The sequence below is a fragment of the Thermobia domestica genome, chromosome 15 (genome assembly GCF_964235325.1).
Source record: "Thermobia domestica chromosome 15, izTheDome1.hap1.1, whole genome shotgun sequence".
NCBI classification, from domain to species: Eukaryota; Metazoa; Arthropoda; class Insecta; order Zygentoma; family Lepismatidae; genus Thermobia; species Thermobia domestica.
Genome location: NC_137468.1, coordinates 165,771,928 through 166,925,360, shown reverse-complemented (window position 1 = coordinate 166,925,360; position 1,153,433 = coordinate 165,771,928). Strand labels below are relative to the sequence as shown.

General features: G+C 36.2%; 2 protein-coding genes across 14 annotated transcripts; both read left to right on the top strand.

The window, feature by feature from the left end:
- Positions 1-290,130: 290,130 nt before the first annotated feature.
- Positions 290,131-773,921, top strand: EcR (Ecdysone receptor). 6 transcript variants are annotated; one of them, XM_081740375.1, is made up of 9 exons: positions 290,131-291,446; positions 612,254-613,136; positions 749,221-749,391; positions 753,966-754,106; positions 756,914-757,032; positions 758,584-758,727; positions 761,326-761,478; positions 762,948-763,170; positions 765,898-773,921. In XM_081740375.1, exons 2-9 carry the CDS (start codon positions 612,617-612,619, stop codon positions 766,140-766,142), a joined length of 1,716 nt encoding a protein of 571 aa, XP_081596501.1. In that variant the 5' UTR covers positions 290,131-291,446; positions 612,254-612,616; the 3' UTR covers positions 766,143-773,921. The 6 variants fall into 6 exon arrangements, with proteins under 6 accessions (XP_081596501.1, XP_081596499.1, XP_081596502.1 ...); XM_081740373.1 differs by having other exon boundaries at positions 612,254-613,145; XM_081740376.1 differs by having other exon boundaries at positions 290,132-291,446; positions 612,254-613,145; positions 758,605-758,727.
- Positions 773,922-933,814: 159,893 nt separating this feature from the next.
- Positions 933,815-1,153,181, top strand: Pfrx (6-phosphofructo-2-kinase/fructose-2,6-biphosphatase). Of its 8 annotated transcripts, none has more exons than XM_081740364.1 (12): positions 933,815-934,054; positions 1,111,982-1,112,107; positions 1,118,643-1,118,803; positions 1,121,187-1,121,321; positions 1,127,228-1,127,344; positions 1,130,361-1,130,514; positions 1,131,357-1,131,460; positions 1,134,605-1,134,823; positions 1,136,382-1,136,616; positions 1,140,572-1,140,699; positions 1,145,816-1,145,881; positions 1,152,366-1,153,181. In XM_081740364.1, the coding sequence occupies exons 1-12, from the start codon at positions 933,982-933,984 to the stop codon at positions 1,152,435-1,152,437; spliced, it is 1,590 nt and encodes a 529-aa protein (XP_081596490.1). In that variant the 5' UTR covers positions 933,815-933,981; the 3' UTR covers positions 1,152,438-1,153,181. The 8 variants fall into 8 exon arrangements, with proteins under 8 accessions (XP_081596490.1, XP_081596495.1, XP_081596496.1 ...); XM_081740366.1 differs by lacking the exon at positions 933,815-934,054 and adding an exon at positions 1,049,444-1,049,668; XM_081740368.1 differs by lacking the exon at positions 933,815-934,054 and adding an exon at positions 1,064,560-1,064,584.
- Positions 1,153,182-1,153,433: the final 252 nt, after the last annotated feature.

Genomic DNA, 1,153,433 nt, shown 5'->3' with positions numbered 1-1,153,433 from the left:
TACGTTCCCACTTCCGTGCATGTCAAAATTCTTCCCAGTTCCGTACAAGTGCCAGATGCAATGAAATGTCATTATTTAAAAGCGAGATGAGAATTCCCATTTCCGCACAGGTTTAATAGTTTGCACTATTTGTATGAATTTTTGTTAGGTTTTGAGCAGACGAGGATGGAATCTAAGGGTTTCGTTTCGAGTAGCAGCCACAACGAATAAGAGTCCTAAAATAGTTTCATTTTACAGACTGTCTAGCAAGTCAACACCACTTTCTTTATTGATGGCACGTTTAAGAGCTGCAGCACACTTTTCTCCCAAATTTTCGTAATTTGCAGATATTGGAAGTTCAATGGAGGAAACTAATGTGACTCCAGTGGTTTTTGGCCTTCTCCCGAATGAAAGAAAGCATGTATAGGAAATGTTCTTTTCATTAATAAAGAATGAAGTCCCGAATTGGAATCCTGAAGTTGTAATGCTAGACTTCAAGGGAGTAGTAATATATTCTCTTTCAGCATAATTTTCCCTTCAGTTTCCATAACTAGATGCAATTTTTACTTTAACCAGTGTCTTTGTTGTAAGATACAGGATTTGGGCTTGGTTACAGACTACAAAAACAATGATAATATAAGACTTCACGTTCGAATCTATACGTCATTGGCTGTTCTTCCGTTACGAATGGTCGACAGTGTTTGGCTGGTTTGGCTTCGTTGACCAATGGTTAGAAAATTCTACATTCCCAATGAGCATGTGGAACTGTCATGAAAAACGCCATAGAACAAATCATCCCGCAGAGGATTGGAATAATAGATTAAATACTCTGCTAAGCAAGCAAAATCCTCATGTAATAGAATTAGTCCGTTTCCTCAAATTAGAAGCCAGGATAAATGGCCATGCTTACGATAGAAAATATCTCAGCTTGCAAGGTAAAAAAGAAAAAGAAAAAGAAAAGTATGTGCTGCATGACAAAAAAAAAAAAAAAAAGTTTTGATGTTCGAAAATATGTCAGATGTTTGGTTGCACTTTCATATATTCACAAGTCATCATAAACTGTAAATCATATATATATATATATATATATATATATATATATATATATATATATATATGTGTGTGTGTGTGTGTGTGTGTGTGTGTGTGTGTGTGTGTGTGTGTGTGTGTTGATAAGAATTACATGTAGGTGTTGGTAACAACGGTAAACGTCCTGCTGCACATGGACCAAAATCAAAGAAGATCCAGATACTAGTTCGACGAAGACTCTTTATAAGGGCTGACTTGTGTATCTCTTTGATGATTTGTGAATTCATATTAAACACATTTCGGGAAAACATTGGTCGAATTTGAATTCAACGTGAAGAGTTGAGTCGAAAGAAAAACTTATAACAGTATGGAAAGCATGTATGTATCTTTTCGTATTTCCTTGAGCATGCAATTCCATATTCTCCTCTGCTCAATCTTTATTTAAAATGCACAGAAACAGTGTCAGTTATTATTAACCGATTTTTTTTGTGTGTGTGTGTGTGTTGGAAAAATATATGTTCACAGTATTTCCTGTTGCAATGATGCCACATACTAGATCCTCTATTTTGCTTCACCGCGAGTAAGTAGAGGTACCAAATTATGAGATTGACTCGAAAGAAGAGTGTTGTGATTACATGGGGAAACTGCATGAATTAATATTAGATTTATGATTATAAAAAGTTAATGATTCCAAATGTTATCATCGGGCTGGAAAGATGTACGGAAGCGTGGAAATCTTTTATCAATGTCAAAATATGTCGTCATTGCCCATGGCACTTTTACGGATCTGGGAAGGATTTTGACATGTATACGGATCTGGAAATGTACGCATCTGGGAGGTAATCGTCTTTGTACGTCATACTTGTCATTAAACAATGCTTTGAAATCCAATGAATTATTTAGGCTAACTAATTGTTGCAGAGAATTAGAAATTTAGATTCTAGAACAAGATTGCGCTGTGATAGCAAATACAGAAACAAACTATGTTCTAAAATGTGTTTCAACTTGGAATTATTGTTAGTTTTGGATTGATTTAGTTTTGAAGTGATTTTATATTATGACGTTCAGTACCAGAATATTAGTGCTAACAGATGGAAAAATATTTACGGATGGAAATCTTAACTTGGGACCAGGCGATTTCGGCTTTCGTCGCGCCATTTTGTGTAGCAGTAAAACTTTTAACTGTATAAACAATTTCATGTTAAAACAGTTCCTACATAAAACAATCCTAGTGGCATGGTCGATAGTGATAGTGCGGCAACCGTAGTTAGTATTAACCCATTACGTTTTCGAGAAACAGAACAAAATTAAAAATTAGAATGGCTAGTAAATTCATACTATAATATTCAATGCTTTATGAAAAGTATATTGATACATTACATGTATGATATAATTCGCAATAACTACTTGGGCAATTACAAGTTCAGCCTAACCAATTGATTAATAATCGTTAACGAATATTTTTATATACATTTCAGAAATTACGTACCTTTAGCAGACATTTCACTCACACCAACCTATTATAAAAGCTTGATCTTCCCTATTGTAGTATGTGATCGTAAATGTTGAGCACAAATCGCATAATGAACACAGCCAGAGATGAGGGGGCCACGATGGCTCAGTGGTAGAGCGCTTACCTCTGGTGTGTAGGGTCCATGATTCGATCTCCGAGCAAGTAAGTTTGTGCTTGACAACGTCGTGTCCGTAGATTTTCTCGGGGCACTCCCGTTTTCTCTCAGTTCCTCATTCCACCAATTCTACCATCATCATTTACTTACCCGAATCATCCGTCTTCCTTAGCCCAAAGAACATAAGTATGGGACGTTAAGCTAAAAGATTTCATTTCATTTCATTTTACAGGCGGAGATGGGAAAGTGGATGAGCTATCGGAGCATGAAGACAGTTTAGGAATAGGGCAATTATATTGTTTGTTCGTTCAGTTTCAAGTGGAATCCGAACGATTACAATTCGACACGTCATTAATTGGTCTACCACCTGAAACATTGAACCCGAGACCACGTAGACCAAAGGCACGCGCTAGCCATTAGACCACACAGGAAGACATGTGCAATATTTGTTCATTACTGAGTACAATTTGGAGAAGTAATGAAAGTATTTTCTATCTAAAATGATAAAAAAAAAAAAGAAGAATGTTTTGCATTTATTTGAATTTTCAGTATATTTGTTTTTCTCTCAACGTATCAAATACAATTTGTTTCCATACAAACTTGTTTGGAAACGACGCATTTTGTGAGAACGCTTTCAATTTTGTGTGCAATCAAGGGCTTTTATGAAGCTTATTCGTGATTCCACATTTTACAAATCTAGTTTTCTTCTCTGCGTTCTTGCTTTTCTCGTTTATTTCTTGGGATTTTATTTATTCTCTTTCCTTTAGCGACATGCCAATCGATCGCTTGAAGAATTGAGGGAATCTGAATTCGTCCCATGTCGATGCCGACAATCGGATTTGTTGGTTTATTCAGTGTTTATCTGGACTGGAGCAATATGAGAGACCGTCCTCCGATGATTTGTCTAAGCGATAAATTTAATTTAAATATAAGATCTTCTAAGAAATTCTTTTCTTCACTTTGTGAATGTGTTTCTTTTTTAACCAATAAAATAGCCTTACTTTTGATATTCTTGAGCAGTTACTTTATCTAGGCTTTTCTATTTTAGTATTAACCTTTAAACGCCTATTGACGCAAGTGCTGCGTCAAGGCTTTGAACCTCAATAGCTCAGCCCCTAATTAAGGTAGAAAGATGATTTTGGTACCAATATATTCCTGAAGGATGCAGCTTTCCGCTGGGGTACCACGGCGAGGAGGAGGAAGGTAAAGGTCGTGTTTTTTGTTTCTTTTTTCAACAGATTCTTTTGGGCGACGATTCACCCCCCCTGGGGTACACTCATAAAAATTGGTATGTGAAGCAATGAAGTAGGCCACTACGTGGTAATATCCTGTATTTGTACTTCTTGCTTATATGGAGGGAGTAGAGAGGGGGCAAAGTTGGCCGATTTTTGGAGTTTCAGTTTTTGGGCGTAAATTACCTTTATTTTTACAACAAGCGTCAATAGCTCAGCCCCTAATTAGGCTAGAAAGATGATTTGGTACCAATGTATTCCTAAGGGATGAAGCTTTCCCGCCAATATGCATTTTATGTATGTAGGGATACCGCGGCCGAGGGAGGAGAGTGAAGTTCATTTTTTAAATGTTTTCATCAATATTTTTCATCAGATTTTGGGGGCCATTCTTCCCCCCTTTGTGGTACACCCATAAATATTTTTATTGTATTGCAGTAGTGGTTAGCATTTTTTAAAATATTGTCACAAGTGTCTGGCCTACACATTAACATAATTTTGTCAGCGTAAGATGACTGCAAGGGTTGCCAGGGCCCCACAAAGTCAATTTTTTAAAATATTTTTATGATATTTTGTGTTTCTTCTTCTACAAACACGGCGGGAATTGCACGAGTGTTACCTCATTGGAATCTGTGGTCTATAAGATTTCCAACAATGTATGACTCACAACTCTGTGATAATTAGGGGATCACGAGAGCCCACAACGTGAGAGTCCACGATTTTGTTAAATCCCTGGCGGGCGTCTAAAGGTTAAGAACCGCCATTACAACGAAAAAAATAAAAGAACATATTTTAGAACATTCTACAATTAAAAAAATGAAATTGCTAGTTTCATGTCCTACAATTATACCTTTGAAGCTAAAAGAAGACGGATCATAAACGAAAGTGAATGCTTATTAAATAGATGGTGGAATGAGGATGTGGAAGAACACGGGAGAACCTGAAAAATACTACGGACTTCTCGCACCAGAGGTGATCTCTGTATCGCTGAATCAGCGTTCCAATTTTACAATAAGGATTTAGATACTTAACATGTGGGTCATTCCATACCAAATCAACAGACTATAACCCAACCTTGTAATATTTTTACAAAACTTTAGTATTTTGATGCTTCGTCAGAATAAGAAATTATGGCTAATTTTTTAGCTTCTTATGTGAATAATTGTAACTATGAGAGCTTGAAAATTAGAAAGAAAGAATGTCACTTTTGGTGCCATACCTCAAATTTTAATATATCACTCTTCGTGTGTTAAGTGACGAAGATCTGATTCAAGTCTTGCTTGAAACGTAAGAAAACAAATTTTCCCATTGACATGTTACTCTACCAGATTCGGAAGAATGTCTGTTCAAGACCAAAATGTCAATTGGATTTGTATATGGTTGAAAAAGCATATTTTATCAAAGAAGACTTGAATCAGCTCTCTAGTCAGTTGCGTAGATCGGGAGTAGTTATGCTTTCAAGTTTGGGATATGCACCCAAAGCTATTCCCCCCTTAATTTTCTAGCCCCTATTACAGTACCAGTGTATAACATGGAAAGCAATCACATATCTAGACCACATATCTAGACCATAACCACATATCTAGACCAAACTTATGTAATAGAGCAGTTTCATTAAAATCTGAGATGGTCGAATCAAAAAAAGAAATTTTATGTGTCGCCTATCAGTTCGTGATATAATTAATGTATAGAAGAGCTACGTTGTTTACTAGGATCACACAGTGTCAATTATAATATTGTGTTATTAGTAAGTAGTCCATTCGTCCGTTACACCGCACGATAACTCTTGAACGGATGCTATTTTTTAAATTCTTTTCCGGAATAAATAGCTAGATCAATTATCTCGACCTAGTTGGTTATTGGATAAATACGTTAAAAGAATCAATGGATAACAGTGACAATTTATAGCCCATATCCCATTATCGTAAGCATTTTTTAATTATTATTATTATTATTATTATTATTATTATTATTATTATTATTATTATTATTATTATTATTATTATTATTATTATTATTATTTTGCAATTGATAGCTTGAACAGTTATCTTTACCAGGCTCGTTATTGAAGTCAATCTGTTAACGTATTACGGATAACGGCGATTTTAACCGTGGCTGTCTATAACTCATATCCCATAATTGTAAACGATTTTTGAATTATCTTATTTTTGCACTAGATATTTAGAACGATTATCTCGACCCAATTCGTTAATAGAGTCAATCGTTTAATATATTAACGAATAACGGAAACGTTAACACTGGCTATCTTTAACCCATATCCCATAGAGTATGTAGGCGATTTTTTTTTTTAAATTCTGTTTTCTGCAATAGATAGCTTGAACGTTTATCACGGCAAAGGTCGTCAGTGGATACATTCGTTAACGTATTACCGGACTATAACGGTGGTTATTTATAACACCTATCCTATACATATAATAGAATTTTTGAATTCTTTTTACTTATTTATTTTGTTTTGCAACATATAGCTCGAGGAATTAGCTCGACAGATAGCGTGTTAACGGATAACGGCAGCTATGTGTAACCCATATCCCATACATGCAAGCAAATTTCTGAATTATTTTTTCAACATATAGCTAAAGCAATTGCCTCGACTAATTTCGTCAATGAAGTGAATCCGCTAACGTATTAAGAGTCTTCATCCCGGCGAAATTAAAATACCGCTAATTTTACAGTAATTATGTGATATCTTCAAATAGATAAAAGATAATTGAAATATGGAACAAGAGCGCCCTAGACAATATTATTTTGCGTGAGGTACCGTTATCACAAGTCACCTAGCTGCTTTCCGTTTTCAGCTGTTTAGAAACGCGAAAATAAATGCCGATTTTCAAAATGGCTCGAAATCGAAAGCAGATGAGTGAGTCGTGATAACGGTTTCTCATGTAAAATAATATTGTCTAGGGCTCTCTTGTTCCACTTTTCGATTATCTTTTATCTATTTAAAGATATTACATAATTACTGTAAAATTAGCGGTATTTTAATTTCGCCGGGATGAAGACTCTTAAGGGATAACAGCGACTATAAGGTTGGCCATCTATAGCCCATATCCCACACATCTAATCAGTTTATTTATTTATTTACTTTTTCTTTTTCTTTCTTTTTTTTCAATAGACAGCTTAACCTGTTACCTCAGCCGAGTTCGTAAACGGAGTCAGTCTTTAACAACTTAAGCTGGCAAATGCTGTCCATCCATATCGCATATAGTTAACATTTCGCGTGACTCTCTCCCCTGATTTTACCGAAGTTTAACTAATGTTCTGTAGACTTCCATCTGAGCTTTCAGCTCGCTGTACTGTACAAGTTAAAATGGTGATTAATTAAAACCTTTAATTGTTAATATTTAACGAATATATTGTTGTTATTTAATCACGTATGATTTGTTCTAAATCACTGTGATAGCTACAGTTATACCTGTAATTAAACTCTGCTAAAAGACTGTAAAGAGGATCATACCCGAAAGTTTCAGCTTCGTCCGCCAAATATCAGCCACTGGAGGATGTTTGCTGACATCTAATGGCGCGGTGTGTAAGTTCTAGCATGTTACAATTATACACCTCTTTTCATGCGCGCCAACTATGTGGTTGCTCTGGGCTCTGGCACCTACAAGAATTTTAGTTTCGACCTGGGTTTGAATCCGATTCTCTTGCGTTTAAGTCAGCCGTGTTACCGACTGAGCCAGAGTAAGCCCCAACTTATCCTTATAGTACCAGTATAGTTTACTTTATCAGAGCATAGCCCTTTATGACAGTGTTCATAAAAGATTTTAACTAAAAATAAATCAGTCAAATATCAAGACTTCCCTGAAAACATATAGGCTAACACGTCTCGCCATTGATATGCACCCACATAAATTTTATAAAGTCGGCGCCCTTGCCTCTGTTTCTATAATAGAAGATGCGATATGGATAAACATCTTTCATGTCACCGTTAGCCGTGAAAATTTTACTCCGTTAACGAGATAATTGCTATAGCTATCTACTGCAAATAGTGTTAGCCAGGAGACGCGATTTGAGACAGTCTTGTCTCGAAAACTTGTCAAAGTGGTTTCTTATCTCGAAAAGTATATTATTTTTCATTAACAAAACCTCTTTCTCATCTTGTATCTTGCCAAGAAAGCCCTGTCTCGTTGCGTCTGGTGGGCAACGCTAACTGCAAAAAAAAAAAAAAAAAAAAAAAAAAAAAATCCAAAAATTTCCTTTCTTTCTAAAGTTGTCGTGTATATTAACGGACGGAAGTAAGCCACAGCTACCCGTGAACATTTTAACGGATTAATTAGCTCAACAGAGGTAATCTCTTGACTAGGGATGATGGCCATTTTCGGAATTTTTACTTTCCGGAATCCGGAGAGTAAAATCGAAAGAAAACGGAATTCGAAAAAATTCCGGAATGTTCGAAATTGGGGAATTTTTCCGAAATCCACAAAGTGAAATTTCTGATTCCCGAAAATTTTTACCATCCCTATTCTCGACATATCTACTGAAAAGAATACAGTTCAAAAATTCATTTTCGTTCAAGACTTATTGGGTGGAGTAACGAATTTACGCACTAGCATTAAAATATTTTAAGTCCTACTTGCATATTATTATTATTATTATTATTATTATTATTATTATTATTATTATTATTATTATTATTATTATTATTATTATTATTAAGTCATTCCAGTCTTCATCCAATTCTACTGAATACTGGACAACAAGAATTTCATGTAAACTTCACAATCTTACGTATTTTCTAAATGTAAAATGTCAGTTCCCAGTATTGTTATTGAAGGAATAAGACATTTAGGTGTGTGATTTAACAGTTATAGCTGACAATTATAAATGAGGACACGATGGCAAAAGTAAGTAAACAGCGGTTGATATATGTGAAGGTATTGTGTATAGTACGTAGAACAGAACTTATTTTGAAAAGAAACATTTACATCAGGGTTAATAAAACTTGTCGACAATCAAGTTTTGCATTCGTATAGACATAACGTGTGTAACGCTAAAGCGGCTATACATGGAATTATGCATTATAAATTATGTTTTCCTTTCTGTCGATGACTAGAGTAAACATTGTTAAATTTATCCGTTCTTCAGGCAGGTGTAGAGCGTGAAAGTGTGTTTAAAACGAAATATCCTAGGGTTCCAATGTCATATGTGTTGTTTCCGTTGTATATGTAAAGCATATTTGAAGTTTCATTGAGAACAAATAATGCTTAAATGTTTGTCTCAGTCGTTCTGAAACTCTAATGCTTAAATGAAATGAAAATATTCGTTGTACGGAATTCTTGTAGTCCCGCTTTAAATTGTAGGACGATATCTTATAAGGGTATCTTTAAAAGATTTCTGCCTGGTTTTGAAATCAGTGGCGTCATTTCAGGTTTTTCTGTGGAGTGAGGGCAAGATTGCCCACTGACATGAAAATTTAACTTTTTATTAGTTTATTAGTATACAATTTGTTAAAAAAATATGTGTGGATCTCCAGTGCCTCCCTGCCCTCTCCATATGATGCCTCTGATTGAAAAATCACGCCACTGGTAACACGCCGTTCATAGCATAGAGTGTAATCTATGGAAGAAATAATGTATCAATTTCAGAGGTCTATAGTAATTTCAAAGGGGCTTGAAACTTGGCCTAGATCCCCGACTTCACCACGCAATAGAGCACGAGAGTGTGTTCCGGTCGTCATCACCTATCCATGAAAGTTCGCAAGTGCCGTCTCTCTCGCTATACGGGGAACATCTCCTGACAGTATAGTGTTGTCGGATCGGAATGTCATTGAACTTCTGCTGTTTGGCGTTTTCTCAAGTGTGCGTTCGCGAGGTGGGTACACAAATCTAATGATGTATTGCTAGAATTTTTGGTAGTTCCCGTTTTGTTCGACTCCCGTTTTTGAAAAGCCCCAAATATACTCGTTCTTTCGTAAATTTAAGGCGTGTATATGGTGGGCCATGTAAGTATTAGGTAGGTATACGTCCCGTTACGTCTTTGCATGAATCGTGCCGGTGTATCGGAGGCAAAGCAGAACATTTCTATAATTGGTAGAGATCCCAAGTATCACAAGTTGTTGCGGCTATTATAGCTGCATCAGTTTGAGCTGGCATACTGCATGACAATGCTCAATTCCCAACAGCTGTTGTACCCTGCAGTGCTAAATCTATGCTGTAGGGTGCATGCTGAATCTTCTCGAAGCTAAAGCCTTCTACTGCAGCCTTAGCAACAACAGTGGCCTGGAGCATTGTCATGCAATACGTGAACTCAACGCACAGTAACTAAACGGCGTGACAAACATCTTGGCACTTGAAGGCGGCGCTCCAAGTTCCCTTTGAATTGGTGCTAGCAAATGAGAGGCCTGCAGTATTGCCACGTTTATTTTGTACAGATTCACTTCAGTCTATTCCCCGCTACCTGATCGCACTGTAGTTCGTCTTCTTAGCCAATTAAAAGCCGCACCCCTTTACTACTTGGCAACGTCACGTCAGGGCTTGCGTTTTATTCGTTTATCTGAAATACCAAGTTTGTCACAGGCTTTAACTCAAATAACTCTCTCCAGCGAACTAGCGCAGTTAGACAGCTAAAATTAGTACATTCTTTCTTCCATAGATGGCACTATATGCCATGAGCAGTTTATTACTAGTAGTGGGTATATCAGTGTGAGACCTGAAACTTTTGCAAATAACCTCGTATGTATCGTGTACTGGGTCTTTAGTATCTTCCTTAAACTTTGTTGACCTCACATCAGAACAAATAGTCATCATGGGCGTGCATGTTGATTATTCATGGAAAGAGGAAGATTTTTGTCGATACTCTATTGTATATATTTTTTTATATAATATGATGTTAGCAAAATTCACCTCCTCCCCTACTCAATCAAATATAATAGTATGCTACCGTCCAGAAGTAGCTAATTTACTGACTTTAACTAGGGTAACGATTTATTCGACGTTACCTAAGAAAGATCTTATATATATATATATATATATATATATATATATATATATATATATATATATATATATATATATATATATATATATATAGAGAGAGAGAGAGAGAGAGAGAGAGAGAGAGAGAGGCGGATCCAGGATATGATCAAGGGGGGCTACAGCCCGTATAGCCCTCCTTGGATCCTACCCTGCATTATAAAGAAATTAAATATTTCCTGTTTACACTGAGACAAATTTCGTAAGTATGTTTGCATTCAACAGTTTAGTCTGCCTGGTTATCCTTCAAATATTTTCATCTCCTAGACGATGTAGAGCCTACAGTTATGTTTATATTTGAGTAAGATTCCTTCACAGATACCTTCTAGAAAGAAAATACAAGGTAACAACTACTACCTTTCCATTCCTGTGTAATATCTACAAAACTATCAACGCGAAGTTGTCTGTATGCTCCTTGTTCTTTCTGTGTAGTTTATGGAAAATGAGGTTGAAAATTATAACGTCATATAGCATTCACATGGAAATGACTATCTTACAGGTTAAAGAGGTAATGCGAAATGAAGTATGAAATGTTGCCGCGAAAAATTAGGATTTGTCGTCTCGTCTCGTAAATTTTGTAAAAATTTTGTATCATCTCGATTTTTCCAAGAATTCTTTCTCGTCTCGTTGATTCTCGAAAACTTATCCCAACTGTTCGCAAAATTTTTCTCGTCTCGTTTAGTAAATATTTCAAAATTTATGCCCTGATTTTTTTTTATTTTTTTTTTAATTTTATTTTATTTTATTTTTTTTTGTTAATTTCATCTAGAAGTAATGAGAATCTCTCCTCGCCACGAGAGATCCACAATAGGTGTAATATAACAACACTAAAAGAATATTTAGTATTATTGAAATATATTGTAATATCCCTCCCTTGGCTCTGTTTAATAGCAACCAACACGTGTTCGTATTTATAAACTTTAACCATCTGCGTCCTACTACGAGTTCCTACAGTAGCAGACGACAGGAACACCAGCGATACCACTGGTCACGTGACAAGAAAGGAAAACGAATGCCATCGCCACACTGGAGCATCCATAAACCAAGAGAGCCTCGTCAACGACTATCAGTTTTCGGCGCGTCATCTCCACTCTCTCAGCTTGCCTGCAGTTTTGAGAGGAACGTAACTCAAAGCCTTTAGCTTGCCTGGAGCTCTAGACCTCCTTTCCAGCACACTTAACTTGCTCGGAACTCTGTGGGACTCCTAAACCTCTGTCACTCAGCTTGCGTGGAGCTTTCTAGGTTTTTAACCTCCCCCTGCTTGCGTGGAGCATTGGGAATTCTAAATTCACTCCACCAAGCTTGCTCAAAGCTATGTGGAAATCCTTCCCTAGGCTGCTCGGACCTTGGGATACCACTCTTTACCCGATATTAATGAAATATTTATATTTGAGTGATTTTGTATTACAGTATTTTATAAAAGTAGCCAAGGAAATTCTGTCGCGTTTTCACCCATCACTTTCGAACATCGATAGGGTATATGTCATATGACGAACCTGAAAGATTAAAAATAGTCCCCATCAGCATCGACCACCTTCTCCTAACGTCCTGGAAGGTCATGGATTTCATCGTAATATAATTTGGTGGGCATTCAAGCGAAGCAGGTATCAAGTGCATTTTGCACTTCTACTACAATTTGAACTGGTGTCCTCTAAGGTAAATGCCCAAGAAATGGAACAGGTGATAATCGGACGCGGTAATGTCCAGGGAGTATGGCGGATGCAATAGTGTTTTCCATCCAAGACGTAGAATGGTGTCCTGGGTGATCCTAGCCACTTGGGGCTTAGCTTTGTCCTATAACAGGAGGACCCCTTTGCGATTCAGAAGTGGTGGCTCCAGAGTTTTCTTGAACATTGCTCAACTGCTGATAGTACACAATTGCATTGATTCTCTGACCAGCTGGTATCAGTTTCTGATGCACGATGCCTCGAGCAGTCCACCAAACACACAGGATTTTCTTGTGCTGCAGTGCTGGTTTCAGCTGTTTTGGAACTGTTTCATGAGATGCTAACCAATGATTACGACGCTGTGGAGCTTTGTACAGGATCCACTTCTCATCACATATCAACACCCTGTCCAGAAATGGCTCCTTCCTCATTCGACACAGCAAAGAAAGAAAGGTGTCTGCTCGCGTTACCTTCTGGCCGGGATTCAAGTGACGTAGGACCTATCAACCCAACTGAAGTGCTTTCCAAGTTGATGGAGATGCTGCCGAATGGTTTATTCACTCACACTGAATTGTAGTTCCAGTTCCTCACATGACTGGCCACTATTCGCCTTTATTGCTGCCTGAAGATATTCATTTTGATCATGTGTTCGTCTTGCGGCACGTGGTGCGTCAAGTGTTTCGTCACCGTCTTTAAACTTGTTAAACCAGCGTTGCACTGTCTGCGTAGTCACGACACCATATCTTCCGCGCCGCTGCAGCGGCCTTTGATCCCAGTTTGAACTCATACAACATACACGCCTTTATGACGCTCTGTGGTGGTCCCATGTTCACTCTGTCATTACGCAAGTTGACAGTGTAACTGAACTGCCACAACTAGGTAGTATGTTGGATATACCCACACCAACAACTGACCTTCCCCTTATCTCCATTCGCATTCAATTCACGGTGTGAGGGCCAATTGGACACATACCTCCACAAAAAGGCGACAGAACTTTCTTGCTTACCTTTATGTAATAAGGAGACTTTTCATAAAATATGGTAGTGGGAGAAACTTTGCTCTGTCTATGCTCTATTTACACCGCACAAGCAGAACTTTACAATATTGAATAATGATTTAGTAGTATCTTTAAAGGTTGATAAATTTTATCTTCATTATGTTCGTACAATCACTTTTATCAATTTATAGTTTTTTTTTTTAAAATAATATGAATGATGCAACACTGAAACAATTGTTGAGATCTAAGACTTGGATGAACTAGTGCTGCCTACAATCAGTGGTGTATTTACGATTTTGTTTCGGGGAGGGCTTTGCTAACTTTCGGGGGGGGGGGGCTTTGCCTCAAAATGTGAAAATTCTGCAAGATATTTCATATACTTTACTATACTAAGTAAGATTTCGGGGGGCTTAAGCCCGGAAGCCACCCCCTAAATACGCCACTACCTACAATACTCGAAAAATTTATGGTCTCGTCCTAAAATCGAGACGAGAATTGTAATGTTTATTGTCCCGACTCGAATTTGAAAATATACTTTTCGTGTCGCAGCTAGCACTAAATATCTTCATCAAGTGAATTGTTTGGTTAATTGAGAGAAGTTGAACGTCCGTTTTAGTATCGAAACTATAAGAGGAATAGATTTACTGTTTACCGGAGAACTCAAATCGGAAAACGATCCTGACTCTTCACAGAAAAGTGCTTTAACTCTAGAACAGCTACGAATAATGCAAGATATGTTGTTCCTATATAAGTTACTTAATAATAAAATCGACTGCACCAATTTACTGCAAGAATTTAAAATACGCACTCCTACAAATGTAACTCGCCTTGAAAATTTCAATTTCTTTCACTGCGACAGATTACACACAAATGCAAACAAGAGGTCACCAGTATGGAGATTGAGTACAACCTACAATAGGTTAACAAAATGCACAATGGATTTAGATATTAATAGTAACAGCCTAAGTCAATTCAAGGAAGTTCTTTGTAATGTAATAAGAAATAATTGTAAATAAAAGAACATCAATGATATTGCAATCACATTATAACTATGTATTATAAGATGAATCTATGAATGTGTTATAGTCGCTTAATACATGTAACGGACACTGTAATTGGGTTATGTAGCCTGTTGTGTCTAGAAATAAATAAATTAAATTAAATTTAATTAATTAAATTAAGTAAGGAATAAATCGAAGAAAAAATGACAAAATAAAATATAACTAGGATGAACATAGCATATAAAAGTAAGATGAGATATAAAAACAAGTTATTTTAGGCAGCAGTTCTTGTGTTCAATAATTTTCTTTGTAAACAGCAATAGTGTACGCGAGAGGAAGATGACAAGTTTTAATCGGCCACTAGAAGATATTGTGAAAGTATAAAAAATTAACATATTGAGATAGGAATGCAACAATAATGCGTATTCTTGGAGAAAAGGGTTTGTTCCAAGTTCCGAAAGTATTAAAAAAGATTACCAATATGTATCGATAACCTTAATGACATATCAATAATAAAAAAAAAGGCAACCAAGAAACTTCTGTCACTTTTTGTAGAGGTCTGTGTTACATTGGCCCAAACACCGTGAATTGAATGCGAGTGGAGATAAGGGGAAGGTCAGTTGTTGGTGTGGGTATATCCAAAATACTACCTGGTTGTGGCAGTTCAGTTACACCGTGAACTTGCGTAAGGACAGAGTGAACATCGGACCACCACAGAGCGTCATAAAGGCGTGTATGTTGTATGAGTTCAAACTGGAATCAAAGGCCGCTGCAGCGGCGCGGAGGATATGGTGTCGCGACTACGAGGACAGTGCAGCAGTTGTTTAACAATTTTAAAAACGGTGACGAAACACTTGACGACGCACCACATGCCGGAAGACGAACACATGATCAAAATGAATATCTTCAGGCAGCAATTAAGGCGAATAGTGGCCAGTCATGTGAGAAACTGGGACTACAATTCAGTGTGAGTGAATAAACCATTCGGCAGCATCTCCATCAACTTGGAAAGCACTTCAGTTGGGTCGATATGTCCTACGTGACTTGAATCCCGGCCAGAAGGCAACGCGAGCAGACACCTGTCTTTCGTTGCTGTCTCGTCTGAGGCAGGAGCCATTTCTGGACGGGGTGTTGACATATGAGAAGTGGGTCCTCTACGAAGCTCCACTCCGCGGCGCCGTCATCATTGGTTAGTATCCCATGAACCGGTTCCAAAACAGCCAAAACCAGTACTGCACCAGAAGAAGATCCTCGTGTGATCTTGGTGGACTGCTCGCGGCATCATGCATCGGGAACTGCAACTGCTGGTTAAAGCATCAATGCAACCTGTGTACTGACAGCACTTAAGCTGTGTTCAAGAAAAACTCAAAAATCTGGAGCTAGCACTTCTGAATCGCAAAGGTGTCCGCCTGTTACAGGACAACGCTAAGCCCCACGTGACTAGGATGACCCGGGATACCATTCTACGCCTTGGACGGGAAACAGTGTTGTATCCGCCATACTTACCGGACATCGCCGTCCAATTATCACCTGTTCCATTTCTTGGACAGTTACCTTAGAGGACGCCAGTTCAAATCCCTAGCAGAGGTACAAAATGCACTTGATACCTTCTACGCTTCACGGCCCACCAAGTTCTACCGCGATGGAATCCATGGCCTTCCAAAACATTGGCAGAAGGTCGTCTATGCTGATGGGACGTCTTAGGTGTTATATCGATGTTCGAAGGTGGTTCGTGAAAAAGCGACAGAACTTTCTTGGTTACTTTTGTAATAAATTCTGCTAAAGACAAGAAAGCAAATGACGCATAGAAGTATCAGTTTCGTCCCGCAAACCTCAACCGCTGGAGAATTTCTCCTTCTGTCTAACTGTTCGATGTTAGTGTAGTGTCTATCTAACTTCTATTTGTTCTGGAATTACATACATTTGACAAAAATTATGGAAAATGGGATATGGACAATCACTGTTAAAGTCGCTGTTACCTGTGAAGATCTTAACAAACTCGGCCGTAATAATATTACAAAAAATAACAATTCAAAAATTTGCTTTTGGGCAAGAGTTATCGCGTGGAGTAACGGACGGATATAGTACTAACATTGCACTGTTACAAAACCCATTTGCATGAACATAATAATAATAATATATTTGAACTTGGGTACTTGAAACTCGATCTCTTGATGAAATTCTGGTACGTCACTAGTAGACAATTATACTGAAAGTTAGATATATATTTGAAAAAAAAAAAATGAAATTCGACTAAAAACGATAGTTTCGTTGGATTTCGGGCGGGCTTGATCTCCTTTAATGCTCACATTATCTCCTTCCATGATTAGAATGGGAAAGTAAAGATGCCCTAATTTATGTAGTAGCTTCAGAAGGTGACCCTCAAATGCTCACTTCACGGAATCACGACATAAAAATTGTAATTAAAACTTCTTACGTTGATACCTCTTGAACCGCCGCGCCGGTGTAGGATAGGCTAAAAAAGATTGAGTGTTAACTTCTTGAGCCTCTGGTTTACCTTGGTCCGAGGGAGATTCTTGCGTGTTGAGGTAATTGTGTTTTCACGTGAAATTACTTGTGTTTACTGTGTTTATTTACGAAACACTTTGGTTATTAAGTGAACCACGTCCGAGTCAGCAAAAGTGCCTTTGTCCTCTACTTTATGCGTTGAAGCAACTTTTGTTTGTCCAAATTGTTAAATGTCTACCGAAGGTAAATGACAAGCCTTGTGAAGTTAATGGAGGCAAATAAAAGACTACAACCCACAATCTAGTCCGTAACGCGTTGCAAATTTCGTTGTTCCTTCATCATATATATATTGCACAAGGGTGAAGAGCAAAGTATATACACATGGTTGTGTGTTTCTAATCTCGCACTGTTTACTTTGAAGACCTCTTGTGTCAGTTTTCAAGTGTGCCATACAAAGACAAAAGAAGTCTGTTGTGGGGAAGGTCGTAAGAGATCTTCTAGTTCGCGAAATACTAACGTAAAGTCAGTTTCTTTTATCGTGGGTTGTTGAAGACCCTTCTTCGTGAGATCTTAAGCTTCTCGTAGAGTTTCTTCGAACTAGATTAGCGTTCTTAGACTTTCATTAACTAGGGATCATTTTTATCGCACAAAATGTTCTATGAGGGCTATCCTAGACTTGTCTCTTTGAAAAGAAACTTATTTTAGGATATACCAGTATAATTATATATTTTAAAATTAGTATTAATTAAAATTATCTTCAATTTATTTATCCGTATAAATAAGAATGAAAAGTGACTATTTTTGTGACTTAATTACTCTTGTACTACCGGACCGATCTCGATCAAATTTTCAACATAGATGAGGTTTGGGCCTGGAATGATTTTTGTCATTTCATTTTGACGGTGCAAGTTAGGGGAGGGATATATATAAGACCAATATTATTAACGAATCCATAGTTTCCGGGGTCGCTGAGATGAACACTGACACTTCCATGCCGTTTAAATCCCGATTATGCACCGAGATCGAAGGAGACGGTGATAATGAGATAGATGATAATAGAATGATGAAAATGGGAGGAAACGGGAGATCCCCAAGAAATATAATATTCGTATTACCAGAATAGAATCAAGGATGGTTTCATCATACAGCACACTGTATTCACAAGCTTTAACTACGTATTGAAAGAATAGTATAATAAACGTTGAAAAAAAAAACATTAGTTAGCGTATTTTGTAGGTGTTTTACCTTATGTGAATTGCTTCATGCAACATTTATAGAACCGATTATTCATATATCTGGTATGCAAACAGTTACAAAAGTACGTGAACTCCTAACTGCTACAACTCAATTCCAACAATCCATATCTTTTGCTGGTATCATAAACGCCTGGAAAGTTTCAATTCAACTTATACGTTATGCTTCAAACAGACGACCACAGTTGGTAACCATGAGGAGCACAGAAACATACTTTTGCTGTTGAGTTGTATGAAACATTTTCCTATTTCAAGATTATTGAGCGATTCCGGGTTTGTTTCTGATGGAGAAACTCGGTCGAAAAAGTGTAGAAGCTTTTTCAGACCATCCATTCTGGGTGAGGTTTTGCTGGGTTTTCCTCATTCACAGCAGGCAAATGCTGGGATGGCACCTAACATATAGGTCCCAGGCTGCTTCCATCCTTCTCCAATCTTTCTTCCTTCCCTTTCCTCTGGTAGTGTGATCACCGAAGGAGGTCATCCCTCATACGTGACGAGCTAACATGGCCACAATACCGAAAGCGTAGATATCTGACTTCTTATTCCTAAAAGGATCATTTCAATTGTTTTGAGCATGTTGTCCTATGAGTGCAAATATGAAAAACATTATCACTCATTGTATGTATAGGGCCGCGGTGTCTCAGTGATAGAGCGTTCACTTCTGGTGAACAGGGTCCTTGGTTCGATCCCAGCTCGCGCCAAGTGTGGTGGGAAAACACCGTGTGCATGGGTTTTCTCGGGGTTCTCCCGTTTCCTCCCACTTTCTCCATTCCACCATTTCATTCATAACTCATCATCACCGTCTCCTTTAGCCTAACTGGCATAACCGTGGGACGTAAAACTCAAGAATTTCATTTCCAGCTCGCGCCAAGTTAGGTGGAAAAACACCGTGTGCGTGGGTTTTCTCGGGGTTCTCCCGTTTCCTCCCATTTTTCATTCCACCATTTCCTTCATTTCTCATCATCAGCGTCTCCTTTAGCTTAGCTGGCATAAGCGTTGGACGTAAAACTTGATGATTTAAGGATTTCGTTGTGTGTATAAAGTATTATTTCACCACGTATTACATATGATAAGGAAGAAAAAACACTGATCATACACGACAGTGGTGCCCACCCCCCTTATGTGTATGACGCACCCCCCCAATTGTCTATCCGTAGGTGTTCTTCCATGAAAAAAATATTCTTTTCGATTAATTTTTATACCCCCTCAAACATATTTATATAGATTTTTACCCCCCTCAAATATTTCAATGACGCAGTTTGCGTCATAGCCCCCCTCTGTGGGCACCCCTGATACACGAGTTAGAAAATGGGTTTTTCAATTCCCCGTCCTTCCAACATCTTTTTCATTCTCTATAAAAGATAATTTTGCGTATCGCACTGGCTATAGATTATAATTAAACCATCTTTAAAAGTTCAGATTTGCCAGGATTCGAACCTGGGTCTTCTCTTGCAAATCCAATGTGGTAACCACTTACCTACGCTAATTAGTTTCTTGAGTTTACGCATAAACTGTTAGCTACTTAAAATCCTTTCATGTTATACTTGATGATCCATTAAGGTACTATGAAGAGACAATCATTCTTTCAGTTAATTAATTTTCTTAATCAAATTTTATTGTTGAGGTAATTGTTATTGCAGTTGTATGATTACTTCACCCAATTGTATTATCACTTCACTATCAGTAACGATCATAGATTCAACCTGTTTCGCATCAGTTATTGGAGTAAAAAAGAAAAATTCTTGTATGTAAAATACGTTTATAATTTGCAACAGTGTAACTTCAAATTATTCGCTTCAAACTCAGTCGTACCTGACTGTAAACAAAACCTGGTGGGGAACAGAAACCATTGCACAATGTAATTTTGTTGTAGCTTACAAAATAGTCAAGCGGTTTGAGAAGCATAGCTTGTTAATGAACTGCTTGTGTGTGTGTTTAAATCCTGGAGCAAGGTATTTCTCTTTCTCCTAACCTAATCCGAAGACTGAGAACAAACATTTCCTCAAATAACCTTTTATCAAATAATTTTTAAAAATCGAGTAGGAAACAATATTATACGAATTGTGAATTATTCTGTCGAGCCCGATAGGAGCTCATGTGGTTCGGATCTCACGTTGAGTTGTGGGTTCACGTCTCATGTAGATCTGAGTCGTAACATAAAAACATTTTTCGCAATTATTTCGTAACAAATAGGATAGTTCATTTATTTCTTGTTATATAGTATGTTGAAATGGCAAAATCACAACTTACATGAAAGTAGATACAGAAACATTTACGTAGTTTGTAATATAATTATTGTGTATAATATCGATTTCAACGGGAGAAAAGTGCTTAACTTAAATCAGAATTCGAGTACTGTTTTTCCCCGGCCAAGCAAGTCTGTGGTGGACAACATCGTGTCCGTGGGTTTTCTTGGGGTACTTCCGTTTCCTCCCACTTTCTCATTCCACCAATTCTTCCATTATTATTCGCTTGGTTTAATCAACATCTCCCTTAGCCTAAAGCGTATAATCGTGAGACGTTAAACAAAGATTTCATTTTCACTTTCGAATACTGTTTCGTATTGCACTTGAAAGTTCCCTCATATATAAAAATAGTGCTGGAAAAGGACTTCAAATCTCAGTTAATTAATTCATTAATCAACCTAACACAGTAACAAATATGGCACAGTGCGTTATAGAAAAATAAAGAGTAATATCGAGTATACGTAAGTTAGGATTTGTTAATATCAAGTTGTCTAGAAAGTATTAATCATTTAGAGGTCAAGTTTGAGAAAACATTCATTGCCATTTTAAAATTCACTATAAAACCAAACGTGTATGATTTTATTCAATGCACTTCTGTCAATGATCTGGCAACATCATAGTTCCTCGCTATAGAACTGCTGTTGTTACTGGTAAAAAGAAATTGTGACATGTGTTTTTTTATTAGCTTCGTTTCAAACTAACTTAAGGTAATTCACTTAACTCCACAAAGATCGAAACAATCGATAATCTAATGGTCCCATATCCGGACTATACAGTGGATTCATTAAAATCTTCTCGCCAAACTCTAGCAGCTTTTGGTGAGTGGTTAAAAATTTTGCGGTTTGGGGTTGTCTGCGTAGTATATAGCACACTTTCTGTTCACCAGTTCTGTCCATTTCTTTTAAATTAGTAAGTGCACTCGCGCTAGTTGTACACAGTACAGGTCCGAGTATATCATTCTGCATGGTGGCAGTAGCTCTGATGCATTATGCCCTTCTATTTGCACCAAAGCACAGCTTACCTGTTTGGACATCAGTTTGGAATTTGACACAGACTGTGAAGCTTCTCCTCACTTCGACCACAATCTTTGTCGCACATTGTTGCCGTCTTTTATCCATTTTTCTTCACTTGAGCAACTGCATCAGAAATGGCTGGAATCAGTTACGTATCAATAGAGATTCGTAGACAGAAATTCGATCGAGTAAATGTCTTTAAGTCTTTAAGGAGACCCGAAGATCGAGCTTCCCTTTCTAGCCAGATTTCTCCAGATGATTCATTAATGATTGGCAATGAATGTTTAGATCTTTGGCGATGTCGTGTCTGCCTATACGTCAGTCTTACTCGACTTATGCTAGAATCTCATCCACTTTTTCTGTGATTGGTCACACACTACGAGGAACACTTTAAACTTCAAAATTTTCACATCGAAATCGACTGCGTCATTTTTGGCTATTGCTTTTTGATAACGATCTTCGCCATAAACAGCACATATTTGTTCTTGGGCCTGTGCATCATTTGCATTTTACAAGTATTCCAATATTTTTTGCATATCTGTCAGCTTCAACTGTCAGCTGTCAAGTGATATTAGGCTTGATCTACTGCAACTCATACCCGGAAATTCGATTCACTGACACTTTCTCGTTCCAAAACGCTTAATACTTTTTTTTTTTTTTTTTTTTAAGATTATCTGATATTTTTACCATTTAATGTTGCAGACACTTGAGTTCCCAAATTAAAATCATAAATGGACGAAGCCATAAAATGTTAACGCATTATGATGGCTAGGGTTCTATCTTAAACTGTAGGTCCAACTCTCATATAACCTCTGTCCTGTAAAAGACGCTAAACTTCAACGATCGCAATTTTATTTAACGAGTCACAAAATATTCCTATTCCGAAAGGCTTATTCATTCTTATTGTACGTTGAAAGGAAGAAAGATATTTTTCAGTTTCAATTTCAATTGTGGTTAATACAACAAGATTCACATTTGAATAACCATACATGCATGCTCATTATTAACTTTGCCCTGTGGGTAGAGACGAAACTTTTTCGTTAATGCCATATGTGCGAAACATTTTTAAAAAATGCGTATATGTTACTGGAAATCTCAAACTTTTCATTTCGGAGCCAGAAATCACATTTATATTGTCGCGAATTTTTGAGAAATTCCGCATTACTTGCGATAAATCCGAATGAAAACAAAAAAGTGGAATTCTTGTTAATTATTGCTAATAATAACTAAAAAGCGCATTTCCAATATTATATAACTTTAAAAACTTTGCATTTACGAAAACGCTGTGCGAGTTATTTGATCCAGAAACTATTTCACTTCATAAAAATGCAGACATGAACAAAACTGAACTGTTGTTTAAATCTTTGACTGTGTTTTGTGGTGAAAATGCTCATGATTTGTTGGTTGCTTACCGTGAATTTAAAAATAAGGCTATTGAAGTTCTCAACAGTGAGAATAAGGAAGTTGACACTGTATCATTGTTAGACAGTTTAAAAGTTAACCACAGGTCTTTTGCTATCAGTTCGTTACGTTCAATGTGGTTGCCAATCTCGAGTGTTGATGCCGAGAGATTCTTTTCCAAGTATAATGTGATTATTGCCAACAGGAGAACAAACTCAAAAGAAAAATTGGTAATGTCTTGCTGCATGTTGTCCTTTAACTAAGGATGAGGTTAGAGGAAGTGTCTAAATTTTTGCATTAATTTCTCTATTTCAGTGAATACATTAGCTAGGATGTGCACCTAATCAAGGTATATCCTCATTTTTGTATTAGATATACACGTTACTACCAAAAATATACTGTTTAGAAGTTTCATATTTTTTTAAAAAAACGTGTGCTACATTTAAAAAAATAAATGCGACATAAATGCGAAAATTGTGGTAATTAATGCTATAAAATGTCGAAATTGTTGCGAAAAAGTTTCGTCTCTACCTATGGGCGAAAAATGGTAGAAGGCGGCATCGTTTTAGTGAGACTAAGCAAAATATGCGATTTCTTTCGAAGTGATACGCGATATTTCCATATTTTCATAGACTATAATACGTTGTTACTCAACAGGAAGAACTTACAACAATAAACGGCCGATTTGTAATTAATTTATTGAACTCATATTTAAACTGATAAGTTGTTTCAATATGGCAGAAGAAGTGAATGACACGGGATGAAACCAAGAAGTGGGTGACACAAGAAGTTCAACCAAATGCAGTGCCTTCAGTTGTGAATTTTATTGCCAGTGAGGAATTAGTCGCTTTCCATGACTATACCGGAATTTCCCCTCTTAATTTAGCTGGCTACTCCAGAGAATACATACCCATTACCAGCACAGATATGGTCAATTTACTTCGTACTATTGCGTTTCTATCTGGAAGTGAAACCGCAGGGGCTGCTGAAGCATTCCAGAACGCAGCCAGTGGTGTCACTAATTGTGTGGTTTCACTAGTAGGAACGATGGTCTTCTCTAGTGTCATGAATGTCACAGAGAACAGCGTGTCCTTCAAGAAGATCTCACGGACTCATCTGTTCCAGTATATTTTAGACAGAATGTGCAGGTACACCTTATTCCGTCGGAAGAACTGGATAGATTCTGGCATCCACTCATAGAAACAGCTCGGAAGAAAGACGGAAGTAATAGGAGTTTTACCAGCACCACCAAGAGAGTAACTACTACAGATTGTAGACACGAGTGATCGGTTTCATTGGTCACCGATTTCTTTAACAACAGCATCTCTCCTCTTGTCTCAGCAATTCGAAGTGGTATTTTCGAAGCATGCAGTGTCACAGCGTCAGTAGCATGCAGTTACTTCAGGTCTGAATTTGAAGAATTAGATTACATAATTGGAAATGAAAATGTGCTTAAGCAGACGTAAATGGATTACGTGTCACGAGAGACTTCTTAGTAATTCGAAAAACGGAGGAAGGAACTCCAAGAGTATTACCAGAACTTAGTGCTTTTTCAGTGGCTGTTGTGTGCACCGCGTGAAGACGTTGCCACTGACTTAAAGAGCAGCTTAATGTGTGACTTATTATATGAAAAGCGTTTTAATACTTTTAAGTTTTATATGAAAGCACCAAAGTTCGTTTTCATGTTGTAAATATGGAAACATACAACAATCAAATGCCAGTTGCACTTGATGCTCGTAAATCCATTTGCCTTATTGTTTATATTGTAATATTTGTGTGGGTAGAGACAGTGACACTCGGGGATTCTAGCGCTTCACCTAATTTATTTTACAAAATAGTCTTTGTGTCTACAAAGTTAGGATTTAGGATTTAGATTTCTGGGCTTTCGGCATCTATGGCCATTTAGCCCGTCACGATTTGAGGGATGACGTCCCTCGGCGAGCACACTATCCGGGGAAAGGGAAGGAAGAAAGGATTGGGTAAGGAAGGAAGCGGCCTGGGACCTATAAGTTCGGTACCACCCCGGCATTTGCCTGGTGTGAATGAGGAAAGCCCAGGAAAACCTCATTCAAGGAAAACCGTGTTACACTTTTTCGACCGAGTGACCCCACCGGGAATCGAAGTCTACAAAGTTAATATCTTAAATCTTCCTTATGATCAGAGAGGTGAAGGAAGGAAATGTTTTATACGGGAACCACATTAGCTCATAGCAACCTCCAGGGCGTCTTGCAGCGACTTCAAGATATGGTCCTCTTGGTAACCTCCATAGCTCATGGCAGCTTCGTGAGGTTCGGTTTGTGGTTAGGAATCCCTTTCGCTCAACGCAGCCTCCAGGGACTTTAGCAGGGTAGTGCTCCATCGTCCAAGACAATCTCCGGAGTAGGTATAGGTTAGGCGATCAGTGGTCAACTGATACCTTCGTCTTCTTTGGGTCCAATTTTATAGGCCATTTCTGGCTGGTTCGTTTCTCTTCGGTTCCCGTCGTGCTGTTCTTCGTGTCTTCGTGGTTTCGTGTATCGTTTGCTGCTCTGATGCTTATAAACAATAGCACGTGTTGGTTGAATAACATGTGCTCACGCTGTAAGGTGGAGATCCTTACAATATATAATGAAGTTCTTTCGCAGCACATCCATTGAATTCTTGATACTTAATTTTGTCCAGATTTAGTAATAAAATATTGTTAATTCACAAGAGTAGTAATTAAATAACTTTCAGTATCACTAACATTTGTTAAATTCGTTTAACGACACTTTACCTGACAATCTTTTAAAATTTTTAACGCTCGTTAAGTTAATCAGTTGTTCCAAGTCTCTACGCGCAGAGCTTTCCATCTTAGGTATCGGGCGAGATAAAACTAATTATTAACTTGAGATAAATTAATATTAAATTTCCTTCTTTTCATTCATTGTCGCAACTGCGTGATCAAGATATTGATATCGATAATTTTGTTCAAGTAGTAATAATACGGTACTAGATGCCTTTAAATGTTGTATATTGATGCTATCTATCGGTTCATGTACTTTTTCCAGTCCTGACAGCCCAGGAAACCAAGAGAATGCAAGATTTTATTGCTTGCCAAGCCAATGTGTCCTTGAAGTGTACTATACAACCATACAACATTATTTTGTATATGTAAACGGACAGTTTTAGATCAAATCAAAATAAAGACAGTTCAATATTTTAATTATATAGGCTTATCAAAATGCACTCTTTAGGTGGGAGTGATTCCCCCCACCGCTCTCACCGTGGATCCGTGTCAGGTGTTGACTGAGCAAAGATGTTTAGGGAAGAATGTTCCGAACGTGACAGTGTTCTTTGAAGCAGATGGTTATGTCAATGCAGTCAGGCATTATTTGTGTTTGAAGTGATGACCCAGCCAGCATATACAGCGTTAACCTTTTGACCTTCTGTGCTTTTGACTGGTGTCTGATTTCCTCCGAGATAACGACGTTGTTGCTGGGAACGTGTTTTGTAATTGCCGCTGATGAAAAGGAGGATCCCATTAAATCGTATTGATGTTGACAGTATGTACGTACTTAACTGAGTCATTGCACATAGAAACTTCAGTTGTGTTTTCAAAGTTGAGTTTAACTTTGTTGCTGGGTCATATGTACTTCGGGGTGGCTTAGCCAGGCTTTTTTTTTTTTTTTTTTTTTTGAGATCTTAATCTCACAACGTTGAATTCTTTCAAAGTACCAGCTAGTAGAACATCATAATAAATTGATGGGAGAGCGTGTATTTCTTATATTTAAGGTTCCTGATTCGATTTCAGGTTATTTAAGTTTCCGGATGGTATCCATTTCTTTTCGAGATGCAGTCATTTCCTCTCTCTTTCTTTCTTAGGGGCACGATGGCTTATTGGTAGAATGCTTACCTTTGGTATACACGACTCCAAAAGTGCATTACCACCTGCAATTCTCGTTTTCCTGCAATAGCAGGCAACCCAAAAAGCTCGGCGGTTGGGTTGGTTCCGAATTCGAAAGGCGTTGGACCAAACGTCAATTTTGTTAAAAATATATCAGTGTGGCAAACTGAAAAATAAGGAAATAAAACAAATTGTTAAGAATGACAATTTTATTATCGTGACGGAGTTGGATGACATCAAAAGTTACAAAATGATCTTACTTAAGCAGTTCAAAAAAGATGAATGGCAAAAGACACATATCAGAAAAAACATTTCTCTCCTCCCCCCAAAAAAAAGAATTTTAAAAAAGTTACATAAAGTAAAGGTTTAATATAAAAGACTCACCCAAAATTTTGAAAATTGACACGCGAAAGGCAAGAATAACTGAACCCAAATGAATAAAGTTGTGCACAGATATTGCAGACGTAAAATGTGGGAATACAGGCTTCATATTTTCCTGAAAAAAAAACGGTAGGGTGGGGCACGGACCCCTCCAAACCCTTGATCACGAGATATCAAAAATGCTTGTAACAGTATGTCAGATGTGTGTAAAGGACATGAAGAATTGTAACGAAACTTTTTCTATGGACAACACGTAAAAAATAAAGGAATACGAGGTTTTAATGTTCTGCGGAAAACAGTTTTAGGGGGCAAAAGCCCCCACGAAAAATTTTGAAATTTGACGTCCGAAAGGTAAGAAGAAGTGAACCGAACTGAATGAAATTCTGCACAGATATTATAAACATAAAATGAGGGAATACAGGTTTCTTATTTTCCTTTAAAAAACGGCTGGGTAGGGCGCGGACTCCTCCAAACATTTGATCATGAAATATCAAAAGTACTAGTAACAAATGTCAGATGGGTGTAATGGACATGAAGAATTACAACGAAACTTTTTGTATGGACAATACGCAGAAAATAAAGGATTACGTTTTTTTTTTCTCCGGAACCCACCCCAAAATTTTAAAGTTGACGCGAGAAAGATAAGAAGAAGTGAACCGAAGTGAGTGAAATATTGCAAAGATGTCGTAGGTTTAAAATGAGGAAATACGGGTTTCGTATTTTCCTGCAAAAAAAGGTTCGGTGAGGCACGGACCCCTCCAAACATTTGATCACGAAATATCAAAAGTGCTAGTAACAGTATGTGAGATGTGTCTAAAGAACATGAAGAATTGCAACGAAACTTAATGTATGGATAATATGCGAAAAACATACGAATACTGTTTTTTTTTTATTTTCTGCGTAAAAATGGTTTTACGGGGAAAAGCACCCACCCAAAATTTTGAAAGTTGACGAACGAAAAGCAAGGACAAGTGAATCGAAATGAATGAACTTGTGCACATATATTGTAAACGTAAAATGAGTGAATACGGGTTTCGTATTTTCCTGGAAAAAACTGTTGGAAAGGGCACGAACCCTTCCAAAGTTTTGATCACGAAATATCAAAAGTACTAGTAACAGTGAGGTGTGTGTAAAGGAAATGAAGAATTGCAACGAAACATTTTGTATGGAAAATAACCATAAAATAAATCAATACGAGTTTCTTATTTCCTGCGGAAAAACTGTTTTAGGGGTCAAAGGCTCCTACCCAAAATTTTGAAAGTTGACACCCGAAAGACAAGAAGAAATGAGCGGAAGTGAATGAAATTTGCACAAGTACTGCAGACGTAAAATGAGAATAAGGGTTTTATATTTTCTTAGAGAAAACAGTTAGGTGGGGCGCCGACCCTCCCAAACGTTTGATAACAAAAAATCAAAAATAATATTAATAGTATGTGAGATGTGTGTAAAGGAAATGAAGACTTTCAACGAAACGTTTTGTGTGGGAAATGTGCTGAAAACAAAAAAATACGGGTTTTTCATTTTTGCGGAAAAATGGTTTTATGGGGCAAAAGGCCCCACCCCAAAATTTTGAAATTTGGCACCGAAAGGGAAGAAAAAGTGAACCGAAGTGAATAAAATTTTGCGCAGATATTGTAGACATAAAATGAGGGTATACGGGTTTCGCATTTACCTAAAAAAAAAAAAAAAAACGGTTAAGTGTGGCACGGACTCCTCCGAATCTTTGATCACGAAATTTCATAAGCGCTAGTAACAGTATGTCAGATGTCTGTAAAGGACATGAAGAATTGCAACGAAACATTGTGTATGGAGAATACGCAAAAAGAAAATGAATACTTGTTTCTTATTTTATGCGGAAAAATTATTTTGTGGACAAAAGAACCCACCCCAAAATTTTGAAAATTGATGCCCGAAAGGTAAGAAGAATTGAGCCGAAGTGAACGAAATTGTGCACATATATTGTAGGCATAAAATGGGGGAGTATGGGTTTCGTATTTTCCTTGAGAAAACGGAAGCGTGGGGTGCCGACCCCTCCAAACCTTTGATCACGAAATATCGAAAGTACTATTAATAGTATGTCAGATGTGTGTAAAGGACATAAAGAATTCCAAAGAAACATTTCGTATCGACAATACGCAAAAAATAAAGGAATACGGGTTTTTTATGTTCTGCGGGAAAACGGTTTTAAAGGCTATAGCCCCACCCAAACTTTTGAAAGTTGAAGCCCGAAAGGCAAGAAGAAGTGAGCCGAAGTGAATTAAATTGTGCACAGATACTGCAGACGTAAAATGAGGATACGGGTTTCGTATTGTCCTGGGGAAAACGGTTCCGTAGTGCGACAACCCCTCCAAACCTTTGATCACCAAATATCAAAAGTACTAGTAACAGTATCTGAGATGTGTGTAAAGGACATGAAGAATTGCAACATATCTTTTTGTATGGACAATACGCAAAAAATAAAGGAATACGGGTTTATTATTTTCTGCGGAAAGACTGTTTTATGGGGCAAAACAACCCACCCCAAAATTTTAAATATGAAGCTGGAAAGGTCAGAACAAGTGAACCGGAGTGAGTGAAATATTGCACAGATATTGAAGGCTTAAAACGAGGGAATACGGGTTTCGTATTTTCCTGGAAAAAGGGGTTCGGTGAGGCACGGACTCCTTCAAACATTTTGATCACGAAATATCAAAAGTACTAGTAACAGCATTTGAGATATGTGTAAAGGACACGAAGAATTGCAACATAATTTTTTGTATGGACAATACGCAAAAAATAAAGGAATATGAGTTTCTAATGTTCTGCGAGAAACGGTTTTAGGGGGCAAAAGACCCCATCCAAAATTTTAAAAGTTGACGCCCGAAAGGTAAAAAGACATTAGCCGAGGTAAATGAAATTCTGCACAGATATTACAGACGTAAAATGAGGATATGAGTTTCGTATTTTGCTGAAGAAAAAGGTTGGCTGAGGCACCGACCCCTCCAAACCTTTGATTACGAAATATCAAAAGCGCTAGTAACAGTATGTCAGATGTGTGTAAAGAACATGAAGAATTGCAACGAAACATTGTGTATGCAAAATAACCAAAAAAATAAATGAATACTGGTTTCTTATTTTCTGCGGAATACTGTTTTAGGGGTCAAAATCTCTCACCCAAAATTTTGAAGTTGACACCCGAAAGAAAAGAAGAAATGAGCCGAAGTAAATGAAATTTGCACAGATATTGCAGACAGAAAATGAGGTTACCGGTTTCGTATTTTTCTAGAGAAAACAGTCGGGTGGAGCGCCGACCCCTCCAAACGTTTGATAACGAAAAATCAAAAGTGCTACTAACAGTATGTCAAATGTGTGTATAATACATGAAGAATTGCACCGAAACTTTTGTATGGACAATGCACTGAAAACAAAGGAATACGGGTTTTTTATTTTTGCGGAATAACGGTTTTATGGGGCAAAAGACCCCATCCCAAAATTTTGAAATTTGACGCCAAAAAGTAAGAAAAAGTAAACGGAAGTGAATGAAATTTTGCACAAATATTGTAGACATAAAACGAGGGAATACGAGTTTCGTATTTACCTAAAAAAAACGTTAGTTGGGGCCCTGACTCTTCGGAACCTTTGATCACGAAATATCAAGAGTGCTAGTAACAGATTGTCAGGTGTGTGTGAAGCCCACCAAGAATTCCAAAGAAACTTTTTGTATGGACAATACGCAAAAAATAAAGGAATACGTTTTTTTATTTTCTGCGGAGAAACAGTTGTAGGGGGCAAAAGAACCCACCCAAAGTTTTGAAAGTTGATGCCCGAAAGGCAAGAAGAAGTGAGGCGAAGTGAATTAAATTGTGCACAGATATTGTAGACATAAAATGAGGGAATACGAGTTTCGTATTTTCCTGGGGAAAACGGAAGCGTGGGGCGCCGACCCCTCCAAACCTTTGATCACGAAATATGAAAAGTGCTAGTATGTCAGATGTGTGTAAAGGACATGAAGAATAGCAACACAACCTTTTGTATGGACAATACGCAAAAAATAAAGGAATACGGGTTTTTTTATGATCTGCGGGAAAACGGTTTTAGGCGGCAAGAGACCCACCATAAATTTTAAAAATTGACGCCCGAAAGACGCGAAGAAGTGAACCAAATTGAATCAAATATTGCACAGATATTGTAGGTTTAAATTGAGGGCAAACGGGTTTCGTATTTTTCTGAGAAAAACGGTTAGGGGGCTCGGACCCCTCCAAACCTTTGATCACGAAATATAAAGAATGCTGGTAACAGTATGTCATATGTGTGTAAAGGCCACGAAGAATTCCAACGAAACATTTTGTATGGACAAATACGCAAAAAATAAAGGAATGCTTTTTTATTTTCTGCAGAAAAACAGTTTTATGGGGCAAAACAACCCACACCAAACTTTTGAAAGTTGACTCCCGAAAGGTACATGTTGTCTCAAAGGTCGAGGGCATTCTTTATTGCTATTTTAAGGAAAAAATTTTCTAAGTCCAGCTTCGGGTATCTTCGGGAAAAAGTAAACCAGGTTCGAACCTCGAAATCAACCTTTGCAATCGGGAGAAATTTTGCAGATGTGTTTTTCTTCTTTTAAATATAATAAGACTTGTTATTAATTGTATAAAAAAGCAACATTGATTGAAATACTTAATAATTCAATATTTCGAAACTTTGTATTAATATCAGCACATGCCTGTTTGTCATTTAGCTCTCCATACGTAATGAAACATTTAGATACGTAAACGAATGTTTCCATATGTGAAAGAATGCAGAAAATTAAGACATAGAACACAATTCTCGTCTGAGTACTAAAATAAAAGTCAAAATGGAACAAAAACAGCGTTTGCAGTGGATATGAATCAGAGCCCTGCACGGACCGGGCGCGCCCGATTTGGCCCGGTGCCCGGCCCGGCCCGACCCGTTTCAAGTAATATCAAACTGGACCGGGCCGGGCACATTTCGGGCCGAACCGGGCCGGGCACATTTCGGGCCGAATCGGGCCGAGCACATATCGGGCCGAGCCGGGCCGGCCCGATAGTCTGAAAGACGGTTCGGAAACTAATGTTGTCAGCCTACTTGTTTTTTTAATGTCCTCCACTACCTCTATTTTTGCCGTGTTTGTACGGTCTTACTGTCAGCCTATGTTAATCGTAATGTGTTTGGGAAACTGACTCTTTATTCAAGACTGTGATGTACTGGTAATACTATTACTATTACTACTTCTACTACTACTATTACTACTTCTACTATTACTACTACGACCACTGCTAATACTACTACAAGTGCTACGACTTCGCGTCAGAGTTGACATGTCTGATGGTACCGAATTTACCTTCTAAGTACAGAATAAAATTGAGAAATGCTAGTTATTATGGCCGGTCTGCGTAGAATGTGAACCGATGTTTGATCTACGAGGGAGAATAGTGGCTCAATAGAAAAAACACTCACATCTGGTGCTAGAGGTCGTCGGATCAATCCCTGCTCATGCTATGTGAGCTTTGTTGTGGACAAACATCGTGTGCATGGGAGTTTCTGGGGTGGTCCCGCTTCCTCCCATTGTTTTCTTTCCACCAATTCATCCCATCATCATCCATTCAGCCTGAGCCGTAGTTACCTAAAGAACGTATGGTAAAGTCAAGTACTTGACCTAGTAAGTAGAATTTGGTACGCTACCATTGGACCACGGAGGGCAAAACCATAAACTGGAGTGCTCATAAGATCAGTGCAATTTGTAGTAATGTTCAATTACCAAGGCAAATATCGAATGGTGTTACATGTTCATGTATTGTTTATAGTATGATGCTACAAATATAACAAAATATAATGATCAAATAAATCACCAAATCGCCAGGGTGGCTCAGCGGTTGAGCGTTCACCTCTGGTGTATGGGGTCCCTGGTTTGATCCGAGCTCTCGCCAAGTGAACTTTGTGGTGGACAAACACCGTGTGGGGGTTCGCGGCGTTCTCCTGTTTCCTTCCACTTTATTTACTCCACTATTTCATTTATTTCTCACCATCGTCTCCTTTAGGCTAGTTGGCATAACTTGGAACCACCTACCAAGAAGAATAAACTAATGGATTGGGAAGATAGACATTCAGTCTCTGGTGAATTTGATGATGAAGTAGACATCTACCTCAACATGTCATCATGTGTAAAAGAACTAGATATACTGCAGTGGTGGAAGCAACAAGAACAATCATTACCAAAATTGTGTAAATTAACGCGTCAGTATCTCGTCATCCCTGCTTCTAGTGCGTCTACTGAAAGAGATTTTAGTACTCAGGAACGGAGAAATGCTCTAAAGCCTGAAACTGTTGAATCTGTTTCCGTGCTATTCGATGCGTACAAGGACATACAGTAAAGCGATGTTCATTTTGCACTATTGGTTTCTTAGGAAACCTTATATTTTCATTTTCTTAATATCAACTATCCCTTCTATTATATCTGATGTTAAGAGGCATTTTTGATAGCTGATATCTATACATTTTTCATTCAGGGGACTTTTGAGGTATTTTTTGATCAACAATGATATGTGTGGATTTTGTTTTGATTTACTGCCTCGCATTCCGTCATATAGCTCTGTTATTTACTTGTTACGCACCGTTCCAGGAACATTTCATCGATCCTGGGGTCTGGGTGATTTATTTGATCATTGTCTTTTGTTATTATTATTGTAGCATCGAATTATAAAGAATACAGGAACATGTAATATGATTTGGAATCTGCCGTGCTAATTGAACATTACTACAAATTGCGCTAATCTTATGAACACGCCAGTTCATGGTTTCGGCCTCCGTGGTCTAATGTAGCGGAACAAATTCTAATTAGTAGGTCAAGGACTTGACTTTCTCATATGTTCTTTAGGCAATTACAGCTCAAGACGTATGAATGATGATGGATGAATTGGTGGAATGAAGACAGTGGACGAAAACGGTCTAATCCAAAAACTCCCACGCTCACGATTTTTGTCCACAACAAAGCTCACATAACACGAGGAGGGATCGATCCGACGACCTCTAGCACCAGATGTGAATGCATTCTACTGGCCAGACTACGCAGACTGGCCATAATAACTAGTATTTCTTCGATTTTTTCTGTACTTAGATTGTAAAGTATGTACCACCAGACATGTCAACTCTGACGCTCGTAGCAGTTGTAGTAGTAGAAGTAATAATAATAATAATAATAATAATAATAATAATAATAATAGCAGTAGCAGTAGTAGTAGTAATAAGAGTAGTAGAAGTACAGTACTTTACAGTCTTGAATAAAGAGTTAATTTCCCAAACACCAGTGGCGGCGGTTGTTCGTTAAAAGTGAGGGGGCAAGACATGATCTGAATATTTTATATAAATGTTAGTTTTCCTGGTTGTTTCTAACATTTTGTTTGACGAAAGGTTGTATAACTAATAGGATACTATATTTTCAGTTAAAATACCGTATATCGTATATAATAGTTTATTAAGTAAATTGAGAAGAACAACGCAAGTAGATACTAGCCCTTTGTACTCTTAAACAACGAAAGTGTAAGAAGAGATTTGATTCCTTGCTCATGAACATCTTAAAATTCTGTCAGGAAAATTGTGTGATCAGATTATTTAATAAATTTGCAAAACAAATAAATAGAAAGGATAATATTAATCATAGTAATGAATAATGATGCTTGTTTTGCAAAAGTTATATTGAAACTGAGGATTAATGAAAAACTTAATATTTAATTCCAAACATGATATTAAATGTATGTTATTACTCTTAGAAAATGAAAGACAGTAAATACTACAAGCATATGCTACGACATTTAAAGAAATATTTGCTTTTGCAACTTCTTGAAATATGTTCGTTGCCATTAGGTGCAGATTTCACTTTCTTGGAACACATCAAAACACAACAATACTTACAATCCACACTTCAGTTATACAAAATAAACTTAAAACCTAGAATTATGTTCAATTTACTAAATTTGATTGTATATACACTCGTACATCCTTAAACACAACACTTCACTCGTATATTACACTACAAAACAATGGAAAAGGTAGAAGTTGTTTCTTATCACGCTCTTTTTAATCGATATTCCTTACTTTAGAAAGAAGAAAAGACATTTTAGGAACTGTCAATTTTTGTGCAATTAAAGAATAACTTGTGAAATAGGCCCTACTTTTTTGCATAATGTTCTTTCGATTAGCTTTAAAGCGGCTCACTAACATATCGAGCCCTTGTAAGAAGAAATGAAAGTATGCTGAAATTGTGCTCCAATAGGTTATTTTTTGGGGTTATTTTCTGTGGCGATTAAAACGCAATTACTGTAGCTTTCTTTACTCCACGGGAAGACAACCAATACGTATTCACGCAACAGCAAATATTATATGGCAGCATTTTTCCTATTAATCAGTAACACATACAAAATCGTTATATTTCCAAATGAAACTATATACATTAATTGGTTACTTAAAAAAAGTGCGGGGGCAACTGCCCCCCTTTGCCCCCCCTAATCGCCGCCCATGCCAAACACATTACGATTAACACAGGCTGCCAACATTAGTTTCCGATCCGTCTTTCACAGTGTTCGGGCCGAGTCGGGCCGGCCCGGCTCGGCCCGATTTGTGCCCGGCCCGTTTCGGCCCGGCTCGGCCCGAAATGTGCCCGGCCCGGTTAGAGCCCGGCTCGAGATTCGGGCCGGGCCGGGTCGAGCCGGGCACAGAATTCAGATCCATTCGGGTCGGGCCGGGCCGTCTTCGGGCCTGGGTTTGCAGGGTTCTGCCCTGCACGGGCTGGGCGTGTCCTGTTCGGCCCGGACACAAATGCTATAGGGCCGAACCGGGAGCACGTATTTCCGGGTTGGAACCGGGCACTCAAGGACGGATTGGAAACTAATGTTGTCATTTTTTCCGTTAAATGTCCTCCACTACCCCTGCCTTTGCCGTGTTCGTACGGTCTTACTGTCAGTCTATGTTAATCGTAGTGTGTTTGGGAAACTGACTCTTTATTCAAGACTGCAAAGTACTGTAATACTACTAATATTACTACTACTTCTATTATTACTACTACGACCACAGTTAATACTACTATAACTGCTACGATTTCGCGTCAGAGTTGACATGTCTGGTGGTACAGAATTTACCTTCTAAGTACAGTATTTTATAACAAGACTTGTCAAACAGAGTGAAATATCCCTATTTTCATTTTCCAACCATTTTTGACCATAAATCGACTTTTGCGAGGTGAGAAAGGAAGATACGACAGAAGGAAAACAAAGTTATTGTAGAAGCATTATCATCAATATTTTGCATTCCAAAATACGGAATGTTACTTAAAAAACATAACTTTAAAAGAAATATCTACTAAAATGAAAGAACAATCCTGGCATTTTAGGCGTGTGCGTAACAGTAATATACAAAATAAATATTACAATACTTTTGAGGGTCTAGATCATTTAGATTAGATATTGATATTCCAAAGGTAAACAAATGGAATGTTTTTTTTCTTTTGACTGAAAACGTGATTTTGAATTATATATATATATATATATATATATATATATATATATATATATATACAGACTGTTATACAATTCGTGTAATTTTCTACAGCACTGGGAGAAGATGAAGTTTTCACACCATTAATATACAATTTGGCACTCTTATTGAGAAATATCTGAATTTTTCGAATTTCTAAAGGAAATAGAAGAAAATTAATGTTTAGCCCCCCTTTTGGAACTGTAAACACAGAAGTTCATTTTCCTTATGGGAGGTTCAATGTTAAATTTTGGAAGCAGTTTTCTCCAATAAATATTCGTAAAGATTTTGGGGCAAATGAGTTGTATTTGTTACGAAATGCAAAAACACTCATTCACAAAGCTAGTAAAGCCGTCTCAAACATTATTTTGGGAAGGCCCCCCTTCGGGGGGCAAGGGCCTTAAAGGGGTTGTGGGTGATGTGTTACCAAATCCCAAAATTTATTTTCGGAGTGCCAGTAAACGTCAGATTAATCACGAATGTCACATAATTAATGCTCCAATGCTCCTTACATGTAAGAGTGACTGATAATGGGGCTACAGCCCCCTTTCAAAAGTAAGAAAATCACCAGAAATATCCTTAGTAGGGACATACGAGAAGAAGGTGTTTTTGTTAATTAGTGTGAAATTTGGCGTCATTGTAGCAAAAGAGTATGCATTTTTGAAATATAGAATGCTATTTTGGTAACGCACCGCCTTAGGGGGGCACAGGGGACGAAGCATTAGATGATGTACCTTTATAAAAATTCAAAATTTTGTTCCGGAAATGCCAGTGAGCGTCAGATTTTTCACAAATGTCACAGAATTAATATTCTAATGCTCCTTGCATGTGCCAGTAACTTGTGTGGGGCTATAACCCCCTTTCATAAAATATCCCCATAATTCTTCAATTTATTTGAGGTGACCTTTGTGCTGCCTCTGTATCATATCGGGTTGTGCATTAATGGAAGCCATGGCTAAAAATAATATACATTTCCTTTCCCCCGACTTCGATCCGACATTTTGTTCTCGAGTTACGGCTGTTTTGGGCATTTTTCCGACTGGTTTTTGGCTGGTCATAGCGCCAAAAGGAAGCATTGTGCACCCAGGTTGTCTTATCACGGTGTCAGGAATGAGCTCTCAAACGTTGTAAGTGTTGTTTTGAAACACCCTCTATATTTCTATCCTGTTTCTGATTAGCTTCTCTTTGCCAATCAATTTCCAGTATTCCCAAAATAAACCAAAAGTGAACTAAATTCACTAAATCGCCTTCCCCCTATGCTTTCTTCTTGTATAGTACTTATTATATATTTATATTGTAATTGACAGAGATTGCCAATATTGATTGAAATATCTGGTTAAAATTCTATTAGAGGAATTCCCTCTTCAGTACAGAAATTCCCTCCTTGCATCCTACCGCCATTTTAGGCGAGATGGGATTAAGTAAGATGGAAATTCCCATCTCGCCTAAAATGGTAGACATTCATATTTTGGAGATATAAGTGGCTGATAAATCGTTAGGCGAGGTGGGATTAGGCTAGATGGGATGGAATCATCTGAAAAGGTAGGGGTACGGTAGGTAGCGGCATGACGTCACGCCGTCCCCCATGCCTATCTTTGCCCATTGTAATTGCTTAGGACGTGGGAGGACGCCGTACACAGGTTTTTGGAGGTGGGGATAGGGTCCCCCGCGTTCCCACGCACTTTAACCCCTGCTGCTAAGTATTAATTGCTGTGAGGACTAACGAAAAATATTATGTGATAATAATAATAATAATAATAATAATAATAATAATAATAATAATAATAATAAAGTATCTGAATGATACAGATATTTTTCAACTTTTATTACAATTGCTGTGGGTTCCCATGAATCTGGTTATATTGTTTTTGAAAGGAATAAAGAGTCTTCAAACAATATGATTTGTATAAAAGAAAAAAAAGCCTTATCAGTTGCAAGAACTGACAAGTGGCCTTGTGTCTGTTTTTTTAAACACAATGTTACGAGGCACAGAAGCCACCACGCCTGCGGTGTGCTTGCTTTTTTGCCTCAGGCAGCTTCAGTACTAAACTTAAGACTTTGCTTCAGGCAGACAGTACTAAAATTCTGTCAATTTATGTGTAGCTATCAGCAACCACACAGGTTCTTTGAAACGCTGAATTTTACAAGAAAGGTTTTGTCCATCGGATAGGAAGCGAACGAAGCCCATCGTACGTTGTAATCCCTCCCCTCTTTTGCACACTGTGTGAAATTTAAACTTGTATACTGTAGTAAGTTACAGAAAGAAGAATGCTATTTTTTAAAAAATGACATTATCGAATAAGATTGACCATTATTACAATATATTCAAGATGAAAAATATTCTTTTAACAGTCGTCGTACTTAGTTGTCTGCACTGAAATTCCCATAATGTGCTTTCTTCTTTTCTAATATGAGCTCCGAGCTTCTTCGTGTCTAAGTGGTTAGCGTACGTGCCTTTGGCGTGAGAGACCCGGGTTCGATTCCGGTGAGAGCTCATGTAGTTCGGGTTTGTCAATTAATCAGTAGGTCCCGTCTTATATAGCCTCGTTGCTGAAAGGGACGACAAAATCAACTCAACTCACATTGAGCACCATAGGAGATATAACTCCGAGGTGAATTTTGTCCCTGGAAAACTTCCCAAAATCATCAACGGTACGAAATATGTCTGCAATGCAACATGTCCATCATTTCCAACTCTATGCTCTGTGATCTAGTTTGCTTTTCATGTTTTCAGTAAACTAGACATACAAAAGGAAGAATAGAGGCTTTCTTCCAGAAAATTGTGTTCGAGGTTGGGGGGTCACACAGGCTCGTATCCACGGGGAGTCTAGGGGGCCGAGATCACCAAAACTTTTTACATTAGAATGATTTATGAGCATTAAAGTAGTCAGCCATTAGGATTTTTTTGTTTTAGGATGATACCAGAATCGACTCCTGGTGTAAGCTCAACTTTCAGTATTGTGTCATTTGCAGGTCTCGTCTCATACAGATTCGTTGAAAAACCTCTAAACATGTGCTATGACTAGTATGCGAACTAAAGTTTTTTTTTAGCAAAAGAGAGAGAAATTTCTTGCTTTAGACTCTGCCCTGTAATCCAGTTTTTCTGGAGGCGAGATAGTATGGTTGGGAACGACCTATCAGATTCAAGTTCCGAACCCACATATAAAAGACCTTCCTTTATAACCTTGGTGTTGTATAAAGACGAAAAACAAAAATATACTGATAGCTCCAGTAATAGATATTATAGCAAAGAGATTTTAAAAATAGGTGGTTTTGAAATAGAGAAAGGACAGTACCTGAGCTTTATTAGTATTACTATCATATATTACCCGCTTTGGTAAGTTAAAATGAAAATTTTAAAGCATAACTCCGTATTTCATGTGTTTAGTACCCGTGAAATATGCTGTTTTCGTTTTTAATGGCATCGATTTAAACAGCATCGGAAAGATCATTGATGAACTCGGCGACCCCAAAAATCATGGATTCGACACCAATAATGGTCATTTTCGGTCATTTATATATATATTTCCTCCTCCCCTATGTTGCGGGCCATGGCAACGAAAGTGTCACTGTTCATCTCAGCGACCCCCCACAAATGTGGATTCAGCACTAATTAACGGTCATTTTCCATTATCTTTAAATATCTCTTCCTCCCTTTCCCCCAAGTTGTGGGGTTGAATTTGAATTTAAACATTATCGAAAGTACCACTGCTCATCTAAGCGACCCAGAAAACTATAAATTTGACACTGATAGTGGCCATTATCGATCATTTTATGTATCACTTTCTCCCCTTCCCGCAAGTGGCGGAGCTGATTTTGCATTTAAACCGGATCGAAGATGTCACAGTTCATCAGAATGATCCCGAAAACTATGGATTAGGCACTAATATTGGTTATTTTCGATTATTATTATTATATATAGCTCCCCCTCCCCCGTGCTGCGGCACACGAAATCAGAATTGTCACTGTTAATCTCAGCTACTCCTAAAACTATTGATTCGACACTAATATTACTCAGTTTCGATCATTTTTAAACGTTTATCCCCCTCTCCTCCATTGTACTCTCCACCTTCCCAACTATTAGAGCTGAACTTGGATTGAAACAGCATCAGAAGTGTTACTGTTTGTCTCATCCGGCCCGAAAACTATGGATTCAATATTAATATCGGTCATTTTTTATCATTTTTAAATTTCTCTCCCTCTCGCCTTCCCCTACGTTGTTTCGTCAAAGTAAATAGCCTAAAGTAATCCCTGCCCCTATACTCATGTATATTGAAAATTTGATTTAGATCGGTCGGGTGGTTCAAGAGTGATGAAGTCACAGAGACAGGCATTTTTTTTTTTACATATATCTGCCCCCTCTCCCTCCCCTACGTTGGCTCGTCAAAGTGAAATGATAAAAAAACACCCAAGGCCCGACCCTCATATTTGTTGAAAATTAGATCGAGATTGGTTGGGTGGTTCAAAAGTTATTAGGTTTTATTAGTTTCTATTTATACGTTCCCCCCTCCCCCCTAGGATGTACCGTTAAAATAAAATTACAAAAATGTTTCCAGATCCAAACCTCATACATTTTGAAAATTTGATTGCGATCGGTCGGATATTAAAGATATAGTTCAAGAGTTATTAAGTTACAAAAATAGTGGCTTTCAGTCTTATATAAATTGATTTATATATATATATATATCCTTCTTCTCCGCCCCCACGTTACTTCGTCAAATTTAAATAACACGATCCCAGGCCTGAGCCTCATCTATGTTGAAAATTTGATCAAGATTGGCCGAGTGGCTCAGGAATTATTAAATTTTATTTATTTTTACCCCCCCCCCCCTAAGTTGTACCATCAAAGTGAATAGCTTCAAATTTGATTAAGATCAGTGGGGCGGTTCGGGAGATTTATAGTCACAAACATAGTGTTCCTCAATTATATATATATATATATATATATATATATATATATATATATATATATATATATATATATATATATATATATATTAGTAGTGTCGAATCTAGATTTTTTCCTATGGGGGCAACGTAAAATTTTACGGCACATTCCACCAGCCCCCCTTCCAACAGAACGGCGAATATGCATCGTTTTTACCACTACCACTCTACATTGAGACTTTTCCCAAATAGGCAGTACTGGCTTCGATAGAAGGAAAAAAAAGTTTGAAGGGCCGGATCGGGACAGTGAAGAGAAGAGTGGCAGTGTTGGGCAAATTTCAATTGAATTGACAATTAACAATTAATCTGTAAATTTAATTGTTAATTGCAATTGACAACGGAAGTAAGTAATGGTTAATTGTTAATTGCAGTTGCCCATTAATAAAGGAGAATCAATTGCAATTAATCAATCGATTGAAAGTAATTGCAATTGAAATTAATTAGCAATTAATTCAATTGCAATTTTTGATTTCCACAGCAATTACTTTCAATTGATTGATCAATTGCAATTGATTTTCACTGATTAATTTTCAACACTGTAGTTCAGAGAGAGTGCGGGGCAATGAAAACTTTAGCCACGACCAACTGACCCACCACCCATCGTGACCTATGACCCACCGTGACCCACTCTGTCCCACTATCCACCATGAACCACTGTCACACACTGTGACCCAAGACCCACCGAAACCCATTGTCATCAACTCTAACCACGAATCATGCCCTCTTCTCTACTGACTAAAGAGTTTAAACTTGTAATAAAACAAGGCTATGAAATTATCACTCATTGGATTTTAAATTTCTACGATCAATCACTCAAGCACCGCTCTATTACAATAACGGTGGATCTGACCTTTCTAATATAAATAAAATAGAGTTTGCTTGAGTGTCTGTCTCTCTATCTGTGTGCGACCCGTGGACCAGACGAGTGGACGAAAGTTTTTAAAATTTGGTCGCGGGTAGCTTGGTCTAGGCCACAGATCAAGACGAAGAGTTTTTTTTTTTCAACCGGGACCGGCCTGGGAACCAGACAAGTTGGCAGAGAGTTACCAAATTTTGGACACGGATACCTTGGTTCAGGTCCCAGACCAAGGTGAAGCGTTTTTGACTAAATTCGAACCAGGAGGGTCTCAGGAGGGCGTTAACCCAGACATGTAAAAGTAGTAGAAAATGACCGATATTAGTGTCGTTTTCATAGTTTTCGCGGTCGCTGAGATCAATGGTGATACTTTCATTAGCGATGATTTTCTAATTCAGCCACCATTGTATGTGGGCCGGGAGTCACCGGGGTGGAGAATTGCGAGACATGTAAAAATAATGGAAAATGACCGATATTAGTCTCAAATCAATAGTTTTCACTGTCGCTGAGATGAATGGTGATACTCACACAGGCGTTGACTTCCAAATACTGCCCCCATCGGCTGCTGGCCAGAGGCATGGTTTTTTTCAAAATTGGAACCAGAGGATCATAGGGGCTTTTATCGGAATATGTAAAAGTAGTAGAAAATGGCAGATTTTAGTGTCACATTCATAGTTTTCGCGATATCGGCTGGAGGCCAGAGGCGATTTTTTCACAATTCGAACCAAGGGGGTCTCAGGGGATCGTTTACCGGGACATGTAAAAGTAGTAGAAAATGACCAATATTTGTGTCGAATCCATATTTATCGGGATTGCTCAGATGTATAGTGACAACCCCGATAGTGTTTACGTTCAAATTCAGCCCCCATCGGCCTTCCCAATGAAAACACATGTATATATATTATTTTGTTTTCCATGTAGTTAACATTAATGTCATAGTAGATTAAATGATAAAATTCGAATTAGTAATTCTGTTTTACATTGCTCCATACATACACAGGAGCAAATCCCGGGGGGATGAAGGGGACATGTCCCCTCCAATCTTGGAACTGGGGAGATTGTCCTCCCCAATAATCCGATTTGAAATGTGTTTTTTGGGAGAGAAATTTGATTATTTGTGTCCGATCGCTAGAAAGGAATGTGAGATGAAATTAATGTCCACTCAGAATAAGCCTCAAATCTGCCCGCCTCCCAATGTTGAAGACAATTCTGCTCCCCTGATCCTCTACAGCATTGTTTCTCGGCTACAGAAATATTTTGAACATCGTTATATATGTATATATATAATATGGGAACGATCTTACCCGTCCCCCCCTCCCCTAAAGTTGAAGACAGATTTGCGCTGTTGCATACATACCTGTCGTTTCTCGTTTCTTTTTGTCCATGAACTCAAAATCCTGGACAAGGCTTGCATAAATTTCTCGCCGTGCTTTTTGCTTTTCAATCCTGTTCTTGAAAGAGTCTGTTATCTTATCCCATATGCAAAGTCTACATTCCACAAGTTCAATAACGGTTAAAATATCGAATGGAAAAATCCCTGCCATCTCTAAAAATCTAAGCAAAACTAGAAAGGTAAGAATGCAATAATATACAACCTTTTGATCCAGTCACTGTAGCTAAAATGCAGAACTCTATCAGGGGGTCGATCTCGGTACAAAGGGGAGAGGGAAAACTTGGATACATAGCTTTGGTCTTTGTTTTCAATTGCCATTCTACACATTATTTTTTAAAATGGGAGATTTGGGATAGTTTTGGAAGTGAGAGAAAAAATCTGTAACAAGTGAAGCATGAAGTCACATCCCTATTGTTGAGATCACAATCAAGAAAATGCCAAGTGAGTAACTTGTCCTTGGAGCTTGGGAAAGAGTGTTTGTGTTGGTTTCGTTTCAAAATAATAATTCTACTTTGACTTGTCAAAAAATATTGTATTCAATCACTGCTTATTGAGTGGAACCGGGAAAAGTAATCTGCACACAATTCTAATGAATATAAAAGGAAGTAATAATAATCAGGATTTTTTTCATATGCTTATGTTCACAGTGTATCAAAATTTGAAAATTACGCTTAAATTAATTTCCAGAATGTATTGAAATTTAAATGCATTAATAGATTTTAAAATATACCATCAAAGAGTGTGTGTGTGAGAGAGAGAGAGAGAGACAGAGAGAGAAAGAACAAAAATTAAAAATTAGTGGAAAATAATCAAGAACTTGGTTATCTAAATTTTCTATATTCTATTTGGTAATAGCTATTTAGAGGGAAACCAGTACTCTTCAAACTTCCCACATTTTATACTTATTTAATAAAGGGAATGAGCTACTCCAAAACAGAGACTGTAAAAAAATAATAAGCTGTTCCGAAGTTGTTTATAGGACAAGATAATAATAATATTATTATACAATTATAATAGAAAAAAATGGAAACAACAAAATTCCAAACACAAGAAACGAAACAAAAATATACAGCGCCTTGTCACTCACTCTCTTCATCTAACCCACTGGCCGGCCGACATTATCGGCCACATGTGCATCCAATCATAAGAAAACATTGCCACCGACAAAATCGGTGTCGGCGATACCGCCGACATTATCTGGGGCTTGGCCGACAGCATCTGCGTGTCGGAGGATCGGCCGATAATATCGGCGGCGTGTGTAAGCTACGATTTGAGTACATTGAAGTCGATTTCACCGCCAACATTATCGATGCTTCCACCGATATTATCGTTGCCGTGTGCAAACGCACTAAGACTTCTCTTTGATCTGTATGTAAACTTTTGTCAGTTGATGCAAAAAATAAGTGTGTTTGTTCTACGCTCTACATTTCGAAACTGATTTTATAAGATGAACAGACTCCCCACACTTGAAAACAACATAGACAGATTTTCTGAAACTTTCGTACGTTATTAGCTGCAATATTCCTGTACAGGTAATTATTCGCGGAGATGTTTACATAGAATCAAGGAAATCTTTACGATCTATGAAGAGAAAGAAAACAGACTTTGTTCTTATTTGCTGTCAATCTGCATTCCATCGGTTTCTTTTTCTCCGCGGACAATCCTAAGTTCACGCACGTGACCTAGCGAGGGAAGAGAGAGAAAGAAATCTACCTGGTTAGATTCCTATCTGCTGTTCTGCACTGTTGCAAAATGTAGCCAATATCTTAAACAGCTTTTAAATGGAAGAAAATTAATTTTTAATTAGCGCGCTATAATATTACCTTAGCAAGAAAAAGTAAAAGTGAACATGCAATATTAATACTAATAAACATTTGGCCGAATTTTGAACTCTATAAAATAAATAGTTTTTATAAAATTTTGGAAATAAATATGCTATGTTATTATATATATTAGGGATGGCCAAAAATTTTCGGATCCGGATATCCCGGATCCAGTGAGATCCGGATCCGGATCTTGCCTGATCCGGACCTAGATCCGGATCTCGGATCCGAACCTCAGATCCGGATCTCGGATCTGGGTCCGGATCTCGGATCTGGATCCGAAATTCGAATCTCAGATCTTGATTCGTATCCAAACCTACATCTGAAATTGTGATCTTATAAAATTGAATATCTAAAATTCGTTAAAACTTTTTTCGGATTCACTGATATAGTAGGTTGCTGTGCTTTTAAATGTTTCCGTAACACGATTGTGCTACCTTTGTTCTTTATTTTATTTTAACCTTGCAATATTTACATGTTGCACTTTCTGTCGAAGTCGCTTTAGTAAAATGTTTCCAAGTTTGATTTCTTCCAATTTCAGAGTATAATGAACTGTCTGAAAACTGATGTAAATGGTAACAAATTCTTCTGTTTAGCTCCTCTTCGAAACTTAATGTTAGCTTCACATTGATAATATTTATTTTATTCTCAGAAAATAAAATTTCTCCTTTTCTCAGATACAAATGAAATATCTTTTAGATAAGGCCCTTTTAATCGCAGGAATACTAGACAAAACAAACTCTTTATTAATAGTAGTTTCTGACTCACTAGAGTCCAACCATCAACAAATGTAATAATGAATGTCTTTCACTTCGAAGGTATATACAACAAAAAATATAGAATGGTTGGCGTGAGAATTTCAGGAGAGCGATATGGTTGTGTTCGTTGTATGACTTTATTACCTAACTTATGGCTTGCCCTTCTGAGGTCGGTCGTTTGTTGAAGGAGTAAATATAAAAGAGATTTCTATTATTTTTTCTTCACCCTCCATGTTTCTTTAAACATACATTGCAAGAGGTAACCAAAAAATATCCATGCGTCGTATCATTGAAGCGTTTTGTGTTTTGTATATTAAAGTGTTCAAAAATATTTAACATATTTGCATTTGTTCATGTGATCTCAGGTTCAATTCTCGGTGGGAACATACATGAGAAAATTGAAAGCTGAAACAATATGAAAATAGTATTTAAAAGTCAGGAAATTGATATTAAAACTTTAGCTATATATTGGGACTGTAAGGCTGTAGTTAAATTAACCCACACGTTTCGTGAAGATATATAACATCGTTATTGTTTTTTCACTATAAGCTATCAGATACATCCTCAGAGGCTACTTTACACTGTAGTAATCAACAGATGAAAACATTGGAAAAGGAATGGAAGGAAGGTCTCCAGAGCCTTAGATCAAGGTACTAACCTAGCATTTGCCCAGTATAACTGAGAAACAACCCTGGAAAATCCTCAGTCAGGATGGCTGGTCTCCGAATTCGAATCTGGTATTATCCAATTGCGAAGCAAGAATCATAACAAGTAGCCTGAGCTCACTCCGTATTATTATTATTATTATTTAATTAATGTAATGTTTTAAAATTAGTGCAAATTAAACCGTACTTTATTTATTGCTGATGTTATAGTTAATACGTCTACATGAGACATCAGTCCGCTATCAAGAAAGAATACTAGAACTGGAATTCAGGAAGCGGGGGTAAAGAGATTAATGAGGATGAGGAAACTATGTACGATGCAAAAACTGAGTAATTATGACTTCGTCACAGATATATTCACTTACATACGTCAATTAATATTTCTCTGATACAGTGCACTCTTACTTTCTATAGTGGCAGGAAAATGGCCCGCTTTTGTAAACGAACACACTAAGCACGTGGGTATAGGTGCAATGTCCGTGCAAAGAAATATAGGTAAAACTAGAAAAAAAAAATAGGGAAAGCGAGGAGAAATGATAAACCGCCCTTCAACTTAAAAAAAAAAAAAACTAAGTAAAAATAACTAAACTTAGAGTTACGAAAGACGCGAGACGAATTTTATTGAAAAGATTGTTTTTCCTTAGTGATTAGTTCTTCTAACTATGAACATGAATTAAAAAGAAAACAAGTAGCTAGCTCCGAGTTTCGCAAACTAGTTGAAAAGAAAATATTGGATAAAATTTAATAATAAAGAAGGCATTTATGATAATTAAAACAAACTAAATTCTTGGCACGACAGTCCTTTGGTTCCTACCAGCGGCCTTACGTTCAAAGTGGGGATGTGTAGTCAACGCATCGACACCCGAAGTCCTTATGCCGGCTTTCTAGACTGGAGTCCGCTACCTCTTACTTAAGATAACTCCCCCACGATGCTGGGTCAACATCGAAATTGTTGAGTGCCTCTCCGGAAATTGAACCCATGACCACGGGCACCGAAGGCAGGCTTTCAGTCTTCTATAGACGAAAAGCTATAGTTACACACATTATCTAATACAGAAATAAGTTCTGATTCTCTAATAGCTGCTGATGGTGATAGTCAAGGTTCACCGAAGCATGAACCCAAACCCAAACTGAGATATTGATGTCACTGGAACGCCTGAAAAGTCATTGTGGGTAAGTGAATTGCCCGGATGTCCGGAATTGTCAGGATGAAGGGCGATGGTGATGTGAAATGCGGGGCTGTCAGAGATACTACTTATGATAATTGGATTTATAATCTATGTTGCCATAAACCCTCTTCAAGAACATAACTGTTAATCTTAGCTTTGAAAATGTTACATCAGGAGTTTTATTGCTATTTTTAGGTTGCATTAGGAATTATCGGATTTATTTTAACGCTTAATTTTTACATCTCTTCTAATTTACGAATATTTAAATCGCAATTATACCCTTAAGGTCAATTAGTGATATTTTAAATCATGAAATGAAATGAAATCTTTAAGTTTAACGTCCCGCGGTTATGCCGGTTAGGCTAAAGGAGACGGTGATAATGAGAAATGAGTGAAATGGTGGAATGAAGGAAGTGGGAGGAAACGGGAGAACCCCGAGAATACCCACGAGCACGATGTTTGTCCACCACAAAGTCCACACGGCGCGTGCTGTGATCGAACCAGGAACCCCAATCACCGGAGGTGAACGCTCTACCACGGAGCCACCGCACCCTTCATTTTAAATCATTTCGAACCAACTTTATATACGGTTAATCTTACTATATTTGAATAATTGAGACCAGAAGCAGTCTACACGCTAAGTCCAAAATAATCTTGGCCGACCTCCTGATAAACCACGTCTTTCAGAAAGGTGAATTGTGGCAATCCGATACCCACATGAGGAAATCTTCGGTTCAGTGTGAAAGCTTCCATAAGAACTAGCACTCTCATCAGTGAAATGTGCTTTGGTAATTTTTATTCAATGTGAAAGTACCTAACTTTATTGCTAAAAAAATGGCATTTATTTCAAACAAGTCGCCATTACAGTTTTCGTATTTAAACACAACACTCATGAAAAGTCATGTTAAAGCGCGACTTGCCCCTGAAAAAGAATATATATCTGTTTTTAGTTTCTCGTGTTCCCCAAAGTACACCCGGACTTAGTGCAAGTGCCTTCCGCTCGCACTACCTAGGTACAAACGGCTACGATCATGGTACTAGCACTTGTTTCGGTTTCCAGATCTCAAATATTTATCTTTCAGCCTGATTCTATGTATGAATCCGAAATTTCAAATCTAGATAAGGGGCACCAAAATTCATAGTTTATTCTCGGTGCTCATATTGTGATTTATTAAATAATTATTAAATCTAATTGTAAGTTATACATTTGATATTTTGAGCAGACTGAGCAAGATAAATATACGTAAAAACTAGTCAATACTTATCTTAACTGTTTATGTTTTCTTAACTGTCAATGAAATAGGTGTATTGAGGAATTTTAAATATTCGTGTTTTGTATTCCGGTTTCAAATATAAATATGTATGTATTTCATCTCGGTCCTGCAACCGGGTGGACTTAGATTCGACATTCGAACTCTCATCCGGATCAAATCAGATTATTTTTTAGTTAGGCAAGCATTTAATCGTTAGTGTAGATTGAAGGAGACAAATAGACTTGCCAGTATTCTTCTTAATTTTCTGTTTTCTTCTTCACTGTCAGGACTTCGTGAAATTTCTTTCGGCGAATTTTTGATATTCAAGTTTATCACAATTTGGGTGGGATGTGGGTTTGGATAAGAATCAAGATCTGAGATCCGAATTTCGAACCCAGATCCGAATTTCGAATCCAGATCCGAGATCCGGACCCAGATCCGGATCTTCAAATCCGACCAGATCCGGATCCGGCCATCCCTAATATATATAACGTTACCCTCGCGTTCCCCCTCAGTTTTACCCTTACTATATATGAGAATTAACATTTCCCTTTATACTTATTATGGACATAATAAAATGGATACTCAGAACAGTTTTGGTTTTCAAACACTAATGCCAAGAAGCAAGCATATCTCCATGAAACAAGCATATCGTTTTGTTTATTTCTTTCTTTCTTGACTCTTCGATCTAGTCGATCGCCTGAAGGCAAAACATCGCACAGCAAACAAGCTGCTTCGACACGTGCCAACGACAGAACGAAAGTCTTGAGTTTAGTACTCAAACTACACTCAGGCAAAAAAAAAGCAAAATGCCCGCACGCTTCTGTGCCTTGTAACATTGTGTTAAAAAAAAAACACAAGGTCAGCTGTCAGACACCTGATAAGACTTTTATACAAATCGTCGTTGTTTGAAGCCTCTTTATTCCTCATAAAAACAATATATCCAGATTCGCGAAAGCCCACAGAGATTGTATTAGAAAGTTAAAAAAATATCTTTATCATTCAGATCATTTATTATTATTATTATTATTATTATTATTATTATTAGTAGTAGTAGTAGTAGTAGTAGTTGAATTACCACATAATATTTTTCGTTAGTCCTTACAGCAATTAATACTTAGCAGCAGAGGTAAAATTGCTTGGGAATGCAGGGGACGCCGTCCCCCACCTCCAAAAAATGTGTACGGCGTCCCCCCAGTTCCTAAGAAGCTACAATGGGCAAAGATAGGCATGGGGGACGGCGTGATGTCATGCCGCTACCTACCGTTCCCCTACCTTTTCAGATTCACTTTATCTTTGCTTAGCAGGAAATCGATACAAGAGTTAGTAGGACAGCCACTCTTTATTGATAAAAATCGTAATTTGGCGTTATTAAAAACACAATTTCTGTGTCTAGAGGTAGAAGAGAGGGGCCATGGAAGTTACTATTGCCACGTACAAAAATGAAACCTGTATTCAACACTGACTACGTATAATTCAAGGATTTTTTTTAAAGCAAAATGCTTACACCTTTTTAAAAGTAAAATTAAAATAATTACTAAGAAATACATTCATTGAAAAACTCAGGGGTGGCAAGTCCACCGTTTTAAATCTGCTGCAGAGCGTTCGAGTCCAAATTCAAGTAAAGTTAACGCATGGAAGACCCAGCCTCGATTCCCGGTGGGAGTTCATGTGATTCGGATTCGACGTTAATTAGTAGGTCCACGTTTTATATAGCTTCGCTGCTGAAAGGGACGTTAAGTTCAAAATCAACTCAAGAAAAGTTAAAACAATGAGAATGTTTTCTATTGTTTTGTCGTATGCAATTCTATGTTAAATAAAACTACATACACTATTTGATAATGGAAGCATCGTCAGAAATACAGTATCCAATAAATAAAACTTTTCACGGAGGGTTTATCTGAAGATACATACAAATATTGAAAATAGTTTAAAAAGGTGCATAATGCGGAAATACTATTTTATCGCGTATGAACTTAAGGCTTCTAGAACAGCAAGTTCTGACCAGATATTAACACCGCAGAACCAGAATATGATCAAGGGATGGACTAAACCAGCGTTTCCCAACCGGTGTGCCGCGGCACAGTGGTGTGCCGCGAATGGGTCGCTGGTGTGCCGCGAGGAAATCGGAACAAAATTATTAATTCTATAGCAATCAAATTGCAAGACATACAGAAAAAGTATATTTGTATTTCAAATTACTAGGCCTACTATGAATCTAAAATTTAAAGTTTCATACTGTGTTACTTTTCTGTAGAACATTTTTCTGTACATTTCTAATTTTGAAAAAAAGTGTTATCATTGTTATGACCATTATTGCTTCTTTATTGTTGCAGACTATTTCGTAACTTGAAATTTTAAAATATTATTCAATCCTTCCGGCAAAGTAAACATGCATACGAATTACCTATATTTGTGTTTTAAAAGTAAAAGAGGTTCGTTTGTTCGTTCGTTATTTAGTGATCCTCCTTCTTAATGAAAGGTTGGATACAGTTTTCGAAAAAAAAAATGTATTTTTAACTTGAGCCCTATATCTGATTGTAATTGTTTTCTATTTTTAAATTAAAATGAAAAATAAGCATAATGATTTACCACGGGGAAAAAACAGTGGTCTAGCTTTCTTCTCTGTGAGAAGGATGTCAGTAATCAGAAAAAAATACTACAGTATTTTATATTTTCAAATAATAATAATAATAATAATAATAATAATAATAATAATAATAATAATAATAATAATAATAATATGTGTGCCGCGAGAATTCAAGTTACCCTGGTGTGCCGCAAGTTGAAAAAGGTTGGGAAACGCTGGACTAAACCATAGTTTCCAACTTTACCCAGTGTAAATAAAGTAGGATTGAAACCCACTCTATCCAGTGTACACCTGAGCGTCATGGGGGGGAGGGGGGCTGTATCCCTATCCCCTATAAAATTCCTCTTGGATCCGCGCCTGTTGAAACTAATTCATATTTCATAACTTCATACACGGCACGATCAAGCACTGAATCTATTGAAATCTTACTACATAAAATAATTATCAAGTGTCTACACTTTTTCTATTAAAGCTCATAGTATATTCCATCATAATATAAATTGTCACTCATGTAGTGTGTGCTAATATAACTAGGGATGCGCACGAGACAAGATTTGTGGCTGTCTCGTCTCGAAAATGTGCTGTAAAAGTGATGTCTCGACTCGAAAAATGTATATTTCTCTATTGGAAGTGCCATGTCTCGACTCGAATTTTATCAGGAAAATCCTGTCTCGATTCGTCTCGTGCGCATCCCTAAATGTAACTCATGACAAAAATGTTTTGTTTTAAAACAAAATTAAACGGTTGAAGTGGACTCTGCCGAGTAGAAGACATCCAATTTATTAAACCGCCTCGCAACTCACTTGGCAGCACACTTAGGTTACACTCTTCACCTTTTTCCCATGCTATCTAAAGTATCGGCTAATCTTAAATTCGCATTGCCGATTCGGGTTTTCTAACAAGAATTATTATGTTGCAACTTAATTTGGATGTGAAATCCTGACTTAATTAGCATTTAACAACTTCGCAGTGTGCATTAAAATCATGACAGAAATATAGTTAAATCTCAGTTCTAAATTTTATGTCTAGCTTGCATCTAAATACTGTGCTGTCATTTCTTTCAATGTTGGTAGGAGCCGAAGTTCCAATTGATCCCAATTTTTCGCTTTAATTCCCTCTATTTGTTCATAAAATTTTATAGAAATATTATTATTAACAAGCAACACTTCTGAAGTGTAACACTCCGATCTTCATAAAATTTGGAAGGTAGATACTATACATGAAATAAACGAATACGTTTTTCTTATTTTCTGCGGAGAAAAGGGTTTTAAGGGGCAAGAGACCCCACCCACAATTTTGAAAGTTGACGCCCCAAAGGCAAAAACCAAGGAAACCGAAGTAAACGAAATTTCACACACATATTGCAGATATAAAATGAGGGAACACGTGTTTCGTATTTTCCTGGAAAAAACGGTTAGGTGGGGACCGGATCCCTCCAAAACTTTCATCACGAAATATCGAAAGTGATAATAGCAATATGACAAATGTGTGTAAAGGACACAAAGAATTGCAACGAAACTTTGTGTATGAACAACATACCAAAAAATAAAGGCACACGGTTTTTTTTTTTATTTTGTGCTGAGAAACGATTTCAGGGGGCAAAAGCTATCACCCAAAATTTTGAAAGTTAAGGCCCGGAAGGCCAGAGGAAGTGAACCGAACTGAATGAAATTGTGCACAGATATTGTCGACATAAAATGAGGAAATACGTTTTTCTCATTTTCCTGAGAAAAAAAAAAGAAAACCGTTTAGGTGGGACACACACACCTCCAGAACTTTGATCATGAAATATCAAAACTGCTAATAACAGAAGTGTTTGAAGGACATGACGAATTGGAACGACACATTGTGTAGGGACAATACGCAGAAATAAACGAATACGGTTTTTCTTTTATTTTCTGCGGAAAAACTGTTTTAGGGGGCAAAAGCCCCCATCCCAAGTTTTGAAATTTGAGGCCCAAAATGCAAGAAGAAGTGCACCGAATTAAATGAAATTGTGCGCAGATATTGTAGACGAAAAACGAGATAATTGGGTTTCGTATTTTCCTGGGAAAAGCGGTTGAGTGAGGCACGGACCTTCTAAACCGTTGATTACGGAATATCAAAAGTGCAAATAAGCATACGCAAAAGTTCCTAAAGAATATGGAGAATTGGAACGAAACTTCGTAAAGGGACTATTTGCAAAACAGTATATGAAACGTGTTTTAATTTTTGCGGAAAAACAGTGTTGGGGCCTAGGTCCCATCCCCAAAAAAAAAGGAAATATTACCGTAATAGCTCAGAAAGGAGTGGACCCAAGCAAATCAAATTGTGTGTAGACATTATATGTAAAATAAGGGCTCTCGTGTTTCTCAAGTGTTCCTATCCGTTTTGCTTCAAATTTGGCATACCAATAGCAAACTGGAAATAAATCGACACGTGTTTTTCTTTATGCTGAAAAAACATTGCAAGGGTTAAAGGTGCCTTCTGAAATACTATAAAATGCGCTATACTGTTTGTGTTTGCTGTTACTTGATCTGCCAAATTTGAAGAAATCGGATGGAGACACGACACTTGTGAAACACGAGAGGCCATATTTTACATATCCAATATCTACATACAATTGCTTTCGCTTCGGTCCACTTCTCCCGCGACTCAACGCCTCGGTTATTTTTTTTTCTTTCAGGAAAATACGAAACACCTCTACAATATTAGTGGACATTTCATTCACTTCGGTCCACTTCTTCTTGCCTTTCGGGGTCAAATTCCAAAATTGTAGACGGGGGCTTTTGCCAACCAAAACCGTTTTTAACCAAAATTAAAAAATGTATTCGTTTATTTTTTGCGTATTGCCCATACTCGCAGAGCTCCTCCGTGGCTAAGCGGTTAGCGTACGCGCCTTTGGCGTGGGAGACCCGGGTTCGATCCCCGGCGGGAGCTCATGTGGTTCGGATTCCACGTTAATCAGTAGGTCCACGTCTCATATAGCCTCGCTGCTGAAAGGGACGCTAAACTAAAATCAACTCAACTCAACCCATACACGCAGTTTGATGCAATTCTTCATGTCCGTTACACGCATCTGATATACTGTTACTAGATATTTTGATATTTCGTGATGAAGGGTTTGGAGGGATCCATGCTCCACCTGGCCGTTTTTTCCAGGAAAATAAGGAAACTTATTCCCTAATTTTGTGTCTACAATATCTGTCCAAATTTCATTCACTTCAGTTCACTTCTTCTTACCTTTCGCGCGTCAACTTTCAAAATTTTGGTTTTGGGTTCTTTTGCCCCTAAAACCGTCTTTCCGCAAAAAAGAAAAACATATTCTTTATTTTTTGTCCACACAGAAAGTTTTGTTGCAATTCTTCATGTCTTTTACACACATCTAACATATTGTTACAAGCATTTTTCATTTTTTGTGATCAAAGCTTTGGAGGGGTCGGTGCCCCACCCAACCGATTTCTAAAGGAAAATACGAAACCCGTATTCACTCATTTTATGTCTACAATATCTGTGCACAAATTCACTCCCTTCGGTTCACTTCTTTTTGCCTTTCGGGAGTCAACATTCAAAATTTTGTTTGGGAGGTTTTGCCCCCCAAAAACCGTTTTCCCGCAGAACATAACAAAACCCGTATTCATTTACTTTCTGCGTATTGTCCATACACAAAGTTATGTTGCAATTCTTTATTTCCTTTACACACATCTGACATACTGTTATTTTTACTTTTGATTTTTCGGGATCAAAGGTTTGGAGGGGTCTGTGCACCACCCTACTGTTTTTCCCAGGAAAGTACGAAACTCGTACCCTCATTACACGTCTGCAATATCTGTGCATAATTTCATTCACTTCGGCTCACTTCTTCTTGCCTTTCGGACGTCAACTTTCAAAATTTCGGGTGGTGGCTTTTGCCCCTGAAACCGTTTTTCCGCAGAACAAAAAAAAAGTATTCATTTTTCTGCGTATTGTTAATACACAAAGTTATGTTGGAATTCTTCAAGTTGTTTGCACACATCTGACATACTGTTGGTAGCACTTTTAATATTTCGTGATCACAGGTTTGGAGGGGTCCATGCAGCACCCAACCCTGTTTTCCAGGAAAATAGAAAACCGTATTCCCTCATTTTACGTCTACAATATCTGTGTAGAAATTCATTCACTTCGGTTCACTTCTTTTTGCCTTTCGGGCGTCAATTTTCAAAATTTTGTGTGGGAGCTTTTGCCCCCTAATACCATTTTTCAACAGAACATAAAAGAACCCGAATTGCTTTATTTCTGGCGTATTATCCATACAAAAAGTTTCATTGCAATTCTTCATGCCCCTTATACACTTTCTACATACTGTTATTAGCATTTTAATTTTTTGTGATCAAAGGTTTGGAGGGGTCCGTGCCCCACACGACTATTTTCTCCAGGAAAATATGAAACCCGTATCCTTATTTTATGTCTACAATATATGTTCACATTTGCACTCACTTCGATTCACTTCTTGCGGCCGCGGTGGCTCAGTGGTAGAGCGTTCACCTCTGGTGCTTGGGGTCCCGGGTTCGATCCCAGCCCCCGCCAAGTGAACTTTGTGGTGGACAAACACCGTGTGCGTGGGTTTTCTCGGGGTTGTCCCGTTTCCTCCCACTTTCTTCATTCCACCATTTCATTCATTACTCATCATCACCGTCTCCTTTAGCCTAACCGGCATAACCGTGGGACGTAAAACTTAAAGATTTCATTTCATTTTTTTTTTCGATTCACTTCTGTTTGCCTTTCGAGTTCAACTTTCAAAATTTAGTGTGGGAGCTTTTGCCCCCTAAAACCGTTTTCCCGCAGAACTTAGAAAAACCCGTATTCGTTTACTTTTTGCGTATTGTCCATACACAAAGTTATGTTGCAATTTTTCATGTCCTTGACACACATCTGACATACTAGCACTTTTGATATTTTGTGATCAAACGTTAGGGAGGGTCCGTGCCGCACCCACTCCTTTTTTCCAGGAAAATAGCAAACCCATATTCCCTCATTTTATGTCTACAATGTCCGTGCACAATTTGATTCACTTTGGTTCACTTCTTTTTGCCTTCACGGCGTCAACTTTCATAATTTTGTGTGAGAGCTTTTGCCCCTAAAACCGTTTTTCCGCAGAAAAACCCTTCTCCATTTTTTTTTTTTTTTTTTTTTTTGCGTATTGCCCGTACATAAAGTTTCATTGGAATTCTTCATGTCCTTTACACAAATCTGATATACTGTTACTAGCACTTTTGATATTTCCTGAGCAAATGTTTGGAGTGGTCCGTGCCCCACCTAACAGTTCTTTCAGGAAATACGGAACTAGAATTCCCACATTTTATTTTCACAATATGTGTGAAAAATTTCATTCACTTCGGTTCACTTCTTCTTGCTTTTTCGGCGTCAAATTTCAAACTTTTGGGGTGGGTTCATTTGCCCCCCTAAAACCGTTTTCCTGCAGAACATTAAGAAAACGTATTCTTTCATTTTTTGCCTATTGTTCATACACAAAGTTTCGTTGCAATTCTTCATGTTCTATACACACATTTGACATATTGTTACAAGAACTTTTATTTTTCGTGGTCTAATGTTTGGAGGGGTCCGTGCCCCACGCGGCCGTTTTTTCCAGGGAAATACGACATTCGTATCCTCATTTTACGTATTCAATATCTGTGAAAATTTTTATTCACTTCGGTTTACTTCTGCTATTCAGGGGCCGCCGTGGCTCAGTGGTAGAGCATTCACCTCTGGTGCTTGGGGTCCTGGGTTCGATCCCAGCCCCCGCCAAGTGAACTTTGTGGTGGACAAACACCGTGTGCGTGGGTTTTCTAGGGGTTCTCCGTTTCCTCCCACTTTCTTCATTCCACCATTTCATTCATTACTCATCATCAACGTCTGTCTCCTTTAGCCTAACCGGCATAACCGTGAGACGTAAAACTGAAAGATTTCATTTTTTCTTCTGCCTTTCGTGCGTCAACTTACAAAATTTTGTGTGGGAATTTTTCCCTCTAAAACCGTTTTTCCGCGGAAAATAAAAAAACAATATTCATTTATTTTTTTGTCCACACATAAAGTTTCGTTGCAATTCTTCATGTCCTTTACACACATCTCAGATACGGTTACTAGCACTTTTGATATTTCGTGATCAAAGGTTTGGAGGGGTTAGTGCCCCACCGAACCGTTACTTCCAGAAAAATACTAAAACCGTATTCCCCCATTTCATATCTACAATATTTGTGCACAATTTCATTCACTTCGGTTCACTTCTTTTGCCTTTCGGGCATCAACTTTCTAAATTTTGGGTTTGAGCTTTTTTCCCTTAAAACTGATTTTTTCACAGAAAATTTAAATAAATGTTTTCCTTTATTTTTTGCGTGTTGTCCATAGACGCAGTTTGATTAAATTCTTCATGTCCTTTACACACATCTGACATGCTGTTACCAGCACATTTGATTTTCCGTGCCACGTTCCGTGCCCCACCTAACCGTTTTTTCGAGGAAAATACGAAACTCGTATCCTCATGTTACGTTTGCAATATCTGCGCTTAATTTCGTTCACTTCTTGCCTTTCGGACATCAAGTTTCAAAATTTTGGGTGGGAGCTTTTGCCCCTAAATCCGTTTTTCCGCAGAAAATTTAAAAAGGCCGTATTCCTTTAGTTTTTGCGTATTTTCAATACAAAATGTTCCGTTGCAATTATTCATGTCTTTTACACACTTCTGACATACTGTTACTAGCAGTTTTGATATTTCGTGATAAAAGGTTTGGAGGGGTCCGTGCCCCACCCAACCGTTTTTTCCAGGAAAATACGAAACTCCTATTCCCTCCTTTTACGTCTACAATATCTGTGCACAATTTTATTGACTTTGGTTCAGTTGTTCTTGCCTTTCGGGTGTCAACTTTCACAATATAGAGTGGGGCTTTTATATTAAAACTTACGTAACTTTATGTAACTTTTTCTTTTTTATGAGATTCTTTTTTTGGGAGGTGAGGAGAGAAATGTTTTCCTCTGATATGTGTCTTTTGCCATTCATCTTTTTTGAACTGCTTAAGTAAGATCATTTTGTAACTTTTGATGTCATCCATCTCCGTCATGATAATATTATTGTCATTTTTAACAATTTGTTTTATTCCCTCATTTGCAGTCTGCCACACTGATATATTTATTACAAAATTGAGGTTTGGTCCAGCGCCTTTCCAATTCGGAACCAACCCAACCGCCGAGCCTTTTGGGTTGCCTGCTATTGCAGGAAAACGAGAATTGCAGGTGGTAATGCACTTTTGGAGTCGTGTATACATTGAATCCCTGGTTCGATCCACGCCCAAGTAAATTTGTGGTGGACAACATCGTGTAAGTGGGTTTTCTCGGATACTCCTGTCCCCCCCACATTTTCATTCCATCAATTCTTCCATTATCATTCACTTTCTCATTTCAGTGATTTTTTTATCATTACTCACTTGCATTTACTGTTTTCCCAGTGCTTATTGTTAAATTACATCTGGTAGAGTACAATACGTCCAGTCTCGCTAATCCGACTTTTTACCCCTGTCAAAAATTAAATGAAATCTTTAAGTTTTACGTCCCACGATTATGCCAGTTAGGCTAAAGGAGACAGTGATGATGAGAGATGAGTGATATGGTGGAATGAAGAAAGTGGGAGGAAACGGGAGAACCCCGAGAAAACCCACGAGCACGATGTTTGTCCACCACAAAGTCCACACGGCGCGAGCTGGGATCGAACCAGGGACCCCAGGCACCGGAGGTGAACGCTCTACCACTGAGCCATGTCAAAAATTAAGCATTGCTAACAAACGGCAATCCGTTTCCGGCAAGCTTATGAAGCCAGTCACATTATTGTGTGTTCTCAATACAGTAATTTAAATATATTTCATTACCAAACTCTTTAATCGTAAAAATTAAATTTTAAATTTTATTTCCCACGATTATGTCTTATAAGCTGAAGAAAACGAAAAGTCAATGATGATGAAATAACTCGTGTAATGAGAATGCGGGAGGAAACTGGAGAACCGGGGAGAAGCCCACGATGGTATTATTTCCATCATTTTTACCTTCTAGGCCCTACATTAGGGTGGAGCGAAATAGGGGGTCGATTATCAAAAGTTGTCCAACAAAATAGCACTAAGCGTCAAAAGTTGTGTATTGACTAGTATAACATTCGTGATTTTTTCATAATTTTTTAACTTTATCTTCATTCCCTGCAAGGGCCTTAAAATTTTGCAATTTTTATCAAAATTTGATATTTTTTCTGAAAATATTAAAAAATTTTTAAAGCTGCCCAATGAAATCGAACTAGGTGACAAAAGTTGCATAATGACTAGATTAACTACATTGTTCATGATTTTTAAAATAATTTGCATCTTCTTTTCCCGCAAGGGCCTGAAATTTTGCAGTTTTTATGGTAAATTTCGAAATTTCACTTAAAATGTTATAAAAGTTTTAAAATCCTCCAAATCACTTCACATTAGTTTAAGGTAGAGTTGTATTCACTACCATAACACCTATGGTATTAAAATAATTTTCGTGCTTTATTTTATTGCCTGCAGGAACCTTAAAATTTTGGAATGTATACGGTAAATCTTAAAATTCATTGAAGACACTGTCAATTTTCAAAAATTGTCAGATAATATCTGCTAGACGTCAAGCCTTGTGCGTAACTAGTATAATTTCGATGATTTTAAAAATATTTTTTCTTTGTCTTCGTTACCTCCAATAAGTTTTAAAATGAGGTTTCACACTAATATCAAAAATACATTGAGCATAATATTAAGATACATTATATAAATTTAACAATTTTGCATTGAATTTATTTTTAATATGCAGCTTTTTACTGGTTCACAAAACTCATCATGAGGAGGTGGCTGCATGTAGAGTTCCACCCATCCACCCTATCTTTGGAAATTATCTCTTTAACTCTTTGGTTTATATTCAGATTTTGTTTCGAATCTGGGCATAATTGATTTATCCAAAAGTATTACTCTGATAAATCCATCTCGAGCTAAAACACCCTTCACACGAAGGTTACACACTTCAGACGAAGCTTCGGTAACAGTTTTAACACACTTCTTGATTGCTTGGGTATGACATGACAAATGGAAAACAGACAGGAGGACAGATGAACCTTCCGTTACACATTTCTGTAGATCCTTCTCCAACACATGTCACGTCAGGGGTGGCTCGGTTACTTCGCGTTCCTTCCAGTTGATTAGGTCAGTGTAATCCTGAGCACTAAAGTGTATTGCTGGAATACTGAACTTACGTACAGGACGTGTTTGGTTTGAGATTCTCGACCTTGTGTCAAGGATTCTACGCATAGCTAGTTTTCGAATATGCTTTCAATCACCGGCGAGCGTAGATAACAGTAAATTCTCCGGATGCGCCAAGAAACCACTAAGATGAATTCCCTAGCTCCAATGACCTTCAGTTCATTGTTTAAGTACCGTGAAAAGGATATAGGTTCACAGAAGCATCCTTGATAGCAGGATTACATTTAATGTAAAACCACATCGGAGCATACACTTTCATGATGAGTGTAACCAGCTCCTTCTAGTTCGAAGATGGGGTAGTAGTGCTTATGTACACTCTAAGCACTCTGTTTGCAGCAGCGCCGTAACTTAGATTTTTCTGGGGGGGGGGGGAGCATTAATACGCGTATTTGAGCCCCTAAAAAAGTTGTTTTTCTAATTCTTGGGCCCCGTCTTTCCATCTTTCTCTTACTCTTTATGGGCTCCCGGAGCTTGTAGGCCCTCCCGCATGGCAAAATCTGTGGGGCCGTTTGTTACGCCTCTGGAACCGTTCCATACATAACAAATTAATTAAGAGGACAATATTGACAAATTTCAAAGCCATACGAATAAATATTATTTCTAGGACCCCTAATTGTAGATATATTTTACTGAAATGGGCCCAAAACGCATTTTTGTTTTATGTATCTTTTGTGTGATGTTTTGTTTATGTAGGTCTAATGTAGTGAACCTGTTTGATGCTTCATTTATAATTTCACGTTCGTATCGTATATCGAGTAAAAAGTTTGTCTTAAAATGGGCCCCCTTGAACGGCTATGAGCTTCCCTGGATGGTAGTTGCCCCTGCCCCCCACAAGTTACGGCCCTAGTTGGCAGTAGTTATCCATCTGGCATAGAATATTTTTCCCGAACTTCTTGATACAAAGTTCGGTGAAAACTCACCAGCAGAGATTGCTTTACAAATATCCCACATAGTGGTAAGGTTTGGTCTGTGCTAAAGTTTCTGATGTCCTTTTCCTTCAATCGCTTGAAAATTAACGATTGGTAAAACTTCACAATCATCGGCGCATATATGTCTTCAACATTGAAGGGGGGGACGAGTAATACCCTTCCTTTTTTTAGCGTTGTTCAAAATATTTATGAATTTGAAAAACGATGCTCTGGAGGATCAGGGTAGCAGAGTTGCCTTCAACATTGGGAAGCGAGCATATTTGTGGCTTATTCTGGGGGACATCAATTTCGTGTCACTTTCCTTTGTGTCAGTCGAACACTAATTGTCACATTTCTCCCCAAAAAACACATCTCAAATCATATTATTAGAGGGGACAGTCCCCTACAATTGGTTAAACGTTTTTCTATAGTTCTCTACAGTTTTTGAGGACCCACTGTTGCACCATCTAAATGCTCTTGAATATGCCTTAGAACATACCATCAAAATTTCAGGCGCTTGCGGGGGATGGAGATGCAAATTATTTTAAAAATCATGAATGGTGCAGTCAATCTACTCATAATCCAACTTTTGTCACCTATTTCGATTTTATTGGAAAGCTTTAAAAAAAAATTCAGTATTTTCAAGAAAATTCAAATTTTCATCAAAATTGAAAACATTTAAGGCTCTTGCGGAGAATGAAGATGAAGTTCAAAAATTATGAAAAAAATCACAAATGTTATACTAGTCAATACACAACTTTTGACACCTAGTGCTATTTGATTGCACAACTTTGATTTTTTCGCTCCAACCTACCCTACATGTATCTCAGACGCAAATAACGTACCAAGTTCAGTCGGAATCAGTGACGACGCTAGAGCTGAGCGGGCTCTCCCCGATGGTATCGCCTCCTCCCGACTCGTAAATTAAATTTAATGTCATCACTGGTTGGAATTCACGGGAATTAACACTTATTTTTTCCTGACTTTGACCCTTTTTAAACCCATATTTATTTCAGGCCATTCCGCTTACTACGATTACCAACTTTAAATTCCTAACGCTAGATTTATGATGCCATTGACGATGAGTTACCAAGAAATTGGTATAAACATTTCACTGAGAAGATAATATGGCATCTTCTGACCTTCATTCGTTTCTAGCTGTTTTCTACATTTCTTCATCTCCTTCTCCTGGTTTCTTAAAGAGATTAAAATGAGTTGGAAATAAAGCATTTCGTACAAATATCTAAAATGTAATTTTTTAAATTAATATATATCTGACACATCGTGATCTGACGCAGACTGCAAAAAAGTTCGGGGAGGCAGACTCCTCCTAGCTCTCCCTTGACTTTGGGCTTAATTCTTACTCACTCACGAATCGCCTCTCGTTTTGTAAAGCAATATTGAAATTCTGGACAGATGTTGAATAAAAGTTATGTCCTTCTACGTGTTAATGTTCATTTAGATAATTTAAAGTATCTCGGAAGTATTTTGACGAAAGACGCTTTATACTGGGCTAGGTCAAAAATTACCATAACCAAAGAAGCATTCAGCAAGGAAAGATCACTCTTAACTAGCAGCCTTAATACTAGACTAAGGAAGAAGTTGATCAAGTGCTATATATGGAGCATTGGATTGTATGGTTCAGGGAGTTGGAAGTTAGTTAGAGAAGAAATATTTGGAAAGCTTCGAAATGCAATGTTGGAGGAAAATGGAGAAGATAAAATGGATAGAGAGAGTAACAAATGAGGATGTTTTGAAATGGATAGGAGCGAAGGGGATGCGAGAAATAGGAAGAAGAAGAACACAACTGATCTATAATTTAAAGAATAGAAAATATTGGGAGTTAAAAGAGGAAGCTGAAGATCGAGAAACGTGGCAAAAACATTTGCAGGCCTAAACCTTAACACACACACACACACACAAAATAAAGTCCCAAAACCTGCCAAAAGACAGAATACTTAATAATTCAGATAAAAGAAAGACAGAAATCTTCAAAAAATATTTTTTTCACCTGAAAAAATATATAGTTGAAAAGGAAGAGTGAAGTCATTGACCAATTGAATGATTTGTTTTTCAGAATATCGAAGATTGGGTGTGTTGTGAAATGCCGCCTTCTTCCCTATTTGTCACCTGCTTGTATTGTCATGGTGGAGAAGTTTTTAGACAATCATTAACCAGCCCTTGATTGGTAACAGAGCTTGTCACTTGTTGGGTGTAGGTGTGACCAGTTTACAAACACCAAGACGTATGCATTTACCATGGATTTACTTGTTGATAAAATATTGTTGTTGCTTCTACCTACTCGAACAAATGCATTCAAAATTTGTAATAATTATTCTTATTATAAAAACTTTTTTTTAAAAAAAAGAAAGAAAGAAAGAAAAGCATTGTCACGCTGCTATGGAAGTGGGATGAAACATGATTATTTGTTAAGATCGCAAGGTTGATGATGAGTTGCGAAAATTCAGCCATGTACTAGAAAGAACTCTGTAATTGTTGTGGGTGTAATACACCGGATGTATTTAAATTACGTTCTCGCAAAAATTGGCGTTTATTAAGGGTGTGCCAACGCTACAGCATTTGTTTAGGGGTTTGAGAAAATAATACCAAGAGTTTATTTTCTCAATGTATCATTTAAATGTGTTTAGCGGTTGTCTCAGTATTTTATACAAAAAAATGTACTCAAGTATTTTGTGGTAGTCTATTAACCTAGCATAGGTTAAGCGCCCCCTAACTCAATAGAGTAGGGGTAGGTTGGCTACTTTCTTTCTACAGCGGTTCAAGAGAGCATATGATCAGAATTGGGTTCACTCGAACAGACGTTTCTACCAAATAGAAAATTTATATGTAAAATACGATGTAAAACTTCCTTTTTGTGAGTGGGACCGCGGTGGCTCAGTGGTAAAACGTTCACCTCTGGTGTTTGGGGTCCCGGGTTCGATCCCAGCCCCCGCCAAGTGAACTTTGTGGTAGACAAACACAGTGTGCGTGGGTTTTCGGGGTTCTCCCGTTTCTTCCCACTTTCTTCATTCCACCATTTCATTCATTACTCATCATCACCGTCTCCTTTAGCCTAACTGGCATAATCGTGAAACGTAAAACTCAAAGATTTCTTTTTTTTTTGTGAGGAATGAGTGTAAATATAAGTAATTACTGTCAGTGCACAGCATATTGAAATGAATTTTGAGGGATAGTGAAAGTATTGTTTGTGTAAGTTTGCTTTTCCACAACCGTCGTTTGTGCGTATATCCCCCGTCGCTGACGTGCCTGCTTCCTACGGACGCACCCTCTCTCTACCGCTTGAACTTCAATGCTGTGCTCCTGACCTGACTCGATTAGATAGCATTCGTGCTTTTTAGTGACCATCTAGCACAAGTTGTTTCGTGTTTTATACACTGTTCTTTTTATGCTATACACCCACATCATATTTGTACTGATCCCTGCTGAAGTCAATCTGCAAGTAGTAATGGGGCTTCTTATTTAGTGCACTAAAAGAAATAATTACGAAGCTCTAACCTCACCTGAAAATGTAAGAAATGTGTCAAAATTTGGTAGAACCGTCTGCTTGAGTGATGCCCAGAATTGTTACCATATGTCAGCCTTAATGCTGGCATGACCGCATTTTGGGAGCAAATAAGATTCATCCGCATACGTTGTAAGAAACTCTGTGATTTGGCAGCATTTTGAAATTTTGATTGTATTGTCAATTCAATTTCAAACATTTCACATGTAAAGATACGATTTACGAGTGTTTACTGATGCCAGATAATAAAGGGAGTAATCATGGAATTCTGATTAGATACTTACTGGAAAACTTAGTTTTTGACCCTTACCGTGATTCCGCTTCTCGAACTGCAACGCTAGAATCCAGGAATTTTCTTATTGTGACTACTACAGTAAACGTACAAATTTGGCAACAACGCATTATTTCGTTCTGCGCAAGTTTCGTCTCAAAATCTATTTTCTTAAATGTAAATTAATATTTAAATAAAATATGGAACATAACATGAAAAACGGTGAAATAGTATATCTATTTCGTGATATGATTGTTTCCTTAAAGTACTTTACACATACATATAAACATTTCATAAAATAGAGCGCTTCAAATAAGATCTATCAGCAAGTGCCCTCTTGTGTGTTCATTGTAAAACGAATAAAATATTTTCTTTTATTTGTTACATTTTTCGATATCAGGAAACAAAACCAAATGAATCAGTCTGGTGCTGTAGCTGAAACAATACTCTATCTTATAGTACAATATTTATAATATGTAATGTTTCATTGCACAGTAGTTAAGGAAATGATCTAAAATATGTACTGACTTCCGGGTGGTGATCCACCTTAATGAAAATTATAATAATTCCGAATAGAATGATTTTATCAAAGGTGAAATGAATTATATTCTGAAAATAAATTATATTTAACATAGTGAACCATTGTCAAGCCACTGATGAATGAATGTCTCTCGAGCTCTTCTCCTCGATCATATATCTTTTGCAAACTCTTTTCCACGTTATTCTGTGCTTATTGATCTCATTACACCACATTGTATAAGGACATTTAATAGTTTTCTCCTTGTCCCTTGATATCTAATCAAGGATTGGTTTTGTTCACCCATCATATGTTTCGTTTTAGATCAGCAGGCAGTAAGTGATTTTGTTAGTTTTTTTTTTTTTTAAGTTTAATTAATGTCTCATTTCAGCACTAAGGCTATATGAGACGTGGACCTACAGTTTAAGATAGAATCGAAACTACCGTAATACCTTCAAATTGTAATGCTCCTCCACCAGGAATCAAATCTAGGACCAAGGCAGTCAATATGCGTGAGAAAGTGTTGGTTTGATCTCGGAGAAGGACCGAAACGTGGAACAACTATCGACTGCATATCCCACATTTAAATTCAAGAACAACAACGGTGCTGGAAATGTATTTTAGTGACGTAAGAAGCTGATTATTAGCCAGTGCTCAGTTTCTTCATTTGTTTCTTGCACCATACAATTTAGCATTCAGAAGGAGGGAATGGAATGGAATAGGTTTCGATACCTGGGTAGTATTATTAATGGTGATGTGTAATGCGAACGTCAAATAAAAGCAAGGATAGGAATGGCGAAAGACGCCTTTAGGAGGAAGAACAAACTATTTTGTGAGGCCTTGAATAAAGAACTGACAAAAACTCATAAAATGTTTCGTGTGGAGTATTATGCTGTATTGGTAAGATACATGGACATTACGCAAAAATGATTTTAAAAAAGGACTGTAAGATTTCAGAACGTGGGTGTGGAGAAGAATGGAGAGAATTAGCTGGTTCGAGCTCAAAATGAATGAAAGAGTGTTAGAAATGGTGGGGAAGAAAAGAATATTTTTAGATATAATTGAGAAAAAGGAGGGAAACTGGTTGGGACATTGACTAAGAAGGAACTGTGTCATGAGGAACATGCAAGAGGGTGTGGTGGCAGGAAAGAGAGGAAGAGGGCGAAGGAAGCTACAGTAATTGATGGACGATATCAAAACAGAAAGATCGTACGTAAAGACAAAAAGATTAGCTCAAGATCCTGGGGTATGAAAGCTTCTCAGTTGTGGCAAGAGGCCGCAAAGAATGGCAGAATACCTATGATAGAATGGCAGAATACCTATGATGATGATGCACTTATCTCTGAAGAAATATTCAAAATAAAGCTGGAGGACCCATGACAAGCAAATTCAAACAATTTAAGAAAAGTTATTGAAAATCAAGTACTATATTTCATTATTGGTAATTGTATATGTAATGTGACATTGCGTATGTTAAGCAGCTCTCGGTAATATTGCCATTTGTAAAGAAACACATTGCTGAAATTGCGAATAATTTTATGTTTTCTTGATTTATATTTCGTGGTTGACAGTTTTGCTTTCGATATTGTGCCATGCAACTGGCAAAGAGCCCCGCGGGGATCGCTGGCCTTAGGCGCCGCAAATGCTAAGACCACGTTTTCATTTTACATGAATTTTGTAGCTGTCATAAAAAAGACCTTGCTACCCGATCTTTCTATCTACTATTTAGATTTTACAACTTCTTGTAAGCAAGAAAGGTATCACCACCCGTGCAGCACTGCAGTCTAGTGGACAAACAATTAACCTCCTCATTAAAAACTTGTCTTTTGGCGCACTCCCCCTCCCTGTCCAAAAGAATCCGTTGTTTCGGAAGCGGCGAAACTGGTTTTTCATTTATGTGAGCGGGAGGGCGATATCAGGTAGCAAGCAAGACGTCCCAGAAAGTTGGACACTGTTCGACTCCTTGCAAGATGGACAAAATGTTTTATGGCCCTTTCAAATCTATATGTACACGGTGAAATATGTTAGGGTTTCACGATTTTTTTTTTATGACAGCTACAAGTTCTTCTAACGTGGAAACCCATCTTAAAGCTCCTATGATTACACGAGACGAGAAAACCTTATGTCTCGTCTCATATCGTCTTGTGAGCATCACTAGTGATTTTGCAAAGCATCCAGAAGGAAATTATTGTTTTCAGTGCGTTACACATTCGGAAAGAATTACACAGCTTTATTTCTATTCGCACGTTGAGAAAAGCAGAGTACCTTGCACATAGTGCATCATTTCAAAGATGCGTTTTCTGCTACTGTTAATTTCATGTCGTGGGATGTTATACATGTATGTAAAAACAGTACATAGAGTTAATTATTCGTATTTTTTTTTATTTTTGAAGTTGCTTTATAATACTTACAAGGGACATCACCCAATTGTCCGGCTTCGATTTCAATGATTTTTTCTAGCTGATAGAGTACATATATGTATTATTTGTGATGACAGAAATTTTTGCCATGGTGCATGTTTTCTATTTTTTTTTAAATAATTTTTAAAAGTTATGATGTGGTTATTATAGATTACTGGAGAAATCCCTTACTAGCCTTTGTAAACGGAACGTTAATGAAAGAACAACCATGTAAATACATATAAGGCCTAGAGGAAAGTTGTATGGTACGTATGACCTTGGTGGCAGCCATCTTGAAATCCGCCATTTTGAATTAGGATAATATGGTACATAATTTCGGGCTAGAATTTAATCAGAAAGACAATGGTGAAGCTAGTTTTGAGATATTCCCATTTGGGGAAAAGTTAAAGGTATGTGATTGTTCACTTCCTACGTGCGAAAGTCCCTTACCTCCGCTTCTAACCCGCGTATTAATGATAATAAGTGGATAAAAGCTTCTGTAATACATATTATGCCTCGAGGGAAGTGATAAGGTAAAGGTAACCTTGACGGCAGCCATCTTGAAATCCCCATTTTGAATTAAAGTGAAATTTGAAAAATGAAAACCATAGCATGTGACACCTCGTTTTAATAGCATTTTTTTCCAAAAAGCCAATGGTATGCTTATTTCTGTTCTATAGTTAACTAGTATGAATTTAGGACTGCTTCTAGTGTGCACCAAACGTCCATTTCGATCTTTCAAATTGGTAACACTCCTAATTTTCACCGCATGTTTTAAGATTCCAACTGGCACTTTGCAATTGTTGTCATGGCTCATGTTTTCGAAATTTATTACATTTTTTAAGAGTTATGATTTGTCAGTTCATGAATAGTGTTGAAATAAGCATCCAGCAATCTTTCTGAATTTTTAAGACTTGCCATGTAATTATTTATTTCCTATACCTGCCCTTCAAAAACTCGTTTACTGACGTGAATCATCGCACAACGATAGAACTCCAACTTTGCATTCAGGTAATGCCGAAGACGTAGTTTGTATAGTAGATGAGACGAAAAATCAAATGAAAATTCACTTCAAAAAGGAAAATGAAATATGATTGTTGTGTAAATCAAGGGTCTTTTGTTTTGTTTTATATTTATTTCTTTATTGTGTATTTATTTATTTATTTTCTTTGGAATTTTTTTTTAGCTGCTCAGACAAAAAAAAAGTCGTTTGTTTTCTAGCAATTGTTGTCGATGATTCATGTTTGTAAGATTTATAATCAGTATTGATCTGGAACTCAATTAAGTTACACGTCTTTATAAACAAGTTACCTGTTTTCATATTAAGGTCATGGTACAAAGACAAACAATGTTTTGGGAACAGTCATATTATGCCTCTTTGATATTTTCTATCATTGCTACTGTTCCTTTAAAGTTGTATTTATTAAAAAAGTTATTGTTTCTCGTTTGCGCAACCTGTATGCTACATTTCCTGATAATTTTGTGTTCGTATAACACCAATTTTGTGTTCGTATAACTCCAATTTGTTATAATTTCATTTGTATTTCTTTACGTAACATAGGTCCATAGGTTCTTCATGTATTCTCGTTTAAAATAAATAATTACATTGCAATTCTTCAAAATTCAGAAAGATTGCTGGACGCTTATCCCAACACTATTCACGAACTGACAAATCACAAATCTTAAAAATGTAACAAATTTAGAAAACTTGAGCCATGGCAACAATTGCAAAGTGCCAGTTGGGATCTTAAAACATGCGGTGAAAATTAGGAGTGTTACCAATTTGAGAGATCGAAATGGACGTTTGGTGCACATTAGAAGCAGCCCTAAATTCATGCTGGTTAACTATAGAACAGAAATAAGCATACCATTGGCTTTTTGGAAAAAATTGCTATTAAAACGAGGTGTCACATGCTATGGTTTTCATTTTTCAAACTTTACTTTAATTCAAAATGGCGGATTTCAAGATGGCTGCCGTCAAGGTTACCTTTACCTTATCACTTCCCTCGAGGCATAATATGTATTACAGAAGCTTTTATCCACTTATTATCATTAATACGCGGGTTAGAAGCGGAGGTAAGGGACTTTCACACGTAGGAAGTGAACAATCACATACCTTTAACTTTTCCCCAAATGGGAATATCTCAAAACTAGCTTCACCATTGTCTTCCTGATTAAATTCTAGCCCGAAATTATGTACCATATTACCCTAATTCAAAATGGCGGATTTCAAGATGGCTGCCACCAAGGTCATACGTACCATACAACTTTCCTCTAGGCCTTATATATATCTACATGGTTGTTCTTTCATTAACGTTCCGTTTACAAAGGTTAGTAAGGGACTTCTCCAGTAATCTATAATAATTACATCACAACTTTTAAAAATTATTTTTAAAAAATAGAAAACATGCACCATGAAAAAAATTTCTGTCATCACAAATAATACATATATCTCCTCTATCTGCTAGAAACATTTCATTGAAATCGGAGCCGGACAATTGGGTGATGTCCCTTGTTAGTAACGAATAGAAAATGTTTTCTTTTTTTTAGCAGTTCCCAGTAGAAAATAAAGCAATGCGTTGGAGCAATTCCACAGCCTCTCGGTTATGGAAGAAAAATATTGTTCAGCGTTATAAATTGTTCCACACGTATAAGTGCACTGTAAAAATAAAAAAAAACTTGTTTGGCATTATTCGTTCTCTAGAGTGCTATTCTATTACATTGTGCAACTTTTTAAATTGAAACTTAATAAACAATGATTTAATCATCTAGTGAAATGAAATGAAATTTTTGAGTTTTACGTCCCACGGTTATGCCGGTTAGGCTAAAGGAGACGGTGATGATGAGAGATGAGTAAGATGGTGGAATGAAAAAAGTGGGAGGAAACGGGAGAACCCCGAGAAAACCCACGCACGCGGTGTTTGTCCACCACAAAGTTCACTTGGCGGGAGCAGGGTTTGAACCCGAGACCCCTAGCACCAGAGGTGAACGTTCTACCACTGAGCCACCGCGGCCCTTTAATCATCTATTGTTTGTATTTCATTATATTGATATTTTTCCATTTATAATATCAATATCCTTCTCCCTCTCGGACAAGATGTATTGTAATGTAAATGAAGTATATATTTTTTTCTTTTTTATGCAAAAACAAAAGTTGTCCGTCTTTCTCTGCCTCTCCGTCTCAACCTCCAAGTAATTAAAACTAGCGTCGTCACTGATTTCAGAAGGTAACGCTTTCTCTCAATCGTACAATTAGCTCATCTATGTTCATTGGTAGAATGTTCTAACTGACACGGGTTATATTGCAAGTTATTTTTATTTGCTTTTTTGCTCTTAATAATCATCTTAATTTAAAAGGAAGACATGTCAGTCTGTGCATGGAATGTTTATACAACCTTCCTTAAGATAGTTGTAATGTGTGTTGTAGAAAGAGAAGGTATGAAGTGATAATGCCTTAAAATAAACGACAAACGTAGCAGTAATTCGTAATATTCACACTAATTCCTAATAATAAACAGTTACGTTAATAGATGTCACTACATGCGCTATCACTTGCCTGTCTGACGCTAATAGATGTCGATAGCTGACGAATTGTTCTGTATAACAAAATCTTTTAATAATTGCATAAATATGATATGAAGTTCAGGTTAGTTGCGGTGGGCTCAGTGGCGTAGCAGCTGCCCCCGCAACCCCCTCAGTGCAGGGGGCTCCGAGGTATAGGGGCCCTCGAAGTCTTGCTATGAATAAAGATTTAAAGAAGTAGAACTTCAACCTTACTTCTGTCGGCTTTACAACTAGGGCCCCTTCTCTATACTTTGCGGGGGGGCGCAAAAGTGTGCTACGCCACTGGGTGGGCTACAAATTTGTTGAAAGTAAACAAGTAGATCTCACTTAGATCTTTTAGTTAACTTATAGTGGGAGGCACCGTGACTCAGTGGTAGAGCGCTTACCTGTAGTGCGTGGGGCTGTGGTTAGATCCACGGACAAATAAGTTTGTGGTGGACAACATACTCTCTGATTCCACCAATTCTTCTGTCATCATTCACTTCTTTTAATCGTCGGTCTCCCTTGTCCTGAAGGGCATAATCGTGGAACGTTAAACTCAAAAAAAAAAAAAATTCGTTTCATTTCATTTTAACCTATAGTGTACAGGGGCGAAAGATTGAGATTCAAAAAGTAATAATAACAATACATTTTACCGTATCAAGTGAAAAATCCTTTCAATGAGTTGATTCTGAAGATTACACCGAAATAGAACATGATTACCAGGTAAGTGGAGCAGTGCATAATTTTAAAATTTAATAATAAATTTTTTAAGTAATGCTAAATTTATGTGTAACGCAAATCCATTTTTACAAGGCAAGGGATATTTAAACAAACTTGAAGAAGAAATCAGTAAAATAATAATAATAATTTGCTCTCAGTCTTAGAATAGGAGAGCTTATACAGTGAAACTTCTCCTAACGGACACCTCTAAAAAGCGGGCATCTTTTAATAACGGCCAGTTTTCAATTCCCCGGCAGAATATCATTTGGTACAATGGAAAAGTTACTTCTGAATAGCGAACATTCTCAACAACGGACGTGGACACTGAAAACTATTCCTCAGCACCTATGTAGAACTTCGAAACAACGGACAGCCAAGAATAAACTCTCCTATTTTCTAGAATTTCAAACAATAACGGTCAGAATTTCTAACTTTAGCGCTCATTGTTGAATAAGGTATTGCATTTCTTCTGTATTTTTTTTTAAGTGCATACTGTATAGTAGCCATTTTCAGCATAGTTTGAACAATGGAATGACGTCTCGTGCATTTTATCGTCGTCTGGCTACAAGTGATCCATTTGCAATACGCAGGCATCGAGTACAGTATAATATAAAGGAAGGACCTGTACTGAAATTTCCTTTTTACTGTATTTAGAAAACTGTATTAATATACATTACGTATGTAAATAAACAGCATGATAATGTTACCTAAATTTGTGTATACATTGCAGTAATTTTGTGTTGCAACCTAAGCTTTTCCGAATAGCGGACACTTCCAAATAACGGTCAGTTTTATGTTCCCTGTTACTGACCGCTATATAGAAGTTTCACTATAGTTTCATTTCAGGTGTATGTGTGTGGTGGGTGGGATAAGGTGTACTTTATTTCTCGACCTGTATGTAGTGCTTTATTTCTCGGTAACTACTGACCAAATCTGAGCGAAATTTGGTGGACAACTACCCCATCATCTAAGGAATAAAAATCAATATATTTGGTTGCCGAGCTCGGTTAGGGTTTATACACCGGGAGCTTGTGATTTCTATTTACTAACTATGTTCCACTTGTTAAGATTCCAATGCAATTTAAAGGAAACAGAAAATAATTCTTCATATAAATCAATGGGTTAAAAAAGTGGCATATAGTGTATGTACTCAACACCGTTAATACAATCATTTCCAACGTGGTGTGTGACGCCATAATTTCCTGCTCCCATTCTCAGTAAGCCACGTAGATAGGACAAGGAATAGACAGAATTGTGAAGTTAAAAAGCAATGATGACAGGCCAACATCAATAGTAGAGTTTTTTTTTTTTGTCGATCTGTGACTACTGGGTACTACCGACATTTGATTATTTCATTGTCTTCCTTTACTTTCCTCTACCTATTTCTCTCTGTCGTTTCTGTGATCGTAAAGGCATGCTCATACGTCATACATTGGTCAACTGGAAATTATTGGCTTAACGAAACCATTAGCTCAACTGTTATTAAGACAAAACCTCTCCAACGATCCTGTTTTAATATCAGTTCAATCCACTCTGAATTGTTATTGCTCACCTTTCTCAAATCATGCTCTAGAGCAGTAGTTCTCAAGCTTTTTGTGCCTAGCTCGCACCTTCTTTGGTGAACGCGATTGTCCTTAGCGCCTTCGAACATCTTAAGCCAATCCACCCATGCAAAAAAACTGAACGTAAGACTTGGACATCAAAACAGGGAGCCCTTGCACCAGAAGTGAGCACTCTACCACTAAGCCACCGTGCTATATCAAGTCTATAGTAAAATGTTAAATTTCTCTCAAGGTCTATTTTATTTATTTATTTTTAGCTGCCTAGACTGCGACCCTGTTCCTCTCGTATGCAACTGACGCGATTTCTTCAACTTTCGTTAACTAGAATTCTTAGGACTGGTTAATATAAATAAATAATCCAACTATATTAGCGATAACAAACATTAAAGAAAAGATCAGTTCTTATAATGAAGTCTTAAATACATAGTTACTTAACTGTACATTAATTAACTTGCAAGTTCGTTGGTGGGGTCATAGTAAATATTGAAGTTCTCTTTTTCTAATTTCTTTTATCTCATTCATTGTTAATCCATCTTATCCTAAGTTACAAAAGCCCATGCATTCGATTTTGTAGACCTCATTTAAATTGCTCACCCTGTATAGTTTCTTTGGTTTGAACAAATTCCTATGCTAAATAATAGAATAAATTTCACATTCAAGGTAATCGGTTTTAAGATTTGATATAAAATAAATATATAACAAATGTTGATCAATTATATACTGTATATAAGGAATAATTTGATAAATAGTGAAATTAATTGCAAGCCTTATCAAATAATAAAAAAAAATAAAAGATAAAGGTCAATTTTTAAGATAAGCAAACTGCTCTGAACTTTGTACAAATGATTTATCATGTAGAATATTTTTGCTACTTTGAACTTACGAATATTACATGTTTTTTTTTAAAAATTTGAAATAGTATTGTGATTAAACAAAATCATGATACGAAATTTGTAAATTTTTACAAATCATTCACATTTCAGTGTCTTAATTTATACACGTCTGGCTTCAAACCATGTGTGGATTCTGTATTCGAAACCACACACTTTCGGCGATATATAGACATATCGCCGATGTCATCCTATACGTTTAAACAATTCAGTTAATTTTTGCCCTTGGTATTGTGTTCTACATACGAAGTAAGAACATAGGGCATTTTTCGTAGTATAAAGGGAAAGTTTCTGTTGTGATAGTGTGAAAGGCCAATTTCAGAATATAATGCTGGTGTTCGTTTCTGGTGTAGCGATGCCCAGATACTCGTTCCTTGCTAATTCTCTATAACGAAGATTTATTTATTTGTCAAGCAACAACAGGGAGATGCCCAGTGTTAAAATATTACAATATATTTTTATAACGTTTTTTTTTTAAAGTGCTTTATGCATATATGAAGTTTATCATAAGTTGTAGACAGAACATATTCTCCACGAATTATGATTTCAACATTATGGTAGTCCTAGACTTTTTGAAATAGAAGATAGCTGTGTCTGGATATCTTGGACTCATAATAACGGAGCACATGATGTCAGTGTAACCGCGTCCAGTGATCTGAAATTTCTCTTCCGAATTTTCAATAGCGAAATTTTTAATGGAGAGGTAAAAGTTGGACGATCGTCTTCATGTGTTGACATGCGAGTCACAATATATATAGAGTGTTAATGAACTATACCGTCAAACTGTGAAAGATGATTCCTCGCAACAAAATAAGAAAAAAAAAACTTTATATGGGCGTGTGGGGAAAATTGCAGAGCTAGGACTGTCCAAAATCATCAAAAAGCTAAATTTCAATATGCACTATTCCGAATTCGAGAAATCGCGGAGTGGCGGTCCATACCAGCGTTAAAGGAAGTCATACATACGTAACCCAAAAATACATATTTCATCAATATGCAATGTGTATTCAAGAAGTTCCCTGTAGAATATATATTTCCCAGACATTCCCTCAACAGAATTCCCAGATATGCTCTAATTTCAAGGTGTGTCCAAAGTAGGCAAGAGTTAAGGCTTGACAATAATGGACAGGGAATGCTTCGGCGAGAGATCGGAAGTGTTAGCGATCGTCAGTACCACGGTCCCTCGTGTTCGGGATAACCCTCGTGTCCCTCGTGTTTACTCTTTATTCTATCTTTTAGCGTTTATATATTTTTCAAAAATTTTGGGTAGACCTGTACTACCCGGCTTACCCGCTAAATATGCCACTGCCAAATAGCAAAATCACTATACATATTTTGTGATGTAAATTGATGTACGAAAGATATTGTATGGAATAACCGGGCACATTCCGTAACCATTTGCGTTAATACGACGCAAAATTTGCGATTTAGGTAGTGATAATGGACCTAACAATTATAATGACTGTCTGCATTTTTGCGTTACATTGTTGTACTCAGAATTTTTGCGAAGACTGGTACGGAATGACAACCAACGTCAGTAACAGAGGAGACTCTTGAAGGAAGTGACATTCGTAAAAATTAACATCTTACGAATGCAATCCACGGAAGTTAAGTACGCAAATGTAAGATGAAATTTCATTTACGGTGGAAAACATTAATGGTCTCAAAGCAAAAGTTCAAGCAAAACACACCAATCACTTTTTGTTTATTGTTATGCATATTTTGTATATTATTACTATTACTACTACTACTATTATTATTATTATTATTATTATTATTATTATTATTATTATTATTATTATTATTATTATTATTATTATTATTATTATTATTATTATTATAGAGTGACAATGTCTTACAATAATTTAAAATGAACATACTGTATGTTGAAAGAATTAACAGAGCAATTCGTACAAAAATTAAACTGTTTTAACTTTATAAGAAGGGATCTAACTGTCAATCTTGATTTTATGGTTATTATGTATCTTCAGAATATATTTAGTTATAATAATCTTTTATTCCGAGAACCAATATTTTATGTAGAAATACGAGGGTCACTACGAAAGTTTTGAGATGCGAAATAACTTACATACTTAAAATCAATTTAACACTTACATTTTCTCATCAAAGTATTCACCATTACACTGTATACACTTTTGCATCCTCGAAAACCACTTTTGGAAGCAGTGTTGCCAGTATTTTTCTTCAAGTGTTGAAAGTTCATTCTTGTAAGCCACTATAGCTTCTTCAGGGCTGCAAAATCTCTCCCCACGCATTCGATCTTTGATCCTGGGGAACAGAAAAAAATCACATGGGGCCAAGTCAGGGCTATACGGCGGATGAGTTTGACCTCCGTAGATTCTAAAAACTGAATTGTGATGTTGGCCATGTCTGCGGACGCGTTGTCATGATGAAGCAGGATCCCACGCAATCCAGTTTTTGGACGCCGTTCCCGAAGGTTCTGGAACACTTTTGTTAGGCAAACAGTGGTGCACCACTGAGCAGTAACAGTCCATTGTTCTTCAAGTGGAACAGTTGCAACATGGCCAGATTTGGAGAAGAAAGTTACGACCATCTTCTTCCCCACACTTCGCGGTCGCTTCACTTTCGTGGGCGGATTTTCGTCTGGAAAGATCCTAACTGTAGACTGGCGTTTATTTTCAAGGTCAAATTGATAGATCCAAGTCTCATCACCAGTAACAATGTCAGAGACGCGTCGACAATTGCCTTCATCAAATCGTGCAAGCATTTCTTCACACCATTCCACACGCATGCGCTTCTGCTGTTCAGTCAAAATGTGAGGCACCCAACGAGATGAAACTTTCCTGAGCCGAAGATGATCATGAAGAATTTTTGTTTCTACTGGCGATCCAATGTTCACTATAGATTCAATGTCCTTGAAAGTTGTTCGAGGATTTTCTCGAATCATTTGTTCCACAGTGGCAATGTTTTCATCTGACACAGCTGTTGCCGGACGTCCAGCTCTCTCTTCATCTTTAAGCGATGTCCGACCTCTTCTGAATTCACCAAAGCACCGAAAAATTGTAGCACGGGAAGGAGCAAGGTCCCCAAATGCCCCCTGCAAACGGTCAGGGCTTTGTGTTTCGTTCAAACCACTTTTGAAATCTTAAAGGATCATTGCCCGAAAATGTTCCCTTTCGAGCTCCATTCTAGACAGCCGAATACTGCTCACGTCAACAAACAAGTGAAGGCGATACGGCCACGCCGATAAGCGAAGCGAGTTGAAACTTGCTTCGCTTCTTCGCTCTGGATACCACTACCGAACGCAACTGTTGGAATTCAAATACTGTGCCACACAATGCGTATCTCAAAACTTTCGTAGTGACCCTCGTATGACAATAAGTGACCAGGATATTTTGCATACCGATGTGTAATTTTAAGCAAGGTTAACTCATTCTTTGAAACGATAGTTAAATGAAGCTTTAATTTATATGGTTCTGTAAATGGTATTTTATGAAATTGACTGCTTTTATTTTAATCTTCTTTTTTAATCAGTTTGAATGTTGTTAATTTGAATAAATTAACCTTCTGACAAGGGCCTTAACTTGTTGTAATATTCATTCTATACTACAAATTTTCCGGTCTGTTTAAACTGATTATATAATGGTTCTAATGTTCTAATATAGTGTTGCATTTTCCCTATGAGCTGTTCACAGCACTTACGATAAAATTATTATTATTATTATTATTATTATTATTATTATTATTATTATTATTATTATTATTATTATTATTACATATACAGTATATAAATATTCTTTTCCATCATAGCTAAAAAGTATCAATTGGCAACAAATGACATACTTGTTACCGCCATAAAAATTAGTTGTTTTTTTTTTCGAAAATACACGTAGGAATTTAACTTCAAACCAGTGACGTCATTTGAAGAGATCAATGTAAGCAATTGCTGCCTCCACTGAGTTTGAGAGACAAATATTTATGAAAGTGTATACTAATATACTAATAAAAAAACGTGAAATCCGTATGTTAGTGGACAATCTTGCCCTTTTGACAAAATCTGAAAGGATACTACAGATCAAGAGATATAGGGCCTATGTGTCAACTTTGAGCATATATTTTGAGGAAATGAAATATCAGCTAAACGGAAATTAAAGCTTAAGAGTTAATGATAATTTTGGACTTACATCATTAACCAAATTAACTAATGTCACCTTGGTAGCGTTCATAATGAAAACCTTTATTAGAGATGTATACTTCGGTATCAGCTTCACCTTCATAGGAGGCGTAATTCTCATATAGTATCAGTTTTCAGGCTTACACATCAATTCGGTTTTCTCGAAAACTACGCATAAGGTTTTACACTCGCTCATATTATTTTGTTCCGCTTGATAAGATTTATCGATTCATATAAGTATGCCTAAGCTTTCGTATATTTTCGTTAAACGTTACTAATGAATTAAATAATGAAATGAAACATTAAGTTTTTTACGTCCTACGGTAATGCCGGCTAGGCGAAAGGAGACGGTGATGATGAGAAATGAATGCAATGGTAGTATGAAGAAAGTGGGAGGAAATGGGAGAACCACCAGAAAACCCACGCGTACGGTGTTTGTCCACCACAAAGTAAACTTGCGAGCTGGGATCTAACCAAGGACGTCATGCACCAGAGGTAAACGCTCTACCACTGAGCCACCGCGGCCGCAAAACGTTAATAAGATTGTAGAATCTCTTCCGAATCTGATAAAAATCCGATCGAATAAAAACTTGAAAATGGTCATAGACTCTCCACACCAGGCGCGTACCCAGAAATTTTTGTTGCGAGAGACCCAAGCTTTGGGGAAGGGAGGAATTCAATATTAAAAACCGCAACCTTCATGTTGTATTGAACGGGTATTATTCTGCATCCGAAAAGACGATAAGTAATTGTAAAATATTTGCACCTATATTTTCAGGGGGAAAAAATGATATAACTAAATTGTTTATAAGAGAAAGAATACAGATGAAGTGTAAGATCAAATTTTCATGCTACATCAATCATTTCCCTGTTAAACAAGTGTAGTTTTATGGAAAAAGTGTACAAATATATTGGGCTAGGAAGTTTTTTTGGGGGGACTGGACCCGGTCGACCCCTCGTTAGTGTGCCCCTCCTCTACACCAATAATTTTTAGATGCAAAGTAGCACCTCCTGCTAATTCAAAAGTCACTGATCTTCAACGCTTAATCCGCTGCTGTTTTATACTATTATGATGAGTAGTACGGCTCATCTTCCTTGATAAGAGTGTTGTGGAAATAATAAAGCATCATCCTAAATTGGCTGCAGTGAAGTCAGCGATGAAAGCATCTGAATAATAATAACTTTATTATAGAGATGTGTGTGGTAATTCTTAATAATCATTTGATGAAGAATAAATAGATACAATTGAAGAGGCACACTGCAGAAATGAATATATTGGTTTTATGGAAGACCTCACACGGAGCTATCAAAACAGAGAATATGATTATAGCAAGGACTAGAAAATATTTATTGCTTTAAGAGTCGTCTTTACGACGTGTGTGATTCTCGTATTTGTCTTATGACATTTAAATTTGAGCTCTCTCGCGGTAATGTGGTTTGCGTTCCATCCTTTTTTACTTTCGAACGGCGATAGGAGAAAAGAAAGTGCGGTATCATAAAAATAAATAAATAAAAAAAATAAATTTAAAAAAATCAAATTCTCGATTTCGTCGAGGGGCTGCGGTGTCCCAGTAGTACAGCGTTTACCTCTGGTGTGTGAGATCCTAGTTCGACCCCACCTCGCGTCAAGTGAACTTTGTGGTACACAAATGCCGTGTGTGGAGATTTCTTCGGGTTTCTCCCAATTCCTCCCACTTATTCCACCATTTCATTCATTTCTCATCATCACCGTCTCCTATAGCCTAGCCGGCATAACTGTGGGACGTAAAACTTAAAGATTTCATTTCCTTTTATGAAGAAATGCATAGGGGCTAGTTTACTTTTAGAGTGAGTTTTCGTTGGGAAAAGTTTATCGAAGACCCATTCTAATGTTGTTTGTATTTCACAAGAAAATATTTCATCAATAACTGCAGTATAACAGTATTTAGGATAATACATTCAAGCAGCTGTAAATTCTTAGGTAGAAAATGCAGATGTAGCAGACATAGTTTGATTCCAAGTGGGGTAGCAGTTTCCTCCTACCTTCATTCCAGTACAGCTCAGGTGCCCATCCAGCCTCTGTAACGCAAGAGAAATCTAAATGTAAAGGTGAATGACCAGATCGCTTTCTGTATGTGCCAAACTTTAGACAGGTGGATCCTTACTTTCTTCACCCAGCCCTTGGACCTCCTATAGAGTGGGGTGGGGGGACTCTGAACGGCGGGCGACTCTGAACATATTAACGTTTGTCATTTGTTTCCTAAAACCGCTACGTTGAGTTTGGTAGAAAGTGGTGGAATTGGAAGATGTTTCTCTGCTGAGCTAACTATTCGTGCGACGTGAGGAACTCACGTTCGATTTGGAGAGGAAAGCGAAAGAGACAAATACAAATGTAAGGATCAAGTAATAAAATAGCCATACTGTAGTTTGAGACCTTGTGTATATAGCGTGTAATTTCTATGAGAGACAGCATAGAACCACGTTGTTGATGCATGGAAGTTTGGCGGGAATTTAGTCATGCCTGACTGCTACATGATGACTGGTGCTGCCATCTGTGAAAAATTACGAACACTTAACCGACAACCTGCGTTGTGGGGCTACTCTGAACAGATTTGATGGGGTGACACTGAACACAGCTTTGTATTGCTGTTATGATGTTTTTACTGTACAATTTGTTTACAGTGCCTCATCAGGGTTTCATGTTTCATTACAGCTGCCCAGAAACTACAAGAGAGTAAAGAATGGCTCAAAATACGAAAGATGGAATGAGCAAACAATGGCGCAAGCCTTCGAGAAAATTAAAAAAAATGTCCCTCTGCCAGGCTGCCGAGAAATACGAGATACCCAAGGGCACGTTACACTTGCGGTTGAAATCTGTCATTAGGAGGTCACAAAGAGGTCAGCTCGTGTTTGGGACAGAAGAGGGAGACGAAATGGCAAACTTGTTGCTCAAGGTGGCACGGAAAGCTTTCCCTATAACACCGCAAAATGTAAGAAAAGCCGCATTTGACTACGCTGAAAAGAAAGCACTGAAACATCTTTTCGACAGGGAGACGCGATCGGCGGGATTGTTTCTCAAACGAAACCCTGAATTATTATTACGAACCCTGAAACAGCTATCTCTTACAAGTGCAAAAGGTTTCAGCAAGGAAGTTGTCACAGAATATTTTGATCTCCTGCATCAAACCGTAGAAGGCATTGGCTTGGTCAACTCTCCGGAACACATCTACAACGTGGAAGAGACTAACCTTTCTTTCAACAATAAACCAAACCGTGTTGTGGCAGACAAAGGTTGTTCGCAGTGTTCGTGACATGCGCCGAGAAAGGAGAAAATGTTTCGTTAATTACGTGATGTAATGCTGCAAGCGCTTTCATTTCTCTGTCCTGGGTTATCTGCAATAGGTAACTGGATCCAATGTTCAAGATGCAGCCGTTGGTACCACAGTCTGTGTGAGCACTGGTGACAATGTACTTTTTATATGTGGACGATGCAGAACCAGTGCGTGAGCACATGTCTAGTTCTACGGGGTCTACGTTCCCCAAGGAGTTTTAGTACACAGTAGATATATTATTGATTTTGTTTTTATTTTAGTAAATCTCTTCCTTTGTTTTTATTGGACAGATCATACATGCAGATTATTCTTCCCTAAATATATACACGTTTAGTATTTCTGCATAGTTTTAGTGCTTTTTTTAATGTTCAGTGTCACCCCTCCCTTGTTCAGTTTCACCTCTCGATCGTGGGTGACTCTGAACAGAACACACGTGTTCATTTCCACGCACGTAGCATCCATTCTATACCAGGTATCACGCAGTGCTTGCACCGAGTGTTGAACAAAATATTGGGATTTTGATTCCATGTAAAGTTTCTTCCATTCGTTGCGAACCGTTTGCTTACAAGGTAAATTACCACGAAATTGTTCAGTGTCCCCCCACCCCACTATACCTTGTTCCGAATGGAGGTACTTTAAGGAAAGGCAAATAACAGATTGTACGAGGTTTGTATGAAAAATAACCGGACTGGTGCCATTGATAATTTATTTGTATACCAAATTACAAACTACTTCGTGTCCGCTTCAAAGTAATCTTCCTTCACTCTAACACACTTCGTCATTCATCTCTGTCACGCTTGTATATACTCTGCTGGGATGTTTCGAAGCTCCGTCATTATCCTTCTTGATGGCTTTCACATCAACCTCGATAATCCTCTTCAGTTTGGAGAATAAGACAATCACAGGGGACAAAACCTGGTGAATAGAAGGATTTGCTCAAGCCGGTGTTCTCAGCCAGGAACTGCTGAGAGCGTTATGACTTGGTGCGTGGTCATGATCCAGCAACCACAATTTGTCCTGTCGTAATTCCTGTCTCTTCTTGCGCGTTGAATAAAGTAAACGCTTCAGGGCGTCTTTGTAGACGTCCTGATTGATCATTTGACTATGTGGCCAGGATTCACTGTGAGCGGTATCTCTGATCGACGAACGTGATCACTATAAATTAGATTTTTTATTTTGACTGCATTACCTTCTTCGGCCTTGGCGAAAAGAAGCCTTCCACTGATAGCTGTGGCGGTTATGTTCTGGATCATATTCAAATACTTATGTCTCATCAACAGCGATAACTGTACGAAGTAAGTCCGGTTTCGTTTGAAGACGTACAATGATGTCCTTACACACCTGCATGCAGCACTTCTGATCATCATTGAGTTGCCGTAGCACCATTTTTTGCACATTTTCTCTATACCCAAATGTTCGGTGATGATCTCACAAATACTGTACGTTTTATAACCAGCTGACTGGGAGTCATTCCAAAGATAATCCTAATGACGCCACAACACCTACGTGACTATTCCACTTTATCGTCAGTACAGTTTGTTGAAGATCTCCCACTCCTGTGGTCATCTTCTGTCTGGTGCCTCTCTTTGAATCTCCTGTGCGAGTCAAAAACACTAGTGCGTGACATGATGATCTCCTCATACACTTGATGAAGTATTTTAAGTGATGCTGTCAAGTTTTTCCACCATCGTACCAGAACTTTCGAGTTGATTCGTTGCTCTATTTTCCTTAGTTTTCACAGCGGAACGACCTGCAAAGACAAAGATATGAACAACTAATGTTGAAAACAACTAATGATTACAAATAACTGAGATTACAGTCACACACTACTAAGACATCATGAAATGGTTAGATAATCAACTACTCCTATTTCGCCCTTAGCCCACATAATAGATCCAGTCTGAATATCTATTTGATATACCTCGTATTTAAGAGAAGGCAATCGCTAAATAAAAATGTTTTATCTGTGAGAAAAGTTTAAGTAGGAATGTAGAAGATAGAAAAAATTGAAAACACAAGCTGTGAAGAAATTTTCAGAGTAATGCTGGCAAGAACCTTATATATTTTAATAATACCGCCCCGACATTTGTTCGAAATTAGAGCTATGAAATACTCTGTCACAATAACTAGGGATAGCCAGTCACAAGATTCGAACTTGAAAACTCTCAGATACGTGGCCACATTGGTTAGTCTTTTTCTTTTTTTAAAAAAAATAGTTAATTTGAATATTTCTCTATTTCCTATTCTTTTTATCTTTAAAAAAACACGTGCACATAAGGATTGAGGACAGTCAAGGTCGGTCTCCATACTACGTCAGGCGCAGTGGAACAGCAGTGTCCAGTGGCTGCAGCAGACGGAGGTAGTGTAAAATGGGAGACCTCTCAGATTTTCAAAGAGGGCAAATTGTTGGTGCGCGGTTATGTGGAGTGAGTGTGACGGCAGTGGCTACTATGTTAGGTGTGTCGCGTGGGACAGTGCCGAAGGTGATGACGGCCTACACAACACACGGGAAAACCACATCGGGGAAGCGGAACAGTGGGCGTAAGAAAATCATGAGTGACAGGTCACGCCGGGTATTAAAGCGCATTGTCACGCAGAACCGTCGTGCCACTGCGGAGCAAGTGACGGAGGAACTCAATCTGCACCTCCCCCACCCTGTTTCTACAATCACAGTCCGCTGAGAATTACATGACATGAACTTACGGGGTCGTGTTGCACGGGCCAAACCGCTCATCAGGGACCATAACGCTTTCACATGCCGCAAATGGTGCCGCGACCATGCAACTTGGACTGTTGAGGACTGGAAACGTGTGATACGGTCGGATGAGTCATCCTTCACCCTATTGCCAACCACGGGCCGTGTTTATGTGTGGAGAACGCCCAAAGAAGCTTATGATCTGCAGTGTCTCCGCCCAACTGTGAAACATGGCGGCGGCTCGGTGATGCTGTGGGCTGCCATAGCATGGTTTTCATTGGGTCCTGTGGTCACACTTAGCGGACGAATCACTGCCAACGATTATGTCGCAATTTTAGGAGACCACTTGCATCCTATGGTCCGGATGTTGTTCCCGGACAATGACGCAATCTTCCAGGATGATAATGCACACATTCACACAGCTGGCGTTGTTGCAGCGTGGATTGAGGAACATCGGGATGAAGTTCAACACCTCCCCTGGCCCGCCCAATCCCCAGATCTCAACATAATTGAAGATCTGTGGTCCGTCTTGGAAATACGACTAGTGATGAGCACAAGAGTCTTGGTCTTGCAGTTTTTGCAAGAGTCTTGCATGCAAGACCAAGACCAAGACCAGGTATCCCGATGCAAGACCAAGACCAAGACCATACCTGCAAGACCAAGACCAAGACCAAGACTCTTGCGCAAGAGTCTTGCACAAGTACCGCCACTACTTGAATTTTTTTATATAATGTAAAAAAGAAGGAGATGGATGTTTTGGCTTCAGTAAAAATGCTGCTGAAGTGAATGTGTTCCCAGTAGTTTATGCAATCCGTGTGAGTCGATCAGTATGTCGTTTTCTGAATCGGTTGTTCGCGTTTTCTGTAGATATTACTCGTTTTCAAGCCATAACGGTGTCATTTCGCACCATGTGAGCTTTTTTGGTGGACAAACACCGTGTGCTTGGATTTTCTAGGTATTTTTTCGTTTCCTCCTAATTTCTTCGTTCCACCATTTCTCATCATCACTGTCTCTCTTGTTTAACGCCTTGGTGCACAATCGTGGGACGTTAAACTAGATACTTCATTTCATTTCAAAGCATATTAGTGGTGTTCTTTTTCCAAAACTAAAGAGATATGTATTATTGAACATAGGTAATTTCGTACACCATAGGTCTCGACTACATGGGTATGGCCTTGGCTTCGACACTCAAGCATCCGTTGGAAATTTTCAATGCGTGCTCTTAAAACTAATATCGAAATAACATTTTCATGACATTGACAAAGACTTAGTGCATGTGACCGCAAGTTTGATTTCATGGGTGGATGCTTATACATTGAATAATTGTTTATTAATATAACTTTTAGCCTCCTTAGGTATACGGCACATCGGGGATTAAACGATATAACATTATACTACAACAATAAATTTATATTTTAAAATTGAAAGTGACTATTTTTGTGACTCCTAATCTTTTGAACCAACCGAGCGATCTCAATCAAATTTTCAACATAGATAAGGTTCTGACTTTTTTTTTATCAAATCACTTTTACGGTAGAACTTAGGGTAGGAGGTGGGGATGGAAAATGTACAAAAATAATTTAATAACTCTTGAACCATCCGACCGAACTCGGTCTCATTTTCAACATAGATGAGGATCGGGCCTGAGGTGGTTTCTGTCATATCACTTTGACGGTGCAGTTTAAGGGAGGGGAATGAAAAATATTTAAAAATAATCGAAAATGACCGATTTTAAAATGGAGTCTATAGTTTTAGGGATCGCTGAGATAAACGGTGACACTTCCGATGCTATTTAAATCCAAGTTCAGCCCCGTAGCTTGGCGGAAGGAAGAGAAGATATATAAAAACGATCGAAAATGACAAATATTATTGTCGAAGCCATAGTTTTTCAGTTCGCTGAGTTGAATACTGACACCTCCGATACAGCTTACGACCAAATTCAGCCTCGTAACTTGGGGAGGAGGAGGGAAATATAAAAGTAATCGAAAATGACCGATATCACAGAGCGCTTTACTAATAGTAAAAAGTGACTGACTAACGAAATATATTATTATTTTTTTAAAGTTTAACCCAACGAAGTGGGTAATTGATGCTAGTAATCCATATTCACAAGTAGAACTTCAAATAACTTGGAGTTTGATGCCGTTATTTTGTATTTCCAATACAGGTCAAAATATTTATATAGATTGAATTTACACAAATGACATAGACAGTTGAATCGTTTTCAGTTTTCACTCAAATTATTCTAAAATATTAAGAGGTTTGATAATACTAATTATTATTTTAATTTTCTCTTTCTCTTTTTTAGTCAATATTGCTAAATATATCATCATCTTCATAATAGCTATTCTGTCTTATTGGCAGGTTACTTGCTGCAACTGAGAAGCTTCGACGTTCGGTGGTCCTCAGCTAGTCTCTTCGTCTTGACGTAGCAATTTTCTGTTTTTATACCTTCCTTCAACTAGTCTCCTTCGTTCCCTCCCTCTCTTTCTTTCCACAATACCCTCCAGCACGTCCCTCGTAATACAGTTTTTCCTCAGCCAACATCCTAACCGGTTCCTTTTCCTTCTCTTAACAATATATAATATTCTTTTTTTTTTTCTACTGCTAATTTCTTTTTAACACCTTCTCATTCGTTGTCCGTTCAACACAGCTAATTCTCTCCTTTTTTTCTCCATGCCCATGTATGGAAAGCCTGCAATTTTTTCATTACTTTTGCGTAATGTCAATGTTTCTGCCCAGTAGAGTACATATTGGAATCTGTAAAACAAAACCTCAATATTTCATTGGAAGTTTGATTAATACAAGGATTAGCTAATCGTGGTTGAAAAGAAAAATCTGACGCCTTTAGAGTGTAAAAATAATTTTGCAATTCATGGTATATCAATAAACTGTGCCATCTTGATTTTCTTTCATGCGTCTCAGGGATAGCATCCCTAGTTTGGGAACCAGTGGAGTGTTGGATCTGTTAAAAAATATAAACAGATTACGAAACGTTGTGATTTAGGCATATCTTACAAGTAGTGAAGCGTGGGAAGGTAATCACCTATGTTGTACACTATCATGATACTTACACAAGGTTAAATTATATTACATTTAGAAACACGTATTATATTTCCGTCACTATTGGCGCATTGTAGAGTTTATTATCCCTTATATCCATAGTAAAATTTACCTAGGAAAAGCTTGAGATTTCCTAAATGCAAGACTTGCAAGACTCTTGCATGCAAGACCAAGACCAAGACCAAGACTGGGTGTGCAAGAACAAGACCAAGACCAAGACTAAGGGTCCAGTGCAAGACCAAGACCAAGACTGGATATGCAAGACCAAGACCAAGACCAAGACCACCCCGGTCTTGGTCTTGGTCTTGCATTTGCTCATCACTAAATACGACTCCGGCGACGATTTCCACCTCTATCCTCTCTCACAGAACTGGCCGATGCCCTGCACGAGAAATGGTGTAAAATTCCACTTGCTACCATTCACGACCTCTATGCCTCCATCCTATGTCGCATCAAGGCTGTTCTGAAGGCGAAAGTTGGCCCGACACCATATTAATCTGGTAAATTGCAATTTCGTTCAGGTGTTTCCATTTTTCTGATCACCATCTTTATTTCTGATATGCTCTGAAGGCAATGTGGCTGGTGTTGAATTGACACACAAGTAACACGCTAAAGTGGTAGTCATTTTGTGTTATTTTTTGCTGTGTAGTATTTGTCAGTGGAGAATCTTCCCTCCTCCCCCTCCCCCAAAAGAGAACCTGAAATGATGCTCCTGTGCTATACCAAAGATTGAACTCAAACCCAAACTGTCTCACTGTAAGCAATTTAAAAACTTGAATTCCACTTAATTCAGTATTATGCTTGGTTCCTTGATTATGTTTGAACTACTAGCGATAGGTACACGGACATCAAAATATCCAACACATTCAAAAGCTCTCGTGCCTATGACGGGTTACACCCACCGACCACCGTATCCATTACGCTGATGTAAACTTTGATACAGTAATAATTAATATCTGTGATAGCGATTGGAGGGATGCGAAATATTCTACCGCAAACGATAGAGGGAGTGAAAAAATTGAAAAAATATCGAAAAGTTACCGGTTATAAGCTGAATGCAATGCCAGAGTGAGTTATGAAACTTGAAGATTTGTTTTCTGTTATAGATGATAGAAACTGTTTACAGCAACAGCCATAGTAAATGGAAGTTTATACAAGTAATGACAACTTATTCTCCAGTCGAGAATGTAATGGATAACGAAGAACGTTGTAATAAACGATTAGCCTATCAAAATACGCGAAAAAAAATCCCAGATACCGCGAACCCCAAGTCATGATAATTGGAACGAAGGGGTCGTTGTCTAATATAGAAGTAGAAGGGGAGGAAATAGAACAGGTGACTAGTTTTCGATAGTATTGTTAGTAATGTTATGAAGAGTGAACATGAAATAAAAGCAAGGATAGGAAGAGCGAAAGTAGCCTTTAGGAGCAAGAAAGGACTATTTTGTGGGACCTTGAATAAAGAATTGAGAAAAACAGTCATAAAGTACTTCATGTGGAGTAGTGTGCTGTATGGGTCGGAGACACGGACATTACGCAAAATTGATTAAAAACGACTGGAAGCTTTCGAAATGTGGGTATGGAAAAGAATGGAGGGAATTAGCGGAAAACGAATGAGAAGGTGTTACAAATGGTGGGGGACAAAAGAGCAATTTTAGATATTATTAAGAAGAGAAAGAGAAACTGGTTGGGACATTGGCTAAGAAGCAACTGTATCATGAGGAACATGCTAGAGGATATGGTGGAAGGAAAGAGGAGGAGAGGGCGGAGGAGACTGCAATTAATGGACGATATGAAAACAGAAAATTTTATGTGAAGACGAAAAGGTTAGCGGAAGACGGTGGAGCATGGAAGCTTCTTAGTTGCAGCAGGTCACCTGCCAATAATGACAGAATACCTGTGGTGATAATGGCTCACTCCCTTTTTGTCATCCTACAGAGTACTTTCCTATTTCCTATGCATTGTAGTGCCTGGTGCTTATATATATATAACTATGGTATACTTTAAGTGTATCTATTTGTATTAAGAAAATAATAATCTCTACATGTAAGATTTTTGAATTGTATGTAGAGAACCAGATGCAGCGTTTAAATGTAGGGCAGGGCATATTCTAGATTTTAGGTTGTTTTGTCAATAGATATAACCTAACACATCGAACACTTATTTGTTTCTTATATTCTTTGGATTGAATCTCCTTGAGTGACTAATAACACTATAAATGTATTATAATAAAACTGTTGCTGTTTTGATAGAAACATCTCTGTTTTTTCTTACTAAATAATACGTGGGTGTTTGCTCATCCTCTGAAGAATAGTAATTGCTTGTTTTATATAATAATAGTCCGTCACACAACATCTGTTTGTAAGGGCTTACAGGTGTCCCGGTTTAGCCGGAATAATCCCGGATTTATATGTAATATTCTGTAGATAGAGTCAAATTACATACACGGGAATCTTTTAACCCTTCAGTCTTTTATTATAAAACATTTTCGTACAAAGTTTCTGTAAGTCTTTCTCAAAATCTTTAGATACCCTAAAAATGTTTTCAATGTAGGTTATGAATAGTCCTTTTCGGCATACGATGTTGCCTCAGGTAGAAAGGAAATTTGTCTTAGTCCACAGCGACCTCAGACGGGATAGGTTATACTCCGTAGGTCATAGAAGCCTCGGAAGCAGATATTAAAGGTCTACACTACCTAACCCATAGCGGCCTCGGGACTAGATATTAAAGGTGTACAGTCAGTAGCACATAGTGACCTCGAGAGTAGGTATTGAAGAATAAGTCTCTGTAGCCCATGGCGACATCGGGAGAAGGTATTGTAGGCTTTAATGAGCACTGGCACTGACGATGTCTTGGTCCCGTCGTTCGCTTTTATAGCTATTCTTTTCGAGGGAAAACCTGTGGAGGGGTTGTCGGATTCCTTCGTGGTTCTCCGTGTCCTCTTCGTTTCTTTCTAAAAGTGCAGTTTCCTTTTGTCATCTGCCACTGTTTGCTTATAAGTCATAAAAACAAGTGTTTATACTGAAAACATGTGGCTCATAGTACGTGGAGGTGTACGGATCCTTGTAATATCATCTGTACCTCACAAAAATTGTTCAACATTCAGAATATCCATTTTTCTTCAAAGCATAGTTAACATCAGTCGTGCAATAGTTACAAAAACATAGATTTTAAATAATCCGTACTCAAGTCAACTAGTAGGAATGATCTGCTCTGTCACGTATTTTTACTGAGGATTGACCTTTCTTTTTAAAGAAAAAAATAATAATTCAGATATTTCAACAAGAGGCAAGTGTATAATTACAACAACATTATAAATTATCATAGAGTGTCCATGTTTTTAGTGTAAATTTTCATAGAGTATCCCGGGTTTTAGTATAAATTTTCATAGGGTGCTTTTTTTTTTTTTTTTTGGGGGGGGGTCTGAAAGCCTACATCTACAGAAAGATCGACCTATCTGAGAAGATTATATTTAGGAATTGTATCTTCCGATTTCGGACTCAGTAATATTTCGATTGCTGTATTTATACTTACAAAAACAACATGTTCCAAGGGCGCACCCACGATGGGCGGTCCACCAGGTCTGGACCGCCCAAAAACTTCGTAATGTACACTCATGTCCAAAATGATTGTCGCATATCTATAACTATCTTCTTGTAAGAATATAATTTGACAATGATATTGCAGGGTACTTTTAATACTGATACTATGTGTATAATCGGAAAATGTATACGGTACTTGTGGCAAATTTGATAGGAAAATAATTATAAACACGAAAATTAGAATAAGTAAAGCAAAATTTTGCTAAATGGACAAAAAAGTTTTATTTTCGTTTTATTGTTCGTATTTACTGCTCTTTTGATATGAAATTTGACACATATATGTCTTTGCCGATTATACACATACTAACATTATAAGAAATAAAGGGCGAATTCGTTATCGAATTATATTCCTACAACAACATATTTATAGACACGCGACAATAATTTTGGACATGAGTGTACATCTGTACACTTTCTCACTGAAACTATACTTGTTTAACAGGGAAATGATTGATGTAACATGAAAATTTAATCTTAACAAGGCAAGAGAAAGCACTCGCCTGTAGAGAAACTAAGCATGCAATTTGTAGGACCCATTCATTGTGATTACAAGCTAAGATTCCTGTACGGTTGAGAACTGTTCGAGAGATTCAACTTGAAAGTTTATATGAAAAAATGAGCATATGCGCATTTAAACGAGTTAAGCACAACATTATTAGCAACGAATATTGACATACGAATTGAAATTATCGGAGGTAACAGAAAAAACTGTTTTGCAGTAACTAACGGATTTGTTAGTTAAAATTAGTCATTATACTGTTCATGATTAGAAATGAAAATTGGTCACTGTTGTTGTTCTCTTCTATGAAGAAATGACGAGGCAAAAGACTTCCTTGCACCATGAATATTTTGTGTGCAATTGCGTTGCATCCGTCAAGGGAACAGTTCGCATAACCAAAACGAAAGGCAAATTCGATAGGTGATTCAAAAGGTATATAATTTGTTCAGTAACTTGCCTTGCGGAACGCAAACTGAAACAATTTAATGTATCGCGGTGATCGAAACTGATTCATTAGCATGGATACGAAGTTTGTTTGATTGTTTCATTAGTACATCATAACGTCCGGATGAAGAAGTTTCATACTATGTACAAATATCCTGCCATAATCTTTGATTGATCGGAATTCAAAGACATCAAATGATTGTACAAATCATGTGCAGTTCATTGGTATATTTTCAAACATTACATCTTTGCCATCGGTCATTCAACTTGCAATGGACAATTTCTCTGTGAATGAACCCCAGTGATCAAGCAGTAGCAAGTTCAAACTATCAGGCTTTGCTGTGGGAGAGAATACTTCGGTTATATACTTCTGACATCGCGCATTTAACGTTGAATCTCCCGAACAATTCTCAACCGTACAGGAATTTTATTAGCTTGTTGCAGTCAGAATGGATGGGTCTTTCAAATGGCATGCTTAGTTTCTCTGCAGGCGAGTGTTTTCTCCCGAACTTCCCTTGTAAACTTCATCTGTACTCTTTCTCTCTTTTTTAAAAAAAATCTATTTTTATCATTTTTTTTCTGAAAATATAAGTGGAAGTACTTTACAATTACTTGTCTTTTCGGGTGCAAAATAATATCCGTTCAATACAACATAGACGTAGTGACTTGTAGTATTGGAGACCCCCTCCCCTTTAACCACTTCAGTGCGTAATTTTCAGATGCGAACCGCTGTGAAAAGTGTAAGTTTTTTGTCATTATCACTAAAAGCGCCATCATTACTTTCCTCCGACTCCAAACCTGTTGACTCTAAATCTGTTTCAAAATCCCTTACATCAGAATCACTAATTAATAACTCTTCCTCGATGTCAGCATCGTTGAAATATCCTTTTGACGCCATTACTGTGCTGCCTGCTCTCAAACAAAACATAGAATGAAAACTGTATTTGACGAAGCACAAATTCTAAAATATTTTAATTTCTTTCTTTTTTCCTCTTCTTTTAATTAAGCAAGAATTGAAACCAGCTGAGCGCAAACTCGCTAAATATTGTCGGGATAACAGTACTCATAGTATGGACAAGTATATTCGCCATACGCAATACAAAATAGCCAAAGCAAAATGAAAGCGTATATATACGCCATCCGCACGGCAGGTACGTTTTGAAGACACGAGTTAACTCGCCACCCACACTGAAGGGGTTAAGCTTGGACTCCTCGCAACAAAATTTCTGGATGAATACTTGACATGCACTATCATTTCTTTAGTAGTTCTCCCATGAACTATACATGAATTGGAATAAAAGGACACGCCAGTTTTTTGATTTTTTTATTTTTATTAATTTATTGTTGTACGTTTGTTTCTCGGGAACTACAAACGACAGATCTTTTACATATAAGACCCTTCTGCCATTCGATTGTTTTGTTTTTCCAAATGTCTTGGAAATCGTGTGGTATTTTCCTTTCCATTCAAGTGACTCTGCTCGTGATCTGCACAGTACTTCCTCCCCTCCACACAGAGTATACAGTCTGTGTTGCTGATGGATTTTGCATATATCGACACTTTTCTATTAACCTCTTTTATTCAAAGATAATGAAAATCGTCTGAAGTTCATATACAATAAACTCTAACAAAAGTACTAACAAACACACACAATCAATAGATAACACCATCTACAATTTTTGGTATAAAATGAACCCATGCAAGCGTCTACATTTTTTTGGTACAGATACAGAGAACATCAAGAAGCGTGTATATTTTTCGGTGCACACACAGTAAACAGCGTCTACAGTTTCCGACATCCATATTGTGGCCTTTACCAAGCGTCTGCAGTTTTAGTACAAGAAACTCTAGCAATCGTGTACAGTTTTTAGTACATAGATACAATAAAACCCAGCGGCCATCTACAGATTTTTGGCACTCACACAGTAAAATCTAATAAGTGTTCTCAATACAAGTGCACGTACAATAAACACCATAAGCATCTACAGGTTTTAGTTCACACGCAATGAAGTGTAATAAGCGTCTACAGCTTTTGGTGCAGATACAATAAATTCTTGTCTGTACCTATAGTTTTCTGTACGCACACAGTAAACAGTGTCTATAGTTTTCGATATCCCCACAGTGAACTTACCTAGCGTCTACATTTTTTGACACTTACACAATAAAATATATTGCGACAGTTTTTGGTTCACATATAATCACATGTAACAATCGTCTACAGTTTTGGGTACAGATACAATAAACTCTAGTAAGCGTCTATGATGATTTTGATAGACCCACAATATGCATCATCTACAGTTTTCGATAATAGCACAATAAACTCTAATTAGCGTCTATAATTTTTTATACACTTACAATAAACTTTAGGAAGCGTCTTTAGTTTCTGGTACAAACAAAATAAGCTTTAACAAGGAAGAAACTGAAACGTTTGAATAAGCACCATATTTCGTTTGTATGTGGAATACACGCATCACTCATTAATTGGAAAGCTTTAGGGTAGGACATGGACGGTAAAACATTGGACTGGCTTCTGTTTCTCGTGTTTTCAAGTGATGACATTGAGTAGATGATTACACTTTCCAATTCAGACACGTAAACTGAATTTTAAAATATGCTGGTTTTAATTCGATTCTAAGTTATATTATAATTTATTTTGGCTGACGCAAGAACATAGGAAAACAAAGAACAAGGTGATGATAATATGTATAGAGCTCTGATAAACTGTTATTGTTTGGTTTATAAGTTGTGCAATGTTGTAGTGGATGTGGGCACCAACATATATAGAAATAAAATTCCCTCTTAACATTATCTCTCTCACTACACCTATCAGTTCTTTGTTCCCAGTTTACTTCTTTTTAATCGTTTTCAGAAAATTGCTTATTTTTTTTACAATGACACAAAGACGACTGACGTTTTATGAATAAGTACATTGAATATACATTGTATAGATTCTCAGTAATCAAACTCTTCACTGACTATTCAGCGCCTACATCAAACTGTTTAAGCTAGAATTTTGAAATTTGGACAGTACGTAGAATTTGTAATGTAAAGTACATATCAGAGCCGGATTTAGGGAGGGTGCAAAGGTGCACGTGCACCTCCCCCCCCATTCGTTGTAAATATACACTACCTAAAGTGAGAAGCTAGCAGTGAAAATAGCAACACTTTCCAAGAATTTCTGCTGTCATGTTTCCGTTTGGGCTTAAAATAAAGGGAAGTTTTGCAAAATCGATAGTTTGTCTACTTTCTAAAAGTTGAAAGAAAAGATTCACCAAGAACAGACACTTAGCATTTCCAGGGCATTTCCTCATTCATACCACAGATGCCTAAAGGCATTTTCAAAATTTCAATTCAATTCGAATGTACTGGTATTTATTGGTGCACCTCCCATCAAAAAAAATCCTGGATCCGACCCTGTAAAGTACCACTAAGAAGAGTTTTAGAAATTTGCCGCAGAAGAGGGGAAATGAGGGGTGCATTCGTTATAATAGGTATATAATATTCATATTTCAGAATCTCTTAACGTTAGAGACATAAAATTTGGTATTTGTATTTTTCATTTAGAATAATTAAACACATGTTTGAGCGGTTTTTTTTTTTTTTTTTTTTGCTCTAGAAAAGAAGAAAAGAGGTGGGAAGAAAAAGGGGTGAGGGCTACTATAATTGTTATAATCAGATGCCCATATCTCGCAAATCGTTAAATTTAAACATGAAATTTCGTATTGAAACTTTTCATTTACAATAATTACCTACAATAACCTAATTACTTAATTATCTACAATCAGAAATAACAGACAACGGTGCTTTTAAGTGTCCCTTAACATATGCTACCATAACATCATTAGTGCAAATTTGGTTGCATATTTCCCAGGCTTAAATAGATGTTTTGTGCCAAAATGGTTTTCACTCCCCGTCCAAGAATGCTAGGAATGCCGTACCAGCACAGCACGTTTTTTATTATTATTTTTTTATTATTTTTTTATAAAGATTGTAAATCATATGTGTACCAAGTTTGATTGGCATTGCTCAATGCGTTCCAGACTTATATTCAGACATACACATACATTTTTAAGTGTATATATATGTAGATAGGGTCGTCGTAAAATGACGATCTTCCAAGTATTCATGTACTAAGGAAGTGCTGCTGTGCTGTTTGATGTAAATATTCTTTATCATTCGTGTGTATAAGCCACATCATCCATTCGCAGTAAATCACATGGAGAGAACAAGGAGACAGAAAACATAGCATTAATTGAAGGCAATGGTAATACACCATTGAAGTACATCTATGGCGTATTCGATGGTTTTACATAAACGGCACTCGCGGATCAATGTCTATTAATAAACGGCCAACACATATTTATTCCACTCTCCTACCTCTTTTGCCCTGTGCTCTACCCATTTTCTCTGTTGTTTCACCGATCGTAAAAGCATACTCCTGCGTCATGCATCAGACAGTTGGAAATGAATGGTTGTAATTGAAGTGCTTCTTCGCTCAGTAAGAGGTAAGTTTATTCAATAATATTGGTAAAGTATGAATAACTTTTCTTTTTGTGTGTGTGTGTGTGTGAACGTGTTGGCCGTTGGCCTTTTCGTAACAGAAGCAAATAACTCTGTTGCAGACTTTACTCCATTAACTCCCTCCCCCCCTCCTCCATTTATCTATCGAGTAAATAATTTTCTTTTTTCTGGCTCAGGATGAAACTTCGAAGTCATTCAATATTTGCAATTCTTCAGTGCTAAAAGAATTCCTCGAAAGTCAAGACGTATTTAAATCACCTTTTGCAACCAAAAATGTTAAATTCACCCTCATTTGATAGAAAGTATTCGATAATCAAAAGAGGGAGACATAGGAGACATAAGGAATTATTTATTAATGAATTTCCAGTTTACAAGTTTTGGTTGATCTAGTGATCAGTGATATTTACAGTCTTTGTTAGCAGCGTATATATATATATATATATATATATATATATATATATATATATATATATATATATATATATATATATATACGACGAGAGTTGTGCTTTAAAGTGGCATCAAATCTATTGTAGCGCGTTCGACGCTCTCTCACCGGGAATTGAATCTGAGATCTTGTGCACCAGTCATGCGCTCTTCCCATAAACCAACAGGATGGAAGTAAATTAGTTATTATTAAAAAACCAACCCCTAGGCATAACAACCCATTTGTGAGCCTAAGCCTGCTGCAGCGCCATCCGTTAGCGACCGGCTGCATTACGTCGAGCGAGCATGTGGTCAACGCGCTGCGACGCCCTAACAGGCGCAACAGGAGCTTTCTAGATCTAGTCGCCGTCACATCCTGTTTTCACGTGACTCCCCAGTTTGCTTCATGACGCTGGGTGGACGCCGAAAATTTGGAAGCACCGGCCGGGAAACGAACCCGGAACCACGCGGACGTGAGTCTAACACTCTAACCACTAGACTATGATATTCCCTTATTAGTTATTATTAGGATTTCTAATTCAGTGGTTTTCCCACTACAACATTTTTTTTTCAGAGGAAAATTGTCATTTGATGCTATGTTTACCACCGGAGCCTATATGGGCTGGGATCAAACAATGAACCTGTCGCATTAGGGGTGCTTCCACGCATTGCTCTCATGCCGTTTCATAGTTTTATTGATGATAAGAAAAGTTGGTTTAGTTTGTTATTCTACCACACATACATACCCACTTCTTCGGGTTCGTATATTATAAACACATCCTATTTGAAGGTATTAAAGACGCATCATCTTGATGTATTTTGTTTGCAGATGTCTTGTGTAATATGAACAGAGAAAAGATGCGAGAGAAATTAGAAGAGTAGAAAAGAGTTTTGGAGGTTGGAGGATTAAAAGTCTGTAAGAAGAAAATAAAATATATGAATTTCGAAGGGAATGTAGGGGAAACCAAACAGATAACAGGGCAAAATCTAAAGAAAATAAATATATTGAAATACCTACGTTCCACTGTGAATAAGAATTGGAATTTAGATGCGGAAATAGAGCATCAAATGAAGGTAGGATGGATTAAGTGTGAGAAAATCTAAGATATTTTTGTGACAAAAGGATAATGTCAAAAAAAGAAGAAGAAGAGCCTATAAAACCATAATGAGACCCGCAATTCTGTGTGGAGCACAAACTTGAGGAATCAAGAAAGCACAAGAGAAGAAACTAGGCATGGACGAATTGAAAATGCTCAGATGGATGTGTGATGTTACCAGGTCGAGTAATAAGATCAGAAACGAAAGAATAAGAGGCAGCGTTAATGTGACTGAGATGTCAAAGAACGTATAAAAGAGATCACCGCCCGTGATATAGTCGTGTTATGACACACACACACACACACACACACATATATATATATATATATATATATATATATATATATATATATATATATATATATATATATATATATATATATACAGGCGTGGATCCAAGGGGACTATTGGGACTATAGCCCCTCCTTGACACTCAGGTATACACTGGATAAAATGGGCTTCAATTCTACTTTGTTTACACTGGATAAAGCGGCAAACCATGGTTTAGCCCTTCCCTTGATCATATCCAGGATCCGCAGATGTACATATACGATTATGTCGACAAGTAAGTGGAAACGAAAGAAGTAAGAAGCACATTTAAGAAGAAGAAGACCAAAAGAAAGCTGTATAGGTTGTGTGACTACGAACTTAAAAGAAAAGGGGTAATAGCGTTTGATACTTGGAACTGAGCAAAAGGGAAGCGATTAATCAAAAATGTCGAACCAGCATTTGCGGGAAAAGACAGCATACAAGAAAAAAGAGACATAAAGATAGGCAGCTTTAGATTGTAATTCTACTGTTCATACATACACCACTCTTTCGGCTTCTTACATCATAAACACAGATACATGCAGATAGACACCACTTAGAGACAACATTTTTTTGTTTGATCAGTAGTTGCAGTCTGCGGTATTTTTTAAAATATGCATTCACTACCGTCCAATCTATTGTCTAAAAAAATGTCCGTATGTCTTTATACCACATTTCTTTTTGTTCTGTTAACATTGATAGAGAGAGGAAAAAATGTAGAATACCTTGAAACCACCCAACTAACCGCTTTTGGACACAGAGGTGACGTGTTTAACCATTCAGTGGAGCGTAATATTTCCAACTTCTGGTTTCCACTTATGACACCAGTCCATGTCCTCGGCAACGGTTCAATAAACCATCTGCATGATCATTATACCCTGTCCAAAGACCTTCACCATACATTAGGTCATTTAGCGACAGAAAAAGAACAAATTTCGTTCGCTTTACGAGGTCTAATGGAAAAAAGAAAGAAAATTCTTATATTGCGTCTATCTGGCATAAATGCCGTGTTTAAGTGTGTCATATTTCTTAAAGCATGTATCTTCTCACTTTTATTTGTTTGCTTATTTTTCATTATTTTACTCCAAAATGTGTGATCAAACAAGGACATTATACCTCATACTTGAGACATTAAATCCATTTAGGCATGTAATTACAGATTAAATAGTACAAAAGAGTAAATTGACGTTTGAGTGATTTTTTAAGAGAAGTTTAAATTAAAATTACGTAAGTCCTCTTTTTATCAACACAAACAAGGACAAAATCAAAATTTTCAAGGAGATATAAGATAGGTTGCAGGTGGCAACTAAATTCAGGCCAACCCAAAAAGTCTGAATCCCTGTACCAATTTTGTAAGGGGACCTGCAGGTCAGCACCATATTACTCAGTTAATACTGAACAACATCGATCTGAAATTTCTAGCATTTAAAAGTTACCATGATGACTGATGGAACGCCTAGGCCAAACTTCTTAAGCTAGAAACTTGACATTTGGACAGAACGTAAGCAATAATGATAAGGAATAATTTTTGGAAATTCAACAAAAGAGGGGAAATAGGGGTAGAAATTATGTTAATATAATAAGGTATCAATATCCCGTAAGTGAGGTTAAACTAACTAACTCTATAACCTATGGAACCCAGGAGTTCAATGCTGCGTTCACAAGAGCTCTCCATTGACTTCTATCCTTAGCCAACTGAATCCAGTTTCTACTTTGTATTAATATTTCTGAGATATTCATCTTAATATTGTCCTCCCATCTACGCTTAGGTCTTCCTAATAGTCATTTTCCAATTGGATTTCCAGTTAAAAATTTGAGTGTTCCTATTTTCTTCTATTCTGTCTATATGACCTGCCCACCTGAGCCTCCTATACTTAATGAACCCAACAATGCTTGGTAAACAGTACAAATTATGCAGTTCCTCGTTATGAAGTTTCTGTCATTCATCATTTCCATTACTCTTGGGTCCGAATATTCGTCTCAGGATTTTGTTCTCAAGTACTTCCAATCTTCGTTCTTCCCTCAGAGTAATCGACCATGTTGCGCAACCATACAGAACAACAGGCATGATTATTGTTTTGTATAGTTTAAGTTTCAAATTCCTTGACAGAATTCGCGAAGACAAAATATTTTGAAGTGAACAACAACACCAATTCCCTGCTTTCAGTCGACATTTAATTTCTTCGTGGATATGATTTTGGTCTGCTAATGTTGATCCTACATATTTTTAAATATCCGCTTCGTCGAAAATGTTATTTAGAATTTTAGCGCTTCCATAATTTGCTGTATTATGATCCCAGCGAATTTCCATGTATTTAATTTTCTGTGTATTTGCTTCGAATCCATGTTACTCCAAGCGTTTACTAAGACCTCTATATGTCTTCCTATTTTCCTCCTATCAGATTTACATCATCGGCATACGCCATAAGCTCGTGAATACCATTCAGCTCTAGGATCTGGTTGCTATATTTGAGTTTCCTTATAGCGCACTTTTGAACAAAGTTGAAAAGTAATTATGACAACGGATATCCTTGTTTCAGGCCTTTCTCCACGTCATACTCGTGCACAAGAATGTTCCTACTCGGACTTTACAATGGAATCCCTTAAGGTTAGAGATATGAAATTTGGTATTCAGACTTTCATTTGTAATAATTAAGTACGTGTTTCAGTGTTGTTTTCTTTTAATATTTGACTTTAAATGTAAGAAAAAGGGGTAGGAGTAGTTCCCTAAGATACCCATACGAGGCGTTCAAATTTGTGCGAGATTTCATGTTGAGACGAACTCTGTATGAAAGGTGATAGAGAGGAGAGAGAGGATAAAAGTGAGGGGGAACACGGGGGCACGCCGTTACCTCACTTCCAGAAAATATCTATGGTGGCCCCCCTCATTTTCTAAAAAATTACAATGGGCAAAGATAGGCATGAGAGACAGCGTGATGTCATGCGTCCTCCTGCCTTTCCAGATCCACTTTTACCCATATATATATATATATATATATATATATATATATATATATATATATATATATATATATATATATATATGGGAGGGTCATCTAGAGTTTTGCATAAAAACGAGTCACTTGGAACCACCCAAATAGATCTTCGACAGTTTACAAATTTTCTAATCGCATACGAAGCCGTTTCGTTTTCGACTCGAGGGAAGATTTGGTGAGGGGTCTCCTGTTCTGGAGGCTCAAAAGTATACAGTATATCAGAATGCCTGAAGTTAGACAACCCAAATTACTCTAATCTGTTGCAGATTGCATAGTCCGTGCGAATAACGACCCCTGCTGCTTATTTAAACATGAAAATACGTATTTTGTAGTACAGTACTATTTTAAACAGCATCGTATACTTGTGAGATTGCGTGATTAGTTGCTTGGTAATTATTGTTGGCCTTCTTCGTATGTTTTATATAGTCAAACATTGATAAGTGGGATCGCAAAAGACCGCCAACTCATAGAGGTACCTCATTTATCGAGTTTCTTACTTAGCACGTTGAAAAAGCCGATACCTCACTTTAATGTTGAAGGACGAGATTCTCAGTAATGCAGATTTCTCAGTTATCCACGTTCCACTTATCCAAGTTTCACTGTATATACAATTACTAGGATAACTGCTACATAATTAAAGCTTCGCTCTCGCGTCAAGATAACATTTGGTCGAGGGCCCAGTTACTGATAACATTAGAATTTAATTCTTGGTTGTAGAAACTACTACAATAGATAGATAATGTGTTTATACTGTGTATAAACCGATATACAGTAAACCCTCGTTAACACGAATTCCAAGGGACTGAAAAATCAGGAGTTCGTATTAAAAAAGTTCGTGTTAACCGGGGACCCAAATTTTATTATTCGAATACATTTTCTCCATACATACGCACTACAGTTTATTATGTATGCCATAGAAAACACTAGAGATGGTATCGAGACGAGAATGAGTAGTCTTGGTCTCCTCTCGGTTTCAAATTGAGACAAGACCAAGACTATTCTCCGTCTTGATACCATCCACAGAATTGTATCGCGACGAGACTGAGAGTTTCGGTCTCGTGTCGATTTCGAAAAGCACGACTCAGTCTCAAATTCGAGTTAAGATCGAGATCAAGACTAGTTTCGGTCTTGGTATTATCCTCTGAAAAGTGAAAACAGTACAGTAAGTTTATTATTATATCTTCGAAGATTAAAAAAAAAAAGTTTCCACGCAGAAAATCCAGGTCAAGTTATAAAATTGATAACTCCGCTAGCAGGTTGGGTATCGCTAGTAACGGAAAGGTATTTATGACTGCTGTCACCAGTTTGGAGTTACAGGGGAGAGAATATGTTTTGTCTCGAGCTGTCGCCAGCAGCTCGTCTGCCAAGCACCTGCATGTTCAGCGCTTGGCGGAGGACAGAATGAACACCTCATAAGAGAGGAAAGATACCTGTTTCTGTTTTTTCTCTTATTTACAAGGCAATTTTCGTCTGCATAAATACTGTATGACAAAAACCGATCTGGAATGAAATCTGAAATAAGAAAAATAATCTAAAAAGAAACAAAAAAAAAAAAAGATTGAAAGTTCGTGTTAAATGAAAACCTTTACTGACTCAAGGGACTAAAAATTAGTTCGTAATTCGTGCTAACCGAAATTCGTGTTAACCGATAAAACTTCCTATAAGATAACGTACAGGGATTCCCGTACCGAAATTTTGTTCGTCCTAACCGAGTGTTCGGCTTAAGCGAGTTCGTGTTAACGAGGTTATACTGTAGTTTTGTTTCACTTAACCCGTGGAGAATCGACCTATTTTATACTCACTGAGTACCAAATAGGGTGCAAAATTGTAAATTGACTCCAAGTTGCTTCGAAGCTGTGTATGTGTTTTATTCTTAATGCATTTCCAACATATTGTATTAATGAATTGACTTTAAAACATTTACGAGTATCATAGAATGCTTGCGATGAATTTAAAGGTATAGAAACGCTAAAAGTGTTACGGTTTTCTGTTGTCAGAGTAAACCCATGACGCATTTTGGTATCAGGTGGCGATAGTTCATATTTGGAAATACCACAATCAATTGCATCCACGTTACTGCTATGAAATTTGAGAGTTGATACTTGTGGTATCATTTTTTTTTTAAATACGAGTATTTGGTTTATTTCTTGCAGATTTTATAACTTGAAGCTGCAAGACCAAACAAACGGTGCAGTTACGCCACATTTTACTATTCTATTTCCGTAAAGCCAAGAACGCGCGTTAAGCTTGTGAAAATTTCCGAAAGTTTTCAGTAAAAATTTGCCTGGAAGAATGTCAGTGCTACTACGACAATACGAAAAAGTGCCCAAGTTTGATTATTGGAGCTTGGATGAGATATGTTACCACACCTAAAATACTCGTCTAACGTTGTGCCATCGGACTTCCACTGGTTTCGCTTTCTTCAAAATCTCTTTGAGTGATATAACGTTCAGTTCAAATGAGGCTGTAAATCAGCACCTTTTTCACTTTCTCCAGATAAAGACAACTCTTTCTATGAACGAGGAACTAAGAAGTTCACGGAAAGATATCGAGAGGTTATCGAACAAGACAGGCAATATATCATTGATTGATCTCCGATATATATAAATAAATAATCTTTAAGGAATATAGAAAATTCATCATGACTTTTCTGACAACTCGTCCTTATTAAAAGCAAAAATATATCAGTTTGTGTGTAACACTATTATGCAAACTTCAAAACATTTAAGAGGTACGGGTTGCTTAAACATCTAGACGAAAATATTTAAATATTCTTAATCCTTATTATAAACACAAGACGCCTGTCTGTCAGCACGTTAATTCCCAATAGTTTACAGTCAGATTAATAGTTGTCAGTAGCTGCACTGCATCCTATCTGACACCAAAAGATGTCGGTCCGCCAGTATTCATTGTTCATTTGTTTCCACTGGGTTACAAAGTAGTGAGAACTGATATCAACCCGTAGGAAAAATCACATATAAAAATGAAATGATATAAAGTGGGAGATAACGGGGGAACTCCGAGAAAATCCACTCACACTGTGTTTGTCCAGCACAAATTTCACTTGGTGCGAGCTGGGATCGAACCACGGACCCCACGCACCAGAGGTGAATGTTCTACCACTAAGACCCCAGATCTATTCTATTGATGCCAACAAAATCGTTTGTGGGCGAGTAGACAAACGAGTCTTCAATCAACATGAAATTAATACTAATTGTCGAATTTTGTTAGTATAAAATCGGCCAGTTACAACGTAGGAGTTACGTTGACAATTGAGTTGGTTGACAAATAGTCAACAAATCGGCCAGTTACAACGTAGCATCAACATTGGCAGCTCGCTAGTCTACCATTTGACTCTGTTGGACCAATTGTGTGTGCTGCCAGGCAAGGACGCCTATTTCTCTGTAACTTTGAGGGAGCCCGTTCAGATGCAGAAGGCATATATGAGGATTTTAAAACAAATTGAATTCAAATTATGCCAAATATTGTATATTCATAAATAAAGTGCGGGGTCCCACATGAGCTTTGGGGGGCCGGGCCCCCTCGACCCCTCGAGGGTCGGCGCCCTTGCTGCCTGGGTCATCATACTTTGTACTGACCGTAACAAAATTGTAAGAGGAAAATTTACTTTGCTGTAGCGGGAACTGACACCAAATCAATTAGCTTACACTAGTGGAGCAGTTCATTTCACCTCGAGTCTCATTTCAAACGTGATCGATACATGTGACCCAATGAGTCATTGACATTGACAACTGTACTGGCATCTGCGTAATTGGAAAACATCAGGCTGTTAGTGCTATATTTACTTTATCTTGCATGATATGTGACTTTTGCATCAAAATTCAAAAGAGTGCGTTTGGATAAAATACTTTATGATGGTAGATAAAGTACTATACGAACCTTGCTTCTTGCTTGAACGCAAGCAACTTGTCGTTTACGAAAACAATTTTTTTTTTCTAATGGTATCTGATGCGGTGTTGCTATAATTCACAAGAGCACATTGAGGTCAGTGGCCGATATACATGCTATCTTTCACTGGGCCGATTGATTACTTTGATCACAAGATACTGCCGCTATCACGCCGCCTCCACGGCACAGGCGGGTGACGTGTTGCAGCACTCAAAACAGGCAAGCAAGCAACGGCGATCAATGCCAAAACCATGAGTTCAAACACAATATAGGTCACGAAACGTAAACAAATTGTGTGTTTTCACGTTATTTCGGTTCATTTCCTTCAAAAAATACAATCGAAGTATGTTTTGTTAGAGGGTCATTGGAGCTCTTAACGTTACGTGATTGATTAAACAGCCTTTATGTAGGTTTCTGTCGCAAATGAGTATTCTTGTTACGATAGCTGCATTAAGTGCATGAGTACAGCGACATTGGATCCTTCTACAAACGAAGACATTGTTCGCGAAATAATAGAAAGGGAGCCATGATGGCTTAATAATAAAGCGCTTACCTCTGGTAGGTGAGGTCCTTGGTACGACCCCCGGCCAAGGAGGATTGTGGTGGACAACATCGTGTATATAGCTTTTCTCTTAAGTTTTCCTATTTCCTCCTACTTTGTCATTCCACCAATTCCTACATCATTATTCATTTGTCCTTATCATCGTCTCTCTTAGTCTAAAAGGCATAATCGTGGGACGTTAAACTGGAAGATTTCTCATCATTTCATTTTCCGAACTAATAGGTATAATATACATCAACGACGCCGACTTTCCAAAATTTATGTGAGTGCATATCAATGGCAGGACGTGTTAGCCTATATGTTTTCAGGGAAGTATGTATATTTGATTGATTTATTTTTAGTTAAAATATTTTATGAACACTACGTACACTGAGAAAAAAAAAAGGACTAGGATTTCCGTGTGGATACATCATGTTTACGCGGGTGCGCTCCTTAAGTAATGTAATTTCATGTATAAAAGTACAGCAGGTGGGAACACCATGCCAAGTCTGGAGTTCGGCGTCGAACTAGACTCGCTGTGATTGGATAATTTTATTCACATAATTGATTTCGTGTTAAAAACTATTACTCTCGTAAGGTGGGGATTCACAGATTTAGAAAGAACCAAGAGGGGACACTCGTAGGAAGGTAGTAACAACATTATATACTTAAGTTACCACCGTTGGAATGGGTATGGCGTTAATTCTAGATTTAAAATGGTAGTCCCACAGTACAAAATTTTCGCTGGACGGTGGTGTAGATCGTACTACGGGTGAAACAACATTACTTAATGTGGTGACGCGCGTAACCTGGTAAAAACAGCATTTACATGCCGACTGGATTATGCATTTTTCTCCGTGTAGAGAATTGTGCTGTGATAAAGTAAAATATACTGGTAGTGTAATGATAAGCTGGGGCTGCCCTAGCTCAGTCAGTAACACGACTGACTTAAACGCAAGAGAAACAGGTTCAAACCCGGGTCCAAACTAAAAATTTTGTGGGTGCGCCACATCTCAAGATTATTTGTGTGGGTGCCGGAGCGCCCACATAGTCAGCGCCCATGATACACATATTATTCCGTGAATTTCTTTACATTATAAATTGATTGGATTGGAGAATTGCTTTACATTATACTGTTGATTGTTTTTGATTTGAGCCTAAAGCTAGGAAAATTACCTTCGCTCCAAGAATTTTTAGGACAATGTCTTTTTGTTTTTAGTTTAACGTCTAGCGATTAAGCTCCAAGGGTGAGGAAAACAGTGGAAATGATAAATGAAATGCTGGAATGAAGAAAGTAGGAGGAAACGGGAGAACCCCGAGAAAACCCATGTATATTTCACTTAGCATGACCTGAAATCGAACCAGATGGTGTTTTGGAAACTAAACTCCTTGGTCTTATAGCCCAGGAAAGCCTATGATCAATCAGACGGCACATGTTCAGCTAGGTGTGTGAACGTGGTCGCTGGAATCGGCTGTCAACATTATTATTATTATTATTATTATTATTATTATTATTATTATTATTATTATTATTATTATTATTATTATTATTATTATTATTATTACGTCTTGGCTTCAGACACATTCTTCAATTACCTGTAATGGTTCGCATGCGAAATTAATTTACTCTGAAAAATGTAATTATTTAAGATCTGGCTAATTGTAATTTCCTGAAGTTGATATCGATTTGTGTTTTGTTTGGATTTTAATGGACTTTCTTTTTGATATTTGATGAAGATCAATTTAATCCCTTAGTCGCGCGAGCTTAAATAGCCACTTAATTTACGGACGGAAGAGCGTTTGAGTTGTTCATCCTTAACTCACATTACTAAAACAACCTGTTTGAGGTGTTAAATAATTTAGACGTTACACCATTTCGGACTTTGTACTGCAAAATTCATTACAACATAGTGATGTCGGAAGGATGTGCGAAAGGTAAGTCAGTAACATGTAGGTAGGTCGAAAGCATGTAAGAATGGGAGGTCGTTACCACATAGGTAGTTGGAAGCATGTAAAAATCGGAGGTCATTGCCACATAGGTAACTCGGAAGCATGTAAGAATGGGAAGTCATAACCGCATAGGTAGATCGAAAGCATGTAAGAATGGGAGATCATTACCATATAGGTAGTCGGAAGCATGTAAGAATGGGAAGTCGTTACCACATGAGTAGGTCAGCACTCACCTCTTTAATTTGAAGGGCCTGTAGTATATTGAAGAGCTTGAAGGCGTATGGTGTTACAAGTTCAGAAGTAAAGTGTAAGGTTCTACAGTATAAATTGAGGATCAAAGCATAATAGATGAAGTTGAGGCTGATTGATGTTGACAGAGAATTCTCTTGCAATCAGCGCCTCAGCTTCCTCGAGCATCTAACATGTTATTCTTGCCTGCAACTTCTACAGACATCCAATAAAATTAATTAAATTAAAATTTTCTTTTAAAAATATCCTTGTCTTGTTCTTTCTTATGCTTCTTTCTTACTAATTACTTCTCTTATCAATACTTTTACATTGATGACTAATTAATTGAATGACAAAAGCAAAGAACATTCACCTTTAATTAAGATTATTCTCATTTTTTTTATCTCAAGTTTCGTTCTTTCAATTAAAAATGTATTCTTTTTAAAATGATAATTGTATTGATCTTTGACAAATGGTACGTCTCAATTTTTTTTTGTGAACTATTGAAAATTGGAACAGAAATTCGATTGTTTAGTTTTCGTATTGTGTGAATGTGTAACAAATACGCAGTTAGAAGAACCTTTGTCTCTTACAGCAAATTAATATTCCGTAACTTTGAATATCTTCAATCACAAGACAGGGATAAATATGAATATTTTCTGTTTCTAAATTCTGCCTTTTATTAGAATCACATTGATGGACATTGTATATGTTACGTTAATGTATATTTAATGTTAAGTTAATGTAATACGTCTGTCGATCCTTTGCTGCACAAGATAACTCTTAAACTAAAACACATTTTTCAGTTATAAGTTGCAATAAACAGCTAGAGCGATTGTCTTGGTAACGGGGACTTTACTGATGGCTATCCATATCCGTGGTGAGGTAGAATTTTTTAAGGTTAAAAGGTAAAATACTTTTAAGGTTAAAAGTTTTTTTAAAAAAGTTAAAAGATTTTTGGATAAACCTCAAAAATGGGTGTATATTAGCGTATTTTTGTTTAGAATAAGTTTGACCTCAAATATGTCTTTAGAAGCCTTGAAAAAATGAAATGAAATCTTTCAGTTTAAGGTTGGTTTAAAAGGACAAATTTTGCCGATAGATGTCACTGCAGTCTTCGTATCTCTCCCATGTATTTTTACCTTTCAGGAAAATTCACAATTTCTCTTACAAATTTCAACCTACAGACTTCAAATTTTTAGAAAGGGAACTTCATAATCTATCGAAGGCAATAATCCCTGCCGATTTTTTATTTAGATTTTCTTCATTGTTGAAATGGCTTGATTTTTGAAAAAGATATCCAAATTTTTAACAATGCAACTGTTTCAACAATGAAGAAAATTCTAAATAAAAAATCGACACGGATTGTTCCCTTTAATAGGTTATGAAGTTCCTTCTCTAAAAAAATGAAGTCTCTGGGTTGAAATTTGTAAGAGAAATTCTAAATTTTCGTGAATGGTAAAAAAAGTACATGGGAGAGATCCGAAGACTGCAGTGACATCTGTCGGCAAAACTTGTCCCTTTACACTAACCTTAACGTCCCATGATTGTGTCCTTTAGGCTAAGGGAAACGGATTATTAAGGCTAGTAAATGGTGATGGAAAAATCAGTAGAATGAGAAGGTGAGAGGAAACTGAAGTACTCCAGGAAACTGACGGAAGTGATATCCACTGCAAACTTACTTGACCGGGAATCGAATCAGGGACACCATACGTCAGAGGTGAGAGCTCTAAAGAAACCTTTAAAAATATTTGGTGAAATTAAATTCTCACATGCTTAGGGTATGGTAGGTCTTAGAATATTGTTATTATTTGACATAAATTTCATCTCATGTAGGGGGTCTATATACAGGGTGTTTCAAAACAAGACCGACAACGTTTGGGAGGTGATTCCTGACACCAAGATAAGACAAAACGTATAGACCAACCTGTGTGCACAAATGCTTCCTTTCGGAGTTATAGGCTGCCGAAAACATGAAAATCTGAACTTCAAAGGACCATAGCTCCAAAACTATGGAGCTTACCGTTGTCGGGTCAAGACTTCACTTAGGAACTAACATGTGTCCTATCCAAAAACTCATGTTTCAGAATCCTAAGGTACTCACGTAAGTTTTCATAGAGAGAGTTTGGCTACGGGCATATATGTTGAAGTACTCAACAACTACCTCTATAAAAATTGTTGCGGAAGTAGCGCAGGATTCTGAAACATGGATATTTGAATAGGAGACATACTAGTTCCTAAGTAAAGTCCTGACCCGACTACCCGACTAGGTCCCACAGTTTTGGAGCTATAGATCTTTACAGTTTAGTTTTTTTCATGTTTTCGGCAGCCTATAACTCCGAAAGAAAGCATTTGTGCACCCAGGTTGGTCCATATTTTTTGTCTTATCTTGGTGTCAGGAATCACCTCCCAAACGTTGTCGGCGTTGTTTTGAAACACCCTGTATATAGTTAAATCTTTAAATATATATATATGGATAAGGTTGTTTACGTATTTACATTTAGTTTGTTTGTTTAAATTTCGTCTCCACATTTAGAAATCTGTAAATACCATGAATGTTATAAGGGTTTTAATAAACGCTAGTAAATTCATTGAGTACTTCATAACAATTATTACTGACCTCTTCAACTGCCAGTAAGGGAGCACGGTGGCTCAGTGGTAGAACGCGTACCTCTGGTGCGTGAGGTCCCTGGTTCGATACTTGCCCAAGCAAGTTTGTGGTGGACAACATCGTGTCCGTGGGTTTTCTCATGGTTCTCCATTTTCCCGCTACTTTCTCGTTCCACCGATTTCTCCATTATCATTCATTCGCTTTAATCATCGTCTTTCCTAGGCTAAAGGGCATAATCGTGGGACGTTAAACTGAATCATTTCATTTTCATTTCAATTGCCAGCATAGGTTACTTCGTAAAAATAAGTTCACGTCATATAATTATTATTTACAAGTAGTATTTATGTCAGTATTAGGAGTATATGTGTCACTGTCAAAATGTGTGTCAGTAGTATTTATGTCACTGTTAGAAGTACGTGTCACTGTTAAGGGTTTGTGTGTATGTCACTTTTAGAAGTATGTGTGTCACTTAAGAGTATGTGTGTCACTGTTAGCAGGGTTGTGTTACTGTTGGTAATACGTGTTTCACTTAGGAGTATTTATGTCACTGTTACGAGCATTTATGTCACTGTTGAAACTATGTGAATCACTGTTAGGAGTGTGTTTCACTGTTAGGAATATTAGGATTAGGATTTAGATTTCTGGGCTTTAGGCATCGATGGCCATTTAGCCTGTCACGTTTGAGGGATGATGTCCCTCGGCGAACATACTATCCGGGGAAAGGGAAGGAAGAAAGGATTGGGGAAGGAAGGAGGCGGCCTGGGACCTATAATTTAGATACCACCCCGGCATTTGCCTGGTGTGAATGAGGGAAACCCAGGAAAACCTTATTCAGGGTGGCTGGCCTGAAAAAGCGTTCTATAATTTTTCGACCGAGTGCTCCCACGGGAATCGAACCGGGATCGCTCGCACCAAAGGCGAGAGCGTTAGCGACTACGCTGCGCGGGGCCACTATTGGGATATGATATCACTGTTACAAGTATGTATGTCACTGTTAGGAATATGTGCCCCAGCGTTAAAAGTTAATATGTTGCTGTTAAAAGTGTGTTTGTGTCACTGTTAGGAATATGTATGTCACTGTTAGGAGTATATATATCACTGTTAGGAGTATGTTTGTCACTTAGAAGTATTTATGTCACTGTTAGGAGTATGTATCACACCGTTAGAGTTTCTGTTAGAAATATGCGTCACTGTTAGGAATATGTATGTCACTATTAGGAGTATGTGTGTCACTGTTAGGGCTATGTTTTTCACTTAGGACTATTTATATCACTGTTAGGAATATGTGTGTTACTGTTAGGAGTATGTGCCGCACCGTTAGTGGTATATGTTTCTGTTATAAATGTGTGTCACTGTTAGGAATATGTATGTCACTGTTAGGAGTGTGTGTGTCATTGTTAGAAGTATGTTTTTCACTTAGGAGTATTTATGTCACTTTTAGGAATATGTGTGTCACTGTTAGGAGTATGTGCCGCATGGTTAAAAGTATATATGTTTCTGTTAGAAATGTGTGTCACTGTTAGGAATATGTATGTCACTGTTAGGAGTATGTGTGTCACTGTTAGGAGTATGTTTTTCACTTAGGAGTATTTATGTCACTGTTAGGAATATGTGTGTCATTGTTAGGAGTATATGCCGCACCGTTAGAAGTATATATGTTTCTGTTAGAAATGTGTGTCACTGTTAGGAATATGTATGTTACTGTTAGGAGTATGTTTTTCACTTGGGAGTATTTATGTCACTGTTAAGAATATGTATGTCACTGTTAGGAGTATGTGTGTCACTGTTAGAAGAAGAGAAACAACAATAAATTCAATTTACCAGTTAACAGTGTAGTTATTTACATATTCAATTCATAAACAAATGAACAATCTGTTCCAGCAGAGTTGAGTTGAGTTTTGAGTTTAACGTCCCGTTCAGCAGCGAGGCTATATGAGACGTGGACCTACTGATTAACGTGGAATCCGTGAATTACATGAGCTCCCGCCGGAAATCAAACCCGGGTCTCCTACGCCAAAGGCGCGTACGCTAACCGCTTAGCTACGAAGGAGCTCTTTGTTTCAGCAGAATAAAAACTACCAATTACCTAGGTGCTCGTGACAACGAACGACTCTTCTTAGCACCATAAAAGTTTCTTAGACTTTTTAGCATCTGTAGATTTTCCTTTGTCTGAAATGTCCATTCGTTGAACGGAGAGAATAGATTTATGGAAGATATTTGAACCCCTTTTTTCCATTGCATATTCATTTTAATGAAAGCGTCACCTCTTTATGTAGGCAACCAACCTTGTTTAATGTTACGAAGTGTTGCCTAATGTGGTAGGGGCTGATGTTACACGTAATCTCCTTCCTACCTCGACCTAGGGGTATCTTAGCCCGACAGTATTTTGTTTTCCAGATTGTAAATATACCAAGTTCGATTGAAATCACTTCAGGCGTTCCAGAATGATGCTGGAATGCATACATACATACATACATACACACACACACACACACACACACACACACACATATATATATATATATATATATATATATATATATATATATATATATATATATATATATATATATAATGTGTATGTATCCAAAAATAATAAAAATGTTCATGTGTGAAACATTTACAAATAAACTCGTACTTTCTCTACATTGTCGTGGTGACTTTAGGATGCTCGTTCATATTTTATCAAAATTATTAAACGTTTTGACTATTTCCCATTTCCCAACAGAGTGTGCAAGTCAAATGTCGCTGTCCCTTGTTTGCCTCTTAAAATTTACATCCCTTTTCAACATCTAGGCTATATGAGATGTGGGCCTACCGTTTAAGGTAGAATCCGAATCACCGTAATGTGTTCAGTGCTTTCGCACCGGGAATCGAACCTCGGACCTCGTGCGCCAAAGACACGTGCTCTAGCCTATGGACCAGTGAAGAGGCATGTTTGCCGTCCCGTCATGTATTGTAGTGATGTTTCTATTTTGACGTATTTAGAAAACTTTAAATTTCATACGTTTCGGACATAATATTACTGACAATATAAGGGAGAGATTCCAAATTGTTCATCTTGTGATTAATTGTTTGATTGATTGCTGATTCTTATTTATATCCTTTGCTACCGCCCGCGAGACTATACAAGACGAGACTTCAATTTAAATTGTCTAAACCACTCATAGGATAATTTCCCAGAGAGAATCAAACCCGGATCTCATGCACAAAACGCTCGTACGGTAACCAGAGATCAGCAATGAGAGTGCTATACTATGATCGTAATCCACTACTGCATTTAATAATGATTACACAGGAAAGGCTAAAGAAGCCTTTAGTAGGAAGAAAATACTGTTTTGTGGACCTTGAACAAAGAGTTGAGAAAAACACTTATAAAATGCTTCTTCTGGAGTATGGGTCAGAAACATGGACATTACGCAAAAATGAAAAACGAGTTTAAACTTTTGAAATGTGGGTGTGGAGAAGAATGGAGAGAATTAGCTGGGTCGAGCGGAAAACAAATGAGAGTGTGTTAGAAATGGTGGAGGAGGAAAGAACAATTTTAGATGTTATTAATAAGAGGAAAAGAAGCTGGTTGAGTCATTGGTTAAGACAGAATTGTATTATGAGGGACATTTTAGAGGATATGCTGACAGGAAACAGAGGGAGGGGGCGAAGAAGACTACAATTATTGGACGATATCAAAACGAAGAAATTGTATGTGAAGACGAAGAGGTTAGCGGAAGACGGTGGAGCATGGAAGCTTCTCAGTTGCAGCAAGTGATCTGCGAATAATGGCAGAATACCTATGATGATGACGTAGGGTGTCATGGGAGAAACTCCCTCCTGGCGGCACGGTAGTCTAGTAGTAGAGAGCTCACCTCTGGAGTCCCGTGTAAGGGACCGATGGTTCGAGTCCAGAATAAGTGGGTTTGTGGTAGACAATATCATGTTTGTGTATTTTCTCGGGAATCTCCCGTTGCTTTCCACATTCTCATTCCACCAATTATTTCATTATCTTTCACTTCCTTAACCACCTGTGTCCTTTAGCCTAAAGGATGTAGCCGTGGGACGTAAAACTAGAAATTTTATTTCATTTCATTGTATCCAACCCCCGGGATATTTCTCCAATCGTGCTTAACGTAGGTTATCGGTATTTTCGCAACACTACTTTCGTTTTTCGTGTATTGAAAATTTCCCTCCTCGGGGAAAAATTTTCTAAAAATCATCACTGGGTAGAGGCCTTCCTAACCCTTGTGTTACATAATTCCATGGGAGGGTGTCGCGAAATTTTAGAATTTAAAAATAAATGTTACATCTTTCGTAAGGTCTGTAAGTCTTGACTTTGTACGATTTTTTTACATGGTCTTTTAATGAGTTAAAATCAATTTTTAAACAGACTGTTCCAATTGGAGCTTTCAGCGTCAACACCAGGGGCACACAATAAACGGAACCGGATATCCCCAAACTCCGTAACTCGACACACATCCTTATGCCAATAAAAGTTAATTCCGTTTGGTAAAATTTATTTTGAGAATAACGGCGGTATGATTGCAACGTACAATGGTGGTATGTCTGGTACCGGTGTACAGAAATTACACTCTTTTTAATTTACTGAAAACTGTACTCAAATTGTCCTTCCATTTTGAACTAATTTCATCAAACGGAAAGAACTTTTGTCACTGACTGTACTTTCTTAATTAAAACCATACTTATTTAGCTGAGAAAGGATTGATGTAGCCTAAAGATTCGATAGTGAACTTCATCTGTACTCTTCCTTTTCTTATGAAAAACAATCTAGTTCTATCATATTTCCTGACGATATACCTAGGTAGTCAGTACTTGACAATATACCTAGTACTTGACAATTACTCATTATCTTTCCGGGTGTAGAATAACACCGGTTCAGTACTACATAGACGTACTGTCTTTTAGTATAGGACCCCCCTAAAACTTCTGACCACTTCCAATAAAAATTTCTGAGTGCCCACCTGGCCAGCAATGATGCTCAATTCTAACATAACTTAAGTAGGAGAAGATGGGGTAATAAGAGATAGGGGTAAGAAGAAGCAAAATGTCTGGTAAGTTGGTTTATCATCAGAAAAAAACGAAAAAATTCACAGCTTTTTGTATCCTTCTGTGTACAAGTTTTAAAATATTAATTGCTTTTAGGCAACTTATTTACCTTTTCTGCCTTTCAAAAAATGTCTACCAAAAACTTACCTAAAGTCAGTCTTTTTCGTGAAGATTTTTTTATAACCGAATTATAAATGTTTCTTTAAAAAAAATGGTTGCATAAATTTGTACAGCATTAGTGATACTTCAATGTGGAATTGTTTCAGTTTTCCTCTGATAAATAAGCTTGCCAGAAAATGTGTGTCCCTTATTCAAGGATGTTATAAAATACAGGATCTGTCCATACGTATCTTTATCATATGAACACAGTGAAGCCAAAAAACAACCGAGCATCGTCTGAGCCGGCAGGTCTGATTGGCTATTCTCGTTTCCGCCATGATTGTTGGCTCGAAACATTGCGATCTTAATGGCGCGGAGTGAGCAGAGTAGGTGTGGTAAAGCTGTGACGTATGGCTTTACGATTTTGTTGTATGGGCAGATCCTCTATTTTATAACATCCTTTCTCTTATTGGCCCCATTTTTGTTTTGTCGGGTAATAACAGACATTCGTTTGGTCTTTTCATTTTCAATAACTGTAAATCATAATTCCACTTGCCTCCTGATGATGATATTCAGGAAGTGAATAAAGTGTTCATCTTTTATGGTCCTGTAATTTTATTAGGAAATGATCCGTTCATTGTTTTTTTTTTTTTTAAAAAAAAGCAGAACTTGTAAATAGGCCTATTTTGTTTTAGAGCTTAAAGTTGCATTTCATTATTGTTAAAAGTATTCATGCAGGCAGGGCCGGATTTACGGGGGTGCATAGGTGCACCCCCTTCGTTCTTAATATACACTACCTGAAGTGAGAAGGTAGCAGTGAGTTTTACAAAATCAATAGTTTAAGTCAATTTTCTGAAGGTTGAAGGAAAAGAATTCATCGAGAGCAGACACTTAGCATTTCCAAAGGAATTCCTCATTCACATCACAGATGCCTAAAGGCATTTAAAAAACTCAAATTTAATTCAAATGTACTGGTAATTATTGGTGCACCCCCCCTCTCAGAGAATCCTGTCCTGCACGCAGGCTATTTTTCATTTTGGTATAGCCAATTTAATTTTGTACGAGAGTCTACTGTGTAAGAAGTCACTGTAGCATAAGGAGTTGAGTTGAGTTGAGTTTGAGTTTAACGTCCCTTTTCAGCAGCGAGGCTATATGAGACGTGGACCTACTGATTAACGTGGAATCCGAACCACATGAGCTCCCGCCGGGAGCATAAGGAGTTGTTTTACGATGTAGGCCTTATCTTTTTAATAAAAAGTTTTTTATGAGGACAATGTATAATTTTGTCATTCCAAAATGTTCAGAATGAGTGAAAAATTTCAAAAATTATGAAAGCTTATAATTGGTATAGTTTGTAATTAAAAGCATTCAACTTTCAAGTACGTCTTTCACTAACCTTAATTTTCACATGGCAATTGACAAAAAAGTAGCCACAATAAAAAACATGTAAAGAGGTAGGGCAATAGAATACTTCTAGGCATATCCCTTGTAACCCGAGTTTAATAACAAGGTACAGCATGAAAGAAATTTGGGCAGCTTTTCTTATTATTCCATATGGGGTAATAAGAGACAAGAACTGAAATTAAAAAAAAAAAATATTTTTCCCACTCTTCCTGTACATTGGGAATAAATAAAATAATTTCGTATTGTGTTGTCCAGTAACAATATATATATATATATATATATATATATATATATATATATATATATATATATATATATATATATATATATATATATATATATATATATATATATATATATACAAAGAATTAGAAATGTGACTTGAAAACTGTTAACATTTAAAATTACTTTTGTCTCTTATTACCCCGAGTGTCTCTTATTACCCCATCTTCCCCTATGTCGTGAGTCGTGGGCATTCAATTAAGTGTGTCGTCCGATATAAAAGGTTGGGAACCCCACATTACTGAGTCTGGAATCGACTTTAGTAGAGCGTGGCGTGGTGACACAGTGGTCGGGTGTTTATTATTCTTGGATTATTCAAAAATTATATAGGAAGCGTAGCGAGAAACCTAATTGATACTCCTACCAGGGATTGAACCCGCACAGCCAAACTACGTTACAGCTATTCTGCTACTTCTGAGTTGTCGACTTGTGGAAAATTTCATTTAAAAAGAAAAAAAGAAAAGAAAGAGAAAATATGGTTTCTGCGTTCTCCCATTTAAAGCGTTTGATGAGGTAATTTTGTTGAACTGAGCCTTGGTAATTGAGTCGACCTTCAGGCCCTCATTTCTCTCCACTCATAATTGTAGGTGACAATGCTCCGACGATAAGTGGTATACTGTGACCTCGCTCTGTTCCACCTTATATATAGTATATATAGGTCCATGCACTTTTTACTCAAGGAAGTGCTGTACACACACATTGACAAACACGGAGCAAAAAAATCGTTTATCATAGTATGTACTTATTCTTTAATGGCTTAGGAGAAAATGGAGCGAGTAATCATTCGTGGATAATAACTTAATTATTTGAAATGCCCACGCTTTCCTTTCTTCTTCAAGGTTACCATAAGCCAGCGTTTTCCAACCGGTGTGCCGCGGCACACTGGTGTGCCATGAATGGGCCGCTGGTGTGCCTCGAGGAAACGAAAAAAAAATTATTAATTTTATAGCAATCAAATTGCAAAACGTAGGGGAAAATGTATATTTCACATTAGTGTGAAACTACTATGAACCTACAATTTTAAGTTCTTTCCGGGTTACTATTCTGTACATTTCTAATGTTCAAAAAAATATTTGTTATAATTGTTATGATCATTATTGCTTCTTTATTGTTGCAGGCTATTTCGCAATTTGAAAATTTAAAATATCATTCAATCCTTTCGACAAATTACCTACATTTGTGTTTTAAAAGTAAAAGAGATTTGTTTGTTCGTTATTTAGTGATCTTCCTTCTTAGTAAAAGGTTGGATACAGTTTTTAAACAGAAAGCGTATTTTTAGAAACCTGAGTTCAATATTTCATTGCAATTGTTTTCTATTTTTAAATTAGAATGAAAAATAAACGTAATGATTTGCCAACGGGGAAGGGAAACAGTGAAAGAGCTTTCTTTTCTGGGAGGAGATCAACAATAACAGAAAAATACCACTGTGTTTTATATTTACAAACAATATATATAAGTGTGTCGCGAGAATCCAGGTAACACCCGTAGTGTGCCGCAAGTTGAAAAAGGTTGGGAAACGCTGCCATAAGCTTTCAATCTAGTTTATAATAATTTTGGTTTTTAATCAGTTACGTATATATGAATATGTACACATTTTGTATATATTAGCTGAAATGCTCGCTCTTCGCCAGTGACGTAACTAACGGGGGACAAATGGGGCTTGCATCCCGGGGGCCGGATTCGGGGGTGCAAAATTAGGCAAAGAGGAGTTTTAGCAAACTAAAGATCATTAAAAATAGTTACCTCAGAAACTTGATAAGACAACAACGACCCACGAATCTTAGGATCATACCCATAAAGCATAAGTTAGCTAGCTATCTTTTGAGGACATTGTTAAAACCTTTGCAGCCAAAAGAGGCCGCAAAGTTAAATTTTAGTTCTAGCTTTTTCTGTTTGCATTTAACTTACATCTATTTAAGGAATTTGAAAAATACCCGAGTGGGTCATTCCGTCAAATCACCTAATTTTAAAACATGACCGTGCTTCAATGTCTCAGATTCTCTTCAATTTTTTTTTCATACATAAATACCAATGAAATTATACTAAAGTATTTTTTTTCGATTTTTTGTATGACAAATGGGCCGGGAAGAAATTTTTGAAAAATGTTAATTTTGCTTCAATTTCACTATTTGGCACTCATCATCATGGATCTAAATTACCATAACTTCGTTATTTTTGAAGTTATTGGGCTCATCCAGGTGTCAAAGGAAAGCTTAATTTTCGCTCTTTCAGTAGATTTAGTAGCCTTTTGTAACCTTGCAAAAGGCTACACTGTCAAACATTAATGGGCATAGAAACAAATTTTAGGATTTTTTACAAATTGTGCCATTGCTCAAAAGTTACAACTATGAAACTTTTGAAACTTTTTTCTACATTCACCTTAACACGTACATGGCATGGTTAAAAAATAAAAAGGGTGCTTTTTGTATTTTTGTCATTATTATTATTATTATTATTATTATTATTATTATTATTATTATTATTATTTGTATGGAAATATACAGCTTTAAGTTTTGTTACAAATTGTGTCATTGCTCGTAAGTTACAACTATGAAACTTTTGAATCTTTTTTAATAGAATTATCTTAGCACGTAAGTGATATGGTTAAAAAATAAAAAGGGTGCTTTTGGTACTTTTGTAATTATTATTATTATTATTATTATTATTATTATTATTATTATTATTATTATTATTATTATTATTATTATTATTATTATTATTATTTTGTTTGGAAACATTTTCTATTAGACATCTTGCTTTAAATTCAGCCATAAAATTGAAAGCAGAAAAGGAAGAGGAAAACATATTGTCTTGATTTTGTCCTCGAAACTTACTGCTTCTAATCAATAGTTGAAATCATTAAACAGAATTAATTAATTAAACAATAAGACAGTAACAATAATGATTACAGAGCACATATTATCGCGCACGTAAACGAAACCTGGATGAAGAATGATCTAGTTGAATTAGAGTAAACAGGTGATTTCGTCACTGCATGTATTAGTTCATTGAATATCGATAGTATATTTTTAAATAAATTACGTTTATTATTCTTATACGTATTTTTGTCGGGTCTGTCTCTGATGTATACGTACTAGACATTGATACAATTGCTATTCATGTTTGCATCATATTATCGTCGTTTGAGAAGGGCAAGAGACAATTGTCCCCCCCCCTCCCAGTTTGAGAAATACAATATTTAATCAATTGTATAGTAATATACTAATAAACATGATGAAACTCTTATATAAAACTTGGGTGGAGCGTCTCCTTTAGCCTAGCCGGCATAACCGTGGGAGGTAAAAACTTAAAGATTTCATTTCATTTTATCTTGCCTGTCCCAAGCAAAATCTGAACTGGCGCCACTGCTTCAGTTCACAACTATTATCAAGTTATTTAAAGGTAGTCTCTGACAGATAGCTGGACATGTTGTAAACAAAACGAGAGGGAGAATTGTTCGCCAATCACAGCAGTATTCTTTCACGGTTGCCGGTAGTTGAGACAACTTGTTAAATGTCATGTTTGTCGCCAGAGCTGCTGTCTCTGTTGCAGAGATTCTGGCAACAGCGCCTCCAGTACTTCACGTGCTCTTCCCAACTGTCAGAAGCCACTTTCGTTGCGCGCACTGTAGATATTTGGACTGTAAGGAGATCAGTATAATATTCGAACAAAATACCTCATCTGATTATCTATGATAGATTCTTTTAAGGAAGTTTTTTTTTTTTTTTCATAAGAGGACACATTTTAGAAGAAGCAACAAAGATTTTTACTTTCTTTCTTCATTTTTTAGGCTTCAAATGCATCTACTATCTTAACTACTCTGTAGTAGTAGAGTTAATAGAGCAAATATATAGCGTAAAATATTTGAAAGTCTTTAAGTTTAATTTGTAGCCTGCAGCGTTGATTAATTTTCAAGTGGCGTTATGTTGTTACGTTAAATTATGCAACCCAATATGTTTTTGTGTTGGTTGGGTTGCCTAACTTCAACTCCGTTATTGTCTGCAAGTAAGGTGCCAACTTTTTAAAATGGAAATACCGAACACCCTCCTGAAGTACGTACGTATACTCTTAAGACTGTATATCGCTCGTCAAAATTCTGAACAATCTGAAAATGGTTACTTCACATAAAATTGAGCGATTCGGAGTTTCAATTAATAACTGTATTTACTTTTGAATCATTTATGAAACGCACTTATTCCAGTTTTCGTTGAGTCGGCACATGTAATTTTTGTAGTCTACAATCAGTGGCGTATTTACGATTTTGTTTCGAGGGGGGCTTTGCTAACTTTCGGTGGGGGGCTTTGCCTGAAAGCGTGAAAATTCTGCAAGATATTTCATATACTTTACTATAGTAAGTAAGATTTCGGGGGGGCTTAAGCCCGGAAGCCCCCCTAAAAACGCCACTGTCTACCATCAATAATATATCGTATTTAAAACAAAAAAACTAAATATAATTGGTAGTATTCATAATTATGGCATGCACAAAATATACTTGAAAAATAAAGATAAAGTCTTACCAGCTTCGTTCATAATGCCTACATACTTTTACTAGATCTGGATGTCTTCTTTACTCGCAAGATGTAGTAGCTGAGTATGAAGCAGTGCTAGCTGCGCTCTTGAAAATGTACTTTTCTTGACCTTTAGCAATTTTTGATAAGTTCAGTAAATTTTCCTTCCTTCAACTGTTCTACAAATTCCGCGCACGACAGGTCCATATCAAAGCGAATTATAAGCTCTTCTTTAACCATGTTCATCAACAAACGATTCCTTTCGTCACTCCAAAATAACCCGAATAGAGCAGATAATAGGAATAGTAAGAGGAAAAATTACTGGACATTTAACGTTCGGTTTTAAGAAAGTACCGGACACCGGAGAAGAAGGTCAAGAACCGAACTGCTCGGTAAAATACCGGACGGGTGGCAATCCTATCTGCAAGTCGTGCATACAACATCTCAGTTGGGTTTAGGGAGTTCAAACTTGCAGGAAAGTGTGATTAGATTTCCTTTTGAACACAGATTTTGGGCAAAAGTGTATTTTTTTCTCCATCTTATTCTTCTGTTTCCTTCACAGTTCAAGTATGCATTTTTACGAATTTTCAATTAATTGATTTAAAGAGACTAATGTCTCTTTTGTTTTTCTAAATTGAAGAAATTAACTTTAAGTGTCGTAAGCCTTGTACATACAGTGTTTTGTTTGTAAGTTTCATCGAGAATGGGAATATTGCAAAAGTACCAAATCTGCATAACTTTGTCAATTTTCTGGAAACAGTGGGGATGAGTGGAATTTTCCAAGCTGCAGTTTGAAAACAAATCTTTACTCATAATGGAGTTGGACTATGGCCCCGAACTTTTTTTATTCACCTTGTATATATATATATATATATATATATATATATATATATATATATATATATATATATATATATATATATATATATATATATATAATAATTTGCTAGGTAACAGACACTATTTTGTTTTCATTGTTCATGAATCTATCATCTATTGACTTAAAGATAAGAATCAAGGGAACTTATCAGTAAGAAGTTAATGTACTACGTAATTTTTAAAATACGTGTATTCTATCTATGAACCTGATGGAAATAAATGCATAAGAGAAAACCACTTGTATGCCTGTTGTTGACAGAAAGGAACAGAACGTAATGGAAATGTCATTTTGAGCGTACACTTCAAATGTAAATAGATCTGAGTAAATATTTGATGAATCGCACTGACCAAGTTACCTCATTCAAATTGAATTTGAACAGATTATCTTTCGCTTTCGTTTTACTGTTGGATAAATGTTATACGTGTGTTGTTATTGTCTATATTTGCCACAATTCAATTGTAAACTTAGCACAAAAATGAAGTATCTATGTATTTATCTATCTATATCTATATATGTCTATATGTCTATATGTCTATATATATATATATATATATATATATATATATATATATATATATAGGGTTTGTCCGGAAAGTAATAGGACTGAGTCGATTTAAAAAAAATATTGAGCTCTTTAAAAACTTTCAAAATAGGCTCCTTCTGCGTCGATGCAGCGCTGCCAGCGCGATTTCCAAGCATTGAAGGCGTCACGGAAGTCGTTCTCCGGAATGCCCTTGAGAGCCGCGGTGCAAGCTGCTTGAATCCCCTCTGTCGTCTCAAAATGCTTGCCTTTCATCGGGCGTTTCAGGCGAGGAAACAAAAAGAAGTCCGGGGGCCACATCTGGGCTGTAGAGCGGCTGCGGAAGCGTTGGGATGCCGGCCTTGGTCAGGTAGCTGTTCACAAGAAAGGCGGTGTGAGCCGGGGCGTTGACGTGGTGCAGCTGCCAGTCGGCTCCGATGTCTAGTCGGACCCGATTGACCCTTCGTTTGAGTCTCTTGAGCACTTCCACGTAAAACTTGACGTTGACGGTTTGTCAACTCAAAGATCCATGATTCGTCACCTGTGATTACGTTATTCAAAAATTGGGTGTCACTTTCACACATGTTCAAATTTTCTTGGCACAATTCCACTCGCCGCAATTTCTGGTCGTCAGTGAGCACTTTTGGGACAATCTTCGCGCACACCTTGCGCATGTTCAAATGCTCCGTCACAATTTCATGAACCATAATTTTTGGTAAATTTAACATCTGGGCAATTAAACTAATACTTAGTCGACGGTCTGAGTTCAAAACTTCGCGCACACGAGTCACATTGTCGGTGTTCGTCGAAGTCGGAGGTCTTCCAGCACGGTCTTCATCGGCGACCTCTTCCCGGCCCTCCGAAAAGGCCTTGCGCCACCGAAACACACAACTTCTTGCTAAAGCATCATCTGGGTAAGCCTGCTTGATCATATCAAACGTCTCTGTCGCAGATTTACCGAGTTTAACACAGAATTTAATCGCGTACCTCTGCTCTAACGAACGCTGCATTTTCGGCTTGCACCACTCACAGAAACACGTCGCGCGAAAAAGCCTGTCCTGACTCTCCGTGTGCTCGGAGATAACTGACCAGCCGCTCGTTCGTTAGCTAGGAACGCCCTCTACCGGATCCAATCGGTGCGCGCACGCTCCGAAGTACAGTCATGGCGGAATAAAATCAGTCCTAGTACTTCCCGGACAAACCCTGTATATAAATACTGTTAGTCAACTATCTGTCTCAATAACATAAACAGTAGACCGAGAGAAAAACCCTTTTCATTTAATATTTTTCAACAAATTCTAAACTTAAGTAAATATCTACGAGTATTTCAGGTTATAGATACTAGTTGCTTCCCCCAAACCATCAGTTTGCTGTACCCTGTAAGTCAAAACAGTGCTTAATTAAAAGTTCTAATTGTCCACATTTAACTTTCTCTTTTTTTAGTCTGAACCAACTAACTTGCAGTTCCACAAATATTGAAGTTCAGTTCTAAATATAGTTACAACCTGTTAATGCTAGTACACTTCGTTTGGATGGCGGTAAAGCTTGTTAATGCTCTGTCCTGCAGTGCGCAATTTGAAATCGAGACTGATTTTTCTTCTCAACATGTGTCGCAGCTGTGCAAGTGATCTGTGGTGCAAAAGAGGAGTGTTTCTTGAGTAGCTTATATCAAGTGCATTTATCTTGACTCAGAGTTACGTGTATGGGTGTGGCAAGTGCAGTCAGGTGTTGCCAAGCTGCGTCGTGAGTTCAAGAAGCGCAAATAAAGTTTTGTGCGCGTCTGGATAGGATTACTACAGAAACTTATCAGATGTTGCAACAGGTGTATATGGAGCGACTTTTTTTTTTATCCCGTGCGCGTGTGTTTGCATGGCACAAGCGTTTCAACGAGGTAGGGAAGTAAATTGAAGACGACGAACATCCGGGTGCAGCAAGAACAGTAAGAACACAGGAATTGGTAGAGAATGTGAGGACACTGATTACTGAAGAACGAAATGCGACACTTTGTATCCTTGCTGCGGAGTTGCACGTGAATAAATAAACTGTGCGCAAATAATAAGCCATGATCTTAACAAGAGAAAGGTCCCATATGCCCCATATGCTCCATTCCTCAACAAATGACCAACGAAGAGACAGGGTTGATCACTGCATAAAGATGGGTTGAAATCTGTAAAAATCATCCCTTAAATTAGACTTAATGTACAGAAAAGCAGGATTTCATACCTCCCTTATTATTATTACTATTTGTAAAGAAGTTTAAACGTTTGATAATTTACTAAATGCATAATTGCTTTCGTCCAATAATAAGAAAACATTTTAAGGTCATGAAATCTCAAACGCTCCCTGATCGCTCCTTTCAGTGCCAGCAACCCCTATGGAAAGGAGAACGGCTCCTGGGGGACGTTAACGCCCACGTTGAGAACCACTCCTCTAGAAGGAATAGAACACTTTATCACTGAGCCACCTGGTGCCATTATATATATATAAACGTTTTGAATATTAGAAGAGTGTATAAAAGTGCACAGCTGTTCTAATAAGAATGTAATTTGAATTTACAAGGTTTCAGGGAATATATTATCTTCCGAAATTACTAATTCATCCCCATTTTTCTTTTGTGGACCAGCTGTACCATTGTAATAATGATGAGTCGTGTGATAAAAAAAAAAAGTCCTTTTATTTCCCAGATAAGCTAATGACTGAACTTGTGCAATGCTTCCTCTCTGTTTTGAATGAGAACTCAGACGAGTGGCGACAAAGAGACAGTCTTTATAATTCCGGTATCATCGTAATGGATGGATGTACTCTCCCACCATTTCATTTCTCGTGTCATGTCTGGCTGCACGATTTTTTTTCCTTTATTTTTCCCAGGCAGGAAATTTGACGTCAACTACTTTTTTTTTTTTTTTTTTTCAGAAAATCAGAGAACTGAATTGCAAAAGTGAAAGCAAAACCGGCATCAATATATACTGTATATATCGAAAACACAAACAGCTTTTTGAAGTTCTAAGAAATGAAATAGCCAAGTCCAGAACTAGTCGAATGTGTAAGAGATGGAGACTTCCTTATCATTGGCTGGATATCTGATCAAATTATCTGCAGTGATTGGTCTGTTCTGTCATTGTTATCATAGCAACTCAATAAATAAAAAGGAAGACATCCATTTATTACGATTGTTGCATCTCGTTTTAATAATGCCCATGTTCTCCCTCTCACCTGATTCGGATGTTAACATTCGGTAAGGTCAAAATAAATGAATTTCCTTCCCGATGTTCCAAAGGGCAAAAAAACACTTTAGTCTACGGTGTCAACTGAAAACATTTGATACAAATTCCACATTTCCTATTATTAACATGTGCAGGTGTCTCTGAAACGTTTTAAAGAAACCAAAATAAATGATTTTAAAGAAGTTTTAAACATAAAGTATCATGAACGTGAGTATACCCACACGTTTCTGAGACTTCATTGTACTTTGTCGAACAACGAAGTCACGTTATATGTAAAATTATTTGCTCCGATTCGACTTGTCTTTAGTAAAATCAATTTTATGGAATATATTGGTACTTCAACTCGAATATTAATTCCTTCAAGGAAGTTGCTCCTATCTTGAAAATCTCGAATCCCAAATCGAATTTTCTTCGATGATTTTTTTTTCGAAATGAAAGATTTTTTTCGTACCGAAAATCAAATTTATTTTCCTACATAGTCTTGTTTTAGCTTGATGCACTTTGTGCAACGTTTTTCCAACATTTCTATGTCTTCCAAACAACAACAACAACAACAAATTAGTTAAATGTTGCAAAATACGTGTTCAAGCATAATTTCCTTATCAGATGTAAATCTTCCATTAGCCCGGTTGTTCAGGTCTGAAGAGAAAAGATCGGAGGGGACAAATCTAGAGAATGTAATGGATGAGGTAGCATTTCGTAACGTAATTCGACAGTTTCGGTCATGGTAATCGTAGAAGTGTGAGTCAATGCATTGTCCTGGTGAAAGAGAATATTTTTCTTCGTTAAATGAGCCGACTTTTTATCAGCTCCTTATGAAAGCAATCTAATAAGGGGACATTCTACTAACCTCTAATAGTTTTACCATTTTCCAAATAGTCGATGAAAATGATGCCACGGCAGTTTTAAAAAAATCCGTGCTAAAACTTTATCATTTGCTGAAAGAGTCCTTGTTTTTCTTAGCACGTTCTGCTTCTAATCCAGTTCTTTGTTGCTTTCTGGTTGCTAGTAACGTTCCAAGTTTCATCAACAGTGACTTAACGCGTCAGAAACTTACTTGGCTCATATTTCTACGTGTCTAGTCGCAGTCTCAAAATGTTCTTGCGATTTCACTAACAATAGCGGCACTTATCTTGCCAACAACTTCCTCATACCTATTACATATTCATGAACAATATTAAATTCACGTTCGACTGTGAGGCTTATCATCTTAGCTATATCGCAGGAACGTACACGGGGTGGAGTAGTTGCTGGGGGTAAGGTACCAACCCCCGAAATCCCGACTTTCCTATAAATTTAGTCTAATTTTGAGTGATTGTACAATATAATTTATATACAATACAATGTAATTTATCCCCATACCCCCCCAACCTTTGGAGCCCTCACGAAATAAATTCCTTTGTACGTATTTGCTATCTCGCTTATTTTTACTAGATGATCTTTTAATACAATATCATGAATTTTATTAACCATTTCTTCAGATGTGACCTTTGGACGCTCCGAACGCTCAGCGTCGTTCTTGACTCCACGCACACAGAGTTTATTAACAGACGGAACCTGTTGACATAAATGGAACATAACCTATTGTGCATCTACGCAGTGACTCAGTTTTTCTGGTGGGTTGGGACTGGATATTCTACATAATTACATGAGACTGTAGAACACTTCTGTTCAACGAGAAAATATGAATCACGATTCTCATGCACTACATTCGATCTTTCTTAAAACTGTTTTATACTAATTTATCAAGACGGTAGATATAACAAACGAATAAATTTGTTTCATATTTTAGGTCATATTTTATCTTATGATGATGAATGCATCTTGTATGATTCTTTTTCTAGACAGCCAATTAGATTTTGATCAGAATGAAGGTCCTCGTCCACCTAGAGGCCCTGATTTACAGCCCCCCCCCCCTTAATCTAGCTAGTAACATCAGGTGTGTAAATAGTTCGTTCCTTACCTTTGCTATAATGATAATCCAATTATTATACGGTTCGAGTTCATCAAGGACTTGACACAACAATAGATATTTCCCCATCTTACAACACAACTGGAGATTTCTAAGCTCCCAAGACACGTCAAAGCACTAATTGAACAATTGGTATCTCCTGCGGAAAGTATGGCAGCACAAGATAAAATTCCCTGTGACAAACTGGACAAGAGGAAAACCTGCTATAAGTGTCCTTACCGCAAACAGCGTGAAACAGCATGCAAATATTTCACATGTAACAGTCCAAATTTTATCTTGAATGCAGTAGAAAAGTGTGCACATGTGTTCCAATTAAGTGACTGACAAATTAAGAAATGAAATAAATATAGATTTTTCTATTAATATTAATGTCTACTTATTTTTAAAGTAGTATTTGTTGCACAAACAATTATTTAAAAAACAAAGTAGTCGAGAAAGTAAGTAAAAATAGTAGTTGTTACTGAATATTTATGTTAAGCATAATCTACTCTTATAACGTTAAATTTTAAAAAAATATGATAATAGTGGACTATACACGTATTTTTGCATGTGTAAGTATTGCAGATCTGAAGGCACGTATTTTTGCATTTAAATATAACAGTTCTGACAGACCTGGTGTTTCTTATTACGTACACAGAGAAAAATCCGTTCTCCGGACAGCGTTATATTATACAAATATATGGTTTTCTCTTGCTTATTATAGAAATCAGTATGAAGCATACGTTATCCGTATGCTACATAGGCACTGCCCTTAGATGTTACATCATGCCGTTGCAGGATGTCTGACATCTAACAGTTTTCCGTATATCACATGCATATACTTATGTTACCTACGTCAACTATATGTTATATACGTCCATTTGTATGTGAGATTCTGACCGCCTACATTGTTTCATACCGAAAGTACGTATAGATGGAACACTTATTCAGAAAGTATTATAAAACATGCATTTTCAGTTATACGTCTGCTGTACGTTAAGTCCAAAAAATACAGGAATTAAGCATGTAACCTATCTTTTTAAGTACGACACCTACATTTTTTTCTCATTGTAGTTTTTAGTGACGTTTCGGTTTAAGGGTTATTGAACTTTTTCGAAATTGATGCTTGGTTAATCTTTAAACGCCCATTGACGCAACTGCTGCGTTGGGGCTTTAAATCTTAATAGCCTTAACCTCTAATTAAGGTAGGAAGGTGATTTTGGTACTAATGTATTCCTGAAGAATGCAGTTTTCCGCCGGTGTGCATTTTATGTGGGGAGTACCACAGCGGGGGAGGAGGGTAAAGGTCTTGTTATTTTTTCAACGGGTTTTAGGGGGCATTCTCCCTTTTGGGGGTTTACTCCTAAAAATTGGTATGTGAAGCAATGAAGTAACCCACTACATGATAATATTCTGTATTTGTACTTCTTGGCTATATGGCGGGAAGTTTTTGGAGGGAGCAAAGTTGGCCAATTTTTGGAGGTTTCTTTTCTTTTCTTTTCTTTTCTTTTCTTTTTTTTCTTTCTTTTTTTTTTACGTAAATTACATGTGTTTTTACGACAGACACTAATAGCTTAGCCCCTAATTAAGCTAGAAAGATGATTTGGTACCAATTTATTCCTGAGTGATGAAGCTTTCCACCAGTATGCATTTTACGTATGTGGGAATACCACGGCCGACGGGGAGGGTAAAGTTCGTTTTTCTTGTTTGTTTGTTTTTCCATATTTTTTCAATAAGTTTTATGGGGCCATTCTTCCCCCTTTGTGATATACCCATAAAAATTGGTACCGGTATTGTATTGCAGCAATGGCTACCATTTTTTATATTATCGTCAAAAGTTTGTGGCCTACACATTAGCACATTTTGTCAGCGTAGGGTAACTGCAAGAGTTGGCAGGGCCCCGCAAAATCAATTTATCATATTGTACATGATTTTTTTGTGTTTCTTCTTCTTCTATGAATATAGCGGAAATTACCGAATATTACCTCGTTGGAATCTGTGGTCTATAAGCTTTTCAATGGTGTATGAATCATGAATCTGTGATAATTATGGGGGTCACCAGATCTCCCAACGTAAGAGTCTACGATTTTGTTAAAATTCCTGGCGGGCGTCTAAAGGTTAAATTGTTTTTTTTTTTTTTTTTTTTTTTGCACCCTCAGAAAAGTCTTTGCCCTAGAGATTAAATGTATATCCATTCTCAGAAGACTTTCCTGCAGCATCGCTCTGAGAACTGTATTTCTTGTATTATTCATTCATTGCCTTGTATCTTGTGTTTTGCGAACAAGTAATTGGAAGATCGAAGCAGGAGAAAGGAAGGACTATTTACCTCCCTTCCAAACTATCCTGTAAATTACTTTTTTCTAAAATCGTTTACTCCAACACATCATCAGCAAAGCAGAGAAATGTCCAAAGTCACGAGTCGGGAAATAAGGACGTGCCCATTTGTCCGTAAGCACTATGAATCGAGAGCGAATCAGAGTCCAAGTGAGCTAGAGACCCATTGAGATAGTGTGGTCGTGACCAATCAGGTTAATAATTGTGAATTAAAGTGATCTTGAACCTCCTCATTTACATTAGTGATCGCGAACTTCATTGAGGATTGTGAGCCTGAACACGAATGGTCAGTATAACAAAGAGTATATGTTGTCATTATTTTGACAACTATCTATAGTTCTATTTCTATATGTGACGATCAGCAAGTTACATGGCACAAACTAGTATTGCCACTGTGAAATATATCTAATAGATAAACTAGAACTTTGTTAATAAATAAATAATAGTAACAGCCCTTTGTCTAAGAATTCAATCTATTGTGTCCGTGCTTTTAGTGATCACATTAAAATAGTTTAGAAATTCTTCCATAAGAGAAAGATGATGCTGTCACGTTGTGGGCAGTTTAATCATTCGTACAAATCTTTCTTCTTCTAACACCTCTTCCTTCATATGCATGGAAAAAAGGAACAAGATGGGGGCGTATCTTGAAAAATCTTTCAAAGGTGTTAAAATAACAGCGTTATTCATCCGGCGCTGACGTATGTCTTCAGAATTAGTATGATGTGTTAAGACCACCTCCGCTTGTTGGATGTGCTATTGAGAAGTCAGTATGTGGAAAAGAAAATGTTCGGCCCCCCGGCACGTTCACTTATGTATATCATTCTTCTTGTCGTTGCGTCGATTTCACTCTTGGTTACAGGTTAGGAAAGGAAATGATGTCAAGTTTATCGTGACAAAGAAAATTCACAGTGACGAGGACTCGAATTAACTTCAGTAGTGGAATTGACGACTAATTAACTCAATGGCTTATCGCTGTAGAAACAAATTATTTCATTCCCTTCTGTGTTAATCCATGGCAATCAGAAATATTGTTCACATTCCGCTAACATGCTTCTTTATATTATATCGTCAAAGGTCTCTCTTTCTCATGGGTTTCTGAACTAAGATTCTATGTTTCACGTCAGCGACGTGTTCTGGTGTGTGAAGGGATCCCTCACTGGATTCGAATGCGAACGCGAAAAATCCCAGTTCGTATAAGTGAATGGCAGTGTCACTAGTTCCGACCTGTGAATTCCGAAGATCGACGAAAAGGTGCGAATGGAAATTATTCTAACATACTGGGATTATCATATTTATCCTAACTCGTGCGAATACAGCATTGTTTACAGTCGAAACGATGCAGTTTTCAGCGCGAGAAATAATTGTAGAAACAGTATTTACAGAAAATACGAGTCAGTGCAAATATTAATGTTAGAAAACAAACAATTTCATATTTTATTATGTCCATTTGATTAATATATATTTGAATCTGAATAAAATACTGTTCATACTAACAAATACGAACCTCCGCTAAAGATCAAATTCATGATTACATCGTATGCCAAACTATTATGTATCTTGTTATAAGTCCAACATTGTACGAGGCGTGTTTCTTAAGTAAGTACTGCTACGAAATTCGGCCGCTGCGGTTGACATTTCACGCATGTTCGCTGTGTATCTACATCAGTTAGCAAGCTGCAGTCACCATTATGACAACATTCGACTGTATTTTCTTTTGTTTGTGAGTAATTAAAATATCTCTGCCGACCGTGAAATACACGCTGTGTTTCGTTTTCTTAGTGGTAAAGACGTGAAAGCGGCTGAAATTTCATCGCCAGATTAGTGAAGTGTATGGGAAAAACATTATAAATGATAACAGATAAAGGCGAAACTATAAAGCATCTGTTCTCTTTCACTTTTTTTTTTTTTTTTTTTTTGTCAACTTTCTCCATCAAATCTTTAGTGATTACAGAAGGTCGCCCACTTCGTTCCTCATCATTAGAGACTGGATGTTAGGCAAAATGCCTATTGTTTAATATTAAAGATATGGTCAAAAATAGCGTTTTAACACGTTCGCTGCTGAGAACGACCATCGGCGTCCAGTACTGAATTTGGCATATGCGCCGGACGCCTCTCGGCGCTTGTCCCTGCAGCTGATTCACTTTCCCGCCAATACCTGCACTAGCGCTGGCGAGAAAGTGAATCAGCTGCAGGGACAAGCGCCGAGAGGCGTCCGGCGCATATGCCATATTCAGTACTGGACGCCGATGGGCGTCCTCAGCAGCGAACGTGTTAAAGTTTATATGGTGGGTTATAGTTTGAATTTAAGCCAATTTTATTGAGAATCCTTTGCCTATTTCTCCCATTCCTGCCTAAACAATCGCTTTAGTGTCTAATGTTGCCTATTCCATACATTTTCTTCAAAATAAGACTTTATTAGGGAAAAATATATAATTCAGTATTTCAAGAAAGGATTACGCCTCTTCGAGAAATATAAGTGTTGTTTCTAGTGGTAAGATGTCGTAAAACTTTGGACTGTTATGTGTGCTGATAAAGTGCTGTAAAACTTTGGACTGCTGTGTGTACTGATAAGTATATAAAATTTAGACTGTTATGTGTAATGATAAAGATCTGTAGAGAATGCATTTAGCAAATATACATGGAATATGTGTCAAGCTTCGGTTCTATATTATATACAGTAAAAGAAGATATTAACACACACATATGTTTCTATATTCTTTGAACATTATCTATGACTTTAATACATTTTTTAAAAAAATTTTTGAGTGTTTATCTTCATTATTTTGAGTTACATTTAGTGTCTATTTTACTGCCTTTTTTAAATTTTAAGTGCCTATTTTCCAGGTTTTTAATGCCTAAACATCCGGTCTCTATTCATCATAAACCATCTTTGAAAGGTCTAACCCATTTCTGTACGATTCCATCTCTTATAATGTTTTCTCCATACACTTCACTAATCTGGTAATGAATTTCAGCTACTTTCACGTTTTTAGCACTAAGAATACGAATCACAGCGTGTAGTTCACAATTGGTGGGATTCTCAATCGGCGGAAGCATTTTAACTAGTCACAAACAAATGTGAACACGTTGACATGTTTCCATAATGGCGTCTATGACTTGCGAGCAGATGTAGGTACTAGAGACCTGCACGGGCCGAATTTTTCGGCCCGAGCCCAATCCAGCCCGAATGTACCTAGGCCCGGCCCAGCCCGGGCCCGAAAAAATTTGGAGATTTTCGACCCGAGCCCGGCCCGGCCCGATAAGTTTTTTAAAATTCTTGGCCCAAGCCCGGCCCGGGCCCGATAAATTTTAAAAGTTTCATTTTGTAACATTTTTCACGGACACACTTCTTCAACGTTTGCCTTTATTCTAATTATAGTTTAACGAAAGTCAATAATTATTAAAGAATTGCAATTAATCGGCCCCAGCCCGGCCCGACCTGAAGAGAAATCAGTGTCGACCCGCCCAAGCCCGGCCCGGCCCAAAGAAATAACAGAGTCGGCCCGCCCAAGCCCGGCCCGTGCAGGTCTCTAGTAGGTACACGCTGATTGCAGTGCTGCAGTGGTCAAATTTGAAAACGATATTTTCTTTTAAAAAAACGCCTTGGGGGTGTATTTATATTTTAATTTTTATTATATTGTGATATACTAGCAGTGCTCGGCTTCGCACGGGAAGAATAATGTTTACACACAATATTTGAAAATAAATAACTGAGTAAAATAAATAACAACGAGCAACACGTTTGGCCTTGACCTAGTCAGATATTGGCTGAATAAAATAAATATCGATCAGCATGGCCAACTGATATGGACGTTCTTGACTGAACTTTAGCTTAAATTTCATTGGAACTGTCATCAATCAGTTTAGTGTCTCCAAAAACTATAGATTGGACACTAATACAGGTTAATTTGAATATTTTATTTTTCACCTTTTCTCACATCTCATACCGATGGGGCTGAACCTGCACTTATACGTCATCAAGAATGTCAATACGAAAACTATGGATTCGACAGTAATATCATTACACGTCACCCTTTCACACCCACTAGAGGTGTTGAAAGTGCCTAACCTCCACTTTTTTTTTTTTTTTTTTTTTTTTTTAACAATGTAAGACATTAACTTGTTCTTAAAAATGAATGTACATGCCAGTTTCGTCTTCCGAACATGAGGAGTTTGTGAAAAACTATCTTTCTTTGCATACACTTTAATCCTCTCATTCCCTTTGGGATACGCCCCTTGAAAAAAATTCTAAATAGTCTAGATCTTTTCCAGACTTCAGTCTCTTCAATACAGTGTATTTAGAAGTATGCCACACCAACGGTGTGGATTGTACATATACTGGACAAACAAACAAACATTCACTCTTATATTTAAGATTATAGTTTTGCAGAAATATAATAATGTAATGTGATATGAAAGAAGTGGACAGTGGCGTCCAGAGATGGAGTGGGTCGTGGGTAAAGATTTGTGAGTGGTCATGATCCACAGGATGTGACCCACTGCGACCTCCACCCACAATGACCTTCTCTGACCTACCGACCCAGTACGACCCACCGACCCATTCTGCTCAGTGCATTGTAGACAGGTTCTTCTGAACACTGATGAATTTGTCTACTTTTACTTTCGAGACCTTGATTTTTCTTTCTTTTTCATTTCTTTCTATTTACTTACCTAAGATGAGTATATCTAACATGTAAATGAAAAAAGAACTTGAGGCACTTTTGAATATTGATATTTGTAATTGTAATAATAGCAATAGAACTTACTGCTTGGCTTTCGAGATACCGCCCCTGCGTATTTTGATGAGTTGATTACTGCAAATATATATATATATATAATCGCTTTTAATACTGTATATGAATTGTTATACCTAGATATAAAAAAAATGAATGTACCTATGTGTGCGCGATCATCACTACCAAATATCAAAGCCAAATGAAATTACTTTTGGTATATAGTTAGGCCCCAATTTCAATAGATGTTATCATATTGCTTTCATTATAATATATATCCTAAGGGGGAAGTAAGGGTCCGAATTTTTGCGGAAAATTGAGTATCTTACGAGTGGGTCACGGTGGGTGTTGGGACAATTTTTCATTGATGCATGCCATCTCTGGCGGCGTCCTCATGGGTTTCTAGAGGAAACATAATTTTACACAAACGGAATGTAAGTAAGTAACAAAGTAATGAACGTAAGTAACTAAGTAACGAAATGTAACTAAGTATGTAAGAATAGACAGTAAAAATAATATTAGAACACGGTATAGCAGTATGATAGAGACAGGTGTTAATATGCTATTATCGTTCTCTCTCTCTCTCTCTCTCTCTCTCTCTCTCTCTCTCTCTCTCGTTTAAGATATGTACTTTCAAGCACAGATCTTTTACATTAAATCTTTAAAAAGAAACAGGCGTTAATATGATTCTTATTCGCATTTTTTTCCAGTGGAGGAAGTTGAATTCACACTTCACATGCTCATACAGTTCCACTGGAGGCACAGCTTTCTATATCTTAGATTAACTGTCTACAACATATTAGCTGGTGAGTACATGTTGTAAAGTTAGCATTTTCGAAATACTTTAGAAGGAGCATGAGACAAGTAATCTGTTGCGTATTTTGTGGGTTACCGGACCTACCAGCGGTAGTCCTAGAATATTACAAAATAAAATTATTATAATATAAACTAAATTAATTGATAATTTTATACTTTAGTATCTTCTTTCAATGATACAAGTTTCTGAGAACTGTATGTATTTGAAAAGATCCTCTAACTTCTTTGCACGCAGTCTATATCGCTAACTTGAGAGGTCTTCGATATGACAACGCTGCAGTAACAACTCTCTAGCTGCTACAGCAAGAATCGTATCAGCGCATTCCCCTTTGCTCCACCTCTACCCACAGCGTACAAACGGGCTACCAGGTAACAGCAGTTGCCTGTAGAAAAATCGGTTTCTTGAGCGTGAGCGAAGAGAAAAGGGAAATTATACAAGTATTTGACAAGACATTTTGGGGGTTTCTGGGAATTATCTCTAACACCTTGAGTCTCATTCCGTAGCGGTTTGCGTCAACGTAACAACTTTTTTTGTGTATTATAGTATTTTGCGATAGTTGGCATAGCTGTTATAAATACATGTTTCATTATTTGCGTTTCGTTGCGAAGGCTCTTACAGACTAAGGCTCCTTGGTTGGCTAATCGCCTATTTCAACGTTCTTTATTACTTGGGAGCTTCCATTTACTCTGGTGAGTAGAATTACCATCTATCCAAAGCAAAATGTAGGGATACTTCATGTAACAAGTGACAGTAGAAATGTAAGATCATTTTTTCCGTAATACTAATAAGTCTTACTAGTGAAGAGAAAATCATATTTATCTGCGTGATAAAAGGAAAGTGTGTTGTAAGGTTTCTTCTTATTTTGAAAACTGTATAATAACGTTGAAACAAAATTCCAATAATAATAATAATAATAATAATAATAATAATAATAATAATAATAATAATAATAATAATAATAATAATAAATAGGTGTTATAAAGGTTAGTGGTAGCCTAATCATTCAAACCAGTATACACCACTGCAAGTAATACGCAAATAACGAACTCTGATAAAAACGTGAAATCACGGAAAGGGACTAATCGGAGATTCTTAACACAGAGCAGGAGGAAGAACGTTATGCAGGGTCGCACAAAAGTTCTTTTACTGGTAAATAAACTTTAGTATCACGTAAGAAGTACAAAACGAAAAGTTCTCTAGTATGATTTTAAAGTAGATTAAAGAAAAGAAAATATACATTTGCTGTATAAAATAGTAGTTTATTAACCTAACTTATTGTATTTATTACATTTTTCACTACTTCTTTATTTTTTCTCTCTAAAGCTGCTAAACTTGATAATTTTGCCGACATTCTCGTTACTCTCTGTGTGACGTCAATAGAAACAAGTATCACAGTGCCGATGTTTCTCGACATTGCTCGAATCTGATTGGCTGTTAGTTGTGCAGCCGATATAACTCGAATTTCAGCGGAGAATATAGGAAGACGTAATTCTGTGTCTTTGTTGTGTGTACGTTTATGGACGGGGAAAAATAATCCTGTCGCGATCTTGTTCTCCGAATATCTTCTTCTAATAATAATAAGACTGAGAAATCTTAGGCATCGATAACATCTTACACCTCGTTAATTTATGAGTCGCATCTGGTTAAAGGGTACAAATTTTTCGTCCCTCTGAGTACTTGGCACATTGTCGTAGAACGCCCTGAATATTCAGATCTCAGAAACCGTATCGGAAACCCAATACTCTTCGTTGTGCATTGGAGAATGAATTGTTTCTATTGTTCGTTTTCTAGGATTTCTTCGTGATCTTACCCGAGTAACGCTCTCTGAACCTTTTTATCCCTTCTGTCTTTCCTTTTTCTCAGTACTCCTTGCTTGTAATTATTCCTATTTCGTGTGATTGTTTTTCTCTATATTGTTTTGTTATATGTTTTACTTTCACTATTTACTGTTTTAACCTTTGTTTCTCGTTTCATTCTGTATTTTGCAGCAATTTTTCATATTGGTCATTTTGTGTTGATTTTTTCTTTGGTTTTTAAGCTACATATAGTGATTTTTACCAGTCCATACTATATACCAGTGGTTCTCAACGATGTGTCACGCAGTCCCCTAAGGTGTGTTGCGGAATTTGAGAATTTAAAAATCATGAAGAATTTAATAATAATTAGTTAAAATCGAGACAGACAGTACCAGTCAACACCTCAAGTGGTAGCAGTAACACTCACTAGGGATGATTCATTATCGGGACCATACTTGGATAAAACCTATACATCGTCTGAAAGGTCTTGCCATGAGAAGTACGAAACCGTTTTCAAATCACGGGCAAACCCGCAACCTGACCCTACAAGGGGCCAGTTTGTTAGTGTTTTTGACCATATGTATGGCATATTCGACACAATTAAAAATGAATGTTAAGATGCATCAGGCGTAAGCACCTTAGCCCATCATGTTCCTCTTTGGCTCATTGTTATGGTTCGGGCAAGGGTTTGATGAAATCACTTTGAACCCAAACGTACCCATTTGGTCAGTGTTGCCAACAAATTGTAAATACAATGTGGCAGATGATTTCTCCATCACTGTATGTATAACTATCTAACGTGGCATAAACGCTATTCGTCACTAGAGAAAATATATTGTGAACGTATTTCTCTCTCAAGGACCCCAGTTTGTCAGTGTTGCCAAGCAATTGTAAAAATGAGATGGTGTGAAACAGGTTTGTACGATGAGACGATTATACACCAAGCTTGGCAGAAACATTTACACGACACTATAGCAAAAAAACGTTGTGTGTGACCATCACCCAACCTTTCTACGTTGTCAGTGTTGCCAACCAAGTTTAAACATAACAGTGTTCCAAATGGCGTGCTTGCAGTTGAGCGAATATATAATGAAGGTGACATATAAAGAACTGGCCTCTTATACGGTTAGGGTGGAGGTTTGCCCGTGATTTGAAAACGGTTTCGTATTTCTCATGGCAAGAGCTTTCAGACGACTAGGTTTTCTCAAGGTACTTGGTCCCGGTATGGAATCATCCCTAGTCAGTGTTACATAGTCATTATAAAAACTAATAGGTTTCACTATTATAATATATTATTATTATTTATAATAATAATAATAATAATAATAATATTTGTGTCGCTATTTTCTGGACGTTCAGTAAAATGTGTCGTTTGTTAAAAAAGGTTGAGAACCAGTGCTGTAAATTGTACAAACATGATCAGCAGTGATTATCGTAACGAAGACAAATAGTCCGGGCAACGTCCTCACCAGTGTTTCTTCCGGACATGTTTCTTTTGGGGAACACTGCCCCCTCCTCCCGGAGATCTGAGAGTGACTCGGAGGAGACCAAAGAGTTTGTTTGTGTTTGTCTGTCTGTGTGCGGCCTGGGGATCAGACGAGTGGACCGAGTGTTACCAAAATTTGGTCACGGATACCTTGGTCCAGGCCCCAGATCAAGACAAAGTTTTTTTTAAATTTTGAACTAGGGGGGCGTACCGGCCTGGGGACCAGAGAAGTTGACCGCGAATTACATAATTTTGGTCACGGACAACTTGGTCCAGGCCCCAGACTAAGGCGAAGCGTTTTTTTCAAAATTCGAACTAAGGGGTCTCAGGGGGGCATTTACCGGGACATGTAAAACTAGTAGAAAATGACCGATATTAGTGTCGAATTCATAGTTTTTGCTGTTGCTGAGATCAATGGTGAAACTCCGATCGCATTAACTTCGAAATTCACTCTTTTTCGGCTGCGGTCGGGGTCACCGAAGCGGGGGGGGATACCGGGACATGTTAAAGTAATCCAAAATGACCGATATTAGTGTCAAATCCATAGTTTTCGCGGTCGCTGAGATCAATGGTGACACTTCCATTAGCGATAACTTGCAAATTCAGCTACCATTGTATGCGGGCCGGGGGTCAATGGGAGGGGGGGATACAGAGACATGTAAAAATAGTCCAAAATTACCGATATTAGTGTCAAATCCATAGTTTTCGCAGTCGCTGAAATGAATGGTGATACCTCCACAGGCATTGACTTCCAAATACAACCCCCATGCGAAGAATGGGTATATTCAGCTAGTCTATAATATAATAATAAATAGAATAATAGCGTGTGAAAATAACATGTGCCCCCTGAACACTTTTTTTTTTTTTTTTTTTTTTTGTAGAAGAAACACTGGTCCTCACAGTGATCCCACCCTTTGATGAAAGTGAAAGTGCTGAGGACTCTGACGAGGGCGGAAGCGTTTCCTTTGAGAGGTTGAACACCTGCATATATATGACTTAGAATCTCGCTAAGGATGTAATATTCTTGCAACCACGCGTGTGGTTATTACTTCAAAACAAATATTCTGAGAAGTAATAAGACAAGAAAGAGATATTGTTTATTTGCGGTGTCTTTCGTTTTGTGTTATGGGCGTTGACATGTTGGCGCATGCTCTTTTCCTTTTCGTTTACGTTTTTTGTTCCTTGTTCTTTGTACACTGTCTCTACTTGTTTTCTTTTGCTTTGTTTGGCAAATGAAAAAATAGCAGTTCTTTTTTCTCACGTAAAGGGTTGCCAGACGTCGCTGTTGTGACATCTTCCTTACCTATAATTCGAATTTTGAAGCCTAGTTGTTTACTTTATGAGACTATTGGTTATCTTCCTATGATGTGTGCTTAGTCGGGCTGGCTGTTCTCAATGAACTCGCGCTTTAAAGACTAATTAGGTACTCGTTGCATGGATACTACAGAACTGTAAAACGTGGATATTTAGCTAGAGTTCATACTAGTTCTGTGTAATTTCTAGAACCGCTTCCAATCGGTCCCATAAATTTTTAAATAGGCCAGAGAGTTTTAAAATGTGATGTTTCGCATATTCGGCGTTTTTTGAGCCTGAAAAAAAATGGGTTTCTTCACTTATATTGGTTTCTTCGAAATGTCGGTAAAACACTAGCATCAAAGACACCCTTAATGGAAAATACAGCTTTGAATACGAGTATACCATACAACCGCTCATTCTTTTTTACGCCAGTTATCCAATTGGAAATTATTAGAATTATTAGTTCGCTAAAGAAGAAAAGAAATCAGACAAAAGATGGATTACAATGAATTTTTAATAAATTGCAAGGACACCGTAAGCCATACTTTATCTGAATTAGTAAATCTTTCCTTTACTCTAGACGAATTTCCAATGCAATGTAAAACTGCCAAAGTCATTCCAATTTATAAATGTGGAGATAAGTTAAATCCGAATAATTATAGGCCAATATCAGTATTAAGCTCCATTTCCAAATTAATTGAGAAGTGTGTACATAATAGAATGGTAACTTATCTAGAGTCCAGTGGCGTAGCACACTTTTGCGGGCCCCCCCGCAAAGTATAGAGAAGGGGCCCTAGTTGTAAAGCCGATAGAAGTAAGGTTGAAGTTCTACTTCTTTAAATCTTTATTCATCGCAAGACTTCGGGGCCCCCTATACCTCGGGGCCCCCCCGCACTGCGGGGGTTGCGGGGGCAGCTGCTACGCCACTGCTAGAGTCTATAAATTATTTTTATAAATATCAATATGGTTTTAGGAAAAAATCAAGTACCTTAAATGCTGTAACTGATATAGTAGTAGAAATTCAAGAATGTTTGGATAACAATAAACTTGCAGCAGGATTGTTTATTGATTTAAAGAAAGCATTTGATACACTCAAACATAACATATTGCTTCAAAAGTTAGAAAATTTAGGATTTAGAGGTATATCTCTTTCATGGTTTAAAAGTTACTTGTCTAATAGGTCACAATATGTCTTAATAAATGGAAAAGAAAGTAATGAGGCTCAAATAGAGTATGGCGTTCCACAAGGTTCCATATTGGGACCATTACTGTTTTTAATTTATGTAAATGATGTTCATCTGCTTGATCTAAGAGGTACAATAACTTTATTTGCTGATAATAATGCTATATTCTATAAAGCTGATACTGTAGAGGAACTGATAGCATACATTAAAGAAGACTTATCTACATTATATCATTGGTTATGCATAAACTCGTTGTCATTAAATTTAGAAAAGTCTCATTATACAATTTTTGGAATTAAGAATTTGGGGGTGAAAAGAGTCGAATACACTACATATTTAGGAATAATAATAGATCAACATCTAAGTTGGGAATTACATATTAAAAATTTAGAAAAGAAAATAACTCCTATTGTAGGTATTATGTACTAGGGATGGCCAGAACCGGTTCTTGGTGAAACCGGTTTTCGGGTCTGAACGGATCCGGTTCTAGAAGATCCGGTTCCGAAACCGGTTTTTCGGATCCAGGTATGGAACCGGTTCTTCGGATCCAGGTCTAGAACCGGTTCTTCGGATCCAGGTCTAGAACCGGTTCTTCGGATCCAGGTCTAGAACCGGTTCTTCGGATCCAGGTCTAGAACCGGTTCTTCGGATCCAGGTCTAGAACCGGTTCTTCGGATCCAGGTCTAGAACCGGTTCTTCGGATCCAGGTCTGGAACCGGTTCTGACAACAGAACCGGTTCCGCTGGAACCGAAACTTTGTTACCATCCCTACCTAAACGCGAGCTGCTGGCAAGCTGTGAACAGTATGCTAGATGAAATGGTGGAAGCGACAGGCAGGCTCCCAGACGGTGGCAGCTTGTCTCATTTGGCTAAATAAACTGGGTAACTGGCAAACTCATTGGCTAAACAGGCAAACTGGCCAACTCATTTGGCTAAACACCCACTGGTGGACCAAATTTTTTTTCTGGGGGCACAAGCGGGTCTGGGCGGGGAAGGCACAAGCGCATGGTCCTCTTTGCATTATTTTTGAAGGTGAACTTTGTGCCTCCTTTACGGGTCTTTGGAGGCTTTCGGATCCAGGTCTGGAACCGGTCACTAAGATCCGGTTCTGTAACCGGGTTTTCAGATCCAGATCTGGAACCGGTCACTAAGATCCGGTTCTGGAACCGGGTTTTCAGATCCAGATCTGGAAACGATTCTTAAGATCCGGTTCTGGAACCGGGTTTTCGGATCCAGGTCTGGAACCGGTTCCTAAGATCCGGTTCTGGAACCGGGTTTTCGGATCCAGGTCCGGAACCGGTTCCAGAACCGGTTCTGAAAACCGGATCTCCGAGAACCGGTTCCTCGCGGAACCGGTTCCGCCGGAACCGGAACTTTGTGGCCATCCCTATTATGTACCGCTTTAGAAAAACCCTAACAATGAACTTAAAAAGAATGGTATACAATGCATATATACAGTCATTTGATATATTTGTGTATGCTATTAAATCAAAAATACAACCACTCATAATATTACAAAAGAAAGTCATTAGAGCAATGTATGGCGATCTATGGACTATCCAAGTAAGAGTTTATTTATGGAATCAAGTATACTGCCATTCGATTTATTAATTAAAATCCAATCCTGTATGTATGTCCATAATGTACTTTCAAATAATATACATAGTAATCTAGTTTTAATAAAGAGGAGAGAGGTACGTAATTATAATAGTAGAAAAAAGAATGATATTGATATTGATAATGTTAATACAACAAAGTATGGTATAAATAGCGTTAAGCATAACATTACACAAACTTATAATAGTCTGTCAAAAGATATAAAGAACACAAAAGCAATACCTTGATTTAAAAAGGAAATCAAAAAACACTTTTGGAATAAATTTGCTGAATAATCTAGTAGCCATAAAAATGATAAATGACAGTGGATACAGATACACTACTACATAAATAATAGCAAAAAGAAATACTTAGTCCCTTAAAGTGAGCTATTGCTCGTTGGGACAACATTTTCCATCTTCTGCTATCCACATGTTATACCTGTCACTCATAGGAAACTTGGAGGACCAGTTCCCTTTATAATTTAGAAATATTAAGTGTGGGAAATCTGGAAGACCGATTTCCGTATTAATGACGTATATTAAGTGTGAGAAATTAGGATGTTATCAAAATAAATTGTAGGAAATTTGAGTTGAGTTGAGTTGACTTTAGTTTAGCGTCCCTTTCAGCAGCGAGGCTATATGAGACGTGGACCTACTGATTAACGTGGAATCCGAACCACATGAGCTCCCGCCGGGAATCGAACCCGAGTCTCCCACGCCAAAGGCACGTACGCTAACCGCTTAGCCACGGAGGAGCTCTGTAGGAAATTTGAATTTTCAATTTCCGTATAGTATGTTATTTCTGTTACTCTGTTTTTTCTTTTCTTTCTTTTCCTCTTATTTTATTTAAAGGACTTGTGTTAGTAAATGTATGTTTTGATTGTAATGGTATAATATATTGAGAACAAATATAGATATTTTGTATAAATCTTCCAGTACTGGTCTAAATTTTGTAGCATCTCTTTTGTGTAATAAAATAAATAATTGTAATAAAACCTATTCAATGAGTATTACGAATATTTATTAAAACTTACTTTGTTTCATTTGATCTAATGAATCACCTTCCAAATTTATGACACAAAGATCAATTTATATCCTGTATATAGCTGAATGTTCGTTTATTTCTTTATGGAAGTCCACGCTGTTGGCTTGGCATACTTCTAACTTGACATACTTTTAGGTAACTGTAGAGAAGAAACAGTAGAGTATTTAGATAATTTAAAACGCCTATTTTAATCTATATATATAAAAGAGAACGTACAAATCCTTTGTCCGCTCATCACGCTAATACGGCTGAACCAATTTCTTTTATTTTTGGGGGGTTATTAGGATTTGGACCCTAGATGGTTTTTATCATATCACTTTAATTTTCAATTACCAGTGTCTTGAGATAATTGACCATTCAGGTGTCCATTACGTACAAATCCTTTGTTAGTTCATCATAGGTATAAAAATAAACGTATTTATATGCAACCCGCATGACCGTGTCACTCGGCGGGTTAACATAAATGACAGGCGTTATAATGTTTTTTATCATATCACTTGAAAGCGAAAAAGTAAAAATTATCTAAGTAACAAAGTTTATTGCGTTCGGGGGTGACCGCAGCGAAGCGGGGCGGGTTAACATAAATGACAGGCGATATAATGTTAACATTTAGTGCAATCTTCTATGGTTTTTATCATATCACTTGAAAGCGAAAAAGTAAAAATTATCTAAGTAACAAAGTTTATTGCGTTCCGGGGTGACCGCAGCGAAGCGGGGTGAACGCTGCTAGTGGAGAATAAATTCAAAAGTTAGAGTATCCCAAGGTCGCTTGAGTTAGGCAACCCAAATGACTGTATTGTGTTCCAGATTGCATACCGTCCATTCTGTACATAGAAAGGTCCTTTCGGCTAATCATTAGAAAAGCTTTTAAGTCTCATAATGTGTCGTGGGCATTCAGTTAAGGGTGTCATCATTACAAATAATTAGTAACCACCACAGTAGTATGAAACAAAATGTGGGTAGTTTCAAGCTATTACTTAACGCTAAAAAATATTGTAATACCGTACCAAGGTGTCATACAATTAATTTAGTAGATGAACAAGTATCGATAAAACAATAATAACATAAATGTCCCATGTGGTCAAGTGACTAACGTGGTTAATTTCTGTGTGCACAGTTCCGGGTTCGATTCTCGGTAGGCGTGCTTACATCAGATACGACGAAAGGGAGATTTTCAAATCTCACTTTAAGTTGTTGGTCCCTATAGCTTGGATGTGAAAAGTGACTTGTAAAATGCAATCAGTCAGCCAACAGTAATAACTCGACGACGTTGGTCCTCACCTAGCCCCATATACGGAGATGTTATGTTAAAAAAATGTTATATTCCTTTTTGTTTTCGGTTGGTTTGTTAGCAAGTAGGGTGCGTTTCACATTGTATAACTGTACTAGATTTCCAACCTATGTTGATCCAGTAGTAGAACGATGAAGGCTGAGACTAATGAATCTTTCTTAGAACGCTGAATCCATGGGTGTATATAACAATTCTCAATAGCTCTTACCCTTCTTGCTCTGATATTAAAATCAGAAGTGGAATCCAATATTGAAACTGAAAAAAGTTTCAATTAGTCTTGCCCATGAGATGAGAAATATCTCGTCTTCTCTCGATTCTTATCTCAAAATTAGATTAGGGTCGACATTAGAAGTGCTTTTTTTTAATTCAAGACGAGATAAGACGAGAAATTTTGCAAGTCTCGTGTACAACACTAGTTCACCTAAGTCTTAGACTTCAGACACTATTTTAATGTTATATAACACATAGTTTGAAAACTATAAATTGATAAATTGTTTGTACGAACACAACGAAGAATAGTTATCAATGTTTATAAATACGCAGCTCATTACACAATATAATCCAAATAATGAATATGGCTTAAATATGTTACACCCTTCGTGGGCCTCTTCTTACACGGAAGAATTCTGATACAGTAGAGTTTCTAAAACTCGGAACTCGATAACCCGGACTCCGGATAACTCGGCCATACTCTGACAGGACGAAAAATAATCCGCTCATGGACAACTTTATGCCTTCATAAAGTACTTTTCTGAGGTTTGTCTTATCAGGTAAAACTTAGAGTGTATATTCATTAATTTTTATTTTCATGTATAGTAAAGACTCTATGCCTTCATAAAGTACGTACTTTTCTTGTATTTAAGGGTAATTGGGCAGTTCATTTTCTGTTGTATTGTCAAGAATCAATACATACAAGTATATTACTGTGATTTTTCAGGAAACACTCGTACTTATTCTGTTTTAACCCCATTCCCGTAACCCGACATTTTCACAAACTCGGCTACCCTTCGGTCTTCATTAGGCCGAGTTTTCGTGACTCTACTATGACTTTTACGATGAAATGAAAAAATTACGGTATTAATTTTGAACAAAAATATTTTTTTTAAAAAAGACGAGACGAGAAATTTTCCGAGAGAAAGCAGATTTTTTCTCATGCAATTGAGACGAGAAGAGAAAGAATTCTTAGAGAATTGAGACGAAACGAGAAAAACCTTATATCTCGTTTCTTTTGGGCAACAGTAGTTTGAATAGAAGAATAAGATTGGAGAGTTGTCCTTCGGATGCTGAGCCCATATATATAAAAAAATATTTCTTGCTCTCTCTTACATATTTGCTCTGATATCGAAAAAAAAAACGGAAGTGAGAACAATATTAAACTGGAAGATCTGTCACTTTCAATAAAGAGATGAAGCTGGAGGTAGAACCTATTCTTGAGAGTTGAACAAACGGGCGCTTTGTAAAGTTTCATACTTTTTCATAACGTAGTTGAAAATCTGAAAGAAAGCGACGAGTCTACTACAGAAAGTGATCCTTTCAGATTTCCCGGCGAAGGGGATTTTTATTGTATATTACGGTCAGAGATATACTCCCGGAGGAATTTCGTAACTCAGGCCACTCCTGAAATCATTAATGATATACATCCCTCAGCTGAAATCCTCGTTCTCCGCACGGAGAGGATAAGTTTAAGAAAAGTATTTGAACCCTTTTCCCCCGTTAGAATACGCATAAGGGATAAAATTTGTACTTAAAATGCATCGGGAGTGTCATCACTTATCTCGGCAACTCCGGAAACTATGGATTGGACACTAATATCAGTCGTTTTCGATTAGTTTTTGATCTCGCCTCTCCCACATATACCGACTATGCTGAACTTGGACTTCATTTCAGTGATCCGGAAAACTATGGATTGGATACTAATATGGTTCGTTTTCGATTACTTTTACATGTGATCTCCCTCAAGCCTTTCTTTCTTTCTTGGCGAAAATGTGTAAAAACCTAATTTACACTAGGGTGCATTAATGTACCAAAAATAATCAAAATTAGTCCAATAGTCTAGGGGCAGTTAACGTCAAACATCTTATTTATATTGATTTTTTATTTAAATACAAATAAGCAGATGAGTATTGGTAGCCAGAGTAAAATGTCTCCATTTCTAAGAAAATAGTAAAATCGAAGGCTGCATTAGGACTTCATATAACAAGTAATTAATTAGCTTCTACTTTTCTAACCTAAAACTAGTTCATTACGTAGAAATAAGTAAAGAATTAGCTGTTTAACAAATTTTCAGTAACCGAAGTCGATTACACTAGTCAACAAGATTTTGGCAGCAAAATGATATCTGATTCTAATAGAACTTTTCACGTAGAATTCGAATCTGCAATCAGTTTTTCTCCATCACCCTCAGTTTCCCCGTGACAGAAGGATTTTCGGGAAATTCCCCCTCATTTTTTTCTTTCTTTCTTTCTTTCTTTTTTTACAATTTTTGTACCTGTAGCTCGGGTACTCTTAGGTATATAAACACACAAATTGTATTGTATGTTAGCTTGATTTATACTTAGTAAGCTCTCAAAGTTTCATAAGAATCGCGTTATTCTTTCCAGAGAAATACACATATTTATATAAAAATATGCTATGTGTACTGTTCATTTTGCCATATTCATTAGTGCAGATAAAATCATATATAAATTCCCCGAAAATTACAATATAAGCACGGTTTATACTTCATTGGACTCCCAATAAAACATATTTTCAATGATGTGTACACCATGTCGCTATTTTTGTATGAGGGAATTTCTAGAGGAATTTTGTTAGAAATTCACTCCAAAACGTAGTTTATAAGATTTTTGTCTCAATTTGCTATTTGTATATAGTGATACAGAAACAGAAACTGCACTAAAACATAGTTTTATGTCTACTTAATAAATAGTGTTAATTTCATGTGAATCGCATTATTCTGTCTAGATATATAAACTATTGTGTCTATTTATAGGTAATAAAGAATATACTATGCAAGACTTTTACCAAACACAAAAACCTAATGTTGACATATAATTGTCGGCACATAGATGGATACTCAAATACAAGCACAAATACACGTATGCTTTCTGTGAAAAATAAGTCACTTTTTAATATTTTGATCTGGCAACAATACATAATAAACATAATAATACATAATAAAATTGATGACTCACGTAATCTGATGACTGTTAGTAGCATTGAGTGACGGTCCAAGCTGGACGTGTTTTAGGTGTGGCCGCGTGTAAGTTGAAGTGTTTGTGCATTGTGGAATTCGAATAGATTGTGTTGTGTGGTGATGCACTGAGTTAGATTACGTTTGTGCTGCTTCATGATTGATGTAGTTTAGATTCGTGTGTGTATGTGTGTGTGATACCTTACAGGATACAAGATGTCGAGGAAGTGTGTAAATCACCAGGACAATTTCTGTTATGTATGTGGGGAGCTGACATTTAAATCGCAACGTCGATGTTTTACTCCACTTGTGAGGAAGTGTTATAAGTTATATTTTGGTTGCTGTGTAGGAGACCAAGGTAAGAATTGGACTCCTCACTGCATTTGTTGTACTTGCGTGAAACGTCTGACTGGGTGGGCAAATGGTGAACGAAACATGAACTTCGCAGTAGCGATGATCTGGAGGGAACCAAAAGATCATTCTTCAGACTGCTACTTTTGTATGGCACAGATAAAAGGAATAACCACTAAATCTAAACACACAATGCAGTACCCTAATTTACCATCAGCAATTAGGCCAGTTCCACACAGTGCAGAATTACCTGTACCAGTACCTCCTGTTCATTTTACGGTAAATGAGGATTACGTACTTGAGGCAACTACTGAAGTTCCAATTGAAGAAGATGATCCTACTTATGTAGGAAGGACATCTACATTGGATTCCCATCTGATAACTCAGGGTGAACTAAATGACCTCGTACGGGATTTAAAACTTTCCAAGGTGCAGGTAGAACTTCTTGCTTCTAGACTTAAAGGCTGGAATCTGCTCCATCGTGACACTAAAGTGTGTATTTTTCGAAACCGTCATACAGTTTCAAAACTACTATTCTCAAGAAAATGATTTAGTGTATTGTAATAATGTCTGTGCTGTGATGGATACACTCGGACATCCACATATAAGTACAGAATGGAAATTGTTAATTACTCTTCCAAAACTAGTGTGAAGGCTGTCCTTTGGCACAATGGCAACAAATTTTCTTCAGTGCCTTTGGCTTATGCAACTAATATGAAGGAAACCTATGAAAAAATCAAAATAGTATTAGAAAGAATTCAGTATGAGAAATACAAGTGGACCGTTTGCTGTAATTTAAAAGTTATTTCTTTGTTAATTGTTTTGCAGCTTGGTTATACGAAATATTGTTGTTTCCTCTGCGAGTGGGACAGCAGGAACAAAGCGGAACATTGCATCAAGAAGGAATGGCCAAAGCGTGAATTAACTCCTGGACAGAAAAATGTTGTTATTCCTCACTGGTGAGCCCTGATAAGATAATTCTATCTCCTCTTCACATAAAGTTGGGGTTCTTCGAAACTATGTTAAGGAAATGGACAAAAGTAATGCAGGATTTTGTTAACTCAAGGAAAAATTTCCTCGGGTTAGTGACGCTAAAATCCAGGGAGGAATTTTTGTAGGCCCCCAAATAAGATGTTTGATTCGTGACCAAAAATTTGAGGATCTCTTAACTATGGTTGAGAAAGCAGCTTGGTGTTCATTTAAATGTTTAACAGAGAACTTTTTAGGAAACAAGAAAGCCCCAAATTACCATGAAATTGTGAGTGATTTCCTGCAATCATTCAAAGAAATGGGTTGCAACATGTCCCTTAAAGTTCACTTTCTAGACTCCCACCTGGATTTCTTTCCTGAAAACCTTGGTGCTGTTAGTGATGAGCATGGAGAACGTTTTCATCAGGACATTTCCTCCATCGAGAGGAGATACCAGGGACAGTGGGGTTCACAAATGCTAGCTGATTACTGTTGGGCACTCAAAAGAGATGTTCCACAAGGCAAACACAGAAGAAAGTCGACAACTAAAACATTTTAGTTAAGGTAAGTAAGTGTTCATTTATTAAGAAGATACCACGTATTTCTTTTGTATTATTTATTAAGTAGACATAAAATTATGTTTTAGTGCAGTTTCTGTTTCTGTATTACTATGTACAAATAGCAAGTTAAGACAAAAAATCTTATAAACTACTTTTTGGAGGGAATTTCCAACAAAATCCCTCTAGAAATTCCCTCATACAAAAAATGGTGACACGGTGTGTATATATAATTGAAAATATATTTTATTTCAAATCCAATGAGGTATAAATCGTGCTTATATTGTAATTTTCGTGGAAGTTATATGTGATTTTATCTGCACTAGTGAATATGGTAAAATGAACCGTACACATAGCATGTTTTTATATAAATGTTTATTTCTCTAGAAAGAATAATGCGATTCTTATAAAACTTAGAGGGCTTACTAAGTATAAATCAAGCTAACATACAATATAATTTGTGTGTTTATAGACCCAAGGGTACCCGAGCTACAGGTATGAAAATGGTAAAAAAAAAACTTGAGGGAAAATTTCCCGAAAATCTCTCTGTCACGGAAAAACCGAGGGTGGTGGAGAAAAACTGATTGCAGATTCGAATTCTACGTGAAAAGTTCTATTAGAATCAGGTATTTTCTTCCGTGTGCCAGAGAAAAAGTTTTTTTTTTTTTTTTTTTGTCCATTAGTGTTATTTTTGCTGATATTTCATAAAAAGACTCTACTGTGTTGTACATAAAACATGAACTAATTACTTTTGGTCCTTGAGAAGAAAAATCAGAGTGAATGGCATATTTTCGAGGGTAGAGGAGGTGTTTTACCTAAAGGGAGTCGAAAGTCGGTGAAAATTTGAGTTAAAATCAACACTTTTGGTTGGCAGTAAAAGTGGTATCATTGACAGAAATATCTCCTTATGCTAAAGTTTGTAAAAATGATTTTCACTTTGTTCATTCTGAAAAGACTGTGGATAAATGTAAAACTTAATATTTTTTTTAAAAAAATGCTATTTTTAAAAAATAATGAACAAAATTACGCAAATTGTATTAAAAAGCAAAAAAAAAATGTTTCAAAACATTTCTCTTTTTCTTTTTTTTAAAAAAGCAGTTTAAGAAACACAGTGAAACCAATTATACTAAAAAGTAAAAAAATATTGTTTTTAATACAATTACTTTTAAAACAATTTTCTGTCTATGCATGACTAAAAAGAAAAGGATGGGTTGCGCTCTAATGCAAAATTAATTTATAAATATTTCAGTTCTCGTGTAAATCAAGTGATTGTATTTGAGGGCACTGTTCATACTTAAAAAAAAAAAAAAACATATACATAAACAGAAAATTGTTTTAAAGGTAATTTTTTTGAAAGCAGTTTATTTTATTTATTTATTTATTTTTACTTTTTAATATAATTTGTTCCATTTTGTTTGTTAAAATGTTTTCTAAGGCATGTTGTTAATTTTAGTAGACGTAGTTTTTCTTTAAAAAGAAAACATTTTTTAACAATCAAGCGTGTTTTGAAAAAGCGTGAAAATATGATTTTTTTTCGAACTAGTGAATGTTAACCCCTGTGCTTTAGATAACCTCGCTCTACTAGAAAGTAAATGTGATTGCATATGAGGCGTCTGATATCGATCTTTAAAATCAAACAAGAGACCTAACTTAATAACATATGAAAGTACGAAAATATAAAAGTAATAATGGAATATTGTATTGTCACCTGATTTACGTCGCTGTGCAAAATTTATCTTTATATGCATCAGGAAATGGGTTAACGTTGAAAGAAATAAGGACATTCATTGAAGCTGCATTTTCTGTTTGCAACCTGTACAATATTAAACAAAATATTGTACTGTATTGCTCCGAAAAATCCATCCGAGGTTCAAAAGCTCTCTTTATCATGATTTTTACCATTGTATTCGATGCAATTTTGAAGAAGAATAAAATTTTCTTCTAATTATCCAAGTTGAAATTAACGAGAGTCCACTGTATAACAAAATTTAATTTTTATGAAGTAAAAAAAATCATTTAAATAAATTTGAAAGAGAAGTCACTATAGTCAAACCATTAAAAATTTCATTTCGGTTCAAAGAAAACAGAATAATAATTTCCCATATAATTCAGTGTGGTATATAAAAAAAGAAAAAGTAGAGAGTTTTGTGGCTTACCCAAGTCTTTAGATCTCAACCACTGTTTCAGTGTTACATAATTCATAATATAAAAATTGTGATTGTACGAACATAATGAAGAGGATTTTTATCAACGTTTAAATAACGCAAGTCTTTATATAATATACTCCAGTAATAAGTATGGTTTAATTGTTGTTATTTCACACCGTATGTGGACTTCTGGTGACGCAGAAGCCATTCTGATACATTTTAGATGAAATTCAGAAAGAAATCAGGATATAAATGTTGTACATAAAGTTACAAGACGAGAATTTTTTTGTGGACGAGACGAAAAAGGTTATTCGATATTTGAGAAAATTTTACTCTCATCTCGTCAGTAGATATGTCTAGATTTCTCGTAGACAATAGATTTTATTGCCCCCTTAATTGCTTTATTACCTAACGACTTTCGATGTCAATATGGCCGTGTCGGCCTTGGGGAGGTTTTAGGGGGAGGTGGTTTTATTACCCTGTTTGTTAGGTGGTTAGACGGGTTCCTGGAAAAGGTTGAGTGTTAGGAGGGATGGAGTAGTTTCTAGAAAAGAGGTTGAAGGACATGTATCACGTGATTTTGATAGGGTTGTTTCTAACAGCTATGCTATGATCAAATTAATTATTCTTTTATTTGTATTTTCTTAATAAATTAATCGGGACAATTGTATTGGTTCGCTTGCTAAGCAAGCTCCTTATTTATTAGATCGCTTTTTTCCCAAATCGTATGCTAAAGCATACTCCATAGAACAATCTCTGATTGTGATTATATTAATTAATTCGCTTCATTAGAAGCTCATTCTTATTTGCAGTCTCTTAATAAATTAATTGGAACATCTTATTTTACGGATTGCTTGTTAAGCAAGCTCCTTATTATTTTTCCCAAATCGTATGCTAAAGCATACTCCATAGAACAATCTCTGATTGTGATTATATTAATTAATTTGACCATTTGCATTCATATTAAAATGGTGGAGGGAATAAACTTTATTCATGCGGGACTTTTTAATTTGACGGATCGTATGCATAGCATACTCGGTGAGCATACTAGAAATTTCGTGTATAGAATATGTATAGTGCGGTATGATAAGCATTGCTGGTACATATACAGAGCGTGGTTCTTGTACGTCTTTCGCTGCTGAACTTAAGACATGAACTGAACTTTTCGCGCGTTTTTTGGAAACTGGTTGTGCAACAGGGAAAGATGGCGTTGTTGGGTAACAGGTGCGTGAAGACAAATACAAAGGAAAACCGACGACACGTTTAGTACACATCACAGAGTACCGACAGAGTAATAAAAACAAGTTTGGCGCCATGGTAGGTGAACACAACACATTGTCGGCGAAGAATACAAAGAGGATTGAGGTTGTGGCAGGTAAACATGTTGAATCATGCCCCTATGCTAATTGGTAATAGAAAAGAAGTTTTGCGCGGCGAATGATGAACACGTGATTGCCTTGTGGGTATGAAAATACTTTAAATACGAGTCATAGCGGAAAATATATATAGAGACACCATGCATCTCTTTGAGAAAGAAGAACGCTACGAGGTTAACACCGAAGCAATATCCGATGCTGAAACAGAAATATACGAATCATCGTCAGATGATGAATATGATTTTGATGCAATAGATTCACCAGTGCTAACAACAGTTTCACCAACACCGCCGTCATCTCCAGCAGTATTATCAAGAACATCACGATTTTGGGGTTTAGATTGTTGTTGTAATAGTCAAAAGGTGGACCGTGAATGTATAAAGAAGGCTATTGAAAAATGGGATTTCAACGATACATTAATTTGCGATGGATGTAGAGAAGGATCCCCTCATGATTTTGCGCATGATTGTATGAATGTACACCCAGAGTCATTGGAAACCCGTGCATGGAGTATTATTGCAAGTCCTAGTGTTGAAGAAGATGTGTTTTACTTGTATGCAAACACCCATATTATTGGAATATTAACAAGAGAAAAATTCTATGAAACGTATGTGGAATTATTAAGTGATACAGACTATCTTCCGGAATTACTGGACATTTTCATAAGAAAAGACAAACGGAAAGCGAATATTTCAGATTGAGAAAATGTATTCGAATAGAGTTAGTGTTTCATGTGTGTTATGCAGTGATGAAAACATTAATGTGAACTGTGTATTAAAAACTATAAAAGTATACTTACGTAACACCAATCCAATTGAATGCATGGAATGCAAGTTAAATCTTCCTCATGATTGTACTCATCTTCATAATACTGGAACATTTGCAACGAAGTACTTATCTCTTGATAAAACTCTTAGTGAACTTTTTGAAGTTTTTGAACAAGAACATAGTGAAATCTCATTTATATGGTTTATGCGTAAAATTTGTGATCTTTTAAAAAATACAGAATTTGTTGGACAGATTATTCCGTTTTTCATTTATCACACAAATGAAATTTCACCATGTGTAAATCAATATATTATCGATATTCAAGGTTTTAAAATGTCTGATAATGAATTTATCATTCGTGAGTTTTGTTTAACTGCATGCGATGATACAGTAAATTTCCATTGCTTGGTAAAATCACCAATAGATTATAATTTATTATCATTAGGATGTCAAAAACAAATTGATTGGTTAACTTTAAATTTACATGGTTTGAAATGGAATAGCAAAACTGGATATACTGTATCATGCATACGAAACCTTGTATATCAATTATGTTCAAAGAATTCATCCTTTTATTGTAAAGGTTTAGAGAAATCTCTTTGGATTAAAAGAATATTTGCATTAGATAATGTCATTGATTTAGAAACAAAACATTGTCCACCATTAAGTGAATTATGTGCAAACACATTTAATGATTATTGTAATTTTCATACAAATATTGTAAAGAAATCAGGATGTGCATATCGTAATGCACAACAGTTGAATTATTGGTGGAAATATGAAAGATCAACAGCATTAACTAATGCATTATCAAGATTGTAATGTTTTCTTAGGAATTGTAAATAAAATGCAGGAATGTAAGTTTTAAACAAAAAATTTTTTATTGAAAATTTAAGAAAAAAAATTGTATATATGATAAAAAAAATAAAAAAATTGTAAACATATAATAAGAAAAAATAAAAAAAAAATAAAATTATTTCTGTTTTCTTTTTTTAAAAAATTTGTTCACATGTTTATAAACGATATCATCATTCTTTTTCAAATTTTTCTTGTTAAACATTTTTAAACACTTTTGAAATGATTGAGTGCGGATAATATGATGCAAAAAGAACAACACAAAATACCCGCACAACACAGAATTATCATGTTGATATTGATGATTATTCGTAAAGTACATTTTAGTATTTTTCGACAAAAAGTTTTTTATTTCTTTGGGAATGTCCATAGCAAGACTGTCAAAGTAGTACCCATGTTTTTTCTTATTGATGTACACTGCGACCCAGTGGGAACCAGCAGAATCAGATGTATCAAGATTAATCACAAGTGCAGCAGGAGGTTCTACCGTTACAGGTAGTCTGTCAATAGGGTAAATTCCAGTAACACTTGCACCAGTCACTTTATCACTTAGTAACACTTTTAACAACTCGTCACTATACATGATGAAGATTATTATTTTTAATTGTAGTAGGTATGTAACTATCACTGTTATTCACATGTAAGACATAGTCATACACTTTTACATATTCACTATACAGTAATGCTTCATGAACACTGCACCTATATTGTCCGAAACGATGCTTATTATGTGCACACCGATGAACGTGAAAACTTAATGCAGTATACTTTGGACAGTTTATTTCTTCTAAATTTGTAACTTCTCTTTGAAGAATTTCTTGAAGAAAACACTTTCTATTTATTCCGTAGGTATATATTGTTGTAGTATTTGAACAATATGATTGAAGTATTTCCTTAAGATGGGAATATTCTACATCGCCTTCGTGCCAGGTAATGCCATACACATTCTCACCTAGATATTTGTTTGTACTTACGATCGGCTCAGCTAACTTATTTAAAGGAAATGGTGGTTTAAAAATCCAATTTTGGAAAAAGGGAACGTCAGGATTTACAATGGCTAATTCTTTTACAATAAAGTCATCTTCGTTATCATGATACGCCGAGAAGTGTACAACAACCCTCATCCTACTCAACTGAATAAATTAGAAGGTGTTATCAGTATAAATATTTCTATCTTTGTCTACTTGTGCTAAAGAATCGAATTGTGCGTACACAATGCATGTAACAGGTTCAGTTAAAGTTTCTGAAAATGATACTTTTAAATTTACAGGGGAATCGCGTACCACATCCCACGTGTTGTCGTCTAAAGTTCCTGTTGGAGATAGAATAAAAGCATACAGAGCATATCCGTTTGGATACTCATCAAGAGTAACAGTATGGGAATAATTTTGATAATATATACCAGTACCTGAAATCAAAGTATAGTAACTTAGAAGATATAAATTGTTATTAAAATCAGGAGTGAGGGGGTTGGGAGGAAATGATTTTGAGCCGACTTGTAATTGCAGTTTGTTAACGTTAAAGTTTCGAAATTCAAAGGGATTAAGATGTGATTTCCCATTGAAGGCTGTGTTGGAGATGAAACCAATAACCAGGCCTTTAGGAACATTACCCAGGAAAAGATTATCAATGTTGTAAGACTTTACTTGTGCAGGTATAGTATAAGATCTTGTCTCCACTCTCGTCAGAGGTAACTTGGCCGTTTCCGAACCCATTCGTGTATTTAATTGCATAGCTAAATCTGCAGCTACATCAATACGTCGTACATGAAGAATAACTTCCTCAAGTGCAACTTTATAACTTGTATTTTCAGGAGACATTAAGCAAAAATTATCTTTACTACGATGTAGTTTTACACGTAAACTTACTTTGTTAGGAAGCATACGATCTAAACTTACAATATCAGTATGAAGACGTCCATACATTTCAAAAGATTTACTATTTTTCACCTTATTAGCACGTTTTTGAAAACCAGCATTTGTATTATCTAATTTATTAAAATTTTTTGCAGTATCTTTATGCCACAACCCACATGCTAAATGTGTTTGAGAAGCATCATAAGAATAATTTAATAATGTTTCAATGTATGCACGATAAGGATAAGATCCTGATGAAGAACTAATTAATTTATCATTTAACGAAATATCAATTTGACTAAATAAAGAATGTAAGAAATTATTTACTGGTGCAACAGTATCATCATTAGCTAAAGTTGTACCATCAGCTTTAGTAATTTTACAACGTACATAAAGATATAGATATGCAGGATGAATAAATTCCCCTGTTTCTCCTGGAATAACAAATTCAATAGGTCCTTCTGAGGTTAATGTGGAAATAGGACGATATTCAGCATTTGTAGTTGCTTCAATAGCTGTTTGTGTCATTGGTATAGAAAAGAAATCAAATTCATTGGTACAACATTCAAAACTACTTGAATTTAGGAGCGCCATTATGAAAAGATGTCGTGTATATGTTTACGTTTTGTTGGTGGTCCAAACTTTACAATTGCAGGAGCTTTCCTCTTGCGTGACCGTCTCTTGCCGTTACCAGTTAGCAACTGCCCAACTTTATTAATTGCTTTTGTCTTTAAACTATTACCAGCTTCTTTTACACGCGCACGAACAGATTCTTTAAATGGTCGATTTTCTAATACATCACCCGCAACTTGCATACCGGTTTGTAATGCTTGACGCCCTACAGTTTTTGCACCTTGTTTAAGAAATGGTAAAGCAAAACGAAATAATCCTTTAAAGAAACTACCTATACCATGTCCCCTTTGATATACAGGTCCTGAAAAATATGGTATTCCGCGCCCACGGTGATAAGTAACACGTCTTGCTCTCATCTTTTTTTTCTATAATTATTATTTAGCAGATGCAGGAGAGCGTTTAAAATGTAGTGTTACGGTCAGTGTCCCAGAACGAAATGGCAAATTTCGCCCTGCATGATCTTTTAATAGTATTTCAATTGTGTTAAAACAAAATTTTGCAAGTGGCATATAATGAATATCTTCAAAGGTAATTGTTTGAACTTTTCCGTATTTAATATCAGAGATTGTTGCTATACGTAATAATGGTGCTTTTGTATCACCTAAAAATTGATATTGTATAATATCTGTATATATAAAAATTTGATGTGGATATCCGATATCAACATATGGTTGTTTGAATCCACGAGATTCTTTAACAAGATCTGATTTTTCAGAAAAACCTAATTGTAAAGCTAATGTAGGCGACAATGTAACTGATTCTACACGTTCATCACATTCAACATGCACAACATTTGAAAAACTAAATTTTATAAAACTTGATATTGCGTTTAATTCCTCTAGTAAATGATGAATGGATGGATAATATCCAACAAGAATTTTACTTTTCATAGGTTCTGCATTTTTAAATTTGTACCATATAACATTTTCACCTTCAGTAACATTATAACATGTTAATGGAATATGTACTTCACTTAATCCTACATACCAATCGGATTCTGATAAACGAATATTATTTTTTAATTGATTAATAAAATGTGTTGGACTATTTGTAGGATATACATCTGTACTAGCATTTGAAACTAGTGTAATGTAAAAACTATCATCAATACTTTCAGAAATCATTTTCGTTTAAAGTGAAGTGTTAGGTTTGAAGTTCCAAAACGAAATGGTAATTTTAACCCGTGTTCATCTTTTAAGTTTACTTCTATCGTATCAAAATATTTCTTTTCAACTTTAACATAATGTGGTGAGTGAAACACAAAAGATTTTACATGACCGTGTTGTACATTATACACACTAAGTTTTCGAACTAATGGTCCTATATTTTGTTGTTGTTTTACAATATCAATGCAAACATTAATTGTATTGGGAATATTATAATCTAAATCACATGGAAATTTTCCACGTGCTAATATTAAATCAACATTTCTAACTTTTGTGTATATAACTTTTTTAACATCATACGTATTTTCATTAATAAATCCAAAAATGTGTTGTAATCCTGGTGTAACACCAATCATACATTGATCTTCTAATTTCAAAGAATGTTTAATAACAATTTGATTTTTATTTTTTAAATAGTGTAACATACGAGCATTTTCAGGAATTAATTGTAGAATAGATTCAATTGATGAATAATATCCAGGTGTAATTGGAACATGGTGGCGTTCAACTTTACCATCGATAACACTAGTAATTATAATTTCTTCATTTTCACCAACATTGTAAAAACTCCACGGAATATTAATTTGTGTTAATGCAACACCCCATTCCCCATCACGTAAATCAATAGGTTGTGCCAATTTAACTCGAAATGATGATGTTGTATTATTATCAAAAAGATTGCTACTTGCATTTGAAGGAAGAGTAACGTAAAAGTCGTGTGTAAAGTTCGAATTCATTTTGCAGACTGAATAGAATCTGATCTAATCCACGAATTCATACTTGATGGATATCCTAACCATTTTACATACATCCACCCATTTTTACGTTTCAATACTTTTTCAATAAGATATGTTTTCTTTGAATTTATAATTACTTTTTGTAATTCTTCTGCATAAAATATTCCTTTAATTTCTTCACCGTTCCAATCTTTTAATTTGTAAGTGACAGGATCTGACTTTATACATTTGTCAACAATAAATATTTCTTGTGACCATTTAGGTAAATATCCTTTTTCTAATTTATGTTTATACTTACTAACACGAACATAATCACCCGAACTAAATTTACAAGTTATATTTTTCTTATTCTTTTTATTTCCGTATAATGTTTCCCACACTTGATTCACATTGGAATCATTTACTTGTGCAGGTGCCATTTTAATACTTGAATGGTATGAATGATTATAATTTTTTACAATTTGATCTAATATATTAATATAACGATAAGTATTCTTTGCAGTAAAATAACGATACAATCTTTCTTTTAATGTACGTATAAAGCGTTCTGCTAACGCACACTTAATTTCGGAATGAACACTATAATGATTAATTTCATATTCTTTAAACAATTGTTTTACATGTCGATTATAAAATTCACCACCTAAATCTGTTTGTACGTTAAATACAGGTAACTTGAAATTTTTAAAAATTTTTGTTATTGCTTTTACCATTTCAGGACCTTTCTTTGTTTTTAACGGAACACAATATGCATAACGTGAAAAAATGTCAATACAACATAATATATATTTATAATTATTATTATACTTTGCAATATTTTGCATATCTGCTAAATCCATTTGTAATGTTTCATTTGGTGCACTAACATAATACTTTTTACGTTCAAAAACTTTACGAGCTGGTGCATGTAATGTATAAGCATCTTGAGAAGCTAACCATTTTTTAATTTTCTTTTTAGATAACTTTGTTTTGCGTTGTAATGTTTGTATACTTGATAAAGAATCAGGATTTGAATAATCATAATATATTTTTGATAATTTTGTCATTTTACATACTATATTCTTTCCAATGTTTAAATAAATTAGCTACTACTGCAGGACTAGGAGATTTTCTTACTTTACGAATACGTTGTCGTCTACTACTACTACTACTACTTTTCACTTTTGATGCTGGCGTGCTAATAGGTGTACCAATAAATTCTTTAGGAACATTAAGATCTTCTAATAAATTTTTAAATTCATGAATACCTATAGGATTTCTTGAATATTTTCTTGTACGAACAACATCATTTACTAAATCTATAATATTTGAACCTGGTATTGTTTTTTCATGAATACGTACTGTACCAGACTTATCCCACTGAATTTTATTACAACTTGTCAACTGTTTTAATAATAGATCTGTTTTCCTACGAAGTGTTTTCGGTACTGATTGTAAAATGTCTGATACAAATGGTAAAATAGAAGTATTGCTATCTTGTTTGGAAGTTGTTGATGATGATGATTTTTCTTCTTCTTCTTCTTGAATGATAGGTAAAGTAATAGGTTTATGTGAAGAAGATGTATACTGTAAATAACGATGCAAAGCTTGTTGATATAATTTCCACTTTTGTTGTACACTAAGATCACGACGTTTTAAGATGTTATTCATTTCTTCATCTAAACGTGACTGATGTGAATCTATGGATTTAAGATTCGATTGAATTTCATGTACAGCATTTTCAGGAACTAAAATCATTTTACGTAATTCTGACATATTTAACGACTAAAAATACTGCTTCCCACTGCTGCAAGAAGTGGTCCCAAGATTAACGGTAAAAGAGCACCACCTTTCTGTAGTAACAACTTTTTCTTTTTATTCAATGCAGTACGTTGCTGAGATAGAGCACGTAAGATCTTTTTATGTCTACGTAAACGTTGCTTCTGACGAGAATTTAAAGGGATGTTTCCTTTTATTGTGTTCTTAGCTACTTGAGATATTGTTCTTATTAAATCCCCTGAAGCATTTTGTAAAATTTGTTTTCGTTTGGTATTCTTGCATTTGCACAGCGCACGGAGCGTGCTGTAGTGTTGTTTCACCTTCAACATCTTGATGCAGACTAAACAAAAATTTCTGTATGCATGTCTTTTACGTTAGCGTACACATACATGATTTCATTCGGAAAAATATTTGTACGTATTCGCAATGCATCGTTTGTTTTTTGTGTCAAGTCAAATAATAAATAAGTGTGAGGCTCTCGTGTTACTTCTTCGAACACACTCACGACTTCTTTACTATACCGAGGCATAATTTGCCTTGCTAAATATTGTATTTGTAATTTATCACGTGGATTTTTAAATACTATAATATAATGTGCATTTAAACTAATATCACGTGCATGTTTTCCTTTTGGAAATAAATTTTGAATAATAAATATTACAGTTAACTTTTTGTGATGTGCATACTTTGTAAATAAATTAGCAACATCACCATTAGTTTCTGACATTAAATCATCAAGTATTAATAATGAATTTTCTTTGATTTCAAAATTATTCATGTCAGGTATTCCCTCTACAAAACGTATTTTTGCATTTGCATCTAATTTTGGTATTACTGCACCATAACACCAAACAATATCATTAAACTTTATACTAAACATTTGATCATGTTCATTAAGTAAACGATTTACAAAACAAGTTTTACCAGCCCTTGAAGGACCAGCGATTAAAATAGTAGAGGGATGTTGAAACTTTAACATCTTGTAATCAAATGAATGCATACAATAGAGACTCTGCTTTATATACACACTCACACTCATACATTGAATTTTAATATTTTCACAATCGTTGATTGTTCGGAGTATACATAGTAATGAAATGGATAAAAAATCACTGGGATATAAGATTAAAGCTGAAGTGCCTAGATTATACATTGTTTGCACAGCAAACGAAAATATAAAAAGAATAAAATAAATTAAGAATAAATTAAATAAATTAAGAATAAATTAAATAAATTAGGAATAAATTAAGAATAAATTAAAAAATAAATATTTTTACAATCGATGATGGTTCGGGGTTTTATTACATGAAAAAGACATTCATACAAGTCACATTCACTCATTCGTGGGCCTATAACCGTAAGGTACACTTGCACGTTTTCGTATTGGTTCATCGTCGGTTATGTCAGGTTCGTCAATCCGTTTTCGTTTTTTGTTGACCTCACGGTGTGTCTTTGTCTCTCTACAGCTAAAGATACGGAACCCCGGTCTACGAACGATGCTATTTGGGTTTTCTATTACTGTGGACTCTAATTGTCCAGACACTAATTTATAGAAACTCTCAAAGTTAATTTTCTGAGAGGTCCTATCATTTAGTGTTATCCCCCTAATTTTGTATATATGCCGAACATCCCCTTGGGCGTTTGTTAGCCGCATTGCATAATTTTTACAGCCAAGACCAATAAAGGTTGTAAACTCCCAACCTTCAGGAATTTCATTCGTTAGATCACCCAAATAGTTTCCGAGCGGTAACAAGGGTTCCTCATCTTTTTTCTGTAAGTACATGATACTGTCAGTGTCACAGTAGATTACTCTGTCAGGTCCTACAGTCGTCAGTAGTTCGTAAAGTCTAAGTCTAGCCCACGAAGTAATAAATGCGGCTAGTATCACATTGGAAAACTCCAACGGAACGTTTTCATTTTCAATGTCTCTGTACGTGAGAATGAGATGGTCACCATCAATTGGCACCACACTTTGAATTTCATACCTTGCCGTAGTTAAATACCTAAGAAAGGTAACCTCATCACTAACGATTATACTCTGCGACATGTCTGTGCGTTGCCCCCACTTACCATACAATGAATTGAGGTATAGCTTCGCACATTGCCTCAATCCCGGGTTCATCCTAATATTGTCATAATTTAATCGTATGCCTTCATGGGCATAATATTCTTCGATATATTTTTGTTTGTCTTCTTCAGTGGTGCAGTAAGCAGGAAAACCAGAGGCTTCCTGCTTCATCTGAAGGAAGGAATTCACGTAGGTCCCGAACAGCCCTCCTGAATTCCCCTCTTCAGGATCTAAAAGTTCAAATTCCCATATCTCATGTATATCGATTATTTTGTAACCTTTTTTAAGAGCAAGGTGTAACTCTGGTGTACAAAATGTTCCTGTGAGAGCACACTCAGCATCGCTATGGGTACATTCGTTAGTGTTTTCTTCTTCCATGCATGTGCGGCAAAGGCCGAAAAGTAATCGACCTCCCGCAACGTATGGTAAGATCGGAAAGTAGAGGTCCTTTGGAGGGACGATTGTGCATTTGACTACACCGTGAATACTTTCCACATCTGGAAAGTCCGGTCCCGTGTGAATCTTAGGTGATTTAACCGGCATAGGTTTACGTGCCATCACCCAAGGGTATAACGATGTTACATCGGCGTAGGAAATTCGCTCATCACTCGCACAATTGACGTAGGAACGAAAGACCTCCGTGCGACCACCGTTGTAACAGTTCTTAGGAATAAGAAAATCAGGTAGATTAGTACAACGTTCTTGAACAAACTTTTGCACTTCCTTATCCGTCTTTACCTTATTGTCCCAAGAACATTCCCATATTTCGTATAGATTTACACCTATACTTTTCAGGTACCTACGGCGGCGCATGGTTTGCTCATATCGTTTCTCCATCGTATTGTACGAGTCCTGGGCATCGTGCAAAACCGCGTCACGGTTAAAGGGGAAGCAAAGGCGGCAGGCATGGAAATAACACCCGTAAAAGTCGAAGGCAGCGTTGAGTCCTTCGTGCCATCCATCGACCTTGTACCTACCAATATACTTTTCCCCACCTCTCCTAGCATGCTGGATTTCTATCCCTAATTGGTCTTCCATATACATAAGCCATTGCATAGCTTTTGTACTATACTTGGTCTTATGATGAAATCCCAACGCGGGAATGATAGGAATAGTATTCTCCGGTAAGTGCAAGGTACGATATGTCCGCATTGCGAGACTTGCAATGGTAGATGATGTTATGAAACATTGCAAACCCTCCGTTTTCTCTTCGATGATAGCGCTAAACTTAATGACCGCTTCTGTTAGAATTCTAACATCATTCTCACAATAAGCCAGCATATCCCTCTGCAGGTTAAACTCCTCGCCACTTTCCGCACGTTCTTGGTGCCAGGCTTCCAGTTGTTTTCTTTCTTCTGTGCTTCGCCCTTCAGGGTCATAGTACTCAATCGGAGGGTAGGGACCAACATAATTTTGATTTTCTTCAGTATTGAATAAATATGGGAAATCTCCCTTCTTTAAATTTTGACTAAGGCCTAACGTTTTTGGTAATTTGGATAATTTGACGCCAATATAAAGGTAAGAGTCGCGGAAAAAGATACGATTACCTATGCTGATATTAAAAATCTTTTGACCCTGAATAAGGACACTGGGTACAATATGCTGGTCTTCTATTAGAGTTCTAAGACAGAAGAGACCATCGTAGCGACTACCATTATGGGCGATTGCCACGATTTTCTGAAAGACAGGACGCTCTACTAACACATGGTTAATAAAAGCCGTCATTGTCTTAAAAGAAAACGAACGATTTCCAACATTATCACCGCACGTTTTACAGGGCTCATCGATACCTTTTCTTATACAGGCGTGACAAACATGACGACAGCACACCAGTACAACTTCGTGTTCCCTTTCACCGCGATCATTCGGTGCCTTCAACATCGTCTCTACATCATAGGTGATGTACATAAACCTTTTCGTATGAACAGGTCGCTGTCTCTGAACAAAACATGTATGGTTTGTATCAACATATGCGTGGCACGTTGAACAAAAATGTTCACCACACATCTGATCAGATTTTCGACCTCTCTTATCAAAGATGACGCCGCAATTGATGCAAAGCTTTACATTATCACATACAGATCTAGCCGATTTATTACAGGTCACATGATTATTAAAGCATTCACCTTCAGCAAACTCTCTATTGCATGCATTGCATTTAATTCTGTTTGTGGTATAATCACGTTCGTGAGTATGTTCGCAATAAGTACAACGAGTTTTACACTTGTGTGCACGTGACCTTTCATCATAAGCTTCCAAACAATAATAACAATACTTCCGTGCCTTGAGGAAAGTTCTAATGTTACGAATAGGTTCGAAATGACCAATAGTGTTACCTCTTCGATAAAGGATAAAAATCTTATTTTCTGCCGGTTCTCCCGGGTAACGTACTATATATTCCCGGTTATTCTTTTCATGCTCCTCATAAACTACGATTTGATATTCCCCTTTCAAATATGTTTGAAAGAGGATCAGATCGGAAAAGTCACAACCTTGTTTACTTTCAACGTTAACACCTGCCATCTCGCAGAGAACTTCTGCTTTAAGAAGCCATGTATCGGAGTTTTCTCTTTTTAAATTATACAAATCATCTTTTGTACCGTGGAGCTTTACTTGGCCCCATACTATGGCCATAGGGAGACAGTAAATATTTCTATTTTCAATACGAATTAATCGTTTTTCTAAGTAATCTTGATATTTTGCATATTTGTCAACGGCACTCGTTGCATTTCTTCCCTGGCCGTGCATACTCTCAGCGATATGGAATCGAAAGAATAGTTCTTGCCCCAAAAGGAACACTTCATTCGAATTTAATACACGTTCGATTGAAGTGAGGACTGTCCTAGCAGAGAAATTGCCCTTTCTTCTAAACGGAACGTACACTGGTTTGTTGTTGGTACTATTACTACTCTCTATGTATAAGCCAATGTAGTCCGTGGGGCGTGCATTGGAGATCACATGTTCCAACGCAAAATTAATTAAGCTTTCGATATAAGCCTCTGGGTTATTAATATTCCTTTCATCACCCACAGGTCTGACGGCAATTTCATGTCCCGTAAGATGGAACTTACGAAACCTTTGTCTGCTTTCTCTTATAACTTCGAAATTACTATTTCTTTGATTATCCCCGCCATTATTATTATCACTACCACTACCACCTGTACTACCACTATTAGGACTACTAATAGTACCAGTTGTACTATTGTTGTTGTTTATGTTGCCATGTCCAACCATTGGTGGAACATTGGCATATGACGGGTTAGGCTGAGGAGTAAAAATCATTTGGTCCCCATAGTCATGATTATCCTGTACACAGTATTCAGGCGGATTGTATACAGGATTTTCTCCCTGGACTTGTTGCGTGGGTATAACCACAGCATTGTCCTCGTTTTGAACCAAACTCCTCATTTCTTCAGCTGGTATTTCATCGGAATTTTGAGTGCCAATCCCATTTACTTCATCCAAGAAAGCTAAATCTTCATTTGTTAATTGATATAGATTATTAGGACTCAAGTTATGATTTTCTTGAGGGGGCATGACTATGGCATTATTTGTGGATGGGATTAAGCACGGTTCCGAAACAAAGCGCGTGCCAAAATCAAAAAAGTCCGATAACTCTGTATCTTTTATCCTATCCACCTGACCTTCCCCACATGATAATAAATAAAAGAGTTTTGACTGCGCCGATTCGTAAGTATCACATGTACGGAAAAATCCATACAAAAATAAGTCTATTATATCAGCACTGCTTACGCAGTGCTGGAGAAGTAATGTATCATTACCTTCGAAGGCACGAAGGGCGCGTAGGAGTGCATCGCATCTCCCCGAGCCCCGATATCCCAGCCTGTTCAATTCCATGATGGCTTTCCAGGTACTGAAGACCCTCGGGTACTCGTTCAAACCGCGCACCAATTCCTGGAGATAAATTTCATCAACCATATTCAATTCTTCGGATGGTCAGAAGAAATCCATCTGAAAGAAATAAGACAAAGAAAAAACTATTTTGAGTTATCAAGTTGACGTTAATATATCACTTGAATATAAAAGAGAGAGAGAGCACATTCAATTACTTTCAACCTATAGTTATATTTTAATGATATGTAAATAAAAAAAGCATTCACTTATTTTCAATCTATAGTCAAATAATGATATGTAAATAAAAAGCATTCACTTATTTTCAATCTATAGTCAAATAATGATATGTAAATAGAAAACAATTTGTTCAATTTATGAAAAAAAAAATCAGTAAAATATATTCACTTATATTCAGATGTAATCTATTCTTTTAAAATATCCAGACACAATAAGTCTCTCTCTGTTCATTAATATTGGTTAAATACAGCTCAAATATGTATAATTTCTTTCTTTTTTAAAAAAACAATAAGTGAAGAAATACACACCTTTTAAGCCTTTAGTTGTTCGTTCACAACACCAGAAATAGAAGAAAAATGTCGACTCTGCGTCGCTGTAAGGCTAAACAATAATGTCTGGGTGTTCTATTTGTGCTGCTACCACCACTCAAGGTTCGGCACAGCTTCAATGTCTGGAATACAATAGGGTTGAATCAATTTCTTTATACTTTATTTAATAGTATTAAAACTATATAGTTAATTAATTAAGATGCGCTAAAGCTTGTCCTTGATCTTACACGCACGCTGCCGTGAAAGGAAATGATACCCCCACACGCCAAATTCAAGTTATATCATGTCCTATCATGTATTGCACAACCACTACTACTAGTGACACCTATCGGCAAAAGTCATAATTAAAGATTAGTTGTGCGTTGAAAGTCCCGCAGTGCTGACGCGTGTGCGACAAAGTTCCGTATATTTCTCAGGTGAGTATAGTATATATGTTTTCAATGTGTAATAAACCATAGCACATGCTTGTATATTCTGTTGGTCTTAATATTCTATCAAAGTATTGAAGATCAAACGCGTATAAGTAAAACTATTGGGTTAAATAAGGAATATAAACCCATGTCTTTCAGTGACAGAGCAAATATTTACTTAAGTGGTGCAGTACCTCATCATTTCTGGGATATGACCCCCAGTCTTTCAGTGAGGGTTCCCCCTCTACTAGTACTGCTGCATACATTTACATTGAAATCCTAGTGCCTCACTGCGAAATCCATATATAAAACAAGTAACATTCAGTAAAGGGAGGCATTACTCTTAAAGACTGGTATACCCCCTTTTCTCTACGCAAAAAAGAGTGCATTCAGTAATTAAAAGTTATGAGGGGGAATTCAGTCCGGCCATAGTGCCCCCTATTCCCCAACGCAAAAGAGTGCATTCAGTAATTGGAAAAGTTATGAGGGGGAATTCACTCCGGGTATAGTCACCCCTCTTCCTCCACGCAAACGAGCGCGTTCACACTGCATTGGATTCTCTTTCTGCAACCCCTAACAAAATATTTCGTATTTCATTTCATTTTTCTCACTCATTACCTTGCTTAATATAGAGTTAGTATGTACAAAAACCATGTGACTACCATATGATTAAGATTCTGAATACTGTATCACATGTTTAAATACGCAAGTTCATATTTTATATATTTTTCAAATATATTCCCAAGACTTATTCAGAAATAAAAGAACATCTAGCTTAAATTTCTCTCACTTAATTACATTCTTTCATTTGTCATGTCTTGGAAAAGAACCGTTTGAGTATTCACTACGTTTCGTGATAAACAAGCTATTCTAACACGAATTCAAAGGGAAAAGGCCGTTGCTATGATTCAAAATGAATCAATGAACGTAGATCTTTTCTTTCGAGTCTAACTGTGGGAAAGAAAAGTCTACACATTTACGTAAAATTGCAATATTCACATGTATCTTGGAAAATTGCATCCACTACATCTAAGAACTCTTTATATAAGTACATTTTTCAGTGTGAAAACACATTAAAACACTTTTTCGCGGATCTAAACACTTTTTGTTCACTTCTGAACACTTTGTGAATACATCTGTACACTTAATACTGACTGATTTTCTAAATATTGGGGATACAAGCAAACAAATGTCTATCTTTTCTGTTGAACTTAATTATTTTACACTAAACAATATATTTTGAACATTATCTGTAGTAAATATTGAATATGTATCTGTTCTAAAAAGTGTTCTTTATGTGTAAATTGCTTATTTTCCGAATAGACATCCCAATATGAATACAGATTCATGACAAATCATTCAGACACAATGTATTTATATAAAATCTACCATCAAAAATATTGGACAGTACGCAATTCTGTTTAATCACAATTTCAGTTATAAAGATTCAAAGAAATTGCACACTTGATTTTTTTGCCGTAAAGTCCATCAGTGGCGGTTCTTAAGGGATGTCACCACGCATTTCTAAAACTATAAAGTATCTCATTGACGGTTCTTAAGGGATGTCCCCATACGTTTCTAAAACTATAAGTCCAACCGTCATTGGCGGTTCTTAAGGGATGTCACCACACATTTCTAAAACTATAAGTCCAACCGTCATTGGGGGTTCTTAAGGGATGTCACCACGCATTTCTAAAACTATAAAGTATCTCATTGGCGTTTTCTTAAGGGATGTCACCAGGCATTTTTCTCTAAAAAGATTAACACTGCCAAGATATTTTTCGTGTCCCCCACATATTCTTAACTATAATATCATAATGCTAATTCCATTCTTCACTCTTTCCTGTGGTTAACTTGTCCAAAAACGCAATCGAAACGGAATCAAAACTCAAACATAGTCTTCAAACAATTTAAAAAAAAAAACAAATATTTCGTTCCTTCGTGCTGACCGTTCAGGAAGCTAGCTTTTCCGGTGTTGGTAAACCCACTGTTTGGTAAACACGAAAAGCAATATAAGTCAAACGCGGTTCCCTCAGGTTTGGGGGGCTATGCACCCATGTATGGTTTCCCCTGTTTGGCAAACACATAAGGCGTTATAAGTCAAACGCGGTTCCCTCAGGTTTGGGGGGCTATGCACCCATGTATGCTTCCCCTCGGTTTTCGGTAAACACATAAGGCGTTATAAGTCACACGCGGATCCCTAAGGTTTGGGGGGCTATGCACCCATGTATGGTTTCCCCTGTTTGGCAAACACAGAAGCTGTTATAAGTCAAACGCAGTTTTCCTGTTTGGGGGACTATCCCTCATGCACAGTTCCCCGATTTTCGGTAAACACGTAAGGGAATATAAGTCAGACGTGAATCCCTAAGGTTCGGGGCGTTATGCTCCCCACAAATTGAAACATATTGGCAAACTCATAGCTCGTTTCTACACCGTGTTAATTATTTTCATAAGAAAAAACAATATGTGTTAATTTTCTAGGAGGAGTCCCACCATTCGATACTTATGCAAATATATCTAATCAATTATAATGATATAAAACTTACTTGAATATATTATCTTCTTCTTTGAACAAACACAGAAAAATCCAGAAAATCACTTTAAAGAAACAATGCAGAAGCAAGGCAGAAGCCTTCACGAGCAAAATTGTTAATACAGGAAATGTGTACTCCATTTATATAATATATTTTTTTTATTTATTCATTAACATAAGGGGAATGGAATAGGGGGAGAAAAAATAAAGTAAATGAATTTGCCTTGTAATACAGCATTGCCTCGCTCTGCAAAGAATCAGAAAAGAATTCCTTTGTCGGTCTCTTGCCGAATCGAAGGAAATATTTCTTTTCTATAGAGGTAATACCAAGGAATTTTCACACAATGCCTAAAGTTTGAAAAACATCGCCAGCATGTCTCAATTCATACCTTAAAGACGCCAAATTGTCGTATTTTTCACAGCAAATAGTTGTTTACCAAGCAATAAAATTCGTTAGTTGGGTTCAGGCAACAATGTTCCTAAATTTTAAAATTCCGGCTTTATTCAGTAAGCTAGATAGCTATCATTTCAACATCTGTTTCAATAACTTGTATCTTGCCGAAAAGAACAGGACAATTATTGTATGTTGTAATTCTACAGGTTCTTTTTTGTGTGTGTGTTGTTTTGCAGTAGTCAAAATGAAGGACAACCATTTATTCATCAGGTTATTGGCAATGAGTACAAGGACATCCTACTTGTTTGTCCAACAGGTTAGTGGGCGGGGAAGAGGTTGTTGTCCGCAAACCATCCACCAGAACTGGTTTGAAAAACACCCTTTGTGAGGAAAAATGTGTCAGTTATCGCCGTTGGGGGGAGAGAAGGTATAAGCATGTTCACACAGGATGCAGCCAAAGAGTGGCAGTGAGGGGTGGGGAAAAAATGTGTGTCACTTGTCGCAGGGTAGAAACCTGATCACACAGAATGCGGTCAAGAGATGCGGGGGAAGGGTGGGGAGCGGGTAGAAACTTGTTCACACAAGACATTGATGATGGAAAGAGAGGCGGGGACGGGTGGGTTCTCCCGTTCACTCAAACTAGAGGGAATGATTGGTCCCCAATGGTTAAACATTGCAGGCGGAGCAAACTGGTTTTTCCTGGCCAATCATATCGCAAGGTTGTTTGCATAGGGTGTGAGAAACTGAACTTCATTCTTCACCCTCAGTATTGCAATAGCAGTTGAAGAAAGAACACATCAGTCTGCAAATTTCGTACTGAGCGCGGCTGAAAATGGCAAAGTTAAGTCTGTCATTTAAGAACCACGCAAGCTAAACGAAAGAAGTGCAGTTCGCAACAAGAAAAATAAATGAAAATAAATAAATATTTCTTCCTTTCCTTCCTTTTTCCCTCCCATCTTAATACTTTACTCCGTAAAACAAAGCACCATTAAAAATCGTTGCTAAACATTGGAGCTTAAAGGGTGTAATCATATTCATTATTCATAATTTTCTAGTTCAAATAAGACTGTTCAATTAGTTACGAGCTTTACAAGTCAGATCATAATTAAATTAATGGGGAAAAACCTTGTGGGAACTATGGACCGCGTTTTAAGCCATATACTGAAGTTCTAATTATCTAAATCATAGTTTTAATTCTAATTTAATTATAATTTCAATTCAAGAAACGTATTAAATCATGTTTAAAGCTAGGAACACCGTTCAAACTCGTATCCTCAATCAAAAACCGTGTTCTTTCATGTTTGAAGCTATGGATCGCGTTCAATGACGTATACCATTGCTCTAATTATCTAAATCGTAGTTTTAATTCTAATTTGATTATAATTTCGATTCAATAAACGTATTAAATCATATTTAAAGCTAAGAACAGCATTCAAAGCCGTATCCTTAATCAAAAATCGTGTTGGATCGCGTTCAATGACGTATACCAATGCTCTAATTATCTAAATCATGGTTTTAATTCTAATTTGATTAAAATTTCGATTCAAGAATCGTATAGGAGCATGTTTCAACAAGAAAGGAGGTCATTCCACTTTTCCAAACAACCTCTATTGCACAAGTAATAAAACCACTTCCCCCAGAAACCTCCCCCAAGGACGGGGCCGGTCTCCCCAAGGCCGACACGGCCATATTGACATCGAAAGTCGTTAGGTAATAAAGCAATTAAGGGGGCAATAAAATCTATTGTCTACGAGAAATCTAGACATATCTACTCTCGTCTCATGTGCAACATTAAGTATGAGAAAACGGCAACTTAATATTGTTGTATTGAATACGAAAGTACAGGGTGGCCCAAAAGTAGGTATACACCCGTGCATTGATCAAGTATAAGATTCTAGTTTATGGGTTTATTTGTTTCTGCTCTTCGTAGCTTAAGATGTAAGTAAAAAATACATTAAGAATAAACCATAAAGAAGCATGGATAACAATAAGAAATGATACAATGAGCTAATCAGTACTGTACTGTATACGTACTTTTGTGCCACCCTATATAATAATATTTGGAAGATACTGAATCAGAAAATGTACAGCCTGTGAAATTATTGCTTAATAAAATGGATAAAGATGAAGACGATGTGGTAGACATACCTCATGTTACGATAGAATTTGAATCAGAAAAGAGTTGAAAAGTATATTAATTTTGCTTTTATTGTTCCCAGTAAACTATCTCACGATTGTGTTAATAATTTCATTTTGCAATCCCTTGTTATTCTGAAATATTCTTACATCTTGAGATTTTAATATTGTAATTAATATATTGATTACATAAGTTTGGCGTACGAGCAACATGTGATACTTTATCTTCGTGACTCCGTTTAATGAAGAATTTTGAATCGCGTGACCGTAATTGTCAAGAACAAATATGATTTACTAATGCTTAGCGATCTCTCTTTCTCTTATATCTTATAGTATACATAGTGTGGATTAGTAAATCATATTGTTGACCTACGGGACATGATAAAAGCAAAATTACTATACCCTTTCTTTCGATAATGATGCAATATCTTGCTGAAACTTTTGTTACATTTTTCTTCATGTTGATATTATGTTTTAAGATATTATTAAAATGATAACTAACTAACTAACTAAATAAATAAATAAATAAGAGAAATTAATATACATAAAAATGGAAAATATAAATAATGAGAGAAGTAATACGTATGTATAAGGAAATTATTTATTTTACGAATATGACATAAGCAACCATGTTTATGATACCAATGTTAGTGCTCCCAGTATGAATGTAGTGCAAACATGTTTTTCTAGTGCATCTTAAGTGCGTTCCAGGACTGATTACTCACCAGTGCAGATCTACCAAAAATTTTTTTTTGACTGGCGTGGAGGGTGTAATATCCCGCACGTGGTTCTATTTATAAACATCAATATGTATTGCATTTGTAAACAATGGCACTGCGTTTCTACTACAAGTTACTACAAAAAGTAGACGACAGGAATCATCATCACCACGGGATCATGTAATGGGAGGAGAACACTAGCGCCACCGCTACCCAGGAGGAGGCATAAAATTCCAAGTATCACCACAAGTGACATCAGTTTCGGCTGATCACTCCTACTTTCTTAACTTACTGTGGACCTCTGAGAGAACCCTAACCTAACTCAAGCCTCTTAGCTTGCTGTGGAGTTCTTTTGGAAACAACCCTACTCTTAGCTTACACTGGAGATCTGAGAGATTCCTAACCGCAAACCACTCATCTTGCAGTGGAGCTTCAAGGTTTCCCCTTTTCCCGCTTAGCTTTCTCTGGAGCTTTGCGGGACACCAATCTCTGTGAGCGCTAAAAATCCTAGTTCACCTCATTCAGCGTGCAGTGGAACTTTGTGAGGATCCTTCTCTTGGCTGCCTTGGCATTGGGACACCAATTTTACCCTAATTGTATGGTGAACTTTGTCTTAGAGAATGTCTGTTATACTAGTTTTGTAACAGAAAGTTTTATAATAAAAATGGTTGTGAGAGAAATTCGATTCCCGTATCGTTTTGTCTCCACCAACCTGTTTTTAGCAGAATTTTAAACTATATTCTGTGCTCCGAAAGCTATAAGAAGGAATCAAGATTCATCTTTCATCAGCAGCAATCAGTTTTTACATTGAATTTGTTACATTACAGAACAGTTATTAATATCAGTTCTTATCAGTGATAAACGTGACTGGGTTCTAGGTCTGTACCTAAAGATGTAAAACCTCAATTGAAGTTATGAAAGAAAGAATCTACGAGGATGTTTCCGACAGTTTCGGCCTGACATTAAAATATCACACCACTGGTAGTAAGCCGTTCATGACATAGAGTGCCATCTATGGAAGAGATAATGTATCAGTTTCAACAGTCTAGCTGCGCCAGTTCATTGCTTCTTCAATAAATGGGGCCGCGGTGGCTTAGTGGTAAAGCATTCACCTCTAGTGTGTGGGATCCCTGGCTCGATCTCAGCTGGCGCCAAGTGGACGTTGTGGTGGACAAACCACATGTGCGTGGGTTTTCTGGGATTCTTCTGTTTCCTCCCACTTTATTCATTCCACCATTGCATTCATTTCTCATAATCACAGTCTCCTTTAGCCTAACCGGCATAACCATGGAACTTAAAACTGAAAGATTTCAGTTTTTTCTTCAATAGATGACACTATATGCCATGAATGGCTTATTAGCAATGGAAACTTATTGAAGTACCCTCGTATAATGTGAAGTTTTTGTATGTTAATAGAAGGTAAGACCAAAAATACTCGTATAATCTGATAAAGAAGGGATTTGAAGATAGTTTGTTAGTTTGTTTTATAATAGCAAATAATTATAGTTTATAATCGTTTTAACGTCCAAAGTGGAAGTGAAATAAATATATGTTCTCGAAATGACAAGGGAAGAAATTAATGTGTGCGAACGGCATATATTCACCAATATCAACTTTTTTTCTTTCAAATTTTACATGTATAAACTTAGCATCAAAGGTGAACGCTCTATCACTGTTCCATCGTGATCTCGTGTTTAAATTATGTTTTGTGTAAGGATTACATAACGCCTGACTCACTAAGTACGTATTGTGCTATAATGTTGCACACTGTCGCGCCTACAGGTTTAGGAACAGGTCTGTTAAAAGATAAGGAAGGGGAAACATATTCTTTGAACACTATTCTGCCTCTACCTGACATGCTTAATAATGATCGATAAATATCCTTATTCATATGTGTATAACATATTTCACGTTGTGGTGTTATGAAAAACTGTCTCTGGCAACCCGAGGCAGAAATTTGGCACTGAGTTTGACTGACAGACATTGTGTAAATAATGGCAGATGGCGGGTGGGAGGTGACGACCTCTTGCGTACATCCATCCACGCATCACAAAAGCCAACTCACTCAGATCCCTTCATGCCTCGGCCTTGAAGCTCTGCCAACTCTTTATACACATACACTCTCTCTCTCCTCCTCTTGCGCTACTCTCCTCTGCATGTATGGATGTGTATGTGTGTAGTGAATGTGTGAAAGTTTTTTTTTTTTTTCCTGGGCGGCTTGAGGAGCAAATATTCCCTAAGGCAACTCATGTATTAAATATCTTGAAAGGAACTACAATATTCGCATTGCGTATGTAGTCCATACGAAGACCTATCTCAATGTAAGAGGGCAAAATGTTGTCACAGAGAGCGTGGGTCACCTAACATATTAAAGCGGCCCTTGAAAGAGCCATCAAAATAATTTTTGTATAAATTTGCTTTTTAATAGAAAACACATGTTTCTCTATCTCATGTGTATTTTTCGTAGATTGGGTCTGTGACTTCAATTTCAATTTTGACGAAAGTGTAAAAGAGTTCCAATTTATTTTTAGCAGTTGTCAGGTCTCGTGGCAAAAGTACAGTATTTGAATATCAATGTAGCTTGTTGAAAATTCATGAAATTTGTAAATTGCACGCAGAAGTGTAAAATAATTTGATATTTAATTCTTATATAAAACCAGCAGAATGTCCTTTCTTCGCACGGGGAGAATACTTTCATTTTGGACATAAAGGACACTAAAACTGTCACCAATCAACTTAAGGCCCCCAAAAAGTATGAATTCGACACTAATATCGGTTATTTTCAATTATTTTTTACATGTCACCATCTTCCCTTAGGAGTGCTAATGGGGGTTGAATTTGGATTTAAACGGAATAAGAAGTGTCACTATTCATTTCAGTGACCCCGAAAACTACATATGTATAGGGTGTTAATGAACTATACCGACAAACTGTAAGAGGTGACTCCTCACATCAAAATAAGAGAAAAAGTTCATATAAACCTATAGTGAAAAGTGCATAGTTTCAGAGCTAAGGCTGTCCGAAATTGCTGAAAAGCTAAATTTCAACAAGCTCTATTTCGATTTCGAAAAACTGTGAATGGTGGTCCGTAGCAACGTAAAGGAAGCCACGCATACACAATCCGAAAGTGCATATTTCATAAATTTTCAATAGGTGTACAGGGTATTCCCTGCAGAGTGTAATTCTCAGATATGCTCTCAATATTTTTTCAGATATACCCTGATTTCAAGGAGGGTCCAAAGTAGGCAGGAGGTAAGCTTTGACAACAATTGACATTCAGTGCTTCGGAGATAAGTCGAAAGTGTTTGGAACCGGCAACTCCATGTTCGTTTGTGTTCAGAATAACGTGTGGTCAAGGTATTTTTCACGTTTTCTTCATTTATAAGCGTGAAAGAAAACATCGCAGCATGCGTTTTCCCGAGTACAAGAGACCGTGCTGCTGACGATCCTTAACACTTCCAACATCGCGCCAAAGGATCCCGTGTTATCAAGACTTATCGCCGAGGGCTGTTATCAAGACTTATCGCTTGCCTACTTTGGACCAATCATAAAGTCAGAGCATATCTCAAAATTAGGTTAATGGCATGTCTGGGAATTTCATCCTACTGGAAATACTCTGTACACTCATTGAACATTAATGAAATGTGCAATTTTGGACTGCATATGAATGATTTCCTTTACGCTGAAAAGGACCACCATCCACTGTCTCCAATTCGAAATAGGGCTTATCGAAATTTGGCTTTTTCACGATTTTAGACAGCCCTAACTCTAAAACTATGCACTTTTCCCCTCGTGAACTATTCAATGACCTATCGTTCCTAGTATTACCTTTGATATCTACTTGTTCATCGTTAAGAAATCCTTATTCCTGTAGTTTCAGAGGTTATGACTCTACCTCTGAATTAGATGTAACCAGAGGGACTGTATTGTGCTTATATGTTATAATCAGCACGTATATCTCTGATTCAGTTATTGGTAATTCTTTATTACTGTGTACATATACTTTTTTATTCAGCTACATACATTATGCAATTATAGAAAAGTCTAAAGCCACTTAGAAATGATTATATTTTCCATTATGTATTGTATCAAAGTTTCCATCAAATTAAAAATTGAACGTATACGATGCTCAGTTGAACCTAGTTTCTATTTTTATCGAGCGGGCTGTGGTGGTTTAGTGGTAGAGCGTTCACCTTTGGTGCATAGTCTCTGGTTCGATTCCAGCTCGCGCCAAGTGAACTTTGTGGTGGACAAACACTGTGTGCGTGGGTTTCCTCGGGGTTCTTCCGTTTCCTTCCACTTTCTTCATTCCACTATTTGCTTCATTTCTTATCATCACCGTCTCCTTTAGCCTAGCCGGCATAATCGTGGGACGTAAATCTCAAAGATTTAACTTTAATTTTTGTATTTTTATCCATTTTCTCCGAAGCTAATGTTAAAAGCACCCTGCGGTATCACTAGTATCTTCAGCATTACTTTTGGATTCAAATATTCACTTTCATCACATTCAGTCTCACTGACCTAGACTTCTCGAGTAATGGCTACCACGTGACAAAAATACAATTCATAAAATACTTTATTAGTGTACTTATTTAATGAAATGTATTCCCAGCGTTTTATCACAGTGAAATTCATTAAGAGAGTACGATTATGGAATTCATACTAAAGTCTGGCTCAAACCTCTTGACGTCTGTCGAAAGCCAATAATGTACAGGTACGACGTTGTCGGATTTCGCTTCCTTTCGTATACAACCATAACATGAAACATTAACACGGGAAATTAAAATATTGAAAAACAAATTCGTTCTTACAAATTTATTTATCCCATATTAACATATATCATAAGGACATACCTTTAAAATTGCTTTCTCCTAATATAGGAATAAAGATTTTAGACAGCGTCGCCCAATTTGCTTTGGATATTGTGAAAAGGAGGACACGCCTTAATTGTCAGGAGGTTTGAGCCGGACTGTAGTTTACGTAATTTCTACTAATCAAATTTTATTGCTTTACCGTACGTTATACAATCGATTGAAGAGATATCAATAAGTGAGTTATGAAAATTGTTGCTTTAATTTTTGATCATGTGTGAGACCTATATATATATATATATATATGTGTGTGTTGATATTTCACTTGGACTTGTGTATATAGTATATGTAGTTATTTAACTCAAACACTGTCGAATCAGTTTCAGTGAAATCTTCGTCAGTATCTTCGTTCGAGTTTCAGAAAAGATAACGTATAGATTCCCAACAGCTGACCAATGGCTTAAAGATAGGTGAAGTGTTAATATAGCTCATCTCGTTCCACTCCTGTCCATTCCTTAATAATATTGTAATGTCCTTTTGGTAAAGTTAATAATAGTCTGGGATTAGCCTTTCACCAATTTTATTATAAAAATGATTCTTAAAGAATAAATACGAAGGTTTTTTTTTTTTTTTTAATATACAAAATGATTGTTTTGAATGTTTGTCCTTAGCATATGAAGAGTGCCTTCGGATGATGAAGGTTAGGATTAGCTTTGTACGAGAATCCCTTTGCTTATGGCAGCCTCCATGATGTCTGTAGCGACTTTAGGATACGGCTTTACAGGGAACCTGCTTTGTTTATGCAGCTTCCAGAGGTTTGGTTGTGATTAGGAATCCGCTTTGCTAATGACAGCCTCCAGAGATTAGGTAAGGTGAGAATTCCTTTGTCCAGTCCAATTCCTTTGTCCAGGTGTTCAGAGTTAGCTGATCAGTTTTGAACTGATCATTTGGTCTTCTCCTGGTCCCCTTTTATGGGTGGCTTCTGGGCTAGTCGACCATCTTCGGGTTCTACCAAGGATGTTATAAAATAGAGGATCTGCCCTTACAACAAAATCTTCAAGCCATACGTCACAGTTTCTCCACTCCTACTCTGCCCAATAAGATCGCAATGTTTCGAGCCAACATTCATGGCAGAAACGAAAGTAGCCAATCAGACAATGGTGGAAAGGAGAGTAACCAATGAGACGTGCCAATGCTCGACTGTTTTTTGGCTTCATTGATTTAATAGGATGAAGATACATGTAGGCAGATCCTCTATTTTATAACATCCTTGAGTTCCACTGTGTCGGCTACGTGCCTTCCTGTTACTTCCCTGTATCGTCTGCTTGCCTTGATGTTTATAAACAATAGCACGTGTTTTACATTAGTAACATGTGCTCGAAGAAATAGTACGGATTGAAAGGTGGGGATCCTTACAATATTTTTAAACTAGGGTGAATCAAGTTTTCATGGGCGGGAAAGTCATTTAGCTAAGTTGAGGGAAAGACATTTAGGAGCGACTAATCTGGAGAACTAACCTTGACGGTGGGGAGAATAATGACTTTCGTAACAAACTTTATGTAGTGGAGTGGATAACCCGTTTTCGTATTCGAGAAATCGACGTCACTCGATATTATTATTATTATTATTATTATTATTATTATTATTATTATTATTATTATTATTATTATTATTATTATTATTATTATTAAAAACTTTTTTCGAGAGAGTTAATGATTTTAATGGAATGGGACAAATCTACCGTGTTTGTGTGCGAGAAAATATTATCCCCAGCGATGAAAGTAGATCTGAAAAGGTAGGGAGACGCTTGACATAACGCCGTCCCCTGCCTATCTTTGCCCTTGTAACTTTTATAGAAAGTGGGGGAACGCCGTAGATATTTTTTGGCAGTGGGGAAACGACGTCCTCTCGCGTTCTCCCTCGCCATTTTTCCGCCGATTATACCCTATAAGTAGTTCTTGACTTGGAGGAAAGTCGCTGTGCGGCAACTTCGTGATTGAAGGAGGAAAAGCGGAACTAACTATGGATGATTCCATATCGGGACCAAGTACTTGGATAAAACCTATATATCGTCTGAAAGCTCTTGCCATGAGAAGTACGAAACCGTTTTAAAATCACGGGCAAACCCACAACCTCACCCTACAAGGGGCCAGATTTTTGGTATTTGTGACCCTATGTATGACATATTCGACAGAAGTAAAAACGAATGTTACGACCCAAAACACGTAAGCATCTCAGCCCATTACGTTCCTTTTCGGCTCGTTTCTAGAACGTTACTCGGGCAAGTGTTTGGTAATATCACTTTGCACCCAGACGTACCCATTTGGTCAGTGTTGCCAACGAATTGTAAATACAATGTGGCAAATGGTTTCTCTACCACTGAACGTATATCCATGTAACGTGGAAAACATCATTCGTCACTAGAGAAAATATACTGTGGACGTATTCCTCTCTCAAGTACCACAGTTTGTCAGTGTTGCCAACCAATTGTAAAAATGAGAAGATGTAAAACAGGTCCCGTACGATAAGATGTTTATACACCAAGCTTGGCAGAAATATCACACGATACTATAGCAAGAAGACGTTGAGTGTGACAATTTCCCAACCATTCCAGGTTGTCAGTGTTGCCAACCAAGTGTAAACATCACAATGTTACAAATGGCGTGCTTGCCATGGAACGAATATAAAACAAATGTGACATAAGCAGCATTGGACAATGGAAAACATAGTATGAAAGTCCCCGTCTCCAAAGCACTATAGTTCAGCAGAGTTGCCAACTAATGCGAACATTCAAGATTTTTGCATGAAGTCTACAGCATTAGCGTACATGATTAGACTGTGACCCATGCTAGGTTTTCCATTGTCCAATGCTGCTTATGTCACATTTGTTATATATTGGTTCAATTGCAAGCATGTCACTTGCAACATCGTGATGTTCACATTAGGTTGGCAACGCTGACAACCTGGAATGGTTGGAAAATGGTCACATTCAACGTCTTCTTGCTATAGTGTCGTGTGATGTTTCTGCCAAGCTTGGTGTATAAACTTCTCATCGTACAGAATTTGTTTTACACCTTCTCATTTTTACAATTGGTTGGCAACACTGACAAACTGTGGTACTTGAGAGAGGAATACGTCCACAGTATATTTTCTCTAGTGACGAATGATGTTTTCCACGTTACATGGATATACGTTCAGTGGTAGAGAAACCATTTGCCACATTGTATTTACAATTCGTTGGCAACACTGACCAAATGGGTACGTCTGGGTGCAAAGTGATATTACCAAACACTTGCCCGAGTAACGTTCTAGAAACGAGCCGAAAAGGAACATAATGGGCTGAGATGCTTACGTGTTTTGGGTCGTAACATTCGTTTTTACTTCTGTCGAATATGTCATACATAGGGTCACAAATACCAAAAATCTGGCCCCTTGTAGGGTGAGGTTGTGGGTTTGCCCGTGATTTTAAAACGGTTTCGTACTTCTCATGGCAAGAGCTTTCAGACGATATATAGGTTTTATCCAAGTACTTGGTCCCGATATGGAATCATCCCTAGTCAGGTAAATTTAAACTTGTGTCAACAAGTTTCCTGAGCCAAAAGCCAAAGAGACCATGTATATTTTAAATATTTTCCATCAATTTTGCTTGTTTCTAGGCGAAGAATAAACATTTCAGATAGAATACTTTTTTTATGATGTTTCGGTTGTTTCTCTGTACTTTTTAACTTCTTATTTCTTATGTATAAGCCTAATAACGTCTTCTCATAGGACTTTTTCTTTTTTTTCTTTTTTTTTCTTTTTTTTTCTTTTTTTTTTTTAACGTGAACTGAATATTTCATCATAAAACATAAGTAACGAGAAATAATGACAAAAACAGAGTTCTGACCTTCCGAGAGTACTCAGGATTGATTTTACCATCTAATGCGTTTTCACGGAAGAACAGAATCTTTTTATTCAAGGAACAACATCACTTGGTACTGCCTGTTGTTGTTAAAGAACTAAGAAAATAGGCGTCTAAATGTCCTTTCTCCCCCGTCTACCTGAGTTCCCTTATGGGTGTATGGTTAACATCCGCATTTTTGGCGGGGTAGATTCGATTTCTGTTCGCAGTGGGATTTAATTTGGTTTGGGTTGAGTATTAAATTGTGGGTCAACATCTCATGTAACATGTGTGCTTAAAAGTGGCGTTATACTGCAAATCAACCAATTAATTTTCTCTTCAACCGTTTGGTTGCGGGCAGCGTAGTTACTCTAAATTCTCTCCCTGATTTGAGCTAGGTACAGGTTACCTTTTAATATCTCTTTAGAAATACTTAAGAGTCTTCATCCCGGCGAAATTAAAATACCGCTAATTTTACAGTAATTATGTGATATCTTCAAATAGATAAAAGATAATCGAAATGTGGAAAAAGAGCGCCCTAGACAATATTATTTTACATGTGAAACCGTTATCACGACTCACTTATCTGCTTTCGATTTCGAGCCATTTTGAAAATCGGCATTTATTTTCACGTTTCTAAACGGCCGAAAACGGAAAGCCACTAGGTGACTTGTGGTAACGGTAACTCATGCAAAATAATATTGTCTAGGGCGCTCTTGTTCCATATTTCAATTATCTTTTATCTATTTGAAGATATCACATAATTACTGTAAAATTAGCGGTATTTTAATTTCGCCGGTATGAAGACTCTTAATTTCCCTTCCCACCCAGATTCACAAATAATTGTGTACTATTTTTCAGCCATTTACAGAAAATCAGGAAAAAGAGTAAAGAAGATGAAGAATCTTGACATCACTCCATCAAATGTCCCATTCTCTCCTTTTCCCATCTCGCGTCAAGTGGGCTATGTGGCGGACAAACACCGTGTACGTGGGGTTTCCCGGTTTCTCCCGTTTCGCCCCGCTTTCTTCATTCCAGTATTTCATTCATTTCTCATCGCCGTCTCCTTTAGCCTAGCTGTCATGAACGTGGGACGTAAAACTTAAAAATTTCATTTCCATTCTGTCATTTAGAGTATTTCGTAGAATGTTAAACTAGAGAGAATATACTTTTATCTCAATTCTCGGAAGTTTACTTACATATTTCTGCATCTCATGTGCACTGAATGTACGAAACTTTGTCTTCAGCTGCTGCAGGTGCAAGTATTTCCCGAGGTGATTCAGATTAATTACGTTGGAGTAAAGCAGAACTCGCGTTTCATATGGACCATGAAGGCCTGTCTCAGTGTAAAGAGATTAGAGGTTGCGACAGTGTGATTACATCGAACATTGTGCTATTCACACTTCCTCCCATGAGGATAGCCTTTCAATAAAGCATTTCGATGCAGCACTGACATACCGATATCACTGTTGTTCAGTTAGTTGCAGAGGCGAACCAAAGGCCAGGCAACTGCCCGGGGCGCCAAAACGAGTAAATTTTATAACGTGTTTTCTACTGATCTTTGGTTTATATTCTTGTAAAGTAGCCTCAGTTACATAATATTTTTCCATTCCACCATGGAAGAATAGAGTTTCATAGTACTAGGGGGTCTGTATCGACAAATGTGAGACATGACATGTAGAAGAAAGAGTGGAGGGGGAGTTGGTATTGTTTATAGCGGGCCATATTCTTTGTGAACTTTTCTAAGGTAATGAATGTTATTGGATTTTATATATGTATGGTATTCTTTTACCAGTAAGTGGTATCTAGTGGAGGGAGAACACATAAAAGCGGTTTCTTAAAAACGACACTCCTGCCCCAAATTGTCGACCTTTGTTCAAAGTAGTGTATATGACAGGGCGCAAAATTTCCGGTCGCCAGGTCGCCACTGGCGACTAGGAATGTAGAGCTGCAACCAGTATTCAGTAGAAATGGTTTCTGCCTGAACTCACAGGTTTGCACAGTTTTTGTTTCACATGAAAATAATTGTTAGTGAGGAAAAATCCCTGAATTTGGTGTGGAACAGGGGTGGACTGGCCATAATCAAGTACCGGCCCGATGGCCGCTGCGCCCTCCTCACATCAGTGCCTTTGCGCCCTCCGCTAGAGGTGCTAAGACCCGTCTTAGCCTCGGGAAGGCGCACAGTTTCCTCTCTGAACACAATTAAAAAAACAAAGCTACATAATTATTTTATAAATTTGCTAGGCTTTGGCCAGCCAGGGCTCCACCCCAGAGCCCTGTATTTGCTCGGCCTGCGGCCTTGCTCTTTCTCTTTCTGGGAATGCTATTAATGATATTAGATTTACCCCTAAATATATAGATTTGACTCTAATATCGGTCGTTTTGCATGATTTTTATATATCAACCCTCCCATCCCCACTGCTCCGCCCCCAGTTCCCGTCTTTACTCGGCCTACGGCCTTGCCCTTTAGCCGAGTTTGGGTGTTTGTATATCTTTCTTTGGGCTTCTCCAGGAAATTCAGATATTTTTGGAAGAATCCTAGAAACGACTTGAGGTGTACTTGGAACAAAACCCAAGCATCCGTCTTGAAGCTATTAGGGTAACTCGGTGGAGAAGTAAAAGCAACGCTGCTGTAAAAATATTTGGACACTTTTATTACTGGGCACCCGACCAAGGATGCCAGTCCAAGAAAATCAAAACCAGTATATGTGGAACTCATAGCAGCTTTAAGTGTGATTGGCAAATCGCAAGAATTCAATTTTAAAGTCAGACATGATGCAATGTCTCTCATTCAAAAGTTGTGCTCTTTTGAGACTATCATTGTGGCTATGACTTTTTTTTTATTGATTTTTCAGCATACCACATCTTTATCAGACTACTTGCAAACAAAAAACTTAGACTATGTTCAAGCATGGTGCCTGATATCCTAAACTCAAAATATGTTGAAAGAAGCTAGAGATCAGTTTGACAAAGTCTACGAAGCAGTAGAACACTTTGCAACAGAAATGTCAAATAGTATTGAAGGACTCATTTCAGATGTTCCTAGTCTAGAACAAGTTATTATAGAAACAGAATTGCCTGAGGTAAGATGTAGAAAAAGAAAGAAAATGGCAGGGGAATCCGCTTCTGATGAAGTAATTGAAGACAGTAAATACAGATTTGAACTAACTGTTTTCAACTGTGTTCTAGACCAAATTTCTAACAGCATGTAGGAATGATTTGCTAAAAATCAAAGCTTATGCTGATTTAGAGTGTTTTGATCCTAAGAAGTTCAAGAGTTTAACTCTGGCTTCGTTGTCACTGAAAAGAATCACAGAATTAATTCCTGATTGTGAAGAGGGAAAACTTAAAGAAGAGCTTCTTTCGTTTTCATCAATGTGGGAAGAGTTTTCAAAATCCCCTTATGAGAACCAAGAAGCTGTTGAGGTTCGTACGATTGAAGATTTGATTGAAGAGGACAAGTTTTCTGAAGATTTCATGGAGGATGAGGAGGAATATTTGGGGCCGACTGACGATATTGTGGATTTGAGGTATATAAAATGTGATGGAGTGAAGTGCAATTCTTGCTTTAAGTGCGCCTTCGATGTGATTCTGCAGTACAATATGTACTCAAAACTCTACACAGAATTATTCAAAGTTTATAAGTATCTCCTTACATTACCGGTAACATAAGTGTCCTGTGAGCGAGCATTTTCAAAGCTCAGATACATAAAAACAAGACTCCGTTCAAGGCTTATAGATGAACATCTGGAATCATTGTTCTTGATGAACTCAGAAAGAGACATTCTGACCAAAATAGACAACAATCTTATTATTGACAAAATGTATGAGAAAAGCAGGGAGGCTCCTTCAAGCATAAAGCAGTGATTTTACTTTCATTTTTCAGTTTTGTTTTTGAATTTCTTTTTTCGTTAGGTAGGTATATAATTATAAATTTACTTTTGTTAATTTGTAGTAAATGTTTCATGTATACTTTTTATCAACGGTTTTAAAAATAGATGAAAAATAAGTTAATGTTATGATGAACACAGCTTTAAAAGGACAGAAGTATGAAAAATAGCATAAGCCCCAAACTTAACTCAAATCTTCAGTTATAATTAGGCTGTTAACAAATGTAGCCAAAGAATTTAAACAACTGGTGTGATTTTTGTAGTCTCAGTTAAAGTGTGCAGATTTATATAGGCCTAATATATTTGGTATTCAAAGTCTCTTTGTTTGTATATGAAAATATTGAATTTGTATAATTCTATCGTGATTAACTGCAATAGCTACTTAATCTTTTATTGTTTTTTGTGTACTAATTTTCCGGGAGAAGCCCCCGGCACTTCCTTTTATTAGGAGGGGGTATTCGATACAAGCGAAGGCCTCGGATAGACGGCGCCCTCCCAGAGTATGTGACCGCGCCCTTTTCACATAGCCAGTCCACCCCTGGTGTGGAAGAAATGAAACTGTGTTTTAAATATTTTCAATCAGATTTATACAGTGAGAAAGTGGACGTTGTCTTAGCAGAACATAAACTTTTGTTTTCTTAATTGACGTTGAATCAGACATTGAAAAAGATTTGCAGGGAAAAACTTCATTACGGGATTCCCAAATTTGCTTCCAATTGTCATATTTTGTGCAGTTTTACCTGTGAGTACTGCTTCATGTAAGAGAGGCTTCAGCAGTCTCAACAGTTAAAACTGCCTACAGGAATTCACTGAAGACTGACATACGGGATGATTTGCTGACAATTTCTATCAATGGCCCTTAAGGGCTTTGATCTTAAAACTGTAATCGACAATTGGTATATCAGTGCAGAGAGGGAGCGTTACACAAACGTGAAGTCTTAAGGTAAATTATTTTTTAACATGTATATGAATTATTCAGTTCAAAATTGATTATTCTTAGTGTATTGACGGTCTGGTTTTGAAATTTTATGCCCCGATGTAATCTCTTTGTCAAACCAAATACCATGTGTGTGTGTGTTGGGGGGGGGGGGCTGTTGTACTTGCCTGGTCGCTGTTGTCAGCACCACCAAGGAGGATAAAATTAGGCCCAAAAGGATCAAATATTTGAAGGTACAATAATTCTAAATGAGACAAAGACACTCTCCTCCATCTCCAACACACAAACATGATAATCTCACAACAGTAATAAATAAGCAGTTGATTAAACTAAACAACTTATTACCTATAACTAATTAACTTATATTACCTAAGATAAATATAATCAACAGGCCATAGCTTTTCCGAATGTATTTGAGTATAGGATTGAAAGTATCTTACAATGTATATATATATATATATATATATATATATATATATATATATATATATATATATATATATATACACAATGTAAGACGTTTGCAAATCCATTCGTAATTTCCGTACATATAGTATAATGTTGTCATCCAAATTCACCTGTGACAATGAATTGAATCGTAGGAGGATATGATTGTTAGTGGCACAATAAAATAGTTAAGCTAGGCGACGTTGAAAACAGGGGAAAAGAATGTATATATTGCAGTAGCTCTTTCCTTTCAGAATCAGCTACACTGTGAAAAATCCGTTATTCGGGCAGCGGTATAGTGTACAAATGTACGGAATCCGTAAGTTTAATACGGAAATCTGTACGGAGCTGTTGGGAGCATATGGGCGAAAAGTGTTAAAAGTTAGTGCAAATACTGAAACAGAAACTGAAGAGCGTTGCGAGGCAAATTGTTTGTATAATTGAAGTAGATTTTTATAGTATGTGTTTATGTGAAGTTGGCAGGTGGTAATTTAAGAAATGTGTAAGAAGTTTTCGTACAGATTATGGTTTATGGTTTAAATGAGCTATTCGGTAGAAATGTATAGGTTAAGCCTGATATATAGATAGTAGATAGATAACAAAAGGGTGTGTAACGAAAAGGTCGGGACAGTGGAATATTCCGAGAAATACACTTGAGATTAAAAAACCGCAAACACGTATCCAATATTTTAAAAAGATCTATTCAAATAACATAAAATGAAGATAATCTCCCCCTCCCTAACGGGAGAAGGGACAGCTTTAAAATTTTAAATAGAAACCCCCTATTTTTATTGCAGATTCCGATTTCGCGACTAAAAATTAGCAACTTTTGCTGGAAGTACTTTTTCGTTATCTTTCTAGATGGCGCTGTAATCGCAATAAATGAATATAATCGTACCGACTTCCCCTAACTTTGCGACCTGAAATATTTCCGAAATGACAATATATATATATATATATATATATATATATGACAAATCTAGTTACGCAAGAACGTACCCATGTCAGAGGCCTATACAATTCTGTGAACAACAAGTGCCCCCAGGGGTTCTATCATAGGACCTCAGGGGCCAACTTGAAAATTTCAAATGAAAACCCCATATTTCTATTGCAGATTCGGATTCTGCGGCCGAAACTAAGCGACTTTTACTTGAAGCACCTTTTCGTTATTCCACTAGATAGCACTGTAATCGCAAAAAAATGAATATCGTAATATCGACGGGACGTCCCCTAACTTTGCGACCTAAAATATTTCCAAAAAAAATGTGACAAATCTAATGAAGCAAGAATGTACCCATGTCAGAGGCCTATAAAATTCTGTGAACAAGTCCCCCATAGGCCCCATCATAGGGTCTCAGGGACCAGCTTGAAAATTTCAGATGGAAACCCCATTGCAGATTCTGATTTTGCGACCGAAAATACACAAATTTTATTTGAAGTACTTTTCGTTATCTACCTAGATGACGCTGTAATCACACAAAAGAAATATCATGTACTTTACCTGGGATTGATAATAACCTAAATATTTCGAGAAATACACGTGGAATTAAAAAGCACAGAATACGTTACCAATATTGTAAAGAGGCTTAGCATAAAACAAAATTGCTTTCGTTTACATTTCAATGTGACGTTGTAAACCATTACGATATGGAAAGGAAAGTGTGCTTTACAACAAGACACATCTTCCCTGAATTGTAAAGGTCAAGTAGACCAATATGTTCGTTAAATATCACGTGACACGGACAGATTAAATAAAATCATTATTTTACACTAGTACAAAAAACAACACATGACGAAGGAGATTTAACAGGAGAACAAATTTACAAAACGTGTATAAAGCATCAAGAAGCTTACTTGATGTACAAGGATATTGTAAATAATCTCGATTTTACAGGTTAATAACTCACGTTTATTTACTCACAATGACATGCAGCTTATGTTAAATGAGAGAAAACTCAAAAAAGTTATATATATATATATATATATATATATATATATATATATATATATATATGTATAAACACATGTGTGTTATGTTCCTTGTCAAAGATGCTCAAGATGAATGTCATTTGTTATTCAACATTCATCAGTCTGATAGTCTAATTCTTAGCACACTCTTTCCTACATCCCAGAGTCAGTAGATCCACATGCTTTTTAAATGAGTTTTTAAAGTTCAGTTAAATTGTTATGGAGGTGTGACTGATACACTTGGATTTAACATAACACCAACTTCGTTGAACACTAACTACATTCTGTTTCACATGAAATTCGAGAGTAAAGAACGTTGTCCTATCTTCGTTTCCTGCTGTCTTACTTTATTGTTACGCTAGCTGCGGAATACGCAACTACACATCAGCTTTACCAGCCACGTACTGTCTTCCCGTTTTTCTAGAAGAACTTGATTATCGTGAGTCCCCTTGCCTCTTACGACTTGGTTGTCTAAAATTGGCAGATGAACTTAGTGTAACTGATGTTTCACAGCATGTGCTCAAGCTGCCCACCTTCCTTGGTTTGACAGTGGGCAATTCGTTGGTAGAAGATAAATACTGCTTCCTGATGACGTCCAGCTCAATAAGTGCAAGTTCAACAATAACCCTTTGACGAAGATTATCCAAACTGATTGGCATTGTTTGGTATACTTGGATTTTCAGATGAATCCAGAAAAAGTAGTCTAGTGGCGATAAATCAGGGGAATAGAGAACGAGCGATCCACTCAACCTCGCCTCTTCTGCCAATCCGTTGTTTAGGAAATTCTGTCTACATTGTAAATTGCTGCATATTTACACTGTAGTCCGGTCCTGCACAAGCTTGCTGGAACCATCTGTGGACAAAATTGTATTCTACAGTGTCTCTCATTGATGGAACTATTTGATTTCAAGCATCTACTCACACAGTTCAGAAATCAAATTGTCATTAACAAAAAAAGGGAACAGTTATTGTATTATTTAGCACTGCTTCTCAGATATTTAACTTTTTAGGATTTAGTGTGTGTTTGAAAGGACCAGTGAGATTCCTGTCAAACCAAAACCTGCAATTACATCTGTTAATGTAACTGGTTAGGTGGATTGTAGCTTCATCAGAAAATACAATGGTGGTAAGAAAAGTAGGATCATCATTGATTTGTTTCATCATATCTTTAGAAAATTCTACACGGCGATAAAAAAAAAAAAAAAAAAAAATCATTCAGCTGATAAATGAATTTTGTATGGGTGCAACTTTATTTTCTTCAACATTCTTTTCACGGACATGTGACTAATCTTATGTTGTTCAGCAGCTTAATGAATGCTAAGGTGACTATTTTCAACAAATAAGTGCAACATCAAGTTGTTTGTCACCGATATCGGTCGACCAGGAATGTTACCCTCTTTTGTAGTGTACCGTTTTCTCGACGCATCTTACGATGCGCTCCACAGTAGATCTCGAAATGGAATTGTGTGGAACGCGAAATTTTTTCGTAAAATATTGCCTTTACTTCTGCACATGGCCTTTCGCGATTTGCCATCCTCGTATCATTGAGAGCGTTAGAACTTTGCTTTGAGAGCTCTAATACAAACCAGTTGAAATGCAGTTAAAATACATCTTGAGTGTTCAGAGGTTTTCTGTAACAATGATTACTGCTACCAATAGCTTCTACGTTACTGGACCGTAATTTACGATCAACAATAAGTATTACAGAATATGCCATAGGAATGACACATACCTATGTCGTCTGGTCAAATGTTATTTGTTCCACTAATTTTATGAGCACATTTGCTCTCTTTTCTAATAACTAATTGATGTATCGATCAGCTTTACATGTTCACATTTACTTTCATTTCTCAGATGGAATTACATGCAGTTTCAAATCAAATCTTAATTATCCACATCTACATAACCATAACAACAAACTGATAGTTTCATTTTAAACTTTAATAGATTCACCGATCAGCATTACGTGTTCACTTTCACTTTTACCTCTCAGGTAAAATCACATGGTCTATATTCAAATCAAATCAAATCTACATTATAATATCTATACATAAACATGACAAAAATGAATAACTTAATTGTCTTTTGACACTATCTCCGATTATTAATTGAAACTTCATGTCCCAACGAAGAGCTGGCGCTAATCAACTTTCATAGTGTCCACAATCTCACAGAAAAATCTCAGCTCTTGAAGAATATTATTACAAACATGTTCATAAATGTATTTGTTTGCAAGTCTTAGCAACATCACACTGCATGCCCAGTTTTTGAACCAGCTTTTCATTTATCAACCTCAGATGACGTACAATGATATTATTAAATTATTATTATTATTATTATTATTATTATTATTATTATTATTATTATTATTATTATTATTATTGCGATAAAAATACTTAAAGTAAAAGTTGCGTATTTTTGGTCGCAGAATCCGAATCAGCCTTAAGGTAGAGGGTTTCTATTTGAAATTTTGGGGAGATGATGGCAACTTCATTTTATGTTAGTTGAATAGATCTTTTAAAATTATTGGTCAAGTATTAAAATAGAAAAGTATTTCTCGAGGTATCGTCGGTCTCAGGTGATGTACGTGCGTACGATGATATTCAATTTTTGCGATTACAGAGCCATGTAGCAGAGTAACGAAAAAGTGCTTCAAGTTGCTTATTGTCAATCGCAGAATTAGAATCTGCAATAAAAAGGGGTGTTTCCGTTTGAAATTTTCAAGTTGGGCCCTGGGGCCCTATGATGGGACCCCTAGAGCACTTGTTCACAGAATTTTATAGGCCCCTGACATGAGTACATTGTTGCGTAACTAGTTTTGTCACACTTTTTGTCATTCCGGAAATATTACAGGTAGCAAAGTTAGGGGACGTCGGTAGGATGATACTCATTTTTTTTTTTTTTTTTTGCGATTACAGCGCCATCTAGTAGAATAAAGAAAAACTGCTTCAAGTAAAAGTTGTTTATTTTCAATCTCAGAATCAGAATCTGCAATAAAATAGGGATTTCTGTTTGAAATTTTGAATGGTCCCTAGGGCCCTATGATGGGACCCTTGGGGGCAGTTGTTGTTCACAAAATTTTACAGGCCCCTGACATGGGTACATTCTTGCGTAAGTAGATTTGTCATATTTTTTGTCATTTTGGAAATATTTCAGATCTCAAAGTTAGGGGACATCGGTACGATATTCATTTTTTTGCGATTATACACGGTGATTTATTTGTGGATTTTGTAGAAGGGGGAATGTTTATGCAAGATTGTGTTCCATATAACAGAACAACTTTAAAGTCGGGTTGGGACAACTTTATTTTTAAACCTACCTACTTTAAAATTATGGTACTAATTTGATAGGCGGTCCCTAAGTTCTTCATTTTTTCACCTTTCTAAAAACAATTTTATGATAAATACCGGTAGATACGTTATATAAGATTTGGTTAGGTAAATTAGTTTACATGTGTTACCTTGCTACTTTTCGTCCTACTGCTGAAGACAAGTGTGCAGCATCCAGTAAAAGCCCTATAGTTACATTGCAATCTGCACAACTTGTTGTAAGAAGTGTCACACTCCTACGTAAAACAGTTTTGTTGTGACAAATAATTCTTTAGTCCGTTCTAATTTGGTCTTTGAAAACCAAATTCCTTGCCCGAACAATAAATACGATAAAAGGTAAAAGTTTACTTTGGGCAGAACAGTGATAGGTGCACATACACTTGAACCTGATTTTATTAAATAGAAGGGGAAAGACAGTATTAAATGTCATTCCTCATATCATAAGTGAGTTTTCGCACTTGCTCATTCTACTTAATAAAATTAGATTCAGGGGTGTGTAAACCCTAACACTGTTCCGCTGAAAGTAAACTTCTGGTCAGCAAAACATAATGGTATTAAAACGAATCCAAAATTGAACAAAGACTGTAATCTTGTCTCCGAAGAATCATGAGGATGTATTAAGCAGTTACCAATATGATGCTACCTAGGAAAAAATAAATACTTTACCTTTTCTTTCACTTTACTCTCGAAATTGAAACAGCCATTGTAGCCTACAATATTTACAGTTTTTACAACAAATCACAAGAAAGGATTGACTGCCGATTTCACCTTGAGTTAAGCTGAAGCATGACTTATGGCGTGTTATCTAACACTGTCTTTAGAAATTAACAATATTTTCACAGCGTACCTCACTTTAGAATAGTGAAGCAATAGGAGGTTGGTTTACATCGGATACCGTCTTTTTCAGTTGGTTTGTCGGTAGCAGACTGATGTTCACTTTTTATCCAGCTGAAGGCACACTTTTCTGCATTGAAAGAAATAATGTCTGACCTATTAACTTTTATGGAAAGAAGAGATTCTAAGATTTTTACAGATAAATGGTTTCTAGGGTCAGTATGCTGTAAGTTTAAGTTGGAAAAGCCTCTCTTGCATTCTGCAGAAGAAACTAAAAGCAATTCTGTGAACAATTCTTTGGGAAGCAATTTTATAAACAAGACCAACATAGCTCGTGACAATAAAAGTACTGTAGTAAGACTATTCATGGTTTTGGATTGATTGTTTTAACAAAAGAGACACTGACCAAAGCTTAAAACCCACTTTATTTTAAATTATAATTTGAAACTGTTTCGGAAAAGAATTTAAACTTTGTCATAACAATATTTTTATATATGTCTGTATTTTCATTTATTTTAATAGAGTCTGAAGAAGGATATGCTAGATATCCGAAACAGTTACAAATTATAATTTAAAATAAAGTGGGTTTTAAGCTTTGGTCAGTCTCTCTTTTGATAAAAATACTGAAAAAAGTAAAGAATCGCTACTAAAACATAAAGTTGAATCACTGCACTTCAAAACAGTTTATAGCTTAAGAAAGGGGAGAAATATCTTCCCAGGCTGGGAAAACTGCACTGAACCTAGAGACAGGGAAGTCAAAATTTAGAAGGGGGGAAATTCCCATTCTTCCCTGGCTACAAATAAATCCCTGAATATACAGAGCCATCTAGTAGAATAACGAAGTGCTTCAAGTAAAAGTTCCTTACAAGCAATGTATAGAACAAGGTACGATCAGATCCGACTCAAACTTCGCCCAGAGCACATAATAGAAAAGATGAAAAAAATCCAAATTGGAGCTGCCCCCATCCAGAAACACCGGAGATATGCTCCGCAACATAACGCACCACGCGACAATATGATATAAGGTAAACGTCGCAAGATACCCGTTTATGTTGGAAACGGAAAGGATGGGCAGCACCAGGATATCAAGATATTTGATATGCTATAACACTGACTTGGCGGCCATCTTGAAAGCCGCCATCTTGGATATAGCGTAAGGTATTGAAATGAGAAGCGGGGTGTATGATATATCAATGTAAGGTAAAATGCAAAAGGAAAACCAATGATGTAACCGCGAAAAACATATGTATGATGGTATGGACGGGACGAAGTGTAGAAGACTCGGGCAAAACAAACGTGTATTCGAAGGGAGAATAATAGGGCAAGACTCCACGATAAATGGTACGCGACAAGTAACTGCAACAGTGTCTGTGCATGGAAGTGCATCCGCCTTGACAGATTATGCCTTCCGAGGATATTGGGATTCCGTTTGGAACAGTGAAAACCACAATTGCAACCCGCGATACGATCACTCGTTTGGAGACTACATAATCTACAAAGACTCCTCTTATGGAACAGCAATTCGGCACCTCATTCCGGAGTGTAGGACATATCATCTTGGAGTGGTGATCAAAAGCGCGACCTACCTGTGATTGAAGCCCACTCCTGGACACCGTTTTGTACGTTTCTTGTTCAATTTTCTTGTTGTTTCGTGTGAACAAGAGGCATTTAGGCCCACGTTTGTTTAAACAACACTATCTGAAACAAAGTGCGTACGGATGGGAAAGGCTTCTATTCTAGCTTATATTTCTTTACGAATGTACCTTTTCCTTTGCACGGTTTGCTGCACTGTTTCACGATGGTCCCAAACAGTCACAATATCAGAGAAAGGCACCAATATCCTCGGAAGGCATAATCTGTCAAGGCGGATGCACTTCCATGCACAGACACTGTTGCAGTTACTTGTCGCGTACCATTTATCGTGGAGTCTTGCCCTATTATTCTCCCTTCGAATACACGTTTGTTTTGCCCGAGTCTTCTACACTTCGTCCCGTCCATACCATCATACATATGTTTTTCGCGGTTACATCATTGGTTTTCCTTTTGCATTTTACCTTACATTGATATATCATACACCCCGCTTCTCATTTCATACCTTACGCTATATCCAAGATGGCGGCTTTCAAGATGGCCGTCAAGTCAGTGTTATAGCATATCAAATATCTTGATATCCTGGTGCTGCCCATCCTTTCCGTTTCCAACATAAACGGGTATCTTGCGATGTTTACCTTATATCATATTGTCGCGTGGTGGGTTATGTTGCGGAGCATATCTCCGGTGTTTCTGGATGGGGGAAGCTCCAATTTGGCATTTTTTCTTCTTTTCTATTGTGTTCTCTGGGCGAAGTTTGAGTCGGATCTGATCTTGCCTTGTTCTGTACATTGCTTGTTAGTTTCGGTCTCAGAAACAGAATCTGCAATAAAAATAGATGGTTTCCATTTGAAATTTTCAATTTGGCGCTGGGGCCCTATGATAGGACCGCTGGGGGCACTTGTTGTTCACAGAATTGTATAGGCCTCTGACATGGTTCTTGCTTAACCAGATTTGTCACATTTTTTTGTCATTTCGGAAATATTTCAAGTCGCAGAGTTAGGGGAGGTCAGTACGATGGTATTCATTTTTTGCTATTACAGCGCCATCTAGAAAGATAACGATAAAGTACTTCCAACAAAAGTTGTTTATCGCAAAATCCGAATCTGCAATAAAAATAGGGGTTTTTATTTAAAATTTTAAAGTTGCCTCTCCCCCTCCCTAACGGGAGGAGGAGGGCAACTTCATTTTATGTTAGTTGAATAGATCTTTTTGAAATATTGGATACGTGTTTCGCGGTTTTTGAATCTCAAGTGTATTTCTCGAGATATTCCACTGTCCCGACCTTTTTATTACACACTGTATCTATCTATCTATCTATGTATATATATACAGGACCGGATCCAAGAATTTCTGAGGGAGGTGCACCAACAACTATCAGTACATTTGAATCACATTTAATTTTTTAAAAAATGACTTTAGGCATCTGTGATGTGTATGAGGAACTGACTTAAACTATTGTGTTTAGCAAAACCGCTTTCTTTTAGGCCCGAAACGGAAACATGACATGAAATTTTAGGTATTGCTATTTGCACCTCCAGTTTCTCACTTTAGATAGTGTATATTGAAAACGGAAGGGGGTGCACGTGCTCCGGTGCACCCCCCTAATTCCGGCCCTGTGTGTGTATATATATATAAATGAAAGTGACTCTGTGACTTCGTGACTCTTAAGCCACGGACCGATCTCGATCAAATTTCCAACATAGTTGAGGATCGGCCCTGGGATGGTTTTTATTATTTTCCTTTGACGGTACAAGTTGGGGAGGGGGAGATATATAAAAATTAGGCTATCGAAAATTACCGATAATAGTGTCGAATCTATAGTTTTCGTGGTCACTGAGACGAACAATGACACTTCCGATGCGATTTAAATCCAAATTCAGCCCCCATTGCTTTTTATGTCCAAAATGTAACATAGGCCTATTCTTCCACTGCGAAGAACGAGCAATTTGCTAGTTAATTATAACTTTCTTTCTAGGCCCTATATATTTCCACCATTTTGTTCTGTACTCATCTTTTTATTCTGTCTTCTTCCTTGGAAGCATTTTCATCTGTACATGTATGTTATCTGTATATACGAGTAACAAGACAGTATTAGGCAACATTTGTGGCAGTCGACCTTCACGCTAATCCTCTTGCATCTGTACATATTCTCGCTGTTGCGCTCATGTAACCTTGACTATTGTTATGAAACACTGGTAAATTGATAGTATTAAGGTTCCGCTGTCACTGCCCTCTGCACGCCATTAAGACATCGATCTTTTTACAATATACATATATAAAATCTCTCGTGTTCTAAAATTTACATCTCATACTTTAATCTCTAAATATTCTAGTATCATGCTTGAAAACTGAGTGTGTACATTGCTTGAAGCAGATTTGTAACTCGAAAAGAAATATATTTAAGATTCAGTTCTAATTTTTGCTTGTTACCTCTAAATTAAAATACCTCTAATGTTACAGTAATTATGTGTATCTTCAAATAGATAAAAGATCATCGAAAAATGGAACAAGATTTCGCTAGATAATATTATTTTACATGTGATATCGTTATCACGACTCACTTACCTGCTTTCGATTTCCAAGTATTTCGAAAATCGGCATTTATTTTTGCGTTTTTAAATGGTTGCAAACAAAGTTACTAGTTGACTCGTGATAACGGTATCACATGTAAAATAATATTGTCTAGCGTTCTTATGTTCCACATTTCGATTATCTTTTATCTATTTAAAGATATCACATAATTACTGTAAAATTAGCGGTATTTTAATTTCGCAGTAATTAGGCCTCTTAAATACACTTTAGGGCTATTAGACACGGTCCTATTTACCGTCATATCAAATATTCCATCAAATCAATGGCGTAGCTACCTTTAAGAGCACCTAGGGCAAGCGACCTTCCTATCCTATCCCCATCCCTAACTTTATATTATTTCAATTCTATCTTTTCCTTTCTACTTTTTTGTGAATCACAATTCGGAAATACAGAAGAAGTCAAACTTCACTATTTAAAATATTTAAATCACTTTAGGCCTATCGCAATCTAGTTTTGGATTCCGCCATCTTGACAAATGGTGGATATTTTAAAAACTACTTCTCTGATTACGAAAATAATATTTTACTCGTATCCTACAGTCTCGGAAACATGTATTTCGACACTGACAGTGAGTTGATCATTCTAAACCAATTTTTAAAATTTCATTTTCCGTGTCCGCCGTTTCGAAAAAAAAATGGCGACTGCTGGGAAAACGTCCCAAAACTGGAATGTCTACCTAAGAAAAAATAATCTAGTATGTTCATAAAACGCATTCCATCATACTAAAGGAGAAAATTTTTTTGCACATTTTTTTTTTCGGAACTACATGGTGGGTTCTGGAATATTATATAAGATCCAAAGATTTAAAAGCATTGATTAAAATATAACTTTTGCACATCTGAATATGATTATTATATTCTTTTCTTATACAAATTATGATGTTATTTTACTTGTCTTAACTGCTCCAAACTTACCTAATGTACTCAAATTCTCATTTTTTCAACTTCTTTCCTCTCAGTACTTATAATTAGTGAGGAAAGATCAGGTACTCATGGTTGTCCTTAAGTACGAAAGAATTAAGTTTTAATTTGCTGACTGATTTTTCACACCTGACAATGAAAGCAGCAGTGGGTAACATGATTTCGGTAAGTTTTGCAGCTTTGGCAGTGTACCCTAATCTCCATACAACACGATAACACCAAGAAGCTTATCAGATTTTGAGAATTGTTATGGTTTAAAGTTGAGAACAACATTTTTCAGTCCAAATTTCTCTTCATATAGCTATATGCATAATTAATAGTCTATAGATTTTGCACAGACTTCTGCATTTATTTTCTAAGCACCTGTAACACATAATCTTGAAGTTCAGAAGGAATCCAAACTTTGTATCAACATTCTGAACTCCTCATCCATTTCTATGAGAACACGATCGAGTGAGTCCTTCATTACTTTTTCTACTTCTTGGTCTGTGATCTGTTTGTCGTCTTTGAACTTCAACATTCCATCTTTGATGGACGTTAAATCGTTTATATAAGTACTTAGACTAAAAATGTGACTTTTATTCTGCTTCGGCATAAAATAATATCTTTGAGATCTTTTAAATCGATTAAGGAGCCATGGAGGTTCATCTTAGGACCCTAGAACAGCTTTTCAACTCGGTTCAGTGAGTATCTTGTTCCAAAAATTGCATCCAAGTTAGAAATCTGTAATTCAAGAGGTCTTTGTATAACTGTTCTGCGTTACTACTTTTAGTTTAATGCTCATGATTATGCTCTGAGGCTAAAGAAGACGGCGATAATGATGGTGATAATAAAGAACGAAATGGTGAAATGAAGAAAGTGGAAGAAAACGGGAGAACTTTGAGAAAACTCACGCACGCCGTGTTTGTCACTTCTTATTTCGATGCTCCCGCTCTCATCACATATCATGCGTGAAGAATCGAAAGTAATTCTCCAACATACTTAGTGGTAGACTTCACAGCTTCTGATCTTGGGCTTCATCAAGTTTTTAATCCGACTTTAGAACCATGGGGAAGCACATTTCAGTTTTTGTCATTGTTGTAAGCAAGAGAAAATGTAGAAGGCTTTGATGGTACCAAAAAATGTTACTATAAATGCGACATGTTTCGCTATGTGTATACACAACGCAACAGAGAAAATAAGTGAGAAGAAGGAATTTTTAAAAAATATATAAAAAGTAACTACAGTGTAGTACCGATTATCCGAGTTTCATTAACCGAGGTTCCGTATTATCCGAACTTAATCCAAACATTTTTGTAAAAGAAAAAACAAAAAGAAACAGTTACAACGATAAGCAGTCTGCAAGCCTTTGTTTCAGCAGCAAAGCAAAAAGGAGGTTGTCGTAAAGATAACAATATTGTTTCCTTTCTCCACAACACCAGCTGACATGATATTGCGACGTCTGCGTAATAAAGCGGCCAAAAAACGAGGGCAGCTTGTAATAAAGCAGAAAACAAAAAAAAGTCTTTTAAAAGATTCATATGTGTATGCTAAACAGTACCTTATTCAGGGGTACCCACAAGGGGGGGGCTATGACGCAAACTGCGTCATTGAAATATTTGGGGGGGTTAAAATCTATATAAATATGTTTGATGAGGGGGGGTAAAATTAATCGAAAAGAAGATTTTTTCATGGAAGAACACCTACGGATAGACAATTGGGGGGTGCGTCATAGACATAAGGGGGGGGGGGCACCACTGCCTTATTTCTATGATATTTTACTTATGTACGTATCAATATCGAAACTGCATTGTCTTGACTATATTATGGCTAATTAGGTGCATATTGTACTGTACTTACTGTGTGTGCAATGAAAATAATAAAAACAGTAATAATAATTAATCTAATAAAGAGAAATAATCAATGAACAACAATAACAATAACTGGACAAAAATATCTATGTATCCATTCGCATTAACCGAGTTTTTGCTTATCCGAGTTAGATCAGGTCCACATTAGCTCGGATAATCGGGGCTCTACTGTAATAATAAAGAAAAACCACAATGATTTTGAATAACTGTCAGCCCAGTGAATACAAGATTAGATAGACAGTTAACGCGCACGGCGCACAGTGGTCGAAGTAGCAAAAAAGCTGGACAAAACTCCAAAAATGAACTATTATCACTGGAACGAACGTCTTTAGTCTTTTACTAGAGGAATATCCACTCTATATTAAATAGATCTGTTTTTCATCCTGGCATCACTCGTTCATGAGAAAACACCTGTCGAAAGTGGATAATTGGCCCTCTGTGTAAAAATGCTTTTCGTGTCTGGTAGTACGACGGACCTGTTACTCTTAAGTATGTTGATGGTTATGAGATGTTAAATATTAGTATTGCTGATCAGAACAATAGTAATCCTTTAAGGCCAATAACAGGCCTCTGAAGCACTTCGTATTCGCACTGGGGGCATTTTGACACTATTCAAAACCAATGCTTTGCTATATATTTGTAGACTTTTAAAATTTTCCTAGCAAGTCCAGGCTTTCATTTTCATTTTAATATTTTCTGTGGTCTTTCAATTAATGATTTTTGTTAGAATTAGCTGCTACTACCTGCTATCTGGCAAACGAAGCCAGTTTCAATGAGTCTGGGCGCACGCTCAATGCTCGCAGAGACTGACTGCTAGTCCCGTTGTCCTGTCGTCTTACCACGTAGACAAGTCTTCGCACACATGGTAAATCGCTGGAGGATTTACTATACCTATAGCTCCTCTCCCAATAGAGATGCTAAGTGAGGAAGTACAGAAGTCTCGGAACAGATTTCCGCCGGTATCTTGAGAAATGTTGCCGGAAAAACTCTAGGAAAGATACAAACCTAGACTTGTTACACATTTTTGTCGTCTGACCCGATATTTTCATCGTTCAGACCCAGCATACCCCAAATCATAACAATAAGCCGAACCAAATGTTACAACTTTTAAACAACCATCGCCAATCTCATGTTTGGGCACCAGAGACTTTTGAAAGTGATCAATTTCACAATCGAATTTTGTGATATTTATTGTACTTGATTGAACAACTCTCACTGTTTTGTTTTCAAACATACGTGTTGCGAGATAGTTTCGTTTCTGTAAACATTTCTTACACGGACCTACTTTTGGTTAAATTCATTTTTCATGTTTATATGTAATTTTTCGTTACTGTCCAAAAACATGTTTATTTGGTTTATAATGAGATCTTTACTCTGCAGTTTTAATAACAATAACATTACCACAAGTTCTTTTTTTTTTTTTTTTTAATAACGACCCAAAATGATACTTGTAAACCTGATTTTGAAAATGTCGATTTTTTTCGCCACCTACATTGGCAACCCGCATCACTGACTATATGCGGTAAATTATTATTCACATTACAACAGAACAATCGAAAAAGCCTAATGTGCCTTCAAAAAATCCCGTATGGACAAAACGCACTTTCAATGCGCCCGCAAATAGTTTCGCCGCATTTTCTCGTCATTCCGACCACTGTGCGGCGTTTCAGTTGTATTATCGGGACGCTCATATGAATGACGGCGGCGAACTTTCAGTTAATAACCATGAACGCCGCCAAGTTCAAATGCGTTACAGGATTAGATAAAGTTTATCGCGTTATATCACTGATGAGCTAAAACAGAACAAGAAGTAGTAACACTGAGCACATTGTCAAGCAGGAAGTTAATGATGTGAAGACTAACCGCTGTTCCTTTCGGCACAGCATGGCGCATCGCGCCCCTTTAGCATTAGCGCCCAGGGCATGTGTGCTACTTGTCCCATCTTAGATACGCTCTCTGCGTCAAACTAAAAGGTTAGTTTCCAGGACATAGGTTCTTCCCTAAATTTTACGTCTTTCTAGGGGCCGCGGTGGCTCAGTGGTAGAGCGTTCACCTCTCGTGATTGGGGTCCCTGGTTTGATCCCAGCTCGAGTTAAGTGAACTTTGTGGTGGGAAAACACCTTGTATATAGGTTTCCTCGGGGTTCTCCCGTTTTCTCCCTCTTTCTTCATTCCACCATTTCATTCATTTCTCACCATCACCGCCTCCTTTAGCCTAGCCGGTACAACCGTGGGACGTAAAACTCAAAGATTTCATTTTACGTCTTTCTAGCACGTTTTAAAATATGAAACCAGATATGGATTTTCTCTCTCTGAAAAATGAGTTGTCTGCAGTTTTGAGTTGCGTGCAACACTTGATGCATCCCTCTATTTTTATCCAACATTGCTTAAAAAAAAAATGACAATCAGCGTATTAAAATATCCTCTCTCATCACTATGTAATGGTGGCTGTAACGCAATATGCATAAACCTCATAAAAATACACAGAGAAAAATCCGTTCTCCGGACAGCGGTATATTGTACAAACATACGGTATCCTCTTGCTTACTATAGAAATCAGTACGGAGCATACGTTATCCGTATGCAATATAGGCACTGCCCTTAGATGTTATATCATGCCGTTGCAGGATGTATGGCATCTAACAGTTTTCCGTATATCACATGCTTATACTTATGTTACCTTCGCCAGCTATATGTTATATACATCCATTTGTATGAGAGATCCTGACCGTCTGTATTGTTTCATATGGAAAGTACGTATAAATGGAACACTTATACGGAAAGTATTATAAAACATGCGGTTTCAGTTATACGTCTGTTGTACGTTAAGTCCAAAAACTACAGGAATTACGCATGTAACCTATCTTTTTAAGTACGCCACCTACAATTTTTTTTCTCAGTGTATAGACCCTACAATAATAACACACATACAATAATAATAATAATAATAATAATGGTGTGCCTAGATTAACAAGTTTCGTATTTAAAATTGACAATATGTTTCCAAAACACAGCACAGCATAGCAAAGTACGCAGACGGAAACTTTACCATCAAAATGCGCACATGTCGCCGCCGTATGGTATTCCCTGTCAGTATCCTGTGTGGAGTCTGGAAAGATTAAGAATGAGAAGTTGACACTAATATTTGGATATATTCGGCCAGAGTAAAGGTACCATCCGAAGGTTCATCTGTAAGGCTGAAGAGAATTAGTTTGGACAACCTTGGGTGGCGGAATAGCATGATCACCAAGTTATGTGTTGCGTTCAAATATAAATAGAATATTTTTCTATACATTATTTATTGTACACAGCGAAATGACGTACTATTTTTTCCGTGTAGTCCCTTGTCACCACTATACCCTTGATCGATCGCTGAGGAAGCTGCTTCACTCGTATCCTTTATCTACGTGTTGACCCATTCTTCCATAATGTCAGTAACCTCCACATTGAAAGAAATTTTTTTATCATCTAACACATATCATGTAGCGTGAAGCAGCGTACCCTTAATCATCATACGTTACTCTACAGGGTGTTTGAAAACAACACAGACAACGTTTAGAAGGTGATTCTTGATAACAAGACAAAAAGTATAGACCAACCTGGGTGTAGAAATGCGTCACTTCGGAGTTACAGGCTGCCTAAAACATAAAAAAAGAACTCTACAGGTCCATAACTCCAATACTATGGGACCTACCATAGTTGGGTCAAGACCATTTAGGAACTAATATGTGCGCTATCCAAAAATACATGTTTTAGAATCCTAAGGTACTCATGCAACAATTTTTATAAAGGGAGTTTGGCTACGGGCATATAATTTTGAAGTACTCACCAACTACCTCTATAAAAATTGTTGCCAAAGTACCACAGGATTCTGAAACGTGGATATTTGAATAGGGCGCATACTAGTTCCTGAGTGAAGTCTTGACCCGACTACGGTAGGTGCCATAGTATTGCAGCTATGGACCTTCAAAGTTTTTTTTTTTTTTTTCATGTTTTCGGGAGCCTAAAACTCAGAAATGATTTATCTCTGCACCCAGGATGGTCTATACATTTTGTCATACCTTGGTGTCAGAAATCACCTCCCAAACGTTGTCGGTGTTGTTTCGAAACACTCTGTATATAGCTAATATGGACACAGTCTAGAAAAGAATTCTCCATCCTTCCCATATCGCTGCAAAATTTGTCCTTCTGCAAGTAGCCTTCTTTCTTTGTGCTCAGGCTTCGAAAGACGGGAATCATATCTAGCATTGCTACGTTACAAATCCTATTTCACTACCGTTTCTACACTTCCAAGAACTATTTCAGTGTTCCAGCGGTTTCTCAAACTATAGTTCTCTGATCTTCTCAAATTGTGTAAGTACTTCAACAGTCCTCTGCTTGTCTTCATTGGTTAAGGTTCTTGGCGTAGTTCTTTTTCAGTTCTTTTCTGATCCTCTCTGAGTGGCTTCAACAATCACACGCTCTGAACTGAGAATACTTGTTCCGAAACTGCTTTGTAAGTCTCGCATGAATTAGAGGTAGATTGACACTTTCATTTGTGAAAGAATTGATAACAATTCGGTTCAAAATACAGGTATTTATTTCTCCGCCTAATGCGATGTGATTATTCCAAGTGGCAGGAAAATGCACAAAAGCAGCTAGCATTACTAACGTAAGAACGAGTGCAAACATACATACGTTTGTTTCATACGTTATTTCTATGGTTATCTACCTTGTACTCTTTTTAAGGAAAAAGCATGCAATTTCCTGTTCATATATGTACACTCATGTTCAAAATGATTGTCGCATATCTATAACTGTCTTCTTGTAAGAATATAATTTGATAATGATTTTGGAGGGTACTTTTAATACCGATACTATGTGTATAATCGGGAAATGTATATTAGTGGTAAATTCCATAGGAAAAGAATTCCTCGTATAAACACGAAAATCAGAATGATAAAAAAAAAATTGTTAAATGGACAAGAAAGGTTTATTTTCGTTTTATTGTTCTTATTTACTGCTCTTTTGACACTAAATTTGCCACATACATGTCTATGCCGATTATACACATACTAACATTTTAAGAAATACCGGGCGAATTCGGTATCAAATTATATTTCTACAGCAACATATTTATAGACATGCGACAATAATTTTGGACCTGAGTGTACACTCCATGTAATTCACCATTCAGAGTGAATAACATGCCATATGATAAGTGGGAGAAAGACTTGCACTTGAACAAGCAAAGTAAAATATCTAAATAACACCCAGAAGGGACATTAATGTCAACAGATCTCAGCAGAAGTGTCTGTTCTTCACACTGAAGGAATAATGTTTAATACATAAGTAATCGAAAATTTAATTCTAAAAATTTCTTGAATATCAGTAGAAATGCCGCACCTCCCCCCACATTAGTTTCGAAGAATTTTCGAAGACACTGAAATATACATACAGTGGCGGATCTAGAAGTAAAAACTAAAGGGGCAACCAGAATCCAGACTATGATAAGTATATCATGAGTTTACTATAAACTTTCAAAAATGTATAAATAATAGTTTAAATTATTAATTATTTTTGTGACTCAAAAACCTGGGAGGCCTAGCCACCTGGGTCCTGGGCAAGATCCGCCACTGCATACATATTCCCTTTTTTCTTTTCTTTTTTCTTTCTTTTTTTCTTTTTTCTTTCTTTTTTTCTTTTTTCTTTCTTTTTTCTTTTTTCTTTTTTTTTAGTTTATATTGTACAACGATTTTCACATCTCCATCTTAAGCAAAATCCCATGTTGGACATTTTGTAAATAAAGAATCGGAAATTTAAATATCTTTTTTTTTTTTTTTTTTTTTTTAATGATCCTTCTCTACCCTTTAAGCGAAATTTTGGTGAACGCCGAAACACACAATCCCGTATTTTAAATTGACAATATTTATTCCATGTCTTCTGAAGCGAATTCTTACATTCTACATTTTACGAATATAAAATGGAAAATTAGGATATTCTAGAAATTGACCCCTGGGGAATTTTCGCAAACGATGAAACTCGTTTTCTATTATTTTAAGTGAGAAGTTAATATGCTAACTTTCATTTTCATAATTTCAAGGATTTGTAAGACACTCAGTTTTCGAATAAAAACAGTGGGCCCTCATTTATCCCCCTTTATGACGATTTTTTTTAAAATTAATGAAGGTGAATTTGAATGTAATATTGAGTTATATGGCTCATATGAGGGTAGTTCTAGTATTTTTTTTCTAATCCTTTCTTATCCCATGCTTCCGTGAGAAAAGGAGTTTTATGTCCAAATTTCAAGTTTGTGGCAGTAGTAGTTTGACCTGCGCGTTGACAGTTGCAGCAGAGTGACCTGCCAATAATGACAGAATACGTGTGATGATGATGTGTTCATATAGCTTGAACCTAAACCAAATCGGAAGTTAAGTGCTCTACCATTACACTCGTTGCCGTGGAAAAGGGAAAAAAGTAATAAATAGGAAATATACTATAGATATTATGTCTCTAAATGTTTGTAAAATGAATTGAAATGAAACTATTACAGATATACCATATTGACTTAACACCTAGTCGTCCATTCTAAACGCTGCTATCGGCTGAAGGAATTCCACTCCCTTTCGCTAAGGCTCTTTCGCTTAGCAACAGCTGAACCCTTATTGATTCAACGCGTGCGTGTATCGAGGGGGCAGGCTTTAGTTCGCATTTTTGCCACGGATCAAGACACTTTGGCAGCACTAGAGTTTTACATTTTACAGGTACGCTTTTAGGATAAAGAAGACGAATGATAAATGAAAGTAAAATGAAATGAAATCTTTGTTTTACGTCCCACGATTATGCTGGCTAGGCTAAAGGAGACGGTGATGATGAGAAATAAGTGGAATGATGAAATGAGTAAAGTGAGAGGAAACGGGACAACCCCGAGAAAACCCACGCACATGGTACTTGTCTACCACAAAGTTCATTTGGCACGAGCTGGGATCGAGCCAGGACTCCAGACACCAGAGGTGAACGCTCTGCCACTGAGCCACCGTGGCCTCATAAATGAAAGTGAGTTATTACGAAATAGTTGGTGGAATCAGATCAAGAAGAAATGGGAGAATTCCGTGAAAATCCACAGACACGATTTTGCCCACCGCAAACTCGACTGCCTGGGAATCGAATCACGGTCCTCACTACAGAGGTGAGCACTCTACCACTAAGCCAAGCTTCCCTCCTTCTAGATGCTTGGAAAATGGTGGATCTTAGGTTATAAATTTCTTCTATAAGGCACTCTATTTTTTTAAGATACGTATTATTAAAAAATTAGTTGAGAGAATTATGGATTGAACTGTCAACTGTCATGAATTTAATTAAAAATTTTTCCTCGTATTCGAAAGGGAACTCTAATATGAGAGATAAATCGAAAACTGCCATAAATTCGACAGCAGAAGGATTATAGTTGTCATTTGCCGATAGATTACAGTGATTAGTAGAAATGTCAAAAAATCACGACAATTGTGTGTGAGATTACTCGTTTCATTTTGTGTGTGTTCACCTTTGCATCAAACGCATGACACGCCTATTCAAATGGAGAAGGGAAAAAAGGTTCAATGCGTTTGAACATACAAAGTCATTAAACATAATGGGTTTTTCTTTCTGTGTCACTGAGCGCTTGTTTTGTTTTGGTTTGGTTGTAATTATCACGTAATCAGAATGGGTGGTGATGGTTCTTTGTAACATTCAATTGTTGAGAATATGTAATGACCAAGCAAAAGCAATAGGTACACTAGTGGGAATACCCTTTGATAAGGCTAAAGGGTAGAAATAGGGTCAATCACCAGTGTGTGTTGCTCGCGGGTTCTTACAAATCCATACCTTTTCTCTTCCGAGATTTTTTTTTTTTTTTTTTTTTTTTTTTTTTGTCTCCTGTTTCATCGTATTCTATCGAAAGCTTACTTTGTGGTGCTCCCATTAATTTTAAAAAAAAAAAAAAAGAGCTTTGATCGTGGTGGTAAATTATTATTATTTCACTAACAGAATGTCCGTTCTTCGTATGGGGAGAATACGTTTCATTTTGGACATGAAGGTCACCAAAACTGTCACCAATCAACTTAGGGGCTCCGAAAACTATGAATTCGACACTAATATCGGTCATTTTTGACCATTTTATTATGTATCTCCTCTTCTTTTTCCGCCAAGATGCGGTGCTGAATTTGGATTTAAACGGCATCAAACCATTTCACTGTTAATCTCAGCGACCTCCAAAACTATGGATTCGACAATAATATCGATCATTTTTATATATCTTTCCCCTCCCCCTCACCAAGCTGCAGGGTTAAATTTGGATTTAAACGGCATCGAAAGTGTTACTGTTCATCTCAGCGATCCCAAAAACTAGAAATTCGACACTAATATCTGCCATTTACGAACACACACACACACACATATATATATATATATATATATATATATATATATATATATATATATATATATATATATATATACCCCACTCCCTCCTCCGAGTTGCACCATCAAAGTGAAATGTAGAAACTATTCCAGGCCCGAACCTCATGTATGTTGAAAGTTTGATCGAGATCAGTCGGATTGTTTAAGAGTTATTCCGCCTTATGCAGAGTCGTTTTGACGTATGATTAGCGTCATACTAAAAGTCTGACTACTGCAGAAAACATGTTAGTCGACCTCTTTAATATGGCACTAATCACGCGTCAAAACGACTCTGCATAAGGCCCATTAAGTCAGAAACATAGTCACTTTCATTTTTATACATATAAATCAACAGTCTCGAATTTAACAATTTCCAACTCTGCAGATTAAAAATCTAGGTGCTACAACATTATTAATCCCTCCAAATGACTCATGAGATTGTATTCTGCTAGCCCATTCAGATTGCATTGCTAAACGTCTCTCTCATGCAGATTAACAGTAGGAGCGCATAGCTCCGCAACTAGAGAGGGCTAGGGAGGCCAGGCCCCCCTAAATTTTTCGTGGCCCCTCCAGACCTCAACACAAAAAACACAATTTAGATATGTGCAAGAGAATTTTTAATGACTTCCCCCCCCCCCTCCAAACCTCTGTGGCTGGTTGCGGGCCTGGTAGCGCATAGAGTGTCTTATACATAAAGCCAGCTTCAAATGTCTTAGCAAAGTATCCTCGTTCGAAATGATTTGATCCGTAGACTACTGGCAAGTGTAAAAGCCTGAGTGGAACGGTATCGAGTCCAGGCGTGCACAGGATTGGGGCAGGGGCGTTATTTCAGACTTCGCTTGAGGGGGGGCAAGAGCACCACGGATATAAGATTTTCACGTTTTGTACTAGTATATCAGTAGACAATCGATTAAAGTATATGTATTCCTCAAACTCTTGGGTAGGGATGCATTCGAGTCGAGTCGAGTCGAGATTTAAGCCTGTCTCGACTCGTCTCGAGAAAATGTTGTCTCGACTCGAAAATATGTTTCTGTCTCGACTCGTGTCTCGACTCGACAGTCTCTGTCTCGACTCGACTCGAATTCGAGTCGAGACGTCTCGAAATTCGAGTCGAGACAAAATGTACGAGTTAAAATATACGCACCCATCAGCCAGACCATCATGACTACCTACCTAATTGTCAGTATGTCGACTTTTGGCATGGACAAAAACGGCGACACGTCTTGGCATACACGCAATGATCCTTGATAGGTCGCTGGAGAGAGCTGGCACCACATGTGCTCACTCAGGTCACCTAATTCCCGTAAATTCCGGGAAGGGAGGCGATGTGTTCTGACGTCACGTTCAATCACATCCCACAAGGGACATCACTCAAATGTCCGGCTCCAATTTCAATGAAACTTTTTTTGCTGATAGAAGGCATGTATGCATCATTACTTGTGATGACAAATTTTTGCCATGGTGCATGTTTTCTATTTTTTTTAATAACTTTTAAGAGTTGTGATGTGGTTATTAGAGATTACTACAGAAGTCCCTTACTACCCTTTGTAAACGGAGCGTTAATGAAGAAAAGTGAAGAAAAATCATGTGGATACATATAAGTCCTGGGGGGAAGTCGTATGGTAGATATGACCTTGATGGTAGCCATCTTGAAATCCGCCATTTTGAATTAAGGTCAAGTTTTCAAAATGGGAATAGGGTAATATGATACATAATTTCGGGCTAGAATTTAATTAGAAAAATAATGGTGAGGTTAGTTTTAAGATACACCCACTTGGGGCAAAGTTACAGGCATATTAATTGTTTTTACTTACTGTGTGCGTAAGTCCCTTCTTACTTTCGACTCAAGACCTGTAAATCGATCGCAACGGCAGAGCCCGGTTTCGCACTAGTGTTTAGAATTCTTTAAACTCACTTGAGGCAATATTTGTGGATTATTGTATTGTATTTTGCCTTTAATTAAATTTGAACCCACTTCATGATCTTGTGTAAAGTATCACTAAAAGAGAATTTATGTTTTTATGGAGAACGTAAGCATGGCAATTATAAAAAGTGAGTAAGGTGCGTATGTATTTATAAGAAAGTTTATTTTACGAGTCTTTTGTGGTTCCGCCAACCTATTCTTTAGTTGTTATTTTTTTTAAATACTCATATCTCATAAATAAAAGAGCTATTATAAAATCTCTTACCACTATTCTTTAATACTTATAAAATTTTATTTATTGTAAAAGCACTGGCGAGATATTTCTTATCGCCCACTAAAATTATGGTGGAGCTCCTTCGTGGCTAACGGTTAGCATACTTGCCTTTGGCGTGGGAAACCTGGGCTTGATTCCCGGTGGGAGTTCATGTGATTCGGATTCCACGTTAATCAGTAGGTCCACGTCTTACATAGCCTCGCTGCTGAACGGGACGTTAAACTCAGAATCAATTCAACTCAAAATTATGGTTTTGCTTTATTATGATGTTATTAGTTTAAACGCCCAACTGCCCAGTAATTATAAACATTGTCTACATTATAAAATTGTAATTTGTGACGACTAAAATATCAGAAATTAAAGATTATTCTTTGGGTTTTGGAACATTTTGAAAAACGTGAAACACTGGTACTGCACCGATACAACACACCTTTTGGATTTGTCATAACATGTCTTACATAGCTTTGGTTCGATTCTCAACACGGACTGCAACTACCCGTTAAATTGTGCATCCGAAAGGCACTCTTTGTTAAACCTCGCTTATCACCGCTCATCTTAATAATATATATAACTTCACAGCGAAGCAAATGTTGCATTTCTCTCTTTCATCCTAACACAAAACAAAACTAACCACAGCTGTGACACGAAGGAGCTATTTCGAAAAGAAACAAGCTGTGCTTCATAGAGATGTGTACCAAATGATAGAAGTATAACGTATTGTTTTCTTTCCTGTTTACTGAAAGGGTGAATTTATATTTTATGGGGGGGGGTTACATTGTAAGTAGTATAAACAATACATACCGCTTCCGACTCGACCCTCATCCTACCTCAAGTTGTAAAGTAGAAACTACTAGAAAGGGACAGAAGTATTCAACATGACTGCGACTTGAGTTTCAGTTCACAATACTAAAACCAGTGAGCAAGTAAACAGTCTTTTGTAGGATCGTGTTTTACTTCTTGAATTTATTTTTGAAGATTTCTGTGAATTCAACAACAGAACGCAGTAGAAATACGGACTAGTTTTTACTCCAACCATTACCTTCGCTCCAACCCAGGGATGCCACATTTATGATTTCGTACTAGATTTAGTGATTTTACTATTGAACTAGTGATCTAGTACGTACTTTGGGTAAATAGGCACATTCTAGTGATTTTTTGGCATTTTTTTTCTGATGCAGACAAATGACAAGGAAGTGGTTCTTAAAATAAAAGGAAGAAGTATATTGCAGTTCAAAACAAATGTAGAAAAATTAAATTATTTTTTTTTTCTCTGACTGAGTGAAACCCCTGCTGTGTAACGACCTTAGGTAAACAACGGCTATCTTTGGTCCGCTACCTCCTTTTGTTAGCCGACATGAGATGGGTTACTTTTTTTTCTGGAAGAAAGTGAAGAAATAATTATCCAGTACATTTACGTTTTGTCAGGCACACAGGCGCAGTCTGTACTTGTTTCCTAACGAATTTTAGCAACATAACATAAATGAAACATATGTACCAGAAAATAGAGGCAGTACAAACGGAAATTTTCATCTTGACACATTTGATGAGAAATATAGTTAGAAGTCACGTGCAAGCACTCTAAACATGTCCTATCCTGTAATTCTATTCATATGTTTATGTAGGTGAGACTGAGAAATCAAGAAACAATAATAACTGGTTTTCTTCCAGGGGGAAAATCTAAATGTGAAGGGGTGTTACACTGGGACTTTAATTGCGTCCTTTGTACAAGATTAACAAGTAATAGCAATTTTTTAATTTATTTTAGTTCTTGGGGAGAGGAAGATGGAAGCAAACCCTCGTAAGGACCTCTGCAAGGAAACATGAATACTATCCGCCACTGTTTGTTACATTACACAAAATAGTTTTATATATATATATATATATATATATATATATATATATATATATATATATATATGTTGAGTTTTAGTCAGGGTTTTCATTCTCCAGGAGAGGGGGGGGATAGTAATACCTGACGAACATTTTCTATTCTCAGAGTGTTGCAATGATAGCATTTCCTCCATTATAACTTGGCCAAGCTAGTTGCATTATATGTAAGGATTAAGTTAGCCTAAAAAGCTTAAATTTATATGGCTGTTTTACTCTGTACCCATGTTTCTCATTTTCGGTCTACGGGACTCTGTGTCCGGAAATTTTCGATGGCTTCCAAGTCGGAAAATAAGTGTATCAAAGGCATATATATTATATCTATGGTTATATGAGGCATGGATCTACAGTTTTAAAGTGGGATACCGGTAACAACTTCATGAGCTTCCACCGTAAATCGAACCAGAGTCTCCCGCGATCAAGGCGTATGTGTTAACCATACAGCCACGAGAAAATTTACATAAGCACACACACATATATATTGTTGAGTTGATTTTGACTTTACCGTCTCTTTCAGCAGCAAGGATATATGAAATGTAGACCTACTGATTAACGTGGAATCCGAACTACATGAGCTCGCGCCGGGAATTGAACCCGAGTCTTCCACGGCAAAGACGCGTACACTAGCCGCGGAGTTCACACACAAACACAGAATCAGAGTCCTCACACACCAAGGGTGAGAGCTGTGCCACTGAGTCACAGCGCCCACGGGGCTAGGTCGAGTCCACTTTACGTTCATAGTTTCTTAGTACATAAATGTTACGATTATGAAATAGATTTTCCTCAATGAGCTGCATAAAAACAAAAGCTTTCGAAATGCATTAAACAATTAGCTCGATTTGAGTGTGAACTTCAAGTTATATCAGAGTGTAAATACGGATACGCACCAAAGCTCGAAAACTTAATACACTATTTCTCCTATATAGTCAGCATGTATCAAGCAATCGTTCAGCTTTCATTTGAGAGGATGGAAATCGAAGGCCCCTGAACAACTATGTTACTAATGAGCGGAATGTATTTATCTTACAGTGAACTGCTTTGATGCCAAGTGGCCATACTCCAAAATTGAAATTTTCCAGGAGTGAAAGTTGAAGTTCAATATGTCATGAACAATCCATATTTCTTTTATGTTGGGACCAAAACCATAATTACTGTATGTAGTTCATTGTTTTATAACTTAGTGTTTACAAAAATCCTTTTAAAAAATACCTATTCATAGAAGTGAATGGTACTTATCTGTACTAGTTCTTGGCATCCAAGCAGTCCATTTATTGTAATACTAGCCTAATATACCCATTCTTCGCATGGGGGCTGTATTTGGAAGTCAACACCTGTGGAAGTATCACCATTCATTTCAGTGACCGCGAAAACTATGGATTTGACACTAGTATCAATCAATATGGGCTATTTATACATGTCTCGGTATTCCTCACCCGCTGACACCCGGCCCGCATACAGTAGTAGCTGAATTTGCAAGTCATCGCTGATGGAAGTGTCACCATTGATCTCAGCGACCGTGAAAACTATGGATTTGACACTAATGTCGATCAATTTGGATTACTTTTACTACATGTCTCGCTAAAACCCCCCTGAGACCCCCCGGTTCCAATTTTGACAAAAACGCTTCGCCTTAGACTGGGACCTGGACCAAGGTATCCGTGACCAAAATTTGGTAACTCTCGGTCAACTTGTCTGGTCCCCAGGTCGGTCCCAGTAAGCTTTCCCCTCCCGAGACCCCCTGGTTCGAAATTAAAAAAAAAAAAAACGCTTCGTCTTGATCTGGGGCCTGGACCAAGGTACCCGTGACCAAATTTTGGGAACTCTCGGTCCACTCGTCTGGTCCCCAGATTGCACACAAACAGACAGACAAACACACAAACAAACTTTATTTTATTTATATTAGATAAGACATACTATGTAAAATAGTCTCGTATCATAATATGTGATGTACAACAAATGTTACATTATATATTATCCGTAGCTCTTGATATGCTGCAACATATTAAAGCCTCAAAATAGTTGGGCAAGCGAATAACCCAGAAGTTACGTAACCCTATTGCGTTCATGGGAACAAAAACACAATAATTATAACTATGCTAAATTACTATAGACTACCAACTGCTCATTCAGAGAATTTATGAAGTTCACCTTATCGCAATAGTTTTATACAAACTAGATTTAGACTACGGATAATAGTTTTATACAAACTAGATAATCAATTATTATTATTATCATTATATTTGCAGTACAACCAAATACAACGACATTAACTATTAGTTCTAATTAACTGAATTGAGCTGAAAATTAAATCTTGATCTTTAAGGATTAACTATTAATTTTATGCGTTCTGTACCTTTCTGAAGGAATAAAAGCTGGAATTGGTTTCAAGGCTGTTTCTGAGTGAATACTTTCTTCAAAATAATATTAAAAATTATAGAAAGATTTTCGAGACATTCGAGTCGAGTCGAGATTTTTAAGAGCCGTCTCGACTCGACTCGTGTCTCGACTCGAAAATTCGAGTCGAGAAATATGTTTGTCTCGACTCGTCTCGAATTTTACAAAGTGTGTCTCGACTCGAATCTCGACTCGAATTCGAGTCGAGTCGAGTCGAGATTCGAGACATGTCTCGACTCGAGCGCATCCCTACTCTTGGGGGGGGCAATTGCCCCCTCCTGCCCTCCCTAAATGACGCCCCTGGATTGGGGTGTCGAAGTGGGCGCTATTTAAATCCTATGTGCTTAAAATGCCTTAGAGAAGGCATCTATTATATAGGGTTACGTGGTAATGACGTTTACATTAAAATGTGTAGCTGTGTGTTTTAGCACTTTTGGTAGAGGTATGGTGCCTGCATAAATTATTATTAATTGAATGTGTTAATATTAATTCAATTTGCCTTTGAGTTGCCTAGGTTCAACACTCATCGTTCGAATTTAGTGAAATATTTTAAGTACTTACGTTCTTTACAAGATGTGCAAGACGTTTATTGGCGAATAGGACACCAAATGTTAGGTATGGTGCGTTCTAAAGAGTCATCTAATTTTATGATGCGAAGTTTGCCATGGTTCAGAAACTGCATGGGATTTTAAAAAAATACCCCAGAACAGCCTGAAAAAAACAAGTTCTCAGGTAATAATAATAATAATAATAATAATAATAATAATAATAATAATAATAATAATAATAATAATAATAATAATAATAACTTTTAATACTGCGAACAGCTCAAAAGCAAAAAAAAAAGCACTTGTAAAATGCTAATAAAGAACCTGATACTATGCGGCTACAAAGTAAAATAATAGTAAATTATACGTTAATTGTAAACTTAGCATGTTAGGATCCTTGTCAGAGAATAAAAATTTACAAATTCTTTAATTAAAATGACTTTAAAATTAAGGTAAAAATGTTCAGTTCTAAAATACAAATTTTCGAGCAATGTATTTAAAGTTTCATTTAAAATAAATTAGTTGAATTTTTTTTAAAAAAATCATGATCACTAAGCTAAAATGTATAACTTTCTTCTCATATTGGTTAAAATACCTAGATATACTGGAGATAACATAAATTTATTAAAATTTGGCAGTAATTCTTTGTCATATATTTAATGTATTCTATGTAACAAATATTGTGAGTTTTTATAAATACAACAAAAATGAAAGTGACTATGTGACTTCTCACCGCTTGAACCACCCGACCGATCTTGATTAAATTTTCAACATAAATGAGGTTCGAGCCTAGGAGTGTTTTTATCATTTCCAGTGATATCATTGACAGTGGAACTTAGGGCAGGGGGAGGGGGAGATATTTTAAAATGACCGAAATAGATCGATATTAGTAGGCTTCGGATTTTTAGGTTCCAAAAAATTCAAATTAGGATTTTAAAAAGTGCATTTTAGGATTTTATAGGTTTTAAAAACACCGTTTAGGATTTTTAGCGTTATATTACTGAAAACGAAATATTACTACACTTTAAACACTTTGTTAGCTATTTCATACTTAAATGGTAACCTTAATTTAGTAAGCTTTATGCTAACCAGTCTTCTGCGTAATAAAAATAATAAAACTCTTCTTACCTTGGACTTTTTTTGATAACTGAAATATAGTTTAACATGTGTATGGCCTGTCGTACTATAGTAGTAGTAATAGTAGTTTTTTTGTCAGTTTTCTTATATTTGAAATTTTATACAACCCCACAAATATCACTTCACTTTTCTAACGATACACTGAGGAAATACGAATGTTCAAATATTGTTTTTCCGGCACTTTTCATGTTTTCTATAGCGCAAAAAGTGGTCACTTCACTCTCTGTAATGGCACTGAACAACAAAATATTTGGCAAGATTTTCTGTTGTGAACTTTTTCCTGTCGACTGACAAAATTCTCTTGAATGCAGAAAAACTGCGTTTCACATCACACAATGTAAGAGGCGCATATTTCATACTGGCTAATTCCTCGGGATTCCATAGCAAATTTTCTTGGACATTGTCTCCACGAAGATTTTGGCCCACTAGTTGTATCTGTGTGAAATCAGGACTGCGTTTCAAAATCGCCTCCAACTTGTCTGCAATTTTTGTTCCAACTTCCCCAGGTACTTTTTTCTCTTTCACTTCTTGAAGAATTTGAAGAGCTTCTGTTAGTGGAAGAGACTTCTTCTCCAATTCAGTGATGGCTTGAAGGCCTCAAGTTGAGGCAGATGAGAAAAGTTGGCTTTAACGTAACTTAGTTGTTGTACAGCAAACTGTCACTTCAGTGGGGTTTTTTTTTTTTTTTCAGACGTGATTGAAGCGGCTTCAATCTCGTTGAGCGAATCGATGACCTGAACAATGCTTTCAAAATTATCTGAATAGTACAGTGCTGCTGAGAGCCACGTTTCCCAACGGGCTGTGGTGGCAGTGGTGTGTTTGGAAGCATATCCTTGAAAGTAGCCACTCTGTTAGGAGCTTTCAAGAAAACCTTCTTTACAGATGCAATTATGTAATTGACGATTGACTACGTGTTTGAAAGTATTTTTCAAGTTAAAAATAACTATATAAAGAACCATTTAGGACGTTATAGGTTCTAAAAGCTAATTTAGGATTTTTTAGGTCCTAACCCCCCAATTAGGACATTTTAGGTCCTATAAAACTAATATAGTTCTACTTATAGCAACTTGAAATATAAAGAAAACACGAATTTTTTGCATTCACTGTACAGGAATAAAATAGGTTCGAACCTAAGAATCCGGAGCCTAGATATTAGTGTCGAATCCGTAAGTTTTCGGGGTTGCTGAGTTGAACAATGACACTAACTTCGGATGCTATTTAAATCTAAATTCAGCCCCGCCAACTTGAGGGACTGGCAGAAGTGAATATATATATATATATATATATATATATATATATATATATATAATGTTCGAAAATAACCGATATTAGTTTCGAATTCATAGTTTCCGGATTCACTGACGTGAAGAGTGTCACTTCCTATGTCGTTTAAATCCAAATTCAGCTCACAATAGCAGGCCCCTAGCCAGCCCAAAAATGTAAAGAGGGCCCGGCTGAAGTTAGGGGGGGCCGATCCAATCATATTATAGTTCATCACCATATTATAGTTTATTTGCAAGCCTGCCGTGAAAATTTTAGGGGGAAGCAGCAAAAAATTTTTGGTGCCGGCCCCCTAGACCCCCCTGGATACGGGCTTGCACAATAGTAATATTTAATTTTTATTATCATTTTTACCAAACACATGACATAAGGAGTTGTGTATTTAAAGTTTCTATTTCAACCTAGCGAAGCGAGTAATCAACGCTATAGTGCTGCCAAAATGTCTTGAGCCGTGGCAAAAATGCGAACTAAAGCTCATACCCACGCGTTGAACCAATAAGGATTCAGCTCTTGCTAAGCGAGAGAGCTTTAGCGCAAGAGAGTGGAATTTCTCCAGCCGATAGCAGCGCTTGGAACGGAAGACTAGGTGTCAAGTCAATGTGGTATATCTATAGTAGCGTAATAATATAATGCTACTTTAGCAGCGATTTTTACACTTGTTACTACAGGATGAATAATATTTGAGTTCTTAATGTTCAGCTTCATTCTTTCATTCCTTTTTCTTAGCTGGATCTTCGCACAAAGTACTAGTAACTTAGTTTTACATTCTCAAATACATGTTTGCTTGAGTTTTCCGAATATACTGTATCTTGTGCATAAATAGCTACAAATTATCATTTTTTTTCGATAAGCTTATGTCAATGAAATGAATTTATCTTGAAATAACTCGGTATATTTTACTGATAATATGTATTATTTTTACATAATGATGTCAGCTAACTGTTAATTGAGCAATATTTGTAAAATGATTGGCTTTAAAAGTTTAGATATTAATAATAAAAATTGCACAAACATCTTGTTAAGTACCTTTTGCTTATCTCGACGAAAAAAGAAACGAAGTTATTTCATATACAATCATATATTAAGGAATGTGTGTACCTGATGCAGCCAAAGAACTGGCGTGAAAAAGATCATTAAAGTAGCCTCCCATTGGGTTGCTTTATGTGTTACAAAAAGGTGTGTTGATGAAATGGGCGTGTCTCGCGGATTGTTTTCCGCAAAGAAAATGAAATTCATTCTTTCTTGAACTTGTGTTGAAGTCCTGAAATGATGTACGTGTTTCTGTGCTTAATTACCATAGGTGTTTATTAAGACCAAAACTTTCTCTTTTGTGGATGTATTTCTCGTCTTTTAAAAAGGCTGAAAAAATCCAATGCCTGTATAATTTGATTACGGGTCGAGCAATTACTCTTTAACTTTTAAAACAATAAGAAAACTCATCCAACTTAATTATTTGCCATGTTCTCTTCGTAATACGCCATATTTAAAACTGCGCATGCTCATTTTAAAGTCATTTATCAACGCTGTCTTATTCGCCAATTAAAAATTAACTTCGCGGTTGAAGCTTTAACCAGTGACTCTTGCGTTCATTACCTCTTTCATCAGTTTTGTTTGCTGCTTCTGCAGAATTACAAACAATTAAAAAAATACTCATTTAACGCCATTTATTTTTGACGTTCGGAGCACTTTGTCTCAGTTCGACATTACTACTAAACTAGCTTTAAAATCTTTGATCCATGTTCTGCTGTCTATAGATCGTTTCGTCTTTGCAATTACGAGTATATTGAACTAGCTCAAATGTCCGTTTCCCGTGGGGGGAATAAGTTTCTGGAATGTATTTTAACCCCTTCCACCTTAGAATGTGCGTGGGGATGAATTTGGATTTAAATGGTATTGGAAGAGTCACTATTCATCTCAGCGACCCTGGAAACTGTTAAATGAATACTGATATCGGTCATTTTCGATGTACCTTTCACGCCACTCTTTACCGCTCGTGGCGATGAAAATGAATTTGGATCTAAACAGCATTGGGAGCATCACTGTTCACCTCAGGACCATGAAAAGTATGGATTGGACATTAATGTCAGCCATTTTGAATCATCCTTTCACCCCTTCTCCTCCCCTTGGCCGAATGTACTAAAAATGTACCAAAATTGGTGCAGTGGCCTAGGAGAAGTTAGTCATCAAACACCTTTAGATTCATTTTTATTCATATGCAATAGATTTCATATTCAAACTTTACTCGAATTTAGGTACCAAACTGATTGCGTAAATATGTATAATAAAATCTCTCTAAGTTGGCCGCCAGCATACTTTTTTGGTCGAACATGCATTTTTCGCATAAGATGTGTAATACTTACTAGTCTGTAAGTTGCAACCTCTCCATTCTTGGCAGCATTCAAGTAACATCAGTTCTATACTGTTAATGTTAAATTCGCCTCTGTATGTGGAACATCTAACTGAACACTACAGTATAGGAAGTAGTGGTACTGATTATTGCTGTTTATACTGTAATGTGGATTGTTTGGTGAATGCATGAAGAGATTGTCGCCAGTAACCCTTTCCATTATTTTCTACATTGCGATAAAGGGTCTTTCCTAGTAAGACAGTGAAATCGGCCCTTGATCCAAATTGGGTCGATATTGACCCAAAAGGTTACCCTTGACTTAAAACTACCTCAAAAAAATTTGACCCCCATACCGAATTATCGTATCATACATGCTCAAAAATGAATGTATTTATTTTTAATTTTGGTAGGAGTGGTCGAAAAATTTTGAAAGTATCAGATTGTAGATACTATCTAGATGTAAATATGCAATTTGTTTCAAAACCATCGATCCGTATTTTCTTTATTTTTTTGCATGTTGAAAATTTCCAAAAAAAATTGGGGAGACACCCTTAGGTACAACATATATTTTTTTCGGGGCCTGAAAGTGATGACAACATTGTCAAAAAGAAATAAAACTGAAAACAAATGTGTTTTTCGCACAGTTTTTCCACCATTTTAGGGCCCTCAAGGTGAAGGCCCCTTCAAACAACCCTTTGCCAAAGTTCACAATTTTCTTTTCCCTTGCGTCCCTTCCGCTTCTGTCGTTCTTCGGCTGCTTCGATTGTGTCTATTTCGGAATAGAAACACCAAATATATCTCCGTAACAGTGCTTCCACTTCAACCCACTCTTGCACAACAAAGTTACACAACTCACGGTAGAGAGCGCCACTGTGTGCGGCCAGTAAAGTAAGCATTGATAGATACGAGGAGCCGACGCAAGGTGTGTAACTTCGTTGTGCAAAAGTCGGTTGAAGTGGAATCACTGTTACGGAGATATATTTGGTGTTTCCGTTCCGAAATGCACACAATCGAAGCAGCCGAAGAACGACATAATCGGAAGGGACGCAAGAGAAAGGAAAATTGTGAACTCTGGCAAAGGATTGTTTGAAGGGGCCCTCACCTTGAGGGCCCTAAAATGGTGGAAAAACTGTGCGAAAAACACATTTGTTTCCAGTTTTCTTTCTTTTTAACAATGTTGCCATCACTTTCAGACCCCGAAAAAAATATATGTTGTACCTAAGGGTGTAACAATTTTTTTAATCAAAAAATCACTTGTCCCCCCCCCCCAAAAAAAATTATAATTTGTTGAAATTTTCAACACGCAAAAAATAAAGAAAATACGCATCGATGGTTTTGAAAAATGCACATTTAAATCTAGATAATATCTACAATCTGTGAAACTTTCAAAAATTTTCGACCATATTTAATTTTGAGCATGTATACTATAATCCGGTAAGGGGAGGGGGTGGGGGTCAATTTTTTTTATGTAGTTTTAGGTCAAGGGTAACCTTTTGGATCAATATCGACGCAATTTGGATCAAGGGACGATTTCACTATCTTACTAGGAAAGATCCTTTGGCAATTCCATTCAGAATACTCCTTGTTTGCGTCTAGTGTCCGAGAGCTCTTTCGTGGCTATGTGGTTAGCGTACGTGCCTTTGGCGTGAAAGATCCGGGTTCAAGTCCCGTCGGAAGTTCATGTGATTCGTATTCCATGTTAATCAGTAGGGCCACGTCTCATATAGCCTTGCTGCTGAAAGGGACGCTAAACATAAATCAAATCAACTCGTCAAGTGTCCGAAGGATTTCTTTTGGGAACCTTGTAGGGAATTTATAACAAGTGACAACCGGATTTATTTTCTAAAGTGTAAAACAAAAGTATGAAAAAATATCATGTTTATTCCCTGAGCGTGCTGGTGAAAATCCATTAGCAGCGTAAACAGCTGTTTGAAATCCACAATTAAGAGCTACTTTTGATAGTTCAATACTTACAAGGAAAATAGGCGAGTTCGCTGCGAAGCTGAGTCAAACTAATTCATGGAATCGATAGAACTAATTGAGCTGTATAACATATTATAGAAGAAAAAACAATCTCGAGTGAATTTTCAAGAAAATCTCTCTCAAAAAATCTCCGCAAATCTTGAAAACTTGAGAAGTTTCCAATACTGCATAATGAAACATTTCTGGCTGTTGCAATCATTGCAAATTTCATTGCTAACCGTCTGACAGTTAAGGTGGATCATTAGGTGTTCTCTGTGGTATGCTAAACGTTGCTTGAATAGTGCGGCGTTGCCGGTAGTGTCGAGGGTTTACTGGTGCCAGACAATAAAGCAAGTAATAATGGAATTCTGCTTGGATACTTACTGGAGAAATTAGTTTTCGGCCCTTACCGCAATTCACAGCTAAGTTCCGCTTCTCGAATTACAACGCTAAAATCCAGGAATTAAACATACAAATTTGGCAACAACGCATTATGGCGTTTTGCGCAAGTTTCTTCTCAAAATCTATTTCCTTAAATGTAAATTAATATTTAAATAAAATGTGAAACATAACACGAAAAACGGTCAACCAATATATCTATTTTGTAACAAGATTTTTACTTTAAAGTACTTCACACATTCAAATAAACGTTTCATAAAATTAAGCACTTCTAGTAAGATTACCAGCAAGTGCCATCTTGTGTACTTATTGTAAAACAAATCTAATATTTTCTTTTATTTGTTACCTTTTTCGATATCAGAAGACACAACCAAATAAATCAGTGTCCTGTGTTGTAACTGAAACATAACTCTATCTTATAGTACAATATTTATAATATATAACGTTTCATTGCGCAGTAGTTAAGGAAATAAGCTAAAATATGTTCTGACTTCCGGGTGGTGATCCACCTTACTGAAATAAATAAACTTCTAAAAATTTATGTAGACTATATTTGGAACAAATTATTATTTATTATTAATAGATGCTCATGTAAGGGTGCAAAAGTATTTGGGAAAATTTTTCAATATGAACTAGATGGCAGATATTTTGATTAGTGTTCACTGAAGGCTACTAGATTGCGCTGCATTCCCAGATTGCAGCTGATGTCTATTTTATTGAACCAAACAAACTGACTACTAGGTACACGCATGTCCAAAATTTTTGTCGCATATCTATAACTGTCTTCTTCTAAGAATATACAGTAATTTGATCATGATCTTGCAGGGTACTTTAATACTGTACTATGTGTATAATCTGGAAATGTATATTTGTGGTAAATTTCATAGGAAAAGAATTATAAATACGAAAATTAGAATGAGTAAAACAAAATGTTGCTAAATGGACAAGGAAGTTTTATTATCGTTTTGTTGTTCTTATTTACTACTCTTTTAACCTGAAATTTGCCACATACATGTCTTTGCCGATTATACACATACTAACATTATAAGAAATACCGGGCGAATTCGTTATCAAATTATATTCCTACAACAGCATATTTATAGACATGCGACAATAATTTTGGACATGAGTGTACATAAAGTATAGACTGGTTTATCTTTCGTTTGCAAACAACTTGACTGATAGTTACAGAAAGCCTTGGCCGGTTTACCTTCCGATTATTTCTGTTTGTTAACTATCGTCCTGCTTCTCAATTTTTACTGATTGAGACTGCGTTGAAACACCGCTTGATCAAGTCTGTTCCATTTCATTTTACAAACTTCCAAAATGATAGAATGTGCCCTGCTGTCAACAACGGAAGTGTGCTCGTTTCAACGGTGGCTTCCCATTTGCGACAGTCCTATTAGCGACAGGAACTGTTAACTGTCCTATGAGCGACCGATTCGATCTGTTAATTGTCCTATGAGTCATCGATTCGTTCATACTAAGATAATGGAAGAAGATAAGGTTCTCTCTTCTTTAACTTGTTTTATGCTAATGTGATTTAGAACCTAACAAAATATACTATGAAAAATTTCGCTCTACCTGAATTTAATACGTGAGAATGCTCTCATTACATTAACAATCTTTTATACGTTTTTCCTAATATATTTTTGAAATAATTTCTATGAATACATTGACTCTATCAAGGGGAAATCTAATTAAATATTTAGCGTAGCTCCGCCTTTGTCTATGATTCTAATATAATTAAAATTTTCATGTTAAAATGATACGGAGCATAAGTTTAGATTGAATATGTTTATGGCATAAGAAAAAAATCAGATATTGGTAGGGGCGCCCGAATTAAATTTTCTAGGGAGGGTCATCTCCATGGTTGCTGTATTACGTCTGGTATATATGATATTTAATATACGTGGTTTGCTATATTACGTATACATTTTTGTGAGCCAGGGGGGCCACCCCTGCCTTCCCATCGGGCGCCCATGGAAAAAAGGTGTTCACCATTTGATTATATCAAAGAAATCTAAAAACACGGTGTATTCGAAGAAATTATTACGCAAGTTACAAATCTCTCGCAGGACTTAACAGTTCGTCTAGTTATAAGGGATTATTTCAGATTGCCATACGACAAGCTTTTATGTATAAGTTAAAACAAGGGAGGAAGGCAAATTAAGTAATTAGTTTACGTTTTAGTAGCTTACAATAGAGGGGAAGGTAGTTTAAAGAGTTTGTTTACCTTTTGGATTGTTTAGAGTGAACTGCATTGTAATTGGTGGGATTGGTTGAGAATAGCCAATCAGATGTAAGGGATCCCAAAAGCTGTCTTTTATCATTGACTTTTTTTTTTCATTTTATTCATAGCCTTTGGAAGTCTAAAAAGTAGATAGTTGGCAAAACTGTTACAAGTTTAAGTTTTTCAAAATAAAATATATTACTGTGCGTAGTAAGTAATTAGATTTGAACCAAATTAAGTACAGAAAACAGAGCTTTTCAAGAAAGGGGATATTACAACTGGATTTTCAATAATTACATAGAAATACACTTTTCATGGGAATATCCCTGTTGTCTCGTTAAGTTATTTGATGTTTTATGTCAAATCTAACTCAAAATTAAAATAAGTTTTATTTGTACTCACAGTAGAGGAAAAATATATTTGACGAACAGTATCACTGGCACGTACATATTTCATACCAAGGTTGTTCTGGCGCTAATAACGCCAGAGGCAAACATATTTTACGAGATGGAATCATATCATCTTCCATCATCTCAATGTAAATGAATCGGTCGCTCATAGGACATATAACAGTTCCTGTCGCTAATAGGACTGTCGCTTCTGGGACTAATTCGTTTCAGCAATGGAAATCTACAAAAATCCGTGGAAGATGCGTCAGAGTACTTTACAGAAGTGTCTGTAACGGAAATTGCAAGAATTCCCTTTTCACGTGGCATTTGTTCTACGTACATCACTGTTGACTTGACCATATGACTAGACGCCTTGTACTAGTGCATGACGATATGAGATAAATATAATATGTTGCTGCCATATAGAGATAGAGGATCAGTAGTGAATATAAATGCATAGCAAGTATCGAGAATAGCACAAGGAAGGCATCTGGATGACATTACGCATGCCTCTATTATTGGAAGACTAGAAAATGGGTAATAATTTGCGAGTTATGGACAATACTTCTGAAGAACGAAAACTTTCGAAAGTAATATAAACAGGTCGCCCACGTACTCAGCCCAGCGCGAGAACTCATGGCATTAAATGTCGGACGACTTCCAACACCATGGAACAGTCTTATGACCTAATTATGGATCATTGACTCCAAGAGTTCATGTGAGCTACAAATTAATCATTATTTCTGAGGGTTTTAACTTACTATGGGTCACTTGTGGATCCCCAAGGATCCGCAAAAGTCACGGGCGATTCACTACTGTTTTATTGCTATGTAGCATGTTCCACCAATGAATCGAGCCTTCTCTACGCATCAATATCAAAATTGCTTTATAAGTCGTGTGTCTCGAAAGGTGAGTCATTTACATAAATCTTTAATGAAACATCAGGAAACAAAAGTGGCAAATCTAAGAATTATGGAACAAACATCACGGTTTCCACAACGCTTATCTGCGATGGTAGTCAGTCTTGAAAATGTTCTTTCTATCCGATACATTTTCTGGACTTTCCCCATTGATTGATAAATATTCTAAAAACCTTGTTTACATATACACTTTTGTGTGTGATTTTCGATTTAACATGATAGAGAGACACCTGCTGTCTTTAACCTTGATACTCAAGGCTGATTCATCTTCTGAGTTTGCAGACACTTATACTCTGTAAGAGATTAGATAAAAGTTTTCCTAATAAGAAAGAAAGCAGGCAGTCTGTTCATAGATATGTCTTCAATTATTTGTATAGTCTATCGGCGAAAATGGCATTGACACAGGTACGATAGATGTACACAGAAGGTAAATGGAGATAGTAAAGGAGTGTTTGATGTCGAATTAGTGTTCAGCAGTTGATGAAAGTGCTCATGACTTTGCTCAGCGTCGTCTGGATTTTTATTCCTGCTTTTCCTGGTTTGACACAGAATTTTTGGTGTTAACCCAATATTCGGAAGCAGTCTCATCGTCAGGTGTACTCACTGGCGGGTTTTAGGGCTCCTGTTGCGCCCATGAGAATATTTGGGAGATGTATTTTTTTCTCACTGAAAATGGTACGATCAAACTGGAAGATAGTAAATTTTCGGGGACGAAGGCACATTTGAAGGGAAGAATGGCACAAAGGACGAAATAATTGTAAATTAGGAATTTTGGGGGACGAAGCCACATTTGGGAAAAAGAATGGTACATTTGGGCGAAATAAATATAAACTAGGAATACTGGGGGACGAAGGCAATTTAGGGATAAGAATGGTACATTTGGGCGAAAGAATTTGTGGGATTTTGTGGGACGTAGGTACATTTGGGGAGAGAATGATACATTTGAGCGAAACAATTATAAATTAGGGATTTGGGGGATGAAGGTACATTTGGGGAGAAGAATGGCACATTTGGGCGAAAGAATTATAAATTAGGAATTTGGGGAAACGAAGGCACATTTGGGAAGAAGAATGGTACATTTCAGCGAAAGAATTGTAAATTAGGAATTTTGAGGGACGAAGGCACATTTGGAGTGAAGAATGGTACATTTGGGCGAGCGAAAGAATTGTAAAATAGGGGGAATGGAAAACTTGTGGTCTCTCACCAACCCTTTGGGGAATGTTCACCTCTGTCCACAGGTAGGTTTAAGACCGCAAGTTACGGCCATGAGATTATTAGAGGAGACATAATTTTTCGTTGAAAATTATAGAATCAAACTGGATAATTGTAAATTTGGTGATATGGTCAGTTCTGGGGGAAAATTATAAATATTGGGGGATTACACTCACGACCGTGGGGGATGGGCAGCCCTTTTGATCATCGTAGACATTCTACCATTAATGATAGATCACTTGCGCAAACTGAAAATCTGTCATGTACTATGTTTCTCAGCTAACATTCTCGTCTTGCTATACCAGTTTTGGTTTAATACCGTCCATAAATTGTAACTCCTTCCGCCCCTTCCTTGTTTCCTTCTACCGCACCTTATATCATGTCTCTCAGGAATACAGTTCCTTCTCAGTAGTGATGAGCAAATGCAAGACCAAGACCAAGACCCGGCACATCCAGTCTTGGTCTTGGTCTTGCACTAGAACCCTTAGTCTTGGTCTTGGTCTTGCACACCCAGTCTTGGTCTTGGTTTTGCGTGCAAGAGTCTTGCTCAGTAGCGTAGCCAGGATGTGTGTTTGGGGGGGGTGCAAGTGCTGTTATATGTACATATAGAAAAAAATACAAACAAAAAATATATAAACATAAAATATATAAAAAATTACAAACATCACAGTACCAAAGTACATTTTCGGACCTCTTTGGGGGGGCGGCCCCTCTGGGCCCTCCTTCCCTACACCACTGGTCTTGCTAGTCTTGCTTTTAAGAAATCTTATGCTTTTCATAGGTAAACTTTATTCTGGATATCAGGGATAATAAATTCTACTGTGCGCCAATAGTAACGGAAATACATTGTATGTTTCTAAATGCAATGTGGTTTACCTTCGTGTAAGGATGAAGATAGTGTACAACATAAGCGATTACTTCTTTTTTTCAATGGTTGCCCTCATTTCACTACTTATAAGATAAATCACAACGTTTCGTAATCTTTTTTATATTTTTTAACAGATACAATACTCCACTGGTTCCCAAACTGGCGACCCTACCCCTGAAACGCATGAACGAAAATCAAAACGGCACAGATTACTAAAATACTATAAATTGCAAAATAATTTTTACACTCTAAAGGCGTCAGATTTTTTTCAACCTCGATTAGCTAATCTTAGTTTTGAACAAAACTTCCAATTAAATATTAGGATTTTGTTGTAGTGATTCCAAATATGTAATCTATGGGGCAGAAACATGAACATTACGCAAAAGCGATGAAAACATTGGAGGTTTTCGAAACGTGGGCATGGAGAAAAAAGGGGAGAATTAGCTGGGTTGAACAGAAAACAAAGAGAAGGTGTTAGAAATAGTAGCAGTAGGGTAGAATAAAAGAATTTTAGATGTATTAAGACATGTATTGGGACATTGGCTGAGGAAGAATTGTATTATGAGGGACGTGCTAGAGGGTATGGTGGAAGGGAAGAGAGGGGGAGGCGAAGAAGACTGTAGTTGGAGAAAGGTATCAAAACAGAAAATTGCTACGTCAAGACGAAGAGACTAGCTGAGGACTACGGTACATCGAAACTTCTCAGTTGCAGCAAGTGACCTTCCAATAATGGCAGAATAGCTATAATGATGATGATGATGATAATGATATGTTTAGCAATATCAGCCAAAAAGGAGAAAAAAATAAAAAATAACATTGATTATAGTCAAACCAGGTTTAAAGAAATCTGCAATATTTTGAGTTTGCAAATGTTTTAATGGAAATAGTACCTGCGCTTCGTTCTTATGCACTGATGAAATGTTTTTTTTTTTTTTTTTTTTCAGTCCTGAAGTGTTTCTGTTTTTAATTTTTATTGTCACTTTATTCTTCGATTGTTTTGCATAGTTTGCATAACCATAGGGATGTTCCCCACTTCCCGCAACAACTTCAAAGTACGCATGAACTTTACTTTTTGGGCTCGCCACTTGCGTTTTTTATTTTGCAAATTTCTTCTTACTGGACGTTTGTGACGTTTCGTCAGCAGACTGTCTGAGGCAAAGCAACTGAAGGGTGAAAAACAAATCCATCTTTTGCTACACTCATCCCAGGACGAGTCTACAAACTTTATCAGCTCGAAGGCTAAAGGTTTAAGTTTACTCCAGATAATACACACCTGTAGAATAGTGTGTGATTTCACGATAAGTAATCCTCATGCTTTAAAAACGCAGGAATACATCATAATACAGCACCAATGGCACATTTCCCTGTTTGTAACAAGGTTTGATTAGAATGGCACCTGTGTGGCTTGAGAACAAGTAATAACTACAGAAATCGCGAACCGATTCAGAAAACGACATACTGTAGCTATATGCTACAGGGGCAGATCGAATCGCACCACCGATTGCATGAACTACTGGGAACACATTCACTCCAGTGGTATTTTTACTGAAGCCAAGAAATTCAAAATGAAGGAAGTAATGATTTTTCTCATTTTTACATTCTATAAAAAATATTCAAGTAGTACCAGTAATTGTGCAAAACTCTTGCGCAACAGTCTTGGTCTTGGTCTTGGTCTTGCGCCCCTTGCTCTTGGTCTTGGTCTTGCATCAGGATTCCTGGTCTTGGTCTTGGTCTTGGTCTTGGTCTTGCATGCAAGACTCTTGCAAAAACTGCAAGACCAAGACTCCTGCGCTCATCACTACTTCTCAGCCAATGTCTCAATGACCTTCTCTTCCTTTTTTCAGTTATATCCAATACTTTGACCACGGGACTCGAAAAAATTTCGTCTGGCATTTCAAAATCTACTTCTCGTCTCATGGGTAACAGTATATATATATACAACTTACAGCTTAGCGTAAAGACATGCCAAAGATACCTCGCAGTCGAGATCAAAGGCGAGCCGGGCACCTGGGCGAGAAAATCATTTCCCAGTAAGATCAGAACAGGTATGCATTCAGGTTTTAGGACGGAGGGGGTATTAACGTCACCAAGTGAAGTTTCGTTACTGCAATTCCGTTATTCGACATTGCTTACTTATGGTTGTGTGCCTGTCTTTACAACTATTTATTTACCTTATATCAGTAACAAATTTACAAGAAATTATTTCTCACTAACCTTGAAATTGGGGGACTTGAAGATATGATTAACACTAGATATTTTCTCTAGAAATTCCGGAATTTGGGAGCTTCAGCCCGAAAGTTCCCCTCCCAGTATATTATATATTACTTTCTTATAATAATAAGATACAGTATAATTCTCAAATAAATATAAATAGCGTACTTCACACTCCATTTAAGTTGCTGTTTTCTTCTATTCTCTATTTAAAACGTGCTTATTATAATATTGTTTGTTCCTCTTATACCATATTACTATAACATTCCTTACTACTTCTATTAATATGAATTTCATAATCAAATTTAACAGTGCAACAGAACTTCTCGAGCATATACACACAATCCTATGCAGACAAAATTCTGAACAAATGAAGATTTTCTTCGGTGCAGCTTGAAGGAGAACCAATGAGAACACGAGCCACAGCGATTCTTCCACTGAACATCAAAACCAACTCGGTTGTTTATCATCACGACCACTAATTCACCATCGCGGATCGACCTCTGGGTCGCGATGTAGCATATATCTTGGCATGCACTTGCCCATTTCAATACATGTGTTTGTGCCATCATTGAGGCAGCGACCGTGACCTGAAGCTCGATCTCGACCGCGAGGTATCTTCGACATCTCTTTACCCTTACACTCTTTCGGTTGGAAATCTCAGAACATCTTAGGAAATTTCATCGTATAACTGATCATGCACCTAAGGAGAATTTCCTAAGATGTGCTCTTAAAATTAATTATCTTAATTTTTCAGAATTATATTTCAGAAAATTTTCCGAGAAATTCTTGCTCCACTTAACTCAATTTACTAGAATAACCTCTTTTTCACAATATCTGATTCTTAGATGGATCTTTTGTTATACATATATAAGACGTATTTGTTTTTGCAATGAAGATAATAAATAATATAGTTATGTTTATTAAAACTGATACCAAAATACATATAATATTGAAACAAATTACGCAAAAACTAATAGAAAACACAAAAGGTAGAAAAGTACAAATAAGGCAAATAACAAATTTATCCATGACCAACAATCGTCAATCGAAGAAACAGTTGCAGCCTTCTTCTATTACGATCTATGGCTGGATCAAAATTGAAAGTAATCATCTCAATTGCTGTTTCTGGGGAGAAAACCCGAACCTACAAACTTAGTACAATCATCTTTCACCATTCTGGTGTCTTCAATGCCTACCATCGGAACTGACGAATGTGAATCTAATGTAGAAGTCTGAATTGAAATAATATACAATTATTATTGAGCTTTCACGGAACACTCGCTCTCTTCGATCCATTCGTGTAACTGATACAGTGAAGAAGGACTTCTCAAAAAAATTAATGGGGCAACAGCCCGCACTACCTTCGACCTCCGTGACTGTTGCAATGACCTCCATCTGCATGAAGAATTTCATCTGGCTAAATAAGCCGAGGGACGGAAGCCAAAATATTGCCTATGGAAATAAGTTACTTTAACAATTTCATCTCCTGGGAGTGCTAAGAAGACAAAAGCCAAATCAAACATGACATGTGTAGAGTTATCTAGTCCAAAGATGAGATCCTTTCGCCGTTGTCATCCCTACGACAATGGTGTTGAAAAGTACATACATATTTCAACACAAACCGTGAAACTGTATCCAAAACCAAAATAGAGCCTATGAGATGCAGATAACTTGAACTGAAGCAGGAAACCCTTCCTTCTGCGACATTATTGGCTGCTGAATGAAAATCATCCACTGAAAGATGTCTTGAACCTATTCTGGAGATTAAAAAAAAAAAAAAAAAAAAAAGCTTGCAATGGCTCTTAAGCTCCAGATCTTATTGCTTCTCGTACTTGTAAATTACTCGAGCTAGTTGTCATACTCTCAACTTTAACCATGTAGCACCTCAGTTATTACATAGAACAGTCAAGATTTCGCAAAACAAAAATTATCTCTGTTTTGGCTGAAGTTCTTAAGTTTTTTTTTTAGCATATTATGTTTTGACAGATTAAACTGTCGTATTATTCGGATTAAGAAAATGTTAGGTATCCATAATAAGCCAGATAACCATTGGAAAAACTTGCTTCCTTGTTTCCCAATTAATGTGAAATTAAAGAAAGACGTTACTTAGCTTTCATACCCAGCAATGATTGTTATTCAGCTAACAACAATAGGAAATCAAATATATCGTCGACAGCGTCACAAAGTGTCGTATCTCAAAAAAATCGAAAATTGAGATATTTTACTATGTGGTTGCATACACTGACTTCTACATTTTCCCAAAACGACATATCTGTAATGTGCGTTGTTTTGACGGTGGTGATGACGTCACTGTGTCGTATCTTAAGATGAAGCATATAAGCCATTTTCACAAACAGTCGTATCTTGAGTTACGACAGTTTGTGAGCAACAGATCTTTCGCAACTGGACAGATACGCCTATATTCAAAGCAATTTGTTTATATATACAAAGTGGCCCAAAAGTAGGTATACAGTCCCGTACTGATAAACTCATTGCTTTTTATATAATTTCTTATTGTTATCCACTTAGTCTCTTTATCATTTGTTCCTGATGTATTTTTACTTATATCTTAAGCTCGGAACAGCCGAAGCAAATAAACTTATAAGCTAGAATGTTATACTTGATCAATGCGGGGCTGTATACATTTATATTTACACGGCATAGGGCGTCCTCAGTTTGCGGATCGACATGACATGACATTTTGAGTTTTACGTCCCACGCTTATGCCGGTTAGGCTAAAGGAGACGGTGAATGAAATGATGGAATGAAGAAAGTGGGAGGAAACGGGAGAACCCCGAGGAAACCCACGTACACGCTGTTTGTCCACCACAAAGTTCACTTGGCGGGAGCAGGGTTGGAACCCGCGACCCCATGAACCAGAGGTGAACGCTCTACCACTGAGCCACCGCGGCCCCAGGTTGCGGATCGAGGAGAAGGCCTTTAGATATAGAGGTTAGCTGAGAAGATACTGAATAAGCAGTCGCGGGAAGACAAGGAGTGACCCTCCAGCTTGGGGGTTTGGGTGAGGCTAACAAACTCATCCTGTAATAGAAAAAAAGGACACTTTTTCAGAAACAATCACAGAAGCCTCGGACCAAGACCGATAACTTGACACGAGATCAGCAAAAGAAAATGGACATGAGATTTGGAACATGGAATATTGGAATTCTTTATAGGGAGGCGCGTTAAAATCCGTAACGAATGAGTTAGAGAAATAAAGGATGGACCTAGTAGGAGTTTAGGTTGGTTGCTATGATGGGGTATGCGGTGCAAACACGTAAGAACATCAGAGAAATTTCTCTCCGATTCTTTGAATCTAGGCATGGATAAAATGAGGGAGATTCAGTCCACAGTGCTCTAAGCACATCTATTAAGCACTGTGGCAGTAATTTTGTACCCTCGCAACTTGAGCCGATTGTTAAACTGTCAAGAAAAAAAACCCATATACCGTTCATTGTGTTGACAGAATCGATGTATGAGACTAGATCTCTGTCCCAATGTCTTTGTATTCTGTCAGTTAGACGTGACGAAAATGGAGATCCAATCAATTGGACGGAAATGCGCAAAGCGAAAGTGAACAAAGACTATCCAAACTGCATTAAGTTTAAGACAAGTCATTTTGAGGACACTTACATAACTATTTCCGTGAAAAGAACGCAGATTGAATCCACCAGATAGAAGTTCCTACTTTGCAGATTTGTCAAAAATTATCGCTCCAGAGAAGTACGAGGACTCGTTTTGATTGATTGATTGATTTTTAACTTCCCTTTCAGCAGCGACACTATATGAGACGTTGACCTACTGATTAACGTGCAATCCGAACCACATGAGCTCCCGCCGGGAATCGAACCCGGGTCTCCCACGCCTACGAGCACTCGTTATCATTGTGTCCGGGCCCAACCCCAATCATTCGAAACCCTGAACATGTTCAATTTTACAGAAACTTACCACATTAACCATCCTTCTCAAGTGCAATATCAAAGCATGCAATTTGCAAATTACTTTGCAAGATTTTATATTCTGGCAATGACAACTTGATAGCATTATTTTATGTTATTGTTAGTATGCTCTTAATATTGTGTTTCTTGTGTGTTCTCAGGAATTTCGTTTTACCCTCAAGAATCTCAGGAAGCATTTGTTAAATTATTTTGTGTAATAAACACGAAGTTCTTCAATAAAAGTGCAATATATCCCGATTGTTCATCTATTAATGTAGTTCTCAGAATAAAAAAAATATGCGTCGTATCTTTCATACAAGAGAGGATTACCATCGTCACAAACTGTCGTATCTCTTTCCCGCCAAATTTTCCACAAGCTTTTACAAGCAAATTCCATAAAACTTTCTACACTGATTTCTTATGATTTAAGTTATAACTTGGTAAATTTTCTCTCCTTTCGGTAAAATAGATTTTGAGTTATGGCTGTTCAAAGTTGTGTGAAAACCTAAAAATCGCTCTCCTGAAAAGTTTAGAAAACTGAGATACGACAGTTTGTGACGCTGTCGACGATATCTGCATTTAATTTTGTAAACAAGCAATATGACTAAATTGTTCCTATATTATTTTCCAGACGAAAGCCTTAACAATAAAAAGAAGGCAACTTAAAATTAATATAAAATGGTTTAGTATTTTCTATATACCTAGATACATTAAAGTAAAGCTCTACGCGAATCATAGAACTGTTTTCCCTCACATGTTATGTATCGGAAGAATTCGGCACGATTCGTGGAGCTGGCTTCCGAACACACACACTTGACGAAAAGTGAAACAGCAGAAGTGTACCGACAACGTTGCCAAACTTAGTGGACATGGCAAATCAGCGAACAAAAAACTAACACGAACACTAACAGTTATTCGTATTAAACGGTAACATAAACAATAACAAACATATAAAACAACTACAACAACATTAACAACAAAACGAAACTTAGCGAAAATCCGACAACACTACACTCTCAAAAGATGTTTCCGTATAGCGCAAGAGACAACACTGGTAAAATTTCATGGTAGGAGTTGACACACACCCGGGACACACCCTCGCGTTCTATTGGGTGATGAAATTGGTAAATCTAGGTCAGGCTTCACGACTCATTGCGATCACTATATTGAATAAATTTAGAGCCTGCAGTCTGCAGTCATTCTTTCGTATCCTGAAGCTCAGTTCTCATTAGAAAAGTCACTTGAATGCAGTTGTGTTGAGGAAATGACCGTGAAAAACAAAACCCGCTCCTCTAGTGTGGAAAGTAAGAACTAAAAATAAATCCGAAATGCTTTCTTTGATTTGTTACATACAGAAAAAATATTCAGGGTCATTGCATATGAGAATACCTGTAACCTCTATCTGAATACCAAAGGTCATGCATTCCCATTAATTCTTCATCAATATCGTTTCTTTCTTCCCTAGTCCCAATCAAAATATTGTGTGTCTATAGGAAGAAGGAGTCAGAAATAATACGTAGTAGAAATATCCTTCTTTTTGTAAGGTTAGATTACCTATCTTTTGTGTACTTCTGTGCGGAACATGATCCGTGCTTTGAACGGAAATGTTAATCACAGCTTCGTGCAATTGCTGAAAAGATCCACCCACTCAAGTAGCACATCAAAAGATGTGGATGAAATCTTGAGTTTCATTCTAAGGAGTAACAGCAGTTCATGTAATTGTTTCTAATGAAACTTACTTCCTCAGAAACCATCTTAAAGAAGAGAAACGAGTTCATTATGCTGGGGATAAGTAATCTTAGAGGATATTACGTTTTTGTTCTCCATTCTTCTGGCAAGAGAATGGTATAGTAGCCGCACTTATAGGTTTCCCACTTTCTTTCACAAAGGAATGCCGCCCTATACCATGGATTCATTGAAATTCCACCCGCACTGTGCTTTCTCATCACCCAAACTTACCTTTTTCTTGTGGACGTTTGGAAGACGATAAGTTGCACCTTGTGCATTGCCGGAGATGTTCTTTTCTTTCTTATTCGCTCACAACGCACACACAAATACAATAAAACATCGATAACTCGAAGTTGAAGGGAATAGACAAAAATTCGCATTATCGAGTATTTCGAGTAATTAAGGTTCGGGTTCTCAAGGGGGCCGCAACAAAAATTCGGGATGCCAAGGTTCCGTGTTTCTCATTAAAAGTGACAGTATAACCTCTATAACTGGAAGTTTTATTCGTTTTATCTCTAAAACTCGAAGTTGTGAAAGTTCCTTAAATTAAATAAGATGACTAGTAAAAATTAAGTACACCCCCCCCTGTACATGTATTGTTTTGGAAGGAAGCATTCATGTCTAGACATGAGTAAGACACTATTACAGTACACATTATCAACATTGGCAGGACTAGCAACAAAGAGAATTACGTAAAAGCATAGAGCTGTAGCTTCGAGTTATCGAGGCCACATCAAGAGAAATTCGACTTAAAGAAGTAAACTTCGATTTGTAGAGGTTCGCAGATACGAAAGTTCGAGTTATCAAGGTTTCTAAATATGATTATGAAACTTTTAATTCGACTTACAGAAGTTATTTTAACATTGAGTGTTATGCAGAGTTCAAGGGCATGTAAAAAAAAAAAAATCGAGTTGTCATGGAATTCGAGTTACCGAATTCCAACTTAGTATGTGCCGTAGCGTACACAGAAATTTCGTCAAGAAAAATTTTCAAGCTCCCAGATTCGTAGAATTTCAAGTGTTTGTATACATACCATAATATTGTAACTCTTCACTTTTGCATAGTATCTTCCTTAAGGAGGTAATACCCCGAACCCCTCACTTTCGTACGCCACTGGCGTCTGTACTTGGCAATATTTTCCTTTATCTCTCTATGGCGTGTAAAGTACCACTCCTTTGTTACATTACTATCAGGCTTGTTGACTGGAAATCTCATGCTCTTCCCGCTGATCTAGTGACTTGCGCAAGTAACGTTCATAAAGTCCCAGACGGGAGAAGTCATGGTCATAAAGTCCTTAATTTAGGTCGAGCCAGTAGGAGAAGGTGTCTGACAGCTCGCAGTGGCGTTGTCACTACTCATGTGTCAAGGCTTTTTTCGGTCCATCTATAATGGCAATTTAATTAATGGTGTAAAACATAGTGCCCGTGGTTGGTAACACTAGCACCAAAAGTAGGGGCTGTATTTTCCCTCCGCATGTGGTAGGAAATTTCAGAGACCATCTCTTGTTGGCCCTGCTATAGGACTTGTGAGTTTTAGGAGTCATGCTGTTTAGAACTTGTGAATGTTCCATTTATTTGCTTAGTTCTGAAATTTGCCAAATAATGCTGTTACGAACTTAGTTAATTCCAACGGTAACAGTTAATTTAGTAATACCTGTACTAAAATTATTGTTATTATTATTATTGTGCAGTTATAAATGAATGACTCTTTGCCAAGCTTCCCCATGCATACCTGATAGGCGTTTCTAAAAGTACTGAAGAGGCTTGCGGAATGCCTTTCGGTCTCATCCTGAATGAAGGGAAAATCCCAACCTACATCTCGCAGGAGAAAGCGGACAACGTCTTAGGCGGCTAACGTAGGTGAGGATCAACTGATTCCCGGGATAAGTAATCAGCCTCTACCAGGTGCCACCGGCCTTCTCGGAGGGCAGATGAGCGGGTGGATATCAGGACATATTCTTGTACTTAGGAGGGGAAATTATCGTAAAAGGCAGTTGAACCAATAGATGATCAACGGCATGGAGATGTGAAAAGAAAATGGGAATACTAACCACATTATTTTTCTTTCACGAGGAACGAAATAGGAAAATAAATACAATAATAGTTCTTTCTGAGGTAGAACATTCTGGAGGCAAAATAGTTCCCCACTCGGATTTCCTGAGGTGGACATCACCCGAATTTTACAACGTGCGGGTGAACTTGAAATTTAAGTAATCATCGGGTGAACTTGAAATTTAAGCCATCACCATAGGTATTCTGCCATTATTGGTAAGTCATTTGCCTATAGACTTCAGTCTTCAGCTAACTTCTTTGTATTTACGTACGATTTTTCTGTTTCGATTATGTCCATCAATTGTAGTGTCCTTCACTCTTTCCTGCCACTATACCCTCTAGTACGTCCCTTATGATACAGTTCCTTGTTATCCAATGTCCCAACCAATTTCTTTTCCTCTTTTCAATGATATCTATTTTTTCTTCCTCACTATTTCTAGCACTTTCTCATTCGTTTTCCTCTTAACCCAACTAATTCTCTCCATTCTTCTCCACATTTTGAAAGCTTCTAGTCGTTTTTCATCATTTTTATGTAGGGGCCGTGTTTCTACCCCATACCAGGGTTGGCAGAAACCATGGTTTTTATTGAAAAAACAAAAAATTCGTTTTTTTTTTTTTTTTTTTTGGTTTAAACCTGTTTTTTTAAACACATTTGGCATTTGTAACACATATGGACAGAAATAAGTTTGTTTCAATTTGGTGTTATTATGCAACAACCGGGTTATGCTGGAAGGGGTCACATAAGCTTAAAGCGGAGTCCAAAACCGTTTCTCGACTTACATCCGAAACAAATTTTGGTCCTCCATTTGAACTTGAAACCGGTACTAATTGGCCACAAATGTGATACGTCTGCCGACTCCCTCACAAAGGACTCCTGATACGTTCTACTGGTCTTTATACTATTAATATAATTGTCAAATTGTCAAGAGTCATTTGAGAAGGACAAAAAGATAATCAGTTGCACAAGTAAAACCATCATACAGAATTACATGTGGACAATTTCAAAGTACTGCAGAGTACAGAAGAACTAATTTTGTCCAAGTTAGTTCACTACGACTTTTATTAGTCCAAGTTAAAGAATACGACGACTTAATTTGCATATCAGTAAGAAAAGTGAATAAAGATAAGAATTATTTGAGTTCACTTTCGCTCTGACCCATTTATACATAAACAGATACCAAAGATACTTCTGATTTCAGTAAATGCCTCTCGTGGGGTTTGTATGACCTCTCCCCCCCCCCAAGTACGGTATATCGATGTATTTTATCAATAGTAAACATTATTAAAGCGAAACAATATTTGGAATTTTTCTTTGATTGCAATTGCATAACAATAATAACAAACTAAAAAAAAAAAAAAAATCACAAAAGAAACATTCATAAACTTATGAAACAAAAGTTGCTTTTGTAGTATTAGCTCTTTGAGTAATGAATGGGGAATTTAGGTTTGAATATAATACGAATAATATGTGGGAGTGACACGCGATAACCCACAAATGTGTGTTCACCAAGATTTTACGAACATTTTTTCGTTTTTTGGTTTAAACCAGTCAACCCTGCCTCATACAGTGCAATACACCACATGAAGCAATTTATGAGTCTTTTTCTGAACTCTTTATTCAAGGTCCCACAAAATAGTCTTTTCTTCCTCCTAAGGGCTTCTTTCGCTATTCTAATCCTTCCTTTTGTTTTACGTTCTCACTTCATATCATCACTAATAATACTACCAGTATCGAAAACAATCACCTGTTGTATTTTCTCCCCTTGTACTTCTGTATTTAATAGCAATAGCTTCGTTCCAATCACAATGACTTTTGTCTTTCTAACATTTATTTTTATTCCATATTCTTCACAGCCTTTCCTCAAGTTTTCTAATATTTTATTGACTTTCTTTTCAGATTCCGCAACAAGTGCTATATCATCTACAAACCGTATACACCTAATCATTCTACTTCCTACAGAAATGCCGTTATGATTTTGTAGGCTCTGTTTCACTATATCTTCTAGATAGATAGATATTAAATAATATTGGTGAGCATTCCTGTCGGACTTCCCTTCCGATTGCACTCCTCTCTCTCATTTCTTCCCCTATTCTAACACTTACCTGTTGGTTCATCCGTAAGTTTCTTATGAGTCTTCGGTCTTTCCATTCTAACCCAACCTTCTTTTAGAACTCCCAACAACAATTCCCAATTCACGTTGTCAAAAGCCTTTTCTACATCAATAAATACAACATATGCCTCTTTCCCTTTTTCCTATAAACCTTTCACTCATCAACCTTAATAATCCAATTGTACCTCTTGTGCCCTTACCTCTCCTAAACCCGAACTGTTCCTCATCAACCTTTTTATATGGATAAATGTAAAATGAAGGCTTGAGTGAAGTGAGATAATCAGGATAAGGTAAGGTAGTATCGGGAAATAACACAACATTCCATTCGGGTGGCGCTAAGACCGACATTATTGTCACGGTTGGAGAACCTTAAATTTTGAACTCATTACGATGGTTCGGATACTACTTTAAACTGTATAGGTACACGTCTGATATGGCCTCGGTGCTGAAAGGGACACTAAACCCAAATGCAAACCTCATGACCGCGACTGATATAACTAGAAGCAGCAGTGGTTGTACCGGAAATATATATATAAAGAAAATCGCTTACGCCATTTGGGGCATTCAGAGCACAAGGGAATCAAATCAAATTACCAAATTGTGAAAAAAGATACATTAAGTTTGTACGGGACGCTTTAGTACATGGAAGTTTTTTTTTTTTTTTTTTTTTTAACGTTATAAGTACTATTTACAATATCTGCACTTTTAAGCTGAGGAAAGCGCTTCAGATAGTGATCTTAAAGATTGAAATGAAATTGTTCTTCAGTTTAACTTCCCACGATTATGCTGTTTAGACTAACAAGGGAGATGGATGATTGAGGCAAGTAAATGATGATGAATGAATTGGTGGAGTGAAAATGTGGGAGGAAATGGGAGTATCCCGTCCCGAGAAAACCCACGGACACGATGTTGTCCATTACAAACTTACTTGACCCGGGATCCAACCAGGGACCCCACGAATCAAACATAAGCGCTCTACCACTGAGCCACCGTGTCCCCGGAGATCTTACAGATTAAGAGTCTTTATCCCAGCGAAATTAAAATACCGCTAATTTTACAGTAATTGTGATATCTTCAAATAGATAAAAGATAATTGAAATATGGAACAAGAGCGCTCTAGACAATATTATTTTGCGTGAGGTACCGTTATCACAAGTCACCTAGCGGCTTTTCGTTTCCAGCTGTTTAGAAACGCGAAAATAAATACCGATTTTGAAAATGACTCGTAATAGAAAGCAGATAAGTGAGTCGTGATAACGGTTTCTCATGTAAAATTATATTGTCTAGGGCGCTCTTGTTCCACATTTCGATTATCTTTTATCTATTTGAAGATATCACATAATTAGTGTAAAATTAGTGGTATTTTAATTTCGCCGTGATGAAGACTTAAGGGTTTTCACTGCCGCGAAATTAAACTACCGCTAATTTTTTAAAGATTTTTTCGGTAATATCTTTAAAACAAATAAAAATATTCAAAAAACAGAAACGTAGTGATCTAGACAATACGATTTTGCATATGATATACCTTTACCACAATTCACCTATCTGCTTTTGGTATGCCGCTATTTACAGAACCCGAAAAAAATTCTATAACTCTCTACAGTTGCAAATCGAAAGCAAATGTATGAGTTGTGATAACAGTATGGCATGCAAAATCGCATACTCTAGTTCAGTACGTTTCTGTTTTTTTTTTTTTTTTTTGAATATTTTTATTTGTTTTGAAGATATTACAGAAAAACACTTAAATTAGCGGTAAATTAATTTCGCTGAAGTGAAGACCCTTAATATCCAAACTAACCAAAAAGTGGACTTAATTTTCTTGTGCACTGAACGCACAATTTACTAACTACATTTTTTTTAAAAAAAAAATAGGGCTAATTACATTAAGATATGTGACTGTGAATTTTATAATTTAAAAAGTTGAGTTACCGATCATGGAAAATGTGTATAATTCCACAACGTTGATATTAATTAATAAAATATATTATAGGTGTGTATGTACTTCTTCGTCCATGAAGTTTTTTTTTTTTTTTTTTTTTTTTTTAACTACGCCACTGGCCTACTGTTTTACTTTAAAAATATAATAATTGAGTACGAATGGTTCTAAAGATGATAAACAAGCTAGACTTCATTGTCTGCTATTACGTATATTTGTTTGCGCAATTATCTAGATTCTTTCGATGTTATAAGAATGGATGTGCGTGGTTAGATGCCCTAGCTTGAAATGAAACTTGTTGCGGTATATAAGTATCTCGTATACACAGTATACAAGCGATGAGGAGATTTCGAAATATTGAGGTCGACGAGTTATTATCCAAGTTAAAAAAAAAAAAAAAATGAAATAAAAAAAGAAGTAATAACTAAATAAACTTATTTCAAGGGCGAGCAGTTGAGAGAAAAAGCACATGCTCTCTCTAATATCAGGAAAAAGTATATACTTCGAGTCAACATACGTTCGGTTATTTCCGGAGATGTTCGTGAAACAACCGGCCGCCCTTGAACCGTACTCAGCTTGAGGGCGGAGCCTCCGGTTGTTTGCTATCCGGCGTGACTTGTAGTTTTGAAGAGTCACCACTACATTGTCATGGCGCTTGCTTTTCTTTCTTGATGATGCATGAGGTGCTTCTGCGGGACTGTTTGATGGACTTTTTCCTTCGCTCCTTTCATAAACATTACTTACTTAGCTCTGCAAACGATCAGCAAAGCAAGAAAAAAGTGACTCATATGTTAAAATAATAAAGCAAAAGAGAATAAGTAGAATTGGGTTGATGCGAAACGAGCGTAACTTTATGTAAAAGAAAGGTAAAGAAAACTACTTTTTGTCTTTTTACAATGTGAACAGTGTTGCCATAGGTCATATAAATTGTAAGTCAATGTACGGTAAAAGTACTAATATTTACTTAAAACTGGTGGAATTCCTGTATGCCTACTGGTGCGAACACTACATTTACCAATACAAATTCAAGGTGAAAACTATTTTTCAAGGCCATAGCTTTAATCCAAAGTTGGTGCCCTTTCCTTTCTCTATTGCAAATCTCGTTTAAAATATTTATGTATGGAGAAGTATTTAAATTTTCAGTTCTTACAAACTTGTTAATAACCCTGAACGATGTGCGGGGAAGGGTTGCCATAATCTATTGAGTAAGAATAAGAAATGTTGCACATGTTTCCCTGTAGAACTGTTAACTCCATTGCATCATTCCATGGTGGATTGACAATGCGGTATCAATTGAGTTGTATACCCCTTGGTTGTTTACAATTTTGCGGATGTGTAAATTATGTATTCAACTGTTCTCATTATTGCTTTAGGACAAATCATAACCATAGGCACAGCATGTCATATTAGTAGAGGGATAAAAATTTCATTTGCATATAGTAACGCAAATCTTGTAATGAAGAAACCGTGTTTTAGGAATGGATAACATACGATCGATTTAGGAACCGAAATACCTGTAACATGAATTGAAATCTCAGGTAAAACTGATTTTGGAAGTTTTACGAAATGATTTAATTGTTATGCAAAAATGATGTTTTCATTAACTTTCGTCTGTGCATTTTACATTGAAGTGCTGGTGCTGTATATATACCTGGAAGATGTGCAAACATTCTGTTATTAGGTATTAAAACAACAAACTATAGATTGAAACAAGATGTAAAGTTCAGAATAGCTCATGCCAAGAGAACACTCCAAGGAAAACAAAAGCTTTTAACTGAATCATCGACATAGAACTGGGCTATATAGTCTCGTGGTTGTTATTAGTAGTAGGCACAAAAACCAGTTTTTCGGATTTTAGAAAAACCGAAACCAGTTTCCGAATTTTTAAAAAAGTGTTTCGGTTTTTCACCGAAACCGGTCATCGGTTTTCTTCCAAGCTGGTTCGGTTTTTACCGAAACCAGTCATCGGTTTTCTCCAAAACCGGTTCGGTTGTTCATCGGATCCGTTTTCGGTTTTCTTCAAAACTGGTTCCGGTTTTTTCCTAAATTTCTAATATTTCTCACCAGAATAGTGTTTTGTTCTCTGAAAAACAATGCCGTTTCCACAGAAATAGTTTTGTGTGTTTTCCAAAAGTTTTCACTGAAACCAGTTCCAGTGAAAACCGAACCGGGTTTGAAGAAATCCGAAACCGGTTTTGGAGAAAACCGAAACGTCGGTTTTTCGGATTTCGGTTTTTCTAGAAACCAGTTTTCGGGTTTTATTTTTAAAAACCGGTTTTGCGTATCCCTAGTTGTTATACAGTTAGCATTTGGCACGAGAGACTCTGGTTCGATTCCCGATGGGAGCTCATGTGTTTGGATCTCACGTTTGAGCTGTAGGTTCACGTCTCATATTGTTTCTCGTCATCTGTCATTGTTTTTGTTCTATGTAAATTCAATATTGAAACCCGAATTTGTACTGGATTTCTATCATTTCCGGTTTTGGTACAGAGAAAGTCAGGGGTGGATCCAGAGAGGGTGATCGGGGCGGTGGAAACTTTCTTGTTTTATGTATAAATAAAACCCATCTCAGAGTTTGGAGCTCTTAAAAATAGTTCTAAGTAGCAGTACTACAACCCACCGCCCCCCTCCCCCCCAGACGTCCGTTCTGGATCCGTCCCTGGGGAGATTATGATCGAAATTAAATATATTCTTGAGACGCATAATGATTTGCTCCGTCGTGATCAACGTTAAAACCGAAAATGGTTGATTTCTAACGTTTCCAGTGGGTGGACGACGTCCATCAACAAACTGCAGTCCTAACTTCTGATTCTTCACTTCAGCCATGTTCAACAACCAGCCCGTCCCGCCTGAATCCTTATTGAAAATATACTTCTTACATAATCTTAAGCTGAATTGCAAATATTTCCTGGATAGCTTATGTCCACCGTGGAAAATAGCATCCGCGTTGGAACATTGATGTCCAAAATGTCACTCATATCCAAAATGATTGTCGCATATCTATAACTGTCTTCTTGTAAGAATATAATATGATAATGATTTTGCAGGGTACTTTTAATACTGTTACTATGTGAATAATCTGGAAATGTATATTTGTGGTAAATTTCATAGGCAAAGAATTATAAATACAAAAATTAAAAAGAGTAAAACAAAATGTTGCTAAATGGACAAGAAAGTGTTATTTTCGTTTTATAGTTCTTATTTACTGCTCTTTTGACATGACTCGGCCACATACATGTCTTTGCCGATTATACACATACTAACATAAGAAATATCGGGCGAATTCGTTATCAGTGGTTCGGGGGAAGATGCAATACGGGGGAAGACGCATCTTCTGCTCTCGTTGCTTGACCTTGAATGCAGTTGGCAGCGCGATGCATCAATTGTGTGTGCAGGTGACATGGAAAGAAAAGTAGGACGTTATATTCGCTGATAAGTAAAAACTTGTGTTTTTATTCGGTAAAAAGTAAAATTCGCTCTCTCTCAAAAACGCAAAAACGAAATTATGTATTAAGAATTTGCACAGAAATATATATCATATCGAAACGTGAAGTAGTAATATGTAAATACATGAAAGGTAGAAGAATAATTTTCATTTCTGAGCTAAGCCTCCTTGATTTCCACGTGTCCTTCGTTCAGTAGGCGGTAGTAGCATATTCCCCCAACTGTTGGGAAAGATGCAACAAATTTGTCGGGGAAAGATGCGTTTCTGATTCTTTCCGAAGAGGTATTCGCAGGTGTCCATATTTTCTCTGCTCACGAAATATATTATATTGAATGTAATTATTAGTAAAATACAAAATCATTTAAAATTCCAAAATACTGTATGGAAAGAAGACGTCCATTTTATATGTTTGAAACAAGTAAATCAAGTAACTTCAGTGGGAAACTAGCTCGTTGATTGTGTATTGTAACCCAGCGAGTCATTTTCTACCATTGTTGTGTATTTTGAAGTGGAAAAATAAAAAACCTGAGTGGGAAGATGGTCTTCCCAACCGTGCACAAATCGTTATGAATCAGAAATCAGCTTATGTTAAATGAAATGAAATGAAATATTTGAGTTTTACGTCCCACGATTATGCCGGTTAGGCTAAAGGAGACGGTGATGATGAGTAATGAATGAAATGGTGGAATGAAGAAAGTGGGAGGCAGCTTATGTTAACTCTGACACATCTATGCGTTGGTGTGCAAACACACTTCATTTCCTGAAAACCTCCTGAACCTTCGATTTTGGTGTTGGATGCGCAGTCGTCACATTGTACTGATCCAGATATGCTGCAAATAACGTCAGACAACGATGTAATATTATTGTCTTCCGACTCATAGCACGCATTGGTTACAACCACTTGATGGATCACTTTTCAAACGTCTCAAACTTTTTTTTTTTTTTTTTTCGAAACTGGCAACGTACTCATCCCAACAGGAAAGTCTTTCGGCCGCAGTTTCCTTCATTTTTGAGAGAAGTATTTGAGAAAGCAAATGTCCCCAACAACGCAACAGCAGGATTTGTAGCTTGTAGAATATATCCGTGCAATCCTGATGCTGTACCCGGTGACGCTTACACAATTTCAGACATTATAGTTCCTGAAGAGGATGTACAAAATTTATTTGCGGAACAAAAGATATCACTCATTCTCAACATCAGAGATTTCGAGAAAACTGCAAACTCCAAGCTAAAGTTTTCATCATCTCAGATCACAATAAAAACACCTAACAAAGAACATCACCCAATTGTCCGCCTCCGATTTCAATGAATTTTTTCTTGCTGAGAGAGGACATATATGTATTATTTGTGAAGACAAAAATTTTTGCCATGGTTCATGTTTTCTATTTTTTTATAATTTTTAAGGCTTGTGATGTGGTTATTAGAGGTTACTGCAGAAGTCCCTTACTAACCTTTGTAAACGGAGCGTTAATGAAAGAACAACCATGTAGATACATATAAGGCCTAGGGGGAAGTTGTATGGTAGGTATGACCTTGACGACAGCCATCTTGAAATCCGCCATTTTGAATTAAGGTGAAGTTTTTAAAATGGGAATAGGGTAATATGATACATAATTTCGGGCTAGAATTTAATCAGGAAGACAATGGTGAAGCTAGTTTTGAGATAGACCCATTTGGGGAAAAGTTACAGGCATTTAATTGTTCACTTACTACGTGCGAAAGTCCCTTACATCCGCTTCTAACCCGCGTATTAATGATAATAAGTGGATAAAAGCTTCGGTAATACATGTTATGCTTAGAGGGAAGTGATACGGTAAGGGTATCCTTGACGGCATCCATCTTGAAATCGGCCATTTTGAATTAAAGTGAAGTTAGAAAAATGAAAACTATAGCATGTGACACCTCATTTTAATAGCAAATTTTCCCAAAAAGCCAATGGTATGCTTATTTTTGTTCTATAGTTAACCAGTATGAATTTAGGACTTCTTCTAATGTGCACCAATCGTCCATTATTCGATCTTTCAAATTGGCAACACTCCTAATTTTCACCGCATGTTTTAAGAATCCAACTGTCACTTTGCAATTATTGCCATGGCTCATGTTTTCTAAATTTATTACATTTTTTAAGAGTTGTGATTTGTCAGTTCATGAATAGTGTTGGGATAAGCATCCAGCATTCTTTCTGAAATTTCAAGACTTGCCATGTAATTATTTATTTCCTATACCTGCCCTTCAAAAATTGGTTTACTGACATGAATCATCGCATAACGAAACAACTCCAACTTTGCATTCAGGTAATACCGAAGACGTAGCTTGTATAGTAGATGAGACGAAAAATCAAATGAAAATTCACTTCAAAAAGAAAAACGAAATACGATTGTTGTGTAAATCAAGGATCTTTTGTTTTGTTTTATATTTATTTCTTTATTGCATATTTGTTTATTTTCTATGGCAATTTTTTAGCTAGTCTGGCAAAAAGTCATTCGTTTTCTAGCGATTGTTGTCGATGATTCATGTTTGTAAAATTTATAATCAGTATTGATCAGGAACTCAATTAAGTTACACCTCTTTATAAACAAGTTACCTGTTTTCATATTATGTTCATGGTACAATGTTTTGGGAACAGTCATATTATGCCTCTTTGATCTTTCATATCATTGCTGCTGTTCTTTTAAAGTTGTATTTATGAAAAATATTTTATTGTTTGTCGTTTGCGCAACATGCAGGCTACATTTCCTGATTAAATTCTAGCCCGAAATTATGTATCATATTACCCTATTCCCATTTTAAAAACTTGACCTTAATTCAAAATGGCGGATTTCAAGATGGCTGTCGTCAAGGTCATACTTACCATACAACTTCCCCCTAGGCCTTATATGTATCTACATGGTTGTTCTTTCATTAACGCTCCGTTTACAAAGGTTAGTAAGGGACTTCTGCAGTAATCTCTAATAACCACATCACAACTCTTAAAAATTATTAAAAAAAAAAAAAACAGATAACATGCACCATGGCAAAAATTTTTGTCTTCACAAATAATACATATATGTCCTCTCTCAGCTAGAAAAATTTCATTGAAATCGGAGGCGGACAATTGGGTGATGTCCCTTGTAAGCAAGGTAAGAAAACTACGATAAAGAAATCGTCTTAGCCTGAAACTACAGAAGACATAACCTAATTTCCATGTGAAAGTACTACTAATGGAGATCAATGCTCGAAAGAAATTACACCACCATGTAAACTTTTAGTATACTTTCGGAAGATTACTGTGCTTTCTGTGGGCGATGCTAATATAATCCTAATGGTCCTTTGGTGGCTACAATGCATTGAAGCAAGGTATGGTTACATGCAACATGCACCAAACAACCAAACATTTGTGATTTCGTTTCAAGAGTAAGAGTACTGGAAAGAAAATGTAGTGTAGAACGTTTGCCCAAAAGTTAGTTTCAATGAATTGTATATCATTGTCATGGACATGAACAATAAACACCAAAACTGTAAAATAATCAAACATTATGTCATCTATGGTAAAGCATATTTATCCGTCTTTACATAATTATGTATTTTTAGTTCAGTAAATATTTCTATCGCGTAATGTTTTACTGTACATTAGCCTCAATTTGTATTTTATTTTTTTCAAAGTAAAAGATAGTACAAACATGCTTTGGTCTACTGTAAATAAGTGTTTGAATAATATATTTTTATATATTACACCTATTACTTTCCTAATACGCACGTACGCGAATCCGATTTCTGTGGCATCTTACCCCGATTAGTCAGGCATCTTCCCGCGCATAGTTGGGAGAAGATGGCAAATTTTAATGTTGTTTGTGTCCTGTTCCGGAGTATTAACTATACGATGTTCTGAAATGAAACTTTCTGTGCGGGTTACTAAAAGATCAAGCTCCAAAACTGTACCATTTTTTTTTCTTGTACATAATTTTCAAAGAGCTATGACCTCCGAAACAAAAAATTAGGGCTTCTTTCCCCGAACTATTCAATACATTCTTTCTGCTATACTTTAATAAATAAATATTTTGGTTTCCGTTATAGCAGTTTTTGTGTTCTTGTGATGTTAGTATACGATGAACGAGTTTCTTCATTAAACATGGCCATTCGATTGTTATGAAAATGTTATACATTGTCTCATACCGCCCTGGACGACAGTAAGTCTTCTGTGATTGGCCCACCCCCTGTTCCAATTCCACATATCTGCTAAATATCGTCGTCAAAATTGATGATGAGCCATCAGCTATTGTGCTGCCAAAATGTCTTGAGCCATGGCAAAAATGGGAACTAAAGCTCGCACCCTCGATACACCTACGCGTTGAGCCAATCGTATAGGGGCTCAGCTGTTGTTGAGCGAGAGAGTCTTAGCGAAAGGGAGTGGAATTCCTTTAGCCGATAGCAGCGCCTGGATTGGAAAACTAGGTGTCAAGTCAATGTGGTATATCTATAGGTGTTTTGAGACTTTTTGTCTCCCGAACGGACAGACAGACTGACAAACAGCGTAAATATAAAATGAAGTGTTGATAAACCAAACTCCTTAACGAAAAGAAAGATCAAGATGACTTTGTTGCCTCCTGTTGATGTTGCAACCACTTGAAGTGATAATGGAAGAACCTTTCTTGCAGTTTATTTCTCTGTTGCCTTCTAATTATTTTCCCTTTTGAAAGAAGTAAATGTATTATTTCTTTTAGTCGTTCGTGTTCATTACCATCCTGTTCAGCTTCAAGAGCAGGAATTGTCAACCATCCGATATATGACGTACGAGTTAGGATTTTAGAGAGAGATTAGCATGAGATACACCTTGAGCAAAGGAGTAAAAGAGGGTAAAATAGCAGAATGCAATAAGCAAGTGTTTGGTAATGTACGCGCAGACAACAAGAAGTATGTGCGGTAAACCATCGAGTACGCCAGTGGTTCCCAACCCTTTGACTGATGACCAGGTTACCAAGATCACAGAACGTGAAAAGTACACAGGATAAGAATAGAATTCTTCAGAGGACCGTACAATAAAAGTTCTTGTAGGACCATTTTTTAACACTTGTTTTTTACTAGTGTCAACATGTATGTGTTGTTTTGGTTTGGAATTGTATACGATAAAGTATCAGAGCATTATGATAATTATTTTTTAAATGTGGTTTTTAGGGATGCGCACGAGACAAGATTTGAGACTGTCTCGTCTCGAAAATGTGCTGTAAAAGTGATGTCTCGACTCGAAAAATATACATTTTTCTATTGGAAGAGCTGTGTCTCGACTCGAATTTTGTCAGGAAAATTGTGTCTCGACTCGTGTCGTGCACATCTGTAGTGGTTTTTGATGTTTGTTTGCTGCATACAAAAGAAAAGTAAACAATTTGTCAATCATCAAGACAAAGTTCATCTTACAAAATTAGATGTTGTCACTTCCTTTTGACTGCGACTTTGTATTCGACCTATACAGAAGACAATTTGCCAAGCATTATTTTTTAATGGTATGAAATTGTCGTGTGTGTGTGTGGATCCATTATATTGCACACTGACTGGCTAAAACACATGCTTCACTTTTATTACATTTATCTTATTGAAAGGCGAAAAGGGAAGTCATCGTCCCAGCATAACTACAACTGGTTGCGACGGGTTGTAGACCACTAGTCATTGGCAGACTTAAAAATGACAGAGTATAAAATACTTTTTCCTTAAAAATGAAATATTAATACATAATTTCAGTAAGACCGTGCATAATGTGTACGGTCAAGGAGTCGGACTGTACGTCATATTTGTATGGTCAAAACCGTACATCTTTGAATGCTGATAATGACACACTTACCGTACGTCTGCGACATTACGACACACTTGTTTGATTTTTTAGTAATATATATACATTATAATAGTCAGTGGCGTATGTCAACGGTGGGTTCGAGCACTCAATTTCATAGCCTTTCAGGACACGCATGTTTATAATATATCTTAACATGGGAAGTGTTTATTTTTCCGTGATGTCTTACTGAGGGGGTTAAAACCCGAAACGTTCCTTACGTACACCACTGAGAATAGTGTAAGATTATAAGTTTCTCTAAAATAGTGACTCTGCGTAATACTGGGCGTTGTTGCTGCCGTTAGAGGCGTTGACTGGTATAGTTTACCTCAAAATTGATTCTAACTGTTTGGTTCATTAAATGCTAAAATTTGGTGACACATCTTACGAGATTGCATGATACACCAGTGTGTCGCAACGCAGCGGTTGGGAGCCACTTGCCTACGCCTTGTGTCTATCTATTACTACTGCGCTTTATTAAAGTCAGGTTATCTGCCAGATCCGTCTCTTTTCTGTGTAGTTTACAAAGAATAGAAGCACCACACAATGACGTCACAGAGCATTAAGCTGGAAATGACTGCTCCAGAGCAAACTTTCATTCTTTTCAATTAGCTTACTAAACAAAAATCAAACCACTTGGTCAAACAGTCATTTTTGCGAGCCTAAGCCGCCCCAACGCCATCTGTTAGCGACCAGCTGAACTACGCTCACTGTCAGTCTAGAGACAAACAATCTGTGACACTCTGTCTCTAACAGGCGTATCAGGGGCACTGTACACCTAATGACCGTCACAACTTTTATTCGCGTGTATCCCCAGTTTGCCTCACGACGCTGGGTGGATACTTCCCGAAAATTGGAAAGCATCGGCTGGGAATCGAACCCAGTAACACGCGGATATGAGTCCACCCTCTAACCATAACGTTGTCCCCTACTGAAACAAGAAAACTTCTTTTAAAAAATTCTGAAATCAGTCAGGATGGCTAATCTATAAGCCAACGTATTACAATCCATGAATTGAAATGAAATGAAATGAAATCTGTGAGTTTTACGTCCCACGGTTATGCCGGTTAGGCTAAAGGAGACGGTGATGATGAGTAATGAATGAAATGGTGGAATGAAGAAAGTGGGAGGAAACGGGAGAACCCCGAGAAAACCCACGCACACGGTGTTTGTCCACCACAAAGTTCACTTGGCGGGGGCTGGGATCGAACCCGGGACCCCAAGCACCAGAGGTGAACGCTCTACCACTGAGCCACCGCGGCCCCCAATCCATGAATTCTCTCTTTTTTTTTTTATAGTTAGAGCCAAGAATCCACTATCGCCTACCTGATAAACATTAGTTAAATCATCTTATTATTGTATTTCAGTATATTCAATAATGACAACAAAAATAGTTTATTTTTATTGTACACAAGCAGTGCTTCGTTCTTTCAATAAAGATGCCGATTTTCACTATGAATACGTTTATTCTACGCATTCTGATTGGCTGCGAAAGCAAGCGTCAAAATTTAAACAGGTGAAAGAAATTAGATATGTCATTTATTGATCTATTGCCTTTTAAATACTGTAAGATCACTCGTAATTCAACACAGTTTCTCTGTCACCCGAGTTGTATTAAATTTTTACACGTGCTGGTGCTACTTAAACTCTGTCGCACTTTGAACTAAAGAGTTAAAGTGGAGTTCGTTGAATCAAACACGTGACATGATGAGGAGGCATTTTAATAACACACCATTCGTGTTGCTTTATATGCTTTCGCCAAACAGCTACTTTCACATTCTTTGTCTTATTAAAGGGGGATGACTCATATGAAGGATCTTGCATAAATATTGTGAGAAACGAGATATAGTTGGCAACGAAGAGAAAGATAGTGAAGATAAGAACAACAGATGGCAGGACTTCTAGTTATGTAAATGTCAGAAAATGCATATGGTTACAAAACTATTTCCGTTAAAGACTACAGGAAATATAAGTTGTTCATTACTTGATATAAATGCCAAGTATGCCCCGTAAAGCTTTGCTCATAACTCAAGTAATACAGATAAAATCTAATACAAATTCTCTGTCAGTTACTCGATACTATTTGTATTCTTTGAAGGCAACGTGAACACTTAAAATAACAGTATAGGTGTACTCTCTGATATATAGGGTTTGCAGGCGTCTCTGATATTTTTGCTAAATCATTATTCTTAGCAAGTGAAAGGTTTCACTAAGCACAGAAGAATAATACAGTTATTAATATTAACATCTCAATGACTTGCTTTCACCATACTGTATATCGAAAAATCGCCATGGCACTGTTCCTCTTTCCACATTATTTCGTTCAATCAGCTAGTTATGTAACCCTGCCGATGCCAAATCGGTAACACCAGAGGCATGTGTTATCCACAACACCGGTTTCTAGCATTGAAATAACGTGCTGAAGTGCTAGTCATGCTGGGACCACTAGTCTGTGTTGAATTGACGTTAAATTAACACATCCGTTTTCTGCTGTACCTTGATTAAGAGGCGTTGCACTGGAAGTCAACAAATGAATGTTCGAGCTTGAGTAGTGGACATCATTAGCCCACCACGAAATTCTGCAGTAACGTTGCAGAGTTGATAAATTGGTTGTTTCAGTGGCTAAGTCATTGTTCTTAGCAAATGAAAGATTTCGTTGAACATAGGTGAATAATGTAGTTATTATTATTAGTATCTCAGTGACTTGCTATTCCACTAATTCTTCCATTATCATTCACTTGCTTTATTCATCATCTCCCTTAGTCTAACGGACATAATCGTGATACGTTTAAAAAGAAAAATTTCATTTTTGTCACCAGTTAGAAAGAGTATTACTTATAATACATGGTGTATAAACTGTATAAGAAATATCACATGGCACTGTTCCGATTTCCGCGTTCCTTCGTTCAATCACGTAGTTCTTTAACTCGCCAGTGTCAAATCAGTAACAGCAGAGACCTGTGTTAACCACAACACCGGCTCCTAGTATTGAAATAACATGCTAAAGTGCTAGTCATGCTGGGACCACTGGTCTGTGTTAAATTGAGTTGTTGTAACATACCCATTTTCTGTTGTGTATCTTGATTAAGAGATGTTGCACCAGAAATCAAACAAATTAATGTTCGAGCTCGAATAGTGGGTATCATTAAACCCACTATGAAATTCTGCAGAAATTCTCCAGTTGAAAAATTGGCTGCTTCTAAGCTTGTCTGGGACACCAGGTTGAACTGAGTCTGAGAAGCAAATATATTAAATTTGTTATTATGTACAGTCATTATCAAAAGTCTGAGCACACTACTGATTTTCCAATATCTTCCTATTAAAGGACATTGTGTCGATATAAAACCCTGTTTATTGGTATTGTTTAGTAACACATCCGTTTTCTGCTGTACCTTGATTAAGAGGTGTTGCACTGGAAGTCAACAAATGAATGTTCGAGCTTGAGTAGTGGACATCATTAGCCCACCACGAAATTCGTATAAGGATACGAAAATACATTATCTTATTATTGAGACACATTTATTGATTAAATATTGAGACACATTTATTAAGGAAAACCGATTTGCAGTAAGCACATAAATAAAGAACAAACGACTAACGTCAATCTTTATCTGTAATTCATCGTTTCAGTGACATATTAGGTCCCATACACGATCCACGGTTTGTGCAAACAAGGCTGTTTGTGCAAACAGTTTGACCGTGTATGGTGTTGTATGAACTGTTTGCGCAATCGTTTGTGCAAACATTTTCCACATCGAACTCGTTCAAAAATTGTTTACACGAACATGATGTTTGCGCAAACACGTGGACCGTGTATGGGCGTGTTTGTGAAACACGAGCTTTATTTCCCAGTAAGAGGTCTAGTGTACAGACGCTTATTTCTTGAACTATGGCGTCAATGAATAGGAATCAAGAATTCTGAAGAGAATTTATTAAACTTTATCGAAATTTACCTGAACTGTGGAAGGTAAAGAGTGAAGATTATAAAAACAGGAATCTGAAAAATGCGGCATATGAGAAATTGATGGATAGAATGAAGAAAATAGATTAGGAGGAGAATAGAGAGTCAGTAAGGAATAAAATCAATTTTCCAGTATTTCACCACATGTACTTGAATCCATTCGTAAATAATTTTTATAGTCCACAGTCGAACTTATCTCAAGTTCGGATATTACCTAGGTAAATTTTGATGACTAAACTTAGACCGTTTCTTGAACCACTCTTTCATTCAAACCCTCTTCTTTCGTTTTGGTTTCGCAGGTCTTTCCGCTTCCAAAGCACAATCAATTACTATCGCTAAACGAGCTGCTTCAGTGGACATGTTTACACGATCAAACTCAAAATTGAACTGAAGTTTGTGCAAAGAGTTGAACCGTGTATGACCGAATGTTTGCGCAAACACAGTGTTTGCACAAACCGTGGATCGTCTATGGGCTCCTTACGGTGGTGTTTGTACGAAGCCTTATCAGTTTTTGTCTGTTTATTATCACGTACAGTTAGGTGTGTGCTATTCAGTCGTGATGAGTAAAGTTGGGTGCAAATGTGTGCCATGCGATTGTGCTGCTTTCACTCGCGTGAATAAGTAAATGAGTGTGAAGAACGGGAAAGTGCTGTAAAATACGCAAGAAAAAACTGAGAATTAAGAGCCAACTACGCACTCAAATTCTTATTTTGAGAGAAAGGAGCGGAAAATTGCTCAGTAGTTGCAGATATCAGTTGGGGCAATGTTTCTAATTCTTGAAAGATAGTCGTGTAAATATTGCACGGAAACAAACTGGTTGTCCAGAAATAACAACTTCTGGTAAAGACAAGTTGAACTACAAGCAAACCGAAACGTCGTTTAACCGCTCCGGCAGCAACGGAAATACGGAAAAGCCGTTCCCAACCAATCGGATGGGACGGTGATCCGAAACCTGTAGATTGAAGTAACGAAACCACTCTTTTAGCAGGAAACATTGCGAAAAGGTACTCTCGGGCAGAAAAATAAAGACTGGACAATGAACGAGCAAAAGGGTACTCTGCACCGACGAATCTAAATTTCAACTTTTCTGTTCCCAACACCCAATGTTTGTGCGTCGCCCTTCCAAAAAGTGCTTTCATCCCAATTGTGTAATACCTACAGTAAAACACGGAAAAAGTAGTCATTGTGTGCAGATATTTTACAGGCAATCAAGTTGATGATTTGAATCAAATCAACAAAATGGAATAGCCGCCACAGTCTCACGATTCGCAGCCATTGTGCTCTTGTGAGATGAACTTCATATAACAGTCAGGGAATGTACGCATGCCAACAAATATTGAATATCTATGAAAGGTTTTCCAAAGCTCTTGGAGAGGCGAAAGTTGGATAAATGTATCAAACAGATGCTTCTGATATGTACAGCTCTTATCAAGGCTAAGGATAAGTATTTCGATTAACTCAAACTTCCTCAATAAATTAGTGTGAATGGAAACAGAACAGTCAGTCTTTGTTTCATTATGTGAACAATTATGTTTATTTGCAAAACAAGTACAACAAACACGAGTTTGTATGGAGACAATACATTTTGTCTGGAAAATTCTGAAAAATCAGTAGAATCCTCAAACTTTTGACAGACTGTATATCACAAAAACATAAAATTAACAGCGAAAATCACATGAAATGTTTTCACTACAGCTTCCGACAACGAGCTGAGCGACAAACTGTACGGATGGCCCAGCCGCAAAGGAAACGTATGCACAAACATACATGGAAAATCTCCTATGCGTTTGGATTCTAAATAGCGTCCGCAGCCAAGACCACAGCTAAGTAATAAATGTAGCATGATTTAGTGTAGCAAATGAAGTAAGAAAGTTCACTGCAGTGGCCCATGTCTTCTATTTATTTCCTCAAATGGTCGGCTCCACTGGAGGAAGTATTGTGTTTTATTTGTGACTTGATCACTGCTTTTCTAGAATTCAGTCTTTTTGTGAGATGAACAATGGCTACACTGCGAGGGAATTAAGAATCAACATCTACTAATGTTAGACCGGTTACCCTGACCTTCAGTTTCTCTATCACCTCACCAGGAAAGTGTGAAGAATATAAACTATATTAGAAATTCAAGGTTCTTTCCTTCTGCTCAGCGAAAGACATGATCTCAGTTACCTCTATGTCAGGTTATATTTAGAAGATCAAAAAAATCTTCCGAATTTTTGGAAAAGTCAGAAGAAAACTTGTAGCATTTTCAAATTGCCTTGGGTGAATTTAATTTCACTAATACTCTAGGTCTTAGAGTGTTATTATTAAGATATAAGAGTCACAAAGGGCCAAGGTACTCCAAGGGCCAAGACTCTTTTAGCCAGCAGCGTATTTTCTGGACCGAAATCAGCCACTTCTCCCTAAACTGTCCCCACAACGTTAGGTAAACGCCGCTCTGCCTCTACCACTTGTTATTTCTCAACAGTCAGTCCAAGTACTGACTAGACCCACGACTACTTGATTTCGATTATCTCAGTAGAGTTGCTAAACCAGCACGGCTAGCAATAATAATAATAATAATAATAATAATAATAATAATAATAATAATAATAATAATAATAATAATAATAATAGTAATAAGTACATCCTCCTCCATGTCGTTGAAAATAGAGATATAGAGATGAAGAAGACTTTTCTATGTTTTTTTTTTTTCAAAAATCCTAATAAACATTTTACCAAAATAGCTATGTTTGTTTCAGTATTTTGTTAAACATCGTAGCTCACCGTAAATCTTATTTAATAACTTGTTCCCTTGTCGAGTGTATGCTGTGTTAAATTCTCAAAAAACATGCGCTCCTGACACAAATCAAACCAGGATACACATGCAAAAAGGACCGCGTTGTAATTATAGGCGGAATTTGAATCACTCGCAAATATGAATCGCAATCCGTAGTAAAATGGGAAGAAAGTAGTTGTACAGATACTTTTGCCAATCGCTATAAGCACTTCGTCACAAGTTAACAAGTGTACAAGTACTGTTAACTTCAGAAATTAATATAATTTATTCCATTATTTTTTTTATTTAATGTTATCATTTTACGTTCATTCAAATGTTTTTCCATTTGTTTGCTTTTGATTTTGTTTTGCTGCTTTCGTCAATGTAAAAGTTGAAAAGATTTTTTCACAATGTTAATGCTATTCCATTCCAATACATAAAGAATTAAAAAAAAAGCATTGTTAAAAGTTATATATGCAAAACAAACGAACTTTAAAATATTATAAACAAAAACAGAAGATGGAATGGGAAGATTTACCTTAATTTAGAAGTTAAAAATAATGTATAGATAAAATCAGTGGATAAAATACAAATATGATGGTAATAGTTAATTACAGTGGCTCAATAAAGAAGTCGGACATATACATATTCACACATTCCAAGAAGAATAAACATTCCAAGAGTATTCTACAGAGAACAAAAAATAGGTGTTAATTACTTTATATTATCTACTTATGAAAAATAGAAACATCAATGACAAAACTCAATTTTATGACTATAAAAAGATTCAAAAAGTGAAAACATGGCGTAAATCCATGTCAAAAAAGAACTCTGACACCTAATTTGTAGCAAAATTTTAGAATGTTGTTAGATATTTTTAATATTTTGTAGTCAATCCTTTATTTTTCACGATCACTTTCAATCTTTCTGGCATGAATTTTACAAGTTTTCTGCAGAAAGAAGGATCACCTTTTGCCTATTCAGTCTGAAGTGCTGATTCCAAATCTTCCTTTGTTCTAATAGTATGATATTTTAACTGGTTCTCCAAATATGCCCATTAAGTGCTCAATAACATTAATATCAGGAGATTGTGGAGGTGTTTCCAGAACGAGCGGACAATTATACAGGAGCCACAAACGCACATTGAGTGCTTTGTGCTTGTGATCGTTATTCTGGTAGTACTGTAAGTTCTCTACTATTTCCAATGTTTCAGCACTTTTACAAAATTTTGCTTCAGAATGTTTAAATAGGCCTACTTTGTTTGGTCCATAATACCATCGATTACACAAAGTTTACCTGGACCAGCAGAGGACATACAGCCCCAAACCATTACCGAGACACCTCTATGTTTCACAGTGGATCGTAGATTACTCGCTTTGAGTTCTTCATTAGGTTTTCGCGAGATGTAACATTGATCATCTGAGCGGAACAAATTAAATTTGTTTTCGTCCGCGAATAACACAGTGCTTCTAAACGCAAAATCTTTGTTTTTATAAGCTTTTGCAAAACTAAGTCTCTTTTGTCTATTGCACTTGCTCACGAACGGTATTTCACGGGATACTCTTCCATGTAAATTGCTTCTCTTAAAACAAATCTCATCGTTTCAGGATGCAAACGTTTATTAAGATGTTCTGATACTTTTTTGGCCAGTTTAGGACACGTGTTTTGGAGTTTTTGTTAACCTATAGTACAATCCATCACTCGTCTGACTTTGAAAACACTCTAGATCTACTACTTTTTGGTGTATTTTCCATTGATTTGTTTATTTAAAACGTCTAATAATATCATGAATTGTGGGGAGTGACCTATCTACTATTTCCACAGTATGACGAACTGATTTTCCCTCTTTCTAATGTTTTTGAAAATGTTCTCTTACTGCTAAAGATGTTTGCCCACGTTGACTTCCCATTTTAACTTTTAAACACACAGTTTCGTCTATGTAAAAACAGTACAGCTTCAACTCGCTTCATTTGGACACTTAAAATTGTCACGTAGACAAATTCTTGGAAATTCGCCTATTAAGCCCAAAAAGAAAGAGAGTGGTGCTACCTGTCCGAGTTCTTTTTTTGACATGGATTTTAGCTGTATTTTCATTTTTTTTATAGTCATGAAATTGAGATTTGTCATTGATGTTTCTATTTTCCATAAGTAAATAATATAGAGTACTTAAAATTATTTTTTGTTCTTTGAAGCGTACTCTTGGAATGCCAATTCTCTCTTGAATGTGTGAATATGTATATGTCCGACTTCTTTATTGAGCCACTGTATATGTCAAAACCCATTGAAATTAAATAGCAAAACACGAGATAACTGTTCATTTGAAGATATGGATAGAGTCTTGATACGTTACGGATACTTATATTACCATGTGAGGTTCTAACTTGTTTGTTGTTCCATACCCAACCAGGTTCTTAAGTGCCTGACTTATTAAAAATAATATAAAATTTACCATTTTTCTTGTGCTTTTATTTCATAAGTGAAAGGAGATAATGAAATGCAACTAACCACAACCATAGATAATGTGATTCTACAACAGAAAATATGAACCTGAAGAATTTTCAGTGTTGCCACCCATAGAAATTACAGTGTTGTCAGAATAACATTTCTTCCAAAATCTAAGTTAAGGCAGGGACTAGAGGAACGAACATCGGCTCGAAAGAGTCTGACACACTAAAAATAATACAAAATTTACTATTTTTCTTTCGCTTGTCTTTCATAAGTGAAAGGAGATAATGAAATGCAACTTACCACAATCATAGATAATGTGATTCTACAACGGAAAATATGAACCTGAAGAATTTTCAGCGTTGCCACCCATAGAAATTACAGTGTTGTCAGAATAACATTTCTTCCAAAATCTAAGTTAAGGCAGGAACTAGAGAAACGAACTATCAACTGCATTTGATTAAGTATCATGTTGTTTTGGAATCCTGTAAATTATATTGTAAATAGCATTATTATTTAATTTTAATAACTGTACGTTAAAACTATTTTGTTTATTACAATCTGAATACAACTGTTATTTAAAAAGTAATTCACAGGATTCCAAGACAACATGATACGTAGTCAAATATAGTTAAGTTCATTTCTCCAACCGCTACCTTAACTTAGATTTTGGGGGAAATGTTATTCTGGCAACACTGTAATTTGTATTGATGGCAGCAATGGAAATTCTTCAGGATCATATTTTCTGTAGTAAAATAAAATTGTCTGTGATTGTGCTAAGTTGCATTTCATTATCTCCTTTCACTTATGAAAGACAAGCGAAAGAAAATAGTAAATTTTGTATTATTTTTAGTGTGTCAGACTCTTTCGAGCCGATGTTTCTAACGGTTATAGGAACATTCAACATTCCTCAAAATTGTAGTAATCTGGATTAAGTTGACATTGACTTAATTTCAGCATCATGATGGACTCCAACGTAAAATATACATAGCTATGGTTGTAATGTTGTCACACTGTTTGTAACTAGTGGGTATATCTTGCTTTCTTTAAAAAAAAAAAATAAAGAAAAAAGAAAAGAAAAGGAAAAGAAAGAAGAGAAAGGGGAAAATCCATTAGATATAAGATGAAATCTGCATAAAGTATAGCCAATTGTAATTACGAAGAAAATGATACTAAGTAATTATGCCCTACGAAACCACGATTAAAATATAAAATATCATAATACGAGAAAATCAATAAATAAATGTGATTAACACATAAACAGTGGATAAACAAAATGAAACAAGGAATTTAGTATTTAGATTTCTGGGCTTTCGGCATCTGTGACCATGTTAGCCCGTCACTAGAATTAGGATTAGGAATTAGATTTCTGGGCTTTCGGCATCCATGGCCATGTTAGCCCGTCACTAGAATTAGGATTAGGAATTAGATTTCTGGGCTTTCGGCATCTATGGCCATGTTAGCCCGTCACTAGAATTAGAATTAGGATTTAGATTTCTGGGCTTTCGGCATCTATGGCCATGTTAGCCCATCAGTAGGATTAGGATTAGGATTTAGAGTTCTCGGCTTTCGGCATCTATGTCCATGTTAGCCCGTCACGTATGAGGGATAACGTCCCTCCTGATCACACTATCCGGGGAAAGGGAAGGATTAGTATCACCCCAGCATTTGCCTAGTATGAATGAGGGCCAATTCACCTCAAGTGGTCCAAAGATGGTGAAAATCATTGCTCGACCATCTCCAAAAATTATAGAGATTGGAGTGTGATGAACCTTGTGTATGAGAAGGTCAATAACACTATTCACGTTGTCGTATGAATAAGTGTTCCTGGATGGAGGCCATCTTTGTTGTGGATGGAGCGCCAATTTTTGCATTTGCAAGCGTTTACGAAAACTATAGTTGCTCAGGACATATGAACAGACGAACACTAAACAAAAACGAATGTTTACAGGAGAGACTGAGGTACACGGAGAATATAATTCTTGCTTCTAAATAAGTACGCAGGGTTGCAAAGCAATGCATAAAATCACCAGAAAATTACACTTTTAAAGGTGCTGTATTTTGTGAATGGCATAAAGTGAGGAGTTCATAAGTTTTGCGATGAATACTATTGTACGTAAAGAGTGTGAATAAATATTCACAGCTACGATACTACTTTCACCGTAGATTTAGGGGGTTCTGAAATTTGAAGTTTGTGATTTTGATGCCATTTTTAGAGCGCAACATCTCAGGAGAGCAAAGTGCTAAAAAAAATTGCTGCTTAGGCCACAAAGTAATTGCCTAGGCCACAAAGTAAAAAGGCTGCTTAGGCCACAAAGTAGTGAATAAACTATTGCAGGAAAAAAACGACTGATATTACATGGAGAAAAAGTGAGGACATGGTAAAAACGCGAAGAAAGCACGTGCATGACGATGGACGTAGCTCGAAAAAAAATTTAAATGTTTGGATGTGTTGCATGCTAGATCTCCAAAACTACGCATTGTTCAGCAATTAGGTCCGCTTTCGTTTGTGTTCAGCTGTGCAAAAGCTAGCGACTAGCGTTTGTTCCATCTTTCTACCTCCATGATCATTGGCACGTCTATACGGTAAGGGGGTTAGCTCCTACTTGCACCCACGACTCCCATCGTCGAGCTGGACCACGGTATTAATGAATTGAATCAGCAAAGCGTTATTGAAATCTAGTCCCAGTGACGGAAGTTAATGTATTCACAAGGTTGCATTACATCTATACTAACAATATATAAAACTAGATGAACTGGTATAAAATAAAGTGGCATTTCCGTTTGACGTGGAAAGTTGAAATTAGGCATGATTGTAGCTTTCCGGAACTAACTGACAGGAAAATTTCCAAAAGTGGATATTTTTTAATTTTTAGGGTGTCTAGAGGGGGGGTGAAGAAATTCCCCATGTTGTTTAAATGGGCGTTTTTTTTTTTTTTTTTTTTTTTTTTGCTTTTTTTATGCCTATAATCTCGTTTTACGTACTTGGAATTGGAATAAGAACTAGAAATTCGGTATGTTTGTACGTTTTTATAGGATTATTTAACAAATTCACTAAAATTTTAAAAAATTCCAACTTATAGTGGTCGTATGGAAACTGAAAAATCTTCCCCATGTTATTTATATTGAACACCTTTTACATCCCAAAATTATTGGGCACTTCCTGTAGGGCCAGAATGATTAAATTTGACATGATGTTAGCTTCTCGGGATCAACCCACAGAAAAATTGCCAAAAGTGAATATTTTTAATTTTTAGGGGATCTAATGGAGGAATGAAGAAATTCTTTATGCTATTTAAATGGACCTTTTTTGTACTTATCTCATATTTTAGGTATTCGGAATTGGAATAAAACCTCGAAATTCAGTACGCTTATATGTTTTCGTTAGCGTTACCCAAATAAATCACCAAAAATAAAAATCTCCAATTTTGGAGTAGTTTTATGGGGAACTGAAAAACCTTTTCCATGTTATTTATGTGGGATGTCTTCTACACACCAAAATCTTTAGACACATCCGGCAGGAATAGAATGAAGATATTTCAAATTTGGCATGATTGTAGCCTTTAGGGACTAACCCACAGGAAGATTGCCAAAAGTGAATATTTTTAGATTTAAGGGATCTAAAGGGGGTGAAAAAATTCCGATGTTATTTAAAATACGTTTTCTTGGGATGCAAAATCTTATCTTATAGATAGTTGTAATAGGAAAATAAACTTGAAATACGGTAAAATTGTGAGTTTAGTTTAAGACGTACTAGGCAGTGATGAAAATTTTCCGGAAAATTTTGAAACGGAAAATTTTCCGATTCATAAAAACATACTCCACTTATTCCTACATCGTTGTTTAGTCGAGATGTGAGGTGGAAAATTTTCTTCCATATTTTTCCGGAAAATTTTCAGTTCTTAACAAATATCAGTGATCAAGTAACAATTCGTCAGTATTCATAAAATTTATTGAATTTATATATAGAAACATTAAAAAGTGAAAGATCGTTGAAAGAATCTGAAAATTTTCATGGCTCAGACAATTTTCAATACGATGTAGGAACTAGTGGAACAATTTTTCATGAATCGAAAAATTGTCTGTCCTGTACAATGAAAATTTTCCGGAAAATTTTCCGATTCATAAAAACATACTCCACTTATTCCTACATCGTTGTCTAGTTAAGATGTGAGGTGGAAATTTTTCTTCTATATCTTTCCGGAAAATTTTCCGTTCTTAACAAATATCAGTGATCAAGTAACAATTCGTCAGTATTCATAAAATTGATTGAATTCATATATAGAAACGTTAAAGAGTGAAAGATCGTTTAAAGGATCTGAAAATTTTCATGGCTCAGACAATTTTCAATACGATGTAGGAACTAGTGGAACAATTTTTCATGAATCGAAAAATTGTCTGTCCTGTACAATGAAAATTTTCCGGAAAATTTTCCGATTCATAAAAACATACTCCACTTATTCCTAGTTGAGATGTGAGGTGGAAATTTTTCTTCTATATTTTTCCGGAAAATTTTCCGTTCTTAACAAATATCAGTGATTAAGTAACAATTAGTCAGTATTCATAAAATTGATTGAATTCATATATAGAAATGTTAAAAAGTGAAAGATCGTTTAAAGGATCTGAAAATTTTCATGGCTTAGACAATTCTCAGTACGATGTAGGAACTAGTGGAACAATTTTTCATTAATCGAAAAGTTGTCTGTCCTGTACAGTGATGAAAATTTTCCGGAAAATTTTCCGATTCATAGAAACATACTCCACTTATTCCTACATCGTTGTTTAGCCATGATGTGAGGTGGAGAATTTTCTTCTATATTTTTCCGGAAATTTTTCCGTTTTTAACAAATATCAATGATCAAGTAACAATTCGTCAGTATTCATAAAATTGATTGAATTCATATATAGAAATGTTAGAAAGTGAAAGGTCGTTTAAAGAATCTGAAAATTTTCATGGTTTAGATAATTTTCAGTACTATGTAGGAACAAGTGGAACAATTTTCCATGAATCGAAAAATTGTCTGTCCTGTACAATGATTAAAATTTTCCGGAAAATTTTGAAACGGAAAATTTTCCGATTCGTAAAAGAATAGTCCACTTATTCCTACATCGTTGATGTGAGGTGAAAAATTTCTTCTATAGAGAGAGAGAAAAACTGTGGTAAAAGTTTATTTCCCAACTTGAAATACAAAATTTTCCGGTTCCCGAAAGCTAATTGGAAAATTATAATTTGTTGCTGACTAACTTTACTCTACTGAAATTCAATTTTGTAGCTCTATGTGCAGTTAAAGATAGTGGAAAATTTTCCACCTAACATCACTATACATAATATCCAAATTTGTCAGGCCTATGAAAAGTATTTTCCACTTGTTTCTACATCGTAATGAAAATTTTCCGATCTATGAAAATTCCTCTCACTTGTTTCTACAGAGCAATAAAACTTTCCGATTCAGAAAATAGTTGTTTTACTTCTTGCTTCGAAATGATGAAAACTTTCCGACTCATAAAAAATTCTTCAATTTTTCCATATAAGGCAGGAAATATTTCGATTCATGAACAATTGTTTAACTTGTTCCTACATAGTACTGAAAATTGTCTGAGCCATGAAAATTTTCAGATTCTTTAAACGATCTTTCAGTTTTTAACATTTCTATACATGAATTCAATCAATTTCATGATTGCTGAGGAATTGTTACTTGATTACTGATATTTTTTTAGAACGGAAAATTTTCCGGAAAAATATAGCGGAAAATTTTCCGCCTCACATCACTAGTACTAGGCCGTAGGCCGAGTAAAGGCGTGGGTCTAGGGGCAGAGTCCCCAGTTAGCCGAAGGCTAGTCTATCCTATAAAACGACACATTTTGAACATATGAACTCCCGTAAGTGGGATTGGGTTTCAATTATACAGTGCTGATACATTAAGTGCCTTAATACCGCGGTCCACTTCGACGATGGGCGTCTTGGATGCAAGGGAAAGCTAACTCCCTTACCGTATAGACGTGGCAATGATCATGGAGCTAGAAAGACGGAACAAACGCCACTCGATAGGTTTTGCACAACTGAACACAAACGAAAACGGGCCTAATTGCTGAACAATGCGTAGCTTTTGAGATCTAGCATGAAACATATCCAAACATTTACATTTTTTCCGAGCTACGACCATCTTCACCCATGTGCTTTCTTCGCGTTTTTGCTATGTCCTCACTTTCTCTCCATGTTATATCAGTCATGATTTTTTTTTTTTTTTTGCAATAGTTTATTCACATACAGAATTACTTTGTGACATAAGCAGCAATTTTTAAAACTTTGCTCTACTGAGATATTATGCCCCAAAAATGGCATCAAAATAACAAACTTCAACTTTCGGACCCCCATAAATCTACGGTGCCAGTAGTATCATAGCTGTGGATATTTCTAAAGAATCTTTAGGACATTTCTGCAATAGTATTCAGCACAAAACTTATGAACCCCCCACTTTATGCCATTCCAAAATACAGCCAGTTTAAAAGTGTAATTTTCTGTACTTTTCAGGTGATTTCATATTGGTTTGCAACCCTGCATATTTATTTATACGCAAAAAGAAATATATTCTTCATATACCTCAGTCTCTCCTGTAAACACTCGATTTTGTTTAGTGTTCGTGTGATTTGTACGTCCTGAGCAACTGTGGTTTTCGTAAACGCTTGCAAATGCAAAAATTGGCACTCCACCAACAATGGGCACCAGTCAAGAACACTTGTACATACGAAAGTGTCATGGTTCATCATACTTAATTTTTTTATAATTTTCGTAGGTGATCGAGCAACCTGCTCTGGACCACTTCATATGGATTGACCCATGAGGAAAACCCAGGAAAGCCTCATTCAGGATGGTTAGCGTGAAAAAGCTTTGTACATTTTTTTGATCGAGTGCCCTCACCGGGAATCGAACCCGGAACCGCTCGCGCCGTAAAGTGAAACAAGTAGTATACATTACGATTTTATATAGGGTGTTTCAAAACAACACGGGCAACGTTTGTGAGGTGATTCCTGACACCAAGATAAGACGAAATGTATAGACAACCTGGGTGCACATTTTTTTTTTTTTTTTTTTTTGAGTTCTAGGCTGTCGAAAACGTTAAAAATGGAACTTTAAAGGTCCAGAGCTCCAAAACTCTGGGATCTACCGTAGTCGTTTAAATTAGTATGAGATTTCTCCAAATATCCAAGTTTCAGAATCCTAAAGTACTGACGCAACAATTTTTATAGAGGGAGTTTGGCTACGGGCATATTGTTTGAAAGACTCACCAACTATCTCTATACAAATTGCTGCGTGAATATCTTAGGATTCTGAAACATTTATTTTTGGATAGCACACATATTAGTTTCTAAGTGAAGTCTTCAAACGACTACTGTAGGTCCCATAGTATTGGAGCTATGAATTTTTAAAGTTCGATTTCTCGTGTTTTCGGCAGCCTACAACTCCGAAAGGAAGCATTGTGCGCCCAGGTTGGTCTATACTTTTCGTCTTATCTTGGTGTCAAAAATCACCTCTCAAACGTTGTCAGTGTTGTTTTGAAACACCCTGTATAAATATATCATAAGCTATAGGTGAAGTTATGAATAACGATAAATATACCACGATCTAATCACGTGAGGATGTTCATATTTGCTTGAAATTTTGTTTTTGTTACCCATAGTTCTCCAGATATTTTATGTGCACAAATGTGTACATCTGGACTCCACTGTCATATAAATTTTTAGTTTTTATAAAGCATTGGTGTCCCGTTGTACACATTTGTGTACATTAAATATTTAGAAGGCTATCGGTCACACTGATATTTTTTAAAAATAAATAACCGGTGAATCTTCCTCGGTTTCATCTTTAGATAAATCGAAATAAGAAATGTCACCTTTCTCCAACATATCCAAAATTTTCTCCGTGGAGAGAGTTGGGCTGCTACCAGATGGTTTATCCATGATTCTAATTCGTGTACACACTAACTCAATGTACCATATAATTTATAAGAAAATTTTGGTCTAATGTCGTTAATATAAGTCCGATCGAAGCTAAAACAAAACAATTCTTACTAATATCACACACACACAAAAAAAAAAAAAAAAACATTGATAACGGATCTGTTCATTACGATCCTCTTGGGCACAATTGTGTACATTATATTTCAACAACAAATAAAGTTATAACGAATTGTTTGTCATATTTGTAATTTTACCACAAAAGATAACAGATATTTACAAACACACGCAAGCACTTCAAAAAGATAGTTCAGATACGAGAAACTTCTAATTATTGTAATAAAATCGACGAGGTAGTACCTGTTGATAAAACTGCAACACCACAGACTATTTACAATACTTTTATCACATACTACTCACTAGAAAGCAGCAGCTACTTGTATAACAGTGAAGCAAAGCTACACAAATGTAAACAATCGGCCTGTATGCCCACAACAATGCTTTAACGGGATGATCTACCTTTTCTCGGCACAAAAATTTTTATCTTGGACCTTATGGGGAGAACATGGCTACCGAATTTCCTCAGTTTCTAAGGAACTAGGTATCTCTAATGGGAAAGAAAAATTTTGCAGCATTCTACAGAAGTTTATTAACAAGTTGAAATACTTAAATTGTATATTTGTCTGCTAGTTTAGCAGAAATAAATTATTAAAAAATAAATAAATTAGTTTCTTTTTATACAAATTATAATATGTCTAACTTTGGAACCAATTATGGTAGAAAGATCAACTTTTTTTGTTTTATTCCTTGAGAAGAAACGACTCTAATAGTTTTAATCACAACTATATCTGATACGCCAATTAAAAAATAGTATTTTAATATAAGTATTAAAGTCCACCTGTCAAGAAGTTTGACGAGGGTAAGGCATCCGCGCCCACCCTTTTCTTCTGTTTTCATCCCGAGAGATATGAAGGGACCGTTTTCACAGCAGGTGTCAATGCGAATGTAAACATCCTGTCCTCACGTTCAATAGCCCAAGTTCGGCCACTTTCTCTCTCTCTTTTTTTTCTCTCTCTCTTCCGAGGAGGTGTTTCTACCCTGTAAGAAAATTATAGATATGTAGAGAAAATGGTGATCAATTATTTCTGATAGCCAGATGATAGACAAGCATTCTAAAATGCCTTCGAATTCCAAAAATGTATCGACCATAACTTTACCATCTGGTTGTTTTCAGGAGGCAAAAGTTATATTATTATTATTATTATTATTATTATTATTATTATTATTATTATTATTATTATTATTATTATTATTATTATTATTATTATTATTATTATTATTATTTGGAGTTAGAGTGCAAAGCCACGAAGATACAAATGACTCCATTGGCTAAACATACACATAGCTGCCCCCATTCAGAACATCCCTTTATGCGTTAGAAAACATGCTATAACAATGCGCCCCTCGCAAAAATATAATTCAACTCTTATTGACCTCAGTAGCGCTTACTAATAGCGTAAATGCTATAAATCAGGCATTTGCAAGTAGGAACAAGGATTGACCGAATCACAGAAATCTTACTGTCGTCACGGGCTGTAAAAGGTAATATATGACATTTTCACAAGAAATAATTATCGGATAATTTAATAACTGACAATTTCGCGGGCTGTATAAAAGAACTCGGCGTGTCAGATCCGGCCCTGTAAGGACTATTATGAACGGAAGATGGCAGTCAGTAGTGAAAGAATCAAGATAATTGAGGAACAAACACGTGATCAAAGCCTAACTGAGACTTGGTTTGAGAAAAGAAAAATCCGGATTACTGCATCAAATGCAAAAAGGATTGCTTGCAGAAAACAAAACACTAGTTGTGCAAAGATAGTGAAGGACCTGGTGTATCCTAAGGAATATAACACTGTAGCGACAAATTGGGGTAAAACACACGAGGCTATAGCACGAAGAAAATCTCTTGGAAATCTCTTGGAACCATATCTCTTGGAAATGAAGTGCCCTTACAGTGCACGATTTTGCGAAAGTATCGCAGAAGCTTGCGAAAAAATAAAATCCTTCTGGCTACGCAAGAATGATTTTTTTTTCTCCCAAAAAACCACACGTACTACTACCAAGTTCAACAGCAAATGCTTTGTGCTGGAATGAAGAAGTGTGATCTTTTCGTGTTCATCCCTGTAGCAAGTGAGATACCTAGTAATCAGAATGAAAATTATGCCATTATAACAATAGAACGTAATGAAGACTTCCTCAATGACCTTGTACCAAAACTGCGATGGTTTTACGTATATGAAATGTATACTACCAGAGCTCGCTGATTCTCGTGTGTTTCGTGGGCTCCCAATCAGGGAACCAAAGAGGCCATTCACGAAGACAGATGACAATCCACAAAAAAGGTACAAAGAAAGTAATGATGTGAACCTCGGTGTCAGTAACAATGAAACTATTTAGTGGCCATAAATATAAAGTATGTACTGGGCAGTGTAACGCATTCTTAAGCACAAGTTTATTTGTGAGAAACTGTCACTTTGTGTAAATACAAATTCATATATCACTCAAATATGAGTAGTACATGGGAAGAACGATGAAAGCCACATTTTCAGTCAGGTTTGGCTATGTTCAGAAAATGTTTTTTCTGCACCAAAATATATAAAATGGATGGTGAATGCAGGTTGTAGTTCACTCATGGGTACATCCACGAGTGGATTACAACTTATTGTTGCCACCCATGTTATATATCTTGGTGCAAGGGAAAAAAATTCTAAACCTAACAACCAAACATTACTAAAAATGTGATATTCGTCATTCTTCCCCTGTACTACTCATATGTAATTCATCACAGTAAACATTTGCAGTAACCTACTGTTTACAAAATATTACTCGTATTCTAATGTAAATATTGTAAATAAGTGCATGGATGTCATTAGTGAATAGTCTCAGTAGCTTAATCTGAATACAGAAACTTCAAATCAATGGTTTCATATGCCTACAGAGGAACCTTCCATTGTAAAAATAAAAAGGTAACGCATCATGAATAGTACCCCTCGGGTGATGTGGAAATCTATCCAGTGTTTTCTGCATATATACATCTATATCTGCATATATATATATATATATATATATATATATATATATATATATATATATATATATATATATATATATATATATATATGTTTGTATGTGTGTGTCGTGGATGAATAGTTACGCTCATCCCTTATAATCATGGAGTCCCTTGTTTGATTCCCGATAAAGACACAAGTGGTTCGGATCCTACGTTAAACTGTAGGTCCCACCCATAGGACGTCATCATTCTGAAAGTATGTTCTTTTCTGCGTATCCTGCTGCTTGTTTCAACTCTTTAAGATAAATCGAGACTAACTGACAGTGCGTAGTCTTAGCGGGGTAAGCGCGGAAAACGAAAAAGTCAAAGAAAACAGGGCTTTGTTCCCTTGTCCCCATATAACAATGCAGAGTATGGAGACCGTTCCAAATGGGTCTTATAGGAGCTATCATGGCAACATTTTTGTATAAGACAATTGGCGTGTGTCGTCTGCATGGTTGTCTGGGGACAAAATAGGGCAAACATGTTTTTCAATAAATAAATAAATAAATAAAAGAAAACGTGCATTTTTCAATTCCCATATCCTCGTCCTAAGAAGGCGCTTAGCGCAACGAGCCTAAACTTTAAATGCTTTGAACGTTTGTTCTTTTTTGCGTATCCTGCTTTTTGTTTCAACTTCCTAGGACAGTGATGATTTCAGGGGTGATTCTGGGGGAAATTCTCCCAAGAGCTACGAAATTCACCCTCGGGTGCTTGAGATCTTCGCAGAAATTTCTGTGGAGCACGCAATTTTTAGTCGCTTTCCCCCTGTGCGTGGTGCCTCCGGAGGAAATGATCTGAAATTAAAACTGCTATAGGATAATTGGAGATTGGCTTACAATGCTTAGTCTTAGCGAAGTAAGCACAATAAACCAGAAATATCACAAAAAACAGGGCTTTTGCTCCTCTGTTCCCCCGTGAAAATGCACGGTTTACACACAATACAGGTTGGATCTAACAGGGCTATTTAGAGAACGTCTTATATAGCATTTGGTGTGCAGTGTTGTCTGCGGACAAGGAGGCAAAACCGTGTTTTTCATTAAAAAATGGAGTATTTTAAATTTCCCTCGCCCCCCTCAGGAGACGCTTCTTCGATGAGACCGTATCCTGCCTCTTTCTCCCATTCTCTAGGCTCTAGGCCAATTAGGACTGACAGGCATTTGAATAAGTCCATTACTTGGTTGCCTAGTAATTAGCCATCATATTGGCTGCCATATTGGATTTAGACAAATGTTCTCTCATGTTACCATGTAAAATATGTCTTCTCGTGGTGAAAGCTACCAGAAAAAGTAGGTTTCGTTTAGTCCTGAGGAAGTACGCTACATCCTAGAGTAATCCGTGCATATAGCATTTGTAACTTTGTACAGTTAATCGTTAGACAACAGTGTTGCCAGGTTGTAAGGTTTCTAAGTGCAATAAACAATGCCATATTTAAATTCATCGGCCTCAGAAACCTATAGTTTGACACCAAAATTATCTTTCTAAGTGCCTTGGTTCACGATCTCTCTCTTTATATATATATATATATATATATATATATATATATATATATATATATATATATATATATATATATATATATATATATATATAGAGAGAGAGAGAGAGAGAGAGAGAGAGAGATTTACGTAGGGCGGCTGCCATATTGGAAAATGACGGCTACCAGGAAATCACCTCAAATTTGAAATATATTCCCAAGACATTATTATAAAAAAACTTAGGGGACATTTTTTTACGGACACCTATATATGAGGGCCAGGACTTTACATTGTCGGAATCCTGTGGGGGGCACCCTTCTGCCCCCCTTCACTTCGCCACTACTGTATGCTATAATATTTGTCCGGAAGGGAAAAAAATTCCCAAAATAACAGCGTTTTCTGATATATACTGTTCTTCCCGCGCACTCTAGAATGCATCTTGATGAACTTCCAGGTTCCAGAGGTAACGGGGAAAAGAGGATACTTCACACCACATAGTCCAGTCTTTTAGTATGGAACCATTGAGGGAGACAAACTCTGTAAAGCTAACAGTATTTGGCAGCTGACAGGTAATCTCAGAAACTGATCGAGAACCTGTTTCATTCAGACATCCACCCCCTTCCCCCTCCATTTCACCACCCCCACCCTTTCCGCGGCCAAGCTTAGAGTGGTGTTCCGACAAAACGTACCAGCGACAAAACGTACCACCTGAATTTTTGCGACAAAACGTACCACTTTTGACGACCTGTCATAAATGACAACCTACGAGTATCATGGATCAATTAAAGCATTTCTGATATTTATTCCACGACAAAACGTACCACTTATATAAATTACAACCTGTCATGGACTAATTAAAACATTTCGGATATTTAATCCGCGACAAAACGTACTACTTCATGTTAAGAAACTATTTCCTCATGAACAGGTAAAACAACGGCAGTATAAGGTTGAGAAGAACAGACAGGTAATGTATCGAGTTGTCAAAGTGCAGAAACTCATTGGTAAAAGAGGGCTCATTTACAGAGGAAATGTAGCAGCCTATAAACTGAAAGACACAGCTACAGATCATGGAAACTTTTTGGATATTATTCCTTTCTTAAGCAAATCTTAAAAGTAATTTAGATAAGGTCACCGAGAAGAGTCATATACGAGGAAGTAAGCAGGATAGTGGTCGCATAACTTTTACTAAACACAGTGAATTATGTTTTGAATGCTATCAGCACACTTATCAGAGAAGATATTTCGAAAGAAGTCTCTCAAGCTTCAATATTTTCTGTTCTATTAGACACTACTCAAGATATAGTAGTTTCAGGCCAGTGCTTTGTTGTTTTACGGTATGTTGTTAAAATGGTTGTTAAACAAAGTATTGTTGTCATTGTAAAATGCATATCTACCACAGGCCAGTGTCTTTGGGGTTTACTGCTGGAAATTCTGTGGAAGTTGAACCTTGATATTAAGAAGTGTATTTGAAATTCAACCGATGGCTCAAGTAACATGCAAGGACAATATTCGGATTTTTTCAATTCACCTATGATCAGTTACACGTGTGATTCAGTTGATTTTGAGTTTAACGGCCTTTTTAGCAGGGCTCCGAAGCGCATGAGCTCCCGCCAGAAATCGAACTCAGGCCTCCCACGACAAAGGCGCGTACGCTAACCGCTTAACTACTAAGAAACTCAGTTACATGTGTGGTGTTACGCTCATATACTCAATCATGTCATATGTGATCTGACAAAAAATTGTATTGATTCTGTGTCATTGTTCTGCTGAATGACTGTGCGATATTTATGCGTGAGTCTTATCAGCGAATGTACATTTGGAAGATCAAATGTTAACAAAGGCGTCTTACAGTTATTGCGGAAACAAGATGCTAGAAAACACACTATTTTTCAGAAAAAGTTTGGTCATTTTTCGAACCCAAAAAGTGCTTTGTATATAGAGTTGACGATAACAATTAAGAAAATTGCTTCTTCAGAAAGCATCAAACCAAAAGCTAGGTGTAAAGCGAAAGGATATATAAAAGATCTCAAGATCGAGAGAACAATTCGGACAGCAGAAATGTTCCTTAAGATATTTCAAGTGACGACCTCTCTGTCAAACTATCTCCAAAGAGAGGGTGCTGCTAGTGTAGTCCTATCGGATGGTGCAGACTACTCTGTTCCAACTGAAAGAGTAGAGAGATGATTTTGAATCCGTTAAGAATGAAGCATTAAGCTTTGCAGAATGGGCCAATAACAAATTTGAAGACTTAGAACGTGATTTCTTTTTTTCTATTGACCCGTCGACAATTCGCCTTCAGAGATGGACAAAGATTTTTCCTGTGAATATGAAAATGAAGCTGCTTCTATCCAATGACCAAGTACTGCATCGAAGCATTCAACACAATATTGAACATGGTAGTTTTGAGTATTTCTTCAAGATTCAATAAGCAATGTACTTTATGGATTATTTGGACCCTAGCCACTTCGACTAATTAACAGAACTTACAGACGTGCCTTTCGATAAACTTACATATTTTCTGAAAAAAATCAGTTAAGAAGTTTCCAAGGATACTATAAATGTATTCTCTTGGACTTTTGAAGGACGTGGATATCCTTGAAAGTCAGTCTTGATGACGAGCACAACCGAGGAAAAATGACTGTGCTGATGGTGCAAGTGATTCAGAATTAGGAGAAAATACATTTGTTTACAAGGAAAGCGAATGCAAAACGTGTTGCAAAATTGTCCAATGTGCTGCTTTTTAATTTTGCAGAATTGTAATTTGTGTAGTAATACTTATCCAGGTTTCCAGCATACAAATTTTTATTGACTTTGCCCTAACTCAGGTAACATGTGAAAGAATTTTTTCAAAATTGAAATAAACTGAAATACATTAAAAATAGGCTAACGGGTACCACGTCTCAGAAACATTTGAAAATATTTTGTTGATGTCTATTGAAAAAAAAAATTATTAAAAAATATTTCAAATGCAAAAGTGATAGATACAGTAGCATCAAAAACTAGTACACTAAAACATCTGCTAATTTTGTAATATAGTATACGTTCTCCTTGAACTTTATATAATATTTTGAACAATTCAGAATAATATACTGATGAAAGAATATCAGGTTTTAATTGTTAATACTATTGACTTCCTGTAAAAAGAAAACTGTAAAATTGATTTAAGACATTGAAATGCTGGTGGCCTTTGTGGGAGAAAGCGCCCGCGCCCCTCTAATAATGCCTATCCGTCCCTGGTCCAAAGCCTGGATAAAGTGTGATGGAAATAAGCAAATATTCAAATATTGCATATGCAAGATTCTTGCTGGCCTTGGTATTGCGAGAATCTTGCAGGCATGGTCTTAGTCTTAGCCTTAGTCTTAGTCTTGGTCTTGCATCGGTACTTTTCTCACCACCAATCTGTTCAACTTTTAACCTTATTTTGGCCGATATATATATACTTATATACCGTCCTATCAAGTGGTACGTTTTGTCGCCTGACATTATTTGATGGCTGATTGGAAGACTCTTCGCAAGTAGCCCTCCAGGCAAGTGGTACGTTTTGTCGCTTGTCATTATTTAAAGTGTTTTTAGAAAACCCTTCACAAGCAGCCCTCAGGGTAAGTGGTACGTTTTGTCGGTGGTACGTTTTGTCGCGTATTCGCTTAGAGTGGGGCGTGACTTACCCTCGTCAAACTTTGACAGGTGGACTTTAATACTTATATTAAAATACTATTTTTTAATTGGCGTATCAGATATGGTTGTGATTAAAACTATTAGAGTCGTTTCTTCTCAAGGAATAAAAGAAAAAAAAAGTTGATCTTTCTACCATAATTGGTTCCAAAGTTAGACATATTATAATTTGTATAAAAAGAAACTAATTTATTTATTTTTTAATAATTTATTTCTGCTAAACTAGCAGATAAATATACAATTTAAGTATTTCAACTTGTTAATAAACTTCTGTAGAATGCTGCAATTTTTTTTCTTTCCCATTAGAGATACCTAGTTCCTTAGAAACTGAGGAAATTCGGTAGCCATGTTCTCCCCATAAGGTCCAATATAAAAATTGTTGTGCCGAGAAAAGGTAGATCATCCCGTTAAGTAGAATTAATGCAATAGAAATTTAATGTACACAATTGTGACCGCCAGGTCTGAATGGGTTGCCTTAAGTTAGAGCTCCTTCGTGGCTAAGCGGTTAGCGTTCGATTCCCGGTGGGAGCTCATGTGGTTCGGATTATGTTAGTCAGCAATTCCGTGTCATATAGCCTCGCTGCTGAAAGGGCGTTAAACGCAAAATGAACTTAACCTATCTTAACCTAAACCTAGCTGGAAGTATACTTACCTGGAATATAAAGCATACTTGTGTGTAGAAAGGAGACCTGGAGTCCCCGGAAGCTAGAGTCATGTTGATCCACAGCTAAAGGTCAAACTTCAAGATACTCATATAAAAAGGAAAAGAACAATAAAAATTAGTTAAGATATTTGGAAGTACTGTAATATCAATTATCTTTATTGTAAGCTAAACACCGGGTGCTAAAATAATGACGATAGGCAAGATCATAGGCACCGACTTCGGGGGGCAGGACACTTTTGTCCCCTCAATATTTAAAGGTGGGGTCCTCGCCCCCCCCCAATATAATCCAGTTGAGGAAAAATTAACAAAGAGGAGTAAGAATTTCTGTCGCAAACTTTGTCTTATCTTTAATTCAATATTAGGAACAGCCTTCTTATTCGGTAGAAAACTCCATTTTCAAAAGTATGTTTAATAGAGCACTGAAGCTTCAACCAACACTATGGCAGCACTAATATGACAAGGGAAGATGTGGTGTGCAAACTTGCAGTGAAGTTCCCAAATTTTGAACTTGAATTTGTTTTAATGCCTTTAGGCAAATTTGATTCAGGTCGAGAATTTCGCAGCGGAGCGGATGCAGCGGATCGAAATCCTCTAGGGGGAGGGGAGGACTTCATCAATCAGTTGATAGAAAACGGCTAAATATGATGATATATTTATTCATTGTTTGGGCCCCCCCAATATTTTCTTCAAGTCGGTGCCTATGGTTCTTTGACGTGGGAGACCCGGGTTCGATTCCCGGCGGGAGCTCATGTGGTTCGGATTCCAGGTTAATCAGTAGGTCCACGTCTCATATAGCCTCGCTGCTGAACGGGACGTTAAACTCAAGATAGCCACTTTGTAGGAGACCTCAAAAGAAGCAAAAAATGACTTGGAAACAGCGCGAAAAGGCGTATTTCCAGATTTACAAAATGCCGGAAACGACGGAAAGTAAACTTTAAAGCTTCATAACTCGAGAAATATGGGGCTTATCGTGATCGGGTCAAGTATTTACACAGGAACTAGTGTATACTTAATCTAAATATCAATGTTTCAGCATCCTCAGGTAAAGACATAATTAATTTTATAGGGGAAGTTGGAGTACAATCAGATACTTTTAAGTAATAAGCATAAATGACAATTTGTTAGAAACTAACGCAAACGCCAAAAATATAGGCGGGTTGCGCGCGCAACAAAAAGTGGGTGGAGAGAGCAACAGCCAACTAGCAACCTGCGCACTTGCCATATTTACATTTGTCTTGCTTAGTCACTGTCAAGGTTTCATGTTTCGCGCGCGTCTTGAAGATCGATTACGGCAGAACGCAGGCTTTGAGCTATGGCTAGGTAAACGGCTGTCGTCTGCTTACTCCTGCAACAGGAGGGGAAGGAGGTGGCACATGACAAGGGAGAGTTGACAACAGCGAGCTGTAAGGTGTGCGCGCAACGCGCCTATATTTTTGGCGTTTGCTTTAATTATGGAGCAACTCAGGTTCAATTTTCCGGCAGATCAATGATTGATACAATTCAAGTTTAGGGTTCAGTTTAACGCCGAAGCTGTAGGAGACATGGACCTACAGCTTACATGGATCTGAACACAAGAGATCCTATTGGAAATAAAACCCGGATCTGCAACGCCGAAGGTAATACGCTAACCATAGAAAAATCAACGACTAGGCTTCTTTTTCTTACATGCATATTTTCTTGAAAACAATGTGGCTACAATCACTCACTGGTATTCAACAGTACAATCATTCGTATTTTCGAATAGAAATTACAGTCGAACTTTTTAATGTAAAGTATTTTTTGATTGTTTACTTTTAAACAGGAATAAGTTAGTAAATGTGGTCTTTAAGGAAATCAAGGAAGTATATTTTAAGAATAATTTTAGATTTCACTTATTATTAAAAACTTTTCTGTGAAGACAAAATGTGTTGTGTGTATTTGCATAACTCTTGTTGATAATATTTGATTCTGCATGAAAGTGAAAAGTGATATTACAAAATTTCGATTATTAATGGAGAAAGTACGTGATTTTAAGTGTTTTCTTCCAACAAATTGTCATTTATACGTAATTAGTACTTAAAGGAGGTCTCTTTGTACCCCAACTCCCTCTATTGAATTCATTGTGCCTCTACCTGGGGATGCTGAAACATGGATACTTAGAGTGTACACTAGTTCCTGTGCAAATTCTTGACACGATTACGGTAGGTCTCATAGTTCTTGAGCTATAGAGGTGTAAAGTTTACTTTCTGTTATTTTCGGCTTCTTATAACTCTGGAAATATGTGTTTTCCGCCCTAAGTTTACTAGGCATGTTTTGCTTCGTTTGAGGTCTCCTATAAGATGGCTATCTTTGTTATAATTATTTCAGCACCCACCACCATAATTACTTGGCGTAACAGCACTTTTTGTGAACCTGAGCCGCTCCAACGCCATCTGTTAGCGACCGGCTGAACTATGTTCAGGCTACCTAGGAACATGTGGTCATTGTGCTATAATAACTGCATCATCCGCATATCTAACCTTGTTAATGATCTGCCCTCCAATCTTGAATTCTCCAATTCCCATTAATGCTCCCTTCATTAGACACTCACTGTGAATGTTGAATAATTGGGGTGACATACTACATCTTTATTTTGCTCCTCTTTCAATCTCCTCACTGTTGGTTTTTCTTGATTCAAACGCAACTTCACTTGTTGTTCTATGTACAGACAGCGCTTGATTCGTTGATCTCTCCAGCTGATCATGATTTATTTGAGTAATTTCAAAAGTTTAGTTCAATTGATGCGATCAAAAGCTTTTTGACAGTCGATGATGTACAAACATAACTTTTCTTTTATGTCAAGAACTTGTTCTGATACAATTCTCATCCAGCATGTTTAACGATTATGCACCAAAGCTAATGGAAAACGTGATGATGAGATGGATGATAATGATGACATTATGAAAGTGGGAGAAAACGGGAGAACCTCGAGAAAACACATGTACACGGTGCCTGACCACTACAAAGCTCACTTGGCGGGAGCTGGGAACGAAACAGGAACCCGCGCTAGAGTTGAAACACTGCTATGTTACAAGGGAATTCTATAGTTTCATGTGTACAATAGAACATGAATGCTTAAGTGGTATTTTAAGTAGGAATATGTCTTTAAATATACGGGGGGGAAATGTATTAAAACCCTATTTTCCTCAATAAAACACAATTTTACCCAATAAATCCTATTCATTTTTTTACTCACCAACGTATACGATCGTTCGATCATAAATTTAAGGTAAATTATAAAACTATTAGGTGGCTATGAGCCTCATTACAATATTGTCTTTAGCCCACTCAAAACGATTTCTCCCATTGGCGAATTTAAATAACTTTTTCAAAGCCCATATGAAGCTAAAAGCTTTCTCTATGACGTTAAATGAAAATCTAATCCTTCTCTAGCTAAAAGCGCCATATGTTAAATAGAAAAAGCAATGTTATCAGTTCAGAAGGACTTGGACTTCAAATGGTATCGGAACTGTCACCCTTCTTCTCGCGACTCCGATAACTATTGATTTTACACTAATATTGGTTGTTTTCATTTATTTTTTCATACTATCTCTTCTCTTCTCCTCCCCTAGCAGTACTAGAGGTATCTTATCACCATTGGTAGTTGAACTTAGACTTAAACGCATTATGAGTGTCACCATTCATCTCAGCAACTCCGAAAACTGTGAATTCAACATTAATATTCGTCATTTTTGATTACTTTTACATGCCACTTCTTCCTAGGAATGCTACTGGTGTCCTACCCTCCGAGTATTTTTTTTTCTTCGTATGGTAGATTGTATGTGTACCAAGTTTTCGTTGACCCATGCCAATTCTGCCAACATACAAGACATGAATATAGGATGAAATAATTTGAAGCAATTCATATTACAAGAGTTATATGGACAGGGTCGGATCCAGTATTTTCTGAGCGGGGTGCACCAATAACTACCAAAATAACCAATCACACTGAAACTCTTAAAAGTGACATGTGGCAATATTTCTTACCCCTGACAACGCTAATGCATAGAACGGAGGGGGGGGAGTATTTTAAAGAGGGTCGAAAGTGGTATGCAGGAAAAAATGTTCTTTTCTTCTGACTTATGTTTTCTTCCCTACTTGACAAATGTTATATTGTTTCGCTTGGCGAATCTTTTCCCTTCAGGCTTCACAAAATCGACTTGAAACTATTGCTTTTGCAAAACTGCTTTCTTTTAAGCCCCGAACAGAAACATCATGGCAGAAAGTTTCGGAAAGTGTTGCTATTTTCACTCTAGCTTCTCATTTTAAATAGTGTATATTTGCGACGAAGGGAGGTGCACGTGCACCTCCCCTAAATCCGGCTCTGTATAGGCTTATGGATGAGAGTAAATGCCCCTTACTCCCCTTAAAATGAAAATTTTCATGAACGCTTGGACACATGGAGGCCGCAAAGCGAGAAAAAGGAGGTTTTACCGGGAGGGGCTTGCAACACCGGTTTCATTGCCACTATACTACCATTCTAGAAAAAAAAAATGTCGCTATCTTAGAAAGGATGGTACAATGAACTTTTTTTTTTTTTTTTTAGTTTGCATAAGATTTTCAACCCTCTCTCCACGGTTTTAATTTAATTTTCAAACATTCAACATTTTATGTATCATAAATAATCTGGAATTGGTGACGTATTATAATACAAAAGAAACATTCCCATTCGGAAAGCACTTTTGCATGAAATTCTGACACACGAAAAAACTAAAATCCTTTCTCCCAATTATTCAGTGCGCTCTTTTGCGACGCACTTGCTTTCTATGTGTATGGCCCTGAGTTTGATTTTCGGTGTATGTACTTGTTTCGGATACAAACTCGTAGTGATTCAGATTCTACTTTAAACAATAGGTCCGGTCTCACGTAGTCTCGATGTCCAAGGGGAACATTGAGCTCCAATCAACTTAAGAGAAAACTCCTTCCCTGCTTGCCCGTATTCAATTTGGACAAGCCATAACATTCCATTCAAGCTTCCAAAGTTATGTTCGATGGGTCAAGATATGGAAATTCACTTTATTATTATTATTATTATTATTATTATTATTATTATTATTATTATTATTATTATTATTATTATTATTATTATTATTATTATTATTATGCATTCCGTTTTTACAAGTACATGAGAATTAAGATTAACTACCATATCTAATTTCATCTTTTTGAGTCAAAGAGTTCCGAATTTCAGTTCCAAGTCTATTTTGGGAGTCACATGTTGGTCAAAGAATTAGGAATTAAATTTCTGGGCATTCGGCATCCCGGGGAGCCGCGGTGACTCAGTGGTAGAGCGTTCACCTCTGGTGCTTGGGGTCCCGGGTTCGATCCCAGCCCCCGTCAAGTGGACTTTGTGGTGGACAAACACCGTGTGCTTGGGTTTTCTCGGGGTTCTCCCGTTTCCTCCCACTTTCTTCATTCCACCATTTAATTCATTATTCATCATCACCGTCTTCTTTAGCCTAACCGGCATAACCGTGGGACATAAAACCCAAAGATTTTATTTCATTTTCGTCACGTATAGGAATAACGTAGTGGAGCACGTGGCTCAGTGGTAGGGTACTATCTCTGATTCTTGGGGTCCCTGGTTCGATCCCCGACGTGGTAAGTTTATGATGGACAACACTGTTCCGTGGGTTTTCTCGTTTCTTCCCACATTCTCTCTCCCTTCTTACCGCCCGTGACACTCTCTTTCGTCCCATATTATTATTCCACAGATGTTTCCACTATCATTCACTTGCATTTATCATCGTCTCCCTTAGCGTAATTGTGAGACGTTAAACTGAAGAAAGGATAACGTACCTCGGCGAGCACACTACTCGGGGAAGTGTGGAAGGAAAGAAACGGCCTGGGACCTTTAGGCTAGGTACCATCCCAGGACTTGACTGGTGTAAATCAGCAAAACTCAGAAAAAAATTAACTCAAGATGACTGGCCTGAAAGGGATTTTTACACCTCTCCGACCGACTGTCCCCATTGAGGTAGTTGGTTAAAGAGTAGTAAAATTAAAGAGCCTCCCTTCTGTTTAGAGGCTAGTGCGCACGGCTTTGGTGTACCGGATGCTATAGATATACCACATTGACTTGACATACCTAGCCTTCCGTTCCAAGCGCTGCTATCGGCTGAAGGAATTCCAATCCCTTTCTCTCGCTTAGAAACAGCTGAACCCTTATTGGCTTAACGCGTGGGTGTGAGCATTAGTTCACATTTTTGCCACGGATCAAGACATTTTGGCAACACTATAGTATTCCTCACGAGATTCGTGAAATTTCTCGTCTTGGGAACGAAATGAGAGTCGAGGCGAGAAGTACCTTTATAAATTCAAGAGGAGATAAAAGAAACATGACATTTCTCGTCACGTTTTGGAGAAGAAACAAGAAATTTCACCAGTCTTGTGAGCAACACTAATTCACTCTAATTTAAGATCACTAACGCTGTTTTAGTGTTACATGATTCGTAGTATGAAAAGAATAAATTGTAATTGTACGAACACAATGAAGCGCATTTATAAACGTTTAAAGATACACAAGCCATTATACAATATACTTTAACCCATTTAATCTCAAATTATTTTTGTTTCATAATTTCTTAATTCCTTCTACACGTATTGATTCTGACCTCATTTAATATATTTTGAGCATTTTAGTAGTAGCAGTAGCAGGTCCTTATTGTAAAAGACGAAATAAATCCACAACAAATAATCCACAGACAAAAATTGATAAAAATAAATTGTTCCCATTTGGGAACAGTGGGATTAAAAGGGTTAATAATAAATATGGTCAGTGGCGTATTTACCATTTTGTTTCGGGGAGGCTTTGCTAACTTTCGGGGAGGGGGCTTTGCCTGAAAATGTGAAAATACTGCAAGATATTCCATATACTTTACTATAGTAAGTAAGATTTCGGGGGGGGGGCTTAAGCCCGGAAGCCCCCTAAATACGCCACTGAATATGGTTTAAATGCTATTATATCACTTCCTTTGTGAAACTCTCATGACACAGAAGTATCCGTGATAACTTCTACATGAAATAACAAAACAATCAGGGCATTTTTTTTAACATAAATTTACAAACCGAAACGAGACGAGACTTTTACAAACTTGCGAGACGAGACGAGACAACCTTATTTCTCGTCTCATGGGCAACATTATCAGATTCCGGGTTCAAATCCCGATGTGAGAGGATTGAAGGCATGACAGCAGTTCGAATTCCACCTTAAACTGTAGGTCTGTGTCTCATATAGACTTGGTGCTAAAAAATAAAAAAAGAAGGGGACCTCTAACAAACAGCAATAAAACAATAAGTTAATCCGTATTGTAGAAGAATCAAGCCGCAAATTAATCATAAATCTTTTGAAATCTTTGAGTTTTACGTCCCACGATTATGCCGGTTAGGCTAAAGGAGACTGTGATTATGAGAAATGAATGAAATGGTGGAATGAAGAAAGTGGGAGGAGGAAACGGGAGAACCCCGAGAAAACCCACGCACACGGTGTTTGTCCACCACAAAGTTAACTTGGCGGGAGCAGGGTTTGAACCCGGGACCCCATGCACCAGAAGTGAACGCTCTACCACTGAGCCACCGCGGCCCCGCAAATTAATCATATCGCTAGAATTACAAAACTATTATAATTCTTTATTTATATTGTTTATGTTTCAGGAGGGAGGCACGGTGGAGCAGTGGTAGAGCGCTTATCTTTGGGGCGTAGAGTCCCTGATTCAATCCCCAGCCAAGTAAGTTTGTGGTGGACAACATCGTGTCCGTGGGTTTTCTCGGGACGTTCACGTTTGGCGCACGGGATTCCTGGTTCGATCCCAACTCACCAAGTGAACTTTGTGGTGTACAAACACAGTGTGCGTGCTTTTCTTCGGGGTTTTCCCGTTTTCACCCAGTTAATTCATTCCACCATTTCATTCATTTTTCATCATCACTGTCTGCTTTAGCTTACCCGGTACAATCGTGAGACGTAAAATTCAAAGTGTTAATTTCATTTCATTTCATTTTAGGAGTAAAATTCAGACGAAAGATCAACTAACTTAATATGTTACTATTATATGTAATTCAAGTATCTGTCGAGCTGAGGTGGTTCAGTGGTAGGGCGTTCACCTCTGGCGTCTGGATTCAACCCCAGCTCGCGCCAAGTGAACTTTGTGGTGGACAAACGCCGTGTGGAAGAGATTTCTCGGGGTTCTCTTGCTTCCTCCCACTTTCTTCATTCCACCATTTCATTCATTTCTCATCACCATCTCCTTTAGACTAGCCGGCATAATCGTGGGAAGTAAAACTTAAAGATTTCATTTCATTTTCATTTCGATCCCTGCTCGCGCCAAGTGAACTTTCTGATGGAGAAACACCGTGTGCTTAGGTTTCCTTGGTGTTCTCGCATTTCCTCCCACTTTCTTCACTTCACCATTTCATTCATTTCTCATCACCATCTATGTCCTTTATTCTACCCGACATAACGTGGGACGTAAAACTCAAAGATTTCATTTTGCTTTAATTATCGCCTCCCTTAGTCTAAAAGGGCATAATTGTGGGACGTTTAACTGAAATATTTCATTTCATTTTCATTTCATGTTTTAGGTGTAAGATTCAAACGAAAGATCAATAAATTTAATATTTTGCTATTATGTGTAATTCAAATGTATGTCGTCTATCACACGCCCAAACAAAAAGGTTTTCTTGGCGTGAATTTCGATTCTGGTTGGTTGCACTACATTGTAATGACATTGAAAACTTTCTGTTCTAAACTTCCTTTTAAATATATTCTGTATCATTCTTCCAGTCCAATTACATTATTGGGTCACGTTTATCGAATTTAGTTCAGTCCCAAACTCTTGCATTGCGTGTGAGAAATATGGTAGGAAAAACTAATAGTTTGCTACACTGCATCAGTGAATACCCGAGGCTGATGAGGTATAAGCATGCGCAATAACAGTGCGCGATCAAAGTGCGTGGCGCTAGCGTCGTCTGCACCGTTTCTCGTGGCTCCAATGATTTCCAGTGCACCCGAAGAGACGACGAAATGTAAGGGGATAACTTGTCTGTGAAACTATTGATTTCTTTTCAAAATCTTCACCACAACAAACTTGCTGACTGATTTGTAGTGAGAAATAATTGTGGAAAATATTTTTTCGTTAATCATAACCCTTTGCCCAGCGTGTTGAAGACTGGGAAATATACTGTGGCCGAGTTTTACAGTGACTGGCAGGGAATCTGGGTCATTCCGCCAGCCCCGGGGACCTGGTTTTTAGCGGAATAGTAAAGTCCACACGGCGAGAGCGAACGTAGTTGTCTGGCGGAACGAACAAGCTCTCCAAGTTTATCGAGAGTGTTTGTTTTTTTAGTGTTTCCAAACAAGTGAAACGAAACAAGAAAAAAAGTGCAGAAGTTACTTTTGCATATGTGAAGTGTTAGTGTTCTGTGCTTACTATAGTGTCGCATAATATTTTTTTTTCTTTTTATCAAAAAATAAATATTAATGGAAAGTGAAAGTCAAATGATATGTGTTGTTGATGTTAATGTCATTTCATATATTTTCTTAGAACCTGTTGATTGTTGACAGTGTAGCAGCGGTGCCAACGTGAATGACCGACTCACCAACACATATTCGCCGCCTCTTTTTAGATTTGTGTCTGGTCTGTTAACTAGCGACGCATCGAACACGCATGCTCGGAGCATCCTTGTGTTCTCAAGGTCTTTTCTAGGAGTCGCTGTACTGTTTGATCAGTTCCTGTGCTAGCTGGCCACGGTCAGAGTCGATTCTCTAACCCGTCCACGTTTTATCTTGTTTTTAACCCACCCCCTCAAAAAAATCTAGAAGACATTGTGACGTCGCTGAAGAAAAAAAAAAAGAATCGATTACGAAAACAAATAAATTTGATGACTTAATCAGCATTAGGCAGGAACATCAGTAGAAAGAAAGGGGAAAATCAATTGTGTATTGTGACCTTTTCTTTCGTAATAGAAAATTCGGTGGATAAATTTCACTGCTCGCATTAAAGAACTATTTTGGGAAAGGAACGTCATAGTATCCGTTGTGGAAGTGTTTTAGTAGTTTCTGTTCATTGGAATTTTGTTGACAGTGACCTGGTGTGTCTGTGCGAGAGAAAGAACTTCTGTGTGTGAGAGGGAGATAGATTGATAAGTGTGCATGTGTGAATGTGTGTGTGTTTGTGTACATTTTGAACAGTGGACCTAGTTGTGACATGTCATTGTGCATCGAAACAGGACAGAAAATATTGCCAGAAGACACGTTCGGGATTATTACTCAAAGGACAGTTTTAACAGGTACAGTACATTGCATTTTGTTATTATTATTATTATTATTACTTTAGCTAAATGTAATATAATGTAGGTTGTTAAGAAGTGTCTGTACAGGAATTTGCACCAAGGAATGTAGTCGGAGGCATTTTTTCCGCCTCAACACAGCGATAACGGGTGAGAGTGTGTGTTAAGATAGTATTTGACCTCAATTCGTAGCCGTTTGAAACACTTCAATTTCGCTTGTAGAGCTATGACATAGACGCGGTCTGTGTGTTGTAATAATTTTCCGTTCGTGTTAAAAGAAAAAAAAGTCTCATCATGTAGCCGTGTTTCTGTTGAAATATTATTTTCAAAGATAAGATAGAAGAAACTGAAAAAAAAAAAAAACTGCTGGACTTATATATAAAACGACCCAACAAACATGAAAACGAGTGGCTATATATTGTAAATAAAGAGTATCTTGCTCTGGGCCAGTAGCACATTCGTCGCTTCTTGCATAGCCTGAGGGAAAATTGAGTATAGCGAAGGGTACAAAGAGACTGGAATAGTATGACCAGTTTTTATACAACAGATGCAGTCAGTTTATGTGTTGGAAGACTTGATTTTCCAGCAGAGAATCAGGTTGTAATCCTTGAAGAATCCTAACACACTTTTATTTCTGTCGCTTGGCGCACATTGTTTCCAAGTGCGGCGTGCTTCGATATAAGGCGTGTCTTGAAAGTAAATGTTGATACTTCATAACGTTGATATATCATGTTCATACGTGTATCATCGTATAAGTTTTGGATTGACTTTCATCATAATAATACTGCAAGAAAAAGTGTTTTGTACGTCTCTACCGGCAAGGCGAATGCCGGGATTGTATCGCGACGAACGTACCGAAAAGACAATGTCAATGCGATTTCCATAAGAGAATTGCGTTTTTAGAATAGCTAATAGCAAAGGTTTATACTTCTTCTTGTCAGTGGTGTACGCAAAGGGAGGTTCTAAGTTTTACCTCCCCTTGAGCAAGGTATTATAAAAAAATAAACATTTACTGTCTTAGAATATATGTACGAAAAAACACGCATGTCCTGAAAGGTTTCTGAAATTGAGTGTATGATCGCCCTTTGATGAAATTCTGTAGCTTGGAACCGAGTTAGTTTAATTGGTTCAAGAATGGTTGGAATGGTAACCTACAAAGAACTACTGTCTGTGTCGCATAAATCTTACTCGAATTGGAGACTCATTTCAAAATTAAGAAAATAATACGGAAGATATCCAGTTGCCCTGTGATATATATATATATATATATATATATATATATATATATATATATATATATATATATATATATATATATATATATATATATATATACAGGTGGCCCAAAAGTAGGTATACATCCCTGCATTAATCAAATTATAATGTAGCTTAAATAGGTTTATTTATTTCGGCTGTTCCGAGCTTAAGATGTAACTAAAAACACATTAACAACAAATAATAAGGAAACTAAGTCTACCTGATGGATAACAATAATAAATGATATAGAATTCAGTGAGTTGATCAGTGCGGGACTGTGTACCTCGCTGGTAAAATGAACGTTAAACTCAAAATCAACTCAACTCAACTGTATACCTACTTTTGGTCCACCCTATATATTACTTTCCTAATTCTCAGATATTAGGTATTAGGGTGGTTCAGTGGTAGAGCGCCTACTTATTGGTGCGTGGGGTCCCTGATTCGATCTGCGGCCAAGCAAGTTTGCGGTGGACAGCGTCGTGCTCGTGGGTTTTCTCGGGATACTCCTATTTCCTCCCACTTTCTGATTTCGCTAATTTTTCCACCATCATTCATTTGCTTTAATCATCATCTTCTTCAGCCTAAAGGGCATAATCGTGGAACATTAAACTCAAAAATTAAGTTTTTTTTTTTTTTTTTTTTTTTTTTAAGATATGAACTGTTTTAGCTTAAATATAGATAAAATCTGACAAGAGCAAAACTTGACAATCTGTGTTGCAATTTCGATTATGGTGCACGACATGGTAGATTCGATTTCCGGTAGAACAGCATTGAAATTTTATCCTATTACGATCGTTGGTATTGTACCTTAACTGTAGATCCACGTCGCATTTAGCCTTGGTACTGAGAGGATCGCTGAACTACAAGTAGTTCAACTTGGTGTTTTTGAAACATTGGGCCGTATGATTTTTTTTTTTTTTTTTTGTACACGTCTTATCAGGCACGTACATAGGAATTTATTTCGGGAGAGGTCCAAAGCTTTTCGTGGAGTTCAAATTCAATATAAGGATAATACATCAACATTCGTAAAATCAACCCTAAAATTAGTTTTAATTTACAGAAAATTTAGGATTTCGAAGGAGCAGGCCCGAAACCAGCTACAGAGGTTGGGGTGGGGGGCAGTCATGAAAAATTATGTTACAAATATCTAAATTGTGTTCTTTATATTGAGGTCTGGTGGGGTTACGAAAGGTTTTTTTCGGGGGGGGAAGCCCCCCTCTGGCCCCCTATAGTTGCGGGCCTGGGAAGGGGGATTCAGAACCACCCTATATGTCACCACTGCTTTGGCAGTTTTGATTTTGCACTCTGCTCAGGCCTACGTGCTAATCCAGACCTGACTATTAAATTGTATCTGTTTAGAATGTATCAAACAAAGTATACACTGAATTATGTTTAAGATCGGAAGGTTATTCCTACAATAAATGGAAAAACGGGCTGATGAATGTTGAGCGTATGTCGAAATTCGTTGTTTCTAGTTTTCGACATCCAGATTTTGTTAACGAAGGGCATTTGCACCTTTTTCAACACAACTTCAGTTTTTTCCTGTCGTTTCTGAAAGACCGGCCATGACGACAATGGCGGATCTAGAAGGTAAAAATGGGGGGAATAGACAAAACCCAGACTATAATAGGTATATCATGAGTTTACTATAAACTTTCAAATATATATAAATAATACTTTAAATTATTTTGTCACTCAAGAAACTGAGGGGCATAGCCTTCCCCCCCCCGGCCCCGAGCTGGATTTGTCACTGGAGGACAGGTGATGAAAAATGAATTGCGTACATCAGTATTGTTTGAAAAGAGTCTTGCACAAAAACAAAAGTCCGTATTCAGTCTGTCTAGCTATCCGATTTCCTTACAGTAATAAAGTAAGGAAATCGAATCCGGGATCAGGCAATCCGGAGACGGTGAAGTAGGGAAAAAGATGTAGCTCGCTGAATCCTATACATTGTTTGATTTACTTGATTCTCACTATTATATTGTGGTCTGTAAACTAATAATTCGCCATAGAAATTGAACTCGGTATCTCGCACACTATAGGTGAGCGACATGCCTGGATACTGAAAAACAAACTACTGCCGCGATGCCCACCTGCTGGGACTACGGTTCGAGCATGGGGCGTTCTGATTCAAAAAGTGAGTGCGCTTTTGCACTTTATAGGCGATAGCCACACTTAATAGCACACATTTCTTTATATTACGTGAAGTACAATTAAATCTTCAGATTTACTCATGTGATATTGAAAAAAAAAAATGCCGAGGTAAACCTAATATGACGAAACAGGAAATGTCCATAAAGTATCCACGGACACTGTTTTATCCACCATTAGTTACATGGCGTGGTACTGAACACTAGGAACCCTTCCTTGAAGATTGTGTAATACTACCTAGCCAGCCGGCCCCCAACTTTCTTAAGTATTTAGAAATGTTTGGAGGTAGCAATTCTCTTGACTTTCGTTGCAATATAAAAATTACTCGTTATACAGGTAGTTAACAAATATTATTAATATTATTAGTTGTGCTATAGGCAATATTGTAAACCTAGTCTGAACATCGGGAACAAGTCCCGTATCTGCTCGTCAGATCATCTATGCAGTAGCACAAAGCAGTGAAATTAGGCTGGTTCATTATTTTGATTACAATATTAGAATGCATATCGCTATTAGAATACACTTTTGCTTTTTATAAGGAACTGGAATTCGACTCCCGATGAGAGTGCATTTGATTTGAATTAGCAGCATGAAAGAAACGAACTGCAAGGAAATTAAAAATTAGAAGCAAAAAAACTATTTTACAAGAGCTTCGGAAGTTCGTAATATCTGTATATGGCCATACATATACAGACTTCGCTGGTAGATAAATGTTTTCTAATATTAGGTGAAAACAGTTGTTAATATGTTTTATTTGTGTGGGGAAGCCGGTTCCAACTGCTCCAGCGTTGACACTGTAACGCTGCTGTAGTCGTGACGGAATGAGGGAAAAAGTCAAGTTCTTCGTTAATAATTGTTTACTCTGTATCCTACGGAAAACTTCTAATCGCATGTGCATTGCTCTAATTTATTGAGTACCCTGTATACATTCATTTACATTATTTACTGGTTTTATCACAAATATAATATTAGTACTTTATATCATTATCCATTTGGTTCCGTCTTGTGTTGTTCATGAGACGTGAAATATCTCGTATTGTCTCGAAAACAAGACAAAAAGATATCCTTTTAAATTTGAGATAGGAAATTTCACGAATCACGTGAGCAATACTATTTCACCGAAGTCTTAGATCCCAAGAAAATAATGGTGTAGTGTTACATGGTTCACAGTATAAAAACTATAAATTGATAGAGGGATTGTACGAACACAATGAAGAGCATTTTTCAACGTTTAAAGATCCCTCACACATTTGACAACATATTCCAGTAAATAAATATAGTTTCAGAGGTCTAATCACTGCGAAATTAAAATAACGCGAATTTTACAGTAATTATATGATACCTTCAAATAGATTTTTTAAAAAAAATAATCGAAATTTGGAACAAGAGCGCTGTAGACAGTATTATTTTGCATGAGGTACCGCTATCACGAGTCACCTAGTAGCTTTCCGTTTGGAACCATTTAAAAACGCGAAAATAAATGCCGATTTTCAAAATAGCTGGAAATCGAAAGCAGATAAGTGAGTTGTGATAACGGTATCTCATGCAAAATAATATTGTCTAGGGTGTGCTCTTGTTCCACATTTCGATTACCTTTTTTTTTTTGTTGTTGTTGTTGTTGAAGATATCACATAATTATTGTAAAATTAGCGGTAGTTTAATTTCGCCGTTTCAGGGTCTCTTAAAATATTGTTATATTACATTGTTATATCAAACCCCCTTCGTGGACTTCTTGTAGCACAGGAGGAGTTTGATATTCCTAGATGAAATTAGAAAAAAATAAATTAAGGCATAAATTTACAAAATGAGACGAGACGAGGAATAAGGCTGTCTCGTCTCGTGGTTAACGCTAGTTACTTCGTTGTGCCCCCATTCTATCCAAGACATACAAAGGTAGTACGTTGTGAATGTTGTGTTATCCATAGCTTTTAAAGTGTTGAGTTACCTAAGTGCTTTGTCACCGTGTGTAGTGTGGACTGGCATTGTATGGGTTAAGTTTCGTATATGGTTTGAACAATACTTAATACTAGTGGGAAAGGACACGCGCAGGAATTTATTTCAGTGGGAGGGTCCAAATTCAACATGAAGATAAAATATATTATAATTTGTAAAATTATCCGTAAAATCAGATTAAATTTACAGAAAAACTGGGATTTCGAGGGGGGGGGGTCCGGATCCCTACGATTCTGTTCGTCCGACACAATAAGTGTAATAAAATATCAAAAGTTGTCTTTCAGAAAACTAAATTGTGTTATACAACATGTATTTATTTTAAAGAATCCCTGTTGGTTTGTTATAAGTGAAATTCAGTTTTTGTTTATCAAATGTAATATCCAGATTCGTAGTTGCAATTAGGGGTTGGGTTTTCTCCCAAATTTCCTTGTCTTTAATTATGCTGGTTAATAGTCAAAAACATACTCTCCTAACTACGTATGATCCCCTCCTCTAAACATTTGTTGCTACTTTTTGGTCTAATGACGTACCGATAATTATCATGAACGTAAGTTATTGGAAAGTAGCCCCGGAACGGAGATGCTAGGCGAAGTGAATATTAATGATCTAGCGTCAAACTCGAGAAATCTTGCGATTCGTTATACTGCCATTTGCTTTTCGATGACTATTCCGTCGAACGATTGTGTGATTTTGATACTTTTCAGTTCTCTCAATGAGAGTAGACTGACTACATGTATGGTGCCCCATTAAACTGCAGATATAGGCTACAAAGAAGTAGGTTTATAGAAGCATAGCCTCCGTGCTAACAGTGGACAGCTCTCCGTGGAATATTAAATTTGGTATTAAACGGCATGACAAACATCTTGGCATTTGAAGGCGGCGCTCCAAGTTCCCTTTAAATGCTTCTAGCAAATGGAAGGCGAGTGGTATTGCCATGTTTATTTTGTACACGTCCATGTCTATCCCCTGTCATCTGATGGCGCTGTAGTTGGTCTGCTTAGCCATAGCCACACCCCTGTACCACTTGGCAACGTCGCGCCAGAGCTTGCGTTTTATTCGTTTAGCTGAAATGCCAAAATGTTTGAAATGAAATCTTTGTTTTACGTCCCACGATTATGCCGGTTAGGCTAAAGGAGACGGTGATAATGAGAGATGAGTGAAATGGTGGAATGAAGACAGTGGGAGGAAACGGGAGAACCCCGAGAAAACCCACGAGCACGGTGTTTGTCCACCGCCAAAATGTTTGTCACATGCTGCTTTACTAATAAGCATTTTCGTAAAGGGATGTCAGATATATTATCGAATTTATAGCGATAGCATTCAAATGGGTCACAATATATGAAGAGGAAGAGAGCTAACACAACTTTTCGTGTTACAATTTTGCCTTCTTTCAAATTCCTTATTTAGAATAGAATATATTATTTATTATGTAATACGGTACACGGTAATAATAGGTTAGCGAAAACTGGATTCCCTGTGGAATCGAATTCAGGAATTAAAAGCAGGCGTTTTGATAATAAGCGTTTGTATAGTGGCATAATCGTATTATAACTGTTTAAAACCACATTCAACTCAAAATACCGGCCGTTCGAAGTCTTTACTCTTAACCCTTGCTATATCAAGTAGAGAGCAGTCGAAACGTCCAACTCCATTTTTTTTTTTTTTTTTTTATTTGTGCATTGAAAGAAACAGGATGAATTTATATCAACTTAAAATCGAGCCTTTCTTGTGTTTGTCAGACATTATTGAAACACAATAATCGTCTTTGCCTTTTCACAAAATAAAAGAGACAGAATTACACGATATTCTACGCACTTGCCAACTACATTAGATTCAATCTCCAGTCGTGGATCGGAGCCGACTTAATAGTAGATCCTATTCTTCATAGCAACTGTATTCCAAAAACGCAAACACAATAGTAACTCAAAGTGCTGGCTTGACTGTCGGTTCTTAGAAGCCCAACGCTTTTCATGTATTTTAGATGATACTTAAAAAAAAAAAAAAAAAAAAAAAAAAAAAAAAAAGTCTTCGATACCTGGGTACAGTAGCGTATTTGATGGGCTTCCGGACTTAAGCACTCCCAAAATTTTATTTTACTACTTTAAAGTAAATGAAATATCTTGCAGAATTTTCATATTTCAGGGAATAAAGTTAGCAAAGTTCTCCCGAAACAAAATCGTAAATACGCCACTGCCTGGATATTATTATTAATGATGATATGAAGTGTGAACGTTAAATAAAAGTAAGGATAGGACTGGCGGAAGAAGACTTTAGAAGGAAGAAAATACTATTGGGTCCTTGAATAAAGAGTTAAAAAAAAAGACTCATAAAATGCTTCATGTGTAGTCTTTTACTATATGGGACAGAAACATGGACAGTACGCGAAAATGATGAAAAACGACTTGAAGCTTTCAAAATGTGGGTATGGAGAAGAATGGAGAGAATTAGCTAGGTTGGGTTAAAAACGAATGAGAGTATGTTAGAAATGATGTTGGAGAAAAGAACAATTTTAGGTATTATTAAGAGGAAGAGAAACTGGTTAGGACATTGGCTAAGAAGGAACTGTATCATGAGGATGTGTAAAAAAGGGTATAGTGACAGGAAAGAGAGGGCAAAGGAGACTACAATTAATGGAGGATATCAAAACAGAAAATTCGTACGTGAAGACGAAGAGGTTAGCAGAAGACCGTGGAGCATGGGAAATTCTCAGTTGCGGCAAATAACCTGCCAATAATAGTAGAATACCTAAAAGTCTGAGGAAGATCCGATTTTCGACAGTGTAAGAAGTCAGAGTGTCGGAAGGATATTAATGTCTGTGTGCCACAGTTACTTAGTCTTGTATATGCGATATCCTTAAACTTTACATTATATCTTTAGTCTGTAGTTTTGACTATACCTTTCTGAATGAACAGTAAAGCAGCTGGCTACCTTCTTTATTGGTCCCACAAGGGTAGGTATGTGGGCAAGAAAACCTGTCTTCGAACAAGACAAACAGTTTGTGGTGTCATAAAATAGTCTTAAATAACATAATGGAATTAGAGTATAAATGTATGAAATAAGTATTTGTACTATGGAATTCTATGTACTCTATTCCAGGTATTAAAAGTAATGAGTGATTTACTAGAAATATAATCTCGTCTGTTTTGTTTGTAGTGTATAAATTCTTTGTTACGTACAAATTTGCCATTAAGAAGGATAAATACAATCATTTCCTTTATATTGTGGTTATGCCATCATATTTATATTTTATGAGTGATTTACAGTCGGAAACCTTAATAGGATTTCAATAGAATATATTTTCCAACCGCCTGAGTATCAATGCCACATATTTATTTATATACACACATACAGAACATTTTATTTAAGGTACGTTTCACAGAAAGTAACTTTCTCGCACGGAATTTCAGTTTTATTGTAGAAATTGTGCTAGAAATATGAGGACAATCTAGAAATTAAAGAGTTTTCCCTTTTTCCTGTCCCAACACAACTCAAGTTGTATCTGCTTCTTCGTTCTGAACTGAAGACTGCAATATTTTTCTTTCTTCCACGAGCTTCAATCGATGTAATCGTGTTTCATGGTCGAAACATACGGTACTCTAGACGAGAGATGAAAGAAAACTGCGGAGGGGAAGGGGAGTGAATAAAAGTCAGATTGTAGTGTAAAGTTTTGTGTATTCTGGAGGCCTAGTTTCCGGATTAACTCTCTACAGTCGGTTTCGCTTTTGCTCCAGTAGCCTCTTTCCCAGCCAAGCGAGCGATGGCTTGAAAAACCGGTTGAGTTTTTGTGCAATGTAGGGGGCGTTATTCGTATCGTAGTAATGCTAAAAGTGTGTCGACCTGTAATATCTGCTTTTTATTATTAATATTCTTATTATTACATTGTACCTTGCAGTAATATCTGTCGGTCAGATTTTGCTTTCTATTACATTTATCAGATATTTGTTGGAGAAAGGAAGCAAATCGCATTTTTCATTTATTTATTTATTTATTGCTGTTACTAAAATTGATTACAGGATCATTTCTATTCCTTGTCGAGTAACTAGGTTGAAAGAAGAAATATCACAGATGAATTTATTTTAAAATCACGAGTTCGTTGGGATATCATAAGCTTTTTACATATCGAGAGTATTGGGGATATGTTTTATACCCACGTTATAATCTTAACGTGGTATGATGAAACTGAATATTATATGATAGTTAAAAGAGAGATTTTCGCAATTTTATTACCACGACGTCTTTTTGCAGGAACTAGTTATACAGGCAGTCACCAACTTCAGTAGTTTCCAAGATTCGAGGTTTTTCTTTCTTTCATTTTTTCCCCTTTGCAATTCAACATCACTTTCCACAGAAGACACAAAACCACACAACTTTTTCTTCACTTTTTATGCAGTTCTGTCTTACATCTTCTGTTTTTCACATTCGCAAAAGGTTCTCGCTTTTTATAAGTTACATTTAACTCCCAATTATTTTAAACTTTTTAAGTGATACCCAAGCGAGCACAAACACTAGAAAATTTAGGAACTTCAGAGCAACTGTTTAAGATAACAGTGAATTTTTAATACGTATGTACAAAGTTGATGTTAAAGATATTAGAAAATCGAACTATGCTGCATGCAGTGAAAAAAAAAAATCTACTAGACTTCGGAAGACATTTCTATATTTGCAAAATGAGTGGTTCCGCATTGTTTTGAGGCTCGATATAAAGAGTTTCTAGTGTGTTTGGACAAATACTACTGTTTTAACGGAATATATATATTCTATCGCATTTTGCTTTTTAAAGGAAAGTCGTGCAGCTTGAACCGTACAATTCAACTTATACGATGCTTATAACTTTAACAGATAAAAACTTTTTTAAAAAAATCCAATTTGAGCTAAAGACATTACATTGAACTTAGTAATCGACTATCTGGTGCCTTAGAAAATCGAATCTTTGCGTTGGTGCTACCTACCTTTTACTGTTTTTCAAGACGTAGAAATCGATAACAGCGTACACAAAGCTTTCCAATATTTAACTGGTGAAGGGTATCGACCTTCGACATTGGCGTCTTGTTCCCGTTAAGCTGCATTATTATTCTTTCTGCAGTTTCTCTTAAGGTACTGTAATATTCGCAGTATCATTTAATACAGAAGCACAGTAACATTCACATAAGTACAGTGTTTTTTCTTCTTTTTTTTAAGTAATGGTTTTGTATGTGCTTAGAAAAAGGGGAGGAGCGAGATAGCGGCATTGTAGGAAAGGAGATGGATGATGTGCATTAAAGCTATTTAGGGGCTGGAAATCGATATCTTCCGAGGTCGGTCACTCGGGCTGTGTATTATTATACGCGCCAGTCGTAGGTGGTGCTTTTATAGGCTGTGCTAAAGAACACGCGTTCTTTGTTTCTATCGACTGCAGTACTGCGACGAATATCCTTACGGGTTGTTTATTTCTACTGCCTGCATGCAATACATGTTTCATAACGTTCAGGGAAGGAGCTGATGAATTGACATGATCGGATTAGGCTATTTACTTCATATACTGTTTTAAAATATACACTAGAAATATCAGGTTAATGTCAAAGAATTATTGGTTTCAGGTTTAACGTCACGTTTCAGCATCGAAGCTATGTGAGACGGATTTTCGGATTAATATGCGGTTCGAATTTCACATACTTCCACCGGCACTGGAGTCTGGACTTTCTTCAAAAGATTCGATAATTTCCGTACACTGTATGTAATGGTTATTGTAAGAGAATGTCAAATAATTTTAGAATGTAACCTGTAATTGTAGAGTAATGCGGGAAACTTCTTGATCGTTGGATTGGTAATATGGTTTAATGTTGAGCTTGGGGCCACGGTGGCTCAGTGGTAGAGCATTCACCGCTGGTGCATGGGGTCCTTGGTTCTATCCCAGCTAGTGCCAAGTGAACTTTGTGGTAGACACACACCGTGTGCGTGGGTTTTCTCGGGGTTGTCCCGTTTCCTCCTACTTTCTTCATTCCACAATTTCATTAATTTCTCGTCATTACCGTCTCCTTTAGTCTAGCCGGCAAAAACGTGGGACGTCAAACTTAAAGATGTCATTTCATTTTAAAATGTAGTCCATCATGGTAGAATAATGCGGAAAACTTCTTAATCGTTGGAGACGTATTATAACTTAATGTTAAGCACTCACTTCCAGTGTTTCTTTTTTTAAAAAATGTTCCGTGGGGGGGGGGGGGCACACAGTATTCGGAGAGCACATCTTATTTTCACACGATACTATTCTATGTATATTAAATGTATTATTTTGGTCTCCTCCGGGGCGGCACTCTCAGAAATCTGGGGGGCAGTGCCCTCCCTCCCAAAAAAGCACGTCTGAAAGAAACACTGCTTACTTCTTGTATAAAGGATTCCTGGCTCTATCCTTTACTATGTGAGGGTGTTATGTACTTCATTATGTTTTGATGGTGAATCTCCTCGGAATTCTCATATTCCCACTACTTTTTCTCTTCGGGAAATTGCTTGATATTTGCTCAAATTTATTACCTATTTGTCTTTTTCAGGTTATATGCCATGAACTTAATATGTTAACTGAAGATTTTAAGATTTACTTACAGAGTAGATGATTTCGAAATTTCTTTGTTACTTGAACCTTGTATAAGAAATCTACCGTACATCGCAAAAAAATGTAAAAAAAAAAAAAAAAAAAAAAAAAAAGATTTTTCTGAATTCCAGTAACACTGTAAAATCTGGAATTAAATTAACTATTATGTTTTTACAAATATGCTTAGAAGTCTGTGCGAATACAAAATATCATATTTGCATCCGCGTATAATGAGATGTGTTTGTTCTACTCAATAATGATTTCAAAACTAATAACATAATTATAAATATCTCCTTTCTGTTTGTGAATCCATGATATCAAACGATTCCTTCCTATTGTAACCCAACTACATTAAATAAAATGGAATAAAATTCATGCAGAAAGAAAATACAAGATTGATGGAAAATATAATACACAGATATGGTTCCTTCAAAAACAAGTTTACGACAAAATAGTCAAGTTTGTAATACCTTACTTGTCAGTTGATTTCAGAGCAAATCGGTTTCTTAAAAATTTCGAATCTCGTTACTTAAGCTAACCCTACAATATTCCTCCATGTAAACATAGTCTTGAAAGGAACATGCAACATTTTTTTTCATCTTGCAAAGAGTCAAATTATATGCAACTTTATGGGTCGTCTTGCTTGCAACCTGCTATCGTTCTCCCACTGACAGAAAGAGAAGACCAGTTTCGCCGCTTCCGAAACAACGGATTCTTTCAGATGGGGAGGGGAAGCGCGCCAAAATACACGTTTTTAATGAGAAGGTTCATATTTGTCCACTGGAGTGCAGTGCTGCAAAGGTAAAGATACCTTTCTTGTTTTCAGAAAGTTGTACTGTGTAAACAATAAATAGAAAGATGGGGTTGGGAGATCTTTTAATGACAGCTATAACATTCTTGCAGCATGGCAACCTAGCTTTAGCCATCCCAACTCACATATTGTATGGTTGCATTACCACTTGATTTTCGTTATTTGATTTTGAGAGCGAAGAATAACAAAGAAAATCCAGCAAAACACTACTTTTTGCTCTGGCAGTTATTTGCTTCAAAAAACCACACACATACATAACGTTAATAAATTAGTAGTGTTTAGAAGAATGGTAATGAAAATATAATCGTTTTACGAGTATCCGAGTTTTATCCGCCTTCATAAAGAAACTAATAATAATCCACGCAGTCCTCCAATTATGCTGTCACTCTAAATTACACGCTATCATAATCGTTTACCATAGTATATACAAGTAAATGATTGTGGAGTGGGAATGGTGAAAAACCACAGGAGAAACTCAGGAACATAGAGATGTCTGCTACAGTATATACCCACCTTGACATAGACTGAAACTAAAGACCCGTAGTAGCAGAAGTAACTATTTTTTCTTTAAATCATTGAAATATGAGTCTCCACCAAGAATCGAGCCCGGAATCATGTGCGCTAACCATCTGGCTACACGGGAGGACTTAATTATATATTTCTCCATACATAAACGAAATGTAACAATATAATAGTCAGCTTGCAACACTTAGTCTCATCTTGAAACTTCAATCTTCTTTTGCTGCTATGAAAAACCAGAAAGAAAGAAAAAAGTATCCATCTAAGCGAGAGAGCCTGCATTCTTCCTCTTCGTCTTATACCACCCACATGCCTATTTCGGATAGAGTAAGAACATATTTTTAGAGAGGTTTGGAAGCAATATATACATTGTATAAATGAGCTGTTGTTGCAGTGTATTTTAAAGAAAATGCGTACACCCTATTTCATCTCGTATTTCTTTACGGGTATGACAAACATGATACGTACATATACTACAGTTTTACAGGAGAGTAAATTAAAATGTTTTTAATTGAATTAATTTTTTTTTGACTTCATTCGTAAAAGCAAAATATATATATACAGGGTATTTCAAAACAACACCGACAACGTTTGGGATATGATTCCTGACACCAAGATAAGACAAAAAGTATAGATCAACCTGGGTGCACAAATGCTTCCTTTCGGAATTATAGGCTGCCGAAAACATGAAAAAAATTAACTTGAAAGATCCATAGCTCTAATATTATGGAACCTATCGTAGTCGGATCAAGACTTCACTTAGGAACTAGTATGTGTCCTATCTAAATATTCATGCTTCAGAATCCTGTGGTACTTTCGCAACAATTTTTATAGAGGTATTTGGTGAGTACTTCAAGTTTTATGCCCGTAGCCAAACTCCCTATGCAAAAATTGCTGCGTTACTATCTTAAGATTCTGAAACATGTAGTTTTTTTTATAGTGCATATGTTAGTTCCTAAGTGAAGTCTTGACCCGACTACGGTAGGTCTCATAGTTTTGGAGCTATGGACCTTTGAAGTTCAATTTTTCATGTTTTCGGCAGCCTGTAACTCCGAAAGAAGTATTGAGTGAGTGAGTGATTTTGAGTTTTACGTCCCGTTCAGCAGCGAGGCTATATGAGACGTGGACCTACTGATTAACGTGGAATCCGAACCACATGAGCTCCCGCCGGGAGCGAAAGAAGTATTTGTGCGCCCAGATTGGTCTATACTTTTTGTCTTATCTTGGTGTCAGTAATCACCTCCCAAGCGTTGTTGGTGTTGTTTTGAACGCTGTATATATTGCCATCCTCGTGTAGATTTATACCATCCATACCAGAAAGGGTTGTGTATTGGAATGCACAATAAACTGAAGTGTATGCCTTGCACCATTAGTATTACGAAAGGAAATTAATCGTAGGTATTCTGGCATTATTGACGGATCACTGGCCACAAATGAAGAAGCCTTCATGCACCACGGTCTTCAGCTAACGTCTTCGTCTTGACGTAAGAATTTCCTGTTTCAATGTTATCCATCCATTGTAGCTTCTTTGGTCCCTTCACTGTTCTAGCTGCCACCATAGCTTGTAGCTTGTCCGTTACGGTATAGTTCTTTCTCATGCAATGCCCCAACCAGTTTGTGTTTCTCTTTTCAATTACATTTAAAACTGTTCTTTTCTTCCGTACAATTTCTAGCACTTCCCGATTCGTTTTCCGTTCAGTCCATCTAATTCTTTCTATTCTTCTCCACATCCGCTTTTGAGAAGCCACAATTTTTTTTCCATCGCTTTTGCATAATATCCATGTTTCTACTTCATATAGTACAATATTCACTCGATATAGAGGCATTATAAAAAATCCGATCAATAGAACAGAGCATTCTCTTTTTCCTGTTGAGCTCCCTCGTGGCTAAGCGGTTAGTGTACGCACCTTTGGCGTGGGAGACCCGCGTTCGATTCCCGGCGGGAGCTCATGTGGTTCGGATTCCACGTTAATCAGTAGGTCCACGTCTCATATAGCCTCGCTGCTGAAAGGGACGCTAAACTAAAATTAACATCATCTTTTTCCTGTTTTCAGACGAAAGTAGTGGGGTAGTTTCATGATTTTTAAAACTTATTTTCAGTACGTATTGAATCCATCACGAAACAATTTGTGGGAGCAAAAGGAAGGGGAGAGAGGAGAATAAATTATATAACGTGGGCAACATTGATGAAACGGTAGCTTCTTTTTGTGTGTAGAAAGGATCTACAGTATGTTTGTGTGAATGGAAAGTATTTGCTGTTTTAAGACCGGAAGCTACTTCTCACTTCCTCCCGTTTCCCCGCTCTTCATGATTCGTTCCCCTCCTCTCCGCCCACTGCCGTGTGTTCGATGTGTGTGCCTCCTTGTGTTTGACAACATTTTAAACTATTAAAAACAGGAATCTCTACTACAGAGTTAAAGAATATCATATGTTCCCTACCGTTTTCTGTGTACGAAAATTCAAATCGTCATTCATTTAACTTATTTATAATTATATATATATATATATATATATATATATATATATATATATATATATATATATATATATAGAGAGAGAGAGAGAGAGAGAGAGAGAGAGAGAGAGAGAGAGAGAGAGAGAGAGAGAGAGAGAGAGATAATGTGTGTGTGTGTGTTCTGTAAATCGGAGTGAAAAAAGCAGAAATAAACATAAAAACTAAGTAATAATTAGTTTAGTGATAAAGTCAGGCTTCTGGGTTCCACTGTACTTAGATCTCTCGTAGTATGTACTCATTACATCTAACTATTGTGTCTAAAAGAAATGTTCTTTGTGAAATGTTTGATTTTCATTTATTTATTTATTTCTTGCAAATTATGGTGTAATTTATTTAACAAAAGGTCATAATAACCGTTGTTTTATTAAGATTTTTTAAAAATCAGATACCACTTGGATGTTAGTACTTAACAAAATTATAATTATGTGAACCGGTACCAGAGACGTACATTGAAGTGAGTGCTGGGGGTCCGAAGCCCCCAAAATCTCGACTTTTCTATAGATTTAATATAATTTTAGGGGTGCTTTTATAAATTTTAATGTAATTTACCCTCGTATTGAATTTGGACCCCTCCCGAAATAAATTCCTGTCTATATGCTTGCTGGTACCTCACTATCTGAATTCATCACCTAGGAATATACGTAGGTCGCAGTTTTTAACAATTTTCTGTAAATAACCGTTTTATACATATCAACAAACAAGTTGGTGTGTTTAAGAGATAAATTGTCATTAATAATAGTATCCCAGATGCAAAGTTTTAAATCTATTTAATCTAGGATTAAGTAGTAGTTTTAAATCCTGTGAATTCGTGATATTATTATGATTGGCATTTTAATATTATTATAAAAACATATTTCTTTGAAAATGTTTACTTTCACGTTTTGTTAATAATAATAATAATAATAATAATAATAATAATAATAATAATAATAATAATAATAATCGCATAGTAAACTGTGCTCTTATTCTTTTGTGGCTTACTTCCCTTCATCAGATATCCTGCAATATGACTCATTTTAAAGTTCAAGATTTTTAAAGTCCTTAATAATTTATGTAAATAATACTGCACTTATATATATATATATATATATATATATATATATATATATATTCACTGTAATAAGTTTTCTTTCAGTAATGAGCGTTGAATAAATCTTGAACCACCTTGTATATATATATATATAATTCACGAATCACATAAAAACGGTTAGGACAATTTCAGTAGAAACGTTGGAATCATAAAATCGCATTTAGCAAAACTTGGTGTCCTCTTCAACAAACAATAGCTCTTTTTCAGTTACCTACACCAGCGTTTTATTCACAGGGAATTTAACTGTGAAGCATCCTCCAATGTTTTTCAAAGACATATGATCCATGTATGTCTGCTTGAAGCCTTGTGTATATTCACTTAACACTGCACTTTTAATCACAGAGACAAAAGATTGGAGAGCGACTCTAACAGTCACTAACTCGCTACCAATGCTACGAGAAGTTCATGGTCGCACTTAGCACTCGAGCGCCATAGTTGAGCAACATATTAAACCCATTTCTACGAAGAGTTTAATGTAACTCAAAAACAGAGTTCACTTGTGCAAAACTAGCTATGGGAGAACTAAATCGAATAAAGAACATCTTTGTGCGTTGGTTATACTTTTCGTAGATATTTGTTGTAACTTAATGCTTTTGACTTCTCAGCTTCAGGCTAATATTTTATTACTTATGTTTCAAAACTAACGTATTGCTTTCATTCTTAGTATGCTAAACAATACACTACAGTCTACAATCCAATGGGAAATTTCCCACCAATGACAAACAAAACAAAAACAATCGCGTTTTTAAGTTAGATATTCCCTAGTATGGATTAGATTTCTGAGTTTTCGGCATCTGTGGCCATGTTAGCCCTTCACACACATGAGGGATTACGTCCCTCGGCGATCACATTGCCTGGAGGAATTGGAGAGGAACAAAAGTAATGGAGGAAATGGCCTGGATCCATTGTACCATCCCGGCATTTGCCTGGTGTGAATGGGGAAAACTCAGGAAAAACCTCAATCAGGATGGCTGGCCGGAAAAGGCTGTTACATCTTTTAGACCGAGTGGCCCCACCGGAAATCGAACCCGGGACCGCTCGCACCAAAGACCAGAGTGTTAGCGATTACTTCGCGGAGCCACTTTCCCTAGTATGTAAATTGTAATGTTCCTGCACTAGTTTACGCGTACTTATAGAAAGACTCGTTCGTCAAACAGCTCGAACCCTGCTGACAGAGGACGCAATTACAAACTAGTCATAAAAAAAAAAAAAATACTGATTATGGAGTGTTGGCAATCGGTGCTGATCACGTATTAGAATATATGTTTGGTTTTACCGTTTAAAATATTAATGTTTCAACAATATATCGACTAGTTACATGTCGGATATGAATGTAAAATATCTCTATCAAAATCATTATGTACGTTATATTTCATAATTTTTGTAAATCGCAACATTTATTTTGTTAGAAGTGCAGGAAATCCTGAACGTTAGAGATGGTTGAATACTTCTTAATAAAAAGGTGAAAATTAATAACTTAAAATGTGTAGATATTCGTTAAATTCCCGGTTGAAGATTTAAGGCTACGTAAATAGAGCATTAACTGCTTACATTAATTTTCAGAAACGGAAGTCTTTGTTCTATTTTCCTCAGTAAAACTTAATCTTGACCTACTTAGTATTTCATAGGGTAATTATTCTTTCTCAGTGAACTGGAATTTTTATTATCTAATTTTACCGATTTCTTCTTCAGGTGTAGTTAAATGACTTTTGCTTTTTCAAAATAAATTTGCATCACCTATGCATTCAATACTATTTAAATTCAGTTATTAAATATGAAAATTATATGTAACAAAATTTAGTTTCCTGATTGTAACTGGCATCCTTATATTCTGAAAAGAAAATACATCACTCTGTCACTCCCGCTAATTCCTAATAGTTCACAGTCAGGATATTAGATGTCACTAGTTGCATTACTTCCTACCTAAGACCAAAAGATGTCGCTAGCGTCGAGGAAATTTTTGATACAAACCCTAGGCAGAACAACTAGTTTAAATAGTTCTGCAGAAGAAATCAACGAAATGAAACCTTTAAAATTTCTTTTGTTTCAGTGAAAGCAGAAAAATAATTTCCGATAGAAATCAATGAGGTAAAAACCAAAGATTGAGCAGGCATTGAACACTGTTAAGTTTTTCTATGGTGAAGGGAGATATTGTTTGGTATTTAGGTCGAACGGATGAACGTTGTTCTGTCTAAAGGAAGTTCCTAGGCCATACACCTAACGTATCTAATGGAGTGACTAAACCAGTAAGGCAGGGGGAGTATAGGTGCCTTCCATTTCAACTCAGGCAAAAAAATATAAAATTGTACCATCACCATCTCAGATATTGTTGAAACTTTTTTTTATAGCAACTAGACATTTTAAGAGACCCATATTTTTTTGTTTTGTCGAAAAAAATTTTCCCGCCAAGTAATAGGCCATCAAAGACGGGGAGTACAATTTATGAATTGTAGAAGACATGGAAAATGGTCAATTTCGGAGCCTCACCATTCGGCTATGGAGACAGGTAGAGTTATAATTCTTGTTGTGGTATGTACATAGGGATATAAATAAACTATATTTTATTATAGTTTGGTTTGCGCATGCGTATCTTTTTGTACATAAATTAACAAATGAACGTCAATTTATCTGAAAAGTCGAAGTTTGCGAATTTTTTTCGAGCACTTCCGGTTCGAATTTTAAAATTCTGTTTTCACGGTTGGTAAGACCTAGTTACCCGCTTTCCGAAAAAAAAATTGTACCGCTTCTGTGGTCAACCGTTTTGTCGCAAAAAATTCGAGAAATTGTAAAATTTTCAAAAATCGCCATTTTTGGGCGCCATTTTCTCGAAAACACCATTTTTTAAAATTCTGAAATTTTGTCAGGTGGTTCAACTTTACCTGAATAATAAACACACCAAATATCATTCTCGACCAATGCTTCATGGATTAACTGCAGCCTTTTAAAGTTAGCGAAGTTTCGCTAATTTTGATGTCACAGTTAGCAACACTGGGAACAATGAAAGTGTAATGATTTGATGATGTTTGTGGTTCACATTCATTAAATGAAGAATAAAAGGTTTTCTTGGCTGTTTTTTTATTATTATTTTGATTAAAAAGGCTCTCTGACAGTAAAATGAGCCTCCCTCTACTCCTCCGTTTTCTTAAACTGAAGTAATCTGAGGTGGAAATTACGATTACGAAACACACAAATTTCAAGTTCACTTACTTAAAATGGTCTTCGGAAACAAAATTTCACTGTTTTTTTTTTGTTTTGTTTTTTTTTTTTGTTTTTTACATGGACCAATCATTTGCTTGGTTGTTGTCTTCTTTGCTAATAGCATGTAACGTGCAGATGCTCCAATAGATGTTGCTTCACTCACAACTCATCCAGGAGTGGATCTAGGGGGACGATTGCCGCCCCCCCCCAGAAGAAGATACTTTCTTATTTATATATAAATAAAACCCATCCCAGAGTTTGGAGCTCTTAATAGTAGCTCTAAGTAGCAGTATTACAATCCCCCCCCAGAAGTCCGTCCTGGATCCGCCCCTGCGTAGCACATTGTCGATAGTCACAAAACACTTATTTTCACTTCTCTTATGCTCTTCTGGAAACCTGTACCCTGCTGAAGGTTCATGTGGAAGCATAAACAGCACTTAAACTTCACGTAATTCATGATTTATTCATAATATTTCTGCTACGCACCACTGGTTATCATACGTATATGTATATAACAAAAGTTCCTTTTTGCAGATTTCTTAAATCTACACTTTAAATTGCAAAAGTTCGATTTTGGGGGAAGTATGAAGTTAGTTCATGGTGACCCGTTACTACCATAAAAACTTCGCACTTTTCCGAAAGCCAAAGATAACTTCGTTGAATACCAGTTACCGGTCGCATACTTTCCCTTTTTTCTTGCGGAATTCAGTTCCAGGTAACAAAACGAGAGTAATACCCGGAGTTTGTACTTGCACTATACTCACGAATTCTCCTGCGGTTTTGGTGGGGACGCGGTGGCTCAGTGGTAGAGCGTTCACTTCCGGTGCTAGGGGTCCCTGGTTCAATCCCAGCCCATGCCGTTCTGCATTCCACCATTTCATTCATTTCTCATAATCACCGTCTCCTTTAGCCTAACCGGGATAACCGTGGAACGTAAAACTTAAAGATTTCATTTCATTTTTTTCTTCTGCGGTTTTAATACTGTGTATCTGTTTTAGCCTATGGCTATGGCGCGTTGCCACATTCTTTGCCTCCCCCCCCCCTTCCCCACTACCGTCGTAGAGACCCTTGCATGGCCGGTTTCACTGCAAAAACACTGCTTTATCGGACCTGTCTGCATCTCGAACATCTGAAAGCGATTTTTAAAGTGGGATGCAGCACCATCAGAAATCACTGACACGGTTTGGGAAATTGTAGACACCTATTTTCACGTATTCAAACCTTTGTCTATAAAATATATTTTCGCTTTTCTTCGAGTATGTTTAGAATCTTGTCTATGACTATAAGTACATGAGCCGAATCGTGTGTTTTACCGTCGTTTATTACAACAAAACTGTCAATTGTTTCAATATTTCGGTGATAACTCTGAATTTCACTTTGCAGAATAACAGTCCAGTTTTCAACGAAGTCCACATGAAGTAAAAATAGAATTTGTATCTTGAAATTTTATACCGTGGTTTTCGGTAGCAATTGATTCTCTTTGGATTTTCTTGATGTAGTCATGAATTACAATTCTTACAGTTAAACCGGCAATGTACGATACGAAAACAAAGTGGCACAGTTTTTTTTTTTTTTTTAACGAGATCATTATTCACCCATATGGCATACGTAACCACTTTCATTTTCATCAGGATCGATAATTAAAGACACCACACTTATTTCTTCCACTCCAGGACATTCACCACATTCTTGAAGAAAGCTGTCATTTTCTACGGATCATACTACTAAAGGAAATAGGTCACTCATGACAGCTTCAATACAGGTTGCACCTTTGATTTGTAGCAACGCAGTAGCAGCTAACTTAAAATTTGCACAATACACGCACACACACACTTCCCTCTCAGGTTGCGGACTGACACACTTTAGTCGAATACTATAAAATTCCGAGTGACCCATTTTTATGCTGGGATTGTTCTGTTTAAAAATTCAGTAAATTTCTTTGGAACGCGTAAGTAAACGTTTCGATTTTTTTTTTTTTTTAACTTTTTGTCATTTTTTGATCACTGTAATGACATCGCACTTAATTGAGACTTTGTCTGGAGCATTCCAAATCATACTGAGGTAATAGTTTAGGCCTTTTATAGATCATCAGAATTCATTGGATGGCCATTTCAAGTAAACTTAAAATTTGTGTGTTTCGTAATCGTAATTTCCACCTCAGATTACTTCAGTTTAAGAAAACGGAAGAGTAGGGGGGAGGCTCATTTTACTATTTCAGAGAGCTTCTTTGTTCAAAATAATAAAAAAACCAGCCAAGAAATCCTTTTATTCTTCATTTAATGAATATGAACCACAAACATCATCAAATCATTGCACTTTTATTGTTCCCAGTGTTGCTAACTGTGACATCAAAATTAGCGAAACTTCGCTAACTTTAAAAGGCTGCAGTTAATCCATGAAGCATTGGTCGAGAATGATATTTGGTGTGTTTATTATTCAGGTAAAGTTGAACCACCTGACAAAATTTCAGAATTTTAAAAAATGGTGTTTTCGAGAAAATGGCGCCCAAAAATGGCGATTTTTGAAAATTTTACAATTTCTCGAAATTTTTTGCGACAAAACGGTTGACCACAGAAGCGATACAAATTTTTTTTCGAAAGCGGGTAACTAGGTCTTACCAACCGTGAAAACAGAATTTTAAAATTCGAACCGGAAGTGCTCGAAAAAAATTCGCAAACTTCGACTTTTCAGATAAATTGACGTTCATTTGTTAATTTATGTACAAAAAGATACGCATGTGCAAACCAAACTATAATAAAATATAGTTTATTTATATCCCTATGTACATACCACAACAAGAATTATAACTCTACCTGTCTCCATAGCCGAATGGTGAGGCTCCGAAATTGACCATTTTCCATGTCTTCTACAATTCATAAATTGTACTCCCCGTCTTTGATGGCCCATTACTTGGCGGGAAAATTTTTTTCGACAAAACAAAAAAATATGGGTCTCTTAAAAACATGTCTAGTTGCTATAAAAAAAAGTTTCAACAATATCTGAGATGGTGATGGTACATGCTCTGCCTGAATTGAAATGGAAGGCACCTATATTGAATTTTTTTTTACATCTGCTTAAAAAACAAGAATGTGGAATACTGGAAATTTTAGAAGCACAAACGGAGGACAAGGGCGCCGATCCTGGAGGGCCCGGGCTCCCCAATGCTTACATGGGTCCCATGTATTTTTTATTGTTTTATGTATTGTTTATGAATATACATTTGGCATAATTTAAATTCAGTTTGTCTTCAAATCCTCGTATATGCCTTCTTAGACCCTTGTCTGCAACTAAACACACATCTGAATGCCCCTCCTCCTACTCAGTTATAGATAAATCTGCGCCCTTGACGGAGGGAATAGAGTGAAAATTGGGATTAGGAATAGCATGCACACAAGAATCCAATAATTGCGACGTAATTAGCATGATATTCATGTGATTTAATACTTCTCCGAGTCTAGTCTTTTTCTTTGTCTTCTCACAGCTAGCCCGTTTGCAGAGGTATGCTATCATCAACCATAGGTGTCCGAAATCATGCTCAGCCGACATTGACCTTACAAAATGCGCATTAGTTCCAAACTATGATGTGAGTGTGGGATCAAGTGAGCGTCATATCGAAATGGTGGTAATGTATGTGAGATGAAGTGAGAGCAATGTCAGGTTCATATTGTAAGTGTGAGGTCGACTAGTCGAAATGATGGTGCGAGTGTGAGGTCATGTGAGTGGTATACCGGATTCATATTGAAGTGTAAGATTGAGTGAACGTCATGTCGGATTCATATTGTAAGTATGAGGTCGAGCGAACGTCACATCGAAATGATGGAGTGAGTTTGAAATCGAGTGAGAGTCATGTCGAATTCATGTTGGAAGTGTGAGGTCGAGTGAATGTCATATTGAAATGATATTGTGAGGGTGAGGTGGTGTGAGCGTAATGGTGAGTTGATGGCGTGACCATGAGGTTAGGGCAAAGTAAGTGGCTTTGATCACAAGTGAGTTTCAATTATCATTATTATTATTATGTGGATTTTCAAAGTCTGATTATGTTTTGTTTATCGAATCGCATTTAGTATTTTGTTGTTGCAAGGAGAAATCGTTTGACAGATGAACCTAATGCGTAGAAGATCCCTTTAAATATAACACGGTGAAGTCCATGAAAGTATCCTTAGTTTATTTAGTCTATCTAAGTAGCACTTGACGCAGCCTGAGATACATATAGCTTGATAGCTTTTTCGAAACCTCCCTCTCTTCATTTCTATGTAAGGAATGCCAACAGAAGTCGTCACATTTTAGGGATACGCCATCCCTCAATTATTTCATCCCTTTGATGTTCGAAGCAAGCAGAAAGAGATTCTTCACTTCATCTCGAGTAGAAAATTTATAAATAGCCTTCAGGCATCCCTATATGTGAACGAGGGAGCTTTTCTGTGTGCTGCTGCTTATAAATTGAGCGCTCTAACGATGGTGTATTTTTTCCCCCTTCTTTTTTCGTTAATGTTCAGATTGTATGTAGTCATTTCATTCAGTAGTTTTACGCTCCAGTATTAGCACGTTTCATTCCACAGGAGAACGAGGGCTAATTAGTAATTATTTCAGGTGATTTCCAAAGCGTAAACACCGCAGCAATGAATGATTTTGCAATTATGTTTCTGTGAGGTAGCGTTTTGAATGAACATTGCCTCTCTGCTATTGTGTGTGTGTGTATGTATGTGTGTGTGTGTGTGTGTGTTTGTATGTAAAATGAGCTGTGTTCTTCAACAATATTTAAATTGGATTAAAACAAAACAGAAAGAAAAGAAATGAAATCTTTCAGTTTAACGTCCCACGCTTATGCCTATTAGGGTAAGGAAGACGATGATTAAGACAAGTGAATAATGATGGATTAATTGGTAAATGAGAATGTGAGACGAAACGGGAGTACTCAGAGAAAATCCACGAACACATTAACTTACTTGGCGGAGGATCTAACGAGGGACCCTTACATATCAGAGGTAACCGCTCTACCACTGAGCCACCTGAGCCCTGAAACAAAGAAAAATAAATAATTAGAAGGCAGAACACCTCATTTCAACAGAAGGAAGAATTGTGACATTACTGGTATATAGGCCCGTTCGTGAAAATTTAGAAGCTTCCGTGTATTGTAACTTCTTGATTCCGTGGATTTAATCTTTTTAATGTTACTCGTTGACCGCTACCTTCTTTTTATTCGTTTCTTATCTTCTTTCACATCCCTAATAAGATAAAAATAAACATATAGAATTGCTAAGCTCCTCTTTCGTTTCATTTTTTTTAAAGATAAAATAAAACAGTGTTGATTTTTTTGCTAGATTTGTAAAAGAAAAGAAGAAGAAGAAATTAAAGCATTAGGTTAAACCCTGTTTTTCGTACTTATATGTATATATCATGCTTCAGTTCTAGAAAAACTGCTAAAGGTTTCAAAAGTTTCATCGGTTTCACGAAACCTCACTGTCAGTTCTAGAGAATAACGCTCAAGATTTTTAAGTGACGACTTGCTGTTGTTTTCACATGTGGGCCACCATAGTTTCTTGAGAGGCAAATTGCATTTTTATTTTAGAAAGTTTTTATACGTATATACCAACAAGGGTAGTTGCTTGGGTGTACGTATTTATATTAAAATCCTCATTGATATCATGTTAGATAATATCTGACAAACCTCCAAAGTTATAAAGGTATCGGAACCCACTTCATGGAGTCCACAAAAGAAATAGAACCTACATTCCATCATCACCAGCAGCAAGTTTGATTGGACTCGTATCAGTGTATCCAATGCTGACGGTTTTGGATAATATTTGACTTTCAAATAAAAGACACACTCAGCTTGCATATCTTTTCTCGTGCTGTATCACGCACACATATTCTCTTCACACGCGTAAGAAATAGCAAAAGAAAACTCTTTATATGTCTCTCTTTTTAAGTGGAGCGGAGAATGTAAAGAAAGGTGCGCGCGCACGATTAACAATCAATCGAAAAGGGTCAATACCACTGCCCACAATCCAGCCGAGTAGGCATTGGCAACACTAAAGCGTCTTTTCTGTTCAGACACAACTACCAACTGTTAATTTCATTGGTTGACAGGGTAAAGTATACAGAGAAATGTCATTGGAACACTTATCCATTAATACAAAGAGTCTTTCAGTTATTCTCTTATTGACTATTATAGGTAAATAAGGGGATTGGCATTCAATCTCCGCAACGATTAGTTTTATATATATATATATATATATGTATTAAGTTCTCCGAAACGCCACAAAGAAAGAAAGTCGAAATGTTTCCTTTCTTCGCTCATAATAACTTCGTAATTATTTATATAATGGCTAAAATGGTTGTTCTCCGCACAGGAAAAAATCGTGGCAAGTATTTGAAAATTTATATTTGGATTATTGTTATATTACTAAGTAAACTAACTCTATGGCCTATGGAACACGGAGGTTTAATGCCGCGTTCACAAAAGCTCTCCACTGACTTCTATCCTTAGACAACTGGAATCCTATTTCTGCGAGATTCGCCTTAATATTGTCTTCCCATCTGCGCCTAGGTCTTCTTAATGGCCATTTTCCGATTGGATTTCCAATTAAAACTTTCAAAGCGTCCCTACTTTCTTCCATTCTGACTACATGACCTGCTCACCTGGGCCTTCTAAATTTGATGACCGTAACAATGCTTGGTGTACGGTATATGTTGCGCAATTCCTCCTAATGAAGTTTCCGCCATTCCCCATTCCCGTCCATCTTAGGTCTGAGGATCTTGTTCTCAAATACTTTCAGTCTATGTTGTTCCTTCAGAGTAAGCGGTCATGTTTCGCAACCATACAGGACAACAGGCAAGAATATCGTTTTATATATTTTAAGCTTCAAATTCCTCGAGAAACTTGGCGACGACAAAAGATTTTGAACTGAATAATATAAATTCCCTGGTTTTGGTCTACATTTAATTTCTTTCTGATTGTTATATATGAGAAAGATATTATAGAAATTACACCTTCCCCGTGCTTCTTTAGAAGCAGAATTTTCTGAAAGGCTGGGCGATATGTCCATTACTAATAAGTTCATACCTTTATCAAATTTAATCTTTTTAATCCAGGGACTCGTGAGATACTTTATTTTGGCATTCATTTTAAACCTCTCCATTCTTTAGGATGCGAATTCTAATAAACATAACCTGACAATATAAACTTTTTATATATATAAAATAAATAAATAAATATGAACCAACTATAAAAAGAGCTGTAAAAGCCTGTAAGTTGGATCCCTATGTATTCCTATATGGAGCTATTGTAGATGATTGCCCCTTGATAGCATGCAACCCAAATGTACTTAGAAGTGAGGTTGGTTACATACCATCGTTACTTTCAATCATTGTTCTTAGCAAATTCCTTTACGTTGTGAACACGGCAGTGTTTTTTGTTTACAAATATAAACTGCAACCGTGTGTGAAAGAAATATTTTCTTTATCATTTACTTTTACATCTATTAATAAATTCCCTTTCCAGAAAAGAAAACTCGAAATGAATACAACGCTTTGTAAAGGAGGGGAGAGTAGCTAAGATTTAAAAAAAATGCATATTATATTCTTACTGCTAATTCTCATTAATTTCATGTTCTCTATGGAATATATATATATATATATATATATATATATATATATATATATATATATATATATATATATATATATATATATTAACATGGGTGGAGGCGAATTGGTGTCCACCGTACTGCCGTAATTTCACAAGTTTAAAGTGATCTTGCGTACGTAGTTAAGTAAATGGGTTATAACCTGCTTCGTTTTGGCAGAATACTCGATCATGGCAGAATGAGGGTGAGGGTGGGAATTTTAAAATAAAAAAATCACATAGATGGAAAATCTAATTTTGAAGTGCTGTCAAAAGTTCAGGGGAAAAGAGGATTATTGGAAATGGATTTAAAAAAAAAAGAAAGAAATTTGTTATAGCTTTATTTGAGAAGTTGTGTTGCTAGGGATGTAACACAACACGTGGAAGAAAGTAAGTAAAGTAAAGGGAAGATGCCTACAGCTATTAAATAGGGTCAAAACTAGGAGATTAGCAGGCAACATAGGAGATTCTAAGTTGCGGCAAGAGACCTGTCAGTTGTGGCACAACAAATTAACAGTTATGAACTGAACATATCTCTACCCACCCATTTCAAGGAATAGAATATCGTAGAGATTTGAGAAGTGTACTAAGAAAACACGCTTGATCAATATAATAGTGTGCAGTAGTGTAACTGTCCTAGACTGTCCTTCCTCACCCTCTTTCATCAGTGGATGTAGGTTTTTATGCGAGAAGTGCGCAGTGCCATTTGCCAGTGGAGGTTAGTGTACTACAGAACGGACGATGGCTAAACATCTCGTTGTCTCTGGCGTTCTTCCTGAGCTAAAATTGGTGGGAGTTGTATTTGGAACAAGAAGATCCCACGCAGCTCAAGGTGAGCAGCGTATACACACGCACACTGTGTGACTGCTCGCTCGGAATTTTCAGGAGGCCTCGGTGTCTGCTTTCCACTGCTCAATATATTTAGTCATGTGCGAGAAGTGGGTTTATGGAATACGATGGATTAGGACCAAGTTATATTGGGACCAGGATCATCAGTTGAATATACTCCCAGCTAACGTCGAGCAGCGGAAGTCTCTGTTATTTCATTGTTGAAATACGCAGAAGGTTACACGATCGTAAATATATATATTTGGCAGAGAATGCAAACAATATTGTAATTTATTTGGGAATAGGCTAATAAGATAATTAGATAATGATTTATGAGAGAGGACATTATTTTCCGAAACATATTGCAAAAACTTGAAGAGATGGTGATATTGTATTAATAAGAACATAACATTGTTGCCAGCGTGTACAATATATCATGCAAACAATCAAAATTCGTGGGTACAAGTCTTATTGGCTTGAAGAGCGTCATTTTTTTTTTTTTTTTTTTTTTTTTTTAGAGGTGTCTCTCAGAGTACTTTCGCGACGATTTTCAGCAGTTACCAGACAAAAACATGAGAAATGTAATTATCAGCAAGGTTTGAATGCATTTGAGTTTTCTTACTAAAACTTTGGGCATTAGTGTTAGCTAGTGTTAATGTGTAATCAGCATTGTATCTTTTTGTTTGTTTGTTTGTTGGAGGGGGCTTTCCTCAACTGAAATCCCATGTATTTTGCCTGTCCTGGCTGGGGTGGGGTTTTCTCGTCATCTTTCAATACACTGTTACAATTACTGTGTATAGTGTGCAGTTTTTATTAAATAATTTTATTAGATTATACCCCGTATCCTACTTACGCGTTACTTTATCAATAATATAGGATGAACGATTTATTTCCGTTTTTAAAATTGGAATTTCCGTCTTTATTTTTGATTAAGCTTGTGAGTCACTCAAAAACAATAATATTTTACGATAAGTAATCGATCGATGGTTACATCAGGACTTTTGTAATTGTCAAGAATACTAGAAATTTCCTTCCTGTGTATGATGCAGTAAAATAGCAAGAGATTTCAGCAACCATTTTGTGAAATTCGTGTTTTTTTTTTTTTTTTTTTCGATTCTTCCCCATAATCTTTTATTACTGTCTTGTTTCAGTTTTATGATATATTTGACAATCTCGTTTCCAGAGAACAACATTGTTTCGAGTTTTCATTTTTTAATTCCTATAATTCTAGATTTTTTATTTGAAAAATTGGGTTTTTAATTCAATTTTTTCATTTCATTCTATTTAATTATATTTAGGAACAACAGCGAAGTATTATTTCTGTCTCGAGCATTATTTCGGGTATACTTACCCCAAGATCACACTTTTTAGAGTTATCTTAATATAGAATCAGAACATTATTTCCATTAAAACCATTAGAAAAACTACTTGGTATTAGCAGGAAAACTGCTATGTATAGAACGTTCAGTCAGATCAGTTTCTGTAATTTGGCGGATGCTGTAACGTAGGTATTTGGTAAACTCTTCATATTTTGTTCCACTTTTTCTTCCGAAGGGTTCGCAGTGGCTCAGTGGTAGAGCGTTCACCTTTAGTGCATGGGGTTTTCGGTTCGATCCCAGCTCGCGCCACGTGAGCTTTGTGGTGGACAAACACTGTGTGCGTGGGTTTTCTCGGGGTTCTCTCGTTTCATTCATTCTCGTCATCACCGTCTCCTTTAGCGTAGCCGGCATAATCGTGGGATGTAAAACTTAAAGATTTCATTTTTTTTTTTCTTCCGAAAGTGTAAATTCAGCTGCGACAGGAAATCAGTGTCGGAACAACGATGCAAGAAGTTTACAACTGGTTAATTTTGAGGTGTCAGAAAAAAAAAATAGTGCAAGGAAAATTTTTAAAGGATCTTTTCTGAATCAGCACATGCGTCGAATTAATTAAATTATGTATTTGAATATAGCATTTGCCATGTGACGAGAAAAAAGACCAAAATAAATGCATGCTTACTGTGCTTACGTAACCGGGAAACACTTCATCAAAGTTTATATATGTAAAGTTAGATTAATTCATTTGAATTTAATTAGCTATTAGCTCTAGAAATAGGTCGTTAGAACATCATCCTTCCCAGTTTTACAGTTCATAGTGACCGTTGAATTGATGCAGGAAAAGCTGGACTAGAGCAATAGGAAATAGGAATAAAATATGAAGCGAACAATTGAATATGAATTCATACGAGTGCATTAGATTGGTGGAGCTAAAGAAATGCCTAGCTTTCCATATTATTTTCTTGGTGCTTGTTCCCTCTTTGTTAATAGACCAATAAATTGAATAGTAGTACTGAAATTGGATAAAGACTCCATTCCCGAAGTTATGATTCTCATTTGTAGTAAAAATGTACGAAGATACACTGTACAATGTAAAACTGGAAATGAAGCTTTATATTAGTGCTGTCGAATTTTTGTGACATTTGCGGTTTTCGGTTTTTGAGAAAACCGGTTTTCTGGAAACCGAAACCGCAAAAGCGGTTTTCAAAACCAACATTTCGGTTTTATGAAATTTCACTTTTTTCAAAAAACGGTTTTCGTTTTCGTTTTTTTTTTTTTTTTTTTTCAAAAATCGACTTCGACAGCACTACTTTATATAAGGAAATTGGAAAAGTGGGACATGTTAGACGTGCGAATAGAATTCCCTCGAGGACAAAAAGAATTCAAAGACTACTGAAAAACTTAGGACGTCTGATAACATTGCTTTTATAATATCAGTACTTACTTGTTAGTTAAAATATTGCCATTGCAATTGGATATTGGTTGTAACCAGTGCAAAACGGTGCGGAGCGAGGCAGATACAAATTTAGAACAGCCTGCAGCGTTGCGGGCTGTCTATCATGGAAGGATGATATCCATAATTACTCCCAAAGGAAATACATGGGGAACCGATTTTTGATGGTCTATATCTTGGGATTAATTGGATGGATCATCTCTATCAAGGAACTCGATTCCTAGTCAAAATTGATGCTGACGTATCAAATAGTTTGTGAGATTTCTTTTGTTTTCCGAACGGACAGAGTTAAGATATAAGGGAGATTTGGTAAATCACACTTTTTTTTTTAAAAAAAATCAAAAGATTTGATATATTTCAGGCAAAAAATTTCTTGTAGGCCTTATATCTGGAGAACTACATATAATATAGCCAAACCAAAATTATCACTTAACTCAGTATGATGTGCTTATTCCGTTAAAAAAAAAAAAAAAAAAAAAAAAAGACGAAAACTCGATTTAGGGGCAGTTCAAAAATTTTGTGGTCCCTGACCCAAAATCTAATTATTGGGCAAGATCGCAATCTTTTGATCCATTTTTTTTGGATCATTCCTAAAATTCTTGTTCTTTAAATAAATAAAAATAAAAAATAGGTCAACATACATTCTTAAAACCGCTCAAATAAATAATGCTGCAATAGCTCTCCTTCCGGACAACTTCGAAATTGCCGGTCCATTTTGAATCGACCAAAGGGGGACAAGTCGACATTGTTTTGTTTGACATTATTATTAAGTATTCTGCCTTCTGGCAGGTCCTATGATGATGATGATGATGATTATTATTATTATTATTATTATTATTATTATTATTATTATTATTATTATTAATAATAATAATAATAATAATAATAATAATTTCAATTTGGTCCTGGAACTGTTTCTTCCACTTTTCTCGATCTTCAGCTTCTTCTTTAAACTCCCAATATTTTCTTCTATTCTTTAAATCATCGATCAGTTGTGTTCTTCTTCTTCCTATTCCTCGCTTTCCTTCCATACTTTCTTCTGTGGCGGTACGAAGAAGACAATTTCTTTGCAAGATATGTCCAATCTAATTGGCCTTCCTACGAAGGATGCTGGCTAAAAGCTTCCTCTTCTCTCCTATCCATTTTAAAACATCTTCATTTGTTGCTCTCTCTGTCCATTTTATCTTCTTCATCTTCCTCCAGCACCACATTTCGAAGCTCTCTAAATCATACAGTCAAATGCTTATGGTTGACATACCTAAACAGAATGCAGTGATCGGATTCGACCAAGCTGAACAAATAAAAAAAAGAGCTTAACGTGCCTAAAATAATGCCACCAACCATCTTATGTGTCCGATGCTTTGCGAGTGTGTTTCCAAATGAGAACGAAGCGAAATTTATATTAAATATGTTCTGCTAATCTCTACATTCCTTTAGTAGTTGTTAATATATCCTGTCAGACATCTTGCAAGAGCAAATAAAAACAAAAAAGCCTATTGAACAGAGGAAATGCCTAGGGGGAGGCAAGCTGCCAAAGATAGCTGAGAGACCTTGAAAATATAATTTGATTAGAAGCGGAGTGAGTTTAAGTTGTTTATAATTCATCAGATAAGATGTTGTTGAACTCACCTATTACCCCACTTCGGCCTTTCTTATTCTGTAGATAAGAAGCCCTCTAAAAAACCTTGAAATTAGGAAAAAGAAGAGAAAAAAGCAATGAACTTTTTTTTTTTTACTTATATAAACAAATGGGGAAATGTTTCACAGATAAATAAGTGCTGTTACTAAGAATAAGAAGTGCCGCTTTAGTATCGTTCATTAATATGTTATTCCTCGTTTGTGCACACACTCTATGTATGACCAGTTTCTTACAAACTAATACGTCTTACATAATAAAATAATGGAAGTATTTTTCACGGGGTGACAATAATATGTATGATAAATTCACGTTCACGTGCCAGGGGTTTGATTAGGTTTGTTTTCGGTTGGTGGTTTGGAGTTTGTCTCATTTCAGTGCATCAGCTGTATGAGACAGAAGACTTCAGCTTAAAAACTTTGATCCGAAGCCAATAATTTCCCATTGCTATCGAATCCGTGTCTTCTACATACCGCATGTGTCGTGCTCCTTGAAAACCTATCAGTAATTAAGGGCCCGAATAAAAACTTTATCCCATATAATCTATATTTTATACCATTTAATAGGCGGGGAATGAAAATAAATGCGAGAAAGACAAAAGGTATGGTGATTGGGACGAAGCGGTCTTTGTCAAATATAAAAGGTAGGACGGGAGAAAATAGAACAGGTGACTAGTTTTCGATATCAGGATAATACTATCAGTGGTGATATGAAGTGTGAAGGTGAAATAAAAGCAAGGATAGGAATGGCGAAAGAAGCTTTTAGGAGGAAGAAAAATACTATTTTGTGAAATCTTGAATAAAAACTTGAGAAAAGACTCCTTCGTGTGGAGTATTGTACTGTATGGGTGAGAAACATGGACATTATGTAAAAATGATGAAAAATGACTGAAAGTTTTCGAAATGTGGGTGTGGAGAAGAATGAAAAGAACTAGCTGGGTCGAGCGGAAAACGAGCGACAGTGTGTTAGAAATGGTCGGGGAGAAAAGAATACTTTTAGATACAATCGAGAAGATGACACTGATTAGGACATTGTCTACAGTTGGCTACGAAGGAACTGTATCATGAGACGTGCTAGAGGGTATGGTGGTAAGAAAAGGATGGAGGGGGCGAAGGAGACTACAATTCATGGACGATATAAAAAAAAATCGTATGTGAAAACGAATGTTACCTGAAGACTGTGGGAGCATGGAAGCTTCTCAGTTGCGGCAAATGACCTGCCAATAATGGCAGAATACCTACGATGATGATGAATAGGCGGACCATATTGGAGTCCAAGGCCTCTGAGTTTGAGATTTAGGTACTTAAAAATAATAGGATAACAATATACTAATGAAAAACGCGAAATTCTATTTATATCGGAGGGTTTTTCTCCACTTCCCTCGCTGAAACAAAATCTGAAATTGTCGCCGATAGATGTCACTACAGTCTTTTTTTTTTTTTTAATACGAAAATTTACAATTTCTCTTACAAATCTCAACCTGGCGATTTCAAATTTTTAGAGAAGGAACTTCATATCCTATCGAAGGCAACATCCCGTGCCGAATTTTTATTTAGAATTTTCTTCATTGTTGAAACAGTTCCATTGTTAAAGGTTTGGATATTCATTTCAACAATCAAGCTATTTCAACAATGAAGAAAGTTATGAATTAAAAATTAGCACGGATTGTTGCCTTCGATAGGTTATGAAGTTCCTTCTTTAAAAATTTGAAGTCTGCAGGTTGAAATTTGTAAGATAAATCGTGAATTTTCTTGATACGAAGACTGTAGTGACATCTATCGACAAAACTTACCCCTTTAAACCAACCTTAAAGGGAGATTAGGACCGTGCTCTTTGCGGTTCAGTATTGTCTTTCTTTTCCTATTTTCTATTTTGTAATAGAAGGCTGATCTAAAAATTGATAGGGCAGTGCATCCTCAGCAAAATGGGTATTTTGTAATTTTCCATTGTTTCTGCTTTACAACACACACACACACACACACACATATATATATATATATATACAAGGGCGGATCTAAGGGGGGGGCTACGGGGCTATAGCCCCCCCCTTGACGCTCAGATTTACACTGGATAAAATGGGCTTCAATTCAGCTTTACACTGGATAAAACGGCAAATTATGGTTTAGCCCCTCCCTTGATCAAATCCTGGATCCGCCACTGTATATATATATATATATATATATATATATATATATATATATATATATAATATCAAGAATATTTTGATAATTTGAAACTTGTATAGACATGATAGAGTAGACGTGCGTAAATATAGTTTTCAGTTATCTTTCGTCTAATAACTGTTAGTTATATCTTATCGAAGAATTTTCTGATCAATAACCTTTCCATTAACCTCGTTAGCTTTTTACGCCATTTGCTGCACATATTCTGCCGTTATCTGCACATAAGTATGGAAGCGTACAAACACTTCGCCTGACATGAAATAACATCATCATCAAGCCTACAGACGTAATTTCTGTATTTTTGTTTAATATTTTCATTTCTTTTTCAAATAGTGTGTGTATATTAAAAAAAAAAAAGAATTGTCAGACAGCGTTGAATATTTCGTCTCCCACATTTTTTCCACGTTTATTATTCGTAACTTGTCTTGCGATTGATTTATCCTGTGGTTGTAGCGAATTGCACAGTACAGTACAGATAGTCATCGATTTACGACCACTCACACTTGCAAGTGGTTGTTGAAGTTAAGTTTAGCGTCCCTATCAGCAGCGAGGCTATATGAGACGTGGAGCTACAGCTTAACGTGGATCCGAACCACAAGAGCTTCCTCCGGGAATCGAATCGGCGTTTCCCGGGTCACAGGAGCATACTAAAGTGGTTGTAAAGGTTAAATTTGATGGGTATTACTATCAATGACCTATACTACTACTACTACTACTACTACTACTACTACTACTACTACTACTACTACTACTACTACTACTACTACTACTACTACTACTACTACTACTACTACTACTACTACTACTACTACTACTACTACTACTACTACTACTACTACTACTACTACTACTACTACTACTACTACTACTACTACTACTACTACTACTACTACTACTACTACTACTACTACTACTACTACTACTACTACTACTACTACTACTACTACTACTACTACTACTACTACTAATAATAATAATAATAATAATAATAATAATAATCATCATCATCATCATCATCAACATCTATGGTGAAGATAGTAAAGATAATCTAGGGAAACTAATATTTGTGAATCTATGCTAGTAGTTGAAGCGGTCAGTAATAATAGTTGTGAAGAATTCTATAAACAGTAAGGGGCTGCGGCGGCTCAGTAATAGAGGGTTCACCTTTGGTGCTTGGGGTCCCGGGTTCGATCCCAGCCCCCGCCAAGTGAACCTTGTGGTGGACAAACACCGTGTTCGCGGGTTTCCTCGGGGTTATCCCGTTTTCTCCCACTTTCTTCATTCCACCATTTAATTCATTATTCATCATCACCGTCTCCTTTAGCCTCACCGGCATAGCCGCGGGACGTAAAACTCAAATATTTCGTTTCGTTTCTATAAAAAGTAAGAATACTGTAGACTTTGTGTACCCTCTTCATACTTGAATTATGTGAGGCTTTAACCTCTTCACGATTTTTAACCTTAGCACGCACTTCCATGTACAGGAGAGTAGACACCGTTATCCGTTAAGATGTTATCGATTTGACGACATTAACGAACTTGGTCGAGATATGTGTAATCGCTGTAGCTGTGAGTCTATTTGTTTAAAAAAAAAAAATTCGAAAATTTGCTTTTGTTCAAGAGTTATCATATTGAATATGGAACGGAGAGGCGTACTAACATTACAGTCTTATAAGCCTACTGGCATGATCCTAATAACAAATGAACACACACACGTATATATATCCTTAATAATATATAATTCCTTAATAATACGTTATAATACGTTATAATTCCTTAATATGTAAAGAATGTGTGTATGTTAGTCGTCAGATTTTTCAGATTTTCGCATAGTAAGAAGCCGCCAAGAGCCCAGATCTAACTGCATACGAAGGCGTTTTTTAAAATCGATTTTCAACTCAGGAGAGGATTGGAGAGTCACACCTTCTGTACGTTTTAAATAAGTATAGAGTTTCTTAGAAGCCCTGAAGTTAGGCAACCCACACTTCTCACCCAATGCTTCAACCACTTTTTCTTCCTCTTCTCAATAACAGCTAAAATTGTCCCTTTTCTCCTAATATTTCTGGCACTTTGTCATTTGTTTTGCGTTCGACCGTACTAACTCTCTCCATTCTTCTCCATAACCGTAATTTGAAGACATATTTTTCATCGCTTCTGCGTATTTTCCATGTTTTTGCTCCGTATAATACAATACTCCACACGAAGCATCTTATGAGTTTTTTTTTTTTTTTTCAAGTCTGTTCATAAGAATTCACAAAATATACTTTTGCGCCAACTTTGATTTTTTTTTTATATATTAGTGATAGTAACATTATTTTTTAAAATATATTAATGATAGTAACATCTTACTATGTGCATATGTCGCGACATTAATAGTATACAGTCGTAAAGATGTCTCGCAACATGAAGATTCACCGTCTCCTCATTCTTTCCTCCTATGAGACGGGCGGTGCAGATATACAGAACAAATAAACTGTATACTATTATCTTATCATTGCTAGTACGGACAGAGATGTAGCAGCCTGTGGATGCAGATGTGGATATAAATATTGGTGATTGGTACGAATGCAATATTTTATATCCGCACAAACCTCTAGATATAGGAATCAAACCGTACCTCGGCAGCGCCATTTTTATAAAAAAAAAAAAAAAAAACTTTCTATCACAGTTTTGTACCACGAAATACGTTTTAATAACAGAATCCAAGGAAAACCACATAAATCCTGTAATTATAGCAGTAGCAGATATTCAAATAGTATTTGCTAATGAGTAACTGTGAAAGTAAATGCAAGAACTAGTGAAGCAGATACCAGAATTGATTTTGTATGCAGTTGCAACCTACCAGTTTACCTCTCTCAACATATTCATAGTAATGACCCTATATTACTCTGGCTTATTGTTCTCATGTTCTGTTTATGCTATACATTTATATAGGTTTTGTTTATCAAGAGATCAATGTTCCACATCGATCGAGGCGCGCACTTTCTTCCCCTATCTCAATTTAAGAGTAATTGTTTGTAATGCAATGTGTCGTGTGTCACGTCATACAACTTTCATGAACATGGCTGAAAATCGGTTTTCCTTCTTGGAAGTATCTCATCTTGTAACACTAAAATTTCTTTCTTTTTCTCCTCCTCTTTATTTGCTTTCTTGTTTCATTTTTTTTTAACAGACACTATAATTAATGTAGAATATAGAAGTAGGTGAGGGTAAAATAGAACACGTGACTTGCTTTCGATACCTGGGTAGTATTATTAGTGGTGATATAAAGTGCGAACGTGAAATAAAAGCAAGAATAGGAATGACGGGAAAAGCCTTTAGGAGGAAGAAAATACTATTTTGTGAGACCTTGCACAAAGAGTTGAGAAAAAGACTTATAAAATGCTTCTTGTGGAGTATTGTACTGTATGGGACAGAAACATGGACATTAAGTCTTCATCCCGTCGAAATTAAAATACCGCTAATTTTACAGTAATTATGTGCTATCTTCAAATAGATAAAAGATAATTTTAATATGGAACAAGAGCGCGCTAGACAGTATTATTTTTCATGAGGTACCGTTATCCCAAGTCGTCTAGTAGCTTTCCGTTTGCAGATATTTAGAAACGCGAAAATAAATGCCGATTTTCAAAATGGCTCGAAATCGAAAGCAGACAAGTGAGTCGTGATAACGGTTTCTCATGTAAAATAATATTGTCTAGGGCGCTCTTGTTCCATATTTCGATTATCTTTTATCTATTAGAAGATATCGCATAATTACTGTAAAATTAGCGGTATTTTAATTTCACCGGGATGATGACTTAACAAAAACGATTAGAAGCGACTGGAAGCTTTCAAAATGTGTATGTGGAGGAGAATAGAGAGAATTAATTGGGTCGAGCCGAAAACGAATGAGAGGTGAGGTTAGAAATGATGGGTGAGAAGAGAACACTTCTAGATATTATTGACAAGAGAAAGATAAACTGGTTGTGACATTGGCTAAGAAGAAACATTATCATAAGGGACGTGCTAGATAGTATGGTGTCAGGAAAGAGAGAGAGGGGGAGATCCGAAGAAGGGATGATATCAAAACAGAAAAATCGTACGTGAATACGAAGAGATTAGCTGAAGACCGTGGAACATGGAATTTTCTCAGTTGTAGCAAGTGACCTGCCAATAATGGCAGAAAAATTGTGATGATAGTTGATTCTGTGTTATAACTCACTTGGCACCAATTTTCAATTTATCATACCTATACGTGGAAAAATATCACATTCAGTCCTTTAGTATAAGTTAGTGTTTGTTGGAAGAATTTAACTCTAATTCTTGTCCCTAGTACTTTCGATTATACCAGTTGCCTTTCGTAACATTAATTACTCGTATTTATAAACGACAAACGTCTCAGTGTATCTCGCTCATAGATGTCGCTACCTTTGCTATCTCTTGCTACCTAATGCTAATAGATGTCACTAGCATTCAGGCAATTTGCCGATTTAAAATTATTGTGACTATTTCGTTACATTTTAAACATTCTATTGTTTGTTTATTTTAAAACGATTAGTGATAATACTGAACATGAACGTACTCCATGTTTAGATTTAAGCAATTATGCCACATGTAAATTGGTGAGCAAATAAAAAGTAAACAAATGTTAAATTTAAACAGTTTTTAATTAAGCATGATTTTAACGCATAATCAGGTATAAAAGTGAGGAGAAACGCGAAAGATTGTCGTTCCCCCACTTCCAGAAATATCTGTGGCGTCCCTCCACTTCCTAAAAATTTACAGTGGGCAAAGATAATCACGGTGGACGGTGTGACTTCATCCGTCCCCCTACCTTTCCAGATTACTTTTACCTCTGCCTATTATGTACAACGGGTGGAAGACGAGGGCGCAACTCTACTGTAAATAGTGATAAATCAAATGTGAATTTACAACGTGTGTTTCAGATCAGTGATTTTGAAACGGATCTTCGGTGGCTCAGTGTTCATAAGTTTTTTTTTTTTTTTTTTTTATGATGGATATGTGTGTTTGCGTGTGTTTGCACTCTAAAATATGTTATTGCTAGAACAAAGCTTAAAAGTGAATACAACCTCCTGGAAAGATTTATAGAAGCAAGTTTAGTTGAAATTGGACGTGAAACGCAACAAAAAGTTGCGGAACATTCATAGGAGAAAGTGTTAGAGCGTTTCTCGAAATCGAAATGCCAGAACAGCCTGCTGGGTGCCACTGGTAATAACCTCTCTTTTGTTCACTTCTGTTTGGATCATCTTTTTGGCGACTGATTCATTGCGTAGGTGGTGTGATTGCGAAGTGTACGAGGAGACAAGCAAAGCTTGATTATGACATTTGTATTCCCAGGAAAAAAAGACCTCTTATCTACAACATAAAGGGAACGAACTTAGCTTCAACCACATCCGTTGGTATTTGCTATGCGAGTCACGTCCCAGTACGAGAGTAGCCAGGAGGTAGTAATAAATAGTATGTAAATGTGTTTTCTTCAGAGGCGGAGGAAAATGTCACCAGGCAACTGTGTTAGCGTCGAAGTGGTCGACAGGTGAATGCATGCTATTCTTACGTACCAGTGGTAGAGCAATAGAATATTTACATATTCTGGAGGTGATGTTTTTTAGTTGTTCCGTTTGAAGAGTAAAAGTCAGGCTAGATAGAGTCCTTGCTTGTACATTCAAGTGTCCCTTTTGGGATGTTAATATTGTCCGTGCACCGTTCATTTCGTTACCACCAATTATTTATTTATTTAGGATTGCCTTCTTGAGTCTCAACCCTGTGCGTGGCTTTTCCCTGAGTTCTCCCGTTTCCTCCCACTTTCTCAATTCCACCATTTCATTCATTTCTTATCATCGTCATCTTCTTTAGCCTAGTCGGTGTAACCAGGCCCGTAGCCAGCTCGAAAATGTAGGGGGGGCCCGATCCAAAAATATTAGTTCATCCCATATTATAGTTCATTTGCTAGCCTACCGTGAAAATTTTAGAGGGGACCAGTAAAAATTTAGGGGGGTGCCCCCCCTAGACCCCCCCTGGATACGGGCCTGGGTGTAACTGCGGATGGATGTACTAAATGAATTAAAAGAGTATTCAGATTGAAAGTCCACTCAAGTGTACTCAGTACATTGACTACCTAAACTGTAACGCACTTCCGTAGGTACCTTAGGCTTCTCTCAGAGCAGTTACAGATGCAAGTACTGGATAACAACTAATTGAACGTATAGAACACGTTTCAAAATTTAACACAATACTGGTCGTTGTGTGTTTCTGTAATGACACACTAAACTATATTGCGTTTAAGTGCACAGAATTTTCCATTGCTTTGGTGTGGAAAAGAAGACGCAAAGATTTCATTTTCCTTGAGTTTCAATGACATAATCGTGGGGTGCTACATTCAGAAATACATTACCAGGTATGCTACACCGATATATTGCAGTACGTTCGATATACAAATGATAAAAAGAACCTTCGTACATTCCTATAGAGATTGTTGGCCAGCAACCAAATAGGTTGAAGAACTTGGGGTTTGTGTTGCATTCCGAAAGAAGCTTGTATGATCTACCTTGCCTTTCAGTTTTCATTATCTCCAAGTTAAGATAGAGTTCTCTGTTTTTGTTACTTCAAGGTCGTGTTGGGTGGAGTGACAACAGTAAAAAAAGGTGTTTACACAGAGGGTATGTACGTGCAATTAATCTTTTTCTCTTTTTTCTGCAAGAGCAGGCGACTGGATGTGAAGAGCAAATCAAACTTTGAGACAAGAGGATAAGTTTTTAACATTTTCGCAAATGATAGATAACCTTGGCGTAAGAAGTCCTCTCTCCCCTTATATCTGTTATCTTTCCCCGCCACCGCCATTTCCCAGCCCAGAGTTCCTTTAACCTCCATACACATGTTCACGTGATAATAACTTGACAAATAAATACTGTAGTGAAATATCATTGCGTTTTCAGAGACGCCATCTTTGAAGAGATTTTAAGCGCAAGGCAGTACAAATTCTGTATGCCACCGTTCGTTAGATAAGAAGCGAATACTAATATTTGTTTAATAATTAAGCGATAAAAACTGATATATACATATTTAATATTTGGAAGTCGAAATACTTGTGTAGATAAAAGTAAATATGTGAACTCTTTTTGACTCACGTATTCTGCACATTTGCACCTGCTCAGCGTGGATACTATATATCCAGTGGAAAGTGCCTAAGTACAGTTGCTTGCAACAGTTTCAGATGTGCATAGTGAATGACGACAAATATTATGAGAAATGTCTCCTTAAGAAAGACATATAAGAAAGTTTGCTATTCCTTATTTTGGGTTAAAAATTGTTTCATGTTATTCTTATTTTCTTCTGGTTAATTTTTGGTTGTTGTGTTCAGTACACTGTTCATAATGTTGAGAGTGAATTAACTTGCTGGCCTTCAGTAGAATATTTGTATTCGATAAGATTAGACAGCGAATTTGTTGAACCAACATGCCACATATGTGTACGACTGGAAATCCAATACGCCTAGTGTGTTGTACAGTCACATGGAAGTAATACCGATGGAATTTGTTGTGGCCAAAACCTTTGAAGTAATTGAACAAGTAGGCACAATGTTCCATAACAGGATAAATTCTAAGATTGCCTAAGGGTGCATATTAGTGTGGTGCGCAAATGAAAGAGATTACTAAAAGATTAATCAAATGTGGAGTAATGTTCCATACATAACAGAAAATGTTCGTAACGAAAAACTGCCAGAGCAGTCAGTTCCGGCTGCATGCTCTGTGACGTCACATGTTTGTTGCTTGTATTCTCAGTAACTTCGTCCTCCCCGACACACAAAGCAAGAAGCAAGAAGAAGCAGTGTCCATAGTTGAGGGAAATTTTCCTAAAATAGGGAAATTTCGTAGGTAAATTTTGCAAAAATGAAAAAAAAGGGATTTCTTCAATAAAACGTGAAAATCCAATGAAATTCTCGCGCTGACTGATTGACCAATATAAATGCTTAAAAATTTCTTTATTCTTCGGAAATAAGCCAATGCAATAGCAATGGTTTGAGTGTTTGTGTCTGGCAAAAAACGAATGAATAAACAAATGAGTTTCCAACTCCTTTAATATAGATAGATCAGAGAGAGAAACGCCGACCCTCATATATATAAACATGGCAAAAAGCGGAGACAGGGAAGTAGAAAGAGAGGAGTAGATACGCTGACAACACGATACTCAACTAATAACCGTTAGCCATGTCCTTTTATGAACTGTTAGTGTATGGCTAATAGAGAATGCATTTCCCATGCGTTACATCCCACAGCAAACGCGACCTAGGTGGCTACTCGGTAATTTTAGTTTCGTCAGAGTTATAAATGATATGTGAGCCAGTCAGGGTTTTCTAGGTCTTTTTGTCAGGTCCAGGTCTACAATAGGAGACTTCCAATACTCTGCACAAAGCATCTTCCAAGCAGCTGTTTCTTGCTAAAAATCCCCTTGCCTGGCAACATGTCTTTCCTTTTTTCCCTTCCTTTAGACATCTTTTAAACAGGCGGTCTATTGTTTCGAAACGCACCAAATAGACTCGAGCCGACGTTTTCTGTGCGTTTTTATTGCTTTCTCGTTTGCAGTGTATTGTGATTAGCCATCCACATTTACATAATGGTCAGCGTATTCCAAGCGTACGCATGAGCAATAAAAACGCGTTGCGAACGCTTCGAATAACCGCCCACTTCCTCGGAGAAGCTTAAATTAAACAAAACACAAGTTAGCCCTCTGTGCACTGATCTAATGGCTAGCATACATGGCTTTGATGTGCAAGGTTCCAGGTTCGGTTCCCGGATTGAAGGTCTTGAAATTTGATCGCGTTACAGTAGTTCAAATTCCACTTCGTGTCATATAGCCTCAGCGCTGAAAAGGGACGCTAAATTTCAGCTATTCAGTCAACCACATCGCTCATTACAATAGACGTTGATGAAATGGTCACTACGAGTACAATCTATCTATTAAAATGCTACAATAGCAATTAAAAGTGCCTGAGCTCCTACCTATAACTTTGGCTTTCAAATCTTTCATTTACGATTATGTGATTTCACGTTTAACAGAGACAAACATTTTGAGTATTTGTACTTTAAATGGTCTAAATTAGTTAACTATATCTTTTTCATAAAGTTTATGGTATAAAATTATTGTTCAAAACCTTTGTATTTTAGTAAGCCTTCTCTTGAATCAATGCATATGAATTGTGCTTCCATCTTCCGAGTTCTTTTAAACTATGTTTATATGTTTGTGGTTAATCCTTTCGACAATGAGATCTCGGAAACTACAGGCTCTAGAAAGATTACGTTTTCACTGATCGATTGCAAATTTTGCGTAGATTGTCCAGTTCTAATTGAATATTAAAAAAAACATGGCCATTATTTCTTTATTACATTTTTTAGGGTACACTGGAAGTCTTGAAATTGAAAAAAAAAAAAAAACAAAGCATCATATCCTATGCGTTATACATTCCAACACCATATCATTGTATGTTCGGGTTGTATATGTGTCAGGCGTTTGTATCATGGCCAATTAATAATGAAAAAGGAAGTATAACCATTTCTCGAGTCTAAGATAAATCTTTATTTTTTGAGTGTTTTGCCCAATGAACACCATATATAACTGACATTATAATTAATTGTATATGTAATGTATTTGCTTATTACATACTGCATGCAAGAAGAAAGAAAACACTGGTCATACATGAATTAGAAACTCCAACGGGAAGTAGGCTCAAATCTTGCAAATGGTGCGAGATACTGATAAAAAATAATCAAAAAAAAAAAAATCTCCCCTTTGTGATACCCGTTGCCGATTTTTTTTATCAAGACGTCTTTCACTTATGTCTGTAAAGGGACATGTACATGTTGTGAGGAATGACAAGGAGACGTATGCTTATATCTAAATGATGCGCTGTGTAGAGAGCGCAGGTTCAGCTAGTAAATAGTATTTGACGACATATGTTAATGATACTGGCGAAATCATTGGTAAGCGTGCCTCATGAAATTTTCGGTTTAAATGTAAAAATCTACGCATGGATTGGTGGTGGTGGTAGTCCAAGAGTTCTGTCATCCATGAGAGGTTGTTGAATAACGTGTGAAGTGAATGAAACTGAGAGGGGATCTGAATTAAAGTGATTGTAAAAGAAAATGGCACTTGACACGACCTAATTCTGCATGTGTGGGGGAAAGGATTTAATCAGTCATTTTGCTCTCTGAAGGTGTGTGGGTGTGTGTGTGTGTGTGTTTCGAACTTTAAAAACATCCCTATCACATGAAAATAAAAGAGAAAGGAACATCGGGTAACTTCTTAGATCATGAAGCAGTGTGAACAGATGTGTACATGCGAACGAGATGTTCTTTTTTTTAAAAAAAAAATGTTTAATAAAAGTTTAAAAAAAAGTAACTTCGCAAAAATAGTAAGAAAAAAGTAGGTAGTACCTAGTATAACGTTAAGAGGCCATTTCCTTAGCTTCATGTCGCTTTTACGACCAGCTTGTGAAACTGAACGCTCTTTTGGAATTATGATTGCTGCAGCTTCAAAGACTTAAATAGCAGCTTCATGTAACTTTATACGATCACATAAAATAAATACTTTTAAAAAGTTCAAGTCGGGAGGGCACAAGGCGAAAGGGGACTGTAATATATAAAAACAGGATGACTGCTAGCTCAAGTTTCATGTTCACTTTTTTTTTATTATTATTATTTCTTCATTCCTCTGTCCATCCATGAGTGATTTTACTGAAAAATTGATAGATAGTGTACTTATGTTTAGGACTTTTTTTTTTTTTTTTTAAATAAAGACTTCCTATGAAAATGGATGTTTACTCTCTAGATCCAGTAAATATTTTTGATAAATTTGAGCTAATAAAAATATGCTGTCAAGAAGCTAGAATAAATAAAAATAAAAATGACTATATTTGTTACTTCATACCTCTTCAACGACCCGACCGACCTCGATCAAATTTTCAACACAAATGAGATTCGGGCCGAGGATGTTTTTTATCATTTCACTTGGACGGTGCAACTTAGGGAAGAGGAGGGGTAGATATTTAAAAATGATCGAAAATGACTGATATTAATGTCAAATCCATAGTTTTTCGTTGTTGTTGAGATGAACAGTGACACTTCCGATGCCGGTTAAATTCAAAATCAGACCCGCAACGAGGGATATATATATATATATATATATATATATATATATATATATATATATATATATATATATATATATATATATATATATATATCTCCAAAGATCGTAAATGATCAATATTAGTACCAAATCTATAGTTTCCGGGCTTGCTGAGATGAACAGTGACACTTCGATGCCGTTTAAGTTTTAGAGCTTTTCTGTAATATCTTCAAAACAAATAAAAATGTTCAAAAAGCAGAAACGTACTGAATTAGACAATACTATTTTGCATGCGATACCTTTACCACAATTCACCTATCTACTTTTGGGATGCCGCTATTTACAGAACCCGCAAAAAATGCTTAATCTATCTACAGTTGCGAATCCAAAGCAGATAGATGAGTGGTAATAACGGTATCATATGGAAATTCGTATTATCTAGTTCACTACGTTTCTGCTTTTCGAATATTTTTTATTTGTTTTGAAGATATTACAGAAAAACTCTAAAATTAGCGGTAGTGCTGTAGTGAAGACCCACAAACCTCAGCTCAGTACAGCCTATTATTGTAGCGTAACTGTGCCCAACCGACACCTGAGTACTATGCCTTGAGCGCCAGCCTCATGATCTGATTAACGTTGATTGAAGCAGAGAAGAAAGAAGATGCTCCGATACAGGGAAAGAGTACAAGTGTTGTGGATTTTGAACGCGCGGACTGTGATTCATTCTAAAGTTAGAACCAGGAATTTCTGGATGTAGAGCAAGGTCATAGGGTCACACGTATGATTAAGAGACTACAGTGGTATCAATGGTTCGTCTGTCTCTTCCACGGAATGAAGGAAAAATACACACAACATGTACGTATCACCAACCACACAAGTTCCAAATACCAAGCATTCAACATGTGGCATTTAGTTATACGTTACGCAACGTTCCGCTTTACACGTGGAACCTTTAAAACGCAATCCTATCAAAATACGATATAAGGAAGACAATATATGTATTACAATATAGAAAACACACACACACACACACACTATATATATATATATATATATATATATATATATATATATATATATATATATATATATATATATATATATATATATCGAATCAGATGTAGATTCACTTCTAGTAGAAAGTTTCATTTCATATTTTGAAGCTCAGTGGCGGATTTTGAGGGGAGGAACATCGTTCAAAGTTACAGCTTTATCACTATAAGCTAAGGGGAAAAAAACTTACTCTTGTGATAGATAAAGTTTCTCCCTTAATCTTATAGCAATTAATTTGTAATTTTTACCGATGGAACTCTTCTCAAGAGCTGCCGCTTGTGAAACTGCAGTTGACTTTCAAACTATCCAAACCCAGTATTGAAATTGGATGTGATACATGTATCAGTTTTGGTTTCAATAGTTTTTTAAGAGTGGAGATTGTCGTTTTTGTGTGTGTGTGAATACGCTGAATCTAATTTATCACTTTGTTCGGCCATTTCTGCTCAAGCCTGGCTATCCACCGTTCTTACTCTTCAAACATAGCTATAGTTACACACACAAGGATTCGAGAAAAAAACGGATTAAAATAAACGTTTTTTTCATGGCTGTTTTGTCTGGGAAATTTTTGGGCTTTTAGTTTCGTAGGAGATAACATTACGTTTCACGTTGGTTTCCCCATTGTAACACGAAGAAAACAGTAAATTACTGCATTCTGAAGAGAAAATCCTGGAAAAATCCAAGAATCAAAGGAAATCGCTCATTCTCTAGGACAGAAAAGTGCAAATCGGTATACACACTCTAGTTCCAACAAATTGCTTATAGAGCTATAAGGTAAACGTTTCAATGACAAAAATGAATTACTAAGAAGATTAATAACTGATTTGAAAATGTATTAAATTTCGTGGTACAAAATTCTCATCTAAAACTTCCTTATAACTTTACATAACATCTACTGAGGCCGCTAAAATTCGGCAGAAAGTAAGTGTAAAAAGCTATTCATAAATTCCTTCCTTCAAAAATGTTGACACAATACAACAGAAAAAGAAAACCTGAAATACTTTAGTTTAACGTGCCAAAATTATGACTTTTTAGGCTAAAGGGAACGATGATTGATTCAACTAAATGATGGAAGAATTAGTGGAATGAAAAACTGGGAGGAAATGGGAATACCCCGAAGAAATCCACAGACACGATGTTGCCCACCACAAACTTACTTGGCCGAGGATTGAACCATGGACTCCACGCAGCAGAGGTAAGCGATCTACCACTGAACCACCGTGCCCTCCCCCAACAGTGAAAAAAGAATTTTGTGAATTCTACTAACATTATAGCCAAAATAGTCACTTATAACATTTAATTTTTATAACTGCGCAACTCAAAATAAAATGTTTTCCGCACAATGAGCGAGCTGTAAGCAAGACAAGACTTTATATTTAAAAAAAATGTCTGTCTTTTGGTTTATAGTACTTTTTCCTTGCCTGTCAGCTTGCATTTAGGCGAGATGTATAACTCCCAGGAACTTGATAAAATTGTTATGCAACCAAAACGACATTTGGGATATGATGGTTGCATAATGTATACTTCCTGGAAATAACTCTCATACCAGTTTGGAAACGAATCAAGACAGCCAGCCACGAATTCAACATACAATTCACAAATACTGGATCTGGTAAACATACTTTCTTAGTTGTAGAATTCACTACAGGGAAACAAAAAGTGTAACTTGAACAAGAAAGTCATAAAAAAGTGAAGAAAAAAACAAAAGAAAATAGAAAAAGTGAAACATTTCGTTTTTGTCTTCAAGAAATTGACATTTTATGAAAAAAAAAAATACCTCTGTTCCAAAGCAGCCGGTTTCTTTGCATCTATAATTATAATAATTTACTGTAATCTTATAAAAGAGAGAAAGCAAGCTATTATTTGATGTAAGTCTCAACATAGAGATGGTCAAAGTGAAGCTAATGACGAATCTTCATTATTTTGTTAATATGACTGTATATTACATTTTATTCTTCCTCTGTTGAGAATCTGTAATTTGGTCCTGCACTCTTGAAGGTCAAAATAGGGTAATAGAAAACATTTCTTATTTTCTTGCATTGTTGTGTGCATCCAATACACAATGGGATTCAAGTCTATACGTCAGTCTGACCAATCGTAAACAATAGGCCTTATTCTTCATAACGTCTACGGAAAGATGTAAAGCAGTCAATGAGACTAAAATGATTGTATTGTTAGTACTCCGTCCGTCCGTCCGTTACTCCACACGATAAATCTTGAATGAAAGCGAGTAGAGCGATTAACTAGAGCGTTAATAGAGTCAATCAGTTTATATTTTCATGGGTAACGGTGACATTAAAAGTAACTATCCACATTCCTATTAAACTCTATAACATTCCCTGACTACTGTGCAACATGTACTGTAGCAAATAAATATTGATTGCCTATAAGGATATGGAATCGCGTGCTCCTATTTACTGTCTTCTAGCCAAGTTTATTGTCTCGTATATAAATAAGTGACAGATTAAACACAATGTCATAACTTGTAGTATTAATTTTTTACTTTACGTTTAACTGGAGTCCAAGAGTTCGGATCATCTTCGGAGCTGTTGGGGGATAATATTCATTCGTAAAGAAAGGAAAGACTGTTTCTTGCAGCCTATAGAGCAATAGTTCTCAAATTGGTATTAATTACTGGATCAGTTTTCAGGAGGTAAATTGGTCACGGAGGGCTAAATGATGCTCCATGTCAAAATTTCATTTACATACAATGTTACATTTATTTACTCTAACCGAACGGCTGTTGCTGGTAGCCTTGGGCTCAATTCTCCGTAAGGACAATTTTTTTTTTTTTTTTTTTTTTGTGTTGATCCAACATCATAAGAAAAATTGACTATTACTTCCTAAGTGATAAAACCAGGAAGTTAGTTTTCAGTTAACTTCCATCTTCGTAGAAACTGTGTACCTAGTAATCTATCCTAACTCATAGCATAGTTTTGGTCCTTTGTAGCTGAGCTGTGGCTTATGTGATTAGTTCAGTTGGTGGATAGGTTATTGATCTTGCTGTCATCGTCATGCATCATCACTATCATCATTGTCGTTCATTTTGTAGTCATTTCTTGTGGCAGCCTGCCCTGGCAACGAAAGATGCATGACGTAATCTCTGCTCGCCCACTTTGTTCCTTCAAACGCTTCTAATGTTTCTTTGGTTCTTTTTTTTTTTTTTTTTAATCACCACTAGACGTTGGCTGCAGATTAAACAATGAATCACAAAATTAACAGCTTAGAAAAATTTTAGAGAAAAATGTTAAGCAATTTATCTAAACGATTTTATTATTAAGAAAAAATCAATTTCGGTAGCGTTAAGGGTTGGATTGAGACAATTCGATATCAGGTATAACTAGGTGGAAATTGGAAAATCTATCAGAACTAATTATATATAATATCCCTTCTTCGCACAGGATGAGTAGTTTATCGAAAGTACTAAAACCCCTCTCCCATTAGATACTCATCAATTGTGCAATTATAGAAAGCTGTCATATCATGTCAAACCTTTTGCACCCGTCACCCCATTAATTAGTTTTATAGTTATCGCATGATTCGATCACTCCTAAATTTACACACAGATACATATATACAGTGTGCTCTGATGAAAATATTCCAGTAAAAAAATTGAATAACTCGAGAACCAATAATGACAGAATTGTCCGGTTTTGTTTTTCGGAAAGAGGAAAGAATAGAATTTTATATCCAGCACCAAAAGAGTCACTTAACTCACCTTAGTACACCTCTACGTATGCCCCATTTTGTTACTAGAGCCTTTCTATCTCAACTGTGCCCAATTTTGGTACTAGAGCCTTTCTATCTCAACTGTGCCCCATTTTGTTACTAGAGCCTTTCTATCTCAACTGTGCCCCTTCTGGCGCTGCAGTCGATGTGTGCTTTCCCGTACCTCCCTCGAGTTGCTGCAACCGACATCTTTCAATTGTTAGATGCGGAAGCGTTGCCACAATGAATTATTTCACGGGCTTCGCTGTTGCCTGTCGTATTAGCCATTCTAAGTAGCCTATGATCTTCACTCGTCAAGATCAAGCGACTGAATGACAAATTGGCAACACAGCTGAGGTCATCCACTTCTTTTCCGTAAGCAAAGGGAGAGTTTCCTCCGTCAGAGGGCGGCGGGGGTTTGGCCGAAGTATAGTTCGCTCAGTTTCCGAGGGCACAGGTGGAATAGACAGGCTCTAGGCAAACATCAAGGCGGTACTCAACCTCCTTCCAGGTGTTGTGTAACATCTGATGTATCACGGATTCACAAACATGATAATTCTTTGTCTTAGATCAACCAAATCGTGAACTTTGGTCTGGTCTGGTTTGGTATATGTCTTCACGTACCCCAAAGAAAAAGTCCTTTGGAAGTGAAGTCAGGTGATCTCGGGGGCCATTGAATAAAACATCCCCTTCCAGTCCAATTGTTTTGGATCTGGATATTGTTCTTCCTCAACACAGTGCCAATTTCCAGAAATTGTGTCATCTAAAAATACAGTAACGGTCTGATGGTTCCTGTTCGTTTTGTTGTCTAAATCTTCTCTGTACGGTTACAGGGAACTTGAATTCTGCGAACCAAAAACAGCACTCCACTTCCTAAAAACAGTAAAGGACATAATTTTGCTAATGACTAATGTGTATGCGTGAAGTCCTGTTGCTTTCAATTATATACTGGGCGTAAAATTCTATTCTACCTTCTTTCTTTCTTAAAACAAAACCGGACGGACAATCCTATCATTATTGGTTCTTGAGTTCTGATAACTATTTTTCAAATTTGAACCACCTTATACCCTATATCCAAGAGTTGTATAAATGTAACATCATTTCTCTATTGATGACGTCACAACTACATGTAGCATACTTTAACTCAATCACTCGAATATTAACGTCGAATTTTCACTGAATCTACTTGTTCTGTTATGTGAAGTAAGAAAAGTGTACGTATTATTGTAGTTTTCTCTCACCCCATGCGACCCCAGGACCTAAGAGTGCTCGCGAGACGAGACAGCTTTTCTAATAGAAGCGAATACACTTTCCAAGAAGAAACATTTGCTTAGCTCTCCCCGCTGGTCTAGTAGCTAGCGTGCGCCTTTGGTTCACGTGGTCCCCGGGGTTCAGTTCCCGTGTCCAATTTAAACTGTAGGTCCACGTCTTACCGGAGATGAGAAGTAGCGCTAAACCTAAACAAACAAACAAAAAGACCTTTCGCAACTACAAAATATATAGATGCGTAACGATCTAAAGATTTACACCATCCTTGATATAATAAAACAGAATCTCTGTTCTTGAAGCTTTACCGATTGTCTATATAACCGAAAGGCATTTTATAATCACACTATCCGTATTTTCCCTATCAAAGTCGACGGGGCCGACAGCAGACATAGTATGGAAATTAGTTTTTCTCCCTTCCCCTTGCTCTCTCCCGACAGTCTGTCTCTTTTCCCCCTCCCGTGCTTCCCTGTAAAATGTGGGAGACCAGGCAGGCTTCTCCACGAATTCCCTTCTGGCATCTGCGCTCGATGGGGTCACACTTAGTGATGAGTCGTTCGTGAATGATTCGATCCAAAAGATCGAATCTTTTAGGTGAACGAAATGAATGAATCTCTAAAAGGAACTGATTGATTTGGCTGAATCGTTCGGAGTTGAAAGTGTCGCGCTCGGTAAAGAATGAAAAGATCGAGTTTTCACAAGCAATAGAATGGAATGAGAGCAACAGAAATTTCCGCGCATGCGTATAAACCAGAAGAAAGCATAGCAAATGGTACTCACTTCCTGTGTGTTTTCCTCCGGAAAACCTTTGTCCGGTCCCGGTGTCCTCTTGCAAACTCCGTCCGGCAGCTCATGGAGGGGTTGCGGCTCCAGGGGTGGCGGGTGGCGTGAAATATCACTACACTGTTGCATCATTCCCGATGAATGAAACATTCCGCATTGTTCTGTTTTTAACACCTTTTATTTCATTCACATTTTTGAAAACATACTTTACGAATAAAATAATAGGGCGTAATGACCAGTATTGTCTTGTCACTTTTACATAAAAATAAACAGTAAGTTTAAATCTTCTTCTAATATATATACATATATACAAAGGGGGCAATTGTTTCAAGTAAATTACACATGTACAAATCAAGCGGAAACTATAATGTTTTTACAAATTTGAATTTAGAAAAAGGATCTGCCTAACTTTATTTGAACTTAATCGGCTTCTTCTTTCTGTTATTATTTGTCCTCCCTTAGAAAAGAGTCTTTCACAGGGTACAGAAGTTGACATTATGTGAAGTCTTCTCTTCATTATTTCAAGGAGACGTGGATATAAGAACTGCCTCTCTTTCCACCACAACAAAGGGTTTTCTTTTCTATTGATAAGACCTTCCTGCAAATATTTATCTGTTTCCATTATTCCAGCAGCAGTGGAGTTCTTTGGTTCAACTAGGTTTGAAACCTTCTGATCGAAATCTTCCCACAACAATGAGGTCTCTGTTTCTCTATTCAAGACAGCAGAAGTTGTAATTTCAGTTTCAGTGGAGGAAATAATGATTCCACTTGCTTTCTTTGTTATTCCTCTGTATGTAGAATTAAATGTTTGATTATCACTGAAACCTTGTTTTTTGAAACGCGGATCCAGTAGCGTCGCTTCAGCCAACAACATATTTTCTTCCACTTTACCAAATCTTTCTACTAATTCTTTTGAAATTGTGTCCAGCATTGATATTATTTCTCCAGGCAAATCCCTCTCTGCTCTTACTTTTAATGTGTGTTTATCCAAGGCTTTACTTAATAGGATGCATTTTGATATTGTGACCCCCTTCTCACTACTAATCTCCTGGGTTACTTCCTCAAAACATTTCAAAACCACACATGTTTTTTGTATTGTTTCCCATTCACTATTGGTCAATTGCCCCAAATCCGGATTCAAAACGGCTAAAGCGGCTACTACTGGCTCCTTGAGCTTCAGTAATCTCTCAAGCATATAATAAGTTGAGTTCCATCTGGTTGGAACATCTTGCTTTAGTTTAAGTTCATCATACACCATCTGCTGCTGGATTGATTTAAGTTTTGCCGAGGCTTGTGGGCTTCTTTTGAAAAATTCAACAATAGCCTTTGCTTTTTTCTGCACTTGTTTTATGTTCGTTATTCCTGCCTGCACAACTAAATTTAAGGTGTGAGCAAAGCAAGGAATATGCCGCCAACCACCAATTCTAATTGCTGCCTTGATGTTGGCGGCATTATCACTAACAATTGCTGACACCTTATTTGAAATTCCCCACTCCTCAAAAACACGTTTGATCTCTGCTGCCAATTTTTCTGCAGTATGCTTTTCTTGAACTTCAAAACAGTCGAGGAGGTATGATTTCAATTCACATTCATTATTAATGAAATGTGTGGTTAGTGCCAAGTAACTTTGGTTTGAAATTGAAGTCCAACAATCCGTTGTTACTGAGACAGATGTAACGTCATCAACTTCATTTCTTACTTTCTCCATTGTTTGGTTGTAGAGGAGAGGGATAAAAGAATTCGATATAGTTTTCCTAGAGGGAAGGTTGTAGCCTGGACTAAGTAATTTAACGAACTGTCGAAATTCGACGTTCTCGACTATGCTGAAAGGGAGGTATTCTTTAACAATCATCCTAGCTAATTGCTCATCAATTTTCTTGGTTTTGTTAGGAGCAAGAGGTTTCTCCATAAACTGTGAAATTTGATATTGTCTCGTAACAGGTATTGTTGTTTGAGGAGCACGGATAGCTGCGGGATGTGGGATTTCTGCAATTACTGAAGATGCTGAAGATGAAGTGGAAGGAACTTCTTTTTGTTCAATGAGAGGAGTTGGTCTTGGTCTTTTTACATCTACTGTTGGGTGTTTTTTATCAATATGTCTTTTCAAGTTCGCAGTCGCCCCCCCCACAGAAAGATATTGTGATTGAGCAAAAGCCGCATTTTGCTCTGCCTGGTGCTACTTCAGTGAAGTAGTGCCAGATAAGACTACGCTTCTTATATTCTTTTTTCTCGTTTTCCATTTCGATTCACAAAATAAGGTGTTTTCCTTAGCGGAATGACACAAACACAATAGTCACACTGGTGCACTTCACTCACACTAGTCACACACACAAAACAACCCAAAAAATAAAATAAAATAAAATAAATATGATTGATTAAATAAAAATATATATGATTTTCAAATGACGCACACAAATGGAGAGCGCTAAATGTTATTCAATCTCTACCTCGAGTCCACGAGAAAGAGCTGCACGAAATTTAAGAATCAGCACACTACACAACACGACTCGCTTTTGTTCCTCCAAACTAGAAACTGACCAAAGACAATGTCCACCAGCACATGTGTTGAAGAATTTAGAAGAAAGGAACGACAGTTTGGCTACAGCTAAAGTTACACAATTTCACCCCTCACTAACCATCCCCTTCACCAAAAATATTTCCGAGTGAAGAAAGAGAAGATGGGTTTTTCGAAAGACCCCTACATTCTGTTACTCAAACGACTTAAAATAAATGCATGTGATATGAAAATAACATACCACGTTCCTATTCTTGAGAATGTGTGTTGAGTTTTTCGCCGTTCCTGGGTATGCAATAATTATATAAAATAAAATAAAATTCATTAAATTATATTATTCTTTTCATTATTCAGTGACGATTCTTTACCAACAAATAACTGCATATGCTATCAAAGTTACATACAAACAAGGAGATATTCATTTTGTAGGTATTTTTAAGTTTAACACCCCGTTTCAGCAGTGAGGTTATAGCCTATATTAGACGTAATCTACAGCTTAAAGCAGAGTCTGAACAGCTCTAATGTGTTCTCTACCATCGGGAATCGAACCAGGGACTCTCTCGATAAGGGTTAGGTGGTAGAGCAGCCATGGCTGAACCTCGCCCGCTTCAATAAAGACATTTTCATTCATTCATTCTTTGCGCCGCATGCACGCGTACTAGACAATACGGCAGCAGAAGAGCCGGAATACAAGTTGGAGTTCTATATATTATATAAATAATAAGGTGCTATCTATTTGTATACCTCTTACCAATGACTTTAATAATTTCAAGTTTTACCCGTGTTATTGTTAATATCTAGGGTGCTGTCATAAGATACAACAGAACAGTAAATGGCTGTTCAACTAGGAAATAGTTAAGAGGAAGGTGCGAACTCTATCTCAAACTCTGGTATGGTTCTGATCCAATCTTAAATAGTATGGCTTGTGCTTAAAACTTGCTCCATTCAGATGAAAGTCACAAATCAAATTCCAATTTGAGATCGAATTACATTCAATAGACTGTCTACAATTTGAGATCGACTTACATTCAATAGACTGTCTACAATTTGAGATCGACTTAGTTGTCAATACACTCTCAAAAATTGATTCAATACAACCATACGAACCTTGAGTATGAGTGAATATTTAGTCAGTACAAGGTTGAGTTAGGAACATCGTTAGCTTCTTAATTCTGGGGGTGTTGGATGGGTTTTAAAAATGTAATCACTAAAACACATATTTGCTTATTCCTTTCCCGCACCAAGATATTTTCAGAGCCATTCTATGCATAATTTATTCTGATCCAGTGTTAGTGTAATGCACGCGTCAAATTGAAGAGAGGGTGTTGAAGCAATAGCTTATTACAGACTTTATTAAATATTCTTGTCTTAGTTTCCTTACATACTCTATATTTGTAAAAATAAATAAATAAATAAATAAAAAAATAAAATGGGGGAACGTGACCATCCTGATGCCCTCGTTAACGACGCCCGTGGTTGGGTGGGTTGGATACAAGTCGCTGAGATTTTCCTCACCCCACCAAGTTAATACCGAGATGGTCCCCCAAATATTGGCTGGGGCTGCCTTCCTTCATATCTTCTCTTGCTTCATAAAATTAAACAATCACATGAGACGACATTTCAGGGGCGTGATTTAGGGGGAGTAGGAGAGGGCAATTTCCGCCCCCAAGAGTTTGTGGGATACATATACTTTAATCTAGGGGTGTGCAACTTAGAACAGTGGGCGGGCCCATCACAGAGCACTAAATGGCGTCGCGGGCCTCACTGTAGGTATATCATTTTTACGACAATTGAATATTATAGTATTAAATGATGGAACATGTTCATCGTAATTTACATCACAGTAACACAAAACAACTGTTATACTGGTAATCAAAATATTTACTCACTAAAGAGAAGCAGAATAATGTATTTAGAACTTTGTCGGTACATCTAGCAATCCTTATACCGAGGGAAATTTCTTCCCAAGTACCTGCGCTTGCCAGAGATCGATGGAAAATTCTCTCTTAGCAGGTTTTGTAAATATATATATATATATATATATATATATATATATATATATAGTTATTGCTTTCGATAACTGACCAGCGGGCCGGAATACAGGGCTAGGCGGGTCGCATATGGCCCGCGGGCCGGCTCTTGTACACGGCTGCTTTAATGGATTGTCTACTAATATACTAGAACAAAACGTGAAAGTTTTATGTCGGTGGTGCTCTTGACCCCCTGCGGCATTTACAATATGATGTAATTATTATGGTAAGAAAGAAACAAATATCAGCTAGGATTAATACGTGCACCTTCTCTTTTATTGTTGTGAATATACTGTTTCCCAATTAGGCTAATAGTTAGCGTTCTTGCTTTGTAATCAGGAAGTCCTGGGTTCGAATCCGGAGGCCAGCCATCCTGACAGATTTTCCAAGGTTTACCTGAGTTTCACCAAGCAAATGCCGGGATGGTACCTTAACCTACAGCCGTAGTCGTCTTCTTTCTGCTTCCTATCTCAATGTTGTTATTCTTGCTAATCTCTCCAATGCAAAATGACCTGAGGCTGTATCTGGTAGTTTAGTAATAAATAAGTAAAAATAAATAAATAAATAAATAAATAAATAAATAAAAACCTGATAAAGACAAAATTAGTACCATTCTCAGTGTGCAACTGGTAAAATTTGTGATTACTGAAAAAGTAGATTTTTCTTTAAAAAAAACCCAGAGAAGTTCAGGTTTATATGGCATCTTTTATTATCCCGCTGTATTTATTCCGAAATAAAAAAATAGCAAAGCAGTGTCCTAAAATGACCTCAGAAGAGAACTGGATTGATTTGGCTTGTGATCGAGATTGGTTGTGTGGAAGGCGATATGCGAACCGATTCTCAGGGCATCCAGATGGTGGAAAATGGTGAATGGGAAAAAGAACTTTGTGCGTGTTTTCCGGCCGCTCAGCCCGAGATTGTCTCCTCATCTCTCAAACATGAAGAACACATTTGTTTCTCATCGTTTTTCAGTTTCGCGCGAAGCGTAAATTAAGAAAGAATAGGGGGACAGGGGATGTTAGGGGTTTGCGGACGAGAAATATAAATCTCTCTTTCTCTCTCTCTCTCACACACACACACGCACAAACACATACAAAATCATAGAAAACTATGTGTGTGTTTTTATGGTTGAACAGCCCGAGGAAACACGACTATTTCCGATACAAACCGATGCGCGGAATGGAATTGCAACGAGAATGAGATTGAGATGGGTGAACGAAGGAAGCAAACTACAGAAGTCGATCAGGAATGAAATGATCGAAAAGATTCGTTCTTTAAAACCAATCTTTCAGATGAGTGGAATGAAAAGAACTGAATCCGAGAAAAGAACGAAATTTCCCATCACTAGTCACACTGGATGGGAACAGAAATTTATATAGTCTTCCAGCAGAGCAAAGATAGAGAGGGAAAGAGGGGTAAAAAGAAAGAAGGGAAAAAAACAGATAATGTACACTTCGTTAGCTGGTATCTCTTCGTCTGCTTCTCTCTTGTACTCAATCATGTGAAACTGAACGAAAGTGCACGTAGAATGAAAGGAAAATGCTTTTGATTTTCTTACAATACGTTCATTTTCTATTTTCGTTTTCGCATTAGTTACTACATCCAAATGTACCCTGTGCCCAAACTCATTAGATCGGCAATCACAAGTTCGGATTCACCCTCGGTCGACCTCACCCTCACGGCTCTGAACGAGATTTGGTGGCCGAGCAAGGGCAGGGGCAGACTCAGCTTGCCTTGCATATGGTGCTTTTTTTTTTCTTGATAATTATTGACTGGATCTGAACAAAATTTGGTGGCCAAGTAGCCCATGGCATAAGGAATAAAGATAGTTATATTTGATGTCCGGACTCGGGCTGGGGCAGGCTCAGCTTGCCTTGTGGTGTTTTATTTCTCGGTAACTACTGACCGGATCTGAACGAAATTTGGTGGCCAAGTAGCCCATTGTCGGAGAGATAAAGATCACTATATTTGACAGCCGATTTCGGGCAGAGACAGGCTCGAATCGGCAACGGAATCTCTGTGTTCCATAGCTTTGCACGCCGGGAGATTCTGAGATCGATTCACCTCGTCTTGTTATGTGCTGAGATGGATTAAAAACAAATTATAATAAAGTTAAAGAAAGGTTCCAATTTCATTATAAAATTCTAAGTTTCGAATTTATCTCTAACCTGAAATATCTCTTCCGAGTGAATTCTTGCATGTTTCGAAAAAGTAAAACAAATCATTGTTCACTAATGATATGAAGTTATGTTTGACAAGTGGACGAAGTTAAGCAAGCATTTGAGGAAAGTTCTGTCAAATAAAGACATATTTCCGATTTTAGGCGAATTGTTTCGTATTGAGTAATATTACCTGCGTCAAGTGTTTCTTGTATGAGAGAGAGAGAGTAAAGAAACTTGAGGTCATCAGTGAAGTCGGATAGCCTTAAGAGTCTTCATCCCGGCGAAATTAAAATACCGCTAATTTTACAGTAATTATGTGATATCTTCAAATAGATAAAAGATAATTGAAATATGGAACAAGAGCGCCCTAGACAATATTATGTTGCGTGAGGTACCGTTATCTGAAGTCACCTACTGGCTTTATGTTTTCAGCTGTTTAGAAACGCGAAAATAAATGCCGATTTTCAAAATGGCTCGAAATCGAAAGCAGATATGTGAGTCGGGATAACGGTTTGTCATGTAAAATGATATTGTCTAGGGCGCTGTTGTTCCACATTTCGATTATCTTTTATCTATTTGAAGATATCATATAATTAATGTAAAATTAGCGGTATTTTAATTTCGCCGGGATGAAGACTCTTAAATGTTTATGAACAGTAGATTTAACATGAATGACCCATGGTTAATAGGATTTTAATCCATCTAGAACACTGGGCAATTCGCAATTCATTGCTCAAACTGCAAGACATGTACAGTCAGCGACAAAAGTTCTTTCCGTTTGGTAAAATATAGTTTGGAAATAATGGCGGTATGGCGGGAACGTAAAGAAAATTACACACACTTTTTAATTTACTGAAAATTATACTCAAATTGTCCTTGCATTCTGAAATTATGTACGAAACTAATTTAATCAAACAGAAAGAACTTTTGTCGCTGACTGTGCACTAAAATAAGCTTTGTACTTCTTTTACTTTGTACCGTAACTGTCATTTAAAGCCGGAATCAATGTTTCTCCCAGATATATTTTTGGGGGACAGTGTCCCCCGGAGCTGTGAGAGTGCCCCCTCGGAAGAGACCAAAATAATACGTCTATAATATAATAATAAACGGAATAGTACCAGCAGTGCCCCCCTGGAATACTAAATGTGCCCCCCTCGGAACACATTTTCTGAAAGAACGATCGGCCGGAACATTTGGCTGCTATTATTGTGGCGTTTAGTTTTCAGAACTGGCTCGTAGGTCAATAGAATTTTTTTTCGACCCAGTTTACCCAGTTTAGGTATTTGTTGACGGGAAAGTAGAAAAAATATATTATTTTATTATCCCAAATGCAAAAGATAAAAGAACATGTTTAGACATATGCCTTTGAACTGTTTGGAGCTTTTTTGTCTTAATTTTACGAAACAACTCAAGGTTAAAGCATGCGTCACATCTTTGGTTTGCGTTGCAGGCTTAGAGTACAAAATAATTTCACGTAGTTCAGCGAACTTCTTTTTTTTTTTTTTTCTTTATCTTTCTTTCTGTCTAACCTTCCCATTACCACAGGAATAGAGTGATAGCGTTGTGACGTGTAAAGGAAAGTATTGCGATGCAAATCTATCTTTTGAATATTCGAAGGTGAAGTATTAATTATAATAAGGTATTCATTTGAAGTAGAGTTAGCTTAGGTTTGAGAAGAATATCAACAAGTACCACCTTATTTATCAAAGTAACCATCGAAAAATAAAATGGCGGTGAATAATTTAACACATTAATCATTGGAGGTTTTTTTTTTTTTTTTTTTGTTGTAAAGTTTACTGTTAGTGCTAAGTTGATATTTAGGACAGCCTCTAGCTGGAAAATGAAATCCTATCAAAATTTCCTTAATATCTCGTATAGTTTATGATTTATTGCGTACTTTATGGCGATATAAAAACGTTCGCAGTGTGTCAGGAATGATACACAAAGCGTGGGCGGAACGCTCAGTGTGTATCACCTGTGATACACATGGCGATCAATGTGTTTTAAATTCCATCAAGTGGTCTACAGCAAAACCTATTTTCGTTGCATTTAAAAAAAAGTAATTTGAAATACAGTAGACTCTGATTATCCGAAGTAATTGGAACCTATCACGGGTACGCAAATACTCGAACAAGATCAGCTATTATTAGATATAGTACGTAGTGTAATTGACAAAATATTTTGTTTATTTGATTTTGAATTTAGTGTTGCTTTCAGCAGCGAGGCTACATGAGTAGACCCACAGCTTAACTTGGGGTCCGAAGCACATGAGCTCCCGTCGGGACTTGATCCCGCGTTTCCTACGCGTACGCTAACTGCTTAGCTACGACGGAGCTCAAAAACATTTTTTAAGTACAAGAAATGTTTATTTCAGTATACTAAAACAAAAAAATATTTTTTACATACGTACAGTACTATAAAGGGTCTACAATACATTTAAAAAATGTCGTTTATTGCCCCGGTAATTTACACTACGGATGGCCACATTTTTTCGAAAAATACTTTTTCGAAAAAAATTCGAAAACGGAAAATTAAAAACGAAAAAGAAAAATTTTTTCGAAAAACTATTTTTTTTCGAAAAAACGAAAAAAATTCGAAAAAGCAAAAAACGAAAAAACGAAAAATGAAATTTCCGAAAATCGAAAAACAGATCTTTCGGAAAACGCCATTCCTAATTTACACACGCATTCCTTGAAAATAATAGTGATATAGCTACAAGTATAGATTAATTTTAACTTTATAATTTAATGTTATAATTGTCACTGGAAGAAAATAAAAATTGTGTATTGTAACAGAAGGATTTTATTTTCTGTGCTCTTGGTTCTTTACTTTTGATTTTTCACTTGATGTTTTCCTGCAGTTGTATAAACTATTTTCAGTGGCAAATTAAATGAACAACTATGGCGTATCTTCAAACAAGGGAAAATGTGTAACAGAGACGCACTTGAGGAATGAAACGAAAGACATACTTCTTTCTGTCACATCACATGTAATTTTGTTCATGAAACGAACCGAGACAAGAAATAAGGTCGTACCGTATCGTATCGTAAATTTTGTATAAGTATCGTCTTGATTCTCAAAAAAACGTTTTCCCATGTCGTGTGGGATTTTTTCTAGTCTTGTTTTATGAATGTATGTACAAAATTTACGCTCTGAATCTTCTCTTACTTTCATCTAAAAGTTACCAGAATTCATCTGCCCCACGTGAGATCTACGAACTATATGATATAACATCATTCATAGTATATTATTGGAGTGTATTGTGAAATGACTTTCGAATCTTTAAACGTTGTATTCTTTCCATTGTGTTCGTACAATCGCTTTGTTAGTTTATAGTTTCCATAATACGAATCATAGCAGTGTTTTAAGATGTAAGACGAGAAAACTTTCTTTGTCTTGTTGATAACACTTCACATTTAAAACACCAATTTCATTTTACTTCTTGGAAGTATCCGTACGGAGTGGTGTATTAAACCCATACAGAGTTACTCTTCACACAAAATTAGGCTGTCTTCTAGCTGTTGCGTCCATCTATTGAAATTAGAATAATAGTATTATGGGACAATAGTATTATCCAGTGACAAAGCTACATTTATAGTGGACAACATTGTATCCGTGGGTTTTCTAGGGGGTACTCCCACATTCCTATTCCACCAATCCTTAGCCTAAAGTGAGGACGTTAAACTGAAAGATTTCATTTCATTTTCCAATGCCAAAGCCAGAGAAGAGAAAGGGGACGGGCGCCCTCTGGTGGCTACGTCGTATTGCCAACTGTCTCCCAATACGTTGATCTTCGTTTTCTGTACCCTTCCCTGAATATCTGCTTTGCTCAACAGCTAAATCTATACATTGTTCAGCGTAAGCTCTAAACTCCGATAAACAAAATATTTGTATCCTTCCGCTTGTCACAAATACGATTGGCTAGTGATGTATCACTCCCACTCCTCACTGGGAGGAGCAAATTATACACGTGCATTTTGACAATACTGTCTCGTGTTGTCCAGATACTTACAGCAGCAGTAGAAAGAAAAGAAAAGAAACTCGAAAGATTAAAAAAATATATTTGAATTTCGCTCATAAACAATTGCTGCTTAGTAAACAATTGTTGTGTAAAGGTTTGCCTTGTTGGTGTTTCACCACAACACTCGCGGAACCGGGATTCATGCCAGTCATCTTTTAGACTTTAAAAGCAGAACACCCGTCCACAGTTGAGTTGGCGCCAAAATTACTGCGCATGCTTAGTGTTTATTTCTATTGTTTCATTAGCCACACTCGATTGCAGTATTATTAGATAATCCGTATTATATTTTTGTCATTTATAATAATATAGCAGTTTTATATGAAGCTTCGTAGTAAAAGTAAAAATGCAACCACATGAACTATTTTGCGGACGAGTACGAGCGTCGGTAGGACAACAGCAAATCAGCGAGATTTAGTTTCACGTGGCTTTGTTTATCGTAGTTTAGAGCTTACGCCGAATAATGTATAGTTCTCTTGAAGACAAAATAGTGTGATAGAGAACGGCATTTACTGTGGAATTTGATCTTGCATGATGAGACCACTCACCAATTGCCAGCGGACTTAAGCTGTCGTGGTAATACGGAGTCCACGTTAATAGTACAACGTGCTCTTCATCAGTTCGGTATTGGATAAGGATGCAAACCACAAAACTCAATAATTCAAAAATGTTTTGCTCTATAATCCTAGTTTCCTAGTTCTTGACATCTAACTGATGGTATTGTAATATCCAAGTATTTACATATCTTCTTCAATGTGTTCACCATCAACGAAAACTCTTAGTCTGATTCTTTCGTCGTGCACTTATGGAGTTTATTACTATTAATAGTGATAATTTTATAATAACATGTTCAGTTTCTTAATGGAGTACCTCTTTCAAGTCTTCCTTTTCTGTTATCAGTTAAGCTTTGTTGTTTCTTTCTTTCTTTCTTTCTTTCTTCAAATAGTGTGTACAGCTCACAGATGACGAGAAGAACCCTAGCAGAAATAGTGACGTAGGTATAGGCTCTCCCACTTTTCGCACGGAGGCTTCAAATGATACCACGGAATAGCACAGATAACTGCCCGGAGTAGCAGACGACATCTAAGTATAGACCACACCCCAAAATCCGAAAATGGACTTGACCGTATCGTTGACCTTTCCCCGCTGCCCCTGTTTTAGGGTTCTTCTCGTCATCTGTGAGCTATACATTAAGGATGCTAAAATGTCAGTTAATAATAAATTACTTGAATAATAACATATCAGTGGACAGCTTGAGAATGTATTTGAAATGTATTTATTTATTTAGAACGACACCTTTTTGCCTTCGTAGGGATATTCATTTTGACTGTCAGACCAAAATTATTGTTATTTGAAACTAATGAAAGGAGACTGACCCCCTCACGTAAAGCCGACAGATGATAATAATTGATTACAGAACAAATGGTGCACATCAGAGTAATGATATTTTGCGAGCAATCGTTAACACCAAAAGCACCTAGTCGAAATGTATATTTGTGTTGGTCGGATAGAGAGAGAGAGAGATTGATATTATATCGTGTATTGATTAATATATTTAGAACACATTAGCTAAGTGAGTCGCTTTAATATGGATGAGTAAGCATTTTTCTTTACGTCAGTTCGTTTAGATGATTTTTTTTCTTTTTTTACTCCTCGCCTCAAAATAATTATTTTAAAAAATCATATGGACCTGTGCTCAAAAGTGGATAGTTTCGGAGTTACAGTGTGTTAAAAACGTGAAAAAAAATTAACTTTAAAAGTTCATTGCACTACTACTATGTTACCTATCGTAGTTGGGTCAAGATATCATTGAGGAGCTGGTATGTGAAGTATCCAAATACCATATCAATCTTTCAGAACCTCCGGTATTTGCATAATCATTTTTTTAGAGATACTTTTTGGGAGTACTTGATTACTCTAAAAATTGGTGTGCAAGTATCGAAGCATTCTTAATAACATGGATATTTGGATAGTTCACATACCATGGATATTTCCCCTTTCAACACCTAAACTTTATGAGATGTGGACCTACAGTTTAAGGTGAAATCTGAAATCACTGTAATGGGTTCATATTTCAAGGTCCTCCTGCTGGGAATAGAATCTGGAACTCTGTGCATTAAAGACGTCATTTTATTTTTTAAAAAATATATTGTCTTTGACTAAAAAGTGAAAGAAAAAACTTGCGAAGTGTTCGTTTCCTGGATTATACAGTATTGCTCAGTTAAACATGGGCCATACTTGCAAAAGATGGGACATTACCTTTTTTTTTTTTTTTTTTTTTTTTTGTAAATTGAAGCATGGTAAAGAATTGAGACAATTAGCAAGGTGAAAATGAAACGATAATGATGAAATATTACGAAGAGCAGAACAATACTTAAAATAATGGAAGCAAGAAAAGAGACGTTAGCATATTGTGTAAGAAGAAACTGTTCTGAGGGTAATGATGAAATATAAGTGGAAGAATTAGCTTATGGGAAGGAAAAAGTTGCACTTGTACGGATTATGAAGGACAATAGGGCGGTGAAATTAGTGAAGTATCGTAATACACGGATAGGCCGTGTTTTGGGATAAGTGATATGCCACTAAAATAATAATGATGATAATATAGAACAAACTTAGCACAGTTAGTGAACCGAACTCTGTGTTCCGCAGCTTTGTATTCAAGGAGCCTCCTGTCTCTGTTGCCGGGCTACTTGCTCATTAAATATTATTTAGTTTGCGCCAGTAGTTACTAAGAAATAAGATACCACATACAAACCGAACCAAGAAACCTGTCCATGGCCAAGCTCTGCCACCAAATAAACCGAACTTTATTCCCAAGACTACAAGACTATGGGCTATTTACTTGTCCATTAAGTTTGGTTTAGATACGGACAGTAAGTACCGAGAAATAGAGTACGGCACACACACACATACATACATAAGTATAGTATGTATATGGAGTGAAACTAAATTTCCGTGTGCTTGCGGCGGGAGTAAAAAATAAATTGTAGTTTTTATACCCTTCTAATAAAGGAAAAAGGGAAGAATTACTGAAATAAAGAAGAGAGAAAACAGGAGAACTCCCAAGAAAACTCTAGGACACGATGTTGTCCACCACGAATTCATACTTCAGCATCAAACCACGGATCTCTTGCACCAGAGACAAGCACTCTACGCGTTAGAGATTTTGTGGTTGCGCCAACAACGGTGTATTTTTTGCTGCTGTCGATGATGATATAAGTTAAGAAATACGGAACACGAAATGCATAAAACACATTCAGCGCGCCCGGTGCATCAACTGATACCCTTTCCTGACCAAAATATATACTTTTGGAATGACTGTAGTGATTTTTGATCTGTAGAAACTTCGGAGTCAAGTTAGGAAATATGTAATATTAAAAAAAAAAAAAATGATTTAAGAAAAGAGATGGGAATTAGAACAAAGAAAGTGCTTCTGCTTGAATGTAAATTTATTCCAGGCTTCAGAATAACCGAGTATCTGCAACGAGTGTTTAATGTTCGTCTGGTCCTAAGTTCTGTACCCTTGTCCTCGTACTTGAGGTTCAGAATCCGTATCAAACTACGTGTTTACGTCCCATAAACCTAATGTAATGACCTTGTAATGAAAAAGAACGTTAATTCCACACAAATAAACAATAAATTTTAGTCTCATTCGATGGGGAAAACCTCACCCAAAGGTTATGGTACTATTATCACGTACGATAATACCACGATTAAGAACTACTTCTGAAAATGTCTCTTTAAAATAATAAACGTGGGATGACAAAGGAGTGACATTTCACTTTTTAAGAGAGGTGAATGTATGATTGAATGTTACATTCCATTGTTTTTTTTTTCTTTTCTTCTTTTCAGAATCCTGATATGATTTACTAAGAATCAAAGGATTTGCTAATATATTTGCCACCGAATACTCTACTTAAAAATAACCTTATTATTCTAAATATTATCTATGCAGATAAAAAAGGTCTTTCGCATTATTATCACTCAAATTGAAGGTGATAGACATTGATGAAGCAACTGGGTACTTGAAAATAAAATCTTGAAGTGAACATCCCATCTTCACGCCCTACCTACGTAGTTTATGGTAAGATTAGATAAGCTTTTGAATGTGTCTAAAAGGAAAATTCGAACAGCTGGTATACCGTTTGTTAGCATTTGAACAGAAAAGAAAAATCTTTATTAATAATGAGATTGCTGAAAATTAGATCAGATTTGCCGAGCTCAATAGTTTGAGCGTTCATTGTTTAGTTTCTTAGGCTTTCTTTTAGATGTTCTATTATTTTACGTACTTTGACTATAGAAAATAGATAAGCAGACTTAAAAATGAAATAGATAAGTGCCAACGATTTATAATTACAAGATTTATAGTTAGAAAAATTCATTTAAAAAGTAGTGGATTAAAATTGAAAATTAAACCTATGAAAAAATATGATTTACTAGCAGCGTTCACCCCGCTTCGCTGCGGTCACCCCGGAACGCAATAAACTTTGTTACTTAGATAATTTTTACTTTTTCGCTTTCAAGTGATATGATAAAAACCATAGAAGATTGCAGTAAATCTTAACATTATATCGCCTGTCATTTATGTTAACCCGCCCCGCTTCGCTGCGGTCATCCCGGTGCTGGCATATTGTAAAAGTGTCTGTAAAAATAAGCAAATCAATTAAAAAATTTTAAACAGAAGATTCAAGCTATTTTCCGCTGTATATCGCCTGTCATTTATGTTAACCCGCCGAGTGACACGGTCATGCGGGTTGCATATAAATACGTTTATTTTTACCTATGATGAACTAATAACAAAGGATTTGTACGTTATAGACACTTGAATGGTCAATTATCTCAAGACACTGGTAATTAAAAATTAAAGTGATATGATAAAAACCATCTAGGGTCCAAATCCTAATAACCCCCCAAAAATGAAAGAAATTGGTTCAGCCGTATTAGCGTGATGAGCGGACAAAGGATTTTGTACGTTCTCTTTTATATATATAGATTAAATTAAAAATTAATTGATTTAAAATAATTAAAAATGACAATATATCCACTACTGTTCAGTGAAAATTGTCTACGTTAATATAAAAATTTGAAAGATAAAGTTAGCGGCATGGGAAAGTTAACCTACTGTTATCAAAAGTTCCCGTTTTCAAGCAAAACTTGTAATTAATAAACAGTGAAATTATAATGTAAAAAATGAGAAATATTCGTTTCTAATGATTTCTGTAAAAGAATTAACTATAGATTTTTTAATCGTTACAAATTTTTTAATGTTTATCAATTAAAAGTTAACTCTTGAAAAAATAATTGAATAAGTTAAAAACTAAACAAGAAAATTAACTGCTTACTTTAATCGTTAAGTTTTGAACAAATTAATTACAAACCTGACAAGATGCACACATGATGTGCCTTCTTTGCGAAGGAACACATAGACCCACTATAGTCCACAAGACCTCTTTATTTTCCGTATCCTGTGTCCTGAATGTGTACCATTGTCCCCCAGCCTGAAACAGGGACTCACCCACTGGGGGTATCCTGCCCTCCCCCCAAAAAAACAAACTTTCTAACTCAACATACATTTGTACATTTTTCTCAATAAAATTATACTTGTTTAACAGAGAAATGATTGATGTAGCATGAACATTTTATTTTACATTTCAGCTGTACTCTTTTTCTTATAAAAACAATCTAGTTCTATAATTTTCTTCTGAAAACATAGATGGAAGTATTTTACAATTACTTACCAGGTACAGAATAACATCCTTTGATACTACATAGACGTAGTGGGTTGTAGTATTAGACCCCTCCCCCCAATAAAAATTCTGGATGCGCGCCTGGCCTGAGACGTCCCGGAGATTGCATAAACAGAAATTTGTCGCTCCTTTTAGCCTCTTCAGTCCATAGGTACACATATTTTTTCTTTGTGTACCTCTGGTTTTTATTGTTTTACTTCCATTCTGAGGCTTGCATCATAATAGAAACTGCTTTGTAACGTTTTTGTACTTCCCACCTGAGTTTATTACTAATCTTGTTTATTAGATGACATCAACAATCATTATATTTCAAGCAATAGTTACAAAAAGAAAATGTGGACCTCTTAGTGCCAAGATTGAAGAGGTTAGCGACTGAACTCCTCTGGCTTCTCCTTAGCTATGAACCTGAATGCAACATCAAAATACCTGTGTATCGTGCATCATATTTTGCTACTTATAGTCTCTGGAAGGTCTGCCTGCGTTTGCTTCAACAGCGTGTGCTTCGCTACTACGATCGAACATAGTAATAACGAAAGCCTGAAGCTGGGTTATGTGAGGGGAACGGGGTGCTGTTAAATAGATATTTTGTATGACAATTGACAAGAACACTGCAGCTGTAGGGAGTGTATGTGTGCACGCTACTCGACGACAATGTGCTACGTAATTGCATGTGGGTAACCCGCATTTGAAACCAGGTTTTGTACTATGTGTTACGTACGAGCTCTTCATGAATATTGATAACGCTTTAAAAGAAAGAAAGAAAAAGCATTGTTGTTAGGAATTGTAAAAGCTATATTGCTTCACTTCTAAACAAGCTGTGTATTCCCATAAATTATTTATCTATTTTTAAGCAGTCTTATTCAGAAAGTGTGGACATCTCATTTGTTTTAAAAGCCTTCTACTGTATGCATTCCCAATTTTTATGATTATGTGCAACAATGAGTAAATTTATTCGTTTCTTACAATTTATTATTACAAGCCTAAGAGAGGGAAAATTAGAGGTTCCAAGAACCTAGTGGCTTAATATTTCTCGAACAAGTCGGCAATTGTCCGTTTTTACTATTTTAGTATTACACATTATAACACTGTATTCATTATAACACTGTACTTTATTTTTAAATATAGGGCTACCTTTTATAACGTTTTTTTTTTTTAATTTACGTATAACACATATTTAGGAATTAATAATAGGTTTTACCTATTCATTTTGTTTTTAATAACCAAATAAATAGCACGGATAGAAGTACTTTACAAGTCGAGTCGAGTATATTTGCTTATGGTATGATTGTACAGTATTTTAACTACAATTGAAGAACATGGTCATAGTGGTTCGGTGGTAGAGCGCTTACTTCTGACACAAGGAGTCCCAGGTCATGTTGTGGACAATATCGTGTCCGTGTGTTTTCTTGGGGTTCTCCCATTTCCTCCCACATTCTCATTCGATCACTTCTTGTCATAATCATTTTACGTTCATTAATCATCTGTGACCCTTAACCTGCAGAGCATAATTGTGGGACGTTAAACTGGAAGGTTTCATTTCTTATTAGTGCCCCCCATGAGACGAGACAGAATTTTGAATATGAGATACGAGACGAGAATTCTCTTCCAATAAACATATAGTTTCCGAGACGAGACAACCTCAAAGTTAGTCTCTTAAGCAACATTATTTTTTACAATGGAAACAATACGTGCGTAGTTTTGAATACGTATATAGAGTTTGTCCATAAAGTAATGAGATTCGCCAGCAGCGCGCTACCCGACGGCACGATTTGTGGTGGGGGTCTAAGCTAAGTAACGCACAGGGTGGCAGTCTCGTCCGAACCATGACGCAGTGAGGATCACGCGTGGCGCAAAAGCTTTTTGAGTTTTTGTCACTCCAGGACGAACCGTCAACGCCATTTTCTATAAAGTAGTCAATGCGCGCGTGCACAGAGCCGTCAAACGGAAACGACCGGATATTGCTGATCGCTGGAAGCTCCACCACGATAACGCTCCAGCTCACATCTCCTTCCTTCTGACCGCCTACCTGGCCCGAATATGGATTGCATCCTTGTCGCAGCCCCCATGTGAGGTCACTAGACTGTTTTCTGTTCCCAAAGCTCACGAGAAGCCTGAAAGGTCACCGTCTTGACAATGTTCCGCCATCCAGAGGGCTGTTAGAGAGTCTCTGAAAGAGGTTACGGCAACTGACTTTAGGGAGCCTTTGCGGCGTGGGGATCGCGTTGGCACCGATGTATCGACGCCCAAGGAGACTATTTTGAAGAATTTTGACAGTATGTTCCTATCTGATCAATAAATCATTTTTACTAGATCCAGTCTCATTACTTTACGAACAAACCCTGTATAGTTAATTCAACTAAGTGTTAAGACACGCTTTCACAATCTACCACGTATGGTCTTTTAATTATATAATAATATAAGTTCAACGAATACATATGTTAGATAGTAGTGGAGGAAAATAAAGTTTTTTTTTTTTATTTTGTTAACGAACTTTTTGACAGCAATTAATATCTTATACAATTAAGGATATTGAAAAGAATGACTGATTCAGGTACATAAAAGACTGTTGTGACGTAATGTTGCAGATGATATTCAACAAAACTTGTGTTATTTTTTTCTGTCTGTACCAGCCGGTTCCTTTTCTTTGCGATTGAATAGTGTTCGTATGGAACAGGTACCTCGACACTAACTTCAGGGTGACACTGGTTGTTGTAGGCATTCTTCTGCACCACCCCCTGCAAGAGACATCTATATCTGTACATTTTCTATACAAAGATTAGGTCTGAATGTAGAATGAATAAACATGTTTCACATACACGCACACGTATGCATGTAAACAGAAGTGCGATGACGGAAGAGAAAAATAAAATTTATGTAATTCATGTTCAAAAAAAACTTGGAACACTCACCTCTTTTTCCAGAAGCTGCATATGTTGATAGGGTTCCAGCATTCAAAGGCGGTTTTCTTCGTTCTTTTTTGAAGCCGGTATAGCAACTATCTGTCAAACATTGCCTGCATATTTAAGCTAGTCATTAGTTAGAGAATGTCTGTGAATCGTCAAGAACTTGGGATCGACTAAGGACTGTTCGCACCAGACGTGAGTATTTTAGCGTTAATAAAAAATGCGTTTTATTCTGTTTAATCCTCTTGCAACCTAGTGCCAGAGTGCTAATCTCTAGTGCAGGGGGTCCCTGGTTTGATTCATGTGAATTTGTAGTGGTCATTCATTTTCGTGGTTATTCTTTAAATTCCACCGTTTCTTCACACATTCCAATTCCTAAGGGATGGGACACTAAATACAAAATTTCATTTCACATAACCCACTTACATCTTTGATGAAAATTCACTCTCATCATGGCTATCAAGAATAATTCAATTCCTAGCAATAGACATAACGTCTGAGTATGCAAATGAATGCACAGTAAAGGACGCGTTTATACTAGAGATGGCCAATTCCGGAATTGTACTTTCTGGAATCCGGAAAGCAAACTTGGAAAATTTCTATTTCGAAAAAATTCGGATTTCGGAAAATTCGGATTTTCTTTGAATTCCGGAATTTTTCCGAATTACGGATTTTTTCCGAAATCCGAAAAGTGAAATTCCCAATTCCGGAAAATAAATTTTCCAGAATCCGGATTCCGAAAACTTTTTGCCATCCCTAATTTATACAGAAAAGAAGGGTGCAAAACATATTTTATTTATTGAGGGTTCTGAGCGTAGCTGATAAACAATGCTACTTGGAACAGTGTATGCACGTTCAAGATGCACTGACATTCGCGCAGTCACCAAAGTTTGAAAAATTTCTCTTGAAAGAAATTGGACGTCATCTGTAGCAGTGGTTCTTTAATTGAAACTTGCTTTCCAAGTGGAGCCACTAAAATGAATTTGAGCGAAGATATCAAAGAAGTTGGTTGTTTCCGAAGATAGTCGAGAAGAAAATACTCCTCTTCTCATTCAGGAAGAATATAAGGGGCATATAATCCGATCAATTGACGCCATTATGTTCGTAGTAACACATTTTTATTTATTTATTTATAAGTATTTTTATACAATACGTTTGTTCGGTGTTTAAAGAGTTTTACGAAAACCATCAGTAAACAGTAACGCCATCTCCTGTACGTATCTCCCCTAGTCAGTCTGTGAATAATTTTCTTGCTTATGTTTCGCCTTGCATACAAGCAACAATAACTGAGTAATGTATTATTTATTCAGTGCCGTACGCAGAATTTCAAGTGGGATTCAAGTTTCCAAGCACATATGTTTCAACTGTTCATAAACATATCTTAATATGGTTTTGATTTGATTTGATTTTGAGTTTAGTGCCCCTCTCAGCAGCGAGACTATATGAGACGTGGAGCTACAGCTTAATATGGGATCCAAACCATATGAACTCCAGCCGAGAATCGAGGCCGGGTCTCCTAACCGCTTAACTACCAGGTAGCTTATACCTGAATATAGTAAGTATTTATTTTTGCATTATATCGTGCTCAAGGAAGGGAGTTAAAACCCGGAAACCTCCTCTTGCGTACGCCACTACTCATATTTTTAAAAAATGAAATGAAATCTTTCAGTTTTTCGTCTCACTCCCACGGTTATGCTAAAGAGATAGTAATGATGAGAAATGAATGAAATGGTGGAATGAAGAAAGTGGAAGGAAACGGGAGAACCCCGAGAAAACCCATGAGCACGATGTTTGTCCGCCACAAAGTCCACACGTTTCGAGCTGTAATCGAACCAGGGACCCCAAGCACCGGAGGTGAACGCTCTACCACTAAGCCACCGCGCCCCCTACTCATATTTAAGTTGGTCACTGTCACTGTACATTAGAAGTACTGAGTGAAAAGTTGGCAATATAATGTAAAAATGATTCTCGTAAATAACATGCTTATCCTAGCACAATGCAAGGCCATACTTCCGTTCATTGCGTGAAGACCGCTATATTATGTCACTTGCTAACAACAAAGAAACGATATAGAAGTGCCAATATATGTAAAAGTTGTGTTATTGCAGGGTCAGGGGAAGTGCTGTGCTGCAAGTGCTTTTCGATTTCCGTTTGTCCACGTCGACTGCTCGGGCGAAAAAAAAATATTAGCAGCGTTGGAGTAGAGATAATATCATCAACTATCTTGGTTACTTTAGCTGTATAGTGTATTGATCTCGGTTACGACATCCCAAGCTTTTGAGGTTATGCTCTTCGTGTTGAGACATAAATAGGTGCAAACAAACTTTGGTATGCATTGAAGAAACTGATCACTGGGCGTAGATAATGAGTAATAATTTCAAAATAACAAAGGAAAAATGACATAATTTTGGCTTTGTGTAGGCTACACCAGCGTGCAGAAGTTGGTCAATTCTGACCACATATATCATATCTTTATGAATCAGCATACATGTATCATATTGGGTTCTGGTTCCATCTCATTGCATGTTAAGTTTAATAGTGGATAGCATCGTGTCCGTGGGATTTTTCGGGAATCTCTTTTTCCTCCCACATCATCATTTTATCATTTTTTCCGTAATCCTTCACTTTAATTAATATTCCGCCTACTTTAACATAAACGACAAAAATATGGGACAATAATTAAGATCTATCTGATTCACACTAGCTTTGCTATGTTCAATAGCTTACACTAAAATATAAATCCTGAGCAAAGCATCGTCTTATTATGAAATAATAAATGTGACAAAATAATAAATTTGATCAACGTCTATTATGATTGGATGATTCTTTATTGATCAGCCAATCAGAGTTCAGAATTTTCCGTGTTTCTGTTATATATGTCTGTTAAAGAATTTTAAAATTGTCATAACAATGAATATATATATATATATATATATATACAAGGGCGGATCCAAGGGGGCTAATGGGCTATAGCCCCCCCCCTTGACGCTCAGGTTTATACTGGATAAAATTGACTTTAATCTTGCTTTACACTGGATAAAACGGCAAACTATGGCTTAGCCCCTCCCGTGATCATATCCTGGATCCGCCACTGTATATATATATATATATATATATATATATATATATATATATATATATATATATATATAATGAATGTACATAAAACGTTACTTTGCTCAGCATTTGTATTTTAGTGTAAAATAATTAAGATTTTTCATTTTCACTTTTTCGTCTTGGAGATGACATTAATTGTTCAGTTTGTGTAATTACAGTAATATCATTTTAATTCCACTCTGTAAAAATATGTATATGTTGAACATTTGTATGTTCCATTTTTCTATACTAGGTACATAATAATTTATATTTTCATGTTTTCGTATAGCTGCAACTGTTCGGACCAAGACGGACAACACACTGTTTGATAACCTCTAGATTTAGTATTTTATGTGACACTAGCGTTGATTACCCGTCTCACTGGGTTGAAATAAAATCTTTAAATGCGCAACTCCTTTATATATATACATCCTCCCTCCCCCTTCCCAAGTTGCTGGGCTAATTTTTTAAAAGGGCATCGGAAGTGTCACTGTTCATCTCAGCGATCCCGAAAACTATGGATTCGACACTGGTATAGGTTATTTTCGATCGTTTTCAAATATCTTCCTCCTCCCCTAAGTTGCACTGTCAAAGTGAAAAGATAAAAAAAAAATAAAATAAAAAAAAATCCAGGCCCGAACCTCTTCTGTGTTGAAAATTTGATCGAGATCGGTTCAAGAGTTATTAAGTTTATTTTTATATATCCCTGTTCCCCCACGTCTACATTGTTATTCTCACTGTAACCAAAATGAAACAATAAAAATTATCTCAAGCTCGAACATAATCTATTTTGAAAATTTGGGATCAAGTGGTACGAAGTTACATAGTGACTTTCATTTTTATATATAGATTTTTTAATGTAAAAATTCATTCAACAAGAGAAACTATGCCTTTAATACTTTTTTTTTTAAAAAAATCCACTTTTATAGCTTTGATGATAGAGTAGGATCGTTAGTTGTGATGAGTGTAGTATGGATTTTTTATTTATGTTCGTGTGGTTCTTTGCTGAGAAATTTCCTGAGTTTTCTCCAGAAAATAGAAATTCTCTTGTACTGAAATGCCGTGGAAATTGTTGACAGGAAAACCTAATTACAATGCAGGGCTGCGTCTCCCTGACACAGCTTCTGCAGATATTCCCCGTTGGATGAATATACAGTACCTCTCACTCAGACGTAGTAGAACAATAGGATTCTCTAACGAAGTACGCCAACACATGCTTCATTCTTCATATACATTATCTCCGTTTGTGATACACTCTATGTGTCAAAATGAATGTATCAGAATCACCTACGTAATCAGTCAGCAAAGCCCGGCGGAGAATAGTGAACGTTCTTCCCGAATCGTTGAAAAGTTTTGTTTCGAATCTTGAGTCTGTCCATCGTGACAGGATTTTTCACTGTCCCTCCAGTTGAAGTCGGAATAGTACCTTTATAAGTCCTAGTCAATTCCCTTCTAAAAGTCTTCCCTTGTATTTTTTATTATTTTTTTATCGCTTTTCGGTTGTATCTGGAATACAGCGAATTAAAAAGTAAAGAATTTATGCTAATAAAAAGCGACATCACAAAATTAACAAAACAATACAGTGTGTCCAGTTGAAAATATACCAATAAGAAATAAAAATGTCTCTGTAACCAATAGTGAGAGGATTCTTTTTCTTTTTAAGAAATCATCATCAAGTTTTATCACCAACACAAAGAAATCACGCCATTAGATCTCCAGGCAGATTTTGTTGTTGTTGTTGTTGTTGTTGTTGTTGTTGTTCGACAAACGCCAAGACAGAACCCAATCTGCATCCAGGTGTTGTGTAACATTTGAGGTATCACTGGTCAACACACAGCGATAATTATTTGCCGTAGATCTAACTTTTATACAAAAGTCTTGTCTAGATCCACGGAAAAAAGTCGAGGGTTTAAGTCAGGTGACCTCGAGGAGGGGGGACATTGAGTAAGACCTCCCCTTCTAATCAAATAGTTTTGAATGTGGTTATGTAGGAAATCACTGACGTTACGGGCGTAATGTGGCGGACCTCCATCTAGTTGGAATATGTATCACAGGTGTAAAGTTAAGTATTCACGCGTCTCACTGATTTGCGCTGGCTTCACTGAGAAGCTTTCCGCACTGGCTCCACCTTTCCTCACTCACGAAATGAACTGACGGTCTGATGGTTGTCCCTACTGTTGCCTAAATTTTCTCTGTGCGGCTACATGAGACTTGAATTCAGCAAGCCAAATACCGCACTCTACTTTCTGACGCACAGTAAACGACCCGCACCCTCACTTGTAAAGAAACGCGAAGACTGGATAATGTTGCGATTTTCTATCTGGTGGTGATAAAACTCGATGGTTTTTCCCTTCTAGAAAAACAAAACCACAACAATTGTGAACTCTGTAAGATTGAAGAGGATTCGTTAGCAGTAAATATTGGATACTGAACTCACTTCAACTAATAAAAGGAAATGTATATATGTGATTACCTGATAAATGTTTATCTAGCTCCCTCATCATTTGATTTATTGTTATCATTGAACCCAAAATCTGCTGTTCCCATCTTAAGCTCTCTTGAACGCGGGGTAGTTCTTAAAGTGAATTCTGTGGGCCATATGAATACACATACACAAGAGCGCTCATCAGGGGGGCAAGGTGGGGCGCTCGCCCCCCGTAGAGAAAATTGTAGATACTTGGGAATATCGAAAACCCAATAGAAGTTTTACATTAGTTAGAGCAAAATTTGAAACTATATTTGAAACGTCACTTATACTTGCCCCTCCTTGGAAACCACAACATGGGCGCCCTTGCACATGTACAGACTGTCAAGCGAATCCACAACTTATTCTCAACTTCACTAGGATATATATACAGTGGCGGATCCAAAGGGGGCTATAGGGGCTATATCCCCCCCATTGACGCTCAGGTATACACTGGATAAGATGGGCTTCAATTCTGCTTTACACTGGCTAAAACGGAAAGGTATGGTTTAGTCCCTCCCTTGATCATATCCTGCATCCGCCCTGTATATATATAATATAATTCTAGAAATAGCGCTCACGGGCTACGGAGCACTATTCTACAAGTCAAAGCGAGAAATATGTAATTGTATACTCGTCGACCTTTCAGATCCTGTTCAGGAGACGTGAATTTCACTATGTGGCAACGACGCAGAAAAAGAACTATACACCAATCCATCAAATTATTACATCGATTCTTGCAAAATGATAGTCAATAGACGTTCACACTGGCACCGCTTACTAGCGTAACAATCGATGTAACTCTGTGATGAATTTTGTAAAGTAATGCTAATGATTGCAAATTAATATGTGATTTCGAAACTTAACTCCCTATAGCGGCTGAAGGAGGCTCCGGAGGGTATATATCATATCATTATATAGTATTTTCGCTTTACTTTGACCTGAAGAACAGCGGTCTGTTGTTCGTGGACGCCATTTTAGAACATCCGATATTAATTCGAGGGGCCGCGGAGGCTCAGTGATAGAGTTTTCATCTCTGGTGGATGTGGTTCTTGCTTCGCGCTAAGTTAACATTGTGGTCAAAGACACCGTGTGAGTGGGTTTTCTCGAGGTTCTCGCGTTTCCTCCCACTTTCTTCATTCCACCATTTCATTCATCATCCTTACCTTGTCCTTTAGTCTAGCCAGCATAAGCGTGGGACGTAAAACTTAAAAGATTTTTTGAATATTTAGTTGCTTCATTAAGAATTTCCTATGCATTATAAGATATTCCGTTTTCTGTAATTGAAACTTCAATCAGGAAGTGTATTTTCTCGTCATAAATTATAAAGTTTGTATTGCATAAAGTGATATTTTAAGTCATTTTCAGTCTTTATAAGAACGCTTTGTACCTTTTTTGACCTTTCGTATCATACCGTATTCCATTGAATATGTCATTTTTATGTGTTTTTACAAGATTTACAACCATTGAAATTACCATTTTATCATTGTGCATTCGTTGTTTTAATCATATAGTATGAGGGCCACACGAAACAGTTCTCCAACGACTGAGGAGAGTCTATGTGAGTAAAAAAAAATTAAAAATCACTGCTGTAACAAGTATGTTTGTTGTACCTTAAAATTTGTATTTAATTTCAAGATTTCTCCAATCCGCCATTAATAACACGAGATTGTAGTCTGTGTCTTTTACTTTCTGCAAGTAGTGAGTGAATAACCTTAGCGTTGATCTAATAGTGAGAGACGAGATTCATTTATAAAGCTGTTACGTAGTGGTTGAGGGGAGTCGTTTCGTAGCGTTTGATGGCTAAAACAAGGCAGAAGAATGGAAAACTTTCCAGCGCGTATTCTATGTATGTGATGACGCAAACAGTCAATGCTCACACACACACATACTTAAGCTTCTGTTAGTTCATGTGGGGAAGGGGAGGGGGAGAGACGTCGTCTCCCGTCTAATTCCGTACAAGTTGGTCGAGGTCGAAGAATCGCTTGATGTTTACATTATGTTCCTGTTTATTTGTTTTCCCTTTACTAATTTACACCTCGTGTCTCGTGGTTTGTAAGGAAGGATAGCGAAATGTCAGAGTACAATGGTCAGGAACCTTGAGCAAAAAGTAAGTCAAATGTAATTTTCTATCTTAGCACTTTGCATACGTAGAGTGTGACGCAACTCGTATATAACATTGATATGTACAGTTCGCAGAGTATTACAAACTCTTTGCTTCGTACAAGCACATTTTGATATGCTAATACTTTCGTCCACACTTCACTTCTATTTTTGTAGCTTAAAAAAATCAGAATTGTAAACTTGTCATAACACTCAGCAAAAATTGATTCCATATTTTGATTAGCAAATGTGATAAGCAGTTTCCAGCAAGGAGCATAGTACATCAGCAAGAGGTACAACTTTTTTTTTCTTATTGCAGGGGCGTCATTTAGGGACCAAAGTGAGGGCAGGGGCGTCATTTAGGGAGGGCAGGGGAACAATTACCCTCTCTTTGAATTTGATATTCTTTTTTTTAACCAATGATATAGTAATCAACAATTTGAAGCACTAATAGTGTCGCAGGAAAATGTTGCTTTCCTTAGATAAAATCTAAAATGCCCCTCCTGAGCGGAGGGATGATCATGGCATTAAAAACTGTCTGATTGAAATTTGGGGCCATAGAAAAATAGAAATATTTAACAGTTTTCAAATTCTACAATACTGTTAGCATTTAACGAAAAAATGTCGAAAGTTGGTTCGTATACCAATCGATAATCCCATTAAGCAGAACAAAGGGATACGGATGTGTTAAAAGCCTCATGCGCAGTTTTTTGAGAAAATCGGGAATTTTTATTTTGTAAATCCAAAAATTAATGCTGTACAGGAGCAACGCCATCTATTAACGTGAAACTAATCTGAAGAATATCCTTTTGATCTTGATGTGAAGTTAAAATTTTGCGTGATTGTAGCTTTTTGAGACTAACACGCAGGAAAATTGCCAAAAGTTTATATTTTTAATTTTTAAGGGGTCAGAATAAATTCCCCATGTTATTTAAATGGACTTTTTTGACCTATAATATCATGTTTTAGGTACTTGGAATTGGAATAAAAACTTGAAATTCGGTATATTAATATGTTTTCTATAGGATTATCTACCAAAATGACTAAAAATGAAAATTTCCAAATTTAGTTGGATTTTAATGGGGAACAGAAAAATCTTTTTCATATTATTTATATGGAACATCTTCACACTCCAAAATGTTTAGGCAAATCCAATAGGATTAGAATGATGAAATTTAGTAGCCTTTCGGGACTAGCCCACAGAAAAAATTGTTGAACATCAATATTTTTTAGCTTTTAAGGGGTCTAAAAGGGGGATAAAGAAATCCCCATATTATTTAAATGGGCGTTTTTTTTGGGGGGGAGATACAAAATCTTATCTTTTATGTAGTCGAAATAGGAAAACAAACTTGAAATTCGGTAGAATTGTGGGTTTAAAAAGTGCGAGACTGTAGGCCGAGCAAACTTCGGGTTTGGGGACAAAGCCCCCAGGTGGCCAAATTTAGGAAATATTAAGAGCAAAAAAAAAAAAAAATGAACGAGATTCGCTCTTGATGGAATACTGATACATAAGAGATGTAAGGCCATACGCCGAGCAAACACGGGGATCTGGGGGGAGGGGCAGCTAGCCAAAGGCTAATATTCATTATAAAATTAGCAAGATGCCAGTACATTATTACGGTTACTGAGATATAGCCCAAAATTAGATTAACTCTTCAACTTCAGTTTCTTGAACTAAAATGTCCGAAGATGAGAGGCACATTAGTCATTATATGACATTGAGCTGAATTATCATGCGAAGCTCTCGAAAAATCTAAGAAAAACTAATTTTATGGCGCGAAAAAGTATGTCGTTCGTTCCTAATAATAATTAACAAGTTTTTTCCCTGCTAGCTCAGATTTTTACTTGTATGTACTGTAGATGTAAAAAAAAAAAAAAAAAAAAAAAAAAAAACCTATTAACTATCAAATTTTATCTACCGTTTATTTGTTTTCTCGCAACGATGGCACAGATATCCTTAATAACTACGCAATGCAAGTCTAAAATGCCCTCTAAGAGTGGTTAATAGGAACGGCTCTAGGAATGTTCAAAATGTCTAGAATGCTTTCTAATAGTGGTTAATAGGAATTGCCTTAGGAGTGTTCCAAAATGCCTAGAATGCTCCCTAGCAGTGGTTAATAGGAACGGCTCTAGGAATGTTCAAAAGGTCGAGAATGCCCTCTAACAGTGCTTAATAGAAACTGCCAAAGGAGTCTTCCAAATGTCTAGAATGCCCCCTAAATTGGGTAATAGGATCTACCTTAGGAGTGTTCAAAATGTCTTAGCTTCTGGATTATCGAAAGAAGTTTAGTTCTTCGAAATACATTTCAAAACATGTTAATTTCCCAGCTCACTCACTAGAGTATTTAATATGGTATAGAACTTATTTACTAATATAAAACGTAGTTAATAAAGTTATGCAAAATTCGTTAATAATAATTATTTTACATCTAGTAGGCCTATATGTGCATCAAGGTGTGCATATTCGCGACTTCACTTCTGTGTCGGTCTATTGCCTCCCATCCTGTAGACGTTTCTGACTGTTAGGATGCATTTTAGACAGTTTTTTAGTTCATTAATAGAAGACTTCAGGATTTTTTTAAAATCAAAAGATCCAATATATTTTAATTGAATTTTTTTTTTGTAGGCCTTATATCTGTATAGTGTAGCCAAACCCAAACTATCACTTAACTCAGTATGATTTCCTCGTATTCCATAGGAAATACAAAAACTCAATTTAGGGGCCTGTCTTTGGCGTGGGAAACCCGGGTTCGATTCCCGGGGGGGGGAGTTCATGTAGTTCGGATTCCACGTTAATCAATAGTTCCCGTCTCATATAGCCTCGCTGCTGAAAGGGACGTTAAAGTCAAAATCAACTCAACACGATTTAGGGGCCGTTCAGAAATTTTGTGGTCCCTGATCCAATTGGCCCAAAAAAAAATCAATATATTTTTCAACAAAAATTTTCTTCTAGGCCTTATATCTGGAGAACTACCGGTACATATAATGTAGCTAAACTCAAAACTATCAGTTAACTCAGTATGGTGTGCTTATTCCGCTAGAAAATAAGAAAACTCGATTTAGGTGCCGTTCAGAAATTTTGTGGCCCCTGATCCAAATCTAATTAGTGGCCGAGATCGCAATCTTTTGATCTATTTTTAGTTTTTTCTAAAATTCTTGTTTGACATGTTAAACAATGACCAAAAGTAGTTTCTAAAAAATATCCAAACATTAATTTATTTTTTGCATGTGGATATTACACGCCTGCCGATAAAGTAATAACCTTGGGAAAACATCGGAAATCGGGAAACTCGAGGAGTATAAACGTAGCCATGACATACAGTCCTTACAATGATATAGATGCTATTTGTAATGCTCTTTCTTATCAGTTAGCATTTTACATTTGTCGCAGAACGCAATTTTGTCATCATAAATGAATATGCTATATTTAATACAAGTATTTCATATGAATTTTACATATCCGTAATAGGGTTCTTATCAGGCCGGTAGCCAGCCCAAAAATTTAGGGGGGGGGCGGCTGAAGTTAGGGGGGGCAATCCAACCATATTATAGTTCATCACCATATTATAGTTCATTTGGAAGCCTATTGTAAAATTTTAGAAGGGGCCAACAAAAGTTTGGGGGGTCCCGGCTTCCCCTAGACTCCCCCTGAATACGGGCCTGGTTCTTATCGAAAGTTGGACTGCATTTCTAATGCATCTAATACAATACCTTACGTTACGGAAACATATTTAAAAGATAGCCTGTATGAGATACTGTTGGGACGACTAAATGCTCCTTCGTGGCTATATCATCCTTACACTGTTAACGGATGAAGCCCATCAAATTCCTGATGAGTGGTTGTTTACTTTTTCCGTTTCGTTTCTCTGGATATCAATGCGATTAAAGGTTGAGTCAGAGTGATAGTGGTTTCCTATATTCCACATTTCTAATATTTTTTTTCTTTTTATCTACTATGACATGTGACAGTACGTGCGACCCAATACACTGCTTTCTTTTTCTTTTTTAAGCCTTGGCGTGTTAAATAGTTTTGTACGGTTACTAAACTTTTGAAGTTATCTTTACCAGAGCACGTTTTCCTAAATAATTCGTCTAGCCACACAAAGAAGTACAGTATTATAAAAAGAAATTGATTCACGTGTTTAACCATTGACACCTAATATACTTATACTGGAAATTTCTTTGCGCATTTTATATTTTTTATTAACGGTGGGGAATTCACATTTTGTATATTATATGAAAACTTTCGAAATTAATTATAGCCTATTAGTTCACTTAAGGATGGTGTAAAGCCACAAAAAGTTTGTGTCTGTGATAAGAGATGGTATTGCTATCGTCCTATCTTTTCAATGTAAATGAATATTCACAAAAAATGACTAAAAACTTTTACAAATACTGAACTATGTTCTTCACTGTCAGTCTGTTTGAAGATAATGACTATACGCAGCAATTGTTCCGTGCAGATTTTCGAATAGTTGACTCGTTCATTGTTGAGTTGTTGCAGAGGAATTCAATGCCTCTCCCCTTACCATTTGTTCTAGGAATCTGGAATTCTGGTATTTAGTAAAGCATGATGTAATCTATAGGTTCCAAGGTGACAATTTTTCGACATTTTGTTCTTTCCATTGTTGCAAGCTTTTAATAGTTGCAGAGAAAAAAAATCTGGCCTACTTTCCAAAATTGTTGTCAAGTTTTTAACACCATAGGAAGCGTAATTAACTCATTTACAGTATACTAGAAGTGAGACGAGTTCGTTAGCGATTCCCAGTGGGAGCCGGGATGTTGTTCGGATCCCACATTAAGCTGTAGGTCCACGTCCCATATAGCCTTGGTGCTAAAAGAGACGCTAGAATCCAATCCAACAAACAAACAAACAAACAAGCAAAAGAGTATGATGAACTTACCGGTGGATCAAAGAATTAAGCAATGGCGCATCTATAAGGTAAAAACTGGGGAGGGGGCAACCAGAACCCGCGTTAAACTGCATAAGTAGCTAATGTAAGTAACTAAAGATATACCACATTGACTTGATCCTTAGTATTCCGTTGCAAGCGCTGCTATCGGCTGAAAGAATTCCACTCGCTTTCTCTCGCTTAGCAACAGCTGAACCCTTATTGGCTCAACGCGTGGGTGTGTGAGGGTGTGAGCTTTAGTTCGCATTTTTGCCACGGCTCAAGACATTTTGGCAGCACAATAATATGCCGAAAGCCCGATGGCGTAGTCCAACTGGGGTTTCCAAGTTCATTCCCGATGGGAGACGGGCAGTTTTCTCTTGCTATCATCGTTTCAATGTGACTCAGGGCTTCACATACTCTCTGTAAAGTGTTTACCTGAGGAAAGCTGATAGCAGTGTTGCCCACGAGATTAGAAATGTCTCGTCCCGAAAATAAGACGAAAGTCGAAATGGAAAGTACTTAAAAAAAAAAAAAAAATCGAAACTAGAAACTTGACAAGTATCGTTTCGTTTTCGAGACAAGACGCGAAATTTCTCGACTTTCGTGTGCAACACTATTATTTCACTTGGGTCTTAGATCTCAAACACTATTTTAGTGTTACATGGTTTAGAGCAGCGTTTCCCAACCTTTTTAACTTGCGGCACACTACAGGTGTAACTTGAATTCTCGCGGCACACCCATATATATATATATATATATATATATATATATATATATATATATATATAATTATCGTGGTATTTTAATGTGATTACTAATTTCCTTCTTACAGAGAAGAAAGCTCGATCACTGATTTTCCCCCGTGCTAAATCATTATACTTATTTTTCATTCTAATTTTAAAATAGAAAACAATAGCAATGAAATATCGGACTCGGGTTTTTAAAAATCCACTTTCTCTTTCGAAAACTGTATCTAACCTCTAACTAAAAGGGAAGATCACTAAATAACGAACAAATAAACAAATCTCCTATACTTTTAAAACACAAATGTAGGTAATCTGTATGCATGTTTGCTTTGTTGAATTTATTGAATGATATGTTAAAATTTCAAGTTACGAAATAGTCTGCAACAATAAAGAAGTAATAATGGTCATGACAATGATAAATACGTTTTTCAACATTAAAAATGTACAGAAAAGTAACACAGTATGAAATTTAAAATTGTAGATTTATAGTAGAGGTTCATAGTAATGTGAAATATAAATATACATTTTCCCCTGTCTTGCAATTTGGTTCGTATAGAATTAATAATTTGTTTCGATTTTTTCGCGGCACACCAGCGGCCCATTCGCGGCACACCAGTGTGCCGCGGCACACCGGTTGGGAAACGCTGGTTTAGAGTATAAAAACTACAAATTCATAAAATGATTGCACAAATAAGAGCATTTATCTACATTTAAAGATATCCAAGTCATTACACAGCATACTCCAACAATAAATATGGTTTTAAATGTTTTTGTATCCTTTGTAGATCTCTCTTGAGGAGGGTGGGTACTGATAACAATTCTTCGAGGTATGAGACTTAAAAAAAAAAATCGCCTCGTCTCGTGGGTGACAAAAGCGCGCGGAGCATGTTTGCTAACCACATCACCTGTATGTCTCGAATCATTGCCTCCACCCAGTCTTCGTGGTTTACTTTGACTTGTCCCAGATTGGGCGCTCTTTACTAATATATCGATATTTTGAAGTGTTTTCATTAATACGTTTATTGCATGTCTTGTACAGGGGAAGCCCTGTATTGTTAGAAAAACATGTTTGTGTCATTTATCGTAGGTATTACGTAAAATGTATTTGTGTGTGTCTTCTACAATAACTCTTTTAAAATAAAAAAAAAATCATCAACCATGTCCTGTGTTCTCTTTGAAACTTAATCATCTTTTATCATGCATTCCACCACTAGTGGCGGCTCTTGCGGAAGTTACATATGTAAAATCTACAGATTAAGAGAAGACAGCTTCATACAGCTTCAGAAAGCTGTGTACAGTGTATCGATAAAATTTAAATTTTGTCGCGACTTCCATTATGAGCCGCCACTGCCCACCATTATACTTTAAGATCAATACATCTCTTGTTTTTTGTGTTCGGTCCGAAGCATTTTCTAACTCATTTACCTAATGTAGCAGGACAAAGCTATGAAGATAGTTGATTACCTATAGGGTGGCCAGTTTCTGCCCCACCAGTGCTTCAGAAGGTTAAATGGAAAACAAAGAAAAAAAAAATGTGTTGCGATCGAATAGGAATTGAAGGACAGTTAGATTATGAATGCCAGATCGCATTAAACCTGTTAGTGGAATGTCATTTTTTTAAAAAAAGTGTTATATGAGATGGTACTGAAAAATATGCACCTTCATGCTTCAATTTATAGCTATTTTGTATCATCTGTTTAAGTGTTGTATGTATTAAAAACCTGCTTAACATCGATAAAGATTAACTTATCATTTATTACTAACATTTCATAAGTGCAATTATGATGTGAATTGTTTGCTGTTTCCTATGTATGTATAGTACATTTCAAAAAGCATATTTTCTTTTATTATTTATTTTTCACTTTTTTTTTACTGTCGTGTCATATGAATGCCTGTTTTATGTATGTCGAGCATATATGCTTGTACGCGCGCGTGGGTGTGCGGTTGATCACTTTTGTGGACTAATTAAATGTATAAAACAACAAGTGAACGACTATCCTTTTTGATTTTTGTTTGCCGTTAAGTGTGCAACTTTTTAGTTCTCAAACAGTATGTGTTTGTAAAAACAGTACATGATCCTTGATCCCTGCAGTATGTGACTTGTGTGTGTATGTGTGTGCTTGCTCGTGTGTTGAATATAATACATGTGTGGTGCTGTGCAAGTGTGTTTGTAAGTCTGTGAAGGCCGCCGCCTCGTTATCCCTGTCCGTGCCGATGCTGCCATAATGAAGCCGCAACCTTGGCTTGTCCTCCATGAGGGAACCGTGCCGACACTAATCGGCCAACAAACCATCACAACATACCGGCTCGATATAGCCCGCCGGGGTCGCTGGCATCTTTACTGCTGGTTCGGATCCCCGACTCGTGCCGATAACAACCGAAGGATCACGAAGTTGAGTGAACTCCCAATGGTGTTTTGTAGTGATGCGCTTCCTGTGATATTTCTTTCGTTACCGGTTCCATGACTCAGTGACGTCAGTGGAACAGTGATTTCCTTTTTTTCTAATTTCGCTTCTTTTGAATATCTTGAAATGAAGGTGTCTACAGATGACAATACGGAATAAATTAATAAAACAACCTTTTCTTATCCCGAAAAAAAAAAAAAAAAGCGGGGAGAATATTGCTGCTGCGATATTCTATATGACCGTGACGTAAGATGATGCATGCCAAGAACCAGTCTGCGGAGCATCTACATTAATATTTAGAATTACAAGTTGTGTTAGCGCTTTTCTGCGGTAGTTTCGGGATTGGTTTCTAAGGTCTTATTTCTGAATTACGAGTAGAGAGAAGCTGAAGTTCAGCACACTTGTTTCAACAACACCAAAGCAATATGAGACTTGAGTAGCATCCGTGATGCACACCATGACGAAATGTTGGAAAACTTAGTTCCTCCGAATCTAGTTAACATTTCTAGAATAATATGATGTAGATATTTGTTCAAAATAAATGATTTATAACAATAAACTATCTAATGTAAATGAAGCTCTTTCTCCTTGTTTAGTGGCTAGCGGGCGCACTTTTGATGCATGGAACCCTGGGTTCGATTCTCTGTGGGAGAGCCTTGAAATATGATAGTATTGCTGGATCGAATTCCACCTTAGAGTTTCTCATGTAGCCTCAATGCTGAAAAAAGACACAAAATTCCGATCAACCAACAAACCAATGTTATCCTATATAAAAGAAATATATTTGTGATTAGTATATTAAATCTGTCAAAAAGTGATTCTGCCTTTTTTTTTTTTTTTTTTTTTTTTGTACAGTGTCATCTTGCTACACAGTCATAATGTTTCAACTTTAAAAAAAATGTTCACACATTAAGATTTATTAATAAATGAACAAATAACCAAATGATAATTATTAATAAATTGTTTTCTGTTGTTTCTTACAGGTAGGTGCAGAACTGCTTTTGATATTCCAGAAAATCTTCAGAATACCAGGTAAGAATACATTCCCAGTTACAATAAATCATCTCTGAGATAAGTGTTTGTAATCTAAGCTTCGGATTCGAATCTCTTGACCGTTTCCTTATTTTGTATGTGTGTGATTCAGTTCAAGTTTGGCCCTTCAGCAGTGGTTAATAACATTGTTGCAGGTGCACGTGTGGTCCTACTTTATTTCGGAAACAGCTAACAGTTAAATATAACAACTGTTGTAAGGAAAAATTGAAACTGGGCTCCGATCAGTGCCTATTTTTTTTAATCCGGTGCAGTTAGTGGCTGCACATGGGAGGTCATCACGCACAAAACACGCTTCTCCGCAATACCTATGATTCTCAACCTTTGTGAAGCCGCGCCACAGTAATTTTTAAGTGTGTATAACATGAGTATCCGATTCTGGTAAATTTATTCATAAACATTTCACTGAAACGAATAGTAGTAGTTGAAGGACATTGGGGGGGGGGGTGAATGGTAGAATACTCACCTCTCTTGCGAGTGGTCTCTGGCTCGATCCCAACCCATGTGAATTTGTTGTGGAGAACCTACCCGTGGGTTTTCTCGGGATTTTCCGGTTTCCTCTCATCTTCTCATTGGACTACTTTTTACTATACTCATTCACTTTTTATCCGTCTCCTTTCTAGACCGTAATCGTGAGACGTAAAACTGAAAGATTTTGTTTTCATTTCTGGCGTAAGAATTAATTTGTACTTACGTACAAGGGCGTCCATCAGGAGGGTAAGGTGGGGCGCTCGCCCCGCCCTAGACGAAATTGTACTTCAGAATATCGAAAATCCAATAGAATTTTTACATTAGTTACAGTAAAATTTGGAACTATTTTTGAAACGTCGCTTATACTTGACCCCCCCCCCTCTTGGAAACCACAACATGGGCGCCTTTGCTTACGTATGCAGTGTGGCAAGTTGACAGATATGAAAATACGTAACCAAATGAAGTTGTACTACCTAACCACTCAATTTATTCAGTAAAATACTCACCTTATACGGAATTAAACCGTATCGAGTATTTAATGCCAAATCTTACTTATTGAGCATAGCTCGTACCAGTGGCGTATTCAGAAATTCTTTAAGGAGGGGGATCATTCTCCCAAGTTTATATAGTTTCAAGTCTTTGTATTTATTTTTAATATGGTAATTGTTTGCTTTTACATAATATCTTGCTCAGGGAGGGATTAAAATCCTCAAAGCCGCCTCCTTTGATGCGCCACTAGATTGTACATACTTAGCATCTGACAACTTGGCCACATCTAACATACTTTTATAAGATTATCACATTATTATAATTGGATTGACAATGTGAATATATAAACTAACTAACTATGGCCTATGGAATCCGGAGGTTTAATGCCGCGTTCACAAAAGCTCTCCACTGACTTCTATCCTTAGCTAACTGCATCCAGTTTCTACTTTGTATTCTAATCTCTGCGAGATCCATCTTAATATTGTCCTCCCATCTGCGCCTAGGTCTTCCTAATGGTCGTTTTCCGATTGGTCTTCCAGTCAAGACTTTCAAAGCGTTTCTACTTTCTTCCACTCTAGTTACATGACCTGCCCATCTAAGCCTCCTAGACTTGACGACTCTAACAATGTTGGGTAAACCGTATAAATTATGTAGTTCTTCGTTATGAAGTTTCCGCCATTCCCCATTCCCGTTCCTCTTGGGTTGGAATATTCGTCTCAGGATCTTGTTCTCAAATACTTTCAGTCTATGTTCTTCCCTCAGAGTAAACGACCACGTTTCTCAACCATACAGAACAACAGTCATGATTATAGTTTTGTATATTTTAAGCTTCAAATTCTTCGACAGAATTCGCGACGACAAGAGATTTTGAACCGAATAGTAATACGAATTCCTTGCTTTCAGTCGACATTTAATATCTTCGTGAATATGATTTTTGTATGTTAACATTGATCCTATATATTTGAAACTATCCATTGTGAATGTGAATATATATGTCAGTAATATATCATCAACTAGATAAGTCTATTTTATGGAGCTATTTTAACAGCCGAATGCGTGTTAATTTTTTTTATAGGGTCTATCGACTTTTTTCTAGGAGTTGGTGCTTCCATAATAAACGAGAAACTTTGTATGTGTAAGTGCTCTTTTTAGCAACGAGTTTGTATGATAAAGACTTGTGTAACATATTTATAGGAAAACCTTGTATGAGAAATCTTCCATTCTGTTAACACGATGACGTGCAAACTCCGTGTACTTTAAAAGCCATTGAATAAAGTAGGGTAATTGTTGTGATCGTCAGTGGAAATCCGATGTAGCATTAAATACTTTAATTTGTTCTTGTTAATCAGAGTGAAAAATGTTGCAAGGAAAAAAAGAAAGTTGTAAAATGTTTTCGTTTAAAAATGTCTTCTACGTGAGTAGCACAAGGTTTCATCAGAGAAAGTCGGACGTGAGGGCTACCCCTTCCGCTTGCTCATTCGTCGTCTATAGCGTTCAGCTGACTGTCCTCTTCGTTTTCCCTGATTGAATTTTTTGGTGTAACGAATTGTCTTGAGTGATATTCTTTCGTTTTCTTTCTTGATTGTGATTTTTATATTCTACGTACTAACTCAGAGCCGCATGGTATTACCGTTAAGGCATCTACTTACAAACTCGACTATTCAGGTTCAGTACTCCGCAGGCACGGGATTTTCTTCTCATTCAATCGTCTTGCCAAATATGACTCAGAGATATTTACGTACTTCGAGAAGTCTGGGATTAATCTTTTCAGAAGTTCACATAGTGGCTCACTGATAGAGTGCTCACCTGCACCTCTCTGGTGCGAGGGGTCCCTGGTTCGATTACAGACCATATGAGTTTGTGATGGACAACGTGGTGTTCGTGAGTTTTCTCTAGGTTCATCCGTTTCATCTCACGTTCTCATTTTACAAATAAATTACATAATCAGTTTCATTGATCACCCATCTCCTTTAACATACAGGTCATAAACGTGGGACGTAAAACTAGAAGTTTCATTTCATTTCGGGTTAAGGGCTCTTCACACCATACGTGTTCTTAATATCTCATACCATAAGTGTTATTGGGTTAGGGACTCATCACACCATAAGTGTTAGTAATATTATCTCATAAGTGTTATAGGATTGGGCACTCTTCACACCATAGGTGTTATTAATATTGTCTCATACCGTAAATGTTACTCGCGTTAGGGACTCTTCAAACCATAAGTGTTATTAATATTGCCCCACACCATAAGTGATACTTGGATTAGGAACTTTTCGCACCATAAGTGTTATTAATATTGTCACAACATAAATCTGACAATGTCCCTCTTTAAATTATGACAATTATATATAATTACTGTAATTATCACAATGATTGTAAATTAAATAGAAATAACAGGGAGGATCTATTACTTACTAACAGGATTATGGTGGGGTAGTAAGTATGGTAGGTATGGCCGCAACATTAATTTTTGCTGATGTTTTGGAGAAAGTGCGGCTTATATGGGAAATTATCATTCTTCGTTGGCGGTACCAAGTTTCGTTTATTTTCTGTTTCTTGACTTTCTGCCAATTAACTATCATTAATAAATCCAAATTGATGTAACTATCATTAATAAATCCAAATTGATGTATCTGCAGATTTATCTCATTGATATTTATAATTTCTAGATTAATTACCTTACTTTGTTAGCTCGTTGCTAGTAATTATTACCTTCTTGTCGTGATGGGACATTTTTAGTACTTGTTACCTAGAGGATGGTTTTGTTATTGTTGGTATTTCTAGTAATGGGTTGTCTGTTTCAAAATTTGGCAAGAGTTTAAAGGCACATTTCAAAAATAAACGCGTGCTCAGAAACGGCGAAAGCTAAACCACGCTTTCATGTAAGACAAGAAAATAAAAATACGAAGACTTGAAGTAAAATAAAAGAACCAGGAAAGCCCAGGTAAAAAGAGTCTATTTTGGGTCGGACATCGGCTGCAAACTGTCTGGTATTATTCGTGACAGCCGGGACGAGAGGGGACGGCGTAACGACGCAGGGTATGGAGGGAGGGAGTGCGGGACGTAGAAACTGCTACTACTACTAATACTATTACTATCATGAGATTGGAAATCTCTGTGAGGGGAATTTTGTAGGGAGAATCACCAACGAAAACAAAATTAAAAAAAAAAAAGACGTCGGAAGAAGACTACCTTCATTCCATGTGACTGTGTCGTGAAAAACTTGACCTTCAAAATGTTGCATTTCTTTGCAACGTGTGTGTGTTACATGTATCGTAGAGTATGGAGTACTTGTATAGCGTCCGCACAGCCACGTCATGCAGGACAAGTAAAGATGTTTTCAGTAAAGAATAAATGATTATGGCAGGCGGATGATTTATGAAGAAAAAAATGTACTTAAACGTTGCCTAATGGTTCATTTTAGATGCTTTCGTATACAAGTATTAAGTTGAAGCTTCGAAATCTTACACAGCATTTTTGAGAAAATAGAATCTTCATCAATTTCTATCGTATCTTCAGTGAAATTAGTCTCTTAACGTATTATTATTATTATTATTATTATTATTATTATTATTATTATTATTATTATTATTATTATTATTATTATTATTATTATTATATTAATTCGTACTTTTCATTGTATCAGACGTTACCTGGAAGTTTTCGGTAGTTTACATCTTACCTAGGCGTGATGGCATAATCGGTTTGCCGTCTACAGACAATCTTTTATGCTGTATTATGTTATTGGATTCCTGCATTACTTCGTAGTATTTTGTGAGTCCATGTGTCTTTACGTTCATAATTAACATAATTTTTGCACCTTATACATAGAATGCAAATTATGCATAATGGCTGAGTGGTCACAATTCATAACTTGTGCCGATTCTCACAGTATTTAACGAAGCTTTTTCGTGAAGAAGCTTGTTTGGATCATCTTTGTCGAAGTTTGATGATAGTTCTGACCATGGAATATCAGATAAGTGAAATCGATTTTCCCGGGAATGATAATAAAAAAGACTCCCTTCTCGTATTTTTGTAGTAGCATTAGCTTCATAAATTGTGTACGCAATTTCAGGTGCATTTGATCTTCGGTTAACTCAAAGAGTTAATTCCTTTAGGTCCATAAGAGTCGTAAGGCAACATACGTAATGTAGAACATACATTTTGAGTTATTTAGGCAAAATCTGACATGTAGATTCCAAAAATCGTCATCGCAAGTTTATCTTTTCTACGGTTATCTACTATGGCGTGGTACATGTTCCTGTGGTCAATGAATATTTTTTCAACAAATAAATATAAGCAATTCTAAACCCTTTTATTTTTATTTCTCTGAATGAAAGTCACTATGTATAAATGAAAAAAAAATGAAATATTTAGGTTTTACGTCCCACACTTATGCCGGTTAGGCTAAAGGAGACGGTAATGATGAGAGCTGAATGAAACGGTGAAATGAAGAAAGTGGGAGGAAACGAGAGAACCCCGAGAAAACCCACGAGCACGGTGTTTGTCCACCACAAAGTGCACATAGCGCGAGCTGGGATCGAACCAGGGTGAACGCTCTACCACTGAGCTACCGCGCCCCCCTATGTATAAATGAGTCACTATTTTTGTAACTTAACAACTCTTCAACAACCGACTGATCTCGATCAAATTTTCGACATAGATGAGGTTCAAGCCCGTGATTTTATTTATTTATTTATTCATTTATTATTATTATTATTTTATCATTTCACTTTGACAGTGTGGCATTGTCGTTATCTGACATTCAGAACCAGAACGAACCAGCTCCAATTAAAATGACAAGGATTTGGTTCAAGTGGAATTCACAAAAGATTGAAGTAAGCAAAATCATTTTGAATAAAGAGATAGAAAACGTTTCAGAATTTATTAGAAATGGGACACGACAGTCTATAAGGGTCTTTTATAACCTTTGGCTTCTTTCATACAATAGTCTCGTGTATTGTACGATTTGTGAATGGTGAAATTATGTGATTTTTTTTTTCTTTCTTTACAAACACTGTACAACACATGGAAAAAGAAAAGAATGAGATGATTTAAATTTAATCTATGAAAGAATTCTTTAAAATAGAGAATTTAGTGCTAAATCATTGATGTTATATGTTTGTAGGTATATTTTAGTATACTAGAACGGAATTGTAGTAAAGAAGGAATCAGAAATCTTTAAGAGTTGATCTAAGGCAGTAGTTAGTTCTTCCTAACTGTTTGCTTGTTGTTTTTAGCGACCATTGCTCCCGTATGCAAAACGTCCCAAGTTGAAAAGTATCCCGATCGATTTTCGTCCCTACATTTTCGTGAGTAGAACAAGAGGGAGAGATTTTTTGCGGGGGGAAAAGGAGGTTTAAGCGAAAGAGGGGATCAATGTTTGCGTGAAACGCAACCAGCCAGCCACGTGTCTTGGATATAGCGTGAGACTCGAGTTACTACTGCTTCTTCTTCAATCTCGTTTTCTATAAAGTTTTTGGCGAAGTGGCACAGTCCATAGAGCAAGTCTTTAAAGGTGAAAGACGTCGAGAAACCTTTAACGTTTTCCCCCCATTCTTTGGTGAGGAGTGCACCTTGAAGAGGTTAAAATGTGGTCGCAAAAACATTAAAGAAAAGATCTCTCTATTTTAAAAGATACGGTTTAAATTAAACTTAAAGGAAAGCAGAGATTTTTTTTCTAGATGTCGCTATTGTATCTTGTACTTTTCAACATTAAGGATCACTACTACCTTAATATCTTACGTAGAATAAAAAAAAAATGGCTTTGTTACGTGGGGTGCAAATATTTGTTTCCATTAATGGCAACCGAATCAAGAGCAGAACTGAAATTCTTATTCTGTTGTACAGTCAACGAAAAAAGTTCTTTTCGTTCGATGAAATTAGTTTCGTAAATAACCTCAGAATGGAAGGACAATTTGAGTACACTTGTTAGTATTTTTTTTTTAAATGTAATTTTCGGTACGTTCCAGCCATACCACCGTTTTCCCAGAATGAATTTTACTAAACGGAAAGAACTTTTGTCGCTGACTGTATAAATTTAGATTAGGGATGCGCACGAGACAAGATTTCTGGCTGTCTCGTCTCGAAAATGTGCCGTCTCGACTCGAAAAATGTATATTTTTCTATTGGAAGATCTGTGTCTACTCGAATTTTGTCAGGAAAATCCTGTCCCGACTCGTCTCGTGCGCATCCCTAATTTAGATAATTATTCTCTGATCGCGATAATGAAGGAGAAACGAAAAGAAAGCTGGAAAAAACATTGAAATACAGTATTAAGCTGATGAAAATGTCGTGAATGTGATCATGTTTATATTTCTTGATTGTTAATTGTTTTGAGTTACATTTTTTAGCTGTATTTTCAACTAACTTTAAAAGTTCGTTACTGAATTCTCTTTGTCTGTGTCTGTGTATGTGTATATATGTCTGTTGTTTGCGATTTTTTTTAAAAAAATTGAGCCCCCCATTCAATAATCAAAAACTATCTAAAGAACTGATGGAATTTTTCGCGTCACTCTTACCGTTTCCGAGATTTTGGCCCAAAAAAGTTCCGATTTCGGAGATTTAAGGACCATATCTCGGGAACCGTAAGTAATAGGGAGATCATATTGGTGTTGATCAGAACTTAAGAGGATAGTAAACATTTTGGTACTAAATAGTAACCAGTCGCCACTGGCCACTATTCCCCAGATATTGTCCCAAAAAAATTCGGATTTCGGGAGATTTAAGAGCGATATCTCATTAGTCATAGAGAGACGATATGTTGCGATTGTTTTAATTTTGAGCATGTATCTTCGTAAAACAACATATTGTAGAACGTTTTAATAGAATAAATTGGAAAACATGTGGAAAAAATTTAGTATTCAGTTGTAAATGGATAGGTATATTACAAGAATTGTGTAATGAGTATAATAAAATGAAGTACATAGAACAATTTGTATAAAGCCGGTAGAAGTTAATAAGAAAAAATTAATTCTTTTTAAGTTCGTTGTGGCAATGCTCTTGCAGCTTTCTCAACTAGTTATATATAAATCTGTAAAATACAATTTTCAATATAGCAGGCTACTCACTACTTACTGCCTTTGAACATGACCCGTGAGTTCTTGAATCTCATGTTCCCCTGATTGGCATGCAACCGAAAATACAGTCATGCTGAACGTTTTGCAGGCCTTCGTACATACACCATAACGGAGGGCTATTGATCACTAGAAGGTATCCAAAGCTTCTTGCGTGAGTACAACACTTTGGAAAACGTGACTCTTAGAATACTTTCGTTCACGAATAAAATAAAATGTATAGCTGTATTGACCAAATGATATTTTATTGTTTTTTTTTTTAAATAAACTTTTAAAGAATTGTTAAAATAACTTTCGCTCAAATATTTTGTGGAATACTGCAACGTTCGATCCCTTTCTTTTTAATCTTTATGATGGATATTAAACTTATATGTGCTGCAAACTGTTCTTTGTGCTCCGCACATTCTTCAGTTGTACATGTTAACAGTGTTTCTTTTCTTTTTGCTTTTTGAGAATATTCATGAAAAATAAATACATCACCCTCACCTTTTGAAATCTAGGATCACGAATTAGATTTTAGGTACCGTTGTATGTGGTATTATGATTGAAGGATAATAAGTACCGGCATTTCTTCGAGTACTACAAATTCGGTCCATCGCAACAGCTCCAAACCATACTTGCAGAAGCAACTTACTAAGAGCCTGACAAACAAGAATAATACAAAATTTACAATTTTTCTTTCGTTTGTTTTTCAGTTGAAAAAGATAATGAAATGCAACTTAGATATCATAGATAATGTTATTCTACAACAGAAAATATGAAACTAAAGAATTTTCAGTGTTGCCAGAATAACATTTCCCTCAAAATCAGCGACTAGAGGAACGATCTCAACTGCATTTGATTACGTATTATGTTGTTTTGGTATCCTGTGAACTACTTTTTAAATAACATTATTATTTAACTTTAATAACTGTATGTTAAAACTATTTTGTTTATTACAAACTAAATACAACTACTATTTAAAAAGTAGTTCACAGGGTTCCAAGACAACATGATATGTAATCAAATGCAGTCAAGATCGTTTCTCTAGTCGCTGCCTTAACTTACGATTTTGGGGGAAATGTTATTCTGGCAACACTGCAATTTCTATGGACAGCAACACTAAAGATCTTCAGGTTCATATTTTCTGTTGTAGAATAATATTATCTATGATTGTGGTAAGTTGCATTTCATTATATCCTTTCACTTATGAAAAACAAACAAAAAAGAAAAATGGTAAATTTTGTATTATTTTTAGTATGTCAGACTGTTAATAAGCAGTGAATACATTATAGAGAAACTGAATGAATGTGAATATATCTTACGTACAAGTAACAAAAATCAGAACAAAATAAGTTAAAAAGTACGAGCCACTGTACTCAGTTTTCATGTTCGCTCCAATTTCTTAAATTAAATAATCACTTTTCCATATTGTGATACTATCGAAATGTGAAAATAATTGGCTTAGTTGTTTTTGGCTAAAATTTGTCAAAGAAAAAGCTCACTCCCAATAGCAAACTACTTTTTCATGAGATTTTTGGATAATTTTAAAATTTTATGGATAATCATGTCATTTCTACTATTGAAAATCGTGGACAAAATTCATCAATTTTACTTGCTTCGTTTGATACGTACCTATTGGGAGCCTTCCCTACCAGTCTAGCGATTAACACGTTTGACTTTAGTTCACAGGGTCTTGAGTTTGAATCTCGGTGGGAACTTATTACGATGGTTTGGGTCCCATCTTAAAAATGTAGGTCCAAGTCTCATATTGCTTAGGTGCTGGAAAAGAACGCTAAATTTCAACAAACATTTTGTTTACTAGGATCACGCTAGTCCGTTACTCCACACGGTAACCCTCGAACAAAAACATTTACGTTTACGAATGAAGAACCATTTACACCTACGTTTACTAGTTATACTAGCGACATCGTGCGGCATAGCTGTAAAGCTTATGCTTCCACTGTAGTCTACGGGGCATTCAGAATGCTTAACCGATAAAATAATAAAACATACGTATTTTGATCAATGGAACCAAGAAGTATAGTTTTCACTACATTGCGTCTGTGCAAGAAAGCTTGTTGAACGTTCACTGAAATCGTTTGCAGAGCTCGCTCGGCTTAAGACTATGTCATTCCCATTGAAAGGAGGATTTCCATTCTGAACAGAGGCACAAAGTCAGTAGGAAACAAGAGGAGAAAAAGAATTAAAAAATTGTTCTACTTGGGATGCGAAAAATGCCAAGGCCGAGCCGTTGTGGCATGTCTGGGAAGAGATAGTCCTAAAACAAGTTTTCCAGAAATGAACATGTATAAAGCCAAGGACAGACACTTTCTACTGAATGCCATCGCCAAATGGTCAAAGAACTGTTTGCACTGTTATTCAGCTATTTATTTATTAAGTTATGCTTTTTTTCTTTTTTTTCGCATATATAATAAGCATTCATTTTTTCCTACATTGGCGCCATACGATATTGTGATCGCTAGTTTCTTTTATTTCCAGCTACAGAAATCACTTTTCGTATTAAAAAAGCAGTCTTTAAAATTTTTGGAACACTGTTATTTAAAATCCTAGAACATACACCCAGTGGCGGATCCAAGGGGGGACTATAGGGACTATAGCCCCCCTTGACGCTCAGATATACACTGGATAAAATGGGCTTCAATCCTGCTTTACACTGGATAAAACGGCAAAATATGGTTTAACCCCTCCCTTGATCATATCCTGGATCCGCCCCTGCATACACCTATAAAAATATTTACAAGTAGTATATGCATAAAGGAATATGTATGTGTCACCGTTTGGATAAGACAAATAACAATAGATACGATACAATGTGTTTCACCGTTAGAAAAATACAAATAATAGATACTATATGTTTCATCGTTAAGAAAAGACAAATAACAATAGATAAAGTGTGTTTCACTGTTATAAGAAGACAAATAACAATAGATAAAATGTGTTTCATTGTTAGAAGAAGACAAATAACAATAGATAAAATGTGTTTCACTGTTAGATGAAGACAAATAACAATAGATAAAATGTGTTTCACTGTTAGATGAAGACAAATAACAATAAATAAAATGTGTTTCACTGTTAGAAGAAGACAAATAACAATAAATAAAATGTGTTTCACTGTTAGAAGAAGACAAATGACAATAGATAAAATATGTTTCACTGTTAGAAGAAGACAAATGACAAGAGATAAAATGTGTTTCACTGTTAGAAGAAGACAAATAACAATAGATAAAATGTGTTTCACTGTTAGAAGAAGACAAATAACAATAGATAAAATGTGTTTCACTGTTAGAAGAAGACAAATAACAATAGATAAAATGTGTTTCACTGTTAGAAGAAGACAAATAACAATAGATAAAATGTGTTTCACTGTTAGAAGAAGACAAATAACAATAGATAAAATGTGTTTCACTGTTAGAAGAAGACAAATGACAATAGATAAAATGTGTTTCACTGTTAGAAGAAGATAAATAACAATAGATAAAATGTGTTTCACTGTTAGAAGAAGACAAATAACAATAGATAAAATGTGTTTCACTGTTAGAAGAAAACAAGTGACAATAGGTAAAATGTGTTTCACTGTTAGAAGAAGACAAATAACAATAGATAAAATGTGTTTCACTGTTAGAAGAAGACAAATAATAGATAAAATGTGTTTCACTGTTAGAAGAAGACAACAATAGATAAAATGTGTTTCACTGTTAGAAGAAGACAAATAACAATAGATAAAATGTGTTTCACTTTAGACGAAGACAAATAACAATAGATAAAATGTGTTTCACTGTTAGAAGAAAACAAGTGACAATAGGTAAAATGTGTTTCACTGTTAGAAGAAGACAAATAACAATAGATAAAATGTGTTTCACTGTTAGAAGAAGACAAATGACAATAGATAAAATGTGTTTCACTGTTAGAAGAAGACAACAATAGATAAAATGTGTTTCACCGTTAAGAAAAGACAAATAACAATAGATAAAATGTGTTTCACTGTTAGAAGAAGACAAATAACAATAGATAAAATGTGTTTCACTGTTAGAAGAAGACAAATAACAGTAGATAAAATGTGTTTCACTGTTAGAAGAAAACAAGTGACAATAGGTAAAATGTGTTTCACTGTTAGAAGAAGACAAATAACAATAGATAAAATGTGTTTCACTGTTAGAAGAAGACAAATAATAGATAAAATGTGTTTCACTGTTAGAAGAAGACAACAATAGATAAAATGTGTTTCACTGTTAGAAGAAGACAAATAACAATAGATAAAATGTGTTTCACTTTAGACGAAGACAAATAACAATAGATAAAATGTGTTTCACTGTTAGAAGAAAACAAGTGACAATAGGTAAAATGTGTTTCACTGTTAGAAGAAGACAAATAACAATAGATAAAATGTGTTTCACTGTTAGAAGAAGACAAATAATAGATAAAATGTGTTTCACTGTTAGAAGAAGACAACAATAGATAAAATGTGTTTCACCGTTAAGAAAAGACAAATAACAATAGATAAAATGTGTTTCACTGTTAGAAGAAGACAAATAACAATAGATAAAATGTGTTTCACTGTTAGAAGAAGACAAATAACAATAGATAAAATATGTTTCACTGTTAGAAGAAGACAAATAATAGATACTATATGTTTCATTGTTAAGAAAAGACAAATAGCAATAGATAAAATGTGTTTTACTGTTAGAAGAAGACAAATAGCAATAGATAAAATGTGTTTCGCTGTTAGAAGAAGACAAATAACAATAGATAAAATGTGTTTCACTGTTAGAAGACAAATAACAATAGATAAAATGTGTTTCGCTGTTAGAAGAAGACAAATAACAATAGATAAAATGTGTTTCACCGTTAAGAAAAGACAAATAACAATAGATACAATCTGCTAGTTAATAGTTTAGTTTTCTACATATGCAGTACATAAATATGTTTTCCAGTACAATAAGTATCTATTATTATTGGCAGTGACCGACATAATTTTTAGCGCCAAAAGCTATCATTAACTGTTCAATATGTTGTTGTTGTGTGGGTGTATAATGAAGAGCTTAATGAGAATATATTTTAGGATCAGTTTCACCTCAACAAGAGGCAGTATTAAGAGTCTTCATCCCGGCGAAATTAAAATACTGCTAATTTTACAGTAATTATGTGGTATCTTCAAATAGATAAAAGATAATCGAAATGTGGAACAAGAGCGCGCTAGACAATATTATTTTACACGAGAAACCGTTAGTTATCACGACTCACTTATCTGCTTTCGATTTCGAGCCATTTTGAAAATCGGCATTTATTTTCGCGTTTCTAAACGGCTGAAAACGGAAAGCTACTAGGTGACTTGTGGTCATGGTACCTCATGCAAAATAATATTGTCTAGGGCGCTCTTGTTCCATATTTCAATTATCTTTTATCTATTTGAAGATATCACATAATTACTGGAAAATTAGCGGTGTTTTAATTTCGCCGGGATGAAGACTCTTAAGGTTTACAAAGATTTTTTTTTTTAAATCGAAAACTGCTCATGAGGTTTTACACTCACGCATATATTTTTATTCAGCTCATCAAGATATATCGATTACTTATTCAAAATATATCTATTAGTATATGTCGCATCTTTGGACTTTTACTTCTTTCTGTTCAACGATAATAATGTTCTACGAAGTTAGCGTTCTTGCTTCTCAATCTGGAGGCACCGAATTCGATTCCGCTCGTCGCTCAATGTGACTGAAGCTTGTCCGCTATTTTTTGTCAGTTCCACCAGGCGAATACCAGAGTGGTATGTTCAAATATAGCCGTTGGATGGCTGACTTATCCTATTGTTATTCATCGTAATGATTGCAATGTAAAGTGGCGTCTCATGCCTCAACTGTATGTGGAAGCTAATTAAAGGGGCGCGGTAGCTGAGTGGTGGAGCACTTATCTTTGGTGCGTTCGATTCCTAAGTATATTACAATCCAAATAAAGTTGTGGTGGACAGCATATAGCCATGGGTTTTCCTCGGTTTCCCGTTTCTCCATTCTCATTTAGCAATTATTTCACGAGCATTCTCTTTTTAATCATCCGTTTCCAGTGCTGTAAACCTAACATTTTCACAGGGTATATGCTGTTTTGAGAACACCAATGATTGTCATAAGAGATATATGTGACAATAAAGATTGCATTTTTTAAAATGCTCAATATAAAACGCGTGTATTAATAATTCTACTAAAATATAAAGGCTGCGATACTATTTTATAGTATATTCTTGATTATACTCCTTATACAAATCACTTTGTGAATAACATAAATGGATATTGGTTCGCAGAAGAAATCAATCCATTGCGAGAAGAAACAGAAAAAAAAAATCGCGCATCCGATGCATCAGAAGTAATTAAGAAAATTGTGGTGAGGAATAGAGTGGAAATACGTTTATCACAATTAAACAAAGTTTTCGTACTGATATTCGTTGAACAAAGTGACACAAACTTGGACAGACAGAGCAGACTTAGTCTCTCTCTCTCTCTCTCTCTCTCTCTCTCTCTCTTGTGATCACAGAGCAGTCAGAAAACAATGAGATTTTCTCGCGTGATCAATATATTTGAACAGCGGCTAAGAATAGGATAGAAGAGAAAGTGATATTGTCACTTCATTATCGGAGTGATAACTCCATTAAATAAATAAATATAAACGACATAAATGAAACGAGGGTACTATACGCCTTGAAGTAGAAGGTACACCCTATGACTAATATTGAGCAGACGATGTGTCGTGTATACCACCGTATACCCTGACTACAACCAGGGATAAAAGTGGATCTGAAAAAGTAGGGGGACAGATAACGTCACGCCGTCCCTATCTGTGCAGATTGTAAATTTTTAAAAGTGGAGGGGTGTGATAGATAATTTCTGGAAGTTGGGGAATGGCGTTCCCCGAGTTCATCACTTTTACCCCTGACTACAACCCTTTCAACCTAAAGGGCATAGCCATAGGACGTTAAGTTAAAGGTTGCGTTGTATTGATTGCATTGGAAGTTTAATTATTTATATATTTGTATGTTTATTAAAGCATAAAGCATTTCTCTTTAGCACCGGGGCTATATGAGACGTGGATCCGAACCACCGTATTTCGTTCATTTTTTTCAAGGCTGTCACATCGAGAATCAAACACGAAACCCCGTGCATCAAATGGAAGTTTATTAAATAATTATAATTTTGTATGCGCTACTGACTTTTAAAAAAATACCAAACCAGTGGTTCTCTACCAATGTGTCGCGATAGATTGGTGTGTCACGCAGTCCCTAAGGTGTGTCGCAAAATTCAAGAATTTAAAAATCATGAAGAATTTAATAAATTAGTTAAAATCGAGACAGACTTACCAGTCAACTCTCCAGCGGTAGGAATAATTCTCAGTGCTATATAAAAACTAATTGGTTTCACTATTATTATTATTATTATTATTAATAATAATAATAATAATAATAATAATAATAATAATAATAATAATAATAATAATAATAATAATAATAATAATAATAAATTATCAAGAAAGTATGTCGCGAAGTCCTGAACTTTCAGTAAAGTGGGTCGTCAGTCAAAAAAGTTTGAGAACCCCTGATCTAAACCATTATTTTGTTGCATTTACTGTGCTCTTGTATGTTGCAACTCTGTATTCTGTTCCCTTCCTTGTGACAAAAAAGAAGGAGAAATAATCGCGTCCTCTGTCGGTGACCATCGAAAGTGAATTCCATCCTAGTTCCACAATAGGAGGAACTTTGTGCCAAACTATTTGAATTATGTTGGACGGTGGCCATATTTTCTCTACTTTACTCTGCTAAGTAGAATACTGGTAATGTGAAAGTTTTGCAACCAAGAGGAGGACCGCACTTCAGATCCTGTTGCCAGCACAACAATGCATTTATAACTTTTTAGTGACGTTTCCTGCGTAGAACCATGAAGTTATACACTAATGTTTCCACAAATGTATTGCAGACGCATTAAGATACACCCGGCGTTGAGAAATATGTAGCATATAAAGTCCTTTAGAAGTTGTTTTATTGTTTCCTACTATTTTGCGCATTAGGGGTGTTCGGATCTTTCAGTTTAACGTCCCACGATTATGCCTATTAGGTTAAGGGAGACAGATGATTAAAGTGAATGATGATGATGGAAGAATTGGTGGAATGCGAATGTGGGAGGAAACTATTACCCGAGAAAACCGACAAACACGATGTTGTCCACCACAAACTCAATTGGTTGGAGATCGAACCAGGGACCCCACGCACCAGAGATAAGCGATCTACCACTGAACCACCGTGCACCCTTTGCCCAAAATAAGTTGCGGAGGAAGGTTACAGAACCTTCAACCGCTAGTGCATTAACTATGGTTATTATTATTATTATTATTATTATTATTATTATTAATAATAATAATAATAATAATAATAATAATAATAATAATAATAATAATAATAATAATAATAATAATAATAATAGGGAATTTACAGAAATCTTAGCTACATTAACAATTCAACGCGAGAAAGGAGTCGGTCCTCATGTCTGAAGAAATATTTCTGCCAGAAATACCTGTCGCTAGAATAAGAGAAAATCGCTTTATTAGTCATAACCTTATCTCATATTACCCTATTTTTTTAATAATTTACTTCAGTTGAATTGGTCAAAATACCGGACTCGGACGCCGTGGGTCAGATGAATAAGTGTGTTACCCTCGTATTCAGAACCAGGCCCGTAGCCAGCCCAAAAATTTAGGGGGGGGGGGGCAGCCCAATCATATTATACTTCATCACCATATTATAGTTCATTTGCAAGCCTACCGTGAAATTTTATGGGGGCCAGCCAAAGTTTAGGGGGGCCCTTGCCTCCCCCCGTGGATACGGGCCTGTCCAGAACTTAATTTTTTGTAGTTTTAAATGGAAAAGGATACAAAAAAAGGGATGGAGAATAATGTCAGCAAACTGAAACAAATATAACGTCTATACGAATCAGACATGATAGACGTAGAACAACAGAGGTAAATGTGAAAAGGAAAAACAGCATAATTCTATATACATACTGGTATATACACACACTGGGGAAACCAGTTCTGCATTGCCAACTGATGGGTTACAGTGAGTTATTTGAAAAGAACGCCATGCAAAGAACAACTTACGAATTGAAAACTTGTTTCTTTAAGCTCACTTTGATAGAAGTAAATTAGAGTGAGTGTAAATTGTCGATTAAAGCTAATAGATGGCAGTGCATTTCCCATATTTCCCGTCAGTATTTTGTGGGAAGCAACAATAATCAAGATTCTAATTTTTAAACTTTGTCCAAAGACGATTAAATAGATAATTAGAGAATACTTCGTGCGTATTTTAGTAATCTTGTTTCATTCATTCTTGAAATAATTTAAATTTGGTATTCAGAAACATGTTCCCCAAAAATAAAACTTCGTGAACAATGAAAGGAACAAAATATTTAAAAATAAATAAATAAATAAATAAACGGATTATTCTCTGACTATTGATTAATTTTGGTCAAAATTTCGAAATAAATCTCGTGATTTTGACTGAATTATACAAATATTTTGTATCAACAAAATGCGTACACTGGAAAGATTGGGGGAAACGTGCCTCCATTTATTGGGATTAGCGCACCTTAAACTCACGCTTAATAGCTTTTATCTTGGTTTAAATACTTGTATTTGTGTGAAAGACAAATCGAATTCTCCCGTGTTTCTTTCAGACATATTTTTGAGGGATACTACCCCCCCCCCTGTCGAAGTCGGAGAGTGCTCTCTGGAAGAGATCAAACTAATACGTCTGTACAGGGCCAGGTCCAGGATTTCAGAGGGCGGTGCACCAAATAACTGCCAATATATATATATATATATATATATATATATATATATATATATATATAAAATATTTTAATGCCTTTGGGCATCTGTGGTATGAATGAGGAATTGCCCTAGAAATGCTAAGTGTCTGCTGTCGATGAATATTTTTCCTTCAACCTTCAGAAAATTGACTGAAACTATCGATTTTTGCAAAACTCACTGCCAGCTTCTCACTTTAGGTAGTGTATATTTAGAACGAGGGGGGTGCACGTGCACCTTTGCAGCCCCCCTAAATCCAGCCCTGCGTCTACAATATAATAATAAATAGAATAGTACCATGTGGAAATAATTTGTGCCCCTCTCGAATATTAAGTGTGACTTCGGGAATTTTTTTTTCTGAAAGAAACACTGTCTTTACTAGTGTATTTTATTACGTCTCTTTTTTTGCATAAGAATAATTATGTTAACGTCTCTGTTTTGTCTTTCTGTGTTTATTATATTATTATATCATTAATTCCTTGTTTTCTACTGATTTTTTATAGAAGTACTAATCGTCGTTCACGTTAGCCTGAAAGGTACAATACGTTACAAATTAAAGATTTCATTTCATGCGGGGGCCGCGGGGGCTCAGCGGTAGAGCGTTCACCTCTGGTGCTTGGGGTCCCGGGTTCGATCCTAGCCCCCACGGAAGTGAACTTTGTGGCGGACAAACACCGTGTGCGTGGGGTTCCTCGGAGTTCTCCCGTTTCCTCCCACTTTCTTCATTCCACCATTTCATTCATTACTCATCATCACCGTCTCCTTTAGCCTAACCGACATAAACGTGGGACATAAAACTCAAAGATTTCATTTCATTTCATGCATACAGGATGGGTGAAAAATTATTAGAAATTTTTAAAAAAACTTATAGATTCTTAATATTGATTTGTATTTATTAGAAAAAAAATGTACGTGTTCTTCATTGGGTGAGAAACAATATTTAAATTTCAACATAGACACCTGAGTTGTTAACCACTTTCCTCAATCTGCCAGGGATACAATCGATACTTTTCAGAAGCAAATCAGTTGGGATGTTGACAATAACCTCTTGAATCCGTGCTTTCAGTTCCTCCACTGTGCGAGGTTTGGACTCTTCTACACCTTCTCCACAATGTAACTCTATAAGAAAAAAATCGTACAGAGTTGAGATCTGGACGACTTGCTGGCCATTCGTGAGAGGTCCGAGCTCGCTCCTAAGCGGTTCACAATTTTGTTTTTATTGTACGTGCTTTTTCAGGCGGTCAACGATCGAACCAAGTGAAGCAGGAGTATGAAATCTTAATAAATACTTTATATTATGGCATTGTTTTCAACATGAAATCAGTAGTAGTTTTATAGAATATGAAATATGCCTACTTATTTATGTGATAACTAGTTACACAGCTGAATCTGTTCCACAGAATACCATGGTTATGTTACCAATATCACCTTTCCCGATAAAGATCAGAAATTATGACAGTTTTTAAAAGTCCATAAATACTACGTTTACCCTTTAATTAACTCTTCATGACTGACGTGCGTGCTCTCTGTAGATATGGTTCCGGGTTCAATTATCACTGAGAATACTTGCTTGTATATAAGGCTGAATAGTGGTCCTACTTCTGGCAGTAAATCCTGTGTCATATGGACTTGTTATTGAGAAAGAGGGGGCATGGGTGTGGTGGCAGAAGCTCACATCTGGTACGAGAGATTCTTGATTCGATTCCATTCCATGTGAGTTCCTACTGGACAATATGCCTCTGTTTTTTTTCGGAGTTTTCCAGTTGCATTGCATATTCATAAACATTTACTATGCAGCAATTATTTCATAAACATTTACTAAAACATAATCCATCTCTTTTAGCCTGCAAAACATAAGCGTAGGACATTAAAGTTTTTTTTTTCATTATTATTATTTAAAGTAAGAGGCTTTAAACTTCTGTCAATCTCTTAATAGAACATTATTACTGTTGTTGCAAAGTCTTAGCGTATATTTACGTACAGATACACGTAGTGATTACATAAATTCCTTGTGGTGTGCATAATGTAGTAAACAGTTTTAAAGAAATTCATAATATTGATGACGTTTACAGTAACTGCAGCTTATATGAGGATTACGAAATATTTTGTGACAATTTCAAAACAATATTGTCTTGTATAACGTAAGTTATGTCTTAATTATCAATTCTCAAGTGCTAGAAAATATTGTCAGACTAAATTAGCCTCTTTTGTTTCGACAATAATAATAATAATAATAATAATAATAATAATAATTTATTAAAGTACCAAAACAGCTTAATAATAGTACTTATTGGTCATTATATAGTCGTCTCGCTCAAAAGATTTCCATCTTTGTTGGGGTGAGCGGTGGCTTGGTATCATGCGTGGAGTTCCTGTTTCAAACACAGTTCGCGTCAAGTGAACCTTGTGGTAGACAAACATTGTGTGCGTGGGTTTTCTCGTTCTTCTCCCGTTTCCTTCCACTTTCTTCATTCCATTATTTCATTCATTTCAAACATCATCGTCTCCTTTAGCCTACGCAGCATATCCGTGGGATGTAAATATGAAAGATTTCATTTCATTTTCATTTTTTAAAAACTTCGAGCGTACCTACCGAAAACTGTAGCATTATATTCCTGAGTGAAACGTAACAATAACAGTAATTTATTTATTTATTTTAACAATCACCAGATACAGCTCAGAGGCCATTTTTTACTGGGTATCTAAGAACAACATGGAAAGGATTTGGGAAGGTATCGTCCAAGACCTGTTTAGTAGGCACCATCCCGGCATTTGACTGGTACAAGTGAAGAAAACCCTGGAAAACCCGTCAGAATGGTCGACAGCGGAAATCGAACCCACGATCTCCCGAATGGGAAGCCAGCGCTCTACCACTTGAGGTATTTCGCTCGCTATAATAAATAAGTAGTGAATTGTGTATATGTAATTCGTGTTCGTAAACTTGTCTTTGTTGTTGAGCAGGCTGTGAACGTCTGACATTATGCTCTACGCAAAGACTGCTTTCTTCATAATAAGGCCTGTCTCCATATGTAAGGAATTAGAAAAGGACCGAGAATCATCTACCGTCTTTTATCATTATACATCATTATTAAAGTTACGTTATTACAAAACAATTACTTAAAAGAAAACTAGGTGACTCGGACCTAGATCTGCACCTGAAAATATAAAACATCTATTCAAATTAAGAAAGAAAAAAGGAAATAAGAAAAATAACGGAAAGAAATTTCAAATTGATCGTTCAATTTTTAAAATTAAAAACAAAATATAAAAAAATAAAGGAAAGAAAAAGAATGATAATGAACTAATGAATAATCTTCATAAGCTGGGAACGATACCAGAAAAGTAATTCCACCCTAAATTAGCCGGAAACATTCAGTTAAGTTGAGAATTCAGTCTTATCCAGTAAATTTTAAAGCAATTAAACATACACGCTAGGTATTACTCTTATTATATGTCTGTTAGAAAGTTATTATTATAATGTTAATGTTTTATTTGCTAGTTCTGTGAATTCCTAGAGACATGCATCCTTCTGTTGTCGATTTGTGAAAACGTGGCAACGCTGGTGACGAAAGAGCGCACAGCTTAGTGCAATTCTCTTAGCATGTCAGGATTTCGTCACAGTTGTGTGAAGCATCTGAAGGTCACAGGTAGCAGACAATGGACAGATGGAGAAGACGACTCAACATTAGAATTAAGTACAATGCTTAAATTTAAAAAAAAAAAAAAAAAAAAAAAAGTATGGTAAAGTTGAGGAGAATGGGAGAACAAGAAATTGAGAAGATTGATTAAAGACAGAATTCGGGATTAAGGCTAAAATGAATACCATTATAACTCAGTTACACATACAGGATATTCATTTTATTGTTGCGAGAGGGTCATAAAGTCTCAATCGCCTACTAGTTTTACCTATTAGGATCAAACCAGTGATTTCTCTTACCCGAGATAGGTGCTGTATCATTGAGTCTTTATCTCCCTTTACGAAGAGGAGGGGGTCGTGAGTCAGAAAGTCATTCCTCACTGCGACGTTCTTTACATGTATTTTCTGTGGAACCAACAGAAACATTTCTTGAAACCCGGGATCTATCCAGTTATACCAATGGAGTCCTAATTTTGAAGAAAATGTAAAGAATGTGCGATATTCGGCATTTTAAGTAACAGTATAGGCAATATCAAGCGGAATAGGCAAAATAAACTATACCGAAATTGAACCAAAAACCTCAAAATGAACTTCAACAACTTTTTATTACGCTGTCTACACAGCGTATCATTCATATCATTCACATATGAAAATGAATCTCTTTATCATTCATCACAACATCTATGCATGTCCCTTTACAGACACAAGTGAAAGACGTCTTAATAAGAATCGGCAAGAGGTACCATAAAGGAGATATTTTTCTCCATCATTTCTTCAATATCTCGCACCGTTTGCAAGTTCGAGCCTACTTCCTGTTGGAGTTTCTAATTCATGTAAGATAAGTGTTTTCTTTCTTCTTGCATGCAGTATGTAATTAGCTAATACATTACATACACAATTAATTATAATGTAGTGATATATGGTGTTCATTGACCAAAACACTCCAAACAATAAAGATTCATCTTAGACTGAAGAAATGGTTATCCTTCACTTTTCATTATTATTTGACCATGAAACAAACGCCTGAGAGATATACGACCCATGTATACAAATATATGGTGTTGGAATGTATAGTTCGTAGGATACGATGCTTTTTTAAAATTTTAACACTTCCAGTGTACCCCTAAAAATGTAATAAAGAAATAACAGCCATGTTTTTTTTTTTAATATGCAATTAGAACTGGACAATTTACACAAAATTTGCAATCGACTAGTGGAAACGGCATGTTTCTAGAGCCTAAGGTTCCCGAGAACTCGCTGTCGAAATGATTGGCCACAAACATATACACTTCTCTAGCGTTTTAATATATAGATCTTTAACACTAAAGACTAGGCCATTTTCCTGGGTAATTATGACGAATAGTTCAATTTTTTATAAACGAAAATTAGGAAAGTAAAAATATCCTTAAGAATTTGTACGTTAAATAAATTTCACCATCTATTCTTTTCTCTATCTCATCTTCCTGTTTTTTTCTTAATGATAAAAAAATATAGAGGAAAGAGGTATGCTGTATCTGAGTACGATTGTGTATCATTATTGCTCCACGTGGATCTTTCCCATCTTTGAAACAGGAGTAACTGGAGGGGCTGGAGAGGGGAGAATATTCTACTGGAAGTGAAACAGAAACCGACTTTCATCTTCGTTGTTTCTGCTGCTGCTATATTCGGAATAAACAATGGAGAAACTGGGTCATCAGTACCCATAGGCAGAAGAACGCGAAAACTCTTTGAGGTCACATGCGAAGTTAGTGCTAGTATAATTATTGTAGGAAACAGCTGCAAATTTCCTGTATATTTGTAATATTTTAAAGGAAAAAAAATAAAGAACTGACTTGTGAATCTTCAGGCAAGGTAATTCAATCAAACGAGAGTAATAGAGTCTTCCTCTTTTTAAAATACTTCCATTGCATAAACGTTTTTAAGTGTGGAGTAAGTGTTTGTTAAAGGTAGTGTATATTTAGAAGAAACAATAGATCCAATGTGTTATTTTATAGTGTATTTTTTGCCTAGACAGCATAATAATAAATAATGCTCCAACAGAACAAAAATTATGATTTATTATTGGCAACAAACGGCAAACTTTTTAACGGCATAAAAATCCGATTTTCTCGAAAACAACACATGAGAATTTAGACTATGGCTATTCGAGGATGTGTTTCCGATACGTTACCTTCCTCCGCAAATGCAACCTAGGCTCTTCGGAAATTTTACTTTCACCAGAGTTGTAAATCATACTGTGAGCCGATCAGGGTTTCCAGGCCTTAGTGTATGGCTATTTGAGGATGCATTTCCGATGGGTTACCCCCCGCAGCGAACGCGAGCTAGCTGGCTACTCGGTAATTTTACTTTCGCCAGAGTTATAAATCATACTGTGAGCCAGTCAGGGTTTCCAGGCCTTAGTGTATGGCTATACGAGGATGCGTTACCCTCTGCAGCGAATGCGACCTAGGTGGCTATCGGTATTTTTACTTTCACCAGAGTTATAAATCATACTGTGAGCCGGTCAGGTTTTCCAGGCCTTACTGCCACATCTTTGTTCTCATTCATGCGAATCACGAGAAATAATCCTATTGTGTTACATAGATTTCTCTGTGATTAGCTAATTTTTCGGAATTTCCTTGTATTTTTGTGAATGTTCTTTTGTTATACACGCACATGCTCTATAATAGCAGAGTTCCAATACTCTGCACAAAACATCTTCCAAGCAGCTGTTTCTTGCTTAAAATCCCCTTGCCTGGCAACACGTCTTTCCTTCCTTTAGACATCTTTTACTGATTCCGAAATAGTAGGCGTTCTGCTGTTCCTGAATACGCTCGAGCCGACGTATTTTGTATGTTTTTATTTCTTTCGCGTTTCCAGCGCATTGTGATTAACCATCCACATTTAAATACAGGGTCAACGTATTCCAAGCATCGCATAAGATAAAAAAAACGCGTTGCTAACGCATTGAGTAGCCATTCATTTAGTCACCCATACTTATTGTTCAGCTCAATGGGATTTATCATTTGCCATATGCCGTATTTTCAAACCTATTTTGTTTTTCGTTATATTAATGTTAACCCATGAAATGAGACAGAAAAGGCTACCTCATTTCGTCTCGTAAATTTATGTCTAATCTCGTATCGATTTTCTCGTCTCGTTTTATATTTCGTTGCTGCGACTCGAAGAACCGTTGTGTGTTAAAACCACAACTTTTCAGGAGAAAAAAAAATCCGAACTCTTAAAATTTTGCCAACTATACATGGAAACACTTGAAAATATAATAAAATTGGTTTGGCTGTATATTATGCACTGGACATTGTTGTAGCTTGCTTCAACAATATTATATTACTATTTATGTGTTTACTTAGCACCTTTTGCGCCATTATAAGTACATAGAGGATTTGTATACATTAACCAATGCGTACGTGATGAGAACCAAAAATATTTAATGTCAATCTATAATTTTTCATTGTTGTGGCGAAACAATTGAATATTAACTTATGGCATTATAAGGGACGCTGCCTGACACCTTTGTGGTTTATTTGCATGACATAACTCATTTTCGACATAAATGTCGAGACGCAACAACGATTTAAAAAAAATAAATATTATTTTTATTTTATCTAGAATTTATCAGAATCCTTCCGCATCACGAGAGGTCCACAAAGGTGTGATATAATAACGTGTGATCTAATAACATTTGAACCATATTTATTATTGAACTAACATACCTTTACGCCTTAATAAATTCTCCTTATGATGTTCGTACAATTACTTTTATCAGTGTATGGTTTTTATACTACGAGTCGTGTAACACTAAAACAATGTTTGCGTGAAGTTATGTTCCCCACGAGACTAATGAAATTTCTAATTTTCGAGACGAGACGAGACGATAAATTTCTCGTCTGGTGGGCTAACACTACCTTAAACACTAATAACATTCTAGAGTTATAATCTTTTTAATTGAATTGAAGCAATGGTGTTTTGAAGAAGTCAGCACGCTCGTCTCTGTTTTTAAAAAGACATCCGCCAGCTGAGTCCTTCGCTACAAACAGTTAAGGATAAAAAAAAATGCGTCGTCATGGAAAGCTTTCAAAATAACCTTTGAGATTTCCTGTTTGGTGAATATAGTTTTATATAGTAATATTCTATTGTTGCTTTGTGTTTAAAAGAGAAGAGAGTATTCAGACTCGGAGAGCAAAAGCAGTTAAGAGATAGTGAATAAAAGTAATTTTGATGGGGATTCAATGAGCGTTCCAAGAATAGTATTTTTATGGGGATTTAGTCAGCGTTCCAAGACTAGTATTTTGATGGGAATTCAGTCAGCGATCCAAGAATAGTATTTTGATGGGGATTCAGTCAACGTTCGAAGAATAGTATTTGATGGGATTTCAGTCAGCGTTCCAAGAATAGTATTTTGATGGGGATTCAGTCAACGTTCCAAGAATAGTATTTTGATGGGGATTCAATCAACGTTCCAAGAATAGTATTTTGATGGGGATTCAGTCAACGTTCCAAGAATAGTATTTTGATGGGGATTCAATCAACGTTCCAAGAATAGTATTTTGATGGGAATTCAGTCAACGTTCCAAGAATAGTATTTTGATGGGGATTCAATCAACGTTCCAAGAATAGTATTTTGATGGGGATTCAGTCAGCGATCCAAGAATAGTATTTTGATGGGGATTCAGTGAACGTTCCAAGAATAGTATTTTTATGGGGATTTAGTCAGCGTTCCAAGAACAGTATTTTGATGGGAATTCAGTCAGCGATCCAAGAATAGTATTTTGATGGGGATTCAGTCAACGTTCGAAGAATAGTATTTGATGGGATTTCAGTCAGCATTCCAAGAATAGTATTTTGATGGGGATTCAATCAACGTTCCAAGAATAGTATTTTGATGGGGATTCAGTCAGCGATCCAAGAATAGTATTTTGATGGGGATTCAGTGAACGTTCCAAGAATAGTATTTTGATGGGGATTCAATCAACGTTCCAAGAATAGTATTTTGATGGGGATTCAATCAACGTTCCAAGAATAGTATTTTGATGGGGATTCAGTCAGCGATCCAAGAATAGTATTTTGATGGGGATTCAGTGAACGTTCCAAGAATAGTATTTTGATGGGGATTCAGTCAACGTTCCAAGAATAGTATTTTGATGGGGATTCAATCAACGTTCCAAGAATAGTATTTTGATGGGGATTCAGTCAGCGATCCAAGAATAGTATTTTGATGGGGATTCAGTGAACGTTCCAAAAATAGTATTTTGATGGGGATTCAATCAACGTTCCAAGAATAGTATTTTGATGGGAATTCAGTCAACGTTCCAAGAATAGTATTTTGATGGGAATTCAGTCAGCGTTCCAAGAATAGTATTTTGATGGGGATTCAGTCAACGTTCCAAGAATAGTATTTTGATGGGGATTCCATCAAAGTTCCAAGAATAGTAGTATTTTGATGGCGATTCAGTCAACGTTCCAAGAATAGTATTTTGGTGGGGATTCAGTCAACGTTCCAAGAATAGTATTTTGATGGGTATTCAATCAGTGTTCCAAGAATAGTATTTTAATTGAAATTCAATCGGTGTTCCAAGAATAGTATTTTGATGGGAATTCAATCAGCGTTCCAAGAATAGATTCAGCTTTACCCTTATCCCTAATTGAAACCGGAACTATTAGAAATCTGGGCGAGTTCAAATCTAATACAACTTCCGGTTTCAATATTGATCCCATAGCAGAATGACGTTAATAGAAACAAACTTAAAGATGGGTTCAACGTCTGAAGAATAGATTCCATCTCTGTCATTATTCCTATTTTGAAACCAGAAGTGGTGGATCTCGTTCTTTTGGTTTCAAAAAATTGGGTTCATATAGTTTGAAAGTCACTAAACTAAACTTAAAAAGAATGTGATACTAAACTTTATTTGATATGTAGAGCTGGCAATTACCTAAATACGTCATAATTGAGCTATGAACGTGATTGAATCTCTTACTTAGTTTCATATTATAGGGTGTCCCATAAACAACGCAACTTTTGAAACTCCCGCCACTTCTGTTCTAGTACAGGTAAGAATCGAGCGCTTCATGACGAAACAGCGCGTTGTCATAGTGAAAATTTATTACAAATGTGGTGAATGCTGCGCAACTAGAGACTGGTGAATATTTGGCAATGACGATCATGCGCTAAGTTATTCGGCACTCCTTGAGTACTATAGTACTCGCGCCGAGTCGTGAAGCTTAGGCTCTAAACCAATCATAGATATATTTTGCTTGAGCTCCGATGCATCGGAAAACTTCGGTACAATTCGTGGAGCCGCTTCCCGAGCGCACACTTGGGGAAACGTCAAACAGCTGAAATTCACCAACAATGTTGCCAAACTTTGAAGACATAGTAAATGAATATTTAAAAAAGAATTTAAATATTACCAATAATAACACCCCACAACACTAACCAGTGTAACAATTGTTCTAAAATTGTAACAATAACACGAATAGTAACAACGAAAATAGAACGCAATAAAAAAAAAACAATTAACAAAACGGAACTTGGCGCCAATCCGACAACAATGTGCTCTCGGGAGATGTTTTCCGTGTAGCGCGAGAGAAGACACTGACAAAATCTGATGGGTGGGGGTGGACGAATGGAACACACCCTCCCGTTCTATTGGGTGGTGAAATCAGTAGATCTAGGCCAAGCTTCACGAGTCGGCGCGAATACTATAACCAGAAAGTCAGCATATGAAAATCGTGTAACGTTCACTGCTGCCAACTTAATAGAACAGAAATGGCGGGCTTTTCAAAAGCTGAGTTCTTTATGGGATACCCTTTATTTTCGAAATGGTAGCCTATATTTTAATTGGCGTGTGATAGTGGTTACGGTTCTTGGTTTGTGCTGTGAAGTCTCAGGTTCGAATACGATAATAGTTCTTTCTGACTGAGGTGTTTGTACTGTTTTACCTCACTTCCAAACGCAAATTCCAGACTTAACCAACATTCCTTCTTCTTCTTCTTCTTCTTCTTTTTTTTTTAAAAAAAAAATATTGTAACGATTCCAGTGTAATTTTCCCTATGGGATCTAAATGTAGAACTTTGTTGAACAAAGAATTCGGTAGATTTTAATGTTGCATTAGTTGTTTTGAGAAAAGTTTATTGACGGCACAATGCATACGTGATGAATTCGTTAATTTTCCGAGAACATCTCTTTCATATTATGGCATGGACTATTTTCGTAGCATATTACAGTAAAAAGAAAATAAGTACATGCATTTAACAAATCAGTAGAGGAAAAAAAAAAAAGGAGAGAATAAAACGTCGTAATGCACACGGTTTCGTGGAAAAGTCCGTTCTTCCTAGCTGCTTTCCTGGAAGTACTATGCAGTTTATTCACTCATCTGGGCAAAACACTTCTCTTGTTATGTGAGCTGTGCGTATGTGGTTTAGGATGCTTAAAAAAAAAAAAAAAAAAGTAACTTTCAAAGAAGATTCTCAAGGTCATTTTGATGGCAATAATTGCTTAATATGCAAATTTAATTATTTCAACCTGGAAGTATGATAATTTTAAAACGTAAAATAATGCAAAACTGCGTAGGCTTGTACTTGTTAGATCAGGGCTATACAGCATAGACCCGGGAATCTATATTGTGTGGCCCGCAAGGTTGTGAAATTTAACATGTTGAAGAATATAGAAAAGGACATTGGTCTCTACCAGTCAAAATATTCTATGGACCACCGCCTCTTCGAAAGCGAATATGTATACACAAGGTCTTCCAGATGGATATAAATCGATAAACTTCGCATACGTATTCAGGACCTCAATACAAGTGAAAGGTTTATTTACAACTTTGATCGAAAGCGCGTAATTACGGAGATGGGGCCAATTTAAAGTAACCAATGGAATTGGTCGTATGCTGGCTACACTGAAGAAAACAATCTACGCAATCAGGAGCTTCCGATAAACTTTTTTCTTATATTGAAATCCTGAACATGTATGCAAAGTCTGTTGGTAGGAATCATGCACATCTTTCTAGTCTATGTGATTCATTCCCTATCTCTGATCTATCTGATTCCCGACATACATTCCCTTATGCTTTGTTGTGTGATCTGCAGACGATGGAAGTCTAATTTTGGTAGTGGCCACGTCTCCAATCCATGTATCAAAAGATGCAGAATGCGATAATTGAAAATTTTACGCTTTAGGCCTATTGGCATTTGGGTTTTCAATAGGAAGTTGTTTGTGCCGAATGAACTTAATATACTTCAGTCAAAATAATGATGGCCTCCTTGTATGTCCTTGGAAGCTGACCTATTAGTTGTCTCCACCCACGACATGATTTTGATATTCAGTTTAACGTCCCTTTTAGCAGCGAGGCTATATGAGACATAGACCTACATCTTAACGTGAGATCCGAACCACATGAACTCTTGCCGGGAATCGAACCTGGGTCTCTCACGCTGTTCACCACATGGTAATGAAACAGACATTTCTCCCCCGATATCGTGTATTGTCAACACATTCAAACTAGGTCAGTTTTCGCTCGGGATAGGGAGTGAGTCTACCACTCTTTTAAGTCCCGTCTCGTATAGCCTCTGTGGTGAAAAAGATCGTTAACCAGCAACTCATCAATTAAACCAACGTTTTACCCTCCTGATTCATGATTTTCGAAAGTTGGGTTTGGCATGTTCGAGTACTATACCTGGTACATCTTACTCAAGCATTAGACCGTCATTGTCATTGCAGTCATCTTTAGTTTTCCAAGTTCTTTTATTATTCAACAGGCGGCATACCCGTTCTTCGCACGGTAAGAATACGTTTCATTTTGGACATAAAGGGCTGTATTTTGATTTAGATGGCATCGGAAGTACCACTGTTCGTCTCAGCGACACCGAAAACTATGGATTCGACACTAATATCGGCCATTTTTGATCATTTTTATAAAACTTCCCTCTTCCTCCCCCTCCCCTACGTTGTACCGTCTAAGTGAAATTATATATATAAAAAAAAAATCTTAGGCTCTAACCTGATCTATATTGAAAATTTGATCAAGATTGGTCGGGTGGTTCAAGAGCTATGGAGTCACAAACATAGTTTCATTTTTATATATACAAATTAGACCGACGAAAAAGAAGGTAACGTTTCTAGTTTTGAATCATTCTTACCAGCACGCTAGTCCCTGAATATCTGTTTAGATCTATACTGTTTTGCTAATTACTAAACCTTATTACTTAAAAAGTTTAAATAATTTTATGTAAAGTAATCAGCCAGTTCAGAAGTTTTGTTGTTAAATAAATGAAAGATTTGGGGAAATTTTCTTTAGAGGTTCTACACTGAAGAAAGAAGAAAAAACTAACTTTCATATTTGTTCATTACTTAACAGTTTATTTTGCCGTCGTAGATTTTTTTTTTTTTTTTCAAGCAAAGCTTATTGAAAAAGTTTTTCAATTGACGTAGCTGTTGATTGGTGATTCTTAGAAATTTCTCACGCTCCGATCTAAAAAGCGAGATTATTTCCACAGCTGTTGCAACAAATTAAACTATTTTCACTTCTTGGCAACTAATTAATGATACAATTTTGATGTAGTATTAAATCTTGATATTTTCTGAAGTTACTGTTCATATTTATTGATCAAACCACTTGAAAGTTTCTGTTCTGTAACATAATCCATAACTCCGTATAAATGAATGATTGTGCGCTCGCAAGGTCAGTATGGACAAGTGGTGCTTGCAAGATAATTGCTTTCTCTCTTTTTTACATTTTGAAGATTTAATTAACATTATAAATTTCACTTCTAACTTTGATCTTTTCCCCGCTGTTTCTTAGGGAAGTATTTTCCAGTTTTTGTTCAAATAAATTTGCGATTTTAATACTGTGATATACACCTAGGTATATCAACTTTGATGTCTTTCTCTTTGCTAATTGGTTAATTGTAGCGTAATTACTTCAAACAAGCTCTGGCTGAGACTTCCAACAAGATTTTCAAGAACCCCAGAATTCTCATAACATACCTATATAACACTTGTCAGGTGAAAGAAGATATTCACATACCATAACAGATCTCAATTAAGTTTTTGCGAGTAAATCCCGAAATTTGGAACTTGTATTCCATCAGGATGGATACGGAAGTATTCTCCAAGAAACGGCCGCTGTCAGAGCTACTAACAAAAAAAGGATTGAACAATGGAACCACCAATCAAGAAGCAGTTCAGAATTTGAAGAAGAGCAGAACAATTCAGAAGGACTTAAATATTGCAGTACCTTCGTCCCAGTGTTTTAGACTGCAAGTTTACTACAAGATTTCCCATTGTTGGATAATCACTGCGCAAATAATTACCCGCTAGACGTCCTTTTCCTGCCTCGGCAGGAATAAATTGACTTATACTACTCCCGGGACTTACGTAAACTCCCGAACGACACTCCATCATAAACCGTTATGGTTTGCTGGCGCCCAGTCGGTAGTTCGTTGAAAATAAGTAACCATATTTTTAAAATCTACTTTGTTTTTGTTACACAAAGAGGGTGAGCATACCGGAGAGAATAAGATAGCTTTTTCCTTGTATCTCCTATATGGCTACGCCTATCAAGATGGGATTTATTAACATTACGTAAGTCTATTACTCAAATTTCTGTACATTTACCAATGAGGGCGATTACCCCAAACTCACATTCCCTTCTTATTGAAAGTGTAGTCGAATAAAAGTTAATCGAATTTTCGGGAGATTCAATCCTAGTTTACTGAAAGTTGATTTCCTTAGGAGTGTAAGTGGTGCTGTCAAAAAGGCTTCAGTTTTTCTGCTATGTCTTCCGAACTCAAAATAATATGCCCATCCGGTAGTCACGAGCCAATTCACTTTATTTTATGCGAAAACAAATCAGATCTACTTATTCTCAAATTGTCCACATAATGAGGAATTTTTTGAAGAAACAACTTCAAAATCAACAATATGTGAAACATTCCGACAACTGTTATCCTGAATTAAACCAGTGAGTATATTACTAAAGTATTCTATCGGTATATATAGTTAAAACATTTTTCACAAACACTGGATCCAATAAACTTTAATAAATTGCGTGGTTTATTTTGTGATTGAAAGATCTATACATCTCCTGAACTCTGCTCCCTATCGGAATGATATTTTCATCATTAGGTAGTACCCAAATCCTCTATTTCTCAGCCCCTTTTCATCGAAAATATTCACGTTGTTGACGCTTCTGGAGATCAGTCTATTAGTTTCAGCTGATCGGCTTTAGAGGTAATCCATTGACACAATACGCTGGAAATCGTATCCGCGATAAAAGTGTTACGAGACAGGGGAAGAATTAAGCTACAAATGATATGTAAATATTATGTGTGATTTGTTTCCGAGACAAAGACAGAAAAAGAATTGATTAGAATAAGTGCATGAATATTACTGGGATTTTTATGCCCAGGATAAGAGTATTAGGAGAGATGGGGAGAATAAGCTAAAATGATTAGAATAAATCTATGAATGTTACTGTGAAATTTACATCCGGGACAAAGGTGTTAGGAAGAAGGGAAAACATTATGCTAAAACTGATTAATCTTAATCGATGTTGAGAATAATTTTGTTTGAATCGCGGCTCAATGTCCTTCTGCAAATGGGAAGATGACGTCAATCCAATTTGGAAATGTGGAGGTCAGTGACGGTGATTGATGGTACGGATATGGCGGAAAAAGAAGACCGTGAGTCACTGTTGCCAGCTAATGGAACTAAAGAATTTCCATTGTACTCCTCGCATCTTTCACTACTTTTTTTATTATTATTGTAATGTTTGTGGTTTTGGCAAAGGGGGATGAGCAAGCAGGTGGTACTGGTTGTAAGTCTCTGTAGACGGAAGTCTTGCTCAGTTACTTTTGTCTTGGATGAAACAGAAGAAAGAAAAAGTGTTTCATTCTTAAACTGCCTTCAGAGGAGAAAGAAAAGGTTAACTTAAAATATCTTGCGACAGCCCTGTCCTTATGAATCACTTTTGTTCAATGTTAGCAGCCTACGAGTGTTATAATATTTTCACAGCCTTAAAAGTAATAATTGTTGCTAATAATTGGAAAATAAATATGTATGTATGTGTGTGTGTATGTGTAAGAGACAAAATCTATTTCTATTCTTACTGTCCTTCTTCACACACAACTCATAATATGGCACCAGTGACATGGTAATCTGGGTAAAAATGCACATACATTGGTGTATATAGTAATTTAAGGTTTTAAATAAATTACCTAACGCACGTGGATGTATCACATTTTATACACTATATTGAAGTATATTATTACTGTTGAAATGTACGCTTTTAAGTTTTGTCTCTAATACAGGGGCGGATCCAGGAAAGGGGGGCGATCGGGGCGATGCCCCCCCCCCCCGAAGAGAAAACTTTCTTATTTTATATATATAAATAAAACCCATCCCAAAGTTTGGGGCCCTTAAAAGTATAGTATGACAACAAACCGCCCTCCCCAGAAGTCGGTCCTGGATCCGCCCCTGCTCTAATAGTGTGAATATTTAAACACAAAAAATCGCTAAAACGAATAAAATATTAATTGCTGATATTTATGTTTCTACTGAAGTACAAAATTATTATTATTATTATTATTATTATTATTATTATTATTATTATTATTATTATTATTATTATTATTATTATATGGTTAGAAACATGGACATGATTAAAAACGAATAAAAAATGATTAAAAACGACTGGAGGCTTTCGAAATGCGTGTGTGGAAAAGAATGGAGAGAATTAGTAGTGTCGAGCGGAAAACGAATGAGAGGGTATGAGAATGGTGGGGGGGAAAAGAACAATTTTAGATATTATTAAGAAGAGGAAGAGAAACTGGTTGGGACATTGGTTAAGAAGGAACTGTATCATGAGAAACGTGCAAGAAGGTATAGTGGCAGGAAAGAGAGGGAAAGGGTGAAGGGGACTACAAGTAAGGGACGATATCAAAACAGAAAAATCGTATGTGAAAATGATGTTAGCGGAAGACCGTGGAACATGGATGTTTCTCAGTTCCAGCAAGTGATCTACGAATTGGCAGAATTCCTATTATTATTATTATTATTATTATTATTATTATTATTATTATTATTATTATTATTATTATTATTATTATTAAACTTTTATTATCTTTATTTTTCTTGCAATTAAATTTTCATCCAACGTGCGCCCCCTAACCCCGGGTCTAGTGGTAAATCCGGTCCTGGAGACACTACGTTTATTTACTAAAGTGTATATATGTGTTTCTTTTCAAGTAGAACCAAGTTATATCTTGGCAGGCAGTGGGTAACGAGGCCATAAATAGATGTAATAAGTAATTTGGCTTTAACTGGCTGTAGAAGGAGCATGAAGTGTTGGATGTATCTGAAGAAGATAAAATAATAGGATGTGGAGCACATTACAATGTTGTGCACCTGCACCTGTGTTGCTTGAGGCAGCGTTACCTTCGTTGTAGCTGACCATTATCATTCTTATGGTCCAGCGTTTTAATCGTGTGAAAACATGTTATCATAATCGTTGTTTCGTTTTCTTTTTTATCTTTTTTCTTTTTTTTAACTGCCTATTTCTTCGGATGGTCCAGTGTTACTGCATAACATGTAAGTTGTTTCATCAAAATTCATCGTGTTTATCTTTGTCACGATGTGGCTAAGAGCTTAGAATGGGAAATGTTTCGGGCTGGAATATCTATCTTTTTAATTTGTACATTCGTTCATAAATTATATCTGTTTCATGTACCAGTTTTTTTTTTTTTTTTTTTTGTTAATATTATTGGTTGTTTTGAAACATGTTTTAATACGAACTTACCACGTGCAGAGGAAAACAAAAGCTATTTTTCTTTTGAATTTATTGTATTTTAATTTCGAAGGTCTTTATTCTTAAGCTGTGGACCTCCTAGTTAGTTCCACTGGGTGTTCATAAAGTCTGGAACCAATGGGAAAGAGTATCAGAGATCCATCCTTCTCACACACTTCCTTTAACGGGGTCCGTGATGCTTTGTCAGGGACAGAAAGCAATTGTTGCAGTGATTTCTAAAATAATCCAGATCTCGAATTTACAATTCCAAATTTCAAAGTTTTTAATATTAAGTGTTAGAAACATCATGGACTTGTTGAAGTTGTAATTTACTATAATAATGATAATTTATTTCCTCAGGAGTTTTAGATTATTAATACAGGGCTACAGAGACGTCCGCAGGGAATCCTAGGAGTCGTTACTCCCCGACTTTTCTGTAAATTTAGTGTAATTTTAGGGATGATTTTACAGATTTTAATTTATCCTCATGTCGAATTTGGATCAAACCAGGGACCTCAGCAAGAACAAACACAACACAACAACACATACATATAGTTTCCACATAAGAAAATGAAAGTGAATTCAAAATGGCGAATTTCAGGATGGGGGCTATCAACATCACATGCCCTAAAAGTTTTCCCCTACCTGTTCTCAGTGCCGGATTTAAGTATAAGCTAAATAAGCTATAGCTTAGGACCCCACTCACTTGGGGACCGAAGAAAACTAAAGGAGAAAGAACTGGATGTACTATTCCAAAATATTCTAAAAGATAAGAAAAAAAAATACCTACAAAACAGCAGCAGTAATTTGTGCTGTGTAGGTTCCTATGATGTAAGTAATGGGACCCCCTTCTGTTAACCTGTCCCCTAAAATATCACTCGTTTGCTCATTTCTGTGTATAGCGTTCTGCATGGACAGGTTGCACAGTTGGACATACAAAGGACTCATTACTTTCAATAGCTTAGGGCCTCATCAAACTTAAATCCGTCTCTGCCTGTACTACTAACCTACAATGCTACTTTTGCAATTCTTTTAAAATATTTCCTTTTATTTGTGTGTTTCCACACTTTTGGACCATCCTGTATTTAAATAATGCCCTATGTGTAGTATGCTTATAACACAAGTAAAACTTTGAGATTTGTTAACATTGCTAGCTGCCTCTTTCAGCTACTACCACAACTGCTACTACGCAGCTACCAAAATTTAAAGGTGTGGGGTCCTTAAGTTGCCTTGGAAATAAATAGGAAGGGGTCCGCAGCTTTGAAGTAATTGCGAAATACAGGTTACTTCATTGTTAATTTCATTAATAGATATGATGATTATCAGATTTTTGATTTGACTTGATTTTATTTTAGCATCCCTTTCAGCAGCGAGACTGTATGAAACATGGACCTACTGATTAACGTGGAATCCGAACCACATGAACTCCGCCGGGAATCAAACCCGGGTTTCCCACGCCAAAGACGCGTACGTTTACCCACGAGGGAGCTCTAGGGGTGATTATCAGGGTGGGTCAAAAGACATGAAGGGTTTATAATTGTGAAAACTTTTTTCTTCATTTATCAATAGTTTTCATTGATATTTCACAGACTTAAAGACCAAGGATGGAAGATTCTTTACACTTATGTATGGAATATAATTTCAGGTAGGTGTCCGCCATTGTGGGCCTCACAGATACTGCTCGTGTGTAGCACATGATTCATGACGAGAAACACTGACATAAACTGACCCTCCCGTTCGCCTGACCTCACTCCGTTTGATTATTTTATTTGAGCCTATCTGAAGAACAAAGTGTATATAAACAAACCACAAACAATACAGCTAGGGATGCGTACGAGACAAGATTCGTGGCTGTCTCGTCTCGAAAATGTGCTGTAAAAGTGATGTCTCGACTCGAAAAATGTATTCTTCTCTATTGAAAGAGCTGTCTCTCGACTCGAATTTCGTCAGGAAAATTCTGTCTCGACTCGTCTCGTGCGCATCCCTAAATACAGCTGCTTAAGGACAATATTCATGCTGAAATACGGGCACTTGGACCAAAAGTGTTGACCCCTGTCATGAATCATGTGCTATTAGAGAGTATGTATCTGAGCTCATAATGTGAACACACATAATGAGATACATAATGTAAAAATAAGTGTAAACAATCTCCCATCCTGTGTCTTTTCTGTAAAATATCAATGGAAACTAATGATAAATAATAAAAAAAAAAAGTTATTCACAATTCTAACTCTTTCGTGACTTTGGCCATTCTATAGTATAGCATCAATTTTTACGTACATAAAAATTAGATTACATTTTGTCGATGTTCTCGCTAATTGCGCATGAGGATTGACACTAACTCATATAATTTTGTTCAGCTACATAAAATCTATCGATTTTTATACAGGGTGGCTCAAAAGTAGGTATACATCCCTGCATTGATCAAATATAAGATTCTTGTTTATGGATTTATTTGCTTCGACTGTTCCGGGCTTAAGTTATAAGTAAAAAGACGTTAAGAACAAATAATAAAGAAACTAGGTCTACCTGTTTGATAACAATAAGAAATGACATAGAATACGGGACGGGACTGTATACCTACTTTTGGGCCACCCTGTACATCTCATCTTTGGACATTTTCACAGTATACACTAATAACATGGTAGAATGTAGAAAGTATGAAAAAAGTATCTAAGCTTGAAAGTCGTAAATGGAAAGTATTTTATGATATTGAACTGGTTTTTGAAAGGAATTTTAAACCTTCAAAAACTTCGTCTCAGTTAAAGTCATGGCCTTTTGTCATTCTAAAAAATATATATCTAATTTCCCCGATCCATTCTTCCTCATAAAACTTGACAATTTATCGTTTCGAGATTTAGCTACAATGCTGCGCGTGGAAAACCCATTATTCTCTGTGTATGTGCTGTGTGCGTGTCTCTTTCCTGGAGTTTAGACCACCCACTACGTCACAATTACGTCACTGGAATCCAGAGACTTCAAAGGGATTAAGTGTACTGTTGAGGGAAGACTGTGAATAGAGAAAAAAAAGAATAAAAAAACTAGAGAGAAAATAAAAATAAAAATAGAAGATAAAAACAGAAAAGGAAAGAATTGCTTCGTAATCCACGCAGGAGGAGAAAGTGTTATCTGAGGATGGTACGTGAAGAAACGACGGTTCCACAAGAACGAAGACTGAAAAGGAAAGGCAATCTCAGTTGCCAGGCTGTTTTCTCAGATTTTCTCCACCACCATTGCGAGTGGAGACGAAGGCAGCACAGACTCAACTAAATTTGCTCTGGTACTCAAGCGAGGGAATCTCGTCGCACTAGCTGACTGACTGACTTGGTGTGTAAAGTGGGACAAGCCGCTTCGAGAGTACCACGAAAAAAAAAGAAGAAGAAGAAGAAGAGAGAGGCAATGATCGACTTGAATTTCAAATCATAATTCTTACTTCATTCATATTTCATGATCGGGCCTTAACTAACTTACTCTATGGCCCAGAACAGTGGTACGATGGGGACACGAGTACTCAATAGTAGAGCGCTGATCTCTGGTGCTTGGGGTCCTTGGTTCGATCCGTGACCAAGTAAGTTTGTGATGGATAACATCGTGTTTGTAGGTTTCTTGGGGTACTCCCGTTTCCTTCCACAATCTCATTCCATCAGTTCATTCATCATCATTTATTTGCATTTATCATCTATCTCCCTTACCCTAAAGAACATCCAGAGAAACGCACTCTTAGGTTGGGAACCAGTGACCAAGAGAAACGAAGGTTTATTGCTGTAGAATTAAAAATATGCTATTGGGTCCTACACTTCTACGATATTTTCCTAGGTTGCTTTATTCTCATATCTTCTCAATCTACCCAAATGTGTTTTTCCATAAGATTCGCAGCTGAAACCCTATGCTCGTTTTTCCTTTCAGGCTTCATGATCGACATATTTGTAACGACTACACAAAAATTGTTAATCTTTGTGTTGTGTAAAATTCTCTGTTTGCTCATTCGTTCGTTTGGTGCACCGATTTCAATAAATAAATAAATAAAAATAAAATTAAATAATAAATTAAAAAAACTTCCCCCCTCAGTTCAGAAATTTCGATATAAGTTACATCTGTATGTATTAAAATAAAAGTAATACCTTCTACCAGTTTTTCCCAATTGGTGAGCGCGGACCCCTAGAAAATCCGTTGCATTATTTCATTTAGACCCTACATCTCATAATTAAAAAAGAAAATGATGTGGACCCTCTGTAGGTATGCACTTTGTCATATGCGTATAACGTAAATAAAACTGTTTGATTTTCAGTTTAGAATTCGTTTTAGCAGCGAGGCTATATAAAACGTGGACCTACAGCTTAACGTAAAAGCCGAACCACATAAACTCTCACCGGGAATCAAACCCGGGTCTCCCACGCTAAAAACGCGTGCACTAACCGCCTAACAATAAAAGTTTGTAACTTAATTTAGTTAATCTTGGTACCTACATTTGAACTATTACTACGCATATACCAAAATTTAAAGATGTTGGGTCGGTACCTATTCTTAAAAATAAAAAGGAGGTCCCCACCTTTTTAAGTAATTGGGAACCAGTGCCTTCTACCACATAAGTTTTGATAAATGTCCATATAGTATGCAAGTATGTTACATTAATCATCAATTAATATGACTTTATTAATTTTCTTTCCAGGTACAGCCACTGTTACAGCAATGTGTCACTTGCGCAGAGAACCAAGCATGTACTTAGTAACTATTCCTGTGGATGTGGTTGAAGGTAAAGTGTGTTATTCTTCAGTTGCAATACCAAAATGTGAAGGGATTTTAGGAAAAGTTAAACTAAACCATTTTTATTTAACACGTGTGTGTTTTCAAGTATTGTTCCATTAGAGAGAAACCTTTTAACGTGAGAAACATCGTAACTTATTGTAGTAGTTGATAGTAAATTTTAGTGACAAATTTGCTGATCTCTTTGGGAGTGAGAAACAGACTAGAGACATTTTTAAATATTACACCCGTACCGTTAAGATAATTCTCCTAGAATAACCATTTAATAATAATGACAAAAATAAGAGGAGGAATCCTGGGTCTGATACATATTGCCTAGTTGCTTTTTTGAATCAAAAAATCCAATATGTTTCAATCAAAAATTTTCTTGTAGGCCTTATATCTGCAGAACTACATACAGTGGAGCCAAACCCAAACTATCAGTTAACTCAGTGTGATGTGCTTATTCCGTAGAAAATACGAAAACGGTCCGATTTAGGGACCATTCGAAAATTTTCTGGCCCGTGATCCAAAAACTTAATTCTTCGCCAAGATCGCAATCTTTTGATGCATTTTTTGATCATTCCTAAAATTCTTGTTTTTTAACAGGATGCTAGAACATATTCTTTGTCTTACTAATATTGGGATATTCTTTTCTTTCACGATGTTAACCACGTACTAGTGATTTTTGGAATTTACTAGATTAAGCAATCTATAACATTTTTCTTGCAGTTCAGAAAATGAACTGTATAGATGTCCCGCCTCTTTAGCTAGCACTCCCTCCACCTCTTTTGTAATGCTGTATATTCTATGTCCCCCACGCCCTTCTCGGCGATCTAATTATTAACACACTCCCCCTTTGGAGCACGAAGTTCCGGGTTCGATTCCTGGTGGGGTGCCTTGAAATTTGAATGGATTATGGTGTTCTGGATTCCATTTTAAATTGTAGATTCACGTCTCATATATATACAGTATATCACTGAAAGCGTCATTAATCTCCAAACGTTTTCATACTCTTTTAGTTTGCCTAATGCATGCATTTCGCGCATGTGATCCCGGGTTCGAGTTTATCAGGTTGGGATCTATTGAATATTCTTATCATCTTCACCCTTGTACAGTATCCTAGTTCCATGTTGCTGACTTCTCCCGCCTCCCGCCTTGAGAACCACTGTTTTAATGGGGAAGCAAGAAATTTACAAGCATTTTAAACTAATACTTCTATGTTTGTAGGCTATGCGATCTTATGATTGATTTACTCACGGTAAAGTTGTGCTAACTAGCTTGATAAAAAAAAAAAAAAAAAAAAGCAGTAGCAGCACTATAGAACTTGTGTAATCCCACGTTATTAATTAATGATTAATTAATTAGCTGTGTATGAATGAAGTTATTAAACGAAGGGAAAGTTGTGTCCCACATGAGGTTTCACTCTGGAAGTGTTCGTTGGTAGGAATTCAGCATAGTCTTCATGCTGTAGAAATGTAATTTTAACCTCCTTTCTCCAGGGAGAACACAAGAGCAAGGAAGCGCAGGAATTCTACGTGCATGATTCCGATCCATCAATCTCATGTTTTTTTCTTCTTCTTTCCATAAATGTGTTCCTATGACACGTTATCATCATTAACTTAAGAAAAAAAAGTTTACTAATAAGCAAATACAATATTTCAACATTACAACATTTAACAGAATAATTTAAAGTTATCTAGCTGAGTCAGTCGTGCTTGATCGTTGATTTTTGTAAGTTCGGTTACGAAAATGGGATCTGCAGTTTTGAATCCTAACAGTGTAGATCTGCACGGGCTGAATTTTAGGAGTTCAATTTGGGGTGAATCGCCGGTACAAGGTGAAGAATCATTGAGGCTTGTAGAGAAGTATGTCGTGGAATACTACTTGTCACCTCAAATTAACGTAAAAGATGCCGAGTTGAAGAAATTTTCGCATACAATAGGGTTGTAGGTTCACGATGTTCAAGAAAGTGAAGGTTCCGTAAAGAACATGAACAAAATACAAGTTTATTATTATTACAGTATTAGCTTACAATTGACAGGAGGACCGAGATTTATCCACCATGTTTCATCACTACGCCTTGGATTTCTATGACCTGAAAATTTTGAAGATACTCATGCATTTATGGCCTCAAATATGGCCTAAAATAAAATCTGAAAAAAGCAGAGGGTTCTTTGGGGCTGCAGGAATAGTGGACATGGATATTTTTAATCAGTAGTATAATAATATACTAATGAAAATCGTCTCCCACCCCCCTCCGCCATAGCGAATTCCCAAGCGTCTCATTTTATTGATACATGCTTTACTTTTGTAAAATACTAACATTGGTATATTATTCATTGTAGCTTCGGAAAATTCAAGATAACTCCAATTGACCAAAGCAGTATATATATTTTAATAGTACACATCTGTGTTTAATACTGCCTTGGTCAGTTGGAGTTTTATCAGCATTACTACCATTGGATTAAGGAGGAAACTGCAGATCGAGAAACGTAGAAGAAACATTTCCAGACACTCCCTACTACTACTACTACTACTACTACTACTACTAAGAAGAAGAAGAAGAAATAGTAGTAGTACTAAGAAGAAGAAGAAGAAGAAGAAGAAGAAATAGTACTAAGAAGAAGAAGAAGAAATAGTAGTAGTACTAAGAAGAAGAAGAAGAAGAAATAGTAGTAGTAGTCACATTGACTACTTACATTTAGCTACATTTTGTTCAGCTTAATTAGTTGTATCGAAATGTCTCATCTTCAGACATACGTCTTTTTTTTTTTTTTTTTTTTTCATTGACCGCTAATAATACTGCAACTGGTGTTTGTAATCCAAATTACATGGTTTTTTTGTTCCATTCTAACCGTGTTTGTCTGAAAAATTGAATTGTTTGTGTGCATTGCTTTCACATTTACGGTGCTTCGAGCGACACCTACTCCCGTCCTCAGCTTCTCTAAAGTAAGTTGCTATATCGCTCAGTGGCTGTGATGGTCTTTTGTGGTCATACGTCATAGAGGAGGGAAAAAATGCAGATTAGTAGGTCAGTGTGTGAAAGTTAGCTGATGTTAGTGGTTTTTAGCTTGTTTCAATGAACAAAAGAAATGTTGGTGATTTGAAACAAATGAATGTCACAACTATAGAAGAAGAATAATGCTTACTATGGCTGGATTTTTTTACAATAAAACTTTTGTTTTTTTATTTAAAAAAAAGCGAAAATTACAGAGAAAGTATTTGCTTGTAAAGTTATTTAAAAAAATGAGTTTTTCTTGACAGAATGAACGAACAAACATTCAAGAATGTAGTTTCGTTAGCTGTGGATAATTATGTTGTCTATTATTTTCAACTTTACCACGTGGCTGGTAATTTACTGCTTTGCATATTAAAAGTTTCTACTGCATAAAATTATCAGAAAAAAAATAAGGCCTGCCTCTATAAACAGAAATGATCTCTCATTATATTGTGGTTAGCAGGCTGTATGTAATATTTTTTTAGCTCCCTGGGCCACAAAAAATCTTGCGGCACCTTTTAATGAATAAATATTAATAAATCTTTTAATGAATAAATATCAGTAAATCTTCTAATCAATAAATAAAAGTAAATCTTTTAATCAATAAATATCAATAAATCTTTTAATCAATAAATATCAGTAAATCTTTTAATCAATAAATATCAGTAAATCTTTTAATCAATAAAATATCAGTAAATCTTTTAATCAATAAATATAATTAAATCTTTTAATCAATAAAATATCATTAAATCTTTTAATCAATAAAATATCATTAAATCTTTTAATCAATAAAATATCAGTAAATCTTTTAATCAATAAAATATCAGTAAATCTTTTAATCAATAAAATATCAGTAAATCTTTTAATCAATAAATATCATTAAATCTTTTAATCAATAAAATATCATTAAATCTTTTAATCAATAAAATATCAGTAAATCTTTTAATCAATAAAATATCATTAAATCTTTTAATCAATAAAATATCATTAAATCTTTTAATCAATAAAATATCAGTAAATCTTTTAATCAATAAATATCAGTAAATCTTTCAATCAATAAAATATCATTAAATCTTTTAATCAATAAAATATCAGTAAATCTTTTAATCAATAAATATCAGTAAATCTTTCAATCAATAAATTTGAGACAATAAAAGGGTTAAATCCCATTAGGGCCCACCGTGATTACTTTCCGTATTTTACGGACTATAAGACGCGCCTTATTTTTAAGCATATTTTTTAAAGTAACATTTTTACAATTTTTATTATTAGATTGCAAAGAAAGACGAAAACATTCTTAGTAAAACCCAAGGATCTTATAAAATAGATCTGCCCTTACAACAAAATCTTGAAGCCATACGTCACAGTTTCGGCACCCCTACTCTGCCCACTCCGCCCAATAGGATCGCAAAGTTTTGAGCCAACAATCATGACGGAAACGAAAGTAGCCAATCAGACGATGGTGGAAACGAGAGTAGCCAATCAGACGTGCCGATGCTCGGTTGTTTTTTGGCTTCATCGATTTAATAGGACGACGATACATATGGGCAGACATAACATCCTCTATTTATAACATCCTTGGTAAAACCGAACTAACCTTTAAAGTCTCTGAAAATTGTCATCTGAACTTTCTTCCCCTTCGTCATCATCGTTGTCCTCTTCATATATAAGAAGGTCTTCACTACCATCGAGAGCGTTATGCCGCACTTCTTGAAAGATTATTAATTTCGAGTATAAGACACGCCTGAATTTTGGAGGCAATGTTTCGAAGAAAAAAGTGCGTCTTATAGTTGGTAAAGTATTATGTTAAACCGAAGAGAACCTAACCTAACATAGTGATTTATTGATATTGATTTGATTTTAGCGTCCCTTTCAGCAGCGAGACTATATGGTATGTGAACTTACAAGTTAACGTCGAATCCGAACCACAATGAGCTCCCGCCGGGAATCGAATACCAGGTCTCCCCACGCTAAAGGCACGTACACTAACCGCTTAGCCACGAGGAAACTCTACCTTTTGATTTAAGCTACTCGCTAAGCAAAACATGCGTTTATTGTAAAATTTATTAACGTGTTCGTCAACTAGCCACCTACTGTTACACGTTAGTAATTTTTATAATAAACTTATTGTTTTTTCTCAGCGAGTAGTTTACACCAAATTTAAATCTATAAAAATAAACCTTGTACAAAGGAAAACATCACTAATCTAATATAACCTAACGTAATTAAACTTACTCTAATCTAACCTAACGTAATCCAACTTATTCTAATCTTACGTAACTTAAACCTAACCTAACGTGTGTTTTATAAGCTGGTGAGGGCTAATAGAAGTTGTGCCAATGCACAGTGAATCAGTGTAATTGGGACAAATAAAAAATATACACAATAAATAAAAACAATAATACAATATACTAATTGTAATATGAGAGGAGACGGTGGCTCAGTGGTAGAACTCTTACCTCTGGTACATGAGGTCCCTGCTTCAATCCCCGGCCAAGTAAGTTTGTGGTTGGCAACATCGTGTGCGTTGGTTTTCTCGGGGTACTCTCGTTTCCTCCCACTTTCTCATTTCACCAATTCTTCCATTATCATTCATTTACCATAATCATAGTCTCCCTTAGCTTAAAGGGCATAATCGTGGGACGTTAAACTGAAATATTCCATTTTCACTTAGGGTAGAAGGGGAGGTGTTTCTTTCAACCTTTTTTCCCTCACAGGTTATAGATGTTTTTCTAGTTTTTAAGAACAGATTGCATGTTACAGGTTTTTCTGCACCTACTGTGGTAGTGGTAAACTTTCAGCATCGTTACTTTTGAAGCTGCAATATTTTCATTGATGTTGGTCTGATTTCCACCCAATTACCGCCTTCGGGGTAATTGGGTGCAAAATGATTAAAACCATTGCCGATGCACATAAACTCGTGGGGTGATTGGGTGTAAATGAAGAAAACTTAAAATTTGATATATATAACTTGTATTCCACTTAAAAACTAATAGTTTTATGTGGCCTAGAAAAAAAAAAATTGTACCTTTGTTTACGCAAAATGAGTAACTTCCTTCCAAATCTTAAAGATATTTGAATGCCTTTTCAGCCTTCTAGTTATGGTTTATAGCATAATATATTGTCTTGTGAACTTAATCCAAAATGTATTGCATACGAGAAAACTATAATCGGTCAGACCTTTGACCGAAAACATTAAAAGAAAAAAAAGATAATAGGTCCTGGTCCTGTTGTTCAAACGAGCATAGGAAAAAGTAATAAGACTAACGCTAAATAACTATAAACTATTACAATAGAACATGTGTTGGAACTTTGGATTGATAAACAGGTCCTATTTATAGCATCAGCATTATTGGCATACACAACGGCCACTGCAGGCCTAAGTTGAATAAAATAGCTTAATAAACAAAATGCACTATGAAGCAAAAGTGTACACCACAAAAGATAAAGATAGCATAAGATTTAAGTGAATTCTAAGTAAAAAATGTTCACTTAATGCATTCATCCATTTACCCCCATATTATGCGCCCAATTACTCCCTGGGGGTAATTGGGAGGTACAAATTTAAACTGCCTCACAGTGAGGATTCAAGATTGCTGCTCCTCACGCCACCATCCTTTACGATGATCAGTAAACAAATCAGGATCAAAACATTAACAGATGCGCGATTTATTGTGACTCAAACCAAAACACACACAAACCTGAAACTCGGTTTCAAATATGTCACTTCTCAATCAAATCAGTTTTCGTTCTTTTTGTCACTATTACACCCTCTCAAAATTCATCTAACTTTTTTTTCTGATTAATATCTGCCCACCAAAAATTTGGGTGTAATTAAAATATACTGAAATGCAAAATATAAATTTTTAAAAAGTTTTCCCCACAATTACCTTCTCCACCCAATTTCCCCTTCTACCCAATTATAATATACCGCATAATACTATATAAATAATAATAGAAAATAATATTTTCTCGGTCAGTACCTAGTCCGAGAAAATGTGCCGTGCCGGGCCATAGTTCATTTTGGCCCATGCATGAGTACGGCTCTTATAGTGTGTGCATCTTCTGTGTTCTGAGTTCTTGTGGTGCGAATCTTCGGTAAGTGTAAAGGAACGCTTATTTGCTGATAGATGGTAACATGTTTCCCGTGTCTTTCGAATGTCCTTTTATGAAGCTGATAATATTCAACAATTGTATCAAACAGGCCCGTAGCCAGCCCAAAAAATTAGGAAGGGGGGGGGGCGACCCAATCATATTATACCTCATCACCATATTATAGTTCATTTGCAAGCCTACCGTGAAATTTTATGGGGGCCAGCCAAAGTTTAGGGGTAGCCCGGCCCCCCTTGCCCCCCGTGGATACGGGCCTGGTATCAAATTGTATCAGTTTCAAGAAATGGATGTTAAAATAGATATACAAGGGGATCTTACCCCCAGAGTATTGTTTTCCGGGCTGTATGTAACGTGTGTACCAAGTTCGGTTGAAATTGCCCCAGTCGTTCCAGAGTTATGCTTGTACACTCATGTCTAAAATTATTGTCGCATGTCTATAAATATGTTGTTGTAGGAATATAATTCGAAATGAATTCGCCCTGTATTTCTTATAATGTTAGTACGTGTATAATCGGCAAAGACATGTATGTGGCAAATTTCATGTCAAAAGAGCAGTAAATAAGAACAATAAAACGAAAATAAAACTTTCTTGCCCATTTAGCAACATTTTGTTGTACTCATTCTAAGTTTTGTATTTATAATTCTTTTCCTATGAAATTTACCACAAATATGCATTTCCCGATTATACACATAGTGTTAAAAGTACCGTGCAAAATCATTATCAAATTATATTCTTACAAGAAGACAGTTACACGACAATCATTTTGGGCATGAGTGTACATACAGACACAAACATACATATTATATATATATATATATATATATATATATATATATATATATATATATATATATATATATATGTAAAACCGAAATGACTTCCCTAAAAATTCGGCATTGCTTCAGACATTTTACTGGTAATAAATTTTCTCCTCCGAAAAAATCAAAGTAATTTCAGCAAATATTGTCTTTGAATTAAATTGTAGACTGAAATTTAGGTCCATAAACTTAGGAATTTATTGTCTCCGAAAAAGAGAGAAATTATCCTGAAACGAATCAAGTAGATTGTTTTCAAATATATATATATATATATTCTGTGAGTATTAGAATGTGTATATTTCTTGTCTTGAAACTTTTTTAAAGAGAAAATTAACAAAATTGGTGGCAGAAGGTGGAGATGAGTGTGCCGTAGTGTATTGTGATGTTATTTCGAAAAGGATCCGGTTCTTGAAATTGCAATTCTTTTTGCCTTTTGGGATGGATGGCGCATCGCGTGTGGCGCCGCGTCGCTGCTCTTGTCACGCGAGTAGTGGGGATGAATAGGAGATGATGGTGAAAAACGAAAGTACAATCGGAGCAAATACTAATTTATATCACGTGCTGGTTACTATATATATATATATATATATATATATATATATATATATATATATATATATATATATATATACTACGACATATGCATGTACTTTTCATACCCTAAGAATGTAATTAGACTACGAAGTGTGATGTACAAATTGTGAGAATTCCTCGTGGAATTGGGAAACACTTGTCTTTGTCTGGGAGCAGTATCTTGCCTTGATCTTTGACTTTACATGCAGATCTTGAACTGTTATTCTAGCACTAATGTTATTTTTTGTAAGGACATACTTGTTAATTATTTTGATATAATTGCGGTGGTATATATAATAAATTATTAACTAACAAAATTCACAAGGTGTATAATATTTTCAAGTAGCTTTGTTTTAAAATTACTCTATAATGTTTATACTTAACGAATATATAGGGTAAATTGACGGTAGTAAGCTTGTGTAATACTTTTCATCCTTGTTTTGATGTAATGTTTCGATTTTATGTTTAGGGTAGTTGTTAAAGTTTTCTTTCACCCTACTAATTGTTTGATGATGGTACATTTAAAAGTTGCGATTATATTTTACATTTATCGACCTCATATCACTTTCGTTATATTACCCTTCCATACGGGTAAGATGACTTTCAAAAGTGGGTAAGATGACGAGGCAAAAAAGAAAAAAAGAACATAAATGAACTGGTTATTTTATTTCCAACACAGTATTTTGCAGGATACACAATTAAATGCATATAAAAATATAAACAGAGCACAGTCTGATTTCAAGCACAAAAGTTATAAACACATGCTTTGATTTCTTGCTTCTGTTGAAGACAATCCAGTACAAGCAGCGTGGGCCCAATTATGGCACACATTACAGGCGTTTCACTTTTATCATATTCAGTGCATATTACACAAACCTCTTCCCCAATAATATAATCATCGTCGTCCTCTTCGTCCATGTAAGTCAGTGATATGAAAGAGTCAGACGAATCAACAGAAAATTAATCCTTAACGCATTTCTTCTTTATATTTTGAGGACCTTTTTCTTTTCATTTCTTTGTTTCTTTTTCTTTTTTTTGGGGGGGGGGTAGACCTATCTTTTTTCTTCTGTTTGGCTTCTTTCTCGGATTTCCTTTCTTCCATTTTTTTTTTTTTTTTTTTTTTTTTGAGACAGGAAGGCTGGTGACGAAGGTAACTTCTTTCCCTGTTTCATAACTGCCCTAGAAAAAAGGGTTAGATCAAGCAATGATTTTGTATTTAAGAGTCCAGGGGCTGCATGAGATGATCCGGGTTCAGAAATAGGAGAATCGGGTTCTGCAAGAGTTTATACAGATTCAGAGTTTTTATTTATTTTTGTTTATGTTGTGCAATAGTAGGAGCAAGATTTGGAATAGAAGATTTAGATCCAACAACACTCGGCTCAGATATTGAGTTGGTCACACTAGCTGTTGAATGGTCTGTGGCATTTATTTAATTTTCTTCGTTGGCTGTATCTTTATGAAAGCTTGATACGTTGTCAGGACAAAGTACAAATTGTTCTAATATTATACGGCTACGCAAAACTCGACATGTCAAATTTCGCCGGCCGATGCATGGGAAATGAGATATCTATTTGCCAGTTCGTGAAAACACCGACGGTATGTAGTCAAAAGTACAACAAAGTAAGTTACTCGTTCAAATGAAATGAAATCTTTCAGTTTAACGTCCAACGATTATACCCTTTAGGCTAAAGGAGATGATGGTTAAAGCAAATGAATGATGATGGAAGAATTTGTTGAATGAAGATGTGGAAGGAAACGGAAATACCCCGAGATAACCCACTGACACGATTACCCACCTCAAACTTGCCTGGGCGGGGATCGAATCATGACCCCACGCATTACTTAGCCACTGTATCCCTCGATTACTCGTTGAGTACGCTAGGGTTGTCAGTCTGACATAGCTGTGTGGGTGTGTCTGAGTATTCTGCCCGAAGACAGGTTCTACCCATTTACCCTAACGTAGCTATGCGGCACCATTAAGCCATTAAGCTAGTAGAGCTAGGTTAAAGCTAGACTGCCATGCTGCAAATCTTGCAACCCAACAATATGTCTCCATGTAAACATAGTCTTGAAAGGGACATGCAATATTTCTTTTTCATCTTGCAAGGAGTCAAACCATATCCAACTTTCTGGGTCGTCTTGCTGGCTACCTGCTATCACCCTCCCACTGACATAAAGAAAAAAAAAAACAGTTTAGCTGCTTCCGAAACGATGGATTCTTTCGGATGGAAAGAGGAAGCGCGCCAAAATACTCGTTTTTTATGAGAAGGTTCACTATATGTCCATTAGAGTGCAGTGTTGCATGGGTGGAGATATCTTTCTTGCGTTCAGAAAATTGTACTGTGTAAACAGTAAATAGAAAGATGGGTTTGCGAGATTTTTCTATAAAGACAGCTACAAGATTTTTGCAGCATTGTAACGTAGCTTAAGATTTCCAGTTGTTTTCTCGTGTTGCTCCAAAAAGACCTATGGGATAATGGAAATTAAGAACTGCAGTAGAACAGATTGAAAATTGGAATTCGTGGTAGCACGTATGCAAAAGAGTGTAACTATGACTTCATTACAGAGATTGGACACTTGTTCCAAGTGGATGCTTGGGAAAGGCTCATGATGGGTGATGCACTGAGAATGATGGAAAAGATGATGGAAAAGATGAGAAACATTTCTAGATTAAGATTAAAAAATATATATTGTTGATATGTTATAGTTACCGTGTAGATCGTATTTTTATTTAGTTAGTTATTTACGTATTTATTGTAACCAAGACTTAAAATAAAACTGCTTTGTATGAATTCGTTCCAAGCCACATGCTCTTTATTCGATCTGTCAGTTTCCCTTCTACCAATTTGGCAGTAGCACAGACAGAATGAAGTCTCATTTTCTTCCTTGCGTAGTTACATTTTAACTACCTTCACTTCCTGATCAGCATCTTCTATTATACCTCAAGTAGGAAGGTCTTAATGTTTCAAGTTCTGTGTGGGAAAAGTGATCATGTGGCGGCACCTATCAAACTTCATAGCAGCCAATCTTTCTTACAATACCTACTATCTTTTTTCTTTCTTTTCTTTTTTGTCACAAAAATGAGGTAAAAAGAAAGTGCTATGTCGTATTCGTTAAGTCAAGGTTATGAGTCAGCCCTTTTTCTGAATACGATCATCTTGCTCAGCATCCCAGAGCCGTCAATCAGCTCCTCCTCTGTGTTCAATAGAATCGTCCGCCCCAACATGACTTCTGGAAATTAGTTTTCTTGCAGCGAAGTCGTGCGGAAATCTGGAGTTGTTGAATTCCCCTCTTTTCTAATTCCCCCTCTCAGTACTGACAAATTTGCTGGCGCAGGTGACGAGAAAATGAGGGGGATAATTGATAACGTATTGTCTTCTTGTAACAAGATTGTTTCTTTGGAGTTCTCACAGTAGACTGCTTTTATACCCGGCGTCGGAAAGTTTGAGTTGAACTTAATAATGTCTTGTTATTGTTGGAGAGCAGTAGCGTACTAAAACTCCTACGATGAATCTTGGAAAGGGATATAACCGGGTAGATGCGCACGTTTGACTTGGTAATGCATGGTCATATCAGCTCCCATGGACTGGAGTTCTTTGTATCTTGATCCAAATAACCTCAGAATTGCCTCACGATACTCGGTCAGTATCAACAGTTCCTTGCCGCAACAGGAAAACAAACCTAGGGACAAGCATTGTTATATATATATATATATATATATATATATATATATATATATATATATATATATATATATATAATATATATATACTAGCTGAACCTGCGTTCTCTACACAGCACATCATTCACATATGAGCATCAATCTCATTGTCATTCCTCGTAACATCTGTGTATGTCCCTTTACAGACACAAGTGAAAGACGTCTTGATAAAAATCTGCAAGGGGTGCCATAAAAGGGAGATTTTCTCAATTATTTTTTCAATATGTCGCCGTTTGCAACATTGAGCGTACTTCTGGTTGAAGTTTCTAATTCATGTCTGATCAGTGTTTTCTGTCTTCTTGCATGCAGCATGTAATAAGCAAATACATTAAATACACAATTAATTATAATGTTAGTTATATATGGTGTTCATTGGGCAAAACACTCTAAAAATAAAGATTCATCTTAGACTGGAGAAATGGTTATCCTTCGTTTTTCATTATTTGGCCGCGAAACAAACGCCTGAGACATATACAACCCCGATATACAACTATGTGGTATTGGAATGCATAGCGCGTAGGATATGATGCTTTAGTTTTTTTTTTAATTTCAACACTTCCAGTATACCCGTAAAAATGTAATAAAGAAATAATGGCCATGTTTTTTTTTAATCAATTAAAACTGGACAATCTACGCAAAATTTGCAATCAATCAGTGAAAACGTAATTTTTCTAGACCCTGTAGTTTCCGAGATCTCAATGTCGATGGCCACAAATAAAAAGAACTCCAAAGATGGCAGCATAATTCATTTGCATTGATGTTGGAGAAGGCTTATTAAAATACAAAGGCTTTGAACAAAAATTTTAAGAAATAAACTTTATGAAAAAAGATGTATTTAACTAATTTATTTAAAGCACACATACTTTAGAATATTTGTCGTCTTTAAACGTGAAATCACAAATAACTGTAAATCAAAAGTTATCGGTTGGAGCTGAGGCGTTTTTATTGCAATTGTATCATTTTAATAGATAGATAATTGCTTATTTTTTTATTTTATTTTATTTTGTTTTGTTTTGCGAGGAAAGGGCGAGAAATTACTTTTTTTTGGTCGATAATTTCAAGTATTTGGGAAATATTTTGAGGAGACTCTTACTGCACCGAAGGTCAGGTCAAGAATTGCCATAGTGAAAGAAGCATTCAACAAAAAAAGACCACTCTTAACTAACAGGCTCAATATTGGACTAACGAAGAAATTAGTCAAGTGCTATATATATGGAGTATTGGACTGTATGGTTCAGAGACTTGGACATTACGGGAGTTACAGAAGAAATATTTACATAGCTACGAACTGTGGTGTTGGCGATAACCTCCATAACTCGAAGTTTTATTCAGTCAAACTCGAGGTTGTGAAAGTTCCTTAAATTAAATAAGATCACTAGTAAACATAAAATACTAGACGTATGTAAGACACAATTACAGTACACATTAATAACAGAGACAATCACGTAAAAGCATAGAGCTATAGCTTCGAGTTATCTAATTCACATCAAGGGAAAGTCTACTTCTAGAGGTGAACATCGATTCGTAAAGGTTCTCAGATACGAAAGTTCTAGTACCGAGGTTGCAATTTTTAAACAATTAACTTACAGAGATTATTTTAACATTGAGTGTTATGAACAGTACAAAGAAATGTGAAGAATTCGAGTTATCAAGGAATTCGAGTTATCGGGGTCCAACTGTATTTTCCATGAAACGTATTCTCCCGGTGCGAAGAATAAGCATTCTGCTAGTAAAGTAAACCTTTTGTAGTCTTATGTGAGATGCAACAAATGAAATTATGAAGGAGAAGCTATGAGTCGTATTCAGGCCGGTAGCCAGACCAAAAATGTAGGGGGGACCCGGTAGAAGTTAGGGAGGGCCCGATCCAACCATATTATAGTTCATTTGCAAGCATATCGTGAAAATTTTAGGGGCACCAGCAAAAATTAAGGAAGGGGCGCCTCCCTAGACCCCTCGTGGATACGGGTCTGGTTGTATTACACTTATATTCGTAGCAGTTGTAGCCAGCAGTTCATTTCGGTAGCGTAAGCTATTATAGAGTTAAGTACAAGACAATATTGATATGTATGTTTACTTGTAACGCGCAAGCACATATCTGTTGTCAACACACAGCCTATTCCCGTGCCTGACGGCTTTCGTGATCTTCGTTGTCCGGAAAGCCAGAGGAAATTAGGGAGCAGATAGCATGAAAGAGCTGTTTACATATGTTTACGTGTGTTTGTGTGTTTGTCTAACCATATCTGCTTTTTTGGTTTAATTTAATGAGAGAACTCGTGCTGAAGCCTTAGGCGTTCTTGACTTCAAACACACACGCAAAGTTGGTCATTATCTAGTTCGTATCTGCTTTTCAACAACAGACTCACAAAGGAAAAAGATAGTATTTGAAACGATGATTCAGATTAACGTATCATATAGTATACAAATTCCGGATTCTTAGCTATAATTACCTTCACATTATCTGGATACGACAGTATTTTTTTTTTTTTTTTTTATCTGGGGACTTGATAATAAGTGAATTCTAATCGTTAACCACATGGATTCGCTTCTAGAGCCTTTCTGTTTCAAGTGTACCCTCGGAAAAAATGTGGAACATTCTTCGGCCTTATCCCTGCCAACCTCCTACGGAGGAAACTTTCCCTTTGTTTTGGGGGGAAAGAACCCTGTCTGCCTCCAACTATTGAAGGATCTCGGCACTTATATGAAAGTTGCAATTTTTAAACAATTAACTTACAGAGGTTATTTTAATATTGAGTGTTGTGGACAATACAAAGAAATGTAAAAAATTCGAGATATCAAGGAATTCGAGCTATCGAGGCCCAATTGTATTTTCCATGAAACGTATTCTCCCGGTGCGAAGAATAAGCATTCTGCTAGTAAAGTAAACCTTTTGTAGTCTTATGTGAGATGCAACAAATGAAATTATGAAGGAGAAGCTATGAGTCGTATTCAGGCCGGTAGCCAGACCAAAGATGTCCAGCGTCCAGCAACTTGTCCCTCCTCTTTCGAGGGAGATATGGGAAAACACATCGACAGCAGCGCCAGCAAGAGCACACTTGAAATAGAGTGTGCCTCTAGTTTTTATAGAGTTTGGTTTAGCAACCAGAGCTTGTTTATTCATTTACCCTTTCTGTCAGGGAGACAGAATTTCTCAAGTACTAGGCTACTTGGTGGATCACCATCGATTTTGACCAGAATGTACAGGGTCAGAAGTAACGAATCGAGTTCGCTGATGGAGGTTATATTCAAACCGGAAGTGGTAGGAATCAACCATTTCCGGTTTTAATGGTGATCTTTATAAAGCAAAGACTATAATAGATAGCGAGAGGTGATTTCCTGCAATCGATTAAGCGTTCCAAAATTACATTTCATCTCCACTCTTAATTCTCTACTAAAACCGGAAGTGATAGAATCCCACTACAACTTCTGGTTCCAATATTGACTTAGATACAGCAAAAACGATAACAGCTAGCAAGAAGCAGTTTTCTGCAATCAGTTAAGCGTGCCAGCAATATATTCCGTCTCTATTCTAATCTCTCTTATTAAAACTGCAATTCACTTCCGGTTTCATTATTAGTTGAGATGTACAAACCAAACTCCTTCATGTAGCATGCACGTGACATTACTACTTTTTTGACAGATTCAGCGTCCTAAAAATAAGTTTCATCTCTTCCCGAGTTCTCTTGTGGCTATATGGTTTGAGTACGCCTCTTGGGAGCGGGAGACCCGGATTCGATTCCCAATGGGAGCACATGTGGTTCGGATTCCACGTTAAAAAATGAAATGAAATATTTAAGTTTTACGTCCCACGGTTATGCCGATTAGGCTAAAGGAGACAGTGATGATGAGAGATGAGTGCAATGGTGGAATGAAGGAAGTGGGAGGAAACGGGAGTACCCCGAGAAAACCCACGAGCACGGTGTTTGTCCACCACAAAGTCCACACGGCGTGAGCTGGGATCGAACCAGGGACCCCAAGCACCGGAGGTGAACGCTCTAACACTAAGCCACCGCGCCTCCCGGATTCCACGTTAAGTTGTAGGTCAAAGTGTCATATAGCCTCGCTGCTGAAAGGGACGCTAAACTAAAAACCAAATCAAATATTCCCAGTACTACTTCATTGGTTTCCCATTCTACACAGTTGATCTTCCTTGTTTTCCTTTTCTACATTTCGAAAATCGAATAGTCTCTCTTTTTTAGAAACATAGAAATCATTTTTTCCGTCCCATAGTTATGCCGGCTAGGCTTGGGAAAAAACTGGAAAAGCCCGAGAAAACCCACGCACATGGTATTTGAACACCATAAAGCTTACTTGGGGCGAGCTGGGATCGAACCAAGGACCCCAGGTGAACGCTCTACCACTGAGCCATCGCGGCCCCGTTGTAAATATAGAGTACGATATATCACACAAGACACTTGATGATATTTCCTCCGTAATTTATTATTCCAAGACTCTCAAAATATAATTTTCAATTCTTTTCTTTTCTTTTTTTGATTGCCATTCCTCTCCTTGGTTTTATTTCACATTCGCACTGTGTCTTCATTAACACTAACACTACTATCTATGTACTGAACACTAATCACACTTATTCTACTTTCTCCCCTCCGACTTCTATATCTTATACAGTCCGCTTGTATCAATTACGTCTGTATTAAGAACATAAACTAAATATCAAAAGATGACGTCATTCAAAATGACCAATAGAAATATCAAACCCTTCCAAGCCGCTTGTATTATAAAGTCGCAACTGAATACGGCAGAATAAAGAAATACATTTTGTCGAAGGAGCTGTAGTGTTTTTGTTCTGTTGGAAGAACATTAACAATGTATACAGCTTATGAAGATAAAAACTTTGTTTCGCTATATAAACACGAAGTTGAATGAGTATAATGATGAAAGGCTCGGAGGAGGGGGGAGGGAAAGTCACGGGGTTACTGTTGGAATATAAGAGTTTATCATCAACAGCAACAAAGTTGAATGATAATGTACAGTTCTTACGTCATTGAGCGTTGATTCAGCACGCGATTTCTCGACTGTGAAGAGTTTGGCCATGAACTCTGGTTACTTTGTAGACTGCCAAAGCTGTTAACAGACAGTGCGAAGAGAAGAGCGTGCTATGCCTTCTCTGTGTCATTTTCATGTTTGTTGCAATATATTTATGGAAAACATTGCTGTCGCTTAAATAAAACAAGAACTCATATGTGTACACGGAATGGGAAACTGGAAGAGAAAATAGTGTTGAAGCATTGAGGAAAGCCGTATTCTACAACGCAGACGCAAAAGATTATATATGTGGATAAACAGACTCTTCTAACTATAATGTATTCGCCGCTTGTTGTATAACACGTAAGCAGTGAAGAATACTTCATAATATAAAAAGCAACAAACAATGTGTTTGTTCCTGTAAACTATTGCAGTTAAGCGTCTGCTGTAATTATTGCCTGTTTCAGTAAAATGAAACATGAAAGTTCGCCACTTCTGCAAATTGATCAGCCGCTTATTCGGCCATATAGGCGTGGTAATAATCTGTGCTGGTGTTACTTCTCAAGGTGCAGGCCTCCCACATCAAATTTCGGGGACCTGGTTGTATCGCGGTGTTGGTAGACATTTAGACAATATTGAAAGCAAATCTAAATGGAAGTGTTTAGCAACAAATTCAGGAGAACATAAAGGAGAGCAAACCAAAAATTACGAGGCATGTAAGAAATGAAGTAACGAAAAAAAAATTAATAAGATCACCTGGTGAGAGAGACAAAGAAATTATGTGAGTTAGGGAGTACTATAAGCGATAATAGATACAAAAAATGTAAAACCAGTCAGAAAAGGAGTGGGTCAAGATTTGTGAGTGGGGCATGGGTCAACAGGACATGACCCACTCTGACCCACAGTAACTCACCAACCCACTCTACTCAGTACATTGTAGACAGCATCTTCTGAACATTCGTGAATTTGTCTACGTTTTATTTTTAAGGCCTCCATTTTCTTCCTTTTTCATATGTTTTTATTTACTTACCCAAGATCTATATATCTAAGTGAAAAATGAACTTCAGGTACTTTTGGATATTGTTATTTATAATTGTAATAATAGCAATAGGGTTTACTACTTGGCTTTCGAGACAGTCGATTTTTTTAAGAATCTACTTTTCTTTGATTTGACACTTTCAAATTTCATCCTATTTTTCGCTCAAAAGTATCTGTAATTCAAGAAGGAAATAATTATTGAAATTCATCATAATATGGTCCATGACAAACACTTTACAATTTTATGTCGCAAAAGTCAGATCCACCGGTATTGTAACAGAGAGGTGTTTGAGCGATTGACTGTAGAAATCCAAACTTCGATTAGTGATAATTTCACAGCCTTATTTTGTTTGTCTGATAAACTCTTTAGTCAATGGAGAGGAGGGTGTGGATCATGGGTCAGAGTGGGTGGTGGGTCAGTAGGTTATGGGTCAAATTTTCATTGACCTATGGCATAAGAGTAACTCGCAAAGAAAGCATTAGAAAATGAAGGAAAGCTCCTGATCGGAAATTTCAATATAGAACTAAAGAAAAGGCTCATGAAGGCATAAGTATGTGTGGAGTTTGGCGTTGTATGAATGAGACATGGACTCGAAGGGAAAAAACAGACAGACAAGTGTAAAGTTTCAAAATGCAGTGATTTGTTTCGTGTTGAGAACTAGAAAAAATGAAACGAAATCTTTGAGTGTAACGTCCCACGATTATGCTTATAAGCCTAAGGAAGGCAGTGATTAAAACACGTGTATAATGGTGGAAGAATTGGTGGAGTGAGAAAGTGGGAAGAGACGGAAGTATCCCAAAAAACCCACGAGCACTATGTTGTCCACCACAAACTTATTTAGCCAGGGATCAAACCAGAGACCCTACGCACCAGAGGTAAGTGCTCTACCACTGAGCCACCGTGCATGTTGAAAATTAGATGTGCGGATAAGATATCGAGTAAAAGATTTTATAAATAGTATGAGAAAAAAATAGTGTAATAGGATTATTTCGAAGGATGATTAGATTAGACATATTGTGACAGGTGATAGAGAGGAAACATTGTTGAATTAGGTATGGAAGGAAATGCGGAAGGAAAAATACCCTGAGGAAGGCCACGATTAAGAGACCAAGTAAACTCTGCTAAGGACAGTAAAAAGAATCACGGGAAACGTACATTTATGAATGGATGGGATATGGATAGCCACGTTGAAATCACCGTTACCCGTGAATATGTTTATTAACATCTCATTAACAAACTCAGCTGAGATAATCACTCTATATTTTTTTAAAATATAAAAAAAATTGGTTTTCGTTCAAGAGTGTGGAGTAACGGACGAACGGACATACTAACACAACAACCTTACTAAAAGGCTTACTATCATGATCCTAATAATAGGTGGAGCGAATTGAAAAGACACATACACAATGGAATGGGAAAGTCTGATTCGAGATATGGGAAAAATGGAAAGATGCATCAAACCATCAACAGATTACCGACCCAAGAAACAGGTACCATTGCAATAATGCCTCTTTCTATCCGCCCAGCCCTCCATTCAACATGGTCACGTACTTCTTTCTTCCAATATGGATGCCCATTTTTGCTAGCAAATAAGAAGGAAAATACACAAAAATAATAATAGAAAATACAGTTATTTTCCTCAACATAAGTTAATTTTATTTTATTTATTTATTTATTTATTCTTGAGTACAGTCATTTAAGTCTGTCTTATATACTGCCAATGACACTAAAACACAAATATCTGTCATTGACGCCGGTAACCGATGCATCAATAACCATAGACAATTTTAAAGTTATTGTCATGCTATTTCCTAGCTAGGTAATTTAGAATGTATTGTTTTACTAAGTACATAATTAAAAACAAAAAGACAATCCGGAGGTCCTGGATTCGCATCCGGTTGTTGAATATCCTGAGTGCTTCTTTCAAGAGTTTCTTTTAATTCCTGGTAGTACGTTCAAAAATAGATTTGCTCCCTTTTCTGGGGCCGTTGTTATACGTTATTGATTGGTAATAATTTCAGTATATATAGGTCTGACAAGATACATTAGCCTCTACGAAGTTTGTTAAACAAGTAAATAAATATTCTAAGGATATTGTTATTATTGTTATTGCACATGGGCCTAACTTTTTAAAACAGAACAATGTTAGTTATCTTAAACAAAATTAATGAAGTGTCGCAAATGTTATTCTAGTGTATATCTATAGGAGAAGCTTGAGTGAGTATTCCAAATGCTTTCGACCTTCGTTTCCATTACAGTCGTTTCAAGTGCTATTACTACAAAGGTCTGGCGTATGAATTTGCATTAACGTAACACATTTCTCTACACATACACATTCACATCTCATCTCCTGTGTCTGTGTATGTGCATGATGTGTGGCCCAAAGGGTGCTCCTGGGAACCAGGTTCTGCTGCTTCCGATTCGAGGCTGTTCTGGCTGTCTGCCAACCAGGATGGGGGGGAACAAGACGACCCCCAACAGGAGCTGCAGCCGTCCGGGGCCCAGGGAGGGACTGAATGAGGTCAGGACCACCATGCAGACATCGTGATCTGCAGCTCCACCCACGACCTGGGATGGCGGGAACTTCTAACCAATCAGGGAACGTGTAGCGCTAGTGGTTGCGAATGTGTCCTTTCGCTTATATTGATTTGCGAATTTGTTGTCGTGTTCTTTTGTTGTTTTTTTGTCTACAATTATGTATGTCATTGATGCCTATCGAAGTTCAACGCTGCGACGATTTTTTTAAAACTATATATGAGCTGGCGCGATCAATGAACTCGGGGAAGCATACGAGAGTGAAGTAGTGGGGACAAGAAGGCGGGTGTGAACTGGAAATTCCTTGGTTCGTCTCCCAGCGAAACCCAAGCTATAACCTTTTGCTGACAAAGTAGAGCAAGGTCGTTGAAGTGGTGCAAAGCTTTGCAATATCGGAGATGAGGTCAGCTGTGCATTTTCTGGTTTTCCTGTAGTTGAAGTTTTCTAACGCATCGCGCAGCAAACAAGCCCAAGTAATCCATCAAAGCAAATAGCCCCCGCTACGTAAACACGCATCGTGTTTACTCTAAATACAATAGCGGACATTCACTCACTTTGGACATTGTAACATTTCACAATCAATACTAATTACCTATATTTGTTCACGGTGGCGCTTGCAATAAAAATAAAATAACGTCATTTTCTATTTCTATGAATGACATTTGATATTTTCTGTGAATGAATTTCTTGTAAGACAATTTAAAACTACATACTACTTTTTACATAATACAAATTCATCCTTTAAAAGCAAGGGATATTTTGTAAGACTTAAATCAGTGAAATCACATCTGGAAACAAAATCTGCATTCAGAGTTTGATTGCCATAAATTAAAAATCAATAACCAGATCTCTGCAGGACATTGGCGTATGCAGGAGATCAAGGGGGATTCAAGCGCCCAAGTTCGTAAAATTTTAGGTATTTGTATACATACCTTAATACGGTATATGATTATTTTTAGATAATATATTTTGCTCAAGCGGGGTTGAAACCCCGATCGCCGTTGCGTACGCCATCGCTGCGGGATATATATATATATAATGTGTGTGTGTGTGTGTGTGTGTCGGCTTGTAAGGGAAGTTACATAGATAAAAATTACTATTTTATCGCTACAAGTACAGGGAAGAAAATTCTGCCGAATGTACTAATTTTTGTTTACGAAAATGAGGACATTATCTCGTAAGTTTTCTTCCATTAGTGTATAGCGATAAAATTTTACCAATGTGACTGCCCACATGAGCCTCCACAGAGCGGACAATTAGTTAACTAAATTTATTAGACGAAGACTTCTCACCTTTTATTAGCCTATTATTATTAATAGTAGTAGTAGGAGGAGGAGGTATTGTTGCTTGCCCCAAGCCTTCAGCTTGTCTACAGATTACCTACACGCTGGCGACATCTCGCTGCATGAGATAGAAAGCAGCGCCGTTAGCGACAGCTATTGGCCTGACCGTCAACTATTGGGATACTGAGTTGTCCTGCATTTATAATTAGGATTAAAACCGAACCACTTGGGGTAACAGCCTTTTGCGGGCCTGAGGCGCTCCAACGCCATCTATTAGTGATCGGTTGAACTACGTACAACCTAGCAACGAATACGTGGTCAGCACGCTGCGTCACCGTGTCTCTAAGAAGTGTATCAGGAGCAGGGGCGGATCCAGAGAGGGGGCGATCGCCCCCAGAAGAGGAAGCTTTCTTGTTTTATATATATATACAAATACAATCCATTCCAGAGTTTGGAGTCCTTAAAAGTAGCATTATGACAACCCCCCCCCCCAGAAGTCGGTCCTGGATCCGCCCTTGATCAGGAGCTATCTAAACATAGTGGCCGTCACTTTTTTTTTTTATTTACGTGACTCACCAGTTTGCCTCACGATGCTAGGTGGACAGCGAAAAAATTTGGAAGCACCATTCGGGAATCGAACCTAGACTACGATGTCCCCATAATTAGAATTAAGAATTTCTAGATCTTAGGATCTAGATATTTTCTCCTAGATGCTTATGCAACCTGTAAGTTTTAAATGTTTTGAAATTTGTACATTCGCGTTAGAGATGGTATGTTTTTGCCTTATAATAAGTAGTATACCTACTATTATTGACATATTCGTGTAATCGTTGAGAACTTTGAGCAAGTTATTATCTGAAACCTGTAGTGTTAGATAATTTTACATCCTGTTCGAACCTTGTTAAGTATTCTCTTTATTTTTAAAGTTTATATACGAGGGCAGAGTACTTTTATTTTGTCCCCACCCAGTGTACAAACATCCAAATCCTCTTAAGTGCATTTAGAGACGGGATGAAGGAAGGAGAGAAGCAAAGATAAAATGGTTTTCCGTGTTTGCGCTCTGTAATGGCCGCATTTGTCGTCTTCTGCAGTCTACTTTACCCCTTTTCTCTTTTTCTCTAGATGGCGTCCATTTCTCTCGTCCCGTGCCTACCTCAACGTTAGATTGTGTCCGCTACATTTAGGTTGGAGTTTGTCCAAAAGAACTAAACTAGTGAAGAGAATGGGAGACAAAGGGGGAATTGTGTGTGAGTGTGTATATATATATATGTATGTGTTGGGTGTATAAGGGAAAGTCGACAAATATACACCAAAGCGATTTCGTCAGTTCCACTGCAGTATTGACCGTTTCTCTGCTGGTGTCAGAATTTATGCGCTACGTGTTGTCTCTACATGCACCGTCATGTTTGAGGATTGCGCTTCCGAATATAAAATTTGGAGGAAAATATTAGCTCTACTTGACATAACTTTGGAAATAGTTTTAAAAGGAAAAAGATAAAAAGTCTGTATGTGCAAAGTTGGAGAAAAATATGGAGTACATGTATATGAGGATGTACACAGTTTTATGATCTCTCTCAATTCATACCGCTTTAATTTTTTTGCTGCAGTTGTTTGCTTGTTTAGCCGAATGGTAAGTGCATGGCTCCAAGTTTGGTTCCAGGTAGGGGCATAAATTAATGGTAGGGCAATTGGTAAGCGTCTTACGTTAACAGCTAACGGACTGTCATTTAAAAAACCGTAAACGCTGATAGGTTCCGATGCCCTGATCACACATCACTCACTTAAAACCTTATGGCTGACCATTAGGCCGGCTGCGCATTGACCAAAGGCAGAATACCCAAACCAAGGCAGAGTAATTCAGCAGAGGATGCAGAAAGAGATAACCCTTTCCCGTGTGCCCATGTGTCGTAATCATTGCATTGGATAGACCTTTGTCTAGCATGTGGTCGAGTGAATATGCAGCGCAAGGCTTTGTTGGATTGCTCACAATACTATACCTAGACTTGACTGTTCTGTCTTCTTGTCAATGTACAGCCGGCCTTAATCTTTTGTGGGCGATATCATCAGGAAGTGTAGACGTACAATTAAATAAGGCTTTAATTTAACGCCACACGGATGCTAAAGAAGACGGATGATTGATTATGAAATAATAGTGACAGGATAATGTAGAAGGATAAGGAAAAACCTATAGGAAATCCACAGACGTTAAGCCATAGTGCTGTCGGGAAGTTAAGATTTTATTTTATTTTTATACACTGTTTAGCTTTATTAAATATTTTCGTATAATAATTTTCCCACTCAGTACAATAAATCTACTCTCAGCTTTGAATTAGAAGGTACGAGACAGTAGTGCAAACTCCGATGTTAGGCTGTTAGGTTCGAGATACCTTGAAAACAGAACATTGGTATGAGAAACTTGCGCAAGAATAACGACTTATGATACAAAAAAAAAGAAAAGAAAAAGAAAGAAAAAGAAAAGAAAAAAGAAAGAAAAATTAGAAATCCACAAACTATTGGTATTGTTCAAAAACTACGATGAATATCAGAAATCAAGTAAGTAAGTAAATAATAATAAGAATAATTGGCTGAAAAATTATGGGGAATGAATGAAAGTATTTTATCCTCTGGTTCTGAAAACTGTTACCCATACTAGTATGCAAGGTTTCTCAAATTGTATAAACGAAATAGTACCGTATAAGGCTTTTCTTTCAAAGTATGTACAGTCATATTCAATAACATGAGCAGCCACTTCTCGTTAGCTGCACACATCCTACTCGTAGTTATGATTGCGGTAACCATAGGCTTCGATTCATGGACTCTTTAAGAGAATGTAAAGAAGTGCCAATCGCACTTAAATGAGCAAAATAGTTACATTTCATTTTAGTCATTTTCTTAATGCTTTATCTAAAAGCACATTTTTTTTTTTTTTCATCCAAATGCCTCTTTCATTTCTGTAGTTTCTTGATTTTTACGCTTACATTCTATACCTAAACAAATAATATTACCTCGGTATCGAAAATTGGTCACCTGTTTCATTTTCTCCCGTCTTACTTGTATATTTGATACTACTGCCTACTTTGTTCAAAACTGCATTGATTTTGTCTAACTGTCATTCATTTTCATCCCATATTGTTCACATGTTTTCCTCCAGTTTTCCTAGCATCTTATTGTTTTCTTTAGTTTTCAGATTCTGCAACAAACACCCTATGCTAGTTAATAAATAAACTATTTTGATTGTGTGTCAGTTTGAATCACTATAATTATTTATACAGGTTGCTATATAATTTACTATTGTATAATTACTTATATCAGCGTAATTATTTTCAAGGTCTCTATATGCTCAATCGACAGCAAACTTCACAATTCACTTCAATAGAAATATTTGTCTTTTAGATCGTGATTAAGAATGGTGAGTTGATTCTTTTCAGTGGTTCGAGGTCGCCATCATTTCGGGGGCATTTCGCCATCTTTTTCACAAACGATTGTTGTTCTATCTTCGTTTTCTTTCTTTCTTTCTTCAGAGCCTTACAATACGTGCAACGCTCGAAGCAAACCACAGAGTAATTACTATATTGCCGGAAATTCTTTCTTCCATAAATTGGAGGTATTTTCAGGTTACTTTTTCTTTCTTTCTTTCTTTCTCGTTTTAAATCAACTACACTAGAAATCGTAAAGGATGCAGACAGACTCAAATTGACACGCAATCAAAAATAGTTTATTTATTAACTAGCATGGGGTGTTTGTTGCAGAATCTGAAAAGGAAAGAAAATAATATGTTAGAAAACATGCGAAGAATATTGGATGAAAATGAACGTCAGGTAGACAAAATCAATGGAGTTTGGAACGAAACAGTTTGTAAAATGAAATTTATGAGTTTTACGTCCCACGTTTATGCCGGTTAGGCTAAAGGAGACGGTGATGATGAGTAATGAATGAACTGGTGGAATGAAGAAAGTGGGAGGAAACGGGAGAACCCCGAGAAAACCCACGCACATGGTGTTTGTCCACCACAAAGTTCACTTGGCGGGAGCAGGGTTTGAACCCGAGACCCCTGGCACCAGAGGTGAACGCTCTACCACTGAGCCACCGCGGCCCCAAAAAAACAGTTAGTAGTATCAAGTATAGAAGTAAGAAGGGAGAAAATGGAACAGGTGATCCGTTTTCAATACCGAGGTAGTAGTATTTTTGAAGGTATGGAACGCAAACGGGAAAATGAAGTAACAATAGGAATGGCGAAAGAGGCATTTAGGAACAAGAAAAACACATTTTATGGGTTTTTAGATAAAATATTAGAAAAATATTCATACGAAATGTACCTATTTTGTTCGTTCAAGTATTGGACATAAACATACGAACTTTGCTATATGAAAACTTGGCGATTGGGACTTCTTGACATTCACTTAAAGGGTCGATGAATTGAAGCCTATGCAAGGGCGCTAACCCTGGGGACCCGGCCCCCAAACCTCATGTGGATCCCGTATTGTATTTATGAATATACAATATTTGGCATAATTTGAATTCGTCTTAAAATCTTCATATATGCCTTCTGCATCTGAATGCCTCCTCCCCCCACCAAAGTTACAGAGAAATCGACGCCCTTGAGCCTATGGTTACTGCAATCGTGACTACGAGTAGACTGTATGGAACTAAAGAGAAGTAGCTATTCATGTTATTGAACATGACTGTACTGTACGTACTTTGAAAGGAAAAGCTTACACTATTACTTGTATACAATTTGAGAAACCTCACATTCTAGTATGACGTTAAAATATTGCAGTGTCAGTTTCAAGATCTATATTTTGAATCCATCTTTTAAAATTGTTAACATAAGCAGTTTTTTTGGCTTAACTAATTGTAAATTCATAAGCGATAAGCATCCTCTGATAGTCGTAAAGGAAAGTATAGCCTACGTAATGACAAATTCTTGTTTGCTTTATATAGTAATAAATTAGTTTTTGCAGAGAGATGCAAAAATGTTATTTTTTTAAAATTGAACTTTTTCGACTTCCGGTCATTCTAAACCCAGTCTGTATTAGTAATTTTTGTCGTAGCCAAGCATAAGTAAACTGGAATATATGATCAACTCTTATCGTCGTATGAGATTACTTTACGATTTACCATTATCATTTTTCTATCCCTGACAACTAAGGAGTGTGTATGCAGTGGTTCCCTTATTAATATCTTTCTTCATCCATCCCCTCTTTTTTTTTTGCGCGTGGGTGTGTGTGCCTAAGAGCTATCCTCTTAAATTAAAACACCTAATTAAACAATTTAGACCTAGCGATAGCTGATAGTACATACAATAGCATCGCGTGGACTACTTTATTTTTTATACATACAATATGATCTCAGTGTATTAATACGGTTTACAAAACAATCTGAAACGTGGCTGAGAGCAATTGTATACGAGAATATCCTGGATGCATATGCAACCCATTCAACTGATATGTCGAATGAGTTGCATACCCTGTAGTGCAAATTCCTTACAAATCGAATAACTATAGAGTAAGGATAGCCAATTCCGGAATGTTTCCTTTGTCCGTCCGTTGAACACAGAATAACAAAATACAAAACACACATAACACAACATAGTACATAGAAATACCCTAAAACTAGTGTCAAGACATCGTTAAATTTTAGTTGTTTTGATTTTCGTTTGTTTGGTTTTTTGTTTTGTTTTGTATTTGTCAGTCAGTCTCGTGTGTGTGGTTGTCCGAGACCTTCCCTTCCTTTTCCCCTCCCTTTTTCATTTGCTCAAGGCACCGGCTGAGAGTTACGCGGCTGATCGAATGAAAATCAATGTCCGTCCGTCCGTCTGTCTGTCTGTCTATCTGTGGACAGGTCTCGTAACAGAAACAACGAGAAATAGTGAAAAATGGATTTTTATCAGTTCCGAGAATAGGTTTCATGCCCTTTCTTAATTCTCTATTCAAGCTGGAATTTCTAGAAATCAAGTCTATTTCCGGCTTCAATGTTCATCGCAATAGAATAAGAACGGTAGTAGATAGAGAGAAACTTTTTAAAAAATATAGATTCGGTGTTCTATCTTTACCTCTATTCCTGTACGAAAACCGGAAGTGTAAGAAATATACAACTTCTGTTTTCAGTTGTGATCCCTTAGCGCAAGAACGATAGTAGATAACGAAAAGTACTTTATACGTATCTATTTAGCGTTTCAAGAAGAGGTTGTATCTCCAGTCTTACCCCTATATTATAAATAGAAGTGGCAGATCTATGCAGGCGCCTACCCAGAATTTTTTGTTGATAAAGTCCAAGGTTTTATGGGGAATATAATATCAAACGATTGTTATTCTACAGTAGAAAAAAAAGGTAAGTAATGTTTAAGTACAGAAACATATATTCTCACGAAAAAATGGTAAAATTTGACTGTTTTGATCACAAAAAAAAAAAAAGGGTATAGATGATGAGTGAGGTCAAACCTTTAGTTTGTATCAAGTATTTCTCTGCTAAACGAGTATAGTTTTATTAAGAAATTGTACGTATGTATGCCGAGTTATGTTTTTTTTTTGGGGGGGGGATCCGGACCTGATAGATCCCCTCGTGGTTGCGTCTAGATCTATCACTTGGTTTCAGTACTGAATCCCGATAGTTTGAAATGAAACTTTTTTTTTTCTTATTTTCTTTAACATTACCTTTCATGAAATTAAATATTTGCTTTCGTTACATGAGAAGGCAGTCCAACTGGTGTGGCATATTTTACATGTTCTTCAAGTGGATTTAATGGAATTAACTATTCTGAATTACTGAGCACAAGTTGTCGATCAGTACGGCAAGCCAACACATATGGTACGAATGCATTATTTGTGGGCAATAAACTGTGTACAACATGCTGCTGTGTGAGTTATGCGTTATTTGTCTTGACTCCTCAGATGTTTTCCTTTTATAAAAGTAATTTATTATAAAGTAACGTTGTACATATGTTACACTTTGTATCATACTGTTTGATGCAATGCCAAATATTTCTACGTATTGGTTAAGAAGATCAATTAGGACAGGTGATTCTGTATGAAGACTAATGTAATGCTAAGCTTGAAACTCGAAGTAATCTGTTTATGAATCATGGACAGTTTTATTGTAGGCTAATGGGCAGCGCTTTTTGTTTGCAGTTAAATGGCCTTTCATCTTGGTTGAGGTTTCTTCAGTCAGTTTTCCCTTTGTTTCAACAGATAAATAGTGGTGGTACCTGTAATCATAGGCCCTAACTAACTCTATGGCCCATGGAACCCAGAGGTTCAATGCCACGTTCACAAATCTCTCTATTGTCTTATGTCCTTAGCCAGTTGACTGGATTCAGTTTCTACTTTGTATTCCTGTTTCTGCAAGATTCATCTTAATATTGTCCTCCCATCTCCGCCTAGGTCTTCTTATGTTCGTTTTCCGATTGGACTTCCAGTTAAAACTTTGAAAGCGTTCCTATTTTCGGCCATTCTGGCTACATGACCTGCCCAGCTGAGCCTCTTAGATTTGATGGCCCCCAACAATGTTTGGTGAATAGTATAAGTTATGTAGTTCCTCGTTATGAAATTTCCACCATTCCCCCTTCCCATTCCTCTTGGGTTCGAATATTCGTCTCAGGATCTTGTTCTCTTAATCATAAGTCCTAATCGACTTAATTCCCTTTCTTTATCGTTGTTGTTCGTGATATCATTGTAAATTGTCTTCGCACACTGAATCAGCAAACTTGTTAATGAACAAAAATGCAGACCGCCATAATCTAATATAAATTTGATCCTATGATACAGTACGTAAATCAGCCAGTTTCAAATGCTGTGCCTCGTCACCTAGTATGTCGCGACGGAATCGCTGGTGTGCTGGGAGAAAGTTACTACGTTACAACGAAAATGCACGCTTTATAGAAATATTTATTAGTTATATCTGTCTACACGGTAGCAGTAACTATTTTCATTATTTTATGTTAGGCAGTTGCAGTTTCATAGGTCATGTTTCTTCATGATCAAAAATAAAAGAACTTGGTATTAGTTATACAGGAAAAGAAAGGAAAAAAGCTAACCTTTTATAGTTATGGCGCTGGATATTAATATACACAATATTGGTGTGCCAAATACTGAAAAAATATCGAAAGACACAGCAGTTAGTCCATACAATTTGAAGTTAAGAACTTGTAGAAAATTTTCCATGAGACTACAGTATAATCATATATTGGTAATTTCTTAAGAATGAACCTGACAGGTAATAGTAGGAATAATTAACTAAAGTAGAGAGAGTTTGGGAGAAGAGAAATACGTGCTATCATTCAGAGAAATGAGAAATGTGGTATCTACGCTGGGTATCTCTTCTTTGTCTTACTTTGTGTTGGTGGAAAGACTAAATTTAGAAGTTCATTCTTTATATGTTTTCGCTGTAGTAGAATCAAGTATAATTCTAGGGAGAATAAAAAAAAAATAGATTTAATTCAAGTAAATCTCAAATTCCGAGAGTTGAATCCGGGGCCGCATACATGAAAAAAGACCGTGCACACTACGAGCGTTCACGAATCTGAGAGTACAGTAATGTCGATGAAGAACTACATGGTGTTGATGACAGAACATCTACTTGAGTATTAGGCCATTCATTTTCTCAAAATCACTAGCGTAAAACCGGAAATGTGTTAATGAATAATACATACTTTATATTTCTCTGAAGTACTTTTAATTTTAGTGAAATTGCATTAATGGCGTCAACCTTGCAGAAGAATAATGGAGAGAGTGTTGCTGATACACTGTAGTATATATATATACTTCCAACATGGAGTGAAATGAACAGTAAACAACCAAACAGTGAGGTAATAAATTAAAGAACCGCACTTGAAGAAGAAATGGCTCCCATCAGTTTGCCGTAGCGTAAAAAGAAACAGAAAGATTTATAACTTCGATAAACTTGAGCATAAAAGTTGGACGAGTTACCAATAAATTCTTTCAACTTGACACGATTTTTAAATCATGTCTTTTTTTTTTTTATGCACGTGTGTTGTTAAAGTTTCTTGAAGGAACACATGCGTGTATCATTATCATTTACTCTCACTGACTTCTCTTTAGGTTGAAATACTTTCTTAGGTATGCATGTTTTAGGACTGCAAACAAATGTAGGCATTTTGTTGTAGTAATCTCAAAAGACATTTCCTAATCAAAGCACAATCAGAATTTACAAGAATTTATAACGAATTCTCCCAGTTTACCCAATTCATGTTCTTCTACACGTTACTATGGTGTGGATTTTACGTACTACTTATATGAAAATGAAATTAAACCTTTCAATTTAACGTCCTACGATTATGCCTTCTAGGTAAAGGAAGGACGATGATTAAGGCAAGTGATTGATGATAGAATAATTGGTAGAATGTGAGTGTGGGAGGAAACTAGAGTACACCGAGAAAATCCACGGACACAATTGTTGTCCACCACAATCTTACTTGGCCGAGGATCGAACTAGAGACCCAACACAGGAGATAACCGTTGTACCACTGAGTTACCGTCGCTCCACTAACTACTTCAAAGAAAGGAAGAAAAATCTTCTGGGAGATCATAGTGTTAACAAGTGATATACTATTTCAAAATACATAAATGCGTAAAGTTGCTAAAATATCTCATAAATATTCGATTTTTATACTACACGAACGCGGTATCTTTGTGGTAAAGCGTTCACTTCTGGCGCGTTGAGGTCCCTAGTTGCACCCCAGCTCGCACTTGGTGGGTTTTGTGGAGGAAAAACTGTGTCCGTAGATTTGCTCTGGGTTTTCCCGTTTTCTCCTATTTTCTTCACTTCACCATCGTTCTCTTTAGCCTCGTAGCACAATCGTATAACGTTAAACTCGAATAATTGTTATAACAAATGCATCTGTTTTTCTTTTCACATGGTACTTTCATCCTGCATGTCAGTTTGAATTTAAGGAACCAGTAAAATACACATGACAAGATGTATAACTCCCAGGATATTGATAAAGTGGTTAGGCAACCAAAACTACATTTAGGATATGGTGGTTGCATAATCTGTACTTTCCAACAACCAATGCAATGCCAGTTTGTAATATAATATGAAACTCAATCCCAAGAAACCGAGTTTTTCATCTCTAATCCAAAATATCTTCGGCCCATCCAAATTGAACTATGGATACTTTACTGTATAGTGAAAGAAAACAGAAAAACTCCAAGAAACCTCATAACACGGTATGGTCCGCTACAAATTTGTGCATCCTAGTATTGAGCTGGTGACCTTTCGCATCAGAAGTGAACAAACTATCACTGAGCATACTTTGAATTACTTTTAAGACCTATTGTGTGGATAGGCTCGAATACTATGCACGAGTGATTAATAGTTGTGTGTAGAGCCATTAAAGGATTTCTGTTTCCTGTTTTTGTCTACGTTCTAAGCAAGAAATCATGTATTTTTATTGCTATGCCAGCTATGCATATAGCCTGTTTTAACTTAGTGTTTTTGCTTCTTGAAGCGTGGTAGACAACTTGGACAGGATTTTTCATGTTCCGCAGGATGGCGTCCGTGTTCTTATCGCCATTATTACCCTACTCGGTTCATAGCTTTGGAGACCGTCAAGAGTAGAATTGTGTTTTGTCGCTCCTACATTAATATCCACGGACGGAGATAGATATTAACGCACGATGCGTGTGTGTGCGTATGAGAGTGAAGTCATGGTTTCCAAGCCTTGCGTCACGCTTTTGTAGTCAGGAAGGCTGAGTACATTGTTGTTGTTAAAGCTACTTAGATTGAAAGTATTTTTTCGTATACTTTTTAAGGTATTCTTAAGCAGGACTGAAAACCATGTTTTTTTGTTGTTGTATTCTTCTTCAGTGAAAAAATGCTCTAAACCTAAATGTTGTAATACATTCCATGCGTGTTTCTCGGATAAGATTAGTAACACGCATACAGAATACGCAGAATGACATGTAAAGAGTCGGACTTTCTTCTGGTTTCTGTCATGTCTTTACCCACTTACTTAATGCTCAATATAGTCCTCCTTGTTCGTCTTGTAGCTAGAGCACGTATCTTCGGTGTATAAGGTTCTGAGTTCGATTCTGGTGGAAAAGCATCAAACATAATATAATGATTTATATCCCGCTTAAAACCATAGATCTCGTTCTATAGTCTCGTTGCTGACAGGGGGCGTAAATACAGATCAATCAACTCAATAAATGCTTGATTCATTTTCTTCAATTTCACAGGAGTCCCCCAAGGGTCTATGTTGAGACCATTCATTTTCTTTTATAGAATATGTTATTGACTTGGTAATATAACAGAAAGAAATACTAGACCTTTTGCTTGGCCGTGATAGTATCTATAGTAGGCATCAGCAAGTGCTCAAGAGCCTGACATACTGAAAATAATACAAAATTTTCAATTTTTCTTTTGCTTGTTTTTCATAAGTGAAAGAAAACAATGAAATGCAACTTACCACAATCATAGATAATGCTATTCTATCAACTCAAGAATTTTCAGTGTTGTCATCCATAGAAATTAAAGTGTTCCCAGAATAACATTTTTCCCAAAATCTAAGTTAAGGCAGCGACTAGAGGAATGATTACGTATCGTGTTGTTTTGGAATCCTGTAAACTACTTTTTAAATAATAGTTGCATTTAGTTCGTAATAAACAAAATAGTTTTAGCATACAGTCATTAAAATTAAATAATAATGTTACTTAAAAAGTAGTTCACAGAATTCCAAGACAACATGATACGTAATCAAATGCAGTCGAGCTCATTCCTCTAGTCGCTGCCTTAACTTAGATTTTGGGAGAAATGTTATTCTGGCAACACCGTAATTTCTATGGATGGCAACACTGAAAATTCTTCAGGTTCATATTTTGTGTTGTAGAATAACATTATCTATGATTGTGGTAAGTTGCATTTCATTATCTCCTTTCAGTTACGAAAAGCAAACAAAAGAAAAATGGTAAATTTTGTACCTAGATATTATTTTGATACTTAGATTTGCACTCATTCAGCTTAAACGATACGTTAAATGTAAATAAACCGATATACGTACTCTCATTTCTTTACCCATTTGGCGTAAGTATGACACTTGTATTAGAGTATTTGTGATCTATTAAAGTAGTGAAAAACAAGAATTCTAGTTAATTATCAAATATTCGACTTTCCTGGAGCATTTCATATCTTTCCTACCCTAAAAATAAAAGTTAACGTCAGTGTTACTTTATCGCTGTTAATAAAAAAAACAATAACGGAATGTTTTTTTTCCTAATGATGAATACTAAACTAAATCATGAAGTATCCTCGCAATTGCGTACTTGATTTATTTAATTAAAAACAAATATTTCATGAACTTTCGATCATAATGTTGCAAAGTATGATGAGTTATTCCACGCTGCGAAGAGAGACAGCGCAGTATGAACTGAAGCGTTGAACGTGGTTTTCACAATTTTCAAGCTGTGTCTGGAATCAGAAGAAAAATGTACATATTCTTCGCATTAGCCCAGTTAATCTAAGAGCGTGAAGGTTCCTCCAACGCTTCGCACATATCACCTTTTCTGCAGAACGAAGAAAAACTAACAAACTACAGTACGTTAATGAATTAAGCGTTGGTTCTCTCTCTCTCTTGCATTACATTTTAATGTAATTGCTTTTATATAAATGGTACTGAGTCAAACACATACTCGTCTACAAGTTACTGTGAAAAATGTTTGTTTACCACTGTAATCTGTAAGAACCTTGACCCACCTTAGGGCTTTTAGGTAGGTAATATGTGTGCTAGATCAGTACGTCGATTTCATCTTCAGTATTTCTGACATTCGAGACTGCTCAGCCTACTGAAAGAAATCGTTACCTTCATCAGGTACTCTTCCTGCACTGGGAAATTGAATTTATTTGCAGTAGTTTATTTCTTAGGTTGAGCTACTTCCCAATTGCCCCACTGGATTCGACTTTCTTCAACAAATCGGTGTCGTGAATAGATGTCGAACTTGGGACTGAAAATCTTTTGAATTTAGTCACTATCTGTAAAGAATGTATGATGGTTGACGGGTATGATAAAATATGAAGCATATGTAATTATAGAAAAATTGTAGAATATTTTGTTCCCGAAAGATTCGGATTAAGAAATACGAGGCGCATCCACAAAGTAAGTTTCCCACGCGTCCCATAGCTAGGAAACCGTATGTTGCGCGAAACGACTGCATGTACGTGAGACAGTAAGGTCCTAACGTGGCGCATGCGCCAGCAGAACTTCCCTAATTCTTTCAGTAGCGTTGTGTCAGTAATTGAAGATTCCTATTCCAGCTCCCGCCGTATGTGAAGTGCGAGCAGTGATAAAATTTTTGAATGCACAGGGCATAGCACCGATTGAAATCCATCGTCAACTGTATCGTTGCAAAAAAATGTCAATGCTGACCATGTGCGCCTTGCTTTGTGCTCTAGGGTCAGTTACTTCTTGATCAATAGGCACTCCGTGACAGTGGTGTGCAATAAGGAGCGGAAAATCTGCAGGAACTGCTTGCTTATGCCGTTAGGCCCATGGACCTGGTACAGCTAACGATGGATTTCGATTGGTGCTATGCCCTGTGCATTCAAAAACTTTATCACTGCTCGCACTTCACACGCGGCAGGAGCTGGAATAGGAACATCCATCTTCAACCACTGCCACGACACTATTGAGAGCACTAGGGAAGTTCCGCTAGTGCATGTGCCATGCTAGGACCTTACTCTTTCACGTACACGTAGTCACTTCGCGCAACATATCGTTTCCTAGCTATGGGACGCGTGGGAAACTTACTTTCTGGATGCGCCTCGTAGTAATGAGACGAAGAAGGAATTCAAAGATGACTACAGACGAATGTGTAATGTTTTGAAGGAAATTTAATACGTTTTGTTCAGTACAAACAGACTGTCAAGTTGGTAGACAATATAGATTAGCAGTTAACGTTGTCGCTTTGTGCACTGGAGGATTCCATGTTGAAACCTCACGTTCCACATCATAGATTTTTTAAAAGGATATTATGTTGGCCCTACCATTATTTGACGACTTGCAAACTCTTTCTCTTATTGTTAATGCCTCTACTAGCCTCATGTTTACTTTCAAAGCTGTATTAAGAGCGGTCCAGGGTTCGACTTCCGGTGGTGACACGGTCGAAAAAGTGGAACAACATTTTCAAGCTATCCATCCTGACGGTGGTTTTCCTGGGTCTTCCTCACTCACACCAGAGAAATGCCGGGAAGGTAACCCAATATACAAGTCTCAGGGCGCTTTCTTCCTTCCCCTCTTCTTCGGATAGTGTGCTCACTTTGAACATAGTCCCTCAAATGACGGGCTTAAACCCATAGATGCCGATATATATATATATAGGGTGTTTCAAAACAACACCGACAACCTTTGGGAGGTGATTCCTGACACCAAGACAAGACAAAAGGTATAGACCAACCTGGGTGCATAAGTGCTTCATTTTGGGGTTATAGGCTACCGAAAACATGAAAAAAAACTTAAAGGTCCATAGCTCCAAAACTCAAGATTTCACGTAGGAACTAGTATGTATCCTATCCAAATATCCATGTTTGAGAACCCTGCGGTGCTTCCGTAACAATTTTTATGGAGGTAGTAGGTGAGTGCTTAAAATTATATGCCTGTAATATGTGCCTCTGTAAAAATTGTGCGTGAGTACCTTAGGATTCTAAAACATGGATATTTGGATAGGGCACATATTACTTCCTAAGTGAAGTCTTGACCCGACTATGGTAGGTCTCAGTTTTGGAGCTATGGACTATTAAACTTCATTCTTTCATGTTTTCGGCAGCCTATAACTCCGAAAGAAAGCACTTGTGCACCCAAGTTGATCTATACTTTTTGTCTTATCTTGTTGTCAGGAATCCCCTCCCAAACGTTGTCGGCTCAAAACTGTATTAATTAATAGCTTACCGTAGCTGATGTTAGTCGCAGTATCTGTACTGTAATTATACATTCCATACGGGCACAATGGCTCAATAGTAGAACGGTCATCTCTGGTGCTAGGGGTACCTGCCTCAACTCCAGACCATGCGAGTTTGTGATGGACATTGTATCCATTCGTTTTATCGCAGCTATCCGGTTTCCTTCTATATTATCATACCACTATTCATAATCATTCTCTTACATTAATCATCCGTTTGGTTTAGCCTAAAGATGGCAGGCGTAGGAGTTAAATTAAACTTTTCATTTTAGGTGTATGAGATTTGAGACATCCATTAATTATTTTCATAGTGAAAAAATACTAGTAGACGTTAGAGGTAAATAAAAGAGACTGGCTTTAGTAGAAACATCGAGGTGTTAAAAAAAAAGAACCAAGAAGCACGTTGGTCCAGTGGTAGAGCGTTTATCTCTGATATACAAAAGATTATTGCTCGATTTCGGTCCCTGTGTTTACCATGGGTTTACTTAGAGTACTCGCTTTTCCGTCTACTTTTCTCTTTTTTATTTATTCCATCAACTTTTCCTTGTATTTTCTTTTACTTACGTACACCTGTTAGGGACACCATAGCTTGGTGGTTAGAGCGTCGGACTCATGTCCGCGTGGTTTCGGGTTCGATTCCCGGTCGGTGCTTCCCAATTTTCGACGTCCACCCATCGTCCTGAAGCAAACTTGGGAGTAACGTGAACAAAACATGTGACGGCTACTAGGTCCAGAAAGCTCCTGTTAGAGACAGAGCGACATGTTCGTCACTAAACTGGAGGTAGTTCATGCGACTGCTTACATATGACGTCGGAGCGGCTCAGACCCACAAAGGGTTCTTACGCCAAGTGGTTCGTACGTACAACTGCTGTGTGTTTCATTTAGCCTACAGGGCATAGCATTGAGACATTCCCTCAAAGAACCGTAGATGATGGTAGCTCTAGGAGAACTGTGATCCAGTTGAACTCAGATAGGGCTGTAGTGGTTCGCTGCTTGAACTGGTATAGTTGACGTCATTAGCAGAGTAGCTGAGAATAGGAGGGTTTACTCATAAGGTGCTTCAGTATAATACATTTTTTTAAATGCTAATTGGCATAGTGTAACAGCAGACAATGTGGAACAAGAACCTTTGAATATTTCCCCCACAATTTACCCGAAGGAATATCTTGCCATTTTTGCCCTTTGTTGTCTTTTCTTCCATACTGAGAGTGAGTATTAGCGATTTCTCTCTCAATGCCACAGTTGTGTGTGGTGACCCTGGGCATCGAGTCTTCCGCCTTCCTTCTGTTCCGACCAAGGTAGAAGTAAGTGGTGGTTGTCCTATGAAAGAAAGCCATCGGGTTAGGACGACCTTGGGAGACGGAGAGAACAGCAAGCAGGAAACCTACTTCTCATACAAAGACTCTTGATATCGTTCGTTGTCTCGCAGATTGAAGGAACTCGCATACCTCCATCAGAGAGATGTCTGATGAACATGGGTCTGGGTTCTTTTATATCAAGTCGTTCTTCATCCTTCATTAAGTGTCGATGATCCATTGTTTGGTAAATTAGTGAATTCTTTGCGGTCAGCGGGGGTGAAAAACTTGCTCTGTAGTTTCCGGGGGCGGTTTTCAAGTTGCTCTTGAACCTCGCTTTCTTTATCTTCCATCCCGTTCCGTATTGTTTTCGCTTTTACCTGAAAAGGGTGGAAGTAGGACAAGGGTAGATTGAGGGAGAATGACCTTAACATTATTGACCTGGAAAAAAGATTGTATCGTGGGACAGGTTGAGTCGTCTTTAATGTTCTCAGAACTTCCAACCGTGGTAGTTTTATTAGTAGCGTTAATTCTGAACGATATATTTAATTTCTCGTACTTGAGAAGCCAGCATAACAGATATTACCCTAGAAAGACCAAGGGGGGTCAATTTTGTCCGCGAGTTCTTTTCTATTTGGTTTATATGCATTAATATGTATTCAGGATGTTTTTTTTTGTTTTGTTTTGTTTTTGTTGTTCCTTTTGATGAAATATTCATTTTCGTTTTTTTCCAAATGGAATATACTGCATTTTTTTTTTTTTTTTTGAAAAAATAATTCATGTTATGCGGTCCGATTTGACTCCTACTTCGTCATATGTATACTATCCATCTTAGTTTTCCCAAAAATTCCTTTCATTTGTTTTTTATATCTAAAACTTGTATTACTTTTATTAAAAAATGTTAGTTTTCTCCTTTATATAAACACTTAGGCTTTCATAGAACTTGTCGAGTGTTAGTTTATAGTACTAGTTTTTTGCATAGTATTATAAGAAATATGGTATAATATTTAAGCAGTTTTACGCACTGTATTTAACACTTTTTTTTTTTTACAAGTAAAAGTACAATTCCTTGAAAAGTTTCTCTTTTTAAAAATTTAGCTAAACACGTAAACTCAAATTGAACAAATTTACTCTGAAAGCTACTTAAAACCAGCGCAAGCAAATTTGACACCCCCATGGTCCTTCACGTAACATGCGAGCACGGTCTTTCTAGGGTTAATGCTAAAAATGTATGGTAGCTATGTACTTGATCATTTTTTTTAATAAAATATATAGCGCGTACCTAGCCCGATGTACGCACGTTCTTTCGTAAATGAAGTGATGTGATGCTAATATTTTTGATAGCTATACTCTCGATCATTTCAAAATATAGCGTATACTTAGCCCCAAATTTAAGGTGAGTATACGGCGGGACAAAGTATTAGGTGAGTATACGCCCTGATACAATCCTGATATTAACAGAAAATACCGAAACTTGAACAAAAGTATATGCAGCAATTAAACTCTCTGATGTTAGAGCTCACGAATGCTTTAGACCAGCGTTTTTCAATCTGTTGCCCGCGGGCTTAATATTGAATCACGGTATTTTCATTTGCTTTCTAAGCACCTTCCATTTGGTTTAAACACGGTGCAGGTACCGATAATCAAACTGAGGAACTAAAAGACCCGTGTAGTGTTTGCATCCTGAAATTTTAGTTCAAATTTTGGGTAAAATATACGGATATTACACGGGCGTATACGGTATATATATATAGGCGCGGATCCAAGGGGGCTATAGCCACCCCTTGACGCTCAGGTATACACTGGATAAAACGGACTTCAATTCTGCTTTACAGTGGGTAAAGCGGCAAACTATGGTTTAGCCCCTCCCTTGATCATATCCTGGATTCGCCACTCTATATATAATATCAAGTTTGTCTCAGAATGATTTGAGGAGCTTTTCATTATAAGTTCATCAGCGCCGAAACAAAAGTCCGCTAGTAGATCCTACCTTTTTCTCAATCCCATACTAACAATACCTAGGTATTATTGCCCATTTCAGTCAGATTCGATGTTTTAGTACCCTCCTATCTTCTGGCCCTTCCAAAAAACACTTTTCAGTGATCTTGCAGTACTCCGTGTCATCCTGAGTGAAATGTCAGGCCCATTTTAGCAGCGGTACAAAACGCTCATCTTCTCTACTGCGAAGGATCAGTAGTTCGATACCAGGGTATTTGATATATGATAGATAACACTGGTTCCCTGTGTTTTCTCGGTTTCTATCGTTTCTTTTCATATTCTCCTTCTATCAATTCTTCGATAATTGTTCACTTTCGTTCTCCATCTGTCCTCTGTAGCCACAAAGATAATCGTGGAACGTAAAAAGTAAAGATTTCAATTTTACATGTGCCGATTTAATCATCTGTGCTGTATCCACTAATGAACACAAATTGGAAAGTTTTGTGTAATTAATTACTTCAATGTAGTGTCAAGAAAGATTTAATGACAGTCACTCGATAGCAACATAACTTGCTCCTGCAATATTATGTGGAATAATTATCTGATTTATTATTATCGAAGATAGGTAATCGAAAAGCGCTCTCTACTACAATTTTCTTCAAGGTAGTATGCTGGTCATTAACATTGCAGACACAACCAAGGCCGTTAACCAGACGATGAATCAGACAAACCTAGTAAATATAATAATTAATTTCCGTTATCATAATTTATATTTAGACATAATCACAAATAACAGTGAAACATTTTTTTGTTCGTGTTTTGTTCTGTTACTTTGAGTTCGTAAATCACAGACAATAGTATTTTTTAAAATAACTCGTATGAATGCAAATTGTTGTTAAACTAAACCACAGTCCTAAGCTTTCGATGGTCCAAGGTCAAACTGAAAGCTTTCTAATTGGGCAATGTAAGGTCAACACATTCACGCTAATGCTTTGCCATTTCTGGCTTTCGCGAGTGGAATTTGCTACTCCTAGTTTAAGAGCTTTGCACGAAACTTAGCTCAGTATGAATAGGAAACATGTAAACCTTTCGGCAACCAGAATGAGAAATATAGCCGTTTGAGTTGTGGTACTGGAGAAGAATGTTCTTTGTATTATGGGCGCAAAAAAGAGAAGTAACAGAAGTGTATTGGCGGAAACAAATTGAGCGGACATGAAGTAATAGAAAACGTGATTTAACCTTCTCCCGTCAAATCCGGAGAGAAAAGGGTGTCTAGCAGACGATGCTATGTATGTTGATGGATTTTTTCTTTGTTATACTTGAAATCCAGCAAAACAACAAATAAGAGTTCACACAGAAACAGCGTTGGGAAGGTGCTGTGGTTCTTCTATCTTTGTATGGGCCCTGAATATCTCTCTCGCCAATTTGTATGTATTTCTTTGTAAGTTTAGATGAAAACTCTTCTCTCTCCTTCAATTTGTAAGCCTGATATTCTTGTACGAATCTCTTGTGAATGAGTCTGAATTTTGAAAGTTTTCGTGCCACTAGATAAAAATATCGTCCCTGAAGGTTGACAGAATATTGAACTGATTACGTAAGATTTTTTATGGTGACAAGTTTGATATTACTCTTGATTTTTATTTATCTATATCTATCTATTTATTTATTTTTGTTAGAGAACAAACGAAAATCGATGAATTTGGGTCACGATAGAAAGAGAGGGAGAAACATCGTGATTGGTCAGATTGACCATTCGTAATTTGCACTCAGAGTGGAATTAGGTCTAAACTAGGATTTCTCAATCTGTGGTACACGAGTCGCTGTTGGTAGTGCGTACGACTTATAGAGACATTAATAGTTAACATTCTTTGATGGTACACCAGAAGAAAAGGTTGAGAACCTCTGGACGATGTCAGGAAAAGATGACCAAACAATATACAGATCAAACAGATACAGAATATACAGCAAATTTAATATTCCTGGAAATCTAGATTAATGCTTGTCAATTTTTATGAGGAGGAAAGAATAATATTTCAAGGAATCTTACATCCTTGAGTCTATATATGAAAACAAACGCCCACAAGGAATAAAATGGACTCTGGAAACTCGCACACTAAGGGTAATTATGGGTAGTAGCAATTCGATTGTGTTTGGTCTCGGATACATATTAATATATGTATAAACTAAACGGAAAACTGAATGCAGAATTCATAACGAAAAGATACTATTTTTATTGCTCCCCTACAGCTTGAACAGATTTTTTTCTTTCTTACTTCCTTGTCTGCTTTCTTTCTTGCCTGCTTGCGTTCTTTATTTCTTATTTTCGTCTTTTTCTCCAACATCTAACATTCAATTCTGCTCCAGGTGAGATTTTAAGGAAAGGCGTAAACTAGGGTCATTTCGTAAGTTAAAAGGTGCTTCCAAACTCGTATTAAGCTATGGGGTTCACTGATAGTATGGAGATAAGGCTTCACATTATTTCGTTTTCAGCTCATACAGGATGTGACGTAGTTCACTCTCGTTTACCCAGGGTCGCCCTAGGTATCCATTTTACAAAGACATTTGATGGACCACATTGGAACGAAGTAAAACGAGGAATACAATAAATCCAGTCCTTACCGGATATCTGGCCCGGCTCATTTTGTTTAGAACATTATGAACCCAATTTTTTTTAAAAAAAAGTCAAATGCATGTGATACATAGGCCTACATATGAATAGCTGTCAAGAGGAAGTACATCGAAGAACGAATTAATACGATTGTTCTTCGTAACAAAGCCTACATGTCGCGAACGAGAACGAATCCACGATTCAGAAGTAACCGATATACCACTTAACACTGTAATTTCTCATTAACATACAGGGTGTTTCAAAACAACACCGACAACGTTTGGGATGTGATTCCTGACCCCAAGATAAGACAAAAAGTATAGATCAACCTGGGTGAAGAAATCCATTATTTCGGAGTTATAGGTTGCCGAAAACATAAAAAAAAATAATAACTTTAAAGGTCCATAGCTCCAATATTATGAGACCTACCGTAGTCGGGTCAAGATTTTACTTAAAAACTAGCATATGTCCTATCCAAATTTCCATGTTTCAGAATCATGCGGTGCTTTCACCACAATTTTTATAGAGGTAGTTGGTGAGTACTTCAAATTATATGTCCGTAGCCAAACTCCCTCTATAAAAATTGTTGCGTGAGTACAGCAGGATTCTGAAACATGTATTTTTGGATAGCGCACATACTAGTTCCTAAGTGAAGTCTTGACCCGACTACGATAGGTCCCATAGTATTGGAGCTGTGGACCTTTAAAGTTGATATTTTAATGTTTTCAGTAGGCTATAACTCCGAAAGGACAGATTTCTGCATCCAGGTGGTCTCTGCTTTTTGTCTTATCTTGGTGTCAGAAATCGCCTCCCAAACGTTGTCGGTGCTGTTTTGAAACAACTTGTATATACAAGTCTTGAATAACAGAATCGTATAACAAATATCCAAGATAGGATGCGATGAATAATTATCGTCAAATGGTTGGTGATTCTGTTTTTACTTTTAAAAGTATAGAGCAATAACGACGTATTATGATTTTTTTTTTTAAGAAGTCTTTCAGAAGCTGAATAATTCACCATATCTGCATGCTGCATTCTTAACAAAGAAAAAAAAAGTGTAGGGTTTCATTGATAGATAAGCAGGTGGTAAGACCGAAATTCTTGAAAAGAGCTTATTGAGAAAACCTGGAACCGTTTTATATTATTCCCGTGAGAAATGAAATAGGGGATGGAGACGATTTTTTTCTGTGACCGCCTACACCTCGTGTTTGTGTGTATGCGTATAGAACGAATGTTCTCTACTTTTCTACCTGGCCATAAACGATATTTGTGTGTGTGTGTATCAAGTTGCTTGTTGTATTCAGGAAATAGGGTCACAGATTGATTTCATAATAGATTTGCTGCAGGTATTCCTAATTGGTAGTATTCTTTACTAGCTTAAACAGAAAAGAGCGTCGCTCTTTTATTCTGGTCGAATTGAGATTCGGGCCGTACTCAGACGATTTATTCAATCGACGTGTATCTAGTTTATCGTACTTTTTAAGGTTCAAGACTTCATTTTTTTCTTCTTTTTTACCAATCCGGAGGATTTAGCGTGGGTCTTTCTTAAATTGCATTCACCTGCTGTCCATTGGCGTAGCTACGGTATTTTGCTAGGGAAACCATGGGCTATTACTTCTCAGAACAAAAAGAACGTGATCGGCTGACTGTTGTAGGGGAGCCTAAACATTACTGTTGTGAAGCTTCTGAATTCTTGTAATCAGAAGATAAAATAAGAACAATATTTGTACAGTATATGTATCTCATCCACACAGTCCACAAACCAACATTTTAATTAATATATCAAATGTCTCGAGAACATTACACTACTTTTTTTGTGTACTGTGTATTTGTTGCTTAGTTTGAATTAATAGTTGATGCTTTACCAGATTTGAGGGCACCATGTACATATTACAACACAACGCTTTTTTCTTGTTGAAATAATTGCTGTGTGAATAATAATGATTAAAAAAGAGAATTCAAAGAAAATATATACAGTTAGGTAGACGTCTGGTGCGGTCGAGTTTCGTTGTGTAGGCAGATTCACCACTGTTTTTCATCAACAAGTAGTAATGTTCCATCCGCAGGACTCATCAAGCAGAAAATTTAGTAAGCGAACTCTTGGAATAAAGTTCATTTTGTTGATTCGCAGCGTAGGTAATTGGTTTTTCAGAAGGAAACTTAATTCAAAGACTCTTTAAGTTGAAGTCACTGGTGTGGAACAGTTAAGAATTAGCAGACCACTCGCTTGTTCTAGAACACAACAGGTATAATCAGCAAAGAACAAAGCGGAGGAAATAGTATTTTCTTTCGTGTATATATATATATATATATATATATATATATATATATATATATATATATATATATATATATATATATATATATATATATATATATAATAGAACAAAAGAAATTCGAGCTTGTATAACTATCAAAGACAGACAGATAAACAACGCCTCAAGAAAACTTTACACAAAACCTGAAAGAAGTTATAAACTAGTTTGGATTTTTTTTTTTTTTTTTTTAAATAAAGCAAGCTCAACATGCCTGTATCGAAGGAGCGAATTGTATATTGAATTTTATATCATTCACAAGATCGTTGATGACTGATCTACTTTTGTTGTTATGGTAATGATAGCAAAAATACATTTAAAGGCCGCAGTTAGTTACCAGAAATTCCTATGTAGTATCGCGCATATAATATTAGGATACCATGCACAGAATAGGCTACTCGGCGGTGAGCCTAGACCATTACTGCCACTGCGAATTTTGTATCATAGACAGACATGAATGTGAAACATTACAAGGAACTGATAATTCGCTCCTTAAAAATCTTTCTGTTCTTTTTGGTTTTTGAGTAGTTTTATACCTTAATAACTATTTTCTTCAAACCCAGCTATTATTATCGCAGCACAATTTTGCTGCTACTAAAAACTAACTGAAGACACTGACACAGTGGTGATCTCCTTGTTAAATAGTCCACTTGCCACACTACCTCTTGGGCCAGTGAACATTGTACTTACGTTCGATTACGGTGTATACACGCGCCTGCTATTTGGGTTATAGAAATATTGCAGGACTTCTGACTCATGTTTGTATTACAGACTAAGTTTCATTAAAATTTTAATAAATTATATAAAGTTACTGTGGAATAGACAGAAGCTCGTTTACTATTGTTTCAATTAGTAGAATTTCTAGTTAACCATTTTCTGGTAAAGCACAATCCACCGGATTTGATGCCACATCATTTATTAATATAAATATAGTCAGTGCTATCACAGTGTAATACAGAATGCATCCATCAAGCGATTTAATCATCGCTGCGTTGAAACGTGAGTTTCCTTTGGACTCTAGACTCGTTTCATAAACAAATTTATCTCTTAGCTATGAAACTGGATTGACACATCATACGCATGTTTCAAACGTTTTGCATCCACATCCATCACAAAGCTCCGTGAGTGAATCTTAAGAAAAATACAGCGTGTTTTTATGTGTACGGCGCTAACGAATCTGTTTTGTTCAGACAAAAATGCAATTTACAGTTCGTAGTAGTTTTTTATTTTAAGCATATGTACCAATCCCTCCAACTTTTTGGACAACTGAAGTTCAGAGCTGTGAGACAGTCATGCCATGAGAGAAAGTGTTACTTAAAAAAAAAAAAAAAAGCGACCTCATGGGAACATACCAAAAAAAACTAACTATGGACTATGAAACCCGAAGGTTCAATGCCACATTTACAAAAGTTTCCTTGTGTTCTTAGACAACTGGATCCAGTTTCCGCTTTGTATTCCTATGTCTGCGAGATAATATTGTTCCATCTGCGCCTAGGTCTTCCTAATGGTATTTTTCCGATAAAGCACAACGGAAAAGGTTTCCAGTTAAAATTTTTAAAGCGTTTCTACTTTCTTCCATTCTGGCTACATGATCTTATGGAAACATTTGATCTTCACTTAATCCAGCAATATTGGCCTACCATGAACTATTGCTTTAATTATACCTAATTACTTAAAGAAGAATATCCAAAAGTTGTCTACAAACTCTTCATTAAAACAGCTTCTTGAAATGCGTTAGCTTCCAAGCCTATATCTATCTATCTATCTATCTATCTATCTATCTATCTATCTATATATATATATATATATATATATATATATATATATATATATATATATATATATATATATATATATATATATATATATATATATAATTAACCACGAGAGCGATCTCGATCAAATTTGCCCCATAAATGAGGGTCGGTCCTGGAATTTTTTTTTTTTTTAAATCATTTCACTTTGACTATGCAGCTTAGGGGAGGGAGATGAAAAGATATACGTACAAAAATGATCGAAAAGGGCCAATATCAGTGTCGAATCCATAGAACTGCACTGTTAGAGTTAGTTTTCTGGGTCTGCTTAGTAATCTCAGCATAGTTCTCGGGGTCGCTGAGATGAACAGTGGCATTTCCGATGTCGTTTAAATCCAAATTTAGTCCCGCAACTTGAGAGAGGGAAAAGATATATATAAAAATGATCGAAAATGACTGATATTAGTATCAAATCCATACCTTTCGGGGTCGCTAAGACGAACAGTGACACTTCTGATACAGTGTAAATCAATCATCCATTTATCTCTCTCTCTCTCTTTCATATATATATATATATATATATATATATATATATATATATAATAGAGAGAGAGAGAGAGAATAGGTCACTTGGATAATATTATATAATGCTCCAAGTGACCTCAAGATTTCAATGCATTTACAGTGTACAATATGAGGCTAGGGTACCTGGTATATTTTGAAAGACAATTGTAAGTTAATAAACAAGTAACGTTACACGTGTGTTTGTGGTGAAAAGTAATCGCAAAACCATGTGTTGTCACATGACTTATTATTTTTTTTTAAATCTGAGTCTAATGAGGAGGACTTGAAGATCACCGTCATAATGGTATTATTCAGTAATATATGCAGTTTTAGCTCGAAACTATGAATCGATATGCAATCCTTTTCTAACTTATTGATAAGACAAATATTAGGTTGTTTTTTTTTTCACATTCGGAATTCTAATAGCAGTGTCTTGATATCAAGATTTGAACTTGGATCTATAACTTATAAGTCAGGTTCATATCACCACAGAGCTACGCTCCACGCAGAATATCATCAAGGGGGGGGGGGGGGAGAGAGAAGGATACAAGTCGTAAGTTCACATCGTTTCAGGATTTTTGTATATATATATCTCCGTATGGGAAACATTTATATATTTTTTTTCATAATATATTTTTCAGCAGGATGTGTACTAAAGCCCTGAACCCTCCCCCCCGCGCTTTGCGTACGCCACTACTCAAAATACAATACTAAACTATTTTTAAACTACTAGAAGTGTATCTTCATTATGCTAAAGCCGCACAATATTAATCGGTAATGTGTCTCCTCTTTTGTAATTGTTTTGAAGTTCCTGTTAGTAGAAATCGAAGGTTTCAGTTGGAGATAATTAATGAAGAGAGGGAGTGAGCGCCCTTCTGTTGATGATCGTTGGAGATCAAAGAGTGGCTACTGACAGAGCAAACGAAAGGAAAATGCCAGGAGGAGGGGTTTGCCCTATATAAATCATTTCTCAGCGACACACTTTCAACGCTTGATGAGACAGAACATTCGAAAGCGTCATGAAAATGCCACGACCTGACATTCAGTTTCTCAGCAAATACTGTTGTTGCCTGCTTACTCTTTTGAGGAATGGGACGGAACGCCTCGACTCGTGGTGTGTTTTTGTTAGTGATGTTGCATCATCGTTTGTGGAGTAAATATCGAAAGGACATAACGTAATGTACCTAGTTGACATAATGTAGTGTAGTAATAAATAAATAAATAAATAAATGGGTCGTTTATCGTCATATATTTGTATACTCGACGTAAAAAGTCACTAGATTTATAAATAATCTAGTATATTGTACTTTGTTTCAGAATTTAACTGTTTGTCATATTAACAGTTTTAAGCCCTTTCCGCTGGTCTGAAAGTTGGCGCGCGTCTTTTGGTTCACGTGGTCCCATGTTCGATTCCCTATGGAAAACCACTAGAGATACACCAACGTGGTCCACCGTGCCTACCCCTCAACCCCCAGAAAACTCCCTAACTCAACGTACAGTTGTGCACTTTCTCAATATAACAATATTTGTTTAACAGGAAAATAATTGATGTAATATAGAAAGATGATCGTACACTTCATCTGTATTCCTTCTCTTATAAAAACAATCTAGTTTAATATTTTTTTTTTCGGAAATAGAGGTGAAAGTATTTTACAGTCACTTATCGTGTTTTCGGGTGCAGAATAAAACTCATTCAATACTACATAGATGGTAGGGGTCGCGGTGGCTCAGTGGTAGAGCGTTCACCTTTGCTACATGGGGTCCTTGGTCCGATTCTAGTTCGCGCCAAGTGAGCTTTGTGGTGAACAAACACTGTTGTGCTTTTTCTCGAGTTTCTCTCGTTTCCTCCCATTTTCTTCATTTCACTATTTCCTTCATTTCTCGTCAACTGTGTCTTTTAGCCTAGCCGGCATAACTGTGGGACGTAAAACTGAAATATTTCATTTTCATTTCTGTATATACACTGTAGTTTTGAACCTCTCCCCGTAAAACTTGGACCCTTCCCAATAAAAATTGCTGGGTGCGCAACTGGAGAACACTAAAATCGCAACGCATTTCCGTAGTTTAAACTCTAGGTCCACATCTCATATAGCTTGGGTGTTTAAACGGTCTCTAAACTTCAACACAAATAAACCAATAAACATTTTTTAAAGGATTAACCACATTTAACCCTTTTTCCTTAGTAGAAATTACTACTATTTCAGATTTCAAATATTGATCGCCATAGTGCAAAAACTGTAATAGGTACTAACGTCCGACACTTTTTAGTGCATTCAGGATGCCAAGAGTAGAATAAATCTCAGCCCTTGTTTTTCTTTTGAAACCGGAAGTGGTAGAAATTTAGTAAAACTTCCGGTTTCATTATTGATTCTCATAGAGCAAAAACGGCAATATATAGGAAACTCTCTCTCAATACATATGAATTCAATGTCCGAAAACCAAGCTCCATATCTGATTCTTTTTTTTTTTTTTTTAATCTGTATTGAGACCGGAAATTGTAGATCTACTTTCGGTTTCAATATTGTATCCACATAGTTTTGAATAGTGTGTACATTTTAATCAAGGGGGATTCAAGCACTCAATTTAATTTTCTTTTTGCCTAAGTGTACTTTATGTATATATCGGGTGTTCTAAATATGGCGCCCACGGACAACAGAGCGCTATTCTTCAGGTCAAAATAAAGCGAAAATGCTATATAATGATATGATATACCCTCCGGGGCCTCCTTCAGCTGCTATAAGGAATCTAAATTTCACTATGTAACAACGTTGCAAATTAACTTGGAACTATTAGTATTCTCTACGAATCCATCAAGCAATTACATTGATTGCTACACTTAGAAGTCATGCTAGTATTAACGTGTATCGACTTTAACTGCCATCTGGAAAGAATCGATGTAACTATTTGATGGATTGGTAGATTTTTTTTTGAGGTTGTACATCTGCGACGTTTGCTGCAAAGTGCAATTTGCGTCTCCAGACGAGGACCCAAGGAAAGGTATGCAGTTGTATATATTTTTCGCTTTCTTTTGACTTGTAGAATAATGCTCTGAGATCCAACTAAATGTTTATTTTTCTATAATATCTTAATCAAGATAATCTCAAACTCCCCTTGCGTACACCACTGGTCTTGGTCTTTATCATAGTTCCGCAATGTGAAACGAAATCCACTTGCTATTTGAATCATATAATGAATGAAGAGAAATATACGATTCTGTACGCTAATGGAAGACAATCACATCACTTCAAAGATAACATGACATTACGTTATTGCACTGTAGTCTTATATATATATATATATATATATATATATATATATATATATATATATATATATATATATATATATATATATATATATATATATTGGAGGATCTAGGATATGATCAACGGAGGGGCTAAACTATAGTTTGCAGCTTTATCTAGTGTAAAGGAGGATTGAAGCTAATTTTATCCAGTGTATAACTGAGCATCAAGGGGGGGGGGCTATAGCCCCTCGGATCCGCGCCTCTCTCTCTCTCTCTCTCTCTCTCTCTCTCTCTCTCTATATATATATATATATATATATATATATATATATATATATATATATATATAATATTTCAATTCGTCACCAACATTATATTTGAAGAACGTTGAGAAAGGAAAGAATCGGAAACACTGTAGATTCAGAAAGTCATAAAACATACACACAGGCTCATACACTTAGCGTTTAAAATGAGCAAATCTTCCGTCATTGAAAGAAGTGGTCAGATATTCCTAGGTCAAGCTAATTCGATAAACAAACATGCTCTTAGGAAGGTCAGTTTGATATGAGACTCCGAAATCCACATTGCGGGTAGTCGAGTTACAAGGATAAAATATGTTGAGCAGAATATTTCACTTGTAGTGTTGCTGTTTATCGAATACCTGTGCGGACTATTTTAAAATATTATTCTCTCTTTGAAAGGGTTTTCATGTTTGTATTTGTACGCTGATGATGTAAGTTCGCCTAGATGCTAAACTAGCGCCAGTCGTAGTGTGCCAAAGCGCTTTGGGGTCATTGTCTACTGTATGTGTGTGTCTGATGAGATCCGTAGCCCGGTGCTGTGTTCTGCAGTGCTTTGGCCATTTACCAAGTACGTGGACTAGAGCGCTGGCAAGTGTTGGGGGCTGGGGGGACGCAGTGTAGCTCCTAAAAGCGTCAGAAATTCCCATTTTCCGTGAATGAAATGCCGCACTCGGATATGTGTGTCCTTGCAAAGATTGTGGAAAAAGAAATTTGCATCCTATTTCTGCTTAATTAAAATTAGAGCCATGGGGATTGTATATAGTACTGTATTGTTATTTCTTCATTAGATGGGAAATAGAAGTTTATTCTTCTTTTTCTTTTGTATAATATATCCCATCGGATATATTACTGCTCCAAGTGTTGCGTCACTTTAAGATGCAAATAGTGCAATGGAAGCCATTGGCAGCTCCAAAAGTGGGAATAGCTTTTACTTTTACCTTTGCACACTAACAGCTTTCGTCACTATGTATACCATTTTGATGATTAATCTTTTAAATTCCGGCTTTTTTAAATAGATAAATTATAGACTTTCAGTCAAGCTGCTACAATATCATGCCTCTTTATCGTAGGATCATGGTCCATACCTCGTCTTTTCCACAACAGAACAACCTTTTTAAACGATTCCATTCACATTTCCCTATCCTGTTACTGAGGCGGGAAATTTTGAGAGAGATAGTGATTTTTATGATTCTTTTTTTTAATTTTGAGCCGCTCTGGACTCCCCTGTGTTAATGCAGAGATCTGAAAATCAACTGAAAAATACCAAGGGGTGTACTAAATTTCAACCTTCTATCTTGAATAGTAAGGGCAGGAAAAATATTTACCAATGATTCTCACAATGACCCAGATTACCGCGAAAGATCTTGATCTCAGGCAAAAAAAAAAAAAAAAAAAAAAAAAAAACTTGAGACATCCCTATTTATCCTAGGGACGTATTTTGTACCTCATTCTCTTCTGAATAGAACATCCTTTTAAACAGTACTATTCACATGGCTCCACCATGTACCTGGAAAATCGCGAAAAAGTGGAATTTTTGGTTATTTTCCCCCTTCTGGATCCCCCCTTTCGTGTTAACGCAGAGATCTGAAAAAATCTAATAATTACTACTTGATGGACTGAATATTTGTGCAAAAGTAAGCCCGCCATAAAAATAACAAAAATAGGCCTAACAAAAAATATTTTTTTAAAAGTTATGACGTCATCGCCTATGTATCGACGCAAAGCGTGGAACCATGCGTACTGTGTTCTACAATGCCCCTATACTTGAAAAAAAAAAGAGAGAGAGAGAGAGAGAGAAACGAATTTAAAAAAGAATTATTGGTTCTTTTTTTTAAATGAAGACACTACTTTAGTTCCTAAAAATAGGTACTAGAACTCCAAAGGGTAACATGTTCCATACATTCAAGGTATTCTCCCTTCGGAGAGCACAATAGCTTACTGATGGAGTACTCATCTCTATGACTAATCGTCTCCGAAAATTTTTCGTGTAGTTGTTTTCGTATCTTTAACTATTTTCACATCATCATTTGTATCATTTTTCATTCGGCTGACATTATCTTCTTATTGTTAGTAATATATATAATAGTAAATTTAGATAAATGTTTACGATTCTCTTTTATTTTTTCTTTTGCAGGTGAGTACTTGCTGAAAACATAGGTTTGAATTTGGAAGCGTCTTTTGTAAGTATATTTTTGAAAATCTGAAAATTCAGATGATTTAATTTTTAAAAATATACAGGGTGGCCCAAAAGTAGATATACACCTCTGCATTGATCAAGTATAACATTCTAGTTTATGGGTTTATTTGTTTCGGCTGTTCCGGGCGTAGGTATAAGTAAAAATACATTAAGAACAAATAATAAAGAAACTATGTCTACCTGATGAATAACAATAAGAAATGATATGAAATACAATGAGCAGATCAGTACGGGACTATATACCTACTTTTGGGCCACCCTGTATATCAGTATTCTTTTACGTTGCATTTTCTCACTTAGGTACTCGGTCCCACTTTTCTTTCTTTCAACTTTGTATTCATCCAATCTATCATTTTTGTTCTCCTTCCTCTTTTACCTTCCACTACCATTTCCTCCAGTGTCGTGCCTACATATTCCACATTTGTTATCGTGTTGTGACCACTACAATTTTCGTTCGTCTGTGATCTTAGCGTTTTCACTTCCGCCTTATCTAGTTTCTTCTTTAAAATAACATGGTATTTTTAAAGATGTATATTTTTACTATTATTTAGAGTAAGTCGCTTTGTAGCTACTAAATGTTGTCAAATGGATATTTTCAACCGTTATTTAAGAGTCCACAAATCTGTGAGATTGTGAAAGAAGAAGGCTATATAAAACAATTACTATTCATTTCAAAGAAAAGAACACTTAAAAGTAATAAAAGAATCTTTCATTATTTCAAACCTTGAATCTTAAATTCACGAACTTCCACACTAATAATTATATCCACGCCTATGGATTATGCAACCCACTAATCACATACGTTTTGTTGGTTGCATATGACTAGGTATCCTGTAGACTTAATGTGATGTGTTCCAAGTAGTAATAGCTAACTCAGCGAAAGTTTCGTGCAGTCTGAACGTATGGAAATTACATTTGACAAGGTCGAGGAGTAAAAGCAAATCGCTCGGTTTAAATAAGTTCTCGTATGTACGTGTATAGTTTATAGAAGTCGTTCGTCATTTCCTTAACAAGTCCAGTTTCAAATTAAACGAACGATTATTTTGACTGGTTCGAGTGCATTTTCATGAAGCAACCCTTTATTGACTTCGCTTTTACTAACCGTAAAGCCTTATACTTTCCTAGATAGCACATCGGTAGGACTGCATTTGTTTGTAGATTGAATAAACTATTTGAGTTACCAAATAAAACGGTATATCATTCAAAAACCCAAGTCCACCACTCCTGCACTTGGGCGCAGGAATCTCACGCAACCTCATCATTCTTTATCGAAGACCTTACATATATATCGATGGAATAAAATAAAATTACAAAATGGACTGAAACTAAAATCATTGGACACTGTTCGTAAGACTGAGGACTTCGTTTCTTTCTGGATATAAGGGAAGTGGGCTAAAATTATTCGCGCCCAATGCATTTTAGTCTTCTTGATTTTACCCCACAAAATATAAATATAATATAAAAACTTCTTTCTAGTACATTTTATGAAAGCATAGTTATTATGTTTACTCTTATTACTTCTTAAAATCTTTATACTACATGGAAATTTTCCCTCAAACAAGCATCATTCATGTTCATCAAGATTAATTTTAAATTCAATGATGACACACTAATCATGTTAGTTACAAACCTAATGAATTGGTACATTACCAACACCGTGTAGTACGATAAGGAAGGTTGAAAGATTAAAAGGAAAGGGACACAGCGAGCATTGTTCTCATAGAAAATGAAAGGATTGTATTTTTTTTATGGTTATGTGTATGTATGAGCTTCTTTCATTTCTGTACGTGTTTATATGTGGGTTTGTGTTCCATTTTAACCCTTTCCCGCTCTTTTGGAACGTGCAAATCTCTCCCATTGGACCTACTGCTATTACACTTTATGTGCGCTGTGGAGAAGTAAACAACACTGACTCGTTCATGATTTGTGTGTGTCATTGTTTACTACTACTAGTATTTTTTTTTGGGGGGGGGGTAGTGATGTACTACGTTTTTATATACCGAAGGGTCAGCTGAGGTCACTTTGACCTTTTAGGGAAAAGAGGTGCGAAAGGTCATTTAGCGCGAGTAATAAAAAGTTTTTTTTGAGTTCGCGTGCTCCCGTAAAAGAGAGGTGTATACAGTGCTGCTAACTGGGGAGCGATTTCAATGCTGCAGCGATAAATCTTGACATACGCTGTATGATACTAAAGCTTATTTACCTCACCTGAACATGAAATTATCTGTTAGTAGTGTTAAAATAAGGTCACATTTTTCACTTATGCATCAAACCTATTTCTGTGTTTAAACGGATTTAACAACAATTGTCAAATTTAACGTATCGTTTTGTTAATACTGTGTAACATTTTGTTAAGAATCAAAGCAGTTATATTAACACAGGGAGGCACACACACACACAAAAAAAAACTTCATAAGTCGACATACATTTGTAAAATTTCTTATTAAAACTATACTTGTTTAGCAGAGAAATGATCGATATAACCCAAAGATTTGATTTTTTATTTCATCTCCACTATTTTATTTTCTTATAAAAGCAATTTAGTTTGTTTTTTTTTAAATACAAGTGACAATACTTATAGTTGCGTCCCTGTATGAACCGTCTTTCCATGTACCACTACCGTCTAAACCAGGAGATAGCGCTTTTGTCGTTAAATGCTTATGATTTTGTCATTGAAAGCACTCAGTTATTTGCCACGTCATACCAATAAACAAAAGCTGTACAATTGAGGAAGTGCGAGGGTGTGCGCTAAATGGCAACACAGCATTAAATCTACATGCTTCCTGGTCAGTGAGAGTATACAGGTGGGTTTGGTCAGGCCGGGAGTAACAGCGGCGGAAGTATAACAATTACTTACTGTCTTTTTCGGGTGTAGATTAACACCGCTTTAAGACTATATAGACGTATTGTTTTGTAGTATTGGATTCCCCCCCCCCAAAAAAAAAAAACTTTGGACCCTCCCAAGAAAATTTTCTGGGTGCGCATCTGCATTAACATCTATTAGTACTGTTATTAGGTGGTAGAATTTTGCTTACAAGAGTTGAGAGTGTATCGTGTTGATAAGGTGTGAAATGATGTTTGTCTCGGAAATGTATTTGTTTCTGTAAGTGATACTTGTTAATCGAAATATATTGGCGTTATATATAGTTGTAGGTAGAGGTCTGTGTGGGTATATTACACTGTATCTACGTCCGCAGCATCACTTCACATTTGCAACATATGTCCATCCATACCCTCATCCACAGAGATCAGATAATACATAATCAGGGGTTAAAGTGGATCTGAAAAGGTAAGGGGACACACGACGTCACAGTGTCCCAGTTGCCTATCTTTGCCCATTGTAATTTTTAGGAACTTGAGAGATGCCATAGATATATTATGGTAGTGAGGGAACGACATTCCCTTTAACTTTTACCCGCTGTATATAATACAATCACCTACAATCTCGTCTCTGATTGTAAAATAACAATGCTAAATAAAATTGAATAAAATGAATCCAGATACAAATTACGAAATTAATGGAAATTACAACACTTAAAGCTCACCCAAATGCACATTTCTGAGAAGAAAATTGTCAAGTTGGTAATAGTATGGATTGCCAATTATTTAAGAGCCAATCAATACTTTTTCTTTCCATCTCTATTTTTCATAAGCCACTAGGTTCTTTTGTTTCGTAAGCAAGGATGACATGATAAGAGTACTTTGAGGAAAAAAAAAGTTGTTTCAAACGAACTAGAATAAAACCACATTACAATATAGCTCTATTTATTACAAGGTTTCCAAAAAATCTAACGCAATAGAATATGTTTGTCCCAGGAGAGTAATCACACTTTAATGCAAGATGTCAGTAATTAATAGTGTTTAAAAGAAAAAGAACGAAAAACATTTGTCTTTTCACCAGTACTCACAATTTTATCCGCCATCTGAGAAAAACAACTATTAAAAACATGCCACATATAACCTATATTGATTACAATGTAAGGGAATATCCCCATCCACGCTGACATCTAGACATAAATACATAATTTTTTTATTTATTTATTTATTTTTTTTAATGTTATGTCAAGTAGTTCGCCCTTCTTTCTGAAATGATACAAATTTTTCATTCATTTCTTTTCTATTGTCTGGAATGTTCATTATCTTGAACAAAAACAAAAATTTGTAAAATGTAACTTCAACAGTGAAACAGTAATCAAATCTTAAAAGTAGTTTTCTTGTAGCAAACAAAATTGGTTACTATGTGTTGTTTATAGGATTTCAAATGTTGCAACATCGAAAGTTATTATGGATACTCATTTTCTCTTCTTGTTGTCTTTTGTAATGCCACTTAGTTATTTCAGGAGCGTCTCGGTAAGTTTATTCTGCACATGTATTGTATTAGGAAACTTAGCAATATTATTCCAGTTACTCGTCGTGAAATGATTAAGCTTTCGTGTTCATATAATAATTATGCGGACGGAGTAAATTTGTTAAGCAGCAGTTTCGATCAGCACATTTGCTAAATAATAATAATAATAATAATAATAATAATAATAATAATAAAGTTCAAAATCTCTTGTCGCGAGTTCTGTCGAGGAATTTGAAGTTTAAAATATATAAAACGATAATCATGCCTGTTGTTCTGTATGGTTGCGAAACATGGCCGCTTACTCTGAGGTAAGAATGTAGACTGAAAGTATTTGAGAACAAGATCCTGAGACGAATATTCGGATCCAAGAGGAACGGGAATGAGGAATGGTGGAAGCTTCATAACGAGGAATTACATAATTTATACCGTTTACCAAACCTTGTTAAGAGTCATCTAGTCTAGGAGGCTCAGGTGAGCAGGTCATGTAGCTAGAATGGAAGAAAGTAGGAACGCTTTCAAAGTCTTAACTGGAAGACCAATGGGGAAACGGCCATTAGGAAGACCGAGGCGCAGATGGGAGGACAATATTAAGATGGATCTCGCAGGAATAGGAATACAAGGTAAAAATTGGATCCAATTGGCTAAGGATAGAAGTCAGCGAACGCGGCATTGAACCTCTGCGTTCTTTAATTAGTTAGTTAATAATAATAATAATAATAATAATAATAATAATAATAATAATACACTCAACTGCAAAATTTCTGGAATATTTGTTATAATATTTCTCAAACGATTTTGTTACTGTTGTTGCTGTTGAAGACGTTATCTCATATAGAGAAACTGTTTGTTCCTTCCCTATTACTCGAATTATTAACACCACATTCTTGTTAGTGGATGCTGTTAGTAAAATTTTCTATTGTGTTCTGCGTTTAACCAAAGACTTCAAACACTTTCTTTTTAACATTTTCGAAAAAAAAAAAGCTAACGAAAAAATTAATTCCTAGTGAAAGTAATTTCATACTAAGTGTACTTGTAGCTTAAATTTAATTGTGTTTGTTAATTATATCGAACGTTGTGGACTTGGTTAGTGCTTGTTGCTTTCATTCTGTAAAGTTAAATGCATGAAATGTGTAATACAAGGCCGGATCCAGGATTTTCTGACGGGGGTGCACCAATAAGTAACAGTACATTTGAATTAAATTTGAACTTTGTGGTGCCTTTAGGCATCTGTGGTGTGAGTGAGGAAATTGCCGTGGAAATGCTCAGTATCTGGTCTCGGGAATCGAACCCACCACTTTTCGACTGCAAAGACAATGCTTTACCAACTGACCGACCGCGACCGCTTTCTATCAGTGTAATTTTCAATATACAGGGTGTTTCAAAACAACGCCGACAACACTTCGAAGGTGATTCCTGACACCAAGATAAGTGAAAAAGTATAGACCAATTAGGGTGCACAAATGCTTCCCTTCGGAGTTATAGGCTGCCGAAAACATGTAAAAATGAAATTAAAAGGTCTATAGCTCCAATACTATGGGACTTACCGTAGTCGGGTCAAGACTTCACTAAGAAACTAATATGTGCCCTATCCAAATATCCAAGTTTCAGAATCATTCGGTACTCACGCAATATTTTTTAAGAGGTAATTAGTTGTTGAGTACTTCGAATTATATGCCCGTAGCTAAACTCCCTCTATAAAAATTGTGTAGTACCTTAGGATTCTGAAAAATGCATTTTTGAATAGGGTACATAGTAGTTCCTAAGTGAAGTATTGACCCGACTACGGTAGGTCCAGGCCGGTAGCCAGCCCAAAAATGTAGGGGAGGTTCCGGCTGAAGTTAGAGGGAGCCCGATCCAACCATTTTATAGTTCATCACCATATTATAGTTCATTTCCAATCCTACCGTGAAAATTTTAGGAGCCGCCTGCAAAAAATTAGGGGGCGGCCCCCTAGACCCCCCTGGATACGGGCCTGGGTAGGTCCCATAGTATTGGAGCTATAGACTTTTAAAGTTCATTTTTTCATTTTTTCGGCAGCCTATAACTTTGAAAGGAAGCATTTGTGCACCCAGGTTGGTCTATACTTTTTGTCTTATCTTGGTATCAGGAATCACCTCCCAAACGTTGTCGGTGTTGTTTTGAAACACCTTGTATAATTAGTTTGCTACTTTTAAACGGAAACATCACGATAGAACGTTTCAAAAGTGTTGCCATATTTAATGCTAGCTTCTCATTTTAGAAAGTGTATATTTACAACGAAGGGGGATACACGTACACCGGTGCATCCCCTCTAAATTCGTCCCTGATGTAATATTATAAGATGATCGAATCAAATCTGGGACTGGAGAGCACTCACTTTATATGAAACAAAAGTGTTGTCTTGTATGAAAGTATCTGGAAAGTAGTTTAATATGGCAATAAGAAACTATAATTAAAATATGGAATATAATTGAAATATCATTGCCAAGGTTAAAATTACTGTATTTATCACGTTCGTGACGTGTGCTCTTAATATTTTCTTGTGTTTTTTAAAAGAAGTAATCTTCATTAAGTTTGCAACGCTGTATGCTTCACTTCTCCCCCATTGGAATATTATATTTGTTGTTTTATGAATACATTGGGAAGCAGGGCGCCAACCTGCTAACGTGCCTCACTCTCAGATTATTTCTCTCTCTCTCTCTCTCTCTCTCTCTCTCTCTCTCTTTGTGCTAAAGTAAGTCGCGTGATTCTGATAAAAACAGGCAGAGCTCGCTAGTCAGTGGATATCAATATTGCTTTAATAGAAGGAAGGCAGAAATGTTTTTGACCGCAAAGATTTCGTGTTTGTTGATTGCATGGCGAGCACACATACTATAATGTACTCTAATACATCCAGAGATTCTTCATTACTCATTAATATGAGATGTAATGTAGCCACGGTGGCTCAGTGATAAAGTGCGTTCTGAATTCGCTTTGCTATCTTAAATAACTTAAGAGTCTCCATCCCGGCGAAATTAAAATACCGCTAATTTTACAGTAATTATGTGATATCTTCAAATAGATAAAAGATAAACGAAATGTGGAACAAGAGCGCCCTAGACAATATTATTTTACATGAGAAACCGTTTTCACGACTCACTTATCTGCTTTCGATTTCGAGCCATTTTGAGAATCGGCATTTATTTTCGCGTTTCTAAACATCTGAAAACGGAAAGCCACTAGGTGACTTGTAATAACGGTACCTCACGCAAAATAATATTGTCTAGGGCGCTCTTGTTCCATATTTCAATTATATTTTATCTATTTGAAGATATCACATAATTACTGTAAAATTAGCGGTATTTTAATTTCGCCGGGATGAAGACTCTTAAACTAAAAATTCAAATCACGAAACAAAGCTATGTTTATTTAAAAATAATGTGTAACAGTTTCGCCAGCTAACTAAACATATTAGCTTATACTGAAATTGTTACACATTTATTGTTTTGAAATGAACTTTATTTGTTGAGTGATTTGTATTTCTAGTTTAACAAGATCCGCTGTTGTATGAGGATCTCAATCCTAGGCCAAGTAAGTTAGATTATGATGGATGTATGCGTAGGTTTTCTCACAGTTTTCCCTTTTTATCTGTACCACAGTGTTATTACACCAAAATAATACACTCTCTATAAATCATCCCGTCTTCTTTAGCTTTCAGGACTACACCACTGGACGTAAAATTAAATATTTAATTTCAGTTCATATCTCCCATCTAGTGTGCAAGTTCGATCCCCGTTCATCTGTATTAGTGTGTGACAGGGGCGCCCGAAGAAAATTTTCTAGGGAGGGGCCCATCTCCATGGTTGCTATATTGCGTCTGGTATTTAATATACGTGGTTTGTTACGTATACATTTTTGAGAGCCAGAGGGGGGCCCGGGCCCCACCTTACCCTCCTCTTCGGGCGCCCATGGTGTGTGATGGATTATGCTAGTTCGTAATACAACAGCATATGCTGGGAACCGCATATGCTAGTTTATAATTTAATAATGCAGGCTGAAATACTGGAAATCTGTACTGATAATGGAGATGAAATGAAATTTTCGAATTTTACGTCCCACTGTTATACCGGTTAGACTAAAGGAGACAGTGATGATGAGAAATAAATGAAACGGTGGAATGAAGAAAGTTGGAGGAAACGGGAAAACCTCGAGAAATCCACGCACACTATGTTTGTCCGTAACAAAGTTCACTTGGCGCGAGCTGGGATCGAACCAAGGACCCCATGCACCAGAGGTGAACGCTTTACCACAGAACCACTGCGGCTCCTTAAAAGAAAACTAATTAATGTAAGCGTAAATTTAAAGTACTTGGAAAATATTAATGGGAGACTTTTACTTCAAAATGTATCTTTATTGAATCTGATTTTGTCTACGAGAATAAAATTGAACGTTTTGAAACGGTGATGTGAAAATAATTAAATGTAACTGAGCCAGCGGAGAAGATTAGGAATGAGATTTCTGGCCTTCGGCATCGATGGCTATTTAGCCCGTCGCACATACGAGGGATAACGTCCCTCGGTGATCACACTACCCGGGGATTGAGGAGGAAGAAAGGAATGGGGAAGGAAGTGGCCTGGGACCATTATGTTAAGTACTATTCCGGCATTTGCCTGGAGTGAATAAGGAAAACTTAAGGGTGGCTATCCTGAAAAAGCTGTTACACCTTTTCAACTGAGTGTCTCCACCGGGTATCGAACCCAGGACCATGGGCCAGCGTAGATAAACAATTCTCGTTCTTGCCTAGAAACTGAAGGTATATATGACAGTTCAAAGGTGGTTCAATATTAATTCGCCAATCACAAGAAAGATCCTAAATTCGAATCTTGTGTCCTACTGTACTGACAGATTTTTACTGGGATTTTCTCAGCAAAATACCGAAGTGTCCCGAATGTTGTCTTTAATATAAAGTCCTACGCTGTCTTCGTCTCAACATACATATTTTCCATTACTAATACATTCCAATGTCAAATGACATTACGCGTATGTATGGAAGACCAAAATAATAAGTATATCGTAGTATAGAAATAACAGGGTATAAATGCTTCTGGGCTTTCTACTGTAAGTATAATATTAGGGGATTGGTAATCATAGGAACAGTTGAATAACGATATGCACGTGTTACGATAAAGCTTACAGTATATGGTTTCGAATGACGCAAGTAAAAAGCCTAAATTAATGCTCTGTCACTAATTGTTAAATTATATTCAACAACTCGTATGAGAATGTTAAAAAAAAAAAAAAAAAGATGGATTTAAATTTCTAACGAAATGTGCTCATGCAATGAATATTCGTTAATTGGTATGCGGTAACAAAGGGGTGTTGTCTCCTAAAGTAATATTGCTTAGTGTTTGTGCATGCGTGTGTGAGTATGGGTTGTATTTGTTGGGAACTGTGGTGCGTGATTCTTCACGTCACAGCTTCGCGTTTTAATTCCACGTCGCGTCGTGTTAATTAAAGCTACTAGACATACTGAAAAAAAAAAGATCCCATGATGGTAAAACTTGATAATAGTTCGTGGGATCGCGAGAATATACTGTTTGCAATAGTATGTGAGAGAAGTGTGGGCGGGTGAAGGGGACGAGGGAGGAGTTCCTGTTTCGTGAGAAGGGAAATAAAATTCCATTGTTTTATCATCAAGAGGTTAGTGATGTAGAGCAAAATCTTTGTGTAATAGAATGCCTACTTTCCCTGTTTTTATGAGACAGGGTCGCTCACAGACTGAATATATGTATAAAACGTCCATCACGTACGAAAATGTCATTTGCGTGTTCAAAGAATTTGTATTATTTCGCATACATATAACTGGGTCTAGTGCGTGTGTTAATTTAGCATGGCTCGACATTTATTAGGCGTGGATTCTTTTGTGCTGCTGGTTTTAAACTCCACCCTCGCGATTTTAAGCCACGCCTTATTTGTCACTGCCGCCGTTATCTGTCAGTGATGCCTAGCATGTCAGTGAGTTTGTGTCGAAACATTGCTTAAGCAATTTCACAATCTTCTAGAGATCGTCATAAAATGACCGAGATACCTGCTTCCCATTCTACAGAGACTAAGTTGGTGTGTCCTTGTCCTTTGATCATGAGATTTCCTATTCGTATTGCGCCCTCAGCGAATGTTCACCTTCTCTTCATTCAGTTTAATGTGCATTATTTATTTTTATCTTTATATATGTCTTGAATAATAATAGTAATAAATGGTTATATTTGCTTAAACACAAAACTCTCGTATAGTGGGTTTCAAGTCGTGTGCTTTCTTCGTTTATTTCCTTGTGGTTATGCAACCAAATTTGCATTGGAGTTAGTGATGGCCGACTATACACAAGGAATGAGTACCTGCGATCAGTGAGGTCTTGTAAATGAAAGTAATAGCAAGGATAGTATTCAAAATCTCTTACTCTTAAAGACAAATGAATCTTCTTGATTACCGTATTTTTTCGTATCGGAAATTCAACTACCATAAAATCATCGCACCTGTTGTTAAAATATTTTGAGTTCGCAGAAAAGTTTGTTATACCCAGACATAACAGTAAATTTTATCCAGTTATATCCAGGAACAGTAAATTGTAATTTAACTATATCTTTGTTTTTACCAGTTACAGGGTAAAACATATGGTCTCTCAGAACAAGGTGTTAGCATTTATTTCTTAATCTCAGATGCTCAGATGAGCTCCTCCGTGGCTAAGCGGTTAGCGTACGCGCCTTTGGCGCGGGAAACCCGGGTTCAATTCCCGGCGGGAGCTCATGTGGTTCGGATTCCACGTTAATCAGTAGGTTCACGTCTCATATAGCCTCGCTGCTGAACGGGACGTTAAACTCAAAATCAACTCAACTCAGATGCTCAGATATCAACAATGAGAACTGGGATCATATGAATGTAGTAGTAAGAGTTATTTATATTTGAAACGAAGATATACCAGTATTAACAGTTGTCGACTCATTGCTGGATTAAGGTCTTTCCGATACTTTTTGACAACCATGTGTCGTGGATAATTTGTTTCCAAGATATTCGCAGTGATTGCTAATTTCCTCATACCTCCTTGTATTAGTATGCTGTGTAGGTCTACTTGTCATTTACGGTATTATTGCTTTTTTCTAGTTTGTATGGTTTGTTTTATAGGAGAGTTATATCTATCTGTATATATATATATATATATATATATATATATATATATATATATATATATATATATATATATATATAATATATAGAATCAGTTGTTAAAAAATTAGAAAAACGCCACTGCGTAAAATATTATCAAACTTAAATAAATAAAATACTTGAATTATGTCATTTGAGAGTATGCTCTGCATTTGTAACCAACTTGGATAAAATTAATCAGTTATGTCAGCACCTTAGAATGAAATGTTCACCAAAGAGTATCCTGGATCGTTATGATAGCAAAATTGAAAATACACTTAAGTTGACATTCATTGTGAAAATAGATTGTAATCATATATTTGGCTTTTTATGGTGGCACTAAGAAAAATCGTATCATTGATATTTTCTTTTCAAATCACGTCATTGTAAAATATAAAACACATTAAACTCAAATTTGTAATATTATTGTCTGTTTTCCGCATGTTCCTGAAGAAATGTGAAAAAGAAAGTGTTATTATAAGTAGCACATCTTTGTTACCAAAGTCAGTCTTTCGATTTTGAACATTGACTTACAACCGTAAAGAATTGATCAACAGTTTTCACGGCTCATCATGCCAGTCCCTGGAACTTTGAACAACTTAATCACTGGAAAGAAAGAAAAATAATTGGAAAGAAAGTAACAGAAGTAAGAAGGGAAAAGAGAGAGCTTCACCTTGGTCGTTTGGGAACTCCCAGCATCCCATCCTGCACCATCAGAATGACGTCAACGACACCCACCATGCACTCCGAAAAATCAACAGTTGATGTCTAGGATGTTAGTTCTCCAACCTCGGGACTGTTGACATAACAGTTCGTTGAACCTGGAATATTGGCAATCATTGATGCCCAATAGCCAATCTATGAGGCGTCGCTTATAGAGCAAACAATAACAAAAGAAGCTGAGATGTCAATTGCGTATATTTTCTTCTTCGGTTCCCCGCTTCGATTCTTCGAGTTGTGAGGACAACACACGGGTTTTTAACGTAAGAAGGTTAGCGTCGATCTATACTTTTTTTTTTCTTTTCCACCAGATTTTCCGTATCTGGTTCCAAAACTTCGTGGCCCATTTGTTTTAAATGTAGTGTTGTGTTCTTGAGAAAAGTGTGGCATATAACTTTCTTTAGAAAGTTACAGTAAACCCCATATTTTAGTATTCTTCATACAGTCTAGAAAAGGGAACAAGAAGATATACGTCCATTTGGTACAATCGTCAGCAAAAGTTAATTTCGATCTTTACGTTTTACGTCCCACTTTTATGCCGGCTAGAGTGAAGGAGGCTGTGATGAAGAGAAATGAAGGAAATGGTGGAATGAAGAAAGTGGGAGGAAACGGTAGAAGCCCGAGAAAACGCACGCACATATTGTCCACCTCAAAGCTGACTTGGCGCGAGCTGGGATCACACCAAGGACCTCATGCACCAGAGGTGAACGCTCTACCACAGCGACCGCGGCCCCAGTAGAAGTTAATGTTCATTCATCCAAGATGGTCATTTTATGTAATATTTTTCTTTTAAGGTACCAATTTGAGATAAGGTTGATTGACATAATAAGAGGATTTGCCTCATTATAAGTTACTGAAAACAATCGATTGATTCCTTCTAAAGTTAGTAATATAAGAATAGATATGGAATATTAACAGTGGCGTACGCAAAGGCGGGAGAATTCCGGGTTTTAACATCCCCCTTGAAAAGATATTATGAAAAATAAACATTTACCTATGTCAAGATAAGTTTACAAAAATTCTGAAACAATGAGTTTAGGAGCTCTCTGGGCATGGATAGCCTGTATAACCATTTTAAAAAATACAGAATATTCTTATTATAGCGGAGGAATACTTTTGTAAATGTAATTGAAGCATGTGTGCTATCTTACACGAGTGCTCCAGTGTCAATAGGAGAATTTATCTCTTTATGTTGAAGAACGCTAATCTCCAAGTTAGTCGTAAGTTCCAAGCCCCTCGTTCAATCTCTGGGCATAATAAGAATTGTGGCTGTGTTAGGGCGCTTATCTCTGTCGACGGATGTCTGCTTCGATTCCAGACCGTGAGAGCTTCTGGTGTATATAATATCTCCGGGTGTTTGGGGATTCCTCCATTTCCTCTTACATACTTAATTCCACCGTTTTTTCCGTATGCTTCTTTAACCTTAAAGGGTATGGCCGACCATCTTCAAAATTTCCTTCCCGCGTTTTATCCTTTCGCAGAGATGGTCATCCGATTGTTTAAAAGGTCTAGAAGCCCTTCTATCATGATTGTGTTAAAACATTTTAAATTTGATCAGTTAGACCAAAAGAGTATGTCTGACAAAAACTCTTATATACAAAATGTAAACAAGTATAAATGCGTTATATTATCTTTTAAGTGGCGTTGTTTACTGCGTTACACAACTTCAAACATAAGTATTTGAAACAACAAACTCCAATTACCGTTACATGTATCCACTTAGTTTGAAAGACCTTCATCCAGCAGTGGATTGACAATGGTTGACTATTTTATATCTTGTGTGTGTGTGTGTGCGTATCGCGCAAAAGATTCAAATACGAAAATATAAGTGCCTCATATATTACGTACTTTGTTCTCGTTGTGATGAAGCAATTTATATATATATATATATATATATATATATATATATATATATATATATATATATATATAATTTTCTATGTAATGAAAGCAAGTTGAAGCAAAAAAAAAAGTCAACAAAGGAATAGTTTATAACAGTCATTTACATACTCTTTTTATTTTTTCACAGGAAGTGGGATTGTATATCAAGATAGAGCGTACGTGTTATATTCACACATGAAGCAATTTAATTTACAAAAATAAAACAAGTGCTTTTTTTTTCTTTCTTTATTCAGAGTATAATATAATGGAATATGGATGAAGATATGAATATTTCATAGTGCTCATTTTATTTTAAAGAGAATATTCATTAAGGATAGTGGTTGGTGAAGTAATTATAAGTAAATAATATACACACTCACACTCAGACCCCTGTGTACTTCTATTGATAAATATCTATATTTCGAAATCTAAGGGAGTGGCGAAATCTCTGTTGAGAGGTTAAGGGTTAATGACGCAGATTAGAAGCAATAAACCGTAATGATATTTCCTGTTTTCTCCTATAGTTCATTCAGGGGCGTCATTTGCGAGTGGACAGGGAGAGGACAGTCCCCCTTAGTTTGATTTAATCAAAAATATAGTAATATATAGATACAACGGGAAACGTGAAAGTAATTATAGTAGGGAAAATCTTATCCCTGTCCCCCTTCTAAAGTAACGTCTGAAATAAAACTACATAGAGTTTATTCACTGAATGAAATTTTGCTCAAATATAAGTTATACAGAGTGTTTCAAAACAACACCGACAACGTTTAGAAGGTGATTCCTGACACACAAAATATGAAAACATAAAGAAATGAACTTTAAAGGTTCATAGTTCGAATACTGTGGGACCTACCGTAGTCAGGTTAAGACTTCACGTAGGAACTAATATGTGCGCTGTCCAAAAATACATGTTTCAAAATCCTAAGGTACTCACGCAATAATTTTTACAGAAGGAGTTTTTCTACGGGGATATAATTTGAAGTACTTACCAACTACCTTTATAAAAATTATTGCGGAAGTATCGCAGGATTCTGAAACATGGGTATTTGTATAGGGCACAACATATATATACACAGGCGTTACAAAAATATGTTACCAATACTTCGCGAAGAGATTCCTTATATCAAAATAAGAAAAAAAGTTCATATGGACCTATGCTCAAAACTAGATAGTTTCGGAGTTATAGCGTGCCTAAAATGTAAAACAAAAGTGAACTTCAAAAGTTCATTAGCTCTACTACTATGGGATCTATCGTAGTCGAGTCAAGACATCACTGAGGAACTGGTATGTAACTATCCAAATACCCATGTTTAAGAATGCTTCAGTACTTGTACACCAATTTTTAGAGAGGTAGATAGAGAGTGATCAAGTACTCCCAAAACATTCTCTCTAAAAATGATTGGTCAAGTACCGGAAGTTCTGAAAGGTGGATATTTGGATAGTTCACATACTAGTTTTTATAGGTGATGTCTTGACCCGACTAGACCGACCCTGTAGTAGTGGAACTATGGGCCTTTAAAGTTAATTTTTTTCCCGTTTTCGGCACCCTATAAGTACGAAACTGTGCACTTCCGACCACAGGTCCATCTCTGACTTTTTTTTCATTTTGATGTGAGGAATCTATTTCCAAAATATTGTAACAAGTTTTTTGTGACACCCTGTATAATATCGTAATATAGCAACTGTTTATTTTTCCATAATACCTTGCTGAAGGAAGAGAACTCCCTCCCCGCTGCATACACCATTGCTATTAACGATATTACGCCTTTCCATTTTCTCGTCTCTGGTTACCTCTAAGGCTGATTCGAAATTCTACCAGTTAAGAGTCTTCATCCCGGCGAAATTAAAATACCGCTAATTTTACAGTAATTATGTGATATCTTCAAATAGATAAAAGATAATTGAAATATGGAACAAGAGCGCCCTAGACAAAATTATTTTGCGTGAGGTACCGTTATCACAAGTCACCTAGCGGCTTTCCGTTTGCAGCCATTTAGAAACGCGAAAATAAATGCCGGGTTTCTAAATGGCTCGAAATCGAAAGCAGATAAGTGAGACGTGATAACGGTATCTCATGTAAAATAATATTGTCTAGGGCGCTGTTGTTCCATATTTCAATTATCTTTTATCTATTTTGAAGATATCACATAATTACTGTAAACTTAGCGGTATTTTAATTTCGCCGGGATGAAGACACTTAAGAAAAACAAAGTACGTTAAATATGAATACGTCTATTTCTGTTGCGCACTCCAAGAGAATTATTTTACGTGGTATTTTTTTTTTTTTATTCGTGCAATCTTGTCAGAGATTAAAAAAGAACAATTAAAAAAAAAACACGTTAGAAAAATATATTGTTTAATCCATCAAAATAACACGATAGATAATATCAGTCTCTCTTCCTTGTTTTTTGCCTCCCTTTCCTTATATTAGAAGCAAAATATTTCCTATTTTGTGAACTTCGCATTGCCAAATGTTGTCTAGTGCAAATGTCTGCTACAAACGCACATCCGTCTTTCTCCCACCATATGCATTAATAACAATGACATACTACAGCATGTACACACTTAGGCACTTCCTTTTTTAGCCCTTCATTACACACGACCATCGGCTGGTTTTCAAACAATACTGAACTTAACGTTCCCCCCAGTATTCAACCATATTTTAACATATTTAAAAAATCGCAAGATATATGGATAAAATCTGATTTTACCTATACCGGTATATATGATTGCTAGTATTGTCCTTAGTTTAACTAATATAAATTTCTAGAACAGTTCTTATTTCATCAAAAATTGATTGATGTTCGCAATACGGTTTCTGTTGATCTGTAACATTTATACATATTAGCGTCCGAGAATAAATTTACAAAATGTAAACAAAATGTCGAGTACGTTGCTTTTGAAACGTTATTAATGAAATGAGGTAAATCATAAATAGGAAATCGGAACCACGGTGGCTCAGTGGTAGAGCGTTCACCTCTGGTGCCCTGTGGTCCCTGGTTCGATCCCAGCTCGTGCCAAGTGAACTTTGCAGTGGACAAACATTGTGTGCGTGGGTTTACTCTGGGTTTTTCCGTTTCCTTCCACTTCATTCATTTCACCATTTTATTCATTTCTCATCATCACCATCTCCTTTAGCTTAGCCGGCATAACGTGGGACGTAAAACTTAAAGATTTCACTTCATTTTCATATTCATAAATAGGTACTCAAAAGTATTATTTCTAAATATTTCCGTCAAAGCTACGTTAAAATATATTCTAAATGAAGTTTGGTTTAGTTTTAGATATAAAATATCAGGTATAATCATAACTAAAATTGGCATTTTTATAATGGTAATAACATCCTTCTAGGTATATGGTAATAACATATATATAAACGATAATCATACCTGTCGTCCTGCGGTCCTTACTCTGAGGGAAGAAAGACTGAGAACAAGATCCTGAGACGAATATTCGGACTCAAGAGGGGCGGGAACGGGGAATGGCGGAAACTTCATAACGAGGAGTTACATTATTTATGGTTTTTGCCGAAGATTGTTGGGGTTATCAAGTCTAGTAGAAGGCTCAGCTGGTCAGATGATTTAGCCAGAACGAAAAAGAAAATAGAAACGCTTTCAAAGTTTTTAATTGGAAATCCAGTCGGAAAACGACCATTAGGAAGACATAGGCGGAGATGGGAGGACAATATTTGGATGGATCTAGCAGAAATTGGAATACAAAGTAGGAACTGGATCCAGTTGGCTAAGGATAAAAGTCAGTGGAGAGTTTTTGTGAACGCGACATTGAACCTCCGGGTTCCAAAGGCCAATTAGTGAATTATATCCTTAAATTCCACAATATTGTTAATGTATAATAGAATAATAAAATATATTATAAGACGAGATACATATCAATATCGATAGATCTAATTGAGATAAACAAAATGCCATCTTAAGGATAAAACCACATGCGTAGTTTTCGAGAAAATGAGCAAAAAACGAATTTTTTGTGAATACGAAAGAAAATTGATGCTAATACGCGAACCTATTAAAGTGGAACTGTTGCTAAAATGTATCCGTATTAAGCCTTTCATTATGGCATTGGTTTTCAGCTTTTTCTGACTAACGATACGTTTTACTTATTGAACGTCCACATTACGATATACTTGTTTGATTTTTTTATTAACAATAATATACATTAAAAGAATCTAGGAATACATGTTTCTATAAAGTAGTTGTTCTATGCATTACTGAATACTCTGCCACTGGAAGCGTTGACTGGCACACTCTCTCAAAATTGGTTTTAATTAATTATTAAATTCTTCATGATTTATAAATTTTTATAAAATTTCACGACACATCGGTTGGGAACCATTGCATCATAGGATCATAGTTATATGGGAATCTTACATGACAGGAAAATGCTTTGGAGGATTGTTTCACATAGAAATGTCTTTTTAAAAATGTAGGGAAGAGAATACGTTGTTCCTTATCTCCCACTTTAGCCTGATTTACTGGAGAAACCAAGATATTCATGGCTACCACCCTTGTGGCCAACACTGGAAATGCAGTCGCAGTATTCATTCCGAGGAATAGTTTCTCCATCTTCTCGTGAGGCAATATCCTCAGTTTTGGACAGTGAAAATGTCCTGTTTATATTGCTTACGAAGTCCAAAGTAGATATTTTTTATTTCTTTTTTTCTCTTATAAAACGGACTTATTTACGGAGATAGCTCTGTTTACTCAACGAGATTCTAGTTTGTCAGAGTTTTTTTTTTTTTTTTTTTTTTTTTTCAATGTCTCCAGGACGTACAAAGTAACAAAAATATCGTATCTGAAAACTAGGTTAAAGTATTGTATAACCACGCATCACATAAACATAAGTATAGAAAACACGTATGCACGCATGTTTGAAAGTGTAATTTTTACGCAGGATGTCTTACTGCTCTGGTATTTGTGTGTAGTGTGTGTTATGTTTCTTTTCCTTTTTATGTGAACGTAAGTGATGGATGAATATTTCACCAACGTATGTGGCAATACCTACTGTAGTACGTTACATACATTAGTAACACATTTCAGAAAATAAACAATTAAACAGTTAGGTTTAATATATGTCACTCACTAATCACAAAGTAACTACATGTCAGGAGTATATTTTACATTGTGTTTCAAAATTATTCGATCGATTTGTCCAAGTTTTGTTGATAAAAATTCGGCAACTCAGTTCATCCCAGACCTGTTTCAGCATTCTTTCATCAACCACCAAGATCATCAAACTTAAGAGTCTTCATCCCGGCGAAATTAAAATACCGCTAATTTTACAATAATTATTTGATATCTTCAAATAGATAAAAGATAATTGAAATATGGAACAAGAGCGCCCTAGACAATATTATTTTGCGTGAGGTACCGTTATCACAAGTCACCTAGTGGCTTTCCGTTTTCAGCTGTTTAGAAACGCGAAAATAAATGCCGATTTTCAAAATGGCTCGAAATTGAAAGCAGATAAGTGAGTCGTGATAACGGTATTATGTGATATCACATAATTACTATAAAATTAGCGGTATTTTAATTTCGCCGGGATGAAGACTCTTAACTTCTTGCGTTTATTTTTTTTATTTTGTTTTTTGTGTGGAGACATCTCAAAGACATTGTGTATTAACTTACCTCTCTCTCTCTCTCGTGAACTGCAAGATCGTATTACTGCTGAGAACTATGAAAACATATTAAAATGGACCTGGGAGGAATTGGATTACCGAATTGGTATATGCAGGGTAAGAAAGAGGGTTTGCTTAAGCATTTGTGAGTTACTGTGTTACATTTTTACTACTAAAACTTGGACAGTTATAGAACTTCATATGTATCTCTCTCTCTCTCTCTCTCTCTCTCTCTCTATATATATATATATATATATATATATATATATATATATATATATATATATATATATATATATATATCGGGTGTTCAAAATATGGCGTCCACGGACTACAGAGCACTATTCTACAAGTCAAAATAAAGCAATATATATATATATATATATACAATTATATACCTTTCGGATCCTCGTCTGTAGACACGAATTTCACTATGTGGCAATGTCGCAGATAAAAAACCATAGAATAAATATACCAATCCATCAAATAGCTACATTGATTCTTTCCAGCTACCAGTTAAAGTCGATATATGTTGACACTAGCACCACTTATTGGCGTAAAAATCGATATAATGAAGAGCAATGTTAGTGGTTCTTAGTTAATATGTGACGTTGCCACATAGTGAAATTTTTGATTCCCAATAACAGCTGAAGGAGGCTCCGCAGGGTATACCATTATATACTTTCGCTTTGTTTTGGCCTGAAGAGTAGCGCTCTGTTGTCTGTGGGCACCATTTTTAGAACACCCGATACATCTACGGTATATATTAAAATGCTAGAAAAGTTTATATGTTTGTGGCCAATCCTTTCGGCAATAGGATCTCGAAAACTACAAGTGCTAGAAACGTGCCGTTTTCGCTTGTCAATTCCAAATTTTGTATATTTGCCGGTTCTCATTCAAACTTTCAAAAAAAAAAAAAAAAAAGCCTTTATTTTTCTATTCCACAGTTTAGGCGTCGTTTTGGTCCTATTAGTTTAATATTGCAACTAGGTTGATAGCCTTGGAAAGGCAACCAGTAGAGGAGCTACGTATAGCGGGTTGGTGGACATTTCAGGCGCTTTGCTTTAATTTGAAGGACAATGCCTATTGCAATCTGACAACTTCGAAGGTTTGTGGACCCACAATGAGGCGTACTCGAATATAGAATTATAAGAAAAAATATTTGCATTTGGAATCATCTATTACTTATCCATGTTTGCCAATAACTCCCCCAACATCCTATATATTAAAATATTACATTTTTTTTATTTATTTATTTATTTATTTATTTAACAATCACCAGATACAGCTCAGAGGCCATTTTACACTGGATATCCAACAACAACAATAACAATGGAAAGGATTTGGGAAGGTATCGGTCAGGGCCTGTTTAGTAGGTACCATCCCGGCATTTGCCTGGTAGGACTGAGGGAAACCCTGGAAAACCTCAGTCAGGATGGTCGGCAGCGGGATTCGAACCCACGACCTCCCGAATGCGAAGCCAACGCTCTACCACTTGAGCTACTTTTATGTTCGTCTATAGCAATTCACTTCCTTTGAGAGTCTTCCGGTCCTTTACTTATGCTTGTAAAGGGACTTGCACAGATACAGTGAGAAGTGGGAAGGATATATATGCAGATACGATGAACATGGAAGGTACAGAACTGAAGCAAGGGGACAAATCGTTATTGATGTAACACATATTAACACAGGGTGATAAGATATTTTTGAGTGGTACATATGTAAAAGAAAAACATACAAAACTCGCCAACAGACTGATATAAGAAACAATCGAGATAAAATTTGAGATGTAGCATTACTATTAAAATAAAAATGTAAAGAGGTTGTTTAAAATTCTAGTTGGAGAGCCTATGAGAAAAAGAGAACCTTTAAGTAGGCTAACAAAAAAAAAAAAAAAGACTGAATTGACTTGGCGCTATTTGTAAACAAAAATCTCTTTTGACGACAATAATAACTAATTGTGGTCGTGCTCCGCAAATTCTGAAATACGATTTGAGCGTTCATTATTTTGTCGTAATGTTTCATTACGAGTGGCAGCATCTGGTATGGTGCTGAATAGCATATGTAGAAGTATTAATGTACAAAAAACGGATGTATGTAGGTGTATACACCATACGCATAAGGTTTCCATAATGAATGAAATGGCAATAGTTGAAGGGGATGTACTGTACCACAACACATGTTCATTTGCGTTAGAACAAGTACCAATTCTCTGTTCTCTCTCTCATGCATAGAAGCTACCAAAAAGAGAGCGGATATGTATGTCTGGGTTTGTATATTTATCTAATCCCTTACGACGGTAAACATTGCGAATTCCCGACGACCAGGAGAAAAAATGCAGCATTTGTGCGTAATTATATCATAGTTCCATTTGGCAGACAGAAAATTCTGGGAAGTAGGCGCTTAGCTCGTTTTTTGTCGCTTGTATCACTAATGTGTATGAAGATTATAGTGAACAACATATGCATGTTTAGACAAGAGTATCAGAAATGTTGTTTACAGTTGCAGTCTTCTTTTTGTTGGATTTCCTGCTGCTGCTGTGTGTTCTTATATTTTACTGGATAAACATAATCTTTCTCTGATTTCAAATATTTGTAATGCCAAAATTGTGCTTTTAAGCTGCATAACAGTTTTATTTATCTTCTTCAAGTTCTACTTAAAATTCCAAGTTATCTTCAATATTCATGAAGAAATTAAATGTCGACTAAAAGCAGGCAATTCGTGTTATTTAGGGATGGGCAAAACAGGTTTTTATAAAAACCGAAAACCGGTTTCTATAAAAACCGAAACCCGAAAAACCGACATTTCGGTTTTCTCCAAAACCGGTTCGGTTTTTCACCGAAACTGATTTCCGTGAAAACTTTTCGAAAACACAAAACTATTTCTGTGGAAATGGATTCGGTTTCCGGAGAACGCCGAAACACCATTCTGGTCAGAAATAGAACAAATTTTGAAAAAAAACGGAATCGGTTTTGAAGAAAACCGAAACCGGATCAGGTGAAAAACCGAACCGGTTTTGGAGAAAACCGAAACTGGATCAGGTGAAAAACCGAACCGGTTTTGGAGAAAACCAATAACTGGTTTCGGAGAAAACTGACCGGTTTTGAAGAAAACCGAAACCGGTTTCGGTGAAAACCGAAAACCGAAAAACCGGTTTTTGTGCCCACCAGTTCAAAATCTTTAGTCATCGCGAATTCTGTCAAGGAATTTGAAGCTTAAAGTACATAAAACGATAATCATGTCTGTCGTCCTGTACAGTTGCGAAACATGGTCGCTTACTTTGAGGGATGAACGCAGACTGAAAGTATTTGAGAATAAAATCCTGAGACGAATATTCAGACCCAAGAGTAACGGGAATAGGGAATGGCGGAAACAATATAACGAGGAACTGTATAGTTTATATCGTTTACCAAACATTGATAGGGTCATCAAATCTAGGAGATTCAGGTGGGCAGGTCATGTAGCCAGAATAGAAGAAAATAGGAACGTTTTTAAAGTTTTAACTGGAAGTCCAATGGAAAAATGACCATTAGGAAGACCTAAGTGCAGATGAGAGGACAATATTAAGATGGATCTCGCAGAAACAGGAATACAAAATAGAAACTGGATCTAGTTGGCTAAGAATAGAAGTCAATGGAGAGCTTTTGTCAACGCGGCATAGAACATCCGGTTTTGTCTTTCGGTTCCGGAACCACAACCGATTTTCTCAGAAGATTGGTTTCGCCGTCGAATCCAGGAACGTCTTTATCGGAAGCTCTCATCCACTTCCTCGCTCGAAATCGATTTTTTTTAAAATATAAAAATCAGTTCCGGATCCAGAACCGGACCCCTTTACGCCTATCGATTCCATTAATATTAACAACCTCGATTTCCGGTTTGAGTGTAAGGTTGCCAGTTCTGAAAGTAAAATTACCGGCAGCTCTCAAATTGAATCTTCAGTTCGGACCTATAGGTACTCAAAAAAAAAAAAAAAAAAAAAAAAAAAAAAGTAAATTCACTAATGAAGATAATAAGTACGCAGCGAAAGACTTTTCCCCCACTAACCTTAATGTATTCTTTATACCTCTTAAAATTCTCAAAACAGATTAAGAGTAATTGTATTGTAAATCTAGAAATAGAAATATACAGTTGAAGATGACAAAAACTTAGATATCAGGAACAACGAAAGTTCTAAAGTAGATTTTCCTTTAATGTCTGACTATCAATATTTTAATTTTTATTTGATGGTAACAAATAGAAATTAAAATACCAGGCATATATAAAGTCTGTAAACAGTCTGTAGCGGGTACCAACCTTCGGAATAAAATACAGTGTGCATAGGTTTTCTCGGGTCCTCCCGTTTCCTTCTACTTTCTCATTCCATTAGCATTATCATCCACTTCATCATCATCCATTTGCCTTAACTTTGGTGCATGATCGTGGGACAAAAAAAAAAAAAAATCCAAAAATAAATAAAAGAATTTACTTAGAATAGCAATATTATTCCCTGCAGTGCCAGTAAAATACCGGTCAGTAGGCAACCCTATTTAAGTGTGTGTATTCCAATTTCCACTAAAACTGTAGGTCTGTGTTTCAGATAGTAGTCCTACCCTTTGAGATGTTAAGTAGACTTCTACAAAAATTTGTCGTCCTGGCCCCGAGAAACCCCTACCAAGAAAGCAATCTAGTAACGCAACTGTAACCCAACAGTTTTAAACTTAAACACACGACTTAATATAAAAAATATTACAATTTAAATCTTTGAAGACTGCCATTGTACTCTCTATGTATATGTATTATTCACCGTTCATTTCCAATTAAGGTGGATGTAAAATGTGTTATTGTTAATACTGGTCGCTCAATAAATCACTGACGAAACTCAGAACATTTGTAGGTGTAAAAAGTTGCTTCGGTGCCAAGAAATCCGATTCCATTTAGAAAATTGAGTTAATATGTTCTCTAAGAAAGATTTATGAGCTAATGATGACAGATAATTGAGTTTCATAAATATACTGTTAATAGAAATATAGCACAATGAGGAAGTATTCGTACAAACAAATTGTAATTTAGTTTTATTTGTTTCTTTGTAAAATGAGTGAAAATTATTTCTTCAAATTTATTATGTTCTTGGGTACTTAGTCTGTTGGGGTGTTTAGCATAGAATGAAATGCATGGAACTTTTCTTTCTGGTTTCGCTAGCAAATGTGTATACACCTTCTTTTCTGCTTTTCTTCAACAATCACTCAATCACTTAGTATGTTTAATTTGTCCATAGAACTATGCTTTTATAAAGCCTATGTTAATCGAATCTATTCCTTCGTGAAATAGAAACGAATATATTAAGACGAAAATAATATATTACATCCAGGGCCGGATCCAGGATTTCTGAAGGGGGGGGGGACACCAATAACTATCAAAATACCCAATCATACTGAAACTCTTCAACGTGACATGTGACAATATTCTTTGCCCTGTGAAAACACTGATCCATAGAACGGAGGAAAGTACTTTTAAAAGAGTCGAAAATGGTATACAGGAAAAAAATGTTCTCTCCTTCTAGCTTCTGTTTTCTTTTCTACTTGACAAATGTTATATTGTTTTGCTTGGTAAATCCTTTTTCCTTCAACCTTTAGAAAACCAACTTAAACTATTGCTTTTGCAAAGCTCTGTTTTCTTTTAAACCCCCAAATGGAAACATGATGGCAGAAAGTTTCGGAACGTGTTGCTATTTTTCACTGCTAGCTTCTCATTTTAGATAGTGTATATTTACAACGAGGGGGAGTGCACGTGCACTTTTGCACTCTCCCTAAATCCGGCCCTGATTACATCAGATTTTACCATCAAAATTTGGGATGCTTTGAGTTAATATAGAGTGTACATCACTGCTAGAATTATTGTGTTACCGGTAGAAGAAGATTGACAAGAGTAGATTAAGTGTGTTGTTTTACATATTAGTAGCGGTCGGTGTTAAATATAGAAGTAGGAGAGGAGAAAATAGAACAGTTGACTAGTTTTCTACACCTGGGTAGTAGTATTATTAGTGCCGACTGAAGTAAAAGAAAAGATAGGAATGGCGCAAGAAGCACTTAGGAAAGTGTGTATCCTTGAGTAAACAGTTGAGGGAAAAAAATACTCATAAAATGTTTCGTGTGGAGTATTGTATTGCACGGAACAGAAACAGACAGTACGCAAAAGCGATGGAAAAAAGACTGTGGAGAAGAATGAAGAGAATTAGCCGGCTCGAGTGGAAAACGAATGGGAAGGTTGTTAAAGATGGTGGAGGAGAAAGGAACAATTTTAGATATAATTAGAAAGAGGGAAAGAAACTGGGTGGGACATTGGATGAGAAGAAACGGTGTCATGAGCAAGGATGTTATAAAATAGAGGATCTGTCTATACAACAAAATCGTGAAGCCATACGTCGCAGTAACGCCACGCCTACTCTGCCCTCTCCGCAGCACTAAGATCGCAATGTTTTGAGCCAACCATCATGGCGGAAACAAGAGTAGCCAATCAAAATGCCGGCTCAGACGATGCTCAGTTGTTTTTCGGCTTCACTGAGTTCATAGGATGAAGATACATATGGGCAGATCCTCTATTTTATAACATCCTTGGTCATGAGGGACGTGATAGGAGGTATGATAGCGGGAAAGAGAGGGTGAGAGCGATGGAGGGTACAGTTGGTGATTGATATCGAAACAGAAAAATCGCACGTGAAGATTTAAAAAAAAAAAAAAAAAAGGTGAGCTTGAAGACCGTGGAGCATGGAAGCTTCTCAGTTGCAGCAAATGACCTGCCAATAATGGCAGAACACTTATGATGATGATAAATAGTACACAAAAAACAATCTGTTAGAACGAACGCGTTCAAAATGTTAACTAGTATTCCAATTGTAAAAAGACCATTAGGAAGACCTAGGGGCAGATTGAAGGACAATATAAAAGTAGATCTCACAGAAATAAGAATACAAAATAAAAACTTGATACAATTGGCTAAGAACAGAATTCAGTGGAGAATTTTTGTGACTGCTGCATTAAACCTTCGTGTTACATAGGCTATACGGTTAGTTAGTTAAGTAAACTAAACCCCAAATCTACTATCTGATGAGTATGTAGGTCACCTCTTTCCTCTGACAGATCCCACTACTTGACTCTGCTGATCCCACAAGAAGTATTGCAAGTTCGCTAGGGTATTGGCATTTATCCATTATAGCAAAATTTACCAACTTTCAGCAAAATAGAAACTGCAATATTGCATTTCTACGCACACCTGGGGAATGATAGGTGTGCTGCTTGCAGATGTGTAATGAGTAAAGCTATTGGACCAGGTTTCATCCTTATATACCGTTCTCTTTCGTTTTTGTGTTCCAAGAACTTACTGCTAGTGTTTGCTAGTTAGTATATGGGTGTGTGTGTGTGTATGCTTTTGCAGGTGAATACGTAAATTTTCGGATGATCTAAGCTCTGTATGTATTCTGCTATTAGGCCTGTGTGTATATACGAATCCTAGGATGCTGGCAAGAAGAAATAAACAAGAGACTTACGAATGGAACATCATGACGTCATTCCCTTCCTTTTACTATCTGCATCACTTTGGAAAAGTTCGCTGGCCTGCATTATTTTTAGAAGCATTGAACCAGTAAAAATGGCTTGTTTCTGTTGAACTTTGATTTATCATGGTTTTATTTTGGTTATCTGAACATTTTTCAGTCTCTCACAGGTTGCGATTCCATTTTCAACGATGACTGTTATTTATTTATTTATTTATTTATTTATTAAGTGCTATACGATTCGTCAAGATTGTGTTTGTGGTAAGGATATAGTACTTTTTATTCTCCTGTTTGATTTTCAGTTTAAGACAATGAAGAACACCTAAAATTCTGAAATTGAGTAAGATAGGGCATGCGACTATGTTACATGAATTAATATTTCTTTCCAAAATCCTTCGTGTAGTGCAGAAAAGTTTGAGTGCCCTACTGTTATGACGTCAAACATAGATTGGGCACCCAGATTTCAGACCTACAAGACAAGATCTTGAAATTAATATTAGTTCGTTCAATAGCGTTTTATGCTCTATCTATTAATGTATTCAATAACATTTCATGCATACCCTATCTATTAGTTTATTCAATAGCATTTTAAGGCCTATCTGTTAGTTCATTTAACAACTTTATGCTTTCTCTCTCAGTTCATTCAATAACATTTCATGCCGTACCGTATCTATTACTTCATTCAATAGCATTTTATGCTTTATTAGTTCATTCAATAGCATTTTATGCTTGATTAGTTCATTCAGTAGCATTTAATGCGTTATTAGTTCATTCAATAATATTTTATGCTTTATATATTAGCTCATTCAATAATATTTCATATCCTATTGTATCTATTGGATCATTCAGTAGTATTTCTTATGCTATATCTCAGTTCATTTAATAACATTTAATTTCTCGTAGATTTTTGCGGATACTATCATGTTCAACTTCTACATTACTGTGGAGTTTGGTTTTCCAAAACTGCTATATGAATTTACCGTGTCTGTCAGTCTGTCTGTCCGAGAGTTAGAAAATTTCAAGAACTACTTAATCAATTTCAAGACGGTCAACAGTTAGGAATAGAGTTCGGTGATAGAGGTGACTCATCCACTGGAAGTAACAGAAAAACAGTTTCCACTTCCGATTTTATGTTGATCACTATAGAGTAAAACGGTAATTGATAGCAAAAAACAGTTCCGCAACCAATTAAGCATCCCAGAATATATTTTATTTCCATCATTATATCTACTGAAACCGAAAGCTGTAGAAACCTACCATCACTTCCGGTTTTGATATTGATTGAGAAAATATCATGCCGCATAAACCAAACTCCTTCACGTGGTGTACATGTGACACTGCTACTTATTCGTTATTTTTTTAGTTATTCTCTAAACCTGAAAAATCTAGGGAGTGAGCGTAGCGAAAATCGTTAGGAACTAGTAGTACCCAGAATAGCAAAATCTGTAACGTTAAATTCATCTACTTTCTTTTTTAATAGTTAAACTTATGAACTAGGTCTAGAAAGCTTCTGATACGGCTGTAGCGCGCTGCGTCACCCTATCTCTAAGTTAGAGATAGGGTGACGCAGCGTGCTGACCACATGTTTGTTGCTAGGTTGAACATAGTTCAGCTGGTCGCTAACAGATGGCGTTGGAGAGGGCTTAGGCCAACAAAAAGGGCTGTTAAGCCAAGTGGTTTGGCAAAAACTTGTGATAGTAAAAAGATCCCCATTTTCCGTCAAATATTACATGAACGACATAGATATATTGAAAAATGATGACAATTTAATCTATTGATCCACGCTATCTTCAAATTTTAGAAAGTTTTCAGTAATATTTTGTGTTTACGGCAAGGATGGTTATTTACCATAAGTTTTGGTAACGGATTCGATGTATTTTGTTACACAAAATCTAAATTTCGAAAGCCTAGGGCGATTGACCGTGTCAATTTTGTTTCATGGGCGAAAAATGTGTGTCCTTCCTATCCGAAATCATTTAAATTTTTCGCTCATAAAAAAATTGACACTGTCAATCGTCCTGGGGTTTCGAAATTTGTATTCTGTGTAACATAATACATTGAACTCATACCTTGGGGTCCGCTGAACAGAACTTTGTTTCTCATGTGGTTCTGTAATCAACACTGTGACCCTAAAATGTTATTGTATCAGGATAAAATATTGATTTTATTATAATCAAATACTATATATATATATATATATATATATATATATATATATATATATATATATATATATATATATATATATATATATATATATATATATATATATATATATATATATATATATATATGTGTGTGTGTGTGTGTGTGTGTTGTGTGTGTGTGGTGGCTTGAATCTAAAAGGGCCAATGTCACTTTTTGGCAAAAATCAGTTGTTCGTCAAATTTTAACGCCTTTAAATGGATATTTTCTTGTGCAAGAAAAGCAAATGTTAATATGAATGGTATATATTCCAAACTATTTCGTGTTGACATTTGCTCTGCTTGCACAAGAAAACATTCACTTATAGACGTTAAATTTGAAGAGTATCTCATTTTTGCCAAAAAGTGACATTGGCTCTCTTAGACCCAAGCCACAGATACATTATATATACCTCGTTGTACTGTATAACAATGAACGAAACGTACATGTTTTATGATACGTACTATTAGAAAGGAAGCTAGGAATTTGCAATATGATTGATATTCCAATCTATTACTATGATGAAACCTATATTAAAATATATTCAGTGGTTATCTAGTGTGCAGAATTCTGGGAAAATCTCATATTAGTGAATAGTTTCCTGTATAAGAAGTAAGATTGTTAAAGTAAATTGAAATGCCACACATGTGGAACTAAAAGTAATGAGCCAACATAGACATATGTACCACCATGTATGTTAAGGAAGAGTCGCATAAGTGTGAATTTCGTAGAATTTTTCCAAAACCTTCCGTATTATTAGTCCTGAAGGCATCGAATGAGAAATACAGAAAGATTCTTGTTAACGATATTTAATAATAATAATAAATTGATTTTATACTTTTGTAGTGACTATTTTGTAAAAATAATTCATGGAACGTAGTGCGTTTTACATTACTATTGTCTTCCTATTTTTTCTGTTTTTTTCCTTGAAAAAAATATTTCGTTGAAATATGTAAGCTAATATCATATGCAAAAGCTGTGGAAAGTTTGCAGATGTCATAGCAGGAAGTGCAAACGGGGCTTAAGGGAAGAGGGAACAAGAGGGGGGGAACAGAGGAACTGGTTGGAGGGAAAGAGTTAATTGTTTGACTGCCATATGCATGCATGCATATGTGTATATGAGTATGGCAAGGAACACCTTTTAAAATACAGGAAGAGTCAGATGGAACTTATCTTTTATAAGTTCTGTACAAAGAAAAAATGAATGTTTCTTGGCTTGGCGTGTCTCCCTTCAAGTTAAAAAAAGAAGAAAAAGATTGGGGCACTCATATTCTGCTAAGTAGTTTTAAGAGAGTACTTATTTGAAGACACAGAATTTGAGAAGGTCGCTGCATTATTATTAGCATAAATTTTCTCGAAGGAAAGGGAGTTATCACACAGAGATAGTTTTCGGTAAGCGAATTTAGATTCCTTGCTTTGTATGGAAATAATGTCTCAAATATCTAATGGTATTTCCAGTTATGTTTAGTTCTAATGAATTCAAGATTTGATAATGTTTCGCGACCTATTGAATTTCATGAATATGAGGTCTGTTGAATTCGGTGAACACTCAGATTACTTGTACTAGATTAGCACAAAGTCAACTGAATTCATTCAGATTTGGTGTAGGGGGCGCGGTGGTTCAGTTGCGTTGTGTTCTTCTCTGATGCGTAGGATTCCTAGTTCGATTCCAACTCGCGTCGCGTGGACTTTGTGGCGGACAAACACCTTGTGCGTGGGTTTTCTCGGGGTTCTCCCGTTTCCTCCCACTTTATTCATTCTATCATTGCATTCATTTCTCATCATCACTGTCTCCTTTAACCTAGCTGGCATAACCGTGGGACGTAAAACTGAAAGATTTCATCTCATTTTCAAATTAGGTGCATTCCATAAGAAAAAATTTAATTGAATTTGATAAACACGACACCTCTTAATTTACTGCATACAATGTCTAGTGAATTTTAGAATAAAGTGTCTATCATTAGGTAAGCGCAAAGATTCAGTAAATTTGAAGTTAATTGCTTTATGTGGTCTTCAAATATTTTGATATCTTACTCCGCATACTTTTTCTCAACTTCAAATGGGGAGCACTTCAGTTACAAACATATTAGGCTAAATGGAATTTAGAGGAATGCTTGTATTTCACTTTAATGCTTAATTTAAAAAATTGAGGGCCAACATTTCATTTGGTTTAGGCAGTGGCGTATTTACAATTTTGTTTCGGGGGGGGTTACTAACTTTATTCCTGGAAATCTGAAAATTCTGCAAGATATTCCATTTACTTTAAAATAGTAAATATAATTTCATGCAGGATTTCAGCCCGGAAGACCCCCTTAAATACGCCAGTGGGTTTAGGTTATTTCAACTAATCCTTAGAGTAGCGTCATAGTTAAATTTCGAAATTAAGAATTGTGACTGGGCAGGAGAAATTCATTTTTTTTCTACGAGTAAAAAATTGATTGTTGGGAAAAAATCAGTTATTGCTTGTATAACGTAGTATGTGTAATGCAATAGTATTCAACTTACCTAGTGGTTGATGGCAAAATCATAGTTATATTATTGTTTCTAACGCTGAGTAGAAAATACTAGCAATGCCGCCGAACTGCTGCACGAACTACCGACTGTAACGAGCCAAGTTCGATATGTGCAAAGGAACGTTCGATGGCTGCTCGTGGGACATGCAATGTACGAGACATGCATTTTTCAACAAACTTAAATTTTATTGAATTCTCTATGTCTGTGTCTGTCTGCCTGTCTCTCTCTCTCTCTCTCTCTCTCTGTGTGTGTGTGTGTGTGTGTCTGTCTGTCTGTCTCTGTTGCGTATTTTTTCAATTTTGAGCATATGTCTTCGTAAAACAGCATATTGTAGAACGTTTTAACAGAACTCTTAAACAAAATATGTGGAAAAAATGTATTACTCAAGGATATTATAAATGGATAGCTATACATATTACAAAAATTGTTTAATAAGTATAATAATAAAATACATAGAACAATTGGTACAAAGCGTGTAGAAATTAATAAGAAAAATTAGATCTTTTTAAGTTCATTCTGTCAGTGCTCTTGGAGTGTTCTCAACTGGTTTATATATAATTTCATCACAAATGTTAGACAACCCTCTTTACTTGAACATTAATATTTTCTTCAGAGATGCTGGACAACATACTGCATTTGAATATTGATTTGAGATTTCCGTAGAAATGCTGAATAACTCGTTGCATTTCAACATCGATATAAGTTTTGCAGTAGATTTTTCCTTGTTAATGCTACTTAAATCTTTATACTTAAATACATCGTCATACAAAGTATAATTTGGTTCAGTATTATCCACAACAGTTATTGAAAGTTATTAGTATCTTAAACAGTCAGTAGAAAAGCAGTTAAGAATGCTCCAAGAGAATTGCCATTATAAACTTAAAAACAGAATTAATTTTTCTTATTAACTTCTTTATACCAATTGTTCTACGTACTCTATTATTATTCTCATTAAACAGTTTTTGTAATATATATATCTAGCCATTTATAATTTCCTTGAGTACTCAATTTCTCTCACATGTTCTGTTAAAACGTTCTACAATATATTGTTTCACGGAGACACATGCTCAAAATGTAGGGCTCAAAATTGAAAAATTCGCAACTATGACCTACGGTTTCCGAGGTATGGCTCCTTAAATCTCCCGAAATCGGAACTTTTTCTGGCCAATATGTCGGGAACGGTAAGAATGACGCGAAAAAATTCCATCACTTCTTTCAGATAGTGTTTGATGCTCTATCGAACGGGGGGCTCAAAATTAAAAAAAGAAAAAAAATCGCACACACACAGACATAGAGAATTCAGTAACGAATTTTTTAAGTTCGTTGAAAATAGATTTGAATTCAGCGAGTAATTTCTTGCGTTAGTTTTATATCTATTCCCATAAGAAGTTTTACTCGACACGGTGGCAGAAATACAATCGTGATGTCAACATATTTTCGATGTTGCTCATGTGTGACAGATGAAGAAATAAAGTGTTCGTTCATTGCTTGGGTAAAATTAATGAGAATTCAGGTTTCTAGGTCAATGGCGGCAATTATACTTGAACATTTGTTTTTTCCTGGTATTCTTTTCACTTACTTTCATCATTTTAACAAGTATACTGCTCTTCATCATCAAAAGATTGTGTTAAAATTATTTTATTATAAGCAATGCTTGTGTCGTTGTGATTTTTCTCAAAGAATCCTTTGTATTGTGTACTTCTCAAAAGCCATTCTCCTGTAATGAAAAGATTTTCGCTTAGTGTAGCAAGTAATTGCACCACAAGGAAAGGGAATAAAATAGTGGTAGGTGATTAATACATTCATGGTGGAAAATTTAAAGTGTGTTAACAGTTTGTGTTATATTTTTCTTGTTATTCCCAGTTAGGTTAGCAAATCCTTGTAGCAAAATGTGGTTATTTCTCACCTCACTTGTCCCTTTGACAACTAGAGTGCAGAATTCTTAGTAATGTATTCTCTAAAAGTTTGGAAAACAATATATTCTTATATATTTGTATTTCATAAACGCACGTGCATTAGGTGTGGGTATAGTTTAGGTTATTGGATACATTAAGTGTGGTGGTTATTATTTATGGATGTGTGATGAAAAATATGTATGTCAGCAGAAGATAAATAAATAAATAAATAATGGAAGTTATGCCAGAAACTAAAATCATTAGGTTGGAAGACAAAAGATTGTAATAGCATTTGTAATGGTAACACACACACACACACACAAATAAAAGCTTTTCCAGTGTTTACTAAATAGCATTGAAAGGGAAATGTTCTATGTGGGTGACTACAATAGAAGATACTCAAAGGTACTGTCACTAATCTCATGTAATAAAACTTTCTGCGTTGATCCTTTTGTAGTTCCTTTCAATATTATTTAACCTACAGTCCAGGATAAAAGTTTAGGGTTTCAAAATGAAATGAAATTAAATTTTTTTCAGTTTCACGTCGCACAGTTATGCTGGCTAGGCAGAAGGAGACGGCGATGATGAGAAATGAAGGAAATAATGAAATCAAGAAAGTGGGAGGAAACGAAGGAACCCCGAGAAAACCCATGCACACAGTGTTTATCCACCACATGGTTCACTTGACGCGAACTGGGATCGAACCAAGGACCAGATGTGAGCGCTCTATGACTGAGCCATCACGGCTCCTTTAGGGTTTCATACCGATGATGATATAGGATCTACAATTAGTATAATCAATGAAGAAAGTTGATAAACAGCACAGTATCTAACCAAAAACATGTTCTAGTGGTCTGCCAAGATTCTCACAGTATTGTGAAATACCCAAGTATTTATTTTTGTGTTATGTATATTACCCTAAGTAGATTGTGTATCAAAAGTCCGGGGCTATAGCCCAAGTCCGCTGAGTAATGATACAAAACAGTGGAGATTAAAGTCTGTAGAAATAGATGGTTTACAATTAAAGGCCTCGGTGCAAAAACGGGACAACTCCAATTGTACCGGTTCAGGATTGAAAGAAAAAGTGTTACAAAATCAATATTTGTACTTTAGCCTGCAAACTTTCTGTAAATAAAGATTTTACCCCTATAATAGCGTCTCTCTCAGTACGTACCTATTGCGATAAGATACTTCATAATTTAAGTATCAAAATTTGTAAGAATTCTCTTCTCGGACTGGTAAATAAAAAGGGTGATTAGTCGGTTTATATTTACCAGAATCTTTTCTAAATACATTCTTAGATCTTATTTCGTTTTCCCCACCCATTTTTCTTAACAATTTATGTGGTCATTTCTATAGGAAAGGCATTCCCGTTTTTCTGTTTTGCTACCTAATTGACTGTATTTCCTCCTGCTGATTTGGAATTCCAATACCTGCTGGCATTTAGTCACTGAAATCGTAGTCGCCTTGAATGTGAATGTGATGCGCCTCATTAACAGAGGGTTCACTTGATGAATGCACCAATTATCACATGTCAACAGAGGTTGACCATTTCCTTTTGGATGTGGCATAGACTGATTGCAAATGCGTATGAGCTATACAGCACATGTAGCTCGTTATTAAGTCCCATTTATGTGCTAGATCATTACAGAGTGAAAATTCTTTTGTCAAAAAAAGAAAAAAAAACTGAAATGGATAAATTAATTCTTGCAAATAGTATTTCAAAACCTAAGTTCAAACTGTACGTAATGCTTAAAACATTTATATTACAAATATCAGAGATTGCTTTTTGATTTGGTTTTTAGTTTAATGTCTCTTTCTGCAGCCAGGCTATATGAGACGTGGAGCTACAGCTTAACGTGGAATCCGAACAATCCTGCTGGCAACCGAACTCGGATTTTCAACGCCAAAGTCGGGGCAGGAAGAAGCTCACCCCAGAATAAGAATACTGTATCAAGATGCCTCTTGATTCGGAACAGCAGAGGAAATGTCGAGAAGAAGAAAAAAATTAAGATTGAGATTAACTCAAGCTGTATTGTTACATATGAGATTTTTTTTCTAAATTTATAATGAAGTGATGTGGTGTATATACAGTTCCTAGATCGATTTTTTTTTAAAAAAAAGTTCGACGCTATCTACCACGTTTTTGTACATACCTAAAATGGCTAATTTCGACCACTTCCAGTTTGAATAGAAGTCCAACCAGCGGCGGATCTAGCCCAGGGCCGAGGAGCCTAGTCCCCCCAAGTTTTTTTGAGTGAAAAAAATAATTTAAGCTATTATTTATATATTTTGAAGTTTATAATAAACTCATTAAACCTATCATAGTCTGGTTTCTGGTTGGGCCCCCCAGTTTTTATCTTCTAGATCCGCCATTGAGGCCAACGTTGAATTGGAACTTATTCTTGGAGCGCTGAATCAATTTCGGTATTCTCGATACATTTGACCGTTTTTGATCTCATACCTATTGACAAACGGGCATGGCCGTTCTGTAGACTTCCGATGCTTATGCATAGCATAATTTGGAAGTGAAGTAAAGCAAGCTTAATAAAATGTTACATCATCATCATCATCACAGATATTCTGCCATTATTAGCAGGTCACTTGCCGCAACTGAGAAGCTTCCATGCTCCACGGTCTTTCGCTAACCTTTTCATCTTCACGTATGATCTTTCCGTTTTCATATCGTCCATTAATTGTAGCCTCCTTCGCCCTCTCCCTCTCTTTCTTGCCTCCATACCCTCTAGCACGTTCCTCATGATACAATTTCTTCTCACGCAGTCCCAATCAGTTTCTCATCCTTTTCTCAATAATATCTAACAGTATTCTTTTCTCCTCCACCATTTCTAACGCCCTCTCATTCATTTTCCGCCCGACCCAGCTATTTTTTTCATTCTTCTCCACATACACATTTTGCAAGCTTTTAGACGTTTTTTTATCATTTTTGTGTAACGTCAATGTTTCTGACCCATACAGTAAAACATTCCATATGAAACATTTTATGAGTCTTTTTCTCAACTCTTTATTGAAGACTCCACAAAATAGTATTTTCTTCTAGTATTTCCTTCCTTCGCCATTCCTATCCTTGCTTTTAATTCACGTTTAGACTTCATATTGTCACTAATAATATTTCCCAGATATCGAAAACTAGTCCCTGTTCTGTTTTCTCTCCTTCTACACCGACCCCTTCTTCCAATCACTATGGCTTTTGTCTTTCTAACATTTATTTTCATCCCACATACTTCACAGCTCGTCCACATATTTGAGAAGAAATTGTTAAGAATAGAAATGTGATCGAAGGAGAATAGGAATGTAAATGAAGGTATACTAGAATGAACAGCAGAAAAGAAAGATGATTATTGTGATGAAAATATTACTAATAATATTAATTCTTCAGTATTCTTCAGGTGTTTTGTGGCAGTACGTGTTAATAAAATATGGCCTATTTGACTGAGAGGAGGGAAAAAATGATGATGTGAAAGTTGTTTGGCGCGTTGTATGTGCGTTGAGCCTCCCATCTATTTTTCACCTAATGACGGTTTGTTTGTGCTGGATATTGGTCATTAACTAAGCGTTATTGCAGACGATAGCTCGCCAGAATTAATCACCGTTGTTTTTCGTGATTCACGTATCATATAGTGGAAAATCATCTTCCTTGCTCTGCTGGATGGAAGCAACAGTTTGTTCGTGCCTTCAACAGTCTCCCATTTCCAGAGGAATTCGGTGAAGAAATCTTGTTGTATTATCCTATCCTACCTTCTATGTTGGGAATGCTTGTCTTGTCCCGACTATAGGTCATGTGATGGAACCGGTCCATGGCCTTGATGTTCCGACTGCTGCAGTAGAAGAACAGCGTCACTGCTGACCACCATTGGCGATCAAGAGAGGATTACTTCTTTGGCTTCTTCCTTTCTCTTCTGGAGAATGAAGGGAACACAACAGCCTGTCTTCCTTGTCCAGAAAAAAAAAATAATGTTTCAGGATTGCCAACTGTGCATTGATTATCTTCAATTTGATATTCAATATGAATCTGACCACAGATGCGCATAGTGCTGCCTACGAGCCGAGATGAGAAATAAGGTTGTCTCGTCTCGTCTCGTCTCGTCTCGTTTCATAAATTTTTGACATATTTTCGTCTCGATTCTCGGAAATCGTATCTCGCCTCGTTTTGTAAATTCATGTCCAAAATTTACAGTATGCTTTTAAGTTTATTCTTAGTTTCATCTAGAATTTATCATAATCCCTCCGCGTCACGAGAGGTGTAACGTAACGACATAAACCATATTTATTATTGAAGTATAATGTATAGTGACTTGCGTATCTTTTAAACGTTGATTAGGGTTAGGAATTAGAGTTATGGGCTTTCGGCATCTATAGCCATATTAGCCCGTCACTAGGATTAAAATTAGGAATTAGATTTCTGGGCTTTCGGCATCTATGGCCATATTAGCCCGTCACTAGGATTAAAATTAGGAATTAGATTTCTGGGCTTTCGGCATCTATGACCATATTAACCCGTCACTATGATGAGGAATTAGATTTCTGGGCTTTCGGCATCTATGGCCATATTAGCCCGTCACTAGGACTAGGAATTAGAGTTATGGGCTTTCGGCATCGATGCCCATATTAGCCCGACACTAGGATTAGGATTAGGAATGAGAGTTATGGGCTTTCGGCATCTATGGCCATATTAGCCCGTCACTAGGATTAAAATTAGGAATTAGATTTCTGGGCTTTCGGCATCTATGACCATATTAACCCGTCACTATGATTAGGAATTAGATTTCTGGGCTTTCGGCATCTATGGCCATATTAGCCCGTCACTAGGATTAGGAATTAGATTTCTGGGCTTTCGGCATTTATGGCCATATTAGCCCATCACTAGGATTAAGATTAGGAATTTGAGTTATGGGCTTTCAGCATCTATGGCCATATTAGCCCATCACTAGGATTAAAATTAGGAATTAGATTTCTGGGCTTTCGGCATCTATGACCATATTAACCCGTCACTAGGATTAGGAATTAGATTTCTGGGCTTTCGGCATCTATGGCCATATTAGCCCGTCACTAGGATTAAGATTAGGAATTTGAGTTATGGGCTTTCGGCATCTATGACCATATTAACCCGTCACGTATGAGGGATGATGTCCGTTGGTGTGTACACTATCTGAGGAAAGGGAAGGAAGAAAGGATTGGGGAAGGAAGGAAGCGGCTTAGGACCTATATGTGAGGTACCATTCCGACATTTGCCTGGTGTGAATGAGGAAAACCGAGGAAAACTTTACTCATGATGATTGACCTGAAAAAAAAAGCTTGTCGACCTTTTCAACCGAATATCCTCACCGGGAATCGAACCCGGGACCGCTCGCACCAAAGGTGAGTTGAGTTGAGTTGATTTTAGTTTATCGTACCTTTCAGCAGCGAGGCTATATGAGACGTGGACCTACTGATTAACGTGGAATCCGAACCACATGAGCTCCCGCCGGGAATCGAACCCGGGTCTCTCACGCCAAAGGCGCGTACGCTAACCGCTTAGCCACGAGGGAGCTCACGCACCAGAAGTGATAGCATTAGCAACTACGCTACGCGGGACCACTCTTTAAACGTTGATAAATGTTTTTCATTAATCATGTGACACGAAAATAGTAAGATTTGGGTGAACTAGTGTTGCCCACAGGACACTCGTGAAATTTCTCGTTTTGTCTCGCAAACAGGACTAGGACAGGTCGGGCTTCTTGCATCGTCCTCAATTTAAAAAGGCACTTCTCTCAGCTCCCGTCTTGTAAGAAATACTAATCATGAATTAAAATTTCGCTTGAGGTGTGTTAGCTGTAAAGGAAGCCAAAGGCATTTAAGTACAAACATATAAGAAAACCGAATAAATTCTTTTTTCAGAGATGTCTCCACTGTACATAAACATTATTTTATTCTTGAAACGTTTGGATCTCCCATGCACTTTTATTTATTGATGTTCAGCGCTGGTTTCTTCTTCGTCTGAATATGTTAGTATACCGTGCAATGCCATTGAGTCCTTAAATTTTGGATAAAATAAATACGTCTCCTAGTATTCATTATGTAATTTTGTTTACGATGCACATATTGCGTTGAGTGACGGAATTTCTTCCGATTTTGTAACTTACAAAAAAAAACAGTGTCGAAATCTAGATAAGGAATTACGCCATGAATCAAGTGGAAACTGTTTCGAAAATGATTTTAGTTACAAACTGTGTTCAGTTAAAAGAGCTGAATCGTCTTCGTATTGAACGAAATTTGTTACGCAACTTTTGTAAAATTTCTTCGGGGGGAGGACTAGTCATTCTCTGGTTATGTTGTGTGTCATTTCTCGAATCTACGTTGCAAATTACTCATTTCTCTTTATCACTTTTGCACATAACCAGTGGCGTACGCAAGGAGAGTGGGTTCGTGGTTTTAACCCGCCTTCAGCGAGATATTGTGCTAAAAGTCAGCATTTATCATATCAAGATACACATACTCGTATAGGCGTATACAAGCATCTGAAATGATATGAACTTGGAAGGTTGAACCCCCCTATCCTTGAGGAACTTCTGCGTATGCCACCGTACACAATAATATAGTTTTGACTTTATATTGAGTTACAGTAAGTATTTGCACTGATGAACGGACCTCTTGTTATTTAGCTGTTACTAGCGTTGCCAACTGGAAAGAGTATCATAGACACTATTGTTATAAGAGTTCCCCGTGAGACAACACTTGAGAGATCTCGTAACAAAAGTTCTTTCTCGTCTTGTTGCCATCCATTACATTATTACTATATCGTTATTATGTCTAAAATTTGTGAGTCAAAAGGGAAATGATCGGAAGGAACGGGAGAACTGGCAGCATGGCCTGGTTTCCCATAATCCCTCTGCCACGTCTCTTCTCCCATAGCGTTTAACGCGTTCATTCTTTCGGAGTATGGACTATAGTAAAAAAAATAATCCTAATTCTATACATATACACATATACATTTCGGTTTCCTTTTGTGTAGCCAGTAATGCTTTAAATGTGCGACCTCGCGTAAGTAGTTTTTAGCATCAAATGACTGCAACCAGTTTCCTTATTTCTCTTCGACAAGGACTGGTCATCACTTTTGTTAAGTTGTAGCTTTTAGTGGCTGCCAAAAAGAAATGCTGCGACAAATATGGAGCCGACGTCCAGATACAATTCCAAGGATTGGCGTCAGATAATGCAACGCACCTCAAATTGAAATGGGATAGGATAGTTGTTTAGTTGACTCACCGATATACTCCAATGTCCCCATGCCCTTTTCTATACATCTACCTGTCCTAATAAGGAGTCTTGAATATTGTCTTTTGGGAGATAGGTCACCTCCATGGCGTTACTCTTGCTTGTTTTGTATTGGAGTATTGTATTTACGATACTTTTGGTACTGTGCATGGTATTTAGTATGTCATTGACTTCTTAGCATACCAAACTTTTTATTTTGATTGCATACGTCAAGTGTTTTCACTAACGCCCCCAATCGTTTTTCTCATTTTTTTGTAAATGATTTAATAACAATGTGAGAATTTTTGAAGGTTGGCCAAGGTCTTTTATATTGTGCAAAAAATAATGGCAATTTTGATGTCTTAAAAGGTACAGCCAGATCTCTCTGCATCAGCTGATCCATGGGGTGACCGCCCCCTCTTCCCAGAGGCTATATTTTCAAAGACCTATATACTCATTACTTCATTACTTCATTCTGATTCGACGTAGAATTCTGTATTTCAAGCCTACAGTAATGATCCGATTCGCCCCCTCCAGAAGTCCCTTCTGGATCTGGTAGTACCGCTGGGTATTAAGTAAAGACCTAGAAGTAATTACTAATTAATACATTCAATAACGTTTTGTACATACAGGGGCGTATGGGGGAGATTCAAGCTCTCAAAATTATACTAGCATTTCAGGTGTTTGTTTGCATAGATCCGAAACCGTCTTTACGTACGTAACTAGTAGATACTATGTGATTTGTAGGCACTAAGATAGTACTCATTTTGTTATTTATATCCTACTAGCAGCGTTCACCCCGCTTCGCTGCGGTCACCCCGGAACGCAATAAACTTTGTTACTTAGATAATTTTTACTTTTTCGCTTTCAAGTGATATGATAAAAACCATAGAAGATTGCAGTAAATCTTAACATTATATCGCCTGTCATTTATGTTAACCCGCCCCGCTTCGCTGCGGTCATCCCGGTGCTGGCATATTGTAAAAGTGTCTGTAAAAATAAGCAAATCAATTAAAAAATTTTAAACAGAAGATTCAAGCTATTTTCCGCTGTATATCGCCTGTCATTTATGTTAACCCGCCGAGTGACACGGTCATGCGGGTTGCATATAAATACGTTTATTTTTACCTATGATGAACTAATAACAAAGGATTTGTACGTTATGGACACTTGAATGGTCAATTATCTCAAGACACTGGTAATTAAAAATTAAAGTGATATGATAAAAACCATCTAGGGTCCAAATCCTAATAACCCCCCAAAAATGAAAGAAATTGGTTCAGCCGTATTAGCGTGATGAGCGGACAAAGGATTTTGTACGTTCTCTTTTATATATATAGATAGATATTGCCTTGAAGTTACTTTTTTTTAAGTGATGAAAGCTGAGAGGAAAATGCTTAAGTGTTACAAAATTGCATTTGAATTTCATTTTATTATAACTAGTTGTTTCCCCTGACACCTTTGGCTCGCTATGCACTATAGCAGTGCTATTCAACTTTGTTTTTTTCGCGTACCCGTAGACACAGTTTGCCATGCAATTGTGTGCCCCTGAAGCTGTTTAAAAGAAATTACGTCGAAATTAACGTATTAAACTTAATACAAATGTTCTGTTGATTAAAAAGGGGGACAAACAGAGACCCAACCAAAGGACAATCAGTGTGCCCATCAAAAGACTATTTACAGGGGGATAAAGTGCACATCCGAAAAACTTAACATGGGAAATTTCAAAACATCCAGTTCTACTGAGGAGGATTTTCCCATTATCCGCACTGATAATTCGTACACTGAGGACAATGTTAAAAATTCAAAAACTAAAAGTAATTTTAGAACTAATCTGTTAATGAGACGACTGAGCTTGTTTCCGGGACGCCAACTCATCGATTCTTGGTCGAATCTTCGAGAGTGCGAGAATGAGAACTGATTCTTGATTCAAGCAATTTCTGTGCTTCGTTTTTACTGATGTTAATGGAGAGAAATCCTGTTCACACAAATATGCTGATGGAAATGGAAGAAGTTGTGAAATAGCACTTGTCACTAATTTCATTGTACTCTTTTTGAGCATAAATACAAAAGTCACAAATTGATAAATTATTGAATTTCATTTGCAGTAAACTGTCAACAGACATTTCAGCAGACCCACAGAAGCAGCATTACATACCTCCAGAAACATCTTCACGTACTCCCAGGGGTACGCGTATCCCCGGTTGCATAGCACTGCACTATAGATTAAGAGCGTGTTTAATTAAAAACTCTTAATTGCTTTTACTTTTGGTTTGCAGATAGCAAAATAAATAAATACATAAAATAAAGAAATGAAAAAGAAAAAAAGAAAAGAAACAAGGGTAGCAAAAATTGTTTAGAAAGATAGCAGAATTGTTGCAAATACCAGTAAACATGCCTTCTCTGAGTAAACTTTTTTTTATTATTTATTATTATTTCCCATAAATTTACACGCAATATGTATGAAGAACTGGTTTATGTCTTGTAAAGCCTATAACTGAAGAATAATAGAGATAATTTGGTTGAAACAAAATACCAACAATTGAAATGAAAGTAATAATTCTGGGACATGCATATTCATTCTCGTAGCAACTTTTTTAATTTAAGACATTCCAAAGTCGGCGTCGTGCTGCGCGGAATCACTAACAAGATATGAGGATAACAAAATGACCTTGTACGCGTTCACAAAGCTGCTTAACGAAGGTAATAACTGGTAATTACTCACAAGCAATGCAACCAGTACACAGGATATCCCTGTGCTGTGCAGTGTAATGTTCTACGAAGCAATTGTAAAGCTAGGCTAAAAAGCATTAATGTCCATACTTTGAATTATAAAGGATTGTAAAAGATTCTTGAGGACGTTTCATCTGGAAAGATAATTTCTCTTGATATGTCGCACATTTTGATTTGATTTGTATTTCTTTATTTGCTTCTCTTCCCCCTCCCCAGAGAAAAGTATCAGAATTGGATTTCATATATTTTGGGCAGAGAGTACAATTTATTTACAGATGCTTTGTGGGCTAAAGTTACACTACTTCACTGAATTTATGGCGCAACAGCTTTTAGGCGGACAAGAGCTTACCAACCGGTTTGTTGCGTGGACAATTTTGAAATGATGTATGGTCAGCATATGAGCTCCCCTTGCCGTTAATACTGGATTTGTAGACCCGAGTTCGCTACTTCTTTCAAGTATCTCCCCGAATGTCCTCACGACGTTTTATGGACGCCGCAATGCTAGCCCCATCTGGTAGTTACGAAGGCTTTGTTATCTTTCCTTTGAGCAGAACCAGCACCGCTTGACTTGACAGATCTCACGGAAAGCGCTATTTCAATGAAGATAGGACATTGGTGTGGACTAAAATACTGTGACTGAATTGTCTAGGAAATGAGAAATCTATTTTTGTTTGTTTGTTTTGAACAATAAAATTTCCACCATTTTTGAAATATCAACACGGTGTTAACAGAAATAGCAAGAGTCTCCATGCCGTCTCGAAAATTACTTGGTCGTTACGAATTCAAATTCGGATATCCTTACAGTAAAGCAAACCTGCTAATGTTACTCTACCCGCTCAATTTGTTCTTATAATAGCATTTTTCTCCCTACACTTTGAATGTTAAAAGTGTACCCTTCTTCCTGAGATTTCTCATATACAGGGCCGGTTTTAACCTCCCTGTCGCCCTAGGCACTTCAAATTATTACGCCCTCCAACTATTTCCAGAGCATCCCCCCTATTTCAATTATTACTTTGCCAGTTGTGGTTCGGATAGGATTTTTCCTTAACTCTCTTACTTATTTCCCTGTCTTTGTTTTTGCTCTTTGGACACTTTTTCCTAATATTAGTACAGTTAAAAGTTTGTTTTCAACCCCCTCCCCCCCAGTTATCCTCAGACAACTATCCTTACGTATTCTTATTTATCAAGTAATATAAATTTTTATTTTCAATTAACAAAAGTAAAATTGTACATGATCACATTTACATTAGCCGCCGAGATCTAGTTTGTTTGTAACCAGGTAGCTCAACCGGAACCTGAAATGACGTTTTCTGCACCAGCGTATTTTAATTTTTTTCTCTTTTTTTCGCTCTCCAGTTTTTTGCGCCCCCAAATCTTTTTGTGTCCTAGGCATGTGCTTAAGTGGAAAAGCGGCCCTGCTCATATACCAAGATTTTTCTTGTGTATAATTTGTTTGAATCTTCGTATTAAAATATAACTTTTTGATTGGAATGAAACAATCTATTTTGTATTAGAAGTATTATTACTTGATATACAGGGTATTCGATTGTACCTAGGTATATCCTTGGCAAACAGAGCTATTATTTATATATTCTGAACCAAAGGAATTTATTTGAAAACCACATACAGTAAGTATATAACTTAGCAAGTAATGCAGTCTTTAGGTGATGCCGAGGATATATCCAATTCGATACCTCCCTCAGCCGTACGTACTTCCTTGATTGTCAAAGCAGCTAAACTAAAAAGTAACGCGTTTTGTCATTTTAATATTATGGAAGCAATCGTTGAACGCAAGAGGGTATCCGAATGTCGTTTGGAAAAAAAGTAAAATTTTCAATTTTAAATCTAACAGTTACGCCCTGTAAACCAAAGGAGAAAGATAACACAGCCACACAAAAATAAAAGTTCTGTGCATCGGACCCCAGGACGATTAACCGTACCACTTTTGTTTTATGGGCGAGAAACATGCGTCCTTCCTATCCGATTTTCGCCCAAAAAATATTGACTCGGTTAATCATCCTGGGGTTTCGAAATTTGGATTCTGTGGAACAAAACACATTAAATCAATATCCTGGGGTTCACTGCATAGAAGTTTTACCTTTTTGCGTGTGGATGTGTAATTAATGGAAGTGGATGATTATGAACTAGTAATTGGTGGAATGATAATACGGGAGGAAACGAATAAACCCGGAGAAGACCCATCTAAACACAATGTTGTTCATTACAAACTTACGTGACCTGGTATCTCTCGCATCAAACAAGGGGGCCCTTCCATCAGAGGTGAATGATCTAGCACCGAGCCATCTGCGTCCTATAGGGGTATGAATTTGGGTGTCCTCGCATATAAAATTGTCCAAAGTATCACATGAACAGTGAAAGTATTAACTGAAGGTGTGTTCCTAACTTGTGCAAAGTGTACTAATCAAGTGTTTGGTGTTCAAGTGTTGACAATGCCGAGGAGGCCATACAGAATTTAGGTTGTCAACCCTTTTCGTGCCACAAAATCGTTGTCAGTGACAGACGACAGCGGAGTTAATTGCTTGGTGTTCTATTTGTCGTATCTTTATCTCGACCAGTTTTTTTTTCTTTCTTTCCTCCGCCTCATACCACTTACTTCAACAGCAGATGATGTAGAATGTTATTCTGCTGGAAATAATCTTGATTGCAGTGTATTCAGCGTAAGCTACTCTATATTCAGAGTTTATCGATTTGCGCTACCATAAAATGACGGTGGGAACATTAGTTTGCTGTTAGGAAAGGAATAGCTTTTAGTTTTGGAGAAAAAACTCTATTAGAGGGAAATTATTGGGATTTCATAACTCAGGCATTCCCCTCTCCCGGTAAAAGAGCATGTGAATCATAACTTGCAAATGTACTGTTAGACTGTGTTATGTGACTTGTTATTTGTATATATAATTGCGATACTCTTACTCTTATGTAAATATCTGTATTTGTATTGAGTTTTGTGGAGTTGGAGGCTCATTGGTAAAGCGCTTACATCTGGTGTGATGGATTCTGGACAACATTGTTTTCGTGTGTTTTCTCGTGGTTTTCCGTTTCCTCTTACATTCTTATTCAGAAATTCTTTCATTTTCCTTAAGAGTCTTCATCCCGGCGAAATTAAAATACCGCTAATTTTACAGTAATTATGTGATATTTTCAAATAGATAAAAGATAATCGAAAAGTGGAACAAGAGCACCCTAAACATTATTATTTTACATGAGATACCGTTATCACGACTCCCTTATCTTTTTTCGATTTCGAGCCATTTTGAAAATCAGCATTTATTTTCGCGTTTCTAAACAGCTGAAAACGGAAAGCGACTAGGTGACTTGTGATAACGGTACCTCACGCAAAATAATATTGTCTAGGGCGCTCTTGTTCCATATTTCAATTATATTCTATCTATTTGAAGATAACACAAAATTACTGTAAAATTAGCGGTATTTTAATTTCGCCGGGATGAAGACTCTTAATCATCCATCTGCTTTAATCTACAGGGCATAAACGTAGGACGTAAAACTGAAAATTTCAGTCTTCGTTTCATTTTGAGTGGAGTTGACGAAGGGTGATCAGAAAGTAAGGTTACAGCGCCTGCAGTGAAACGGATTAATACAGCCAACTGATAGTGCACACATTACGTTGTTTTTCGACATAGTCTCCGTATCGGTTGAAGCACTTACCGCATCGTGGGACGAGTTTGAAGATTCCTCCTGGTAAAAATCCTGTTCTTGTGTGTTCAAATAGGTTGTCACGAAGTGTTTCACCACCTCGTCTGAACCGAAGCGACGGCCTCCTACCTGCTCCTTCAAGTGCGGGAACAGGTAAAAGTCGCTTGGAGCGAGGTCTGGGTTGTACGGAGAGTGATCGATGATCTTCCAGCGAAACTGCTTCAACAGCGTGGTGGGTCGGCCACTGCGCCCCTTGTCGGTGACGTTTTTCCTACCAGCCGCAAACTTTTGACAATATTCTGCGACACGCTGACAAGACAGTACAGTCTTTCCGAATCTCTACCAGCTGCCGGTGAATTTCAGCTGCGGTTACATGTTTTGCGCACAGAAATCGAATAAGTGAGCGGAATTCTTCGCGAGACCAGTTTTTCAAACAAGTCGCCATTTGTATTCATCTACAACTAGCGCCATAGGTGAAAGGTGGCTGAAACTCTGCACAGTTGCCAACCCCATGTATTAAAAAGTACCGCACACTCCTCATTCCTCTATAACAGACGAAACTCCATGAAATATCGACCTTTTAAAATTAGTTTCTGATCCTCCCTCGTATATGTTGAAAATCCCTGAATGTGTCCCTTATGTAACCATGATTTGTAAGTTGTCTTATAAGGAAATTTTGAGGAAGGGCTCAGTGGCTCAGAAGTAGAGTTTTTTTCCTTTTATACGAAGGAACTTGGGTTCGTTCCCAGGCCACGTGAGTTTATGGTGAACAACAACGTGTTCGTAGGTTTCTGTCGTTTTCTCCAGCATTCTCACCCCACCAGTTCTTTCATAATTATTCACTTTTATTAAATAACCATATTCTTTATCCTAAAGGACATATTCAATGAACTCTGTAGCTCAAGTGTTCCAAAAATAATCAAGAAAGAAAGGGAAAAAATGCTAATAAAAAGTTGACAATGTGTTTGTGTGTGTGTCTGTTCATTTAGAAATTCTGTTTAAAGAAAAATTTGTTATCGCCTGAATGCTAATATGTTTGGATCTTATTGTGAATACGTTGTTTTGCGTAAGTCAAGGAGAACGAGACCCAGTAATAAACCCAATGAATGACTTGAAAAGATCAGCTCATGTGTTGCTGTGATTTTAGCCACGGATTTGCTAATTGCTTCTTCTTCTTTAGTTTCTTCGTTTGTATTAAAAGAGAACATTTACGCGGTTTAGTGAATTCTATTATTAAGTAATCCACAGAAGTCAAAAGTGGATTCGACTATTTCAATCGAGAATTTTAATTGGAAACGAAATGGATCAAGTTTGTTTCATTTTCATATTAATTAACGCACTACTCCGTAGTATAATGACTAGAGCATATGTCTTTGGTGCATGAAATGTTGGGATCGATTTCCTGCGAGAGAATATCGAACGCATCGCAGTGATTCAGATCCTACTTTAATACTTGTACAATCAGCGACGAAAGTTCTTTGCATTTGGTAAAGTATGTTTTAGCAATAACGATGGTAGGGCTGGAACGTACAAAAATGTACGTTCTTTTTAGTTTACTGAAAACTGTACTCAAATTGTTCTTCCATTCTGAAGTTATTTGTTATTTGTGGAAAGAACTTCTGTCGCTGACTGTACTATAGGTCTTGTCTTGTGTAGTCTCGGTGCTGAGAAAAGACCTAAAATAGAAATCAATCAATAATATTTACGTATTTCCCGAATATTTATTTGTTCTTATAATATTTTCAAATATAGTTGTTGGAAAGTGTACATTTGCTACCAGTCACAACCAGGATTATGTTTATGACGTGTGTAGACTGGATTCGTAAAAATTTGTAGAAATTTCTCGTGAAATTACAAGGAATCATTGTCAAATGAGCTGTCATTCCGTCCTTACTAAATTACCGCCGTGACTAAAAGTTTACACCTGATACTATTATAATTGTGGTACTTTATTGATAATAATAATAATAATAATAATAATAATAATAATAATAATAATAATAATAATACAACGATTAATCGTGTAAGTATTTCATACGAGACTTCGAATTCAAACCGAAAGACACACCAGGAACGTAAAGTATTGCTCACAGTAAAACTTGGTGGCATTTGCTAGTGATTATTAAAAAATATCGTGGAAAAATCGCCTTGTAAGTTTTTTTTTTTTTCCTACTGAAGTTGATCATCCGATAAAAGCATCTGATATAAGCAGTCGTAGATGGGACAACGTTTGACGGCTAGTGCTCTTGGATGCAAGGACAACCAAGTACTGTACTTCTAACATGTTAACTAAAAGTAAGTTGCACTTCTCTTCAAAAGAAAATATGTATGTGCGCTACAATGGGGCCTACTGTTGGTTCTGAAGTCAAAAAAAAGGAAGAAACTCGAAGGGATTTTGTCATGGACGATTTACGAGAGCCGTTCATTTTCGTTCTTCGTTTTGGGAAGTTCTTCCTGAGGATGACGGTCGGATCTGCGCTGCAACTGTTTGCGTCGCTGGAATTTAGGCGCAAAAAACCAACAGCTCCAAGGGGAAGAAAGTAAAAAGAAATAAAATAAGGCATGGAAGGGAAGAGTTAAGTGGAAGGTTCAGGGATGGAAATTGCTCAGTGATTATCATATTCAGAGGGTAATTTCATTGTTCATTGTACGATATCCAGTTTGTAATAAGAAAATATGGCAATTTTAAGCATTTTCTATCACAATTTATTTTTGAATACATACTCTTTCAAAACTAAATAATAAAATAAAAACAGAGGAACTGGAACTATTGTAGCAAACAAAATCAAAGTGTAGGGTGTCTACAAATTAAGTACGCGCATCCAAAAAGTAAGGTTTCATGGACTGTAAAATGAAGAAGAATATCAAAAAAAAAAAAGTATTATTGCGAAGTTAATGATACATAATCTACTTTTCCATATGTGCACCATCCTTGTTGAGACATTTGAGGCGGTACCAGGTTTTATATGTATGTCTGTCTCAAAGAATCATATCACCAAGAACTGGAACCAGGAAGTAACAACTGTGTGCATTCAGCTGTGCTGTCGAATGTTGTCAGGGCAGAAGTCGCTTCAGGTAGAAGAACAGGTAGAAATCGCTAGGCTTGAGGTGGGAACTTTAGGGTGAGGTCACGAAGAATGCCCATGTTTCGTTCCCAGTGACGATATGACAGAGAAAGTGGTCACTTTGTTGTTGGTAACGGAGCTGGAAGGTCAAAGTGGACGCTAGTCGCTTCTTCTTGTGTTCCGCTGTCAATTGTATTCGAACTCATCGTTCGCATAACTTGCGAAACTGCCGTCGCTGGGTGGCGACTTCCTGGAGCAGAAAACGGGACATCAACATGAGGGTTCGGACATTGCGAACGGTTGGTTCTGTAGAATTGCTTGCTGCACACTTTTCACCAATTCAAGCGTAACCATTGATGCTCGACCGACCTGCTGTGAACTGTCTACAACATCTTCAGACCAGCCCTCCCCCCCCCCCAAACCTCTGTGGCTGGATTCAGGCCTGAAATGTATGTTTGTATTTCCTCACTTTTTCTTTTCTCTTCTCTTCTTTCTTTCTTCTTTTCATGTGGATCTGCTCTTAAACTCCATCTGATTTTGGATGGGATGTAGTACGAAAATTAATTGCTGTTTAAATCTTAGGAGAATCTTCAATAATGGTTGCCCCCACCTTTTTTTTTTTTGGAAGACCGGAATTATTAGAGTATTATTATTATTATTATTATTATTATTATTATTATTATTATTATTATTATTATTATTATTATTATTATTATTATTATTATTATTGACAATAATGAATGCACTGCAATTATGGTAATTTAATGTAAGGTATTTTTGGCCGATTACGATACAATGAAATAATACACAATTCCATACGATACAATAAGAGTGAAAAAATGTGACTGGACTATGATCGTACTGTGGTCTACGGCTTGCTGTGAGGACCACCATCTATCCAGAACTTCTCCAAATCAGCCACCAGCATTTCAGTCTTTAAATTAGTGTTCAGCCATTGGAATTGGAACTATCGATGATATGACTAAACACTACTAAGTGTTCATTAGTATAGGTATATATTGTAAATACTGAGTTATTCAGGCACATTTGTACTTTATGATGTGATCCATGTAGTTTCAATGGCTGAACTGCAACCTGAAAAGTATAGTGTATTCATTTAATAGGAGTGCAGTTCGGCAAATACCTTTGAAGCTTCCGTGCTGAATTTTACAACAGTATCCTTTCCTTCCTCTATCCCTCTTTTGACCACATTTGTAAGGTTGCTATATCTTAGCACCGACTGTGTCTGTTCTTTCTTCTTATTACCAATACTATGGCCTCCCAGATCTACATATTTTGCTAATCACTAACTGAAAGGACAGCGTTTGGAACTGTATCAACTAAGATTCTACGTGGATTTGACAAGCAGCTGTCAACGTTTGAAATGACTGTTTTGATTTGCCATTTAGTTTTCGAGGGAGTTTTCCACAAGTCCCCGCGGACGATGAGTTATTTATGGTACGAGTCACCATACGTAGAAGTCGGAATCCTTTACATACAAACTGCACTTTGGTTGAAGAAACAAACCATAACAAATGTGTGGCTGGCCTGGAGCAAGCTGATGCATTGGTTAGCAAACTGGTATGGTAAGCCGGAAAGCCTGGTTCCGTATCCGGTCCAGTCGCATGTTTTTAAACTGTTTGAGTCAACATTTAACTTACACCTAAAGAGGATTTTTTTTTTTTAAATAACGAATGTTCCTTCTATTTCTCATATGCACAGGAGGTTGCCTGTAATGTAATCTCTCTTTCTCTCTCTTGAAGGCAAAATGGTGTGTTGAGGAACAACCCATACTCTGAGGGTTAATCTCTCATAATGGGTTCTGCACCCACCACTACACTGGATTGAAACCTCAGTCGTGGCTCGGAGCCCACGTTAGATTAATAAGAGATATTCTTCATAACCTTGGTATTGGATAAGGACACAAAACACGAGAACTCAAATTCATATTTAGATAATATGATTTTCGTAGTTCAAAAAGTTTCCAACCCCGGTTAAGGCGAAAGAGTTGAATGTAGGAAAAATCTTCCTCGAGACTGGAGAGCTATACAATGAGTGCTCGGGATTTTACAACAGAAAAATTAGACTTTTCTCCTCCGCACTTTCTCAATCGGCGATCACACACGTGTGGCTATTCTGGAAGCTTAGCATATAGTACATATATGTATATATAACAATACATACATACATCCAGAAGTAACCCTGACCTGCATCACTATTGTGCTGTTAAAGGAACTTTCAGAAGAGGAGGTAAAAAAAGAAAAAAAAAAACGAAATAAACGATCGGTTTTACGATCTTTCCAAACGCATATAAGAGTATGCGAATAGCGTGCTTGAATTTCATTTGGAGCAAATGGTTAATTTTCAGCTTGTACTTTTTTTCTTTGTTATACATACAACCATACACACACGTTTAGCGGGAGTTACTGTACGTTGTTCCTAGTGTGAGACTGTTTTAATGTGGAGTTTTAACACGTTCTCTGAGAATTAATTGCGTGCAATCTAGTACTCTTATGTGTGCGTGAAAACATTGTAGAATAGATCGGTTATTGAACTAGATGCGTAAAAACTAGAATATAGTGTAGCCACCTCTCTCGCTGTAACATTTCGTGAAGATTTCGTTGTCTGAAAATACATGACATGTATATTTTTCCGGAGGTAACATAGCCATGGTTGTCACCCGGGGTTAGGATGTTCCTGAGGTATTTGCGAGGGGAGGGTATTTTACTTCGATATATAGGCTATTTACTTTTTTATTTGTTAATTCTCGTATTATATTATTTCAAAGGCCAAATTACACTGGAATCATCAACGATCTACAAAAACAATGAGAAGAACAAGTCAGGCAGAACCCAAGGGTGCTGATCCTGGAGGGACAATGCTTGTGGGCCCCCATGCATTTTTATGAATATGTATTTTGTATGTATTTTTTGTTATATGTACTTTTTATGAATATACAATATTTGGGATAGTTTGAATTCAATTAGTCTTAAAATTCTCATATATGCCTTCTTGTACCCTTATCTGCAACCACATCTGAATGCCCCTCCCCGCAAAGTTATAGAGAAATCGGCGCCCTTGGCAGAGCCTGTGTTAAAAAGAATGAAAACCCCCACGGCTATACCCTGTAGGTAAAGGAGACAGATGATTAATGAACATCGAAGAATTGGTGGAATGAGAATTTGATAAGAAACGGAAGAACCCCAAGAACAGGGCCGGATGAACACACACTAGTGTCTCAGGGTACACTTCCGGAACGCTTTCCTTCCCAAAAGTATTGTAATATATTTTCAAACATGTTTCTATTCACCGAATTTGAAAATGCTGTCTATTGTCCATTCTGGTCTAATACATGAAGAAAATTTCATATTTTGATCCCGAAAAGGGGAAAGCGTATTAAAATCTGTAAATCTGAAACTCTCACATGTTAAATTTCTAGTACAATAAATTACTTTTAATTAGTTCTGGAATATATGATGTAAGGGAGAGAGAGAGTCAAATATTCCTCCCCAGACTCCAGCTTACCCTGCCCAGGCACTAATTCGAAGGTGCAGATAAAATGTTGCTGTTGCCGTATCATTTGGACAAAATATATTTCACTAAGATGAAGAATGCATCTGAACGCTATTTCAGTGAAACCCCAACTGGGGCTCCTAGAACTAATTAAATATTTATTAAGGTTTTAAATTCTAATGAGCTCCTTTTGTTTTGATATGGAGTACAACTTCATATTTTTCTAGAAGGTTCCAAATATTAATGCATGTCCTACAAAAAAAAGTTTCAAGTTACGGTGCTGTCGTTAATCCTTCAAATCCACACTACTAATTACCTTTCCAATCTCATATCGCCCTTGGCTTTTGAACATTAAACAACTTTTAACATCTCAAGTTACATACGTGAAAATTTTGCTCATAGTTCTACACAATAGTACAGCTGTATGATAAACTATGTGCTCTGCCACTGGAAATCAGTTCTAGGTTTTTTCACACCAAAGGCAAAACTGCTAACGAATTATACTATGCAGCAGCTGAATTGATGTTTTGCGTGAAACAATGAGCTCTCGACACATTGTTGTCAAACATCCGGTGAGAAAGTTGCTTTCATTGTGCGCAGGTTAAACATCAATTAGGCTACTGTGTACAATCGTCTGTAAGTTTAAAATATTTTTCAGTATAGTAAAATATGTAAAAGTGCATAAATTCATACTGAAAATCTACAATTTCATTTATTTGTATTTATATGTATAATTAATTTAAAGATGAGTAACAAGGCTAATATATTTTCTTTTTTCTTTTAGGTGAGTTGTGTACATGTCATTGTGTCAGTAGCCATATAACATAGTGGTAAGTTTCCATGGTTTACAATTCTATATTTTTTTCTCAGTTCCATTCAGATAAACGTTCAGAAAAATCTTTTCAAATGCGGTTTGTAAATCGTCAGTCGAAAATCGCATTATTTGTTAGAGGTCGATACATCTTGTGAAAACATCGACTTCATTGTTGCTCTTTTTCGTAAATGAAAAATCAAATCAAACCCTCTCGATTACGAGGCAAGCGTATGCTGCTTCAGCTGCCAAATATATGATAATGTATACGAATAAACGCTGTTGATGAAAAATGGGATTCTAGTGTTGTTAACTTTAGGATGAGTATTGCTGCATGGTAGCAATAAGATTAAATAAACAAATATTATTACATAGATAGCGCGTACGCTATCAAACAAAGCCTGAGCCTTGTCCGGAGACATGATAATACTGAGTTTTCATTTGCTAAAACGTGGCACATTATCGATGGCGTGTGGGCTAGACGAATGAAACGAAAGGTGTGAAGCGACGTTGCCATGTTATAAACGAATGTAGTTAAGGAGATGTACTACAGCGCGAGCGGAACATTTTTCTCGTTCTCTGCTTTAACAAGGTACGCAAAGGTATGGCAACACCGCAAGCCTCATATTTGCTAGCAGTCTCTAAAAGGAACTCGGACATCCACTTTTAAACGCCATAAGTTCTGCCCCTTAGCATAGTTGTATTGAAAGGGAACTTGAGGTAGCGCCTTCGAAACATCCATCTGGAGTCTCTGTAATTTCCAATGGAACATTGTCTTATGAGAGGCAGTTTCTTTTAGAGAAAAAATAAATTAAAATCACAAATAAGTTATTTCGTTATGTATCGCGATTACGGGTACGTAGTATAAAAAATGTACTTTACGTCAGAAAATGTACTTTTTTCTTTTTTTTTTTTTTTTTGGTAACTTTTGGTGAGAAAAGTTAGATAGTGCACGCACTTGAGATGTTTGCCGTGTATTATAAAGAATTATTATTGTGATTCTTGTATTTCTACAACCATCATTACAAATCTCTTAAGCATATTGTATAATATTCTATAGTGCTGCCAAAATGTATTGAGCCGTGGCAAAAATGCGAACTAAAGCTCACACCCTCGACACACTCACGCGTTAAGCCAATAAGGGTTCAACTGTTGCTAAGCGAGAGAGCCTTAGCGAAAGGGAGTGGAATTCTTTCAGCCGATAACAGCGCTTGGAACAGAAGACTAAGTGTCAAGTCAATGTGGTATATCTATAGGATAGTGCGACGCATAGTCTTAACATTGTTTCTATTTTTATAATTGGAATGAAGGTTTCCCAAACTGTATGCCGCTGTACCCTGGTGTCCCTAGACTGATTTACAGAGGCATCGCGAAATATTTGGAAAATAATTTGACACTTAGCGTTAGAGATGTTGTATGATAATAATTTATGTTTACATCAACAGTTGTCAAAAACTACAAATGAAAAATTGTTCGTGAATTTGAAATACGCGTCCCTCACCCCCAAAAAGCTAACTTCTTATAGGCCTATATATAAAATATTGTACTATTTTATTCTAACATGATGTAGAACTCCATGTTTCATGCCTACATAATTGTACAGTAGACAGTCTGCCCTCTCCAAAACACACTTCAGGACCCGCTAGTGACGTAGCACTAATTTACATATTTGTTTATTTATTAAAAGTAAGTAGCCGAGAAGAATTTCGTGTTCAATTTCTTGTTTCAACTACTGAATGAATTGAAAGGCGACTCTTCAAAACGACAAAGTAAAACAAAAACGCCGTTCTTTACTCAAGCATTGTCATTACGCCGAGAGTGTATGGAGTACTGTGTGGCTGAGACAATGGATTAAGCTTATCAAAAGGTTAGCAAACAACAATAGCTCTGCATTGCTACAGTCAGAAGGGTTTACCAATGGACTCAATGAGCCTCGAAGAATAACAAGGCCACAATAGTAATCACTCCTTAAAGAAAGAAAGAAAAAAAAAAAGGTCTCCTTAATGGTCTTCAATTCATTCACAGCCGTACAGTACATATATAGTGTAAGTGTACACAATCTTCATTCTTTCCTGAATGTAAAGTTCTGGGAGAACGAATTTGGAATCTCTAACTCTTAATGGCGCCGGAGTATTACGACTATTAACGTTCGCTAGTATATCTAATCATCGTCATCATCATAAATATTCTGCTTTCTCTGGCAGGTCACTTAGCGGAATTGAAAAAATCCACTTATTACGCCCCTAATTACCCTTGTTGTGATGTATGCTGTTCAAAAATACCGCCTATAAATTTCGGATTTTTCCTTCACTCTTTCTCTTCTGCCACATCTTTTCTCATGTTCTTCAAACTGTAATTTCAGACACCTCAAACAATGAAATAATCAGCTTCTCTTGGTCTTTTTAATTGAAGGCAGTCTGTACCATTTGACTCAATCAGCATTCATGTTTGTCCATCGAACTGTTTCAGTGTATAAACTTTCGTAAAACTGGGTTTTTGTGCTACTAGATATATTTACAGAATGCTTGTAAATATAATGTCTTTGGTGATATTATTTACAAGAACTCTGCTCATATAAAATTTTAATTTTAATTAGGCGTTGTATTTGATGAACAGTCTCTGAATCTTGTACGAAATTTGTGTAACCTCCACGGACGAAATTTGTGTAACCTTGATAAGAGACAATATACGATTCAGGAAAGAAAATGTTAAAGCTCTGGAAAGAGACGTTAATTTTGGATATCAACTAACCAGTAACAGAAAAATTGAAACTTTGGCGATCCTCTATATACAGTGTCTTATAAAAATTTGTCTCAATATTTTGGGAGTAGATTTTTTCACATCAAAATAAGAAAAAAAAAGTTCATATGGACTTGTGGTCAGCAATGCATAGTTTCGCAGTCATAAGGTGCCGAAAACTTGACAAAATGAATTACAAAGGTCTGTAGTTTCACTACTGTAGGACCGATCCTAGTCGGGTTAAGGCATCTTGAAGAACTAGTATCTAAACTATCCAACTATTCATCTTTCAGAACCTCCGGTACTTGCACAATCATTTGTAGAAAGGCTGTTTCGGAGTACTTGATCACTCTCCACCTACCTCTCAAAAAATTGTGCAAGTACTGGAGCATTCTTAAACATGGCTATTTGGATAGTTGACATACCAGTTCCTCAATGATGTCTTCACTCGACTACGATAGGTCCCATAGTAGTGGAGCTATGAACTTTAAAAGTTCACTTGTTTCACGTTTTCGGCACCCTATAACTCCGAAACTATGCACTTTTGAGCACAGGTTTATATGAAAGTATCCACTTTTGAGCACAGGTTCATATGAAACTATCCACTTTTGAGCACATTTTCATATGAAACTATCCACTTTTGAGCACAGGTTCATATGAAACTATCCACTTTTGAGCACTGGTTCATATGAAACTATCCACTTTTGAGCACAGGTTCATATGAAACTATTCACTTTTGAGCACAGGTTCATATGAAACTATCCACTTTTGAGCACAGGTCCATATTGACTTTTTTTCTTATTTTGATGTGAGAAATCTATTCCCAAAATATTTTGACACATTTTTATAACACCATGCATAAATCTAGAATTCTATAAGATAATAGTTCCAATCCATTTCAGCAGATAATAGTATTAAATTTTACTAATTTTCTTCTTTCAAATCCTAATGTTTATGAAGGTTGACTGCCTTTGTGAAGTAAGTCTTCTGCCTTTCGTAACAAAAGCGTTCATGTGAAAGAATAAATAAGGGGTAATTTTAAAAATTTTTCTTCCATACGTGTAGTATTTCCCCACTTCAATGCCGAAGAGTAATAACCAAAACATGTCAAGGAAACTTCCAGTTGTTCAATCCCTAACAATATATTTCAAAATTGCGCAATTTAGATCAATTGTAAAAGCTATTGGACAATGAAAGAAAAAAAATGATAGTCTTGAAACTTGGAATTATTTGATGAAATTATGCTTTAAAGAAATAGCATTAACTGCTTCCTTGGAATTGTCTATTGTGGTTGAGAAATTGATAACCTTTTTTTGAGAAGAGCTTACACCAAATCGGTAAATCTGTTGGTTAGCCTGCTTCACATCCAGTGTACAAAAACAGTGTTTTTTCAATAATGGAGGAGTCGTATGTGGCTTGGCATCGAGGGTTTTTTTTTAATCCTTACTACCTGGTATTAAGGTCGCAATGACCTTAAGTACAACCATGTGTTGTGGTTTTGTGTTCTAGAGAAATTTATTCCACTCCGGAAAGGAAAGATTCTTGTTATCATAAGTACTAATGAGTCAGGAAATGATCTGAAATGGTATGAAATGATCTATCTTTTTCTACTACTATTACTTCTATTATCAATATTATTGTTACCTGTGGCGTTACAAAGAAGTATGAGGGACCAGGTGGGAGACGCCCAGTTGATATATGGTTACCGCGTTGACTCCCAGCGTTATATCTACAGAATTCTTGTTAGTCAGGGAAATCGGGGAAAACTCAGGGAAAATAGTGCAGGTCAGGGAAGCTCAAGGAAAAAGACTGGAAATCAGGGGAAATCAGGAAAATTTATAAATATATATTTTTTCTAACATTAATTGCACACCAATTTCAGCTTAGCCAACCATTATAATACCTATTTGGTTTTATTGTTGTTGTTTTTTCTTCTACATGCAATTAGAGAATGAAGAAAAAGTGAAGAAAATAGAGAGTGACAAACGGCGTACGATGGGGGAAAATGAGTCTATAAATGCAAGGCTTATACAGAGTGTTCATAAAGTATATATTTCCGGAATCTCAGAAACAACTGAAAATATGGAATAATTCGTGTCTTATTATTTTAAGGGACCAACTACTCGTATTATATGAGCCTTAAAAACTACACTCCATCACTACCAGAGAGGATGACGTCAAAGATTTCAAATAGCAAGATGAGAAAAATGAAAAAAAAAATGAAATGAAATCTTTGAGTTTTACGTCCCACGGTTATGCCGGTTAGGCTAAAGGAGACGGTGATTATGAAAAATGAATGAAATGGTGGAATGAAAAAAGTGGGAGGAAACGGGAGAACCCCGAGAAAACCCACGCACACGGTGTTTGTCCACCACAAAGTTCACTTGGCGGGAGCAAAGTTTGAACCCTGGACCCCATGCACCAGAGGTGAGCGCTCTACCACTGAGCCATCGCGGCCCCTATGAGAAAGATGAGGATCTATAGACTCATAGTTCTTGATAGGAGATAAAGGAATGATATTGGAAAATGTTGGGATGCGCTGTTGCAACATGTGACTATGGCTGTATGTGCGTATAGTCGAAATTACAAAATACACGTACGCATAGAGTTATAGTGCATGTGTGATGTAGAAATTAGCCTGCCGATATGACAACAGCGCGTCTGGCCATCTTCCAATAGCGTTCCTTGTGGTAGGCGGCGTCTATACCATTTTTCAAATAAATGGTTACTAGAATTATCTCCAAAATGGAAATAAAAGTGACGCGAAAGAAAAATTATACCGCGAAAGTAGAGACACGAAATTCCTATTTGCGTTTTCTTACAAGACTTATTTTACTGTGTGTTTTCATTCTGGCTGCTAGTGGACATGGTATATTTGTGATTTAAAACATCTTGAATGACATTCCAGTGACTGTGGTCGCAGCAAATAAAAGAAACGTCTCCTCCCTGACACCTTTTATCGCCAGACTAAGCACCTTTTTTTAGTTGTGGTTTGCGACGTATAATTTGCAACTTTCGACTTCTTTTGTTATAGAATTGTGCACGCGAGCTGTCACAGACATTAAGCATGTTACAAGAATGGACAGAAATTGTGCACGTCATTTCTTTTAGGCATTTCTAGAAAACAAAATTCTTTCACTTATAGTTTATAAATTAGCTCTGTAGAATAGAACTTTCCAATTACTTTTCATACATTGGTTTTTCTTATTATTATTACCGTAAACTGGAATTACTTGGAAAATTTGTGGCTTTTTGGAAAACTGACATTTTTTTGTTATATTGTATAATAACGAGAGAACTATGACAGATACGTCATTTTCTTCTAGACCCATGAAAAGTAGGCACCTAAAAGAAACAATATGGATGATCATAAAGTGCTTTATCTTATTTACAGACTGGTCTAAAAATTCTCACAACAATTGATACTTTTTTGTGCGTTTTTGAATTTCCTGTAAATTGTCCCTGTGTTTCCGTAATGAAAAGTAATTTTTATCTGGTTGTGCTAAATAACATTGCTTTCAGAAGTTTCCTAATGAAACGAATTGGCTTTACATTTCCACTTCCTTTCTGAAACACACTGTGGCCATTAAAAAAAAAATCTTCCGTTTTTCTACTAAAAATGACGATAATTGATCAAGGGATGGACAACGATGACCTTATGGAAGTTTTTCCTGAATCTACCTACAACCGCAGAGAACAAGTTGACTTTGCAGCAAAGAATTTCATTATGTGAATTTTTGTCCTTATCGCACTGTGTTACATTATTATTATCATAGTAGTACTGTATGTTATTTTTGCAAATATACACTTGTAAAAATGGTACCAGGTAATATTGTAAACCAATCTAAGTCAATTACTGATCTGATACATACATAAATTTCATAAAATTAGGTAGGCCATGTTTTAGTGTCTTAAAGAAGTCTCAAGAGCTTATGCATGTATTGGCATTTGCCAAAATTTCCCTTGTATTGTTTGAGAAACTACCAAACATATAAAAGCATATTGCAAATACTTTATTTTTGTTTGTTTGTTTGTTTGTTTTTTACTGGTTCTGTAGGCCTTCAGAAAGACAAGCTTACCACTGCAGTTAGTTTAGATTGGTTCAGCAATTTATTTGTGTAACTAAAAGATTGTACAAAGAAAAGTCTCTTAAAAAAAAAAAAAAAAAAAAAAAAACTAGAAACATAACTAATGAAAGAAACATAGGCATGTTGCATATCAATCTTCTCAGAAAAGTGTGATCTTGCAAGTGGTTCTTCCCAAATAGTCCCATCTTCCACACAGTTCTTACTACTATGAAAAGACATATATTTTCCAAGTAACCCTAAAAGCAGAGCTGCTTGGAAACAGCACATCATGGCTCCTCGGAGGCTTCGGTCTCAGTAAAATTTTGTTATGACTGCCGGAAAAGGTAACATGAACTAAGCTCTAGAAACATCACAAGAAGAAGAAAAATTAATTGCAATAAATAACAAGAGGTAGTATGAAAAAGATAAACAAGCTTTCCAAGTAACAGTTGACGGTATTATTATTATTATTCAATATTCCCTGCTGCAGTTCTCCAGCCGGCTGTTTGGTGAAAGTTGTACTGGTTCTTATTGACTTAGTAAATCAATTTGTATTACAGTAACATTGGACAAAATAACTAATAGCTAAATCCTTTCTTCTTCTCGAAGAGGACAAATTAGTGTGATTGAATTGAATCGAAAATTGATTCTAAATCGGCTCCCCCAATCAAGAATTGGGTCCGACAGCATGCACTCGAAGGGAACTAACTATTCAATTACTCGGAAGTCGGATAGTGGTGTATAATACATTGTGGTTTTATTCCAAAATATTTCCTTCATTCGTTCACGGTTGAAACAGAATTCTGTTAATTGTACCAAGAGAATTGCTGTTAGTTTTTGCCAACCGGATATAGTGTTGGAGGTACGATTGTGAGTGAGTGAATTTTTGATCTCGGTTGTGCATGCAATACTGGTGTTTATTACCCAGTCACCTGAGAGTTCTCTTCTGAAAAGAAACTTTCTTGTATCACGCCAGTCACGGTATTCAATCTACTGCCAGAACCTCCTTAATGATCTAACTAAAGCGTGAGCCAGCAAAATTTGAACACTACTCAGTGGTGCTATTTCAAAAGAACTTTTACTAGATCTAGTGTCCATTAGAAAAAATAATGTTAAAAAGTATACTCTTTGGAACTGAAAAAAGAATAATCAATATTGGTACACTCATGTCGAAAATGATTGTTGCATATCTATAACTGTCTTCTTGTAAGAATATAATTAGATAATGATTTTGAAGGGTATTTTTAATACTGATACTTATTGGGAAATGTATATTTGTGGTAAATTTCATAGAAAAAGAATTATAAATACGAAAATTGGAATAAGTAAAACAAAATGTTGCTAAATGGACAAGAAAGTTTTATTTTCGATTTATTGTTCTTATTTACTGTTCTTTTGACATGAAATTTGCCACATACATATCTTTGCCGATTATCCTAACATTGTAAGAAATACCAGGCGAATTCGTTATCAAATTATATTCCTACAACAACATATTTATAGACATGTGACAATGATTTTGGACATGAGTGTAGGCCTACATCTATGTTGAAGCTATGCGCGCATATACCCACACCAAAAGCATACTAACGTAGTGTATGTGTATATATATATATATATATATATATATATATATATATATATATATATATAATATTAAGTAATTATTATTCTTTTTTCAAACACTTTATGCGTAAAAACTCCTTTGGGAATAGCTTAGTCGAATACTGAAAACTACATCGAAATATCACCAACGGTCCTTCATATAATCACGAACGTCCTTACGTACTTACATACATACAGGTTAAACTTTAAAAAATGAAAACTTCCAGTTTAACATCGCAGGATTATGCCCTGTATGCTAAGGAAGATGGATGATCAAGGCAAGTGAATAATGATGGAATAATCGGAGGAATGAGAAGGTAGGAGGAAACAGGACTTGGTTACGGATCGAACCAGGGTACAGGTCAAACTGAGAACTTCTTCTTTTTTTTTTTTTTTTCAAAAGTCAGTTAAAAAGGAGTCTGACATCAAGTACTGATAATGAATACTTATATTTGATCGCAGTATTACTAAGTAATTCCTTTCTTGTTATTGCTACGAAGAATAGTGTCGTAATTTTTATGTTTGTTTGCTATTGAAAAAAAAAAAACACTTCTACTGGTAAACTTTTGGTGCTCAAACAAATCTGAGTATCGTTAAGAAAGAAAAAAAACTGTGGTGGCTCTTGAAGAAAATCACATTGGTATAATAATAATAATAATAATAATAATAATAATAATAATAATAATAATAATAATAATAATAATAATAAATACTACAAGCTGAGGGAAGAGAGCTTACGTAATGTATTAATTCTTACGTACAACTTTCCGAAGTTGTATGAAGCTTGCTTCCTTTAGCGTGTAGCGATTTAAAAAAATGATGTGATTTCCCTCAAGGGCCGCCACTGAGTATTATTATTATTCACAAAAAAATTAGACTTTTTTGACAATTTAAAATCTTTAGGCCAAAATACTTAACTGCCTTGTGTACGATTATGACAATACAGGCTTTCAAATAGAGGTTTAGGCCAGCCACGTTTTATTTGATACGACTGTATAGTCTGCAATAATAAGAAAGTAGCATATTGTATACAATGTACTATATAATTTGTATATACATTGAAATATGCTGTTTTCTTGTGTCCATGATTTATGTAATGCATCAGTAGAGCAACAACAAAATAATATGTCTATGCTTGAGTTTTGTGTCCAGTGGCGTATTTACGATTTTGTTTCGGGGGGATCTTTGCCTGAAAATATGAAAATTCTGCAACATATTTCATACACTTTACTATAGTAAGAAAGATTTCGGGGGGGTTAAGCCCGGAAGCCCCCCTAAATACGCCACTGTTTGTGTCTATGTAGCCTATTTATATTCGTTTAGAAATAAGCTGGATCAAGTTGTAGAGTCAAATCAATCTGGCGACTGAATTGCTCGAGCGAAAATATTTTGTGAATAACAAAATCTGAACTCTTTGGGTAGTTGATTCCCAAATCAAGGAATAATGGTTGTGTTGATACCGTGTTACAAACCTGTGACCAAGTAAGTTTCGGTTAGTTCACTATTTAGAAAACAAAAATGCTCTTTACAAAAAAATAGGGATAACATAATGCTTAGAAGTGAAAATACGGTAAAATGGTAGGCCACTTTACTAATTAGCCATCTTCTTAATTTTGTACATACATTTCTAGAGCGATGTAGATTATGTTAACTTAGACAATTGTATAAGTTCGCTCACTGGTGATAATTCATGCGTTCCGGATAATTGTTAAACTGTAGCCTGCGGCAACTCGATTGGTCGATCTACTTTCTTGTTTAACGTCCTACGTCTATACACTGAAACTGAGGAAGACTGCGATGATGAGATGGATGATGATGGAATGACGAAAGTGGGAGAACCCCGAGAAAACCCGTGCATACGATGTTTATCCACTACATAGCCCACTTGGCGGGAGCTGCGATCGAGCCATGGACCCCACGCTCCGAAAGTGAGCGTTCTACTACTGAGGCACTGTGGGCTCTCAATTGATCTACTGTTCAATAGATGAGAAGAGGGGATGATAAGTTTTGTCTGTGAATATTTTCTGCATTCGCCTAGTCTAACTAAAGAGAAATACAGGAAAATTTGGTTAAATTACAATACTAGCATCCTAAGACTGACTCGGAGCATAAAATGATTGAGGCACGATTAGTGCCGGAATTCGATCTATGTAAAACTAAGAATGTGCAACATGGGAGCACCTACTTCCTGGTAAGTGCACCTACTTTCAAAGTATCCCTTTTTGGGGTTAAGTTTAGAGTTACCCCTCCGCTTTTTATAAAAATCAGGAAAATTTACAGGAGAAATGAGGTAAGAAATGATAATTTGAAGTTTTTATTTGATGTTTAGGAATGTAAGTTCGGCAGGAGAGTTATGTTTAATACGAGAAAAGATATGTGGAAGTTAGAACTATTTGCCGGATGCGGAAGCATTGCGGAAGGTATCAGCAGCATGGTAGTTGTAAAATATGGCGAATATGGCGAACAGGTGTAACGGATGCGCAAAAATAATGAAGAAAACCTTTTAAATTTTTGTGAAACACACGGAGTACTGAAATTAATTGAAATGTAACGATGTTTAATACTTTAAGCACTGTTTTTTGTATGTTGCAAAGTCCAAGGGCAACTTCAGACTGGAGGGGCAACTCTAAACTTAAGCCCCTTTTTGTGTAAAGTGTATCCTTCTGGTTCCGCTGCATCTGATTTACTACATATTTTATAATTTAGCCATTCACGCCTACTTTATGGTAGGGTTACCTTTGAAACAGTGTTACATTACAAATTAACGTAGAAGTGGTCGGATTTCATACAGAAGGTGGCTCGGTGCACGGATGTAGAAACTCCCACAGTGAGGCATGTAACTCTATTTACTTAACATATATTTAGAAACGATTACAACTTTATATTGAAAATACTCCATTAATCATACATTTGAGTTATTTTCCAATCAGCAATTTTGATATATGTTAGCATGAAACGTTTGATCCGAGGCTTTATTTCTTTAGATATGCAAATTCGTAATTTATACTACCCTCAAAATCACAAACTTACTTCCTCCACACCTATTAGTCAACACTTTAAAATCAATAGTTTGTTTGTTTATCTATTTCACTTCGAAATTTTTCTTTTTAGATTTTTAATTCATACGATGCAGACCAGAATTCATGTCGTCACAGTTTCAAAATATTCTGTAGTGCCTTGTGGTACAGATACACAAAGGCGACGCATTACATGTGAATAACTGGGGTGTCTTACCGGGCAAGAGTTGAGATTGTGTCGTTTTGAAAAGATGTAAAAGCGATGTCTCGTCTTATGGGAATCCTTACGTGTAACAGTAGCCAGTAAATGGTGTACATTTAAATTAAGTGATAGATTAGTCCATTATTTCTGCCTTTCTCCGCTTTTCTACCTGTCATATAGATCCTACGTATGTATCGATAAATGTGAATTGTCCACCGAAAATTCAACTTCGGACCTAAGACAGGTGTTGCTTAGTAGTTTACGAGGGACTCCTATGTGCCGTAAATATTCAACGAACTTAAAAAGTTCGTTACTGAGTTCTCTGTGTGTGTCTGTTATTTGCATTTTTTTTTTTTTTTTTTTTTTTTTAATTTTGAGCCCTCCATTCGATAGAGCATCAACAATTATCTGAGAAGGTGATAGAATTTTTCGCGTCACTCTTACCATTCCTGAGGTATTGGCCAAAAAAAAGTTCGGATTTCGGAAGCTTTACGGAGCTATATCTCGGAAACTGGAAATCATAGAGAGATGATATTTTGCGAATTTTTCAATTTTGAGCATATGTCTTGGTAAAACAACATATCGTAGAACGTTTTAACACAACTCTTAAACAAAACATGTGGAAAAGATTTAGTACTCAAGGAAATTATAAATGGATAGATATATTACAAGAATTGTTTAATGAGTATACTAATAAAGTACGTACAACAATTAGTATAAAGCCTGTAGAAGTTAATAAGAAAAATTAATTCTTTCTGGCAGTTCTATTGGAGCATTCTCAACTGGCTTAAAACTGTATAGTCGATGACGAGTAAAATACATGGTAGCGTTTAAATATAACCGAATGCAATTGTTGCAGGTCCTTTCTGGTCAGTCATCAATCCCAATGTTTTTTTTATTACAACTTTCCATTCAAATAATAAGATTCGAGCAGCATATCCTCCTTCCTATTAAATAATTTGGAGTATCTACTTCACACTCTGATTCCCAGCCCTGGTGATAGGTTTTGTTAATACTCCCGACATACGGAAGATAACTAGATATTTCTTCTAGGGGATTGTTTTATCCACGAACTGCCTACACTGGCAATAAGTCTCTAACCTTTTGTCTGGCCAACTTATATAATGATTGTAAAGTAGGATTCACAAAGGAAGCTTTCGTGCGGCTGGCATTTACGTACAATCTTGAAAGGAGGCAATAGAGTTCTCGCGTTCAAGGCCAGCTAAAGGTAATTCTCTACTGAATCTACATCTATGATTGGCCACTGTTTCTTTTGTGTGCGAGGCACAGAGCTTTGTTCATTGTTCTCTACCTTTTCGTAATCTTTTTTGTTAATGTGAGATCATTATTCGAGCTCCCACCTCGTTTATACTATTCATTTTTTTTTTTTTTTTATCTGGGGTTATAATAATAATACCAAAACTCAGTTCAATGACGTTCATCAGAAGGTATTACATTTATTTGATCATTTTACTCCTGGAACGGATACTATACTAAACCTCTTAAAAATAGCTTGAGATGTCTGGATCAAGCCGCATATTTGATTATTGTGATACAACATTGTGCTTAGTTCACGTGTTATACAAGACCATATCTTATTAGAACGGGCGCCGATCCTGAAGGGGGCCTTGCCTCCTCCCCAAATCTGCTTTTGTGCTTGGGTCGGACTATTTAAGGCTAGACTATCACCAATACATGACAGGACAGGCTCCCATCTTCCCTATGTATTTGGTAGGGAGTGACTGTGTTCAACATAATGTGATTAAAACCGAGAGGTGAATATTCAAACTTCGTCCATAAACAAGTTGAATAAGTAATTATATAGCTTGCCTTATATCTCATAGAATACCACTGGAGTATTCTATATAATTTTCCATAAATTTTATGGAATACTCCAGTGCACAATGGCTACTTGTCCATAATATAAATGAATTTACTCAGTAATACAGAAACTTACTGAGATAATCTGTAGTGAGGGTGACAAAATCTAGTGTTTAGCAGTCACACTTTCTCGTTGTGATTTTGGGTTTGATGTCCGATGACAATGAAGTAAATAGATAATTTCGACTCCACATTAAATTGCAGATTCCTTTCTCTCCCCCACCCCAAATGAGCAAAGATACAAGCAGATGTTTCCAGATTCTGGAGAGAGGAACCAAACTTCGGGGGAGGGACCTCTATCCCCCAAGATCGGCTTCCATGCTTTCTCTTAGTATAATCATTTCTAAATGTCAGATGGAGCGCGCTCTTTTAGGATCAGAGAACCGGCAGAGAGAAACAGGTAGAACAATGGAGGGAAGAAGATGAGATAGTAAAATGGAATAAACAAATGTTGGCAATGTATGTTGGTCATATATCTACGAATAGTGTCTGCAAAACCATTCTCTGTACTACTACCTTTATCAGTTGAAAATTTCCTGTCTGCTCGTTGTTCTTTCCATACGGTTTGGTAGGAAAGGAAGCAGCAAATAGTGACGCCCAGAGCATCTAGTTGGAAATGACTGTTTTAGAGTGAAAATACAACGAACTATGAGCGTACAATCAGGATGTAAGGGTTGCGAATTTAAATAACAGTCTATGCAGTGGCGTACGCAGAATTTCATCAAGAGGGTTCAGGCAGTCAGTTTGATATATCACGATTTTCCTCATTTAGTTCTAAGACTGTGCGTGTGTATAATATCCACATTATTAAGCACGTGTTGATTCTTCATCACCAGATTTGTTTTTCTTTCAATATTATTGTTTACAGCGGGTGGACAATGGTAGGGTGCTTACCTCTGGTGCGTGGGGTCCCTGATTCGATCCGCGGCCAAGTAAGTTTGTTGTGGACGTACTCCCGTTTCCTCCAACGTTCTCATTTCCCCAATTCTCCCATCATTCACTTGTATTATTTCTGTTAGCCTAATGAGAGGCGTAAACCTGAAAGATTTCATTTACAATGGGCGGGATTCCAAGCCTTCTGAGGACACTTGGATTCTAGTAAACTTTCAGGACTTAGGCAACGCAAGCTTAAGTGTCTTCATCCCGGCGAAATTAAAATACCGCTAATTTTACAGTAATTATGTGATATCTTCAAATAGATAAAAGATAATTGAAATATGGAACAACAGCGCCCTAGACAATATTATTTTGCGTGAGGTATCGTTATCACAAGTCACCTAGTGGCTTTATGTTTTCAGCTGTTTAGAAACGCGAAAATAAATGCCGATTTTCAAAATGGTTCAAAATCGAAAGCAGATAATTGAGTCGTGATAACAGTTTCTCATGTAAGATATTGTCTAGGGCGCTCTTGTTCCACATTTCGATTATCTTTTATCTATTTGAAGATATCACATAATTACTGTAAAATTAGCGGTATTTTAATTTCGCCGGGATGAAGACTCTTAACACTAAATTTTCTGAAGGTAAATAATATAGTGCACTCTCTTATAAGGCTTCGTGATCGTTTATGATGTGTATCAGGCTTGAAATAGGTGTAGAAGGTATTGAATTGAAAGGACAGACAACTTAAGAACTAATCTTAACCCATCGAAAGCAGATTTGCCACTTTTTGCATGATGTATCCACGTCCACACCTCGCCTGAATAACCTTGTGAGAAGACCCTTCAAGCAGGTCGATTGAAAGCGTTCACCTACGCATCCACCTTCTGTTCAATTTCAAACAAACATCCATTGAATTGATTGATCAACGAGAGAACAACACTGCCATTATAGAAAAGGGGAACGGTCGGGATAAACTTTTTTTTCACTGCCCGCCCACCCAGTACACATGTGGAGCATATACATGCAGCAGACACACAGAACACCAAACTGCACGGATAAAATGCCAATCAATCTTGCAGAAGAAGGTTGAGAGGTGGAGCCTAACAATATAAGAATAGTTGATTGTTTTTTTCTGGAGAGAGAACGGGGTATTTCACAAAGCAACGAATGAACAACCTACATGAATGAGGCAGATTTTTTTTTTTTTTTTTTAATTCGCTCAGGGGAATTTTGGTTAATGCCTTCGACAAAAGATAGAACTACGGGCCCTATATAAACTAATTTTCTGTTCAGGTAAGAGATTAAGGTATACGCAACCAGGTGTGGTCCTATTTCTAAACCCCGCTCAATTTCAATCTCATAATACGTCTATCCCTTCAATTCCACATCATCAATGAGGGTGAGGACGTTGAATTTTAAGCTTTGTGTTAACAGCTAGAAAAGAAAATCAGGAGCAGTCTAGAGCAAAACTCCAGTTTTTGCTGCGATTACACTTGGGAATAAATAGGGTGCATGAGGTTTCTTATGGAACTCCACAAGCTCGTACGCGCGTACTGCGCTTGCGCGAATCTTAACCAATAACTCTGTAAGGATTACAGCACAAGTTACTTAAAAAGAGTTCCGCGTTTCTGGAATATGTTGTTTTGTAAATTTCAGGATAATCCAGCTAAGTTCTCAACGAGATCTTCTGAAATGGCTATATTGAATGCTCCCTCACATGAATTTAATAAAATGAGGAGGTCGTTGTGTGTAATACTGGTTATTGAGCCTCGGCTATAGCGTCTTTTAGGTAGGAGGCACAAATAATTTTGCACGTGCTGATTATTTTAGTATACACTTTCTATGAGATCAAGTCATGTATACGAGGGTAATTCGAAAAGTTTCCGGCTTGACAGTGAAATATCGCGCCCTTCGTGACATATACTGCCATCTATAGAATAAATAATGTATTAATTTCAACCGTCTAGCTGCGTCAGTTCGTTGGAGACAGTCATCCGAATCAATTGCCGTTCAGCTTACATACTACATGACAATGCTCCAACCCGCATGGCTGTTCAGCATCCACCCTACATCCTAGATCTAGCATCCCAAAGACAATCGTCTCATCTCTATTATTATTTCGAAAACGAGACAAGAATTATCATGTTTGTAGTTTGACTTTGAACTTGCGTCGTGGGCAACACTAGAAATTTTGGGTTCAGATAATTATGTACTGGACCCGCAAATTTCTGGTAAAATAATAATCTTTCTCTCAGTTTAGCGTCCTACTATTATGCCCTTTAGGCTCAGGGAGACGCGGATGATTAAGGCAAGTGAATTACGATGGAAGAATTGCCAGAATGAAAATGTGGGAGGAAACTGGATTACCCCGAGAAAATCCATGGACGTGATGTCCCCTACAAACTTACTTGGCCGGAGAACGAACCAGGGGCTCCACGCACCACAGGTAACCGCTCTACCACTGAGACACTATGTTCCCCTAAAATAATAATAATAATAATAATAATAATAATAATAATAATAATAATAATAATAATAATAATAATGTTAAAGCTTTAGTAGTTCGACCATTCCAAGTGTATGGAATTGACTTATTTTGATATTGTGTGGAGTTCAGTGGAACTTTCGTAATATGCGAAGACATTAGAATGGGCATTTATCCCTCCTTCTTCCTATACGAATGACTGTGCAGAACATCACGTATCAGTGGGTTGATTGATTGATTCGGATTTATGTTATTTGCCATCAGCGAGGCTTTTAGAACGAGATCTAGAGTTAAAGCGGGATCTCAACCAATGTAATGCGTTTGATGTTCTGCCAGCGGGAATCGAACCCGAGACCTCATGACAAATCCGTGGAATTCATTAAATGTGATTAAGGTACATGGCATAAATAGTTGTTTATCTTTAACTTGAATCGATAAATTGAACGATAACACCTTTATTTCCGGTGTTTGTAAAGTTACTGCTAAAATGCCCAGCAGTTGTTACACAATATTTCGTGCAAAAGAAAGCATGTGGCATATGTAGATATTGACACCCGCACAAAACAGTTGTTTCACAAAAGAATGCATACACACACATATATATTTATGGCATTTTTTTTCTTCTCATCATTTGTCTTCCCATAATTACATCTTCAAGGCCTTCTATATTAGCAGTGGGTATTGTAACATTTAATGCATTTTTACAGGTGCTGTTTGCGGAAGAACGAACAACTGGCGCTGACTAACACAATGCGAAGAAGGTTACGTAGAAAGTATGGTTTCTTATGTATGCACGCTATCCGTCAACTCTCACCTGCGTATTCGCAAGACATGGGTCTCGGGCTATCTTGACATACATTTTGCACACGTGCAATGCCCAACAGAACAATTACTGTGCTTTCTGTATTGTATGATCTCACATTTGTTCTGTCTACTGTTCGTCAATAGGCACTGATGTCTACAGATTCTATAGACATGTTTGACATGATCGCACTTTTCTATCATATGAATATCCAGGTTTTCTTGTGTGGAATTTTGAAGGGATAAATTGGATGAAACATGTATAGGTCTTTTACACAGCTATAGACTCGTTGTTCATTTGTTTCCTTACAGTGAGTGAGTCAAATCTATAATTTGACTTCTGGTACCTGTTCGAAATCGTACCGTAATGATTTTAATATGCAGATTAAAATTTGCATAAAATGTCTCTGTCAGACAAGGTAATGTTAATCACTCCTATTTATCTGTATTACTTGTTTTGGGGAGCTGAGATCGACAAAGAATGAAATCTTTAAGTGTTAGGTCCCACAGTTATGCCGGCTAAGCTAAAGGAGAGGTGATGAAAAGAAATTAATGAAATGGTGGAATGAAGAAAGCGGGAGGAAACGGGAGAACCCCGGGAAAACCCACGCACACGGTGTTTGTCCACCACAAAGTTCACTTGGCGAGAGCTGGGATCGAACCAAGGACCCCATACACCAGACGTGAACGATCTCTCTACCACTGAGCCACCACGGCCTCAAGAGCTGAGAACGAGTCCATAGAGTTCAAACCTCAGGTCGCCAAGCCTAGTGTTGACTGACAGTAGGGATAAAGCAATTAATAAACACAATATTAATTTCGATCTCTCCTGGGTATCTCCGTTTTTTCAGAGGGATAGGCACGCAATTAATTAGAACTATATTTACACATTATTCAAATTTTCCAATCAGGCTACACATGCTGCAAAGCTGTAGTAAAAATATTTTTCTAACGTTGTTTGAATGGGAAAAGTTGTGCTGATATTTTACTTTGGTAGCTAAATTAATTTCATCAAGGAATTTATTGGATTGCCAAAATAATAATAAAAAAAAATAATCAATAAAATAGTGAATCTACTACCAAAGTCATACTTAAAAAAAAAGAAAGAAAAAAAAGAAAGAAAAAAAGAAAGAAAAGAAAGTCAGTCCAGCGTTCAACCTAATTCTGAAGTGGAAAATTTGCTAGGCGATTCTTTATTTGCTTAAATTAGGTTGGGATTTAACTGAAAAGATAACGCTGAACTTTGGGTTGGATTTCAGGTTACTGTCCCGTTCAGCAGCGAGACTATGTGAGACGTGGACCTACAGATTAACGTGAGATCCGAACCCAGGGACGTACGCAGGGGGTGGGCCCTGGGGGTCCGAAACCCCCTTCCGAAATTTCGACTTTTGTTGATACCCTCATATTGAGTTTGGACCCCCCCGAAATAAATTCCTGCGTACGCTACTGTCCGAACCATACGTGCACCTGCCGGAAATTCAACCAAGGTACACTGAACTTCGGGTGACATCTATAGAAGTTTAATTAGCAAAACATAAAATAAAATTTAAATCGAATAACAGTCCTGGTAATAAAATAACATTTTTTAAAAAACTGAATGGTTTCATCAAGATTGAAAAAAAAAGTTGTTACATAATTCTGGATATAGTATTTTTTTATAGATCTTACTGAATGTGAAGAATCCTAAATTTCATTATCAAATCTCATGCTATACTCATGAATATCTATAACGTTTGGCTAAATTTAATCTGACAATTCTAGCATTTTTGACAATACAATTTATATTAAAACGAAATAAACGTTATCCTAAACAGACGACTGGTCCGACATCTCACTTAAAAAAAACAAACAAAAAAAAACGATTAAAATAAAATAAAATAAAAATACGATCGAATTTACAAAATTTCAGGAATTTCACTTTGTATTAAAATACTTTCCAGGGAGTAAATATTTTACTTGAAGTTGAAATAGAATTATACAAGCAATTCTATTTATTAAAAACAGACGTCTCACTGTGCCACGCTAATTGCTAATAATAAACTGCGTGCATGCAGTTTGTCGATTTAAAATTACTAATTACTTCCCCTATCCAAATCTTCGAGTCGCCTTCAAATTGCCTGCCCACAAGCGACATCTTTTGGCATATTGTAGTATGCTCTGCGTCTAGCGACAAGTATTCAGAAATAATAGTTTATTGACGGAAGTTATAGTTATTCCCATAACAAATTATAATTGAGCAAGAAAATTAGTGCTCGAGATTCGTACTTCCTTTTGATTTTTTTTTTTTTTTTTTTTAATCGCTGTATCTTATTTCATTACCAAATGTTGTATCGAAACTTGTTTAAGTTACTTCTTCGTACTTTGTAGACGTGTTTTATTGATACATCAGTAAATTGTTGACTTTGGACCATCAGAAAAATACGTTCTATTACACTCAATGATAACGTGGTTTCTCTTTTCCTTTGTAGGAATTGTATTGTTGGGCGTCTAAGAGGGCCAATCCTTTTCTTGGTTTTGAAGGAAACAATCAGTTAGCGGTTTTTTTTGTAATGGTTATACATCTTTCAGTTGAGCTAAGTTTGGCAGGTCCAGTGCATTTTGGACCAAACCACAAAACAGTTGTTGGTTTGTTCCTTTTATAAACTTCTATTCAATCCTTGGAGCCAAAAATTCCACTCTTCCTTTCTCCTTTTTCACCCGTTCGTTCTCTTCCTCCAGTTTTAACCGGTTGCTTGTCCGCTCGGTCAAACAACCGGTCAGCCTTGAGCTTGCTTACCACTACCATCATGTGTCCGCCTTGCCCCGCCTCCACCGCGCGCTCTTCCTTTCTTTCTGGTGGAAGGCCTTCCGCGCCGTCCCGTCCCGTCCCTTCCACCTGGCCGACTAAGTAAGAGATAGATGAAAAAGAAAGATTTTGCACGGCATTCTTTATATTTTTCTGCCAACCGCTACTGCTACGAGCCGAGAAAAATTTGGGTCAACGATGGCGAATGTGGCCCTGGCTTCTCTCTGTTAGTGGACAAATAGGTCCTTTTGCTCCCACGCCACTACCTCACCGGTGTGTTTGGGGCCAAAAGAGTAGACCAGAGACTTTTGGAACAGGTTTTTTCAATCGTTCTTCGTGCTGCAACCATTGTTTTGGGTTGGCACGCTTGTTGCTAGTAGCAGAAAAAAAAAAGTACAGCTTCCATAAAACTGCCTCAGGCATAGAATTTCCACTATCATGTCCTTGAAGACAACGCTTGCAGACTGTTGATTATTTCCTGTAGCAATTGAGAATGTGATTGTGCTTCAGTGTTTATGTGCTTGTGGTGTCTAAACGTGTGTGTCATGTGTATATGTGTGTGAGTGTATGTGTGTGTATGTGATCATTGACCATGGTATAGTGATAATATTACGGAACATTGAGCACAGAAAGGAGTAATAATAATATATATATATATATATATTTTTTTTTTAAATGGTGGCGTTCATGAAGCAAGAACCTGAGGAGTATCCAAGTAGCTTTGGCAACAGTGTAGAGGGTGAGTGCAGAATCTGTAGATGGGTTTTTCGTTATTTGCATAAGAAATTAAATATTTGTTCTTCTCAGAGGCCACTCTTCTTTTTAATTCGGCTGCCAAGACGGATACCCAAGTGTTCTCAGTTGGGTGGGTCATGATTTGAATAAAGCCACGGAACAGGCACGAAAAGAAAAGTGTTTTATCTTTCTGCAGGATTTCTCTCGTTAAAATACCTTTATCATTGTTGAAGGTGCTTCCATTATCTTACCTTTTAAATTTTATGCTCACAACACGGGTATTTTTTTTTTTTTTTTTTTTTGTAAGTTAGAATACAGTAAATTCCATAGTTTCAATTAGTCGGGATAGCCTAATATTATTAAGTTGTCTGCTTCCTATGGAGCTAAGGGTAGTTGTTTTGACCACATTTTATTGTACGGTAAAATTCTTCATTGGTAGAATTGCCGTATTTCTCGTCTGCAAATACAGGACGCGTTGTCAAATCTATATAACTAGCTGCAGGCCGGTAGCCAGCCCAAAATTGTAGGGGGGTGCAGCCGAAGTTAGGGGGGGCCGATCTAACTATATTATAGTTCATTTGCAAGCCTACTGTGAAAAATTTAAGGGGGGCAGCGAAAATTTAGGGGGGGCTCGGCCCCCTAGACCCACCCTGGATACGGAGGAAGCGCGGCGGCTCAGTGGTAGAGCGTTCACCTCCGCTGCTTGGGGTCCCTGGTTTGATCCCAGCTCGCGCCGTGTGGACTTTGTGGTGGACAAACACCGTGCTCGTGGGTTTTCTCGGGGTTCTCCCATTTCCACCCACTTTCTTCATTCCACCGTTTCATTCATCTCTCATCATCCTTTAGCCTAACCGGCATAACCGTGGGACGTAAAACTCAAAGATTTCATTTTCATTTCATTTTTTCCACCCTGGATACGAGCCTGCCTAGCTGTACATATAAAAATGAAAGTGACACTGTTTGCGATTTAATAACTCTTGAACCACCCGACCGATCTTGATCAAATTTTCAACATAGATGAGGTTCATGTCTGGAATGGTTTTGATCATTTTACTTTGATGGTACAATGTAGGGGGGAGCGATATCTAAAAATGATCAAAAATGACCGATATTAGTGTCGAATCCATAGTTTTCAGTGTCACAGATGAACAGTGACACTTCCGATGATGTTTAAATCCCAAGTTCAGCCCCTGAAGTTGGGGGAGGGGGAGATATATACAAGTGATCGGAAATGCCCGATGTTAGTACAGAATCCATAGTTTTCGGAGGTCGCTGAGACGAACAGTAATATTTCCGATGCCGTTTTATTTTAACCCAGCGAAACGGGTAATCAGCGCTAGTAAGATAATTAAAAACTGAAAGCAGATTTTTAAACACACATGCTATTCAGAAGTTATTTTGGTATTTAAGAGTCTTCATCTCGGCGAAATTAAAATACCGCTAATTTTACAGTAATTATGTGATATCTTCAAATAGATAAAAGATAATTGAAATATGGAACAAGAGCGCCCTAGACAATATTATTTTGCGTGAGGTACCGTTATCACAAGTCACCTAGTGGCTTTCCGCTTTCAGCTGTTTAGAAACGCGAAAATAAATGCCGATTTTCAAAATGGCTCGAAATCGAAAGCAGATAAGTGAGTCGTGATAACGGTTTCTCATGTAAAATAATATTGTCTAGGGCGCTTTTGGTCCACATTTCGATTATCTTTTGTCTATTTGAAGATATCACATAATTACTGTAAAATTAGCGGTATTTTAATTTCGCCGGGAGGAAGACTCTTCACAATATATGATTTTTTTTCAGCAGTACGCTTAATTACTTGACCATTTTGATTATTAGGTACTTCATGTACTTAATAAGGCTTTTTAATTGGTTGGTTGAGCGTCCCATTCAGTACCAAGGCTACATAGGACGTAGACCTTATGAAAGGTGTGCAGCGGTGAGGGCAGAGACTCTGTAATGTGTAATATTAACCGTCCTTCCATGAAGCAAATGTAGGGAAAATACCCTCTTTCATATTTATTTATTTATTTATTAAATAGAACACAACAGGATAGATCCCAATTACAGTGTTCGGACTACACATAATTCTTACTTCAGTAAAAGTATAATATTCCCAATAATGTGTTGATTACCAATATTAGTTGTTTACTTATTTGGTGCATTGCTTCATTATATCTGTAACATCTCTCTTAAATGTTCGGACATACATGAATTTTTGGACATAATTTGACTGTGTTATTGTAGGCAGCACTGATTCTTACTATCGGTGACTTAGTCATTATGTCAGTGCTTGACTTATTGATACTAAAGAAATTATGATTCATGTTCCAGTGTTTTAGTCAACGGAACTGATATACTTAAGCTGGATACGATTTCTGGGCAATCGACTTTCGAATGCAAAATATTATATAAATATAAAAAAGTATTTGCAAGATGTTATAGTTACTAGACAGGGTAGAGGAGCTAAATTTACTTGGGTAAAAACCTGTGTCCTTAAACGTTAAAAATCTCAGAAATTTAGCTTGAATTTTTTTCGAGCACTGCCACTAATAAGCAAATAGGACAAATGCGCGTGCTGTACAACCTTCATAAAGAATAGGAAAGTACTGTAGATCGTAAAAAAAAGGACAAACCTGTACAGATAGTGACATTGGCAACCCTAGTCACTGGCCAGCTGTAACTTGCTCACCTGGGAATTTGATAACGTTATGCTGTTCTTCTGTACGTTAAATATTTTTTGTCGATCGAAAAAGGAAGACAACGTGGGTTTTACTGTATTTTTCATAGATTTAATGGATAACGTGTGGATTGTAGATTGTTATTCCTACTTAAAAAAAAAAAAAATACTCTCTTAACATGTACATCTAGGATGCTTGTTTTGTGTTTCAAGAGCTGTACCCATCACAATTCGAGATGTATGAACGTGTGTACAAAAGAAATAATCAAAATACAAAATATTTATCTTATAAACAACAGTAGAGCTACCTGTCACTCATTGTCTGCAGTACAAACATTAGTGAACGATTTCACCGTATTGAGAAGTAAATATTTCCACTTATTAATCATTTATGTTCTGAAGAACATATATATTTTTTTAATTATCTCATTGCTACTCCGAAGGCCTGGGCGCCCGAAGAAAATTTTCTGGAGGGGGCATCTCCCTGGTTGCTATACTGTGTTTGGTATTTTTTTTATTTGTATAAAGAAAATTTTAAGAAATTTAAATTGTTTTTGTGAGCTAGAGGGGGCCCTGTCCCCTTGCCCCTCCTTTGGGCGCCCATGTCTGAAGGTGATGGTTTGACTTCTGGATCAACGATAACAATCATTGTATTCCTCAACAATATATATATATATATATATATATATATATATATATATATATATATATATATATATATATATATATATATGTGTGTGTGTGTGTGTGGCCACCTGGCTTTTTTGAATGAACATGAGGACGCTTTCCAATTTCATTCGGAGTGATTGTCGAGTACAAAATCTACCTTTTTATTAGTAAGATAATACACTAAAACAGGAGCGTCATTTGGGATGGTGGAGGCGATTTCCCTCCCCCCTAAATTTGAAATTTGATTGAGACATTCTTTTGGGATCAAAAGATCCAGTATATTTCAACAAAAATTTTCTTGTACGCTTTATATCCAGAGAACTAATACAGTGTAGCCAAACCCAAACTATTACTTAACTCAGTATGATGTGTTTATTCCGTAAAAAAAAAAAAAAAAAAAAAAAAAAAACTCGATTTCTGATCCAAAAACTAACAATAGATTTGAATCAAAAATTTTTCTCTACGTCTTATGTCTGCAGAACTACATTCAGTGTAGCCAAACCCAAACTATCACTTAACTCAGTATGATTAGAAAACTGAAACGTAGAAAATACGAAAACTCCATTTAGGGCCATTCAAATAATAATAATAATAATAATAATAATAATAATAATAATAATAATAATAATAATAATAATATCCAAAAACTAATTATTGGGCAAGATTGCAATCTTTTGATGCGTTTTTTAAAAATCATTATTAAAATTGTTGACCAAGGTTGCAATCTTTGGATTCTTGTTAATCGTTTGTGTAGTAATGTAGTAGGTCTAATAAGAAACGTGAAATTCTTATATCGGTGGAATGTCTTGTTTTCTTCCCTGACAAAATTGGAAATGACTTTACTGTATTGAAACAAGTACAGAAATGAAAGTCAAGAATTAGCTTTGTTTTCATTACTTGTATGTTTTTTTTTTTTTTTTTTTTTTTCTTCTCGAAGAATAGACCTTGTTGAGAAAATTTCTTCTTGACGTGTTTTCAAATTTTCAAGTTTTGCGAATTCCAAATATAATAAAACTCAAGAATGAGTCGTATTCTTTAAGACTATAAATGATGGGTATGGTCGAAAAACTTATCAACCCTAATTATATTTGTGTGTTTACATCATGCACTTTCCTCAAAATAATTTAATCTTCGTAATAATCACTAACAATTTAAGAGGAGAAATTCATTGAGTAAACATAAATTAAAAGCGGAAAGTCGAGCAGAAGGTTGTTGGAAGATGCAATTTTTTGCAATAATTTATAACAACACTTTCAGTGTGTTTTGAAGCTTTGGTCAGTTTCTTTCGTTACAATAATTTATAAGTTAAAAAAATATATATATATCCAACAATTTGGTGGTTGTTGGTTAGATTTTTCGACCAAACCCTTCAAAGATATATTTGGGAACGGATTTTGCCCGGGGACAGATCTTTAAGTCCAGGCACTGTCCGCGGGGAAATAGGACGTATAGTGAGTGTTCTTCTGATATTGCCGTTTCTCGTGATACACAGCTTGAGTATGACCAGACTAATCAATTGAACTTCGTGTTTTCATAACTGTTTGATCGACTACTTTTATTTTATTTATTTATTTATTTATTTATTTTAGTTAACTGAAATTCCCTTCTGGTCTGAAATGGTAGCAAGATTCAAGGAGGGAATTTCTGTACTAGATTATTAGCCATCACTACTACGAAATTCTGAAACCATAATTATTCGTTGTCCTTACAGTGCCGGTGTTGAAATGATTCAACAACTTTCTGGAATAAATAAAAAGAAGATATACGAGGCAGACAATAAAGCAAATACTTCAGATAAAGGACGTAACTCTTTGGGAGAGTTAGCCTATATGATAACATTGTGAAACAAAGAATAACATGTATTATCTTCACTACGTACGTAAACAACACAATATTTTGGTGCAGCTAGATAAAAATGTTGTCTCGGTGAAATCAGTGGCTGATAAGTAGTTAGTCAGGATGGGATTAGGCAAGATGTAATTGAATCTGGTCCACTACTTCTCGACTTAGATGATGGTAGTGTAGTCAGTATCACACTTCGTTAGTTTTTGCCTCCAGTTTCCCCCTAGTATCCACTTTATAGATGCTGGGTGAAATCCTGATCCATGTTGGAAAGAGAAGATAAGAAAAGAGAAATCCCGCTCCCATTTGGGGATCGAACCCGTGTCCAGGGTTGCTCATATTCGGGTCTTAGGGCGCAGGTTGCCTACATTAAAATATTTGGGGGTATAATTTTTCATTGAAAATAAGTAATCAAACTCAAATAGGTAAATTTAGGAAGAGAAAGATACATTTGGGAGGGTAGAATGTTATTTTTAAAAAATGGTTTAAATTTGACGGGTTGCGCCCAAACCTTTGTGGGGGATGTTTTGTTCGTGCCGTCTGGGGATTAGTGGACGGAAAAGCTGGTAAAACCTGAAGGAGTACATTGTATTGCAAAACAAGCTGGAAAAACAGAAGTGTTTCATTATATACATATGCTCACACACAATAGTTTGTGAGAGTTACATTCTTCCACATGAAAATGTTTCAGCCATAATTTTGTACCTTACCGTCTGTCGTGACACACATCAGCAGTCATCGTGTTTTGGTTGGTACAAAATGGTGACAGTGTTGCTCTCTCAGGAGTGAAAGTGTGTTGTGACGTCACTCGACCTCTTCCCAGCACAAGCTTCACTCTCCACTTCACGCGGCATTCCTTCCTCCTCCTCAGAGGACTTTTTTTCAGAACTATGCCATTAGGTCTCAAGAGTAGTCTCGGGTCTCATCTCATCTCACTTTTTCTTTGCTCGCGGGGGAAGGGGATGAAACTTTGCTGGCCACTGCAGTGGTTTTCTGTTGTTATTGTTGTCTTACCTGTTGGAATCTCTACGGGACCAGTCGTGAGAAATATCCCCTCACTACTATGATATAGTGTTTACGATTATCCGACTTCAGCAACAATCTTTAGTCTTTTAATTTCTGAGATTTCCAAATTACTTTACCTCCTTAAACTGTGCTGAAAAGTATTGTGACGTCATTAGCGGGTCATTTGCCGTAAATTGAGAAATTTGCATGCAGCGCAGTTTCTCCACTAAACTGTTTTTCTTTTATCTAATACTGTGAAATTTCCCTTAACGGACACCTCCATAATACGGACAAACCTTTTTGTCTCGACAAAAATGTGTGTATTAATATGACAGAATTTTTTCTTTTACCGACACTCTCAGATACGGATATGACCAATTTTCGTTTACCCCAACATTTTAATTTCTTCATAACGGACAGTAATCATTCTTTGATTGTATATACTTAGTACCCCCCCCCCCAAAAAAAATCCTTCTGCAGTTTAAAAATTAATCTTAAGTTGATCCCTCCTATCGAACCATTGGAGATTTATTTTCCCCTAAGAGATTCATAAACCATCATGTTGGTTTAATTCTGTCAACATTTTCAGTATTTTGTAATAAAGTTGCATTCAGTAAGTGAATTAAGGGACTTCTATGAACGTATGTCTTGCATCTGAGGAGAAAATTTTCACACTATTATTATATTTTGCAGTACACATCCATACGATACTTCTGTTCCTTACAGAGAGGGATTTGCAAAATAATTTTTCCAATACTTCGAACACTGCTTACATTATTTGGATTCAGTTAAGGAGCTCCATCGTGGCTAAGCGGTTAGCGTACGATCCTTTGGCATGGGAAACTTGGGTTTGATTCCCGGAGGGAGCTCATGTGGTTCGGATTCTACGTTAAACTGTAGATCCGTGTCGCATATAACCCCGCCACTGAAAGGAACCCTAACTCAATTCATTCAATTTACGCAACACATGTTCTATGGGTAAAATCGATTTTTGTAGTGCTCCGTAACGGACATTTCTCATTTACGGACAAGTAAACATGTCCGATAAGTGTCCGTTATTCAGAGATTTCACTGCACTTGTGATTCTGTGCATTATAGAAGGAAGCGAAAATGTTGTTTGTTTCTTTACATTGGAGATTTATAGTCTTACCTATATGACTGTATGTGATGCGGAAAGCGAAAAGGGACTTCTTGTCGATGAAGTAAGGTGTTCAAAATGAGCATTTTTAAAGGCTTAAGTCAAAAAATAGATTCTTCGATTTTTGATTGACTATAATACTTTGATTTGTCCTCTGTAACAATCTCAATGGTTTAAATATGCACTGAAGCATGAGAAATGCGATGGAAATGCAATCAAACGAGGTTACGAGATAGGTTTGATACTTTTAAAGGCGATTTTTCAAGAAAAATACTTTCTACAGTAAGACATTTTACATTTAATTACTCCCTCAATTTTTGAGGTATCAACGTGGTTTTGGCAAGTTCTTCGAAATTTAGCGCTGAATACAAAAAAATACAATAATAAAAAAATCGTACTTCACCGACAAGAGTTCCATTTTCGCTTTCCACATTATAAAAATGCATATTTTTAATCAGGTGAAAGAGGGTAAATTTAGCCCTTCATTGTTGACTGATTTCAACCCCAAACAGTATGGATATTTAAAAAAGCCCATGCCATATTGCATCAAAATTTAAGAGAAAATTGGTGAAAGTTATCGAGGAAGAGTATTTTCTTATTACATTATTTAAGAAAAAGGAAACTTAGAAGTTTGGGAGAGCTCAGTCCGTTTTACCAGCTTATACTTGACCGATTTCAACCACAACTGATGGGGATGATCGTGATACCCTATATATATATATATATATATATATATATATATATATATATATATATATATATATATATATATATATATATAATATGAAGCGTATCTCTGAAACTGGGAGTCCAAATTATTCGTTGAGTGAAAGTGTCCTTGTTTGTAGGAATTTTCCAATAGAAGCTTCATTGAAGAATGGGTACTGATGGAACAGTTAAAGATGACTCATTACCTTTTCGATGTGTGATCGCTTATCTATAGCATTTCCCAATATGTCAGGACTTTATCTTAGATTTATAATTTCCTTTTCGTTTAAAATGCTGCACATTTAAACGTACTGTACCTGAAGTACCTCTGTTTCGTTTCCGCACTTTATGAGCCATATGCCAACTTCATGTCCGTAGATTTCCTGTGTATTTCCAAGCTTTCTTGTGCCAAAACGTATAAGTTTACTATATGATTTCTTCAATTTACAAGGCTTTACTGCTGGACGCCAAACAAACACAATCTTTTTTTTTTTTTTTTTTTTTTTTTTCATTTGAGTAAACGGAGGATTGGGATGAAAAGAACATAAGAACAGACTGATGAAATCTTACTCATGCATATGAAGTGTATCACTGCACGATTCATTCATTGGTCGGAGATTATCAATCCTTTTTAATACCAAGCTACTATGACTCATTCATTTAACATTTTAAAAACAAAGTAATCAATATATATATATTTTTTTTTATCAGTATGGTTTACCAAAAACTGTATACGAGGGTGTATCAAAAAGTTCGTGCAATCACTTAGAAGAAATCCACTCTGGATAATTCTGACACTGTGATGGAAGTAGTCCTCCTCTTCGTAGTCACCATGCCTAGCGACACATTTTTGCCAGCGGTTCTTCACTTTCCGTAAGCCCGTTTTGTAAAAGTCTACAGTTTGGCTTTGAAACCACTGTTCCCTCTCAGAAATGACGTTATCCCTACGGTCAAAATGGCGTCCTTTGAGTGTACGCTTTATTTCTGGGAAGAGAAAGAAGTCACTTGGTGCTAGGTCTGCTGAGTATTGAGTGGAGCAATATTCCATATCCCAATTCCCATGCCGTCATCATGGATGCATAGGCGGAATGAGCTGCTGCATTGTTTGCCAGTAGCAGTACCTTTTTTTGTGATGAATTCAGTGCATTTCTTCTTCAGTTACTTGCAAGGACCTAATTTTAAAATGCATGTCCGAGTTGCTTCACAGTTCATTACCTTCAAGGTGATTGCACAAACTTTGATACCCCCTCATATTTACTCTGTTTCTCCCTATATCCCATTCGTCCGGAAGATTTAAAAAAAAAAACTGAAGAAGTACGTGATGGATCACCATTAATTTTGACCGGGATGTAGAGGATTAAAAGTTACAAATTAAGTTCGTTGGTGCAGGTGACCTGTTGAGTTGATTTCAATATATCCTTAAAGATCAGTTACCCATATATTTATCTGGAACTCCGAAATCCATCCTGATATGGCAGGATGCAGGAACCCATATATCAGTAGAACATTGTTAGTTGTATGATATAAAAGTACTACCACAAGATGGATAAAAAGTACTGTTACAGTGTTACTTGTACGTACAAGCAATAAAACTTGAAAGACAAATCTTCGTACAGCTTAAATCATTTTTGTGTTGCATCAATGTGATAGCATAGACAACAACTCGTACACATCTTTCTTTTTTCTTTGCTTTTCCGTTCTTTTTCTATTTGTGCTTGTACAGCCACTTTATCAATTTATAGTTGTTAGACCTGTAATATGAATCATGGGCCTAAAACAGTGATTGAGATCTAACAAGGAACGGACATAAACCTGTCATCCGGACATCTGAATCAAACCTAGTCCATTCGATAAACATAACAAAGATATGCTTATGCAAAAAAAAAAAAAAAAAAAAAAAAAAAAAAAAAAAAAAAGGTCTAGGTGCCATGGACAACGGAGTAAAGCCCTGGGACCCATTAAACCTGTTAATATAAGGAAAATCGTGGACTCGCAGTGAAATAGCTATTGCATCAACACTGTTCATTGAAAGATCGTGGTTTATAGTTCACTCTTCAGCATAAAACAAGCTTTCCAGAGATGCTATGCATTGGGACCCACAACGTACTTGTACAGCGGTGGACACTTCTAAATGGTACAGCCATATGGAGATTTACGGCTAAGGTGTACCATTTAGAAGTGTCCACCGCTGTACAAGGAAAACTGGGAAAATGTCTGGAAAATTCCCTCCAGAAATCCCTTCCATCAACTTTGGACCTCTCTGGAGTAGCCCCGGGTAAAAGCACACAATCCAAGTGTATCTCAAAAAATAATACAGGTGATAAGAAATTTGTATACCAAGTTTTGTATTGATAGATGGAAGAGATATGAGGGAAAAGCTTATATACCAATACACGATTTCTCCTCATACCTATTCTGTCTAGCAATACAAAACTCGGTATACACATTTCTTATTCTCTATGATATTTTTCGAGATACATTTGGATTGTGTACTTTTACCCGGGATTACTCCAGAGGGGCCCAAAGTTGATGGGACGGATTTCTGGAGGGAATTTTCGGGACATTCTTCCAGTTTTCCCTGTTCATGTATGTTATCAGCCCCAAATACATAGCACCTCTGGCAAGCTTGTTTCATGTTGAAGAGTATGAACTATAGAAAGTCACCATGACTTTCCAATGAACAGAGTTGATATAATACCTATTTCACTGCGAGTCCGCGATTTTCTTCATACTAACAGGTTTAATGGGCTCCAGAGACTTACTCCGTTGTCCATGGCACCTAATATTTTGTGGATGAACATATCTTTGTTATGTTTAACGAATGGACAGGATTCGGATGACAGGTTCATGTCCGTCCTTGTAAGATTTGGAAGAGTAATGTTGTCCATGACTACCATGAGATTCGTAAAATTTATCATCTCGTGGGCAATATTGGTGCTGCCATCTGGTGGCGATTGTTTTTAATTTACACACACCTTAATGTGCATTAACTATGATGCAAACTTATGTATAATTTTCTTATTTCGTTTTTTGTTTATTTATTCTAATTTTAACGGCACTAATAGACAGTGTTTCATGGTGGTTTGGAAAAAAAAATATATTATCAAATATACGTATAGATTGACCCTGTAATGATATTGTTGATAGGGAACACTTAAAATGTGTGTAAGCTTTAACTGGAAGTTGTGCTATTAAAGTGTTACTTCAGTTGACACATTGACACGTAATCTTCCTTTCTTCCGAGGTTACTAGGCTTTTGTTAAATGTATTGCATAGTTGCGGACGCGTGTGATGGTAATGGAGCAAAATACATATTGAGAGATCTACGGAATGTGCAGAGCTGGTAAATGCCCTTCCTGCAATTTTTTTAGGTCGACGTGTCAGGGACTTACGAAACGAAGCTGCCTGCAATTGAAAGGAGGGGAAAATGAACGATCAGCAAAATGTTTCCCCCCGGTTTCTCCTTTACTAAGATTGAAAATTAACTTCGCAAGCCGTAAGCATAGAAATTGCTGCAGCGGTTTCATCACCGCTTCGTTAGAGATCCATTAAACTAAAGATACAATTTCTTCGTAAGAAGAATAGAAAAGAAAATATATTATTTTAAAAGTATTTGACTAAAAATATATATTAGACCAAATCAATATAGATATACAGGGTGTAACATAAATACATGGCCAAAACTGACGACGTGATTGCGGACATCCAGAATAAGTAAAAATATTCCTATAAACTTGGGTCTAATGCCGCTTCGTTTAAGAGATACAGGGTGTTCAAATGAGTCCCTCCAATAGCTTACTATAGGAAAGAGAATGGAAATGTTCAATATTGCAGGAATAATACAATGTTGCCAACCTAGTACAGCCTGGTACCGTTGTTTCCTATTGTGCGCCGTTAATTGACTTCACACTTGGACGCCTTGTCTTTCGAAAACGAAGCGGAATCTGTCTCATGTTTAGGAACGCTTTGATGTCAGTAGTCATTTGCTAACGTGTGGACGTCTAATACTGTTTGAAAACCTAACACTTTTGAACCACGTTGGCAACACTGACAACCCAATAATCTTACATGCTGATTAGTTTAATTCTCTATATTAGCGTAAATGTATTTGCAGAGGCACAATTCAATTCACTTCCCCATAGTGACCCATTGGAGTGACTGGTCATTAAAACACCCTGTATCTCGGAAATGAAGCGGCATCAGAGCCGTGTTTATAGGATTTTTTTTTTTTTTTTTACTTATTTGGATGTCCGCAATCACCTCGTCACTTTTGGCCATGAACTTATGTTACACCCTGTATATAGTAGAGGAAGCTGAAGATAGAGAAACGTGTAAGAAACATTTCCAGGTCCGAACCTTTGAAGATGATGATAATAATAATATACTTTGAACTTTGTTCATTTCATCATTGACGATAATTTACACAGTGAGTTAACTCAGGCAGTCGGTTTTCTTAAATTTCGTTGACACACACACACACAAAATAATAAATATTCTTGAATAAACTTAGTGGTCCAGATCCTCTGTCTCCTCCACACTCAATGCTTCCTATAGCTTTTCCTTTCAACAGTGTGTTAGAATGCTGTCAAAATTATTCGAATAATGTTTCTACTGTTGTTCGAATACAGTGAAGGATCGAGTTATAAACCCTTTATTTTGTGAATAATTTTCCTCTAGACTAATTTTCCTCTAAAAAAAAAGAACAAAAGATACTTTTGGAACACAGAGATATGACACATAATATTCGGGATACGAATGCGCGAACACATGCCTGTATCGACAGTTTTGAGCCTGGGAGTGCTTTTGCGCATTTTCCATAAAACATTATGTGTCATATCTCTGTGTTCCAAAAGTATCTTTTGTTCTTTTTTTTTTTTTTTTTTTTTTACTTTTTGTGTTTTTAAGCCTTCATATCATTTTGTTTAGCCTAATATATATATAATGCCGTGTTTCTGTGACTAGAATGTGTTACTTATGTTTCCATTAATTTCAGTGGAGAAAAATAATTTCGGTTTACGAACAGTGTTGCAGAATAGATTAAATTTGTAACTCCTGGGTCCATTGTATTCGAATATCCAAATATTCGTTTTCAGTATTCGATTAATTATTCGTTATCCGAATAATTTTCGAATAATAAATTGTTCGAATTTAACAACACTAGTGTTATTTCCTTCTGAGTTTCGAATTAAATGGCCAGGCATACTATATGTTTTTTTTTCTTTCTTCATGTACGTTAGTTTCTATTTCTTTTACGGTAATACATCACAGGTATTTCTTTATGTTTTCCGTAGTATCCACGTTTCTGATCTTTACATTATCACATTCCATTCAAATCTCTCACCCAACCTTGTCCTTACTGCTATCAATGTCAGTAGTGTTTTTTTTGTAAAATGCTAGCTGTGGGTATGTTATCCTAGTTCCCATGTCCTTTTTTATTTCTTTTATTCGAGAATATTGTGCTTCCGATATGTTTCTCACTTCTTCAGCTTTCTCATTCTCAAAGAAAATTCGTTTCTTATTTCTTGCACTTGTGAAATGTTCATCGTCTTGTTTTCCATGTATTTCATATTTTCTTTATTCATTCATTCAATATTTTTACTGCCTCTTGCAATCCTTGTCTCTTTCCTTCTCCAGTTCCTCATTCAAATTTCTTGGTGCCTCTTGCAATCCTTGTCTCTTTCCTTCTCCAGTTTCTCATTCAAATTTATTGGTGCCTCTTGCAATCCTTGTTTCTTTCCTTTTCCAGTTCCTTATTCATTTTTTAGTATCTCTTGTAATCCTTGTTTCTTTCATTCTCCAGTTCCTCATTCAATTTTTTAGTACCTCTTGCAATTCTTGTTTCTTTTCTTCTCCAGTCCCTTATTCAAATGTCTGAGCACCTCTTGCAATCCTTGTTTCTTTCCTTCTCCAGTTCCTCATTCAAATTTCTGAGCACCTCTTGCAATCCTTGTCTCTTTCCTTTTCCAGTTCCTCATTAAATTTTTTTTAGTACCTCTTGCAATTCTTGTTTCTTTCCTTCTCCAGTTCCTCATTCAAATTTCTGAGCACCTCTTGTAATCCTTGTCTCTTTCCTTCTCCAGTTTCTCATTTAAATTTCTTGGTGCCTCTTGTAATCCTTGTCTCTTTCCTTCTCCAGTTCCTCATTCAAATTTCTTGGTGCCTCTTGTAATCCTTGTTTCTTTCTTGCTTCAGTTCCCTATCCAAATTTGTCAGTGTATATTTCAATCCTTGTTTCTTTTCTTTTTCAGTTTTCCATTCAAATAGATTAGTGCCTCTCGCAGATTTTTTTTTCTTTCTTCTGTCAATCCAATGTTATCTGTGAGTCTTAATCTACTTTCCAGCAAGCAAATTCATTTCAAACATCCGTTTATTTCATTCAAAGACGCTTGGTTTATTGCTGACTTCATTTGATTTTGCATGATCAGGAAACACTTGACCGGTACGCCAGAGGGAGCTGTCGCTATCCTGCTCAACATTAAATTAAAAAAAAAAAGACAGCTTATAGAAAATCACAAGTGAGGTAGTAGATATTCATGCAGCAAGGTTTTTACCCTTAAGGAAGAAAGCATTACGTCTGCCGCTACCCCCCTCCCCCCAAATCAAGAACGAATAACATATATACGAATGAACACTGTATATCAAAGAATGGCATAGTTTTATTCGATCTTTTTGTTTCTTATTCTGATTAATAAGGTTATTTGGAACACAGACAATTTGTAGGCTCTTAATAGTTATTAACGTGGATTGTGATTGTGTCAGGAGAGTAGTAATCAAAATGAGATTTTCCTTTGTGGCAAGAGAAAACTGTGTTCTTGGTTAAGAAAACAAAGCACGAAGTCCTTGAAAAAAAAAAAAATATTCAACAACAACGGCGAGGGGAAGAAAAAGCTCGTTATATAACAAGTTCATTGCTGGCTTCTTTTCAGTACGTTTGTTGTACCTGTATAATAATAGCCCGCATCGTAATGAGCGGAAAGTACAAGTAGTTCTTGATGAGTTTTTTTTAAATGAAAAATGTGTACAATAAAGGCTTCAGTAATTTATTTGTATTAATCTAAGTCTTTCTTCTAATTATGCAAATTGAGCAATATGTTATACTTTACTTACGTGCTATTAATCTGAATTTAGATGCTGAAGATGTGCATATTGGACAGTCTCAGTAAAATTTTACAGGCCCCATAACCGCAAAATTAAAATACCGCTAATTGTACAGTAATTATGTGATATATTCAAATAGATAAAAGATAATTGAAAAGTGGAACAAGAGCTCCCTAGACAATATTAGTTTACATGAGATACCGTTATCACGACTCACTTATCTGCTTTCGATTTCCAGCCATTTAGAAAACCAGCATTTATTTTCGCGTTTTTAAATGGCTGCAAACAGAAAGCTACTAGGTGAGTCGTGATAACGGTACCTCATGGAAAATAATATTGTCTAGGGAGCTCTTGTTCCACTTTTCAGTTATCTTTTATCTATTTGAAGATATCACATAATTCCTGTAAAATTAGCGGTATTTTAATTTCGCAGTGATTATGCCTCGTAAGCGTGAAGATTGGTTTCAGAGTCAGCTGAGTTAGGATTTTAGGGAAAATAATGCAAGGAAAAACGTGCTATTTCCCTGAACTATTTTGAAAAGTGTCATTTTATCTAGGAACTTAACATGAAAACAACTTAATATGAATAATATACTTCCCCATAATGGAGGATAGCTATTTTATATTATTATTATTATTATTATTATTATTATTATTATTATTATTATTATTATTATTATTATTATTATTATTTACGTACGTGATATTGTATTTCACATTAGTCCTCATTTTGTCAGATCGGTTCTTTGAGAATCACCGAGTGTTGTACTTTGTACCACCGCCATTAATGAAAAACATGCTAAAAGTTATTTCTTCTGGTACAATTCTATCTATATTATTGTTATTCTTATTTTAACTATATATAAATCCGTTCTTATATATAGTATTAGCGTCTTGTGTTCAAGCAAGCAATGTGCCATTATTTGTCTATCACGAAGGAAACTCAGTCTATTAGCATGAAATATTTAACTTTATATTAACATATTTTCCCTTCTTTCGTAAGTTTTGTGGAGCATTGATTGGCGAGTAAGAAATTAAAACATGTGAAAGACAAGCTCTGCTAACCAGACGTGATTCATTAAATGAATGTAGGCTGTTTGATATGGTCTTGTGGTCTTTAAAATGTGGATTGATTTCTAACTTTTAGCCCTCGTAAAAGCCGGTGTTTTTCTTGTGTAGAGCTTCGTGTGTGTGTGATGATATGCCTAATCCATTTCATTAACAAATTAAAGTGATCCTCGTGCTTGGTAATTTAATTAATTAACCTTTGTGGTATCATCAACTGTTGGGGTCGCTACTTTAAATATTCAATTCAAAAAATATATAGATAACCAAATCCAATTATTCTAATTAACACTATGCATGCATCAGAGATTTTCAGGATACATATACCATCGTCTTGTCATTTATAATTACACATATATTGTGTTCATTTATTTATTTCGAAATAGGGTTTCTGCCATGTTGAAGTAGCTATCAACCTATACATAGACACCACATTGACTTGATACCTAGTCTTCCATTGCAAGCACTGTTATCGGTTGATGCAGGCCCGTATCCAGCCCAAAAATTTAGGGGGGGCCGGTAGAAGTTAGGGGGGCCGACCCAATCATATTATACTTCATCACCATATTATAGTTCATTTGCAAGCCTACCGTGAAATTTTATGGGGGCCAGCCAAAATTTAGGGGGGCCGACCCCCTCTTGCCCCCCATGGATACGGGCCTGGGTTGAAGGAATTCTACTCCCTCTGCAGGTGATACATAAATCACAAAACTATTGTATGCCTCACTGAAAATACAGTGAACTTTCAATAAATGAGACTGTTCAAATTACAAAATGTCTTCCATGTCGAAAGGAAATGAGAAAGTTATGTCTGAGAAATAAAAATGATGTTTTAGCTACAGTAGTAATATAATATGATCATCATAATGGGTGTCCCAAAATTTACGCAAGATTTGAATTATGAACGGTAAGGTGTTGCCAACGAAAAAAAAAAAAAAAAGTAACAGCTGACAGTTCAGAGTTATTAAAAATTGAGCACTACGCGAAAGAACGACGCGGTTTCATTGTTAATCAAATAATGAAGATTTCCAAGCTACAGTTAGCAAATTTTCGTACAAAATATGGTCGGAGTGGTGATTTAACTTCATCAACTGTGAAGAGATTAATTAAATAATTAGGGAGACTGGATTAATTTTTGATCTTAAATACCCTGGCCGTCTTTCAACAAGTCATTCAACATAGGACTGTACATCGAAGCAGTTCGTTTTGGTTAGAATTGGCCGCCCAGATCATGCAATTTAACGCCGTTGGACTTTTTTTTTGGGGGGGGGGGCTTTTGAAGTAAAAGGTTTATGCCAAGAAGTCCTCGACCACTCGCACCTTACGGGAAGAAATTGAGCGCTGTTTCAACGACATTCAGCTACATTTATGCAAAACAGTCATGGAAAAATTAAAAAAAAAAAAAAATAAATAAAATAAAAGCAAAACCATACTGAAGGTTATTTAACCGATATATTATTTTTTTAAAAAGTACAATTTTTAATTATACACTTGTGTTTTCTATCTAAAATAATTACTTATTGGGTGAATTTTAGGACACCTTTTATAAAATGACTTACAGAATTAGCATCTATTCATCATTTTTAACGGTTATTTCCTTGCGTCAGGTTAGTTTAACCCAGTTAATTTACCTCCACGTTGGCTCATCGTCGCAGTCGTTCTGAAACTGTTTGTATGTTGTTTTAATTCTATTTTCACTGGGTAGGCCCAGTTGATCTGACGCAAATGCGACTTCACACCATTCAGGTTAAATTAAAGCATCATGAGTTGAGTACATTTTTTTCTGTTTTGCTTCCTGATACAATACCTAGGTTATGAGGAACGAGACCTCTAGTTACGTGGGCTCCGAACCATTATCGGACTTGAAGTTGGAAAGGTGTACAGGCGAATGCTGTTGAGATTCGAGTAATGGATTCTTCAGATATCCATTATTCGAATCTTGGAACAAATTCGTTAATCTAATAATTATTTGAATAATGAATCGTTCTTCGATCAATTACTCGGATAACGAAATATTATCTAAATATTGAAAACGAATATCCAAATGTTCAAATAACAGTATAGAAATTATGCGAATAATTTTAACAACACTAGTACAGATAGTCATCTCTGCTCCTAAAGAACTGGATTTCATGATCCCACCACCGACTCTGCCTGTTAAAGTATAAACATTTGACTAACAATTTGAAAGATTTGCATGGAGAGGCAGGTAAGACATTGGAGTTTCAGTGTTTCCATCAGCTTCGCATATTAATAAAACTTGCGTTACACTGTAATGAAGTATTGTCAAGTGATTCCCCTTTAATGGTTATTTATTTTTTTTTAAAGTTCCGAGAAAAGAAAGATCTGTGTACAAAAGACGTTTGAATTTGTTTCGTAAGAAAAATATTCAGCATAATACTGTGTATATTATATTTACAGTGTATTCAACACTTGGAGTAACACCGCGTAGCGACCAGGACCTACCCCACTGGCTTGTAGCACTTACGCCGCTAGGGCAATGTGTGGTCAGCACGTCGGCTCCCTTTGCTGTTAATACTGGCTTTGTAGACCAGAGTTCGCTACTTCTTTCTTTTAATTAGCTCCTCAACTGCCCTCACAATGTTTGGTGCACACCGCAATGTCAGCATAATTTGTTGGGTAGGAACGGCCACTCATTTTCCCCTTGAGCCAAACCCGACGCTCCTTGACTTCGTTGATCTCAGGAGAAGTAGTATTTTAGAACGGCTAATGCGTGGGTTTTAATGTAATATATACTTCTTTAAAGCTGCAACCAATTTAAGGACTGCAGTAAAGTTAGCAGATAGCTTTTACTGTAATCTGTTGTATTATTTTCGCTACTATCTTACTTTTAAAACATATTTGGTGTTAATTACGTTTAATTTTTGCTTCTTTTCAGGTGAGTTCCTGTCATCCTATATTGTTTGCAGTAAAACGATATTTCAGTCAATACGTAAGTTTATATGACATAAACCTAGTTCTTTGTAAATTTTATATACAGTGAAGTATCTCTCAGTAACCACTCTGAACTTTTTCTCGAGAACCGGTATGAGTCTCGTTAAGGTTGCTTGCTGTCTGTGGAGTCTCCGATTCAACGACCACTGGATGGTACAGGAAGACACTTGCATTCACTGTGTATTTGTTTTCATAAAACAACACTTGACAACATGACAATATTACATAAAGATCAAAATTATTCTATATTATAGTTACAGTTCCTGCAAATTACTGTGAGTTGAATCATAAGATTATTGTATCTCGAGTGACGACAGAAGAAAATATGGCAATCTGTAAACGTCGAATTCGACGTATCTGCATATTTATGCATTTCTTGACCCCTAGATGTCGAAAAATGTATTTGTTGACGTCTCTTCGTCCGTTTGTCCCGATGCAATCACGCGCTCTTAGAAATAATACCGTTCAACGTATCCAGACCAAAAGTTAATCTCAAGATCTTTATAAAATCTCCTCCTTTTTTTTCCGAAATTTTTCCTAATCTTAGGAGCAAAAGTAGTTTTCTGCGGGAACCGGTCAAAACCCCCACAGCCAAAACCCCCACACTCAAGAAATGTCAAAACGCCCACACAAACGGTCATAACCCCCACACAAATGGACAAATCTCCCAAACGCACGAACGGTCAAAACCCCCACAGCCAAAACTCCCACACTCAAGAAATGTCAAAACGTCCACACGATCGGTCATAACCCCCACACAAATGGACAAATCTCCCAAATAGACGAACGGTCATAACCCCCACAGCCAAAACCCCCACACTGGTAGTCGGTCATAACCTCCAACGGTCATAACTCCCACACAAATGGACAAAACAGCCACACATAGCAACGGTCACAATCCCCACATAAATGGACAAAACCCCCACACAAATGGACAAAACTCCCACATGCAGAAATAATCACAACTGCCACACAAATTGACAAAACCCCCATACTCATGTATTGCCCTTGTACTTTTTAATAACATCTTTTATTCCACTTAAACTGATGTTGCAACTATTCTTCTTGGGCGTCATAAAGAACCGCAACAAAGACGTGAAATGACGATCATTTCAGAGTGTGGGGGATTTGTCCGATTTTGTGGGAGTTTTGTCCATTTATGTGGGGATTATGACCGTTGCTATGTGTGGCTGTTTTGTCCATTTGTGTGGGGGTTTTGACCGATTGTGTGGGCGTTTTGACATTTCTTGAGTGTGGGGGTTTTGGCTGTGGGGGTTTTGACCGTTCGTGCGTTTGGGAGATTTGTCCATTTGTGTGGGGGTTATGACCGTTTGTGTGGGTGTTTTGACATTTCTTGAGTGTGGGGGTTTTGGCTGTGGGGGTTTTGACCTAGACCCTTTTCTGGAGGGTGAAAATAAGGACAAAATTCTCAGAAATGGCACTAACGATTTTGTTTATATTTCACAAATCAGTTATTTATATTTCACAAATCAGTTATTTATATTTCACAAATCAGTTGTTTATATTTCACAAATCAGTTATTTATATTTCACAAATCAGTTATTTATATTTCACAAATCAGTTGTTTATATTTCACAAATCAGTTATTTATATTTCACAAATCAGTTATTTATATTTCACAAATCAGTTGTTTATATTTCACAAATCAGTTATTTATATTTCACAAATCAGTTATTTATATTTCACAAATCAGTTGTTTATATTTCACAAATCAGTTATTTATATTTCACAAATCAGTTATTTAATGGGGACACCGCCGTAGTTGCTTCCCAATTTTCGGCATCGATCCAGCGTTGTGAGGCAAACTGGAGAGTCACATGAGTAAAAGACATGACGGCTACTAGGTCTAGAAACCTCCTGATACGCCTGTTAGCGACAGGAAGACACAGCGTGCTATCCACATGTCCGTCGCTAGGATGGACGTGGTTTGGTTTATTAAGAGTCTTCATCCCGGCGAAATTAAAATACCGCTAATTTTACAGTAATTATGTGATAGCTTCAAATAGATAAAAGATAATTGAAATATGGAACAAGAGCGTCCTAGACAATATTATTTTGCGTGAGGTACCGTTATTCACAAGTCACCTAGCGGCTTTCCGTTTTCAGCTGTTTAGAAACGCGAAAATAAATGCCGATTTTTCAAAATGGCTCGAAATCGAAAGCAGATAAGTGAGTCGTGATAACGGTTTCACATGTAAAATAATAATGTCTAGGGCGCTCTTGTTCCACATTTCGATTATCTTTTATCTATTTGAAGATATCACATAATTACTGTAAAATTAGCGGTATTTTAATTTCGCCGGGATGAAGACTCTTAACTCCAATATATATTATAAATAATTTTCCTGAAAAAAAAAAATCCAGAATGTTTATTTCATTCTTCGGAGTTAGTGTTTTGGACAACTCGCCCCCCCCCCAAAAAAAAAGTACTATGTAAATATTTCATGACTAGAAATTGGAAACGAGAAAGTTCAGCAACTTGGCTCTCAGAAACTACTGAATCAAATGATACTTGAGGTAGTGAACAGAGGCCGATTTTGGACTTCTCAAGGCCAGACACGAGTCACTGAAAACTATAATGTAAGTGCGTAAGACAATGAGATGTACGAACTACATCAATAAAGTGCGTATATTCGTGACTTACTTCATATGCTTACATTCGCGTGAGAGGGAAAATTGTTCGAAAAAAAAAGTGTGTATCAAATCAAAGAGAGATTACAACTGATTTTTGTCATTGTAAACAGTGAACTTAATTCCAATTTATACAGAATTATAATTCAAACCTTTTATTGCGAAAGAGAATACCCACCAAAATCAACATTCTACAGTATACTCGGATGTCCATAATACCGGAACCACTGGTGTGATGATGCAATCCAATTCCGTGGAAGCAAAATAATTCAATTACATTTACTTTTTTTTTTTTTTTTTTTTTTTTAAAGTTTAACATTCCACAATTATACTCGAATTCTAAGGGAGACGGTGATGATCATAAGGATGGAATCAAGGTCGTTGTAGGAAATAGCAGAACCTCGAAAACACCGACGCATATGTTGTTTGTCCACCAAAAGGTCGTCTCCGCGCAAGCTTGAATTGAACATAAAACTCCATGTACCAGAAGCCGTGGTCCTGAACTCACGTTAATAACAGATCAACCTTGGTGTTGGATAATTGCGTAACCAACTTTTGTATCTAAATCAAAGTTATTTAACTGAAAAAACAAATTGCCAACCTTCCAGTAAGCAAGAAATTTGAACCAGCAGTAGTCGTTTAATATAAATTCCACTATATGTAAATATATGTAATAATTCATTAACGAGGGGGTGCGGTGGCTCAGTGGTAGAGCGTTCACCTCCGGTGCTTGAGGTCCCTGGTTCGATCCCAGCTCGCGCCGTATGGACTTTGTGGTGGACAAACACCGTGTTCGTGGGTTTTCTCTGGGTTCTCCCGTTTCCTCCCACTTTCTTCATTCCACCATTTCATTCATTCCTCATCATCACAGTCTCCTTTAGCCTAACCGGCATAACCGTGGGACGTAAAACTTTGGACTTCTAGAAGATTTCATTTCATTTTAATTCATTAATGGTTCCCCCTCACCATACTGACTTTCTAGACACGGGTTCGATTCCCGGCGGGAGCTGATGTGATTCGGATTCCACGTAGGTCCATGCCTCATGTAGCCTCGATGCTCAAAGGGACGCTAAACTCTGATCTGTCTACATACTTCTAATCCAAGTGACTAACAAATTCATCACGTTGCTGGATCTAATCGATTTTTTTTTTTTTTTTTTTTTTTAAGAAGGCTACGCGACTTAGCATTTGGATATGACGAGGTACAGAACAAAATAAAATAAATAAAACTTACTCTATTGTTACATTTACCTTGTAATGTTTTTCATTAAGAGCCATAATTTTTTCTGAAATTGCTGTCAAATGCTGGGACTCGGTGATAAAGTAAAAGTATGAGCACATTGGAGAGAACTCGTAACGTTATTATATGATTGACATTTACGTATACAACTTAAATACAATATAGAATAAAATTTGCTTTGTATACATATGATAGGCTGTCGTGTTTGATGTAACATGTTACAAAGTTTCTGTTTTTATTTTTTTTAAATTACATTGATTTTTTTTTAAAGTCAAAAATCTCCCCGATAGTAATTTGTGGTCAAGCATTTTCCTACCCAAATGACATTTCGTTCTTGGGAGTTAATTTTCATGAAGGTTTTTTCCTCTCATCACCATAACGTGAAAGGTGAACAATCTTTGACAGGCAGATTTTTTTTTTCATCATTTCATTTTCTGTGTGCAACTGTCATAAAGTGAAGCTTATGTAAAGATTTTTATGGAGAATTTTTACGGGGGAAAGGTGTACAGGGTTTTGGGAGAGGGGGGAGTAATAGCTTCCCCCTGTCGTTGTATATAATGACACATGATGTCCGGAATTTTCTGCTTCGTTCAATGACATAAAAATAGTAGTAGTAGTGGTAGTGTTGGTTGTTGTATGCTAAGGAAGGAAACTTTTCGTTACAGTCGATGGCCATGACATCATGGCGGCGATGCTGATGAAGGTGGTGGGTAGCAAGTGCCTACGATTTCCTTCTCCATATCTCACAAATATATTATTTCCTGTTGTTTCACTCATTTCTGGAATGAGAGATAAAAGACCATTATGGGATCAACGTAGTCTTGTTTTAAAAACAATACTGGCAACTAATTTCTATTTTAAATGATTTTCCCCAGGAAAGATGGAAACCTGATTGAGCCTTCCCCCCGGCAGTTTACTCATTTCATAACCGATTCTCTTAGATGAAAGAAAATTGCTTTGTTTGTCTCAGGTTAGGGAGTTAGTTGGGGAAATCCTAACTACTTAGACTATGGCTATTCGAGGATGCGTTTTCGATCTGTTATCCCCCGCAGCGAACGCGACGTAGGTGGCTACTGGATAATTTCGCCAGAGTTATAAATCATACTGTGAGCCAGTCAGGGTTTCTAGGCCTTACTGCCACACCCTTATTCTCATTTATGCGAATCACGAGAAATAACCCTATTGTGTTAGGTCTACATAGATTTTTCTGTGATTAGCTAATTTTTCGGAATTTCCTTGTATTTTTGTGGATTTCTTTTGTTATACACGCACATACTTTAAAAGAGCAGAGTTTCAATACTCTGCACAAAACATCTTCCAAGCAAATGTTTCTTGCTAAAATCCCCTTGCCTGACAACCGTCTTTCCGTTTTCCCATTCCTTTAGACATCTTCTACTGATTCCTTAGCAGGAGGCGGGCTATTGTTCCGAAACGCACCAAATACGCTCGAGCCGACTATTTTGCCCGTTTTTATTGCTTTCGCGTTTGTAGCGCATTGTGATTAGCCATCCACATTTAAATATAAGGTCAGCGTATTCCAGACGTACGCATGAGCCATAAAAACGTGTTGCGAACGCATCGAATAGCCGTACATTTATGGAGTTTGGTTGTCTACTCAAACTCCTTTAAATACAGTAAAGCCGCGATTATCTGCGGAATTGGATGGCAAGGGTAGCGAAAATCGTGGATAAACCGAAAAAAAAGAGACTAAAAATCAGATGCAAACATGAAAAAAAAAAATATTTCTTCGCAAAAACAAAAAATATTTCGGGCCCGTAGCAAAAACACTAAGACAGGGGCCAAGATCATTTTGGAGGGCGGACTAACTTGAGTTCGCCTTACATTCATACTAGCAAACGACTGAAAGTTTCAGGGGAGCTCAGAGTAGCTGGTCACAGGTGGAGCTCAGCTCTTCATGGCAACTCCCTTGCTACGTTTTTAGAAACTACTTTTAGTCATTGTTTAACATGTTCAAAACTGCTCTGAAGTGTTCTATCACTATTGACAAAAAATACCTACGATGCCTCCTAAGCAGGCCCGTATCCATGGAGGGTCTAGGGGGGCCGGTCCCCCCTAAATTTTTGCTGGCCCCCTAAAAGTTTTACAGTAGGCTTGCAAGAGAACTATAATATGGCGATGAACTATCATATGGTTGGATCGGGTCCCCCCTAACTTCAGCCGGGCCCCTTCTAAGTTTTTGGGCTGGCTACGAGCCTGCTCCTAAGGTTGGTTAATAGGAACTACCCCAGTAGTGTTCAAAATGTCTAGAATTCCCCCTAACAGTGGTTAATAGGAACTGGCTTAGAAGTGTTCAAAATGTCTAGAATGCCCTCTAACAGTGGTTCATAGGAACTGCTCTAATAGTGTTCAAAATGTATCTCAACTTCTGATGCGGCCAATGAATATACGGATACAGAAATTATTCCTAAACAATATTAGAGCACTTCACGCATTTACAAGTCGTTTCTGCTTTTTTTTTTTTTTTTTTAATTATCTCTGTATTAAGCTATACAGTGAAGCCTCTAATGTACACAAAATGTAGAATCACGAATTCTATATTCTCCATAAGATTAATTTTTAGATGTACCCAAGGCCCGAAGGATCATTCCATGTGTAAAATTCTCTTCACTGCCGCTAGACTTTTATATATTCGGCATTCAAGCTAACTGTAGCATGAGTAAATAATTGTCAGTTGCAGTGCTTTCTCTTGAATGAGATGGCAACAGCGTCTATTTATAAATTCTAACACCTTCTGTTGTGGAACAGGTACTCCAGTCTACAATTCCAGTTTTCTTCATACCATTATTAAGTTCGTGTATGAATTCAATACGCAACTAATTAGCATAACCTGCTACTCTCAGACAGTTTTTGATGGCTGAACACAAGCTCACTTGTTACCATTTCACCTCACCGGCTGGATTCGGAGTTTTACGAGTGTTTTTTTTTTGTTCCCTTGTAACATTATAGACAGAAGTCTTGTCTAGCGCACGCTGGTAGTTCTGAACAGTGCTTTCTAATCTTTGCCAATGTAGAAGGTTCCTGAAGAATATACAGAGCGTATATAAAAGAATATATTGTTTATTGAATGATCTCTGAACTTTGATTTGCAGTAATGAATAGCGTTGCCACAAGATGAGAAGTGTTTTTTTTTTTTTTTTTTTTTAAATTACGAACGAAACTAAAAACACAACAATTCCCATCTCATTTTCAAAACGATAACCGAAACGAGACGAGAAATTTCTCGAGTTTCGTGGGTAACACTAGTTCATCCAAATCTTGAATCCAGTGGTCGAAGTGAGACGGTATGCGGTGGTATGTCATACCGCCTCTGGTTTTTCAATGATGAAGGCATACCGCCTCTAGTTTTTCAATGACCAAGACATACCGTCACGGGAGAGTAGATGCTAAATACCTTTATTAAATCCATTTTTATACACAGTAACTGACGAATAGCTTTGCACGTAAAAAGATTTTATTTCTTAAGCAGAAATAATTTCTAAGTTGACAACATCGACATTTTTGTATCTTTCCTACCTTTTGTTTTTGTTTTTACCTAAAATGAGATGTCTTCAAAGAAGTTCATCTAGTTTATATTTTGATGTGCCATATTGAATTGTTTCTTTCTTATGTATGCGTGTCTTCTTGTCTTAATTCATATAAATGGCGTGTTTTGAGCATGGGCGGATTTAGGGCTTGTCTGCTGTGGGGTGGATCATCTTGAGGTTTGGAATACCCCTCAGTCGAGTGGGGGATCCGAGAGTTTTCCCAATGGAAATTGTTAATATAAAAACTCGATTTTTTGAATATTTTCGTGTATAATTCTCTATAATACAACATAGAGGGGTATTTTTATTTATTTATTTATTTATTTATTTATTTATTCAGAAAGTTGTTGGCGAGGATCAAAGTATATCCACGCCCCCTTCTCGTAACTAAAGAGGAGTTCTCCAGTGGTTTTCAGTCATTATGCAAATAGAAATGCAATCTTTTAGGCAACATACCCTCACACTGTATTTCAACATTTATATAGCTAGTATGTGGAGTCAAAATCGTAATAAAACATACCGCCTCTGCTTTTTTTTTTTTTTTTCATTTCAAACACTGCTTGGATCTCAAACCATCTTTTAGTGTTTTATGATTTATAGTATAACAACTATAAATTGATAAAGTAATTGTATACAAATACGATGAAGAGCCTTAAAAAAAAAAAAAAAAAATCAGCGTTTAAAGCTACGCAGGCAATTACAGAGTATACCCCAATAATGAATATGGTTAAAATCAGTCATGTGCAACAGCCGGCTCCAGCCCATTGATTCCTTTCATCTGACCCATTAGACCCTATTTAAACTGTATGTCTTACATAATATGTAAAACTAAATTGAAACTGCAAGCCTTGAACACGCAGTGAGACTTACAACATGAGAAAACAGTCCAGAAGCTAGTATTTCTCTTCAGCACTACTCCTTCCCACTCAACTTTGTGCTTCAAAACTCGTCATAAGTAGATGTTTATATATTTTTGGTCAACGTGTGTATAAAGAACGTGAACCGATAAATTTTCCGTTTGCGGAAAAAAGCAAATCCATTCTTCATTGAGTGGTACCAAACCGTTATTTGTATTTCAGGAAACAATGTTTTACGAGAAATTGAACGTATACTTCCGTACCATAGGCTTTAACATTATTCATATTGTCCCCCCCCCCAAAAAAAATCTTAACGAACATGCAAAGAAAGATGTCTCGTGGCTTGAGATCCGGTGAACAAGGTGGTCACGGGAAAAAAGATTTCATCATGCTAATATTTAGCACGTACAAAATGCATCATCCTGCAGAGAAAAGCCTATGCTACTGCACGCAAGTTGAATGAATGAAACCAGAATGAAAGATCCTCTTCGCTGATCCTCCTTAAAGGGACAGAGGGTAAACAAGATACGATCTGATTGGTTAACGGCATACTCTTCTCTATGCTTTCTCGATCTTTGGAATTTTTACAATACTTGCACTGTGTATGTGGTATTCGTAAAAACGTAGGTTATATGCATATTTTCTGTAGTTTTTGGATTTAACGTATAACCCCTTTCTGCAGCAAACATGTACGTTTTATAATACTTTCCGTAAAAGTGTTCTATCTACACGTACTTTCCGTATGAAAGAAAAAAAACTGTATGTAGGCGGTCAGAGCTCACATACAGGTGGGCATATATAACATACAGCTGATGTATAGGGATGCGCACGAGCCGAGTCGAGACAGAATTTTCCTGAGAAAATTCGAGTCGAGATATCACTTTTACAGCACATTTTCGAGACGAGTCAGCCTCAAATCTTGTCTCGTGCCCATCCCTACTGACGTATATAATATACAGAAGACGATTAGATGTCAGACATCTTGCAGCGGCATGATATAAGATCTAGGCAGGAAAAAGGGTAGTACGTATATAGCATATGGGTAACGTATACTCCGTACAGATTTGCGTAGTAAACATAATGATTCCATATATTTGTATAATATAGCGCTGTCCGGATAACGGATTTTTCTCAGCGCATTCTCCCTGTGTCTTGTTTATATCCCATAAACTCAAATTCCTTGCTGTTCTGAGCATATATCTGGTCTAACTATCCTAAGGAGATATTGGACAGTTTATGGTGTTATCATTGGGAATTTAATATAATAATAAGTTTGTGCTAGCTAGTTCAATTAATACTGAAATTTCAGGGCTCAGGTTGGGGAAGTAGTAGTATTGTCAAAGTTAATATCGTCAACTTCCAGATCTATAGAGCTAATACACGCAAGGTCACCTTGACCTTTCTGATTTGACCTTGCAAGTGGTCACGTATATGATGTCTTCAGTACATAAGAATCCGTTCTTCAGAGAAAGAATGAAAAAAAAAAGTAATTTTCTGTTTAATAAACTATTGTATAAATTTCAGTTCCATTATAACTAGCTGTGTGTTATAATTTAAATTTCACAAATAAATAGATATTACACAATTGTGTGTATAGGAATCGAGAAGGTCAGTGCACGAAGGTCTTCGCCCACGTATGTCATTTTTTCTACTCTTTCATTCTCTTTCATGACTTTTTTCCTCGTTTTTAAAACTCATTTTATCCTCTGCTTTTTTTTTTTTTTTTTTTTTTTTTTTTTTTTTTTTTTTTACTTGCCTCTCAATGTGAATGTACAGCGTCAGAACTGACATAATGCAATGGCTGTGTCTGTAATCATCTTTTAACGACTACATGTATAAAACCAAATGTTATGGAAAGACGCACACGTCCAAGGGATGGGAAGGTGATGAAGGGATTTTTTTTATATATGTGTATGGAGGGGGAAAATATTATTCTAAATCCCTTCACAATCTGATTCTGCCCGCTTCAGTCAGTAAGGTGAGAGACTCCAGTATGAGTCATAAGGTCATTGACAGACTTCAGTTAAAAATATGATGTTTTTTTATTGTTTGTTTCGCTGTCAATAACTATGAACAACAACAATAATAACCTATTTTGTTGTTGTTGTTTTAATAAAAGGGGAATAAATGTCGCTTGTTGCCCTAAAATGAGGAAATAATAGAATATTATGTTCTTTATGCTTAAGAGATCTAATCACTGCGAAATTAAAATACCGCTAATTTTACAGTAATCATGTGACATCTTCAAATAGATAAAGATACTCAAAATGTGAAACAAGAACGCCCTAGACAATATTATTTTGCATGAAGTACCGTTATCATGATTCACCTAGCAGCTTTCTGTTTGCAGCCGCCGATTTTCTAAATGGCTGGAAATCGAAAGCAGATAAGTGAGTCGTGATAACGGTAATGTAAAATAATATTGTCTAGGGCGCTCTTGTTCCACATGTAGATGATCTTTTATCTATTTGAAGATATCACATAATTACTGTAAAAATAGCAGTATCTTCATTTTGCCGTGATAGGGCCTCTTAAATGATTAATTTTTCGCGATTTCTGTCAGATTCCGGTTCGATTCCCAGTGTATGTACAGGGTGTTTGGAAACAACACCAAAAATCTTTCGGAAATTAATCCTTACTACACGAAAATGTTAAAGTAATTATAGACTTTTTTTTTAAACTTGAAGGTTGGGACTCTTAAGAAAGTTGGGAGAGGAATACATGGGGGTTCACTAAGGGAGGTGAAAGAAATACATGTAATTAGGATCTAGTAGCATATCAATAAAGAAGGCGCCACTGTGGCTCAGTAGTAGAGGGTTCACCTCTGGTGCATGGAGTCCTTGGTTCGATCCCAGCTCGCACCAAGTGAGTTGGGAATGGACAAACACCGTGTGCGTGGGTTTTTAAGAGGTTCTTCCATTTCCTCCCACTTTCTTCATTCCATCATTCATTCATTTCTCATTACCACCGTCTCCTTTAGTCTAACCGATATAACGTGGGACGTAAAACTTCAAGATTTCATTTCATTTTTTCATTTAAATAAATAAATAATAATGATAATTTTAGGATATCACTTTTGAATTACATATTTTGACACACATATTTTATCTCTATACTTGCGTATCGTCAAATACAGCAAGGGATATTAAAATATTAAACAAATGTCTAAGAAATCTTCAAAAAAGAGTTGGAAAGAAACTACTGAAGAACTATTACTGAAATAATAGAAAAATAGAAAACTGTATATTGAAATACAGTTCAATAATAATAATATTTCTAATGTTGTGCCCTCTTTGTATATTTTATGTACCATGAACGCACATTTTCACTTCTTTATATACTAGTGGGTTGCACCCAAACAAAACCGTGTCCGTGAGTTCTTCCCTTACTAATGTATATATCCCAACCAAAATGTTTGTATTCTCAGCTATTGTCTGAGTTAAAATGAACATATCAATGCTTTTGCAATGTAACGAAAATGGAAATGCCTTGGCGTGTCTGCCCTTCAACTTTAAAAACCCATTTGCGTAATGAGAAAGTAGAGGAGGGAGAAAAGGAAAGAGAATTCTTCGTTTTGATTAATTAATACGAATCCTGGGCTACAAATTTAGGAAGGATGGCAGATGGCAGAGAAATTTCGTTTGTTGAAAAGGTCAGCGGAAAATCTTGGAAAGGGAGCTATGCAACCAAGATAGTGCTGTGTGGTTGAGTTTTGGTTACACAAAGAGTAGCTGTAGAATTACTTATTTCGTAAATGGTCGGTAGTGTTAGAATTTGACAAGTACACGAAAAAAAAAAAACTACAAGGATAAATTTTTCATGAAAAATGAGGTAACATCCTTTGTACAACTGTTAGAGCTACATATAATTTTAAATAATCACCAGCGGACAAATATGAGTTTTTCACCGCTTTCTTTTAGGCTGTACATTTGTAGTGTTATACCAAAACTCAGAATTTATCAGAAGTGGGTAAATTCAGCAGATTGTATTTATTGTTTCGTTCTTTTTAACGGTGTCACTCATATACCATTTACTGTTCCTATTATAAAGCAATGAGCCAAAACCCAATAATAATAATAATAATAATAATAATAATAATAATAATAATAATAATAATAATAATAATAATAATAATAATAATAATAATAATAATAAAAGATATTGTAGGTAGTCGACAGTATTGAGTGCTCTTTTTCCTCCAATACTTTTAGAAGTAATCTCAGTTCTGAAAATGTTCCGAATTAGTTTAGTTCATATACATATTGTAAAATGGAAGGGAGTGATCAAGATAGGTTACTTCCTCTTTTAGTTTTTTCCAAACACAATATGTGAAAAAGGAAAGTGACACTTCTATCCCTGGGTGGTCGGTGATAGAAGAAACCGTCTTCAATACGATCCACAGGATTGTAATCCAACAATTCATGTGCTAATGGTCACGTTGTGCGTAGGATGGGGAAAGTACTAACTAACTTATCACTGTCAGTGTGACAGGATATACGTACATGTAATTCCTGATTGGTATTCAGTAGGGTGTACTCTGATGGTTTGCACAGTTTTCGATTAGGATTAACATATTAACCACGAGAATATTATGCTAAGCGAAAGGGCCTTCACCTTTGACTGGTGCGGGATGCTGGTTGCTAACTGTTTTACTAATTTTTGAATCTAAAACTGAAATCTAGGTGCTAGATTTGAACGGCGATGGCTGACCAAATAGTGCACATTTAGCTTGTTAAGGGTCTTCACTACAGCGAGATTAAACTACCGCTAATTTTAGTGTTTTTCTGTAATATATTCAAAACAAATAAAAATATTCTATTGCCAGAAACGTAGTGAACTAGACAATACGATTTTGGTTGTGATACCTTTACCATAATTCACCTAGCTGCTTTTGGAATGCCGCTATTTACAGAACCCGCAAAAAATGCTAAATCTATCTACAGTTGGAAATCGAAAGCAAATAGATGAGTTGTGATAACGGTATCACATGCAAAATCGTATTGTCTAGTTTACTACGTTTTTGCTTTTTGAATATTTTTATTTGTTTTGGAGATATTACAGAAAAACTCTAAAATTAGCGGTAGTTTAATTTCGCTGTAGTGAAGGCCCTTAATACATGATTTGCACATTGACTGCCTGTGCCATTAGTTCCGCGTTTATAGATCGGAGCTCATTATCTCGTAATTCAGATCACCTAGTTGCCTTATGTTGCTTGCTCAACTTTACATTCAATGCAAACCGAATCTGAGTTCGCGTGCATCAATGGCGCAGATGGTAGCCACTCTGACTTTGGTCTACTAACCAAAACTCCTTTTTACAGGGTGGCCAGAAAGTCCCTTTACATTCGAACTAAATGCTTTTAAGAATGTAAGATGTTAAGATATTTAAGATTTGAACCTCTCTTCCTGATCATTGCTACGGTCACAATGTTCCTCACATGAATTGCCACGTGATTGCCTCGTAACTGCCACGTGGATGCCTGTAGAGGAAGAAGAATAATGTCTATCGTTGACCAGTTCATTGTCTCGCATTTCCGTGTTTGGTGAACAACGAATATGACCCTCGTTCTGGTCATCCATAAACCCGGAAACAAACATGTGCAGAAGTTAGTGTGTCAGCGCTGCGTTCATTCTGCAAATCGAACAGTAAGCGTTCTGCAGAACTTGGAATTTCAAGGAGCATGGGGATGAAGTAAGTGCAGGTGTAAAAGGACTTTCTGGCCACCCTGTATATTTATCCATGTCCATCCGTTTGGCAGACAAAAAAAAAAAAAAAAAATCATCTCCGCAGCTACTTGATGGATCACTATCAATATTGAGAGAGGTGATTCATCCAGTTGATCCGAATATATAGCCCTATGTATTCCAATAGGAAGTCATAGATGAATTGTTCATTGATAATATGCAACTGAGCTAACTGTATCTAAACGTTATATACCATTCAGTTACTTTAAAAATTCTGACTAAACTCCTTCCCGTGGTGTACACGTAATACTGCTACTTGCGGAATCTAGGAAATCAATTTATACTCCTTCAGCAGTTTTCTGTACACTTTTCACGTTTCTAGCTATGGTCGTAAGACGTTGGTAAGCAAGTCATTCATACAATTTCTATACACGGTAATAGAGTAGAGTAAGGGGGATCCTTAGTCTGGTGATTAGAGCGTTGAACTTATGTCCAAGTGGAACCGGGTTCGATTCCATGAATAAAAAGCGTGACGACCACTCGGTCAGAAAACTCCTGATATGCCTGTTAGAGACATAGCGGCGCAATGAACTGACCACATGTTCTTTGCTAGGTTAGAATTAGTTCCACCGGTCGCTAATAGATGGCGTTGGAGCAGACTCAAGTCCACGAAGGACTGTTACGCGAATGGTTTGTTAATAATGTCGGCTACTCTCATTAAACCTTGTTTGGTCTAGTACGCATTTGCTTTTGATATGAGAGGTTGCAGATTGATTCCCGGTTGGAGAGCTTTGAATGAAATACATGTTTTAGATCTTATTTTATAAATTACAGGGCTCGTCTTGTGTAGCGTCACTGCTGACAAAGGACGTGAAATAGAAAAATAAATCAATCGAGACTTCTGTTACTCAGTTCCCTTAAATGTTCCTCAGCTATAAGTTATATAGGATGACTTATTACTATCCGAATTTCCGTTCTTCACACTGAAAGAATAACGTTTGTGGAAAATATTTGAAAGATACAACGGCATTTCCAAAAGTTTCTGCCCTGTCAATGAAGTATCATCAGTAGTAATAAGTCGTTGAAGGATAGATATAGTGCCATCAATGGAAGAAAAATGTATATTAGTTTCAACTGTTTACAGTGACCACGACGAGTCGTGAAGCGTGAGCTCTGCAAAAATCATAGAACTGCTTTCCCTCACCTGTGGTGCATCGGATGAATTCGGTACGTTTCGTGGAGCTGCCTTCTGAACGCACATTTGAGAAAAAGTGAAACAACAAAAGTACAGCACTTAAAGAACTATAACAATAGCAAAAAAATATAAAACAACGACAACAGTAATAACAACAAAACGAAACGTAGGGACAATCCAACACCACTGCAACCTCAGGAGATGTTCTTCGTATAGCACGAGAGTCGAGATTGGCAAATTTTCATAAATAGGGGTTGACGTCTGGAACGCACCCTCGCGTTCTATTCGGTGGTGAAATTAGTAAATCTAGGTCAGGCTTCACAACTCCTCGCAAGCACTATAGTTTCGTCAATTCGTTTGACGCAGTCATTTGAATCAGTAAATTCTGAGCTTGAGCTGTTGGTTGTGTGGTGAATCTCACATATGTCACAGTCTTTTACTGCATGCTTGGCAACAACGTTCGTGTGGACTGGAGCATTGTCATGCAGGATACGAGCTCAACGCACAGGAACTGATTCAAATGACTGCCTAATGGAATTGACGCAGCTAGATAGTTGGAACTGATTCATTATTTCTTCCGTAGATGGCACTACATTCTTCAACGGCTTATTGCTAGTGGCGCGATATTTCAATCAGGCCGGAAACTTTTGGATGTATCCTCGTAAGTTCTATAGTAGTAGTTATTACTATCAGAATTACCTTTCTTCGCACAGAAATAATAATAAAAAAAATGTTTATGGAAAATATGTGTAAGATACTCTATATAACCATTTTTGTTCCTTTAAAAATATTTGTTAATGCATGGTATTTCACTGGAGTCACCCAAATGATTGATCCTGGTTCCTCTTGTAGGGGTCACATTTGGTGAGAAGAGAATATTTACACAAAATTGCAAGGTTCTACGCGTAATTTTTAAAAAATCCGGTAACCGTAGCTCTTAAACAAAGCTACAATAGTCACATTATTGTTGAAGTATGTTCATTATTTTAGTGTGGACTGTATGTGTGAATCCATCGGATGTATTAATGCGTGAAAGCTCAATAACCATTTCCTTTCATTTTTTTAAAAAAAGAAACTACCGTTCTAAATGCATGTTGATAATTATAATTCTCATACTGCAGCTGAGAAACATAAGTTACGTGGAACTCATTAACGTTTTGAGGTAGATCGCCTGTTTGCTATGCTGTAGTAGGAAATCCGCTTTTAGGTTTGGCAAATTTTGCTGTACGGAAACGGATAATGTGTAAGTAATTTGAAAATAATACACTGTGACGGAGTCTCTTCTATGTGCTGTAATTGAATACTGAATGCCGACTACTAGATTTTTTTCTTTTATAGGTTTTGTTGCCTGTCCCCCTCCAGTAGTGTGCGGACTGCTGCTGCAAAACAGAGGCCAAGAGACAATGGAAATGTCTTTTTACGATGTGTCGTGCACTTTATATTGAATGGGTGTGGATGATGTTGTGGCAGTGCGTGACAACCATGTATATATAGATATGTACGCCTCCCCTCGCGCCCTCCACTTTCCATTCGCTCTGTCTTTTATACATGCAATTCGTCATGCAGTGTTGGTTTTCTGTCGGGTCATCGCTCGTCCCTGGCCACAGACTGTAATGCCCTTGACTCTATGACCTCTGGCGTTGGATCTTCAGCATGGATAGCATTTTCTATCAATTTGGCCAATTTAATAGGCTGATGTCACAAGAATCTATCGTTTCGTAGATGAAAAATGTAGTTCTTTAAGCTCGACCTTCATTCATTGAACAAGGAGATTCTCCCTGAGATCTTCTAAAGATCAGTAAGTCCCGTTGCAGAAGAGGAAGAAGCTGTAGATTTGAGACTTATTCTCGGTATTGAATATTGTAGTGTAACTTGTTTATGCCATTAGCACTTGAGCTTTGCTTACGAGAGGAGAGGCAATCTTGTCTCGTCTCGGAAATGAAAGTCATGTGCTAGTCTCGGATAGTGTATCTGCTCCTGTTGCAAGAGCTCTGTCTCGTATTGTTTCATGCAGCATTCTAAATAGAAATGTATCCTAAAGAAATGCCTCCATTTACTTAGAGCTTTCGTTTTATCCAGACATGTTGGAGAGGAAAGTCCCCCACAAAAGTTCTAAAATCACCGTCAATTTTTGAATATATAGGTGTAACGTGTAGGAAATTTATATGCTCCCCCTTCTAGAGTTTTAGATTCAGGAGAAATCTGGATGAAGCACTGCTTAGAACAGCCATGTGTAGCAACCGGCCCTGGACAAGTCCCACCCCACTGAACCCTTTTATCCGACCCGCCGACCCCTTATTGAAAATATGCTTGTTACGTAATCTTAAACTGAATTGAAAATATTTCCTGAATTAACTGATGTCCACCTTGGACAATATCATTCGCGTTGGAACATCCAGAGTACCAGGGAACATGAGAGACAGGTTCAGAACATGAAGAATCTAGTTTCCCCACTAAAATGATAAATAAATAGATTTTTTTTTTTTTAGTAAATAAATATTTTGGTTACAGTTATAACAGTTTTTGTGTTCCTGTGATGTTAGTGTACGATGAATGAGTTTCTCCATTAAATATGGTTGTATATATGAAATTAGGAGCAACTAAAGCTTTTTAAAAAATATTATTCTACTGTGGAAATAAATACATATACAATAGTGAAAGACAGAGAGGGACTTTTTCAAAAATACCGACCAGAGCTTATATTGAAAGGTGTCATTCCAATATTTGAAGACGTTTCATGTGATGATCGTGTTCTCTATTTCGCTACGATGTCAACTACTAGACGCTTCTCTCTGTGTAATTTAAGGTTGGTTTCAAGGAACGAGTTTTGCCGATAGATGTCACTAAGGTCTTCGTATCTATCTTATGTATTTTTTACATTTTACGAAAATTCACGATTTATCCTACAAATTTCAACCTAGAGACTTCAAATTTTTAGAGAAGGAACTTCATAACCTATCGAAGGCAACAATCCGTGCCGATTTTTTTTATTTAGAATTTTATTGTTGAAATGGATATCCAAACCTTTAACAATATAACTCTTTCAACAATGAAGGAAATTCTAAATAAAAAAAAATTGGCACGGATTGTTGCCTTCGACAGGTTAAGAAGTTCCTTCTCTAAAAATTTGAAGTCTCTAGGTTGAAATTTTAAAGATAAATCGTGAATCTTCGTAAAATGTAAAAAATACATAAGAGAGTTACAAAGACTGTAGTGACATCTATCGGCAAAGCTTGTCCCTTTACATCAACCTTAAAGCTGAATGTGTGTCGGTTTCTATGTTTGTTTCGTATAGAGACGCACATCATTGGATTGGATTAGATTGTTATACTTCCAGATAGCTGAAGGAAGGGACCCTAGGCTTTTTATATCAGCTTTATACTGTAAAGTGTAGATATGAATAAAGAATTACAAAACCTGTGTAACAGTGAAACATGTCGCCTGCCAAGTAGACAACCCAAATTGCCTTACTGTGTTTCAGGTTGCTCGAAGTTCAGCCGTCTAGTGCAAAGAACTAACATTATAAAGTTGTATGTATGTTTCTTCGCCATGCAAATCCGCACCGTTGAACCGTTCGAAATTAATCTTAGAACACACTACCAACACGAAGTGTTTATCATATCGCTTTCCTAATGGGACGAAGGGGTTAAAACCTTATGCCAAAAATAGTTATATCTTAAAATCCCCTCAAGTTAAGGAGATGAAACTTCATATATGTGAAACTACTACATTAAAACAATGAATTTGTGAAATAGTTAACACATGGGTCAATCTTTTTTTTAAAAAATGCATTTTCATTTAAGAGTCCCTAACACTGCGAAATTAAAATACTGCTAATTTTACAGTAATTGTGTGTTATCTTCAAATAGATAAAAGATAATCGAAAAGTGGATCAAGACCTCCCTAGATGATGTTATTTTGCATGAGGTACCGTCATCACGAGTCACCTAGTAACTTTCCGTTTGGAGTTATTTAGAAACGCGAAAATAAATGCCCATTTTCTAAATGGCTGGAAATCAAAAGCAGATAAATGAGTCTTGATAACGGTATCTCACGCAAAATAATATTGTCTAGGGAGGTCTTGTTCCACTTTTCGATTATCTTTTATCTATTTGAAGATACCACATAATTATTGTAAATTTAGTGGTATTTTAATTTCGCAGTGATGATGCCTCTTAAATATGCACAGTAGAGGGTTTAAATATATCTTCCTGATGTCTGCAAACCTATTCTTTCCTTAGGAAGAGAGGAAGGACACAGTGGCTCAGTCGTGCATAAATTCCCAGGTTCGATCCCCGACCAAGTAAGTTTATGGTGTACAGCATCATGTCTGTGGGTTTTCTCTCGGTAATCCTGTTTCCTTTCACATTGTCAATACACCAATTCTTCCATCATTCATCCCCAAGTGAACTTTGTGGTGGACAAACACCGTGTGCATGGGTTTTCTCGGGGTTCTCCCGTTTCCTCCCACTTTTTTCATTCCACCATTTCATTCATTACTCATCATCACCGTCTCCTTTAGCCTAGCCGGAATAACCGTGGGACGTAAAACTCAAAGATTTCATTTCATTTCATTTCCATCATTCACTTGGCTTAATCATCGTCTCTTGTAGCCTAAAGGACTAATTGTGAGACGTTAAACTGAAATACTTCATTTCATTTCATTTTTTTTTCTTGCGAAGAACAGGCATTTCAGCTACTAAATCTAGATTCTAGTAATTTAAATCCTACTATATCTATGATAGCATTCTGGTACGAGCAGTTCTACTGACAGAATGTTTCTGAGTTTACCAGACATAATACAAGACCTTGTTTATTGTAGGCGGAGCAGATCAATGATGGGTTACAATTTGAGGTAGTTTTAGTTCGACGCTCTGTCTGTAGATGGCACATCAATCACTGATTTCATGTCGTCGTCCTTGTATGGAAAAGTGATTGTCCGTTTGGTGCTCTTTGACCGCGCCGCCTCTGTTTTTAGTGTAGGGATTCTGGGAAAATTATGTAAACCGTTGTTTACGTGTATGTAATTAATGTCTGCGTGTGTCGCATTGCTAATTATTCAGAAGTCGTGACCCCCTGTTGACGTTTTTATTGTGTTTATCAATGATTATTTCCACTCACCGTTAGGTTTAGTGAAAACTTTTTTTTTATTATTTTCTTCTTAAAAGTTATGTTATTAATGTTTTTACTGTTCATCAATTATGTTGACCTTGTACGTATTCAAGTACCTACAGGGTGTTCGAGAAATCACCATCCAGTACCCCTTAGGTTTGAGTATCACAGCGAGCAGTGTCAGTGTAATTTTAGTTTTTTTTTTAATTTTTATTTTAGTATATACTGTTCTGAAGCAGGGATACCAGACAGTGCTGTCTGAGACCACGAAAACATTGTTATCACCTACTACACTGTAATTGTTTTCTATGGTATTCTAACTAGGAGTATGGGGAATTCTCAGACACCTTGTAGTATTACAATTAGGGATACATGTTATGGAATTGTATGAAAAATTTAATGGAGCGCTGAATGTTCCTTATATCCTCCCCCCCCCCCAATTCTAAGGAAAGAAGGTGAATCCTGAACAAACATGAGATGGTTTAAACTAGTCGTGGCCAAATGAGGGGCCCGAGGGTTTGTTCCATTCGGCTCGCGATTAAACATTTAGAAAATACGATTTGTTCCTTAAAAAATAAATAAATAAAAATAAATAAATAAAAAATAAATAAATAAATAAATAAATAAAAATAAATAAATAAAAATAAAGATAAATCACGAGTTCCCAGTGTTGCCGAAAGAATAGTTGTTGTTCTATTGTGCATTAAACTTTTTCATGTATTGTTTGGGTATTACTGGGTGTTCTTAAATTGCTATTGTTGTATGTTTATTTTTATTTGTATATTTTTCGTTTCCGTGGCCCCTATGTTCTTTTTTTTTTCTGGTCTTTAGTGTATTTGCAAATTGACCATTACTGGGTTAGACAAACACAATGCAAAAATTAAAGCAGTGGAGGCTAGATGATTGAGGCTGTGACAGACATCTGAGTAAGACAGTAGAATTGATGCACCTACATATCGTGCACAGGAAATTATTTCACGTGATTTCGTTTCCGAGATATAGTCCTATAAACATTAATCTACCAATAAAGTACGATAAAATACGCACTTTTTCATTAATTTCTGTTTTTTTCTTACTACTCACTACAAAGAAATTTTTGTCGCACGTATTGAAAAGAGAACATTCCGACAATTCTAACGAGATACGACAATGTAATATAAGTTTTGAGTGAACGCCACGGCAGCACCGCGAAGTCAGGGGCCTATCTTTATGAAATGGATAGTAGGTAGCATTATTGACGAAGATATGAAATGTGAACTTTAAGCAATGGGAGAAATAGTTAAAAATCTTTAAAAAGATTCTGATGATTGTGATGAGAAGCATACCATGTGAATCGCTGAATGAAGAGTTATAGAAAGATTCAGATGAAGGGTATTGCATTGTAAGAAGTAGAAACATGGCATTACGAGAAGAAATTAAAAAAAAAAAAAAAAAAAAAAAACTCGATTTCTTGGAATTTATACTTTGATTGAAGTGAACGTAAAACGAACAATGAACCAGTATGTGGCATTGGGAATAATTGATTAAAAAAATATATGAAGTTAATTAAAAAGATTCTAAGACATTGTTGGAGAAGAAATAATATTCCAAATGGTGTCTAGAAGATATGATAGAAGGATAAATGAAGGTAGAGAAATATTAAATTAATGGATAGTACCTGGTTAGCCTAAATAATTAATCGAGTTTCTAAACACTATTTATTTACAAGTGTACGACATACAAAAACGAGCGATATATAATAAGATACATACTCTAGTACATGTATCACGTTCCAAGTTTCTGCTACGTTCTACAAATGTTCAATGTGTGCGTCTTTGGTCAACCGGCATACACATCCAAATGGTAATCCAGTTTCGTCCATATGTTCAGTAGCATGTCAATGTCCGTCACAGCAGCAATGATGAGTTCTTGCAGCATTGTTGGCATTGATAGTACATAAACTTTGTCCTTAACGTAACTCCACAGGAAGAAACCACATGGTGTGAGAACTGGCGACCTTGGGAGGGGGGGGGCATGGCAACAGTGCTTTGAAACCTGATAAATCATTTAGGTTAATCCTGTATTAAAAGTATAACTCCTATGTCAGGGCGAAGGAGCTACTTGAGAATCATATTGTATGCAAACTTAAATGTGTGGCAAGTAGCCTAGAAGTATTGGAAGAAAATTATGATGCTGGGATGAGTTACATGATTTCATCATTTTTGCGCTAAATTTTAAGTACATGGATCTAAAACTCACATTTTCGTTTTCGACCGATACTTCTGTTACGTACAGAAGGAATAATCCGGTTAATGTTTCGCTTTATTTTTAATGTAAATGAGTTTCCCTTCCTTACTTAACTTTGATCTATTGTTCTTTAGAGCTCCCTCTTTCAAAAACTTAAACAAAAATTCCATTTCCCTTTCTCAATTATCAATTATAAGATAATGCAAAAGTACCCATTTTAAGTAGTTGCATTTATCATCTCACGGCTTTGGAAACCAACGGAAACAAATGAACAGCAAATACTGGAGAAAATATGTCATGCCTAGTGTTCTAGTCGTCCTCGTCCCTCCTAATTTAACATGCCAGAGACGTCCTTGTTAGAATGTATGTATGTATATAAGCTAAACTCAAGTTAATCTCCCGAAATGATCTTGGTCCCTTTGTCTTAGCGTTATCACTACGGGTCTAATACCTACCGCTAATGTCCACTAAAATGAAAGAATTTAATAATGATGTAATATCCTCTAAAATGAAAGAAAACATGTTGTATTGCCCCTTAAATAATTCAGAAAAAAGTCATAAAATGTTTTGTTCATCTGCATTATAGATTTTTGATTTGATTTCATTTTTTGAGTTTAACATCCCGTTCAGCAAGGAGACTATATGCGACGTGGACCTACTGATTAACGTGGAATCCGAACCACATGAGCTCCTGCCGGGAATCAAACCGGGGTCTCTCACGCCATAGGCGCGTACGCAAACCGCTTAGCCACGAAGGAGCTATCTGCATTATAGAGTAATATATGGAACATAATTATGGAAATTACAGAAATGTGCGGAGAAGAGTACACAAAATTGAGTGGCTGTAAAGTGGAGCAGTGAGAAAATGTTTTGGAAAGTTTAAGAATAGTAGTAGGTAATACGGTAGTGGAAACGGTTAAGTAGAGGGAAAAAGTTTGGTTGGGACACCATTAATAAGACACTACATTCTGATGGATGTAATAGAAAATACGATAGCAATAAAAGAGGAAGGAGCTTTCTCTATTAGAATTAATCAACTTTACTAAAGAAACAGCAATGTTTATGTTAAAACAAGGATATCAGTGGAATCTTCTTAACGTGTGGCAGTTGATCTGACTGTGATGACAAAATAGTTATGATTAGGGCTCAGATTATTTTTGTGACCTAAAAAATTTTGAAAATATGCGTGGATTTACGCCTTAAAAGAAGCAAAAAAAAAAAAAAAAAAAAGACATAGTATGACAGAATGACCTTAAAAATAAATAGGTAACTTAAATTCTTAAGAATAACAATTTGTTAAGAATTTTACAAGTTGAAAATGTTATTTTGTACTGAGTAAACGTCTTCATGCTCCGAAGCATCGTTCACAGAGCATTGCTGATACTGCCAGATGACGTATTTCTGAGTAATAAATGAATGAAACTCGCCTAAAATATTAGCAAAAATATTCTTTCGTTTCACTTTGGATTCAAAAATAACCTAATATTGTATTTCCAATATTCATTTATATGACCAATAGAAATAATATTTTCGTGTTCACAAGAGCCAGAAATGTGTTTGTACTTAATTAGACATGTAAAAAGATACCAGGATAAAAATGTGACATGTTATAGAAATCCGAGTCTTTCAGAAGATTTGATTCTAATAGCTACTATGCAGTCGAGATACCCACAATTGGACGAAAAGGGGGGTTTCAGTTTGGGAGGGTATTCTTTGGTGGTTTTATTCGTTTGTTTAGGTGTGCGTGTATGTTTGGGAAGGGATGACAAGATAAAAAAAAAAAGGGAGAGGGCGATAAAAACACTAATGGAATACGTCCTGACCGTGGAATTATTTTTAACTTCCTGGGATAAAAATATAAACGGTTGATCTTCCTCCTGCGGGCAAGGGTGAAAAGCAGTTTTTTGTCTATATATTTGTCGAAGCTAAAGAAGTTCACGTGTGTTTGGCGTTTTTGTTGAAGTCTGCTCTGCTTTTGCACAGCTGTTCTTGATATATACGTCACTCCCATGTTGGACAAAACATCAAACAAAGAGTGTAAGAATGGCACCTGTCATTTGGGAGTTTTTAAGAAGGATGTACGCATCTGTGTTAATCAAAGCAAAAGTTTTTTTTTTTTTCCTACAGCTGAGTTGAACTACTATTTGCGTACTTTCAAATCCGTACTATCAATCAATATGGGAGAAATGTCTTATCTTTATGCGTTTATATATACCGAATCACATGTGAGGAAACATTATTTTGAAGAATCAATGAGCATCATTTGATACTTTTGCTGTATAAATCAGGTCACATAGTTTCAACAACGATAACAGTTTATCTGAATGAATGAACAAAAAGATTCTATGAAAATATGAATAACTGAAATATGTAAATACAGGGTGCGAATTACGGGGGAAATTGAGGGAAGGGGGAATGTTCAGTAGTAAAAAGTTTCAGTATGTTATCAAATTGCACTGTTTTTTTTTCTTTTATGTAAGTTTAATCTGATAACTTATTCCGAAATGAAGATGAAAACTGTTTACCTATGGCCTGTTTATTTTTTCATGGAGTAATCGACATTTATTGATTTAATATTTTTTTGTTGTTGTTGTTGATTACTGTTGGCAGATAATTCTTGCTTGTATGCAATCCGCATTACTTTATGGCCTTGCGGGTTTACATAACACCATAGGGTAACATCGGATGACGTGGAGGTAGAAGCTTTTTTCTTTACATAGCTTTTTTTTTTTTTTTTCAATTTACATTTTGTGTAGCAAATTGCGATACAATTATCTATAGCAGTGGTAAGCATTGAAACAAAGACAAGAAATTGCTTACAAGTTTAAAATATCTTAATAATGAGCGTCACGAAGATTGAACAGCACATTGCCTCATTAATGAAATCATACCATGCTGACAAGTAAAGGGTCCAAATGGATGAATCGAGTTGCGGGATGAGTCTTAGTGCGCCTAATAGAGGATGTGAAAATATGTGTATGCTCAAAGTTATAGAGGTTGAGCGCCATAAGAAACGGAGGGGGAGGGGATCAAAGTTGGTGGGAGAAGGGCTATGCTATGTTACTGAAATACATCAGTGTTATTGAAATACATAAAGTGTTGAATCGTGAAAATAGTGAAAGATAGACAATGCAAACTGTGGTAGTTTCACATATTGGCAACAGAAGAATGGGCAGAGTAGATCACAAACCTCCGCCGCCATCTTAAAGTTCGCCATTTTGAAATCTGTGATATTTTTTGAAATGTAAAGGTAGTCATGTGATATATCAATTAGGGCCAGCATGTTCCCAAAAAGTCAATTATGAACTTCAGTGATCGTTATTTGTACTTACTTGGAAGATTTAGGATCATCTTTATAGTTATTTACAAAAATCTAGGAGATTGATACCTGTATGTTGAAAGTTTGTATTATCACGAAAACACATGTAAGTTAAACGTATCTACAAGCCAAGAAAACTAACAGTGAAATTTGATATCCAACAGTGAAATTTGTTAATAATAATGTAACAATATACAACTTGGATATCATGTTTATTTTATATTAAAATACAAATGCTGAGCAAAGCAACGTTTTATTATAAAATAATAAAAATTATTTATATATTTTTTTTAATGTTAAGTTATTAATTTGTATTTTAATGTAAGTTATTGAATATAGCAAAGCTAGTATGAATCAGTTAATCATGTTTATGTATGAACTGTATATGTAGCAAAATGGACTATTCAAGGGCTGGACAACCCGGGGCGCCACAGTCACAGGGGCGCCAAAAGGGACCTCAAAAAGTAAATTTCATAACGTTTTCTACTGACTTTTTTTCGTTTATATTCTTGTAAAGTAGGGTCAATTGCATAATCTTTTTTCATTCCACCATGGAAGAAGAGAGTTTCATAGTACTAGGGGGGACTGTATCGACAAACGGAGACACACCATGTAGAAGAGAGAGTAGAGGGGAAGTTGGTATGGTTTATGGCGGTTCGTGTTCTTTGTGAACTTTTCCCAGCAATGAATGTTACTGGATTTTATATACATTGCTCTTTAAAGTGATAGTGGAGGGGGAACAGTATAAAAAAGCACTTATTTTTGATTTCTTAGAAACGACACCGCCACGCCCAAGTGTCAGCCTTTGTTGAAAGTAGTGTCTAGGAGACAGCAGTAATCATGTCACCATTAATAGTATTCAATAAATACTGTTCGATATTGTTTTTGTTTATATATATCGGCACATAAGAAGAATAATAAAAAAACAATGTAATTTATACTATATGTATATTTTTAATTACTAAATATACCTATATCACGTATTTGAGTATTGATTTTTCTTTTTGAAAAATGGGTTTAAAATATTAAAATCACTGTAATAAAATGTAAAGTATAGGCTAGAAGTAGGGGGCGCCAAAGAGTCACTTCGCCCGGGTGAAAATTTTGCCTTGGGCCGCCCCAGGGATTATTAACTATTTACCTATTTATTTATGAACTATGTATATATGTAGCAAAATGGACTATTAATAGCAGAATGTATCTATTGTTTCATGGACGCAAATACCCCTTTACGCACAAGGCTACTTTAATCAGTTATGAAAAATGAAGCGTGTTGCGCTTTAGGATATATGAGGCTGAAATTACTACCTAAATAGGATTTGAAAGTGATACCCTTATTGTGGTAAATACACGTATAGAAAAGAGATCTTCGCAGTATACAGATCGTGTGTCTCATCATCTGATGAGTCTGCAACAAACAAGAGAGAAGAGCTTTTGGAGCGAGAGAGGAGCTCAACTTCCGCGAGCAAGCTATGCGCACGCGCAGTTTCAAGTATAACAAACCTCTGACCTCTTTTGCTTCATTGATACCGCGACCTGTTGGTTGGTTCGGTGAAGCTGAAGTAGGTCACACTCATCGACCCAGCTGACCTTTTTCTCTATACGATGACGAGATGAAAAGAAAAAAGCGAAAGTTTTGTTCTTTTTTTCTAAAAATGAAAAATAAAAACGGTAATATTTTAAATTGAAACTGAGAAAAATGTCAAAAATCAAAAGAGCATAGAAGTGCATTTGTGTGTTCTGACTTAGCCGTCTCCCTATAATCGATTTTTAAGCATTGAAGATACATATAACGCCATATTTTTATCGGAAGTATGATTGAAGTGGACTTTCGTTAGAGGAAATGATAACTTTGCAGAATGTAAGGTCTAGTTCAGAATTTCAAATGGGGTCACACACACACAGATATACATACACTTCATTTGCAAAAATTCTTTATCTTTGTTGCCAACCACTGGCGTCGTTGGAATTTACTTTCAAGTTTAAATCCAAAGCAATAGCGCAATTGAATGGAGGTTATTTCCAGTTGTGGCTTGTGAAAAATCATAATAGGCTATACACGCATTGTACGAGAAAGATTATTTTCGTTTATAGAACAGCATTAGGGATACCGTAGATTAGAGCATTGGACTCACGTCCACGTGGTCCTGGGCAGAGGCGCAAATCTGTCTTCAACATTACGGGGGACGGGTAAGACCGTTCCCATATTTTTTTTTTAGCGATGTCCAAAATATTTATGAAATTGAAAACCAATGTTGTGGAATACCAGGGGAGCCGACTTGTCTTCAATATTGGCAGATTTGAATATTCTGGGGGGGGCAATATTCTGGGGGGACAACAATTTCATCTCACGTTCCTTTGTGGCAATCGGGTAATTTCTTCCCAGAAACACATTTCAAATCGGATTATTGGGGGGGACAATCCCCCAGTTCCAAGATTGGAGGGTACATGTTCCCCTCACCCACCTCGGGATTTGCTCCAGTGGTCCTGGGTTCTTTTCACTGCCTGTGCTTCCCAATTTTCGGCGTCCACCCAGCGTTGTGAGGCAAACTGGGAAGTCTCATGAATAAAAGACGTGAAGCAACTGGGTCCGATACACATGTTCAAGACAGGGTGACGTTGCTAGGCTGGACCGTAGTTCATCCGGTCGCTGACAGATGGCGTTGGAGCGGCTCAGGCCCCCAAAGGTCTGTGGTGCCAGTGATGAGTTAGTTATAGAACAGCTTTTGTACTGCAAATTCAAAATTGTAATGTACGCACTTTCTCAGTATTTTGTCTTTAAAAAATTAAATGAACCCTTTCTGTTTTCCGTTGCACGCTATACTATGTAACCGAATGATTTAGCTGAAAAAAATATATACAGGTTGTTATTGAATTACACCGACAAACTGCAAGAGGTGATTGCTTACATCAAAATAAAAGAAAAATGTATGGACGTGTGTGCGGGGGGGGGTGAATAGTTTTAGAGCTAGGACTGTCCAAAATCGTGTTACCAGTAAATTTCAACACACGCTTTTCGAATTCGAGAAACAGTGAAGTGGCAGTTCATATTGTGATATAATTTTGGATTATTGGATGTGTATATAAAAAAAGAGAGAGGCAACTTAGTATACTATTGTAAAAATAAGTTTGAGTAATACTTTTTGAAAAATAGGAAATTTTTACTTACCAGGAAGCAAACATAAAATTACTGTAAGCCAAAAATATGGGTCCGAAATAGACAAAACGTAAGTCTTGACAAACAACAGTAAACATGAAATGCTTCGGCGAGAAGTCGGAAGTGTCAGGTACTTCCAGCAGCACATTTCCTCATGTTCGGAATAACGTATGCTGCGATTTTTTTTTTCACGCTTATACGTGAGAGAAAAACTACGTGAAATATACCGTGACAAAATACAATTACACCCTGTATATTTACCGAAGTGGCTATAATGCACACGACTCACGAGCCAATTTGTTACCGAACTCTAGAATATCTCACAGTAGAAGAGCTTAATTAACGTATACTCCAATATCAGTTTCATCTTAATACCGATAGGTGGCATGGTTATCGTACAGCATTAATTTTTGGATTTACACAAAAAATTAGTTTTCTTCTCCATTGTCTCGAAAACTACGCATGACGATTTACACTTATCCGTAAAATTTTGTTCAGGTAAATGTGATCAATTTTGTTCAGGTAAATGTGATCAATTGGCTCGTTTTTGGACATTTTTGAATTAAACTCTTATATAATATTGTAGAGTTTCATATCTTCTATGTGTTGTTTCTCTTCACCTATAAGAGGGGCAGTGATAGAGAGCTTACCTCTGGTGCGCGGAGTCAATGGTTCGATCCCAGCTTGCGCCAAGTAAACTTTGTGGTGTACAAACACCGTGTGCGTGGGTTTCCTCAGGGTTGTCACGTTTTCTCCCATTTTCTCCACTCAACCATTTCATTCATTTCTCATCATCACCGTCTCCTTTAGCCTAGCCGGTATAACTGTGGGACGTAAAACTCTAAAAAAGATTTCAGTTCTTCCATCATTATTCACTGCTTTAATCTTCTTCTCCCTTAGCCTAAAGGACATAATTGTGGGGATGTTAAACTGAAGGATTTAATTTCATTTCATTTTCTTCATCGGTGAACAACCTAGACCAGTTTTACTGTGTTGAATATTAAATGTAAATAAACTGTATTTCATTGTTTTGAAAAGTGATTTAAATTTCCGTCGATTTGATATTTATCGAAAGCTTGCGAGTAGGAAATCAGTGTATCTGAGAGAGACAGGCAGTGACGCATTGTAGCGGCCAACAGGAAGTCGGTTGTGGCTTATTTACTTTGTGGCAAAACAACCGCAATGGGAGCAAGGTCTATGGAGTGTGTGTGTATGGCTGCGATTAAATTTCTCCAAAAGTGATCCACCCAATTTAACAGACATATAAGGCTAAACAAAACCACTAATGACTAGCATTTGGGTTGGTCCCAGGGAGACATTGAGTAGGCTCTTTCATTGGAAAACGGATTAAGTACATGACAAACTGCTTTTGTTTGTATGTGGTAAAATGTTAAATCACCTGAAAAAAAATGTAATTAACTCCTTGTTTCTGTTTTCGACAATTGCCCTGTTATCTATTTTAAACGAAATCACTTGAATATACGGTTTGATGACTTGCGGAGAAAATGTTGACAATTTATATCGTCGATGAAGGAGCTAAATGGCGTATCTTGATTTTTATAATTTTACAGTAGAGAGAGGGGTTTAGAATGTCTCGTTTAAGGTTAGTGTAAAGGGACAAGTTTTGCCAATAGATGTCACTACAGTCTTCATATCTCACCCATGTATTTTTTTACCTTTCACGAAAATTTACCATTTCTTTTACAAATTTTAACGTAGAGACTTCAAATTTTTAGAGAAGTAACTTCATAACCTATTAAAGGGAACAATTCGTGCCGATTTTTTATTTAGAATTTTCTTCATTGTTGAAACAGTTCCATTGTTAAAGGTTTGGATATCCATTTTAACAATCAAGCCATTTCAACAATGAAGAATATTCTAAATAAAAAAAAATCGGCACGGATTATTGCATTCGATAGATTATAAAGTTACTTTTCTAAAAATTTGAAGTCTGTAGGTTGAAATTTGTAACAGAAATCGTGAATTTTCGTGAAAGGTAAAAAAAATACATGGAAGAGATACGAAGATTGTACTGCCATCTATTGACAAAACTTGTCCCTTTAAACCAACCTTAAAGCTATATTATGTGCAACTTATTACAAGATATGCTTTTTTCCAGACAATTCATATTCGTTAATACGAGGAATTCAGCCATTAAATTTTTATACTTAATAGAACAGGTAAACAAGCATGGATGATGATCATAAGTCAAAATCACGTTTTCGAGACCCTATTTATTACCACTTCACCGACGATATGTCTATTTGCGTTCGCGTAGAAAAACTTTTCAGTTTGCTTCAGGTAGTACCATAATGCTATTGGGAACTATCTTTCTGAATCAGTGAAAGAAAATGGCCCTTCTACTGTGCTATTCTGATATTGTGACCCCATTTAATAGTTAGGGTAGCTGGATTAGAACCCTCTTTCGGATAGAATATTTTGAATTTGAAGGAGAATGACCGTAAGCCAGTTGGAAACTGTAGATATGTTATAATTACGAAATAAACGAGCTGCTATTGTTTCCATATACAATTAGGCGTAATTTGTTACTATAGCAAACAATAACTAAATACTATTTTCGAAGTAAGTATAAATACTTACAAACAGTCGTAACCAAAATATTCAAAAGTGTATATATAATAAATTTTACAAAACAGTGTCCGATAATATATACACAGTGCGTTCAATAAGTTGCTGGTCACATCGAAATAAAGTACTTCACGATGCCAAAAAAAATATTACCACGTTAATTTTCTACATACATTTCTTTCGGCGTCACACTCGCGGGTCGGACGTAGAAGCTGTTGGAAGACCCTAGGAAATTCATCCATTATGATGGTGTTCAGCAGCGCCGTATCATTCGTTTGACTTCACACTCGCGGGACCCGGAATGCTTTTAAACAGAGGACGAAAACTCGAAATGCCATCGCTAGCTCCTACGTAATTTATTTCAAATTGGATTGATTTTAAAGCTTTCAGTGGCTTACTTGTTTGTAGCAATGCTGTTTTGACCTTGCTTGCTTGATTATTTGTACTTTTGAAAAATGTGGATTATATAGAATACTCTGTTAAAACCCTGATGATTGGGTTACCTGCTTAATTTGCCAAATGTCGGTACATGTTGCGGATAATGAGAAGGTAGCTACCAGCTTCTTGCTCCATTTCTATGAGCAGACCGAAGAAAAAATCAGTTTGTCATAGTAAACAAGTGGAAAGTCCTATCGTCTCACCGTCCTCGATACCAATTCGTTAGTGAACTACGCATGTGTTGTTTGTAAATTGGTCATTTCTGTGGACCAAGATTAGCCAATTTATGTACACAATACAGTGTGCTAAATTCGGTGAATGATTTTATATCCATCAATAGAAGTAGTAATTACATATTTCCACATTGTTTCACGGAATAGAAACTTTTAAATGGTCTACATCTCTCGATATCTTGACTACCAAATCTTTTCTAAATTCGTTGGCTGTATTTCTTTTAATATATATATATATATATATATATATATATATATATATATATATATATATATATATATATATATATATATATATATATATATATATATATATATAATATACAAACTGTGAGATGTCAACTCATTTAATCCTATGACACTGGGCTTGTGTGTGTGTCGAACTAGTGATATTTGAAACATAAGATTACTATACAATTGTTATCATTGTGTTCCATGTATACATTGTTAAAAGTTCCACTTTTCCTTCTTGGTTTGCATTAGTTGAACGTGTCTGTCGTGGCCTTGAAAATGCGAAGAAGTCAGGGACAATTTCTTTTAGTTCGCATGGCTTCAACCAACCAGAACACGTAAAGTCCCTGCGTTGTAATGCTTGGGAACAAAAACTAGCTAAATGAGATATGGCGGGGCGAAGAAGAAAGGAAAGGGAATAAAATAAAACAAGTATAAAAGGGGAGCAACAACAACTATAAGAATAGAGAGAGAGAGTAGAGTGTACATCCGCCGTGCCGTGTACGATGAACAAGATAAAATCCAAAGGATTTTGCTCCCACCAAAGAGCACCAGAGAACGTGCCACTTCAAGCATGGCTGAAGTTCACTTTCGGACCTCAGCAACCATTGAGCAAGTTACGCCATTGCGTTTATACGGAGAAGGGGGAAATGGCTGATTTTGTTTTCCTATACATCTTGGCGGCTGTGTTTTGCTTTCATCATCTACATTCTTCCACTACTAGCACATTATTTATTGAAAATTGATATGGTTCCATGCAAAACGATCCTCTACTAGCCTCGTCGTCTTGAAATAGGAATTACCTGTTTTAATGCCGTTCCTTTAATGTTAATCTTCTTCCCTTCGTTCATTTTCCTTCCACAAGATGGAGAAGATAAAAGCGGACAGAGAAAGTAACAAACGAAGATGTTTTAAAACGGATAGGAGAGAAGAAAACCCTTTTAGTCAACATCCTTCGCAGGAAAGCAAATTGTATAGGACGCATCTTGCGAAGAAATTGTCTTCTTCATACCGCCATAGAAGGAAGGATGAAAGGAAAACGAGGAATAGGAAGAAGAAGAATACAACTGATCGATGGTTTGAAAAATAGAAGAAAATATTGGGAGTTAAAAGAGGAAGCTGAAGATTGAGATACGTAGAAGAAACATTTCTCAGTCCCTTCCCCCCAAAAAAAAAAAACTAATTAGTCCCAGGATCTGGCAAAAGGCAGAATACTTTAATAATAATAATAATAATAATAATAATAATAATAATAATAATAATAATAATAATAATAATAATAATAATAATAATAATAATAACTTCTATCAGTCCATCTAAAAATGCAACTTTTTCTCAAACTGTCATAACCAGCTTCTTTTCATTCTTTTAATATTGTTTGTATCTGCGCAGCTGTTCTCAAAACTTCCTCGTTGGTTTCTTCGTTCCACACACGTAATTTTCTTCATTTCTTTGGAGTTTGGTTTACCAAAACTCCTTTATATATTTACGCTGTCCGTGTGTCCGTCCGTCCGGAAGACAAAAATCTCAAGAACTACTTGATGGATCACCAGCAATTTTGGCCAGGATGTACAGGGTCTCGTTGGTGGAGGTGATATCCAACCAGAAGAGGTAGAAATCAAACATTTCTGGTTTCTACGTTGATCAGTATGGAGCAGAGACAGTAGTAGACAGCAAGAAGCGGTTTACTGGAAATGCGTCCCAAGAATACATTTCGTCTTCTTCCTTAAACTCTGTACTTGAACCGGAAGTGAGGGCCGCGGTGGCTCAGTGGTACACCGTTCACCTCTGGTGCTAGGGGTCCTGGGTTCGATTAGGGGTCCTGGGTTCGATTCCAGCTCGTGCTAAGTGAACTTTGTGGTGGAGAAACACCGTGTGCGTGGGTTTTCTCGGAGTTCTCGCGTTTCTTCCCACTTTCTTCATTCCACTATTTCATTCATTTCATATCATCACCGTCTTCTTTACCGTAGGCGGCTTAAGTGTGTGACGTAAAACTTCATTTTTGAACCGGAAATGGATAGAAATCCAGTATTACTTCAGTTCCAATACCGATCTTCAAAAAGCAGAAACTATAAGTGGTAGCCTTAAGTTGTTTTTCGGGACATATTTAACGTTCTATGAATAGGAGCCGTTTTCTCTCTCAACCCTCTGTTCAGATCGGAAGTGGCAGAAATCAATGATTGCGGATTTAACGTTGATTGCTGTAGATTAAAAACGGTATCATATATCGAGAAACTGTTTTCTGCAAACAATTAAGCGTCCGAAGGACACATTTCATCCCCATTCCAATCTCTCTACTAAAACTGGAAGCGTGAAAAAACCACTACCATTTCCGATTTCAATATTTAATTGAGAAGGTACATTTTCTCAATACCAAACTTCTTCATGTGGTGTACACGTGACATTGGTACTTATTTTCTTTACATTCATATATTATACAGTCAGCAACAAAAGTTCTTTTCGTTTGGTAGAATTTATTTTGGGAATAACGGTGCTATCGCTAGAATGTACAGAAAATTACGTTCCATTTAATTTACTGAAAATTGTACTCAAATTGTCTTTCCATTCTAAAAGTTATTTACGGAACTAATTTCATCAAACGGTAAGAACTTTTGCTGCTGACTGTACGATTCCAGGACTTAATTATTGTTTCGTAAGTTTCAAATACAATATACTGTAACTTTTTCTTCTTCCAATAAACTTGTTTCGTAATTCCAATTGGTGCTTTCATTTCTCGTTCACACTTTCGATCTCCACTAATAATCTGTTGATATTGAGGAATTAAATTGTTTCGCTTTCTTATTTCGAATTTCTGTTGTTATAACTATTCTCCCTTTTTCCACCCACTATTATAGTTTCATCTTCTTAGTATTTATTTTCATACCATTTCACAAATTTTCCTGAAGTTTTGTGACACATTTCTTTTCGATTCAGATTTCGCTGCAAGAGCCCTACTATCTGCTTCCTCGCTCATGAACCTACAAATCTGTCTTTCACACTGGAAAAGATCGTATCCACTATTCCCAATGCTTCACTTCACAATGACTTTCAATCGCAGTTTCTCCTCTCGACTGCCAGATGTCTCCCGATGTCTGTCATGAGTAAAGTAAATTGGAAGCTATATGAGTAATGAGCAGCCATTTTGGAGGTATCTGGGGTTTGTTTCGGACCTCTTAATTGTATAATAAATTGGCATTAGTGCTGTATAAAATATTCGAACATGCATTACTCAGATATTTTTTCTGCTGTAATTCGAATATTCGAGTAATTAAGTATTTAAATTTTAACATCACTAATTGGCATTGTTTCTACGATTTCCATTTACTCTTGTCATATACAGTGCCGCAAATCTTTCTTCAACATTGGGGAAGAAAGACCGTTTTCAAGTAAGACCGTTTTCTTTTCTTTTTCTTTCTTTTCTTTCTTTTCTTCTTCTTCTTCTTCTTCTTCTTCTTCTTCTTCTTCTTGTTAAGCGATGCTCAAAATAATTTTGAAGTTGAAAAACAATCCTGTGGAGGATCAGGGAGCAGAGTTGTCTTCAACATTGGGAGGCGGGCAGATTTGAGACTTATGCTGAGGGGGGGGGGGCATCAATTTCATCTCACTTTCCTTTGTGGCAATCGGAGAGAAATCATCACATTTTCCCCCAAAAAACACATTTCAAATGTGATTATAGGGGGGACAGTCCCTCCAGTTTCAAGATTGTAGGGGACATGTCCCCCTCAACCCCCCGGGATTTGCGCCAATGATGATATGTAATTTTCATGCTCAGATTTGTTTTCAGGAAGAAAACGGATGTATTAGGACTTCTCGCTGAGACTTCATATATGGGTTCGCTACCCTTTAATCCTCTTCTCCTTCGAAGGTGTTTCTAGTTACCTCAAAAGCTTGTCAGTTAGTTCCTCTACTGTAGGTCGAAATTCGAACCGCGCACACCAAAGATACACGCATAACTATCAATAGGAAGACAGAACAATGAAATGAAATGAAATTAACTTTTTTAGTTTTACGTCCCACGTTTTTGCCGTGTGGGCTAAAGAAGACGGTGATGATGAGAATTGAATGAAATGTTGGAATGAAGAAAATGGGAGAACCCGAGAAAATCCTTGCATGCGGTATTTGTCCACCAAAAAAGTCTACTTGGCGCGAGCTGTGATCGAATTTGGAGCTCCACGTACCAGAGGAGAACGCTCTACCACTGAGCCAGTGCTGCCTCTAGAAGACGGAAAGAAACGAGCAAATGTAAAGGAACTCGCTCTGTGTATCGTACTTCTTATTTCGTATTTTATAGGAAATGTGGACAGTTTTATTCTCAACGAAAATCAGTCCAAACGGCAATGTTATTTATAGAAAGAGGCGGTGTATGCTAGCTTTATCAGCCATTGTTTATACATATAAATTAGTGTTCTGTTGGGAATTTTTCTGAAAGCTTATTTAAAACTTTCCAAAAAAAGAACCAAACGAGCACTGTTAATGGCAGTTTATATTAGAAAATGCATTGAAGCTAAACCAAACAATTGTAGCGTATAATTTAGGCTATAGTGGATAACTCTCCCAAAGTTTTTCGTCTTTTTTTTTTAATCATAATCATTTCGTTTGTTCATGCACATCTAATGTCATTACTTTTGGTGTTTTCACTCATGGCTGCACCCCTCCAAGTTTTGTAATTATCGGAACAAATGAAGTAGTGGCCTCCGTCCACCATGATATTAATCATCGCGGCAGAGAGAGCAAACAAGGAAAAGAGAGCATTGAACTGGCGAGTTTTTTTTTATTATTATTATTATGTAGGATCGAAATCCTACGCCCAATGACCTTCTGACCTGTTTGTCAATGCAATACAAGGTCTTTGCAGTTACACATTTCTATATATGCTATGCTTGTGTCCTATATGCGACGTAACATTTTGTTTTTGTACTAAATATAAATTATGTAGTACAGTAAGTTATTTTTTTTCTTTTTTGTATTGATTTGTTTTTGAAATATTCATTTATGGAAAGGAATTTTTCTTGTCTAACAAGTAGAAAAATATGGAGGTTTTTTTTAAAGAAAAACTATGAATTATATAGACTAATTGTTTTCACAATTTGTGCTTGTGGTCGATAATAATAACATGTCAAACTTACATTTAAAAAAAAAAGTTCTTTTTGACCTTCCACTCATAAGATTACATCAAAGTTATACTTTTTAACCCCTTATTCGAAAAGGAACTTCAAAATAACGCTCACAGAGGTTAAAAATGTGTATATATTTTTAAAATCATAATCTCTATGATCTTTCGGCGGAATTGACGTCAAATCCTTGCGTAATGGCACTTGCAAGCTACGTTGACTTCCGAAATATGTTCATTTTACCTCATCGATATCAAGGGAGCTAAGTAACTAAATCCGTGTTTATTATCTCATAAGAATAAGCAAGTAGTGGCAAGGTTGACTTCACTACTGGCAGTCGCACTGACTTGCAACTCCACAATCTTAATCGGACCTCCTTGATCTTAAACCTAGCTCAAAGACTAAGTTGCAGGAAAGTCGTATGATTTGCGAGTGAAGGAAAAAAAATCTTCCGAATTGTAAATTCGATCTTTGTTAGCATCAGTTGTCGAAACGCTACGTATACCTGAAGAAAGGCAACTGACTTCTTCCCTTTCGATGTATCACCACATAAAATATCTCAGTCTCTCCTGCCAGTGAAATTGGTTCGATTTTTCGTGGTCATTCTCTTCAAATTGAATGTTTTATAGAAGTCCTTCAGTAATTAAATTGTGAAACAGTATGGGTGAAATTTTAGGCAATATAAAAGTAATGAATACTCTGCTTTTCATAAAGATATATTTTCATGCTTTGTCATTGTGTACGAAAGAATTGTTGTGAATAAAACTTGTCTTTGAACTACCAGATAATTGTCGGAATACCAGCTTCCGCAGTGTAGAGATGGAATAAAGAAACTTAGCAAAAAGTATAATCTCCATCAGTAGCCATGTAGATTATCTACGAACATTATAAAAAAAATGTTGTTTATGTCAAAACGTTCAGTGATATCTTACTATGAATACGTCTTTCTACTGACGATCCATACATATTAACTTACAAATGAGAGACATCTTTGCTCTAAACAACTCTGTATATATATCTACAGAAAAGTATTCACAAAAAATGAATAACCTAATCCCATACTGTAGCTACAATAAACTGAGGATCACACAATTCCATATCCTTTTATTGTAGGCAACCAACATGTCTATGCTATTGTGCAGGTTGCATAGATGTTAGGGAATGTTATATATACATTGTAAAAAGGGATACAGATAGCCATTGAAGTTCTCGTTACCCGTGGACATGTTTGACGGATTGATTCCATTAACGAAGTCAGTCGAGATAATCACTCTAGCTGTCTATTGAATAATAATAATAATAATAATAATAATAATAATAATAATAATAATAATAATAATAATTTAAAGAATTATCTTGTGGAGTTACGGATGAACGGCCTAATATTGCACTCTTATGAGTCTCACTAGGTCTATGTGATCCTAATAAACAACTCAGATTATTGCAATCATTTTTTTTTTTTTTTTTTTGTTTAAGCATGATATCTATTTAAAAATATTCTTTCAACACTCAACAATACCTGAAGAGATTCGAGATTGAATTTGTCACGAATCTTGAAGATCCAGTTTTCTGTGCATTCTTTATTTTATACAATAAATAGATCATCCATAAACGTCCAAACTTCAATATGCGGCCTGGTTTTGCAAATACTTTGCCACTAGCTGAGAGGTTTCTATGCATCATGATTCTCAGTTAACCTCTTCATTTTCACGTGAAAACTTTGTTAAAACCATCAACTGTAGCTTTTTATTATTATTATTTATACCGCCTCTCCTTTTCTTTCCACCGTAACTTCTATTACGTCCCCCAAGGTACAATTCCTTTTCAGTCGATGATCAAACTAGTGTTTTTCCAAAATTTAATTAAGTTTAATATTGTTCTTTTCTTTCTTACTATTCCTTACATTTTCTTGCCCTTTCCGCTAGTTTAGTGGATAGCGCGCGCGCCTTTGTTGCACGGGGTCCCGGATTCGGTTTCTGGTGAGGATAGAGCATTGAAATTTGAATGTATTACGGTAGTTCCAATTCCACCTTGAACTGCAGCTCCATATCTCATATAGCTTTTCTGCTGAAAAGGAGCGCTGAACTTTAGCTAACAGCATCACTTAACACTTCCTCACTCGTTTTTCGTTTGGCTCAGCTATTTTTTTCTAATTCTCCAGCTATTTTTTTTTAAAGAAACCTCTACCAATTTGAAAGATATCTTAGAGATGGGTTTTGTTTCGAAACAATCCAAATTTCATAATCATGATTAATATAAATTTCATCATCGTACCATTGCAATTAGAGCTTCGAAATGTGATGTTGGAGGAAGATGGAGAGGATAAAATGGACAGAGAGAGTAGCAAACGAATATGTTTTAAAATGGATAGAAGAAAAGAGGACACTTTTAGCCAGCTTTCTTCGTAGGAAGGCCAATTGAATTGAACACATCTTGCGAAGAAATTATATTCTTCATACTGCTATAGAAGGGAAGATGGAAGGAAAACTAGGAATAGGAAGAAGCAGAACACAACTGATCGATTATTTGAAGAATAGAAAAAATGTTGGGAGTTTAAAGTGGAAGCTGAGGATCGAGGAACGTGGAAGAAACATTTCTAGCTCCAAACCTTTAAAAAATCATTAGCCCCAGGATCTGCCAATAGGTAGAATACTTAATAATAATTTCAATTAAGTAAATCAATCCGAGAAGTTATTGAAGTCCTTCGAAACCAGATACAGTCGTAAGGAAACCTAATAATTAGCAATAGGGTTTACTGTTTTAACATGTAACAGTATAAGTTGATTAATCCGGCAGACACATTTATTTTATAAATATTTTTTCACTTTAGGTGTATGAAATAACATTCAATGATGTAGTTGTTTACTTCCTTTTTCAGCTGCCAGTCGCTATGGATTTAGCGTGTTCCATCTCCATCTCGTGTATGCCTGTGTTCGATCGCGTGTTTTAATAGTTACCCCTGTCCTGTGAGAGTTCAGAGAAATTGCTTTTTTTTATGTAGCTTTGTCGTTGAATGTTTGTGTGGGAGACTGGAAGGGGGAGCAGATATTGGAGGTAACCAAGAGTCGTGATGATAGAAGATATTATACTCGACTGCACGCAGTCTTTCTTCACTATTTATAGAATGCCCGATCTTCTATGAACAATAGTTCAAGTCTTCGTTTGGTGTTGCCCACGAGACTAAATTTGTAGATTTCTCGTCTAGAAAAATATATGTATTAGAAGAACTTATCTATCTCGTCTCGTCTCACGAAAATTCTGACTCGTCTCGTCTCGTGGACAAAATTATTTTCGTTATTTTTCGTATTGGGAATTTCGTAAATAATTGTTAATCAAAAGTTACCTATGTTAGCTGTTCAACAAGCAGTGCAGCTTCATAGAAGTGGGGTTTACACCAAATACGCTTATCTACATCAAGTCCCATAAACGACGGTGGCACTAGCGATTTGCTTGGCCAAGAAATTAGTGATTTATGATGTCCGGGCTGATTAACTTATTAACTGGTAGCCATTTAACACTTTCCAATTGAAACTAGTTAGTATTTCTTGTTGCATGATCAAGAATATTAATAAAAATGAAAAATATATAATGTTTTAATCATTTTTTTTTCGTTTGTTGTAGTCCACTTTTTAAACGACTTCGAAAAAGGAGGTTCTTAGGTCAACTCATTTTTAATGTGTTCTGGGTTATGTTCTCACACTTCAACATAGACTTCTGCTAAAATAGTATATCTTCCTGGTGGTCCATATAAATTTATGTAGGATCTGATAGTAATCTTTGGAACTAGACTGTGAAACATCTCCATAAATGCCAGATAAATTACGGCAAAGCAACATGGTTATAGGCAACCACATTTTCTTTAGTGCGATTGTGGTTGCATAACAGTACAGGGGTTGTACTGCAACGTTTCGGAACACTTTCGTTAACATTACAGTGTGTTGTTTATAACATTTTGAACAATTAAGTTCTTAAGGTTTTATAATTACAAAATGTCTTTTTTTATGTACTACTGTGATTGCTACCCCCAGTTCTCAGTTAAAGTACGGAAAATGGAGTGCCTATTGCTAATGGATCGCAACATGTCTCCCGTATCTTTCCAGTGTAGTTTTTACGGAACTGATATTTAACATTAATTCGATTTATATCAAGACATTATTGCTGAATCTTCAGCCCAAAATAAATTTAATCAATAATCAGAGGTTTGTCCGTACACTTTGCTAGTATTTTATTTAGTTCGTTACTCAGAAGGTTTAAAACTAGAAGCATGTTCCTGAGATTTAAAATGAAGTGCTCTCAAAATGGAATAAAACAAACATTTTTAAAAAGTACACAAATTATCCCTCGATTATTGATTTAACTTTTCTTTCCGAATAATACGAGCAACCGCCTCTTGAAGGTGTCTGAATTATCACGAATATTCTTCTTTTTGTGAAGTGTGTATTGAAATGCAGAAAACGTGCCACAGTCTATTTTTGGTACTTCTTTACACCCACCTTAATTATTTACTGCCTACTGACTACTTGATATTTCCTGATGCTGAGGATAATAATGTCAGGAAGTATTGAAGAATATTGATATGAGCGCAGGTTCTTGTAAAGACTGTCCGTCTTCCACTGACAGTATTTGAAGCTCCTTTATCATGTCCACGATATATCTACATTTTAAGCCGTCTGGACGGTGAATAACTGTTTGGGAATGGTTTAAGTTATATCACTGTTTTAATTCTTGACTTTGAATTCATGGGTTATTTATAGTTCAGCATATCTTTCCAACACCAACGCTAGTGTATTTGTTTTAAGGTATTGTGTAGGAATAAATACTTCTTTTCTCAACTTTGAAGACAGACTAGGAAAAAACTAATAAAACTAGGAAATGCCCCCGGGAGGTATTTTGCATTCCTTGTTCTGTGTTTTTCGCAAAAAAAAAAAATAGTTTGAACTCGAAGTGTCGCACGACATTCGAACATCTTGAATGACATTGTAATGACTCACAAGCATCCCTTTTCTTTCAGTCTAGGTCAAGGATCAAAAAACGTTGAAATACTTGTTTAATACTTTTAAATGAAAAGTTCAAATTCTAAATCTCATGTCTCTCTAACTTTACGGGATTCCGAGATATCAACCAATTTATTTCAGTAATTGCAACCCCACTCGTCCCGCTTCTATGTCGAATTCTCAAAAATCCTTCCTTAGTAATACCTTACGTCAGAAAATCCACTGTTCTGACTAAATTTCAAGTTCGTAGCTTAAGCAGTTTGGCCCTGACATTGATCAGTCAGTCGAGACTTATTTATATAAAACATTATTTCGAAAGTACATTATCGGTGTAAGAAGACACTACATGTATCATAAATGCAGTTACACGTACCACAAATTGGAATTACTGTAATAGCAAATTATGAAAACTCAAGAATGTAGTTGATCTTGATGTTAGTCAAAATTCGATTATTGTAGAATCTATTCTGTTCAGTTGTAATTATGTATTTCTTTAAAATAGTAATTTTTATGTGTAGAATGTATTAATTTTTGATTTGTTTCCTTTCAGATGCGGGTATTGGATCTTCTGTCAGGATGAATCCCCGGCGTCACTTCCAGGCTCCATATTGACGACTATTGTGTATTGAGACTTCACTTCCATGTATACGTGATTCATAGACTCTACAGAGGATTTTAAGAAGACGTCTAGTTTCAATCTTATCTTCGACCGGCCACTTCGTTGCAATTTGTGCGTGGTTCCGGCGAGTGCCTCCTCGCCGAGTGACCGTTGATTCTGTCCTGGAGGTGGTGGTGGCGGGTTCCTGTTTGTGGTCAAGTGGTGGTTATGGTGTTGCTAACCAGACAACAACAACAACGGCCATGAACGAGTGGTGGCGGTAGTAGACCCACCCAAACCTCCTTCCCCCAGCCAATGGATCTCAAACACGAATCTCCAGCCGTCTCCCTTGCTACGCACATGTATCGTTGTAACAAACCGACCATTATGCTGGTGCCGAAACTAGAAGCTGCTGCGACTGCGGCGGGTGGTGTTAGCAATTGTGGTGACACTATTGGTGGTTCTAGTGGTGCATTAACTCTCAGTGGCAGCGACACTAGGGCGACCTCACCGTCGTCTCTTGGTACCTCAGCTGGGACAATCCCAGGCCTAATGAGTGGCGTACTGACTGTAAAAACTGAACCTCGAGTGAACAGTCCGGGAAGTCCCGTGGCGGTGTTGGACCAACCCACGACGAGCGGCAACAGTAGCGGCAGCAACAATAACTTCCCGCCGTCCAAGAGATCCCGCCACGAGGACTGGCTCCCGTCCCCAAGTCAGACCTCACTCGACCAGCTCTCCCCCTCCTCGGTTCTCAATGGACACCCATACAACGTCATGTCCAATGGATACTCTCCCATGTCTTCGGGCAGCTACGACCCCTACAGCCCTAATGGTACGGTCGGTGAGTACTTACTTTCCAAATTAGATGTTTTAATTGTTGTTTGACGTGTAGGTTTATTGTGTCTGTGTATTGTGTGTTTAGAATAAGATAGAATTTCACCTGTGGATGTGCTGAATTTTGGTTCATCCTATGTAGCGTGCGTAAATTTTTGTCTTCATGTGTGGTATTACACTAGTAACAGCAGATTTTTACCTCAATGATGAATTAGGTCATTTAAACTGGGTGCCAGGTCATTTAAACTAGTTAGTTTAAACTTGTAAGGCGTGAATTAGTAATCGAGCTTTCACTATATAATTTTTACGGTAAGTTCAACAACTTGTGATCTACTTGCTATCAATACTCATCTAAGGACGGGTTTGTTTAATGGGAAGGGGTAAACTCTGTAGAGGGGAGATATAGAGTTTTACGTTTTTAGACTTCCAAACTATGCTATGCATAAATGTCGAAGATCTTATAGAACGGGTTCGTCCGTCCGTCGACTGGTATCAGAGCAAAAACGGTAAGAAATATCGAAACGCGGTTTTTTGCAATCGATTTGTGTCTTAAGAATAGGTTCCATCTCTTCCGTTAATATTGTATTCAAACCGAAAGTGATTCAAATTAGCCATTTCCGGTTTCAACGTTTATCATCATAGAACGGAGAAGGTAATAGATAGAAAAATCTATTTGTTTTGCAAACGATGTAGCGTCTCATGACAACATATCATTACTATCCACAACACGATAAAACCAAAAGTGGTTCAAATTTACTATTACTTCCGGTTTCCATACTGATTTCCATAGAGCAAAAACGGTAAGATATCAAGATGCGGAATTTTGCAATCGAATCAGTTTCCCAAGAATAGGTTCCATCGTTTCCGTTACCCCTCTGTTCAAACCGGAAGTGGTTGAACGAACCATTTCCCGTTTGAACATTTATCACTGCAGAACAGAAACGGTAATAGATAGTGACAAGCAATTTTTGGGTATCGAAACAGCGTCGATATATAGAACAAAAACTGTGAGAGATATCGAGAAGCGGCTTCTTGGAATCGATTCAGCGATCCAAAAATTAGGTTCTATCTCCCCTCTTGACTCTCTGTTTAAACCGGAAGTGGTTCAAATTAACGATCTTTGGTTTCGTACTTTATCGTCATACAACAAAAACGGTGAGGGATAGGGCTCTTGATATGAATTCAGCGTATGAGAAACACATTCTGTTTTTGATCTTATTACTCTGTTGCAACCAGTAGACACAGATGCATTACTGAAGTTTGAGTATTGAATTCGTGTAGTTTGGAAGTCTATCGTAATTTCACGTTGTGAAACGAAACTCATATATTCATTAATGTATTATTGAATGACGCCTTTGTTAGCGGGACTATATTTTTGCTTCGTATTTAAGATAGTAGACATAGAACAGAAGTTTCAATGTTTCTCCTGCTAAATGGTAAGTTCAGTGAAGCTCAGAACCTTTCTATTCCTTGTGAAAACCTAAATAGAAGCTATAATAAAGACAGTTCACGTAATTACATGAAGTAGTATTATAAATGAAGAGGCGAATTAAAAGATAGAAAATTAATTCCAGTAAAATTTGTTGGAAGGTAGAACTTACAGGGATATATTCTTAAATCGTAATGAATTTCTCGACTACAGAAAAAAAAATCGTCGTTGAGAGATTTTAGTAAATCTTTATTGTCAGTACACACACTGTTTATTTATCGTTTAAATCTCGAGTTAACTTCTGAAGGAATACGTCACTTCTAAATAACAATTAGCGTTTAAAAAAAAACAATTTGATTATTCATACCACATATTTAATGGCCAATATCTCAGGAACCAAATGTTTGCACAGAAAAATATTTCACAAACATACTACGCGAGTCAAAACCTAGCTCCTTGCCGAATTTGGTTAGGATCGGATGAGATCAGGTATAATACTTTCCTTGTGATTCACTACTTTAAAAACAAAAAACAAATCATGGCCGAAATTTTGATATTATTTCTACATATTGTACTCTGTAACTAATATAAAAACTGGAGAAAGGTGTTGGAGCATGACCAGAAATCTATTAACCTGCTTTTTTTTTTTTAGTAGCCTTAGACTTATTTATTTATTTACACTGTAGTGGCACGCAAATATGCAAAGCTTTGTCTTTCTATAATCGTATCATTATTTAAAAAAGGGTTCATTACAAGTCATGAAATAACAATTCGTGACTTCTTACACCACGCATCCTCCGAATTTGTCAATGTATATAGATAACAGTCTTAATGAGAGGAGTAGATAGTTGCAAAGCTAAAGTCTTAAAAAAAAACACACAGACCTACGTGTTGACTCTTATATTAATGGGATCTGGTTGTAAGTAATGAGACTTGTTTTGTGGATTGGATCAAGTATTCTGTGTATGCTCTCTGTACCTAACATTTCATGAATCAATCGCTTACACATGACACCAGAAGGTAATGAAGCGTGGGGCAATCCATTAGCGATCTCCTAATACGGATTGGCCAATTATGCAGTCGTGGCTGAAAATAAATAACTTCTGTATGTATTGATTCTACTTGGAAATCTTCACCAATTAGAGAAGGTAAGACAAGTTTGATGATTGAATGTGGTTATTGACATGATAGTTTACGAAGAACGAACACTTGAAGCAGCGTATCGAGTTAACCATGTTAGTTAGTTCTCACTTGAAATAGGTTTCAAATAGCAGCAAATATTTCAATTTTGACTCTTTTGTCTGGGACGTAATGTATATTTGCTAAAGAGAAAAGGTACTGCAACTACTTTGATGGACCACAGAACCAGTCTTCTACTGGAAACACTATAGTCTTGTTACTATATAATAGCGCATAAGTAGGTGTCTTAAATAGATTTTCAGTGACAGTACATGATTTGGGCGTAGTTCCACTGATAACACTTCCTTTTGTTTTCCGTGGATGATGAATGAGTGTCTGGAAGAAGGTGCTTGAATTAATTTACCTTTCGACGTATGCAAACGGTTATGCAATATATCTTTTCAGCAGCGACAGCCCTGCTTTATGGAACGGGTAATTTGAGCACACTTTTATTTAAATGTCTCGGCTAAAGGAAACGGTATTATTTTTCCGTCACTACTCTTTTTAGAGCACTCAGAACAGAGCACCAACAAATATGTAAATAGTATTGGTTTACTTTGATGCAACTGGAGTGTTTGTTAATGGTGCAGAGCCTTAAGGGACATCTCCAAACAGGTAGCATTTTCCCAGAACAGTTCACACAGCTAGAGGTCAGCAGTTTAAAAGGAATTTCAAATATATTTTCTTTAAATCGATCAATCGTACTAATTAGGAATTCTCTCCTCCTCCCCTCTCAACACACCACATGCATTTCACATTTTCAACTTATTGCTAAATTCTTTTTTAAAAAACATGTAATTACTTCATTATCATCATAGATATCTGCCATTATTGGCAGGTTACTTGCTGCAACTGAGAAGCCTCCATGCATCACGGTCTTCCGCTAACCTCTTCGTCTTCGCGTATTATTTTTCTGTTTTGATATTCTCCATTAATTGTCATCTTTCTCCCCTCCCTCTTTTTTCCTGCCATCATATTCTCTAGCACGTCCCTCATGATACAATTTCTTCTTAGCCAATGTCTCGTACACTTTGTCCTCGAAACGATTGGAGCGTGTTATTTTTGATTCACATGTGTTACTCGAAACAAATTAAATTTTCTAGGGTAAAAGAAATAACTTACAACTCAGAAATTTGGTAGAACTGATCACATGTAGACTGACTTTTGCAATCTATTTCTTTGACTCGCTACATTACCTGAAAACAACCTTATTTGTTACAAGAAATAGACTTAATAATAATAATAAGTCTAGACTAATGACTAAAACAACTAATATTTTTCTAAATTATCAGAATTGTTGTAACTTTTTTTTTTAAAAAAAATGACATACAGTACTATTAGATACAATTCTTACTTTTTTATATATATATAGAAAAGTTTATGGTTGCCGTTCCAAAATTAAATTTTCGGTATGCTTCTGTATGTGTTAATTTCTCTGAGACAATGCATACTGGTATTCGTATTAAAAAAATGTGTGTCTATATATATATATATATATATAATATGAAGACATGGCAATTAATTCACTGAATTATCTTTTGGGCTAATGAGTACCGGTAATGATATAACGATAATAACTCTATACTCAGAAATGAGAATGTTTTCGAAATGTTCCCCCCAATTAAAACAGTTACGCACTCGTGACTAGATTTGTTATTTGTTCACATAAAGCCATGAATGGCATCAGAGACAAGGAGGCAGAATTACTTTTTTTTTTTTTCACAGTAGACTTAGCGGGTTGTGGGAACGGAGAGGGGAGAGCAAAGGAGCGGATATCAAGGTGCTGTAATTCCTCCGTATAATTATTTCTGAAGGGTAGTTGTGATAAGCGTTCCGACCTTTGACATCTTAGAAGACAACTGCTTTGTTTTTGAGTTCAAGCACCCTTAAAGGCTTTTGATAGGGAGGAGGAGAGGAGGGGGAGGAGATAGTTCTAGTCTTGTTAAAAAGTTTTCCGTGTGCTTGTACGCTGTTGTGTTTCCTGTTTGGCTTTTAACGTTTGGTCTTTGGAGTTGTATTCGTTTGCTGCAACTTAGCTTGTTTCCTGACGGAATACTTTGCACCAGACAGAGCGGATATAAAATTACTTATCTATATTTTAATAACAATAACTCTGTCAAAATAAGAAAGATATATATAAAAGCAAGGATAGGAATGGCAAAGAAGCCTTTAAGAGGAAGAAACTATTTTGTGGGACCTTGAATAAAGAGTTGAGAAAGAGACTCATAAAATGCTTCGTGCGGAATATTGTACTGTATGGATCAGAAACATGAGCATTACACAAAAATGACGAAAAATGGCTGGAAGCTTTCGAATTGTGGGTGTGGAGAAGAATGGAGAAAATTGGCTGGGTCGAGCGGAAAACGAATAAGAAACTTTTAGAAATGGTATAGGAGAAAATAACAATTTTACATATTATTAAGAAAAAGAAGAGAAACTGGTGAGGTATTTGCTAAGAAGAAACTATATCAGGATGACGGATGTGGTGGCAGGAAAGAGATGAATAATAGGACCTATTTAGAACTTTGAAGTTATAGTATATTTCATAGCATAATCTTCAGCAGAAGATGTTCCAAATATTTTACCAGGCAGCATTTCCTGCATACTCTACTTAGGCACTGGAACACAAACAGTGGCCCTTAAGTGGAGATTACTTGATATATTACAATTTTCCCAATGAGACGATAGTTACCTTCAGGCAAATATATATAAAGATGACTTAATGTTTTGAAATGAACTTTACTTGTTTTGAAAAACACTATTTTCATCTTGTACGTAACTTGAGCACGAACATTTTAAGTTGTTGTTGTTGTTGTTTTTTTTTTTTTTTTTTTTTTTTTTTTTTTTTTTTTTTTTTTTTTTTTTTTTGCATCCACTTGTTAACGGCTGTCAGAAACATCGCTTTTATAATCAAACCACATTGTGATGCCGCGCATTAAAGATAACAGATTTTCCTAGATTTTTTCATGAATGGGCCAGCTTCCAGGAAACTTTTGTGACTGTTACAAAGTTCCAGGCAAGAAAGTACCAGAGAATGGGAGAAAGAGGGACTGGTCTCTTCTTGGTTATTACCAGCAGAAATTGATGGCAAGAATTTATTCCGTTGTTCCCAGATCTCGTCTCTGAAAAGAAGCTTCGAGTTGGAAAGTAAAAGAGAGTTAGTGGGCTGCATCAGGGAATGAAAGTAAGGACGAGAAAAGTTTTAATGTAAATTGAACTTCTCTGTAAAAAGGTTGATGTGCATCTAATGCATTTTGGTGTCCAGATAGCTGCGTCTCGAGCAGTTTGTTGTAACTGGCAGGAAGAAAGCAAATTGCATTGCAGCGGATTCTGTCAACATATTGTTAATTGTCTAATGTTATACTACGCGTCTTTTGAATTTACGTTTTGGGGTGAACCAATGAATGCAAAACGCGTTGTTGCCAAACTCCCGGTGACAATTTAACTTTGGGCTGACAAATATTGACGAGTTCTCTTTTCGCTAAGAACATATAAACATTTCGGTCATCCCACATCAAAGGTTGAGATCGTCGCTATAAGCGGATTGATTGACGTTTCCGTAGTGGTTTAGTGGTTCACCTCTGGTGCGTGGGGTCCCTGGTTAAAACCTAGTGGTCCTTCTGGAGGACAAACATCGTGTGCGTGAGTTTTCTCGGGATACTCTCACTTAATTCATTTCGTCATTTATGCTTATCATCACCATCTCCTTTAGTTTACACGGCATAACTGTGGGATGTAAAACAAAGATTTTGTGAGAGCACTGCTCAAGGTCACATACGTCAATTCGGCTGCCGTACACAATAATTATATACCATATTATATCAGTCACAATAATACAAAAGTCATGGTAATTAGTCAGTATTACAGGCATCTGCTATATTACTATAACGTACAGGAAACAAACTTCAGATTTTAGCTTTTCATTACGTCAATACCTTCATCTGTATTTGCCTTACAATTGGAATTTGAATTTCTTAGCGCAAAGTAATTTTCTAAATCTTTCAACTTTTCGCTGTTACATTGTATTGAAGTGTTAACATTATAGCATGAAGCATTTTTCTTGAAGTGGGTCTTGCAATTTCATCATTCCATTTTCCTCTGACAAATGAGGGCTGGTTTTAATTAATATGGTATACAAACTGAAACAAATATGGTGTAATTAAAATATGAAAGTTCTGTTTGTGTCAGTATTACCCTACTCTTTACTACTTCCCTTCTACAATGTTTTTTTTTTTTTAAGAAACAAATAAATAATTGCAATAAAATTTAGGGCATGAAAGCTGATTAAATACATGTCTTGTGTTGACTGTTTGTTGTAAAAAGCTTAGGTAGCAATACCACAATCTCACAGTGGAACAAAGTTTCAATGGAAAACGAGCTAACGGCCAAAGCGATATTGGAAATGCTATAAAGAATATTTGCAATGTATAGTTTGCGAGTGATTGTTTGGGACAGGAAGTCGGAGAACAATGCACAATGACAGGAGGATTTTGCTGCATGACCGGGAAGACTCTCTCCGTGCAAAGAGAGACAATTATTTTAATCTCCCTTCACTTCTCTCCTCTTGTGATTTATTTTAAAGTTTTTCGGTGAGCAAAGTCTACGCGTAGAAAGGACCTATTTCAGTACGCTACGTTTAAAATGTTTTGGCAGGAAACTTTGTCCAGATGTAAAAAACCTGGCCACTTACCCCCGTTTCCCGGCCATACTCTCTCAACTGTATGTAGGATATTTTGAGGCTGTACTTTGGCTTGAATAAGTCCCTAATGACCAAAAATGATCCACATTTGTTTGGTTTACTTCTAGGTAGAGTCGTATAGATAAGAACACAGAACTTTTTCAAAGAAAGGTGCATGCGCAGGTTATTTAAACATAACTCTATACCTGTAACTAGGAACGTACGTAAGAATTTACTTCGGGGGAGTCCAAGTTCAATATAAGAGTAAATTATGTTGAAATTTGTAAAATTACCCCTAAAATTAGACTAAATTTATTGAAAAATAAAGCTTTCAGGGCGGGAGAACCCCCGGAACCCTCCCCGTGTGTACGTTCTTGCCTGTAAAATACCGGGTACATACGAAATGGCCCACCTAGAGTATGCAGCCTATATCACTGAATAGTACCAGAAATAGTCCAAATGAACAACTGCTCGGACGGTGATACACAAGTTTCGGTTGTTTTATAGAATCCTTGAAGGATGGCACTAGTGTAATAGCCACCGCAGAACGACGACGACTGAACGACGACTGTGTTTATTCTGGAACGAACTCGCACATTAGATTGTGTTAATACCTAGATCTTTACAACCAACAAAATTTATACAAATTTTCAACCATTGAATTTGATAGATTATGATAATAAATAGTTTGAGAGAAAATCCTTTATTAATATTGGATGACCATTCACTTACGTTTGAGCATAAAGAGGACCGCGTGTTGTAATAAAATACTTGAGAACTAATTTAATTTTGGACATTTGTACTCGTCGAACTTTCGGTTGTTCCATAATTACTGCTTTCGCACATTATTCGGACTTCGGCGAATGAATCCACCATTCAGTTTGTCAAATTCTCTCCAGTGACTCTGCCTTTGTAACAACTTCGTGGTTCTAGATAAATATACTTCACAATATTTAGCCACCCTTCAAAAAAGCCCCTTCTATAACAAGATCGTGAGTTCGATTCCCATTTGGGTAGTTTTTTTTTTTTTGCATTTAATGATTATATTTATTTGCAATAGTTTATTTGGATGTTGTTTGATTTAGTATTGAAATTGGAAAGTAACCAAATTTCCGGATGAAATTAGTAATGGTTAACATAGAAAGGAGACTTAACGACTCTATACTTGTAAATATTTAAATTTTCGCTACAAGGTGACTTAACTCGCATCGTCGTTGTGGAATTACACGACAAAGTCCAAACAAACAGTGCATTTATATTAAAATAATCTATACTGAAAATAGTGAAGTTGTTGGAAATTATTCTCAAACGGTGTAATTTTATTTCAGAAGAAGTAAAAGTATAAAAGTATTTTTTTTTTTTTACACTGATCTAAATATTAATTTCGTAAATAATGAAAATACCCTTTTAAAATAGGAAATGAAATTGAAAAATATATTACAAACACACCTTGAAATGCTTTTATAAGACTTAATCTTCCTCCGTTTTATTCCCTTCCGTATTTATGAAGATATGAGTTCTTCCGTTGTCTCTTAATATTGCGAAAACCGCCCACTTCAATCTGCCTTCAGCCCAAAAGAAAACAAACAATCTCAAGAGATTGAATTCTTTTTCATTTTCTTCTTCTGAAGTATTCTCATTTTTCACCTTTGTTCTGCTGAGAAGGGGACGGTATCAAATGAAATCAATCGAATGAGCTAAAGGGGGGGGGGTAGGATGTGAAGCAGTGGTAGTTGGAGGCATCAGCTCGCCGAAGAATCGTCGTCGAACGATAAACCAAAATTAATGAGATTCAAAGGAAAGAATAACTCAATTTCCAAAGTCAATCATTTTCTGTGTTAAGAGAGAGAAATAACTGCTAGAAGAAAGATTTCTAAGGACCATCTTCCTTTAACACTTGATACGTTTCACGTTCAATCAAACGTGTCACGAGAGATGTGCGAGGTATTCAATTAAGAACCTCATTAAATATAAATGGAGATTGTGGTTGTAGCAAGCCTTAACAATCCAAATGTGTATTTATTGACATGAAAGAACAAGACTTTTCATTGTACACTATCGTTTCTTCTTTACTTTTTTTTTTAGAATCCACCAAAGAGACTGTTATTATACCAATAGTAATTATGAAGGTTGACTGTGTTGTTGAGGAATGATGGCCGAAAAACTGTCCCATATACTTTCATTATAATGCATGTATTCATCATCGGCCTATTTAAAAAATTTCGCCTCTAGAAAACACTACTTATGACTTCTTGTAACTCAGTTATGAATTTTGTACATAGATCATTTTTTGTTAGATAAAAGCAGCGAGTAGCAACATCAATGGGTGGTATCAATAAAAATAAGTAACTACTCCTGAGAAGTACTGCTCGAGAATCGGAGTATCTACACCTGGAGTAATCTCCTCCCTCAATTTCGTATCAATAAAACAAGCCACTACTCAGGTCTAGTCTGCTCCAGATTTATGAACGTTTACTCGCGCTTCCTCTGCACGTAGCACTGAGTCGTATCAATAAAAGAAATGATTACTAATTTCTCCCATTCATCGCGCAGTCATTTCGTTGTTTTTAACCTATGGCGTGTATCTTAAAAGCCATGAAACGGGCAAGTAGCAACGATAGCTTCAATCAAAGTGCATTTGTGGATATTCTAAAAGAGTTTCCAGTGGTACTTTCAAAGTCACAGCTACCAGAAAGTAAACGAAGGAAAGCCGAAACTTTGAAGGTAATTACAGTGAAATGCAACGAAATATCAAATACATCTACGACTGAGACACAAATTCAAAAGAGAATCTTTAATATTCGAGCGAGAATAAAACAAAAATAAAAAAGAAGAAAAAATAAAAAATAAAAAGAAACGGGAAAGAAGAAAGTAATATTGAAACCATGGGAATGAACCTATTTGAGCTGATGGATGTTGATTGGAATCCAGCAATATCAAGATTAACACGACAAGCGCATATCACGTGTTGTCCAAGGTCTTTGTAGATTGTTTGGCTTTAAGAACGAAATCAGACATTTGGCTCCTTTGTTTTCTTTTTAATAAAGTCCACCCACGTCATAAATTACGTCCATCTGATTGCATTTTCCACACCATACGTGTCCCCTTTCGCCTTGACATAAACAAAAAACATTCTCATGTATACACCCTTTCTATCAACGTTGAGTTGAGTTGATTATTAGTTTAACGTCCTTTTCAGTAGCGTGCCTATATGAGACAGAACCCACTGATTAACGTGGAATCCAAACCACATGACCTCCTGTCGGGAATCGAACGCGGGTCTCCTATGCCAAAGGCATGTACGCTAACCGCTTAGCCACGAAATAGCTCTTCCTATTAACGTATTACTCTCCAAAATACTAGGTTTCTTTAATGCCACTTATGTATAGTCAAGTGCTACGATAGCACCCAGAAATGTATATTGTTCTTGCCACTCTGCCTTTACTGTTTGTATATTACGCACACTTCCGGAAACAATCCATTTTCAGGTAGTCATAGACAGTACTTTGAGCCACACCAGAATCCCCTGACAATCCGACCTGGAATCTCGGATCACTCACGTAACGCAAGAAAACCAAGGGCACCGATTTCTCTGTAAATGGGGCGGGGGAGGGCATTCAGATGCAGAAGGTATATATATATCAGGATTTTAAGACAAATTGTACTCTAATTATGCCAAATATTGTATATTCATAAATACAATAGGGGGGCCCGGGCCCCCACAGGATCGGCGCCCTTGAAGAAAACCCGCATCTTTTCATCATTACGTAGTCCACCACCCCGAATTTCGGTTGATTCTCCTTTAAAAATGTTGTGCTAATCACTACATTTTCTTTCATAAACTTATAATGCTTTTTGTAATCTCCATTTCCAACATTTCTATGCAGTTTATAAGTTTTTCTACGTAGTAAAACAATCATATACTCTGCCATATTTATCACGGAGTCACCTATTTAGCTTGCTCCACAAATTTGGAGAAGTTACTAGCATCACAGAGGAGTCTTTGATTTTTATTGATATCAAACGCGTAGTAGTTACTCAGCTCGAGAACAGAGGTGTGGTTACTTCAAAAGGGCGGGGCTTCTCCGAGGTCAGCCGAGACGACTAGTGCTCAGTTCTCTTTTAATTGATACCAATGCGAGTAACTACTTCAAAATTGGGCGTAATGAGTAACTTCTCCGTTTTATTGATATCACCCAATAACTACGAAGGTATAAGATAGCATGTGGTTCGGATCCCACGTTAAGTTGTAGGTCAGAGTCTCGGATAGCCTTGCTGCTGAAAGGGACGCTCAACTCAAGTCAAAGAGTTTATAAGAGTACATAAAATCATCTTCCTCAAACCTTGCTCATTAAATTTCAATATGTGTTGCTGAACGAAGATTTTTGTTACTGCTAAACAGTTTTGAATGAATTTTACCAAACGCGAAACAATTCAATTCAGACTCAATAGTATGGTGAGTTTTAACCTATCCTTCTTACTTTAGAAAGTCCGTAGAAGGTAATTATTTTGAGTAATTATTATTTTTAAATCAAAGCCTTAATAAGATTAAAATCAGATATATATGTATATTGAGTTTTATTTTTAATGGAAAGAGCATTTCCTCAGGACAGAATAACTTAGTTCCATTCAGGTGCATATTTTGCATTTGTGGAAGGCAATTTTTGACTTCGTAAATGCAATAATGATTTTCACTAAAAAGAAAAATCTTTGAAGTTTAATAGCAAGGAATCTGGTTATTTTTCTAGACATGCTTTTGTTCAATTACATCGAAGAGTTTGTCTGCAATAGAAAATTTACATTAACATACCTATTAACGTGTTGGCTTGCTTTCTAAAAGCGACTCTACTGACTGAAGGTCGCTGTGCTATTTCGTGTGGAAACGAAGTAAGTGGCCCTGAATGCCTTGAACACCTGGAAGATCGGTCTTAAAATACTGAGACGAATACTCTCTTAAAACCACCAGGAAGAGAAAAATAATGAAGAGAGTGAAGGACATGACATGTTACATATAGTTTATGTAAATACTTTTTTTAAAAAAAAATATGTGTAAGTGACTTCTCTGATCTGCATTTGACCTTCCTGGGAACGGTTGCTATTTTCTTGTATAATTTGCTGTATATCCAGCAGCTACACCTACACATGCCTTCATCACGGAAATATTGTGGATTATATATACATATATGTATGGTGTTTTTCATTACTAGCATGTTGTTTGGCATCATAGTATTTCTGAACACAAAATAGCAAACATCGTGACTGTGAACGAATCCGTTGTGTCGTCATCTATTCTTTCACCATCTTTGTGTTCTGTATTGAAGATGATAATACGAAACATGCTATAAGTTATCTTAACATTCAGCATAGAAATGTTTATGATCTTGTAATTCTAAAGATTTACTTTTAAGTGTATCATTTAGTGCAAAAGGTGGTATTTTATTTCAGTTGGGCGTATGAGTATGTTTTGTTTTATTTTGCTTACCTTTAAATTAATAAATGCTTTTTAAATTTAAATCTAAGATATTCGATTTTTTTTTTCTTTTGACAAGTAGGCGAAAAACATTTTCTACACAATATTCCAAGTGCCAATATCCGTTTATGTCAAGAATATGTGAATTCGTTAGATTTAGCAAATTCATGAAGTTCGACCAGTCTTCAGCTTCCTACTGTACAGTGATGATTTCACAAGGTGGCGCGGGGGAATTCTACCCGGAACAACGATATTTCTGCCGGGGCAATATCTGCGATAGTTCTCAACGGGGATTACGAGCATTGTTGCAGTAATGCTTTTCAACTCAGTTGTATTGAAATTCCTGCTCGAGAGAAATCTTCTGAAATCATCACTGCTCCTATATGAGTCTATTATGATACGTTGTCACGCTACATGAATCTTGTAGTTGTCATAAAAAAAAAATGCATCCCTACTATATTTCTCCATGTAAACTTAAAAGGGACACACATTTTTTTCAATCTTGCAAGGAGTTGAACCATGTGCAACTTTCTGGGTCGTCTTGCTTGCTACCTACTATCGCCCTCCCGCTGACATAAAGGAAAAAACAGTTTCGCCGCTTCCGAAACAACGGGTTCTTTTGGACAGGGAGGGGAAGTGCGCCAAAATACACGTTTTTAATGAGGAGATTCACTATTTGTCCACTAGAGTGCAGTGATACATGGGTGGAGATATCTTTCTTGCTTTTCAGGAAGTTGTAGCATGTAAACAGTAAATAGAAAGATCGAGTTGCAAGTTTTTTTTTATGTTAGTTACAAGATTCATGTAAAATGGAAACGTGAAACCCCAATGGACTCTAGGGGTTATAAGAGTAACGTTGAAAAGTTGGCAAGCATTCACAAGAAGAGGGTACATTGTGGGTTGTAATCTTCTTGAGATGAAGGTTGAACATGTTTTATCATTCTGTGTGAATCTGTTGCAAATCTCGTGTTCTTGCTACTGATTCCAAATTTTGAGAATCTTGGATTGAATTTTGTATATGAGGATTGAGTAGCTTATATCCTTGGTGTGATTTGGATTAAGACCTTTTGGATATGGTATTACTTAAGAATTTGGACTTCTCATATAATTCTATTATCCAGCTTTCCTGGAGATGAAATGTTAAGTTCGGTGGGACGCGCCTGTTCTGTGTTAGTTGAACTTGTATGCCGGTCTCCATGTACTCGCGAACTTCACCGGATCCAAGCAGGGGCGGCTTTGAGATTTTAATTTTGGGTAGGCCCACTCCCTCACTTATGGATACATATACACATTTGATTATGCTATTTGTTAAATAATTATCTACCACTAGCAGCGTTCACCCCGCTTCGCTGCGGTCACCCCGGAACGCAATAAACTTTGTTACTTAGATAATTTTTACTTTTTCGCTTTCAAGTGATATGATAAAAACCATAGAAGATTGCACTAATGTTAACATTATATCGCCTGTCATTTATGTTAACCCGCCCCGCTTCGCTGCGGTCACCCCAACCCGCCCCGCTTCGCTGCGGTCATCCCGGAACGCAATAAACTTTGTTACTTAGATAATTTTTACTTTTTCGCTTTCAAGTGATTTATAGCGCCTGTCAGTTATGTTAACCCGCCGAGTCACAGGGTCATGCGGGTTGCATATAAATACGTTTATTTTTATACCTATGATGAACTAATAACAAAGGATTTGTACGTATGGACACCTGAATGGTCAATTATCTCAAGACACTGGTAATTGAAAATTAAAGTGATATGATAAAAAACATCTAGGGTCCACATCCTAACAACCCCCCAAAAATGAAAGAAATCGGTTCAGCCGTATTAGCGTGATGAGCGGACAAAGGATTTTTTGTACGTATTGACACCTGATTGGTCAATTATCTCAAGACACTGGTAATTGAAAATTAAAGTGATATGATAAAAACCATCTAGGGTCCAAATCCTAACAACCCCCCAAAAATGAAAGAAATCGGTTCAGCCGTATTAGCGTGATGAGCGGACAAAGGATTTTGTGCGTTCTCTTTTATATATATAGATTAATATGAATAGTGGAAAATATATTTACTCTTTATTGTATCTTTTAGCGTTTATATATTTTTCCAAATTTTTGGGTAGGCCCGGCCTACCCGCTAAAGCCACCACTGGATCCAGGTCTACTCAGTTTGGAACTTACTAGTCTACTTAGTGAAGAAGTACTAGGTCTCGTCCGTATAACATCAGTGTCGTGCAACAATGCACAACAAAATTAAAGTTCAAATGAATGGATGGCAATGGTGTACGCAAGAGGAGGAGAGGGGGGCGGGATTTTCAGAATGTAAAACCTCTCGAGCAAGATATAGAAAAAGGAACATTCACTATTAAGCTGTATATACAAAATCACGCTTATCCTGAAAAGATATGAAATGCTGTGTACGTCACTGGTATATGGGATTCCATATGAGAAAGTAATTACAGTGATCGGGGAGAGTTTATTTGTAGGGTAATATTAGGCAAGGTGGACATAGTTCTCTCTTATATGCAATACAGGAAGAAGGAAAGGCAGTAGCGTTATTTCAGATTTTCTCAGGAGCAAGATTGTCCATCAACATTAGAGTTTACAATTTTCTTATCAGTATATTAATATATAATTTATTAACAAGCATGTGTTTCTCATTCTCAGGGAGGGAATTGTTCCCGGCCCTTTTCAAATGACGCCCCTGAGAAAGGGGAGGAATTATTCCCGGCCCTCCTCAAATGACGCCCCTAAGAAAGGGGAGCAAGTATAAGCTAAGAGTGCTACTGAAGTTAAAGGCCAGAGATGCAATACCTACACAGAAGTTAAAATCTCTAGTATCTCAAATTAGAAGACATAGGGTCTATTAGAAAGCAATCTACGAAGTGAAAATTACAAAATAATATCTTCTTTTCCTTTTTGCGTGTGACATACCGATGGTTGAGTAACAGAATAACGTATCTTCGTTTTGCTTTTGTACGGGAGGTGAAGGAAACCATCAAAAAAGGTTTTGTAATATTATTTATTAGATCATTGTTTAAACAAAATCTTAACTGAAAGACCAATCGGAAAACGACCATTAGAAAGACCTAGTCGCAGATGGGAGGACAATATTAAGATGGATCGCGCAGAAATAGGATTACAAAATAGCAACTGGATCCAGTTGGCGAAGGATAGAAGTCAGTGGAGAGCTTTTGTGAACACGGCATTAAACCTCCGGGTTACATTCCATAGAGTTAGTTAGATCATTGTTAAAATAAATATTCAGACAAATTAGCATGATACATCGACGGCTGAGTAACAGATACACATTATTATTTTTTTCTGATGACTGAGAAAACTACCAATCACAACATTTCTTTTATTTTGTTGTTGTTAGGATATTGCGATAGTGGCCTCACAGATAATTGAGTAAATAGAAACATTTTGATTGGTGATTTTCTCCAACTCCAGTGAAGAACCAAAATGAATATTCCTAGCTGTTTACTCAGTGATCGACATGTCGTATAAAAATGAGTGAAATAGTTAATATTTTTAATATTGTAGTGGTTTTCTCTTGTCTCCCTTAAAGTAACCAAAATGGAAATGCATACGATAACTCAGCAATTGATACGCTGATGTGTAACTTTTTGAGTCAACTGCACAATAGTTCGAAAACGTTTTACACATTTCAGTTGTACTTCGGGAGGCATCAAAACCGATTTCTGGTGGCATGCATCTTGATGGATTTATCTGTAGATCGCAAAAATGAACTCAGTTCTTCAAAAATTATAACATATCTAATCTCAGAGAGAACTGTAAATTGAGTTGCGTCTCAAAAATACTTGATTGTATACTTGCGTTTTGTGTTAAAGAAACGTTTCACGTGAATGTTTTTACCTGTTGCTTGTTTGAAGTACGTTCTAAAAGAGAATCTGATGTACTAATTTACCAACACACAGGAAGAACGTACCTAATAATCTGAGGTAGTAAACTTGGAAGACCAGTAATAATTTTCGAACATCATTTCCTACGGATTATTTTTTGTGTCTTCACAAGACTACTATTAATTTGATTGCTCTGTAAAGAGAAAGTGTTGGCCAGCTAGCGGCGGAGCAAGTGTATGTAAAAGTAGGTATCACTTGAGGCGAAAGTCTGTTTATGCATTTATACTCACTACATTGTATAGTAGTGCGTGTGCTTCGTAAATGCATGTTGTATAGCGTAAGACGCAGACAATAGCACGACAGGAAGTGAAACCTTGACCCACTCATAACAATTCTATCGTTTGACTTAAAAGCACCTTCAGTAGCGGGTGGACACAGTACTTAACAATTCAGTGGCATTTTTGCAAATTTTTCTGTTCTCAAGCTAATAACGTTTTCAGTAAAACCTTGCCTTTTAAAGTGTTTGGAAATTAGATGTTTCTACTTCAACTGTAAAATGGAGAACCATTTCTGCAGAGTAGAGTCCGTAATTCTCCTTCGACCTTTTTTTTTTCACCTGGTCCACAGAACATTAAGTTCGTTCTTTATCATTGTTCATTAAAATATATGTGTACATGACTGGCTTCTTTCACATAGTGATTTGGTATTCCATCTACTTCTTTATTCGTCGAGTTTCATTATTGAACCATATTCAATAAAAGGAGTTTTGTAAGTAAATAAAATATTTATTTTACTATCACTAAAAAGAACATCTAATCAAGTTTGCAAAACATCTTTCAATGTATCTCCTTCCCTGTCATGTGGCTTACGTCCGTACGGAGCCATCTTTAGCGAAGCATATACGTATTACATATGTAATGCGTATGTTACACAGTCGATATCTTGGACAGACATTGTTGATGATAATCTTTAGCGTAATTTCAGATTTTACCAGGGAGGAAAGGAATATTGTCCATTGATATAAGGGTCTCACTTTTTAATTAATATACAATTTGTTGTATAAAGCATGTATTTCTCAAATTCAGAAGGGCAATTCCCCATGACCACCCCAAATGACGCTCTTGATGATGTGCAAACTGTCTGTTTCAACCAACCTCGAAAGGAAGTAATCTCATTTGTGAGATCCAGTGATCGAGGAGACCACGAGAGAAAATTATATAGGTCATTTCTTGAACCGAAGTGTACTTCGTATATAAAGAATGCTGCCTTCTACGTGTGGTGGCTGGTGCCATAAATAAGTCATCATCCGAGGGAAACACCTCCGATAACTAAATGGCCAACCAGAACCCTCATTTCAAACAATTGACAGTCGTTTGTCAACTCCACGTGAAACCTTAGTTGCCACAGTTCCAAACGCTGTCCTTTAAGTTAGAGCTCGATTCTGTTTCCAAGACCAGTTTCCTTGTTCTTACATTGCCTGATATCTGTTTCATATTAGCCATAGTGTTGGGAAGAAAGTACGGATGCAGCGTGTGTTAAGAAGTTGCAGTCCCGCAAATGCGGTCAAAAGAGGGTTGGAGAGAGGAAGGGGTTGCTATTGTAAAAATCAGCGTGGGAACTTGAAAGAAATTTGGTCGAACTGCACTTCTGTTGAGGAAACGCACTATACGGTTACTGCAGCTTCGCGAAAGAACGCATTCGCCACAATGCTGTGACAATGGATGATTATTGTGAGTGGCAGTAGTGCTCGACCACTAATCTTGTTAAGAAGTCTAATCACTGCGAAATTAAAATACCGCTAATTTTACAGTAATTATGTGATATCTTCAAATAGGTAAGAGATATTCGAAATGTGGAACAAGAGCGCCTAAGACAATATTATTTTCCAATAGGTACCGTTATCACGAGTCACCTAGTAGGCTTCCGTTTGCAGCCATTTAGAAACGCAAAAATAAATGCCGATTTTCTAAATGGCTGGAAATCGAAAGCAGATAAGTGAGTCGTGGTAACGGTATCTCATGGAAAATAATATTGTCTAGTGAGCTCTTGTTCCATTTTTCGATTATCTTTTTATCTATTTGAAGGTATCACATAATTACTGTAAAATTAGCGGTATTTTAATTTCGCCGTGATGGGGCCTCTTAATGGTACGCACAGGATGTACACATGGAAGATAGTAAATACTTATTTTTTTAGTATATTTCTAGTTTTGGGTTGTTGAGGTAATACAACAAACACTTGAGGCTAATTTAGCGTGCGCTAATTTCGTTCAGAATGCTTTGGATACGAGTATGAGCGTAGGTGCAGAAGAATCTTTAAAATAAGAACATAAATTGGAAATCTTTTCTTTTCCTTCTGTTTTTATGTCACATCAAGTAGCACCAATCTAATGTATTTGAAGACTCCTAAAGGTGTGGTAGGCAGAATCTAATATATTGTTCTTCTGAATGCCACTTAGATATAACTTTATATCTTTTCTTCCACAAGCTACTTGTAAAGGTTCCTTCTATACACAAAGGTCTGCAAAAGAAAAAAGGGGGGGAAATTGGTCAGGAACTTTCCATGCTCACATTAACGTCACGATTTTTCTTTCTCTGTAGCTTGTGGTGTCGCAATGCTCCATAAAAGAATGAGAAGCCGTAGCGTCGTCATCATTCCCCTTCCAATGCCATATTCACATCCACAAGGCACCCATCAATGGCAATAACCTGATATTTCTTTTATACAATAAAACACACAGAGAAAAACTTCTATTCTCAGAAATTTCTTTATTTAAAAAAGAAGAAGAAGAAGTCAAATGGTCGTTGTAGTGATTCTTCTTTTTTATTTTATTGAGTTTACTTTGAATAGCTTTTCTGAAGGGGATAATATTTAATAAATAATAATAATAAAATTTTTATTGAATTGTTACATTCAAACTTACCCAAGGGGCGGTAATTTTCAGTTTACATTTGACAGACTTTCCTTATTTCTAATTTAAAAGTGCGGTTTGGGACGAGGTTAGACCAATGTTTGAATCATTTCAAGACATCTGCTGATTGATTGTTTTATCGTGTTTACGTTCGTAATCAGCATCGAGGCTATATGTTAGGACGAGAGCCAGGAAGGGGTGGGTCCGGGCCCTCCGAAATACCGATTTTTCTGTAAATTTAGTCTAATTTTAGGGGTGAATATATAAATGTTAATATAATTTATCTTCATATTGAATTTGGACCTATCCCGAAATAAATTTCTGCCTACGTGCCCAAGGGCGCCCATGTTGTGGTTTCCAATGGGGACAAGAAAAAGCGACATTTCAAATATAGTTTCAAATTTTGCTGTAAATATTCTAAAAATTCTATTGGGTTTTCGATATTTTGAAGTACAATTTCCTCTAGGGGGGCGAGTGTTCCTCCTTGCCCCCCCCCCTGATGGGCGCCCTTGTACGTGCCGGACTAGAGCTATAGTTTGAAATGAAAACTGGACCAACATATTTTCTGTCTCATTTTGGTATGAATGCTATATGAAAAGTGATCGCAGTTTAACGTGGAATCTGAATCACAAATACTGCTTTGGTAATCGAACTCAAGCGTCCCAGAGCAAAGGCAAGAGCGGAAACCATTTTGTTACGAAGGACCAGAAATAATGAGAAATTAGAAACTTTTTTCACATGTGCCACGTTAGTATTTAACCTACTCTATTTTGAATGCCTTTTCTGTATTGAATATGTTGAAAAGGTCACTGAGATGACCCATGAAAGAACTTTTTAAAGTTCGACGTGCGTGCCACACTATGAAGAAGACCCTGCAGTGTAAGTTGTTGTTGAATTGCCCTCGTCACCTCAATCGGAAAATAAATTTGAGGTTGACCTCAATCACCTGGACTGGTCAGAGTGGGCGACCTGAATGTGTGTGGTTGTGTATGAAGTCAGTTACTTGTGTGTGTGTTTTTTTTCTCTCTCTCTCTTTCCTTTCAAAACAAGGTGTAGAAAATAACTTTCAGTAGATGGCCGCCAGCTAATATACTTTCTCCTAACCACCTCCAACAACGAGTAATTAATGTGTGCTTGTTTTTACTTTTTATAAAGTTAACTGCGAGAGAGAATGCTTTATATATAGAAAGATAAAAAGAACTTAAATTCATCACGATCTCATCAATATATATGTCTTGTTTACCCACTTTTGATAAAGTGAAGTAGTTGTATGACTATGACGGCATTTAAGTGCAGGATGATGACATTTTGATGATACGAAGTATCAAAGGTAGTGGCGTACACAAATTTCTTCAAGGAGTGGCGTCAACGTGCCCAAACTAATACCATTTTAAAGGCACGTGCAATTTTCGCATGCACATCTTAATTACAACGATAACGTATGTTGATATGAACCAGTGGCGTAACTTAATTTCAGCGCCCCCGCAACCTTTAGTTATGCGCCCCTATTTTCTATATATTTTGCGCTCCTCGAACTCGTGGGCCGCCCCGCGCCGCGGGGATGCTATTTACGCCTATGATATAGACAACAGTCCGTATCATATATCATTCATGTATCATTTTTCTTTGTGGCCAGACCTGAACATTTAACTTTTGTGACCACATAAACTTTTTTTTTTTTTTTTTTTTTTACACAAAGTTCTGGTATAATACGTAAAGAAGCCTTTAATAGTGGAGGTATTTTCAATTATAAAGATGTAATTTTGTAAAAAAAAAAAAAAAAAAAAAAAAAAAAAAAAAAAAAAAAAAAAAAAAGGATAAATGTAGAAAATCTTTGGAAAATACATCAGTTTAAATATATTTTATCTTGAGTGTTATTATTGAACATTTAGTAAGTAAACTTTGTTTTAATTAGTAAAAATTATAATATAACGAATTTAGAGCTAATATATAGATGTTATGTATTATCCCTAATGCTGTCCAATCGTCTCCCCGCGGGCCGCATGAGGCCCGCCAAACCATTTTCTGCGGCCCACAAAGCTCTCACGATTTGCGATTGTTATTACTGATACTATTTTCATTTATTTATTCATTCTTTTAATGTTTCCACACTTCTTTCAAAATAAGGCATCCATTTAGTGCTTCTGTACAACAAAAAGACGCGGGCATCCACTGCAACACCTTACTCTAAAGTTTGTGACTTTGGTCGGAAAAGAGTGTCAGTGTTTGATAGTACTTATTTGTGTGAAAGTGCATTTTCTATCATGAAAATTGTGAAAAATCGCTTCAGAAGATGCCTTGGAGATTCTTGTCTTTTACACCTCCTGCGGCTTGCAACAACAGGAATGAATGTAGATATCCCAATCCTTGTGAATGCCGCTAGTCACCCTAATTTGTCACATTAAATTGATATGTAATATTTCAAATACATTTTTTAAATATTTTTTCTAGTGTATTATTATCAGCTGCGGCCCTTCACCTTACTACTAAAGACGCTTATGGCCGTCAGGGTCATTATAATTGGACACCACTGTTATATAATATGATACATGATTATTTTTTTCATATCTTGTTCAAGTGGAGAACGTTAACCGGAAACCTCCCTTTGCGTACGCCACTGATCAAAAGTATGTCTAGTACAGCGATAACTGATTTTTTTTTATTAGGCACGAGTGTCTTTTTCTTTGGTGCCATTCAAAATATAATTTTGTTTAGGATTGCTAAAAGGATATAGTATCAAAATGGATATCATGTGTGTGGATTAAAATGTAGAATGTAGGAAATAGTTGATTAGTTCTGGAAATATTATTTAATATATTTTTTATTTGTTACAACTTTAAAAAATATTAGCATTTTGATTGATAACAGTATATTATTCAATACAAAAATTTATACAAAAACAATTAAATACATACATAATTATAAATACATACACTGTATATAAATCCGTCCTTGGATAACCATATTGTTAATTTCTTTTTTTGTATATTTATTATATTTTTAACTCAGTCGGCCTTTGCCACAATATTGCCCCATTTCTATTTTTGGCGTAAAGACGGAGAGAGATCAAATTGGTGGACAAGTGGAAGCCAGTCAACTGACCTCTTAAAAAAAATAATTTTCAGAGCAAAAATGTAAGAAAACGTCTGTCTCTAAACTAACTTTATCCTTCAGAAAGAAAAAAAGAAAAATTTTACATGGTTTCACATCCGACATAAAATAGTATTACTAGCGTTAGTATGTGTCATTCGCAGCACTCCCCCGAATAAAAGTTTGGTGAAATAATTGCTGTATGCTCTCAGATGGTTGCTATAGTAACCCAACAAGTTAGTTTTCAATTGAAAGGGCTTGGCAACACTTTTTTTTCTCCTGTGAAGTCAGCCAACACATCGATGAATTGTGATTTTAAGTACGTACAATAAACTATCGCATTCTTATTATAACTTTTATTTTTCTCACAGGGCGACACCTAACCAAGTCTTTTAAATATAAATAGAAAAGAAGAAATATTGGGGGGGGAAGTGCTTGAAGGAAGTCTTTAGGAAAGTGTGTTTTTGTTTTGTCAGTCACTGAATAGATGATGAAAAGAAAATACTCTTTAAATGTTTTGTGTGCAGTAGCTGAAACATGAATATAAAGTTTCAGCGATGAAAAAAAAAAAAAAAAACAAAACTGGAAAGACTTAAAATGTGGATGTGGAGAAGATTGAGAAACTCAGGTAGGTGGCACGAAAACTCCAAGTACGAGTGTTACTGAAAGGTGGGCAGAGAAGAACAAGTAAAAGAGCAAAGTAAATAAAATAATGAAGGATCGTTGTGATTCAAATATTGTAGCTACTCAATTTGCAGCAAGATTCTTATACAGTAGACTCCCTAAAACTCGGCATTCGATAACCCGGCAGTGAAAAAAAAAAAAAACCTCGCACACCTGTTCAAGGTCATTGCCTGAGGTCTGTCTTATCAGGCAAATTACCGTACAGTGTGTATTCATCAATTTTCATTTTCATGTAAATTAAAAGCTCTGTGCCTTCATAAAGTGCGTACTATTCCTTTATTTAAGGGTAATTTGATAGTTTATTCTGTTGTATTCTCAAGCAATCAATACATACAAATACAGTACTGTATTTTCTGAGGAAACACTCGTACTTATTCTTTTTTAACCCTATTCCCGATAATCCGGCATTTTCACAAACTCTGCCATCCTTCAGTCCACACAGGCACGTAGCCAAGGGGTGGGTCCGGGGGGTCCAGACCCCCCCCCCTTCGAGACCAGAAATGAAAAGCTTAGGGAAGGATGAAACAAAATGAAATGAGAAAAACAAGGATCAGCGTTAAAAATAAACTACAGGAAGCTTTTGCTTACTCTTTCTTATGACGAAATTTGTATTACTTGCAATACATGGTTGCGAGGTGAGCGAGATATCCTGGAAGAGTCAGGGAATTTGAAATTTCTAGAAAAGTTCTCAGAATTTCTGCTACTAGTCAGGGAGATTTCAAGCTTCCGAAAGCATAGTGCCGTTGTGTAACAGCGTGGACATTTTTTATCATAATTTTTCGTCATCGCATCCTTGCAGAATCAAACATGATATTTCAAAAACAATTTTCTACTGCTCCTTTAACCTGTCATTTGGAACAGACGGTAGTTGACAGAATAATAAAAACAAAAATTTATGTGGATAAAAGTTGTTAACAGTTGATTGAACAGAGAAAGGAACGCGGATATTGTAAAATATTTTACAAGACATTATTGAGTATGTACTTTTTATAATAGTGAATATGTACTTTTTATAAAAGTTAAGGTCATAATGAAAAGAAAATTGTTATATTTGAATAAACAGAAGAAGGATGTAAATATTGTATAATTCTTTTCAATACTTTTTTTTTACTCGAAATTTCTTCATAGTTTATTAAAATACTTATCAAGATATGATATCCTCACAAACCAATATATGTTGATAGTAAAGTAGTTTAGATTGATCGAGCTCCTGCGTCTTCAGAATTTCATGTCAACCCCCCCCCCCCCCGTTACGAAATCCTTGCTAAACGAACCAATATATGTTCCAGCAAAATTGTTTAGAATGATCGAGCCCCTGGTGTGATGACCACAATATTTCATGTAACGGACCCCCCCCCCCCTTCACGAAATCCTGGCTACGTGCCTGGTCCACATTACAGTAGACTGAGTTTTCGGGACTCTACTCTACTCTTACATTGTCAAGTTCATCTTCATTTTCCGATTAAACACAAAACTGTCTATAAAAATAAGTTTCTTGGCCTTTAAGTGCTTACTTTTGTTACCATTACATATATCTGTTACAATTCCATATATATATTTTTTTTCTAATAAGAGGTGTGCTGAAGAATCCAGCGCCCTCTGCTTCCTCTTCAACGTATGTTACGTGTTTTTATTTAAATCCAGTTTTGTTTTTTCACCCATGGCACATGTTAGCTTTTTTTTTTTTTTTAACACCTCAGCCGCCTCCACACCTGTTTTCTTTAGACTGTGTCCTTCACGAGAAACACAAAAATTCCACCCATGTTTTTGTTTTTTTCTTTCGTTTCCCCACAGAACTTATCTGCTTTACTCACAGTGTCGCTGATAACGCTATGGGTGTTTCTCTTGTTGTTTTAGTGTTAACAAATAGAAAATCGCTCTTGCCTTTTCGTTGTTATGTAAAAAGACTTGAAAAGTTGGGCATATCATACTAATCTTAAAAGTACGCTAGTACTTTCACAGACGCACAGAATGATCCATTATATTATAAGCTAATATAGTACAATACTGGTTTATTTTGGAGACACTGCATGCAGTCTAGTGTTTATAGTGTTGGACTCATGTCCGCGTGGTCCCGGGTTCGATTCCTGGCCGGTTCTTTCCAATTTTCGGCGTCCACCCAGCGTCCTGAGGCACATTGTATTGTACATGACCACTAGGTCTAGAAAACTCCTGATGCGTCTGCTAGAGACAGGACGTCGCATCGTGCTGGTTACGTGCTCGCCGCTAGACTGGACGTAGTTCAGCCGGTCGCTAGCAGATGGCGCTGGAGCAGGCTTAGGCTCACAAAATGGGTTGTTACGCCAAGTGGCGGGATTACTTTTTTTTAACTTTGATGTAGCACATGTGATTTGGATAAACATTAAGCTATAGTTCCGCACTTTATACAGGTTCCGCCTCGATGCTTGAAAGAGACATTCACTCAGGAGCGTATCCAGGGGCTTCTAGGGGGGCCAGGGTCCCCATAAAATTTTGCTGCCCCCCCCTAAAATTTTCACGGTAGGCTTGCAAATGAACTATAATGTGGTGATGAACTATAATAAGGTTGGATCGAGCCCTCCTAACTTCAGCCTCGCCCCCCCCCCCTACATTTTGGCGCTTGCTACCGGCCTGCAGTCACTTCAGATAATGATTTGACACTCACACGGGCATTTATTTCGTATGCTGATCCAGCATTGAAAAACAGTCGGAAGTTACTGATCAAGAGTTATCAAGTAGAAAGCTCCAAATAGTGATGGTAGAAGCTAATGCTGTAAACACTCATTATTAGCATAATTGTAACTAGAGTGCTGCCAAAATGTCTTGATCCCCCGCAAAAATGCAAACTAAAGGTCACACCCACGAGTTGAGCCAATAAGAGCTCAGCTGTTGTTAAGCGAGAAAGACTTAGTGAAAGAGAGTGGAATTCCTTCAGCCGATAGCAGCGCTTGGAACGGAAGACTAGGTGAGTACGAATAATGATAATAGGGTATCCGTATGTTCAATATTGTGCTCATGTAACAGTTTATCTGCCTGGCCGGAGTTTTTCATGAACTGCCTGTGTGAAGGACAACCTTTATTAAAACAAATTAGGAAATTATTGATATCTTAAATCCTCCGTGTGTACGAACCTCGTAATTTGTAAAGTCAAAGTACTGTAAAAACCCATATTTGTGGCATTGCTCTTATTTTTGTATTTATTTATTGACAATTCCAGATATTGTTGGTGAACTATGTGCAAATAACTAACAATGGAAGTTGGGAGAGAGTTTGACCAGGCTCTGTCTTTAAAAATACCACTCCCGGATTCACCTATACCTTGGCTTCGTAGCCAAGTAACTGATGCGTGCCTTTCTCTGTATGAAGTTCCGAACTCGATTTCCGTGAGGGAAAAGACTTGTAGTGATTTGGTGTTTCTCTCAGTAGGTCTTGTCTCATACAGACTCCATACTGAAAAGAGATGTTTTAGGCTGCTTTAGGCTGTTGGGAAAGAAGTCTTAATTGTTGATGTTCGAGAAAATCTATCAACCTCTAAAATTGGAAAGCAGGAAACGGTGTCAGTAACACCTAAGAATTACTAATATGTACGTACTTTTCAAGTGAAAACTGTTGTTTATTCCATATTGATGTCTTCGTCCTCACGATTCTCGGTGAATTGGGCAGAAAGAGCTGTAGTGGGTGTACGTATGAATTGTTTGATTTATGGTCGTACTCATATACAGATCTTAATGTAAGTTCACCACCACTTAACACATTGTTCCGTATGCCATGGCTATCAAAGCATTACGTAACGCATTTCTCAGAGAAATGAAAATGGCTGACAGAAGAAAATAGCACCGGCTTTTGTGTGTGTGTGTGTTTTGACGATGGCTCCTCCTTAAAAAGAGAAAAAAAAAATAGATTGTGTAAGCATTTTCTCGGTTATTGTACGTGAATAGAGCATACACAAAGTGTGGTGGGGGTCACGTGATGGTTTTTGCAATACGTGACCATGGAGGTAACATGAAAAGAGCACATAAAGTGACACACCTGCTCCTCACGGTGACTCATTATGCAGTTAGAAAAAAGTGCGGGTAGATGTACGCCATTAACCCGCGTGTTGTCATACATTTGTTTCTTGTCTCATAAATCAAGAAGACATACGAAAGAGAGAGAGAGAGAGAGAGAGATTAAAGAAAGAAATGGTACGAGAGTATCTAGTAGACAAATGGAAGAATTTTTTAATGTTTAGGGCATTGACGTAATAGTGCTTTAAAAATTACACCACCAGCCAGCCGGTGACCTGATACGCCTTCTAGAACTGGAAGGTCATTCTTTGAGAAGTTCTCATTTAAAAATAAAATAAATTTCCTAAGTTCCAAAATGAACCTTTTTGTCTGCGGTGTTAAGAAGATTATGTCTAGTAGGCATATTCATCGAGTATTGCTGTAGTAAGCGGGACCCCGGCTCGATTCCCAGTGTAGCAACCATGTGTCCGGGTTGACCTACCATTATGAGGTGATTTAGAAGCCACTAGAATTCCGAATTAGTAAATTCCGGTATGCAAAGCTAGGTATAAAAGTCAAAAAGACACAGTGCCCTGACCATACATCACTTAGCAGAGGGTCGTCTACTTAATACAAATACTTCTTTTCTGGGTTTTAATGCCAAAGAGTTTTTAATATGACACCAATATTAATTTATAATATCCAAAGCCCTAGCCGCGCTTGAACACTGCTGCTCGTGAAATCAGTGAAATCAAGTAATTCTGGATCTGGGCAGAGGATGAATAGATGAGCGTTCGTACTTATACCAGGTGGTGTTGGCAGCGCAGTGTCCACTTGTCGTCGTGCGTGAGTACAACTGGGGAACTACTTGAAAGACCCAGAGCCGTGAGTACAATTGAGGAATTACTTGAAAGATCTAGCGTCGTGAGTACAATTGAGGAGCTACTTGAAAGAAAGAAAGGAGGAAGTAGCGCGTTCTGAGTGCTGACAATCACCCCAAGCACAAGTGCCACAAACCAACTGATAGACCGTGGTTCCCTCAGGGGCGTTGCGCCAGAAGTTTAATTTTGGTATCATTAATTTATCATTAATATTTTAGATAAAATGATTTTAAAAGAAGTGGTAACTTCACATTCTAGGACTAAACTATGACAGTACTTATAGACGTAATTCTTGTTTCTAGTAATTAATTGTGCACCAAATTGATCAAATTCACTGACGTTTTTGATACACGTAAAATGCCTTTGCCATTCCGTTGACTAATTAACAACTAAACGCAAAACTGGTCGCAAATAAAATTGTTACCACATTCTAGATTGGGATGTTAAAGTATTTGAACTTAATACCAAAAAAGAGGGAAAAAAAAGGTGTTTCTTCCTACCTTTTGGGTGAATAACCTGAGCAAGTACGAGCATATTGCTGACGATGCGTATAAATGTCAGAGTGTGGCCATAAAAAGAGCGTCGGGCGAATTTAAGCGAAGGCGGTTGGTTGAGACACACACACAAGATACCGTGCGTCTCTTAAATTATCATCTCTTGTTTTACGAGACAGTAGGTGTCTTCATCAAACTGGGAACATGAAGCTCAGGTCATCCTCTGCAGGCGTGGTCAACTTCTACTCTACAAGACATGACCTTGAACTGACACTTCAGATCAGTTGTTTATTGTCCGGAACTGCCTACATTGAAATTTAGACCTTTTTCTGCTAATGAAGTGACCCTCCCCGTCTTCACGTGTTTGTAATCACTGTTTGCAATATACCACTTTTAGAAGACCAATTAGTGTTTTTTTTTTTTTTTTTAATCGATTGTTCTGGAAATAAGTAAAATGGGTAGGTAAATTAATATTCTGGGGATAACCTTACATCGTTGGGTCATTAGGCTTTAAGGCTTGTAGTAGACACCGATAAGAGAAAAAAATGTTTGTAACAGCAACAGATATAAAACTTAAAGAGATAAACTGCGGACTTAAAGTTGTATATTGCTCTAATACAAGTTCCAAATTCGTACGTTGCCAAGTCTTCTCGAGAAGACGTCCAAACTCACAAGCCAGCGTCCAAGTGAATGCAAGCCCCAGTGAGACAAGTTAGTGCGAGCACGAACTAAAGATATACCACATTGACTTGATCCCTAATCTTCCGATGCAAGCGCTGCTATCGGCTGAAGGAATTCCAATCCCTTTCTCTCGCTTAGCAATAGCTGAACCCTTACTGGCTCAACGCTTGGGTGTGAGCTTTAGTTCGCATTTTTGCCACGGCTCAAGACATGTTGGCAGCACAATAGTATAAGCCTTGTTCAGAATGGTGATCGCGAGTCTAAGTGAGGATAGGAAAACTCGAATGCGTGTAAGGCTAAGCTAGCGTGAGCGTGAACCTACGTGAGTATTCATTGCATTTCTGGCAGAAGTCGCTATTACCATATTTACGAGGTTATTTCCAAAAAAAAAAAAAAAAAAAAAAAAATCGGCCTGACAATAAAATATCGCACCACTGGTAATAAACCGTTCATGCCATATACGAGTAATGCCATCTATGGAAGAAATTATGAATCAGTTTCAAGTGTCGAGCTGCGTCAGTTCGTTGAATGTCACTGTTTCTGAGCTCGCATCCTGTATGACAGTGCGCCAGTTCTCCTGGCTGCTGTTATGCTAAGGCTACAGTGAAAAACTGTGGCTTCAAGAAGATCCTGCACCCATCCTACAGCTCAGATTTAGCACTGCAGCCTTGGCAAAAATAGCAGTGTGGGCTGGAGCATCGTCATGCAGGATGCGAATTTAACGCACAGGGACTCTGCCAGTTGAAGCTGATTCACTATTTCTTCCGTAGATGGCACTATATACTATGCAAGGCCTTGAAATTATCACCAATCTACCTAATCAATATGAATGGGCAGGGACGTATGCTGAAGGTTAACCATATGCCTAATTCTGCTTGATTCTTCTGTTATATATATTCCATGCCAGCCAGTTCATCGTACAGTACGTTGGGTTGACTGTCATGAGCGATTCTTTAATATTGCAAGTACTGTAGTGTAGTATATGAATTGTATACACCTTTTATAAATACTTTGATCATCTTAATTTCATCTAGTTTCAGTAAAAGCCACCTGACTTAGCAGCGAGTACTGCTGTTAAAATGAGAATAATTATAACATTGGAGCATTGGATTCGATCACTGGAAAGGAAACTGGTTTAATAATGAATGTACGTATATGCAAATAACTTTTCGAAGAAGTTCAACGATATTGTAAGATAGAAAACAAAACGGAAATTTGACTTCTAGTCAGTGGCGGATCCAGGGGGGAGGGGCGATCGGGGCAATCGTCCCCCACCAAAAGAGGAAGCTTTCTTATTTTATATATAAATAAAACCCATCCCAGATTTTGAAGCTCTTAAAAGTAGCTCTAAGTAGCAGTATTACAACCCACCGCCCCCCCAGAAGTCCCTCCTGGATCCGCCCCTGCTTCCAGTACACTATAAAAATAGCAATAATAATAATAATAAATCTGACAGTAAGTGTTACTATTCAAATTCAGTCATTTTTAAAAGTCTCTTTGAAGTATGATACATAGCTGTGTTTCCGAATCGTCATTGATTGGGATGTACGAGTGCTCATTCACTGTCTTTCATCGTTACCAAGGGCGCCCATCAGGGAGGGCAGGGTGGGGCGCTCGCCCCCCTTCCTAAGAGGAAATCGTACTTGTTAACATCGAAAGCCCAATAGAATTTTTACATTATTTATAGCAAAATTTAAAACTATATTTGAAACCTCGCTTATATTCCCCCCCCCCCCCCGTGGAAACCACAACATGGGAGCCCTCAATCGTTACCTATCATTTTAATTAATTGTCACATTGAATTCAATGATACATAATTATTACTAAGTGATAAAGGTGACTGGGACCTAGGTGTGCACCTAAAGATATAAAACTTCAGTTGAGTCTATGGAAGATTTGTCATTAAGAATTCTTCAGTGAAAATATTAGTATTCAAACCGACCACGCGGGGGACATAGTCGTTGAATGGTGCTGACTCCTTGGGACTAGTAGCAAAAATATGATTTTTTTTTTTTTCATGATGACTATACTAAACGGATTATTTATAAAGTTATTGACACAGAATATTTTCCCTTTTGCAGTTGTCTGTGCATATCTATCTATAAGTTTCAATTCGGGTGTCTTTTTTTTTTTTTTTTTTAAAAAAAAAAAGTTCTACTATAGATTATAGCTGCGGGGGCGGGAATCAGCGTCACAGTATCTTTGTTTCTTTTGTATCAAATTAAACAAGGAAAGTATTGTTGATTGCTGATTGGCTGCAAGACAAGTGAAGTAACGAATCAGAGTCAAGGGAAATTATCAGTCGCACAGTCTTAATGAACTCAGGTAATAAATTTCTTGAAGTATCAGTGACGTAAATTAACCTACAATAAATTGACGATGTAGCTAATCAGATTATAAAATACATATTCTGTATAATATATTATTATGCATAGGTGAAATATCTCTACATTTTAATGATTTGAAGGTCTTGAACTTGAGCGTTGTTATCTGAAAAGTGTGAATTGCAAAGTTGCATAAAGGTGAAGAAACGCTATTGAAGGCTATTACCATTAAATTTCTATATATGTTTCCAACATACGCAGTGCTGTTGAAATAATTAATAATAATTTGTTGCAGACTGGAGGATCTTAATTTGTAAGTGGCAATTAACAAGGTATTTTCTGGAGGACGCAATACTTTCAAGAAGGTTCTAAATTGATTACTATCCCTCCTGCAAGAGATGTGACGTCTTTTCATAAACACACTTTGAATTCTCTAAAAGAATTTCCGTTTTCTCTGGGTGTTGAACACACAGGAGAGGTAGACATTTTGTTATAAACTCGCTCGGACTCAAAAGGGACTCGGGAACCTCCCTTGTGGCTAAATGGTTAGCGTACACGCCTTTGGCGTGAGAGATCCAGGTTTGATTCCTGGTGGGAGCTCATGTGATTCCGGATCCTACGATCAGCAGTAGGTCCATGCCTCATATAGCCTTGATGCTAAGCAGAACGCTCAACTCCAGATCAACCAACAGCCAATCTAAAGGGACTCGGTGGTTTAGTGGTAAAGCACATTCTGGTACGAGGTTCCTTGAGTTTGTGATTGACATGTTAACACAACACTATAACAGTCAAAGCACAAAGGAGCTCATTTTGAAAAGATTAGTGATTATGTGGTGTATCCTTTCTTCTAGCAAAGCTAGTTTTCGTATGGTACTGTTGAACAAATAATAATAATAATAATAATAATAATAATAATAATAATAATAATAATAATAATAATAATAAAAACACAAGTTATATCTTAGAATAGAATTCCAGTTCAGAAGGTGCTGTATTAATAAATATTTTTTTTCCATAAGAATGACCTAATGAAAAAAAACAAGAAAAGTATTGTTGATTGCTGATTGGCTGCAAGACAAGTGAAGTAACGAACGGAATGGCCTAATATTTGCTTTTAGAATTACTGTCAAAACAGTAAACGTGCATTCTGGAAACTTCTCTTTAATGAAGTTGTAACTCTTGGCGCAGCAACCTTTGAGGAGGCACGGCCTACCAAGCACTCATGCCTTTGAGGTGATGTGTGGTCAACACATGGATCCTCTCGCCGTTAGTGCTGATTTTCTAGACTGAAATTATTTACTTCTTCTTTTCTGGTAGCTCTCCGATTGTCCTCACGACACTGGGTGAACGTCGCACTGCCATCACAATCTGATGAGTACAATGATCACGAGGACCGGTATTCCAGTACGGCTAGGACGTTAATTAAAAAAAAAAAAACTATATACCTACTTCGTATTAAATGTCGACTAAAAGCAGGGAATTCGTGTTATTATTCAGTTCGAAATTTTTTATCGTCATGAATTCTGTCGACGAATTTGAATCTTAAAACGATATTCATACCTGTTGTTTTGTATGGTTGCGAAACATCGTCGCTTACTCTGAGGGAAGAACGTAGACAAAGTATTTAAGAACAAGATCCTAAGACGAATATTCGGACCCAAGAAGAACGGGAATGGGGAGTGGCGGAAACTTCATAACAAGAAACTACATAATTTATATCATTTACCAAACATTGTTAGGGTCATCAAATCTAAGGATGTCATGTAGTCAGGATGGAAAAAAGTGGGAACGCTTTGAAAGTTTTAACTGAAAATTCAATCGGAAAACTACCATTAAAAAGACATAGACGCAGATGGGAGGACGATATTAAGATGCATCTCGTAGAAATAGGAATAGAAAGTAGAAACTAGATCCAGTTGGCTGACAGAAGTCAGTGGAGAGCTTTTGTGAACATAACATTGAACCTCCGGATTCCATAGGCCATAGAGTGAGTGAGTGAGTTAGTTACATACATACATTCGCAGGGGAGAAACTAAAATTACGTTCCTTTTGGCCTACACGTTCCGTGTTTACAAAGAAATGATAAATTAGTATACTTACACAAAAGAAAAGAGAAAATTAATTTGTAGCTATTAAACTTTTTTTTGTTTTCTTTTGTTTAATAGACTGATCAATAGAACTATGGCTAGCACTAACCTCGATCTTTAGTGGCGATCTGGAGAAATTTATTGGACATAGCCAAATGTTTGCTTTTCTAAAAATACTTGTTTAATCGGTGGAAAAGTAAGAAACACGTGTTATTTTAACAGAAAGAAAAAGGTAGAAACGTAAATGGAAGCCACTCTATAGAGAGCTGTTCAGAGTGATTGTTACAAATTATAACTCTCAAATCATATTATAAATATCATAGGAGATTGTCATCCCAAGTGAGTAAAATTAAGATGGTTCACTGCGTAGAAATAAGCATAATGTATTAGTTACTTACATCAATTCTTAGCAATAGAAAGTATATTTTATTTCACAATAAGATTTCACCATATATGATACAAACTAAACTAAACTAGTACCTGGAACAAAGCCTGTAAGGGCTCAAACAGATCAACTGATAATTTTAAATTGAGGGATACGTCGTCAGCACATTGCGAATCCCTTTACAGTTGTTGATTTGTTTTATTGTTGGGAAACGAATGAAAAGTTGTTAGAAATGGTGGGGAGAAAAGAACAGTTTTAGACATTACTAAGATGAGCAGGAGAAACTGGGTAAGACATTGGCTAAGAAGGAACTCTATCATGAGGGATGTGCTAGATGGTATGGTGGCAGGAAAGAGAGGGAGGAGGCGAAGAAGACTACAATTAATGGAAGATATCAAACCAGAAAAATCGTATGTGAAGACAAAGAGGTTAGCGGAAGGCTGTTGACCATAGAAGCTTCTCAGTTGTGGCAAGTAACCTGTAATAATGGCAGAATACCTATGATGATTATGATTACTGATGTTTAGTGCCTTTTATGTTCAAGTAGCTCCCCAATTGTCTTCACGGTGCTATACGTGATCATCACACTGGGCAGACGCCGTACGCTTGACTTATATGTTTTCACGATCTGTAAATCAGCACGACTTGACGTTTGATAGTTTAATTTCTCAATTTATAATGTTACAAGTCTAAAGATGAAATATGTATGTTATTAATATGTTAATGAAATGCTTTACCTAGGTAAAATCCTCTCGTGTTGTCCTTGACTTAAATAAAGCATCCTTATGGCATAATTGTTATGTTCTCATCTCACAAGTAAACCTTACGTTTGGGTGAATCGAGTTGCTGACTGAGACTCATATGAGAAAGTAGTACTAAATGTGGTCAGTATTTCAGTGAAGTTGTAGGTGCGAAGCTCCAGGGGTTTAGGAGATACAGCTACCAGAACATCACATGGAAGCACAGAATAGTCTTCATACAGTTGGAGGTAAAAGCTCTGTAAGACCTCTTGTAATGACAAAAGGTGAATAACAAATATATGGGTACATATTAGGACTAGGAAGAAATCATATACTAAGGGTATACCTGACGGCGGCCATCTTGAAATCCGCCATTTTGAATTAAGGTTAAGTTTTTAAAATAGGAACAGTGTCATGTGATGCATGATTTAATGCGCAAATTTAATTAGAAGTACAATGGTGACGTTAATTTTGATTTACCCGCAACTGGTAAAAAGTTACAGGGAAATTAAATATTGTTGCAGCATATGTATTAGTCCTTTACCCCACCTTGTAAATTTTGTGTTAATGATAATAATCAAATAAAAAGCAGGTGAACAAATATTAGTCTATGGCAAGAGTTGCCTTGATGGCGGCCATGTTCAAATCCGCCATTTTGAATCAGAAAAAAGTTTTAAAGAAAACGCATAACAGCAATTAACAGCAAATTTTACCATAAATCCAACGGTATTACCATTTTTGCTTTATCATTAACCAGCACAAAATTATATGGGAATAGAGTAAGGCAATAGATGATTTCGGGCTAGAAGTTAATAAGAAATACAATGGTGGCGTTACAATGTTAGTTGTTTGATGTCTTTGTCAGGTGTGCTCACTGTGAGCAGATCATTTGTGCAAGTCATGCACTCTTTTCTGAACTACATATTGATTGTACTAATTGAGGACTTTTCTGGAAGAAATACCCAAGTTCAATTATGACTCCATTCCACTTTGGTCATTTTTTCTTAAATTAGCAACTTGTTTATGCGATAACAAATACTGGTTAATGATAAAGCAAAAATGGTTATACCATTGGATTTATGGTAAAATTTGCTATTAATAAGGTGTTAATGTTATGCGTTTTGCTTAAAAGTTTTGTCTGATTCAAAATGACTTATTTGAACATGGCCGCCATCAAGGCAACTCTTGCCATAGACCTAATATTTGTTCACCTGCTTTTAATTTAATTATTATCATTAACACAAAATTTACAAGGTGTGGGTAAAGGACTAATACATATGCTGCAACAATATTTAATTTCCCTGTAACTTTTTACCAGTTGCGGGTAAATCAAAATTAACGTCACCATTGTTCTTCTGATTAAATTTGCGCCTTAAATCATGTATCATATTACCCTATTCCTATTTTAAAAACTTAACCTTAATTCAAAATGGCGGATTTCAAGATGGCCGCCGTCAGGTATATCCTTACTATATGACTTCGCCCTAGTCCTAATATGTACCCATATATTTGTTATTCACCTTTTGTCGTTACAAGAGGTCTTACAGGGCTTTTACCTCCAACTGTATGAAGACTATTCTGTGCTTCCATGTGATGTTCTGGTAGCTGTATCTCCTAAACCCCTGGAGCTTCGCACCTACAACTTCACTGAAATACTGACCACATTTAGTACTACTTTCTCATATGTGTCTCAGTCAGCAACTCGATTCACCCAAACGTAAGGTTTACTTGTCAGATTCAACTTCGAGTTTCGACGATACAATTCAAATTGCGCGATAGTAAACGATATTTCGAGGGGGAGGGGAATGACAATTTTATTTCGTAGTGCTAAACACTATACTGTTACAGGGACGAAATTTTAATATATTCAGCTGCTGTGCTATTTACAAAAATTTCTTTTTTTTTTTTTTTTATCGCAATACATTATTTTAACGCTTTTGAGTTTTAACTTGACGTTTACATCCGGAAAATCTTGTCTACGCATAAATTCTTATCTATCTTTTAATTATTATTTGTTTATGATATAGTATAGTACTATTTGCTACTGAAAGCCCAACATCGCAACAGGAACACGACAGAGACTTCATGCGTTAGTGATAATATGGATGAAGCAGTTACTGGTATCTGCAATCCCTTATCCGAAACGCCTGTGCCATTTCCGTGCCGACGAACACACAAAAGACAGGATGCAACTACCGCAACATCTCTGAGGCATCAGATTGTACACGACAAAAACATGGCGCCAAGTGAATGTGTGACAAAATATCAAGTAACTCCAACAATGACAGGTTCTTTTAACGAAAATTATTCCACTAAACTGCTTCTTTTTAGGTGATGCTGAAAGAAAGGAAAAAGAAATTTTAAAAAAAATAAAAAAAACTGATGATGAAGCAATTTATGAGAAATGAAATTGTTAACGGTGTGATGAAAATTTAAAGTAAATAAGTAAAAGATAGTTACACAGAGGCATAATATTACAGATGCATTCTAATCACACAAATGGTTGGGGTAAATTTTTGCTGGCACTGTTTACTTATTTCATACTTAACCTCTCTTTGTTCGTGTTAACGTTACAAAGGTAATCCAGTAGGTCCTTCAATATTTTAATCATTACCCCGTACAGTTCTGTTATGGGTTTGTCTAAATTTCCCTATATTTTCTCTCCGTTTCTTGTAAGCACTGTTTCCAACAGAAACCGTGAGAAAGTAACAAAATGGCTAATAGAATATACCTAAAATGGCTATCTTTTTTTTTTTTTTTAATTGTGGCTAAATTTATAGATAACAGAATTTAATCATGAAACTAGCAGAACATTTCATAATTTCACTGTGCATACCTAAAGGATGCTGTGTTATTATTCCTGATATTCTCAATTCAAACACTTTGACCTTTAATTCATATTTAAGGTTAGAATGTTTATAGAGCTTTTTGCTCACATCATTGACCGGATATATTAAATATCCCTTGAATTCATTCTCCATTCCCAATTCTTGCGGTAGTATTACCTATTTATTGATGCAATATTGATGTAGCACAACACTAAAAGTACAAGCTCTAGCCAAAACTGTCAGTAAACTGTTCATATAGCACAGCACTAAAAGGACACAGCCCTAGCCAAAAATATCAGTGCATTGTTGATGTAACACAGCACTCAATGCACAGAGACCCAGGTGAGTTTAAGACATTAACTCAGGCTCTGTCCGTAGTGTTGCCCACACGTGTTTTTTTTTTTTTTTCTTCGAATTCTCGTCTGAATCCTGTAGCACTAAAACAGTGTTTGAGGTCCAAAACTTGGCTGAACTAGTATTGCTCACAAATGATATGTTAATTGTCATATTTCTCGTTTCGTCTCGAATTTGGAAATATATTTCTTGTTTAGTTTTCTAGACGAGACGAGATGTTTCTCGTCTCATACTGAACTCTAATTCTATCGATATTCACTTAAAACGCTCTTGCTGACATATGTTCGCGGTTTGCCAAGTTCTAGAGATTGACACAGGATCGCTATCCGTTTACAGCGCTTTACTAAGTTCTAGAGATTGATAGCTACAGCCTCTGCCTTGCTATCCACTTACAGCGTTCATATTCACATGTCCTCGCGCTCTGCTAAGTTCGAGAGATACACAGGCTCTGCTTCGCTATTCATTTACAGCGCTGTGATAAGTTCGAGAGATTGACACAAGCTCTGCCTGGCTATCCACTTACAGCGCTTGTACTGACATGTGCTCGCGCTCTGCTAAGTTCGAGAGATACACAGGCTCTGTTTCGCTATTCATTTACAGCGCTGTGATAAGTTCGAGAGATTGACACAAGCTCTGCCTGGCTATCCACTTACAGCGCTTGTACTGACATGTGCTCGCGCTCTGCTAAGTTCGAGAGATACACAGGCTCTGCTTCGCTATTCATTTACAGCGCTATGATAAGTTCGAGAGATTGACACAAGCTCTGCCTGGCTATCCACTTACAGCGCTTGTACTGACATGTGCTCGCGCTCTGCTAAGTTCGAGAGATACACAGGCTCTGCTTCGCTATTCATTTACAGCGCTGTGATAAGTTCGAGAGATTGACACAAGCTCTGCCTGGCTATCCACTTACAGCGCTTGTACTGACATGTGCTCGCGCTCTAAGTTCGAGAAATTGAAACGCACCCGTGATCACATATTCTTGCTCTCAGTTGAGCACGAGTTTCAGTTCTAGAGAGGCAGAAATGTTTGAGAAACTATGCTTCCAGATCTTGGTTAAACTCAAAGATTACAAAATAAAACTGACCACCTGATTCCAATTTTGTTGAGTATATTTAGGAAAAAAATTACAGATCACAAAACGAAAAAAAAAATCTATAATTGCGTTCGTTGATAAAATATTTTCTTTCTTCTTACGTCTAGATGATTAGGTATTATATCATTAACTTGGATGTTGTTATTGCATTCATTTGTACGAAGCTGACTTAATGGAATCGAATTATCCGCCCAAGCTTCCGAGGATCCTTCATTATGCCACCTACCTTCTATGAAGGAAGTCCACGCGCGTACTTGCTCATAACACTGGGCCTTTTGTTGACTACAGCATTTGTAGAGAGTGATTCGCCAACACAGGTCACAAACGACTCTGTATGTGGAAATTCTGCTCCGCTCCTCCCACTATATGACACGAGCTTGTCACGTTAATGAGGCCTCCTGAGGTTTTTTCTTCCACAAAAGCCGTCACAAGTCTATCCGTCGGAAAATATATGAGTCTCTTCAAGAAGCACAGAAGGGAATAAAAATGCAGAGCAAGACACGCCTCTATTGCGAATGAAGTCACCACCAGCTGTTCTCAGGTTTACTTTCATTTATTTGTACACATTAAAACTATTTAAAAAAGAGCGATGGTTTACTTTTAATCAGTAATGAGAATCGTAAAGGTCAAATTTGAATAAAAAGGTTTCAAGTATAGATCATATTCCCCCGTATAAGCACACCGGACAAAAAATTATTCATCTTTCATAGAACGTACCTAATAGAGTATACCGCCTGCAGTTTGAAATTTATTCGAGGGTGAAGGTGTTGCAAGTGATATAAATCCAGTTGCTTATCAATAAAGCTCGTAGTTTCAGCAAAGTCGGGATGCTTCTTTCTACATTTGACCCCCTGCTCCAATTAGCTTTACAAGATTTAAATCTGTTCACCTCTGGTGCTTGGGGTCCCGGGTTCGATCCCAGCCCCCACCAAGTGAATTTTGTGGTGGACAAACACCGTGTGCGTGGGTTTCCTCGGGTTCTTCCGTTTCTTCCCACTTTCTTCATTCCACCATTTCATTCATTACCCATCATCAACGTCTCCCTTAGCCTAACCAGCATAACCGTGGGACCTAAAACTCAAAGATTTCATTTCGTTTCATTTCATGGATTTAAATCTAGGGACTGTGGAGGCCGAATAAGGTTACCTGAATGTCCCTCAACTATGTATCACACTTTCGAGCCAGTTGTCATTTTGGGGAATAGAAACGTCCATTTATATTCATGTTGCTATTTGAGAAATGGCAACACAACATGTAATTGATGACCGGGAATGACCAAATAATCATGTTGATTCATGTCCACATTCCTCTGTATGAGCAAACCCAAGTCATGCTACGAAAAATATTCCCACACGATCACAGAACCTTTTTCCTTGAACTACATTCTTCACGCCATGCGGGTGAAATGGTTCATTGGGCTTTCAGTGCACTCGTCGGAGCACTCTACTCGGAAGCTTCCTTGGGATTTATGTGGTTAGCATACTACATATCTTCGGTGCAGGATCAGTTCCCGGTAGGAGCTCACATAGCTCGGGTTCCGAGTTAAGCTTTAGGTTCACATCTCATTTAGCTTCACTGGTGAAAGGGACGCTAAACTCCCATCCATCCGTCCACACAACTCGTTTCCAGTTCACTTAACATCCCAGTGTCTGTATTCTTGGCTCCATTAACGTCATACAGCATTAAGTCCATCAGTGGGGCTTGGCATCCGCTCTAAATATGGTATGCACATTAAATATTTTACGTTATATAGCACAATTTCAAATGTACAATAATTTCCTATTTTAACGTATCCCAAGTAGTAAACTGTTGGTTTCGAATTCGAGAGGTCGTGGGTTCGATTCTCGCTCTCGACCATCCTGACTGGGATTTTCGAGGGTTTTCATCAGTCCTACCATGCAAATGCCTGGATGGTATCTACTAAACACACCCTGGCCGATACCTTCCCAAATCCTTTCCATTATTATTATTATTATTATTATTATTATTATTATTATTATTATTATTATTATTATTATTATTATTATTATTATTATTATTATTAGATATCCAGTATAAAATGGCTTCTGAGCTATATCTGGTGATGGTTAAATAAATAAATAAATAAATAAATATTTATAAAAACACAACTCGCGATTTGACGGAATGCCGATTTTGTGGACATCTTTCACCCCTTAAGTGAAAAGATTCATGTAGTGTTAACCCCTTAGATTTACAGGTTTTGGATAAAATTATTCAGAGTGAAGACTTGTGTAGACCTCATACAACTCTTTAGTCTTTCAAAAAAATGTGACTCTGAATGATTTTTTTTTTAATTCACAAGTAATTATTAGTTGGAAATAGTGTCGTTTTGAACATAAATAGATCACGTGATCGATACTCACTCACTCCTCTCTGTATTTTCTCTCCTTCTGTTTGACTGCGTGCTGTATTCCTCTTGAGGAAAACAAGTGGCTTATTTTTAGCCAAGTTCTCTAACCCCTCCTGCCAAGGACTGGCGGATTGCCTTGCGTTGCCTTCACGGTTGCGAACTTTGAAAAAACAGGATAGCAATCCCTTCGACAAATTGCTTGGAAATTTCTCTGTTTTAAGGGTCGTTATTATACTTCACACACACACACACACACACACACACATATATATATATATATATATATATATATATATATATATATATATATATATATATATATATATTATTGTATTCTTAGTAAATAAATGTTCGTGGCCGCGCGTAGCGTAGTCGCTAGCGCTCTCACCTTTGGGGCGAGCAGTTCTGTGTTCAATTCCCGGTGGGGACACTTTGTCCAAAAATTGCAAAATCTTTTTCAGGCCAGCCACCCTGAGTGAGCTTTTCCTCATTTACACCAGGCAAATGCTGGGATAGTGTCTAACATAATAGCCGTAGGCTGCTTTCTTTCTCTTCAATTTCCCGGGTATTGCGATCGCCAAGGGACATGATCCCTCATACGTGGTGGGTTAATGTGGCCATAGGTGCCAAAAGCTCAGAAATTAATTTCTGATGGTTTAATTCTTTAATATTTGACCTTTTCCCCTGCTATATTTTTTCTGTTCGAAAATTTTACCAAATCTAAACCCAAAAATTTATGTCCAATGACTCTGAATCAAATCTCTGCACTCACCTCTGATGCTTGGGGTCTCGGGTTCGATCTCAGCCCCCGCCAAGTGAACTTTGTGGTGGACAAACACCGTGTGCGTGGGTTTCCTCGGGGTTCTCCCGTTTCCTCCCACTTTCTTCATTTCACCATTTCATTCATTAGTCATCATCACCGTCTCCTTTAGCCTAACCGGTATAATCGTGGGACGTAAAACTCAAAGATTTCATTTCGTTTCAGTTTTTCAAATCTCTGCACGCGCCAATATTTCACATGCGTATTAAACAAATTAAAGTGTATTTTCATGCCAAGTTGGGTCAGGATCACATGATTTCCGTAGATCGTGTACAACATACAGGGTGTTAATGAACTCAGTGTTACTTAACTACCTACAACATGGATATTTGGGGCGTTTTACAAACCACCTAAATATCGCGTTTTAAAACGCCCTGGGTCGAAAATTTCCAGACCTCTTTAAAACGGTTCAGGGATTTATAGAGGAACTACTATGTGCTCCATCTAAATATACATGTTTTCACAATTCTTTGATACCCATGCAGCGAGAACTCAAGTAGTAATTGAAAAATGTATCCCTGGCTTATACTACAAATTACGGGAGTGGAGGATTGTGAAACCTGGGTATCTTAAATAGGGCGCGTACTACTATTTCTGCAATTCCTTGAAACTCGTGCAAAAGTTTCTATAATTTTCTAGCCATTGCGTTTTAAAAGATGATTCACATTTTCGGCGGTAAATTTAGAAGGTGGTGTTTTTTGACCAATGTTTATAAGATTTTTTTTCTTTCCTTTGAAATAAATCACATCCTAAACTTGTTATACTCAGCTCATTTACATTCTGCATACTGTTCTTTAGGTTGTTACTTAAACAAAAATAACGAAATCAAGTGAAGGACGAAAATTTTGGAATATAAGTAATTAAACACGTATATACAGGGTCTTACAAAAAATGTGTCTCAGTATTTTCGGAACAGATTTTTCACATCAAAATAAGAAGAAAAAAAAGTTCATATGGACCTGTGCTCAAAAGTGGATAGTTTCGGAGTTATAGAGTGCCGAAAACTTGAAATAAGTGAACTTCAAAGTGAAAAGTTCATAGGTCCACTACTATGGAACCTATCGTAGTCGGGTCAAGACATCACTGAGGAACTGGTATGTGAACTATCCAAATACCCATGTTTAAGAATGCTCCAGTACTTGCACACCAATTTTTAGAGAGGTAGGTGGAGAGTGATCAAGTACTCAGAAACAACCTCTCTAAATATGATTGTGCAAGTACCGGAAGTTCTGAAAGATGGATATTAGGATAGTTCACATACTAGTTCCTCAGTGATGTCTTGACCCAACTACGATCGATCTCATAGTAGTGGAACTATGGACCTTTTAAAGTTCATTTTTTTTAAAACTTTTTTCGCACCTTATAAGTACGAAACTATGCACTATCGACCACAGGTTCATATGAACTTTTTCATTTATTTTGATTTTAGGAATCTTTTCTCAAAATATTGTGACAAATTTACCTGTAGAATATTGTTACAAATTCACAGTTTGCTTTCAAGACTCTTACTCTGCAGAAATTGGAGTACTCCACAATTATGATAATGAAGTACACACTCCTATTTCTTGCCGTTGTTAATTTTCGTATTCTTTATTATCTTAGAGTTATAAAAAAAAAAACGTAAGAAAAGGTTCTGTTCTAATGAGTTCCTTAACAATATTTTTAATTAGTTGAAAGCACATAATTTTTTATCTAGACATTCTTTCCTTTGTGAAAACATCCTTCTTCAATTACTATTCATTACTACAAGTGTTCTCCTATTTTTTTTATTTCCTTTCGTGGAAATTGCCCAGGTGAAAAGCTGATATTAAGGTCAAACGAGAAACCCATTGGAACACATTTTCGGGCGTTTCAAGGTTACCACAAGGGGAAAAGAAGCCGTTCCCATCAAGTTTGTGGGTAACGGTATTGTTATCCTGATGGCCACCCACCCGTCTGTAGGTTGTCCACCCCCATCCCTAGCTGAGATTGTGGCGAATACTTCACGTATCAGCTTGGGAAAACTGTGTATGTGTGTTAGATCTCTTACATATTTTTTTTTCTTTCTTTTAGTAGAAACATCTGCGAGCCGGCGACAGCGTGAAGGTGACCATAGCATTTCGTCTGGCAGGACTAAAAAAGCCTATTTGTAATCCTATTTTAGCTAGAAGTGCAAGGGTAGAGCAAAACATCTCTTTGATGTGTATGTGATGCGCACGATGGAAATGTGTTGCCAACTCTTGCATTTTAAAACAGTTATGTGACAGCAGAATTAATCATAAGTTTTATTTTCCACGAAATAGCCCAAACCACTTGCATCTGCTATTGACTTAAGCGACATCATGCAGTTCAGCTGGGTTTTATCATTCAGCAATAGCGTTATTCTTTTATGGCAATATTTTCTCGCTAAAAGTTTGTCCTGTTTGCGTGGGCATGTCATAATTTGAAGGTGGAACGTAAGGGAAACACGGGAAAATGTCATTGCAGCATGATGCCCAAAAATTGACTCTGGGCCATTTACGGTTACTACTGACATTAGCGACATCATACGGCGCAATTGTTAAGCTTCTATTTTTTATAACCTCTAGTGGTATTAATTGGACCACGTGGTTAAATCACAGTAGGAAGACTCAAGTCGCTAGATGACAGCACCATATTTTGGTATCGGATAATATACAAAGTTCCGTGTCTTAAATGGACCGGGTAGAGCACAGGTCAGTTGTTCGCTGGCGATACACAATTTAAATGTATAGAGGTCTACATCTAGGGACGTACGGAGAAGTTAGGTCCTGGCAAAGGTGCTGCTTTCTCTGTAACTTTGGGGGGCGGGGGCATTCAGATGTGTGTTTGGTTGCAGACAAGGCAAATTGAATTCAATTATGTCAAATATTCTATATTCATAAAAATACATATAGCAGTATACAAATAGTCATTATGAAGGCAGGCTCTGCAATTACAGAATTAACTAAAGCCTGTGACAAACATCTTGGCATTTCAGCTAAACGAATAAAACGCAAGCTCTGGCGCGACGTTGCCAAGTGGTAAAGGGGTGTGGTTATGGCTAAGCAGACAAACTACAGCGCGATCAGGTGGCAGGGGATAGACATGGACGTGTACAAAATAAACGTGGCAATACCGCTGGCCTCTCATTTGCTAGCAGCATTTAAAGGGAACTTGGACGGCCGCCTTCAAATGCCAAGATGTTTGTCATGCCGTTTAGTTTGTATAACGTTAAAAGAAGTTTAGTAAAGAATGTTACGTTCTAGTAAGAATAAAATTTCTGCTGTAACATGGGGAGCCCACATGAGCATAGGGGGGCGGCCCCCGAAATCTCGATTTTTCTGTAAATTTAGTCTAATTGTAGAGGGATTTTAGACATTTTAATATCATTTATCCTCATATTGGATTTGACCCCTGAAATAAAATCCTGCGCACGTCCCTGTACACATCAACAATTATATCAATTACAATTACTGTTAATCCATATTTTCCTCAAAGATTCACTCTTTAGAGACTACGATATGAGGTTGGGGAAATTTCGCTTCCGCGGCTCCAATCAAATTTCGTTCTGGCGCACTTACGTATTTTTGACACAAAAATGAGTTGTTCAAGCAACACTAAACAAAACGACAGATCTAAACGATATGCACAAAATAAAAGTGTTGATAAATTAAATGACCTTAAGTGTGAGATAATCCTCGGGTATGCTAAACAAGCATTTCGTTGGCAAAATGCGCAAATTCTTTGGCGGTTGACCAGAAGTTCTTATTCTGTGTGTCTGTGTTTGTGGTTTTTATGGAGTGACAGTAGCAAATGGTAGAATGACATGTAAAAAAGTTGGTGACTTTCTACTACAGTACTACTATGGTGATTTGGGTGAAAGCTCCCTCCTACAAGAGTAAACCGTGCTACTATGTGGATATGCTACGTTCATTCAACGGAAAATGTTTTCGTACGTGATGCCAAAATGGTAAATCTGTCACAAGAGAAGGAGGAAGAGGTGTGTCTGAATTTACACCCAACCATGGCGAGGATCAAGGACATACGATTCTGCTTTTTAAAAAATGCGTTTTTTGCTTCACATTTTGTGCAGTTCTTTTTTTTTCCTACCATACTCTCAAGACAGAAGGTAGTTGCTAAAATTTAAAGCTACATTCCCCTCTTTTTAAAATCCTATTCAGTTTTCTTTTTCTTTCTTTTTTTTTTTTTAAAAAAAAGTAACACGTTTCGGGTGTTTCCTGCATCTAGTAGATTGTGCAATTCGGGACGTCTTTTTTATATTCTTAAAAACTAGACGTCAGCTTTTGTATTCCATTACAAAAAAAAAAAAAAAAAAAAAAAAAAAAAAAAATCAGTCTTAGCTAAATTGAATACGGATTTTTTCATAGATCAGCTGCAAAATGAATTATTTACCAACGAAAAAAAAGGTTCCATGCCATGTGGTAGATACACATCATCTGGAAGTTTTTTTTTTTGGCTAAAAAAGAGAACAAAATCAATGGAAGTAGAGGATGTAGGTGTGTGATAGTATTATAGACCAGGCAGAGCATTACTACACCTCTTCTTTATACTTTTATTTTTTTACATGTGAATAGAAGAGAAAAGATGTTGGGATACAAGATACCGTTTCCCTGATGTTCATTTGACCCATCTTTTTTCTTTTGTATGTTTACTTTATTCACACACACACTTACGATAAACTCACCGTATTTTAGTATTATTTTTTCGGAGGGTGGGTAGATGGGTAGAGTAAAAATGAAACTAATGTTATATTACTGATACCCAGTGGCGTATTTACGATTTTGTTTCGGGAGGGGCTTTGCTAACTTTCGGGGGGACTTTGCCTGGAAATGTGAAAATTCTGCTAGATATTTCATTTACTTTACTAAGTAAGATTTCGGGGGGGGGGGACTTAAGCCCGGTAGCCACCCCCCTAAATACGTCACTGCTGATACCTATTGCTCTAAATACGTGATATATATATTCAATAAAAAAGGAAGAGATAGCTGATCCCATATCTTTCTTTGAAAAACTTTAAACTCCTGTATTTCTTAACTACCGGAACAAAGTATTTAATTTACTGGGTTGTGGGAACATCCTTAGAAATGAGATTAGGATACTGAAATAATTAATTCCTCCCATCAAAATAAGAAAACAGTTCATATAGACATGTGGGTGGAAAAGTACATAGTTTCAGAGCTAGGGTTGTCCATAAACGTGGAAAAATAAATTTCAACTCACGTTATTTTGAATTCGATAATTCGTGTAGTACTGGTCCACATCAGCGTAGTCATCAGTACGCCATCCAAAGATCCATATTTCAGCAATGTGTGTACGACGAATTCTCTAGAGGGCATAAATCCAGACCTGGTCTCAACAGAATTCTAAGATATGCCATGACTTCAAGATAGGTCGAAAGTAGGCAAAAGTAAGCGTTGATAGCTGTGAACACGGAATGCTTTGGTGGAATTTCAGAAGTTAGAGCCACCAGCACCTCGTGTTCAGAATAACGCTTGCTGCTATGTATTTTATCATGGTTTCGTATCTTTTATTTTTTCGCGTGAAACAAAATATCGTAACACGCGTTATTACGAGCACGAAGGACAGTGGAATTTTAGGCTCCTTACACTTCCGACTACCCACAGAAGCATACTGTGTTTTCAATGCTGTAAAGACATACCTATTGCCTACTTTGGACCCAGTTAATCCTCGGAATTATGTTCAAGAGGCAATCCTTTGAGCACTCATGAAGCATTGCTGAAAAATGCCTTTTTTTTAAAAAAAAAAAAAATTTGAATGACTTATGTGTGACTTCCGTTGGGATGATATGACACGCCACTCCACAGTTTCTCGAATTCGAAATAATGCATATTGAAATGTAGCTTCTCCATGTTTTTGGACGGTCGTAGCTCAATAGTACTTTGCTCCACAGGTCCATATGAACTTTTTTTTTTTTTTGGTTCGTATCTCATTATCTTCAAAATGAAGCAGCCTTCCAAACGGTACCATTCGTATGTCCGTATTACATACCTGGAATGGAGAATTCGAGAAAAATGGGGATTTTTCTGAAAAAATCTCATTTTCAAAAGTTTAGGCCCCTCTGGACCGGCCCTGTGTTAACATACAGATCTCAGAATGACTTAAAAAATAAAGACATAACATGTGTACTCTGTCTGATGGTCATGTCCACGACATACGTGTGTTCTTTGATCTCATAAAACCTTTTAGACAGCATTTGCAAAAGAACAAAATAAGCATTTTGCATTGTACTTTTGAAAATCAGACAGATGACGTCATGACCGCCACCAACTTGACGAGCTCCTTCTCAAAACACATGTGACCTGTTTCGCAATGCATGTATGACTGAATAATAATAATAATAATAATAATAATAATAATAATAATAATAATAATAATAATAATAATAATAATAAAATATCCAGTAGTAATAGATGTTAAATGAGCTTTCAAAACAATACATACATGTTTTATATAGGCCCTACACACTGTAAATCCCCGAAAGGGTTAACTCCAGGTAGAAAATGAGAATAAAAAGGTTAAGAACTAATATATGGTGATCACACACAACCAAGGGCGCCCACCAGGGGTGCAAGGTGGGGCGCTCCCCCCCTAGAGGAAATTGTACTTCAGAATATCGAAAATCCAATAGAATTTTTATATTAGTTACAGCAAAATTTGAAATTATTTTTGAAACGTCGCTTATACTTGTCCCCCTTGGAACCCACGACATGGGCGCCGTTGCACACAACTCACCTGAAGTGGCATCTGGTCGTCCAGAACCGTTGGTGGAATATGACTACAGCGAGTTCTTTCATTTTTCAATTATCAGTATTATGTTCTATAGTGTATAAATGAGATTTATATTGACTAATAGCTGAAAGATTTAAAATGTTGATGACTCCCGTTGTTTTCTACACTCTCGTCACGCGTTGTTTCCTTTTATCAGATCCTCATTTTTATTTATTTATTTATTTCTTAAAAGGAAACTAAGATTTAAAACAAAAGAGTAGCTTAAAAGATCCACTCTGGAACCAGTTTACATGGAAAACAAGTCAATTTCACTGCAACGTGAAAATTAATTGAATGTGAAAATTGCATGCAGTTTTTCTTTTCGTACTACTGAATTACTTTGTTTCTTTTTGTTCTTATCGTTAGTAATTATTTTTAATACTTACTTAATATACAAGCTTTGCTATAGTACACATACGTATACCTGCATGTATATATTTATATATGTATGCATGCATGCATGCATGTGATAATATAATCAAATCTTATTATTTCGATGCTCGAGTGAGTTGTTTTACGCTTGGATTCCGTCACAAGGGCACAGTGAAATACAGACACACAGTTGGTGGTTTCTCATTTACAATATTCGGATGCTATTATTTACTTTAAGAGTGTTCAATTATGGTGCAATAAAGAATGATGGTTGGGTTAGGATTTTCTCCTTCTTTCTACTCTATTATTCCATAACTGATATAATGGCTAGCACACGTGCTTTTGATAGATGAGGTCCTAGGTTTGTTTCCTGTTGGAAGAGCATGGAACACATTATCTATTTTAAACTACAGGCCTTGTCCTATATGGACTTGTCGCTGAGGGGGAAAATGTGGCTTCGTGTAACGTAGTCGCCAACGCTTTCGTCTTTGGTTCCACCGGTCCTGGGTTCGATTTCCGATGGGGACACTTATTCGAAAAAGTGTAAAAGCCTCTTCAGGCCAGGTTCGTGAGTGTGTAGGGGTTTTCCTCATTCACACCAGGCAAATGCCGGGATGGTATCTAACATGCAGATCCCTGGCCGCTTTCTTCCTTTCCGTTTCTCAGATAGTGTGATCGCCAGAGGACGTTATCTCTGATACGCAACGGACTAACATAGTCATGGGTGCCGAAAGCCCGGAAATCTAATTCCTAATCCTAATCGTCACTGTGAAAGGACGTAAATACAGACCCCAGACCCCAATAAATAATAAAGTATTTCTAATATTTGAATAATTGTAATACTGTTAATTTGTAATATTCTTTATGGCAGTTGTATAATTTATTACTGTTCCATTAAAAAAAAAAAATGGGATGCTCTTCTAATATTGGGAAAAAGAGTAAGTAGTGACATAAAAGGATTATAAGCATCTGAATTTCCTTTCCAGACCATTTCTCATTCTGATTAGCTTTTCCTGGAATGACAAGAAGAAGAAGAAAATTCAAAGAACCTTTCTGGCAGAGATTCAAAGTCGCAGTGTCTTTCCTTTTTCCATAGTTCCCTTGTCCGTAGTTTCCACCCCACCCCCCTTTCAAAGGAATAGAGAAGTTAAAGAAAAGAAAAATCTCCAACCGTTATGGGACATTGGTAAAAGCTAATTCGTCCACACCAATAATTGTTAAAATATAAAGGATCCGCATAATAGTATACTAATGTCTAATTCATCAGTGGTTGACAACTAATGATGGCTCAGCTGATGGCTAATGGCTTCTTGTAATCCATTTTGGAAACGCTTGTCTAAATGGATTACTGTAAAAACAAGTTATGATTTGGTCCGTGCAGAAATTTTGTTTCTATAAATTCTAGAATGTTGTATTGAACGAAAAAAAAATGTTCAAAAACGAGAGACACGTATCCCAACGGATAGATTTTATTGAGGCTCAACAACATGATACGGGTCTGTGTATAATTTATTTCTTCAATAGAAGTACAGTTTGTATAAAAGGATGCCGCCTTCTACGTGTGGTGGCTATTGTGCTGCCAAAATGTCTTGAGCCGTGGCAAAAATGCGAACTAAAGCCCACACGCGTTGAGCCAATAAGGGTTCAGCTGTTGCTAAGCGAGAGAAAGCGAGTGGAATTCTTTCAGCCGATAGCAGCGCTTGGAACGGAAAACTAGGGATCAAGTCAATGTGGCATTAGTATAGTGCTGTCATCGTCTGCAGGAACTTGTGCAAAACACCCCCGATAATTAAATGGTCAACCAGAACCCTCATTTCAAACATTTGGCAGCCGCTTGTCAAGTCCACGTGGATTCTTAGTGGTTACAGTTCCAAACACTGTTTTTTTAGTGAAAGATTAAAAGATTACTGTTTAATATATATTGTTTTCTTGTATATATATATATATATATATATATATATATATATATATATATATATATATATATATATATATATATATAAAATATTATACTCGATTGTAGCAAAATGCGGGGGCCCTGGGAGCAGAGAAATCTATTCTTCATAAGTTATTCACATCACTTATTAACGAAAAATTAGATTTGCATTAGATTCCTTTTTAAGAAAAATGCCTGATTAGGTTCCTTGTTTTTACATCTGCTTCACATTAGCCGTAGTATTGGGAGAGAAAGTGAGGGACAGAGAGACAGTGGGTGTTGAGACATTACAACCCCACAAATGTGGTCAAAAGAAGGATGGAGGGATACTGTTGTAAATCCAGTATGGGAACTTCAAAGAATTTGCCGAACTGCACTCCTATTGAAGAAATAAACTATAACTTCTCACGTATTGTTTTCAAGAAAATCTAGAAATATATATATATTTTTTTTCTTTTTGTAAACCTAAAAATTGATACTGTACGAAAAGCACTCCTCCCTGTTAAGATTAAACTGATCGCTGCGCAAGTGTTTCATTATGATACGTGCAAGACAGAAGTATAGTATAATGAGATACAGCCGAAAATTGTGATTAACTTTTATTTAAAAAAAAAAAATAGAATATTGTCCAATCAATAGAGAACATCAAACTCAACAGAATGACAGGCTTGAAAGTAGATTCTCATGCGTGGTTTTTGAGAAAAACTAATTTTCTTGGCGTCCAAATGTATGTTGTTTGTTGCCAATCTGAATGCAGGCAATACTATTTATTCTATTGAAATAAATTATTCATTTACTAGCAGAGTACCCGTTCTTCGCACGGGGAAAATAGTTTCACTTTGGACATAAACGGCTGTATTTTGATTTAGATGTCATCGGAAGTACCACTGTTCGTCTCAGCGACCCTGAAAACTATGGATTCGACACTAGTATCGGTAATTTTCAATTATTTTTATATATATCCCCCTTTCCCAAGTTGCGGGGCTAAATTTGGATTTAAACAGCAACGGAAGTGTCACTGATCGTCTCAGCTACCCCGAAAACTATGGTTTCGACTCTAATATCGGTCATTTTCGACCATTTTAAAATATTTACACCTCCCCTAAGTTCTTTCAGTTCCATCGCCAAGGTGAAATGATAAACATAATCCCAAGCTCGAACCTTATCTATGTTGGAAATTTGATCGAGATCGGTTGCGTGGTTCAAGAGGTACAAAGTCACAAACTTAATATACAGTGGCGGATCCAGGATATGATAAAGGGAGGGGCTAAACCATAGTTTGCCGCTTTATCCAGTGTAAAGCAGGATTGAAGCTCATTTTATCCAGTGTATACCTGAGCGTCGGGGGGGGGGGATATAGCCCCCTTGGATCCATCACTATATAGCTATATCTTGCATCTTTTTATCTCTGTATGGCACAATCTTTCACTATTGTAACCTGTGGCCTCTTGCACAATTATTTGAAAATTATGCATAAGACTGGCCCTTAAATACCGCTTGATTCACAAAAAGTATCTTTTAAAAATGAATGAGATAAAATATCTTCATTTGAAGAATATATATACTTCAATTTGCGGAAGCGGCAGTATAAATCTGTGCTGCATTTCTTCCTTCCTTGCACTCCCATATCCATATGTTGTGTTTGTAGGAATAGGAAGAGATCAGAGGAAATGATCTTCTCTGCGTCGGTGGTTGAACTTTTTTGCTCGTCCCATGAATGAACTCTTGTGGCTTGATGGGGTTAGGGTAGCACTCAACAGCTGATGTGGCCGTAGAGCAACAGGACCCGAGCATTTGTGAGGGAAGATTTTTTTTTTTTTTTTAAACGATAGAATTCACGGAGGAAGATTTGAATGTGATGTGGCAGGTTTTTCTTTCTTTATTCTTTTCGTTCAGGTAGGTGCTCATCTCAAGGTCATAGTATTGTGTGTTTTTAAATATATATATATATGTGTGTGTAGGTATATACGTATTTGAAAAAAAGCAGACAGCAGGCCTAGGGAAGATTGGCCATCCGTAGCGAAGAGGCTCGGGGAAGGTCAGGAGTGACAGTGAAGCAGAAACGCGCAGGCGCAGACCATTGTGAAGTATTGTTCTTCCAAAACCACTAATATAAATATAAATTAAGTGAGGAAGTTTAATCAGTTTTGAATGGGATATCAGAGAAACTTGAGGAACAAAAGAGAAACAAGTTGTAAACTAAGGTTGTTTGAAAACATTCTTAGGGTATGACAGAGGATTTTAATTTTTTTTTTTCTAAAATTTTACCCTTTTGCCTCCTTTGCGAATCTGGAAGCCTCTATCAGTTGTGGACACAGCATCTGGTTTTACGTTTATCTTTAAAGATAAAAACCGGTTTCAGAAAATTTTCAAAAATCGGTATCTTTTAAATCTGGTTTGGTTGTCTACAAGAAACTTTTTGCTTCTGTACTAATGTGTTTGGAAACGAATACTACAAGCACAAGAACAGATCCTGGCTTCGGCAAAAATCAGGATCCAGTCTTTGCCCCACACACATTACGAAACCCTATAATTGGTTTTCGTCAGTTCAGGAACTTATTTTCCTGAGCTTGGATTCCTTTTACAAACGGAGTCGACGCTCTTTCTTAAACGACCTAATCAGAACGTGACATAATACAACATTAATTATGAAAAATCGAGAGATTAATTGTGTAATATACCATAATTAAGAGAATTCTCTCTTCTTTGATTGTAAAATAAATTGAGGTGACAAAGTTGAAACTCATTCCCCCCCCCCCTTCTTGAACTGCAGTTCGTTTCTTTGTCACGTGTTTGAGTGTGATGTGTGGTCTCAAGCCAATATCCAGGGCGTAAAGATTCAACAATTTTGAGAGGAGGTTTCCGGTTTTCCTATCGTAACAAAAGGCGTCCTCAAAATCTCAGTTTACCCACAGGAGTTCTTCGTCTATCTAGTTAGAATTTGGTGATTTCACTTCAATGGGATCCGATCTCTCTCTAGGAAGTGCATTCCCAATGCAAGCAAAGCGTGTAAGGCTTATATACACATAAAGTGATTTGAATTGGAAGAGAGGTTGGCGAAAGAAAGGGGGAAAAAAAGCAATGAGATGCATGTAAATTGCATTGCAGCACACAAGACATGTAAGACTATCTGTTCGTGTGCGTCATACGCGAGCTTTCAAAAAAAGAATTGAATATGTGTTCGCTTTGACCTTCCTATCCATCGGCCCCTTGAGTGTTGTTATGTTTAACTCTTTTCACACTGTATGCACGGTAAGGTTTCACCATTGCGATGAAATTTTACCAACCTTCCATTTGAGAATCTTCTTTTCCTCTGTGTATGTGTATTTTTATTTCTAACTTCTCTGTTTTTGTAGACCTTGAGCGAATTGTACAGGTGTTAATTTTCCAACTCTCGTGTTATATATGTATGCATGGAGTGAGAGCTGTACGGTAAAGTAGTGATAATTATACCTGGTTAACAGTGTAGTCAAAAACAATAATTAACTTTTTTTAAAAAAAAAATGCGGGTGACAAAAAAGATGCCGTGTATTGTATTTCTAATCTTTGTAGGTAGAGTAGTGGTGAAGTGTGTGACGGTATTGTCGCAAGAGGATTTGAAACATCGGATAATTCAGAAGACAAAAGTTTACTGATAAAAATAGTAGAAGTTTACTTTGCTTCGCCAAAACTACTTTATATAGGCTATTTAAGCTATCTGTCCGTCTATTCGTCCGTCGTGCAGACAAGAAGTCTTAACAAGTACTTGATGGATCAATCAATATATAGAAGATCAAAAATTAGGAATTGTGTTCATTGATTATGATCCATTGAGTTGATCCGAAGATATGACTCCCTATATATATTCCCATTGGTGGTTATTATAGACCCATTTCCCTGGTAGTATGCAACCCACCAATGTATAAAGTCATGCTGGTTGCACACCATTTAACCACCCGGTGTGGTTCGGTATTGTAACCAAACTCCTTTCCGTAGTGTACAACTGACACTGTTACATGTTTAAATAATGTGATTAGTCACTTCGACGTCCCTGGTCCAGAATGGACTTTTACAACTTTACATCGTATTATACATATTGATTAGGATTAGGATTTATATATACGAACACTATACGTACTGAAGATTGCAGATATATTCCGTATTATAGATCATATGCAGAAGTTTTACTCTTTTTCGAATAGCGACGGTGCGGTGGCTCAGTGGTAGAGCGTTCACCTCCGGTGCTTGGGGTCCCAGGTTCGATCCCAGCTCGCGCCGTATGGACTTTGTGGTGAACAAACACCGTGCTCGTGGGATTTCTCGGGGTTCTCCCGTTTCCTCCCACTTTCTTCATTCCACCATTTCACTCATCTCTCATCATCACCGTCTCCTTTAGCCTAACCGGCATAATCGTGGGACGTAAAACTTAAAGATATCCTTTCATTTTTCTTTTTCGAATAACTAATAGCATATCAAATAGAAGCATGTTATCCTAAATACAGGGTGACCCAAAAGTAGGTATACAGAACCGTACTGATCAGCTCATTGCATTTTATATCATTTCTTATTGTTATCCATCAGGTAGACTTAATTTCTTTATTATTTGTTCTTAATGTGTTTTTACTTATATCTTAAGCTCAGAACAGCTGAAGCAAATAAACCGATAAACTAGAATGTTATAATTGATCAATGCAGGGGTGCATACCTACTTTTGGTCCACCCTGTATATCCATTTGTTGCTCTTATCAACTTCCCCCTCCCCTAAATATTACATCAGTTTCATTATGGCTAATGGTAAGCGTAGATGAGTGGTTAGTATTGGCGCTTTGCAATTGAGAAGTCACAGGTTCGAATCTCAAGGCTGGTCATCCTGCGGTAAGTTTTCTAGGGTTTTCTCAGTCTTACCATGTATATGTCCGTGTTATGTATGTAGTATAAAGACCCTAACCGATGTTCTAAATTTTCCTTTTGTGTATTGTTAATGTCTTATATCTGAATTTTCTTTTATTAATACACATAATTATTATAATAAAGGAGTAGCATTTGTTCCTTATTTGCTTACATTTATTGAACTCCATTTACCTTTTATGAGACATGGTGGCTCATACATGGTACGAAGGTTCCCTAGTTCGATCCCGGCCCATGTGAGTTGGTGATAGAGAACAACGTGCCGATGGGTTTTCTCGGGATTTTCGCGTTTCCTCCTACATTCTAGTGAACACGGTACACTATAACTGAGATCTAGATCTTTAAAATAAGTTCTATGCGTTCGACAGCCTAATAAAAAAAGTAAAATTAAAAAATAGTAAAATGCTATCTTATTTAGGTTATATTTCGATCAATGTTTTCAGAAATATCGTAGATGTTTCGAGTAAATGATTATTTTTCGTTGTCATTTTGAAATTCTTTTAGAAATAGTATGAGTAAGTACATATATTGTTCTTACAATGTTACATGCAAAAGAAAAGTGTTTTTGAGTGTACTATTAGTTTTTACCAAGCGTGTGTGATATAAAACGTCAGTCTTATCCTCGGTGTGTGTTTAATACGGGGCAATACTTATACAAAGCACAAATGCTAACCACTTGGTTAGGAGACTAGTCAGCCATCAAACGAGCATTATTTAGCGGCTAGCATATACTTCCTTCTCTGTCGGGAAAGATCTGGAGCCTAATTTGTCAGCAGTTTGCGTCAATGCAACGTAATATTTGCGTTTTAATTTGCGATAATAATAGGCATAGCAGTTACAATTACAGTATGTATCTTTTTGGTTTCGTTTAGATCCGCAAATTTTGCGAAGACCGACATAGAATGAGTCCCTCGGTCTTAATCCGATGGTGAGTGATATTTCTTTTTTCAAGAATTTTCCTCACTGCGCTTAAATATAGATTCTGACCGATTTGTAAAAGAAAGAAATAACAGATATTTAAGTTGATTACTGGTTTATTTAGCATTTTATTTGGCAACTTTTATACGTTAAACATTTCTTGAACTAAATACAGCCAATTTAGATTTTACTGTATGTAGTAAAATATCGAATGCACACATGCTGTTGACAACTTTGCTCTTTGCTTGTTAAATAGAATTGAGTATAAATTTGAAAATTACTGCATATTTTTGAAAACGGTCAAAACTCGTCGTTACACAAGTAAACTTGACGTTAACATACCCTTATTGTATCTTAACTGGTCGTAATTTTCTCTTGAAAGTATTCTCTCTCTGTCAGTGATCCTATGAAATACCACGCAGAAGCGAATTTTTTTTTCTTGTGTGTTTTTGTGTGATTCCCGGAGTGGCGTGAGATTGTGAGGATTTTTCAAGGTCACGCATTGCAGAGTCATCGCCCTGTGGCGCATTACGTCATCGCAACAGAGCACAAATATGTCGTCGAGAACTTTTTATATATATGTATATATTCACCACGACCAGGAGTTAGCAAAGTTAGATTGACCCTTTTTTTCGCTCCCTGTTATCAATTTTATAAAGATTGATTGCCTTAACGTTTCTTATAAATGTAAGATCGGTATATATTTGTAAATACTTTTTCTAAAGTCTATCGCTATTTTTTCTTGCACGTAAAATAATTACATTTGTGTTTCCATCATATTTTGATTTTAATTTCATAATATTGCGCAATAATACGATTATAAGTTTAGTTGACAACATAGTTTTCTTGTTTTAGTTCGTTAGAAAACTATTATTATTTAGGAAAATATAGGGTGGTCCAAAAATGCTATACATATTACACGAGAATCTCATCTGAGCTTGGACATATTACACCAGAATCACAACATAGACATATGTTGAAAAAAGACAGATTTCTCATCCGTCCGGCATGTAATCATATCTATAGGGAATCTGTTTTGCATTTTGTCTTTTAAAATCATTACAAGAAACGAGAAAAACTCCTAAACAATATGCGTCATGCGAGTACTTGAGTACATAATATCACTGAGTACTCGAGTATATAATTGATAGTTTGACTCATACTGTAGTCCTAGTCTACTGTAGATCAAAATTCCTCTCTTGGCGAACAGTGGCGTGATTTTTTTCGGAAGTAACAATAGCGTTTAGACATAATTCAGCAAGTTTAAAATTTGTCAGTTTTATTTTCTAATTCCAATTAGTAATACCCCTGTTGCTACAACAGCTGGTAAAAGACAGTTGGACTATGAAGTTACCTTTATCATTATCTTCAATAGCTTAGGGCATCATCAAACCCAGATTTGGCACTGATCATAGTGATATATATATATAATATTATTTATTTAAATATTTATTGCCAACCTTGTAGAATTTTCGAGCTGTTCGACGCGCAACAATATTGTTTGACATTATAGTCGGTTTGAAGATCCTTTTTTTTCTTGCCAGTGGAAAACATATTTTCATGAATATTCACAAAATAATATTGTACAATCATAATCAAAAATGTGTTCTTTTTGGCAATAATTTCTGAACGAATTGGAATACAGTTTTTGTTCCTATAAAAACAATTAAAAATGGCTGATTTAATCCAAATGGCCATGTATATTACTTGACGTATCACTTGAAATGATTCTGCCACTTGAATTAAAATCTACGAACTCTAGACTGAAAAACTGGAAATAGTTCTTTTAATAGCGTTACCATCTGACGGACTTAAAAAAAAAAAAAAAACATTGTTAGGTATCATACAAAGATTTATACTACTAGATGAATCTCTTATAGCGAGAAAATACAACTAAACTTGTACAATACCGATTTATGGAAATATTCAGTTGATATGAGTTCTTCCGCGATTACGGCTGAATGTATAGCTATTTCTTTGGAAATTGAACATTGCAAAAATATTGACTAAAAACATTAAACCACTGGCGTGACTGCCTGTTTGCGGGGCTGAGCCTGCTCCAGCGATCGGGAAAACTATTATGCTTAGCGACGAACACGCGGCGTCGCTGTACCTCAAACAGGCGTGTCAAGAGGTTTCTAGATCTAGTAGGCGTCACGTTTCTACCCCACGACGCTGGGTAGACGCTAAAAAATTTGGATACACCGACAGGAAATCGAACCCTGGACCACACAGACGTGAGTCCAACGCTCTAACCGCAAGACTACAGAGCCCCCTTTTAATGTTAACAGTTGTATACAAGTGTACTGTTTGTATATATATCACGAATCTTGAAACATTTGTGTGTACTTAAAAAAAATGTCCGGGTAAAAAAAAAAAAAAAAAAGACATGGAGGACATGTGGTGACTATACTTTAGGAGTCAATCATTTAACTCTGTTTTACGTGCGCTATTTGGACGGTCATAGTCCATCATGGACTAAAGCAGTGCTATTCAACCGGGGCTACGCGTACCCCTAGGGGTGCGAAATCCTAAAATAAGCATATTTCCAATATCTATTGAATGATCATAGTTGGACAAAATACCCCTCATTAGAGCTGGATGTCTTCCATATATTCTGAAATTTCCCGTTTTTTTTGGGGGGGGATGTGCACTTTATCCCCCTATAGTAGTCTTTTGATTGGCACACTGATTGTCCTTTTGTTTGGTCTCAGTTTGTCCCCCTTTTTAATCAACAGAACATGTGTTTTAAGTTCATTTCAATTTAATTTCTTTTAAACAGCTTTAGGAGTACACATTTGGATGGCGAACTGTGTCAGGGGGTACAGGAGGAAAAAAAAAAGGTTGAATAGCACTGGGCTAAAGCACTATCAAATTGAATAGATTACTCATGTCTCCCTTAATCCAGAAAATAGCTATGCAATGTTTTATTTCAGAAAATTTGTCTTGTGTTCATAATCTTATTTATTTATGTCGAATTATATATTGATTTACAGTTTAAACATGTTTTCAAAAACGTAGATAAATTCTGAATTATTTGTTCTCTGTAAAAATACGGATTGTTTACAAGATACAACCAGGCAGTTTCTGTCGAGGAAACAAACGAAAATATGTTGATTCGGAAGTTCCTTCTAGTCGGCGCAGAGGAAGTAGTTCGTATTTCATCCGCCAGATGGAAGAACCAGGTGGGTTTGTGCTTTCCGCTTGTGGCGCACGTAGCGTAGCTCAACGGAAATCACGTGGCCAAGGGGAGTCGAAGAAGGCCATTGGAGCGTGGATAATTGGTGCCCACGTGGCTTAACTGTTGCATTAAAAAAAAAAAAAGTTTTTGGCCCATCAAAATGTCAAAAACTCCTACACCAATTGAAAGAAGAAGCAAAGACGATAAATAAAACCTTGAGGTCATAGAGAAATATTTATGTGGGCATTAATTGTATGCTAAGAAGTGGCGGTCTAATTACTATAAACATAAAACAAATTATTTGGGTAAAATGTTTTACAGAAATGGTTATATAAGGTAAATTTTACTATAAACTTTTTTTAAAATGTTTAATTTATTGTATGTAAGATCAAGATTATTTTTTAAAAGTGACCACACGTGCGCATACAATCAAGAAAACGCGTATTGATGTAGTAACCTGGGCCACATGAGTCATGTAAATGATTTATGGTATCTGTAATATTCACTAGATTTACTAAGCACACTCCGAAATTTTTGTTGGGAGGAGCTCAAAGCTTTGGGGTTCATTACGATGTGCACTACATTTATGTAGTATTGAATTAGTGTTATTCTACGCCCGAAAAGACGGTACGTAATTGTTTAGTATTGCCACCTATATTCTCAGAAAAATGATTATAACTATATTGTTTTTAATATGTGGGGGGGGGGGGGCGAAGAGTAAAGACGAAGTGTAAGAAGTGTAAGAGCAAATCTATATGCTACATCAGTCGTTTTTTTTTTTTTTTTTTTTGCTAAACAAATATAGCTTTATTGAGAAAGTGTACAAACGTTTGTCAAGTTACGAAGTTTTTTTTTGTGGGGGGGGGGGTCCGGACCCAGTGGACCCTGCGTGATTGTGCCCCAATAGTACGCCATATGATATAACTATTTGCCCGAGAAAAAGTTATATTTGAGGGATCAAATTAACAGTTACCATTTGAAAAGTTTTGGTATCTGTCTCTTACTTTTTCTTCCAAAAGAGTTAGTTGATTTATTTTAGTCTTAGGTAGTAGTACGTTATCCTCCGAAATTCTGATGTTTCTTCGCCATAAAAGCAACACCACCCCCGTTTTCCCTACATTCACGCTTAAAATGTTTATTCTTGTAGACATTAGTGCTACTATTTTATACAAATTTTTAGTTGCTACTGGCTCAAATTATTTATTCCTCCCCCCCCCCTTCAACTTTTCCTGACACAAAATTTCAATCATAGACTTCGTGTCATTCCTCCAACTAGCTGTGGGCGCTTCTGGTGATACACTTATTATTTGTAGCATGTATAACAGTAATATATGTATATAGATAATTTTCTTTGCTGCGTCACTAAGTAATGAGATTAAATAAGCAAACTCATATTTTTATTCTGTACTTAAAAGTCTTAATTTGTAAGGGAGCCCAGTGCATGATGGGTAAAACCCAGAAGGTGTTTGTTTGCCCATTGTTTCTACATGTCGCAAGAGCTAACTGTCCACCCGGATTTTGCAGGTGAGTGAGTCATCGCTCTTCATTCGTCGAGCAGACTGCAAATCAGACAAAACTTCTCTCTCTCTCTCCCTCTCTCGTTCTTTCAGACTTTCCTTCATGCTGTATCGAAAAGTTGAGACATGACTAAATCCATATACTTTCACTCCAGTCCTACTCCTCAAACTTGTGCAAATTCAATATTGACGGTGAGTTGGAGTGTACAAAGCACGAAATTACTCATCTGTAAGTGGTTTCGAAAAAGATAGATTGGTGCGCCGAAAAAGACAGTGCAAGATCATTTCTGAATAACCTATTAAATTGGAAGAAAATTCATAGAATTTGACAAAGAACGATTGATAAGTAGCGAATCCAAAGTGTTTTTGCACCAAAGTCTCCCTGTTTTTTCGGGACCCCTTATGAGACATCTGTAAGTAAAATGTAGCTTTTGTAATTGGGTGACCGTGCTGCACGTATATAAATTAAGCAAGTAAGGGTTTATATAATATTCACAATGGTGTCGTCATACGAAAATTGTCTTTGAAGAGGCCTTATCTATAAGTTGTTCTAGAGGCGAGAATGGTTCGGTGGTAGTGTGTTCACTCCCTCCACATATTCATTCCACTAATGCTTTCACAGTCATTCACTTCAGGCTTAATGAGACGGATGATTAATTAAAGGGCTTAGCCGTGGGATATTAAATATTCCATATTATGATCAGGGGGGCGCGGTGGCTCAGTGGTAGAACGTTCACCTCCGGTGCTTGGAGTCCCTGGTTCGATCCCAGCTCGCGCCGTGTGGACTTCGTGGTGGACAAACACCGTGCTCGTGGGTTTTCTCGGGGTTCTCCCGTTTCCTCCCACTCTTCATTCCACCATTTCTTCATCTCGTATCATCACCGTCTCCTTTAGCCTAACCGGCAGTAAAACTTAAAGATTTCATTTTTTTTCATATTATGCTCATGTTAATGTTTTCAAGTAAATATTCCCATGTTTGAAGTAGCATTTAGTGATTTCTTCTTCTTTGAAAATTTTAAGTACGAACCCACTCCAATTTTAATGGCCGATGTACGGGGAACAATGGAAACTCACCTTTGCAGGTCATAGTAGAACAACATATAGCCTCGCTGCTAAAAAGGGACGTTAAACTCAAAGTCAACTCAACTCAGAGTAGAACAAGGAAAACTTGAAGAGGTCGATTATTTCGAGTATTTGGGAAGTATTTTGACGAAAGACGCTTACTGCACTAAAGAGGTCAGGTCAGGAATTGAAGTAGCCAAAGAACCATCTCTCTTAACCAGCAGGCTAAATATTGGACTTACGAAGAAGTTGGTCAAGTGCTGTATATGGAATATTGTACTGTATGGTTTAGAGACTTGAACACTACGGAAGTTAGAGAAGAAATATCTAGAGAGTTTCGAAATGTGATGTTGGAGGAAGATGGAGAAGATAAAATGGACAGAGAGAATAACAAATGAAGATGTTTCAAAAATATAGGAGAAAAGAGGACCTATTAGCCAGCATCCTTCGTAGGAAGGCCAATTGAATTGGACACATCTTGCGAAGAAATTGTCTTCTTTATACCGCCATTGAAGAAAAGACGGAAGGAAAGCGAGGAATAGGAAGAAGAAGAACACAGCTGATTGATGATTTAAAGAATAAAAAAAATAGTAATTTAAAGAGAAAGATGAAGATCGAGAAACGTGGAAGAAACATTACCAGGTCTAAACCTAAATGAATAAATAAATGAATAAGTTTTATTAGTCCCAGGATCTGCCAAAAGGCAGAATCCTTAATAATCTCGGATACAAAAAAAAAAAAAAAAAAAAAAAAAAAAAGTACACAAGAAGGTATTTCACATCTGTACTAAACAAGTCAGAGCGTACTTCAAACCAAGTTTGATCAAAATCGAATGAGGTTCCTAACAGTTTATACTGTCCTTATGATTTTTTAACCTTTTTTTTTCGTTTCTTTTAAATAAATGAAGGACAACAAAATATGTTTTCACCTTATTGTAAACCAAGATTGTTGCAATACCAACAATAAGAAAGTATCAAAAATTTCGAACTTAAGTTAGTTTATAAACACAAAAGGATTTCAGCTTGAAACAAGTCGAGAGCTATCAGTTCAGGAAAAGCTTTGGTCTCCCAAGATGGGGTTTTTGTTAGGCGATATTGTGGGCAACATTTCTCTTCCATCGCGGCTATTTCGGGCTTCTAGATCAAGAGTCCCTACCTCATAGTTCAACGAGGTTCGTCGTGGATGTATGTTAGCGTTGTGTCCTTTGGGTCAAGAGATATCGGTTCAAATCTCAGGTGGATGTTATTTGGTTCGGATCCACATCTCTTATAGTCTCGCTTTATTAGTTAGTTGTTTTGGAATTTAGCGTCCCTTTTTAGCAGCAAGGCTATTTGAGACGTGAACCTACAGCTTAAGGGCCTGCCATACTAAAAATAATACAAAATTTACCATTTTTATTTTGCTTGTTTTTCATAAATGAAAGTAAATAATGAAATGCAACTTACCACAATCATAGATAATGTTATTCTACAACAGAAAATATGAACCTGAAGATCTTTAGTGTTACTGTCCATAGAAATTACAGTGTTGCCACAATAACATTTCCCCCAAAAGCTAAATTAAGGCAGCGACTAAAGGAAACGAACCCAACTACATTTGATTACGTATCATGTTTTGATATCCAACGAACTATTATTTAATTTTAACAACTGTTTGTTAAAACTATTTTGTTTATTACAAACTAGATACAACTGTCATTTAAAAAGTAGTTCACAGGATTCCCAGACAACATGATACGTAATCAAATGCAATTGAGTGCATTCCTTCTAGTCGCTGCCTTAACTTAGGTTTTGGGAGAAATGTTATTCTAGCAACACTGTAATTTCTGTGGATGGCAACACTGAAAATTCTTCAGGTTTGTATTTTCTGTTGCAGTATAACATTATTTATGATTTTGGTAAGTTGCATTTTATTATCTCCTTTCACTTATGAAAAACAAGCAAAAGAAAAAAATGGTAAATTTTGTGTTATTTTTAGTAATGCAGTCTCTCAAAGTGGGATCCGAACCACATTAGCTCCCATTGGAAATCGATTCCGGATCTTCTACACCAAAGGCGCGTAAGTTAACCACATAACGAGGGATTTTTGCCTCACGTTTACTGTACCAAATGTGGAAAACATTTATCTTTGTCGGAAAGTTAATTCGGGATTGAGCGCTTCAAAGGCAACGTACTTACGGGAACATTTTCATCTTTAAAAATTATCTGGAACTTAGTGGAAATTCCCGAAGTTTCTTTGCTTAGTAAATAGCGTAGTAGTAGCAGTCCTTGAGCACACATGTAATGCATTTTTAAACATTCGTAAATAAAAGAAAATAACTTCTGTAAAAATGTGGAAATACATTTTATTTGTTTATTATCTTGTTTTCTTTCATAAGATTGTTGTTTCTCCCGATAAACTCTTGTCGGCGGCTGTTTATGGAGTAGTAGATACTTTACGAGTCGACTGATGCTATGATGAGAACGTATTGGCACGTGTATTTAGTTTGACTCCACGGTGTCGTCCCACTGTTGTTTTTTTCGACACGTGCTTAACATTTGTGAATGATTGGAAAAGCGCCTTTTAGACAAGGGACCTTTTTTAAAGGTGACAAGAGTCATCACGTCCTGCGGAGGACGGGGAACTGAGACAAATATGTTCTCTGTCTTTTTGACACGTGGCAGTTCCGAAGTTGAACAAAAGTGAAGGTTACAGGGTGTAATAGATATATATTTTTTTTTCGTTCGTTTCGAATTAAAAGATTGTGTGTGTGGCACTTTTTTGGTTCACAGATCGAGTTAAGAGCACGAAGAGTTGCGATGGGAAGAAATCAGAAAGTAATATGGCGAAGAAGAGAGTATTTAATTATTTTCAGGTCAATGGTACGGTGTATTGCATCATTAGGCTATGCATCATGTGGGAATATTCTCGCTCTCTCAGGTGTTTCATACGTCAAGTGGTTTTCCCTTTTTTTTTTTTTTTTTAAATGCGTGCTCGAAGAGATTAGATTCTTCGCTCTAACAGACCTAAAATTTAATAAAATTTACTTGATGCACATACAATGCTTTTTTTTTTTTTTAAACGATCTACTTACGTAGATTGGGGAGTGTCTGTATTATAGAAATCTTTCCCTTCCTTCTCCTAGAAACGGAATTTTCAAAATAGTGGAACATACAGTGTATCTGCTTATTTTTAATGAGCAGTTTACGTTATCGAGTTGCATCTTCCTAACTTGAAGGTCTCCTGAGATACTCTGTTTTTGGCATAAATTTTGAACTCCCTCTCCTTTTTAATGAGAATGACATAATGAAAACCGAGTTGAAGGTGGGTACTAACTATAATCAAAAATTCATTTCAAACGGTTCAGCCGTTTTCCCGTGATGCAATCACAAATAAAATCATTTGCATATATATATATATATATATATATATATATATATATATATATATATATATATATATATATATACGAGGTCTGTTCAAAAAGAAACTGAACTTTTGAAATAGCGCACCAACCGGCAGAGGGATTGCGCTGCGGCTGCTGAGCGCACCTAGTGGCAAGTTTAGACAATAAACTGCCATTCGCCTCATTTCATTATGACAGTCACCGAGCTATAGCCGCCAAAGTGAGGACGTGCACAAGCGGTTCGTCGGATTAATGATGCAGTTACAATGAAAGAGCTTAAACAAGAACATAATGTGTGTGAAATCCAAGTTTGGTTTCCCCATTATGCAGGCCTCTTCCTGCGCACAACATTCCTCAACTCAACCGCGCTAAAATGTCCTGGTACAACTGTTTGTTAACCATCTGATTCGAATTCATGATGGGCAATGCCTTTCCAATCAGAAACCAGAACCAACATCATATTCCTCTTTGACCGACATATTATTATTATTATTATTATTATTATTATTATTATTATTATTATTATTATTATTATGAGGAGGAGGAGGAGGAGGAGGAGGAGGAGGAGGAGACCGTGAACGAATTGAAAAGTAAGTGAAATGTCTGTCTAGATGTTTTGCCAAGTTTGTAGCAAAATTTCACACACATATACACGCTGTTCTTGAAACTCTTTTCATTGTCACTATATTGATATGATCATTAATCTGACGAACAACTTATGCAAGTCCATACTTCAGCGGCTATAGCTCGGCGAATAACGTTCATGGCGAAACGAGGCCTGTCTAAGCTGCCACTACATGTGCTCAGTGGTCACTGCGCGCTCCCTATTCCGGTTGGTGCGCTATTTTTGAGAAGTTCGGTTTCTTTTTTCAACAGACCTCGTATGTACATAAAACCAGATGACATTCACGTATTAAGTGCTTTGTGTATATTTATATTTGCCCGGTAATTATTTGTATGTCGTGGATAGAGAGAAAAATAAAACTGGAAGCTTTTAGACTGTAGTGGAAGAGCAGTAATCTGATATGGTTGGTTTACTCTATTAGTTAGCCGCTTACTGGTTCCTAGAATTCAGCTAAGTGCTGTTATTGCAAATCCATGTTTTTGTATATTTTAATATCTTTATTTATTTATTTTAGTAATAATTTCTGTTGAGACCATGGCCTAGCGTAATAATTTTCTTCAACGATCACACGATCTTTGTTTGCAAGTAGGTTTGGAGAGAAGTTCCTAATTAATTTATTTAATGAAACACATTCCGTGTACGTATGTGCATAACAGGAAATATAAAACTTGTTAATGCAAACTGAGGTAGTGGAGTTATTTGACAGCTAAAACGTATTTTATTGTTATGAAGTTCCGCTCCTAAAGCTTTTGATCAAAAGAGTCTAACTAAAACACACACACATACACACGCGTAGTAAATGAACGTGAAATTTACAAGGTAGCCAGCACTACAGTAATATTATACGAGGGGCGTCAAAAAATTCCCGGAATGATGTTGCCATTTGTGCTGTATCTTGTACAATGAATCTTGTACAGTCCAGTCCGTAGGTTACCTAAGGCACCTTCGGAACACACACAGTTCCTCCACCGCTCCAGCCATTGCTGGAAACACCGACAGAAGTTCTCGTTTGATATCTTCCGAAGTTCTCCGTCGTGTTGGTTTCGATGTCTTCTGTGATGACAAAACGGGTACCGACGCTGTTTTCCTTAAAGTATTGTCACCGTAAACTGATTTTAAGGTTAGTTTAAAGGGACAAGTTTTGCCGATAGATGTCACTACAGTCTTCGTATCTCTCTCATGTATTCTTTACCTTTCACGAAAATTCACGATTTCTCTTACAAATTTCAACCTAGAGGTTTCAAATTTTTTAGGGAGGGGACTTTATAACCTATCAAAGACAACAATCCGTGCCGATTTTTTTAAATTTAGAATTTTCTTCATTGTTAAAATGGTTTGTTTGTTGAAAGGGATATCCAAATCTTTAACAATATAACTGTTTCAACGGTGAAGAAAATTCTAAATAAGAAATCGGCACGGATTGTTGCCTTTGATAGTTCCTTCCCCAAAAATTTGAAGTCTCTAGGTTGAAATTTGTAAGATAAATTGTAAATTTTCGTGAAAGGTTAAAAAAAAAAAAAAAAAAAAAAAGATGAGAGATAAAAACTGTAGTGACATCTATTGACAAAACTTGTCCCTTTACACCAACCTTAGGGCTATCAAAGTAAGTATCTAAAGGAGATTTCCTCAATTTGCACATGAACTTGATGTTTTCGCGTTGCTCGAACTGCGACATTACATCAACTGATCACCACATACTCCTACGTTCAACTACACTACTCGTACACTGCCTGTTATGACCTGTTCACACTTGTCAAATTGATAGCTAGGTAATTCCGGGAAAGTTTTGACTGCTCCTCGTATATAATTGCAGAAATTATAAGAACACAGAGTTCGTATAAAGATGATGATCCGAATGTCTTGTTATCCTATTCATAACATCTTTTCAGGTCAGCAGTCTTTCGATTGACTTGACGTAGTTTTCCATTCTTCCCTATCCTGACCATTTCATTTCAATGTAGTGAAGTCGTGAAGCGCGGCATTCCTACTCGTACAGAAAGCAGATGACGATCATGCGCTCCGTGACTAGTAACCACAAATAGAACAGCTGAAAATCGTTTAAGAGTCTTCATCCCGGCGAAATTAAAATACCGCTAATTTTACAATAATTATGTGATATCTTCAAATAGATAAAAAGATAATTGTAATATGGAACAAGAGCGCCCTACACAATATTATTTTGCGTGAGGTACCGTTATCACAAGTCACCTAGTGGCTTTCCGTTTTCAGCTGTTTAGAAACGCGAAAATAAATGCCGATTTTCAAAATGGTTCGAAATCGAAAGCAGATAAGTGAGTCGTGATAACGGTTTCTCATGTAAAATAATATTGTCTAGGGCGCTTTTGTTCAACATTTCGATTATCTTTTATCTATTTGAAGATATCAGATAATTACTGTAAAATTAACGGTATTTTAATTTCGCCGGGATGAAGACTCTTAACGTTCAGTGCTACCAACTTACTAGAACAGAAATGGCGGGCTATTTAAAAGTTACGTTTTTTTAATGGAACATCCTTTATATAGAGGAATTTTTCATAAGCCAAACTCTTGAAAAGCAATCCATCAACACAAAGTATAAAACATAATTAATTGTGCCGTTTGAGTTATACATGCAATACTGTTAGCGTACTCATCTTTATAGAATATTCGAGGGAACTCGTAAAATTCGGATTCCACATTAAACTATAGAGGTTTGTTTTTATTCTCGATACTAAAATAAATAAATAAATAAATAAATAAATAAATAAATAAAAAGTTTCTAAACGAAATAATGTATGGAACACTACTTTTTAATTTTTTTAAAAAAAGTTTAGTTCTAGATAAATTACTTTATATCATAAAATGAGGGGGGTACGGTGACTCTGTGGTACAGCGCTTAATGCGTGGGGTCCCTGGCTCGATCCCCGCCTAAGTGAGATTGTGGTGGACAACATTGTGTCCGTTGGTTTTCTTGAGTACTCCCATTTCCTCCCACATCATCATCCCACCAATTCTTCCATCATTATTCACTTGCCTTACTCATCTGTTGTTCTTAGCTGGAAGTGCATAGACGTGGGACGTTAAACTGAAACATTTTCGTATCTCATAACCGTTTCCCCAATTAGTCGCTTTAGAATATTCCATCCTTGTGTAACTAAATTACGAGTAGGAGGATTATTTTTAAAGCTTTTACAACTTTCACGCAGGTGAAAAGTTAAAGATTTCATAACAACTACAGTGCAGTGTTTTAAGAACAGAGATAATATTTAGCAATGGCCACCATAATACAAGTATATTGTTAAACATTTTCAGCACTTTCTCTACATTTGTTTACGGTAAATAAATTGATTTCATACACAACAAAGTAGTAGTAGTAGTAGTATCAAAATAGTTCTGAACTAGATCAAGAAGCTATACTTTTGAAAATATGTTGCTATACACAATACACACAATGTTTTCTTTAGTTTTGGTAGCAATTGGAAATTTTTATGTCCCTGTTAATGCCTTCTGAATGGTTCACTTTTTTTTAAAACTTTACTTTTTCTTCGAATGAGGTTTATATTTAGCTGGGAGCAAGTTTTTCGGTAGCTCTCGATGTTGACCCACTTTTTAAAATCTTCATATCAAGCTGTCTATATATCTATACGCTTGTTTACTTTGCTTGAATACGTTCCCTTGAGGTTTTGCCGGCTGTAGCAAATATATTGTCAACACAACTGTATGACCTGCATTCCTATGTGCCCGGAGGACAAGTCTTGCCTGTCTTCTCTTGGACTTTTTTTTTTTTTTTTTGTACATCTTTTCTTGAACAAGAAGGCATATTTGCCTCTCGGAGGATGTCCATGGTTGGCCAGCAAAGCTTCTGGTTCTTGTGGATGTGCTATTCAGAAAAAGAAACAAGTTTTATTGAAATATTGTTCTCCCAATAAACTTTTTCTTGACCGTTCTCAACAAGTATCTATGTTGTTGCTTTTGTCGTGAAATTTACTTTTATTGGTGGGAGCTTTTACTTTTTGTTGTCACTCTTGTTTTGCCATTTGTCTTTTGGAGATTCTTTTATTGCCGTCTCTCGAAGGTTGTTTGGCTATTTTCAATAGAAACTGTGTCCAGTCCTTGAACGTGAAGACAGGAAAAAAAGAGTAATAAATATGACCATATAGCGGACCGATGTGAAAGCAGATTTTTTTTTTTTTTTGTGATCTTACAATGTGTGTGTATATATGCTTGTTACATTATATCTATGGCTTTATCACTTTTCACACGTCTTATTCGAAAGCTTTCAATTGGAAAGTCTCCTTTTGATGGTCTCACCAGAATGATACATTACATACTCGGATAGACATGCTTGGGTATGTGACAAATTGTCACAAACGGACTGTAACAACGAATACATAAAGTTCTGTGGTATTTTCTCCCGTGAATCCGTATTATCAGTACGTAATCCCGGGTTCGAATTCCGATGGGGGTACACAATTAGCGGTGTTCAGTGTACATTATGAGCTAATTTGAAGCTACGTGAATGAAGATGTAGCTAACTGCGGTGTGCTGACCGCGCATCACTTAATTAAGAGCAATCTGGCCGACCCATAGTCTTCCGTGTCCGTTAGTTTGCGTTGTTAGACGGGAACCAATATATAACATTGCGTAGTTGTATGAGTAGCGCTGCAGTGACTATATTGGTCACGAGACGAGATGAAACAGGATTTTCGTGACAAATCCGAAACAAGATAGAACTCTTCGAACAGAAACAAAAATATTTTTTAAGACGAGATAGCATTTTCACGACACTGTTTCGAGACGAAACAGTTTCAAATCTTGCCTCGTCGATAAGGCTTCTATCTTCCATCTGGGTGGCTTGAGTTTGAGCTAAGTTTGCACCCAAGATAAAATAGAGCTCTTCCAATAGGAGAATGTACAATTTCTTAGGCGAGACATTAACATATTTTCACGACGCTGTTTTCAAGATAAATAGCCTCAACTGTTATCTCAGAGCCAAGCGTAGTTTTGTCGTCGGCGGAGGCGGAAAATTTTTCTCAGTTTACCTTCGTTCCAATGTGGCTCAAAAGTACACGTACCGCTGTAAAATGGGATATATGGAAGAGTTGAGGGAGATAGCCGGAATGCAATCCCCTGCCTCCTTCTCAAATTTCGTATGTAGCTCCAACGTTTGTGCTGATTGGTATATAATGTCTGTAATAAAACTATACGTCGCTAAAATGTCTCGTAATGAAATATAGCGGGAGCACAGTGGCTCAGTGCTAAAGTGCTTATCAGTGGTGCGCGGGGAACTTGGTTCGATCCCCGGCCAAGCAAATTTCTGGTGGATAACAGGGATAAAAATGGATGTGAAAAGGTAGGGGGACGCATGACGTTATGCTGCCCCCCATGCCTATCTTTGTCCATTGTAATTTGTTTAGAAAGTGGGGGACGGCACAGATATTTTCTGGAAGTGGGGTAACGGCGTCTGCCCACGTTCACCCTCATTTTTACCCCCTGGTGGATAACATCTAGTCCGTAGGTTTTCTCGGGGTACTCTGATTTCCTTCCACATTCTCATTCCATCATTCATTTGCCTTAATCATTGTCTCCGTTAGCCTAACAGGAATAATCATTGGACGTTAAACTCAAAGATTTCGTTTCATTTCGTGTAATATTACAGAAGTCGCATTTAAAATGTACTATCCGTACTGAACTCCTCACAAAACTTCTATTAGCTTACTTTTCTGTTTGTTAGATTCAAATCCTAGAACTTAAATTTCAGGCACTTCCATACTATGTACGTACACTCGATCACAATGCAATATTTTTAAATAACTTTCATCTTAACTTACCAGATTACTCTAAAATTAATACATTAATAATTATGCGGAAATAAATTTCGAACGCCTGCTACTTATACAACCCGCATATGCATAGAAGTGTGGTTGGTTGCGGACAACTAGGCGTTTTGTTGATTTCGTAAGTTTGAATGTCTATCTTTTCGTAATAAGAGCAAGAAGACTATTGCCTTTACAATGTTATTTAAAAAATGTTGAATAATGACAAAAGTAAAACAATAAAAATTGCAAGCAATGCTTTTATGAAATGCATCAAAAAGATTTTTATGATGGGGTTGTTCAGTATCTTCCTGAGATTGACTGCTAAAGCTTTTGTGAGTATTAGGGAAGTGATTCGCTCAGGCCCAATGCTTTTACTCTTAGTCTGTTTTTCATTTTACCCAACAAAATATTCTTTGTAACACATTTCTTAAATAATTTTATCAAAACTTTTTTTAAATTTATATATTTATCCTGTCTGTCAGTCCGTCCATGCGCGAGACAAAATGTCAACTACTACTTGAATCATCAAATTTAATCAGAATGCAGAGGATCAAAAGTTAGGATTGGACTTCGTCCTTGGAGCCGATACTCAACCGGAAGTGATAGAAATATACCGTTTCCGGTTTCAATGTTGAACACTATAGACAAATAATGTCCATAGATAGTGAGAAGTGATTTTCTGCAATCGATTAAGCGTTCCAAGTATTCATTTCATCCCATTCTAACCTCTTTACTAAAACCGGAAGTGGTAGAAATTTACTACAACTTCCGGTTTCTATAATCTACACAGAGCAGAGAGATAGCGAGAAGCGGTTTCTTAGAATCGAGTTAGCGTTCTAAGAACAGGTACCCCATATTCAAACAGAAAGTAGCAGAAATCAACCACTTCCGGTTTTAGCGAAAAGCTGTATCAGATAGCGAGTTGTTTTCTGCAATCAGTTTGGCAGGATATATTGAGTTTCCACTCTGTTTTTTCTTAAACCGGAAGTAGTGGAAATCTACTACCACTTCCTATTTCAATGTTAAAAATGTTAAGCCATACAAATTAAATTCCGACACGTGGTGTGCACGTGGCACTTCTACTTGTTCAAAAAGTAAATTGCTGCAGACGCTTTGTCTATTTCATGAGTAGCGTACTAGTATGTAATACTTAAATTACCTTCTGATCTGGTTTTGTTTGTGGAAAAATAACGAAAATGCATCTTTTGTGTAGACTGACAATGAAGTATGCTCTTTCCCTTCGAGTTCTATTAATTTCACTGGGGTGTGTGCGTTGTTCTTTGTAAGCCATTTTATTAGCCTCTGGAAACAGCAACATATATATTTTGATAAAAACAGGTGGTAGTTTCTTGGAAGTATTAACATATTCACAAGAATTTTGAAGGATTCCATTATGGTATTAGCGGTTCCCTAATGGCCATCTTTCCCTTTTTAGGCCAAGCAAAAAAAAAAAAAAAAAAAAAAAAGTTCCCTTCAGCTTTCCGGGTAGGCATTACATGTGCCATTCCCTCGCTGGGGTTAGTTGTCCTATAATTTCATATTTTTTTTTTCTTCCTGGGAAGTCATTAGTTCGATCCAGGTGCTATGGTAACTACCACAGACAAATGGTGTGGTGCAGGTGTACCCTCGAAATGAATTCTGGGATGTCGATAATTCTGTAATACATAATTGTTGGGGACAGAACGGTGGAGTGGTGAGATTCTGACCCAGCAGGAAAATCGCTTTTAGGTATCTTAAGTGTTGAACATTTTTTTCATGCTAGTTGTTCATAAAAATGGCTGATAATCAAAAAACCAGCTGATTAAAGGTCCTATTATGTACACAATTTCGAAAGTATAGCCACTAAAACAGAAATTTGAATTAGTTTGCATAAAATGTATAACATTAAATATTGAATCCTCTCTCTTAGTCTTCAAATACGCCTAGTTACATTAGTTTTTGGGGGAAAGGGGATTGAATGATTTTGAGTTCAGTGTTTCTTTTAGCATCGAGGATATTTAAGGCCTGGACCTATGGCTTAAGAGTCTTCATCCCGGCGAAATTAAAATACCGCTAATTTTACAGTAATTATGTGATATCTTCAAATAGATAAAAGATAATCGAAATGTGGAACAAGAGCGCCCTAGACATCATTTTAGATGAGATACCGTAACCACGACTCAGTTATCTGCTTTCGATTTCGAGCCATTTTGAAAATCGGCATTTATTTTCGCGTTTCTAAACTGCTGAAAACGGAAAGCCACTAGGTGACTCGTAATAACGGTACCTCAAGCAAAATAATATTGTCTAGGGTCCACATTTCAATTATCTTTTATCTATTTGAAGATATCACACAATTACTGTAAAATTAGCGGTATTTTAATTTCGCCGGGATGAGGACTCTTAACGTGGGGTGCAAATTGCATTAGCTTTCACTTAACCAGAATCACTACCATGGGCACACCCACTGGGGGTCCCCTTGTTTCGCACGTGCCCCCAAAACTTCGTAATTCTTTTTAATATTTGTGTTTTGTCTGCACCAAAGACGCATTCAAGGGTGCTCATCTCGTCCGGTCTTTTAAATAAAGTTATACTTGCGTTAGCACAAAAATTATTGATGTTTTCTAAACACTTGATCTCACTCAACCTCTGAATTCTTCTGCTATCTTTTTTTTTTTTTCCCTGGAGGTGAAAGTACCTGCTGGGTACCATCGTTTTTCGTGTTTAGAATATCACCAATTCAATACTGCATAGACGTAGTCTTTAGTTTTGGACCCCTCCAACAAAAATTTCTATATGCTCTTCATCGGATTTTAGGAATTAGATTCCTGGACTTTCGACATCTATGGCTGCCATGTTACCCCGTTACGTATGAGGTATGGTGTTCCTCGGCGATTACACTATCCGAGGAAGGGGAAGAAAGGAAGCGGCCTGGGACCTATATGTTGGGTATCATCCCAGCATTTGACTGGTGTGAATGAGGAAACCCTCACGCAAAATGGCTGACCTGAAAAAGTCTTCGACCGAGTGTCCCGACAGGGAATCGAACCTTGGATTGTTCACATCAGAGGTGAGAACGTTAGCGACTACACTACGCGGGGCTACTTGCACAGTTCTAAAATGGTGTTACAACCTAGAAGAGGCTATCCTCGGCAAGTCTGCACTTGGTTGGGTGGAGTGGTAATCGCATCTCCTATCAATATTTCTCTGGGTTTTTAGTCTGTAGCTCATGTCTTGATTGAAGTAATTGTATATCCCATTGCATGACTTAATACGAAATGTTTTATCTTCCACCGAGGATCGAATCTGGACGCGCGAATGAATACATAATAAATTGTGGTGTTGCTTAAATAACACATCTTGACTTCAAGTAGGTAATACATGGTCAGCGCATCGATTTCCAATGCTGTTGTGTCTGGATTTTGGTATTCAAGTTTTCAGTTGCCTCATTACCGAAAATTCTGCGCCTCTTTTGAGAACTGAATACAGAACTTCGGATGTTAAGGGTGTGCTTGCGTACCATTGAGCCGCATGGAAGTTTACCTTGCGTCTGTAATATGTACTAATCTTATCGACCTATAATGTGAATGGAAGTAGAAAAACAATTTATTCTATGCTGCATCCACCCTGTGGGAATTTTCTGTGCTGGCACAAGCCTTGACATGCATTTGGAAGAAATGCTGAACTATATAGATGCATACAAAGATGTCGTGTAAAAATAGCAGGTGGTATTTTGGCCTGCATTCCCCCACCCCCAATTTCGAAGAAGCGTCGTGTGTTGATTTTTCAGTTCTCCCGTTGGGTATATCCCCTTTATCAAGGAAATAATCAACATTGTTCAGCAATTTTCGCCTCCTGAGAGTTGGTTCGTCAGGAATGTTTAAAATGTTTCCCCAATTTTTTTTCAAGGTATTGAGTCTTCTTCCCAGAGGGCAAATCGTCCAGCAAGGGTTGCGGAAGTTGAATTGCGCTATCGACAGCGTTGCCATATCTATTTTTAAAGAAAACAGTATTTGCGATGTCCTGCATCAAAAGATGATTAGCTCAGTGTAATTCTCAATTCATCATGTCAAGACCTGCCTGTAGTGTGGGAGAGAGAGGAGGATTGTAATAAGTGATGTATCTTTTAGTGTTCCACAGTTATGTTCTTTACGCTGAAGAAGGACAGATTAGAATAAATTAAAGTAAATTAAGCTAAGGTGGAATAGAGGTAATAAGAGGAAATGGAAGAACCCTGGACACCATGTCCAAACAAGTCGCCGAATCAGGGTGACCGTTCTGTCACTGGCACACTGAGCCAGCACGAACATTGATAAACTTTTGTTGAAATTTTGAAAATTAACCTTTTTCCTTCCAGTTTACTGTTAAAACAGTAATTATGACAGTTTACTAAATGACATGCAAGTTAATATTTATTTACTTATTTAACGAAGCCATGAAGTTACATTCACGAGACGAAAGTAGAGACACTCTCATCTCGAAATGAACGGTTAAAATTTGATTTTGAGTGAAAAAACTTGGAATCGCGATAGATCAGTAGTAGAATGTTGAATTTTGCAGGTACATTTCCGAAACTAAACTACTTACCTACATACTGTTCAGTGATCCGATCCCAACAAATTCCACCTAATAACTCAATGTCACCGAAGAGCTCATCCGTGGCTAAGCGGTTAGCGTACGCACCTTTGGCGTGGGAGACCCGGGTTCGATTCCCGGCGTGGGTTCATGTGGTTTGGATTCCACGTTAATCAGTAGGTCCCGTCTCATATAGCCTCACTGCTGAAAGGGACGTTAAACTCAAAATCAACTGAACTCAAATTTCACCAAAAAAAAAATAGCGCTTACCATTGTCTTTCCCCGAGCTGCTCATAGGCGAGGAGGCTTAACCAACTCCCTTTTCCTCCCACTTCATCAATCCACCAATTCTTCCATCATCATCATTCACTTGTTTTGATCATCGTCTCCCTTAGACTAAAGAGCATATTCGCGGGACGTTAAACTGAAAGATTTCATGTCATTTTAATACTCTTCGACGAAGGAGAACGGGTTGTGAATCCCCTGTAGAAAATCGTGTGGTTCCCATGTCACGTTAAAACAGTAGGTTCACGTCTCATATAGCCTCACTGCTAAAGGGGACGCTAAACTCCAATCCTACCGACTGACCAATGTTTCATACTCAATTACAGTATCTTAAATCATCTCTGTGTTCTGCATATCAGAACATTGTATCAAATAACCCGTTCTCACAACTTTCCCTTTAGGTCCTTGTTAGTTTCATTTTATTACTGGTTGCTATCCTTTGTACCCTAAACTTTGAGTTAGCTACCCTTGTTAGCGTGTGAAGGTATTTTTATACGCGTTGTGTTGAAGGATTGTGGCGTATAGTTTCCTTGTGAAATCCCCAAAACTGTCAATACATGTTGGTCCACTGTGAGTTATTGAGGACAAGAGATTTTGAAACGTGTTATTTTGAGGTCCTTTTTTTCTCTCCTTTCTTCTTTCTTTTCCCCGTTTTCTTGCTTTCTGGAACAACAGTCATTCAAGTCTTCTGGGGACTTCCTTCGTTCCACTGGCAAAGGGCCTGCCTGATTAGCGGTCAGGGGAAAATCTCATCCGTTTTCGTGTTTAAAGGGAGAAAAAGAAAATAAGACCATGAAAAGCTGTCCTAGCATTTTGTAGCCGTAGAGGGTGGAGAGAAGAAAGGGTTAGGAGAACCAGGAGGGCTGTAAACAACTCTTGTTTGTGTAAAGGGGAAGAAAATCACAGTTTTTAGTGTGTTACTGTGGAACTAGTTCTTGGAATCACCGAACTGAAATTCACGGTTGTTTTTAAAATTATTATTCCACGTCTAAACGTTTGATTTACAGCACAAAATTTTAGCTTACCTTTACGGCTAATTTTCATTGAAACTAGAATTGCAACATGTGTCATTAAATCTTATTGATTTTGTAAAAGCGATTAACCCAATGAGTTCTAAGATTTTAAAGTGAAAAGCTGATATTTTTTAGGAGGTACTACATAATCAACAATATTAGTTGCTGATGATGTGTAGTATACGTTGATATTTTTACGTTTGTAAATGTGAAAAAAAAGAGAAATCTTTCAGTTTAACGTCCCACGATTATGCCCGTTAGACTAAAGGAGACGATGATTAAGGAAAGTGAATGATAATGGGAGTATTGGTGGAATAAGAAGGTGGGAGGAAACGGGAGTACCCCGAGAAAACACGGACACTATGTTGTCCAGCACAAACTTACTTAGCCAGGAACCGAGCCAGGGACTTCACACACCAGAGTTAAGACACCGTGCTCCCGCTATACTAAAAGTACAAGTCTCACTGCCTGACTCTATTAATCTATATACAAAATATTCGCGAATAGCGTGCTCTACTTTGATGTTTGTGATGGTATTTTCCGATGGCAGTGCATCTCTATCATTATTTAGTATTGAACAATATAATGAATTTATCATATATCTAATCTCTAATGATGGAGTAAATTCGTGTACCAGTAGTATATCAATTTACATTACTTCCATGAAATAAATAATTCCATATTAGACTAAACATTTACAGTGATTGTATAAAAGCATGTGTACTACATTATGAAAGACTTCTGCAGTTCGATTAATAAAGTACGATTGCAATAGAATGAGTGAATTAAAGTGGAATAAAAGCACGAAAGAAATCGTCGAAAAGCGTGGTGAACGTTGAGCTTGGCCTTTGAAGGTATTGGTGATGGTGGTTAGATGGTGATCTGAACGGGTGGACGGAACTGGTTCCTTTCCAACCAAACATCTGTCCCGCACCTACCGACATTTGATCCACATTTAAGTGGAATTGGGTTAGGTTATTTTTGAGAAAGGATTCGACAGATTTTGCATCAAATTTCGTTTAAATTACTCGCGCTGTTCTTTTGATGAGTTGTTTGAAGTTAATGGAATTATTTAAGGGCATAACTGGTCTCTGCTTTTCTAGTTACTAATCAGTTAACAATATTATATTTTAGACTTAGTACTAGCCTGATAATTTTTTCTAGACAATGTTTAGTATTAAGTAATCGTACTCCAACCAAGAGACACAAATTTTAACATTGCTAAACAGTATTTCAAAATGTAAATAAGTCTTGTTTGATACAATTTCATGGCAGTCTGCTTTCTTGGTTTGTTGACTGAATTTTCTGCTGTATCGATCTTAACACACTAAGTAAACAAGAGTACCTTATTGGAGTGTGCAGGTGAATGTATCTACGTGTAATAAAGTAATTACTAAAGGGCATAATCGTGGGACGTTAAACTGAAAGATTTCATTTTTCTTTTCTTCAATCCGTTTGCATAATTTTCAATTTTTCGTATAGTAGGACCCATTTTGTTGATTCGTACAGAAAGGAACTGGTCCACTTCTGTTTTACAGCAGTCCTCAGGTTCGATTCCCGATGGGGGGATCCTCAAAAATTTGAAGGTTACGGTGGTCTTGGTTCTGTCTTAACCTGTAGGTTTATGTCGCATGTGTCCTTGGTGCTAAAAGGGACTCTAAATTCTAACCCAACAAACTTCCGATTTACTGCCTTTCGCGAAATAAAATTGAACCACTTGTCATCACCAAAGGAGTGGAGGGGAGAGTACGGTGATATTTCATGGAGACTCCCTTCTGGTTTAAATATACCTTTTCTCTTGGTTCTAATGTTTTTAATAATCATACACTTAATATCAGTCCACCCTCCTTTAGTACACTGGATAATATTGTATTTTTGAGGGTTTTTTTTTTTCACATCCCAAATTCTGACTTTTAGCGTAAAGGACATGATGAGAATAAATGGTGAATGTACACTACATTATATCCGTGCATGACGTGAAGGGAAAAATGGCCATAGATGCCGACAGCCCAGAAATCTAAAATCTAATCCTAATTCTATATCCGTGCCTGTTCGGATTTCGAACCCGAGACAGAGAAATTCGCAATCGCCAGCTTTAGACCGTTCACCACACTAACCTGCTTACATAACAAACGTGAAAGACGAAACTAATTATTTCATCCCCCCCTCCCTCACTATCGAGGTTCCGTAGAAATGAAACATAGATCTATAGTCAATCGCAAGATGCAAAGCAAAAATCCAGCGGTAAATTTCTGATATGTAGGGTTTGGTTTCTAGGTTCAACCCCACGTAATGTTTCTGTTAGATGTTACTGTAGGTTTTCTCAGGGTACTCCCTTGTCCTTGATATTAATATCATATGACAATTCTTTCATATTATTGACTTAATTTAGTTTCCTTGCTTTAGTCTCCAAACCATAAGCAGGAATAAAGCTGTATATAGTTATGGAGAAAAGATATTTGTCCCTTTTATAGGTATAATATTAGACAGGACCATATGTAAGGGCGCCGATCCTGGGACCCCGGGCCCCTCAAAGCTCATGTGGGCCCTCCTATTGTATTTATGAATATATAATATTTGGCATAATTTGAATGCATTTTGTCTTAAAATTCTCATATATATATATATATATATATATATATATATATATATATATATATATATATATATATATATATATATATATATATATATATATATATATATATACATATCTTCTACATCTGAATGGACCCCCCCCCCAAATTTACAGAGAAATCTGCGCCCTTGACCATCTGGCTTGGTTGTAAGAGCCTTTCATTTTTTTAAGCACCGATACTGTATGACATGTAAACCTACAGTTTATGATGATAAAACGTAATGCGTTCAAATTTCAAGTCTTTCTTTCTAATCAGTACTCGAACCCGAGACCCTATATACCAAAAGCGCGTGCGCAAGCGCTAGCTCCTAGACAAGGGGGTCGGGAAGGGTACAGGACCCTTTAAATTTAGAAAACTACATTCTGAACAAATTTTCAGACTACTTACATTAGTTTCCCTTTCGAGTTAGCAATGTCACTTGATTAGAAGTAATTGCTGGTAACTCCTTTAAAAAAAAATACTTTTTAAAACTTATTTTTATATATGAAATATACTCTAAGTAAATGGAATTACTAACAAAAGCCTGGTACAGTTTCTGCATACTTATATGCTATATATTGAGAAGTTCACAAAAGGCACGAACTGGTTCGGCAACTTGAAAATTATCACGGAGAGCTTAAATAGTAATTATGGAGAGAAGGTTAAGGATAGCATTGTATATTCGGGGTCTTCAACATTTAACATTTTTTTGATAAAAAATACAAGTTTTTGTTGTTGAGAATTTCGCTAAATTACACTTACAAGGTGAATGGGAAACTGGGAAAGTGTGTTGAACCCATCTGGATGATTACTTTGGTCACGCTTCGCAGTTTCGGTAGAGGATCTAGCAAGAACTGTCCACAAATTATGATAACTTTTTTGCTTACTAAGTTCCTTGTTCTTACCATGGTGGAGTAGGTTTTTCTTCTTTTCATATGGTTTGATATGACATATGATATTTTGCCTTTTGCCCACCTGTGGTATGAGAAGATGGTGATATTGGTTTAGATGCTTGGTAAAGATCTTTGGTCTTTTTAAAACTTTATTTCCAATCCTTGTATTTGGTATTCCAGACTTGAGGATATATCGTCGCTGTGGTATGATAAAGGGGGAGAAGGGAGGTGTGTGGCTGCAAAAGGCAAGGTACTTTCACTGTCGGGGCAGGGACCTCCTTGCGTCATCATTTACCAACCAGGTTCTCTTGGCTAGTTGGCAGGGATTGGCTATTGCTGTTGCTGCTGCAAGTTCTTGTCTTGAGGTTCGAGAATTGTCGGCAAGAATCGGTTGCGGCCGAGTGGGTTTGTTGTGGAAACGAAGGAGGTAAAGTAAAGACGAAGAAGTTGGAAGAAGGGGGGATTGACATTGAAAAAGTTCTACGACAGTGAAAGTGGAAGGTACAGATCGTGTTGTTCGCTGTGAAATATTAGTTGTTTTGACCGTATTTTGCTTGAACATTGTGCATTGGCTTTTGGAAAATTGACTTCGTCCATCGAAATGTAACGTGACAACTTTGTAACCGAGTTTCTGTGGTGAATTATTGTTCTTCGGGAGTGGCAGTGAGACCATAGTATTGTCGATAACCATTAGATTTCTCTCTTGGATACGCTAGTGTTTATTGGTGTTGGTGAAGTGCTTTGGAATTGTTTCGGTACATGAGGTACACCATGCAAATGGGTGACGAGGGCTCACTGGAGGTGTCGTCATCATCACCTGCTGTAACTGGAGTTAGCCCTGTACCCTCTTTGGCATCTTCTGATATTGGCGAAGTGGATCTCGAATTTTGGGACTTGGACCTGAATGCGCAGCACTCCAGCCCAAATAGGGGAAGAGGAGGCGGCGCCAGTTCCGAGTCAAGTGGTTCAGTTTCAGGTAGATAAAACATCTATTTCAGAATTAATCATTTTGTTAAAAGTGTTCGTTTTAATTATTAAATATATCAGTTGCCGGTTGTAATCTAATAGTTTGAATGTCGGTAGGTACTACAATGATTTAGATGTGTTAACAAATACTTTACGACTATTTCTGTTTTAACATATTGATGTTGCGTGAAAATGTTTGAAATATGTGCGGTGTCTGTTTAAAACACAAAACCATTCAAAATAATGTCAAAAAGTGCCCAGAAGCTATCTGTTAGATTGTACTTTTGAAAATAAGAAACTAGAAGAACTGACCATGTGCCGGGTAATTCAAGAGCATCTCGAGGGAGGCAGAAGATCGGACTTCAATTCCAACGCTCAGAGGTCCGATTTTTCTCTGGTCTTTTAACAAGATATTTGAATAATTAGGTCTACTAGTGTTTTATGTTTAACGACAGTATATTTTTCACGAAGTCATAAGAATATTCAGATTATGTATCGAAATCTTTTCGTTAATTCGATATATTTTCTCCATTCTCACTTCCTGTTTCGTCAAATATTTTGTTGTCCAAGAACATTATTATTAAATTTTATTTATATAGAACTAATCAAGGGCGACCATAAGGGGGTGCAAGGTGGGGCGCTCGCCCTCTAGAGAAAATTGTACTTTGGAATATCGAAAACCCAATAGAATTTTTAGAATAGTCACAGCCTATATTTGAAACTAGACCTATATTTGAAATGTCGCTTTTTCTGGTCCCCCCCTTGGAAACCACATGGGCGCCCTTGGAACTAATTAACACTGAAATCATATCTAAACTTCTAAACGTAAATGAACTACTTACTAAAAAGTTTAGTAAAATTTTGTTACTACGATTATCTAATATTCTATAATAGTCTTATTCTCCGTGACTACTATTATTGGTATGTGGGCTAAATAGCTTGACCTAGCCTGACTCATGGATGGAAATTCCCGCAGTCATGTTATGGAACTTCTTTCAGGTTTTATTTGTGTGTGTTTGAGTAGGTGTAACGAAACATGAAAAGACGCCGAACAAACGTATGCAAGTTCTCAGAACATCAATTTGCAACAGGTTAAAACAGTTCTTCGTAGTGTTGGACAATAATGTTAGCATGAATGTTTTTGCAGGACTTGAGCTCTGGAGTGTAGTTTAAAGCTTTAATAATAATAATAATAATAATAATAACATAGTGGCCCAGTGGTTAGCGCGCATGGTTTTGATGTGCATATTCCCGTGTTCTTTCTTGATAGGATACAGGATTTATAGGATACAGAATAAAGTTGTAGAAACGAAAAGCGTGGGTGGGAAGAAGCAGAAGATCCTGAAATATCCTAGACATGATGGTCATCAGACGCTCGCATGGCTTGGATTTGAACCAAAGCTCTCTCTACCATTGAGGCAGCTTATTCAGAAAAAAAAATGGTCGAAATGTATGTGTGTGTATTTTAATAACAATTTTTATCCATCTTGCTCGTAAAATATTTGCTTCTTACTGATAGTTTTACTAAAGACAATTAGGATTACTGAATTATGAGTTTCTTTGAGGTGTAAAGTTAATTGTATTTCTAGACAGTGAGTAGAGTGAATTCAATTGAAGCCATTGCCTTGCCGGTTTTCCTTCCCTGACATCATATGCCAGGATGGTTTTGTCCAGAATTATCCAACTTCCTTCACCTGTTTCCTGAACCAACGGAATAGACCCTACATATGCGAGTGATTATGTGTCATTTGGCATCTTTTCAGTCCTTGAATTTAATTATGATAGCACAATACACAGTCAAAATCGAAACGTGTTTCCATAACGTTGTGCTTGAGGTACTAGTAGAAGAACCGCGTTACTGTTTCTAGAATTAGCAACAATAACTGTGAATTTGTACTACCCTTATAAAAAGAAAAAAAATGGGGGGATGGGGAGGGGATCGCTAGTGATATCAAAGAAAATTAAAGGAATATTTTTTCCAGTTGCAATATACAGGATAGGGTATAAGTCTCTTCTCACTTTGATATGTACGATATTTCGAGGAACCGAACTCCTTTGAAAAATCCAGGGGCCAGCAGGCGGCCATGGGTACTAACAGTCCTAATTACATTGGAATGGACTGGCTCATTTTTTCTTGTTTATGAAAACAGTGTTGCAGGTTTCCTAACGAAGCTATGAATTGAGTTAGCGTAATTTTTAGTTCTTGAGTAATTGATTTCTGAACTCTGTTACTATGTTCGGTAACAAAAGTACTCTCCTCTCTTCTTACAAATCTGATTGAGATACATCCTGTTTTTAAGAATTAACAATCTTGTGTAGTAGATGCGATTCTGCTTTCAACAGGTGGTCCTGTCCCATATGGCCTCGGTGCAGAAAAAAATGTTAAACTCCAATCAGTTAACCAGTGTGTGAATTCTGTGTCCGGAGTCCCATTTTCGTTGCTTGGTAGAGACACGTGATGGGTTTGGATCAATGATCCTTATGTCTCGGTTGTGAAATCTGATTGAAACTAATTAAATAACACCGAAATTGCTATGTTTCGCCAAGTTTTACTTCTTCCGACTGTCCTCGTACATTATAGGGCTTAGCTGCTCTGTTTTTTTTTTTTTTAATACATAATTATCGAGAGAGTTTTCACAGCAATTAATTCACGTATGAGTATGTAATTCATACGGAATATTTACAGTACACGAAATCCATTACCTGTATTTATATTCTCTAGTCTGTATTTCAACGTGTCAGAGAATTTGCAAGACATTTGACGTAGGTGTACAAATTTAACAGACAAAATCGATGTTTTGCAGAGTATCTAAAATGTTTAGCTACGAACAGGGCCGTGGCGTGGAAAATCAGCGCCCGGGGCGAGAGTATACGACGGCGCTCCTATACATATATTCCAAGCAATTTTTCCTATCTTTTCCCTTTTTTCTCCTGAATTTTTCGCCCCCTTACTTCGGCGCCCGGGGCCGTCGCCCCGCTCCCTCCCCCCCACGGCACGGCCCTGGCTACGAAGTAGACAATTAATGTAACTAGTGCCGTACCTAAGAAAGGTTTTCGGGTTTAACTCCTCCCTTTGAGCAAGATATTAAAGCATAATTCTGCGTAACTATAATTTTACACGTTATAATATCTGTTCTTAATTAATCACTTTAGAATTTTCGGCCACGCGATCAGTTATTGCAAAAGTTTACATATTAACTGTGTTAACCTCCATGTGAAATATACATAATTTATCTGCCCGCATACCTGAATGTAATTTTTCATTTTCGCAATGTTTAAGTACATAACTACTAGAAAGTTGAAGGTCGGAACTTTCTGTTAATGTCTGTTGAGATATCATCACGCGTACCAAATTCTATTAAAGTGATATTTATTTATTTCTCTTGCTTTCTAAAACACTTTTCCGCCATTTGTAGGTAAGGTTGTAAGAAATATGGATTTTTTTTTGTCAACTCATTCAGATAATTTTATGTAGTATGAGAATACCTGCAGATGAGGGGAGTATAGGCCTTATAAAACAAGATGTATAATCTACCTGTCTATGTAAAAATGAAAGTGACTATGTTTGCGACTTACTAACTCTTGAATTACCCGATCGATCTTAATCAGATTTTCAACACATAGGAGATTCGAGACTGGAATTTTTTTTAATCATTTCACTTTGACGGTGCAACTTAGGGGGAGATTGGGGGAATTATATAAAAATGATCGAAAAAATTACCGATATTTGTATCGAATCCATAGTTTTCGGGGACGCTGAGAGTGACACTTCCGATGCCGTTTAAAATCCAAATTCAGCTCACAATAGCAATATTTAATTTTTATTTATATAGATTACTTATTTTCTGATTTTTCATTATATTTTCTTTGTTTCTGTCGGTTTGAGAGCACTTCAGTAATAGAAAAAAAAAGTGACTGACTGGCGAAAATATTACTAATTTTTCATCAGCAAAGCGAGTAATTGACGCTAGTTTAAAATATATATGAAGACTTACAATTAAATCAGCGTTGTTCAATTGCGAGTTTAGCTTTTCTTTCAGTACCAAAGCTGCATTAGACATTGGCCTATAGTTTAAGATAGAATGAACTCTGTAGTAAGTTTAAATTTTAAGGCCCGGGACCCCGTGTACTAAATGTGTGCATGCTCATCACTAGACCAGTGGGGATGGCAAAATTCAAATTAATTGCGTGTCACCCACATTATAGTTGAGAATCTCAAACTAAGTTCGGGTTTATGCTATCTTCAGACGTGTCAATCTTATTATTTTTATAATGTTATACTAGGGTAAATGTGTCTTTAATTTTCTCAAAATTTTATCTCTGTTGTCAAACTATTCTTCAGTGGCTAAAGATGCATTTTTTAAACTGAAATTCTTAAAACGGAAGTAGACCACTTTTATATATAGACATGCTTTAAATTGATATGGATGATAAAAATATAAAATTTTACTTTTAAGTTAGACAGAAAAAGCTATAATTCTTTCAAAGAAAGAAAACCACTTATAAGAAATAATCTGCTGTAGTGCTGTGTAACCCCTTTCGTTTCCCAGCACGGCCACAAGATGCAAATAAGTTTATTTGCGTGTTTATTGCAAGATGTTATTTCCTGCCACCGTATATTACAGCCAGTAATTTTTTCCCCTTTGAATACGTATTAATTATTTTTTTAAAAATACAAGCACGTGTATATGTAAAAAAGAGTTTATACCTAATGAATATGATTATTACTTCCCAAGTCAAGCATCATTATAATATACTTCTAGTAGGGGATGAATTTCACATTGCGTTTTAGGAATATGTTTCTATAACAATAGAAAAGTTGAAGACGCAGACATGTTTTTAGCGTCTTCAGTGCACAGCGCTGTAAGCAGGTGCCATCTGAAACCAGAATTTTAATGTTAAATTATGGACCGCATTAAAATTATCGTTAAAGGCCCAAAATATTATTCATCCACACCATAAGGATATTGTAAGATATTTAAAAGTTAATCTAGTAATATGTATGCAATTTCAGAAAAATACATTATCATTTATATATTAAAGAAGAGTCTTGTACATTAAATTATTGTAGCATGTAATGTTTTATATGTATACCCTTTTGCCATCCTTTCTTACATCCTTCAGTTCTGATTAATACTGTTCAACTTATTTCCAGTATTCATTTTGTAAATAATTTTCTACTGTTATACCAATATCCGAATTTTTGATTTCAGTATTTGAACAGTTATTGGAGTTTATTCGTTATTTGAACAATTATTCGAGTTTATTCTTTATTTGATTAATTAGTCGAGTCCATTCGTTGTTTGGACAGTTATTCGAGTTCATATGTTACTTGAACAAATATTCGAGTTCATATGTTACTTGAACAAATATTCGAGTTCGTTCGTTATTTGAACAATTACTCGAGTTCATTTATTTCAAGAATCATTCGAGTTCATTCGTTACTAGAACAATTATTCAAGTTCATTCGTTATTTGAACAATTATTCAAGTTCATTCGTTATTTGAACAATCATTCAAGTTAATTCGTTATTTCAACAATTATTCAAGTTCATTTGTTCTTTGAACAATTATTCAAGTTTATTCGTTATTTGAACAAATTTATTTGAGTTCATTCGTTATTTAAACAATTTTATTCGAGTTCATTCGTTATTTGAACAATTACTGAAGTTCATTCGTAATTTGAATAATTATTATTCGTCATTTAAACAATTATCATTCGTTATTTGAAGTTACTAGAATTCATTCGTAATTAAAAAAATATTCGAGTTCATTTGTTATTTGAACAATTATTCGAGCAATTATTCATTATCCGAATAACGAATTTGAATATTGAATTTTACCGCACTGGTTATAATGTTCTTGTGGAATGAGTTTTCCGAAAAAAGAAAATCCACCTCGGAACACATTTAACAAGTTTCATATTATTTCATAATGCATTTACTTATATGTTTCTGTGCATCCTGAGCTGTGTATAGTTTTGTGTGTGCCTTTGAATCTTCCGAATGTAAAGAGAGGACTTTTGTAATCATTTTAAAAGTATTATTTGTTAATGTGCAGAATTAACTAACTTAAATTCAAGTGACGCGAATCGATGTTCCATATTCTTAGCTAAGACTGGTTGTTGCACAATGGAAATCCTTAGCCCCTGCGGTTGCAACACGCTTGTTATGCACGATTGGTGTTAATATTCTAAAATCGTTTGCATAACGGAATGTTTTCCATCTTAATAGATTATTATTCCATAAGCACAATAGCGAACATTCAACCAACAATGTGATCAGTACAACAATGCTGTGTTGTCATATTGGCGATTGACTTGCTGTTTCCGACGTTGGTGAAATAGTGAAACGGTGCTCTTAAATGTGCCGTTTTGTACTGCTTGCATTGAAAAGTTCCCAAAACAGATAGTGTGTTATTAGGAGAAATGGCCGCATTTTAAGTGCGTCCTTTTTTTCTTTTTAATGTCAGTATAATGTCCTTTGTTAATATTGATTTAATACACCTTTCAAAATTTACTAGAATTGAAATTACAGTAGTCGTCGTACCAATATTATTTATTTATTTACTTTTTTTTTTTTTTTTAAATATCAACACCACGTGAGATGGGACCATCAATTTAATGGATTTTTACTTAGGTATTCGAAGGTGGTACGCTAGCCTCTAAATATTTGCTGATTAATGTAGGTATCATCGATATAAAATATTATGACATAAGTTTTCGGGAAATTTGGAGGATTTAAGAGTCTTCATCCCGGCGAAATTAAAATACCGCTAATTTTACAGTAATTATGTGATATCTTCAAATAGATAAAAGATAATTGAAATAAGAAACAACAGCGCCCTAGACAATATTATTTTGCGTGAGGTACCGTTATCACAAGTCATCTAGTGGCTTTCCGTTTTCAGCTGTTTAGAAACGCGAAAATAAATGCCGATTTTCAAAATGGCTCAAAATCGAAAGCAGATAAGTGAGTCGTTATAGCGGTTTCTCATGTAAAATATTATTGTCTAGGGCGCTCTTGTTCCACATTTGGATCATCTTTTATCTATTTGAAGATATCACATAATTACTGTAAAATTAGCGGTATTTTAATTTCGCTGGGATGAAGACTTAACAAAATAAAAATCCGTCAAATTAAGGCGTGTAAAATGTGGTGTAGTCAGCGACAAAAGATCTTTCCGTTTGGTGAAATTAGTTTCGCTAATAACTTCAAAATGGAAGGACAATTCGGGTATAGTATTCAGTAAATTAAAAAGAATGTAATTATCTGTACATTCTAGCCATACTACCGTTATTCCCAAAATAAATTTTACCAAGCGGAAAGAACTTTTGTCGCTGACTGTACAACCATCTCGTATAGACCACTCATCGAGATGCAGTAGCTCAGTAGTAGATCACTTACCTCTGGTGCAAGGGGACTCCGATTCGATCCCTGGATATGAGAATTTGTTATAGACAGCATAGTTGCTGTGAACTTTCTCTGAGTTGACCGTTTCTTCTGCATTTTCATTCCATCAATTCTTTCATTCAACTTCCATTAATCATCCATCACCTTTAGCCTAAAGGATACAATCATGGGGGATGGGGTTAAATGTTGCGTTCCATTTTCTAGTTTCTGACATCTACAGAGGCTAAGATGATTGATAAATAATGCAAAACACCATTATAAGGAGATTAGTGACGACAATACTGATTGTAAATTTCCTGTGTGTTTCTGCGGCGATTATTGCTTGTTAAGTCTTATTTGATTAGATTCTAGAAAAAAAGGAGGTAGTTGATACTATTGTCGTACCCAATAGTTAATCTGTTGATTAATAGATGAAAAGGGTGAAATTGAACTAAATTCTCGTCTAAAATTGTTAAACTACGTTGAAGTAGATAAAGCACCTGGACGCAGATGTATAAATGAAACTCACTTAGTACTTAGTTTTCCTTGATTTGCACTTATGACTTTGCCCTTAACTTTGACGTGACGGATAAAATGTAACAAATGCAGAGGAGAGAGCGCTCTGTACTCTCTTCTCCTATATTATCTTTAGCCTATCTGAGAAACACATAATGAGTAAGACGCTAAATATTCTCCCAGCGAAGCCATCTGTTAACGACCGTGAATTTTTGTACTAATTAGCACATTCACAGGAGAACTTCTCATTTTACCTGGGAGGGGAACCTGGTTGCTTCGTTCTATCTGATGTTTTTGAGCTGAGTTCTTCCATCACGTGCTCCTTTGCAATGCTTTTTTTTTCTTTCTTCATATGTGTAAAATTATATTTTGTTATTGATCGTACTAGGTTTGAATGAGCATAGGATCAGCAATCAGGTCTTTGGAAGCTCCTCTATTTCTCAGATCTAAATGTGTATTTTTTTTTCTTATTTTCTTAGGATTAACCATACAATATGTGCTCCACTTTCCTTCACTTTATAATGGATTTGTTTTTATATATGTTGTGTAGTCTTCCAATACTGTAAATGTTATTTTACACGAAGTCGATTATTTACAAATGAGATTTTCTGCTTATCCTATTATCACCTTCTTACACGAATTATTTATTTTTTGCTTGTTACGTCTTAAGAGATACAGTTTGTAAATAAATCTCGCCATAGACCTAGAAATTCCTCTAGAAAAATTCCCTGTTAGAAGTTTACTTAGAAACGATATTTAAAATGAATTCTCTTTTTGAGCGTCATGGACGGAAAATTTTTCCCTGCCACGGGTACATCCATGATAGTTTGGTAAAAGATCATCCAAACCATTCTCCGAAAACTTGACGGAAGAAGTATGTATATATCTGCAAAATACTGCAATACAAATTATACTTGTTTTGGCTTTTTCCCACTTGATGTCGCTTAAATCGTCGAACAATTGTGAGAAATCGTAGTAAAATAGAGCACACTCTCAACAAGAAAAAATCTCTTAAAAACACTTAAAACAGAGGAATTGTCGTGCGATCTGACACCATAGAAGTTGTTTTTTCGATCCTCAGTAGCAGGGGTGCCCAGCAGGGGATACTATGACGCACAGAGCGGGGGTGGGACAGAAATGTAATATTTCAACTAGTTTCATTTAATTTCTTACACATTTGACATGTTGTACGTATACGTAGCAACTAAATAAATTTCCCATATACCCTATCAGATCACTGGCATACTGGCTTTAGATTTTAGTTAACTTTTTTTTATATGATTTTCCCCAATTATCCTGATTTTTGTATATCCGAATTGTGGCTAGAACTTATTAATCCGGATAATTAGTGTTTCACTGCATTTCTGCTTATATGACCAGTTAAATACACAATTTCATCTGTACTCCGCTGCGAATCATTAAGATGTATTGCATGTTACTGTTTATTACATCTTATAATTTTGAAGATGAATCCTGAAAAGAGAGAACAACCTAACACAATTTAGGAAAATTATCAATATATTTTTTAAAATTTTATTTTTCGGAACGCGTTTTCTTTAGTTTCGAGCTGTTTTTTTTTCAATCTGAAAAACTCATTAAGATCACATTGAGAAAGAATGTAACCATCTGTAGTAGTTATAAAGAAGTATACCACAATGTTTGTATATTTGATAATCTTGTTTAGTGGGTCAGGAAGCGACGTAACATATCTGAAGCTGCCAAGGGTCAGGCAACTGGTGTGTATGGTGTTTCTGTCTGTCTGAGGGAAGGGGGTACATCATTCTTCCTTCTCTCCCCCTTCTCTTTCCTGTTTGCATGCGAACGAGAAGTGGTTTTCATGAATCACATGTGTTTCAGTTGCTATACATAGCAGGTGGTGAATCTTGAGTCTTCTTTTTTCTTGTTATATAAAAAATATATATTGTTTCCGCTCTTCCTATTCTTTTCTACATGAAGATCACATTCAGACTTCCTGAAGCATTAGCGTTTAGCAGAAGTCATTTAATATAGTAAAAATAGTGGAAATATATCCATGCCAGTAAAAAGAGTATGCATCTAATATGTTGTCTTGGCTTTAAAATAGATAAAGTTGGTAAAGAAGAGCCTCCATGGACGATGAGATAAGGACTAAAATTCACTTAGGAGTCTTAGAAGCACAGCAATCTAAACTGAAGTTTTGGACTGGCCAGATGGCGCTTCCGCAGTGTATAGTCAGTGCAAAAGACCCAGTGTATTTGCGTCTATCTATCTAAAGTGCAATTCAGAGAGTTTGACAACAATCATTTGATGGTTGGATCGACACAGAAAATTCTGTGCTTTTGCTGAGAGTGGAATTTGAACCATGGATGTCAAAGATTTTTCTCTGCAACGGAACAGATATCAAAGATATAATCCAATTGTATCCGAATAAATGTAGGCATGAAAGATATAATCCAATTGTACCTGAATAAATGTAGGGATGAAAGATATAATCCATTTGTATCTGAATAAATGTAGGGATGAAAGATATAATCCAATTGTATCTGAATAAATGTAGGCATGAAAGATATAATCCAATTGTAGCTAGAATAAATGCAGACATGGAAGATATATATTCCAATTGCATCTCAGTACGTAAAAGCAGAAACGAAAAATATAATACAACTGTATCTTAATAAATATATAGCTAGACCATACACCCTATTTGTGAGACATAGACCTGTGGTTTATGGTTGAATTTGAACATGATCCATAATCCATGTCTTCTGAACCAAAGACGAAAGCATTGACTATTCAGTCAAGAAATTGTCTTTTACGGACATTTTGTTTGTTTGTTCTGAAAGTAATGCTAGGTATATTTCTAATAAAGAAATTACCAACTACGTATTCTGCGTGTTCATTGCAAATAACAGTCACATCTTACCAGTAAATACAGCATTGGTCCCAGCTTTAAAATCCTATGTCAATGAACTTGCATGAATATATTCATATCATGGATTGGTTGCTGTCAGAGAACTGTAATATTTCCACCTTGAAAGGAATGCGATGAACGAAATTAGGGTTAATAATCGACTGAAAGGTAATACAAGGGTGGATTTCATAAAGAAAATCACTGCTTGATTTCTATTTGCAGTGTTTGAATACTGTTTGTAATGACAAGTAAGCGATTCATTCACTCTCTCGCTGATATGGCACCTTGAAGTGAAAGCTCCCGATGTTGATATTTCGTCGCCGTATCATTTTTTCTTTCTTTTTTCTTATTATTATTGAGCCTCCGCAATTACAACCCAAAACTTTTTCTTTCATTTCTTCAATCCAGTCAGCACGCCCAAACACAAATCATAGACCAGTATTCAGGTCACTGAACGCTTTTATTGTGGTTCTCTTGGTCTGTATTCATCAACACACACACACATATATATAACAGCAGACACGCATGTCGTGTGTGGTATGTTTCTCTCTAGAGGTGTTACTCCGTATCTTTTTCGTTGTCTGGTTCTTCATGACTGGAGAAACAGACTTCTTATATTAAATAATAATAAAAGTTTTCAGAGTTGTTACTAGTTGAAAGTATCTTGAAAACAATAAAAACCGTCTGGTCTTAGTCTGCGGTATTAGTGTCTAATCCGATGACTATAATATCTAATTGTCATGTTCTTACAGTGTACAATTTATGAACGTGCAGCTCCTTTCTTCAGAGATGAGTAGCAGAATTTATCGAGAACTTTCCGTTTGCATCAAATGTATACCAATTCTGGATTATAACTAGAGAAAAGCTCCACTTATAATAAACCATTCTCTTTTGCTTTCATGGAAAGAGTTTTACATACCATCGACAATGAAATACGAAATTTTCGGATGTTTGTTTCTAATTTTTTTTAGCAAATTATAGAAATTTACTGGTTCATGCAGCCACAAATAAACGAAAGGTGTTTATTTATTTATTTTTTTTTTCAAAATTTCTATCAAATTTAGTTTTTGGTACTTCCAAGGGTAGTCGATAATAGTGCATGAAATAAATGAGCATTAAATAATAACGGTTAGATAGTTAATTATTTATTACTGCTACAGTTCAATGACCAAAAATGTATTCGCAATAGATTGTCATCCGTACCTTTTTGCTCTAACATGTCAGCAACTATTCTCGTGGTTGATTGCTGATCAGTGGTGTTTTCAGATACTGTCAATGGCCGATGGGTAATTACAATCTTGCATTGATCTTACTAACAGTTGATATTCTTTTCGAATATTCAATATCTGATACAATTTTTTGGGTTGTATCTACATTGGTGTCATTTTTTGCTGAACTCCGATTGGTATTTTTTTTCAGTCGGCGTTATCGGTGTCGTCTGTTGTTTATGGTAGTAGTCAAGATTATTGGTTTAATTTGTCGGTTAGTGATTGACCGTTGATGGTGTCAATGTTCGTTACTGTATTTTAGCTGTTGGTAAAATATGTCGATTTATATTTTGTGAGATATTACAGTCTTATATTGATGGTCGATGAAATTTCAGAAAATATATATATATATATAATATGATAGAAAGTTCAGCTTTCATCAGAAACGGACTAAGCTTTGTCGCCGTTTGTAGGGTTAAAGACCATGTATTACCAACTGCTCAAAATTCACCATGATAGGATTTGGCGTGTTTGACCATGTTCCACGCCATATTCCAATCCAAATCCAATCCAAAATATCATATTCCAAATGTGATAAACTCTTTTCATCTAACACAGTATCGGCCAAATGGTAGTTCACAAATACGAAAGAGTATGATTTGTTCCCTCCTCTCTCTCTGTCTCTCTTTTTAATTCTATACGTATCAGAAGTATGTACCTAATCATTTAATAGGATGACATTTACTTCCTGCCCCAAATTCATCAACGGCTCCGGAACCGGTACTATGATATAGTGAGCCGTTGTAAAGGACCTCGTTTATGCGTATACTCACCGTCGCTGACACGCCTGCTTCCTACGGACGCACACCCTCGCTAAAGCTCGGGCCCCCTTGCTGTGCTTCTGTCATGACTCGGTTAGATATAATTTGTGCTTTTTAGTGACCACCTAGCACAAGTTGGTTCGTGTTTTATGCTCTTTAGTTTTTATGCCATACGTTCACACTGTACTTATGACTAAATCACAGTTACAAATAACGAACCGTAATTACTAACAAGTGAGCCAGAGTCACTACCAAGTAATTTGGGGGAGAAATTATATCATACCCATTTAATATACCAGAATCGAGACTTGACTTTTAGCTTTGAAAATATTTTGTAATCTTCTGGTTATCAAGCCCATTTTGCGAGGTAAGGTCCTTGGTACCGGGCCTTTTTTAAAAAAGCGGATTTGATATATAATTAGTTCCAAATGTTCGTACCTCCAGGCTGTTAATTAGCCTAGACAATAAATATCAAACAAGAAGTGAGATACGGAGAATGAAAAAAAAAAAAAAAGAAAATATATGACTTAACGTACATTCAGCAAGCTCTTGCCCAGGAGGGGGAGGAGAGGAAGGAAAGTGGAAAATGGTCCTCAAGTTTGGTTCTTACTTTATTCTGGTCCACGGTGCGTTAGAACTTGGCATCACTGATCTAGCGAATAGTTTTAATACAGTATTTTGGTATCGACGTTGAAAACAGAGCTATATGTATACCTATATATAATAAATCAGTGGATATTGAAGGTGCTGTTTATGATATACAGTATTAGTTTTGTCTGTTATTAACGAGAACAGCTGTGTGAGTGAACTGATGTCTTGTTTTGCGAATGACATATGATGATTGGTACTGATCAGAAATTCATGCTTACTCAAGAAAACTAGAATTGTAACACGAGTAGGCGTGACCCTTCTGACGCTTTTTTCATCCTTTGAACTGGGATTCTGCACTGATATATACCGTAAATTCACCTCCCCTTCAGGTGCACTGTTTTTACTTTCATTTTATTATATGATTCTGTGTCTGTCTGCCGCTTGAGGAAGGAATTTACCCGCCTTTTATGTTTTTGGGTGTGGTATGAAAGTGCTGTAGAAAGTAGCACTGTTCGTGAATTCTTAATACAGAGTAATTGTGAATGATATTCTATTGAGTTTAGTTGTATGCAACGGTTGTAAGCTGATGGAAGTAGCAAGACACGAATTCTCCCCGCTTACGCAGACTGACTTTTTTTTTTAACTTAAATTTGATTGGTTATGACATTTTGGCTAGCGTAGTCAGCTTATCCCCAATGAAATATGAACAAAATTATTGTAGTTTTTTTTTTCCTGAGATAATTGTCCGTGAATAAAACTCATCAACCATCATACTAAAGAGTTAGTAATGGACATTTTATTTGTGAAGTATGGAGGAAGTAATTTTTATTATTTCCAAGGAAATCACAGTTTTTACTTTTTGATAATAAGTAGACGATATCGAAAGAAGTGTCTTTTCGATCTGTGTGTGTCGTACTAAGTAAAATGTTCAAGTCCCTTAATCTCGAATTCGATTCTTCACTATAAATCTCAACGAGATTTTTTTCAGTATTTCATTTACAAAATGTTTTTCATAGTGTTATATACTCTTAGAGGGCATATCAATCGACCTTTTTTAAGTTTTGTCTTAGATTTTGCAACTTTTTGGGTCAATCTAGGATAATTCTGATTTTTTCCCCAAAAACACTGTGTAGTTTCTCATACGCTGTTCTCCTTTGATTTATGCAACCAAACTTGCAGAACGGTCATGTGGGTGGTATGTGTATTCAGTGGTTTTTGTTTAAACTTGATCTTGTTCCTCTTCAATGCAAGACGATGGTGGAAAACCATGGGAAGTTTATTAGATGCTTTTCAGCGAAATAAACAAAGATAGTAACTGAGAACAAATAAAGTTGCTTTGGTCGCCGTTCGATTCTCGGTGGAGGTATATAATTTTATGAGTTAACCTGTCATCCTAGGTGGTTGAGGCACAATTTTAATAAAAAAAAAATGGAACACTTCGGTCTAAAAAAAAAAAAAAAAAAAAAAAGAACTTATGGTTATGGAACTATGTACTGCCAAATGTTACTGCTATATAAGCTGTCTTGTCAGTCGTATCGCCTTGTGGGTTCATCTAAGATTAATAGTTTTGATACATCATAATTTATTTTTTAAAAAATAAAATGAAATTTCTTGGCCGGATGATTAATAAAAATGAATGATTGAGTTAATTGGCGGAACGGTAATGTGGGAGGAAATGGGAGAACCTCTAGAAAGACCACGCACGTTTACGTACACCAAAACTCACGTGACTGGGGATCGAACCAGGACCCTTCGCATTAGAGGTGAGTTCTCTTCTCAACCATCGCGCCGTCCCTGTCCCCATTGAGTTTTGTGTATGCGTATATCAAACACAAAGTGAGGATTATAGTATTTCTGGGCGAGATTTCACAAATTATTAAGCTCTTTATATCTAAACTTAATATTTCCCAGTCGAAGAATATTATTCCACAGACTTTTAGCCGGATAATAACTGTCACGTTATTGTTGAAGACGTATATATATTACAAGATTAAAAGTGGATCTGGAAAGGTAGGGGACGCATGACGTCACACGTCCCATTTGCCTATCTGTATCCATTGTAATTTTCTTAAGAAGTGAGGGGACGCCATAGATATTTTCTGGAAGTGGGGGAATGGCATCCCCCCGCGTTCCTCATAACATTGTATATATATATATATATATATATATATATATATATATATATATATATATATGATACCCAATTTTCCCTTTTTTTTAGATTTTCTTTCTCTTTTCACTTTTTAAAAATACAGCTCTAAGTGAAACGTTTATAGGTCCATCCTTTGTTCATGAAAGAATAGCTTTTTTTTTATTAACTAATTTTCTTGTACTTCTTTTTTGTTGTTGCTTGGTTATTCTAGTTTGGGAATATTATAATGTGTGTCCCAACTTTCACTTCATTAAGAGTTTGAAGGTAGAAAAAAAAAACTAGCGCACTAGGTTGGTTCCAGTCCCCGTTGGAGTGAGGTGTGATTGAATTCGCCTGAATATAAGAGACTTATGTTGCGTAAGGAATCGAGCGCTGGAGAGTGGAGGGGCTTCGACGTGACTACAAGAAAAAGAGAGGGAGAGAGAACACAGTATAGTGTGTTTCACTCGATGAATATAGCACACTCACAGCTAATTTTGAAATTACAACATCCAAAGAACCCTGAGGGTGCTGTATAAACACTAAAACCACCGTCAAAGGCAAGCACTTATGGTAGGAAAAGGTTAATATTCGCAACACTGCGTTTAATGTTGCCGTAGAGTTCTGTGCGTATTGAACCTTTTAGTTCGTTAACATTTGATCTTAACTGTCTTGTTGCTGCGTATGTTGTTGTTGTTGGCCTTAACAAATTCTTAAGTACTTGATGGTTAGTGTCTTCAAAAACCCCAGAACTCAGTTACCTATTTGATTCATTATACAGGGTGTTTCAAAACAACACCAAGGTTTGGGAAGTGATTCCTGACACCAAGAAAAGACAAAAAGTATAGACCAATCTGGATGCATAAGTGCTTCCTTTCGGAATTATAGGCTGCCAAAAACATGAAAAAAATTAAATTTAAAGATCCATAGCTCCAAGACTATGGGACCTACCGCAGTCGGGCCAAGACTTTATTTAAGAACTAGTATGTGCCCTATCCAAATATCTATGTTTCAGAATCCTGCGGCACTTCCGCAACAGTTTTTATAGAGTTTGGTAAGTACTTCAAATAATATTTCCGAAGCCAAACTTTCTCTATAAAAAATGTTGCGTGAGTACCTTAGGACTCTGAAATATGTATTTTGAGTAGCGCACATATTAGTTCCTAAGTGATGTCTTGACCCGACTACAGTAGGTCCCATAGTTTTGGAGCTATGGGCCTTTTAAATTTCATTTTTTCATGTTTTCGGCAGCCTATAATTCCGGAAGGAAGCATTTGTGCATCCAGATTGGTCTATACTTTTTGTTTTATCTTGGTGTCAGAAATCACCTCCCAAACGTTGTCGGTGTTGTTTTTCAACACTGTATATATGATTGTTTACGAAGTATTATTAGCGAACGTTTTATGATATGGGATTCGTTGAATTAGTCGCCACAACTAAACCCTCAATCAGCCTTATTTTCATAGTTGATGATACTGGAATTCTCTATGGTAAAAGGCGGTTGGGAAGTTACTTCTATCAAGAATGTGCTGACTACACACCACACCATCCAGTTAAAAGCAGTTTGGTCCACTGTAATCCTTTGTAGGATGGAAAATCTGGGAATTTTGTTGAGTGCTCTTGCATATCTAAATGGAAGTGCGTGGGGCAGACTTCAATTCCCAGTGGCAGCCGAATTTTCGATGTTGGGTAGTTGAGAAATAGCAAACTTTTATGTAGGAAACTAGAATTAATGTAGTGATAGATGCGCTTATCACTTAAGAGTCTTCATCCCGGCGAAATTAGAATAGCGCTAATTTTACAGTAATTATGTGATATCTTCAAATAGATACAAGATAATCGAAATGTGGAACAAGAGCGCCCTAGACAATATTATTTTACATGAGAAACCGTTAACACGACTCACTTATCTGCTTTCGATTTCGAGCCATTTTGAAAATCGGCATTTATTTTCGCGTTTCTAAACAGCTGAAAACGGAAAGCCACTAGGTGACTTGTGATAACAGTATCTCACGCAAAATGATATTGTCTAGGGCGCTCTTGTTCCATATTTCAATTATCTTTTATCTATTTGAAGATATCACATAATTACTATAAAATTAGCGGTATTTTAATTTCGACGGGATGAAGACTCTTAATAACCAATTAAATGTGTGTCGTGAAGCCCGTAGAATTTGTTTGTTCAAGTTTCGCGACTCGTTTCAGGACCAAGATTACGTGAAAAAACATGGACCTTCAGTTCGAAATGTGAAATGGAATGTGAACTACCATAATGAATTCAGTGCTCCGCCATCAGTAATCAAACATAACATCATGTGCATCAAAGACGTGTGCGCTAATCACTAGACCAATGGGCTGGGTTCTTAAATCTGTACCACTCTCCTCATTGGTCTAGTGGCAAAACCGTGGAGTTCATTAAGGTCTGTTTTCGGCTTCGAAATTATAAGAGGTGGACCTACAGCATAACGACGGGATTCGAACCACAATACTCTCGCACTAAGGGCAAAAACGTTTGTTAGAGCGTTGCTTAAGTAAATAGTAAAGTACACAAAGTACTATCTCTAAGCAAATTCCGCGGCTCGCACATTGCTGACAGTTGAAATCCCACGCCAGATGCCCGAGTAAATGCTGACCTTGTCGGTTAAGCATGAGAAAGCGGAGGAAATTGGATATGACAAAGAGATGATGTCGCATTACCAGCGGATTTTTTTTCTTCTTTGAAGAAAGAAAGAATGAAGAAATTCTTCATTCTTTCTTTCTTCAGCACTCGCTGAGCGTAATGACAAGAACGATTCAGAATAAACTTGCCATTTCTTGTTTGTTTTAAAATTAGCATCTCTCACTGATCTCATCGTTATTTTCACTCAGTTCAGCATTGTCACTTCCTCACGGCAAATTTCAGATATTCTCAATCCAATTACGATTATTATTATTATTATATTTAAAAAAAAGCTGTGAAAACTTATGCCTAACCATTGTTCTATGTATTAATGTAATATGTAGCATACAATAAGAAAATTGGTACATTGAATTTGTGGTTTGATCTCATTTTTTCACTAAAAAGGCTTTGTGGTGAACAAACACCGTGTGCTTGGATTCTCTCGGGTTCTTTCCATTTCCTCCCATTTTCTTCATTCTACCATTTCCTGCATTTTCTCATTATCAGTCTCCATATAGGGCACCAAGGCAGCAGATTTAAAACGTTTGTCAAGTTTTGAAATCCGAAGCTCTAATAAAGGTTTTAGATTTTTTTCCCCCCATAGCCTATTTGTTTTCAAAAATGTGCCAGCGCAGCTTAAACCCTAAGGAACCACTTATTAAGTATTTCAAGTTCTTAAAGAGGAACAGGTGTTTGAGAAACAAGGCTAAAGAACTGTCGTGCGTTGAGTTTTGTTCAGATTTCGTGTTTCATCCAAGGTGTCCATGTATCCTTCTGTGGGCAGGGTGTGTGCTCTTTTTTGATATGCATGCAGTTTCCGCACACCCTACAGGAAGAGTTACCCAATAATTATTAGCTTCTGTCTCTTTTTTTCCTTTCCTTGTTCATCCTCTTTTGGTGCCTACGACAATGTATAAAAGCAAGGGACAGGTGCACAGAAGCTCAAGGAGGAGATTTGCTAAAAGGAAATTCTTCTTCTTCTTCTTCTTTTAAAAATATAAGCATTTTATTTTCGCATGTTCCTTTCAAGGCTGAAGGTTTCATTTGGTTATGACGCATTATTAATGCTCCTATTTTTAATACGTAATATTTTAAGTGGTGTACGTTGTTAGATTTTCCCACAAACTAAATCCTGCTGCTGTTTCCCTTTTTAACTTTAGTCCTAAATTAAACTTGCACAATGAACTGTAGTCAGTGCAGTAGTTTTCATGTTTCTGGTTTTCTAAGGTCGTCATTATTTCTTATTTTTTTAAAGTTGCTCTACAGGTTCTCTTGTACGGTGCTGGGCCAACACCGAATATTATCCGCCACCAGTAGGATTCGGACCCAGAATCTGAGCTTTGTGATGGACAAACGCCGTGTGCGTGGGTTTTCTCAGGGTTCTTCCGTTTCCTCCCACTTTCATTCCACCATTTCATTCATTTCTCATCATCACCGTCTGCTTTAGCCTAGTTGGCATAAATGTGAGACGTAAAACTTAAACATTTTCATTTCGAACCCAGAATCACTATTTTACACTGTGGCATGATAGCAAATTTAAAATGATCTAGGCATACTAACTATAGGATTTCAAAACTAAACGGGTCCTTGCAAATGGCTGAATTGAGTTAATATTTTCGGACGCGGGGTCAAAGGCATGCGAGCTAGCCGCTAGACCAGTGAGGAAGAACTTTTTTTTCGATTTTATTTTTTCGAAATCATGGGCAACAACAAGATAACGAAGGACAGGACGTACTATTTACTTATACATGGGCTCCGAAGCATGACTGGGGCTTGAACAGTTGACGGATGCAAGGTAAACCACCACACCAGAGGCCCTGCACAGACTGCTTTTAGGGCGCACATTTCGCCAATGAGAATATTTGGGAAGTGGGGGAACAATTTTCGGTGAAAATGATACAATCGAATTGGAGAAATGTAAATTTGGAGCTTTGCGCCCAAGCACTTCGGTAGAATGGGCATTCCTGCACCGCACTATTCTGTTTCTAAGAAAACTAAATTACGGAGCCACACTATGCCACTGGCCGCAACAGTAGACGACCAAATTGAGATCAGTGGACCTCCATCAATACTCGGATCAACAAACGATAGATGTTTCCGTGTAAGTTATTTCATAAGACAGAGTCGTATCCTTCTGCTAAATTACAGCCGCCCTTGACAAAAGTTTGCCGACTCATTCCTACATTTCAATTTAAAATGGATCGTTTTGATAGAACAAGAATTTTAGGAATGATCAAAAAATGGATCAAAAGACTGCGATCTTTGTCAATAATTAGTTTTTGGATCAAGGGCCACAGAATTTTTGAACGGCCCCTAAATCGAGTTTTCGTATTTTCTACGGAATAAGCACATCATACTGAGTTAAATGAAGGTTTGGCTACACTATATGTAGTTCTCCAAATATAAGGCCTACAAAGAAATTTTTGAGTATAATATATTGAATCTTTTGACCCAAAAATTGGAAAATCGTATCCACTATAAACATAACGAGTCAGTATATTTTAACTTATGTCTGTGTAGTAGGTTTCTTTTGTGAAAAGTATCTTTCTTAGCAATGCTCGCACGCGTGTTCGTGCATGTTAAACTCCACGGTTCAGTAAGCAGGTGAAAGTATTGTCTTTGGAGGGCATGCCGAGAGTTGCTCAAGGTTACAAAAGTATGATGCCATCTTGAATAGTGTAGGTGTTCTGGTTACGGAAAGCTTCAAGCTTTTTTTAACTATGTATTTGCAAAGCAAGAATATGGGATGTGTTGCGGAATATGCGCAGTTCAACCATTATTATGGTCATTCACTTTTTCTCTCTTCAAGAAGTTGACCTAGAATTTCTCGATACAATACCTACCTGGCTACAATTAGTGTGGTTAACTAGTATTTATAATTTAGCAATTGAGGTTAGTTTGCCCACCGTGTTTGTTTTAACATCAAAATCAACGGAAGAATTAAATGAATGGAATGGAGTATTCTATTGTCTCTAATGGAGTGTGGTAATAAGAAGGCTAGTGGAAAAAAAAATGAAATTTCAGTTTTACGTCCCACGTTATGCCGGCTATTCTAAAAGAGACGGTGATGGTGAGATATAAAGGCAATAGTGGAATGAATAAAGTGGGAAGAAACGGGACAACTCCGAGAAAACCCACGAATACGGTGTTTGTCCACCACAAAACCCACTTGGCGCAAGCTGGGATCAAACCAGAGACCCCACGCACAAGAGATGAACGCTCTACCACTGAGCTACCGTGCCCCCGAAGACCAATGGAGGGTGATTGGCCATGGAAATAGGGGAAACATTACATTTATAAGGTGTAATAATGTTAACCAGTAAAATTCTGATTACTTTCCCTGCTCAAATAATACGAGCCGAAGTATTGAAATAAGTAGTTATTACCATTTTTGAACAATTTAAATTTCTTTTGCTATTTATATTATTACAAGCAGAATACCCGTTCTTCGCACGGGGAGAATACGTTTCATTTTGGATATAAAGATTGAATTTGGATTTAAACGGCATCGGAAGCGTGACTATTCATCTCACCGACCCCGAAAACTATGGATTCGAAACTAATATCGGTCATTTTCGATCATTTTAAATTATATATCTTCCCCTTCCCTTCCCCTAATTTGCACCGTCAAAGTGAAATGATTAAAATCATCTCAGGCCCGAACCTCATCTATGTTCCAAATTTGATCGAGATCCATGGAGTGGCTCAAGAGTTAAGTCACACATAGTCACTTTCATTTATATATAGGTCTATATATAGAGAGAGATAATTATTTATTCATATTTTATAATTTTGTTGAAAATGAAAATGAATTACAAATTCATTTTTTTTTTTAATTTTACGAAATGTAATTGTCCTTCACTTTTTCTTAATAAAAGGAAATTGGGGCAGCTTAAACCATAGCATAAAATATTTGTAATACAGTCGTTACTAATTTTTAGACCAATTGCCTAAAAATATTATATACACTACACTAATATTAGTTAGTTATATTCAAAGGCGCAGATTTATCTGTAAATTTGGAGGGAGGGGCATTCAGATGCAGAAGGTATACATTTGACTTTTTTTTTTTTAATGTCTTTAGGCATCTGTGATGTGAATGAGGAATTCCTTTGGAAATGCTAAATGTCTGCTCTCTATGAATCCTTTTCCTTCAACCTTCAGAAAATTGACTGAAACTATTGATTTTGCAAAACTCACTGCTACCTTCTCACTTTAGGTAGTGTATATTTTCAACGAAGGGGGGGGGGAGCACATGCACTTTTCACCCCCCTAAATCCGGCCCTGTTTAGAGGTGGTTCAGAATATTTTACTAGCTCAATTGGGACAGCTGGGAATAGAATATAGTGATTTAAAGGACAACATTTAAAAAAAGCAATATACCAGGTCACGCTGCAGGTGATGCAAAATCTTCAAGCTTGCAACTGTATGGTCATTTTTTGAAAAAGGCGCGGCCCTTGAATTCCTTCACTGGTCCCGAACTCTCGTGGTAACTGAAACTGCAGGTGCAGGGAATGCTGAACGCACAACTTCCGCACCATTACATTGATGTTCACAGTGATGCATCAAAAACCGTCACAACCCACCGGGACACCCTATATTTTTTTTCTTTGCAATATTTCAATCTCTTCGAGTTTCTTGATAGAAAATGTCTTTATGTAGTTAAATGATAGGTAAGTAAGTGTATGAGTTCATAACCGGCGTTTCAAATTGCCGAACCTAAATTGCAAACGAAAATTGCCACAGAAAAACCTGTTCTGCAGAGAAGGGTGGGGTACATCAAGATAAAATTCCAGTTCCGGTTCTTTTTTCATTTTACTTTTTATTTGTTGTTATTATAATTTCTCGCGACACAAGGGCAACAGTGTTTCCACATTAGTGTTCTGCACGATTTCTTTGGCAAGTCTCTCCATTCCAGTACAACAGTGTGCTATTTTCGTAAGGGTCTTCAATTCATTTCCCTTGACTTACAGAAATGAACATAAAAATGGTTAAAAGTGAACCACATAAAATTTACAAAATGCCGTTAAATAAACAAATAATAGCCGTTTCCAAGTTTTTTTTTTTTTTTTTTTTTTTTTAATGGGCCAGAAAACTGGGTGGAGTGTTGCTCACGAACCGAGATGAGAAATTTTTCGAGTCCCATGGGCAACACTAGTTTACCGAAGTCGTAGATTTCAAACAATGTTTCAGGCAGTGTTACATGATTCATAGTGTAAAAATTATAAATTGATCAACTGATTGTACGAACATAATGAAGAGCATTTATGAACGTTTAAAGATACGCAAATCATTACATAATATATTCCAATAATAAATATGGTTGAAATGTTATTATATCACATCCTTCGTGGAGCAGGGGCGGATCCAGGACGGACTTCTGGGGGGCGGTGGGTTGGAATACTGCTACTTTTAAGAGGTCCAAACTCTGGGATTGATTTTATTTATATAAATAAGAAAGTTTCCTCTTCTGGGGGAGCGATGTCCCCCCCCCTGGATACGCCACTGTCGTGGACGTATAGCGACATAGAAAGGTTTTACTCGATCAGGGTGCACATGCGCAGATGATGACTTCATAATTGAGAAACGTCAAATTTTTGCATTATATGAAAGACCTTAAAGACATGTGAGTTTATTTAATAGTGTTTTGCAGATGCTGTCTGGATGACTTGCCATTTTATTAATATTAATTTTCTGACTAATTGTTCAATAAGATTCGAAACGTAGAGTTCGGGTGTAGCGAAGCTCCTTAATAGATCATACGCCCCGGAATCTGGGGTCTCAGCCCTCCAGCCTCCCCTAATATTGTCGTTGAAGCGGTTAAGCTTCTCTGATCTTTGTAGCTACAAACTATCTTTCTAAATCTACATAATTTACTAAATATTTTTCTTAAGTTTTTAAAAATTAGTACTATCCATGAAATATTGGAAGTACAGTGAACTTCCGGTTATCCGCGGAATTGGAGGGCGCATTAGCGGCGGATAATATGCAGAATGACCGAAAGTGGGCACAGTTTAAGACGAAAATGGTATTGAATCATTTTTATTTACAGCAGAGAACTTTTTACTCAGCGAATACCTTAAATCAGATTTTAAAAGAAGAGGATATTTTTTTTTAAATTAAAAAATAATCTAAGTGTTTTTGGTATTGCTTGTCAAAACATGTCTTCTTTATTAGCGATTGAAGTCTTAAACAAAATTTTGTCAAAGCTAGAAGAAAAAGGACACTTAAAATTGCAGATAATCCATCCGCGGATAATGAAGACTTTATTGTATTATATTTGGATAAATTAGCAAGACGTTATTATGTCATATAACTTTAATGCAACTGATTCCCCGATCCCCTTCAATATTTTCTCCGCGTCGGCGCTTATCCAATACATATAAGATATTATTTTATGTGTAATAGGGACGGTTTAAGATATGACCGGTGGTATACACAAAGGGAGTTTCGGAATTTTAACCTCCCCCCTCTTGAGCAGGATAATATACAAAAATGTACAGTATTTACCAAAATGTGCCGTATGCAGACGTAAAACATTTAAAATCATATAAACTTGAAAACTTGAACTATACGCCCACCCACCCTTGACGAACATCTGCATACACCACTGTGCCTACTTATTAGGAGAACTGTATAGTCACATTTCATCCCGAAAAAGAAGAGTTTCATTCTAAAACAGTGTATTATGTCTCTTCTGTAGGATCTCATAATTTAAACGATTTCTTTTGATATTTGTAAACTCGTTAATATGTCCATTTACTTATATTGTACCGTACAGTACACGACATGGGAGTATGCTTTGTCATGGCTAAAAAAGTTAACATTCAGTAAATCCAGGTTCTGTTTCAAGTAGAAATATGCATGTTTTGGATCTCACATTAAACTGCAGCAGGTCCGCGTAAACTAGAAACACTGAAAGACAGGACAGCATTAAAATTGTTATGCTGATGGCGTGCCTTGTAGGCCCCCATCCTCTGTATTCACCTTCCCATAAAAAGTGGAAAGGGAATAAACCTGTTTTAAAATAAACTTTTTTTCTTTCTTCTTTAATGTATATCAAACTGTGAAACTTGTTTCGTCTATGACAGCACAATGTACGTACGCCTAAGTACGTGCTACGTATGGACAATGCAGTAGATATAGTGTCAATGTGCCAGATTTTTTTGAATTAACTTTTGGGTTTTGAGTGCTTAGAAAGACTACAAGAATAAAGACTTTCTTTAATGAGGAGAGACCGTACCACACCATATAAAGTTATATTATTATTATTATTATTATTATTATTATTATTATTATTATTATTATTATTATTATTATTATTATTATTATTATTATTATTATTATTATTATTATTATTACAATTATTCAGTATATACTCAATATTGATAAAGCTAAAGTGAACATAATTTGAATTTACTAGTACTGTACAACGTTTCTTAAATCGAGGTGCGCGCACTACGTGAGTCCTCCAAGTTCTTTTACGTTGAACGTTAGTTGAAAAATGACAGAAAGAATAATAAAAATAAAATTCAACTGAATTAAGGCAAGTAGATGATAATTAGTGGAATGAGAATGTGGGAGGAAACGGAAGTGCTCTGAGAAACCCACAAACACGATGTTGTCCGTCACAAACATACTTGCGCGGGGATCGAGTCAGGGACCCTACGCACCAGAAGTAATAGCTCTACCACTAAGCCACTGTGCCCCCTATTAAGGGAATTATAATTAATATTATTTTTAAAATGCTGGTATAAGTATACTCAAAGCCGGTATACTGCCGGTATACTCAAAGCATTCAAAAAATGCTTTCGAAGGACACAAGAATAGGGTGGTCCATAGAACATTCCAGCTAATAAAAGTGATCCTCCATTTGAAAAAGGATTGAGAAACACCATCTCAGCCAGCGCCGTAATTTAATTTTTTTTTTTTTTTTGAGCGGGAGTAAGCATTAATACGCGTATTTGGACCCGTAGAAAAGGTTGTTTTTCTAATTCTTGAGCCCCATCTTTGCATCTTTCTCTTACTCTTTATGGGCCCCCGGAGCCTGTGGGCCCTCCCGCACGGCAAGGTCTGCGGGACCGTTAGTTACGCCCCTGGGCCCGTTCCATCCATAACAAATTAATTAAGGGGACATTATTCGCAAATCTTAAAGCCATACGAATAAATATTATTTCTAGGGCCCCTAATAGTAAACATTTTTTACTAAAATGAGCCAACGACTCATTTGGGTTTTATTTAGCTTTTGTGTGCTGTTTTGTTTATGTAATGTAGTGAAGCTGTTTAATGCTTCATTTATAATTTCAGGTTCGTATCGTATATGGAGTAAGAAAATTTTGTCTTAAAATGGCCCCTCCCCTGCAAGTTACGGCCCTGATCTCAGCAGTTGCAACAGTATTAGAGTCACAGCTCCATCAACCATGGTACAGGAAGCAAAAAAGCAGATGAAAATGGCCATTTTACGTTTTAGACACGTTTGAAATCTATGCTAAACAAAATATTATTTCAGACCTATTTATTATTTTGTCCAATGGGCCAGATCTAGAGTGCTAACACCAGCCTGATCCAAAAGTGTATTTCGTCCGTGTGTAGTCGAATTACTTCCGTGTACCTTCAGTTGCTGTGACCCCGGGTACGATTCCCAGAAGCACAGAGATTTCTCGATGTTGACTTCAGTATTGTAAGACAATCAGAGACTACTTGGATTAAAAGGTTGTTAACTCTGGTCTAGGAAGTCAGAGAAAAATAACTGCTATGCATCACGGATTTGAACGTGCGTAGTCTCCCCCACCGCCATAGAATTTCATCTACTACTGCAGGAACAGGGAGTTTAAAAAAAATAAGTAAAAATCATGGGTCACTGTTCGTTATTATGCAGTGTGATGGAATGGGTATATCATTTCACACACACACACACACACACTACCTACAGACCAGGGGCGGATCCAGGACGGACTTCTGGGGGGGAGGTTGTAAATACCTTTAAGAGCTCCAAACTCTGGGATGGGTTTTATTTATATGTAAGAAAGTTTCCTCCGCCCCTGCTACAGACTACCTAAAATTAATCAGAATCATGCTTATTTTGGCGGCACGGTTTTTCAGTGGTAGCGTGCTCATCTTTCTGGTGCGAGAGGAACGTGGTTCGATCCCAGACTGTCTTTGTGGTGGACAACATCGTGTTCGTGGGTTTTCTCGTACTTCCGTTTCCTCACACACTATCATTCCACCATTTTTAAATAATCGTTCACTTACATTAATCAACCGTCTTTTTTGCCTGCAACGCAGATAAATATTTAATTTTTCTATTCTACACCTTTTTACTTCACTTTAAATGTGATTGGGTTTGAAGTGTCCGAAAATAAATAATTCGTAACACTCACTAAATACTTTATTTTCGTTTACATTTTTTTTTTCTAATTGAACGAGTTAGGGTATACTGAAAACATTAGTTGAAAAGAGAAAAAGTTTCTTTGCGGTATTGGTAGCCCTATAAGGAAAAATTGTTCTCTTTGTATTGTTCATTATGCAAGTAAGAGAACCATCTTTTTTATTTTCTGCGCATCGCATCGCATCGCTCGTCGTGGCAACAAGAGCGTGACTAGATTTTATGTTGGAAACACCTCCTCCACTGTTGCCAAATTTGGTTTTTCGATTAAATGCTGCAGGTAATTTACACTATTGCCACATCTTTGTAAGTATGTTCTGCTCATGATCTGGTTGAATTGCGTGCAAGAAGCACTTACTTGTCATCCACTTGGAGTATTCCTTCTCTTTCTGGAGTTTGCTTTGGGCGGAGGGAGTGACAGGCGTTCTGAGGCAAATGGCTTCGGTACTTGCTATTTTTTTTCCCTTTGGTTTGCTTTTTTGTTGTATTTTCAAGACATTCTTTCTTTGCATGTTTATTCAGCAAAGTGAATTTCTGTAGAAGAACTATTTTGCATATTCTTTTGAAATAAGTAATTGTCGTGCTCAGGTTAACAGCACTAGATGTATGAAATAGTGTACCAGTAATTTTAATGTCACAGGATTAGTTCATCATTGTCATAAGCATTCTGCTGTCACTTGTCGTAAGATGAATTCATGCCCTGTGGTCATCAGTTGATCTCTCAGTTTCAGAGCAAGAAATGTCCTCTTTACTAAACCGTATTGAATCAATCGTTTTTTTTTTTTCACGTTTTTCTATTTAGTTTCACGAGCTCTGGTGCGTAAGGTTCCCGTTTCGATCCCCGGCCATTTAAGCTTGTCGTGGACATTATGTTCGTAGGTTTTCTACGTGTGCTTCCGTTTCTTCCTACATTGCCATTGCACCAATTCTTGCAGCATCATTCACTTGTTTTAATCATCCGTCTCCCGTAACGTAAAGGACGTAATTGAGGGACGTTAAACTGAAAGATTTCATTTCATTTAGTTTCACCGGACTTCATGACAAATGAAATAATTAGAGAAACAAACGCAAACTGTAAGAAATAGTCAGTTTTTTTTTCGAATAATATATTGCATTTCCCTTTGTAAATAGTATTAAATGGAACAGGCATACTGTTGTAGATCCATCATATATATATATATATATATATATATATATATATATATATATATATATATATATATAGTGGCGGATCCAAGGGGGCCTATAGCCCCCCCTTGACGCTCAGATATACACTGGATAAAATGGGCTTCAATCCTGCTTTACACTGGATAAAACGGCAAAATATGGTTCAGTCCCTCCCTTGATCATATCCTGGATCCGCCCCTGTATATATATATATATAATATGAGACAAGGTGGCTCAGTGATAGAGTGCTCACATGTAGTGCGCGTGAGATCTCTTCTATCCTGGCCATGTGAATTTATTGTGAACAACGTTGTGTCCGTGGATTTTCTTATAATTTTCCCGCTAATGGCTTTGCTTAAAAAAAAAAATAGGATGTTATTTGTGAATTAAATTATTTATAGTATTTTCCATGTACTAGTTTATTTGGACGAAGAAATTGTTTTTATATAAGTAAGTGAGGAATTGTGGTTTCGCCGTGTCCCCGAAGGCAGTTGAAAGTAGAGTAGACTTTCAGTTTAGCGTTTGGAAAGATTTAAAACACAATTTTTGCTAAATTGTTTCATGTCTGCGGCAAACTAGATTAGCATCAAACCCTTAACTCATTTACTCGAAAACCAGCTTATTTTAGTGAGTGGGATGTAAACGAAAAATGCGTTGAAAAAAATACTAAAAAAAAAAAGGCAACATATATATTTGCAGTTCTTTTTGTCTGAAAATACAGTTTGTAAGTGAGATTTTACTCTGTCTCTCTTTCCTCTCTTTTTGTTTAAATTCTGTGGTTTAGGAAGTTTGTTTTTCAGCTACTTAAGCAAAAACTCATCACTTTCTTGTGTTTATTAAATAATATAGATTAAAAACGGTGGAAGAAAACAATTGAATATGTAAATACCAAGTGTACAATATAGTCGTGTTTTGGTTTTAATTGGAAACTGTGAAATGTGGCTGGCGTAGAATTTACTTTCATACTGTGGTAGAACCTGAAACGAAAGAAAAATATTTTTCACCAACGCATTTCACTGTGTTGTCAAAACAGTATTTCATAATCAAACTAGTAGCTGTTCATCTACATATTTTCGAAGAAAAATATAAAAAGAAAAATGTATTCGTATATACTGATGAAAATATCTTAAAAAAAAAAAAACAGTAAACCATGTTCGGAATTAATCTCGTTTGTGGATTGAGGGGAAAGCTTGCCACGGCATCTTGATATAATAATACGCCTACGTAATTTACAACTAAGACTGTGTTACGTTAACACTGATTCCAGATCGTTTTGTGACTGACGACGCTACTGAACATACGACACATTTAGATTAGATTTGGTTACAAGTGAACAGTGTTAGACTCCTTCGTGGCTATATAGTTCATTTATGAGCCTTCGGGTGGGAAACTTGGGTTTGATTCCCAGTGGGAATGCATGTAGTTTGGATTCAACATGAAGCTGTTTATAGCCATTGTGCTGAACTCTAGCCCACCCAACGAGTTAAGCAATATTACGTTTACTTTCTGGTACAGTCTGTCTCAGAATTATTTTAACCTATTATAAAAGACTTCATGTTAAAAGTCAGACGTATTATACAAATTCTAGGTTTATAGGCCTTTTGAATGTCATAACATTTATATTTAAATTTAATACAGTATTTCGCAACGTACCTCCTGGAGTGCGCGACACACCAGTTGGGAAAGCCTGTGCGTACCAATTAGTAAATGTCATGTACGAAGTCATTTTGTACTTTAACTTAAAACTTCCGAAGTATTTTACATTATTCAGATATACGTAGTATTTTCTGAAATTACTCTGAATAGATGTTTCTGATATAAACACTTTCCATTTGACTATTCAGTGACTTATACTGTAACTGTACATTCGGTTTTCTTCGTAGATAAGTAGTAATTTTAGTACAGTAAAACCTGTCTTCAACGGACCCTTTATTAAACGGAAAACTGTCTTAAACGGAAATATTTCACGGCCCCATGAATTTTGGAGAACAAAACATGTAAAAGCCCCTTCATTAAGCGGAAACTGTGTTACGCGGACAACGGAAAGAAAAATAAACATTTAACGGAAAATTCTGAGTTCCGGACTACAGCGTTTAGATGTTTCGACATTATGTGAGACATATACATTACACTGTTTGCGATAAAATGTTCGTTCTTTTGTTAAATATTTCTGGACAGTATTGACCTTCCCCAACCACTACTCATATTAACCCCCTCAAATTGTCCTTAATCCCCACAACTTAATCAAGAATCATAAGGAATGTCGGAAAGAAGAAACGAGATATAGGAAGAAGAGGAATACGATACCGAGTTCCAAGAAGAGTGTAGAATAAATACATATCAAAATGCTCTCAAAAGTTTAAAGGAACTGCAAAAATTTGCCTTACGGAAAAATGATTCTGATTCACTTACTATAATTTCTCAGGCTAAAGTGTGTGCTGAAAGTCAAGCAGCCAAGCAGGAATGCACACAGAAAACCCTGCTTGGCTATTAGAAAGATAAAGAAAACGTGTGCATAGCATAATTTGTATTCATTTTAATTTTTTTGTGTATTTATTCGTAGAAGAAAGAGTACTGTAATCGAACAATGTACGCACAACAATATATTTTCTCAGTATACCCCTTTATAAGCATGTATTTAAAAAAAAGAAAGGAGAGGCCTACCTCCACTAAGCGGAAACCTGACTTTAACGGAAATTTTTGCAAGTCCCGCTCCATTCCGCTAAAGACAGGTTTCACTGTACTATTAAAATTTTGAACCATCTCTCTCACTAATAATGGAAAGAAACTAGTTATTCTAACAATTTTAACAATATTAATGAGGACGTTAAAATGTAGACAGTTTCATAACAAATCACAGTGTTTTCTTCTTCCTTCAAAGTTTTCCTTATTTCCAACAGTCGAAGCTGGACTGACATTTTAAATTTTACTTTTTGTTTTCAATGGAAGAGGGTTATCGCACTTCTATTTGTGTATTGATAAATAAGATCAACTCGAAAGTTATGCGGAAATCGACATCATTGAGTTATGTAGCATTACTTTGTTTAAAATCAGCACCTTAGCATTTTACACATTAGACCCAGCACTGACAAACGGTAGCCTAGTCAGCTGCCCACGTTGGCTCTACGTTGATAATTGGAGCTTTGCCGAGCATTTGCCAACTAACTCAGTTGCCAACGTTGGCTCTACGTTAGTAATTGGAGCTTTGCCGCGCATTTACCAACTAACTCAATTGTCAAAGTAATCCGTACGAAAGAAGTAATATCGCGATTGGAAGCGCTAGGTCAAAACTGTTGGATAAATAGCTCCAAAGTGTTGCTTGACCAATACACACTTGAAATTACCTTGAGCCAATGTATTTTTTCAACTTTAATTTTGCATTGACTAATCCATCGACCATGCCGACTTTCAGCCGACGAAGATTCTACTAATTATGCTGCTAAGGCACGTGAAATTATTAAAATAGACATCTTCATGCATTTTTTGTGAAGTGTGACAAACTGAAGAAGGCATGTTAGTGACTGTTGTCTCGCTTGGTCGCTCATCTCTTCGGCGGACCTGGCAACACTTGGTTGAAGTATGTGGCTGTGAATGCTCCATGCCTACGGCACTGAACAGACTAACCAGGTGGTTTAATGACCCTGTTCACCAAACAGGAAAGCTCTTACGAAATAAGTGAACATAAACAGAAAAAAGTAGAAGCAGTAATTAGAAAAAAGTGGAAAAGCCGAATCAAGAAGGGAAAAATCACAAGGATTGTAATTATGTAGTCGCTTTTGTCTTTTTGTATGTTGTGCACACACTCACACACTGCGTTATTAACATATACATTCTGTTGAGACGGACGCCGTAGATGCTGATTTGTAAGGTGTTGCGTGTAAACTAGCGAGGATAATACAGGTTAACAAAGACAGTTATTGTAAAATTGATATGTTGAAAACGCCGAAAATATCGTTTTAACTTGTCACATGAAGCAAAGATTTAAAAAAAAAAAGCGTCGAAAGTCGAGATTTAATACCATCATAGTATTTCTTAACCACCATCTTTTTCTAGGAAAAATAAAATATTCGGTTGCATAATATTCTCTTTTGGCAATTATTGTCAACTTTCATAGAATGTGTACTGGGAGATGAGATGATATTTTCAAGAAATCTATTAGAAAAGGCAGTGAACTTATTATTTCACTGATAATAATTAACTGAACCAATATTTTTTTCTAAGGAGGATTGATATTAAAATTGTGTGTGAAGACCACAATATGTGTGGGGCTGGTTGGGAGGGGGAAGACTAAGAATATAAGAAATTAAACACACAGATAATCATGACATCTGGTGGCCGGTTTTAACTATTGATGGGCAAAACCGGTTTCTATAAAAACAGAAATCCGAGAAACCGACATTTCGGTTTTTCACCGAAACCAGTTTCGGTTTTCTCCAAAAATCGGTTCGGTTTTTTGCCGAAATCGGTTTCGATTTTCTCCAAAACTGGTTCGTTTTTCACCTAAACCGGTTTCGGTTTTCACCGGAACTGATTTCAGTGAAAATTTTTGGAAAACACACACTATTTCTGTGGAAACGAAATCGGTTTTTGGAGAGCAACGAAACACTATTCTGGTCAGAAATAGAAACAATTTTGGAAAAGCTGGAACCGGTTTTGAAGAAAACCAAAACCGGACCCAATGATAAACCGGCTTTTTTGAAAATTAAAAAACGGTTTCGGTTTTCTTAAAAGCTAAAAATCGGTTTTTGTGCCCAGTTTTAACTACTTTCTTGTTATGACAAAAGTGAAAAATACTATTTGAGTGAAATAAACAGTTTCGCATGCATTGGTTTCGTCTGATGTCTTTGTTTTTCCCTTTGTGGTGTATATCTTTGTGCTGGTACACATCGTTTTATGGCCATCTTCAGCATAATGTTACCAAAACTTTGAAATGACCTTTAGCTAAATGAGACGGCCGATTAATTTAAGGAAGTCGTTATGAAGAAATTGATGGAATGATGATATGGAAGGGAACGGAAGAACTTCTAGAAAACCCATGGACACGGTATATTGTCCACCGCAAACTCATGTGATGCCGGATCGCTCACCAAGGGTGAGCACGCTTACCATATAGCCATCGTGCTCCCCAACATTTCCCAACCCATTCAGTTGTTCGTAAAAGGGAATAGTTAATACGAACGAAAATACCCAACTTCGGAAAGTATGTCATTTACTACGTATATACCCTACTTGTAAAATGCAATTAAATAAACCTGGACGAACCGGTTGGAAAGATAAAGGGGTAGAAACCTCTCCCTTACGTTTGAACTTAACACTGGATAAAATTGTAATTTGTCATTTTCTCAATCTTAAAGAGTCCACGAAGTTCTTACTTGCACTTCCTTCTTAAGGGCAGGGAGTGGAAGAGCAGAAGCTTTAGGGGGAGAAAAATGGTCAAACCTTCATCATACATTTTGGTGCCCAACTAAGAAAATATTCGATCGAATGCTTTATGTCTTTACGTAACATTGAGATTATGGAAATACTATAAATTGGGCTTGAATTCAGTGCAGTTGTCATTTGCGTATCATATGCCAAGTTACCTCGTAAAATATACGCCGTTTCCCATTACACTATCTCGCCTATAAGAGAACTGGAATAGAGATCCACACCCCACCCCCAGTACTTCCTTCTGTAAACGCTATAGGCATGGTTTGCAGAGGTTGACCTAGTTTCGTTAATTGTATTTTGTTTTACTCATTAAAAAAAAAGTGAGGACCGCAGCTAAAAGCTTTTAAGTGGTTACTTTTGTTTTATTTGTCACACTCAAAGGTGCTCGAACTCATGAGATTGGCGCTTAGGAGTTTGGAACTCACGCTTACGTGAGCGCAAGTTCAAAATCCTGTACTGATTGTGAGGTCGAGTGAGCATAATGTTGGTTTGGCGATGTGAGCGTAATGTCGAAATGATGGTATGAGCATGATGTCGAAAAGATGTGAGTGTGAGTTGGAATGAAGTTAGTCCAATATGGGCACCTTTGGTCACACCACTTAAACACTTGACAGACGCCATGTAATAGCAAACAATCAGAATCGTTAAACTAATTACACATTGAGGCTTGCACCTTTTATTCACATCTAGAATTGTCATGTTTTAGTTCGTCATAAAACTTAATTATAGGTGTATAGTAGACAGTTTGGTTATATGTAAGTTACTAAAAAAACTATTACAGTGCACCCCAAATGAGATTTCATGGATAAACCGTAAGCATAACCACAATAATAGCCCCAAATTTAAAGGAGAGAACAGGCAGCAAATTAGACTGACAGAGGATCCCTAGTCCCTACTTCGGATCTTGCCCTACCATTTCTCTGTGTAGTACCTCTGTTATTTTGTAAACTTCAATGCTAATCATTATAAACCAATCTAGTGTTTACTTTTGTCTTGAAATCCTAGGGCTGATAGTATTATTACTACATAGGTAAATTACTTAGTTTGATTAATTGTCTATATGTATAATATATATATATATATATATATATATATATATATATATATATATATATATATATATAACAAATGGAAAGAGTGCTTTCCGATACAGAAAAGAAATGCAATTTCAGCTACTTTGGTTCATATTTTTCTTGCATCGCCGCCGGCTTAAGATTTAACAAATCAGAAAGTCAATCTATTTTCAATTCAATTAAAAAAAAAAAAAAAAGAAAAGAAAAGAAGTATATCTCAGTAGAAAGTGTACTTTTCGTAGAGTGCCTTCATCAGAGAACACGTGTGCAATGTTAACGCCAAATCAAGAAATGGTCAAGTAAACCACTTTTTTTTTTTTTTTTTTACTCGTCTTGTTAACCGATAACTGCAAACTAATAAGTGAAGTGGTTTATGATTGATTCGACGGGAAAGTTAAAACAAAAATACAATTTCTATGTAGAAAGGAAAATGCAATAACCGGTGAAACAATTGATAACGTGAGCATTTCAAAATGGCTGATAGAAGGGCAGAAAGAAAAAAATCAGCATATGACATTGCAGAAAAGGAAGGGCAGAGTGCCCTCAATAGCTTCCTTATCTCTGTAGTTTTCTGTTTTTAATGCTCCCGTGTGTATGTGTACGTATACCAGAAGCGAAAGTGAGTGTCCTTGCCCATTCTGTGTGAATATAGGCCACGCGTATGGTAAGTAGTTTCTAAAAAATGTTATTGACGTGGTTTCTCTTCCTTTCTGGTATACGCACTCAAAAGGAACAGTTGTCTAAGGACAGTGTCTATAAATGAAATTATATAAAGATTATAAACCTAAATAAATGTGATTTTCTTGATTTATGTCTGATTAATTAACTTGAATAAGTTCAACAAAATAATAATAATAATAAACATTTCACGCAGCTTTGCTGAAGACCTAATTACAGCTATGTTCAACAGAAATTCACCGCTCAACAGAAACCAAACAATAAGCTCTATTTGCAGTTTTGATGCATGCCATAGCAGATAGATACAAAAGTCATTGCGGCAACACTGATTTTATTAGTTTCGCGGTTATGGGCTCTCGCGTCCTTAGAGCACAAATGTTCTATGTCCAATTTTAGAAATTTTACAGGAGAGCAAAAATAATGGGCATAGGATCAGGGGCACCCGAAGAAAATTTTCTAGGGAGGGGCAATCTCTGTTTGCTATATTAGTCTGGTATTACGGGTATTTAATATACGTGGTTTGGTATATTACGTATGCATTTTCGTGAGCCAGAGGGGCGGCCTGGGCCCCACCCTGCCCTCCCCTCCCCTTCCCTTCGGGCACCCATGCATAGGATATAGGAGGACATATGGCATAGCACAATATTTCATCCATTGTTTCTTGTAAATAATAACGAATTCGTATGCTTTCTTATCGCCATGTGAAAGAGCACATCATGCACCATCTATAAGTATAAAAATCTCAATTTCGAAAAAAAGTTGGACTTAGAACCTTGATTCGTACATCCCATACACTTTTTTTAAAAAAGTTTTAACGTCCGACGATAATGCACTGAGGTTAAGGGAGACGGTGATGTTAGTAATGAACGTAATGATGGAATGAAGAAACAGAGGAAACGAGAGACTCTTGAGAAAACCCACGCACACGGTGTTTGTCCACCACAAAATTCACATGCCCACGGATATGTAATAAAAGTAAGCAGGAGGCACTAGCGGATGCAGAAGGAACTTGGAGGGGCTGGATTGCCTCCTGGACGATTAATGAGATGCGATATACGAATAAAAAGTTTTACTTCAGAACAGAACAATGTAGTGCAGTATATTACGTACAAGCTGAAATACTTGGTCTTCGCACGGAAAGAATAGACTTATGGAATATATATATATATATATATTTGATGAACACCTCTACGGAATAAGATGATTATCTATATATTAAAATGCTAGGTTTATATGTTTGTGGCCGATCCTTTCGACAATGAGATTTGAAAACCACAAGGACTAGAAACGTTTCATATTTCGCTGGTTGATTCCAAATTTTGTGTAGATTTGCCAGTTCTCATTCAAATTTTCAGAAAAAAAAACGCTTGTTTATTTTGTTTTCTACATTTTAAGCGTTGTTTTTGATCCTGTTTAATATTATCACTAGGACGTTAAGGTTGATACCCTTGTGAAAGGCAACCAGTCGAGTAGCTACGTATAGCGGGTTGATGGACATTTCAGGCGCTTTGGTTTAATCTGAATGACAAAACTTATTGCAAGCTGGCAGCTTCGAAGGGTTGTGGACCCACAATGAGGCGTACTCGGATGTGGAATTATAAGAAAAATGCATTTGATATAATATATCACTTATCCAAGTTTATCACAAAGTTACTCCAACATTCTATGTATTAAAATACTGCATTTATATGCTTGTCTATAGCAGAGTTTCTTCCTGTCCTTGTGTCCGTAAAGGAACTTGCACAGATGTAACGAGAAGTGGGAAGGAGATTCACGCTCATAATAGAATTGTGCGTTGTGTAAATAGCGCAGGTTCAGCTAGTTTAAATTAAAATTAAAAAATGAAAACGTAATTCGATCGTAAGGCAGTGTTCAAAAATTAATTTCAAAAGGTTCAACCCTTTTCTTCATTTTCTTTCGTTTCCCGTAGAGAGAATAACATATCCAGAGTACCTTGAAAATTTCCTTTTTGTTACCGAATAAAGAGTAAAGTCTGACTAGACCCTAAAGTGTACTTTTTCTTGAATCATTGCTACCAAAAGTACTGTTTGCATGTCGGTTCTTCGGGTACAAATCTGAACGTTACATAATATTTATACCTGAAATAGTACTTGATGAATGCCAGTACTGTGAAACAAACATAAATTCCGGAAATAATGAAGACAGTTCGTTTTTAAAACCAGGTAAACGGGATCAGGGACCGAGATTGACGCCACCAGCACGTTGATTCTTGAAGACGCAAGCTAAGTGTTCCCTGTACACTCGGTGCTAAATATTGACGGATGATATGTAAATATACTTATCGAAGGCGATTACTTACTTCATTGTTGCCTTTTAATAAAAATCATATCTCTATTAAATATATTGATAAAACAGAGACAAGTTATCTAAAAGTTTTAAGACACTAGCACTGAACTTTCATCCAGCAAGTTATCCCAGTTGATAGAGATTGGAGATAACTAACAATGATTGACGTATCTTGTGGCTGTTTTATGTATTGATGTCATTCTGTGTTGAGAAATCAAGCCATGTGGGCGTTTTTAATACGTTACATTCTGAAGTCTCTTTTTTTTAACATTTAACATTAAGGATGAACTTAATTTCTGTGAGAAAATTGTTAAAAGTTGAATAACTTTCTGGTGGTTCGTTGTGTGCAAGTGATCGACGATTGGATATCGTGTTCGATGTTTGTGTTATGTAACACTCTCATGTTTTTGTATTTACAATATGGGTTCTTGTGTTGTCGAGTTAAAAGGGGACATCGATTGGTTGTTTGGTAAGTAGATAACTAATTTAATCACTCTTAAGTTGAGCATACAACGCTACAGAAAGAGATCCAAATCTACCAATATTTCCACATTTCTTCTCTTAGTTGTAGCGATATTTGAACTTTTACTGATGTGACTTCTCTCAAAAGCCGACACTTGTATGATTTATGTTATATTAGCGTCATTACCCACTTCGCTGGGTCAAAATAAGAAAAAAAAACTAGTAATATGTTACGTTAGTCAGTCACTTTTTACTATTACTGAAGCGCGCTCTGATAGATGATGATTTTTGTCTTTACTATTGGTGGCTGAATTTGGATTTAAACGGCATCGGAAGTGTCACTGTTCATCTCAGAGACCCCTAAAACTATGGATTCAACACTAATATCGGTCATTTGCGATAATATATATATATATATATATATATATATATATATATATATATATATATATATATATATATATATATATATATATATATATATATAATATATATCCCCCTCCACCTCCCCTAAGTTGTACTTTCAAAGAGTGAAATGGTAAAAACCATCCCAGGCTCGAACCTCATCTATGTTGAAAATTTGATCGCGATCGGTCGGATTGTTCAAGAGTAAAGTCACAAACATAGTCATTTTTATTTTTATAGATTCGTTCATTCTTCTGATCTACCCAAAGACATTTTTATCAAGAACCAAATCTTGTGTATGCTACGGTAATCTTGAGTGAACAATCTGCATGATATTTGGTAATCAACTTCGTGTAGACTAGTTCCGTGATACTCATATTCAACGTTACCGAAGTACGTTGTGCAGTCTTCTTTAACACTTTTTTGGCTCCCTGTCTTTCTTTAGGATTTTTTTTTATATGAGTAATTTTGATGAGTTCATGTAAGCAAAGATAAACTGTGTGTGTACTAATAAAATAGCTCAGTACTAAAATCACATATGTAGAGCATCGGGCCGTGAGGTAGCAATATTGGTAGAAACATGTGGATTTTATGGGGACAATATTTTCTGCGTTTGTTTTATTGAGTGGTGGACAAATACCATTTGCTTGGATTTTCTCGGGGTTTTTCCGTTCTATCTCATTTCACCATTGCATTCATTTCTCATCATTACAGTATCCTTTAACCTACGTTCACCTTCGGTGCTTGGGGTCTCTGGTTTGATCCCAGCTCGCGCCGTGTGAACTTTGTAGTGGACAAACACCATGCTCGTGGGTTTCCTCGGGGTTCTCCCGTTTCCTCCCACTTTCTTTATTCCACCATTTCACTCATCTCTCATCATCATCGTCTCCTTTAGCCTAACCGGCATAAACGTGGGACGTGAAACTTAAAGATTTCATTTTTTTCTCCTTTAGCCTAGCCTATATAATTGTGGGACGTAAAACTGAAAAATTTAATTTCATATAGTGTATTGAAGTAGGCTTGATCCCATTTCATTCTATTTTTCTTACACCAATCGTTTCAAATTTTATTATTATAACTAATTAATTAATTATAGCAGCATTATTTAGCAGAGTTTGTTGGAGAAAATTTTGTCCGCAAGGCAAAATCAAAATATAAGGGTGCTGCAGAGGAACAACATTGCTGCAGGACTTGCCTTGCACAAGAGCAGTATGTAATTACAGTTTATCTTAGCTCCGGGGGGGGGGGGGAGCGGTATCAGTTTGTTAACTCTCGAAGGAAGGACGTAGACACCCTCTGAAAATAGACCCAGAGGAAACATTACAGTTATATGATAAAAGTATAAATATTTCATTTCTCGTATGTGATGACAGTATATTATTATCATTGGTCAGTTATACAAGTATATTAACCCATATATGCCCTTATCTTTCTTGTTTTGCACTTTGATTTATTTTGGAAAATAGATAATTTTCGTCCTATTCTTAGTGAATTTTCGTCCCATTCTTGGTGACTTAAGTTTTGCTGATCTCCCATTGGCTAATTATGATACTGGGTCGAAAAGGACCGGGTGGCAAATATATAAGCTTTAGCAATAACAAAATACGTAAGTGGGTCATTTTCGACCGGGGGACTTAAATGGGTTAATCGAGTAAGCTACAGGTCAACGTTGTTGCTTCGAACCAGGGGGTCCCGTGTTAAAAGCCATTCTGACTGTGGTACTTCCAGAGTTTTCCCACGCGACGAATGGTGGAATGGCGCCTTTAAATAGAAACCCTACCGATTTCTTTCGCATCCTGTTCTGTTGTTGGTTTGTTCGGTGTTGTTCATTCTAGTAATAAATTGATTCCTAGACTGTGTTCGTAAGTCTATAAAATAAATTCATATAAACAGATATATGAACATGTAAAGTAGTTACACACCACTGACTATGCTAAAGGACAGCGTTTAAGCTATTTGAAAGTTTCGCTTTGAGTTCCCTTTAAATGTCATTAGCAAATGAGAGAGCTGCATTGTTGCCAGGCCTTTGGACACATTCATGCCATATACTGTACTCACATATGATTAGCCACCCATTTACTGCAAGGCAACATCACAGCCTTCGTTTCATTTGGACCCTAGCTTATAGGCCATCAATGGTGTCTCACGTTTTAATTAAAATGCAAGTTTCATTTCTAAGAAGTGGCCGCTGAAATGGTACAGTCACCAGCAAAAGAAAATGTATACACACCATGTATTTCTTTCCTCAATAACTTCGGAACGAACCATCCAGTTTTTAACATATTTTTCTTTGACGTACAGAGAGAAGAGAATTCTTTCTACAGGACTAAAATCTATATTTTAATTGGTCAGTTCAATCGGGAGCCATGAGTACAAGGACAAATTTTTTCGTGGTAACTGCATCTTGAAGACAGGGTCACTTATAATTCCATTCGGTGGTCTATGACAATCAGCAGTCATTTCCAGCTGGCCATTGTATGACGTAGGAGCGCCCTTTAACGATAGGAGAACGAGGAGAAACAGTGGAGGAAAAAAGAGGAAGGGAGAAGGCGGGGGAAACTCTACATAACCATCGACTACGCCATTGATATTGTTCGTCTGTCAGCATTGTACTTTGTCAGGGCCGAGTTTCTTATCTACTCCTTGTTCTCTCTGTGTGATTTACTGACGTCACCGAACTTTCAGTTGGAATTACTGGTTTAGAATTTCATATTTAGCCAATAATAAAGTACAAAGAGAAGGATAGCGTTCATTAAAAGGTAGTACTAACACGTGTACCTCACGAAAAGGAGCTGGCGGGCCTAATATTTTCTCAATTAATATTAAAACCATCAGTAATAGTAGATTTTTACAACTTCCGCTTTTATTAGAGAGATTAGAGTAGGGATGGTCTATATTCTTCGGACACATAATTGATGTGCAGAAAATTGCTTCTCGCTGTTAGTCAGCTTTTACTCTATAGCGACCAACGTTCAGACCGGAAATGAATGATTCATATCACTTCCGGTTTGAATACCAGCTCCATAAACGAACTCGATTCCTACCTCTTGACCCTATACATTCTTGCCAAAATTGGTGATTCATCAACTAACTAGTTATTCAGATCTTCTGTTTCCCGAACGGAGAACGGACGGGGTAAATATGTAAAGGAGTTTTGATTATTAAGAGTCTTCATCCCGGCGAAATTAAAATACCGCTAATTTTACAGTAATTATGTGATATCTTCAAATAGATAAAAAGATAATTGAAATATGGAACAAAAGCGCGCCCTAGACAATATTATTTTGCGTGAGGCACCGTTATCACAAGTCAACCTAGTGGCTTTCCGTTTTCAGCTGTTTAGAAACGCGAAAATAAATGCCGATTTTCAAAATGGCTCGAAATCGAAAGCAGATAAGTGAGTCGTGATAACGGTTTCTCATATAAAATATTATTGTCTAGGGCGCTCTTGTTCCACATTTCGATTATCTTTTATCTATTTGAAAATATCACATAATTACTGTAAAATTAGCGGTATTTTAATTTCGCCGGGATGAAGACTCTTAAATAAATCTCTTAAAAATGCCAAATTTCAGGATTATCATATTATTTCTATAAGAGTGAAATGTTAGAAATACTGTTGAATACATAGTGTGTGGTCAGCCAATTTGTAAAGTTTAAAGCACAGATTTCATGGAGTGTATAAAATCCGGAATGCACTGATTTTGAAGTTGTTTTAAATACAATTATACTGTGTATTGTTAGGAACAAGTAATAATAGTAGCAAAGTACTGTATATACATTTTGCCACGCATTTTTAGAAAAATAGGGCATATGTTATGCTGCGAAGTGCACATGATAGTTATATATTTATTTGAAAACATAGGAATCTTTACCATAGACTTATTTTTTTCTTTTTAAAATAGATTGCTCCGCCTGACCGCGTTTGATCTCACACGGTGTAAACAGGGCACTTGAGTCATAGATAATACTGTTTGATTTAAATTTTATATTGTTTTCAACTTATGTCCCTGACTGACTATTTGTTGATAGACTTGATAACATTGCGTCATGTCGGAAATATTTTCTTTCTTTCTTTCTTTCTTCTTTATGAAAATTATAACTCAAATTGATTAACAGACACAGACTATATGTATTCAGTCAGTGAACTTAAATACGTATGAAATAAATAGCTAGATAATATTTTCTTTCTTATTTTAAATATAAACTCCTGTTCCGCCCCCTTTTTTCTCTTAGTGTTATCTGCTGTTATCAGTTATTTCGTTGAACCTCCACGTTCATATTTGATTTATCAAGTATGTATAACCTTGGGACGATTTTACTGTAGTGAAGAGGCATTTTTTTTTAACTGAAAATAAAAATTATAATCTCTACATGTATACCAATTACCAAGGCCACGTAGAGGATGATACAGGTGCGTAGACCACCTTCAAAATTATGAATTTGCCCCTAGGGTGCGATCAGATTTAGGAAATAAAATAATTATAATAAAAACGGGACACACTGCCACAATTTGTCAACTGGCCAATGTATAGGGATTGTTGTTATTTATGCCCGTAAGGAAGTCGTCTCTAGCTTTTTAAAATAAAAAGATTTTTATTTATTTTACGCTATTTCAGTTTTATTTTTTTAAAATTTGACAGGAACCAGAAGTACAGTCAGCTATACGAATAATAATAATAATAATAATAATAATAATAATAATAATAATAATAATACACAAAATATGCTACGTAACTAATTGCGAGTCAAAATTGAGACGCTTTCTTTCAAAGGGACAATCTGCGTCCTGTTTTTTTTTTTTTTTTTTTTTTTTTTTTTCGTGGGGTACCGGCCAACTTTATGATAAAAGAGCTAATCCCGTTGAAAAAGGGACACCTGGTCACCGTAGCTTATACTCAATAAAATGACCCTTGATAGAAGTTAGTTTTTTCATGTTCGAAATATATTTTTCCATGTCAATTACGTACGGTAATGCAGAGTACCATTAATAAGTGTGCAGATCATAGAATAAAGTACCTTACAAAAGTATGCTTATTTTATAAGTACATAAAAATCTTTTTTGTTTAATACAAAGTCAATATTTTACATGCTTACGCTATGAGTAGCAACCGATTATTTCTCATAATTAAAATGAAATATAAAATATGCCAGTACACACTGTATTACGAAGCAACCATAGCTAACGAATCCAAGTTTTCATCACGATCGTTGAAATGTTCCGGGAGGAAATTCTCCGGGACACTCCTTGGAATCATCACTGCTAGAAATCATTTTGGAACTCTGTATTTACACTCGAGCCAGAGCTACCAAAGCTTAAAAACTGCACACGAACTACCAAATTTACTGTAGGTTAGTTCCTAGGATTGTAAATCATTGATTAATTCAAATACCATGGATTAAAAAAATATATTTCACATCGGCTGTTGAAGAAAGAAGATACAGATGTCATGTTGGATCTAGCTAATGGCAACAACAGGTGGAATGAGAAAATGTATGAAAACTGGGAATACTTCGAAAATATTCCATGAATACGATGGGGAATCCGTCAAACTCACATGAGCGGAAATCAGTAGATATACAGATAGATGTGTTGATTTGACAACACCGATATCCGATAGTATGTCGTGCACAAATGACGTAAATTTAAAGTTATGACGAGGCAGAGTTGGAGTGTTACTTACTTTTAGACTCTATGATATAGAAAGACTAAAAATATGCACTCTCTTCATAATTTCAGATACGGTCTAAGAATCCATTTCTATTTTCTCTATAATCGCATATATTTCATACGATTCACCACTTGAACCGTACGTACGCGCAAAGGAATTGCTACATTCGTACGACTAGGTCGCCATTAAAAAGAATTCTATTGATAAATGCTGAAAGTTTATCGTGTTAACCTTTAGAATGGACTATGATAATATTTGTAATTTGTTGATTCTATTATGAAAAACTGAGGCAATCTTTTAACTTGTTCCATATTAATATTTGTACTGGCGAAGTTTCTGACTTATCACTTGCTTAAATTAATCACATTAGCTGTTTCCAGCTTACATTTTTACTATAACTAACTCACTCTATGGCCTATGGAACCCGGAGGTTCAATGCCGCGTTCACAAAAGCTCTCCACTGACTTCTATCCTTAGCTAACTGCATCCAGTTTCTACTTTGTATTCCAGTCTTTGCGAGATCCATCTTAATATTGTCCTCCCATCTGCGCCTAGGCCTTCCTAATGGTCGTTTTCCGATTGGTCTTCCAGTCAAGAATTTGAAAGCGTTTCTACTTCCTTCCATTCTAGCTACATGACCTGCCCACCTAAGCCTCCTAGACTTGACGACTCTAATTCTCAAATTTTGATAAATTATAACTGTCATAGCTTGAAGCATAAATAGGGATTCGATTTCTCGCAAGATGAGTGCCACTCAAGCATAGACAAACTCGTGGAAAATAACGGATATATAGCTTGCTTTCAGGTTTCATTTTTAAAGCTCGCTATTAATAATACTGATTCAAATAAATTTCCTTTGTGTTGTCAATTATTTCTTGTCTATTCATAAGAAATCGTAATCCTTGAAATATATTAAGAAATCAACAGCAATAAAATTGTTACAGCATCGTTTGCTAATGGATACAAGTGTTTCGATTTAAGGAATAATCGACGACTGTTCAGGTAATGTATTGTTACGATGATGTTTTCGTTACTCTCAGTCACACTTTATTTTTGAAAAGCTCCATGATAAGAAACGAAGGCCAGAGATAAAAACGAAAATAATGACAGGTGGTGAAGTAAGTTTCTCAAAATACGAAAGCTTTCGAAAGAGAAACCTCCACGCATGTCGTGTCCATGTAGCACGAATTTCATGTGGCATGAATCAACGAATCGTATCTTTTCACCGACAAAAGCGAAGGCAAATTTCTCCCCTCTTCTCCTCGCACTTGAAGTCTTCTTTTGCGTACGTGTAAAGCACATAATTTGTTGTACAGATATAAAGTGATTACGTTATGTGGGCTGGCAAAGAAAGATTTAAATTACGCTTACTTATATTTATGAGACGTGGGTTAAATTTCATCGTACGCCATTTTACCTTCGACGTGGATTTTTGAAGATCACCAAGTTTGCATCCCCTCTAACTTGAACTTTGTGTTTTTATCTAGTTTTGCGTAAAGGTGTCGACGTAGATTTATCGCTGAATATCACATACCTTGTATGAAAAATTCATCTTCCTTACAACACTTCAATCGCAGCTAATGGGTAATGCCATCATTCAAAGAAATGTGTATCACACACATTTCCCTGAGAATGCTGCAATTGCACTCTTTCTGCATTATACTCTGCAATTACAATTACAGTACTTTCAGGTAATATGATCTTACAAAAGGAGTATGTCCCTACCATTCTTATAAATTTTATGGAAGAAAAAAATGAATCCTTCTGAATAAAGAAGGTATTGCTTAGGATCGTTAGCTTCCACCATTCGATATAATAAGGCATTTTTTTAAATATATAAAATAAAGATTTCAATTTTTGGTGAAAGTATGCCATGTTTTTCGGCGAAGCTTCCCAGTCAGTTCTATTGGTCAGGGGAAAACTAAACAAACAAACAAACAAACAAACAAAACTATAGTACGTTTCGTAAAACCCTTACGTTTTCCATACGTTGTTATGTGTTCTTTGTGGCCATTATTCCGTATCTCTACTCGCAACAGAGTTGGGTTATGGTTCCGGACTTTTGATACACCCGGTATATGTAAGGTTAAATATTCTTTAATTAATAGTATAATAATAATAGCAGCGAAACTTGACTTATTTCGGTGGAGAATTTTGCCCCTTCGTCGTGCAAATCTCAAATAACGCTGTTGCACTTGAGGAGAAGAAGCATGATAATAATTTACTTTCCATGGAGATTTCCGTGGGACGATTGCCGTACCATATTTTTCTCTACAGTACTTTTCTTTGGGAAATACAGCTTTTAAAAGCAATGAGTTGAGAATGAACAGAAGTAAAACAAAATATAAACAGGAAGAAATTAATGGATAAAAATATGTGTTAATGGACGAAAGTGAGAAAGATAATAACGAAATATTACAAACATAGCCTTCAACAAGTGTATGGGGTCATCATTTGAAACCTCGTATCGTTGTCTCGTGGGAATCAACACCAATAACACGCAACAGATAAAAGTCTCCACGTGGGAAACCATACATGGTCATGAAATAGTAACAACTGCATTTTCATGTTTCTGCCTACGTATCTCATTCGACTCTTTACTTTCGTTTCTTAAATTGAAAACCTTCTCTGTTCCTGTACGTGTGTTAAATTTAGGAAAATGTGAAATCATTCTGCACAGTGAATTTCCCAATGCATTTGACTTCTTATCCTTGTTGGTCGTAGCCATTCCAGATCTCTTCGTCTCAAACAAGTAGAACTGGTCGTACTTTTGATGTAAGAAACCAGTGTTTGTTGCTGATTTAAAAGAAGTTTTGTAGCACTTTTCTGTACTTAAAAGTCAAGGACGCGCACTGCCCCCGCTTAGAGTGAATCTAATCAACAGAGCACTCGCAAGCTTGGAAATCTGCCTATACGTGGTTGTCTCGTCTTGGATCTTCTTCAAGATGGCGACCAGGCCCTGCATAGAGCGTAGGAAGTGAACACGAGAAATGACCTTGAAGAGAACAATGACAGCAAGAGTGGTTTGGCGGGAACTGGTTCCCACAGAATTATGATTGTATTACGCACATATCCTAGTAGTTAGGCCACGTTGAAATTACTCTTTGATTGTGTTCAGGAATTCTAATGAAGGATCTGTGCGACAGGTAGACAAGTCGCTGTGTATGTAAATTAAATGTATACAATACATATAGCTAGCGAAGCAGCCAAAAATGTAATCCACACACTGTTGCATTATCAAATTGTACTGCATTTACATAACAGGTGTAATGTCATTAATATCTGTACTGTAGATTTTTCAAAATTATTTCGGGAAGAAACAGTCTTCATATATAAATATGGGTCATGGGTCATGTTAGGCATTTAGATTACTATTTTTATTGACATTACCTAAGTCAGTGAATTATTTCTAGATAATACTTTATTTTGAAGAAGCACAATTATATTGTAAAACTCTCTCATATGTAGGTTGTAAGTAGAGCTAAGTTAAATAAAAGAGCGACGTGCGGAGTTGTGTCTATAGCAAGCAGACGCGTGAGCGAAGGTGAGTATACATATAAACGAAGGTTCTGGAGAAACACTTCATATGGTTTAAAACCACATGCTGTGCGTGTGACAGAGCTTTGCGACATTTCCAGGATCACTTTACACTGTTTTTACATCCACTTCACTTCATTGTGAGTTCCTTACGGAATATGACGCGGTAAAGAGTACACCTTGCGTTTCCTATTCCTACCTTATTATAGATGTGAGATGTAAGATTGCGATATATTTTGAATACTTTTAGATTGGTCTTAATTATTATTATTATTATCTATGAACTACTGGACCATTTTTATATTCAGTGATTCTCTATAGTGATGTAGTTTAACTAGAATATACCCACTGCTGTACAGCTGTCAACGGGTTAAGTTTAGAGTTGCCCCTCCGGTTTTTGTAAATAATAAAATAAAAGTAAGAAATGTTGATTTGGAGTTCTTATGTGATATTTAGGTATATAAGTTTGGCTGTAGTTATGTTTAATACGAGAAAAGATATGTAGAAGCAGGGGCGGATCCAGGGGGCAATCTCCCCCCCCCCCCAGACGAGAAAAACTTATTTTATATAAAATCCATCCCAGACTCCGGAGCTCTTAAAAGTAGCTCTAAGTAGCAGTATTACAACCCACGGCTCCGCCCCCTACCCAGAAGTCCGTCCTGGATCCGCTTCTGTGTAGAAGTGGATACTATTTGCAAGACGCGGAAGGTTTCAATGATTCAGCAGCATGGTAGCCGCACAGAGTGGCAAATCGGTGCGTTGAATGTAATATTTTCGCATTGAGTTTTACAGAATTACATAAGAATAATGAAGAGAATCTATTAAACTTTTATGAGAACCACGGATTACTGAATTTAGTGATAACTGAAACTTCTATGAGAACCGATTCCAGTGACTGTTCTAGTCAACTAAAGTCTTACTGGGTAACCTAACCTAAATATCACAATCTTACTTAACCTGACAATTTTTAATGTTTTAACTGTATTTTTGTAGGTTTGAAACTGGGGGGACACCTCTAAACTTTAGCCCTATTGACAGTTATTATGAGCAATTAAGATAATTCACTACTCTTCGACAGGCAGATTCATACTTATGGCTCTGCCATCTTGGTTGCAGCATATGCCGTAACTATAATTTTTATCTAATGCAATTATACTTTGTAACAAGCACAGTGATGTAAAAGGTTTGCCCTAACTATAACCTATAAAGGTTTAGAAGAAAAAGAAAAAAATTCGCATGATGAACGAATGCACTCTAGAATAGATTTGTATTGTATCCCTTCCATGAAAGCAAATCATATTTCCGTAAACTTTTGCTGAATCAAATTTAATTACGTTTCGAGCTCCGGAAATACTGAACTTTAAATGGAAAAATTATAAAACAGTAAAATCACTTCTAAGCCAATTAAAACAAGAAACGTGACATACTTTTTTTAAAAATGAAATATATATATGTAGGGCTATCTTAATAACTTTTTCTCGTCATACCTGAGTACCTTTATTCAACATATTACATTGGAATGTTCTTTTGTTGTTGCCCTTGTACATAAGATTTCTCGAATTCGTAAGCGTTGACCTTCTTCCATTGTGGTGTGGTTTTGAAATAGAAAGTTTTTTGTAGTTTTGCTGAGCTTTCTCAGAATCGTGCTGGTGAAGTGCAAACCAAACATAAAAATAATCTTGAAAGAAAAATCGGTAAAGAGAGCAACATAACACCGCTCCCTTCTTTAAACCTAGTCAATCGTCATTGTTTCAGCAGTAATTCTTTGTGATGACTGTGTGAAACTGGTTTTACATCCTGCCCATTCAGTTGGAACACCGGATGTGCTGAAGTAAACTAAATTAAAAAAGAAAAAAAAAAAGTATGGTTTGTCGTGATAGCAATGTCCATACAATATCTGAAAAGCAGAAAGTAATATAATAAAAAAAAATCTAGGAATTATATATGTTTTTTGGTCAGGTCAGTAAATTAAATTATTGTTCGTTGCAGTTCGATTGCTGAACGTGTCTTCGTAAAGGGTTCAGTAGCGCTGTAGCAGTCTAGAATTTCACGTGACACTGTTCGAGATTCCAGTACCCTAATTACTTAAAAGAGAATTGATTACGTAAAAACAAGTTTTTTTTTTCTTTTCTTTCTTGCCCGTCAACGAAATACAGTACGTACTTCTTGCACAATACTTTTCATTTAATGATACTTAATCACCCTCTGTATTTAATTTGGATGTATACATTGAGATTATTTCAAGAAGGAAATGTACATATTTCGTTTACACGTTTCTCTCTCTCTCTTTCTCTTTCTTTTTTCTAAATAAATATACTTACATAAATATATGCAGCAAGTTTTAGGTGTACGTGAAATTGATGGTGTACAGATGTCGCCTTTCCACGACGAAATGGTTATACGGTTTGAAATTAATTTTGCGGATAGTTTCGGAACTGGGGGGTCAATACAAAATTAACCTAATCTAATATAACCTAACCAAACATGAAGCAACAAAAAATACAGAAAAAATACCTAGAAAGTAAGAAATTTTAACTCAAAACAGTTCTGCCCCCTACCAAATTCAAAAATATACCGAATTTTGGAACATAGCAGTGGGTCGAGATATATATTTTTGGATCAAAAGATCCAATATATTTCAATCAAAAATATATTTGGAAGCCTTAGGCCTTATATAGGTCTTTCTTGTACGCCTTATATTTGGAGAACTACATATAGTGTAGCCAAACCGAAACTGTCACTTAAGGGTCTTCACTACAGCGAAATTAAACTACCGCTAATTTTAGAGTTTTTCTGTAATATCTTCAAAACAAAAAGAAAAAAAATACTCGAAAAGCGAAAACGTAGTGAACTAGACAATATGATTGTGCATGTGAGACCGCTATCACAACTCATCTATCTGCTCTCGATTTGCAACTGTAGATAGATTTAGTATTTTTTGCGAGTTCTATAAATAGCGTGATACCAAAAGCGGATAGATGAATTGTGGTAAAGGTATCACATGCAAAATCGTTTTGTCTAATTCACTACGTTTCTGCTTTTCGAATATTTTTATTTGATTTGAAGATATTACAGAAAAACTCAAAAATTAGTGGTAGTTTAATTTCGCTGTAGTGAAGACCCTTAACTCAGTATGATGTGCTTATTCCGTAGAAAATACGAGAACTCGATTTAGGGGCCTTCAAGAATTCTGTAGCCCCTGATCCAAATTGGATCAAAAGATCCAATATATTTCAATCAAAAATTTTCTTGTAGGCCTTATATCTGGAGAACTACATCTACATAGTGTAGCCAAATCCAAACTATCACTTAACTCAGTGTGGTGGGTTTATTCCGTAAAATAATACGAAAACTCGATTTAGAGGCTGTTCAAAAATTTTGTGGCCCCTGATCCAAAAACTAATTATTGGTCAAGTTCGCTATCTTTTGATCCAGTTTTTTTTATCATTCCTAAAATTCTTGTTATCGTTTCACTTTGATAATCAAGATCCACAAGTTATAAAATAATTGAACATATGTGTCCATTGAATAGGATTGTTAAAATACATGAACTTCTGGCATGCTAGATAACCTACACAGCATAGTTGTAATAAGTGGTTGCAGACCACGGCATGTTCTATTATTTATTGTCTGTTCTTCTTTTCATTTATCTTTTCGTAAACCGTATTCTTTCTGTCTGAAGCACAGGTATTCTGCTAGCGTAAGATAAAAATTGGTTAAGGATGGTTAAAATTATTCCTATGATATAGGATTGTTTACGTTGGTATTTCATATTACAGAGCGGTTGTGAACTCTTGGAAAGTGAATAAAGGCGATGATTATTTTGAAATTGATAGGTTATGGTCCTGTAATTCCTGTAGTTCGTAAATTAATTGCTTTATTTGATAATTAATTCTGCACATCAGTTTAGGGAAATTGAACTTAACTTTTGACCATGGTATTTGGTAATAATTCACTGTTGCGCTTTTTCGAACTAGTGCGTAGGATATTCTGTGCGTATGTTCGATACATGTATCTTTCAGTTTAGATAAGATATTGTTATAATGCGCCAAACGAGAAATTACCTTTCTTGAAATAAATGATAGATTCTGCCAGCAAGCCCAAGTGCTGAATTACTGAAATATGTTTTGTCAATACACCATAGTTTAGTTTCCCTAACATTGATTCATTTAGAAAATTTGATAACGGATAGATTCTTTTCTTAGTCTGTGGCTATTTTCATTTTCTGAAATGTATACGTTGTAGCTATAGATTGTACTTTCATAATACGTCTGATGAAGGCAGTCATACATTGCCGAAACTTCATTTTTATTTAAGCACCAGAAGTAATACCACACATGCAGATTAATTTAGTGGACTGTTGTCTAATATCGGTTATTGCCATTTCAGCAGTGAAAAGCTCTGTGTAATTAGTTATAATTATCCTTAGTGAGATTTTCGTGTTGAAATAGTATAATGAAATGGGAAAATATAATTGTTACTAGTGATAGCGACATTAGACAACATTAATATGTCAATTACGTTATAGAATTTTTAAGTACGTATTTGTGTATGTATTGACGTGATTACAAATCCAGTGGTATTTAGAATGTAATCTAATCGTGCATCTGTTGATTTATCTTTACAGGCAGAGAAGATTTGTCTCCGCCAAGTAGTCTAAACGGTTACAGCGTCGACAGCAGCGATGGAAAGAAGAAGAAGGGTCCAACTCCTCGGCAGCAAGAAGAACTATGCCTCGTATGTGGTGATCGTGCCTCAGGATATCACTACAACGCACTTACATGCGAAGGTTGTAAAGGTGAGAATACTCAAAACAGGTAGATTATATGTATATTGTTTACGAATTTGTAAGTATTCCAAGAAATTTGTGGAACATGCGTGAAAAGTTGTTTATGTAACAAAAAAAAAAAAAAAAGAACTTCGACTTTCAATTCTTGCATCCTCACATCATAGAAAGAAATATAAAGAAAAGAAAAGATAAAGCTAGGTTGCCATGGTGCAGAAATCTTGTAGCTGTCATTAAAAAAAAATTGCAACCCCATCTTTCTATTTACTGTTTACACGGTACACTTTCTGAAAACAAGAAAGATATCTCCACCCATGCAGCACTGCACTCTAGTGGACAAATAATGAAGAATCCGTCGTTTCGGAAGCGGCGAAACTGTTTTTTCCTTTGTCAGTGGGAAGGCAATAGCAGGTAGGAAGCAAGACGACCAAGAAAGTTGAACATGGTTAGACTCCTAGCAAGATGAAAAAAATGTTGCAAATACACCTGCAGAAGAGAAATAGTAATCCTTTTGTATAGAATTAAGTATCAAGCTTCAATCTCAATATATAAGTTTGCAACTCCAGTGCAACTAGCTCTTTTATCATTGTTTCCTGATTTTCTTTCATCTGTTAAAAAAATAATAATAACTTGTTTCCACCTTCAATGATAAGGAACTTGTTAGTGACAAAGACAAGACTAGTTTTCATATCAAAACTGTGATAAGTAACTAAATGGAACAGGTGTTCGCTACTGTTCGAGAATTGAGTTCTTGTGATTGACAACAATCAAGCAATTCATGCTAGGATTTGTTTGACCATTTGCTTTAGCACTGTCCATGTATGACCTTCAACTAATACCACTTAAACATGATTTATGAATGTAGTATTCAAATAGAATAGTTAGTAAATTTAACTACCATCATGATGAAGTGTTTCCAGACGGATTTTGTAACCCTGTGCAAATGCACGTGTGGCACATATGGTAAAGTCGGCCCTGGAGATGAGACTTACTTGTTTGGTCTTACTCCTTTTAAGGTGTAATGAATATCATCATGTTTTTACTCGTTGTTCTTGTAGATTCTCATTCCATGTATTCTTCTATAATTATTCTCTTCCATTGGTCAACAGTTATCTTTTCTTTTAAGTACGTAATCGTGTAATATGAAACCAAACAAGTACAGAGTATACTAGTCTTAGAGCACATAGGGCCTAGTGGCTCAACGTTCAGTCTACAAGACGTACTTCGAAACGCCATCATTTGGTACAGTTGTCTGTATTGCCTCTAATCTTCCTGGCACATGATAGTTTTCATAAAAATACGGATACGCCAAAATAGTACGGATACGTTCATACTATTTTGCTGTCTAAATACTTAATGTTTTCAATAAGAATACACTCATATAATTTGGTGTTTTGAAGGTCATCTGATTCCTGTTCCCTTATTGTAAACCAGAAACTGCCCCTTAGTATCTGCGAATATTCGTGTACGAAAAAATGCGCAAAGCATGTTTTGGACCGGAAGTAGCTCTGTTGAGTGAAGATAAACTAAAAAGGTTGCAAAGTGACATGACGTGCCGGCAGCTGAACAAATGGACAGGTGAACCACCATTATACAAGCCGGAAAATTCTTGTAAAGTTGCCTTGTTTCTAAAATGTATATACTTTTATTTTCCCTTTTTTCCATACTCATTTCTTAAAAGGGCTCGTGTTAAAATACGAACTCAGAATATTTAATAACGAAGTGCTGTTAAGGAATAGTAAACTCGATATGTTACAAATCATATGACATGTGTTATACAAGATTCTTGTTTGGTGGGGGTAGGAGAGTATTATTTAACTAAAGATCTAATTTCTGATTAGCATAATAGTCCATATTGAGTTTTGAAAATAAGGCATAAGAACAAGAACTGGTACGAGTGGCTGTCTAATATGTACATGAAATTATATAGAAATCAAAAATTCATCTTCAAACAAATGCCTTGTTGAAGTGTGTAATAGATCACAGTTATTTCCAAAACTCGCATGTTGTGAACAACTGGCGAGGGACATTAAAGTGTTCTGTAACTAAGTAAATGGGTTCACCACTGTGGCTTTCTTTATCGAAGTTTCTTGTTTTCTACACTAAAGATGCTATGTTTTCACTAGATAACTAACTCACTGTATGGTCTATGGAACCCGGAGGCTAAATGCCGCGTTCACAAAGCTCTCCATTGATTTCTGTCCTTAGCCAATTTCTACTTTGTATCCCTTTTTGTGCAAGATCCATCCTAATATAACTATCTTTCTATCTGCGCCTAGGTCTTCCGAATGGTCTTTTTCTAATTGGATTTCCAGTTAAAACTTTGAAAGCGTTCTTACTTTCTTCCATTCTGATACATGACCTGCCTATCTGAGTCTTCTAGACTTGATGACCCTATCAATGTTTGGTAAATGGTATAAATTATGCAATTCCTTGTTCTGAAGTTTCCACCATTTCCCATTCCCGTTCCTCTTTGGTCCGAATATTCGTTGTGTTTACAAATACTTTCAGCCTGCGTACTTCCCTCAGAGTAAGCGACCATGTTTCGCAACCATACAGCACAACAGACATGATTATCATTTTATGTATTTTAAGCTTCAAATTTCTCGACAGAATTCGCGACGACAGAAGATTATGAATTGAATAATAACACGAATTTCTTGCTTTCAGTCGACATTTAATTTCTTCAATTAAAAGCAAATCATAAGATTTCTTTGAGAGTATCTTACACGTATGATTAGAGTTTATCATCTCTTATAGCACCGGGTCTATGTGAGACGTGGACCTATAGTTCAAGGTGAAATTCGAACCACCGTAATGCGTTCTCCTACGTGGAATCAAACCCAGGACCCTCTCACCAAAGGTGCGCATACTAGTCACTAGACCAGCGGGAATGGCAGTAGATATATCAGTATTCATTCACATACGTAATTAATTATTTCAATTTGAAGTGAAACTGGAAAAATGCTGAACATGTTAGTTCAGTGTGGTAAATGAACATACACATAGTAAAAGTAGTACAATAGTAACTAAGACGGTGCAGGCAATGTACGTCCAAAGTACTTTCGTGTAGCACGGACAACACGTATGCGTACAAGACGGGTGCATATTCATTGAAACGGGCACTGTACAGGTACGAAACTTATGTGTAAGTGCAAATGTATTGCATGTGTGAAAGTGAGGAATAACACAAGTTTATCACATGTGTAGGATGTGCATTTGTATTGTCTGAGTGTTATGATATGGCACATTTACGAATGAATAGAACTTAGTCAGAAGGGATTGAAAATTTGACTTTTTTTTCAAAAGACTTTATTTCGAAAATCATACCCAATCATGTAAATGGTTTTCAATAGACGTGACGATCATAATCAGGTACATTACGAATAAATACGAACGTAGTTAGAAGGGATTGAAAATTTAATCAGGCATATTACGAATAAATAGGAACGTAGTTAAACGGGATTGAAAAATTTTTCTTTTCTTTCTTTTTTTTTTTTTTTTTTTTTTTTTTTTCAAGAGGCTTTATTCAAGAACGACACCCAATTACGTAGATGATTTTGAAGAGACATAAAGATCATACTTGTAAGATAAGTGGTCCACCTTTATATAACGATGATCAACCACGTCTTTCTCTGGGAAGTCTGTATACACAGAATTAAATCAGTCAAACACGAATCTTCTATGACTGATACATATCTATTTCCAGGCGGAAGATGTGTAATTTCTCAAAAATATGACCTTTGAAAGAGAAGTGGGTAGCCAGGTGCGTTCGAACAAAATTTCAATACATATGCAGGGTTCCTACTGGTTAGGGAAGTCAGGGAAAACTCAGGAGAAATGGTGCAAGTCAGGGAAGGTCATGGACAAAGACTGGAAATCAGAGAAAGTCAGAGAAATTTTATAAAATATATTTTTTCTAACATTAATTGCACACCAATTTCAGCTTGACCAACCATTCTAATATCTATTTGGTTTTTAATGTTGTTTTTTTTCTTCTACATGCAATTTTGTTTTTATTGCTGTTTATTTTATCTTCTACATGCTAGAGTTAATGTTCTCTTATATAAATATTCACCGTTATTTATATATATCAGCGTCATCTGACACCTGTCGTGAAAGTCAGGGAATTTCCTGCCAAAGGCCAGGATAAGTCAGGGAAATAGATTTCTCCAGATCAGTAGGAACCCTGATATGGTAGCCTATGATACATAAGACTTTCTAGTATTTATATACGTATGTACAACAGTTGATTCACAAATGGCATCACACAAATAATTACTAATTGAATAGCAAATGCTGTTTAATAATGTGTTGGAGACCCTAAGCTTTAAATTTATGTACTTTAATATTGCTTCTTGAATAATCTAATATATAAATAATAAATATTGAGAGTAATTACTCGTGCCGAAAGAAACCTATTTGATTTCGTTTTGCATGGTACGTACGTATATTTAAACCATTTTCTGTTATTTACGGTTGACATACTTGTCCAATATAAAACTGTTGTTTTTGTCTAATGTATATAACATTTCTTCACATCGGTAATCCCTATTCTGATTCTGTTATTTTTTCCTACTTTTCAGGCTTCTTTCGAAGAAGTATTACGAAAAATGCAGTATATCAATGCAAATACGGCCAAAATTGCGAGATAGATATGTATATGAGGAGAAAATGTCAAGAATGCCGGTTAAAAAAGTGTCTCACAGTCGGAATGAGACCTGAATGTAAGTATCAGAAATAGAGGGAATAGGGCTCTGATTTTATTACTACTCAAATACAGTATATTGCTAATTCATGGATTCAAAACATTTAACCATATATGTTTCTCTGTTGATAAATAGGTGTGTCTTTCAAGGCTAGTGTTTTATTTATTTATTTATTTTATTTATACAATCAAGAAAGACATACTTTTCCCCAAACGTAGGAATATATATATATATATATATATATATAATGTTTATGTGGGTAGAGACAATGACGGACCGGGGATTCTAGCCTTTCACCTAATTTATTTTATAAAAATATTACAAAATAGTCTTTGTATCTACAAAGTTAAGAGGCCTCATCCCAGCGAAATTAAAATACCGCTAATTTTACAGTAATTTTGTGATATCTTCAAATACATAAAAGATAATTGAAATGTGGAACAAGAGCGCCCTAGACAATATTATTTTGTGTGAAGTACCGTTATCACAAGTCACCTAGTGCCTTTCCGTTTTCAGTCGTTTAGAAACGCGAAAATAAATGCCGATTTTCAAAATGGTTTGAAATCGAAAGCAGATAAGTGAGTCGTGATAACGGTATCTCATGTAAAATAATGTCTAAGGCCTCTTGTTCCACATTTTGATTATGTTTTATCTATTTGAAGGTATCACATAATTACTGTAAAATTAGCGTTATTTTAATTTCGCCAGGATGAGACCTCTTAATATCTTAAAGTCTTGGTGAAGAAAGGAAATGTTTTATATGGGAACCCTTTAGCTCATAGCAGTCTCCAGAGCGTCTTGCAGCGACTTCAAGATACGGTACTTTTTGGTAACCTCCTTAGCTCATGGAGCCTCCAGTGGTTCGGGTTGTTGTTAAGAATTCCCTTAGCTCATAGCAGCTTCCAGGGATTTAGGCAAGATAGTACTACTTCGTTCAGGGCAATCTCAGGAGCAGGTGTAGGTTAAGCGATCGGTGGTCAACTGATACTTCTGCCCTCTTCAGGTCCATTTTTATAAGCCATTTCTGGGTGGCTCGTTCCTCCTCGGTTCCCGTTGTTCTGTCTTCATGTTTTCCTGGTTTTATGTGAATCGTCTGCTGTACTGATGCTTATAAATAATAGCACGTGTTGCGTAAATAACATGTGCTCGCACTGAAAGATAGGGATCCTTACAATATATATATATAAAATGATTTAAATAAATAATGTGACAATGCAATAGGAAGACAATAAAACAATACATCCTCCTTACCAGATATATCAAGAATTTCAAAATTTTGTCTGTTTAACTTATTTCCCTTGTCTACTTCACTACATTTAAATTTGTCATCCAGACATTAGTACAGTTCACTTTTGAGGAACTTTGTTCCCGCAAGTATGAAATAAACACGCAAATTTAGATAATTTTGATGTTTTCGACACGAGTTGACATTGTGATATTTTAAACTTGCAACTAAGCATGAAAAGCAAAGTAATTCAACACTACCTAGGTAGTTTGAAATGTTTCATTAGAGACAGTGTTGTCACGAAATGTTTAATTTTTAAAGTTCTAATTATTGCTGTTAAACCATTCGAATAATTATGGGAATATTTATTATTCGAGCATTATAATGAAATATTGTTCAAATAGTCCAATAACGAATGTTCAAACACTCGAATTTTAACAGCACTAGCTCAAATGAGCTATTGCAACATCGCTGCTACTCTGTTTCTGAATATTTTGAACATATGCAAGATAAAAACTTGTAAAACTAGAAGCTAGTGAAAGAATAGAAACTACAAAGTTAATATTGAAGTTAACACTGTTAATACAGCGGGTAGATGTGATACATCTGGAAAAAATAGTATCAGTACTAAGTTAAATAAGTATAACAATACAGGACTTTGGACACTCTTATTGATTAATTTATTTATCTTACAGACACGGTTTTGGTGTCATTTTGTAGCAAAATACTTTTTTTTTGTATTTTATTTATTTATTTATTTATTTTTATACCTAATATCTAAAGAGGTTTCATGTGACTTCCTTTGGTGATACGGGACACATCCCATCTGAAGTCTATTTCTTGCCAAACCCGCTATAGCATGTCCAGTATGACTTGGCACCGTTTGTAATTTGTATGGTTTGAGATGCAACCGTTTCCTGAACGCACGCCAAACTGTTATGTGTGTGGGACGCCGAGTTGGTTTTGTAGAACTGTTCATAAAGCTTTGTCTCACTTGCTCTACAATGTCTTCAGACGTACGGGGACGACCGGAAGATTTGTTGTGTTTTACCGAACATCCAGTCTCAATAAAAACACTTATACGACTGATAAATAGTGGGCCTACTGGGAGGATTTTATCATACTTTGTTGCACAGTTGTCGCAGCCTTGGATTCTTCAAACCAAAACACACAGCTAGCTAGCACACTCGGGACCAGTAAAGGCAGCTATCTTTGCTCCAACTGCCGCTAGCACTTGCGGTAGCTTTTTTTCTGAACTATTGTACTACGTGAGTCAATACTTGGTGTATTTTGCTACAAAATGACACCAGAATCATGTCTGTAAGATAAACGAATAAATTAATATTAGTTTTCAAAGTTGTAAAGTACTTTTTGATACACCCTGTATTTGTAGCACTTGCACATATATAAAACTACCTGGACATGTTTTATGCAAACTCAATGGCTTAAGCTGTAGTGATAATAATAAATATTATTGTAACTTTCGCATACAAATATATTGACATGCTCTATATCACATATACAAATGTATAATACTGTGGTGACTAGAACGCAAAATAAAATAAATAATTTATAAAATGCTATTGAATTCCTATTGCAGGCGTTGTACCTGAATACCAATGTGCTGTGAAAAGAGAAGCGAAAAAAGCACAAAAGGACAAAGATAAACCAAATTCCACAACAAATGGTTCCCCTGAAATGAAGGACTCAGAACCAAAGGTTAGTTGAAGCAATTAATTATTCAGTATTGGTGCAGGAATCAGAATTTAGCGACACAAGTAGAATACACTTAAATTAAATAAGTGTTGTTTACTCTAAGTATTTTTATACACATTGTGTATTCGTGGCCATGAGTGGGATCTGGATTACCATTGTTAACGGTGCATCTGTAACTTCATTATTTAGTCATGGTGGACAATATGCTTAGATATAAATACTGTTCTATTCTTTGTAGAGTCTAGGAAAACTAATTGTCATAGAAAAATGAATGGAATTGTTTGCTTGCTATCGATTGGATATATATATATATATATATATATATATATATATATATATATATATATATATATATATATATATATATATATATATATATATATATATATTATCAGTGTGTTACATAAATGTGTCACAATATTTTGGGAACAGATTCTTCACATCAAAATTAAAAAAAAAAAAATCATATGGACCTGTGCTCAAAAGTGGATAGTTTCATATGAACCTGTGCTCAAAAGTGGATAGTTTCATATGAACCTGTGCTCAAAAGTGGATAGTTTCATATGAACCTGTGCTCAAAAGTGGATAATTTCATATGAACCTGTGCTCAAAAGTGGATAATTTCATATGAACCTGTGCTCAAAAGTGGATAGTTTCATATGAACCTGTGCTCAAAAGTAGATAGTTTCATATGAACCTGTGCTCAAAAGTGGATAGTTTCATATGAACCTGTGCTCAAAAGTAGATAGTTTCATATGAACCTGTGCTCAAAAGTGGATAGTTTCATATGAACCTGGACTCAAAAGTGGATAGTTTCATATGAACCTGTGCTCAAAAGTGGATAGTTTCATATGAACCTGTGCTCAAAAGTGGATAGTTTCATATGAACCTGTGCTCAAAAGTGGATAGTTTCATATGAACCTGTGCTCAAAAGTGCGTAGTTTCGGAGTTATAGGGTGCCGAAAACGTGAAACAAGTGAACTTTTAAAGTTCATAGCTCCACTACTACGGGACCTATCGAAGTCAGGTCAAAACATCACTGAGTAACTGGTATGTGAACTATCCATATATCCATGTTTAAGAATGCTCCAGTACTTGCACACCAATTTATAGAGAGGTAGGTGGAGAGGATCAAGTACTCCCAAACAGCCTCTCTAAAAACGATTGTGCAAATACTGGAGGTTCTAAAAGATGGATATTTGGATAGTTCACGTACTAGTTCTTCAGTGATGTCTTGACCCCACTACGATCGGTTCTATAGTAGTGGAATTGTTGGCACTCTGTGACCACGAAACTATTCACTTCCGATCACAGGTCCATATTATTTTGATGTGAGGAATCTATTCCCAAAGTTTACCCTAGAATAGATCAAAACATTTCTAATAAAGAATGAATGCAGTTTGTCATTGATATATTCCATGTAGTTAGTTTAATATGATATGATTCTTTATTTTTTTCCCGCAAGTCGTTAACAGCAATTCTGAAATAATATAAAGCGAGCACAATTTCTGTTGATGATTTTCACAGAGGACAAATGTTGTCATTAAGGAGCAGAGTTTTTCTTTTTTCCGTCAGGATGACAGATCAGGGAGAAGAGTAAAGGTTGTAAGTCCAGAGCAAGAGGAGCTTATTCACCGTTTGGTGTATTTCCAGAACGAGTATGAGCATCCAACCGAAGAAGATCTCAGAAGAATTACGGTATGTGGCTCCAATTCAGTTGGGATTTCTTATTCCTTGTACTCACCTCAGTTTATTCTGCTTAATTTTGTTTTCTCTTAATATAAAAGTTTTTTTTTTTTTTTGTTTGTTTGTTTGTTCTTTAAGCATATGTATGTACACAGCGGACACTTTTTAACTCGAAGTCCAACGCGACACGAAAAAACTTTGAATATCCAAAATTCAAAATATCCATAAATATGCATTATGAAATACCCAAAATCAAACGAACAATACTGCTGTACACTCATGTCCAAAATTATTGTTGCATATCTATAAATGTCTTCTTGCAAAAATATTATTTGATAATGATTTTGCAGGGTACTTTTAATACTGATACTAAGTGTATAATCGGGAAATGTATATTTGTGGTAAATTTCATAGGAAAAGAATTATAAATACGAAAATTACAATGAATAATATAAAATGTTGCTAAATGGACAAGAAAATTTTATTTTCGTTTCATTGTTCTTATTTACTGCTCTTTTGACATGATATTTACCACATACATGTCTTTATCGATTATACACATACTAACATTATAAGAAATACCGGGAGAATTCGTTATCAAATTATATTCCTACAACAACATTTTTATAGACATGCGACAATAATTTTGGACATGAGTGTACATTTTTTAAATAAAGTAGACTCAGGGCCTATGCAATTTGCCGCCCCGTGCAATGGTATCATTTATTGTGTGAAATACGACATTCATAACATTTGGTTGATATTCAGTAAATCATCTTCACGGTGGCTCAGTGGTAGAGCGTTCACCTCTGGTGCATGGAGTCCCGGGTTCAAACCCTGCTCCCGCCAAGTGAACTTTGTGGTGGATGAACACAGTGTGCGTGGGTTTCCTCGGGGTTCTCCCGTTTCCTCCCACTTCATTTATTCCACCATTTCATTCATTTCTCATCTTCACCGTCTCCTTTAACCTAGCCGGAATAATCGTGGGACGTAAAATCAAAAATTTCATTTCATTTTTTCAGTAAATCATTTTAAATGTTCAACCATTTCGGAAACTTCAGGTAAGTTTGACACGTTCTTTCTTTATTTTATCTCGATCTTCGTTTTATTTATCATCACATGAACTCTGTTTCTATGTCACTCTCTCGTAAGGCCGAATCCGGATAACAGAAAACGGTTAAAACTGCATTCTTCTGTTTGCAACCTATCCAATATTAATTTTTGTTTTTACTGTAGTTACTTTGAATTATCCCAACGGAAAAATCAAATTTCGTTTCTCCCACGATTTTTACCAGTTTAAGGGGAATCGAATATTTGTTCTAATTATTCAATACTTCGAACTATCCAAATTCGAATTAACGAGAATCCGCTGTGTGTGTGTATATATAATATGAAATCGACCTTGTCTGTCACGTCATAACGAAATACCAGCTGAGTTGTTTGAAACGAATTTTTGTACCTAGTACCGACCTCGAACTGTGTTTTTTTACCAAGTAAGTTTGATTAAAATGCGAATCCTAAGGGGTTTGAAAAGAAAGGTGTCAATATTTATGCAAAAAATAGTTATCTAAAATATCCGATTAAGTTCTGCAGAGAGAACTCGTTATTTAAACTCATTAGAAATACGTTGACACGTATACAAGCGTTTCTGAAACTTAAATTTCTACAGGGCAGAAGAGGGATAATTGTTATAGTATTTTTAGTTCGAATTTTGCATTTATAAAATGGACAAAGTGAGGAAATGGTTCAACGGTTTAAAATGAATTTTTGAAGACAGTAACAGTTGTGTTGAGCTGGATTTTATTAATTTCATTTCGATCGAAATACGTCCGCAAATAGGGTTGAAATGTACCTTTTGAAATATTTTAGATAAACTTATAGAAGCTCCTTTTTATTTTGCTGAAGAAGAAGTCATTTATAAAGAAATGTATGTATTAATACTAGTAGGCATGTTCCAACGTAACTCCGAAACGGCTGGAGCAATTTCAAGTAAACTTCGCAAATACATTACTGACATTTTTTTTCTTTTTAACTTTGATGTTAAACTCTTTGAATCAATGAAATGAATAGTGTTACTCATAGTGCCGTGTAAGACAGCTCTAGCATCTATCAGGATTGGGAAAAGGATGGCGTGTAAAATCTAAAACAGCCGATATTTGTGTGGATTCCATAGCTTTCGAGGTCGCTGAGGTAAATAGTGTTACTACCGATGCAATGGTTTGGAAAAACAGGCCTCTCAGCTAGTACTTTATATTGAAAAATACTTCCAATGTTTTTTGCTTGTCCGTTTTCTTATATATTTCAAAACGTTTTCTTCTGGTTTTATTGTCACTAATACAAAACGTTATATTTAGATTTAAAAAAAATTCTATCCTCTTTTATGTTGGAAACGAAATATTTTATTTTATTTTTATTTTTATTTTATTTATTTATTTATTTTATAAATGACATGATATAAATCGTAACTAAAACTTTAAAGGAAAAATATCTCTAAAAACATATACATTGTAGATTTCTTGCACTTATTTTCGTAAGTAATTCTTGCAAATGTGTTCCCAAATATCAATATATGGGTAGTTTTGTAATAGGTGATGTGTTTTGTTTTCACAGAATCAATCGTACGAGGACGAAGATCCAAGCGACGCCCGATTTAGGCATATAACCGAAATCACCATCTTAACAGTACAACTAATCGTGGAATTCGCAAAAAGACTTCCGGGATTCGACAAACTTTTGAGGGAAGATCAGATAGCATTATTAAAGGTAAGTATTATACATTTTCCTTCCTTGAATCGTCACAATAACGGAAGGTTGGTTAAAACAAATAATGGACTATTTCGATGTACAATAATTCCACAAAAGAGCAAGTGTAATTTAACTACGACTTGTCAGAAATAACGAATGTAGAATGTCATCAGATAAGTTGAAAAGGGGGGGTTAAGTTATCAAACTCACATATACTTACGTTTGATTCAGTCATTAATCAGATCGTTCTGTGCAAGACTTAAGATTAAATGTGACTTTCGTGTCGAGCAAGAGCATTATGAACGGGAGTTAATATTTTATCCAAGCTGTTGTTTTAGTATTACTGTTACGTTGTCTTCATTTGGATGTATAATACCTGTAAAGTATTGTTTTTAAACATTTCGTGTTTTCTGACAAGACCAAAAACTGTCCGTTCCTAAGGCGGAAAAATAAGTAAATAAGTATAAAACATTTTTTTTATTTGGGGGGGGGTCTTATTCAAGTGGTTTTCAATTTGTGCTTGCACTTATTTTGCCATACAAGCTTTTTCTTTGTCATAGCGGGTGTTATTTTCACATTTTCTAAAGGGTAGCGTGCACAGAGTCCAGTAGTGATTAATTTTCGACGGACAGAAGAATCAAAATAATTTATTCCCTTCTTTTCTATAGAACTCCTGATAATTACACGTATTTTGTTTTGCTTAGAAATTTGATTCTTTCTTTTCTGCTTTTGGACTAGGTTTCCTCTTTTGTTCATATTTCCTTACATGAGAAGGTGGAAAATCATAGATGGAATAATAATAATAATAATATCTCTCTGCACAGTTTTTTTTTTTTTAAATCTAGGTACTAGTTTTTTCTTGCCGAAAACATTTGACTAGATTTACTTTTGTAAGGCGAAGGTAATTTATCTTGCCCATATGTCAAACACTAATCAACAAAATACCACAGCATTATACAATGATCAACACTACGCTAGTGAAGTACAAGTTCACCTTAGTACTTCAACTAATAGCATTTCAAAATGCTTACAATATGTCTTCAGGTAACTTGCTACCGTAAATACATGTGCTGTCTTTCCACAACATCCGCATATATATATCTTCTACTAACTTTGTCTCCTAATCAGCTGATTGTAGTATGCAATGAAGGCAGCATTTCTGTTTCTAATACTTTCTAATTTAAACATATTTTCTAATATATTCTGCTGACTGCTGTAAGTCTACCGTTATAGTGGTATATGCTTTAAAAAAAATTGCAGGGTATTAAAAATTGTCCTCACTTAAAAGTTGTGAAAAACGCTGCTTTAAAACATTAAGTATGGTTGAAAGCTAAATTTTACGAATTAAGTAAACTACTATTTCAAGATAAATTGTATTTCTCTTGCAGAAGGAACGTCAAACATTTCACAAATCATCATCATTTTCACATCTATAACGGTGGCGAATTTGTTACTGAGTTTTGTTGTTGTTGTTGTTATGTTTCCAGGCGTGTTCGAGTGAAGTAATGATGCTTCGTATGGCGAGGAGGTATGACGTTCGGACCGACAGCATTGTATTTGCTGACAACCAGCCTTATACAAAAGACAGCTACGATCTTGCCGGCATGGGGGAAACCATTGAGGATCTCCTGCGATTTTGCCGACATATGTATGATATGAAAGTCGACAATGCAGAGTATGCATTACTAACGGCCATTGTTATCTTCTCAGGTACGTGAATGAAACAATATAATCAATTTTTATACTAAGCTGGTATACAAGATATTAATTTAAAATTATATTCTTGTGTTATGTATGCAAATCTCATATAATAAGATTCTCCTACCTGCATAATAAACAAGATAGTTGGGAAGAATCAGGGAAAATACTTTACACTTATTTGATGCTGTAGAGAATTTGTTACGAGATCTTATGGATCAATATATAAAACCAGAGGATTACTTTAACATATTAAAATTAGATTAGCTTTATTTTTATAAAATAAGCTGCCTAATGTGTACATTGCCCAAGAAAGATGCAATATAATGTGTACATTGCCCAAGAAAGATGCAATTATGACTATTTTCGCCGTTAGTTCAAATAAAATAGTCAATACATGTGGAAAGACAAACAAAGACTTCAAATAGCGTAACTATGATTAAATTATGGTTGTAAAAATATCAGGTACTGATGTATTAAAGCCTAGAATGCTCTATCATTAAGTGTCAGACAACTACATAGTTTTATGGGGGGAAAAATTGACATAATACTTGAAGATTGAGGTACTTCTATGTTAATATATCGTCATCAAGGGCTACTTATTAAGTATATATAACCTTACGTAATTTTGTATTAGCCATATGGATATGTATTAAACGTTTAACCATCATCTTATTAAAAAAATAAATAAAAATAAAAATAAAAAAACTGAAAGGGAAAATAATAAAGAGCAGAAACTCGGCTTCTCCCTAAATCATTTATAAAGATTGCTAACAGGGTTCATACTGACGTTGAGAGTCAGGGAAGACCAGGAAAAGTCAAGGAAATTAATATGAGCCTCAGAAATGCTTTAAAATATGCCTTATGAGTCTGGGATTTTTTTTTTTTTTTAGCTCCCCACAGGAGATATAATCGTCAAGGAATCAAAACAAATTCAGAAATAAGATGATAAAAAAAGACTGAAAAAAGAAAATTATCTTTAGAAATAAAAAAGCGTGAAAAGTTTAGAAAACTGTTAAAGCTTTGAAAGAAAAAGAACAAAATAAATAAATAAATGCTGCAAAAGACGAAAACAAATGTTGTTTGCTCAATGTAGACAATTAAACAGTAAAATTATGGTATACGGTGTATTTATCATACTTATATTTATGAACGTACTCAGAATGCCGAGGTATTAAAGATGCCGTTAGTGTATATTGTTTGGTGCTAGTGTGTTATTGTATTCCAGATACAGGAAGTTTGAGTCATAACAAGTACAGGGTGCTTCAAAATGAATAAAGGGGTTTTCAGGCTTTGTAGTATTTATTACAATTAACTTAAAGTGATAAATAAAACTTCAATTGAAAGAACAACTCAAATAGTTTTGTACGCGTGCATGCGCATGCACTGTTTCCTCTGTCTGCCCCAAGAGATGGTAGAGTTCCAACGAAACTCTCCTAAATTGAGTGTGTTTTGTGCCGTATCCCGGCAGAAAATTTATGGAGCTCTACGTTTCGCATGGCCTCCACGTTCACCAGATCGAACATCATGGAATTTTTACCTTTGGAGATTCATAAAGAATCATGTGTATGAAACACCCTGTAGTTATAGTAAGAAAATTAGCTTATCAACGTAACTTGTGTGTAACATTTTAGCTTATAAACATAAGATGTTTAAAAAATAAAAAGAACGTTGGACGGCTAAGAGATTGTTGAAGACTGATATATATTTCCGAAACCTTAACATAAATGATAAATTCGTGGTGTCGCGGGTTAAATATATTTATAAACTAACTAACATATGGAACCCGGAGATTCAATGCGGCGTTCGCGACAATCTCCATTGACATCTGTCTTTAGGCAACTGGGTCCAGTTTTTAGTTTGTATTCCTGTTTCTGCGAGATCCATCCTAATATTGTTCTCCCATCTGTGCCTAGCACTTCCTAATGGTCATTTTCCGATTAGATTTCCAGTTAAAATTTTTGAGAACGTTCTTACTTTCTTTCATTCTAGCTACATGACCTCCCCACCTAAGCCTAAATTGAGTGTGTTGACCCTAGTAGATTTGATGACCCTAACAATATTTGGTAAACCGTATAAATTATGTAGTTCCTCGCTTTGAAGTTTCTGCCATTCTCCATTCCCACTCCTCTTGGGTCTGAATATTCGTCTCAGTGTTTTATTCTCAAATATCTTCAGTCTTCGTTCTTCTCTCTGAATAAGCGACCATGTTTCGTAACCTACAGCACAAGAGGCATGATTAGCGTTAAAATCAGGGATGGAAAATTAACCGGTTCTTGTGGAAACGCTCCGGACAGATTCCTATCTTATCATGGTTTCTTGGTGCCTGAACCGGTTCAAAAGCGGGTAACAACCGGTTCTTTTTCATCCCTGGAAGTGTATTTACTTAGACATGGAAATTCAGAAAAAGTAAGGGAAATCAATACCAGAATTTTAGTGTGAACCCTGGTTAAGTAGATGTCTTGTAATTATACAGGGTGGCCCAAAAGTAGGTATACAGTGGCATCTAAATCTTAATTACAATTTTCAGGCGCGTAAGTGTTCCTCATTCAACATTTCAATGTTCTTCAAACCTGCCCAGAAGGCTGCGACACACATTACGACAGAAATATCGAAGACATCCCAAAAGACAAAGAGAAAAGAGGGCAATACTACGACTGTATACTTACTTTTGGGCCATTCTATATAAATACCAGTAAATCCTATTCTATTCTGTAACATTGTTGTTTGGTTTTGCAGAACGACCATCACTTGTTGAAGGATGGAAAGTGGAAAAGATCCAAGAAATCTACCTAGAGGCATTAAGAGCATATGTAGACAACCGCCGATCTCAAAAGTCGGGTACAATATTTGCCAAGTTGTTGTCTGTGTTAACGGAACTTCGAACACTTGGCAATCAGAACTCTGAAATGTGCTTCTCTCTCAAGTTGAAGAACAAGAAATTGCCACCATTCCTGGAAGAAATTTGGGATGTTATGCCATAAAGGTTGTGATTATTTTTTTTCTTCTTCTTCTTGAAAGAAAACTTTTTATCTTCCACCAAACCACAGGCTGTGAAACTTGGAACAACTTGGCAATTTATGTAGTTTTTTTTTTCTAAATAAATAAAAAGAAAGATAATGAATCAGGTTGATATTTGAAGAGAGTCTATTGTAGTTATGAAGTAAAGAAAAAAAATAATAATAGTGTGATGGAAAAAATGGTATGTAAATTGGTTGTTGAATTTGTTTTCCAGAGACTTATTTATACAAGAATTTAAAATTTAAAAAAAATAAGTGCTATTGTAGAACAGGAAAAAAGTTTGGACACATGATTTTGGTGCCTTCTTGCAATGGTGCAAGTGACAGTTTTAGAAGAAAGAGAACAATATATATTCCTATTCTTGAAGGGTGCTGTTTTATGTACAGGATGTGCAGGCAAGATTTTTTTTTTCTTGAGTGAGTGTGGATCATATGAGTAACCGTCCTTAATTCAGGTGTTAATGAAAAGATTAAAAGAAAAAACAAATAAAAAACTGTAGTAACGGTAAAGATATCGCGTTTTAGCAGAAAGGAACGAGAAGAAACTTATAATTTTGTGCGCTGAAAGAAGAGATTTGAATGCCTACAAACTTATTAACGTACAGAAACTAATAGGCATTTATATAATATGAAAATTATATATATCTATATATATAAGTATGTATTTAAGATGCACTATGTGCATCGTCTATTATAAGTCGCTGAACCTTTATGGACTTCGGTTTGTGTTTTGTGTTCTGTGCTAGTTCATGCTGGATAGTGAAATGCAAGAATTTTGAGATTTTTTTTTCTTTGTTGCGAAGACAGATTAACGAAAGAAGATTATTGAGTCGTGATTTATATTGCAGGATATTTTTTTCTAACACAGTGTTAAGGAAGGAAAGATTGTTTTTTGTAAAGAAACTAGTTTAATTGAAAAATAAGCGTCAATCATTTTTTTTTTCTCCTGACATCAGAACCTCTAGTTGTTGTCATTTTGCGCTAGAGGTTTGCAGGCAAATGCTGTTGTACTTTTTTTTTTAATGTATACAACTTACATATACCTAGAAAAGAAGAATAATTTTTCCATTGTTTACTGGTTGAATGTTTCATATATATACATATATATATAATCATCCTGTTCGATTGAAGAGAAAATGAATTCGTTTCACTCCAGAATTTTTTTTGTAGCTTTAGACGTGATAATTTAGCCAACTGTAGCAGTCAATATGACGACATAACGAAACGGATAAGTGTATGAAATGCTCATCTTGGTTACGTATAACTTTTTTTTGGTAGCAAAAAGCATTTACATTTGCTATGTTCCATCTAAATTCAACTTGTAGATAGTTTTTTTTACGGTATTTTTTCAAACATTGCCTTATCTTGAAAGAAAAAAGCAAGAAGAGAGAATTATAAAAAAGAAAAATGTGTTCTTGTAGGCACACCTTTTAACAGATTCTGTAGGCAAACATTGTTGGGATTTTCATTGTTGCTTGTATTTGAATTTTACTGTCAATTTGTTGTGCTCAAATAGTACTACAGAGACAAGGTGGTGGGCTGTTGCTGTCCTTTTCTTTTAGTTTCAAATTTCATCGAGTATTTTCTTCAAAAGAGCTATCTTTTTTCGTAAGGCAAGACAACTCTTTATTGGTAAATGAGTATCGACACTGCCGTCTGTTGGAAATCATATGCCAGTTTTTTTTTTCATCTCATATAAAATCCCATTGATCAGGATTTTCAGAAAACAAAACAAATGACTTGTTATCTTCATCAGCACCTTGTCTAATTAGTGCTACAGTTCTTTCTTGTTAGAAGCTAACAGGAGAAAATGATTGAATTCTGGTAAATAAGTCAATGTCATCGAAACGTGTCATGATTATTAGAATTGAATAAGTGTGCTATGTGTGTAATTGGATAAGTACATTTTGTGTGTGTGTGTGTGGATGGATGGATGAATGGGTGTAAAATTGTTAATTATCTCTTATCGTATCGTATACAGCCATCTTTTATAAAGTACTTTTTTTGTGAACACTTACTCAAATGATTGTTCCAACATACTAGACTGTGAACAAATATTGACACAAGAGAAATTGCGGGATAGGTACTGGAGCAATAATGACCGTTGATAGGGGACTTGTTCATCAAGCTGATGTTATCTAAAAAGGGACCTCCCATGCAATTCATTTTCTTTATTTCTTATATACTGACATTCAAACAGTGTTTTGGGCACACATATAAGATATCAGAAAGATCAGTAGAAGTTTGTTACGTTTTGTTATCGATAGAATCTCAGAATGTTCTATAGATATCTATATGGATAATTTAAAGTTGATTCGAATTTAAACTTCTAATTATGTTTTTTTAATATTTAAAGAATTTCCAGAAGAAACCTTTATGTAGATAGATATTTTAAAATGTCCTTTAATGTTCGTAAGAACTTTTAAACTGCCACGACTCGTCAATCGTAAATATGTAGTCAGTCATTCTTAATACGGGTACAACACTGATATATTTAGAACAATAATAACATACTGCTTATAATATTAACCGAAGGATTCCTGTGAATATATAATAGTTTCCGTTTGGTTTCACTTTCAAACTAGTAATGTTTTATAAGAGATTTCAGTAACAGAACTCTTTTACCTATGCACTGTAGTTCCTTTATGCTATGATGCATAGTGCAGTGTAGCCGGTCATCTCCGTACCTAATCTTGCTTTTTTCTTGCTGAATTGAAATTATTACTGGATCAGATTGTTTTTCTCTCACTGTCTCATTCGTATAATAATCTACAACTGTTGAAACATGGAGTCAGTTGTTTTCCATCATGTTCAGCCTGCAAGCACAAAAAGGTGTGCATGCCACTGCCAATATTTCATAGCATTTGTACTCACCAGTGTTAAAAGTTCAGTTAAGTTGTTATTTTTTTCTCATTGATTTCACGCTAATATAATTTATAAAATATGAAAATTCATTCTGTACTTTTTTTTTATATGTCAATTTATATAAATATATACATGTTTCCATTTGTGTCTTAATTGCTGGTTTTAGTGTGTCGAGATTCGATACGTAGCAAAAGTGATACCCCCATCCTTACATGTCAATGTTATTAATATTTTTTTAGAACTGTTGAACCAGTTTGAATACTAATTTCTCTGACCTAATTCTCTGTATGTTACCGAGAACTGCATTCAGATTTAATTATGAAATTATTGACGTTAAAGCGATAAGAAGCACTTCGGCTAGATAGCACGGATGCTTTCAAAAGTGCATTTCGTTTGATATTTTCTTTTATTACTTTGTACTAATTAACCAAATTAAGAATATAGGAAAGGGGGAAAAAAAATTAAATCAGTTCATTTAATAACCAAACATGATTGAAGACAAATTTGTTTATTAAAGTTCGGACTTGACTGTGCAATATAAAAGCACAAAAACTTCGAATATTCCTTTTTCGGAAAAGTCTTAACTGTGCAAGGATTTCGATTTGTTTTGTGTTATATTAAAAATATATCTTTAAAAACTGAAATACACTTAAACCAGCAAAAGAAAATTACTTAACCAGTCAACCCAATTGTTTTCCATGCATAAACTTAATTTGTATGCCTTATGAAGTTAACGAACATAATTGAGGTAAAAGGAAGACTTGTAATCATTCATACATCCTGTTCAATCACCAGCAATCAAATGGTCATGTACAGTACGGTACAATGAAACCTGCCTAATTGGCCACCCATGGTTCTTAAAGAAAATGTCCAAATTACACAAGCGGCCAACTTAACTTGAGTTACGGACAACACATCTCTAAATTGTTATACTGTTCCACAGCAGGTATGGGGCCAAATTAAAAAGTAGGTGACCGACTGAGCAGGTTTTATTGTATATTGAATCATATTTTGCAGATGTAATGTCATTTAAGTCTCCATGTCGAATCCCTGTTAACATGCAAACACCTACACAAAGTCGTGTTGTATAACACATTTTTTTATACAAAGATGTTGATGAAAAATAAATAAATAACTTGTGCGCAAAGAACTAAACTGCACTCGTTCTTTGTGTTTTTAGAAACGTTCTCAGACAAAATGTTTTCAGAAACGATTTTATGACAGTGACATCCTATGGAATATTTATATGAGTGCTATATTACTGCCTTAATGAAGTACGTACGCTCTGCCGGTTACATTTCGAGAGAAAGAATAAGAAGTAATGTGATTTTTTTTTTTCAAATTAAATAAAATAAAACAAAAGTAATGTTTTAAAAAGTGTTTTTCTAGTTCCAGTACAATTTCTTGTTTTATATATATACATAAAATTTTAACCCTGAAGTATACATATATAGAAATCTGCTACAGTATCCAGAAATAGTTTGATTTCGTTTCTTTTTAAAATACGCCGACTTTATACTATAACATTGTATTTTGTTGAAGTGTGTGTCAGTATGATACATTCATATACATATACACTACTTAGACTACAAATAAACATTGAACGGGTAACTTTACCTAAATTTAAGAGTTGGCCTATAACATGCTTCATAGTAACGGTAATTGTTGAGTAGAGTCTTGTCCCTCCTTCTTTTGTGCTATCCTGATGATGCAATTATATCTTAAAACGCAATATTATTTAGGAAAAAAAAAGTATAAGAAAATAATATACTAGTTAATATATATAATTTTTTTTTTACCTAATTATGAACCTACATGCGCCAATATTGGCTTATTTACCATGAATTAACTAGAGAATAGATGCATGTTGATTGTTCATAATGTATCTCCTATGTTGCTAATGCTACAAGTTTTTTTTTTTTTTTTTTTTTCAAGTACATTTTAAACAAAAAATAGAGGATTAAAAAGATATTTAAAAAAAAGTTTGCAGCTTTCACAACTATGTTTATTGTGCTGCAAATGGAGTGTCTTTTGCCAGAAGTGCTGAAATTATTTGTTTCTCAGTCCTAATATGTGTGATAATGAATTTTGTGCAGTACCTTAGGGTATTCTGTCAGTTTTACTTGGGTACCTGGGTCTGTAAATAGTGTAAAGGGGAAAGGTTTTATACCACTTGAAGACTATTGTAGATTTTTAAAAATTTACACTGCAGCTCTGTACATAACCCTGTTTGACAAGTAATATTTACTAGACTATTATTCTACTAATCATAATAATTTTAATAATAATATTAAAGCGACAGGTGCTGATTACGATGACAAGTTGTTCTGTAGAATGGTGATATTTTATTGCCATGCTACCAAGGGAAAAATAAGGCATAATAACGAGTATATTATAATTTAGAAAATCTTGCAAGTTTTGACGTGATGTTTTACAAAGTATGTAACGAGAGAGATAAGTTTGACGCCGCTTTGATTGTTTAAATAGAGAAACTAAAAATAAAAAACTGAGCTAAGTAGATTGACTTCAGATAATTGTTAACGCGCTTACGAAAACTAAACCAATTTCAGTTATATTTCGATATGCTTATTCATTTGTTTGTACATATCATTTTTTTTTTTTTTTTAATAAGTGACTTCTATGTGATGCATAATAATATACTGAGATTTGTATATATTTTTTTAAAGGACAAAACAGTTCTTGATACAGTCTTTCTTGTATTGTTTTATAGGGAATAATTGAATGAAAAATTCCAGTGTAGTTTTAATATTTAAAAAGAAAAAGCAAAAAATCTTTCTTCGTTGTTTCAGGGCTGAGAATTGAACAGTATCAAAAAATATATGTATATATTTGTTAAATTAGTTAAAATGATACGAAAATGCATTCGAGAGTGACTGAAAATACTTAATATGCCTCTCCTTCCCAGTGAATGAATTCCTGGATATCTTTATTTTTTTTCTGATGGTTCATTTTTGTTTCTTTTTTTAAAACCTTTTTTTTTTCAGTGATGCGAGATTTTTGTAGCAGAATGTGTGTGTAACATACTTGAAATATACGTAAGTGAATGGATGAGTTTTCCCCCTCCTCTGCTTCCTCTGTCTCTTTCTTTTCGCCTCTTAATGATTTTCATTCACATACCATATAAATAAATAAATATATATATATATATAAATATATAGATAAGTAGATATATAATTATTTTCTTCGTAAATGACAATGATGATTTATTCTGTTGTGCAATATGTACAAATTAGTTTTTTTTTTTTTTTTTTTTGATATGTACAAGAGTCTTTGATGTATGTAGTTTACTTTTTTAAAAGAAAAAGAACAGTAAATTTATTTATTTTTTGGTGGCTGGTTTGTACAGATGCTGCAGTGCTGTACAGAGGCAGTATTATTACATGTTAGATATTAAGGACAGAGTCCATTTCCATAGCAATGTAAAGTTCATCTGTGCATTTCACATGTTTACTGCAGCATGGGCGTATATTGTTAATTCCCCTCCCCCCTCCATTTCCGTTTTATTTGCGTATTTACAAGAGAAAAAAAAAATCGAAACATATACACACTTGTTACGGGACTGTATTGCTCATGTAGATGAAACATCTCACCAGAAGAAGTGTCAATGTTTTCTTTTTAAAAAAATTAAAAATCTGATGACACTTCTCTGTGTGGTATCTTGTATCACTGCCATTCTCGCGTATATATAAATATAGATGTATATAAAAATGTTGAAAGTGTCTCAAAGACAACGTATAGAGAGAATGGTTTTATCCAGGGCATGATAGGTGAAAAACTTTTAGCTTCGTTTGTATTGTTAAACAGAAGCTGAGATCTGTTTATTCCTATTTCCCAAAACTGTAACAAGTGTGTTATATACAACTATTTTTTTTGGTCATGTTATGTAAATTCTTTGAATTGGTGCGAAGTTTTTTGTGCAGTAGCTTTTCTCTAGTGAGACATTTACAAAAACTAATTTTTCAGGCGTGGGTGTGTTATCAGAGAGAAACAAATGAAATCGTTTGCGAATACCATTCGTTTTGTAGTAATGACTCAAGAACATCGGAGGTGTTACTTCCACTGAAGCCACAATTTCTTGCAAATATTGGACAATCTAACGTGACGTTCAAAATATTGAGTCAGATACCGTTACTGATTACACAGCATTCAACTCGATTCATACTGTATGGCCGAGATATTCTATTTCGCTATAATTATGTTTTAATGAAAATGGAAATACTTAAAATTCCTCTCAATTTTTTCGACCTCTTTTCTTGCAATTATTATATACAGAAAATTCTAAGTAAAGATGATTCATAGTAATAAATTAAATGCCTGAAGAAATAGTCTTACATAGAAATTTTTCTACTAACTAGAAGCAAAGCTAGCAAAATTTAATCACTCACATTGAATTGAGAATGGAAATTGCCGAAAACTTCCACCGTTCTCTACGATGATTTTCTTAAAAGAATTTGTTTAAAGAATAAAGCTCAAAGCTTATTATTATTATTATTATTACTATTAAGGAAGTCGTTTATTTATTTTGGAAAAATGAAAAAGTGTTGCCATTAACCTGTGAATGCACAGAATGCTGCTAGCCCCTGTACGCTGTATAACAATGTACAAGGTTTAGCAATGCTTCTAAAGGTAATGGGTGTCCTTCCAGTTGGAATGCATGTTTAGATGTACAGCAAGCCTATCTAGAAAGGATGGCAAAATATGCAATACTTAAAAAAAAAGTTTGAATGTAGTTGCCCCTCAGGAATTTGTCTCAAATGAAGCGAAGATTAGTTCCCAAGGGGCTTTATTCGTGCAAATTATGGCAGAACTGTAAAATTGTTCTATTTTGTGCAGTAAACTGACACCACAAATTAATAATGTGAGTTTCTCTTTCTGTAAATACCTTTTTGCCTTTTAAACATATTGTGTTTATAATTTGTACATAGTATATAATGGTCATATGGAAGGAATTTAATGTTTATAGTAGAACAGTAACAATGGGTGCTGGTTATACATAGATATCTCCCCGTTGCAAACAATGAACAAAATCGAAATATAGTGATGACGGTCTAAGTTGACACCATCAGTTCCGATGACAACTTCCCAACCTATACATGGCACCGACTTAGAGTAATAACATATGCTTATACAATGAATGGTATAAAGTTCATCAGCTATTTAAATTGACCCTTGTTTTGGGGAACCAAAATCCGAAACTAACTTATGAAACATCCAGTTGGGTACCATATTGGAATGAAGTTTCCTCCCTGTAGAAAAAGAACAGATAACTACGTATGAGAAGTCTCCTGTTACACAACGTTGCAGTGCGGATTCTACATTTCAATATTATACGCTAGGGCGATCTTTACTTTCCACCCCTAAAATGGTTCCATTATCAGACCAAAGTAACCCATGAGAAAAGTTAACTGGATTGAATAATATTAAATAGTGCCCCAAGCGACCTAAGTTTTAAACACCTTCACAGTATATGATATGAGCCGAAGGTACTTTATAAGTTTGGAAAAACAGTTGTAAGTACAGTTACTATGCACGTCGTCTTCTTGTTCAATAGGTTGTTGGACAACATAGAAATTTTAAAACTTCTCTCTACCTTGGGAGAGCTGTTTTATACTTTGATAAGGTCTCTTCTTCCTAACTGCATCTAGATATTCTATCCTTGGACTTCCTCTTCCTGGTTTCCCTTGTGTCTTTCCCTCTATCAGCACGATGATCCAAACAGAGTGCCGAATAAGATGGCCAAGCATGCAGGCAATAACTGTTGAATAATAAGAGATAAGTTGAAAATTACATCAGATGTGTGCTTGTAATGAACAGCTATCCCAAAGCGATATTTACATGATCCTCCCTTTATCCAAGATGGCGTGCTTCAAAATGGCCGCCATGATGGTGGTATACAGTAGTAGTTGTGGTTGTACCTCCATTACTCCAAATGAAGAAATGGTGTCACTTTCTCTAGCCATTTCAAACTTACAAGGTACCTTTGCTTCATATTGTATACTGTAAATGAAATTCAAAACTTGAGATCGCTTGAGGCACTAGTTATTGAATAGAGCTAATTTTTCTGATAGATTGCGTTGGTCTGATATGAAACTATTTTAGCGGTGAGAAGAAAATAATTGGAAGTCGAAAAATAAGGAACATCTCAAGTGCCCTGCTGAGCATTTCACAGCTACTTCTTTTTCCTTTCTACTTCACCTCTTCTCTATCTGATGAAAGATTTAGCGAAAGAGCTTGGGTACCTTCTGTAATGTATCCTCTATTTCTCCGGTAAGTAATTTATATAAAATACATTATATATATAAGCATATGTTATGGTTACTCTTGTATAAATGCACACCTTCCTCTAGAACTGATGGTGGCCAGTTGCACAGACTGTTTATGTACATACCAACGTAATCACGGAGTACAATTTTATGGCACATACACATGCACACACAGTCTTCTGAATAACTTCATCATTACACTAAAAGTCAAAGTTACAGAACTTCAACCATTTCCTTTCTTAATTTGATTTTTATATACTCATTCCGTTCGCCTGGGAGACAATGTCTCTAGAACTACTTGATTGACCACTAATTTTGTCCAGGATGTAGTGGGTCAAAATTAAGAGTCGAGTTTGTTGATACATGTGATATTCAAACCGGAATTGGTAGAAATGAACCGTTTCCGGTTTTGGCCATTTAGAGCGAGAACGGTAATAGATAGCGAGAAGCGGTTTCCTGCAATTAATTAAACGTCCCAGGAATACATTTTTCCTTTATCCTTAATTTTCTGCTAAAACCGGAAATTATGGAAATCCACTACAACTTTTGGTTCAGTATTGATCTACGTAGATCAAAAGTAACAAGAGATAACGAGATGTTTTTTTTAACGATTTACCGTTCTAAGAATAGATGCTCTCTCTCTCTCTTAACCCTCTATTTAAACCAGAAGTGACAGAAATCAACTACTTCCGGTTCTAACATTGATTGCTATGTGGTAAAAGTGGTAATACATAGCGAGAAGCGGTTTTCTGTAATCAATTAAGCGTCTCAAGAATATATTAAACCTTTATCACGTAGTGTATACGTGACACTACTGCTTGTTTAAAATATACGAGGAGTGATCAGAAAATAAGGTTACAAAGCCTGCAGGAAACGGGTATATATTATTTCATACAACCACTAATGCCAACAGATAGTACATACATTAGGTTATTTTTTGACATAATCTCCGTATTGTGCCGCATCTTGGGTCGAGTTTGAAGATACCCTCCTGGTAAAAATCCTGTCTTTGCGTGTCACGAAGTGTTTCAACTCCTAGATGCTCCTTCAAGTGTAGGAACAGGTGAAAGTCGCTTGAAGCGAGGTCCGGGCTGTAGGGAGGGTGGTCGATGATGTCCAAGAGGAACTGCTTCAAACAGCGTGGTGGTCTTCTGGGCCGCGCTCCTTGTCGGTGACATCTTCTCTACCAGCCGCAAACTTTCGACACCATTCTGCGACATGCTGACGAGACATTACAATTTCTCCTTAAACCTCTACCAGCTGCCGGTGAATTTCAGCCACGGTTACATGTTTCGCCTACACAAATCGAATAACTGAGCGGACTTCTTCGCGAGACTAGTTTTCCAAACGAGTCACCATTTGTGTTTACATGCAAATAGCGCCATAGGTGGCAACTGGCTAAAAGTATGCACAGTTGCCAACTCCATGTATTAAAATCACCGTACACTCCTCATTCCGCTATAACAGACGAAACTTCAGAAATATCGGCCGTGTAACCTTACTTTCTGATTCTTCCTCGTATATTCTACGACAGCTACATAACTTATCATGGAAGTAGACCTTGACTTACCAAATACTGAATGAGCTGACATTCTTTCATAATGTTCATTTCTTCTTGTTATGGCTAACAAACAGGATACTCAAGCCGGATCATGTATTTTCAATATGGGTAGTATCATTAACGCTAATGTATAATAATATCACATGCAGAGTGAATGCATGAAGTTACTGTAAATATAAGGTTCTTTCCCATGTTTGACTGGGTAGGAAGTTTGGGAGTTTTTGTTTATATTATGTACAGCTAATGCTTTGATTTATACAATGATTTATGGTAATGGAAATTCAACTTACTCCTTCAACTGATGCTGTGTATACTAATGGGTGATTAAAGGACTAACCATTATGCCACTAGTAAAAAGTTCCAATGCTTGGATACATTTCTAATTGAAGGTTTTTAAACTAATTTGAATACACAGAACTATTTTTAAACATACGTGTTCATGGGGTTCCTAGGAAAGTGATCTCAAACGTTAGATATACCTAAATGCAAGTATCCCAACTTTAAGGTAATTTTTCTCGTGATCTCATGAACGAATATGTTTGAAAATAGAACCATTGGGTTCAGCATCCTCAAATTAGTATAAAAAGCACAATTAGAATTTTATCCAAATGTCAGCACTTTTTACTAGTGGCATGATCATTAGCTCTTTTATTATATATTTTCACATTTAAAAACACACTGAGAAAGCTTTAACCACAATCAAATAACTTTAACAATAATTCTATTTTTAAACATATACAAGATACTCTTCATCACGTAAGTAATATTTTAAAGAAGCCACATACTGTTTAGCAATTTCCTCGTAGGTTAAGAGGCCCCATCATGACGAAATTAAAATACCGCTAATTTTACAGTAATTAGGCCTATGTGATATCTTCAAATAGATAAAAGATAGTCCAAAAGTGAAAGAAGAGCTCGCTAGACAATATTTTATTTTACATGAGATGCCGTTATCACGACTCACCTATCTGCTTTCGATTTCTAGCTATTTAGAAAACCAGCATTTATTTTCGCGTTTCTAAATGGCTGCAAACGGAAAGCTACTAGGTGACTCGTGATAACTGTACCTCATGCAAAATAATATTGTCTAGCACGCTTTTGTTCTACATTTCGATTATCTTTTATCTATTTGAAGATATCACGTAATTCCTGTAAAATTAGCGGTATTTTAATTTCGCAGTGATTAAGACTAAAATGGTTAGCAGTCTTGCTTTTCATACGGGGAACACTGGTTCGATTGTTATTCGGCGCCTTTGGTGCAAACAGTCCCGGGTTTGATTCCAGGTAGGGACACTGGGGCGAAAAAGTATAAAAGCTTTTTCAAGGAAGCCATTCTGAATGAGGTTTTCCTGGGTTTCCTCTAATTCCCACCAGAGAAATGCCGGGATGGTACCTAACACATAGGTCCCAGGCTGCTTCCTTTCTTCCCTTTCCTCGGACAGTGTAATCGCCGAGGGACGCCAGTCCTCATACGTAACGGGCTAACGCGGCCATAGATGCCGAAAGCCCAGAAATCTAATCCTAACTTGTTATCCGGATCTCACGTTAAATCAGATCCATGTATCATACAGTCACAGTGCTGAAAATTATATAAAATTACAAATATATTAACTAGTAGTTAATTCCGTTCCTTAAAGCACTCCATTCATCGCCGCAGAAACAAATTCGTGATTGGATCCTATTCTGTAAGAAGCCAATACAGTCATGATCGTTGCACTTCCCATTAGTCTTATCCTTCCACTGTTTTCGTAATCTTGTTAAGTCCTCTTTCCGACTTTATTCAAACAACCATATTTCCCATGTGAATGAGTATTTCACTTACTTTAGTACAGGAGATTGATATAGTTATATCCAGGGTCGGCCTCAGGTAATTTGCAGCCTCATGCAATAATATATCCCCCTCGCTGCTACCGTTCCCTAGGAAGAATACATAACCTACGATTTTAAACACGTTACCTCATAGTTAATGGAATAATAATAAACTATTAAAAAGAAAAGTTGTAGATCAGTGAGAACGAACAAATTTACAGTATGTTTACTATAAATTAACTTTGAATTATGTATTATAAATAATATATTTTTCACACATATTTCGATTTTCTCTATTTTATACCAGCTCTTTGCCGCTCTGTAGAACTTGTGCCGTGCAAATGCTCATGTTGCACCTACAATAGAGCTGGCTCTGATTATATAGGACTAATAAAGTGTGCTCACTCTATGAACAGCCTTGCCACCATCACCTGTTGTGTTCTATCGAATCACCAGCGTTATGGAATATCGTCCGACATCGCAATTTCGACTTCAACAATTCCTAGGGGAGTACTCGGTTGAAAAGGTGTAAGAGCTTTTTCAAGCCAGCAATCCTGACTGAGGTTTTCCCTCGGGTTTCCTCATTCATACCGGGATGGTATGTAACATAATAGAGGTCCAAGACCGATTCTTTCCCTCTCCCTTTCTTCTTCCCCGGTGTTGTGCTCGCCGAGAGACGTCATCCCTCATACGTGATGGGCTTAAAGCCATAAATGGTGGTAATGCCCAGAAATATGTACAAATAAATAAGTTGGCTTCAGCAAACTACATTGGAGCATAGGCATAGGAATTCTATCCCGTTTCTTACTGCAGGTTTTCCATAGACCAGTAAGAGCGATGTTACAGACGTCGTTTTAACACCCCAAATGCACTGAAATCATTTGGGGTGGCGTTAGGGCTTTTTACAGGAATATCATGAAAGAGGATGACACAAATTCCAATTCCCGCTTCATGTCATGATAAAAACTTGGACGCTCTGTCTATGTAGTTTCGCACCCGGTTATTGTTGGCTTCATACAAACGAGAGATATATTTATTATAGATTGGGATCATGATCGATTCCTTAAAGTAGGCAGCATTCACGGATTAGTCCTTCGTACATACCTCCAAATTTCGCTTGTAACGGTGTCCAGTGACAATCACGTTTCCCTGCGAGAAACTCGCTGCACTGGGGGTAAAATTTGATACGTTTTTTGCCAGAGGTGCCATGGTAGGAAGTTGCCCGAATGAATCTATTACGTTTGAGATAAATGTAGGCCTTATCCAACGTGACAATGATATTCCATTTTGACCTCCCTCATTCCCTGTGTCTTTCCTACATTTTCTTGCAGTTTGTCTTTGTGTTCAGCACTGTAGATTCTAGCTTGTGGCTGCCAGTGGACTGCGTCAGATTTCTCTGGGCCATGCCACGTTGAGGTGGTGAATACTTCTGACCTGCCAGTCGACGAATTCCATGAAGCAACTTAGGTTATACTTTTGCTGAGAACATCGAACGGACCCCATTTGTACTTGCCTGAGCACGATATTTTAGCTGTGGTCACTTCGATGGTTAAACATTTTTCCGACACTGTTGTAATATTCGTTTCGAAAAATGTGCACATGAAAAAAGAGTCATAATGTATCCTTTCTAATAACTATTCACTTTCGGTGTCATTCACTGGGTCAAACACAACCCTGCATTTATAAACTGAGACACCACACTAATAACGACATCTGCTTCATGAATCTGGCGCACCTACGTAGGTGACAGCAGCATTTCCAAATTCGACAACCAACACCAGGGTATTAACCGACCAACTTTGGGTGTCCGTATGATATATTTTGTAGCCGCATTGTGTAATTTTTTCTCTGTAAATTGTACACCAAATATTTTTCTCAAAACTTTGTCTGGTAAGTGTGTCAAGTGAGGGAACTGGAAGGAAGGAAGTAAAACTGGGGACTACTTTTACCTACCTAGGTAACATCGTTAGTGAAGATCTAGAATGGGAATAGAAATAAAAAGGAAGGGGTAGGTTTAGCGAAAGAAGTGTTTAAGGAGAGGAAATACATTTTGTAGATCGTTAAATACAGTAGATTACGAAAAATACTTCTCAAATACGAGGCGCATCCAGAAAGTAACTTTTCCACAAATATGTTATAAAATAGAGGATCTGCCCATACGTATCTTCATCCTATGAACTCAATGAAGCCAAAAAAAAAAAAAAAAAAAAAAAAACAACTGAGCATCGTCTGAGCTGGCACGTTTGATTGGCTACTCTCGTTTCCGCCATGATTGTTGACTCGAAAGTTTGCGATCTTACTGGCGCGGAGCGGGCAGAGTAGGTGTGGCGGAACTGTGACGTATGGCTTCACGATTTTGTTGTATGGTCACATCCTCTATTTTATAACAGCCTTGCTTTCCCATGCAGTCCATAGCTAGGAAACCAAATGTTGCGCAAAGCGACTGCGTGCACGTGAGAGATTAAGGTCCTAGTATGGCGCATGCGCCAGCAGAGCTTCCCTAGTGCTCTCAGTAGCGTCGTGGCAGTGGTTGAAGATGAACGTTCCTATTCCAGCTCCCGCTGCGTATGAAGTGCGAGCAGTGATAAAGGTTTTGAGTGCACAGGGCATAGCGCCGATTGAAACCCATCGTCAGCTGTATCGTTGCAAAAAATGTCAACGCTGACCCTATGCGCCTTGATTTATGTTCTGGAGTCAGTTGCTTCGGCACTCTCTGGCATACAACTTCTTGAACAAGAGGCGCTCCGTGACGATGGTGTGTAATGAAGAGCGGGAAATCTACGAGATCTGCTTGCTCATGACGTTAGACCCATAGATTTGGCACAACGGTAGGAAACGACCGGTAGCGGATGTGAGTAAGAATGGAGAAAGTCACACGCTGGAATGAAAATCCCATGAAGAAGTTTGTTGATTGATCTGGAGTTTCAACACCCTCCGAAGCTAGAGAAAAAGTTCATATGTATTGATAAAAACATACTACAAAAATGGAATAAATTGCAAAATACTCACAAAATCTTCAAGTTTTAGCTATGGTATTACAAATGTTTTATGTGTCCACCAGCAGGAGCACGAAAACCATCTAGACGATAGCTAAATTCCATCATTTCATCGAAAGTGCGAGGCCGACCTGGACTCTTACCTTTGCACAAGCATCCTGTCTCTTCAAATTGGCGATACCAACAACGAATGGTTTTGGGTGTAGGCGGATCAATGCCAAAACGTCGACTAAAACACACTGGACCAAAATCACTGACTCAGTCTTTGCAAACTGCAGCACACAAAACGCCTTATGTTGAGCGGATATCATCTTATTTCTGACTGACTGCAAACTGAGAAGACGTATTGACTGACATCTAACGGCCATTTTTTGAAATTCTAGACCATGCCTATTCAAACAACAATCATTTCCTTGCCGGTACGTCCCATGTTCCGTAATTATTACCGTACAAAATCAGGTCATTCTTTTTGAAATACGGTCTGTATAACATTATATATATATATATATATATATATATATATATATATATATATATATATATATATATATATATATATATAATATAGGAAATATTTAAAAGAAGAAGTAGTAACTGATGAGAACATTATATGCGAAGGAATTGCTTTATTAGAGACGTGATATAAGGTGTGAGCAGAATCTCGATTGCTGATCCAACTTGAAATCGGTATTATGGTATAGAATTGTTGGATCAGCAATCGAGAGATTTACGTGGGCTCCGAACCTGCCGCGCCGGGATTCGAATCTGTTGTAGACCATCATGCAAGATCACCTCATACGCATCAGGCTCTTTGTCCACCATACTAGGCTATCTAGTCTCGAAGAAGATCGAGTTACATAAGCACTAACGGACAATTAATTATGAGAATAGAGTATCCACTATACGAAATAATCATAAACTAAAATGAAACTCCACTTCCTGTTACTTGTTTCTTTCTTTCTTTTTTTTTTTTTAAAAAAAAAGAAATTTGATTTACCAAAACTTTTTTTCTGTATTTACTCTGTCTGTCCGTGTGTGTCCGTCCGTCAGGGAAAGAAAAAAGTCTCAAGTACTACTTAAGAGCCTGCCTTACTAAAAATAATACAAAATTTACCATTTTTCTTTTTGCTTGGTTATTCTTTAGTGAAAGGAGATAATGAAATGTAAGTTACCACAATCATAGATAATGCTATTGTACAACAGAAAATATGAACCTGAAGAATGTTTAGTGTTGCCATCCATAGAAATTACAGTGTTGCCAGAAAAACAATTTCCCTAAAATCTAAGTTAAGACAGCGAGTAGAGGAATGAACTCAACTGCATTTGATTACGTATCATGTTGTTTTGGTTTCTTGTGAACTACTTTTTAATTAGCATTATTATTTAGTTTTAATAACTGTATGTTAAAACTATTTTATTTATTACAAACTAAATAAAACTATTATTTAAAAAGTAGTTCATAAGGAACCAAAACAATATGATACATAACCAAATGCAGTTGAGTTTGTCCCTCTACTCGCTGTCTTAACTTAGATTTTAGGGAAATTGTTTTTCTGGCAACACTGTAATTTCTATGGATGGCAACACTGAACATTCTTCATGTTCATATTTTCTGTTGTAGAATATCTATGATTGTGGTGACTTACATTTCATTATCTCCTTTCACTGATGAATAAACAAGCAAAAGAAAAATGGTAAATTTTGTATTATTTTAGTAAGGCAGGCTCTTATCAGTTTTGTTCAAAATGGAGAGGAGTCGAAAGTTTGGAATCGAATTCGTTCACAGAGGTGATATTTAAGCCAGAAATAGAAATAAACCATTTCCGGTTTAATTTGGATCAGTATAGAGTAAAAACGGTAATAGATACTGAAAAGTGGTTTCCTGCAATTAATTAATCGTCGCAAGAATGTATTTGATATTTTCACTCTGATCTACTAAAAACCGGAAGTGGTTTCAATAATAATTGAGAAAATATCACGCTATACAAACCAAACTCCTTCAAGTGGTGTACACGTGACCTATTTGTTTTCACTTTATATGTACCAATGGACACGCATTCAGACACACCTATTAGAAATCTACAGATCTTGACTGAAACTGGGACACAAGAAGAAAATGATGGGAATAGTAGTGATTCCAATAGATCTTAATCTCATCTCATAGCATGTCTGGCCTTGAGGAGCTACAAGCAGCTATTCAGACAGGTAAACGGCCATGCAGATGCTAAGTGTTTGTCTGGAGTATGGTATTCCACGCCCCTGTAAATCTTGGCGTGCCCGGGCAATGACGGTAACCGTAATCCGACTGTAGGTCGGGTGCCATCCAACAATCTTCGACACGTGCTTGATACAGCTTAAAAAGTAAACTAACAGTAAGTAAAGGACGTTGGATTGCCGTAGTAGTATGAAAGAGGTCGTAAGTGTGCAGTCAAAGGTGTCCAAACTCATGAGGTCGGCGCTCACGAGCTCGGAACTCACGCTTACTCGACCTCAACCTCACGAAGTGAGCGGGAGGTTGAGTGAACTTGAGGTCAGACTGGTGAGATTGAGTGAGCGTGAGGTCAGACTTGTTATGAGAGCGTGAGGTTGCGTGAGCGTGAGGTCAGACTGGTGAGGTGAACGTGAGGTTGAGTGAGTGTGAGGTCAGACTGGTGAGGTGAGCGTGAGGTCAAAATGAGTTTGTGAGCACGAGGTCAAGTGAGCGTGAGGTTGAAATGTGTGACCGTGAGGTTGAGTGAGGGTAGGTCAGACAAGATGTTAGCGTGAGGTCTTGCAGGCACGTCCATTCTTTCTACATAGGATCAGTCTATACAGTATTTTCTTCCACCTTCCGTCATAATTTTATCCTAATCAAGCCACAGAGAATACGTTCATTCACCTTCACAGTTACCGTTCTTAAAGGGAAAATTACAGTATAATTAAAACTGCGATTCTGTCATTTTGAAAGAAAATATGCCCTCCCCCCAAAAAAGTCTAAGGGGTGCAACCAACGCCCTAAAACCAGCCTGTGGGCATCCTTGCCTGCTTTAATAGAAAATAGAATTTACATATTTTCTGGGCGAGTATTTGAGAGACATTATTACATCTTGATAAGTATATAGAATTTCATATACACCGACGATTTACTTGGAAATAAAATTCATATAGTTAGCAAGTAATTGTTTTTGTATAAAACTACGCAGAACAGCCATAAATAAATATTTTGTATTACTAGGGTAAATGTGCCAGTCCTCGACTGCTTAACTCATTTTCGCATAATCCTTTAATTGTTCTTCAGAGAGCGGAACAACTTAGGAGGATGCAACTAACTCACGTGTGTTCCTAAAGCTATATTTCATCTATATTTTATCCAAAACGGAGATAACTTATACCATTTATGTCATATTAGTCGGACAAATACCGATGATTGATTTATTTTTAGTGTTCGACCAGGGCCGGATTTAACGTTTCTCCGCCCCTAGGCCCAAAAGCATTAGGCGATCCCCTCCCTCCCGTCGATGAACAAAATTTTAACAATACAAAATAATCATATAGAAAAACTTATTTTATAAATATCTTCGTTTTTGTACAAATTTTAATGCATTTTCACTTTGTATCCTGTAAAGAAATATTTGAATTATTACAAATTCATTTTTTAAAGTAAATATACAGAGAATGATTAATTTGAGTTTTACAATAAGAGCTAGCTTAATAATACAAGAAATTCGTTTCGAATTTTCGACTGTATAGGGTCTACCTAATAGTTTTAATATTGAAACTACCGAAAGTGTCTCTAAAATGACCAGAATAACTGTTTGGACTGTTGAAATTATCTAGATAGAGATAGGTAAGGTGGCAAATGTCGAGGGTCACATGCGAAGAAATTTAGGGAAGGGGGCGAAGCGCATCATACGGACCGGCCTCTATGCAAATGTCTACTGCAAGTATAAGGTTAAAATTTCACTTAACTTCGACCAATGATTCAAGCTATAGATTTGCAAAATCAATTATTTCTTGGAGAGCTTCATTTTTACTTTTATTATTATCATGGTGGAAAGACTACAAGGTGGATGCAATGCAGTGCTACATTCTTGTCGTTCTGGCGCATGACGTCATCTTGGTCGCAGACGTGGCCAGCGAGAGTCAGATGAACTTTTAACAAGCGCTTGCTCGCTGGTATCTTACACGCAAACTTCTCTTCTATTTACGAGTGATCTTTAACGAAGTAAAAATTTTAGTACAAACACTAATTATATAAACGTAATGTAATCAATGCTTAAGCTAAGTGAATTCAAAGGAAGATATTTACAATAGCAAAAGAAACAGCAATATCAGATCATTTAAACAACTCTGAAGCTTGAACAAGCCAATATTGCTCACTACATTTTCTGCTTTTTCTTTCTTTCTTTCTTTTTAAATATCTGAAGTAATACACTACAGTAGGTATAGGCCTGAATAGTCTATAACACAGTGTGTCGTTAATGCATTTCATTATTATATATTTATGTATGCTCAAGTATATTTTCGTAACACATTGATCGGTTTTGATTTACTATTATTATTATTTTGCTTGAAAGAGAATTCTTTACTGATGACCCCATATAAATTTTGAGAATATCTCAAGGGAGAATTCATGGTTTTCGTAAACTGAAATTCCCGTACATATATTTTCGTTATGCTTGGACAGTTTTTTAAAGAGGTTGCTCCCACGTAAGTTTCGTCAGAATCTCAGGGGAGATTAAAAGCTTTATTGAGCAGGGACGCACGTATTTAATATTTTAAACATCGTTTTTATTTTGATTTATAAAAAAAAATCATCTTATTTGAAATCGCTGATCGCTTATTTATAGAATTTGTATTTAAACAAAAGGTTTGGTGAAACTGACAGTTCTCTAAATATTAGTCTCAAAATTTACGCCATAACAAACTGTATTATTAAATATTTGTACGAAATAAAACGTTACATATACTATTGTGTTCTAAAATATATATAGAAATAAATATGTATATACAAAGCAACTTAAACAAAGAAATTGCAACTTGACTATTTCAAGCAAGAAACAAATACTAGGCGTAGGTGAAGACGATGTAGGGGTGTTACAGCTAGACTAGAAAACATATAAACCATAAATTACATAATTTTCTTGATAAGTTTTCTCTTTTCTGTACCGTAGACTAAAGAAAACAAAAGATAAATGCAAGTGAATGATTATGTGGAATTTGGTGGAATGAGAATGCGGAAATACCCCGAGAAACTCACGGACACGATCTTGTCCACCTCAAACTCACTTGACCGAGAAGCGGACCAGTACCCCTTGGACCAGAGGTGAGCCTTCTGCCACTGAGCCACCGTGCTTCCTTGATTGGTTGAGAATCTACCATATTTTTAAATTTACTGCAGTCATTCTTAATTTTGTAATTCTGGAGGGGGTCCCTAAATATGTATATGTAATTATCCAAAGTTATGATTAAAATGAACAAAAATTTCAAAATCTGAGTGTAAAAATGTCCCGACAATGTCGTCCTGACATGGTAGGTGGATACTTTATTCTCTTGATCTAATACATTGTTATATATCTTTGCAGGGTGCGAATTACCGGGGGGATGAGGGGGATTTTCCCCCTCAATCACATTTTGTTCCCCCCCCAAAGAAGTCAGCTGAAGTATTCCCACCGGGGATGCTCGCTTCCCCCCCCCCCCAAACTATGCTCAGTATAACTACAAATTTCTTCAGAATGATCGATGTAAACTATTCAGTTGTGGTCATTTCTACTTACCACCTAATTAACCACTATTTTCAATTTAGTTGAACTATATTATTATGACTATTGTTGTTACTTGCAACTGTACCTTCGTACCCTTCAGTTCGTCATCGTTCGTGAATTTGAATGTACTCATTGCGTATAACAAAGCCACATATGGATTTATAAATGCTTTTAGCGGTTGGCCAAGAAGAAGTAAACAAATAGCTACTTCCACCATACTTGGCAAAGTTCGGACATGTCATATTCATCCCCTACATTTGTATCGATTATCATCTTATTTTAATTTTTGTTATAACATGTTATTTCATTTTCCAGTGTACTCTTTGTTAGTACATGGTCTTCATTCCCTAGTAGTTTGTGTGTATGCAACTCAGTGGCGTATTTACGATTTTGTTTCGGGAGCGGCTTTGCTAACTTTCGGGGGGGCTTTGCCTGGAAATGTGAAAATTCTGCAAGATATTTAATTTACTTTACTATACTAAGTAAGATTTCGGGGGGGGGGGGCTTAAGCCCGGAAGCCACCCCCCTAAATACGCCACTGATGCAACTCAAAAGTTGCATTTAATTTGTGATAATTAACATAGTAATCACTGCCTTTTCAGTTTACGGAAATGAATTTTGAAACTGTGCTCAAAATCTGAGATATAGCTATTCTCTCGTAAGTATATGTTAACGTATACGCTGGGGATACGCTCCTAGTGAGCAGACATGTTAGTGAAGGTGATTTCTAGGTGAATAAGCGCATAATTGAAGATTTGTTTCAGCATTTGTTAATACGACTGGTTCTCCGTATCTTTGTCCGTGTCTGTATAAGCATTTCAACTGAAGCGTTTTTTTCTTTCTTTCTTTTTTTTTTAAGTTAACCCTTCATTTTTCTATCTTTCTTTTCACTGTACAGTTTGCTGTCCACGCTAATAATGTTGTCTGAAAAACTTCAATGTAATGTTTTACTTTATTTGAATAACGTAGCCCATAGTGAATCAACTCATATGCAACTTAACAGTAAAGTAATTGTAAGTGTTGACTTCCTGAGCCCTATCACGGAATCGATATTTGGAGAAAAAAGTCGTGAAGAGCGCAGCTTTAGCGGGGAGTAGAAGCACAAGCTCGAAATTTGAATTGAGAGATTTTAAATGTTTGGCCTTCGATTTGACCTTGATGTCAGAAATAGGAACCAGCAACAATCCATTTCTTGTTTGATAGGCTAATATCTAGATTTTCTTTTTTAAAAAGTATGTCCGGTTTAACTGATAATTTTAGTGCTTTTCATAAGACTTTTTTTTTTTTTTTTTTTTTTTTTTTTTTTTTTTTTTTGCTAACTGTATATAATTACGCAAAGTGTAAGATTTCAATATGAATGGAAAAATTAGCATATGCTTGTGATCATGGCTATCGCTCGGGACGCATTAGAGAGGTACGGGTACAAGAGTGAGTACAACATTTAAACACGTTCAGAAAGGTTTGGGGGGGGGGGGGGTTATGTCAGACAATATATACATGCATAGTTATTGTTGGTAGATTTATTAAATTAATAAATCTCTTATTTATTACAGATGTCACACACACACACACACACACACACACACACACATATATATATATATATATATATATATATATATATATATATAGGGGGTAAGGCATTATTGTCTCATTTTGAAATTTGTAGCTTCAGACTTTATGACTTGTTGACCTAATTTTGTCCCCTCCCCCAATATAGATTATCTAATTCGCACACTGTATCTTTGTAACCGTTAATCGTTATTACGAACCTTCCATTCGTTAGTTAATTTGAAGTGCAACGTCCCGTTTTAGCACCGAGGCTATAGGGAATGCAGGCCTCCAGAATGAAATGGGACCTGAAGTACTTTAACGCGTTCAATGCTCTCCATTTGCGTAACTCGAGGGAAGTAAAGCCCCCTAGATCATCGTGCCTCCCTTCTCGAGTTACATGCCTCTCTGTGGGGATAATTTTGTCTCAATATCTTATGTAGAAGGAAATGATGATAGAAATGATCACCTCTGTCGGTCCCCCTCCCTCATGATTTCGAATCTAAGTCTTGCCTCAAAGTTCGTCTTTTTAAATTGTACTATTGGATTTTTGTATGCAGAATCAACACAAGCTACTGTAGCCCTATATACTATTATTTCATACTATTAATACTAAAAAGAAACTACATAATGAAATTGTTTTTTATAATTTCATTTAACATTGCATTTATTTATTACTTTTATGTAAAAGTTACCATATTTTAGGTTTATTTTGTCCTGTCACCTGCAAGCTAAAATCCATTTCTGGAGACTTTCCCCCTCTTTTTGAGGAAATCTAAAGTATTTTATATTAGTTCCCTTAGTTTTTCTAATAATTACTACAGCCGTACACTGCACAGTTAGGCATTCTCGATATCATTTAAGAGAACAAAGTAACAAAGAATTTCCACTTGTCACTTAAAGCCGCGCCTTTTCCCGTTGTCTCTTGCAAACCAGATGACGTCACAGCCACGACAGTGCTCCAGGCTACATGCGCATGCAACCACCTTGTAGTCTTTCCACCATGAGCAACACCACGGGAGTTCTTAAGTTGACACAACCAGAGCAACAGGACATGACGTCACTTAATATCGTCACTACCCTGGAGCACTTCATGCGCAGTGTATCCATAAGCAAGGCAGCTCTGTTGACAGAATTAAGGCTGACATAATATGCCAAGGTGGATTATATATTAAGACATACCTGGAATTTGTTCGTGTACTGGTGGACAATAAAAAAAACATTATGTTGTTACAGCGGTTGTGTGAGTTGCGTTTTAAATTCAAAAAAAAAAACGAACAACACAAACAATGCACTGAATAATGCGTAAATGCGTAAATAATTGCGGCTCGTCCCATCAAAGGCGGGAAGAACGCCAGGATTTTTAAAAAAATCTCATTTTGTGCTGCGAACTGATACGTGTATCAAGATTGAAATTTCAGGTTTCCTCAGTTATGTTCTATTTTATAACTGTACTGGCATTCATATGATTTATCAATTTCTTTTAGCACCAAATGAACTCTTGTAGGTTTAGTAAGTGTTTTGGAGTGGCAGCAATGGGATTAAGAATACGTGGACATTTTTAAAATTACAATTTACAGGTAAAAGGTGTTATTTCAGAACAAAAGACAAATGTTTAGGGAATTTATTTATGAAGGCGCAGAATATGTAAGTCATCTGTGAACATAGATACAGCAATAAGATGTTGCTTTCATTTCTATGAAACTCTCCGTAAGGGCGTTATTCCAGGGCTGCAAACTAATGTACAAGGGACTTGTAATATGACTATTTCGCTGCCTGAGCCTACCCTAACCTAACCCGAACTACTGCTACTCTACTACTAGTAGTATACTATTATTACTACTACTACTCAACTACTACCATTACTGCCTTACTATACTACTACTACTACTGCTACTAGCCTATTATTATACTATCATTGCTACTACCAGGGCCGAAACCAGCTACAAAGGTTTGGGAGGGTCGTGAATATGTTACGGGGAGCCAAGTCATTAAAATTATCTTATAAATATCTAAACTGTGTTTCTTGTATTAATAATAAAATTTTGTATTGAAGTCTGGAGGAGCCACAAAAAGTTTAGGGGAACCTTCCCCCTAGCCCCTCACTGGTTGCGGGCCTGGCTACTACTAAACTACTACTGCCTTACTACTACTATACTATATTACTACTACTAAGTGTTCACCCATAAATTTTTTAAAAAATGTAATTTTTGAACAATTATCTCTTGTAGCGCCCCTGAATTTTACCTGTTCCTGGTGGATCACTGACATGCGCCAACACATGTACAGTCTAGAAGGGGTGGTGACACTATTTTCATCAAGAAATGTGAGTTTCAAAGTAATATGAATTTGTCCACGTATTGTTGATCTGAACTGCGGGAACTGCTCTATCCCAATTTAAGGATGCATATTAACACTGATGTAATAAAGTAATTATGCAGCCTATACCTAAGCTACACGAGGTTTACGTTTACGCACCCACTGCTCAACTTTTGAAGTATTTCGTTTTATTAGCTTATCGACGTTGACCATACCCTAGACGCCGCATGGACAAAGTCACACATAGTACGAACTATTCGCAAAATCAAAGTAGGCGAATCACTTATCGACAATTTTCGCATTTATTACTGCCTTAAAATGGGAAGGTCATTAAGTGACATGAATTCCCGCCTATATATGTGTTCCCGCCTATATCTGTGTGCGTTGTGGATTACACGTACAACATTTAATGGATTTATCAAGAAATACTAAACCCACAGGTTCAGCACCCACATAACTGCATTACTTATGAACAAGGGGTCCCATCAGGGGGGGCAAGGTTGGGCGTTCGCCCCCTAAGAGGAAATTGTACTTGGGAGTATTGAAAATCCAATAGAAATTTACATTACTTACAGCAAATTTTGAAACTATATTTGAAACGTCGCTTATACTTGCCCCCCCTGGAAACCACAACATGGGCGCCCTTGCTTATGAACTGCACACTAAGAAAATTCCGTTCTCCGGACAGTAGTATATTGTACAAATATACGAAATCCTCTTGCTCACTACAGAAATCAGTATGGAGCATATGCTACATACGCACTGCCCTTAGATGTTACATCAGGATGCAGGATGTCTGACATCTAACAGTTTTCCGTATATCACCTATGTTACATTCTGCAGCTATATTCTATTCTACTATGGACATTCTGCGTCGATTTGTATGTGAGATCCTGACCGCCTATATATTGTTTCATACGGAAAGTACGTATAGATGGAACACATACAGAAAGTATTATAAAACATGCTAAGTCCAAAAACTACAGGAATTACGCATATAACCTACCGTTTTAAGTACGCTACCTACAATTTTTTTCTCAGTATGTGCTTTGAAAACTAGCGATATGTCGGATTACGGGGAGAAAGCATTTTTTGTTGAAAATCATTGCTGTTTTCTTAAAATGTTTTTGAGGTCAATCTACCTAAAGCCAAATATACCACTAACTAAAGAGTTTCAGACAGCATTGCTGAGCAGGAGTAGTCGCTATTGCTCTCGCCTTTGGTCCGTGGCTCGATTTCCGGCAGGGTCAGTCGATCGAAAAGGTAACAGTTTTTTCAGGCTAGCTATCCTAAATGAGGTTTTTTATGGGATTTCCTCATTCACACCAGGTAAATGCCGGGATGGTATCTAATTTACAGGCCTCAGACCGCTTCTTCCCTTACCCGTTCCTTATATCCCTCCCCCGTACCGTGATTGTATTCTCGCCGAGGATGTGATCCCTCCAACGTGACTTGCTTAAGGCCATAGATGCCGGTAATGGCCATGACTTGTATCAATAAATAAATATTGACGAGCGAGCGCTAGGAAGCGAAGTTGGATTAGAACGCCGCAATGCACGTTGTATTCGTCCATTCTAATTAATAGCAAATAGTAATTGCAAAATTTTCCATTCCGCACACGGCATTTCCAGTCTACTGAGTTCACAAATTACTCACATATCAATAGCAATTATCTTTCCGCAACATGAACTCATTCCACCTATCAACATTGTGTTTTTACATAGTTTTGGTCCCCCGTAATCCTACAGAACCCGAGAAATATATTATATACTTCTTTCCTAAATTTTGCAAATTCAAACTCATAAAATAGGACTGCACCACCGTTTTCCACATACAGTAAACGTTATATAATTTTTAAAAATTAGTAGTACAGTTCTCTTTCACACGCAGTCATTCATTTTAATCATAAATTACTGTTTTATGTTCATGTATTCTACACCTGCATCAATTTATCCAGCGCCGTAACTTACATTTTTTTCTTGGGAGGGGGGTAAGCATTAATACGCGTATTTGATGCTCCTAGAAAAAAGTTGTTTCTCTAATTCTTGGGCTCCCTCTTTCCATCATTCTCTTACTCTTTATGGGCCCGGGTCGTTAGTTACAACTTTGGGCCCTTTCCATACATGACAAATGAATTAAGGGAACAAGGGTCCCTAATAGTAAACTTTTTATTGAAATGGGCCTACGACTCATTTTTGTTTTATTTACCTTTCATGTGTTGTTTTGTTTATGTAATATAGTGGACATATTCGATGCTTCATTAATAATTTCATGTTCGTATCGTATACGGAGTAAGAAAATTTTGTCTTAAAATGGGTCCCCTCGAACGGCGGGGATCTTCCTTGGTGAAGCATTTGACCCCTCACTCCTTAAGTTACGGCCCTATCACTTATCACATACTAGGCTGGTAGCCAGCCCAAAAATCTAGGGGAAGCCCGGTAGAAGTTTGGGAGGGGGTCCCGATCCAAACGTATTATAGTTAATCATCATATTATAGCTCAGCGTACAAATTTTCGACTAGAAATTTAGAGCTGGCGACCAGTGTTCAGTAGGAATGGTTTCTGCCTGAACTCACAGGGCAGCGCATTTTCTGTTTCGTAAGAAAATAATTGTCACTGAGTGAGAGAAAACACGGAATGTGAAGTCTTTCTTTGTCAAACCAAATTTCTTTGAGGGGGGGGGGGGGCATCTCAATTTGTACGTGAGAGATACTGGCGACCATTATTTTTGGATTGGCGAGTGCGTCTGACTTTGAAATTTTGCATCCTGTTATAGTTCATTTGCAAGCGTACTGTGAAAAGTTTAGGGGACCAGTAAAAATTTAGAGGAGGCCCGCCCCCTAGACCCCATGGATACGGGCCTGTCACATACTAATATGATGTAGACCTATCATTAATTTTTATGTCAATTATATATTGTGGATCTCCAAATTTTTTGTGACAACAAATCTTTCGCGGAGAACATCATCAAATTTCGCGTGTGGAGATGCTATGTTTTCACACAAATAAACAAATACCTCTTTAAGTATATTACTTCATTAACAGATAATCATTTTTAAACATATTTTCTTTACCGGTCTGTTACTCTAGTATAAAATTAATAAGTTGACACCAAATCAGTTGCAAACACTGCTCAACTTACTATCACATTTAGTGACGTCATATTGTGTGGTGCTCTGGTTTTGTCAACTTAAGATCTCCCGCAACACCACCCAGTGAACAGTGTTGCCATTCCAATATAAATTTATATTTTTCAAATGGCACTACGTCATATTATTACGTATTTCAAAATCGACATGTCAAGCAAAAACTTAAAATAACACATTTGTTATTCAGTGTTGCAAACTAAGAATGTTATAGTATCAGAAACATCCTAAGTTTGGAAGACTCTATCACACATACAGCACTAAGGAGATGGACAAGACAATGCGCATCTGAAGTATTTTAGTGTTGGATACTATTCTCATGGTATAACTTGCTTTGAATGAGCAGCGACGCAGTTACAAGGGCTTGAAAATTTGAATTGTTTTGAAAGGCTTTATTAAAAAAAAAAAAAAAGATTCAATAAGTATCATATCTAGTTACTTGTATGGTTTGCAACGGATATGTAAATTACTTTGCCGTTTACAGCACTTCAATATCTCAAACCGTTTCGGAGATATGACAGACATTGCTGAAGTTTGCAACACTGCCTAAACCATATAATTGCGAGAACTAACTGTAATTATAGCTATTAAAAGTTATTCCTGCAATGCTATGAAACAACAGGAAAACAACAATCATTTTAATATTTTCCAGAAATACGTCATTTTCAGCAGTGTTGCGAACTTTATCAATGTTTATCATATCTCCGGAACGGTTTCAGATATCGAAGGTAAAATGATTTGTTTGAGAATTGCTAATCACACAAATAATTAGGTATGATACCTAAACATGTTTCCGAAATAAAACCTTTCGAAAAAAATTAAATTTTCAAACCCTTGTAACTTCGTTGCTATTCATTCAAAACAAGTCACATCATGACTAGTGATGTGAGGTGGAAATTCCGCGGAAAATTTTCCATCAGAAAATTTTTCCGTTTTGGGGGGAAAAATTTTTCTTTCCAAACAAATGTCAGTGATCAGGTAAGAATTTCTCATTAAGCATAAAATTGATTAACTTCATGTATAGAAATGTTAAAAATGGAAGATTGTTTAAAGAATCTGACAATTCTCATGGCTTAGAAAATTTCCAGTACTATGTAGGAACAAGTGAAACAATTTTTTATGAATCGAAAAAAATTTCTGCCGTTTATGGAAAAATTGAAAAGAAAACTTTTTATAAGTAGAAAAATTTTCATCATTTTGAAGCAAAAACTAATAGGAATGTTTTATTTCTCTGTTGAAACACGTGAAAGGAAATTTCATGGATCGGAAAATTTTCATTATGATGTAGAAATAAGTGGAAAACTTTACATAACCTGGGCAATTTTGAATATTATGTAATGATGTTAGGTGGAAAATTTTCCACTATATTTAACTGCAAATTGAGCTATAAAATTGAATTCCTATAGTGAAAGTTAGACAGCAACAAATTAGAATTTTCCAATTAGCTTTCGAGAACCTTAAAATTTTCTAATATTTCAAGTTGGCAAGTTAAAACTTACATATTCTCTCTCTCTCTCTTTCTCTCTCTCTCTCTCTCTCTCTCTCTCTCTTTCTCTCGTTGTCTCTCTCTCTCTGTATCTGTGTGTGTAAAGTACAGCGACATAAATCGAGTTCGTAGAGTACAAATATCCCATTCCATTGTTTAAAATGTAACGAGAAAGCGAAAAGAAACCTTTATGAATTTATCAGTTATTTCAAAAACAGAAAATTCCACAATTTCTTTACATACACGCCCACCTATGTAATGAAATAACTGCGTAAAATTTCCAGTTCCTTATGAAGATTATTTTTGTAACAGAAAATAAGAAGAAATTATTTATTTTTATTGTGTTTAAAGCTATGAGAAAACGTCGACTTCGCGTATTAAACTGACGAAATATGATTTTGTTAGATCAAAGGTGAATTCTGACTGAAGAATACATTGAAGTTTTGAAATATTTTTGCAGAAATAAAGAATCGTTAGATTTTCACTTCATGAAACTTTTTTCAGACACTATTTATTACAAATAAATTTTACGACTAAATAACGACGTTGGAATAAGTGGAGTATGTTTTTACCAATCGGAAAATTTACATCACTGACCATGACCATAGTATCCAATGCTAAGGTACTTCCGATGTGCAATGTGCATTATCTTGTCCATCTCCGTTGTGTTGTATGTGTATTAGAAGCTTCCAAACTTTGGATGTTTGTGATACTACAACATCCTTAGTTTGAAATATTGATTAATAAAAATGGTACTTTAAGTTTTCGTTTCACATGCTGATTTGAAATATGTAATAATTTGGCGTAGTGCCATTTGAAAAAATATAACTTTATACTGGAATGGCAACACTGTTCACTAGGTGGTATTATTTAATATGTGAAACGATGTCCCCCTCCTTATAGTTGCTTCGTGCCAAGTTTCGCTTTTCTTCCTCTTTTGGTGTCTCTGTTATCACGGATGTTCCAGATAAATTGTCCACCCTGTAAATTATATACCTTTTAGGTCCTCGTCTGGAGATGCGAATTGCACTATATGGCAACGTGGCAGATAAAGAACTAGAGAGAAAATCTACCAGTCTACCAAATAGTTGCATCGATTATTTTCAGACAGAAGTTAAAGTCGATATTCGTTGACACTAGCACCAGTTATTTGCATCACAATCGATGTAATTGCTTGACGGATTCGTAGGGTAATGTAAGGGTTACAAGTTAATCTGCAACGTAAGTACACTCATGTCCAAAATGATTGTCGCATATCTATAACTGTCTTCTTGTAAGAATATAATTTAATAATGATTTTGCAGTGTACTTTTAATACTGATACTATGGGTATAATCAGGAAAGTATATTTATGATAAATTTCATAGGAAAAGAATTATAAATACGAAAATTAGAATGAGTAAAACAAAATGTTGCTAAATGGACAAGAAAGTTTTATTGTTCTTATTTACTGCTCTTCTGACATGAAATTTACCACATACATGTCTTTGCCGATAATACACATAGTAACATTATAAGAACAGGGCGAATTCGTTATCAAATTATATTCCTACACTGACATATATATATAGACATGCGACAATAATTTTGGACATGAGTGTACATAGTGAAATTTTAATTCCCGATAGGGACTGAAGGAGGCTCCGGAGGGTATACCATTATATAGCATTTTCGTTTTATTTTGACTTGAAGAATAGCAATCTGTTGCCTGTGGGCCCCTTTATGATAGAATGTTCTCTTTTGACCTCAAATAGCTGTGATAAATTCTCCTTTGAAAATTCGATTTTTTTTTTTTAGCTACCTCTTTGCTTCTCAATAATGCATACAAATCCACTATGGACTAGACGCCATACTACTGAAAAGCTGGCCGTAGAATTGACGACAAAAAAGTAATGTGTTCTTCGACATTTTACTTTGGACTTTCAAAACGCAATATCTCAGTTCAATATTCAGAAATTATACAACTAGTGAAAAGACGGGAGTAGATCAGCATTCCCTTTTTTTTGTCTCTTTATTGATTCAAGTTTTGGGGTGAAAAGTTCATAAATGTCAGCTGATGTCTCATCCTTTCCTTTTATGGCGAAGACTTACGTTAGATCTTTCTCGTCTGCGATCTTGGAACATCTTCCATATTTTTCATTATCGATATATACGTAACTATACTCAAACATGGAATCTGCAGTATTTAACAGAATAATGCACAATGTATGAATCAAATAAATGTTCTATAAATTAAAGTTTAGATGCGATATTTTATAAGTGAAGTATTAGAAACTATAAGCATGGATACGACGAGTTCGTTCACGAATAGTGCTTCTAATTCAGTACAAGAATGCTTTTCCTGACACTAATACAATGACAATAAAAACTTATAGCGCTTTGGTTTTATTGTCATTCCTCATCCTGCATATAGTTCAGATGTGGCTCCATCAGATTTTCATCTTTGTCTTAAGCTTAAGGACACCTAAGAAGACTTCATTTTGATGTTGACGATACAGTGAAGCAAGAAGTCAGGCTATGCTTTCATAATCAAAATTAATAATTTTACAATGAGTTAATGAAACTGGTCGGAAGTTGGCAGATGTATGTTGATTGCCAGGGTGATGATGTAGAAAAATAATGACTGAGCTCTGTAGATTAAAGTAGATGTGCTACTAGTGTATATGCATTGTTTTATACGGATACCTGTAACTGTTTTCACATTACTTTTCAGCATGCGCTGGTATTGATACAAACTTAACGTGATCATAAATAGCCAAGTAAAATCTGTCAGGACGCATGTTAGGTGGAGGTAATATAGCGTATGATGGTTTGTAATGAGAATATTTCAGCTTCTTTTATTTGTTTATTTTAGATGTTGTGGGGTACAAATGAAAATGGATTAACTGTTGTGGTTTTGCATAAGACACTTAAGACTACAATTGAGATATTCAACCTCCTGCAGCGAATCAAGTTTATCAATGTGTTTGTCACCTTTTCTATAGAGATGAAACTGCCGATATTCACAGTCATAGATAATCCAAATTATGTACACGTGCTGAAAGGACTCCACTGGCCAATATATATATGCACACCCGACTTCAATAATCTGGTACGGAATCAAAAGTCACATTGCGAAAGAAATGAGATTGTATTCATGCTGCATGTCACAGACATTCGTAGGAATCTAGGAGTCTGGATCTACAAACGCCGTAAAGGGCACTCCCCAACTCTGTAGCTACGCCGGAACAGGATTATGAAAGCATATTTTAGTTTATAGGTGATTCATACCACGGACGGAAATATATTTACCACCGAGGAATTCTTGAACGTCCAAAATGACCCAGTGTACATACGATATCATCTAAAGAAGCCGCTATGGTAGTTCCCAAAGTGCATCCCGGCATGGTGTTCTTGAAGATGTCGTATCATGGAATCATGTACCTCAACTTCTGCAAAACTGGCGTGAAAATGCATGCTGTGAACCGTAAGTCTGATGTTCTGATACTTGTTGTTTAACCTCTCAGTCACACCTTCTTTGCCAAATCCACTGAGTCTTACAACAGGATTCATCTCCTCTTCCTAAGTCGATCCATGTTGCTAAACTTTTGACGGTGGTCTAAGGACGGGATGGGAGCCCTCGTCTCAATCTCTTGGACTATGATCCGTGATCAAAATTGGAGGCCAAGATGTGCTCGAGGTAACATGATATTCCGTCCCTGAAACGCTCTCTTGTGCAAGCAGGAGCAGCGTTTTCTTTAGAAGCGTAACTGCTGCCATTAATAGCTGGGGTACGTGTTTAGGAGTCTGTGTGAAGCTCACACTGTGAGCACTTGCGGCGCACTATATCTGTCGATTGTGCTCCATACTGTAGCCAATAAATCACTGTAAAGAAGATACCTATTCTTGTTTATACCACTCACCGACATGTACAGTCAGTCCACGAGTTGTCAATTCGATATATGCAAATTCAGTTACGTAAGAAGTTGCCAATATAAGTAAAGCTTACTAATGGCACTTACATCTGAAATAAGAAATAGAATTTCTAAATTCTATCTTGTGAGCCATCTAGTGAGTGAGACAGGAACAACTGTTAATTTGGCGTAATTTGTCGATTTTTCATATTTGTTTACGAAAATGGTTATGGTAAAAGAAATTAGATTTACGTAAATTTCGAATTGCGCAAAGCCCTTGAACGATCTATTTAAGTGGTGGCTGGCTGCATATCAAAACCTTTGTCCACCATTCGTCATTAAAAATTTTATCAAATTTTACTGACATCTTGTTAACATTGTGAACACAGATTGAAATGAAATCTTTGAATATTACGTTCCACGGGTATGCCGGCTAGACTAAAGGAGACGGTGATGATGAGAAATGAATGAAATGGTGGAATGAAGAAAGTGGGAGGAAACGGGAGAATCCCGAGGAAACCCACGCACACGGTGTTTGTGCACCTCAAAGTCCACTTGGCGTGAACTGGGATCGAACCAAGGACCCCATGCACCAGAGGTGAAGGATATACCACTGAGCCACCGCGGCCCCTAAACAAAGATTAAAAACCCTCGGTTGGGAACCAATGTTATACAATGAATTGGTAAAGTATTTCATAATTTCAAAAGCATTATGAATAATAAGTCAGGTTAATGCAACGTATGGTTTTTTAATACTTTTTAAAATCCAAAATAAAAATGACAAATTTATCGCAGATTATTCCATGTAACAGGATTGTAGTTACGGAAAACAATTATTAATTTGTTGTCTTCGTTTTTCGTTTGAGTATTTATCTAAACATACGAAAGAAAATATATGAAACTTCAATAAATCTTTTAAACTGTCTCTCAGCATGCTTTTCCAGCTTCATTCTTTTCAGCGCTTTTACGATTCCCGTATTTTCAAACAGTTCTCATCCTATTCTTGGTCCTCTTTCAGATTCTTCTTCGAAATGCCGTTTTCTTTTCCAAAACTAAATAACTTTCTTCATTTCCTGGGCATCCACATGTGTTTACAATTCATTTGAATCATCTGGATATGGATTTACGAAGTCTTCCTTAAGTACATCAAACAATGACAGAAGTTGTAACACTTCTTTACACAACAATATTATACAGGAAAGCTGCTATACAATTAAAACATAACTCAATACATATTATGGTCCACTTGTGGTAGCCTCATTAGTAAAGAAAGTATTTCATATTAAGCACCTGATATTCGGTTGGTTCAATAATTTCTAACAGAACTGTTGAATCCACTCTCATCAAGTTAACTTCCCAGTCAAATTCTTATTCATACTGAGCTGCATTATTGTTGTACAAGTAGCCGAAAAGTTTTGTAAATATTTTCCATTTCTCCTAAAGTCCATTATGTGAGCCAAGGCACGGCAGCTATATTCATAATTTTCTTCTTTTTTCATCTTCCAAAATGATTAACAGTGCAATCTGATCTTTGGTATAGGGGTTCTATTGTTACTGCTGTCGGCGTAGTTAACATTTGCCAAAGATTCTCCCCTATTGGAGGCGTCTCTAGTTCTTCTGGACGGCTCTCATCGTATAACAATCGTTTCCTTAACGACAACCACCACTACAGCAACACAACAGTCTTTTCCACCATGGTCGCTTCTGTCTTTTCTTCTGGCTTGAATTTAAGCTTTCTGTACTGGAGTTGAAGATTATTCCGTCAAATTCAGATTCCGGGATGTCGCTTAAATCATCTTCCGATAGTTCGTTAATGTGATCATCTGATCCAATGGTAGTAAGGGAATTGTGCGTATGAATCCCTGCAAACACAAGCTTCGCAAACTGAAAAATGTCGAATTTCTGTTCTTCTCCTTCATCATTTTCTATTTTTAAATACCAAGTGGAGCCACTCTGTGTGTCGCTCAATGAGGTGGAAGACAGATCGGAATCTATTCTCTGCATTGAGGGATCTTTATGTAGCTCACGAAATGTACGTAGATCAGTTCTTACACTAACGTACGGAAGGATTCCTTTAAACTTCATCTCTTCAAGGGAGAACCAGAAAACAGCGAAACCAGTCACAGTATATATGAACGATGGTCTTACAACTTCTTCATCAAAGCGATACGTATATATTAAGTTGCCGTTGCTGTCGTAACTTTGATATTCTCTACACCTTCTCTCGCAGCTGATAGTTAAGGGTGCGTCGTCAATATAAGGAAATGATTGCTCGAATTTTGCAAGAAAAGAAGTTTTCTCCCAATCAGTCATCGTTTTCTTTTAGAGACAAGTGTCAACTTACGTCTGCTTACAAAGATCAATGGCGCTGCACTGAATTTTCAGGCTCTTAGTAACGATAACACTGAGCACAAGAATTGAAACTCTAATTCTATTAACAATGCTTTACAATATCCTATATTAGACATAACATAAAGAATAAACTAACAATGTTTACATATTGAATCCAGATCAATACAATATTTGTGTATGAGTGTTCTGCTCGAGGGAAAATTTTATACCTATTGGCGAACGGGGTCAGGCGGAGTATTAGAGAAATACAGAATGGCTAACGTTGTTAGTTTGTTTTTCAGTAATTTGATTCTACGAGAAAGTAGAAGTTAGTGACTTCGAAGTCAAGGGATAGCTTAGAAATTAGAATCAGGAATTGCACGTATATGGAAACTGAGAAATGAGTATTTTACCTTTCTATAAATAAAAAAAAAATATGTGTGTGGAGGAGAGGGAACCATGTTGGTACAGTGGTAGAGGGCTAATATCTAGTGCAAGGGGTCCCTGGTTCGATCCTTGGTGACACGAGATCTACGGGTTCTCCCGTTTCCCCGACATTGGAATTCTATCAGTTATACCTTAATTCACTTCCCTTAATCACCAATCTCCTTTAGCCTAAAGGGTATAAACGTGGGATACGAAACTGGAATGCTCATTTAACTCCATTCGAGTTTCTGTGTATGCATCGTTATGCAACACCAGGATTATGAAGGATAGAACCCTCTATTGCCATGAGTTCAGAACAACGACTTAATATTGAATCCGGTCCATCATCTAAGATCAACGCTTTGTATAAAGACCATTCCCCATTGTACTATATTTTCTCTAAGGCAGCTGGATTACAAGATAATGTAACTGGCCGTTCATTTGAGCATATTAATTCCTATTCCTGCGACAGACGGAGTCTTGTAGCAAGAAGCCAAACGCTCAAGTCGGTATAAAAACAATATAAGTCACGAAAGTATTGACGACAACCAACAAGAATCTGCATATGAAATGAAGAAACTTAAATATTCTTCAGTCTAGGCATTTTTAGACATTTAACAACTGCTTAAACCACTCCTAATTCTAGGGCAAAGTATAATTACTTGGTAGAACTAAGGTATTAATAAGCTTTATATTATTAATTAAAAAAGTAAAGCCTTGTATTATTCATGCAACAATTTTTTAACTGGCTCATCATTCGCGTATATTGTGATCAGAGATGGCGTGGGTTAAATAAAACTTGTCCTACTGACCCACAACCCACGACGCAGCATGACTCTCTCTAACCACCCACCAAAACTCATTATCATCAACTTTGGCCCATGATCCACACCCTTCTGTCCACTGATTAAGGAGTTCACACTTGCAATAAAACAAGGCTGCGAAATATACTGAACTGCAGCTCCTTAAGTTGAACGGCTCCTGAGATGCTAAATTTTTCGAGAAAATTCGAACTCCCGCTCTCATAGGATATGCATTATAATGAAAGCGATATGAGAACATCCCAGTTGGGATTAGGGTGTACCTACATACCAAAAGTCATTTCATTTGGCTTTGGCATTTGGCCGTGATTGATCTGATCACTCACACATAGTAACATTCATTTTTCTATATAATAATTCATATATTACAGGTGATTGAAAAATATATTTTTTCCAGTAGCCAGCTCCTCTAAAAATGCATAGGCTGCTTCTGGAAAGCCAAGTAGTAATTCCTATTACTATTATTACATTTGATTATTACATAATCAAATTGATCACGTTTTAGTAGATAGAAGAAGGTAATCTAGCATAATTGATGTCCGGTAGTTTAGAGGGGCTGATTGTGACACTGATCACTACCTGGTAGCAGCGATAATACGAGAGAAATTATCGTTGAATAAAGGTAATATTCTGCCCGAAAACGGAGAGATTTAATTTAAAGAAATTAGAAGAGAGAAATTAGATTAGAGAAATTTCGTAGGTATCAGGCGGGAAACTTCCAAAACTTTTAGAACAAAGAAACGCGATTTTTTGAAAGCTAAAATTAAGGAACTTGAAGATAATAGTAAAAATAAAAATATTCGGGACATGTATAAAGGGATTGTTGTGTGCCAATCTATCATTAAACGGGTACGTTGTCACTATTCGTTCCTCGAGTTCCTGTCACACTGCTACGCATCTGCAGCTACGTTGCAGTAAGGCAAGGCATCGGATCGAAGACACAGATAAGGAGATGTTACAGAAGTGATAGACTTTATGTACAAGAAGAGAGATGTTGAAACAACTGACCGTAATCGATGTCATTCTTTTGCATTTGAATCCTTAAATAAAACCCAGCTTTCAAAACTTTCAGTTCATTTATTATGCTATTCATGCCCATTATATAAACTTTTCCGTTTACTGTTGCACAAAATTTATCAGTTTGAATATCTATAACTTTAATCTTGTATTCGAACGGTCAGTTGAACATGATTCGTTAAAGGAATTTACAATTTCTAGCTCATCAAAGAGAATGAGCCCAAGAAACTTAGCTAAAGTTGATCATTTCACTAGGTATGTCAATTAATAATTCAAAATAAACTTAGTTCCGAGATATTTTTAAACAAATTATGATCTAGGCACAATTAATTATTATTTTCCAATGTTATGTGCACTAAATAATCAAAATAGACAACGATAATTATACCTAAACAAAATAGTTTTGAAATCTTATTGTTTGATGATAATTGAGTACCGTTATTTTACAAATCATAGTTAAGAAGAAGAAAAGAATTGGCATTAAATTCATAGTCTATAGAATCCAATACTTATTATGTGGTGCAGATAGAGAAAACAACAGCACACTAGAAATATTATGAAAATTAACTATTTAACGTTAGAAAATTATAACACCATTTGACAAAATTATAACACCATTTGATAGATCAGGAAATAATCAAACAAAATAAAATACAATAAACGAAAAGAAACTGTAACGAAATCAGGTCGTTACAGGTTACCCCGACTTCGAAAAAAATATATATATCTATATATATTTTAATTATGAATATCTACTAAGTAACTCAGATCTACGTTGTGCTGAACAATTGAAACGTTTTAAGTTGCGAAAGTTGTGAGTTCCAATGGATTTTCCCGTTAATGTACTCAAAACCGCACAATTTCTCAACACTTTTCTAATAAGATAGGGACCTGTATATGTTAACATATATTTATGAATTTTATCTTTAGCACCTATTGACATCGGGTGTGTTTTTAACATTACAAGGTCATCTTCTTTTAGTAGCGGTTGCGATGAGTAACTAGACACGCTTCTTTTCGACTGTTTGGTCGGAGTTGATTCAATTAGTAACTGTCGATCCTGTATTTCTATGGATAATAGCTCATGTGGCCAAGGATAACGGCGTTTAAAACTATTAGTCGCAGAGAAAGATATAAACAATTCTGCAGGACATTTACCTGTGGCACTGCTAATAGAATTATTTAAGAGATCCTGTATTTCTTTTATGGATTCGCTCCATCGGGTGTGATCTTGATTGCATTTCAGTCTTAGGATCCTATTAAGCTCTCGATGTTGGCGCTCAATCATTCCGTTAGCTTGCGGAGTATATGGAGAACTCATATGATGAGAGATTTGATTATGTTCACAAAACCTTTTCCACACCTTAGAGAAAAATTGCGGGCCTTGGTCTGTGATAATGTGGCTTGGCAGTGGAAAATTGTAGAAATACAGACGCTCAAGCACTCTTACAATTTCTTTGGTGTGTGCCGTTCGAAGAGGATAAAAACTAACAAACCTAGTAAAAACATCAATTACTGATAATATGTATCGATATCCTTTACTCTTCGGCAACTTTCCCACAAGATCTAAACATAACTTCTCGTGTGGATAACGAGCTTCGATGTGATAACACTCTCCACTGACAGCTTGACTACTAAATTTTGTGCGTGCGCATTCCAGACATTCCCGGATGTATTGGGTGAAATCTTTCTTTTGTCCACGCCAATAAAACAAAGATCGAGTAAATGCCATGCACTTTTTGACACCAAAATGCCCCTTTTGATGGATCTTTGCTACAATTTCAGGGACGAGAGATCTAGGAATTACCAACAGCCATCGGTTATTAGACTTGTCCTTGACAAATATTAAATCTTCCACTATAGTTACTTCCTCTGAACGATGTCCCGAATCCATCAAATTTATCATCTTCTGACAATAGCTGTCCAACCGCTGTTCCTTCCTTAGTACTTCAGGTGTAAAAAGATCTGGATCTTCAGTGAAAATAAAATTAGAGTACACTATCGTATCTTGATTAGGAATCAAATTAATATAGACTTGCTTGATTTCTTCATCTAACTCCGGAGGATAACGACTTAAAGTATCAGCGACGAAATTTTCTTTCCCAGATATATGTTCGAAGTATAAATCATAGCGCTGTAACTTAAGTACCAGTTTTGTTGTTCGTGCATCTAAATTCTTTAAGGTAAAAGCATGAGTAGCCGCGCTATTATCACAGTGGACAATAGTTTTTCTACCTAAGATATAACTAGAGAAATAGTCACAGAGGTATAGGATAGAAGCCAATTCAATTTGAAATATTGACATGGATAATTCATGAAGCTTCAGACGTCTGCTGGCATACGCAATAACTGTCAAATCATCAGAATCATCCTGAAATTGCGCTAAGAAACCTGCCAAATTTTCAGAGCATGCGTCACTATAAATGTGAAATTCTTTATCAAAATCAGGCTGACCTATAGCAGGAGGATTGCTAGCCAAGTTTCTTAAAGTGTTAAAAGCTTTAATGGCACTTTCATCAAGAATAAACGGGTGGTCTTTCTTTAATAGCTCAAATAAGGGTGATGCTAATTTAGAGAAATTCTTTATATGCCTGTGACGCCACCCAACGAGCCCGAGGAAAGATCTAAGTTGCTTCCTAGTTTTCGGGATTGGAAAGCATCTTATAGGCTCGTTTGACTTTGGATTTATCTTAATCTCAGAGCCGTTAACTACATGTCCTAGGAATGTGACCTCTTGTAGTAAAAATTTACATTTTTTGAAATTGAGTGAGAAATTCGCTTCATCAAATATATGAAAAACAGACTCTAAATGACGAAAATGTTCTTCCCAAGACGTTGAGAAACATAAAACGTCATCGAGATAAACAATGACGTAAGATCGAGTGTTCATCTTAAAGAACCGATTCATTGTTTCCTGGAAAATGGCGGGAGCCGATCGAAGACCCATTGGAAGAACGAGCATACAGTATTGTCTGCCAAGATATACAAAGCTTGTACATTGATATGACGAGGGATGGAGACGTATTCCATAATATCCAGAGACACAGTCAAACGATGAGAAGACGTTGGAACCAGATAAACGCGTCAACAATTCAGTAATTGGCTCTACTTGCACTTTCGGTGAGATAACCTTACGATTTAAACCTCTCAAATCTAACACTGGACGAACTCCCCCGTTGGATTTTCGGACACAGTGCATTGGGTTTCTGTATGGCGAAGGCATCTCTCTAGCGATTCCATGTTGCACCCACTTCTCTAATTCTATTTCGAACTCCTTTCTCATCGCTTGTGGCACTCCGTATAAATTTCCAACTACCGGTTCATCATCTGTGAGTTCAATTTTATATAAATCGGTTTTAATACCCCTAGGATATTCTGTAAATAGGTGCCGGTATTTACAAAGGAGTTGAAACAATCGTGATTTGTTTTCAGGTGAAATATCTTCTCTTTCGTAGACAACCTTTCGTATTTCCTCCTCTGTAACATTCGGTTCAGGCACAGAATAGTTCACTGTCGCTTCACCCTCATCACTTGCGGTACTAATAAAATTAGTATGCATTAATTTGTCATCCTCACTGATCGATAAATGAATAGGAGTAGGTTGTGTTAATTTTAATATTACTACATTTCCATCCTTATCTGTTAATTGAAGTTTCTGGTTACCACTATCTACAATACCATTACATTTTTTCAAAAACGGGCTTCCAAGAAGTAAATCCGGTTTCATTCCTTGAATGACAAAAATAGGTACTTCAAACAAATGGTCTTCTATACAAAGGTTTAGCATTTGCATTCCCATTATTTGAAACTTATCATTACCAACAAATGTCCTGATTTTAAAGTGAGAATATTTTCTGAGCTTGGCAGACGGAAATTTTGATTTAATTTGGTTCCATATTCTATCGCTGAGTAGATTAAGTTCAGCGCCAGAATCAATTATACCGGTTAAATTTATTGTAGCTACACTGCAAGACACTGTAGGTGACGGATAACAAAAGCAATAATCACTTCTTCCTAGTAGTACCTCTTGATCTAAGTCTTCCTCTATAATAAACGAGATTGTGTAATTTTGTTCTTTCATAATTTCGTTGTCTTCCATTGCTCCAGCAGGGAATAGCATCTGCGCGCAACCCTCCTTCCCTGCTATACTCGGGTGCGCGGACCGTTTTCCGACGTGGACATTGCTACAACCTGCTCGGTGGAACAATTTTGTACATCAGATTCCGTCGTCTGACAAGCCTGATCCGTGCCGTATCGTCTACGATAGTTGGCACGATACCAACCATTTCGTCTTTGATAGTTGTTGCCACAATTTTTCTCCCTTCGTGAATACCGTTGGTTTCCGTAATCAGGCGAGTTAGCTTGAGTTGAAGATTCACTAGTGCGAGGTTTCCAGTTTACTTTAGCCAACCTTACATATGGTTTACCTGAATTTATATTATTACCTCGCTGAGTAGGATTAACCTCAACAGAGTTCAGTTCAGTCAGTCGCAGTATCAGTTCGTCTACTGATTTCAAAGGCACAATTCTAACTAGACGAGATTCATCAGGTGGAATACACGCTAATAAGATGTCCAGCAATTCTTTTTCATCATAGGTTTCTGCTATTCCGTGATATCGCTCAATTAACGACCACGCAAACTCCACTGTCGACGAATATTTGGATTTATCATATCTTGTCGAAAGTAAGCGTCGTTTTTGCGCTCTCTCCATATTTTCGGACATATATTGCGCTTTGAATTTGTCCTCAAATTCAGTGTAAGTTTTAACTTCTTTTATCTTTGTGCGATACCACGCACTAGCTGCTCTTGTCAGACACTGGTCCACTAAAATTAATTTTTGTTCCTCTGTTAAATTGAAAAGTCGCGAGAGTCTGTTGAACTCCTCCAGAAATTGCCGGGCAGCACCAGGAGTTGACTGTCCTCCAAATCGCGGGAAATCACGTACGTCCCTAGGTTTTAGAGACGATTCAACTACTTTAGAGTCATTCGACTCTGTTTGCAATCTACATTCATGAGGTAACGTCGATAAATCATTCCCGATATCAACCGGACTATCTACAGTGGTCCTAGTTGGGTTACAACTAGATACAATATCTCGCGTTGTGCTATTCAAATCAACGTATGTGTAAGGCATTTGACAGGATTTAGAAATTTCACTTGGTCTATACATACTACTAACTCTATAAGTATTAACAGAACTAACAACATTAGTTATAGTTGATGTTACAGTTGCACTAGATGTTACCGTTGGAATAATAATATTTTCATTCCCTGAAACAGAATTGATATTATTAGTAGAAGTTACCAAATCTGAAACATTCCCGTGTTTGTTTATCTTCAAGTCTTCCACTTCCTGTCTCAGCTGTGCAAGCTTCAGATCCATACAATCATGTCTGTTTTTACAATCGACCTTAATTTCGTTTGTTTTATCCACAATAGCTTCCGTAACCAATTTGTAGTCCGCCAGTTCTTTCTTGAGTTCATCCGTTTTCTGGACCTCTTCGGAAATTGTATCTGTCAATTGCTTCATCTTTTCTTCTTGTAAGCTCACTTTCAGATTTGCATGTTCAACCACAGCTTCAATTTTTGAAACTTCTCGTCCTAAATCAGCTTTCCACTCATCCTTCATGGCTTTCATCTGATCCTTTATTTCTTTGAACTGTTGCTCCGTTGTGAACTGATTCCTGTCCATTTTCTCCCTCATACTCTTATTTTCTTCTTTCAACATATTGACAACACCAAGAGTCGCACTTGATTGCTGCACCAAGCACATTAACTGCTCCATCACATTTTTAAGAGTTATTTGTTCTTCCTGAATATTTGTCTCAGTCCGTGAGGACTTTGGACTTACATCGTGGTTCGTAATTAACTGAACACCACTCAGTTCATTACTGTATGTCTCCTCATTATTAAATTCTTGATTCGATGTTTCTGTACGATTCAAATTTTCTTTACAGATGTCACAATACCATTCCACTTCTGAATTACTCAATTCATCATAAAGTGAATCGTCCAGATCAACACAGCGAAAATGATACCAGCGATTACATGATCCACACATCACCGAGTTCAATATTTCATTATTAGTTTCGTCAGCTTCTGTTACGCCCATACAACAAGCGTAACTCTCGCTCTCACTCTGTCCACTTACTTCTTGTTGCACTTTCATTATCTCATTTACATAGGCCTCATTCCCAATGATTCACTAGTAATTGTTTTCCTTTCGTATCTTCTGCTTCTCACTTGTCCTCTATCGATTCATTCTCTACGTAGCTACGCTGATCTTCGTCGTCTACGTTGTCCTGGAAATACGGTCGCCAAATTTGTTGTGTGCCAATCTATCATTAAACGGGTACGTTGTCACTATTCGTTCCTCGAGTTCCTGTCACACTGCTACGCATCTGCAGCTACGTTGCAGTAAGGCAAGGCATCGGATCGAAGACACAGATAAGGAGATGTTACAGAAGTGATAGACTTTATGTACAAGAAGAGAGATGTTGAAACAACTGACCGTAATCGATGTCATTCTTTTGCATTTGAATCCTTAAATAAAACCCAGCTTTCAAAACTTTCAGTTCATTTATTATGCTATTCATGCCCATTATATAAACTTTTCCGTTTACTGTTGCACAAAATTTATCAGTTTGAATATCTATAACTTTAATCTTGTATTCGAACGGTCAGTTGAACATGATTCGTTAAAGGAATTTACAATTTCTAGCTCATCAAAGAGAATGAGCCCAAGAAACTTAGCTAAAGTTGATCATTTCACTAGGTATGTCAATTAATAATTCAAAATAAACTTAGTTCCGAGATATTTTTAAACAAATTATGATCTAGGCACAATTAATTATTATTTTCCAATGTTATGTGCACTAAATAATCAAAATAGACAACGATAATTATACCTAAACAAAATAGTTTTGAAATCTTATTGTTTGATGATAATTGAGTACCGTTATTTTACAAATCATAGTTAAGAAGAAGAAAAGAATTGGCATTAAATTCATAGTCTATAGAATCCAATACTTATTATGTGGTGCAGATAGAGAAAACAACAGCACACTAGAAATATTATGAAAATTAACTATTTAACGTTAGAAAATTATAACACCATTTGACAAAATTATAACACCATTTGATAGATCAGGAAATAATCAAACAAAATAAAATACAATAAACGAAAAGAAACTGTAACGAAATCAGGTCGTTACAGGATCAACGAATTTAAGAAAGGCTATCAACCTCGTGCTTATATATTAAAGAAAGCTGACGGTACAGTTCTCACTGATACGGATAGCATCTTAAATAGATGGAAACATTTCTTTGACGATTTGCTGAACACGCAGCCAAAAACTAATGTGCGTGGAGAAAAAGAGATACACACCGCAGAACCGTATATTCCAGAACCCAACCGAATAGAAGTAGAAACCGCTATAAAGAAATTAAAGAAACACAAATCTCCGGGTGTAGATGAAATTCCGGCTGAGTTAATTTTAGCTGGTGGCGAAAAATTGTGGAACAAGATACACAAACTCATTCTCCTTATCTGGAACAAGGAAGAATTGCAACAAGAGTGGAAAGAATCAATCATTGTTCCAATTCATAAGAAAGGCGACAAATCTGACTGTAATAATTATAGAGGCATTTCTCTTCTGTCAACATCCTATAAAATCCTTTCAAATATTCTATTAGCAAGATTGACCCCCTACGCAGATGAAATTATTGGATATTATCAATACGGATTTAGACGAAATCGATCAACTATCAACCAAATGTTTACCATTCGCCAAATACTCGAAAAAAAGTGGGAATACAATACCCCGGTACATCAACTATTTATTGATTTTAGAAAGGCGTACGACTCAGTTAGGAGAGAAACATTGTACAACGTTCTTACAGAACTTGGAATACCGAGAAAGCTAATTAGATTAAGATATGTTTAAATGAGTCCCAAAGCAAAGTCCGGCCAGGAAAATTTTTGTCCACGACCTTTCACGTCGAAAATGGCCTGAAACAATTGTCCCCAATATTATTTAACTTCGTTCTGGAATACGCTATAAGGAAAATCAAAGATAGCAACCAGGGCCTACAGTTGAAGGGTATTCACCAGGTTATGGCATATGCTGATGATGTAAATTTAATAGGGGATGATAGGAGAACAACAGAAAGAAATGCAGAGATCTTATTAAACGCTTGCAGGGACATGGGTTTAGAAGTAAATGCAGAGAAAACTAAATACATGGAAGTGCGTCGGAACCGTAATACGGCAAATTGTGGATGCGTTAAAATATTAAATAATACTTTTGATAAAGTGGATACTTTCAAATATGTAGGATCAATATTAACAGACGAAAATCATATTCACGAAGAAATTGAATGTCGACTAAAAGCAGGGAATTCGTGTTACTATTCGGTTCAAAATGTCTTGTCGTCGCGAATTCTGTCGAAAAATTTGAAACTTAAAATATACAAAACGATAATCATGCCTGTTATTCTGTATGGTTGCGAAATATGGTCGCTCGGACCCAAGAGGAACGGGAATGGGGAATGGCTGAAACTTCATAACGAGGAACTACATAATTTATACGGTTTACCCAACATTGTTAGGGTCGTCAAGTCTAGGAGGCTTAGGTGGGCAGGTCATGTAGCTAGAATGGAAGAAAGTAGAAACGCTTTCAAAGTCTTGACTGGAAGACCAATCGGAAAACGACCATTAGGAAGACCCAGGCGCAGATGGGAGGACAATATTAAGATGGATCTCGCAGTTATAGGAATACAAAGTAGAAACTGGATCCAATTGGCTAAGGATAGAAGTCAGTGGAGAGCTTTTGTGAACGCGGCATTGAACCTCTGGGTTCTATAGTCCATAGAGTTAGTTATTATTACAATTACAAATATCAATATCCAAAAGTGCCTCTTCACTTAGATATATATCTTCTCAGGTAAGTAAATAGAAACAAATGAAAAGGGAAGAAAAATGAAGACCTTGAAAGTAAAACGTAAACAATTGACCAGTTTCAGAAGATGCTGTCTACAATGCACTGAACAGAGTGGATCGGTGTGCCGTAGTAGGTTAAAGTTAGTCAGTGAGTCACGGTGGATCGCAGTGGGTCACGTTCTGTTGACCCATGACCCACTCACAAATCTTGACCTACGATGCACTGATCCACTCCATCTCTGGTTATGAGGGGATATTTTTATAAGAAATTTTCAAACAACTTAAGCGTTAGTTGGGTTATCTGTAGAAACGAGGCGCTCAATCCGAGAAAGCTTATTACGGAAGTTGCCTGGAAAACTACACTAAAATAATGCAGTTTCCTTGTCATACACATAAATCTAATAGAAGGTAGGGCAGTGGCGGCGATAATTGATCCACAGACCTAACGTGGCGCGAGGATGGAGAGGAGGACATTTTCAGGGACTTCCTCAAGTGATTGGCTCGTACTATGCTCATTGGAGAATCTTTATACACCCACTGAAAGATAAGATTTTTTTTTCAGTGATATACATCCATGCACACTAAATCTTGCGCGTATATTGTAATACACAATTTTTCGCGTTCGTTACATTTTTTCATCTTTGGCTAAAATTGAGTGATTAGTAAATGAAGAGATAGAAAGCATTCCTTGTAAGAAAATGTCCCTCCCGCCCCCAAAAATATTAAAATATTATAAAAGTATAAGCGAGAAAACAAAATTAAGCTCGATTGAGTGAACCGTGGCAATCGTAACTTCGAGGGATTATTGTAGAAGTGAAGGGAAATTCATAATTTCCCTTAAAGGAGATAGGTAAGGGACGGAAGGGAGGAGGGAAGGGAATAAAATGTTAAATATGTTGGTTCAAACCTGGTGTCTAGAATGTCTGTCAAACATACATTAACTTCTGACTTCAAGGTTTTGTACGCAAATATAGAAACAAACGAAAACTCTTCTTTTGAGGCTTAAAGCAAGGCACTACGGCTAGAAAAATCCTAAAAATCTGAACGTATGGTAAAAAAAAAAGGAAGCTCATCCAACAGAAGCCTTATGGATGAATGAGTAGAATGAAGGACTGCAAACTCGTATATCATTTTGACACCGAATCCAATCCCATTTTCTTCTCTTTTTCTCTTCTTTTTTTATTTCTTAGAATCGTAGAATTCTTGTAAGATTTTCATATTAATAAGAACTGAAACAATATAATAAAAAGTAGCTTTTGTTTTGCTATGTATCTATTCAGAATCTCAGTAGCAATGTTGCCAACCAATTTTTCGAAAAATCAGGAATTTTTTTAATCCAAAATCCAGGAGAGACAACTTACCATTTAAAGATGTTAATTAGGAAGACTATTTTTTTTTTTTTTACAAGGCAAACAGTGAACCATCAATGATACACTTAAATATAAAAGCTAATCTTCTTCATATGCATATATGTTAACATTGACTCTGCTGGTAGGAGAGTGATTCACAGGGAATCCGCAGCATGAGGTGTTGGAAGTGAGCCTTTTTGTGTGCAGCAATCCTTGCGAAGTTTGAGTACTCAGTTTGTTTCTTTGTTTTGTCTTCATCAAATTTACGGTAGAAAACAATTTTTCTACAGCGGCACTTGAGTGAGGAAGGTAGAGCAAAGATATAACAAATGCGAACAAATTCGGAAACGTTAACTGGTTAGCTGCATACTTTTTTTTTTTTTTTTTTTAACTGACGAGCATCCGAAGCTCTTGAACAGAAACATCATTTTCAGTTTGCAAATCTGTGTTTCGCAATAACTACGACTCTATGTCTATTTGCTGCAATTTACTCTGTTCTATAATATTACGAAAGTCAGGTACGATAGGAGCAATTGATTGTGACGATTTGTTTACCACATTTGATGGGCTAATTATCTCTAAATGTTTCATGAAGGGATCATGGAGCACATATCTATCTCGAATTTGGTGTACTGCTTCAATATAGAATTCATGACATCTGAGTTTGAAATCTCGCAGTCCATTATTTGGGAAATTTTTTGATGACATGGATAGGGAAACATTTCATCTATAGATTAGAACTCTCAGGGGTTTCAGAAGTCTACATTTTCCATTGCTGTCGACTGAAGCTATTTTCATTTCATGAAACATTCCAAGATGGCCTTCATATACGTAAATACAATTGTTCGCAGCTGATCAAGTTGTGGTTTCTCACTCTGCATTTGTTTGTTTAAGGTGTTGGAGATAGGCGAAACGAATTCAAGATAAAGTTTATTAAACGGATCATTCTGTCTTTGAAGGATGGTTTCAACGGCTAGTAACCTATCCGAAATAACTGCTTTATTGCTCCAGAACGAACAACTACTGTAAGTAAGGACAACTATCTTGTCTGACTAGGATGTAAAAGTTTGTAAGGTTTTACTTCAAGAAAGGCTTGAAATTCTTTGAATTCAATTATTCTTTTACCCTTGCATGGAAATAGTTAAATGCATCCACTGCTAAATCTTCAGGAGCACGTGGTAATTTTGCGCAACACAGGAAGCGTAAAGATGAAAAGAGTGACAAATACATTTTATTACAAATAGATTTAGAACATCTTTCTTTAACAGCGTAGAGGAAGCGGTGGTACAGTGAGACAATGACAATGTTTAGTGAATTTACAACGCTGTTGGTTAGTAACATTGATCAAAGTGTGTTTGCAGATGGCCAAGTGAGGTTAAGGTAGCGGCACCTCAGTGGAAGTAAAAAGAAAGGAAAAATGTAAATTTACTACTATTTCCTACCAGGAAATGAGAATTCACGCTTAGTACAAGCTCATCTGAAGTTACTATCTTGTGTTTTAAAGAGTTTCAGTTATTATGATTAGTTAGTAAAGGTTTAAGATATCCAATTCATGTTCTTTGAGTAGTTTCCATTTTTCCGGTTTGAGGTCAGAGTGGTTCTAAAAAAGAACAATGAGACTGAAGCATTTTAGGAACAGTGAGACGTCTCACTGTTCCTATTATATTTATGGTTTTTGGAACAATGTTAAAATACGTTAAAATTTCCTGCATATATGTTGTCAGTAATCAGATGAGGATATTCTAGCGCAAGCAGCTCCATTGGAATTTTCTAGAGTCGGCAAAATGGAGGAGCAATTCCAAAATAATAATAATAAAAAAAAAATCATTGGCGAAAGAATAACATAATTGAACAAACCACATATTCCAGTTTAATAATAGCTACAAAGATCGCGGAAAGAGAATGTCAGAATCTTGAGCTCACGATCTGAATATTATGGATTTTGTTTCGTAGATGTAGGCCAACAATATTTAGCTCTGTTTTAACTTAAGTAACCAAACCTATGGATTACGAAAAAGTTTGGGAGAAGAATTGCTGGCCCACATTTAGTTACGTAGCAAGTCTTAAATATGGAACATGCTCCCCAGATCTCAATGTACCATGTGATATATGTGTGGCCCTGCCCGCAAGCCACAATGAAACTTACAATACTATGTTCTGTCATAGATTATGAATGAACTATTATTAAAAAAAAAAAAGTATTATAACAGTAACTGTGTTTCTTGTCGTTGCAGATAGTAGTGCCTCGACGAAAGAAAACTGCGAAGATAATAGGAAGAACACCAGCAGGAACAATGAAAGAGGCTTTGCTACTTCTTGTCAATGACGGCAAATCTCTTGGAGAAGCTGCTAGTATTAAAGTTGTAAAGTTCGAAACATTGAGCAGATACGTTGAAGCTTTCATGAGAAATCAGAATACAAGAATGAGCCAAAACTATCGAGTTAATCAAATTTTCCTACCGGACCTAGAAAAACAACTTTGTTGGTACACTATGAAGTGCTCAAAACTATTCTGTGGATTTTCATTGAAAGAATGTTGACGCTTAATATTTCAACTGGCGTTGAAAAACAATTTGAAAGTCCCACAATCATGGAGAAAAGAAGAATTAGGATCAAAGAGCACGATGAAAATGTTTCGTAGTTCGTTTCCTGAGCAATCCTTAAGGACACCGGAAGGATGTAGATTAGGTAGAGCTGCTAGTTTTAATAAGCTGCTGCAGAGTTATTTTTTAAAATAATCTTCACGAGATCATGATCCGTGACGCAAGCTTCGAAAATGGTTCGCGTGTGTTTAATCTCGATGAAACTAGTACTTCGACTGTATATACATCAAGAATTTATGTGGCCCACTGTACACGTAAACGTTGTAAATAAGTGAATCTGATATCTGAAATCAATAAGCTGTTTCTTAAGTTTCTTATATTTTGTTTATAATGCATATCTAGTGTATATTTGCATAGATATTTTCAGATTTTTTAGTATATATAAATCCGGGCCCTAGGGATAACCATGAGAAAGAAAAGTAGACTTTATTTCGAAAATCTCGATTGTTTAGTGTTGGTGTGCTCATAAGAAGGAACGTTTCTATCCTATCAGTTAGGACGGCCGAATAATCGTGGTATTCTGGCGCTCCTCGGTATATCACGAGACACATGTGTTGTGGGAACTGTCTGTTTCTCGTCGATACATCATTGGCATCTCGATTCATTTGAGCGGCAATTCTGCGACTCAATCGCATGATCTTCTGCAAACTATATTATGTAGGGTGGCCAAACGTCCCATTTTCAACGAGATTGTCCCTTTTGTCATAAAATCGTCTGGTGTCCCGGAAAACTGTAAACGAGACGCAAAATGTCCCTCTTTTTGTTTTTAAACGAACCGTTTTTGGCTGATATTGATAGTTACATACCATAATTTTTACGTGTTGTTAAACCCCATAGTCGAGTCTTCATTTGGGAAGATTTTAAATATTTTGTAGAAAAAGCTTCATACTTTTCAAACAGATAGCTTCGAAGTGAACTCTATAATTTGATATTCTATTACCTTCCGTGGGTAGATAATCGAATGTTACTTCTTCTGCATGTGCATGAATAACGACATACAGTTACTATACCTTGGCCAAGTTACCGAGTGCCCCCTTTTTTTTAATATTATAAAAAATAAATTTGATTACCCTATACTATACATCCTCGATTCATGGCACGTAATTGCATAATATGCGTTGGTTAATGTCATCCCGATATTGCAGACTGCGATGTACAGGGTGATCATAAAGTCCCGTTACATCCTATCACGTGTCCACATATTCATAGATGGTCGCATTGTATTAATGTGGGATCATGGCAGAGGACACCTTTGAGGTAGTGTATTCTTTACTGTTTATTCCAAAGTGTCTGTGTGTACACCATCGTTTTCATAACAGAGTATGATTCTTCTTCTCCATGTATGATGTGGTGGGTTGTGTTCAAGTTCTTCATAAAAATGTTGGTTTTCTTTACTCCAGAAATAAAAATTTGTGGTTGTTGCACTGCAATATATTGCACACTCGTCCGAGAAAAAACACTTTTTCTCTTAAAGGAAGAGTTGAGTTATAAAGACATCGAGCATCTGCCCACAAGCCTGTCGACGGTTTTGCATGTCACTGTCAGTCAATTCGTTTACAAACGAAGGTTTAAATGCCTTTAAATGTTTTTCTAATGTCGAGTATGGAACACCCAATTCCTGTGACCGCTTACGATGAACTTTTTTAGCGAATGTTCGACAGACGCTGTAGCCTCCACACACGTTTTCAGTCTTTTGGTGGTCATCCTGAGCGGGGCGTATCTTCTATGCACCCAGTTGCAAAGAGCTTTTTCTCCCGTCGTAAAATTGTTGGTTTTGGCGGGAAAGGTTTCTGAAACTTTACAGAGAAATCATGCTGAATATCTCATTGATTTTTCTTGTATGGGATCGTTCGTGAGCCCACGTGCTTACTATGATCAGGGTTGGCAAGGTAATTTACTTGTTACGTATTTTACATAAATTACGCATAATTTACTAGTAAAATACGTCATGTAGAAAACCAGTTTTTTACGCAGACGTAGAAAACTATATTTCTTTCATTAAAACAAAGATCATTTTCAATAGTCGGTTATATTGTAACCTTAGTTTTCTTATTTAAGCATTAAAACATTATTATCTTCTAAACATTATATTTAAAAGTAATGATTTCATGCCAAATCATAGTAATAAAAGATAATTTTGGATAGCCTCTCGCCGGCCCACTACTACGTTCCACCAATTAGCGTACACACAAGCACAACTACCCTACATATAAGCACACGCATTAAAAATGTGTGTTGGTTCGGATATGTTTAAAACTATCAAGTAACCTTTTGATTATAAAAATTGATTGTTATACCTTTGCAGTTTTTAATATAAAACTCGAAACATTTCAGTATACTTTGAACCTTCTATTAGAAAAGAAAAAGAGATTGACTGTTAGGCTCATTTCACCTTCATATTACAGACTAACACACACATAACTGATTTGTTTTTCTTCCACGTCCGAACGATACTATATATACCACTTCACTTAGCACTGGGACATATTGAATTTTCGATGTAAAAGTTATTAGATTCTCATTTTAAACACACACAACTGAAAAAATATAAAAGCACCCCACAGAACATTAGATATACTACATTTTTCGGAATGAACTCATTTATTTTGCTCTTTTCTTCCAAGTCCAAGAACAACACTAAATATATTACTTCCCTTAGCACTTGACTCATTTGAACTTTTAACGTAGAAATTTTTCATGCTCATAATAAATAGACAAAACTGAAGAAAATACTCAATAGAATATTGAACTACTTGTTTCTTCGTTGTTTTTGGACAGAAACAATTTGTCTTTCTTCCTAGTTCGAATATTGAATATATTATTTCACTTGGTTCCAATAACACTGAGTATGTCATTTCATTTAAAACTTAGCCATTATTTTAATTCTAAAAAAAATGTTACATGCCATTTCCAATATAGTTTAGTACAATTCGAACACAATACTCTTAATCACACTAATATTCATAACTTGAGTAATCTTGTAATTTGAGGGTGTAGTATATTTTAAGTAGTTTCTTCGAACGTTCGAAGCTGAGCCGGTTCCTTGTGACGTTATGGACAAAGGACCAATTTGAGAAAAGTCTTTCAATTTGCGCTGAAGATGCTAGGATGTTCAGTAACTTCATAGCAAATTCCGACAACTCCTTACGTTGCCGAGTAGCGAAATACCAGAATGTGCTGGTGTTGTAATTCCCTTCTTCATAAGTTCTTCACATTTTCCAAATTTTCCCCAATATTGCTGGTAGCTAGTTATTCCTGAAGGGCCGAGGTTTCCCAACAGAAACTCCTCTACTTGTTCGTGATGCTTTTCTCAGACATTGCAGAAAGTCGTCACAAATGGAGACCACGAAGGCTTACCATTATTGTTGTATTGCACAATAGTTTCTCCCACGGCTTCTCTGGCATAAAACTTTTCTCGATTACAGAGGATTTAAAACATGAAACATGATGAAATGGGTTTTAAACAGTCACGCGTGCAAACCGTATTATACAATGCTACTTTACAAAGCCAATACAAGATTCCCAGTTTATGCTTACGGATTAAGTTTTTCAAAATCCAGCTAGATTCCATACAATTTTAGGAAGATTTTTTAAAGCTCAGGGCGTAGAACGTTTTCTTTTAATTTGTAGACCTGTTTCTAATTTTTTATGTATTTTACGTAAATTACGCGTTTTTACGCGTATTTTACGCGTCACGTAGAAAGCCTTTTTTTACGCGTAATTACCCAACTCTGACTATGATCCGTTCCTCCATGGTGTAAGTGGACTCATCAGCCATGATTTAGATGTATATCAGCACCTACAACAATAAGAAACAACAATTTAGTAACATCTTTAATATATAGGGGCTAACGGAACTTTGTAATCACTCTGTACATGCAATGGATTCCAGAATATTATTATACTTGTGTTGTACGAGAACCTTCATACTACAGAAGCATCTTCTCTACAGACACTATGACCACGCTGTCTTCTACGATGGGTGGTGAGCTGGAGCCTTCAAACTAAGATTTACTGGTCCTTCTATACACCACATTCTGCGATGCGAATTTTGTGTGAATCGGAATATGTATGTAGGGTATTCGTAAATGAGTTTACACCAGTGTAAGAAAATGCTTTCTATATAATAAACACTACGTTGTATACAATACAGTTAAAAGTAAAGCTGTATTTACAGTTTTTGCCGACCTGGTCTATTTAAAAAAGACACCTACCGGTTGCGAAAAGTTTGAAACTGATTAAATATTAAGTGGAAGTGAAGAAATTAAATGCTGTATGTGCAATAAATAACAATATATAACTTGCAGTTTCAGATAAAATTATGGTTGGTTTCATTACTCATCAATGTGAAGACAATGCTAAAGAGGTTTAATTCGCGTTTTCTCTTGGGCAAAGGTGTTGATTACAATAATAATAATCTATATTTTTCAAAAGTACTACTTTCAGTACATTCCTGAGATAGAAAAGAATGCAAACGTCGTCATTCAATGGAGAAAATGAATGCTCTGCTGAACTGTTGAATACAGGGGTGCACAAAAACAAACCTGTGTTAAAATCGAATATCGGTATTAAACAAACCTGTGTTAATACCAATATTAACACAGTTTAATATACCTTGAATATTCTTAGAAGAACAATCTGATGAACGCATGAGCGGATTAAGGGCGGAGCCAATGGAACTAGGGATGCGCACGAGACGAGTCGAGACAGGATTTTCTTGACAAAATTCGAGTCGAGACATCACTTTTACAGCACATTTTCGAGATGAGACAGCCACAAATTTTGTCTCGTGCGCATCCCTAAATGGAGCCTCAGGGGGCCTCTAAATATCTCTCTCTTTAGTGCTAAAATGTAGTAATCAAGTTATAGGCTTCTTACCCATGCTATTTTTTCCCGCTCGCTACGCTCGCGGTATCGCTAGAGTTAAGTCTTCTTCCACCAGCGTCTCTACGATACTTATTTTGTTGTGTTGACCATTTGGCTTGTATTTGGCATTTGTGTGTTACACTGCGTATATGAGCATTTAACTATTAATAATGAATGTAATTAAACTAATTATTGTAAACTTGGAGCACATTAAAATATTAGAGTATAGTTATCGGCGTTTCGATAAGCCTATGAGGCTGTGGAAGTCAGCAAAGAAAATATATGCGCTGGAATTATTCGTAACATAGGGCCACCTTGAAATAGTCGGCTTCAGGGCCCCAAAAATCCTTAATCCGTCCCTGGATGAATGTAGTAGGTGATTGCGTAAATGAGTAATTCTTGAATTAACGCCTTGTCTAGATCAGTACTATAGCGTGAATGTAAAAAAAAAAAAAAAAAAAAAAAAAACAGCAGATGATACTGTCTCTTCGGGCTTCGGATTTATTATATTATGTATTTAGGAGTGAAAAATTGTCTTGCCTTTCTACGTTTTTCCAGCTGCAAGCAAGTGATCAAGCACCACTTACTGAACCCACTAGGAATTTCTCCCTAGAAGCAAGTCTGTCCTTTTACTGAATATGAAATAATCTTCCAAATTTTGTATCACGTGAATAGTGAAACATTCTCTCGCTACTTCGTTCATTTCCCAGAAAGCTGGATCATCACTAAGTTTACTTATTTTACTTCCACACACATCACTATCATTATTTTCGTTACATGAATGCTGATCTACATTAGCATTAGTTTCATTTTTTATTATCGCAAAAGTTAGTAACGGGAGTCACGTCACATAATGTTGTCTTCAGGTCAAATCTGAATTGAGAATTGTTAAGAAAAAATGTTGATTTTGAACATTTCCTTCTCTTCATAAGTTTTCATTGATTTTATCATTTGAATAAAGATAGGATTATTTACTTTTTAAAATCTGCTCAATATTTATTATTATTACTGTCATAATTATTATTGATCTTAATTTAACTTAGAGCCACCTCTAGCCGGAGTTCCACCCAAAGTAAATTTTCGGCTACGGCACTGTGCAATGCTTCTGAAACTTTATATAGAACTATATCTCTCTCCTGTCTTAACGCAGGTTGACATGCTGCAAGAATCTTGTAGCTGTCATTAAAAAAATCTTGCAAGCCTACAATATTTCTTCATGTAAACATAGTCTTGAAAGAGACATGCAATAATTTTTTCATCTTGCAAGGAGTCAAACCATATCCAACTTTCTGGGTCATCTCGCTTGCTACCTGCTATCACCCTCCCACTGACATAAAAAAAAAAAAAAAAAGTTTCGCCGCTTCCGAAACGACAGATTCTTTCGGATGGGGAGGAGAAGCGCGCCAAAATACACGTTTTTAATGAGAAGGTTCACTATATGTCCACTAGAGTGCAGTGCTGCATGGGTGGAGACACCTGTCTTGCTTTCAGAAACTGGTACTGTGTAAACAATAAATAGAAAGATGGGGTTGCAGGATTTTTTAAATGACAGATTTTTGCAGCATGGCGTCCTAGCTTACGTTTTGGATCATTGGGTCATTGTCATATCGCTGTTGACATAAATTAAAGTAATAATAATAATAATAATATACCGACGAATCATCCGTCGATGCAATTGAAACTCTGGGTTCCTTGAAATTTCGCAAGTATACGCATGGTTAAAGACTTTGATAAAATGAGATGCGGTATATTACATGTTATTGGCAAGATCGAACGGACCACGTTGTCAGGATTATTATTATACTTTCACAGTGCTCTCGTGACTCGATTACGTGGAAATACTTGCAACTTGAAAATGGGTAAGAGTGCCTGTCCGACCATCTCTGCAGTATAATGAAGAATGTACAGCTACCAAAATGATCTTTAAGATAGTCGAAATTTTATATTACGTGCGAAAAGATGGTAAACAGTTTCTGGCGTAATATACTGTACTTCTGGCTTCTCTGACAATTAAAATATTTCAACAATAAGAAGGAATACCACCACCACTAATAATAATAATAATAATAATAATAATAATAATAATAATAATAATAATAATAATAATAATAATAATAATAATAATAATAATAAACATATATATTCAGTTAACATCAATATTTCGGGGAGAAGCTTTCGCCATTCGTCAATCATTAATTATGATCAAAGAACATACATTCAGAACATGATGCATTTACAGTGGCGTATTTAGGGAAGGAGACTTCAGGGCTTAAGCATTCCCCCCCCCCCGAAATCTTTCTTACTATAGTAAAGTATATGAAATATGTTGCAGAATTTTCACATTTTCAGGCAAAGCCCCCCCCCCCCCGAAAGTTAGCAAAGCCCCCCGAAACAAAATCGTAAATACGCCACTGTGCACTTGTATGAATTCTCTTAATGTAGTAAAAGCTCTGTCTGAAATTAATTGGAATAAAATATCAACATGGATGCTGCTTACTTTCAAAAAGTAAGAAATCTCAATTACTCAATTAAGTTTTTGCATACCATCGCTTAGAATAAAAAATACTGGCGAAGTTCGTAAGTCACGACGGGTTACATGCATCAATTAAGTTGATACATTTAAGTTTCTTGAATTGAAATATAATACTGTAAAAAAAAGTGCGATTAGTGCATAACCCAAAGTAGGAAAGAGCCAGGGAAATATTACTGGGATCCAAGGGCGCCGATCCTGGAGGGGGGCGAAGGGGACCGCCCCCCAAAGCTCATGTGGGCCCCCTTATTGTATTTAAGAATATACAATATTTGGCATAATTTGTATGCAATTTGTCTTAAAATCCTCATATATGCCTTCTGCATCTGAATGGGCCTCCCCAAATTTACAGAGAAATCGGCGCCCTTGCTGGGATCTGGTTAAATTGAACAGTAAACGTCCGTGAAAGAACATGTGTAAGAAATTGGTTTACATTTCAATAAATTGGTTTACATTCTTCAGATTAAGGCTGAAAAAAAAAAAACTTTAATTTCAAAAATGTTATCTACAATAAAATGTGAAATAATGCGTAATGCTGGTGCAATGAAGAAATTGGAATTCTTAACCACCATTATTTCATTCCGACATTGGACCATTCAGTACAAACTTAACATTAACATCCAATAACTGTGAAAACAAAGTATCTTATAATCTTTTATTATATTGTTAAGAAATTTTGTTTCTAACCATATCTAATATACACACCTTTTATTCACTATATTTCCATATTAATTCACAATGACACTGTAGAACACATTATCTCGAGTGTTCTGTTTGCAACAGTTTATTTCTTCAAATGGATTTACCTGAAAACTAGGTACATCAATAAAATATAAACCACATGATATTGATGAATTGAATATTTCTCTGCATCTTAATAAGTAATTAATTACCTATTTATGAAGTCTACAACAGTTTTGATTTGAAAAAAAAACAAACTCATTCCTCAATAGAATAGAAAATCATGAATACAGGCAGTTATATTATTCTAACTTTCTAACAACCGGTTCTGGATATATATATATATATATATATATATATATATATATATATATATATATATATATATATATATATATATATATATATATATATATATAGAGAGAGAGAGAGAGAGAGAGAGAGAGAGAGTAGGTGGAACGAAATAACTCTCTTAGGAAACAAACCATGTAAGGTAGACAAAAGCATCTTTTTAAATGCATACTACAAGTGACAAATGTAACAGATCTATACAGCATCCTAATACAAGATGGCGTAACGAAATTAGGTAGCACTGCCAAAATCTTGGAAACAAATTATCCCAAATTGATGTTTGTCAAAAAGTATTGAAAAGACCTTAATCCAGCAATGGATGTACAATTGTTGATAATGGTATATATGCGTTTCAAATATAAATAACCCTCACCACTACACCAATGTGATCCCAGTTCTCATTCTTGATATCTGAGCATTTGAGATTAAGAAATAAACACTTATATCTTGTTCTGAGAGATCATAAGTTTAACCCTGTAGATTTAAGAATTTCTGAAAACAAAGATAGTTAAACTAAAATTTACTGTTCCTGGGTATAACTGGGTAAAATTTACTGTTATATCTGAGTATAACAAACGGTTCTGCGAATTCGAAATATTTTAACGACCGGTTCTAGGGAATCTATGCGAACCGGTTGAGTAGCATCACTGAATATAGGTATAGAAAACAACGCTATACCAAAGTGCACGGCCCTTCATTTCATCATAATGCAAAAATCAAAATACCATAAAGCACGCTAACAGTCAAAATTCGCAACACACAATTTATAGCATTACTAGAAAACTGTTCCCAATGAAACACACAACAGATGATGATAAAATGTTTCCAAGTCAAGTGCGGCAGGCACGTAGCCAGGATTTTGTTATGGAGGGAGGGGAACGTGACATGAAATACTGTGGTGTGCTCGATCATTCTAAACTATTTTATTGACAACATACTGATATTGGTTCGTTTAGCCAGGATTTCGTAATGGGGGAGGGGGTACAAAAATACTGTAGTTATCACACCAGAGGCTCGATCAATCTATAGTGCGTCCAGTAAGAGAACGTCTCTGACGGCTCGCAGTGACATTGCCACTACTCGCGTGTCAAGGTTTTTTTCGGTGCAACTGTAGTGGCAATTTAATTAATGGTATAAGACAGAGTGATCATGGTTGGTAACACTGGTATCAAAGTAGGGGTTGCAATGTCCCACCGCATGTGGTAAGAAACGTCAGAGACCATCTCTTGTTGGCCGTGCTATAAACTATCTTACTGGCAACATATATTGGTTTGTTAGGGCAATAAAATGATAATATGTTAGTAAGTACTTTAATAACAAACTATGAAGAAATTTCGAGTGAAAGAATACAAAATAAGTACACAATATCTACGTTCCTTCCTCTGTTCATTCAAATATATATATATATATATATATATATATATATATATATATATATATATATATATATATATATATATATATATATATATATATATATATATATAATTCATTTTATAATGACTTCAACTATTATAAAAAGTATACATATCCAATAATGTCTTAAAAGATATTTTACAATACCTAAATTCCTTTCTCTTTTGAATGAAAACAGAACTTTCTTTCCACATAACTTTTTATCATTATTGTGTTTCCATATAACAATAATATCCATTTTTAAATTACCCTTCCCTCCGCTTCCTTCACACAAAGCTCCTCATAAGAGTAACCAAACGCTTGCTGTGGTTTTTTTTATTTTTAACGTTGATTCTTCTTTTTCTCGTTTCTTTTTGTTTCATCCTTCCTTATTTTTTTCATTTCTGGTTTCGAAGGGGAGGAGTCCGGATTCTCCGGACTCCCCTAGCTATGTGCCTGGTGGCCATAAGAATAAGAATTACATAGTTGTTGTCGTTAAACAACAAAATGTTCTAATAGACGTCAAAATTTGAATGAGCATATATCATCTTTATCTCCGCCTTTTCCCATGTTTATATGGGGTCGGCGTTCTCATCTTTAATTTTTTTCCTCTTCTCTCTTTTATTCTGGGTGTCTTCTATATTCCATCGCCTCCCTCAAGTCATCTTCCATTTCACCTTAGGTCTTCCCCTTTTCCTTCATGTTACTTGCATCTTTCCAATTTTCTTTATCACATATTCATCGTTTCTATGTTCTATATGTCCAAATATCTCAGCCTCCTTTCTTAGAACTTTTTTAACCCAAGGGTCTACCTTAACAGTTTCTTTATATGACCGTTCCTTATGCTACCTTCTTTGGCACATTATACATCCATATTAGCATTCTCGTCTCCACCACTTCAGTCTTCTTTTCCTGGGAGCTTGCGATGGCTCAGGTTTCACTGTTGTATATCATTGCAGAGATTATTGCCGTTTTAAATACGTAGGCTGATCAATAAAAACTTATCATCAGTGTTTATGAGGTGAATACAACAGCAAGGCACAGAAAACTAAACACGTCTGTGTAGTAGAGATGTGACGAATAGATCGAGCACGTTTGAAGGCCATGGCGTCAGGAATATCACCTTGGCAGCTATTCAACCACACGTAGTTTCAGTTTCGCATAAGGCAACATGGAAATGACACTCGAAGAACAGTACAATGCATTGAAATTCTATTTCATCATTAGGACCCTGAGTCCAAGCAGCAGAGTTCTGTGTGGAAGTTTCAATTACCAACACCCAAGAAAGCGAGAGTGGTTGCGTCTACTGACAAAGTATGGTCATCTCATTTTTCGATATTCAAGGCATGATGTACCAACATGTCGTCCCACCACATACAACTGTCACGGGAGTGCATTATAAGGGTGTATTGAAAACCCTCCAAGGTCACATTCATCGGAAACAACTACACTTGAAAGAAACAGATTGATGCTACACCATGATAACGCCAAGCCCCATATTGCCAATGTTATTAGTGACTATTTTGCAAAGATCAACGTTCCGTGTTTACCCTATCCTCAATATAGCCCTGATTTAGCCCCTTGTGATTTCTCTCTTTTTCCAACTTTGAAGAAACACCTCTGGAGAAGGCGTTTCGCATCTTCAGGGCCAGTGGTGAAAGATGCGGAGGCGATTTTGAAGGATCTGTCCAAAAATGGCTTCCAACATGTCTTTGACGACTGGCAAACACGTTGGGACAAGTGCATTGCGTGTAATGGGGACTATTTTGATAAAGACCAACAACAATTGGAGGATTAGTACAAGGAATTATGTTTTATTCATTTATGATCATTATTTATTGATCAGCCCTCGTACATAACTCTTTAATCTGCAACGTTCTCTCTTGTCGCACAACACCCTGTTCATCCTTCTCCAGTTTACCCAGCCAGATCGTATTCTGTATTGGGTTTCTATATATAATCCTCCATTCTGGTCAACGTTTGACCCAAGGTATTTAAATTTCAAGGGAGGTAGTAGCTTTGTCTTGTCTTGAATCCTCTTGTGAGAAATAATAATTATTATAAGTAGCAACTCATGCAACCAAGTTGGCTACACCACTAAAAATTGTGATTACTTAAGAATTCGTTATGCAAAATGGCCCCCTCCAAGATGGACGATTAGCCTGTTATAAGTAAATTTGTTTTCCCACTTTCTAATGCAATAAGTAAGGAAAAGCAGCACCAAGCATATTTAAATTGTAAAACATATATTGGAGATTGTATTAAACATAAATTGTCTAAAGTAATAAACTGTTACAAGTAAAAAAGTAATAAAAAATTGAGAGCAAAGCTCCTTTATACTTATCTACTATGGCGCCATCTTCTTCCCAGGTAGTAGCCTCTGTGTTGTAGCTAGTGATGTGAGGTGGATAATTTTCCGTTCTAAACAAATAAAAGTGATCAAGTAACAATTCCTCATTAACCATAAAACTGATTGAATTCATGTATAGAAATGTTAAAAAATGAAAGATCGTTTAAAGAATCTGAAAATTTTCATGGCTCAGAAAATTTCCGGTACTATGTAGGAACAAGTAAAACAATTTTTCATGAATCGAAAATTTTTCTGTTGTGTATAGAAAAATTGAAAAGCTGTTTATAACTTCGAAAATTTTCATCATTTTGAAGCAAAAAGTAAAACAAACTTTTATGAATCGAAAGTTTTATTGCTCTGTAGAAACAAGTGAAAGGGATCGGAAAATTTTCATTACGCAGAGATCCCAGGTAGGCAAAGGCTAGTTGTAATATATAGCTAGAAACTGTTCTCGACGTGGATTTGGCGCCCAGAAAAGGTCCATCTCTTTGACGTTTTCCCTTTTGGTTGGCTGGAATGGAGTTGATTGTTGCTTTCGCCATCAATGAGACATGAATCTTCAGCATAACGTGGGATCCGAACCACATACAGGTTTCCGCCGGGAATCGAACCCAGGTTTCCCGCACCGAAGATGCGTACACTAACCATAAGCACGAGAAAATTCAACGTATCCCTTTATTCCAACCGGAAGTTATTTGTTTTTTTAAGAGTAAATTCATAGGAAATTGGTTTAATTTTATCATGATGCTATGATTTAACAGACTATGTAGCAAAACGATATTGTGCATTTTAGTGTCTGCACATTCCACTTTCAGAAAATTGGAGGACAAAAATAATGCAATATAGATAAACTTAGTTCATTATTTTAATTTTCGTTTCTGACTAAATTATTATTATTATTATTATTATTATTATTATTATTATTATTATTATTATTATTATTATTATTATTATTATTATTAATTATAATAATAACATAAGCAAGCAAGTTTAATTACTTTTTAATTTATTAATTTGCATTAACCTCGTACTACAGACTGAAATGTAATTAGTATGTACAGCAATTAACAAGTAACACCCTTAATTTTTAAGTGAATTTAGATTGGTTCTTCCAGTGCGTATCTTTTTTTTCTTTTTGTCTGTCTACTATTCTACCACTACGACTACTTTTCTTCTACTTGTTGGCACTCAAACATCGTAAAAATTTAACGTTGAGAAATGATGAAAGTTGTCCTTCGTCCATTTTTCAATTGGCAAAATAAATCTCCACAATGCAGAACCATAATTATTCAAAGAATAGCCCGAAATTCAAGCCTGTTTACTAAATTATGAAAGTAAGAAAAATAAAGAAAAAATATATCCCTTAATATCAAAAGATGGAAACTTAATGGTGCTGCTAATAAATTGGGATATAGAGAGGCACTGGAAAACTCATGTATAATACTCCCACCACAGCTTCAGCGCCTACGATGTTACATTGCAGCAAAGTCTTGCGGTGAGGATAACATCAGCCATTATTATTTCCTTGTCTTATGTGTTTGCTCCTCAGTTTTTAAAGGTGTCCACTTGCATCTAGAACACTGTGTTATAACTTCATTTTATTCTCCTCAGAATGATTGCTTGTATAATATTGATTAACTTTCCATTACTCCATGACATTTAGATGTGTTGCAATAGTATTTGAAGTAATCGCTCTCCTCTATTTTGATATCAGTTTAAGATTAATTGCTTCAGATACACAAAGACAATCTTCTTTGGCTCCTGATTCTGGTGATTTAGCAACATTTGAAACATCTGCGGAAGAACCTCCGACACCTGTTTCGAAACCTTCTTCTGAAGCGTGGAACATTTTCTGTTGTAGGAACTTGACGTCGTTGCTCCCTTGCAGATAAATGAGAGTAGCCAGTCGAACACTCAACACTGCCTTCTTGTTCTCCAGCTGCAACCTTCAACTGTTCAGATGTTCCGAACGATTCATTCTCAAACAACGTATTTGTCCAATTTCTAAATGATTTCGGTTTCTTTGCTAAGCCACACTTTAACAATCTGTGGGTTCTCAGATCGAACAAAATTAGCACAGCAGACCAGTGACAAATATCGTCTGATTCTCTTGTTATTGGATGAATCTTCAGTCCTAGTAGATGTTTTCGTACAGTCCATTGAACAAAAGAGAACAATGTAACTGGGCCATAATCAATAATGGTACAGGCAACAACAACTCTATAGTCAACAGCTGTGGGAAGACATATTGTTCCACGCCAATCGGTTCCTACAACAATGACGTCATTGTTGGATGAGTCAAACAAAATGGTAATCTGGTCAGCGAAGGCATAAGGTAGTCCCTGATCCTTGAATTGCTCCTCAGAAAAGGAAGGCAAGACAGAGAGCTGGCCCATACCTTTCAGCAACGTTTCTCCTCTTATGGTGAAAAGTATGCTGATCGAGGAAACAGATCTATATGTAAACGTCCATTGCATCCGACTGATGATGTTACGGAATATTCTTCTTCTTCTTTTCTCTATAAGTAGGCGTTTCGATATGTTAGATGCCTCATCTTCTTGAATGTTAACTTCAGTATATGACAAAAATAGTTTTCTCCATTTGCGTACCCATTTTCTGAAGCGAGGAAGCAATGCTCTTATAAACAATCGACTCTTTCGCCTATTCACAGATCTACTCATCGAAGCAATGGAGTGGTCTTTTTTAGTTTCCGATGTCATCTTTTCAGATGCCTCGAGCGACAATAAGCTCACCCAATTCCTGAATAGTTTAGGTTTCTTTATAATACCACATTTCAGCAGCCTTCTGGATCTCAGATCGAAAATAATAGCAGCAGCAGCCCAGTGACAGATATCTTCAGATTCTCTAGTAATTGGGTGGATCTTAATTCCTAGTAGATGATTGCTTATAGACCATTCGATGAAAGAATACAGCGTAAGTGGTCCGTAGTCGATTATGGAGCATCCAATGGTGATCTTGAAGTTTTCAACAGAAAACAGGGACACTGTCCCACGCCAGTCACTGCCAAGAATTGTTACAAAATGCCTGCTCAAGTCGTAGAAAACGTGTAGCTGGTCACAGAATGTATATGGAAGACCTTGGTCATCAAATTGATTCGGTAAGAACGTGGGTAAAACTGAAAGTTCTCCCATTGCAAGCAATAGTGTTGTACCACGAATCGTCATCACATGTTGGGTTGAAGATAGACATTTATGGATAAATGAATATCTTAAATGCTGAATAATCTTCTTAAAGGCTCGTCTTTTACTCTTCGTATGATTGTTGACTGGAAGATGGCGTTGGGATGTACTAGGTACTTCATGGTAATCTTTTGTAGTCATAGCAGTGGTAGCTTCAGCAGTGTTTCTTATTCGTAGACGAGAAATCACTCTTCGCATCCAAGCTATGCACCTGGGCAACCAGCGGCGACGAGAGAAGAACCGTCTTTGTGCTGTACAATTAGTTGTACTCGTATTCAGCAGGCGAGTAGAGGAGATAGTTTCTTCATGTTTTAACAGTGTTGAAGGCTGATTTAGGAGCAAACACATGTCGGCTGATGTAGAAGAGACCAAGATGGTCTTCGCTGGTCTCAAATTCACCGAAGTGAGAGAAGTAGATGTGCAGGAAGTCATTATATTTCGCGCTCAAAATATTTCACGTGTACTCTATAATATTCCTGTCGCTCATCTGTTGCTTAGAGATTTTTATTGGCAAAATATTATCCATGCATTGTTGTTGCAATAATTCAGTAGTACTAATATGAATTTCATTCTAAATATTATTGTGGAAGTTAATTTATAAAAATATGTTTGTAAAAGTCAATTTTCAGCAGAGATCGGAATCTTCAGCTCTGGGATATAAACCATATGAAGGACAACTGGGAATTGAACCCATAGCTTCTGCGAAGGCAGTGCGTGTGCTGACCATATAGTCAGCTACAAGGGAGTCTTGTTACTTATTTAGTATTTGTACAGAATGTAAAAAAATATTTTAAAGTTTACTATGTCCCACGTTATGCCCTTTAGGCTAAAAGAGACAAATGATTAATGAAAGCGAATGACTGAAATTAAATTTATTGAGGTCTACACCGGGAACCGCGTACCGGGGACCACGTGCACCAAAGGCTCATGCGCCAGCCATTTTTTTTGTTTTGTCGTTGTTGTTGAACCAGACTTTATTCACTAGACGAGTGGTTCTCAACCGATCCCCTAAGATGTGTCGTGAAATTTTAGAATTTAAAAATCACCAAGCAGTTAATAATAATTAGTTGAAATCGAGACAAACTTTACTGGTCAACGAACTTAAAAAGTTCGTTACTGAATTCTCTATGTCTGTGTGTCTGTCTGTCTTTTTGTCTGTCTGTTATTTGCGACTTTTTTCATTTTTGAGCCCTGTATATGATAGATCATCAAAAACTGTCTGAATAAAACGTGGTTAAATTTTTCGCGTCATCTTATCGTTCCCGAGATATTGGCCAAAAATGGCCGATTTCCAGAGATTTAAGGAGCCATTTTTCGGAAACCTAAGTCATAGAGAGATCATATTGGTGTTGATCAATATCTAACAAGTAAGGGACCATATGGTTGTCGCGCAAATCAGATGCAGACATACGCCATCTGATTGAGCATGAAAAGATATGGAGAACACAGAAATTTAAGGTGCTAAGGGCCATAGGGAGCGGAGCGAGGAAAGAGCAAACATTGAATGTCGGCAAAATTGAAGAAAGTCAGGAATGACGGGAAAAGTTAATTTCTTGCAAACAGGGAAAGAAAGTCAACCAAAAGAAAGAAACTAAACATAACAAGGGCATCAAGGACGAAGGAAGATCATAATCAGGATTGCCATCCGGACCGCAGTGTTGCCAACTCTGCATAACATTGATATGGAAGGTATAGCACAGTATAGCAATTCATGCACAAGGAAAAATATTAGTAACACAAAAGATAATTGAAAAAACTCTGTACACGTGCGTAAAAAGGTTTAGCGATAGTCGTGAGTGAATAATGTACATGAGGGAGGACAAATATAGACATGAAAGTGAAGGGGGTACACATGATAACACAGAAACGAAAGTGTTGGGGAGCATCGTTCCATGATGATGATGATGATCGTTCATCACAGATACGTTAGTGTTCTCCAGTATTAATGTGTGGCAAAGTGAGAACTTTCTCCGCCTTCAGTCATTTGTTCATTACCAGTTTTCCTCTAGCCGATTCCAAAAGATGATACGCTTTCCGTTTTTCAAATGTGGATACTCCAATGAACATCCTGGACAGTTTGAAACACCTTCCGCGTATTGCTTTGAAAAAGGACTCACAGAGAAATGCTGCAGAGACGCGTGTGACCAGCTTGCTTTTATCTGCTGTGCTCACTGTGAGAAATGATTGTGTGTTGACCACGCATTCATTCGTGATCTTCACGTCAACTGCAATTAAACTACAAATGGTGCGTACTGTTCTCTATTTTCCTACATTTGTATTCACGCGGGTGTAATAATCACTCACGACTACGTTAAACCGTTTTACGCACGTGTACAGAGTCTTTTCAATTGTCTTTTGTGTTACTAATATTTTTCCTTGTGCATGAATTGCTATACTGTGCTATATCTTCCATATCAATGTTATGCAGATCTGGCAACACTGCGGTCTGGATGGCAACCCTGATTATGATCTTCCTTCGTCCTTGATGCCCTTGTTATGTTTAGTTTCTTTCTTTTGGTTGACTTTCTTTCCCTGTTTGCACGAAATTAACTTTTCCCGTCATTCCTGACTTTCTTCAATTTTGCCGACATTCAATGTTTGCTCTTTCCTCGCTCCGCTCCCTATGGCCCTTAGCACCTTAAATTTCTGTGTTCTCCATATCTTTTCATGCTCAATCAGATGGCGTATGTCTGCATCTGATTTGCGCGACAACCATATGGTCCCTTACTTGTAAGAGGGTAGTAAAATGTTTTGGTACAAAATAGTATCGGTGGCTACTGGTTAGGCCAGTGGCCTGTTGACGTGTGGCCACCAATTAATTTCGGTACCAGAATGTTTACCATCGTCTTAGGTATTGATTAACACCAACATGATCTCTCTATGACTTACCGTTCCTGTAATATTGGCCAAAAATAGTTCCGATTTCGGGAGATTTAAGGAGCCATATGTCGGGAACCTAAGTCACAGAGTGATCATATTGGTGTTGATCAATACCTAAGAGGATGGTAAACATTTTGGTACCAAATAGTAACCGATGGCTACTGGCCAACTGGCCACCCTTCCCCACATATCTTGGGAACTGTAAGTCATAGAGAGATGATATTTTGCGAGAAACAGAACAAGGTTGCGTTTGCCGATAAAAATATTTATTTTTACATCTAGGAAGAATAACAGTTATCCTTCCCGTTCCATCTTTCCATTCCTTTTAAGTTCGTTCTGGCAATGCTCTTGGAGCATTCTCAACTGGTTTTATTATAAAACTGTTCAAAATTTTACTTTTCACACACACAAGCAGAGCAGTATGGAACACAGAAATCACAGTTGATGTTGCTACCATTGCACTGTTACTACTATTTGAGTTTAGGATAAGGATTAGGAATTAGATTTCTGGGTTGTCGGCATCTAAGGCCATTTAGCTCGTCGTGTACATGACGGACGATGTCCCTCGGTGATCACACTCTCGATGATAAGAGGGAAGAAAGAAAGGACTGGGGAAGGAAGGAAGCGGACTGGGACCATTGTTAGGTACCATCCCGACATTTACTTGGTGTGAGTGAGGGAAACACAGGAAAAATCTCACTCAAGATGGCTGGTCTGAAAGAGCTGTTACACTTTTTCGACCGAGTGGCCCCACCGGGAATCTATCTCAGTTTAAAATGAAGCTTACTTCCGTTAGGGATTGAGTAAACTAAGTTGTTTCATTGTGTTCCTTGTTTCACTCTGCTCCACTTTCCCTAATAGTGATAATATTTTTAAAAAGTAATCTAGAGTTCCTATCAAATATTTAGTTATGTTTATTGTAGTTTGGCGTATAAATCAAACAAACGAATAATGTTGTATAATTTTCATCAGATTAATATTGTCTTTGTATTAGTGTAGCTTTGCAAGCAATGAAAACCTGACAAAATTTGATAGGGCGGAAGCTTCTTCTCAACACACTACTTTACCACAATTTAGTCTTATTTGACTGTTTCACAATTGCTGGGGGACGAATACATATTGACACATAACTTTTGGGAACTGATTCGGATATATCAAGTGACCAATTTATGGGTACAGATATTAGTCAGCTTTATTGTTAAAAGATAGCTGGGAATCACCGCCATGAAGAGAAACAGTAATTGATAAACATAAAAGAGAATGCAAAGCCATATGGAGAGAGAAATGATCCAAATTGTCATGAATGCAGAGTTCTGATTGCATCAGTAAGGCATATGGCCATAGTATAGCATCCTGCACATCTGTTTGGTATAGATGATGAGAGAATAGGTATTCAGGAATCTGGAATATGTTGCCCCATTCTTCCTTAAGAGCAATTTTGAGAATCTGTAGGGACCAGAGTGCTGGATTTCTCTTCCAAGAGCATTCCAGATATGTTTGATGGAATTAAGATATAGAGAAGATGCTAATTAATTAACCTATACGACTACTGTCTTCGTTATCCAGTAATTCTGGAACTTGAACAGCTCTGTATGGGTGCTCGTTGCCATCCACGTAACCAAAGTTAGGACTCACTGTACCACGGAAAACGCGAACATGTTCTTCCAATACCCCGATGTTATCTACTTTGACTGATGCTGTGTCGAAGATGTGCAGTGATGTTATTCCATTTTTCATACCATATCCAGAATCTCATGCTTGTCACATTAAAGGATGTGTTGTGGATAATGTTATAATGCCCATTGTCTCCACATCATGTGACATTCAAAATCATATGTCCCACAGAACTATGATTCTTTCGAGCACATTACTTTGGACCACCTCCCTTGGCCCCCGTCTCAATGTTCTCTATACCACTGTAAACTGACCCAACGACGGGAGGAGATAATATAACACACTTCACTGGCTTTCGGACATAAAACTCAATATTATTCAGTCGTCATGAATAGTTCCGGAGAGCACAATGACACCAGAAATATCTGAAATATATATAGGCGATAAGGCGAAGGACAGTTGTTGGTGTGGGCATATTCAACATACTACCTGGTTGTGGCAGCTCCGTTACACCGTGAACTTGTGTAAGGACAGAGTGAACATGGGACCTCCACAGAGCGTCATAAGGACGTATATGCTGTACCAGTTCAAACTGGGGTCAAACGCCACTGCAGCGGGGCGGAAGATATGCCAGGCTTTGGTCAGGGTGTCGTGACTACGCGGACAGTGCAGCAGTGATTTAACAAGTTCAAAGACGTTAACAAAACACTCGAAGACGCACTACGTGCCGGAAGACCAACACATGTAAAAATGAAGATCTTCAGGCAGCAATTGAGGCGAACAGTGGCCCGACATGTGAGGAACCATTCGGCAATCCAGTGTGAGTGGAGAAACCATTCGACAGTACCTCCATCAATTGGGCACCACTACGAGTTGGGTCGTGGGTTCCACATGATTTGACTCCAGGGCACAAGGCAACGCGAGCAGACACCTGTGTTTCGTTGTTGTCTCATCTGAGGAAGGAATCATTTATGGACAGGGTGTTGACATGTAATGAGAAATGGGTCCTGTACGAAGCTCCACGGCGCCGTCATCATTGGTTAGCATCCCATGAATCGGTTCCAAAACAGCCGAAAGCAGCACTGCACCAGAAGGTCCTCCTGTGTGTTTGGTGGACTGCTCGCGGCATCGTGCATCGGGAACTGCTACCAGCTGGCCAGAGCATCAATGCAACTGTGTAATGTCAGCAGTTGAGCCGTGTTCATATTTGTATTATAATCAACAATCGCTTCGGGGCAATTTACTTGTATTTTTGAGCCGTCCCGCTTCCTTCAAGCTACGAATCTAGTTTCCCACGGGTCATGAAAATTCGATAGCAAATAAACACAGCTTTTGTCTTGCCATTTTATAGCTGCTGTGTTACTGCTTATGAACCACTGATATTCTCCACGATCCGCTTTTGTCGTCTGCAAACTTTGGAATACTTTTCCTTAATTTGTTGACAGTCCCATATGCATTGATATCATTTGCTTTTAAATCCTCTAGAAGATCATATGTAGTAAAATAGTTATCAAAATACACTGTGTAATGTTTCCCGTTGAGATCGCTGGTTAATTCTTCACTACTGATTCCGGAAAATTCCTCTGAACTTGGTTACCAATTTTTCCGATGTAAATATCAAACTTCAGAGCGAATCCAGATTTGTCTGCCAGCATCCACACTTTATAACCTCTTTTCACTGGTTTATTTGGCATATATTGTTTTATAGAACTTCGCCCATCGAACTGTATCATTGATTCATCTACAGCAACAATAGGATTGGGATCAAAACACTTTTTAAAATTATATCCTGGAGACTCTAAGAATGGTCTTACTTTGTATCATTTGTCATAGTCTTTATCTTCTCTTCTTGGCATAAGAACGTTGTCATTCAAATGTAGATGTCCCAACAACCAACTGAATCGATTAACGGACATAAACTTACTGATGTAATCATCATGGAGATCAGGCGCTGTGCTCCAGTAATCCCTGTAGCTCGATAATCGTTTGATGCCCATCAAAATATTAATTCTTAAAAATGTTTCAATTTCGTCCTTTGTAGTGGGAATATACCGCTTACTGGACTGCTGTGGGTACAGATTTGTTTGAAATACTATTGAGTCTACAATAGACTCATCTACTAACAGTTTGAACAAGTTAATTGGAGATGAATCTTTTAAATTTTACATAATATTAGTCGGTCCTGTGTGACTGTTGAAAAGTTTAGGAGGTGATGGGTTCTTGACGTCTTTCCAGTCGGGTGGGTCCCTTATAGAAGAACATACTGGCTCTAGTATTGTTGCCTCCGGATTGTTGTCACCTTCGGCGTCTGAAAGTGGACCGCTTGAATTGCTTTGCGGAATATTCACATTGAGATCTTCAGTTTCATTTGGTGAGACACCATCTTCTACATCACTTACGTTCACAGCTGATTCGAGTTCGGAAGGAATCTCCCCATATAAAATAATTTCTTCCATTTCCTCTTCTGTTAGTCTCTTTGACATCTCGATATATCTAAATAAAAAATAGTAATAATAATAATAATAATAATAATAATAATAATAAGAAGAAGAAGAAGAAGAAGAAGAAGAAGAAGCCTAAGTAAAGAGGTAGTACCTATTTTCATCTGTGGTTTTCATGGAAAAGCTAGTGGTTGGACCGGAACGTGAAACTTCGTTTCAATGTAACCCGAATCCTTTGTAATAACCAATATAGTTTTTATCGGCTTGTTGCACAGTGATACAACTTTTGTATCACAACAAATTTCATTAAAAAAACATGAATTTAACTGGGGTGACATCTACATCACCTGCACTACATTCAAGAATCTAAAATACAAGAACTCATAGACAAAATACATAAACTAGCATGCTTACTAATAACATCAACAATTTAATTATCACCACATTCACTGCGGCAAACAGAACCATAACGGAACCACAAAACGCGGGAATATGACAATTGACTGAAAATAACATGACGAAACACCTAGTAACAAACATCGTAACTACGTCGAATAAGTGATTCAAAATCTGCAGCACTGTGCAAGTACCAGCTGAGCGTTCACTAAAGTGATGCAATAAGTGCATCACCATGCAACATCGTTTAATATATCGGCGATGCAAAAAATACATCACTATGCCGCAAAGAGTTAATAACTAGTAATGAACAAGACATGTAGTTTTGTTTTCGCAACATTTCCATTTTTTGGAAAAAATGGGTGAAATGAACAGTGTGTGATCTGACGTGACAAGTAGAAAGAGAAGGAGGAATGACTGTCTATTGCCAATTGACTGAGTGATGATGCCAGTGGTTAGTAATTTTAGTTCTTATTTGTATTAACTTCCTCCCTTCACATCGTAGACAAAACTCCAAATAAGTTGGGGGTTCCATTTGAGAATGAAAAATCACTACCATAATCCAGTGGCGGAGCGTGAAAATGAATATGACGAATTCGTTACGTTACAGCAGAACATCTGATTTCAGATCTTTCGAAACATTTAAAGGAAGCACATAATATAGTAGATTCTAGAACTTTATTTGGAGCCAAAATTGAAACAGAAAGAATTTTTTGAAAATGTATTTTGTTTTCCAAAATAAATAAATAAATAAATAAATAAAACCTTTGAGTTTTACGTCCCATGGTAATACCGGATGGGCTAAAACAGACGGTGATAATGAGAAATGAATGAAATGGTGGAATGAAGGAGGTGGGAGGAAACGGGAGAACCCCGAGGAAACTCACACACGTAATGTTTTGTCCACCACAAAATTCACTTGGCGCGAGCTGGGATCGAACCAGTTACCCCATGCACAAGAGGTGAACGCTGTATCACTGATCCACCGCGGCCCCTTGTTTCTTGTTTTCTAAAATATCGGAAACTTAACATAGATAGAACATTTATAGTAACATTGACATAAGTTGGCAACTTCCTTGCCTGAACGAAAGAACAAATTTGAGCCCACCAGTTCCAAAGTACTGCACGATGAATTGACGAGTGACCAGAAGCAGTCGATAGTTTCTGAACCGCTCTATACCGGTCAGTTTGTTTCTTTATACTTCGTTGATGTTTTCGTTACTTTTATTTCTATTTTCATCGTCTGTGAACAAGGCTTCAAAAGGAAGCTAAAAACTTACAAGTGCAAGGGATTTTCAGAAATCATAGTTTGAAGTAATTGAAATGATTACTCGGAAGATATAAACTCATTAGGAATCAAAAGTCTTGAATTTTCGACTGATTGTCAAAAACTGTTGATAAAAGTAGAATGGAAAATTAAGAGTTCTAGAAATGAGTCCTATAATATCTTTTTCAATGATATTAGCTGAACCTGCGCTCTCTACACAGCGCATCATCTCCTTGTCATTCTTCACAACATCTATATATGTCCCTTTACAGACAAGTGAAAGACGGCTTGATAAAATCGGCAAGATGTACCATAAAGGGGAGATTTTTTTCCTATTATTTTTTTCAATTTCTTGCACCGTTTAAAAGATTTAACCCTACTTCCGTTTGGAGTTTCTAATTCATGTACGATCAGTGTTTTCTTTCTTCTTGCATGCAGTATGTAATAAGCAAATACATTACCTACCAATTAATTATAATGTCAGTGATATATGGTGTTCATTAGGCAAAACACTCCAAACAATGAAGATTCATCTTAGACTGGAGAAATGGTTATGCTTCGTTTTCATTATCATTTGGAGACGAAACAAACGCCTTAGCGATATACAGCCTCTGTGTACAACTATGTTGTGTTGGGATATATAAATCATAGGATATGATGCTTTATTTCTTTAAAATTTCATCACTTGCAGTATACCTTAAAAATGTAATAAAAAAATAACGGCCATTTTTTAAAAATATTCAATTAGAACTGGAGAATCTACACAAAATTTGGAATCGACCAGTGAGAACTGTATGTTTCTAGCACTTGTGGTTTTCGAGATCTCATTGTCGAAAGGATTGGAGACAAACATATAAACTTTTCTTGACCAGCAACATATAAATCTAGCATTTTAATTTTTGTAATATTTATTCTGAATTCTTATTACAGAATAAATATTACAGAATAGATTTTTGTAATATTTATTCTGAATTTTTTCAAAGCACATCTAAATAGAAGAATACTATTATTAGGTTTTTCTCGTTATAAAGTACTTTACATATATATATTAATCAGCATGTGTTTATACTCATATGGAAAACTTTTCCTGGGAATGAAAGAAGTGATTGATTGTAATATAACATCCCCTTTCAACATCAGTGTTATATGAGATGGGACCTGCTGTTTAAAGTGGGATCAGAACTACTACCTGAGTTTGTATCCAAGGCAAGTATTCCGGCAAGAATCGAATTAGAAACCACACGCATCAGCCACTTTGAGACTAATGTAATGTTGTAGAAGTGAAAATTAAATATGTTTCTGAACTCAACCCTTTTGTTTTGGATTTGCCTTTTGGCATTGAGAGACTAATCCTGTAATGATGTCCACGTTCAAAGTCCTTATATTCGCAAGCTGGAGTCAGCTTGAACGTTTATGAGAGATGGATATAGTCTGGAAATAACACTTTAAAATAGCCTGGAAAATTTAGGGAAATTAGGTGAGTTTTAGAAGTTATGAGCTCCCTAACATTCCATGAGTCTCCTTCATGGAAGGATTCCTTCTATATATATATGTATGTATGGCCTACACGTCATATATAAAAATAAATTTATTGTACTGCTTACCTTTTCTGTAACACTTTCAAGATTTCGGCACATAGATGAGGTGATATAAGCAACACTCTCTGTTGCATCTACTCCCTGGATTATTACAGATACCCATTTGACGGAGGCTGAACGAACTCCTTCCTGACCCGCAGTATGAACGAGAGTAAATCAAGAAGACCGGAATCGGAACCAGGTTCGTCCAGTTGATAAGTTTACACCTTACTGGCTTTTTCATTAGATTAAACTTTAAACGTTTAAAATAGAGACATACAGATAAAGTAGGTTCTAAAGATATTCATAAAAAAGAGATATGAAAGAAATTCTAAAACATAAAATGGCCTGTGCATAGCTTCAATGCTTGAAGAAAGAGAGTAACCTTTTTCCTTTTTGTAATCATAACTCAGTCGTAATTGCGAATATTTGGTTCCATCATCACATGACCAGAACATACGAACAGACTCCCAATAGATGATCAGAGATATAAGATAGATTATGTTTTAACTGAAGACCATCTCAGTGCAAGAAGGGGACAGCTCCACTTTTTTCCGATTTTGTGTTTTCCGCTGAAATATATGAAGAAAAAAGTTCTCTTTCAGTCTGTACAAGAACAGTACTGATCCAATCAATATTCCATAAGATATTAAAGGAAAGGAGCTGTAACAGGCTACGTATCGGGGGAAGGAGCTATAAGAGTGTGATTCCTGGAAAATTTTAAGAAGTGGAGATGTCCTTTTCTTGCACTGAAGTCAATGAAAGGTATCTGACTAGTTTCAAACATGTGAAGACCTTCCCGAGATTAACATCTGAGGTGCTACCGAAGTATTTGTCTAACTAAAAAAATTAAGCAAAGCAAGGAACAAGAAGTTGGTTACTCAAAAGTTGAAAATGAAGAAGTAAAAGTAATACAAAGATTTGAAAACTCAAGTTTCATATAAAAACTTGAAGAAAAGTACGCGTAAAGCATAAATACACGTATGAGTAGTAGCAGACAATGGGGACATGTTAGGCTTCGCATGTATTAGGCTCCAGAAGAACGAGTACAGCTTTAAGAACACAAGGCTGGTAAGAGTACATGAATTATGGAAAAGGTATTGAAGAAAATGAGGAAGAAAAGGTTAAGACAGTTAAATGCATGTAAAGGAGGTTAGAAAATTACGAAGAAAAGTGAAGGAAAGAATGGTATTAAAGAAAAATGAAGACGTAGACAAATTAAAGAGAACGAAGATATGAGCAATGTACAGGGAAGTGAAATCAGTAAACATTCTTAGGAAGCAAGAAGGTGCAATGAAGACGGTGCAAAATAAGTATTAGAAGGTCGCGAGCTGTAAATTTAAGGAAAATAGAAACATCATAATTGGAAAGATTAATGAAAAACTTAAAATTAAAAATTAATGTCAGAAAAAAAAATAATAATTAAAATTAATTTCAAAATTAATTGATTAACATTAAAATTAAAAATGACAATTTCCACTACTATGCAAAGAAGATTGGCTTGATTTGTGAAAGTTAATGTACAATTTAATGGGTAAAATTAAGAGCATGGGAAAATTAGTCGATTATTATAAAAAGAAACTATTTTCATACAAACTTGATAATTAATAAAAATAATAAACAAACTCCATGGTTCTGGATAATCATAATAACATTTAAAACACAGTTCTGACCAGAACAAAATGAATTATATTAATAACTATCTGTCTTTTCTAAATGTCTGATGAAGAGGACGTTAGGTCCTTGAAATTGTAACAAAAAACGTATAGTTATTAATATAATTCATTTTGTTCTGGTCAGAACTGTGTTTTAAATGTTAATAAAAATAAAATTAAAATGTCAGAAAATTGGAAAATAAATTATCAATTAAAATTTTGTGTTATAATTTAATTTTTTCAGCTAGTTAGTTCTTTGTTTCTACGAGGGACATATGTTTTAGATAATATATATATACAGTTATTATCAAAAGTGTGAGCACACTACTGATTTTTCAATATTTTCCAATAAAAGGCATTGTGTCTATACAAAACCCTGTTTATTTGATTTAAACTACTCGCTGCTAGCAAAACAATACGTTAATTGTAAAAATTATTAACGTGTACCAACGTGTATTAACGTGTTTCGCCAACTATCCACTTTAACTTCAACAGACACTCTGAATACACAGGTAGTGACATATTTTATATACAAGAGACAGGGGAAAAATCCTGAATGCTGATTGGTTACCATAGGCCACTACAGCCAATCCTCTTCAATCTCAAACCAGAATATAAAACAGAAACAAAAATCGCTAATTTCCTTACTCCTCCTGTTGGTACCATATTCATAGTGTCTGATGAAGCCAAGTAGATGGTTAGCGAAACTGTTTCACGTTAATAATTTTTCAATAAATATGTTTTGCTCAGCGCGTATTTTAAATGAGATCTAGGATCTGTTTATTTGCATTGTTTTATAAAATACAAAACATTCTTCATATAAGGATACAAAAGTGCATGATCCTGTTTACGTTAAGTTACATTTATTGAGGAAAACCGTTTTGCAGTTAACAAATAAGTAACGAACAGACAACTAACGTCATGCTTTGTCTAGTGATGCATAGTTTCAACACCCTCTGGTGGTATTTGTACCAACCCTTCTCAGTCATTGTATGTTTATTACCACATGTGTGTGTTATTCAATCGTGTCGTTTTTGGTTAAAGTTGGGTCCGAATGTGTGCCATGTGATCGTGCTGCTTTCACCTGGGTGAATTACTAAATTAATGTGAAGAACGTAAAAGTACTATAAAATGCGGAAGATAAACTGTGAACTAAGTGTCGAATTACATACTCAAGTGATTATTTTGAGAGTATTCTATGAGGAAAATCGTTCAGTGCTGGTAGATATCAGTGCGGGACCATGCGTCTGACTCTTGAAAGACAGCCACAAACTGGTGTAGATATGGCACGGAAACAAACTGGTTGTTCAGAAATAACAACTGCTGGTAAGGACAAATTCATTAGGGCTACAAGCAAACGGAAAAGATGTTTGACCGGTCCGGATGTAGTAACAAAACAACGGAAGAGCCGTTCCCAGTCAATATCAGATGGGGCGATGATTAGATTAGATTTATTAATCATTCTCTGGACCATGTTACATGTACATTTGTACAAAATGGTATAGAACTAGTCAGTCTATAAATTCGATACAATATTCAGAACAAATACGATGCTCTTGTTTTCAACAACTTGTGGAAATAGATATAGGCAAAATCAATTCTACAATATAGTTGACAATAATATATATATTTGGACTTAATTACTATTTTAATAACTGCATATTTGTATTTACCATCTAGTATATACAATTGGAATTTAATTACTTGTGGAAGTTTCAAAATTTTCTGCTAAGATATTCATTTACAGTATAAAATGCGTTTTTTAATAGTAGTTTGCGCACTGAGTTGACAAAGAAATTATTTTCATGAGTATTTTTTATATACCCAGGTAGCTTATTATACAGCTTTACATCCACATAGATATGTGATTTTCCGTGTGCACATGTTCTGTGATACACAGTAGATAAGTTATCTTTTCCACGCGTAAGGTAGTTGTGAGTATCACCATCTCTTTTAATATTATCTAAATGATTCCAGGTAATTTTGAGAAGTTCAAATATGTATAAAGAAGGAACTGTCGTCATATTCAATGATTCAAATAGTTTCTTACAGCTGGTTCATTTTGGTGATTTAATAATGATTCTTAAGACATATTTTTGTTGTTTGAATATATTCCGAAGCTTCGGCGAAAACCCCCAGAACGCAATTCCGTAATTAATATGAGAATAGAATATGGCGTACTTCAGCGACAGAATTGATTTCAGATTCAGTACTGGAACTAGAGTTCGTATTATGTACATAGCCTGGGCTAATTTTTTGCTTAGTTTCTCTACGTGTTCTTGTCACGAAAAATTATCATCTAGATTCATACATAAATATTTTACAGTATTAATAAATGTACATACTTCATTATTCAATGATATCTGTGGGAGTTAGTGTGGTGTTCTGTAAGATAAATGGTAGAAAACAGACTTTATTTTTTCTGCATTTAGTTTTAACTTATTTGCAGAAAATCAATGCGTAAGTTGGGATGTTGTAAGATCAATGGCTTCTTGCAAGTTGTCTCTGTCTTTTTCAGTTACAATTACTGTTGTGTCATCAGCAAAAAGGAGTATATTACCCTTCTCAATATTTAAGGATAAATCATTAAAATACAGAAGAAAGAGTATAGGTTCTAAAACTGATCCTTGTGGAACACCTTTTCTATTTATTAGTTCGAGTTTATTTTGCTCAGACTTTTAGTTGTTTCGTCCATATGAAGAATTTGTACGATTTGTTTACGATTGTGTAAGTATGATTTGAACTGCTCCAAAGCAATACCCCTAATACCATATTTTTCAAATTTACCGAAAAGTATATCATGGTCTACACAATCAAACGCTTTAGAGATATCACAATATATGCCTACAGGATTGGCTTTCTGATCTGTAGACGTTATAGCTACTTTGGTATAGTTCATATATAGCAGTAATTGTGGATTTGCCTTTTATAAACCCGTGTTGCGTTTTTATGATTAAGTTTTGTTCATTAGTGAAACTTAGTAGTCGCTTACGTACTAGTTTTTCAACAAGTTTTGAAAAAACAGAAGAAAGTAATAATTTTCTATTTCGTTTCTATATCCTTTTTTGTACATGGGTTTAACGACTGAGAGTTTTAATGCATCAGGGAAGATTCCTTGGGAAAATGACTCGTTAATGATGTCCGCTAATGCGGGTGCGATAATATGGATACATTTCTTCAAAAGAAACTGTGGAATATCATCCATTCCTGCAGATATTTTCTTATCTAATTTACTTACTGCTTCCACGATCTCTTGTGGGGAAGTTGGGATAAGGTAGAATGACCTACTGATGTACTTAAGCGGCTGTAGTCTACTTGTGTCACTTGGGGTAGATATATCACGTATAGCTTTTTTTTTTTTAAACGGTACAAAAGTAATTATTTAAGTACTCAGAAACCAATTTTGGGTCATTTAGCCTTTTATACGTAACTATATTTTTGTGTTTTTAACTTTTCTCTTCTAATTCACACTTTACTATTTTCCACGACTCTTTGCTTTTATTGTGTGCATTGTTTATTTTATTACTGTAATAGTCCCTTTTGGCTTTATTAATGATTTTTGTATAGGATTTATATTTTTTATAGTAATCAAGAATTTTTATATTATTTGCTTGTTTGCTAAGCTTGAACAGATCTTTTAGTTTCATTCTAGAAACCCTAATACCATGTGTAATCCACGGTTTGTTATATGTGTTGTTTATTTTTCTATTAGACAAAGAGAAGGCGCTTTCAAATAATAGTTTAAATTTATGAATAAAATATCTGTACATGTCATTAACGTTAGGATTGACAGTTTCGTCATTTACAAAATTTTCGCTTTCAAGCAAAGAGAAAAATTTTGCTATCTTGTGTTCATTATAGTGTTTTTTCTCTAACATCCTTATAGTTTGTTCGCTATCTTTGGAAAAACATGTCAAATACAACGCTTTGTCCTAGTGGTTATTTAATGTCATGTTAACAATTTAGGTGAAGATTTGTAAATATATTGTCAATTGAACTGCAGGAAGATCTAGTGAAATGAGTTGGTTCAGATAATGTACACGCATTGTGGTTATTATTATTATTATTATTATTATTATTATTATTATTATTATTATTATTATTATTATTATTTTTATTTATTTATTTATTTATTTGTATCTATATTAAAATCACCACATAGTACAACTGTATCATATTTATTGAGGACTTTACTTAAAACCTGTTGTAATTTTTTTGAAGAATAGACATACTTTGGAGTCTGGGGTTTGATGCACTACAATAATAATTTGATTAATTGTTTTATTTGGTAACTCTACTGCAGTATATTCAAAATGTCTATCAATGCTTTCTATTTTGTAAATTACTTTGGGTCGTGAAGAGATAAGTGTGTTTTTCATTAATATGCAAACATCTCACACTTCATTGTTTTCTACAATAATTAGAAACCAAACTATAACTCGAATAATTATTTGTTCGTTTTCCTCAAGCCATAATACATCTGTTCTGAGAGACATAATACATCTATATCATATATCTCTAACATAATTTCTAGATCAATTTGTTTATTTCGAACTGATCGTATATTTTGATGGACTACCAATAATTCATTGTGTTCTTGATTGAAACCTGAAATCTATTTTCCACTGAATTATTTTGGTCTCTAAGCCTCTGAATTATACTCTGTACGAAGGACAATTCAGAGACGTTTACATATTTCTGCCACAAAAGGGGCATAGGAGAAATGCAATTTGCACTAATCTCCTGTTTGTTCAAAATAGCGTGGAGAGCTTTTGCGATAACGCTCTTATTTGATCTGTTTAAGTGTTGTCCGTGGCGTGTGAAATATTTTCTTTCTACTGACTCTGTTTTCAAAAAGAAACTACATTTTAAAATTGTTTAATACCTTTTCTATCTTATTGTTTGTTTTTCTGATAACAAGATTAACACAGAAGTTTGTTATTTCTCAGTGGCAGACCAACAACAATGACTTCACTTATTACATTTCATTTTAGAGTGGAGAGTAGTGCTGAAACTGCCTTATTTCCTTCATTATAGGCGACATCATTTGACCCACTTATAATAATTATACTATCAGAAGGATTCTTACATGTATCAATACCTTTCATTACTTCATTACTTCAAGCACCTGATTTCACGTACCCAGTTACAGTCACTGATGGGTTCTTTTCTTGAATTAACTTGGTCAGACCTCTACCATGGCTATCGGCATAAACACTTATGCATTTGTTTACTTTAGCCTTACTTTTTCTTTCATTTTTAATTCTCTGACTACTACTTTCATTATCTAACACACCATCACTCTTAATAAAGGAGCCATTTCTGTTACTGCTCACAGATTTACCACATGTCACCGTGATTGCTTTCTGAACAGATACTTTCTTTTCGGAGCTTGGCTCTAACCTATTTTGCATTCTAGTTACCTTTATTTTCTTTGGTGGAATTTCATCGTATTCTTCACCGTTTAAAATCTGAAAACGATTTGAAGTACACTCATGTCCAAAATGATTGTCGCATATCTATAACTGTCTTCTTGTAAGAATATAATTTCATAATGATTTTGTAGGGTACTTTTAATACTGACACTATGTGTATAATCGGAGAATGTATATTCCATGAGAGGAGCTTTCGTGATGATCTTTACAATACATTCAGTGAAGTTATACATAACATTAGATAATTTATGTTAAAATTTAAAAAGAAAAAAGAAAAAAATCATTATAGTAAATTGATGTACGTTACTTCCTAATTTTAATTGTCATTACTTATTTCCCGTTATATATCTATTTCTAAAATAATAAAATAAAAATAAATAAATTTTATATTTTACAAAGTGCATAGTTTTAAGAAGTTTACAATGTAGAAACAGGCATAATTCATCTACTACGTAAGGAAAATCACGTATATTTTTGCCAGTGACATAAGGTGCAAACTTATTACTACGGTTTGCCAGAAATTTTCTCCTCTTTAATGAAAGATACTGTACTTCAATAAAAATTAATATTAGTAATGAGTTTGCCATTTAATCCTGAAGAGCAATGTTTAATTTAATATTTAGTTATAATGAAGTATTTAATGTACGTCCTTAAATATCTAAGGTGTAACAAAATGCAATGCGTTTTATTTATTGAATTTACTAATAAAAAGTTACCCTACAAATAAGAGGGACTTTTGAAAAAAAGCGCCAAATTTTGTATGAGGCAATACGTTATTGAGTTAGATTTCTTAAATTAGCATGTGCAAGAGGAATATAAAACCTTCTCCTTGATAAATTTCCCATTATCCAGGATTTTATCACTAGTCTCTGCGCTTTTATTACAGGTCACTCGTAAAAGCATACATTTGCGGCTTACAAATACGTACAATATTCATATATTAAGGTGCTAAAGTGCAATTAACCAAACATATTTGTTATCTCTTTACTTCTTCAAACGACCTTATCTTTAAAGTTCACCACAAAGTACACTTGGTATATACGCTGGACTCACTATGAAATACTAAAATCAGCGGGGAAAAATTTTTGGGATTTAAAATGTTTTTTCTTCTTTCTTTTTTCAGTTTTTGTACTAGCATCGTGTTATAGCAAAAAAAAAAAACAATCCAGGGTTATTTCAATTGTTTGAGTGCTCGTGGGTTTTCTCGGGGTACTCCCGTTTCCTCCCACTTTCTTCATTCCACCATTTCACTCATCTCTCATTATCACCGTCTCCTTTAGCCTAACCGGCATAACCGTGGGACGTAAAACTCAAAGATTTCATTTCATTTTTTCAATTGTTTGAAGTGAAGGATTGGTATGACATCATTTTCTTACTCGAGGCAAGAATTGAAAATTTTAAATCGAAATTACTCAGTCGAGGGCAAGTTTTTAATTCTTTTAGACATTCAGTCATTTGATTTATTAGCAAGGGATTCCACAGGATACTTTGACAAAATAACATGATGTAAAAAGTTTCTATAGATAATTCTTTTTCTAAAAATCTTGATTAAGAAAAATCACATTGTCATGCATTTTTTCTGAAAACTGACTATGTTTATCAAGATGTTTTATACCCGTGTTGCACACACTAATATAAAAAACCTAATGCAGTATTGTCTATTTTCTCGTACGAAATGTAGTTGTCTTGAAATATATTTTACAAGAGACACTCTTATTCATAGGGATACTTTGTGTAAATAAATTCAATAAATACCAAAACGAATTGTATTTAGTTAAATTTTAAACATTCAAAAAGAAGGTATATCAAACACCTTATTATAATTAAATATTGAATTAAAAATTGCTCTAAGATTGAATAAATTAAATGAAAGTAGGAACTTAGCAAAGTCATTAACAATAATTCAAATATCTTTCATTAAAAAAAAAAAAAAAATCGGAAAAAGGTAGTGATAGGTTTCCGCTCATAACAGACGAATTATGCTTATTTCCAGATAGTGAACTGTCTTAAAAATATCACTTTGTGATATATATATGGGGTGTTTCAAAACATACCTAACATTAGAGAATTTCTGTTTAAATTATAAAAGATCATTATAGTAAATTAGTGTACATTACTTCTAATTGTGTAATTTAACTGTCGTTATTTATCTCCCGTTATAAACCTATTTCTATATATATTTTCAAAGCAACACCGACAACGTTTGGGAGGTAATTCCTGACACCAAGATAAGACAAAAAGTATAGACCAACTTGGATGCACAAATGCTTCCTTTCGAAGTTATAGGCTGCTGAAATCATGAAAAATTGAACTTTAAAGGTCTATAGCTCCAAAACTATGGGACCTACCGAAGTCGGGTCAAGACTTCACTTAGGAAGTAATATGTGCGCTATCCAAAAATCCATGTTTCAAAATCCTGCGGTACTTCCACAACAGGTTTTATAGAAGGAGTTTGGCTACGGGCATATAATTTGAAGTACTCACCTCTATAAAAAATGTTGCGGAAGTACCGAAGGACTCTGAAACATGGATATTTGGATAGGGCACATACTAGTTCCTAAGTGAGGTCTTGACCCGACTACGGTAGGTCCCATAGTTTTGGAGCTATGGACCTTTAAAGTTCAATTTTTCGTTATTTCGGTAGTCTATAACTCCGAAAGGAAGCATTTGTGCACCCAAGTTGGTCTATACTTTTTGTCTTATCTTGATGTCAGGAATCACCTCTCAAACGTTGTCCGTGTTGCTTTGAAAATATATATAGAAATAGGTTTATAACGGGAGATAAATAACGACAGTTAAATTACACAATTAGAAGTAATGTACACTAATTTACTATAATGATTTTTTATAATTTAAACAGAAATTCTCTAATGTTAGGTATGATTAAAGTTGATGTATTATAAGGCTTGTCATCAGAACTCCTGTCGTGGAACTTGTAACATTGAAATCACCATTATTCAAGACGATTACATGACACTGACACGATATACAGCTATCACTATTAATATATTTTATCCACCTTTACTATACATACATACATACATACATACGAGGGCTAGTCAAGAAAGACTTGGACTGATTTTTTTTTCTAGGCAATTTATTATTACTCAGCAACAGGTACATGATCCTTTTCAAAGTAGTCCCCACCCATTTGAATGCACTTTTTCATTCGAGTCTTCCAGCCCTCAAACACGTGTCGCAGGCCATTCTTTGAGAGGTCCTTCAAAATCGCCTCCGATGCCTTCAGAACCTCGGAATTATCGGAGAAGCGGCGTCCACGCAGTCTGGATTTTAGGGCAGGGAATAGAAAAAAGTCGCACGGTGCGGTAGGCGTCTCCACCATCCTCAAACCTTTGCAACAGCTCCCTGCAAGTCTCCACTCGAACGGCCTTCTGCTCTGGTGTCAGGAGTCGCGGAATCCATCACGCACACACTCGGCTCATGTGGAGGTGGTCATGCAAAATTTTGAAGGCACTGCCATGAGATATGCGTAGTGCGGCTGCCAGATCGTCGATACTGATGCGGCGATCTTCTCTAACAATGACTGCTGCCGTGTTAATGTTCACCTCAGTAACAGCTGACGCTGATACACCTGGTCCACCAGCTTTCGTGATTGTCATTCGGCCCTCTTTAAACTCTTTGAACCACCAGAACACGGTACTTCGTGGCAGAGCGTCATCTTTGTAGGCTGCTCTCAACATTCCTAGAGTTTCTGTTGCACTTTTCCCCAGGCGATAGCAGAACCGTATAGCTTCAAATTATTCCATTTCTTCTACAGGCGACTTCTAGAGGCGGCGCAGAACATCACCTGCAATAAAAAGTCGTGGTTACCAAACATGCAATGATTCCTTAACATTTTATATATATGCACAGCAAGACCCACCCTACTTGTATGCCAAACTATGAAGCTCCAGCGTTAACAGAACTGCCGGGAAAAAAATCAGTCCAAGTCTTTCTTGACTTGCCCTCGTACATACATACATATATATAAATATATAAAACATGTTTTGATCGTAGAAGTAAATAATTAACTAAGTACAATGAAGTTAAATTAAAATAATTTTCATTGGTAATTTATTTTTCAATTTTGTGACATTTTAATTTCCTTTTTTAATAATTATCACGTTTGTATGAAAATAGTATCTTTTCACAATAGTCGATTAATTTTTTTATGATCTTAACTTTATCCATTAAATTATATGTAACCTTTCACAAATTAAGCCAATTCTCTTGGCATAGTAGTGAAAATTGTCACTTTTTATTTATTTCAACTTCAATCTATTCATTTTGAAGTTAATCTTAATTTTACCCGTTACTTTTTTTCTGACACTAATTTTCAATTTAATCAATTATTTTTTCATAGATTTCATTTCTAATTCTAATACATTAAATTTTCTATTAACTTCTCCAATTGTGCTTTTTCCATTTCCTAAAACTTAAAGTAATTCCGCTCTCTATCTGCTAATGGTTATTTTATATTGTCATCATTGTGCCTTCTTGTTTCTAAAGAATTTTCATTGATTTCACCTCCCTATACGTTTAGTCATATTTTCCTTTTCTTTTATTTTCTCGATGTTCTCACTTTTTTCTTAACATAAGTTTTTCCTTCACTTTTCTTCGTAATTCTCCAATTTCTGGTACACCCACCGAATTACGTCCCCCTAGTGAGCACCTTGATGAGTTGGCAATATTGTACCAGCAAAGTTTGGCAAAAGTGTAGCAAGTCTTGTGATTCTTAAATAACTACATCTTAATTTAGAGGGAATTCATTCTCCTAAACGCTGAACAGTGAAACTAAACTTCTAAGAAGACCTTGTACGAAACATTTAACAAATTTTATCCAATATTTTTCTGTCGAAAGTTATTATAAATATTAGCTGCAAAATCCTAATGTTTCTCTCTAAACATTGATTTACAGTATTTGACGTAATGGGGGAAATTTTCAATCGAAAAATACGAACAGCAAACTTCTTTTACAGTTTTCCTAAATAAGCCAGCAAATGAGCCCTAATAACAACCGGACAGATAGACAAATCATAAAGAAAGAGAAAAGACAAAACGTTGGAGGTTCGAATCCACGCCAGTGAGGAGTATTTTTTTCTTAAGTAAAATTAAGTAGTGTGTAAATAATAATAATAATAATAATAATAATAATAATAATAATAATAATAATAATAATAATAATAATAATAATAATAATAATAATAATAATAACTGATAGGAACATGTGAAACAAGTCAGGAAAAACACAACATTGAAATAGTGATAGAGAGACATCATACATACCAAGAAACACATCACTTTACGCGAAAATATCGTTTGTGTGAAACAAGAGCTGCCAGTGTTTGTTAGCAGTTAAAACGTGGATAATTCTACGTTAAGAAATTTAGAGCCTTGAATGCATTTCATATTCCGTGAAAAATGTCCTTTCTTTATTGGTATGGGTTGTAAAAACCTTCGATTGAAGTGAAACGTTTTTCATACGAGCCAAAACTGCAAACTAATAAATAATACCTTTGTGTATAAATAGGTGTTAATTATTTTTCAAATATATTCAACTTATTTGGAATTAATCATATGATTTAAATCATGAAGGATGGACTAAAAAAGTATTGTGGCGGGAAAAAAAGGGAAGTAATGAAATTGGCTACAGTTGATGGACGGTATTAAAACACAAAAATCGTATCTGAAGACGAAGAGGCTATGGTGCATGAAAGCTTGGTGGGTGTAGCAAGCGATCTGCCAATAATGATACAATATCTATGGCGATCATTATGGTGATATGATTATTGATCTTGAAGAATTATCGCCACAGAAGCAAAAACTTCTTAGTTTTGTCTACAACAAACTAACATATCTGATAATAATTACAATGTATCCTTCGTAACATCTACCTATACGTGACTGCATATTTCTCGATAAACAAAAGTTTTTTTTTTTTTTTTTTTTTTTTTTTATCGAAGATTTCTCAACTAAAACTCCACATATCCTTCCCATACTAGAAACGCGACAATATAAGACACCTCAGTTCAGAAACTCTATTAATTAAGTGACACGTGAAATAATTTCGAATTAGCCTATTATAAATAACCATATCGAATTGTTAAATATAAACTACAAAATAATTGGTAATTGTAGCTATTAAAAAAAAAAAAAAGACAAAAATTCTCGTCTCGTCTATTGAAAATGATGTCTCGAATGTATATTCATATCTCGTCTCTCTCAAAGTTCCAGGAGAGACAAAAATAATATAATAATATAAAACTAAGATAAAAATGGGATTTGTTCAATGTGAGAAAAAAAACGAAAAAATTATAGACACACTTATTGATAAATCTACATTAACGGAGAGAGCTTATGGTAGGAAACCTCACTTTGTTAATCCCTTTTGGATGACTGTCACGAATTCGCGACGTACTATTTATTCGTGCTTCTGCAACTCGACCTGTAGCAGGGGCCGCAGATACCAATTGCAACGGATTCCCGACGTAACCGCTCAACTCATCCTTGCTTACTGATATTTATTGACGATTTTGCCTACTTATGTGAGGGTGAAGATTTTGGTGGGAAAAGAGCAACGATTTTCTGCGTTTTTGCTGGTTTCATGTTTTTTTCCACGTACAATATTTTTTTAAACTCTGACATTTATGAATGGTCATAGGTTGTAGGAACGCAATGATGATCGTTTTGGACCAAGCGTTTCTCGGGATTTTACAGTAACATTGTTAGACACTTTTTCCAAATATACTAGAAATACATAGTAATAAAATATTTTTCGCATAATTTTCAGTTGGTCGAAGTTCTTAGTCATGTAGAATATGTAACTAAATATTTTTTCAAACTATTTTGCGTAATTCCAGCGTTCAGGGGTTAAAACAGGGACCTTATACTTGAAAAATCAAGGAGAGAGCACACGTAGTAGAAACCGGTATTAAACAAGGGAGCTCCAACTTGGTAAGAAAACTCACTTTCTTAGGATATGGGCCTTATATTAGGAACATTTAAGAAAAAAAAAAAAACTCGCGGTGAAATTCACTTTCGTAAAATAGAGATCTTATACTGAGAAAATCGTAGAGACAAACCATTTAGGAAAAAAGCATAATTAAAGCAAACAGCTCGTGTTAAAAACTTCTGCTTTAACGTTCCACAATACGTCCTTTAGGTTAATTCTTAATAATGTGAAACACGGTTCCTTAGAAATTAAGATATGAAATGAAAATCGGTCGAATGAGAATGTGCGAGGAATCTGCAGAAAACCTACGCACATAATATTGTTAACCGTAAACTTACTTGGTAATGAATCGAACCAGGGATTCCACACACCAGAGGTATGTACTCTATTAATGAACTACCATACCTTTTAGCTTATGGTAGGAAAAGGTACATTGAGATGTAAATAGCGATCTTCTGGATGGAAAAACTCAGGGAAAAGCTTATTTATGGGGAACTGCAAGTAAAGGAAAGACCTTATGATGAGAAAATCATAGTTGTGGAAATTTTGATAGAGAAAAACTTAAGAAAAACGCGTAGTGTTTCTTTAGGAAAAGTAAAGCTTATTTACCGCGAATTATGATTGAAGCAGAGACCGTACAATGAGAAAAAATTGTTGTCGGGAAACGAAGCGCGGATCTTAAGCACATAATTTTGATTTATTTAGGTAAATTCTAGAATTTACTCACTTTTAGTATTCACTTAAAAAAAAAAAAAATATTTATTTATGTTATGGAAACTTCAGATTGAAAATTTTATGCGGGTGTGATATTAAAGCTTCATCTAAATGTTTTCACACTTAATAGAATAAAAAATGAGTTTTAATTTAATTTACATCTTTTGACTCAAGCAACACTACAGAAGGAGAAGGGGAGGGGTTTCAAATAGTAGATTGAAGGATATGAGAGGTGAACATATTAATGTTTAGAAAAGATTAACCTCAAAGTTGGGATTGTATATTTGTATTGTGTGGGAGTATAACATCATGTACGAAGATTTTGATAATAAATTGAATGGAAAAAGTTAATTTCAAGTTTGTGTACTACTTATTATTTGCTTCCTGTGAACATTTAAGAAATTATGCTTAGAATAGATAGCTTTAAAAGAATACTAGTGTGAGAAAGGAATGGTTTCAGACTTGTTTGATAATAATAATTATTATTATCGTGATAATGTAGAAAACTCAGAAAAATTAGATTAGAAGACTAGCAATGTGAGAAAATTGTTTTTAACGTGTATGGCAGTGGCGGCCGGTGGATTGTGTTTTCGGGTGTTGCAGTACGAACGATCGGAGACAGAAGATATAAAGTGGACTCATTGACTAATCAGCATAACTTTAGATGCAAATGCTATGTGACATGTTAAATTAAATAAAATTCTGTTTTTAAAAAATAAAAAATGCAGAACATTTAATCCGATTAATCACTTTAATTAATTAGTAAGTTCATTCTTCTCTCTTGATTGGAACAAATCTGCCTAATACTGCTGGTTGAACTCTAGTATTCTTATTGTCAGGTCTTTTTCGATGGAAAGTATAACCAATGGTGATAATCTTTCTTGGGACATTCAAATTCTTGAAAGTGTCAATTCTTTTTGATGTGAAAAAAAGAACTTTTCTTCTTCTACTGACGCCATAGGTACAGTTAATATTAATTTCAGAAGCTTTGTAGATTTACTAAATATTTTTTCTAGATTATTGTGAACAATTCATTCTAGCAAACTCAGTCCCTGACAGTGATCCGAATTCCTCTTCAGTGTAGACTGAAGAGAGTTCGTAGCAGATATTAATGTTATAAAAAATGTACATTGAACACGCTTTATTCACAATTTATCTAGGAAAATTTAAAATAAATTGTGGAAATGTATCTAGTGCATACAACATTACTGCCATAAGATGTCCTGTAAATTTAAACCGTTTTTTTCTTTTTTTTTTTTTCGAACACTCTCCTGAATTGCACTTTGCTTGTTTTGTCTAAGCCTTAATTGTAACTTTCTCCTCAGTTGAAAGCTGGGCAATTTTTTGTAAGTTATTTACAGAAGTCATGGTATGCAATTCATTTAGAATTTGTAGGTTTTGTACAGAATTAAAGCACACACAATAAAATTAAATCTAATAACTAATAACCAAAACAGCTGATACAAAAGAGATACTGGTATATGAATTGCGAATGTCACATATTCATACATAGGGCTGTCAACTAGCCGGCTTTTCATTGGCCTGGCCGGAAAAATTGCTGTTATTTTGATTAAAGCCGGTGACGGGTACAAGCTTCTCACCAGCCCCTTTATAACCTTTTTTTTTTTTTTTAATTTGTATGTAGTTCGAAGTATAGATATTGAAAAGTAGCTGTCATTCTGTAAACTCAAAACTGTTACCTTTCACCATCTATCAACGATTAATATATTTTGTTCACCTGTTTAGAAAATTTTAGAGAGATGACAGGGACTATATCAGGGAAAATTTGAAATTTACTTTCAAGGAATTTTATACATTTATTAAGAGTGGAAAAGGACTTCTTAAAGCAATTTCCTATAGTTGAAGTAGAGACTATATGTTTAAAGAGTGAATTTCATTTTCCAAATCCAAAATTGTCACGTAAAGATTATTATACTTTTGTTCATCTGTTTCGATAATTTTAAAGAAATGTTAGTTACTGGTAAATACAATAAATCGATCAATGCCGATTGATCAATTTCAGTTTCTAATTTATAGCACAATGTATCTATTAAGCTTATTAGTGAAGGTTCTAAGGACATACAGAATATATGTGTTAATGCACTTTCGTTCACGATAGTACATTTCCTTTCCATGGATAGATCCGAACAGAGATACTTCCCGCTGAGAGCTATATCATACAGAATTTTGAGGAAGTGCCGGTTATTTATTTTACAGAGTTGGCAACCCTATTCATACATCAACACACAAACACACACACACACATGTACGTAAAAAAAAAAATACATTCCAAATCATCCGTCTTGGTTGTTACGCAATGCACAATGAACACAATACACTTCTACATGAGGGGAAACAATGCTTATTAATGTCACACGTTCTGGAAAGCAATCTTGAAACCCGTCAGATATAGGAACAACATGTTAGCTGGGAGGGGTCCAAAGTATTTGAGGAAGGTCCAATACGTCTACGTAATAACGAACCTGTCTTATACTGTACCCGAAAAGATAATTAATTCTTAATTACTGTCACCTATATTTTTAGGGAAAAAAATGATAGAACGATTATTTCTATAAGAAAAGAAAGAGTACATGATGAGGCGTAAAATAAAATATTTAGCTTACATCAATCATTTCTCTGTTAAACAAGTATAGTTCGTTAAGAAAGTATACAAATGCTAGTCGAGTTTCGAAATTTTTGGGAGGTCCGGACCTGGTGGATCCCCCTCGTGGCTACGCCTCTGAGCATTGCTAACTAGTCCCAAATTCAATGTGGCGTTCCCCACCATACAGTTTTATCAAGAATATAAAATATACTTATTTTATAAAAGAAATATATATATATATATATATATATATATATATATATATATATATATATATATATATATATATATATATATATATATATATATACTAAATACTATCCACAGAGGGGGGGGGATTCTGCATATTGACTTATTAATATTTGGTTCACAAATTACTGTAGAAGAAACCTTCATTATCTATATAAGCTAAGAATTAACTTGTAAATGCGGATCTATTTTCATTTGATTTCTGCTCTACTATATATTTTCTTTCTTATTTTGTAATTCTGCTATTACTTTTTTGGTCATTAATTGATTTGCTTCAGGAAAGTACCGTAATTTAAAAATATGAATGCATAAAAACAATTTCCATTTGATAATTGCTAGTAAAATAAAATTCAGAAAGCTTATTTAGCGCGAAAAAACTTCTCATTCACTGGAAACCGTGCTGTGTTGCAGAAGCACTGCAACGACCAGACCCTTTAACTTCTGAGATAGGGGAAAGGAGACTTAACATTGTTCCATTTCCCGCGCTGAAGGAATCTGGTCGTTGCATGCTCGCTGCAACACAATATAAATTAGAGAATTTGTGACGGATTATTTTTCGCTTTTTAAAACGGATTAACGAAACGGACAGTTACAGAAGTAAAAAGAAAATATGTTATTTAAAGTGTATATGGGAGTATTAGAAAGTATTTTTTCTGTTCTTTACTACTATTGCTAATAATATTTTTTTCTTGTAATACTTCGGTCGTTGTGCAACGCTGCAACACTAACATTAGCCGCCACTGGTGTATGGTAGACAATACATATATTAACTTTCAACATTTGGAAAAATTATGGTCAAGAAAGCTATCGTTAAAAGAGTAATAATGAAACGAAGGACATTGGGACTTATATGTTACAAGATGGAATTTCAGGAACGTTTTCCCTCTGGATAGTTAATCGAATGCTTTACTAGGTAAAATGTTCTGACTGTTGAACTTCACCTTAGAATGTTCAAAGTTAAGATAATACGGAAGCAAGGATTTGCATTTGATTTTAGTTGAGTTAAACATCCCTTTCAGTAGAAATGATACATGAGATTTACAATTAAAACTATTATAATGAGCTTAAATTTTAAAAGCTGTTTTAAGGAGAATCAAACTTGGGTCTTCCGAGTTAAAGATGCGCACAGTTGCCACTTAGTCATGAAGGACCTCACGCATATGATATATTGAGGGTACAATAATATAATTGTGAAACTCGATTTGAAGGAAATTAGATAGTATTCCTTAGTGTAAAATTTTTTATTTAAGTTTCAGTTTGATTGACTACCTTAGCGAGAATCAAGCTTGAAAGTGCTTGCATGATTTATTACAGATATGTCATAAATACTAATTATATAATGTATGTAGATATTATGAGCTCAAAATTGTTAGTTTGAATTTATTTAGTGTAGAGGAGTCCTAAAAATTTGATTTTAGTTTTAGCATTTGTATGAAGAGCGAGGGTATATATTAGACGAGAAATCTGAATAAGTATGTACTGTGAATTCAATCTTTTTTCTTTCTTTTCTTTTCTTTTCTTTTTTTTCTTTCTTTCTTTTTTCTTTTTAAATTTATACGTTTGAATATTTGGTGGCTGTCGAAATTCAACTTACAATATTTAACGTTGAAAAGGGATAGTATTGAGGGAAGAGAAGGAAAATGATTTTGATTGAGTTGAACATCCCTTTAAATACGGGGATACATAACATGTGAACCATCGTAATCAGTTTAAATTTTAAGGAGAATGGAACTCTGTTCTCGTACGTTAAAGACGCGTACGCTAAACATGTATTCATGAAGGAGGCTGTGAGTCGTGTAATAGGTAGTATATTCAAAAAATTTACGGCAAATCGTAGTTCTAACGTTTAATTTTAGATGAAGTTTAGTAAAGGAAACGATATACTTCAGTTTTAGCTACGTACTTAGAAAAATATTTATATGTCATTGTTTTTATTTTTAAATTTACAATAGAACTCCTCTCGTCCGTGGGGCCGCGGTGGCTCAGTGGTAGAGCGTTCATCTCTGGTGCTTGGGGTCCCAGGTTCGATCCCAGCCCCCGCAAAGTGAACTTTGTGGTGGACAAACACCGTGTGCGTGGCTTTTCTCGGGGTTCTCCCGTTTCCTCCCACTTTCTTCATTCCACCATTTCATTCATTATTCATCATCACCGTCTCCTTTAGCCTAACCGGCATAACCATGGGACGTAAAACTCAAAGATTTCATTTCATTTTTCCTCTCGTCCGCCTTCGGCTGGTCCGCCACTCCGGTTGATCCGATCGTGCTCGAGCCAAAATTGTCCCGACTTGTCGGTGACTCACGAGGTCCATCGTCGTTTACTGCCGTCACGGCATTGTTGTTTACTTGCTGTTACTACTGTCCGCTTTAGTGAACCGTCATCTCTTATATTGTTTCTTTCGTTGTCCGTCTTTTCTTTACTGTACTTTGCAGTTTTTGGTGCTTACTCTTCGTTTGTTTTTACTGTAGAAAACAATAAAATCATTTTCGAGTTCAGAGATTGTTTTACTGTAAATCCGTATTTTTCCTGTATTTTCTGACAATCCGTTTTTTTTTTTTTCGTTCCGACCATACCCAAGTCCCAAAGGTGACAGATTATAGGGGTTCTACTGTATTTATTTCTCGTTCTATTTAGAAGTATGGAAGTACATGAAGAAACCCTAGGTAGCTTTGATAGTGACACGTGATTCAGTAAAATGGAAGAATTAATAAATACAATTATAAAAAGAAATAAAAGTAAACGAAAACAAAAAGAAACTAGAAAGAGAACTGAAAAAACATATCTTCTAAAAAGTAAAGATGAATGAAAACAAACAAACAATAATAGAACTCAAAAATAATGAAGTGAAAATAGCAAGAAAGAACAAAGAAGGGAATATAGTAAATAATAATTATGTTGAAGATAAAATGTGGGGGATGCTACATATGATGTTGAGCTATGTGTAATTATGAACAGTTTTGATGATATGTGGGCTGATAGTGGATGGGTCTATGAATTAATAAAGCTAATGGACAAAGTTGATAAGCTGGAAAGGAGAATATGCAGGTGGAGGAAAATATTGTAAAAGAAGAAGAGGAAAGGTAGTGGTGTGTCAGGGGAAAGGAAAAATCTATATTGTATGTAAATAGTTGTTAAGTGTAATGTATCATGTTTCGTTTTAAAATACTTTCCTTAACATATTAGAGTGTATCTTTAAAAAAACTGTTTGTGAAACTGTTACGTTTACTGAAATGGGAAAACTGCGGGAAAAAACTCATGTGCAAGGTGTTCGCGTATTAAAGTATGTACTTTATAAAATCTCAGATATAGTCTTGGATCTCAGGGAGGAATGGTGACAGCTTTTTTGCATTAAAGTCAAATCCAGTCACAAATTAGATGTGGACTGTGTAGAACTAAAATAAAATTTCGACTTTTACGTGAAATTCTTACTTTTAGTTGCATAAAGGAGATTGGAATGAATAAGAAACATAGTGGAATCCTGAGGAAACACAGGCACACATCATTTATGAATCTTAAAACAGAATTATCGTGAACTGAAATTGAATTTGAGATCGTAAAGAACACATCGTGAATGCTGTATCATTGAATTTTGAGGTAAGTTACATTATTTTTTTTTATATATTTATTTTTATTTTAAAAGCTGAAGGCTCTTTCTTTTCTTTTCTTTTTTTTCTTTTTTTTTAAAAAAAATACTTTGTGCCCGTTGTATGAGACAAAAGTACTCTAGATTGAAATTTCAGAAAAATTTACTCTGGAATTGAACTTGTTTATTGCACAAAAGAAGCAGATGGTGTTAAGAAGATTGAGAAGAAAGCTTTTTTTTTCTTTCTTTAATTTAATTAAGTTAGAAAATTGATTCACAATATTAGTATTTACAGCATATTGTAGATTTTCAATTGATAATTCATAGAGGTAAATTTACTAGTCATGGATAAAAGAACTGGAAGATAAATAGCGTACTTGTAATAAAATTTAAAAACCTAGGACTACTAAATCTTGATAAATGATATACATATAAGAAATGGGAAACCGTAAATTATGATAGGAAAAATTATACTACTGTTAATGAAGAAATAAAAATAAGAAGACCTAGGAGGTCAATATTAAGATTGATTTCACAAGAATACGAATACAAAGCAAAACCGCATTCACTGAGCTAAGGACAAAAGAAAGTAGACAGCTTCTGTAAACGCTGCATTGAACCTCAGGGTTTCATAGGCTATAGAATTAGTTAGTTAGTTACTTAAAACTAGTATTAATCTTTGATAATGGAAATATGCATAAGGAGTGGAATATTATACATTTGCGGCATAAAATACTAAAATTAAACAAAAATTAAAGAGATTAGGAGAAAGAAATCGTCCAGAACATTACATACAAGAGAATACGAATAAACTGTGACAAGAATGAATAAGGTAAACCGAGGTAAACCGAACTTGAAAACTTCGAGTGTGCAAGGAAGTACATACATTCCATGTTTTCAATTAAATTTCTTTCACGTAGTATGAAATATATTAATTTTTTATTCCCTAGAGGGTGAGGTACGTGGTTAGCAAATGTTATTTGAGAAGGTTTTACGTAGAAATAAAGTAACATAATAAAGACAAATTTAACCGACAGGAAAGCATACAGCATTGTGTCTTTAACGTAAGTTTAGCATTCTTTTTCTATTTTCTTTGACCATGAAGTACTCATTCATTATTGTTTTCAATTAAGATACAAGAAGTTTTGATAAGAAATGGATAACACTCGAGAATCTACCATTAACTTGAAATAGAAATCTAACACTAAATTAAGACACAAAAAGTTTAGATAAAAAATGAGACAACACTTAAGAATCTAGCATTGACTTCAAATAGGTATAACTTTTATAAAAGAATAGTATAACCAGTAGAAATGCAAGAATTACAGGGCGCATAGCGAGTCACGTTTTTAACTAAAATTTACATTTTTTCAAGTTGATCACTAAAAGTTACTTTTTTTTAATGTTTGTCGCTAAAAGTTACTTTTTTGAGGGGTAAAGTCATTTTTTTTCGCTTGATTTATGTTTTGCATTGGCAGTTTTCTAAGAAAAATTTGTAAAAATAAATGGAAAAAGGCAAACAAAATCCACATTATTTGGTTTTATCGTATGTGTTAAAGGAGAATGACATATATTACCTGTTTACAGTTTACTTTTCATTGTATGCTGAATTTTGGTAGAAGCCATACCTATGTTTACCAATCATGTGGTGCCAAGACAAAATTTCTAACAAACCAGTTGTATAAGACAAAATTTTATTAGCAGTGAATGATAATCTAGATGCTATGTATTAATTACATTACTTTAATTTTGTATTTTTGGACTTAATAGAAATATAGAAATTTGGCATTACCCATCTAGATCAAGGTTAAAATACAAAAACATGCAAATTATGTAATTAATAACGAACATCTAACCAGGAGCGGATCCAGGACCGACTTCTGGCGGGGGGGGGGGGGGGGGGGGAGTTGTCATACTGTTACTTTTAAGGCCTCCAAATTTTGGAATAGGTTTTATTTATATATATAATATGAGAAAGTTTTAGTCTTCTGGGTTTTAGTCTTAACAATGTTGGGTAAACCGTATAAATTATGTAGTTCCTCGTTATGAAGTTTCCGCCATTCCCCATTCCCGTTCCTCTTGGATCCGAATATTCGTCTCAGGATCTTGTTCTCAAATACTTTCAGTCTGTGTTCTTCCCTCAGAGTAAGTGACCATGTTTCGCAGCCATAAAGAGCAACAGGCATGATTATCGTTTTATATATTTTAAGCTTCAAATTCTTTGACAGAATTCTCGACGACAAGAGATTTTGAACGGAATAGTAGCACGAATTCCCTGCTTTTAGTTGACATTTAATTTCTCCGTGAATATGATTTTCCTCTGTTAATATTGATCCTAGATATTTGAAACTATCCACTTTATCAAAAGTATTATTTAATATTTTAACGCATCCATAATTTGCTGTATTCCGGTCCCGGCGCACTTCCATGTATTTAGTTTTCTCTGCATTTACTTCTAAACCCATGTCCCTGCAAGCGTTTAATAAGATCTCTGCATTTCTTTCTATTGTACTCCTATCATCCCCTATTAAATTTACATCATCAGCACATGCCATAACCTGGTGAATACCGTTCAACTGTAAACCCTGATTGCTATCTTTGATTTTCCTTATAGCGTATTCCAGAACGAAGTTAAATAATAATGTCGACAACGCATCTTCTTGTTTCAATCCATTTTCGACGTGAAAGCTCTCTAAACACAAGTAATCCATTTTTTTTATTAGCTGACAAACTTAAGTAAAATTATTTTTAATCTTAACATGTTAAAACATGGACTTTTTCAGCTATGATCTAGCCGGACTTGTTTTGGTTGAAAAAAAATCAATTTTTGCCCAGTTTGGCATCAAGGCTTAAAGTTATTTTTGATGAGATTGGTCACATTTTGGTCATTTTTTCATGTGCTTTTGATCACTTTTCAACTATTTAGAAGAGACGAGACCACTATGAGTCCTGGAATTAATCTAGGTATGAAATACTTTACATGCGGATTGCAGTAGTAAATAGGGAGGGTTTTGATAAAGATTCAGATAACATGTAGGAACTGAATATTAAATTCAGATAGAGAAAACGTTGCATAAGGATTCTTCACATACTTATTAGAAACCCAATAATTAATTTAGACAGAGGAAATATAGATAAGAAATGAGACAACGCTTGAAAATATAATATTCACTTCACATAAGTAAAAATTGAAAATAAAAAAAATCGTAAAAAGCTTCGAAATACATAAAACTAAATAAAAAGAATTCGTTAGATCTATTACTTGAATTGATATCTTCCTCAACTTCACAATACAAAAGAACAAGTCTAAAGTTGTATTATTATTATTATTATTATTATTATTATTATTATTATTATTATTATTATTATTATTATTATTATTATTATTATTATTATTATTATTATTTAGAAGAGAAAACTCTAATCTACGTGAGGTTTTATTTAACAATTATTGTCAAGATTTGATTTAAGATTTCTGTATTTTAATTTGGAACTACTTCTTACTCTTTTTAGAATCAGCTGAAATAAACTTCGTATAATTGCTGACCACAACATAATAGCTAAAGATACTGCTAAGGGCTTTCTGTTAAGGGCAACAGTTTCAACGAACTTTCTTTGAAGAATGTTATAATATGCCAATGAAGGGATAAGAAGGTACCTATATCTTCAACAGAAAATGGTTGTAAGCGTGACAGAGAAGCTGCAGAAATAAATGACAACGTGAGACAAATAAACAAACTTTTCATGATACCGACAAATTTCTTATAATGTAAACAAAGAATGCTATAAATAATATTTCTTGAAGAAAACTTTCATTGCAGTAGGAGTGAAAAAGTAGAAATATTGCACCAAATCACCAGGGAACAGAAACATTTGAAGTATTTATAAGCACGAAAGAAAAGAACATTGCTATGCGACATTATCAGTCATCGACCACTCCCCGTCCTGGACCCAGTCAAAAAGAAGTTCAAGATCATCTTTTATACATTGTCTGTGGACACATTACGGCTACAAAAGATGAGTGAGTGTAGTAATGAGGTTTCATGTGAGAAGAGTGTAACACACACATTCCTAACAGCTTCAAGTTTCTTATGAGGTGAAGTTTTAGATCGTATTGAGATAGTGAGCACAAATTGTTTGCAGACAATGTACTCTCTCATGCAAATAAATGAAACCTTATGTTAGAAAATGCGAGCGTTTGTCATATCGCCTGTTTATTTCAAGAACGACATAACTCAAAATTCTTAACTTTTCAGGAAAAGCGTTTAAAATTTCGAAACGCAATGAAAATAAATGGGCGCAAGGACGACACAAAGCGCGCTCTAGCGCCCAGTTTTGTAATCACATATGTGAAATTTTTACCAGAGATAGACATCAAGATTAGCTTTCGTTTTCTGCCCATAAGTCAATAAGGGCGATTTTTGAGTTATGTTGTTCTTGAAATAAACAGGCGATATGTTGAAGAGCAGAGAAATACCAAATTGTTGCTGAAAGTTCAGATATTCAAGAAAACAAGCCAAAGTATTGCCACTTTCTTTAGAAACGGTTATGGCTTCTCGCTTTCTGAAATTAGGAAGGTGATGAACAACTTTGACGGTACTATTCAAATTTATAAGAATTAGGTGAAAATATTTTTGATTAGGAATATGAGCACAAAATAAATTGATCGTCATCAATAAACCGAAATATATCTTTCATTGTATTTTGTTTTGAGCTGAATTCTGAAATTCTATCCAAACACAATACATACAATACTGTAGAGACTGTAGAGATACTTCTGCGAAATTCTATTAAGGAAGTAAGTTCTGTTATTCCAGAGACCTCTTAGAATCTTGGAAGACAACAACCATGCCTGATGTTCCTTTATCGTTCTCTTCTTGTTTTCAACATTAGTAAGAATCATCTACTCATGAAAGTGACAATTGATAGTATGTTGGGCATATTGAGGATGATAATGCTCAGGAAGATTGTATGCTTTTTAATACTAATGCAATAGAATTCAAATCTTTGTAACTATTCTCATTATTCTAAATAATATATTCTCAGGTATGGCAGGGATGAAGAAAACGTCACTTTGTTTCATGATAATACACACAATTTTAGAAGTAAAGCACTAATTACTTCTTTAGTTTCCATTAGCTACTCAGTTTTAATAAGAAACATAAATTTACTCTCTACTTACGCTGTAAAAGTCTGCGATAATGCTGACATACTAAATTCAAGCCATTTATACTTAAGAGACTTGACAATAGGGTGTTTTGACAGATTCGATTTTGAGAACAAGTCATCGCTCTCAGGTACGTTTGAAATTTATTATACTTCCATAGTACATTTTCAACATAAGACATCAGAAGAGATTCTCAGGTAGGAAAAAGTTTCACAAACTGCACTGATGAAGAGAACTTATAAAGTTCAATGTAAGTTACCACATCAAAAATTACTAATCTGAAGAAAAAGCACAACCAGACTTTTTCTTCGAAATAACTTTGAATTTGCTAAAGATGTTCGCATTTGTTCATCTGATGAGGCATCCATATGTGCACTCAAAACTTAGTTTATTATTTCTTTTATTCGATGTGGCTCCATCATCATATGAAGTGGTGTCTTCATCATCCCATGCCATATCTGATAATGCATTATTTGGCACAGCTAGAATAGTGGCAAAAATTTGCTTTCTATTTCATTTATATCAGAAATGACACCATCTTCCAGATCATTGTCAATCTCAATGTCTGCAAGTCACTATCTACTATCTTTGTCTTGTTTCTTATTAATGCTAAATAGAGAGAAAAAGAAAAATAACATCATCCATTGTTGTCGTCTTCAGAATTCTAAAAGGTCTGTGGAATCACAGAATTTCTCGCCTAATTGAAATCTACTTCTTAATAGCATTACGTAGAAATATATCTGCAATTTTTGCGGCATTGTGAGATCTAATTGTTTAAAGTAAACTTCAGAACTTAGATAAGAAGCAAATACAATCAAAGGTTTAGCTTTTAGGAATTTTTTCTTCATATTCCCTATGAAAAGTATTTTTACATCACTGTTATAAATTGAATTGGTGTTATCGAAATTGTTTATAAGATCTCTAATTTCGGAGAGCGTGAAGACAAACCTTTTATTGAGAAAAGTCTGTAATAAGTTATCTTATTGAATAACATGAATTTCTGTAACAATTTGGTATTTTTATGCTTTTAAGATTTCATAGGTGCTCTATTTTTTAAAGTAAGTTTCCATACAGTTTTCATGGGCTATTAAATTGGCTGCAAACAATTTGTGTTTACTATCTACAGTATATCTGTGATACAACCTAAGACTTTATCTTGAAGGAAACTTGTAGCAGCTAGAAACTTATGGGGTCTATCCTCATCTCATACACAAAACTTCTTTATTCCACTCACTCCATCTCTTGTAGCCGTGATGTCTCCATAGATAATGCATGGAAGCTTATCTTGGATTTCTTTCTTACTGGGTCCACGATGGTTGATGACGACGATGTCGCATAGTCGTGTTTTTTTTCTTCTTCTTCTTCTTTCTTTCGTGCTTGTAGATACTTCAGATGTTGCTATTCCCTGGTGATTTGATAAAATTTGCTGCTATTTCGCTCCTACTACAATGAAAGTTTTATTCATGGTATTTTCTTCATAGCATTCGTTGTTTACATGATAGTAAACTTGTCGATATCATGAAGGAGTTTGATTAATTGTCTCATGTCGTCATTCATTGTTTCTATGGCTTCCTTGTAACGCTTACATACATTTTCTGTTGAAGATATAGATACCTTCTTAGCCCCTTTTTTTCTTTGCATATTATACATTTTCTTCAAACGAAGTCCGTTGAAACTGTTGCCCTCAGTAGTACCTTCAGCCATTCCGTTGTGGTCAGCAGTTACATGAAGTTTGTTTCGACAAATTCTGAAAAGAGTAAAAAGAAGTTCAAAATTAAAACATAGAAAAATAAAATCTTGACAATAATTGTTAGATAAAACCTCACACAGAACAGAGCTTTTTTTTTCTACATAAAAAGTGTAGAATTGTTCTTTTGTGTTGTTTAGTTCAAGATTTCAATTCTAATAATGGGCCTAATGAATTCTTTTTATTTAGTTTTATGTGTTTGATAGTGTTTCCAAGTTTTTCAATAAGAAAATTATTCAACTATTTGAGTTCGGTGGTTATAGTGTAATAAAATACTTCAATATATATGCAGAATTTATGGTAATGTTTGAATTCCTTGATCTCAAATACTATGATTCAACACCAAGAATATTTTTCTAGATGACTTAGTCCCTTAGTTATGTATGCTGGTTGCTAATTTGGCAGCCATATTTTAAAATGGTGTATGTGGAGATAACCATACATGAGATGTCTACCCAAGAAAAAGTAGAAAGCAATAGATCGAAGAACATAATTCAACAATAAAACTCCGTGCACCCACATTTTTAACTGGCACATACTGTGGGCCTGTCATCAGTTTCTGTTAACAAGCATTTCTGTCATCAGTTTCTTAACACCCTTCACTCTGATGACTGTTTCTAGTGTTACGGGATATGAAGTCAGGACAAGCTAGGACATCTTTATTTCATGTGGAAATTCAACCAGTCATCCATGGAAGCCAAGCAGCCTTCAAGAGTTCACTGCCTGATGTTATTAACACCAATATTCTGTTGTACTTCGCAATCTGACTTTGCATTGAAAGATTAATCAACTATTGCTTTTCTGTTATTGAGGAAGTCTTTGTACTTGTAATTTGTAATAAACACTGGTAGCAACTTCCTATTACCTTTTGCCTACCAAACAGTCTCACACGCGACGCTTTTAATTTGCTTTGTTAGATCAATTGCTTCTCTCAATTGGTTCGACCTCATTGGCCCCTCATAGTCAGGCTACTGCAAGACATTGTCCGTTTCGTTCGTTTACCCACGACACGATGTGACAACAAGGAAGTAATAAATACAGAAGTAAGTACTTTGACTCAGGTGAGTCTCTTTTTGGTTCGTTTACCTGTCAACGTTAGCAGTCTCATGAGCAAGTTTGAGAACTTTGTGTTGAGTCGACGACATGTGGAAACATGGACTTGGTCAATGTCAGTTTTGGGTAACCGACCACGCTCAGGAAACTCTGTGGTGTCACCATCATCTCATTCTGACGTCAGAGGGACAGTCAGGTCAAAAGCAATTGAGAGAGCACGATCTTGGTCTTTGGATCTCAACCACGAGGCGAGGCACATCGGAGTCTCCCTGCCTTTGGGGTCCGGCATTCAATGCCATGGTTGATTGTCGGACAAGTTTTCATCATGGACTTCATCAGGACAACCCAACCTGCAAGTCACTGGAACTTCGAGGACAGCGCCTAAACATCGCCTATGAGTAAGAGGGAGAAGAATGGAACGACTTCGAATTAGGGTGAGACTGTTCAAAATTAGTTGCTATTCCTTTGCTTACCTTCTATTCCTTAACGCCCTTATTGCTACCAATTTTCAATGAAAATGCATTGGTTATTTTCAAACTATTTTTACACTAAATTCATATTCATTATCTTGTCTAATTTTGCTCATGGTTCTAGTCGCCTAAGACTAGTGGTGGAATCGCCCCCATATAGTATGTGCTTTATTGCTATAAATTTGGTATTGTTATCCCGCACCTTTTAGGTGCCTCTCGTTTCTATCCCGACAGTTAAGTGGTGGCGGAACATGGTGGATTGCGCCGTGATTTTGGTATCTCTGTGGTCCTCTCGCTGCTTCAAATTGTTTTTCCTCCCGCCTTAATGAGTAGTGGAAATTTTCCCCGCCCACCAACTCTTCTGGAAGTAGTATTGGATGTTTGTACGCTTCTGATTTTTTTTCTTGCTGAAGTATGTTTACTGAAGTTGGTTTAGAATTTTACCTCCCACGTCTAAAATTTTATTAAAGTTTACTTTAGTTAAACCCCCTCCCAACCGCCCTTGACTGTAGGTTTCGATTATGGCGTTGTCAGTTCGATTGTATGTTTTGTATATAGGATTATTTTGATTATTTGGGTTTACTTATTGTTAGTTATGAGAAAGCTGTTTTTTTTTTTTTTTTTTTTTCAATTATTAGCGTTGATAATGTTTTATTCTCTCTGGTATTAGTTCTTCATTTATTGTTTGTATTCAGTTAAGACGATCTCGCTGTATGAATGGAGTTCGTTTACTTTAGTAAACGTTACCGTAGGTCAGTACCGTACTTTGTTCTGGAATTTTCAGCTAGTATTGCTATCAGTTTCCTCTTGCGACTTTGAGTTTGATGCGTCAGCTTTCTTCGCGCTGTATGCTGTAGCGAATGTACACTTTTTAGAATGTGTTTTAATTAACATTGAGATTTGTGACTGAGATGAATTAAAATTATTCTTTTGTTAATTTTAAACATCTCTTTGTTTTCGTTTTACTATTTTAACTTATATGAAGTATTATATGGCCTCCTCTAGTCAGGAACATATAAATCTAGAATTCGGACATTTTTATTTTAGTAATTTCTATTGTTAGTAGTGTTATTATTATTAGTATTATTTTGAAAAAGAAAACATATTCCTGACTGCAATTTTGGTTATCCCTGATACCATTTTTGGAATTTTTGAGTAAGATTGTGGCAATTTTTTTCCTGTGGTGTAGTATCGTTTTATGTTATTCTGATGCGCTGTTTTTGATAATCTGAGTTTTGAGATTTCGAATTTAGTCTAGTATACCATTACGTAACCTTGTCTGTTGTTTCTTATGTTTGTCTTTATGGGTTCGTTACGGCATATGATAAGAGTTTATTTACATTAGGTTGAGTACGCCCATTTTGTTGTTATAGGGGAGCGAGGTGGACCGCTAAGAAATGCTTTATGCTCAGGGTAAATAATTTCATGCCCCGAATTTTGTTCTTTTTGTTTATTATTTCTCCAAGCATCTCCCCATATTGTTCACCGCTAGCTGTTGTTTTTTCAGTTGTTTTGTGTTTTGGACCAGAGTGGTTCGTTTTTGGTGGAGCAGAGGATGCCGCCGTTTGTTTTGGACGATGGAAGTTCCGTCCTTGACATGGTAAGAGTAGTGTAGTTATGTGCCATGTCGTATTTTGCTAGCGTGCAATATGTATGACAAGTTGAGTAGTTATTAATATAAGTGAGTACACGAACACAGAGAATTTTATGTCATGTTACACAAGTAGTTCTGACGATTATCTGCTACGGTAACCTAATGAGTTTACGTTTTGGGGTTAATTTTTATGTATGCTTGGATAAATAACAGGTTGTGATTAATGGTATACGTCATTTTTGAATATATGCATTTGATTTACTTATTTTATTAGACTGCTTACAGTGCATTGGACCATTCGTTTGATTTGTTTTGCTAAATTTTAAGGTCATATATATTTTGTTTATCCTTTGCATGAATTATTCTTTTATTTGTGTTGCACCATTCTATTTACATGAGAGCTTGAATTAACTTGTATGGCCTGTTTCATCTTGAGCTATTTTATCTAGTGTACATTTATGATTATTCGATTTCTATGTTTGTCTCGAATTTATGAGATAATATATGTATATGATATTTGAGACTATATATATAGATATGGATTTTATTTCGTGATTTTGACCTTTTTTTCTTCCTGAGAGATATATTCCATCTTATCTCTATATATTTAAGTTATAATTATTTAGCACGTGCATTTTTTTTAAACCTACTGATTTGACCTATATTTAACTGTGAATTTCATTTTCTGTAAGGAAGACTAGCTACCTTCCTGAGGAATCCTGAATGTGACAATTTTTAAGTACTATTTTATGACATATACGCATGCATGCAATCTTATCGATATAGTCGAATTTTTTTTAACCTATTTTGAATCTTACCGATTTAGACTTTTTTTTCAAGAATAGACGATAATTTTACTTGGCTAGGTATTCATTTTTGACGAAGTTTCAATGTTACTTCGAAATGGTAATATTTACTTTGACATGATATATTAACCTTTTTGTTGAATGATGTAAACTGAGTGAAAATGTTACAGAATCGACATATAAAGCAATTTAGTGGTATAAGTGAGATATAGAGATATCTGTTGGCAGTTAATATTTAAGCTACATGTTTATGGTTGCACTTTCTTCATGCATTATTTATTTTTGTTGCTATTTGAATTGCTATTCTGAATTTAATTTTATTAGTGCCTTTTGCGAATATTAACGTCTTTTGTAACTTTAATATGCATTAGAAAAATGTTTGCTTTTTCACTTAAGTTTACTTTGAATACAATTTATTATTTTGAGGCAGTAATTTAATTTTGACTTTTGCCTTGTGGAATTTTAATTCAGTTAATTTTAAAGAATTTTAATTTTAACTTTAGTAACTATTTTGGGAACATAATTTGTTGTGTAAATGGATTAGTCTATCGTTTATGAAGCTGACCTATTAGTGTTTACTATGCCTATGAATTTTCGTACTTTCTGTATATTTTGTTGACCTATATAATGTGTGATATTTGCTGTTTTTTTTTTCAAGTACTATTTATATTGCCCCTTACAATTAGATTTGGTGACGGCCTTCGTTTTGGATTTAATTACTTTTGATCGGCGAGTGGCTAGGCGCCGATATCAACAAAACCTGCCCCGATTCTTGACTTTGTTTCAAGGAAATGTGAAACAAATCTTATTTCGTTTTCAAAAAGTAATTAAATTCTAAACCCTACTGTGTTGTCCAATCTTCGATTCTTTGGTTAGTTTACATTCCCCCCACATTTTTTGGTAGCAAATAGGATTTTTTTCTTCAGTTTTTCGCATTTTAGGTTTCAAATTGACATTTTCCGAGACTTTGTTTCTACTACTGTTTTAGCTAGCTTTTTCTCCATTTGTCATTTTGTTCTCTTTTCAGGTACCTTTTGATTTGTTTGGGTTCGTGGTTTGGACCCTACAACGCTTTATTTGAGTTTAGAGACCCATATTGCGTGGGCCCGTGACCCACAAGTGTTTGTTTGTTTACATTTTATCTAGGTCATGGGGTATGACCCAGATTACTTGTTTATAGTTGGTACCATTTCCAAGTTTTGTTTTTCTTCCAGATTTCCCATTTTGGTTTCGTTCCAGCCTACGCTTTAATTTATTTTTTGCTTGTTTTGTTTCTTAAGAATATTTAGTTCAGTTTAACCTGCATTTGCAAATTGCATTTTATTTTTTTAATTATTTATTGGTAATTTATTTTAATCTTCAATTGGTAGCGTAATTCCTTATATACCTTACCTTAATGCAACTTAATAAAAACTGTAACGTGCTACTCGTCTCACCCACATCATAATTGGAATATTAGCTGCTACGTGTGTGCTATAATACGAAGCTGTGTTAGTACGTTATTGTTTTATTTATTCATCGAACTGTGTACTCACCATCCTGCTTTCTACTCCAGCATTTTCATTCTACTCTCTTGGGACATTCTTCACTACACCGTCACCACATTCACCTGATAACAACTACTGTTGCATCATCGGCTGTTATGGTTGTGCTACAAGTGTGTTCCCATCCCCAGCAAGTGCATCGCTTATGCCATCTCTTAGCAGTGTGGATAATTATTGGCAGTTGATCATACGTTCTTCGTTATGGTCCAGCGGTAAGAAGTTTATCTTACTTACAGCATCTATCCCATCTTAAGATCTTAATTTTTTTTTTTCTCCTACGATTCCACAGATCTTTGCTGTCGAAACGTCAGGATTCTCCAAGGATTCGACTCCTTCCGATTCGACATTTTGGAGGGAGGCCATGTTACGGGATATGAAGTCAGGACAAGCTAGGACATCTTTATTTCATGTGGAAATTCAACCAGTCATCCATGGAAGCCAAGCAGCCTTCAAGAGTTCACTGCCTGATGTTATTAACACCAATATTCTGTTGTACTTCGCAATCTGACTTTGCATTGAAAGATTAATCAACTATTGCTTTTCTGTTATTGAGGAAGTCTTTGTACTTGTAATTTGTAATAAACACTGGTAGCAACTTCCTATTACCTTTTGCCTACCAAACAGTCTCACACGCGACGCTTTTAATTTGCTTTGTTAGATCAATTGCTTCTCTCAATTGGTTCGACCTCATTGGCCCCTCATAGTCAGGCTACTGCAAGACATTGTCCGTTTCGTTCGTTTACCCACGACACGATGTGACAACAAGGAAGTAATAAATACAGAAGTAAGTACTTTGACTCAGGTGAGTCTCTTTTTGGTTCGTTTACCTGTCAACGTTAGCAGTCTCATGAGCAAGTTTGAGAACTTTGTGTTGAGTCGACGACATGTGGAAACATGGACTTGGTCAATGTCAGTTTTGGGTAACCGACCACGCTCAGGAAACTCTGTGGTGTCACCATCATCTCATTCTGACGTCAGAGGGACAGTCAGGTCAAAAGCAATTGAGAGAGCACGATCTTGGTCTTTGGATCTCAACCACGAGGCGAGGCACATCGGAGTCTCCCTGCCTTTGGGGTCCGGCATTCAATGCCATGGTTGATTGTCGGACAAGTTTTCATCATGGACTTCATCAGGACAACCCAACCTGCAAGTCACTGGAACTTCGAGGACAGCGCCTAAACATCGCCTATGAGTAAGAGGGAGAAGAATGGAACGACTTCGAATTAGGGTGAGACTGTTCAAAATTAGTTGCTATTCCTTTGCTTACCTTCTATTCCTTAACGCCCTTATTGCTACCAATTTTCAATGAAAATGCATTGGTTATTTTCAAACTATTTTTACACTAAATTCATATTCATTATCTTGTCTAATTTTGCTCATGGTTCTAGTCGCCTAAGACTAGTGGTGGAATCGCCCCCATATAGTATGTGCTTTATTGCTATAAATTTGGTATTGTTATCCCGCACCTTTTAGGTGCCTCTCGTTTCTATCCCGACAGTTAAGTGGTGTCGGAACACTAGCATATCAATGTGTTGTGTCTCTCAGGCTCCATTATGATTTACTTATCTTCACTTCCATGCTCTGCAGTGTATGTCGTGCCTTGTAGTTCACCATGTATATCTCCAAAACGGGAAAATATCACGTAAATATTGATATAGATTTTTAGTTGCATCTCTTTAGACTATTTATTAGAAAGATTTTCAAATTATACAACAAAACAATTTTAACGATAATATTACAATATTTTGCAGGCGTATGCGGACATAGGATTCTTATGAATAAAAAATTAAAAGAAACCATAAATAGGGTATAAAGATTAATTTTAATAAGAACAAATAACATTATTATCAAAATAATCCCAGCCGAAACAATACAAATGTTTCGGAACCAATACATTTCCAGATACTTAGAAAATATATAAAAGCATGGATCAAGAATGAAGAATGAACAAAAATAGTTGAAATTACAGGACAAATTCCACAAACAGATAATGACATTGAAAAAAAATAAAGATAAAAATAGGAAATTAAATTATGAATTTCCATAAAAGAGAAAGAACTAGGAATATCATTTCAAATCCAAAAATACGGGAAAATATGGGAAATATAAGAACTGAATGAATGGAATATATTTCAGGTTATGGACAATTTAAAACGCACTTAAAGAGAGTAAACATAATTAATAATTATAAATACACATGTAGAGGTCAACAAACACTAGAGCAGTGTTTTTGGAATTTAATATCTACACCCTCCATTCCAAAAGAAACCGAACTTTTTTAAAAAAAACAAAAAGCAATCTACATTTTGGAACAAATCATTTTTATTAATCAATGTATTCCCCTTCTGCATCGATACACATATTTGCACGCTCCAACAAGTTGTCAAACGACTTCTCCATGTCCTTTATTGGAATGGTCTTTAGGACGGCGGTCGTCGCCTTCTCAATGGCATCAATCGATGCGTGTCACTTTCCTTTCATCGCCAAATGCAGTTTCGGGAACAGATAGAAATCGCACGGAGCGAGATCTGGTGAATAGGGCGGATGATGCAACCGAATAATGTTATTTTTGACCAAAAATTCAGTTACAAGTCGCGAACGATGTGATAGTGCATTGTCGTCCAAAAGAGTCCAACTGCCGATTTCGCGATATTCGGGCCGAATACGACGAATTCTTGCCAGCAAACGCTTCATGACGCCCAAGTAAAACTCTCCAGTGACTGTCTGTGACGATTGTTTGTTATGTTTGATGAATTCACGCACTTTTTCGATGTTTTCTTCCGATAATCCGGTTCTGGGACGGCCTGATCTTTCGTCATCATCCAGCGTCTCTCTACTCGATTTGAATCGCCTGAACCACTCGTAAACTTGCGTACGGGATAGACACTCATCACCATATGCATTTTGTAGCATTTGGTGCGTTTCACTAAATGTTTTACCCAGTTTAACACAAAACTCAATTGCAGCTCGTTGTTTGAAACTCATTTTCCGACCGATGTACACAACACACTGACAGTTGAAACGCAATAACTTTGTTGCATTGCATTCAAATGTCATGACATTTATACCAGTTGTCAATGAGGGACTACGCCATCTACCGGTAAAATATTACAACAGATGGCACTAGTGGTACTATTTGTTTTCAAAAGTTCGGTTTCTTTCGGAATGGAGGGTGTATATTGCAAACAATAAAATAAAAGCACTAGGAAACGAATTACGACAAGAAGAAATTAAGGAAGTAATAGAAAATAACCATAAACTCGAAAAACAAATATAAAATCAAGATATTATTTAAGAAAACTGTGGAAAAAAAGACAAGATGAAAGAAGAAATAGATAAAACTAAATTTTTATACTCGAAAGTGTTTTATTTTATACACTTAACCCTTTAAAACAAGAAAAATCTGATAAAAAATATATAAAGCTTTGATGAATGCAAAGAGCTTAGAACCTTACGTTCTAGTGTATAGTGTGAAGTTTGTGCTTTTTAATATTATTTTAATATGTTTTGTTTTGGGAAGAGAAAACGAACAAATGTTCCAAAATAGAAAATAAAATCAAATATAAATTAAAAAAAAGAAAGATCTAGAAATCTCCGATTTTCTTATCGCCGAAAAGAAGAAATATTCAAACTTTTTGGAGTTGAAAATCACACAGGAGAAGAACAAAAAGGTGAGACAGAAAGCAAACTAAGCACGTTTACGAATACTTTATTATTATTAATGTTTTTTTTTGTTTCTTTTTTCAGCTTTGTTTCTTTATAGATTTATGTTCTTGCGTTTGTGTATTGTGTATTTTATAAACAAATATAAATAAATAAATTAAAAGAAATTTGAGCTTGACTTGAAGCATTAGGTATCATACTGACTCGAGGCTAAATAAAAGAGAGCTCTACGAAAAACAAAACAGTATGTAGAGAGAAAGAAAACATGACTAAAAGGGGCAGTCTAATCTGCCATAAATAAAACTTTATTAGAGGCAAAGGCAAGAGGAAGTGAAATCCGAAAACCCAATAAAATCTCTCTATTATCCAATATTGAAAATATACATTCATTCTTCGAGGCTTTCTCACAATGCTAACTACTTGGAGGGTTAAGGATTGTCAGAAATTAGGGACAAATTATCTCTACTCAAGTTAGAAATAAGTTCCACTGTAAGTTTCGTAAAAAGAAAAAAAAAAAAAAACTCCTTTAATATTGATATAATATCTTCTATATATTTACTATGAAGCTTTTTCAAAATTCGAGCTACTTAAAGTCAAAATCAGTCAATTAGGAGGGAGTAAAGTTATTCTAAGATTTTAAAAATCTGCAATATTTTCCACAAAGTTGCTAAGTTTTATACAGTATTGTGTTTACTTACAGTTCAATTGGGTAAAAAAAAGATATATATATATATATATATATATATATATATATATATATATATATATATATATATCTTCCCTCTCAAATTAAGAAAAACATATGTTCAGCAATTACTTCCTGAAAAGAAGTATTCGGTTTTGGTGTAAGTGACGTTTATTTCTTTTGGAAGTTTTCCAATGGTGCTCAGGCCCACTGCTTGGAATTGAAATCAGATAATACTAAAGGAGGAATTTGTTCCAAACCCCAATTCTATGTATGTGCTCTTGGAAAAGTTTTCTTCTTCTTCTTCTTCTTCTTCGAAATTTAGTCCTTTCCCTTTGTTTACGATTGAAATTAATGAGAGGAAAGAGAGTGAATTTACTCCCTCTCCACCATCCTAATGCAAGTAAACCAAAATTTCTTAGAAACCTGATATTCATGGATCATACAGTCTGCCAATTGAACATATCACTTTCGGTTGATCATTAAAGCAAAGGATTACAATAGATAAACGTTAAGACAATTGAAAATCTCCAATACAAAATACTCTCTTCCCCAATGTCCGGATTCACTAGTCTTTTATTTCCTTAATGCGTTTACAATTATATTGCTGAGTGCATTAGGAAATACATAACTGAAAAAAAAAATAACTCAGTTTAAAAATACAATAACGAATCTGGCAATTAAGTTAGGACAATTTTTACTTAATGATATAGGTTCATTGGTATCTCTGCGAGCATTTATGTTTATAGATATATAATAAATACATATACTGTGGAAAAACACCGCTACCAAAGTCCAGGGCAAGTTTCTTTGTATCAAACTACAGAAAAATGTTCTAATAATTTTGGGCCGAAAAACGTCTCTTTTCAAAGTGATGAACCGCCAAAAATCCGAAATATCACATTTGAAACGTTCTGGCTTTTAAACTACGTGACCTATCGCAAGCGGTTGAAGGAATTTTGTAGGAAATATTATGTGTTCTACCCAAATATCCATGTTCCATAATCCTTTTGTAATGGTTCAATAACTTATATGAAGAAAATTGGTGCATAGGGAGACATTAATTAAGGGTAATTGACAATATTCAAGTAGGCTCCGTTTAAAAATAATTTCATTTCTCCATTAGTAATTAAAAGTAAGTAATACTTTTATATGTTACTAATATTATTTTCAAGAACTTCAAGATACTCACACACAACACGTTTCCCCATCAATGAAAAATTGCTGATAATGAAGTGAAATTAAATTTGAATATTAAAATATAATTGTAACATTTTTAAAGATATATTTGCTAACTTGTTTCTCTTGAAGAATGACAATTATAAAAACTTAAGATTTTCTTTTATTTTGTAAGTAATTCATACCGGTAAATATTTAAGATCGTAATTGTGTAATAAGAGTTCTACATGTACGAAAAACATAATCATATTATTTAGTTAGCAGAAAATTGAAAAACCCAAAACTTTCATTTGACGAAGATTCTTTGGAAGTTGATTGGAAAATAAATTTTTATGTGAACGGCACATGGCGCTGTATGAAGATTTTGGACAGTTTCAACAGAAAACATCTTTCTCAATCCATCCGCAATAATATAATCTATGTTCAAAACAACTGTATTACTTTTTTTGACTATGAAAAGATGAATAAACATGATACTATATTTGAAATATTCGTGAATGGTACTTTGATTAAGGAATGTCACAAAGGAATTTCAACACGTTAGTATTCGAACTCACGACGGCAAAGGATTGCACAATAGCCCAGCAGTAAAGTGGTCAGTTATTCTGTAAAGGGTACCTAGTTCGATCTTAGGCTATGCGAGCTCAAGTTAGTCGAAGTAGTATTTTTTCTGAAAATTCTTCCACTTCCCTTTACTATCTTCTTTTCTTTAATTCTTCTTTAGGGGCTATTCACATAGACCGTCACCTGCCGACATTTTAACGCCAGCAAAATTCGCTTCAATGTATTTTAAATAAATACATGTACACATAGCCGCCTGCAATTCTCTCGGCTGCCAACAGTCACGTTTACTATTGTGTAGAAGAAAATGTTATATTAGCGACTGAGTGAATACGTGCTAAGAAGGAAGGAAATGAATGTTGCTGAATCTGACAATTACCATACACAATGAGATAAAGTTGAATTATTTTTGTATGTATTATGTATGCATTCTTATCCCTTGTCTTCATAGCAAGAGAATTTCCTGTCCAAATTTTGTTTCTAGCTATAATAATATGGTCTCTATGTTGATGAATGTGTCACTTTTACTTTATATATATATATATATATATATATATATATATATATATATATAATATTCGCAATAGATATGAGAGGGAAGACATTCTAAACAGCATAATTACAAACTTCACAAACGCAATAACTAGTACAATACTGACCACTGGCCTAGTCAGAAACATATCATGGAGAACATTGCCGTAACGAATAAACGCGCTTACAGACATATATACAGGGTGGTTCAAAACTGTGGAAACATCCAAATAAAATCCAAACATCCAATAAAGATTTTCCCCCTCGTTTGTTATCATTTTCCCCCTTTTTTTCCTAATTCTGAACGGTTTGAATTTTATTTGTGTGTTTCCACACTTTGAACCAGCCTGCACACCAAGCATTATATAGCGTCACTGGCTGAAATGTGGATCAAATGGTCGGACAAAGCACTACATGGGCCATTGTGACACGAAGTTTAGTATTTTATTTCAGTACACAGAGGTGAGGCGGATTGTAGACGAGACAGATAAGAAAGAAATTACATTCTTCCTAGTTTTCTTCAGTTCTTAGCAAATTTTATCACTATTGAAATACTAATGAAATCTCTAAGAAGTACTAAATTAAGCTTTCTGATGCTAAGCCAGAAAGACTATAGCCAGCCAGATGGCGTACTTTCAGGTGGTTATGAGTGGCCAGCCCATCAGTTTGCAGGTTCCATTATTTCTAACTTTCTGAATCTGAGTTCACTACTTCTTAATCCAGATATCTCTTCAATTGCCTCATGGTGCTGGGTAAATACCAGAAATTTTGGTGCTTCTAACGAAAACGGAAGTAGGGACCATGCACACCGATATGCACGCTAACAATGCAGGTAAATCGGAGTTAAATAATTATAAGAAGAAATTTAAACATCCACTTTGTTTTTCAATGGTCTCTATCCGCAACCGCAGATGGTAAATATTGTAATGTTTTGGTAGAGTCAAATGATAGACCGGGTGTCTTTTCCCCATCACCAAGTTTTATTACAAAATATAATAAATACAAGTGTGTCTAATTCAATGTCTCTTCCTCAATGACCAAGTGAAGGAATACTAAATGTTTTGCCGGGTGCCCCTTCCACTAATGGCAGTTTCCAGAACACTTTGGCAGGTTGTAGGTTAGACCTGGATTATAAGTTTAAGATGGATCCCTAGCCCAGTGCGACATAGGGTAAGGAAGAGGTGCTCCTAGTCCACAGCGACATAGGAAGGTAAAGGTTAGGCGATCAGTTGGTCGACTGATGCTGGGTCCCTCGGTGGTCCTCCTTTTATTTGTCCTCCTCGGGTCCTTCCGTGAGGTCCGTCTGCTTTCGGTGTTCCTCGGTGTCTTCCGTGTCGGCCTGTTGTCTGCTAGGTTGTTTGTAATCATTAGCACGTGATGAGCTGACACGTGCGTCTGTTGTAATGTAGGGATCCTTGCAATATTGATGCCGATGATAACCCAAAATTATCTACTAGGGTTAAGAATATTGTGTAGGGTTAAGAATAGGGCTTATGTAACCAAAGTTTTTCTTTAAATATGTGTAAAGCCTGCTTTCCGTGACAAATTGTCTATTTAAATTGTCATAACATGTCTATATAAAAAGTACAAATGGATCATACTACTTGTATTCATCTCAATGTTACTGTACTAAAGCGGGAAGGACTTGAGCCGAGTCAGCACCCTACCTATGTCATTGATACTGATTAATCATCAACTTTGTTACTCTTATTTACTTAACTGGACATACAGTTGTTATATTATTAGCCTACTGTGCTATTGGATAAACTATCTGAGAGTACTATTTTTTTCTTCGATTTTTTTGTATTTTTATCGTTTTTACTTTCGAAGAACGAGAGGAGAGAAGAAAATGTGGTAATCGTAAAAAAAAAAAAAAAAAATTCGAGATTTCAGCGGATTTACACATGGCCTCTACATGATAAAAAAAAAAAAAAAAACGGATTTTTGGATGTCTGCTCTTTTGTTCGTCCCTCTGTCCATTTTTCCAGATGTAAAGATGTTCCCTCGCCTAGAGGTCATAACGTTCAAAGAGATCGAGATCAAATTTGAAATTTAAACTTTGTATAAGATTCCCTAGGAGTTTTTTAATATTTTTTCTACCCTTAAAATAAGGGTAGTGTGCAGGGCTGGATTAACCCATCTGGAAGCCCGGGACTAGGAAAAAATATGTGGCCCCTACTGACTTAGCTTAATACATTTCTGTGAAAATACAGTAGGAAACTTAAGGGAATATGTTTCATATTCTTGACCATATTTTATTTTATGATGATGATTGTATCTTTTTGAGCTTTCTAGATAGTCAGTTGAAATTTTGATCAGAGTGGAGGCCAATGTTCACCTCGAGGCCTGGGGATATAGGTCCCCTAAGACCCTCCCTTAATCCCGCCCTGGTAGTGTGAATATTAAAATTTCCGTTTTTTTTTCAAAAACGGCTCCAACGATGATCATATTTCATGAATCAATGTTCCACTAACCTTATAATATGGCAAAAGTAGTTTTTCTAGGAAAAATCCATAACGGGTAGACACAGAAGAAAAACGTATGTGGCATACTTAAAAACGTAGGTTACATGCGTAAAGCCTGTAGTTTTTGGACTTAATGTACAGCCACCAGCAAAAGTATCTCCCCCCTAAGTGCTCTAATTCCATTACTTGGGATAACAGGTAATTTGCAGTTGTGAGAACGCCTAGACAGATGCAACCCAACGTACACTAAACTTTTTTCGGCATTGACAGCAGTTGGTAGCCCTGATTCAGGTGTTCATGCAGGTAAAATTGTGAAGTAGGTGACGCACGAAACAGTTCTCCATTCTAAGATGAATCTCTATGGTTCATAGCGTGTTTTACAAAGAACACCATATATTAATCTCAATATTGCTGTGTATGTGTATATTGTATTATTTCTTTATATACTGTATGTTTAGAGAAATAACCATTCTGACCGCGCATGAATCAATAAATGCTTGAAAGTAGCTGAAAATATCAAATCTAGAACAACTGCTGGAAATAAGTCTATAAATGAATGTCTCCATTGGCAGACCTCCAATCCTCCTCATTTCAACATCTTTTTTCTTTCTGGAGAGGAGAAGATCTAGTTTGTCACACTGAGTATGAATTGAAATTGATAAGAAAACATTTGAAAAAGTTTCAACTTGGCCGGGATTCGAACCCAGGTCCACCAAATAGGAGTTCAATGCGCTAACCACTTAACTACCGCATTACTTCAGCTTTCACTCAAATTTTTAGGTAGTTAAAATCGTTCATGTAAAACTATACACAAAATACTAATGCTCGTATAAGAAGACGTTCCTTATGTGAGTATCACAATGACTTACTCGAGATTTCCTTCTTTAACTAAAGAACAAGTTATATAGACCTTCATCAATGAGGAAAATATCCCAAGACGTTCTTCAAGTTGAAGCTACCTGATAGTTTTTAACGATGGTCCAGATTTACATTACTATTCTTGCTCACCTTACGTTGTAACTTTCAAAGAAGAAAAGACGGCAGACATTATTTTCTCATTCCAAGAATTGTATCAACACGTGTAGAAATAGAACGTTCTATTTTTAATTGCCATAAGTACTGATTTATTTTCTTATCTTTGTATGAGGAATTTGTGGTAGATTGGCGATAGTTCGTATTGGTCCCTTTGGGATTCTTAGCGACGAATCAAAGAATCGAGGCCAAAATGAATTATTATTATTATTTTCACACAGTAGCATAGAAGTAGAACGAATTCCATGGGAACAGATATGGTAGGACCCCCTTGAGTACGGCCGCGGCCATATGGACCCTCATAATTTGTTTTATCGAATCCCTTAATACGCTCTTCTAAAATGACGTGCACCATTAACAATAAGACTTCATTTTGACAGCCGAAGTTTAAAGGCCTATTTTAAAAAGAACTAGTCCCAAAGGGCAGAACTGCCATAACGTCGTACTTATTAGGTATATCGAATACAGCTGTACGAAGTTACTCAACACCTGATTACTAGGCCCTGAAGGGTAGGCGGAACCCTTCCCAAATTTCCTAAGATAGAAGTCCCTAGAGATAATAATCGATTAATGGTATAATTTGCGTTTTGACCAGTGGCTGCTTTTCAGATTTTGGACCCCCAGAAAAAGATTTCTAGCATTCTTGACAGGAACATAATTTCAGAAAATTGAAGGGGAAGCAATAAAAGGGGTCTAGAGATGTCACACATCCGCGGGATTCCAAGGAACAGAGGCTGTGGTCAGGGGTGTAATCCCCCAGAAACTGTCAGATTATCATCTCAAGGGATTTCTAGCTTAGGAAATTTGGGAAGGGTCCCGCCTACTCTTCAGGGCCTAGTTATCAGGTGTTGAGTAACTTCGTACAGCTGTATTCAATATACCTAATAAATATGACGTTATGGCAGTTCTGCCCTTTGGGAAAATTTGGAAGGGGTACCTTGGCCCACCCCTTAAATTTTGGAAATTGACCAATTTAAACATTGGGTATTATAGCACAGGACCCTAATATGTATCTTGATAAATTTGGGCGGTCCACCTCATTCCCTTTTAGGGGTACAAAATTGCCAAAATATAAACGTAAGCAATACGTTATACCACGTGTTTGGTTTTTGGTCGATTTTATCCCCTTTGATGAGGTGTTATTATCCTATATAGTTATATGGTCATGTATAGGGGTCCATTACCTTTCATAATATATGGGTATATTTGTGCACTCCTTTAAAAATTTGGGAGGGGTACTTTGGCCCACCCCTTAAATTTTGGAAATTGACCAATTTAAACATTGGGTATTATAGCACAGGACCCTAATATGTATCTTGATAAATTTGGGCGGTCCACCTCATTCCCTTTTATGGGTAAAGAACTACCAAAAATCGAATTTCGGAGGTTATTGACACCTATTTAGCACGTTATATGGTTTATTACCTTTATATGTTTATGTTCCCTTTTAAATTTGGGAATTATCAAATAACAAAATTCGGTAAACGTTTTCTAGGACCCATTGGTGTTCCTCTTATGGCCAAATATTCAAAATTTAAATGTTGGTGTTCCTCTTATGGCCAAATATTCAAAATTTAAATGTTATTGACCGGCTTTATTATTGAATAAGTACAGGATTTATTACTTTTTTTTCATAAGACACAGGTGTATTTGTGTACCAATCTTAAATTTTGGGAGGGGTACATTTCTTATTGTCATATCAATAATTGGTAAATGTTCTTTGGGTAAATCATTGTGATCACGTGATCAGTTATTGACCTATGATGGGATTAGGAGTCCAGGACATTGGTACATTGAAACTTTGTAGGATAATTCGAGAATGCGTCATTGGTATTGATTATTACAGCCAAATATAAACGTAAGCAAGACGTTGTACCACGTGATTGACCTTGATGAGGTAGTGTACAGGGATACATAGCTAACCTTATTGAAACTTATGACTCATAGTCTTAAGGGAATACATGCTACAACACTGGCAAAGTTATTGTTGATGCAATTTGATTGGCTGATCACTATCTTTCCTGCAATCTGATTGGTTGATCACTATCTTTCGTGCAATCTGATTGGTTGATGAGTTTTAAATCTTTGCTGAATTCAGTTTTGTTTTACATTTAAAAATCTTGTTTTCGTTCAACATTTTGCACTCAATGATAAATATGATCAAAACCGTTTATTTGTTAATCGAATAGTTAAAAACCGGATAAAGTTTGACGGTTAACCGTGAAACGTAAACAATTTTTTAGTTTGAAATTTTTTTTTGCTTGAAACATTTTGTTTGAAAATTCTTGCTTTCAAATTTTTTTTGTTTGAATTTTTTGTTTCAGAATTTTGTTTGAAATTTTTTTTGACAACTTTTGTTTCAAAATTTTTTGTTTAAAATTTTTTTGTTTGAAATTTTTTTCGTTTCAAATTTTTGTTTAAAATTTTTGTTTGAAATTTTTCGTTTCCAAATTTTTTGTTTGAAATTTTTTGTTTCAAAATTTTGTTTGAAATTTTTTTTGTTTCAAAATTTTGTTTGCATTTCTTTCGTTTGAAATTTTTTTGTTTGAATGTTTTTCGTTTCAAAATTTTGTTTCAAAGATTTTTGTTTGAAATTTTTTGTTTGAAAGTTTGGTTTGACATTTTTAAAGTTTGTGCACTCATTAGTAAAGAACCGGAACTGTTTAGAACTAAAACCTCTGGCAACATTGTGGTGCAATAGTACACGTCAGAACATGGTGCAATAGTACACGTCAGAACATGATAATGAAACGTCATCAGTTTTGCATCATATATAAGTATCGTTCGCATTAGTATTCATGATAACATCATCATGGCTACTTGTCTGCAGTTTCTAAACACGCGTGATGTGATGAAATCATTTACCAAGATTACTGATTTACAACAGAATGTACCTTATAGAATCTTAGCTAGCCAAATGATCCCTACAGAGTTTGGATTAAGAATCGTAGTGAAGCTTGAAAATGATAAGAATATAATTTTACCAGCAAGATATTTACCCATGGAGGCATCAAACAAGAAGAACTGCTGCGTTTCTTAAATACTGGATCTGTATTTTTATGCTATAAAAGACTCTTGGGTCGAAGTCGTCAATTTGAATTTAGTACACAGCCAGATTCGTCAGCAATTGTGATGAAATCATGAATTCAAACGTCAGCACATCAGACATAGTTGTATGAATGTGGTTGGTCGGCATGACGTCAGCAACTGTGATGAAACCATGAATTCAAATGTCAGCACATGACGTCAGCCGTAGTTCTATAAATCAACCAATACAGTGAAATCATTTGAGCAAGTGCTTTTCAGGAGGAAAGATGTGTACTTCTAACGATAAAGAGTTCATCTTCGCAAGCTATTATCCAATAAATATATTTCAAACAAAACATGTGATGATTGGTATCAGTGCTAGAACATTTGAACCAGTGATTCGATTGGGCAAAGCAGAACAATTTGGTGTACAACTGACCTGTGAAGAATGGCAAATATTATGTTCACGAATCGACCAAATGAACGATTATTTTCATGATGAGCTAAATGTGACCATGGTCAAATCATTAGGCTCAAATCATGAAGTGGTGCTGCGTACAGTCCTTGAAGAGAAGATGGTGCTGTTACGTAAAAAGAGTACATTCCATGTCCCTTGCAACATGGTGTATCTAACGCAAACGGAATGGAACAAATTCATCAACGTATTTTAGTGTGTTAAACATGCAGTGGAAGTGTGTAACAAAACAAGTATATTCCTGAAAAAATGTGTCATGCATATTGTACAACATGTATCTAGATATTGTGATGGTTGTCAACATCGTTCGTGGTGCATACCTGTATTGATAAACAGTTTATTTGTGATCAAATGAACATTGAGTTTCCACCAATTGATATTGCAATAGACCTTAAAAGACTTCAATTGGAATTAAAATTATATGTTAAAGAAAACTAGTGCAAGAAGTTCAAAATACATTGTATCGACAATATCTAGAACCACTATCTGGTATGGATGTATGTGGAGTGTAATAAAATGATCCATTTCAATGAATTGTGTTTTTTTTCTTTTCAAGTACAACCCCATGTTCTGACGTGTACTATTGCATCATGAAAAAAAATATTGACAAAGGTTTTTGTTCTAAACAGTTCCGGTTCTTTACTAATGAGTGCACAATCTTTAAAAAAAATGTAAAACCAAACTTTCAAACAAAATTTTTGAAGCGAAAAAATTTGGAAACAAAATTTTCAAACGAAAAAAAATTTCAAACAAAAAATTTTAAACAAAAAAATTGAAACAAAAAATTTACAAAAAAAATTTTAAACAAACAAAATTTTGAAACAAAAATTTCAAACAAAAATTTTTTTCAAACAAAAATTTCAAACCAAAAGTTTCAAACAAAATTTTGAAACAAAATTTTCAAACAAAACTTTCGAAACAAAAATTTTTAAACTAAAAATATCACACGAAAAAATGTCAAACCAAAGTTTCAAACAAAAAATTCAAAAATTTTTAAATGTTAAAACAAAACTGAATTCAGCAAAGATTTAAAACTCATCAACCAATCAGATTGCACGAAAGATAGTGATCAACCAATCAGATTGCAGGAAAGATAGTGATCAGCCAATCAAATTGCATCAACAATAACTTTGCCAGTGTTGTAGCATGTATTCCCTTAAGACTATGAGTCATAAGTTTCAATAAGGTTAGCTATGTATCCCTGTACACTACCTCATCAAGGTCAATCACGTGGTACAACGTCTTGCTTACGTTTATATTTGGCTGTAATAATCAATACCAATGACGCATTCTCGAATTATCCTACAAAGTTTCAATGTACCAATGTCCTGGACTCCTAATCCCATCATAGGTCAATAACTGATCACGTGATCACAATGATTTACCCAAAGAACATTTACCAATTATTGATATGACAATAAGAAATGTACCCCTCCCAAAATTTAAGATTGGTACACAAATACACCTGTGTCTTATGAAAAAAAAGTAATAAATCCTGTACTTATTCAATAATAAAGCCGGTCAATAACATTTAAATTTTGAATATTTGGCCATAAGAGGAACACCAATGGGTCCTAGAAAACGTTTACCGAATTTTGTTATTTGATAATTCCCAAATTTAAAAGGGAACATAAACATATAAAGGTAATAAACCATATAACGTGCTAAATAGGTGTCAATAACCTCCGAAATTCGATTTTTGGTAGTTCTTTACCCATGAAAGGGAACGATGTGGACCATCCAAATTTATAGTGGTACATATTGAAGTCCTGTACTATGATACCAAATGCTTATATTAAAACAATTTCTAAAACCGAGTGGATGAGCCAAGATACCCCTCCCAAATTTTTCAAGGGGTGCGTCAATGTACCCATGTCTTATGATAGGAAATGAACCCATATACATGACCATATAACCACATAAGGTAATAGAACCCCATCAAAGGGAAGAAATTGGGCCAAAAACCAAACGCATGGTACAACATATTGCTTATGTTTATATTTTAGTAATTTTTACCCATGAAAGGGAACAAGATGGACCACCCAAATTTATCATGATACATGTATTGCATTAGACCTTAAAAGACTTCAATTGGAATTAAAATTATATGCTAAAGACAAACTAGTGCAAGAAGTTCAAAATACATTGTATCGACAATATCCAGAACCACTATCTAGTATGGATGTATGTGGAGTGTAATAAAATGATCCATTTCAATGAATTGTGTTTTTTCATTTCAAGTACAACCCCAGGTTCTGACGTGTACTATTGCACCACAATGTTGTCAAAGGTTTTTGCTCTAAACAGTTCCGGTTCTTTACTAATGAGTGCACAAACTTTTAAAAATGTCAAACCAAACTTTGAAACAAAAATTTAGAACAAAAATCTTTGAAACAAAATTTTGAAACAAAAAATTTCAAACGAAAAAATTTTGAAACAAAAAATTTTAAACAAAAAATTTTAAACGAAAAAATTTGGAAACGAAAAATTTCAAACAAAAATTTCAAACGAAAAATTTTTAAACAAAAAAATTTTGAAACAAAAGTTGTCAAAAAAATGTCAAACAAAATTTTGAAACAAAAAATTCAAACAAAAATTTGAAAGCAAGAATTTTCAAACAAAAAGTTTCAAACAAAAAAATGTCAAACTAAAAATTTTACGTTTCACGGTTAACCGTCAAACTTTATCCCGTTTTTAACTATTCGATTAACAAATAAACGGTTTTGATCATATTTATCAGTGAGTGCAAAATGTTGAACGAAACCAAGATTTTTAAATGTTAAACAAAACTTAAAACTGAATGCAGCAAAGATTTGAAAATCAGCAACCAATCAGATTGCACGAAAGATAGTGATCAGCCAATCAGATTGCACGAAAGATAGTGATCAACCAATCAAATTACATCAACAATAACTTTGCCAGTGTTGTAGCATGTATTCCCTTAAGACTATGAGTCATAAGATTCAATAAGGTTAGCTATGTATCCCTGTACACTACCTCATCAAGGTCAATCACGTGGTACATCGTATTGCTTACGTTTATATTTGGCTGTAATAATCAATACCAATGACGCATTCTCAAATTATCCTACAAAGTTTAAATGTACCAATGTCCTGGACTCCTAATCCCATCATAGGTCAATAACTGATCACGTGATCATAATGATTTACCCAATGAATGAAATACTATCCAATTTTAAGAACAATTACCAATTATTGATATGACAATAAGAAATGCACCCCTCCCGAAATTTAAGATTGGTACACAAATACACCTGTGTCTTATGAAAAAGTAATAAATCCTGTAGTTATTCAATAATAAAGCCGTTCAATAACCTTTAAATTTTGAATATTTGGCCATAAGAGGAACACCAATGGGTCCTAGAAAACGTTTACCAAATTATGTTATTTTATAGTTCCCAAATTTAAAAGAGAACATAAACATATAAAGGTAATAAACCATATAACGTGCTAAATAGGGGTCAATAACCTTCGAAATTTGATTTTTGGTAGTTCTTTACCCATGAAAGGGAACGATGTGGACCATCCAAATTTATAGTGGTACATATTGAAGACCTGTACGAAGATACCAAATGCTTATATTAAAACAATTTCTAAAACTGAGTGGATGAGTCAAGATACCCCTCCCAAATTTTTAAAGGGTGCATCAATGTACTCATGTCTTATGATAGGAAATGAACCTATATACATGACCATATGACCATATACGGTAATAGAACCGCATCAAACGGGATAAATTGGGCCAAAAACCAAACACGTGATACAACATATTGCTTATGTTTATATTTTGGCATTTTTTTACTCATGAAAGGGAACAAGGTGGACCACCCAAATTTATCATGATACATATTGAGGTCATGTACTATGATAGCGAATGCTTAAATTAAAAAAATTCCAAAATTTAAGGGATTGGCTATGGTACCCCTCCCGGGGTGCATCAATGTACCTATGTCTTATGATAGAAAATGGACCCCTATACATGACCATATAATCATATTAGGTAATAGGACCTCATCCAAGGGAATAAATTAGGTGAAAACGAAACACGTGGTTGTACTAAAATTTGGCAATTTCGTACCCATGAAAGGGAACGAGATGGACCACCCAAATTTATCATAATATATATTAGGGTCTTATACTATTATACCAAATGTTTAAATTGGGCAATTTCCAAAATAAAGAGGTGGGCCAAAGTACCCCTCCCGGGGTGCATCAATATACCCATGTCTTATAATAGGGAATGGACCAATATACATAACCATATAATCATATAAGGTAATAGGACCTCATCCAAGGGGATAAATTGAGCCAAAACAAACACGTGGTTGTACTAAAATTTGACAATTTTGTACCCCTAAAAGGGAACGAGGTGGACCACCCAAATTTATCATGATACATATTAGGGTCCAGTACTATAATGCCAAATATATAAAATGAGCAATTTCCAAAATTTAAGGGTTGGGCCAAGGTACCCCTCCCAAATTTTTAAAGGAGTGCACAAATGTACCTATGTCTTATGATAGGGAATAGACCCCTATACATATAACCATATAAGGTAATAGGATCTCATCCAAGGGGATAACTTAGGTCAAAACCAAACACGTGGTACAACGTATTGCTTACGTTTATATTTTGGCAATTTTGTACCCCTAAAAGGGAACGAGGTGGACCACCCAAATTTATCATAATACATGTTAGGGTCCGGTACTATAATACCAAATGTTTAAATTGGGCAATTTCCAAAATTTAAGGGGTGGGCCAAGGTACCCCTCCCAAATTTTTAAAGGAGTGCACAAATATACCCATATCTTATGAAAGGTAATGGACCCCTATACATGACCATATAACTATATAGGATAATAACACCTCATCAAAGGCGATAAAATCGACCAAAAACCAAACACGTGGTACTACGTATTGCTTACGTTTATATTTTTGGCAATTTTGTACCCCTAGAAGGGAACGAGGTGGACCACCCAAATTTATCATGATACATATTAGGGTCCTGTAGTATAATACCTAATGTTTAAATTGGGCAATTTCCAAAATTTAAGGGGTGGGCCAAGGTACCCTTCCCAAAAATTTAAAGGGGTGCACAAATGTACCCATGTCTTATGATAGATAATGGACCACTATACATGACCATATAACCATATAAGGTAATAGGACCTCATCCAAGGGGATATCTTATGTCGAAACCAAACACGTGGTACTACGTATTGCTTACGTTTTATATTTTGGTAATTTGATACCCCTAGAAGGGAACGAAGTGGACCATCCAAATGTATCATAATACATATTAGGGTCCTGTAGTATAATACCAAATATGTAAAATGAGCAATTTCCAAAATTTAAGGGGTGGGCCATGGTACCCCTCCCAAATTTTTCAAGGGGTGCATTAATATACCCATGTCTTATGAAAGGTAATGGACCCGTGTATACGCCCATATAACTATATAAGGTAATAACACCTCATCCAAGGGGATAAATTAGGTCAAAAACCCCCGAAATTTGAATTTTTTGGCAATTTTTTACCCATGAAAGGGAACGACATAGACCCCCAATACTGATAGAGGTACATACTGTGGTCCTAGGCTACCATACCAAATTTTTAGATTTTGCAATTTCCAAAATTTAAGGGGGGTGGTCCTATGTACCCCTGCCAAAATTTAGGGGGTGGGGCATGGTACCCCTGCCAAATTTTAGAGGGGGTGGTCCTAGGTACCCCTAGGTCATTGACCCCTGGCCAAGGTCATTGACCTTTGACCTATGACGTCACAAAAATGAGTTCAAGGTCAATTCGCGCCAACGGGGGCCACTACTACTCCTGTCATATATATCTGTTCGCATGGTACTAATTCTACTGCACTGCTAGTATCTGAAAATAATAATAATAATAATAATAATAATAATAATAATAATAATAATAATAATAATAATTATTATTATTATTATTATTATTATTGACCTATGAGGCCCAGGCAGGAATTCTCGCCTTCATGCCCGGGCCAGTCTTTCCCTGGCAGCGAGGACTTCATTTTGGTCGCGCTCCTTTGATACGTCTATAAGAATCCCGAAGGGACCAATACGAACTATCGCCAGTCATGTGTTATTATATATTACTTTTACCAGATGAATTATTTCTAAAGTGAACTCCTGGGTTCAAGAGTAATCTCTGGCTCTACATCATGAAATGAAAAATATTGAGATGAGTGCGTATAATTGTATGAATTTCGATGGCAACTGTCTCCAATCATTATTTACTGAATATGGGAGAACTATGAAATAAAGTAAATAGATGCGCGTAATTTCATTATAAAATTATATGGCGATCGCATTTCCTCTGATCCCACACGGTTTTGTCGAATATACACGGTTACAGGAGCACTCTGACTGGCCAAATTATAAAGACGTCAATGATTTATCCCTTTACATTTGACGTCTCCGTCTCCTTCGTGGCGAAATCAGAAGAACACGGCTTTCGGAACGTAAGGTTTGTGGTTGGCGCCCGCGCCGTGGTATTTTTTAAAAAGTTTTTAAAGCTCATTTTAATGCAAACCAATCAAGTATATAGGTGATTTAACATGTTTTGGGGGAGTAATTTTGTGGTTCATTGGCGTTTCGTCGCGTCTCTGCCGCTGGTGGTATAATTTTTCAAAAACGGAAGTTGGGCCACAACGGATCGTCGCTGCGGGTCATCTAATTTTTGCCGAGAGGTCGCTAGTTGCCTATCGCTGGTCCACGGAAGCTTTCAGCATTGGATAGCTTGAGTTTTAGGTTGTATACATTATCAGTTTTCTTTTTCTACCTTTCACACAAAAACTTCCATACAAAATAACGTAGTAAACAGAAAATATATATAAAAAGTACATTTAAATATTCGGGTCGCACATCACGTCTTCGTGGGCCAATTGTTAGTTTTATTTCCCCAATATCGAGTAAACTGGAGCAAACGTTGAACTCGACAATCTGCAATGTAATTAATGGCTCGTGAAAGAATATAATTATAAAGAAATACTCGAAGAGATATATTTAAACTGTAGTTTCACATAACATTAGCCTCGATGCTCAAGCAGGGCGTTAAACTTCTTCATATGCAAATGCTGCAACAACATCCACTAATACTACTTCTATAACTCATTTTCAACAACTTACTTGGACAATTTTGAAATGGTAAAAGTGAGCAATTTGTTTAAGACACTTCACACCAAGTTTTCCCCCTCTTTATTAATAGGTTGTCTTAGAGCAGCGGGATAAGCTTTAGTTTCACATTCCTAGGTTAGTGGTCCTGGGTTCGATTCCCATTGGGTAATTAAAGGAAATTTTTATCATTTGTAATGTTGATACGACTTTCTTCAGTGCACTCGCAATTGAACAGTGGCCCACGAAATACGCCTGCAAGATGACGTCAGCCGTATTAAACTTGATTCGTACTGTCTGGGAACGTAACGTGTTTAGCAAACAATTGGTGAATACGTAAGGCATATCATTAGTATAGGTCAAAAATACGACTGATCAAAAACAAAGGTTATTTTTTCATAGGAATTGCATATGTTTCTACTACTTCTTCTACTGCTACTACTGCTAGAAATATTAATGTTTTAAGAGACTCGCCATTTCAGATAGTTCCATATCAATAAAAATACTTCAAATTGAGTAATGAAAAACTTCATATAATATAAAATATGTAGCCAAGTCTCGACTTTTCAATAATAATAATAATAATAATAATAATAATAATAATAATAATAATAATAATAATAATAATAATAATAATAATAATAATAATAATAATAATAATAATAATAATAAAGGAATATCAGAATTAGAATACCAATTACGTAAACAATATCTTCCAATAAAGAAAAGATAATTGCCACAATGGGATTCGAACCTGGGTCTCTGCAATACGAGTTTCATTCTTTGTTAATCTCCTTTTATTCGTCTCGCCGGTGGCACCTCACATCCTTTCAACTTATTCCAAACACGGCAGGGACACGAACACAGAAATATCGAGGACAGTTAAAATTACGACCTTGCTCTTCAGAGTGGTTTGAACCCCAATGTGCTTCACCTTACAATCCTCAGTAATCTGTCACAAATTCCTCACGCAAAGATAAGAAATAAACTAGTAGTTACCTAAGATACAAATAGAACTTTCTGTTTCTACACGTGTTAATACAATTGAAAGAATGCGAACATAATGTCTGACGTCTTTTCTTCGTTGGAAATTTGAGTTAGAGTAAAGAAGAATAGTAATGTAAATCGGAACCATCGTCAAAATCAATGAGGTAGCCTCAACTTGAAAAATATTTCCCTCATTGACGAAGGCCTATATAACTTGTTTAGAGTTACAGAAGGTCGAGTAAGTCATTGTGATACTCACATAAGGAATGTCTCCTTATACGAGCATTAGTATTTTGTGTATAGTTTTACATGAAACGATTTTAACTAGGTATTAGTTTTGGTGGAAGGTTAAGTGACGCAGTAGGTGAGTGGTTAGCACATTGAACTTTTATTCAGCAGACCTGGTTCAAATCCCGGCCAGGTAGAAACTTTTTCAAATGTTTCAATTTAAATTTCAAAACATACTCAATGTGACAAACTAGATATTCTCTTCTCCAGATAGAAAAAGGATGTTAAAATGAGGAGAATTGGAGAAGGTCTGTCAATGGAGACAATCATTTACAGACTTATTTCCAGCAGTTGTTCTAGATTTGATATTTTCAGCTACTTTCAGACATTTTCTGATTCATGTATGATCATTGTTTTTATTTCTTTGAAATTACAGTATATAATGAAAAAATACATTACATACACAGCAATATTGAGATTAATATATTGCGTTCATTGGAAAACACGCTATGAACCATAGAGATTCATCTTAGAATGGAGAACTGTTTCGTGCGTCATCTACTCGCAATTTTACTTGCATAAAGACGTGACTCTGTGCTACCAACTGCTGTCAGCGCCGAGAAAAGTTAAGTGTAAGTTGGGTTGCATCTGTCCAGGCGTTTTACAAACTGCAAATGATCTGGACCCCAAGTAAGGGAATTAGAGCACTTTGGTGGGAGATACTTTTGCTGGTGAATGTACACTTATATGTAATATCCTGCAGTAAACGTATAATTAAAACATATGTATTTTTCGTGTACATATTTTTCGTATATATATATATATATATATATATTTGGTCTAGGAATTAATTCGTGCGGGTGGACAAGAGATGGCGCAACGAACGGAGCGTCCCACAGTTCCGTGTATCCACACATGTGTTGCAAACCCCCTGTCATCGCGTATCGTTTGTAGTATAGGGCAGTGGATTAAAGCGTCAACAACACCAGTTTGTAGTTAAGTGAACATGGCGCAATTTGTGCCTGATAAAGTGTTTTTGCGGGGTGTCCTGCTGCATTACTTTAACATGCAGAAAAGTGCGACTGAAAGTCATCGTATTTTGGTGGAAGTGTATGGTGACCATGCTCTAGCTGAGCGAACGTGTCAGAAGTGGTTTGCACGGTTTTAGAAGTGGTGATTTCGGCTTGGCAGACCAAGAGCGAGCTGGACAGCCAAAAAAATTTCAAGACGAAGAATTGACAGCATTGCTCGAGCAGGATTCGTGTCAAACGCAGGAACAACTTGCAGCAGCATTAGGCGTTGATCAAACAACAGTCTCCAAACGCTTGAAAGCCATGGGAATGATTCAAAAGATGTCACATTGGGTTCCACATGAATTGAAAGACAGAGACGTTGAAAGACGAAAAACCATTTGCGAATTGCTGCTTCAACGACAGAGCAGAAAGGGGTTTCTGCATCGAATTATTACGGGTGATGAGAAGTGGATCCATTACGAGAACCCTAAACGAAAAAAGGCCTGGGTGAAACCAGGTGAACCAGGTCCATCACAACCAAAACGAGATATTCACTGTGCAAAGGTTATGCTGTGCATATGGTGGGATATGAAAGGTGTGGTGTACTATGAGCTGCTGCAACCGGGTGAAACTATGAATGGAGAACGTTATCGACGACAATTAATGCGTTTGAAGCAAGCTCTGGCCAGAACACGACCAGAATGGGAGAACAGACATGATAAACTTATTGTTCAACATGATAACGCTCGCCCACATGTCGCAAAACCGGTCAAAACCTATTTAGAAAATGTCGGATGGGAAGTTTTACCCCACCCGCCGTATTCACCAGACGTTGCTCCTTCGGACTACTACTTGTTCGATTGCATGAACAACGATTTGATTGGACAGCGGTTTATTTCTTCAGAAGATATCGAAACATGGGTCTCTGACTGGATCGCTTCCAAGGATGAGGACTTCTTTCGCCACGGAATACGTACATTGCCTGACAGATGGGCGAAAGTGGTGGCTAGCGATGGACAATATTTTTCTTAAGGTATTTATGTATTTTGTGTTTGTACTACAGCTTCAATGTGTGCGTACCAACCGCACGAATTAATTCCTAGACCAGATATATATATATATATATATATATATATATATATATATATATATATATATATATATATATATATATATATATATATATATATAAGCGGTAAGGATCTCACATTAAAGATAGACATATATAACTGACACATGTAACGTACGTATAGGTTTGTAATATACGGAAGACTGTTAGATATCAGACGGCAGTGGCATGATGTAACATGTAAGCGGGAAAAATGCAGTACGTATGTAGCAAATGTATAACGTATGGTCTGTACAGATTTCCGTAGGAAACATATGGATTCCTTATACTTGTTCAATATACCGCTGTCCATATAACGGATTTTTCTCAGTGTACTGTATTCTTGGAGATCAGTTTCCCAGACTCTTTTCAAATATAAGGCAATTTCGTTCATTTCGAAATAAATATTTCGTTAATAATATGGCATATCTCATTTGCCTCGAAAAAATTCACAAGAGGCTAGTTATTCTAGAGGCAAGTGAGTTTTCCTTCTGACAATTTTCTTAAAGACTCAGGCGATCTCGTTCATATCTCATTAATACATCTTTTATTAATAGTTCCCGGATTTCTATGCACAAACCAACCCTGAAATATGGATGCAAATATGCACGAAAAATATCAAAAAATATGCACTAAGATATGTATTAAAAATTAACACACTAAGAAAATAAATTTTCCGTTTCTTACAAAAATATCTTACCTTAATAACCTCTGTTGCAATGAACGCCTTCCTTAGGTTTTCTTCTGTAAACCCTCAGCGTTTTTCAATGAGAAACGTTTTGTAAGTCGAAAAGGTAGGTCCTTTTTCAATTCCATGTTTTCACCTTTAAACACATTTGCAATGCCACAGATTGTTTTGTATCTGGGATTTTTGCTTAATAATTAGTAAAATTTATCTGACGCTTTTCTCGTAATCGTAAGTTAATTTAATTCACCTACGTCTGTTAGCAACGGATTCAATGCCTTTTTTAAATAACAAATTTTATTCTATCTACGTTTACAAAGTGATTCAGTTCACTTTTAAAATGCTAGTTCCTTGTGATATACTTTGAAATATGCTAGTATGCAGCAATAAAATTCGCAAATATGCAGAATCGTGCAAAGTTTACGAAATATGTATGCACATCGAAATTTACTCAATATATGCACTTATATGATTCTCAAACGAATTCTTACAAGTCCGTAGGAAAGAAAATAACTCTTTCCATACGTTTCTGCATGTTAATATAAACATGCATTTTTCATATAAATCCGGGCTCTATTTATTAATAACATAACAATATGACATAATCCATTTGCCCTGAAAAAATCACAAGAGGTAGTTTGAGTAGAACTCAGACGATTTTGTTTATATCTAATGATTTGCACAAAATATTTACGAAAGAAATTTCCTTTATTATTATTATTATTATTATTATTATTATTATTATTATTATTATTATTATTATTATTATTATTATTATTATTATTATTATTATTAGTAATAGTAATAATAATGTATAATATACAGGATGTTTCAAAACAACACTGACAACGTTTGGAATGTGATTCCCGACACTAAGATAAGAAGAAAAGTATAGAGCAAACTGGGTGCACAAATGCTTCCATTCGGAGTTATAAGCTTCCAAAAACATGAAAAATGATCTTTAAAGGTCCACAGCGCCAATACTATGGGACCCACCGCAGTCGGGTCAAGATTTTACTTAGGAACAAGTATGTGTCCTATCCAAATATCCATGTTTCAGAATTCTGTGGTACTTCCGGAAAAATTTTTATAAAGGTAGTTGGTAAATGTTTCAAATTATATGCCCGTAGCCAAACTCCATCTATAAAAATTGTTGCGTGAGTGCCTTAGGATTCTTAAACATGTATTTTTGGACAGCGCACATGTTAGTTCCTGAGTGAAGTCTTGACCCGACTACGGTAGGCTCCATAGTATTGGAGCTATGTACCTTTAAAGTTCATTTTTTCATGTTTTCGGCAGCCTATAATTCCGAAAGGAAGCATTTGTGCACCCAGGTTGCTCTATACTTTTCGTCGTATGCTAATGTCAGGAATCATCACCCAAACGTTGTTTTGAAACACCTTGTATACATGGGCGGCGATTAGGGGGCAAAGGGGGCAGTTGCCCCCACTTTTTTAAATGAGCCATTACTGTATATAATTTCATTTGGAAATACAAAGTTTTTGTATGTATTAATGGTTCGTAGAATAAAAATGGTGCCATAAAATATTTGCCATTTCGAGAGTACGTATTGGTTGTCTTCCCGTACAGTGAAGAAAGCTACATGAATTGCGTTTTAATTGCCACGAAAAATGGCCCAAAAATTAACCTATTGGAGTGCCACAATTCGAGTGTACTTTCATTTCTTCTTACAAGAGCTCGATATATTAGTCAGTCGCTTTAGAATTAATTGAGATAACATTTCGCAAAAAAAAAAAAAAAAAAAGTTCTTCACAAACAGTGTTTCTTTCAGAAACAATGTTCCGTGGCGCACACTTAGTATTCTGGGAGGAACACTGCAGGTACTATTCTATTTATTATTATATTATAGACGTATTATTTTGGTCTCCTTCGGGGGGTGGGATACTCTCAGAGCTTTGGGGGACAGTGCCTCCCTAAAGCATGTCTGGAAGAAACACTGTTTACAAATTATTCTTTAATTTCACAAAAATCGACAGTTCCTAAAATATCTTTTCTTCTTTCTAATGGTGAGGAATATTTTGATTTGATTTTTTTGAGTTTAACATCCCGTTCAGCAGTGAGGCTATATGAGACGTGGACCTACTGATTAACGTGGAATACAAACCACATGAGCTCCCGCCAGGAATCGAAACCGGGTCTCCCACGTCAAAGGCGCGGCATTGTTTTGCAGTGTAATATATGAATTTAGGGGTATACATACTGTATACAATTTTGTATCTACAATTGAATTTAGTGAATTCAACATAATTCTAGGTTTTAGGATTATTTTGCATAACTGAAGTGGGGAGTGATTCTAAGTATTGTTGAGTTTTGATGTATTCCAAGAAAGTGAAAACTGTACCTAATGGCAACGAACATTCTTCGGGAAGCTGCAAAAGTATTTCTTTAAATGTCGCAACATATGCTTGTAGTATTTACTGTTGTTCTAAGAATAATAACATGTAATAACATGCATGGAATTAAAAATATAAGTTGTTCATTAATTCCCACTTTCAATATAACTTTTGCGAAACAAGCCTCATTTTTCATTACTATTCGATTAATATTATCCTTTCTGTTTGTTTTGTGAATTTGTTATCAAATAAGTCCCTAATCTGACCACACAATTTTCCAGACACAATTTTAAGATGTTCATGAGCAAGGAATCAAATCTCTTCTTACATCTTCGTTGTTTAAGAGTACAAAGTGCTAATATCTACTTGCGTTGCTCTTGTCAATTTAATTAATAAAACACAAAACACGATATACGGTATTTTAACTGGAAAATACAGTATCCTTATAGTTATACAACCTTTCGTCAAACAAAATGTTAGAAGCAACCAAAAAACTTACATTGATATACAAATATTGAGATCATGTCTTGCCCCCCCCCCACTTTTGACGTCCAACCGCCGCCACTGCTGTATACATATAACCTATGCATGGTCAGTAGTTAATACTTTCAAATTCTGAAACAGGAGTTTCGGTTTGCTTTTAGTATGTAAAAGTCCCATCCTTCTGAGAAAGTCTTGGCTCCGAAACTGAAACTTGCTGTGTAGATCCTTGCCGTGGGACACTAAACAAAAATATTTCTGTTAATTTTAATATCCAATCTCAGAACCAATTGACTCGTGCTACTCAAACATACGCTGGCCAACATCAGTTGAGAAGGTCCTAAAAGTGCTCACTTTTGATGCTTAGCTTTGCTGGCTCGATTGTAAGCAATGCCAGTTTCTTGTTGACAGCACTGTACATTTTCTTGGTTTTCTTTAATTCATTTCTTCCTCTCTCACTTTCATTTTACTCCATTTTCCATTATCAATCATTTGCATTTTCTCTTTTTTTTTCTTCTTTCAAACGACATGATATTGGGACATTAAAAGTAACAAAATTACACATCATTTTCCGACTTTACAGAATTCACGTTAACACGGTCTCACACCAACTGATCTCAAATGCACCTCGCACTCAAAGATTCAGGTTGCAGCTTTTTCGTTTCTTCTATTTCAAACTAAAGTTTCTCACATAGGCTCGCTAGCTAATGTGAAAGTTCCATAAGATTTCTTTTATTGTATTGAAAAAAGAAGAAGAAGAAGGATGCAACTTTATTGATTTGCTGTCACAATAACTTACTGCTTCCTCTTCAGTGCAACATTTTGACGGAAGTTTTCAATCGCGTGCAATTTTATCTTATTTGTACAGTTTTATCCCATTTTAGTAGTTTCTCAGACAGAAAAAATCTCAATATTGCTAGGTCAATACACTGTTTTAAAAATGCTGATATTTATTTTATAAGAACGAGTGATAGAAATTATGGGATTCTAATTCTAATAAGAATTATAAACAAAATTTCATATTCATAGAAAATCCATGCATTAAAAATTATTTGGCGAAATAACCGTGTGAACTATGAATTTTTGGTTCCTGGTCCTGATTTTTAAATCTGCAGTTTTTCCTTAGTTCCACCAGGCAAGTTATGAGAGATATCTTTAAGTATAAGCCCTCGGGAGTTTCTTTAAATTCCATCTCTTGTTAACTCTGTTAATAGCTGTAGCGTAAAATGACTTAGTGACCCTGTTGATATATAAATAAATTATTATTCATTTTCAATTTAAGTATCTCGCTTTACAGAAGAGAAATTCCTTAAACGAAGTCAAAAGAATACACTAGAGTCCCGTTTAACCAAATTTCTGGGTTAAATAAATGAGTCATTAGAAATGAATGACCTTTACTTAAACGCCTTAGAGACAGGGGCAGATTCAGGACGGACTTCTGGGGGGGGGGGGGGCGGTGGGTTGTAATACTGCTACTTAGAGCTACTTTTTAGAGCTCCAAACTCTGGGATGGGTTTTGTTTATATATAAAATAAGAAAGTTATCTCTTCTGGGGGGGGGATCCGCCCCTGCTTATAGAACAAACTGTTAAGGAGAACTCGTCTAATACTAAGCAAAGGAAAATATCAAAGTTTTCTTTTTTTTTTTTTTTTTTTTTTTTACCAAGCTAAATTAAACTTCATTGTTTTAGATTTTGAGATTAACAGTCGTTTCGTACTGTTTTAGTTTAACAATGTTCAGTTTTGAAGACATCATGCGTTACCAATAACGTCTTTCTACGCTGAAAGTATATCAAATACACAGAGCTGCACATCCAAAAACTTTTATTCCAGTTTATCCGAATTTTCATTTAACCGAAGCACTATAAATCCCATCAAATTCAATTAATCAGGACTCTAGTGTACTTTAAAAAGTTAATTTTGTTGTATAGTACTAGAAGAAAACTTAATCCTTCTGCAACGATTGTCTATTGAATTTTAATGAACGAAAATTCCCATAGCGAAAACATATAACATAACAGATCAAATTTTAGGTTGACAAACAAAAAAATCAAAATATGGTGGATATATTAGTAGTTAAGTAATTATACTTTTAAAAAAGAATGATACAATCTCCAGATCACCTGACCACGTACAATATGCGTGAGAATAATTGTACCGGCGCATTACGTAACATTAGTATGCATGCATCTCAAAACTAATCGGTTACATTTAAAAAGGAGATATTTCTATGTTTATTATTTTTTTTATTAGTTTACTCTAAACTTCATATCACATTAGTGCTCCAATCGAGGTATAGTTAAGATCCTTGTCCTATTTTCAAATAATTAAATACAAACAATACAGTTTTAGAGTAGCAATTAAATCGTCGTATCTTGAAATAGCTAAAATTGAAGCAATACAGTTTTATAAAGTTCCAATTAAATTGTCAAATCAGTCGACGAATTGCCTGCACCGTTTAACATCAAAAACTGTAGGTAGCGACATCTATTAGTGTCTGGCAGGCTAACGATAGCGCACGTAGCGACATCTATTAGCATTAGGCAGGGGAACGATAGCGCACTTTCCTCATGCCATAAACATCGCCAAAACCTAGTGGCCCACTTGCTGGTAAATGTTGATCGTCGATATAGCGACATGTCGAAGGATTGCCGCTAATGTGCCACTGGCGGCAGGGTTTCGTCGAGTCGAAATACATATCTAGAGTTGGGGTGTTGAAGTTATCATCGCTAGCAGGAAATACTTCATTTTGGTCCGCCCTCCTTCGACTCATTGCGAAGAATCGCGAAGGGACCAACACGAACTATCGCCAGTCATGTGTATGCGGTTATTATTATATATTATTTTCTTCTGACGAATTGTTTCTGAAGTGAGCTCCAGGGATCGAGAGTAACCCTTGCCTCTACATCGTGAAGTGAAAAATCTTGAGATGAGTGCGTATAGTTCTGTGAATTTAGATGGCGACCGTTAGAAAGTGAATATGGCAGAAGTATGAAATAAAGTAAATTAGACGCGTATCATTTTGTTATAAAATTATATCGTGAATGCGTTTTATCTGATCCCAAACGGTTATCGTCAAATATACACGGTTAAAGGTGCACTCTGTGGCCAAATTAGAAGGACTTCAACTATTTATTCCTATACAAGCGAGGCTTTCTTAAATCGCCTCCGTGGCGAAGTCGGAAGAACACGTGTCTAGTAATACTGTTGGTGGTTCACTACCACTCCGTGATACTTTTTCAAAGTGTTCTTTAGACTCACCTTAGTGTAAACAAATCACGCATATAACCGATTTAACATATTTTGAGGGAGTAATTTTGATGTTGAGTGGCGTTTCGTCGAGTCTTTGCCGCCTCTGGGCCGTTGGTAGTATAATTTTCAAAACGGAAGTAGGGGCCACCGCGAATCGTCGATGCGGAGCAGCTTGCGAGATGTCGCTAGTAGCTCATCGGTGGTCCACCGAAGCTTACGGCATGGGGTAGCGACATCTAATGGTATCAGGCAGGCAAACGATAGCGCACGTAGCGAGACCTATTAGCGTGAGTATTAATAATAAGATTAGCGTGACGCACAGACTGAGAAATCTGTCGTTTATTATTAGGTTTTACCAATTAAAATTGTGCAATAATAACTGTTAACTTCGGCATCGTGTTTTTCGTGCTCTGGGGATAACATCTCCAGTCCTGGTCATCTCTGACAGAAATACTGTTTAAACGCAAGGGAATAAGAAAAATCTCTTTTTTATCCTCTGGGTTATTGAGTCTCAGTCGAATTACCAGGTCACTACGGATTTCAATCCTCGCCCCAGTTGTGGTCTGTAATATGACCAACATCATCAGACTGACACGATGATCCGTTTGAGTTCTAGCATGTTCATTTTATCTGTGCAAATTACGTTATATTTTGTAGAGATTAAATCAATGATGGATGTACGGAACAGATAAATTTTCGGAAAAGACTAGAAAATGATAAGCTCTTTGGTTGTCTGAAAACAAAATTTTATTTATACTAATTCCACACAAAATTTGTTCCCATCCTATAAATTAATGTGTTTTATTCACGTTGAAATTTGAAACATGCTACATCTATGAGGGACATAAACTTTTCCTTTCCAACATTTGTAACTTTTCATTATGATACATTTTGGACTTTTAATATAGGGTATTTCTGATAGAAATTTAGCAGTAAAATAGAACTCTTCTATTTTCTCATTCTTTCTTTCTCTTTTCTTTTCTTTTCGTTTTGTTTTTTTTTCTTTTTTGTTCAGTTTGCATTAGTAGTCTGAAATGTAGGATATGACCAACACTATCTACTGGGTTTATTAGAATGTATTTTGGAACAGTATATCCAATGTAAATCTACCGAATTTGCAATAGAACCACGCGGAAACAAAGCATGTGTGTTAAACTTTTGACATTATCCTAAATGTGTCTTGGAGATCTACAGTTCTACTTGAAATTGGGTATGCTATCCATTATGAAAGGGACATAATGAATGTTTAAAGTACCCTCTATATATTCGAATAGTTCTGAAAAAATATGTAAAAGCAAACGTTATTTCTATATTACTGTTCGAGTTCTGGAAACTGAACTTTATAGTGTTAGGTTAGGTTCTTTTCTTACTACGTTTGAATTCCATAGTTTTAATTGTTCTCCCTTTATTTTTCTTCTTCGCTCCTCTTCTGTCTCTCTGCCTCATTTCTGAATCTCTGTGTAATAGGCATCCATTGGTTTCAATTTTTCATTGTGTGCGTTTCAGTTTCTCCTTACATCAACTTATGAATCTTGATTCGTCTCGGTTTTTATTTCATTTTGTCGAAACTAATACATTTGTAGTTTGAAATAAGAATTGCGCTCATGTTGTTAGCTAATTTTAGTATAGGAGAGAAGAAAGGAGGAGAGAGAGTGGGTCTCCTTTCCTGACACGATTATGGGATAAGGTGTATATTGGGTGGCCTAGCTGCACGGCGTTATCTGTCGCAATTTTTTTGATGCGGAGTGTACAATAATTTCCCAAGAAGCTAGCTTATGGCTATATGGTTAGTGTATATGTTTTCGGCGCAGGATACCCGGCAGGGATTCATGTGGTTCGGATTCCACATAAAACTGAAAGTCCACGTGTGATATATCCTTGCTGCTAAATTCTAATCCAATCCAATAGTTCCCTCAGTTAATGCAACTCTGTTGATAAAGACAGCGAGTTGCTTTGGAAATGTCAGTTCTAATAAAAATAAATTTAAAATACGAATGGCATATCAAAAATATTATTTATTTAATTATACAGATATGTTGTTTGTTGATTAAGCTATATTTAGAGGGTAAAGTGCACAGAAATAGATATCAATTTGCTATTGTAAACTAGGAGATAAACACCCGCCTGTAAAAATGACTATGAACTGTGACGTACAATGACATGCCCCTGATAAACCGAAACCACTTTACGTAACGGTGACGGAACATTTAGACTTGAATCTTTTTTCTAACCGGGAAGTTCAAGGTTGTTTCACAAATAATATAACAAATTGTTTCTTCCTGTTACCAACTAAAATCATTATTATAATTACATAATATACCATAAACATGATAGTATTCCTTTTGAGAAATGTTTTTTGTATCAATTCAAATCTTTCTTTCAGTTGATCGTTCCACGATTATTCTCTTTTAGGCTAAGGGAGACGATAATTAAGGTAAGTGAATGATGGATGCAATACTTGGTGGAATGACAATGTAGGAAGAAACAACAGTACCCCGAGAAAACCTTCGATACGATTGTATCAATTTATATAGTTCATGGGATTAGAAGTGTAATCTTTATTGGACCGAAAGATCCAATATATTTCAGGCAAAAATTTTCTTGTACGCCTTATATGTGGAGAACTACATATAGTGTAGCCAAACCCAAACTATCCCTTAACTCAGTATGATATGCTTATTCCATTAAAAAGAAAAAAAATGCGAAAACTCGATTTAGGGGCCGTTCAAAAATTTTGTGGCCTCTGATCCAGAAATGCATCAAAAGATCCAATATATTTCAATCAAAAAATTTCTTGTACGCCTTATATTTGGAGAACTACATATAGTGTAGTCAAACCCAAACTATCGCTTAACTCAGTATGATATGCTTATTCCGTAATAAAAAAAATACGGAAACTCGATTTAGGGGCCATCCAAAAATTTTGTTGCCCCTGATCCAAAAACTAATTTTTGGCCAAGATCGCAATCTTTTTATGCATTTTTTTTATTATTCCTAAAATTTTTGGCCAAAATCGTAATCTTTGTATCCATTTTTGTGGGTATCATTCCTAAAATACTTGTTTTAATAATCATATTACTTTTGTTACAAACATCAGCTATAGTTTATACATCTCATGCCTGTGAAAGAGCTCAAAACTCTTTGCTGAGGTGCACACATTTTAAATAAGGATATTTGATAACAATAAATCGTGATAAATCTGGATTAAACTAGATCAGGAGTGACCGCTGTCAACGTATTGATTATCCCTGAACTACATTGTGCTTTTTATGTAACTGGAAGGTAGTGTGCATTGCGATCAGGGTTGTCTGGTTTAACCAACCTTGGCTTAAACTACCTGTTTTTTTTTCAAAAACACCAACTGGTTTAACCCCCCCCCCCAAAAAAAACAACAACAACAACAACAGAAAAACGAAAAATACTTTAAATCGTGTGAACTTCATGGTGTTGTTTTCACACATCAAACCATCTTCATTAGTTATCTTCTTACCTTTTAATCAAGGCATCCTATGCTCAATTCTTGGTCGAACCACAACCCTTCTTTCAAGTGTAAACCAAGTAGTGATTCGGATGTCACTTTAAGCGAAAGTCTTCTCCTTAATAACTTAAGTATTACATAAGGATATTAAGTGTAATCATACGAAACGAAACCAAATTATATATTTCTGCTTGCTTGAATGCTTGTTGTTTTATAAAGAAAGCAAGGTTGCTTAAATATATTGATAAGAATTGGCAAAATTTGTCAACTGCCTACGTAGCTTCCAACATTAGCTTAGACTGAACTTTGTTTTATTTTTATTGAATGATACCTACATACTAAATTTGTAATTTAATACGTCAGTTTTAGCGTACTGATTATGATACGTTGACCTTAAAATTTTACATGCAAATATATTTAAAGTAATAACAGGATTTTCCCAATGGCTAAGGCGGGAGTTTCCTGATTTATATATAATTCTGTGTAATAGTTTCATTTGTGCAACTGTTTATCTTTTTGTCCTTCTGAAATGACTCTTGACAATTACATTAAAAAGTATGTAAAGATCAGTACAACGTATTTTTATCAGGAGTCCGTGAGTGAGTCGGCAGACTCATCGCATTTGTGGCTAATTAGTCCCGGTTTCGAGTCCAAATGGAGAACAATTTCTCTAGGATGTGAGCCGAGAAGCGTTTGGATTCCGCTTTAAGCTTATGTGATCCCTTCCAGATAACCCAGTTGTTGCATAATATCGTCAAGGTGAAACAAACCTATTTCTGTCCATATGTAATATAAATACATAGAGCAAATTATTTAAACAAACAAACAAAAAAACTGGTTTAAAACAAAAAAACTGGGTTTAAACCAAAAAACTCTGTTTTTTTTTCAATAAAAATCATGGTTTTTGCCATCTCTGATTGCGATATAAGGAACTTTTAGAGATAAGAGAATCTGAAATTAAATTAAGAAAGAAAAAACAAAAAAGGCAAGACACAAGGTTTGATAATGAAGTTGAGGAAGGTGGTGATGCAGTTGCTAATGACAGAAAATACTTTATCATGTGAGATTAATGGTAGTTCTTATACAGGACATATGAAGATTTGGTAAAGAGAGCATTTTATGACCTTCTCAGGCCGGATTAAGACCCTCAAGAAGCGCTAAGATAATATGTAATTCAAAATATTAATATAAACAATAATAATTCATAAAATACCAGTTGAGAATGCTCCAAGAGCATTGCCAGAACGAACTTTAAAAGAATGGAGAGATGAAGCGGGAAGGATAACTGTCATTGTTCCTAGATATAAAAGTAAATCTTTTTTATCCGCACCTTCTCTTTCTCGCAAAAGTTAGCAAAATATAATCTCCCTATGACTTACAGATCTCGAGATATGGCTGCTTAAATATCTAGAAATTCGAACTTTTATTGGCCAATATCTGGGGAACGGTGGCCAGTTGTCCAGTAGACAGTTAATCAGTGGCCACCGGTTACTATTTGGTACTAAAATGTTCACCAACCTCTGAAGTATTGATCAACACCAATATGATCTCTGTGTGACCTTCGATTTTCGAGATTTGGCTTCTTAAATCTCCCGAAATCGGAACTATCTTTTAGCCAATATCACGGGAACGGTAAGTCACAGAGAGATGATATTGATGTCAATCAATACCTAAAAGGTTGGTGAACATTTTAGTATCAAATAGTAACCGGTGGCCACTGATTAACTGTCAACTGGACAACTGGACACCGTTCCCCAGATATTGGCCAATAAAAGTTCGAGTTTCTAGATATTTAAGCAGCCATATCTTGAGAACTGTAAGTCATAGGGAGATGATATTTTGTTAATTTTTGCGAGAAAGAGAAGGTGCGGTAAACATTTTGATACCGATAATAATAGGTGGCCAACTGGCCATTGGCCAGTTAGACAGTGGCCACCGGTTACTATTCGGTACCAAAATATGTACCATCCTTTTAGATATTGATCAACACCAACATGATCTACCTATGACTTATGGTTCCCGAGATATGGCTCCTTAAATCTCTGGAAATCGGCCATTATTTTGCCAATATCTCGGGAACGATAAGAGTGACGCGAAAAATTTAATCACTTTCTCTGATAGATTTTGGTGCTCTATCGAATGCAGAGTTCAAAATTGAAAAAAAAAATCGCAAATAACAGACAGACAGACAGACAGACACATAGACAGACAGACAGAGAATTCAGTAACAACCAGTTGAGAATGCTGCAAGAGCATTGCCAGAACGAACCTAAAAAGAATGGAGAGATGGAGCGGGAACGATAACTGATTGTTACTAGATGTTAAAGTAAATCCATTTATACGCACCTTCTCTTTCTCGCAAAAATTAGCAAAAATATCATCTCTCTATGACTTACAGTTCTCGAAATATGGCTACATAAATATCTAATAATTCGAACTTTTATTGGCCAATATCTGGGGAACGGTGGCCAGTTGTCCAGTAGACAGTTAATCAGTGGCCACTGGTTACTACTTGGTACCAAAATATTTACCATCCTTTTAGATATTGATCAACACCAATATGATATCTCTATGACGTATGGTTCCCGAGCTATGGCTCCTTAGATATGTAGAAATTGGCCATTTTTGGCCAAAATCACGGAAACGGTAAATCATAAAGAGATGATACTGGTGTTAATAAATACTTAAGAGGATGGCAAACATTTTGGTACAGATATTTAATGGTGATCACTGGCCAACTGGCCATTGGCGAAACCAGTGACCAATTGGACAGTGGCCAGCAGTTACTATTTGGTACCAAAATATTTACCATCCTTTTAGATATTGATCAACACCAATATGATCTACCTATGACTTACGGTTCCCGAGATATGTCTCCCTAAATCTCTGGAAATCGGCCATTTTTGGCCATTATCTCGGGAACGGTAAGAGTGACGCGAAAAATTTAATCACTTTCTCTGATGGATTTTATTGCTCTATCAAATGCAGGGTTCAAAATTGAAAAAAAATCGCAAATAACAGACAGACGGACAGACAAACAGACAGACAAAGAGAATTCAGTAATGAACTTTTGAAGTTCGTTGAAAATTTTACTAACCGAAATTGAAACTCACAGTAAGATGAGAAATAATGTTTATTGTTGTATACTTCCATTTTGTTTAATTTGAAATGTTTTCTCTTATTTTATCAAATCCTTATTCATCAGATCCTTATTCATTACTATTATCAATCATTATCTCTATTATTACTAGTATTTTCTTTACTTCCGCCGAGACGGTAATGTTTTTCACTTGGGTCACTTTTGCGGATCCTTGAACCATTTGCAGTATTGTACACTTGAAGAAATAGATAGTTTCCACCTCAAGATACATTTGGCAACATTGCACGAACCCAAAGGTAAGAGCTTCAGAAGATACTGTGAAGTAAGTGACGTACTCTGCCGTGTCGTGACAAAACGCTGTAACTTTGGCGAAGAAGTTTTGCGAAAATGAGCCTTAAAGTTTTCATCCGAAAATGTGATCTGTATCGTGTAGAACCAGTGTATCTTGACTTTGGAAACACGTGGTTACATGTAATGTTACGTAAATGCATGTTGTGTGATTAAATTTGGTGAAAATTGATTGGTTGACCATTATTGCCTAGTTACACTGGTTCTACACGAAACAGATCACATTTTCGGATGAAAACTTTAAGGCTCATTTTCGCAAAACTTCTTCGCCAAAGTTACAGCGTTTTGTCACGACACGGCAGTACTGGTAGTAGCTTTAGTTATTTTCCTTCCAGCTATGTAGGCTATATACAACGAGTTGTGTGTGGTTTTTGTATTTCTTGTTTTCTACCCTGGCTGTTTGCTGAAACGAAATATATTTAAATTAGGGATGGCCAGACGGATCCGGATCTCGGATATCCGGATCCTATAATATCCGGATCCGAAATTTCGGATCTTGGATCCGGATCCGGAATTTCGGATCTTGGATCCGGATCCGGATCCGAAGTTTTGTATCTTGAATCCGGATCCGGAATTTTGGATCTTGGATCCGGATCCGAAGTTTCGAATATTGGATCCGGATATTCGGTTCCTCTATCCACACCCGAAATTTCGAAGTTCAGATTCGGACTCCTGATTTGAATATTTTAGGCCTTAGATTGAGACCCAGAACTAAAATATCCATATGTATAAAATTGACTAGGTGAATTTTATCTAACTCAGTGGGAAGACAATTCAATTTAAATGACAAAAGATTACATGAAAATCTCATTTTCACATTTTTCGGGGTTAGACCACTGTTGCGCACACCCCATCATTTAGTCTTTAGTATATCTTTAAACGTACTACAAGTATGCCACTTTCATCTCAAGTCAGTAATTGTATAGATCTGCCTTTTGTTATATATTAATCGAGTTAGGATTAAAACTCGATTGTTTGTGAGACCTATGATAATATTTTCAGAATGAGTTATAACGTTGAAAAACTGCATAGTAATGCTGCATATTTTCTTTGTGCCACATTGGAATTTAATGTAGTCTATCTTATACAGTCGGCTCTTATGATTAATTCAATGATCTGAACTCCTGCAGCATTACGCTAAAATCATGGATGTCTTTGAATTTTCGTCATTATTTCTATTTTTTTATTACGAGCAAAATAAATATCATAAGCGGCATTTTACATAATACATATAGACGCAGTTCAGTCAGTTGATTGCTTAAAGTTTATAGCAAAGCTATTACATTTCTAAGACACTGGCGGCTTTAGGACAAAATCCATGGCTTTCCCATAAAATCTTGAATCTCTCTATATAAAAAGGGCAAAGTCCTGAGTGAGTGAGTGACAGATCACCGTACAGGCCAAATCGCTTAAGAGCCGGCGGGAGTCAAGTGACCTTGACAAATCGAGGATAGAGTTCTCCTTGCAGTTCAAAGTGTTTCCTTATTTTGGCAACAGATGGGGTTGTCGCTGAAATGCCGTCAAAGCAAATGCACCCGTCCTTTTCCTTCGTTTTCCCCTGCATGTGGTCAAAGTTGGACAGCGTAGGAGGGGGATGGTTACGGCTGTAATGTCCCTTTCACATTATCCGGCGATTTGCCGGATCCGGTTCCGGCGAATTGCCGGACGAGGTAGAAAGACATTGCAAGCAATGAAGCTTTTCACATATGTGCGGCGGTCACCGGACATTCATCCGGCGAGCAAAAACAGCCGGATCTCCCTGCTAGAATCCGGCGCGGCAAATCGCCGTGTATAGCCAAGCGGAACATTACAAGCAATGGCGCTCTTCACATATACGCGGCAAACTACCGGATGGGTGTTGGGGGAGGAAGCAAGTGTTGCCAGGAAAGAGCAGAAAGTGGCTGCTATAATATGGGAGCGTGTGGTTTAGTGTGTTATGTGAAGTGTGTTTGTGTATGTGGTTATGTTCTAGCCCAGTACATCTGGAGTAATTAACCAAACCTGCATATACAATATATGGGGAAAGATGACATGTAAAATTAATTGAAAACTACCAATACTACCGAAGTGTCGAAATCAATATAAATTATTATTTTTCTATGTAATAGAAGATTGGGAGATGTCCGTGTAGCACTGGACAAATGACCTTCTATAAATTTGTGGTGACCCAAAATTGAAATATACACTATCAAATATTTCAGCAATACAGTGTTTTGCTATATATTTATGTACTATTTTACTACGCAAAGCAAGAGAGAATTCATGATGTGATATTTGATAAATATACCGTATTTTATATATTTTATAATTATCTGGCTGTAATTTCTTGAATAGTCCTCTGAATTCAGAGACTAGAGCAGTGCTTTAAAGAGACTTGAGTCAATAGTCGGAACAAAAGAATAAACACGAAATAGTATAATAATAATAATAATAATAATAATAATAATAATAATAATAATAATAATAATAAGAAGAAGAAGAAGAAGAAGAAGAAGAAGAAGGATTACCAAAAATATTCGGATTTCGGAAAAACTCCAGGTTTCGGAAAATCTTTAGAACCACACACTAAATTTGGTCATACCTATTATTTGTCCTAAGAAGAATTCCACTAGTATTATACTGGCAAAGGAAGTACTAGAACTGAAGAACTAATTTTACATTAGCTTTGAATGAAATGACAACACACAATCAAGATGTAGTTTCAAATACATAAAAAAAAAAAACATATAACTACTGGATTAAGTTTTCTAGTAATAAGGTTCTAAATTTTGTATTACGTCCTATGGTTCTGTTGGCTAGGCTAAAAGAAACGGTGATGATGAGAAATGAATGAAATGATGGAATGAAGAAAGTGGGAGAAAATGGGAGAACCCCGAGAAAACCCACACAAACGTTACTTGTCCAACACAAAGTTCACTTGGCGCGAGCTGGGATCGAACCAAGCACCCCTGCACCAGAGGTGAATCCTCTGCCACTTACCCACCACGGTCCCCTCGTTTTATTGAAGTGAAACAATTTAACATTAACTTATTTCTTCACAATTCTTTTAACACAACAAATGTTCGTCGAAAGTTATTCGCGTACTCAATTGAAAGAGAGAGAGTATTTAAGACAAAATATTTGATTTGGATTTAAAACTTTAATTTATAACCCCCTTCATCGTGACTTGGTCGTGATAATCGGTCCTGACTCAAAAATATGAATTGTAGGGGGGAAAATATGACCTAAAATGTGTTAAAAGGTCTTTCTAAGAAAATATTCAAAAATTTAAAAAGAAAGAAAAAAAAAGAGGAGACTACCCGTCTTTCCAATCTGCCTTTTGCAGGTCAATTTACGGTCGAATCTGAGGATCCTGTAGTATTTGCTTACTTTCAACAAGTTTGGACTTTTTTTCGATTGGAAACTTATTTTGCCCTCAGGAGTAATCCAAAATGGCCGAGCCTAACATTTCTAACTCAAAAATACGAATTTTGGGAGAAAATTATAATGATCAATCTAGAAAAAAAGTAATAATAAAATAACAAAGTCAAAAATTTAGAATTAAAACAAATTGGATGAATTGGTCCCAAAGTTTTGAATTAGTAGACCTAAGAAAAAAAGTCCCCTTTTCAATGGTCTTTGAAAAAAAAAAGACTTTTTGGCGTGAAATTATTCCCCTCCTCCTTAGAATTCGAAATTATCACAAGGAAAAAGGGGCCCCGGGAAAAATGTGATAGAAATCTTATACTCTGCCTAGCCATACATTATTATTTTTATTACTAATTTAGTCTAAATTCAGTGGCGGATCTAGAAGGGAAAACATGGGGGGCTGCCAGAACCCAGGCTATCATAGATATATCATGAGTTTACTATAAACTTACAAAAATATATATGTTAAATTATTTTTGTCACTCAAAAAACTGGGGGGCCTAGGCCCCCTGGCCCCAGGCTAGATCCGTCACTGGCTACACTATTCTATTGATTACAGAAGGGACCTGGATCCATCACCTTGGAAATTCAGCTGCGAATATATGTAAGGTACTATTGATAAAGGAATTAACTTCTTGTGTTGAGTGTTTCGTCTCGTATATTGTAGTGAAATGTTTTAACATGTTTTTTCTTCAATATCTTATGACTATACGAAATTGACTCAGATCCTTTCTTCAACCATCTATTCAATTACATTAAATTTAACGTTATCTATGTGTATAAAAAATACAAATTATCTTATCTTAATGTTACAGCCAACATTTCTGGAGGTTGAATACAGTTCCCAAATTTTGAATTCTGCCTCTGCAGCTGGGTCCGTACGCTATCCAACAACTCATCAAAAGTTGCGATAGACATACGAAAGTAATTAAAGAATTTTACTTCGTCTTCCCTTAATTGTGGAAACAGTATAGAAAAATCTCCTTCAAGTACCGCTTCTCTAAAAAAGGGTGAACTCATATGTGTCTCTGACTTTTTTTTCTGCCTGTGTCTTAACAAGGCCAGTAGAAAACACATTTTGCGTCTGTCCATTACAACCACCACAACACGACAAGAGTCACTGAGTTTTGTTTCTTCAGTTGCACAGCAACCCTGCTCGCATATTTTTCATCCACGGCAAAACGCCGGATAATATGAAAGGGGCCGAAACCGGATCCGGCAAACAGCCGGAACCGGATCCGGCAAATCGCCGGATAATGTGAAAGAGGCATAAATGGGACAGAAGAGTACAAATAAATAAGAGGGACCAACATGATATCAGCCGTCAGCTCCCTGTCAGAGAGCCACTCAAATATCTACAACGGTCACAAACATACCATAGAGAACTAAAGCACTTGTCGCCTGTCTCTTTCTCAAAGGATTCTACCTATGGTAAATAACAGAATAGTGCGGGAAGAATCTGATATAAAATGAAGAACCATGCCAATATTAAAAAAAAAAAAAAAAAAAAAAACTTGGAGAGTCGATATTCTAATTTATTTAGAGCCTTCGTGGTTAAAAAAAAAAAACTTGGAATTGAAAGGCAGAAAACCCAGACAAAGATTTGAAATGTATTGACAATGTGAATCATTTTTTTAGTGGAATCCATTTCCTTATTTTCTTTTCAAAATATGACCACCAGATTTACCCTCTCTCTCGCCTTCACATTCGAATGGTCCTGGGTTCGATACCAGTTGCTGACCATCCTGAGTTTTTCCTATTATAACAGGAAAAAGCCGCAATGTTACATTCAGCCTTGGGGGCCGGCTTAGAAGGACAGGAGGGAGCACATGCCCTGCTTGATGTTGGTTTTTATTGGGGGAAATAGACCACTTCATTAACAATAGAATTAAAAGATGTGTCACTCATGTCCAAAATTATTGTCGCATGTCTATAAATATGTTATTGTAGGAATATAATTTGATAACGAATTCACCCGGTATTTCTTATAATGTTAGTATGCGTACAATCGGCAAAGACATGTATGTGGCAAATTTCATGTCAAAAGAGCAGTAAATAAGAACAATAAAACGAAAACAAACTTTCGTGTCCATTTAGCAACATTTTATTTTACTCATTCTAATATTCGTATTTATAATTACTGTATTTTCCTATGAAATTTACACATATATTTCCCGATTGTACACATAGTATCAGTATTAAAAGTCTCCTGCAAAATCATTATTACATGATATTTTTACAAGAAGACAGTTATAGAAATGCGACAATCATTTTGGATATGAGTGTACAAGGATGTAACAGGTGTTTGTTTCAAACATTAAATAAGTGTTCGTATAAATTGAACTTATTTCCTGACGTCATAGAACTAAGAACTGTTGCAAAGCGATGTAAGTCCGGTGACAATACAATATTCCATTCTTACTTTCATACTTTGCAATATATCTATTTATTTTAAAAGCAAATTTTAATATGTTTTTATTTTCAACTTCCTTATCCTAAAATAAATACTAGCCTTTAACCAGCCCTGGTAACCCTGGTTGCATATCACTTTAGGATTTGGAAAAGGTGTCCAACGAATTAAAAAAAATGATAAGACACCTTTTAAAGACATTCTTTTGTTAATAAATTCCCACTAAAAAGTTAAAAATAATTTTGTTTATGCAAGACTAAATAAAAAGAATGGAGTGCGTCATTTTAAGAATTTATAAAGTAACTGTAAGCCTATATGAGAGCGCATCCCTTTTTTTTAGTCACGCATAAACATTTTTTTTAAACTTTTAAGTGCGACTTGTTTAATGAAAGAATATCTTTAAAATGTTTATTAATATATTTTTTTATTATTGTTAATGTTTGCGTCCTTGGCATAGGGTGTTTATTTTGGTAAGGTACCGTATGGTACGTTTCTATACTACTAGGGTATATTAAAATTTAGTTTCCTATGCGTTACTACATACATTAAAAAACATTTTTTTAAAAGAATTACTACCGAATATTACTACCGCTCCGCTAATAAGAGGGAGACAGATTGAGGATACCAAACACCCCTACCGTTGATTGAGAAATATTTAGGTGTCGACACTGATGAGCAACATCTACATATGAATTTGAATGTTTTATGGGCTTTAGACAATTGATTCAGACCGGGAAACATGGGGGACAGAATGTTGGAAGCAAGTAGTCCAGTCCCTAGTTTGAATGCCTGGAATGAGTAAGGACTCTTCCCCCCTTGGTAAAACCTGCCGAAATTGGAAGCAATATTAAAGAAGCACTGCTTCGAAAAAAGAGGGAGCAAACATGCATAAATAGTCAGAGTCGGATTTAGGTTTAGTGGGGCCCCAAGCTGTTGAAGGTAATGGGGTCCTTTATGTGTCCAGATGAACATACGCACCCTACATACAGCAATGAAGAAACTAGAGATAATTTAGGAAGCAGACTGGTAGAAGGAGCCCTATTAATTACACGAACGTAGCCTACAGAGCAGGAAGCACTGTTGCTACGTATATATAAATTTTACTTTATTTTTTTAAATTTTCTTATATTTTAGAAATCCAATTTTTCTTTAGATTTTGGGGCCCCCAAGAGAGCGGGGCCCTAAGCTATAGCTCGTTTCGCTTACACGTAACTCCGGCACTAAATAGTATACATATACAGGCGCGGATCCAAGGGTGGCTATAGAGGCTATAGCCCCCCCCCCCTTGACGCTCAGGTATACACTGGATAAAATGGGCTTCAATCCTGTTTACTCTGGATAAAGAGGCAAACTATGGTTTACCTCCTCCCTTGATCATATCCTGGATCCGCCACTATATATATATGTACATGTATGTATATAAATGTGTGTGTCTAGTATGTTGTACGATGGAAGCTGATGAAAGAGCTTTATACCATATTATTCTTGATTTTTTGACAGGTAAACAAAGAATATTTCGGGAATTAATCTATCCTAAAGATTATAATAATGTATCTTATTTTTTCTCTTGCATGTATATTCTTAGCCTGCAGGAAGCTTTCATTTCTTTCTTGGAATAGATAAACGAAGACTTTGGTTCGGCTTCTCCTTCACAAATTTTTGTCGAAAGGTTGACTTTATCGCTACAAACACAAATTACTTCTTCTCACAGAAACCATCTACAAACACACTGTACTGTTGAAACAGAAACCATCAACCAAAGAGGTCATAAATTTTGCCATTCCTCGTGTTTGAAGTTCCCGTTCTTCACAATGATTTCCTTCCTGCCGCCCCTGTTAAGAAGTTCAAAGTAGATTTTCAAAAGGACTGGCTCCCGCTGAGAAGGAAAGGGGGATGAGGAATGACTATAGTGCCATCTAGCAGTTATACGGCCAAGTACGTGAACACGAAAAAATCTGATTTCTGATTTCTGTAGATTCAATTATGAAGGATATAATTTCTCATCGATTGTGAAATGGATGTCTTTGGAAACAGCGAAAAAATAGTACAGTAGCGCACAAATACAAAGATTGTACTCCATTCTCAAAAAAGTCCGGAGTTTTTTAGCTCTTTAGTTTTCCTTACTGTAAAAAAACAGAAGACTTTTCAGTCTGATTTTGATCATTTTCTTATGGGAATTTGGATTATAATTATCTGTATTTATAAGAAGAAAATATCACGCACAGCGTTCAAATTGCACCTTTAAAATGATATGCATCATATTTAGTGCGCTACTGAGACATTTTTGCGAAAGAACGAAATGAAACCGTGATTTGCCTAAAAAATGGTTGAGATCCCATGTTAAATTGAACACCAATATTCCGGCCGCTGTGGCGCACTCCTTCTCCCTCTTAAGCTACAAACGTGAAATTTGGACAGTTTATAGGCTTTGTGACGTAGGATACTACTAAGGAAGGACTTTGGGAAATTCGACGAGGAAGGGGGGAAATGGGGTGGAAAATAATGATGATTCTTGACGTTAGATATTTCAAATTTGGTATTTGGGTTTCTCATTGAAAATAATTTGATACTTGTTAAAGTGCTTTTTGATATTTAAATTAGAAGGGGCAGGGAAGATGTAGAAAGTAAAAGAACGGGTGGTAATTGCAATTATTGCAATTAGTATAATAATATGCCTATATCTTGGAAACTTAAAGGGTTAGAAACATGGAATTTGGTATTTGGACTTCTCACTTAAAATAATTAGATACGTATTTCAACGTTTTTTTTTTTTTTTTTGATATGTGGTCCAGAAGAGAAGAAAAAGGGCGAGAAGAAAATTAAGTGGAGATTAGAATTATTGTATTAATATGTTCAATCATTTAAGGTTAGAGACTTGAAATTTTGTATTTGCATTTCTCATTGAAAATAATTTGACATGTGTTTCAGTGTTTTTTGACGTTTTAGTGAAAAGGAAAAGAGAAGAGATGGAAAGGAAAGAGGGTGGGGATTGTAATTATTATAATAACATGTCGATATCTGGGAACCTCTGAAGGTTAGGAGCATAGAATTTGGTATTTGGACTTTACATTTGAAATAATTAGGTATGTACTTAAGCGTTTTTTGATGTATGTCTTAGAGGGGAAGAAAAGGGGCGGGGAGAAAAGACTTATATCTCGGAATCCTGGAATGTTAGAGAAATGAAACTTGTTATTTGAACAAAAATTCGTTATGAAATGAAATCTTTGAGTTTTACGTCCCACGCTTATGCCGGTTAGGCTAAAGGAGACGGTGATTATGAGAAATAAATGAAATGAAGAAAGTGGGAGGAAACGGGAAAACCCCGAGAAAACCCACAAAACGATGTTTGTTCACCACAAAGTCCACACGGCGCGAGCTGGAATCGAACCAGGGACCCCAAGCACCGGAGGTGAACGCTCTACCACTGAGCCACCGCGGATCCGGATCCGGATCCAGAAATCTCGGATCCGGATCCAGTGTCCGGATATCCGGATACCGGATATCCGGACCCAAGTAGATCCGGATATCCGGATCCAAAAATATCCGGATCTGACCATCCCTAATATAAATCGAGTATTCTAAAAATATCGCCACGGAGTACAGAACACCATTCAAATTCTACCAGTCAAATAAAGCGAAAAATATAAATAATTATATACCTTTCGGATCTGGAGACGTGAATTGCACTATGTTGCAACGTCGTCGCAGATAAAGAACCATAGAGTAGATCTACAAATCCATCAAAGAGTTACATCCATTCCAGGGTGCGAAATCCCGGGGAGGACGGGAGGGATTTCCCCCCCACCAAAAATTTTACACTTGCTTTTCCCCCTTACCAAAATCTGTAAGGGGGGACACCTTAATAGGAAAATATAAGTAGGTCTATAAAGAAAATTTTCAGACAAACAATAATTTTAAATGCATGCTGTTTTTAAAAAACGTAGTTTATTTGTAAAAGGATCAGGTGTTTAACTTTTTCGGTTGTTCGGTTGTTGACGAGATGAAGACCTTTATTCTCTAGCGTTCCAGTTGCATGCAAAATTGGTAAGATTTCTCAATCAAATCGGTTGTTTTTCAATTTCAGTGGACGAATCTACAAACAGGTTTGCGGATAAGCACTTGCTGTTATATGAACATATGTGGACGAAGAAAATAAACCTTGTTGTCGTTTTTATAAATTAGTGCCTGTAGAAAATGCCGATGCAAAATCCCTTTAAAAGAAAATTATTCAAGCATTTTTCGAAGATGGCATAGATATTTTTAATCTTAAAGAAAAACTGGTTGGATTTAGTTCGGACGGGGATGCAATGTTTACTGGGAGAAACTAAGGTGTTGCTGCTCAAATTAGAAGAAATGTCAACCCGTGCCTAATTAGCGTACACTGCATGGCACATCGAATTGATCTTGTTTCTGAAAGAGTTTTTGGTGTTGTGAATGCTGTTCACAACTTTGCATGTTTGTTAGGCGAACTTTACCAGGTGTTCAGTAAGTCATCTACAGCTGCAGCACTTAAAAGTATCGCGACAGTCACAGATGCCGCAGGACAAAAATTTGAACGATTACAGTGGTTCGGATTTCACCTTAAACTGTAAGTCCACATTTCATAGCCTCGCTGCTGAAAAGGGTCATTAAACTTAAATCAACAAATCAATCGTATTATAGTGTTTGTGCTTTTATTTTCTAAAAGTTTAACGTCCTATGATTATTCACCACGGCTAAGGAAGACGGTCATGATGAGATGAATTATAATGGTTGATTAGGATAGTGGAAGGAAGCGAGAGGACCCCGAGAAAACCCCCACACAATTGTTTGTATACCACAAGCAGAATTTGGCGCGAGCTAGGATCCAGCCGATGATTCCAAGCACCTGAGGTGTGCGCTCTACCACTGAGGCAACACGGCTTTTTGTTGTCTATCAAGTATTGTATTGAAATCATTATTTATAATAATATATTCTTGCTAATAATACAATATAATACATAGTATTATTTAGACTTACAAAGGTGACCGTATATCTGAACGACCAAACTGAAACACTACGTACGTAGCGAAGAAACGAGAATTTCATAAATAATAATAAAAACTATACTCTGACTCTACAGCTCATGAGGATCTATGGCTTGCCAGGTGGAGCGCTTCAAGTTAGTAGTTCTAATGCTTGGTTAGGACATCGGTTCTCAGGGACTATTATTTCTGACTTATATCTCTACTGCTATTTTCGCGAATGTAATCTTCAATATAATGGTAAACACAAGGGTACTGTGCTCCCACTAGTCTAACCCTGGACCATACGCACCGAAGTGTATATTAAATGCAGTAGATAAGTTACCAATTTTGGTTAAATGAATAAATAACATTAAAGTATTTTTAAATAACAATTACGACTAGTTTTAACATTTATTATTATTATTATTATTATTATTATTATTATTATTATTATTATTATTATTATTATTATTATTATTATTATTATTATTATTATTATTATTAATAATAATAATAATAATAATAATAATAATAGTAATCCATTAATATTTCAATTTTTTGGAGGTTCCACGAAGCATTAGTGTGGATCGCTGAATTCTTTCCCCCCACCATTTTCAAATGATTTCGCACCCTGATCCATTCGTTCCAGAACTATCGACGGAACTGCTTGATGATTCGTAGAACAATGTTAATGGTTCCAAGTAAATCTGGGACGTTGCTACACAGTGAAATGTTAATTCCCTATAGCTGCTGAAGAAGGCCCTGGAGGGCATGCCATTATATAGGATTTTCGCTTCATTTTGACCTGAAGAATAGTGCTCTGTTGTTCGTGGGCGCCATTTTTTTTAAGAAAACTCGATATATATATATATATATATATATATATATATATATAACCACGCAAAACTCAACTAAATGCAATCAGGTTGGCCCATACCAGAAATATCACATTTTTTTAATAAATTTAATTTAATTGAAACCTCTAGAGTTGGAAACATGTCAGAAGTTAACAAATTTCTGCATGATTTTTTTCTTTTAGCGAAAAAAAAAAAACAGTATTGGAAATCCTCATATGGGAACTTGAAAAATGAATTAAATCTTGAATTTTAGATTTTTCAGTCAATTCCGACTAGAAATAAGTAAGTGCCATATATGACACACTTACAACTCACAAAGAACATGCCAAATGACACCAAAATCTCTTATTCATACACGTCAACATCTCACATAGTTGACAAAACAGTCATTTGATGCCTTTGGTAAATCACAAAAAAAGCTAAAGTGAAAAAAGGGTATGTGTCATATATGGCATGGCATGCGGTAAGGGGTTAAGCTACAACGGTCAGGGCTGTTGGTGGTAGCACAGTGTTGCCACACTTTGTACAATTGTACCAAAATTCAGCCCTTTTTGTCATTAATCAACCATGGTACCACCCTGGCATTTTCAGCCCCTTTTGTGAAAAAGTTGGTACAATTCTACCCAATTTAGCACCATTTAACAAATACTTGTTACATTTTCAAAGTGTCAGTAAAACCTTTCCTACATCTCACGTTACTCATACCGTGTGCTGTTGAACATTCATTTCTGTGACGTTACACCGCATAACGCTACGAACTTTGTGTAGAAAATTCGTAATTCGAACTATACCTGAAAGCAAATGACGCTAGATGAGTGCATCCGCGCCGCGCATAAAGGAGACGAGAAAGAAGCAGTGTGGTAGAAATTTTAGTCGTCTTATTTGGATGTTTTTAAAAATTAACTTAAAAAAACTTTCTTGATTTAAACTCTTGGAAAGGGGGGGGGGTTGTTATAGAACTTTACCTCTGTTACTTTCATGTTATAGAGCCATGTATTACACTCAGGGGTAAAAGTGGATCTGAAAAAGTAGGGGGATGCATGACGTCACGCCGTCCCCCGTGCCTATCTTTGCCTATTGTAATTTTTTTAGAAGTGGGGGGCGCCACAGATATTTTCTGAAAGTGGGGAGTCGGCGTTCCCCAGGGTTCCCCGACACTTTTATCCTTGATGGTATAAAATAATGAATTCAGCCCTTTTTGTTTCAATTTGGTACTATTTTTCAGCCCACTCCAGAGCTAGGACTGTGGCAACACTGTGGTAGCATATTAAGGCAAAGCCCGTAATACGTAAGGAGGAGTAGCACGTCAGTGTACATTGAGCTGATAGTGATAGTGTAAAATGCGCGACCTCTCTAATTTCCAAGGTCATCTGGTAGACTTAGAAACCCATTTTTATTTGAGTTGCGATCTACTGTATGTTCTCACTCAACTAAAAACAATCTGGTAGGCCTAGGAAGCTCAGTAACAAACGCGTTGAGATCAATGAGATAACCACACATTACTTAACGAAAATCATTCTCGTAGGCGTAGAAATCCACTAACAACAGCATTGGAGTAAATTTGCTTATCACACATCACTCAATCAAAATTATTCTTGTAAACCTAAAAACTCAGTAGCAATCACGTTTGGGGCAACGTGGCGACCACGCAAAACTCAACTAAATGCAGCCAGGTTGGCCTAGACTAGAAATATAATATTTCTTTAATGATTATAAAATAGACTAATTGTTATTCTTCAGAGCAGTTCAGAATAGTTTATTAGTGGATATGAGTATACTGAGCCCTGCAGAAATTAATAGACAAATCAGTTAAACTAAAAGTTTAGTGTGTACAATCCATACCTTTTGTTTTACTTTATTTTATTTTTCTCAAAAAAAAAAAAAAAAAAAAAAAAAAAAAAAATCCTCGTAAAACAAAAAGAGCGAACAAATTAATTTCTGTTGGAAGGTCGTTTGGGGAAAATATCAAGCATCAAAGTTCGTATTAGGTGAATGAAAAACGAACACAATGAAAATGGTAGCCACTGAGAATCAATATTTGACTGACATAACTAGGGTAAAAGCCAAGGAGATTGACTCAGACAACATTGAGAGCTTCAGGAAGCAAACCAGAAACGCTTTACAAATTTATCTATGTTCCTCCAACAAGATGTAAAGAAGAGCTTCCCACTTTTCGATCATTCTAATAAATAATGTCTATCAGGGGCGGATCCAGGGGGGGAAGGGGCGATCAGGGCGATCGCCCCCCCCCCAGAAGAGGAAACTTTCTTATTTTATATGTATAAATAAAACCCATCCCAAAGTTTGGAGCCCTTAAAAGTAGCAGTATGACAACCCACGCCCCCCCCCCCAGAAGTCGGTCCTGGATCCGCCCTTGATGTCTATGAAGTCAAAAGAAGTAAGAGAAAACGAGGTGGCTCACTAGTAGAGCGCTTACCTCTGTGCGTGGGTTCCATGGTTCGATTCCTCTCCAAGTAAGTTTTTGGAGTACATCATCATGTCCGTGGCTTTTTTCGGATACTCATGTTTTCTCCCACATTTTCATCCCATCAATTATTCAATTGTCATTCAGCTAGCCAAAAGAGCATAATCCTGGGACGTTAAACTCAAAGGGCCTTATGCAGAGTCGTTTTGACATACGATTAGCGTCAAACTAAAGATCTGACTACTGCAGGAAACATATATGTTAGTCGAACTCTTTAGTATGGCACTAATCACGTGTCAGAACGACTCTGCATAAGGCCGAAAGATTTTATTTAATTTAATTTCAAACTAAATAAGAAAAAAATATTACTAAAATAATGTGAGAATTAAGTTATTGAAATTGGGGGGGGGGAATTAACACAAGGCCCAACAGGGCATAGAGGTTTGAAAATGAGATACTCAAAATTAGACAATAACGTCTCCCATTCACAAATATGATTATGTGACAACTTAGCCATAATAGCCAATAAATGATAGGCATCTTAGCCAATAAACTTAGCCATAACAATTAAATTCACTATATACAGTATTGCCTAAAATACTCACCAAACGTGTTTGAGTGTAGAATTGAAAGTATCTTACGTTGTATATGTACAGTCTTATTATTATTATTATTATTATTATTATTATTATTATTATTATTATTATTATTATTATTATTATTATTATTATTATTATCGGACTCGGATCGGCTCAGGCTACTCGGGTCGGGTTATTCGGGTCGGGTCAATCGGGTCAGCTCGGGTCGGGTTATTCGGGTTGGGTTGTCGGGTCGGGTTGTCGGTTCGCGTCAGTCGGGTCGGGTAGGATAAGCCATTGCATGGGAATTGCTATAGCATTTGCTATTTTACACTATAGGATATCGATGATACGATTTTTGCTACGAGAAATGCTGCGATAAATGCTTCCGTCTAAAACTAGCCTAAGCACATGGCATATCATATGGTATTTCTTGTCGATAGAACCTGCTCTATTACGCAGCATTTTCCCCAGCATTTTTGGTCCGATTGCAGCGCCGTGGTGTGTTAAAAAGAAGCGAAAGATTTTGTGCCAAATATCCATGCTCTTTGTTTTGTGTGGGAAATTTAATTGTAGTAAAGAAAAATGAGTTGGAGTAGGGATGCTCTTTGCCCACATATTTCTTTGTGATTTTCGTCTTTCAATATGACCGTCGAGAACTGTTGTTACAATTACTATAGCTTTAGCTACCTCACGCTTAATTTCGGATCCATAATTGCGCTCTTCTCCAGTGATTTGTTTGCTACGTCACGAGAGATGCTTATCAAAATGCTATCGTTAAAAGCACCATATACTTTTGATGCCATAGAACAGCGTTTCCCAACCTTTTTCAACTTGCGGCACACTATAGGTGTAACTTGAATTCTCGCGGCACACCCATATTATATATATATATATATATATATATATATATATATATATATATATATATATTATTTGTAAATATAAAATACCGTGGTATTTTTATGTGATTACTGCTCTCCTTACAGAAAAGAAAGCTCGATCACTGATTTTCCCCCGTGGTAAATTATTATGCTTATTTTTCATTCTAATTTTAAAATAGAAAACAATTGCAATGAAATATAGACTAGGGTTTTTAAAAATCCACTTTCTCTTTCGAAAACTGTATCTAATCTTTAACTAAAAGGGAAGATCACTAAATAACGAATAAATAAACAAATCTCCTATACTTTTAAAACACAAATGTAGGTAATTTGTATGCATATTTGCTTTGTTGAATTTATTGAATGATATGTTAAAATTTCAAGTTACGAAATAGTCTGCAACAATAAAGAAGCAATAATGATCATGACAATGATAAATGCGATTTCCAACATTAAAAATGTAGAGAAAAGTAACACAGTATGAAACTTAAAATTGTAGATTTATAGTAGAGGTTCATAGTAATGTGAAATACAAATATACATTTTCCCCTATGTCTTGCAATTTGATTCCTATAGAATTAATAATTTGTTTCGATTTCCTCGCGGCACACTAGCGGCCCATTCGCGGCACACCAGTGTGCCGCGGCACACCGGTTGGGAAACGCTGCCATAGAATATTATATGAAATTTTTGGCAGCACATCTGCTACGAGAAATGCTACGATAAATGCTTCCGTCTAAAACTAGCCGAAGACCACTTGTTCCATTCACTCAGTACTGGTGGCTTCAAAGGGGATACAATGGTACGCCGTACCGCTAATCTATCATGAGCACCGGGGTACATGAAGGCAGAACATAAGTGAAAATCCTAATATGAGAGAGATTTGTGCAGAAATGTTATATTTCGGATTGCATTGATAGATCCAAATCATAAGGCATTCATAGGGTTGTTTGTGAACTGTTAAGTTTACAAGGAAAGGACATGAATCTGTCAACGTGACTTCCTAATCAAACGTAGTCCATTCAATAAACATAATAAAGATATGTTCATGCACAAAACATTAGGTGCCATGGACAACGGAGAAAGTCCCTGGGGCCCATTAACCCTGTTAGTATGAAGAAAATCGTAGACTCGCAGTGACTCGCAATCGTAGCTATTGCAGTAGACTCGCAATCGTAGCTATTGCATAAACACTGTTCATTGGAAAGTCATGTTTTATAGTTCATTCTCTTCTGCATGAAACAAGCTTTCTAGAAGTGCTATGTATTGGGGCTGATAATCAAGGATGTTATAAGATATTTTATAAGATCCTTGCTGATAACGCACATGAACAAGGAAAATTGGGAGAATGTCGGAGGAATTCCCTCCAGAAATCCCTGCCATCAACTTTGGACCCCTCTGAAGTAGTTCCGGGTATAAGTACACAATCCAAATGTATCTCGAAAAATACTATAGGAGATTAAGAAATGTGTGTACCAAGTTTCGTATTGCTAGACGGATTAGGTATGAGGGGAAATCGTGTATTGGTATACAAGCATTTCCCTCATATCTATTCCGTCTGTCAATACAAACTTAGTATACACATTTCTTATTTCCAATACTAGTTTTTGAGATACATTTGGATTGTGTGGTTTTACCCGGAGCCACTCCAGAGGGGTCCAAAGTTGATAGGAGGGATTTCTGGTGGGAATTTTCCCGACATTCTCCCAGTTTTCCTTGTTCAAGTATGTTATGGGGCGTTTACACTTGGTCGATTTAGTCGCACTACTAAATCGATTTAGTCGCACGACTAAATCGACTCGCTGCATTTGCCACTAAATCGAAGTAACTAGGCCGAATCAGATCGATGGATGTGTTCAATTATTTCAACCACAGAAAATAGAACGTCTTTCAATTCAGTTGCCAGTCGATTAGTCGCTTTCGATCAACAAGCTATTAAGTTGAATTCCCGTTTACACGGTCGATTAAGTTGAAAGTGACGTCAATTCAACTGAATCGAACGCAAATCGACTAAGTGTAAACGCCCCATTAGGGGCCTCAATATATAGCACCTGTGGAAAGCTTGTTTCATTCTGAAGAGAATTAACTATAAAACATGACTTTCCGATGAACAGGGTTTATGCAATAGCTATTTCACTGCCAGTCTATGATTTTCTTTATAGTAGGGTCAATGGGCCCTAGGGACTTACTCCGTTGTCCATTGCGTCTAATTTTTTGTGCACGAACATATTTGTTATGTTTATCGAATGCACTAGGTTTGATTCAGATGTCCGGATGACAGCTTCATGTCCTTTCCTTGTTAGTATATTGAACATATACAAACAGAGCCGGATTCAGGTTTGATGGGCCCTAAGCTATTGAAAATAATGGGGTCCTTTATGTATTCAGATGAACGTAGGTACATATATACGGAAATGAACCGCCTTATTCAGAGTCGTTTTGACGTATGATTAATGTCATACTAAACACCTGAAAATGAAATGAAATTTTTGAGTTGTACGTCCCACGGTTATGCCGGTTAGGCTAAAGGAGACGGTGAAGATGAGAATTGAATGAAATGGTGGAATGAAGAAAATGGGAGGAAACGGGAGAACCCCGAGAAAACCCACGTACACGGTGTTTGTCCACCACAAAGTTCACTTGGCTGGGGCTGGGATCGAATCCGGGACTCCAATCGCCAGAGGTGAACGCTACACTACTGAGCCATCGCGGCCCCTACTGCAGGAAACATATATAGTCGAACTCTTTAGTATAGCATTAATCACGAGTCAACTCTTTAGTATGGCATTAATCACGAGTCAAAACGACTCTGCATAAGGCCCGAAGAAAATAGTGATATTTTAGGAAGCAGGGTAACAGAAGAGGCTTCACTACTTACATTACAAGAGCCTACGCAACACGAAGCATTGTTGCTATATTTAGATTTTATTTTATTTATTGTTTTTCGTATATTTTGTTTCGTTTAATTTTTTTGGCCCCCAAGAGAGTGGGGCCCTAAGCTATAGCTTGTTTAGCTTATACGTAAATCCGGCACTGTATACAAACATAATTTCAGTACAGAGGAAAATTAAATAAACCTTACGGCACAAGAGAAAGGTAGATTTCTTCTGTTTAGAGCATAAGAAGGATAGTTATATTTAAAAAAGAAGACAGAATTTAAGATTTAGGTATACTGCTCAATCAATATGTGTCTTTCGGAACACATATTTAAAAAAATGCATGTATGCTAACTCGTATCATATACTATGATTTATTACAACAATTAAAAAGATATTAAGAATATATAGGCGTTAATAGTTCTGTTAGATGAAATCTTTTTACGGGGGCTGTATATACGAACTGCAATTCTAAAAAGTTCTTATATTAGTTATACTGTATTATTAACCTTACAAAGAAAAGTCATATAAGAATAGAGATAGAACATGTAAAATTACTAGATGAAATTAGTATAATAAATACGTTACCTACTAGAAGGAAATTTCACGGACAAATTTTATTATACAATCTATCAATACATCAATAGCAAATCAAGAACATTTAAAATTATTGAAATTCAGTGTGAACATTAAATAGATTACACACTTCTGCAAAAATAGGTTTGCTTTTGCAGTAAATTAGTTACGTCATTTGGTAAAGTTATTGTAATATATAAAAGACAATGTGAAACTGTGTAATCGATTTTCATTCTTTTAAATATTGGGGGTCGCTAATTTTCTTATCGTCGCCTTGTTCACGAATTCTGAAACTGAAGTTCACACAGAAGTTACTTTTCTACCTGCCTGAAAGGTTACATGGGTGAATCTCGTCCACTTCAATAAATGTATTTGAATTTAAAGAATTTTGTACGTATTTCTGCAAAGTTACCTAATATTTTGTTAAGCTTCGCGCTCGTTTAAACCAAACTTCGTTCGCTGTGCGGAATTTCGTTCCTAACTTGTTTTATTTTTCGTCTGCTCTTTCCCCCAGTTTACAGTTTCTAGAAACAAGTGAAATCGCATCTGCGCTCTTCGATAGTGTGCCTAGCCATTGGTTAGCGAACGTGCTGGCACATCCCACGAATACTTTGATTGGTGTATTTAGGGTGGTGAGATCGTGTCGAACATGAGACGGCAGCGTGATCGTGGCTAAGAGAAGAATGTAAGATAATTTTGTGTTCTGTGAGCCTATGCAGTTGTAAAAATCGATGTCTCCTGAGACGAGAAAGAGTGTTCCACCCACCAGTGATACCGTTCAGACGAAACCGTTTCCGGTGAGAGGTAGGTAGTCCTTACTGGGGACGGAAACAAATATAGATTTTGTACTTGCCTGGAGTTTTTTCTTCTTTCTTTTGTATACATGTACGACAAGTTGACAGATGAGAGCAAGGCTTTGTACTTGCCCAGCTGATCGAAATTCATAGTTTTGATGTCGTTCCAATGTGAATGGATGTCTTACCGTGATGATAATGAATGTAGCTTCGTCATCATAACCTACCTTACTACATTGTATAGTAGGTTATTAATAATACAGTTCTGTTATTTAAACTATTGTGCAGACAGAGACCAAGCAGTAAAATTTACTGCGTTGCTTGACATTCTTTCTGGATTTATAAATAATAGTGTGTTACAATTCAAAATTAAGCTGATCTGTTTAAATACCGGCATTAAAACTTTCTCACATTGCGCTGTTTGTTTTTCACCGACCATTTTATGTATAAATCTTAGAAAGATATTACACTAGTTCAATTTAATTAGTTCTGAGCTTAAAATTTTGCAGTGGGTACCGTGCGGTTTACTCTTCCGTAAGCAGCGCTTCGCGTAAGTTGCTAATATGTAGTGTACAAGGGTTTGTTTTGTCTTTGTTTACACGATTGCAGGGGCGGATCCAGGACGGACTTCTGGGGGGGGGGCGGTCGGCGGTAATACTGCTACTTTTAAGAGCTCCAAACTTGTTATGGATGGGTTTATTTATATATAAAATAAGAAAGTTTCCTCTTGTGAGGGGGGGGGGGGCGATCGCCCCTCTGGATCCGCCCCTGCACGATAGTAACCTTCATAGTCCTTTACTAACGGTGTTTATAAACATTACCGTACGGTTCTTAGATAACAAATTTAAAAAATAATATTGTAGGAATTACAAATGTATTTCCGCTTTGATCAGTACATTTTTCTTAATACTTTACACTTGGAATTTCATTATGAATTGTATTTCAAGGATAAGCAAATCAAACAAAACACGCTCGCGCTACGGTTTCCGAAGGCTGATAAGGTGGCCTGTGTATCGTCTTCCAGCACCAACGTTTTTGATTTTTAGACCGAGGTTGACTAATTTTTAATTCAAGTTATTCCCCAATAGCTTCGCGAGCTTGCCTTAATTTATGTACCTTTACTGGTGATCAAATCTGCATATAGTTATCCGGAAATTGAGCCATATCACACAGACAATAGGTGCATATTTATTAAAGATATCTATATAGCTAATGGGTAGCATGCTGGGTAAATATCTGTGGTTTAAACCCTTTTTAATGTTTAATAAATCTAGCGTACTATACTCTGAGTAACCGTTATAGGCGTGTCATGTGGGAGAGTAAACTCAGAATTTTTTGCAGTATTTGGATTTGTTTAATAAATTATTAGAGTTGATTAAAAAAAAGATTAAAAAAAAAAAAACGAGATGGAGATAATGGTACTTCTTGGAAGGTTCTACAACACAGGTCCACCCATATAAATCAGTAGCTAGGTTGCTTCCTTTCTGTACCAGAGTTTAATGTTTAATTTACATGGTATTGCCGAGCGAGCGTAAGCGAGTGAAGGCGGGTTAGAGCCCCGCAGGGCACGTTGTTTTCCGTCTTTATTAGAGCTAAATGGGAAGGGGGACCTGTGTTCTAGAACCTTGCCGGTACTTCTGGAAGGAATTTCTGTAAAGCACTAACATACTGTGGATAATTAGCATTTATATTTAAATAAGAAATCAAACTCATATTAGAAGAGCGCTGTGGCTCAGTAGCAGAGTGTTTACCTCTGGTGTGTGGAGTTCCTGGATCGGAGTGGTATTAATTTTCTTTCGTAAGTCATTTGGTAGTGATTACGGTTCGTTATTTAGAATTGTGATGGTTATAAATTCAGTGCAGGCGTATGACATAAAAACTACAGTGCATGAAGCACCAACTAAGTTGTGGTAGGTGTACACTAAAAAGCACGAATGCCATCTAGCTAAGTCAGGGCAGTAACGCAGCATTGGGATCCAAGGAGCAGGAAAGGGTGCGTCCGTAGGAAGGAGGCGCGTCAGTGACGGTGGGTATAACAAACGCGGTCGTTTAGAACGGTTCACTGTTGAAGTCACAGTATCAGTTGCGGGGCTGTCGATGGATTTGTAGAATATACTAAATTCCATTCCTGGATTGTACACCTTGTCTCAAAAAGGTTGAGCGCATTCTTTACTGGTGTTTTGAGGCAATAATTTTCTAAGTCCAGCTTCGGGTATCTTCGGGAAAAAGTAAGCCAGGTTCGAACCTCCAAGCCAGCCTTTGCAATCGGGAAAAAGTTTGCAGATGTGTTTTTCTTCTTTTAAATATAATAAGACTTGTTACCAAGTGTTTAAAAAAGCAACATTGATTGAAATACTTGATGATACAATATTTCGAAACCTTTTTTTTCAATGTCAGCACATGCTTGTTTGTCATTTAGCTCTCCATACGTAATGGAACATTTAAATACGTTAAAGAATCTTTCCATATGTAAAAGAATGCTCAAAGTTAAGAAATAGAACATAATTATCGCCTGAGTACTAAAATAAAAGTCAAAGTAGAACAGAAACGGCGTTAGTAATGGATATGAATGTCATAATTATCTTGAGATCCGTTATACATCGCTAGAAGGTTCTGTTAGCTCATTGGTAAGCTGTCGGATTTCAAATCACAAGGTTGAGGGTTCGAATCCCGTCTAGGCTAATCCTTTTTTTAAAATTATATTTTCCGCAATGCATGAAAAAGTATATAAAATAATTACATTAGAATACATAAGTTGTGTATATATAACATAATCATTGCAGAACATAGTAATTATTATGTTTAAAATATAACATCTGAGATAATTTTCACAGTAGGTCGGTATTATATATGAGGATGTAAATACAAGTTAAGAAACTCGTTGAATAGCAATAAATAAATCATGTAGTGTATTTATTTGCAGCTATTTGTCATATAGAGGGTAATTCTCAACATTCATAATACAGAATGTCATTTATGTTCTTAAAAAGTTATTCGATGCATAAACAGAAGGTATAAACAGAGAATCCAAAGTCGGAACGCTCGCAAAAAAAATTCATGAACCCCAAAGGTCACGTGAGCAGACTGGAATTGTCCTTATGAAGCATGCCACAGCAGAAAGTCTTTACATAGATTTTCAATTCAATTCCTGATATATGCTTTTGCAATGTGGAGGTGGTGATGCCTTGAGTCGCCCTCTCTCTCTCGCTCGCTCGCTCGCTCACTCTCTATTTATACAGAATATAAAAGTGGATTTATGTGTGTATTTCAACATAATTCTGATATATCTAGAGCAATTTTAACTATATTTCTTACAGTCTGGAAAAAGAGTACTGTCGGGATACATATCAAAAATGCTAGAAACGGGTCGATATTAGTATCGAATCTATAGTTTCGTGGTCGCATAGGTGAATAGTTCTACTTTCAATTCAAGTCCAATTAAGCTTCCATTAGCACCCAGGGTGGTTACGTAGCGACATAAAGATATCGAAATCATTCGATATTAGAATCGAATCGTAAGTTTTCAGCGCCGCTAACAGTGCAACATTTCCCATTAGTCCACATTAGTCCACATTTCACATTAGTCCCATTGCCTAGAGGGCAACATATTTGCAGAGTGCAAAGTTTAAAACTTGAATAATATTTTAAATTTTTCCGTATGAAAAAGTTATAAATCAAGAGCAAATATACTATTTCACGAACAATCCTCTTTTGCTATTCTAATATGTTTAATAATAGCGTAAGAAATCTAATAGTAATTCAGAACATGTTTCACAGTTGTTATTTTTTGTTACATAGTTGTAGCTGTAGCATGTAGTGAGTGGAATTTAACTGTAATAAATTCACTAATTAACCATATTCGAATTAAGTTTTATTTTTAAGTTCGGGATGAAGGGGTGGAGAACTATGTAGTTATTGGGGGCACCGAGCTTTTCTACATTTTACTTTCAAGATCTCCATTTTTCTTTTGTCATTTGTTCCTAATAAAAAAAGTTCAGTCACTTTTGGATTGTCATAGGATAGTAGGAGTTGGATTTTGGGATGCAGCCTGTGAGATTCTAGAGGAGCTAACTGCTTGAAAAAATATTTTTGAATCATCTGTAACATATGAAATAAGGATATGTATCATAAAAAATTGAAAGTAACTATGTCTGCGTAATCATCACGGTCAAATTGCAAAGTCAAATGAATTGACGTTTGGTATATAATCAGGCTCCATTCCCAACTGGGAAGTTATCATACGCGTGTCACTTTCATTATAATACATATCCTTAGGGGGAGTAGAAGTCCGAATTTTTGCGAAAAATTTAGTATCTTACAAGCCGTTCAACTGAGAGCTGAAATTCAACATCTAACTCTTTATTAAAAATAAAGAAAATATGTCCTGGCATTTTTTTAAATTATCTTTTATGAGCGGGGGGACGGGGGTGCATTTTCTATATATTGGAAATTGGTAGTGGGTTGATTTGTAAAAATAATCGAAAACGATTGATATTAGTTGAGAAAGAAATTGAGTAATGCAAACTAAAGTTCTTTTTGAATTTTATACCCACTGCTTCCTATTTATAATTGCTGAAGCTGGTGTTTAATGTATGGAGCGTTCCGAGCATAAGGCAATCAAGCCATAAAGTTAGAGAAAAATGGCCATAAAATTTGTATTCTAAACTTAATTACATGGGCATTTTCAATTAGTACGGCATGCTTAATTATATAGAAAATTAGGTTCTCTCTCTCTCTCTCTCTCTCTCTTTTTTTTTTTTTTTTTTTTTTTTTTTTTTTTTTTTTACGTTGGTCTACTTTTCCTTGATTTGAAACTTTCAAATTTCACCCTATTTTCTACTGAAATGTGTCTGTAAGGCAACAAAGAAATAATTATATATGATAAATTTAAATTCATTTTAATTTGGAAGATGAGAAACACTTTGCCATTATATATCGTAAAGGTCAGACTCACCAGTATTGTAACAGAGAGGTGCTTGAGCCATTGACGGTAGAAATTCAAACTCCGATAAGTGATAATTTCACAGTCTTGTTTTATTACAAGTGTAACCTCTTTAGTCAATGGAGAGGAGAACGTGGGCCATCGGTCAGAGTTGATGTCGATGGGTTTTGGTGGGTCGGAGTTGGTCGCAATGGTTCAAAGTGGTTCATAGTTGGTGGTGGGTCAGAGTGAATCACGATGGTTGATGGGTCAGAGTGGGCCAATGGGGCATTTGGGTGGTGGGTGATAGTGGGTCATGGTGGGTCGTGGATCAAATTTTCATTGACCCACACCATCTCTGGTTAAAATTGTACTAAAGATAAGAGGCACCGAAGATGCATGTCGGCTATTATGCTCAAATTTTGCTCATGGATAGTACTCTACCAGGAAGCAATAAATCTGAAACGGTTCACGGTATCACCTTCTAGAACTCGAAATGTAGGGGTTTGTCTGATTGGCTAAATTAAGACGTCAATGATTTATCCTTCAACAACCAAGCTTTTTATGATCGTTTCCGTGGGGAAGTCAGGAGAACACGTGCCTAGTAATCGTAATATTGTTAGTTTGCGTCCACCCCGGGTATTTGTTTTGTGTTTTTTTGATTCACCTAAATATAAACAAATCACACATATAGGCATTTTGACATATTTTGGGAGAGTAATTTTGTGGTTCGTTGGCGTTTCATCGCGTCTCTGCTGCTGGTGGTAAAGTTTTCAAAATGGAACTTGGGCCACCACGGATCGTCGCTGCGGGGCCACCAATTTCTGGCGAGAGGTCAATAGTTGACCATCTGTAGTCCACCGACGCTTACAGCTTAGAGTAATGAACGATGTCTTTGCCTTGTAGAGTTCATGACTACCGACGTCGGCAGTCAACTAGCTTTTAGTATTCCTTTACTAACCATCTATTGTTCATGTTTGTACACGGTGTTGTCATAATAATAATAATAATAATAATAATAATAATAATTATTATTATTATTATTATTATTATTTGTAGTAATAGTAGTATAATTGATGATAGAATAATTATTGTCTATGTATTGTCTAGGTAGGACTACACACAGGATTTGGCTCATTTTGGTTCGACTTGACTCTAATCCGAGTCGAGTTGGAAGATATTTTTCGCGCCGAGTCCAAGAGTAGACCTCAAAGATGTCTGTTTCGAGTCGAGTCGAGTTTCAAAGAAAAGTCGTTCGTGCCCATCCCTACTAATGAGAGCTTAATCGGAGTTAAGCGAAATTGAAAGTCTCACTATTTATCTAAGCGACCCCGAAAACTATGAATCTAATATCGATCATTTTCTAGCAATCTTTTATATGTATCCCCCTCCCATTCACCATAGGTAACCCGACAGCAATCTTTTTGAAACTATAAGAAATGTGGTTAAAATTACTCTAGACCAGTGGTTCTCAATCTAATTCCTATCACGATCCCCTTTTATCACACACTCTTGCCAGCGACCCTTTTATAATTTGTTTTATAATAAGCTTGTGTGAGATTTTTAACATACCTATTTCTATAATAGTAGTATCCATTTTTTTGTTTATAGTGAACAGTGCCATGGAAAATCAGTGCCCGGGGCGAGAGTATAGTACGATGTCACCGTATATATGAGTGACGTCGACAGACTAGCTACGAAGCGCCACCATGGTTGGCACGAAACTCAATAACATTTTCAAAATAAACCCTACCTTTCCTTAATTTTGAGCACATTTTATTACGTTTTTCCTTCTATTTTACACATGTGCACATGTACTTTCCTAACATGAGTAACACACTTCCTCCGAAATGTGTGGCCCCTTTTTTCGGCGCCCGGCACTGACAGAGGATACAGTAACTGTAATATCTATATTCCCAACGACGAAGGTGCTGGTTCAAGATGGATGTTAAACTCCTTCATTGAAGAGGCCATTAACGTATCCGATCTAAGCCCACAACTTCTTGACCAAATAATAGAATGATCATGCGACAAGTCTTTGCAACTGGTTTTTTGTAACGAAGACTTGGACAAGTTCTGCCTGATGAGGAGAGAAGAATATCCTGGTCTGGGGATTGCTGCTTTAAAAGTAATAATTCCATTTGCTATATCGTACTTGTGCGAAAGTGTGTTTTTTTATGGTAAACATTAAAACAAAGATAAGAAATCGCTTATCAGTTGAAAATGGTTTGATAATGTTCGTCATGAAGATTGAACCGGACATTGCTGCACTAGTGAAATTACACCATGCTTAGGTATCTCATTAGGTTTTAATTTTAATTGTATTTCAATGTGCAGGTTTTGTTGCATGTGTATTTTTCTAGTATTTCTATATACAGTTCTCATTAGTTTTATATCATACCTCTTTGATTTAAATTCATTTTTAAACAACTCTACTAACTAACTAACTCTATGGCCTATGGAACCCAGAGGTTCAATGCCGCGTTCACAAAAGCTCTACACTGACTTCTATCCTTAGCCAATTGGATCCAGTTTCTACTTTGTATTCTTATCTCAGCGAGATCCATCTTAATATTGTCCTCCCATCTGCGCCTAGGTCTTCCTAATGGTCGTTTTCCGATTGGTCTTCCAGTCAAGATTTTGAAAGCGTTTCTACTTTCTTCCATTCTAGCTACATGACCTGCCCACCTAAGCCTTCTAGACTTGACGACCCTAACAATGTTGGGTAAACCGTATAAATTATGTAGTTCCTCGTTATGAAGTTTCCGCCGTTCCCCATTCCCGTTCCTCTTGGGTCTGAATATTCGTCTAAGGATCTTGTTCTCAAATACTTTCAGTCTATGTTCTTCCCTCAGAGTAAGCGACCATGCTTCGCAACCATACAGAACAACAGGCATGATTATCGTTTTGTATATTTTAAGCTTCAAATTTCTCGACAGAATTCGCGACGACAAGAGACTTTGAACCGAATAGTAACACGAATTCTACACCCTTTGAAAATGTTCAGTAGACTTATTTTTTATTGTTCTTTACAGTGTGTATAAAAAATAAAAGTATGCTTATCAGAACAAAATTAAAAATAATATTTAAAAATAATTTCTGGTATTAGATTCTAACTATATTTATCTCTTCCGCCTATCTTCGCGATCCCCTAGGGGCCGCGACTCCCAGGTTGAGAAACCCTGCTCTAGGCATACATGAGTTATGTTGGAACATACATACATACACTTTTATGTGTATAAATGCAGATAAGAGAGAGTTGAGAGAGAGCGATTAAGGAATTGCCGCTCTCAATCCCTTCACTTTACTTTTGCGATTCGCGAATTTCTTGCGTGGCAGTTTGGGGCTAGCTAGTTTTTTGTCTTGAACCACGATCCGATTTTCGATATGGTCTACCCAAATGCTGTAATGCGAATATTGAGAAGTTATCTGCGATGAAAGTAGCTGCAAATAAATACATTACATAACTTATTTATTGCTATTACACGATTTTTTAAATTTGTATTCAATATTCACACATAACACACCGACGTTCTGCCAACACCTCAGATGTTATATTTTAAAGATAAGAATTACTTATGTCGTGAAATGATATGAATATATATATTCAACTGATATATACAACTGATGAATTGTAATGTAACTATTTTACATAATTTTCATGCATTGAGGAAAGTAGAATATCATAAAAGAATTTCACCTAAACGGGTATCGAACTCACGATTTAAGCGCTCGGTGGTGTACCACTGAGCTAATATGACCGCATTTCGGAAGCTGCTTCTGAAATATAACTGAGCTCATACGTAAATGCTCTTTTCCGTATGGAAATCACAATGACGAAACGAGAGTGTGAATACATAGTCTCGAAATATTGTATCATTAAGTATTTCAATGTTACTTTTTTCTACACTTAATACCATTTCAACATGTCTTATTATATTTAACAGAAGGAAAACATATCTGTACATCGTTTCCCGATTACTAAGGTTGGCTTTGGAGGTTCGAACCAGCAGCTTTAGTTTACTGTTTTCCGAAGATACCCGAAGTTGGACTTCGAAAGTGTTTGTCTCAAAACAGCTATCATCATATCGCTCAATCTGTTTGGTATATGGTATATGTTTTTATACGTGTAAAGTCAGTATAACAATTCATTCTTTAAACAGCTTTTCGTATGTATTAATATTCCTTTATAAAAGCTGTTTTTAATATTATTATTACGGCGCACCATTTTCAGATTTCTTTCGCGAGTGGTTGACCAAGTCGTTCCCCACCAGCGTTGCCAGACTCACAGCTCGGAATTATTCCAAAACCTGATCGAACTTATGCTAGATTCGGTCAAATTATGCTAGATCCTCATAATTACTAATTCAGGAGTTTAAAAAAACGAAGTTGAGATACGATAACGTAACTTAAAATACACAGAGAGCAAGAATTCATGGATAGAACTCAATACTTCACGCACCAAAATTTTAACTCAACTAAATTAATGCAGTCGTTGCCAGATTCAATGGCGTATATGTCGTATAAATGAATGCAAAGTTTTTGTTTACATATTTTGAAAGAAAATTACTTCCCAGCATAAGCGGAGTTGGGAATCGTCTGCTGGGGGGGGGGGGCAGATTTTTGGTCGGTCTCGGAGCTGTCATTTCAGGAATAAATATGATCATGAAGTCAGAAATAAAGATGGTGAAGTTGTCAAAAAGTTGGGGGAGAATGGCCCCCATAGCTCCGCCCATGCGTCGGAGTTAAAGGATTAGAAAACCCTGGGTGGAGCCACAAAAAAGCCCAAAGACGTTTCGAACTTACTTCAAAAAATAAGACTGCCTGTATGGTTTACCGACTGTATGAATCAATGGAAGAGGATACATTTCTGCCGTTCTTTTTCTTCCCACGACCAACTTCTTTCTCATCTCCAGGTTTTACGGCTTTTTGATAAACTTGCTGAAATTGTGCTAGATTTGGGCAGGATGCTAAAAGCAAGATGCTAGATGCTAGAGACATGCAAATTATGCTAGATCTAGCATCATTATGCTAGATCTGGCAACGCTGTTCCCCACAATAGGCGTGTCGTGCAAGTAACCAATCACACGTCAGGTACTAGCTTTTACCTATTGCTTCCTTCTCACAGCTCAGAACATTGGTAACTATGGATAGACGTTGAGTTGAGTTGATTTTAGTTTAGCGTCCCTTTCAGCAGCGAGGCTATATGAGACGTGGACCTACTGATTAACGTGGAATCCGAACCACATGAGCTCCCGCCGGGAATCGAACCCGGACCTCCCACGTCAAAGGTGCGGACGCTAACCACTTAGCCACGAAGGAGCTCATGGATAGACGTACAGCAGTAATTACTTTATGGGAGTTGGAAGGTTATTCTGCAACTGCAGCTAGCAGGCGAGTAGGTGTCCCGGCCTCTACAGGAAGGCGATGGATTCGGAAATATGGTGCTACAGGTCAGACTGATAATTTACGATCTCCTGGTCGTCCGCATGTGTCAACCGAAGCCCAAGATGCGAGATTAGTAAACGAAGCCCGGTTAGACCCACTAAGGACGTCTAGACAGCTAAGGGAAGTTTCTCTCTTTCCTGGCAGTAAGCATACAGCTCTGCGAAGGCTTCGTCATGCTGGGTTACTTGGCCGTGTTGCTGCCGTGAAGGAAAAACTCTCAGGCGACCACAAAATTTACCGTCTCGCGTTTGCACAGGCGAATGTGGGTCTCAATTGGGAAAACGTAGTTTTCTCAGATGAATCCATATTCGCAACATCAAAGGAGGGACGCCGTTTTGTGTATCGTCCGAGAGGCACCCGATATGACCATGGATATGTGGCTGCTTGCAATCGCAGTGACCATGTATCTATTTTATGTTGGGGTTGGATTTCCAGTCGCGGAGCAGGACAGCTTCATAGAATTGAAGGACATCTGGACAATGCTCAGTACTTAGACATTATCAGTAATATCATGGTGCTATCTGTACGAGTATTTCAGCCTGATTGTGTAATTCAGTTCCAGCAATACCAGTCGCCAATACATACTTCCCGTGTGATTCAGGAATGGTTCGCAGGGCACCCTGAGATTGATTTAATCGACTGGCCGCTCGTGGAGCAGACCTCAATCTCATGGAAAATATGTGGGCAGAAGTGAAGCGTACTCTAAGGGAAAGTTGGCCTGAGGCAGATCCACCAAGAACTCAGGATGACCTGTGGCATCTTGTTTCCAAAGCATGGCTGGAGGTAGGGGAAGGAGATAGATTTGTCACCCATGTAATAGATTCCATGCCCAGAAGAATGGAGCGTGTAATAAATTCAGAAGGGTCTTGGACACAATATTAATGTCCCCGCCTTAACTCCCGAAAACAGCCCTTTTCAGGGCTACCTAAACGCTTCTGAAAATATTTCTAGAAGTAAACCACTCCTTGTATCCGATTTCTGTGCAATCCTACCAACAAAAGAATGATGATTAGCTGTAGGCTTTGAACTCAAGACCTCTTTATTGGCAAGTCCGTACTCTACCAGTGAGCTAACATGAACACGCAAACCCAATCTGAAGAAACACGATTTTCAATTTCTGGTATTCGATGACAATGATGCTCATATACTTGGCAAATGTTGTATTCAACTTGGGATATTCCGCAACACACACACACACACACATAAACAAAGCGAAAGAGAGAGAGAGAGAGAGATGAATATACAAAAGCATATTCAACGTATTCGAATGAGACTCTAAGCAACGACATTCCGTTCTAAAGAGAATTTGTGTTTCTTCCCGTGACGTTAAGGGGATCGGGAAAAGTTATGTGTCTTGAAGCAGGATACGACTTTGGATACTCTGTTTATACACTTTCTATATCCGTAGGAATATATTGTATTTCACGAATGTAAATGACATGCTGTAATGAGAATATTGAGAAGTTACATCTGTATGACAAATAGATGCAAATAAATACACTACATAACTCATTTATTGCTATTAAATGATTTTCCTAACTTGTATTTACATCCTCATATATAATACCGACCTACTGTGAAAATTATCTCAGATGTTATATTTTAAACATAATAATTACTATGTTCTGCAATGATTATGTTATATATACACAACTTATGTATTTTAATGTAATTATTTTATATAATTTTTCATGCATTGCGGAAAATATAATTTTAAAAAAAGGATTAGCCTAGACGGGATTCGAACCCTCAACCTTATGATTTGAAATCCGACAGCTTACCAATGAGCTAACACAACCTTCTAGCGATATATAACGGATCTCAAGATAATTATGACATTCATATCCATTACAAACGCTGTTTCTGTTCTACTTTGACTTTTATTTTAGTACTAAGGCGATAATTATGTTCTATTTCTTAATTTTGAGCATTCTTTTACATGTGGAAAGATTCCTTAACGTATTTAAATGTTCCATTACGTATGGAGAGCTAAATGACAAACAAGCATTTGCTAACATTAAAAAAAAAAAAAGAAAGAAAGGTTTCGAAATATTGTATCATTAAGTATTTCAATCAATGTTGCTTTTTTAAACACTTGGTAACAAGTCTTATTATATTTAAAAGAAGAAAAACACATCTGCAAACTTTTTCCCGATTGCAAAGGCTGGCTTGGAGGTTCGAACCTGGCTTACTTTTTCCCGAAGATACCCGAAGCTGGACTTAGAAAATTTTTGCCTCAAAACACCAATAAAGAATGCGCTCAACCTTTTTGAGACAAGGTGTACCATATGAGTTTCGTGATGAACAAAGCTGTGTGCGTGGGTTTTCTCGGGTTCTCCTGTTTCCTCACACTTTCTTTATTCAGAGAACATTTCATTGGTTCTCTTCATCACCATCTGCTTTAGCTTACATGACAGAGGACGTAATCCTCTGATGTAACACAAAAAATCAAACTCCGATTAAAGAATAAAATTTCATGTGTTACACTTGCGATAGTATTTAATTGCTTCATGAGACCATTATCTGGCATTTGTAAATATAGTGATTTAAGTTTGTATTATGCTCACCAAATAATGGATAAAAGAATGTGTATACGCGCCAATATCAGTAATATCTACCATTAGCTGCATCCTTAGTTACAAATTAATAGGCAATTGTTCATACATATTCCTGAAAACGAGTTACCTTATTTTCGTATACTATCTCGCTGAAGCATAAAAATTTTAATTTTATGAAGTTTTCGGTTTTAAATAAAGGTTGCATATCAAGAAAGTTAATGAGAAATTTATAACTTACACGAATAAGTAACCTCCTTCACTAATTCGTTTCAATGAAGGACGTGCTGAATACCACAGTAAAATGGTTGTAATTACTATTCTGATTAAGTATCTACGCGCAAATACGAAAGAGTCATTTATAAGTATAGTTAAATATAACGCTAATTAAGTAATAAGGTATAGCTTTCTTGCCTGCGCTCATCAGTATTATTGGTATCTAGCTTATGTATTGTGGTGGTTGCCGTTTTTAGGATGGTGAGTAAGTGTTGTTCTTGAATACATAACTTAAATTTGTGTCAAGTCGCTATCTAGTTCTTGTAAATATAAAGTTTGAGGTATTCTCAAGTACATCAGGTGGACTTTTGAAACACTTATATAAATAAATACAGTGTGAAACTAGCATCGCTAATGAGGGTAAAAATGCACTCTATTCTCACTGATCTTGCACAGAGGGGTACCGGATTACTCAGAGCAAATAAGATATTTACATTATCTTCTATATCTTTATTTACGAGGTACTTCAAATACAGTGTAATACATATTGCCACATCACATATTTAGCCACAAATATTTTATACAGTAACACAAATTGAACACAATTACCGGTACCGTGCACAACATTTTCATCTCTTTACCGACCCACCATGGGTGTTTAGAAGTCTGTGACTATAAATTTAATACTTCACACATTTGTGGGTGTAGAGTCACAGTACTGGTTTATGATAACGAAATTATACAGCATAAAAAGGAAAAAAAAAGTATATATATTTCTACAGCCCTGGAAAGTCAGGGAAGAATAAAATGGTGAGGGAAATTAGCCATATATGTATCTTACCAATAAAGAAACTAAGAATAGGGTATACCAGGCTGCCAGTAGGTAGAAAGTACTTTATATATAATGTAAATATATATGTATGTATATATATTTACATTATTAGATAAACTGATTTGGACTAGTCTGTAGCTCCATCAGAGGAAGGTTTTAGAACACAGGTCCCCCTCCTCCATGTAGGTTAGTAGCTAGGTTGGTTCCTTTCTGTACTAACGTTTAATATATAATTCACATAGTATTGCCGAGCGGGCCTTAGCGATTAAAAGCGGGTTAGAGCCCCGTAGAGCACGTTGTTATCTGTCTTTATTAGCTAAATGGAAAGGGGGACATGTGTTCTAGAACTGACACACAATCATAGTCAACGTCTTGCGAATAAAATCAGAAAAATAAACACACTGCTGAATGTAAATGTGTTTTTATATTAAATAAGTGCAGTCTTGTTCAGCAGTGTGTTTATTTTTCTGTGTTCTAGAATCTTACCCTCAGTCAGCAATGTCTGATTTGCCAATCCAGCGTTCGTGTTCGGTCTTCCGGTGAGTGCAGGAGTTTTTGAACAATGCAAGTCCCGGAGTTAAAAACGCTTGGAAGGGAAAAGAAACAAGATAGAACGGGGAGCAGACTCCATACAATTAGACATTGAAAGCAAAGTACAAGATCTGCGAAAGAAAATTAACCGTTAAGGAGCAGTTCAAGAAGTAATCCGGAGGGCTACATGAGTAAGCAAACACTAGTGTTTGTGAAGTATAAAGTAGGAAAATAATATACCCTTGCACTGCATGTAATATTATTAGCTCTTTGTATAAGCAAACTTTCTTTGTATATGTGTCAGTTTCATAAAGAAACGAGGGCATTCGTGGAATTAGACATCGACATTAAAGTAGTACAAGAACTGAAAAAAAAGGGGGGGGGGGAGATAATCAGAAGTAGCATATAAAATTTTAGGTGTTATTAATTTCGCAAGTAGTTTGTGCAGTTGAATTGTTAATATGTAACTGAACATTCAATTGCTGGGTGCCGCAGTCGCTCAGTGGTTGCTACCGTTCACCTCTGGTGCACGGGGTTCTTGCTCCAATTCCAACTCGGGCCAACTGAGCTTTGTAATGGAAAAACATAGTGTGCGTCGGTTTTCTCGGGATTTTCGCGTTTTCTCCCACTTTCTTCATTCCGCCATTTCATTCATTTCTCATCATTACAGTCTGCTTTAGCCTAGGCGGTATATACGTGGGACGTAAAACTCAAAGATTTCATTTCATAACTGAACATTCAATTACAATTCTGTGTAATCATACATGTGAACTACGTATAGTTTTAAAGTCTACGAATTACATATTCTCTTATAGTCCACGAAACATTTAAAAGTAGAACAGTAGAAATTAAAACAAGAATATTAAAATATGATGCAAACATTTGTAGAAAGGTTTATAAGTACCTGTATAACGAAACATTAGATTATAATATTAAAAAGAAGCTGGGAAGATAGAACATAAAGATGAGGTATTTTTGGATATAAGAGGTGGAAGAGGCCGAAAGCAAAAGTAAGGGAAATTTTGTACTGAAGTCACGAAAATTAAAACCTAAGATACATACGTAGAAACTCTGGAAAAAGAGGAAAAGGGAGTTTCGATGGCTGGATTAGCAAGACTTGAATGTATTTTCAAGTTCGTTTTAGCTTGCGTAGTAATAAATTTTCCTTATTTTTACTGCTAAAATGTTAGGAATCGTAGATTGATGGAAATTTAACATCCCCAGGAGTTTAATTGAAGGTATGTGGTAAACGAAAACTGCTACTTAAAGTGACATCCAAATCAGTATCCGGGGTTGTATCTGAGGCATTGTTTACACAGAAATGTAACCCGAAACTACACATATAGTAAGCACGCACGTTAGGTAGTTATCCATAAATGGAGACATTCGGAGCATGTGGTTGTAATTTTCTTTCTTTTTGTATATCTTTTTAAGTACCGTACTAAAAATTACTTTGTTTATGGAACAATGTATTTCATCACCAGAATGTTCGTAAGTACATAAACATTGACTATGCGATTCGTATTAAAAGTCCACCCATACGAAGGAATTTTTTAAACACTAGTTTCGAAGATGATGGTCAGTGAAAATTTCATGTTGTTCAACAGTTTCTTCATAATATTTCATAGTTTGTTTATAAATTTTGCTTTTCTGTAATGACCTGCTGTGTTGAACTTGCGGATGTCAGGCGAGGTTGGGTTAGATTCGGTTGAATTGAATTTTTAACTCATTATTTGTCCATTAAAAATGGAGAGATCCTGATTCAACATACTTACAGTAAAGGACGCGCATGTTTAATTAATAGCTCGCCAATATGTTTGTGTTCTTGTCGTTGTGTAGCTAATAATTTTGCCGACTTATATACTTTATCGTCTTTGAAACTTTGCAGGAAGGATATAAAGATCTTAAAAGATCATTAATGATGTAGGATAACAGCGTTTTAGGAGAAAAGTTATCTTTAATGCTTTAAGAACACTCATGCCCCATTGCATTTCGTACCTTAGTTCACTAAGAGCAGTTACTACTCACAAAATCTAGTTTTTCAGAAGCAAGAAACGAAAGCAAAATGTGAACCTCGTACAGCAAAATGTTTACAGCTATTTTCTTACAGGTGCAATAACTCTGAAATTAGCACGCTTAGCTCTGTGTGAGAGAGATACACTCATGAGCCACCTGTACTTAGTAATATATAGTAGAAAAGTGAAAGAAAAGCCTAAAATGAACAACCGCCCATATTGAACTAAGATACGGAGTAAAGCAGGCATCAAGCAAAATTTAAAATGTACTTTTGTAAACTTTAAATTCCAAACCTTGTTGTTCCTAAGTGCTCCGGAGAAGGTTACAAGTCACCGAAAATGTTAGTTACATAAACAAAGCGAAAAAGACAAATGTCGGGGATATTATACATTTAAAGATCGGCGGGAGCTCATGTGGTTCGGATTCCAGGTTAATCAGTAGGTCCAGGTCTCATATAGCCTCGCTGCTGAACGGGACATTAAACTCAAAATCAACTCCAGATTTAAAGGTCCTGGTGGTCAGTTAAGGTATAGTGGCTTTATATAAGTTTTGTGCAGTTCTGATACAAGAGGTTTTTTAAAACTGACTTTTCACTTCATGGAACTGAAAGCAAGAATGTCTCTTTATTGTCAATACTTACCATTCGGAAGTGCATATAATAATTTCTTCACATTTTAGAGTGACTAAGTCGGGACCAGTGGGTATGATTTGGGTTAGTAACCCAGATCTCTTGGAGGCAAAATAGTGTGGTGAGGTATGGGTTATACTGTGGGTTTTGAATTTGCGTGATTGTTCGTGCACTCTTCAACTGCATCGGATTTAAACCTCGATCGTGATTCTAATCGGAACCCACATTAATTAATACGTCCTGTCCTTTATATAATTCTGGTGTTGCATGAGAACTCAAAACACAAAAGCTTACCATTCAGGATCTCATCATGTGAAAAAATTAAGAGATGTTAATATACGAACATTAAAATACTACTAATAGTATATTGGATATTTAACACGTTAATTTAATAATATTGTTAATTTCTGTCTTTTCAAAAATGTTTTTGATCTGCCTCTTAACTAACTAACTCTGCGGCCTATGAAAGCTGAAGGTTCAATGCCGCATTCACAAAAGCTCTCCACTGAATTCTATCCTTAGCTAACTGGATCCAGTTTCTACTTTGTATTCCTATTTCTGAGAGATCCATCTTAATATTGTCCTCCCATCTGCGCCTAGGTCTTCCTAATGGTTGTTTTCAGATTGGTCTGCCAGTTAAGACTTCGAAAGCGTTCCTACTTTCTCCCATCATTGCTACATGACCTGCCCACTTGACCCTCCGAAACTTGATGACCCTAATATTGTTTGGTAAACGGTGTAAATTATGTAGTTCCTCGTTATGAAATTTTCCATTCCCGTTCCTCGTTGGTCCGTATATTCGTCTCAGTATCTTGTTCTCAAATATTTTCAGTCTACGTTCTTTCCTCAGAGTAAGCAACCATGTTTCGCAACTATACAGAACAACAGACATGATTATCGTTTTATATATTTTAAGCTTCAGATTTCTCGACAGAATTAACGACGAGAAGAGATTTTGAACTGAATAATAACACGAATTCCCTGCGTTTAGTCGATTTTTGATTTCTTCGTGAATATGGTTTTGGTCTGTTAATATTGATTCTACGTATTTGAAAGTATCCACTTTATCCAAAGTATTATGTGATATTTTAACGCATCCGTAATTTGCCGTATTATGATCCCAGCGAACTTCCATGTATGTAGTTTTTTCTGCATTTGCTTCTAAATCCATAATCTTCCTCTTAATCCCTTCAATTTAATGATATAGCTCGATTGACTTGATAACGTAATGTTGGAGATTTTTAAAATCTCCAATCTTTCGCCAAGATTTTTTTTTCTAGAATTCTTTTCTACAAAACTAACACTTTTATGAAGATATCAGTTGAATTTCCAGTTGTTTTAGAACCCTTTCACCAGAAGAGAAGGATGTGTACATAAAGTGATTCATTCTTCGTGTGACTGACTTCATCTGTTGAGGTATGTCACACTATAAATGACTGGAACCGTCCAGAAACTTTTTTTTAAAGACGCAGTAAACAAGGTAGGTTCATATTACCACTTTTAAAATGGTATTTAATATGCGTGGAACAAATATTGTCATGTTTCTGAATGTGGACTTTTTTTTTTTTTAATTTGATGTTTCAGTTACTGAAATGTTAATCTTTGTAAAGAGAAACTTATTGAAGATACTCATATTTACTTCGCAGAGTAGCATGTGCCAAAATTCCTTCCACAGATTCTAAAGAACATAGCTTTAGAAGTAGTACTTATTCATCCTTTTCACCAGAGATTATTATTTAAACTACAGATTAATTTGCGTACGATTATTTGTCGGATGTCGTAGAAGATAATAAAAAATTTACTGTAAATCCTTTTTAAGATGTAAGTTAGTTTTATGTTAGTAGGTTTCTTTACATTGTGACTATACTTTAATTTCTTCTGAAAAATAAGCGATGTGATCGGTGTAATTAAGCACAGCCGTGTATAGACAACAAAGAATCAAATAAAATGAAAAACAGAAAAAAAAAAAAACACACATGTTATTGGTCTGATTTTAAGTGCAAAAGTTTCTTCAAACAAAGATCTGAAGTAATAAAGTGAGTGGGATGTTACAGTGCATGCATGATTTTAAGGAAATTTCAGTTTATAATTACCTTACTTCTGTACCTCGTAAGTAATACTGTTAACCCTATGATGAATAATTTCGGTCCTCACTGAATCCTTTTTCATCACCTGCTATGGGTGGAAACTTATATTTATTTCACTCCTATCGCTGTTCCCTAAAGGTTATAAAACAGACCATCTAAGAAATAGTAACCTTAATATTATTCGTAATTCTCCCAGTGTATTCCTTAAGCAATTGTGGTTGAACTTTTTATACACATTCTCCTTTCTCAATGTTGATAGGTGAATAGGTTTTCTCTTCTTTTATAATTGGGTATCTGAGATTAATCACTGTTGGTTTTCTCCATAAATAGAGATAAACAATAAATGTTAATCTCAGACCCACTGGCAGAAATTTCTTTGCCTTTCTGCGATGAGCTTTCGTAAGTCAAAAATTTTCTGCAGGAATTCCAAAATGAAAAAATCAAGATGGTACTGTCATATTTTTGTTACAGCGTTACATGGCAATTATTCTGCACAGGCGGGGGAGATTTTCTGCGATTACATCGCAGATCGCGGCATGTTCTGCTATGGGGATCTCAGATATCCATTACTATAAAGACAACTAAATGTTCCATCTTTTAGCATTGTTGGGACGCGGTGGCTCAGTGGTAGAGCGTTCACCTCCGGTGCGTAGGATGCCTGCTTCGATCCCAGCTCGCTCCGTGTGGACTTGGTGGTGGACAAACACTGTGCCCATGGGTTTTCTCGGTGTTCTCCCGTTTCCTTTCACTTTCTTCATTCCACTCATTCTTCATCATCACCGTCTCCTTTAGTCTAACCGGCATAATCGTGGGACGTAAAACTCAAAGATGTCATTTCATTTTATCTTTCAGCATTACACTAGGCCGATATGAATGAATGAATTTACACCACAGATTTTTAAAGGAAACAATGGAAGAATTACGAGTTGTATCTGAGGTGATTCTGCGCTTTTATTATGTTTTACAGGCCAGCAGGTGTAATATTAGAAATAAAATGAAGTTAGGTTTGCCGCCGTAGCAGGTGTTGAAAATGGACCCAGCAAGGATCGAAAATTTTCACAAGGGTTAATAGATATTATTATGAAATACAGAGGTAAACTAATTACAATTCATTAAATATGTATTCTATAGCATCCGTCAGCAAGTAATAACAGTTTATTTTGTTTAGATTAAGCTTTGTATGCTATATTATTAGAGATATCTTAGCATTAGTTGAGTTCTTTAAAATTTTTATTGAATTCCTTTATTTGAGATTGTTCTTCGTGTTTTATGTATAGCAATTTAATTGATTTTGTTTCTTATGGTAGCTACTGATAGAAGCTTACTAATAAGGTACATATCTTAATTAAATATATCACTAACAGGACTGTAGCCAGTACACTAAGGCAGTAGAGCCCGAGATAGTTCTTTTGGGTTTTATCGGTAACGCTCTGGCTTTTGGTACGAGCGGTCCCGGGTTCGATTCCCGGTGGGGACACTCGGTCGAATACGTGTAACAGCATTTTCAGTCCAGCCATTTTGAGTGAGGTTTTTCCTGGGTTTCCCTCATTCACACCTGGCAAATGCCGGGATGGTACCTAACATATAGGTCCCAGGGAGCTTCCCTCCTTCAACCCTGTCTTTCCCGTTCATCGGATAATGTGCTCGCCGATGGACGTCATCTCTCATATACGTGACGGGCTAAATGGCCTTACCGACAGCCCAGAAATCTAATTTCTGATCCTAATCTTTTGGGAACTAATATGAGTTTCCTTCATTCATGGATGGATGGATGTTTTAGAATTAAGTGCCCCTTTCAGTATCGAAATTGAGACATAAACCTGAACCACTGGGAATCGAATCCGGGTCTCCCCTAGGAGAAAGTTTGTCATCCCCTGTTTAAGGGTCTGACTAGTAACTATGTTAGTATTATTAATTACTACCGTACCCTACTAGGCCTTAGTAGAAAAAATGTATATGATTTGTGTAGGTCATAATAATCTTGTATTGTGTATTCTGCAATCATTGTTGAAGTGCTTTGATTAGATATATTGCTCATTGAGGCAATTAAAGAATCAGCTAAGATAAGTGGTTAAGCCACGTGAAGATTAAGGTGTGCAGTATGTACACTCATGTCCAAAATGATTGTCGCATATCTATAACTGTCTTCTTGTAACAATATAATTTGATAATAATTTTGCAGGGTACTTTTAATACTGATACTGTGTGTATAATCGGAAAATGTATATTTGTGGTAAATTTCATAGAAAAGAATTATAAATACGAAAATTAGAATGAGTAAAACAGAATGATGCTAAATGAAAAAAAAAAGTTTTTTTTTTCGTTTTATTGTTTTTATTTACTGCTCTTTTGACATGAAATTTGCCACATACAAGTCTTTGCCGATTATACACATACTAACATTATAAGAAATATCGGGCTAATTTATTATCAAATTATATTCCTACTATAAAATATTTATACACATGCGACAATAATTTTGGACATGAGTGTACATGGATTTCGAATATTCTGAGCTTAAATAGATGTTTTCACATTACTTGCACTATAAAAGTATTTCCTGTGCTATAGCTATTTTCATAGTAAATGGTTATAGGTCTAGTTCCCGTATATTAGCAGGCTCCTTTTCTTTCTTTGTTTTAATACAGGAATAGTTTCCATCTGTTGGTATTTTTTTTGTAGTGTTTGGTAGCGATGACTATTTGGCAGTTTCTATGCAGGCTTTAACCAATATCTAAGCTTACTATTTTGGGGGCAAACATCATGTGGGGTTTCCTTTTCCTTACATATTCTTCATTCTATCATTGTATTCATTATCATAATCACCGTCTTCCGTAGCCTCTAAGCATAAGCATGGATTGTTAAACAAAAAGAAGAAGAAGAAGGAGGAGGAAGAAGAAAAGATTGCTGTGCATCCTTTTTTGCTGGCGTATTCCCTATTCTGATAGACAAAAAGGGCTTCGATCTAAATAATTAATTTCCATGTTTTCTGTAAAGCTATTTTTCCTGTGTGTTTGAGTGGTTAGCTCGCATGGTCTCACGTCAGTACCTGGTGGGAATCTGTAAGTTAACCAGCACCATGACTAGGGTTGCCAACTGGCCGTTTTTTTCACCGGCCTGGCCGGAAATATTGCTCTTGTTTTGATAAAAGCCGGTGACCGGTACAGACTTGTTACCAGCCCCTTTATGACAGTTTTTTTTTTTTTTATCTAGTTCGAAGTAACTTTCATTCTGTAAATCCAAAACTCCACCTTTCACCATCTATCAACGATTAATATATTTTGTTCATCTGTTTAGATAATTTTAAAGAGATGGCAGGGACTGTATCAGGGAAAATTTGAAATTTACTTTTAAGGAATTTTATACATTTATTGAAAGTGAAAAAGAACTTAAAACAACTTCCTATATTTGAAGTATAAGGTTAAAGAATAAATTTCATATTCCGAGTACAAAATTGTTACATAAGTATTAATATACTGTTTCGATAATTTTAAAGAAGTGGCAGTTACTGGTAAATGCAATAAAATGATCACTGCCGATTTCAGATTCTCATTTATAGCACAATGTATCTTTTAAGCTTATTAGTAAATGTACTAAGGATATGCAGAACACAGGTGCTAATGCACTTTTGTTCACGATAGTACATTTCCTTCCTATGTATAGGTCCGAACAGAGATACTTCACACTTATACCTATATTATAGGGAATTTTGAGCGGGGTGTTGGTTTTCTTATTTTCCAGAGTTGGGAACCTTAATCATGATGCAGTTGAGAATGCAGATGCAGAATTTCAGTTAGGGGACAGATAACACATCAAACACTTAACAAGGCATTTGATTGGTTGCAATATTCCTTTGTGGGCTGTAGTACAAGCGAATTTACTTTTTCTATAAAATGTTAAAAAAAAAAAAAAAATTCTTTGCGTTTGCTTAATAGTATGGTGTCATATGTTCTCCCGCTTGATTTACGTGCTAAGTTTGATTTTACTTTTCCAGCATATAGTATTTAGTATATACATTTGAAAACTTACGAGTGCCATTTGTATTTTTTTTTCCAAGATGGCGTCCAACATGGCCGTCGCATTTTGTATTTCATAAAGTTTTCCGCTTCATTTACGTGCTAGGCTTAATTTTATTCCTCCAGCATATATTAGTTAATATGCAAATTTGAAACAAATATGTATGCCATTTTTTTCTTTAATGAGTTTGTAATTTTCCAGGATAGCGTCTAACATGGCCGCCGTGCTTTATGTTCATTTGTTTGTTCGTGTATGTTTTTCACAACGCAGGTATCATAAAAGAAAGTATACGTAAACATTGCGATTCTAAATTAAGATATTTAGATGAATTGCTACTCTTCACGGAGCACAAATAACCTATTCTCCTTCAATTTTATGAACCCTAGGATTCATTTTTCTATTTCCAGGGTATTGCTAGTCTAAGAAACTTTGCATCTTTCATGAAAGTCTCAGAGCTGTACGAAAATAATATTTTAAATCGTGATTCTTAGGGGGAAGCAAAATATAGGCAGTTTATTGAAACCAGATTAATCCCGCTAATATTTCTATATGGGATCCAATTAAAAAAATTAAGTCATTCAGAAGCTATAATGAAAAGCCTACAGTAAACGTCGGAGATAAAATAATTAAGATAACAGGAGACAGACAATTGCTTGCTTATTTCCTCATTATCATGTAGTCACGACTTGAAATTTCATCAAACATAAAATATGTAATAGGAAGTTAAGAGTTTTCAGTTATTCCACGGTCCTTGTTTTCTTCCAATGGTTGTCTTCATATTCCGTCTGACAAGAGGGTCTTTCATTTCTGTCATAAAGAAATACATCTTATGTTCATTTATCAATGAAGCACCACCATCTCATAACCAAGAATGCTCCTCAGCTGAAATTGTAGTTCTTGTAGTTTTGTACGTCAAACTTCTCATAAAATCCTGAGAGTTTTCGCGGATTGGCGAAATTACATTTTGGGTTGCAGTTTTCATAAATAGAAGTGCATTTATTCTCGATTAACTGCTGTAATTAAATACCAGTAGACATTTAGCTATATTGCACAAGTCTGTTTCACAGTATGTAGTCAGTTAAACATCGACCACGAGGGTCTATTAATAAGATCTTTTACGTAATTCTTTAGATCGTAAAAAAGGCGCTAATGCTGGTAATTATTTAAAACGCACTAATTAATTGTTAATTGAGACACGTTTTAAGAAAAATTACTATGCGTTGAAGCTCTTATGACTTTCACGCTATGTTAATATGCCAATTTACTTTTGACACCTATGCTTTCTTGACAATAATAGATTTTTACGTCTACAGATGTTCAGATTATTGTGGTCCAAATGAGACAGCTGACGATGCTCAGTGACAGCCAGCAGTACTAATTATAAAAGGGCAACATGTCAGTTTGTGCGTCATGCTGTTCCTGAATTGTTATGCAATGTTACTTAAGAGATTTGTAATGTTGGCTGCAGAAAGACAAGGGGCAAAGAGAAACTTTCTCTATTGAAACAAGATGTGGTTCCAATATTTGGATTCACATTTGAAAAAAAAAAAAGTTAAGAAATGGCGAGAAATCTTTTTCTATAGGGTGTCCATATGAAACCTCCCTGATTACAAATATTAATTGTGTGGAAAGTATTATTGCCAGAGAATTACGGTTTGCGGCATCTTGAAAGCAACTCAAACAGTTTTTTTTTTTTTTGTCTATATATGCACTTCTATTTGGACCCCGTTAGTAGCTCACAATGTCCAGTCGATATTCAATCTTCCGCCATGTGTTATGTAGTATGTCCGGTGTGATCGAGTTGTTGGCTTCTTCAATTTTGTGACAAAGAGCAGGAATATCACGTACGGTGTTGCGAAGACTCTGTCTTTGACATAGCCCCATGGGAAAAAATCCATAGGGGTTATGTTGGGAGATTGCAGTGGCCAAGGAATGTAGCGCCTGAACGCTTTGCATTTTATATGCATACTCGTACAAATGCAGTCTTTTATGGAGCACCTTATGGGCCGTTGAACGTGGCCCTCTGCGAACTGACTTGTTGGCCTTCAGTAAAGGCTTCCTTGACCTTATCCACAGTTCCCTCAGATGTTCGTACTTTGCCCGAGCCAGACTGTCGGTTGACACTCCCCGTGGCTAAAACTTCTCAAACCATGTTTTATTAGTCTTGACGTTTAGTGGGTCCCGTTGGTACATTCGTCTGAAGTTTCTTTGCACAGTAATTGGTAATATAATCTCAGCCAACCACACCACACACTACGCTCTCTCTTGTGATGTTGACATCTTTGTTCATGAACACCTGCAACAAATAATAACAATTAACAACCAATAACAAAAAACTGTTTGAGTTGCTCTTCAAAATGACGCAAACAGTTATTCTCTGGCACTAATAGTTTCCATACAATTAATATTTGTAATCAGGGAGGTTTCATGTGGAGATCCTATCAAAAAAAGATTTTTCGCCATTTCTTATTTTTTTTTTTTTTTTTTTTCAAGCGCAAACATTGGAACCACATCTTGTTGCAATAGAGAGATAAGGGTGAAGGTTGAACTTATTCTCCGGACACTGAATCCTTATCAAATAATCTTTTCTGTCCATGCCTTAATTTTTTTAAAAATGAAAATCCAATGTTGGAACCGGAAATAATAAATCTCTTCCATTTCCGGTTTCAATAGAGGGTAATAAGCTGAGATGGAACCATTTTTTTTTACAACATTGAATCTATATCAGACAACCATTTCTCGACGTCTCTACAGTTTCTGCACTATTATTTGTTGATAGATAGACGGACAGGCAGAGTCTTTTGTAAGTATTCTCCTGCTTGTGCATAACATAATCGGGAAGTCTAAAACAGTTCGAATGATAATAATTGAACAAGAGTTGAAGGCTTACCCTCTCCCTGCCCTTTGGTGTTGTGTTTTATAAGTAGGAATTTGCATATTTGTTGATATAAAATAATCTGCAAAACATCAGTAATATGCAAGATGCTAGCTTTTTATTATTATGAGCATTAAGGTCAGCAAAATCTACCATTAATCAGTGTATACAAAGTGCAAATATGACATCTGACTTCCTTCATCCAGTGGTAGATTATTACTCTACGTCTGTTTTACGATCGTTTATGTAACATCACTTTATGTAGCTATCAAATCAATCATATATGCACTCACATTTGATTTGAGATTTTTTTCTAAGTTTGCAAGATAGTCGCTAAGCCAATTTTAAAGTAATGGTTACTTATAGTGGGGATTCTCTTACCACTGGCAGTAGAGTTATATTTAGCTTGGATTGCATATAAAACTCAAAACCCGCTTCTTATAGCACTAAAGCAAATGGTCAAACAAATCCGAACATGAATTGCTTGATTGTTGTCAAACACCAGTACTCAATTCTCGAACAGTAGCGAACACATTTTCCATTTAGTTAGTTGTCTCAGTTTTCATATAAAAATTAGTTTTGTCTTTGTCACAAACAAGATCCTTATCATTGAAGGTGGAAACAAATTAAAAAAAAAAAAAAAAATGGTGTAGAAGGAAAATCAAGAAATAATGGTAAAAGAGCTAGTTGCACTCGGTTACAAACTGATATATTGAGATTGAAGTTCAATATTGATTTATTACCATCCCCTGTAGGCGTGTTTGCTTTATCTTTAATTAAACATAAGATAATAGATTATTATTTAAAGAAAAAAAAAAGACACAGTGAGATTGCATTTGTACACTGAGAAAAAAAAATGTAGGTGGCATACTTAAAAACGTAGGTTACATTCGTAATTCCTGTAGTTTCTGGACTTAACGTACAACCGTATATAACATCCTGCAGCAAACGTATAGCTGAAAAAGTATGTATTATACGCACTGTCTGCATAAGTGCAATGACGTCATTCGTGTGACGTCATCTGCAGTAACAAATATATACGGAGGTGATATCTAGCTTTGTGACGTCAGGATCGTATGTAGCATGTGGGTTAATAATGACGACACACACTGACTATCAGGACGGAGCATAATTTCAAGAAGTATGCAATATACGTTCTTTACGTATGTTTCTTTCGTTCAACCCCAAGACAGCATCTATATTGTACTTGTGCCCCGTACGTACGACTAGATACAGTATACGTATTGTACGTATGTATTATACAGATTTTCCTTATGTCGCACACAGCTTGTCCAGATACAGCATACAAAATATCCGTATGCACCATACAGAGTGCATATATGTAGCTTACAGACTGTCTGCATGCAGCATATAGATTATACGTATGTCGCGTACAGGTTGGCCATATGTAATGTATAGATCGGATGTATATAGCTAATAGGTTGTCCATATGAAATATACAGATTTTACCTGTATCGAATACGTATTGCCTTCTTGTAATGTATGGATCGGACATATGCAGGATCTAGAGTGTACGTATAGTGCACCATTATTAAAGTGCTGCAACATACTGCAAAGTGCATGATACATTCTTACTGTAATGTTGTCAAATATTGTTTTACTCTGTATGAAAACAAAAATAGCTTAAAATATGGTTGATCTCCTTTGTGCCAATAATAATAAAATTAACAATACTACACTTTTCAAATCTTAGTTTGGAGCAGTGAAACTGTCCAAAGAAATGTATTTACCTGCAGGGTGTCCTATAAGTTTGGGCTTCCTGCTAATTCGTTGGAAAGCTACTGCAAAGCCAAGTGTTGAAAAGTGACACAAGCGTTAATTTTAAAATTATGGGCACAAAGGAGGTTAACCATATATTAAACTATTTTCGTTTCCATACAGAGTAAATCAATATTACTGTAAGAATTTATCATATGGTTTGCAGTTAGTTAGTTGCAGCACTTCAATAATAATGCAAAATGCACAGCCTTATACAATCCTATATTCAAACTCAAACAAGATTTACGTACAATCATTTATTAAGCTGTTATCATCCATTGCTTGTACGATATAAAGATTAGTTTACCTCATTCCTTTCCTTAATAGTATCTTCTTCTAAAGTGCAGTTGTTACCACAAGAGGCCTGAATAGAATTTTCCAGAAATAACTTCTCTGTACATTTTAATTAACAGGTAAGTTATGTCTTTTCTTTTTTTTCTTTCTTTTTTCTTTTCTTTTTTTTTTTTTTTTTTTTTTTTTTTAATGTCGCAGTAATTAAAAGTGTAGTGTCAGCCGAAAACGTATTCGCTTACAAGATGATTCCTACTCAGTACTCGCTATTAAAAATGCAACACCAAGAAGGAGACTGGGTAGATGCGCCAAAGTTCCCAGGCCGATACCTAATAGTAAGTGCAGAATACTCTTAAACGTTCGCTGTATTCGCTGTGTGACAACGTGGTGACAGCGGAGGCGTTGTGCAGCCATCGACTAAACATATTTATTCTTCCCTGCTATAGACGTTCTGCAAATTTGGACTTTCCTGGATGCATCCTTCTTAGTGCAACATTTTAAGCAACGAGCAATTTAACAGTCTCATACATTGCTTAAAGAAAGAGCAATGATTCTCAGAATTACTCGGAAGATATATATACACAATTTAAAACGGTTATTTCAAACTTTGCAATTCAAAGCACGAAAAGAACTATAGATAAAGGAACACTGATTTTAGCCAAATAGTAATTAGTAAACTCAATCACACTCAGTACCATTAGTTGCTTGGTGTTATCCGTAAGTCAGAGATCACGGTATCTCATTTCGTGTAGATTTTTGCATTTGTTTAACGCTAAAAATGTATTTTATCGCTAATTGAACCCAGTACCATATATATACCGACAGGACGTACCTTAGTCACAAGGTGACATGAGTGAAACACTAAACTATTCGATTGACACCTGCGGTCTTGTCAACACTAGAGAAAGTTACAAAGTGATTAAGTAAATACGGAACATAGTTCATAGAAAGTATAGCGATGTATGAAGTCTCCGTTTCATACGACTTGGATAAAGGATACATCTGAAATAGCAACAAAGAAATATATAATGATTTCTCTGGATAATTTGGATTAGTCCAGAATTCGAACACACACACAACACGAACACACACAAGTCCAACTTTTTTTTTTTTTTTTTTAACTTCTTTCTTCGGATTCCCAATAAAGTTGACTACTGAAAAGCTGAGTTATAGATTCTGTATTAAAACAACACCTTCGCTAGACATGTTCAGTATACACATTGTCTTACATACAGAACAATACATTAGTTATTAATGCATGTCTGAAATAATAGTGCTTCGTATAGAATTTTACTTCATCCAATCGCAATAGCACAAAGATAAAAAATATTGCGAGGGATAATGTTCTTATTACAGAGAAAAAGAATTAAAATGACTTAACATTAACAATCATTTTCTTTAAACAGAGATAATATTTTATTATAATTTATGGAAGAAAGAAATAATTTGTAGTACAGTATCTTTATTAGGGTTATATATTCGTACAAAATAATGTAAGTACAACTGGGTCTGTCTTCAGAAAGGACGTACTTTTAGCCACAACCTACACTGCTTCTTTTGACTGTCTTTCAAGCAGAATCCTGGTTTGAAGCACGAAATACCTGCAACAAAAATCAGAAAATATTTAAAATGTTATATTCAGTGTGTTTAATTTGGTTGTACTTAACAATACAAAATATCTTAACCTTTTTGAGATTAAATGGAAAAAATCTGTTCGGTCAGGTATGGACTTTTGGGTTGCACGTAGAAAAAATATGAGGTGTTTATTGATGCTGAACAACAACTCAAAATGTATTACCATTCAAAAGTAAGTGGGTACCCCAATGGTGTTCGGGGTACCATGGGGTGCCTAATGTCTGTATTTTTTAGATATATGGAAATGTATGTCTCTAAAATGTAAGGAACTGATATCTGTTTACCGAAAACCTCAACTCGGTAAGCCTTATGGATATCGAGATATGGGAAAATAAAGAACGACACCATAGAAATGTGGGGTTTGCGTACTAGATGGGCAGTTTCGGAAACGTAATTACGAGAGCTTACAACCACCTCAAAAGTAGTTTCAATTAAATACACTACACACACGCCCTGATGGGGGTTTTCGGGTACCATAATATTCGCAGAACTCTCATTTCTAAACATTCTAAAATATGTTTTAATAACGTTTTAAAGAACCTTAGAGGTGTGTGTTTACCGAAACCGCAAGTCGGTACGCCTAACAGTTACCGAAATATGATGAAATAAAAAGTGACACACCTCAGTACAATTTCGATCGAAAGATTAATTCAGCTCTAAATTTTCTTTGGACAATTCCAAGCGTTCATCGGGCTCTGAAATAAAGTGAACATTTTTTGTCTATCTAATATAGCAAACGAGATATAAGGAATTGTGTATTTTATGACGTCGTAAAAATAGAGACCCACATGGATTTGTACTTTTGAGTCTTTGCTGTAAGAAGAAGAAATTTTAGAAAACAACCGTATATACCTTAATAGACAATTAAATTGGCGGGGGCACAGTGGCTTAGTGGTAGAGTGCTTACCTCTGGTGTATTGGGTTCTTGGTTCTATCCGCGGCCAAGTCAGTTTGTAGTGGACATCGTATTCGTGGGTTTTCTCGGGGTTCTCTCTTTCCTCCCACCTTTGCATTCCATCAATTCTGCCAACAACATTCACTTGCTTTAATCAAAATCTCCCTGAGACTGAAATGCATAATCGTGGGTCGCTACACTGAAATATTTCCTTTTATTTAATTTAAAATTAAATAGGGAGTTAAGTATGATCGTATCTCTATGGGTTAAGTGAATACTCCAATAGTTTCTGCAAAAAAAGATTAGTTAAACACCCTACCACTAAGCTATTGTGTCCCCGCCCATTGAATTGTCTATTAAGGTATATACAGTAGTTTTCTGATTTTTTTTCTTATAGGAAAGACCCAAAAGTACAAATATATAAAGATCTCTATTTTTACGCCATAAAATATATAATTCCTTTTATCTTGGTTACTATCTTAGATATTGACAGCGAATTTTCATTCTTTTGTACAGCTCGATGAACCCTTGGAATTGCCTGAAGAAAACCTAGGACTGAACTAATCTTTCGATCGAAATTGTACTGAGGTACTCATTTAACCCATAGAAGTACCATCTTATTTAATTTTGTTGCGACCAATAATTGTTTCCGAAATTTCAAGATCTCATACACTTTTATTTCACAGTGTTTCTCCAGATGTTAGATGTACTAGCTGGAAGTTTGGGTAAACACATATTTCAAATACTGTTTACAAATGTCACATTATATTTTCAAAAGTTTTTAAAATTTAATATTGGTAGACTCCATGATGTTCTAACACCCCATGAATATATCTAATTACTTTAAGATGAAATTGCTACTGGTGTTTATTAACTGTCCATGAACGATTTCGGAAATTTTAGCATCTAACACGAAAACCCCTTAACTGTGTTGGTCCCCCTTTATTTGACATCATCTTGATGGCCGTTAGTCATATTTTAATTCATTTTCCGAATTGTAGCGTCAAGTATGCAAGACCCACATACCTATAGTATCTCTCTTTATTTTCCCATATCTCGGTATCCATAAGGCTTACCGAATTGCAGTTTTCAGTTTAAAAAAAAATCAGTTCTTTACATTTTAGAGACATGTATTTCCATATATCTAAAATGCAGAAATTAGGGACCGCATTGGAACCCCATTGGAGTACTCACTTACTTTTGCATAGCAGGGTAAAAACGCCAGTGGTTCTCACTTTAAGGTTGAAAACATACTATTTTGTCTTTTCTCTGAGCATTGTGAATCTGTCGGAGCTATACCGTAGTTGGAAAGACTCACTGATCCTTCCTATAATGACCATGTAGTCAGAATTCAAAAAGGAGTAGAAGGAAAAACAATATTTTAAAATCCTTGCACCAGTAGTCCTCACCTTAAAATCAAAATGTTCCAGTAATAGTCAGGATTTTCTATCAGTGTTCGTCTCTCAAATAACTTGACATAATTTATTCTAAAACGCACTGTGTATCAGTTTAGGGTTAAGAATACAATATAAAGTAGTAAGCTTAATAACTTTTCATCACTTTTAGCACTCAAGAAAGAAAAGAAAAAAACGTTTTTACATACTTTTTAAAGCAATTTCAGAAAGAAAAATGTTAACTGAATTCTAAAGTTAACTGTATATCACTTTCACGTTAAGAGTACAATATTAAATACTATGTTTAATAACTATACGTCACTTTAAACACTCAAAAATGAAAATAAACGTTTGTACATACATTTTGAAAACAATCTAAGAAACAAAATAAGTTAACTGAATTCAAAATTTAATTATACATCACCTTAAGCTTAAGAATACACTATAAAATACTGAGATTAATAACAATGCATTACTGAAGAATGAAAACAAAAATGTTTTAGCTACCGATATTGTATTTAGATGTTATTTCTCATTAACAATTTTTTTTTTTTTTTTTTTTTTTTTTTTTTTTTGAGAACTCGTGATCAAGTCTAGGGATGCGCAAGAGAAAAGATTTGAGATTGTCTCCTCTCGAAAAGGTGCCGCGAAAGTTATGTATCGTCTCGAAAACTGGATCCGTTTCTATTGGAAGAGCTCTGTCTCGTCTCGAATTTCGTAACAAAAATTATGTCTCGTCTTGTCTCGTGTGCATCCCTAATCAGGTCCATAGCCAAAAACTTCATTTCCGAAGGGTTCGATAGGGCTTTGCGATATCCGAATTTAAATATAGATAATCGATATCGACAAACTATCGAAACTTGTTCGAAATATTGAAAAATACAGCAATATCGAAATATAAACAATATCAAAAATCGAAAATATAGAAATACGAAAGAGAGAAAAGAATATGGATATATCGATCAAAAATTTCGATATCGATGTTTTGATATTTGAAAATATCAACCGTTCGATTTAAATATCACACAGCCCTAGGCTCCAACTGTTGTCACCTTTAAAATTAATGTGAAAATTACTGACTAATATTCTGTAAGTACCATAAGACGGGATTATTTTGCACTTCAGGATTAATTTTGCACAAAATACGGCAAAAGTTTCACAGTCCTCTGTCGGTAAAATGATGGACTGTAAAGAGAAAGTTTCAACTGTCACCGTAAGATAGAACATTGACTATTTGGTTGGCGGTTAACATCAGTTCTAATTACCTGAAGGGTTTGTTGTTGTAGAGGTATGGAAAGCAGTCACTGTAAAGGCCGACAAAATTTGAAAGATATCACCTACAAGAATTTTCGTCAAAGTCAAGTCAGTTTCGTAGAATACTCTGTGTATAATGGGACTTTGAGACAATAGTTGAAATTGAAGTGTGAAACGTTTTAAAGTCATAGAAAAATAAAACTGGGAGAAGGTTGTTTCAGCCTCTAATCGGGGCTACTTTGCACCGATCAAACGTAACCCCTCAGATAGGAAATTATTACTACGGGTACCTCCTGCCATCTAACTTTAGGAAAATTTCCTATTCAGGTAAATGTCGGGATGGATTTCTTGTTGGAAAATAAATTACGAAAAGCGGCGGATTCAGAAAAATAGTTTGAGAGTGACTTCACACAGAAAGACTTCCTTTATTTAGAAACGACTAGACTTTTTGAAGGGCTTGAAGCGTAGACGCATAGGAATGACTAACATCAGAATTTTGTAAAAAAGAAATCCTGTAATTTGGGTGAGCTTCAGCCTGAAAGCCTCAAATCCCGTAAATCTTCCACTGATTACGGTTGGGATGATATTCTTGGATATAAAGAGCAACCAAGGCAAATCAGATCTCGAAGATTTTTGCTGTTCTTGAGTTGCCATTTTTGTGGGACATACTAAACTATCAGAACGTGGTTCCTATGTCGGTACCAGAAAATACATAATTTTCTTTACAAATATCAATAATTCGTACTAAGTACTGACACCGGTACCGTAAGTCCAACCTCAATATTTGTAGACTGCATGCAGTTTTGTGTAGGAAGTGAAATGTATCAATAGAAGAGAGAAAACACTGCACAGAAACATTATGTTCGTATGCTGAAAATACTTTTTTTGTATGTGTTGCAAAGTATCTTCAGCTATCAGGTTACTTTGCAACAAAGTTTATATGAAATGAAATGAAATGAAATTTTTGAGTTTTACGTTCCACGATTATGCCGGATATGCTCAAGGATACGATGATGATGAGAATGAATGGAATAGTAGAATGAAAATGTGTGAGAAAACGGGAAAACCCCGAGAAAAATCACACACAGTGTTTCTCCAACACAAAGCCCATTTAGCACGTGCTGGGATCGATCCAGGAACTTCACGCAGGAGAGGTGAACGCTCCACAACTGAGCTACCACGTCCCCCAAAACACAACCTCAGAATATATTTCATATAGAGTAGAAATAACAATATGTTGTAAAAAAAAAAAAAAAATGGCCGGTCTGAAAGGCATGTAAGCTAAAAAATTACAATTGCTACTCGATTTGTTTACTAGCATTGTTTAATTATCTACGGTACTGAACATCGCAACACCAACATCATTATGTTATGTCACATCCTTTCAAAACTATGAAAACTGCAAAGTACCTGCTTTGCTTCGGGATGTCCGAAGAGTAAGACGACTGAAGGCGAAAGCAGGCAAGTGGCATACAAATTTATGATGTTGAAGGCATTATTTTTCACAGCTATGGAGAAAAGAGATAGAAACAATAATAACGAAATCTTTGTTTTACGTCCTACGAATATGTTATGTAGGCTGACGGTCACAAATGAGTAATGAAAATTTATGATCTTGGAATACGATTTGGTGGAATAATGAGGGAGAAAAATAATCATTGATTAAATATTAAATTGAAAAGAAATAAGAGCCTGACGCTCAAATACTTATCTATCCGGCACCCATCTTGATCCCTCTAAAATATCATGAAATGCTTGATTGATTCTAAACCCAATAATAGTAATAATAAACACAGAATATATAATTTACGCACCTTGAAATGTAGAAATTAATGGTTGTAATTCCCAGCTTTCCAATAGACCTTTGATTTCTCCAAATGAAGATTCGGATATCTTGTTTCTTCTCAAGCAATAATGGGTTATAATAATCAGTTGCAGTCCAAAGCCAAGTCACTAAGTTAAGTATGAATATAAAAGAATTCATTAGTTAGATGCATACAAAATCCTACGCATGTAAATCCGAATCTACTTATTAAATTGTAAATTTAAACAAACTAAATTATACTACAGATATAGTGACATCAAACATATATTAAATAAGATATACAGGGTGTCTCAAAAGTCCCCTGACATAGGGTAACTCTGTTATTATCCGAGTTATAACAAAATGTCGGAGGGGAAAGCATCTCCAAATATGATGTGTCCAATCTAAAGTGAAGGAATTTTTAAAATCGGATGACCCGTTTGCGCTGTACACTCTTTATGCGCCCAATGTGAAATGAAAATGCAACGTTGCCATTTACCTGGACCCACAACATAAGTGAGTGAAGTTACTGTCTTTTACGCTAACATGTTGATGGCCAGCCTCCGTTTCAAACAGTAACTTCATTCACTTATGTTGTGGGTTCAGGTAAATGGCAACGTTGCATTTTCATTTAAAATTGGGTGCATAAAGAGTATACAGCACAAACATCTCGTCCGATTTTTTTAAAGTGTTCACTTTAGATTGAAAACGTCATATTTCGAGATTTTTTTTCCTCTTACATTTTGTTGTAACTCTGATAACAGAGTTACCCTATGTTAGGGAACTTTTGAGACATCCTGTATACATCATAAGAAGTTCCTTTCTAAATTCTACACGGATGTGGTTAAATTGAATGTGAGGTGGGTGATACACATTAGGCCTTTTGGGAGTACGTCACACGGACGACCGTAATTTTGTGTTCAAAATTTTTATGAACTGGTGGGATATGTGATACATATGGCCACGGGCTAGAATTTTCTCAGTATGTCAAATATGCAATCAGATTTCATGCAGCTTAATTTGGTGGAAAGCTATTGCCAATTGAACGTTACATTTACCTCTTTCTTGCAGATGTTGAACCATGCCGTTAGCACGTGAGGAATGGATCGAAATAATCAAACTGTGGGGCGGGAGGAGTATATGTGCAGTGGTTGCCGATTGCAGAGTCATCCACAATGTGACTCTGTGTCACATGTTTCAGTGTCACAGTAATTAACTAAATTTGAGAAGACGGGCACATTCGTGAACATACATCGTAGCGGTTCAAACTCGCGGGACCTTGTTCCTTCCCCATTTTGAACCGGTACATGAAAATGCCATTTACTCCATGTTTGCCTGCGCCGATTTTGAAAATTCCTTCACTAATCGATTTCTCCCGTTGAGTACTACAAGAACCAGTTAAAATCTCGCGGGCCCTTTATTCTTCCCCATTTGGAACCGGTACATGAAAGTGCGATTTTTTTTTCATGCTTGCCTGCGCCGATTTTGAAAATTCCTTCACTAGTCGATTTCTCTCGACGAGTACTACAAGAATCAGTTAAAATCTCGCGGTCCTTTTTTCTTCCCATTTTGAACCGGTACCTGAAAATGCGATTTTCTTCATGTTTGCCTGTGCCGATTTTGAAAATTCTTTCAGTAATCTATTTCTGTCGTCGAGTACTACAAGAATCAGTTAAAATCTCGCGGGCCCTTTTTTCTTCCCCATTTTGAACCGGTAAATGAAAATGCGATTTTCTTCATGCTTGCCTGCGCCGATTTTGAACATTCCTTCACTAATCGATTTCTCTCGTCGAGTACTACAAGAATCAGTTAAAATCTCGCGGTCCTTTTTTCTTCCCATTTTGAACCGGTACATGAAAATGCAATTTTCTTCATGCTTGCCTGCGCCGATTTTGAAAATTCCTTCACTAGTCGATTTCTCTCGACGAGTACTACAAGAATCAGTTAAAATCTCGCGGGCCCTTTTTTCTTCCCATTTTGAACCGGTACCTGAAAATGCGATTTTCTTCATGTTTGCGTGTGCCGATTTTGAAAATTCTTTCAGTAATCTATTTCTGTCGTCGAGTACTACAAGAATCAGTTAAAATCTCGCGGGCCCTTTTTTCTTCCCCATTTTGAACCGGTACATGAAAGTGGGATTTTTTTTCATGCTTGCCTGTGCCGATTTTGAACATTCCTTCACTAATCGATTTCTCTCGTCGAGTACTACAAGAATCAGTTAAAATCTCGCGGGCCCTTTTTTCTTTCCCAACCCAATATTTTTATATATTTTGAATGTATTCAAGTATGGAACAAAAGTGTTTAATTAATTCCCTTAGTAGGCTTCTCAACTTAATATTTTTCAACTTAAATTTTATTTGTTTTGATTATTTATTTTCTTGTGACTCAATATTTAATTGCAATCGTTCATTGGGGAGAAGGGTGGCCATTCTCAAATATATAAATATAGTATTCTTAAAATTTATGTCTTCTCGTATTATTAGTTTCTTCCACTAGACCTGGAAATTGCAAAATTAATACCTGGAAAACCTGGAAAATTCAGGGAAATTGAGTTCCATATTTATGTATGAACCCTGCTATTTACAATTTATTTCGAATAGGGAGAATTGTACAAAAGGGTGTTTTGGGAATGGTATAACAGTAGGTTTCTGGGGGTGTTGTTCGAAATGAAATAAAATCTTTAAGTTTTACGTCCCACTATTATGCTTGCTAGGCTACAGATGACTTGGTGTTGTTCGGTGGGGGTCAATGTTGCCAATTTTGGGAAAAGTCACTAAATCAGGGGAATTCGACCTCAACGATAGCGTAGGGTGACCATAAAATTTTCAGTTAAAAACGGGATAGGTTCTGGCTTTTAGATCTACCTTTGTTCTTACCAGTGCCTTGGGGCCGCGGTGGCTCAGTGGTAGAGCGTTCACCTCTGGTGCTTGGGGTTCCGGGTTCAAACCCTGCTCCCGCCAAGTGAACTTTGTGGTGTACAAACACCGTGTGCGTGGGTTTTCTCGGGGTTCTCCCGTTTCCTCCCACTTTCTTCATTCCACCATTTCATTCATCTCTCATCATCACCGTCTCCTTTAGCCTAATCGGCATAACCGTGGGACGTAAAACTCAAAAATTTCATTTATCAGTGCCTTGATATCAGAGTTCCCCCTCTCTCTCTCTTTGTTACTGAGCGGGTACTTATGAAAAAGGAAAGACACGTTGAAGTTTGTTCAACACACAACCAACTGCTAAATCTCTGCTGTCTTTCGAGCAGTACTACGAACTATAGAGTATGTTTAATATAGGGAATTTCAGTTCAATTTTTGCCTCTTTGTTGTTATTAATACTTTTAAAAGGAGTAAAGGTACTGGGTTTGTTATTTACTTCTTTCATTTACATAAAATGGGACGAATACTACTTTTTTCCATCTACTGACGGGAAGGCCGGGAAACGCCCCTAAAACGGGACTGTCCCGGTCAAAACGGGACGTATGGTCGCCCTACGAATAATTTTTCCGATTGGAGACTTTTATGGGTGATTTTTAAATGACGATTCAGCTACTTATACATTTAGCGACTTTTTGCTGCAAACAAAATTTTCATCTGTAGAGAAGCATTATTAGTTCAAAACAGTTTTTGAACTAATAATGCTTCTGTTTGTTCTTTTTTCTGTTTGTTTGTTTTAATCAGCGCAAGTGATGAAGAGTTTGGAAATACAGCGTACCCACTGGCCCACAATCCTGCATTGTTATGTTGCCCTTGTCCTCTAACGAAGAAGAACTACAAACTTGATGTCCTTTAGTTCGCAGTTTCCGTTGAGAGACACACGTAATACATCTTTACCGATAGCAAAAAGATTAGCTATAGATGCGTGAATAAAGGCGATGTGGATGTTTGTTATATTTGTTCTTTGGGGTCTTTTAATTATTCTGCAGTTTTTCTTTTACAAAAAATTGCTTAACGTAAGTACTGTAGTGTTAATTATTTCGGAACTATTTTGACTCCACAATATGAACAAAAGTACCCGAAACACTCTGAAATGATCCCTGAATTCAAGGATTGGTTGCGCCCTGTTTACAAAGATGTGAGTAGAACCAGCGGCGCAAATCTGTCTTCAACATTGGGGGGGAAGGGTAAGACCGTTACCATACTTTTTATTTTGCGATGTCCAAAATAGTTATGAAGTTGAAAAACAATGTTGTGGAGTATCAGAGTTGTCTTCAGCATTGGGAAGCTGCAGATTTGAGGCTTATTCTGGGAGACGTCTATTTTATCTCACGTTCCTTTGTAGCAATTGGACAAAAATCATCAAATTTCTCCCAAAAAACACATTTCAAATCGGATTATTGGGGAAAACTCCCCCTCAGTTCCAAGATTGGAGGGGACATGTATCCGTCATCCCCCCCCCCCCCGGGATTTGCGGCAGTGAGTAGAACATATTGTTTAGTTTACATCTACAACTTTAAAACAATGCTTATAGACAATGAATTTCTCGATTATTTTTTATAGCGACTTTTCACCCAAAATTCGAGTCGCCACCTCTCGTTTCGCAAACTTATTGTCAACAGTTTGGCAACACTGGTTGCGGGGAGAGCTACAATGGAAATGAAAATGAAATGAAATCTTTGAGTTTTATGTCTCACGGTTATGCCAGTTAGGCTAAAGGAGACGGTGATGATGAGCAATGAATGAAATGGTGGAATGAAGAAAGTGGGAGGAAACGGGAAAATCCCGAGGAAACCCACGCATGTGGTGTTTGTTCACCACAAAGTTCATTTGGCGGGAGCTGGGATCGAACCCGGGACCCCAAGCACCAGAGGTGAACGCTCTACCATTGAGCCACCGCGGCCCTAAGAGATTGAGAGTCATAAACTTAGTCACTTTCAATTTTGTAATATATATATATATATATATATATATATATATATATATATATATATATATATATATATATACTGTATATATATATTACAGTATATATTACTGTATATATATATTACATCACTGACTGATAACTAAAATGCTTGGATTGTATATATAAAAGTCACCGTAAAAAGCCCGTAAAAAGCTTCATTCGAACTCGGAATCGAACAATTGCATCTGTAAAGCAGTGCTGAGTTGATTTTAACGTTCCTTTCAGCAGCAAGGCTGTATGAGACATGGACTTACAGATTAACGTGAAATCCGAACCACATAAGCTCCGGCCGGGAATCGAACCCGGGTGTCCCACGCCAAAGGCGTGTACACTAACCACTTAGCCACGAGGGAACCCATCTGGGTAATAGTTAAGAACAGCTACTTCTCATCTCCCGTGCACGAGGATACATCTTATTGTTGCACTACCTAAACACCGTAAGTACAAGGGCAAGAACTCAGTCTATTACCTGCTTTTTAACATCCTAGATCAGCGTTTCCTAACCTTTTTCAACTTGCGGCACACTACGGATGTAACTTGAATTCTCGCGGCGCACTCATAGATATTATTATTTGTAAATATAAAACTAGTATTTTTTCTGCGATTATTGATCTCCTTCTCACAGAGAAGAAAGCTCAATCACTGTTTTTTTTTCCCGTGGTAAATTATTATGCTTATTTTTCATTCTAATTTAAAAATATAAAACAATTGCAATGAAATATTGGACTCAGGTTTTTAAAACTAAGCTTTCTTGTTCGAAAACTGTATCCAACCTTTCACTAAGAAGTAAGATCACTAAATAACGAACGAACAAACAAATCTTTTTTACTTTTAAAATACAAATGTATTTAATTTGTCGAAAGGATTGAATGTTATTTTAAATTTTCAAGTTACAAAATAGTCTGCAACAATAAAGAAGCAATAATAGTCACAACAATGATAACCAATATATATTTTCAACATTAAAAATGTACAGAAAAGTAACACGGTATGAAACTTAAAGTTGTAGATTCATAGTAGAGGTTCATAGTAATGTGAAATAAAAATATACATTTTTCCTTCGTCTTGCAATTTGATTGCTATAGAATTAATAATTTGCTTCGACTTCCTCGCGGCACACTAGCGGCCCATTCACGGCACACCAGTGTGCCGCGGCGCACCGGTTGGGAAACGCTGTCCTAGATAGTCAATGAATAATTCCTGAAAGTATGGCGTTTCTCGTCCTTCCCTAAATGGGAAGTACGGCTCCTTAACTATAACCCTCATCTGTAAGGCAGTGTAAGCAACAAAAAATTAAAAAAAAAAAAAAAAACGCACACTGGATGTTTGCGCAACTGAGGATCAAAACATCCTCAATGGAGTATGAGAAATCGTAAACGTCAATCAAAGTGTGTTTTTGCTTATTCATTACTTCGTTAATAGTTAATTCCTTCTAGAAATAGTGAAACAATACTATGAAGAAACACTAATTAAACTAATAACTATTACGTTGTGTTTCTTACCATACCGTTTTTACCAGCCATAGAATTTGAACCTAGTACTATACTGCATTAGTCACGCCGGAACGAAGGGTGAAATTCAAACGCCTGGCACTCGTAGAGCTGTTGAAGCTGTGTTGTAGTTACGCGGCCTGCGTTGGTACTCCTCAACATAAATACGTCACTGCCCAAAACCAGGAAACATCACAGACAGAAGACAGGGGCACAATCAGTGCCTGACACTTCACGAACTCAAACCCGCCAAGACTCAACTCAACATGACCTTCAATTACGTTCTACAGTAGAAACCAAACCAATGCTAAGGCACAAACTTACCAACTTCCTATATGAAAACACAAGAAAAAAAATCAAACTTTTTGGTTCCAAAGTGATGCCATAACAATAATACTAAAAAGGTTTTAATTCTCAGTAACCCAAACATTAATTAACTAGGGAACATAACAAGCAAAAATAAATAAATAGAAATCAAATCAAATTAAATTTAAAAAATAAAAACCTGACAAGTAAGCTCTCCCTGACTACTTTTTTTTTTAAATTTCAGTGAGGCTGTAAAATATATCAATATCTTCGTAAAATATATATATTTCAATGTAAACAAGTTCTTTAAACAAAAGAAAGCTCTGTAGTAGAGCGCTTACCTCTGACCTGTTAGGTCCCTGGTTCGATTCCTGCTCCTGACAAATAGCCTTTTGGTGAACACTGTAGGTGTGGTTATTCTTAAGACTTTCCAGTTTCCTTACATTTTCTTGATTCCACCATTATCATGTATCTCATCGTCACCTTCTCACTTACGTTTATGTACAATCATGGGGCGTTAAACTAAAAGTAAAAAAAAAAAATGCAAATATCCTAATAAAAATGAGTTTTCTAGACTACACAAGTGGCCCCGCGTAGCGTAGTTGCTAACGCTCTCGCCTTCGGTGCGAACGGTCCCGGGTTCGATCCCGTTGGGGATCGATTTCCTCAGTCGAAAAAGTATCAAAAGATTTTAAGTCCAGCCATCCTGAATGAGATTTCCTTGGGTTTTCCTCATTCACAGCAGGAAAATGCCGGAGTGGTACCTAACATATAGGTCCCAGGCCGTTTTCTTCCTTCCCAAATCCTTTCTTCCCTTCCTTTACCCGGATAGTGTGCTCATCGAGGGACGTCATCCCTCATATGTGACGGGCTAACAAGGCCATTGATGCCGAAAGCCCAGAGACCTAAAGCCTAAATCTTCACTACACAAGGGAATTTTCGCGCTGAAAACGGTTTCTTAGCAATTATGTTAAGCAGTCCTGTAGTAACTCTGCACCACGTAATAAATCGTCACATATAAAACGGAATGAATAAACACATAACATTCATTTTGCTACCTTGTAACGTAAAATGTTTCAAAACATTAATATTCAAAGATTTCTCAAAATTCAGATTCACCCATTCCATTCTCCTCAATCATTAACGAGTTGTAGTCATAAACTATATTACTTACTTAGTACTATACTAAAGCAAGTTACACTAAAAGAATATATAATTAATGGAATATTTAACTAAAGTAATAGTTAACTAGTGCACTTACCCATGTTTTTGTTTCCTTCCTCTCTTCTTTTCCGATTGTAACAACCTCGTTTCGCAAGCAAAAGACGCTAGTTCAATGACGTCAGCCATGGCGAAAGAAAGAGTGTCTATAGGCGGTCTGGATCTCACGTACAGATGGACGTATATAACCTATAACTGAAGTACTTAACATACGTATATGCATGTAAAATACAGAAGATTGTTAGATGTCAGACATCCTGCAGCGAAATGATGTAATATCTAAGCGGGTAAAAGGCAGTACCTGTGTAGTATATGGATAAAGTACGCTCCGTACAGATTTCCTTAGTAAACATAACGAATCCTTGTATTTGTACAATATACCGCTGTCCGGATAATGGATTTTTCTCAGTGTAGTGTTTAGGCTTTCTGATTGCGAGTGCTCCCATCGTTGTTCATGATGGGGTAGCATACTTAAAATCGTGGCTCTTAAGATTGGTTCTTTTTGGAGAAAGGTGGGGGGGGCGAGAAATGATACCATTGCATTGGGCGTCAAATTGCCTAGGGCTGGACCTGACAAGAGTTCGTGCCTGAATTGGAGTCCAGAATAGGATCTAATGTTAAGATGTTTCTACGGCGATGAACCTGTAAGTATCTTAAGATGTGGCGTATTTAATTAGTTTTGTTTGACGTACTAAAGGCAGAGCGCGTTATTGTAAAATATGCATTTATTCGTTGTCAATAAACAAGCATGCACGTAAGCTACGGAAGTACGCTGTCGTTAGTTAGTGTAGTTATCTCAATGACAATTCTGTCAAGGGTGTATGATAAGTAAAGAAGACAATGGATATGCATGCATATTATTAACGAGTAATAATTGTAATTAACAAAGGGAAAAGAGGATTAACGTTGAAACATACTGTCTGTTGATAAAGTTTTGACAGCAGTTCATTGTGTAGTGCTAGTAGATAATTCTCTACCCTTTCGTAATATTTTCTTGGTGCACACCACATACTTACGAAGAAAGAAGTTCATAGGAGTCACTGTTTATCTAATTGGATTCTTTCCAGGGTATACAGTATAGAGGGATGCATTAGAGGAAAAAATGGAATTATATTGAAATTTGTTGACAGGGTAAATCTTGTATTTTTTTCTGGAAACATCGTTTGTATCTTACTTATATGTTCTGATCGAAGATAGCTTCTAGCCCACTTATTCTAAAGTATCTAGATGGAACCAATAAACCAGTACTATCCGCTTGTCTCGTGGCTAGTACGCGCGTCTTTGGTGCATGGGTTCCTGGAGTACAGTTCTCAGTGGAAGAGCCTTAAAGTTCTGAACGCATTATGGTGGTTCGAATCCCACCTTCACGTGTAGGTCCACTTTTATAGTCTGGGTGCTGAATAGGGACACTAGACTCCAATAAACTAAGCCAGTAGAAGGGTAATTTCCAGTTGAATGCTCTTTGACGTCACAGTTAATGTTACTCATGATACCCGATTTGGGTCAGTCTCGTTTCGGAAAAGTACGCCGAAGTGCTTTCTCGTCTCCTCGGTAACATTAGTTCCAGTTTGTTGCTCTCCTTCCATGTAAAGCGGAGGTAGAGGATAAGGAATAGGTACGTGACTTGACATCATTGGCCATGGATAGAGTGGAAAGAGCCCGTCTTCTTTGGGGGTAGGGGAATTGAAATTTTAACATTTTTGTTCTTTATGGCTTTCTTATTCAGGTGCCAGCTTTTCCCTGTACTAGATTCTACGATTAAGAGTGCCTTTACAACATTCACTATTGTGAGTCCTATGTTCAGAGGCTGGCTATCTTGTTCGCTTCAAAACTCTCATTTCTTGGCTACAAGGAAGTTAAATTATGCAACCCAGCACATTCAAGGTGTCAGTTTGGTGTCCTAAGCAGCTACTTCAGTGCCTAAAGTTGTACATCTTGCATATAAGTTTTACGGGCTGCCTAAATTTAAAATGGCAAGTAAAGAAAAGTATCATAAACCAAGAAATAGTTACAAATGCCATTTTGGTTTTGGTATACAATTTCGCTTGCATTTAGTTTTCCGTTGGGTGGGGCACGATTGCTCACGTCAGTGGCAGAACTCCTACCTCTGGTGCGTGGGGTCCTTGGTTCGATCCCCGGCCAGGTAAGTTTGTGGTGAACAACATAAAATCTGTGGATTTTCTCTGGGTACTCCTGGTTCTTCCCACATTCTCATTCCACCAATTCTTCCATAATCATTCACTTACAACAATGGAAAAGACAAAATGGCATAATTACAATGTCTCAGAGCAAGCGGTGACGAGAGAAACATCGAATTTCTCTACAACAATGGAACAGTCAAAATGTCGAAAAATTTTCACCTTGGGACCTATAGATTACTTTTCGCACTGTACTAAATTGCCAGAGTTTCAGAATTCTGGAGCAAATGATAATGGAAGAGGCATTGAATTCATCTGGAACAACTACGGTAGTTGAACTCAATGATGAATTCGAAAATCTGTAGGGGACAGTTGTTGTGTACAGTCGCTATCTTTAAATAGGCTGAGAGCGAAGAACATAATTAAGTATTCATAGAAATTACTAGTCCTTCTTTTGTACATATTAATTTACATTGAAAGGATAGAAGGAAAGCAACGCCATTTCTTATCACAGAAACTTCTTTTTTTGTGGCTTTACCCTATCCTTAATCATCCGTGTCCCTTAGCCTTAGCCTAAAGGGCATAAACATGGGATATTAAACTGAAATATTTCATTTTCGTTTTCTGTTGGGAAACATTATTATGAGCTTTAGATATTCTATTGGAAGCTAATATAAGTTCAGTTTACAAATTTAAAAACATTGACGTGAGTTCCGAGTATGGGTTTTAATTTAACGGAGGTGAAACTTCACTATTCTTGGAATTACTACTTTCTTCATTACTATGTCGTTTCAATGTGTTTAAAATAGGAAACTTAATTATTAGTTTTTAAACTGTTTCCACTTTGAGTTTTAACGACCTCAATAAATGCTACGTACTTGGATGGATAATTGTACTTATTCCGTGTAATCTCGTATACAGAGCAAGTCAAAATGATGGACCGGATTTCATAATTTAAAAAATAGAAGGAAAAAAGCAAATAAATAAAACAAATATGGTTGACACTTCCTTTAATAGAACTAAATTAGTCTTATCACTTAACCTCTGTCATAGGAATTCGACAATCAACAAATTAGGGAAAATTTGATAAGAAAAGATATTTTTTTTCAAGGGAAATTTTCTTAATGAAACTTACAAACACTGTTAGACAGTTTTCTTTCCCGTGGATCTGTATGTGCAGGGCCGGATTTACCACTACGACCTGGCCTTGGGGCGCACATTGGACAAAAAATAAGCAAGATGGACAAAAATTGCAAAAGTTGAATAATGATAATATGATTAAAGTTAGAGTAAACGCCTCCAAGACATTCAGTATGATGATGGAATGGACCTGTTCACTTAAAAAAAAAAAAAAAAAAAAGGAAAATGGTTCTACATATCTGTTCATGGAGAATAACAACACATTTTCTTATTCTGTTTCATAATACTCTTCGCCTCCTGTTTCATTATTTTTTAAAATGATTTTCGTGTATATAAAAAACTAATATTGAAAAAAAATGTTGGTTTATTTCTTATAATGAAAATATGTTATATTACAGGAGAAACGTAAATTTTAACAACCGAAACAATTAGGGCTATTATATTCGTTTTAGTGAAATTTTAGTGGTTTTGAATATTCACACAATTAGCTCGAAAACTTAAAACTAATCTATTTTATTATTGCTTTACTGCACATTGTAAAAATGAAACAAAAAACAATTGAAATTTCATAACTTTCTGTAACTTCATTTTTTTTTTTTTTTTTTTAAATGTAAATATGTAACAATTCAAACTTCTTATAGCAGATTCAAATTTATACAAAAACATTCAAACAAATGTTGGAATAAAAGTTTTTTTTTCTGTTGTGTTAAAATTTTGTACATCAGAATCATGGGCGGCGATTAGGGGGGCAAAGGGGCCAGTTGCCCCCTCCACTTTCTTGAAGTAACCCATTAATGTATAGTTTCATTTGAAAGTGTAAAGTTTTTATATGTATTGCTAGTTCATTGAAAAAATTGTGCCATATAATATTTGCCATTGTGTGAGTACGTACAGGTTGTCTTTCCGTGGAGTTAAGAAAGTTATAGGAATTACGTTTTAATTGCCACGGAAAATTACCCAAAAATTAACCTATAGGAACACAACACTTCCAGCATACTTTCACTTCTCCTTACAAGGGCTCGATATATTAGTGAGCCGCTTTGAAACGAATTAAGACAACATTTCGCACAAAAGATGTATTTCACAAGTTATTCTTTAATTTCACAAAAAGTGACAGTTCCTAAAATATCTTTTCTTCTTTCTAATAGTAAGAAATATTGATTAAAAAGGGAGTAGCAAGAAACAACTTCTACTTTTTCCATCGTTTTGCAGTGTTTCAAAATCCTGCGGTACTTCCGCTACAGTTTTTATAGAGTTGGCTACGGCACATAATTTGAAGTATTCACCAACTACCTCTATAAAAATTGTTGCGGAAGTACCTTAGGACTCTGAAACATGGATATTTGGATAGAGTACATATTAGTTCCTAAGGAAAGTCTTGACTCGACGGCAGTAGGTCACATAGTTTTGGAGCTATGGACCTTTAAAGTTCAATTTTTCATGATTTCTGCAGCCTATAACTCCGAAAGGAAGCATTTCTGCACCCAAGTTGGTCTATACTTTTTGTCTTATCTTGGTGTCAGGAATCACCTCCCAAACGTCGGTGTTGTTTTGAAACACCCTGTATACAATGAAAGTTAGTAAGTTCATAATTCTAGGTTTTAGGACTATTTTGTATAACGATTATGGACTGATTCTAAGTATTGTCTTTTGGTGTGTTCCAAGAAAGCGAAGACTGCACCTAATGACGACGAACATGTTTCGGGAAGCTGCAAAAGCAAATATTTCTTTAAATGTCGTAGCATATGCTTGTAGTATTTACTGTCTTTCATTTTCTAAGATTAATAACAGATTTAATGACACGTGAAATTAAAAATCAAGTTGTTCATTAATCCCTAGTTTCAATATAACTTTTGCGAAACAAGCCTCATTATTCATTACTATGATTAATATTATCCTTTCTATTTATTTGTTTGTAAATTTATCATTAAATGATCTGATCACACAATTTTCCAGACAGAATTTTAAGATGTTCATGTCCAAGAAATCAAATATCTTCTTACTGGTGAAGATAGAAACATACTGGTGAAGACGCATGTAACTGATTTTATTTACGCTTTAGTAGCTTAGTTATTTATTTATTTATTTATATGCATGATTCCATCCGATACAGCATGTCGGTCATTTTGCTGAAAAGTGTAATAGTAATGGAAAAACGAGAAATATGTAATAGCAAGAATAGAGCGTATTAACGAAAACATTATCAAATATTTACATAATATTTACAACTTAATTTTGCACAACGTAGAGCAGAAAATTCTTTCAGGTGTAAACGTTATACTACTGTATCTATGGTAGGTGGAAGTCTGTTGAATTCAGTAAGAACTGTTACATAAGCGACCTTTGAACTGTTGCAAGTCTCGTTTTGGAACAGAATAGACTCGTATTCCGTATTTTCCGAATGAGTACTCTGAAATTAACCCTTGTGTATTACCGTAAAAAATATAGCATATGGGATACGGAAGTAATTATTGGTGTTTCGTACAGAAGTTTTACACAGATATATTTGAAAACACTACTTTATTGCATTGCACTCCAACTCAGACTGTCATCATCTACATCACTGATATCATCATCATTCAAAATAGAAAAGAAATACTTGATGACCTCGTCACCAAGTAACAGGCGCAACTACAAGTGAATATTCATGTCATCATTTTGGTATTGTTGTTTGAAGTGACGGGCTTTAGTCCTTTGAAACTAGACATTTTGTTATACACATCCTGTTCAAAAATGTAAGCAGGTTTCAAGTCATTTATTGCTTCAAATAGTAATCTTAGGAAGAAAGAGACAAGGCATTCATGTAGTGTAACGTAAGAAACTTTCTTCTTGCTACATATCTGATTTACTTTATGTCAATACTGAAGTAATTTTCGGGAACAATATATGAATAGTTCCTGGCATCTGTTGAGCATTATGAAACTACTAATTTTGCTTATTTAGTAAGAAACAAATAAAGAAAAATAATTTATTACTTACATGGGTATTACCTTGGGGTCCTTTTACGACCCCAATCATGCGCACGCAAAGGTGGGGGCAGTGTGGGGCCCGGGACTCCCTCTGGCCCACGAAAATGTATAAGTAATATAACAAACTACGTATATTAAGTACCAGAAATACCAGATGTAATATAGCAGCCATGGAATTGAGCCCCACCTCCTAGAAAATTTTCTTCGGGCGCCCCTGACCTCAATGGTGGTAGTTATTTTCTATATAAAAGCAAAACAAGATACGTTATTTTTATTTTCAATATATTCAACGTACAGGTGTGAAAATACAAGAACAGATTTACACATACTCAAGTTCATTTAAGGGGGCACGGTGGCTCAGTGGTAGAGCGTTCACCTCCGGTGCTTGGGGTCCCTGGTTCGTTCCCAGCTCGCGCTGTGTGGACTTTGTGGTGGACCAACACCGTGCTCGTGGGTTTTCTCGGGGTTCTCCCGTTTCCTCCTACTTTCTTCATTCCACCATTTCATTCATATCTCATTATCACCGTCTCCTTTAGCCTAACCGGCATAATCGTGGGACGTAAAAACTTAAAGCTTTGTTCAAGTTCATTTAACAGATATACTGCATTAAATATCTCTGGGTCTTGAAAAGGACCCCACGTTAGTACACAAGGGTTAAGTGAGTGAAAAGCAGAGACTGATCATTTAATTTTCCATGTAGTATTTTCATGTAGAACTAAAATATCACATTTCTTGAGGGGGGGGGGGGCGGTTCGTGATGTAATAGGTGATTTAAGAACAGTTATTGTTAATTTCCTCCGGGTATTGCATTCTTAAAATATTTATTTATAGAACGATGGTTTTAGGAATAATTAGGCTGGTCACCATGAGTTTTCGACTTCACTTTATTTTGATTTTCAAAATCTATAAAATCTCCCCAAAAATTTCCATTTGTCTGTTTCAGGGCGTCACGTTTCTAGAAGATACGTTCCGTTTTGCGATGGTGATGAAGGCAAGTGATTTGCTGTTTGGGATTGTGGTTTTTATAAACTACTGTTTCGAGCTTGCTATATTTGCTGCGTATGTGTTTCGAGTGTTCATTAACTGTACTAGTTTTATAAATACCTTTGTAACAGCATGTTCGTAAGGTCTCGAACATTAGTTTCATAAGTCACGAAAATTTAATGGGTGAACTTTTACTTGTAAAATGTAGCATTATATATTCTATTCTCAGTCACACTAGTGGACTTGCTTTTCGTAGGATAGTGTTGTCATTTCATCAATTTTCCACCTCAAGGATACGCTATATCAGTGATACTCAACCTTTTCAAATCTAGCAACCTTTTGCGTGAATGCGATTGCCTTGAGCGCCCCCTCGTCATCTTAACCTAACCTGCATCCATGCACAAACCTTAAAATTAAGACTTGAGCTAAGCAGTCTAAGAAGAAAGAAAAAAAAAACTTTAATTCTTAAAATCAACTAATCAGCCTAAACATTTCCTTTACTATACATAGGCCTATATAATATAATATTGTTTAAAAGTTATTTCTATAATTTGCCTTACGGTAGCAACTTAAAAAAATATTTTTTAAAACATACACTTCCCCTTCTTACATTAAAAAAAAAAAAATCGATACTTTGATAATTGAAGACGCTCTAGAAAAGAATGTAAGCGCTACCTTGCAAATTGTTTCTTTATTTAGTTTTTTTTTTTTTTTTTTTTAAATAAGTTTGTGCTTTAGGTTTTGATACATAGCTTCACTACGTTATATGCTAGGTTGTATTTCTGTATTTCTAAGCAATAGTATTGTATATTTTGTGACGCTTAGACACAACTATCTTCTGTCTCTACTGTTACAGTAACGGTTGTTTTTAGCATTTATATTGTTTTCTATAGCGAGTCTTCAATTTGTAAAATGCATAATGGCTTTCGTCCAATAGGGAGAAAAAAGTTTATGCAACCTCAAGCACTTTCTAAACAGTCTATCTCCCAAAATCGCCCCCCCCCCTTTTTTTCTACGACACATCCTTTGGGAACGACAACGCGTACGTTGAGAACCACTGTCCTATACCCAATGTTCGTAGTTTCAGGGAAATTTCCCTACTTTAGGGAAATTTTGTAGGTAAATTTAGCAAAAGGGGAATATTTCGATAAAACGTGAAAATCCAGGGAATTTCTCGCGCTAATTTTTTTTTTTTTTTTTTTTTTTTTGTTCTTCAGAAATAAACCAATATTATAATAATCGTTTGTGTCTGTCTTCTAGGTAGCATCATTTGCAGCCATCGTTGTAAGTGTATTTGTATGTATATTTCTGTAAAAAAAAAAAAAAAAAAAAAAAATGAGAATGAGAATGAGAAAGTAAAAAAAAGAAAGAAGAAAATAGAAGTAAATGAATAAAACAAATGTGATTGACATTTATTTAATATAACTAAATTAATCTTATTACATAACTTCTTTGACAGGAATTGGACACTCAAACTAGGGAAAATTTGGTAAGAAAAGGGAAAAATTTTGTGTCAGTCGAAGTAAACTAACTTAAACCTACGAACACTGGTTAAAGTATACACTAATCAAACTTTTCATTATGACATTAGCAAACACTATTAAACAGTACGGTTAATGACATAGACCAAAATTATAATCTGCTTTTAAATTTAATTATTAGTTAACAATAATATTGTCTGAACATGAGTTATGTATCAATGTATAGATCACATCAAGCTAAACAAAATGATATGGTTGAGAGTCAATTCTCATGCGTAGTTTTCGAGAAAATCGAATTTTTATGCCACTAAAATGTATGTTGTTCGTTGCCAATAATAACAGTTTTTTTTTTTTTATTAATTCTCCTGGAACATAATACCGGTAATTCTTTGTGTACTGTTTGTATATTTATACATATACTGATAAGTCACAGGTTGCTATTGTTATGTCTTCTTTCATTGGTAACACATATACTCCTAACAGTCATAAAGCGCTACTTCTAATAAAGCAATTATTCCTGGTTTTGATTTTTCGCCTTTTAAATAGCCACTGAGTCTATTAAGAATAGAAGTTGCTGGAAGAAGTAAATTGAACAAAATCATATGTTAATAATTAAATATTAATATTATACTAACTGAAGTACACAAATGTTGACAGCGCATGAAGATGACAACGGGCCATAATGCTGCAAACAAAGTTTAGCTACTTTGCTTCAAGTTTTGACTTAAAAGTATTATTATTATTATTATTATTCAACTGAAGGCTAAACTTTTAAAAATGTTTTTCACTTATATTTTTTGCACTATGTAAAGATAACTATCTAGTTTAAGGAACAACGTTTATAATTACCTTTTTCTTACATTTATTAACTACTATATATAGGCATCTTTCGGGAATTTACCGGGCCTGAGAAGATGCCAATTGATTGTATAAAGGCCCTCAGCGCCCATGGCCTGCAAATTACAAAGGGGAAAGGAACCTGAGGAAGATACCATTAAGGTAAACAACCGTCAAAGGCTCCTTTTCATAGAGGGATTTATTCCAGGGCGCTGTTCCCCTTCCCTCCGTTGCCCCTAAGTAATCTTAACAGCCAAGTTACAAACTAGCATATTTACGTAAATTCATGGTAGTTCTAGTATATAAAGGGTTTCACATATTCCTAGTAACGTTTTTAGCCTCAACGCTACTAGAAAAAAAAAAGTGGGGATAAAACTTACCTGTATATATACTACGTTTAACCACACCGCACACATAAAAAAAACTTAATACTTAGCAACCGTTCGATTGTTGATTTTTGAAGAAAGGAATTTAAAAATTAACAATGATCAAACAATATTAAAAATTTTGAATAATGAAAGTTTTCTTTTTAATGTTTAACTTTCACTCTTAATAATAAATGGGGAATGTCTTGGTCTGTCCGACACACTAATTCTAATAATAAATATTTATGCTAATAGATGTCGCTACCTGCATTGTCAGATATTAAATACTAGCAGCGTTCACCCCGCTTCGCTGCGGTCACCCCGGAACGCAATAAACTTTGTTACTTAGATAATTTTTACTTTTTCGCTTTCAAGTGATATGATAAAAACCATAGAAGATTGCAGTAAATGTTAACATTATATCGCCTGTCATTTATGTTAACCCGCCCCGCTTCGCTGCGGTCACCCCCGAACGCAATAAACTTTGTTACTTAGATAATTTTTACTTTTTCGCTTTCAAGTGATATGATAAAAACCATTATAACGCCTGTCATGTATGTTAACCCGCCGAGTGACACGGTCATGCGGGTTGCATATAAATACGTTTATTTTTATACCTATGATGAACTAACAAAGGATTTGTACGTAATGGACACCTGAATGGTCAATTATCTCAAGACACTGGTAATTGAAAATTAAAGTGATATGATAAAAACCATCTAGGGTCCAAATCCTAATAACCCCCCAAAAATAAAAGAAATTGGTTCAGCCGTATTAGCGTGATGAGCGGACAAAGGATTTGTACGTTCTCTTTTATATATATAGATTATTCAGGTAATTTGCCGATTTAAAACTATACATTGTTCAGCGTAAGCTCTGAACTCCGATAAACAAAATATTTGTATCCTTCCGCTTGTCACAAATACGATTGGCTAGTGATGTATCACTCCCACTCCCCACGGGGAGGAGCAAATTATGCACGTGCATTTTGACAATACTGTCTCGTGTTGTGGAGATACAGCAGCAGCAGAAAAGAAAGAAAAGAAACTCGAAAGATTTAAAAAAAAGTATTTGAATTTCGCTCGTAAACAATTGTTGTTTAGTGAGTAAAGGTTTGCCTTGTTGGTGTTTCACCACAACACTCGCGGAATCGGGATTCATGCCAGTCATCTTTCAGACTTTAAAAGCAGAACACCCGTCCACAATTGAGTTGGCGCCAGAATTATTGCGCATGCTTAGTGTTTATTTCTATTGTTTCATTAGCCACACTCGATTGCAGTATTATTAGATAATCCGTATTATATTTTTGTCATTTATAATAATATAGCAGTTTTATATGAAGCTTCATAGTAAAAGTAATAATGCAATCACATGAACTATTTTGCGGAGGAGTACAAGCGTCGGTAGGACAACAGCAAATCGGCGAGATTTAGTTTCACGTGACTTTGTTTATCGCAGTTTAGAGCTTACGCCGAACAATGTTATAGTAGTTTGCATAAATGCTGTTGGTGTACCAGGGTCTTCAACGCATGGTCTTCGGTTCAAAAGCAGTGTTCGTAGTTCGGGAGAAATTTCCATAATCTAGGTAAATTTAGCAAAAAAGGAAAAAGGGTATTTTTCGATAAAACGTGAAAATCCAGGGAAATTTTCGGGCTGACTGATTGACTAATGTAATTGCTTAAATTTTTCTTTGTTCTTCAGAAATAAAACCAAAAAATAGCAATAGTTTGTGGTATGTGTGTTCAAAGTAGCATAATTGCACCCATCGTTGGCTGAGTATACTTGTGTATATCTTTTCGTAAAGAAAAAGTTGATTTAAAAAAAGTAACAACAACAAAAAGCAAATGAATAAAACAAATGTGCTTGCCACGTCCTTGAATATAGGTAAATTAATCTTATTACATAATTTCTGTCATTGGAATTGAACGCTCCAGAAATTAGGGAAAATTTGATAAGAAAAGGGAAAAATTTGAGTTAGTTGAGGGAGATTTTCTTCAGGATACCTACGAACACTGCCCTATACCACAGGTAACTAGACAATGAACGGTTGTTGGGACAGCAATTACTGACTTTAAATTTCTTATTGAAATATCGTAAGGTGACGTTGGACCAAAAGAAAGTCAATAACGGCTACTATTTGCAGATTGGAGGGCTGGGACTATGAACTGAAAATGGATTTATTCTGCAGAATACAATTGTTCCAGAATTTTTGTTTATTTGGAGAAGTTTAACTTCCGTTTTTAGCAGTGAGGCTGTATGAGACGTGAATCTACAGTTTAAGTGCAGTCTTCTAAACCACTGTTGGAGCTCATCCGTGGCTAAGCGGTTAGCGTATGCGCCTTTGGCGTGGAAGATCATGTGGTTCGGATTCCACGTTAATCAGTAGATCCCGTCTCATATAGCGTCGATGCTGAAAGGGGCGTTAACCTCAAAATCAATTCAACTCAACTCTAAACCACTGTAATCCATTCAATGCTCTCCCACCGTGAATCGGATCTGGGACTATACATCGAAGGAGGACACGCTAGTTACTAGGCCAGGGGGAAGGGTACTTGCTGAATTGTAGAACACCATGTTTCCCCAACTTCTAATTTTACTTTTTGTTTTATATCCATTGTCAAGACAGACTTGGAATGCACGATGGCTCTGTCGTAGAGCGCTTACCTCTGATGCATGGGGTCTTTTTTTTCGATCCCCGGCCAAATAAATTTGTGGCGGACAACATCCTGTCCACGGGTTTTCTCAGGGTACTCCTGTTTCCTCCAACATTTTTATTCCACCAAATCTTCCATCATCATTCGCTTGCCTTAAACACCCGTCTCCCTTTAGTGTGAAGGACTCAAACGTAGGGCGTTAAACGGAAATATTTTATTTCAAGCTTTTAAAGATAAACTTGTAGCTAGGACAGGGTGTCTATCGGTCACCAAAGTCACGAATGTCACAAAAAAGTCACGAAATCAGAAAACGGTCATGAAAGTCACGAAATTTAGCTTTTAGGTCACGATTTTTTAAAACTACAAATGTAAGTACAGATTGGAACATTTTGTTCTATAAAGCGTCAAAATTCACCACCAAAAATGTCTATGGTCGGCTTTAGACGCTATCAAATCGCAAGCAAAGTACGTTTCTATCGCATGGATGAAAATTCGGCCTAATTCGCACGCAAATTCGCTCTTGAAAATGTTAGGAAATTTTATGATTTGGTAAAGAAAAGATCATGAAAAAGTCACGAAATTTCATTTTGGAATTTTAGTAGACACCCTGTAAAGAGTTGGCCAGGGACGGCTTAGTCTCCTTGAAACTTACATTTGTTTGTATAGATAAGTTAGTTTTCAAAATAAGCAGGCAAGAGCAGATGGCCAATGCAAGTTAGTTCCTTCCAGCTATATCCTTTATTAGTATTCTGGTTAGAAACCTTTTTCAGTGATCTTTAATTTATTGATATTCGTTTATCTAATTATTGTTATTGTCTTCTCCAGCCTATGTGATGGATATCATCATGTCCGTGCGTTTTCTCAGGATACACCCGTTTCCTCCAACATTCTCATTCCACTATGACTTGCTCATATGTCTCCCTTAGCCTAAAGAGTATGATCATGGAATATTAAACTAAAAGATTTCATTTCATTTTTCTCTAGCCTAGAAAACGTTTAAAATGTGGGTGTGAAGAAAAATGGAGAAATTTTGCTGAGTTGAAAGGAAAGTAAGAAGTGATAATTTGATGAGGAAAGTAAGTACCAGAAATAATTTGATGAGGAAAAAAAACTCGTTAGTGCGTTGTTTGTGAAACGAAGTATTGTTAGGAGCGGGACAGATAGTACAGTGCAAAGCAAAAGAACGTCAAGTTAAGGTGGTTAGCTGAAGGCGGAACTGCATGGAAACATCTCAGTTCGGAAGAGTAAACTTTTCAGTGTTACCGAAATATTTATGCAACGAGATTATGATAATTGTAAAATAGAGATGCCAACTACCAGAAATCCGATCTTAACACTATTTTTCTTATTGTATCATAAATATGCACATTCACGAGTCATGAGATGACACTAGATTAGGGATAAATGAAATTGTGTTCTGATAAATGTATGCATCCAGAAACATGTTACAAAAGTATGTGTGGTATCCAGAGTCTATCTTAAATCTATAATCAATATTTGTATGAACAATGTGATGAGTTTGAAACCTGATCGTAGTCTTGATACTAGTATAGGAGTCAAGAAGAGGCTCGCGAGACACCGTGATGTTTGAACGAGAAAGGGGTGGGGGAATACTTGACTTGAGGTTGAGAGAAAATTTACACCTCGCACAGCGGATAAGAGGGAATACATAAAAAAATCTCGAAAGTCAATTAATACTTCCGTTTGAGTGCTGTAAATTACGTTATTAACTGAACTGATTTTAATTGGATGTTTCATTTGGCGCGGATATTTCATCTCCAAAGACAAGAATTTTCCTATTGGTTTCTGTTCTTCCACACTAGTCCACAGATATTTAAATTCGCGAGTCCAGGACTCATCTGTTAGTGAGCACAAGCTTGAGTGAGTTCGACCTTGACTGGAGGTAACGAGCCGCGAATTATCACGAATCCTATTGAAATTCGTGGACGCGAGCCCAGATGTGCTCGAGTCGGATCTGAAATGGTCATCTTCGTGCCAATTTCATCAGGACTATAATTCCAACCTCCAGTCACGTGTTATATTCTTATCCATTCTGTATGTATGGAAGTTTTTTTGTTTTGTCTCGTTATGGTTTCTTATCCACGGGAGACGTGATCCCTCGCAAAGTTCTCTTGCGATTGACCTCTCCTGATCATCTTAGACGTGAATTATATTTAATGGTACACGTACTTTGTTTCTTAGGAAAATTATTTTAGTTTTGCCATTTCAACATTTTTATTGTTTGTTTAGTTACTAGGATTATCGCGTATGATCCTGGGTTTGGTTCCCTGTGGAGGCATATAATTCATGACAATTTGGGAGCTACTGGAATTATCAGGTGGCAAACCACGGTTTAAAAAGCCGAAAAAAAAAAAAAAACCTTTTGGAGCCCATTAACGTGTGCAACACATTACTCAACTGAAAGCATTTGGACGGTCATGGCTCATGAGGCTGTAATGTCACGGAGTTTTCTTTTTTAAAAATTATTTCCTTTCGTATTTATATAGAAATACAAAATATGTTAGAAGCACGTGTGTTACTTGGCGTACTTGATTCTTTCAGAGAAGGGCAATACATATTAAGAATAATCAGGGGGTAACGCCACTTAGAAATTAAAGACGTCAAATTTGCATATAATTTTAGTTTACAGCGATATTTCTCTCCAATTGGTCAGTATTTATATACATCCATTTTTATCCCTGACTTTTTGTTAATGCCATTTTTCTGCTGTGCTCTCCTTTTTGGCTAGGGGGTTACAAGTTGAAACTGAACCCCTCCCTGAAACTTTTTTTTTGTGTAGATGTATCTTTTTAAAAAGCAGTCAAGGAAGTATTAAATCTGTTGGAAAAAAAAAAACGGTGTTGGGCGGAACATAGAGCCCAATTTAAGATTATTAGTTTCTCCGGCCCGTTGTTCCTCCGAAGGAAGCGATTGAGTTTTCTTCTTTTTAAATTTGTCTGCTGTGTTGTCGTGAAAAAAAAAAAAAATGTCTTTATTGATTTCCCAACAGTTTCTTGCTTCAGTGGAATAATGTTTTAAAGACATTCCTTTTTGTTAGATATTCAAGTATTTTGTTGGAAGCAGCATTTTATGTATAGTGCTAATTTGGCTATTCCAGAGTTTTTTTCTTTTCATGGAAATTCCAGATGGTTTTGTCTTCTGCAGACAGGTGTACTTTATATTCCGTTGAAGAGTTACGTATTCATTTTGTAATCAATTTTAAATTTTCAAAGGCTATTAAGATCACATTGCATTGAAATTTTTCTACTTTGTTATAGCTCCTTAAGGAAAATCGTATTTCATTGTAGCATAGGAAAATCGTAGCATTTATGTACTAACAAACTGAATCCAAGGTAAACTCAGACTAGTCTTGCAAAACTTATCTTGGCCCCAAGGGCGCCCCTTTAGAGGAAATTGTGCTTCGGAAGATCGAAAACCCAATAGATATTTTAGAATAGCTACCGCGAAATTTGACACTACATTTGAAATGTCGCTTATACTTGCCCCCTCCCCCTTGGAAACCACAACATGGGCGCCCTTGCTCGGCCCCCTCTCACAGTATTTTGTCCTAAGGTCTGGTTGCACTAATATTATTTTCTTGCGCTTCCCTCAAAGAATTAAACCAAAATGTGTATTGTAGGATGCCATACTATTTAGATTAAAATAAAATCCAATCTTGATGTATGTACATTCAGGCCCGTAGCCAGCCCAAAAAGAATAGGGGGGGGGGCGGTAGAAGTTAGGGGGGCCCGACCCAACCATATTATACTTCATCACCATATTATAGTTCATTTGCTAGCCTACCGTGAAATTTTATGGGGGCCAGCCAAAGTTTAGGGGGGGCCTTTCCCCCGTGGATACGGGCCTGTGTACATTGTTTTCCTGATTCCTATATTCATCGCCATTCGAGTGAAATATCAACATTCTATCAATAGATGGCACTTGATATCAGTAAATCTTCATCACCAGTAGATGCACTTTATTAACACTACAAAAGTCTTAACTATTCTTCACAATTTTTACACTTTTGTAGAAGCTGAGAGAAATTACCAGAGTTCACAGTTAGGAAGTTGTAGGTTTTAGAACATGATAAATTAGTACATGAATTTTATTAGAGAATATTAAATAATAAACTGACACACGTAAATAGTAACGCCATCTTACGTTGAACGTTTGTACTTATTCGACAGTTGCAATATTGTTTTCTGTACCGAACTTGTCCGATGCTGTCCCCTCCCCCAGGCTGTTGATTCAAGGCAGGATTTACCAAAGCTCAGGCGTAGAGGCTCAGCGTTCTTAGGGACATTTGTTAGACGAAAATTAAGCAAAACGAAAGAAATTTTGCAAGATTTGAGTAATTGTGATAAACATTATTAGAGTAAATACCCTCCAAGTAATAATTTATTTAAGAACTCATTTAGCGTGTAAATGCCCCCTTTGGCATGTGCACTACATAACACATTGGCGCATGTTTTAGTGTGAATTAAAAAAAATATATTGGAAAAATGGTTTTATTTCTTGTAATCAAAATAATCATTTTATGTTACAGTAGAAACATAATTTGTAACAATCAAAACCTGTTCATTTTATTTTTTTTTATTTTTATTTTTTTTTTTTTTTAGTATTTAACCCTTAACGGTTCACTATCTTTTCTGTCTGTTTCCGGCACTGCTTGCAAAACAATATATCCACAGACTACCTTCCGCTTAAAATTTACCAGAGTTGTCACTAGGAAGGAATAGCTTATCTGGATCGCGGAAAGCATGTACACAAATGACCACAAGGAACAATACCTAAAAATAATAGTCTTCAAACTCAAGAGACAAGATCAAAAAATGTGTAGCCAAATGGTAACGAAAACTCGTTAAAGGTTAAATATTCACGTTATTACGGACGAACATTCAAAACGAATGTATTATATTATAGCACTATTTATAATGCAAGAATAAAACTAATCATCCTCAGTAACTTTATTTATTTATTTTTTTTTTAAAAAAAAGTAAATTTGTAACACTTCAAATCTTTCTTTATAGCAGACTTAAAATTATAATTCTTTAAAATTTATACAAACACGCTCGAACAAATGTATGCATAAAATAAATCTTTTAAGTTTTACTTCGCACGGTTATGCCGGCTAGACTAAAGGAGACTGTGATGATGAGAAAAGAATGAAATGGTGTGTTGAAGGAAGTGGGAGGAAACGGGAGAACCACGAGAAAACCCACGTATATGGTGTTTTTCCACCACAAAGCTCACTTGGGTATGCATAAAATAAGTGTACTTTTTACATTTCCTATTGTGTAGCAATTTTGTATATCGGAAATAGGGGCGGAAAAGATCTTTCAGCCTAGGGACGGCAAAAAGTTAAATCCGGCCCTGCATTTATTTGAAAATATTCCTGTCATGTAATTTTTTTCAATGTCCTTGTAGTTTATAATGCAAATGACAGTGAAGAAGAATCCTGTAGCTTCTCTCCTCAAAAACAGAAAGTGGAAAATTGTGTTACTACAGTAAGCTGCAATAGTTCTTACTATGAACAGCGCGACTTAAGGACTTGTTCAAGTTTTCGTGGAGTTAGAAAGAAAAATAAAAAATAAAAAAAAAGCTCTTTGCTTAGAAAATTGTATATTAGCTTCTTGTTGCCAAGGTCATGTGTTGTTACATAACAGAAGCCATTGTGTTAGCAGTTCTCAATTAACAACCTAATGGTATTCTTTTCACAGTATTATTTCTTGCTAGAATAGACAGTAATGGAATACCATTCTACGCAAATACTTCAGTAAACGACAGTTTTAATAAAACAATGTGATGTAAAGGGTAATATTTAATTAATTTATTGTTATGTATTTATTTCCACTGTATTAGATAGTGGTAGAAATATAACAAATAGTATTGCCCGTAAGACGAGATTTGGAGCTGCCTCGTCTCAAAGATTGGTCATGATACTAAAAGAAATTCGAGAATTTTATATCAGGAAGCTGGTATTCATTGAGATCATAGTCACTCGTGTCTTGTAATGTTGTAATGTAATAGTAGTTTTCCTTTCAGTCTAGCCTCGGCTTCCATTTTCTGTAAAAGGGCTGTCCACTCGATCTCTTCTCTACTCGCTCAGTAGCCTAGCCAATAATGATCGCACGGAGTCGTGAAGCTTGACCTAGATTTACCAATTTCACCACCCAATAGAACGCGAGGGTGTGTCCTGGTCGTCAGCCTCATCCATGAAATTTTGCCAATGTAGTCTCTTGCGCTATACGGAGAGAATCTCCTCAGGATACAGTGTTGTCGGATTGCCGCTAAGTTGTGTTTATTTTTGTTGTTGTTTTATATTTTTGCTATTATTGTTGTTATCTTCTAATTCTAATAATTCTATTAATTTTGTTATAGTTCTTTAGGTGTTATTTTCGTGTTATATTTCTTCAGGTGTTACTTCTTTATCGCTCTTTCGCCATGTCTTCTAAGTGTGGCAATTTCCTCCCACTTTCTTCATTCCACCATTTTCACTCATCTCTTATCATCACCGTCTCCTTTAGCCTAACCAGCATAACCGTGGGGCGTAAAACTTAGAGATTTAATTTTTAAGTGTGGCAACATTGTTGGTATACTTATGTTGTTTCGCGTTTCCTCAAGTGTGCTTTCGAAAGGCGACTCCAAGAATCGGGCCGAATTCTTCCGACGCATCACACGTGACGCAAAACAGTTCCAGATCCCACGTGATTGGTGTAGATCTCAGGCTTCACGAGTCCTCGCGGTCACTATAACTTCATGAAATGAGTGGACCATAATAATGTGTCACATCACAGTTTGTTGATCATATTCGCAACAAAACCACAAAGGAGAGAACAATGGGCAGATAGGAAACCTGGCGTCTATAAAGGGAAATGTACTGTACGTAGATCCATGTCACGAGTCACCTGCGTCTAGATTTCGCTCCTGTGGATATCACGGAAGCAAACGAAATACAATATCTACAGCGTTACGGCAGATTTTTATACTGGATTTATGATGATCAACTCGAGCAGGAAAATTCACGTGTTTGGTATTTCTTAATCAAGGTACCATGTGTTTACTGTTTCAAGCTCATTCCATTTTCCATGCTGAAAAATAATGGAACAATTTTGAACAAACTGCAAAAAGGTTTAACATTGTCTGGATTTAATGATATTTCGTATATTTTATATGAAAAGTTTTTACAGGTTCGCTCGATTAAATGTTGATGGTTCCTCATAAGAAAAGCATGTAGCTTTTTTGTATGCCATTCTCACTCTTTTATATTCCAATAGACCTTGTAGTTATGTTTCAGTGCAATGCTTCGACATACTGTACATCGACGCATACAACAAGAGAGAAAGAAAAGTATCGATCTAAAGAGGAGAGAGCGAGGATAGAATCGTTGGTGATTGATTTGGGAGTTTTGCTTCACTTTTCAGTACCGATGCTGTATAAGACGTGGATCTATAGCTTAACGTGTGATTTGAGTCATGTGATTTCCCATCGGGAGGAGAGAACAATGTTAGTTGTCTCATACATACAGTTCATGTATATGACGATGTTTCGCCGTATCTGGGTGAGGGACTGGTTCACGGATCTCTCCGGGTCTAGTGGGTCACTGTTCACAAAATTCATGATCCGTTCAATGGCTGGTGTATAAAAGTAATGCGACGTAATTTATTTAATTACTAAGAAGTGCACGTTTAGAACAGTAACATAGCGCGTGATAATAGACGTACGTGTTATTATATTCATGTCATGTCATGCTGTGTGTGTACAATTAGTATTCATTTTTTCGTATAATTGCTACTTTCTAAATACAGTACGCGAGCACTTCATGATTCATGTGCTGACAAATCCATATTTGCAGGAAATAGTCCAGTATTATTAATTAGGCATCTCTTAATCCCAGGGATTTTTATTTTCTTTCCACAGTAGTATCAATTTCTTTCGTTATTGCACTAGGATGAACCGTTATTTGTTGCGTCCAGTCCATAATACGTTTTTAAAAAGTATTTTTGAAGGCTCTGTTGCACGGATTCATATAGAAATCAGAGACGCTTCTCTTGACGGAGTTCGAATCTTATTTCTCATAGTCATAATATAAAATCTCTTCTTATTTCTGGTTTTAAAGGATTATCAGTGACGTTGGAAGGAATGTCTCCACTCCACTTCATTTGGAAGCAGTTAAACATTCATTATTTGCTACGTAAGCTCAATTTTACATCTTTTTCTAGGAGGTTTGGTATCCTACTAATTTTTCCATTTTTTTTCTGTGGGACGCGATGGCTCAGTGGCAGAGCGCTTACCTCTGGTGCGTAGGGTCGCTGGTTCGATTCCCGGCCAAGTAAATTTGTGGTGGACATAATCATGCTCGTGGGTTTCCTCGGGGTACTTCCGTTTCCACCCACATTTCATTCCACCAGTTCTTCCGTCATCATTCACTTGCTTTAATCGTCGTCTCGTCTCCCTTTGCCTCACAGAGCTCATTCGCGGCTAAGCGGTTAGCGTACGTGTTTTTGGCGGGAGCTCATATGGTTCGGATTAATCAGTAGGTCCACGTCTCACACAGCCTCGCCGCTGAATGGGACGTTAAATTCAACTTAATAAACAATCCCTTTGCCTCACAGGCATAATCGTGGGACGTTCAACTCAGATTTCATTTCATTTATTCCTGTACTGAACCATCACTAGGAGGCCGCTGTGGCCAAGAGGTAGAGCGTTCACCTCTGGTGCTAGAGGTCTCTGGTTCTATCCCAGTTCGCGCCAAGTGGGTTTTCTGCTGGACAAACACCATGTGTGTGGGTTTTGTCGGTTTTCCTCCCAGTTTCATCATTCCACCATTTTCATTTCTCATCATCATGGTCTCCATTAGTCTACACGGTATAACTATGGGACGTAAAACTAAAGGATTTCTTTTCTCTCTTTTTTTTTTAACTATTACTATGCTTGTACCCAGTAACGCATTTAGGAGTTTGGCGCCACTAGACTCTTTTGCCATTGGCGTCCCCAATAATTACGTTTCACCACACCTTCATTCCTAAGTTAAAAATAAAACTTATATAACTAAATTATGCTTAATGAGTGAATTAATAGTTTATTACAGTTAAATGCCACTCACTAGATGCTACAGCTATAATTACGTAACAAAAAATAACAAATGGGAAATACGTTCTGAATTATTTTTAGATTTCTTATATTATCATTAAACATATTGGAATTGTAAAAGAAGGAATGTTCATGAAATAGTATATTTGCTCTTGATTAACTTTTTCACAAGAAAAAAATGTTAAAATATTATTTAATTTTTAAATTTCGCACCCTTCAAAAATTTTGCGCTCTAGGCACTGGCCTAGTTGGCCTAATGGAAAATGCGGTACTGCTCGTGCCATTTGAAACACAAGGATAATTCCACAAGGTAAATCAATAAATAAAATAATAATAAAGAACAATGATGAAAATACAAATTATATCTAAACATAGTGAGGGCAACAAACAAGAAACTACCAGGCTCTCCCCACTGTTCTAGTGACTATCCCGTTCGCCTTGTACAGAGTCCCGAGAGGATACCATTGGATACATAACAGTAGTTCGAATTCGTCTATAAACTATAGGCCTGCGCCACTTACTTACAGCCGAGGTACTGACACGGCACGTTAGCTTCAACAAATAAATAAAACTTCCAAACTATTCCTCCTCACTCTACCACAATCTGAGTTTTAAAATGAGTGAATTACTTCCAGGCATTAATTGAAAATCTTTGTTTAACGTCCCACGGTTATGCTCTTTAGGCTAAGGAAGACGATGATTAAGGCAGGTGGATGATTTAATGGAATGAGAATGTAGGTGGAAACGGGAGAAAACCCACGTACACGATGTTGTCCTCTACAAACTTAATTGGTCGGGGATCGAACCAGGGACCCCACGTATCGGAGTTAAGCGCTCTACCACTGAGCCACCCCATCCTACAGAATCAATTATCCGTACCAGTGGCGTGGTCTGTCTCTGTCTCTGTCTCTCTCTCTCTCTGTCTCTCTTGAAATGGAGGTAATGTAGTGCAGAACGGCCTATACTGTTTCCAACTGGTGTCTCTCACAGCCCCACAGGGTGTGTTGCAAAATTTTAGAATTTAAAAATTATGAAGCATTTAATATTTGTTTTTGAGACATACTGTACCAATCAACGCCTTCAGTAGCAGCAATAAAGCTCAGTAATACACAAAGCCACTGCTTTATAGAAACTGATAGTCTTGCATGTAGTTTATGTTATTAGCATTAATAAAAAATCAAACAAGCGTGTTAGTTATAGAAGTGGAGGGAAGAAAAATAGAACATTTGACTAGCTTTCGATTCCTGGGTAGTATTATTAAATGATGATATGAAGTGGGGACGTGAAATAAAAGCAAGGATAGGAATAGTGACAGAAGCCTTTAGGAGCAAGAATAGGACCTTCAATAAAGAGTTGAGAAAAAAAGACATAAATGCTTCGTGTGGAGACTGTACTGTATGAGGCAGAAACATGGATATTACGCAAAAATGATGAAAAACGACTAGAAGCTTTTGAAGTGTTGGTGTGGAGAAGAATGGAGAGAATTAGCTGGGTCGAGCGAAAACAAATTGAGAATGTGTTAGAAGTGATGAGAGAGAAAAGAACAATTTTAAATATTATTGAGAAAAGGAAGAGAAACTGGTTGAGACATTGGCTAAAAAGGAACTGTATCATAGGGGACGATGTAGGGGGTGTGGTGGCAGCAAAGAGAGGGAGGAGGCGAAGGAGACTACAATTAATGAACGATATCAAAACAGAAAAATCATACGTGAAGACGAAGAGGTTAGTGGAAAACGTGGAGCATGGAAGCTTCTCAGTTGCGACAAGTGACCTGCCAATAATTGGAAAATTCAAATGATGATGATGATGTGTCAGAATGGGGGTGTTCAGTAAAGTGTCATTGAAGAGAAGTTGGAAACTCTATAAAGAGTCCTGTACTTTATAACCTGGTGTTACATACGCACGTAAAAGAAAAGCTCAGACTTAAACTACCATTTATTATGTACAGGTTGAGTAATTCAATATTACCGTATGTGACGTAGTCGATACTTTCACTGAGGCGGACACCCCTTTTCGCTGTGGACACTAACGTGGCATCAGATTTGATTATCTACGATGAGGATATATCATCATTGAGCTGTAATGCTAAAGCAGTTGGTGCGTTATTTTGAGTTAGCTGATTTATCTATAATTATTAAATTGCTTGATCGGCACTGCGTAATATTTTAATTTTCATGTTTAAGAAACATAATCTAAATTTCTGTACTCTGACGTCTGCATCATGTATGAAAAAATAAGTTTCTCACTTTCAGAATCAAATATATACAAACAGACAGTTACCGGAAGGACTGTGTTTACAGTACTCAAAGTTTCTATTAGCATAAATTATATCATTATGTGATAATTAGATTTTGCACAATAGACAATGTAGTGCAAATTTAATAGCTTTAAAAAAAATCACAATATTTTTGTTGCAATCCTTCCCACAGAGGGGAGTGTATTAATGGCCATTAGATTGAAAGATAACATTTCGCAAGCTTAAGGCAGGAAACGTTACTGGTGAAATCATTTAGTATTGTACTGTTTACGTGAGAGGTTTCGGCAGAGAGTGGTAAAATGACGAGATTTTCACTCTGTATCCTGTGATACAGAAAGGTGGTGGTTTCAAGTAGTATAACTACATAGTCGTTTTGTCCATGAGAACCTATGTCAATCAGTCGCAGTAAGTATTCACTGTTACTTTTTAAACGTTACTGAGAGTAGTGAATTTAAAATATGTTCAAAGATGATCTTTAAGTACTTTATGGGTTTACAAAAGAGATGACAATTTCAGATTGAGGTTCACTCGGGTTGAAGCTCATTATTTTCTTATTGAGCGCGCACTCTGTAGTTTCAGTGAGGATTACTTTAGCTCGATCTTGCACCCATTTACTGTTATTGAGATCACGCACACTAAGGGGTCCAGCTCTCTATACTTAATGGGGTTCACATTAGTGCTGTCAAAATTATTCAAATACTCGTTATTCGAATAAATAGTGGAATATTTTTTCTTGTGCTATTCGAATATTCGTTCTCAATATTCGAACAATTAACTATTAGTTATCAAAATCATTATTCGAACAATTATTTCAGTAACAAGTTTTTCGAATATTTGAAGAGTCTATTATTCAAATAACGAATATTCAAATAATTCATTATTCGAATAACGAATGTTCAAAGAATTCGTTATTCGAATAACCAATATTGAAAGAATTCCTTATTCGAGTAACGAATATTCGAAGAATTCATTAACTGAATAACGAATATTCGAAGAATTATTCGAATTTTAACAGCACAAGTTCGCACTTGTTTGTGCTCGTGCTCACTAGGCTGTGGCTCGCTATCCGCTTATAGCGCTCGTGCTTACACGTATTCGCGTTTAATTATTGAGCTCGTGAGTTTGGAGTTCGTTCGTTTATAAAGCCTTGCTTGGCCCTTAGAACATTTAAGACTTATAAGTTAGATGACCTAGTGTAATGTACCATTACAGTTGAAAGTAATGGCAATTTTTTTTTACGCACCCTGTACCTAGTAATTTTTTTTTATTCAATTTCGGTTTAGCTACACAATTTATTTACTCCCTTTACTTCGAATTAAATACAATGAATCGAAAGGTTTCATTAATAACCATATTCCCACTGTATAATATATTTATTTACATTTTGATTAAGTGTAAATCCCATTTTCTGATATATAAGTTGAAAAGTTTCAAGGTTTACCATTCTGACGTCATACCGAAACATAGTTCTGTCATTGGACATAAATTTTCTTAATTTCAGACCAATGTAGAATTTAGTCAGGTACCTAACCTTTTCCCTCACCCCCTCTCAGTAGTCCATAGTCACTTTCAGATCCGGTTATATCTGGATTTACCAAATTTCCATTCGCTTTGTAATTTCCGCGGCTAAAGTTTTCGTTCTGATTGGAGGAATTCTCCTACCTCTGGCTTTTTCGGCGCAATGTTATCAGAACAATCGAAGACACCTTACAAGGAGCAGCTTGTGAATTTTGTGCTACATATTTTTCGGGAAGAATTCCAATTTCCAAGGACAACTAAGGTAACATATAATGTAATTCAATAGTTAAAGATTTACAACGGAATAGGAGCCCGGAAAATCCACAAATTTTGGTAAAGAAGCTGCAATTCAGTGAAACAACAAATTCCAGTTCTGTTTACTAGGAAGCCATGTTTGCTGCCTATCGAGAATAGACAACAGTGAAAGAGTGACGTTACTTTTTTTTATTTCAAACTCAAGTAGGGATTAGGGAAATTACGACCTGTTAGTGCATGTTGTTCGTGTATTAAGTAGAAGTGACTTTTTATTATTTATTCAGTAATCGCATGTACGTAGGTTTGATGGTTGTAAAGTGAATAATCATAATGGCAGCTTAAGTTAGCTTAAAAGGGCTCCTATCCCCTTTTCCAAATTGAACCAGTTCTAGCGGGGGAATGGGTTAGTTATTGTTCGTTTTAGGGCCTTTTCCCCTTTCAGGGGAAGGGTCCCTCCATAAACCTCGTTAAGGTGCCCCCAGGGCATCAATTTTTGGCAATCATTATGTAAACAATTGGTCAGGTCAATTAGACCTAGTGTTACCTTTCTCATTTTTGACCCCCTTTAAATTAAATAGAGCCGACTGTATATATCGACGAGGGAGTAATGTATTTTAAATCTAATGTGTTAGGTTATTTTCGTCAACATGCATGTAACTAAATGGTGCATGTTTAGTTTAGTTAGTTGCCTTTATGTATAGTACTAACAGTGGTGTATGTAGTCAGTAGGTTTGTGTGAGTGTGTGAATTTCCGATTTGGACAGTGTATAAATATGCTTTAATTTAGTACCATTTTTCTAACATAAATAAACCAGAGTAAATATTAAATTTCTGATTAATGAGTACAAGTATACATTTCGGTACACGGTAAATTATGCCTCCACTACAGCGCCATAGCGTCAGTTTTCGGTAGTCAATTGTTTGTTGACATTACGACATCGCATGACTTAGTGATTTAGATTGTTTGATTTTGGACATTTATTCTCAAATTACTTCCCGTGGACATGGTTTTCGGTTCGGATGAGTATACCTTCATATAAAATAGCATGAGATCTTACTGTACTGAAAATTTCAGCTTGCTAGGTCCAATAGTAAATGAATAATCCGCTGAAATAAAGAACACCTATTTTCTTAATAGAAGTAAAGCCCATATGCTGTTACTGTTTGTTTAAAAATGTAGTATTAAATTCTTTTTTTCCCGTGGCTGTAGAAAATTCCATTGTTGCTTCAGTTTTATCAACAAATCAGAAATAGATTAATCATTGACAATTTAACTTTCCGTAAATACATGTATGATTTTTTTTAAACCTGCAAAGTAAATACAATTTGGGTGCTTCGAAATAAAGAGTACGTGGTTCGATGAATGTGATCGTGTGGTGGTTTGAGCGTGATAGATTGTGATAGTTATATATATATTTATTACTGCGTAATGTAAATATGTGTATGGCCTGCGTGTAAAATGTACGAAATAGGGTGTTTATAAAATATTACTTCGTGTGAAAATTAGTAGATAATGAATGAATGTAATGATATGTTAATAATATGATATATAATACGAATGAGATGATGACCCCTATATTTAAATGGATAGGCCTAGTGAATTTTATATAGTGAAAATATGAATATGTTTACGAAGAAAGAAAGAGAAAAAAAAAATCTCTCGCGTTTTGACTTCCACACCAGTGCATTCATCCAACCGAGTTTGCTACTTGGATAGTAAATTATAGTTGGGAATTGTGTGTTACTTTGCATTTATGTACCTCCTAACAACAGCCCCAGATCTTAAGCCTTTCAATAGATAGAGTAGCATCATGTGGGAATTACTTCTAAAGGTTGACAGAAATGATAATTAAGAAAACCAACTGCTATATCCTGTGATCATCGAAAAGTACAGGTTTCGGTCATTTGTACCTTTAGCATTCATTGCCTCTCCGAGATTTTTTTTTGTCGCTTACCTTATTTAGTTATTGTGCAGTGTTCATATAACTCAGTTCGGACTATCCGATTAAATCAACTGCTAATAAATTTAATATTTATGACAATGTATAGCGTACCCGGATGTCGACCCCTAGTCCCTTTAAGTATTTTCATTTCTTTTCTTAGTTTAATTAGATGAGGGAAATTAACGACGTCCCAGACGGTGGCATGTCTGCGCTGGGTAGCCATCGGTGATGTTTCGGTAATTGAAATCACCGATCCAAAATTCAGTTTATTTATTTAATTTTTTTTTATTTTTGGCGAATTACTAATTAGGGATACCTTAGCTATTACTCTAATTTCATCCCTATTCTGGAATCTTCTAGTTTCCAAGAGGTCGGATGATTTTTTTTTTCCTTGAAATTCTAAATTAAGACTCTACTCCAACCTTCCGGACGATTTCCGGGAACCTGCTGGTTTGGGCCGGATACGGGGATCGGATTTCAATCTTACAACCAAATACTTGTGGGATTGGGATCTGATGGACACAGAACTTGCATCCTTGGCAGCAGGGCGTTCCTTGAGTCTACGTATTTGAGTAGACCACCCTTTTGGCATGTTAAGAATATTTTGGCTATGGATTTTGTTGAGAGCGAAATTCGATTTCTGTCTTTGTAGCGTTAGTTATTTCCCACTTAAGTCTTTGGCGCCACTATTTCTTCGTCTTCTTTCTTTTCTATCTCTCTCTGTCTTCATTACTTCGAGATTTTTTTTTTTTAAATTTCAACCTTCCCCCCCCCCGGTTTCTGAAACTCATGAAAACGTACAATATTTCATATCACCTATTTCGATCGTATGTACTAACTGAGACATCGAGGGATGCAATTCGTGGAGGTATTGCAGCACATCTCAGGACCATTTTCGCGATATTCAATCCACCACGGGAGAAATTGACGGGAAGGTACACTATGCTTTCAGATTCCTAGAAACTTACTTGTTATTCATTGATCGCACAACTTATACCCATTGACGACTGACTACTGGTTTTTATTTCTATTGATTGGTCATATAGTGTGTATGTATTAGTAGTCTGGGCCCACTAGTTTCCAATAACATTGATTTTTTTTATATATACATCTATATATGTGCTTACATAGTTTTAAAAGTTACGTGCCTGCTCATTTTGTTGCATTTCCACCTCTTATGTCATTAAATAACACCAACTATTTTTTGTATATATACGCGGATCTTTAGTAAGTTGAAAATGATTATTGATTATCGGGTTTATTCATATGAAATACAATGTTGCAACCTTATGAAGGAAAAAAGTGAATTTTGATAGTCAGGGTTTTTGTTTTGTCTTTGAGCCAAATAAATATAAATATTTATAAAATATGAATACTTGTCGAATATGAACGGTTATGTAGAATTTAAACGTCGACGAAATACTACGATGGATATTAAAGTGAAATTTATTGTATTGAATAATATGAATATATATATATATGAGTATGCATGTAATGGGCTCGGTATTTACCCTGGTTTTATTTAGGTTGCCAAAGGTTTTTGACACCCGACCTTTACCAACTATTTGTGACATATAGTGTTACCGCGTATATTGTAATAAATTACATTTTGTTGAGTGGTTACTGATGTCTATAACTATTAAAGTTGAATATAATGTTAAATACCGCATGTAAGTAAAACGAGTAGCAGGTCGTAAGATAAGTAAAATAACCCTAATCCTCATTCAAATTTATTCGCAAGATCAAAGTGAAATTAATAACCTACGAAACAGTGTGCCCCACCAACGAATCTTCTATCAGTAGACTCTGAAACAAATCCTTCCCCTACGATCGGAAATTTAACTATTCAGTGACTAGAATCTTCTGACTACAAGATCTATACTATAAAGAAAACTACTGGTCTTAAATTTAATGAAGTGAAATTTGGTTGATAATTTAATGTGAATACCGGAATATGGAAATATGTTTTCAATGTCTGTGACTGGATTCAAAATTTTTTTAACCTTGATAAACTTTGAAATGTTATATTGAGTGCGTCGAGTGACGAAATGAGAAATATAAATATATATATGATATGAAGCAACTATTTGTCTATAGTTAAAACAAAAATAATTAAACACTCTCATGGACACAAACCACAGTGCAAAAGAGAGTTGGAAAAAGGAGCTATTATCGATGTGAGAACAAAGACTCATAAAATCGTCGAAATGTCTCCTCTTGGGACAGAGACCTAATAAAATGCTATTAAAGTATTTTTTTTTTTAGAATGATTAACCAATTATATATATATATATTTTTTTTAATTTATTTTTTTCTTTCGTTTTCCGCAATGATATATATATATTCATTACAATGAATCCTAAATGTATTGATCTGTGAATCTCCTTATTTTTGTTTTTTTTTTCATTTTTTTTTTTTTTTTGTCAAATTCTCTTTCATGTAATTCAACTTTTAATATATATATAGGAAGAGAAATGTGTTATTTGGTCTTGATAAAATTAGCGAATTTCTATGCATGTTAATGAAACATTCTTTCCATGTATTAAGTTTTTCCCTGTTATGTCCAACTAATTTTTCTTTTATTGAAATGTAATAAATGTATATAGTAATGTAGTTAGGTTAGTTTAATTTAACTAAATACAACCCGAAGTATACATTGTCCTGTATGAATGTGTGTGTGAGTGAAATGTAGGTTTAGTATTAAGTGCATCTATTATTTTGACATATATGTGTGATTTATTATAATTAATGGTAGTTATCAATTGAACTCATTGAATGTTAATACTAACTTAAGTTGGCTCTATGAAGGAAGTAAAAAGGACTGAAGTAGCCTGAACGAATGATCAGCATGGGAGAACTGTGAAAGTCAAAATCTTCTACGAATATGTAATACTCTGATTTTTTTTTTTCTTTGTGGTCGATTCTAACATGCCATCAACTTCGTCCTTTATTTTTCAAATATTGGATATTAGTGGAAATATTGAATAAACTGTAAAATCAAACTTTCTCATCTATCTCAGATCTAAATCGGGATAATTTGGTAGTTAGGGTTAAATGGATCTAGATCGGGGATGTATGGGTTAACATGTGTCTACCCTTGATCACCTTAATACCAAATATTAACCCAATAGCTATTGGAATTCGATAATTATTCACTTTTCTTTACCATATTTTTCAAAATATTCAGTAACAGCTTCCTCTTTATCACTTTCTTACTTTACCTCTTTCCTCTTCTATTTTCCTTTTCCTTTCTTCATCTTCTTCTTCTATTTTTTAATAAAACTGAAAAGGGGGTCGTGACTGGGAATCCTAGATGTAATAAACACGGTCATGTATTTAGTTATTTTATTTCATTCTCTTTAGAAGTCCGATAAAAAGTTTTCTCGTTTCGATCGAATCTAGTATGTTCAAAATTAAGAAACGGCTAATATATTCCAACGTAATTAGACATAAGCTGATAGCTTCATGAACATCCCCACCAGGGGTGAAGGGTTCCCACTTACGACTTATTCTTTTCTTCAAACAGTTTTAGACTGACAAGCAGTGACAGGATTCGTTGTTATGGAAACGGTAGTTTCTATGGCAACGACGACTCTCCCTTTTTTTTTTCAGTTTTAGAGTGGCGACACGTGACAAGACTGTTGCCATGGTAACCATGTTTACTGTGGTAACGGATCTGAAAATGCTTATTGAATAATACCAGTTATCATGCCAATCAGTTTGAATTGGTGAACCGCGATAAGAATGGTTGTCATGGCAACGTTTGTTTCCATGGCAACGGATCTCAGTTTAAATGGCGACCGATAGATTTGAAATTTTTTTTAAGAATGTCAAAGAGTGAGGTTGAAGGCATGTTGAATTGATTATAACATTGAAATTAATAAGAGAAATTTTATAGTCAAATGAAATAAGTAGAGTCGTTGGCTACTTTGTCATTTTTGTTTCCTTTTCTAAGGGGGAAAAAGAGAAGGAGTGTCAAAATTTTTTCTAAAATTAGAATTAAACGCTAGAAGGGTTTCAAGGAAGGAAAGAGAATGGGAGTCCTTTAAGTCATGAATAATACTTGTCTGGATAGTGAATAAGTATTTTATAGTATATGTGTATTTTTGATATATATCCTGTCTTTTGTAAAGTGTAAAGTGTCTCAAAGCTATGGCAACAAAAAAGGTTGTGGTGTCACAGGGCGAGTGTGAAGTCACGTGCACTCAATGCACATTAGATGAAAGAGAGAAAAGATCTCGCGCCCCGCGAAGATTAATTAGATGCACCGGTTGTGGACTAAAATGGATCCACTTTGCTTGTTCCAATTTAGATGACACTGCTGAAAATGCAGAAAAGGTGCAAACCGGCGAAATAGAAAAATATTGTGAGGATTGTGAAAAGGACCGAGGCCAAATATCTCCAGCGGAGATATCTGACCTCGACGATGAGAAAAAAAATGAAAATCACAGTGATTCTCGGGATCAGACGGCAAACCCGAAGGAAGGAATGTCATCTGGAGGGTCTGACACGTCTGCATTAATTCGCCAGATGATGGAAATGATGCATGAAAAATTTTCTAACATGGAACAAAATAATACAGAAATGAGGCGTGAGATAAATCAGAATAGTGAAAACTTAAGGCGTGAGATAAATGAGAAGTTTGATACCTCGAAACGAGAGACCGACGCTCGATTCGAGGTATTAAACAATAAATTTGACCAGATTTGTTTAGACTTTGCCTCTTCGATTAGTAAATTGAAAGAGCAAACGTCTACTGAATTGGAGCAGGTTAGATACCAGGCCCAACAGTCTACCGAGCAGCTCAGAGACGAAACAAATGAGAAACTAAACGAAATAGATGTAAGGTTTGAGGGTACAAACAAAAGATTTGGTGACATCGAACGAAAGGTTGAACAGCAGCAGGCTGAAATAAGTAAATTGAATGTTGTAATATCCGACCTATCAATAGAAACTAAACTAGAGTCGGTTGATCAAAGAATTAGTCGAATTCAAACTGAGGTAGACAGTATTAAGGGGAAGATTACTAAACTGGAAATCGTCAAGTCTGACATCTCCTATCCTTTTCCTGATAGCGATTCTATAGGGAAAAATTTCCCAGAAACGAGTAACGTCCTCCCGGGAAAGAGTCAAGTGTTGCCTGATGCACGGGACACAACCATGTATTGTCCCCCGCATCAGCCAACCTCGAAATCATGGTTGAGTAATTTCGATGTACCGATGCAGTCGAGTGTTGTGACTACAACAGTCACTAGCGTAAATGCTCACTCTACCTTTGGAATGGTACAATCTTACAGCGTGCTGCCAGGAGGGGAAAGGAGATGTGCCGGACCGTCGGTTACTGCCGTGGTGGGTCCTAAGTTCGAACCTTACATGGTCAATACTAACTATAAAACCTCTCTTGGTCATATGGGAGCGTTCAGTTCAGTGACCACTCCGTCGGTGGCAAATCCGGTGACAACCCCAACCGCTCAGGATAATGCGTTGATTCCACTAGATTCTTTCCCTGCCCCGTATAGTATGAGCTCTAAAGTTTCCCTCCGGGATATTGAACGTTTTCCCACTTTCGATGGGAACATTACTAACGGGTTACCTCGAGTTTTCCTGCGAAGATTGCAGCAATATCTAGACATGTACAAACTTACTGATGGGGAACGCCTACAAATAGTTGAAAAATGTTTGATCGCCGCTTCGGGCGCATGGTTTGCCTCGGTTAAATACCAAATCCGGACGTTCGGTGATTTTTTGATTCTTTTCAAAGAAGAATATTGTAATGAGCACATCGAACGACTCCAAAAAAGAAACTTACAATCACTCCGGTATGATCGCTCCAAGTATGGATCCCTCTTGGACTATGCTTGGAAAATTATCGAACTATACTATCAGATAGCTGAACATCCCTCTCAGGCCGAACTGGTAGATATTATAGTTAATGCTCTTCCACCTGATGAGTCCCGGGCCATAGCATCCCACTTGTGCCAAACGGTGCGAGAAGTCACCTCACGTTTAGCTGCCTTGTGCGGTAAGGAAGTTGGTGGTCCACCAAAACGATACTTCGCCCGACAGGCAAAGATTCTAAAACCGACGAAGACGAAGGTAACGGCAAGTTGCCAGACAGATTTCCTGAGTTATACCCAAGCTGGATCTCGTTATCCTAGTGGGTATGGCTCAGAAAACAACAATAATGGCCGGCGACTGTTTAGGAATCGGCCCATGTTCAACAATCGCCGGAGTTATCGTCCCTATGACCGTACCAACATGGCATCGAACCCGGATAGGGGCGATAACACCAGGAGGAATTTTAACAGGACGTACGGAAGAAGGGAGAACGGTAATAGTCAGGGCAATAATAATAGCAATAATAGTAACAATAATGTAAATCGACCCCAGAATTCAATCCATTCGCAAGTGCGTGGTAACGGTGAGCCTAGAACAATATTAAATGGCAGTGATAGACGGGAAACTGCGGCCTAATGTCATCTGTTACATGCTAGTCGACGGCTGAAGCCTTACGAATTGTCTCTGTCGATTTCTCAGTTATAACTTCTGTCCGTTCTATTGCTATATGAACACTACTGAAAAAAAAAAAAAGTATCGGAACTCACAATTTTCGAAATTTAAAGATTTTCAATTGTACAGAAGATAAACGTAATGAATTACTCGCGCAATACCCCAAGTAGATATAATATACTGTCCTAGTGTGACTGGTAATGTTTGAATGAGATGAATGAGTGTGTTAATTTAACAAGCATCAGTAGTTAGTATTCCCAATTAGCAAAATTTTGTTATTCTAACAAAATTTTTGTTAATGGGCCGGGGAAAACTGTAATGTACCATTACAGTTGAAAGTAATGGCAATTTTTTTTTACGCACCCTGTACCTAGTAATTTTTTTTTATTCAATTTCGGTTTAGCTACACAATTTATTTACTCCCTTTACTTCGAATTAAATACAATGAATCGAAAGGTTTCATTAATAACCATATTCCCACTGTATAATATATTTATTTACATTTTGATTAAGTGTAAATCCCATTTTCTGATATATAAGTTGAAAAGTTTCAAGGTTTACCATTCTGACGTCATACCGAAACATAGTTCTGTCATTGGATATAAATTTTCTTAATTTCAGACCAATGTAGAATTTAGTCAGGTACCTAACCTTTTCCCTCACCCCCTCTCAGTAGTCCATAGTCACTTTCAGATCCGGTTATATCTGGATTTACCAAATTTCCATTCGCTTTGTAATTTCCGCGGCTAAAGTTTTCGTTCTGATTGGAGGAATTCTCCTACCTCTGGCTTTTTCGGCGCAATGTTATCAGAACAATCGAAGACACCTTACAAGGAGCAGCTTGTGAATTTTGTGCTACATATTTTTCGGGAAGAATTCCAATTTCCAAGGACAACTAAGGTAACATATAATGTAATTCAATAGTTAAAGATTTACAACGGAATAGGAGCCCGGAAAATCCACAAATTTTGGTAAAGAAGCTGCAATTCAGTGAAACAACAAATTCCAGTTCTGTTTACTAGGAAGCCATGTTTGCTGCCTATCGAGAATAGACAACAGTGAAAGAGTGACGTTACTTTTTTTTATTTCAAACTCAAGTAGGGATTAGGGAAATTACGACCTGTTAGTGCATGTTGTTCGTGTATTAAGTAGAAGTGACTTTTTATTATTTATTCAGTAATCGCATGTACGTAGGTTTGATGGTTGTAAAGTGAATAATCATAATGGCAGCTTAAGTTAGCTTAAAAGGGCTCCTATCCCCTTTTCCAAATTGAACCAGTTCTAGCGGGGGAATGGGTTAGTTATTGTTCGTTTTAGGGCCTTTTCCCCTTTCAGGGGAAGGGTCCCTCCATAAACCTCGTTAAGGTGCCCCCAGGGCATCAATTTTTGGCAATCATTATGTAAACAATTGGTCAGGTCAATTAGACCTAGTGTTACCTTTCTCATTTTTGACCCCCTTTAAATTAAATAGAGCCGACTGTATATATCGACGAGGGAGTAATGTATTTTAAATCTAATGTGTTAGGTTATTTTCGTCAACATGCATGTAACTAAATGGTGCATGTTTAGTTTAGTTAGTTGCCTTTATGTATAGTACTAACAGTGGTGTATGTAGTCAGTAGGTTTGTGTGAGTGTGTGAATTTCCGATTTGGACAGTGTATAAATATGCTTTAATTTAGTACCATTTTTCTAACATAAATAAACCAGAGTAAATATTAAATTTCTGATTAATGAGTACAAGTATACATTTCGGTACACGGTAAATTATGCCTCCACTACAGCGCCATAGCGTCAGTTTTCGGTAGTCAATTGTTTGTTGACATTACGACATCGCATGACTTAGTGATTTAGATTGTTTGATTTTGGACATTTATTCTCAAATTACTTCCCGTGGACATGGTTTTCGGTTCGGATGAGTATACCTTCATATAAAATAGCATGAGATCTTACTGTACTGAAAATTTCAGCTTGCTAGGTCCAATAGTAAATGAATAATCCGCTGAAATAAAGAACACCTATTTTCTTAATAGAAGTAAAGCCCATATGCTGTTACTGTTTGTTTAAAAATGTAGTATTAAATTCTTTTTTTCCCGTGGCTGTAGAAAATTCCATTGTTGCTTCAGTTTTATCAACAAATCAGAAATAGATTAATCATTGACAATTTAACTTTCCGTAAATACATGTATGATTTTTTTTAAACCTGCAAAGTAAATACAATTTGGGTGCTTCGAAATAAAGAGTACGTGGTTCGATGAATGTGATCGTGTGGTGGTTTGAGCGTGATAGATTGTGATAGTTATATATATATTTATTACTGCGTAATGTAAATATGTGTATGGCCTGCGTGTAAAATGTACGAAATAGGGTGTTTATAAAATATTACTTCGTGTGAAAATTAGTAGATAATGAATGAATGTAATGATATGTTAATAATATGATATATAATACGAATGAGATGATGACCCCTATATTTAAATGGATAGGCCTAGTGAATTTTATATAGTGAAAATATGAATATGTTTACGAAGAAAGAAAGAGAAAAAAAAATCTCTCGCGTTTTGACTTCCACACCAGTGCATTCATCCAACCGAGTTTGCTACTTGGATAGTAAATTATAGTTGGGAATTGTGTGTTACTTTGCATTTATGTACCTCCTAACAACAGCCCCAGATCTTAAGCCTTTCAATAGATAGAGTAGCATCATGTGGGAATTACTTCTAAAGGTTGACAGAAATGATAATTAAGAAAACCAACTGCTATATCCTGTGATCATCGAAAAGTACAGGTTTCGGTCATTTGTACCTTTAGCATTCATTGCCTCTCCGAGATTTTTTTTTTTGTCGCTTACCTTATTTAGTTATTGTGCAGTGTTCATATAACTCAGTTCGGACTATCCGATTAAATCAACTGCTAATAAATTTAATATTTATGACAATGTATAGCGTACCCGGATGTCGACCCCTAGTCCCTTTAAGTATTTTCATTTCTTTTCTTAGTTTAATTAGATGAGGGAAATTAACGACGTCCCAGACGGTGGCATGTCTGCGCTGGGTAGCCATCGGTGATGTTTCGGTAATTGAAATCACCGATCCAAAATTCAGTTTATTTATTTAATTTTTTTTTATTTTTGGCGAATTACTAATTAGGGATACCTTAGCTATTACTCTAATTTCATCCCTATTCTGGAATCTTCTAGTTTCCAAGAGGTCGGATGATTTTTTTTTTCCTTGAAATTCTAAATTAAGACTCTACTCCAACCTTCCGGACGATTTCCGGGAACCTGCTGGTTTGGGCCGGATACGGGGATCGGATTTCAATCTTACAACCAAATACTTGTGGGATTGGGATCTGATGGACACAGAACTTGCATCCTTGGCAGCAGGGCGTTCCTTGAGTCTACGTATTTGAGTAGACCACCCTTTTGGCATGTTAAGAATATTTTGGCTATGGATTTTGTTGAGAGCGAAATTCGATTTCTGTCTTTGTAGCGTTAGTTATTTCCCACTTAAGTCTTTGGCGCCACTATTTCTTCGTCTTCTTTCTTTTCTATCTCTCTCTGTCTTCATTACTTCGAGATTTTTTTTTTTTTAAATTTCAACCTTCCCCCCCCCCCGGTTTCTGAAACTCATGAAAACGTACAATATTTCATATCACCTATTTCGATCGTATGTACTAACTGAGACATCGAGGGATGCAATTCGTGGAGGTATTGCAGCACATCTCAGGACCATTTTCGCGATATTCAATCCACCACGGGAGAAATTGACGGGAAGGTACACTATGCTTTCAGATTCCTAGAAACTTACTTGTTATTCATTGATCGCACAACTTATACCCATTGACGACTGACTACTGGTTTTTATTTCTATTGATTGGTCATATAGTGTGTATGTATTAGTAGTCTGGGCCCACTAGTTTCCAATAACATTGATTTTTTTTATATATACATCTATATATGTGCTTACATAGTTTTAAAAGTTACGTGCCTGCTCATTTTGTTGCATTTCCACCTCTTATGTCATTAAATAACACCAACTATTTTTTGTATATATACGCGGATCTTTAGTAAGTTGAAAATGATTATTGATTATCGGGTTTATTCATATGAAATACAATGTTGCAACCTTATGAAGGAAAAAAGTGAATTTTGATAGTCAGGGTTTTTGTTTTGTCTTTGAGCCAAATAAATATAAATATTTATAAAATATGAATACTTGTCGAATATGAACGGTTATGTAGAATTTAAACGTCGACGAAATACTACGATGGATATTAAAGTGAAATTTATTGTATTGAATAATATGAATATATATATATATGAGTATGCATGTAATGGGCTCGGTATTTACCCTGGTTTTATTTAGGTTGCCAAAGGTTTTTGACACCCGACCTTTACCAACTATTTGTGACATATAGTGTTACCGCGTATATTGTAATAAATTACATTTTGTTGAGTGGTTACTGATGTCTATAACTATTAAAGTTGAATATAATGTTAAATACCGCATGTAAGTAAAACGAGTAGCAGGTCGTAAGATAAGTAAAATAACCCTAATCCTCATTCAAATTTATTCGCAAGATCAAAGTGAAATTAATAACCTACGAAACAGTGTGCCCCACCAACGAATCTTCTATCAGTAGACTCTGAAACAAATCCTTCCCCTACGATCGGAAATTTAACTATTCAGTGACTAGAATCTTCTGACTACAAGATCTATACTATAAAGAAAACTACTGGTCTTAAATTTAATGAAGTGAAATTTGGTTGATAATTTAATGTGAATACCGGAATATGGAAATATGTTTTCAATGTCTGTGACTGGATTCAAAATTTTTTTAACCTTGATAAACTTTGAAATGTTATATTGAGTGCGTCGAGTGACGAAATGAGAAATATAAATATATATATGATATGAAGCAACTATTTGTCTATAGTTAAAACAAAAATAATTAAACACTCTCATGGACACAAACCACAGTGCAAAAGAGAGTTGGAAAAAGGAGCTATTATCGATGTGAGAACAAAGACTCATAAAATCGTCGAAATGTCTCCTCTTGGGACAGAGACCTAATAAAATGCTATTAAAGTATTTTTTTTTTTTAGAATGATTAACCAATTATATATATATATTTTTTTTTTAATTTATTTTTTTCTTTCGTTTTCCGCAATGATATATATATATTCATTACAATGAATCCTAAATGTATTGATCTGTGAATCTCCTTATTTTTGTTTTTTTTTCATTTTTTTTTTTTTTTGTCAAATTCTCTTTCATGTAATTCAACTTTTAATATATATATAGGAAGAGAAATGTGTTATTTGGTCTTGATAAAATTAGCGAATTTCTATGCATGTTAATGAAACATTCTTTCCATGTATTAAGTTTTTCCCTGTTATGTCCAACTAATTTTTCTTTTATTGAAATGTAATAAATGTATATAGTAATGTAGTTAGGTTAGTTTAATTTAACTAAATACAACCCGAAGTATACATTGTCCTGTATGAATGTGTGTGTGAGTGAAATGTAGGTTTAGTATTAAGTGCATCTATTATTTTGACATATATGTGTGATTTATTATAATTAATGGTAGTTATCAATTGAACTCATTGAATGTTAATACTAACTTAAGTTGGCTCTATGAAGGAAGTAAAAAGGACTGAAGTAGCCTGAACGAATGATCAGCATGGGAGAACTGTGAAAGTCAAAATCTTCTACGAATATGTAATACTCTGATTTTTTTTTTTTCTTTGTGGTCGATTCTAACATGCCATCAACTTCGTCCTTTATTTTTCAAATATTGGATATTAGTGGAAATATTGAATAAACTGTAAAATCAAACTTTCTCATCTATCTCAGATCTAAATCGGGATAATTTGGTAGTTAGGGTTAAATGGATCTAGATCGGGGATGTATGGGTTAACATGTGTCTACCCTTGATCACCTTAATACCAAATATTAACCCAATAGCTATTGGAATTCGATAATTATTCACTTTTCTTTACCATATTTTTCAAAATATTCAGTAACAGCTTCCTCTTTATCACTTTCTTACTTTACCTCTTTCCTCTTCTATTTTCCTTTTCCTTTCTTCATCTTCTTCTTCTATTTTTTAATAAAACTGAAAAGGGGGTCGTGACTGGGAATCCTAGATGTAATAAACACGGTCATGTATTTAGTTATTTTATTTCATTCTCTTTAGAAGTCCGATAAAAAGTTTTCTCGTTTCGATCGAATCTAGTATGTTCAAAATTAAGAAACGGCTAATATATTCCAACGTAATTAGACATAAGCTGATAGCTTCATGAACATCCCCACCAGGGGTGAAGGGTTCCCACTTACGACTTATTCTTTTCTTCAAACAGTTTTAGACTGACAAGCAGTGACAGGATTCGTTGTTATGGAAACGGTAGTTTCTATGGCAACGACGACTCTCCCTTTTTTTTTCAGTTTTACTAGGAATTGTATTATGTCCGGCCTATAGTCCTTACCTTACACCATTTGTTTTTACATTCGTTTCATGGCACACTACGTGCAAGACAAATTTAATTTCGCGGAGAACGTGACTGACATCACACTTTCTTGCGTTGTAGTCTGACGTTTGACCAGTAGATTGGTTCTTGAAAAGGTGAAGTCCTTGTTCTATTTTTTCCCCTTTAACTTGTACAATTGACACCATTACTATTGTTCCGACCACCGAATCGTTGTTTCAATATTTTGTGTTATTTTCTTCTCATACCCTTCACAACACTCCACGTTCTTTCTCATTCTTAGGGTGACCATGCGTCCGATTAATCTAAATGGTTTCGTTTCGAGAATACAAAATATTGTCCCGGTATTTTTAAAAAAATAACACATTTTGTCCTGGCTCAGATTTCTTTAAAATTACAAAACACTTTATTAGAATAAAAATATTAAGTATTACTTAGTTATTAATTTTTATTACAATATAAAATTAATTGTCCATTTTGTGACACTGCTTTATTATGTTTCCAACTACCCAATAAACGCTGTTCCTTTTCTCACGTTCTTTTTGTAATACTGTTTTGCTGTGAAATTAATTTATTCCACAACAAGCTTTTTCTGCAACATTTTTTAGGTGTTGAAATTATGGTCACCCTGTAATCATGTTAAGGTACACTCTTTGTGTATTTATGGTTAACAATTTATGTTTGATTCCGGATGGACGCTTATGTATTTTGGATTCCGCGTTAAGCTGTAGATTACCTCTTATATAGTCTAAGTGCTAAAGAGTAACATAAAGTCCAAACTAGGATGGGCAAAACTGGTCTAGAAAGACCGAAACCCGAAAAACCGTTTTCGGTTTTCTCCAAAACTGGTTCGTTTTCCCACCAAAACCGGTTTCGGTTTTCTCCAAAAACCGGTTCGTTTTTTTTTACCGAAACCGGTTTCGGTGAAAACCTTTGGAAAACATATAAAACTATTTCTGTGGAAACGGATTCGGTTCCTGGAGAACAACGAAACACTATTCTGGAGAAATAGAACAAATTTAGGAAAATCCCGGAACGGGTTTTGAAGAAAACCGAAACTGGATCCGGTGAAAAACCGATAACCGGTTCCGATTTTTGTGCCCACCAGTAGTCCAAACAGAACAGGAGGCACAGTGGCTGAGTGATAGAGCTCTTACCTCCAGTGCTAGAGGATTCTCGTTCGATCGCAGGTCATATTAGTTTGTGGTGGTCAACTTCGTGTCCGTGGGTTTATTCGGTGTTCTTCTCTTTCGTTTCCTTTGCCATTTTGATTCTACCAATTCTGTCATAATCATTCACTTCCTGTGGTCGTCCATCTCATTTGCCATACAGGGCATAGCCGTGGGATGCTAAATTAAAATTGCCACTTCATTGTTTCCAAGCAAAACCATTATATTAACAAATGATGTGATTGGAATTTGTCGTCCATTTTGAGCACCGAGACATGTGAGCCTTAACATATTTAGAGCTGCGCGATGTCCTGCTTTGAACATCGGAAATCTGTAACAGAAGTTATCGGAATATTGGAAAATATATTGAAATGCCAGAAATATTGAAATATTTTGTCTAAATATTTATAAGCAGTATATTTTTGATGTCGCTATCGATATTTCGATTTTTTTTTGTAGTTTAACGTCCCATGATTATGCACCGAGCCTAAGGGAGACAGTGATAATGAGGTGGATGACAAGGGAGAAGTGATGACAGTGGGAGGAAACGGGAAATCCCTTAGAAATCCCACGAACATGGTGGTTCTCTACCACGAAACTTACTTGGCGGTGGGAGCTAGGATCGAATCAAGGAACCCACGCATCAATAGTTGAGCGCACTACCACTGAGCCTCCGCGGCCATAATATTCTAAAGTATTACACAGTCCAAAATACATTGTTTAACGTGAATGTAATTGTTTGACGGCATTTCTTTACTTTTCGTATGTATTTCGTATATATTCAAAATAATTTAATCAAATTCAAAAGATAAATATTCAGACGCAGGCACACACCCAGATTTTTTTTCTTGGAAGCGGTTCAGGGTTTGGAGGATCCAACAATGCAAGACACTATGTTTATGTGATATCGAACAAGTGTTATTCTACAGCTGAAAAGAAAAAAAAAAAAAGAAAACTTAAGTAATTTTTAGGTATTGACACCTTCATTCTCACAAAAAGCGACAAAATTAGATTTTTTTTTTATCAGAAAAGAAATAGTACAGATGATGATTATGGTCAAATCTTTAGACTATATCAATTATTTCTCTGCTAAACAAATATAGTTTTATTAAGTATAGCATTGCTTTACAAATGTATATCGAGTTACGAAGTTATTTTTTTTTTGGGGGGGGGGGTTAGGACCATGTGGACCCCCACGTGGGTGCACCTATGTTCAAAAGCTGTCCGAAGATAAGTTGAATATATATTCAATGGATAATTCGTTTAATTTGTAATTATTTGATTTTATTCATTGTTAACCCTTTATTGGGCAGTGTTGCTCTCAAGCAACATCGCATTCTATTGCGTTATCCGCACGAATTATAACTTCAGTGATCAATGATCATTTAATTAGCATTATTGCTTTCACACAATATTCATATACATCAGTTGCGGGTCGCTTCTTTAACTTCTAATCTTGGTCAACAGGGGACAGTTAAATTTAGTATTGTAGAAGCCTTATCTCCAAAGTTCCGCGAAATGTTTTATATATATATATATATATATATATATATATATATATATATATATATATATATATATATATATATATTTAATTTGTGGTTTCTTGCTCTGTAGGAGAATTGTTGGTAATTACGGAAAATATTCTTATGATATTTTACCATAATAGGCCAATGCTGCTCAGTAGATATAGAAGACCTATTTTATGGCAATGTTGCTTTGAAATAAACACCCTGTATTTTGTAACCAAAGTACAAAAATACTTTAAAAATTACGAAATTATGACCAGGAAGATATGGTTCAACCATGAAAGCAAACTAAATATTTTAATGGTAATGCTATCAATGCTTGCCAATTAAAGGGTTAAGGATAGGGGTAAAAGTTGATTTGAAAAGGTAGGGGGACGCATGACGTCACGCATGCCCCGTGTCGATCTTGCTCATTATATTTCTTACGAAGTGGAGGGACGCCATAGATATTCTCTGGGAGAACGACGTCCCCTTGCTTTCCTACTTACTTTTACCCCCTTGGTTGAGAGTATCTATTTAATTTTACTTTTTATAACTATATTCCCAATAATGAAACTGGCGTGGAAGACCCGGATTCGATTCCCATGTGGTTCAGATCCCACGTTAAACTGTAGATCCACGTCTCATATAGCCTTGCTGCCGAACGGGACGCTAAAGTCAAAATCAAATCAAATCAAATTAACCAACAATAAAACTAACAATAAAGAAAACAAGATATCAAACAATTGCATGGGTTATTCTCTGGCTATTAATTAAATTTGTTTTGGGCAGAGTTTCTAAATCCATCTCTTGATTTTGACTGAATTGTCAATATTGTCGCACACTGCAGCAAAATACTTTGGAAAGACAGGGGAAACGTGCTGCCTCAATTGGTAGTGAGCACCTTATAACGGTATCCTAACGATTAGTTGTGTTTGTATTTGACAGAATCAGGTATCCACGTAAATCGAAGCCGTGACTACTCGTCCAGAATGTACTTGCATTTATTACTTAACCATAACGGTAAAGAAACGAACTAAATAAGGTAATAAACTTGCGGTTTTGGTTCTCTTGCAAGAGCCCTGTCACATGCAATCAAAAATATTCGCCAACATAGGTTGCCTTTTTCTTGAAATTGAAACAGTAAAAAGAGTGGCGCCGTGGGCGGGTAACGCATACAAATTATTATTTGTTTTTCAAAGGAGTCATACAGTGTTCCATTCACAAATAGAACATCTTTGAAAGCCACAGGTATTTTGTAGATACAGCAAGTTTTTCCAAAAGAATGGCATATTCTGTAGAAATAATTTTGTTGCGGTATTTTCAAAACAATGGCACATGACAATTCCTAGATGAAAACAAGACCCACTTTTTCATTAGCGCCTAACGGAACTTTAAACTTAAAATATCCAGGTAATTTACCTCTGCCATATAAAACATGCTTCATATAGTATATCATATATAAAAGAACTAGTCCTATTTTTGATTGCGAATCCAATACTAATTGTTTCTTGAACACAGAACACAATATGTAAAAAGGCGAATTATTTGAAAGTACAAATAAAACATATTTTTCAGATAATTAGAAATTTATGTGAGTATATGGGACCACAGGCAATCTAAATAATAAGATATACTGTATCGGCCCGAATATAAGCCGCGCATTTAATCCAAAATTCAATTCATGACCTTACAAAGATTATGATATTTTGTCACATGGTATGCTGTCAAAAATGTACTTATTTCTCATTTTCAAATACGATAATGCAACAATAACATTATAGAAACTGGCGACATTGTAGATACCATATCATCCAACAATAGCGTTGTTGAAACTGTCGGCATGAGTTGACCAGTAAAAGTGCGTTGATTGTTTTCTAATGTCGATATCCATTTCTGATGAAGTGAATCTGTTGGTTTGTCGTCAATATGCAAATGGTGCAGAGAAGGGAGCATCATCAAGTTTAGAATAAGGCGAAGTTACATATACAGGGTGTTTTAAAACAACACCGATAACGTTTGAAAGGTGATTCCTGACACCAAGATAAGACGAAAAATACAGACCAACCTGAGTGCACAAACGCTTCCTTTGGGAGTTATAGGCCAAGGTGACCAGAACTTTTACTTTTAAAAACGGGACGCATACGAATCGGCGACGGGAAGGGGGGGGTGACTTCCACATTGCATTTTGGGACTCAGCAGTGTTTTCAATTTACAAAATACACAAGTAAGAATGATAACACGGCATTTCTAACTTAAATACTACCCAAAAATACTTTTAACTACTTCAACACTCAGAATTACCACTCAATTCCCACTTGAACCCACAGAACACTCAATTCTCATTTGAATATTCAGAAGTTCTAGGTACGGCTGAACCTTCCCAATGGGTGTTGGTACGGAAGAGTGTAGAATTAACATTGACCATTTATATTTTGAATAATAATTACGGGACACCTGGGTCATGTTTGCTTAAAAACGGGACATTTAGGCGTCCCGTTTGAGAATCAGAAAAAAAGGGACAACGGTTGAAAATAAGGGACTATCCCGGCTAAAACGGGACGTCTGGTCACCTTGTTATAGGCTGCCGAAATAATAATAAAAAAAAACAACAACTTTAAAGGTCCATAGCTCCAAAACTATGGAACCTACCGTAGTCGGGTCAAGACCACTTAGGAACTGATATGTGTCCTATCCAAAAATTCATGTTTCAGAATCGTAAGGTACTCACGCAACAATTTTTATAGAGGGAGTTTGACTACGGGCATATAATTTGAAATATTCACGAACTACCTCTATAAAAATTGTTACGGAAATACCGTAGGATTCTGAAACATGGATATTTGGATAGGACACATATACTAGTTCCTAAGTGAAGTCTTGACCCGACTGCGGTAGGTCCCATAGTTTTGGAGGTGTGGATCTTTAAAGTTAATTTTGCATGTTTTCGGCAGCCTATAACTCCAAAAGGAAGCATTTGTACACCCAAGTTAGTCTATACTTTTTGTCGTATCTTGGTGTCAGGAATCACGTCCCGAACGTTGTTGTTGGTGTTGTTGTGAAACACCCTGTATTATCCTTGATCTGCCGGCAATTGATTACCAGTGTTTTTTCTTAGTCTCAGTGCCGAGTATCCTATCATTATGTGCATGATAACATAGTATTATGTACTTTATTATATACAAAAATGCTGGCAATTTCCATTGTTGTTAACTTCGAATTTGTTGATACCTTTAAATGTGTTGCAATAAATAAAGCATTTCCGGTTTCTACGTTGATCACTATAGAGCAGAAACAGTAATAGATAGTAAAAAGCGATTTCCTGTAATTGATTAAGCGTCCCAAGTATATATTCCATCTCCATTCTTAACTCTCCACTAGAATTGGAAAAGGTAGAAATGCACTACAACCTCTGGTTTCAATATTGATCTTAATACAAGAAGAACGGTATGGGATAATGAGAAGCGTTTTTTGAATCGATTTAACGCTCTAAAAATAGAAGTACCATCGTAAATAGCTATGCAACCGAAAGGGGCAGAAATTATACTTGTGGTTTTAACGTTGATTGCTATAGAATTAAAACCGTAATAGATAGCGAGAAACGGTTTTCTGCAATGAACTAACGTTCCAAGAACATTCTCCATCTCCTTTCTGCTAAAACCGAAAGTTAAAAAATCAACCATTTTTGGTTTTAATGTTGATGATTGTAGAGTAAAACTGACAACAAATTGCTAAAAGCTGTTTTCTGCAGTCAATTAAGCGTCCCAAGAATATATTCGATCTCCTTTCTAATCTATTAATACCGAAGGTGAAAGAAATCAAGCATTGCTGATTTTAACTGTGACACATATAGAGTAAATGATAAGAGAAACTATTTTCTGCAATCAATTAAGCGTTCCATATATTGCATCTCCAGCTTAATCTCTATTAAAACGGCTGATACTACTTCAGGTTTCAATATTAATTGAGAAAATATTTCGCCATACAATTCCTTCACATGTTTTTCTTCTTTTTTGAGTTTAATGCCTCACGATTATGCTCTGAGGCTAAGGGAGATGATGGTAATTAGATTAATGATAATGGTGGAAATATGAAAGTGGAAACCCCCAAAAATATATACGCACATGATGTTTGTCTACCACAAAGCCCGGTTAGTGGGGATTGGGATAGAACCAGGAACCCTCTTCCGTGCCAGAGGTGAGTGCTGTACCACTGAGCCACCGAAGCTTTACCTTCACATGTTGTACACACGACTCTGCTACTTGTTTCATACCATATTTTAAAGAATCTAATTCTTCACCGAGTGCAAGGCTACAAATCCCGTAGTACGAATTTCCACTCAATTCAAAATTATAATACGAAATTTTGAATGAATTGTGTGTTAAGTTATATATATTGTCGGTAAGATATACAACAGCATCTTGATTTGAACTAAACGGGGGATTGTAACTCTATAAAACTGATCTAATGGCTAGCTAGTAGCGTCTTTAACGTACGAGATACCGGTTTGATTCCAGGTAGGAGAGCCTTGACATTTGAAAAGGCTACAATAGTTCGGATTGTACCTTAAACTGTAGTTCCACGTGTCATATAGGGATGCTAAACTTCACCAAACAACTGTAACTCTGGACCATTTAACTTTAACTATGACGATACTATGCGGCGCATGTGTAAAGCTTTTGTCTCCACCAGAATGGACAATGACGTACTGTAACAGTAGTCACGCTATGCGGTATAAGGCGAATCATTTACGTTTATTACCGACAGTATCGATACCATGTTCGCATGTGTAAAACTTTCGTTTCCACCAAAATTGACAGCGACATTCTGCTAACAGTAGTGACACCGTGCGGTGCGCGGTGGGTCATTTTTTATTATCGACAGTAGCGACATCATGCGGGGCAGCAGTGAAGCTTTTTGCTTCCACCAGAATCGATGATGACTTTTAATGCTTAGCTGGTTAATATATATAGACTACAGCATGTGTTTTAGAACTTCACGTGTTACAAATTTTAATATTACCTTCTGTTTTATCCTTATCTTCAAAAAGGAACTTCATTTCCTTCCTCCTAATGTCTAAAATGAAAGGGAAAAATGCTAGCCAATAGGCAATCAGGCTTGATGTGAGGTTAGGAGAGACAATGGGAATGTGTGGTATTGTTGCAATGTCGTCGAATAGTCTTCTGTAATTTTGTGCTCGTTGAGATGAAAACTAATAAAATATAATCGAGTATTTTCATGGCTGAGATAGAAAGTAATCCAAGTGATTATATGCTGAGGTTTCCATTCTGTCAAGGTAAAAAAAAAAAAAAAAAAAGTCATTTTGTTTCACTCTGGTGTAAATTGCGTTATTGTATTGGAAGCAGGTGTGATTTTTTCCTTGTAACATATGCTTAGACTAGCATGCTAAATATTACGTACTAAGACTTCATGTGTGTACGGAACGTGTGTGCTGAATGCTCGAATCATATTTTTTTCTTTACTGAGAAGGTGTTCTCGAACTTGTGGCCATTGCGTGCACTCTTTGTGTGTGGTGTTAATATTGTAGGTAGCATTGATTTGAAGTAACTTGTGAATGCTTTTTCAATTATGAAGCTAGTCAAGTTATTCATAGTGTGATCAAGTGAACAGTACAATGGATGTCGAAGGTGTTAAAGATATTGGTATGTTTCGTAAAATATCATTGAAAAAGTATATTTTATTTTTCTGTTATGTAAGAAATAAGGCTGCTCTGATTGAGGAAATAAGGAATATGTAGGTTACTGATAGGCAATGTATTTACAGCTACCTTGTCGCTATTACCCCCCTCTTAACAATAATAAAAAAAGGAAGTAAGAATTATATGAAAGAACATAATTGTGCTCGTTACACTGTGATGAATGAGAGTGTCCCTTGTGACTATATGGTTAGCATATGCCTTCGCAAGGGCGTCGATTTCTCTGTAACTTTGGGGAGGCCTATTCAGATGTGTGTTTGGTTGTAGACAAGGGTCTTAGAAGGCATATATGAGAATTTTAAGACAAATTGAATTCAAATTATGTCAAATATTGTATATTCATAAAAAATAATATAACAGTATATACATATAGTCATTATGAAGGCAGGCCTTGCAGTTACAGAATTAACTATGTTTGTATATCGTTAAAAGAAATTCACTAAAGAACATTATATTCTAGTAAAAATAAATTTTTTGCTGCTACATGGGGGGCCCACATGACCATTGGGGCAAGGTTCCCCCATCTCCAGGATCGGCGCCCTTGCCACTTCGGTGCCTGAGACTCGGGTTCGATTCCCATTGGGACCTGTAGTTTGGATCCCATATTAAGCTGTAGATCCACGTCTCATATAGCCTTGGTCTCAAAGGAACGCTAAACTCCACACAATGACGTAATGAATGAGGGAAGGGGTGTTGAGAAGCACCGACTCACGTTTAGTGATTTGCTTTCTTTACTTTAACGACTATATGAGCCATAGATCTACACGTAAGAAAGTAATCAATACTTTATCCGTTTTTTTTTTTTTTTTCATATTTCTCAACATATTGCGGATAAGTAATACTCCTAAACTGCGTAATTACAGGAGCGGATCCAGGACGGACTTCTGGGGGGGGGGCAGTGGGTTGTAATGCTGATACTTAGAGTTACTTTTAAGAGCTCCAAACGCTGGGATGGGTTTAATTTATATATATATATATATATATATATATATATATATATATATATATATATATATATATATATATATATATATATATTATATTATATTTTAAATCATCATCTGGGAGGAAGCGATCGTCCCCCAGTGGATCCGCCACTGCGTAATTATTTGAGAGGGTAAGGGATAGCGAGAAATAATGTTTGAATATACAGTCAGCGACAAAAAATCTTTCTCTTTACTAAAACTTATTTTGGGAATAACGGTGGTATGGCTGGAATGTACACTCATGTCCAAAATGATTGTCGCATATGTATAACTGTCTTCGTGTAAGAATATAATTTCATAATGATTTTGCAGGGTACTTTTAATACTGATACTATTACAATCGGGAAATGTATGTGTATAATCGGGAAATGTATATTTGTGGTACGTTTCATAGGAAAATAATTATACATACGAAAATTAGAATGAGTAAAACAAAATGTTGCTAAATGGACAAGAAAGTTTTATTTTCGTTATATTGTTCTTATTTACTGCTCTTTTGACATGAAATTTCCCACGTACATGTCTTTGTCGATTATACACATACTAACATTATAAGAAATACCGTTTGAATTCGTTATCAAATTATATTCCTGCAACAACATATTTATAGATATGAGACAGTAATTTTGGACATGAATATACAACGGTGGTATGGCTCGTAGGTACACAAAATTACTTTCTTTTTAATTTACTGAACACTGTACTCAAATTGACCTTCCGTTCTGCAGTTATTTGCGAAACTAATTTTCATCAAATGGAAAGAATTTTTGTCACTGACTGTACATTTATCTTTAGCTTCATAGCAGTAATCTTCCAGTAGCGGCATATGATGATGATCGTCTTCAGTGCACAGTGTTTTGGATTCGATACCCGGTGGGAGATTCTTGAAGTAAGAACGTATTGCGTATTCCACCGGCGGTTCGTATTCCACCTTGAATTGTAAGTTCACGTCTCATATAGTCTTAATGCTGAAAAGGAATGCTAAACTCCAACTAATTAAAAAAATGGAGTAAACCAAACTCAGATGCTCTCGACGTGCAAAGCTGTAGCCAAGCAGAGCCTTCTTTATGTTTACAGTATACGATAGACTACTTATAGACCTACTCGTTAAATTTTGTACAAATCCGACCAGTAGTTACAGATGCACAAAATACCACACACAAGTAAGACTGCCACATATATCCCCCCCATGAGAATACGGGACACATTCGATCTCCTCCCCCCAAACTTCGATACACATTACATTTTTGGGAAACATTTCATTGCATTATTTGAAATAGATACAGAGAAGTGACGAACAGTTCTCAGGAAACTTTATGCTACTGGAAAACTGTGAGCGGTTTGCATTTACATATTATTTTCATCTGAATGCGCTTGAAATTGGAAGAAAAAGTGCACTTCCGTTTAGGCATTCTTGTTGATACAAAATTGGAACACTTCATTTGTGATGTATTATCAAAAACAATTTAGCTTGTGCACCTAATCAATCAAAGTTTTCAGATCCCCTTTACTGCCAACAAACAACTGCAACTCTGCACTGCGAGTCTAGCCTATGGTTTGCCCGCTATGAAATCGGAGAGAGTGCTGTAGTGATAGCCTGCTCCAAGCTCTGTCATATTACAACTTATTGTTCGTTTACTAATAACAGGATTTCCAGTCGATAATCTGATATTGACAGCAAGGACGGGATTAAAACAAAGACATTTGCTTGTCCCGACTAAATTTACGGGAGACACGGGACACTTGGATCCAAAATCGGGACTGTCCCGTTTTTTACGGTACATATGTTGGGCTTAATACAAGTTGAACTAAGTTTGTCCCTGACTAGGATGACCAAATCGTCAACTAGGAAAAACGGGACACCTTTTATTTCTGGATAGATTGCTCCCCTAAATATATTTTTTTTTAGCCTCTCCGTTCTCTCTTTCTCTATGTCTCCCTTTATATCTCTCACAAAAAGGTCGAATTTACACTTTTTCGTTTTAAGACCTATTGAAAAGATTGTGGAATTAATTAGATAACAAGTAACTATCAGCAACTAACAAAAAATGAAATATTTGAAAACATTACTAAAAATATATGAGCGCTTAAATCTGTCACCAACAGGATTTATAATTACTCTCAGCATCGGATTCCAACTCCTTTTATTTGCATTTTCTTACTTTTAAACATTATTTCACTTACAACTGATTTTCTTTTTACTTTTACTTTTATAGTTCTGTACCTTTGTTCCTCTTTCGTAGTGTGTTACATCTTACAGTTAGTCAAATCACGGAAACACTGTACTGTACTGATGACAGCGCCTCAATGCGCCCAAACAGAAAATAAAAACAGGTTACATTGTTCTTCATAAGACTTTCAGCCCCTTGCACTGTCGTCTCGGAGTGGGGAGACCTAGGAGGGAAAATAGTGCGCATCCAATATCGCAAACGTCGTAATGACGTTGCTCAGTAATTAGACATATTCCAATATAATCACATAGCTTAGAAAAATAATATAAATTAGGAGATTTTAGCGATTCGAAAGGTTTTTTTTTGTACCGAATGTACGTAAATACGGGACATTTTGGCGTCCCGGGAGAATTTTTCGGGACACCCGGAATAGTAATGAAAAACGGGACAATCCCGTATTTACGGGACGATTGGTCACCCTATCCCTGACCATCTTGGACACAAAATATGGCGATATTTATTAATTAGACCAGCGGTTCCCAACAGGTGAGTCGCGACACATGGTGTTTTACCCAGTGTCACAAAGTGTGTCGCGAAATTTAAAATTTAAAAATCGTGAAACTTGATAATTAGTTAAAATTAATTTTAAAACAAACTTACCAATCAACGCCTCCATCGGCAACAACAATACTCAGTAGTACATATTCTCTAATCATAGTGTCAGCATCATTTCTGATTTTGAATGGGGGTAAGACCTCATGTAAGTATATTTTCAGTTTTTTTATTTATATATATTAAAATATATGTCTCAAACTCACAAGGAAAGGACATGAACCTGTCAACAGGACTTCCTAATCAAACCTAGGCCATTCGATAAACATAACAAAGATATGTTCATGCACAAAAAATTAGGTGCCATGTACAACAGAGTAAGTCCCTAGGGCCCATTGACCCTGTTAGTATGAAGGAAATCGTAGACTCGCAATGAAATAACTATTACATCAACACTGTTCATTGGAAACTCATGCTTTATAGTTCATTCTCTTCAGCATGAAACAAGCTTGCCAATGGTGCTATGTATTGGGGCTGATAACGTATATGAACAGGTAAAATTGGGAGATTGTCTAGAAAATTTCTTCCAGAAATCCCTCCCATCAACTTTGGACCCCTCTGGAGTAACTCCGGGTAGAAGTACACAATCCAAATGTATGTCGAATATATATATATATATATATATATATATATATATATATATATATATATATATATATATATATATATATATATATATATATATATATATATATATGGGATAAGAAATGTGACAGTATTGTATTGCTAGACAGTATAGGTATGAGGGAAAATCGTGTATTGATATGCAAGAAAAAATGAAATGAAATCTTTGAGTTTTACGTCCCACGGTTATGCCGGTTAGGCTAAAGGAGACGGTGATGATGAGTAATGAATGAAATGGTGGGAGGAAACGGCAGAACCCCGAGAAAACCCACGCACACGGTGTTTGTCCACCACAAAGTTCACTTGGCGGGGGCTGGGATCGAACCCGGGACCCCAAGCACCAGAGGTGAACGCTCTACCACTGAGCCACCGCGGCCCCCTGATATGCAAGAATTTCCCTCATATCTATTCCGTCTATTAATACAAAACTTGATACATTTCTTATCACGTATACCATCTTTTGGTGCTTTTACCCGGGGCCAGTCCAGAAGGGTCCAAAGTCGATGGTAGGGATTTCTGGAGAGAATTTCCCGACATTCTCCCAGTTTTCCCTGTTCATGTACGTTATCAGCCCCAATACATAGCACCTCTGGATAGCGTGTTTCATGCTGAAGAGAATGAACTATAAAACATGACACTCCCATGAAGGGTGTTGATGCAATAGCTACAGTATTTCCTTGCGAGTCTACGATTTTATTTATACTAACAGGGTCAATGGGCCCCAGGGACTTACTCCGTTGTCCATGCCACCTAATTTTTTGTGCATGAAATAACTTTGTTATGTTTATCGAATAGACTATGTTTGATTAGGTAGTTCTTTTGACAGGTTCATATCCTTTCCTTGTCAACTCGATATGACGCACCTGGTTAATCATATATATATATATATATATATATATATATATAAAATTATAGTCTTACAGTACTATAATTTATATTATTATTATTAATAATAAAAAATGTGTCACGGTGTCTTGGAAATTCAGTACTGTGTGTTGTCAGTCAAAAAAAAAAAAAAAAAAGCCGTGATTTACTGGTTTAGATGATTAGTTGCTTGCCCACCAAATTTACTTCAGATCCAGCCAGTAGTTTCCGAGAAATAAAGTACCACATATACATGTAGACACATACCTAGAGTAAAACTACTCGTATAAGCTTTCAGATGCTTACACCAGGAGTTAATGTTGATAATGATTGGTGTGAGGAAGGAGGCAATAAAATCGTCGTTCATTGTCATAATTATTAATTTTTTGAATATATTATCGCTTAATTACTGTAAAATAAATACTTGCAAATGTATGTGGTTTTAACAAAAGAGACACTGACCAAAGCTTAAAACTCACTTTATTTTAAATTATAATTTGTAACTGTTTCGGATATCTAGCATATCCTTCTTCAGACACTATCGAAATTAATGAAAATACAGACATATATATAAATGTTGTTATAACAAAGTTTAAATTCTTTTCCTTGTAAAGAAAAGAATTTAAACTTTGTTATAACAACATTTATGTTTGTATTTTCATTAATTTCGATAGTGCCTGAAGAAGGATATGCTAGATATCCGAAACAGTTACAAATTATAATTTAAAATATAGTGGGTTTTAAGCTTTGGTCAGTGTCTCTTTTGTTAAAACAATCAATCCAAAGCCATGAATAGTCTTACTATGTATGTGGTGTGCGTATATGAGTAGGTAACCTCAATTAATTAAATGTTACATCAATACATGGTAGTAGTTCCGTGGTCCTTCCAGATCCTTATATGGCGTCTTTAACGGAATAGTTAGGAACTGTTGCTTTCCACTTTATATATATTCTTGTTCAAAAATTCTAAATGAACTCTTGTAAGTCTTGTAAAATAAAGAAATGGAATGTAAGACAAAAAGTATTGAGTGCGATTTAATGTTCATGTAAACTGCTTTATTGATGATAAAGTTAATATAGGCAAAACCCAATACTTTAAACCTTAGTTCCGTCTTTTTTTATTTTTTTTTATTTTTAATTACAGACTTAATATAGGCAAAGTTCAATACTTTAGACCTTAGTTTCATTTCTTTTCTTTTTTTAAATCAGAGATTTAACATAGGCAGAACCTAACTGGGAAAAAATCATGATATTTTTAAAAAATAATTTTTGTTGATTTTTTGATTTAAATCAAATCTTTCTCCTCGTGCAATACAAGTCGCGAAGTTAAGAAAAAAACATTAGGAAGTAGTATTAAATGTTAATTATGCCAATTAAGTGAAAATATTTTGGTTGAATTTTGAATTAATCCTCAGTCAACCTATTTCAATCCCAAACAATGTTTTATTAAGGAAAGAGTGCAGCACATTAAGGAAAAAGTGCAGCAACGTTTACCAACATGACACTTTTTTCGTCAAAGTTACTGATATTTGGCAGGGGCATATTTTAAAAAAAATCGGAACTAGCTTGCAGCACGAAATACATATTTTAAAAAAATACATGTTTCGCGTAAAGTTATAAAATCTAAAAAAAAAAGAAAATCAGAGAGGCTTCAGACCCCTCTAAATACGCCCCTGTTATCTGGGAACAAACAGAGGCGCGCACAAAAGATTTTTCGTCTAAAATGTCCATGGTGATTTCTCCGTTGGAATAGTTGAAACGACCCCCATGTTACGAAGTTGGAACAACCCCCATGTTCGTAACCCGATGTTACGAAGAGAAGAAAGCAGGATTCCCCCTTACCCATTCAAAACGGGATTTTCCCTTATCATCCCTTGCATGACACTAGTTTTCATACTGTGCTGTACACACATTTGAGTTTCATTGTATTATTTCATTCTTTTTTTAAAAAAAGAATCATACTTAATATAGGCAAAACCCAATACTTTAAACCTTAGTTCCATTTCTTCTTCTTTTTTTAAATCACAGACTTAATATAGACAAAACCCAATACTTTAAACCTTAGTTCCATTTCTTTTCTTCTTTTTTTTTTAAATCACAGACTTAATATAGGCAAAACCTAATACTTTAAACCTTAGTTCCATTTCTTTTTTTCTTTTTTTTAATAGACTTAATATGGAAAAAACCCAGTACTTTAAATCTTAGTTCCATTTCTTTTACATTTTTGAATCCCCTTTTTAGTGTATTTTATAAAGGCATTATTTTAATTTTTTGTGATAATTTATAAAAAAAAACTTAAAAGAAATGTAAAAATCGAACGGACAGGTTTGGAAAATTAGCAGTAATTCTTAATCATATGTTTATTTATTTATTGTACTTCGTACTTTATACATTGAAATATTGAAAAAAAAAAATTCTTGGGATTAGCATTATGTATGATTCATCACGAGTTGATTGATGTATTGATCTGTTAGAACCACATGAACTGTGAATGCTAGTGTCTGAGACACATGGAAAGATATCTGTGATAAAGTTCTTGAGTGTCAGTGACATCTTCGTGACTACTGATGCAGACATCAGTGAACAATCCATATACTACATTAAGTTCAATGCTTTTTTTCTTTCTTTAAAGTAAGATTTGACAGACCTTATCGATATGATATACTATCAGAAAAAAAAAAATGTTTGATACGTCTTTCATGACGTAGACTACCAAAATAATTGAGTTTCCTTTCATGCGGTGAATTGCTGAGGTGATAAAAAAATATCTATCTGAGACATCAAATTGTAATTACATAAGATTAATTTTAGTTGATATTATAGAAGTTTTTCCTTTCTTATGTATGTACGAGGGTAAGTCAACTGAAAACCATAAAAGTAGAAATAAAAATCAGCATATGGCGCCAGTGAGCTGTAAGTTGGCATGCCTGTTTACGATAGTATGCCGGATGTCTTCTAGGTGGCAGCAGCCGGCAGATGCATAAACACCGGCGCAACAACAGTTCCAAAATGGCAGCCCCACTAGCCACATGCACCAGCGAAGAGCAGCGTTCTGTGATTCGGTTTTTGCGAAGTGAAGGTGTGAAACCGATTGACATTTTTAGGCGAATGAAGATTCAGTATGGAAATGCGTGTTTGTCACAGCCACAAATCTATGAATGGTGCCGGAAATTTGCAAATGGTGTTACGTCTGTGGCCGATGCTCCACGCCCCGGCCAGGCTCGACGCGTAGTGACTCCAGAGACCATTGCAGCCGTTGAAGCCATCGTTTTGGAAAACCGCCGTGTGACAATAGACGAAATTGCAGCATATGTACACATGAGCCATGGATCGGCACATTATAACGCGGTGCACGAGTGGTTGCGCCGTCGCCCAAAAGACTTTTTTTCTGCAGGTATTCAGGCTCTTCCGAAGCGCTGGCGGACTTGCATTGAACGAGGAGGGGACTATGTTGAAAAGTGATTTACTTCTGTACCCTGTGTGACCAATAAATAATATTTAATAAAAAATAATTATGGTTTTCATTTGACTCTCCCTCGTATATGTGTTAAAGGTTTCTTTCTTCTAATATGATAGCTGTTTGGGGAGAAACAAGAGTAACAACTGTTGCGTCTCCCTAGACTTCGACTGATTCGAATGTTTGAATTAAGTTCTAGGCACGATGAATATTTTAAAATTTAATTATCCATTTTTTATTTTTTTTAAAACTTCGTTCTAAAACATACCAGTATAACTGTCATACGATAATAGATGATCAGCAAAAGACAAAATCATTTGTCTTTTTGCTGAAAACTATGCCATGAATACCGGATGTTGTTATAAAAAATCAGCGTGTAGGCAACGTTTTTGCACGTTCTTTCCTTTCTCTATCCGGAGCTAAGCTCTATATTTTATTTATTTATTTATTTATTGGTTCTCCATTTCCTTCTGCTTTTGCCGATTCTTTCAGACTTACTTATGGCAGACACAATACGTCCTTTGCCTTTCTCTCTCTCTCTTTTTTTTTGGGGGGGGGGGGAAATCAAAATGTCCAATATATTTCAGGCAAAAATTTTCTTGTAGGCCTTATATGTGGAGAACTACATATAGTGTAGTCAAACCAAAACTATCACTTAACTCAGTATGATGTGCTTATTCCGTAGAAAATACGAAAACTCGATATAGGGACCGTTCAAAAATTTTGTGGCCCCTGATCCAAAAACTAATTGTTGGCCAAAATGGCAATCTTTTGATCCATTTTTAAATTCCCTAAAATTCTTGTTTTATTCGTTATTTGTCTCTCCCTTCTTTTCGGTAAAAGAAAAACTCAGCAGGTTGAGGTGAAGCTCATACTTTAGCATGACATCTAAATATGGAAATAATGCCTTATTTATTTATTTATTTAGTTATTATTTATTTATTTGCCCATTTATTTATTTATCCATTTTGAAAGTATATGGAGAGATAAAACCTGAAAAGAGAAAAACGTAAGATAGTTAGTAAAAGACTAAAACAATGTTTCTTCTTTCTCGTTCTCACCTTAGAGTAATTTTTTTTCATCTCCTGTGCAAAGTATACTCATTATTATTATTATTATTATTATTATTATTATTATTATTATTATTATTATTATTATTATTATTATTATTATTATTATTAACGATTGCCACCACACCAAAAAACTTAAAAGAGTTCTTCTTTTGAAAATAGTTGGAAGAGGGTCCTCCCAATTTCCTAGAATTAGTTTTCCTAAAATTTGATTTTTATGTGATTTATATCTCATTATTGGATTGGATTTGAGTTTAGCGACCCGTTAAGCAGCAAGGCTATGTGAGACGTGGATCTACAGCTTAATATGGAATCCGAATCACATTAGCTCCCACGGGAAATCGAACCCGAGTCTGCCACGCCAAAGGTGCGTACATATCTCATGATCTCATTACTGTAGGTGTTGTGGTTTCTTCGTCTTTACAGCACGACACAAATCATTTAAACACTAAACGTAAATCTCCTGGATTTCCTCGGAGCTTATTTTGCTTCTTTATCAGATTTCCCTTTTATATATTTTCCTTATAATTCTAAAACTCGTCATTTATTATTTCTTCTTGTCTTCCCTTCCATATATTTATTTATTGATATATCTAGCTACCATTATAAATTTTCTAACTTTTGATTGTTCTCTAATATAATTTGTGTGTTTTTGGTTATTAATTAGCTTTTCACTTCTGTTATTTCATTATTTGTGATGTAATTATCGCAATTCCAAAAGATATGCTTAGGTGTCTGTTGGTTGCCACATCTACATGTACCATCGTTGACTGTACTCGATTTTCTCAAATGTGACCTAAGTATTCCATGTTCCGACATATATGTTCATTTCGTAGGATCGCCATCTGGAGGTGTGTAGTTGTCTGAGTGTTGGGAATAACCGGGAAGATTTCGTACATTGAATTGTGACTTCTGATTAAAAATGATTCTGGTACAACAATCGTAAAGGATTCGGACAGTGGTTAGATCGTAATCAACGTTCCGGACGGTTTCCAAAGCCATCCCTCCTCCCGCAGAAAATGTTTCTGGTATGGTAATTTCTGATGATGGTGGTCCATCATATCTTTCTCTGTCGGGAAGCAACCATTATTTCGGATTGTTACAGCGCTAGACTCCATGAAATACAGAACGAACTTTTTTGCAAGCAGGCCGCAATGATCAACAAACATAGTCAATTTATATATATATATCTTGTAAGAAAAGCTTATCATTGGTTTCGTTACTATTTTTCACACATTGTTTGGTCGTAAATTGAAGGGGTAATTTGGACAAGGGCGTATCGACCTATTTCTGGTAAAATGAGATATACATATTTTCTGCAAGTTTGAGCATGCCCGTATGTGTCTAGGTGGTGTCAAGGTAATATCTGTGCTCGGTTGCGAACGCCTGTCTCCAAAAAAAAAAAAAAAAAAGTGTGTGAATACGTTGGTTAATTGGATAAGGGCGTTTGTTTTTCTGCTCTCCTGAAAAATTGCTAGTTACGCCCTTATCCAAATTTACCCCTCAGTTGTAGTTGTCCTTCGTGTTTTGAAATTAATTTGAAAAATAAAACGTGAAATGTATCATAAGTGGACAGTCTTATAGGGCTTTTGTACGCTTACATTGGTGGTGACATATTGGATTAGTTCTGAATATGTTGCAAGGAGTGTGGATGTTGGACACATTACTTAACTGTGCGGCTTAAATCGAACTTCACCAGTTGTAGAAGTAAAAGTCTGTTATATTTTGTTCTATGTGAGGCCAACTTAGTCAGGTTTATTATTATTCACGTCTCTGAGGTATTGCTTATGTTATCTTCACATCATCTTCTTGGTCTACCGAAAGTTTTTTTATGTGTACATAAAGTTAAGTATATTTACTACCGAGTTTTTATATATATCTATTATATTCTTAAAACTAGTCGATCCTGTAATGCATTCATTGTCTTTGCCCTGTTTTTGAACTTTAGACAGAAAACTTAGCATGGAAAGATGCCATGATATATCCTTCCTAAAACCTTCCCACTTTTTAAGTCATGATTGACACCTCATGTATTTAATGATAGCAAAACAGTACTGCAAGCTTTGGGCCGCGGTGGCTCAGTGGTAGCGCGTTCACCTTTGGTGCATGGTGTCCTTGGTTCGATCCCAGCTCGCGCCAATTGAATTTTGTGGTGGAAAAACACCGTGTGCATGGGTTTTCTCGGGGTTCTCCCGTTTCCTCCCTTTTCTTCATTACACAGTTTCATTCATTTCTCATCATCATCGTTTCCTTTAGCCTAGCCGGCATAACCGTGGGACGTAAAACTTAGATTTCATTTCATATTTCAGTTTTAATACTGCAAGCTCGTAGCCTGTGTTGAGGTTAAAACAGCCTGGTGCAATCGATACTGGCGCATTACTAGGGGTTGAAAGTGGGACACATATACACAACACAACCTACTATTTTCATTGCAAGGGGTGTTTTCCGTGTACTGTGGACTCTTGATCTTTTTTCAGTATGGTGTTTGACTTACGTTGATATTTATTGCGAAATTTTGAATTGTATAGTTTTACCTTTCATTCGTTTGTACTGCGTATTTTTTAATGAAGAATGTATCCAATCCACTTTCTGTCATTAGTTAATGTTATTGATGATGTAAAGTCGTATGGAGTAACTCGTATCTTTTACTATGACAGTCTGTCACAAGTGTTTTGATGTATTATTATCGAGGAATAGCCTCGGGAAATAACCCTAAAAGATAAGACTGCAAGCACTTGAATGTAGTGTAAGACAGTAATAGCAGGTGTTGTAACCTATCAAGGAGAGGAGTTTGTGCAATTTGTAGATCTATTACAAGAGTTGGAGGAAAACTTGTCAAGGAATTTTAAAACAAAATTGAAAAGATATTGCGGAATAAGATAGAAAAAATTGCAGATGTCATTAAGAACAAGATACACTGTTGCAATAAACAAGTGCGTAAATGTCTTCTCTGATTTATATTCCGGGCATTGTGCATGCGTGGATATTGGTCACTCGGGCAAACTAAGATTCTGGTATTACTCTACAAATTACTGCTGCACAGAATTTTCAACTTCGAACTATGTTTATTGTACGTAATAAATCTGGAAATATTCGTTCGAAATAATTTGTTTAACCCTCAACTGGTGTAGTGAATTTTTAGTACGTAGTTAGTGACGTGAGGTCACTGGGACCCTTTATTAATTGTTAAATATAAAAAGGAGCACAATTACTTTTGAAAGACAAACTTGTTTCAATTATTGCATTGTAGCTATAGGACATAATGCACCATAGATATAATAAAGAAATATAGCAATGTGCATGGATATAACATGCTCAAACCACTATGGTATAAGTTTTCTAATGTAAATAAAGATAGCTTTATATATGGATACACTGACACTGATATGCAAATTATAATAAACGAACTCCTCAAAATTATTGTCAATGGAAGGAAAGACAATTTACAAATTTCTGAAATTTTTGAAGTATATATTAGTTTCGCCAATTTTGCAAAGGTCTGTTCTACCTTACTTCTCACTGCATCACTGTCACTTTCTGACATGAAACATGTAATTAACTTTTTTTTTTTCTGTAAATTCAGAATCATACACGTTCACACTAGATGGGCCAGGTTTGTTAACCGTATTGTACGAGAAAAAGTAAATAAAAAGCTGTCGAAATATATAAAATATGAACACTGCCAAGCTCCTTCGTGGCTAAGCCGTTAGTGTACACGCTTTGGCGTGGGAGACCCGGGTTCGATTCTCGGTGGGAGCTCTTACGGTTCGGATTCCACGTTAATTAGTAGGCCCCGTTTCATATAGCCTCACTGCTGAAAGGGACGTTAAAACTCAAAATCAACTTAACTCATGAACACTGCCCTCGAACAAAATAGTAACACAATTAGTGACGTGTGGTCCCTGGGACTCCACTAACTGCAACAGTGACGATTAGACATGCGATTTATACAGCTACATATTGCCAATTACGAGCAAGAAAGGTATTAGGAGTGGCAGGTATTCAAAGTCAATTGTCTGCTAGAGGGAGAAGAAAAAAAAAGTTGTTCGGTGTCCGTGGGACCTCACGTCACCAATTAAGGGTTAAGTTACTTTTATTACCTGCCTTACAGTTCATATTGTGCTTCATCTCATGACAAGTTACTTCGTCTAAATAAATAAATAAAAATAAAGTCTAATTTTAGTCAATAAAATATTTGTGTGAGCATACAATACAAATGTCCTATCCTGAATAAAGCAAATTCGAAGCTTTTCCGTCCAGCTTTATTTAGGAGCGGTTTCGGGGTCTATAAATAGAGTAATGAGACTTTTTTTTTTGAACTCTCATTTATTTGTAATACAGTAGAGTACCGAAAGCTCGGACTAATGTGGACCGAAGGGTGGCTGATTGTGAACATGCTGGGTTATCGGGAATGGAGTTAAAAAAGAATATGTTTCCTCAGAAAATACAGTACTGTATTTGTATGTATTGGTTGCTTGAGAGTACAACAGAGAATAAACTCTCCAAACACCCTTAAAGGAAGGAAAAGTACGTACTTTATAAAGGCATAGGGTCTTTACTATACATGAAAATGATAATTAATGAATACACACTGTACAGTAATTTACCTGATAAGACAAACCTCAGAAAAAATACTAGATCTATATATATAAAAGAGAACGCACAAAATCCTTTGTCCGCTCATCACGCTAATACGGCTGAACCGATTTCTTTCATTTTTGGGGGGTTGTTAGGATTTGGACCCTAGATGGTTTTTATCATATCACTTTAATTTTCAATTACCAGTGTCTTGAGATAATTGACCAATCAGGTGTCCATACGTACAAAAAATCCTTTGTCCGCTCATCACGCTAATACGGCTGAACCGATTTCTTTCATTTTTGGGGGGTTGTTAGGATGTGGACCCTAGATGGTTTTTATCATATCACTTTAATTTTCAATTACCAGTGTCTTGAGATAATTGACCATTCAGGTGTCCATACGTACAAATCCTTTGTTATTAGTTCATCATAGGTATAAAAATAAACGTATTTATATGCAACCCGCACGACCCTGTGACTCGGCGGGTTAACATAACTGACAGGCGCTATAAATCACTTGAAAGCGAAAAAGTAAAAATTATCTAAGTAACAAAGTTTATTGCGTTCCGGGATGACCGCAGCGAAGCGGGGCGGGTTGGGGTGACCGCAGCGAAGCGGGGCGGGTTAACATAAATGACAGGCGATATAATGTTAACATTAGTGCAATCTTCTATGGTTTTTATCATATCACTTGAAAGCGAAAAAGTAAAAATTATCTAAGTAACAAAGTTTATTGCGTTCCGGGGTGACCGCAGCGAAGCGGGGTGAACGCTGCTAGTGAAGGTATAAAGCTGTCTACAAAAATGCGAACTAAAGCTCACACCCACGCGCTGAGCCAATAAGGGTTTAGAGCCTTAGCGAAAGAGAGTGGAATTCCTTCAGCCGATAACAGCGCCTGAAACGAAAGACTGGGTGTCAAGTCAATGTGGTATGTTTATAGCCGACTTTGCAAAAACTGGCTACTTTTTTTCTTTCTTTTAAAGAAATATGTAATGTCCGTCAACGGGTCTGCGCGCGGGTTTTTTTTGCTCTGCCAGGGTGTGGCCGATTTATCCGAACTGCCCGGCTATCGAGTGCCGAGTTTTAGGAACTCTGCTGTACATCTACACTTGCACTCTGTCATCTTCAAAACAGAGTACACACCCTGTTAACCGATGAGCACGGAACAGCGCACTGGTCGGATAACAAAAATAGTCGATTAAAATGAAAATCACCGTTTCATGGCCTCTAAATTGTTTACTAAATTATCTCTATAATGCCTAACTAAAATCGGACGCTGCTCAATTGAACGAAAAATTGTGTATTAAATAAATCACACTAGACTCCTTGTATTACACAAAACCACATGACTTATTTACGATGTATGTATATCAATTGGAGAAAAAACACAAAACTGGAAAATTATGATTGAACCTACAATTCTGAGTGAAGTAGAATCAGTATTATATTTTATAAATACATTTACTACGCGAAGAACGTTTAGGCTTTAAAATGTAAAAATCTACTTTAAAAGGTTTGTGATTTTCTTGAGAGATGGGCGGTTATACACAAAAAGCGACCCGTTTTTGCACCGTTCAAGAACTTCATAGTAAAAATGTCTGTTAACCTTTTCTTCTCGAGGCACATGCTCTTAATGGCCAATACCTCGTCTGAAAAAAAAAAAAAAAAAAAATGATACTCGACTTCCTCATTCGTCAGTGTACCAGTCTGCACTTTGTCGTTTGGTTTCGGAATTCTACTCAAAGTTCAACGTTTTCGTTACCTATAATGACATTCATCAAAAACTCTGGATCATTTTCAACGTGGTTAAAAAAAAAAAAAATAAAAGCTTACGTCTTCCTTGTGTTTTTATTTAGAAATGAAATCTTTTTTTTTTTTTTAACCGGATTGCATAGATTTTTTCTCATCCCCAATTAGTTAGTCAAAATGTAGTGGATAGTCCGCACAAGGTCTTGAATTTGTTCCACATTTGGATTTCAGGAGAGGTTGCTAGCCGTCGAGTTTCTAGCTTAAGCAGTTTGGCTTAGACGTTGATCAGTCAGTGAATCAGACTGTATATAGAGATTACTAATTTATTGTCGTGCTTATAAAATTTTAATGAAATTATCAAATAAGCTTTCTGAGAATACCAACAATAAACTATTATTCTAACAACCCACGATTATGCCCTTCAGGCTAAATGTAAGCTTGTTATTGAAATGATGTGAACATAAATCAAAGAACTTGTTGAAAACCCACAAATGACACAATGTTATCCACCATGTACTCATCGCTTGGAATCTAAATTAACTTCCTGCAGCAGAGACGAGCGCTTCATTATGGCCTTGCTGTAGGCATAGAGTTGATTGAGATAGCTTATTTTTATGTTAGACTTTAGGGCATAACTGTGAAATACATAACAGTACAACATAAACATCTTTAAAAAATGGTCAGCATAGAGAAACAAGCTCTAATATTTGAGTTAGAGTCACAGGTTCACCGGATATCGTCAGATAAAGACATAAATATGAAAGTATTATTTTAAGGCAGTTCGTGAAATGTATAGAGAAATTTCATGTCTCAAAATTAAAAGTCTCTTCACTGGAAATACATATCCTATACCAGAAGGTACATTCCTCCATGTATCTTCCGCTATAGAGGTTGATTCATTTATATTGAGTCGAAGTCAATTTTCAAGAGTATTTTGTTAGTCTGATGCCGCCAGAACTAAACAGTTTCTGGGAGGCGTTCAATTGTGGCTCTTTTTAATCAAGTTCACGTCGTCGTGCATCGTAGAAATATGTCTAAGTGCGTAATTTGCGTGTAAGTCATGTCACTGTGAATCGTACTATACGGAAATATACGGTACAGAGTCCTGGGCCCACAACACGGACGCGAGCAACCAGAAATCGGTCTCCCGTGAAGAGGAGTCCGACGCTATTGCGTGTGCTTTGGCGTATGGCAACCTTTAAAAAGTTTACACACGCCACGCAACATGCGATGGCCAGCAAATGCCCCACATCTCAGGCGACAGTTAGCTGCGCCATTCACAGGGATTTACGCCTCACGGTTGTTCACAAGAGCAGTGTGCACGCCTTGAAACCATGTCATGTGACTGAGCGAAAAAGGAATTGCAGAAGACTGTATGAACGTCATCTTGATCAGGCGTGGATTTACCTCACAGATTGTGGCAAAGTTCGTACCATTATGTATTTATCATTATTACCTATTACAGAGCTATTGACACCAAGGGTTGAATCACATTCTTCCGCCAGTGCGCAGAGAGTTTCCTGAAAAGGTTCATGATTTCGGCCGGTTTCTAGTACAGATGCAAACTGCGTCTTCGAAAGGTGAAGCAAAACATCCAAATCAGTGCTGTGTACTACCAAACTTATCCGAGCATCGTACGGACAAGACGTGTACCAGGTTGCATTGTACCAAGACAAGACATCCAGTCACATAGCAAAACATTACTGGAATTTTATCGTCGTATGGAACAGAAAGCAGGAATTTCACAATTCCCTTCTCTGACATCCTTGTCAAGAGTCGAGATACCAGTCCAATGGACTACTGTGCTTTCGGACTCCTCAAGCAGCGCCTGTCTCGTTGTCGAGTCAATATCGTTTCTGGCCTGTGAAAAGCCTGTAAAATGAAGTGGAATGCAATACCCATGTCCAGCTGAAACAAGCCTTCTGCAATGGAAACTCCGATGTCGGGCAATAGCAGAGGTGGCCTGCAGATCGAACACAGCCGATGGTGGAAACACAGCATTTCTTACGTAAGTGGCACATTCAAATTCGGCTCAATATAAATGAGTCAACCTCTGTATACCGTCTTGGGCACCGATAAAGTAAACCAGAGTTTTGTTGCACGCTAATAATGTGAGTGTCATCGTGTAATGGATTTTTGGACAAAGTTATCTCGTAATGTATTAACACTAATCTTATTCTACTGCCAATTGTTACTCTTTAAGGAGTTTAACCAAAACCTTTTATCTATAGTTACCCTGTCTGTGTGTCCGTCCTCAACCATTTTCGGTTTCAATGTTCACTACTACAAATCAAACATGATAATATATAGCGAGAAGCGACTTCCTACAATTGATTCAACGCCCCAAGAATACATTTCACCTTCATTCTTAGCTCTCTACTAAAACCGGAAGTGATAGAAATCCACTAAAACTTCCGGTTTCAATGTAGATCTGTATAGAACGAAAACGATAAAATATAGTGAGAAGCATTTTTTTTTTGGGGGGGGGGAGGAGTTTATTGAGCGTTCTAAAAATAAGTACCATCTTCTCTCTTAATACTGGGTCAAATCGAAAGTGGCGGAAATGATCACTTTCGATCTCAACGTTGATCAGTATAGAATGAAAACGGTAATAGATAGAGAGAAGCGGTTTTCTGCAATCAATTAAAGAGTACCAAGAATATTTTCCATTTTCACTCTAATTTCGACTAAAACCGGAATTGGTAGAAATCTACTACTATTTCCGGTTTCAGTATTCAGAAAATATCACCTTGTACAAACCAAACTCCGTCAAGTAATGTACACATTCAACTTGTTAGTAAGTATGCTTGTGAGGAGGATTCCTTTAATGACCTGGGGCCGCGGTGGCTCAATGGTAGAGTGTTCACCTCTGGTGCATGGGGTCGCGGGTTCAAACCCTGCTTCTGCTAAGTAAACTGTGGTGGACAAACACCGTGTGCGTGGGTTTCCTCGGGGTTCTCCTGTTTCCTCCCACTTTCTTCATTCCACCATTTCATTCATTTCTCATCTTCACCGTCTCCTTTAGCCTAGCCGGCATAAGCGTGGGACGTAAAACTCAAAAATTTCATTTCATTTTCATTTTTTTCCTTTAATGACCTATTGTGAAGTGTAGGAGTCTCATGAAACAAAGCCAGGCGATTATGCGTGAAAGGTACGGCGACGAAGATGCTATTCGCGTGCTATTTGGTCGCTTATTATTTAAAATAAATCCATGAAAGTAGGCATTTCGAGGTGTGTGTGGGAGATCCTCCGAAAGTCTATAGACTCTTTTGGAGGATTACATGGTAATGATGCTTATATTATTACGTTACTTCTACTATACTCTTTTAGTTAGAAGTCCGCCAGCGTAAAGAAATTCCGTAGACGTTACACCTTCTTTGTGTATTAATACATTTTGGTCGTATTTGGAGTAAACTGAATGTTTTTATTCCTGTCTATGAAAATGAAATTTACAGGTGAAGTTGCTCAATTATTTCATCACTTTCGCTTAGCACGTGTATTAACGCGTGAATTTTTTTCCACTTGTTTTTGTACCGTTCGACCTACTGTATGATCTTTAGGATATCATGGGTAATTCAGGAGAGAGTTATGCTGACTTATTTCCTTTGAGATTGTTCTGGGATCAGTTTAGTTTGCTAAACAGGGATAATATGACAGAAGGATTAAAAATAAAATAAAAAAATAGATTCAATTACAGATATTTTGTGTAACACTCATTTTATTTAATAGCCTACAGAATTCTTTTCTTACCTTTCCTGCTTTCATTTCCTATTGAGATTTCAGATCTTTAGTAATATAGGTCAAGTCAAGGACGTACGTAGGAGATAGATCTTAAGGGTACGGACTGCTCCCCCCGAAATCCCGACTTTCCTGTATATTTAGTCTGATTTTAAGGGCGATTTTTACAGATTTTAATATAATTTCTCATATTTAATTTGGACTCCCCACCAAAATCTTTGGACCACCCCCCGAAATAAATTCCTGAGTCTAGTGCTATTGCCGGAAACTAATCACTTGGGTCATGTATTTCCTCTCCAACTTCTATGCCAGAGATGGAGTGGGTCGTGAGTCAACAGGACGTGACCCACTGCGACCCACCACGCACCGTGACCCACTCTGACTCACCGACCCACGCTGCTCAGTGCACTGTATACAGCATTTTCTGAACGCTGAGATATTCTATTCTTGTCTACGTTTTACTTTTAAGACCTTCATTTTTCTTCCTTTTTCATTTGTTTCTCTTTACTTAGCTGAGATGAGTATATCTAAATGGAAAAAGAACTTTATGTACCAGTACTTTTGGATATTGATGTTTATAATTGTAATAATAGCAATAGGACTTACTACTTAGATTTCGAGACAGTCGAATTTTACCCTTTCTCCGTTTACGTTGGCCTTCTGTAGCTCGATTTGAGACTTTCAAATTTCATCCTATTTTCCACTGGAAAGTATCTTTAATTCAACAAGGAAATAATTATATATAATAATTAAATTGAAATTCATCGTAATATGGCCCATAACAAACACTTTACCATTTCATAGTATTATAAAGCTCAGATCCACTGGTATTGTAACAGTGGTGCTTAAGTGATTGACCGTAGGAATTCAAACTCCGATTAGTGATAATTTTACAGCCGTGTTTTGATACGGAAGGTGTAAACTCTGTAGTCAGTGGAGAGGAGAGCGTGGATCATGGGTCAGAGTTGATGATGGTGTGTTTTCGTGAGGGTGGGTCAGAGTTGAGGACTTGGGTTTTGGTGGGTGGTGAGTCAGAGTGGGTCATGGTGCGTCGCAGTGGGTCATGAGTCAGGTTTTCATTGACCCACGCCATTTCGTAGTTCTCTTCGCCCCAATCACGTACTCCTCACGAAGTATCGTTTTGTTTACAAGTAGTGGTTCTTTCAGGCACACTTCCGGGGGTGAAGCCCTCCCAGGAGTTGGTTAACATCCTCTCCTCAGAGCTAATTATAAAATAAATTAAATTTCGATTACATTACATTCTTGTGCAGAGCTTGCCCTTTAGCAAATAACGTCCTAATGCAGCCCCCTCATATTTTGATTCTCTTCCCCCTTCTCCAGACAAAGCCCGCTTAAAAAAAAAATAGTTTGTAATAACTTTTGTATCACCATTTATCAAGGAAAGGAATCATACCTCATTGATTCTGTAAGTGTGTGAAAGTACATACATGATCAAGACTTGCCAGATTTCTGAAGCACCAAGTCAGGATATTGTTAATGCCAATATTTTATCAAAAATTCTTGTGATAAATTCTCAGCATAACAAGACACATGCACAATGAAAATTCATAGTGCATGCTCTCTTTTTTTTTTTTTTTTTTTTCAAATTCTAATATAAAATGTATTTTTACACACCAGTCAGAATTCAAACAAATTTACTGCATAATATTAGTATGCACAAAGGCAGCATTTTGATTTGTTGTAGGCGTACCAAATAATAATAATAATAATAATAATAATAATAATAATAATAATAATAATAATAATAATAATAATAATAATTCAGGAACGAGGCTGAGGTATTTTAGCCTGAAAATTTGCTGTTCAATAGTCAAATTTGGTGTTCTAATTCTTCAAGCAGTTCAATTTCTCTCAACAATTGTTTCTGCTGTTTATATATATGTAGTGGCGGATCCAGGATACGATCAAGGGGGGGCTAAATCATAGTTCGCCGCAAGCCAAAATTAAGGGTCTTCACTACAGCGAAATTAAACTACCGCTAATTTTAGAGTATTTCTGTAATATCTTCAAAACAAATAAAAATATTCGAAAAGTAGAAACGTAGTGAACTAGACAATACCATTTTGCATGTGATACCTTTACCACAATTCACTTATCTGCTTTTCGTATGCCTCTATTTAGAGAATCCACAAAAAATGCTAAACCTATCTACAGTTACAAACAAAAGCAGATAGATGAGTTGTAATAGCGGTATCACATGCAAAATCGTGTTGTCTAGTTCACTACGTTTCTACTTTCCGAATATATTTATTTGTTTTGAAGATATCACAGAAAAACTCTAAAATTAGCGGTAGTTTAATTTCGCTATAGTGAAGACCCTTAATAAGTAACTAGTTAAACATCCGCAAAACTAGAAAGAGAGGAAGAATTACTACGCATTATGTAGGTTTATACACTCGTTTTACGTAAATGAACCTTTCTCGAAAAGTACTTATTGTTCTTTAGTTTACCAAAGAATTCACTGCAAGTCATTGTCAAATTCATTTTGCGCAGCATTAGTCCTCTTACTGTTGACTCTTCCATTAATCATCTCAATGGATAAAGCGCTAGAAGTTGTTAAATAACTTTGCGACTAGTTACTAAATTTCTCCGTCTGACCGGTACAAAACACGAAACCGTCCGTGACGCCGGGACAATCTCTTGCGCTTTCAAAACAGGGACTGTCCCGGTGAAGCCGGGACCTCTCACAAGCCTACGGTATATTGATATGACAAAGTATGTCTGCAAAATTCTTGGTTTTCTTAAATAACTGTAGTGGAGACTGTTATTAAACGATTTTCTTATCTTCCCATAAAATCTCATTGTATGATAATGCAACTGAACGATAACAGGTTTTGTGTCTTGTTTCGAAGTTGTCATTATCATCAATCTAAGTACATTGAGATAAACGTAAGTTTTACATAGTTTAAGGACCTTCCAGTAGCTGTATGCTGGTCGTTTCTTGTGTGCAATGAACTAAGACATTGGAATGGTCCTTCTGCTTTTTCTGCGAAAGAAACGTATCGCATGTCAATAGGCACGTACTATGTCATTACACACATGAGAAATTGCAGCAGAATCGTCCCCCTCGCACTTCATTTGGGTTTCATCAAAGCTAACTTCTTTCGTATGTATAAAAAATGTAAGTGGATATAATGACCTATATGTTTTTTTCTGTCATTATTATTTTTTTCTAAAATTAAGTTTGACTTCCAAGCTAATCGCTGATGTTTTGAGTAAGTTGCGTCATTAGTTGTGTGATCTCTGATTGGTGGAAGGCGTAACTCTTACTCAGTGGTTGCAAGCAGTGTGTGATGATTGTGTTTTCCTGTTTGTGTACACTGAAAGACATAACTAAAGGTATATATATATAGTACCGTATAGGTTTTTGTAGCTGTAATTACGTTCCGGTGAGCAATTGACAGGGAAGAATCGGTGTGCTCGGACAGTGTGCTTATTTGCTCAGTATTTGCGAGTGACTTCTAGTGCAAAGACAGGCTGATTTGATAGTGTACATACTTGCGTAACCCCGCATTGAGAGAGACTGTCATAGAATATCCACTCGATCGGGAAGTTGGTGATTTCATAGTAGATAAAGGATGCCTCCAAATCCAAACAGAATTATCATGACGAAGCCGTTTCCTGTAAGAGGTGAGAGTAATTTTTTTTCTTCTTGTCATTTTATGTAAGACATCTTCATCAAAATATTTGGCGAGTGTAGAATTCTGCTGAGTCGAGGGTTATGTTAATGTCATACGAGATGATTCTGGAAACTCTCCGTGAGGTCCTAAGGTCGAACCTTGCGACTAACCATCGAAACTGTGGTTCTGAAGATTTTTCTGTCTCAGGAAGCGAGTTCTTACAGGATTAGTGCCTTTAACAAATTGACTCTCGGTCATTTCCAAAAATTCCTTTTTTCCTGTTGTAAACACGGGCGTCAATCCCACCGAGAACACCGGGGACGTGTCCCCCCAATATTTGTAAACCGGTTTCAGTCCCCCCCCCCAATATTTCAAATATCTTAGGCCAACTATGACCGAAAAGAGGCTCAACCATGTAGCAGTTTGCTACGTTCACAGAACAATGTTAGACAAAGTAAATATGAAAAAAAGTACAAAAGTTTGTTTTCAGTTGTGGAAGAAGGCAAATCAGTTTTAGGCACCAATGAAGGTGAAGGTGGAGTAAACTGTAGCTAGCTGCAAAAGCGATTTTAGTTTAGCTATAAAAAATTTCAACTATTTTTTTAAAAACTATTTATTGTTGAGCGTCGTTTAGGTCTACATTAGTTGTAGGCCTGTAGGTCTAAAACCTGTTTTGAAAAACTTTATTCTTTCTGAACATTCACACTACCTTTTATCATTGTTTTGTTTCAGACATACGTTTGATATCATTTAACTTTAAAAGTGTAAAACAAGGTTGAATTTCATTGTTTGAGAAAGCAAACAAACTGTAAAGTGTGTGTGTGTTTTTTTAGTACCACACTTTCCACAAAAACTAGACTATCAAAGGTAAAAATAAAACACAAATTTTTAAGTTTTTATTAGCTTTTCTTTAAAAGTAAAAATGCTTTAAAATGCAATGTACGAAGACTATTTTTTTTAAATTATTTTCCGGGAGAGGACTCCCGCTTTCCTGGGGTATTCCATACACCCCAGTTCCGAGGTAGTCCTGTCCTCCCAAAGTTAATGTGCTGCTGAAGCCAATGGTTGTAAATACGTGTAAAATAAGCTGTCAGGGGGAAATGCTTTTATCAAAACTGAAAGGTTATAGAAGAAGTGAATATATGGAAGCTTTCTAATTTTCGCCAAGCGACTTGCTAGTGATGACAACATACTAATTATGATCATGTGTAGCGGTGATTTCAGGTTTTACCTGGGGAAAGGTGGCTGTTGATACACGGGTGATGGAAAAAGAGGCAGTGGAAAATTACTGATAACCTACATGGAACATAGACGAGTATATAGTGCCGGGGAATTTTTCCACCGGACCACCCCTCTAAATCATCACTGATAAAATAAAATAAAATAAATCTAGTGTCACGTCTCACGATTATGGCCTGTAGACTAAAAGGAACGGATGAATAATTATGATGTAATTGTTTGAATGATAATGTAAGAAAAACAGGAGAATGCCGTGGAAACTCACGGACACAATGTTGTTCTCCTCAAACTAGCATGGCCTGTATTCGAACCAGGGTACTCTCGTAACAGAGGTGATAGCTTTACCACCTTATCACCGTACCCCTCATTACTGATAATGAGAATGGCAGGGTGATCCTAAAGAATGGTATACAGAAGTTTGGTATGAATTCGTGATAACAATGGATATTAATCATGTAAGTTAATCAGGGACAGAAGTCGAGAATAACTTTGTTTTGGGAGTGTGATGATGATGAGGAAATCTCCGCATAATGGTAACTTGGCGGTTGAATACCAAACAAAATAAATAATATGCATCAAGTAAAAATTTAATTCCCCTCCCAGCTCCTCGATTCAGAGTTACCTTGTTTGTGTTTTATACAATTGTTACATTCCAGAAAATAGCTAATTTATTAATACTTACCGTAATTACTCCGTGCAACGTATATGTCCAATTCTTAACAGATGTGAGGAAGGTTTGAAGTTTTCATGCATGTTTTTATCATGACAATCTTGATTTTGTTGTGGAATATCTCGTGACTCATCTAGCCGTTCTTTTGTTCCCACGTTTCGTTTAGAAGAATTCTCATAAAACAATGGTGTGAAATACAAAGCTTACAATAATAATAACACTCTTGTGTGCACTACTCAACTAAAAGAATTCGTACATATTTTTGGAGGTGGGGGATGGTGTCTCCCCGCGTTCCCCCTCACTTTTACCCCTGGGGTTATCTACGAAATGAGGCTGTCTCGTCCCGAAATAGTGCTGTAAAAGTATATCTGTAAAGAGAAATTTCTCGTCTCATATCGTCATATAAAATTGTTTCATCACGTGGACATGCCAAACTAAAAGTAACTATTACGGACTGCGAAAAGAAGTATAAATTTAAATCAGTATAGTGGAGAAACAATGTAAGATGGTATTTGCTACGATATGTATGCCACAACGTATGTTATAATTAGGTTCTTTTTCGCGTAATGCAGGGGTTCTCACTCAACCTGTTTCTCTGACGTATCACGAAAGCACATTCATTATTAATACCACCATAAGTCATACGTACCAGGAACAGCGACTCGCGTTCCTCAGGTTGTGAAATCCTGGTGTAACGTATCAACTTAGCCCTCTACCTAGTGCATTAGCTAATGGACATCCCTTTGATGCATGAGATCTCGGGTTCAGTTCCTTGTGAAAGAGAACCGCACGTGCTAAATATCCCCCTTTAAACTGTAAGTACTGGCATAGCTATATAGTTTCTACAGGAACACAGATGAATCCTTAAGGTATCAACTGTGTCCTGACATTACATTTAAAAAGTTGGCAGCCGTAAGCACTCACACAGTTGTTTCGTATCCGAGGCGTTAAAATGTGGCTTTCTCATACTGTTATCTGTTGAGATTTGTGTCTTATCAGACACAAGCGCTGTTTTTAAGATATTGCGAAACAAAATAATTTAAAGATATGTTTCGTACATTTCTTGTATGACTATCTGAATACCGATTCTAGTTTGTTTCCGAGACTAGAATCGAAACAAGATAAAAATTGTCTCGTTTCGTGGGTAATGCTGTCTGCGAGAATACCACGATTATCAGTTTCCAGAGTATTAGATGTGTTGTGGAGGATGTTTATTTACGAAAGTCAGAGCTGACATCTCTTTTACGTTGATATTTAAACACCACAATTTATGCTGAGAAGTTGGTTCACATTCAAGCTTGGCGTCCAAAATAAAGAGAGCTTGTTTGGCTATTAATGTTATCAGGAATTGAAGTGGCAACCGGCTAAATCTCTTATGATGAATAACGGAAATAGATTTAAACATAACTCATAAGCTCCCTACAACCCTATACTTTTGGTATACCCGGTAGATTAATGTGGAATTCAAATCCAGTTTTCAATTTTGAATCGAACCTGGTTATCCAGGATGAAAGATGAATATAACTAAGCCTAGAAGTATGGTTAATCATATTATTATTATTATTATTATTATTATTATTATTATTATTATTATTATTATTATTATTATTATTATTATTATTATTATTGGAAAACACTATTTGTAACTTTTGCCGTCGGATTATCAGACTTAAACGTCATATTCCCATTGTGCTGTCACGAAATTTCTCTTTATGTACAATAGTTTTTGTTAGAAAAAGATATATGTGCTATACATGAAAAATTAGCGCTGATGCAATCCAGTTAACTTGCGGTTGATGTTCAACGCACAGTCGGGAATTTCCGGACTAGTACTATGTGGATGTGTACACTTTGGGTGTACAAATCCGAACCAATGGCATTAACTATTTTCTGTAGGCTCAATTATTGAGAGTTAGAGTGAACTGCTTTTTCTTACTGATTTGTTGCTGTTTTGAATTTTACATCTTACCCAAGGACAGAGATCTGATCTGTATTATCTTAAGAAATTTGGTGTCGTAATTGGTCTACAACACATAATATTTTCTATCTTCTTATTAGTTACAGCAGCGTTTCTCAACCGGTGTCGCGGCACATTGATGTACCGCGAATACATATCAGGTGTGTCACAAGATTTTTAACGTCTTCGAAGATCTTCCGCAAAGAATTTAACTTTAGAAGAAAAAATTGAAAAACATAAAATTAGGGATGCGCACGAGACAAGATTTATGGCTGTCTCGTCTCGAAAATGTGCTGTAAAAGTGATGTCTCGACTCGAAAAATGTATATTTTTCTATTTGAAGAACCGTGTCTCGACTCGAATTTTGTCAGGAAATTCCTGTCTCGACTCGTCTCGTGCGCATCCCTACATAAAATGTGACTACAGGTCTCGCCTCCTTGGTATGGACGCCGAGATGAGTGTCTGTCAAGAGCTGGTCCACACATAGATACATATGCTTTGCAAAAATCGTCAGGGACAAATATAGTTTTAAGTTCGATGTCTTCTTATATTTCTGATGGGAATATTTCTTTCTCATATTCCTGCTTAAGTCATAAGTTTCTTTTATGGTATTAGGTACGTTTCTATTCAAGAGTCTTACGTAGTTCGCTTGTGCGATTTGTGTCTCATAGTTGTTCCATATTTTTAAAAAAAATGCATGTATTTTTATGTTTGCTTTTTAGCATCTAAGCAAAAAATCACACGCATCGCGAAAGTTTGAAACGTATTTTGGTGTGCCTCAAAGGAAGAAAAAGGAAACGCAGAGTTAGTGGGATTTTGTGAGAAAATTTCATGACCAACATTATAATACTTCATTGTCCACATTATCCACGCCAAGGCGTGCTACTAGTTGTCACTAAATCTTTCTTTCGCAGTTAAAATACTAACTAGTGAATAAAAAGGAAGCGAGAAAAAATGCGTAAAACTACAGCTACAGCCCTGCCACATTGATTTTTGCATATAAATATGTATCTGTTATTAGGACTACTATTAGTTCCACAAACAAATCTTCCTTTGGTTTTTATGTAGATTTTCTTGAATATACCTGTAGAGAAGATATATATACGAATCTTACTGGAACACGTTAGTTAGCGTATTTTAATGCACTGAAAGTGTTCTCTAGAACATTGTAAATGGAATGAAATGACCATGTTGGATGAAATTATATTAGACCAGCTGTAAGCGCCTGTCGTTGCCGGGTCCTAATTTAGAATCTGGAGAAAATATGTAAGCACCCATTGTCGCCAGGTTCTTAATTCAGAACGTGGATAGAAAGAAGTATATTACCCGGATATTTATTCTGTGCTGTTATGTAAGCCCGCACACTCAACTTGCAGTGTGGGTTGCATGCTGGCAAGGCGTTCTTAGATACTGCGAGAAACAACTTTACGCATACATTTTCACTTTCCTCTCCAACTTGGAACCCCCTAGTCTTAGGCCTCCCTAGGCGACTATATGTACTGAAGATTATCTGTGAACAAAATTTAGTGCCTCTAAAATGACATATTTTGAAGCCAAAAACTGATGGCATACACATACATTATTTTACTATTATTAAAGATGACACTCTGTTGCATTTTACCTAATCCATTTATTATGTACTAGCAGCGTTCACCCCGCTTCGCTGCGGTCACCCCGGAACGCAATAAACTTTGTTACTTAGATAATTTTTACTTTTTCGCTTTCAAGTGATATGATAAAAACCATAGAAGATTGCAGTAAATGTTAACATTATATCGCCTGTCATTTATGTTAACCCGCCCCGCTTCGCTGCGGTCACCCCGGAACGCAATAAACTTTGTTACTTAGATAATTTTTACTTTTTCGCTTTCAAGTGATATGATAAAAACCATAGTAGATTGCAGTAAATGTTAACATTATATCGCCTGTCATTTATGTTAACCCGCCGAGTGACACGGTCATGCGGGTTGCATATAAATACGTTTATTTTTATACCTATGATGAACTAACAAAGGATTTGTACGTTATGGACACTTGAATGGTCAATTATCTCAAGACACTGGTAATTAAAAATTAAAGTGATATGATAAAAACCATCTAGGGTCCAAATCCTAATAACCCCCCAAAAATGAAAGAAATTGGTTCAGCCGTATTAGCGTGATGAGCTAACAAAGGATTTGTGCGTTCTCTTTTATATAATAGATTAGAAGTATTGATACTTAATGTGACTCATTTATGCATTTAGGTATTTATAGTATGAACATAGTGAGTTATTTTTGTAAACTAGATAAACTAACTATTTTTGAAGTTAAGACTGTGTAAGAATTTGAGGAGGTTGCGCAGTCCAAACCCTTGGGGGATAAGCACCCCTCCATTTCCTCTTTCCAACGTCACTGCTGGAAGAGATTACAAGGCATGAGACAGATATTATTCTAATGCATCATTAATGTATATCTATCTATCTATACAAAAAGGAAAGTGACTATGTTTGTGACAACTGTTGAACCACCCGACCAATCTCGATCAAAGTTTCAACATAGACGAGGTTCGGGTTTGGAATAGTTTTTATCATTTCATTTTAACATTGCAAATTAGGGTAGAGGATGATATATAATGTGATCAAAAATGACTGATATTAGAATCGAATCCATAATTTTCAGGGTCGCTGAGATGAACAATGACACTTTCGATGCCGTTTAAATCCAAATGAACCCCACAACTTGAAGGACGGGAAGGGGGGAGATATATAAAAACAATTGAAAGTGACCTATATTAGTGCAAATCCATACTTTTCGGGGTCGCTGATATGAACAGTGACACTTCCGATGCCGTTTAAAACCAAATTCAGCTCCCATTAGTACTCCTAAGGGGGATTGTAACATGTAAAAGTAATTGAAAATGACCGATATTAGAGCCGAATTCATAGTTTTCGGGGTCGCTGAGCCGAATAGTAACACTTCCGATGCCGTTTAAAGCCAAATTCAGCCCCCATTAGTACTCCTAAGGGGGGAATTTTAACATGTAAAAATAATTGAAAATGACCGATATTAGAGCCGAATTCATAGTTTCTGGGATCCCTAAGTTGATTGGTGACAGTTTTGGTACCGTTTATGTCTAGAATGAAATGTATTCTCCCCGAGCGAAGAACAGACATTCTGCTAGTAGCTTATATTTCACAGGTGTTTTACGGAACATTCTGATATTTTCTAGTTACCGAGTTGCATGTATGCAAGTCAATAACTAAAATATAAATATTCTTTCGATCAAAAATAAAATACAAGGAAAAAACTTCATTTTTAGCCCATGTTCAAAAGTAAGTCATAAAATTTAAATTTAATCGTTCATAATGTAGTAAACAAAACATCAATATACATACATAAATATTCTAGTCTATGTAAATGTGTTTATTTTGGTACTCGTAAGATTCTTTTAATGTTTCTGTGTACCTAACAACATCTGGGAGTTGTTAAGTAAGATGTTTTATTTTGATGGTGTAGTCTGTATCAATGACGAATTGTGTATTCAAGGATTCTCATGACCTTCATTTATGAAGAAGGAAAAAAAAAAACTCAGCAGTTGCTAGGTTTTCGGCTTCAATTTCGAGATACTAAATAAAGCATTTGAAATTGAAGAGTTGAAATACATTGCTGCGAACTCGTGTAAATAGCAGTAAGGCCAGTTTTGTGATTAATCAAAGTAGCATGAAAGTGTTAAAATTCCTTTAAATATTAGAGAACACGTAGTTTAGTAATACCACAACATATGAGTCACTTACGGACTATGCTATGATGTGACGTAATGATTGCGACGTATTTCCTATGTTAAGAATGAGGTGATGGGCTTTTACTACATCGGCACGTGACCAATATTTTTTTGTTTACGTGACTGGAGTAGCATGAATAGAACGTGCGATTTTTGGCGTTGAACTTCAGAAGCCGACGCGTTGATCTAATTGTGAATGTTCATGAGTTTGTCTCGTGTGAAAGTAGAAAGAAAGTCTGGCAACTGGTCAAGGTTTCTGTTCCCAGTTATTTATTAGTACCTGTGCTGAGATGGCGAGGGCCAGATTACAGGGTACATCCAATGTGAATGGTTTATCTTTCAATTCCTTGTAAACTAGTAAATTAATCATCAGCGTTTCAACTAGAAACATTTATGTAAAAGTGTTTTTGTAACACATTCACACAGTTTGTTTGATTTGGTTTGATTTAAGTTTAGCGCCGCTTTTCGTAGCGAGGCTACATGAGACAGGACCTACAGCTTAACGGAAGATCCGAACCACATGAACTCTCACCGGGAATCGAACCGAATCTCTCATACAAAAGTCAGTTTTAGGATATCTCGGCAGTTAGCACTTAATGGCTATTTCCAAACTATTTTTGTAATTGCTATATGGACAGATAAACGGCTGCTTGGACAATTATGTGCTGGGCTAAGATATTTTATAGAATGTCACACTACTGTAGTGCTTCGTTAGTATGAAAGCAAATCAACAACTACTAGTGATCTTGCTATAAACAAAAGTATCCATTGTTAGTAATGACCAATGCATCTGTGTAGTCAAATATTTAGTCACAGGAAGGGATATTCGCCTTTGGTGCGAGCGGTCCCAAGTTCAATTCCCAGTGGTGACATTCGATCCAAAAAGTGTAACAGCTTTTTCAGTCCAACCATTCGGAGTGAGGTTTTCCTGGAATTTCCTCATTCACACCAGGCCACTGTCTTCCTTTCCCACTCCTTTCTTCCTCTTCAATTTCCTGGGCAGTTTGATCACCGAGGGACGTCTCCCTCATATGTGTGACGGGCCAACATGGTCATAGATGCGGAAAACCTAGAAATCCTAATCCTAACAGGAAGGGATACTTTCCTTGACTAAAAAATAAACCTGGTAGTGGTCCTGTTTTAAGCAGTATATCTCGTCTCATAATAGTCTTTGAGTTCCTTGTGGCTATATAGCGTTCGGCGCGGAGACTTGGGTTTGATCCGCGGCTGGAGTTCATATGGTTCGGATCCCACGTTAAGCTGTAGGTTCACGTCTCATTTAACCACGGTGCTGAAAGGAACGATAAACCCTTATCCAACCAACCAATCATATAACTTCAGTGCTGAAAGGAATGTTGAACTTCAATAAATCTATCGGCAAAAGCCTAAACAAATATCATTCAGTATATGTGATGGGTTGCAGTAAAACAATAAGGAAACGGAATGTGTAAATTAGTTGCTTTAAACAATCACAAGGGCCGAATTTGCAACGTTGAAACGTGGAACCTACAATTGGATAACATGCGTATCGTATATTCCTGTAAGCCAGTCATTTCCAATCGGATGCTCTGTGCTGTCACAGATTGCTTTCCCTATTCTCGGTAAATCACAAGGAGAAAACAAGGAGCAGAGAATAACCACATTAATAAAGGTATGAACAACATCAATAGCTATCTTGCTCCCGCCAAGTGAACTTTGTGATGGACAAACACCGTATGCGTGGGTTTTCTCGGGGTTCTCCCGTTTCCTCCCACTTTCTTCATTCCACCATTTCATTCATCTCTCATCTTCACCGTCTCCTTTAGCCTAACCGGCATAAGCTAAATACCTTAATTCCTGTTGGAACAGTAATGATTATTGTGGCTGCAGTAAAGTAAGCACGTAAAACTCAAAAATTTCATTTCATTTTCAACATCAATAGCATAGCTTATTGTTTTGCAGATACGTTATTCGTAAACCTATGACTATTTGTACAGTGGAAACACCTTTTTTTTTTTAACATCCTTAATCATGTTCTCCGATCTTATCTAGGTACTATGCAATAATTCGTTCAGTCTCTACAGCAAATGCAGTGTAACGTGTTGTAGCCCATGATGCGTGGTGAAAGGTTTTCCGTCCTGTCCCCTCCTTTTACTGTCCCTGTTCTCTCTGTCGCTTCTCCTATCGTAAAAACGTGCTTGTACGTGATACGTGGACCAGCTGGAAATGTCGGTTTTATACCTTCTGGGAGCTTTGGCACATGACGGATTAAAGTGTGAAACTAATGGCGCAACCTCATTATAAAGAAATAATTCATCATTGATTGGATGACAAATTTCCTAGATGCTGATGACGAGGTAGGATCTGTGGAATGGGTATCACGATCCCTGTTTTTAACTCCGTGTATGTTCTCATATCTGGATCATTTTTGGGAGAAGATGACAACCTACTGGGAAAAGTGATTCCACATTTGCCGGAAATTTATGATAATATGTTTTCTGGTGGGAACACCATGGCAAGACTGGAGTTTAGCGTTCTCGGATGATGGTATCGACTGTACTAATGTGTGAAATACTCGTATTTAATATGATGACGTACACTCATGTCCAAAATGATTGTCGCATATGTATATCTGTCTTCTTGTAAGAATATAATTTGATAATGACTTTACAGGGTATTTTTTAATACTGATACTATGTGTATAATCGGGAAATGTATATTTGTGGTAAATTTCATAGGAAAAGAATTATAAATACGAAAATAAGAATGAGTAAAACAAAATGTTGCTAAATGGACAATAAAGTTTTATTTTAATTTTATTGTTCTTATTTACTGCTCTTTTGACATGAAATTTGCCACATGTCTTTGCCGATTATATACATACAAACATTATAAGAAATACGGGCCAAATTCGTTATCAAATGATATTCCTACAACAACATATTTATAGACATGCGACAATAATTTTGGACATGAGTGTACGTCAGCAGATATTTATTTCTTCCATCCGTTGGTACGGTTGACACCATTGTCCGAAAACGCTGAACCGCAGTCCTGGCTTGGTGTTCTCACGAAAACATGCTATCCAAAAATTCCCCATAGATCTGGAATTATTTTTCTTAGTGCTGCAACGGATATTCTAGATCGTAATATGTTCAAAAGAGAATTCGAAGAAGCACAGCGAAACTTTCGAAGCAGTGTGTATTGAGAGTAGCGAAGACATGAGAAGTAAGTTTTACAGTAAGGCAAATTTACTATACTTTATAACCACCATGATATTCAAAAACAAGACGAAATAAATGTGAGAAAGGGACTCCTTAAATGAACACATTAAAAATAAATAAATATATAAAAATACTTAGATGCATAATTGCGTCATTTCGGAATATAGGCTACGAAAATCGGTCGGTACGTTAAAATAAAAAGGCCATAATTCGAGAACGAAATGTCGGATCAAGATCGGGTAAAATAACATAGTAATTATATTGAACCTATATTGTATTAACACAGCAGTAGGTGTGGAATAGTCAATAATAGGGTTAGCCTCGGAGCATAGAAGGGAATTCAAGCGAAAAATGATAAATGAGAAACTGAAAACTGTACAGTTTCCTATCCATTGGTACATTAATGAATTGACGCATTTGTGCATCCATGTTGACCTATGTCTTTTTTTTTTTTTTTTTCATGTTTTCGTGTGAGGATTCATTTTCCAAAGTTTGTTGTTGGTTCTGAACATCCTGGATATGCAAATAATTGTTCGGTTTAATTTATTATCCATCTGATGCGATGTAAATATGAAATTCGCTTATGATAAATCGTTTTATTCGATTTCACGTATGTAAAGTTGGAGATCCAGGATCCCTATTTTCTGTAAGATGAGGTACGTAGCGAAAAATTATCGTGATTGACTTAGAGTGCAGGGATAGACCAAACTGGCCATGTATCTGTATTGAACAAGAGCGAATACAATCTTTCAAGTAAATGATAAAACATCTTTACTGTGTTGCTGGTTCAATCCTAAACTGTGCGAATTTGTAATGAACTGTTTCTCATCTACCACCTCAGTCTATTTGACATTAGTCATTTGTGCCTATTTCTTGTCTGCCGCTGTAGCCTATTTTTAATGTTACTTAGTCTATTTATCATCTGTCATGTGAGCCTATTTCTTATCTGTAAATGTAGCCTATTTTTAATGTTACTTAGTCTAGTTCTCATTTGTCGTCTAAGCCTATATCTTATCTGTCACTGTAGCCTGTTTTTAATGTTACTTAATCTATTTCTCACCTGTCATCGTAGCCTATTTCTTATCTGTCACTGTAGCCTATTTTTAATATTACTTAATCTATTTCTCACCTGCCATCGTAGCCTATTTCTTATTTGTCACTGTAGCCTCTTTTTAATATTACTTAGTCTAGTTCTCATTTGTCGTCTAAGCCTATATCTTATCTGTCACTGTAGCCTGTTTTTAATGTTATCTTTTTACCTATTTATCATGTCACCTTAGCATGTTTCTCTTCTGTCGCCTTAGCCTATTTCTCTTACCTTAGCCAACATGGCAAGAGAGGGTTTTTAAACTAAAATTTCCATTTCATTAAAATTATAAAAGTATGAGATGTGTAAATGTTTTTATTATTGATTTGCATCTTGCAGAAATAGACATAAAAATGTATATATATAAAATCCTCTTTATAAATCTTTCGTTCTACGTCTCACGATCATGCCGAGTAGGCTAAAAGAGACGGTGATGATGAGAAATGAAAGAAATGGTGGAATGAAGAAAGTGGGAGGAAACGGGAGAACCCCGAGAAAACCCACACACACGGTGTTTGTCCACAACAAAGTTCACTTGGGGCGAGCTGAGATCGAACCAAGGATCTCATGCACCAGAGGTGAACGCTCTACCACTGAGCCACCGTGGACCCATCATTCTCTTTAGTGATGCGGTAAACCTAAATGAAACTAAGAAATGTTAATTGCATTAGTCAATGCAATAAAGTTCTTACTACAGAAAATAATAACCATTAGAAAAATTGCAAAATGATATAGTTGGACGGGAAACTTGATGGATTATCGTTGTCACTGCTCTTACGAAATATGTTCATTACACAACTTCTGTAATTTATGCATATTAAAGTGTCATTGGAGTAGAAAAGTCCTTTCATATGCCTCACTATGGTGAGTGGAATTGCACGTAAATTCCAAATTGACACGTGCAAGAGGATGAACTTCATTCTATCAGCTTAGAAATAGAATAGTAATTTATTTTGTTAAAAGTAATTTACATGCCTTTATATATATATATATATATATATATATATATATATATATATATATATATATATATATATATATATATATATATATATATATATATATATATATATATATATATATATATATATATATATATATATATATATATATATACCGTATTTCTTTTAATATAAGACACACCTTTTTGTCAGTTTTTAAACGTCCAAAATTCAGGTGCGCCTTAGATTCGATGGCGTCCTGGATTCGATGTATATACTACAATATAAGGCCTACGTATTTATTCATTGCACGTAGGTTACAACATAGAATCTACTGCATCTTTAATAGTGGTAGTTTATACTAATTTGCTTAAAATTGGTTATATTACAACAATGACAGACTGTACAAAGATGGTAATCGCTCATGAACAATGAACATTTCGTTTTACTGATAAGAAAATGCTTATCGAAATAGGAATGTATTTGTATATTATTTCTACGCCTTAGATTCGAAGCTGTTTGTAAATGAGTTTAAATGAGGTGAAATTTCAGATGCGCCTTATATTCGAAGCTGTTTGTAAATGAGTTTAAATGAGGTGAAATTTCAGATGCGCCTTATATTCGAAGAAATACGATATATATATATATATATATATATATATATATATATATATATATATATATATATATATATATATATATATATATATATATATATATATATATATATATAGAGAGAGAGAGAGAGAGAGAGACTATATAATATTTCAGTGTCAGACGCTTCATAAACCATACTACAAAAATGCTTGTTGATAAGCTTATTAACTCTATACTTCACGAAAACAAGAAGCATAATGGTTCATCAAGCGCCCAATACTAAAATTGTTGTTGGAAAAAAGTCTAAACTGGCAGAACAACAACAGCCTGCTTTGTTTATAGGGTTCTGTATGTGAATTGCTGTAAACATGCTTCGTATGAATCTTACATGTAACGTGTAATGCATGAACTTCATACGATATACTGGCTTTTATAAACACTATTACTTTTTATGACTATCATAGGCGGAAAAAGATCGATCTTTACCCACCTCATTTAAGAATGTTGGATACCCATAATTTCCACATGCACGGTTCCTCGTCTTGAGTATCGGGTCATTTCTCATAGAGCACCCATTGACTTCACAGCATATGTTTTTCATGATGAAATGATGACGAGAACATCGCCTATGGTGTGATAAAATCCCCTTCTTCGACGAATCACGTTTCGATATGCAACATCGTGATCGCTTTCGTGTACCGTGACGACATACTTAAGGGTAGATTCATCGTGTGTAGCTACACCGACCCAGAACCTGTATTCTGTCCTTGCTTTCGCCTAATATCCATTAACGCTACATTGACTAACCATTAAGTTACATAGGTGAGGTTACCTTGAAACCTGTTGTTGTTCTACTTGTAGAGTTCCTAAATAAGACCATTTTCCAACAGGACATTGCACAACTACATGTGCCACGTAACCTCCAGCAATTCTTGTAGGATCATTGTTTCATTATTTCCTCTGTCTGTGTGTTGACGTGATCTCTCAACTATTGAACATTATTACAAGAGATCCTGCACGCTGACGGCAGATGATCTTTAGCGATATATCAGAACCATATGTTTGCGATATTCCAGGATATCATCCATTGGTCTTTCCTTTTCATATATTATAGTGTATCGGCAGCTGTTGAAGTTGATGGTAACTCCATACGATATTGATCTCTGTACTGTTAATCTCCTGAAGAGTTGTCGCATATCGCAGTAATAATTTTACTTTCGTGCTAGATAGTATCTGCTTACGAAACTTCGTATTGCTATCTATGTTCTTGACTGATATTGCAATTTTAATGGCCAACAGTGTATTTAGTGTCATATACTTGTAATAACTCTGTACATACACAAGTAAACAAGTTGTAAAGTAGTACATATTTAGTTATTAGTTTCTGTAATGTTGAGTATGTAACTTAATGTCATTTTTCTTAATTGCAGGTAAGTGTTGGAATATGTCATTGTAACTCTATGGTGAAACGTGAGTACACAGTACCCATTAGCAATTCTAATTTTTACATGTCATTTTCTGCTAGTGTATATTAGTTTTCTATATATAACTAACTCTATGGCCTATGGAACCCGCAGGTTCAGTGCCGCGTTCACAAAAGCTCTCCACTGACTTCTATCCTTAGCTAATTGCATCCAGTTTCTACTTTGTATTCCTATCTCTGCGAGATCCATCTTAATATTATCCTCCCATCTGCGCCTAGGTCTTCCTAATGGTCGTTTTCCTATGGGTCTTCCAGTCAATACTTTGAAAGCGTTTCTACTTTCTTCCATTCTAGCTACATGACCTGCCCACCTAAGCCTCCTAGACTTGACGACCCTAACAATGTTGGGTAAACCGTATAAACTATGTAGTTCCTCGTTATGAAGTTTCCGCCATTCCCCATTCTCGTTCCTCTTGGGTCCGAATATTCTTCTCAGGATCCTGTTCTCAAATACTTTCAGTCTATGTTCTTCCCTCAGAGTAAGTGACCATGTTTCGCAACCATACAGAACAACAGGCATGATTATCGTTTTATATATTTTAAGCTTCAAATTCTTCGACAGAATTCGCGACGACAAGAGATTTTGAACCGAATAGTAACACGAATTCCCTGCTTTTAGTCGACATTTAATTTCTTCGTGAATATGATTTTCGTCTGTTAATATTGATCCTAGATATTTGAAACTATCCACTTTATCAAAACTATTATTTAATATTTTAACGCCTCCACAATTTGTCAAAATCTCTTCAGCCACTGTGGGTAATCAAAACTTCCAGTATATGGTAACGTCGTAGATTAACTTGGAACCATTACCATTCCTCTACGAATCCATCACGCAGTTAGGTCGATTGTTACGATAGCAGGTAGTGGTATCTGCAAAAATTCGATGACACTATTTGACAAGTTGGTAGATCTATGGTTCCTTATCTGCAACGTTGGCATACTGTCCGATCTGCGTCTACAAACGAGGACTCGAAAGGTATACAATTATATATATACAATTATATATATATATATATATATATATAATTGTATACCTTTCGAGTCCTCGTTTGTAGACGCAGATCGGACAGTATGCCAACGTTGCAGATAAGGAACCATAGATCTACCAACTTGTCAAATAGTGTCATCGAATTTTTGCAGATACCACTACCTGCTATCGTAACAATCGACCTAACTGCGTGACGGATTCGTAGAGGAATGGTAATGATTCCAAGTTAATCTACGACGTTACCATATACTGGAAGTTTTGATTACCCACAGTGGCTGAAGAGATTTTGACCTATAGAATAGCACTCTGTTATCCGTAGGCGCAATTTTTAGAACACCCGATATATATAAAAAAGGAATACATTTTCCTATTTCTAAAGTGTTCATGATTTAATATAAAATTGTTTATAAGTTCCTTTTTTTTTTCGTATTTCGTAATCATGTAGCATTTCACAATTGTAAATTCGTCAATATCAATAGAAAGAAAATGTTCTATTTATATTGTGACAGAGTATTAGAAAAAACAATACATTTTTATGAGCAAAAGGTGTTACGTAAAATATTCTGTCAATATTTCATAGACCTGAAGTTATTAGACATTTTTATTTCATTTAAACATTTCATTTTTACACAACACGGTGGCTGATCAATTTCCAGTAATATATGTGAATCATGGAAATAATTTTTCCACTTGTAACAGTGTTCAGCGTTGCTACACCCTGTTACTTGGTGAAGTAATATTGCAACAAAGGGAATAGAAATGTCGTGCCTTATTTCGTTAAACATTTCTTCTGCTACAAAGCTGCTTACGCGTAAGTCATTTTGAATTATACTGGGAGTAGTTACGTTCAACAAATGTTTTCAACTTTCTAACCATGTCCTACAATCAAATTCAGCAGTTCATTGTAGTTGCTCTTGTTCATTGTCTTGCCACCCTCTCTTATGTCTTCTGTTTTCCAATTCCTGCTTTGCTAAGAAAACCTCTGGCAGTAATCAGACATTCTCTTTTTCTGTTTGTTTTTGTATTTTCTTTATTTTTAGCTATCTCGTAGCAATGTTGATAATCAGGGCCCGGATCTTGTTGACCTAAAATTTTCTAAAAAGTGACCTATAAAATGACACTAAAATTCCTGTAAAATGACCCTAAAATTCACAAAAATTGACCTTAAAACTTGCGTTTTTTTAAACGTTTATTTCGTTAAACATTGACATTTTTTAAATATGCCTTGTATTTTAATTAACGTTTCTCACTCATATTCAAAAAGTTTTGTTTCAGTTAGTTTCAGGCCATTGATCAGTCCATTGTACGGCGTTGTACGTACTGAAAGCGTCAATTCCGAGTTGAAACTAGGAAGCACTCTTACACAATAAAAGTTCGCAACTTAAACTCTGTTTAAAATCTTTGTACGCCTTCTAATCCATTTTTAGTTATTCACGTGATCACATCCTTTGTGGTCAACAACCCAAAAGTATTTGTTGGGTCACCTACCAACCTCCACCTTTCGTTAACCAACTACAGCTTAGTTTTCATTAGCTTGTTAAGAATGCAATTTTTCCATCCCAATAGTCAGGAAGCATGAAGAGAGATTATTTAACTTCGTCTTTTTCACATCCGTAAACAGTGTTCATTTTAAGATTTCCTTATGTAGAAGAAAAAGAAAAAAGACCATAAGTGACCTAAAAGTTACTTTAAAATATTAAAAAATGGCCTGAAACTTCAAAACGACGAAAAGTGAGCAAAAGTTGACCCTTAAAAAATGTATTTTTAGAACCTAGAGTTGATGGATAACGTTTTTATTTGAACTTGCCTTGCCCTATGCGTAACAGAAAAAAGTTGACTTGTCAACAAGATCCGGGCTCTGTTGATAATATACTTGAGCGTCATTCCTTGTGTGATCGAATGTCTTTACACGGTACTTGGGGAGATGGTTCTGGGACTATTGACACCTGCTATTTACATAAAAGATGATCACTGAGTTCTGAGACACTCCAAACGCCTTTGTGGCCCAACGTAGCGTAGTCGCTAGCGCTTTCGCCTTCGTGCGAGCGGTCCCGGGTTCGATTCCCGGTGGGGTACTCGATCGAAAAAGTATAAAACAATTTTTGAGGCCAGCCATCGTGAATAAGGTTTTCCTCATTCACACCAGGTCAAAATGCCGGAATGGTACCTCACATATAGGTCTCAGGCCGCTTCCTTCCTCCCCCAAACCTTTCTTCCTTCCGTTTTACCGGATAGTGTGCTTGCCGAAGGACGTCATCCCTCATACATGATGGGCTATATGGCCATAGATGCCGAAAGCCCAGGAATCTCCATCCTAATCCAAGCGCCTTTTCAGTAACAAAATAAACGTGACTAATATGTAATTTGATGAACATCCAATTCACAGAATTATTGTGACTACTTAAAAAATGCCCAGTGTAAGATTTTATTTTCGTTTTAAATTACGTAAGGTGAAGGGTAGGTCTGGAATAAACGGAAATTATCATAAAATTCGGTGAACCAAAGAGAGAGAGTTTCACGTGATCTATCGAACGCTGACTGGTTCATTTCTGTGCAAGACGAAATTTCCGAACTCGTGAACGTAGAACAGCTACCAATCACCTATTCCTTTGTCGTTTTATTGCACAGGTTTAGCAGTATGGAAACCGGAGCCTTCCCGATTTTTTTTTTATCGGTAAAGTGATAACGTTATACAAAAGGATGAACAAATTCCTTCAGTCCTTAGCAAATTAAAATTACAAAAACAAGCTGAACTGTATGATACGCTAAATTTTACTAAGCCCGATACACTGGTACACTGATAGGAACAGACCAAATGCACAGCTTCATCTGCTTCATCGTTATGTTCGTGTCTGCTCGGTTTCATTCGGAAGAGATCACCCCCTCACCACGAGAGCAATTGAATGTTATCCTGTACGGCGCTGAATCCCTGCAAAGCAGACGACATGCAGCTTGCTTGTAGTGAGACAGCAAATGACCTTTTTCCTTCATAGAAAGTGACAGGTTTTAAAATAATTTAAATCCTACTTAGGGAGGCTCAAGAGGGAGGGAACGAGAGCCTGTTCCGTCTGTTCCATGGAGGAATCGCCACTGCATTATATACCACCTGGCTTATTTTATACATTTTTTATTCTTCATTGCATTTAAGTTATTTACTAATTAGGCCTATATAAAAAATGGAGGTGAACTTAACAGCGAAGAGATTGGATTGGATTTTAGCGACCCTTTCAACACCAAGAATATATGAGACTTAGATCTACAGCCTAACATGGGATCCGAACCACAGAGCTTCTGCCAGGAACTTAACAGCAAAGAATTTGAACATGGGAATACAACTGCAGAAAGGACGCAGTTGTATAACTTGTTAAAAAAAAAAAAAAAAAAAGTTAGAATAACAGAATTTCTTATATTTTTTTGTTAATTGTCACCTTTGGATACTTGTAAAACCAGCTTTACGTGTTTCTTTGCCCTTTTAATGGAAGCATCGCTGTCTAAAGCTTTCGCGAAATCTTTTGATAAAACTTCTGCACGATTGTCTGCGGTAGAATGGTGGAAATTTAAAAAAGGAAAGGAAAAAAAGGCAATGACGTCAGGAAGCTCTTCAGCTTCTGACAACCTTCGCTTCATCACCAGAAAAAAAGAAGTGGAGAGAAGCTTTTTCACGTTCGAATATGTCATTTAAAAAAGTTTTATTCGCAGAAAATGCATCCAATGTGGTCTTTTCTGTAAAGAATACACAAGTTGTAACATTGTACGTCAAAAACGATGCCTGCACGATAAGTCTCTCATCAGTTTGTTTTGTCAGTACGTTAAAATTTTATTAGTTAGGGCGCGGATTTTTGTGCTAAAAATTGTAAAATATTTATTTTTTATGTGCTAAAAATGAAAAATATTTGCTAAAATTAAAAAAAAAAACATTTAACAAAAAATAAGGAAAAGTATGGGAAATCACCCAACGTAAGAAAAATAAATAGTGGTACTCACAAATAGCTCCTATACATCAGATGCCAAAATTCCATGGGCCTGCAGTGAATAACTAATGCCTTTTCCAAATTATGCGTCGTAAAACCATGTCTATTGTCAAGGAATAATGCCTTATATTGAGAAAAGGAACGTTCTACATCATACGATATTAACCTCGCTATTTGAAAAATAGCATATCATGAATATCCACACCGTCAGCTTCAGTTGTGTTTTGGCCTTCCAATACTTCCGATATTCTACATAGGGTTTTATAGCCGATGTTTTTCTCAAACAAATTCTTAATTTTTTTCTTGCGACTTCAGCTTTCGAAGTAGAAAGAACATTCAGCTTTCTTTCAATGCACTGTACTTCCTGTACTACTTTAATCGAAGTGCTCAAAACTCCCGTAGTTTCTAGTTTCTTTATAGAGTTAGTTAAGAAACCGAAATTGGCAGATATGAAAGCCTAGTCACTGTCACGTACTAAATTTTCAACAATTTAAGTGGTTGAAGCATCGTCTGGGTTTAGTTTAGTTACTACAGAAACAAATGTTTCAAAATTCTCCACATAACATAGTACTACATTACAGGGTTGGCTGGTTTAAACCAAGGTGGTTTAAACCATGGTTTAGACCAAGGTTTAAACCAGCTGGTTTTTTCAAAAAAAAAAAAAAAAACCAACTGGTTTAAACCAAAAAACAACAACAACAACAAAAAAAGTTCGTAAAAGTGTGTTTGTAAAATCTTGAGGAATACATTTGTGGGTTATCACGTTTCACTCCCGTATATTATTCGTATTATATTCAGACCTAAATTCCCCATTCATTACTCAAAAAGATTATACTACAAAAGCAACTTTTTTTTATAAGTTTATAAATGTTTATTTTGTGATTTTTTGTACTTATTGTCATATAATTGCAATCGAAGAAAAATTCTAAATATTGTTTCGTTTCAATGTTTACTATTGATAAAATACATCGAAAATGTCGTACTTTTTTTTGTGTGTGTGTGTGGAAGAGGGGGTTAAAGACCACACGAGAGGCATTTAGTGAAAAAAGTATCTTTGGTATCTATTTATGTATAAATGAGTCTGAGCCAAAGTGGATTCAAATAGTTCGTATCTTTATTCACTTTTCTTATTGATATGCAGATTAAGTCGGTGTATTTCTTTAATTTGGACCAATAAAAGTCGTTGTTAACTAACTTGAACTAAATTAGTTCTTCTGTACTCCGTAGTACTTTGAAATTGTTCATATGTAATTCAGTGTAATGGTTTCACTTGTGCAACTGTTTATCTTTTTGTCCTTCTGAAATGACTCTTGACAGTTATCTTAAGAAGCATGTAAAGATCAGTACAACGTATTTTTTTTTATCAGGATTCCTTCGTGAGTGAGTCGGCAGACGTATCGCATTTGTGGCCAATTAGTCCTGGTTCCGAGTTCAAATGGAGGACAATTTCTCTCGGATGTAACTCGAGAAGCGGTTTTTTATTCCGCTTTAAGCTTATGTGACCCCTTCCAGCATAACCCGGTTGTTGCATAATAACATCAAGGCGAAACAAACTTATTTCTGTCCATATATGATATGAGTATATAGAGCAAATTATTTAAACCATAAAAACCTGGTTTAAACAAAAAAAAAAAACGGTTTTTTAAAAAATAAAAACCATGGTTTTTGCCAACCCTGCTACATTATGCCAGGTATTCCACCGCATGTATAATTAAGGAAGTACTTATAGGAAAGTTTGATGGTACAGGCTGAAGTCCATACTGACAAGGATCCAACTTAAGGTTCACTTACGATGCCCGATCAATTGACTGGCCCAATGACTGACCCTTTGTTTACCATGTGTTTAGTTTAAATACCTTGTTTTCTGGCTTTTTACCTGTATAAGTTCCTTGTTTTGTTTTTGTATTTTGACATTTTTAGATTTCACTTTCTTGAAAGTGCGTTTACGGAACGTTAGCCTGTTTGTTTCTTTTATTTTTAATTTTAAAAGTTTTTAATATACCTTGATGAGTTGAAATTACTTTGCATTGGAGGAAGTGAAAGATCGGATTTGTTTCTTGGAAAAGTTCAATTCAAGTTGGCGACTTTACGGAAAAGTTTTCCCATTTGACACTAACTTGTTCACTTTAGTATAAAGCTCTCCTTTAGAAACTCTTTGTTTGGTATAGGTTACTCCAGCGTTGATAAGCAAAATTTATGACGACGCTGTTTCTGGAGGTGGGAAATTACTTATAAGTTCGATGGATAGATTTACGTAGCATATGTTAATTGCTACATAGGGAAAGGATCATATGTTAATATGCTCTTTTCCCTATGTTAATTTCTTTCGAGAGAAAGAAAAGAAATAATTCGTTGTGAAATTTAGAATAAAACAACGGAAAATTATTAAAAATTTGTATTTATTACCAACATGTTCAATTTACATAACTTTTTTCAGAAAATATGTATTTTATGCGAAATTTGTAATTTACACTTGTAAACTCTTAATTGGGATGATAAACTTTGTTTTGGGCTTGCACTTGTTTGGAAAAAAATATATTTTTACATACAAATCCGGGCCTTAATAATAATAATAATAATAATAATAATAATAATAATAATAATAATAATAATAATAATAGATAATTTTAGATAAGTATACTTTTTAAAAGCGAAGCAGAATAATGAAAATAATGAACATCAATATCATAGCTATTCAGGCTGGTAGCCAGCCCAGAAATGTAGGAGAGGCCAAGTAGATGTTAGGGGGGGCCCTATCCAACTATATTATAGTTCATCATCATATTATACTAGTTCATTTGCAAACCTATCGTGAAAATTTTTAGGGGCCCGGCCCCCTAGACCCTCTTGGATATTCTGCCAATGTTGACAGGTCACTAGCTGCAACTAAGACGCATCCATGCTCCATAGTCTTCCGCTAACCTCATCGTTTTCACGTACGATTTCTCTGTTTTGATATCTCCATTAATTGTAGTCTCCTTCGCCCCCTCCCTCTCTTTGCTGCCACCATACTCTCTAGCACGTCTCGCATCATACAGTTTCTTCTTAGTCAATGTCCCAGCCAGTTTTGCTTCCCCTCTTTAATAATATCTAAAATTATTCTTTTCTTCCCCACCATTTCTAATACCCTCTGATTTGTTTTCTGCTAGACTCAGCTAATTCTCTCCATTCTCCACATCCACATTTCGAAAGCTTTCAGTCGTTTTTCATCATTTATGCGTAATGTCTATGTTTCTGACCCATACAGCACAATACTCCACACGAAGCATTTTATGTCTTCAACTCTTTATTTAAGGTCCACAAAATAGTCTTTGTAAACAACGTTTTAAAGAATGGAATAATATTACAGAATTTCTACGTCGAATAATTGATTAATCGAATTTTGGTTATTTTCTTATATGCGAAGTTAAATATCCGTTTCTCTCGTATGAAATCCACACTGCTATCTTGGCCCACTTCTAGGTAACTAGAGAATAGATTTAAGCTATTTAGAATTTTTAAAATACGTCCCCTAAGGGAAGATGTGGATGTATAATTTATGCCGAAAACATAGGATCTCAGGAGTCCCTTAAGTTATGGAGTAGAAACTCTGATATAAACTCATTAAAAAACAATTGTATACATGTCCCAATGTTTTTGAAAATTTGATTCTAAGAGTGGAAGGGACATTTCTATAATAGTTTAGTCCTCCATTATATGTTTATACGAGAATTGATCAGAAAGTAAGGTTACAGAGGTTGGAGTGAAACGTGTATATGTTATTTGATACAACCAATCCAGCCAACAGATAGTACATACATTAGGTTATCTTTCGGCATAGTCTCCATGTCGGTTGAGGCATTTGTCGCATTCGTGGGATGATTTTGAAGATCTCCTTCAAGTGCGGGAACAGGTGAAAGTCGCTTGAAGCGAGATCCGGGCTGTAGGGAAGATAGTCGATGTCCCAACGAAATTACTGCAACAGCGCTCCTCGTCGGTGACGTTTTCTCTGTCAGCTGCAAACTTTCGACACCATTCTGCGACATGCTGACGAGACATTACAGTCTCTCCGTAAACTCCTACCAGCTGCCGGCGAATTTCAGCCGCGGTTACATGTTTCGCCCGCAGAAATCAAATAACTGAGCAGCCTTCGCAAGACGAGTTTTCCAAACGAGTCGCCATTTGTGTTTACCTACAACTAAAGCTTGTGACAAACATCTTGGTATTTAAGCTAAACGAATAAAACACAAGCTGTGACGCGACGTTGCCAAGTGGTAAAGGGGTGTGGCTATGGCTAAGCAGACAAACTACAGCGCGATCAGGTGACAGGGGATAGGCGTGGATGTGTACAAAATAAACGTGGTAATACCCCTGGCCTCTCATTTGCTAGCAGCATTTAAAGGGAACTTGGAGCGCCGCCTTCAAATGCCAAGATGTTTGTCACGCCGTTTAGCGCCGTAGATGGCGGCTGGCTGAAACTCTGCACAGTTACCAACTCCATGTATTACAATTACCACACACTTCTAATTCCTCTATAACAGACGAAACTCCAGAAATATCGACCTTGTGATCTTAGTTTCGGATCCTCCCTTGTCGTTTAATCCCTATATGTGTTCACAAAATGACAAAAATAAGGAAACGGTTGGACATTTTAAAATGAATTTCTGAAATAGGTTGCACTTCGGGTCGACCTGGGTTTATCGTTTTATTGTGATTGGAATGCACATCCTAAAGACAAAGGGTTTAAATTAAAAAAAAAAAAAAAATAGCTGTACCATTTGAAACGAATTCTTTTAAAATATATTTAGCACTTGGTGAAGTAATTTCATTCGATTGAAATACGGATTGAAAGGTTTTTACCTGTTCTTTCAATTAGTTAGTATATATATTGAACATTTCGTCAACAATTGGACGAAGGGTCGTATCTCAAAATCTCACTTTTTCAGACATGAAGAAATATAATTCCACAGAGAAGGAAAAAGTTAAATATGTAATAATTGATCAATAATTCCACTTAATTATTATCTAGAATATATGGTGAGTTATTACATAGTCAACTGCTTTCTTTATTTCTGAAAAAGTGAAGATTTTGAGATACGACCCTTCGTCAAATTGTTGACGATCCGTGTATTTTCCACGCAGTTATAAGGAATTGTGCATCATGTTAAGGAAAAGATCCTGAAAAAAAATGAAAAAGGAAATCGGTATAGTTAGTAGGTATTTTCCTAGTAATAAAACAAGTAATCTGAAATACAAATTTGTATATAGATACGTATTTCGTTCAAGATTGAAAACAAACACACTGCCTACTTCCTTACATTTCTTGCTTCAAGGACTGGTTACGTCATGAGATAAAACTAATCATTAGGTTTGTATACTATTGTGTGTGATTGGGTTCGTGCACATTTTTGTTCGTTGATGAAATAAGATTGCTCAAGTGTTGGTATGACAAAAACACTTGACAATACGTGAAAAGTAATTGTAACGAAATAAGCGAATAATGTTTTCAATTTGTCAATTAATATAATCAGTTACAAGCGAACGGTTGTACTCTAGATAACAAATATTAGAAGTTGATTACTTTATATAATCTTTTTACCGACTTTAATCAGTACACTTTATTAATGAAATTTACATTTCTCTTCTCTCCTCCTCTCCTTATGGCCTATGGAACTCGGAGGTTCGGTGCCGCTTTCACCAAAGCTCTCCATTGGCTTCTGTCCGTAGCCAATTGAATCCAGTTTCTACTTTGTATTCCTATTTCTGCGAGATTCTTCTTAATATTTTCTTCCCATTTGCGCCTAGGTCTTCCTAGTGGTCGTTTTTTGATTGGATTTCCAGTTAAAACTTTGAAATCTACTAGCCACAATGGGGTTCCTACTTACTTCAATTGTGGCTACATGACCTGCCCACCTGAGTCTCCTAGACTTGATGACTCCTAAAAATGTTTGTTAAATGATTTAAATTACCTCGTTATGAAGTTTCCACCATTCCTCATTCCCATTCTTTTTGGGTCCGAATATTCATCTCAGAATTTTATTTTCAAATACTTTCAGTCTGCATTATTCCCTCAGAGTACACGGCCATGTTTCACAATCGTACAGTAGAAATAGTGCTCAAGGAGGTACTCGAACACATGCAGCCACCATCTACATCATGGGTTCTTTCATGACGCGAATATGATACTTTTTATATATATATATAACTATTTACCTTCTGCTTCCCTCAGCCTTGAGTTTTTCGGGTGGGACGGTGTCTCTATAGACTGTCTCCATGCGGCAACGCCTCTAAGAAACTAAGTCCTTGGGGGTCTACGCTCCTTGGCTCCGATGTAATCCGCGCCAGTGTTGGAGCCATGGAAGTTTAGGTTTGCGTTTAGAAAATAGTGTCGTCCACAAGACATTGTTTCGTAAAATTTGTAGAAGTTTCTATAAATTATCTATGAAACTGAAGGCCTGATTTTTTTTTTTTCAAATTTGTCGCGTTTTGTAAATTTAACTATAGAACTTATGGCCTGATGTTTTTGGTAAATTTATCTATAAAACTTTTGGCCTGATTTTTTGTAACTTGTTTTGTAAATTTATCTATAAAACCTACGGCCTGATTGTTTTTGTAAATTTATCTCGTTTTTTAAAAATGTATTTATAAAACTTATGACCTGATTAAAAAAAAATATCTAGAAACTATCAGAATCTTTCGCGGCACGAGAGATCCTCAACATTTGAACCATATTTCTTATTGGAGTATATTGTGTAATGACTTGCATATCTTTAAAAGTTGATAAATGTTCTGCTTTATGTTCGTAAATCACTTTATCAATTTATAGTTTTTATACTATGAATCATGCAACAGTTAAACAGTGTTTGACATCCGGGTGAACTAGTGCTTAGGGTAAGAACATGCCGAAGAGGCCTCGCGATCGAGGTCGAGGTTTAAGTCGCGGTCGCACTCTCGATACTGGCACAAACCTATGGATTCAAATGAGTAAGCGCATGCCGAAGATGCACGCTACATCGCGACCTAGAGGTCGACCGCGAGGGTGAATTAGTGCTTGCGATGATGAACAACTTAATTTGTTTTTACATCGATGTCCAGCGGAAGCATTGCTGTGGCTCGTGCTCTCATTGGCTGTCCCTGAAGCGCTGCACGGAATAAATTCTTCATTTGTTTAGAATTTCGTCTGCAGTGGATTGTGTCCGTCTATGCCTGAGAGGTTTTGCCGCACTATTAAATTTCATTATGAAAGATATTTTAATAGAACTAGTGAGGAATGTTCCAGCAATATGGGATAAAAAAAAACATAACATCATAATAGGCACGTTTTAAATAGAGAATGGAAGAAAATAGCAACTGAAATGGGAATGTCAGATGAGTTATTTATTTGAGAATTATATTGTAGCTTATTATTATATAAGGCAGTGGCGGTCGCAGGGAGGGGGCTCTCGGGCTGAAGTCCGTAAATTGTAAAATTTTTAAAGAAAAAAAGAAGCTACTCTTAATCATATCTATGCTTAAAAACTACACATACCCCCAATTCCGAGATTAATAAAAAGGGTTTCTTCTAAATTCGTTATCGATATAAGGTAAAGAAATACCTGTAAAGGCTGGCACGTATCCATAGGGAGGAAACGTCGAATAATGGATTTTCAGTGCCGAAACTTTATTTGTTGCGGTTAATACCCCCTCCACCTTTAAACCTGAAGATATACCTGATTTATTTATTAAATTTTACTGGGAAACAATTTCTCGCCTGAGTGCTGAAAGAGGGCATTTCTCCACAGAAAATTGAATAAAAGGTAACAAATCTTTGATTTAGAATATTGATAGAGATGAACAAGAGATGAGACTCAAATATTTTTGCATGGGGCACGGTGGCTCAGCGGTAGAGCGTTCACCTCTGGTGCTTTGGGTCACAGGTTCGATCCCAGCTCGCGCTGTGTGGACTTTGTGGTGGACAAACACCGTGCTCGTGGGTTTTCTCGGGGTTCTCCCGTTTCCTCCCACTTTCTTCATTGCATCATTTCATTCATTACTCATCATCACCGTCTCCTTTAGCCTAACCGGCATAAGCGTGGGACGTAAAACTTAAATTTGTGAAACAAGAGACGAGACTTTGGCATTTCTTATATCTCGTCTCGCGTCCATCCCTATTTATAAACTGTTTCTTCTTTTCAATTTCAAAATGTGATTTTTATGCACTGACGGAATAATTTCATATGCGCCACAGGAATGTTTCTTTTTAAACTGAGAACTTAACAGCGAGGATGCGACCTCCTCGCTATGTGCGCCCTTCATCCATCGCGACCTAGACATCGAGGTAGCGACCGCGACTTAAACCTCGACCTCGATCGCGATGTATCTTCGGTATGTTCCTACCCTTATCCACGAAACGTGAAATTTTTTCCTTCGAGAACGAGATGAAAATTGTCACGTGTCTCGTCTCGAATTTTAAAAGCTACATCTCGTCTCAATTTCGAGACGAGAAAAGATATTTCTAATCTCGTGGACAACACAATGAAGACATTTTCACACAATAAACTTTAGTAATTGAGGTTCACTTAGAAGAATGAAGAAGAAATACACGGAGCATTAAGTGAATGCAATGTGTATATAATTGATTTGCTAATATTAATGAAGAAGAATTTTTTCCGCAACTGCGAATATCATTAGGAGTTAAACTTGAAGTTCTTGTTTAATTATAAGACCACATTTAAATTTTAAAAAAAAATCTGTAAGTACTTGCCCACGTACACGATTGTCGACGATTCTTATAAATTGCCGAGTATACTCAAGTCAGAAGAAGTGTAATCCTTGGTAGATGATGATCGATTATTCAATTGATCAACGGGATCAAATGATAGATTTCTATTTGGGTATTGAACACGTGTTGTTCGAGAAGCAACTTGAACCTGGTGACCTTATCATGATGAACAGCAACTGTTGAATATTCTTCTGTGAAGATAACCGTAAATGAAGGTCATGGCTAAATTGTAAGCAAATGCAAGAGAAGTTATCGAGGTCTCATTGTTAGGGAAGGCGTCATTCGCAGTGAGTGTTGGTAGTTCCGTGAAACAGTAAGCAGCACTATTTTGCGTGCCAGAAAAATGGATTTACATTCACAAGGATGGAAGCATCTCAACAAAGAAACCTGGGAAATAGGTTAGTTTTAAGCTCATCTTAGTAGTTAACTTACATTATTTCACTTAAGATACATTTAGCTAAGTTCTGTTTTGCCAGGAATGAGATTGAGTAAATACTATGAATGGGTTGTGTAAGAGACACGAGTCTGGAAAATGTATCGTGGAGGTGATGTCTCCTCTCACAAAGTACAGGGTGATTAAAAAACCGGAAATTTTGAAAATTAAATAATATCACTAAAACATTTTTATTAAAATTATTTCTCTCATTTAATAGTAAAAATAATACCATTTTAGAATACACACAGTACAAGTTCAGTAACCCGCCACTGGTTTGGCCAGTGGCCACCGGTTACTATTTGGTACCAAAATGATCACCATCCTAGTAGGTATTTATCAACACCAATATCATCTCTCTGTGACTTACTGTTCCCGTTACTTGTCCAAAAAAGTGCCGATTTCGGGAGATTTAAGAAGCCATATCTCGGGAACGGCAAGTCGTAGATGATATTGGTGTTGATCAATACCTAAGAGGATGGTGATCATTTTGGTACCAAATAGTAACCGATGGCCAGTTAGCCAGTGGCCACCGGTTACTCTAAATTTGTATTCTATGTATTCTAAACTGGCATTATTTTTACTATTAAATGAGATAAATACAACTGACTAACTCTATGGCCCATGGAACCCGGAGGTTCAATACCGCGTTCACAAAAGCTCTCCACTGACTTCTATCCTTAGCTAGCTGGATCCAGTTTGTACTTTGTATTCCTATTTCTGCGTGATCCATCTTAATATTGTCTCCCATCTGCGCCTAGGTCTTCCTAATGGTCGTTTTCCGATTGGTGTTCCAGTCAAGACTTTGAAAGCATTTCTACTTTCTTCCATTCTTGCTACATGACCTGCCCACCTAAGCCTCCTAGACTTGATGACCCTAACAATGTTTGGTAAACCTATGAATTATGTAGTTCCACGTTATGAAGTTTCTGCCATTCCCCATTCCCGTTTCTCTTGGGTCCGAATATTTGTCTCAGGATCATGTTTTCAAATACATTCAGTCTATGATCTTCCCCTCGGAGTAAGCGACAATGTTTCGCAACTATACAGAACAACAGGCATGATTATCGTTTTTATATTTTAAGCTTCAAATTCCTCGACAGAGTTCGCGACGACAAGCAATTTTGAACGGAATAATAACATGAATTTCCAGCTTTTCGTCGACATTTAATTTCTTCGTGAATATGATTTTGGTCTGTGTTAATATTGTTTCTAGATATTTGAAAGTATCCACTTTATCAAAAGTATTATTTAATATCTTAACGTATCCATAATTTGCCTTATTACTGTCCCGACGCACTTCCATGTATTTAGTTTTCTCTGCATTTACTCCTAAATCTATGTCAATGCAAGCATTTAATAAGACCTCTGCATTTCTTTCTGTTGTTCTCCTATCATCCCCTATTAAATTTACATCATCGGCATACACCATAAACTGGTGAACACCGTTTAACTCTAGGCCCTAGTTGCTATCTTTGATTTTCCTTATAGCGTGTTCTAGGACAAAGTTGAATAATAATGGAGACAACGCATCTTCTTGTTTCAGGCCATTTTCGACGTGAAAGCTCGTGGACAAAAATTTTCCTACCCGGACTTCACTTTGGGATTCATTTAAACATATCTTAATCTAATTAGCTTTCTCGGTAGTCCAAGTTCTGTAAGAACGTTGTATAGTTCCTCTCCAAACCGAGTCGTAAGCCTTTCTAAAATTAATAAATAGTTGATGTACCGGGGTATATGTACCGGGTGATTGGTTGTTTCCACTCTTGTGGCAATTCTTCCTTGTTCCAGATAAGGAGAATGAGTTTGTGATCTTGTTGCACAATTTTTCGCTTTCAGCTAAAATTAACTCGGCCGGAATTTCGTCTACACCCGGAGATTTGTTTTTCTTTAATTTCTTTATAGCGATTTCTCCTTCTATTCGGCTGAGTTCTGGAATATACGGTTCTGCGGTGTGTATTTCCCTTTCTCCACGCACATTAGCTTTTCGCTTCATGTTAAGCAAATCGTCAAAGAAATCTTTCCATCTATTTAAGATGCTATCTGTATCAGTGAGAACTGTTCCGTCAGCTTTCTTTATTATACAAGCACTTGGTTGATAGCCTTTCTTAAATTCGTTTATCCCCTTGTACATATCCCGAATGTTTTTATTTTTACTATTATCTTCAAGTTCCTTAATTTTAGCTTCCAAAAATCGCGTTTCTTTGTTCTAAAAGTTTTGGAAGTTTCCCGCCTGATGTCTACGAAATTTTGTGTAGTTATTTCACAAACTATCTTTTATATCGTCATCCTTATCTTCTGTTGTTGTGTGTACATTTAAAACAATAGTATCACACCACCGACTTTTAAGAGTAATGAAAGAAAGTTTGTTAGTAACAAATTCAACCCGCTTAATTGCTGATATTATTCGTTTGTGAATGAAAAGCCCTGTTCCTAACTGGTGATTCTTATTTCCTTCCCTGTAAAAGAATGTAAAATTTCCGGAATTCACAGTTCTTTTTCCTTCCCACCTAACCTCCTGAACTCCTGCTAAGTCCATCCTGTATTTCTCTAATTCACTCGTTATGGATTTTAAACGTATATAAAGACCTATATAGACTTCTATAGGTCTGCACTATAAAGACTTCTAATATTCCATGTTCCAAATCTCATGTCCATTTTCTTTTGCTGAGGTCGTGCCAAGTTATCAGTCCTTGTCCGAATGTTCTCTGAATATTTCTGAACAAGTGCATTCTTTTACAAGACGAGGTTTTTAGCCTTATCCAAACCCCCAAGCTGGAGGACCACTCCCTGTCGTCTTTTCGCGGCTGCTTATTCAGTTTATTCGCAGCTAACCTCTATATCAAGAGACCTTCTCCTCGATTCGCAACCTGAGGACGTGCCATGCCGTGGTGACAGGAACCCACGTTACACGGAATGAGATAAATTTGTTTTAGAGCTCTTCCAAACCTATTTCTTTGGTCTTTTTAGAGCTCAATCCCCTCAGGTTCGATTATTTGGTCTTTTCAGAGCTCAAACAAGAGCTCTTCCAATGGAAACATTTATACAGGGTGATTCAATTTGAATCGCCCTGTATGTATGTTTCTATTGGAAGAGCCCTTGTTTTGACTCTTTATCTTGTCACGAAAATTCTGTTTCGTTTCCTAGATAACTCTACGTTACTTCCTATACATACCTGTATTATTCGTATGTCCGTGTCGAAAGAAAAGGTTTCATACCTTATGTGTTTTACGTCCGACATCTTCCTTTATTCCCAACTAGAATTATATCGATTTTGTGTGGAGCATGATGAATGAGTGCGAGAGTCTCTGGTGCAATACATCAATATGAGTTTATGGCGGACAACATCACTTAGCTATACAAATCTTCTCAGGGTTTTCCAGTTTTACCTGCTTTCACATTCCACTTTCCGTTTAATCATTATTTACCTGTTTTTACTGTCTCTCTCTCTCTCACACACACAAAGACAGAACAAGTGGAACTAAAATATTTAATTTTACCAAATCCGATTATGCAAAGGTGTTAAGTTTTTTGATGCATTGCTAGCATTTTTGGTAGGTATATGCTCGACTGTTTTAAAAAATATAGCGTACACCCATCCCTGTAACGCGTATACATTCGTTCTTTCGTAAATTTACGGTGAGTATATCGGTGGATTGTAAAAATATTAGGTGGGTATGTATACTGTATACAGCGCATTACAGAAGGTTGTTCACTATATATCCGACCATTTTCGATTCGGTGCTGCCACCTGGCATATCATGCTCGAACTATGGGTTTGCTGGCGGGAGCAGTGTTGTGTCTGACCTTTTAGGTGCACGAATGTTGGTAGTGACTGTTATAAAATGACGATAATAGTTTTCTCTTTTGGTACTGACCATTTAAATTTCTTTCTTAAATAATTCCTCTCAATTTTGAGAATGCTTTCTTCAGATTTCTAGTAAATGAAACGCGTTTAGTTTTGATGATATAAGTAAACCATACAGAAGAAGATGAGAAATTCTTGTCGCGGGATCCACTACATGTTTTTACGGCCTGAAATCAAACCAGGAACCTTTCGCATCTGGAATGGGATTACTCCATTACTGGACACATGAAGTATGTTTAATATGCTCTGTTTCCATTAGCTATGTTACATGTTATTTAATGGAATTTATTGCTCCGTTTCAACGCTGCTGTAAAATTAGTGTTGATGGACAGTTTGCCTTACCCATGTGTTGTCGGTGGGTATTGAACTCGGAATCATGCGCCTAGACAGTGCGCATGTATCTTTATTGCCGTTGAAGTCAAATAGCCAGCAGAGAGCTATTTCAAGGAACTACGGCACAAGCCATGTCATTTCTACATTAGTCAATTTTGTCTTAAAATATACGAACTGTAAGAACTTTTCGGAAGCAAGAAGCCGTAAAGAAATACGTATTTGTTAATCATTACATTTTTCTGTTTTAATCATTTTTGTTGTTGCTGCGGAAAAGGACAAAATTGCTATCATAAAATAGAAACCGTTGATGTAATAAAGAGCATCAGTATATACAGGGTGTTTCAAAACAACACCGACAACATTTGGGAGGTGATTCCTGACACCAAAATAAGACAGATAGTATAGACCAACCTGGGTGCACAAATGCTTCCTTTCAAATTTATAGGCTGCCAAAAACATGAAAAAATGAAATTCAAAGGTTCATAGCTCCGAAACTATTGGACCTACTGTAATCGGGTCAAGACTTCACGTAGGAACTAATATGTGCACTATCCAAAAATACATGTTTCAGAATCCTGCGGTACTCACACAATAATTTTTATTGAGGGAGTTTGGCTACGGGCATATAATTTGAAGTACTCACCAAGTACCTCTATAAAAATTGTTGCGGAAGTATCGCAGGATTCTGAAACTTGGATATTTGGGTAGGACACATACTATTTCCTTTGAATAGGGTATATACTATTTCCTAAGTGAAGTCTTGACCTGATTACGGTAGGTTCCATAGTATTGGAGCTATGGACCTTTAAAGTTCATTTTTTCATGTTTTCGGTAGTCTGTAACTCCGAAAGGAAGCGTTTGTGCACTAGGTTTGCCCATACTTTTTGTCTTATCGTGGTATTAGGAATCACCTCCCAAATATTGTCGGTGTTACTTTGAAACAACCTGTATATAATTTGCTAAATTGAGGAGTGTGGTCGAAAAACTGATAACCCTCATTGCAATCTTGTACATCTCATGCACTTTCCTCAAAATAATTTAATAGTCGAACTAATTATTAACAATTTAAGCATAGTTTTTTTTTGTGTAGTTTAAACGTTCCTCGATTATACATTGAAGCTAAGAGAGGCTGTAATGATGAGATGGATGATAATGAAGGAATGACGAAAGTGGGAGGAAACGAGAGAACCCCGAATAAACACACCCACACGGTGTTTATCCACCATAAGGCCAACCTGGCGGATGCTGTGATCGAATCAGGGACCCCACACGGTAAAGATGAGTGCTGTACGACTGATCCACTTCCTCCCAAGAAAGTTATTGGATAAAGATGCATTAAAAAAGATACATTCGAGCATATAGTTGGAAAATACGATTTTGTACACTAGTTTATTACTTCAGTCTTTTTTTATCTAACAGTTTTGTTGTATGGTGGGTTATCAACTTTTTCGACCACATTCTTCAATTAATGTGTTGTAGTTTTCGAAATACTGATCAGAAATCGAATTATGCCCACAGGTAAACAGTGTTTTTATTTATTAGTGCATGTACAATTTTTAGTACAACTAGATAGTCGTAAATGCAAACCGATCTTCTCTGGTTATCAACCAGGTGAATACTGTTGTATCTTACATCGTTTCGAGGGCTGGCATTGTCCTCATCTTCAGGCAAATATGATGAGGCAATAGAGTGCGTGGAATATATATACTTCATGTGTGAGTGATAGGACTCTTCTGATTGATAGTTGAAATGGCGGGATATGATTGGTGTCCATGTTTGTCTCAGTTGGAAACCTGTGTATGTGTTAAGGTTCGATTTTTTTTTTTTTTTTTTTTTTTTTGCGTGATTACAACAGCTTCTTTGATCCTCCTACCCCAAACTCTTGAACATTTTGCTATTACTTTAGTATCTGTGAATAAAATCTTCTATGTTTCTGATTGATGCTATGCTCGGCCAACCCCGATTTTACGCACTCTATTGCCCCATCATATTTGCCTGAAGATGAGTACAATTTCAGCCCTCGAAACGTTGCAAGATACAACAGTATTCACCTGGCTGCTAACCCGAGAAGATCTGTTAGCAATACCTCGCCAGGAAGGCTTCAATGGATATTATAGTCGTAGATGTTGTGATACCTATTTTTGCACCCCGCGTAAGATATTTCACACAAACTGATAGTCCAGCCCTTACAAATTTTACTTTACAAACGCTACTGAAAATTAAAGTACAATTTATTCCACAGTCATCCTATAATCAATTTCACAAATAAATTATGGAACATTTATGAAACTAAATGTTTGACTAATATCAACTGCATTATATTACTTCAATAATAGTGTTTCAATAGCGTTTATAAAGGTATAATCGGCGAAGATTGACTGCAAGTTTGTGTGAAAGTTTGAAGAAGCGTACTCAGATATTGCATTGATGCGATTCAAATGTCCGATGATGTGTATTAATTCAAATAATAAATAAATAAATAAATAATAAAAACTTCTACACCGAGTTAAAGTAATGTCCAACTGCAGCCGTACACTTTCATGATTGCTCAACCAATTATTGAAGTCCATGGCGAAAGATGTCTAGAGACTCCAGTGCAGAGAAACTCTCAGCCTTATGTTGGTTGCACACTCGAGTGTTGGAGAAGTTCCTACCTGGCATAAAATAATCAGCATGTCGTAAAAGGTGGTAGCCAGGTCTTAACATTGGTATGTTACGTTGAGAGGCATGTTGAGGTAGATTGAAGTGAAGGTAAAATTATTTGGCTATAGTTGTTCGGAAATTGAAATGTAGGAGATGAGCGTTTTGTTGCAGACTCCTGGAATCTTTCAATTATCAAATCTATGATGACTAACTATGGCTAACTCTAAAGATTTTAGGCTGATCCTGATCTGTGATTTATTATAATTTTTAGTAGTCAGGTCGAGGTAGCAGAAGTCTGTGAGGTAAATCTGAAATGAAGGTTTGAAGTCTTCTGATATATTGTTCGTTATATATAGACATCTATATTTATACAGTTTTAAAGAGTATAATTTCCAATAATTTTACTGTTACATTTATTACAGCTAATATTTCTGTTAAAATAATAGCTTTGCTATAAATCAATGTATACAAAGTGCAAATATAATATTTCACTTCCTTATCCTTTGGTAGGTTATTACTCATCACCTTGTTTTTAACATCATGTTACATAACATTACTTTACGTTGGTTATCAATTTAGGGTAACATATGCACCCGCACTTTTCATGTGTATATTTAATAATAGTAATAATTATATGCTTACCTTATTTATTATCTTTTCTTTTTCCAGAGTCGCTTTCGTAGATTTACTTTTTCAGTGCGGCATTACAATTAAAGGTCTGGTTTAGATCTAATGTTTGTGGCTTATAACCCTATTTCTGCATAAGTGGGTCTGAATGTAAATTGAAAATAGTGTATATACTTCAAGGATTTCCGAAGCGGTACAAGGTTTCTTGACATAATTCAACAAATGTTGTTTCAAGGAACGTAAAGACTTAATTGGAGGGAAGTTGATTCAGTGATAAAGTAGCAATGAAACAAGGCGTAAAGGAGTGGTCGAGCTCAAACAATAAGGATTCAATCATAGATACATCAATGCGTTGAGGGGCCGCAGTGGCTCAGTGGTAGAGCGTTTAATGTGGTGGACAAACACCGTATGCGTGGGTTTTCTCGGGGTTCTCCCGTTTCCTCCCACCTTCTTCATTCCACCATTTCATTAATTACTCATCATCAGCGTCTCCTTTAGCCTAACCGGCATTTGGGACGTAAAACTCAAAGATTTCATTTCATTTCATTTTTTCATCAATGCGTTGGTCGCAGATACAAACCTTTCGAAGGTGATTTTGTTGTAGCAGTGGGCACGAGGCAAGATTTGAAGTTTTCTCCTCTCGAAAAAGATATATTACATCTTTCTATTGGAAGAGCTCTCTGGTACGAACCCTACTTTTAAGGAGTTCAGTGTACTAACCAAATCTCCTTTGTATATTTACACTGTCTTTCCGTGTGTCCGCCCGTCTGGGAGACAAAAAAATCTACAGAACTATTTGATGGATCACCGTCAATTTTAGCCAGGAGTACAGGGCCAATCCAGTTCGTTGATTGAAGTTATATTCTCATCAGAAATGGTAGAAATCAACCATTTCCGGTTTTAACATTAATCACTATAGAACATAAACGATGATAGATAGCGAAAAGTAATTTCCTGCAATCGATTCAGCTTACCAAGGAGGCATTTCATCTCCATCCTTAACTCTCTATTAAAACCGGAAGTGATAGAAATCCACTAGAACTTCCGGTTTCAATATTGATTTACATAGAGCTAAAGCGATAAGGGATAGCAAGACGCGGGGTTTTTGGAATCGTTTTAGCGTTCTAAAAATATGTACCATCATTTTCTTTTGACTTTCTGTTCAAACCGGAAGTGATAGAAATTAACAATTTACCGGTTTTAGTTGATCGCTATAAGAACAAGAACGGCCATAAATAGCGAGAGTCGGTTTCAGTTACGTATTCCAAGAGTACATTTCATTTTCATTCTTAACTCTACTAAAACTATGATAGAAAAATGCACTATAACTTCGGGTTTTTAATATTGATGTGCGTAGAGAAAAATCTATGAGATGCCGAGAAGCTTGCTTTTATAAATCGATTAGCTTTTTAAGAATTGGTACAATCTCGGCCGAGGCCGAGTTTGTTAATCGAGTTAATACGTTAACATACTAGCGGGTAACTGTGGCTGTTTGCACAAAACAAATTTAACGAAAGCGAATTTTTGAATTAATTAAGATGTGATATCTTGTATGTCCAATTTCTTACTTTTTCTGAAGACGAAAAAAAAAAGAAAAAAAGAAAACCACTATATCTATTCGCAATATTAATATTTCAGACCTGAATAGTGCATTATCCTTTTAAAAAACGCTGAACAGCTGTTCCCGCCACAACACAATGGCTATAATACCTTGAATTCACTGCCTTACGAGGTTTCACCTGAAGTTTCCAACAATCGACATGCAAGTCAACACTATAATCGATTATTTCTCAGCAATCGATTTTTTTGTGACGTAGAGGATTTGCTAGCGCGTGGGTTATGTTGTTCTCATCAGGTTTATGCAAGAAACTCAAAATTGCAAAAATTGGACATACGAGGTATCACATCTTACACGACGTTATGTTTATTGTAGTAGTGAGCTAGATCGATTTTCTCGATCAGATTCGTTAATGGAATCCGTAACGGTAGCTATCCGTATTTCATTTTTTTTCTATTGAAACAAAGACAGCAGAAGTTACATATTTCGCAGTTGTATGTCAGCCAACATCCTCCAGCAGTTGACACGTACTGGACGAAATTGAAATTTCCAGCGCGTGATACTTTTTACTGTCTATCAAAGTTTATTTTAACTTGACAAAGTGAGTAGTATTCAACAGATAACAGTGGAAACTCGGCTTTTTCCCGTCGTGGACTTCACATTACTTATAAATAACGAAATTCATATCCCTAAAATCAGTTGAAATTCAGTTTGTGATTGACAAGGTAGGAAAATATTTAATTCCAAAATGAGATTAGCTCCTCGTATTCAGTATAGAGTTGGGTAGACTGCCAGTAGATTAGAATTAAATTCACAAGGGGTGTTCCTAGAAGAAATCAAGTATTAGTGCTTTTTAGTGTACGTCACGTGAAGAAATTTGGCTTTGTCACAATGTACACAACGTGAAAAATGAAGTAGGAAATTTCTCCTCTCACTCCAATTCCTACAAAAAACTTTTATTAAGGTGAATGCGTTTGAAAATAGAAAATACTAGCAGAATACCCGTTCTTCGCACGGGAAGAATGCTTCCATTTTGGATATAAAGAGGTGAATTTGAATTTAAACGGCATCGGAAGTGTCACTGTTCATTTTCAGGGACCTCGAAAACTATGGATTCGATACTAATATCGGTAATTTTCGATTATTTTTAAATATCTCCCCTCCCCCAGTTGCGGGGCTAAATTTGAATTTAAACAACATCGGAAGTGTCACTGTTCATCTCAGCGACCCCGGAAACTATGTGTTCGACACACTAATATCGCTCATTTTCGATCATTTTTAACTATCTTCCACTGTCCTAAGTTGCAGCGTCAAAGTGAAATGATAAAAGAATATTCCAGACCGGAACCTCATTTATGTTGAAAATTTGATCGAGATCGGTCTGGTGATTCGAGAGTTATTAAGTTACAAACATAGTTATATATATATATATATATATATATATATATATATATATATATATATATATATATATATATATATATATATATACCCTCTATTCCAAAAGAAACCGAACTTTTGAAAACAAATAGTACCACTAGTGCCATCTGTTGTAATATTTTACCGGTAGATGGCGTAGTCCCTCATTGACAACTGGTATAAATGTGATGACATTTGGATGCACGGCAACAAAGTTATTGCGTTTCAACTGTCAGTGTGTTGTGTACATCGGTCGGAAAATGAGTTTCAAACAACGAGCTGCAATTGAGTTTTGTGTTAAACTGGGTAAAACTTTTAGTGAAACGCACCAAATGCTACAAAATGCATATGGTGATGAGTGTCTATCCCGTACGCAAGTTTACGAGTGGTTCAGGCGATTCAAATCGGGTAGAGAGACGCTGGGTGATGACGAAAGATCAGGCCGTCCCAGAACCGGATTATCGGAAGAAAACATCGAAAAAGTGCGTGAATTCATCAAACATAACAAAAAATCGTCGGTGAAAGTTATTGAAATGGAATTAGTCATTCCTCAAACAACCGCATACCGCATTTTGTCCGAAGTTTTGGGCCTTAAGAAGGTTAATTCGCGGTTTGTACCACACAAACTCACCGAAGACCAAAAAGTTGATCGAATTGCGCATTGCAAAGACATCGTTAAAAGTGCTCGGCAGGATCGAAACTTCTTGAAATCGATTGTAACTGGAGACGAGACGTGGTGTTTTGAATATGAGCCCGAAACAAAGCGGCAAAGTACTGAATGGAGAGCGCCTGATGAAGGAACACCCAAAAAAAGTCGCTTGGTGGAGTCAAAAGTTAAGGTGATGCTGATTTGTTTTTACGATTCAAAAGGAATTATCCACAAAGAATTTGTTCAACCCGGCCAGACAGTCACTGGAGAGTTTTACTTGGGCGTCATGAAGCGTTTGCTGGCAAGAATTCGTCGTATTCGGCCCGAATATCGCGAAATCGGCAGTTGGACTCTTTTGGACGATAATGCACCATCACATCGTTCGCGACTTGTAACTGAATTTTTGGTCAAAAATCACATTATTCGGTTGCATCATCCGCCCTATTCACCAGATCTCGCTCCGTGCTATTTCTATCTGTTCCCGAAACTGCATTTGGCGATGAAAGGAAAGTGGCACGCATCGATTGATGCCATTGAGAAGGTGACGACCGCCGTCCTAAAGACCATTCCAATAAAGGACATGGAGAAGTCGTTTGACAACTTGTTGGAGCGTGCAAATATGTGTATCGATGCAGAAGGGGAATACATTGATTAATAAAAATGATTTGTTCCAAAATGTACATTGCTTTTTTGTTTTTTTTAAAACGTTCGGTTTCTTTTGGAATATATATATATATATATATATATATATATATATATATATATATATATATATATATATATATATATATATATATTGAAGATTTGTCGAGAAGAAAATAGTTTAGTTTCATTTTAGCATTCTAATCCACGAATAGAATTTCATCCTGAGCATTGTACTAACCCGTTTATGTCAACATCACTGCAGGTAGTCTATCAAGCAAGGATGATAAATACAATTACATAGGGAACCGATTTCCGATTCCGATTGCCCATCACATCCATCAAGGAAGTCGATTCCTAACTTTCGATCCTCTAAATGCTGTCCAAAATTGATCGCGATCTGTCAAGTAGTTCTTGAGATTGTTTATCTCCCGGACACACACATGGACAGAATAAATATATAAAGCGTTAAAACTAGTGGTGGGCACAAAACCGGTTTTTAGAAAAACCGAAACCGGTTTCTGAAAATTTTCAAAAAACCGGTTTCGGTTGTTCACCGAAACGGTTTCGGCTTTCTTCAAAACCGGTTCCGGTTTTTTCCCCAAAATTTGTTCTATTTCTAACCAGAATAGTGTTTCGTTGTTCTCCGGAAACCGATTCCATTTCCACATAAATAGCTTTATGTGCTTTCCAAACGTTTTCACCGAAACCAGTTTCGGTGAAATCCGGATCGGTTTTGAAGAAAACCGAAACCGATTTCAGTGGAAAACGAACCGGTTTTGGAGAAAACCGAAATATCGGTTTTTCGGGTTTCGGTTTTTCTAGAAACAGGTTGTCGGTTTTTATAAAAACTGGTTTTGTGCATCCCTAGTTAAAACTTGATCGCATAACTTATAGTCGTCTATATATTACGCATCTTAAAACAAGTTCAATGTCATAGTCACCCCGAAAAGGAACAATATATACTGCATCAAGGGATAGGGAAGCACGCTTAATTTTAAAGTAAATACATATTTGTGATGAATGATAATGATTTTACACATATGGTGTTATTTCCGCTGATCTTGAAAAGAATATCCACTTTAGGTGTTTCACATTATTAAGAGGTATGCAGGAAGTGTCAAGGTGTTATGTAACGCTGACGAACTTGTATAATAATAATAAAGAGCAATCGTAGTTTGCAGTTTCACGAGTCAGCACAAAAAAAAAGACAAGGTCACATTGCGTTACGTAGTATCAAAAGAATGTTGGGCATCAATATGTACCTTCAGTTTAGACAGGCTTTTTGGTCGCTTGATATTACAAAGGAAATTCACAGAGTTGTAATCTGAAGAAATCAGACATCTCTATAGCTGCGTGTAGTCTTTCGATATTTCCCGTGATTACAATAAACCTGTGACTCAGTCCTTATTCTTGGAACTTTGTTATAACAAAGTTATATGATACATGTTCATAATTTATTTTTGAACAATAAAATCTTAATTATCGTTTTCGTTTCCTTGTATAATTACCAGAAATGTATTAGATATAAAAAAATAATATACAGTATAATAAGGAAGAATAAAAATATATACTTATTTATTTGTTTACTTGTTTACAGTAGAGTTTATAATTTAACCATCCGCTACTCCTTCCCATCCAATAATCTGGGGTATTCTTGGCTATCGTGCTGGGAAAGGGGAACATATCACTGGAAGCCCCAAGGAGAATTGCTATTCGTCCCGATTTTGCCGGGACAGCCTCGGTATCCGAAAAAATGTCCTGCGTCTCAATGTGGCCCTGTGAGGACTTTAAAATGTCTCGACTTTCATTTTTATGCATGAAAGTTACGAGATGCCGAAATCAAGAAAATTGTAACTTGGAGGCTGCCTAGCTCGAAAACAGAGATATATCAAAGGCTGTTTAAGAAACTTTAGTGGAACTACTACACTTTCTATTTAAATACGGTAACTATGTTCAGAGGTATGTTACAGAGGGAGCTGTGGCATAGGTTCCGCTCTTCCACCTTTGTAAAATCATGTGCTCTGGTACAACCCAACTCTCAAATATAAACATTTAGAGAGTGTAGTTCCTCTAATAGTTCTTTAACCGCGTTTGATATCTCTCATAGTTTTCGAGCTAGGCAGTCTCACAATTACAGTTTTCTCGATTTTTTCATCTCGTAACTTTCCAACAACGCGTTTTTCTCTATATATTCATATGGACTATTTTTATTGTTTAGTTCTGAGGATTTCACCAGTTAATTTTTGCTACATAATAAATAACACCCTGTATAATATAATTTCGTTAAACGCTATTAATATTGTGTCTACTTAGGCCTTGTGACATAGCTGCAAAGATTTGATTTCATTTAAAAGAATCTCAGCTCTACTAGAATACACTGCCAAGCTTCATTAAGACATGCAAGCACCCACTTCTCCGTTTGGTCGTTCTCTCTGTTGCGTTTGGACCCGTCCGTATGCATGGAAACGATAAGCCTTCCGCTAAAGCGACTGGCGAATGAGTTTTCTCGGCTGTAGCTGGGTGAAGGTCGCTCGCACTCGAACGAGGATCGATAAAACCTTGAGCAGGGTCAGGAAAACGCTTGATTTCAATGTCATGTAGAGAGCCTCGCGTTTTTCACTTTGCTTCTTCTAATGAATGGCGGTGAAATGGGTGATTGCCCATTTCATCAGCCATTTTCTTTTTTCATCATTAGCTACAGAGGTGTTTTTATTAGACCAAAATGGCCGTGCATATTTGTTCTCTTTTCGTATTGTTCTTTCAAGTTTTCAGAATTTTCGTTCATAGAAGAATTGATTTGTTGGAGAATTTCAGATGCTTGGTCTCTCTTAATAAACGTTTCACCATTTTACCTTTTTATCATATTATTATTATTATTATTATTATTATTATTATTATTATTATTATTATTATTATTATTATTATTATTCAGGTGCGGTTCTTGAGAGAAGTCAAACTGCTAAACAATCTACCTTGTTAGCGATATATACCAATCGATAGGTGTCACTGTCTAGAACAAAATGATATGTTTCAGTGTAAAAACTCATGCGTAGTTTACGAGAAAATTGAGAAAAACTAATTATTTTGTACACCTAAAATTATGCAGATCGAGAACCACGCCACCTATTGAAGTGAGACTGACTCTGAAGGATACCATGCCCTAATGAAGGTCTTCATTATGAATATGCAATCTTCCAGTTTAACGTCCCAGATTATGCCCGTTAAGTTAAGGGAGATGGTGATTAAGTTAAGAGTCTCCATCCCGGCGAAATTAAAATACCGCTAATTTTACAGTAATTATGTGATATCTTCAAATAGATAAAAGATAATCGAAATGTGGAACAAGAGCGCCCTAGACAATATTATTTTACATGAGAAAACGTTATCACGACTTATCCGCTTTCGATTTCGAGCCATTTTGAAAATCGGCATTTATTTTCGCGTTTCTAAACGGCTGAAAACGGAAAGCTACTAGGTGACTTGTGGTAACGGTACCTCATGCAAAATAATATTGTCTAGGGCGCTCTTGTTCCATATTTCAATTATATTTTATCTATTTGAAGATATCACATAATTACTGTAAAATTAGCGGTATTTTAATTTCGCCGGAATGAAGACTCTTAAGTGAATAAGGAAGAAAATGGAATGAAATCTTTCAATTCAACGTCCCACGATTATGCCCATTAGGCTAAGAGAGATGGTGATTAAGTTAAGTGAATTATGATGGAAGAAAATGAAATGAAATGAAATGAAACTTTTCGGTTTTACGTCTCACGTTTACGCCCGTTTGACTAAAGGAGACGACGATTAAGGGAAATGAATGATGATGGAAGAAAATGAAATGAAATGAAATCTTTCATTTTAACGTTCTGTGGGGACGTTATGTCCTTTAGATTAAGAGAGACGGATGATTAAGACAAGAGAAGATGATGGAAGAATAGGTGGAATGAGACTGTGGAAGGAAACGGGAGTACCCCGAGTACACCCACGGACACGATGTTGTTCACCACAAACTTACTTGGCCCGGGATCGAACCAGGAACTACTACTGAGCCACCGTGCCCCCATGATGATGAAAGATATGGTGAAATGAAAATGTGGGAGAAAACGGGAGAACACAAGAAAACATGGACACAATGTTGTCTACCACAAACTTACACTTGCAAGACGATAGTACGCAGTATGGTTAATAAGAAAGCCTAATATTATGATCAACTTCTAGTTTAATTTTTATTTAACTTGAATATCTTCCAAAAATAAAACACATCTGTTGATAGATCACATCGAGCTCAACAAAATGACATGCTTAAGGATAAATTCTGATGCGTAATTTCCGAAGAAATCGACGAAAATGAGGTTAATATGAACCGATGTTTTTATTCGCATTCCGCCACTGCTATTTTTATCATGTCTGCTCCTTCTCCTCTTCGTGTGGTTTACAGAGACGGGGAGCAGCAAACTATGAAGTTAACGGAGCTTTCAGATGGAAATGGTTGCTCTTCCAGGGAAAAGAAAAACTTTTTGGTTCGTAATACTCGAAATGTCATAATTTGTACAGTTTCATACTTCGACAGCACGGACATCCGGGTTCGATTTCCAGTGGGGGGCTATTGTGGTTCGAATCTCACATTAAACTGTAGGACCAGGTAGTAAGGGTGTCGATAAGGCTGAAGACCTATCGAACTTCGGGAGTGAAAATTTATCGAGTTGTCATCGGTTACTCGAAACCGTTCGAGTATTTGAAATTATCGAAGTTTCGGGTATTATCGAAATTTCGAGTATTATCGAAGTTTCGGGTATTATCGACATTTTCGAGTATTATCGAAGTTTCGGGTATTATCGACATTTTCGAGTATTATCGAAGTTTCGGGTATTATCGACATTTCGAGTATTATCGAAGTTTCGGGTATTATCAAAAGTAGTGATGAACAGTTCGGTTCCTTCACCCTTCCAATGATTTCTTCTTGCAGCCAAACTAGTCAAACAACTTCTTTCATCTGATAAGTTATTGCAAAGTTGTATTTGTCGAAATCACATGTAAAATTATTTTTCTGCCTGCCCCGTTATTGGCGCAATCGGCAAAGTGACTATTAGTACACTAATGTTGTCTTGGATTCCAATTCCATTCGGGTGATGCATGTTTTCTCTTCCTCTTTCTCTCTTCTGACAGACTGCTTAAACCTTGTACAGACCTGTGGGGAAAAAAACTTTTCCTTCACTACATTGCTGAGGAGAGAAGTTTTAAAATGAACACTGCATATATGTAGTACATATTATATACAACTATGATAACCTCGAATACATCGTTTCTTTCGAACACTCCGATAATCCCGAACTTTTGCAAATATTCAAGCGACTCGACAAATGCGATCATATAGATATATTTCTGTATTTTCTGCTTTCAAACAATTCGAGATTCTCAAACAGTTCGAGTATCTCGAAGTTGTCTAATGTTTCTTACATTTCAAGTGCATCGTACACTTCGAAAGTCCCGAACATTTCGTGAGTCTCCATCATTTCGTGAGTCTCCATCATTTCGTGAGTCTCCATCATTTCGGGAGTCTCGAACATTTCGGGAGTCTCGAACATTTCGGGAGTCTCGATCATTTCGAGAGTCTCGATCATTTCGAGAGTCTCGATCATTTCGAGAGTCTCGATCATTTCGAGAGTCTCGATCATTTCGAGAGTCTCAAACATTTCGGGAGTCTCGAAAGTTAGATAATTCGATAAAATTAAAATTCTTTATCGATTAAACGGTTTTGAAATTTTATCGAATTGTTATCGATTACTCGATTATCGGAACAGCCCTACCAGGTAGTCTAAATCAACCAAGCAATCGGTATCCTTCGAGGAATAATTTTCTTCCGGTTACCCCCTTGAAACGAATTTCGAAGAAAGAAAAAAGACAGCAAGCAATGCTCGATTTTATCTCCATTCTTCTCTCTTCCAATTGAAATCGGAAGAGAGAAACATTTTTTGTTGTAATAGCAGACTTCCATAGAGAAAAAAGATACAGATGGTTTCGGCGTCGCAACAATAGGTTCTGTTTCTGCAGTTATCACTTTATTTAAGCTGGTATCACTTCCGATTCAATATTGTAAAATTGCCTTGATAGTAGATAGAGCAATTTAGCACACGGGAATATGTTTTCTCCCACAACTTTTTATTATAAAATTCCTGTTCTATACAATATAACACAAAGTCTCTCCAACTGTGATCCTAAGACAAATCAATATAAAGTTCACTAAGTAGTTTGGATAAAATAGGCAGCCAAGTGAGGGATTCCCATAAAGCTCCAAGCAAGCTTGGTAGATTTGGTTTAGGAATCTCAGTTCTCCAGCCAAGCTAGGCGGGCAGGAAAATCACATAGCTCTAGGCAAGCTAAGAGAGTGGTTGAGTTCCTACACAGCTCTAGGTAAGCTAAGAGGCTTGTGTTAGGTTAGATCTCTCAGAGCTCCGGTAGGGGAATTGACCAGCCGAAACTGGTATCAATTGAAGCGTTACATGGTGTTTTATATCCTCTTTTGGACAGCGGTGGCTCTGGTATTCCTCTTGTCACATTGTGACATGACCAGATGATGACGAGGGTCTTTTGATTCTTGTTGTACTTGTAGTAGAAGAGCTCGTGATTTTGTTTATAATTAAGAAGCACGTATTGGTGTTTACAAATATAAACGTGTACGATATTACAATATTGATTCCCGAAGAACAGAAACGGCAAGAGTTAGATTAAAAAAGAAAGATCTAGATTCAGCGGTATAAAAAGATTCAAGCGATTCAAGAATCTGGATTCAGCGATAGAGAAAAAAATGGGATAGCGAGAAATTGCATTTTGATATGGGTAGATCCCCGTCTTCCCTCATATATTTCATGTATTGAATAGGGAAGAGGTGCCACTTCTGGGTTCAATATTGATTTTCATAACGCAAAAACTGTAAGAGAGAGCGATAAACGATTTTAGATACGGATTCACCGTTTCAAGATTACATGATCCACCTCCGCTCTTATCGTATTGAAACTGAAAGTAGTAGAATCACTTCTGGTTACAATATTGGATTTGTATAGTTTGGAAGTTTAGCAAAACTTCACCATGTGAAACGATACTTCATTTTTTATGTGGGAAATGGCTTGTGTCATTTTGATCCTGTTATTGGGAACATTTCTATCAATGACTTTTTTTTTTAAACGTGAAAGGTTGATCCGTCTATATGTGCCTGATTTGGAGGCAAATATTTTAGTGTGGTTTGTACCCGGGAGAAAACTTTTTTTTTTTAATCACACGGTAACTATTCGTTATTCCAATATATATCACAACAAATATTCGATTAGTATTTGTTTATTTTAATATATCATTCGAATTATAATTTTAAGCTCTGTCGTGGCTATATGAATAGGTACGCGCCTTTGACACGGGAAATTCATGTTCGGTTCCCGGCATACGTCTCATATAGCCTCGCTGCTGAAAGAGATGCTTAATTCAAATGGAATCCAAATCCAATAATAATTTTGTTGGTAGTTGGGAATAGTCCAATATTCGAATATAAAATTAATCCAAATTTAAGAATGTTGATTATTTATCACTGATCACAATTACCAAATCCTTAAAAACATATAGAATTTTATTTTTAAAAGTCGTTAAAGTATCCAGAACGAATTATGATCATTAATACAGTTCATCAGTTATAATCTTCTTTCTCCTCTTCTTATTTTCCTTACTCCCATCCAGATGTCGCCACCAGGAAGTCACTGTAAAGAGACTTGGGTTACACAGACGATTCTAGAACCCTAACCCTCTTCTTTTTTTGAAGTCTACTAAAAAAAGCAAGTAGTTTTGCACCTTGTCACTAGATGGGAGGAAAACGAAATGAGAAATTATGAAAGAGTTGATGGTGCTGCACTCTGTTGGCTGTGAGAGGTACTAAGCACAAGTTAAGAACAGTTAACTAGCGCCAACTTTATTATTTTTTTTCGTGAATACCAGATACTTTAAAAACTGTGGTTCATAACCTTATTTACTTGGCGCCCCCTCCCTTGTGAACTCTTCATACTTCACGCCCCTTCCCTTGCCACTTGTCGGTCTATGACTCCCTTTTGTTATTTGATTTATAATTTGAAATTTATTAAATATTCAATAATAATAATAAATTTACGCGCATATTTATTGTCAGCAGTTTCTAGTTTTCTTTTAACGAGCTTTCTTCTTAATGAAACCACAATTCCTATTCAATAGTTACTTCGTATTTGGACAGTATTTAATTTAATGTCTCTTTATTACAACATTCGTAACCTTTGTAATTACGAATGTAGTTTATTACTGCCAGTAGTTTGCGCCCGTTAATGCTTTTTCTATTCTTCCGTCCATTTTATGTACTGATGTTGTCTACATTTCCTTGCAATGTTTAAACTACTTCTCTCATATAGGTAGTCGCTGAACACAGCCTCATTTATATATATATATATATATATATATATATACGCGCCTTTGGCATGGGAGATCCGGGTTCGATTCCCGGCGGGAGCTCATGTGCTTCGAATTCCACGTTAATCAGTAGGTCCCGTCTTATATAGCCTCGCTGCTGAAAGGGACGTTAAACTCAAAATCAACTCAACTCAACTGCACCTTTCAACGGCATTATTCGCTCTGTTCTATTGATTCGAGCAGTTCCACATGGAGATGTCAATACTAGTATTATTATTTAATCACTCACTGTTCTACAAGATAATCTAAACTCCTCTCAAGTCTTTCGTGATGTGATACATCGTCCATAATGGAAAGCCACCCAAAATTGATATCATCTACAGGGAGAAAGGCTAGGGCAGAACATATTATGAGGCAGAGCCTCATTTCTGGAACTGATTTATAATCATTTATGAGTCCTAATTCCTGAATCTTCCTCTACAAGCACTGATTAAAATGGAAATTACACCCACTAATGTGTGTTTCGAGATGTTATTGCTACTTGCTCGAAAATCAGTTGGGTTAATTTCGCATTCCAATCATTAATATTAGCCTCCACCAAACTGAAAAATCTCTGATACGTCTTACTAGCTCTTGTTGGTAAGAGGCCGAAGATCAAGGGGACATGTATTTGTTTCCTCCAAGTTATGTTCTCGTTCTTGAAATTTCGATACTGTCTGTACTGAAAACTCTGATAAAAAGCACATGGTTTCTTCTTAGAGGTTTCGATTACTGTGATTACATAGTTTCCATTAGATGGCTCGCGTGATATCCTCTTATTTAAACATAACCTACCGAAATCAACCAATCAGAATGAATCACATAATATTAGGGTGTTCCATCTCCATACCCACCCTATTTATTATTATATTTATTCTAATTTAGATTAACGGGGGTGAAATTCATATTTTTGGCGCACGTTTCATGGTTTGTACCGCAAATGTCCCGCTGTCTAAAGGAAAGTTTTGAACAGTACCGCAAATGGTCCAGAGAAACTGGTTTTCTGCTTGTACCGCAAATGTCCTGATACCCTTTTTGACATCAAAGCGGTCCATTTAATAACCGATCTTGTCTCGATTCGATTGAATTTCTCATTCTCCTGATATAGTCTCAAAAACAAAACATGTATATTCGTACACTTGTGTATGTATATATGTTTTAATTTTATGTAAACGAATGTGAACAGTTCTAGTAAATAAAGATAAAATATTCAGAATGTTCATATGGTCATGAGAAACTTTTAAAGCGACCCTCATATAAGACTCCCCTACTTATACATAACATAGTTTGGAAGACAAAGGAAAGAGAAACTGGTTAAGACATTGTTGAAGGAATGTTGTTCTGAGGGACGTGCTAGAAGGCATGGTGGAGAGGAAAACGAGAAAAGGGAAGAAAAAAGATCGAACGTAATATGAGCCAAATAAAACTTTTCTGTCCAACGAAGAGGTTGCGTGGCAAATGACCTCTCTACAACGATAGAGTGTTTATGGTGGTGATAATGATTTAAAAAAAAAAAAAAAATACGTGCATACCAATATTGTTTCTGTGTAGACTGGATGACATGACGTACTGATCTTATTGAGCTTCGAATCATACAAACCAGTAAACATAGTCCCATAAATCTCCCATCCTTACTTGATCATTTGCCACAAACCGCATGAAAATCGTACTTCAGTTAGAAATTCTAGACCCAAATGAAATCCGCCAGTTTTAAAAGAATCACACACACACTATATATATATATATATATATATATATATATATATATATATATATATATATATATATATATATATATATATATATATATATATATATATATATATAATCTTTGTGTGTCGGGCGGGGGTTGGCTGGCTGGCTGTTATTTGCGAATTTTTCAGTTTTGAGCCGTCCATTCGACAGAGCATCAAAAACTGAGAAAGTGATGGAAGTTTTCGCATCACTTTTACCGTTCCCGAGATATTGGCCAAAAAACTTCCGATTTCGGGAAATTTAAAGAGACATATCTTGGGAACCGTAAGTTATAGAAAGATCATATTGGTTTGATCAATACCTAAGAGGATGGTGAATATTTTGGTGCCAAATAGTGTGCTGTGGCCACTGGACAAGTGGTTACGGTTCCCCAGATATTGGCCAAAAAAGTTCGGATTTCGGGAGATTTAAGGTGCCATATCTCAGGAAGTGGAAGTCGTAGAGAGATGATATTTTGCGAATTTTTCAGTTTTGAGCATGTGTCTTCGTAAAACAACATATTGTAGAATGTTTTAACAGAACTTTCAATCAAAACATGTGAAAAAAAAAAAAAAAAAAACTTCGTACTCAAGGAAATTATAAATGGATAGATATATTACAAGAGTTGTTTAATCAGTGTAATAATAAAGTACGTAGAACAATTGGTATAAAGCCTGTAGAAGTTAAGAAAAATTATTTAAAAAAAAGTTCGTTCTGGTTACTTTTTCTGTTATGTAATTTGACTATGAAGCAGACATGCTATATTTGACCCAATGCATTGATCATACTTAGATATAAGAAGAAATTAATGGACTTTTTTATCATATGTAAGCCAATGCGGAGAAACTTATCATTCTTGATTTTAACTATTTTTTTTTTTAAAAAAAAGCAATGCCTTTTAATGTTGGTACCCTTTGAACATTATGTAGTTCCATTAAGAATGTTTTTTTGTTTAAAAAATAAAATCAAGCTGTGCTTTAGCCAGACATTCGAAAAAATAAAAAAAAACTCATTGAAATTCTTGTCTCACACATTGTATGTTTTAGGAATACATAATAAGGTTTCTCTGTATCGTACTTTTCTTTCAACTTGTCATGGTGAAACCAAGAGTTTTTCAGCTATTGCAGCACATAATAAGAAGAGGCTGCTATGTTAGTAAGAATGACACGGGAGAGAAGTTGCATAATCATGCTTTTAAAGCATTCTAAAGAAGCAATATTTCTGTTTAGTGTAAAAGCAGTGAACTGGTTTAAGAGAGATAATGTTTTGTTGTGGCCACCTTATCACGATAACTCGGTCATGAACTGAGTCTTTGTACCTTAATCTTTGAGCCAATATCTCGGGATTTAGAAAAGCACTTCCAGCGTATCAGCTGCCGGATGTTACTTCCTCGGAGCGTTTTGGGGAGCTCTTGAGTGATTCGTGTGCGCGCGTGTGAGGAAAAAAACTATTCGTGTTTGTTTTCATGAGGAAAAAGGAACCACGCGATACACAGACAACAGTGAGTGATGCTTTCGAATGTGGTTCTTCTAAAAATAAGCAGTATGGGTTGTAGTTTCAGTGACCTTTCTACTTTTTGTATGATACATCAACAGTAATATTGTGTATATACAAGTACATAATCAGTGACTTTTCCCCCCTTTTGCACATTGAATCTCTTCGACCTTGGCTATTTGTGATGAATATTTAAGTAACGATTGACAGTGTGACAAGTACGTCAGTGATACAGAAGTTTCAAGTAAAAAAACACACACACAGAGAAAAAAGACGTCTGGCATAATCCTGTATTCTTTATCTTGGCAACCGATTGTTGAGTGCTAAGTTTCTCTCGTATAGAAGTTTGTTACGGAGCAAAAATGAACAGACGCAAACCGAATTTTCAGAGAAAAGTCTCCATTAGAATTGGTAAGTGAAACTATTTTTCTTAAACTTGGCATGAAGTAAGCATTTATTTCTTCCACTACTGCATATAACAGTAGTGTAAAAATGTGTGACATCATTAGAAGTAGAATGTCTTGGGTTTTCCCCGGAGGTGTCGTCGTTTTCGACCTCTGAAATTTGTACTGTGAAGTTTTTTTTTTTAAAATAATCTTTTTTAATGTTATGAATTAGGATGTTAGTATTTTATCGGGCTTTTGTGGCATTTGTATTTAAAGTTTGATTTTTTTAATACTAAATGAGCGTGCTAGCTCAGTGATAAAGTACTTACTTCCGATGTGAATGACCCCTGGTTCAATATAGGCTATATGGGTTTACGGTGGACAGCCTCATGTACGTGGAGTTCTCTCGTTTTCTCTTCTTTAATTCTGCCATTCCATAGGGCTACAGAAGAGTAGGACGTAAAATATAAATGAGAACCGGCTATAGGGTTTAAATTTTTGAAAAAAAAAAAGAATGAAATCTTTAGTTTTACATCCCACGCTTATGCCGGGTAGGCTAAAGGAGACGGTGATGATGAGTAATGAATGAAATGGTGGAATGAAGAAAGTGGGAGGAAACGGGAGAAACCCGAGAAAACCCACGCACACGGTGTTTGTCCACCACAAAGTTCACTTGGCGGGGGCTGGGATCGAACCCGGGACCCCAAGCACCAGAGGTGAACGCTATCACTGAGCCACCGCGGCTCCTTAAATTTTTGAATTTATATAGTATACTACTTAAGTGATTTTCATTTGTTGATATATTAGAGTCTTAATTCAACTTGGATAGGAGTAATGCTACCTGTTGAAAACTCGAACTTTGCTGAAAATAAGGCATGTTTGAATTCACTAAGTTTTATAAACACAGTATACAGCTGGACTCGGATAATTCGAATTCCTTGATAACTCGAATTTTTTTACATTCCCTTGAAGTCTCTATTACACTCAATGCTAAAAAAACCTCTGTAAGTAGAATGTTAAAAAATTACAACCTCGATAAGTCGAATTTTAAGGGTTCCACAATCATATTTAAAATCGTCGGTAACTCAAACTTTCGTATCTTCGAACCTCTATAAGTCGAAGTTTACCTCTACGGTATAAGTCGAATTTCTCTTGATATGGCCTCTATAACTTGAAGCTGTAGCTCTATGCTTTTACATAATTGTCATTGTTGCTAATGTGTAATATAATTGTGTTTTACTCCTGTCTAGACATGAAATCTTCCCCTCCACCTGTTTCTAGGTCAATAACTCTTCGTATTTCTTAGAACTTTCACAACTTCGAATTATAGAGGTTCAACGAATAAAACTTTGATTTGATTTGATTTTTAGTTTAGAGTCCCTTTCAGCAGCGAGGCTATATGAAATGTGGACGTACAGCTTAACGTGGGAACCGAACCAGATGAGCTCCCACCAGGAATCGAATCCGGGTCTCCCACGCCAAAAGGCGTGGACGCTAACCACTTAGCCACGAGGAAGCTCGAATAGAACTTCGAGTTATGAGGAACGCGGAACCTTGGTATCACGAATTTTTGTTGTGGCCACTTTGATTACTCGAAAAACTCAATAACTCGAATTTTTGTGTGTTTCTTTCAGCTTCGAGTTATCGATGTTCCATTGTATTATAAATACAGCGATTTAACTTTTTTTTTTTTTTAAACTCTTATTACTCCTAGATTGTTAGATTTATATCGTTCCGATTTTGAAGAATACTACCTTCCGACAAACCTCATGACCATCACCGATTTTGTTCTACTGGATCCTCAGCACTGTGGATTATTACTCGACATCGAAGTTTCTATGGTAGCAGACTCAGGTGAAGCACGGGCAAAGAAATTCGGCCCTGCTCCTCCTCAAACATTTTAGAGACCAGCGAGATTGCGCGTGAATACATACGAGGGGTATCGGATTGTTTTAATTATCACCATGAAGTAATAGAACAGAGTGTTGAGTATGTCCTTTCCTAAGATTTCTCTTCATAATCTCCGTACATAGTTACACATTTTCCCCACCGTTTTTTGACTTGTCGAAGACCATTATTGTAGAACTGTCCAAATTGCATGGAAAACCATTGTCCTACTCTTATGATGTAATCTGTGTTGTCAATCCGACCCGGACCACTTCGGCGATCCCGAAGTGGATTCTTCATCTGTGGCAACAGGTAAAAATAATTTGGTCCCAGATCAAGAGAATAGGATGAGTGCGGCAATATTTCAGAGCTACATCTAAGAGCTTCCACTGACACTACATGCGATACATGGATGGGTGCATTGTTCACAAAACGACATATCCCTTTGCTGAGCGTACCGCAGCTTTTATGCTTAACAGCATCTCGTAACTTCCCCAGAAGTGAGCGGTAGTATGTGTCAGTGATAGCAGTACACTTTTGAAAGTTTTCTATAAGAATGACCCCACGACAATCCCCCAAAATTAAGAGACCGGTGGACTTTTGCCTTTTTGGGAGGAGGTGAGGAGAAGTGTTTCTGCTCCTTGCTCATCTGTTTTGTCTCAGGATCATATAGATAGATCCAACATTCTATAGTTATCAGACGGGCAAAAACAAACAAACAAAAAAACAAAAATTTCCTCATCATGCTCATTCAACAAATGACTGGACATGTCACGCCGTATTTATTTCTGAAGAGAAGTCAGCAAACGCGAAACCCAACATCCTGACACCTTAGAAATGGGCAGTTCTTCATAAATTATTTTCCATACAGCACCATACTGAATCACTTTGTTGCGATGATGTTATGGATAGTTACTTGTCGACCTTCCAGAATTGGGTCTTGACTCATCTGTAAGGGAGATGTGAACTTTTTGGAAATTCTCTTCCACTTCACGACAAGATTGGCAATTACTACCATACACAAACTTAATTTCATCATGAATTTGCCAGGCGCTGTAACTTTTTAAATACAGAATCTTAATCATACTACGAGCTTTTGTTTCCCCCATCTTGCACCTTACTGACAACTAGCTCCACAGGTAAAGAAAGTAAATAACATATACTTTCCCTAAATCATACCAGTAAGTCACATGGAAATCACTCAATAGCTTCTGATACCCCATAGTACAGACCAGAGATGCCCCAAAGATTTCGAAACCAGGCATCCGGATCCAGATCTGAATCTGGATCCGGAATTCGGATCTTGATCCTAATCTTGGACTAGGGAGTCGGTGTCCTTAATTTAAACCTTGGATCCAAATTCGAAATCAATGTCCGGGCCGTATAATTAAGTATAGATTCAAAATTTCACATCCAGATTAGATGTACCTAAATTTATGCATTCTAAGATGTTATTTATTTATTTATTGTTTATTTTTTGTTCTCAGTGCTCATACTGTGATTTATTCACTATTGTGGAAATAATTGTTTCATTTATTTATTGTTTGTTTGTTTTTGTAAAGTTTGCATTTGATGTTTCGTGTAAATTGTGAGAGACAAATAGACTTAAAAAACTGGCCAACATTTCTCTTTATTCCCTTGTTTCTTCTTCGTTGTCAGTGAAATTACTCTTGATGAATTATAAATATACGCTTTTGGTATGTTTACAATGGTTTTCGTCTCTCAACAATGATATAACTCAGTCCCAGCCGGAGATGACTTCTAAGGTACTAATCTACTGAATCAATAGAATCAGATCTTGGATTCAGGTTGGGATCTTGGTATCTGAGTGTTCACCATCTTTTATACCACATTCATCGTTATCATCGTAATGAACCACTGTTAATCTACGGCTTAATGAAAGTATTTCAAAGGCTTCTCTACAGCCATCTATTGTAAACAAATCCTTTCCATATTACCCCAATGTCTCAAAAATAATCTACTATTGTTAATCTACTACTTCTGAATGAAGGTTTCTCCAATTCCTATCCGCAATCATCTTATCGTGAGCAACCCTTTTCTGCATTATTTCACACTATTTGCTCATTCATCTGTACGAAAACGTTTCAGAAGTCGCTTTTTGTTCCTTGGTATCCAGTTGAGGATTGTTTCGTCAACTGATCATAAGTTCTTCTTGCAACATGTGATATCATTCTAAATAGTCCAGCTAATACGTTTTCCATTGATCACCGCAATTACGATTTCAGTGTATTCCCAGTTATAGACGACCCTCAACATGCTATTATTATCTCGAAGAAATTAAAAGGATGGTTACTAAGAAAAATACAATATCAAATGAAGTACATTACGTACACATATATGTCATTTAACAAATTGACTGCATAGTTTGATTTATACGTTGATTAGCATGTCACTTTTGAAGCAAGTGTTCTGTAATAAACGAAAATATCATTTCGGTGGAAGTAGAGATATAGCAGGGTGTGGGTCCTGGGGATTTTAAACCTTCCCCCGAAATCCTGACTTTTCTATAAATGTAGTCTTAATTTTAGGGGTAATTTTACAAATTTTAATATAATTTATCCTCATTGAATTTGGACCCCTCCCCAAAAGTTTTTGGAGCCTTCCCAAAATGAATTCCTGCATACGGATAGAAGCATGCCTTTTAGCTAAGCATTTCGTAATGGCATAATTCAGTGGCATTATTTAACTGTGCTGGCTTATATTTTTAGAAGAAAAAAATAAGAAAGAAATTATGCCAAAACTTTTGTTCGAACAAATGTATGGTCCTGCATTTTGGCACGTAAAGATAAACTTAGTAGTGATTTCAGAATATTTCCCAAACCATAGGGGGTGAAAAAGTACTACTCTAAATAGTGCTCATAGCTGACTGAAAGAGTGGGGTCCTCGGTGGCTCAGTGGTAGAGCGTTCATCTCTGGTGCATGGGGTCCTAGGTTCGATCCCAGTTCACGCCAAGTGATTTTTGTGGTGGACAAACAGTGTGCGTGGGTTTTCTCGGGGTTCTCCCGTTTCCTCTCACTTTCTTCATTTCACCATTTCCTTCATTTCTCATCATCACCGTCTCCTTTAGCCTAGCCGGCATAATCGTGGAACGCAAAACCTAAGAGATTTCAGTGTTTATATTTTTGGCTGGGACGATTGAATGTCCCACTAAAGTCTGTGTTACATTGAAACAAAGGGAAAATAAACAACAGTAAAGTAGTTCCCGGTTGCAGCCACACAGGTTCGTCTTCTCTTAATTAACGGTTGAAATCCTTGACGAAAAATTGAATGATTCAAGTTTAGAATATAAATATATTTGGCTTAAGATAAAAATGATCAAAGCAAAAGGTCTGAAAATGTATTGACTTTCATTATTGTGAGAAAATTGTCCTTCATTGGTTATGTAACATCAGTATTATTCGTTGCTGGGTGAAAGCGGTGAACTTTATATATCAGTTTCTATATAGAAAGTACTTGATGCATATAGAGCATTTCATTATGTGGTGACAAATTGTGTTAAAGCGCATATTGACTGGAGCTGATCCAATAACTAACCTTGAAGATCAATTTGGTAGAACTACGTTATCATGTATGTGTAATCCATATTACAACCATATGGTCTTGTTGACTGACTTTATTAACAGGATTCTGACAAAGGCACCGTGTTAATCGATATATACCTCTAAAGAGCAAATAAAAGAGATTGCTAGTCACACTTTTATTTAAATGTGTGGAACACTTTTGCTTCATATTCTGCCGTATACATGAGGAAACATATATGTATTTATACGTATTTAACAAGAAGTTAAACACTGAAAAGTTGAAAAACGAAGAGGTAAGAAACCTTTTCGTATAAAACTTCGAAGAATAGTACTGAAAGGAAAGGATAGGTGCAGGTGGTAACAGATTGTGGGAGCATATTAAGAGCTTGACATACTAAAAATAACACAAAATTTACCTTGTTTCCTTTGCTTATTTTTCATAAGTAAAAGGAGATAATGAAATGTAACTTACTACAATCATAGATAATGTTATTTTACAACAGTAAATATGAACCTGAAGAATTTTCAGTGCTGCCAGAATAACATGTCCCCCGAAATCTAAGTTAAGGCAGCGACTAGAGGAACGAACTCAACTACATTTGATTACATATCATGTTGTTTTGTTATCCTGTAAACTACTTTTTAAATAACATCATTACTTAATTTCAATAACTGTATGTTTAAACGATTTTGTTTTTTTATTACAAACTAAATATGACTATTATTTAAAAAGTAGTTCACAGGATTTCAAGACAACATGATACGTAATCAAATGCAGTTGATTTCGTTCCTCTAGTGGCTGCTTTAACTTAGATTTTGAGGGAAAATTTATTATTCTGGCAACACTGAAAATTCTTCAGGTTCCTATTTTCTCTTGTAGAATAACATTATCTATGATTGTGTTAAGTTGCATTTGATTATCGCCTTTCACTTATCAAAAACAAGCAAAAAATAAAAGGTAAATTTTATAGTATTTTTAGTGTCAGGCTCTTAAATTTTTTATACAATAGGCTGCAGAAGAAGTACATTTTACCCCACCAAAAAATATTTTCTTCATGTCAGTACTTTCTCTAGACTATTGTTAATAAGACAATAATATTAAATTATCCCCCAAAAATATTTCCTAGTTTTCAGTGCATTTTATAAATGCATTGTATTATTAATATTATTATTACAGTTATTAAATAACGAGACTGAAGATCCAAAATATGATGTGAGGTTGAGTGTAGTTAGGATAGGTTTCTCTGGCCGTTATGTAATTCAAACTAATACAGACTTAATTTTCATACGATGTTTAGTTTTTGTTATTAGGAATAATCTTCGGAGGAGAAGGGGAGGAAGGAGAAAGCCGCTTAAGATTCTTTAAGTCAGTTTCCGCATTTTAACTGCTGCATAATCACTGTATTATCATCAGGGCCCGGATCTTGTTGACCTAAAATTTTCTAAAAAATGACCTATAAAATGACACAAAAATCCCTGTAAAATGACCCTAAAATTCACAAAAATTGTCCTTAAAATTGACCTTTTTAAAACGTTTATTTCGTTAAACATTGACAATTTTAACTATCTATTGAATTTTAATTACCATTTCTCACTCATTTTCAAAAGTTTTGTTTCAATTAGTTGCAGTCCATTGATCATTCGTGTCTTTGGTTTACAAAAATAAGCAATAATATTAAAACTAAACTTTGTCTAATTTAGTAAATAGTTAAGCATTTCTTTGCAGTACAGATATATAGGCTTATATCCAGTTAAGCAACATATAAACATTTTGTAAGCTGTGACACAACAAACTAACTCGGGAACTTACTTTGTAATCCTCACAAAATTTAGCTAATGCCTTATTCAGCATTACAGTAAATAACTGTACGCATGCGCCAGTGAATGAGCGCCTGTTGTCCGCTAGCACATTCTTATATTTGGAAAGACTCCTTTCAACTTCAACAGAAGCTATGGGAGTATACTTCAAATGAACTATGTCATTGGGGGTTAAATCTTCAACTTTGGAAGATAACACTTCACCTTGCAGTACATTTGAAATTGCACACTAAGTATTGTATCAGTTGTTTCTTTCCAGCACAAGTTTCAATTTACACAGAACGTTGTTGTCAACATCACCTGACACTTTTTTTCACCCCAATAGTAAGGAAGCAGGAAAAAAGATTATTTAATTTCGTGTTTTCCATATCCCTAAACAGTGTTTATTTTAAGATTTCCTTATGTAGAAGAAAAAGAATCAAAAGACCGTAAGCGACCTAAAAGTTACCTTAAAATATTAAAAAATGACCTGAAACTTGAAAATAGCAAAAAGTGGCCAAACGTTGGCCCTAAAAATATATATTTTTAGAACCTAGAGTTGATGGATAAGGTTTATATTTGAATTTGCCTTGTCCCAAGAGTAACAGAAAAAAGTTTACTTGTCAACAACATCCGGGCCCTGGTTATCATGATAAGCGACTTGAATCGGTATTTGCTAGATACCATGTCGTTACTAGAAGGTTTATGGAAGTTCCCTTCTGAAACCTTTGGGCTCAGCTATCTGAGAATACAACGTCTTTATCAACACTGTTGGCCAATATTATTGGGTAATAATTAGGTGAAGGTTTAGTGCATAGTACGTCTTTGTGTGTCTATTTAGAACAAGTGACTCGCTGTTAGTACGATGTGAAAAATAAAATTTCACAATTAATCTGTTTATCTTCTGGACAGGGGAAAGTACAGAGTCCTCAGTTCATTTTCTTCTTTCTTTTAATTCATCAACAGTCAAGAATAACTGTTTTGCTGGTACATTTCCATCAAATAATCACTTCTTATTCTTATTTTTGCATTTGTTCATAAACTTACATCTTGATACTCTCTGGTAATATGTAATATCGTTAGTGAAGCATTGTTTGACATATTCTGTGATACTACCAAAATCTCTCGGGACAAAATTTCGCCATAGTAATTTCTTCAGTGCATTCAGAATATTGTATGTATATACACTTAAAATATCTTATACAATTAAACGTTTATTAACAGACTTCTTCGTAGTACAGACAGAATGTTTGTCTCGGCAAGAACATATTTATTATTACGGGATTTGACGGACATTCTCAGATATGAACATGAATAGTTTTCTCCCCATCTCTTCCCCGCAAGCCAATATGTTACTGACATACTATTTTATCTTCATAACGGACAAAAACTTAATTCGCACGTATTTAGCACAGAAAACTTCCCCTTTCTGCACTTTAGACATAAATCCGAGTACAGTGCAGTGTAGAAAATTAATTTCAAATGATTCAGCTGTTTTCAAGTACTGATGGCACAGACTACGCCGATTTTAATGTGGGTGAAAAGTTACAGAAATTACTTCCTTCCCCCTTAAAATCTGAATTTTCGAAAACGTAGAAGTACGTTTCCACTTTTTTAAATGAGGAGAGTTTATATTGTAATATCCTACACGTGGTTTATAATTATAAACACCAACACGTGCCTTTTTATTTATAAACAAAACCACGAGCTCTTGTACTACAATTACTACATAAAGCAGACGACTAGCTTCTTCATCATCATTTAGTCGTGTGATAAAAAACGATCAGCGCCACCGTTGCTCAAAAAAAAAAAAAGTTATAAAACTTCATGCATTGCCTTAGTCAAGATCAGTTTTGGCTGGTCAATTTTCTTCTTGTAACTTGCCTGGAGCTTTGAGAGCTTTTGCCTACTCAGCTTACTTAAAGCTTTGTAAAAATTCAATTACTTTTTTTTTTTTTAAGCTTGAAACTAAAATATATATATATATATAAAAGTAATGTGTGAAAGGTTACTATATCCGCATTTCGATGCGACTTAAGTGTGAAAGGTCACTATATCCGCATTTTGATGCAACTTAAAAGGAAACTTTCAATGTTATTTGTTTTTAGCATTATTTATTTAAAAAAATCCTTGTATAGTCCTTAAATGCACATGTAGGTAATATTGATATCCGATACTTAATGTCCATTTTTGTTTTCTGTCATTTCAGGAGAGCGTGCCAATTATGTCAACAGCCCACATGTCATTGCCATGGTGGGTCTCCCTGCCAGGGGTAAAACTTATATTTCTAAGAAGTTATCAAGGTATCTCAATTGGATTGGAATCAACACCAGAGGTAAGCTGCTTGCTTTCTATTAATAATATGAATAAAAGGAGTAAGATCAAGCTTTAAAATTTTTTCGGTTTTCTGCGAAAATCAGAAAATTTATTGTAGTATCTTCCATTTTAAAGTACTAAAATTACGTAGAAATTCTACACGTTCTTGCACTAAAACACAATCTATATAACATTTTTGCGAAAAAGAAATAGATATTTAACGAATTACGGAAATGAAAGATCTTTTGTATTTTGATTTAAAATAAAGCTCTATGCCAGCGTTTCCCAACCGCTGTGCCGCGGCACACTGGTGTGCCACGAATGGCCCGCTGGTGTGCCGCGAGGAAATCGAAACAAAATTATTAATTATATAGCAACCAAATTGCAAGACATAGGAAAAAATGTATATTTTTGTATTTCATATTACTATGAATTTCTACCATGGAAAAAATTACTGTAATTGTAATATATTATTCAACATCTATTACTGCGTAGCAGACAGTATTTCGGCTCATACACATTTCCACGGTTAGCTGCTATGTTACGCTTCAATTGAGAGTCATACTAACACTGAGAAATGGAAGCACTTGTCCGGTACGCGTCAAGTGAACGTTTGTAGAACACTCATTCGCACGTGAATGACAGGACAACTCTTTGTTCAACAGGTGTGTTTTGACTTTGGCGCATCGCAAACTATGTGATTGCAATAATATGCACCAGTTTTGATTAAAACAGCAAAGTTAAAAGTACAAGATATTTGTTCGTTCGTTATCTAGTGATCTTCGTTCTCAGTGAAAGGTTGGATACAGTTTTCGAAAAAGAAAGCGTATTTTTAAAAATCTGACTCCTATATTTCATTGCAATTGTTTTCTATTTTAAAATTAGAATAAAAAATAAGCATAATGAATTAGCATAGGGGAAAACCAGTGATCGAGATTTCATCTCTGTGAGAAGGAGATCAGTGATCATAGCAAAAAAATACCATGGTATTTTACATTTGCAAATAATAATAATAATAATAATAATAATAATACTATCTATGAGTGTGCCGTGAGAATTGAAGTTACACCCGTAGCGTGCCGCAAGTTGAAAAAGGTTGGGAAACGCTGCTCTATGCACACAATATATATATATATATATATATATATATATATATATATATATATATAATCTTGTTTTGTTTTATAGACATGACTTACAAAGAAGTTGCAGTTCAATTACTGGAATGAACCCGACGCGTGATATCTGAGCTAGCAGAATCTGCTGATTGGTTTCTGTTGCACAATAACACACTCAGCAACCTGGTAATCACTGTTCAGCGATTTCTTACCGAAAGCTTAGGTACCTACCGCGCTCCTTATTCGTAACATTTAGCACCTGCCGATTTATAATATACCGCTTTCGAAAAGTGCAATTCCATTCCACGGAGCGATGATCGCGTCCATTTCCAAAGCAAGTAAATAAATAAAAACTTACGGATAATTAAACGACAGAAAAGAAGACTGTGGAAGATCTCCCAGAGAACCATGACATGTACTAGGTGTATAAACGTAGGAGAGATATATGTAGACTGAAAATAAAATCCGTGCTAAGTGCCAAAAGTCTAAAACTTCGTTTTTTTTGGGGGGGAGGGGGGCTCAGATCGCGCCTTTCAGTTTCTGCACCTGAAAGTTTAACCGAAACAGGGTTATCATCATTTCAATCTTCTTTGCTTTATTATTTTTTCATCATTCATTTGTTTTTCCATTTGGACAAGGGTGGACAGGGACGAAGGATAGGAAAATTGGACGAAACCACAACACTGAGAAACAACAAAAGATAAAATTTACACAAAATCAACAAAGAAAAAAAAAAAAGGAAAAAAAATACGTTTTTTTTTTAAATAAACTCCTAACTACCTAATATTAATTTATCTTCTAACTTTCCTATTCTATTCTATTCTCGACTAAAGTTTAGCTTACTCTAGTCTTCAATTGTTTCATCCTCGTTCCTTTTATCATACTTAGCCTTTCTCGTATGTTTATCATCATCTTCATTGGTCTAGGTTTCACCTGTATGATAGGCTTTCCACCTATATAGTAGCCTTTCCACCTATTTTTGTATTATCATCTTCATTAGATTTAGATTTCACTTGTATGATAGACCTTCCACCTGTATGGTAGGCTTTCCACCTATATAATAACCTTTCCACCTATTTTTGTATTATCATCTTCATTGGACTTAGGTTTCACCTGTATGATAGGCTTTCCACCTATTTTATTTTGTTCTTTTTATTTTTTAAAAATAAATTCTACTGTGTGATTTTTTAAAAATAAATTTTACTACATTCTTCTAATAGAGGATGTTAATATTTGCACCACTGAACTCAGCATCATTATTGCACACTTACACTTAAATAGGCACTACACACTCCTGTGTGTAAAAACACAACTTTTCCGTAATAAAAAGAACATATCACTATCACCACACTGCACACTACAATACCCATTCACTTTTCTCCGATCGCGCGAACTTCGATTTCCTTATTGATCCTAAGCGGTTTGTTATTTCCGGTTTTCATAATTAACTTTTATGGTTCTGATCCTCAGTGCAACGGCTTGAGGTCCAGGACACACTCGGAGCACTTAGTTCAGGCCCTGGTCAGATGTGTCCTGCCGCCGTGAGCGCTGGGACCGATGTTGACACCTAAGCGAACAAGATTCGAGGTGGACACTGTATAATATTTACCGAGTTATTGGCTTTCATTGTGCATAGGATCTTTAGTGTATGTTATGTATATATGATATATATATGCTATTTTTGTTTTGTTTTGAACTTCGGTTTAATGTCAAAATGTAGACTATGTGGCTAACACTGCTCAGTTAAAATCGGACTATCTAGTATTCATTGTGGAAGTAGTTCAAGTAATCGCCAGAAGAATGCGAGTCTGCTTACGCGCCATCAGTTCTGAAAGTAAAATCTGGGCTTTTTACTCAACATTTTCATTTTGGTACTTAGCACGGATTTTATAGTCAGTAGTCTACATATGTTAAAGACTAAGGCAGATAAAAGATTTTAGTTCTCATTCGGGTTTTGTTATCCTAATATTAAAACATTAGGCGCATAGTGTATATATATTAAAATATAAAAATTATTGCTGTAAATTAAAAAAAAAAAAAAAACGGAAGAGATTCGTAATACAGGCACTTAGCTTTCATGCGTCAAGTTACTCATCGACGAAGTATAGCGAAAAGATAAGAAAAAACCGGTCATTTCCAAGTGACCAGGGTATGATGGTTGAGCATGTTGATATTCACAGAGCAGCGAACAGAGAAAGATCCAAGAAAAGGAATTGAAAGTTTTATACGATACTATACAAAATAATAATAATAATAATAATAATAATAATAATAATAATAATAATAATAATAATAATAATAATAATAATAATACTCTTCACTCTTTCTTACCAAATGCACTTTGCTTAGTATCTTATGGCAGTTACTATTATTCATTCAAGTAAAGTATTGTTTAAAGAAAGCATTATAACGCCTGCTACATTAGAGTACAATAATTTATCTGTTTAAGCGGTGTATTTATTATAATCCACTACAATATTTCGTTTCCGTTTTGTCTTGGTGGAAACATTTTCAACTTTTATTTTACAATCTGCAATTTGCTTCTATATTTGAAAACAAAAATCCAGTTTTCACCTTTAACCGCACTAAAAAAAAGTATAGAACCATTGAAGTTATCCATAGTATGCCTCCATTTGCATTTAAGGATGCTCAATGTTACCATGTGTTAGAAGTAGAATAGGAGAACAAAAAATAACTAGATTCTTTCGGAAATTTTTAAGTCGAATTAAATGACCAATTATAATGTTAAGAAATTTGATATTTATACAATGTGTGATATAATCCCATTGCTTATCGAAGCTGCCTTTGTCCAAGTTTAATGTTGGACCCTTAATCCTAATAAGATAAAATTCATAGGCGAGTCTTCCAAAATCTTTCACTAATATTACCGTCCAGCTGTGGCAATTTATGGGTTTTAATTTGCGAATGATTTGGATTTCACTGTTTTACATGTATTTAGAGGTTTAACTTAGAAACATTACTTGAAACATTACGACTTATCACAATTTTTGTTGATTATGTATTTTTACTTTTTTTTTAACGTAGTTCTTAAGCTACTCACCAGAGTTACCTAGGATTGTTCGCTTTTTTAAGTTGATTACCATATGATTCGAAAAATAATATATATATATATATATATATATATAATATAGGGTGTCTCAAAAATCCCTTACCACCCTTTTAAAAATCCGTACGGATGTATTTATATTGAACTTTATGTAGGAAGTATGCAGGATGTAGGAATAAGGCTGGGGTCAAACCTTTTGGATGATGGTTCGCATCTTGAATTTCAGTTATTTATTTCAAACGATAGATGGGTCGTGTGATGCATGTCCTTAGGCTAGAATTTGCACAGGATGTCAAATCTGAAATCAGATTTCATGTATCTTTATTTTGTGAGAAGTTATAGACAACGACAGTTGATGTTTACCTGTTACATGCTGAGTTTCTACTTGTTATCTTTCTGATAGGTGCTCCTTTATTGGAGATGTAATTCTGTAGTGAAATGATAATTGTGAAGGCAGCGAAAGTTAAACCTCCTATGAGTTCAATACCGTCAAATGGGGTGAATAGAAACATGGGGGTGAATAGAAACAAAACTCCCAGATTAGTTTTGGATTTATCTGGACGATAAATTAATCAAGAAAACTGAAATTTCTTAACATAGTCTTATACGGCTAAAGTGTCCAGGGCAGAGACAAAATGTTTTACTGAGTTGGGAACACTGAGGTAGACGGCAGTAGCATTAATGTTTTACTGAAATCTTACACGGTATTTTAGCGCTCTTTAAACTTTCTTGGTAAGTATGACATTTTCATATTTGTTGCATTTGAACATATGCCTATTTTGTAGTTTGTTGTTTCATTTACTGGCGTTCATAGTAAAAGTTTTCCTTTTGTAAATTATTTTTAATCAAAATTTAACTTTACTGGGTTATTGTTATGATTTTTAATTAGTGGGGTGAATAGAAACACTTCTTGGGAAATTCTTGAAATTCCTCAAGGAGTGGAAAATTCTTGAGGAGCAGAAAAAAGGACCTGATAGGAATGTATCAACCATCTCTAAGAACAAATTTCCAAGTCTTCTGAAAAAAAAAAAAGTGTGAAACTGAAGGAGGAAAATATCAGGGCTGGATTTGAAAAGTGTGGAATTTTTCCCCTTTGTCGAGACCAAATATTGAGGATGTTGCCAAAAAAAGACAATGAACGAGAAGAAACAGAACAGCAAAAGTCATCTCAGACTGTAAACCGTTCCCTTATGGATCTTCTCAGGAGCATGAGAGAAGATGAAAAAATTAAATAAGGGAAGAAGAGAGTACGAATAGATGTTTGTGGTAAGAGTTTTGGTTTATTTTCTGAAAATGATACATTTTAATCAAATCACAACGAAACTCAACCTACCTTTGTATTGTCGAAAGAGGAGAAAGACAACACTCCAGAAGACAACATTCCAGACGATCACGAACTAGATGATGGTTTTCTAAAGCTGGTGATTTTGCTGTGGTAAAATGAGAAGCTAACACTCGATGAGACTATTCAGCACCCAAGTGCGAAAATGGGAACATGACGCATATGTGGGAGTGTTTTATAAGAGAGCACATAAACAATGAAATTTTCAGAACGAAACTGTTGGGTTTTATTAGGAGTTCGTCAGCACGCTTTAAGTATATGATAACTTTCGGGCCCCTTCGTGGCTAAGCGGTTAGCGTACGCGCCTTTGGCGTGGGAGACCCGGGTTCGATTCCCGGCGGGAGCTCATGTAGTTCTGATTCTACGTTAATCAGTAGGTCCACGTCTCATATAGCCTCGCTGCTGAACGGGACGTAAACCTCAAAATCAACTCAACTCATGATAAGTTTCCCTGATGATTTCAGTGGTTTAAATCTTATTCAAATATCATCAAAACTATATGGTCGTTTATACCTATATTGTACATTGTATTGTTTTATAGTTTGTAACTTATGTAATACTGGTCTTATTGAACTAATATCTTGCAGGTATCAAATAAATAGTTCGTTTCAACAAATACACTGTTTCTTTTTTACCTTTCCAATAGTATAAAAGAAGCAACAATGAAAATAAAGTAATTGTTTCTATTCACCCCATGGGTAGGGGTGAATAGAAACATTAAGAAAAATCAAGGTGAAGAAAAGTGGAGTTGATAAATTAATATGACGTTTACTGAAATTCATTAGCATATTAAGACCTTTCTTTTGGAATAATCTGATACGCGAAATCTTTAACATTACCGGACTTATATTCTCATATAGCCAAAAATGTGTTTCTATTCACCCCATTTGACGGTAATGAATTAGATACTAATGTTTCATTTGCAGACGGCAGACTTCTTCAGAAGGATAATATATGATGAGAGATATCATTTGGGTAATAGGGAAAAGAGAAATTGTAGTAATAGATGTCTTTTGTTTCTTCACAGTGTTTAATCTTGGAGACTACAGACGGCAGGCCACAACAGCCTACAAGAGTCACGAGTTTTTCCGTCCTGACAACAAGGAAGCAATGGCCATCCGGACTCGATGTGCAATTGATGCCCTTGAGGATGTTTGCGCATGGTTGGAGGATGGCGGAGAGGTTGCGGTACGTTTTGTCTTTATATGCCATCTTAAGTTCCGTAAGTATTGTAGGTTGGATAAAAAGTAATGGCAACACTGTTCTCCTGTATGCCATCGTAAGTTCCTTAAGTATTACTTCATAGGTTGGTTAAAAGGTAGTGGCAACACTGTTCTCACATATGCCGTCTTAAATTCCTTAAGAGGCCTCATCCCGGCGAAATTAAAATACCGCTTATTTTACAGTAATTATGTGGTATCTTCAAAAAAATAAAAGATAATTGAAATATGGAACAAGAGCGCCCTAGGCAATATTATTTTGCGAGAGGTACCGTTATCACAAGTCACTAGTGGCTTTCAGTTTTCAGCCATTTAGAAACGCGAAAATAAATGCCGATTTTCAAAATGGCTCGAAATCGAAAGCAGATAAGTGAGTCGTGATAACGGTATCTCATGTAAAATTATACTGTCTAGGGCATTGTTGTTCCACATTTCGATTATCTCTTATCTATTTGAAGATATCACATAATTACTGTAAAATCAGCGGCATTTTAATTTCGCCAGGATGAGGCCTCTTAAGTAGTACTACATAGGTTGGGTAAAAACTGGTGGCAACACTGTTCTCACTTCAGAACCCTGTGTTTCAACGCTACAGGAGTTCCTGCAGCAGATAAGGGAATGTGAGACAATGAAGGTGGCCAGTGTTAACGTCTGTGTTATTCAGTCAAAAGCACCAATACCATAAAATAGAGGAAAGTGGAAGTGCCATACCAATATGTTTTGGAAAGATTAACAACGTGCATGGATAAAAATTGAAATAGCGCGTGGGCACAGTTCACACCAATGTTTTCAGAGAGTTTGCGCGGCCAAAATAAAGGACCCACTTCGCGAGAAGCACTGTGATACTAAATAAGCCTCCATCCGTGCCATATGGCGGTCTCTAGGAGACATCGACAAAGATTGTCGCGCTGACTGTATACGACACCTTCCACACATATGGGAGAAGGTAATAGATACAGGAAGCAATTATATTGAAGGAATGTAACAGACGTTTTTTCTGGGCATAAAGCCACCAGATATGAATTGTAAGATTGTTGCCATTTCATTTTATCCAGCCCTTGTATATAAATTATATTATGAAATAAATTAAATATATATACGCTTAGGCAATTTTTAAGCTTTGTAATTGAACATACGTACATATGAAATATATCCAAAAATGATCATTGTATAGGATTTCGTCGGTATCGCTATTTTTGAAATATATATATAACGAAGCAGATACTTGTATTTGAGAAATTTTAAAGAAGTAATTTTGCAGAGCAGTTCAGTTAGTAACTTTAAAAGCACTAATGATGATGGAAGAATCGATGGAATGATATGTGGAAGGAAACAGGAGTACCCTGAGAAAACCCATGGACACAATGTTATTCACCATAAACTTACTTGGCCGGGGATCGAATCAGAGGTCCCACAGACCAGAGGTAAGCGTTCTACCACTGAACCACCGCGCCTTCACAAAAATAAATAAATAAATAAATAAATAAAAGTGATGTTTTAATACATGAAAAATTATGAGGTAATGATGTAAATACAAGAATAATATAAGATACAAATAATTACTTGTAATATATCATAGAATGCAAAGCACATAATTATACATTGCACACTTCAAATTAGGAGTTGCATTTAAAAAGTCAGGTAATTGTTCAAATAATTTCGAATCAAATAATATTTACTTGTAATAATTGCGAATTATAAAAATGTATTGAACATAAGGCAAAGAAAAATCAATCTTTATCCCCTTAACAATTAATTGATTGGAAAGATTACATAATCTAATTGCTGTAGAATGTTGATGTTAAATTGTATATGGTCTGCTTATAAATCATAGTGTATGTGATATCAAGTACACAGATTTTACATTTAGTTTAGTATATTGCATTAAGCCTTGTACAGTCAGCGACAAAAGTTCTTTTCGTTTGGTAAATTTTATTTTGAGAATAACGGTTGTATGGCTGGAACGTATAGAAAATTACATTCTTTTTAATTTACTGAAAACTTTACTCAAATTGTCCTTCTATTTTAAAGTTATTAGTGAAACTAATGTCATCAAATGGAAAGAACTTTTGTCACTGACTGTACATCAACGAAATAATTAATGATCTCATACAATAAAATATTTTAAGCAGACAATTTACGGGTAATTAACATAGGAATAGAAAATTTCAGCAACATAGCAGAATATGATATCCAATTTATTAAAACTATTGTACTACTTAAAATACAAATAAGAAAGAAATTTGTACTACATTAGTTCTATGACATGAATGTGAATTTGAAAATAAGGACTACAGAGTTCACATGAGTCTTTAATTAATTAATTAAATAAATAATAATTTTTTCCTTAGGTGTTTGACGCCACAAACTCAACTACGGAGCGTCGGAAGATGATAGAGGATATCATAGTGAAGAGGAATGGTTTTAAACTTTTCTTTGTTGAGTCTATCTGTGATGATCCAAAGATAATTGAACAAAACATTATGGTAAGTGAAAAATCAATGGATCATTTCCTTCTTATTCTTCTTGGCCATATTTGTAGCTAATGTCTAACTTTATCATATGTTGTGGGGGATGAAGTATGAAGGAGGACGTGATCTTCATACTGAAAATTTTTGTACGAGCGAGAAGTTTTATGAGTAGGAGTAGGAAAAATTAGTTTAAACGATGTCATCGAAAAGGCGTGGATTCATTGAAAATATCACTGATTTAACAAACTAATTGGGGCGAAAAAGATTCCCATAAGATCAGCAGTTCGTTAAATCGCGAATTGTGTGCTATGAACAATATTTAAAGTAGGATTTTACACTTTAAATTGTGCTGTATGATGTAAATATTTAATTTACACACCGTATTAGCAACTAAAACTTCTTACAACTGTTATTAGAAGGATAAAGAAAAAAGCTCAAGCTTCAGTTGCATTCACGTTGAATATTTTTCGTGATAATCCAAGAACTAAATTATAATAAGCCAATATTTTCAGATTTCAAGATCCCTCAAGATCAAGTATGCGATTATGTCCATCTGGCCTTTTACTTCTGATTATTTTGTTTCTTCCAACTACTTTGCTACATTAGTCAAACTCTTACCGTTGACAGACGCGGATCTAGAAGGTAAAAACTGGGACGGGGGGGAGGGGGGAGCCAGAACCCAGATTATGATCGGTATATCATGAGTTTACAATAAACTTTAAAAAACATATAAATAGTAACTTCAATTATTTATGCCACTGTAAAAACTGTAGGCTCCCCGGCCTCGGGTTAGATCCGCCACTGATCGTTGATTGGAGGTCCGTTAAATCTAGATTTACTGTAATGTTAAAAATATTATATCAGAACCACGGATTTCTAAATTTTGAATAGCGAGAATTTTATACTTGTATACGAATTTAATGATAATAGGAGAATATTATTAAAAATTCTTCAAGGTTATAATTTGAGTTGAATCTTGAATTTTTACAAATAACGGACATTGAAGATTTAGAAATTTGAAATTGAGTAATTTCTCATATTGTGTTATTTCGGTAGTTCCAGCTCAGGTAAGAATTTAGATCATGGGCACATGATTAAAACAAATTGGTTCTTTACTCATGAATTAATTTACCAAAGATTGCGTAAATAGGAGGCTGCGCGTTATATGACGCAGAAGTTCAAACTTTCAAGTGGTTTATTGGAATACGAGGGGGGTGCTGATAAAGATTGAGCCTTACATAGAAAAAAAAAATGAGTTAGGAAGCTGAAATTCTCACAGTATTCCGCAGAACACCTTTGGATGTTTATCCTTGATATATTCGAGCAGCTTCAAGAGACCACAGTAATACGCTACATTAATGCTTGCACCTACTGGAAGATAGCCCACCAGCAGAACTCCGTCCTTATCCCAAACGATTGTTGCCATTTCCTTCTGTGCAGATCTCTGCACACGGCACTTCTTTGGCTGAGGAGAAGAACTGTGCCTCGATTCCTTAGACTGTTCTTTACTCTCGGGACCATAACAATAGATCCACGTCTCATCACCAGTTACAAGTTTCTCCAAAAAACCAACCTCAGTTGCAAAATGTTCCAAAATTGTCCGCGAAGTTCTCACTCTTTCCTGCGTTTGTTCCCTCGTCAGAAGTTTGGGGATCCACTTTGCTGCAACCTCTCTCATATTTAGATCATTATGAATAATGGTACCAATTGTTTCACGTGATATGCCCAAACATGTAGCAATCCTTTTGGCTGATATCCGACGATCTTCCATTATCATGCCCTGAATGGCTTGCACATTTTCGAGAACAGACACAGAAACACGCCTGCCACTGGGTTTCGCACTTTCAACATCAAAATGGCCAGCTCTGAAGTTTGCCTCCCAGCGTTTGACAGTTGCATATGACGGCTCACGATCGCCCGAAGTTTGTTTCATTTCATCGTAGATCTGCGTCGCTCCTTTTCCTTGTTGGAAGAGAAACTTCATGACGGTCCTATGCTCCTCTGGACTGAAGCTTGCGGGAGATGCAGCCATGTTCACTTCTGAAATGAAAAAGAAAGGGATGTTAATATCATAGAACATTGCATTTTGCGACTTAGTCTATACAGATCCTGCCCTATAGACCTTGTTAATTCAAGCTTCCTAGCTCAATTTTTTCTTGGTAAGACTCAATCTTTATCAGCACCCTCTCGTAATACATATCTCATAACGAAACTTGATAGTGTATTTTCTAAAGGCTGAAAATTTACCATCATGTGAGTTAACGATCCATTTAAAAATTCCTTAACAGCCACATATTGATGATGATCGCAAAGAGATATGATTATGATTATGATTATTATGATTGATATTTTAAAAAACGGGTGCTTAAGTGGAGTTCAAGGTTAGTATTTCATTTTCAGGTCGTCTAAAAAGTCTTAAGCTTTTATGCACGAGATAACATTGATCTCTGAAATGTCAGGGCATGTGAGTCGCAGCGGGTTAGGTCTAACGTTATTTGACAGTTGAAACTAGTAGAGGCACAAGAAGTGTCGGAATTATTATAACCAAGACATGAGTTACTGTACCGTGAAGATGAGTGTACTTTGCAGAAAACTGTTCTGCATTTTACAATTTTATTTCGATAAATGCTAGGCAGGCCCATGAAGAAATTTGTGCTGTTTATGGGCAAGTTATGTTATCAAAAGCAACAGCCAAAAGATGGTTCAGTCGGTTTCGTTCTGGATGTCCCAAGATATTCCTCTCAATGGACGACCAATCACACCAGACGTAGATTCTGGCAAAAGTCAACCAAGACTGGCATATAAGCAATTATGCCATCGCCAATGACGTAGCATCCATTACCGAACAGTAGTCAACCATTTAGAGAAAGGGGACCGCGGTGGCTCAGTGGTAGAGCGTTCACCTCTGATGCATGGGGTCTCTGTTTCGATCCTAGCTCGCGCCCAGTGAACTTTGTGATGGACAAACACCGTGTGCATGGGTTTTCTCGGGGTTCTCCCGTTTCCTCCTACTTTCTTCATTCCTTCATTTCTCATCATCACCGTCTCCTTTAGTCTAACCGTCATAACCGTGGGACGTAAAACCCAAAGATTTCCTTCCATTTTCGTTTGGAGAAAGCTGGCTACAAAAGGAAGTTCGACGTTTGGGTGCCACATGGTGTGACTCAAAAACATTTATTCGATCGAATCTCCGTCTGCGAATCTCGCCATTTTCTGAAGCGGTTAATCACGAGTGTTGAAAAGTGAATAATGTGTGACAATAATGCACGAAAAAGATTATGGGCAAAGCGAGAAGAAGCTCCAGAGTCGGTAACAAAGTCCACACTGACTTCTAGGAAGACTATGCTGTGCATTTGGTGGGATTGGACGGACATCGTACATCACGAGCTGCTACCGCTTAGCAGAACGATGAATTCGGACCTATACTGTCAACATTTAGCGCGAGTGTACCTAACAATTAAAAAGAAACGGCTGGAACTAGTTAACTGAAAGGGCATCCTATAGCACGCTGACATACATACCATATACAAACCATAAACATCTTTAATGACACGTCAGAAATTGACAGAATTTTCTAATTCTGCAGATTCTAATGCATCCACCGCATAGCCTAAGCGTGCCACCATCACACTGTCATTTATTTCTGTCTGTAGAACTCTCTTAATGGTGTTAAGTTAGTTTCAAAAGAGGCCTGTGAAAAGCACGTGCTACTCTCTCTCTCTGTATATATATATAATATTATATTATACATGTGCTCTAATATAAGGTACAAGGGTATCCCTTGATGTGGCGGTCTCGGGGAGAAATCCTCAGTAGCGACTACATGAGAGGTTGTAGGGGACACACTACTCCACTCCAAGCAAAGGGGATTAAGTTTTCCCGTCAAGGCTCCGCTGCAAGCCAGGCCGGATTGTACTCCCTCTACTCCATTGCAAGCAGCAAAGAGAGGTAAAATCTCCAACAAGACTCCATTGCAAGTCAGGAGGAGAAGAAACCGTTAGCTCCACTACAAGCTAAGATTTTGGGATAGGGTAGGTACCTCTTAGACTCCACTGCAAGTCTATAGAGAGGAGACTGGTGCGTGTCCGCTGGATGCTGTCCATTATATAGGCGTCCTGGCGACAGTAGCGCTGCTCGTGTCATGTCGTCATGTGACTTGTAGGAGGTGCTGGTTGTCCGTAGTTTGCTTCTCGTAGTAATCCCACGTAGTATGTAGTACTCCGACGTAAATACATGTGGTGATGTTTTCAAACAAAAGCATGTGATATGGTTTCTACACAGAAGCACGTGGTACATTACAATATGATTTGTAATATTATATAAGAAGTGGGTTATCACATCATAAGTGCATAAAGGACTTTTTTATTAATATGGAACAATGGACAGGTGAAAAATACGCATACAGTAATATGCTTAATGCAAGTACTTTACATGAAAAAAAAAAAAAAGAAGAGTGGAAATAGTGAACATATTTCAATATTTACAGAAAGGCGGCTGTGAATAATCAAAACAGCCAAAAGTGATAAAAACAATGAGTGTCTGAGCAGTTAAAAAACAAACAAACAATTTCATCATGTTAACTTGGTAGTAAACCCCTTTGTAAATCAATTAAGTTGTAAAAACACCTTATTTTTGTCATCAACGTAACAACAATATTTATCAGGAAATATTATTTGGACTTTCTAAACTTACAAATACAGAGTAAAAAAAAACTTCCCGAAAAGCAAAACTAATTGGATAAACAAGAATAATAGTGCCTATATAAAGATATTTTTAACCAAAGCATCATTATCTATCTGACCAGAGTTTCGACATGACAATGGAGAAGTCTCTGAGTAGCAGTCTCCATGACATTAATTAGAAAATAAGGAAAAAGTATAACAAAGTATCATTTCATGATACATATTGAAATAATATATATAATATATTATTTGTCACAATATTTTGGGGATAGATTCCTCACATAAAAATAAGAAAATAGTTCATACGGACCTGTGCTCTAAAATGGATAGTTTCGTTATAGAGTGCCGAAAACTTAATTTAGAAGTTCATAGCTCCACTACTATGGAACCTATCGTAGTCGGATCAAAACATCACTGAGGAACTGGTATGTGAATTATCCAAATATCCATCTTTCAGAACCTCCGGTACTTCCACAATCATTTTTACAGAGGCTGTTTGGGAGTACTTGATCACTCTCCACGTACCTCTAAAATTGGTGTGTAAATACTGGAACATTCTTAAACGTGGATATTTGGATAGTTCACATACCAATTCCTCAGTGATGTCTTGATCCGACTACGATAGGTCCCATAGTAGTGGAGCTATGAACTTCTAAATTTCATTTATTTCAAGTTTTCGGCACTCTATAACTACTAGCTCTCCACTTTTGAGCAGGTCCATATGAACTTTTTTTTTTTCTTTCTTATTTTGATGTGAGGGATCTGTTCCCAAAATACTGTGACAGATTTTTGTAACACCCTGTATGGTATAACAATAACGGCTTGAATATTTTTTTCATTTATATATTTTTTTGTAGTATTTGTGTGTTTCTTTCTTTTAGTATTTTGATTTGGGTGTTGACTTATATGTAATTGTTTTATTTCTATTCATAATATTAATCACTTTCAGTTAAGCATGCATTATTTTTTACTTTTATTCAGTTTCGTGTATTCTACCATCTGTCACATCTGAATGAAAAACTGTCATGATCATTTGGGTATAAGTCTCTATGTAACATGCAACGCATTGAACACACTATGCTACCGCGCTATGCTATGCTATTCGAAATCAGAAGTTTATAAATTGGATTTGGCTTCATAAATTAATGTGACATCTTATTTCCTTTTTAAATTTTTTTAAATAGTAAATATGAGATGTATGTTTTGTAAAATACATTTTGCCTTATTTTTCCTATTCAGGAAGTAAAAGTGTATAGTCCAGACTACAACAACATGTTCAAAGAAGAAGCTCGAAAAGATTCTCTTGTGAGAATAGAGCACTACAAAGGAAAATATGAACCTTTGGATGAAACCAAGGTCCGTTAACTTTAGGCTTTACTGTAATGTTAAAAATATTATATTTACGAATCGTGGGTTAATATTTTCTTTTCTAAATCTTGAATAGCGAGAATTTCACACTTGTATACGAATTTAATGATTTTAAAAGAATACTAATTGAATCTGCGCTCTCTACACAGCGCATCATTCATATATGAGCATGAATCTCCTTGTCATTTCTCACATCTGTACATGTCCCTTTACAGACACAAGTGAAAGACTTCTTGATAAAAATCGGCAAGATGTACCATAAAGGGGAGATTTTTTTTCGATTATTCTTTCAATATCTCGCACCGTTTGCAAGATATGAGCCTACTTCCGGTTGGAGTTTCTAATTCATATATGATCAGTGTTTTCTTTCTTCTTGCATGCAGTTAATTATAATGTCAGTGATATATGATGTTCATTAGGCAAAACACTGCAAACAATAAAGATTCATTTTAGACTGGGGAAATTGTTATCTTTCGTTTGTCATTATCATTTGGCCATGAAACAAACACCTGAAATATATACAACCCATATATACATGCATGTGGTGTTGGAGTGTATATCTCGTAGGATATGCTGCTTTACTTTTTTTTTTTTAATTTGAACACTTCTACTGTACCTCTAAAAATGTAATAAATATATAACGACCATGTTTTTTAAACATTCAATTAGAACTGGACAATCTACACAAAAGGGTCTTTCTGAGTAAAATAGTGAAATCGGCCCTTGATCCAAATTGGGTCGCTATTGACCCAAAAGATTACCCTTGACCTAAAACTACCTCAAAAAAACTTTTGAACCCCTACCCTCCCCTTACCAAATTATCGTATCATACATGCTCAAAATTGAATATTTTTAATTTTGGTGGGGGTGGTCGAAAAATTTTGAAAGTTTCAAGATTGTAGATACTATATAGATGTAAATGTGCAATTTTTTTCAAAACCATCGATGCGTGTTTATTTTTTTGCGTGTTGAAAATTTCAAAAAAAAAAAAAAAAAAAAAAATGTAGAAAAAATTTTGGGAGGCGGAACACGTCGCTGATTTTTTGGTTAAAAAAATTTGTTATACCCTTAGGTACAACATATATTTTTTCAGGGCCTGAAAGTGATGGCAACATTGTCAAAAAGAAATAAAACTGAAAACAAACGCGTTTTCCGCACAGTTTTCCCACCATTGTAGGGCCCTCAAGGTAGGGCCCCTTCAAAGAATCCTTTGCAAAAGTTCAAGTTTTCATTTCTCTTGCGTCCCTTCCGCTTCTGTCGTTCTTCGGCTGCTTTGATTGTGTTCATTTCGGAATAGAAATACCAAGTATATCTCCGTAACAGTGCTTCCACTTCAACCGACTCTTGCACAACAAAGTTACACAGCTCGTGGTAGAGAGCGCTACCGATAGAGAGCGCCACTGTGTGTGTAGGCAGTGAAGTAAGCACTGATAGATACAAGGAACCGACGCTATGGTGTGTGTAACTTGGTTGTGCAAGAGTCGGTTGCAGTGGAAGCACTGTTACGGAGATATATTTGGTGTTTCTATTCCGAAACGGACACAAGCGAACCAGCCGAAGAACGACAGAATCGGAAGGGACGCAAGAGAAAGGAAAATTGTGAACTCTGGCAAAGAATTGTTTGAAGGGGCCCTTAGTGAGAAAACTGCGCGAAAAACACGTTTGTTTTCAGTTTTATTTCATTTAGACAATGTTGCCATCACTTTCAGGCCCCGAAAAAAATACATGTTGTACCCTAAGGGTATTACAAATTTTTTAACCAAAAAATCAGCGACGTGTCCCCCCCAAATTTTTTCTATTTTTTTTTTTTTAATTTTCAACAGGCAAAAAAATTAAACACGTATCGATGGTTTTGAAAAAAATGCACATTTACAGCTACATAGTATCTACAATCTGTGAAACTTTCAAAATTTTTCGACCACCCCCACTAAAATTAAAAAATATTCAATTTTGAGCATGTATGATATGATAATTCGGTAAGGGGAAGGGCTAGGGGGTGTTTTTTGAGGTAGTTTTAGGGTAACCTTTTGGGTCAAGGGTAACCTTTTGGGTCAATAGCGACCCAATTTGGATCAAGGGCCGATTTCACTATCTTACTAGGAAAGACCCTTTGGAATCGACCAGCGAAAACAGCACGTTTCTAGCACTTGTGGTTTTCGAGATCTCATTGTCGAAAAGATTGGAGACAAACGTATAAACTTTATCTTGACCACAAAGATACAAACCTAGCATTTTAATATATAGATTGCATCAAAAATTCGAGTTACGATTTTAGTGCAGACTTGAATATTTAAAAGTCAATTTATTTTTTTATTTTTTATTTATTTATTTTTATTTATTTATTTATTTATTTATTTTTTTTTTTTTTTACAAACTGACATTAAAGTTTGAAGCATTTAAAACTGAATAATTTTTCATATTATGTTATTTCGATAATTCGAGCCCAGGTAAAAATTTAGATCGTGGGCATATGATTAAAATAAATTAGTTCTTTATCCACGAATTAGCTTATCAAAGACGTCGTAATAAACATAAGACTCGGATTGTGTGACGCTTTAGTTCAACCCTTCAAGTAATTTATTAAAGTTGTAGCAAATTCACAGATTTGTTTTTAACTGTTAACGAAGTATAATAGTATGTTTTCAAGGGCTGAAAAGATTACCATCAAGTGGCATCACGAACCAATCTAAAAATTCCTTAACAGTCACGTACTGATGATAATGATAAGGAGACATCAAAACGTATACGATGTATTTTTTTAAAAAAGGGAGTACTTAAGTGAAGTTCAAAGTTAGTATATCATTATTAAATACCTACCGAATCGATTTATTTAGCAAATGTGAATCTTTGTCAACTAAAATCTTTAGTTTAAGCCAACGCATAAAATTCCCGTCCTGCGGTTAAGAGGTTGTGGGTGGCCAAGTTTTATTATATATATATAAAACTCTACACTCGTCTGTAAATATGAAATGTTTGTTTTGTAAAATACATTTTTTGTTTTTAGGAAGTGAAAGTGAGTAGTCCAGACTACAAGAATATGAACAAAGAAGAAGCTCTAAAAGATTTTCTTCTGAGAATAGAGCACTACAAAGAAAAATATGAACCTTTGGATGAAACCCAGGAACATTATCTTAGCTTTATGAAAATATATAATACTGGTAAGTCATGAATGTTTTATTATCTTCTTCAGTTTATTTCCGAGTTTGAGTATGAATATACTAAGAGTAACTAGATTTATGTATGGTAGAACATGAAATGATTTAATTTAGGGGATGCATTGTGCCGATTTTCATGTTGGGGTACGCCGCTGACTCGCACCAAATCACTCAGCTGAAACTATATGACATCGATCTCAAATATTTATATTTTAAAATACGTATTTTGTGTTAATATTGTTGATTGATTGAGCATTATATACCTATTGAATGTGATGGCACCTTGCAAATAAACCAGCTTCGCTTTGCGCTCAATTAGGAATTTTCCTACAGAGTGTGTTGTACAATACTTCCAGTGACAGTATTCATGTAATCCTTAATAGATTAAGGTTTGTTACTGAAATAGGGCTGCATGATCTAAGGTACCCTCTCACAGTTTCTCCGTAAGATCTAATAGCTAACAACAATGTACGCTGGAAAGAAAAGTTTAGTGGGAGCCTGTAATTCGGATCCCATAAGAAGCTGAAGGTTCACGTGTCAAAAATAGCCTTGGTGGTGAAAGGGATCCTAAACGACACTGAAAGAAAAATTGCTTTCCCACTGCTAGATTTTCTTTTGTTATTAATACCGGAAGAATTTTTTTAAAGATATATATATATATATATATATATGTGTGTGTGTGTATGTGTAAAATATATATATATATATATATATATATATATATATATATATATATATATATATATATATATATATATATATATATATATATATATATATATATATATTTCAAATTCAGTAAGTATAGGTGATCAAAACTTATTAATTTTTATTTTATTTTAAAGGGGAAAAGGTAGTTGTCCATAAACATGAAGGCCACATACAAAGCAGAATTGTCTACTACCTAATGAATATCCACATAACGCCAAGAACCATATATCTCACAAGGGTAAGACATTTTATATATTCTTACATATACAAGTTTCATTGTTCTATAGGTTTCTTTTAGAATATATATGCTGTGAAGAATTTTTTGAAAGAATTGGTAAGGATCTGTTCCATGTTATTATTAACCTGGTCAGACTAAACAAAAACTTAAAAAGTGAAAATTGCCTTCCATAGGACTCGAAGCGTGGATGTCCAGCTTACAAAGTTAGAATGCTAAACCACTTGTCTACGCCCGCTCGGTAGAAAGAGTAAACGTGCAATGGTGCGATATAAACAGTAAAATTTGGGCACAATAAACAAGAAAGTGTAACAATATATTACATTCATGAAACCTGCAGATGTTAATCACTGATACAAAACATCAGTCTTTCACATTCAAAGTGAAATTGGATCAATTTTGTTTGGTTATGCTACACAGACAAGCAATTTTAAAGGTTTTACTAAGTAACCATGTTATTATTAATAATCTATGAACCTGAATATTGTTCCTTCGTTAAGAGGTGTTTTTCAGGTCTGTTGTATATGTGACTGTGTCTACATTTGGAATGACAAAAAGAAATATTGGTACGATATTAAAGTAACACATCAGGGGATTCCCATGAGGATAGAGAGGTGATTTCAGGATTGTCAAGACACTTACGAGTCACTAAACCCTCAATACAAACAGTGGAAGTTTTACGTCAGGCTATTTCTAAAACCGAAAGAAACTATTCGAGGCGTATTGTATAAGGACTAAAAATCCATCGTTAAATATTGAAAAAGGTAATCTGGAGAGGAACTGAGATGTTTTCATCGCCAATTATTTTAATCAAAATAAATACAACGGTTAGAAATGGTTTTACTACTGTTTTCAATCTAGATACAAAACAGCGTTCGAAATTATAAAAACTGGTTTTACGTATGTCGCCAAATTGGAAGCAATGTTGACCTGGCCACATTGTACATTCAGTAAGTTGAAGCAGTCGTCTGTTGAGTGGATGAATGTCGTCACTGTAAGGAACGAGGATTCCTGAAAACAAAAATACAGGTTTTAGTAATAGCTCGTGCACTAGTTTTTAAAATTTACAATCATAAATCTTTAATTATGTGTTTGTTAATATACTTACCAAGATAGGTAGACAAAACTACAAGTATAGGTAAATATATTGTGTAATATATTTTTTGTTACGCCACTGTTGAAATAAACGAACAACGTGAAGACTGCAAAAATAACGACTTAAGCCTTATGGCTCTGAAGAAGAATGCCCGGACCGTGAATTCGAAATATAGTAGGAAAGAAAAACAATACAGTTGGAAGGAACATTATTCTGGTTTAGTAATAATTAATATTACAATGTGTTCCATATGCTCTATTAGTAGTCATGGGGCCGGGGTGCTCAGTGGTAGAGCGTTCACCTCTGGTGTATGGGGTCCCTGGTTATATCTCAGCTCGCGCCAAGTGAACTTTGTGGTGGACAAACACCGTGTGCGTGGGTTTTCGGGGGTTCTTCCGTTTCTTCCCACTTTCTTCATTCCACCATTCCATTCATTTCTCATCATCACCGTCTCCTTTAGCCTAATTGGCTTAATCGTGGGACGAAAAACTCAGATTTCATTTCATATTTTCTATTAGTAACTAAACTATTATTGCTTCTTGAATTGCGCAGTTCTTTAAACAAATAAAATTAATATGAAAATTAAATAAAATCTTTCATTTTACGTGCCACGTACAATAATTCTCGAGTATTTAAATTTTTCCACTATACGAAAGGTCTTGAGAACAACTATTTAGCATTGTATTTAGTAGCATATTGCAGATATTATGTAGCTTATCTACTAATTTTTTTATATTCTTCATTGTCTTCAAGCTATTCATTAATATTAAAAAGAAAAAGAGACGTGAACGTAGCGAACATCATACAAAGAAGTGAATTTCTTGTAATCTTAAGTTATTTTAAAATATATTGATAAGATTTTTAACTGATCTAACTTCCAGATCTTTTGTTTGATAGTTTAGTACAGCAAACTTGTATTTAGTGAATAGTGGAAACAGCATTGTTCCAAATGTATATAATACAACGAAACTAATTTCCGGGCACTATAATTCAAGGCTATAAGGGTTGTGGCCAGTTAGATGGCGCCCGCTGAACTGGACGAATCGTGTTCAGGGCATCGAATCCCAACGCCATTATTTCTGGAATTCTGGACTGAAATTTGTTACTTCGTAATTCAAATATCTCCCCAATTGCCTTACAGTGCTGGATCAAGAGTAAAAGATTCTATGCTTGAAGAAGAGTCAAATATGAAAGCCGAGGCACTAAAGAAGTTCATTAAAACGTTTGCTTGTGAGGATATGTGTGACTGTACATACATAATTGGAGATCTCATCGTAGCTGAAGAGAACTATAGCAATAAAGAAAATCATTGAACAGGGAGCTTGACTCAATTAAAACACGTGAAAATATTAATTTTAGTTTTCTGCACCTGTTCGTTAAAAATGTTTTGATTGTATGTTGTTTAAAATGCTTGTGAACATATGGTAGAAATTACTGTATTGAAGTATCGGAAACATCACCTAATCAAACGATCTTAACCATTAATCTGAGCAGTTCCGAGAGGACAGACACTGTCTAACATAGACTTCAGCTGCAAAGTTTCTGATGTAAATTCATGTGTATTGATTTCAGTTATTCAATGAAAATGAAATGAAATCTTTCAGTTTTATGTTATGTCGGCTAGGCTACAGGAGACGGTCATGATGAGAAATGAATGCAATGGTGGAATGATGAAAATGGGTGGAAACGGGAGAACCCTGAGAAAACCCATGCACATGCTGTTTGTTCACCACGAAGTCCACTTGGCGCGAGCTGGGATCGAACAAGGGATCCCACGCATTAGAGGTGAATGATCTACCACTGATCCACCGCGGCCCTAGTTATTCAATGAGTAGTTCAAAAGAAGCAGTATTTTCATAAGTGTTTCTGTTGTAAATGAACGAAGTTCCTGCTTCGTTCACATTAACGTCAAGATAATAGTTCCACAACTTTTCAAATAGATAAATTTCAAGGAATACGAGTATTGGTAGCATGGTGTATATCAGGTTGTAAGTTAAATAGGTGTAAGTTTAATAAGAATAAGCGTATATTAATTTGATATATAATTTCAGCATGGTGAAAGTGAACAGAATTTGGAAGGCCGTATCGGAGGAGATTCCGATCTCTCATACAGAGGGAAGCTATATGCAACAGCACTAGCTCGTTACATTCAACAGCAGGATATTCCAGGATTAAGGGTTTGGACTTCTTGGCTTAAACGAAGTATTCAAACAGTGGCAGGCGTTCCAGCTCCTCAGGAAAGATGGAAGGCTTTAAATGAAATTGATGCGGTAAGAGCAAGCATTTTATTCTATATTGTTCTCTTTACTGGGGGTGAGAGAAATAGTGTTACCAATTTAATTCATCAAGACCAAACCATACTGTTGTAGTCGGAGGAACTGTTACTGAGGCTGACCAAAATTAACTCCCAAATTTCATATAGACCTACTTTTGTACCAGGAGAATATTTTATTACTCTTGTATTATTTTAATCAGCACTATGATCTTTGTCGCCGCCACATCTATTTTTATAAACTTGTTTTTAAAACGAGCACTGATCGAAATAATACCTGAATAATACGATATTCTCCGTGCCACAAAGATAGGCCTACTGATATTTGTGTAATATGTACCTCGATGTCTATAATCAATAAAGGAGCTGCCTCATGACCAAGCGGTTAACGTACGCGTCTTTTGTGTTAGGAGACCTGGGTTCAGATCTTAGCGGAAGCTCATAGTTGGATCTCACGTTAATCTGTAGCTCCCAAGTCTCATATAGCCTCGCTGCTGAAAGGGACGCTAATATCAAATCAGTTTAATCAATAAATATCGTAAATGACCTTTTGAATGATATACAACATTTTTCCATAATTGGCTTTGAAGTTTGGAATGTTTTGAGCTTTTGTTTCCTGTAAGTCCAGGGTTCCTATTGGTCAGGGAAAACTCAAGGAAAATGGTGCAGGTGAGGAAAACTCATGGAAAAAGACTGGAAAATCAGGGAAATTTTATAAAATATACTTTTTCTAACATTAATTATACACCAATTTCAGCTTAGCCAACCATTATGACACCTATTTGGTAACGTAACTGGAATGTATGTATGAGCAATCGATTACAATTTATCTCTACAGAATAAATGTTTCCACATATAAATATTCACCGTTATTGATTCCTTATTTATATGTCAACGTCATCCGACACCTGTCGTGGAAGTCAGGAAATTTCCTACCAAAGATCAAGGAGAAGTCAGAGAAATAGATCTTTCAAGATCAGTAGGAATCTTGATAGTCTAAAATTTAAAGTTTAAGAGAGTCAGAAATTATGGCTTTTAATGGATTAATTGAGCTTATATATTCGACATAAGTTTAATTTTCAAGGAGATATCGGTAATGAAATAAACTCATGTTTTGTTGTTCCGTTCGTGTATTATTATTTTTATTTTAACTTAAGTTTCAAACACACTGATGATGAATGCATGCATACGTTGAAACGTAAGTTAAAATAAAATATGGCTGGAACACCAATATGTAAGTTTTTAATTATAGGAGAGTTTGTGTTCTTCTTCTTCTATTATTATTATTATTATTATTATTATTTCATTTTAATTATTTCGTGACGGGGACGAATAACTTGATGCTGACGTCACTATTAAAAATTCCTTTTTTTTTTATTTTTAAATTATTTAAGGGATTGTGGGGATGTATGAATTTTAGTACTCAGAACTAGAAAAGTCACGATACTGGATATCTGAATTCTGGTAAATACAAGCTTTAGGTACATCTTTATATTTCAAGCACAACTTGTAAATTGAATAGATCGTGACAGGTATGTTTTGTATACAATTTCTAGGGTATTTGTGAGGAGATGACATATGAAGAAATCCAGGAGAAATATCCAGAAGAATTCGCCGCGAGGGACCAGTGCAAATTTACTTATCGTTATCCACGGGGAGAGTCTTACGAGGATCTTGTAGCAAGGCTTGAACCAGTGATCATGGAGTTAGAACGCCAAGGGAATGTCCTGGTTGTGAGCCATCAGGCTGTTCTTAGATGTTTGCTAGCATATTTCTTGGATAAGTCTTCAGGTATGCATTTTTAATTTATGTCATAAAATAGAGAATATACTACACAATAAAATGTCTTTCTGTGTATGTGCTTTTCTTCTTTTTTTTGTTTTTAATGTTAATGCTTCTACTTCCTTATGAACGTAAATAACTTCGAAACAAATTTACCAATTTGTATACCATTTTCATTGCCGTACAGAAAACGCTATTTCTGTGGGTTACGTAAAACGCTACTTGGGTAGGTATAATTCTTGTCAGGTTATGAATAAAAATACGTGTAACGGAGATATACAACCCAGGAGCGGATTCAGGACCAACTTCTGGGGGGAAGGGGGGGTTATCATACTGCTACTTTTAAGGGCTACAAACTTTGAGATGGGTTTTATTTATATATAAAAAATAAGAAAATTTCCTCTTCCCCGATCGCCCCCCCCCTGGATCCGCCCCTGATACAACCTTACTGAGAACTGTACAATGCAAATATTGTGTGTAATCCAATTTACAAGTGTCAGTTACAATGTAACAATTAGAAATTTGTACAAAATACTGTATCTGATGACAAGACGAAACAAAAAAAAAAAAAAAAAGACCAGACCAGTTGGCGTAACAGCCAGTTTGTGGGCCTTAAGCCTGGTCCAGCGCCATCTGCTAGTGACCGGCTGAACTACGTCCAGCTTAGCGGCGAGCATGTGGTTGGCGCGCTGCGACGCCCTGTCCCTGGAGTTTTGTAGACCTAATAGCCGTCACGTGTTGTTTTCACGTGAATCCCAGTTTGCCTCACGACGCTGAGTGGACGCCAAAAAATTGGGAAGCACCAGCAGGGAATCGAACCCGTGACCACGTAGACGTGAGTCCAACGCTCTACCTACTAGTCCAAGATGAAATACTATTCGCAAAAACAACGGAGGATGAATACCGTTAAATACTTAGCCGTAGTGGTAACTAGTTGTGGGCACGAAAACTGGGTTTCCAGTTCGGTTTTTATATCAAACCGGTTTCGATTTTAAAACTAGTTCAGTTTCCTATCGAAACCAGTTTCAGTTTTCCAGTGCGGTTTTCTATCAAGAACTTATTTAGGTGAAAAAACCAAACCAATGACAAAATGGTAACATATAGCGAGTAACGGTTATTTGCAATCGATTAAGCGTCTCAAGAATATATTCCATCTCCATTCTAGTGTCTCTATTCAAACCGGAAATGACAGAAAATGAACTAGTCGTGGTTTTATTATTGGTCACTATGGAGACACGGTAGTATTTAGTAAAAATCGGTTTCCTGCAATCGATTAAGCGTCTCAACAATACATTTCATTGCCATCCTCAAGTCTCTGGTAATACCGGAAATGGTAGAAATCTAGTACGACTTCTTCCGGTTTCAGTGTTGATCTAAATAGAGCAAAAACGCTAAGAGATGGCGAGAAGCAGTTCTATGGAATCGATTTAGCATTCTAAGAATAGGTAGCATCTTTTCTGTTAATCCCGTAGTCAAACCGCAAATGGTAAAATCAACACTTCCGGCTTTAATATTAATTATCATAGAGCGAAAACGGTAACAAATGGCGAGAAACGATTTTCTGTAATTATTTAAGCGTCCCAAGAATGTATTCCATCTCCACTCTACTTTCTCAACTAAAACTGGAAGTGGTATTGATCATAGTATCTCTTCGGGGTTAATTGAGAAAATATCACACCATACAAACCAAACTTCTTCACGTGGTGTACACGTGACATTACTGCTTGCTATACAAGCCTGTTTTGCCCATTTCTAGCATAATAAACAAGTTACAGAAAATATCAACAGCGTGTCTGTGGGTTTTCTCGGAGTTCCCTAGTTTCATCCTAACCACTACCAATTCTTTCATAATCAGACACTTTAATGAAAGTTTCCTTCATCTAGCCATAAGTGCATAACGGTGGGACGTAAAACTATAAAATGGCACATTTCAAACTTGAATATTGCGCAGGCATAATAACTTATATTGGTTGGCGGTGTGTGAACCGAAAGTGAAGAGAACGCCACTTTATATGGTCAGTCGCAATGAGACATTGGAGTACAGAATATCGTTTTACCTCAGTTCGTAGTTATTGAAAATGTTGGTCTCTCCACGTTCTCTGGAGTTCGCAATGTTGTTGGAGTTCCATGTTTCATATCCAACACGCTACCAGTCTCTTCAACTTCTTCACCCAAGGCAATATGGTATTCAGTGATAGAACTTCACAATGTCTACCAATATTAAAGTTCCGTCTAAAAAAAAAAAAAAAAAAAAAAAAAACGTTGCACTTGTGACACAGACTTAGTTTCGTGCAATGTTCTGTGCTCCAATGCTCTGTTGCGTCTGACAATATAACATGGCGTTCTTTCCTCCTTTGGTTTCCACACCGCCAACCAATATAAGTTAGTTGGCGCGCATAGTATAACCATCTTGCTTTTGGTGTGAGCGGTCCAGGCCCGTATCCAGGGGGGGCCGGGCCCCCTAAATTTTCGCTGGCCCCCTAAAATTTTCACGGTAGGCTTGGAAATGCACTATAATATGGTGATGAACTATAAATGGTTGGGTCGCCCCCCCCCTAAATTTTTGGGCTGGCTACCGGCCTGAGCGGTCCTGGGTTCGATTACCCTGTGGGAGCACCTGGTCGAAAAAGTGTAACAGCTTTTTCCGGCCAGCTATCCTGAGTGAGGTTTTCCTTGGTTCATTCACACCAGGCAAATGCCGAGATGGTAGCTAATATACATGTCCCTTCCTTCGTTCCCTTTCTTCGGATAATGTGATCACCGAGGGACGTCATCCCTCATTCGTAATGGGCTAATATGGCCAGTAAATGCCGAAAGCCCAGAAATCTAATTCCCCAACCAATATAAGTTATTATGCCAGTGCAATATTCAAGCTTGAAATGTGTCAGTTGGTTTGGTGTCACCCTTGACGAGAAATTAAAATTAAGAACAAAGTTGCAATGGAATTGAAAAAAATTGATTAATAGCTGTGCACTACTACTTTATGCATAACGTTTTAAGTGAATATTTGTATTTTGGGTCATTATGCAACATTTAGGTTACGAAGGATAGAACCTACTATTAACATGGGAGGGGGAGCGGTGGCTCAGTGGTAGAGCGTTCACCTCCGGTGCTTGCGGTCCCTGGTTCAACCCCAGCTCGCGCCGTGTGGACTTTGTGAGGGACAAACACCGTGCTCGTGGGTTTTCTCGGGGTTCTCCCGTTTCCTCCCACTTTCTTTATTCTACCATTTCACTCATCTCTCATCATCACCGTCTCCTTTAGCTTAACCGTCATAACCGTGGGACGTAAAACTTAAAGATTTCATTTCATTTTTTAAAAATACCTTTTGACGGTTGTAATCTCATATATACAGGGTGTTTCAAAACAACACCGACAATGTTTGGGAGGCGATTTCTGATACCAAGATAAGACAAAAGTATAGACCAACTTGGGTGCACAAATGTTTCCTTTCGGAGTTATAGGCTGCCGGAAACATAAAAAATGAACTTTAAAAGTCCTAGCTTCAAAACTACGGGACCTACCGTAGTCGGATCAAGACTTCACTTACGAACTAATATGTGCGCTATCCAAAATATACATGCTTCAGAATCCTAAGGTACTCACGCAACAATTTTTATAGAGGAAATTTGGCTACGGGCCTATAATTTGAAGTACTCATCTAGTACTTCTATAAAAATTGTTGCGGAAGTACCGCAGAATGATATTAATATCGTTATTTTTAGTCTATCTTTGTGCACCCAAGTTGGTCTATACTTTTTGTCTATATGTGTGTGTTTGTATAAAATATGAAAGCAGGAAACAGCCAAATTTTTACACACCAGATCCTCTGTAGGTGCGAATACGATAACATAGGTAAGGTTGAGTATTTCGTTCTCTTTATAATATCCTACTACAATGATGCATTGTGTTTGCTTTAACAAGTATAGTAATTAAAATCCTATATATTTCGTTTCTTTTACAGATGAGCTTCCATATCTTCATGTTCCACTTCACACGATAATAAAATTGACTCCAGTGGCTTATGGGTGTAGGGTAGAGCATATCAAACTACCAATTGATGCAGTTGATACCCATCGGCCCAAACCAAAGGTAAGACACAATGGAAAATTGTTTCCTAGTATTCTACATTTGTTTTTAATTGATAATATATTTTATATTCCATGTGCTATATATATATTTTTAATTGGTTGATTTTGTCATCTTCAGTTACCGAAGCAAGCGTATGCTGTAAAGTTTTATAACTAACTGGTTCATATTAGCTTTGCTGTCCCAAATAACTAGAAATACCAAAAAAGTATAATAACTGTGTAACAGTTTCTTCAACTAACTGAATATATTGGCTTTATCAAACACTGTAAAATGGGAGTTGCATCTAAATATAACAGGATCCCAAAAACTGGTTCTGAACGCTGATTGGCTTGTCAGAACGTACTGAGCCAATCGTAACAAAAGTTGCTTAATTTGTAGCTTATTTTTCTGCCGGATTAAAGAGGGAAAGGGATTTATATTGTTCAGTTTCACTTTCGTCAACTTTTCTTTTGTACATTTGCATGGTACAAAATTTCCGCGTTTTCTGTCGGTTAAATGTTACAAGGGCGTATCAAGATAAGTGGTTTACCCTGTATGTTTGGTATATGCATAAAATTTTTAATTAAATGAAAATGATGAGTGAAGAATGTGCTAAATTAAGTATATAATATGCAGATAAGACTAATAATATCCAATAATTTTGTTTAGAATGCTGCAAGTTTCGTCTTGACTTTATGGCTTCTGAATACTTTCTAAGTGATGATCTACAATTTACTTTAGCAAATTGTAGTGATCGTGATTACTTTTTATATGTTTTGTATTATTTTGAGGGAAAGGAAAATAAAATGGTATTTTTTCGCTTAGAAACACAATTAAATACTGAATTCACAAAGATTCTGTCATTTGTTCATAAAAATTGACATTTTTAAATATCTTAAATTATTTACGTTGTACGCTACAGAAATTCTCAATGAAATCTTTGCATGTGGAATTCAAATTCAATATCAGTATTCAAAGGCAAAATTAGTTATATTATTTCCCTAAGTAATAAAAAAATAAATAAATAAAGTAAAACTTACTGGTAATAAAACTTAGCATTTAAATATTACATGGTATCACAAGATCGTGACGTAAACTATGTTCGCTTTTTTTTTTTCTCCACAGCCGAATTACAATTGAGTAAACCAAAGATTATCTTTGATATGCAGTGATGAGTTATAAAATTTGCTCACACAATTTCATATTTAAAATACTGTATACAGGGTGTTACAATACTGTATACAGGGTGTTGTGTCACGATATTTTGGGAACAGATTCCTTACATCAAAATAAGGAAAAAAGTTCATATGGACTTTTGTTCAAAAGTGGACAGTTTCGGAGTTATAGGGTGCCGAATACGTGAAACAAGTGATCTTTACAAGGTCATAGCTCCACTACTATGGAACCTATCGTAGTTGGAAATGAAATGAAATCTGTAAGTTTTACGTCCCACGGTTATGCCGGTTAGACTAAAGGAGACGGTGATAATGAGAGATGAGTGAAATGGTGGAATGAAGAAAGTGGGAGGAAACGGGAGAACCCCGAGAAAACCCACGAGCGCGGCGTTTGTCCACCACAAAGTTCACTTGGCGGGGGCTGGGATCGAACCCGGGACCCCAAGCACCAGAGGTGAACGCTCTACCACTGAGCCACCGCGCCCCCCCTATCGTAGTTGGGTCAAGACATCACTGAGAAACTGATATGTGACCTATCCAAATATCCATGTTTAAGAATGCTCCAGTACTTGCACACCAATTTTTAGAAAAATAGGTTGAGAGTGATTAAGTACTTCCAAACAGCCTCTGTACAAATGATTGTGCAAGTACCGGAGGTTCTGAAAGATGGATATTTGGATAGTTCACATACCAGTTCCTCAGTGATGTCTTGACCCGACTACGATCGGTCCTATAATAGTGGAACTATGGAGCTTTAAAGTTAATTTTTCACGTATTCAACACCGTTTAACTACGGAACTATGCACTTCCGACCGCAGGTTCATATGAACTTTTTTCTTACTTTGATGTGAGGAATCTATTTCCAAAATATTGTGACAAATTTTTGTAACACCCTGTAGAAGCAGCAAAACAATAAAAATTTAAAAATAAGTGACTTTGAAACGAAAAATTCTCCTTTCGAACAAACAAACAAACAAACAAAAACAAACAAACAAACAAACAAACAAACAAACAAACAAACAAACAACACACACACACACACACACACACACACACACACACACACACACACACACATACATACATACATACATACATACATACATACATACATACATACATACATACATACATACATACATACATACATACATACATACATACATACATACATACATACATACATACATACATACATACATACATACATACATACATACATACATACATACATACATACATACATACATACATACATACATACATACATACATACATACATACATACATACATACATACATACATACATACATACATACATACATACATACATACATACATACATACATACATACATACATACATACATACATACATACATACATACATACATACATACATACATACATACATACATACATACATACATACATACATACATACATACATACATACATACATACATACATACATACATACATACATACATACATACATACATACATACATACATACATACATACATACATACATACATACATACATACATACATACATACATACATACATACATACATACATACATACATACATACATACATACATACATACATACATACATACATACATACATACATACATACATACATACATACATACATACATACATACATACATACATACATACATACATACATACATACATACATACATACATACATACATACATACATACATACATACATACATACATACATACATACATACATACATACATACATACATACATACATACATACATACATACATACATACATACATACATACATACATACATACATACATACATACATACATACATACATACATACATACATACATACATACATACATACATACATACATACATACATACATACATACATACATACATACATACATACATACATACATACATACATACATACATACATACATACATACATACATACATACATACATACATACATACATACATACATACATACATACATACATACATACATACATACATACATACATACATACATACATACATACATACATACATACATACATACATACATACATACATACATACATACATACATACATACATACATACATACATACATACATACATACATACATACATACATACATACATACATACATACATACATACATACATACATACATACATACATACATACATACATACATACATACATACATACATACATACATACATACATACATACATACATACATACATACATACATACATACATACATACATACATACATACATACATACATACATACATACATACATACATACATACATACATACATACATACATACATACATACATACATACATACATACATACATACATACATACATACATACATACATACATACATACATACATACATACATACATACATACATACATACATACATACATACATACATACATACATACATACATACATACATACATACATACATACATACATACATACATACATACATACATACATACATACATACATACATACATACATACATACATACATACATACATACATACATACATACATACATACATACATACATACATACATACATACATACATACATACATACATACATACATACATACATACATACATACATACATACATACATACATACATACATACATACATACATACATACATACATACATACATACATACATACATACATACATACATACATACATACATACATACATACATACATACATACATACATACATACATACATACATACATACATACATACATACATACATACATACATACATACATACATACATACATACATACATACATACATACATACATACATACATACATACATACATACATACATACATACATACATACATACATACATACATACATACATACATACATACATACATACATACATACATACATACATACATACATACATACATACATACATACATACATACATACATACATACATACATACATACATACATACATACATACATACATACATACATACATACATACATACATACATACATACATACATACATACATACATACATACATACATACATACATACATACATACATACATACATACATACATACATACATACATACATACATACATACATACATACATACATACATACATACATACATACATACATACATACATACATACATACATACATACATACATACATACATACATACATACATACATACATACATTCACTCACTCGAGTAAATCTCCAAGTTTAAACCAAACAAATACGGCTTTGTACTTTACTTATTGCCTTTTTACTTTGTTTAGTATATGATTTAATATTTATTATATGTATTATTCACAAGTTTAAACAATATTCATTTAATGTTCGTTATAAATTTACTGAGTCGTAATTATATATCTCCGAAAAAAAAATCTCCTTTAGAATTACGAATTGTTATTTATGTTCTTCAAAGTGACGTGTAAACAAAGAATATCACCCAGTTATCTGATAGGATGCACATCGAATATTAATAAAGTTTATAGTCACCTAATCATCTGTTTTGCTAATATTTCCACATAGACGTTTCAGCGTATCAGCGGACGAAAACTTTGATAATAATGCATTCCACAGTGTAGGAATGTTCCTGGAAGAGTATAGTTCTTCAAACGACGTAAAATTCCATAAAGAAATGGAACTGAAGAAAGCGACAAGCCGGTTGTTGAAACGTCTGAAACGGTTGCTGCAAAGATTATCAAAACGGGTGCTTAGGCGAATACAGACTTCATTAATAATATCACCATTTGGGTTTGTAAAGACCTAGCACGTATAAAAAACTATGATCGATCGGGCGTAAGCTAACTTTCTTGCTTCACTATCGGTAGGTTCCAGGTACGAATCCGACGATTGGCCATCCTGATGTTTCCAGAGCTTTTCCTCAGTACCACCAGGTGAATAAATACCTTTTAGCCGACTTTTTCATTTTCTTTCCCGTTATTGTTGTTGTTAATTGTTAATAATCTCGATTGAATCGGTCTCGCAAACTGTAATTGGAAGTTTATTAATTAAATAAATACAGGGCTACTATAAAGGGTTCATTGGATTTGAAAACATGATTTTTTCGAAGTATTACACATATAATAAGGTTTACAAGTATACATAAAAACAAGTGATACATAGGAGGCAGCGGAAGCTCGATGTAGTTACAAAATAGCGTCAATGCAAGAAAAGAAGCTTTGGTGTTTTGACATATGTGAGTCATTTATCTGTTACTGCACTGCAATGTTCATTCAGGGGAAAAAATCAGAGGACTCAATAAAACCTTCTATATTTTAAAGGCTCATAAGACGAAAAGTATTGTAGATAGAAAGTTGTTTATTCAGAAATATGAAATGCTATTGGAAACAGTTTGCGGTTACTGTAGGTCTTTCTGGAAAATTCTTCGTACATTCTCCCTAGAAAAATCAACATCTGCAGCATGCTTCTGTGGAGAATGTTTAGGACACTGCAGAACAGACTATCTCACAGCTTCTGTATTCTCAGGCATACGAACAATTTTTGGTCCGCCAGCTATACGCTGAACCCGATGTTCGAAAATTTTCGATCCCTTGCAAGATAGTCTTCAAGAACTGTGTACGCGCGATTAGCTCGTGACTAAACTGTAATGACGACTGAAAATTGTAGTAGACTGGTGAGCAGAAGTGACGACTCCCAATACTCTCGTCCCTCCAGTGACAGCGCTACAACCGAACAAAAAGTGGGAGAATTTATTGAGTCGCCTTGTAGAAACAAAGAACTCAGATCACCAAAGCATTCTGTGATAATATTGGACACTTTGTGTCTATATAACGGACAGCACGGGGCGACCGAGATGCTGTGAAGACCATTAGCAAAGGAATTACACAAAGCGTATAATCCGAACTATCACTTGGACATGTATCTTGCAACAACGAAGCACACACAGATCATTCATAGTGTCTGAGAGAAACTTGGATAGCTCCTGATTGTTTTCATGTATCAAACATAAGTATTATTGGAAGTGTAATATTTCGAAAATACAGTATTTTGAAATCCGATGAATCTTGTATAGTCCCCTGTACTAAATATTAAAATAAAGGAATATATGTCTTCTATTTATTGTTTATCTCAGGGTTTTTCAGTCTAGCATGCAGTCTAGAATTACATAAGTGTCAATTACATGCCCTGAACACAATGACTAGTTAGTTTCAAAGTACTTTGTATGCACTTTGTAAGTACCAAGTCGACGTGTAAGTGTCAAGGCAATTTTCATAGTTTATAGCTTGTATGATTCATTAGCACTGAAAGCTGGCGTTTACAAGTAAATTTCATGAGATATTTCAGGGTTTTATTTAAGTATTTGTGTCATGAAACAGTTTCAGTACCTTGCTAATGTAAGCTGCTTCAGTGAGACCCAGAAGTTATCATTAAAATATACTCAATATAGTTGGTTAATTGTATCAAGAGAACAGAGGATCAGTTTCCGTTTGGGCATTGAAATAAACAATTTATTATTTCTAAATAGTTCAACAAATGGTGGTAGTATAGAGTAGTGTCAGCAGAGTTAACATGTAATGAGGAAAATATCTATCTATCTTTAGAATCACGCTAGTATATCTTATAAGATTGTAATATTAGTAGGTCTGTCCGTCCGTTACTCCACATGATAACTGAAGAAAATCAAAATTGTCAGCTCTTTATTTGCTTGTATATAAGTCAACAGTTTAGTGTATGTACAGTGTGTTACAAAAATTTGTCACAATCTTTTGGAAATAGATTCCTCACATCAAAATAAGAAAAAAAGTTCATATAGACCTGTGCTTAAAAGTGGATAGTTTCGGAGTTATATGGTGCCAAAAACATGATAAAAATGAATTTTAAAGGTCCATAGTTCCACTGCTATAGAACCGATCGTAGTCGGGTCAAGACATCACTGAGGGACAGTCATTTTTTAGAGAGGCTGTTTGGGAGTACTTGATCACTCTCCACCTAGCCCTTTAAAAATTAATGTGCAAGTACTGGAGCGTTCTTAAAGAAGGATATTTGGGAAGTTCACATACCAATTCCTCAGTGATGTCTTGACTCGACTGCGATAGATCCCATAGTACATAGATGGAGCTATAAACTTTTAAAGTTCACTTGTTTCACGTTTGCGGCACCCTATAACCTGAAACTATCCACTTTTGAACACAGGTCCATATTAACTTTTTTGATGTGAGAAATCTGTTCCCAAAATATTGTAACAATTTTTTTGTAACACCCTGTATAATATTGATGATAATATCACTACCGTAAGTGGAATAATTATAGAGAAACCAAAATGTCGTTTTATTAATATACACCCATTTATTATTAAAGTATTTTATACACATCAAGAACACATTCAGCATATGTTATAAATATTGATGTCAAATTGAATCTAATCAAAGTGTTTAAACCCACGTAAATATTAATTTGAAACAGAGACTAAATGCTTAACTCCAGTAAGATTTCATCAAACCCAACCTAACGACCGATAAACGAAACAGAATTCTTGTAATACGGTTCAGTCTCACTTTGTAAGCACTTTCGCCCCACTTACAACTTATTGCTTTAAATACTATCCCCACATTCATCACCCTTTTACAAAGAATAATTACTTTTTTTTAAACTTAATTAGCTGAAGTTCTTAGTATGTTTCAGGTTTCTTCCTATAGCGCGTGTCCTTATCCTTGCTCTTCTTCAATTGTGAGGTTATTTCTCTACTCGTACCCCGAAATATTTTCTGGCGAGATATTGAAACTCTTAATCCAAAATTCGATACTCTTTCTCGCGTATTTCTGGTCTTTGGAATTCCTTAATATTCGTTCTATCCACTGCTTCTATCTATCCATTCGTTCTATCCGTTCTATCCATTCCTTAATATTCGTTCTCACAACTTCCACGATCAATACCTCTTCATCTTGATCTACCGTAACGTAGTCCTAATCAGAATCTTCTGATTCTTCTACTCTCGTCTTCGTTTTCCTCCATGCGTATAACACTAAAATGTAAACCATTTATGTTATTGGCCTTAACGTTTGAAGGTGAATCGTGAGCGATGTTGATTGTAGTGAAGTAATAATATCCTAATTCGTTTAATCTCATGAATCAACATTATCTTACCAAGAATCCATGAGTATCAAGTTGTTCTTGTTATTGGATTGGTGTTACTTGCTCGTTTATATTGTCCATAGACTCACTGAAACGCAGAATGACTGTTACATTTTTTGTTGTTCTATGCATTGTAACTCGAAATCTTCAATAGCTGTCCGAAATAATTATGTAATGGTTTGGTTTTGGAAGACGGGCGATTAACTGGTTGATTTAGCTGAGGTAGTAGGCAACTCAGTTAGATCAGCACACGAGATCTTAACTAGTGGATTATGAGAAAGCTATTGACAAAACGGGTGCCACATTCTTTAAATTCGGATCAAAAACGCACTCGAATGAAACTTTTTCAATAACAATTTATCATTTTCAAGGTAACAAAACTGACTTTGTGCGTCGATTGTAACTGTGGATGAGACTTCGATTTATCATTATGACAATGAGTTGCGACAACAAACCGCAAATTGGACGGAGCCCGGTTGTTCAGCTCAAGAGCAGCCAAAGTGATCAAAACCGTTCAAGAGGGCTATGGCATCAAGTTTTTGGGATGCAAAAGGAATTTTGTTAATGCATTGCCTTCAAACCAGTAAACCAATAACAGTAGAGTATTACTCAAATCTTTTGGGTCAGTTGGATGTAAAACTTCGAGAGAAAAGATTTGATTTAACGAAGAAAACAGTCATTTTTCATGCAGATAATTCACCAATTCACAAAGATGTTCTTGCAATGGCCAAATTGAAGGAGTTATACTATGAATTGTTGTTATGAGTCCACCATATTCATCAGATCTGGCCACCTCAGATTTTCATGTTTCCAAACCTATATAAAAAAATCCTACGTGGCACGCGTTTCTCATCAAGTGAAGAAGTTACAGCAACCGTAGTTGAATATTCTAGAGGTCTTAAAAAATCACTTCAGAGATGAAATAAATGAATTGGAAAATCGATGGATAAAATGTATTGAGCTTAAGGGAGCATATACTGAAGAATAATGCATTTTGACGCATTAATTCATGTTTCATTGTTAGGCTACGAAGTTTCTGAATGACCTGTATGTAAGTAAGCCGCGGGTTCCTCTTTACTGTCTTTAGCAGGGATTATTCCATCGTTTTTACTACAATGTTTAAACGACATAAAGGTTTAGTTCGTTTTTACTGAGCTTCTTTTCACAGATAAATAACTTCTGAATATTTAAAATTGCTGGAAAACCGGCTTTTCTTGGCCTAAAAGCCACAGTTGATACTCTTCGCTTATGTGTGATTTCGAAGTACGTTAGCCCTCTCCACCGAGTTAGTGGCTAGCGCATACGTACGTGTATCTGGTTCCGGATTCGTGGAAGAACAGTAAAATTTGAAGCATTTAGGTAGTTCGGATTCCGTCTTAGGTAGATCCACGTCTTGTCAAGCTTTGGTGTTAAAAGGAACGCTAAACTGCAACAAAGAAATGAAATTTCTTTGCAGGGAGCTAGAACCTTTTCTTTTGTAGCTGAAAAATAAATAAGTTCATGTGCTTGGAAATTATGTATATTTCGTAGCATAACTTGATAATCGCGTCTAAATTTTGAATCAAATGTATCTGTGTAAACAGTAAAATAACACAATCCGTTCTTCAGATCCGTATATTTAACAGCAATTTCTGTTCTTCACAATAATGTTAGTGTAGTAATGTAATAGCTAACTCATTCCATGGCTAACTCATTCATGTTCCGCGACCATACAACACAATAGGCATAATTATCGTTTATATATTTTTAAGCTTCAAATTCCTCGACAGAATTCGTGACGACAAAACATTTCGAAGTGACTAATAACACGAATTCCTTGCTTTTAGACGACATTTAATTTCTTCGCGAACATGATTTTGGTCTGGTAATATTGAACCTAGATATTTGAAAGTATCCACTGTATCGAAGGTATTATTTGATATGTTAACGCATCCATAATTTGCAGCATTACGATCCTGACAAACTTCTATGTATTTAGTTTCTTCTGCAGTAAAAATATAATCCATATTATATTTTGTCACTCTGTTTGTTGCGACCGAAAAAACTAGTGTATTACTGTTTACTATGTATTGTTGATTCATAGTTAACGAAATTAAAATATGTAAGTAAACCTTGAATCATTAGCATTTCGTTACTAATCCATCAAACAATTACATAGATCTTCGCCTAATGGCAATTACAGCATTGTTGATACTAACCCAATCTTTTAACATCGTTCTTGTTATACCTTTGCCCCAAGAAAATTCACATCGTTAGCAGTTTGTGTATATGTGCTGTTTGGTCTTCTGTTAGAGCCTTTCTATTTCAAATGTATCCTTGGAAAATATGTGAAACATACTTCGGCCCCACCCCCGTCGCCCTTTTAAGGAGGAAACCTTCCCTTGGCTTTGAGGAAACGAAGTGAATGACCTCAGTTGTGTTGCTAATTTGTCATTCAGTCAGTTGGTCTTGGAGAGTGAAGATCGTAGGCTTTTTAAAGGCATGCACAGCGAAACCCATGAAATAATTCGGAACGTTTCAATGTGGCAATCCTGTTCGCATCCAACTATTAATTACCTCGGCCACAGTAACTTGTCCCTCCTCTTTTGAGGGGGTACGAGGAAAAACATCAACAGGAGCGTCAGAGCAAGTAAACTGTGCTTATATATATATAACTTGTACAGTCCGGAGCAAAAAACCTGCAACATGAGCATATAAGTTTATTGTGAAACTACGCCTAACAGCGCAGGGAATCAACATAACGTCTAAGTGGCACGAATCACGCCAGGAGAAACCTCGCCGTCCTCCCCTGCACATTTATTTTGGAACAAAGGACTTCGTCGTTTCACAATTAACTTACATGCTCATGTTGCAGGCCTTTTGCTGCGGACTGTACCAGTGCTAATAGATAGGGTTCCTATCAATGTCTACTGAGACCAGCTGCCATCTGAAATGAATAGATGTAACTACTTGATGAATTTGTAGATCAAGGCCATGGCTCAGAATTTATCTACGAATTTTTAGTTGGCCATCAATTTTGACATATGGACATCAATTTTAGAACCCCATTATAAAACTGTTATAAATCATAATTCAGAAAATAATATAATGTGTTAGCAATCCGTAATATTTTAACTGTTGTAAATACAATATACAAATTTTGCACAATATCATAGGCATTTTATTAGAAACGGAAACAGTGTTGTTACAACTTAAAAAGAAATATTACTTTATAAAATACTTAAGAGAAGCCGGTAATATTTGACATATTTTATAATTATTTGTGTGTTTTTCATTTTTCTTCAGATTCCTGGAACGCTGGAGGACAGATTCAAGAGGGAGAAACAGGCAGCCATTGTTAACTCAAACAGCTGTTGATGGGCAGAAGTTGAAAAAGAGCATATGTTCTGATTCATCGTCTTCAATTTTGTCATCACATTTCGATTCCTGTATCGAAATCTTGTGAAATGAATGGTGTCCTACGATCGTAAATGAATGTGTTATTTTTTTAGTTCCAGTATTAAGCTTGTTTCAGCATAAGAGAAGTACTTGTGTATTCGAGCTGTGCTCTTGTTTGGTGCTGAAAAATATTTTATTGTTCTATACAATGTGTGTGTATATATAATTATGTATGTTTTACACAATATACATATATAAATATCTATATTTTACGATTTATCCAGGTGTAATATATAATGTATTACATTTTCCTATTGTTTCATAGACCACGATTTTCATTTCAGAGTTGATTTATCTCCGCAAATGCAGAAGTCCGCGAGGATCTCAGTCCATTCAGTTTAAACTATTAAAAAACTATATAAAAGATTTTTTAAAAAATAATTGTTCACTGGTTGTGAATTTATTACTATTGAATTTGTCTTTCAAAAAAAGTTAATATTGAAAATTGTAATAATCAGAACAAATTATTATTTTGTAAGTATTTAAAAGGAAAAGAAAGTTTTTATGTCGTAAGATGGGACATTTGAATTTGTATAATGTTCAAGATAAAAGAATGTTTCGTATAAACTTATTATATATAGCATTTATTGTATGGTGCTTTGTCAGTGTTTCTATATGAATATTGACTAAAGAAACGAAAATAAAAATGCCTACAAGGATAAACGTTAGTTTATTTAGAAACCATTGATGTACGTTTTTCTAGAAAAAAAAATTAAAGAAAATATTCTTAACATCTGATAGGGTTACGATGTAAACTGTTTACTGAGCAAAATGTATACACGGTAATTCAGGAGGAATGTCACATAATTTGTGGGGTAATTCTACTTGTGAAAATAAACCGAAAAAGTCCTTTGAACGTATGTCCGATTTTTGATCGTTACGGAACTGGAGTGGGTTGGTGACTATACACATCCA

Coding starts and splice junctions, on each gene's coding strand:
- EcR (XM_081740373.1), top strand. CDS start 612,617: ATGGATCTCAAACACGAATCTCCAGCCGTCTCCCTTGCTACGCACATG. Junction 757,033..758,583: donor TGAAGGACTCAGAACCAAAG/GTTAGTTGAAGC, acceptor ATTAAGGAGCAG/AGTTTTTCTTTTTTCCGTCA. Junction 761,479..762,947: donor ATCAGATAGCATTATTAAAG/GTAAGTATTATA, acceptor TTATGTTTCCAG/GCGTGTTCGAGTGAAGTAAT.
- Pfrx (XM_081740364.1), top strand. CDS start 933,982: ATGTCTCCTGAGACGAGAAAGAGTGTTCCACCCACCAGTGATACCGTT. Junction 1,127,345..1,130,360: donor AACCTTTGGATGAAACCAAG/GTCCGTTAACTT, acceptor TTTTGTTTTTAG/GAAGTGAAAGTGAGTAGTCC. Junction 1,131,461..1,134,604: donor GAACCATATATCTCACAAGG/GTAAGACATTTT, acceptor ATATAATTTCAG/CATGGTGAAAGTGAACAGAA.